Source organism: Pelodiscus sinensis, chromosome 1 (assembly GCF_052426305.1).
Source record: "Pelodiscus sinensis isolate ZL-2025 chromosome 1, ASM5242630v1, whole genome shotgun sequence".
NCBI lineage: Eukaryota > Metazoa > Chordata > Testudines > Trionychidae > Pelodiscus > Pelodiscus sinensis.
In genome coordinates this window covers 20,512,638-21,666,070 of record NC_143052.1, presented here as the reverse complement: position 1 = coordinate 21,666,070, position 1,153,433 = coordinate 20,512,638, and the positions used below count along the sequence as shown (strand labels likewise).

General features: G+C 42.0%; 2 protein-coding genes and 1 long non-coding RNA gene across 5 annotated transcripts; all 3 read right to left on the bottom strand.

The window, feature by feature from the left end:
* Positions 1-107,327: 107,327 nt before the first annotated feature.
* Positions 107,328-180,715, bottom strand: HGF (hepatocyte growth factor). 2 transcript variants are annotated; one of them, XM_075926385.2, is made up of 18 exons: positions 180,487-180,715; positions 170,886-171,051; positions 166,352-166,464; positions 165,107-165,221; positions 158,489-158,631; positions 155,526-155,646; positions 149,857-149,975; positions 135,518-135,692; positions 133,454-133,581; positions 131,475-131,577; positions 126,949-127,088; positions 123,791-123,829; positions 123,333-123,429; positions 119,348-119,422; positions 117,684-117,827; positions 115,683-115,789; positions 111,526-111,671; positions 107,328-108,993 (listed from the first exon to the last, which is right to left on the bottom strand). In XM_075926385.2, the coding sequence occupies exons 1-18, from the start codon at positions 180,560-180,562 to the stop codon at positions 108,832-108,834; spliced, it is 2,169 nt and encodes a 722-aa protein (XP_075782500.2). In that variant the 5' UTR covers positions 180,563-180,715; the 3' UTR covers positions 107,328-108,831. The 2 variants fall into 2 exon arrangements, with proteins under 2 accessions (XP_075782500.2, XP_075782513.2); XM_075926398.2 differs by having other exon boundaries at positions 158,489-158,616.
* A 79,337-nt stretch (positions 180,716-260,052) lies between these two features.
* On the bottom strand, positions 260,053-913,384 carry CACNA2D1 (calcium voltage-gated channel auxiliary subunit alpha2delta 1). 2 transcript variants are annotated; one of them, XM_075926367.2, is made up of 39 exons: positions 912,966-913,384; positions 830,383-830,464; positions 801,320-801,436; positions 621,964-622,023; positions 580,799-580,843; positions 547,246-547,375; positions 460,587-460,718; positions 432,197-432,266; positions 431,045-431,095; positions 429,408-429,507; positions 387,083-387,241; positions 380,997-381,101; positions 353,733-353,811; positions 346,511-346,560; positions 342,921-343,010; positions 338,930-338,998; positions 329,966-330,040; positions 328,236-328,310; positions 322,979-323,035; positions 318,275-318,346; positions 316,733-316,804; positions 309,325-309,386; positions 303,047-303,123; positions 301,015-301,075; positions 297,991-298,088; positions 294,013-294,097; positions 293,729-293,791; positions 292,672-292,775; positions 289,747-289,833; positions 289,287-289,354; positions 286,733-286,771; positions 284,852-284,923; positions 283,211-283,363; positions 283,046-283,098; positions 280,231-280,286; positions 279,970-280,099; positions 277,417-277,529; positions 271,567-271,649; positions 260,053-262,216 (listed from the first exon to the last, which is right to left on the bottom strand). In XM_075926367.2, the coding sequence occupies exons 1-39, from the start codon at positions 913,058-913,060 to the stop codon at positions 262,100-262,102; spliced, it is 3,306 nt and encodes a 1,101-aa protein (XP_075782482.1). In that variant the 5' UTR covers positions 913,061-913,384; the 3' UTR covers positions 260,053-262,099. The 2 variants fall into 2 exon arrangements, with proteins under 2 accessions (XP_075782482.1, XP_006117206.1); XM_006117144.5 differs by lacking the exon at positions 322,979-323,035 and having other exon boundaries at positions 912,966-913,200.
* A 131,608-nt stretch (positions 913,385-1,044,992) lies between these two features.
* Positions 1,044,993-1,050,682, bottom strand: LOC142826504 (uncharacterized). Its single transcript, XR_012900685.2, has 2 exons — positions 1,050,354-1,050,682; positions 1,044,993-1,045,645 (listed from the first exon to the last, which is right to left on the bottom strand). It is a non-coding gene; the product is annotated as an uncharacterized LOC142826504 (long non-coding RNA).
* Positions 1,050,683-1,153,433: the final 102,751 nt, after the last annotated feature.

Below are 1,153,433 nucleotides of genomic sequence, written 5' to 3'. Positions count from 1 at the left end.
ATTTTCAGGAACTTTTGAAAAGTAGTGGAGTACTGCTTAATTATTATAATGATAGCAGTTTTTGTGCTGAAACTCAGCTTGGTTAGAGTCCATGGAATTGCATATATGATTACAGTTTCTGTGTTGATCAGCTAACTAGCTGTGTTTCCATTATATTTATCAGCTCTTCAGTCAGTAGTTGAAAGATGGTTGGATTCTGAGTTTCTTGCAACATATCATACTGGAAACTCTGAATGGTCACCAAATAAAGGCCAGTAATTTGTCTGTAGAGCATGAAGCAATAATTAGTTCTGCCTAGAAATAATGAAGTTATAGAATTAGAAAACAAGACTGAGTTCATATTGTACCTAGCTGTTCTGCTAGTTTCAGTCTGTTGGGATTCTGTGTCAAACATAATACCAGCCGTGACATTTTGGTTTGCTTTCACAACCATTCTAGATTCCCAGAGAACTGGAAAAAACAAAGATATCAAATTTGTGTCATTCTTGGCTCCGGCAGTAGACTAGCTGAGATGATTAGTTGGTGAATCTTTAAACAAACAGTTAGCTGAAGAAAGGGGTTCTTAATTGTGAAATATACACTTGTGTTATGTTATGATGTGGTCTGAGTTCTGAGTTTCAACGTTCACATTTTGTAAAAGAAGAAAAATAAAAAATTATGGTTCACAGAAAAATTATACACTCTCCTTCATCCACTTCTCTGGATCACCCTATTCATTCCCTGCACAAACACATTCATAAGCATAGAAACACACTCTCATGTGTGCAAATGGTGAACAATTAGAATTACAGTTGTCACATTGAAAGTCAACATTTGTCTGCAGTTGCAAAGTAGAGAGGAACTATCCTTAGAATCAGAGCAATACTTGTGAATACAATAGGAAATAGCTACGAGCCAGATTGTACATCCCTCATGTGGAGCAATATCTTCACAAATAGTCCCACTGGTTTCACTTGGTTCACTTGTGAAGAACAGACTTAGTCAGTATGAGCAAGAGTATCAGAATCTGTCCTTCTAGTGTCTCAGATAAACATTTCATAGCGTTCATGAATAAATGTCAATAAATTGTATCTAAGATGGCTGAAAAGTCACCACAAAATACCAATCCATTGGTCATATCCTCTGATACATCATTACAATTGTATTCCTTTGGTATTCTAATTTCCTAATAATAGAGTGTTGTAATTTTCCAATCATCATTTACTGGTTTGAGATAATTATTTCTTCCTAGATAGGAAGATACAATTACAGAAATAATACCAGTGCTGAACAGGATATTAAGTGCCTATCCTGCATATGACAGTAAACGCACATTGATTTTTCTCATACCAGCTCAAATAAAAATCATTTAAAAAATAGACAGAAAATGCTGCCCCTTTGACAAAGAGCTAATGATTCCATAAGCAATAGATAGGGAAAAGTCTGCACAGACAGATTCTTCTACAATAGGAATGTAATGTGGCTAAGCTCTGGCTGAAATATGTTTCTAGTGGGAAAGAGTTCCAGAGGTGAGGGCCTGGTATCAAGGCACCATGTTCTCATCTCCTTCATGCTCCAGCTATGGGTGGGGAATAGCCAAGGTATTCAGGATGAACACAATTGACTTGATGGGCAAGATAGAGGAGTAGTCTCTGAGGGTACATCTATACAGCGAGGTTATTTCGGGATACTGGAGGTATCCCAAAATAGCTACCCAGTTTCTTTTAAACATGTCTTTTAAATATTTTTTTAAATAACGACACACTATTTCATTCCACAAGGGTTAAAGGATATGTCAAAATAGGGCATTATTTCAAAATTTGATGCTGTGTAGATGCACCAATTTTCAAAATAAGCTATTTCAAAATAAAATCGAAAGAAGATACTCAATTTGTGCAATGTGAATTGCGTATCTTATTTTGAATTTAGGGTGCTATGTAGAAGCACCCTGAGAAAACCAATACCCAGACCAGGAATCTTTTTGTTGATAGCAATAAGTACGCTGAATTTCATCAAGATGTAAAATCTGGTCTGTGACTCTCAAGCATCATAAGGGATCTACACAACAAGGGACATGCACTGGACAGAGCTCCAGGATAGCTGATTAGGAAAACTGAGTCTAAAATAAGGGTTAATATTCTCCTGTGTATACTGCTCCCTTTTCATAGCACAAAAAATGTTCCACCTCACCAGTTACAACAAGTTGAACCTGCTGACTGAATTATCTATTCTTTTCTTCTATAATATTTTTCCTGTTGTCTGGATTTACATACAATATCCCAGGGCTCTGAGCCAAGTGAGACTTGGCAAAGAAACATGACTGGCATGGTCCATTGAATTTCTTATTGCCAAGTAGAATAACTCACTAAAGTCCCTCAGTACACCTAAGGAATAGTCCAAATGACTAGAAATACATTTTGCCAATATGTGTCTGGAAGTCCATCTTAGCAAAGACTATCAGGAAAAAGTAAATCTTACTTTGAATTAGCTACTTGTACTAGAAGAAAAAATACAGGACATATAAAATAGTCCTCTGATTGGTTAAGTGATGAACTATTGTTTACCTGTTGTTATGTAAGCTCTCTGTATTTCTTTTACAAAGAAGCCACAGTGGTAGATTGCAAAAGGTGTGTTATTACTAGCAGAGTTATAAAGCTTTGCCATTGGCAAATGCTACGAATATAACAGTGCAGACTGAAGAACAGAGCTGTCAGTCAGTTTGCCTGGAAACCTGTATGGCTTTATAATCTGTTCTCAATTAAAGAGAAATGAGTCAAATCAGGACCACTCAGCCAAGCCTTTCCCCCTAATGATGTAAACAGGAAAGTCATTTTGAATGTTTATCTTATTAAATGTTCCATTAAATGAATTACTAAGGTAAATAAAGCTGCCTACTCCTCCCCTGATTTTGCTTTTCTTTTTAGTAACAAAACATAAGAGTCCATTCATATTTAAATAGTGGATTAATATAGTTTAAAATAAAGATATGAGAAAGTAAGAACAGTGGGTGAGCCATGAAGCCCTACTAGATAAAGCAGAACCTATTAGCTCACAAGATGGCAAAATGTGACTTCAAAGACCATGAAATATCAGCATTTAAAAACGACACTGGAGGGCAATGAAGCTCACATGCTAGTGACAACGTAATGCAATTCTCCAGTTTAAACAAGAATCTTTGGCTGTGTAAATGCTAAAATCCACAGTTTAATGGCCAATATGATCTACTGTGTGCAGCGGGTAACTGATTTCACAGCAAATATATTTCTATAAACTAGTTGTAATTATTAATTTTGTACACATTTCCACTAAAAAGAAAGGGGACAGTTTATATAGTATGTACATGTCATCTGAACTATTTTTTTAAAACAATAGGTCTATGTAGTTTTACAAATCATCTTCAAATAAGTAAATTACTTGTAAATTAATGTAAGGAATTAGTTTATATGAACGATAAAAATTATAATGGATAAATATTATCTTGAATGCAGTGTTACGTGGCTTTCTGACTCAGGACATGTCTACACTACACGAAAGACTGACATTGCTTTGGTCTATGTTCCATGGTTCGAATTGGCGGGTGTAGTATAGACCCCTTAGATCAAACTCAAAGGTTGCACCCATTGACGCAGGTTCTCCTACTCCTCATGAAGAGCAAGGGAAGTCAATAGGAATGTTTGCTCCTGTCGACCTCCCACTGGCTACCTCCAGACTGCATCCTTCTGTTGGCAGAGGGATGCAAATAAAGCACTTTGAAAATGCAAATGAACCTGAGATTTAAATATCCTGGGATTCATTTGCACACTCTTGTTCTGGCGCTGTGCTGATCACATGCCATTTCGAAAGTGAAAGTGCTGTGTAGCTGCGGTTCTGCCGACAGTGGGGAGCTTTTTAGACAGATCCTGTACTCCTCATTTTTTGAATCCCAGGCTCATTTGCACTTTCAAAGTGCTTTAATTGCATCCCTCTGCTGACAGAGGGATCTAGTCTGGAGGTAGCCACTGTGTGGACAGGGGTTTAAGACCTTCCCATGTAGCATAGACCAGGCCTCAATGACTAGAGACATAAGTAGTGGAAATGTAGTTTAATAACATGAAAGACATGGGGCACGGAAAAATTAAGTATGAGAGGAGTAGCCGTGTTAGTCTGAATCTGCAAAAGTGGCGAGGAGTCCTGTGGCACCTTATAGACTAATTGAAGTGTTGGAGCATAAGCTTTCATGGGTAAAGACCCACTTCGTCAGATGCGTGTAGTGGAAATTTCCAGGGGCAGGTATAAATATGCAGGCTAGAATCAGGCTGGAGATGACAAGGTGGATCCAATCAGGGAGGATGAGGCCCACTTCTAGTAGCTGATCTGGAGGTGTGAATTCCAAGAGAGGAAAAGCTGCTTTTGTAGTTAGCAAGCCATTCACAGTCTTTGTTTAATCTAGAGTTGATTGTGTCAAACTTGAAGATGAACTGTAGCTCAGCAGTTTCTCTTTGAAGTCTGGTCCTGAAGGTTTTTTTTGCTGTAGAATGGCTACCTTTAGATCTGTAATTGTGTGTCACTAAAGGACTGTCTGGCTATGTAGACTCTCTACTCAGACCCTACGCCACCAGCACTCCCAGTTACCTCCGTGACAGTACGGATTTCCTGAGAAAACTACAATGCATTGGTGATCTTCCAGAAAACACCATCCTAGCCACCATGGATGTAGAGGCTCTCTACACAAACATCCCACATGCAGATGGAGTACAAGCTGTCAGGAACAGTATCCCTGATGATGCCACAGCACAGCTGGTGGCTGAACTCTGTGAATTTATCCTCACACACAACTATTTCAGATTTGGTGACAATATATACCTCCAGACCAGTGGCACTGCTATGGGCACCCGCATGGCCCCACAATACGCCAACATTTTTATGGCTGCCCTGGAACAACGCTTCCTCAGCTCTCATCCACTTACGCCCATTCTCTACCTACGCTACATCGATGACATCTTCATCATCTGGACCCATGGGAAGGAGACTCTGGAAGAATTTCACCACGATTTCAACAGCTTCCACCCCACCATCAACCTCAGCATGGACCAGTCTACATGAGAGGTCCATTTCCTGGACACCACGGTGCAAATAAGTGACGGTCACATCAATAGCACCCTATACCGAAAACCTACCAACTGCTATGCTTACCTGCATGCCTCCAGCTTCCATCCTGGACATACCACACGATCCATTGTTTACAGCCAAGCACTGAGGTACAACCGCATATGCTCCAACCCCTCAGACAGAGACCTACACCTACAAGATCTTCAACAAGCATTCTGTAAACTACGATACCCACATGAGGAAGTGAGGAGACAGATTGACAGAGCCAGACGTGTACCCAGAAGCCTCCTGCTACAGGACAAGCCCAAGAAAGAAACCAACAGAACACCACTGGCCATCACCTACAGTCCTCAGATAAAACCTATCCTATGCATCATTAGTGATCTACAACCCATCCTGGACAATGATCCCACACTTTCACAGGCCTTGAGAGGCAGGCCAGTCCTTGCCCACAGACCACCCGCCAACCTGAAGCATATTCTTACCAGCAACTACACACTGCACCATAATAACTCTAACTCAGGAACCAATCCATGCAACAAACCTCAGTGCCAACTCTGCCCACATATATATACCAGCAACACCATCACAGGACCTAACCAGATCAGCCATACTGTCACTGGTTCATTCTCCTGCACATCTACTAACGTACCATATGCCATCATGTGCCAACAATGCCCCACTGCTATATACATCGGCCAAACTGGACAGTCCCTACGTAAAAGAATCAATGGACACAAATCAGATATTAGGAATGGCAACATACAAAAACCTGTACGGGAACACTTCAGTCTCCTTGGACACACAGTTGCAGATCTAAAGGTTGCCATCCTGCAGCAAAAAAACTTCAGGACTGAGAGGGGACATGATAGCAGTTTTCAAGTACCTAAAAGAGTATTACAAGGAAGAGGAAGAAAAAAATTTCTCCTGGGCCTCTGATAGGACAAGAAGCAATGGGCTTAAACTGCAGCAAGGGAAGTTTAGGTTGGACATTAGGAAAAACTTCCTAACTGTCAGGGTGGTTAAACATGGAATAAATTACCTATGGAGGTTGTGGAATCTCCATCTCTGGAGATACTTAAGAGCAGGTTAGATAGACATCTATCAGGGATGATCTAGATGATGCTTGGTCCTGCCATGAGGGCAGGAGACTGGACTTGATGACCTCTCGAGGTCCCTTCCAGTTCTAGTGTTCTATGATTCTATGAATTCTTGGTTGTCTGTGCTTAAGAGAGCACTAAGAATACAACAGCATCACTGGCAGACTAGTAAGAATCCAGATCACATATCAGCCTTTCATTTTAAGGGGCACTAAAATGAAAATTCAAATAGCCCAAAGAGCTATTATTGTTTTATCAGTATTCAGTGGGGAAGTGTCAAACGCCCATGACAGGACAAATCCTCTAGAATTCTTTACTAGCTGGTGACCTAGCACCAAGTGTTTATGCAGCACCAAGAGACAAAATACAGAGTCCCTGCCCTGAACTGCTTACAATTTAAACTGGACAGGCACAGGGTAGACAGGATGCTTTGGGAAATTCAGAACAAGAAATAACTAGGATTTTTTTTAAGTATTATTTATTTCTTGTGATAGTAAGTAGTTAATTTTAATATAACAGGAGAAGTTATGAGGGTGAAATCAATTCCCACTTTTCTTGATCAAATACATGTCCCACTGAAAAGAGAATGGTTCCATCACTGATGCCCACATACCCTATTACATGAGTAATAGATCACAGCATACCAGTGGCTGCACCAGTCACGTAAACAGGAGACATGCTTTGGCTTTATCAGAGAATAAAAACTCTATGCTCTTATATTGTGAATATGCTGCTCAAAATTCTAAATAGTACATCACACTCCCAAAGGCCTTTGTGTTACCGAATGGAAAGTTTGCTTTTGGCTTTCTTCACTTTAAATTATACATGGACTTGCCTTCTTAGAAGTCTACTATATTTCAGATGTCTCAAAGGACTTCCCGCAGGCTGCTTTAATATCAGCTTTGGGCCTCGAACGTGCCTTGGCTGCAGCTATGGATCGGTGGACTGAGATGGATTGAGATGAGACTTTAAACTCTCCAAGGTTAAAAGGCAACTTAACAGTGGGTGGGCAGATTATGTGATTGTGCCTTATTATAATTGTATTTTCATATCTGAATTTTACTAATGTATTAAAAAAAAGAATCCTCTATAATTGTAGCTTTTATGGTTTGCAGTATTTTAAGAGAAGATGGCAAATTGATTCAGGTAAAGCGTTAGTAAGAAATCACATTTATAACAATGTCTTTCTTCTTGAAGGATTACAAAGTGCTTTGTAGGCTTAAAACCTGATTGGTAAATTACACTGAAACTTGTTAAGGATTATTAAAGGGACATGAAGTTTTCAGGCAATTATAAAATCTTGGTGCATTCTCTCTCTCTCCAGTCTCAATATCTAGGTCTTCTTGTGCAATGGAAAAAAAATATCTCCAATATTTCCATGCAATAGGAAAAATATTTCCCACCCTACTCCAGTTATCAGCAACATATTGTTGTCTCAGGTTTAATAAAAACTGATTATTCATGTATTATCCTTTATAAACCAACACTTAATATAAAGTATAACCAAATATTTAAAATAGAGTTTGCACCTCTTTAATCTGAGCTTCCCTCATCCAGTGACATCCATGGTCCAGCGTCCATGCATGCTTCAGGGCTGAAGCAATCACAGGGGAAAGCTGGGGCCCTTGCACTCAGCAATTCCTCCCCTGTCCTCCCAGAGCTTCTGGAGCGCAAGCTCAGGAAGGGATGGAGAGGAGCAGGGATGGGTTGGAAGCACTCAGGAGAATTAGCTGGGTGGCTGTGAAGCCCCACACCCAGGTATCAGAAGAGCAGCCTGTTGGCTGGAGAGCTGCTCTCACATGGTGCTGTGCTACTTGCCCCCAGCCGCAGTGCTTGGTAGCCACCCTGCCTCTTTCCTTGAGCACTCCCCCACAGTCTCTGCTTCATCAATACCAGCTCCTCTGCTGCTGGCAGAGCAGAGCCATGAAGTAGCAGAGGGGCTAGTAGTGACCTCCCCTAGTCTGACAAATTTTGTGGTTCAGAAGTGGTCAGGTCCCCAGATAATTAAACCGATAATTAAACACTTGGGCTGTGTCTAGACTGGCAAGTTTTTCCGCAAAATCATCTGATGTAAGATTGTCAGTGCTTTTCCGGAAATACTATGCTGCTCCCATTTGGAAAAAAGTCTTTTAATTGTCTGAAAGACTTTTGCGCAAAAGGGCCAGTGTAAACAGCACAGTAGTGAGAAAATGGCGATTGGGGCTTTTTTGCGGAAAACCGCGTCTAGATTGGCCTCGGACGCTTTTCCGCAAAAAGTGCTTTTGCGGAAAAACATCCTGCCAATCTAGACGTGCTTTTCCAAAAATGCTTTTAACAGAAAACTTTTCCGTTAAAAGCATTTTCGGAAAATCATGCCAGTGTAGACGTAGCCTTGATGCCCAAGCCTACAAAGCCAGTTCTCCATAATTGTCTTAATTTTGCTGTGTTCAGGACAGAAAGAGGTGAATATTCTCATTTCCTAAGATAAACCAAGACACATTTCTGAGGGTGACTCATATAGCACAGCTGGAAATGGGGACCATAAAGTATTTTTTGAGGAGTAATGTTAGTTCAAACCAAGGGGTTTGGTTTGAACTAATGAGTCTCGGTGCGCACTTTCACTTTCAAAACAGCTGTTGATCAGAGTAATGTGCTGGCGAGATCGTGCTAATGAAGCATGGGATATTTAAATCCTCACTTCATTGACTATTTCAAATGCCTACATTTGCATTCCTTGTTCGAACTAGGGTGCAAGTGTAGACATACCCTGTGAGTAGGTCTTCACTGTAGAGTTAGCCCACGTGATTGGCACCTGATTCTGGGCACCTGGATTAGCCTATTCTAGTTGTGGGCATCCACACAGCAAAGCCATTCCCATGTTACTGGATCCTCACTGTTTCTGCACTCATCCATGTTATCTGGATTCAAATTCCTGGAGTCTTTATGCTGGGACACTCGGGAAATGGATTCTATCCCTATCTGTTGTGTCAGTGGCTGAAGAACTGGTCTGTCCTTTAGGCAGAATTGTGGAAATATACTGGAGGACTACAAACACTAAAGTGATTTAGACTGTGTAACCCTTCTGCCAGGTAGTGCCGGCAGCAGCCAGGGCTGGGTTCAATATCTAGGGGTTCCTTTCATCCATCTCACACAGAACCAGCTCGAGCCACCCATACACTCCTGGGCACTTCCCCACTCTCAAACATTGAGTCTGAGCATAGAACAATAATCTTTTAATGAAAGAGGAAGAGAAGAAACATGACAGTAGCATGGGAAAATACCAATAGAGTTCATAACCAAACCATGAGTGAACATCCCAGCTCAAATGGAATGAGCAATGTCCTTTGCCTTTCAAGCTTACAAGTCCAGCAACGTAATTGTTGCATTCACATGCCCATACTTTCTCCATACCCCACTCAAAGTTGCTGCCCTTGGTCAGGGAAGATCAGAGCTCAGAGGTGATTTTCAGAGCTCACCTCCCACCCTTTGGGGGGTGGGAATAAGAGGCATCTCACCCACTCAGTTGGCCTCTCGCTGCTGCTCCTGCCAGCCACTCCCACCAGCTGCCCCACTGGCCGCCTGCTCCTGCCAGCCACCCTGCTGGCCTTCTGCAGCTGTTCCTACTGACCACCCACTGGCCACTCCTGTGAGCCATTCCTGCTGGCTGCCTACTGCTAGTTCTACCAGCTGGCCACCAGCTGCTCTCATCAGCCGTCCAGCTGGCCGCCTGCTCCTGCCAACCGCCCTTTTGGCCACCTACTGGTTGCCCGCCCAGGACTCTGAGCTGCTACCACTGCAGTAGCAGCAGTCAGATCCCCACACAGAACAGCCTGGATGGTGGTGAGATCTGACTTTCCATAGCCCTGCCCCTTCTACCTGAGGCCCTTCCCCTTCTGGGGGACCAGAGTCAAACCCCTACCCCATTGCCCAGGGCTCAGCAAACTCTGTTGCTAACTCTGATAATAATGTAATCTTTTATTCTTTAATTCTGAGAAAACATAGCTCTGATGGATCTAGACATGGTATTTGCATGATAAGGACTTTAGGTAAAAGTTTATATAGCCTTACCTTTAGGGCAAACAATTCTGCCCATGAGTAAGGGTTGCAAAAAATGTCACAAAAATGTGGCACTGAAACTAGGGATGTAAGTTACTAGTTGAGTAGTGACTAACTACTAGTCGAGTAGTGAGTAGTAAGGGGGAGGGGACCAGGAGCACCATCTCCCCCAGCACCCTCTCCACATGAGGCAGGAGAGACAGAGGCACAGTGGGAAAATGGCATGAGCAGGTTCCCACTGCGGACACTTCTGCTTTTGTAATGTACAAGAGCCCTTGTTTAGAAGGACCCGATCAATGACCAACCTAATTAATGGAAAGTTATCCAGACCCTTCAAGTTGTTTAAGCAGTTAGCTCCCATTGAAATCAGAGTGAGGTAAGAACCTAAATACCTTTGAGGATCTTGGTGCCCTGACTTAAGTGACCCCTGGTCAGAATTTTGAGTTCCCAGTAGCAGTTACAGTGACATGAAGCCAAGTGAAGGAAAGTTTGACTCCACTGGACTTTGGATAGTATCTAAGGGTATGTCTACACTACCACCCTAGTTCGAACCAGAGTAGTTAATGTAGGCAACCGAAGTTACAAATGAAGCCCGGGATTTGAATTTCCCAGGCTTCATTTGCATATTGCCAGACGCCGCCATTTTTAAATGTCCGCTAGCCGCGGGCATGGAGTCCGAACTACACACGGCACGAACTAGGTAGTTCGGATTAGATTTCCTATTCCGAACTACCGGTACACCTCTTTCCATGAGGAGTAACGGTAGTTCAGAATAGGAAGCCTAATCTGAACTACCTAATTTGTGTTGCGTGTAGCCGCGGGCACGGAGTCCGAACTAGCGGACATTTAAAAATGGCGGTGCCCGGCAATATGCAAATGAAGCCTGGGAAATTCAAATCCCGGGCTTCATTTGCAACTTCGGTTGCCTACATTAACTACCCTAGTTCGAACTAGGGTTGTAGCGTAGACATACCCTAAGAGAGGAAATAGGTCCATAAATTGAATATACAAAGAGACACACATTTTCAATCTTAAAGATTTTTTTTCCACTGACCTAGCTATTTGGGAGAGTGTTTTTATTCAATGATGAAGGAAAGGAAATTCAGGGAATTTCTGTGGAGGTTTACTACAAAATCAAGGAGTTTTCTTAATTTATATCTCATAGAAATAGTACAAACTAGCGACAAATGCCATATTACAGCCTGAAAATAAACATGTTAAATCTAGTTTTATTTTATGAAATACAATATATAAATTAACAAACATAATAGAAAAGCAGTCAAGGACCTTCAATATGTATAGTAAAAATGTAACTTTTTTTCCTGCATGCCAAATAAAATGTTATTTGTGCCTGGCCTCCGAGGGCGTTTTTTTATGAGTACGCCTTGAACTATTTTATTATAACTATAAAAATCAAAATGCAAATTGTATTACGGGGTGTTTAGTTTTTATGTTGGCACAGAGATGTGTTTTGCAGTTTTCAATCAATGAAAGATACTTAGGTAGTCTAAACTACTACCATTCCATTGACTTCAGTGTAGCTACTTTCTTTTGCACCAGCTGAAAATCTGAACATTTTTGTCAGTACAGTAGTATGCTATACGCTGACTACTTCACTTGTGTCCACACTGCTCCTCCTGTACAAATCCTATTTATAATGGTTTTCAGATTAGTTTAACATAAATGATTTAAGAAGCTAAAGAATAAATGTATAATGTCATGTAATGTCTGTTTTTTGTTTGTTAAACTAAAGTGCAAAGACTGGAATACTCTTTGGTGCATTTTCACATTTGTTCCATCATGATGAAGTTATGTGTACATCTTAAAACATAAATTTAGGATTATAGTTTGCAAACATAACTATCAACATTAATTTGTAACTCTTGCATGTATCACTGTTGGTTTATTCACAGATGTGTGTGTGTGTGTGAGAGAGAGAGAGAAAGAGAGAAAACGTGTGTGCAGATGATACATGAATAGGTATAAAATGACCTCATACTAGCACATTTACCCAGTATTGCTTGAGGCCTTAACTCAATAATGGTGGTTGGTTGGTTTGTTTGGTTGGTTTTTTGGGAGGATTGGAAAATAAATGTTAAATGAACATGCTTTATTTAAATAATTATATATTTTTAAAAAATACAGTGTTAATTTTAAGAAGTTAATATTTATTTTGGATTTCATAAAAAAGGATTGTTAAAATTTTTCCATTTAATTTTTTAGTAAATGTCTTTAATGGGAATTCCAGCCGGTATATTTTTTCTTCATCCCTATAAACTCTTACCATTATGTTTTAACAAAAAAAAAGTCTAGAGTCAATTTGGTTTCCAATGACATTTTCTTCTAGTTTTCAAACTTTAAGCATTGATTTAGCTGTGCCAAAACAGATCACTGCTCCAAATTTCTCCATTTTATCTCTTTTCTGTAAGGTATTATTGAGAAGCAAATCTATTCTAAGTTCATCTTACTTTTCTAGCTCATCTTGGTTCAGTCTTTTTCAACATTCACTCGGGTATGTCAATTTTGAGGACTGTACATTATTTGGTGATTCTGTCTCTTTTCTGTTTTATTTTATGAGAAGTAATCCCATTCCAAACACATCCCATTTACCTGGGACAAACAAACCCTTAGATGCTTTAAGTTATGATAATAAGAAATTGTATACTGAATTTGGTGGTTCTAGCTCTTACCGTTTAGAAGTTCTTGATCAAAGAGACAGACAGACATACTGTGTAAAATATATAGTTGATATCGAGGAAAGAGAAGGAGAGAGAAAGGGCTACTTACAGGCCCTGCACTATATCTTGTTCAGTTTATTATACAATTTCAATCATTACTGCAATTTTCCACATCTGTTGCAAATAATACTCCATGAATCTCTGAATCTACTATTTGCAAAAGCTGTAATTGCTCACATTACATTGTATTTATTATGTTTTACAGAATAAACTTGCCCATGATACACCATTTTAGGTGAATACAAATTTGATTCACTGGTCTTACTAAACTTTTCACGTCTCCACAGCTACTCAGGTAGTTCTGTCCTTCATTTAAAAAAAAAGGAAATAAATAGATTTCAACAAATAATATGAAGTCATATGGGATCTAATTCAGATATCATAATCATCAGTTTTACATTTGTGTAACACATTCAACTTCCAGAAAGTTTTAGCCCAAGCACATGATTAATTTACATTAAGTATCTGCCATCAGAATCAGGCCCCAAGTTTACTTGTTCCTACGGCTCATAATTTTGGGGGGTGGTGCAGGACTGAGACATAAAAATAATTTTAGTTAGTCAAACATTGACTATGACCACAGCAAAAGTAGTATTCTCTCTGATGGAATCTGCTTCAGTGTCAATGTTCAGAGCTTTTACTATGGTTAAATACTGGGACTTTGTTTCACTGTTTAGTGCATTGAAAACTTTCCAGCATAAATTTCCACTTTAAGTTAATTAATTGTGGATAAGGGAGGATGCAGGATAATTATCAAATAATTGTGGCTGCATTGTGGACAACACATGGAAAATCATGGAAAAGTTAAAATGGCCCCTTTGTTATTTGCAGAAATGTGAAAGTAGGAGCCCAGCCATTCCTGCTATCAATTGCCTAGGACAAACAGTGGGAGCTCAGAGCTAAGATTGGCCGAAAGAGGAGGGGATTCTGCTATAGAATACCTGAAGCATGGGTATGCTCTTTTTATGGAAATTGCATTGGAAGCCTAATAATGTGAATGAGGGCCCTAATTGTGAAGTGGGGAACTCATTGTCTAACTGACACTATCTGGGATATCCACCATTGAATATATTTCCTTCACACATTTATAGATTACAAGACCTTCTGGGTTGATTGTCTACTCATCTGCTCTGAAAGGAAATGTGTTACAGATGTAAAAGCAAAACTGAAAATGTTTCAGGTTCCATTCAGATTTATGTTACATGCATTTATAAGCTTGAGTCATCCAGTACCTGAATCCGGATCTATAGAAAACATGACAGGCATTCCCAAATTGTCTTCAGCACTGGTTTCCTCAAATTGTTGAATGGCCAATCTCCATGGTGACGTCTACATTGGCACCCTTTTCCGGAAATGCTTAAAACGGAACAGTTTTCCATTATAAGTATTCCCGGAAAAAGAGCGTCTACATTGGCAGGATGCTTTTCCGGAAAAGCACTTTTTCCGGAAAAGCATCCGTGGCCAATCTAGACGCGCTTTTCCGCAAAAAAGCCCTAATCGTCATTTTCGCGATCGGGGCTTTTTTGCGGAAAACACTACTGTGCTGTCTACACTGGTTCTTTTCCGGAACAGTTTTCCGGAAAAAGGACTTTTCCCCGAACAGGAGCAGCATAGTATTTCCGGAAAAGTGGCTGATTTCTTACAGTAGATCGTCAGTGCTTTTCCGGAAATTCAAGGGGCCAGTGTAGGCAACTGGCAAGTTATTCCGGAAAAGCGGCTGATTTTCTGGAATAAGTGGCCAGGGTAGACACAGCCCACCTGTAAATACGACTCTCCTAATTGGAGTACCAATGTTGCTGTTTCCAAGCACACTAAATATATTTCTGCTAGCACATAGAGTCTCTTCATTAACAAACGTCATTTTTATAAGTGTGACAGTGTCTGTGGAAGAACAAGAAGGGCCAGGATAGCTATTATCAAATTTTAGAAATGATCACAGTGAAGATGTTCCCTTTGCAGCTTCTTCACAGATCTTAAAATGGAACAGTTGTTCACTTGCTTCTGTTTTGCTCCCATGTGTACTTTTGTATATTCCTCCACACACATCACACATCCTGTAGTGACATTTGTTTACAGTGCCCTCTAATGCAACGTGAGCCTGTTTTTCTCTCTTGGGAGAGATTCTGCGTGACAGCTTGAGAGCCTGGTCAACCTCAGTAAAAGGTTAAGCACAGTTCCTTCTGTGACACCGCATTTTAATGGGTCTAATCTTACCACAATTTCAAGAGCTATTATGTTAATAATCTCCCCTTACATATGGCACCCTTCTTCCCAGAGGACCCCAAAGTGCCTTAAAAACTCTAATGATTATACTCTTGCCAGACCTCAGCTGGTGTAAATCAACATAGCTCCACTGAGTAATCTGGAGAACTGCTAAATTAAATCATCTGAAGATCTCACCTTATGCAAAAGTGTTTTCCCATTGCTTACCAACACCCAGCTCTATGGGGAAAAGAGCAACTGTTTAATAGAATATGGCCATGACAAAGCAGAATACACAACTCAATTGAAACCACAAGGCTAGGAAATAAAGTAAGTAAAATGTAGTGTTACTTCATTTGTATAAATGGTTCGGCTGGAATTGCAAGAAGACTTGTCATTATTAGTTTGGAGTGTGAACTGTGTCCAGGAACCAGTGGTGATTGAACAGAGCTTTTTATTATTTTATTTAATTTATTATTATTTGATTTTTTTTTTTTTTTAAGAAGGGAGTCCTGCAAAGATGCTTAGCCATTACTTTTTCCTCTGTTCAATACCCACAAACTTCTTCAGATTCCTGTAGATGGTAGTAATTGGAGTTTGAGCTCACTTTGCACACGTTTACACAGCAGCATTATTCTGGAATAATGGACATTATTCCAAAATAACTTTGAAAGCATCTACACAGGAAGTCCCCCTTTCCCCGCAGCCCTTAAAGCTGCAGCCACAGGGGAAAGGGCTTGTGGCTCATGGCAGGTCCTAACAGCCCTGAACCACGCAGCAGCTGCCAGACCAGCGTGTTCAGCCACCATGAGTGACCCCATTGCTCTAACTGAGCCCTCTTCTGCTCCTATGGATCTGGCAGCCAGTTCCCAGGACCCTGCCTGGAGATGGAAGAGGTATGTGCATTACTGGTCTGGTGCGGATATCCTGGACCTCACTGAGGTTTGGGGAGAGGAGCCAACCCTCCAGGATCTCTGCACCAGGCACAGGAATGCAGATGTCTACAACCAGATGGCCGACAGCCTGGCTACCAAGAGCCACATGTGCACCCAGGAGCAAATGCGCATGACAGTAAAAGAGCTAAGGCAGGCTTATGCCAAGACCAGGAAGTGCAGCTCCTGCTCCAGGATGGCACCACAGGCCTGCCCATACTAGACTGAGCTCCACCACATCCTAGGGGGTGGGTCAGTCTCACACACACCCCCGTCACCCATTGTGGTCTCAGGGCTGGGAATACCCATTGTTGCCCTCCCGGGGGGCATGGTCAGTAAGGAGGAGAAGAAAGAGCCAGACAAGGCCAGCACTGTATCCATGCCCACCAACCAGGAGGTCATGCTCACTCTGGAGTTGGTACCTCTCGTGCAGGATATCCCTGGGCATTGTCCGAGGTCAGGGAACGCCCCTCAAGTAAGCGCCATTACTTTCCCTACACACACATGGGCGGAGGCGACGGGCAGCTGTGTGCTTCTCGCTCAGCCTTCTTGGCCTGGGGATCGTGCAGCAGCCTGTGCACATGGAGCGCCAGTCTGGGGCACACAGCCCCAGGAGGCAGCAACAAAAGACTCTACCTGGGTGTCTGGAGAGGCCTTACTCCTGACTCCCGGGTGGGACAGCCTCTTACCACAAGCCACCACTAGCAGGAGGCTGGGGATATGGACACTTGCACTCAGGAGTGCCGCACATGGCACTTGGGCATGCCCACACCTCGGGGCAGCATCTGCTCCTGGGGACAGCACTGCGAGGTGCAGGAGCATCTGCCGCTCACATACACCTCCCCCCCAACAGGCTGCCATTCTCTCCTCCAGTGCCCAGGGATGAAAGTCCTCTCCCTTCGGGATGCCACCACTGATGGACCCAGCATGTGTATGGCACAGAGGGAAGCCCAGTCAGCCCATGGCCCCCCTCCTGCCCTCAGGCTCCTGGTCTGGCCAGCACCTTCCCATGACTTTTTGTCTCCAGGACGTGGGGGTAATGAGGCTTCCCACAGGGACATCTGTGTCCCTGCTGGAAAGGACCTGCTGTCTAGACCACAGAAGCACATCACCTTCATCTGACCCAAGATCTTTTGGTCTCAGCTCAGAGATGAGGGGTAGGCTTCATACACGGTGTCTCCTGGGATGATTGCCCTTCTCTTTGTTCTCCACTGTTGGACCAGCTGTGAGAGGGAAGCGAGCCATCCTCCCGACCCCACGTAACCTGCTGGAGCAGGAAAGTCCACGAGAACCTCCAGAGGGAGCATATTGCTTCCCTGTGAGCCCTGTAGTGCTTCATAGATCAGCAGGACTGGAGACTTGAATAGAACCTCCAACTGTGCTGCAACATCTGGTGGGAGCTGCTGCAGCAGGACTGAGCCTTCTGTGCAGCCTTTCACACAATCTTTGACTGCCAGGTGGCCACTCCCACCCAAGCTCCCTCCCCTCTGGCTTCTCCCTCTAGCTTCCCCTGTGGCTGCCAAGGACCCCTCACAAGAGGCAGTGGGACTACTCTATGCAGGTTCCACTCCCAGCCCCAGCCCTGACCCTCTCCTGCCTCCCTCCTTCCCCTTCCACCTTATCCTTCTCACTCCCCAAGTTCTTTCCCCAGTCCCTCCCCAGTTACATTCACTCCAATAAAAAAAACAGAGTGTCTTGTTCCAAAACAAAAATTGTTGTTTACTGTTTCTGTAGGGGAAAGAAGGGAGAGGAGGAAGGGAGAAAGGAGGGAGGGCAAGGCAGAGGTGTGGAAGGATAGGTAAAGAGAGGCATGCAGTTCTGGAAGAGGCTGGAGTTTTGAAAGACACATGCATTGTGCACCTTCCCAAACCACCTGATGTAGATGTCCATGAAATAGCCACAGTGGTTGACAAGGGCCTTCAGGACCATTGAAAAATACTCTTTCCAGTTGATGTATTTGGATCCCCAGTGATCGGGGGCCCGGATGGGGACATGGGTACCATCAATAGCCCCCTCACAGTTGGGGAAGCCCATGGTGGCAAAGCTGGCGGTGATGGGGTCTGTGTCACCCAGGTTGATGACAGTGTTGATGGCCCTCACCATCTGTGGAAGGAGCCAAACAGCATCACAGGCTTGCCAGGGCCCTCAGGAGCCCCCCAAATCCAACCCTTTCCTCCCTACCCCTACACGAGGAGCAACCCCTACTTGCTTCATTCCTCATAAAGCCTTTGTGAAGGTGGGACTGTAACCTGGTGAGGGGGCTTCTACCACCCTCACCCCCTTCCTTAGGGAACCCCACTCCAGCAGTTCAGTTCACTAGCACGAGTGGGGACGATAGCATGAGTGTACCATACCTGCATGACCATGGCCCCAACTGTCAATCTCCTCATGCTGAACTGGTTCATGATGAATCGATAGCTATCTGGCATGGTGAGCTTCCAGATGGCAATGGATACCCACTTCTGGGGAGGGATGGGCAGGTCTCATATAGGTGTCCTGTTGCTGGAGGTCAGGGGCAAGTCGGGCACACAGTTCTAGAAAGGTATCCTTCTGCATACAGGAATTCCAGAGCTACTGCTGGTCATCCCACCACTCCAGGATGATATGGTCCCACCAGTAGGAGCTGGTGTCCAGTTGCCAGAAGCAGTGGTGCACAATGTGCACGGCAGGATAGGTGGGGTCGAGCTGCATGAGCAAAGAGAGGTGAAGAATTGCCCCCACAATGAGATGGGGGTCCTGTTCCTACAGGGCCAGAAAGGCAACCCACAGAAACTGCAGCAGGATGTACACCAAGACATATAAGAGCTGTTGAATGCTTGGAGGCAGGTCCAGTGCCATGACAGAAGTGTGAGGTGTCCACAAGGGAAACCACAGCAGGAAAAGAAAAGGCTTGGCTGTCCCTCTGGCTATGTCTAGACTGCATTCCTCTGTCAACAGAGGGATGCAAATCAAGCACATCGAAATTGCTAATGAAGCAGGGATTTAAATATCTCATGCTTCATTAGCATAAACATGGCCACCGCTTTTTTTCAAAACAGACCTTTTTTAAAAAAAACGGCAGTCTAGACGCGGATCTGTCGAAAATAAACCCTTTTTCGACAGATCCTGTAAACCTCATTTTTGAGGAATATAGGATCTATCAAAAAAGGGTTTATTTTTGATAGATCCACGTCTAGACTGCCTGGTTTTTTTTTTTAAAAAGCTCCGTTTCAGAAAAAAGTGGCAGTCATGATTATGCTAATAAAGTGTGGGATATTTAAATCCCTGCTTCATTAGCAATTTCAACATGCCTAATCTACATCTCTCTGTCAACTGAGAGGTGTAGTTTAGACACAGTCTCAGTGAGGTAGGGAAAGGAGACGAGCCTGAGGCACTTCTGTACCAGGGGGTCCCTTTGAGCCTTAGATAGTGTCCAGCAGCACCTCCAGGAGTGCTGCTCTGATGCCCGCCTGATGTGCTTCCAGGTGGTCTTAAATGCGATTCAGCATCCAATAAGGTGGATGCTCTATTTTGAAATAGCACAGCGCTATTTCAATGGGCACTTGCTGCATAGCTGCGCTATTTCGAGATAAGCTATTTTAGAGTATTTCCTCTGAAATAGCTTATTCTGAAATAAGCGTGCAGTGTACATGTGCCTTTACGTGGAATGTCTTTGAGGACTGAGTTCACCACTTGGGAAGAGGAAGATCAGCTGATCTCAGCAGAGGCTATTTTAACTTAATCTCTGATTCAGCTGGAAATATCCAGAATATTTTATGTTTTCCTGGCTCTCGCGTGCAAACTGTGGCCTTCTGTCAGGCCCTCAGTTATTAAGACCTGACTTATTTCCTACTGCTGTTGCCATTTATATCCCAATTTTACAAGGGGAATTATTTCCCTGTTATCTCAGACCTCTTGTGAATTAAATGGAGGGATAGAGTATTATTCCTGGACAGGTGCCTCAGAATGAAAATGAGAGAAAGTGGAGTAGTGACCAGCAAGTGAGCCAACAACCTCCATGGGCCCCTGGGCAACTTAGGGGAGGAAGGAGGTTGAGGGCTGGGCTCTAAGCTGTTGGAAGGGACAGGGCCGTGAGCAAAAGGGATAGGGGCAGCCAGCCCTCTGCACTTCTCAGAGTGTGGTACACACCCCCCCTTACAGCTCCATGGAGCATGTACTGTGGGACTTTGGTGGCCTTTTAAATGGCTGCAGCAGCAGCCGCTGAGATCCCTGGGCTCCTTTGAATTGCAGGACTCTAGGGCAACTATCCCCTTTATCACACTCCTCCCCACATTGTTGGTGGGCCTGGTGACCAGACCCAAAGCCTACTGAAGCCATGAGAAATGTTTCCATTGATTACAATGGATTTTTGATTAGGTCATAAAAGCATAATTAAATTAGCACCCAGGTTTCATCCGACTGCCTCTTTACCACCCAGTCTTGTAAGACTGCCTATGTCCCAGTTCTGTGTCTCCTGCATATTTAAATGTCTATGTAATGGGATTTATTCTCAGTGAGAAGGAATGTTTATATACTACAGGTTGGACCTCCCTGGTCTGGTACCCTCAGGACCTGACCAGCCCTGAACAAGGGGATTTTTAAGACCAGGGGTGGTCCCCTCTCACTGTCCCCCCCATCCCCGCCACTCCTCCCCCATCACTGGATCCACTTTTGCCCCAGCCAGCCGCCCTGCCTCCAGCCCAGTTGGGCCGTTGGCCCTGGTCAGAATGCTGGATGCAGGGCCCCATTTCCTCCAAATGTTCCAGTCCCGCTACCACCAGCCTGCCCCCATCCCCAGCCCTGCTGCCAATGGCCCCAGCCCTGGCCAGACTGCCAGATGCCAGCTTTGGGCCTGGGCCTGGCCCCGGGCCTGGCCCTGGCTCTGGCCCCAGCCCCAGCCTAGCTGCCACGTGTCTGCCCCAGCCCTGCTGCCACTGGTACTCTTACCATTAGGCTCTTGGACCCAGGCCTCTCTGATCCAGGAACATCCATGGGCTTACCAGATCATGGATGTAGCTGGACTAGAGAGTCCTCTTTTTGGAAGGAGCAACCATAACTACACGATACATGCAGAGAAGTTATTTAAAAAAAATAACATTCAAAGTCAATGTGAGGGGGTCACTCACCACCGTAGCGGGGGGCCGTCGTCTGTCCCCCGGAATCAGTCCATTCCACCCGCACCGGCCTCCGCTTACGTGGCGTTTCCCCTCTGGAATCTTCCAGTCGCGTTGCTCTCTTCGCCACATTGCCCTCCGGCAGTGTCCAAGTCACTCGCTCTGAGCCCCCCTTCCGGGGGTTTGGTGTCTCTCCAGCAGGCCTGTCCGCAGGCCGGCCAGTTGGCTGTCCGAGCACCCTGGCCCAGCCTAACTCTCTAGCCCTGCCCTGGCTCCAGAGAGCGTCCTGCTCCTTCGGCAGCCAGGCTCACAGCCTTGCCGCAGGCCTAGCAGGCTGGCCGGTTGGCTGTCCAAGCGTCCTGGCCCAGCCTGACTCTCTAGCCCTGCCCTAGCTCCAGAGAGCGTCCTGCTCCCTCAGCAGCCAGGCTCACACTCCCTTTGCTGAAACAGCCCTTCCCTTTTATAGCTCCCAGCTGGGCCTTAATGGGCCAACGCCGCCCAGCTGGGCTGAACTCCCCGGGCCTGCTCCAGGCTGGGGTTTGGCTCTTAAAGGGGCCAGTACAGGGCAGCTGCCCTGTTACAGTCAAACATGCAAAATTTAGAAAGTACCAGACATAATATTTCTATTCAAAGTCCCTTTGCTCCCGTTGTGCCAATGCATTTTGATATATAGACTTTAGTTAGACAATCACATACTATTTTCCCATTGTCTTATCAGATTTCAATTCTCTCCTCCAAAAAGTTCTAGAGCCCCTCAATCAAAAAATGGGAAGATTTGGTTTTGACACTGGCAAATGTTATGTCCTCAGTCTCAGGAATAATCAAACGCTCTTTTCTGTAACTTTTCAGAAATATTCAGTCTCAGGCAGACTCCTAACTTTGAAAATTTCAGCTCTAACAGTTAAAATCTGGTGAAATTAAAATCAATAGAAAGCATCAGGCAACTTTAACCATCGTCAGTGCTCCTGCCTATAAAAGTAGAAGAAATAGATTCTGCAAAAATCTACGGTCTTCATGGAGGGCATTAATATACTATTCCTTGTGTTCCACAACCATAGGAATACATTTGATATTAGTAATGCTATTTTGTAATAGACTCATTTGGATTCAATGCAGATGTTATGGATTTTTAGAAAAGAAGTAGCATGTAATTCAGTATTTTAAATATTGAAATAAAGTGCCTCACTCTAGTATTCTGCAAGATGTCACTTCACAGTAAATTAAAATTGCTTCAGACCTTAAGAATCAAAGAGGAAATCAAAATTATTCTGCCAATGCCATACAGCCACACTCATGAGTATAATTAAAGGGCTGTCAGCACTTTCATTATATATACCCCATTTTTAAAGCATTTTATAATTTGGCCATGACATTTTGCTTTAAGCTGAAAGCTGGGATATGAGTTTCCTGTCTCGGAGTGAATTTTTCTTCCTTATGAAATTTAACTGGAATCAGATTGTCCTCTTATGTTTCCTTGGAAAAAAAAAGGTTAAAAGAACTGTTGTACAGTTTTTGCTGCTACCTTCACACACATAAGCAAATGATGTTGTACTCACTTACAAACAATGCATTTACTGTAGAGCACAGGGTCAGTCTAGACCACAGTGTTTGCCCAGTCCCAAAAGCAGCATACACTGACCAATTAATGTCCTGTACGTTAGCTTGTTCAGAGTGACCCATGACCATTCTAAGGTAACAGCATGTTTAGAAAATAATTGCATATACCAGTGGAAAGCAATCAGCTTCAAAAAGCATTTTAAAATTCAAAGGGAATGTTGAGCTTGGCCCAGATTGTTCAACTGCAGATATGTGCATAATGTCAAATTGCACACAGATCTCCTATAGAAAAAAGTATGATAACTAAGGCTACGTCTAGACTACATGCCTCTGTCGCCAGAGGCATGTAGATTAGGCTACCAGGCATAGGAAAATGAAGCGGCGATTTAAATAATCGCCGCTTCATTTAAATTTACATGGCTGCCGCGCTGAGCCGATCAGCTGTTTGTCGGCTCAGCGCGGTAGTCTGGACGTGCGGGTGTCGACATCAAAGGCATTTGTCAACCACCCAGGTAAACCTCATCCCAGGAGGCATATCTGGGTGGTTGACAAATGCCTTTGATGTCGACACCCATGCGTCCAGACTACCACGCTGAGCCAACAAACAGCTGATTGGCTCAGCGCGGCAGCCATGTAAATTTAAATGAAGCGGCGATTATTTAAATCGCCGCTTCATTTTCCTATGCCTGGTAGCCTAATCTACATGCCTCTGGCGACAGAGGCATGTAGTCTAGACGTAGCCTAAGTGAATACAGGAATTCCAGATAAACAATGAATTTTACACAAGTTCTAATTTCCACTGAACACAGTACTTTCAAGTATTGTCATTTTTTAGAAGAATTATAACCACTGCCAAAAGCTGCTTATTCTAAATACCAGAATTAGTACGGAATGCATTGCTGATAATTGTGGACTTGGATAAAATCAAAAGTGAAGTTGTTCAGAGGAACACTACAGAATACCAGATGGAGGCATTCCATCTGCAGAGACCACAGGCCAGGGAGAAGTCCTGCATGATTATTGGAGCAGTATCAAGGAATTACAAGTACCATATTCTTTTAAAAGACGAAGCATGTTCATTCCCTATGTTGGCCTCAGAAACGTTGGAGATGCTGAAAGAGAAAGATAACGCTCAATATGTTCCTATTTCAGACCTAGAGGATTGTCTTTGGGTACCTCTAGACTACAAAGCTTCTGTCGACAAAGAGCGTCTAGACTACATTCAGTTCTGTCAACAAAGCAAGCTGCTTTATCAACAAAACACTGTAGTCTAGACACAACCCTACATGCAATAACACCTTCTGTCGACAGAACTCTGTCGACAGAAGGTGTTATGCCTCGTAAAATGAGGTTTACCAGCGTCGACAAAACTGCTGAGTTCTGTCGACGTTATGTCGACAGAACTCAGTGGTAGTGTAGACGCAGGTATAGTTTTGTTGACAAAACTCTGTAGTCTAGACACACCCTTTGTAGAGTATCTCCAGCTTTGCCAACTCTCCCTCCTTCTCAGCTGCTTATACATCATCCCAAATAGAACAACCAGTGTTCTCAGAAGCAAAAGATAAACTGTACAAGCTTTATTTATCTATGATTAAATGTCATCATAAATCCAGTGACACAACAGAAAGACTTCCTTTAGATTTCATTAGTAATTAGAGTAAATTTTTCCCTGGAAAACTCATCGAGCATTAATTCATAGGTTAAAATGTTCTGTCGCTGTCTCCATGTGTTAGAGTCACACCAGAAGGTTGCTAGGGAAGCTGTTTCAGGAAGTTCAGTGCTACGTGTGATGAGGACATGAGGAGAATCAGTTCAATACATATATAATTTTAAGTGAAATCTTGTGCTTGTGAAAGATCCTGGATTGACCAGCATGAAACATATAGTTTTGCATGTGTCTATGCCACAGCGTGGTGCTCAATTTCCTATTAGTATATATCAATCCTGATCAGGAAGAACTCTGGGACTTAGGGGGGAGATCATTCTCTATGGTCACTCAGTCCTTGACATGCAGATCAAGGATGATGCTGATTTGGGAACTGAGTGGACAATAGCCAGTTAGGCCTTACACTGAAACAATCTGTTTATTTCATACAGTGTGAACTACTGACATAACGGTCCATAGAGAATTGTGAACAATATCAGCTTGCCTGAGATCTGAGTGCATATGAAATAGATATAAAAGGCTCCATATATTTTGATAAGTAAGTTGGTCATGTTAATTTTCCACTGTATACAAAAAAGTGCTATGCTAATGTGAGACTAGCATTCCCACTACTCCTTTGGATTTGGATTTACACATAAAGGTCTCTAACCCACTATGGAGGGTTATCATTTACAGCCTGTAAAAAGGCAGGCACTGCTACTGTAAAAGAATGTATTCCATTCCTGTCACAGGCTGTGGTTTCCTGTACCCTCCTGCAAGAAACAGCAGAGGCTTCATAGAAATTGCAATCTCACGGGTATCCAGAAGGCTGGCAACATGAAAAAACATGCCAGTAGTGATTTTTACAGGTCGTGTTCAGGCAACTGCAGTAGCCCTTAAGAAATGGAGAATCTGAAGAACTGTGGGGCAGAGGTGGAGGAATTACTATAGATACTCATTTGAAAGGTAGAATTATTTAAGTGTAAGCATCATATCCTGGGCCAAAGACAATTGAAATCTTTTCACTCTGTGTGTTGAGTTCCTTGTGTAATATGTTAAAACCAAAATCCCTTTGTGATTCACACCGCTACTAATAATCCCATGGGACTCTGTGACTAGCCTTGGTACCCTTAGCTAAAATCTCCACACGGTCTGTTTTGTAGGGTACTGGTTACTTGTCACAAGCATCCTCAATTCCAGAGGGAGGTGTATTTGATCAATGGTGCATATTTACTATTTGGAACCTTTTCAGGTGTTCAGTGTAACTGTATATTTATTCCTGATAGCATCACAAATAAAATGACCAAAACTATTTTTAATTTGAGGCAATGTCCTTGCTATTTCAATAGTGTGATGAATAACTGAGATTAATATTGCTATTGACAACTCTATTATGCTTAGCCATCAGCTTTAATTGTGTGTGTTATTGATACTTTAAGGATAGTCACCTTAATTTAAAAATGCACAATTTGGTAATGAACTCCTCCAGCTAGATTCACACAGGAAGAGGAGGGGCTGCCAATTGTAGCTCTCTGGCTAGAATCCCCATGGTCGCAGTGAAAATTAGAGCTGCCAAGGAGGAGATCTAGTCTATGACATTGGACTAAGGTCCTATTTCAAGGATCATATATTAGTGAAGGATCAGGCATGTTGCAGCTCCACCCTGCCATGCCCCTTCTTGGCCCTGTACACTCTTGACGTGCACCTTCCCTTCTTATGACAGAAAGGAGGGGAAAGGGACATAGTTGGTGCATGAGATAACTGCTGCCTCTGTAAGAATTACACCAATGAGGACTTCCTCCGTGTTCTTCATGGGCATTCACCTGCTGCTTTCAATCCACTTTACAGTATTCATGAAGAATTTTGGAGGGGCTGTGGCTTAGTGCAAATAAAGTAATCTAATATTTAAATCTGTGTTAAAATGATCTCCCCTTTTTTGGGGGGGGGGAGGGATTGTCTTTCAAAAATACTGGGGCCCAGACCCTTAGCTAATGTAAATCAAAATCAATCAAGGTATATTGATTTAGGCCAGCTGAAGAGCTGGTCCAATATAACTAAAATTCTTTGCTTCTCCATTGTCACTTGTGTTAGAAGCATTGGGCAATGTATTACACTCCAATGACTGCTTAGTCTTATAAAGTTGTTCTGAATCACACTTTAGGGAATGTTGATTTTCCAAATCTAGTATTAGAAGACTGTTCAATAAAATATTAATAATATAACTCATTTTATAGTGTGGCTTATGGGTAATAAACTGTCAGACTCTCAGCAAAGTATAACCTACTAGCTGGAGTTACCCAGCATTGCTTGGGAAACCGGAGGAACAAAATGTAGAAAAACTGTGGTCCATTATCTTTTTTTAAATGGTAGAAAAGTTGCACTGATTTCTATAGGGATTAAAATATAGGTCTGCATCATCCCTGGACGGGGAAGGGGTGCGACCCCAGGTGGAGGAGTGGTTACATTCAGGAGGGGAGCCCTAGCTCGAACCCGGGATTGCAGGTGCTACAGGTGAGTAGTACTTGCTCATGCCAGGTGTTCCATTGAGTTCAGCTCTGTTCTTATGCCCATCCCCACAGGGTCTGAGTATATCAGTAGGAATGCATGTATACGCAAGTGCTAGTCAGGGTAAAGATTGTAGAATCCGGATGAGTGTGAGAAGTAATTTTGTTGAGTCTAATTCTCCCATCTTTCCTTAAGCTGAGTACCATTTTAATTCATGAAAAATCATGCACTCTTTATGCCTAGACTGCAATTTCCTTTTACAAAGGAGGTTGACGGCATTATCCTTATTTTACACATGGGAAAACCATGGCACAAAGGCTTGCCCCATAGCGTATAGCAGCAGATGTGAGACTAGATCCCAGGTTATCTAAATGCCAATCTAGTATGCTATTCACTAGATGCTTTGGGACTATTTGTATAGTGAAGTATTCATCCCATGAGTAACTGTGATAGCATATGTCTACAGGAGTGTACAATCCTGCCCTACAAGTTGTATACACTTGTTATCCCTTCTAGCATATTTCTGCAGAATCTATCTCCACATATACCTGTTTTATGAACACTCTGTGGCTGAATCTGGTAAGCAGAAAACTTCTAATTTTATCCCCTCCCCACTGACCATCCTGGTTTGAGACATAGGGGCCTCCTCTTCTCTTGGCCAATATGGGGAAGGCATGGAAATCTTTGAAGGCACTGCAGACAGGAAGTGATCTCCAAATAGCCAGTAGCCAGAGGAGGATGGGCTAGGCAGGTAGTATGACAATTGGGCTGTGTCCAGACTCAGGGGCTTTTTCGAAAAAAAGTAGCCTTTTTTCGAAAAAACCTCACCTGCGTCTAGACTGCAGCTGCGTTCTTTCAAAATTAAATCGAAAGAACGCGGCTTTTCTTTCGATGGCGGTAAACCTCATTTCACGAGGAAGAACGCCTTCTTTCGAAAATTCCTCTTTCGAAAGAAGGCGTTCTTCAATGTAAATAGGACTTCTTCGAAAGAGAGCATCCAGACTCACTGGATGCTTTCTTTCGAAAAAGCAAGCCGCTTTTTCGAAAGTTCAACGTGCAGTCTAGACGCTCTCTTTCAAAAGAGGCTTGCAGTCTAGACATAGCCTTGGAGAGCAGAGCAGAGAAACTGAAGAGTAGCTAGAGGAGTTTCATGGTGCGCTGAGAGCAGAGCAATGAAGCAGGCCATAGAGAAGCTGAGGAGCTCTATGTAAGGCCAGAAGCATGGATGGCTATAGGTCTGTGCACAGAGTGAGTGGCTAGCTCAGGAGCATGTAAAAGTCTATTGCAGAAGGTGTTCTAAAACTCTGGGAATTAGTGTGGTGAGTAACCAGCCATCAGACCCAATAAAAAGGACTACTATATACATCCAGGGACCCATAGGAAGGCTTTTAGTCTAGCTTTTTTCTAGGGCTAGACCAGCCCAGTAGTGGGACCTGTGCAGGAAGGGCTGCAGCAGCCATAGGGAAACAATAAAGAGGAGGCCCCAGTGTGTCAGATCCTGGCCAGGAAGTCCGCAAATCAACCATGTGGTTGGTTTTCAAAGAGGAATAGACTGAAGAGGGCTCCCATGCTAGACCTGAAGAATCCCATGGTTTTATAGGATGCCCCCCTGCAGAGGCAAGTTCAGGAAATACTATGCCACAGCTTGAAATATAACAGTGTAAGCCACCATGCCTCATGTATTGGCAATCACTCCTGTCTCTCAGCCTTGCTCATATCCCTTTGTTTTAGCCATGTTCTCAGGCTTATTGGGATCTCCCAATGCTAGTATCAATCGATCTAAGAGATGAGGCCTCTTCCACACTTTTCCTTCTGGGTTATGACTCATCTGGGATGCTACTGAACCTCTGATGTACTGCAACACTGAGCAGCTGAATTAGTTACAACATCTTCTCCTCTCTCATTGACCCCACTGTGTTTAAAGAGAGATTGGGTTTCAGGTAAGACTACAAGGTACAATTTTCAAAAGTACCAGGGTGATGCAGGCTCTGCAGACTTACCCATTAGGGAAAATGCCTTTAACTTGATTCAGATGAATCAGATGGTTAAGAATGCTGAAGCCTCTTTGATGGAAGGTAGGGTCAGCATCTTCAGGTCCTGGAGGCCAAAAGGGTGGGGGAGTGGATCCATGCTCCCGGAAGGGGTGGGGCCTTGAGCGAAAGGCATGAGGCTGGGGCAGTTGGCCCTCAATGCCAAATGGAGACACATTGCACCATGGCCCTCCTAGGCAGCCCTCAGAGCTACTCAGAGTTTGCCGCACGGTGTTCCAGAAAGAATTTATAGGTCTTGAAGCAGTTGAAGGGTGCATGTGCATAGTATGTTAATAGGTTTACAATGGTTAAAAGAGAGAATAAAGTATACTAAATTTAGGATTTAGTTATTAAAAGCCATTTTGCCTCTCTGCAGAGGTAAATTACATATTTGTAAAGGACACTGAACGATATAATTTGCTGGGGCAAATTCCTTCTCAGGTTTTACCACTCCTGCCTTCTTATTCTTTCTCCCTTTTCCCATCTTTTGATGTGCTCACCGGGTGTGTCTAAGCCAGTGGCACGATTTTGGAATAATTCTGGTATCCTGAAATAGCATTTTCTGCATCTTGACAAAACGTGCATTATTTTGAAATAGCTTTCAAAATAACAGGCACACTATTCTGACATCCCTGTGAACCTCATTCTACGTGGATTAAGGGATATTTTGGCATAGCTCTCTCTTTCGAAATTAACTCAAAATAAGCTATGCAATTTGAGCTATACAAATTGTGTAGCTTATTTTGAATTAATTTTTTTAAGTCAGTAAGAAGTAAAAAGCAAAGTGGTTAAAATATATCAATGACAAAAATAATTATTTTTGTCTTGTGCCTGTTTAAAAAGGAATCTTTGGAATCATTATTCCCTCTGGGACACCTGGCATTGGCCACGGTCAGAAGACAGGATACGGGCTAGATTGACCTTTGGTCTGACCCAGTATGGCCATTCTTATGTTCTCATGAATATATTGCAAGTTGAAATGAATCATATTAAAACAGATCATGTAAACTAAACCCCACTAATCATTCAGTTTTAAACATCAAAAAGATTTTGTGCATTCTGTTAAATCCTCAGATGTAGGTTGCCAAGCCATTTTTATATGATTGCATTTACTTTTGGTAAGTTTTAGGTGTATAAATTGCTGTCTTGAAATAAAACAGTACTGAAGTCTTGGCTTACTAATAGGAGAAAATCTGTTTCCTATTTGTTCACTCTACTGTTTGGAATTAAAAGTCAGTGGAAGAAAATCTGTTCCGTACATGAGAATTCGGGTGGCCCTGGCTATGTGCAACTAGTCACATGCAACAGGAAAAACATGTTGCGTTACTTCACTCCAGTGATAACTGGAAAAAGTTTATTTTCTGCAGAGCAGAGAGATATAATTACATTATGTAAGAGACTACATTTACAGTCTTCTGTCTCTAGTTTTGTCTTTACAGTCACTTGTGGGTTGAAACTACAGGAACAATCAATTGATAGAATTTAGACTTGTCACTACTTGGTGTTCAAAGCTCAGCACATTCTGAGTTCCGTCAGCTCCCACCTGAGGCAGATCGGATGAGAGCGCTCCTCACGTCAGTTACACATAATAAAATCAAATGTCATGATTGCCTAAGCTAGGAAGCTATTTGGCTACTGTTCAGCCTCCATGGAAATGTCATCTACTCTTAATGAAGCTCAAGAGAAATAAAGGAAATATCAATCTCTGCCAACACATCTATAAGTGAGATGCATCTTACATATTTATACTACTCATTATTGGCCATGCACTGGTTTCATTTACATTGGTTCAGCATTGTTGATTTTAGGGGATTCACAGCAGCAGAATTTAGTTCTGGCTGCTCCTACATTGATTTGCCATGTTGTTTGTAAAGGCAGCCATTAATAACACAGCACTCATTAATCTGGTCTTCTTGATCCCTGCGCAGTTTTATAGAAACTTTAAGTTGATGAAAATGAGGTGAAAGGTCATGACCCATCTTTAGACATTCCCATTCCATGTAGTGTGATGGAAACAAGGCTTGGTGGATTAGTGGTTTCCACTAACTTAATAGCTTGTAACAAAAAACAAAGCAGTTATCAAACATCTTTATTTATGACCATCCCAAGTTACCATTATTACAAAATCAGGCAAAATAATACAGATGAATGGTGACTATGATTAAAAAGAAAACCTTTAACTTCAAAGAGAAAGTTGGTGAAGGCTGAAGAACATAGTCAGATGGCAGCTCATACTGTGAAAGACCTTGGTTGCTTTTGTATGGTCATGGATCAGCAGAAACCAGAACACCTCAACGAAGTGAGACAAACATGGTATCATTTTGTGAAGGGCTTCACATGAGGTGTGGGACTATAATTCTGAAATTAAACTAACAAGGAAGAAGCCTGTATAAATTTCAAAACTTGTGGATTACCCTGTGTTTTTACCATCAGGTCACCAGAGTCATGGAATTTGCTGTTTGTGTGTTAATAAACAACCTTTTACATTTTTTCCAATTTGTCTAGGAATCCATCTCAGTAGACATGTAATATCTGGACAAATGTCTGAGATCCTTGAAAGCAGCACAACTCAAGGCTGAGCTAAGCAGATTAAGGTTAAAACAAGAGGTTAGCAACTCAAAACATCAGGCAAGTAAATTTTCAGAGGAAATCTTTAATTTGTCCAGGATTGGTGAGGTTTCTTTCCAAAGGTTAAGGCATATATCAACTTGGAAGTTTAGTTTATATTTATAAAGTGAGGATCTGGTATGGGTTCCTATTGGCCCAATCCTTCTGTGAGTTTCACGTGGCAGATCCTGGTAAGTATTTGGAAAACAGAGAATGGGATGAAGAGGAGTCACCTGGTGGTCATATGTGAAGCTTCATCCATTGAGAAGAACAGTTCTTAGATGCATCTTACCCACTTACTTCAACAGTTCCAAAAGTTCTGGATCTCTTGCCAGAATTGTGTAGACGTCTACAGAGACTGGAAATGGTACAAGAACTGACACAGAAATGTCTGAGCAATATGAATAACAGCAAATTGGACCCATTACAATCACTCGGACAAGTTTGTCTAATAGCAGTAAACTGCTGCTTTAATGCCTAGAAAGATCTGATTTCTTTTTTATAAAAATATGCCTTACATTTCTAGGTCCAATCTTGAAGCTTTACAGTTCTGTGTAGACAAACTGCAGGCAAAACATCCATTGATGTCAGTGTGATTAATAATAAAGTTAATTAAACAAAATCATTTAACTTTAAAAGGAAATTTGAATTAGAGTCAAGATTTTTTTATAAAATAGTCACATACGTTTATACAAAATTGTCAGTGATTTAATTTAGTTATAGTATCAGACTGAAATTCTATCCTCTGAGTTTCGCTTACAAGCTAAGCAAAGGAGTTGTGTTGAAGAGACTAAAAGCACAAACTGGTGTTTATTTAGGGATGTTCTGCTTTTCCCCAAAATATATCTTTTCATACCTGCACTCCTGTGCCTTTTTGTACTTGGAGTGGACCTAAAAACCACACCAAACAGAGAAACACAGTAATAAAGGACTAGCGTGTACTTTACAATGCTCCAAATTTGCTCCGTAAATTTGCAAACTTCGCCCCTAATATTTCTGAAAAACATTGAATGTGGTGTCTAATACACATGTACCTGATCAGCAGTCTACCCATTCGTAATGGACAGGAACTAGTGACTAAGGGGTTAAACTCAGGTAGCTAGGTGTTGGCCAGGGAGCCGGTAGAACCAATCGAGATAGATTGTTGACATTTGAATTGGATACAGATTCCTTGCCTGCTTTCTTTTTGTTGGAGAGATAAACCAGCAGTTGAGAGACACAGAGGCTGTGTCTAGACTGGCCAGTTTTTCTGGAAAATCAGCTGCTTTTCTGGAAAAACTTGCCAACTGTCTACACTGGCCGCTTGAATTTCCGCAAAAGCACTGACTTCCTACTGTAAGAAATCAGTGCTTCTTGCGGAAATACTATTCTGCTCCCGTTCAGACAAAAGTCCCTTTTGCGCAAAGCTTTTGCACAAAAGGGCCAGTGTAGACAGCTCAGATTTGTTTTCCGCTAAAAAGCCCCGACCACAAAAATGACAATCAGGGCTTTTTTGCGGAAAAGCGCGTCTAGATTGGCACGGAGGCTTTTCCACAAAAAGTGCTTTTGCTGAAAAGTGTCCGTGCCAATCTAGACGCTCTGTTCCAAAAATTCTTTTAACGGAAAACTTTTCCGTTAAAAGCATTTCCAGAAAATCATGCCAATCTAGACGCAGCCAGAATTATTTAAACCCAGACAGGACTACTATGTCTTCAAGAAATTTGGGGCATGAGAGTGGACCGAACAAAGAGAAAATTGGAAGTAAGTAAAAGGAAAGGTGAATCTAGTCGTGTTCAGGGTACTTTTTCTTTATTCTGTGATTTGGTTTGAACTGCTCTATGTGAATCTATGCCTCCCCTCCCCATTTACTACCTTACATTGTGCCCAGAAACTTTTCTGTGTGTTCTAATTTGTTTTCCTTAGTTGCTCTGTAACATCTAGCAACCAAGTATGCTTTATCAAGTTTATCTTTTGTAAGAAAAAAACACTTTTTTTAAGGTGATGATTTGATTCTTGTGTCCTTAAAGGTCTGTCTCTGTGCATCTGCATGCCTCAGACTGAGGGATCAGCTACCAGAGACTGCAGTTACTTGTTGGTTGCAGCAATTCTCCAAACTCTGTGTATTGTGATTCTGGGGGAAAGTGTTTGGTAACCAGTGCCTGTAGAGGTAGAGGCAATGTTCTTAAGTTCTCTTGTGGGCCCTCACCTTCTGCATTCAGAGTGGCAGAGCGGGGAATACCCCTGACACCAGTTGTTTCAGATAACTAGACAGGGATTCTTGCTCCCAGTATGCCAAAGGATATTTGCAGTCTATAGATGGCCATAAAAGATCAAATTAGCCCAAGTAGTAGAGGGCTCCTGCAAGGCCCTCTGCACCATTTAGGTCCTGCAGAAGGTGAGTATAGGAGGAGACATATAGACCTGGACACATGCTTGCGCATGTGTACACACACACTTTTCCAACCCCTCTATACCCTAGGAAAGATCTCCACATTAGCCCCATATTGTCTACTATGGAAGGTCACTATGCCACACCAGGAGAGATTCCAGTGAACTAAATTTACAAAGATCCAATGGCCTTGACACTCCATGCAACTAGCACAACGGAACTGCAACCACCATTCCAGCTCATTGCCTACAGCAGCAGCTCTAAAATGAAAGGTAGGGTTGGAGTAGTGTTCTCTCTAAGCTGTGCAGCAGCATAACCTCACAACTGCTTAATCAGCCCTGCCCAGCCAGCGGCTCAGGGCTTCTGCACAGAACTGCCTGGCGGGGGGGGGGAGGAGGGGAGAGACACTTCTCCCTCAGCGACAGCAGCAGCTCTCTGCTAAGGACAGAGCAACAAGTCTTTCTCAGCCTGTATAGACAAGTCCCCTCACAACTGCCTGCGAGAAACTCTCTGCTTTCTCCTCAACAGGAAGCTGCTGCTGTTGCTGAGGAAGAAGTGCCCCTTCCCCAGCCAAGCAGATCCATGCACAAGTCTTAAGTCCCTGACTGGGTGGAGCTCCCCATAATCTGGCTCCATTTTATATATATAGATATACCAAATTGAATGTTCACATTTGAAGAACACGTGGATAGAATGCCACACAGACTGTGAAGTCTGAGTCCACAGTCTGGATATTCCTCACAGTCATAGTACGTAGAGGTGGATAATAACTCATGTACCCTGCAATTTTCTTCATATTGGGTTACATACATATGCCCATCGGCACTTGAATTTTTAGCCAGCCCATCTCTTTCTCCAATGTATAGACCCAAAGATTCAACAGTGACTTGTCTGCACCAGCATAAAAATCTGTGTTGTATAACTGAGGGTCATCCACATTATCTAACAAGGTACACAGAAGGCAGGGTGAGAATTTCCATTTTTTCTGGCCTCCAGCTGTGAGGGGTAATTTTGTCTTTTCGAAGTCCAAATGTTGAAGAGCAACGCTGCCAGTGATTGATTTGTAAAAGTTAACAATATGCCAGTGAGGTACATTATCAGACTCTGTTGCTTTTTTAACAGTGGTAATTTTAACTGTCCTTGATATTTGAGAAGTGCAGCCTGTGATTTCCTCTTATTTTAAAGGCTGGTTTGATGTGCACTATGAAAATTCAATTAGGAAAAAATCATTTTTAGCATGTGGTTAGCACAGAGACTATTTTATATGGTAAAATCAAAGACAGAATCTAGGAGTAATATAGTTTAAAACCTCTGGATTTGATGGCGAGGGAACTGGAGATTTAGTAGCATATGCTTATTTGGAAAAAAGGAGTCTAATTAATGATTATGTACCAAGTCCTGTTCTTGCTCCATATAGACAGCAGTCTGCCAGTATGAAGCAGTTTTCGGGATCTTGGTGCTTCATCTGAATTGTTCAATGCCTACCTAATTCAGCAAAGCACAAACATTTTAGTGAAATCAGTGTCACTGCTTTCCTACATAAAGTTATACACATAATTAAGTGCTTAGATGGATTGTTTCCCTGGATCTTGTTTTGCAAAGTAGTTAAGCATTTCTCTCATTTCAAGCACTCAAGAAATCCCACAGTTTAAAATTAGGCAGCTGCTGAAGTCACATGCCAAATCAGGGTCCTTGGCCTCTGTTCAGGAAAGCACTGAAGGGGATGGAGGGGGCTTAGTGCTGCAGAAGTGAAGAGAGAGAGAGCTTTGAAAGATTGGAGTTGAGTCTGGTTCCTTTGGAAGTAACACACCTTGGCGATGTCTACACTACAATGATCTATGCAATTTGCATACCTTTTTTCTGATAGTTTTTCCGGAAGAGGCTTTTCTGAAATTTGGCCCATCTACACTAAGCCAAATTTCAGAAAAGCCTCCTCTTTCAGAAGAGCCCTTTTTCCTCGTGGGAGGAGGAAGACAGGGCTTCCTAAAGAGCGTGTCTGCTCTTCTGCACACACACACACAAAAAAGTGGAAGGGCAAATACGTTCCCTGGATGTGGTGGTGTTTTTCTGGGATACCTGACATAGCCCCAGAAAGATCTTCATGGCTATAAGGTACAATGAGGAAAATGAGCAAGTAAGAGATCGAGTTGCCCTCAGTAGCACAAAAATGGAGAGTTGATGAACACACACATACACGCATGCGCACACACTCCCACACCAAAGCCACCACAGAAAGAGTTGTGATATGACTCTAGCAATAGTGAACATCCTTTTGGCTTCAAAATAGAACTAACTTCTGATATATTCCTTTATTTGCAAGGGAGCACATTTTAGGAACTCTATGAGACAGGTTCTCAGCAGGCATGAATGGCCATACTCCCTTGACTTCAATGAAGAACTTTATTTTGACTTAAATTTGTGAGCCACATAACATCAACTGACCTAATGAGCTGGAAAATAATCTTTTCACAATTGGATGCTAAAGGTTTCATAAAACATCCTTTTGGATTCTCTCCATCTCAAATGCTATTTTTAAAATACTTAATAGTATCAGTATTAGTCAGTGCTGGAAATTCTCACTGTCATGAGGGAGATTAGTGCCTTGAATATATTCTACTCAACTTCTGAAACAGAAAAGTGGCCAAGCTTTAATAAGGAAAAGCTGCTCCAATATTAATATTGACTTCTTTTGGCCTTTCATTTCCAGCCAGACATGAACCTCAATATCCTATAAGCTTTTCTGCAAATCTTCTAATACATTTTACAAAGACAAATTGAAAAATATATGTACATGGGTCCAAGACAAAAACCTGTTTGTCGAGTTGAAAATGCACAGCTGATGTTTCTATTTGTATTGTGATCTGTTGTCTTTACTTTTATTATAATGGCTTCAACAGGTTCATTTTAAGTCCTCTTAACTGAATCCAAATGGATGGTATCAGAAAAAAATGGGTCTATTTACTGATGGGAGAAAGAGCTGATGTTTTTTCCTCCAAGGCTGTGTCTAGACTGCATGCTTCTTTCGAAAGAGCCTCTTTCAAAAGCATCTTTCGAAAGAGGCTCTTTCGAAAGAGCGCGTCTAGACTACAATGCGCTGGACGCTCTTTCGAAATTCAAAGCCACCCGGAACTGCTTCTGCCAGGGCATGGGGGCAGCATTTCCTTCCGGGTGCTGCCTGCCTGCCCTTTGCAGAGACGCGTGGTGAGAGGGACACTCCTGAACACCCGTTGCTCTGCTCCTGCAGCTGCCTTTGCTGTCCCTTGAGGAATTTTGCAAGGCATTGCAGTGCTGCTTTGGAGTGCTCAGCTTCCTGGGACACCCCAGCAGCTTTTTTCTTGTGAGGTTTTTCTGCTTGCAGACCCTTATTTTTGGCATGGAGCCAGAGCTGCCCCTGGGCAGGCGATGGCCCCACACCACCATACTGCAGCTGTTGCTGCATCTTCATGAGACAATCATGAGGCTCCTTCCTGAGCTGGACCCAGACCAGAGGGACGAGGGGTTCCTCCGTCCGGCAGCCACACTGCCCTTGCCTCCGAACTTTTTCGTGGACAGGCGTGTTTGGAGGTTTGACACCAGCTCTGACTGGTGGGACCGGCTCGTGATGGAGATCTGGGATGACCAAGACTGGCTACGGAACTTCCGCATGAGAAAGACCACTTTCCAGGAGCTGTGTACCTGGCTCGCCCCCTGCTCTGCAACGGCAAGACACCCACCTGCGGCCCGCCATCCCCCTGGAAAAGAGGGTCGCCATTGCCCTCTGGAAGCTGGCAACCCCCGACAGCTACCGCTCCGTGGGACACCAATTTGGCATGGGGAGATCTACTGTTGGGGCCATCTTGATGGAGGTAAGTCATTGTCTGGGGACAGTCACAGTTTGGGGTGGGGGGAAGGGAGACTGTCAGGAAGGGCCAAGTGGAGTGGGAGTGGGAGGGAGCTCCTCCACTCACCCTGAATTGTGGGGGGGGGGTTCTGAGGAGGGGATTCCCGGGCTGTTTGAGAGGGAAGGTGGGCGGTGGGTTCTCCTCCTAAGAGATAAGGCACCCCTTCTAACACTTTGTTGTCTGTCTCGTTCTGCAGGTGGTGAGGGCCATCAATTCGGAGCTGCTCAACAGGCTCATCTGTCTACTGGATCTGGACAGCGTCATGGCCGGCTTTGCTGCCCTCGGCTTCCCCAATTGCGGAGGAGCGCTCGATGGGACACACATTGCCATCCGTGCACCGCCCCATCGAGCAGCCCAATTCATCAACCGAAAGGGCTACTTTTCTATGGTCCTCCAGGCCCTGGTCGACCATCGTGGACAGTTTTCGGACATTTGTGTTGGGTGGTCAGGGCGGGCACACGATGCCCGCATCTTCAGAAACTCGTACCTGTACCGGAGGCTTCAGGCAGGAACATTTTTCCCCCATTGCCAGTTTGCGGTTGGGGATGTGCACATGCCGGTGTGCATAGTGGCTGATGCCGCCTATCCCCTGATGCTGTGGCTGATGAAGCCCTACACCGGCCAGCTGGATGCGAGCAAGGAGCAGTTTAATGCTCGCCTTAACCGGGCTCGCAACCAGGTGGAATGTGCGTTTGGCCGTTTAAAGGGCAGATTCCGGTGCTTGCTCACACGCCTCGACATGGGGGAGACCAACATCCCCGAGGTGGTGGCCGCGTGTTGCGTCCTCCATAACCTCGTGGAGAGGAAAGGGGAGGCCTTCCTACCAGGGTGGGGGAGAGCTGCTGATGCCCAGGAGAGGCTCTATGCCCAGCCCCGGACAGCTGCCATCCGCCAGGCTCACCGGTCTGCAGTTGGCATCCGGGAGGCCCTCCGGGAGCAATTCTCCAGTGGAGGCCACTGAGTGCACTGAGGGGCTTCTGCCTGGGGACTGGGCCCTGGCCCCCAATAGAAGCTTCCCTCCACAACCCATCTCCTGACCCAGTTTGGACACATCACTTACACCAGGGTGTGTTTCAAAATAAAATATTCTCTTTACTTATTTATAATTTTGTAAATATTATCAAACAATGTTGCAAACATAACAAAAAAAATTTTCATTTTTGTTGTTGCCAAACTATATACAATAAACAAACAGTTCGTTTAACCCTTTGTTTGTGCTTAATAACTGGGGTGATGGGGGTGATTGAAACCTGGAGGGGGGAAGGGGACTGGAAACCTGGAGGGGGGAAGGGGATCAGGTTGAACGGGGCTTGGCAGATTTCCCTTTCCTGGCTGGGCCTCGTGTTTGGGGTGCTCCCCGGCTACGGGATCGGGTGATGCACCTGTCGGTTGGCTGGCTGCTGGGGGGCTCTTGGGACGTGGAAGCCTGGGGGAGAGGAGGGCCAGGGGGAGAGAGGGGCTGGGGAGCTGGGGGGGCTGGGGGAGAGGGAGGTCCAAGGGGGGAAAGGGATGCTGTTGTGGAAGGGGGGTTTGGTGGGGTGGGGTCATGGGGTGCAGGAGGAGCAGGACCAGGCACAGCAGCAGGCAAGCCGCTGACCTCCCTCAGGGTGGCGTACAGCACCGTGCGCTGCAGGACCAGCTCATTCATGAGCCGATCACGCCACCGCTCCTCTGCCTCCGCCCTCTGTAGCAGGATGGCGTTCTGCTCCTGCACAGCCTCGACGTGCTGCCGGAGGATGTCGGCGTAGACACGCCTGTGTCTGCGGCTCCCATGTCTCCGAGATGGAGATGGAGATGGAGGTGGGGCTGAGGTGCTGCGGCCCTCTTCCACGGCTGGTCCGGCTGTGGAGGAAAAGAAGAAGACACAATCAGTCCTATAAACTGGACTCTGTAGCACTGAAAATACTAACAGGATGGTTTATTAGGGGATGAGCTTTCCAGGGCCAGACCCACTTCCTCAGATCAGAGTAACACGGCTACATTTCTATCACAATCAGTCATGTGTGCAACAGCTGTCCAAAAGGGCATGCCCTCTCCCTTGAGACAGGGGAAGCAGACATTCTGAAGGTCACACTGTGTGTGTGTGTGTGAGATCTGGGCATCAGCCTGAGCATGACAGGTTTCCCTTGTGCATCACCCACTGTGCACCCACCTACCTCCCCCCCCCCCGGGTGTGACACAAACTCACTGTACTCACCTGCTGCTTCCTCTCCCGCGCCAGATGACGCCTGGGAGGCCTCAGAGGTCTGGGTGACTGGCTCCAGGGTGAGGGTCGCCGTCTCCTCGCTGTCCTCCTCCTCTGGGACCATGTCCCCGTCTCCAGACTGCTGTAGCTCCCGCTCTGGAGCGTCCACCACCAGGTCTGCCAGTCCAGACTGCACGAACCGCCGTGGTGTGCGTGCTTCTGCACTGCCACCCAGGATCTGGTCCAGCTCTAGGTAGTAGGGGCAGTAGTGGGGGGCTGCCCCAGACCGGGAGCTCTCCTCCCTGGCTTTGGCGTAGCCCTGCCGCAGCTCCTTTACCTTGGAGCGCACCTGGTCCTGTGTGCGGGGGTAGTGGCCCTTCTGGGCCAGGGCTTCAGCCATGCGGCCATAAATTTCGGCGTTTCGCCGCCGGCTTTTGAGGGCCTGTAAGGCCTCCTCCTCTCCCCACAGCTCCAGCAGGCTCTTTATCTCTGCGCCGGACCAGGATGGTGCCCGGCGCTTGGAGCCCTTGGCTGGGTCCCCAGAAGGCTCTGTGGAAGGGCCAGGACGCTCTTGGGGCTGTGACATGCTGCAGCAAGGTCGCCGTGTGCTCTGGCTCCTTGTCTGCAACAAGTGGCTGTGAGGGTGCGCCTGTCCCTTTAAGGAATGGCTGCAGCCAGGAACCACAGACGTGCAACCCATGGCCCAGATTGTCCACCAGGGCTTCTTCCTGGAGGCCAATAATTTCGAAAGAAAGGGCTCCCCCCGTCCAGACTCACGTTCTTTCGACGGATCTCCCTCGAAAAAGGCGTTCTTCCTCGTGAAACGAGGTTTACCGCCGTCGAAAGAAAAGCCGCGTTCTTTCGATTTACTTTCGAAAGAACGCGGCTTGAGTCTGGACGCAGGGGAAGTTCTTTCGAAAAAAGGGTACTTTTTTCGAAAGAACCCCTGAGTGTGGACACGGCCCAAGACTATGATATTTGCTGTTGGATTGGTATATCTTCTATTTTACTAGGCAAGCTGAAGATTTATGAAAATTAACTGATAGACCATTCTGTATCTCTTGTTAAGCTAGACCCATCATAAATATTAATGGAAATCCCAGGTGTCCAAGGAAAGTAGGATAATGTCCCTAGCAACTGTACTTTTAATATTTTAACATTTACTCCAAATGGTGCTTTACTTTTATGACTGTCATCGCTATACTGTTATCAAAGAGCATTTAATACTGACTTTTCTAAGGTATAAAACTTGCTGACAGCATTCTGTAAAATCAGCTGATGTTGAAGTTCTGTCATAGGCAACAGATGCTTACAGAAGGAGGGGAGTGCAGGGAGGACCACTCAGAGGAACAGGGAGGGGGCCATAAATGCAGATGATTCAGGTCCTGACCCAAAATCCATAGGAACTGCCATGGATTTTCATGGACTTTGGTGTTAGAAAATGGAATCTCAGTTTACTTATAAACATTAAACACATGGTTATGTTTTTAGTTTCGGGGGGAGGGAGACTATTTAATCCTCCTTTACACTCTTTTTACCTTCCTCACACACATGTTCCTGGTACTTAGGACCAAAATTGGCCTCCCTTATTCACACTGGATAGCACTGAAACTACTGGGACCCTTCTTGGAAATAAGTTACTATCCTAAGTGAGTAAAACCCTTAAAATTTTATCTGTAAGATGGGAATTTCCCCCTTAGACTATATGGAAAAGCTATCTATAAGCATGACTCAGTGTGGTCAAAGGAATTCTACATTTTTTTATATACAACATTACATGCAAAAAAATACACTAAAATGTCTAGATAGCAAAGTCAAGCACTCAGCAGTTAGGAAATGCCAGAATTAAGCCTCTGCTTGCCCTAATAAGGGCATAAAATAGCCCCAGGACAAACTGCATGTGCTTCAAGGGATATAAGTTGCAGCTGCAGAATGACTCTTTCAAACACAGCTCACTAATGCATATGCATCTCAGACTGCCTAAGAGCAGCTAAAACTCTTATTGACTATGTTACCATAAGGGGAGGATTTGAAGGGGAGGAGCCAAATAGCTAGTTTCTTTGTGTCACTAATTTTCAAAAACAAGGTGCATCTTAGCAGGATGGGGGCTGTATGTGGAGGGTAGGGGGGGAAGGCTCCATGACTCAGACAGTGAATCAGTCTAGCTTCTCTTCCAAACCAATATCTGACATCCCTTGAATTACTACAGATCTTTTGATCTGATATCTTAAAAAGTCCTCGGGAGCAAGCTAATGGTTTTCAGTCCAACCTTGTATATAAATTGTTATCTAGAGCAAGGATCAATCTCAGGATTCATGGAAGGTATAGAATCAATCTTCACCATTTATTGTTCGGTCAAAGAGCACTAAATAAATTAGTTTGGAATGGGAGCATGGTGTGAGTTTAATGGGGGATGAGATTAAGTTTTGCAAAAGATGAGAAGCCTGAGCTAACTTTTCAAAAGCACCTAAGTGGCTGAGGAGCCCAAGATCCATTTTCATAAGTGACTTTGGAGGTTTCTAATTGCTTAGAAATGAGACTTGGGATCTTAAATCACACAGTGCCAAACTGATAGAGTTACCCCAGTTATCTTTGGTTAATAAGTGTAACATTTAGGCATCTGACTCTCAAAACCACCACTCAGCTGCCACATAAGCTAGTGGGAGCCTAAATTACTGGTGGTGGGCATGCATATAACTGCTTAAATCCTGACACTGACCCTTCTCAACGAACAATCTTCCCAGAGCCCAAACCAAGACAAATGTTCAGTGGGATTCTAAAACTGGGTATTCTCCTGCCTTCCATGCTAATGGGGCCTGATCCATGAGACATGCTCTGAACACGTCTAACCCACACAAAAGGCAGCAGTGGGCAAGAAAGAAGTAAGTGTTTCCACCAGAGCAACCACCAGAGAGACCCAGATTTGAATTTGTACACTGCCTGGTTTGGAGCTGGGAGTTCAAATCAGCTCTTCCACATGTAACTGAGTACCCTAACCACTACATTATTGGCTATCATTAATCTATGTAATTTTATGAGAGAAAGTGCTCACCAGGATTAGGTGCCTAACTCCAGCTCATGGTTCATAGCTGAGAATAGCAAGCAGAGGGAAGCATTTACCTACACTCTACCCTCTGAGGCTATGTCTACACTACAATGAACTATCAGAAATAGATAGTTCCGATAGCTTTTTCGGAAGAGGCTTTTCCGAAATTTGGCCTATTTACACCGGGCCAAATTTCGGAAAAGCCTCCTCTTTCGGATAAGCCCTTCTTCCTTGTGGGAGGAGGAAGACAGGGCTTCCAAAAGAGCACGTCTGCTCTTCCACACACAAACAAAAAGCGGGAGAGCAGACGCTTTCCCTGTATGTGGCAGAGTTTTTCAGGGATACCGGAGTATAGTGTAGACATAGGCTCCATCAGGTAACTATGGCCCAGGTTCAACAGGAGTTAGGTCCTGCCCTTCACCGATGCATTTCTCTCTTTGCTATCTTAGGTGGCTCCTTACTAAGCTTCCTGGCTTTGGAGAATTCCATTGTTAGGTGCCCAACCCTCCACTGGGAAGCATTATCCTTTTTAATCTTTGTTTCAGTAAAACTTTACTGAGATATTCCTGATGCATCATTCATTTTATCACCTTCCTCACTACTAGATCATCTGAAAAATTTGGAGGTTTTAAAAATTTGACAAAAACTCATTAGAGAAAAAGGACTGAGGATGCTTTCATGAATTATGTCCATCATTTTTATACCAATTATAAAACAGGACAAAAGCTGTAGAATTTAGAAATTTGGAAAAAATAATGACGTTGCATGGGGGCTGGTTCCCTCTATATTTATCATCTCTACTCTTATTAATTTATTTAAGATACGATTTCAAAAGAGCAGAAGAGACTCATGCCTTCCACCCTATGACATTGAAATTCAATGAGAATTGGATAGTTAAGAAAATCTTCAGGGTATTTATTTATGGTAGCACCTACTCTATGCTAGACAATTCCAAGTATTCAAGAAGGATGGCCCCTCTTCAGAAATCCTCGTGTTAATTAATAGGCTTTTTTTTTTATTTAGCCATTTCCAGCATGGTATATGTGTAAGAACTCTTATTACTGTTAACCATCTTGTCTAAATAAATTAAATAGATTGGGATCATTTATCAATTCTGTGTCTGTGTCAGTCCCACAGACAGTGGAAGGCAAAGGGAGCAATTACCCAGGGCTGTGTCTAAACTACATGGCTCCATCAATGAAGGCTGATCAGCAAAGGGAAATGAAGCCACAATTTAAATAATCACGGCTTCATTTAAATTTACATGGCTGCCGCGCTGAGCCGACAAACAGCCAATCAGCTGTTTGTCGGCTCAGCGTGCTAGACTGGACACTCCCGCGCCCACCTGAAAGCCCTTTATCGACCTCCCCATTATGCCTTGTACGATGAGGTTTACCGGAGAGGTCGATAAAAGGCTTTCATGTCAACAGGGGAGCGTCCAGACTAGCGCGCTGAGCCAAAAAACAGCTGATCAGCTGTTTGTTGGATCAGCGCGGCAGCCATGTAAATTTAAATGAAGCCGCGATTATTTAAATCGCGGTTTCATTTCCCTTTGCCAAGCAAACAAATCTACATGGCTCCGTCGACGGAGCCATGTAGTTTAGACGTACCCCAGGGGTCCAAATGATGTAAAAGACCCCAGGGTTCCTGGCCATTGCTTCAGTACCTCTTCCTGCTAGGGGAAAGCATCTCTTGATGCAAAGATGCTTTTGATATGCTCCATGCAGGTTCCGCTCTGGGGTTACTGGGCCCTAGAACATGTATGAGGCACATCAAAGCTTCCTTAAATTGAAATATGTCGCTGTGGCTTTCCCAAGACCAGGAAGTTTGGGTCTGGTGACATGGTAAGGCTGCTTTGGGGCTCATTCGAGCCCAGAGCTTCCCTGGCAGAGAGCTTCGGGCTCTTTCAGGCAGGGAGGCTTGTGACCCCAGCTGAGGGAGGGTTCAGGGGAGCCATTGATTTCTGCCCAAGGGCCCAGAATTACTGTCAGCGGGCTTGGTCTGTGTTCACACATTGCCCCCAGTAAAAAGGGGGAAATAACTCACTGCTTGAGACCAAAACTTCCTGATTGCACAGAATGCTCCCTCTCAAAACTCCCTGTTAGCTACAGGGGAGAGAGTAGAAGTAGAAGACGAGAGACATAGTTACAACAGCAGAGAGGAGCACAATGAGGACTCAGTGAAAACATAAACAAAGGTATAAATCACATAAAATGTCATGGAGTCAGCCAACACTTACTGTGATATCAGAAGAAGGAAGAAAATTATCTTGTGGCAACTTATTTCTTAATTTTCCAATGTGAAGTGTTTTACCAGCTACTCTAGAGAATAGTGTATTTCAGAATTGCATTGACAGAACCTCTTGTTCTATCATAAGCAAAGTTAAGCCTGACAAGAGATAATTAGCCCCTGAAGCTACATAGATCTCTGCATACTACAAAAAGAGGTGATCTCAGAATGCTTGTTTGGTTGTCACTCCTAACAAGTATGCTCATTTTCCAAGCACGTGCATTTATATCATTTGTCTTATTTCTTTTTACAGTCCTTATTGCAATGGGGTCAAGGTACTTTAATCCCTACCAGAAAAGAAGAAATAGACTGAAACTCAGGCTATGTCTACATTGCAGAGTTTTTACACAAAAACGACTGTTTTTGCGCACAAATTCACAGAGCATCCACACCTCAAGCACGTTTTTGCGCAAGAAAATGTACAGTGAATCGATAGAACAGAGGGGGATTTGCGGAGTAGGTATTCCCATTTCTACGAGGAATAACTCCTTTTTGCACAAGAGCTCTTACTAGTTCGGAAAAAAAAGCATGTTTTGTTAGAGATCAAAAATCAAGCTCTCTCTAGAAAAATTATTAAAATACAAATGCAAAATAAAATTAAAAATAAAAGATTTAAAGCAAGATTTTCTGCACACAGATTTTAATCATGATTAAAGCCTGTGATTTAAACTACTGATTTGAATCGATCCACTCTGTTCCACCGTAATTCATACCATTACTCACTAAGATTTATTGTATTAATACATCCCAAACAAGATTAAGAGACCATTGTACTAGGCATTTCATATATCTGTAGTAACAATTTAAAGTTTCACTTGAAAAGACCAACATATTATTGTGCCCATTTTACAGAACAGTATAAAGATTAATGTACTTAGAAGACAAGCTTTCATTTGATTTCCATGATTCCCACAGGACATACATGACAGAGCTTGAAATTGAACTCAGACTTTGTCAGCCCCAGTCTAGTGCCTTGCATACAAGATCATTCTTTTTCTCACTTGATTACTCCTCCTAGCACAGATATCTGCAGGGCCATCCTTACCCATAGACAGCTATGCAGAGTAAAACTTGGAGCACTGCTGGGTCTTAATATTCATCTACTTGCCTCTTCATATCCCTGTTCTGTGGCTCTGCTTTCTCTGGAGAGGATCTGGTTAACTCAAAAGTGAAAAAGCCTGCCAGAGCTATTAGCAGAACACAGAACCCGTAATTCAAGTGGTAATTAAACCATTTAACAGGTATTTACCCTGGGTATATACAGTCAATTTCTGAATTTACTTTTCAAAGGGGTACCCGTGTTAGTCTGTAACTTTAAAAACAATGAGTAGTCCAGTGGCACCTTAGAGACTTACCAGTATATATATATATATATATATATAGTATCACAAGCTTTCATAAGCAGAACCCATCTCATCTCATGCTCATCTGAAGAAGTGGGTTTTGCCAACAAAAGATCATGATACTATATACATTTTGGTTGGTCTCTAAAGTGCCACAAGACTAGGGATGTGAACAACTATTCAACTAGTCGACTATCCGATAAGCTTATGCTTATCAGATAGTCAACTGGCTAGTCGACTAGTCACTCGCACCCTCTTTCTGCCTCTACCAGAAAGAGTCAGCAAGGGGGAGGAAGAAGAGAGGGTCCTTCAAAATGGCAGCACCCTGTAAAGTCTGGGGCCAGACCCCCAGCTCCACATGGCGCTGCCACTTTGAAATGCCGCGTGCAGCCCAGGGCCAGCTGGGAGTTCCCAGCCAGCCCAGGTTGCATGCGGCATTTCAAAGCAGTAGAGCCATGTGGAGCCCGGGGTCAACTGGGGACTCCCCCACTGAACCCAGGCTCCATGTGGCACTGCTGCTTTGAAACATCATATGGAGCCTGACTCTGGGCTCCCCAGGGCATTTCAAAGCGGCAGTGCCGCATGGAGCCTGGGGTCAGCTGGGGACTCCCCTGATGACCCTGGGTTCCATGCAGGGCTCCTGCTTTGAAATGCTGTGAGGAGCACAGAGCTAGTGGAGGATTGATTCAGTCCCCCGCTGGCCCCGTAGTCCCCACCAGCGCTTTCACCTTTGAAGTGTAGCAACAGCTCTGGGGCTGTTGCTACACTTCAAAGGGAGAAGCGCCCTTATCGACTAATCAAATAGTTGATGCAAATTGCATCAACTATTCGATTAGCCAAATAATCAACATTTTACATCCCTACACAGGACTATTCATTTTTTGATTCACTGTCTTAGTCTATAGCAGGAGTGGGTAAATATGGTCTTTGGGAGAGATCCTGTCCACAGTGGCAGCCTGTCAATACAGGCAAACTAGGCGGTTGCCTAGGGCGCCAAGATAAACGACCGTTGAGGGCTTTGAAGGCGGGGGCGCCGATCGTGTGCTTTGCCTAGGGCGCCACTTGCCGGCAGCTCATCTAGGGCCGCTCCTGCCTGTCCACCAGAATTAACTCTTGGTGGGTTCTCACTGCTATATTTACCTTCACAGCTGCAAATACTGGTGATCGCAGCTCCCACTGGCCGTGAGGCTCCATTCCTGGCCAATAGGCACTGTGGGAAGTGGCGCAGACTGAGACACAGCTTCCTGCAGCTCCCATTGGCCGGGAACAGGAATCTGTGGCCAACAGGAGCTGCAATTGCCAGTATCTGAGGCTATGCATATAAATTTAGTGGCGGCAGCCCACCATGGGCTAACCCTGGCAAACTGCCACCATGTTATTGCCCAACCCTGGCCTACAGGACCTTAGTTTAAAATTTGCTTTAAAATATTTTATTACTGTGTTGCTGAAGGCTATAAAAACACATCTTTAAAAAATCATCAATATCCCCATTGCTGCCATTGGGCATAGTTTAATAGTATTGGATAGGGCCCCATAAACCCTAAGGACATCCCTTGACTTCTGTATTCTGAACAGACTCCACAAACTATTTTTTTCTCTTCCCTGAGAGCCCATCCTTTACTGATCCACGCACACTCTGCTACTTCTTTTGCTACTTCTTTTGCAAACATGTGGGGTTGGGTCCTGTGGATGAGGGGTAGTGCATGGAGCCACTGCTATCCAAGCCTGGTGCTTTCAAGAGTGGTGAGGGGCCAGGTCAGGAGTGAGTCTCCCTTAGCTACTTCTTTTGCAAATGTTCTTGCACTGGATTATCCTGCTCATCCATGAGCCATCAATAGCTCACAAACACCTATACTAGCTTCAGTTTCTTTTTGCTTTATTAAATGAAAATGGACCTTATTTTACAGGCATTCACACACGAAGGACTGTGAGCCTCATGTACATTAGAAATACATTTAAAACAAGTCCTGATTAATGCAAGGACCAGAATAGGTAAAAAAAAATCAAATTTTATAAGCTTTAGATATTTTTTTCTTTCCATAAAGGAAGGTTCTGAATTGTTTGTTTCATTTCTTTCATCAGCTTTAGCAGACATATTTTCCATTTCAGCATCCTAACTTTGAATAACATGAATGAAAAAAATGTGACTTTATTTGTTAGGATCCATTTTCATTAGTAGCAGATTGCAGAAGAATGCCATTCATGGAAAAAATTATCACTGTATATGAGGAATCTGGCTGAAGTACAATGAAAGCTTTGTTTGTTCTCTTGCTAAGAACAGCGAATATCCCATTAAACCGCAATTGTATACTTTTGGCTTTACTCTATAATATTTCTTTAGTCTTTTCTCTGAATAACTTTATAATTTCTGCAAACAAGAATCATGTAATCCATATCTGAAACACAGCCACATCTTGGAATATAGCTGCTGTTTAACTGTGAACAACAATGCAACAAAGAATTTAAGGCAACTACTTGAAGAATACAGCTGAAGCAGGAAGGAAGATATCTCATAATAGAAAAATTGTCCAAGGCAATCTAGGATTAAGTACCACTGTCTGTACAAAAAATGCCTAAAATGCTTTTCATCAGGTATACCCTGCGTGCTTTTTCAGGGTGTACTCAGGATCAGTGTGCTGCAGTGATTCATACCATCTCTACTAAGAGTTATTGCATTAAATCCTGGAGCCACTGATTTTAAAGGCAGAATATAAAAACATAAGAATGGCCATACTGGGTTAGACCAAAGGTCCGTCTAGCCCAATATCCTGTCTTCTGTCAGTGGCCAATGCCAGGTGCCCCAAAGGGAATGAACAGAACAAGTAACCATCAAATGATCCATTCTTTATTGTCCAACCAAGCTTCTGATAGATTGAGAGGTATGGAACAACTGCCATATGAGGGTATATTAATGAGACTGGGACTTTTCAGCTTAGAAAAGAAGATATGGGTGATAAGCGAGGATATGCTAGAGGTCTATTAAATCATGGCTGCTGTGGAGAAAGTAAATAAGGAAATGTTAATTTACTTGCTCCCACAAAACAAGAACTAGGGGTCACCAAATGAAATTAATAGGTAGCAGGTTTAAAACAAAGAAAAGGAAGTATTTCTTCACAGAACATACAGTCAATCTGTGGAACTCCTTGCTAGAGGACATTGTGACAGCCAGGACTTTAACAGAGTTAAAAAAAGAATAAGTCCATGAATGGCTATTAGCCAGGAAGGTCAGGAATATTGCCCCTAAACTCTGTCAGAGGCTGGAAATGGTTGATGGGAAAGGGATTGCTTAAAGATTCCATTTTGTTCACTCCTTTTGGAGCATCTGGCATTGGCCATTGTCAGAAGACAGGATACTGGGATAGACAGACCTTTGGTCTGGCCCAGTATAGTCATTCTTGTGTTCTTATGTTCTTCAAAGGAGGTTTTTCTCAAGGAGGCTGGAGCACCACCTGTCTTGGATGGCTGAGAAACAACAAATCCCACATCTTGTCACAAGGCAAGACTAGATGACTATTGTGTTCCCTGCTAACACTATCATTCTATATCTCACTTTACCTAGCATGTCTGAAAATGTTGATCTTTCAGAATGCTTAGTTTTTCTGTTTATAGTCCACTACTGTGTCTTTGATACACATGAAATAAAAATGGTTACATATTTTGGTAAAAAAGCTTATGGAGATGTTAGGGATAAAATATAACACATGGGAAGGAAAATCCATTCTGTTTCAGTTTCCCAATTTTCATTACAGGAGCAATCTTAAACAAGAGTTGATGTCTATGAAAAGTGCAGCTTGCAGACAGTTTCAGATGACAAATAGTATGATGAACACAGAAAGAATTTCTAGTAACAAACCACATGTCAGGCTGCAGCTAAGTTTCAGTCAGTTATCAACTAAAAAACAGGCTTTAGTTGTAGATCGTGGAGTAAACACCTCTCTGCTTTATTCAAAGTGATCAGTAGAGGAACAAACGGAAGTCTGACCCAAAGATGAGTGTGAGAATAAACAGAAGAACCTGCCAACTACAGATCTTAACATGACTCTGCTGTTGTATTGATGAAACGAAGAGATGTGCATCTTCTTGCATTGGACAGTGTTTAGTTAGCTTACATAAAGGTGAGCTGCAGGATTTAAAAGTAGGTTATCTGGCACATTCTGACCCCTTTGTACTGCTCAGACCTTTCCACTGCCACCGGATAAAGAAGCATGAGGAAGTCAGATGGTGCCTTGAACATGAGAGGCTCTGTCCCAGCCCAAGTACAACCAAACCACAACTGAGAAGATTTCACAAGGAGAGGTATCCACATATCCTCACCTCACTGCAAAAAATACATAATGAGATGGGAAAGAAAGGAATGCCAGCACTAGGAAAGAACCGACCATAGAAATCAACTTAAGATGGACTGTCACAACCCTTACTTACCTCTACAGACAGTCAAGTGGAGTCAGGTCTGTATTTCTCCCCTGTTCAGTCCTTCTGTAGGAAGGAGATCTGAGGCTACCTGACTTGCAAGCTCCCCCCACCTGAAAACAAGTGAGTTGGGTGGGGATGAAAAGAGTAACTAAAACAAGGAGCTGTGATTCCTTCCATCCTGCACCCCCCGAGATTTGTCCCAGTAGCTGGTAGCATAGTAGTCCATAAGTTGTTCCCTACAACTAGTTTGACCCCCCTAAACTCAGGGTGGTGCAAACACTCACTGCATCATACCCGTGGCAGATTGGATGGAGGAAATCACAATTTTTGAAGCCCAACCACAAAGCATCAAGCTTGCTCCAGAAACCAAAGAGTGAAATTCTAGGCCCTAGGGTTATTTATTCTGCAATATACAAGACAAGCTGACGATAGTAGTTCTCTCTCATCTTGAATTCTACAAAAGACTTGGTCACCAGGCAGTCTCTTTTTATGAGCTGGATCACCCACATCAGCCTTGTCACAGTGAAAAGACTTTTGGGGATGGAGCAAGAAAGGGACCCACCTACACTCTCCCGATTCCACCCATCAGTTTTTCTTAGCAAGAAAGATAAAATGGACACAGTTGCATCTCAGGGTAACAATAATGATATAGACTGCATCAAAACGAATGTCTTTAAAGACAGTTAAAGAAGTAATATGCTTGGCTATAAATGTATCTGTATATTACATGTGGCTGTTTGCAACAATTGTTAGGATGCTTTAGTTTAACTTTCTTTAAATTATTATTTTCATGAGTTTAGCTACCTCACATTCCTTTCACCCCAAAACACTTGCATTCTTAAATAAGGCTATAAATTAGTTTTAGCTTGGTTATACACTGAAATTTTAACTGTCTGCTTATAATTTGATACATTATGCTAGCTGTATTTTAAAGAGCACACACATTTTTCTTATTAGCTAGTGTTCATTATTCCTTTTTGGATCAAGAGTCACTGAATCTAAATATTTATAATTTGAATGAAACTGTGTAAAAATGGAATGTGCTTTGGGGATTTGTTATATTCCTCCTACATGGTGGGAGCGTCTCAGAGTTCTGTCTGCAGCCTGAACCCAAATGTCTACACAGCAATTAAACGGCCCCTTATCCTAAGTCCCGGGAGCCCAAGTTTGCTGGCATGTGTCTAATTGCAATGTAGACCTACTCTAAAAAAATTGGCATCACATTTGGGACCACAAAACTCAGATTTGCAAGTGAATTGTGGGAGTTAGAAGGCAGTTCACTCCTGTGCAAAGGGACCAGTACAAGTCCTATGTAACATATAAGCATTAATGGTGCTTATGTGATGCTCAAATCTCACATAGGCTCCTACGTTTGGGGTGAACTTCATCATTAAAGTATCATTTAATGCTCTTCTACATAGCATTAAAACCAAAAGGCCTTATTCTCATTTTTACTTTAAGGTCCTTTTTATACTTCCAGAGAAGTATAAAAGTGCCCCGTGTTAAATTATATGATAACTAAAGTTGACTGATTCTGCATTCATGAACCTTCTTGGTGCATATTCTTCACCTGTGTGTGTGTCACTCATTCACTGTTTGCAAATACTTGCATGAACAGGGGTTTTTGGGGGTTTTTTGCTCTAAAAAATGTTAGGAGAATGACTATTATTCATATGATTATCAATATTGCAATATAAATAAGGACATTCATGCATGCATTTCCCATTATTCTCTAGTTCTAAAAGTTTCAGTCATTAAATACGAAAGCAGAAAAAGGCCATATGACTTAACCTGTCACACCCCATTAGTTGTGAATAACTGAATTTGTAAACAGCCTATAGGTTGCAATTAATTTATGTAACTATTCATTGTTGTAACTATTCAATTACAAATATTGACTAGATTTATGAAAATCAGTTTGTTAGTGAAAAATGCCTAAAACAAAAGGGATAAATTTGCTGCGAACTATTTAAGATCCTTTAGTTACATCCTACACATGCAGGCATCATCACTGCAAATACAGATGAGTGATGTGATTTCTCCTTTCTTGGTATTCCTTTAGGAAAAAGCTCTCTTGAAAGACATGATGTAATGAAGACAGAAGTGATGAATGTGTTGACATATGGCTTCCTGTCATAAATGACTTTATGAACCTACAGCTGGTAGATGGTGACTAATGCAGGACAATTCAATTAGACATCAATGAGCCAGGAGGATCTAGTGACCACAACCAGGTCCAATGGCTACGATAAGATTAGAAGTTGCTATGTGTAAATCACAACCGGTTCTCATCAGATACAGAAACAAGATTTCAAGCAGGCCATGTTGGGGAGGATGTCAAAGAAGCTTAGAAAGAATGGAGAGGATAGAGAAAATGAAATACACTCTACATCACAATGTAAAGAACTGATGGAGGTCGGTAGATGTGGGCAAGGATGATTAATATGTATAATACACATAAGAATATGTAAGCCAAATAACAGCTTTTTCTGTCTATAAATTTTACCCAACCGATATTTTAAAATAAAGAACTTGTTTTAAATCACTCATTTGATAATTTCAGTGACTAATTCTAGGTCTGTAAATTGTGAGAGAACAGATTGGTGGTAGTATTTGACATTTGAAATTACAAATTCAACATGTAATGTAGTTTTAAATAGGACCCATCGATGAAACAGTGTGTTTCTGTTTCTATGAGGCCTGTCTACATTGCAATCTGAGGTGGAATTTATCCACATCTACATTGGTAAAGTAGCTGCAAAGATGCAATGGCATAAGTTTCACCATGGGCTTGCAAAGAAGTGCATATTAAGGGTCTCCAATGTTTGTACAGCCTATTCTACCACATCTACATGGCAAACAATCCTCAATTCGTGACTGGTTCAGCAAATTGACAATTGAGTACAGACTAATTTTACTAAATCAACTTATTTGCTCTTCTCAGTTCTTCAGCTAATCCTTTAGGAAGATAAATATCAGGCGGTGATTGATTGCTAGTTGTCCTGAATGTATCTGTGAATGTTATCCCTGCTTTGAGGTTGGCCAGATGAATCACATGGTACAGTTTCTTTTTCACCTCACAGATGTGCCTAGAGATTTAATAACTATGTGCACAAGGATTCCTAAGATTTACATTCACTTTTCAAAGATATTCTTGCAAATCAACAAACAAAACCTCAACCTACAAAATGAAATAGGGTGGGGGTATGAATATCCGCAAAGTGAACTTGGATTTTTATTTGAAAGGCTGTTCGTATTAAGGCCTCAAGTCACTAAAGCCTACATTTAATTTTAAGCCTGTGAATAAGTTCATCTGCGTTCATCAAATCACTAGCATGGTTTTTGGTGCAGAAGAATTTAGCATATTCTGAAAATTAAGCGTTCCTAAGTGTTTTGCATAACTGGGGTTCAGAGTAGGGTTGGCAACTGTCTAATGACCCAATCCTTAAGATAAACCTTAATCTCAATTGTTAACTTTCTTGCACTGAAGAATCAGAATGTACGTTATTTCATAATTATATTTTCCTTATAAGATGAATAAAATATGTATCATTCATCTACTGCTTCAGTTAGACACAAAAATATTCAGGACCTGATTCTGCACCTCTGAAATCAAATTCTCTCTCCCAGGAGCTTCAATATATACTAGGGACTATTTTAAAACTATTCAAAAAACCTAAACTCCCCCCACCCCCCAAAAAATGTATAAAATATCATTGTCGTCTAAAGGTGAAATCCTATCTCCATTGAATTCAACAGAGATTTTGCCACTGACTTCTGTGGGGCCAAGATTTCTGCCCCTCCCTTGCCCTACCCCAAACAGTGTATTTCCAGTCATAATATCTCTCCACATTTGGTGAATACTGAATTATTTTAATGTCTAATAAATAGTTTAACAATAAGTATCCATTAATCATATTTAACTTCATCAATGTTTTTTGAAAGATAGAGAACAGTATTTCTGCTTTTTTCCTTTATATAAAAGTGACTGGTAGATAATTACCAGTATAACTACACAAGCCAAAGCATATGTACAATTAACATGTCGCCCCTTATCAGCTTATGAATGCAAACACAGCCAGAAGAAGAGGAAATAACAAAGGTATTCTGATTATCTGCTGTATTGCAAATTACAGCGGAATGACGGGTAGAAATTTTTAAGCATGAAAAAATGTCTATGTCTGTTCTTTGATTGAACCATATATGTAATTTTAATGGAAAAGGACTATCCTGATACACACAGAAAAATATAATCAAACAAGATGCTTAAGTACCAGGATGAAGTAGCATGGCTCTGGGCCTCAGATTTATGCAGCAAGGTGGTCAGATTAGAGGGCAAACTTGTCCTTTCAGCCCTTAACATGTTTTACTGTAAGGCTACGTCTACACTGCAAAGTTTTTGTGCAAAAACGGCCATGTTTGTGCAAAACCCCATGGAGCATCCACACCTCAAGCATGCTTTTGCTCAAGTAAATCGGGAGTAAAACAGCAGAACAGATGGCTTTTTGCACTGTAGGTAAACCTCCTTCTACAAGGCATAACTCCTCTTTGCACAATAGCTCTTGTGCAAAAAGGCACCGGTGGATGTTCAAGATGGGCTTTTGTGCAAGAATTGGCCTCCAGGGAGAATAAATGATGGCCGCTTGGCCACTCCAGCCATGTCAATCAGAACTCTATAATTTCTGTCTGCTGGCCACCTTTAAAGCCGCAGACACCCTGCACAAGCCTTGTTGCTGGAAGTTTTCCCAGAGCTGGTGCCTTCGCCACATGGCTCTGCTTCAGCCACAAGTGGCCACCCAGCAAGCTCCCTGAGACTCCCCCTGGCCCTTCCAGGGACCAGAGACAGGGGTCACAGGATCTCCTGAGGGGGACCAAAAGGTGTGCCCCCACCTGGACCAGGCCTGAAATCACCACCCTCCTGGAGTTGTGGGACAAGGAGTCGTCCCTGCAGGAACCCCAGGCCAAGCACCGCAATACAGAGATTTACTCCTGCATGGCTGTATCCCTGGCAGATTGAGGACACCCTGCCTGGACCATGGAGCAAGTCCGGGCTAAGGTGAAGGAGCTCTGTCAGGGATACATTAAGGCCAGGTAGCAGAGGGAGTGCTCAGGGACAGGACCCCACACCTGCCCCTTCTACTCTGAGCTCCACCACATCCTTGGGGGAGGGGAACCCTCTTCCCCTCTATCCTGGTGGACTCCAGATGGGAGTAGTTGGTAGTCCAGCACCCGGAGCCTGTTCCCAACCTGGAGGAGATGGGGGGGGGGCAGATCCAGCCCCCAATGGAGGAGGAGGGGATGACCAGGACAGTGGGACCATCACCCTGTCCCTGGAGACAGTCCCTGCCAGCCTGGATGTCTCCCAGGCCTCTGAGGAGGCTTGAGCGGGATCTTCAGATACATTGGCACACACAAACACACACAGGGCAGAGGAGGTGGCCAAACAAGGGGTGGGGGGCACAGCGTCACACAGGCTGCTAGGCCAGCACGTGCTGTTGCAGTCTGGGCATGTGTAGCCATGTTCAGAGGGAGGGTGTAACATGTGGCTACAGCAGCCAGCCCTTCAACATGACTGGGAGCCTGCTGCCAGCCTCATATGTCGCCACACAAATGCTGTCCTCAGGGGGGAGGAAGGGTGCAGCTAGCTGCAAGCAGGCTAGTTGCAAGGGCGCAGGCACAGCTCCCTCACACACCCTGGAGTGCTGCCCACAGCACACGGGCATGCCTGCACACGAGAGGCACCAGCACGAGCCACAGCTGTATGTGCACCCCCCCAGGAGGGGCAGACTGCTTACGGCTCATCTGCTGCCCATGAGGGGATCCACTGTGGCCGGACACTTCCCTTGCCTGCCTGGCCGTGGTGTGTGTGTCCGTGGGGGAAAAGAGGGCAGCACGGTCCTCTGGCCACCTCGGAGCCCTTGAGACACAGGGCATGCTGTGCAGGCCACACATGACCTTGCATCCAGGACATCCCCCTCCTGCAGGCCACAGACTGGCGCTGTCACTGCTCACACAGGAGGGCCAGGCCTCAGGGAATGTGTGTGCAGGGAGGACTGATAGCATCTCCCTTTTCTCTCTTCTCACCAGCCAGACCAGCTGGGCCAGGGGCCCTGCCACGCCATCGCTGCAGCTACCAGCCAGAGTCCAGGGAAGCCACTGATGTGCCAGCACATTGGGGTGATGCGCGACATCCATGCCACCCTGTCGCACTGGCTGAACACCGACCTCAAGTGATGGCAGCAGGTGTGGAGTGATCTAATGGTGCTCTGTAACACCATGTGCAGCATCCTGTGCTACACAGAGGAAAAGGTGCCTGCTGCCACTGCTCCTGCCTTCCACCCTCCTGCTCCCCCTCCTATACCCATGGCCCACCCATCTCCCCATGGCCATGCCTCCAACCATTCCCCAGTCAAGCATACAGACACTCCTATGGCCCCTCCTTCTGCCCCCCAACTGACCCTGGCCCCGCTCCAGCCCAACCCCAACGACGTCCCCGCACCCAAGTGCACTCAGCAAGCTGCCCCAACACTCCTTCCAGTCATGAACCCCCCTCCCAGTGCAGACAGACCCCCTTCCCCACCACCCTCATTAATGTTTAATAAAAAAAGACTCATTTTGTTTGAAAACCAAGCAGGTGTGTTTATTGGGAAGTCAGGGGAGGGACAAGGGGAGGGGTGAGAGGGGGAAGGGAGAGAGAAGGAAGGGCAAAAGCCCTACTGTGGAGGCCTGGGGAGATTTACAGTGGTTCCTGCGAGAACCTCTCCCTCAGGGCCTCCCAGATGCACACCCCAGCCTGATAGGCTTGGCAGGTCACAGCTGTCTGGGGCTGCTCAAAGCCCCAGCCCTCACAGGTGGCCTCTGCCACCCATACCAGAAGGAAGGCCTCCCCCTTGCGCTCCACCAAGTTGCAGAACACACAGCAGGCTGCCACCACCTTGGGGATATTCTGCTCCCTGACATCCAGGCGGGTGAGGAGGCAGCAGAACCATCCCTTCAGACGCCCAAAGGCACACTCCACCTGCAGGGGGGCTCTGTTGAGGCAGCCATTAAAAATGTCCTTGGTTGGTGTAGGGGTGAATTAGCCAGGGCATTAATGGGTATACCGTGTCCCCGCACTATGCACACTGGCATAGTCTGATAGCCTACTGGAAACTCCCAGTGGGGGAAAAAGGTGCCCACCTCCGGCTGGGCACACAGGCTGGAGTTCCTAAAGACTTGGGCATCATAAGCTCTGCCCAGCCAACCCACGTAAATGTCTGCGAAGTGGCCACGGACAACCTGTAGAAGGAGAGACGGGAACACACAAAACAAAGAAATGAGAGAGGGGTTGTGTGCTCCCAATGGGACGTGGCCATTGGAGTGAGATGGCGGGCTGCAGGTGGGTATCGCGTCATGGGAGGGCGGGTGCGAGCCAGGCTCAGCCAGGTGGCCTTCCACATGCAGAAGTTCAGTACCCATTGCTGGTCATCCCACCACTCCACAGCCAGCTAGTTCCACCACTCCAAGCTGGTGTCCAGCCTCCAGAATCTTCTGGGTATGGTGGGCTGAGGAAGCCTGAGTGGAGCACCCGCAGCCAGACAGAGGCTGATGAGGAAGATCTTGGGGTCCACCTCCATCTGAAAGAGGACCCCAGGCACTGCAGGAAGTTCAGTATGGTCCTGGGGGTCTGTCGCAGGCCCGGGGCTGCTCCGGCTCCATAGCACAGGGAAGAGTAGTGGAAAGCTGTGTCGTTCCCAAAAAAGGACAGGGCACACACAGCGGGCACTGATGAAGCTTTGCTTTGCCAAAGAAACTAGCAAGCAGGCTACAGAAACAGAGAAGCAGCTGTCCAAGGGGTCCCTTTAAGAGTGAGTCTCTGGAGGGCTCCAGCAACAGCACTGGGGAGCAACTGATAACCTCTAACCCAGCTAGAACTGGTTCCGGGTTGCTTTATATGTGGTGAGCATCCAATAGTGTGGACGTTCTCTTTCACAAAAGCGATGCGCTTTGAGGTGTGAACGCGCTCTTGTGCAAGAAGTTTTTGCTTAAAAACTCTTGCTCAAAAGGCTTCTTGCACAAGAAGCCTGTAGTGTACATGTAGCCTAAGAGGCTCCATTTCATTCAATGGGGAATTCTCCTCTTGCATTGCCATGATAACTTGTTAGTAGTTTGACACCCATATGAGGAGGGGATTTACTCTTGTGCACACTTAAGTCTTCACCCATATGAAACAGGGCTCAATGATCTAACCTGTAGAATTTTACAAATGTCTTGGTTATTCAACGCTGACCTCTATTTTGTCTATTCCTTGCTATGCAGGTGATTCTACTTCCCTCAACACTGAAGTCCACTTTCTGTTCCCAGCTCTGTCACTGAGTTAGAAAGTAGCTCTGATCAAATCACACATGGCACTGTGGCTCATTTGATCTCTCTGAAATAGATTGGCATTGCAAGGCCTAATTAAATAAAGTTTGTACAGTGTTTTGGGATCCATGGAGGAAAGGCATGGAACTAGTTCAGAATACCAAGAGTTTGTATGTACAAGAGATTAACTGCAGTGATATCAGGAAGCACTCTTCCAGTCCTGGAGCAGATGACTAATTGTTTCTAACACATAACAAATTGAACACTCCGCCATTCAATCTAGATTGGTTGTCCTAATTATTGCAGTTAACCTAAAAAGAGTGGGTAGAAACAATGTCCTGCTTTGGTGAGAGGGTTGGACTCAATGCCCTCCTGAGGTTTCTTCCAGCCCTAGGCGTCTATAATAATGTATTCAAAAGGGAAGCCCAGTATGAAAAAGATAGCAATGTTGTTGGATTACATGATGTGACTAATAGGGTTTCACAGTGTCTGCTTGCTTATATTATTAATCCTGAATTTGGATGTGGCTCTGAAATGCTCTGAATCATTGACACCAGGGATGAAAATAGAGCTAGGGCAGGACAGTCTTGTTCTTTGGTGCTTTCTCCTGCTGTCTCTTAAAAGATGGGACTTCCATCACTTTCTTTTGGACACTTCCACATTTCAGTAGATCTCACCCCATGGAATGTAGCCTGAAATTTTTCTTCATTTCCTGATACCATCTCATCATACCTCATTATACTTCTCTTTCACCACACTACATAATTGTTCTCTTTCCTTAAGGACAAGTGATGACGGGCCCTTGCCCGGGTGTCTTGGATGGGGCAATCACAAGAGAAGCACCAGTCCCTGTGAACCAATTGCCTGCCAGAGGACAGAAGTGATGAGAGCTGACAGGAGGCAGTGACTGTCCCTCCCTGAGACCAACAGAAGAAGCAAAGCCAGCACACCAGAGGGGAGCAATCCAGTGTCCGATGCAGACTGTATACCCAGAATTTTTGCTGGAGAGAGGGTCAGACAGACTCCAGGACACAGTCTGCTCTAATTTATGGCAGCACCTCGTGGCTACATATGGCCTACACCGACCTTTAAAACTGAGCACTATGGACATACCCCATCCTGCTGCCACTATAGCCTTCCTGCCTCATCCTCCCCAAACATGTCCCCTTCAACACAACCTATGGAAGGGCAGTGTATGGGCACTTACATGAACCCCGTGTTGCTCCTTTGCTGAGGAAATTCACCCTTGACCTGGTCTTTATGGGCTTTATATGTACCCAGACCAGTGTTATAGGAGACAGCTCAGGACAGACTTGCTTTAAGGGCTTTTAGGCTTTCATGCTACAACCCTTATTGATCACAATGGGTCTAGTATGAGTAAATATAACTCATGGGAGCATATCAGTCTATACATTAATTTCTGCTAAGACTGTGCTAGCCATAGTTCCTATATTGGCAACAGTTTGTTTAGCAGAACTTTGTATTTCTGGAGAGCTAGAGTGTGACCTTAGTATTCCTGTGAATGAAGAGATTAACCTGACAATATTCCCAAGTATAATAAATGTACGTGTAGAAGGTTAGTGAGCTGCTCAGTGTCTTTCTGTACTTCATAGAAATCTAGACAAAATGCGATCCCTAGTAAATAGTAGTGATAAAAATGGAACTCAAGCTGTGCAGAAATCTGTATTGTAGCAGATTTGTACAATTCTCTTTAATAAACATGTTCTGGTGAAAGCAATCTGTAATTCCAAATGTATCACCATGGATTTAGAAAAGAAATCTTACATGCCTGTCTCAACATAGCGTGCAGATAGGAAATTCAACAGTTGGTTTACCCCAAAATGTTCCCTTGAAGATTGAAAAATTAAGTATGTTAAGTGGTATGAGGGAAAAAGAGCATATGGATACTGGAAACATGTCATCCTCAACATTCACTAAAGAAAGGTAAGGCCAGAGTCACACCCAGAGTGGAATTTGCTTTTGGGCCCAAACTTGAAAATATGTAGGTTTTATCCAGAATTCTATGGATGGAGCCATTCCAGCAGCAAAGACATAAATTATCACTGCAAGAAGTTTAGGTAAAAATGATACTTTCTTGCTCAACAAATCTGATACCTCTACCTATTGATTTTGTGTTAGAAAAGTATTTTTATTTTAGCTTTCAGTCCTGCTAATCCTGCAGAGTCAACAGAGCTAAGGAAATGCTAAGATCCAGTCTGGAGTGTCTATGCAAAATCCTCCCAGATAGCTGGCAGCCCATGTAAGGATGGCAGTTAGAAATGGCATTTTACCTGCTGTGTAAACCAGTGAGAAGCAAGTAAATGTGTGTAAGCAGGGGCTGAATTACTGCTTGCTATCAGCCAGTTAGAAGGAGAGAGCTGCCCTGGGCTATGGGTATGCTCATTCCAATTGTTTAGCTCTGCAAGATAATTCACTGTTAATTGTTGATATGTAAATACAGCTCATGCCAGGAGGGGGAAGGAATCCAAGGTGTGGTTATGTAAATCCAATTCAGCCAGGGCTGATGGAGGATCAGCGTTGGAATGAATGTGATGTATTGTAACTAATTTGAGCTGTTATGGGGGGTCACAAATCATGCTACCCCTAAATATGGGAACTGGAAAATATGGCACCAGTGCTTGTAGGAGAGACACCATCACTGTAAGAAGTCTCAGAGGAACAAGCCTCCCCCCTTCCAGAATTGAGTGAACTGAGTTGGGGGAGTCATCCTGCTTCACACCTGCCAGGTGTGAGCAATAAGACTCACCCTACCTCTTTTCCCCTTGTTTTAAGCATAGACCTAAACCAGACTCCATGAGAAGTCTTTTTGCTAGTCTAGTGGAAGCTGGAATCTTTTGCCAGTCTAGGTGGTAGCTAAAGAATTGAAATCACTAAGATCTGAAGTCACTGGTTTGGCCTGGAGCCAGACCAGACCCACTGCAACTAGCAGAGCGGCTGGCAAGAATGACCAGCAAGCAGCAGGGGCAGCACACAGGTGGCATCACATCATGCTCTATGAAGGAAGTCATTAGGGTGATGTGTCTGGAGCTGCACTGACTGGACAGAGCTGTATGTGGGGCATTTGGGTAGGTGAATGGAACCCTTACCTTGTTGGACTAGTGAGCCTGAGAGGCAAAAGACATTGCTCAATCCATTTGAGCTGGGACGGTTACTCGTGGGGAGTTATGAACTCTGTTCATGGTATTTTCCCAAGTTAATGCCATGTCACGTCTCTCTCTCTTTCACACTAAGGGTACGTCTAGACTATATGCCTCTGGCGACAGAGGTATGTAGATTAGACTACCAGGCATAGGAAAATGAAGTGGCAATTTAAATAATCGCCGCTTCATTTACATTTACATGGCTGCCGCGCTGAGCCGATCAGCTGTTTGTCGGCTCAGAGCGGTAGTCTGGACGCACGGGGGTCGACAGTAAAGGCATTTGTCGACCATCCAGGTACGCCTCCTGGGATGAGGCATACCTGGGTGGTCGACAAATGCCTTTGATGTTGACCCCCGCGCGTCCATTTTCCTATTCCTGGTAGTCTAATCTACATGCCTCTGTCGCCAGAGGCATGTAGTCTAGACGTACCCTAAAAGTTTATTTTCTACCCTCTGATTCTATGCTTGCGAGTGGGGAAGCATTGCCTCTCAGAGGCACCCAGGGGTGTGTGAATTTCCCAGGCTAGTGGGTGGGAGCTCGAGCCAGTTCTGTGTGAGATGGACCCCTAGATATTGAACCTGGCCCTAGTTGCTGACAGCCCTATCCAAGAGAAGGATTACATGTGGAACCCCAAAATTGCATTAGTAATTTAATTGCATTAGTAGAGTCTCTTTTCTAATTAGAACATACTTGAAGGAATCCTTAAAGTAGGATTAATATATACTTTATGAATAAAATAATTAATTTTCCCTATTCCCATATTCCTTCCCCTATTACCACCACCACCACCACCCATCCCTACATATCACATTGCACTATTGCTTAAATATATTATGGGGTTTGATCATCCTTTTGACCACTAGCAACTGGCTGCTGTTAGTGGGACTTGGCTGACTAATAGTTTGAACTGATATGGAAAATCCTAGTTCTATTATGTGTTTTGCCTTCTGGGGATGAGAAATTTCCATTCTTATCTTAAAGATACAGAATGAAATTGTCAGGCTCCTGATGAGGGCAGTTGGGACTGAGGGTACAACTACACTTTGAGGAAAGATCAAATCTAATATGGTTGATTGCTTGCCACCTAATTTTGTGAAGTCAAAGATCTGTGTTCTCACTGTGGGGAAGAATCAAATGTAGTCCAAAGTAGCGCGTCCCCATTAGGGAGCCTATTGGTGATTCAGACAGTGAAGCACTGTGGGTATCTTTGCACACTGGGCCATGCTCAGGGGTGCCTGGTGGCACCAAAACTGTGCAATGGATGGGTATGCCTCAGTGTCTTGATTTTGACTCGGCACTGTTAGGTGTTGTTGGAAAGGCATTGTTGGAATGGCCTTTAACCACCAGGAAGCTTGCATTCTTGCCATAAATGTCCGTGTTCCTCTGCTGGTTTGGAGCTTGGAGAGAATGGATTCACCACTCCATACCTACATGAGGTCCAAGATCTCATGGACACTCCAGATTGACGCTCTGCTGTGTCATTGGGAATTGAAGTGCATGGGAGCAGAAGTATTCAAACTCGTCACACTGTTATCAGAATGGGTTGAAGTCATGTCAACATGTGGCACAGTGTACTGCTCACTCTGGGATGTACTTGCAATGCTGGCCACACGGGAAATGCAATTCAATTTTTCCCAGGGCTTTTTGTGCTCACCTGGAGACCAGTAGAAGCACAAGTTCTGGCCAAAGCAGTCAGAGTAGAGAACTGTGGGAGGCCTCCCAGAGACCAATACAGGCTGTATTTCCTTTAACCAGGACTCCCTGGTCCAACAACATCTGTGGTCCAGCATGGACCACGGATATTCCTGGATCACAGAGCCCAGGGAGAGGGAGGTCTGGTGGTGGGGCAAGAGCTCTGTAAGGGACACCAGTGACTCAACTGAGACCCCAGAGTGAGTGGGGGGAGGATGGATGGGATGGCATGACAGGGAGTTCCGGCCCCAGCGGAGCTCCCTGGTCCCAACATGCTGGGGAGCTCTAGCCTGGCCACAGCCATGGACCTCTGGCCTCAGCCAGGGAGCTCCAGCCCCAGTGGCAGCAAATGAAGCCCAGGAAATTCAAATCCTGGGCTTCATTTGCAACTCCGGTTGACTACATTACCACCCTAATTCGACATACCCAAAGTCAATACAACAGGCTTAATAGTTTGGATGTACGGTTTAAAAAAATCGACCCTATGCGGCTAAATTCAATGTAAAGTCCCAGTGTAGACAGGCCTGAGTTTCAATCTCCAAAGTCAGGAGGTGAGGTCCAAATGAAGCCAGTGTCAGTGCCAGGAATTCAAGAACAGGGAGTAAGAATGGTCTTGGGAACTATGGGAGATCCATAGGGTGCGAAGTCAATCAGGGCCCGGAGGACCTGTCAAATGCCTTGAAGTGAGAACTCCCATGATCCACGGCAGGTTTTGGGTAATGAGAACAAGGTTTTGAGAACAAGCTGTTTTGGGTAGCCACTGGGTAGCAACATGATAGGTCTGTCTTCTGGCACCTTTGTAGGCCTAGGTTTGAGACCCAATAGGCTTTACATTACACCCATCCCCCAGGGTGCCCTTTGCTGGCCTGGGAGTGTTTATGTGCACCATGTGGAAGCTGCCATGAAATCAGGGATGTGGACTTGGGATACTGTCATCCTGAATTGCTCTTCTGGGCCTGAGCCTACAAAGTGCAATGTAATGACATTTTATATTGGTAAGAACATAGGAATGGCCATCTTGGGTCAGACCAAAGATCCATCCAGCCTAGTACCCTGTCTGCCAACAGTGGCCAATGCCAGGTGTCCCAGAGGGAGTGAATCGAACAGGTAATGATCAAACGATCTCTCTCCTGCCATCCATCTCCACCCTCTGACAAACAGAGGCTAGGGACCATTCCTTACCCATACTGGCTAATAGACATTATGGACTTAACCTCCATGAATTTATCTAGTTCTCTTTTAAACCCTGTTATAGTCCTATCCTTCACAACTTCCTCAGGCAAGGAGTTCCACAGATTGACTATGCACTGTGTGAAGAAGAACTTCGTTTTATTTGTTTTAAACCTGCTGCCCATTAGTTTCATTTGGTGGTATTTAACAAAATGTTCCCACCCATTGCACAGCACTCTAAAGCTATGTCTAGATTGCAAGCCTCTTTCGAAAGAGGCTTTTTTGAAAGTATCTTTCGAAAAAGCCTCTTTCAAAAAGGAGAGTCTAGACTACAAGAAGATTTTTCAAAAAAGCGGCTCGCTTTTTCAAAAGAGAGTCTAGACACTTTCTTTCAAAAAAGCCTTGTTTTCATGTAATAGCACCTTTTTCGAAAGATGACTTTCAAAAAAAGGCATTAGAATGAGGTTTACCACCATCGACAAAACCGCCGTGTTCTTTCAATTGACTGTCAGCAGAACCCGGTGGTAGTCTAGACGCAGGTACAGCTTTTTTTGAAAAAGGCTACTTTTTTTTAAAAAAACCCTGTAGTCTAGACATACCCTAAGATGCCTAAATCTACACTATTATAAAAGGAACATAATATAAGAACGGCCATACTAGATGAGACCAATGGTCCATCTAGCCCAGTGTCCTGTCCATCAACAGTGACCAATACCAGATGCCCCAGAGGGTTAGGGATCAGAACAGATAATCCTCACGTTCTCCCTACCCTGTCATCCATTTCCAGATAAACAGAGGATAGGGACACCATTCCTACCCATCCTGGCTATAGCCATTGATGGACTTAGCCTCCATAAATCTATCTAGATCTTTTTTGAACCCTGTTAAAGACATAGCCTTCACCACATCTTCTGGCAAGGAGTTCCACAGGTTGACTATGCTTGAGTGAAGAAAAACTTCCTTATGTTAGTTTTAAACATGCTGTCCATTAATTTCATTTGGTGACCCCTAATTCTTATATTGTGGGAATAAGTACATAACTTTTCCTTATTCACTTTTTCCACACAAGGCATGATTTTATAGACCTCTATCATATCCCCCCTTAGTCTCCTCTTTTCTAAGCAGAAAAGTCCAAGTCTTTTTAATGTCTCTTCATATGGGGCCCTGTTCCAACCCCTAATAATTTTGGTTGCCCTTTTCTGAACCTTTTCCAATGCCAATATATCTTTTTTGAGATGAGGAGACCACAGCTGTATGCAGTATTCAAAATGTGGGCGTACCATGGTTTTATATAGAGGCAATAATATATTTTCCGTCTTATTCTCTATCCTTTCTTTAATGATTCCAGATATTCTATTTGTTTTTTTGACTGCTGCTGCACTCTGAGTGGAGGTTTTCAGAATACTATCCACTATTACTCCAAGATCTCTCTCTTGAGTAATTGTATATAAATTAGTCCCCATCATATTGTAAGGAGGTTGGGATTATTTTTTCCAATGTGCATTACTTTACATTTATCAACATTAAATTTCATTTGTCATTTGGTTGTGCAATCACTTAGTTTGGTGAGATCTTTTGAAGCTCTTCATAGTCTGCTTTGGACTTAACTATCTTGAGCAGTTTGGTATCATCTGCAAATTTTGCCACTTCGCTGTTTACCCCTTTCTTTAGATCATTTATAAATAAATTGAATAGGGTTGGTCCGAGGACAGACCCATGGGGGACGCCAATAGTTACCTCTCTCCACTCTGGGTATGTCTACACTACCCTCCTAATTCGAACTAGGAGGGTAATGTAGGCATATCACACTTGCAAATGAAGCCCAGGATTTGAATTTCCCGGGCTTCATTTGCATAAGCCGGGTGCCGCCATTTTTAAATCCCGGCTAGTTCGAACCCCGTGCCGCGCGGCTACACGCAGCATGGAGTAGCTAGTTCGGATTAGGCTTCCTAATCCGAACTAGCTGTACTCCTCGTTCGAACTAGCTGTACTCCTAGTTCGAACTAGCGTGGTAGTGTAGACATACCCTCTGAAAGCTTACCATTTATTCCTACTCTTTGTTTCCTGTCTTTTAACCAGTTATCAATCCATGAAAGGACCTTCTATCTTATCCCATGACAACTTACTTTACTTAAGGAGAAGGATCCATCATGCCATCTGTCACAGAAAACATTTGAGTAGACTTGGGAAGTTTCCAGGGGGAGGCAAGCCCCTAAGCTCACCTTTAGCCCCACCCCTTCCGCTGAGGCTCCACCCCACCATAGGGAGAGGAGGAGCAAGAGCAGGAGCAGGAGCAGCACACTGAGTGCGCACACACCACTACCACCCACCACAGGGAGGGAAGAGCACACAGGCATGCTCCCCAGTATCCCTGGAGCAGCAGGGAGAGAGGAGACCCCATGGCCTGAGCCAGCCTAAGACTTCCCAGCCCCAGGGGAATTGGGAAGGGAGACAGCTGTGTGGCCTGAACCAGCCCAAACCTCCTCCACCCCAGGAACAGCAGAGGAGGCCACATGTACATTTCCCATCGCAATGAGACGGGCAATGCTAGTAACTTTAAAAAGTTTGTTTCTAGTGTAATTTACAAAGTATCTAAACAAGTTAGAGGCCAACACCTACTCACTTGGGGTATGTCTACACTACAAAGTTAATTTGAACTAACAGACATTAGTTCGAATTAACTTTGATAGGAGCTACACATGCGAACCGCTAGTTCGAACTTAAATCGAACTAGCAGAGCGCTTAATTCCAACCAGGTAAACCACATTCCACGAGGACTAACGCCTAGTTCGAATTAACTAGTTCGAATTAAGGGCTGTGTAGCCACTTAATTCGAACTAGTGGGAGGCTAGCCCTGGTGGCCACTCTGGGCACCACCAGGGAAACTCTTCTGCCCCCCTCCCAGCCCCGGAGCCCTTAAAGGGGCACAGGCTGGCTACTGTGCCCGTGCCAGGAGCAAGCCTGCCAGCACCCAGCCAGCAGACCCTGCACCTGGCACGGCTCGAGCCAGCCACCCACTGCCACCCAGCCCTCCGCCTCTTCCCGGGACCAGGCTGGCAGCTCCCGGGAGCCTGCCCAGGTCCACAATAGGCAGGCACCCGCCTGGTCTAGTGCAGACATCATGGACCTCCGCACTAGGCACAGGAAATTGGCCGTCTAGGGCAGGATAGATGCCAGCCTGGCCACCCAGGAGCAGGTTGGCATGAAAATCAAGGTGGTCCACTGAGCCCCCTGACCCTGAGCCCTGAGCTTAGAATGGCCATACTGGGTCAGACCAAAGGTCCATCTAGCCCAGTAGCCTGTCTCCCGACAGCGGCCAACACTAGGTACCCTGGAGGGGATGGACCGAAGACAATGACCAAGCCATTTGTCTCGTGCCATCCCTCTCCAGCCTTCCACAAACAGAGGCCAGGGACACCATTTCTGCCCCCTGGCTAATACCACTCCATGGACCCAACCTCCATGACTTTATCTCACTTCTCTTTAAACTCTGTTATAGTTCTAGCCTTCATAGCCTCCTGCAGCAAGGAGTTCCACAGGTTGACTATTTGCTTTGTGAAGAACAACTTTCTGTTGTTAGTTTGAAGCCTGCTACCCATTCATTTCATTTGGTGTCCTCTAGTCCTTCTATTCTGGGAACTAATGAAGAACTTTTCTTTATGCACCCTCTCCACACCACTCATGCTTTTATAGACCTCTATCATATCCCCCCTCCATCTCCTCTTTTCTAAGCTGAAAAGTCCCAATCTCTTTAGCCTCTCTTCATATGGGACCTGTTCCAAACCCCTGATCATTTTAGTTGACCTCCCCTCTCCCACCCTCTCTCTTCCCCTCTCCCACCTCCTTTTCCCAGTCTCCTCCAGTTTTGTTCAATAAAGAGAGTTTCCATTTTTGAACACACGTGTCCTTTATTTTGTACATCAGGAAGGGGTGCTAGGGAGGGGTAAGTGGAAGGAGGTGAAGGAGGAATGGGGTACGAGCCCCCGATGAGGAGGACTGGGGTGGCCCTGCGGGCTCCTCGGGGTGGAAGCTCTCCTGCAGCCCCCCGAATCACCCTTCCTCCCCCGGATGGCAGCCTGCGGCAAATGCAGCTGGGCTGATGGCCGAGTGCTGTGATGTGCCGAGTGTGGGCACTCAGGGCACTCCAAGCCAGGACTGCTTTGCAAGCGGGGAACCCCTGAGAACTGTCTGTCCGGGGTGGGGGTCGGGATCCTTTAAGCATAGCCCTCTGCTAGCCTGAGACAGCATCTCCACACTCTAAGTCCTAATCTGATGCCCTGCCGGCACTGCTTCCGGCCATCCTTAACCTCGGTTCAGGGTCCACTCAATGTGGACATGCTAGTTCGAATTAGCAAAATGCTAATTCAAACTAGTTTTTAGGTCTAGATGCACTAGTTCGAATTAGCTTAGTTCGAATTAACTAATTTGAACTAAATTAGTTCGAATTAGTGCTGTAGTGTAGACATACCCTTGCTTCCTTCATTTGTACTTTTCTCCTGTGTTAACATTTTCTGTTTTCTCCCTTTCTCATTTTTCTCATTAATATGTTTAACCTTAAAAACAAGATTGTCAAGAAGGGAAGCATTACTTCTTTGCTACAAATGGTTTAGGGAATCCCACAGATAGCTCATCATTCACAGAAAACAATTGTGTTGGCACTGCTACACAACTGTACAATGTGCAGGCTCTGAAGGGCTACTTAGAGGAGGCTAGCTCCAACCCTCCCCTTCTGCATGAGGCTCTGCCCTTTCCAGGGGTCCAGAACCACACTCCTTCCCTCCAACACACACACCTTGCTCGGGGCCTAGCAAAGTCTGTTGGCAGCTCTAATAATGTGTTAGGTCTACAAAATAAAATGTTCATGTTCAGGGAATGATGTAACCTCCAATTTACAGGGGTTGGAGAAAAGCTTCCCCCTCTTGGAATATTATTTAGTAATTGTCTACTAGTGACTTTTAACTTCTTATGAATTAGCTGCAGCTACCCACTGTTAGGGATTGGGTGTTAGAGGTAGGTAAACCAGTTGGTGTAAGTCAGTAACTACATTCCTATAGTTCTACTTCAAAAAGATCAAACACCAAATTGTCCAGTCTCGCTTGAAGCTCATTTTCCATTTATTTGAAATCTCTAGAGGGCTCTCAGAGGATTTAGCTTTATTGAAGCTATGCAAAACATCCATAGTGAATCCCCACAAAAAGCAACTGACTTCATCTTTTCTCTGGAAACCACAATAGTGAGCCAGTTTGATCAAAAACTTGGTGCGTCTAGTCTGAGAGTCAGTAAGAGTCTGGTCTGGTTTGCCAGTAATATTGGGCAAAATTCCAAGCAAACTTGAGTACATTTAGAGCACATAGGAGCCAAAATATGATTTTAGGTGGAAAACATGTAAAACTGCTCTCAAAGTCAGGTGAAGTATAGATTGTTTTAATTTGAAGGCAAGATCTTCATAGTTCTGAAGTCAATAAAATTGTGCTGCTTTATACCAGATGAAGATTTAGTCCTTTATTTGTTTTGTTTGCTACGGGAGAGGCTACAGAACTTTGCAAAACCAAACAGCATGATGTGTACAATTTCAGAGATCATTATTACACATGGCATAAACAGAAAGCCCCTCTTCTGAACTTTACTTTGCCAAACAGACCTAAGCTCACTTGTAATTTGCTAAATTTTGTTTTATAAATAAAATGAGAGTAAGTATATTGCACATTTAAGATATTTTTAAAATAGGATTAGCCAGCACATTTGCCTATATGCTATATTAACTCAAACATGGACTTAATTTTATAGCAGAAAATGACACCTTATTTAGACATAATTTGACCTAAGCACAATACAAAGTCAAAGAGGATATCAGAATCATTATATCATGTAATACAATGAAATACCTTTGCAGAGATTTTTAAAGTAGTACATAAATCTACGTATGTCTACACCATCTCATTCTGTATGAACATGAAGAACAGTCATACAGGGAAGCATCCAGGCATCATATGGAAATAATATTCCTGTATAGACAACAATAACATTTGTATAATGATAAGCATAATCTAGCTTCTCAATTGTTGGAACTAAACTATAGTCTTTTCAACACGACCATCTCCATGAGCTAGTCCCCAAGTGAACTTCTGTGTGAAAGCCAAACATTTTTGCTTTATACACACACACAATGTGTTTATGGAGCATGGATTTTTCTTAATTATCTCAGTTCAATAAAAGTCCTCATTCAATAATATTCCAGACAGCACAGAACATCTTACAGATACATTTTCTAACAGCTGCTTTCAGTTTAAGTAGTTTACTGTAGCTACATCTCTGACTGTCCAGAGACATTTTGCTATCAAGGTTTATCTCAAGTTGTTACAGCCTAGATAAGATGTGGCCAACTTTCCTGCTTCAAAAGAGACAAGAGTAATTGTAGCTATAAACTCCCTTATTTATCACCAAAATGCACAGTTTTATGGGACCAAGAGGAAAGCATCTGTATCTCAGCAAAGACAAAGTATGCATTGCACAGTTTTAAACTGAGGCTTCCCAGTATGACAAATAACTTCAAAGAAGGTTTTAGTGCATACTCACACATAGACCGATGAGAAAAAAACTAGCAAATGCCTAATCAGAATGGGTATGTCTACACTTGCTCCCTAGCTCAAGACAGGGATGCAAATGTAGTGTACTGAAATTGCTAATGAAGCACGGGATTTACATATCCTGCACTTCATTAGCATAATCGCATCCGGCTGCCACTTTGATATCACATTATTGTGAAATAAAATGCCCTGTGTAGCAGCATTATTTTGAGAGAACACACCTCTCTCAAAATAACTGTTAAACCTCATTGTATGAGGAGTAACAGTTATTTCGAGAGAAGAGTTTTCTCTCAAAATAATGCTGTTACATGGGGCATTTTATTTCACAATAATGTGATTTCAAAATGGTGGCCGGACACAATTATGCTAATGAAGTGCAGGATATGTAAATCCCGTGCTTCATTAGCAATTTCAGTACACTACATTTGCATCCCTGTCTCGAGCTAGGGAGCAAGTGCAGACGTACCCAATATTATTTGAAGGGATGTAAAAAGGACCTCCTCCTGTCAAGTACTCAAGAATCCTTGACTCTTCATTGACTTCAGAGGTAGCCAATGGCTCTCAGTACTTCCTAGCAAGCACTCAGAACATCACATGATCAGACCCTGAAACTTTGTCCAATATTGTTTCCCCCACTTGATCCTTGTTATGAAGAAAACGCAATGCTAGGCCTGTGCACCCATTTATGAACATTAAAACATTGGCCTAGTATTCATTTATTACAATATTTTTAACAGATTTTGAAAGAAAAGCGCTGAGAGAGTTTTGGAAGACTGATTAATTTGGGAGACTGTTATTCTCATCAGCAGCCAATTTATCATGTGCCTGCTGCACATTAACAAAAAAAATGAAGTCTACCTCATTCCTAAATAGGTAGGATTCATGCAAGATTACCATGATGACCTGTTGGAATGGCTCTTTCCAAAGAAAACAAACATTTCAAATAGCCCTGTGAAATCTGTCGAAGAGAGAAACAGCCCTAAAGAGACCTGGGTTTGTTCTTTATCACCAGAAAATAAGACTCCAAAGTTCAAATGAATGTGTTTTCCAGAGGCTGAACCCCAAACTAGCTTTCAACTTCCATTCTCATACGGTTTAAAAAAAATTCCTGACCCAATATAATTAGCCTCTTTTTCTTATTCTTACTGTACTATCGAGTGGAAGGTTACCTGATAAGATGCCATTAGTTTCCCAAGCACAAGATGTGGCAGTAGGTCTTTCAAATGTCACCTTTTGTAACCATAAGAAAGGATTTGTGTTGACATACCATTTACCTCGTAAAGATCTTGGGCCTTATGGAGCTAGAATTGGTTGAATTTCAGAGCACAGTGAGCTTACTTCATTTTGTGGAAGGATGTGGAAATTAGTCATGTAGTTGGCCATGCAAGGCTAAATGAGTTGAAGAAGATTATTGTTGATAGTGAGTCAATTAATATATTGGAACATATTTTTACATGGAAATGGACATAACATGAATTTAGAAAAAGAGATAGAATCATAGAATACCAGGACTGGAAGGGACCTCGAGAGGTCATCAAGTCTAATCCCCTGCCCTCATGGCAGGACCAAATACTGTCTAGACCATCCCTGATAGACATTTATCTAACCTACTCTTAAATATCTCCAGAAATGGAGATTCCACAACCTCCCTGGGCAATTTATTCCAGTGTTTGACTTTTAGGAACTTTTTCCTAATGTCCAGCCTAAACCTCCCCTGCTGCAGTTTAAGCCCATTGCTTCTTGTTCTATCCCCAGAGGCCAAGATGAACAAGTTTTCTCCCTCCTCCTTATGACACCCTTTTAGATACCTGAAAACAGCTATCATGTCCCCCCTCAATCTTCTCTTTTCTAAACTAAACAAACCCAGTTCTTTCAGCCTTCCTTCATAGGTCATGTTCTCTAGACCTTTAATCATTCTTGTTGCTCGTCTCTGGACCCTCTCCAATTTCTCCACATCTTTCTTGAAATGCAGTGTCCAGAACTGGAAACAATACTCCAACTGAGGCCTAACCAGCACAGAGTAGAGCACAGATGATGAAGCTCTGGGCCCATCCTACAATCTTGTAAATAAGGGCTTCAGGAATTTAATCAGGTTGAAGGGTGGAATTCTCACCAATACTCAGTGGGTTAGCTCAGCTTTCATTGTAGTCAATATTTTACCATTGACTTCAATGGGAACTTTTAAGGAGATATGTTTGCGAATCCCAAATAAAACGTATGTAGAAACTGAATAGGGTTCTAAAGACAGTACTGAAAATTATATGACATGGATACCATTATTAAATTTTAGAGGATTTTAAAGCACCCCAGGATGCAATATATCCTTGCAACAGAATTCTGTAAGTGGTAGTTAAAATTATATGGCAAGGTTACATGTGAAATTCCACAGTTTTACTGTAGTCAGTGCCTGGCCAGCAGCCCAAAGGAACCCAGGCTCCCTGTCTGCTGCAGCTCTCAAAGCATCTACCTGCTGGGGCCAGAGTGTGCCTCTCAGCACAGTGCACAACACAAGGAGAGGGGAGATCTGCGAGATTCCTTTGCCCACAAACACAGCTCATGTGTCTGACTTTTGGTCATTTGGAGTGGTGAGGATTATGTTGGGGGCTGGGACAGTGATCAGATATCTCCTTCCCCCCAAGGGGACACGTGCCACACAGAGATGCACATACTGACCCTGTCAGTGTTGGGCATCTGATAATCCTTAACCTTGTCTGGCAAAGAGTAAAGGAAAATAGGCAATACCCAGTAGTGGGCACATGCTAGCCCATGGTCCAGATGCAGTCTGCAAAGTTTAGTCTCTGGTGGACCCCCACCCTGCCATATTTACCTGCACCTCCACAGGTACAAGGGATCACAGTTCCTTCTGGCTGTGGATTGCTGTTCCTGGCCAATGGGAACTGTGATCACCTGTACCTGTGGAGATGCAGGTAAATATAGTGGCAACAGCCCACCTGAGGCTAACTCTTGTCAATCACCACCATTTTATTGCCCTTCCCTGCAATAACCTGCCAACATTCTTGATGTCATTCATTAGTTGTTCTTCCCTGCTAAGTTGGGGCCCTACATTTTCCTTCATCTGTCTCTTGCACCTAATATATTTAAAGAACCTCCTATTGTCTTGATGGTAGGTGTAACAATTTTAATATTTTAAAATTCCCTTTAAACTGTATTGACATATAATTTTGAAGCAAGATGAAATACACATGTGAAAATAGATGAATAAACCAAGATACAATAGTTTATACTTCAAAAAAGGTGTGGACATTTTGAAGAAAAGCCCAGAGGAGAGCAGCAAATATGTTTAGTTCTAGAAAACATGATCTACAAGGAAAGATTGAAAAACTGTGTTTATTTAATCTGGAGAAAAGACTACTGAAAGGGGACATGATAACGGTCTTCAGGTACATAAAAAGTTGTTTCAGTGGAGGAGGGTGATATATTGTTCTCCTTAACCACTGAGGACAGGACAAGATTAAATTGCAGCAAGGAAGATTTAGCTTAGACATTAGGAAAAGCTTTCTAAACATAAGTGTAGGAAGCCCTGGAACAAATTACCCAGGGAGGTGAGTCTATTTCAATGGAAGTTTTAAGACCAGCTCAGACAACACCTGTCAGGGATGGTATAGATAATATTTAGTCCTGCCTTTGTGTAAGGGACTTGATTGGATGACCTATCAAGGTCCCATCCAAACCTAACTTTCATTGACTGCTATGATTCTATTTAGTACTTTGTCACTATTTTTTAATGATTTGTCCTTTTAGATCCATTAAATGTAAATTTATGAAACTGTCACAAAGAAAATAATTCTTGCCTAATTGTTCTTGTCAAGCTGCACTTACAAAATGGTCTCTTGGCCAAAATTCCAGCTTGAATTCACCCCGCCTTTTCTAAATGTCTCTTTTAATCGAATGCTTCACTTTCAGTCTCAAGCTTTTGTGTGTAATCACCAGGCCCGCTGAGAGCAATTCCGGCACCCAGGACAAAAGAATCAATTGAACTCCTACCCTGAGCATCAGTCCCATTGGCCAGAAGATTGCCAGGTTGGTCACAGCCGAGTCCCACACCTGCCCAATGAGCCACACCCCCTCACCCACCTGTAGAACTCCCAGGCTGGTTGCAGCCCTATCCCCCACCTGCCCTGTCCTCCACTTGCTGTGGCTAATGTGGAACTCCTCTGGCTGCAGGGGAGGGAAGAGTATTCAGGGCTTCTCTGGGCAGACGCTGTGGCTCCAAAGAGTAGGGGGTAAAGGGTAGGGAGTCTCAGGCCATGACGGAAAGTTGTAGGTGGAAGGATTGGAACTGGGGGGCTAGTCTTCTACAAGGGCCCTTTTAAATAACCAGGACTGCTGGGCAATTGCACTTTTTTCCTCCCTCCCCTGCTCAGTAGGCCTGGTAGTCACCACACTGTATGAAACAATTGTTTTATTTTATTTCAGTGATAGGTTAAGTGATCCCTGTTTATAATAAATATGTCAATATATAAATCGCTATGACAAACACTCTAATAAAAATAATGAATGGTATAATAAAAGGATTGCAGTTTAATGTGCTGATTGGGTCCATTAGCTTCTAGATTTAGGTATTAAAGGTGTGAAGTTGTATTCACTTGCATGAAAGAAAAGTGATGCTCACTGTGTTTCAGTTCCTTATGGAAAATGTCATCATGCTTGACAATTAGTTATATGGATAAACGGCATGTAATCTATTTGTACTATGTATCTTGATTAACATTTCAACTCAGGCATAGGAATTTGATGGCACACTAGAGAGAAATAGGGAAGGCAACTTGTGACTATTTCCAACATTTATAGAGAGAGGAGGTGTACAGACAATGGGGAGCTAGTAACCCTTAGATCCAAACCCTGTCTCTGACAGTGGCCACCTCTGAATTACTCAGTCAAAACTTTCCAAGCATTGTAATTCACAGAGCAAAGTTGTAACTACAAATAGGGCAATCATCATGGTAGTTCAAGTGATAGTTTTGTGGATGTCTCTTAAAGGCTGCATCTCCATTTTTCCCTCTGTAAGCTAAGAAGAATACCTGCTATCCAGGGTTCTAATACTGTTGTGAGGACTAATTAGTTAAGATCGGTAAAGCACTTTAAAGGTATAAAGTGCTATATAATTTGTATGTATTAGAAATAAAACAGATTGTCATGGGTTTATGAATCAGGCATTCTGTTGATTTTAAAGGAATATTTAATAATTCATTACTGCGTGAAATGAGACTCCTCAAAACAAAGAATTAAAGTCCACGTGACTCTTATGCTTGTCTTCAGCAATTGGTTTTGTTCCAAAGAGATATTCCATATTTATCTCCAATTGACAGCCCTAATTGTAGAATCGCATTTTAGGTAATAAATTAGAAAAAATTATTTGACAAAATTCAGATGGTTTGATCAAATAATCAGGTGACTTTAGATTTTTGTCAATGATACTTTCCTCTGGAGAGTTGAGAGACTTTTAGAAAACAATTGTACCTTTGGTCTCGATTCCATCATTAGATATATAAAAGAAAGTTTTAAGAGCCAACGGTGTTGGATTGACTATAGCTTTTAATAGAATAATAAAGGGTTTCTGGCCTTCCCTCATGTAAAACTATTGAAACCTTAATCTGCTCTCTGATATATCATGTATTGAAGATGTTTATATTCATATGAAGAGATTGTATTGTAAAATCTGGGACTATGTTTATATGTTATATGTCATTTGTAATTTGTATGAACTGAAGATATTTATAATTAGTGTATAGTTATAATCATGCTAGGTAGTATTGATACAAAAAAAATCAGCTCATGAGCATATGTATAGCTAATTTTACAAGATATGCTCCAGAGATTACAAAATGAGTCTTAAGTCTGGCTCAGTTACGGCATCAGTCATTTTTGCAATGTCTTGGAGAGATTGCCTAACCTGGCTGGTGTAAGCAGCAACAAATCCATTAACATCATTGTAGCAACGCCTGCTGCACTTTAACCTAGAGGTAAGTTTAACTTCCTGTCCTCTTTTCACTAGCTCTTGGAGTTGGTGGGCGGGGGAAGAGGGACTTTTTTTTTTTCAAATTTAAAATGTTTGCAATTTCAGCCAGCTGTATTGCTGATATTTAAGGCCTCAATTCAGCTAACAACCTAGGCCCAGGACTTTAAAGGCATTTAGGCTCCTAATTCCTAAATCAGAGGAAGTTAGGAGCTTAACTATTTGTATGCATCTTGGTACGGGCACATAAATAATCACATTTATATTCAGCAAAGCCGTTAAAAATATCACAGTGAGGTCCAGGACCTTGACTGGGGCTCCTAGATGCTTATTATTGCTGTTGTTGCTATTCAGGTGTTTAAATTAAGTATGCACTTAAGACACAGGTTGAAAAAAAATGCACATATTCAGGAAGACACTTAAGTGCATGCTTAAGGTCCATTGTTTTAAATGAAACTTAAGTTTCTGTTTAAAATTAAGCACGTATTTAAGTGCTTTCCTGAACTGAGTCCTAGATGAATTTGCTAGACTTATCACAGGGATATACTAGGGTACAATCCATACTAATGAGTATCAGTGCCACTTCTGTCCTCTAAACGAGGTACTCTTCACAGTTTTTTTACTACTTTAGTCTCCAACATGGACTTCTCTCAAACAGCCACAAGCATGCTAGTCATTCCCAGCTACATCTCTGAGGGCATATCTACACTAGGAAATAATTTTGAAATAAATAAAATCGAAATAACTCCCGAAATAACAAAATCGAAATAGCATGTTCCCACTATGGGGAAGCAACAAAATTGCTCAGAATTATTTCAAAATAGCACGTTCACACTGATTGGAGCCTGCCTCAGATCTAGAGGCCCTGCAAGCCCTTCGGGGAGGGCACCCGGAGGGCAGATACTTCCTGTGGCTGCATGGTCAGGAAAGCTGTGCCATGTGTTTTCAAGGGCTCTTCTCTATGGCCACATCTCACATGCCTCTCCTCCACTTCTTCCCACTTTTCAGTACACCAAACAAACACAGTAGGCTCTGGTATCCCTTGTGGATACCATAGCACTCACAACATGGAACCGGAGGTGCTGCAAAACAGTGCCAGCTCATGGGCCTTGTGCTGTTCCTCATGGCCCAGTTCATCCTAACTGCCCACTTGTTCTTCCAGCAGGACTATGAGCCTCCCAAACTGGAGGACCTCTTCACCCAATGCCTTTCAATCCCCTGGACACCCTCGAATGCCGCTTCTGGCAGAGGGAAACCAGTTCAGACTGGTGGGACTGCATTATCCTGCCATGATGGGACAACCCGTAGTGGCTCCAGAACTTCTGCATGCAGAAGTCCACCTTCCTGGAGCTCTGCAAGTGGCAGGACACACGACTGCAAACCACTATCCCTGTGTAAAACCACATCACCACTACCCTGTGGAAACTCGCTATGCCGGACAGCTACCACTCTGTCAGCAACCAGTTCAGCATGGGGAAATCCACAATTGGGGCCGTGCTCCTGCAAGTATCCAAGGCCATCAACAATGTGCTGCTACTGAAGGTCATCACTCTGGGGAACATGGACACCATGCTGCCATGGGTTTCCCCAACGACCACCACTCCTCAGATTACATAAACAGAAAGGGTTACTTCTCCATTGTACTGCAAGCCCTCATGGACCAGAGGGGACATTTCACTGACATCAACATCAGGTGGTCGGGGAAGGTTCACAATGCCTGCATCTTCTGGAACTCCTGCCTGTTCCAAAAAAGCACCCCAGCACATTTTTCCCTGATGGCACTGTCAGGGTTGGGAACATGGACATGCCCATCTACATCCTGGATGGCACAGCCTACATCTTGCTCTCCTGGCTTAGGAAGTCCTGCATGGCCACCAAGGAGCATTTCAACACCAGGCCGAGCAGGTGACATGTAATCGTGGAGTGTGCATTTGGCTGCTTAAAGAGGGATTTCAGGAGTCTCCTCACCCACCTGGACCTCAGTGAGTGCAACATCCCCTTCATGGTGGCAGCCTGTTGTGTGCTCCACAATCTGTGTGAGAGCAAAGGGGAGATTTTCCTGCCAGAGTCGGGTGGGTAGAGGCAAAAGGGATGGCCAGGGCATATGAGCAGCCAGATACCAGTGCCATTAGATGAGCACATCAAGGGGCTGTGTTCATCAGGGAGGCCTTAAGGGAAAGTTTCAGAAAAAGCCAGCTGTAAGACTCTCCCCTGTGCCTCTCCACAAGGGGCCTCTACATTCCCTCCGTGTGCCTTCCTTTTCCCACTCCTCCCTTCCTATCTTCACCCCCCTTCCCTGCTGAGCAAATAAAACTCCTTTTTTGTTTGAAAAAACAAGACTGTTTATTTTGGGGGTATAGAACAGGGGAGGGACTGGGGAAAGAACCTGGAATAGGGGAGAGGATGGGGAAGAGGGACTCGTGGGGCTGGGACTGGTGCCTACCTCCATCAGCTGAAAAGGCTTTGGCTGCCCAAGAGGTCCCACAGCCCTATATTCTGGGGCCCCAGCTGCCCTTGGGGGGGCTACGAGGGAAAGTGACTGGTAGACAACTTTATTCATGAGGCCATGAGCTCCATCACCGAGGTGAGGGAGGAGCACGTGGCCTCACACTGGTGCACCAGCTGGCCTTCCTCTGCTTCTGGTCAGCGCAGCGCTCCTCCGAATCAGCAGCCTACTCCCACTGCTCCTCATCAAGCCTCCAGATGAGGGACAGGAGGTAGGCTATTTGCTCACACATCAGATCTTCCCAGGTGCTTTTCCTCCAGGAGATTTCTTTGCTTCTCCTTCCTGTTTGATGATTCCATTTACTGCTTAAATGCAAATTAAGCAGCACATTTATTCCTTTGCTTGAAATAGACATGCTTGCCAGCCTCAGTTTAGAACACACATTAATAATACCATCCAGTAAAAACTTATAACTGTATATAATGTTGCTATACATTTTTTTAGACAGTATTGAGCAGCAGGATATGAGTTTTCAAAAGAGACAACACACTTTTAACAAAGATTTCAATAGTGTGTTGACACAGATACCTTCTCTCATAATGATCTACCACTTTATATTGCTAATGTACTATTATATATGTCATAAGAACATAAGACTAGCCATACTGGGTCAGAGCAAAGATTTAGCTAGCTCAGTATCCTGTCTTCTGACAGTGTCCAACGCTGGATGCCACAGAAGGAGTGAACAGAAAATCAAGTGATCTCTCTGTCACCTATTTCCAGCATCTGACAAAGAGTGGCTATGGACACCATTCCTACCCATCCTGACTAATAGCCCTGACTAATAGCCTGACCCTGACTAATAGCCATTGATGGACTTAACCTCCATGAATCTATTTAGTTCTTTTTAAAAACCTGTTAAAGTCCTGGTCTTCACAACATCCTCTGGCAAGGAGTTCCACAGATTGTGCATTGCATGAAGAAGAATTTTCTTTTGTTTTATACCTGCTAACTATTAATTTCATTTGGTGACCCCTAGTTCTTTTGTTACAGGAATAAGTAAATAACTTTTCCTTATTCACTTTCTCCATAGTGGTCATGATTTTATAGACCTCTATCATATCCCCTCTTAGTCTCCTCTTTTCTAAGATGAAAAGTCCCAGTCTTTTTAATCTCTCTTCATATGACATCCATTCCAAACCCCTAATCATTTTTGTTGCCCTTTTCTGAACCTTTTCCAAGAACAGGAACCTTGTCAGAGGACAAGCACTCTGAATAACTTAGCATAGCAAGTATTTTATGTCATAGAATTAATTTAACAAAATCTCAACACTTAGGGTGTGTCTAGACGGCAGGCTTCTTTCGAAAGAGCCTCTTTCGAAAGCATCTTTCGAAAGAGGCTCTTTCGAAAGAGCGCGTCTAGACTACAATGCGCGGATCGAAAGATCGATCCGCTATTTCGAAAAAGAGCGTCCAGACTGCCGGACGCTCTTTCGAAATTGAAAGCCACCGCTTCTGCCAGGGCATGGGGGCAGCATTTCCTTCCGGGTGCTGCCTGCCTGCCCTTTGCAGAGACGCGTGGTGAGAGGGACACTCCTGAACACCCGTTGCTCTGCTCCTGCAGCTGCCTTTGCTGTCCCTTGAGGAATTTTGCAAGGCATCACAGTGCTGCTTTGGAGTGCTCAGCTTCCTGGGACACCCCAGCAGCTTTTTTCTTTTGAGGTTTTTCTGCTTGCAGACCCCTATTTGTGGCATGGAGCCAGAGCTGCCCCTGGGCAGGCGAGGGCCCCACACCACCATACTGCAGCTGTTGCTGCATCTTCGTGAGACAATCATGAGGCTCCTTCCCGAGCTGGACCCAGACCAGAGGGACGAGGGGTTCCCCCGTCCGGCAGCCACACTGCCCTTGCCTCCGAACTTTTTCGTGGACAGGCGTGTTTGGAGGTTTGACACCAGCTCTGACTGGTGGGACCGGCTCGTGATGGAGATCTGGGATGACCAAGACTGGCTACGGAACTTCCACATGAGAAAGACCACTTTCCAGGAGCTGTGTACCTGGCTCGCCCCTGCTCTGCAACGGCAAGACACCCACCTGCGGCCCGCCATCCCCCTGGAAAAGAGGGTCGCCATTGCCCTCTGGAAGCTGGCAACCCCCGACAGCTACCGCTCCGTGGGACACCAATTTGGCGTGGGGAGATCTACTGTCGGGGCCGTCTTGATGGAGGTAAGTCATTGTCTGGGGACAGTCACAGTTTGGGGTGGGGGAAGGGAGACTGTCAGGAAGGGCCGAGTGGAGTGGGAGTGGGAGGGAGCTCCTCCACTCACCCTGAATTGTGGAGGGGGGGGGGGTTCTGAGGAGGGGATTCCCGGGCTGTTTGTTTGAGAGGGAAGGTGGGCAGTGGGTTCTCCTCCTAAGACATAAGGCACCCCTTCTAACACTTTGTTGTCTGTCTCGTTCTGCAGGTGGTGAGGGCCATCAATTCGGAGCTGCTCAACAGGCTCATCTGTCTACCGGATCTGGACAGCGTCATGGCTGGCTTTGCTGCCCTCGGCTTCCCCAATTGCGGAGGAGCGCTCGATGGGACACACATTGCCATCCGTGCACCGCCCCATCGAGCAGCCCAATTCATAAACAGAAAGGGCTACTTTTCTATGGTCCTCCAGGCCCTGGTCGACCATCGTGGACAGTTTTCGGACATTTGTGTTGGGTGGTCAGGGCGGGCACACGATGCCCGCATCTTCAGGAACTCGTACCTGTACCGGAGGCTTCAGGCAGGAACTTTTTTCCCCCATCGCCAGTTTGCGGTTGGGGATGTGCACATGCCGGTGTGCATAGTGGCTGATGCCGCCTATCCCCTGATGCCGTGGCTGATGAAGCCCTACACCGGCCAGCTGGATGCGAGCAAGGAGCAGTTTAATGCTCGCCTTAACCGGGCTCGCAACCAGGTGGAATGTGCGTTTGGCCGTTTAAAGGGCAGATTCCGGTGCTTGCTCACACGCCTCGACATGGGGGAGACCAACATCCCCGAGGTGGTGGCCGCGTGTTGCGTCCTCCATAACCTCGTGGAGAGGAAAGGGGAGGCCTTCCTACCAGGGTGGGGGAGAGCTGCTGATGCCCAGGAGAGGCTCTTTGCCCAGCCCCGGACAGCTGCCATCCGCCAGGCTCACCGGTCTGCAGTTGGCATCCGGGAGGCCCTCCGGGAGCAATTCTCCAGTGGAGGCCACTGAGTGCACTGAGGGGCTTCTGCCTGGGGACTGGGCCCTGGCCCCCAATAGAAGCTTCCCTCCACAACCCATCTCCTGACCCAGTTTGGACACATCACTTACACCAGGGTGTCTTTCAAAATAAAATGTTCTCTTTACTTATTTATAATTTTGTACATATAATCAAACAATGTGGCAAAATAACAAAAATTTTCTTCATTTTTGTTGTTGCCAAACTATATACAATAAACAAACAGTTCCTTTAACCCTTTGTTTGTGCTTTAACTGGGGTGATGGGGGTGATTGAAACCTGGAGGGGGGAAGGGGACTGGAAACCTGGAGGGGGGAAGGGGATCAGGTTGAACGGGGCTTGGCAGATTTCCCTTTCCTGGCTGGGCCTCGTGTTTGGGGTGCTCCCCGGCTACGGGATCGGGTGATGCACCTGTCGGTTGGCTGGCTGCTGGGGGGCTCTTGGGACGTGGAAGCCTGGGGGAGAGGAGGGCCAGGGGGAGAGAGGGGCTGGGGAGCTGGGGGGGCTGGGGGAGAGGGAGGTCCAAGGGGGGAAAGGGATGCTGTTGTGGAAGGGGGGTTTGGTGGGGTGGGGTCATGGGGTGCTGGAGGAGCAGGACCAGGCACAGCAGCAGGCAAGCCGCTGACCTCCCTCAGGGTGGCGTACAGCACCGTGCGCTGCAGGACCAGCTCATTCATGAGCCGATCACACCACCTCTCCTCTGCCTCCGCCCTCTGGAGCAGGATGGCGTTCTGCTCCTGCACAGCCTCGACGTGCTGCCGGAGGATGTCGGCGTAGACACGCCTGTGTCTGCGGCTCCCATGTCTCCGAGGTGGAGATGGAGATGGAGGTGGGGCTGGGGTGCTGCGGCCCTCTTCCACGGCTGGTCCGGCTGTGGAGGAAAAGAAGAAGACACAATCAGTCCTATAAACTGGACTCTGTAGCACTGAAAATACTAACAGGATGGTTTATTAGGGGATGAGCTTTCCAGGGCCAGACCCACTTCCTCAGATCAGAGTAACACGGCTACATTTCTATCACAATCAGTCATGTGTGCAACAGCTGTCCAAAAGGGCATGCCCTCTCCCTTGAGACAGGGGAAGCAGACATTCTGAAGGTCACACTGTGTGTGTGTGTGTGACCTGGGCATCAGCCTGAGCATGACAGGTTTCCCTTGTGCATCACCCACTGTGCACCCACCCACCTACCTCCCCTCCCCCCCGGGTGTGACACAAACTCACTGTACTCACCTGCTGCTTCCTCTCCCGCGCCAGATGACGCCTGGGAGGCCTCAGAGGTCTGGGTGACTGGCTCCAGGGTGAGGGTCGCCGTCTCCTCGGTGTCCTCCTCCTCTGGGCCCATGTCCCCGTCTCCAGACTGCTGTAGCTCCCGCTCTGGAGCGTCCACCACCGGGTCTGCCAGTCCGGACTGCACGAACCTCCGTGGTGTGCGTGCTTCTGCACTGCCACCCAGGATCTGGTCCAGCTCTGAGTAGTAGGGGCAGTAGTGGGGGGCTGCCCCAGAACGGGAGCTCTCCTCCCTGGCTTTGGCGTAGCCCTGCCGCAGCTCCTTCACTTTGGAGCGCACCTGGTCCTGGGTGCGGGGGTAGTGGCCCTTCTGGGCCAGGGCTTCAGCCATGCAGCCATAAATGTCGGCGTTTCGCCGGCGGCTTTTGAGGGCCTGTAAGGCCTCCTCCTCTCCCCACAGCTCCAGCAGGCTCTTTATCTCTGCGCCGGACCAGGATGGTGCCCGGCGCTTGGAACCCTTGGCTGGGTCCCCAGAAGGCTCGGAGGAAGGGCCAGGACGCTCTTGGGGCTGTGACATGCTGCAGCAAGGTCGCCGTGTGCTCTGGCTCCTTGTCTGCAACAAGTGGCTGTGAGGGTGCGCCTGTCCCTTTAAGGAATGGCTGCAGCCAGGAACCACAGACGTACAACCCATGGCCCAGATTGTCCACCAGGGCTTGTTCCTGGAGGCCAATAATTTCGAAAGAAAGGGCTCCCCCCGTCCAGACTCACGTTCTTTCGACGGATCTCCCTCGAAAATGGCGTTCTTCCTCGTGAAACGAGGTTTACCGCCGTCGAAAGAAAAGCCGCGTTCTTTCGATTTAATTTCGAAAGAACGCGGCTTGAGTCTGGACGCAGGGGAAGTTCTTTCGAAAAAAGGCTACTTTTTTCGAAAGAACCCCTGAGTGTGGACACGGCCATAGGGTCCAATTTCTAATACTAGTGGTATTTGAATGGAATAAAAGTGCATAATGGGTGACCGAACCAAGTACAAATTCATTGGTCTCTGAAATATGGTCTTACCCAATTATTCAGTGTTTAATCAGATGGAACCAAATGTTTTAGTTGTCTGACTAGGTTATCTTGCTCATGATGAACTCACTGCCAAAGCTGCTCTCGCTCATGAGATGTTGCCATCCCCAAAGGCTTTTGTTACTCAAGATTTACATAAAGGATTTTCTGAAAGTATTTGAATTAGGAAGAAGTCATCTAATTCTTGCCATACTGCAAACTGCCAATATTTGTACAGCAAACTCATCTGGAAAAATACATTATACATTGTGACATTATAAGCAATGGATATGAGCCCATGTCTACACTAACCTCCGATCTAATAGCATAGCTGAAGTCTACGTACTGCACACACTCACTGCAGTGAGTAAGGTCTGCAGGGGTTGCTCTCCCATCACCAGCTACTCTTCTCATCCTGGTGGAGTACCAGCATCAGTGGCAGAGCAGTCAGATGGATTTATTGCATTTAAGCAACACAATAAATCAGTGGCCAGTTGATAGATCGCTGAAACATCGATCCCCAGCAGTGTAGGCAAGGTCCAAGTTCCTTACAGGGAAACACTCTGAGCCTTCTGCTGTAGCATTCACTGAGTTACGTGCCTTAGGTATCAGCCAAGGTTGTTTTAAGACTAGTCCGACACCTAATTACATATTTCAATATGAGAGCTAGATTCATGAAGGAGACTTATGTGCTGTAACACTAAACATTGCAAGGCATAATTCCTAGCAGCCCTGCTTCCTAGTAGAATTTACAACCCTATGTTGTGTCCAGGTCCCTTACACATGTATAGGCTTGTCTATATGACTTGTTATTGTGTAGCTAGCCAGACTGTGTATCTACAGTGCACTCAAAGGTCCAGAGTGTAACTTCCAGTGCACTGTAGTGGTGTCCACATGGGCTGTGTAGCATGCTGCTTTACTATACATGTGCACACTGGTTTTCCTACAGAGTAACATCCTGTGTAGACCTGCTCTGTGTCATGCTCCTTGTACCAGACATGGATTACAGAGCTTGCTTTTACAGATGCCAGGGGTACCTCTATACGGTGCCACGTAGCTCAAAATAAGACACTCAATGCGAGCTACACAAATTGCATAGATTATTTTGAGATAGTTTATTTCAATATTTAGTGCTGTCTACACAATGCCAGATTTCTAAATAAACCACTATGCTAAGTCATCCCTTAATCCTTGTGAAACAAGGTTTACTGGGACGTCAGAATAGCAATCACATTATTTTGAAATAACAGTCTTGTTGTTAAGAAGTGGAAAACGCTATATCAGGATATTAGATGTATCCAAAAATAGAGCCACTGTCTAGACATACCCCAGATGTGATCATAAGATCTTTTCATGCTTCACCAGGGTATGACTGAAGTTCCTTTAAATTAGAGAGTTTATGCACATTACTACCTTGTGATTGAATGGCATAATATAGTTTAACATCCATTATACATTGTAAGACCAGTTAGACACTAAAAGACTGATTCGTAGAAGAGCCAATACATTGAACAGGTTGCCGCCTGAATTAGCCAATGGGAGGTACTAGGGAAAATGGATGCTTAAGACTCACCACTCTAGGGGAATTAAGTGCTTAAGTCTGAGCCATAGAATGGTGCATCTCTCTGCTTGGGATGCAGAGTCTGCTGCTCATCTAGTTCATGTCAGCCCTCTTTGTCCGCCTCACCATAACAACTGCCAGCTCCAGGATTGAAGTCCTCACCTGGACTCTGGAGAACTCAGGTCATTCTCTCTATTCCACTTTGTATTGCTATTTAAATATTCATTGGGCGAGCTTCCATAGGAGAAACCGAGAGAAACCCATCCAGAGCCCAGTGATTGGAGAACTCTTGGGAGATAAGAAATCCAAGTGCAAATCCCTGCTCCAGTTCTGCCCTTTACCTGATGTGTAGTGAAAAAACCTAACCACTGATGGACAGAGGCCTAAAAAGATATAAAGGGGCACTAACCCTTTCTGTTGTGCAGGTTTCGGCATGCTGAAAACATATCTACCAGGCCTGGCCCACAGGTGAGGCAGGGAGGGCAACACATATTTTCTGAATCCCACTGTGACTATTCGAAAGACTCTAATAAGTATTTGCCAAGAAGCAAACATTAAAGTAAGACTCCACGTGCTTAATTCATCTCTAAGTGTGGCTGTTCTCTGGCCGTGTAAAGCAGCCATAAACCCCAGCTTAACAGCTAAACCAGCTGTAAGGCTGCTTTGTGTCACCAGAGCTGCATAAAACAGCCAGACTGCACCAAGTGAAACTGACATTTGGATTTTAAAGGTTCCCTCCCCCCTCACTCTACAATTCCATTTAGTTTTAGTTTTATTGGAGTGACAATCTTTTTTTTTTTAAACCAACAAGACAGCACTCCCACATTTCTGGAGCACAGATTCTGTGAAATAGCATGACGACTGACCTTCTGCTCCCAGTTACAGCAAGTGTTAACTGAGGTCATGACTTCATCTCTCATAGTATCAGTTAATCTCAATGTACCAGGAGCGAAACAAATGTTTGGGAAACTCTGGCATAAAAGCCTAAATTTTCTATTGCATGCTGAGTAGACTCTTCCAAGAGATAGAGGAGAATACATCTTCTATTTCTCACTCTGGCTATGTCTACACTGCACTGTTCTTCCGAAAAAAGAAGCGGAAAAAGCCATGCAAATTGCAAACCGCAATTTGTGTAGCTTTTTCTGGAAGAGGCTTTTCCAACATTTGGCCCATCTGCACCGAAAAAGTGCATCTAATCTTCTGAAAATTTTTTTGGAAGAGCAGTTGCCTTCCCTGGACATGGCAGTGTTTTTCCAGGATATCGCTCTGTGGTGTAAACATAGCATCTGTGCCAGAATATGCAATTCATTCTTACACATCATTTACATCACCCATTAAAAAGTCCTGATAACATAACTCAGGGCTTCCATTGCTTTGAAGAGACTGCAGACAATGAAGGAATTTGAATCTTGATATGACATGATGCATGTTTAAAATCCTTTTTGAGTGAGCTCTACTGCTACTAGATCTCCACTGAGTTAAATGGTAACTTTCCATCAGAGCCAAATGTTTTACTTGCTTTGAACATGAGTTTAATAGAATAATCAGGACAAGCCTTTGAGAAGCCCAATATGTAATTTGCTAAATACCTAGCCCTGTACTGTTGAAAAGGGGAATGTTTTGGTTTGTTTTTATTTTTTTTTTCCCCAGGAGGCAGTCAAATGATTAGATAGATTGCCCCAGGAGTTTTGCTTTGCAAGTCAGCAGTGCATTGCCAAGGAATCCAGCCAGACATTACATTGGTTTGACTCTGCATATTGTACATTGGCCATTGTAAATGACTATATGCCTTGGGAAGGCAACAAAGGGAAAGGCAAGGTTCCCGGGGTCAGGGCTAAAAGTGGGAGCCAGGCATTATTAAATTCTCCTTTCCATTTTGCATTAGCTCTTGCCACCTAACACTTATCTCATCATGAGGACACAGGAATTATTTCAGGGAAAGTTCCAACTTCATTCAATGAATTCGGTTCCCATTGAATTCAATGGGCAGATTTTTTTTAACCTTTACTAGTCTCTTGTTCACTTTCAAGGAAGATCCTGTAGGAAGGTGGAAACTCCATGGACTAAATCCTCATCCTAGCAAGGACCATGGCAAAAAGGTAGACTTGACTACAGTGCAGCCAAGGTTTCCCCCCATGACCTGAATCTATCCTCCTGGGGCAGGGATTCAGAGGAGGCATAGAAAAGGGATAGGTGCCAAGCTCTCTCAGACAGCCCAGCTCTATCATGCTACATTTCCATTGACTAGCAATCCCTGTGCAACACCACCCCCATCCAGGGGTAATATACAGTACAGCAGTGGTCCCAGCTTGTCTACACTACAGGGAAGAACGAAGCTGCTGCAGATGATCTTCCAAGGTTCGAATTAGTGGGTCTAGTGAGGATACACTAATTTGAACTGAGAAGATGCTCCCATCAGCACTGGTAGTCCTGCTCTTACAAGGAGTAAGGGGAGTTGAAGGGAGTGTGTGCGTCCATCAAGCTCCCGCTCTGTGAATGGTGCCAAAATGTAACTTTAGATAATTGTGCAGCTGGAATTGAAGTAACGTAGCTGGAGTTGCATATCTTAAGTGGACTTTCTACTTTAGTGTAGACCAGGCCATGGAGAGTGACCATTCCATGGCTCTGCTTCCTCTCATGCCAAAGTCATGGACTCTGGACCCTCCAGAGGTGATCTCTGGAGGAATGTGTAGCTGAGCATAGGCACTTGTCATATATTGGGCATTTATGTGAATTGAGCATATGTCATCTGCTGAACTTACTTAGGAGTGGCACTCATTGCCGGCTCTGTGGCAGGATGTAAGTGTCCCGCTGTGTAAATGCTCAGCATTATTTTTATATTCAAGTTGGAAAAATTGAATGGAAAATGGGAAGAGAGTTCCACAGTCAGGCCAGCAAAGCAGAAAGGGGGAAAGACTGAGGTCATTCAGTATTTCCACCCTGAAAAGAATGTGGAAAGTACTTTCCAACAAAAGAAAAATAAAGTGTCTTCACACAGTCAAATAGACTTCCATGAAAGGAGAGAAAGGATAACCTGATCAAGAAGTTGTCATCCATGAACCATCTTACCCTTAGACTAGTTAAATTGCATGAATATTGCTGTTTCCCTGTTGATTTCCCTTGTCAGCATTCAAATGGAATAAGGTGTACCAGAATAAAACCATTAAAGGAAAGAGCAGGAGGAATATTTTTGTTACAGCACTGACTAGAGGCCCAAACAGCATGGGCCCACATGTGAAAGGTGCTGTACAAATATATAGTGAGAAATGGCACCTTCCCCAAAGAGCTTACAATCAAAATAGCCAACAAGAAAGTCACAGGATTGCAGGGAAGACGAGAAGCACACATAAGCAGTGTCATTTGCCCAGGGTGAGACAGAAGGTCATGGCAGACTCCGGATTAGATGGCAGCTTCCTGTGTTTGGCAACTTGTAATCTACTCACTAGACCAAGCTGCCCTCTAATTAAATTACTCCCAGTGAAAGCCACGGAGTGTTACTTCTATCTTCTTAGAAAAGCTAGACTTTGATGCACATCGGTATGTGTATTTTATTTGCATTTGAATTTCTCTTGTGATTCCCATGTCACCCCACCAGGTTTGGGTTTCCCATCCGGAAATGAAGATAAAATATGTATCTTTATATATTGGAAGCATAATCAATGTTTCCAAAACAAACACTTTTCATAGAAGGGTCTTAAAGAGCTCTATAGAAACACAAAGGCTACATCTACACTACATGTTTGTTGCACAAGAAGCCTTTTGCGCAAGAGTTTTTGCATAAAAAGTCTTGCACAAGAGCACATCCACACCTCAAAGCACATCGCAAAAGCGATGTGCTTTTGTGCAAGAGAACATCCACACTGCATGGATGCTCTTGCACAAGAAAGCTCTGATGGCCAAGAGCACCTGTGCTTTTTCCCATAGGGGTTTCTTGCACAAGAAATCCCTTTGGAGCATCCACACTTGTTTTCTTGCATGATAGCTGTAGCACTAAAAGCAGTTATGCCTCAGAAAAGGTGGTTTACCTACAGTGGAAAAATCCCTCTGTTTGGCCGTTTAACTGCCCATTAATTGTGCAAGATCTCATCTGCGGTGTGGATGCTTCACATGTTTTAGCTGTTTTTGCGCAAAAACCTTGTAGTGTAGATGTAGCCAAAGTTGGTAGTATTTCTCATTCACCTCCATATTCTTTACATGGGCTCAGGTGTGACAGGTTGAAGTCAGACGAACCCTTATGGGGAGCTTCCCAGAGAGCTGATGTGGCCACTGCCATCCTCCTTCTTGCTTTCTGGGGCTTCTCATTGCTCGGTCCTCATGGGCCAGGTCCACTGGTCTTCCCCAAGCAAGGCACCAAGCTGAAATTACTGGTCCTCCAAGAACCAGTACAAATACTGAACTGGTCCTCCAAAAAGCAGTGCAGATACTGAACTTCACTTCCAAGGAGAGTGCAGCATAGGGCCCAGCTTCCTGAGATCACTTCCCTATGGGGATCAAACCCCAAAAAATTAGTTAGGTAAGCCCCCTTTAACAATGAAAGGGGGTATGTGTACACTGACTGTTCCCCCAGGTAATAATTGTTTACACTGGGCTTATAGTAAGTAAGTGATTTTATTAAGTACAAGCATTAGGATTTAAGTAGTAATTAGTGGAAAAAAGGCAAAGCAAATCAATTACAAATCAAAAGTGACAAAAAACCACTTAACTAATTCTAAAATCCTCAGCACAAACTCATTAAACTCACCCTAAAACTGTTTGTTCCAAATACCTTCCAAACCAGGGTCATTTTCCACTGTGGTCTCTGGTTTACCCTACTTGGATGTGTCCAGCCTGCCAAAGACAAAAGATTCCTACCTTCTTATTCTTTTTAAATAACTCCCTTATTGCATGGGGAGTCACCTGGCCACTCCCTACCTACCACAACTAAAATTTATGCCAGTAGTCCTCCCTTGATGACATTTAAAACCCACAAACTATTCCCTACTCCATATGTCTAATTTCACACACAAGAATGATACAGTCACCAAAATAAGATAAACAGAACCAGTGGATTATGACATGAAGATTGATAGATTACATGAAGTAATTTGGTCAAAACACCTTTGAGTTACATACATTTATGTCCATAAATCCATTTCATCAAGCTGGTGGAAGGTGTCCATCACAATAGGTTTAATATCTCATACCTTAACTCCATTAGGAAACAGATTAAAAATGCAAACTCAGTTGAGAGTAATGCAAGAGTGATATTTTTGTATTACTTATGCAATCACATAGATGTGCATGATGCCTTAAAGAAATAAATAATAATAATAGATTTACTAAAAGTTCTCTCATCTCTGATTTCTGTGGTCTAAATTTGGCTTTAGATGGATTAGTTAATTACAGAGTACCCAAAATGAAATAATCAGAAGAGTTTAAATTAAGCAACGGTGCTGGAACTATTTTTATGGTGGGGGTGCTGCTGAGTGGTGTTCGCCCCACCAATCTGCATACCTCATTGCCCCAGGCTAGGGTCACACCTAGGCTTGCCAACTCCCCTAGACTGGTTACCATTATAGCAAATAGCTATATCCATCTGCTCCAGGAGAGTTGGTAACTTAGCCACAGCTGGAGGCGGCTTCAGAACTCTGGACTGGCAGTAGGATCCTGAGCAACAATTCTGTCTCTAGGGCCAGTAGCCTGGACCCTAGGGACAGCAGGCTGCAGAGTCCATGGGGAGGGTAGGCAGTAAGATTCCAGGGGTGGGGGTCAGTGCCTAAACAAGCAGTACCTGGAGGCTGGGACATTGGGTTGGAAGGACCATTGGTTGAGCCAGCCCCTGGGTGTGAGAAACTCAGGTGGAAGCCCTGGAGCTGCCTATGGGTATGTCTACACTACCCCCCTAGTTCGAACTAGGGGGGGTAATGTAGTCATACGGAGTTGCAAATGAAGCCCGGGATTTGAATTTCCCGGGCTTCATTTGCATGAAGCCGGCCGGCACCATTTTTAAATGCTGGCTAGTTCGGACTGCGTGCCGCGTGGCTACACGCGGCACGAACTAGCTAGTTCGGATTAGGCTTCCTAATCCGAACTAGCTGTACACCTCGTTCCACGTTCCACGAGGCATACAGCTAATTCGGATAGGAAGCCTAATCCAAACTAGCTAGTTCGTGCCGCGTGTAGCCGCACGGCACGCACTCCGAACTAGCCGGCATTTAAAAATGGCACCGGCAGGCTTCATGCAAATGAAGCCCGGGAAATTCAAATCCCAGGCTTCATTTGCAACTCCGTATGACTACATTACCCCCCCTAGTTCGAACTAGGGGGGTAGTGTAGACATACCCTTCGAAACTAAGGCTCAGTAGTACAAAAACGTACAAGCAATCCTTAAGTTAGAGCCACTGGACTGGCTTAATGACATGCTAAAAAATTAGATATAGAAAAAGCCTTTGCTGGATAGGGTCTAGTTATAAATGTGATGCAATGAACAAGAGTAACAGCTACTAAGGGAGAGATGTTGTGGTAAGGGAGGTTAAAGGTCAACTGGTCACAATGTTTTTTGTGCATTTCTTGAACATTTCATTTGTTCTGGCCATCTGCATGGTAAGATCAACACTCGCTACTTGTGGCTGACAAGAAAGATGTGGATTAAGAGGGATTTAAGCGGGAAGAGGTTGCTGGCTTGGGCCCAGAACCTCAGAGGTACTTGAATGCCTAGCTGCCAATTTATGCATGCAAGTCCCCTAAGTTGGTGTGTCACTGCCAGACTAAAAACTAGTCAGCTGCCGTCAAACCCTATAGATATCTAAGTTCCCCAAAGCTACTAACTGCCTGATGTCACCACATAGTTAACAAGCATCTTGGGGCCCAAGCAAAAGCTTGTGAGACCTCCTCCCTCACCAACCAGAAGTCTCCAGTTATACAGGTGCATATATTCGTGCCAGGGAGATCCTGTTCTGGTGGGCATGCTCTGAGCATGCCTAAACGCCTATTCCTGTCAGACTACGATAGGAGGGCTGGATACATTTGACCAATAAGTGGAGGAGTACAGCATCCACACGGCCAGGGCTCATCAAGCAGTGGCGAGCCCCACTCTCCAGTCGTGTGGTTTGGCGTGCTGTGCATGCGCTTACCACGCTGCATGGCTGTTCTGGTTTGTAATCAGCTCGCCACAGGCGAGTAGATTACACTAATTGTTGAGCCCTGTACACAACTGGAGGAGGGGCACAAAAACGGGATGTGTGAGAGAATCATAGAATACTAGAACTGGAAGGGACCGCAAGAGATCATCAAGAGAGCACACTGGAAGCATTACGCCAGAGAGAGTCAGAGGCTGGCTGGACAGACCATTGTGAGCAGCTCATTGCCAGGGAAAGGGAACAAGCCTGTGAATCTGAGAAACCCAGGACCCACTGCAGGCTGATGGCTGCATTGAAGCAGGTGGCTGAGCTAGCAGGAAACCAGGCAATTTTCTGTCAGACACCTGATGGGGAAAAAAAAAAGTACGTCAAAAAAGTTCCAACCAGCTCTAATGAGAAGCACATTGGAAGAAGGGTTGTAATGACTCCCTCAACCAGGGCACAAAAAACTGCCAGGAAGATATGACTAAAAGCAAAGCCTCCGCAGAAAATTAAAAAACCTAACGGATTAGTGCTGGTCTGTTGTAACAACTGAGGAGTCATTAGCTTTAAGTGGGAACAGACCAGATTAAAGAATTAGATGTTTACAACAAAAGCAAGCCCTCACTCTTACAATAAAAGGGAAGGGCAGAATGGAAAACCCAGCCCATGTTTGAGAAGGAAAGTTCATAATGAAAGCTGGTGAGAGGGGAGCCCAGAAAGAACTTTAGAGGGGTTTCCTGTAGTGGAAAAGCTGTGAATCATATGTAGAAACAGCAGGCTAGATTCCTGGACATGTACGCCTGCACTCTCAAACCAGCCTCAATGCACACTGGGGCTAGCAACTGACAAACAGTAATTGATGTAGCACAAAAGTGAAAAACAAGAATCCAGTGTTACGAGTGGCAGCGCCCTCAAAACTGGTATGTAAGTCAATTGTTATGGTCCTGTGGCGTCACATGCACAGCTTATAGGTGAAATCATTTTGGCATCCCTATTGTCCCACAAGTTAATTGGTCCAAATGCCACTCAGTTCACTCAAAAAAGCAAACATTTGATACTAAGCTGCTTCGATACATAGAGGCCATGCAAATAAGCCACCCGCCAAAATAAGATTTAAAACAAGTTTATAATGCAAAGCCTCTTTTTTATTTACTGAGGTAGACTACATGCAGAGGGTTGCTTCCACTGAGCTGAGCAGCAGCTGTTCCAAATCTTCCTTTAATCCGAAGAAAAGAGTAGAAGTGAAAGCATTTTAGCTACTCCATGAAGTAACGCTCTTGTGAAACTCGTGAATGTGCAGCAGATGGCACATTGACGCACCAGGTCTGATGAGCCCATGAGGACACAGTCTATATTACAAAGCTTATGTGATACATTAAACACCCTCTACACTCCCCATATATCCCCCACCCCCACCCCAGTTGTATTACATGACCTCAGCCCTCCAGGAAACAAAACCAGATGGGGAACTTTTCAACTAATGTAATATAAACCATATTAGCCATTTAAAGTAAACTCTTATCACCAGTGACGAAAACCTCACCCACTTGCCACCGCACCCCCTCCCCAAAATCACTGAAAAATCTCTGGAGCTTCATTCTTTCTTTTAAAAGCCCCCATACAGTTGCTAACACTTCAAAGTTCATGTTTCTTGGCTTAACCACCTGCATCTATGGCTTTATAAAACTTTCCTCCAGAAAGGCACTATCCCAATCCACTCAACTAAGTGCACTACAGAGGTAGCTCCTCCTCTATCACAGAGACTCCCTCAAGTTTAGACACTTTCTCTAGAGCAATGCCTTGCTGCTTATTTGAGCCACTTTGATCATTGGATAGCACGGGAAAGAGATGGGAGACAAAACTCCTTAATCTCTGTTGCCCCTCCAAGGGGTACAGAGCAGGACAGACCCCTTTACTAAAGTTAGTGTTTTCTAGTGCTGAAATGGGGAGTGGTGGTACCCAGGGCCGCACTCTGTACCAGGTTCCTGCTCAGGGACCCTACAGTAGCAGTTGCCTGTAATGTGTCTAGTATCAGCTGTGTGACAGCTACAGAACCTTAAGCCACTTCCCCGTGGCATTTCCCAGCACCTTTCTTACTGGGGGCTCTGCCTCATGGTACCTGCTTGCTCTTTCTTTTCCCACCCTCTCCACAGCACCATTCCTCCTCAGCTCCTAGCTTGCACCTGAGCTAACAGAAGGGAAGCCTTTTTAAACCAGTCTCAACTGGTTCGTAATTGCTTCCCTCCCTCCTCCCAAAGGTGTTCTGATTAGTCTGACACACTTGATTCTGGAAATCTCCTAATTGGCTCCAGGTTTTTTAATTGACTTGATTGCCCTGATTAATTCTAGCAGGTTCCCGCTGCTTCTAGATTAGCTCTAGTTAGTGTACCTTGGGAACAGGGATCTAATTTAATCTAAGCTAATCTATTTCTGTTCTATCTCTTTCCTGTAGCTTCTGGCCTGACCCTGCCACTATGCACACACACCCACAAACACTGCACACTTTGCCCTCATTCCCAGATGAAGGGGAACAGCCAGAAATGTTCCCTTACAAATCGGGGTAGGGGGTGGAGCTTCAGCCTGTCCTACTCCCCTAAAGGGCACTGTAGTGGGGATGGTGTGTGGGAGGCTCAGGTCTGGAGCATTCCTTGACGGCAGGGGGGTGGAGGGGATGCCTAAAGCCAGCTCCTTTCACCTGTTTTATGATTCTGTCTCTTTTCTGTATGGTTTTACAGGAAGTCATCCCATTTCAGGTGCATCTCATTTTCCTTGCAGAACTAAACCCTGAACTTCTTTTCAGTTACGGTAAAAAGCAGCTGTATGCTGAATTTAGCCATCCTCACTCAGGCTACGTCTAGACTGGCATGATTTTCTGCAAATGCTTTTAACGGAAAAGTTTTCAGTTAAAAGCATTTGCAGAAAAGAGCGTCTAGATTGGCACAGACGCTTTTCCGCAAAAGCACTTTTTACAGAAAAGCATCCGTGCCAATCTAGACATGGTTTTGTGCAAGAAAGCCCCAATCGCCATTTTCGCGATCGGGGCTTTTTTTGCGCAAAACAATACTGCGTTGTCTACACTGGCCCTCTTGTGCAAAAGCATTTGTGCAAGAGGGCTTTTGCTCGAATGGGAGCAGTATAGTATTTCCGCAAGAACACTGACAATCTTACATGAGATCATCAGTGTTCTTGCGCAAATTCAAGCAGCCAGTGTAGACAGCTGGGAAGTTTTTCCGCAAAAGCAAGTGCTTTTGCGGAAAAACTTGCCAGTCTAGATGCAGCCTGTATTGGTTAGGAGGAGGCCTTGAACAAACAGACAGACTCTCGCAAATTCATAGTAGATATATATTGAGAGAGACTTTTTGTTGGTGAGCAAACAAATCGATCTGTCCATCCATTGGTTTGCTCAAGAATTCCTCCTAAACAATAAGAGCTCAGACCATCAAATTTGGAATGCAGCTCCCTCTTATCATAACATAAAGCAAGACAAGTGTTTGGTTGTGCCAGGACAATGGGATGTGCCTGGAATGCTATTGTTTTTCATAACATAAACATTGAGGAGCTGCTACCAGGGAGAATTAGACTGTGTAAGGATGACAGAGGAGCAGCAAGGAGCCAGAGATGGGGACTAGCACAGCTATAACCTTACTGGAGCAGCAGGGGTCAGAGGTGGAATTAAACTTCCTGCCCACACTCTGGAAAGCACAGCCACCACCGTGGCCAGCCCTGGGGATATGTCGCTCAGGAAACACAGCCCACACTGCAGACAGCCCTAGGGAGCCACCACCTGACAGGAACTTTTTCCTAGTGTCCAACCTAAACCTCCATTTAAGCCCATTGTTTTTATCTTATCCTCAGAGGCCAGGGAGAACAATTTTTTCCCTCCTCCTTGGAGCACCCTTTTAGATACTTGAAAACTGTTATCATATCCCCTCTCAGTCTTCTCTTTTCTAAACAAAACAAGCCCAGTTCTTCCACTCTTCCCTCATAGCTCACTTTTTCCAGACCCTGAATCATTTTTGATGTTCTTCTCTGGACATTCTCCAATTTCTCCATATCTTTCTTGAAATGTGGTGCCCAGTACTGGACACAATACTCCAACTGGGGACTAATCAGCATAGAGTAGAGCGGAACAATGACTTCTCGTATCTTGCTCACAACACTCCTGTCAATGCATCCAAGAATCATGTTTTCTTTTTTTGCAACAGCATCACACTGTTGACTCATATTTAGCTTGTGGTCCACTATGACTCCTAAATCCCTTACTGCAGTGCTCCTTCCTAGACAGTAACTTCTCATTCTGTATGTGTGAAACTGACTGTTCCTTGTTAAGTGGAGTATTTTACATTTGCCCTTATTAAACTTCATCCTAATTACCTCAGACCATTTATCTAGTTTGTCCATATCATTTGAATTATGACCCTATCCTCCAAAGCGCACTCAGCGCCTCACAGCTTGGTATCGTCTGAATCACCGATTAAGATATTAAACAGAATCAGTCCCAAAACAGATCCTTGTGGAACCCTAATTTTTATGCCTTCCAACATAACTGTGAACCATTAATAACTACTTTCTGAGAATGGTTATCCAGCCAATTGTGCATCCACTTTACAGTAACCCCATGTAGGTTGTATTTCCCTAGTTTACAGATAAGAAGGTCATGAGAGACGACACCAAGTGCTTTACTAAAGTCTAGGTATAACATGTCCACCACTTCTCCCTTATCCACAAGTCTTGTTATCTTATCAAAAAAAGCTATCAGATTGGTTTGACATAATTTGTTTTTTAAAAATCCATGCTGGCTATTATCTATTGCCTTATTATCTTCCAATCTTCCAGATGTTTGCAGTTTAATTCCTTAATTACTTGCTCCATTATCTTCCCTGGCACAGAAGTTAAGCTGAGGCTATGTCTACACTTTTTTTTTTGAAAAAGCTATGCAAAATGTGCAGCGCATTTTGTGTACCTTTTTCAGCTTTTTTTTTTTCCAGAAGAGGCTTTTCTGAAATTTGGCCCATCTACACTGGGCCAAATTTCAGAAAAAAAACCTCTTTTGGAATGAGAAAGATTGGGCTTCCCAAAGAGAAAAAAAAAGCAGAAGAGCAAATGTATTCCCTGGACACCGCAGAGTTTTTTCAGGATACCTCAGGTCTAGACCAGAGGTGACCAACCCGTTACAGGCAAAGAGCCAAAATCGCACTGGATATAGTACAAAGAGCCAAGAGCAGAGGGAAAAAAGTTGTTGAGAAAAAAAAAGAAAGAAGCCCAGCCGCCAAGTTTGGTTGAGCAAAAAAAAAAAAATTGCCCCTTTAAAAAAGCCTCCAGTTTGGCCACATCAGGCTCCTGTCGGGTGGCGCCATTTTGCTTCACCACATCGGATGGCGCCCCTAAACCCGGTGAGCACAGGGAACTGAAAGCCATTTGTAGGGGGTGCAAGGAAGGCTTCTCAAGCCGTGGCGGAGGCTTCACGAGCTGCACTTTAAGGGGAGAAGAGCCGCGGGTTGGCCTCCTCTGGTCTAGACGTACCCTGACTGTAATTTCCTGGGTTGCTCTTATTTCCCTTTTTATAGATAGGCATCATATTTGCCCTTTTCCAGTCTTTTGGGATCTCTCCCGACTTTAATGACTTTTCAAAGTCTCAGATACCTCTTCTATCAGCTCCTTGAGTGTTCTAGGATGCATTTCATCAGGCCCTGATGACTTGAAAATATCTAACTTTTCTAAGTGATTTTTAACTTGTTCTTTTTTTAACTTCCAAACCTACCCCATTTCCACTAGCATTCTCTATGTTAGGCATCCCATCAAACTTGTTGGTGAAAACCAAAACAATGAAGTCATTAAGCACCTCTGCCTTTTCCAAGTTTCATGTAATTTGCTGAATCAGGTCCTAAAATAATTATACTGTACTTTATCAAAATGTTCATGTGAAGAAAGGGAGAGAGGCTGGGGTTTAACCAATACACTCAGCTTGGCTATGCCATTGACTTCTGTGGCCCTTACCCCTAAGTACAGTGTGCATGACAGTCTTTAGGTGCATCTGGAGAAGTCATTGCACTTCAAGTTTTTTAAACAGTATGGATCATTTTAAATCAAACTGAGGCTATTAGCCTATGCTAGGGATGCTTTTCACACCATATATTCCACGTTATTAAAAGCAAGACCACTTAAAAACATTTTATTTGTTCATTTTAGAGCTTATTTGGTATTAACCTTTTTATGGTTTGCCATTTTTCCTTCCAGATGTTTCCTTTATGATTTATTGCAGCTGTCCAGAGATTAGTGCTTTTGAAGGTTGGGGTGACTTAAGGGAACTGCTTAATGGCCTGCAGTGTTTACATGAGGATTTGGGAAAACAAACACTACACATCTCCTTTGTCATTTACAGAGTGCAGTATTCTTGCTGCTCCTGAAGAGGACAAAGCAATAACCACTGAATTTAATATAATGGCAATAACACTTAGCAAGGATTTACCTCTTCAAACTACTATGCAAACATTAGCTAATTCTGACAACATTTCTGTGAAGTTATGTAAGCATTAATATTGCTGTCACTCAGGGTACGTCTACACTGCAACACTATTTTGGAATACCGGAGTATACCGAAATAGCTATCCTGTGTCTACACAGCAAGCCCGTTATTTTGGGCTCGCTATTCCAATATCCCTGGAAATCTCATTCTACGAGGAGTAAGGGACATTTTGGAATAGCGCTTTATTTCAAAATTTGGCATTGTGTAGACATTCCCAAATAACTAAATAAGCTATTTAAAAAATAGCATTGAAATAAGATACGCAATTTCCATAGCTCAAAACATGTATCTTATTTTGAGTTATGGTTCTGTGTAGACGCATCCTTATGGTGCATCTACACAGCAGGGCTCAACTTGAAATAAGCTATGCAAACTGAGCTACCTCAATTGCGCTGCTTATTTCAAAATAGCTTATTTTGAAATTGGGAGCATCTACACAGCACTTATTTCGAAAGAGTACTCTTCCTCTGACTTCCCTTATTCCTCGTACAATGAGGATTACAGGAGTCGGCATAAGAAATCCTCTAGCTTGACAGTATTCGAACATTATTTCAAAATAACTGCCTGCTGTGTATACACAGATTAAGCTATTTCAAAATAACGCTAGTAATTTTGAAATAATATTGCTGTGGGGTTACAGGAGTTGGAGAAAGAAATCCTCCAGCTTGACAGTATTTCAAGATTATTTTGAAATACTGCCTGCTGTGTAGATGCGGACTAAGTTATTTTGAAATAACGCTAGTTATTTTGAAATAATTTTGCTATGAGGACGTACCCTAAGAGTATGGTAACAAATCATTTTCGTATCATTTGTATTCCTAATTTTTTAAAAGAGGCAAATATTGAATGCATTCCTGTACCTGGATTCCTGGAGTTAGTACCAAAATTCCTATTGACTTCGGTAGTCATAGACAAGGAAAGACTAAATTAGGAGCCGCATTTCATACTTCAGAACAAGACTTTTTGAAGTGACACAGATATTAACAGGACAACAATTCCATGTCCTAAACTAGAATGAAGTAAACAAAAATGAATTCTGAACATTCCAAGTCTCTGCTATCAGAGCCAGCATGATTATTTGCGGGGCCTAATTCAAATGGAGCACTGCGGCCCAGGCCGCCGCTAACTGCACACCAGGCCCAGGCCTCCAGCTTTGCCCATGTGGGGACTATTGTGGCTATTCCCCCAGTGGCACAAAGAGCTGCTAGGCCAGCAGTGGAAGACACCAGGCTGCCTAGTGAGCCCTTTCCACTGGCACCCATGCAGCCTCCTCTTCTTCTCCCACAGAGTGGGGATCCTGCTAGGTGTGGGGGAGGCTCTGCCCGCAGTTTTGGAATGCGCGTTAGGTAGGACATGTCTCCTGGACTGACAGGACCAAATACAAAGCGCAGGGACATGTGCAGGGGAAAGAACTTCACACACCTCAGCCAGTCCTGCCTGCTCTTCATGTATTCATTTTGTAAGGAAACACCATCATGCAGAACGCTTAGTGTAATTTCATACTTTTCTATTGGTTCCTTTTTTTAAAAAACACTTCAATCTTTTGGGATCCATTCCCTCATTCCAAATGCAAAATTCCTATTGGGACTTCTGAGGGTGGATTGGTGGGATCTGATCCTGAATTTGGGATCAATTCCCCTTTTTATATACAAACAGCATTACTTGTAGCATTAAATATGCATCAAGGCAAGAATGTCTGTGTGATCCCACTCATGCCTTCTTTGCACATCCAATACTGCCACTAAAGTCAGGACTGGGCTTCTTGTTTTCTCAAAGGCACTGTTACCTCTGCCAACAATACAATTTCCAAACCCCAAATAAGAAATATGATACTGATTAGATTGGGGATTTTCTATAAAATATTTTATTAAGAATAATAAGGATAAACAAGGCTACAAAAATACCAACTTTATTAACTAACAATGCCATTAATTACAGAATTTTTGTAATAGAAATTATAACCACAGTGCTCCCTTTTTGATAGGTATTCAACTAGTCTCATTGAACAGGCAACATTAATATGTTCCTATCTAAACACAAGAAAAAGAATCAAACATCCACAGCATTTCACTGAAAGTTCCCTGAAGTCAGATTCTAAGTTAGGAAATTCCAAATGCATATGTCCATGAGCCTGTTTATAAAAAGACACTGTAAAGGTCGGGTGAAAATCTGTTAGTTCTTGCCAGCAGACCCGATGCTTGTAACACAGTATTACACCAGTATATGTGGGGGAAAAAAGCAGTCCATTAGACCGCATGCTGCCAAAACTCCCACTAACTTCCATTGGGGTCAGCTGGTTCATGCTCAGGCTTTTGGGGGGATATGATTTATCATGCCTTTTGATATTTGGGGATTATGTAAATGGGGGGGTAACCATCTTCAACAGTATAGAGCAAACTTCAAGCACAGTGCTGCAGTCTTTTGGCAACAAATATCCACCAATTTCAAAATGTTTGCCTGTGTAGATTGTGTCCCTTACAAAAATGTTGGTTCTTATTCTGAAAACCCCAAATTGCATGAGTAGCCCCATGAAATTCCATGGTACTACACACAGGAGTAAGGGTTTCCAGGATGCTCCATAAGAGCTCTCATCTTAAACCCTGGAAAAGGATTTCAGAAGCAAGTAGACTGATCAAAGCTCTAATTCCTTGGAAAGTCACAATGTTCTCCCCTTGAGCTTAATCCTAGGGTAGTAAAAGGAAAACAAAGTTTAGAGAGGAGTTTGTGGTCACAAAAAGGTAAGAACTCGCAGCTGCATTCAGTGCCCCCCCACACCCTCAAAATCAGTAATAAAGCTTCCATTGACTTTAGGGACAAAAGCAGCCCCTACATTTTTTTAAAGTCCCATGCCAAATATTAATTATACTTTTGTCTGTTATCACAGCCCAGGGACTAGTTATTCTTGCCTGAATCAAAAATTTGACAAACTAAACTGAGTTTGGCTTAAGACAATGTCAGCAACTTGAGATTCTCTTTCCTAATTACTTGTTTCATACCCTTTTCACCATGACTACCAATTATCTTCTCTTAAATATGGCCATAGCCAAAATGAATCCACAAAGCCTAGGCAAATGCCCTTTTCAGTTAATAGGAGGCTTTCCCATGATTTCGATGAGCACTGGACCCTTCTTGTTATAAAAGAGACAATTGTTAAAACAATGAAAAATCCCTTAACAGTGTCTTTTTCAAGGAGAATGCTGTAGCTATAACATTTGCTGGGTACAGTACCATTGGTACCAACAAGAAATATTCACAGGAATAAATGAAGCACAAAGTCATTACCACATGTCATTATTCTTCTCTTTCCTTGCTTTTCAGAGTCTCAGGTTCCCTCCACACTGAGAGAGAGAATGCACACCTGATAAGCAAGTGCTTACAAACACATTAAGTTCTAGAGCATCGACTCCGCATTTTACTGAGACGCTGCCAAGAACAAACAGGTAAAAATCCTTACATGTTGTCTAACAAAAAACAGTACATTCATCATACATATAAAAACCATATTGTCTTCTGCACAGCAGAAGAATATAACTAAAATACATTAGGATCTGATTTATTTTATTTTGGTTTTAGACATAACAAAATACCTGCAGATATAACACAGTGAGCACGTAACAAGTCTTAGAATAGGAAAAGTGAATATATCATTGTATACTTTATCCATGCTCGTCTCAATGTGGCAGAAAATAAAAACTCACGTGGCGTTCCTTATCTCTCCTTAAAAGTTCATTTTTTTCATTAAGATATAGTCAGTGCCTATTTAATGAGGACACATATTTTACATAAATGGCAATAATTTATTGTAATTGCTACAAGCTAAATCCTGCCCTCTGCTAGACTAGAAAATAAGAAGAGCTAAGGGAAAGAGATTGTGTGAACAGTATTCCCTGCAAAGTGGCAGATATTCCAGCTACCATCCAAGCATGAAAGCCAGGAGCCAGAAACTGAAAGCCTTTACAAGTAGTCCTTCTCATGGAAGCAGTGAGTGGGACGACTCACATGAGGAAGGATTTTCAGAAACATGCCTATTTATCTGCTTGCTGCACGACCTCTTGCTTTGTGCTGGTGGACTGTTTAGGGTGCAATTCAGCAAAGCAGTAAACCTATGCTAAAGTCCATCCCTGTTCAGCAAAGCATTTAACTATATAGTTAATTCCCATTAAAGTCAAAATACTTTGCTAATTAAAGAGAGACTGAGGGTATGTGTACACTTGCCCCCTACTTCGAAGTAGGGAGGCAAATGAAGCATACTGAAATTGCAAATCAAGCCCAGGATTTAAATATCCCGCGCTTGATTTGCATGTTCCCGGCCAGTCGCCATTTTAGAAATTCACTAGCCCAGAGTAACTGCCCTTGTCTACACGCGGCAGTGAAACGGAGTCCGATTTAAAACCCTAACTCGAATTAGCTGGTATTCCTCCTGCAATGAGGTTTACCAGCTAATTCAAATTAGAGGCTTGAAATCAGACTCTTGTTTCACTGACACGTGTAGACCTGGGCAGTTACTCCAGGCTAGTGAATTTCTAAAATGGCGACCGGCCAGGAACATGCAAATCAAGCATGGGATATTTAAATCCTGGGCTTGATTTGCAACTTCGGTATGCTTCATTTGCCTCCCTACTTTGAAGTAGGGGGCAAGTGTAGACATACCCTGAGGGACTTGGGTTTGTTTAGTCTGCAGAAGAGAAGAGTGAGAGGGGATTTGATAGCAGCCTTTAACTTCCTGAAGGGAGGTTCCAAAGAGGATGGAGAGAGGCTGTTCTCAGTGGTGACAGATGGCAGATAGTCCTAATTACAGTGGGCGAGGTCTAGGTTGGACATTAGGAAAAACTATTTCACTGGGAGGGTGGTGAAGTACTGGCATGTGTTACCTAGGGAAGTAGTGGAGTCTCCATCCCTAGAGGTGTTTAAGTCTCAGCTTGACAAAGCTCTGGCTGGGTTGATTTAGTTGGGATTGGTCCTGCCTTGTTCAGGGGCTGGACCTGATGGCCTCCTGAGGTCTCTTCCAGCTCTATGATTCTAAGATTTGGGGAATTATCACCTTGCCCACCTCCCAAGGTTATTTTTGCCAAGGTAGGATTCAGTCCTGTGCCACTTAAAGGTAATTATATTAAAATGTTATTTACTTTTATGAATCTACACCATGTTGTCTGTTTAGGAGCTATATTGTTAGATATGGAACATACTTTACAATCTTCTGTCTGAAGATAGCCTTTGCATAGTGCATGAATACAGCAACAATGAAGTTCCTTATGCATTTTAATGTACAGTAGTAGTAAGTACAGTGAGATTATATAGTGTATCATTTTTCCAGCAGACACATGATAATGAGTGCCATCTAACATACAATATTGCCATTTGCTAATTGTTTAGTATTTCAGCTATATATTTTCGAAAGGAGCACAAGGAAACCTCATAGATGATGACTATTTACTCTCTTGCTCCACCTCTAGTATGGAACATTATGGCCATAGTTGTGCAAGTAGACATGAAAAACAAGCAATTAAACCATTAGTAACATTTTCAATACTTTACATCAAGTCAGATTCATCTCTGCAATAATTCCATTTGTCCCCAAGATGTATTGTTTAACCAAATGTTTAGGTTTTTATTAAAGACAACATAATGTCTATAAATAAAATATATGTAATGTTACTAAAAGCAAAAGATGTTCTCCACTCTATTTTAAATATTGGTTATTTAGTAGTCCTATTTGTTAAATATGATGGTTTGAAATTCTGCCTCCAGAAAAGTATGTAGTTTCCAATGGTTAGTTTTAAATGCATTAATGACAACAGTATTCTTTTCCTCCCTGATTGATTCTATAAAATCAGGGGCAGATTGATTCTACACCTAGGGTACGTCTAAACTACATGCCTCCGTCGACGGAGGCATGTAGATTAGCCAGATCGGCAGAGGGAAATGAAGCTGCGATTAAAATAATCGCGGCTTCATTTAAATTTAAATGGCTGCCCCACTCTGCCGATCAGCTGTTTGTCGGCAGATCGGGGCAGTCTGGACGCGCCGCGCCGACAAAGAAGCCTTTCTTGATCGGCACAGGTATGCCTCGTGAAACCAGGTTTACCTGTGCCGATCAAGAAAGGCTTCTTTGTCGGCACGGCGCGTCCAGACTGCCCCGATCTGCCGACAAACAGCTGATCGGCAGAGCGGGGCAGCCATTTAAATTTAAATGAAGCCGCGATTATTTTAATCGCGGCTTCATTTCCCTCTGCCGATCTGGCTAATCTACATGCCTCCGTCGACGGAGGCATGTAGTCTAGACACACCCCTACACTGCTGTATATCCACAGTTACTTCCATGAGTCACTGAGAAATCTGGGCCTAACTCTCTATTTGAATGGAATTCATTTTAACCGTAAAAAAATGGTCTGTCTTTAGCTCATCAGGATAAATTTCTGGGACTCTATGGGTGCATCTACACAGCAGGGCTTAACTCAAAATAAGCTACGCAACTTGAGTTATGTCAATTGTGTAGCTTATTTTGAAATAGCTTATTTCAAAATTGGGAGTGTCAACACAACACTTATTTCAAAACAGAGCACTCTTCCTCTGACTTCCCTTACTCCTTGTACAATAAGGGTTACAGGAGTCAGCGTAAGAAGTCCTCCAGCTTGACGATATTTCGACATTAATTCTAAATAACTGTCTGCTGTATAGATGCAGACTAAGTTATTTCGGAATAGTGTTGCAGTGTAGACATATCCTTAGATATGTTGTTTTAATCTAGGGGTTAATCTACTCTGCAGCTGGAGGGGCAGTTTCCAGATAGCGGTGTGACCATGACAGCACAGGCAACTAGATGGACTGGCCTTCTGACTGCAATTCTATCAGAGTCACTAGGTAAATACTGAGAGAGCTAGACCATGCCATTTCCGGCACCACCACAGCTACAGGGCTATTTTAACATGCTAGCTCAATCAAATCTAGCATGTGTATATCTGCCTGAATTACATCTCCAGCTGCAGAGCACACACTCTGGGACAATTAAAAACAAAGTCTGATAAGCTGCTAATCAACCTACCCTTATACATAGGGTTGATTTGGACAATAAGTACACAGCCAGATCCTACATATCCTATGTAGAAGGAACTCCCATTGACTTCAATGAGAGCTCCGCTCATAGAGGGCTTGCAGAATTGAGCCCACAATGAAATGAGCAAATAAAGAGATTATTTTAAAAATATAGTATTAATTATATTTAAATTCTTCAGATGGGGACAGAGAATTAAGTCCATATAGGCTGTTCTTGAGCAATGCACAGCTCTCAGTAGAACTTTTGCCACAAACTGAAAGTAGTGTACATAGCAAGAGTAAGAGGTATTAAAGAAAACAAGCTTTCTTTTTTCTCATGGACAAGCCGAGCTGGAGAAGCAGCCTAAAGAGACCACATGAGCTTCCACAAAACACTTCTGCATCCAGCAATCATATCTTTGCAATTTGTTTACCCATTCAAGTATTTTCAGGAGATATGTCACCATACTTGCATATGCTGTAGCTCACTTCAACATTTATAAAACAACACTGATAGACAAAATCTTCAGAAAACACCCATAAATATCAATAGAAGATCAAGAAACTTGACTATCAAGTAGTTTTTAAGAAAATCATGGATCTTTACATTACACATTAATTTCATGCTCTCTGAAATCTTCATGTGAATAAAATTGGTGGGTTTGTGTGGAATATTCAGCTATAGCTCAGATTAGTACGTTAACAAGATTTTGCGTATCCACTTGGAGTAATATGCCACTCTTACAAAAATCCCAGGACGATTTGGAATGGCACATCCACGGCCAGGAACAATAACACCCACTATTATTTTCATCCTGTTTTGTTCACAGACCAGGGGGCCACCATAATCTCTCTAGGAAAAGAGAAATAAAGAACATTAATTTTGAAACAGCTAAAAGACACATTCCCCACTTGTTTTCTCTGAGCTCTTGGGAAGCACATTACTGTAGGAACCTTCAGTATGACAATCCATGGAGTATGGTGATATATTTATTTGTGCAGAGCATCACAAACAGGGCTTGTATCAACAAACAGCATGATGGGCCCTAGGTTTTGTCGGGTCTCTATGCAACTTGAACCATGAGAGGCCCCGAATTTCCCTTCACCTCCAAATTTCTACATACCAACCATATTGCTTCCTTCTCTCAGCCACCTGGCAAGTATAGCCAGCTGGCAAACAGTGCAGATGATTGGAAAATCTCTGGTGCAATGCCAGGCTATTGATAAAAGGATACAAAAAAAAAGCCAGCAGTGCTATCCCTGTGTCACATATTGAACAACAAAGCATCGGGGTATATACAGCCTCATATGTTTACATAGATAACAAAGGCCACCTCTAAGGGTATGTCTAGACTACAGGGTTTTGTTGACAAAAGTGGACTTTTGTCAACAAAACTATACCTGCGTCTACACTACTGCTGAGTTCTGTCGACATAATGTCGACAGAACTCAGCAGTTTTGTCGACGGTGGTAAACCTCATTTTACGAGGAATAACGCCTTTTGTTGACAGAGTTCTGTCGACAGAAGGCGTTATTGCTACACTGTCCTTTACATCTACACTCTCATGTCGACAAAGCGGCTTGCTTTGTTAACAGAACTGGATGTAGTCTAGACAAGCCCTTAGATAGCACTGATATTCTTTAAGTTTTGATTAGCTAATGAACAATAACATCATGCAGTCTTCTTTCACTGACACCAGCAAGAAAGAGCATCAGATCTGGAGATACTGCCCTACAACATAAACGACAACAACTATCCTATCTTCTCCAGATCACTTGAGAATTAACAGTGACTGATATTTTCCAAATACAGCTGGTTTTCTTAGTTCTTGCTGATTTCAGGTTAATTCACAGATGATGCATGTGCCATTATAGCAACACAAAACCTGCTACGGAAATATTTTCAGCTAGGGTTTCAGTTGCCATTCTGATTTAATTTCTCATTATCTTAAAGTTCTATTTTTCTGCTCCATACTGATAGAGGTTGCTCTAAGGAGAACACAGGAAGAGGGAAAACATCCATAGGTTATAATCATAATATCATATATAATAACATTTCTTCTTACAGGGGAAATGAAGGGATGGATTTCAAGAGCACTTCTATGCAGGTGTGTCATTTATATCATCTTAGCACCCACAGAAACTCATTTATAATTAACTAAATGTTTGATTTTGAAGAACATACTTTGTTATAACCAAATGATCCCATGAAAGATTTGCACCCCCCTACTATGCTTCTACTTAATCAGGATCTGCCTGCACCAAGTCTTGGTGCTGTCCTCGGATAGGGAAAAGCCCAATGTTTTATTTATATTGAACCACTTAGCACATTTTTTATCCATGTATACCAAATGTGTACTAATAACAATCACTGTTGCGTTCTCTACCCATCATCTTGTCTGGCAGATTGTTAATTCAAAAATGTTGTAGCTCTACAATACGAGGATTTTAAACAATTCTGCTCATCTTTTCCTCCACATCTTACCAATTCCCATTCTGAGGGACTGACTCGAACCCCAATGAAGTCAGTGAAAATTCTTTCCCTGATTTGCTTGAGTTTTGGCTCAGTCTGCAATTGAAGGATAATATCTTCTCTAATAAAGCTCCACTTTTCTTCTAGAAACAAAGATATCATCTGATATGTCTTTTCCACCCAATAAGATCCCCGTCACAATTTAGGCTGAATGCCAATATGTCCCAAAAGTGTATATAACAATTCAAACTGTCCCAAATCCTGAATTTAATATATTTAATAAAGCTGAAGCTATTCTAAATCCCAGAAAGGGTTGCACAGATTTTAAGGCTTCTACGCTGTGTATGTTGGAACTCAAAGGCCTAGGGCTTCAACTCAGTTCAGAGTGCTCTTTCAACATCACAATGCACTTGCCTATTTTGTTAATTTCTTGGGCAAAACTGTACTTGACTAAGCAGCTTGACAAAGCATCAGCACTGACTGCAACCCTACCAGCAATCTAAATAAAGTGCTGCTGCACAAAGGGGGCCTGATGTTGCCACCTTAGTCACACAGTATAGTATTTACACCACAAACAGATCTCAGTCCACCAATGCATATGATTTAGTCATGCTGAGTAAACTTCACATATGTTCTGGAGTTCTAATGGGTTGAGATCATAGTCCCATTGATTTCAGATAAACTAAACTTGCAGAATAAAGGGTCAGGGGGCAGAAAAGGGTCTTCCAGAAAAAGACCTTTGTTGGCAATGTGTCTTGAAAGGAAATAACATCCATGTTTTCTTTTCACTGACAAATTAAATGGAGAGAATAATTAGGCAAACACCAGGAAAATATTACTAATAACGAAAGCGACAACCCTGAGTAGATGTTTGTCGATTCTTGCACTCTAGTCATAGCCATACTGTTTTACCTCACATGGTCCAGTGCCAGCGCTCTCAGCCCCAGCGCAGATTTCTGACTCATTCACTGTAATCTTTCCTTTGAGATATTGGTTGCACTTTTCATTTCCCACAATAAATAGGTTTGCTACTCGGAGCAGGCCATCAAAGTGAATCACTAACATAGAAAACAAGAGCAGCAATGAATTGTGTACATTACATTTTAATGAAAAGGAACACCAAGTAAAACAACTGTTTATGCTGTTACATGCTGCTTTATCAGCTCCAGATTCTCCTAACTTCCCCGGTAGTATGCATGAATGTTTTAGATTTAGTACAACAAAAAGAGCAATGGTAAGAGTAATGGACAGAGTATGGATTTCTGGGTTCTATTCCCTAATCGATGAATGACTTGCTGTATGACTTCGTGGGAAATCACTAAAGGTAAGATTGAGACTTTGAGTGAAATTCTGGTTCCACAAAAATTCGGAGGGAGCTATTTTGGAATAAAGAATTCTTGTATAGCTGCCTATTTGGACACTTATTTCAGAACAACAGGGCCTCTTTCTGGATTATAATGAACCAGAAAAAGGTACTATTCCTCTAGAATAAGGGAATTATTCTGGAATAGACAAAATACGTCAAATTCACATCCTAATTTTAAACCAGAATAATTCCCCGTGTAGATAAAACCGAAGAGAACATAAGAATGACCATATTGGGTCAGATCAATGGTCTATCTAGCCCAGGGGTGGGAAATAATTTTTGATCGCGTGCCACTCCAAGAATGTATTAAGTGGTCAAGGGTCTCACTCTTCCATGATATTAATGAAGGAGGTGCATGTTCTGGGATGGAGATTGGGTGCAGAAGGTGCTTATGGTAAGGGACTGGGTTACGGGGAAGGGGGGAGAGGGAGGGTGCAGGGTCCATGAGGAGATACGGGTGCAGGAAAGGAATCTGACAGAGAGGAGAGGTATAAAAGGAAGTGCAGGGTCTAGGAGGGGGTTATGCCCTGGGACATGAGTGCACAGGGTTTGGGTGATATGGGTGTAGGAGTGCAGGATGGTTGGAGGGAGAAGAGGCTGGGGTGCTAGAGGGAGGCTCTGGCTGGGAGGCGCTTACATGGGTGGCTCCTGGACAGTAGTCCAGCTGGTTCCTGCCTTCCATGTCCTTGCACCAACTGCAGGGGCCACGTATGGCTGAATCTGAACATGGTGAGTGGCTAATAGGAGTTTCAAGATTGTGCTGGGGATAGAGGCAGCACACAAAGCCTCTTCCCCTTTCCCCCAGGCTTGCAGCATTCAAAGAGCTGCCCTGAGCAAGTGTGTGGTGGCAGAGAAGGCAGGCAGACAGATGCTTCAAAGGGAATGAAAAGCACAGACCATTTATCAAGTGATCCATTACCAGTTGTCTAGCCAGAGGTTCTGATACTCAGACATTTAGGGACTCTCAGAACAATGTGTTGTGTCCCTGACCATCTTGGCAAATAGCCCTTTATGGACCTATCCTCCTGGATCTTACATAGCTCTCTTTGGAATCCATTTGTACTTTTGGCCTTTTCAGCATCCCCTGGCAACAAGTTCTACAAGTTGACTGTGTGTTGTGAAAAGTATTCTCTTATGTTTGTTTTAAACCAGCTGCCTATTAATTTCACTGGGGGACTTGTGAATCATTTGTTACATGATGGGATAAATAGCACTTCCCCATTCACTTTCTCCATACCACTTACAATTTTACAGACCTCTATTGTATTCCCTCTAGTCATCTCTTTACTAAGATGAACAGTCCCAGTCTTTTTAATCTGTCCTCATATAGAAACTAGTACATAACCCTAATATTTTTAGTTGCCTTTCTGTGTACCTTTTCCAATTATAATAGATCTTTTTGGCATGGCGTGATCAGAGCTGCATACGGTATTCAAAGTGTGGCTGTATCATAGGTTTATACAGTGGCATTAGGATATTTTTTGTTTTTTATCTATTCCTTTCCTAATGTTTCTTAATATTCTGTGGGCCTTTTAACTGCCCCTGAATGTTTGCAAAGAACTATCTGAAATGACTCTAAGATCTCTTTCCTGAGAGCTAACAGCCAGTTCAGACCCCATCATTTTGTACATATAAATGGGATTGTTTTTCCACTGTGCATTAATGCACTCTTATCAACACTGAATTTCATCTGTCCTTTTGTTTCCCATTCACCCACGTCAGTGAGATCCCTTTATAGATTTTCAGAGTTAGCCTTGGACTAATTACCCTGAGTAATTTTGAAATGTCTGCCAATTTTGCCACCGCATTGTTCACCCTTTTCCCAGATCATTTTTTAATCTGTTGAACAGCACTCGTTCCAGTACAGATCCGGCGGGGGGTGCTATCTACCTATCAGAGATAGAGCTTCTTCTTAGAAACCCATCAATTACCCTTTGGCTAGCAGATTGCAAGGAAGGGTTCTCATCCTCTATGTTCACCAACACTCCAGTGAGACAGTACATGGCCAGTGGCTTTCACAGCCATTTTCTCAAAGCAGAGGAAACATGGATTCCACTACAAGCTCAAAGGTGGAGGGGGAGAGCATGTTCTAGTAGGCATAGACTCTTCTGCTCATTTCCCCATAAGATGAACCCACTGTCTCCCATCCTCTCCAACATGTTCCTGTCCCAGTCCTGTTTCCCCTGCCCTTTTCCCAACTGGCCTAGCCTCCTTGGCCAGCAAGTCCTAGTGCCACACCTAGTTTCCTTGCTCAGCCCATTCCACTCCCTCCTGGCTCCTTATCTAATCTCTCTCTGTCATACACACCCAGATTCCAGTCATGCAACCCCCCCATTGGCTTCCAGGCCAGGTATCTTTGCCCAGCCAGCCCCAGTGCCCACTGAAAACACAGGAGAGATAGGTTCCTTGATCTCAGTTTAGTGCCCAGCCCTCATCCTTAGTGATCCAGACCAGCAATCGCAGGGAATGTCTTGTTCAGCCCTCGGCTGGAGTATGCACTGCAGAAACGTCACTGATTTTATGAGTTAAACTGTAAGCAAAGTCCACTGAACATGTGTTAACTGTGATTTTTAAAAAAGTTTATAGCGTGGCCAAATTTGAGCAGATTTTCACAGGGATGACAAAAGGAGCGTGTCTAAGGGTGTGTCTATACTAGCCCCCTAGTTCAATCTAGGGAGGCTAATGAGGGTGACCGAAATTGCAAATGAAGCACAGATTTAAATATCCCACGCTTCATTAGCATGTTCCCAGCCGGTTGCCATTTTGGAAATTGACTAGCCCGAAGTAACTGCCCCCGTCTACATGCGGCGGTGAAATGGGATTCCAAACTAAAGCCCTAAATTGAATTAGCTGATAAACCTCATTGCAGGAGGAATAACAGCTAATTCGATTTAGGGCTTTAATTCGGAATTCCGTTTCACCGCCGCATATAGATGCGGGCAGTTACTTCGGGCTAGTCAATTTCTAAAATGGCGACCGGCCGGGAACATGCTAATGAAGTGCGGGATATTTAAATCCCACGCTTCATTTGCAATTTTGGTCGCCCACATTAGCCTTCCTAGATCGAACTAGGGGGCTAGTGTAGACATGCCCTAATACAAAACCCCCTGCCTGCTCCAAAACATGGGCTGCTACAGCTTTCATAAGGGAAATGTCAAACAAAATGTTAACATATACAGAACAATGCAATTTCCTCTAGCCTCATTCTCAGACATAGCTGAATCATTTTTTAATTTTCCAAAAATATTCTGCTTGATGAAGCTATCAAGCGTCACAAATTTCACCTGAAAGAGTTAACATTTAGCAATATTATAAGCAATGGAATACAAAATCTTATAATAGGACATTTTAGAGAACTTATATCAGGCCTGCCAATGGGCCCAGCAATTCTAAAGGGCTCCAGGCACAGCATGCTCTGGGCAGGTCTAAGAGCTAGGATGTGCCATGTTCCAGGCAGTACTGAAGGCTGTGAGGGAGCAGGTGTGGCACACTTGCTTCCCCTGGCTCCACCTCTTTCACCAGAATCCTGCGCCTGCCAGGAGCATGAAGCTGGCCTACCCCACCTTGTGCAGGGGCCTGGCATGCTGTCAGCCCCCCTGAATTAAATTCTAGGCAACACTACTAGCCTTTATGTTAGGAATGGGAACTGAGTAGGCACTCAACACACATTGTCTCTTTTGGTTTAAAAAAATTAATTTCTTACATCCTGTGTATCCCCATCCATAAACACTACAAGTGGTCCTCTCTGGAATGGTGCATCCAGAAGTGGGCAGTCTGATTATATCCACAAAATTATTTAATACTGCCGCTCTGCAAAGAGAAAACAGAGTAGATATGATGGATCATATGTGATATTTTAAACTGCTTTTTAAAAATTATACTATCTATTATAACTCACAGTAGTAATTAACAATTGTGACAATTTTTCTGCTTTATTTTTCTTCGTATGAAAATCTGGGAGTTCCTTTTAATTGTTTTTTGCATTGCAGCTGTTAGTTCTCAAGCAGCTTTCCTGAAAAGCTGTTACCACATTTATTCTGTTTAATTTGGGTTTTCTGTACAAAGATAAACAATGAAGGCATAAAGGGAATATCCTTAATTTGAATAAACATTTATTATAATATGACAGTACATATGAAGGGTCATATGTACAAAAGGCACTCACAATCTATTGTTTATTTTATGCTATAAATTAAAACCATGCACCATTCTCTTCACTGTTTTTAACAAGCCCTCATTATCAAGAAAAAAAGATACATGGAATGGCATTTATTATTCAGAAATGGCATTTATTTTTGTTGGTGCAGACGGGGAACTTGCTTTTTCAACACATGTCCAATAATTCAGGCTTTATGCTGCTGGAGTGCTCATTAACTTGAGAAGTGAACTATATGTACAACTAGCCCTTCTGGCGACTGCTGTTCTAGCTGCTGATCCACACCAGTTATTGGAACTACTGGATCAGTATAAATATCGAGCTGTGTGACCCCTCTTGGCTATCACAACTATTGCTTCTTATTCCAGATTTCATGGAACCAATATAGCAGCTGTGTCTTTAATACAGAGTGAGTTCACAACCATGACTTTTCAGCTTTTCTGTGGCAGACACCAGAATAATCCCCAAACAGAGACCTGGCACCAGATACTAAGAACCACTACTCAACTGAATTCTTGGCAAAGATATAATATAACCACTATCCTTTCAATCAAAAACACAGGACATCCGAAAAATTAGGGACGTACTGTGAAGAATATTAAGCCAATCCCCAAAACAGAAAAAAAAACAAATATTAGCAACTAATCAATATGCCACAGTGAGCAGAATTGGTCAACATTTCTGTAAATTATCAGAGGGGTAGCCATGTTAGTCTGGATCTGCAAAAGCGACAAGGAGTCCTGTAGCACCTTATAGACTATCAGATGTATTGGAGCATAAGCTTTTGTGGGCAAAGACTAACTTCGTCAGATGCATGTAGTGGAAACATTCAGAAGCAGGTATAAATATGCAGGCCAGAATCAGGCTAGAGATAATGCGGTTAATCAATCAGGGAGGATGAGGCCCACTTTTAGCAGCTGATCTGGAGATGTTAATACCGAGAGAGGAGAAGCTGCTTTTGTAGTTAGCTAGCCATTCACGGTCTTTGTTTAATCCTGAGCTGATGGTGCCACAGGACTTCTCATTGTTCATGTGGATTCAGACAAACACAGCTACCCCTCTGATACTTGGTCCTACAAGACTCCTTGTCATTTCTGTCAATGTTTTTCAATGGAAATGGCTTTTCAACCACCAAAAAGGAAATCCACAAAAATTTTGTTTTAATTGACATTGTTTTCCGTTTTTGAAGGGTTTACACCCCCCCCCCCGTTTTATTTGGATGGGGAAAATTCTCCTCTGTTATTCTTTTATTTTAACAAACCCTTTTCCAGTAGGGTGGAGGAAGCTAAATATTGTAAGGATTTTATTATTTCTACTCCCAAAATGATTATTTTTGTTGAAAATAAATGAAGAATGTCAAACAAAGTGAAAACATTTCTTTTGAATGGTTTCATAACCTATAGCTGCTTTGCCTTTCTACAACCAGCTTTAACTGTGAATTTAATCTATATGGACATAACCTGTATTGCTACTATCTAGGTCTGAGCCTGTATTTCTTTCTTAGTCAAAACATTCAATATCCTGGAGTTAGCCATATTAAGAACTGACCTGGTAAGTTTCAATAACACCAAATCAGACCCTTCAGGTCCATACACCAACTGGGAGATATTCAGAACTTGTTTATGTTTCTCTTCTCTTCCTTTGATATTATGAACTCCAAGCCAAACTTCATAGTCTTTCAAATCTTTGTACCTGAATAAGTCAAAATTGGTATGATAGAGTGGCATTTTCCTTGGATTAGTCTCAACACTACTTATTTTGTACAGTATCATTCCCATATGCATTGAGAGATATTATCTGACTCTGATAGAGATGGACCCACACTGCCATTTCAAAGTCAAATCAGAACTTTTCCAAATTTTGTCCTGTTCAGATGTAGGGTTTTGGTTTGGAAGCACTACATAAATAGAGGGAAGCTATAAAGTTTACATCCAGTTCCAAAACTTTCCAAAATCTAAAGGCATTTTAGCTAGTGTCAGTCACCATTATTTCTGTATTCTCTCTTTGTTTGGTTGGGTTTTTTTTTTACATTTTATATCAATTCCACCAATTGTAAGAGTTTATTTCACTTTGCAAGTACTGCAGCTTGATAGAGAATCTGTTTACTGGTTATTGAAATTGCAGCTTCAAAGACAAGAGCTACTGAAGTATTATGTTAAAAATGGAAGTGATGTTGTAGCAGATTACCATTTTTCTCCACTTGTATATTAGGAACATTTATCATAGAAATATGCACCCACTTCTACATATATTCATGGCAAACCTGTTAGTCTATACCCTGGAAGTTGCTAGGTCAATAAATTGGAACACCTAGAACAGCAGTGTATAGAGAGGGGAAAACAAGTATGAAAAAATAAGAACCAAAATACACTTGCAGCCAAAACTCAAACTGAACCTTTTGGAAGACCCAAAGGTCACACTTTTAAAAATATTTATTTTCATTTGCATGGTGAAGTTGTACTTCTTGAATTCAGACAGTATCTAAGCAGGGTAATGGAAAGTTTGTTCTGTTAGTATTTCTAAGGCAGAATAAGAAAGCTCCAGAAATTTCATAACCTATCAAAGTTCTTGTGAATATTCAGATACTATGGAGCATTAATGATTAAGTAGTAAGGCCTATGAACACAAAAGAAGTTAAGTGTTAAAATGCTGAGCGTAACGGCACCTTACTTTTAGATGCCTAGGAAAATCCAGCAATTCACTAAGTCTGAGATAGGCACCTTGGCTCCTATGCAATGAATGGAGACATATAAACTAGTTAGATGGATTCACAGAAGCTAGCATTCTAGGCAAGGAGCTTACTAAACTAGCCAATGGGAGATGCTGACCAAAGGGGAGTGTTAAGTACGACCATTGAAGATAGGTGTTTAATTCCAGGCTGCAGGAAAAGAGCTTTGTCTGTTAGTAATTCCCAGCTCTGACACCTTACACCATTTACAGCAGTAGCATGAGATGAAATTTTATAAAGAGGAAATTGTCTAACCATTACACTTCAAAGACATGGTCATATGTCATGCTTGTGTGTAAAATCTTCAGTGCTCTTTTCTAATGAATAAATAAAGAAATGATCCATAAAACACTGATTATCAAGAAAGAAAGACTGAAGATAAAGCAAAGGGAAAAACTTCATGTTTTAAATGGAAGAGGCATTGTACCATAGGCTTAAAGGAAAGAAATACATTTCAACTATACAAAGCTACAAAGTACTTTACCTCGAAGGGAAACATTGTCTTGCTGTTAGAACCCAGTTTTCCTTTATCAAAGTACCTCCACAGATATGTTTATTCCTGAAAAAACAAGATAAATGTACTCTTTACATTTTACCAAGCCAATAGTTCTAAGATAACTTCTAAGGCTACCATTCAGTTACATGTGTTATACTATTTAACTAGATTTAATGTCACTAAAGGGTAGATTGATAACCCCCAAAAATGAAGATCTCTCTAAAGTAGTTTCCTGCTGAATAATAATAATGCAGGCTTCCCTCAGACTGCCCTACTAACTTATGTCTAGAGATGAGAGGGATGTTCATTTCTCTGTTCATTCATTTTTGGCTTCATTGCTGAGACTAAAATAAGAGAGCCAAATGTAAAACTGTGATGTGGCTATCTGCATAGTAGGAACTAGACTGAAACTATCAGCTCATTTCACACAGGCTCCTAAAGGCTGTGTCTAGACTACAACTCTCTGTCGACAGAGAGATGTAGATTAGGCACATCAAAATTGCTAATGAAGCAGGGATTTAAATATCTTGTACTTCATTAGCATAAACATAGCCGCCGCTTTTTTCGACACAGAGCTTTTTTGAAAAAAAATGGCAGTCTAGATGGGGATCTGTCGAAAAATAAGCCCTTTTTCGACAGATCCTGTAAACCTCATTTTTTGAGGAATTAAGGATCTATCGAAAAAGGGTTTATTTTTTGACAGATCCTCATCTAGACTGCCAGGTTTTGTTTTTTGTTTTTTTTTGTTTTCGAAAAAGCTCCATGTCTGAAAAAAGCAGCAGCCATCTTTATGCTAATGAAGGGCAGGCTATTTAAATCCCTGCTTCGTTAGTAATTTTGACATGCCTAATCTACATCTCTGCCGACAGAGAGGTGTAGTCTAGACACAGCCAAACTGCCGCCAGATGGTAACAACATTTGATCATTACTCAACTAGATCATATTCCGAATATTGACTTAAAGGTGGAAAGTTCCTATTTGATTACCAATCCCTTGAGTTATCTAGTCCCCACATATTTCAGTTGGAAATAATCTGCAATATGTAATGATGACCTATGTGAGATTATAAAGACTGTGGCACACTATATCATGTAAAATTTAAAGGATTTAACATGACAGATACTCCTGGAATAAAGATAATTTGGAATGCAGATTAGTTTGCTTCTTTAGTATTTCCAAAATCGTTATATTTATTTACTGCATCTGTTTGGACAGAAGATATGAAACTTCAGTACTTTGGGAAAAGCTTAAATTCTTGCATTTTATAAATTCAAATCATGCAGCTGTCCAAAGCTTTAGCAAGAAAGAGCCCAAATTCACTTATGCTTATTCTATGTTGCAGTTCAAAGATAGCAGACTTAACACAGATGTTTGCCTTCTACTTCTCTTTGGACTGTATTTCGTCTGGGGAACAAGTTGTATTCTTTTTAAAAGAAAGATTTTGGCCATGTTCCTTGTAACTGCATCACAAGTTAGAGAACATGTAAACTTTTTCTCAATGTCATTTGGCCAGATTGGCATTGTCTCATTTACAAATTATGACTGGTGTATTTACAGTGGCGTTCACAGAGATCAAAATTCTGCTTTCACAGTGGCACAAATCCAGAATAACTTCTCTGCAGATGGAGTTACTCCAGATTTACTTAAGTGTCACTAGTAATAGAATCTGGCGCAGACTTCAGGATGTTCAGGGTAATTAATTTTCTTTACATTTCTGAGATGGGCCCCTAGCTGCACACTGTGGAGCCAGATATAGGTTTCAAACACCCCAAAGGATAGAGATGTTCAGCTCTGATTTTTGGTATTGCCCATTTTAAAGCTTTCTAAATTATGGTTAGGAGACAGTTTTGAAACTTTCTCCCTTCAGACACACACAAACACACACAATCTGGAGCAATCTGAGGTTTTGTTTCAAATCTCTATTTTAATTATTGGGTTTGTTTCTGATAATACAAATGTTGAATAATAAAACCATATTCGTATTCACCAACAAAATTTTTGGTCATCCCCCCAGGCACTGGTAATTCTGTATCTCTTAATATATATTGTGGTATGGCATGGGATACAGTGTCCAAAGTAACATTCCAGTTAGCCAGTGGCTGGGTTTTTTCAGTTATGTCACCTGTGTAGCAACACCTGAGGATACAGATATGAAGCTTCATAACAAAAAGAAAAAAAACCACAAAACAAAGCTGCTATGTCCATTATGGGTAGAGAACAGGGAAGAGTTAGCAGGGGAAGGAAAACAAATACAGGTAGGGTCACAAGCGAGGTAGCAATGGCAGGCAAGCAGAGGGAAGTACTGAGGACAAACAAATCATAGATTTATACAGCCTATTCTTCTGCAGCTGTTTGTGGCCTGCAAGCTACTGAAGAAGTGGGCTGTGTCCACAAAAGCTCATGATACTATCAACATATTTTGTTAGTCTTTAAGGTGCTGCAAAACTATTTGTTGTTTTTTAAGTTTTTCCAGTTACAGACTAACTTAGCGATCCCTCTGAAGCTTTTTAACCAACCAGTTAGAGTAAAAGCTAAACTGGGAGTCACTGTTGATGACCAAATATTCAAAGTGGAGAATATCTACCATAGTAGGCAGGTAGAAGATACTTTTGGAAAGGATCAGAAATTGCTTATATGGAAGGGTTTGGGTCATGGTGGTGCAAAACAAAAATCTATGCCCACTCATTCCTTTTCCTTTCCTCGGTCATATTGCATACCTCCGTTTTCCTTTTTTGCTTGTATGTGCTGAACACGCTAGCCTGGTACAACATGGAACGTATGCACCTGCTCTGTTTTGTCAGTAGTTCAGCTGAAGTCAAGGCTTCACATGTTAAGCATGCACTCAAGAATTTTGCTGGATCATACCAGTCTTGCTGGGCCAAGCCAACAGCCAGCTGCTCAGCAGCTTATTCAAGAGGACGAAAATACTGTTTTTGTAAAACCAACCAGGACCTTGAGACAGACCCTGAAAACATCCTAAATGAACATTATTTTGAGAAGTGCCTAAGAACCCCAGTTGTGGACCAGAACCTTTCAGGTATCTAAAAGGGTGTCACAAGGAGGAGGGAGAAAACTTGTTCTTCTTGGCCTCTGAGGGTAGAACAAGAAGCAATGGGCTTAAACTGCAGCAAGGGAGGTTTAGGTTGGACATTAGAAAAAGCTCCTAACTGGCAGGGCAGTCAAACACTGGAATAAATTGCTTAGACTGGTTGTGGAATCTCCATCTCTGGAGATATTTAAAAGTAGTTTAGATAAATGTCTGTCTGGGATGGTCTAGACAGTATTGGGTCCTGCCATGAGGGCAGGTGATTGGACTTGGTGACCTCTCAAGGTCCCTTCCAGTCCTAGTATTCTACGATTCTAAGTGCTGTACATATACAGAAAACAAAGTTGATGCAACACTCCTGATATTCAGGGAAAACAGAACAGTTTGAACATCCAAAATTAACTTTCCTAATAGAAAGCAAGTTGGAGATGGCTTTTAAGCACACAGACACAGAGAGCACAACGGGTACAAATAGTCCACAGATATTTAAAAAGACCAATACCACAATCAAATAGTTCAGAAATACAACATACAGGTACTTAGGAAAAGGCAAACAAATGGGTTAAGAACTGCATTTATGGAGGCGCAGAATAATGAATTGAAGAAGCATTCATTTTTATGTTGGTAGCTCTTCATAAGGTACCGAGCAGAAAAATGCATCTACAATAGCTAATCTGGAAAGCAGAAGTTTAAGCATGTTTTTTAAAGAGCAGTTCTTATAAACAGGACGGAAATAATGAGCTTAAAATTAGTTGATTGACATAAAGGATACAGATTTGAATTGAATAGTTTATACTTATATTTATACTTTCTTAGGCAGTTTTTAACCGCTATGTACTTGTGTTTTTACTAAGGTCTACATTTTAATGTAAACACAGACCTCTTTTTTTTTAATAGGGTCATCTTTCTATGCAAAATAATAGTTACCTGTATGCCAAACTAACCATCCATCCTTTATTAGTTTGTGTAGGGATTCCGTTTACAACTCTCAAATGTTTTGTTGAGGCACAAGAAATGACAGTATCTGAAAGCAGGTGCAGAGGTCACATTTTACTAAAAACAGTGGTAGGAAATCTGTACAGTTTCACATAAGGACCACAGAAAAGTCAATTTTAAATAAACATTTTTTCTCACTGCTACTACAAGAAATCATAATTACTTCAATTGAAGTGGTATCAGGCCATTAAACATTTAGGCAGGCTGTTGGCATTAATATAATTAAATTGTGTTATTATTCAGATTGTTATAATTATATGCTAATACTGAAAAATAGAATCATACACTAGTTGGAAAGGTGAGTTTTCTGTTACACATACACAGATACACTCAAAAGAAAATGGAACTATCATAATGAAACACACAGTATATATGTAACAATTACTTACGGTCTAAATTGGTTGTGGTAGGAGTTGTATCACCTTCACCTAGCAGACACACAAGACGTCCATAACAGTGAAAAATAAAAGAAAGTCTAAAATTAAGAGGAGTCATAACAGAAAAATAAATGGTAGGCTGTTGCTGATTTTAATAGCTCTCACAGATTAAGTCTTAAATAGATTTTGGAAAAGGCCTCAAAGGCACAGAGGCAAATGAAGGGGTAGAATTTTATTTCAGAAAAAAAAATATCAACATTTTAAAATGTTTATTTCACACTTTTCCTCTTGGATTAATTTTGAATACATTTGAACTACATGGACATTTACCAGTGCACACATATGGTTTCACATATGCATCGGCCAATACTAACAAATAAGGAGGATGCTATTAAATGGAGCTACTTGCCCAAATTCAAATTACTTTTAAAGGAAATCGAGCTGTCTTCCTAACTTAGACCTTTGGAAAATCTGAACCTTATTTATATGTTGATACTAGGAAACATTTATCTGAAGTCAAATTTGTTATTTGGAGATCAATTCTATAATCCAATTGCATTTATTAAAACTGCTTAAACTTTGTCTAAGTTAGAAGAATTTTCACCTCTATCTCTGAGAGAATAATTAATTAATTGATAATTAATTAAAATAAATTACTATTAGCACATAGCCCACCAGTGCTTGCTGTAAACAGTCCAAAATTACTGATAATATCATCACACACAAAATAGATTTGACATTTGCTGAACTATTTATTTTTGGCTACACTGTCAAAACAAAACAAAACAAAGGTTTTGTTTACTTTCAACAGATACAAAACAAGGTTTGTTTACTTTCAACAGATACAAAAATACCTGAATCAGAGGATCTCTATCTGAGAGTTGGTCAACACCTAAAACTTAGGTCAACTTAGCTGTATCTCTTGAGGGTAATGTACATCCCTGAGAGACAAAGCTGAGTCAATCTTAGCTCCAGTAGATACCATAAGGTCAATGGAAGAATTCTTCCATCATAGAATCATAGGGTTGGAAGAGACCTCAAGAGGTCATCGAGTCCAAACTCCAACCTAAAACAGGATCAACCCAAACTAAATCATCCCAGACAGGGCTTTGTCAAACCAGGACTTAAAAACCTATAGGGATAGAGATTCCACCACCTGCCTAGGTAACCCATTCCAGTGCTTCACCACCCTCCTAGTAAAAAACAGATTTTCCTAATATCCAACCTACACCTCTCCCATTGCAACTGGAATATCAAGCCAAACACTGCCTCTCAAGGCACCAAAACAATGGAAAACCCTTTTTCCTTTGCTGTAGCAAGTATCTATACTACAAATGTGTAGCTGTATAGATACAGCTATATTTCAGTAGCACTTGTAGCATGTACATAGCCTGAACATGCTTACAGTTTTAGGGTCTCACAAATTTGCTGCCAATTACTCTTCTGACTTTATTCCTAAATCCTAGAGAGCATAGGAACACAACAGCCTATTTTACTGTTTAAATGTTCTCCCAGGTTCTGAAACATTTTTGGTTTTAAGATACAAATAGAAAATAAATATCTTTCAAACTTAAATGTGAATTCCAAATATCTCATCATTAACTCTCTCCCCCACTAAACCTCCATTCATTTTTTAAAATCCCTTTTGTTTACGTTTATTTACTCCATTTTAACATATGATTTTATTTATATATATTATGTAGTGTTATCACACATATATTGTGGTTTTAGATGTAAAAATTCATTCATAGAAAAACACACAGAAATAAAAGGCAATGAATTTATACTTTCTTCCTTCATATTGAAAATTATCTACTGTAACAATTAAGTATAATGGTGAAGAACCTCTTTGTACACTGAAACAAATATTTCTTTAAGATTTGTTTCCTTAGAGCACTTGAGTTATTTAAACAACACTGTAGAAATATGGGGAAATTATGATATCAAGGTACTTTATGAACCTCCTTTCTCCCAGCATCTGGACTCAATGCATTTATCCACCCAACACCCTTTGAGTTAGTCAAATGCTATTAACCCTTTACAGAAGGGTAACTGAAGCACTGACAGGCTAAGGGTACGACTACACTGCATGGCTATTTTGGGATACCTCTTGTGTCCTGAAATAGTTACCCCCATGTCTTAACAAACTACATACTATTTTGAAATATTTTTCAAAATAATGGGATGCTATTTCAGCATCCCTGTAACCCTCGTTCCATGAGGGTTAAGGGATGTCTTGAAATAGTGTGTTATTTCGAAATTTGGTAGTATGTAGACATGCCAAATTTCAAAATAAACTATTTTGAAATAGAATAAAAATAAAATACACAATTTGAGTATCTTATTTCGAGTTTAGAGTGCTATGTAGACTTAGAGTACTAGTTTAGAGTGCTGTGTAGAGTGCTGTGCACCCTTAGGCTACGTCTAGACTACAAGCCTCATTTGAAAGATAGCATCTAGACTATAAGCAGATTTTTCAAAAAAGTGAGCCACTTTTTTGAAAGATAGTGTAGACACTCTTTTGAAAAAGCAGTTTGCATTCAATAGAATCTTTTTTTGAAAGAGTACTTCCGAAAAAAGGCATCATTCCTCGTAAAATGAGGTTTACCACGATCCCAAAAACTGCCGTGTTGTTTCGATTTACTTTTGAAAGAACGCAGCTGCAGTCTAGACGCAAGTGAAGTTTTTTTTTAAAAGAAGGCAACTTTTTTTGAAAAAATCCTGTAGTCTAGACGCACCCTCAGTGATTTGCCCAACATCACGTGGGAAGTGTGAGGCAGACAAAAAAGGTAACTAAACCTGGGTCCCATGAGTCCCAGACTAATATCCTTCACCCTGAATCATCACTCTTCCTTTCCTTGCCTCACTATCACCAGTAACCATACCGAGCAGGATTCTTTGTCTGCTATAGCCCTGTTATCCTGCTGTGGCAGCATAAATAAGCCTCAGAGCCAGTTAAGAGAGAATGTCCCTGGGACAAGCTTTGCACAAGGCTGTTCTCCTCCCCATTGCCCCCCAAGTTATGAACAAATTATTCATGATAAGAGTTTAAGTTTTGTGGTGCCACATGTAGCAGCTGGAGCATAGACAAATGTATATGACAACAAAATATAGCAAATATTATACAGCTGACAGTAATTCCGAAGTTGCAAGGCATCTTAAGTGCTTACATCGAGAAATTGGGCAGTAGTCCCAGGGAACGAGAGGATTGCTCGTGTAGCACCAAGGACCATGAACATCATCATCGGGATTGCGGCAGTAGTTTTTCTTCAGTTTGCTAATGTCTAGTTCCATGAATACTGGTATGTGCCTACAGGAAAAAAAACAGCATGCTACTAATAAGTGTGTTCATGCTACCAATAAACATGTTCCTATGAACATTCATTCCTCATTTTAAATGAATTCACATTGACTATATTCAAGCATATGGATGTAGGAAAGCCTATGGAGTTACTCTGTAGATTTCAAGGGCTGGCAGGAAAATTAATTTCCTCAGCTTGACATGAAGAAACTTAGCACAAATCCCTGTGTTCAGGCCATGTGCTCAATGGGAGGACTGGGGTCATATTAAAGAGCAAATCCTAGTTCCTTTCAATTGGGGGAGAGTGGCTGATGAATCTGGATTCCACGTTCCACACCAGGGATCAGAAAGTAGCCCAAGAATCCACCCAGATGTCTATAAGACTCATTCAGAGTATGCAGGTGTAACTCACATGTGTACTAGGTGTCCGTCTGCTATGTACATTGGACAAACATCTCAGACACTTCGTCAAAGGATTAATGCCCACAAAACAGATATTAGACAAGATCACAAAGAGAAAACAGTTTCTTGCCACTTTAACCAGAAAGGACACTCTCTAAATGACTTAGCCACCTGCATTCTGCTACAAAGACCTTTTACATCTGCACTTGAAAGGGAATCCTCTGAACTGTCATTCATGTTAAAATTCGACACTTACCACCAGGGACTTAACAAGTCTTTGAACTTTCTCACCCATTATCAAGACAGTTTCCCCAATTATCACCTGTAATACCATTAACTCACAAACATCCCACTCTCCCTACCTTTAATATCAGCAATTCACAGACACTTACCTTCCTTCCTCCCCCTTCCCACCCCCCCGCATCCTCCTTCTGTTCTGCAATGTGATTTGTCCTTTTCATATTTGTTCATTTTTTTAAATTGTATCCTTTGGTATATATGGTTGTGACTACTTTCTTCCACTATTTGATCTGAGGAAGTGGGTCTGGCCCACGAAAGCTCATCATCTAATAAACCATCTTGTTAGTCTTTAAAGTGCTACATTGTCCTGCATTTTGCTTCAACTACCCCAGACTAACACGGCTACATTTCTATCACCAGTGTACTAGGTATGGTATTGCCTCACCTAGTGGCACTTAGACCACTTACAGGGAGGAAAAATGAGTGCACTCTATAGCCATCGCTGAGAGCCAGCTAGCTTTTAGCTCAGGCTATAGAGGCTCATGCCCTAAGCTCCACAGGTCTCAGATTTGATTCCGCCTGTTGGCCTTACACAGGCACACACACACAAACACATGTATAACAACAGGACTGCTCCTCCATCTAACCTGCAGAGATTTTCTATTTATGAGGATGAGAGTGGGAAGCACAAGCATACTAAGTTCATTAGCCAATCCAAGCAGACAGTTTATAAATTCTAATTAGAATAGTGGTAGAGATGTAGCCGTGTTAGTCTGGGGTAGCTGAGGACACTACTGCCAACCTGATAGCAGACCTATGTAACTTTGTTCTCACCCACAATTATTTCCAGTTTGAGAACAACTTATACCTCCAGATCAGCGGCACAGCCATGGGTACACGCATGGCCCCACAGTATGCTAACATCTTTATGGCTGACCTAGAACAACGTTTCCTCAACTCCCGTCCCCTTTCACCCCTCCTCTACCTACGGTACATCGATGACATCTTTATGATCTGGACGCATGGCCAAGAAACACTGGAGATATTCCACAGAGATTTCAACAACCTACACCCCACCATCAACCTCAGCCTGGACCATTCTACACGAGAGATCCACTTCCTGGACACCACCGTACAAATCAACAATGGAAAATTAGACACCACTCTCTACAGAAAACCCACCGACTCATACAGTTACCTACATGCATCCAGCTCCCATCCAGAACACACCACACGATCCATCGTCTATAGCCAAGCCCTTCGATACAACCGCATCTGCTCTAATCCCACTGACAGAGACCAGAAGCTTCAGGATCTCTACCAAGCATTTATAAACCTCAACTACCCACCCAGAGAAATAAAAAAGCAAATTGAAAGAGCCAGACGAATACCTAGAAACCATCTACTTCAAGACAGACCCAAGAAAACCAACAATAGAACACCACTTGTCATCACCTACAACCCCCAACTTAAACCTGTCCAACACATTATCAATAAACTACAACCTATATTGGAACAGGATACCATACTCAAAGAGGCTCTGGGAGACAGACCCATAGTCTCCTATAGACAACCACCTAACCTCAAGACGATTCTTACCAACCACCACAGGACATACCACACTAATACCAACCCTGGTACCTTCCCTTGCAACAAACCCCATTGCCAGCTTTATCCACATATTCATTCTGCTGATACCATTAATGGACCTAACCAAGTGAGTTATAAGATCAAGAACACATATTCCTGCGCATCCAGAAATATAATCTATGCTATCATGTGCCGAAAGTGTCCGTCTGCTATGTACATTGGACAAACATCTCAGACACTTCGCCAAAGGATTAATGCCCACAAAACAGATATCAGACAAGATCACAAAGAGAAAACAGTTTCTTGTCATTTCAACCAGAAAGGACACAGTCTTAATGACCTGCTAACCTGCATCCTACTTCAGAAGACATTCAAATCTGCACTTGAAAGGGAATCCTCTGAACTGGCATTCATGCTAAAATTCGACACCCTCCACACCGGACTTAATAAAGACCCCAACTATCTTACACATTACAAAGATAGCTTCCCCAATTATCACCTCTAATACTATTAACTCACAGACATTTCCCCTTCCCCACCTCTAATATCATTAACTCACTGGCATTCACCTTCCTTCCCCCCCCCCCCCACATCCCCCTTCTGTTCTGTAATGTGATTTATCCTTTTCATGTGTGTTCATTTTTTTTTTAATTTGTATTCTTTGGTATATATGGTTATGACTGTTTTCTTCCATTATTTGATCTGAGGAAGTGGGTCTGGCCCACGAAAGCTCATCATCTAATAAACCATCTTGTTAGTCTTTAAAGTGCTACATTGTCCTGCATTTTAATTAGAATAGACACATTTATACATTCAGAGCATGACAATTCCCTTCACTATAATTGGTTAATAATGGCAGTTGGCAAAAGTATATAGCAATTCATGTCATGGACAGTGAGAAATCACCAGACAGTGACTACACAAACTAAACACACAGTACATATCAGAGAGCAGTGACTTGCATAGCTGAGGTAGAACAGTTTCATTAGGGGCCAGGTCCTAAACTGCAGCAAGGGAGGTTTAGGTTGGACATTAGGAAAAACTTCTTAACTGCCAGGGTAGTTAAACACAGGAATAAGTTGCCTGGGAAGGTTATGTAACCTCCATCTCTGGAGATATTTAAGAACAGGTTAGACAGATATCTATCAGGGATGGTCTAGAGATGGTGCTTGGTTCTGTCATGTGGCAGGGAACTGTACTCGATGACCTCTCGAGGTCCTTCCAGCTCTAGTGTTCTACGATTCTGTCCTTGCACTCTGCATGGCTGAGTTTCATTTGAGTGGGCTTACCAACAGCCATTCTGAGTCCCAAGGCAGAACAGTAAATGCCTCCCCCCCCCCCCAAGCATGCACAAGCTACGCCTACACGGACATAGTCCACCTGACATTTAGGTGGTGCTGCACTTGCACTGGCTGGTGCCCAGTGAGCTGCCAGCTGCACTGCTGGGTACTCTCTTCTGGCACAGGAAGGGCCTCCACATGCCCACCCAGCTGCCTTGACGCCACCTGCACTAGCCCATGCGTGCATAGAAGCCCTGTGGCCCACTTGCCTCCTTTGCCCTCGCCTGTCGGCAGGCTTGCATTTGCAATTAACTTCGTAAGGAGGACGTGGCATCTTTAAGGCATCTGCCCTTTCTGCGGAGGGAGCTATCTGGTGCTCCTTTCAGAGCAAACTGAGTTGGTGCTGAGAATACAGTTGAGATATGGAGAGCCCAGAGAGCTCTTCTTGCTTGGAACCTTTCTTGGGTTGTTTATCAATTTTCAGCTTAAAATCCAACTGAAACTATGTTGAACTGAGTTGCAATTTCTCCCAGCTTCCCATTGAAGTCAATGGGACTTGAGGATGTTGAGCAGAGAGCACTCAACTAGTCACAATGTGTCATCCATAGGGAGCAATTATGCTGCATTCCTCACTCTCCTCCCCCACAACTTTAAAGGGCAGAGATGGGAAAATCCCTAGCATTTAGTGTGCTAAGAAATCCCAAAGTCTATAATTAGTGCCTGAACAAAGACACATTGTATAATGTACTTAAATGTAGAAGGAAATTATACTGGGAACTCAAGGATGTTTTGAAGTGTTTGCAAAAGAAAAAGAGGTGACAATTATAGGTGCTGTTTGTGCAGGACTCACTGTACATCCTCTTTGTGTCTTGTATCTACATACCTCCTTAAATCCTCAATATTCTCATTCCACATGGAGCAAGTTAGTCCAGATCTTGTCTTAGCCAAATTTCCCATGTAATTTTTGCCATTACCACGATAGCAATCTGGAGAAAGAATATTGAGAAAAAGAAATGTTGTTGGAACTTGTGCAATAATGAAAGAAAAATTGTTCTTTTACAGCAAGCATCCAAATAATTAAAGATAATCAAGTGCTATATTTAGCAGACACTATCCCAGATATAGCAAACATAACTGAAACCAGACAACAAATTAATGAGAGAAAGTGAACCTTTCTGAATTTAAATGGATATATCCCCTTCTCAGGGCCTAAAGACTTAACTACAACATGCAATAACTTGCTTTTACTGCGCCTTTCCTAGATAAACTGAGACCTTTTCAGTTTAAATATAATTTGCTTACAGTTAACAGGGTCACTGCAAATTATTCTACTTCTAAAAGCCGCCAGGATATGTTATGCTCTTTTTAAAAACATCCAGATGTCCTCAACTGAATGGAGAACAAAACTTTCTGAACTCATTAACAGAGGTTCTGGATTTTGGCAGCAATAGATAACACTGAAGTTTTTCTGTACTCTGGTATGAACAAGGAGTAGCACACCTTCAACTTAAATACAATTTAGAAACATGGCTTGATAATGCATCATACATTAAGATCATTTCATGATGTGCTGTCAAACATTTAGGAGTAAAAATAAGAAAGACTTTATATATTAAATGATTAATTTAAATGGTCAACAATGGGGCTGCGCCCCCATCTCACTATAATTGCCAACCCCCTTCTCTAGGGATCCCTCACCAGGCCTTGTGCTTCCCTCCCCCACCCCAGTTGCCGGGGAGAAGAGGCCTGCTCCAAGGCCTTGTCGGGCCCTGCACTTCCCCCCCTCACCACCGAGGGGGGCACTTCCAGGCTGCTGGTGGGAGAGTGAAGAGGGAGGCTGTGGTGTGGCAGCCAATCAATGGGGAAAAAGGAGAGTGAAGGAGGTGCTGCAGGATGCAGAGTAATATGATGACATCATTCTGTCATTACACAGGAAAAGTTTTTTTATATATAAAGAGAGATGTTCTAATTCTAGACAGCCCCCCCGCCCCCCCCCCACACACACACTCCATGGAGATACACACACACACATCTTTATTTTTAACAAACACAAAAAGAGAAGGCTAAATTTAATCCTCATAATGCAAAAAATTGTCAAGCCCCTTAACCCAGCTAAAATAAATGGAATAAATCCGAAATCTTTTCTGATGAGTTAATATTACCTGGATGTAGGTACTAAAATAGAGTCAAAGCCTGAGCATTCTCTATAAGATGCTGAATATAGTCAACTCCCTTTGATAACAATGCACACCTTGCAAGATCAAATTCACGTACAACAGAGCTACTGTGAAAATATTTATAAAACTCCATGAAGCGCTAAACATCCAGTTTAGAATACTTTTCTGATTCTGTATAAAATTCAGGCTGTTTGCAATGAGTTGCATATAATTGTCTAAGTCCATTTGTCAGTGGTCAGGATTCCACATTAGAACAGCCAGCCAAACTTACATAACATTTGGTAGTTTTGACAATTTCAGTAGAGAGATCAAAACAGAGAATGATCTAGAGATGATCCCTCCATCTCAAAGGAGGAAACACAATGAGCTAGATCTTCAACTGGTGTAAAATACACAGTTCCTTGCTTGCAATAGAACTGTACTGAGTTAGTTAAGTAGAGGACATGATGCAATAGGGCATCAGGTGAGGGAACACTTGTTATTGCTTTCTTTTACCTGAATAGAGGGACCAAGATAGATTCAGATTCCATTTACACCACTATAAATCCAATGAATTTTAAATGAAGCCCGTGGAGTCACTCTGGATTGCATAGGTGTAACAAATCAGAATCTGTTATTTCAGTCTCCACGAAAGTCAGTCTGGCACCTTGAACTTAAAATATTTTATCTCCTTGATATTAGTTACCTTGTTCACTTAACACATCACATTTAGGTATTTGGGAGCAATAACCAATCCGGATGTTTGGGTCAGTAGTAAAACACCAAGGTGACTCGGATCCATCTGGATTTCGGCAGTAGTTCTCTCTTAAATCCCTGTAAAAATAAATATGCTATTTTACATTAGGCATAACCTAAAACTGCTGTGTTCTACTGCTTTTCTATTACAAGTTAACAATAATAGAGGCTCTTTGAGGTCTATATGTTATTGATCAATATTTAGTGCAGAGAGATCCGTCTGAGACAATAAGAAAATAGGGACTAATAAAGTAAGTTAATTGTAAATGGAGTGTGGTAATAAGGGAATCATCTCCAGTAGATCTTTGTTTTGGCTAGCTATAGGATTTCACTTCAAGTATAATAATATTTTAAATATAGTATATTTCCATATGGGAACCTCCACCATTTTTTTCAAAGCTTTCTCTGATTACAAAATTCTTGCATGGCATCAGATACACCTGAAACCTATTAAAAGCACTTTTAAAAAATGCAAACCATACTATAGCATTAAAAATTCTCAATACTGTGAATGGCTCTGTAGAGCATACAGAAATGGTGTCCTGTAGTTTCTCAGTGATTTAATTAGGAAACTGAATATGAGTATATGAAAAAATTGTGTTGAAATCTTACACAGGTGTTACCTTTTGAATAAAAGTTTAACCACAAGGGACTCTCTCTTTAAAAATCTCTCACACTTGAATTAAATAGCCAAACTCCTCAAATGTAAGTTTTATTCTCCATTCTCCTGAAAGATGTCCTCATGTTCTTTGAAATTTTACATTCCACTGTATTTTTCAATTTGCCACAGTCATTGATAACTTACAGTAGAATAAAATAGGCATGATCCCATAACCATTATTCACATGGGTTTTCCTCAGTCATACAAGCAGTTTAATGGACTTTATTAGGGCTACTAGCATAATTAATATTTACTCATATGAGGAAAGACTGCACATCAGATCCTTTATTGTTTTCAGGGTGAGCTGTTCCAAAGCTACATTTTTACAAGAGATTGAAAGAACTGTACATGGAGCCTGCTTTTAATATATTAGTGACTCAAAGACTCAATCCTTGTTTGGCTAAGAAAACACTGCAGGAACAGCCCCCAAGACTGTCTTTCAGGTAGACTCAGGTAGGTCCTGCTCAACCATCTCTGAGATTTGTACAGGCGATTCAGGGACAATACTAATTCTGAAGTCAACAGGAATGCAAAAGGTTAACATGTGAGTGATTTTAACCCAATATTCTTACCCAGGGAGCAAATACTTTTCAGCTCTGCAGCTATGTCCAAGTGACTCTAAAGTAACATAACATGCATTATTAGACAAACTTGATAATGCTCCAGGTCAATGAAGGGACTGACGCAGGAAAGGTAAGTGTCTTGCCCAAAATCACAGAGCAAGTGCCTCTCAGAGCCAAGGTTAGAACTCGGGCTAATGAGGGGAAAACAGAATTTACAAGAAGGCAAAATAAAAAAAAGCTAACTCCATAAAAATATTATAAGTGTCAACTATCCACAATGAGATTGTTTAGATAAAAAAGGGGGAAAACACATTAGGACTTAGTTATATCTGAATATCAAAACTACAGATAAACAATGTTCTCCCTCCAAAAAACAGTGATGGCATAATAATGGGATTTAGGCCACAGTATTATAAACACACATGTGTCTGACTTTGAAGTCAATCAGTCTATTTCATGTGGCCAAAATTAAGCTCATGGGAGTTTTCAGAATAAGGGTCTTCAGTGTGTAAAAACAAAGACAACCTTGAACCAATTCATCAAGTGACCCATAATAACCCATAATTTTTGTTTTCAAAGAGAAATAATTATTTATAGCGCACACTTGCAATATTTGAATGTTCCTATGGCAGAAATAACAATGAACATGTCAGTATTGGAGTAATGATGGTGATAACTGTATTAAAAAAAGTAACAACCGGTCATTTAATACCCTTTGGTGATAGGAATGTCTAAATTGCAGGAACTGATCTCTGCCCTGTAATCTGTGACACCTGCATGTGCTACTCACTTGCACTTGAAATTTTCTGGAATGATGTTGTGCTGGTGAGGAAACTGGGAGTCCCAGTGCTGGCACTGGACTCCACTCCATATTGTGTTCACGGTGCCTCGGTAGCCCTCGCCTTGCCCCTTGACACACTCTGTTGTTTCCACTGCAGTATCAGTGATGTTCACAATGGTCTGAGCTATAAATGAAAAGAAAAGGAGCTGGTTTGCTTTCCTAAGAGTGAGTCAGGGCTAAGTGCACTGAAATTCATACCTTATAGCTATTCAAATCTGGGCCCTCTGCCTATATTGTCAGTGATGGTCAAGTCTAGCAACTCTAAAACAAATTAACTGTTCATTTAAACTTTTACAAGACCAGTGAGATTCTCTGCAACTGCAGGAACCATGCTAGCACATTTGCCGTCAGGAACAGAGCATAACATCTCTGAAATATATATGCTTTCCTATGTAAATCTTGCTGCATAGAGAGATGCCAAGCTTCTTCCTACACCAGTCAATGTCAGAGCGATATTCTTAGCTATTATAATCCCAATCCAGAAAGTATTTACACACATTCTTAATTTTACACAATTCAGTAGCCCACATGTTTAAGTGAAGCATATGCATAAATGTTGGCAGGATTCAGACTCTAATTATTTTTTTCAAAGCACCCAAAAGATCAGTGTTGGTTAAGTAAGCATTCACTTTAAAGCCTCTTTTTATTTTTTGTAATTGAAAAGTTTATGGGACAGATGTGGACAGCACACATTTACTAAGTAATGAAATCTAAACACACTACAGTACTATCAGTGTCTTCTAAATGCCCCAAAACCACCTTTGAATAATTTTTCAAGAGTCATTTTGGATCTGTTGCTAATTGGTATTTTTTCATAGTCTGGTGAGTAATTTTATAAATTAATTTATCAGCTATAGTTATCAACTGTAAATAAATTAATAAACAGTCTCTAAATTGACTCTGCCATTTTCCACCAATTACAATAATATAGATGTGTTTTATTGATACTGTAATTATCTCTTAGTGCTTCAGTAATTCAAGCTAGCTTGGCTAATTTGTGAAGGGAACAGATCTTAGGAAAACTAAATGTTATAACATAGGGTTTCTGTAGGATTTATTTTCAAATCCCTCATTGCAAAGATCCCATTAACTTCAATCAATAACATCAAGATGAAAAGTGGTATTATATATATCTCTATCTCCATCTCTATCTCTATCAATATACCTATTCTAGAACTCTAAATTTATTTTATTCGTGTTGGATGCTTTTACCTACAGCTAGCCAAAAGAGTTGGCTGTCTTCCCTTCTCAAGGCAGTCCATCTGCAAAAGTTGCTCCTCTGCTGTTAGGTTGTGATTTCCAAACTCATTTCAAAGTCAAAAAGCCATAGTCATAACTCCCACAAATAGGGGTTCTGCAAGCTGGTAAAGGCACTCTTTAGGATGGATTCACTAAAGCAAATTACAGCACTAGTTGTTTTTAACTTTTCAATTAAAAAAATACTTGTATTGATTTACCTCTATTCCCAGACTAAGCTCAACAGGCCACCCAGCTAGTCTGGACTGGGAGGAGAACACAACCAAAGAGAGGGCCACTCAGCTCAGAGGGTACGTCTAAACTACAGGCTTTTGTCGACAGAAGTTTCGTTGACAGATACTGTCGACAAAGCTTCTGTCGACAAGAGCATCTAGACTACATCCAGTTCTGTCGACAAAGCAAGCCGCTTTGTCAACATTACATTGTGGACTCAAAGGACAGTGTAGATGCAATAGCACCTTCTGTCGATAGAACTCTGTCGACAAAAGGCGTTATTCCTTGTAGAATGAGATTTACAGCTGTCGACAAAACTGCTGAGTTCTGTCGATGTTATGTCGACAGAACTCAGCAGCAGTGTAGACGCAGGTATAGTTTTGTTGACAAAAGTCAACTTTTGTCGACATAACCCTATAGTCTAGACATACCCAGAAAGTTTTGAAAAAGTTCACCCCCTGACTGTTACTCTGCACCCCCCTATGAGGGCACTCCCCACAGTTTGAAAACTTCTAATTTGCAGTCACACAGCAGAAACGAATCATACACCAATGCTGCTGCACTTTTAATTGAAAGGAGATGAAACTTGATTTGATTGTTAAATCTTTCTAAATGAAACACATTGTTGGCCATTATAAGATTGTTCTCCTCTACGCCCGATGACAGCTCACGTACCCCAAAGAGTATGCATTTCCCTGTTTGAAACCATTGCACTAAAGCGTCCGTCAGCATTTAATGAAAAAAAAACCTCATAGATACCTGATTTTTTTCAGGTTTCAAAGATTAAAAAAAAGTAGAGATTTTTTGTTGTAAAATTATACAGATTAGAACATTGTTTGATAGTGTCATCACAGCTGTCAGATTAGTAATGTGAAATAGAATCAGGCAATTTATCACAAGAACTTTTGTATTGTGGATGCATCTTTTATATATCCACATTATAGTTTACTTAAGGAAAATTTAGTTTCAAATGTGGAACTCCCACTGATGTCAGAGGAAGATCAAAGGAAGACTGTGTACCCAATGCAGAGAGCCCAGCTTCATCACAACATCAAGAGCAAAGTGGTTGGGCTCATTAATGGAGATCACTTGTTTTTAAAAGGGCTGGTACTGGGATTGCATTTCATCAAGACTCTAACATAATCTTGACTGTTGGGGAGGAGGCGTCATTCCTTGTGTTTGGAAAAGTTCCTCTAGAATAGGTCTTTAGGGATCAGACTGTTAAGAGTTACAGTGATGGTACGTTTACGTGACTACCAAAACCAGATGTGACTCTTCAGAGCACTGACATATCAGCTTGGGAAATGCCAAAGGATAAACATTTATAAATGTTGCATTTATAAAAATGGTCAGATATGATAACTTACACAATTTTTAGTAATAAAATCTCCACTAGTAGAAAAAGTATATGAATGTGTTACAACAGAGACTGACCATGTATATTTTATTGAATACTGAAAGTCAATGTGGGCAGAGGCAGGTTAGGGGTTTGTGGGGCCCTGGATCAGAACAAGGGAGGCCTCCTTCCCACTCCTTTGGCCTGTAGTCCCCCTTTGCTTCCCTCATGGCATTCTTTCCAGGAATTGGGGTCAAGGCACAGGGACTTGCCCTGATCTACCTGCCTGGTGCTTTTGCTGGAGAGCAAGGTTAGGGCAGGTGGGGCTTCCCCCACTTCCCAACAGGAGTGCAGGTGGACCAAGCCCCTGTACCCTGACCTCGCTACCTGGAAGGAGTCAGTGGGAGAAGCAGGTGGACCAGGTCAGGGCACAGGGGCATACATTTTTTTGGAAGCTCCAAATTGCCCATGGCACCTGGACATGGACCTTGATGCCCAGAGGTTAATCCGCCAGTGGTTGTTGACATCACTACTGAGTAAAAAATAAATATTAAAGGAACAAGAGAGTCAATTGCTTTTTGCAATCTTCAATATAGGGTATAGACTCAATTTTTAATATTTCAGACAAAAACTAGGTACAAACTAGATGAAGTCTTTTGGATTGATAGCTTCCCAGTTGATCTGAGAGACCAAAGTTGGATGCTCAGGTAGCAAAAAGTTCAGATACCAACGTGTACAAGAAGGTGCTTAAGTTTGTAAGAGAGAACTTTTGGCAACAGGTCACACATTAACTGGTGCATTGATTTTTGAAGCCACTATTTTTTATCACAAAAGAGAGCAGCATTACTTCTAAGTTAGTTACCACTGCTCTGGATAACACCATTGCAGACATCATACAACATGGCAATTTTTTTTCTCTTTTACACCAATTTTACAATAAGCTAAGTTCTCTGACTTTAATGGAATTACAGGCAGTCCCCGGGTTATGTACAAGATAGGGACTGTAGGTTTGTTCTTAAGTTGAATCTGTATGTAAGTCGGAACTGGCGTCCAGATACAGCCGCTGCTGAAACTAACCAGCAGCTGACTACAGGAAGCCCAAGGCAGAGTTGCTCTGCCCCGGGCTTCCTGGAATCAGCCTCTGATCAGTTTCAACAGACTGAATCTGGACACCAGTTCCGACTTACATACAGATTCAACTTAACAACCCCAGGCGTCCCCAAGTCAGCTGCTGCTGAAACTGATCAGCGGCTGATTCCAGGAATCCCGGAGCAGAGCAACTCTGCCTCGGGCTTCCTGTAGTCAGCACAGGTCAGTTTCAGCAGCGGCCAACTTGGGGACGCCTGGGGCAGAGCAGCTGGGGTGCTGCTGGGTTGCTCCAGTAGCGCCACTCCTCAGCGCTACTGGACCAACCCACCAGCATCCCAGCTGCTCTGCCCCAGGCGTCCTGATTCAGCCGCTGCTGAAACTGACCAGCAGCGGCTGAATCAGGACGCCTGGGGCAGAGCAGCTGGGGTGCTGCCGGGTTGGTCCAGTAGCGCCCAGAGCAGCGCTGCGGGACCAGCCGGCAGCACCCCAGCTGCTCTACCACAGGCGTCCGGAGAAACGCCTGGTCTGCTGGGGGGGGGGGAGGGGAACGTACTAGCTGCGCCCCTCCCCAGCAGACCAGGGAGACGCGGGCTGCGGACCGAGCTGCACTGTGGTCCCGCCGCCCGGGTCCTCCGTGGCTTTGCTCCCCGTCTCCCTGGTCTGCTGGAGACCTGCAGACCAGGGAGACGGGGAGCAAAGCCGGGGAGCACGCGGGCAGCGGACAGCCCAGACGTTCCGCGGCTGTCCCACTGCCGGCGTCCTCAGAGGCTTTGCTCCCCGTCTCAGCAGACCAGGGAGACGGGCAGCAAACCCCGTTCGTAACTGCGGATCCGACATAAGTCGGATCCACGTAACTCTGGGACTGCCTGTATTCTAAACTGGCACTGATATATGTGAAAGCAAAACTAGGTTCAAAGTGAGGTTCTACATCAAGGAGTGAATCAGGAGTGACACCACTGAAGTCAACAGAATTATACCAGTATAAACACAGGAAAAAATGAGAAGTGAGTCATTCCCAAAAGGTTACAGTTGCACAAAACTAGTGCAGACTATAGACTGTTCAGAAGTATGGATGGAAAAACTTGAAAATACTGAGAAGTTTAAACTGGATAATAACCAAAAGTTAAGGAGCCATATTCGGCTTTTAGAATCAACACACCTTCTGGGGGAGGTGTACTGTCCCATCAAGCGGCACTCAGACCACTTAGGCTACATCTAGATTACATAGCCTCTGTCGAAAGAGGGATGTAAATGAGGCACTTCGAAAGTGAAAATGAAGCGGAGATTTAAATATCCTGTGCTTCATTTGCATAATCACATCCTGTGCCATTTTGAAAGTAAAATCGCAGTCTAGACGCAGTTCTTTCGAAAACAGCAAACTTTTTCGAAAGATACCGTAAACCACAAAAAATGAGGGTTACAGGATCTTACAAAATGGGCCAATTCTGTCAAAAGATCCCCGTCTTGACCACGATTTTTTTTTTGTAAAGTGGCTTTTCGAAAAAAAGCCACGGCCGCTATTATGTAAATGAAGTGCAGGAAATTCAAATCCCGCCTTCATTTACAATTTTGATATGTCTAATTTACATCCCTTTATCAAAAAAGGGATGTAGTTTAGACATACCCATAGAGAGAATAATGAGCCTGCTCTAAAGCCTAAGTTAATGAAGAGCTGGCTTTTAGCTCATGCAATAGAGGCTCACGCACTAAGCTCCAGAGGTTTTAAAGGTCCTGTTCCACCTGCTGGTGTTACACATTTTTATGCTTTCAATATGACTTACTAAAAATATTAAATTTGATTGGTGGCCATGAAGACTGAAAAGCCTAAAGAATGGCACCCAAAATGTGTATTGAACCACTCTGGGCAAAACTTAATTATGAGCTGGGAGGATACCTGCAATAATCCAGCTTGATGGTGTTTGGATTCTTTGCGGTAAAAGAGCTTTCTGAGACCTGCACGAAGCGCTGCTTAACCATCCCACTTTCAGTTCACAAACAATGAAATTCCAGCAGGAAGCTTGGCTTTTAAAGTGGTGACCTGAATCAATGGTTTCCAGACAGTTGTACCAAAACCTGGACAAGGGATTGTGTGTTTTAAAGCAGCACCCCAGTCAAGATGAGGATGCCTAAATTATTTGTAATCCAAAATAGTCTAGTAAAAGTTTTGTTAAACCCATTGTTAGTAGAAGGAAAAATTGGTATGGATTGGACGTCGTTAAAGGCATCTAAAATGGGATATATTGCTAGTGGGCATGGTAGGAGTTCACACTGCATGGTCTCATTCCTTTTTGGTTTGCTTGTGGGCAAAGTAGGAGTTTACACTGCATGCTCTCATGTCCCTTTGCTGTTTTCCCCTCTCCCAGCACAGCAGATGTTAACCCTGCACATTGCTATTACTTTCTCCCTTTAACCGCTTTGCTGTTTTGAGTTATTAGATAGCACAGCAGTTCAGCTTGTATGCTACTGTCTTTCTCTCAGCACACAAGGAATTAACCCTGTATGCTGCTATCCCTGTGTGGAGTTTCTATGAGGCAGGGCAGGAATTCATAATGTCTGCTGTTAGATCCCTCACTGCTCTGATTGTTTGTGAAGCACTGCAAGAGTTCGCCCTGTGTGTGGTTATTCCTCTTGCTGGTCTGCTTCATATATATGTTGTCTTTTTAAAATAAGGGTCCATTTTGTGTAAAAAAAAAAAAAACCTACAGAAAAGTGGATGCTACATGTGAAGTTTTCATGTGACCTGTCTCAGGAATTTTGTAATAGTCAAAAATATTTGGAGAAATTGGTTTTAAAGCAGGAATTCAAATACTATCAATGTAGAGATAATAAAAAAATAAGCTAAACTCCCTAACAGAATTGCAAGACAGAGTCATTCAGAAGCAGGTACGTGCCAATGTGGATTTGGTCTAGATGAGTTGGGAAAACCTGAAAGTTACATAGAATATGTGGCAGTGGCTAAACATTTCCACCTGGCTGCTATATAGGATACAGATGGAATTAGGAGTAAAACTGCAATGAACTGAAATGCAAATCTCAGCTTAACAACACTGGAACATAAAATGTATTAAATAATATCTGGAAATATTTTATTAGCACATATATTAAAACAAGAACAAAATAATTGTTTAACACATATAGATATGTTTGGATGCAATATGTCTTTAGCTTGGTTACGCTGGATTTATTAATAGGGGTGCATCTATACCACAGGGCTTAACTCAAAATAAGCTACAAAAATTCAACTACGTCAATTGCATAGCTTATTTCAAAACAGCTTATTTCTAAATAGAGCACTCTTCCTCCAACTTCCCTTACTCCTTGTACAATGAGGGTTACAGGAGTCGGAGTAAGAAGTCCTCCAGCTTGACAGTATTTCAACATTATGTCGAAATAATTGCCTGCTATGTGGACGCAGATTAAGTTATTTCAAAATAATGTTGCTGTGTAGAAGTACCCTAGGTGATATTGTTGTTAAAATTGCTCACCAGCAGTCTGTGAAGACAGAGCTATGGAAGATAAGCCCATTCCCATATTGACCATTAGATCTTTTTGGCTCTTCTCTATCAGAGAGAAGAAACACTTAGGGTGGTTAACCAAGCAAGACAATGAAAGCATTCTTCATTGGTATGATGTGTTTAAGGAGTGGTCACCTACTTGGTCCACAGATCTAAATATAGCTTTCCATCCTAACATTGTTTTATTAGTAATCTTAACTGTTATGTTTGCTCCAACACTCTGTATGTGCTATTGGATGAAAAGGATGTATTCCAAACTGAAACCACAAACTGAAATTATGACTCAATACATAGCTATGAAGCAAATACAGAAAATTTTAAATAGTGACCACTCAACAATTGTTCTTGAGAGGTCAAAAGGGGGACAATGTAGCTAAATCTTTGTATGAGTTATTTTATAATGTCTCAAGGTTTTTTTTAATCTTTGTATTAAGTCCTTTCATAACATAGAAATTTTGTAGTAAGTCTTTTTATAATATTATAGACTTTAGGAATAATCAAAGTAAAGCAAATGTTTTTGTACTAGAAGTAGAATAGATCTTACCCCTTTGACTTGAAAGTGGTTTTGTTCTTGATGAATAAAATGTGAATGGATAAGGCTTGGAAGACAAGCACCTCCGAGGATTAACAGTTGCAACAGTTGAAAAGTGGAAGAATAGGAGTCAAACCCAAAGAACCCAAGAAACTGTCAAATGGGCTCATTGTGAAATGATCAGACATATGGACAGCAAGCAGCCTCTTTGAAGTTAAATGTGGTAGCATTGGGGATAACACCCAGAAGACGGTACCACAGATTTAATTAAGAACTAACTGGCACAGCTAACGTGCATAGATTTGTATGAGAGGGAAGCCCCACCTATAAATGTGTCTAGCATTGGACCCTGGGTCTTGTCTTGTCAACATTGGAGCACTGGTCCAGACCAACAGAGGCCCAGCTTCTTCCCCTCCCCCATCTAACTCACCTGGCCAGTGAAGTTAAGCAGAGCAACAAGTTGGTAATTAAGCAACAACAAAATGGTGTGGGTGTATGTGTCTGTGTGGCTACGTCTAGACTGGCATGATTTTCCGGAAATGCTTTTAATGGAAAAGTTTTTCGTTAAAAGCATTTTCGGAACAGAGCATCTAGATTGGCACGGATGCTTTTCCGCAAAAGCACTTTTTGCGGAAAAGCTTCCGTGCCAATCTAGACGCACTTTTCCGCAAAAAAGCCCCGATCACCGTTTTCGTGATCGGGGCTTTTTTGTGGAAGACAAATCTGAGCTGTCTACGCTGGCCCTTTTGTGCAAAAGTTTTGCGCAAAAGGACTTTTGCCCGAACGGGAGCAGCATAGTATTTCCGCAAGAATACTGACAATCTTACATGAGATTGTCAGTACTTTTGCAGAAATTCAAGTGGCCAGTGTAGACAGCTGGCAAGTTTTTCCAGAAAAGCGGCTGGTTTTCTGGAAAAACTGGCCAGTCTAGACACAGCCTGTGTGTCTGTGTGTGTACGAGTGCATGAGTATAGTATATTGTATGCATATGATACAGTATTGTATAAATATAATTACCAATAAATGTGGCATTTTGCCTTTTCCCCCAAAAAAAGATCCCATGCAGTTCTTTATGTACAACATGGTGTGGGTATTTTAATAGGATCAGTTAGCCTTTGCAACTAGCTGTGCAAGATTCTGAGCTCATTTATATCTATGAAACTTTATCAAAACCACATTCTCACTGAAGAACAGTGCTGCACATAAAGAACTTTCAAGACATAAATACATATATTCTTCCACAGGAAAAAACCAACAAACCTAAATTAAAAGGACATCAAGGTAGCAAAAAAATACCAAAACCTTAATTTAATCCCTTGTGCATGTGCATTATGGCACAGCTTTTAGCTATGTGATTCTATTTTTTACAAAAGACCCCATCTCATTCCGTACTCAGGATGGACCTGCTATGGGATGCATCGGAGTTTTGTAGTGAAAAAAGAGCATCATCTGGGGGTTCCCTGCTTCATTTTCTGCTGCTGTTGAAAGGTATATAGTGAAGGAAGAAAATAAAGGATTGTCTTATGGTTAGGCAGTTGAATGCTGCCCTGGAGATCTGGATTCTATCTCTGCATCTGCCATAGAGTTCTTACATGATGGAAAGCAAATCAGACCACCCTTTACATAGGCGGCCACTAAGGCTATGTCTATACTACCTGGTTATTTTGAAATAAATTATTTTGAAATAAATTATTTTGAAATAACTATTTCAAAATAAGCTTATTTCTCTTCACAAGCAGAAGTTACTGTTTCAAAATAACAAGTCCATTATTTCAAAATAATAGGCTTGGTAGTGTAGACGCGCACCTTGTTATTTTAAAATAAGGGAAGTTATTTCAAAATAACTGCCCAGTGTAGACTTGCCCTCAGTGTGCAGTCTATATTCTCCGGATGCCTAACTTGAGACTCCCAATTTGCAGAAGCGTTTAGTACTCATGACTGCGACACAAGTGTGTGGGAGCTGTGCTTTGAACATGTAAAGTACTATATAATACCAAGGACACTGCAAAAATCAGTTCAATCTGCTGATTGAGCTGGTTAGAATTTTTCATTTATATTGGAGTGGGAAACCTCTGGCACACCAGCCAGCCATGGTTCATCAGGGCTAGACACTGGTGAGCAGCCAGACACTTTGTTTACCTGAGCACCCATAGGCATAGCCTCTCGCAATTCATCATTCCTGGCCAATGGGAGCTGTATGGAAAGTGGCAATGGTAAACTGCAGCTTTGTATCAGTGTCTGAGGCTGCTCAAGTAAACAAAGTGTCTGGTCCATGTCAAGTCAAGTGTGGCCCACGCGCTGGAAGTTACACGCCTTGATCTAAATCTCTCTGTGCCTCAGATTCCTATCAGTGAACTGGGAATAATACCACCCTTTTTTCACAAGCGTGTTGTGAACATAAATTTATTCATGTTCAAAAAGCACTCAAATACAATACTGATGAGTACTTTAGAAAAATCTCACAAGGAAATGAACATTTCTGTCTTCAGAGGACGTTTGAATAGTGTCCAGTAAGTAAGCCATGGGAATCACATAGGGTATGTCTACACTACCCAGCTAGTTCAAACTAGTGGGGTAATGTATGCATACCGAACTTGCTAATGAAGCCCGGGATTTGAATTTCCCGGGCTTCATTAGCATAAAGCTGGCGCCGCCATTTTTAAAAGCCGGCTTGTTCGAACCCCGTGCCGCGTGGCTACACGCGGCACGGGCTAGATAGTTCGAACTAGCTAGCTATTCCGAACTATCTGTACGCCTCGTACGAGGCGTACAGATAGTTCGGAATAGCTAGCTAGTTCGAACTATCTAGCCCGTGCCGCGTGTAGCCACGCGGCACGGGGTTCGAACAAGCCGGCTTTTAAAAATGGCGGCGCCAGCTTTATGCTAATGAAGCCCGGGAAATTCAAATCCCGGGCTTCATTAGCAAGTTCGGTATGCATACATTACCTCGCTAGTTCGAACTAGCGGGGTAGTGTAGACATACCCATATTGAATAAGGATGAGAATATTGACCAGCTGCCCATTCAGTGATCTATCCTGTACACTGAATGAGGAAAGAACCTTTTTTAGAAAATTGTCTGTGATGATGTAATTGAAGTCTCTCTCCTAATAACTACACCTAAAGGGGCTGCGTTCAGATTGCATAGTCAACCTTAGTTTGGGCATTTCCTAATTACTCTGTGCTTGACTGTGAAACCTGAATGTTCTTTTAACTTTGGTTTCATTATGAGCATAGCCTAACAGACTGCCCTTGGTGTGACAGTCAGCAGGTAAAGACAGAATTACGGTGACAATCCTTACCTATCAAATATGATATTGTGGGTAGAAAATGCATGAGCCCTATAGAATCCAAGACAAACTCCCTAAGAGTAAGGAGAGACAGAGACCTACTAGTGCCTCTAGAAAAGGAGGGAGAGTGAGGAAGAAGAAATATCTTTGGGTTGGAAAAGGGAAGGAGGTATGTGACAGACTGACCAGGGCTAGCACTTGAGCCAGCACTCTTTGTGTTATTATTAATAATAATTAGGTTCTACTGCAGAAGGATTAATTAGACAGAGGTGTACCTGACGACTGGGTCAGACTGGGATACAGGAATGCATGATCCAATTAGTAGGGAAGCTGAATAAAAGGGCAAATGAAGCCATCCTCAAGGTGAAAAAGAGGAAAGAAACCAAAAACTAGGGGAGCTGGATCAAAGAAATTCTTTGACTAGAGACATCTTACCACTCTCCTCTATTTTAGAGAAGAGGGTAGAAAGTTAAGATACAGTATGTAAAGATATGAAGATACTACAATGTATTGGTGGAAGGATTAAAATACTGTAAATAACCTACAAAGTGCTATTTACAAGGAAGAAAGTCTCAACGCAGTCTGCATTTGTGGAAGAGGCTGCAGTATGGCATGTGGCCTGGTTACATGAGAATGACAGAATAACTATAAAAAGCACTAAATAATGCATTGCTGATTATGCCTTATACTGATCCTTGATGAGATTGTAAGAGCTTTGCTTACTATTCAGTTACAGAACCAATATAGTGCCATCGTCACTAAACAACAAAGTAAAAGAAGCAGTGAAAGGCAAAAAGGCATCCTTTAAAAAATGGAAGTTAAATGCGTCCAGACTCAAGGGTTTTTTCGAAAAAAGTAGCCTTTTTTCAAAAAAAGTCACCTGAGTCTAGACTACAGCCGTGTTCTTTCGAAATTAAATTGAAAGAACGCGGCTTTTCTTTCGACGGCGGTAAACCTCATTTGACGAGGAAGAACGCCTTTTTTTTGAAAGTGCTCTTTCGAAAAAAGGCATTCTTGAATGCAAACAGGGCTTCTTCGAAAAAGAGCATCCAGACTGTCTGGGTGCTTTCTTTCGAAAAAGCGGCCTGCTTTTTCGAAAGTACAACTTGCAGTCTAGACGCTCTTTTTCGAAAGAGGCTTTTTCGAAAGTATCTTTCGAAAAAGCCTCTTTTGAAAGAGGCTTGCAGTCTAGACATAGCCCCAGTGAGGAAAATAGGAAAGACTTTGGAAAAGGAAGTGTAAAAATATAATTAGGAAGGCCAAAAAAGAATTTTAAGAACAGCTAAACAAAGACTCAAAAAGGAATTAAAATGTGAAACTGCAGAACTAACAACTAAATCAGTTTCTATACCAAATGACTGTGATGCCAATTTTTGAAAGGGTTCCAAACGTGATCCTGTCAATTACAGGCTGATATGTCCAATTCCAGTAGCAAGCAAACTGGCAGAAATTTTAGTAAAGAAGAATATTGTCAGACATACGGATGAATGTAATTTGCTGGTGGAAGAGTCAATGTGTTTTTTATAAAAGGGAAATCATAGAATCATAGAGCTGGAAGAGACCTCAGGAGGTCATCAAGTCCAGCTCCCTGCCCAAGGCAGGACCAATCCCAACTAAATCAACCCAGCCAGGGCTTTGTCAAGCCGAGACTTAAAAACACTAGGGATGGAGATTCCACCACCTCCCTAGGTAACCCATTCCAGTGCTTCACCACCCTCCTAGTGAAATAGTTTTTCCTAATATCCAACCTAGACCTCTCCCACTGTAACTTGAGACCATTGCTCCTTGTTCTGCCATCTGTCACTACTGTGAACAGCCTTTCTCCATTCTCTTTGGAACCTCCCTTCAGGAAGTTGAAGGCTGCTATTGTGCCTCACAAATCTACAAGAATTGTTTAATGGGGGTCAAAAAGCATGCAGACAGGGGCATCTGGTGGATATAGAGTACTTAGCTATTCAGAAAGCCTTTGATAAGGTTTCTTACCAAAGACACTTAAGCAAAGTAAGCTGTCATGGGATAAGAGGACAGGTCCTCTAATGCAATAACAAATGGTTAAAAGATAAGAAATAAAGGATACAAATAGTTCTCAGAATGGAAAGAGATAACTAGTTGTATTTCTCCAGGGGCTGTTCTGGGACCAATCCTAGTCAACATATTAATAAATTATCTGGAAAATGGGGTAATCAGTGAGATGCCAAAATTGCAGACAATACAAAACTACTCAAGATAGTTAAGTCCCAGGCAGACTACAAAGAGTTTCAAAAGGACCTCACAAAACTGGGTGACCGGGAAACAAAATTCAAAATAATGCTCATTGGAAAACATAATCCCAACTATATATATACATATATAATGATGGATTCTACATTTCTAAGATTTCTTGGGGGTAATTATGGATAATTCTCTGAAAACATCAACTCACTGTGCAGTCATAGTCAAAAACATGAACAGAATGTTGGAATCATTCAGAACAGGATATATAATAAAATATAAAATACTATAATGCCTCTATATAAACCCATGGTACACCAACTCCTTAAATACTGCATTCAGGCATGGGTGCCTCATCTAAAAAAAAAAGGTTTGAGGTTTAAAACAACTAAAGAAAGTATTTTTCCCCATACATTGCTCAGTCAACCTGTACAACTCCTTACAGAGGCTGTTGTGAAGGCCAAGGCTCAAACAGGGTCTGAAAAAGAACTAGATAAGTTCATGGAGGACAGATCCATCAATGGCTATTAGCCAGGGTGGACAGGGATAGTATCCATAACCTGTGTTTGCTAGAACCTGGGAATGGGTGACAGGGGATGGATCACTTGATGATTACCTGTTCTGTTCATTCCCTCTGGGGCACTTGACATTGGCCACTGCCAGAAGACTGGATACTGGGTTAGATGGACCTTTGATTTAACCCAGTATATATGTTATGTTCTTATTTTAAAACTAAGCAAAAACACAACTGGACAAAAACAGTTATATTCCCCACCCACTGAAAACAGACTATGTTAGTCCAGATTTGGGAAAGGAAAAGGAAGCAATAAATTTTGCTTTAACTCACCACATGTTTTAATTGCACAGAACTCCCACGGGGTGTTAGGGTCAAGAGTGTAGCACCATGGTCTCGGCTTGCCATCAGGATTGCGGCAGTAATTATCATCAAAGCCTTTGTCAGGATATCTATAAACCACACCAACAAATGCGTTCAGCACGTCTGGCTGGCAACACTGCAGTCGTGCACAAGATGTGTAAGGAACCAATTCCGCAGAGACTATTTTGGGATAGTGTCTGCTGGCTTGGGACCTTATTCTGGGGACTACCCTCTATTGTCATAGAGGGAAATGAGACTGAAACCAGCTAGGCAGCACTGAGCAAAATAAAGCTCTTTGGGGAAGGGGACTTTCAGCAATGGTAGGATACCAGCTGGGGTAACTCATCCAATTACTTCACTCCAATAGAGTGTGACCATCGGTCGACAGACACACCAGCCTGATATTTCTTTTCCAAACAGCCCAATTAAGTATGGATTATATAAGCAATGCCTGGCATGCCAGACTCATTAAGAAAACAGGTTCTCTAGTACAACAACCCTGGGTTCAAACTGGAAGCTATTTTCAATTGCTTTGTTACTAATGATAGCTCCATTTTGGTAACACAGCTTGTTTTAGGTCATGCCCTCATTTCCAGCATTGCAAAACATATTTAAAACTTCCCTTTCCTTTTATCTTGTCATGGTTTGAGACTGTTGCATTATTTTAATTGTTTCCATATTTGTCTTGCCACTATTAATCAGATGAGTGGGGGGACATAATAAGGAGACTTACTTTATCTAAATGGTTATACTAGCAGCCAGAAATCAATACAGAGATACAATTAAACAAATGTGGGGATAAAAAATAAAGAGAGAGAGAGGGAGAGGGAGATGAGGATAATAAGTAAAATGTATTGATTATCAATAAAGGCAAAATGCTTTGTTTTTGCCAATTTTTTTGCTACATGTGGAAAAGAGAACAAAAAGTTAGGCTTGCCCAGGGGACAACTGTGAAAATTTATTAAAGAAGACAAAAATGTTAACTACCTATGAACCCAAGACCTTCTGGAACTGCAAGCAGATGTGCTTTTCATGGGCAGAGGAATGTGTGATTTTTAAAAAGTGTGCTGATTGGGGTTTTCTACCTACCCTACACTCATCCCAAGGTCTGTTTGTACATTTGGAGTTCAATCCTGCCTCCCTGGGACAAGGTACCTTCCCTCTGTTACAGCAAGGTTTGAAAGGTGGGGTAGGTGGACAGTCAAAGGACTGTTCAACCTTTACTATCATTGTGCCTTCATGAATGGGGAGCAGAAAGGGCTGTGGCAGCATGAGAGCCCTTAATCAGTACAGTAAAACTCCAGTGATCCGGCATCCAATGGTCCAGCACTCCCGATGGTCCGGCACCATCTGGAACCCGGAAGTGCTCTGGGCAGCCGGACAATTGGAGCTGTTCTGCCCCCGGCTTTCCCAATTCAGCTGCTGATGAAACGGACCAGTGGCTGACTCGGGGAAGCCGGGGGCAGAGCAGCTGGGGTGCTGCTGGGTTGGTCCCATAGCGTCGCACCTCGGCGCTGCGGGACCAACCCGTTAGCACCCCAGCTGCTCTGCCCCAGACTTCCTCAAGTCAGTCACTGCTGAAACTGACCAGCGGCTGACTCCGGGAAGCCCACGGCAGAGCGTGCTGTGTCCCGGGCTTCCCAGAGTCAGCCGCTGGTCAGTTTCAGCAGCGGCTGACTTGGGGATGCCTGGGGCAGAGCAGCTGGAGTGCAGGGGTGCTTCCGGGTTTGTTCCACAGTGCCGAGGGGTGATGATACGGGACCAACCCGGCAGCACCCCAGCTGCTCTGCCGCGGGCTTCCCGGAGTCAGCCGCTGGTCAGTTTCAACAGCAGCTGACTCGGGGACGCCTGGGGCAGAGCAGCTGGGGTGCTAATGGGTTGGTCCCGCAGTGCCAAGAGGCACATCCCCCTCACTCCACCCCAGACACCTCATAGGCCCCCCTTCCTATAGTCCTGCATATCTGATAATCAGGCACCCCCTGGGTCCTAAAGGTACCGTATTATCGGAAGTTTATTGTACTAACTGCTGTGCTTCACAATGATCATTACTGCTTCAAGACAATTACTTAGTTCTAAACTGGGAGGGGGTGAAGTTTAAAAGGACGCTGGTATCGCCAACGCCCTTTCCCTGATCCCCACAACCAATCAGTTCCTGAGATGGGGACAGGGTAAGATACCAGCTGGGTTATGATCATCAGAACCATTTCCCTTAAATGCCATCAGGTAACTGTACACTAAGGGTTCTATCCTGCAAGGTTCTGAGCACTCTGGTCCCAATCCAGCAAGACACTTAGGCACAGGCTTAACTTCAACTGAATCACTTATGCATTTAATCATTGTCAAAGTGCTCAGCATTTTGCAGGATCAAGCTATATAGACAGAAAAGCAGGAAAACGTCCAGCATAATCCACTGACTGTATTCTCAGCATTACACCCAGAACATTACAGGATCCTTAGGGATGCAAGGACTACAAATGGTTTGGGTTGCAGGAGGGTATTAGTGTACAAAAGCTAGCCCTTTTTTACTTCCTTTGCCTCTAGAAACCATAAGAGCTCCAGTTTATTGCCCTCATTTGCTCATGTGCAGAGAGAGTAGGCAAGAAAGAAGTTGTCCTGTTCAGTTACAGATTTTGCAGACAGTGTTCTCAGATCTGCTTGCTCCTTTCCATGTCCCTTGGGTACGTCTACACTGGCAGCTACTTGCGCAAGAACTCTTTTGAGGAAGAGTTCTTGTGCAAAAAACTCTTCCAGAAGAGAGTGTCTACACTGGCATGTGCTTTTGTGCAAGCGATGTGCTTTTGCGTAAGCGCATCCATGCTAGGCTGTGTCTACATTGGCAAGATTTTGCGCAAAAGCATATGCTTTTGCGCAATATCTTGACGGCTGTCTACACTGGACACGAGCATTTGTGCAAGAACACTGACGTAATGTATAAAATCAGTGCTTCTTGCACAAATACTCTGATGCTCCCGCTCAGGTATAAGTCCTCTTGTGCAAGTGTTCTTGCGCAAGAGGCCAGTGTAAACAGGTAACATCAATTTCTTGCGCAAGAAAGCCCGATGGCTAAAATGACCATCGGAGCTTTCTTGCACAAGAGAGCTTCTACACTGGCATGGATGCTTTTGCGCAAAAGCAAATCTTTTGCACAAAGGCACATGCCAGTATAGACGCTCTCTTGCGCAAATATTTTTAATGGAAAAACTCTTCCGTTAAAAGTATTTGCGCAAAATCGTGCGAGTGTAGATACAGCCCCAGTGTAGACGCTCTCTTGTGCAAGAAAGCTTTGATGGTCATTTTAACCATAGTGCTTTCTTGTGCAAGAAATTCATGTTGCCTGTCTACACTGGCCTCTTGAGGAAGAACAGTTGTGCAAGAGGGCTTATTCCTGAGTGGGAGCATCTTAGTCCTTGCGCAAGAAGCCCTGATTTTATACAGTAGAATGTCAGTTTACTTGCGCAAGAACACATGGACAGTGTAGACAGGTAGCAAGTTTTTGTGCAAGAGTGGCCCCTTTGGCGCAAGATTGTGCCAGTGTAGACACAGCCTTGGAGTTACTCAGTAGCTATTTTATTCCTTACAGCAGACCATTTAATGTCCCTTCCCTCACAGGGAGCCAGAACTAGCAGGGATAAGCTGGATGATGGGGCTGCAATCTGGCTCATGCAACCTCATATTTTTGTCACTGAGAATTATGTAATGTCCCTATAGCAGTTGGTTTGATTTCAAGGTCTCTTTTCCGCAACACACAGGCAGAGCCAAAGCTGCCTGCTTGGATCAGATCAGGATCTGCGGGGTTACTGAAATCTTTTAGATTCCCTGGTACACCTGCTCAGTGATTTTTGTTAAATTTGGTTGCCTTGGGGGTTTTTTCTTCCATCATCCACTAAATTGGCAATAGGAACCTAGGAAAGCAACAAGACACTCCTCCAAGTGTCAGAGATAGGGCTGTCTGAAGAGAGTTAGCAACTGAAGATGTGAATATTACGTATTTTTTCTGACAGACCAACATTATTCTTTAATACTGGTGGATGATCCTTATTTATTTCTTCATACTGAAATTTACATCCAAAATACATCCCTGATGTAAGTAAATTACACCAGTGATTAATTGGCCTTCTGATTTGTCACACTTAAAATTAAATAGTGTTTTGTAGCAGCTAAAGCCATTCAAAAATAGTCCAAATTTTTGCTCTAGAGGAAACAACACCAAGTTGCTGTATAAAGGGCATTTTCATATCAGTGATACAAATTAGGGAGTTGTATTGAAAAGACAGAGACTTTAAAGTGCAGTAGCACATCTCAGTATTTCTCTGCCATACATAGATATAAGCCACATTCCTGCATTGTGCTTCATACAGAGGGACTGCTGCCCCAAACCATCTTAATCTCAATGGGATTCCATGAATGTGCCGCAGTGTGTCTGTGCAGATAAAAAGCCCTAGAATGAAATCCTGGCTCCACTGAAATCAATGAGAAAATTTCCATGGTGATGCCAAGGTGTCCCCCTTAGGGCAAATCTATACTACAGAATTAGGTTGACCTATGTTACGTTGGCATACAGCCACTGCAGTAAATAAACTGCTTTTGCCTTTCCATGCTATACTGCTTGGCCTCACCAAGTTACATCAATGGGAGCAACATTTTAATGCCTTATTTTGACTTAACAATAGTGTAAAACAGATCTCAGACTTCTTTTTCCCTGGTAGTTTTGATTTATTCACATTCCTGAGCCACATAAATTATATCAAAGCATTAGTGTAGACATAGCCTAAAACTACCAGTGCTTTATTCTAAAGCCTAAGTAAATACATTTCACTATTTGCACTTGGTGTTTATATGGACACATTCAGAAGATCACAGATATTTTCAAATATTAATTAAGCTTTACAACTTTATTGTGAGGTAGGTTAGCATTATTTTACTAATGGGTTTAGTTAAAATCAAAATTTTCAGATACTCCTTTTTCAGTATGAGACCATGCAAGATTTTCCCACCCTAATGCAATAAAGGATCAAAGGCCTTTATGTGTGGCCTAAATCCACCCACATAGCTTCTCCAGAAGGAAGTGTAAATGTTGCAGATGGCCGTCTGCACTTTGGTAATTTTACCCACTAGAATAAAATCTTTCTTGACTGCATTTATATTGCTATTTCTGACTCACTTTTTTGGCTTTATATCTACATCTCATCAAACTATTGTCCAAACATAAATCTATGATCATAAAATTCTGAATGTAACCATGTACAATTGCTTTCCCAGGCTGAAAATCAGTGCTGATTTTTTTAACACCTCACACAACATAAACTGGATAGCTAAGCCTGATAATTATATAGACTCTAGCTATTCATTATTGAAGTAAATAGATATATTGTAAATTATTAATTTTGTGTTGATATCTTTGGTAAGTGTAAAGAATTACTGTTATTGGTAATTAATATTATTTATTTAGTTATGCTATGTTTTCTAAAGTGAGACACTAGCTCTCAGTATATAGACATATATCTCTCCTCAGACCACGTAAATTCACACAGCTGCATTGCACTTTATGAAGGCTTGCTGATTTAAACCAGCTGAGGTTAGGTCTAACAAGTATCAGAGTATGTGTAATTTTAGAAAAACAACAGTAAGAAGTATTTTACCTCTCTGGTCTGAATTTGTGCCTGTGTGGTCTCTGAAGGTCCCAGCGCTGGCATTCCTTGCCTGATTCAGTGTGATCCATTGGCCCTCTATAACTTTCTCCATTGCAGGTCATACATTCAACTGAAAACAAAAAAATAAGTCTGTTAGTAGCTCATAAAAGTAGTAGAAAGAAATTTCTGTCATAAACTGCTGTCCTGCACAGAGAATTATAAAAATATTAATTCCTTGATCATCGCTTTCACACAAGTATAAGAAATGCATTTCAAAATAATGTATCGCATAATATTTAGATTCGGTGCCAAATTAGCTCAAATTACTTTTGGATACATCTCGATGAAAGTGCTTGAGGCATTTATATACCGAGCATCTTTTATGAGCCCTTTATAGAAATTAGTTGTGAGTATTGAATGGAGATCTAGATTTAGTTTTGATGAACTGCACACCAACCAAGCAATGTTATTGTTGATTAAATAAGTGAAACTTGCTTGTGTGTCTGTCTGTCTAGCTATCTATACATACTAGCTGTGATGTAACCTGGTCATAGATAAAGTTAAAATCTCACTGAAATTAATAGGTGTGAATGCACTCATGTATTGGCATAAATTAATCACAATCACTCACTTAAGGCAAAAGGGTCATGTGACCTGAACCAGGAGTTTTGGATTGTGTGGATAGAAAGTTTGTGTTGATGTTTTGGGTAAATCTGTGGGTGAGCAAGCAGGAACATAACACAGAGCCAGGGAGCAACTGAGACAGCCTGAAGAAAACAGAGCTAAAACTTGTCGAAACACAGAGACCCTAAGAGAAACTCAGAAAAGTTCTGGATTGGAGTGCTGGTCCAAAAGACTGCTGGGCCTGTATGCTAAGAAACCACTCTTCATAATTCATAGACTTTAAGGCTTTGAAGGGACTATCATGATTATCTATTCTGACCTTCTTCATATTGCAGGCCATAGAACCTCACCCATCCACTGCTGTAGTAGACCCCTAGCCTCTGGCTGAGTTACTGAAATCTTCAAATCATGATTTCAAGATGTGATATTACAGAGAATCCACTTTTACACCAGTTTAAACATGCAAGTGACCTATACTCCATGCTGCAAAGGAAGACAAAATAATCCCAGAGTCTCTACCAGTCTGACCCAGGAAAAAATTTCCTCCCAATCCCCAATACAGTAACCAGTTGGACCTTGAGCATGTGGTCCTATTGCCTTTGGTTACTTCAAAGGAGCAGGATAATACACACTCCTTGTAAATAAACAAGATTGTATCGAAGAATGTACCAGACTCCATCATCAGCAATTCCTGCTCCCAACTGAAATATCCCCAGGCCCTGAAGAGTGTGTGTAGTGTGTGTGGGTGTATACAAACGTTTAAATATAAAAATCACTTAGGACTTGTCTATCCCTGACCTGTTGCACTGCTTCAATGTAGACTCTACCTCCTTCAAACAGGAGGGATACTCCCACTGGTGTAGGTAATCCACTTATCAAAGAGGCAGCAGCCACATTAATAGGTCAGTTTAAGTATACCTCTCACCCTGGAAAATCCACTCCCCCGAGTAATTTAGCTAGATGAACCTAATTTTCTAGTGTGAAACAAGCTATGGAAAATGATAATTTAGGCAGTCAGAAAATGAATTCTTCAGTCAAATCATCAGTCAAGGCCTTCATCCCACATTCAGCTGCAGTTCTAATTCTAGCTGCAGCAGAGACAGGCTGTAAATTTTGGTTCTTAGTCTTCCAGAGACTGGATCTCGTAGCCTTCCAAGCATACTGCAAAGCTTACTTCAAATGCCAGCAGAGTAGAAGGGCTTAGAGTTGAGGTAAATAAATCAGTCCGATTAATATAGTCCTGAACTGTAGAACTGCTGATCCCAACTCTTAGAATCAATATATTGAATATAACTGATCACATTTTGTGAAGTGCCAAAAGATTTAATTATATAAAAATCAAAACCAGTAAGTTGCTATAAGAGGAATGGGACAGATTCATTATGAGGAGAGATTAAAAAGATCGGGACTGTTCATCTCAGAAAAAAGACAATCAATGGGGGCTATGATAGAGGACTCTAAGGAAAATCATGTATGGTGTGAGGAAAGTGAATGGGTAAATGTTATTTACCCTTTCAGAGAACACAAGAATTAGGAGCTACCAAATGAAATTAATAGGCAACAGGTTTACTGGAAGTATTTCTTCACACAATGCACATTCAGCCTGTGGAATTTGTTGCCAGAGGATGTTGTGAAGGCCAAAAGTTAACTAGATTTAAAAAAGAATTAGATAAGCTAATGAAGGATAGGTTCATCAAAGACTGTTAGCCAAGACAATCAGGAATGCAGCACCACACCTGGGGGAGTCCCTAAAACTATAACTACTGGAAGTTGGGACTGGAAAACTAGGAATGGATCACTTGAAATTTCCTTGTTTTGTTAATTCCTTCTGAAGTATCTGTCAAAGGCCACAGTCAGATGACAGGATAAACCATTAATAACTATTCTTATGTTCTTATTTATAAATATCAGCTGATGGAAGGCACCCTGTCCGAATGCTCTACAGCAATCACATGGACCAATGTTCCTTACAGATTGAGCATTATTTGGAAGGTAAAACAAAAATGAACTTTTACCATTCATCTTCTAATCCATTATTTAGATAACATATAAAGTGCAAAACTCTACTCAACATTAACTATAGATCTGCAGTGGGTGCTTCCATAATGTACGTAACACAACTGAGATTGTTTGCTGATCTGTAGTGGACTAGAGAGCTGTTCATAGGATCTAATATGTGTGATAAGCACATCATTAGTCAAACACCACTTGCTAAATAGGTCATTCTTACTAAGAATTGATTGTTCTTTGTTTAAAGCCCATAGGTAAATACTAATAGCTAATGAGAGTTATACACTTGATTCCAGGGCACAAGAGACTTTTCTATGGTATCAATTGTGTCATGTTACCTTCTGAACAGAGAGGAATGTCACAGACTTCATGGCGTATCTCTGGATTGCTTGTGAAACACCAAGGCCCTCCTTCTTCCCCTCGGGGATTCCGACAGTAGTTTTCCTGAAGGTCTTTACCCCGATAGCTCGAAGGCAAAAAGCTAGTTTTAAAATGACAATCATTACAGTATAAGAGCATGCAAACTTTATTGTAAATCTTACTATATTCATGTACAGTTAAAACGTATCAAATTCTTGTGTCCTTCCTCCCCTTCCCCCACAGACAGAGTTAAGGTAATGTAATGAAGATTCATCACATAAATGAGGTCATTTAACAGTAATTTAATCCACTAAATTTCTATTGTGTTCAGTAAAAATATAGACATCTCTAGATCTATTCCAATGGGACAACTTGCATGATAAAGTGCTATGCAACCTGAGTACAGGTAGCAGATATTTCCCTTAGATTTTGTATTCTCAGTTCAGGTAGATCATCCTTGTTTGAAGGTCCCCATCAGTGAGAATTGGGGCACTGGACAAATCCAACTACGACTGTAATACTAAGTGTGATGTACCAGAGATGGTCATGTCCTGAGATGTATATTGGCAATAACAAAGGGTACTCAGAAATTAGGAAGAAGATGTGCTATTTGTCTGAAATGATTAAACCTAGAAAAAAATTGGAGTTTGGGTTCCAGTTCTTTTGTAATCTGGAGTGATATTTGAGCCATTTTTTAAGCTTCCAGAATCTGCTTCCCAGCTCGAATTCTTGTTTTATTCCCATTTGCAGTGAAAAAAAATGAGGTTCTGTGAAAAGTCAAAGAATAATTTTTGGAATCAAATCACTGGAAAGTTCCTAGCAAATGTACCATTACCCTGGGATTACCTGAATACAAAGAGGATATTTTACAATATTCTATGCAAACCAGATCCTTTCACCTGTAGGTCACTGATATATACCTAGGGCTGGTAAAGAGCAATGTCAGGATAGGTCTTTGGTAATATAAATATAAATAGTTGGCTGTGTCGCCATATAGTAACACCAAACACCCTTTGATTAGTACTAATTGTCACAGTTGGTGGAAGTCTTATTAGAGAGCCAAAGACTGAGTGGACATGGAGTCTAAATGTTAAAGCCAAAGACTGAGTGTACATGGAGATAACAGAATTAAAGCACAATGAATCAGCAACATGAATTGGAAGTGTTCCTGCTCTGTGAATAAGTGACCATATCCATGATTCTCAGTCTTGCACTTTTCACACCACTATACTCATTCATTTAAAAAAAAAACCCCTAATATAACTGCTTTCCTGCACATCCTCAGAGTAAAAACTTTTATACAGGGAGAGAAACAAAGGCATAAGATATGATCCACACCTAATGCAGTCAGTAGAAAGATTCCCATTGATATCAATGGATTTTGGATCATTGCCATTAGGATGTAGGATTGCAGTAAAGTAAAAATATATACATTTCCCGTGTTTTATGATGAGCCCTTAGGACCAAGTAAAGTAAAGTAAAAATATATACAAGTTTGTATCTTAGGATTTGTCAACACTAGTGATTTGCCCTAATTAAAACTATTGGTGTAGCTGGGCTGGTGAAACTCACAGGCTATGTCTACACTGGGCCACTTATTCTGGAAAACCAGCTGCTTTTCCAGAATAAGCTGCGAGCTGTCTACACTGGCCTCTTGCTTTTCCGGAAAAGCAATGATGATCTAATGTAAAATCATCATTGTTATTCCGGAAAAACTATGCTGCTCCCATTCGGGCAAAAGTCCTTTTCTGGGAAAACTGTTCCGGAAAAGGGCCAGTGTAGATAGCACAGTAGTCTTTTCCACAAAAAAGCACCGATCGCAAAAATGACGATCGGAACTTTTTTGAGGAAAAGCGCGTCTACATTGGCACGGACGCTTTTCTGGAAAAAGTGCTTTTTCGGAAAAGCATCCTGCCAATGTAGACGCGCTTTTCCAGAAATACTTAGAACGGAAAAACTGTTCTGTTTTAAGCATTTCCGGAAAAGGGTGCCAATGTAGACGTAGCCACAGTGTAGACTGCTCTGCTTACTGTTCCTTGAAACTGGGGTAAGATCTTCAGCGCTAATAGCCACTCTGCTTGTCTGTGCTGGGGGTTACTGTAGTGCTAGGGCTATCAAAAGGACAGATAGCTAATATAGAACTATACACTGTGGCTACATCTACACTGGCATGATTTTCCGAAAATGCTTTTAACGGAAAAGCACTTTTTGTGGAAAAGCATCCATGGCCAATCTAGATGCGGTTTTCCGTAAAAAAAGCCCCGATCGCCATTTTTGCGATCGGGGCTTTTTTGCGGAAAACAGTACTGTGCTGTCTACACTGGCCCTTTTGCACAAAAGTCTTTTGGAAAAAGACTTTTGCCCGAACGGGAGCAGCATAGTATTTCCAGAAAAGCACTGATGATCTTACATAAGATCGTCAGTGCTTTTCCAGCAATTCAAGTGGCCAGTGTAGACAGCTGGCAAGTTTTTCCAGAAAAGCTGCTGATTTTCTGGAAAAATTTGCCAGTCCAGACACAGCCTTGCAGTTTATTCTTTAAACCGAATTACCCAGTTGTCGCACTCCTATAGCAGAATTGATCCAATTCATACAAGATGTACAAGAGCAGCTTACAGTTGCTGCCTTACTAGGCTTACTGCATGGTATGAATATAGAAGAAAAGGAAAAAAGGCAAAATAGCTCCCCACCCCACTGCTCCCCACCAAAAATGTATTTTTTGTCCTTCTCTCCCTTTGATTAATTAAGTCTTGGGACATACTGAGGTGGAAAATATCCATTACACACATTCTGGTTGCAATCAATATAATGTAGCATTATTGAATGAGATGTTTTTCCTTTTTCTGTTCTTGTTCTTTGCTGAGAGTAATTTTCCTCACTTTATCGTTGCCTATTGCATATTTGTTCTTTTTTTCTCTTCTGCATTCTCATCATATGACTCTCACAAAACATCGTTGACATCTACACTTGAGGTGTTGTGCAGGGTTTGTGAAGCTGTGTGTTGCAGTAAAAAGCAAGATAAAGGCAGCCCTAGGCAAACTTTTCTGATGGAGAATTATATCTCATGTATGTGTTACATGATGTGACATTCCAGGTTAAGAATATTTCATTTTATTTTTTTACTATCAGAGAGTCTGTTAGTTCAGAAATGATAACCACTGCAAAGGACTGGCAACAGTCAATCCATATTGCCCTAGATATGCTGTCTGGGTCAAAATCATTTATGAAATTATTCGTACTGAGCAGCATTATGCAGAGACTCATGATGGCAGAACAATATACACAAATAGCTTTAGCAGGCACCATCATGGTAGAAAGAGAGAAAGATAAGAACCAGTCATGACAAGCCCTCTTGAGAGACAGAACGATTCACTAGGACAAGTCATGTGTGCTCAGGAAAGAAAAAATCTTCAGAGTGCAAGCCAGAAACTGAAGCCAGCAGCAACTAAAGAAGCAATTTCAGCCACTGATGAAGTTATTGCGGAACAAACAAGACGCTTGCAAGCCGTCACTCCATTCATATTTATCTTATATTCCTTGGAAACTGTGTCTGCCTTGTCTATTTAATGTGTAATCTCTTCAGAACAAGAAATATCACTTATTCTATATTTATATAGGGGCAGGCAAAATAAGGACCATGGGCCACCTCAACCCACCAAGCCACCAGATACAGCCCATGGGAGCCTTTGCCAGGCTTCCTGCCTGCCCCACTCTCACACACTGCTTAGAGCAACTCTCTGAATATTGCAAGTCCAGGGCGAAGAATGGGAGAGGCTTTGCACGCTGCCTCTGCCTCCTGTAAAACCTGCTTGCAGGATAGGCAGCGTGCGAAGTACCCATTCCCCTCCCAGCTCGCAGCATTCAGACTCAGCTACACATCACCCCTGCCACTACTGAAGGGGAATGGAAGGCAGGTACCCTGGCTGAGGAACCAGCTGGGCTGCTTGCTGGGAGAGCCTGACCAGAGCCTGCCTCTGACATGTCAGCCCCTTCCTTCCTCCAATTCCCTGCCCACCTCCTGTACTTCTAACCCATGTAATTTAAACCCCCTGCATCCCTGCTCCTGACAGACCCTGCACCCCCCGTCCTTGATGCCTCTTCCAGGTCACAAACACCTTCCAGACTTTGCATCCCTATCTCTTACTCCAGGTCACAATTCAAATCCCTGCACACCATCCTGTACTCCTGCCCCAGGTCACAAGTCCCTCCCAGATCCTGCACCCCCTCTTTTATCCCAGTCTCCTTCCTCAGGTGACAACAATCTCCTTCACCCAAACTCCCTCCCAGATCCCACACTCCCTTGTACATCTCAATCCCTTACTCCAAGCTCCCTTCTACACACAGCCTCCATCCCAGATCCTGTGTCTTCTCCATTATGGAAGAGTGTGGCCCTTGATCTCTTACCAAATTCTTGGAGTAGCCATCCATCAAAAATCACTGCTCACCCCTGACCTAGAACAATGGAGTCTAGAACAATGGGGTCCATGGTTTTGTTGGGTCTCTAAGCACAACAGGGCTCTAAAATAATAACAGTAGCATAATCATTTTAACATCAGAGCACAACCTTCCAGATTCTGGAATAAGTACCAGTTATGAGGAAAATTTGTAAAGCTAATTGCTTTCCATGATTATGGAAATAGGATTCTCTCCCAACCCCCAAAGGCCACCTTGTGGTAACTAGATGTTGTGACAAAACTGACTTAAGAACTCCCATCCTGCATGTTAGTAAATTCAAAACACTGCACTTTTTACTTCCAGCCCATCTCACTCAAGCCTCCAATGATAAAATCAAATGTTCTGATGTTGAGAAACAAAAGTAGTATGCAACCATCTTGTTTATTAAAGTGACCTTTGGACACAAAATATATTGTGCAAGACAGGAAAAAGTCAGCTTCACAGCATGCTTTTCAGATGAGTGGCCATCTAACTTCATTTCTACAATGTAAAAGTAATACTGCTAAAGATATTTACCAACTACCCCTACAGCAAACCAAGAGCCTCTATCCTGCTACTACTGACTCCTAAGAAAGTAGTATCTGAGAATGATTTTGCAAAGTAAGGACAATCAGTTATTTGCAGGATCAGTCCCTAAATCCAGGAATTTAAGTCCTACAGATACTGTACCATTCCAGATAGATAGATAGAATCCTAAACTTGAAAGAAGATATAAACCAAAACAATTCTACATGTATTTATTATGACTAGTTCTCAAAATAATAGTTTGTACTCTCCAATCCTCTACAAACTGCACATAATGATACTTTAAGGCCAACTTAAACCTTACTTAAAAGGATAGAGGAGCAATAATCTTCTGGAAATGAATGGGAAGTCATTCATTTATTTATTGTTATTTCAAATATCTAGCCCAGGTTCAAGGTGCGTTGACAAAGCTTACAATCCACAGGATTTGTAACATTAGCCAAACTATATAGACAGTTGTGAAACTGATAAACTAATATCTCCCAAATCTTCCACCCTTGAAACTATCCCTTTATAGATCGTTCTAAAACTATGATACACTGGCTTTAAAAATATATTATTTTGATGGTTTCTAGGTTTGGTATTATGACTGCAGTGTGATTAGCCCGATTTTTAAAAAGAAATAGCTTAATTGATTAGATGGACTGGTTGGATTTGGATGCTAGGGTCATCAAAAGAAAGGAAGGAAGAGGACTGTTCTATAATCCTCCTGATCAGCTCTAATATAGCTCCTTGCCCCTATACTCTGTACGCCTCCCATCATTTGTCACTCTCCTTAGTTACAAGACAAAGCACTGCTTAAAACAGTTGTGGAGCCAACAGCTTGGACCATATCACTCAGCTGGCTGGACGCAGCTTTAATCAACATTTTCCTTCAGAGCAAAGTGTGGTGCACATTAGAAACCCTACATTCATCATCATCACTCTCCATGCTTCCAATCAGTACATTCCAGAAGCAGCATCCTCCACTGAGTAATAGTCACTCACTTGTCTCTAACTCCAGAAACACACTTGAGTTGTCTCTATCCAACTCCAGAAACACATCCAGCACTACCCATCAGCAGCCAGAAGCACTCAGTAGCCACCCCTCAAATGCTGTTTCTGAAATATACACCATCACCCTACCTTGGGTTATTTATGATTCTTAAAAGTAATCTTGATATTAAAATTTGAATATATAAAAGATAATGAACTTGGGGGCATTGGCAGAAGAAATCTTGCTGCATTAGATCATATTTTATTTGAGCTGAGATATTAATTAGGTCATATATAGATTACAGAATTCAGTGGAGTTACTCAGTTACTCCATGGCAAAACTGAACTTAGAATCTGGTCTACCATCTGTCCCCCAAATCCTTTATTTTAAATATAGGTTGCTAACTGAAAAAGTCCCAACTAGAAAATACCTAAAATTTCTGAATCTAGTCATGTCAAAGACTGCAGGGTGAAATGCCTGAAATTCTGGAAGAGGAGGAGGGTCAAAGGCCCTTTACTCATTTGTAAAATTAAAAATGAAACAGAAGCTACTCTTCATCATACACATTTGTATTCCATAATGTCTAGACTATTAGCAGAGTTCCAACAGAGTCTGCCTTTCTTATGTTCAGACTACACTTACCTGTGCTCATGGGGTATCATAGAATTCCATGCCTGACACTGGATGCCACTTTTTGTAACAGACATTGTTCCCTTGTAGTTTGCACCTTTACCAATAATACAGTTTCTAATGTAGTCTGTTGGAAGAAAACAGAGGGAAAATAAGATCCTAGAGGAAAGTCTTGTTGAAAATTACACCTGATCAACATTTTATGAATAAAAAGGATTTGTGTCAAAAGTAGCCTTTTTTCAGAAAAGCTTTTTTTGTTTTGTTTTTCAATAAAGTTGTGCAGCTTTTTCTGCAAAAGCTTTAAAAAATTACAATGTCATATCATAATTTTTAGCTTTTTCACCAAAAAAGTGGGTTTTTTTCAAAATATAGGTTGAGCCACCTAAATCCGGGACTCTGTTGCTAGACCAGAGAGCCCCAGCGCCTTGGAATGCAAGCTGGTCGGGAGTCCAGCAGTAGGGAGCCCCACCATCAGGACTAATGAGCCCTGTCTTGGGGGATCCCAACTGGGCACAGCACAGCAGGGCAGCCACGGAGTCCTGACCATAGGAAGGCCCAGTCGGCTGCGACAGCAGTGGGGCACTCATGGAGTTCTGACCCAGCAAGGCAGCTACTGAGCCCAACCCTGGAAAGCCCCAGGTGGATGGGATAGAAGCAGGGCACCGACGGAGCCCCATCCCTGGAAAGTCCCAACCAGGCAGGACAGAAGCAGGGCAGCAGCGGCAGGGGAGCTCCATTCCCAGAAAGCCCCAGCCAGCTGGTAGAAGCGGACCAGTGCCAAGCCTAAGCCCTGTAGCAGCAGGGCTGGAGCTGAGCCAAGCTGGGTGGAGGGGCAGATCCTGCGGGTGTTGGACCGGAGAAGTCCAACCTGTATCTAATCCTAAACTCTATTCAAAATGCTACTGAAAAATAAATGAAATGTTTCATTTACCAAAAATACAAGTGAGTACTCTCAACTCACACTGACATCAACGAACTCATTAGATTAGACCCTTAAGTAGTAAAGTAAGCAGCAGTAGAAACCAGCACATAATCTGGTACACAAATACCAAAGGTCACACAACTGAGGCTCTTATATGTACAATCCATCACTGTGTTGTGTATCTCAGCAAAGATAAAGGGCATCTTGTAAACATAGTTTTAAGGCACAACAGATCAGCTCCACAAACCATCCTTCCCTTAGGCAAGAAACAGTTATAAATGTCATTTGCTGACTCCCTTCTCTGTAGCACTGTGTTAGGAAAATAAATCAGTTACCTTTCTTTTCATATAGATCAAACGCATGGTCTTGCTTCTTCCTCACTCCATTCGTCATGCTGTTGAAAGAGAACCAATGGCATCGTTTTGTAGCTCTGTCAAAAGCAAAGGCTCTGAAAGAGAAAATTTCAATGAGGAAAGGAATCCTACATGGTTAGAGCAATGATAGATGGCATACCAGCGAGCAGACTATGACAATAGATCTATTTTTTACTGGGAAAGGCATAGAAGCAGACCAAATTGGTATTCAAAACCACAACTGTACTGACATGCATAAAAAAAACAAATAAATTAAGTGGTTGTGGTTGTAGCATTAAATATCAGTTTTGTTGCTTATTGCTTGCACTAATTTCAGATTTGACTTGTCATTAAAACATCTCTTATTTTAAAAAAATAAGTCAGGCAGTACATTAAGCCCCAGTTACGCTCTTTTCTAAATATGGCATTCCCTTTTGTTATAAGGAGGGGGATATACTGTATTGAACCACATGGGCCAAATTCATTCCTCATGTAATCAGATACAACTCAGTTGACTTAAATTCAGTAGATTTACACTGGAGATGAATGTAGTGAATAAGCAAGAAAATAATGACAATACCTTGCATCTGTAAGAAATCTTCTACCCCTGGATCTCCAAGATTAAGCGAAACTTACTACATCCCTATGAAGCATGCAAGCATTTCATCCATGTTGCTTAGAGATAAATGGGAGTTCAAAGTGGAATCATGAAAATTATTTTTAATAATTGCAATTATGATAATTCCCTCTCCTCCCATCCCTGTTGTTTGCTGTTGTTTCACTCCATTCCAGTCTTGATTTCTTTGCCCCATCTTGCAACACCACAAAGTATGTCCCTCTAACCACATCCACTCTCTTCTCCATCATCTACTTTCTCCACTCTGCTCTGGTGCAGCATTACTGAGTATCTCATGACCAACTCTAGACTTCCTACGCTACAGGGCTGCCCACTCCTCCTTCAATTCTGCTTTATTCCTTCCCAGATTAGCCCAATTTCTCCAGTTTTACTGATTCTCACTATTTCTGCAGCCTTGTTAATAGACATTTTAAAAATCTTTGACTCATTCCTAAAATCCCGCATTTCCTAATGTCACACACCTCTGTCTCTTTGCAAGATTTTATTGCCTTTTACAATGAAAAAAAATTACATGATAATTTGCAACCTCCCTCCCTTTCATCTTTTTCCCCATCACTATCAACAAAGTTTCTCATCCTGTCTCTAATCATTTTACCTGTTCTTTGATCTCCCACCTCTCCAAATTGCAAACCTTCATCCTTCTACCCCTTCTTCAGCCTCTCTTCTGCCCAGTTCTCCAAATGATGCCATATCTGGTCTCCTCTTTTCTCACAAATATAAACCATTGTCTCCTGTTGACCTCTAAATCTATTCTCATTTCCTTCTTCCCTACACTGAATGCATCATTTACAACCATTTCTTTGAGTCCATCCTCCAGCTCCATCATGGATATCTTCCACTCTAGCTTTTTTCTCTCCACAAAAAGATTTCTAACAATCTTGTCTTGACCACATATATGGGATCATTACACTTCCCCAAATCATTATTAATTATATTATTTTTATTTTTATTATTGGCAGACACTGGACCAAAAGTAAATTAGTCTCATAGCTTGACTTGTCAGTTTCATCTTATATTTACCATCAGTTTCATTTTCTGATTGTCACACACAAGCAAAATGGCATGGAAGAAATCTTGTCACCCCATGTGGCTTATCCTGCCTTTGTGTTAGTGTTTAGTGCCAATTTTTGTTATAACAATTGTCTTACGGCCAAAACTAAGACATACCATTAGAGGAGTCTGGTTACAAGAAATCAGTTCATTTAATGTTGTTTAAGAAGGCTTTTTTCTGGGAGCCTAGGCAAGAGCTGTGCATCTTCCCATAGTGCATGGAGCTGCACATGATGGAAATCTGACACTGTGGGATGGGAGTTTGGTAGCAGCCTAGGGAAGCAGCAGATATAGTGCCTGTGGATCCATGATGAGGCAGATTTGTCATTCATTCTAACTCATGAAGCAAGTAAAAATCAATAGTGGAACATTATTGCCACTCTGCCAACTAGATTCGAGATCCTTCCACTGTGCCCAAGTCCTTGTATATCTCCGCAGTATACAGCCTTTTTACTCAGGCTATGCACAGAGGAAAGAGTTTGCTCCTGAATAAATGCAATGGCCACAGTCCTGGGGGGCAATCCTTCACAAATGAGAAAGTAAATGAAAAAATATGAGCAATTCTAGATTATTTTTCATAATGGATTAAAATAACTCCTATGTATTAACCTACTTTTCATGAAACAACAGCCAGAGCAGCCACTAGTGAAAGCTTGAAGCAATTTCTCTGAGCAGATGTAGGAATTTAGCTTTGTTCAAAGTCTGGCAGAGTTCAGAAATAATGTTTATATTATGAAACCTAAGTAATTTTACTGTGAGCCCTTTCCTGTACACTTACACCTCAACTTACCAGGCATGATCCCATGCTGTTTTGAACCTTATGTATGATCCGAGTCAGCTAGCAGTAAAGACAATGCAAGTTATAACTATTACTGCAGTGGGAATGAGATTAAGTCCACAGTCATTAACACCATATGAAAAGTGAGTCAGATGGGTGCAGTATGCTACCTACCATTCTTAACATCCACCTTGTACTCCTTTTTCACAAGTGTACACAAGGGGCAAGGCAGTTGGGGAATCAGACCTAATGGAGCCAAATATAAAAGAGTGGTGCCAGCAGGCACCTTGGGATAGTTATGGCTATGTTTAGACTGCAGTGTAATATCAGAAAAAAAATATGCAAATTGCAAACCGCAAATTTTTCCCCTTTTTTTTCGGAAGAGGCTTTTCCGAAATTTGGCCTGTCTACACAGGGCCAAATTTTGGAAAAACCTCCTTTTTCGGAACATCCCTTATTCCTCATACAATGAGGAATACATGGATGCCGACAGAACACGTCCGCTTTTTCGGAAATTGTTCCAAAAAAGCAGACGCATCCTTGAATGCAGCATAGCTTTTCCAGGATACCTCCGATATCCCAGAAAAGCTCTGCAATGTAGACATAGCCTAAAGCTCACAGTCTCCATTATGTAATTATTATTCAGCCCAAAAATGTTTGATCACATTGTATCAGAGATTCTAGGAACATAACAATGATCTTTAGCCATTCAACCATGTTCCATGTGTGGAATTCCCATTGAAATCAACAGGAGTAATATGCAAAGGATGTGGCTTAAAGTGGTGCTGCATCACTGCAGATGTAATGTATAAAAATAGCCATTTTATAAGAAAGAAAGAAAGAAAGAAAGAAAGAAAGAAAGAAAGAAAGAAAGAAAGAAAGAAAGAAAGAAAGAAAGAAAGAAAGAAAGAAAGAAAGAAAGAAATAACTACTTCAATTTCAGTTTAAGGATTGGAGAAGACCAGAAAATCTCTGACCCCAAAGTGTAATATCAAAGCTGTCAAAACACAAACATTAGTCTGTACCAGGAGTGGACAAAATATAGCCCATGGGACAGATACAGCTTGCCAAACTAACAGATCCATCACACCACCATCCTGCGGCCCAGTGGGAGCTTCAGGTAGGCTCTCTGCTGCCATGCCCTTGCACATCGCTCAGAGATGCCAGCTGCGGGGACCATGTTCACTTCTGTGCATTACATGGTCGGGAGGGGGGACACTTCATGTGGTGTCCCAGTCCCCAGTAGAATGTTGCAGCTCCCATTGACTAGAAACCTGAACTATGAGGCGCAGACAGCATATGGAGAGTCCCTACGGGGTGCGTGATATGTACATATTCACATGACTCAAGCAGCTGGCCGGGAACCATCTATTGTAAATGCTTCCCAGCCTGAACCTGCACCTGGCACCACAACCCCTCCCACATCCCCACTCCCTACCCCAGGTCACAAATCTTCTGTAATCCCTCCACTCCTGCATTCATACCCCCAACCAGACCCTGTATACCTACACCCCAATCTTCTGCCCCCAGCTGCAACCCCCTCCTATCCTAGATCACAATCCAAACACTCTGCACCCCTCCAGCATCCCTGCTCAAGCTCACAACATTCTCCCAGGACCTACACCCATCCTCCAGATCAGCATCCTCTCCTGCACCCATACTCCTGCCCAGACCCTGTATCCCCTCCACCACCTCAATCCCCTGTCCCACCATGCCTTCCTTCACCCAGACTTCCTCCCAGAATTCCTCCCAGACCCCATGTCACTCCTGTACCACAATCCCCTATCTTTAGCTCCTTTCTATACCCAACCTCCTTCCCAGACCCTATATCTCCTCCATTAATATCGGAGAAGAGTATGGCCCTTCATCACTTATCAAATTTTTGGAGTGGTTCCCCCATTAAAAATTATTGCCCATCCCTGGTTTATACACTGCCCTCTATCCATAGTGGTAGTCTCACTGATGTAAATGCAAGTGACGTGCTTGGCTAAAGTGTAGTATATGGGTCACTTTTCTAATGAAACAAAAATATCAGAGATGTAATAACTTACTTGCAAGGGAATGAAAAACTTTTATTCCTGCTGCATCTCTTGGCACATTGCTCTGTAGTGTTTAACAGCTTGGTTTTTCTCACTAGTGATAGGTCTGACCTAATTAGCATAGTCTCTCCTGTCTTTTTGAAGTCATGAAGAGCATTTCTCCTTTTCCCTTTGCCCTCTGTGGAAAAACCAAATAAGATAAAAAAACAGGCTGTTAGGGAGAGCAGTGAAGATAATTATTTCAGTAGACAATATGTAAAGTTTATTAAGAACCAAAACCACATCAGCCCCCACAGTAGCAAGGAAAAACATGTCACTTGAAGTCATTAATCTGTATTCACTCAAACACAGAGATTTATTAAAAATACAGAAGGTAATTTCCGATAAACAATTGCATAAAATACTAGTTTACAAAACTAGTCAAGAGTCAGTGCTCAGAGTACAGAGTACACCTAATTTTTCATGCTTTAGTTTCCTATTTCTCCTTTCATAATCTTTTTGCTCTCCTGTCTACAAGTTGCATCAATGCATGTTGAAAAACAAAAAAGATGTTGCGTAGCAATTAAGTTACAAAAGAGGTTCACCACAGCCTGTTACTTTTTGCAAATACAAACCACAAGCCTGATTCTTCATTACCTTGTACCATGTGTCGTTATCTTTGCAGAGTGCAAAATGAGTTTAAAATGCTACCAGGTCAGAATGGTATTGTTTTACATTCCTTTTGCAATGATAACTGCACAAGAAGCAGGGCAGCAGAGAATCAGGCCTCAAGTCTCAGAACAGACTACAGGAGAGTTTCCAGAATCTCCAGATTAAAATTCCACCAACTCGTTATATGGAAGGCTGTGATCTCTTTCACTGGACACAGCACAATCATAGACTCATAGACTTTAAGGTCAGAAGGGACCACTATGATCATCCAGTCCACCCTCCTGCACAACACAGGCCACAGAATCTCACCCATTCACTCCTGGAATAATCCTCTCACCTATATCTCAGATATTGAAGCCTTCAAATAGTTTAAAGACCCCAAGATGCAGAGAATCCTCCAGCTGTGATCTGTGCCCCATGCTACAGAGGAAGGCAAAAAACCATCCAAGAGATAACTTATCCCGTGAGCTTCTCAAAATAGTTTGAAGAGGGTTGGGTTCATTCGGTTTTCTTCTTGCTCTTAGATCAGATTGCAGCAAGCTTCAGATATTAAAAATAGAATTTTCAGAGAGAGGATATCACCCCTGTAACAAATCCCTACAAAATCTTCCCCTCGCCTCTCCCCCTCACTCCAAACCGTAAAAGCTGAAAAATAGGATAGAGCAACATGTATTCATTTATTTTTCAAGGACAAATTGTAATAATTGCCCATAAGGGGCTGGTTAATAGAGACTCCTTTTACAATGGTGCTGATTACGCTCCTAGCTTGTTGTTATGTGAAAAAAAATATTTTGTTTACAATGAAAATACTAATAGATTCCCTAGTTTCTCACTTTTTTTTTCTGCAGCTCCTGTATTCAGTGGACACAGAACTAATCACATGCTAAGAGGAGAAAATTATGGAGAGCCCCTTGTTAAAATATCAACAGCACATCACTGGTACCCATTTTCCTTTAATATGTAAAACCAAGCATCTTTGAAGTTGTCTTTTCCACAATACATATGGCAAAATCAATGTTCCACAACACACATTTCAATCTCATGTTCCAGGACTACCACAGTAAAGAGATTCTTTTAAACAAAGGTTTTAAAATGCTGAAAACTCTTACGGGATTTCTTTATTACTGCTGAATTAGTTTTATAGAGCCTCCCTAAGCCAAGAGTTCTTTGACAAATTAAGGTGAGAATCTATTCAGTTATATCAAAGTATTTCTTTGCAGTTTCTGCTGATAACATTTCCTATGCACTGATAAGTGTCATTATCATAAATCCTTATGATAATGGGTTCTTAAACTGTCACTAGCTAGAATAAGAGAGCTAGATAAAAAACTGAAGTAGCTGAGCTCAGCCTGAAAGTAATGGGACATAGGGTTGTCTTTGTGGGTTTTTTTTTCCTTTTTAATGAACAGTTGCCCAAAGAAGATTAAGAGTTTGATCCTGCATTTAGCAATATTCAACAACCTGATTTACTTTAGATCTGAAGCAACTACATTCTGTGGCCATGATTGCAATACAAGAGGAAAGAGTCAAATTAATCCTTTGTGTAATTCCATTTGAGCCAAGAGAGCTATACCAGAGATAAATTTTAACCATAAATACTTATAATTCTAGTAATAACCCTCCCCCACAGAAATAGTTGAACAACAGCATGAACTGTTACTTTAAAAATAATAAAACAGATTTATTGCATCATCTTAAACAATTTTCAGTAAATGTTTGTTAGATTAAGACCCCTCAGATTCTGAGCAATATTCAGTAAATGATGAAGGGTGACCCCTGATGCATCTCCAGAAAACAGGACAAACCCTAATTTGTCCCCATCCACACCTGCTAGAATGGCATAGCTTCAGTCTTCTACAGCTTTTCCTCACTAGTGAACAAGATGTTGAGTTTTTTGTTTGTTCTTGATTATTCATTTGTTAAACAAGATATCTACTGTATCTTGTTGTGAAATCCAGGCATAAACAAGGCAATCTCAACATAGCAGTAGTTTTACTTCAGTGTAGTTTGTGAAGGTAATCCCAGGAGGCAGAGGAGAACCTACAGATTACCTGGACCATCTACATGAAGATAAGCCTGCAATAAAATAGCTATATCTTTATTAAAAATCCACCCTTTTTTTTACTATAAACACATCCATACAAAACACAGCATAGAGTAACTTCAGACTTGTGAAATAGAACTAAAGCTCTTCAGCTGTTCCATTTAGTCTAATCTCCAATTTTACTGAGTTTTCAGAGATCCCCTGATGTTTCTATAACATTAGGGTTCTAATATATTCTACCTGAACTCAAAGTGCTTCTAATTCTTATGACTTTATCTCTTCCAAGTTGTAAAGAAGAGAAGATACATAGGGTAAGCACCTCCACACTGCTATATCTGCCAAGGCCATAGGTACTGGAGAGCCACAAGGCATTTCCACAAATAACAAATTAGTAGAGAAAGGCACTCAAAAATGTCAAGAACATGTTGCTTCACACAAGAATATCACTTGGGAAAGATATTCTCAACACAAGGCACAGGCTGCCAAGTGATTCCACTGATGATTACTGATGATAGTGATCAGTGACACAAGTAATCAAACTAAGTCACCTGGCTGAACAGGTAACAGACTAATTAGAGAGCAAATTACTTGTAGTATAACCGATAACCTGTTCAAAGTAAGATTAAGAAAAGCACTTCACTTTGCAAAGAACAGCTACTAAGTACAGTGCTAATGTAAAATGTGCTTTCCAAATGAATTGAGCAAGCAAGCAAAGAAAGGACTGAACTGCATCTAATTAAAAATATTTACTGAGGCACAGAGGCAGAATGAACAAATAGCAAAGATTATGTGTGTTAGGAATACATGTGAAAATCAACCAAAGGAGAGATCATTCTGCAAGAGAATGCCATACTCACTCCAAACTGCAAAAAGAAATACAAAAGCAAAACATGTTAACAAATACACAGCTGAAGGAGAAAGCTGAATAGTGATGATGAAGAAACAGACGTTTCCTGACAAAGGAAATAATGACCATAGAGACTGCAAATAGACACTGGAGCTAAGTTCAGTATATACAGTGATAGCACACTATTAAAATCAAAATTATGCATGTTGGATAAAGCACACAAAATGAGCATATGTAGCAAAGCAACACTGGCATATATATAAGAAAAGATAGCAGCCACTAGAGTTTGAAACAAAGCAAGATGAGAACCATACTTGCCCTGAAGAACAGTCTGCAAATACAGATAATCAAATGGGGGTAGAGCTAGTCTTCAAAACAGGATGAAAAAGGATAGTCTTAAGGAATTCAATTAAGTTTTTAATGAACTAGAATCTACTAGTATATTATACGTCCTGGATATATCAAATATTGATACAGATTTCAGCATCACCACCGCAAATGTATATAGAAGGTAAAAGTTAAATCTGACCAGACAGCAAAATTAGGCATTAATGAAATAATTCTGACACCTGCCAACTGGGTTAACAACATGGGCACAATTATAAAATCAAAGATGTTAAAGATTATGTTGAATCAAAAGTTTTTAAAAATGCCATCAAACATTTTTGTGATCAACATAATAATTTCTGTGAGCAACACAATAGCAAACATAGTTTGAGGAGGTCATGCCTGGACTACTAAATTCAGGATTGTTTTCAGTTTTGGATGAAAGCCACAGTTTTTGGCAGATCCATATCAACAGAGAAAGTATAATACATACCTTTTCTTCATCCCTTTTGGTAGAATATATTTAAGTATCTTCCCATTAGGATTGCTTCAGCACTAGAGATGTCCCAAAGCTTTGCGTATAGGGATTAAATGAATAACTGCCCATGACTCCTGATTTGGGGCATAAATGATCAGCACAAACAGAAATTGCATAGAGTTCTGCAATGTGCCAAAGGGGGAAGGCACTAAAAAAATGCTAAATCAGGTTCAGTGAAATTAGTTCTTTAGGACACCCATCTTGATGAAAAAAGAGTTTGCCCAAACTCAAGACATTTTTTTAGGAAGAAGGGTCCTTTCAAAAAAGGGTGGGGTTTTTTCCACAAAACGCATTTAGACTGCTTTTTTTCCCCAAAAAACTCTTCCGAAAACAGGCACGGAAGAAGACATGCAAATTTGCATCAAATTTGCATATCTTCTTTCAAAAGCCGCAGGCAGTCTAGACGTGCCCTAAGTGAAACAAGGCTGGCCATATGGATCTCTAGCTTGTCACAGTTAAGTGCTTCCTTCAAAATGCTACTTGAAGGCAATACCGAATAGCACTTCGTAATCTTAACTTTCAAAAGTTTTCTCGTTGTAAAAAAAGTTGCTGAAAATGCTTGGTTGCTTCTGTAACAACAATCTGGAAAAAATAACCAAACACGTATCCTTTTATTTGTGCCTTACAGTTGCTTTTGAGGACAGTTGTCAAGAAGGTGGGAGAAAGGAGAGAGGTTGTTTTCTTTGTTCACTGTTCATTGCTTCATTGATACTGTTTATTTTAACAGTGACTCCTTCCTACAACAGGCATGCCAGGAGCAGGATCCAGGGTTAACCTTTTATTAGAAACCTGACTCTCAACTTTAGTAAATCCTGTCTTCACAACTCATCTGTACACAGCACCAAAGCCCAGAAGATGGAAGATAATGGTAACAGCCTACAATGTGTTCTAAAGTCTATAGTCAAACATATATAATGACAGGCCTTCTAATTCCAGGAAAAGGTATCTGCTCAGTATGATGCTGGGACAGAGCAGAAGAACTGACTGCTTTGAGGTGTGTGTACTCTGACCTGATGGATCTAACATCTGGCTATAAAATGAACCTTTGCTTTAGAGGTCTGTAGTCCTTCAAAATGCTGGATTAACCACAGAAATAAATCCCCAACATTTCAAGCTACTGTCCACTGCAAAAGTAACACTCTTGAAAGTATTTGATGTCTCTTTCACCTCCAACAGTGTGTTATGTACAACCTGCTGCAAAAGGAGCTTGATGGTTGCTGGGTATGCAAGGCAATGGGGAAACGTGCAAGGACTCCCACCTCCACCATCCTAGTATCCCTGCATACTGGGCAGCCACAGAGAGGTTGGACAGCAGAGCCATAGCTCCACACTAGCACTGGTGGGGGTGAAAAGAGGAAATGTGACCCATCCCTTTCATTTCCATGCTTTCTAGAAGACTTGCATATGGGTCTGCAGACAATTTGTATGGCTCCCATTTAGAAGATGGTAAAGCTGCCATTGTAATGTGTTCTTGAGTAACACAGGAGGAATGCTAGTTATGTTGGTCCTCTTGATGTTGCTACTGCAGGGTGGCCCTCAACATGGATGCTGGGGGACAAGTACAAGTCTCTAAACCTACCCTAACATACTAAATTGTAAAATTCCTCTGCAGGGCCCAGGTTGAGTGCAGTTGAATTGACTGCCATCCAACCATGGCAGGATAGGCCGAGATCTCCTGATTTCCAGTCCTATATCATCCCTAGAGAGCCATCCTTCCTCTCCTTCATAAGGTTTAAAAGGACATAAACTGCATGTAATACTCAGCAAAAAAGCACTCTGAGGAAAGATGTCATCCCCTGTAAAAAAAGAATACCCATTTCCCTCCCAACTCTGGCCTCAGTTAAAGTATTATCTTAATGAGAGATAAGCTTTTCTACTAAGAGGCTTTTCTTTCTTTGACTTCAGAGTACATTTTTCTAGTTTTTATGCAACATCCTAATTTCAAGACTTTCTATTCTATTTTTCTCTGGTTATGTTGCTCACAAAAACAGTATTAATGAAAACAGAAAATCTGCTAAGAAGGGTAAATGCTCTGCTGCATAGGAGAGCAAAACAAGCAGCCATTGGCACTCTGCACTGAATGGAGTCTCTTAATCAGAAGGAATACAGTCGTCAAACTGGCAGAGTACCATTTTGCATTGCTAATGGCATATAATATGATGATTATTTACAACTAGGGAGTGAGGAAAATAAATCACATTAGACATGTAAAATGCACACATTTATGCAAGTCACAACACTCCTATTACTATGAATATTTGTATAAAGCATTTTTTGTTAAAAATAATACCTGCCCTTCATATTCTTTTCATCCCATGTGACCAACAGAAAATGCTGTAAAACTTGGTTTTAAGAAAAATTGTAGAGACGAGACTTCTTCATGTGAAAATTTGATACCTTTTTATAAATCTTTCATTCCCTCTTCGTCATGTGCTAATGTGCATTCCTGGCTCATAAAAATATCAGTCATTTTAGTTACATGGCTTTTATTGAGCTAAGCAGTCTGTTTTTAACAGAATAAAAAATATACTGACTGGGAATATTTGGAAGTCATTAAGAATATCTAAGTAGGCCTGAATATCATGAAAAAAACCTTCCTGAGGAAAGTTATTAGCTTACAGACTAGTTGCTCAGTGTAAGTGATAGGTATCTACAGAATATTACCAATGGGTAATAGCTAGCTAGTAAGAAGAACTTTACATGTTTATCTCGTTCATCTATTCTTATTTTATTATTTATATATCAATAAAGAATAAGACCTCTCACAATGGACATAGTTGGTTCACATCAACACATCAATATATGTTCCCATTAATGCATTCTTCCCTTTCTATCTTTCCCTGTGTCTATTGACATATTGCGACTTCTCAGTGCTGTAAGTCAAAGATTACATCCATGCAGAACCTAATACATTCAGCCACTAAACCTTGGTAGGGGCCTGTAGGTACTACCATAATACAATTAATACAAAGTAAAAAAATAAACCTCATAGATTCATTTATCATCAACAGAATTGGGACATTTTTACATTAGCAGAGAGATGGATCTGAAAATATAAGAAGTCAGTCTTCTGTCTCTAAGTTCTAATACACGGGTCAAATAGCTTCATTTCTTATTGCATTTATATAATATTTTTCAGTGTGTACAGGGCCACTAAAATAAAATAAAATAAAATAAAATAAAATAAAATAAAATAAATAATATCAATGGGGAAATTATTCAAGGAGAAATCTTAGCATATGAAAAAATATATTTGTATAGGTTAATGACACCATTTTCTCTAATGTATATTGTTTTTGTGGGAATTTTTAAAGTTTGGCATTTTTTATCAAACTCACGCTGTGATGAAAATAGGAATAAAAAAGCAGGACAAACAGAGTCAAGGCTCTGAGCTGTCCAATGGTAGTGTGTGGCAAGACTCATCTTCTTTGCCCAATAGGATAGAAGAAAAATTTAAAGTGATGGCAGAGGAAATTAGAATGTTGGGTGAAATCGGAGAAGTGTTGCTGAGAAATGGAAAGGTCATCATTTTTTCTAAAAGTTTGCAGCTCAAGGGCATGAAAACAAGGAGGCACATTCAGGATGAAAATAACACAAAAATGTATACTGAAATGGGCATATACCAGAACACTGAAATCAACAGGAGATGAAGGCATACTTCACTTTTCATAAAATATTCAGCACCTTGCAGAATTAGGCTCGTATCTTAGAAGTATATGACAGGATTAATTAAAGATGTTACTGTCAATATATTTGTGGCTTGCATGTTCTAAATACAAAATAATGTTATTTCAAAGTACTGTGCAACTCATTGTCTCTCCTTGTATTTAAGAATAAATTGGATGCTTCCTGGAGATATATCCCAAGATCTCAAAATCTGGGCAGCCAGATAGTTCTTGTGATTATCTGCATATAGGCAGGGGTCTCCCTTTCTCAACTCTGCTTAACCACCACAATTCTTGAGAAAACTGCAGTTGCTTCTTCCAAGCCAGTACAGTGAAAGTGCAGTCTACAAAGTACTATTTGCACATTATGCCTTCCAAACGTGTCCCACAACTCCATGATCTGTGTGTGTGTGTGCTGGACCCCTGCATTGTTTATCTTCTCTCCTGCTTTCTGCAGGTATATTGCCCATTGCTGGTAGACCTTCTCCAGGAGCTGCATGTTATCTTTTCTTTCTGTCTGTCTAGCAGTGTGTCCTTCACTGCTATAGGAAAGAAAAGGAAGGAAGGGAAAGGTTTGTGGAAATCTCTGTAAAACATTTTTCCTGGAGTGCCTCGACAAAGAACCAATAGGAATGCACAGCCAGTCTGTCTTCACTATCAAATGGAGCACTTCAGGAAATAAATTCAACTAGACAGCTTCCAAGAGTTGATTACTTAATACTGTTCACTCCTTGCACCTTTCACACCACGATTTCATCAGGGACCCAACAGAGACACACATGAAATTAGAATGAATTGAGACTTAGAAATAGCTTATTCCTGTTGATGAATATGCACACAGAGACATGCCTGCTATTTGGACAGAGACTCCACACCACATACTGTCAGATGTTTTAGATGTTCATTGTCATCTCACAATTATTTAATCTATTACAGTGCAATAAAGTACAGATGTTTCCTCTTACCCTAACAGCTGAGATTTCCAAGAAACAAGGATAAAATACCCTGTGCCATTTTTAGTTCATCCAGCTCCCTGTCAGCCTTGAGCCACCCCTCAACGAGGGGCTGAGTGAGAAGGTAACGGTAGATCAGAAGCCCAGAGCTAACCCACAAAATTCACGCTGTTTGTGAAAAGCACGTACACAGAAGCATGCAAACAGAATGAAAAAATCATTGGCACAGATAATATATTTGAGATCCCTGATGTTCAGAAATTACCCCCCAGGAGAAAGGATAAGATTCCTTCTCCCTCCTCCGGTGCAATCTGCCAGAGCAGAAGGGTTGTTCAACTCACAGTGACACTTGGTTTGTTGGCGCTCTGCAGCCATCTGGCAGGGAGTAGGTAGGTGTGTTTGTTTTTACTGAGGTAAGGATGCTGTGGGTGGAGATTTTTCGACTTTGTCTGTATCCTTTCCCAAAGGTTTGTAAATAGTGCACATATCCACCCACCATAATACACGGGGAAAGGGAAAAGAAACGGATGCCGAAAAGAGAGAGCGGGAAGAGAGATCGCTGGGGAAGCGAAAAGGGGGGAAACTAACCTGCCAAGGGGATGGTGATGGGAAGCAGCAGCATCAGATGGAGCAGCAGGGCCGGCAGGAGTTCCTTGGCCCACATGGTGCCGCTGGGCTGCCCCAGCAGCTCGCAGGGACAAGAGGAGGCTCGTGGAAGGATCCCAGCGCCCAGCCGGTCACTAGAGGAGGCTGAGCGCGCCGCGCGGCTTTTTATTGCGATGATCTAAGTTTGTTGTGTGATTAACTGGAAAGCTCTGGGTCCCAACTCCCTCTTACGGTAAGAGCCTGTTTAACAACATCCCCTCTGCCTGCTCCCCCTCCCCTGCGCTGCCTCCTTCCCTCCCTCAGCCCGCCCGGCAGGCAGGGGCCCGCCAGCTGCGGGGGCAGCACGCGCGGGGCAGGAGGGTGCATCCCAGGGCGGGGCGTGGAGCCGGGGGCAGCGCCGCGCACAAGGGCCCCGAGCCTGAGCAAGTCCCTGGGCGCTTTGCCTGGTGTTAGCGCCTGCCAGACCCGCCGGTAGCGCGGGGCAGAGGCCGGAGAGCGAGCTTCGTGTGGCGCTCCAGTGGGGGCGGCATGGACGGCAGCCGGACACCCCCCTGCCAGCCTCTGCCTCCCCAGCGCCGGGATACCCCCTCCCCAGGTCCATGCCTCAATAGCAGCTGCCCCCCCGCCCGTCTCCACCCATCCTCTGCCTCACCAGCGGCCTGGATACCCCCTCCCCAGGTCCATGCCTCAATAGCATCTCCCCCCCCCCCCACCTCCATACCCTGCCTCACCAGCAGCTGGGGTCCCTCTCCACCCACTTCCTCACCAGCAGCTGGACCCCCTCCCATTCCCTGCCTCACCAGCAGCCAGACCCCGCTCTCTTGCATCCAGACCCCTCCTCTATATCTTGCCTCACCTGCAGCTGAACCCTCTTGCTTCACCTGAAGCAACGTTTCCTGTCTCAGCTGGGCTGTACTTTCTCAGCCAGAGGCCCACCTCCAGCCTCACCTACCACCAGCCCCCCTCACCTGTAGTTAGACCTTCCTGGCTCACCTGGTGCCAGACCTCTAACTCACCCCTCTGTTTCCTGCAGCCAAACTTCTCCCTTATTCTACAGCCAAACTACCCCTGCTCCTTCCCATATCTTCAGGCAGACCCCTGACCCAACTCCCCCTTCACTTGCAGACAAATCTTCTCCCCTCCAGGCTCCCACCAGACACCCCCACTTTCCTTCTCTCACCTGCAGCCAAATTTGCTCTCTCCCTCAGCTTCAGTTAGACCCACACAGTCTCCTTCCTAACAAGCAGTCTTGTCACTTATTTCAAATTCTCCCACTGTCCCCAGACCTGTTACAGCAGCAAGGTAGATGGAAACACATCCTTACCCTCCTCATCCACCATAATTAGCCAATTTCTTCTTCCACACTTCACCCCTGCTCTTCCCATGCCATGCAGTCTGACCTCATCATCCCCACTCTCACTCCAGCAGCCAAGTTCCAGTTCCCTAAAATGGTAGGAACTCAAAAGGGCAAATTAAAAAAAAAGGCAAACACAAACTGGTCCGGTGCAATTAGAATAGACAAACAGCAAAATCCAAAGCCACATTTATCTTCATATCTTTCATAGGCAAATGTCAACTATGTTTTTTCTATCACACGTCTACTGTTATTGACACTGAAGCAATGTCATTAATACTCATTTTAGGTTGTAGATAATTTTAGCACATAAAATTCTAGAGTTCAGAATAAAGGGACATTTTCTGTTCAGGCTCTTGCACTGACTTTAACTCTGCTCCACTTATCCCTGGAACCCAATCCTCTCTCTCAGGCTATGTCTACACTACAGAGGGTTTTTTTTTCGGAAAAACGGACATTTTTCTGAAAAAACCTGAATTACATCCACACTGCGTTCTTGTCCTTTTGAAAGAGAATTGAAACAGAGGGTTTTTTTCTGACATTGGTAAACCTCTTTCTATATGAGGAAGAAGCCTTTTTCTGAAAGAGCTCTTTCGGAAAAAGGCGTGTGTACATCGAAAAAGTTATCTAGCCTTTAGATTAGGCTAGATAACTTTTTTGATGCACTTTTGCTAGGTAGATGCTCTCTTTCAGAAGAAGTTTTTTCCGAAGATCTCTTCCAGAAAAGCTTCTTCTGAAAGAAGCCTGCAGTCTAGACATAGCCTCAGGGGGCCATGTTTGGCTAACATGTGTGGGGCACAGACAAAACAAATAGGCAGGACACCATAATCCCCTTAATTTCCCACAAATCATCCAGAGACCTCCACTGTTGCCATGCCAACTTTAACAACAGCCATATGCAATCTCCTTGTATTACTCAGAGACACCTTCCCCTCCCCTTTGCCTGCTCCTACTATCTGCATCAATACTGCTCATCATTTTTATTCCTATCTTTTCCCCACTTACCAAATGCAAGCAAAAAGTGTGAGTTGAGGTTATAGTAGCATGTAACAACAAAAACAAAAACACAAAAGTCATGCATATTTGGGAGTTTTGTGTGAAGATGCTGGGAGTGTTGGAGGACTGATATATATAACTATTTTTTTGGTTACAAGCTATTATCACCTCAGTTCACTGTCCTTACCTGCATTTGATAGGTGGGCCTTAAACCTTATGAATGTATGGCTCTTTTAAAATGACCTTTTTTCTTAAAATAGATACTTTGGAGAAAAATTATTTTCCATTTTTGTATCCCCCAAGCATTCTGTTTTTAGTTCTTCCTTCTATTTTATTTTTCTCCGTGATTGAATGGAAAAAGTAGGAGAGGGCTGGGAGGTAAGGAAAGTGAAATGAAAGAAGAAAGGGGAGAAAGAGGCCTGAGCAACTAAATTTTTTTCTAAAAGGAACATTTTTGTAAACCATTTCAAAAATTTTAAAAAATGTTCTTTTTCAAAACTTGCAAGATGAAAGTGATTTCTATTTTTTTTGTACAAAAACTACAGTTTTTCAACCAAGTTCAATCCCTACTCAAGACTGGAAGCATTTAGAATCACCACCACCTAATCTCCACCTAAGGGCCTGACACACTTCTTACCACCACCAAATCTCCCATCAAATCTATATTTGGATTAAAACCTCTGTAGTCTCATCCACCCTCCCAACATGAGCTAAACACTCCACCTTTCCCACCTATACCATCTCAGTCAAGGCTACAGACCTTGTCTCTGTCCCACCTATCAAATGCAGGTAAGGAGGGTGAATTGAGGTGATATTAGCTTATAACCAAAAAAAAAAAAAAAATCTAATACATAGTGCATGTTGTCTTGGATGGCTATACTATAATAAGTAATCATTGATTTCTGGTCCCTCTCTCCAATAAGTGGTAAGAGCACAGATGGTGCTGGAAAAACAAAACCTCAAACCACACATCTGCTAAGACTCACCACTTTATTGCATTCTGGTCCCCATCCTAGATTGTCCATTTAGGTGGGCCTGATTTTTAATACCCACTTTCTCTCTTTTGTGCCTGCCCTGCCCGGCAGATGCAAATCGTGGAATGTAAACATCTACCTACTTGTTTCGTTTATTCAGACAACTAGCTTTCAAACTCACCTTACATTTCAATGGGATTTGAACACCTAAATTCCATTCACATCTTTTGAAAATTCCTACCTTCATATTTTTTCAGTCTAAAACAGAAGTATTTCCTAAATAATTTTTACATATTGTTTAAAGAAAAAAAATTCAAGAAGCAAAACAAAATATTAATTTTACTTGGGTAAAATTTTGAAAAATGCTCAAGTGATATAGGTCCTGAAAACCCATTTTTAAAAATTACTTAGGCATTTAAGTACTGCTGAGGATCTGTGTCTAGGAGCCTGATTACCACTGACTTTCAATGAGACTTAGGCTTTAAAGCTAATATCCTCAAATATATTTAGGTCCTTCTCTGACTCTTTAAAAAGTACAGGATGAACCTCTCTGGTTTGGCAATGTCCGTGGTCCGCAAATGTTGCCAGACCAGAGAGCACCAGCTTGGGGCAGCCTAGTCCTGGTGCCCAATGGAGTGCCCTGTGGAGTGCCAGCAACCCTGAGGTTGGCCATGGAGCTCCAGCAGCCCCAGATCAAGCCCTGGCAGTGCAGGGACAGTGGAGCCCTGGCAACTCCAGGGCAGCAGAGCCCCAGCACCCTAGAGCAGTGGAGTCCCATTACCCTGGAACATAAGAACATAAGATAAAAATAGCCGTACTGGGTCAGACCAAAGGTCCATCTAGCCCAGTATCCTGTCTACTGACAGTGGCCAGCACCAGGTGCCCCAGAGAGGGTGGACCGAAGACAATGATCAAGCGATTTGTCTCCTGCCATCCCTCTCCAGCCTCTGACAAACAGAGGCCAAAGACACCATTTTATCCCCTGGCTAATAGCGTTTTATGGACCTAACCTGCATGAAATTATCTAGCTTCTCTTTAAACTCTATTATAGTCCTAGCCTTCACTGCCTCCTCTGGCAAGAAGTTCCACAGGTTGACTACACGCTGTGTGAAGAAGAACTTTCTTTTATTAGTTTAAAACCTGCTCCCCATTAATTTCATTTGGTGTCCTCTAGTTCTTCTATTTAGGGAACAAATAAATAACTTTTCTTTATCGGCCCTCTCCACACCACTCATGATTTTATATACCTCTATCATATCCCCCCTCAGTCTCCTTTTTTCTAAACTGAAAAGTCCCACTCACTTTAACCTCTCCTCATATGGGACCCGTTCCAAACCCCTAATCATTTTAGTTGCCCTTTCTGAACCCTTTCCAAGGCCAAAATATCTTTTTTGAGGTGAGGAGACCACATCTGTACACAGTATTCAAGATGTGGGCGTACCATAGTTTTATACAGGGGCAGTAAGATATTCTGGGTCTTATTTTCTATCCCTTTCCTAATAATTCCTAGCATCCTATTTGCCTTTTTGACCGCCGCTGCACACTGCGTGGAAGTTCTCAGAGAACTGTCCACGATAACTCCAAGATCTCTTTCCTGATTTGTCGTAGCCAAATTAGCCCCCATCATACTGTACGTATAGTTGGGGTTATTTTTCCCAATGTGCATTACTTTACACTTATCCACATTAAATTTCATTTGCCATTTTGTTGCCCAATCACTCAGTTTGGTGAGATCTTCTTGGAGTCCCTCACAGTCTGCTTCTGTCTTGACTATCCTAAACCGTTTTGTATCATCTGCAAACTTTACTACCTCACTGCTTACCCCTTTCTCCAGATCATTTATGAATAAGTTGAAAAGGATTGGTCCCAGACTGACCCTTGGGGGACACCACTAGTTACCCCTCTCCAATCTGAAAATTTACCATTTATTCCTACCCTTTGTTTCCTGTCTCTTAACCAGTTCTCAATCCAAGAAAGGACCTTCCCTGTTATCCCTCTTATCCCATGGCCGTGTAATTTACACAAGAGCCTTTGGTGAGGGACCTTGTCAAAGGCTTTCTGAAAATCCAAGTATACTATATCTACTGGATTCCCCTTGTCCGCATGTTTGTTAACCCCTTCAAAGAACTCTAATAGATTAGTAAGACAGGATTTCCCTTTATAGAAACCATGTTGACTTTTGTCCAACAAATCATGTTCTTCTACATGCTTCACAATTTTATTCTTTACTATTGTTTCAACTAATTTGCCCGGTACTGAAGTTAGACTTACCGGTCTGTAATTGCCAGGATCGCCTCTAGAGCCCTTTTTAAATATTGGTGTCACGTTGGCTACCATCCAGTCATTAGGTACGGAAGCCGATTTAAAGGATAGGTTACAAACGACAGATAATAGCTCAGCAATTTCCCATTTGAGTTCTTTTAGAACCCTTGGATGAATGCCATCCGGTCCCGGAGATTTGTTAACATTAAGTTTTTCTATTTGTTCCAAAACCTCCTCTAATGATACTTCAATCCGGGACAGTTCCTCAGATTCATCACCCACAAAGGACGGTGCAGATTCAGGAATCTCCCCAACGTCCTCTGCCGTGAAGACTGAAGCAAAGAAATTATTTAGTTTCTCCACAATGGCTTTATTGTCCTTGATTGCTCCTTTTATAGCTCGATCATCTAGGGGACCCACAGGTTTTTTAGCAGGCTTCCTGCTTCTAATGTACTTAAAAAACATTTTGTTATTTCTTTTTGAGTTTTTGGCTAGCTGTTCCTCAAAATCTTTTTTTGCTTTTCTTATTACATTTTTACACTTGATTTGACAGTGTTTATGTTGCTTTCTATTTATCTCACTAGGATTGGACTTCCACTTCTTAAAAGATATCGTTTTGTCCCTCACTGCTTCTTTTACATGGTGGTTAAGCCATCGTGATTCTTTTTTAGGTCTCTTGCTATGTTTTTTAATTTGGGTTATACATTTAAGTTGGACCTCTATTATGGTGTCTTTAAAAAGTTTAAATTAAATGCCAGGGTCCTGGACTGCTGAGGTGTTCTTCCCACCACAGGAATGTTGAATGTTATTATATTATGGTCACTATTCCCAAGCCGTCCTGTAACGGTTATATCCTGGACCTGATCCTGCGCTCCACTCAGGACTAAATCAAGAATTTCCTCTCTCCTTGTGGGTTCCTGCACCAGCTGCTCCAAGAAGCAGTCATTTAAGCCATTGAGAAATTTTATCTCCGCTTCTCTTCCTGAGGTGACATATATCCAGTCAATATGGGGGTAATTAAAATCCCCCATTATTATAGAGTTCTTTATTTTGGTAGCTTCTCTAATCTCCCTTAGCATTTCATTGTCAGTATCGCTGTCCTGGTCAGGTGGTCGGTAATATATCTCTACTGCTAATTTCTTATTATTGGAGCATGGAATTACTATCCATAGTGATTCTATTGAACATGTTGAGCAGCAGAGTTCCAATGGCTCTGGAGTACCTGATCTCTGGTGGTCCCGGGGATGTGGGGCCTGGTAGCTTTGGGGCAGTGAAGCCCCAGTCACTGTGAGACTGACCAAGGATCTGAGAGCCCAGTAGCCCAGGAGCAGGGGAGCCTGGCAGAGCGACTGACCTCCCTTGTTCTGGCAAACTCCCTCTTTCGGGACTGCTCAGGTCCCGAGGATGCCAGACCAGAAAGGTCCAACTTGTATGTAGGTCCACCCATTTAGGCTCCACTGTCATGTTCAGATCATCACTTGGGTGTCACCTTACCATCCTGGAGGTGACTAAAGGCAGGTCTACACTCCAGAGTTAAGTCAACCTAAGTTATGCAATTCACGTAGCTGGCATCAACGTAGCTTAAGTAGTTGTTGCTTACTGCTGTGTCTTTACTGCACTGGATCAACAGAAGAAACTCTCCCATCAACTTACCTTACCCTTCTTGTTCTGGTGGAGTAATGGAGTCGAGAGGAAAGTGATCTACAGTTGATTTAATGGGTCTTCACTAGACCCACTCAGTCAACCCCCAGTGAATTGATCACTACAGTGTCCATTATCCAGTAGTGGGACAAGTCCCATAGGTGCGTACATTTCCTGTGGTCAGCATTTTAATTTTCTAAAGCACATCATCCCGACATCATCCCTAAGCTTTTTGAACAACTCAGAATCCTGGTTTAAATTAAGTCCCAGAGGCCCCTATGCAAGATTTTTGAATTAGTACCAGCTTGGTCCAATCTTGTGTGCCATGTATTTATTGTATGCACTCCATGAGGAAAAGATTGCAACAGCTCGTCCAGGAAGTGAAAACAGTAGAAGACGACTATGTCAAATCACTCAGGATATAACTCTTCTCGAGAAGTACCACCTCCTAGGAAAGGACTCACATATATGGTTCAGTCTGATAATTGGAGAATTGATAAGGCACTGGTTAAAGGGGAGACTACAACAGGTCTTACTGAATAGTGAGCTGTCAGGCTAGAGAGAGGTTATCAGTGGAGTTCTTCAGGGATCATTTTTGGGACCACTCATTCAATATTTTCTTTAATGAGTTTGGCACAAAAAGTAAATGAAATCAAATCTGCAGATGACACAATGTTGAGAGGTATTGCCAATGCAGAGAAGGACCAGAATTTCATGAGAGAAGATCCAAATGACTTGAAAACAGGAGTAATAGAAATGGGATGAAATTTAATGGTGAAAAGTACAAGGTCATGCACGTGGATTAGCAAGAATTTTTGCCACAAACTGTGAACTTATTGTTTGGAAGAACTGGAGAAGGATAAAGACCAGAGTGTATTGGCAGATGACAGGATGACTCTGAGTCACAATGTGAGTCAGCTGTACAAAAGGCTAATACAGTCCTAGGATACAGCAGGTATTTCCAGTAGAAATAAGGAATCGTTAGTATCATTATACAGGGCACTATGGAAACCTCATCTGGAACACTATGTGCAGATCTGGTCTCCCATGTTTAAGAAACTTGAATTCCAACTGAAACACATGCAGAGAAGGGATTATCAGAGGAATGGAAAACCTACAGTGTGTGCTGAGACTGTAAGAGATTGACTTGTTTAGCCTAATCAAAAGAAGGCTAATTGCTGTCTATATAAACACCAGAGGGATAAATATCACGGAGGGAGAGGAGTTAGTTCAATTAAGTATCAATGTTGACACAAGAATTAATGGATATAAACTGTCCATCAGCAAACTCATTGACAGAAGCAGGGAGTGAATGAGAGGAGATGGATCATTCAATGATTACCTGTTCTGATAATTCCCTCTGAAGAACCTAGCATTGGCCACTATCAGAAGACAGGATACGAGGCTAGATGGACCACTGGTCTGACTCAATGTGGACATTCTTATATTATTTTCTTCTAAGTTAGACTTGAAATTGGATCGCGGTTTCTAATCATCAGAGGAGTAAAATTGTGGAACAGCCTTCTGAGGGGAGTAGTGCGGGCTAAAAACCTAACTAGCTTCAAAACTTGGTAAGTTTATGGAGGAGATGGCATGATGAGACTGCCTATAAAGGCACGTAGCCAGTCTGCAACTGCTATTAGTGAATATCCCCAATGGCTGGTGATAGGACTTTAGGCCCTGGTCTACACTAAGAAGTTATTTCAAAATAACTCCCCTTCTTTCTAAATAACAAGCAGAGCATCCACACTACTAAGCCCATTATTTCAAAATAAGGGGCTGGTTATTTTGAAATAATAACTCCTGCTTTCCATGAGGAATAACACTTATTTTGAAATAGTGGTAGTGTGGACACTCCTCTGCTGCTATTTTGAAATAACTACTCTTCAGAGTAATTCAAACTAATTACTCCCCAGTGCTTCATGGGGCTCTAAGTCGAGGTAGTGCATCCACATTAAGGGAACCTGCATCAAACAAATTTTGAGGCTTCCCTGTAGTATAGACACACTACGTCAAAATAGTTATTTCGGGAGTCATTATTTCCAAATTATTTCCAAATATTTTCAAAATTATTTCCTAATGTAGACATGCCCTAAGCAGGGGGTGGAGAGCGAAGTTTGAGTAAATGGAAATAATTCTTTCACAGGCTTCTGGTTGTTGGATCTTCCTATAATGTTCAGAGTCCATCTGATCACCATATTTGGGATTGAGAAGGAATTTCCCCCCAGGTCAGACTAGCAAAGACCTTGGGATTTTTTGCCTTCATCTGCAGCATGGGGCATAGGTCCATTTTAAATGATGGATTCTCTGTACAGGCAGTCCCCGACTTACGCGGATCCGACTTACGTCGGATCCGCAGTTACGAACGCAGCTTTTCTCACCCCGGAGGACACGGACTGCGGGACCTCGCGGTCCTGCCACCCGTGTACTCCGGGGCGAGAAAAGCTGCTCCGCGTCTCCCTGGTCTGCAGACCAGGAAGATGTGGAGCAAAGCCGCAGAGGGGCTCGGGCAGCCGGGCAGCCCAGGCGCACCTGGGCTGCCCTGCAGCCCCAGCCCCTCCGCGGCTTTGCAAAGCAGACCAGGGAGACGGGGAGCAAAGCCGGGGAGCACGCCCACAGGGGGACAGCTCAAGCGCGCCCGGGCTGTCCCGCTGCGGGCGTGCTCAAAGGTTTTGCTCCCCATCTCCCTGCAGACCAGAGAGACGGGGAGCAAAGCCGTGGAGCAGATTCAGCTGCGGTTGAAACTGATCAGTTTCAGCAGCGGCTGACGCCAGTTCCGACTTACATACAGATTCAACTTAAGAACAAACCTACAGTCCCTATCTTGTACATAACCCAGGGACTGCCTGTACTTCTTTAAAACATGGTTTGAGAACTGTGGGTCTATTATAGGAGTAGGGTGGGTAAGCTTCAGTGGCCTGCAACATATAGGAGTTCAAACTATATGAGCTCCTTATTGCCTTAAAATCTAAGAGTCTATTTTTACTGTCTTTTTTAAAACAGGGCAACATAAGACAGGGAAAAGAAAATTCCAGTGCATAGACTGGAATAACTGCATGCCACAAAATCTCATTTAGATATTTAACTGGATTCTATCAAGATCAAAGGCAATTCTAATTATTTACAACACTTCTTTACTTCTTCATTCCTTTGTTTTTACATGAAATTCCATATATTCATGCCAGTGGATGGCAATATGGAGACTCCAGGCCCCAAATGGCCACTCTTTTCCCAGTGCGGCCGCTCCCCTGTGGTCACCTGCCTCCACACTCACTGCCCCCAGTTGTCAATAAAAAGCATAATAGTCCCTGCTTCAAGACCCCTCCCTTTCTGTGTTATGAAAAACAATCCCATTCTAGGCTCGTCCCATTTTCCTGGCACAACCAAACCCTCACCTTTCTTTAAGTTAGGATAAGAGGAAGTTGAATGCCAAATTTGGTGGTTCTAGCTCTTACCACTTAGGAAGAGTTCTTGAATAAACGGAATCCACAATTATGCTATGTGAGTCACACAAGCAGCATACATTGTGCTGGAAATATGTTAAAATTGTTCTATAAGCAAGGACAAGACAGATTTTAAGGACATCATCAAAGACTAGACAGGTAATAAGCCCTTATAACAGTTACAAGATTGTAAAAACTAACAGGGTACAGATATGCTAAAGCCTTTGGCAATAGGTACAAATTGCATAGGAAAAGAAAATTAGGGTACATCATGTCATAAGGAAATTTAGGGAGTTTCCTTTCTATGGTAACATGATAATGTACAAAATGGTAATAGTGAGATACAGGCAGTCCCCGAGTTATGCGGATCCGACTTATGTTGGATCCGCAGTTATAAATGGGTTTTTTCTCACCCCGGAGGACGGGAGCGGCAGGACGCCCAGATGCGTCGCGGTCCCGCCCCCCGTGTCCTCCGGGGCGAGAAAAGCTGCTCCGTGTCTCCCTGGTCTGCTGGGAGGGAGGGAGTCCCCACCCCCCCAGCAGACCAGGGAGACGCTGAGCAAAGCCGCGGAGCACATGGTCAGCAGGACAGCCCAGACGCGCCGCGGCTGTCTTTGCTCCGAATCTCCCTGGTCTGCTGCCTCCAGCAGACCAGGGAGATGGGGAGCAAAGCCTCAGAGGACGCTAGCAGCAGGACAGCCGAGGCGCATCTGGGCTGTCCCACTGCCTGCGCGCTCCACGGCTTTGCTTCCCGTCTCCCTGGTCTGCTGGTCTCCAGCAGACCAGGGAGATGTGAAGCAAAGCCGTGGACGACCAGGGCGGCGGGACCGCGGTGCATCTCGGTCCGCCGCCCGCGTCTCCCTGGTCTGCTGGGGGGTGGGCACAGCTAGTGTGCGCCCCCCCCCAGCAGACCATGCTTTTCTCCAGACGCCTGTGGTAGAGCAGCTGGGGCGCTGCTGGTTGGTCCTGCAGCGCTGCTCTGGGCGCTATTGGACCAACCCGCAACACCCCAGCTGCTCTGCCCCAAGCGTCCTGATTCAGCTGCTGCTGGTCAGTTTCAGCAGCGGCTGAATCAGGACACCTGGGGCAGAGCAGCTGGGGTGCTGCTGGGTTGCTCCAGTAGCGCCGCTCCTCGGCGCTACTGGACCAACCCAGCAGCACCCCAGCTGCTCTGCCCCAGGCGTCCCCAAGTCAGCCGCTGCTGAAACTGACCAGCGTTGACTATAGGAAACCCGAGGCAGAGTTGCTATGCCCCGGGGCTTCCTGGAATCAGCTGCTGATCAGTTTCAGCAGCAGCTGACTTGGGGATGCCTGGGGTTCTTAAGTTGAATCTGTATTTAAGTCGGAACTAGCATCCAGATTCAGCCCGTTGAAACTGATCAGCGGCTGATTCCAGGAAGCCCGGGCCTCGGGCTTCCTGTAGTCAGCCACTGGTCAGTTTCAGCAGCGGCTGAATCTGGATGCCAGTTCCAACTTACATACAGATTCAACTTAAGAACAAACCTACAGTCCCTACCTTGTACGTAACTCAGGGACTGCCTGTATTATTTTTTGGAGCAGACTTCATTATGACTGCAGCCCCAGTTTAGGTCAGTTTAATCTTTACCTGTCTGTATGTGATGTTATATGGTTCTTTATTAAACCTGATTAAGTTATCTGAAAACTTCTCAATGAAGAAATCTTAACATAGTCAATCTTAACATACTGTTCACGCTGCTTCCCTTTTAATACATGGGCTCTAGCATAAGGTCCAGACCAGAGTTTTGTCACACTTACTGAATGTGTCTTTTTCTTTGAAATATAAACTAAAAGCAATAGGCTACCTGGTCTTTTCTCTCTGTGTTTATTGCCCACTGCCTCTGGAAACTTAGTCTTTTTCCAGAGTGATTTAATTTTGTAGGTAAATTAATTCACATGTAGTAATGTTGGTGCATGAATTCTGAGGATTATTTATTGCCAGAGAATCCCACCTTCCATTTTAAATATATTACTTTAGCCATTGTAGTTGTGTAGCTTGAAAATGGGAACCTAAAGTGCTCCAATGCCAATAGTCAAATACAAAGAATCTAAAATGGGTGCCTTACTCATGACGCTTGAGCTGCTAAGGCCGATAATACTGCTACCCTTATTCTGAGGCTACAGTTGGTGTAAATAGTACATTCATTATCATAAAGAAGAAAAGCATTGAAAGCCAGAAAAAAAATCTTTAAAAACAACACAGAAACTTGGTCCAGCAGCTGGCAAAGAACCAAGGGGCCTCTTCTTCCCATCTGATTCCTTCACAGAAGACCCATCAATCTGAGAAAACCTCACACATAAAAAATAATACTGGAAGAAAAGTTACACATATTACATCATAGAGACATTAATAATGAATATTAATGCAATGGATACTAAAGTAGAGGAGCACATTTGCTGTCCTTTTTACAAAGATTCTGCCAGTTGTGACAGACTTCCTAAACATAAAGGCCATGATTAAAAGGCCCATAGACTTTTCTCATTCATTTCATTGGGTTTTGAATCAGGCTCAAGATGCAAAATTCTGCCTCTACTGTTAATATCTGTCGGACAGAAACTTTTGAAGTGTGCCAACTTCATGAAGAGAAAACGAATTAAATGCACAAGGAAGAGTGAGGTTTAAAAGTTAATGAATTATGGGATGAGTGGAGATACTTGAAAAACCAGACACACGCAAAAACATTAGACCTGGAAATTCCAGAGGATGAAGACTTCCAGGATCAGCTTGTCAAAAGTAAACTAACTAAGCTTTGATATCAAAGAAGATCCTTTGTACCTACAGTCCTGTTACACCACTCAGCATATATATATATATATATATATACAGTATATTACTAAGATGGAGATGTAGTAGCTGTCATGCAATCCTGAGACATGAAGGAATATTAATAGCACAGTGGTGGAAAAAAATAAAAACAACAACAAAAGGAACTCACAACTGAAGGCCATAAAATGCTGATCTTTCATGATTTAAGCCTGGTAATTGAAGGGCTACACACTCACAAAGACATCAGAAAAAGATGTTATCAGTGAAGGAATCTCAGACTGAATTCTTTTCAAGAACAGGTCATGGGTACGTCAATTGAATCAGAGTCCTGGTTTGTCAATGTGATCTTTGCAATGCAGCTACTGGAAATTAGGGAGGAATAGAAACATTTGGCTGTGTAATTAGACAGGAACTCTCAGAAGAACTCTAAAGAAAAATTTAATTTTTTAGCTGTTAATTGCAACTACAATTACTGAACAATACTGAACATGGTGTAACCTTGGGTATAGTTATGCAATTATTGCGTGAAACTTTTGCAAGATGTGTTGCTTTTGTTTTCCATTAAGGTTTTTATTCTGCACCCATCATCAGAGTCTCCACGTGTACTGTGTATCTGTACATCTCTGATTTATTGTCCTAATATCTGTTCATTGTGCTTATATCTGTTGTCAGGTGCAGCATGTTGGGAGTACTACAGACTGGACATGATTTGGGCGTGTATGAGACCCAGCCTGCTGAGGCTTAGTCCAGGCAATAAAGAAATTACAGCAACAGAAGGGAGAGAGCAACTGGAAGATGCATTTTAATTTTTGTACAGCTTCTATTGGTCTCAACTTAATATAATTTCCACAAAACTATTCATCACTTCAACTCTCTCGTTTGCCATCTAAAGTGATTTAATCTCTAAACATAGTTTAACAAAAATTAGAAGTGGCAATTCAATTTCAAATACTACCAGGCATTTGTGGGTTGTTGTAGAGGGCTATACATTTTAACTGTGTAAAATATTCTTGGGACACAGTGAACTGACAAACTATAGGGTTTCCCCTGTTTTGAGACAGAAAATGTGATGTGGATCGATTTAACTACTTTTTATTAACAAATAAAACAGTTTAAAATCCAGATCTTTAATTGATTTTTTTACCAATCAGGTTATAGAACTCCATTTATGAAGAGAATGATCTCCTTCCCACAAACACCTGGATTTCCATGCATTAGGGTGATTAGCAAATCTGTGTACTGGGCAAATCAGTCTATAATGAACAGCGTGTCTTTGTGGTATCATGAGCATTTGTGGGCACAACCCACTTCTTCAGACACCAAATATAACATTCCAAAGGGGAATGAAGGGTCATCTGACAGACAAAAATTCCCATGCATGAGCTGTAGCTGAAAACATACACCAAGAAACTGTCTAACATTAGGTAAAATATGCTGTAAATGTAGTAGTGAGGACAGAGGAGTAGTGAGGGTGTTATGCACCTGGGGGAAAAGGCAAAATTTGCTGTTTCCCCTCTGCCTCTACCATGCATGGCTGAGCCCAACCCTGGGAGGAGGGGGGTGAGCTTGTACCGCATCTTCCCCATACCCCTCCAGTTTGGGGTTGGGTCCCTGCACACACTAACCTGCCAGTGCAGATGGCCGAGGGTTGGGTTGGAGGCAGAGAGGAGGCTCCAGCTGGTGGCGAGCAGAGGAGGAGCAGGTGAGCCAAGGGATGACAGTGGGAATGGATGGGTACTACATTCCAACTCTAAATTCCCCCTCTCTCTACGCCACTGAGTGAGGAAAAGAAACGTTCAAAAAGTAAGTCATATTGTTAAAGCCATTGAGTGACCACATGCTTAAAATATAGCAAAGAAATGACACAGCTTTCAAGGTAGGTAAACTACTTCAGAAGGTAAAATGAAGCAAAGTGTTAATGACAACATATTTTTTTAAAACTGAATACTAGAATAGAAATGAACAGTTATTTTAAAAAATACATAATACTGTAGTTAAGGAAATGGTACAGAAATCTAGAGCAAAGCTGTATCATATTCTCGATTTAAAAGTGTGAAAAACTAAGAAGAGCTACAACTTCTTGCAAAAACCAGTATCACTTAAAATAGGAAGAATAACTGCAGATGTACCTTCTGTGTTAGAAATGGAATCTGCATACTTACCTAGTCAGTTAAAAGAGCATTTGTTGCAAATGTCATAGAATGACAAATGCTAACAGGGAACATGGGAAAATTATCAGATATCTTCTATGATGTTTGGACGGATAATATAATAAGAAATACAAAATGACTAACTATAATGATCCAATCACCCTGAAAAAAATCCACTTCTCCTAACACATGCATGAGAAAACTTGAACTTTGTAACAGAGAAAATCTGTGAAATAATAGAATCCCCTACCCAAAAACTCCCCACTAAGAATACATGTACATTCACACAATTAAAACAAAGTAATAAAATGTGAACACTGGGAACATATCTACATGAGGACATTATTCTGAAATAACATATTTCAGAATGATTACTCCCAAAATAACAATTTTTAAATAGTGTGTCCACATTACAGGGAAGCCTTGAAATTAGTCCAAGTCAGGCTCCCTTAATGTGGACACGCTACCTTGACTTAGAACCTCTTGAGGCACTAGGGAATAATTATTTTGAATGTTCTGGGGCATAGGTTCCCAAGCAATTCCACCCTCTCCCCCATCAATTCCCACCTCCTCTCTCCCCTCCCCGCCAAAAGAGCCCGGTCCATCCAGTAAAAAAAACAGAAAATACTGGTGAAATGTCCAGTATTTTCTGTTTTTGCTGGCTCGGGCATCCATCGGAACACACGTAGTTCAGGCTGGCTGAGGTGGGGGGAGGATGGTACATCCTGGGCAGACTTCAAAATAGCTGTCCTAAAATGGCAATGCCTGTTCTTTTAAGGCAACTTTTTTTTTTTTGGTCAACAACTTTTCCCCTGGAGTAACTGGCACATTTTGTTCACACTGGTCCTGGGAATTAAAAGGGTCATGACTGTTTTGTTTGTTTCTTTGTTTGTTTTGTTTGCTCAAAAACTTTTGCTGCTATTTGGGGGGGGGGGGATCATAAGGGTTTTCTCAAAAATCAAAAAGGGGGAATGTCATGATTTTGAGGGATGGCCAGCAGCCTGGGGACTAAGGAGTTAACTGTACCTAAGCCGGGTAGCAGTTAGCCAATAAAAATACAGATAGGGATTTCAAACTGGAAAAAAGAAATTTTTGGTTTTTCCCTCCTTTGTCCCTGTGCAATTTCTCTCCAAATATTGAGGAAGACAGACATGTCTCTCTCTCCAACAAAAGACTCTTCACTATCTGTAAGTAGGGTAAAGTTTAGTTAAATCCATTAGGTTTTATTGTTTTATGGTTTGGGAATGGGAATCTGATGTCTGTGCATTTAAAAATGGGGTTTCCTCTCCTTTGTTACTAAACTCTTGGCCCATGGGGGTCCCCCATGAGTATATTAATTGGCTGACTTTTCCATCTAGTCATTATGCTTGTAACAGGAGTATTGTGGGGATGCAATCATGGAATCATGGAATACTAGGACTGGAAGGGACCTCGAGAGGTCATCGAGTCCAGTCCCCTGCCCCCATGGCAGGACCAAATACTGTTTAGACCATCCCTGATAGACATTTATCTAACCTACTCTTAAATATCTCCAGAGATGGGGATTCCACAACCTCCCTGGGCAATTTATACCAGTGTTTGACTACCCTGACAGTTAGGAACTTTTTCCTAATGTCCAACCTAAACCTCCCTTGCTTCAGTTTAAGCCCATTGTGTCTTGTTCTATCCTCAGAAGCCAAGATGAACAAGTTTTCTCCCTCCTCCTTATGACACCCTTTTAGATACCTGAAAACAGCTATCATGTCCCCCCTCAATCTTCTCTTTTCTAAACTAAACAAACCCCATTCTTTCAGTCTTCCTTCATAGGTCATATTCTCTAGGGCTGCGTCTAGATTGGCATGATTTTCCAGAAATTCTTTTAACGGAAAAGTTTTCAGTTAAAAGCATTTTCAGAACAGAGCGTCTAGATTGGCATGGACGCTTTTCCACAAAGCACTTTTTGTGGAAAAGCATCCGTGCCAATCTAAACACACTTTTCCGCAAAAATCCCCGATCGCCATTTTCGCAATCGGGGCTTTTTTGCAGAAAACAAATCTGAGCTGTCTACACTGGCCCTTTTGCGCTAAAGCTTTGCGCAAAAGGGACTTTTGCCTGAACAGGAGCAGAACAGTATTTCCGCAAGAAGCACTGATTTCTTACAGTAGGAAGTCAGTGCTTTTGCAGAAATTCAAGCGGCCAGTGTAGACAGCTGGCAAGTTTTTCCGGAAAAGCAGCTGATTTTCCGGAAAAACTGGCCAGTCTAGACACATCCTAGACCTTTAATCATTCTTGTTGCTCTTCTCTGGACCCTCTCCAATTTCTCCACATCTTTCTTGAAATGCGGTGCCCAGAACTAGACACAATACTTCAAGGCTGTGTCTACATTGGCATCCCTTTCCGGAAAAGAGATGCTAATGAGACACTTCGGAATTGCAAATCCGTGGGGGATTTAAATATCCCCCGCGGCATTTGCATTTACATGGCTGCCGCTTTTTTCCGGCTTGGGGTTTTTGCCGGAGAAAAGCGCCAGTGTAGACGCGATTTTCCGGAAAATAAGCCCTTTTCCGGAAGATCCCTTATTCCTTGAAAGTAGTTTAGTCCTTTGGACGATGCAATTGGCATAGTTAAATTACAAGATTTTAAAAGTGTCAGACTGCACAGATGCATATTTATGTCATTTCCCCAATTTCCCCATTGACCATGGATTAGTTATTGATTCTATCAAAGAGTTTATCGTCTCTATAAATCTGTTGGTCTGTTTTACATTGTGGAGTATGTAGTTCAATTGTTGCTTTTATTTTGTCTGAATCATCAAGTCATTTTTGCTTAACTTGTGTCCAATATAAAGAATTTCCTCTAGTCCCTCTCCTCCTTTTAACTGTTCCAAGTTCATTGTTCCATGTCCTTCACTTGCTCTCTGTAAAACTTGCCTGACTCTTGCATTGTGTTTTTAAGGTCCCAAGTCTAAATTTAAACATCATCTGTTATAAACTTCAACACCTTGTAATTGCTCAATGTTCTGTGCAATTACTGTGAAATGCCTTGGGAACAGAACTAATACCAAATGTTATTTGCTTAAATGTACAGGGGCAGCTCCTCTGATGGTGTAAATTATCATCACTCTATTGACTTCAATGGAGCCATGAAAATTCACACTTACTGAAGATCCCATTCATAATATCTATATGGAAAGTAACCAGCTTAGACTTGGACTTATCTTAGTTTATTTCACAGACTATTTATTTTGTATCTAAACCAGAGACTGCTTTTATTTCTGGGAGCTTTTCTGCCACTTCTTTTCATCAGACAGTCCTGGTCTACACTAGAGAGTTATTTCAAAATAACTCCCCTTATTTCAGAATTACAAGCAGAGGGGCCACACTACCAAGCCTGTTATTTCGAAATAACAGGCTAGTTATTTTGAAATAATAACTCCTGCTTTCCTTGAGGAATAATGCTTATTTCACAATAGTTATTCCAAAATAGTGGTAGTGTGGATGATCCCATGCTGTTATTTCAAAATAACTACTCCCTAGAGCAGTGGTTCCCAAACTTTTTGGCATCACTCCCTGTCAAGGCCTTATCCCCACTCTGGCATGATGAATGCAGAAGTGGGGGCCTGAAAAAGTACCCCAAAACCTTCTCTTTCCAGGCTTTGGTATAAAGCTTTCCCCCAAAACCTTAAAAATCTAGATTTTGGGGATAAAAATCCACTGCCACCACCCAAGTAATGATAAGAAACCCAGGGAAGAGATCACTTGGGAAATCTCAGCCCTAAAGTACAACTAGGACTCAAAAAAATAACCAATACCAGGTTAATAAAAAAAAAGAGAAAGAACCTTTATTATCAAAAATAAACAACTGAGGAGAGTTGGCAGTTTTTCAAAGGGACATTGTTAAGGGCCCAAAAGCAAGCTATTCTGATGTGTCAGAAAGATAGAAAATATGGCAAAAGACTGCCTTGGCTTAACCATGAGTTCTTGCATGAGCTAAAAATAAAAAAGGAGTCGTATAAAAAATGGAAAGTAGGACAAATTACAAAGAATGAATATAGACAAACACCACAGGAATGCAGGGGCAAGATTAGAAAGGCAAAGGCACAAAATGAGCTCAAACTAGCTACTGGAATAAAGGGAAACAAGAAGACCTTTTATAAATACATTAGAAGCAAGAGGAAGCCCAAGGACAGGGTAGGCCCATAGGTCAGTGAGGAGGGAGAAACAGTAACAGGACTTTTAGAAATGGAAGAGATGCTTTATGACTTCTTTATTTCGGTCTTCACCGAGAAGTCTGAAGGAATGCCTAACATAGTGAATGCTAGTGGGAAGAGGGGAGGTTTAGAAGATAAAATTAAAAAATAACAAGTTAAAAATCACCTAGAAAAGTTATATGCCTGCAAGTCACCAGGGCATGATGAAATGCATCCTAGAATACTCAAGGAGCTGATAGAGGAGATATCTGAGCCGCTTGCTATCATCTTTGGAAAATCATGGGAGACAGGAGAGATTCCAGAAGTCTGGAAAAGGGAAAATATAGTGCCCATTTATAAAATGGAAATAAGAATAACCCAGGAAACTACAGACCAGTTAGTTTAACTTCTGTGCCAGGGAAGATAATGAAGCAAGTAATTAAGGAAATCATCTGTAAACACTTGGAGGGTGGCAAGGTGATAGGGAACAGCCAGCATTGATTTGTAAAGAACAAATCATGTCAAACTAATGTGATAGCTTTCTTTGATAGGATAACGAGTCTTGTGGATAAGGGAAAAGTGGTGGATGTGGTATACCTAGACTTTAGAAAGGCGCTTGATACGGTCTCGCATGATATTCTTATCAATAAACTAGGCAAATACAACTTAGATGGGACTACTATAAGGTGGGTGCATAACTGGCTAGATAACCGTACTCAGAGAGTAGTTATTAATGGTTCACAATCCTGCTGGAAAGACATAACAAGTGGGGTTCCGCGGGGTCTGTTCTGGGACCGGCTCTGTTCAATATCTTCATCAACGATTTAGATAATGACATAGAAAGTACGTTTATTAAGTTTGCAGATGATACCAAGTTGGGAGGGTTTCAACTAATCTGGAGGATAGGGTCATAATTCAAAATGATCTGGACAAATTGGAGAAATAGTCTGAGGTAAACAGGATGAAGTTTAATAAAGACAAATGCAAAGTGCTCCACTTAGGAAGGAAAGAACAATCAGTTTCACACATACAGAATGGGAAACAACTGTCTAGAAAGGAGTACGGTAGAAAGGGATCTAGGGTTTATAGTGGACCACAAGCACAATACGAGTCAGCAGTGTGATGCTGTTGCAAAAAAAGCAAACATGATTCTGGGATGCATTAATAGGTATGTTGTGAGCAGGACACGAGAAGTCATTCTTCCGCTCTATTCTGCACTGGTTAGGCCTCAGTTGGAGTATTGTGTCCAGTTCTGGGCACTGCATTTCAAGAAGGATGTGGAGAAATTGGAGAGGGTCCAGGGAAGAGGAACAAGAATGATTAAAGTTCTAGAGAACATGACTTATGAAAGAAGACTGAAAGAATGGGGTTTGTTTAGTTTAGAAAAGAGAAGATTGAGAGGGGACATGTGAATTGGAGCCCAAGTGGGCTAGGTCCTCAGGCTGGTGTTGTTTGGCATCACTCAATTGAAGTCTACAGAGCAATGCCCATTTACACCATCTGAGGAATTGACTCCCACTCTGTTTATCTCTGCCTTTGATGGTATGGTCCAGTCTCTCTACAGAATCCAAGAGTTGTTCTGCCTTCATCTCCTTCAGGGTACTGGATTGACATGGTGCTTTCATGTCATAGGTGTGCAATGCACTCTTGGAACATCTGCAATGGGAAAGCCCCAGACTATGTGAAAAAAACAAGCCATCCTCACTCACGTAACCAACAATCTGATGGGCTCTACAATCAGGCCACCAAAGCTATAGGGAAACAAAAAGGATGTAGAGTGAGGCAAGAGGATTGTAGTAAGGCCATGAAGAGAGATTGCTTGTCTAGCCTACTATGGGCTTAATAAAAGTTTAATGAAATGGCTGAAATCATACAGTTTTCCAAACATAATCATGTTTTTAAATTCATTTTTGTGGCTGGTATATTGCTATGAAGACCCAGGTGTTGCATTTATTACTTGGTGTAGTGTCCATGGCTAGCCAAGGACATTTAGGGCTCTGGATAGGCATCTTTTTAATGTTTTCAACAAATCTACATCAATGAATGCGTTAGACACCCAAATATTTTGCTCTGTTTTCATTCTTCAACCCCTTTTCGGCTCTTGATGAAAGACACTGGGAGGCCCATTTCAAATAACAATTAGTGTAGAGTCTTAAAAAATTCTGAACATTTACTGACATTCTACTAGTGTTTATAAATTGTGTCTATTATGAAAGGATTTTCTTCCCCTTTTTTCCACTCCTGTTTTCTTAATTACATTATTTTTTATTTCCCTGTGATAGTTTATGTTCTCAGACCCTTTCTTTTGCATTATAATTATTCAGTGACATTCACAAATGATTAATGACTTGATAGTGTGCTGCTTTTTAGCATGAAAGCCGCTGATATACCTTTCCCTTGGGGTCAATTATCCCATAGAACAATTTCCTTTACCTGAAGCATCAAGGTCCTGAAGCTTGGCTGTAAAAGCTGGAGTTGTAGTACTTGAAGAAATCCAAAATGTCTATATTAGAACTATAGGATTCTTTCTGTTCTAGTTTCTGTTTTCTGGAATAACTTCATTTAAATTGCTGAAAGGTAAAAGGAAAGAGTACCACTTAGTGTTATATATATTTGATTGTTATAGCATAACAATTGGGTCGGATACATGCCTCTGTGCTGTTTTGTTTAATTTGGTTCAGTAGTGCCCTATTAAATGCATATTATAAAAGCTGCATGTGTTTTTTTCCAAATGTGTAATTTTGTGCTCTTACAGAAAATGTAGAAACAAGCAACAAGCATATTTTGAATTTCTTGTTAGATCTGTAACCACAGGATTGTAGAAGAACACAAGGGACAATAGAAGTTGTTAATAGTAATTACACAGCAAATGAAATGTTCAACCCACAAGTCTTGACACTTTGGCTTTATAGTGATGATACTTTGTACTTCTATAGGATCTGAATCTGCTCTACAAACCGTAGGTTAACTTAAAATGCATTGTGAGTTGGGTAATCTGGCTCCCATTTTTACTTGAGGAAACTGAACACAGATGGGTTAAGAGACTGAGAGCTGAGGGCATTCATCTCAGGATCTCACAGAACTCAGTACCTCAGTATCATGAGTTAGACTGACTTCTGTGGAATTGCTCATATTTATAAGGGCCCCTTTCATGAGGACATGGCAAAGGAGATTTGGCCAAGTTCACCCAGTTCATTTGTTGCAGAGATGGAAACAGAATCCACATCAGTCTTCTTAGAGCTTAATCTCATTCTTCCCAACCTTGAACTCTGCTCATCTGTGAAACAAGTTATCAACACAAATGATGAATGTACCCTCGCAAGCCTTCCCATGACAGGCTCCCAATCAGCTCTCTTCTCATTGACTAGGGCATTGGTGTAGCATCTCTTAAACTGCTTCATACTATACCCTGTCTGTATCCTTTGCCCTTATGCCATCTGTATTCACCATTACCTTGCTCGTCCATGTCAACTTCCTATATTGTGAATGGTGGAATGGAGAAGAGCATCCCTTTCCCGAACATTTGTCAGTAGGAAGAGACACCACATAGGCAGAAGCTATATCCCTGCCACACAAGATTGCATACGTCACAAGCTGTATACTGTGTCAGCTATAGGGTTGGTGCAGGATATTTTTCCTCCAGACCAGGTGGAAACCACGAAACAGATTATGAATCTCTGGGTTACAGTTTAGTTCCCAATCTGTTCATTAGGTAGCTCAGCTACACGCTGTCCCAGAAATGGAGTTTGTCTGGGAAAGCTACCATTCAGGCCTGAAGTACCATTAATTTCATGTGACAGTCCTTCATGCCACGCTAAATAATTATCTTCCTTTACAGGGGTTTTACACTGCTTTTGCCCCCTAATCACTCATTGCTTAGCCAAGCTGCAAATATTGAATTCTTTTCCTTTCTTGGTCATTCAGCCCCTTTAGGAATCAATTTTTTTATCATCTCCAAATTCCCTTAATCTTGTCAGAATTCTGCTAGGGAGAGTGCCCAGACAGAATGCCCTATTATTCAGTTTCCAGTAATGCTTCATCTTAACATAGAATACAGATTAAAAGAGCTGTGACATTGTCTTTTCCTAGGATTGATGGTGCTGAAATGTTCAATTACCTTTCTAGATATATTTCTAGGGCTTGGGGAGAGAAGAGGTTACCTCTCTCCCCTCTTTCTAACAAGAATAGAAAAATCCATTTTAGAATAATTTATCAAAATACACAGGGAGTTTTATATAAGGATTCCAACTAATGAATGACAATGAAAAGGATTCCTTTCTTCTCTCTGAGGAAGGAGAGGTCTGGATTAAGCAGCAGTGGAAGGATTTCCTTTATATCATTAATCTGAAAAACCCAAGGGTTTACAAAATCTGAGCTGGAGAAAAAGGGACAGGTCTGGTAGAACTTAATGACCATCAGCCTCAGAGAAAGTATGTGTTATTGCTAGTCCCAAGTGAGCTCAGGAAAATTTTGGTCATCTTTCAGCCAATGTGTAGGGGAATGAGCCTAGACAGGTAATGTTCACCACTGTTTGCAAACTGATTTATACCAGCCAAGTCAAAATGGGAGCTTTTCTGTTGACATTGTGTTTAACGGGGCACAATAATGACTAAGGGCTTTTAAAGGTCACACTGGCCAGATGTTCAGCTATTAGTCACCATCATCCAACCAACTTTCTACAGTAAATAAAGATAAAATAAGGAAACATTGCAACCTTCAACAAGATTTGTCCTCAGGGCTAGAAGGTTCATGTATTTCTGCTTTTTTAGCTTTGCTAAAATTAACTCTTCCAGAGCAGAGACTTCTACTGGAAGTTAGTTTTACTTTAAAAAGAAATAGGAAAAACTTAAAAAACAGTGAATAGTCCTGCAGCACCTCAGAGACTAACAAAAAAATGTAGATGGCATCATGAGTTTTTGTGGCCGCAACCCACTTCTTCAGATAACTAGTTCTTGCTTTTCTCAGACAAGAAGACCTCACTTCCATGAGCAGTCCCATTGCTGGATATGGTGCAAGTGCCTATTTTATTCTTCCTAGGCCTGCTGACAGACGGAGAAAGGGGGGCAATTGGCCCAGGGCTCAGCCATTGAAAGGGGCCTGGAGCTGTTGGCTGCCATTGCAGTTACTGTGGATTGCCCTATTGAACTACCGCAGGAGCCAGAGCAGCACTCTACATGGTTTTGAGGGATGGGAGGGGCTAGCGCTGCAGTCTGCTGACTGCTCTTAGCCCTATCCCTTCCAACCATGGTCCTGTCCCTTGTGGGGACACAGAACGCCACCACCAACATGCCCTGGAGCCCACACTGGCTGCTGGCCCCACTGATTCTTTCCAAATTCTTTATTGGAGTGCTGGTTGAGTCCCAGAACAGTTTTGTAAAAGCTGTGTCATGTTCATATAAATGGTTTTAATTTGATCCCATCTCTCCTATATACCTTTAATATTAGTACCTTGTATTAATTCTACAACAGTATCATCTGTATTGTTGTGCCAATTTGCTTTTAGTAAAGTTTTGAATATTTATATTCAATGTGTCACATTGTATAATAAAAACTCACTAATTTGCACTTCGGTGAACAACCACAATTAATACACATACAAGCATCCATATCTTCCCTTGTCTCAAAGATTTAATAATCAAGTCTTGTACCGAGTGGTGGCATTAATGACATTTCTTAGCCAGTACAAAACACGCTATAGAACCTGTATAGCACACAACAGAATATTCTCACAAATAATTCAAACTAAACTAGCTATCAAAAATAAATGCCAAATGCACATTTTACTGAAGTATTCTGGGATTTTATTGCATATGTAGTATAAGCTGAAGAAGTTCAGGACCGCCTAGAAAGTGCTTAGCTCCTTGCAGGATTTGATACAATATATTATTTATGAAGTAGGTGAAATTACCACAGCAGCATGAAGTGTACTGAAAAAAAAGCCATGAAAAGTTTAGGGATTGTGAGTCATGTATTTTTTTTTTAAGTAGCTCTAGTGATTTCGTAGAATATACAGGTCTTTTACAAATTTCCATCATGTCAAACTTTTTTAAATGGTTGTTTTTTCTGCCCCTTTCAAACAAAACATGGATCTCAAAAACCTCTGAAATGTCATTTATTATGGCATTTAGGATTCTTCTGATTTATAGACTTGTTTGTAATTCATCATCACTAAAAGCACATGGTCTGTTGAGAACTGTTGTGTTAGCCAGAGTGAATACAGTTGATGGCATTGTACCAGACATCACAGAGTCAATTTTCCAGATTTAACTCAATCCTGCAACTTCATGAACATATGGGGTGATTCTGTGGGTGATGCCCAGTAGGGTCAGGGTATACACTCCTTCCCACATCAATGAAGTATTTGAGAGCACAGTGTGCTGGGGTATTTTAATCCATCCCGGTGAAATGGCCAAAGAGCATGCAATGCTGTTTTTAAACAAAGTAAGTAATTGGAGGAAGGCCAGACCTCTGGAAGATAATGGCATGCCACATGAAATTGAACGACTTTATGGTTAGGGTTTTGTGCTCATAACATATGCCTCTAGCCACTCCTAATCTGTCTGTAAGAACACCAACATCCTGATGGATATAGCTGTAGACAGGTTTCATATATTTTGAACTTTGTCTTACTGCAGAGATGTTATTGCATCTATAGGCAAGACATAGACTTCATGCACTAGACAGCAAGACAGAATCATTGCAGTGCATCCATTTTGCAACTGACATTCATAATCTTGTAATTAAACAATTCAACCCTGCTGCCCGTAAAAGTCAATGGCAAAACTCCCATTGACATGCATGAGATCAAAACTGAGCCTTTTAATTGCAATTTTTCTTGTTACACTATGACTCAGTCTTTGAAAAACTACAAAGAAATTCTCCTCACTTAACTGGCTGCTACAGGCATTACATAAAATCATAAGAACAGCCATACTGGGTTGGACCAAAGGTCCATATAGCTCAGTATCCTGTCTTCTGACAACAGCCAATGTGAGGTGCCCCAGAGGGAATGAACAGAACAGGTAATCATCAAGTGATCCATCCCCTGTTGCTCATTCCAGCTTTTGACAAACAGAGGTTAGGGACACCATTCCTGCCCATTCTGGCTAACAGCCATTGATTGATCTCTCCTCCATGAATTTTTCTAGTTCTTTTTGAACCCTGTTGAAGACCTCGCCTTCACAATATCTTCTGGCGGGGAGTTCCACAGGTTGACTCTGTGTTGTGTGAAGAAATACTTTCTTTTGTTTGTTTAAAACTTGCTAACTATTAATTTATTTTGGTTACCCCTAGTTCTTGTGTTATAGGAGCAGTTAAATGACTTTTCTTTATTTACTTTCTCCAACCAGCCATGATTTCATATACACATCTCTCCTTAGTCTTCTCTTTTCTAAGCTAAAAAGTCCCAGTCCTATTAATCTCTCCTTAAATGGCAGCTTTTCCATATCCCTAATCATTTTTGTAACATTGCACCCAAATATCTTAGAAACCAAAGATAATTTATTTTAGACTATTTATAATTTACTTTTAGAGGGGAATTGAATGAAATGAATCCACTATGCCACTATAATTTGTACCTCAAACCCTCTTTTAAACATAAATTGATTACATTTACGTGCTCAGAGTGAATGCTTTCTAGCAGAATGGTAATCAGTAACTTAAGATACAGAAGCACAGTTGTTTGTAATTAAAATCTGTACAATTGCTTCTTTGCAAAGAATTAACTTTACCATAGTATATGGAATACTAGTAACACCACAATCATTTTAATTACGCAGAGTGTAATTCCCCAAATATTGTTTACTACTGCACCCTCACAAAAGTGGTAAGACATTATTTTTAATGGACTATCTACAGTGTAACACTTTCTCCTCACCAAAGGAAACTGATGCTACTGAATCATCTTGTCCATCCATTTTTTTTTTTTGGTGGTTAATTCATGTCCCTTATTTATCAGCACTCAAGTTCCCAAATGAGATAAACAGCATTCTTTAAAAGATGTATTGCCAGACTTTACAGTAAAATTCATTTGCTGGAGTGATAAATCTAAAAGTGAGCTCCATGATGCCTAATACAGTTCCATTTAATCTGGGAACTTTGTCACAATTTATGTAATGTGCTGTTCTAAAGGTTAACAAGAAAACAGCCACCCTCTTTTTTTAAAATGTCAGCCAAATATTTTATAGATTTCTCCCCGTCCCCTTCTGTAGCCTGTTTAGTCAAATTAGTGCAGCTGCCTGAAAGATCAGATTTAAAGCCCTTGAATGTTCCCTAGAGCTGAGAACAGATGCCTCGGGAGGCTTGCCAGCCAAAAGGAAAGGTGAATTAGTGCAACGTGTTTTCCAAGCACATTGTGTAGACAGAACTGGCAGGTGGTAAGATAAAGGTCCAGTCTGTCTATGGAGGTATTCTAAACTGCCTGGAAACAAATTTACAAGTTGCCAACAGGCTACAACAGAAAGGGCAACACTGCTCTTTATTTATAGGTGCCGCAGGTAGTGGGCCAGATCCGGCCACATGTTGGTTTCTAAAGTGACATAAATGGAGTATAGCAGCTGGGCTAAAGTTATCAATGATACTGCACTGCAGGGAGTCCACTTTTCAAAAGAGCAGTAGGAGCCTCTGGCCAATTTATGTTGCAGATGACAACACGAATGCTAACCAGAGGGGGGGAATCGTTCCATGCCTTCTTGATGCTTTCATTTGCTGGCTAATTTAGGGCAGCTTTCTTAGCTTTCTCTTAAGATCTGAACTGGGATCTTGGCCTGTTCCTTACAGAGAGTACTTAGGTCAATTTTCCCTCCTTTAACACTAACATTGCAACTCAGCATGGATAAGGTTTTCCACTAAATTGTATAAAGCAGTCAAGATTCATTGCAGAGAGAAGTCACAAGATGTTTCTCCTGCCCTTTGTTTGTTCTCCACCACTGCTCACCGCGTTAGTTGTCCTTGTGGGCAGGATTCTTCCCTCAGTTAGCAAATTACCTGAAAGAGGGCAGGAGAGCCCATGGCTCAGCCCTCTGAATGAGATCAGCACACCAGGGAGAAGTAATGCACCTTGCCCTGACTAACTATCTGAAGTGCTGATATGACCTCCATTACCATGCGCTCTTCACAGTCTTTACTCTCACAGCACCCCAGTGAACAGGGATATGGTGTTATCCACATTTTACAGATGGGTAGCTCATGTCCATAGACTGAGGACCAGTTTTTTTTTCTTTTTGTAAGGTTTCTAGGTGCCTAAAGTGAAGACAGGCAAGTAGGTGCTTTTGAAAATCCAACTAGGTGCCTATCTGCATCTGTAGGCATACAGGACCAATTATTTTAAGGTGTTACATAGTCACAGTCAAACAGAAAGGAGCGGAGAATTAAACCCTACTCTCTTCAGCCCTCAGGTCATGCCTTAATCAAAGAGCTACCTATCCTCTTTCACCCTAGTGGTACAATCCTGAGAGGAGGTATATTTAGATCTCCTGCATGTGTGGTACAGTTCCACACCACCCCTTTGCCAGGTCTATCTGCAAATTACACATTCCAGCTTATTCCTCGTGGTGCTAACTAACAGCTGCAATTGAAGAAAATGAAACTGTGGTGACGATGTTGAGGAAGAGCTGAATCCCACGAGTACACTAACCTTAACAGCGTGTCTATAGAGCTCTACAGAGAGATTACTCCTGAGATTCTTTTATTTTACAAATACTGGGGTTAAATTCTCTCACTGATGCATATGCATAAAATCCATTAATGTTATGGGAGAAAGTGATGTGTCAAAGACAGAATGGACCCTGGGGTTAGCTTGTCTCCGCTGGCTACTCTGCATAGACTATAAGGTGGATAGAAACTTAACTAGATCATTGAGCTCAGTGGTCCAATCAATGCTCCAGTAGTGACAAATGGATCAATGTCCAGTTGGCAACTGGTATCAAGTGGTGCAGCCAAGGGGTCCCACACTTAGGAAGGAAGGATCTTATGTACTGCTGCAGGCTGGGGACCAGCTAGCTAAGCAGCAGTTCTGCAGAAAAGGACCTGGGGATTACAGTGGATGAGAAGTTGGATATGAGTCAACAGTGTGTCCTTGTTACCAAGAAGGCTAATGGCCTATTGGGCTGCATTAACAGGAACATTACCAGCAGACTGAGGGAAGTGAGGATTCTCTTCTATTTGGCATTGATGAGTCCACATCTGGAATACTGCATCCAGTTATGGGCTCCCCACTACAGAAAAGATGTGGACAAAATGGAGAATGTTCTGCAGAAAGCAATAAAAATTATTAGGGGGCTGGAGCACATGACCTACAAGGAGAGGCTGAGGGATGTGGGCTTATTTAGTCTACAGAAGAGAAGAGTGAGGGGGGGATATGATAGCAACCTTTAACTACCTGCAGGGAGGTTCCAAAAAGGATGGAGAGAAGCTGTTCTCAGTGGTGACAGATAGCAGAATGAGGAACAATGGTCTCAAGTTGCAGTGGGTGAGGTGTACGTTGGATATTAGGAAAAACTATTTCACTTAGAGGGGGGTGAACACTGGAATTGGTTACCTAGAAAGGTGTTCAAATCTCTATCCTCAGAGGTTTTTAAGACCAGGCTTACCAAAGCCCTGGCTTGAATGGTTTAGTTAGGGTTGGTGCTGTTTCGAGGGGATTGGATTAGATGACCTCCTGAGGTCTCTGCCAATCCTAATAATCTATGATTCTATGTATAAAAGCACTTTTGAAAAATTTACCCAGTACAATGGGAAGATTAAGATACAGTAGTCACCATCAAAAAATGAACAATTATGTCTACTTGTTGCACTATATCTGAGACACCACAGTTCCAACTGTAACTGAAACACAAAGTTTTATTATATATCTGAAAAAATGGCAAGACAGATTAGATTTATCTATATGACAAATTGCATTTGTCCTCACCTTTACTCTGTCCACCAATCTCTCTACTAAGTCTAATTTAAATAGTCAAGACTTTCGAAGCCGAGTGGCTTGGGGTACCTATTCATGTGTTTGCATATGTATACCATAGCTCTAAAGCATATGTTAAGCTTACGGTAGGCTAAGTGGATGAAAAGCTTACTTAAAGAACCTATAATAACTTTCTCAAGTCCATTTTCTGCTGACTAGTTTGCTTTAGGGGCTAGTATATAAAACAGATATTTTATTAAATTTAAACACAAAGTAGCAGCTGGTTCCTTGCTTAAATCCTTGCTTGAATTCCTTATTTATATTAAGTAAAAATAATCTACATTAAGTTTATAATGTGGTCATTTATAGGAACAAAGGTAGATTTTTGTACATTCTGCTAAGACATTTATGAATAAAAATGGTTATTTTTAAACTACTACAGGAAGAATGGGATCATAATTTGGCACAGTTATATTTTGCAGATATAATCTACTTTAAAGTACTTAAAGTTATCTTTTTGAAATATGTTTTTCTTCAAATTCTAGATCAGCAAATAAATCACTGCTATGATTTATTATAGATACTGACCTACTATGGGCTCCCTTTTTTAAATTTGTAAATTCAAGGAACCTAAGTTACTAGAATTTTCCTCAGTTTCTCATTTGTGTTGTAAAATTTGCAATTACAGCATTGTTGGGAGAGATCAGTGGTGCTTAAGATTTATTGAGATTTACGAATAGGGTTTTCAAATACTTGGGGTTTCATAAGCATTGTGAACCCTCCCACTCACTCCATAATTACACTAGTACTTATTTTTATGGAGTTTACATTAAAAACATGGTTTTGTCAACCTAAAGAAAAGCCCAAGTCAAGAAGAGAGAAAACTTAAAAGACAAAAATGTGTATGATGTTACTTCTCTTTGTAAAACTTTAGGCAGCTATGGGAAGTTTAAATTAATGGAGATTAGATCCATCAACAGCTAATAGCCAGGGTGGGCAGGAATGGTGTCCCTAGCCTCTGTTTGTCAAAAGGTGGGAATGGATGGCACGGGACGGATCATGCGATGATTATCTGTTCTGTTTGTCGCTTCTGGAGCATCTGGCACTGGCCACTGTTGGAAGACAGGATAGTGAATTAGATAGACCATTGGTCTGACCTAGTATGGCTGTTCTTATGTTCTTATGAGAATTTTGCACATGACTACAGTGGGGTCAGGATTTCCCTATAAGGAATTAGGCCAAATTTTCCATAAGAGGCATTGATTTTGTGTGTCCTCTGTCTTAGGGTGCTCAGTATGAGATACCTTGTGTCAGATTTTTCAGAGTGAGTGAGTTTTCAAGACCCTAGAAATCAAATAGAGTTATAGGTGTTCAGCATACCTGAGCAACACACCTGAGCTGTCTCATGTTGGACACCCAAATTATTATGATACCAAAAATCAGCAGAAACTCCTGGAAATTTTGGTGTCATTTCTTAAAATAGAGATTGAAAACATTTGCTGTGTGTATAGAAAGTGTCATTGTTGTTATTAAAATTAGCTGTGTGGTATAAATTGAGAGCAGAAGTGAAATTTGGCAAGCAATGGGATCATGAAAAATAGCAGTTTTTTGCACCATCTAAACCTGGGTTCTGTAACTCATGACCTCTAGTGTAAGGTTTTTTGGAAAAGGGAAGACAGGCAAGTGGGCTACTTAGTTTCCAGCAAAGAGCTCTGAAGAATATAAAGCTCTAGACAACAGATGTGACACATTTATAGAAATTGTGGAGGAGGGGTAGGAAGAATGAATGCATTTATAGGGCACAATTAAATTTAGATTGGCAGTTTCATTCTATTTGAACAATTTCCTCATCACAAACTGTAATTTTTTTCCTCTGTTCAAGTGCACACCACATTGCCGTCAATCATCAACAAGAAAAGTCTATACAAAGATCTTCTGAAGATGGCAATAAATAGCTAATCCTTACACAATGAGTGCTCGATCTGAGGTAGTGTTAATTGCATGGTTCAGAATCACTGCTACTTCTATTGCCTGCAGTAGGTGCTAAGCAATTTGCAGAATTCATCCTTGACTTACTGTTTAGATTTTTTATGCCAATTTGGCAACCTTCTGTAGTGAAACTTGTAAGAAGGGCCCAAAGGGACAGGATTCAGCACAAGGCTGAATTCATGAACTTCACTATAAACTGTCCCTTCAAGGGAGAAGGATGAAGTGTTAAAATCTCATAGAAGTAGAGGGAAGAGCACCACAACATCCACACAGAGGTATCCATGCTGCTGCACTGTGGCTCTCTCCCGTTGGAGGCATGGAATATAATCCATATTTGTTAGATGATCCAGTGCCTCTCCATAGTATCACCTTTCCAGAATTCTGCATGAAGTTGTCCTTGTGGGTGCTGCAGCTCCCTGCCTTCTTTTGCTTCCCAGCTCACATTGCTCCCACCAAGTCCAGAAGAAGGTTTTGTGCAGCAAGTAAGCAGTGATGACTGCATGGTGCCATGTAGAAATAACTCCTGCCTCTAGAACAGATGTGTGCATTGAATGCTCCCTCCCCATACCTATCTTCAAGGGGTTATCTGGACCAGAGAGATACTGATCTAACATGTAAGGCAAAGTGGCAAGAGTACATGGATAATACAAATCCAGCCTGTTACACACCGAGGGTATGTCTACACTACAAAGTTAGTTCGAACTAGCGGACGTTAGTTCGAACTAACTTTAATAGGTGCTACACTAGCGCTCCGCTAGTTCGAATTTGAATCGAACTAGCGGAGCGCTTAGTTCGAACTAGGTAAACCTCATTTTACGAGGACTAACGCCTAGTTCGAACTAGCTAGTTCGAACTAAGGGCTGTGTAGCCCTTTAGTTCGAACTAGTGGGAGGCTAGCCCTCCCCAGGTTTCCCTGGTGGCCACTCTGGCCAACACCAGGGAAACTCTATGCCCCCCTCCCGGCCCCGGACCCCTTAAAGGGGCACGGGCTGGCTACGGTGCCCGTGCCAGGTGCAAGCCTGCCAGCACCCAGCTAGCAGACCCTGCACCTGGCACGGCACAGAGCCACCCACCCGATGCCCCCCAGCCCACCCCCTCTTGCCGGGACCAGGCTGGCGGCTCCCGGGAGCTTGCCCTGGACCGCAAGAGGCGGGCACCTTCCTGGGCTAGTGCGGACATCGTGGACCTCGTCCACGATCTCCGCACTAGGCACAGGAAAGTGGCCGTCTAGGGCAGGAGAGCTGCCAGCCTGGCCACCCAGGACCAGGTGTGCATGAAAATCAAGGGGGTCCACTGAGACCCCCGACACTGAGCCCTGAGCTTACAATGGCCATACTGGGTCAGACCAAAGGTCCATCTAGCCCAGTAGCCTGTCTGCCGACAGCGGCCAACCCTAGGGACCCTGGAGGGGATGGACCGAAGACAATGACCAAGCCATTTGTCTCGCGCCATCCCTCTCCAGCCTTCCACAAACTTTGGGCAGGGACACCACTCCTACCCTCTGGCTAATAGGACTCCATGGACCCAACCTCCATCACTTTATCTCACTTCCCTTTAAACTCTGTTCTAGTTGTAGCCTTCACAGCCTCCTGCAGCAAGGAGTTCCACAGGTTAACTATTTGCTTTGTCAAGAAGAACAACTTTCTCTTACTAGTTTGAAGCCTGCTACCCATTCCTTTCCTTTGGTGTCCTCTAGTCCTTCTTTATGGGAACTCAGGAAGAACTTTTCTGTATGCACCCTCTCCACCCAACCCCTGCTTTTAGAGACCTCTATCCTGTCCCCCCTCCGTCTCCTCTTTTCTAAGCTGAACAGTCCCAGTCTCTGTAGCCTCTCTTCATCTGGGACCTGTTCCCAACCCCTGATCATGTTAGTTGCCCTCCCCTCTCCCAGCCTTTCTCTTCCCCTCTCCCACCTCCTTTTCCCAGTCTCCCCCAGTTTTTTTTCAATAAAGACAGAGTCAATGTTGGAAGAAACGTTATCTTTATTTTGTACATCAATAAGAAGGGGGGCTAGGGAAGGGTAAGTGGAAGGAGGTGAGGGAGGAATGGGGTACGAGCCCCCGATGGGGAGGACTGGGCTGGCTCTGCGGGCTTCTGGGGGTGGAAGCTCTCCTGCAGCCCCCCAATTACTCCCTCTCCCCAGATGGCAGCCAGCGGCAAGTGCAGCTGGGCTGATGGCCGAGTGGTGTGATGTGCCCAGTGTGGGCACTCAGGGCACTCCAAGCCAGAACTTCTTTGGAAGCGGGGCACCCCTTAGAACTGTGTGTCCGGGGTGGGGGTCGGGACCCTTTAAGCGCAGCCCTCGGCTAGCCTGAGACAGCATCTCCATGCTCTAAGTCCTCCTTTTATGCCCTGCCGGCACTGCTTCCGGCCATCCTTAAGCCCTGTTCAGAGTCCACTCAATGTGGACTTGCTAGTTCGAACTAGCAAAACGCTAGTTCGAACTAGTTTTTAGTTCTAGACGCGTTAGTTCGAACTAGCTTAGTTCGAATTAACTAATTCGAACTAAGTTAGTTCGAACTAACTTTGTAGTGTAGACATACCCGGATAGAATTATCAGTAGTTGCCTAAACTAAACTTGAAACTTCTTTTAATAAAAGCCCCAAAAAATAGCTGAGGTTTCAGTGTGGCATGGAAATAGTCTTCACTGTGGTCTGTTTTCTTCCAGAAAAAAACATTTATGATCATTTGGAAAAAATCACATGAGGAGCCCTCTTAGGAATGGGTTATTTTGGTTTTGCTTAACTTGTTAAAAGCCTGATTCTTTTTGTTAGTCTATAAAGTGCTACCAGACCATTTGTTGTTTTTTAAGTTTATCCTATACAGACTAATTCGGCTTCCCCCTGAAGCTTTTCAGCTTCTACTGTATGTTATACAACCTTATTGTATCTCATACAACACTTGTGGAGGATTTAAGAATGCTAAATTACTTGTCTAACGTGTGTCCAGTCTCTGACAAGCATGTTATACTTTTGCTCTGTTTGTAACTATATCTGTTTCTAAATCCCTTACTCGGTGTCATTTGAATCCCTTTGTTGATAACATTCTCCTTCGTTTTATCGTAAGTGTAGATTCTGAAGTGAACCAGGTAAACAGGTGAGCACACTCTCTCTTTGCAAGCAGTGGACTTGGTAATTACTGTGAGCATCCAGTCACAGGGACTGAATACCATGGAAGAGCCAGAATTTTACCATAAAAATATAGCTAAATGGTAGATTTTTTTTGAGGGGGGAGGGAGAAAGGATTTCAGAACTGCCATGGTGATGTGGGCTAACATTTCAGTTATATCTAGGATAGATGCCAATAACATAAGAGAACAAATCTTGCTAGCCTTTACTCACATGAACTTTCCTAATGAAAAGGCAATTAAAAACGGAGGTAGTCTTAACTCAGAAGCAAAATACCTTGTACATTTTCAAAAAATATTGGAACCATTTCCTAAATTAAACTTGTCTGGAGACAGGGACATATTCTCTGTGGTGTGCATAATTCCTAATCCTATTGTGCTTCAATATAGCAGCCCCTTTTCATCCTTGGATCTGAACAGCATTGATAATAATTCCGTTTAATTGTAGCCAGCAGAGTACAAGCACAGTTACCCTGAGGTCCATAGAACAAAATATTTGGCTTGGAGAACAAACCTATCAAAGTAAAACAGCTCATCTGAAGAAGTGGGTTTTGCCTGTGAAAGCTCATGATACCACAGGTTGCACCTCCCAAAACCAGAATTCTCTGGGATCATGGACATTCCTGGATCAGAGAACTCTAGTAGTCTAGTGGCAAGAGGGCAATCCAGGAGGGTCTGGGATGAAGTAGCAGGACAGGACAGGTGCTGGCGGCAGCCCCCAGCAGCCTGCAGCAGTGGGCTGTAGCCAGCAGCAGCCCCCAGCAGCTTCCAACAGCCTGTGGCACCAGGTCTGGGTTGGAGCAGTCCCTGGCAGAGCAGGACTGGCTGGCAACAGCATGGGGCAGCACGGGGCCAGGGAGAGAACCCTAGGCAGCCTGCAGCAGCTGGGCTAGGGCCAAGACTTGTGGCAGCCCTAGCACCACACAGCAGTGTGGGGCTGGAACCCTGGACAGCCCGTAGAAGCAGGGTCAGAGCCTGCAAACTGCTGTGAGGCTGGGACCAGAGTCCAAGCACTCAGAAGCCCGTGGCAGCCTGAAAAGGGACAGAACAGGCTCCTGGCAGTCTGCAGCAGCACAGGCTGATGGAGCCTGTCAGATAGTCTGGCCAGGCAGTAGCAGCAGGGCCAACACCACAGCAGGAAGTCCAGCCTGGCTGGGGCTAGAGGTAGTTCCTCCCTCTCCCTCTGTCTCGGATGACAAATTGGCAGCTGAGGGCTATAGGAGGGAAACCTTCCCTAGTCTGGCAAATTCCTTGGTGTGGGACGGGTCAGGTCCTGATGTTGCTAGATAAGAGATGTCCAACCTGTACATATAGTTTTGTTCATCAATAAGGCCTGATCTGTACTAGGACTTTAGTCCAATATTATCCCCCAAGATTGATTTTGTAAGTGATGTGTCCACAATACCAAGCCCATTATTCTGGAATAAGAGGCCACAGAATTTGAACTCTGTAGTCCTGCTTTGCATGAGGAATAATGCTATTCCTGAACTTGTAAGTCCAAAATAGCATTAGTGTGAATGCTCTGATGCCACTAATTTGGACTAATTAGCCTCGGGGAGGCCTCCATCAGCTCCCCAGAGTGCTTCCCAGGGCTCTGAGTCTGAGGTAGTGAATCCACATTAACAAAGCCTGCCTCGGACTACATTCGATTCCTCCCCATAGTGAGGACATGGAACTTTGAATTTGCAAAATTGGGTGCCCAGAAGTTGAATTTAGTAAATTCAAAACAATCCCTTAGTGTAGACATGGTCTAACGGGCCCCAGGACTACTCATTGTTTGTAAGTAAACAGTATACATGGTACCCCACCTCTCCCTAACCCCTTTTTTCTATAGCAAGGTTTTATAAAACCCCTTCTCATTTTGGTCAAGGGAACACTGCAGGGTCACGTTAGCAACAAGTTTGTTTAGAATCATAGAATCGTAGAACTGGAAGAGACCTCAGGAGGCCATCAAGTCCAGCCCCCTGCCCAAGGCAGGACCAATCCCAACTAAATCAACCCAGCCAGGGCTTTGTCAAGCCGAGAATTACAAACCTCTAAGGATGAAGATTCCACCACTTCCTCAGGTAACTCATTCCAGTGTTTCACCACCCTCCTAGTGAAATAGTTTTTCCTAATATCCAACCTAGACCTCCCCCACTGTCACTTGAGCCCATTGCTTCTTGTTCTGCCATCTGTCACTACTGTGAACATCCTCTTTGGACCTCCCTTCAGGAAGTTAAAGGCTGCTATCAAATCCCCCAACATGTTTGTTGTTTGTCCAGTCCTCCGCCCTCTCCTCCCCCATGAGTCGGATTGCAAAAACATACAGATCTATATGCAGCTAAGGCAAGTTTGGGATTATTCATATCTGTAAAATTGTCTCTAGCCATACTACTGTGCTGTTTTCTAGTGTTCTAGCAAGGATGTGGGTGTAATGGTCAGGGTGAGAGCTTGATGTTTTTAGTTTATCTGATCTTTTTTCCAGTCAGGTGATCATGGCATTCCTCTACTGTTAAAAAAATCACATGCTGAGTAAAAATAAGTAAAGAACTAGGTTATGTCTATACTACAGAGTTTTTTTGGAAAAAAGGAAACTCATGGAGCTTCCACACCTCAACCGCATTTTTGTGCAAAAAAATTGAAAGAACGGAGGGTTTTTTCCAGCATAGATATTCTTCATTTTACTAGGAAAAATGCCTTTTTGTGAAAGAGCTCTTTCGCAAAAAGGTGTGTGTGGACAGGGAAGAGGGATTTCTTGCGCAAAAAGAGGAAAAAGCACAGGTGCCCTGGTGGCCATTCTGTGCATAGCAATCAGAGCTTACTTTCGAGAGAGCGTCCATACAGATCTCTTGCGATACAAGCTTCTGTGCAAGAAGCCTGCAGTCTAGACATAGTCCTAGTGAATGAGATAGATCTGTTTCAAGCCATCCATTTAAAAATCATCAGAGAAATGAAAATAATAGAATTTAGATTAGCATCTTCCCTTTTGATTTTACTTTTGATGGGGTACCTTATGAGTCATCTCTCAAAGGGTCAGTGCTGCTAGAAGGCCAGACTGCTCAGCCACTTTACTTCTCCTGAGGGCCACAGAAAACAGGGTCATGCTTTGGTTTTGTTTTTAATATTAGAGAGCAGAACGTGTAGCAGATGTAAACAATAGGAGCAAAAGCTCACAGCACACCAGAGAATCAGAAATCTAATTTCCTTTTTTCCACCTTTCTCTCCTTTTAATATATATTGCAAGATCTATGAATCATTCAAGCAAATTTTATTAGAGTGGTTTCCTGCGTAGTGGGTCAGTAACACAAAAATGACTAAGTTCTTGATCCTGCATGTTACGTTCATATGTGTCTAACTTTAAGCATGTGAGTAGTCCCTGCAAAGTCAATAGGACTACTCATGCTCAAAACTTGGGGATGTGCTTGAATATTTTGCTGGATAAGGTCATAAACTTGATATTGAAGCCTCACGGAAAGCGAAAATGAACCTGTTTCACCTTAGAATGTCTTGTATTATTAGTACTATCATCTACAGGCATCAACCCAGATTGGGATGCCATTGTGCTAGGCAGTGTACAAAGACAGTGAATGACAGTTGCTGTCAGAGCTGTCCCATCTATTTGACAGTTTAGAGCAGCCATCCCAGGCTCTGTGCTCTGGGGGAGGAGGGAAGAAGAGAGGCTTGAGGCCCAGGGCATCCTGGGGGATTAACGGAGGGCTTGGATCTAGCAGCGGGGCCCAAGTCTGTCCCCACACTCACTAGTGATGGCAGGAGCGATGAGAAGCAGAGCACCCCAATCCTAACCTGCTCAGCTCTGTCGTCTCCCAGCTGGATCACGCCACTGAACAACATGGCTGAGAGCCAGGCTTGGCGGATCACAATGGGCTGGAGCCAGTTCATTCCAATTCCCACTACTGCAGTGACTATGGAGCAAGCCTGAGCCTTGCTGCCAGTGCAGGCCCCCCTGGTAAAATCCCCCAGATCACATTGCTCCAGGAAGGGGGTTGGAGGAATATGTGCAATGGAGTTACAGGAGTGGGAAGAGGTGGGGTGGGAGAGAAGAAGGGGCAGAGCTTAGGGATGAGGTGGAGTGTGGAGCAGAACAGTGGTTGGTTCAGAAGAGGTAGGGCCAGAGCCTGAGTTGCTGGCGGGATTGTCCTGGGGTCTGCAGTGGTCTGGAACAACTGCGGTGACACTGGTCCCTGTTTTGAAAAGCTACAGGAGAAGAAACAGAGCCATTGAGATTTGCTGAAGATTGCACAGCTGGTGGTGACAGACCCTGCAATAGAACACAGACCTCTGAGCCCCAGTGTAATGGTCTTCTGTACCATGGATATTGCCAGAACAGAGAGTCCTGGACAACAAAGTTTCAACCTGTATTTGAAAATGTAGAAGAAAATCCAAACTATTTAATACATTTCAATTGATATTCTATTTAACCATGCAATTAAAGTTCTGATTAATCAGGCTTATTTTTTAATCAGACTATTTTTCCCAATAGTTAATCGGGTGAGTTTAGTGTAATTAATTGGCAACCCTATCCAGAACACGACTTATGAGGAAAGATTGAAAAAATGGTTTTGTTTAGCCTGGAGAAGAGAAGACTGAGGGGGGCATAACAGTCTTTAGGTACATAAAAGATTGTTATGAAGCAGAGGTGATAAATCATTCTCCTTATCCATTGAGGACAAGATAAGAAGTAATAGGCTTAAATTATAGCAAAGAAGGTTTAGGTAAGACATTAGAAAAAATTCCTGTTCTTAATGGAAGAATAATTAAGCACTGGAACAGATTGCCTCAGGAGGTTGTGGAATCTCTGTCACTAGAGACAATTACCCACCCGGGGGAGAGGGTCTAGATAATACGTAGTTATGCCTCAGTGCAGGGAGCTGGACTAAATGATCTATTACAGTTCCTTCCAGTTCTGATTCTTTAGCCCCTATATGCTAGTTCACAGCACCTCTCAGACAAAGTTTTAGTTACACCAGGTCTTTACGGAATGTTTCTTTTTACTATTAAATCAACTGGGCTCAAGGACTTTAAAGAAACAGTGTCTCCTAATAATGTTTAACACTTACCTCATGTGTGAGATCTTCCGTCCTGTATAAACACTGACATAATAATTAATAATCCTCCCAATTCATAGTAACAATTATTCTAATTTTTTTCACTAACCATTTGATAGATCAAGAAACAGTACTGATGTCTATTGAAGATGAAAGTAGAGCTACTAACTTTGGAATGATCTTCTCTGGATACTTGAGTCTGTATTTACTTTATAATTCTGTTTCTTGGTTTTTATTAGTCAGGAAGGGTAGTAATTTTCTTGGGATTCAGGCTGTACTTTGAGCAATGTTTGTAGAAGATACCTATCATGACATCATTATTTTTAGCCCTTTTATCTGTATCCATAGTCCTCCAATTGTCTGGCTTTCACTACTGTATCAACCTCTGTGCAGATGTACAAGGCAACACTACCTCATTTTGGTGGAATATTCCATTGGTGTGAGTTATTCCACCAAATTTCAGTGATGCTTATTATATCATAATTGTGATTATTCACTACTATTTACAGTTCTCCTGTTTCTTCCCCATAGTATACAGAAATCTAAGATGTTTATTTGATTTCCCTACTATATTCCTTTTAGTCTCTCTGCTGAAAACCAGAGTAAGACAGTACATGGATGCAAGGTTAGAACTTACAACTCTCCTATTTCTTTGTGAGTTCTCTATTATTTGCCTTCCACATGTTTGGAAAATATGTGATATGTTGGCTTGACATTTGGATGCAACCCATTGATTGTCATTCCTCGTTCAGCTCCAAGAAAGATGGAAGATCATAAAGCAAGAAATGAGAAATAGTTATTGTTTATCTTTTCTCTGAGTCCACTGCCTTGCTGCCGGCATCACTCATTTAAAAGATCAAGGTTCAAGAATCTATTTTTAAATTGCAGTTAGTTATTCTTTATTTCATTCAGGAACATTGAGCTTATCATTGCTTTTGAGATTTACAACTGTTCCTTCCACTGTCAGCTTGTTAATAGGCAGTAGTGAAACTCTTGGGAACCAGGGGTAGGAAATATGAGCAGTAAGTAATTGTTACAGCTGGATTCACATTCCACTTCAGAAGCTTCTTAACAGCATTCTCAGATGTGTGAACAATCCATTAGCAACCCAAGGGAACTGATCACTTGCCCCAAATATTATCTTCACAAGATGATGCTACCCAGTCCCCTCTCCCACCCATCCATATAGTGATAAGAAACTATGGATTAGAGAAAGGCTGTAGACCCAAACAGTGATGCACAGGACAAGAAAAGGAAACTAATATTTTAAGCAGCTATTAAATAACTATGATCATGCATCCATTGTAATCTGATGAGCATCTGTCGCTTTGTATGAAGTATTTTTGGTGTATTCTGTCCTGCCTTCCTACCTCTTTCCCCAAGTCACTGAGGGTATGTCTACACTAGAAAGTTAGTTCGAACTAACGGACGTTAGTTCGAACTAACTTTCCTATGCGCTACACTAGCGCTCCGCTAGTTCGAATTTGAATCGAACTAGCGGAGCGCTTAGTTCGAACTAGGTAAACCTCATTTTACGAGGACTAACGCCTAGTTCGAACTAGCTAGTTCGAACTAAGGGCTGTGTAGCCCTTTAGTTCGAACTAGTGGGAGGCTAGCCCTCCCCAGGTTTCCCTGGTGGCCACTCTGGCCAACACCAGGGAAACTCTATGCCCCCCTCCCGGCCCCGGACCCCTTAAAGGGGCACGGGCTGGCTACGGTGCCCGTGCCAGGTGCAAGCCTGCCAGCACCCAGCTAGCAGACCCTGCACCTGGCACGGCACAGAGCCACCCACCCGATGCCCCCCAGCCCACCCCCTCTTGCCGGGACCAGGCTGGCGGCTCCCGGGAGCTTGCCCTGGACCGCAAGAGGCGGGCACTTTCCTGGGCTAGTGCGGACATCGTGGACCTTGTCCACGATCTCCGCACTAGGCACAGGAAAGTGGCCGTCTAGGGCAGGAGAGCTGCCAGCCTGGCCACCCAGGAGCAGGTGTGCATGAAAATCAAGGGGGTCCACTGAGACCCCCGACCCTGAGCCCTGAGCTTACAATGGCCGTCCTGGGTCAGACCAAAGGTCCATCTAGCCCAGTAGCCTGTCTGCCCACAGCGGCCAACCCTAGGGACCCTGGAGGGGATGGACCGAAGACAATGACCAAGCCATTTGTCTCGTGCCATCCCTCTCCAGCCTTCCACAAACTTTGGGCAGGGACACCACTCCTACCCTCTGGCTAATAGCACTCCATGGACCCAACCTCCATCACTTGATCTCACTTCCCTTTAAACTCTGTTCTAGTTCTAGCCTTCACAGCCTCCTGCAGCAAGGAGTTCCACAGGTTAACTATTTGCTTTCTCAAGAACAACTTTCTCTTACTAGTTTCAAGCCTGCTACCCATTCCTTTCCTTTGGTGTCCTCTAGTCCTTCTTTATGGGAACTCAGGAAGAACTTTTCTGAATGCACCCTCTCCACCCAACCCCTGCTTTTAGAGACCTCTATCCTGTCCCCCCTCCGTCTCCTCTTTTCTAAGCTGAACAGTCCCAGTCTCTGTAGCCTCTCTTCATCTGGGACCTGTTCCCAACCCCTGATCATGTTAGTTGCCCTCCCCTCTCCCAGCCTTTCTCTTCCCCTCTCCCACCTCCTTTTCCCAGTCTCCCCCAGTTTTTTTTCAATAAAGACAGAGTCAATGTTGGAAGAAACGTTATCTTTATTTTGTACATCAATAAGAAGGGGGGCTAGGGAAGGGCAAGTGGAAGGAGGTGAGGGAGGAATGGGGTACGAGCCCCCGATGGGGAGGACTGGGCTGGCTCTGCGGGCTTCTGGGGGTGGAAGCTCTCCTGCAGCCCCCCAATTACTCCCTCTCCCCAGATGGCAGCCTGCGGCAAGTGCAGCCGGGCTGATGGCCGAGTGGTGTGATGTACCCAGTGTGGGCACTCAGGGCACTCCAAGCCAGAACTTCTTTGCAAGCGGGGCACCCCTTAGAACTGTGTGTCCGGGGTGGGGGTCGGGACCCTTTAAGCGCAGCCCTCGGCTAGCCTGAGACAGTATCTCCATGCTCTAAGTCCTCCTTTTATGCCCTGCCGGCACTGCTTCCGGCCATCATTAAGCCCTGTTCAGAGTCCACTCAATGTGGACTTGCTAGTTCGAACTAGCAAAACGCTAGTTCGAACTAGTTTTTAGTTCTAGATGCGTTAGTTCGAACTAGCTTAGTTCGAATTAACTAATTCGAACTAAGTTAGTTCGAACTAGCGCTGTAGTGTAGACGTACCCTGACTGAACTTTTTACAACTTCTGGATTGTGAACTTCCTTACCACAGCCTCACTGCTGAATCAGATGCACCCTCTTCCAGATCTGTCCCTGCAAGGTCAGTCTTGTTTCTTTTGCATCCTCCAAACTTAACACAACTAAGATGCAGCCAATCATCATTCCTCCTTCAAATTATTGATATCGCCATTATCAATTATGTCAACAATGTCATTTCCCTCCTAGGAAGCCAGGCCTTTACCTAGGAAATTATCTTCAACTCCTTTCACTGTCCTTCTCAGGCTATAGCTAAATATGCTGAGGGTTTTCTGCCACAATATTTCTAAACTCTTCCCTCTACCTCTACCTTTTTGCCCTAATGTACAAATCTCACTCAGGTATCTTGGCCTTGTCGAAATTAAGATAGCTCCTTTCCAGTTAAGTGCTTCCAAAATACTGCTGCAAAAATTGTCCCTTTTGACTAGTGCTTCCCAGCATCAAATCTGAACATCTTGTTTTTGTCATCCCTATATGACACTGCTCCTGCCAGCATTCCTGAGCTCACCTCCTTTTTTGTTCCCTGTTATGCATACCAGCCTCCATTTTCTTTCCCTCCTCTATTCCACTCCACTGTCTCTGGGCTTTGTTCTACAAGTAGTTTGCCACATCACCACTAGGGTTGCCAATCCTCTGGGATTGGCCTGGAGTCTCCCAAAATTAGCATCAGTCTCCCAGTGACTGTTGAAATCAATCCTGGGAAATTGTAATAGGAAAATTTGGGGAAAAAAATCTCCCAGAATTGTATCAGTCAGAGTTGGCAACCCTCTACCTCATTGAATTTCCTCCTAGACATGTACTGCTATCATTTCACCTACAAGAAGTGAGTGGACAGGAGCACTCCAGAGCCATCCTTGCCCATATGCAGATTACACAGTTGTGTAGGGCACCCAGAAATTTGGGGCACCACTTCATCTTAATGTCCACCCAGCTGCCTGGCCCTATCCCTGTTGTATGGCTCTGCTTCATCCAGAGAGGACCTAGTTAACTTAAAAATAGAAAAGCCTATTCTGTATTAGCAGAACATCAAATTTGTGAAAGAGCCATTCAAGTGGCAATTAAACCATTTAACAGGCATTTGCCAAGCCCAGGTATAGACTGTTAATTTCTGAATTTACTATGTTAGTCTACACCAGGTGTGGAGAATCCTTTTTGAGCTGCGGGTCACTCATGTGGCTCCTGACTGAGAAGGAGAAAGACACTCCCCACATTCCCCTCACACACCAGAATCTAGAGGGGCTCAAGCTAGTAGATTTTGTGTGCTCCAGCCCCACAGAAGGCAGTGGGGACAGTTGGAGTGCCAGTGCAGGCTCCCCAATGCTCGGGGGGGGGGGGGGGAGCCCTGAACCTCAGAGGCCAGATCCAAGTTGGGGGCTGCTTCTGGCCCCTAGGCCTTAGGTCCACTACTCCTCATCTACAGGACCTTCCTTTGAAATTTGTTTTAAAAATATTTCGTTACTGTGTTGCTGAAGATTATAAATTCGCATCTCCAAAAGCAAATTGTTGTCCCCTCCAGCTGCCATTGGGCAGAAGGGCAGCTGTTTAATAGTACTGCATAGGGCCTCATAAATCCTAAGGGCAGCCCTGGAGAGATCACTTAAAAAAAGAAAGCACAAAAGCAGAGAAGATGTTATAGGATCATCCCAATATTTCCATGCTTTGCTGAGTAACCAAGGGTATACCTAGACTACTCATGTAGATGAGTTTACTAGACACAGGAAAATGAAGAGGCAATTTAAATAATCACCCCTTCATTTACATCAAAATGGCCACTGCGCTGTGCCAATCAGCTGTTTGGCGACAGTGCAGTAGTCTGGATGCTCTGCGGTCGACAACGGAAGCCTTTGTCGACCACTCTGGTAAACCTCATTCCACGAAGCATAACGAAGAGGTTGACAAAGGCCTCCGTTGTCAACCGCGGAGCGTCCAGACTACTGTGCTGTGCCGCCAAACAGCTGATCGGCACAGCGTGGCAGCCATTTTGATGTAAATGAAGGGGTGATTATTTAAATCGCCGCTTCATTTTCCTGTGTCTAGTAAACTCATCTACATGGCTCCGTCGATGGAGCCATGTAGTCTAGACATACCCCTAGTGATCTCACTTCCATTTCCTCTTGTGTGTTCCTCCCTCACTTGTAGAGCCATGTTGAATGTAGGCTGTACGTTCTTTGTGTCACTGTTTGTTTTGTGAAACTACCATCACAGTACGGGGATTGCAGGAAAAAATAATAATGGTAATTGCTGCCATATTTAAGTTCATTCCAAGATCAGTTCAGTCCAGGCCCCAGCAGAGTAGTGTCTACATCAATAAAATAACAGGCACAACTAGTTTGTTGGCAATACTGGCAGAGCATAGGAATTGAATGGGTCATGGAGAAAGTAGTACCCTCTTTTTCTTGAAGGAACATTGTGACACACTGTCAGGATGTCATGAGTGAACCTACATCAGCGACTGCTAGTGCAATAGTAAAAAGGAGGCTTCCAATTTACAGAGCCTGTTCTGACACCTTTCACAAATCCTTCATTAGTCACACTGGATAAAATCAACTTATAAAAAAAATCACAGACATGGACAAGTAATTTTGTGCCATTTGATCTTATTTGGTTGTTTATCTGAATGTCTGGAGTTCCTTAGATTGCACTTTCACTTCCTATTTCCCCCAGCGAGGACAAAATAGCTTGTGCTGTTTATGACTCAACACCACCTCCAGAAATGAAAACTATTGTTCTTTGAGGATCTCAGTTCCTGTTCTCTCTCTCTCTCTCTCTCACACACACACACACACACTTTACCTCATCTGATTCCAAGATTTACATGTAATATTAGCAGAATTTGCATTCTGAATAATAGCTATAAAATAAAAGAAGAAAACTGCAATTTAAAATAGAACCAAATACCAATATCACACCAAAATGACTAATTTTTTGGAGGTGGAGGTGCACTTATTTTACCATATACTTATGAAAAGCATTATATAACTCTGAGATATTATTAGCTGTAGCTATGTTTTGGTTGCTATTTCTGTATTAAGCAGCAATTGCTTGCAGACATTCCAGAGAGCGCTTGGGTATTTTTCAATTGATTTTGATGTAAGTAATTATTTTATTATGATGTGCTCTCTGCCAAAAGTGTGTGAGATGCTTCAGAGATAAACAGCAAGACACATCTTTTGCCTTAAGACAATTACAGTTATTACAGATTTAACCTCTCCAGTCCAGCACCCTCGGGATCTGACCAGTGCCGAACAAGATAATTTGCTGAACCACGGGAGGTCAACACTTTCACTGCATACTGGGCCCTTAAAAGACATTTAGGGGTAAATTAGAGCTAAATAATAGTGCAGAACACTGACAGCTAGGACTGGTGGCTGTAAACAAACTGTATGAGACAAGATAACTAAAATCATGCTGGACCACAGATGTTACCAGACCAGAGAGTGCTGGACTGGAGACGTTCAGCCTATAGGATGGATTAGTGCTTTTGTGGGTCCCACTGTGCTAGATGCTGCAGACATATGTACAGAGGATGGTTTATGCAAGACTTTATAATCTAAGTAGACAAAATACAAGCAATACAAGTGGAAACACTGCCCCCAAGAAATGAATGCCTGCATGATGAATTAAATCTGTCCCCAAATTCATAAAGTAATAATCAAAATGCTGGGAATTCTATCAGAAGATGTAACAGTGATGTACTCACTTAATACCAATGCGATGTACTCACCCCCAATATAAAAACCAGATCACCATCCTTCAATTCCCTCTCCATAGTCACAATCAACTGCATTCGTGAGTTGGGGGAAAATACTGGGTTCCTTGACTGTCCTGTCCTTCCTAAAAGCCACACTTCTACTTCACCATCTGGCTTCCCAACACAGGTAGGGTGGGGCACACAGGCCCCAGAAATATCACACCTAAGGTCACTATGGGAAGCATGATGAGTATGGATAGAGGAAATCTTTGGGAAGATTCAAAGACTGGCTGACTCTAAATAAGTATTATTTCGCACTCAGCACTGTGATATCTGTCCATGGGAGGGTGGAACCAAAGATCGAGTGCTATGATTAAATTGTCACATAGGAACCTAGCTAGATCTGGTGAAGATATTAATAGGATCGAAATGTATTACTCTACATGTGACCCCACAGAAATTAGAGTAACTCTAAGACTACGAAACAAATTCCTTACACCAAGTGAAGGCATATGAAGGTTTATGATTTTCTATCCAGAACCTGTGTGATGGGGCGGCAGGGACCGCAGAGGCTAGCCCTGCGCCCTGCACTAGAGCGCTGGATGGCAGAGCCTCCGGGAAGCCTGAGTGGCTCTGCTGAGCCTGTTCACCGGTGGCTGCCTGCGCAGGCGCCGTCGTTTCCCTGGCGGGACGCCCGGAGGAGGGGAGGCTAATGGCCCAGCGCACAGGCACCGGCATCCCCGGCAAAGGGCACCGGCTTCAAAAGCTGGCTCCCGACCAGGAGCGAGGAGGAGGAGGACGCGGGAGAGCTGGACCGCGCCAGTAGAGACCCGCCGGGACAGTGCCAGACCCGATGGGATACTGGAAGCACAAATGGAGGACTGACCCAGCAGGAAGAGGTGAGCCCTCCCGCCCCCCCCCCCCCCCCCCCGCCGGATGGGGTAGGATAGACTATGACCAGACGAGATGGAGGAAACAGCCCAGGACGGGGTCAGGGAAACCCCGGGGACCAGTGAGTTGCGGCCGTAGCCCCCCCCCCCCCCCCGGTCGGGCAGCGCATCTACAACGCCTACCCTTAGGGTTCTGGGCTGGGATCTGGAGAGGGGGAGGGCCCAGGTCCCCCTCCACCTCAGAAGGCCCCCATAAGGGCCGGTTGGGCTATTGCAACAGAAGACTAAGGGTCCTCCCACCCCACTGGGGGAGCCCTGGCACGGGACTAGATGGGTCGGTGTATGACAACCTATAACACACAACCTTGTGGTTGGTCTTACTGGAAAACTGTCAGTGATGTTTAGTTCACCAAGATCTGGCTCTAAGCTACAGCAAGCTTTCTTCATATGATGCTTTAAGACTTGTAGATGAAGAGACAGCTCCTAAAGTAGCTTTATAACCAATTCTCACATTGCTTATTGAATTACCTTTAACAACAGATTTTTAGAAATTACTTCAACCCATAAGTCCCTGAAAGATCTAGTATGTTCTAGTTTATCCTCTCATGTATACACTGTGCCTTTCTGACACCCAGAGGTGTTAGTAATTTTAAGTAGACTTACTATGAGTTAAAGATGCAGTAAATCATGCATCTTTTCCTAGTATAGTATGTCTGTTTCACACACACACACATGCTGGGAATGTTAAATTAATTTGAAAGACACTTCTTTTTGCTATTCTTTGTTTCATTTGGCCTAACCCAGGCACTGGAACTAGTGATGGCTTCATGAACTGGGGCACAGATGGAGGCAGGATGCCCATACTGCATAAGCTAGCCAAAAGGGTGACGTTGGCTTCAGCTGCAAAAGGAAGCCTCTAAACTGCCCATCTTGGCTGGAGGAAGACAGTGAGCATCAGCCATCTGTGGGAAGAAGTGAGGTGAAGGGCAACAGAGAATTTCTGAAAAATACAATCACAAGATAGATCACCCTGTGCAACGTTTGTGCAAAAACGTGTCTGGAGATAATTAATAAACAGCTTCCTGCTGAAGAGATCTTTTGTGTCACTCCTCTTGATTGATTTCCTATTTTATTTCCTGAAAACATGAATTATAGGAAGCTCTATCTTTTATGTGCTCATTTTTTATACGAAAGATTAATTTCCATAAGGACTTGCTTAAACAACTCTTTCCCCTACTACGTGCAATTAAACTAATTACCCTAAGCATGTCAAAAAGAAGAGATAGACCATTTAATTTGACTGATGATGAATCAGTTTAAAAAATTACTCACTTGACACATGGCTAATAGGTACTGGACTTATGTGGACAACTCCATTCACTTCTATTTCTAGGGGGAATGGGAAAAGGAACAGGATTGAGACAAACAGTTCCTCTCTCATCTCATACTGTCTTGTATTTGCCTCACACAATATTGGTGTTTTATATTAATAAAAATGCATCTTTCTGCTTGCAATACAAAGCATTCAGTTATAGTGAGAGACTCAGAGAGAGTTCTCAGGTACTTCTGAGAACCTTCCTTTTAGCAGATGGCTGGCTACTTGTCACCAAGGCAGACATTTAAAAAAAGCTGATACCTAAAGTTACAGCTATAAATAAGTGTTGCATTGCTGCAAATCTAGTTCCTTCAGTGCTTTTTTGTGGCTCAAGATGCCTAACTCTAGGCAACTGTTTTTGGAAATGTTGGGTCAGGCATTTTTCTTTGTCAGCTAGTACCTAAATCAATTCACTTCCCTCTTTGGATGCATTGTACAGTTTCAGAAATGTAACATTTTGGTTTTCAAAACCGTCTAGGTAACTGGACACCTAATTCCCACTAAAATGAATGGGAATTGGGTATTCAACTCTTTTAGGCAGTTTTCAAATGTCACTGCAGATGTTCATTTGTATGTGGTCAGGTCCAGCCCTGAATCACATGGAGGGAGTCTCAAATTTTAAATTTTGACATTTTCCATGGGAAAAAAAGGGAAATGTTTGTTGTAAAAGTTGTCATGAAAATGTTTCCTATGTTTGGATTAGATCTATGACCACCAGCAGCATTACTCTCTTCAACCCCATTAGGGCATGGCCAAATGGCTAAAGGTCAGGAAGGCACTCAACTAGCATGTAAGCTGCTACTGAATGCAGCTTCCTGTTACATCTATATTTGCAAGTGAAAAAACACTGAACCAGAAGACAGGAGTTTGTGTTCCTGGAGAAAACCTGAGACCTATTTGTTTGGAATAATTCATTTGTTGTGAGAGGAGGCTACATTTAATATTGTAAGGGGTTTTCTAATTTCTATTCTGTGCTCAATTACTAAGCACTATGTCAAAACCTCTGCACTGGTAAAAAAGCATAATTCTTGTGTATTGACTAAGAAAGAGTTGTATAGTACTTATGCAATGCAACAGTAATTGTGGTTACTGACTAAGAATTGCAAACCTTATTTAGGAATATTTCAGACATGGGTTAAGTTCAGATGAAAGCCCTTCAGCCCTTCCTGTGTGCAAGATGCTTTCATAACTTCAAAAATTCAGTGCTTGCTATTCAGAATACGCTTGTGCATGTGCAGTTCAGAGTGCACCTGCTTTCAATGGGTCTGTCAGGCTGTGCTGATTAGCTGACACACCAAACTCATTCCTGGAAATTTGTTCTCTCATCTTTTAGGGACAGATTCTGCCACCTTTAGTGACATTGAAATTAATGAACAATTTTCTGAGTTGGGTAATCACATGGCAGACAGACTGTATTTTCAGGTTTGCTATTGAGGAAGTGTAGAGAATTATTTTGCAGCATTCTGTAGCCAAATAGCAGCAAATTTGCTGCTTTACTGTTAGTCCTGTTAATGATTGTGTGCAAAACAATCCCCACAATTTCATATTCCATTTCACCAAGCCAGGGATTTTGGGAGTCACAGACCATGTCTATCAGACACCTATACATAACTTTCGGCATTAATACCAAACTAAATAACATAACTCACCCATCTTAATGAATATTTATTTCACTGTGGGTCTGGACATCTTTCAGGCTCTTGAAGGGAAAGAAAGAGTTTTTAAAAAATACAATTGTCTTGCAGTAGTCTTTCAAGAGAGAATGTGAAGTAATATAACCACTGTGCACCAGTACCTAAAAAGTCATAATGCATACAGTTTCTATAAGGGAAGTTCAAGGAATTTAATACAGGAATAACTGGGTTAAATCCTATGGGTTGTGTTTAAAACAAAAACAGATGAGATGATTTAATGGCCCGTTCCAGCCTCAGAGTCTATGACTGTAGAATGACAATACGTACTACTTTATTGGGCGGTGCTAAACAGTGATAACATAACTAGTCAGAACAAAGCAACTGTCTCAGAGGTTTAAATCAGTAAAATGGCATCTCTAACTCACATTCCTTGCTCTGGAGACCACCAATGTACCAAAAACAGCTGGTAGTCAATGGTGTCAACAAGAGCTGAGAAAAATAACATGCACATTTGATATTCATATGTGATCATGTTCAAGCATATTCAGATAGGAAGCAGAGTTTTCCAGACTGTTGGACCTGTCAGTACTCCCTGATTGACTGCATATTGAGATCAATGATTCCCAAATTGTAATCCATGCAGCACTTGCTGGTGAGCTGTAAAGTTCTGCCTGTTTATACTGTGTGGGCCTTCTTTTGTATTTCCAGCCACTAAATCACATATAAATTAGCTATACTACATACTTCCTTCAATTTTAGTTCTTCTGATTGTGCATTACTGTAGCTTTTCCATGGATGTTATGCAGTTCTGAATGGAAAGGAGGCAGTCAGCATGTTAATCAATAAGAAAATAGCTGTATATATAAGCTGTTGATTTTCAAGCTGTGCCTCAAAATACAAAAGAAATTGAGAACTCCTGATTTAGCTCAGGGACAGACTTGTTTAGAAGGTAAGTCGGTGGTCAGGGAAACCAAAAACCTACAGAAGCTACCAATTTGTCCTTCCAAAAATGTAGGCACAGCTTTCTCTTCCTCTAAATATTAGCTGCCATCCTCTCCTAAATTCAAGTGATACGTTCTATGCATTGAGGGCCTAATTTTCAAAAGAACTCAGGGGTCAGATTTCTAGCACTCAGCATTCACAGCCAGGGTCAGATTTTCAAAAGTGTCCAGTTTCTATGGAGACATTTAGGATTTTCAACAGCGTTCAGCAACAGCACCCAGCACACCATCTGAGTGCACTTGTATCTGGATTTTTCCGAAGCGCTCACCCTCCTACATGCTGAGTATACTTGAAAATCTGGCCCCTGATTTGAGAGTTGAGCACTTTTGAAAATCTGCTTGATCGTGCCATTACCTAGACGGCAGAAAAAGCATAAAAAGCACAATATGCTGGGATCAGTTATCTCATAGATTAAAACTGTGAGGAAATGTACAGGAAACATGGTTTTGTTTGTGGTTACATTATTGACGTCAGTTCAGTCATCCTGTAAGTATCCCAAGAACAGATGTCACTTTTCAAATGTTATGTATTATAAATAAATTGGCTTCTGACCTGTGTCACAAGATAGCTGCATCATAACTGTAAATATAATCACTTGAGCCTAAAGAGCAGCAGAGTCAAGACTTGTTTATACATCTGAAAACTGTTAATTTATAAAAATGCATAGATCGTGCTGCATAAGATAAACATATGGGGATGCTCTTTTATGGGCACAATGATTTTTATCCCATTTAACTTTAATGTGAAATGGGTCTGACATTATGGATAGTGTTTAAGATTGAATAAGGTCTTAGTCATTTCCTATTTTATATATCACTCGCAAGCTCCTCCATGTATTTAACACTAGGCTATCCAACATGGCATCCTTGAAATGCAATGTCTAAGGCAAGCCAGGGCTTAAAATAAGGGGGAGCACCACTCAACTAAAAGCAGAGGGAGAGCCCTCCTCCTCTCCTTGATTTGGTTGACTCTCCCTTTCCTCCAGGGACCCGAGAAGAGGCTTTCACCAGGTAGCTGGAGCTGGAGCTGTTGGTGACTTGCTGAACAGTTTCCAAGGTTCCAAGCTTCTTTCATTAGTTGATAGAACCTTTGAGGGCATTGAAGCTGATGTCCAATGGAAATGAGGAGCCTAAATACCTTCATAGATCTGGGTCTGAAGGCTTGAATTTGATCTGGCAGAGGCAGAGACCAATGTGGGGGAGGGAGGGGTGATGTACTCTCAATTCCCATGCTGCTGAGTACTTAAATACTGCCCTCTCTCCTCAATATATTTACTATAATTATCTATCCAGATACATGATTCTGAATCACTTGTAGCTTTTGGAAAGTTGTTGATCGCAGACCTACAAATAGTCAAGCACCTATCCTGAGGTCACAAATTCCTGTCTCACTGGGGCTCAGTCTGAATCTAATAAGAGAAGGCTCCAATGTTCTTGCTAGCCTGAGGTGGGAAAGGGCATTTGTCACAAAAATAGCTACTCGGTATCCAGAGACAATGAGGAATCCAGGCAGGCCTAGGCTGCAGACTGACTCAAGGATCTGAGGCCTCCAGTGGAAGTTCATGTTAGAGATGATGAGTCCTTAGGAATCAAGACAAAATAATTCAGGCCTGACCTCTATGGTCTGGATTGCCATAATCCAGCACTATCTGTGGTCCAACATCCCCATGGGCGAATCTGGGTTGGAGCACTCAGAAGTAAAGTCCAGGCCTCATGCTCAGCAACTTCTTCCCTGCCATCCCAGTGGTTCCAGAGCCCCACAAATAGTTCCTTTGTGGTACTCAGGCTCAGGGAGGCAGAAAGGGGGAGAAGCCCCACAGCTGGTGATAGGAGCTGGGAATTCAGCCCAGCTTCCACAGAGCTGCACTCCTGCGGCTCCACATCCATCCTGCCTCTTCCCCAAGCTCACCCCTACTTCCCTCTCGGTCAATGCAGGACCCTCTGCTGCCACTGGAAAGGCCCCATAGCAGAGGGGCTGGCATTGACCCACCTTAGAATCATAAAATGCTAGGGCTGGAAGAGACCTCAAGAGGTCATCGAGTCCAGCCCCCTGCCCAAAGCAGGACCAACCCCGGTAGAATCCCTGGCTCAGAACCCATCAGATCCCCAGGGTGCACAACCCACATTACTAAGAGCCAGACAGAGTTTGATCTGTTCACTTGTTTGGATAGGACGTTGTTGTCTTCGCAACTTATTTACTATGCATGAACATTTTACCTATTTTCAACAATGCACTGCAAAATGGAAATTACTTAGCAGTACTTACTGGCACTACTTCAAGACAGTGGTTCCCAACCTTTTCGAGCATACGGAGCCCTTTTCAATCTGTTAAAATTTTACGGACCACCTAAGGGGAGTGGTGGGAAGTGGCAGCCAGCATGTCCCTGGGCCTGTGCTGCTTCCTCAACTCCAGCCCCTAACCTCGTCCTTGCCCACCCACGGAGCATACGGCACTGTGAGATTGGAAGCAGGGATAGGGCTGGAGCGTAAACAGCAGTGCAGCTGGCGGCGGGAGGAGGGATGGTACTTCCTGGGGTATCAAGATCCCATCCCGAGGGTGGAAGGCAGCATGCCTGTGGCTGATAGCAAACAGTGAGCCCTGGGAAAGAATCGCCTGGTAGAAAGTCCCAATCCCACGGTGGGCCCGATCCTTGCTTTTCTTTTCCTTTCCTTTTCTAAACTTTCCGTGGACCCCCTACAGTACCATTGTGGACCACAGGTTGGGAAGACATTGCATGGGGAAAAAGCCTTATAGAAAATGATTATTTAGGTAGAGGTTTCCACTAGTAATGTCTATTTTATATTAAATTTTCCAGTTTTCCTTCCAAAATCAAATAGAATTTTAGGAAAGAGCTACTACAAATTGAAACATTTCAGCATAGACTCCGGTTTTCTTTAAAAATATTTTTTTTACCCACATGGGTAATTTTTGCTCAAACATTTTTGATTTTGCCCCCCAAAATATGTATAGAAAGGTGTTGATGAAGCTGTTCATTTTCATTAATTATTTCCATGTTGGAAAAATTACTTCCAGCTGTTACCTCATGATACTGTGCCATTATATATTTCACAAATCAGATTTACAGTGCTTTTCAGAAATGTGGAAGGATGGCCCAGCAGTTAGTTAAGGCACTTGCTTATGAGATGGGAGACACAGCTTCAACATCCTGCTTTGCCCTAGGCCACTTGTGTGACCTCGAACAAGTCAGTTCACTTCCCGTGCCTCAGTTTCCCATCCGTGATACTGGAGTCATTGTGTTTTCCTATATCACAGGAGACTTGTTAGGCTGACTACATAAAAAAAATGTGAGCTGCTACAGTGATGGGGGACATATAAGTACAAAAAATTAATAGAAAGGCCTTTGCTAATGTCTACTATTTGTTAGATAACTGAGATACCATATATTTCCCTTTCACTTAATTTGTCAGTTGTGGTAACTACATGGCATTTACTGGGAAATGCTTTAATAGTAACAGATATAATTAGATTGCATGAAAATAAAACTCAGAATTTAGTATTTTTTTATCGTGATTGTTGCCAGGAAAGATAGAATCCCGCCTTCATAGCCTCTGCCAAAAACTATTAGAAAAAATGAAATATATAGTAGATCGTTGTGTATTTAGAAGGCAAATGGGTTAAATTTCTATGAAACATATATCAATGTGATATAAAGACACAATGTAACCATACAAATTGTATATTATCCCCTGTTCAGGGCACTACCTGCCTTCTTCAGAACAGCCAGCATTGACTTCAGTGTTTTATTAAAGGAAAGATCCTGAATATGTTCTGATCCTGTTCTAATTTATCCATGCACTGGCAATATATTACTTCACATATACCAGAAATCATTAACAAACCCATCAACCTGGTCCCACGCTCAGTATGTTGTATTTAGGAAAAGAAGAAAAAATAAAAGCCCATCAGCACAACTTTGTGGACAGTGATTTATCACTGGCTGAGAGAAGAATTGCTGTTCTCGAAAACAAAAAGCTTCCCAATTTCATCCTTATGAATTCAAACTCTCTGGCTACGTCTACACTGAAGGCTTTTTGTGCAAGAATAGCTGTTCTTATGCAAAAGCTTGCCAGGTGTCTACACTGCACGCGTGTTCTTGAGCAAGTAATTTTTTTTGAAATAACGGGCACACTGTTTTGCCATCCCAGTAAATCTATTTCAAAATTTGGTGCTGTGTAGATGGACCAAATTTCAAAATAAGCTATTTCAAAGTAGATTTGAGATAAGATACGCAATTTGAATAGCTCAAATTGTGTAGATTATTTCGAGTTTAGAATTCTGCATAGACACACCCTTGGAGTTTAACCCCATTCAGTCCCAGTAGTTCAAATGGGAATGGTTAATTTCTTTAGCCTCTGGTTTATTTGCTCTTTCTTACATTATCAGGTCAGGTTATCCTTGATATGTGGGCATTACATTTGGTACTGGCATCACTATCCACATATCCAGAATATTTTGTAGGCCATCAGTAATAGCTTGCATTTATACTGTCCAGGAACATACCAAATCTGCTCTTTAATGCCAGTTCTTATTTTAAAAAGACCCTATGTATACCTCCCCTTCCCCCAGCTACCAGACATAATTCTTTTGTCTCACAAAGCTGCCGTTGATTTATTTTTGCATCTGCCACCCCTTTTTCTCTCATATTGTGTCTTTCTAGGGGGAGTGTCAAATAGAGTAGACATATTTGGACCCCAGGCTGATGGAGTCAGGGTTTGTAACACAGACATAGAACTCAGTTTCCACAGAGTGTTACCAGCAGTGACATTCTGGAGTCCCCCTTAATAGCTGATTTCACACAGCAAGAGCATTATTATCTACAACAGCTTCACTTTTGTTTTCACAGTATGAGGGAATTGGTTATGATAGTGGCTGGCAGCAAGCGAAAAGGAAGAAAAAACCCTACTCCATCAAGTCTATAATCAGTTCTTATGGCTATATAGAAATTATTCTGACAGAGGTGCTGTCATTTTTTGAAGAAAAGACCCAGCAGGTCAAATTCAGTATCCTGTGTATGGAAACAATGAAGGCCAAATCCTGCCATCTGTACATTAAGTAGCATCCCATTTCATAGACTGCCTTCTTATGGCAAGTTACTAATTAATCTTGAGTAAAGGTGTTTCTGAGAGAGCAGTTTGTCTGCTTGGAGAAGTCCTATTGGTCATCGGTCCAGAGAGTTTGCCTTTTCTGAAGTATATTTAGAGAGCCTAGGAATTGCTCCTTTGTTTAGGAGCAAATACCCTCTTAGTTCTCTTCTGGGATGAGAAGAAACATGTACGCTTACCTGCCAGGCTCTTATTCTTTTGTTACCAGAGTCTTCCACAACCTTTTTCCTTAAAGAAACCTCTGTCCTCCAGCAGTCCTGATTCTATTTTGACAAATACATAATTTATGCAGGACAAATCGATCTATGTGGTGCATTAGATTGCACCAGAGAGAAGTCATTTCTAGCATGCCTGAGAGTGTGGTGAACTAACTGCCCACGTGGACCCTGCTGACATGTACTACCAGTTTCCTAGTGCACATTAATTAAGTCCCATTTGAAGCAACAGTATATTGACACTGAAGGGGACTTCTAGAGTGCACCAGGAAGGGCCACAAGGCCAGCTAGAAGGCAATGTGTTAGATCACACTAGCATTTGCAGCACTCTGGTGCAGATTAATGCTTCTGGTAGACAAACAATAAAGGTACATCTAGACTACAAGCTTTTTTCGACAGGCTTTGTTGACAGATACTGCCGACAAAGCCTCTGTCGACAAAGATCATCTAGACTGCATTACACGGATTGAAAAATCGATCTTCTTTGTCGAAAAAGAGCGTCCAGATTGCCGGATGCTCTGCTGACAAAAGAAGGCACCCGGAAGTACTTCTGGCAGGTCACAGGGGCAGCCTTAAATTCCAGGCGCTGATGCATGCTCTTTGCAGAGACGCGTGCTTAAAGGGATCCTCCTGGACAGCCGTTGCTCTGCTCCTGCTTCTGGCTTGCCTACCTCCTAGAGGGAAAGCAAAGCTGCTGCCGTTCTTGCTTGGTTGCCCTGCTTCCTCGGGCACCACAGCAGTTTATTTTCAGGTTTGTTTTTGTGCTTTGCATTATGTTTTTGGCCATGGAGACTGAACTGCCCGTGGGCAGGCAATGGCCCCACACTGTGATGCTGGAGGTTCTGCTGCATCTTCATGAGAGCGTAATGACGTTTGTGGAAGAGCTGGATTCAGAGCCCAGCTTTGAGCTGCTTACTCAGGCTGCAGCCCTACTGCACTTGCCCCCGAACTTATTCCTGGAGAGGCGAGTTTGGAGGCTGGACACCAGTTCTGACTGGTGGGACTGGCTTGTTATGCAGCAGTGGGGTGACGACCAGTAGCTCCGAAACTTCCGAATGCAGAAGTCCATCTTCCAGGAGCTCTGTGCCTGGCTTGCCGCTGCCCTGCAATGCTAGGACACCCATTTGCAGCCTGCCATCCCCCTGGAGAAGTGCGTTGCTATTGCTCTGTGGAAGCTGGCCACCCCCGACAGCTACCGCTCCATGAGACATCAATTTGGTGTGGGGAGATCTATTGTCCGGGCCGTCTTGATGGAGGTAAGTCACTTTCGGGGGACAGTCCAATGGGGGTGGGAGTGGACGGATAAGGGGGATGGTCAGGACCGGGCACAGGGAGCGGGGGATGGGGTGGGAGTTGTAGAAGCCTGCCTGGCCTCACCCTGCAGTGGTGCGAAGGATATGGGGGGGTTGCCTGATGGGGGGCTCTTGGGGTCTGGGAGGGCAGGGGTGAGGGAGCACCTCTCATCAGCTCACACAACTTCTCTAATGTCCTTTTATGTGTGTTTGTATTTGTCCCTTTCTGCAGGTGGTAACAGCCATCAACTCAGAGCTGCTTCACAGGACTGTCTACCTCGGAGACCTGGATACCATCTTGGCCAGATTTGCGGGGCTGGGTTTTCCGAACTACGGTGGAGACTCACGTCCTGATCCACGCACCACCTCATCAAGCAGCACAGTATATTAACAGAAAGGGCTACTTTTACATGGTGCTGCAGGCCCTGGTCAACCACCGGGGACAATTCACAGACATTTGTTTTGGGTGATCAGGCCAGGCACACGATGCCCACATATTCCGGAACTCGTACCTGTACTGCAGATTGCAGGCTGGGGCATTCTTTCCGGAGAGAAACTGTGCAGTCGGGGATGTGCAGATGCCTACGTGCATCGTGGCTGATGCAGCATACCCCCTTATGCCCTAAATCATGAAGCCATTCACGGGACACCTGGATGCAAGCAGGGAACTCTAACTCCTGCCTAAATCAGGCTCGCTTCCAGGTGGAGTGCGCCTTTGGCCATCTGAAGGGCAGATTAAGATGCCTGCTCACTCGGCAGGACATGGGGGAACACAACATCCCTGATGTGGTTGCTGTATGCTGTGTGCTGCACAACCTAGTGGAGAGGAAAGGGGAGGCCTTCCTCCCTGCATGGGGGACACAGGCTGATGTGGAGGGGAGGCACTTTGAGCAGCCCCAGACAGCTGCCATCTGGCAACCCCATCAGCTGTGGGAAGCCCTGAGGGAACAATTCTCCCAAGGAGGCTGATGATTTTCCCCAGGGCCTTCCTATTGTGGGATTGCCCTATGCCCCCAGTGCCTTTCTCCCCAAAACTCCTCCTGGCCCCACATTCACACATTGGATGCAGTCATCACACACTGACAACAGAGACAAGTGTTGTAGAAAAAATGTTTACAGTTTATTTCACTGTTGGTTTTTAAAAAAACTAAAATACTCTTTTGTTCAGAAAAATAAAGTGTTTGTAAACAAAGTAAAGTGCTTCCCTCAGTGGTTCTCACAGGTGGGAAGGGAGAACCTCAACCTGGAAGGGGGGAGGTAGGCTCGGAGCGCTGCCTTGATGAAGAGCCCCTGGAACATTGGCTGTGGAGGCCTTCTCACACACGGCCATGCATGCGGGCTGGGACAATAGGGGGCTGGGCAGGAGGTGGGGCTGTACCTAGGTCTGGGATGGCAGTGGATGAGAGGGGAGCAGAGGTTGAGAGGGGGCCAGGCTGAGCAAGAGGAGCAGGACCAGACACAGGACTGGGGACAGCCATGGCCTCCCCGATAGCAGCGCAAATCTCTGTGCACTGCTGGACAAAAATGTCCAGCAAGCACCTGTGCCACTCTGCCTCTACCTCCATCCTCCGGTTCATTGTGTCCTGCATCCCTTGCAGGTCCGAGATGTGCTGGCGCACCAGGTCCAAATACGTGAGCCAGTGCAGACGGGTTCCCTGCAGCCATCTGGATGGTGGGGCAGGTGTGGTGCTCCCCTTCTGGTCAGCTGGTCTGGCTGTGGAGGACAAGAGGGAAAAGTCATCAGTCATTCATGCTCACACTTTCCCTGAGAGGGCATGTCCTCCTTCTCAGCAGGCAGTGCCTGTCCTAGGGTCAGAGGATGCTCGTGTGCATCTCAGCAAGGCATGGTGTGGCCTGGCCCACAGCCATGGCCTCCCTGCAGCCAGGAAGGTGTGCAGGCCACCATCCTGCCCCCCCCCTCCACCAACACACACAAACACACCCAATGGCCAAGCAGCACAGACAAGTGTCAGGCCATAGTTGGGGTTCCCACAGGTTGCTGAGAGGCCTGAAGCTGTGTGGCTATCCTAGCATCACCAACCCATGACTGCACCTGGCATTACTGCCTGTAGGAGCAGGTGGTGCCTCAGCCATGCGGGTGCAGGGGTAGAACAGCTCTCCCTGAGGTTGGCCATGTGTCCTCCCCCCCAGGCTGTGATCAGCATGACATGTCACAGAACTGCACCATCCATTTTGCTCCCACCTGCCCTGCCCTGTGTGTGTTGGACCCTCACAGCACTCACCTGATGTCCCCACCTCCCCCGTATCCGAAGTTGTCTGGGACGCCCCGAGTCTGGGTGTCTGGCTCCTGAGTCAGGGTTGCTATGCTCCTGGTTGTGTCTTCCTCCTCCTCCTCCTGGAGCTGCTGGTCCTCTGCTGGGGTCTCACCCTGGAGTTTCAGCCACTGCTACACAGGGGTCTCCAACCCAGACTCCACAAACCTCTCAGGAGGCAGGGGTTCCCCAGATTGCAGGATCTGGTCCAGGTCCTCGAAATAGGCACAATAGTGTGTATTTTCCCCAGAGTGGGAGCTGCGCTCATGGGCCCTAATGTACCCCTGCCACAGCTCCTTGACCTTGGCTCTGACCTGGTCTAAGGAGCGGGGGGGGGGGGGGGGCTTTCCTTGCAAAGCCATCAGCCATTCTGGTGTAAATATCAGCATTCCACCACCTAGACTGTGGGGCCTGAAGAACCTCCTCCTCGGACCAGAGCTCCAATAGTTCCTTTATCTCAGGCCCAGACCAGGAGGGTGCCCAGCATTTGGTGTCCCCAGCTTCCTGCGGGGATGTGTCCCTGGAAGAGCCAGGTGGGTCTTGGGGGGGGGCTTGTCCCTGGGACATGACTCTGAGTGGCCCTACCAGGAAAAGCTGTGCAGTCAGGGTCCTGGCTGGAGCTGGCTTGCTGCCAGAATGCTAATCCTGGGTGCCTGTGCCTTTTAAAGATGGCTACGGGCAGGAACAATAAAGTTGAAAGCTGTGGCAGGAATGTCACTAGGGCTTCTTCCTGGAGGCCTTTATTTTCTACATAAATTCTTCCCCGCGTCCACACTTACCTTTTGTCAACAGAACTCTGTCGACAAAGGTGTTATTCCTTGTAAAACAAGGTTTACTGCCATCAACAAAACTGCCACGTTCTGTTGACTTACTGTCGACAGAACACGGCGGTAGTGTAGACGCAGTTATAGTTTTGCCAACAAAAGTCAACTTATGTCAACAAAAACACATAACTAACTAATACACACCACAAGTGTCCAGTTTCTCAGTGTTCTTGCTTTTCCTCTGCTTTACATCAAAGCAGCAGACCCTGTGGCAAATGGAATAACAACTGCAGAATATTGTCCTTAAAACTGTAATCTGCAAAGATTTATGTGAGTACTTCTGCTGAAACTAATAAACAGAGTTAAGCATGGCAGAAATGGGGATACTTAGATGGAACTTCAATTGGGTAGTGAATCTTTTATGTAAAAATCTACGCATTCCATAAAAGCTTACCTTCTCAGTTATAAGGTTTTTTTGTGGGGCGAGTTTAAAGTGAGGTTTTTATAGGAACCTGTGAATTTGGTGGTACAAAAGACAAACCACACTTAAAAACCTCACTCAATGCAAAACAAGCCACCCCATGTCCACAGTCTGACATTCAAAAATGTTTGGCTAACTTTTCCCTTTGTTTTTCAGCACATCTGCATTTCTAGGTTTGTGCCAGAGACAAAAACTGCAGTAGTACCTGGACAAAGACTATCCTTGTGAACTATCCAGGTTAGCTGAAAGCAAAAACCCTGGCCTTCCGCCACACAGTTATGACTAAACATCAGTTAACATGCTATACTCAGATTCATAGCATGCATTATGTAAGTGTTTTACACATAGCCTGCTGCTAATGTATCTGAAAAGATCATGTAAGCACTGAATTACTGAGTTTAAGTTTTAGGAATCTATAGAGGGAAGCCTTTCAGATATTTCTTTTCATTCAAATTATGCAGTAGGGAAATCAATTTATCCATGTAATTTGTTTCCTTTATTCCAGTCACAAGCTAAAACAGAAAGCTACATACAGGAAAATCAAAAAACTAAAACTAGGAACATTTTTTGCGAAAGGGACTGGTACTAATAGTTTATATGTAAGAGGTTTATTTTTAAACGGAACATCATAAAGACTATTCAGATATTATTTCCATATTAGATGTACACCTTCCAGCTCATTAACTAATATAAACCCACATATTATTTTATATATATAGTCCCCTTACTATAGGAGCCTCTGACTTTTACTGCAATCTAGTCCTAGAGACTACAACTCCCATGAGGCCTTGGGAAAAAGGAGGGAACAGTGGCTCTGCCATGCTATGCTGCCAGAGTGTTGGTGAGATCCATTTTTTTGAGATAGGAGCCAGATTGCTGGTGTGGAGCATTTTTCCAGTCCAGGAGGTGCTGCTGGAACCAACAGCCTGCTGCTGAGAGCCTGCTGGGGTTTGGATCTAGCAGGCTGCTTCAGTGCCTGCTGGTGATTGTCCCTGGAGGGGAGAGACTCTGGCTGTGCCTGTGGCTGAGAAGGGTCTGCTCCAGTGGCAGAGTGATTGTGCAGCTGGCTGCCTGCCCAGACTAACAAAACTGACACAACCTGCACAGTGCTGTCTCCACTCCAGCTGCAGACCTTCAAGCATGCCCATGCAAGCATCTGGGTCTCTGAATCCAGAGAAATGCACACTCTGGGGTGCGATAAAGGGTGGCAAATGCCAAATAGATAAGTTTCCTTTTTTTCTGTGTACTTTGTTAATTGATTTTATTCACTTTTAATCTGTTAAACCCTGTTTCTTTAAGTTAAGTAAAGGTGTGTTAATTCTAATTTAACAATATATATAATTGTCGTCTTGGAGTTAGATCCAAATTATTACTGGGATAATTTTATTCCTGGAGACTCCCAAGACACACCATTAAGTGTGTACAGGACCAGTCAGTTGGAGGCACCAACACTGAATATTCCTTTAGGAGGAAGGGACTGCAGCAAGGGGATCAATAGGGAATCCCCCACTAAACAACATCACTGCTGGGGTACTCAGGATCTCCTTTTATGTTAAAAACATCAGGTGCCCAGGCACACATGAGTGTGACCTGCTTCCAAGTAACCCTACAGGTCCATCCACTTCAGTGGATCTGTGCTGAGGAATTTTTTCCCCCAGAGAAGGACAGTGCCAAACAGGAACATTTTATACATGTTCAAATCCCTTCTTTCTCTGTCCTCACTTTTCTGTCTCCCTGGCATGACTAGGCACTTCCACTTTTCCTTGCCTTCTGGGATTTTTTTAAAAAAAGGGGTTCGATTGTCCGCAACTGAATCAGCAACTCATGGTACAGACACCATACTGATGCTTCAGGAATTGTTATGTTGTCAACATGATAGTGAGCTTGCTGCTGCCCCCTTTGTAAACCTATAGTGCTAAGAAGGGAGGGAAAACATGGTACAGTCAGCACCATTCACATTCAAATCTCAGGGTGTTCTCTATTGAAATTATGAGGTGAGGACCCCACAGATCACTATGTAGTTCCCAAATCTAACTCCATGCCTTGGGATACATACCTCCTTCTCCAGCATTGTTGGCACCAGAAATTCATCCCCAAATCAGTCCAGGGACATTGGTAATAGTAAACACTCAGCTTCATCAATAACATACTATCCTGTAGTCCACCTGGGAAGGAGGCAGTAGCAGCTCTGCAGAGTAGGGATGCTAACTACTAGTTATTGTATTAGTCAAGTAGTCGATGTAATTTCCATCAACTAGTCTATAGGCACTTCCACAATCCTCCTTTGAAACATATGTGGGGCTCTTGTACATTTCAAAGGAAAAATGTGGAACACCGCCTGCAGCCTGGGCCAGTGGGAAGTCCCCCGCGGGGGCTCTTGAGCATTTCAAAGAGGCAGCGAGCATGGAAACCAGAGTCAGTCCCCTGTTGACCTCGGACTCCATGCCGCACTGCAAATTTGAAATGCCACGCAGAACCGGGGTCATCTGGGGACACCCCAGCTGATCCTGGGCTCTACGTGGCTTTTCAGCGGAACCCAGGATCAGCTGGAGAGTCCCCAGCTGACTGCAGTTCCGCACAGCATTTCCCCAGAACCCAGGGTCAGCTGGGGACTCCCCAGCTGATCCCAGGTTCTGTGGAAATGCTGCGCGTGGAGCCTGGGGTCAGCTGAGGAGACCCCAGCTGACTCCAGGCTCCACCCAGGGCAGTGCCACACAGCTGATCCTCGGCTCAACTGTGCAGCACTGTCCTTTTGAAGTACCCTTTCTTCCCCCCCACCACTTGCTGCCTCTATTTGATAGAGGCAGAAAGGGGGGGAATCGATGAGTCGACTGACTATCCAATAAACATTTGCTTATCAGATAGTTGACTAGTCCTTAACATCCTTACTGCAGAGCCTGCTAATCCCCAGAGCACAGTTCCAGGCAAAAGGGTAACTCATACAAGAGAGTGTGTGCATATGGAGTGTGGGAAGCAATCTTTCCCATTTGCTGATATAGACACTTACAGGGTGAGGAGCCCCAAACTGACCTTAAAGCAAATCTTTTTTTTCTTATGTAATACAAATTATATTAAAGTTACTCCTGCATTCAATGAATGAATATAGGTCCAGCCCCTGACAGTCATTATGCCTATCAGTAACCAGAAACTTCCACTGAAGTCAGGACAATTCACGTGAGTTACTCATGTGTCTATGTTAGCTGGCCAGCCTTCCCCTCAGATTTTACAGGTTTCATGCCATAAGAAAATTTCCTGTCACTTGGCTCCTATGTTTCTGTGCAACCATTAGATGTACGAGGAGGAGAATACAGGTACTGTATTGAAAATATATAGCTGTATAATAAAATGGAAACCCATGTGATTTTTAAGGGCCTCAAAGAAAATAGTCTGAGACAATGAGAAGATTGAGGGGGGACATGATAGCAGTTTTCAGATATCTAAAAGGGTGTCATAAGGAGAAGGGAGAAAACTTGCTCATCTTGGCCTCTGGGGATAGAACAAGAAGCAATGGGCTTAAACTGCAGCAAGGGAGGTTTAGGTTGGACATTAGGAAAAAGTTCCTAACTGTCAGAGTGGTCAAACACTGGAATAAATTGCCCAGGGAAGTTGTGGAATCTCCATCTCTGGAGATATTTAAGAGTAGGTTAGATAAATGTCTATCAGGGATGGTCTAGAGAGTATTTGGTCCTGCCATGAGGGCAGGAGACTAGACTCGATGACCTCTTGAGGTCCCTTCCAGCCCTAGTATTCTATGATTCTATGAATGGAAATTAAGTGAGCTATATTTGTAATGTTCTAAGCTGTCTATATCTTTTTAGCATTGCCTATAAATGCAGCTATTTGCTTCTGTTTTTTGGGGGAGTTTTTTGTGGAGGGGGGAGAGCTGAAAAAAAATTTCTGAAAAACTTGCCAAGTGGGGTAAGATACAACATTAGGACTATGTTTGCATGAGGACATGATTCCTGGCTTGAATTGCTGGCTCAAGGTATCATGGGCAGTGGTGAGTAGCAAGATAATCTAGTTGCCCTGAGTACAAATCTCCCCAGACCCAATAGGTTATATTTTGGGGATAGCTAGCCTATGCTGCCTCTCCTACTGCTACACTATTTTTAGCATGCCAAAGCAATGAGAGCTGGAGCAAGGGTATTTGTGGAGCTAAGAATCACTTCCAGTTTCAAATGTAGACACATCTTAGAAGTTAGACGTTTCATGAAGCAGCATTAAGTGTGCAGGCTCTCTCAGACTACACAAAAGAACAGAATTTTAGTCAATGACACCAGCTCCTGTAATTTTATTAATAAATCTCCTGATATTTAGTTTTTTACAAAGCCCCAGCTCCTGAAGAAGAGAATTCCAGCTTGTTTTGTTTTGAATTAAGTTTCTTATGCCTCCTGGCATGGAGAAAATAGAAACAAGTGCACCCTAAGGACCATGAATCAACCAGTCAAATCAAAGAACCCCACTACTTTACTATTTTTCAAAATCTCATGATTCAAGGCAATATCACGACCTGAGGAGGCACAGGGAATGGGAGCCTGACTTATTATTTTTGACAACTTGGCTTGGTGATATTGTTTGTTTAAAATCATGTGTCTATAGCTCAAAGCACTGAAAATGACGTTGCTCCCGAAGTCCAACTGTGCATGGATAAATGAACCTGGACATTTGCATTTGTGTATAAGCAAGTAAAGACCTGACTATGGGTACACTTGCTGCTGGGCATAATGCATCCTTATTCTAGCAATGACTCTGACATCTGTGCTTAGCACTAAACGTGCATCCTCTTGGACATCAGGTTTGATGCTCTGAAAGATATTTCTTTAATAACTTGAATGATCTTGTGTGCAGTCATGATTACTGTTACGGCATGTTTAAACAATATTTATTTTTGAAAGAGGATATGCAAATTCCTGTGGATCTTTTGAAAGTAAAAGTAGGATCTTTTGAAAGTAAAAGTAGTCTGGACATGGGGGTTTTTTTTAGGAAAAAAAACTCTTTTTTGACAAACCTTATAACTTCCTTATTTAAGGAAGAGCAGTTTTTTGAAAAAGTGGTTTTTTCCCTGAAAAAATGCATCCAGACTACTTTCACTTTTGAAAGATTTTCTTCCAAAAGTGAGATCGGAAGAAGATATGCAAATTCCCACAGAATTTGCATATCCTCTTTCAAAAAGTCTACATAGTCTAGACATAGCTATTGAGAGAAAAAGAGCACCTCACTAGAATGGCAGGATCAAGCTCAGTATACGAATACAAAATTCCATGACTGACTAATATGAATTGTGCTGTAACATCCCAGAGATGTGGGGGATGAAGAGGGATCAAGAACCATCTGTGGCAGAGAGGAGAGAGGTCCCTCCCTAATCCAACATGTTCTCTGGCTTTCCTTACTGCTCTTTCTAAAAGGAACAGTGCATGCCTCCTAATGCCTCCTGCTCATTCACAAAAGGAGGTTGGGCGGTGGGGATCTGGTCACTCTGAAAGCCACTTTGGGTCAGACTTCTCAACTATTCTAGATTTCACAGTTCATTATGTATTTTGGAGCATTTGTGCTCCCCATGTATGATCCAGAGACAAAAACACTGCCCACAGAATCTTCTTTGCTTTAAGGCTGGTGGCCAGAAAGCTACAGTTCACCTCTTCTACCAGGACTGCTCCTATACGTCACCTCTACCAACATGGTGGCTGCTTACATTTCTATGAACCTCACAGCAATAGAGGTTTAACAGTTATTTCGAGAAAAGGGTTTACTCTTGAAATAACACTGCTACACAGGTCATTTTATTTCTCAATAACGTGATTTCAAAATGGCGGGCGGACACGATTATGCTAATTAAGCACGGGATATTTAAATCCCACGCTTCATTAGCAATTTCGGTAAACTACATTTGCATCCCTATCTCGAGATAGAGAGCAAGTGTAGACATATCCTAAGAGAGCGTTAGGAGTGGCTCCTGCTTCGTTGCTGTCCAAATGCCCGCAAAGGAACGAAACTGGAACATCTTCTTCCATTTTGTGCAACCACACCAACTGGGATAGTATTTTTACCCTTAGATTTAATCCACAATATTCATCACATCCAAATGTGTTCAGAAATAACTCAAATGCTGTTATTTTTCTATTCCATTGCTACCCTTCCCCCTTATTCTTGAAAAATATTGTCAATTGTGTGGGTGATGGCCTTCTTTACATCTTTTCCTCACAGCTAAATGGTAACATATATGAATGTCCACCACAGTGAGAGACACTGAATTGAAAAATGACTGGACCTGTACAATACCAGTGTTCTAGAATATCTCTTTAATTTCAGGAATCATTCTTCAGCCTTCATTCATGGAACAGAGTCAACATCTGTGCTTCCTACACATTGAAACATATTACTCCTTAGTGGACATTATAGATTGATGATTTGTTTTGGATGGTGTGGGAATTAACTAGAAAGGTTTTCTTTGCGCTAATATGAATAGGGATGTGGAACTGGTATAAAGGACACCATTGTGAAATGCTTGTAGGATTTTACCACAATTTAGTGTCTGCTTTATTTGCATTTCCCTCTGAAGGTCTGATCTAACTAAAATGTGTCATCGAGTTTTGGGATATCTTAACATTTTAAATAGAAGTTTACTCATGGATTTGCCACATGTTGAAATAGAGAGCCATAAATTGTCAGAACTTTTTTTTCCAAGGAAACAAGATGCTTTCATTTCACTGCTTGAAATATTGACTCAAAAGAATGGTGAATTTTATTTTTTTTAAACCCATGAGTACATCTAACTTAAGTGCTAAATAAGTGAAATTAATTATATATTTAGGAAACATACCATAGTTTGAATAAGCAATGAGAGGGCTTTAAGTAAATGAATCCACAATACAGACAACAGGATATTAACTAATAAAGCTCTTGACTCAACTGAGTGTTTAATAAAATGCTTTAGTTCATCCCTGTAAATACAACAAATCCGTTAAGCAAATGCAAAACTAAGTGCGTGCTCAGCTTCTATGGGTCTTTGGACTTTCTGCTAGATAAATATATTTTTACATACTACATATTATAAACCTCAGAATGCTTTCTTACAAATAAAGTTACAATTTTAAGACCCAATCTCTCTGGACTGTATCAGTAGAACAAGCGATGTATTGAAAGATGGGAATCACCTCTTTGCCTTTGTATAATGCTCCTGTTACTAGCCCTAAAACGGTAGTACTAACAGACTATAAACTTGTCACTTGATGAAGACCTATGGCCCATTCTGCACCTCAACGTGATGCAATTTTGGGGATAAGAAACAAAGAAGGGCAGGATTTTTTTCTTAATGGCAGCTGTTCAAAAGTTGCTCTTGGGTTTGGAATGTCATAAGTCATTCTAGAGAGAGAGGTTTGTGGGTAGGATGCAGATGGTGAGGCTAAAGGACCATGATAAATGAAATTCACACACACAAATCTGCTTTGAGATAGGTGTAGGTACGTGTATGTGTGTGTGTGTGTATACACACACAAACACACATACTAAATGATATTGTGAGCAGCAGAGCTCCTCTGAACTCATCCCATGAAAGCTTGCCCCATACCATCAGATATTTTCTGTGTGTGTGGTCTCCATTTATTGATCTAGTGCACAATGTCAGGAACAAAATAGCTCATTCAAATTATTTAAAATAACCCATCGACTTTAGGCAACACATAGTGACTTCAGCCCAGATCCTCAAAACTCTCACAGGATCCTTTCAACAGCAGTTAGGCAGCAAAATATCCTTGAGAATCGGGCCATTAGCAAATGTGAATAGAAATGCAAACAAGAAAGTGTAATGCTAATTTGAAAGAACCAGACGCCAAATTCTGTGCACCCTTGAGACCCATGTTTTCTCCAAAGTACTACTTAGGATGCCAGGTAGAGTGTGAGCATATTTGCACAAAAACCAAATTGTAAATACTGTAATAAATACTATTTGTGGGAAAGTAGCCTTACAACAATGAATCTGGTTTCATATTTACCCTTGCTTGTTAAATGAAATCTAGTGCCAAAAGCCAGAAATAGTTCAACGATTTGAGAATTGTCAAAAATGCATAAATAGATAAACTAGCTAATGAGGTATGCTCTCTTCCAGTCAATTGCAATATTCGAATATCTACTATTTAACTGAATCAATAAACACAACCCAGCCCAGCCAATAAAAAAGTAATATTTTTCAACTTTGCTGGTGAAAAAACAATGAGGAACTAGCTATCTTTTACTCTCTAATATCTATAGTTCTGAATTGTATTTATGTTCAATGTTTTTATTAATTGAAATACATAAATTCACGTTTCAGTCATTTTTCCTCTGTCTTTTTAGGGGCTATCATGTTTTCTTTAGTTTGGGTCACCAATAGGGGAACCAAAGATGAATCACCTTAAAAACATTAATCAGGCATCTTAAAACCATGAGACATAACATCAGTGAAATCACTTTAAAGCTATTCAGAGGACTACAGCCTTTTTCCAGCAGCTGCATTTCCCTCAATTCCATAGCGACATAAGTTATACGGCTATAACCTCTTTGTCTCTAAGGGTTCTTTTCAAAGGTGGTCATGAAACTGAGCATTTTAAAATAACCTATTGAAGCAGCAAAGTTAAAAACAATCAAGCCATCCCATATTTCCAAAAGGCCATCTGCCTTCATTGCCAAGGATCATATTACTTGCAGCATAACTATAACCAGATACTCTAGACATATATTTCAAGTTTCATGATTTGTGGCTTTGATCACGTATTTCATGTGTGGGTCTCTGCTTTGGCCGATAGCAATACAGTCAGATATGGAGGGTCAGGCTGAGTCTGGCCCTTGTTTGCTGTAAAAGGAGAACACAGGGACCTGGAATCTCTTGTGAATTGGGATTAATCCCTGCTAACAGCCAAATGAGGTTGCAAAGAAGGCAGAGGTTTGAGAGGTGAATGTGTGTAGCACACATGATGCTGTAACCTCCTGATAGATGGCACAGCGGGCACGCTCCCCTCTGCATGCCAGCAAATAGGTAAGTGCTTGGCTTGGTTCACTGTGCTCCATGCAGCCATGCCTAAATAGCATAATATGCCCTCAGTTAGCTAAAAGCAATACTATTCTATAACATCAAGCTTGAATTAGACACTATTAGAGTCAACGTTATTCACTCAGTCAATTGTCAACTCAAGTTTTTCTGAAGTTAGGCACCTAAAACCATATTTATAAAGCAAACTGGACTCTTTTTCAGAAGCACTGAACATCCCCTATTCCCATGCGAGTCATAGAAGTGGCGGTGAGCTGCAGCAACTGACATGTTTGATAGTTCAGGCTGGATGTGTGCATACATGAGCTTTGCTCGATTGGGGTCAGAATATTCAGCATCTCATTGATTCAAGGGGCAGGTGCTTAAATATGGATGTAGGTGCTTAACTTTAGGAACGAAATTTTGAAAACTTTGGTTGACTCAATTGATAACCATTTAGTAAGGCTACGTCTAGACTGCAAGCCTCTTTCAAAAGAGATTGTCTAGACTGCAACCTCTTCTTTCGAAAAAGTGAGCCGCTTTTTTGAAAGAGAGCACCCAGGCATGCTCTGTTTCGAAAAAGCCATGTTTGCATTCAACAACGCCTTTTTTCAAAAGAACACTTTCAAAAAAAGGCATTATTCCTCATGAAATGAGCATTACCACCATCGAAAGAAAAGCCGCGTTCTTTCGATTTAATTTCAAAAGAACGTGACTGTAGTCTAGACGCAGCTGAAGTTTTTTCGAAAAAAGGCTACTTTTTTTTTCCAAAGGCTACTTTTTTCAAAAAAAACCCTGCAGTCTAGACACAGCCTAAATCTGTTTACTGGTACCCACTTCAAGCTTAACAACATAGAACAACATTGTGGTTAACCACACTAGGCCATATTATGCCCCTCTAGTCTTATTATAAAAACCACAAATAATCGCATTTAAACATTACAAAATTTAAAAAACCCACTAAGATTCAGGTGGAGACTTCATCCTTATTAACTCCATTGTGGCTAGACACTGAATCATCAACCTACCGGTTGAACCTCTCTAGTCCAGCATCCTGAGGACTGATCCATGTTAAACAAGAGAATTTGCCGATCCACAGGAGGTCAATATTGTCTAGCAGCATTACCAACACTTCCACTGCTTACCGGGCTCTTAGAAGACATTTAGGGGTAAATTAGAGGTAAATAACAGCACAGAACACTGAGAGCCGGGACTGGTGTCTGTAAACAAACTTTATGGGACTATAGGAAATTTGGGCACGCCCATAATAAATGGACATCCAGCTAATTAAAATCATGATGGAACAGAGATGTTGCTGGAACAGAGAGTGAACACAGGTTTCATATGGGTGAAACATCAGAACACCAAAATGTCACTGGCATGGTCCAATTTCATTCAGATTTGAAAGTGAAATTCAGGAGCTATCAATCCCACTTTACCTGGAACTGCCAAATTGTAATTGCCAAATTCCCTGCAAACTAAAATTGCAAACTCTTCCCACATCTAATAATATGGAACATCAGAGAATAAGCCATGTATATATATTCTCCATAGTACTTGTTCCATGTTATTAACTTGTGGAAAAATAGAGTTAGCTAAGAATTTGACCTTTTTATTTTTAATAGGGATTCATGGTATACATAAACTTTTGAAAAATTCTGATAGGGATGTACATTAAAAATAGTATCACCTTGCATGCACATAGTAAACTTCCAAAAAAAAGTTACACTCTGTGTATTAACTACTTTAAAAACATAATTTCTCAATGTTCATTTATGAAATAAAAATTAATCAAATATTACTTTGGAAATGCAGTTTGAAGTCTGATTTTAATTTCCATTTCACGATGTAAATCAGCTATATTTAATGTGCAGGTACATTAAAAGTCTGAAATGTGCTAAAGAGTCAGTGCTCTCAATTACAGATGAGTGAATCTAGATTAACTATAAAACTTGGGTTTCTATGCAATCCTGCTATGTCAACTTCTACTGGAAACAATGAAGATAACTTTCAATGTAGATTTTCATTCAGATCAGCGCTATTTATCATGTAAAACATTTAACTCAAATATAGATTAAAAATCATATTGCGTGGAATCACTTTGTGCAGAATCAGTACAAGGACTTTCTTACATTAAGTTATTTTTCTAATGATGTGTGCTACACAAAAAAGCACAGTAGGAGTCCAAACTTGTGAGACCAAGGCAATAATGATAACTTGATAGGGGCCCACAATCAAAATCTAATTAGGATACAGATATATACACAGTCTCAAAAAAGAAAAAAATCCAAATAGTTACTTGAATCTTCCTTGATAGCTGTGGTGGAGGTTAAACCTCTAATTTTAGAACCAGATCTACATTTTAGTAGACACACATGAGCAAAAGTCTAGTCAAGCATTTTGGTTTGCCCCATTACAGAAATAAAACCTAAATACAAAATGACTTAGGCTCCTGAAAGTCACCAGGCTGTAGTCTTGGAGTTCTAAGTAGATGACAAGACACATATTTTATGACAATCAAGGATGCATCTGGCCTTTCACATGTGCCTTGTATATACCCTGGGATTATGTACAAATTCTATAATTCTTCATGCTAACTGTAGTCAGGCAGGATGTAGTGAGAGAGGGGTCAATTTGCCAATCTAACAAATAGTTATGATAAAAACATACCGTCCTTATCTGTGCAAAGGTTTTGCTGCTTGCATTTTATTTTCATGGCTACTATAAAGAAGCATATGTTGAAATTATAAGATATCACACTGGAAATCCTGACTGTGGTGAGTGTAAATTGTGTGAACTATTGCTCAAACTGCTAAACAATTCAAATAATGTATGTTAACCATGGTTGTGTCCACACTGCGGGAAGCCAATGGGAGCAAATGCTGTGGTCAGCTCCCCTTACTCCTTGCCAAAGGAGGAGTATCGGACGCCAACAGGAGCTGCCCTCAGCATTCAAATTATGGGTCTAAAGTAGACCCACTAAATTGAATGCCAGAAGATTGACCTCAGGAACGTCAATGTCCCAGTAAGGATAGACATGCCCCTGGAGCCTAATAGATTGTGATCTATGGATGCTGATCTGCAGTATCATGTGCCGCCCTGCTGTGTTACATGTGTGAGATCTACTACTCTGTAGTGTTACACAGACTAGAGGACCTCTGTTTGAGTTTTTCCCAACTTATCTCACAGTACAACTGCTATCTGCAATTTCAATTACCTGAGATTTCACCAATGTAATCCTTGGCAGAGTTAGTAGAACAATTACAATTCTCAGCATGATTGTTTCAGGCTCCCTGCAGACTCAGGCACAGAGCCTATTATGTTACTTTTGGACTAACTTGCTAAAGTTTTTTGCAATAAGAGACTTTTATTTTAATGAAAGAATTTCTGAAGGCACCAATGGAGTTAGCTGAACATCTTCAATTGACTTGTCACAGGAGTTAAGCTCTTAATTCTTCATTTGTGGTTTTGGAAATCTTCTCCTAAGATTCTGCAGAACAATTATTCAGCAAATTCAGGACAGATAATTATTCAGAAGTTTCTCTGGGGTCTACTTACATGTTATTGCTCAAATTGACAACAAATCCACACTCATTCTTGATCTTAAATGATAAACTTTTATTCTGAATATACTGTTTTTGCACAAGAATTAACACAACATTTTTTAGGATTATAAACTTTTTATAACATTATTGTACAAATTTTTACAAAATTTTATTTTATTTCTTCCAGGCTTGTCATGTTCCACAAAAGTGTCAAGAGAACACAATAAAAGGGAAAAAAAAGGCCGGTTTGCTCAATCAGAGCAGTCAGGGGCCTTTTTCTGCAGGAACACACAGTAAGCATCTTAATAAAAATATTTCAGTTAGCATGATCCAGACATTCCATACAACACAAGAAGAGAAGACAGCTTTGTCAGATCACAATCGCAAATTCATGGCATCTGAACAAGACAGTATCCCTTTAGCCTCAGTGAAATTATTTCTTCAAGATAACCCTTTAAGAAAAACCAAACCCAGAAATGCTGGTAAGAGGATGAAGCCAAATTTTGAAACTCTGGAATTGTTTTGAGACACTTTTTCATAGGTTTTTTTGTTTGTTTGTTTTTTACAATAGTGTACATTGAGTATTAACAATATTAACACTGTGGTATCAAAAAAGAAACAAAATATAAATATGGCCTTTGCTAAAGGTCTGGATGTCTCATGAAGGCTTAGGATAAACTTTATACTCCAAAGGAGTTTACTCACATTTCGTTTTCAGTAGACATTCTAAAAAACTTCACAGATGTTTTTGCAGTGGTTTGCCCACATTACTGGAGTTCTTATTTACCAGCAGGGTTAGCATTTGTATTTGCACAACTGGTGAAATTAATGTAGTGTTTTCAAATTAAGACATAATAATAATTAATCTTTGTGAGCTTCAATGTAAGAGAATAAAGAATTTCAATGTCCTTTAAAAGCTAATGAAAACTGTTAAACACGGCAAGTAACACTTGGGTTGCAAAGGTCACTTAAAAGGGATACTGCCTATGTGAACCCAGTAAGGCAAGTATTTAAAGTTACTAAAAGGAATATTATAGGAAAACTTACAAATGGCAGCAACACTGTTTTTGTCAAGTTAAGCAATAAAGCCTCAAGCATTAGAAACATGAAAAAGATTATACTACAGTCTTAAAGGTACTGGACCTAAAAATCTCTTCACTCAAACTTGCTAACTATGTCATGTTAAAAACCTGTTAGAAATATGGACCACAGTCAGTGTTTTGGCAGTAATGCTGGTTGTTCAAATGAAAAATAAGAAAGAAACTTTTCATGTTATGTCCTTATTCCTTCATGTTTGTTTGTATAGTACAGTGCTATAATGACTTGAACTGTGTTTAACTGTCAGATATGCAATAGGCTGTGTGACTACAGTGTAAACTAAAAGCCCTTACCTACACTAGGGAATTATTTTGAAATAATTCCCCATATTTCAAAATAACAAGCCGAGCGTCCACACTACCAAACCTGTTATTTTGAATTAATGGGCTAGTTATTTTGAAATAACTTCTGATTCCAATGAGAAATGATGCTTATTTTGGGAGTTACTATTTCAAAATAAGTTATTTTGAAATAATTTGCTAGTGTAGACAAACCCAAAGAGTTCCAGCAACTTGTCTAGATCCCCTAGGGCTATTTAAAGGCTTTAAAACAAATGTCAACACAGCTTATTATTTGGTAACTAAAAAAATGAAAACCATTTAAACAAGATATAATGTTTCTAAATTTTAAATATTAGAATTAAAGTTTTTTTCTTATAAACAAGTCTATATGTGAGAGTTAGAATGCATGATGTATATAATGTTTACAATGTTGTGTTTGCTCTTCTGACAAATAAATCTATACAGTCCTTTTCTGAACTTTAAATCATTGGATGTTATTTGTGTGTAATCAGAAAATACCTAGTTCTCTGCAAACAGCAGCAAAAGTTCAATTTTTTAATCTTAAAAATATTGAGCCTTGTGAAAAACAATAGCTGGGCCAAATCCTGAGTTTTCAATCTGTCACCACACAGACAAAACCTCTGTGGAAGAAAAATTACTTGCACAGAATGGAATTTTCTAAAGCATCTGTGTGACTGAGTGGCACAAGTCCTGTAGACTTTCAGTGAGATTTATGCTGTTTAATCATTAGGCATTTTTGATAATCCCACCCATAGTCAATAGGAGTTGGCTTGGAAAATATCCGAGTGCAGATCTGTATTTGGAAGTGTAAACAAGGAGCCTGGCTGTGTGAGGACTAGGAAGAACTCTAGTCCCTTTGGGTATGTCTAAACTACAGAGCTTTTCTGGGATACCAGAAGCATCCCAGAAAAGCTCTGCTGGGTCCAAGATACACGTTTACTTTTCCAAAAAATTTTCGGAAAAGCAGACTTTTTTTTGGCATCCCTGTAAACCTAGTCCTACGACGAAGAAGGGATGTTCTGAAAGAGGGTTTTCCTCCAACATTTGGCCCAGTGTAGACAGGGTAAACGTCGGAAAAGCCTCTTTTGGAAGAAAAGCAGAAAGAGATACGCAAATTGCATCCGACTTTTCTTTGTAGTGTAGACATAGCCTCTGAGGTGCCAGGACTCCTCCTTGCCTGCTTCCAAGGGCTGCATGGCAGCTCAACGGTGTCAGAGAGGAGTCAGGGGCCAGTGTTTCTTCAAATCTGGGTGGCAGCACAGCTTCACAGGTGATTAATCAGCTCTGCCCAGTCAGAGGTAAACAGGATGAGGTTTAATAAAGAGAAATGCAAAGTGCTCCACTTAGGAAGGAACAATCAGTTCCATACATACAAGATGGGAAGCGACTATCTAGGAAGGAGCATGGCGGAAAGGGATCTAGGGGTCATAGTGGACCACAAGTTGAATATGAGTCAACAGTGTGATGCTGTTGCCAAAAAAGCAAATATGATTCTAGGTTGTATCAACAGGTGTGTTGTAAGCAAAACTCGTGAAGTCATTCTGCCGCTCTATTCTGCACTAGTTAGGCCTCAGCTGGAGTACTGTGTCCAGTTCTGGGCGCCACATTTCAAGAAAGATGTGGAGAAATTGGAAAGGGTACAGAGAAGAGCGACAAGAATGATTAAAGGTTTAGAGAACATGACCTATGAAGCCAGGCTTCATGAACTGGGCTTGTTTAGTTTGGAAAAAAGAAGATTAAGGGGGGACATGATAGCGGTTTTCAAATATCTAAAAGGGTGTCACAAGGAGGAAGGCGAAAATTTGTTCCTCTTGGTTTCTGAGGACAGGACAAGGAGTAATGGGCTTAAAGTGCAGCAGGGGAGGTTTAGATTGGACATTAGGAAAAAATTCCTAACTGTCAGGGTGGTCAAATATTGGAATAAATTGCCAAGGGAGGTGGTGGAATCTCCCTCTCTGGAGATATTTAAGAACAGGTTAGATAGACATCTGTCAGGGATGGTGTAGACGGAGCTTGATCCTGCCTTGAGGGCGGGGGGCTGGACTCGATGACCTCTCGAGGTCCCTTCCAGTCCTATTATTCTATGATTCTATGATTCTATGAGTGGCTCAGGGCTCCAAGCATGAAGCTGACTGACTGGGCAGGGCTGATTAATCACCTGTGAAGCTGTGCTATGGCACAGCTTAGCGGGAACACTGTCAGGAGCTGATGGCAGTTTTTCTGGGGCAATGTGACTCTGCACCAACCTCCTCTATGGGCACAATTAATGCCTCAGTAAGTAACATGGGATTCCACCCATCTCTTTTAACAAATCTAGTACAGACACACGTACTCCACATCATTCTGGAAGTGTAAGCATCATACTTTTCCAAGAAGGCTTTTCTTCTGGGAAATATTTAAATATATAGCACTTAATATTCTGGTAACTTTCCAAATAATTATAAAAGAAAAATACTTAATAAGCTGAGGGTTAGCTTCATCCATGTAATAAATATCACCCCATCCAACAAACCTCTTTCTGCTACGAGCATGTCATTGGCAACATGCAAGCGGATTGTAGAATGGTGCTCCAGTGATTGACAAACTACAGTTGGCATTTTCTGTGTGGTGACCAGGCATAGGCAGAGTGAAGGGAACGCCAGCAATGCCAATGGAAGGGAATGATCCCCAATTATCCTCATCCTGTGCTCCTGAAATCAGCTCATCTTCACTAGGGAAGAAATGGAGTCCACCAGACTCAGTCAGTTGTACTTTTAATCAGATTATTTTCCTACAGACATTAAACAGTTAATTGTGATAATTAAACAATGTGAGTTTTTTTCCATTTTCCCAGCACTGTAACCCTAAACATGGGATTATACACATCTGGAATCAAGGGCAATGTGGAAAAAACCCCAACTAATCTTAGGCACAGCTACATGTAGTCATCTCATTTTGTGAGCCGTGTTATAGAATTGAGTGGGTTCTTCAATTTTCAATGTATATTAATGCACATCTAATAATTATGATCAGCTTTTGACACATTCAGGATTATAGTAGGAATTTCCCAGCATATACATACCACAATTTTGCATTTTCAATGTTTAAAACAACAACTGATTTGTACCATGTAGATATTTGCATATTGCAGCTGTTAGCAGAGAGTTGCACGTCAGCAGAGTTGCACATTCATTGATTTAGCTGTCTTGCAATACTGTTAAATTCTGAAAAAAGCGCAAATCATATATTGCATGTACACTATTCTACAGTGTGATATTATAATTTACTGCACTAATTTGTATCACCAACAAGGTTGTATAAAACAATTTTTTATTATTATTAACAATCAAGTATCAATGTGCATACATATAGATTCAAGGCTCCCCATTTGTTCAGATTCCATTCTAATTTCAGCAGCCAGGAAATCTTGTTCTTTTTAGCTTGCTATTTTCAATATAAAATAGCAACAGGAGGAATTTAAACATTATAGGGTGCAACAATGCTATGAAAACAAAAGGGGAACCTGGCATGAATCTCAGAACAACATATTCTCTTCAAAAATAAATGTGTCAAATCTGATTTTTATATACTTAAAATATCTGTACATAAGTTTTCCTGTGAGAGCACTAATCTGTATAAAATCCATCTCATCCCTTTTGTCCAGCCAACTAAATTTAAGCTACTTTCTTAGCTTTTTTCATTGCACAGTATATTCAGAGCTCTGTTTAACAATATAATTTAAGATTATTTAATTGCATCACATTGCAATGTTCAGTTTCTCACACAACAAAAGAATCACTCGGTTATCTTTTCAATGGACTATACGCTACCATTCAAGAAAACAAACTTAAAAACAATAAAGAAGCAGCATCATCATGCAAAATATCCTTGGAAACCAACGTTCAATAATCACAAAGACATTTTGTATTCACAAGCTTTTTCTTTTGAGCATTTTGAAGGATTTGGCTAGCGTTACATAACTGCACTGTGAAGAGCGCGCTGATCATTACATGGAAATTAACAGCTTTCTGAGAGGGACATGACATTCAGTTCAGGAAGAAAATTACTTGGTTAGATAAAACATCAAACTTTCAAACACCTTTATATTTCAAAATTCAGTAGCTTCTTTCTTGATTTATTTTATTTTTAAAACCAATAGCTTATGAACCTACCAAAACTTAGCTAGCCGCCCGTTTTGATTGATTTTGGCAGAATAAACCACATATTGTAAGGCATTTCAGTCGTGGTGAACTTCTGAGGAACATTAGCTAATATTTTCAAATTCACTAAGCAGTTCCGTACAAACTGAAGTATGACAACTATTTTATACTCTGGACATAACTGATGTTCAAAGCAGCCATAATGGCATTAATAGAACAAAAGAGCAGGGTTAAATAAATGTGAATTCACAAGTGTGTATGTAATAGCATATAGGATCTGCAATAAATTCAATGCTAAAATAAAAATAAATAAAAATCATACCATACATAAGCTATTTTAAAGGGGAGCCCTTTTACATGAAGTCATCAACGATACAACAATGAACACAAAAATCTTAGATTCCTCAATAAAGCACATATAGATTTCTGTTCTGATGGCATAGATGATGCAGCATTCACACGAGTTTAAGGATCTGACAGTCCAACATGCAGCCACTGTGGGTGTCATTTTGGATCTTTCACATAGACTGATGTGGGCATTGCTGTTCTTCTGCTGTCTGAATAGCTGACCCTTTGAAAATGAAACTGAGGGCTAACGTTTTGGCAGGGTCTTGATTAGTTACGCAGATTTTGGTTTCACAGGGTCATAACTGGCAATGTCTGCTGCCAGATACCAGCCAAAGCAGGACAAATTGGATTCCTACCATAGACCACAGTGATGGGCTCAGTCCAGAGACTCCACCACAGTCTGACGAATCTTCCTGTTGGCAAGAAAATGAGATAGTTCAGCATGAACTAGCATTCAAGGTGAAATAATCTGCACTCTAGCCTGTTACATGTTGATCTACTTTGCAGGATGGATTTTGGTCTCAAATACACCATTTTCCCTAGTGTGCCATTCATATTGTTAGTGGTGGCAACAATCTGAATATTTAAATTAAGTGCTATGGAAGTTATACCTAGAACATCCTTGTAAAAGCAAAGACAAATACTTACAGACACATACTGTGGTTACTCACCATAAAAGAAAAAGCAGGATGAGTGCACATTCTGATGAGAAATAATTTGTGAAACTAACTACTGAGCCCTAAATCACTATCTGACCGAAAATAAATGTGTTTAATTCTCTACATTGACAATACTGGACCCTCTTCCCCACCCCCGAAACACCATTTTCCTGCAAGGAAAGAAGGAAGAGCAGTGAAATCTTTGGGGGTAAGAAAAAAGAAACCAACCAACCTATGCCCAATACTCTAAGGGCACGCATTTAGAATGAGTGTATTCTGCCAGACCAAAGGGAAGTCAGTTCTCTTCTCTGATCTCTATCACTATATTCAAGTGCTGAAACCAAATATTGTATCGATTTCTTGAACACCCTGTGAAATCTCCAAAGGCTTGATATTCAGATCTGGCCATGCTAGGCACCACCTTTACCTTCTCCAGTTCAGGGGCTTGCCAGGAGCCACTTTCAACCCAGCAGAGTTCTAACTAGCACCAGCTGTTAATGGTCCCCAAGGAATCCATATGCCACACAGTGCTGGCATCTCTGGGATTGCACCATCCCTCCAGCCCCTTCCTCTCTTCCACAGTTATCTCTGAATCGGCTGTGGTTTTAACGATCATGAATGAAATATTTTAATGTTTGTGGATATCCTCAGGATCACAGCCCCGGCTTCTGGTCTAGCTGAGGTGCACTTGATGCACTGTAGGTAGGGGGTAACTGAGCGAATTATAGCTCCTGTCCCAATGCTGATGAAACTTATGCCTTACTATCCAGGGCCCAGTAGGTGCTGCAGCCAGGCCCTCTCCCCTACCCTCTCCCCAGCATCAAGTCAGGACCACTCGAGAATTTCTTCTTTGGCCTGGGACATTCTCAGGTTGCTGGGTGAGGCAACTTTACAGCCCTATGACCCTCCCAGCAAGCAAAGCTTTTTGTTGTTGCAGTGGTTTTACTCTGTATCGATGGTAGAAGGAGCCAGGGTCTCCTCATTCAGGCTCTCTTCCTATCTTAGGAAATATCTTATCACAGATGGAAGAAGTTACATCTGGCTCCTGCAAAATTGAAATGCTCAAAGTATACCAAGTGGAAAGCTTATGCTTCAGTGGTGGAAATGCACTGAAAGTCTGCTCTGTGCTACAGAAGACAAGTTTAGGGCAAGTTCTAGACCTTAGAACTATGTATGTTAGGCCAAACCCACACCTGATGTAATCCGGTATAGCGTGATTGTAGCTACTTTGATTTAAACCATGAGGGTCTAGTCTATTTTATTATGTCCAAATTTCTGAGTTTCGGAACGCCAATAACACATAACTTAATCTTAAACCTAAGCCTTTGCCCTAAACTTGGCTCCTCCTAATATTCTCTGCAAAGATTTCTTTGTCCTAGTCTCCAATTTCCTCTGTCCAAAGAGCCACTTGCTTATATCATGGTGCAGATAATGGGCCACAACTGCCACCATCAGTCAGCAGCTTCCATTTCCCTGAAGGCTTCTAAGTCTTCTTACCAATGTAAGTAAATATGAAACTAGACATCTGTCTTACAAGCACCATCAAAGGGCGTGGCTATGAAAAATCCTTAATCTGTAATGTGTAGAGTTTTTGCCATAATCTACCTAAAAAATGTACTTGCAACACTTGCCAGACCCATCTTAAAATCTCTCTCTGGAAAATCAAGGAGTTCTTTCAGACGAGAAGAAGAGAGGTCTTCGGTTTTTCACTGCTCTGAGAGGTTAAACTGCCAAGACAAGCTATCAGAAACCAACGATATTTTCAATAAGTATTCAAATGATTCTAAATTGTTTAGGTCATTCTCTTGCAAAAAAAAAAGTAAAAGATAAAAATTTTTAAAAAAATTAAAAAATTTAAAAAAGCTCCATATTTTCTTCTATTCTTTATTAAGGCAGCCATTGCAAAGATGATGACTTCTTTCATTTGTTAGCTTCTGTTCTACTGGTTTAAGGTTTTGTTCATTGAATGTACCCCAAAATTCAAAACGTTACTGATCAACAAGTAAGCCTTGAGTGTACTCTGTTACACAAGTTTGGAGTGACGTACTGTGATTTGAAGATGCACTGAACTTTCAGGGTTGTTATACTAGGCTTCCTTTTTGAGCCTGCATTTTGTCTTCTATTCACCAGACCTAAAAATTAAGCCAATTGCTTCTACCTTAAAGAGAGCACTACTCGAAAGGACATTATCAGTGATGGTTTCTTCTTATATGGGTTCATCAATAAGCGATATTCTGTATCACATTTCTGATACTTAGAGTCACATCATTGGAGCTCTTCCAAGGAGATATCTCCCACAAAATAAGCTGTTAAAGATTAGTGAGATTTTACTCTTGAGTTTTGCAAGTTGTTTCGGACTTAAATACTGTAGTGTTGAATTTCTGAGGCCTAAGAACCACCCATAATGGAGCACATATCTTCACAGATTCACTCATTGTAATTGCTCAAAATCTCTTCAGATAGCTTCTTTTGACCTAATCAAAGGTCAGTTATCCCCAATAAGGAAGAAATCAAGTGATACTGATTTAAATTACTTGTTTTTTTTCCCCAACAATGTGTATTATAATTAGCAAGGTTCCTATGTGCTATAACTGTATAGATATGGAAAATAAAGCTGATGAAAGAAGTGATGGGGGAAGAAATGAGTAGCACTACTAAATCACACTACTAAAATATGTTATGAGAGCATAATCAGATTTGATGAAGCCATAGCCTTACAATGTCATCTTCAAAATATCTGATAAAAATGTCTTTCTCCATTCACCAGCTCTACTAAAGAAACATAGTTGTTCTGGAATTTTCTGTGAACTTTCACCCCAGGATTCCTTGTATAAGTGCATCCATAAGTGTCCAACATAGTGATGAAGAATATCTGAGTCATAGCCATCTCTGTTATTTCCCTCCAAGTATTAATTTTAGATCAGTTGATAGCAAGCAGCTTCCATGGTCCTTTCCTGCTCCAGAAGATGGCTGGGTAACCTTTTGAAGTAATTTAACTGCATGGAAAGCTGCCCAGAATTTCCTTTTCTTTCACAATCATTCTTATTTACACATAATTTTCACTCTCTTCTTCCCATCTGCCAACACTGGCAGACACTGGATATATTGTTTTCTAATTCATAACACTACTCAGTCCTGAATCAGAATGTTTAACTGAAGCAATTTGTCTGTTACCTTTTCTATTAATCATCAGTAGTATGGATATTTTTCTCACTGACAAGAATCTTTTTTGTCACTTTCTTTCCATTCTAGCAGTGTGAACTCTTCTATAGTCAAAAATCACTCTTCAATCCTTCTAAACATCAAGGGTTCAGAGGAAAGAGTGGGAAGAGAGTCAAATCCAAACACTATTTTCTCCAATTAGGAAGTCCTACTATAATATCTTTAGGCAGGCTTATTTTCTGACTATATAGTACCATTTTAATTCAGTATCTTCACGTTAACAGTCATCAAAATCAAAGTATCAAAATCTATTGGGAACAGGACTGTCAAAGGAATGCATAAACACTTGTTTGTACCCATTAAGAAGCAGACTATAGCTAAATTTAATTTCATATTACAAAATATTAATGTTATTAATTAGCTGATTTACACCAAATAAGAGTCTGACTTTGCTACTTGCCCAGTTTCCATCTGCTGCTGCTGAGAACACACCTGTTAAAGTCGTGCTTTAAGGGCTTGCTTCCATAGGTGTTTTGGATTGACTTCCTGAACAAGGAATTGGGACCTTAGCACTTAAATTTGCAGTCAGAATCCTATATATGATCAGAACCTTACTTGATTTCAGCAAAGCTACTTGTAGAGAAAGGAACTACTCAATATGAGTAAAAGCGATGAGGAGTCCTGTGGCACCTTATAGACTAACTGAAGTGTAGGAGCATAAGCTTTCGTGGGCAAAGACGAAGTGGGTCTTTGCCCACGAAAGCTTATGCTCCTACACTTCAGTTAGTCTATAAGGTGCCACAGGACTCCTCATCGCTTTTGCAGATTCAGACTAACACGGCTACCCCTCTGATACTCAATATGAGTAAAGATCTGATCTTCACATATTACATGGGACTAGTGTTGGAGAGAAACTGTAATTAACTCCTCCCAGTCTTCAATTGCACCAATTCAGCTTCTATGTTTGTTAGTCATGAGACTATTTAATACAATTTACGAAGCTCAAAAGTCTCCCATATAGCTATGAAGCTAAGCATGAAGGTTTTTTTTTCATTGTGTACAAGTGATTTAGCTTTTTCCAATACTGAACACAGTAAAGACGACGAACTCTTACAACTGACTTGTTTTATTTTTTTACCTGGTTATAAATATTACCCTAGCAACACAAATCTATGTACTTAACCCTTCAAAAAAGTTTTATCCAAAACATATCTTACAATGTATTTAGAACATTTGGAAAGAGATTGAATATATACACATATACACTATATTTTAACATTGCAATAATTCCCATCACAATATAATATAATGATTTTATTTGTTAGCTTTTCAATAATAGTCATGGTAGCATCTCCCTCTAGTGGTCTCCTGAGAATGTATACCAATACTGTTATATTCTGACACACTTCTACTGCGCAAGGAATATGCTTTCTGATAATGATTCTCAGATCATTTGCTAAACTAGCAGCAATGATGGTAGCTCAGACTTTCCAGTAAACATAACATGGAAAGACTCAGCTTTCTTTATGAATCTGATGTCTCCATACACTAGTATTCTAGAATTATAGCGCTGAATCTCGTGCTCTGAAATGTACATCCACATTACTATTAGAAGCAAAGTTCTCATTGGTCTTTACTAGCCAATGGCACTGTTTTACTGGATATTCATCTTTAAAAAGAAAAAAAATTTTTTTCATTCCTAAAAACAAACAATTAGTCCTAGTATTTTGATCATCAACCTCTGTCTGGATTTGGCAACACTATGAATTTCCCCATATGTTCTCCACAGCAATTATTTTTGCAAATCCTAAAGACAGCATTCAGTTATGCTGTGCCATGCATAGTATTAGTTTTGCAGGAACTAGAATCTCCTCCAACTACTTTATACCTCTGCTTATTACTATGGAGAATTTTGTCCTAGATGTCTTCCTCCTCCTCCTTTTCATCTTTACCAGGAACACAGGAAACAATAAACATTCTGAAGGACCAGTAAGGAAGGGAATGACAGCAATATGAATAGAAGGCCAGATATTGCAGCCTACAAAGCTGACTGGTTCCTGATTCCAGGGTGAAGACTTAAAAAGCTTTGGGCAGAGCTCTTTGAATTTGTAATTGTCCCTTAAATTGTTACAGGAATTTGTTCCAAATTACTGTTTTGGGGACCCATTTTGTTCCATTTTCTTTCATTTGCTAGTTAGTAAAAAAAAAGCCACTTTTTATGCAAAGAACCAAACCAAACTAAACCAAAAAATTAGAGAAAGTAACTGACCATCCACACCATATGAAAACTTGCAGAAAAATGAAGATAGGAGAAGACATCATGGCAGAGGCACGACTCGTTGTGCATATAGGCTGATCCTATTAATAACGGGCAAAGTAGCAAGTAGAGGAAAGGAAAGAAAACACAGAAAAAAAGACATACAAGATGAGATTTCATGCAGTTTGCTGGCAGTTAGCAGAATTAATGTGAAAGCATCCACCCAAGAGCAAGAGACTCATAGTGAGTACTGCAAATAAACTTAAACAAAATATTCCGCTGTTACAGAGAACACACGACTTACACACCAATTGCACATCAAGCTAGTGAGCAAGAGTTTTACTTTCACACACAACACTTGGATCGATATCTGTTAGAAAAGTTCATGCATTTAGGACACTTTTTCAGTCCCTGTAGAAGCCAATTGTTTTACATCCACTGATCAAAACGACAGTTTTTTACAGGAGACTTTGTGAACACGTGGGCTTCAAAGAAAATGCATTCACTCCCAAGGCTTAGGCTTGTGTAACCATAATGAACATCTGAGGCATGACATCTGCTTAAAGAGCAGCGCGGATTAAGCTATATCAAGCAGAGTCAAACAGTGGTACTTGCAATTGCTTTGACAAAACCATTTATCTAGTCCTGTTGGTTGAAAATAAGTCCTCGAAAGATGTGGCTAGTAAATAAGGTCATGGCACACGTTTAGGAATGCAGAAAGGTATTCAATTCCAAGCAATGAATATTTCCTCAAAAAGTAAAAAATTACTACTAAATTGTATCCTGCAAGCTAGGAAAACCTGTCACAGGTATAAACTCACTTGGTGTTGTCATGGTCATGAGGGATGGCCAGCAGCCTGGGGACTAAAGGGTTAACTGTACCTAGCCAGGTAGCAGTCAGCTAATAAAAATTCAGATAGGGATTTTCAAACTGAGACAAAGGAATTTTTGGGTTTTTCCCTCTTTTGTCTCTGGGCCAGTTTGCTCTAGATACTGAGGGAGACGGAAGACATGTCTCTCTCTAAGAAAAAGACTTTTCATAATGTGTAAGTAGAGTAAAGTTTAGATAAATCTGTTAGGTTTTATTGTTTTCTGTTGTGGGACTTTGGATCTGATGTCTGTGCTGTTAGAAATGGGTTTCTCTCCCTTTTGTGTCTAAGTCCTGAGCCCATGGGAGTCCCCATGAGTATATTAATTGGTGACTTTTTCCAACTAGTCATGCTTGCAACAGGAGTATTGTTTTGAGAATAAAAGTTTTTTCTTTTTTATTAACCTGGTATTGGTTAAGTTCTGTGTCCTGGAAAATCTGTCTGTGGGATCTGCATGCCTTTGAGGGGACAGCAGCCACAGACTAAAGTTTATATTTTATCTTTCTTTTTCAAGCTCTTTGGAGAAAAGAGCTTGGGGTACCTTGGGGTTGGTTTCAAGTGTCCACCCATTTGTGGGTTCAAAAGCACTTGATGGTGGCAGCAAATTTTTATCCCCCAAAATCTAGTTTTTTTGGGGGGGAGGAGTTTTATACCAAAGCCTGGAAAGATAAGGTTTTGGGGTACTTTTATGGGCCCCCACTTCTGCATTCATCATGTCAGAGTGGGGAATCAGCCTTGACAGGTATAAAAATAGTTTCTAAAAATATGAAATCTGCAGTTTTGGAGTCAAATGCTGTAAAATACAGGTTCATGTGTGTTACTATACAAGCAACATCATCACAGCAAATAAGTACCTAAACCACACCATCAGGTGTTCGTCCCCCTGCACATTCACTACCGCAATATGTTCCATCAAGTGCCAGCAGTGTCCCTTTGCCATGTTTATTGGACAAACTGGAAAGTCTCAACACCAAAGGACACAAATCAGATGTCAGGAATGGTAATTCATATAAACCTGTAGGGGAACATTTTAAATTCCCGGGTCATTCAGTAATGGATTGAAAGTAGCCATTCCTCTACAAAAGAATTTCAAAAAACGGTTACAAAGGAAAACAGATGAATGGGAATTCATTTGCAAATTCAAGACTATAACTTAGGACTGAATAAGTCCTTCAATTGGTTAACACATTAAAAAGGCAATTTTCCCTTTCTGGATATTCACATCTCCACAACAACTGCTGCGAATGACCCACTTCTACCCTGACTTGATTAGTTCCATTAACACAAGCAACTTCTCCCTTATATATACTTCTGCTTCTTTAACTCCCACTCCAAGATGACATCTAGACTACAAGCCTCTTTCGAAAGAGAGTGTCTAGACTACAAGCAGATTTTTTGAAAAAGTGAGCCGCTTTTTCGAAAGAGAGTCTAGATGCTCTCTTTCGAAAAAGCACAGTTTGCATTCAATAGCGCCTTTTTTCGAAAGAGTAATTTAAAAAAAAGGCATTATTCCTTGTAGAATGAGGTTTACTGCCACTGAAAAAAACTGCTGCGTTCTTTTGATTTACTTTCGAAAGAATGCGGCTGTAGTCTAGAAGCAGTTGAAGTTTTTCGAAAAAAGGCTACTTTTTTTGAAAAAACCCTGTAGTTTAGACACACCCCAAGTCATTTGATGAAATGGATTTTACCCATGAAATCTTATGTCCCAATATATCTGTTAATCTCTATGGGTATGTCTACACTGCCACCCTAGTTTGAACTAGGGTGGCTAATGTAGGCATTCGAAACTGCAAATGCAGCCCAGGATTTAAATATCCCGGGCTTTATTTGCATGTTCCCAGGCACCGCCATTGCAGGAGGAGTAACAGTACTTCGAATTAGGAGCTTTAATTCAAACTACCTAGCCCATGCCGCATGTAACCGCGGGCAGGGAGTTCGAAATACGGGGCATTTAAAAATGGCGGAGCCTGGGAACAATCAAATAAAGCCCGGGATATTTTAATCCTGGGCTGCATTTGCAAATTCGAATGTCTACATTAGCTACCCTAGTTTGAACTAGGGTGGCAGTGCAGACATACCCTAAGATGCCACAGGATTCCTCATTGTTTTTGCAGATACAGACTAGCACGGTTACCCTTCTAAAAATTATCCCTCTATTTTTCCTTTCCTAAAGAAATGATTTGTCTTTGGCTCTAATCTTTAAAAATGAAAAAGTGAAAATTGTGGACACAGAAGGCAAGGTCTTCTGCTGGTGAAAATCAGTTGACTTCAGTGGAAATATGCAGATATACATGAGCTGAGAACCTGGCACACAGTGTCAATACACATTAAGACACATATTCCTAGTATTCCTATGAGGCATGACATATAAAAATAGCATTCTGTAAGGTCCAGATTTTTAAAGGCATTTCTTTGCCTACCTGCCTTTAAAAATCTGGTCCTGAGTATCTTTTCAGTATTCAGAAATAATGAATGCTTGCCAGAGCCATGGAGGAATTGTCTTTGGCACCACCATGTGCGGAAAACTAGGTTTCTTGGCTTATTACTACTCCAGGAATCATGTGTGAAAGTGCAGTGCTTACAATAAAAGCGGCTAAAAAAAGCAACTGTTAATTTAATGTTAATAATAGGACATTTGAAATAAATTGATTATGGTTCAGAACAAATAGTATGTTAAAAGAGAGATAGGTTATGTCATGAGCTGTCAGATCCACTAAAACACAGATTTTATTGTTGTTCTGAAATATCACCTATAACTGCTTTCACATGGAAAGACTCTATTTTAGAGTCTTACGTCCTTAAGAGTTCAATCTTACCCCATCATCTTTGTCAAAGCAGACATCAGGACCCTTTCTGTATCTTGGTTGCTTCACCATTTCACAAGGATTTGGACCTTCATCTAAACTTTAGCTAAGGAATGTAGCATTCTTTTTTCATGTACAACACATTAACAGCAGCAACATTTTAATTTCATTTTTACTATCAAACACAGCGTAAGCAGGGCCAAATACTTATGGCCTTGTCCATGACAGATACTTTGGCAGCTATGGCTTTATGATGATGTTGGTTGCATCACATTAACGGCCCACTGTTACTGTTCCTTATTAAAGAAAATGACATTAATACAGATCAAACGTACTTTGTTTTGACTTGAGCAAGGCTTTTGATACAGCCTTGCATGACCTTTTCATAAACAAGCTAAGGGAATACAATCTAGATGGAGCTACTATAATGTGGGTGCATAACTGGCTAGAAAACTGTCCCCAGAAAAGAGTTATCAGTAATTCACAGTGAAGCTGGAAGAACGTGTTAAGGGGGGTCTGCAGGGATCAGTTCTTGTTCGGTTCAATATCATCTTCAATGATTTAGATAACAGCACAGAGAGCACTGATAAATGTTGTGTATGGTACTAAGATGGCTGGGGTTGCAAGTGCTTTGAAGGATTAGATTAAAATTCAAAATGAGTTGGACAAACTGGAGAAATGGTCAGAGGCAAATAGGATGAAATTCACTAAGGAAAATTGAAAAGTATTCCACTTAGAAAGGGACAACCAGTTGCACACATACAAAATGGGAAATGACTGCCTAAATAGTAGTACTGAGGAATGTGATTTGGGGCACATTGTGGATCATGAGGTAAATATGATTGAACAGTGTCACAATGTTTAAAAAAAAAGCAAACATCACTGTGGAACGTATTAGCAAGAGTTTTGTAAGTAAGCCACCAGTAGTAATTCTTCCATATTGTGTCCAGTTCTGGGCATCACATTTCAGGAAAGATGCGGACCAATTGGAAAAAGTCCAGAGAAGAACAACAAAAATGATTAAAGGTCTAGAAAACATGACCTATGAGGAAAGACTGAGAAAACCGTATTTGTTTAATCTGAAGAAGAGACAACTGTCAGAGGACATAACAGTTTTCGCGTATATAAAAGGTTACAACGAGGAGTACATTTTCTTCTTCTTAATCTCTGATGATCAGACAAGATGCAATGGGTTTAAATTGCAGCAAGAGAGGTTTAGGTTGACCATTACGAAAAACTTCCTAACTATTGGAACAGTTAAGCACTGGAATAAATTGCACAGGAAAGTTATAGAATATCTATCTTTGTAGATTTTTAAGAGCATGTGAAACAAACACATGTCATGGATGATCTATATAATACTTAGTCCTGTCATGAGCACAGAGCACTTGATTAGATGACCTCTTGAGGTCCCTCTTCCAGTCCTATCATTCTGTGACTTGAAAGATAACCTTCTAGTGTTCCTAATCGTGGTAATAAAGATACACACTGCAAGACTATGCACGGGAAAAATAAGCAATCTAAAAACAGAATGTTTCATTACAGTTAATCCATCTCTCCAAAAAGTGGTATCTAGGTCAATGGAATAATTCTTGTCTATGTAACAGCTTAGATTGTCTTAACTATTTTCTCTCGGGGGAGGGATTTTCAGACTCCTGAGAGATGTAGCTGTGTCATTTTTCATTGTAGACTAGCCCATAATAAAGGACAAAGTTTTTTTCTTAGGATTTCAGCTTTAGAGTGCAAGAGAAAACAGACAAAATGGCGAAGTCAGGATCGCACATCATGTCAATGGCAGAAACAGGAATAGGACTTCCATGTTAGTTTAGGTTTTTTTTTAAAAAAAATCTAATGCTTTAAAACATATTAGGGCCTTTGCAGGTTTTATCTGAGCTCTCTTGCACTCAAGGCATTCCTTTTACACCATTAGAGAAAATGTTATTATAACTAGACTTTAAAGTCATTACCACTGTCCCAGTGCAAGACAGGGCACAACCTAATTTACTGTGGTCAGGATCCAAGATAACATGGGATTTGGTCCTAAACTTAAAATGTTAAAAAAATGTAAGTGAAAAGACAATATATGGTCAATTTCTTCCCTAATTCACATCCTAGCAGGATCCATCTACCCATCGACGCCAGGGTGGTGTACAGGTGATAAGATTTAGGTTATGGGAGGAGGGAGAGCTAGAAACAGGGATGATAATATGTAAAAGGCCATCTACATTGGCATATCCTACCAGATTACAGCAAGCAACACTTAATAGACACCTACAGAGGAAGAGCACTTCCCATCTGGGTGTTGTCATGCTACATCTGCAATTCACAATGGACCCATGTTGCAAAAAGAAAGCTTGGCTTAGTGATGCTCAGGTCAAAATTACGTATAGCAATTCCTTTAGTGAAAAGTTAGCCAGGCCAGCTGTTGAAGTTGTCATCCACTGCCCCTGGACTTGCAAAGTGCCCCTTGGGAAAGTTACACCATTTCTTGTTACATTCCCTTTAATAAGGCCTTGTACGCAACCTGTAGACCGTAACCACAATTAATCAAGCTGACATGGAGCTAAGTTGGTCAGGGTAGCAACCTACATTTACAGGGCGCTACTATGCTACAAATGCTGCTTCCACTGGAGTAACCCTCCCTTTCATCTGAAGGGCCAACAGATTTTCAGTCATAATTAATGTGATATTTAATGTATATTAAATATGTATTGATATTTTGCCAAGGGATTTCCATCATCTCCACCATAAGGAGCTTTACCATCTGATATAGGAGAAGCAATTTTTTAAAATTAGGATTTGCTAATCTCTCTTTTCCCTGCATGTCAGGAATATGTTTTTTAGCCACTATATTTTTCTACAGTCTATGTTAAGCAGTCAGATTTTGGCTCCCAGCTCAGTGCCGGAAGGCCTCTTCTGTGTACTTAAAGGCCAAAGAAGCGTACAAGGAGAATTGCTCTGGCACAGTATGTGCTGCCGATGCTGCTTGTGTCACTGTGGCTGGGATTATTTACCAGGGAGGGAGATGAGAAGGAGCAGCCATAGTCTTGAGCAGCCCACAGACAGCAGGAGAAAAGCTGATATAATTCAGAATAGTGGCCTGAAGGCGGGAGGCAACTTGTACAAAAGCTCTATAGTCAAGTCCTGTGTGGTATTTTTGAAAAACAAACAAACAAACAAACAAAAAAAACCCTTCCCATTCCTGCATTGTTTCTTGCATTTTTATCTTGCTCCCAGCTGGAAAAAACTTTGGGTCCTGAAAATCCCGAGAGAGAGAGAGAGAGACTAAAAAAACAAAAACAAAAACCAACCAAACAAAAGGGTCAGGACTCTCTGGTCTGGCAGCATCTGTTGTCCCTCAGGACCCAGATGTTGATGGACCACAGAGCCCCTGGATTAGAAAGTCCTAGCAGCTGGGAGCGGGCACCAGCTGGGAGTCCAGCGCAGAGGGTTTGGTAGCTGGAGCATGGCGAGGGCTGCCAGTGGAGACAGGCCAGCATCCCAGGGACAGGGAGCCCAGGCAGGGTTGGCAGCAGAGTTGGGTGCAGCAGCCTGGGAGCAGGGAGCTTGGACGGGCCCAGCAGTAGGGATGTTAGATATCGTGTAATTGAATAGTCATGTAACCACATTAAATCTTAGTGGTTACACGATTATTCAATAGACCCTGGGGGCAGGACTGGCAGCCAGTGCACTTGCAGCCCTATTCCCGGGGAGCCCCTTGCCATCCTTGCTGCTGCCATCCTGCCTTTGTCCATGGTAAGCCTGGGCCTGCTGCACACGGAGGCTGCTTTGCACCAGCAGCCCCTGTCCATGGGGAGCTTGGACCCCCCATGGACAGGAGCTGCTGCCACTCCTCACTGCTGCCTCCGATACAGAGGCAGCAGCGTGGGGCGACAGGCAGGAGCTGATCTGCCTGTGGAGCCATTTTAAAAACCAGCTCCCCACCCGCCTCCATTGCGCTTTTAATCTGGCTCCCCACAGCACTGGCTCCTGCCTCCCCCCATACAAGCGATGGGGGGCAGATGGTTCTGTAGGACACGATGCATGCGTGGAACTAGCTTGAAAGCTGGCTCCCTGCATGTATTGGCTCCAGCCTGCCGCCTCGCTATCAGAGGCAGGAGTGTGGGATGAGTGGGAGCAGGCGGATCCAGAAGTTGTGGGGAGCTAGCTTTTAAGTCAGCTCCTCGTGGGCAATGGCTCCCAACCCTCTTCTGCCTCTGATGCAGTGGCTGCGCGGGGGTGGAGGGGCAGGCAATGCATGTAGTCAAGAAGATTAACCAATAAGCCTAGGCTTATAGGTTAATCGTATATCCATCTACATGCTGACAAACCTAGCCGGCACTGTATCCTTTTACCACTAAAATCATAAAACTAACCTTGCTTTAACCCTGTAAATATTCTTTAACTCCTGGTATAACAGACATCAAATCTCTTTCTATCTATTGCTTAAATGTACGTATTAAAACCTTAATTTTTTTTAAATGAAAAACTTGCTTTACATTACTGAAACTCTATTTACAACACGCCAACAAGAGAGCTGGTGTTTTCCACAAATTATTGGAGCCTATCCAATCCAACTACAACACAGTATTGCACTGTGATCCAATACTACTGCAGGGCTCCAGTCTATGCTTTCCTTGTATTCCTCTCTGCTTCTTGTCCTCTATAAAGAAGCCCCCTTGGAGGCAGACAGAGATACTATATGGCCAGAATAGCTCCAACCCCCGCATAGAGACCTATTGGCAGCTGCTGCTCCTGCATCCTGCAAAACCTCGCCACACTAGCAGTACAGTAATTGGAGGGTCCTGGCCCCATTATCCCTGTTTTGGGCTCTGCTTTCTGTGTTATGTTTCAGCAGAGGCATTCTCTTTATACTATCAGCTCTATTCAAAATGGCTGCAGACCCCAGCGCACCCAATACACCCCAAAAGGAGCTTTTCACTTCTTTAGACTGTCCCTGTATTGAGGGGAGGGAAACTAGCATGGTGATACGTGCTTAATGGTCCTCAGCACCTCAGGTAACATGTAACCGTGAAGCTCTGCCCTACCTAGGGTTGCCAGGTGTCCGGTATTTTCACCTTCTGTCTGGTAAAAAAATTCAGAAAATACCGGACATCTAAAATCTCCAGTATTTTCTGATTTTTTCCCGGCTAGGAGGCAAAAATACCAGGTGCTTACCTGGGTCTGTAAGGGAGCTGGCTGGCCCAGAGCAGGAAGACAAGATGGCGGATGGCCACCAGCAGTCCTTTTTTTTTTTTTGCTCAACAACTTTGGTCTTTTTTTTTCCCCTCAAGAGAATTTTTTCCCCGGTGTTTTTTTTTTGGGGGGGGGAGGGGGGGGTCAATATTTTTGGTTAAACCATCTGGCAACCCTAGCCTTGCCCCCTTCTGTTGCTTCAGGTCAGTCACCAACTTCTGTGACAAACTGTGGGGCTTGGGATGAACCTTCTGGTTCTCCGCAGAACACCCTGGTTCCAGGAAGCTACAATAACACCAGGAAATTATGACAACAAGCCACTACATAGAGCAGTGATGCCTGCCCTGACCTACTGATGAGTCATTCCAGTGTTCAGGCTTCAGGTGATTTTGCCTGGTAACAAAGGCTGGGAACAGGTATTAAGACCAGCTTATCAAATATATGTAAAAATAAAAATCTTAGCAAACTTGAAATGATTCCTTCAGAGACCGTTCTATGTTTTGTTCTATACAAAATCCAATTGATAATCATCTGATGATTCAAATACTAAAGTGATGTGTGTCAAAGAAATGAATATAAATAGACAATGTTTCTCCATATCCTGTTCTAGGATTTGGTCAACAAACATCAGTTTATGTCACTAGAAGTTCTGACTTTCAAGGATACCCGGCTTTTCTGCTTGCATCAATGGCTTTGGGTCACAGGAGCGGCACATCAGTTGGCTGTCACTAATTATAAACACTAGATTGGTGTTTGAAACCTTTTCTGCATGATAAAGTCTGGAAAAGAAACAAAATTCCAGTTAAAAAAAAGGCTACAGGTTATCTTCAGAGGCTTTTTGGCTTTTTACATTCACTAATGAGATCACAGATAGCACAACTTTATAGATTGTCTATATAGGGGACAGCTTTTTTTTTTTTTTTTTTTTTAAGAACAGCAAGGACCATTCAAAGGAAAATTTTGTAATCTTTATTGATGGATTGATCCACATTAGAGCGAATGCTGTGATTAAAAAACAGAAAAAGGGCAGAATGACCATATACCACTAGACAGCTAGTTGCATGGTGCTAAATCAGTAACTCCTCTAAGAAGGGAAACCAGTTCAGCTACAATTTCTCTACTGCCAATGAGGTTTGAAAAGAAAAGCCGCTCTAAATGAGATAGGAAACTTCATATGTATTGAAGAATATTACTGCATTTTCATGGCTTATTATCAGGTGTTTTTACAGTATATTTAGACAGCTAGATGGATAAACATCCAGGTGAGCTGAGAAATAAAATAAAAAAAAAAACAGTGACAAATAGGGATGTTGAATGGACCAGTTACCAGTAAACATATCAGCAAGCAGGAGGCTTACCACTATGCTTATTGCTTAGCTGGTTAATTGGCCATTGCCGGTTAATGCCGATGATGGCCAGCTGGGCTGGGCCAGAGCAGCCCTGGATACAAAGGGTCTGAAGGACCAGGTGGCAAGACCCTGTGGCTACAGTGGAACCATATGGCAGAATCAGGTCGGGAGTTAGGCCCTAAGTTAATTGGTTAAGTGCTAGTGTTTTCTCAAGCATTTTTACATCCTTAGTGACAAAGAAAATATTTTCTAATTGCCGAAGAAAAGCTTTCATGTTGTTCTGAATTTAGAGAAGCATTTTATTTGTAAACTGGCTTCCTGTCACTTTTTCACATATCTAACAAAAACAGGCAAAATGTATCTATTGGTGTATGTGGAACAAACTTCCCTGACCTTAGTGGAGTTTGTCCCACTGTCTGTATTTGACCCAACAGCTCCTTCAGGTCATCTGTAATCTTACAAATGACTCATTCACACTAGTTGGTCATTTTAGGGGGTCACATCTTTTCTGATTAAATCAGTGAAGGAGAATTTCTGAGGATTGCACTGTTTGTGCCCATAACAACACCATCCCACCCTTTATGAAATTCAGTATTTGACCCTGTACTGTGATTGTGTCCAATTCTTAGTGTGCACTTTGCTGGACTGAAATCCCCTATGAAACATTTGCTATGAATTCCTCAAGGCTTAGCTGTTTATAGAAGTTTTGTTGTCTCCAGCAGTTTCAAATAGTGCTAATAACTATGAGGCCTTGTCCTTGTAGACTCTGGCATGAGCCACTCTATTGTATGTAAGGTTATTACATTTCAAGGGAAGGATGAGCAGAGGCTACATGTGGGAATATATAAAGAGAAGCAATAAGTATACTTTTAGGCAGGAAGTGGAGGAACCAAGACTTGAAACCCTTCCTTATTCTTAAGAGTGTCAGATAAAGAAAAACAACATGCACACACAAACCACAACCAAAAAGACCCGAACAAAGTGGAATGGGAGGAGAGAAGGGTTTAAATGAATTTCTTGTTATGCTAGGGAGGTATTTAGCGCTGCGTTTCCCGCTCTCCTGTTAATGCAAAGGAGTAATCGGGTTGCTGCATAGCAATGTTTCATTTAATACAGGGTCAGGTACCCTGTGCTGGTGATCCCTTCTTACCTTGACACTTACATCAGTTGTGCCACACCCATGCTGTGCCATAACACAGCCTAGATGTCCTCTTTTATCCATTTGTAGCTTAATGTTTGTTTAGGAATTTTAAACTGAATTAACAATGTTTATACAAAGGTATTCAAAGGGCTCCTCTTTTAGGATGCATGTTCATTCTATGGCAATTTAATAACTTGGTATGGAAGAAATTTTCAAGTCTCACAAAACTATACTGAGATTGTAACCTCTTTAACGAAAGCAGCAGCAACTCAAGGCAAAACATGAAAAGACTATTAACATTTTAACATTATGTACAAGGATGCACAGAAACATCTCTGTTCTGAAAATCTGTAATAGAACTCAAGAATTTCAAATAGTAAATTAGAAAAAATACAGTGAAAACAATTAAGAATAAAAACTATTAAACACCAATTATCCTATTAAAATATATATGGAGATAGTCCCATAAAAGAGAAAAACACAAGTTGGGGTAAAATAATTCAGTGCACTATTACTGTTCCAGTCTATGCTAACATGTAATATACATTCTAGTGTATATTATTGCACTGACCACTTGCATGTATACCTTTACCATTCTTACATACATGTGATATAGTTATGACACAGTATAGTTTATCCTTAATACAGTAAGGTAATTACTGACTTCTAAGATTAATATGCACAAAAAAGGCTTCTCTTTACATTCTGTATTTGAAGATGAAAACTTACCTGGAACAGTTTATACAGTCTACAATCCCACTGAAGGATTTATCATCATTTCCAAAGAAATACTGAGTTTGCTCAGTAATGCAGCTCTGTTTGGATAGGGCAACAGTGTAATCATCATCATCCATTTCCACTTATGAGAAAGAAAAAACAGAAACATTCACAACATATATAGTGCAGTGAGCAGCATTTGGCTGGTATCTGAATTCTTTTCTTCTAATTCATTCAAGACTATCTCTTTCATAAATATGAGTGTTGACTTACCTGCCTCAAGAAATCGTGGAAAAGTCAGGCCCAAAAACAGTTGTTGCAAGATAGACCTGAGCATAGAAAATACACTTTTGTTAAAGGAACCATCATTTTCCTCTACTTGGAACATAGCTGTGCTAATAAGGGATCCCTGATTGCTGGGATATAATTGTTAATAAAACCAGCAACAACACATGTTAAATGCACTTATGCCAAATAATAGGAATGTGTTTCTCTAATATGTTACATTTTCTCTGTCATTTTCTTCTTCCCCTTCCAGTTACTGTCCCATATTATATTTTGACAGTTAATATCCACTGCCCCTCTTACCCATAATTCTGCTAGGAGAGATGCTGAAGAGTAGTTTGTCATTCTTTAATATCTCTGCAGAATGTGAAACAGGAATCCTGGGAGTCCTCTCACATTTAAACCAACTAGGCTGCCTTAAATGACAAGAGTCATATATAGCTCCAAGGGGCTTCAGGCATTTTACACTGATTAAATCTCACAACATGTCTGTGAGGCAGATAAATGCTAGACTAGTCTAACTATGTCACGTAAAAATTCTCTCTGTGCTGGTGACTTGTATTGCTATCTTCACTGCTGCATTGCAGCACGTCCTTGTCATTTCTTACTTGATGCTGGAAAAATAAAGCTTAACACGAATAATGGTAAACTATTCATTTTCTGCATTCATGCCCACATCCCTCCTATTTCAATTATTGCATCCCAGTTATTGCAATCTCCTCTTTTCTGGTTTTCCTAATATTCACATTGCCCAACTCTTCCTATCACAACCACATTACAGACCTTTCATCCTCACTTCCCCTCTTTGAATCCTCTCCGCCCATCCTTTTCTTCATTAACTTTAAACTACAAGGCCCTACTCCTGCCACTGAATCTGTCTCAATCTCTTATTGTGGCACCTTATTCCCTCATATGCTCTGCTCTCATTAACACCAGTTTTGATGACCCTTTAGTCTGCTTCTTCCATAGCTTAAGATAGTTTTTAAAGAAAATATATCCGCCAGTTATTTCTATGGCTAAAGCGCTGCAATACTGCATCCAACACTGGGTTTATTTACATAACATCAGGACTGAGTTTGTTGCATAGACTGAGCACTTGTCTACAGGGATGAAGAGAAACCTCATGGCATTCAATAGTGACTACACTGGCTGACCCCAAAGGGAAGCCCTCATCTAGCTCGTTTTAGGTTAGAAGAAAGTGATCAAGTAACTCTCTGCTGATGAGAAAAAGAGGAAACTTGGAAAAATGGGGAAGACCCTCAAAGTTCCAAGAGTATAGAGGAAACTTAGTTAACTGAATCCTCATGCTCCCCAATTAAGCTTTGAAAGTTGTCACTCACTATCCTAGTCACATTTTTGCCCGAAACACAATAGTTAACCTTATCCCAGCGTCTCCTATTTCTCTGCATTTGCTTTCACTTGCTGCCTTGCTGAAATGCTCTCTGATCAGCCCTTTCTACTCCACTTCCCTAATGGCCTTCTCAGTCTGTTTGTGGCCTAGATTCCATTTCAAAAATGTCTAATAAAAGCACTTTCTTATGGTGCTTTCAAGCGAAACCCTGTGGAAAACAAGCCACAAGTCTAAATTGAGTCCAGACCTTTGAGTTTGATTGGAACACTGATAAGGCACATTTCTCTGTTTGAGCAAAGCTTAGGTTTCATCCCTGGATCATTTCCCATCTTTATTTTTGAGGTTCGTTTTTTTTGTTCCAGAAAACAAAGATCTTAACTGTTCCTCTTAACTAAATGTAACCAATAATGAAAACAATTGTCCAAAGTCATCTTAGTACCATTTGTGAGATAACTGCTCTCTCTATATATTTGTTCAGCTGTGATATATTGCAATGCTTACCTCCAAATAGAGTAAATTACCTACCGCTGTGCTACAGAATATGCTCCACAAAATTTTATCATGAAGAACAGATAGTCACAGAGGGTAAAACTTCACACCACTGCAGAAGGCTTACACATCAAAACACTTAAGTCCTAATTAAATCTTTGCTGCATGGCTTTGCTATGACAAGATGCTTAATCTTTACAGGGCTGAATTTCATTATATATACACATTATGAAACTAACAAAATATTTTTTGTGGCTATTGCTGATTACTTCATAGATTTAATTCCAAAATGAGACAATTCTTTGTTATGAAGTTAGATCAGTTTCAAGGCTTATTTTGTCCTGTGTTTACCTGAAGATTGTAAACCACTGAAATGGCTATGAGATGAAATCCTGACTCCACTGAAGTCAAACTCAAAACTCTCACTATCAAACAATGATTTTTAAGTATATCTGGTGTTCTGAAATAAGAATTATGTTTTCCCAGAATTATGTTGTTTTGTGCCTAACAACATGGTTCACCGACCTCTCGAAAACTTCCTCAACCTGCTCATTTCATCATGCACTTGAAAAAGAAGAATGTGTGTGCTGAATTATGAATCCAACGAGTAAACCTGAAATCTGTACACCAGCAACCAAGATTTAAAACGATTCAACCCAAAACCAACTTCTCTGCCTACACATATTCAGTGTAGACTGAGAACAGAGAATTACAAAGTCTGAGGAGTCTCATTTTGATTTAAGATCAATAAAATGAAGTTTCCAAGGAGTGGGAGGACACTAAAAATATTCACTATATAAGGCTGCAGAACCAGCACATAAGACTCCAGAACAGCTCCCAAAGATTTAAGACTATTATTGTACATTGCCCCATAGGAAAAAGAGACAAATTGTTGACAAATATGTTTTCTTTTTATTGTTACTATGACTTTGGTATAACCATTGACAGAATACGTAAACTTACCAAGCGGCTGCAGAGGCCCACCAGCCAATATGCAAAATATCCGCTACTGTGGGCTAGAAAATGAAATATAAAGATTGCATCATCAGTAAAACATCTACATATAGGTAAGGAGAATACTGATAACTTGTCAAGGGAATACTCCTAATGTGACAAGAGGATACTGACCACATATGCAGAACGAAGGCCAGCTCCTTGTTTTGGTTCTTCTTCTGGATCACACACAGACTGATAGTCATAAGACTTGTTAAAGGCATATAAGGACAGGTTAAGGAGGTTTCGCATCAGGCCAGGGTCAATCTCACCAAAGAATCTTCCAATCTGGTACAGAAAATTATTTAAAAAAAGAGGAGTTAAAACACTTCTAAACTGATATCACATGGTAAACAACATACATATAATTTACATATATTGAAAAATGCTGTTGAAATCAAACAAGATATAAGCCCTACAATTCTTATAATAGTATGTGATGATAAATTACAAAAAGTCTTTCTTTTTTGCATTCATTTTGCATTTACTTTATATTCCATAAAATAATAAATTTTTTTCCAGATCTACTCAGGCAAAACTCTAAATGACTTCAAGGGAAGTTTGGCTCTGATTTACAGCTGCATAGCTTTGTTCGCTGCTTTTATTAGAAACTCCATAAGGGACCCATTTTTCAGTGGGACATCGACCTGACTATCTTCATATTTAACATCACTATCACTCTGAGTGTTTAGGTATTTCTTCCTATGAATAAATGACTGAGCAGGCAATCTTTTAAATGCAAATCCCAAGACTTTTTTGAATGTTCAACTCTTGATGTGACTACATAGTCGCTTGCATTTCTCCCTAATGTTTGTACTCATCCCATCAGCAGGTAGCATACAAAGAGATTTGGATATCTCCAATATAGTGCTTACCTCATTTTTCTATTTGAAAAAAGGTAGAACCAATCAAAAATAACTCTATGGCATATTTAGTACTTTTCTATATAATGCCTGAATTCTGTCTTTGAGGAGAAACCATCATCTTCTCCAGAGATCAAAATTTCCCATGCTCAGGCTTTCCAGGAATCTGACCTTCCACCATGAAACTGACTATAGTTGTGCATAATCAAACAGCAGCTATTTGCACTGCAGTGTTGCACTGTGATGTCATAACACCAAGACAAGATGATAGTGATGTTAACATGCTGCAGTCTCATTAAACTGTAAGAATTAGATCCGATAGAAATTTTTTCATAGGGATTTTTTTTTATAAAAATGTATTTTGATGAAATTGAAATTTTCAATAATTGAGAACCAAAATATTTTTACATAAGTGTTCAAAGGTACTGGAAAAACGTGATTTGTTTCATAGAAAAAACACATCTTCATTTTCTCATACATTAACAAAGAATACCCCTATAATACAACACCCATACTACATTATTCTCTATGCTTCACACAGTCTGTCTCAGGGAAATGATGCAAACTCTCCATCCCATTTCTTATTCACTCCCTTAAATCACAATAACCAGAGCCACATTAGCACAGGCCAAGACATGTCAAGTCACTAGTAAGATAATGATAAAAGCTAGCAAATTATATGAAACTTGAAGTGTAGCAATTTTTCTTTATGGTTCAAACATGAGTTTTTGATTCATTGCCTCAAACTCTGCTAATTGTGATTTAAATAAATATAATGACTTCTATAATAGCCATTCTCCGTATTTGTATATTGAACTTTGGTTAACAGGTAATTTAAAATGATAAAACTCTGTCTTGACAGAGACACACATCCATCTCATCTTTAAATACTTGAATTTAAAAAAAATCATACCTGCTGGGTATACTCATCCCGATTTGACATCAAAAGAAAACCACCATCATCAAGAACAACACAGTCCACATGCTATTACAAGAAAAAAAAGGATCTTTTTCAGGAAATATACAGAAAACAATCCCTCATGAAAGCCTGATGGTCAGCCTTCCAGATATATCTTAAAATCAACATGGTCTGGATGGAAGTATCCCTTTTCAATAGGAATCAGTTTAGCGACAAAGAATCTGCATGTTTCACCTAGTTTCCAACTCTCAAGATTTGAGTTTTTAGGTAAAACATTAGTTTTTGGAGAACTGCACACACTCATTCTTCCCTTGCTGTAGTAACTTGACCCTATTTTTTCACCCAGCAATAACTTTACACCTGATATTCAAAGAGTATAAGAAGAGGAGACTATGTTCAGGACTCTAAGATATGAGGCAAATGGCCCTGGAATTCAAAGTGTTGTAAAAAAATAGATCAAAGGACTCACTTGTGGCTTAACTTTATGCTACTTATTTTGGTAAATTATTTATTCAGCTTAATTAACTAGACTTAAGAGTGTGACTAGACTAAGAGTGTGACTTCCTTACAAAATCTCTTCATACATGGATCAGAGCTCAGATAAAGGGATTGCCGCTTTTGATTTGATTTTAGCTCATAGGTGGAAACTCTTCTGATTTCCATCTTTTAGCAGTGGGAGTCTTTAAAAAAACCCAGCAAACCTGGGCTTTCTGCCTATAATTATTTTACATTATTTACTTTATTTTGCTCTGTTTTTTACATGCACCCACCTCCCCCATTCAGATGGCAAACCCCTTCTTCTCCAACTAAGGAACTCATAGAGCTCAGAGCCCATTTTTGCATGCTGCTGTCTCAATGGCATGGGTGAATCCCTGCTGCAGGTATCAGGTAATTTCTGCTGGGGGCAGAAAGTCCATTGATTAACTATAGAGCACACAGTGACTAAGGTTGTGATACTGCTGCCTGGCTCTTACAGTTATTCATAACTTCCAAGTTCAACAGTCATTCTCCCAACTCCAGAAAAGAATTCACAGATGCCCTGATTCAGGATGGTGCTTAAGTACATAACAGAATTAGAATTTGCTGACAATATTATGGTTCTTGAGGCTGTGAAATCATCACTCTGGAGAGCTGCTAGGGCCGAATGGAGGGAAGAAAAACAGTGTAAGTCCTTTATCCCCACATGATAGAGGGTGCTGGGTGCATTATGGTGGATTTGGTTATTCTCTCTCTTTGTCTCTGATTTGATAATACAGAATCCAAACTAGGAAGCAATATTCATGTAACAGACATGTACAACATAGGCTTCTCTCCCACTAAAAGGTACAGCATGTCTGTGAAAGAAATACAATAAAACAAAGGAGAAACTAATTATGATCTGATATTTAGTAGATGAAACACTGCACATCGTTCTTGCTTTCTTTCTTTTCACATTCCTTTACCTCTTCTTTTTTTGTCTCTCTCTTCAGTTTCTCTTGTTTTCTTGGTCTCTTTTTTGATTCCCTCTCTTTCCTCTCCACTTCTTTCTTTGAAAAGCTTCAGTATCTTTCCTCTCCTCAGCTGTCTTTTTCATGACCCCTATTTTCTACTGCTCTGTCCCATATTATGTATGTTCTTCTTCTTCTTTCCCCTTTAGTACTTCCATTATCATTTCAATTATCCCCTTAATTATCACTTCATTTCATTCTCTCATGCTGGCATCTCCCTCTCTCCTTCAGAATCCTCACTTCTCTTTCAAGACACAAAAGATTGACAACTCCTTGCAAAGAGGCCTCTGTCTAATCTTCAGAAACCTGTCTCAAGTTTTGAAGCTCCCAAAGTACAAAGGGGAATTTCCTCTATCTGCCAGGTGTCTATTAGTAAGTTTATTCTTACCATGCTGTTTCTTTCACAGCCACAAAGTTCACTGTTGCACTGGAAAACAGAATGATAAAGATTTTAGGGAATAGTTTGTTAAAAAGTCTGTACTATTAAACAATGTCCATTAACTCATGACTATAAACAGTTGAATTAATAGATTCAAGACAAACCCAGGTGTTTTTTATGTCCATAGTTGTCTGAGTGTTTGGATGTCTACTGAAGGGTTTAAACTGCTCCCCATGACCATGGTATCTGAGCACATTGCACTTGCCTCTGAGAGGCAAACTCTGCTCCGGGTAGATGTTTATTTATTTAATTAATTATAGATTCTAGTCTCCTAGGGTATGTCTACACTACCCTCCTAATTCGAACTAGGAGGGTAATGAAGGCATACCGCACTTGCAAATGAAGCCCGGGATTTGAATTTCCCGGGCTTCATTTGCATAAAGCCGGCCGGCACCATTTTTAAATGCCGGCAGTTCGAACCCCGTGCCGCGCAGCTACACGCGGCACGGAGTAGCTAGTTCGGATTAGGCTTCCTAATCCGAACTAGCTGTACTCCTCATTCCACGAGGAAGCCTAATCCGAACTAGCTACTCCGTGCCGCGTGTAGCCGCGCGGCACGGGTTTCGAACTGCCGGCATTTAAAAATGGCGCCGGCCGGCTTTATGCAAATGAAGCCCGAGAAATTCAAATCCCGGGCTTCATTTGCAAGTGCGGTATGCCTACATTACCCTCCTAGTTCGAATTAGGAGGGTAGTGTAGACATACCCATATATATGTGAAAAACTATAGGAACCAGTGTTTCACTTTAACTCTCTTCTCAAATCAAGGAGGTTCACCATTTTTCATTTCTGAAGCTTTCTGCCCAGGAATATCCCTACCAATGCTGATGCCCTATGCCACCCAGTACTGGCATCCCGTCCTCCGCCCCTCACAAGGGGGGAATGGCCACATCCACACTGTAGGGACTGGGCGACTGCAGTGGCAGACCTTGTGGAGGACAGGAGTAGGATTGCCAACTCTCCCAGGCAGGATGCCAGTGGCACAAATGGTGTCCATTCCATCTGGTCAGAAATGGCAACTATAGCAGGAGCAGGGCAGGGTGGGAGGCACACCTCACGGCCTCTGGGGAGCAGACGGGAAGAGCAAGTGGTGGCAAGCATGGGTCGGAGGAGCAGAGGGCAGCCATGCAGCTGGCTGAAGAGAAACAGTGTTTGAAGGGGAAACTGCAGCTTCTCTCTTGCTGCTGCCTGCACAGCTTCCCTCTGCTCCTCCTCAGTCCTCTGGCCTGTGCTCATACTGCTGACTGGTGAGCGGGGGCTGGGCACAGCTCACCAAGGTTTGAGGGGCATCCAGGGTGTGGGGATAGAGCCACTGGAGTCCATATGCCTCACTCAGGTGCACGTGCACTGTGAAATTTGGTGCTCCAAATGTCATGGTGCCCCATGCAGCTATGTGTGTTTTGAATATTGGTGGAGACAGCGCTCATTTTCTCTCTCTCTCTCTCTCTCTCTCTCTCTCTCTCTCATATATATATATTGTGTTTTGGGCTACTCAGTTCCCAGACCACACTGCAGCCTCTTTCACACTCACTGACACAAGTCTACCTTCTCATGGTCTTTGCCCACGAAAGCTTATGCTACAATACATCTGTTAATCTATAAGGTGCCACAGGACTGCTTGTCACTTTTGCAAATCCAGACTAACATGGCTACCCGTCTGATACTTGTCTCAAGTCTACCTTCTCTCATTTTCAAACAGCTTCCTTCAGCTCATATCCATGTGTTGGAGGACACAGCTGCTTCTCCACACTCAACTCATCAATCAAGCTGCAGCTCTGACAGTACAAGCATGCCATGAACATGAGTCTGTGCTCCCGTCAGCTGTGGTTCATCAAGTCTCTTTCCTCCTCCTCTACTTCTTGTCCCTCCCCTTGCCTAGTGTGCCAGATCCTTCCGTTAGTTTTCATTCTAGCTGCCACTAACTTTCTCTCTCTCTCAGCAAACTCCTTTAAAAATACCCATTCAATTCCTGCCAGGTGAGAGGGACCCAGATCTGAACATCTACACCACAATTAAACAGCCCCAGAACCTTAGCCTCAGTCACTAACATGGGCCAGCCACGGGTGTCTGTCTGCAGTTAGATATATTCTTTACGTTCTCCATGTCTAACAACTCTTGTCTCATATATTTTGCAGTTAAATGGGATTACTCCACATCTTGCTTTTCTGTGAGTTTTGACTCATTATAAAAACACAATATTGACTCCAGTGGCTGACATATGCCATTATTATAAATTTTCTTTCTCAAGTTGTTACTGAGTCTTGAGACATATTCTAGCCTTCAGTGCAAGAATACAAGGGACAAATTGAAAAAAAATACAGCTGCTTTTTAATAGAAGTATTTCATGTTTTAAAAAGCTTGAAATGCCAACTCCAGTTAGCATCCATGCAACACTGTGGAGTTGTAATACAGAGCTGTCTGCACAGAAGGGGGAAGGACTGGTTGTGCTAAGAGCTTAGAGAAAAAGCAAAGGAAGTTCAACAGAAGTCAATTATATTCCTTACCAGGCTCTTGATTGTGGTTTTGGTGAAATTTTCCATCCAGTTGATTGCATCAATTTTTATTCCAACAACTAAAACAAACAAACAAAAACCCAGAAAAAAAGTCTGTTTAACCAAGTGAAAAGGAAACAACAGCAAAAGGCAAGATCCTAAAACAGAAGGAAAATTCAAAACAAAAGTATAACTTCTGAGGATGATAAACTAAAAGAAATTGTATTTCTGATCAGCCATCCGTCCTCTAAGGCATCTTTCTAATCAACTAGACATCTTCACTAACATCTTCACAGAGCGTCAGATCTTTGGCTAGATTTTCATCAGCAAAATTTTAAAAAAGCCTTTTGGAGAAGAATTTTAGACAGACTGAGGCTGTTCTTTGAGTTTAGTTAGATTACTAATGGACATTTGTGATAGGCAACAACAGAGACACTTCTGAATTTAGATTGTCAGCACCATTCCATCTTACCTGCAGGTTTAAGAAGTTTTCCATTAATTGTTATTTCCACAGCCTTGCTTACCATAATACCTGTTTCATAGCTACTGGCATCACTTCCTGAAAGTAAGAAAAGAAAAGGAGTTAAAAAGTTGCGGTCTTTTCTTGTTCTCCTAAAATAAAAGACGTGCTACCCCTCAACTCAAGTTAGGTCAAGAAATTAACCATTATTTAAATGGCATCCACCACTCTCAATCCCAAATCTCTACCGAAAATTTAATTTACTAATTTACTAACTGTATTTAACTATTACCTCCAGCTAGTGCTAGGATCATGAGCAATCAGTGGAAAATATATTTTGCTCTTTGTTATTTACGTTATGCATTTGGCAGTTCTGTGTGTACAATCAGTGCCACTGTCTGCATAGCAAAATACAGGACTATGTAGCACTTTAAAGACTAACAAGATGGTTTATTAGATGATGAGCTTTCGTGGGCCAGACCCACTTCCTCAGATCAAATAGTGGAAGAAAATAGTCACAACCATATATACCAAAGGATACAATTTTAAAAAAAAGAACACATATGAAAAGGACAAATCAAATTTCAGAACAGAAGAGGGATGCGGGGGGTGGGAGGTAAATGCCTGTGAGCTAATGATATTAGAGATGATAATTGGGGAAGCTATCTTTGTAATGGGTAAGATAACTAGAGACTTTGTTGAGACCCCCGCGCAAAGTGTCGAATTTTGGCATGAGTAACAGTTCAGAGGATTCCCCCCCCCCCCCGCATCCCCCTTCTGTTCTGAAATTTGATTTGTCCTTTTCATGTGTGTTCTTTTATTTTTTTAATTGGATCCTTTGGTATATATGGTTGTGACAATTTTCTTCTACTATTTGATCTGAGAAAGTGGGTCTGGCCCACGAAAGCTCATCACCTAATAAACCATCTTGTTAGTCTTTAAAGTGCTACATAGTCCTGTCTTTTGCTTCAGCTACACCAGACTAACATGGCTACATTTCTATCACTGTCTGCGTAGTTAGTGAGAGCCTGATTCGGCAAACACAGCCATGATTAATTTTTATCACGTGAGCGTCCCCATGAAGTACAGGTTCAGGTCAGGCCCATAGATTCTATGGTCATTACAATAGAGCCCAGGCTGTCCTCTAGTTCACTTCAGCAGAATAACGTTCTCTGAAACGTTCTCTGAATAACAATTCAAACTCAAAAGTTTGAAGTGTTAAATAAATCAGTGGCACAGTCTGGTTTCAATTCAGAAGTAAAGCACTCAGGACTACACAGTTCTGTGATTGCAATGGCCTGGAAAAATAAAAATTGGGGGGAAAATGGAAAAAAATAACGAGAGTAGTGCTAAAGCAGTCATGAAAATTTAGGCCTTCCTTCTGCCCTTTTGGGCCTGGTTCCCCCCGGGATGGCTGGGTCCAACAGTGATAAGAGCTAGGAAAATCAAGAATATGACATTGCTCTGGGATCCCCTCTCCAACTCTGATGTGAATACATGAAATTGAGGTTCTTGCAGACAGTGAGATACATCATCACGATATCGTTTCACGAGGCATAAAGGATAGGTTGGCAAAGGCTTTTCTTGTCGACCGATCCCCATCTTGACTGCCGGTTTGTGCCGACAAACAACTGAGCCAGCACAACATGGTGGCCATTTTTATTCTAATGAAGCAGGGGATATTTAAATCCCCGCTTCATTGACTATGTCGGTATGTCTAATTTACATGCCTCTGTCGGCAGAGGCATGTAGTCTAGACATACCCCAACAGACAATCACCTAACCTCAGGAAGATTCTTACCAACAATCACAGGACACACCACATTAATACCAACCCTGGAACTTTCCCTTGCAACAAACCCCATTGCCAACTTTGTCCACATATTTACTCTGATGACACCATCAGTGGACCTAACCATGTCAGTTATATGATCAAGAACCCATATTCCTGTTCATCCAGAAATATAATTTATGCCATCATGTGTCCACAGTGTCCTTCTGCTATGTATATTGGACAGACTTCTCAGACACTTTGCCAAAGAATTAATGCCCACAAATCAGACATCAGACATCTTCACAAACCAGTTGCTTTTCATTTCAGCCTACCTGGACATGGTCTTAATGACCCTACTACATAGAACTTACTTCAAAGTGACTTTAACACCAGATTACAGAGAGAAATTTCAGAACTTTCTTTCATGCTTAAATTTGACACTTTACGAATGGGCCTTAACAAAGATGCTAATTACCTTAACCATTACAAAGATAACTTCCCACTTATCATCCCTGATTAGCCATTCATTGACTCAAATAGCTAATCCCTCCCTCCCTCCCCCCTCCCCCAACCTTCTGTACTAAATCTGATTTGTCACTTTAATAATGTGTTCACTTTTTTCCTTGTATTCCTTTGGTATATATGGTCATGCCAATTCTCTTCCAGAATATGATCTGAGGAAGTGGGTCTGGCCCACAAAACTCATCACCTATTAAACCATCTTGATAGTCTTTAAAGTGCTACATAGTTTTTCCTTTTATTGTACTCTGAACTATGCCACTATAAATAGCAAACTTGCCTTCATTTGCAAATTTAACACATTAAATCAAGGTTTGAACAGACGTGAACAGGATGGGCTGCTACATTCCACAACCTAATGATATCAGAAGATAAGTATCAGGCACTTATAGCCCACTCTGCTGGTTTCATTTAGCGGAGACACCGTGACAAGATTTCTTTTCTTCTTTTTCCCTCATTATCTCCACTCCTTTTCTGTTATTTATCTGGACCCCTTGCTCTATTTATCTGAAGAATTGGGTTGTGCCCACAAAAGCTCATGATACTATTTACATTTTTGTTAGTCTCTAACTTGCTGCAGATCTATTCCTTGTTTTTTATATTGTGCAAATCACCTCTAAAATGTCAAGGTAGTGTTTACTTACTATTGTAGTATGGAGCTGTGAAGATATAGTTGTCATTATCCAAGCTTCGTTTATAGAAACTGAGTTCATAAGTTTCAGGATCTTCCATCCAATCCTCTCCTGCCCTATACATGGCAGAAAAAGAAAGTCATACAAAAAAGAAAATCTGTCAGATATTCATTTTAAGCTGCAGGACAGGGGTGTCTTTCCCCTCCCCCGTTATTGAAATGTCTTGATTGGAAAAAAAACTCATGAGCTCCCATTATTATAAGGTTTCAGATACTTCATTCGTGCCTATCCTTCACAAAAGCCTGAGCTTTCAGCAACTTAAACTGGAAACAAGTGGGGGGGGGGGGGAGAGAGTCAAACAGCACCAAATGGAGAAAGGGTTTCCGAGAGCAACATGAACCAAGCCTCACAATTTTTATATGACATTTTTTTCTGATTGTCTGGTCTGCAGGGAGCCGGGGAGCAAAGCCTTGGAGCACGCCCACAGCGGGACAGCCCAGGCGCACTTGGGCTGTCCCGCTGCGGGCGTGCTCCGCAGCTTTGCTCCCCGTCTCCCTGGTCTGCAGGCGTGCTCCGAGGCTTTGCTTCCCATCTCCCTGGTCTGCTGGTCGGGAGACGGGGAGCAAAGCCACGGAGCACGCCCGCAGGGGGACAGCTCAAGCGTGCCCGGGCTGTCCTGCTGCGGGCGTGCTCCAAGGCTTTGCTCCCCGTCTCCCTGCAGACCAGGGAGACGGGGAGCAGTTTTTCTCGCCCCAGAGGATGGGGGCGGCGGACCGCAGCGCATTTGGGCGTCCCGCCGCTCCCGTCCTCCAGGGCGAGAAAAGCCCCGTTCGTAACTGCGGATCCGACATAAGTCGGATCTGCGTAACTCGGGGACTGCCTGTATACAAAAACAGTGCAATTGAAAGACAATCTACACAGTAACATCTCTTATGATGTATGTATCCTTGAGGTTCCCAAAGAAAGTTCAGTTGTATACATAGCATTAAATGCTTGGATATTCCATTGATATGGCTTACAAGAAATATTTCCACATTCTGATATTATTTGAAAATATAGTGACCCTTACCTTTTAGGGTAAACCCTAGTGATTCCACCATCCGTAACGACAAATCGTGCAACAACTCCATTGCTAGGACAAAAAAGCCAAAGTTTAAATTAAAGCTAATTAGAACTATTACCAACATTCGCAATAGCACCATTTGGCACATAATTATAAGAAAAATACATAAGCTTTCTAATGAACATTAAATACTGAAATATACATCACACATTTTGTTTTTATTTTTGATTTTACTGTCTAATCATAAACTTTAATTTACCAGGCCTACATAGTTAAAAAAGAACACTTACGGAGACTGCTTACTCCAATAATTCTGGACTAGTTCATCTGTAAGTCCTGCGTCCAGCAAAACTCTAATGACCATATCAGCATTACCTAGCAAGAGAGACAACATAAGTCATCTGAAACCACATGACTTTGAGATCTGCAAATCTGTTCTCAAGATGAAACTATGAATTGCTTTATTCCAGCTACTTATTAATAAAACTATATAATATTTTAAAATATTGAGACTTACAAGAAAATATGCTAATTTAATCAAACTCTTTAAACCAAAATTTTTTCAAACTCAAGTGGCTAAAGTTAGACTACCAAATCACAATACAAAAGATAACTTTTTCAAACTTGTCTTTTTAAATCGGACATCTAAATCTATTTTCGGCAGCTTATTGTAAATGGCCCAAATGTCAGTGCTCACTGCTTCCAGAACTCCCACTGAGGGCAACACTCCTATAAATCAGCTTCCTAAATATAATGATGTTGTTTGAATGGTTCATTAAAGCTACTATTCAGAGTGGCCACTAGGGGGAACATTGTAAGTAAGCCCATAGGAAGTAAAATTGTATAAACAAGAAATACATAAAGTTCTGTATCTACCCTGACTAGTGACCATAATGCCCTGGATCTGTGTAATCTCCACATCTACATTTTAGGTGAGCTGGGCTATCTTTAGCTTTGCCTATATTGCATTATGTTCGACCACTCATAGACCAGAGTAATTATCCAGAAAAGATCCTAATTTTGTATTGAAAATGGAAGCTAAAACACTGGGAAGAGCACATTTTCATTCAAATAGCTGACATCTCAAACTTCTCCAATTTTTTTGTTTTATTTCTCCTCTGTAGGAAATTGTGCCGTGCCTTTCCTGACCTGAGGAAAGCTCATCTCTTTCACCAGCAGAACTTGGTTCAATAAAAGATACTACCTCACCCACCTCGTCTTGCATTACAAAAAAAAAAAAAAAAAAAAAAATAACTACAGTATACATTGGACAGTTAAGACCTTTCTTTGTTTTTATTTTAAAAATGCAGAATGCATTTTTCTTCCCTTTTGTTAAAAACTGCAGTGATAATCAGGTTTTAAACAATTAGACTAGATGTCTTCTGTAGAAGCCCTTAAAAAATATCCAGAGATCAGTACTTCTCAGCTTTTCTATTTTGGGACCACTTTAACAGAAAGTTCTTTACAATACCCTAGTGTTTTAGGTAAATAATGTAGTACAACTGTAGGATATAAAACAATGGCTGAACTGAAGCCCAGTGAAATAAACAGAAAGATTCTCAGGCCCCCCAATGAGGCAGTGATATAATGGGGATTAGAATTTGGAGTCCTGACTCTCAATTTGAATTGTGCCAAACTCTGTGGGTTCATTTCAGAGGATCTTACAAACTTTTTTTAGGATATTGTTTCTCATGCCTCAAGTTTTGTTCTGAGCTTTGGATTCATATGAATTCAGAATGATACTTCGTCAAAACCACCTGAGCTTTTCTCAATTTCACATTGAAACTGTTAATTCTGTATCACTCTTATGTGAAATCAAAAATCAGTCAGCTTACTCAAAAGTTTTGTGAACATTTGCAAAAATGCTTTCAATAAAACCACTTTAATTATTGAATTTATAAGGACCCTTAGTACAAACATGTCACCCAATCAACTCCTAGGCCTTGCTATACCCAGCAGACAATACTGCTTCAATCCCATTTTAATGAATTACTTATATTCTAATTAGGACATATTTACATTATTCTGCTAAAGCCAGCCTGTTGTGTTACAATGACTCCAATTACTTGAGACTCATGGAAATAAATGTACAGAGCTGACTGCAGAAGCAAGAATGGTAAAACCCAAGTCATTTGACAGTGCCATATTAAGGTACATAACAAGGGAAAGGTATTTCTTTAAAAGTAACCCCATCAGCTGAAAATAAAAAGAAGAAATTAGGAATAATGCTAAATATTATCAGGGCTAGCTTTTGCAGCCCATAATGGTTCAAATTTCCACGGAAGTCAAATGGGAGTTTTGAATATGGATTCTTAGATCTGTCCCTAAACATTTAGCTGTAAACAATAATGAAAATTAAAGCTATACTCTGCATAAGGATTAGATAACTGTACATATGATAGTAGTTGCTCCTTTTTAAAGACTTTTTTTTAAAGGATAATCTCCCAGAAGGATAATAAGACATTACTTTAGTCAACTCCACTATCTCAATAATTCAGGAAAGTACTTGTTTAAGTTATGGTTATGAAAAAAACAATTAGGAAAATAAATTCAAATATAATTGTGAATTGAAACCTGAGAGCTGGCAGTAATTTGACTATGTGCTGTATGGTTTAATTACTCTCTAAGTCCTAGTGTGTACCATGCTGACACTAATGTGTCCTCAATACTCAATTACATATAATGTAGGCTATTAGCTTAGAGTTTTCATAAATTAAAATTTCTTTCTGGATAAAGTCATTTGAGATGAATAATCTCACTTTGAAGACTGACTCAGGGGACACACTTAAAGTTGGAGTCATACATTGTACACCATAATACATCATCAGATAAGATAAATGCATGGACAAATAAGAAAATAAATTAGTCCTAAAGCTAGTTACACATGGTGACACTGTGAGAGCAGTTCATATCTTGATTCAGATTATTCCAACGAGGTGGTCTAACACAATAAATATTTTTTCCTTCAGTTCCTTTTGGGCAAAAACTAGCCCATGGTAGTGCTTAGAAACTGATATCTCCTCTGCTTTCATAATAATTGATCCCAGATAAGGATAGATCACAAGAGCTATATTTTTCCCTCCATGACTCTCTAAAACCTCTAGCAATGCTAACAGGAACTAGCCATTAAATTCTTCAAGAAACTTTCATAAATCAGCAATGTTTAACTGAAGTCTTTGATAACAGATAGATATAGTGGATGCACTTTTTAAGTTCATTCAAATTTTAGAACTACTACCATTTACAACAATATTTCCATATTTACAATGGGGAATACCACTGGCAATATATCCCAAATAGGAATGAACTAGTTAAGTGCACCTATTGTAAGACTAAGCGTCTTATATTAAAGTATTGGTTATTCCGGAAATGTAAAAATGACATGCTATTATTTTTCAGAGATGTTTCCTTTTTATAGTGAGTAATATTGTGAAAAAGTCGCTTTTCTGCGTTTAGTGACAAAAAAGTGTTTTTCCTGCTTTTTCCTGTTGAGCAAACAAAGCTAAGGCTGGGTTCTGAATTCTATTCCATCTCATGCATCTAGACATGATTGTTTTTGTTTTCAATTCCAATCAGTCAGTAAATCTACTGAAGACAATGTTTCTGCATGGGTGAAACTTGGTGCATGATTTGAAAAGAAAAATATTACCTAGATATAACTGGACCTAATTTGGTCTACAGGATCTTTATTATTGGTGATGATGCACAAGCTGGAAAGAATCGAGGTGGACTCTAAAAAGTCTAGGTAGAATTTGATGAGGTGACGAAAAGAAAAATGCCTTTTTTACTTGGGAACTGATATAGCTGTCTAATATTTACTGTGGAAGTCAGCAAATATTAGACAAAAAATCAAAGATTCTTTTTCTTTTAAATTCTGCCTGTGTCATTGTGTTGGCTGAAAAAAAAATGTGAACCAGAAACAGGGAGGGAATGTAGAAGGAAACTGACTGGCATTTTGTTTGCTTTTGGAAAACAGTCTATGGAGGGAACTTTGGAAATTGTGGAATACATTTTGCTTCATATTATTTAGGGAGATATATTGATGGTCACAGCAATCTGCAAACCAAACTTACAAACGCTCTCTTGGACATAAATAAAAACTCTGATAAATTCAATGCCCTTAACGGTATGTAATTATATTAAACAAATAAATAAAGAAAAAAAAACAAATCTTAAAACACTAGCATAGAGAAAGCTATTATATTGAAGCATTATTCATATTTGTAGAGCTCCGTATGAAATTTTAGTGAATTGAACAGAATACTTACATGAAGAGCTGTTTGGAGTATTTTTATCAATAAAGTCAATGAATTTTAAAAGAAATTCAGTGTTGTTGTCTGATACTTTTACATCATTACAGTATTCTCTGAAAAACAATAAAACATCAATTTGGTTAGATTTGTTTCAGATGCGACAAGGGCCGATAAGTGGCGGCTTGTATTTCCTGCAGGCTGGGTAGTGACCTGCGGGCATTCAGCTCAATGGTAGTGTATTATAAAAGACAATGCAATGCAACTCTGCAAAATCCCATTGATCCTCTTTGCAGAATTCAATAGGAAGAGGCTAGGGATGTTAGATACTGACTAATTTAATAACTGTGTAACCGCATCAAAACTTAGTGGTTACACAGATATTTGATAGTCCCTGGGAGCCTCCTTCCAGCCTCAGTTTCAGCTCAGGCTCCTCATGGACAGGGGCTGCTGCTGCCCCATGCTGCTGCCTCTGTACCAGAAGCAGCAGTGTGTGGTGGTGGGTGGAAGCTGGTCTGCAGGTGCAATATAGAGATAGGAGTGTGGGGCGGCAGCAGCTGCCCCTCCCCGCCTCCATCCCATGAACAGAGGCAATTAAAATATTCCACGGAACAACATCTGTCCGTGGAGAGCCTGGGCCCAACGTGGACAGAGGCTGCCCCATGGCAGCCTCTCCTCTTCCTCCGCCCCCAAGTGAAGCGGCAGCAGCGGCAGTTCCCCGCGCCTTAGAGGCGCGGGACCCCCCCGCGGCTGCGGCTTCAGTCCGGGTGCCTGTGGTCTGCTGGGGACGGTCCCCAGCAGACCACAGGCACCCGGACTGAAGCCGCAGCCGCGGGGGGGTCCCGCGCCTCTGAGGCTTTGCCAGAGCAAAGCCTCAGAGGCGCAGCACCCCGCTGCCGCTGCGGCTCTGCTCTGCGTGTCCCTGGGCTGCTGGGGGGGGGGAGCAGCTAGTGTGCTCCCCCCCCCCAGCAGACCAGGCTTTTGTTTTGGACTCTGGGGCTGAGCAGCTGGGGCGCTGCCGATTGGTCCTGCAGCGCCGCTCTGGGCACTACTGGACCAACCCGGCAGCACCCCAGCTGCTCTGCCCCAGGTCCTGATTCAGCCGCTGCTGGTCAGTTTCAGCAGCGGCTGAATCAGGACGCCTGGGGCAGAGCAGATGGGGTGCTGCTGGGTTGGTCCAGTAGCACCGAGGAGCGGCGCTACTGGAGCAACCCAGCAGCACCCCAGCTGCTCTGCCCCAGGCATCCCCAAGTCAGTTTCTGCTGAAACTGACCAGCGCTGACTACAGGAAGCCCCAGGCAGAGTTGCTCTGCCCCAGGTTTCCTGGAATCAGCTGCTGCTCAGTTTCAGCAGCAGCTGACTTGGGGACGCCTGGGGTTCTTAAGTTGATTCTGTATGTAAGTCAGAACTGGCGGTCAGTTTCAGCAGTGTCTGAATCTGGACGCCAGTTCCGACTTACATACAGATTCAACTTAAGAACAAACCTACAGTCCCTATCTTGTACGTAACCTGGGGACTGCCTGTATATGCAACCACACTTAAGTTGCAGCCCTTGGCATGTACTATAAGTGTTACTGTGGCCCCTTGGGGCTTCCAAGATTGAGCAGCTCTACTTTAGAAAGAAGCCACCTTCTTCCCATTCACTTATGACACACTGGACCAAAGAGAACTCAGAATTTAGACCTCCCCCCCGTCCCACAGTCAGCACTTTAATAGGGTTCTGTGTCTGGTTCTACCCAGACAGATTATAAGAATTCATTAACAATGCTACAGTCCATTATGAATGCCTCTGCCTCTGTCAAGAAAATTAAATGCTCCTGATCAGCTTTAGATTGTTTTGATTTTTGTGGAGGTGCCCAGCTAAACAAAAAAACCTAAACAATTTGCTTTGCATTTGTTTTTTCAGTCAGAATATTTTTACTGTCTTACAAAAGCTTGAGCTTTTGAGCTAGAATGAGCTTGAATCATTCAAGACTGATTGTGAATATGCAATTTATCAATTACTTAGTACCACTATATCTTTAAGATACTCTTTGCTTCTGTCAGCATTTATATTAATATGTCTGAGATGCACAAATGCAATGGACTAAGAAATCAATATCCCTTGGGAAAACCCAGGGAATAATGCATTTATTGGATCAGATTCATCTAGGGCTGCCTACTCTGACTGAAGCTATTCTGGAAGATTTTGTTTGCAACATGATGTAATGTCATTTTCTTAAAATATCCTACTAAGATTGCTTTCAATAGTCACTGGGAGATTAAAACTGATCCTGGGATACTCCAGGCTAATCCTGGAGGATTGGCAACCTTAAATTCATTCCTATTGTAACTCCACAGAAGTCAGTGGCGTTACAACCAATAATTGTTATTGTAGTTCTTTTGGAAATACTTTTCATCCTTAAACCTCAATAATTTTGCAAAAGAAATAAGAATTATTATAAGTATTATATTTTACTTATTATAAAGGAGGTAACCTTGAGGCATGGATGGGCTAAACTAGGTTGTTAAATATTATCTAGACCCAGGAATATAATTAAGAACTCCTGAGTCCCACTGTATTCACTAGAAGACCAGAGTGAGTGAGTGAGTGAGTGAGTGAGTGAGTGAGTGAGTGAGTGAGTGAAAGAAAGAAAGAAAGAAAGAAAGAAAGAAAGAAAGAAAGAAAGAAAGAAAGAAAGAAAGAAAGAAAGAAAGAAAGAAAGAAAGAAAGAAAGAAAGAAAGGACTTAGTGGGAGGTACTGATTTTTTTCTTTAATCTTTCCAAATACTATAACGCTGCAGTGTATGGAATATGATATGATAAATTACAAGACAAACTAGCCTGAGAAGGTTCTATCCATATTCTTGTAATAAAAATGTTATATGAACTTGGAAAATGAGTTTAGCCATTGCTCTTATACTTAACAATTTTCCCCAGCACATCTTGTGTGCCAAATTAAGTTTTACTGGGCAAATCCATGGTTCATAAATGCCACTAACTTGACCAAGACTTCTTATTTACTGCTGGGTATAATGATTAGAACTGAGAAATTGACCAACCTTGGTGCTAGAAAGGTATAGCCAGCTTCATCAAAGTGATCAATCTTTAGAGTTGCTGAATCTATAAAGATGAAGGTTGAATATTAGGTAAGGAAACAGGATTTTGTAAAATTCCTTGGATAATTTCTGCATGCATCTGTGAATTTTAAAAAATGTAATCTCTAAAGAACATTTTTCTAACTAATGTGCACTCTCATTATCAGTGTACCACATAGCAGAAAGAAATGAAGTGATTATTATACAGCAACAGACCAAGCAATAACAAAACAATTGAAGCAAGTTGAGACTGAGTCATTGTTTCATTAGCATGACAATATGATAATTCACAGTATATGTAACATTTCTATTAGCATTACAATGTGTTCATTCAAAATACGTGCTATGTTTAGGACTGAAAACATCAAGAAAAACATTAATGTGTAATATTTGCATCAATAAAGTTATAAAGCATCATTTTTACAATCTTATTTAAAAAGTGGCCTTAAAAAAAAAGGAATGACATATCTGAGCGTCAGCATGAACCAACAGGTGATAGGATCCGACAAATAGGGATTAGTGATTAGTGACAAATTGAAATGTGCATGAAAATACAAAAGCATTTTCTAGATTCCCCCCCTTTCTGTTGCTATGGTACCCAATGATCATGGGAGAAGTCCAGAAATGAAGAATACAAAGGAGAATGTCCAGTAGGAATGGAAATATAAGTGGAAAATATCAACTGCAGTATACAGAAGGAAATTGAGCAACAAGAATATACTTGCAATTTTTGTCTGTGAAATTCCATCAGAAAGAGAAAGCAGGGAAACAGAAAAAACAGGGTAAAACCAAAAGGGGTCACAATCAATATTTTATTCAATCACCCCTTGAATAAAAATATTGTGAATAGATCATAGGTTAAATTTATGCACAGCTATAGTCTGGGAAAAAAGACAAACAACTCTAAATACTGGAGTGTATGTACTTGTCTATTATTTCTGAAGTAACCTCTATATATACTGTGGCTATTTCAAGGATCTATTTTGTAAGGTATATTGATACCAATCCAATATCAATATATCTACTCCACACACCGAACTAATTTTTATTCATTAAAACTTTAATCACTAGATCCTATTTGATCAACTGAAAAAATACACCATAAAAATGACTACTTGGTAAAAGCATATCATGTTGAATCTCTGAACAAGCATGTGAGGATACATAGCATGGTTGTCAAGGAAACAACTTCTAACCAAGTCTTCTCTGGGGTAATAGGGAACTATGATTGATAATGAGACTAGTAATGAGAGTGGAAAATGCTTTGTCTTTGTAACTAAGTTTTATATAGATATATTTCTAAATACAAAAACTGAAATTGAGGTTGTATTAATACTTCAATAAAGTTAAAAGAATATGATGACTCACACTTCATTTACTCACCCAACTATGGTCAAACAAAACAAACAAAAGTGTTATAGCTGGAAATGCATCATACATGGTATTTCCAGTTAGTTTTCTACAATCTGGAAGTGGCTTAAAAAGACTGTCATTCAAACAAGATACTACAGACATTCACTGAAACTATTTACAAAGCAACATAAAAGCTAAACTATAAGATAAAACAAAATAGTCCCTAATATTACTTTATTTATAAGAGCAGCATGATAAATTGCTATGTCCAATACTGTTAATATTGCACACTATGAGAAGCTTTGCTCTATATGTTATTACCAGGTGGGATATTTAAATGTCAGCTAACAGACCCCTTAAAACAACACCAACAGAGGATACACAAAGCAATGATTCTATAGGTACATAGCAAAGGGAAAGGATCTGTCAGTGAAGTTGGGGGTACCTGCACATATTCTAGCTATGTAGAATATTTCTTGTACCTTGGATGTTTACAATGGGTTAGAATCATTGCTGTAGATTTGGGGTACATTATGATAACGTTAGGGAACTCCGCATGCTTTAGGAATTTCAAAATTATTTTTTTAAAACATCAGTGTGTCAGAAGTATGTCAGAACCCAGAGAACCTTCATAAGTACTTACATTTGGCCTGAATCATTATTTCTTCTATTTTGGCTTTTATATAGTAAAAGCTGTAGGATGGTAATACCAAGGCCAAACTGCAATAGAAATAACGAAGGCATAAACAAAGAAATATACATGTAGTTGGGTGGAGAACCCTTATAAGTTTTAAAGTAGTTTCCTATAGTCTGCTTCAAAGTGTTTTTGAAAACAATTGACATGTTAGGGATGAAATTTATTGTGAGAATATATTATTTTATTTGATTATTACAGACAGCCCTATACTGCCATAGTGCTAACTTTAGGCACCTACATGAGATTGAAATTAACCTCACATAAAAAGGGGCCTGAAATGAAGAGGGAGACATTCCAAAATCTGCACCAATCCTAAAATTCACGGGCCAGTCACAATTTTTATGGATATATCCACTGAAAGTGAGGGTTTAAGAAAATCTGAAAAAAAAACCCATAAATAATCCTGAATTGCTATGAAAAGAGAATGATGATGATGGAAACCCCTTTTAGTAAAAAGACAGCTATTGATGTTTAATGCAAAAACTTGTATGATTTGAATTTACATTATCTCTGTGAGAGAGACTATCATCTTCAAGTGATATAGTCACTTCTGGATAAAATAATGTTTTGAACTTGACTATATAAGAGTGTCTTAAGATATACAATATATTTTATAATTCACCTTCTTTGAGTTATATATCTAATTTTGTTTAAAAATTATTCTGACTTTTGGCTTTGCAACTAAAAATCAATACATGTATCTGGGAGTAGAACTTTTAAAAATGGATGTTAAAGGCGATGGGTAAAAATTCCTATCAGAGATGCATCTTCTTTCATCCTTAATGTTTGCATCCAATTTTCATTAGCATAAAATTGCATTTTACCACTGATTTGTAATAGATGGTGGTAGAAATTAACATTAAAACAGGTTTTACAAAAAAGATGATGACCTTTAATAATGCATTTGCCATTTAAACATCACAGAAGTGAGATTGCTGATTATTTAGTGATAGTCTTCTCCCAATTCCCCTCGAGGGAAATCAGGTGAAGTTTACCTGCCATTAACAGTTATTGCTAACAGAAACTACTAATTAAAATCTATAATTTTATGCTTAATGGGACTGCTGCAATGTGACTCAGGAGATTATCTGATGTCTCTCAGCTTATGAAAAACAACTATAAGGGGAGTTAGGTAAGAACTAAGAACTCAGATAAGTCAAATACACATCAGTACGGCTTACCAGATAGCATAAGAGGATGCAAAAAACCCTGCTTTCCCTCAGAAAATAAAAATGAGGGTACAACAGAAAAACTAAATTCAGAATTGCATAAATCAAGATTTTTGTTTTACATCACAACAAGCAGGTTTGGGGGGCTGTTTTTTTTCCCTAAGGGTGTGTCTACATAGCAGGACTTAACCTGAAATAAGCTATGCAAATTGAGCTACATCAATTAGCTTATTTCGAAATAACTTATTTAGAAATTGAGAGCATTTACATAGCACTTATTTAGAAACAGAGCACTTTTCCTTTGACTTCCCTTATTCCTTGTACAATGAAGGTTTCAAGATCCGGAGTAAGAAGTCCTCCAGCTTGACAGTATTTCAACATTATTTTTAAATAACTGCCTGCTGTAGATGACGACAATATATTCTAGTCAGAGACTGTTGTTCACTATATGTTTGCACCGTGCCAACTATCCCAACTTTGTAGATGGCTCTAGTTATCACACTAATGAATATTTTGGGTAAAACTGCCAATATTACAGTTTTTTTATTAAAATTAAATAATCCTGTCAGCGTTGTTTCCAGTTTCACACTATGTACACCAAACAATGTGCTGATAGTGATTCTCATTTGTGATTCTTTGTCCAATCCTGAAAGGTTCTGAGTGCCTTAACTTGGACATTCACAACTTCATAGAACTTGGGCACAGTGTTTGTAATGTTAAAAGCTATTTAGCTTTGAAACTAAACTTTCTGAGATCAACTGTAGCCCAAATACTTTAGGAAGGGGATGTCAAGATATCACATCTCTTCCAATGTCACGGTGCTGAGTAGCTCTATTGTTTGAAATCATGATGATCTCAGAAATTTTTTGAGTGATGTAAACCTTTTCCAAAGAGTGTTATCTTTCTTTGATGTTATCTACTGCTATATGATTTAATACACATAATATAATTGTTATTTAACATTTGTATATGGCATCATAAGTGCACATTAGAGTTATAATACCACAGTTCCTGCCTGACAAGATCTGACACAGTAGGCTTTATATGACATATAGATATTACAAATAATGAACATAAAATTGTGAAGGAGGTATACTCAAAATAAGGTTGTGATTCTGTTCATTTTAGAAAGGCATGAAATATTAGACCTTTCTGTTTATTATTAATTTTAAAAAAATTACTTGCAAAAGTCAGTGTGAAAATGGAAATTATTTTTGGAAAGACTTCAAGAAAAGGAGGGATTAAAGGAGGGTTTGAAGGAGAAGACCACAACTAAAGACACAGTCACAAATCAGACACTACAAAGATTGTAAAAACACTGCTGAATTTATGAGATCCCTGAAAAGATAAGTTTCATTTACAAATGATATTACTGATCATACAAACTTCTTGGTATATATAAAAATGAGTAGTTCTGTAGCACCTTAGGGTATGTTTACACAGCAGCATTATTTCAGAATAACACATTATTCCAAAATAACTATGCGAGCATCTACACAGCTAGCCCATTATTTCGAAATAATTTCAAAATAATGGGTGGCTTACTTCAGTGTTTGTAAACATCATTTCATGAAGAATAACACCTCTAGTAAAATAGGTATTTTGGAAAAGCAGTAGTGTGGATACTCCACGGCTGTTATTTCAAAATAGCTCCTTCTCCAGGCCATTCAAAGTAATTATTCCTCAGTGCTTCCCAGGGCTCTAAATTGAGGCCGCACATCCACATTAGGGGAGCCTGCCTCAGACTACTTTCCACGCTTCCCTGTAATATAGAAGCACTATTTCGAAAAAAGCTATTTCGGAGTATTTCTTCTGGAACAGCTTACTCTAAAATATTCATGTAGTGTAGACATAACCTTAGAGACTAACAAAAATATATAGAATCATGAGCCTTCATGGGTAAAACTCGTTTAACACCATTTCTCCTGATACTTTATGCATAGAGGTAGGGGGGTGGGTGACAGAATATCTCTCCCCCACCCCCTTTCCTTCTCCTATTTATTTCGAGTTTCCTTATCCTCTAATCATAACTCCAGTCATCTGAAGAAGTGGGCTGTGCTCACGAAAGCTCATGATACCATCTACATGTTTTGTTAATCTATAAAGTGCTATCAGACCATTTGCTTGCTTTTCCTGTAACAGACTAACTCGGCTACCCCCTGAAGCTCAGATGAATTGGAGTATAAATAACAGAAATCAAGAAAAATACGTATAGCAGCAGAGGAAAGACCTCTCAGCTGTAGGATCTGTGTTTATGTGCTAATTAAATGGGCTGGAGTGTCCCATTCATATGTAGATGCAGATGTTAAAGGCAGTAGAAATTGGCTTTGTAATACACCAACCAGTTAATCTACCTCTGCAACCTACCCCTACAACAAACCCTGTTGCCAACTCTGTCTGCATATCCAAGCAAGAGACACTATCACAAAACCTAACCACATAAGCCACAATATGTGGAGTTCATACAACCACACACCCCTTAATGTGATATATGCCATATAAGTTGCCCCTTTACCAGGTATATTGGAAAAACCGGACGGTTTCTATGACAAAGGATAAATGGACACAAAATAGACATGAGAAATGGTAACACACATAAACCTATACGGGAACATTTTAACCCGCCTGTTTATTCAGTCATAGATTTAAAAGTAGCCATTCTTCTACAAAGGAATCTCACTAACGTGTGACCGAGTCTGTAGGACTAGAATTTATCTACAAATTTGATATGCTTACTTTGGGCTTGAATAAAGACATTAATTGGTTGGCACATGACAACGTCTGTCATCCGGCAGGACCACAAATGCTTCTGGATCAGAGAGCTTGGGAGCTTAAGGGCAGGAAGGCCAGCCGGGACAACAGGATCAGCAGCCCGGCTGGGGGCAGTGTGAGACTGGAGTCATGGCCCTGCAGTAGCCCCCAGCAGCCCATGTCAGTGCGGTGCCATGCAAGAATCCCTCAGCAGCACAAATCAGCACTGGGCTGGAGCCCCCAGAAAACCCAGAGCTCTATAGCCGCCAGGAGTTAGGGCTGAGGACAGGGCCCTGTGAGAGTGTGGGGCCAGAATCACAGAGCTAGAAGAGACCTCAGGAGGTCATCTAGTCCAGCCCCGTGCTCAAGGCAGGACCAATCCTGACTAAATCAACTCAGCCAGGGCTTTGTCAAGCCGAGACTTAAAAATCTTTAGGGAATGGAGATTCCACCACTTCCCTAGGCAACCCATTCCAGTTCTTCACCATCCTCCTAGTGAAATAGTTTTTCTTAATATCCAACTTAGACCTCTTCCACTGTAACTTGAGACCACTGCTCCTTGTTCTGCCATCCATCACTACTGTGAACAGCCTTTCTCCAGCCTCTTTGGAACCTCCCTTCAGGAAGTTAAAGGCTGCTATCAAATCCCCCCTCACTCTTCTCTTCTGCAGACTAAACAAACCCAAATTCCTCACCTCTCCTCACAGGACATATGCTCCAGCTCCTTAATCATTTTGGTCACCCTCCGCTGGACCCTCTCCAATGCGTCCACATCATTGCTGTAGTTGGGGGCCCAGAATTGGACACAATACTCCAGATGTGGCCTCACCAGAGCCGAATAAAAGGGAATAATCACTTCTCAGGATCTGCTGGCAATACTCCTCCTAATGCACCCTAATATCCCATTAGCCTTCTTGGCTACAGGGGCACACTGTTGACTCATATCCAGCTTCTTGTCCATTGTAATCCCCAGCTCCTTTTCTGCAGAACTGCTGCTTAGCCATTCGTCCCCAGCCTGTAACAATGCTTGGGATTCTTCCGTCCCAAGTGCAGGACTCTACACTTGTCCTTGTTGAACCTCATCAGATTTCTTTTGGCATAATCCTCCAATTGGTCATTCTGGACCCTATCCCGGCCCTCCAGCATGTCTACCTCTCCCCCTAGTTTAGTGTCATCTGAAAACTTGCTGAGGGTGCAATCCATCCCCTCAATCCTCTGGCAGCTTCCTGGAATGCGGAGCTGGAGCCCCGTAGTAGTTCCCTGAGTGCGGAGCTGGGGTACCATGACAGCCCCACGGAGTGTAGGGTTGGAGTTGAATTCCACGGCAGTATGGGGCTGGATCCTCGGGGAAGCCCATTGGAGCACAGGGCCAGGGCTGGAACCCTGAAGAAGCCCCCTAGAGCTTGGGGTTGAGGCCGGAGTCTCATAGCTGCCCCTGGATGCACGGGGCTAGAGCACCGTGTCAGGAGTTGGAGCCTTTGCTTGCCAGGGAGCTGGCAGCAGCTAGGCAAGCAACCCAGCCAGGTACGGTGGAGGGTGGAGGCGAGGCCAGGTGCCTGCTGAGGCAGCCTTGGGAGCCAATTGCAGAAGACCGCCCCTGGTCCGGTAAATTGTCTTGTTTGAGACCAGTGCCGGAACAAGGAGGTTCAACCTGTGTATATATATATATTTCTGTTATTTCCATACACACACATACAAATTGGAGTGGAAATAACACACACACACACATATATATATATATATATATACACACACACACACACACACACACACACACACACACCTGTTTCTGTTATTTATACCCCAATCCATCTGATGAAGTGGGTTTTACCCACGAAAACTTATGATTCTATATATTATTGTTAGTGTCCAAGGTGCCACAGGACTATTCGTTTTTAAAATAATAGACTAACACAGCTACTTCTCTGAGATTTAGTGAAACTTTGCTGAGAATTACTAAAACTTTGCTAGTAGGTGTGTTGCTTAGAAAGCTCCATGAAAGATTGAGAGCCTAACCATGTATGCTTCCTTCAGCAAAACACTCATCATGGGCAATGGGAGATTTTTGTTTTTGTTTTTGTTTTTTGTTTTTGAAAGCTCTGAAGTCCTACCCCATTAGGTGGTGAGCAGAGAAAAATTTTCAAGTTATATGCACTACACTAGTATTTATTTCTCCATTTTTTGGTAGAGAGCTAGTTCTTAGGCTTTTTAATATTATATATCATATGAATAAAAGTATTCACTAAAACAAACAAGCCAATACCTCCCATTACAAAACAGAAACAAGCAACGACATTTAATTACCTGTAATCTGTGCCATTCACTGCAGTCCATGTATACGTTCGGTTTCCTTTATCAATATACCTCTGGAAAGCAATTTTGACAAACAAGTATATCATTGCCACTGGAGGCTCAGTAAATAATAGGTTTTGATTTATTATTGAGGAGAAAAGAATGTAAAACTCAATAACAAACAAGCAGTTGGAATTCTTTTGCTCTTTTCAGTAAAATGTGTTGTGCTTTGCAGTTGCGTTTCTTCAACAATTTCCAGATTTAGAACAGAAGTTACAGAATCATCTGTATTCTTTAAATCTAATAAAGAATTTTAGAAGTGCAGTGTGACGGTTAACTATCCATAGTTACTCTTTGTGTCTATATGTCAGATTACTTCTTTTTCTTATTACTTTTTTACTGTTAATTTTAAATACTGGAAAGGGTTCCTCCCACACAGGAGTGGCCCAGTGGTCATGTACCTAAACACACACACACAGCAGGAAAGCACTTAAAAGCAACCCTATAACAATATATCACTATGCCTGATTATACTCCTATACTAATGTCTGGATGTCTGTATCTCTGGGACATTATCTTAAAATATACACTCTAGCCCTACACACACTTTATGTACGAAAAGATCCATTAAAGTAAACAGGAGAACTAAACTGTGTAAAGTTAAGCTTGATCATAAGTGTTCTCAAGAAGTATGAGATTAAGGTTAGCTTTTCAATTCACTTGCTCCTGGAATGAAAGATGACACAACAGACAAGTTTAAAAGGTCCCCTGACTCCCTGTAGAAGATTTAATCATCATTAATGCACCCCACTGGAGCCGTTTTACTCATTTTTCCACATTAAAATTATAAGTATATGCCAGCTGTAGCATATTACTGCTTTATAGTCAGAGACAAAGATTTATGGGGATGTCTGCAATAAAATCTATGCAGCTGCTGCATCACGACATTACTAATACTATTCAAATGTTACAGTAGATGTCTAAGTTATTTCTGTCCCTGTGCAAAAATAAAAACACAAAAATTAACATGATTATGAAAAGGTGGTTTTGATTCTTTTCTGACTTTTATAAGTTGAATAAAATTTCTCTTCCCTTATTACTTCTCAGCACAGCAGGACAGGTATAAACAATCTAAAAGCCATTTAGAAAGAAAGTGTTTGGAAAAATGTGCAAAGCTATGAAATATTGTTTATTTAAGACTTGTAGATGGGAGGATTTATTCAGCACAAAATTTATGCATGTTTATTGACCTAGTAGTGCTGATAATCACACTGCCCACCCACTTAAAAAAAAGCAAAGAAAAAAAAAGCAAATGCACCTTAACTTCCTATTGCATTTGTGACCTCATGAAAGATTAAGAACACAAGGGATTTCTCTATGCCAGCAGTGGGCAGTAGTTTTTTTTGTGGGGGGGGGGGGCATCTCACACATTTCTGAAGTGGTCGTGGGCTTTCCCGGAAGGGGTGGGGCCTCAAGTGGAGGGGGCAGGGGCAGGTGGCTTCCCATGCTCCCCCGCTCACAGACCCTGATTAGCCTAGAGGCTGAGGGGGGGCATGTGAAATCTTTGCCCCCATCTCTCAGAGACGTACCAGCTCCCCTGGCCCCAGGTCTCAATTGGCCTGGGGTAGGGGCAGTGTCAGGGTGGCTGAGGGCTGGATCAACCAGCTTGGTGGGCTGAATCTGGCCCATGGAAGCTGTCTTGCCCACCTCTGAGGTAAGGGATTTGGGTGCAGGAGGGTGTGTGAGGTCTAGGAGGGGGGTTTGGGTGAAGAAGGCAGTTGTGACCTGGGGCACAGGATTGAAGTATAGGGGTTTGGATGGCAGAGGATTGAGGTTGTGACCTAGGGCAGGGAACTTAGGTGTAGGAGAGGGTGCAGGGCTTTGGGTTGTGCCCTAGGCAAGGAAGGGGCTGTGACCTAGGGCAGGGGACTTGGGTGCAGAAGGAGGTACAGGGGTTTGGGCTGTGACCTAGGGCCAGAGAGCATTGTGATCTGGGGCAGAGGCCTGGGCTGTAGGGTCTGGGATGGGGTATGGGCTCAGGATGGGGGGCAGAGGGTTTGGCTTATGGGGGTAGGAGCGGGAGGAGGAAAAGAGCTAAGGGGGAGGGAGGGGCTGGGGTGCTAGAGGCAGGCTCTGACTGGGAAACTTACCTGTGAAACTCCTAGCCAGCAACCCAGCACATTTTTCCTGCAGGAGCCTGCCCCACCCCCACAAGGCTGCAGGGCCCTGTGCTCTGTGAATAGGAGATGGGGGGTGGGAAGGAGAGGGGACGCGATGCTTCATGTGCTCTCTGTTTTTCAAACAGGCAGCTTCCATGAGCCAGAAACCAGCTAACGGAATTGTGCTGGGGCAGGAGCAGACATGAAGCACTACTCCCTCCCTCCCCTCCCCTCTGGGCTCACAGTCTGTGGAACATAAACAGCCTGGCAGCCACTTTTCTGAGCAGGGTGCAGGGGTGGACAAGTAGGGCAACCTGCCTGAGATTCCCCGCTGCACCCATGGGCTGGATCCAGTGGTTTGACCAGCCGGATGAGGCCCACGAAGGGTTTTTTTCCCAGGCCTGCTCTATGCTAAGATGACGATGAGTATTTAAGAATCTCACTGTGTCCCACATGGGACAGAGAAGACAGCTAATGGAAACCATTCACTACTAGGTGTTGAGCTGTAACATGGCCACAGTCAGTTGTACTTCAATGTCACTCTCATATAAGGGCGGTTCAGTGAACTGTGTGAAATGAATTGGCTACTTCAGTCTGTTTTCTAGTAGACAAGTATCCCGATCACAAAAGTTACTATTATATACATTTGGCATCCTACCGGCATCTTTGTTCAAGGATCAGCAGATAGCAAAGGATTAATTGGATATGAAAACTGAGCAACATTGTCTTTTCCCCTAACATGCCAGTGTTCTGGCATACTGACAAAACAGCATAGGGGAGCACGCATTGTGGCTATACAGACTGCACATGTTCTCAAAATAAATAATGGTTGGACCTCCTTGGTCTGGCACCCTCAGAACCTGAGTGGTCCCAAACCTGAGAGTTTGCTGGACCAGGGGAGGTCAAAACTCCCCTGCTGGCCGTCAGCCCTACTGTGGGTTCCACTCCTGTCCAGCAGGGCTCATGGCCGTTGCCTTCCCCCCGCCCCCAACACCTCTCTGCCACTGGGGTTGTTCCTTCCTGCCAAGCCAAGGCTCCTGGCTGCAGCTTCCCAGCACCCCAGATGTCAGCTTGACTGGGGCTCCCCTGCAGCTGAACTAGCTTGCAGCTTCCTGGCTGCCACTGGCTCATCTGGTAGCTTCCAGGCTACCACTAGTTCCTACGCAGCAAGGTCTGGGCCCTTGCTTCCCCGCAGCTGCTGGCCCCACTGCTGGCCCCACTGCAGCCGACACACCAGCCTTCATGCTGCTGGGCTCCCAGTGGGCACCATTCCCAGCTGCCCGGACTCTCCGGTCAGCAACATCTGTGGTCTTTGCTGGTCTCCAGGCATAGAAATCCAACTTATTAAGAAACGTAGGATGAAAAAGGACCTTGTGAAGTTCTGCAAATTTGAATACACGTATCTTAGCATTTTTAAGATGTTCTTTCCCAAATTTCAGCATGCATTCCTTCCCCCTATTTGTCTTATCTGTTCGCCATTTATCTTTTTAGTAAATACTGAAGCTAAAATGTCATTAAATAGTTCAGCCTTCTTGATGTTTTCCACTATTAACTCTTCTTCTGCACTAAGTAGAAGTCACACACTTTCCTTCACCTTTCACATGCTCAATGGTTTTAAAGGATGTCTGTATTTATTTAAAGAATGTCTTTGTATTGCCTTTTATGTCCCTTGCAAGATGTAATTAATTTTGTGCCTTAGCCTTTGTGGGTGCATCTACACTGGAGCCTGAGTTGCGGGACCCATCACACTCACAGGATCCTACAGCTCAGGTTTCAATCTGAATACAGGCATCTACACTGCAATTTTACAGCTTTATAGCCCAGTCAACTAACTGAGACCACCCACAGGGAGGGTTAGCTCAGTGGTTTGAGCATTGGCCTGCTAAACCCAAGGTTGTGAGCTCAATCCTTGAGGGGGCCACTTAGGGATCTGGGGCAAATACGTGAGGGATGGTACTTGGTCCTGCTGTGAGGGCAGGTAACTGGACTCAATGACCTCTCAAGGTTCCTTCCAGTTCCATGAGATAGGTATATCTCTATATATCATATTACAGGTTGTCCCTACATGCTAGTGCTATTTTTGTGTACTAATACTCAGCAATTTGTCCAGAATTCTACTTTTTGTAGGGTTCCTTTTTATTTTAAATTAATTAAAGTGCTCCTGATGGATCAAATAAAATTATAATAGAGTTTTGCACTCTGCCAGGGCTCTCATCTGTTATGGGTACCAAAAATATTAATGGAAAGTATGTGGACATTTTTACTATTATTAGTTACCTTGGACAGGTGTACAGGTAAAAAAAAACTTGGAAATATAAAACACATGCTTAATATTCAAGAAAAAGCCTGGATTGTGCATAACATTAGCGTTACTGTTGGAGATTAATTTTTCCTGTTATCGCGCCACACTAATAGGTGGAGTAAGTGCGGCCTTACAAGGGAGACTGATTTAAATATAGTCCTTGGAGCTATATTTCAAGACTTTATAGAAGGAAAACAAACATAAGAAGCTCATTTGAATCATTTTTTGGCCTTTTCTCATTTTATCAAATTGTCATCCTCATGAAAAAGCCTTGCATCTGTTCATATTGCATTGGTATTACAGAGACTTTGATTAACAAAGAAAAGAAAAGAAAAGAAAAGAAAAGAAAAGAAAAGAAAAGAAAAGAAAAGAAAAGAAAAGAAAAGAAAAGAAAAGAAAAGAAAAGAAAAGAAAAGAAAAGAAAAGAAAAAGGGGGTGAGACTGCTATGATTATGATCATAATTGTATCATGTTATATGACTACACGCTTTACAGGCAAATGAAATATATGGGGCCTAACTCCTGTACTACATCAATGGAAGAGTGGGCTCAGGTTCAAAGCATCTACCATTTAAGTCAGAGACAATGTAAGATTTACTAAAACAAAAGGAAAAACTATGTAGCACTTTAAAGACCAACAAGATGGTTTAATAGGTGATGAGCTTTCGTGGGCCAGAAGAGGGTTTAAACCATCTTGTTAGTCTTTAAAGTGCTATTAAACCATCTTGTTAGTCTTTAAAGTACTACAGGCAGTCCCCGGGTTACGTACAAGATAGGGACTGTAGGTTTGTTCTTAAGTTGAATCTGTATGTAAGTCGGAACTGGCGTCCAGATTCAGCTGCTGCTGAAACTGATCAGTTTCAACAGCGGCTGAATCTGGACGCCAGTTCTGACTTACATACAGATTCAACTTAAGAACCCCAGGCATCCCCAAGTCAGCTGCTGCTGAAACTGATCAGCAGCTGATTCCAGGAAGCCCGGGGCAGGGGCTTCCTGTAGTCAGCCACTGGTCAGTTTCAGCAGCGGCTGACTTGGGGACACCTGGGACAGAGCAGCTGGGGTGCTGCTGGGTTGGTCCGGTAGCGCCGCCACTCCTCGGCGGTACTGGACCAACCCAGCAGCACCCGAGCTGCTCTGCCCCAGGTGTCCTGATTCAGCCGCTGCTGAAACTGATCATCAGCAGCTGAATCAGGACTCCTGGGGCAGAGCAGCTGGGGTGCTGCCGGGTTGGTCCAGTAGCGCCAAGGAGCGGTGCTGCAGGACCAACCGGCAGCGCCCCACCTGCTCTACCACAGGCCCGGAGCTTTGCTCCACGTCTCCCTGGTCTGCTGAGGGGGGGGCACTAGCTGCGCCCCCCCCCCCCCAGCAGACCAGGGACACGGGGAGCAAAACCGCAGCGGCGGTGGGGTGCCGCGCCTCCCGGCTTTGCTCCAGGTGTCCCTGGTCTGCTGGAGACGGTCCCCAGCAGACCAGAGGCACCGGGAGCAAAGCGGCAGCGGCGGCGGAGTCCCGCGCCTCCCCGGCTTTGCCACAGCAAAGCCTCAGAGGCGCAGGACCCCTCCGCCTCCCCGGCTTTGCACCGGGTGTCCCTGGTCTGCTGGAGACGGTCCCCAGCAGACCAGGGGCACCCGGAGCAGCTTTCTCGCCCCAGAGGTCGAGGTGGCGGGACCGCTGTGCTCTGGGCGGTCCCGCTGCCTCTGAGCTCTGGGGCGAGAAAGCCCAGTTCGTAAGTGCAGATCCGACATAAGTCGGATCCGCGTAACTCGGGGACTGCCTGTACATGGTTTTTCCTTTTGTTTTAGCAAGATCAGACAAACACGGCTACCTCTCTATTACTATCCAATGTAAGACTTAGAGATAGTAAAAATGAAGGCTGTTGGCTAGTGAAGGGCAGTAAGTTTTACAGCACACAAAAGCACACCGTTGTTGCTATCAATGTTGCATATAGATGAACTATTCTGTTTACTATTTTATAGTTTGTTTGTATTTATAAACAGAAATACAGTTTCATGTCCTTTTTGTTTGTTTGTTTATTTTTCCTATGTGACCTTTTGATCTCCCCTGATCTCTGGGGCCACAATTGCTCTAATCAGCTCTCTTCAGGCTGTTCTACTACTTACAATTGCCTGTAGTACCCCAAAGGCCTCATCTAGCAGGAAGGATTCAACTGAGTGCAGACTTCTCAGTTCATTACTCCTCCCCCTGCACTGCTTTTTTAAGGGATGTGGCATAGATATATGACAGACTTACACCATCTATGGATTCCCCCTATTACTGGGGGCTGCCAGCTCATCCAGCTTCAAGGGAATTTTATGTTACTGCAAAAGCTTGTCAGGGTTAGGGACCAAACTGTTTAGGTCCAACCTATTTGGAAAATAAAACTAACCTACCGAGACAGGTTGTTTAGAAGCCTATTTTATACCACAAACACATCAAGATCCAAATTATAATTAAATCCATACTATGGCTGTAACAGTATGGATGATTCATTTGCTTATTTTAACAAATCCTAATCTAGGAACTGTAAATTGTACAATCATTTCCCTCACCACCACAACTTTCTTCATATCCACTTCGGATATAATGCCTTACAAAGGAACATATTCCTATATTGTTTAAGACTTTTTCTAAGGGATTCATGTAAAGAAGTATGACAACTCTCTGCTAAACCCTTGACGACAGAATTCAGGGCCTTAGCAGCAGTTTATGACACACCAAAGAAACAGAGAAACCTTCCCCCCATTGTTTTAAGAAATGATTGCTTTCCCTTAGTACAAGCCAGGAAACTCTGCAGAGCTGAAGGGAGCAGGGGAGGAAATATTTGTGCAGGAAAATCCATGAGCCTATCTGGAAAAGTAGAATGTTAGCTTTTAAATACAAAAGACAATACAAAGTGGAGTTTCTTGATGTAATTTTGCAGTGTTTCCTGAAAGTAGGACAGCCTATATTCCATTCTTACCTCATCTTGAGACTTGACCAACGTTTTAAATGTCTTTTCCCCGCTTTCTCCGTCAATCATTTTTTTCCGAATCTATATGAGGTGAAGAAAAATAAAATATGAATATTGGTGTTTTATACAACGTGATTAAAATTTTCCAATATCCATTGCATCTTATGAGCAATACTATCACAGTAACACATTGACAAAAATAGCCCATAACAGCCTCTTTATCTTACCCCCATTAAAGAACACAATCCTGTCATTCAAATACTTGAGAACAGTCTTGTTGACACTAGGGAAAATCCACAAGACAGTAAGAATTGCTTGTGTGCAAGACTAGGTTCAGTGAGCATGAGTATTAATTCCTCTATTCTTTGCAAAGCCAGAATCCCCAGGGAAATCCACAGGAGTTTTGGATGCAGACTTAATATAGGTTGCCTAATAGTGGCAGAGCTGTATTAGTCTGTAACTGAAAAACAATTAAAAAATAGTGAATAATTTTGCCGCATCTTAGAGGCTAACAAAAAATTGTAGCTGGTATTATGGGCTTTCATGGGCACAACTCACTTCTTCAGATTCATGGAGTTAAGGGGTCCAGTTTCCAAATAAATAGTACAAAAAGAGAGGGGATTGGGGGGGCGGTTATATCAGAGGCTCATCTAACTGCACATCCACCAATGTGATCTAAGCCATCAAGTGACAGCAATGCCCCTCTGCCATGTATATTGGCCAAACTGGACAGTCTCTATGAGAAAGGATTAATGGACATAAATCAGATATTCAAAAGGTAACACAAAGAAATCTGTTGGGAATATTTTAACTTGCTTGGGCACTCATTAATGGATCTCAAAGTTACCGTATTATTGCAAGCCAATTGAAAAAAAACAACAACTTGAAAGGGAGGCTGCAGAAACTAATTTCATTTACAAGTTTGATATCTGCAACAGGGATCTGAACAAAGACCTTGCGTGGATGGACTACTACATTCTACATCCTAATGACATAAAAAACCAAGCACTTAGTACCCACTGTAACAGCTTCATTTAGCATGGACACTCTAATTGACAAACTTTTCCCTTCTCGTCCCCCCCACCATTCCGTCTCTTTGTCTGATATTTATTCAGAAACTGGACCCCTTAACTCCATCCATCTGAAGAAGTGTGTTGTGCCCACGAAAGCTCATGAAAACTATTTTCATCATAGCTATTTGAAAGTCAGTTGTTATGTGCCATGGTTGTGCAAGAATGAATCTTTAACAAATCTTACCTAGCACTTGAGTTTATAATGATTATATAAGCTAGGCAAGTCCTATTTTGTTGGGGAGGATTGATTTGTTTGTTTGTTTTTGTTTTCGGGGCTTTAAGTTTGCTAAAGTTTGTGAAGATTTGCATATTTTAGTGTTTTAAACTTAGTTGTGTCATTATAATAATTTTGCATTAGTGCAATGGAGGGAAAACATTTTTGTTTGAATATTTTCTGTAGTTCAGTAGTATCCTTTAGAAATGTAATAAACAGAGCTATATCTCTCAAAGTAGGTACTACATTACAAGTCCATCTTACCTCAACTTTAATATCATTTTCTAGTTCAGCATCCAGAAAATCCAGGGTAACAGGCTCCTGAGATTTACGATTCTGAAGCACAAGATTTTAAACAATCAAGTAATAAACATCTCTCACTTGATATTATGAATAAGTTATTGGAAATCATTCAAAACCTCCCTTAGATAAAAATATAGACTGTTGAAATAGGATTACTTACCATACTATCCTTTAATCAGATGTAGCATTACGAATTGCTAGTACTACCTTTTCACTTAAAATAGATTTTAAAAGAGAGAGGCAATCAGATGAGTGATTACTGGTTAGGGTCTGTCACAGAGTGTTATGACTGATGGCTGCTTCCTCTGCTACTGGTATGTCACAGATTGTAAGCATAGTATCAGAAATCTAAGATAACCTGTCATACAAGGAATCACTCCTTATGTTTCCTGCCACCACAAAAGAGAGGGGAGACAATTAGCATGTAAGTTTTCTGAGTGACTAGTAATATGTAACACCTGCACTCTACCACGATGAAACTTACAGCACACTGCAGATTTGTGGCAATGGCACGAGATGATTGCCAATAGAGATGAAAGGGGTAGCAAGTGCAAGAGAAAGGAATTACAACAGGATAAGGTCAGATGAAAAGAACCTCTTATGGAAATGTGTTATAGAACATTCACTTGCCTCTTAAACAAAAAGTCTGATATCATGTGTAACAAATGAAGTTCTGATAAAACAAGATAGCACACATCTAAAAACATCTAAAATTAATCACATGACTAGAATCACTGATTTCAATGTTCTTCAGCACTTTACTGAACCAGAATCTAACTCATCAAAAGAACTAAAATAGAAACTGTTGTGACCTGCAGAAACATGTCTTCCATATTTCATATTCTGTTTGCTACCTCAATAGCTGTGCATACATGTTCTTTAGAATGGAAGGTCACTACGTTGCACTGAGACCCTGTGCATCAGCAGCACTTAGCAAGTTTTCCACTGGAGTTATTTTACACACAATAGACAAAAGTAAGGGAATACCTAAAGGACTTGTTTGTGCAGAGTGGATTCTGACAGAATCTCAGACACACTGTAGCCAATGTGCTTCACATATGTGATTTACAGACCATATAAGTAACTTCAATCTAAATGAGACTCAGTATGGGTTTTATTGTTGTTTCGTTTTGTTTTCTTGCTGGAGTATCCGACAGCCTCAATCTCTAATGCAAAACACCCCTATGAGATAAGGAAGTAGTTATTCCCATTCCACAGATAGAAACGGAGGTATTGAGAGGCCAAGTAACTAGCCTAAAGAGGAAGTCTTTGGAAAAACAGAAAATTAAAACCAACTCTGTCAAGTCCCAGTCTACTATTCTAACCACTAGATCATCCTTGATGCACATATCAGAAGCTAAGAATGAGTATATGTTTGCTGGATTAAGGCTCTGTGTAGGATTTTTAATGCACAGAGTCAGTGAATTTGGCAGAACAAATCAAAGGCCACTAATAGCTATAATTTTATAACCATCTGTTTCTAACTATTCCTAGTCCTGAAGTAAAAGCTCCTAACAAATCCTGGTTATTCAGTAGTTATGTAAGGCACATATGTAGTTCAGTCTTTTAAGGGAAATAATTATGGGGCATAGTTTTAAACCCTGTGAACATGATACTATGGGACAGACATAGTACAGAAGAGAAAACAGGCCCTCAATGTATTTTATTTTTATTTTCTGGAAAATAATTTGCTTTGGGTAAATGGGACATAAAATGAAGATTTAAGATATCACTTTTATCCATCACTGTACTAGCATTCCCTGTGATGTAATTAGCTAAGAAAAATGTATTATTTCTTGACATAGTCTAAGCTCCATTTGACTAGCTAGTTAAATCAAGGGGATCTTCCAGATGTCATGGGATCAACTGCTGTAAATAATAAATCTAAATGTCTTTCAAAGCAGTGGTTATATTCTTTTTTTGTTCTAACAAACGAAAGTTCTCAAGATGTATCCCTCACATTTTGAAAGATGTATCCCTCAGATTTTGAGAGTAGAAAATCATGTCCTGTATGTCTTGTTAGGAAATGAACTCATCTAAATGATTTTGGAGTACTGGGGATGGTGATTTGCTGATTGTGCTACAGTGATACAAGTGCTTTAGTGCAATATAATTCACATGGGTGTAAAAGATTGTAAGATCAGTCTCTAACATTCTAGAGAAATGAAGATGCAAATTATTGGATGGATGGATGTTTTTCATTCTCTCCATAAATAAGGGTTATTCTCTTGGAAGACAATCAGATTTTTATATTTGAAAGCATACGTTGGACAGGGTTGAACAAAGCACTCTAAGGTAAATACTGCCAATTAACCACTAAAGGTGTATTTATAACTGCACAGAATCATCTGATCTTTTTAATCTAGAACATATATAATTAATCAGCTTGAATGCAAAATCAATGAAATACATATCACAATTCATTACAATTTTATCTTTTGCTATTCATCAACTTTTTCCAACAAAATCACACTCAATAACACATAGCAAAAGGCTAAAATGTAAAAGCAAATAAAAGTATGTTCTTACATGCAATGGATAATGAACAGCATGATCAAACCCAAACAGCATGCATGAAGGCATTGCCATGGCAGAAGTGGCATTTTGAAGTTTGTATCCCATTCCAATACACAAAGGGAAAGAAAAGAAAAGAAAATGGTAAAAGAAAGCCATCACATCAAATTAACGGAAACTGTATCAAATGATAACCTGGGCTAGTCTTAGTTAAGGAGTCCCAGAGGTTAGGTGACTGATTTAAAACACAAAGAAACAGTGAAATTCATGCAACAAAAATATGCACTAAATGCATCTTGCTGTTTGCTTTAGGGTCTCAAATTACTTGATTCATTTGCACTTTATTCTAGCATATTTATGAAATACAAATTATCCATATCTTACAGATAAGAAAACTGAAGTGAGTGAACATTAGATCCCGAAACTCACCAAAGTCACAAAGGAAATGTGTAGTAGAGATTGGAATAGATATGTTAACTCCTAGTCCAATAGTTTAACCATAAAAACCATCTTTTCTCCCTCTGTGGGGTTTTTTCTCTCCTGAAAAACTTGTTTATTTCTCAGGTATTTGGACTCCATAACAATTCCCTTCCTCTAGGTTGTCATTTGTTTAATCTATTTAATGATTTATTTATGTAATGAAGAAACAACAAACCTTCTGTTAAGTTTGTTCTTCTGTTTACCTATTCAAACATGCACACAACCATACTGTATAAGAACTACAACACTACAGCACAACTCAACTAAATTAAACAGAAGTACAGCAGCAGAAATGAAGCACACAAACAAGGTTAGTGCAAATCTACTTTCAGCCTGAGCAAAGAAAAGGATGTGTTATTGTTGTAAGAAAGAAAGAAAGAAAGAAAGAAAGAAAGAAAGAAAGAAAGAAAGAAAGAAAGAAAGAAAGAAAGAAAGAAAGAAAGAAAGAAAGAAAGAAAGAAAGAAAGAAAGAAAGAAAGAAAGAAAGAAAGAAAGAAAAGAAAAGAAAAGAAAAGAAAAGAAAAGAAAAGAAAAGAAAAGAAAAGAAAAGAAAAGAAAAGAAAAGAAAAGAAAAGAAAAGAAAAGAAAAGAAAAGAAAAAAGAACTGGTGCAGCAACATAAAAATACGTTGTTTCCACATCAGCACTTTGTGCTTTGAAAGGATTTTGGGAGCAGGCCTTGAATATTCTCAAAATATGGCAGTCTCTCTTCCTTACTTTGAATTACAACAGTCTAGGTTTTAACCTGTCCATGAAAGGGTAAAACCTGGAGATGTGGACTGTCAGATTCTGTCAGATACATTAAGCTAATACAGGATCAGGCTAAGTTTGGAATCATGGATAAAATCATAGCCCTAAGTGAATAAATGGGAATTGTCAGTGACTTCAATGGAGCTAGGATTACACATTGTTTCAGTGCTAGTTAATTAACCTTTGTCTTCTTTTCATAAGCTGCTAACTTCACATATATATTCCCACATGTGTAGGATAATGACATTTTATATTGTATTCAATTCTTTGGCTCACTATTTATATAGTTAAACCATTCTTTTTTATATTTCAGTTTTCAATAAGTGTTTTGTATGCAATGGACTTTTATACTTTTTGAAACTGCATCACGTCACTTATTTCCTTTCATCAGCTTAATATGACTGCTTCTAACCATAGATGTGGTTATGTTGATTGATCAGCGACACCTGCTCCGAGTGACAGATTACATATGCACCACATTTTGACTTCCACGTAGAAAGCTACACAAATCACCAAAATTCCACAAGGGTGTTGTTATACACCACACACGGTGCAGTAAGACTTGGCAATAATTTCACAAACAATCTTCCCCTGACTTTCAGGGTTATGAAAACAAACTTAGCACAAGTAGTCTCTTATTTTTTTTCAAACTGCAAATTCATTTCCAAGTCGGAAGAACGTTTACAGCACAGCTCTAATTAGCAGCTATTAGTAATGCATCATAATTTAAATGAACATCTACAGATACCTTCAATAATCATTTAACAAAGAAGAATGCAAGTCTCATGCTTTGGAAGCTGTTTGTCAAAGTAAACAGTTCCCCAGTTAGGGTCTTCCTACTAAGCAGGGCAGAAGCTTTCCAAATCTTATCTCCAGCTCTATGCATTTTAACGCACTAATGATCACCTCCATCCACAGTTACCTGGATACTGGGTCTCCTTTTTCTCACATTAACTTTTGGTATGCCCACACCAATATGCTGAAGTAATAGAAAAGCAGTAATTTATACCTTCACACCATTAACATGCAGTTAATTATGTATTATCTATACTCAGCCCTCAAGATCTACTCTTCTCGAATGGGCATTTTCCTGAAATAATAAGACTAAGCTCATTTTGGTAAAGTAGTTTCAGAGTTCTCTGTTAGGGTACATCTAAACTACACCCCTCTGTCAGCAGAGGGATGTAAATTAGATGTATTGAAAGTGCAAATGAAGCTAGGATTTAAATATCCCATGCTTCATTTGCATAACAGGGGCCACCGCTTTTTTTCGAAGGAGTACAGGATCTTTTGAAACGGGGCATTTCTGTCGAAAATATCCCATCTAAACTGCTGGGTTTTTTTCGAAAAGCCCCATTTCGAAAAAAAAGGGGTGGCTGCCATTATGCAAATGAAGCACAGGATATTTAAATCCCGGCTTCCTTTGCACTTTTGATACATCTGATTTACATCCCTCTGCCAACAGAGGGGTGTAGTTTAGATGTACCCTTAGTGTCACGTGTTACAAGCTGGGCAAACAAACAAACCATGGTAAACCAAGTTAATTAAATTCAAAGAGAGCTCTACATGTACATAATAGGTACATTTTGCCAGAGTTTTAGTAGACCACAGGAAAAAAAATTCCTTTCACACATCATATTTGCTCCTAACCCTAACAAACCACCTAGCCTTCTGTTTTACTTTTAAAAACAAAACAAACATATATATATATATGATGAAGTGCCTAAAGTACGTAGGACCTTTCTCTAAGTCCACTATAGTCAACGGGAGCATTAATCATGAAGGGTCTGGGTCAGATAAAAGGATATTGATATCAGTTGTAGAATGAGGGGATTATTTATTGTCTATTCCTGAATTTGTATCCTATTAAGACTGAATATGTTGAGACACATTTATTCTAGTGTAACTCCATTGACTTCCATGATTAGATCTAATTCTTGGGATAATTGATTCTTGCTTGTGACAATATATATATATATATATATTTGACAAACTGTAAATTACTATTTAGAAACTGATATAACTCATTTAAAAAAATCATGTATGTGAGCTTAAAAGTGAATTTATATTTTGTTAAAAATATGATTTTGTAGATTGTGTAACATAAATGATGGTGTTTTCTCAAGAAAGTCAGAACAACCACCTCACAAGTTCATAGTGAAGAGCGGGGTTTTTGGTTTGTGCATTGTAACCATAAGACAATATTCCAAAATGTTAATTATGCTGAACAAGTTTTGATTTTAGATAACAGATTTTAGGAAGGAAAGAAAAGGCATTGTGAGAAGAAGGAACTAATGACACTTTAGTGCACTCTCACCTCTTCAAAGGCAAATGCGTAGCTATGTTTTGGTATACAGCTATTGAACAATTTCTGGTAAAGAGGGTTAACATGTTGTTGGTTAGTATATTAAGTTCAATCAAAAATTTCAACTAAAAATTAATCTAGTGTGTTAAGAGACAATTAGAAGTTCTATACCAGCTGTCTTTGTAGTGTACCTTAGTTTGAGAAGGCAGTTCTTGTATCAGTTTGAATTGCATGCACCACACCAAACAAACTGGCAGTGATAAAGTCTAATCTGTATTACTGTTAATAAATAATAATAATAATACACAGATGGAAGCATTCTTAGTACTCAGTTTGCACATTCATAACAACATAATATATCATATATAAAACTATAAATATTGTAGAACATTCTGAAACAACCACTGAAGTAGTACTTGAGGGATATCTCTAGTCATCTTTACTGCACTAATTAACCCTCTTTAATTAAACAAAATCCATACTCTGACTATTTGGAACTGAAGAATATTTTGAAAATGAATCCATATTTGAAAATGAATGGGATTTTCCAAGAAAACCAGTCTTACAGTCATGAGATTAGGTGAGCTTTGGTGAATATGATATTACAGGTTGGACCTCCCTGGTCCAGCACCCTCGGGACCTGACTGGTCCTGGATAAGGGATTTTGCTGGACCAGGGGAGGTCATATCTGGTCCCTCTACTACCGCTCCTCCCAGCTCTGGACCGGCTGCCGGCCTCCTGGTTGGCTCCTCTCCCTATTCCATTCCCACCATTAGCTCTGTTGCCCTGACAGTTCCCCCGCCCCTTCCCTGCTAAGCCGGGCAGACCAGATCCAGCCCAGCTTCCTGTGCGCAGGGCTTCTGGCCTCACTGGGTAACCTTGCTGTAGCACGCTGGGCTCCTGGGCTCACCAGGCAGCCCTGCTGGATTGGACCTAGCGGTCCAGCTATGGGGAACTGAGTAGTCCAGCTGTAGAGGAGATCAGCCACCAGCCATCTACCAGGACTCTCTGGTCCTGGAACATCCACTGGTACTGCTGGACCATGAATGTTGCCGAAGCAGGGAGTCCTGTCTACAGAGGTTCAACCTATATTTAAAAAGGTAGGTCAATAAATTAAAGTTCTGGAACAGCAACAAAAATGTTGGTTGTATAATACATCATGATTGTTTACTTTTTTATACTTGCTAAGTCCCTTCTTAAGAACTATTTCATTTACCCTATCATTTCATCAGGAGGCATGTATACAAGAGCCTGACCTCATTTGGAGAATTTTGAAGTTTGCACCTTCATTAAAAAATAGTCTAATTTTGCAGAGTGCTGACTGACATCAGTAAAAGGAGACATCAGTGGGAGAGAGGAGTGCTCAGTAGCTAGCAAGACTGGCATCCAAATAGGACAATGCATTGCATATTTTTTTTCTCTTTAACAAAGAGCTCATACAAGATAGGAAATGGCAGACACCTGCCTCAACCCTTTTGTTGTTAGGATACCTCTAATAACCTCTAATGAAAACAAAATCATCCAGTAATTGTGCAATTAATACATGTCATCAGTGAACTGCTATTTCTTTGAGAACTATTCAACATGCTAATTTATCAAATGAAAGGTGACTAAGGGAGTCCTTTACGCTTCATCAAAGGCCTAATGCATGTATCCATTAAGCTGAAGTGCATGTAAATTATTAAACCAACTTTCCCTTTTCTTTTTACACAGGAATTTTCATACTAAGTCCAATTTGTAAACCAGAAAATATAGACAAAAAGCAATAGTTTTATAAATCTATTTTATTTTATCAGACATTTCTATTTCTTTCCCTTTGCTATCATTAGAGATCATTATGTTTAACTTATGATCTTTCCTTCCATGCTCAATTCCCCTTTCTGTTAGATCTGGTAAGTAATTTAAAATTTGTTGTTAATTACACCACATAAAAAATACTCAGATGACAAGTTTAGAGTGATGATTACCTTGCAAGATAAAATGCACCACTGAAAATCTCAGATAAGATTATCACATATCCTTGGTACCCTCCAGAGCAGATAAATAGTTGGAAAAAGTTTAAAGCGGGTTTTAGAGCCATGGCTCTATCTGTAATGGGACTGCACTGGTGCAGGTACTGAGGAAGACAGCTGTAAGGCAGACTTCCAAGGATGACCTTCCAACCCCTGATATAGCTGATATCACAGGATGGAAGGGGTATATTGAGGCCAAGGCTGCTCTGTTTCCAAGCAATCCTATAGCTTGTAGGTAGCTGGAGGGGCTTCCCCAGGGTTAAATTATGCAGTCAGTTAAGGAGAGGCCTAGATGCACTTTAGCTCCCATTTCTCCCTCCACTAAGAATCTCACCCATATATGTAAACATCAATTGTCCTAACAAAGTTAATAGCAATTTTAATATTAAATCTAAAAATCTAATTTGCTTTTCACTATTTATCCTGGTTGATTTTCCCCCTTGCTTTTTATACATTTCTCTGAGCCTGGACTGTTCATTTTTACATTTCTTTAATTTCTATTTAATTTGACTTGCAATCAGGGATGTCAATTGACCTGTGCTAATGCCTACGATTAACTCAGGACAGAATTAATACGTTAATTTTTTTAATGTGTTAATCGCAGGCATTAATGCTGCGTTGCCCCTTTGAAGTGCCACTCTGGTGCTTCAAAGCGGCAGCACAAGTGGAGTCAGGGATCAGCTGATCCCAGGCTCCATGCAGTGCTGGCCTGTTGAAATGCTGCTGTGGCGTTTCAAAGGGGTGGCGCACGCGATTACATTTTTAAATCACGAAATTAATCGCGATTAAATTTTTTAATCGCTTGACAGCCCTACTTGCAATTTTGGGTGTAGTAGCGCAATGTTGTAGTGTGTTTATTGCAGACGGTGGGAGGAATATTTACTGAAAAAATGTTTCCAGTGAAAAATAATATAAAACTCACTGAAATATTCTTATTGGATTAGGACACCTGGCTTTGCTCTTTAAAACAGAAGAGAATATTGACTAAGATGGAGCAAAATCTTGTTAAAACACAAATTAAAGATGTAATCCAACAAATATACCATATAATTTTGCTCATGTGAAAAGTCTGATTACAATCTGTGAGGCTACTTAATGAGTAAAGCTGTGGAACACACGAATATTTGCAGGATCAGGGTCATAATTAGCAGAGATGAGCACAAATCAAAACCTTTGATCTGAACATCTCCAAACTTTGAGAAAATGTACATCCTGATTAGATCTAAAGCTAAATCTAAATTCCACATAGCTGGATTATCGCTCTATCCCAAACCCCTTTGGACAAATTTTCCATCAGATCTCAACCCTAGTAATTAGTAAAAATGCAAGAAAAAAAAAGAAACAAAGTTATTGCTTTTTGTGTCTGATTTATAAGTTTGAAAGCTCTTTTCAGTATGAAAGTTCCTCTTCAATCTAAATCTACAGTAGCTCCCAAAGAATAAAAATAACAAACTAAACACTGTCAGAAATAAACTCTTAAGGATTCCATTTCTGAGCCTCTAATTCATGAGGGTCACTTTGGGACAATCCTGCTCCCCTGAAAAAAAAGATAACCTTCAGAATCACAGTTAGCTGCTGTTATCACAAGCTATTTATCATTATATTATTAAAGTAACAAATGACATACTTGACAATAATGATGTAAGAGTGGAATCTTTAATTTTCTTTTTACATCAAAGGCCAAATCCCCGCAAAATCACTGAGTGCGGGCTCTATCAACTAAAGTGAGTTTTGGATCAAATCTCAAATAGGTATATTCACCATTGAGGTGTAGCACTTTAATCAGCAAATACAGTGTGCTTCTTTAATGTCAAATAAGAATCCCAGAGCTACAATGACACAAAATAGAAGATTTTTCATACCTTTGGTTGAAGATCTGGATGAAGTAACACATAACCATTGGGGTCAATTGCAAAATAGTAACCATTTGGGCACAGCTGAAAGAAGAAAAAAAGATTTGTACTGTTAATTAGGCTTAGTTGAATGAAAAAGGTTTAGTTATGGTTTTCTAATAATATTCAGAATGTGAAAAATATACAGCTTATGGCAAAGCTGACATACATTAAGATGGTGGTGATAATCTGACATCAAACTCACCTAATATAGGAAAGATTTTTAAATTTTATTTCCATGGCTTTTATTTTCAACAATGTTAATATAAATTAATTACTTAAATATTTGCTCTGCATATGGGATATAAATGATACCTGCTAACATGATGCAAACTAATATGCAAGGTGAAGAAAAGTGTATTAAGTTAATAAAGAAGATACACTGTGTACAGTGCAATAAAAAGACTACCTAGACCAGGGGTGGGCAATAATTTTTGATGGGGAGCCATTCGAAGATTTTGGAAAGTGGTCGAGGGCCACATTCTTCCATGTTATTAATAGAGGAGGTGAGGGGTCTGGGATGGAAGTTGGGTGCAGAAGGGAGCTTAGGGTAAGGGACTGGGGTACAGGAGGGAGAGTGGGGTCTGGGAGGGAGTTTGGGTGAAGGAGGCAGTTGTGATCCAGGGCAGGGGATGGTGGTGCAGGGTTTTGGAATGTGAATTAGGGCAGGAGGGGGTTGTGACCTAGGGAAGTGGACTAGGGTACAGGGGTTTGGTTTGTGACCTAGGGGAGAGGACTGGGGTGCAGGAGTTTGGGTTATAACCTAGGGTAGGAGGGGATTGTGATCTGGGGCAGGGGATTGGGATGCCAGATCTGGGAGGAGGCACGGGTGCAGGAGGGGGCAGAGGGTTTGGGTATGTTGAGTGGGGGTGGAGGTAGAGGGTAGGGGAAGATAAGGTTTGGGGTGCCAGAGCCAGGCTCTTGCCAGGAGACTTACCAGCCAGCAGCCCAACCAGCCTGTCTGCCTGCAGAGCTAAATGTTTGCAGAGTTTAAAAAGTTTCTCAGTCTGCCTGCCTGCCCAGGCTGTATGGCCATGTGCTTGTGTGAATTACTGAGCAGGAGGGCAGGGGGCATGGTGATTTGTGTGCTGCCTGTTATTCAAACAGGCAGCTCCTATTGGCCAGTTTCTGGCCAGAAGCCAGCCAATGGATTTGTGCTGGGGGCGTGAGATATACTTTAAGCTTTCCCCTTCCCCCACCAGGCTTACTGTTTTTAAAGAGAAATGATCCCACAGATGCTATTCTGAGTGATGTGTTGGGCTGTAAGGCAAACAAGTAAGTCTGCCTGAGGCTTCCCGCTTAGTCCGTGGGCCGGATCTGGGGCTTGGTGGGGCAGATCAGGCCTGTGGGCCATATTTTGCCCAGGTGTGACCTAGATCAAACGTGTGGATGACAGCATTCATGTGGCTACCCTAGATTATGAAATGATCTAAGATCTGCTAATTTTAAGGCTCATGGAACACAAGCATATTGTGCAATTGAGTTCCATCCTGATGACCATCTTGTAGAGCAGCTGATACTGTCTATAGAAGAAGTAATCACCCTCTAAAGCATTCAGAGAAAAAGAGAGCATAGGTTATAGGAAATCTGGTGATCTTCTGACTCCCATCTAGTGCGCAGTTATATGGCCTGTGAAAGTGCATGCAAAGAATTCATGCATGAAAGGAAATAGCCAATACCACCAAAAGAGGGCAACTTACTGTAAACCGTGGTGTCAGTTTTTTTATGTCCTCAAGAGAGACATCAACTCCCATAACTCCAAGAATCAGCTGGTTCTGGAGCAAGATTAGGAAAAGTTAGTATCTGTTTTTAACAGGGTGACAATACACATGAAAACATGCAGCAGCTGAATCTTAATTTTGCTTTTATCTTCTTTATTTTTAATGACAGGTACTACTTACAACTTTTTTGAGTGATACACAGAAAGAGAGATTAGCACTCATAAGAGCTTGAGTACTGGACAGGAAGAAGAAAGCAGCTGCATGGATTTTAAGGACTTTACTCCACACTAGCCAAAAAATGGAATAATATTAACACCAGGCTCAGTGTAAAATATTCTAGAAGGCAAATAAAAAGCAGATGCAGAGATCGAAGTAAAGACACCAGGGGCCAATATAAAAAAAAATTGTACTTTCATGAATGAGTAAAAATTTCAAAAAACAATAGAAGAATAAAAACTATGGGATATCTCCATTAAAGTCATTAATGCAAATATGGCCCATCCAATTTTTATGACTTAAATGACATAGTAACCACATATAAACGCTACATAAACTTTCTCCCATATTTTGGAAATTTACACTGTATATTATCTGTTAAATCTTATCTCAAGTTTTTCATTCTTTTTAAGGAGAGTACAAGTTAAATATTTTTTGGTGTATGGATCATATCTTCTCATGTGTGTGTATACACTATGCAGTATTATGAGGTCTTGGTTCTGATGGGGGCTACTGGGTATTTCAGCCAAGATTTTGAAATCCTACTTGTGATTTTGAGTTCTCTGAGGTCTCCAAAAGAAATCCGATTTTCAGAATATTCCAGGCACACACAACTCAGAGTCTCAGGCCAGACATTCAAAAATTGACTTGTGCAAAAGCAGTGCATACTTTTGACTACACGGTAATGATCAAAAAACACCATGGTATTCAGCATAGACATCAAAGCCTAAACATACTGTTTACTACCAAGCAAGGGAATGTAAGAACTTCATGTGCAGGTGTCCCCACTCCATATTGGAAAAAAAAGGAGTTCTGTTATTCCATAGTATCATTTCAACCCATTCCAACATGGATGTCATGGAGGGCACTTGAGTATTTGGAATACATATTAGGGGAGATAGCAGAGCTGTGGCACTTTTACCTTTGGAATGTACATTGTCCCCTTCACCAACCCTAAGGGGATTAATTCAGAAATGACACAGCCCAGAGCTGTTTTACTTTCCTGAAAGAGCCCTTCTGAGTTCAGGAACCCTTACTGAGTGAGGATCACATTACTTTTCAAACAGATCCAGTGGGATCTGAGGGTACATCTACACTAGCCCCCTAGGTTCAAACTAGGGAGGCTAATGAGAGTGACCAAAATTGCTAATGATTAGCATATTCCTGGCCGGTCACCATTAGCATATTCTGGCTTGATTAGCATATTCCTGGCCGGTCACCATTTTGGAAACTGGCTAGCCTGAAGTAACTGCCCACGTCTACACGCGGCAGAAAAGCAGAATTCCGAGATAAACCCCTTAGTTCGAATTAATTGTTATCTTGGAATTCCGCTTCTCTGCTGCGTGTAGATGTGGGCAGTTACTTCGGGCTAGTCAGTTTCCAAAATGGCGACCGGCCAGGAATATGCTAATCAAGCGCAGGATATTTAAATCCCACACTTCATTAGCAATTTTGGTCGCCCTCATTAGCCTCCCTAGTTCGAACTAGGGGGCTAGTGCAGATGTACCCTGAACGAAGTATGGCACTATTTCATGACTAAAACCTGGAAGATTGATGCCACCACAATCAATCTTCTGAAGTTTGATTTAGTTCAGGGCTACTCAACTTTGGAAGCCCCAGGGGCCACAATGATACTTACAGCACATGCCAAGGGCCACAACTTAAATGTGATTGCATATACATGCAAGTACATATGCAAATAGCTTCCTTCACACTGACGGGCATGAATACAAAGATTAAGGCAAGACAACACACAGGCCCCATTTAAGTCAGTTCTGCTGATGTTAATAAAATGCAATATTTACCTGATTTCTACCCATATGATAGCACTTTTAATGAGCAATGACAGTCCAGGAATTTAACTACTAAAACGCATATCAATGGAAGACCATTATATTGATTACTTTTTTGTTTTGGCTCCCACCCGCAGGCCATGTGTTGAGCTCCGTGTAACCCAAACGACATTATGGCTGCAGGCCGCATGTGGCCCAGGGGCCGCATGTTCAGTAGCTCTGATTTAGTGACTCTAGTTAAGACTCACTACATAGAACTGAGAGGGTGCCCCCATTAGCATCTGTTACTCCTGCTTCTACAAGGCGTAAGGTAAATCAACGGGAGTATTTGCTCCCATTGGCCTCCTGCTGTGGGGATGGCAGGGAAACTTGAAACAAGGCACGTCAACTCCAGCTATGTAATTAATGTAGTTGGAGTTGCATATCTTGATTTGAGGTTTCCGTTCAGTGTAGACCTGCCCTGAGAGTATAAGAACCTGACACTGATTAGGAGAGGTTAAAGAGCTTTTAATAAACTAGTTAGAGAAACATATCGGATTGAATCCTATATGGGTCTCTTTTAAATTGAAATCAAAAAGTGTATTTTGCATACAAAATAAGCATTTGCATACTTAAATCCACAAATGGATAAATGTAAAATGAAAATGTCTGTTTTCCAACTTGTATTAAAATGTACATGACAGTTTAAGTAACCCAGATTAACACTGAGAATATTTATATATGAAATATATAGACATTTTTCTTTCAACTTCAAAATATACTTCTAGGTCTACCTCAGAAAAAAGAAAACAGTATAATCACGCAGCAAAAAGTACACAGTTTCAACACTATACAGGATTATAGAATAAAATTATAGTCTATGTAATAACTAGATGTATTATACAAACACACATACACATATGTAAATCTAATCTCTTGTCCTATATATATTAATGCTTATTTTACTTCTACAGCTATGCTACACACTTCCTAAAAGCATACAGGTGAAGATATACTAAAGTTAGAGAGGAATATGTGTTTCTGTATAACCAAGGATTTATATATGTTGCCAAGGCAATCTTAAATTCAGCATTGCCTAAAGTTTACACTCACTTTGAAGTGTGAATAGGGTTGTTTTGTGTTACATATAATTTACTACAAGTGATCTGATGTGTCATCTCTGAGTAAAGAAGGAAGCATTCTACACAGTAATATATCATGTAATGGAGGGTGGGGATATCATGTAATGGAAAGTGGAAAATATATTTCTCTTCCATGCGAGGAAACACACATAATTTTGCTAGCAATGCCCTAGAAAACTGGCTGTTCATTTAAAGTACAAACGTCATTACAATCATTGCCCTATTGTGAAATTTCATAGCGTCTATGGATTTTTCTACATGTATCTAAGCTTCTCTCTTGGAAAGACCTATGGATTATCATCACCTATTTCCTATGTAACCATTATATCCAATTGCACTCTCATTACCACCAGATCATGCAGACAGATAAAGTAATATCATATGGTGAAACTCAGAACAAGCAATAAGATATGCATTTTCTTGTTCCCAAGTGGTTATCAGATAACTCAATATGATTTTTTATTTTTGGTTGTACAAAATAGCTCGACCATAGATAGTTCTTTATAGAAATATCTATTTCCACATGGATAGCTACATCAAGTTTTATTAACGAAAAAGACAGTTACCTTTTCACATAACTGGTGTTCTTTGAGATGTGTTGTTCATGTCCATTCCAATCAGGTGTACATGTGTTGTGTGCACGAGCACTGGAACGTTTTCCCTTAGCATCTCCTGTAGAGTTAGCTGTGGAGATCCCACCAGTGCCGCCACTACATTAGCGTATATATACCACTGCTGACCCTACCCCTCCCTCAGTTGCTTTTTGCCAAATACTCTGACAGGGGGGAAGGAAGGTGGATGTTGGAATGGACGTAAACAAAGCATCTCAAAGAACACTAGTTACATGAAGAGACAACTGTCTTTTCTCCTTCAAGACCTTGTTCACATCAATTCCAATCAGGTGACTCCCAAGCTGCTACCCCGTGGAGGTGGGATCGCAGGTAGGATTCATAGCTTGGAGCATTGCCCTCCTGACAGCTGCATCCTCACTGAAAAACTTATCGATGGCATAATGGGCCATGAACATGTGTATAGAGGACCATGTGGCTGCCCTACAGATCTCATGAAAGGGGACTTGTGCCACAAATGCAATCAATGAGGCATGTGCTCTAATCGAGCGATCTGTGACTGGTGGGGGTGCGACCCCTGCCAGATCATAACAGGTGCGTATGCACCATACTATCCAGGATGAAATACACTGTACAGAGACCGGATCACCTTTCATTCATTCTGCTATGGCCACAAACAGTTGTGTGGATTCCCTGAATGGTTTTGTATGATCAATATAGAAAGCTAAAGCCCTTCTCACGTCTAGTACGTGCAGCACCCTTTGTTTAGCACTGTAGTGTGGTTTCCAATAAAAAAATGGATGGAAGATATCTTGACCCAGATGGAAATGGGAGACCACCTTTTGCAAAAAGTTTGGATGTGGCCTGAGCTGCACCTTGTCCTTATGGAAAACTGTATTCAGCAGTTGCAAGGAAAGAGCTCTCAGCTCAGACAACCTCCTCACTGAAGTGATGGCCACCAGGAAGGGCACCTTCATGGAACTCAGCCATTGGTTAAAAGGGGGGGGGGGGGAAGTCCCATAAGTTTATTGAGCACCAAGTTAATGTCCCAAATGGGTAGAGGTAAGCGAGAATATGGATACAACCTGTCTAACCCTTTCCTAAAGCAGATTATGTTGGGAACACCCTGGGTGAAAAGTGGACACAGCTGCTAGGTGAAATTTGACAGAGGAGGGTGCTAGGCCCTGTGTTCGTAAATGCAACAGATAATCCAATATCACTGGGATGGGTGCTCTCCTGGGGGGGAAGAGATCTCATTCTGCATATCAAATAGAAAACCTCCTCTACTTGGCAAGGTATGCTGCCCTAGTGGAGGCCTTTCTGCTTCCCAGTAGAACCTCCTGCACCTGAGCTGAACACTGAAGTTCTAACAGAATGAACCATCTAGCTTCCATGACATGAGATGGAGAGAGCACAGGTCCGGGTGTCCGACATACCCCTGATGTTGAGTTAGGTTGTCTGGGTACAGGGGAAGGGCTATTGGCGCTTCCACTTACAGGTTGAGTAGAGTGAAGAACCAATGTTGGCTCAGGCACACCGGCACCAACAAAATTAGGAGTGCCTTATCCTTGCATGTTTTTAATAGGACTTGATGTAGCAGAGGGACCAGGGGAATGCATACAGGAGATTCTTCCTCCTCCCCAAAGGGAGCGCAAATGCGTCTGCAGTGGAACTATGACAATGATTCTGGAAGGAACAGAAGTCCTTGCACTTCTTGTTCACTGGCATGGCAAGCAGGTCTAGATGGGGAGACCTGCGGAAGATTGGGTATATTACGTCTTTTCTGACTGATCCCTCGTGGACCACTATGGTCCTGCTGAGGGCATCCGCTAGCATGTTCTGCAAGCCCAGAAGGTACTGGGCCTCTAGATGGATCTTGTGCTTTATACAATAGTGCCAAAGATTTTGGGCTTTGAGGCAAAGGTGGGAAGACAATGAACTCTATTCTTTGCACCAGACTCAGTACAACTTCTCGTGGTAGAGGAGGATCCCCAGGGACTTCAACAGCTCTAACGCGAGTCTCACATGTATGTGAAGCTGCTCCTGGGAGGTTGCTTTCAGTAACCAATTGTCCAGGTAGGGAAACACCTGAACACTCCTCTTGAATAGGAAGGCTGCTGCCACTGCCATACACTTGGATGTAGCTGTAAATACATGGATGGAGCTGTGGGGCAGTGGACAGGCCAAAGGGAAGCACCACAAACTTATAGCGCTCATTTGCCACTGTAAATCTGAGGTAGTGTCTGTGACATGGAAGGATTGATACGTGGAAATAAGTGTCCTTCATGTCAAGGGCAGCGAACCAGTCACCAGGACCCACATAGAGAATAATAACGGTCAGGGAGACCATTCTGAACTTCATTTTCCGCATACAGTGGTTGAGGTTTTTCAGGTCTAGGATTGGTCTTAAATTCCCTTTCGCCTTCAATATTAGAAAATAATGGTAGCAGAAACCCTTGCCCCTTATTCCTGGGAGGACCCCTTGGATCTCACCTAAGTCTAGGAGCGATTGGACCTCATGGTGTAGAAGATGCTTGTGAGAAGATCCCACCCCAACAGTGTAGAGGACCCAACGGTCTGAGGTAATGATGGCTCACACTTGGCAGAAGTGGGATAATCTGTCCGAAAACAAATGGGAGAGATCCAGTAGGTCTGGTGTTCTGTCCTCAGTGCACTGTCCTCAGTGCACTTTCTGTCCTCAGTGCAGATGCCCTGCAGTTTCCTGTTTTGGACCTGGAGGGGTTTAGAGGAGTTGTTCCCGTGGGTAGGTTGTTGGGATGGAGTTCTCCTATTATTGTTCCTGTTTCACCTGTGCTGTTGTTCTAGGCACTGCCTGAGTGCAAACCTCTTCTAAGAAGGTTGGGGTCTGAAGGGGCACCTTTGGTAAGCCAGGGAGTATATTCCTAAGGATTTCATGATCGCTTGGGAGTCCTTGCGGGAATGCAGCTTTGAGTCCATCTGCTCAGAGAACAGCTCTTTCCCACCAAAAGCATCCTCACCACAGAGTCCTCCAAATCCAGGACCGCTTGTACGGTGGTCCTGGCTATGGTGCGATATTTCTCCAACAAGGCCCCAAACTCCTGATGCTTTATATTTTGAGAGTACCTACCATGACTTAAAAACATAATGACTGATGATTGCCTGCTGGTTTGTGATCCTCAACTGTAAGCTCCTAACAGAATAGACCTTTCTGCTGAAGAGATCAATCTTTTTGGCTTTTTGGCCTTGGAGACGGGGCCTATGTCCTTACCTCGGTCTCTTATTGACGGCTGATACCACAAGAGAAGAGGGCTAGGGGTGGGAAAAGAGGAACCTATATCCCTTAGAAGAGACAAAGTATACCCTCTCCGTACCCTTTACTGTGGGAGGTATGGACATGGGGGTCTAACACATATTGTTGTATTTAGACTGAATAGTCTTTATAATTGGCAGAGCCACTCTCGATGGACCCTCTTGGGATAGAATGTTCACCATGGGACCCTCTGGTTCCTCTATTTCCTCCATGGGGAGGTTCATGATCTGGGCTACCCAGCGGAACAGATCTTTGTATGCCCTACGGTCAACCAAAGGGAGCCCTGTCATGGAGGTACCTGCCACAGCCTCATCTGAGGAGGAGGAAGTAGCAGCATCTATTGCTGGGAGATCAGGACTGATGGCTCGTGGAGACCACCAGCCTGGGTGCATCCTGGGACAGGTGCTATGCCCAGAATGTCCAGAAGGGCCATTGTGCAGAGGGCAGCCACTGCAGTTGCCATGGTGCCCAGGGATCACATCTCCTATGGTCGGTATGGCTCCAGCGGGAATGTGTTGACATTGAGTTGGGCTCCGATTCCGACTGTGATGACCACAGCAGTGGTCCGACCGACTGTGCCAATGATGTCAGTGCCAGTGTGGTGCCATGCAGATGGACGTCCTCAGAGTTTTAGACTGATACCAGGACAGTCAAAACTTGGAACGGTACCAGTTTCCTCTCGATCTTGACCTAGTCTGGGACCAAGAACACAACCTTAACACTGAGCATTGTAGCTCACTCAGCGTTGCTCTCTCTGGATCTCCACCCTTCCTTCTTGAGCTCAGTGCTGGAGGCTCGGCGCTGGAGTATCCACTGGAGCCACTGGTGTGGCATGCAATGAAGGCAGGGATGACCTATCAGAGGACAAAGAAGATAATCTGTCCCAGTGCTGTTGCAGAGACTGGGAGCACCACAGAATTGCTGGCTTGCCCCTCGAGTGAACTGATCTTAGCAGTACCAGTGGTTTATCCATCACCCAAGGCACCACGGTCTCTGAAATCTCTATGAGATCCCAAGTGCCCTCATAAGTGTTAGATGTTGACAGGGAGTTCAACACCTGAACTGGACTTGTGTGTCCCAGTGACAGGTCACATGCTGGACTCAACAGCATGGCCCCCAAGGCTAGAGTTGATGTCAAGTGCTGGACCTTCCGCATGGGGGACTCTTGACAGTATGCCTGGTTCTGCCACAGGCATGGATTCTAGGACAGTCTATCTCTGCCCTCTTTCCAGCCACGCGGCTCTGAAGTGGAATAGTGTCGCAGTGCCACGGTCTGGTGCCGGGAGTCCTTGGTGGCACCTGCTTTTGGCACGGAGGCTGGGGCGCTACACACAAAGCTGGCCTTGGGTGTTGATTACTCAGCCCAGGGAGGTTTCAGTGCCACCTCTAAGAGAAGCTGCTGGAATTTATACTTCTGGTCCTTCCTGGTACGGGGCTTGAAACTCCTGCAGATTTTGCACTTCTTAATCCAGTGTTCTTCACCTAAACAGTGAAGGTACGCATCGTGAGGGTGGCTGTTAGGCCACAGGCCGTTCGCACATAGCGCACAACGTAAAGCCTAGGGCATTAGGCATACCCCTGTGACTCAGAGGGGCTGACTGTCCTTGGGCATTTGCCCACCTGTTCTTAAAGTTGTTTGAATTAGAAGACGGAAGATGAGTTGAGATCAATATTTTCTAGGAACTAAGAGCTTGCCAAAGCAACACAACTAGGAGGATCCAACATGATCACGGCTGGTAAGAAGGAACTGAGGGAGGGGTAGGGTCTGCAGAGGTATATACAAGCTAATATAGCGGCACCACTTTAGGGGCCTCCACAGCTGACCATGCAGGAGCTGCTAGCGGAAAACGTTCCAGTGCTCATGCATGAAACATGAGTACACCTGATTGGAATCGACGTGAACAAGCTCTCAAAGAACAACTGAAACTTTCCAGCTTTAAGTAATAGCTTACCTTTTTTCCTTCTGCATCTTCTGTTAGATTAAAGACAGGCAGAGTCCCAGTAATGACAAGGCCCAGTTCCTAGAACACAGTCATAAGAGGAGAACAAATCCATAACTAAAATAAATTTTAAAATAAATGAAGACTAATTCGTTATTACATTTTTAAAAACCACATAAAATCTGGGCTTCGGTTTTGCTAAAAAATAAGAAAGCCATTAACTGAATAATAAATTCCAACTGTAGCTGGGTAAAAAATGTAAATTATATATATATTTACTGGTGAAGACTCGCCCCAGGTAATAACTCAATTTTTAAGATGAGTGGTGTTCTACACTTTAGAATGCAATTGTCATTCAAAAAAACTGTAGGTCGATGAGACTTAATTGATACCTATACATTAATTCTCTCTCACATATAATTAGCAGTAAGTATGAAAAAAAAAACCTCTCCTTAAATCAAGGGGATAGGAAAAAGAATTAAGCCAAATCAATACAGAAACATAAAATGGCATGTTAAGTTACTTATTGCCTCACCCTTGTTTACTAATGTAATTCCCAAAAGCAATCCCTTTAAAAAGGGAGTATGTCTGGAATGATGCACACTAACCACACTGTGAAATAACTGCCACACATAATGTTCTGGAAGGTGATAAGGCCAAGAATTTAGCCAGAACACTCATTATGTGAAGGTATTTCAGTTGCATCATCCAGACAGGAACAGACTGTGGGCATGTCTACATGGCCTACAATTAATAACCGTAATGCAGTTAGATGACTGATGCTAAGGAAATTACTTGGAGAAAAGTCTTATGACTTAACATAAAATGAAAGAGCCAGTAATATTTAAAATGCATATTAACGAAATACTGTTCACAGAAGTTAGTGTAAAACAGAGAAGACAAACTATGATGAGTCTAGAGAGACTATCAATGGACCCCTGCAAATCTGCGGATCTCTGTGGATATCCATATCTGTAGCTGTATCTGCAGATATGGATGCAGATATCTGCAGCTCATTTTTGTAGATACGGATGTGGATACTAATTTTGTATCTGCTCAGGGCTCTAATTATTGGGGGGAGAGGAAAGTGAGAGCTATTCCTGGAAGAAATGAATTTTAAAGAGGCATTTGAAGGAGATGTGAGTGGATTTGTACTGGAGCACAAGATGGAACAAAGCAGAGAATTAAAAAAATTAAGGCAGCAGAAGAGAAAAAAGATTGTGATGTATACTGAGCAAAGGGGAGAGTAGGAGGAAATGAGAGCAGAGATTAAGGTGGGTGCCAGATTATGTAGCATAACAAAATTCAGGTTAAGAAGACTGAGTAGGATGAGTAGTGTGATAATGCTGTTTAGAGATTTACAGTAAGAGATTACATGGTTTGAGAGAAGTAATAGAGAAATTAGATCCTAAACTATTCCGTAACTGTGCTCACTGAAAACTCTTTTCCATTAGTCCTTCAACCAGGTGGTCATCTTGATCATTCTGTACATGACATTACTTTTGGACAGATTGATGGGGGTGCGGAGTGAGGTGAGGAGACCGGAAAGTATGGGCAAAGGGATAAATGACAAATATTTAGTACTCTGGATATGTTGGCAGTGTCAAACAGAGCTAAACCATATAAAAGAGAGAGAAGTGACAGTGACAGTTTTAGCAGGAAGCTAGACTTACAGAAAGCAGGAATTGTCAGAAATCACACCGGGACAGTGAGCCCAGGTGAAGAGAAATGTAGTGGAACTGTCAGGGAATACAGAGAAGAGAGGTGGTGGAGAAGGATCTGTCAGAAAGATAAGGGGTTCCATTTGGGAAGGCTCCATTTACACACATACACAAAACCTAGTAGAAGGAGAAAAGGGACATCAAGTAGACATGAAGCAACCCCTGAAGACATAATTGGAGAATCCCTGTTCTATGGCTCACCTTTCCCCAGTGCAGCAAGCTCTAAGTGAGCCTGGATGGGAGGAAAAATCCCATAGGATGCTTTTCTAGCTGATTTATCCAGGAAGAGATAAGGCAGGAAGATGACTTAGAACTACAGGCTGAACCTTTCTACTATAGCATCCTGGGAACCTGACCATTGCTGAACCAGAGAAATTGCAAAACTATGGGAGGCTAATATTGTCTAGAAGCATTACCTACACTTCCACTACTTACTGGGCTCTTAAAAGACATTTAGGGGTACACTAGAGCTAACTAAGAGCACAGAACACTGACCGCCAGGACTGGCGGCTGTAAGCAAACTTTATGGGGCTGCAGGAAACTTGGCCAAAACCATGGTAAGTGGACATCCAGGTAACAAATCATGCAGGCCCATGGATGCTGCCCGACTAAAGAGTGCCAGAATAGAGAGTTTCAACCTGTATTTCTGCCTCCCTGTGAGCTGAGTTCAACTAAGCACTGAGCCCGTGGACGCTCGTCTTGATTTGAATTATGCAATTTGGAGTCCATCTCTGCTTAACTACAGTATATTGGTACAAGTATCAGGGGATAGCCATGTTAGTCTAAATCTGCAAAAGTTACGAGGAGTCCTGTGGTACCTTATAGACTAACAGATATATTATATTATACCTGCCTCTGGAATTTCCACTACGTTCATCTAACAAAGTGGGTCTTTGCCCACAAAAGCTTATGCTCCAATAAATCTGTTAGTCTATAATGTGCCACAGAACTCCTCATCTATATTGGTACAGAGAAGATTAGCTAGTTTACACATATGGGCAAAGACATTAAGGAAAGGCTCAGAGTGAAAGCTTTTTGCAATCCAATGAAAACAAAGCCATGCAATAGTTATTTGCAGGTACCCCCTCTTCTTTTTCTTTAATTGACCAGATCCCCTCCCACACCATGTTACAAATTTAGCTCTGAATTCAGAACAGGATATGTACGGAACATATGAACTTTCCTCATAACATCCTTCATATTTCCAGTAAATACCTCAACAACAGTCAACAAAATGTGGTCAATGAACTTCTGGCTATGAAAACTAGAATAACACAAAACTTTCTCCTCTATGTTGCACACTGTTCTATGATAGACTGATAAAAATAGATATTTTACGGTAATGCGGACAGGAAAAAGTGGACTTTGACATGACACTAGATGACTATTTGAACTTGGATAAATATGTGATTTTAGATGCGCATTTTACAGTAATTTCAGCATGATTAGAAGTACGTACAGCAAGTTTATCTACTTCAGCAGTCCTTACTGCTGCCAATAATACTTAGCTTTTCATAGTTTCCTGAATTTGTTTGTTTTAAAAGACCCCAATGATAAACTAGCTGTGTGGAAAGGACTGGATTATGCCCTTTAGGTTGTTTCCTCCATCACATACAATAGTTCACTAAATAAGCTGTTGGCTGAGACAATGGGCAATTGCAACCATGCAACTCTGGAGTCCAAATGCTGTTCACATGTCATGTGAAAATGAGTTGGTTGTTTTTGACCAACTGTGCACTTTTTCACAGAACAAGGTCTCCAGACAATTTAGCTGGTCTTTTGCTGAGTAGAATCCCATAATCACAGAAAAATTTTGACATTTGTTTGTTTTATGTCAGCAGGGAACTGCATTTAGAGATCTCTGTGTGAGACATATTCCTGGAACAAATCACATTCCTATTCATGTCATTATACTGGAAGAAAATGATAAAAGATAGCAAGGACAGAAAATGTCCAGCTCAGGGGAATAATAGCAGTTCAGAAAGCTCCTTTATGACAATTCAGTTATGTTATATTTTGAGATGTAGGCGTTTGAGTCTTTTTTTAGGTTGTGGACAGAAATGGGAGAACCCTTTCATTTATAAATGTTTTCCATACATACAAAATATGCTGCTTTATCCAGAATACAGTTCATAAAAGTATTGACATAATTTATGCATTGCATAATTTATGCAATGCTGAGCATTGCAAAGTTCTTTCTTTATGATTAAAAGCAATGGATATATTAAAATATGTACAGTTCAAAATGCTTTATAGTAAAATGATATGCTTTCTTTTCTCACCAGTGCATCCAAATACACATTGGTCCACTGGACTTGTTTTGCTTTATCTCCAGCTAAAACCATTGGTCTTCCCAACACGTCCAAATATTCCTGTCAAAATAAAGCAAGAAGCCCAACAGAGGTAAGTCATTATCTTATCAAAATTTAAAAATAGTACCAGGAAGAAAACAAAATACATGACAAAAAATAAAGTGAAGTCAGTATAAGGCCATGATTTCAGCATCAGTGATATAATAGAAAATATTTATACTCATTGTTCTCTGAAGGTGTACATTAAAGCCAATCACATTTGGGTCTGCACTACATACCACAAATGTTTCAACAAGGGATATTCTGAGTCAGTGCCTCCATTGGAACATAAATCTATAAAAATTAATTTTAGATGTAATAATAATATGACAACACTGCAGAAACCTCAACTCCATGGGGGAATAATGGTGTATGTTATTTGTTATATGTTATGATGTAGACCTTCAGAGAGTAATTACCAATAAGCACCATCTCCAAAGTCACTTCACAGAGAGATCACCACTACTGAAAAGATCCGGCGATGCTTCTAAAATAATAAAAAACTGGTAACAACAAAAGATTTCAAATGTGAGGAAAGTCAAACCATGTGAACAATACCAATCAAGAAGAAGCTAACTCTCCAGCAGTTTGTGAGTGGGACATGAATAAGGATTTGCCTTTCTCCTGAGCCCTGGAAATTGGCTAACACCAGAAATGAAAGAAAGATATACATGACATAGTGAAGGAAAGATATGTGTGAGTTTCCGTCACCAATAGATAGAGAAGATATTGCTTCCTACTGTATTGTGCAGAAAACCAATTGTTTGTTGTTCAGAGATGCTGCAAACAGAACCCTTTGCCCTACTTGAGAGAAAACCAACCTATTGTGTCTACTCAGAAACAGTGCGAGATGGTGTACTGGAACTACTTATGACAGACAAATTAGACAGATATACTATATGTTGATCCAGCGATATTAACCCACAGTGAATCCTATGGGTTCACTATGGAACACTGCCAATAATTTTCCTTCCCTGCCTGATAAGTAACCATTGGGAACATCTTGTACAGTACTGTCTACAACTGAAGTCTGCAGGGCTTCCTGATACAGGAGGCTTAGTCCTAGATTTTCTTTGTTAGTTGATATAAAAGGAGGCAGCCTGATTGTCCTCAGTGTACTCAGGAGTGTCTTACTTTACAGCCATAAAACTAATGTGCAAAGATCTTCTTGGACAGGCCAGGTATTTTGAGTGTAACTCCCTTCCCTCCTTTTGTGAATTTCCTAATCATAAATATATCTACTACAGTGTGAAAGAAGACATTTGCAAATATTGTCCTCCTTAAAAACATCCACTGAACTGACTCAAGTGAAAATTATTGGAATTCACATATTGTCCAAGTGCGACGTAAAAGTCTTTGTGTAGCTTGACACTACTACGATTTCAGGGTCCACTGATGTACGTAGAGCTCTGCATGGATACAAAATTTGTATCCACATCCACATAAATAAACCACAAATATCCGTATCCCCATTTACAGATACAGCTATCCACGGATATAAAGCTGATTTCTGCAAATTCACAGAGTTCTAGATACAAAATTTATATCTTTAGCCATATCTGCCATGGATATAAAGTGGATACCCACAGATTTGCAGGGCTCTAGTTTTGTGATATATAAATTATAAATTCGGTGGTCACCATCAGATCTAATAGCTATAGTAAGGTCTTCATGGTTCCAGCTGTCTTTGGAAAATAATTCCTATCACTTTTGGAATTATTAGTGTTGACAATAGCATGAAAGGTGCATACAGGAGTAGAATGTGAATCACATTTTTAGCACATTCAGTGGTCCTGTAGAGCCAAGGATTCAAGGTACTACTCATATCTAGATTCTGCACAGATGAAATGCAGGAAACATGAATGATGAATGAATGATCAAATTGTTTGATAATTCTCGTTGCCTTCAGGAGTGGTAAATCTAGTCTGTAGCTGCTTCTGGACCTATCAGTAGAAAGCCACGGTGGACTGATTTGCAAAGGGCAGAACAGCTTTCAGGCACTTTGCCCAAGATTTGACAGTAAGCAAGTACGCACAATGTTCTGTTAAGGCCATAGCAGTCATGTGCTTGTGCATGCACAGAAAGTTTAATTGCAGTTGTTTCACTTATTTGGAGCCACTAAACTGTCTTCTTGTTATAGAACCATAACACAAAAAAAGAATGGGGAAAGTGGAACAAGACAAATCTCCCACATTTTTTCCAGCACAAATTGGACAACCAAAAGATCTAAAGCTCTTTAACATTAAAGAAACTATGGATGTGCGAGTTAATTGATCTAGATGATGCTAACAACAGACAGAGGCAGTTCATAAGGATTTTTGGTTGGAACTGTAAACACTGTGGTTGTAAATACTAGGTTTGAAACATCAGGTTAACAACAATGCATGCTCTTCTTCCATTGCAGGGTCTTGCACAGGGCATTACCTATTGGAAACAATAGCTTTAGAACTTAGAGCTGCTCCTGTCTTCCTTGGGCTGAGATGGGGATCTTGGGCTGAGATGGGGATCTAAGAGAGGTAAATGTTCTGTATTGGTTTATGAGTGGTCACCTTCACATTTGTTTCACTTTACAACTATATTCTTCTGGACAAGTCGAGAATATTCTGTCTATGGTTACATCTAGACTGCATCCCTCTGTTGACAGAGGGATGTTAATCAAGCACATCGAAATTGCTAATGAAGCAGGGATTTAAATATCCCGCACCTCATTAGCATAAACATGTCTGCCACTTTTTTCAAAATGGAGGGGTTTCTTTTGAAAAAAAAAAAGGCAGTCTAGACGCAGATGTGTCGAAAATAAAGCCTTTTTCAACAGATCCTGTATTCCTCAAAAAATGAGGTTTACAGGATCTGTCAAAAAAAGGGTTTATTTTCTAGACTGCCTTTTAAAAAAAAACTCCGTTTTGAAAAAAGTGGCAGCCATATTTATGCTAATGAGGTGCAGGATATTTAAATCCTTGCTTCATTAGCAATTTTGATGTGCCTAATCTACATCTCTCTGTTGACAGAGAGGTGTAGTCTAGACACACCTTATGTGGTTACTTTCAGGGATACTTTAACACAGTCATGTAAAATAAAAGGCCTGTAATCATAACCAGAGTTTATAAATTTTGTGCCTACTACATCATGCCTGACTCTGAAAACTGAATTGACAAAATGGCTTCTATTTTATTATTTCTTGAGAAACCAGATTCAGGAATTTTCAAAAATGTCACAAGAAAGACTGCTCAAGTGAGATTTTCATTTGAATATCACAAATTTTCATACAGATACCGAAAACAAGGATTTCAGTCTAGTTCATCTGTATATTAAATTCTTCAACGTGAAAGAATATTTCACCATTGTTAGATAGTACATGTATTTACACAGATATCAAGATTTACTCTATTTATCTAAAAATGGTGGTGTGTTTCATTGTAGTTAAGGAAAACCAAGAGTAATCTTGTAATTTTTTAACCATCATTACAGCATTTCTATGACTTATGAGTGTACTTGAAAGTTTGCAAGCACTACAGGCTTACCTGTGTGTTTATTCTTATCGCTCCAATGGAAGGAATTTCATAATAGTAACCTAAAATACATAAAAGACACAATAATATATTGCTGCCTTAGAATGCTATGCTCCTCATCTGAGAGCACTTGAAATAAAAAATTCTATTTCCATATCTCGTTTGCTTCCAATAATTATGGACAGTCTCTTAAAAGCATTTTCACGAAAGACCCTATATGCCTCAATTTTAAATTAGAATTCATAACAATGCATGGTCATGTAAGTTGTGCCATTACCATATGTACTCCATGCTAGCTATTCCTAAGCAAAGACAAGCTGCTTTGTAACCTTTGTGTTTTTCCAAATGAAAGAAATTGAATTTTGATGCATTTCCCCATGCACTTGCAGCTATTTTGAATAAACATATTAAATAGGTATAGCAATAAGTAGTGACAACAGTACAATTATATGCTAAATACAGGTCTAAAACCAATTAAAATCTACTTTGCCTTTACAATCAAGTGAACTCATCCACAGCATAAAACCATGCTTATTGTGTGATAAGAATGAAAACATTCATTTGACATATTCTCTCACAAAATATTAGCGGTGCCCATTCATTCATCATCTTCACTATTGTTATTTATTTCCATTATAACATTGCCAAAGGTCCCAATCATGACTGAGGGCCCACAATACAGCAGCAATAACAAGTCATGATCCAATCAGACTACAGACTATCAATTACAAGTAGTAGGGAGGGCAGAGGAAGGTGGAGAAAAGTAACTGTTCACAACGTGACTATTCCTAACATTCTAAGAAAGAAAGAACGAAAGAAAGAAAGAAAACCTTTGCCAGTTTCTTTGCATCTGCAAATTGATAAAATCCCAAATACATCTAACCCAAGAGGCAAACATATATCTTAATCACCTATAATAACTTATCTTATAATTATGTTATAATGATCTATTGATTGCTCTTAAACATAAACAGGTAACAGAGTGGGAATCAATTTGGAAAACAAGCAAAAAAATTGATAATCATATGCTATTATCACCAAGTGAAGTCAATCGCTCTAAAAATAACAGTGGGGAAAAAATCTCAATAATCATCTTTTCCTTTTACTAATAATACCTCATCTGCCATTGCCAATAACCACCATTCTTAAGAAGTTTTACCTACACATGAGAAGTCAAATTTTGAGGAGTGAAGAGTAAGGAGTCAAATATACTGGATCCCTTTGCACTTTATCCCTTGGTAATTTCTAAAAACACAAATTCAGCTATGAGCTTTATCCTTCTGCCTTCCAGATCCACTTATCTCTCTCTCTCTCCTCCAGAGCTATCTCTAGCAAATCTACAATTTCCACCTGTATTGCAAACTCTCTGTGGATATCACCTCAAGCTCAACATGACTAAAAGAGCTCCTAATTTTCCCCCACAAACCCTCAATACATATGGAACACAGAACCATCCTGTACATCACTCAAGCCTGTGTCAGGGGCATCATTTCCAATTCTGACCTTTCTATAAAGTCCTAACATGTAAGCTCTCTATAAATCTTGCAGTTTCTTTCTGCATATTCTCTGTAAAATACAACACCTTCTATGCAAACAGCCCATTAAATCTGTCATTACCTCATATCTCAATTAGTGCAACATCCTTTTTTTTCCACGTATTAATAAATGTAATCTTGCCCTGCTCATATTCACTCAAAATGCTGCTGCAAAGATCCCTTTGCTATCCCATCACTTTGCCTCTTTTGGTACATCTACACTGCAAGGCTATTTTGAAATAGCTACCCCGTGTCTTTTGAACGTGTCTCCTATTACGAAATAACGATCCACTGTTTCAGCATCCCTGTAAACCTCGTTCCACGAGGGAAGGGATCTCAAAATAGTGTGTTATTTCAATATTTGGTGCTGTGTAGATGTGCCAAATTTCGAAATAGCCTATTTCAAAATTGAATCAAAATAAAATACGCAATTTGCACAGCGCAAATTGCGTATCTTATTTCGCGCTAAGGATGTCGTGTAGGCGCACCCTTTCAGTCCTCTTTTTGAATGTGTTCACTTTGTCTACCACATCAATAGACCCCTGCATGGATACAAGCTTATACCTGCAGATGAAGAGCCAGCACCCCCTGAGGGAAACTTCTCTGACGAGGTTGTACCACCCCCATCCCTGCCCACTGGGGTGAGTGCCAGGCTCACCAGCAGCTGTCCCTGGTTATTTTCTTGTGTTCAAGTGGTGTGCACAGCCTCAGACAGGAGACACAGGCAGCTGTGTGCAATGGACAGGGGCAAGGCTAGGCCGTGGGCAGTACATCTGTACTAGACAAGTTGCCATCATGTGGTGCTGCTGGCCGCTGGGAGATGTGGACCCACACTCTGCTTCCTTTCACTGCTGCAGTTCCTGGGAGAGCCCAGTGGTTCTATGGAGACTGATTTATATCCACAGATATAAATTTGTATCTGGGCAGGGCTCTACATATCAAATATTAGCTGCCTTGTTTTCACTTTCAAAGCCCTTCACAACCTGCCCTCACTGTCCTCTCTGTCTTATTATCAAAATCTTATCTCCCTCCTCTGATAGGCCCATCATGCCAGCCTCCATCATTCATAAGCAAGCACCTTTATGCTTTTTCCCATTTTGTGCCCTCTAGCTTGGGATAAATTCCACTCAAACATTTGCAAAAATCATCCTTCTTGAAAACCCTCTAAGTTTTCCTTTGCCACGATATCTGCAAAAACTTGAAAATTGTTGGTCCCCTATTGTGCACAGATAACTCATGTCATATTGACCAATATTATTTCATTAGTTCATTTGTTCTGTCCCATCTTGTATTTAGATTGTAGGCTGCTTGGGGTGGAGACTTTTTGTTCTGTGTTTGTGAAGTGCTTGCCACAATGTGGCCTTGGAGCAGAAGTAGGGCACTTTGAGCTATGATATTACAAATAACAACAGTGCCCATTACTTCTCAGCATTGGATCTAAACTGGAATAACACAAGAAAAAAGTAAGGTGAGACTTTTATTTAAGTGGGATAATAGGAGGCAGTCACATGATAAACCAATTCCAGAAACATAAAAACAACTGTTATTTGGGGGCAGCCAAAGGATAAGGGAATCTGAAAATTCAAGAGTGTAAAAACTGATAGCTTTCTCATCAAGCAGAATGTACATTTACTTTTCATTCTAAGATCCGTTTATCCCAGTAGCTCTTGGCAATATAATTTACCACATGTAGTCTACTGTAAATTTGGAGCTAGACATTCATACTATTATATGACCACCTTGTTGCCCCTGTTTGTGATTAAAAATGCGTCAGCTTGGTTTCTACATCTATCTTTCAATTAGTGTTCAGGAATGTATGTGGTGGTAAGATAGTGAAAGAGAAATGTGGACAAAATGATGGGTTTTGAATACAATAATATTTTCAGCAAAAAAAGGAGTTTGTCATACAAATATTATTGAATAATAAAATTTTGAACATATATTTTAAAAATATTTTTTTAAATGGTTGATGGAAATCTTTCTTCCTTCCTTCCTTCTCCCCAAAACAAAAAAACCCACAAAACAATATACTGTACCATTTTCTACAGAAAAAGGTAAAAGAAAATATCTCCCATCCAAAAAAAGCCCTTGTCACTCCTTTTTTCCCTAAACAAAGGCGGAAACCCACACAAAAATCAACACATTTCTCAATTATTTCTATTTTGTTTTATTTCTTAAATCATTTTGACTTTTTTTGTGGAAATAAAAGGAAACACTGTGAAATATATCAGATTGAACACTGTGAAATATATCAAATATTTTTTTGTTTATTGGATAACAAATGTTGGCATACTCTATTTTTAGAAAGATTTTTGCTTAATTTTTCTAATCTGTCCTTAATGTCAGCGTCTCATCTTTCACCAAAACAAAAACTTTCCAAAACATATAATTAGTTACGCTTCACTATTATTAGAGATAAGTAAGAATTGTTGACTAGCACATTCAATATTTTTTTCTGATTTTAACATAAATGTTACAATTTGTTTCAAATCAGCATTTCAGAATTTGAGACAATGAACATGCTGATAAGAAATTTTGAAAAATTCAGTATATCAAAACAAAATGTTTCATTACAAATTATAATTCTGAAACAAAATATGCTGTTTCATAAAAATGTCAAATTGTTCTTCTCGATGTTTTAAAATCAAAACCTTCTATTTAATACTTTGACTTTTCTTCCTTGTTGGAGATGAAAAGTAATCTCATAATTTCAGCATGCCCACTAGCCAATACTTCAACAGATGCTAAAAAAAAAAAAGTTTCAGCTCATCATGCTTCAATTTTGGTTCATTTTTCTAAATATCTTAGAATATTGTTAGTATTTTACACGCCAGTAGATTTGGAAATCTCTTTTACAAAAATATAGCTAGTTGATCTTTACTCATATCACTTCTTCAAATGGAATGGAGTGATCATGGAGCTTTTGATGATGTTTATTGTCACAGTAGCTTCAAAAGTTGTATTCCCAGGTCATCAATTAAGGCTGGATTTGGTTATTATGCCTAATTTTTCTCAGTATTACTGCTTACTTTAAAATAGACACATTGAAATAGAATAATAAGCCTCTCTAGGAAATCAGTTTTAAGATTGAAAGGTAGACAATTGCTTATACACTCCATTTAGAAGTATTTTGCAGTTCACAGAGCTCTCATCCAGACCTACAGACCAAGCTATAGATTTATAAAGGAACTTAAACAGCCATCAGCATCTCCTTTCCTCCTCTCCAAATGCAGAGTCTGGGACTAACTGTGACCTCTGCCACACCATGCAATGCCTGGGTGCTGAGAGGTGGGTCAGTATAGAGGGAATGGGCATACTGTATCTGAGACAGAGCCAGGGAATGTGGAGCAGAAGCCGCTGGGAATGTGGGCGAAATTGGAGCGAAGTAAGAGTTAAAATTTCTGAAAGGTACACTGATATAAATGTAACTTATATTTCAATTAGATCTTTTAGGGCAAATATTAACCTTTACTTCCTCAGGCTTGAATTTATGATAATCAAGAATTGAAACATCTCTACCAGATTTGATCACTCTACTAAAATTCTGCCACATTTGCCAGGTCTTCTTGCTTGTTAAGACTGAGGCTCAGCTTGATAAAATATCCCAGTAAGAAGATTTAGATAACTGATTACCTCAACTCAGTTTCCACAGTTGGAGTCTGTATAAATCAGGATTGGGCAAAATAAGGCCTGTGGGCTGGATCCAGATCACCAAGCTACCAGATCTGGCCCAAGGACACTGTGGGGAGCCCCAGGTAGGCGCTACGCTTTCCTCGCCCCGTGCATATGCTGCTCAGAAACGTGGCTGTGAGGCAGTTTCACTTTAAAAACTGAACCAGGAAGGGAGAGGAAAAAGCTTTAGGAATTGCTCCCACCTCCAGCACAATCACAGTGGCCAGCTTCTGGCCAGAAACTGACCAATGGGAGCTGTCTGTTTCAATAACAAGCAGCCACAAAGCACAAGGGGCACAAGGGTTCAGAGAAGGCCAACTAAAATGATTAGGGGTTTGGAATGGGTTAGGGTTAGGACGGATTAAAGAGACTAGGACTTTTTAGCTTAAAAAAGAGGAGACTAAGGGGGGATATGATAGAGGTATGCAAAATCATGAGTGATGTGGAGAAAGTAAATAAGGAAGTTACTTACTTGTTCCCATAATATAAGAACTATGGGCCACCAAATGAAATTAATGGGCAGCAGGTTTAAAACACAGCACAAAGTCTACCTGTGGAACTCCTTGCCTAAGGAGGGTGTGAAGGCTAGGACTATAACAGGATTTAAAAGAGAACTAGATAAATTCACGGAGGTTAAGGCCATTAATGGCTATTAGCCAGGTTGGGTAAGGAATGGTGTCCCTAACTTTTGGTTTTCAGAGGGTGAAGATGGATGGCTTGATCATTTTACCTGTTTGGCTCACTCCCTCTGGGGCACTTGGCATTGGCCACTGTCAGCAGACAGGATACTGGGCTGGATGAACCTTTGGTCTGTCCCAGTATTGCCATTCTTATGTTCAGGACTCGACAAATCAGTGTATCTATTCGCCCGTGGCGAGTAGATTTCAGCCGGTCGCCCCATTCACTGGCAGCGCGCACATGCACAATGCCGGTCTGGTGCATGTGCAGTGTGGGGCTGGCGAGTGGATTTTGCTGTGGTTTGTCGAGCCCTGCTATGTTCATAATTATTCACAGAGCATATGGCTGCAGCCTGCGAGGGAGTGGGGCAGGCAGGGAGGCAGATTCAGGAATGGTCTCCTGGCCAGAGCCTGCCTCTGGGAACCCAGCCCCTCCCTTCCACAATCCTCTGCCCCTCCACTCCTACCCCCCTACTCCACATACCCAAATCCTCTGCAATCATACCTTCTCCAGATCCGATACCCCAATCCTCTGCCCCAGATCACAGTCCCCTCCTGCCCTAGCTCACAACCCAAACTCCTGCAGCCCCTCCTGTACCACAATTCCCTGATCTAGGTGATAATCCAACTCCCTGCACCCCAGTCCAGTGCCTCAAGACACAACTACGTCCTTCACCAAAACTCCCTCCCTTACCCTAAGCTCCCTTCTGTACCTAACCTCCTTCCCAGACCCCATACCTCCTCCATTAATATCTTGGAAGAGTGTGGCCCTAAACCACTTTCCAAATTCTTGGTGTGCCCCCCATGAAAAAGTATTGCCCACCCCTGGTATAAATGCACGTGTTATTGCTATGAATTGTACCAAAAATTATTCTTATATTTTTTTCTATTATTCAGTTCAGTTCCTTAAATCTGTTCAAGGAAAATTGGACATGCTCACATTCAGTTATCACTTCAGTAACTGTTGGTAATTAACACACCTCAGACTTGAATAAATGTGGAAGAGATTTCCCCACCTCCCAAAAGTTACTACAAAAATCTTAAATCAAATACATCTGTGAAAAGAAGTCTGTTTTTTACAGCACTCTCATTTTGTAAATAGTAAACGCTGAGGCCATTAGTAATAGTTCTATAAAATAATATCAATAATAGTAGTAGAACCAATGTTCTATTAAAAGTTTTAAAAAATCACTATTTGGAGTCCTGATTCAAAGCCTCACAATTAATTTTTACACCAGGCTAAGGATTTTAAATCGGTAGTGTGTGAGACACCTAAAGAATGGTTTAGATACTCTGTGGGGGTAATCAAAGCTTTATATAGGTGTAAGATCAGAGATATATACACTGTACCTTTATTTTGGCAGGCCATCCATTGTATGGGTCCTTTGTCATAATTATGTTGACCAACAGAAAATGTGAATACACGTACCTAAACAAATTGAAAAAAAGATACATGATTTTTCTCCATGACATTAATCAGATGTCACTTTCAGATAGAGTCACTTAAATGTTTAATTCATTTAATCAGTGTGATAATATTCAAAAATTCTACCATTGCATCCAATACTCTACAGTAGATGCATTGAGCTATGTTATATCTACCTTGATATATTTGATATTTAAATAGTACATAGGCATGTGGGAAGAACATTCATCTATAGTCTCAGAAGTCTGAGTCCAATACCTAAGGTTTTGATATCTAAATATACTTGTTTTAGGGTGTGAGTTATCATTTTTGTTAATTTTTATTAGATTACTTCACATAATCCTTCTTGAGCCCTTTGTCATCTCCAGGGAGATGAAGTGTGCACACTTTAGGCAGAAGAATTGAGTACAATGCAAAAATAAGATTTCCCAGGATATTACACAATTTTGTTCTGAAACTTTATAAGTGAATCTTGAAAACTGTACAGAGAATAAAGTCTAATTAGACTCAAATCTGTAAAACTTCCACCCACTTCAATGGGAGTTCCATGTGTAAGGACCTGTTCGATTAAGTTTTAAAAACTCTTGACTAAATCATACTTTTTTTTACTGTTACTTCCATATCTGTATAATTGAGAGCAAAATTAAGTACAGGAATGGTAAAAAAAAAAGTCTTTTTATTTTTAAACAGAAAAACTCTACCCTCTTTGTAAGACTGCAACACTGGATTAGCAGATAAATTGTGACTGGCAATTCAAGCCAAGACAGTAGTGTTACGTGATCTTCGTAGCTGTTCTGTAAGGAATTTTAAGGACCTCCCTCTGACAATGCAAAGAAGAGAAATATATCTGATCTAAGGGTCCACGAATACTTCCTGGAGATGAATAGTAGCAAAGAACAAGTATAGAGGATAGTGGTTTGTCAATTATGGTTTGACTTGGCAAACTGCTGGGACACTAGAAAAATTATTCTCCTTTATCTATGGGTTCATGCAGAACCATGGAAAATTAGGAAGTTAGGAAGTCCAAGTAGAAGAGTAAGTGATACAACAAAACCCGGTGCAAGATCTTGTCACCAACCAAGACTGGCTCTTAAACAAGAAGACTAACAGGATTCAAAATAGAACTATATAAATTCATGGAGGTTAGGTCCATCAATGGCTATTAGCCAGGATGGATAGGAATGGTGTCCCTGGCCTCTCTTTGTCAGATGCTGGAAATGGATGACAGGAGAGGGATCACTTGATGATCACCTGTTCTGTACACTCCCTCTGGGGAATCTGGCATTGGCCACTGTTGGAAGACAGGATATTGGGCTAGATGGATCTTTTGTCTGACCCACAGGTGTGTAGTACAGAGTTGCATATTTCAAGGACTTAAAGTGTTACAAGGAGGGGGGAGAAAAATTAATGTCTCTTTAATGTCTGATGACAGGGCAAGAAGCAATGGGCTTAAAGTGAAGTAAGAGAGGTTTAGGTTGGGTCATTAGGAAAAACTTCCTAACTGTGAGGATAGCTAAGCACTGCCATTAACTGCATAAGGAGGCTGTAGAATCTCCATCATTGGAGATATTTAAGAACATAAGAGTTAAATGTCTAACAAGGATGATCTAGATGGTGCTTGGTCTTACTGTGAGTTCAGGGTACTGGACTTGATGACCTCTCAAGGTCCCTTCTAGTTCTAGTATCCTATAATTCTGTATTTTCTTCTATCATATTTGAATCAGCTATTAGTAACAATCTGCTAATTATCAATTTCCCTAGCTCTGGTGACAATATTTAATTTATTTATTCAGCTGTGCATAGCACTTTATCTACTAGCATATGGAAAGACTGGTCCTTGATTCAAAAAGGTCATTAGATGGAGGTTACATGATAAAAACCACAAATCCTAGTCAGAGTGGGCAGTGCAAGGACAGAAGAAAGACAATGGACAGAAGGAAGGAAAATTGTTGTTAGTGGGAGTCTGATTTTCCAAGAATCAAATTAATTTGTTTTGTTTTGCATTTCCCTTCAATTGGACAGGTGCATGCAGGTCAAGGTAAAATGAAGGGTTCTGGCTGCTACAAATATTAGCAATTTCAGGCACTCGAGTTGCTGTTATAAAGGCAGAGGTTAAGAGCCATAATTAAATGCAATAAAAGTGCTGCTTTGGTTAAAGACTAACATCTGTAGCAATGTTTTTGTTTCTCCAATGTGCTACTTGAGTAATGCAAAGCATGCAATAATTATGTGTCTCCTGTAGTACATCATGTACTGTAAATATAACAGAAAAGAAATAGGTTGATGTGAGTTATTCAGAAAAGTAGTTAGATAACAACGGACCCACACATTCAAACACACTTTTATTATACTAAGTTGATTTCAAAGTGGTTGCATGACTTGAAGAGGTTCAACAGGTTTATTTGCCGTAGTGTAGGTAGGAAACATTTACTCAGACCAGCCGTAGACCAAAAACAATACAAATCAGTAGGAGTCATTACACAGACCTCAACAGACTGTCTCTCAGACCTGTTGTCACCAAGGACAACGCACTCAAGATCTAACCCTAAAAAGTTATACACAAATATGGCAAATTAAAGGGGAAAGAATATCAGTGGGGTAAAGCGTGTCCCAGGAAATTATTTTTCACAATTTAAGGCAAACAGACATCTGGTTCACTTAAATTTCTATTTATGGTTGTATTTCTTCTATTGAAAGAAAGGAACAGCACACAAATTAAACCCATATTTCTAAATACAAATCTTAAGGCTGTTTTTTCTCCATGCCACAATGTACAAACTGACTGCCCCAGTTAAAAACACATCTTTCTTTATTATTGGTTAATTCTGTGGGTATACTTCCACACACATACAACGGAGGATTACTCTAAAAAGGAAGAGGAAGGATTTTGTTATGAACCAGCTAAGATCAGCAGGCTCTTATTTCAGGACACTTCCCAAAGTATGTGCACAACAGACTCAGGTTGGGAAGAATGTGAGCAAAAGGATGAGATTTTAACTTTTAGATTATAAGGATTACCTGGGATGTAGAAATATCAGAACATATGTCATTAAATTTCCATTTACAACAGTTAGGTTGCAGAAGTGTGTGTACTGATAACTTACCCCCCAAGTACTACCTTCATTCATCATTATGGGCATGTGTCAAAGTTTAACTATGCAAGTAGTCCCATTAAAGTATGCATGCTTAAAGTTTAAGGCACATGTTTAAGTGAACTGGGGACTTAGAGCTGCTCTTCTTCCAGTGTCTTCAAAATGAAAGCAAAGCCTGCTAAACAATCGGTGGGGCCACTGGATGATCAAAATGCTAAAGGACAATAGTCTATTGTGAAGAAATTAAATTAATTCTTTGCACTGCTCTCAACAGCTGAGGTTGTGAGGGAGATTCCCAAACCTGAGCCATTCTTTTTAGATGGCCCGACTGAGGCACTATCCCAGATTGAGATGTCATTAGATGAGATTTTGGAAAAAATTGATAAACTAAACAGTAAACAGTTACTGGGACCAGTTATTGTTCACCTAGGACTTCTGAAGGAACTCAAATGTGAAATTGCAAAACTACTCACTGCAGTTTGTAATCTATCATTTAAATCAGCTTCACTTATCAAATAATTGGAGGATAACTAATATAACAGCTTTTTTTAAAAAATGCTCTCTTATAGGTCTTGATCATTAATTTCCTATAGTTCATTTCAGACTGGGTTTTTGTTACGGTAATTTACGCCTGATCAATCTAACAGAGTTCTTTGAGAAGGGCAATAAGCATGTGGAGAAGGGGAATCCAATGGATTTAGTGCACTTATTTTCAGAAAGCCTTTTTTGCCACTTATTGCCACTATATAAATCCATGCTATGCCCACATCTGGAATATATTGTACAGATATGGTCACCTCATCTCAAAGAAGGTTTATTTGAACTGGAAAATGTTCAGAATAGAGCAACAAAAATGATTAAGGATATGGAATGACTGTCATTGTAAAGAGAGAAGTAAGACTGGGACGTTTAAGGGTGCAAAACCAGACAACTAAGGGGAGAGATGAAAGAGGTCTATAAAATCATGACTGGTGTGGAGAAAGTAAATAAAGAAGTGTTATTTGCTCCTTCACATAACAGGAGGACTAGGGATTACCCAATGATATTAATGGGCAGCTGGTTTAAAACAAACAAAAGGAAGTATTTTTGCACACAACACATAGCCAATCTGTGGAATTGCTTGCCAGAAGATGTTGTGAAGGCTAAGACTATAACAGGAACATGAACTAGGTATTTTCTGCAGGATAGGTCCATCAATGGCTATTAGCCGTAATGGGCAGGAATGATGTTCCTCGCCTCTGGGAAGCTGGGAATGGGCAACAGGGGTTGGATCACTTGATGAGTACCTGCTCTGTTCATTTCCTCAAGGGTACTCTGGCATTGGCCTTTGTTGGAAGAGAGGATATTTGGTTAGATGGACTTTTGGTCTGACCCAATATGGCCATGCTTGGGAGCTGTTCCTATTCGTCCTCTTCAGCCTACTGTATATTTTTGCAATGAATCCCTATCTCCTGATGTTCACCCCAAAATAACTTCAAGCCACCACTCTGGCTAACAAATTAATTTACAGTCTCATCTAGAAAATGATATAATAGGTGATATAGTTAAAACTCAGTTCACAGCAAACAAAATATCAGATTCTCAGCTGATCTAAATCACACTAGCTCTAAGGCAAGGGTGGGCAAAACCCTCTCAACAGGCCGGACCCAGCTCACCTAAGGCTTTGATCCAACCCGCACAGAAGTTCCAGACCCCTGCCCTCTAGCACATTGTCTGGGAACCAGAGATGCGCAAGCCCTTTTAACTGTTTCTATTTAAAGGGCTCACACCTTCCCCATGCCTTTCGGGGAATACATTGCCTGGCAACTGCAGGGAATGTGCAAGCCCTTTAAAAAGAAGCAGTTGAAAGGGTTTGTGCATCCTGGCAATGCTCTAGCAGCAAGGCCAGGAACAGCGAGCTCTTTAAATAGCATGAATTGAAAGGGCTTGCAGCTCCCATCCCCCCACTATTGTGATGCCTGGGAGCCACAGGGGAGGCACGAGCTCTTTCAACTCCTTAACTCCTGCTATTTAAAGGCCTGCCCCTTGCGCTTGAGGCTCTGCCCCTTTCATCTGAGGCCTTGCTCCTTCCGAGGCAGCTCGCAACTACTTCAAAAAATGTTTGAAGTGGCTCTTCTTTAAAAATTAGTGCTCACCCCTGGGCTAAGGTATCTACTTTACGTTCTGTAAGACTCCAGAGGAATATTGCTGATTTACATCTGCTGAGCATTTATTTTGTTACCTGTTCAGAAAATTCATTCCAAAGCTCTGGAAACTCTGATATAAGAACAATTTGTTTTCTACCCAAGTTTTCAGTTCCCAGTGAAAATTCAAAACAAAGTTAGGGCCATTAAAGACACAAACATCTGGCCATTGAGGTAGACAGTCTCTGTCATGTTACCTGGGCCTCGTAGAATGCCAACTGAAATCTTTCCAGTGATTTAAATAGGCTTTGGATCAGACCCTTGGTAATTCTTCGTATCAGACCCTTGGGAATACTTAAAACAACCTAGAGTTTTGTTTTAAACCATATATAACTAGGTAAATAGTTTTTTTCTTCTTTCTCCAAGTTAGCCATGGAGAAATAAAATAAAAATTACTCCTGAATTTCCTAGCAAGTGAGGTAATTTTACATCAGTTTTATAGATGGGAAACCTGAAATACAGCGAGAATATTGGCCTTGCTTAGTGCTGCATAGACAGTAACTGAAATCAGCATTATAAGGAGATAGTATCTGAAAACTAAGAAGAGAGATAACTTTTTTTCTCTCTCTCTCACTAATTCACACACACAAAAGTGATTCACTTTGATAAGTGGATTGAATCAAAACTAATTATCTATATTAAAATACAGTTTTAAAATGCTAATCTTGAACAAATCTTATGTACAGAAAGTGGGTGAAGGACTAACATACCAACCTCACAATAATGTGCACAATATGTAGATTTTATGGTCAGGTAAATTGACATCAGGTTCTGATACTCCTAGTTTCAATGAGACTGCTTCAGAACAAGGAATTACTCAACATGTGAAAAGGTATCAAATTCAGGCACTTCGTATCTCACAGTGTATGTTCTATGTGTCACCAGATGGCACTGCCTACTAGGGATGTGAAAGATTAACCGGTTAACTGGTATGCCTAATTCTTATCAGACTGGTTAACCAATTAAATGGGATTTACTTCTCTACTTCCTACTATAAAATCAACAGAGCATGGACAGAATGACACCGTGTTAAATGATTATTATTGTTATTTATATTACAATAGCACTAAAAGGATCTGATGGAGATCAATACCTCATTGTCCTTGACACTCTGCATACACAGGGCAAGACACAGTCCCTGGCCTGAAAAGCTTTCACTCTAAACAAGGCCCACCAACAGGGGAGGGGGATCAGTGGGAGCATGGACTGGCAATATAAAAAAGCCTAGAGCTCCTGGTCGCTGCCATTGCTACTGTGGCAGCAGCAGAGGCTGGAGCCCCAGGCCCTTTAAATCACCACTGGAGCACCATGCAGCATGCTCCGAGCAGCATTTAGAGTTGCCTGGGGGAGGTGCAGCATTCTCTGTGTGGTACTGAGGGTTGCCTAGATTCAGCATAGTCCCTTCCACCTGAGGTCTAGCCCCTTGCGGAGGCATGAAACAGAGCTCCTCCCACCTTATCCAGGGGCCTGGTGAGGCTGTTAGTCCCACTGGTCTAAACAGGCAAGACGGACAAAGGACATGGGAGATAAATTATCATCCTCCATTTCACAGGTGGGGAACTGAGTTGAAGAGAAATTAAGTAATTTCTTCAAGAGCACATGCTGAGTCTGTAAGGGTATGTGTCATGATCATGAGGATTAGCCAGCATCCTGGGGACTAAGGGGTTAACCATGTCCCTTACCTAAACCAGGTGGCAGGCAGCCAATAGAAATGTAAGTAGGAATTTCAAACTAGAACAAAGGGATGATTGGGTTTTCCCTCCTTTGTCCTGGGCAGTTCCCTCCAGCTACTGAAGGAGACAGATATGTCTCTCTCTCCCAGAAACAATTCTTCACTCTTCTGTAAGTAGGGTAAAGTTTAGATAAATCCATTGTTTTATGGTTTGGGAAATGGGATCTGATGTCTGTGTACTTTTAAAAAATGTTTTGGCTTCCCTTTGTAACTAAGTTCTAGGCCCATGGTGGAGCTTCTCCATGAGTATTACTTTATTACTTTTCCATCTAGTCATTATGCTTGCAACAAGAATATTTTGGTGATAATAAAAGTTCTTTCTCTTTCCTTTTTATTAACCTGGTATTGGTTAATGGTTGTGTCCTGGTTTGTACTTTAGGGGTGAGATTTCCCAAATGATCTCTCCCCTGATTTTCTCATCAATACTTGGGTGGTGGCAGAGGAGTTTATATCCCCAAAATCTAGGTTAAGATTTTGGGTGGTGGGGAGTTTTATACCAAAGTCTGGTAGATAAGGTTTTAGGGTACTTTTTCTGGCCCCCACTTCTGCATTTATTGTGCCAGAGTGGGGAAGGAGCCATGACATTATGTCTACACATTTGCATACTTCCTCCAGGTTTTTTTTTTTTAAAGATGCTCTTCCGGTATTTACCCACATGTACATGAGGCTGAATTTCGAAATAAACCCCTATTTTGAAAGACCCTTGTAAACTTCACTGTGGGAGGAATAAGGGGTCTTTCGAAATAGGGGTTTATTTAGAAATTCGGCCACGTTTAGATGCCAGTAAATACCAAAGAGCGTCTTCTGAAAAAAAAAAAAACCTGGAGGAAGTATGCTAAAATTGTGTGTAGACATACCTTAACAAAGCCATGAACTGAACTCAAATTTTCTGAGTCCCAGCCAAGTGCTTCGACAACAAGATCATTTTGAAAGGAGGCTGTCTGGGGCTCAGCTCAGAAAAATTCAAGACAGCTTTCTTTGATAAGTCTTGATCATTAATTTCCTCTAGCTTGTTTCAGACGCAATGCTTCTAACGAGTCAAATTATATTAATTAGGGTTTTTATTAGTAAAGAACAAAAATATTTTACCACATCCCTATTCAGTGAAGAAAAAATTGACACAAGACCATTCAAACGTTTTTAGTTAAGAGGTAAAAAGAAAGACTGATATTGCAATATAAATTGAAACGTAAAGGTTAATATTTGAAGTCTTCACCTCTATGCCAATCCACACACATCCCACAGCTATCTTTTGACTGACAAATTCTTTCAAGTGACTTCCACTTCAGTCTTTTTAGTGAAAAAGTGTTTTTGTCTGTCTTTTTCCTTCTGGATATTTAAAGAAAATTTTCATTCAGCAGGAGATATTTTATAGTACAAAGGCTGGTAGTACCATTAAATTGTGACCTGAGGAGCAATCTCTGTATTAACAATCCCTTACAAATTTCATTAATACAGTTCCATATCTTATTACTGCCACCTTGTGGAATAGCTGGGGAATTAACATGAGCATACAGTTACCCATTTTTGAACCTGTTAATGGGACGTATATGATGTCTCTCTTTTTTGAAGATGGTAGTCCTTTCATGCCATTTATTTAATTAATTTATTGTTATTATTATTATTATTATTATTATTATTTCAGAAGGGCATATAAGGACAGCTTCTCTTATCAAATGAATATTTATTTTTATTAGCATACCACTCTAAACATAAAACATCTTCCCATGCTTTTTTGGCCTTGCACTTCTTGGAATATTTCAAAATATCATTTATAAGCTCAATAACATTCATATCAGATAAAACTGGTAAAACTGAACACAAGTTTATTCAGCTTTCATTATATGATGATGATGATACTAAGGAGTGATATGTTTTATACTCTATAACCCTGACCACTCGTTAGGAAAGGGTTTTTTAAATTAAGGAACTTAGACGTAAATTCAATTCCTGGCTTTGCCATTACTCTCTCAATATAGCTAAACTGACTCACTCAGGGCTGGCTTACACATGGATTTCTCAATGTTTCTGAAGAGTAAAACATTGGCCTTTAGAAGGGACCAGATTTCAGAAGCTGTTACGGGTTGAACCTCCCAAATCCGGAACTTTCTGGTCCGGCAACATTTGTGAGCCGACAAGGCCTGGGATGTTGCTGGACCGAAGAGCCCCAGGAGCGGGAGCCAGCCAGGAAAACATAGGGTCCCAGCAAGGCTAACAGTGGCGAGGCAAGGGATCACTGGCATCAGTGAGGCCAGGTGGCACGGGGGAGCTTCTGCTCCAGCCAGAAACCCCCCTGCATTAGTGGTATCAGCTAGCTGGAGAGACCCTGGCAGTGGGGCGGCAGCAGCATGGTGGCCCTAGCTAGGGAATCCTGGGAACCCTCTGGCAGTAGCAGGGTTGTGATGGCCAGGTGGCCCTGACTGGGAAAAAACTCAGCAGCAGTGGGGCCAGGCAGTGGCCCAGGAGTGCTGGATGGGAAACCCTGGCAGCAGGGCCAGGCTGCAGAAGGGTAATCCTGGCTCCAGCAGGGGAATTCCCAGTGGCTGCCCCAGCCAGGGAACCCTGGGAAACCTCTGGTGGCAGTGGGGCCAGCGGAGGCTGGGTGGCCCAGGGCCAGAAACCGTTGAGGAACTCCCAGGTTCCAGAGGTACCAGGGCTGACGGCAGTTGAATGGGTCTGGTGTCATCAGGGCAGCCCTAGCAGGGGAACTCCTTGGAATCCCCTGCAGCAGCAGAGGCAGCAGTGCAACAAGCCCCAGGAAGAGGAGCTGGCAATGGGGCAGCCAACAGGAGAGCATTGACCTCCCGTGGTCCAGCAAACTCCAAGGTCCGGGATGGCTCAGGTCCCGAGGGTGCCAGACCAGGGAGGTCCAAACTGTAGTATTTCCCCTACAATCCCACACATATGTTCTCATTTCCACTTCAAATTACAAAAGCAGAACACTGTTCTATATTTTCAGTATATTTTCCCGTGAACAATGAAGAGGCATTTTAAAAGTTAACTAATCTAATTATGTTTACTCAAAGCCTCTTTCTTTGGTTATAATTATGATTAAACATGTATTTGTTTAAAGGGGAAATACAGTAATAGACTTCTCATGTCCCTCTCCTGTATATGAGCAGATGCTCTCTGATATTCTTCACAAACTAAAGGGGAATTTTTTTGGAGAGTTCCTTGTCATATTGTGGGTAGCCTACCTGAAAATACACAAAATTACTGTAAAAGTAGATAGATTTATACATCCTCTTCTTTATGTTCGTCTCCCAGCAGCTAACAATCATACTCAAGTAAAGTGTTCTCTATATCTAGCTGGGCATCTAAGAAAAGAGGCCACCATCCACAGCAATTCTGGTATAAAGATGGGAGGACCTTAAGAAATGTTTTGATAGAACAGAATCAGATGACAATGAAATTGGAATTTGGCCAACTTAGTTATGGAGGTTATCACTGTTCGTACTGTAATACAACGTTAAGACATTCATCGTTGTCTGACCTCATCTACCCCATGGAGGAATCATTACCTATAAAGCTGTCATTTCACACAGCTGAAGCTAACAGGATAATTTTAATATCCCAATGAATATTAGTTTCTAGCTTGTTTCCAACATGGTCCTTTTCCAGCTATTGCAGATTGATTCATTGCTGAATGCAAATAGGCTGCTCTCTTGAAAAAAATGTACTGTTCTCTTTTGTAGCATTATTCTTTCAGCTTTCCACTCCCATTACCCTAGTTCTTGTAGCATGAGATGTTTGATTGCAATTAAATGTTTCAAATGCCAAAGGATTGCATTATAATAGGAGGGGGGAAAGGCCATAGGAAATTCTCATTTCCCAGCAGAGCTTATTTACAGGAAATCTTTGCCTGCACAATTATCAGTTACACAAAGTTCAAGTCTAATTTCACATTGGTCAAATCTCCAAAGATTAATGAAAATGCTGACTCTGAAGAAAGGAAAAGTAGTGAAAGATATTTAAAAGTAAATGGTTTGATGATGTGGGCAAATAATTAAGAAGCAAAAAATCAGATCTAAAGCTTTTTTTCTCTTGATGGTAACATATTGCCCAGGGATTGCAAAGGTTTCAGAACAGCATCCCATGGGTGATGGTTCAGAATGGAATTGCAGCCTGAAGTCTGAATGTCTTTCCTTTGTTAATTTAAATGAACACCTCTCCATTTTCTTTACAGCGTGTGGGATTAATGACACAGCTCAATTGTTCCATTCACACACACAATAGTATTTCATGCAATACCCCTACTTTCTTTTAATCCCCTTCCTTATCTAATATCCAACTAAACTGACATTACACAGCAACCCACTAGTACCCAATTTAGTCTCCAACATACTCCATTCTTATCTCTTTTATTTGACCTCCAACATTATTTTACCATCATTCCCTTAAGAAATGCCTCCCAGTTGGTAGGCACTCTCTTTAATGGGTTTTCTTTTACAGAGCCCTGATATGAATTCAAGAACGCAATTAACAGGGAAAATTCAGGTTGCCAGTAAATTTGCAGGATCTGTTATGGTTTTAAAATGTACACTTTGGGTAGAGGACAGGATGGAGAGTTTGTATTACCTGGCTTGCTTTCCTTTTTCTTTCTCTGTCTTATATTAAAACATTTAAATGTCAGCATTTTCTAGCTAGGTTTCTTCATAAGCATAACAAGAGAAAACACTAATAATTATTGTATATCAGGGAAGCCTCAAACATATTTTTTGAGATTCTGCTGAGCCAAATTTGACCGTCTTCACTCATAGTTAAAATATTTCCAGTCTTGATACAACTATATCCACTGTTGCTACCCACTATAAGCAGTTGCTATATTTCCCAGTATATCTGAAGGATCGAATTATAAATTTACATATATAATACAGAATGCTCTTTACAATTTTTAAAAAGGTAATACTATATGGGCTAGCTAAACTTGCTTGTAAAACTGTATTTTATTTTTTCTAAATTAGGACAAAGGACAGCTAAACTACATCCAAAATCTCAAGATTCCTTCTATGCATCCGCTATGAGAACAGTTAAAGTTGTGACATCACCATTACGAAAATACAAATTTAGACCTCATCTGTATGATGTAGAATAATACATTATTTTGCCACAGAACAAATGACGACCAGGTGATTCTCACTGTGAGGTTACTTCACTGTAAATGATGAATATCTTCAATTACTTTAAGAAAACAATCAATACATTTTCAGCTAAAGAAGAAATTAGACCTGATCCTGCAATGAAAACTCTAATTCTCTGAATTTTAAGTGGCTTGAGGCCCCAATACTGCAAACATGTATTACATGCTCAACTTTACAAGTGTGAAAGTTAAGGATCGGGGCCTGATTAATGACAGCAGGATAGTACACTGTATTTAAATCACATCTCAGCTGACAAAACATAAATCTTGTTTCATTATAAAGTGATGTGATGTAGTGAACCCTCCCCCAATCGTTCAGGGTTTTCTAGTTAAAAAGCTGAAAACCTTGCTAAATCTTAACTACCAACAGATTATAATTGATAATGTCTCATTTAACTAAACTTTGAACTTTAATGGAAGAATTGTGTTGGCTGCTTTCTCAAATGGTAATTAATTATGATATTTATTATGGTTCCAGCTAGTGATTAAAATATTACTATAAATGTGCTGCACAGTCAAAGACTGATATAGAATCAACTTTTTTAAGTTTTGCAAATATGCTTTGCATAAAACAGGGAACCTGCTCAGGGAAAATTGTCTTTGTTAATCGAACTCAGTGCTGCCATGAAGCCAGATGCATCACAAGCAAAGATGCAATTGCCACAAACACAGAACTTAGCAAGCACAGTACTCTGCTGTTCAGAGATGGTAAAAGCAACACTTAAAATAAAAATGAAATGATTGAAAAAAGTGTTTTTAGCATATATACCAGATGAATCCTTTGTTCTATATGACTGTGCAGATGACTAGAACAAGGGCTATAAACCACGCACATTTCACTTAAACCCTTGAAAGAGACTTAAAAATATGGATAGGTAATTTTATGTAAATGTAGGTACATGGATAATATGAATACAAGTAAAATCATTAACTTCAAAATGCTGAACAGAAAATTAGACATAATGGAGATGTAGTGGACCAGATCTGGAAGTATAGGCTCTTTTAGAGTGTGTCTACATAGCATCCTAAACTCAAAATAAGATACACAATTTGAACTAGCTTATTTTGGTGTGCCTACACAGGGCCAAATTTCTAAATAACGTGCTATTTCAAGCCATTTCTTATCCCTCATGGAACAAGGTTTACTGGGATAGTGAAATAACGGGCCCATTATTTTGAAAAAAAATTCAAAATAATAGGCGGCTTGTGTAGACGCAAGGGAGCTATTTCAGGATACCTCCGGTATGCCGAAATAGCTGTGCAGGGTAGACGTACCCTTAGTTTCATAGAGCTTTCTGAATATTTGCTGAGGATACAGACCAGAAACTTGTCACCTATGTCCTTCCTTTCCAGTTAACACCAGCATTCTGTAGCCAATGCTAATCTTCATGAACAGATTCTCCGTTCACGGTGGAGTATTATTATATGTTATATGCAGTGTTGTTGAAGTCATATTGGTCTCAGGGTATGAGACAGACAAGATGGGTGAGAATGCTTATTTCCCTCACTCCCAGAATTTGGTCCAATTAAAAAAATATTGCCCCTCTCACCATGTGTGTCTATATTTTTTTTAAACATACAATGAAATCTTGACTTCACTGAATTCAATGAGAATTTTGCCATTGATTTCAATGGGGTCAGGGTTTCGCCCATACGGCACAATGTCTACACCAGAGGTGGACAATAATTTTGGTGGGGGGCCACTCCAAGGTTTTGGTAAGTGATCAAGGGCCACATTTTTTTGTGGAGGAGGCGTGGAATCTATAGTTTGGAGGTTGGGTGCAGAAGGGTACATGGGGTGCAAGAGATGGTGTGGGGTCTGAGAGGGTGTTTGGGTGGAGGAGGGGGTTGTGACCTGGGTCAGGGGATTGGGGTGTACAGTCAAGGAGGGAGTGTGGGTGCAGGAGAGCATTCTGGCTCAAAGGAGGAGTGCAGAAGGAGGTACAGAGTCGGGGAGGGAGCTGTCACCTGGGTCGAGAGGGCAGAGCGATGCAAAGGGTTTGGATGGTGATCTGGGGAAGGGAGTGGGGATGCAGGAGGCGTTGGAGTACCAGAGGCAGGTGCTGGCTGGAAGGAGTTTACCTAAGTGTCTTCTGGCCAGCAGGCTGCAGCACCCCCAAGGCAGTCTGGGCTCCCTGCCAGCTGCCCCCTCCATGTGGCTCTCAACTCCGGGTGGGGAGGCTTGCATTGCCCCAGTCTCCCAGGCCAATCTCTCATCTCTGATTGACTGGCTATTTCCAGCCAATAGAAGCAGAGAGATTGGCTGAGGTCAGTTCTTATTGGCAAACTGTTTCTGGACAATAGGAACTGAAGATTGAGCTGGGTTGGGGAGATTGCATGAAGAGCAGAGCTGCAGGGACGGTGTTTTGAACTGCGGCAGCTGAGTTCATGAGGGTCTCAGCAGGGTGGTCTGCGAGCCGGATCTGGTGGTTTGGTGAGCCATATTTTGCTCAGCTCTGGTCTACATAGTAGTGCGTAGTTTGAAATGAGCTATGCAAATTGTATAGCTTATTTTGGGATAGCCTATTTCAAAATTTGGCATTGTCTAAACAGCGCTAATTTTGAAATGGAGCGCTATTCCAACGAGTCCCTTAATCCTCATGAAACGAGGTTTGCATGACATTGGAATAATAGCCCATTATTTCAAATGTATTTTGAAATAATGAGCTTGCTGTTAAGATGCTCAGAACGCTATTTCGGGATAATCGATGTTATCCTGAATTTGTGCCTCTGTGTAGACGTACCCTTGGAGTTTGTCACACTAAATTTGGTATGCAACTTCATTTTTCATGCCATGTCTCTAATCTTCTACAGACTTCTTTAAAAAGGAGATTTTTCAGCTGGGCATAGCACTCAAGCAATGACTCATCAACTTCAGGCTGCAGTGCAGGCAGAATTTCTGTTTATACTGAGCGTTATAAAATATCCTCATTCATTCTGCTCTTATGGATTGCACTTAATTAACTGCTAGTGAAAGGCTGTCATGGGTCAAACCTTAAATTATTTTCCTGATCAGTGGTTTGTGACATTACTGCCAATATATTCCCTATTACTAATTGTTTTTCTAATTTATTTAACTAGACGATTTACCTGGTGTTGCTTGGGCCTTTAACTCAAATAAGTTTTGTTTTTCTTCATTTATATTATAGAATCATAGAGCTGGAAGAGACCTCAGGAGGTCATCAAGTCCAGCCCCCTGCCCAAGGCAGAACCAGTCCCAACTAAATCAACTCAGCCAGGGCTTCGTCAAACCGAGACTTAAACACCTCTAGGGATGGAGATTCCACCACTTCCCTAGGTAACCCATTCCAGTGCTTCACCACCCTCCTAGTAAAATAGTTTTTCCTAATAACCAACCTAGACCTCTCTCACTGTAACTTGAGACCATTGCTCCTTGTTCTGCCATCCGTCACTACTGTGAACAGCCTTTCTCCATCCTCTTTGGAACCTCCCTTCAGGAAGTTGAAGGCTGCTATCAAATTCCCCCTCACTCTTGTCTTCTGCATAATAAACAAATCCAAATCGCTCTCTCCCCTCATAGGTCATATGCTCCAGCCTCCACCCTTCACTAGACCCTCTCCACTGCATCCACATCCTTTCTATAGTGGGGGGCCCAGAACTGGACATAATACTCCAGACGTGTCTTCACCAGAGCCGAATAAAGGGGAATAATCACTTCTCTAGATCTGCTGACAATGCTCCTCCTAATGCAACCTAATATGCCATTAGCCTTCTTGGCTACAAGGGCACACTGTTGACTCATCCAGCTTCTCATTCACTGTAATCCCCAGGTCCTTTTCTGCAGACCTGCTACTTAGCCAGTTGGTCCCCAGCCTGTAACAATGCTTGGGATTCTTCCGTCCCAAGTGCAGGACTCTACACTTGTCCTTGTTGAACTTCATCAGACTTCTTGTTGCCCCCACACGTCCAATTTCTCTAAGTCATTTTGGACTCTATCCCTGCCCTCCAGCATATCTACCTCTCCCCCTAGCTTAGTGTCATCTGCGAACTTGCTGAGGGTACAATCCATCCTCTCATCCAGGTCATTAATAAAGATGTTGAACAAAACAGGTCCTAGAACAGATCCTTGGGGGACTCTGCCAGAAACCAACCACCGACCTGACATTAAGCCATTGATCTCTACCCGTTGGCCCAACATTCTAGCCAGCTTTCTATCCATCTTACAGTCCATTTATCCAATCCATACTTCCTTAACTTGCTGGCATGAATATTGTGGGAGACAGTATAAAAAGATTTGCTAAAGTCAAGGTATATCACATCCTCTGATTTTCCCATAACCACATAGCCAGTTACCTCATCATAGAGGCTATTCTGATTGGTCAGGTATGACTTGCCCTTCGTGAATCCATGTTGATTATTCCCGATCACTTTCCCCTCTTCTAAGTGCTTCAAAATGGATTCCTTGAGGATCCCCTCCATGATTTTTCCGGGGACTGAGGTAAGGCTTATTGGTCTGTAGATCCCTGGATTGTCCTCCTTCCCTTTTTTAAAGATGGGCACTACATTTGCCTTTTTCCAATCACCCGAGATCTCTCCCAATCTCCACGAGTTTTCAAAGATAATGGCCAAAGGCTCAGCAATTACATTTGCCAACTCCCTCAATACCCTCGGATGCATTAAATCTGGACCCATGGATTTGTGTATGTTTAGCTTTTCTAAATAGTTCCTAACCTGTTCTTTCCCCACCAAGGTCTGTCCACCTCCTTCCCATACTGCATTGCCTAGTGTATTAGTCTGGGAGCTGAACTTGTCTGTGAAGACAGAGGCAAAGAAAGCATTGAGTACTTCAGCTTTTCCCACAACATCTGTCACTAGGTTACCTCCGTCATCCAGTAAGGGTCCTACACCCTCTCTGATCACCCTCTTATTGCTAACGTGCCTGTAGAAACCTTTCTTGTTAACCTTCACATCCCTTGCTAGCTGCAATTCCAATTGCACTTTCACTTTCCTGATAATTCCCCTGCATTCTCGAGCAATATATTTATACTCCTTCCTAGTCATCTGTCCAAGTTTCCACTTCTTGTAAGCTTCCCTTTTGTGTTGAAGCTCACCAAGGATTTCCCCAGTAAGCCAATATGGTTGCCTACCATATTTGCTTTTCTTCCTATGCCTTTAATAAGGCTTCTTTAAAATACTGCCAGCTCTCCTGGACTGCTTTCCCCTTTATGTTAGCATCCCATAGGATCCTGCCCATCAGTTCTCTGAGGGAGTCAAAGTCTGGTTTTCTGAAGTCCAGGGTGTGTATTTTGCTTCTCTCCTTTCTATTTGGTCAGGATCCTGAAATCTACCATCTCATGATCACTGCTTCCCAGGTTGTCACCCACCTCTACTTCCTCTACTAGTTCCTCCCTGTTTGTGAGCAGCATGTCAAGTTGTGCATGTCCCCTGGTTGGTTCCTTCAGCGCTTGTACCAAGAAGGTATCCCCAACATTCTCCAAAAACTTCCTGGGTTGTCTGTGTACTGCTGTTTTGGTGTCCCAACTGATGTCAGGGTGATTAAAGTTCCCCATGAGAACCAGAGCCTGTGATCTGGAAGCTTCTCTCCGTTGTCTGAAGAAAGCCTGGATTGCTGTGGTGGGCTAAAGATGAGGGGTTCAGTATGCACAATGCCCTGGGGAGAGAGAACAACCCATACCCTCTCTCACTGCAGCTTCTTGTGGACAGGTGAAAAGCGCCTGTCCAAGAGCACTGCAGTGCCGCAGGCACAGCCAGAGGGAGGGATGCATGTCTCCCAGCTCAAGGACAGACAGACACGCAGGCAAACATACAAACTCTCTCAACTGTATATCTTGTATCTTTCCCTGTTCTATTTCCTGAAACTATTCAAGTAATTCAAGATGATAACCTGACTCCATTGAAGACAATGGTAAAACACACCTTGATTTCAGTGGAACCAGAATTTCACCCTTAGAATTTTTATCCCTTCTTAAAGTATTAGTTTGTTTTCTTGAGAACCAGTAGCCATCTGTCTGCATCACCCATTCTACATACAAACTGGATAGCCATTCAATCATACTATTATCTGTGTGTGTAATTAATTGTGGATGCAAAAAGAACACTTAGTTGAGACCTTTTTAATCCTGTATATTTATATGGCAATGGCCTTCATTTCCTTTTTTTTAAATGTTGAATTAAACAACTTTTTTGCTTTTTTATACATTATTATCAAAATGTTTAAGAGCCTCTTATACTTTACCATTTTACTATCTTGTATAAGTATTTTGATAATAATGTATAAAAAAGCAAAAAGTTGTTTAATCCTGGATGCAAATCCTGATTTAACAGCCTTACTTTATTTGACCTCATCTACTTACAACATGCCAATTTACTTCAGGAATAAGTTTTCACTTTTTAGCTATTTTGATTTAAACTAGGTTCTCTCCCAGGGTGTGTCTAAACTACAGGGTTTTGTTGACAAAAGTGAACTTTTGTCGACAAAACTATACCTGCGTCTACACTACCACTGAGTTCTGTCGACATAACGTTGACAGAACTCGGAAGTTTTGTTGACAGCGGTAAACCTCATTCTGCGAGGAATAATGCCTTTTGTCGACAGAGTTCTATCAACAGAAGGTGTTATTGCATCTACACTGTCCTTTGTGTCTACACGCTCGTGTCGACAAAGCAAGCCACTTTGTTAACAGAACTGTATGTAGTCTAGACGCTCTTTGTCAACAGAAGCCTGTAGTCTAGATGTGACCCTTTGCTTCTTGTGATCGGACATTTTATAGTAAAACCTTCCAAAATTATTGTTATTAATTATAGCGATTCTTATTCTCAACTATATATATTTTATAGGATATAATGTTATTGAATCAAGTACATGCTCTCCTTTCCCCCCAAAAAAACTCTTCTTAAACCCTTCCAAACAATTTAGGTCAGTGCTTTGGAACATTTTTTCACCTAACAATTTTCAAATGGCAGTGCAGAAACCTTTTGAAAATGTAGACAGACTACAGACCCCCAGAGATCCACTGACCAGAAGCTGAAAACTACTTATTTAGGTTACACAAGTATTTAAAACTTATTTTCTTCCTCCACTAGGCTAATTTGAGGCTCTCATACACCTGCTCTTACTAAATCTCTTATTTTATTTCCTCATGCTTTGTGAACATATAAATAAAAACTTCATCATATTGGGATGGTATTTAACTGTTTCTTGATGTTTTCCATTTTTAACATTATTTTAAGCTCTCATGTAACATGTTTAAGTTACTACATTTTCCCCTCTTGCTCCACTGTCTATTTTAGCTATTCTTTTCTTCTCATGCATCCCATGGAGCCTCTCATACTCCCTTATCCCCTTTGGCTCTACTGTGAAGACCTTCACATATTTGTCTGTTCTCTCACTAGAACAGTGGCAGACTTTCAGTTCAAATATATCTCACTCCACCTAGTTTAGATTTGGAAAAGAGACTTAATGCCCAACACTTGTTTACATGCATTTTTAAGCCTAAACTCATATTATAAGGGACTAACGTAATGTATTTCAAATAAGTGCCTGTGAAAAGTACGGTTACTCACCAGAGGAAAGTGAAGTGGGTGCATGTGATGGCTATGAGATCATCTTCCTGTACATTTTAGGATTGTTCTTTTGTTTCTAAGGGTATGTCTACACTGCCTCCCTAGTTCGAACTAGGGTGGCTAATGCAGGCATTCGAACTTGCAAATGAAGCCCGGGATTTAAATATCCCGGGCTTCATTTGCATGTTCCCGGGCGGGCGCCATTTTTAAATGCCCGTAGTTCGCACTGACTGCCCACGGCTACAAGAGGCATGGACTAGGTAGTTCGAATTAAAGCTCCTAATTTGAACTACCGTTTTTCCTCCTGCAAGAAGGAGGTAGCTAAATCCAACTACCTAGTCCGTGCCGCATGTAGCCGCGGACAGTCAGTTCGAACTACAGGCATTTTAAAATGGTGCCTGCCCGGGAACATGCAAATGATGCCCGGGATATTTAAATCCCGGACTTCATTTGCAAATTCGAATGCCTGCATTAGCCACCCTAGTTCAAACTAGGGTGGTAGTGTAGACATACCCTAAATGTCTCCAAAGAGAGCTTTTCTACCAATTCTTTTAGGAAGTCATTCTACAGATCAGCTGATCTCAGAGTTAAGATGACATTGTAGATATTGGCCTAGCTAAGTAGCTATAAAGATGCAGAAACTAGATTCAGACTCTGCAGATCCTAGGATGGCTGATATTCCCACAGTGTACCAAGAAGTCATGCCAGCCCTATCCAGAAGCTATGTGGAGATGTTGCCACAGGAAATCCACCCTAAGCATCTAGAATAACAGTACCCTGAAGCCCTGTGATTGACCATCCATCCTATTTGACCCTCAAGAGACCTGACCCAGAGAGTTGTCTGGTCAACGTCACAGGCTTAGGGCTTGCTACGAATTCAGATTTCATCTCCTGATCTCTGATCCCAGTTTGACCTTGATCTTGAATCTTTCCTGGTGCCACCACTAGTCTCAGACTCCAGCCTAATTCAAAGTTTGATTCCTGCCTCCCATGTCCAGTCTGGCACTATGTCTGGTCTCTAACCCCATCTTGACTTTGACCTGACTCTAATGATTCTGCTTATTCCTGTTCATTGTCTACTATCTCCAGCATGCAGACCCCAGCCCAGCTATGGCCAACTTACAATTGCATTGTGCCAGTAATACACAGTACAAAAGGGCAGTAAAGACAGACTAGCTGGCCAGTGGAGGATTCCTCCTGCCCAACACCTTCTACACTCCCATCTACATTACAGTTCCTGTAATAAGGGGCATGGCCAGGGACATGACAAAGTGTCATAGTAATCTCTATCTTCTGGGTCACTTAATATACAGGAAGGATAGAGTTGGTTTGAAACCTTTGCCCCTCAGACTCTGCCAAACTTAGTTCAGACATAGCCCAGGATCTAACCTATTCAATCAAAATCTTCCTTATTTTCATTCAGTTATCAATACGTTTTGCCCTTTAATGCCATCTCATTCATACAACACACACGCATTGAAGAATCACTCCCATGTACTTACAAAATGCAGCCATCTCTGAGGTAGAATTTGACAGCTGTTAAATTACATCAACAAATCAAGTCTTAAAATAGAAAAATGACAAATCTAATTGTAACTACATGGGTAATCAGAGAAAACAGAACACACAAAGTGTGGATTTTGGCCAACGCACTGGGGATAGCATTCTATCATGAAAGTGTCATTGTTTTTTTAATGGCAGTGAATAGTCACAGTTGCTTTGCTCGGCCATTATGTGTAAATATACTGCTGTCTTCAGCAAAGCTATCTGTAGCCTGGCTGCACACACAAAATGAATATTTACCACTTCCATCCCTGTCATTTTCTGCTGCCATTGTGGCATTGCCTGGGTGCTCATCATCTAATAAACCATCTTGTTAGTCTTTAAAGTGCTACATTGTCCTGCATTTTGCTTCAGCTACCCCAGACTAACACGGCTACATTTCTATCACTATTCTGGGTGTTTAATGTGAGCACCCTGCGAAGCTGTATTCTGTTACTCTAACTATAGCTTTACAGAAGTGACAAAGCATGATAAGGCAAGATTAAATGAATAATTTAGATGTCAAAGGCTTTACTACTACTTATAGTGCAGTAACACCTTGGAACCTTTGGCATAGCCAGGACACCATTATACATACATAGAACAAACATTCCCTGAATGCATTCAGACCTGTCCCCTCAAAATATTAATAGTTAATTTGGTTTTACAACAATTTCTGCATTCACACACCATGGGATTGAAAGAGACCGAAATTGACTTGAAATATAGCCAGCACAAACAGATCAAAATCAGTAATTTAATGGGATATTTTCCCTGCCTCTCTTTTCAAGGGTTGCTGCTTTTGTTTAATACAATATTTTATTGTTTTCTTTGACTCAGCAACTGGAAGGCTGAACTAAGGGCTAGCTCCAGTAACAGCAAAATAATGCAAAGAAGTGTAAACATGACATGTTGTGTGATTAGCCAGAAGGTACTTAGCTCCCTTACATACCAAACTGGTTGACACCAAGAAGGAAACACGGTACTTTGAGAACTATAGTGAGTTTAGCTTGGAGAGTCTGCAACAATAAAGAGTAACAAGATCCGGTTTGAATAAAGGAGAAGATGGCATTTTTGTATAAGGTACAGGCAATAAGTCTTCCATCAAATGGTATATAATAGAGTCTGACTACATCTATTCAATTCATAGATGCATTCTTATACTGCAGTCCATCAAAGTATGACTTCCAGTAGCGAATAGAGCAACATGATTAAAATTGATCATATGTTGTTTCTCTCCCCATCTCCCTAAGGAGAAGTGTATGCAGTGAAGCGTCATCTTTTTTTGCTTGCATTTTAAAAGGTATATTTATGTTCGAGAAGACAAGATTGAAGAACCGTGTCTTTCACCTGGAGTTGAAAGAGGAGAGTTTTGAGACGGCCCCTAGTTCCTTTGGGACTTCATTCCACAATCTCAGACAGAAGGTCAAAAAGTTACATCTCCGAAGTAACAATGATTCACTGTACTCTTCTCCAATGGTGAACAACATAAAGATTTTTCTTTTACAACTCCATTGCTAAACATAGGGAGAAATGCTCAAACACGAACGATAATTCAAGAACAGATACCACCACTTGGTTCTGTCTAATTTGCAGTATATACAGCTCAGCTGCATTTTACTTCTCTTGTAATGTTATTTCTAAAAAATACATAGAATCAGATTCTGATAGCCTTTCTCATCTTGAAAGAACCTTTGTTTAAAACTTAGTCTCTATTATGTGTGATGGACAATTTGTGGCATAAGTAGACTGGAGTAAAAGTACTAAAATCTGGACCATTATCATTACCAGTGAGAAGTCTTATCATTTCTTGCACAAACACAGCTTACTCTAAGTCTTTAGAAGGCTACCTTATTATCTATGGCTACTTCTTTGCAAGATAAAACATATTAATTTTCTAATCTTGGAATGCATGTGCTAGTGGCTTTACTTTTATCCTGTCAGTCTAAACATTAATTACATATGCTCAAAAAGACAGAGATACATATACACTGTTAACATTCAAAAATAAAGCTTATCCTTGTCACCAGATAGACTATGAGTTCTTGAATTAGTACTAATAACTTTTGCATTAAGATATTACTTGAGGAACACCAGAACTTGCTACAATGACATGGCTATTTGTATTATGATTTCACACAGATGAATTTGCCAGTACAAATCACTGATTACCCTCATTCTATCTTTTGCTATAAAATATTTATGAGTCTCTAATTATATTTTGTAAACACAAATTAATCTTCAAGAAGGTAAAATGTTTACTTGATTGAAAAAGCATATCCTTTTTCCTTGAATAAACCTTATGGTTTTTAAGTGGTGCAAGTTAAAAACTTTACTCCTTGTACTTTTAAAGTCACTTTGGAGAAAAGCAATAGTATAGACATTTTTGCTAGTAGAAAAGTAAAAGTAAAAGGAATGCTGGCATTTATTGAGAATTAAATCAGCAAATTTATAAAATTAATCAGATGCAAGTTGCTTCCATTACGGTTAATTATATCAGAAAATGTGTTTAATTAAGCATATGTTCCAATAAAGTGGCAATTATTATCCACATATTTTACATAGTATGCAGTAACAAATTGTGTGTCAGACAATAACTATACATTTCATTTGCAATGCTTGGCTGAGGAATTTATTGTCTTTCTTATACTTATACAATTGGGCACAATGCAGGATGTAATGTGATTCATTTCTTAGCATTATAAAACTGCACCTGTGTTAGAACTGGTCATTTTATCTTCCTTCCAATCCTAAAATACAACTGCAAATGAAAAGCTCTATGAAGTGAATCATGCACCCCTCCATGCTTCTTTCACTGAATGTCACCTAATTACTTTTCCGTTGGCTGATATCATTCTTTTATAGCACACCAAAAACTATCAGGCACAGAAAAGAGGTGAGATAGCATGAACTCTCCATGTGTAACTTGAGAAGGTTGCAGTCAGAATGCCTTAGAGTAGAGTGACTACAATTCCAGCTGGTAGTGCAATGTAGATTATTGTTAACCAACAGTTTAAAAAGGCCTTTCAAGTCTCAAAGTAATATACACAGATTAGTCCAGGGCTACTCAACATGTGGCCCACAGGCCACATCTGGTCCGTGGCCCATTTGTTTGCAGCCCACGATGTGGTTTGGGTTTATACGGCACTCAATACATGGGTGGGAGCCAAAACAAAAAAGTAGTCAATATAATGGTCTTCTGTTGATATGCATTTTAGTAGTTAAATTCCTGGACTGTCATTGCTCATTAAAAGTGCTGTCATATGAGTGGAAATCAGGTAAATATTGCATTTTATTAATATAATCAGAACCGACTTAAATGGGGCCTGTGTGTTGTGTAGTCTTGCCTTAATCTTTGTATTCATGCCCATCAGTGTGAAAGAAGCTATTGGTATATATGGAACTGCACTTAAGTTGTGGCCATCAGCATGTGCTCTGAGTATCATTGTGGCCCCCAGGGCTTCCAAAGTTGATTAGTCCTGGATTAGACAAACCTTCTAGAACCACTGTGAGGGTGACTTTATATCCATAATGTCGATGGGGAGGAGGGACGAAATCAAATGAAAGAACTTTTCAAGATCACTTTGGGTACGTCTACACTACAATGTTAATTCAAACTAACTTAGTTCGAATTAGTTAATTCGAACTAAGCTCATTCCAACTAACCGATCCAGACTAAAAAACTAGTTCGAATTAGCGTTTTGCTAATTCGAACTAGCATGTCCACATTAAGTGGACCCTGAACCAGGCTCAAGGATGGCCGGAAGCAGTGCCGGCAGGGCATCAGAGGAGGACTTAGAGCGTGGAGATGCTGTCTCAGGCTAGCCGAGGGCTGTGCTTAAAGGGTCCCGACCCCCACCCCGGAAAGACAGTTCTCAGGGGTGTCCTGCTTGCAAAGCAGTCCTGGCTTGGATTGCCCGGAGTACCCACACTGGGCACATCACAGCACTCGGCCATCAGACCAGCTGCACTTGCCGCAGGCTGCCATCTGGGGAGAGGGGGCAATTGGGGGGCTGCAGGAGAGCTTCCACCCCCAGAAGCCCGCAGAGCCAGCCAAGTCCTCCCTATCGGGGGCGCGTACCCCATTCCTCCCTCAACTCCTTCCACTTACCCTTCCCTAGCCCCTCTTCTTGATGTACAAAATAAAGGACAATTGTGTTCAAAAATGGAATCTATCTTTATTAAACAAAACTGGGGGAGACTGGGAAAAGGAGGTGGGAGAGGGGAAGAGAGAGGGTGGGAGAGGGGAGGACAACTACAATGATCAGAGGTTGGGAACAGGTCCCATATGAAGAGAGGCTAAAGAGACTGGGATTTTTCACTTTAGAAAAGAGGAGACGGAGGGGGGACAGGATAGAGGTCTCTAAAAGCAGGAGTTGGGTGGAGAGGGTGCATACAGAAAAGTTCTTCATTAGTTCCCATAAAGAAGGACTAGAGGACACCAAAGGAAAGGAATGGGTAGCAGGCTTCAAACTAACAACAGAAAGTTGTTCTTCACAAAGCAAAGAGTCAACCTGTGGAACTCCTTGCTGCAGGAGGCTGTGAAGGCTAGAACTGGAACAGAGTTTAAAGGGAAGTGAGATCAAGTCATGGAGGTTGGGTCCATGGAGTGCTATTAGCCAGGGGGTAGGAGTGGTGTCCCTGCCCAAGGTTTGTGGAAGGCTGGAGAGGGATGGCACGAGACAAATGGCTTGGTCACTGTCTTCGGGCCATCCCCTCTAGGGTCCCTAGGGCTGGCCGCTGTCGGCAGATAGGCTACTGGGCTAGATGGACCTTTGGTCTGACCCAGAACGGCCATTGTAAGCTCAGGGCTCAGGGTCGGGGGTCTCAGTGGACCCCCTTGATTCTCTTGCACACCTGCTCCTGGGTGGCCAGGCTGGCAGCTCTCCTGCCCAAGCCAGCCACTTTCCTGTGCCTAGTGCAGAGGTCGTGGACGAGGTCCGCGACGTCCGCACTAGCCCAGGCGGGTGCCCGCCTCTTGCGGTCCTGGGCAAGCTCCCGGGAGCCGCCAGCCTGGTCCCGGGAAGAGGGGGAGGGCTGGAGGGCATCGGGTGGGTGGCTCGATCCGTGCCAGGTGCAGGGTCTGTTGGCTGGGTGCTGGCAGGCTTGCACCTGGCACGGGCACCGTAGCCAGCCCGTGTACCTTTAAGGGGTCCGGGGCCGGGAGGGGGGCAGACGAATTTCCCTGGTGTTGGCCAGAGTGGCCACCAGGGAAACCTGGGGAGGGCTAGCCTCCCACTCGTTCGAATTAAGGGGCTACACACCCCTTATTTCGAACTAGTAAATTCGAACTAGGCTTAATCCTCGTGGAATGAGGATTATCTAGTTCGAACTAAGCGCTCCGTTAGTTCGAATTAAATTCGAACTAACGGAGCGCTAGTGTAGCGCCTATGAAAGTTAGTTCGAACTAACGTCCGTTAGTTCGAACTAACTTTGTAGTGTAGACATACCCATAGTGAGTCCTTGGCAAAGACAGGAACAGAACCCCGGATTTCTTGGCCCCAAATAAGCAAGGTACATGCCCAGGTATGATCACATGAATAGTTGCACTGCAGCCTAAGGGACTGTTTCTGTGTTTAAGCAGACTGGTATTTTGAAATAATTTACCAAAATAATGGAAATTGTTATGATTGGATTGTGTTATTTTGACAAATAAAATATGCAGAATTTTCAAACATTGTGCCCAGGATTTTTCATTTTGGCAGACAGGAGTAAAAGAGCTTTGAGGTGATAGACAGTGTAGATATGCAAAATATTATTTAATAATTCCACCATATTTTCATAGCATGTTGTTCACTGGGAAAGCTTCTGATGGTGTATTATTCAATACTTGATTTCAAAGATACCAGTTATTTTGAGCATTTATAAAATGCAAGCATTCTTCCCTCCAGAAACCACCTAAATTTCCTCATTAAGTATCTTCATGCTGAAATTGTTTTGTAAATGCCACTTACTTTTTTGTCTTTGTTGTATCTGAGAAAAATCTCTTGGGCTCTCTCTTCACCACCATCAGTAAACAACATAATGATCTTATTGCAGTTAGCTCTAGAGACACTGTGCTGTAGGAGATAGAGAAAGAAGTAACTTTTTAGTTCTGGCTCTCAAAAGACCCACAAAAGTGTAATATAGTTCCCAGAAATATAATTCAGGATCACTTTTGGTTATAAAATACTATACACAATATATTGCTTTGGGCTGCTGCCCTTTTTTATAATAAAAGTAATAAAGCTAGAACAGTAACGTTATCAATATTAAAAAAATGCCTGCCTTCTTAATGATTTAATAGACATTCCAAAATAAATTCATAAAAACACCACAAAACTAACTGACCCAAGGTCCAAATCTTGGTCACCTTACTCCCATAAGATATCCCATGGATTTAAAAGGCCAGCCTACATGAGTAAAGTAAAACAGGTTTGGTACTTGTTCTACTAGGCCAAAATCTGTACTGATTTACTTAGTACTTTAAGTTAGATATCCAGGAAACGTCTACACAGCAGGGCTAAAGCCAAAATAAGCTATGCAACTTGAGCTACGTCAATTGAGTAGCTTAAGTCGAAATAGTATATTTCAGATTTTGTCACTGTCTACACAGCAGGAAGTCCGAGAAAGCCCTTGGACTTAATAGGAATTTTTACCAGATCAGGTTGTAAATGAATACAGAGAAATCAAGGGGAGAAATGTGGGGAGAATGGTGATCATATTATCATTGGGTGATTGCATCTTGATGTAGACAAATTCCCATTTGGTATTCTCACTAGGGCAACAGCACATCCCGCAGAGCAGCTTCTGTGTGTAGGGAGCTCCAGTGCCCCACAGACAGGGGCTGCTGCCACCCCAGGCATCTGTATCGCAAGTAATTCCCATTTGGTATTCTCACTAACTTCGCACTCTTGCTGAAATGATAGTGGAAAAGGGGGTTTTGCCAGTAAAATAAAAAATAAAATAAATGTGTGTTACAGAGCCTATTGTGTTCCAAGGTAAAAGCATTAGTATGAAACTGATCCCAATGTATCCATTGAAAATATATGCTTCAACCCACAGCCATATTACAGCTATTTATTTTACATCAGTTGTGTGTTTCTATAATTGATAAACAATAATGGGTTCATGTGTGTGGAGACAGAATATTTCCTCACAGTGTTGTAAATGAATTTTACTATGAATCAACACCATTAGTATTTGGGAGTAGAATTTTCTCCAGAACATGTTATCAGCATACTTTATCAGCTATATTACTATGCACATGAGAATTATATTATCAATACTTTCTGTTTAGTTTTAAAATAACTAAAAGTTCTGTTTTTGACTTAGCAATACAATTTGCTATATTGGTGATACATTTTTCATATCTATATGTCTAGATAGCCATTACTGCAAATATAATACAAATATGTGCTAGGTATTAACAGTGGTTTAAGCAGTTAAAAGAGGAGTTTTTCCTCTTTCTTTCCTGTTTGTCTGGGTTTATCTTCACAAACACCTGCAGGAGGAGAAGGTGCAGGAGGGGACACCCAGAAGGCCTGGGAAAGGCACCCCAGTTACCAATTAGAGTTTTGGCATGGACACCGGGAGTGGCACACCTCCCAAGTGTTACGAAAAGTTACCTGCAAACAGTGTTAGGGTATGTCTACACTACAGCGCTAATTCGAACTAACTTAGTTCGAATTAGTTAATTCGAACTAACGCATCCAGACTAAAAAACTAGTTCGAATTAGCGTTTTGCTAATTCGAACTAGCATGTTCACACTGAGTGGACCCTGAACCAGGGTTAAGGATGGCCGGAAGCAGTGCCGGCAGGGCATCAGATGAGGACTTAGAGCGTGGAGCTGCTGTCTCAGGCTAGCTGAAGGCTGTGCTTAAAGGGACCCAACCCCCACCCCGGACAGACAATTCTCAGGGGTGCCCCGCTTGCAAAGCAGTCCTGGCTTGATTGCCCGGAGTACCCACACTGGGCACATCACAGCACTCGGCCATCAGACCAGCTGCACTTGCCGCAGGCTGCCATCTGGGGAGAGGGGGCAATTGGGGGGCTGCAGGAGAGCTTCCACCCCCAGAAGCCCGCAGAGCCAGCCCAGTCCTCCCCATCGGTGGCTCGTACCCCATTCCTCCCTCACCTCCTTCCACTTACCCTTCCCTAGCCCGCCTTCCTGATGTACAAAATAAAGAAAATGTGTGGTCAAAAATAGAATCTCTCTTTATTGAACCAAACTCGGGGAGACTGGGAAAAGGAGGTGGAAGAGAGAGGGTGGGAGAGGGGAGGGCAACTATAATGATGAGGGATTTGGAACAGGTCCCATATGAAGAGAGGTTAAACAGACTGGGACTTTTCAGCTTAGAAAAGAGGAGATGGAGGGGGGATACGATAGAGGTCGCTAAAAGCAGGAGTTGGGTGAAGAGGGTGCATACAGAAAAGTTCTTCATTAGTTCCCATAAAGAAGGACTAGAGGACACCAAAGGAAAGGAATGGGTAGCAGGCTTCAAACTAGTAACAGAAAGTTGTTCTTCACAAAGCAAAGAGTCAACCTATGGAACTCCTTGCTACAGGAGGCTGTGAAGGCTAGCATGCAAAGTCTCCTGCACCCTGCCCCAGCCCTGCCAGGGGCACACAGCACTTAGAACAGCTGGTGGTTCCCTCTAGGTGCCATGCGACCCTGGCTCAGGGAGGACACTGTGCACTCCCTCGCCCTCAGGTCAATCTGGGCCTTGGAGCAGGGGAGTACATTAAGTCTCTCGTCCCCAGCCACCAACTGCCAGAGGCATGTGGCGCTGAGAGGAAATCTCCAGTCATTTTGAACAGCTGGCAGTTCCTTCAAGGTGTCATGCGCCCTGGCGGGGCTGAAGAAACTTCATGCACTCTCCTGCCCCACATCTCTATTGGCATGAGGGTGAGGAAGTGGCAGGGCAGGCCACAGGCTGGATCACGGGCCGTATCTTGTCCACCCCTACCTTAAAAGCAAGCAGATTCACATTTCTTCCTATGCTTCAAGGAGCCAGCCAGGAAGCCAGATTCCCTTTCAGAGACTGGGCCTCCTACTGTGTCAGAGATTTATAGTTAACTCAAAACATTCTTAACTTACACACGTGAGTTTAATTTACACCTTTTCTGAATTTTCACTGATCTATCTGTTCATAGATTCATCTGTTAAAGAATTCATACTCCCAGCTGACAAGAAGTAATATAAGGTCTTGGATGAAGATGACAGTGTGCTGCAATACATCAGAAATCAGTATGATTTTCTTGATTCTATAGAATAATAGGATGTCTCTCTATTTCAAAAATGCTTTCTGACCTCCCTCTTAGTCTGCTAATTATAGCTTTAATTTTTTTAATTTTTATATATTTTTAAAATTCAACAAAGCAAGCCAGTAGCTAGACATCTTTTTTTTTTTTTTTTAAATGAAGGTGCAACCACATTCATTTTATGGATAAGATTAACACATCCTTTAAAATGGAGTTTACTTACCTACACATCTGGAAATAGCTTGGTGCATGAAACTCTAAGAATGAACCTTTTTATGTCCCCGAGGAAGCAAAAAACAAGGCACTCCTCCCCCTCGCCCACCAACCCCTCCCAAAAAAACAATCCAACAAACAAAAACCCTCCTACCTAGAATCACAATATATCACAAAGTGATTTACAGAAAAAAATAGTTCTATAGTAATCATTACAATAGGGTAAAATTAATTGATACACCAAAATTAAAAAACAATGGTAAATATACCTTTGCAAATAACGTGTAGAGGAACAATAGATAACACTAACTCACAAATCAGCAAATCCATATTACAAGTAGATATTACCGGAGTGCCTTAATTTATTTCTAAGATTATAATAAAATATTTATTTCCATCCAGCACTAGCTCTAGAAAGTAATTTTCCTAACGGCACAAAGAAGACAACACTTCTGTACGTGTAAGAGTGTGTTCAAGTGGTTCTCATCCACAGCATTGTGCCTGCACAATTATTACCAGACCGTGACCTTTCAAAACATCTAACATCTTTGGAACTTATTACAAAGCTGGCTTGTTTGAAATCGTAAGCACACAATAAAACTTTTTCATAATTTTATCCTTCTAAATCTTCATAATCCCATCCCATTTAACTTTATATGCTTGTCTCTATAGTCTATAGCTGTCTCCATCGACAGCTCTTTACTCCTCCTGTCAACTGGATCTGCTGGATCCTGGAGTGGACAACTGCAGTTCTTCAGTCTCATGTGATCTCTTAAATTCTCCAGGTATAGATGTGTGCCACATCCATTAATCATTCTGATTCTTGCAGAACATATTGGGCCTCAATAAAGCCATAATCTCTGCAACAACTAAAACACATTAACAATAACAACCAGAGACATGGTCTAGTGTTTTATTTCTGTTTACCTTTGCGAACACTTGACTTTGCCATATTCATTACTTCCAAATTAGGACTTCTATTACTTCTATTCTTGGCAATTATTTGTTAGGTTCTAAGAACATATTTAGTACTGTATCAAACGTAACCCACAAAGTGTCAATGTTCTGAGGAAATTATAGGTCAAAATAAAACTCCTTCTGTCCTTCTAGCTTTCTCCTGTTATTGCTCTAACATGCCCATAGGGCCACTGAGGGTGCATCTACACAGCATGCTAAACTCAAAATAATTTCCACTGAATTTCAAAATAGCTTATTTCAAAATTTGGCGTGTCTACACAGGACCAAATTTTGAAATAATGCACTATTTCAACACATCTCTTAACGCCTGTGGAATGAGGGTTAAAGGGATGCCAAAATAGCTCGCCCGTTATTTTGAAAAATATTTCAAAATAACTGGTGTGTTTAAAAGATGTGGAGTAGACATACCCCGAGGGACAGAAGTAACCTTGTTCTCAAGTTGGACAAAGATTTAAATCACTCTTTTCCCTTCTGCGTAAAGTTTCACATAATCAGCAACTGAGGTCACCAAATCCTTTTCCCCACGCACACTGAGTGGGTCAGAAGATATTTTTGCAAATATTACATTTTTTAATTCAGATATAATTTGGATGGATATTCTCCAACCAGCTCTGTTCCTGTGACATGATACAGAGTGACCAAATAGGTGTCTAGTTCTAGCAAGTAGCTGATGAGGGGAGTAGAGATTGAAGCCTCCAATAAAGTTTCACCAAGAATGAGTGCAACCCCTTCTGTTTTGTGGGCAAGATAATAAGCAAGTATTTATTAACTGGCGTAGCTCCATTTAGATTGGCTGAAGTTCTGACATACAGTTGTTAATACTATGAACTACACCAATATTTTTTATTAAGTAAAAAAGAAACTGTACCAAACAAACTTATTATGGTAGGTTGGCAACATTACTTCACTTTATATTACTAATTAGAAAGAAAATTTGAGGACAGTCTGAAATTAGGTAACATAACCAAAAGACGGAACCAATGCATTTGGTCTCTGATGAGATGTATTCTGTTCCCCCTGCCATGCTTAAAATACTTTGGATTAGTCTCTTTCCTCCATCTAATATCCCTCCGAAAGCTATTTATAAATACAAAGGTATTGAAACCACACACAACTATGCATGAGGTATCATGCATTATAAACTAAATCAATAAATGTGAATAAAGTAAAAAACAACCGGGAGACATTCTAAATTATGATATAACTGAAATATTCTTCTTAGATGTAATACCATGTTTTCTTCTTTGAAAAAGGGGAAGCAATGCAGCCAGTAGCACAGTCATGTGATAACTGGAAGAGACGCCCATTGAAAAATGAAGCCCAAAATGGAAAAAAATAATAACCCCCCCGCACACACAAAAACCCATTATATCACACTGACAAACAAGTTTCCCCTTCACAAATCTTAAAAAATCAAGCTGAGTGGGGCTCTATTTAGGGAAAGCAGGCTGATGGGATACATTTGTTTTGTAAGTAATTGCATCATAAAATATATCACACTGTTTACTGCTTGTGGAGCACTCTAAGTGACCATCTGGACATTAAAGTGCTATTACCACAGATCAATAGTATAACAGCACTGAAGGAAAACTTCGTAATACTTACATTTAGCAGCTGTTCAAAAGCATAGCTAAAACCTTTCTTGTAGTCAGTGATTCCTTTAGCTGAGATTTTGTAGACAGCCTCTTTCAGCTTCTTCTTATTCCTCACATTAGCTTGGACAAGATGATTAAAGCAGCTGACGTTCTGAGCATTATTGTTAAACTGCAAAATAATTGATAAAGAAAATTAAAGACAATAATACTGGTTTAATTTCCTTTTCTGCTCTATAGTGTAAGGGCCAGATGCTGGCTTCAGGGCATACATGCAACTCCTAGCAATGGGTGATCCTGAAAATATTTAGATGATGTGATAATGCACACAAATATTCAGTTACTTATCACAATTTTATCCAAAATAACAGTTTCTTGAAACTTCAACAGAAAATGTCATGACTCTCTCCAACTTGTCCAGAGCTTTCAGAAGCATGGTGTGGACACAGCATTCCAGGTGAGGACTGTCCTGGTGTACTTGGCACTGGTGAAGCCTCAGTTGGAAATACTGTGTCCAATGGTTGGCACCATATCTAAGGAAGTTGTGGATAAACTGGAGTGAATCCAGAAGAGAGCAACACAAATGATAAAAGGTTTAGAAAACCAGATCTATGAGGAAAAGTTTAAAAAAAAAAAAACAACTTAGTCATCTGAAAAGAGAAGGGACATGATAACACTCTCCAAACATATTAAGGACTAGGGGGCAACAATTCTCCAAGTCCACAGACGGTAGGACAAGAAGTAATGGGCTTACTCTGTAGAAAGAGAGATTTAGGTCAGATATTAGAAGACACTTTCTAACCATAAGGGTAGTTGAAATAGGTTTCCTAGAGCTGTTGTGGAATCCCCATCAATGGATGTTTTAAATAAAAGGCTGGACAGAGACCTGCCAAGGACGGCTTAGGGTCTCTTGATAATGCCAAAGTTCAAGGGCCTGGATTTGATTACTTCCTGAGATCCCTTCTAGACTTGCATTTTTGTGATTCTGTGAAAATGGATATTCATTTCTTTACATCTAAAAATCAGATGCTAAACTCACTGAAATGAGTGGAAAAACTCTGAAGGAGTTTCAATGACCTTACCAGCTCAATAGAACTGGGAAGCTCAGATGCATAGAAAAAAAATGAAATAAATAATAATCGGCAATGAATGTCTGAAAGTTTCTTGAAATTTCTTGGTTTCTGAAAGTTTCTTGTCCTGAAAATATAAAACATTATTGGCAAAAATAAGCACATCACAGTATAGATATACATAACAAGACACTTTTAAACCCAGGTTTCCATTTATGTATTACGCATGTGCTTTTATTTATTTTTTTAGCACTCTCATCAATTAAGTGGGAGATTCTAGTTCTTGATATATTCCAGCACACATGTCAACTATAAACATGCAAATGGAAATCATCTTGTGCCTTCTTCAAAATTTGGTCCTGCTTATATAGTAGTGACATATTATTGTTTTTGTGTGTATTGTGATAACACCTATCAATCACAGATATGGTCTTGGGCACCTCGATGGTAGATGCGGTGAAAGCACTGGCTTGTATTGCCTGAAAAATCTCTTTGATAATTACAAAACACTGCTTTTTCATCTAAAAGCAAACACGGGAAATATACGTAAAAAAAACAATTTCCTGCTCAAAGAAATTATCATTGGTGTGACTGGACATAAATGTTAATTATAAGAGAAACTTCTTGCAGCTTTATATGATTAAAAATTCTCACAAAAGTTGTTTTCTACCACTTTAGCTGTATATGGGGCCTTAAAGAGAACAACAATTATGTGAAGTGGCCTTAAGCCCCAGTCTTGGTCCCTAAATCCTGAATATCTCTGTTTAATCTAGTTGTGTTGCACTCAGGATAAATAAATAAGAGAATCTGGCCAGTAATTTTAAATATTTAGTGGAATACTCAGGCTATTTCTATTGTCTGACTGTGTGATAAATTCAAAATTAAAACAAATTTTTTTTTTCTGATAAAACAGGTTTGATTCAAACCAAAAAAGTAACGAAAATCAGACTGACCAATTATAAATATCCCATATTTTATCCAGGTGCTAACAGAGCAAAAATGTAATGGTTAAATATCAAAGATGTGCAAAAATTTTACATACAAATACCTGACTCCTACACAGGACAAAACATCTGAGTTTAGAACATACAATTCCAGAGTTTGAGTGATATTCTGAGCAAATTTTCTAAGTAGTTATTTTTGGGTATAAACATTATAAAACTCATAGATCTTAAAGTTTTTGTTCTCTAAAACAGAAAATTCTGTTTTTAATGGTTCACTTGTACCCAGAAATTGAAGAAAACTTTAGGGTGCAAAGTTCAAGCAGAGCCAGCTGCCAAACCAAAAAGAAATTCCTACAAACCCACAGCAATTTGGTGAAAATACCCCCAAAAACATTTTTCTCGGTTCCTCCTCCATGTATAATATGGCTACGTCTACACTGCAGGCTTCTAGTGAGAGAACTGTTTTGCGCAAGAGTTCTTTTGCAAGAGAGCATCCACACTGGCGAGATCCTCTTGCGCAAAGACCTGCCTCCCAAAATCACTTAGGACAGAGCAAAAGGGCACCAGTACCTTCCAGGGAAGGGGGCTGGAGCCCTGCTGAGACACGTGCTTAAAGGTATCTCCCTGGACAGCTGTTTCTCTGCTGCTGTATGCTTTGGGACCTCTTGTAGGGACTGAAAGCTGTAGCAGTGCCTGTTGTGGTTGCCCTCAGCCTCTTTGGACACCACAGCTTCTGCCCGAGTGCCTTTGGGGACTTTTACCATCTCCTGTCTGTGTGCGGCACCCTTTGGGATGTGTGGGGTATGGTCTGTGCCCTGCGGGCTTGGCTGCTTCCAGCCAGCATCCCCCTCCCTCTCCTGGGCAGGATGTGTGTGAGCATCAGGGTCCCAGGCATGCCCTGGAGCTACCTGCTGCGTCCACGTGCCACACGGTCAGGCTGCACGAGGTTGCACGTGCTGCGTACTACTGCACGATGTGCAGCTGGGACTGCCTGAGAGACACCCCTTCCCCGAGCACCTGTCTCCCCGCCCTTGTGAGTGACAACCGCTACAGGGAGGGTCTGTCGCCAACCTCGGACGAGGCCTGGGAGACGTCCTAGCTGCTGGACACTGGCTCCAGATGGAGGGCGATGGTGGGTGGGTGGTCCTCTCCTTTGTCTTTGGAGGCAGTGGTCAGGTCGCCCTCCTCCAGGTCAGGAGGTCTGACCACTGGGGTGTGCAGTCTGGCATCCACCATGGGAGAGGGCCCTTGCACAGCTGTCTCGCCCATGATGGCGTGCAGGAGCTCGTAGTGGGGGCAGGTGTCAGCTCTTCCCTCCCCGCCCCTGGCCACCCTCACTGGCTTTCACATATGCCAGGCTCCTTAACCTTGGCCCAGACCTGCTCCAGGGTCCGGACTGAGTGTCCCTGGTCTGCCAGCGCCTGGTCCACGTGGCCAAAGATGTCTGTGTTATGGCGCTGGGACCGTGGAGGGCTTCCTTCTGCCCCCACAGGTCCAGGAGGAACTCAACCTCAGCCCCGGCCCAGCATGGGGTGCACCGCTTGGTGCCCCCGTGGCTGCTGGGAGCCCTGGAGTGGCTTCTGGGATGGTGGTGCAGGCTCATGGGGTGGCTTCGGGGCAAGCATCTGGTGCTTCTGAGCTGCAGCAGGCAGAGCCATCTGTGGACAGTTTCCGGCTGTGCTGCTTCTGCCATGCGGCGTCTGCAGGGTGCGTAAGCCTTTAAGTGGGGGGTCTGGCAAACAAGAAGTAGTGAGCTGTGAATGCGGGTATGGAGTGTCCAAGCAGCCAGCTCCATTTTTTCCTGGAGGCCAATCCTTGCACAAAAACTCCCTGCTGCCTGTCTACACTGCCTTCTTGCGCAAGACCACTTGCACAAGAAGGCTTATTCCTCATATGAAGCATCATAGTTCCTGCCCAAGAAGCCCTCTGTTCTGATGCTTTACTGTAAATTTACTTGTGCAAGAACGCGTGTGCAGTGTAGATGTTCCATAAGTTTTTGTGCAAGAATGGCTGTTCTTGCACAAGAAGCCTGCAGTGTAGATGTAGCCTATACCAATCAACAGTATAAATTTGTGTACGAGTCTCCTCATAATCTGCAGTGACTATATCAGTTTCCTCTTTTCACAACTAAAAAAATTATTCCTATCACTCACAAAAGCCTCTAGTTTTAGTGCTGTTAATCTGAAGATTCAGTCTCCAGTAACAGATGTAGTGTTTTCACATTTCTGTGGTCACACAGTTCATTAAAATCAAGGTTATAGTATTAACTTTAATTGCCACTCAATTTTGATTTTTTTTTGTTTTCCAAGTTCTGTTCAGAATAGCAATATCTTTGTGATTGATTGTGCTTTCGCTGAAAGTTAGAGTCTAAATTTTATCCTTGAACAATCAAGACCTTTTCTTATATCAAATAATGGAGACTGAAAATAAAAACATAAAAATAAAGATAAAGAACCTCTGGAAGAAAAACGAACAGCACGCAGGCCTGTACAAGGACGAATAGCCTATTGCTCTGTGTGTGTATCTGTGATTGTAAATATTCAGCTGTATTTGAAACAAGATAAATTGGTACAGAGATAACCTAATAGCAGAAAGAGTTTGAATGCCACTTATATGTTATTTCAGATGTGTGGGACGAATACATAATAGCCAGTCAGCTATTTGTATAATTGTTCAAATACATGCAACACAATATATTCATTTGACATTTCTGCCCTACTATTTTTTGAATGCCTAAGTATACTACTCAAACAGGAGATACACATTATTCATTATAGCTCTAATCATAGACAAAATATTGGCACATAATCATATCATCATGCCAAGCTCTGGCATCTCTCTCAAGAGGGACACTATTTTGTGTTTTATACATTATATACATGGTACAACAAAACAATCCTTTGTGCTCTGATCAGTGTTTGTTGAAAGCTGTGTGGAGTTCTGGCTGTCTCATGTGAAACAAGATATATTAGAATTGGAAAAGATGCACAGAAAGGTGACAAAAATGATGAGAGATGTGGAACAACTTCCATACAGAAATTAAGTGACTGGGACTGTTCAGCTTAAAAAAGAAATAGCTACACTGGAAATACGATGAAGTCTGTACAATCATGAACGGGTGAAGAAAGTGAACAAGAAAGTGTTATTCTTTTGCATAAAGTAAGAAATAGGGGTCACATGATTAAATTAATAGGCAGCAGGTTTAAAAACAAACAAAAGTAAGCACTTCACACAATATACATTCATTCCCTGCAACTTGTTGCCAAGGGACATTCTGAAGTCCACAAGTATAATTGGGCTTACAAAAGAATTACGTAAATTCACGGTCCATCAATAGCTATTAGACAAGATGATCAGGGACATACACTCCCCTTCTCCTCCCATGCTCTGGGTGTCCCTAACTGCCAGAAGCTGGGCATGGATAGATCACTCTATAATTTCCATGCTCTTATTTTCCTGGAACATCTGGCACTGGGCAATATCAGAGACAGGCAACTGAGCTACACAGACCATTGGTATGACCAGTATTGGTATGGTCAACAGGTTTAAAACAAATAAAAGGAAGTTCTTCTCCACAGAGCTCATAGTCAGTCTGTGGAACTCCTTGCCTGAGGAGGTTGTGAAGGCTAGGACTATAACAGGGTTTAAAAGAGAACTAGATAAATTCATGGAGGTTAAGTCCATAAATGGCTATTACTTAGTATGGGTAAGGAATGGTATCCTAGCCTCTGTTTGTCAGAGGGTGGAGATGGATGGCAGGAGAGAGCTTGCTTGATCATTACCTGTTCGATTCACTCCCTCTGGGACATGGCCACTGTTGGCAGACAGGGTACTGGGCTAGACGGACATTTGGTCTCACCCAGTATGGCCATTCTTATGTTCTTATAGCTATTCTTATGTTGTTGCACCATAATAAAATAATTCTGGTGATATTTTTGGGGAGCTCCTGCATCCCCAGACTTTGGAACAAGGACTTGAAATATAGCAGGAACAGCCATTTTGTGTCAGGGGCCTCAATTTTACTGTTCCTATGAAACTCTGTTCAAATTTGACCAAGTTATATGCCTTTGAAAGAACAGTTCACGGTTTCTAAGTGGACACAGAAATTAGTAGGTAAAAATCTCTAAATAGTCAGTCCTCACTAAGCATGCTCCATCAACTCACAGCTTCTGCTGCAGACTGCACTACACATGCACCCTCACCACAGAATGGCTGTGTTCCAGCCTAGAGTTACAGGGGAGAAGCTGGAATTTGCAGAAAATGTTCGCAGCTGCTCTGTGCGAGGGTGGGGCACTGAAACTGAGGCTATGTCTAGACTGCAGGCTTCTTTCAGAAGAAGTTTTTCCGGAAGAGATTGTCCAAAAAAAATTTTTTGAAAGAGTGTCTACACAGCAAAAGCACATTGAAAAAGCGATCTGCTTTTTCGAAAGAGAGTGTACACACTGAATGGACGCTATCTCGCATTTAAACTGTGATTACTATGGGTGGAGTGGCCACCAGGGCACCTGTGCTTTTTCCTCTTTCGAAATAACTCCTTCTTCCCCATCCACATACGCCTTTTTCCGAAATAGCTCTTTTGGAAAAAGGCTTTTTCCTTGTAGAAAGAGGTTTACCAATGTCAGGAAAACCCCTCTGTTCTTTATATTTTCTTCCAAAAGAACGTGACTGCAGTGTGGACATAACTGAAGGTTTTTTTCCAGAAAATGGCTGTTTTTCCAAAAAAAATCTGTAGTGTAGACATACCCTGAGAGCTTGGTTCCACACTCTCTTGAGCTGTCAATGAGCCCCTTCTTGTTGCACAATCAGTTTAGAGGAGGAAGCTACCTTACTTAAAGAGCAGTTCTGAATGAGATAGAAAGGAATAGATTAGGATAAGAAGCCTGATGAGATGGGGACTGGAGGTTTCAGGGAGAGAACTATACTGAGTTGGGTTATAGGAGTCCAAGAGAGGCTGAGAACAGAGAATGGAACTGAGGGCCAGAGGCAGAGGGAAGAATGGGTCTAGCTACTCAGCAAGAGTGGGTGCTAGAGAGAAAAATGGCAGAAGGGACTGAAACCAGACAAGAAAGCAAAATTCCAGGGGAGAACTGGGATTGGCTGGGCAAAGAGACTGCGACAAAGAGCCAGAGAGGGGGACAAGGTACCAGGGAATGACTGGAGTGGGAAGCAGATTGGTTGAGGAAGCCAGAGAAGAGAACTAGGACTGGGAACCAACAGTGATGGAGAAACAGGGATTTGTGTGGTGGGGGCCAACTGGAGGCAAGAAAGATCAGTTGAGGAGGGGACAATGGGATTGGCTGGGCAAGAAGATGATCAGTGGGTGCAGTAGACACTCAGGTAGAGAGAGTGAGGAACGACTTGGCAAAAACAGGAGACCAGGCTAAGCAGCTAGGGGAAGGCAAGAAACAGAACTGGGACAGAGATAGGCTGGAGAGGACAGAGCAGAAAGGGTCAGCCTTAGGGTATGTCTACACTACCCCGCTAGTTCGAACTAGCGGGGTAATGTAGGCATACCGCACTTGCAAATGAAGCCCGGGATTTGAATTTCCCGGGCTTCATTTGCATAAGCGGGGAGCCGCCATTTTTAAAACCCCGCTGGTTCGAACCCCATGCAGCGCGGCTACACGGGGCTCGAACTAGGTAGTTCGGACTAGGCTTCCACGAGGTGTACCGGTAGTTCGGAATAGGAAGCCTAGTCCGAACTACCTAGTTCGAGCCCCGTGTAGCCGCGCTGCACGGGGATCGAACCAGCGAGGTTTTAAAAATGGCGGCTCCCCGCTTATGCAAATGAAGCCCGGGAAATTCAAATCCTGGGCTTCATTTGCAAGTGTGGTATGCCTACATTACCCCACTAGTTCGAACTAGGAGGGTAGTGTAGACATATCCTGAGGGAGAATGGACAGAAGAATCTGTAACTACAAGAGCACACTCCCTTCCTTGAATAGATCTCAAGTTTCTGGTGGCTTACCATTCTTCCTTTGCTTCAGAGGGGTAGCAGAGTTAGAATGTAACTGGAAATTTAAAAACCAAACAATGGGCACTTAAGAACAATTTACACCTTCCCTATCAGCTTCATGTAACATGAACATTCTAATTTACTTTTTTCCCTTCCTTCTCTCCCCCAACCCCATCTCGTATTTATTTTGGAACTGAATCTTTAATACTCCATTCATCGGTAGAAATGGGTTGTGCCCACCAAAGCTCATGATACCCTCTACGTGTTTTGTCAGTCTTTAAGGCGTGGCTAGACTATTCATTTTGTAAAAGTTTTTTCATTCTTCCTTTATCAGCCAACACCTGTGAAACCCACTGGCATTCCCCCTCTTTTGGTCAAAATAAGCCTTGTCCACACTAGCAGCAGCATATAGGGTACATATAGCAACAAGACAGAATGAAAAAGCAGGTTGTTTCCACACTTCAGTATGCAGCTACACAAAACACTGAAAAGCTCTTGTGAGGAGAGGCAGAGAGAAATTATTCCAGCAGCAAGGAGCTGGCAGTCTTTCACTGCTGCTTTTCTGCTGCCAGAGCCTTTCCCCACTGCTGTGGGTAGCTATACACATATCTTGCTTCCTGCTTCTGCAGGAAAAAGACTCCACCAGGGGGAGGCCACAGGAAAAGGCTACAGCAATGAGACGTTGCAAGAGTTTTTCCCCTCTGCCTCTGCCTCTCCTCTGAGAATTTCCCTATTGCCAGAGCTTTTCCTTGTGGCAAGGAAAGGCCCTAGCAGCAGGACACTAAGTTTTAAAGATAGCATTCCAGAAAATGGAGACATGGCTTGGGTACATAGAGAGGCACACTGGGTAAGGAACCTACAGCCCTGGTGGATCTATTTGCCTACACAATGACTTACTTTATAAACAAGTTTGTGTACCTTGTGCATGGGGAGCAAGCTGTGTATGCACTCTTTACACTACCATCAGGATAAATATAGCCATAGAGAAAGACAACTTATCACTGCTATCTGATTCTCTGTTAGCTCTAATAACAGATGTCTGTGTGATGGAGATAAAGGTTCCTACTCTGACAAATGACCCATGTTGGTGTTAATATGATGTCACATGACACAACTCTGATGTTTACTTTGTTTTTTAAAAAACCTAGGAAATTACATTTGCATAATATATACTGAAATTATATTAGGATTGCAGTCAAACACTCAATAGTTAGGAAATAATTTAATTAAGGTTTCCTAAGCCCCCTTGCTGTGATTCCTTTGTACATGTGCATGTACATTGTTTTAAACGCCTGCTTACATACTAATTCTTACACAACCCCCCTGGCTCATTAAGAACACAGGGCGGATCTGCACAGGGGACAAATCAGAACTGGATGTTGTTTGAAGGACCTCCAGCTTATTATTGCGGCGTTTGGAAAGAGCGTGGAAAACAAGGCAAGGGATTGCAGGAAGAGAAAGCATAGTCTTGTCATGAAAGCAGTGAGCTGTTGCCCTGCAGAACTGGATTCTATCTCTTGGAATCTCAGTTAAACCAAACTGTACACAGATGTTCACTCTTGAGAGCATTCCTCCATTTCTGATGCCTAACTAGAGACATTTGGGATCTTATTTACAGACGTTCTGAACCCTTCACTCAGCTGCTCCTGAAGTCAATGGGAGCTGTGCATTGAAAAAGTGAAGGACTATATAATGCTAGAGAATGCTAAATAATCAGGTCCTAGAGCTCTCAAATTAGGTACTCAAAATTAGGACTCTCTCTGTGCTTGAGCACCCCAACAATAACACAGGGCAAATTATATGTTCATCTCATAAGGGTGTTAGGAAGATAAATTAACCAATGCACTGTGAAGTACTGTAACACAACAATGATGAGCACCACACAAAACCCCATGAGGAAATTAATAATTCTCTTTTCTGAATAATGAAGATAAGTAGCTGCTCATAAAGTATGCTCCAGCCACTCTGTGCACAGAATGAGATAGGGGTGCTCTGGAAAACACTACATGTGATCATGTAATTATACATTGTTTAATAATGCATACACACTTGGCTGATGAATTACAATTATACAGGCAACCTTAATTTTGGCATCACCTAACTTTTTTTTTAATCTTGGCATTGCTACCTGAATGTTCTTTTAACACAGGTTTTTGTGTCTAATGCACTTATGCACATGCATGCACACACACACACAATTTTCCAGTAAATTAATTATTACCTCTGAATCTTAGATATAGTTAAAATATATATGTTAATTATAGAGTTTTTTGAATTTACAATATATGTCAAAGCAATATGATAACAGATAATTACAGACTAGGACAAATTTCTTCACTAGAATTTAAGAAAAATGTGTAGAAACCCCCTGTGTTTAAAGCAAGTATCTCAGCCTTGTCATACCATAAGCAATTATGGTATAATACCAAAGGAAGCAATGCACAAGAGAGTTTCCATGAGCCAGAGCATAAGTACATAAAGTGATGTCCAATTAAGTATTCCTGAATGTAAATGTATGTTCTGTATTGTTACTCAATACATGCTCATGGCATACTTAGAAAGTTCTTTAGTTTTCAGTGCCCTGAAATCAGAGATGTGTGAATGTACGCTCTCTACTACTGTGTACTGGAGAATCGGTAACTATTATATCAACACCAAATAATAGTAGTAGACATATGAATTATTAGCCTGTATCATCAATGCTTTTCTCATGCACCATTTTATATCAATGGGAATTATTACAGACTTGGTAGGAATAGGTCCAAGGCCACAAAGAAAGGTATGATTTTGGATAATGAAAATAGACAAGTTGAAAGGAAAAACTCTTTAAGGTATTACCACCACTTGCGATGGGTACTTCAGTTTTATTTTAGGTTTGGTATTAAAAAATACTGCTGATTGTACTGTTTTTCTATTGTTCTCATACACAATCATGGTTTTGGGGACTGGAATGATAGATTAGGCCTTAGAACTGATGTAAAGCATTTCCTCCCCTTTTTAGTACAGAAACATTATCCCATACGGGCACAGCTGATATTTTAATGAAAGAGTAAGCAAAGGCAAGGTTTTAGGTTGGTAGAGACCCTGAATTAAATCACAGGCACTGGGCATGAGTCTGATGAATTTACATCATCTGTAGTTCAGAATAAAATTACTGTGGAGATGAGAGAATACAACCCCAAAAATATAAGCATCATCATGCAATAGTTGTGAAGCATGTAGAAGAACATAATTTGTTGGACAAAAGTCAACATGGTTTCTGTAAAGGGAAACCATGTCTTACTAATCTATTAGAGTTCTTTGAAGGGGTTGCCAAACATGCAGACAAGAGGGATCCAGTAGATATAGTGTACTTAGATTTTCAGAAAGACTTTGACAAGGTCCCTCACCAAAGGTTCTTGTGCATGGCCATGGGATAAGAGAGAAGGTCTTTTCTTGGACTGAGAACTGGTTAAAAGACAGGAAACAAAGGGTAGGAATAAATGGTAAATTTTCAGAAGGAAGAGGGGTAACTAGTGGTGTCCCCCAAGTATCAGTCCTTTTCAACTTATTCATAAATGATCTGGAGAAAGGGATATGCAGTGAGGTAGTAAAGTTGCAGATGATACAAAACTGTTTAGGATAGTCAAGACAGAAGCAGACTGTGAGGGACTCCAAGAAAATCTCACCAAACTGAGTGATTGGGCAACAAAATGGCAAATGAAATTTAATGTGGATAAGTGTAAAGTAATGCACATCGGGAAAAATAACCCCAACTATAGGTACAGTATGATGGGGCTAATTTGGCTACGACAAATCAGGGAAGAGATCTTGGAGTTATCGTGGATAGTTCTCTGAAAACTTCCACACAGTGTGAAGCGGCGGTCAAAAAGGCAAATACGATGCTAGGAATTATTAAGAAAGGGATAGAAAATAAGACACAGAATATCTTACTGCCCCTGTATAAAACTATGGTACACCCACATCTTGAATACTGTGTACAGATGTGGTCTCCTCACCTCAAAAAAGATATTTTGGCATTGGAAAGGGTTCAGAAAAGGGCAACTAAAATGATTAGGGGTTTGGAACGGGTCACATATGAGGAGAGGTTAAAGCGACTGGGATTTTTCAGTTTAGAAACGAGGAGACTGAGGGGGGATATGATAGAGGTATATAAAATCATGAGGGTTGTGGAGAGGGCGGATAAAGAAAAGTTATTTATTAGTTCCCTAAATAGAAGAACTAGAGGACACCTAATGAAATTAATGGGTAGCAGGTTTAAAACTAATAAAAGAAAGTTCTTCTTCACACAGCGGGTAGTCAACCTGTGGAACTCCTTGCCAGAGGAGGCTGTGAAGGCTAGGACTATAACAGAGTTTAAAGAGAAGCTAGATAACTTCATTGAGGTTAGGTCCATAAAAGGCTATTAGCCAGGGGATAAAATTGGTGTCCCTAGCCTCTGTTTGTCAGAGGCTGGAGAGGGATGGCTGGAGACAAATTGCTTGATCATTGTCTTTGGTCCACCCTCTCTGGGGTACCTGGTGCTGGCCACTGTTGGCAGACAGGATACTGGGCTAGATGGACCTATGGTCTGACCCAGTACGGCCGTTCTTATGCTGTACAAGATGAGGCTCCCAAGCACAAACTGAAGGAACGAGTGTATTAGGGATTTTGTATTGGTTCTTTTTTAACTTTTGTTAAAGATACAATAAATAATGCATTTCAATTGGCAAAAATAGCAATTAATGAGAATGGGAGTCTTGCTCTTTCATCTTAGTTTGCAGTTATTTTTGAGCCACACTGTGGGGCTTTCATACATTCATTATACCAGTGTTCTAATAATACTGCTCTCTTGCTGTATGCTATTCATTTCATGTTCACTTTATATTAAAGATCAGTCATTTTATCCACATCTCAGTGACACCAATTATACTTATCAATAAACCAAACAATAAAATGAGTTGTCTAATATATACATATTGACTTTTACTGTTAATCACAAGTGAGTGGCCAGTAATTTCAGATTGATTGATTGATTAAAATCCATTGGCTGATTGTTAGTAGTAATGTGAGAATCAAGAAGAAAGAGGGGGGAAATAAAAGTGAGAGCAGGAAGCAAGGCAAAAACAAGGAGAAACATAAGTGACTGATAACAGGAATCAACAATCCCACATACAACACATATCTGTCTTCTAATCTGCTCATATAGTGATATATGGCCTGCTTCTCTATTACCATACACCCCATATCAAGTAACTGTAAAACACTATCCAGTCAGAATGGTATCATTTTAATATGGGTGTAAACAACACAAAGTAGCAGAAAATCAGGACTAGTGTGTCAATACCAGCACAGCTGGTAGTATTCTAAATCACTGTTTACAGGACTTCTTCCCTCTGAGTTATACCATGGCAAAACGAGTATTTACTGGGAACAGATTTTAATTAGAGGAATAATGAGGGCCTTACTTTATAGTAATTGTGTGTATATCAGCAGATAGCCACTGAGTACAATGTAATTGAGAACTCTCACTAAGAATGCTGAAGCTTTTGGGGCAGTTGTTCTGTGCTTAGGGAAGATTTATTAACATAACATGTTTTAAGTGTGTCCTGAAATCTAGATGCAGAGTTAGGACCTAAGCAGAAAGAGATCGAGGGTGAAATATGGGCTCTGCTGAAATAAATAGGATTTTTGCCATTTCTATGGGCCAGGATTTCATCACCCCTTGTCTCTTTCCATTGCTCACTCTAAAGCTTAAATATCATGATGACTGGGTGAATTCAAAAGATACATAGATAAAACCTTTAAGTGTAAAAGTTTTATTTATTTATTTTGTAGACGAGATGGCCAACAGCGGAAAGTTTAGCCTTCAAAGGACTGTGTATGCTGTCATTTACTGGCACCTGAAGGCCTACAACATCTAAACTAGGTGAGAATAAGAAAAAAAATCAAATCTGTTTCAAGCCTGTCTTGAAAATGTTCATGCAGCTCCAATTTCTTCCTACACTATATTGATGCATCTACACAGCAACCTTATTTCGAAATAAGCTACGCAATTTGAACTATGCAAATTATGTAGAGTAGTTTGAGGTAATTTTGAATAGCTTATTTTGAAATTTGGGGCTGTCTAAACAGTACTAAATTTCTAAATAAGGTATTATTATGAAACGTCCCTTAACCTTCATGCAATGAGGTTTATAGGGATGTTGGAATAGTGAGCCCATTATATTTTGATATAATGGGCTTGCTCTTAAGACACGGAATAGCTATTTTGGGATACCAAAAGTATCCCGCAAGAGCTCTGCAGTGTAGATGTAGCTTCTGTGAATAAGTGAACTCTGCATTATTATAATAGCATTTGCTATATAATATATCTTCGTAGGCCCCCATGTTAAATTGTTTACATTATTTCTTTTTGTTACGCGTGACAAAGCGACACATTAACTCAAGAGTATAAGACAGGCTATTTGTCAGGAATTAATTTGTTATTTTCTAATATGATTGACGTTTTATCAATCATTCTTGAATTAATGTATAAATCAACAAAGAAAACAAACCCCCTCTACTTCTATTTTGAATACCGTATATCTTAACACTAATCTAATACTATCGTCTCCATGTTAGATATGCTTTGCCAGGCAGCTGATTTTATTCATTCCTTGCCCAAATTAATTTTGCCCTTCAATGATTTATTGATACTTTTTCCTTCTCCCAAATGCATTTCCACCCCACGTATTTTCCTAAAATTGTTAGTAACTCTTGGTACAAGAGTGTACATGTGGCATTATCTAACAAAAACAGCCACATGGTTTCTTCCTGATCAAAAAGGGAATGGGAAGCTATTATTGTTTTCTCGTTTCTATGGTTCTGACCCAAAAGACATTAAACTTACTGGGAATGTTTCTAGTGTCAAGGAGTTTGGATCTGGTGTTGTATTTATCATTATTAGCCTCTAAAGAGCCTGGCATGACTCTTCTGATTTGTCATTAGTTGGCACATTAGGCTCCACAAGCAACTTATGAGAAGACTGATAGAATGTAAGCAGTGCAGACATTAGCCATAAATGACTGGGAGAGAATGCTATACTTAATCAGATATTCTATAGTGGACTGTGTCTAGAATTGTCATGCCATTATTTGACATGGGAGAGTAGATTGGAAATTGTAATAATTGGTCAGTTGGAGCTTTCATTTTCTGAAAAGTACAAGGTACATTTTGGTCCATGGAGAGAATAAGGATGGTGAGAGAGAGAAATGTTGCCCACTTCTCATCCATCTCCAGCCAAAACAAAAAAAAACAATTTATGGTTATTACCCTTGCCTGAAAAAAGTGACAACAGTAGTGAATTCAGTTCGGATTTTTACTATTCCTTTGAATCTAGTATAGTACACAGTGGAAAAATAATATCAAGGTACAAGTGCAGATCAAGAGCTGGCACTGGAACCAAGGATTGCTAACTAGAAAACATTCACACCAGTAATAAAGTTCAGCCCTTTCTTATAGGTTTCTCCCACTCTCTCCCCCGTAAAATACTTATTTGCAGTGATTCTGATTTAAAAGCAGTACGATGTGTTTTGCCCACACAACAAAAGCACAAGTGTACACAGTGTTGTTAAAATAGGCTTTGAAGTTAAGAACTGACACACACGTTTTTATAACAGGAAATTATGACTCATCGTGTAATTATTAGTGCACAGATGATATAAGAGCACAAAACATTTCTGAGATAAGGAAGTCCTTCAGCTTGCCTTGACTTGATTTTGAATCTGAGAAGGGCAGCATTCTGAGAGGGATAGAAATTTTTAAATGAAACTTTCCAATGGACCATCACGTACTGAGTGGACATCACAATACAAATGTTTGCACATGAAGACAGAGAGATAAAAAGAAAACTTTAACACTATCTGACACTTAGTTCTGCTGTACAAAATCCAGTTCTTATTCATAAGAGAAGAGTAGAAACAACAATCTGATGAAAGAAGTTGCACAGAAATCTAAGATCCAAATTCTGGTGCAATATATTGAATAGCTATAGCCAAACCATGGTGGGGAGAGGGAGATGAGACCAAAAGAGAGTTACCCCTCCCACTTCAACACTCTGGACCCAGAACCATGCAGACCAGAGCTTCTCTCTATGGATGCTATGCAACATGTGGCTTCAACTCTACGCCAACAGCCATATGACCCGAAAGAAAAAAATCAGCAGGGAAAAGCTGGTTCAGAAACTCAGCCACAAGCAGAAACAAGCAGCTACAGCAGGGGTCTTTGGACATCGTTCATATCATCAATGGCAGACTGCCTTTTCTTCAATTGTTCTTCAGTTGTTTCTTCAATTGTTTTTCCATTCTGCAGACTAGCTGTTTTCACCAATTCCCACTTATAGTTTCTTCACTGAAGCCTCATCCCATCTGGTCTTCATACTCACTTTCTTTCCCACCTCCCTTCAATGCACTTCTCTTCTTTCATTTGACTCCTTAGCCTATGCCTTCCCAACACACTACCTCCTATCCTAGCAAAAAACAAACAAAAAACACCGCCATGAAACTAACATGCTACTAGCAACCCCAATGCCTATTTGGCTTGTATGTTTCATCACTACCTACCAATCCAGAGCTGCCAAGCTTTGTTCCACGTTATCTATGATATCTTATATAAATGTAATGGATTAGTTTGCATAAACTCGAGCTTATGGTTAATATACCCGCACTCTGTCTTGGGTGGCTGCTAACAAGCAGACTGGTTGCTGGGACATCAAAGGGTTAAACAGAGGACTCTGAGGCTACTGGGGGCAGAGGGATCCAGGAGGGGGTTAGATAATTCTAGGGAGTAGTAGATGCTGGGATTATTTGAGTAGCTAGGGGAAGATGGCTGAAGGGAGTCAGGAAGTGGCATGGGCCCTTTCACTGTGCAGTTGTTGCCCCTGTGCTTTCTCTAGCCACTTCTGTCACCCATTCCTTGCTGTTCATAGCAGACCCTGATCTAATAGGCATCATTAGAGCCTCTGATGGATAAAAAGTGATTCTACACATGAAATGCCAGCAACATTCCTACCTCTCAGCTGCACATTTCCAGAAATCCATCTAAGATATGGGAAAGTGTGAGAGGGCCGAGAGTGGCTGAAATCTTGCCTGCGTAGACTGTCAGCTCTCCCGTCTCTTACTTGTACAATACCAAGCTCAACGAGGCCCTGATTTTGGGTTCCATAGGTGCTCTGGTGATATTAATATAAAAATTTGTAATACATAAATGCCAAGAGTCAAACAATATTAATGTTATTTATATTCTGGCCAGCTATGGATAATCCAGTACAAGGGGGCGCGAGGGGAATTGTTGCTGCATAAGGTGTACGAATATAAAAACACATGAAAACAGAGCGGCTTCTACATAGGAGGAACAAGGAATAGAGTACATGACATGTACTTTATGTCTCCAGAGATGAAGGCTGTGTTTTTCAGAAGAGGTCTGATTGTTCAGACAGAAAACTTTCACTAATTCTAAATGGACTCTGTAACATCACTTTTATTAAACCCAGAGTTAAAAGCGTTCACTCATTAATAGTGCTGCACAAGGTATTACAGATCATTTTAAATAGATGTAATATACCTAGTTTCTGAAACAGTTACTTTTAAAAATGATAAATTACTTTAGAAGTTCATGGCGATCATGGTTCTAACTCTAGCTGTATCATGCAGAAAAAAATCTGGATTGAGCAACACTGCTACAAAATGTTAATTGAATAAAGAAAAAGAGTCAAAATGTTTACTTTTACTGATGGATTAAAGTTATAATGAAGAGTGAAGTAGCACATTTGTAAGACAGAGTGTTAAACCAGGAAAACAAGAGTCTTCAACTGCTAAACTTATAATTAGAGGCCAGAAAACTGAAGCAAGGAAATAAAATAGATAAGATTAATTTCCTATTAGATAAAACAATCAGTTTAGGTAAAATCTCCACACTTGTCTTCAACCTGATATTCAGAAGAACCACCACAGAGTGTGAAGGTGAAAGAAAAATGGACAAAAACAGCTATAGGGAGGGACAAAATTCAGGGTTATATTTAATTAATTTGAGCTACAATAAACTAAAGAACTGAACTAATTGACGCATTTCATGTGTAAAAGCCTCCAGACTGCCCTTAGAACTGGTTAGTCCTTCCTTTTGCACAATACTAAAATAGTTCAATGATCTAGCCAGCTGACAATGTGACAAGCACTCAACTCACCCAGCACCATTTAGAACATCTGATATGGTAAGAAACATCCTATGCAGCCAGTTTTCTGTTACATTCATTGCAAATATGCCAGCACTAATTTAACTATTAATCTTTCAAACATGTTGCCATTCTAAGCAAAAATATCTGCATATCATATGAGATAAATGCCATCCATATCACTTATCTGAGAATGGAAATCATGAACAATCTGGCTCTTCTGCATCATCTGGTGACATTATAAACAAGTCAAATAGTAAAAGAGCTGAGAAATACCAAACATGCCTTACATTGCCATTAGAGGTGTGTGAAAATATATACGTCACATGTATAGGGTGGCTTTTTATGTATTCTGATACTGAAAAAATGAGTGTTACATGACCTGTTCAACATGACACTGAAAGTCTATGGCACAACCTATAATAAAGCCCAGCTCACTGATTCTGGCTCTTATTACTAATTTTCAGAGGAATGTTACCTGATGTTGCACCATGGTGTTTGTGACAACACGGCCAAGATAACTTTCACCAAATGTATTTCAAAAATACATTTTTTAAAGTCCACATAGATGAATCCTATCATAACTGTTATATGCTATTAATGATTTAAGGTTTGAACTGATTAAATCCATATTTTATTCAAGAATCATTTTTAGCTTATCCATAATAAATATACGTTGACACTGATATTTCCCCCTCGTTGATCTCATTTAAAGTAAGCATAGTGCAATCGCGACATTATTGTGATGAAAAGAAATTAAGATGGACTTTTGCTACGGTGATGTGGGTTGAAGGAGACATCTCTGAAAGAATAGCTGACATTTGCAAGTAACAATTGCTACAAGAAGATGACATGTGTTTACTATGCAAGTCACTTTACAAACATGAATGAAGTTTTCTGGTTCCTTGGTGGAATAACAATGCGTTCTTCTGTTTAATTGGTAAGGAAACTGCAGCAAATGGTGTCTTGCCCATGTCACCTGGTGAGCTAATATCTAAGAGAAAGTAAGAAGCTTAAGTCTCAGTCACATACTGTCTTTCTCTGCCTCAATTCTCCAGTCCTCACATTTGTCCTTGAACTTGATCTTTGTTATCCTAGTCTATTCTATTTTAACCACAAGAGCAAATATGACATAAATCCTTAAAGCATACATTTTTATGAGGCTCCTCTAACCAAGATTTATTCAAAAGTATATGCTGCTAATGAAATTCATTCTGAATAATACATCACCATGAGAGAAAAATCTTTGGTTTCAGAGATGATGTATAAATTGGTGAACATTTGAATTTCTCTCTTTATATCTACAAAACCGGGGGGGGGGGGAGAAAATTAAATCTGCAGTTCAATGTTAATCTTCCTTTTGGGGAACGTAGGAGGCAATATAAATACAAATGAAATATTTAAATTGACTTTTCTTCTTTTATTACATGAAGATCCAACATGCCCCTTCTTCATTCCATCATGAGAGTGAATTTTACCGGCACTGCCAGCAAAACATGCAGGCAGCATCCCCTAGGGCATCAGAAATAACAGCATTAAGTACAGAGAATACAAAGAGAATTATCTTGGGACAAGGGGATAGTTCTATCATTCATTTATCATTAGTACAAATGACTTATTATATTAATCTGTTGATCTTTATGAGAAAGCACTCTATGTACATTGTATTCAATATGCTCATATATATTTCTATTTAGCCAAAATGGATGCTTCCCATTTATCATGAGAGTCTCCTTTTTCTATATATTTCTTCAGACACAACTGCTGAATCAGTATGCATCTATGTTATTTCTGGTTTAGATGGCGGAAGAATATACCTATGTTGAGCAATACTGAAAATCAGTCAACGGGAGAGTGATTACCACATATGAGCTCAAGTCCTCACAAACAAAGCTTTGTCTCAGTGGTGCAATGCCACTTACTTTCACAAAAGATTTAAAAAAATATTAGGCCTATCATCTCAATGGTGAAAAGACAACATTACGTATTAGTCAGCTCTGACACAAATTAATGAGATACCTTACAACAAACTTTGTGGGCTTTGACCACTAGGTGGCATTATAGTAAAAAGCTTTGCCTGACTTGGTCTTTCACAGACCAGAATTTTACTGGTCTGAAGATTTTACATTGTGTCCTTTCCCGCCCTCTCCCAGTATAGCAATCAGAATCACAACTTTTTGTGAATGCTGTAAATTGCTTGTTAAACAGAACCATTATTACTTTCTCTTGAGCACAGATGGGCAGAAGGACCAGAGCCATTAAACATAAATAATACAGAAGTCTCCATGTCTTGAACACGGGAAGTTCAGTGCTGGGGGGAGGGGGAGAAAAAACCTTGTCTATTCAGCTGCGAAGTGCACACATGTTACAAGCACAAGTCTATTCCTTTCAAATGAATACTTGGAAAGTGTCTGACATACTCACTGATTATAGCCAGAGGCTGACATTTTACACACTTGACGTGCTGCCTAGAAACCCTCCTGACCTTCCAAGTACTGTACAATAGATGATATTTCTAGGGCTTGCCTATCTCAGTAATTTTTAAATCTTAGCTCAGACAATACTCTTAGACCTCCTTCCTTGTCAATCCCCTAGTCACATCCCCCGTTGGTTTTCTAACGCTATGGATAGGTCTAGACTACAAGCCTCTTTCGAAAGAGAATGTCTAGACTACAGCCAGTACTTCTGAAAATGCGAGCCGCTTTTTTGAAAGAGAGCACCCAGGCAGTCTGGATGCTCTCTTTCGAAAAAGCACAGTTTGCATTACATAGCGCCTTTTTCTGAAAGAGCACTTTCAAAAAAAGGCGTTATTCCTCATAAAATGAGGTTTTCCGTGGTTGAAAAAACTGCTGTGTTCTTTTGATTTATTTTCGAAAGAAAGCGGTAGCAGTCTAGACGCAGGGGGAAGTTTCTGGAAAAAAGGTCACTTTTTTCTAAAAAACCCTGTATTCTCGACACACCCTTACTGTAGAATGCAGCCAGTCTAATTGGAATCCATTTAAATGACATGTTGCTGACTAAAAATGAACATTAAAAGAAAATCAGACTTTTTGAAATTTGGTGGGAATTTTTAGATGCTCTGCAGCATGTGAGGTGTACAAAAAATTATAAGTTAGAAGCACTTGCACAAATGAAATAGTGATAGAAATGTAGCCGTGTTTGTCTGGTGTAGCTGAAACAAAAAACAGGACTATGTAGCACTTTAAAGACTAACAAGATGGTTTATTAGGTGATGAGCTTTCGTGGGCCAGACCCACTTCCTCAGATCGAATAGTGGAAGAAAGAGTTTTCTTCTACTATTTGATCTGAGGAAGTGGGTCTGGCCCACGAAAGCTCATCACCTAATAAACCATCTTGATAGTCTTTAAAGTGCTACATAGTCCTGTTTTTTGTTCTTGCACAAATAAGTACAGGCAGTCCCCGGGTTACATGGATCCGACTTACATCAGATCCCTACTTACAAACAGGGTGAGGCAACCCCGCACTAGCTGCTTCCCCCCCAGCAGACCAGAGAGACGCGAAGCTAGCGCCCCCTCCCCCCGCCAGCAGACCAGGGAGACGCAGAACAGCTTTTCTCAGCAGACACCTCAGCTTGAGAATAAAGGACTGAGGGAAGTGAGGTGTGGGAGAATAAAACTGAGCTCTGGAGAAATGTTTGGCTAGAGTTTCCCCTACAATATGTACCAGTTCCGACTTACATACAAATTCAACTTAAGAACAAACCTACAGTCCCTATCTTGTACGTAACCCGGGGACTGCCTGTATTTCTTACCACTGGTACTACAGTGCCAAATCTTATCTATTTAAAATATTGCAATGGGGATATTTGAATAAATCAATATATTACTCTGGGAATACTGAAAATCTGAAAAAAAAATATGGCCAGCATGTTGCAGACCTAGTATGATATTACTGCTGCTGATTTTACAGTCTACTGAGGATTGTTGCTATGCTACTCCTACCTCATGGCTAAAGGAGCTTGGTGACCTAGTTGTATCTATACATATTAAATGAGCAGGAGTGAAACAGATCTGATTCTATAAGGCTTTCCCCTTGTAACTAAATCCAGCTATGCTGCTTTCTGTTTTGTGTTTGTTTCCGTTCTGTTGTCTCTGTAATAGGGCTTGAGGTTAATCCTAAGAACACCTGAACCGGAATAAGGCCAATTTTCTGAACTATTCCTATATTTTAGTAGTTATTACTAATATTTATCACAGGCCATTTAGAGAATACTAAGACACAACAGAGCACTTCCAAGTATTAATCATCAGTAGATTTTAGTGCACTCAAAAATTCGAGGTTTGCCTTGTAGTCTTGACACCACAGAGAATAGCAATTTATATTAAAGTTTAGGGTTCATATCTTGTTATAGAAAAGTGTTTTCCTCTGATGTTAGCATGTAATTTAAAATAAAATCTTCAAGACACTTCACTTGTACAATACATATGCTCTACAATAACCCATAAAAATGTCACTCTTCCAGGAATGTCATATCTCAAATAATTCTGCACATTCAGATACCCATAAAGGGGACTATATAATGAATATACTGTGTGCAAAATTATAATATCATATCTCTTGATATTTCACAATACTATACTTAGTTCTTCCTTTTCATGATAAACATGCTTTGAAATGTTTTGATGCTGAAAAAGCATACACATCACAGAAACACTTCATACTAAGTGTGAGGCATAAACATTTTGTTGAAGATGATTCAATGAGAGCTACCTATTGTACAATGTATCCGTGAGGTTTAATCATGATGAACTATATCTCTGTTACATAGTTATTTAAGCAATGGTGGTATGTAATATTTAGGATTAATTCTGAGCCAGTATGAATTTACACTAGGCTATTAATAATTTCCAAGAGAAGGCAATCAGGATTGCACAGAAATGAATGCACTACCACATGAAAAAGGAACCAACAATTGGAATTGGAATAAGAAGTGCTCCAACTTGACATTAGTCGACATTATTTTGAAATAGCTGCTTGTAGTGTAGACGCGGACTATGTTACTTCGGAATAATGTCAGTTATTTCGAAATAATGCTGCTGTGTAAACATAGCCATAGTGTACCTGAGAGATGGAGATTATTCTGGAAATCATTGTCATTTAAGCAATTTACATAGTTTGGCTTGCTGATTGTGACAGCTATAAACAGGGACAATAGTAATCTGTGCTGAAGCCCAAACAGCTCAAGAGTGTATGTGGTTTAGCTAGTCTACCAGCTTTGGAAATGGTTTTATTCCAGTTATGCTGCTTAGCAACAAATATATAATTTTTAATAACATATCCAAACCCCCAGATCCTGATTTCTAGTCTACAGTTTCTAATTTTATTTGATTTGGCTTTTTGTCTTCTAACCTAGCCAAATCCAAAATTAGACAGATTTTGTTTTGTGGTTCATACTTCCCTTTCCCCTTCTCTTCTGCTTTCTTTTCCCTCTCATCTTCTCTACTACATTTTTGCTGCCCTTTTCCTTCACATTTTTTAATAAAAAATTAAACAGCTTAAAATATCAGCAAACCTTAACCAAGTTATTAAAAATGCAGAGCCCCAAGTTAAGCGTCTAAGAATATCTGTCTTATTTCCAAGGTTCTGAGTTCCTACGGAGGTCCACTCCACAGGCACTGAGGTCAGTGGAAGATGCTGAATACTCAGCACTCTTGAAAAAAAATCAGGCAGGTTCCTAAACATGCCTTAAGATCTTGGCCCCATCACTGCCCACAACTTAGAATTCTGGCTTTCAAGAGACATAGGGAGTTAGGCTAAATCTTCAGAAAGGAGCCTTATTTTTCCAGGTACCATTTTGATTTGTATTCAGAACTCACGCATGGGCACAATGTGAGGAACAAATTTTAAAATCACCAATCATTCCTGTGAGAAAAGATTAGCCCTTAATATTTATCTCAAGAAATTAGAGAGGAAGCGGCTAGAGTATTCCAGGAAAAGGCAAGTGGGGGAGCAGAATTACATGTCACATGCTAGGGCCAAAACCAAATTGGCAGCCCTATACTAATGCTTCATGGGGGCCAGTAAACATTTCCAGCCACTTATTCTGGAGTAGTTATCAGGTAGTCAAATAAGGTAAGAAACTGCATACCTTGAAGAGGGATTGTCTAACTGATGCCATTTTCTAAGATTTGAAAAATATATATACTGGGACAAGCAAAATGTTTAAACATAGCAGGTTTTATTTTTTTTAATATAACATGCAATATGAAAAATCAGTAATAACTTAATTCCCACATGCTTCATAATATAATGTCTAGTTATTCAGGGTTCAATTTAAATAACATGTTAGTAGTGGACTGTTAATACTTAAGTTCATTTAAAGTTTTCTAATGGCTTTATGCAGTAGCAGCTCAATGGTCTGAAATCAATGTCTACAATATTTTTTAAAGTACTTTCCTTTCTTTGCTGCACACAACTCGGATTAATGTTAATTGGTATTGTGTTCATTTATCAATAGGGAAAATCACCCCATGGCTTCATATTTTTTTCCCAGATTGTATGTTCCAGGCTATGCAGTAACAATAAGGCTGTGTCTAGACTGGCAAGTTTTTCTGCAAAAGCAGTTGCTTTTGCGGAAAAACTTGCCAGCTCCCTACACTGGCCGCTTGAATTTCCGCAAGAACACTGACTTCCTACTGTCTGAAATCAGTGCTTCTTGCAGAAATACTATGCTGCTCCCGTTCAGGCAAAAGTCCCTTTTGTGCAAAGCTTTTGCGCAAAAGAGCCAGTGTAGACAGCTCAGATTTGTTTTGCGGAAAAAAGCCCCGATCGCGAAAATGGCGATCGGGGCTTTTTTGCGCAAAAGCGTGTCTAGATTGGCACGGACGCTTTTCTGCAAAAAGTGCTTTTGCGAAAAAGCATCCAAGCCAAATCTAGACACTCTTTTCCGCAAATGCTTTTAACAGAAAACTTTTCTGTTAAAAGTATTTGCGGAAAATCATGCCAGTCTAGACGTAGCCTAAGAGTATTAAATAAGCTTTTCTGTTTTATGTATTGGAAGCATATTTTTAGTTAACTGTTGATATTGTCTGTCCATGAAATGCCCATCATTCTGACAGCACAGTAATACTCAATGTTCATGTAACTTTGGTGTCTGATTCAGTATATTTATATTTAGATAAACTCCTTTGTTGTTTTATACTACAATACATGAATACAGTGTATTATAGCAAAATATGGCTCACAAAGCTAAGGAAAATAAGGAGTTACAAATATAAATATTAGGATCAAACACAATCCTAACCATGGTAGAGATGGAGATGGTAAAATATGATTAAAAAGATGCAGCAAAGATAGTAGTATTCAATAAATAATGTCCTCCGCAAATAACTAAGCAGGATGTTAAATGACATCTACTAGAAATAAGCCTTTTTATATTAACAGCCCCAGATAATTTGGACCCCAAAGTCCTAAAAAGGCTAATTGGGGTATCTGTGGCTCTCTGATGCTAATTTTAAATTTGGAATAAAGGAGATATCTGAGAGGTTTGGATGAGTGCTCATGTCGTGCAAACAGGATGAGCTGGGTAACTATAATCTGGTTAGCCCGACATCAGTTTCACATGAAATAATGGAAAAGCCGATACAGGACTAAATTAATAAAGACTAAAAGCGTAGGAATATAATGAATGCCAGTCACCATAGATTAATGAAAAACAATTCTCAAATCAATCTAATGTCATTCTATATTATAAATTTGCTTCATAAAGGTAATTGTGTAGATGCAAAATGCAGAGCATGTTGTAAAGCATTTGAATCAATATCACACAACATTCTGATTATAAAATTAGCACTATACAGTAGCAAAAATAATGACATGATAAATGGATTCAGATCTGGATAACTGACAAGTATCAGAAAGGAGTGATAAATGAGGAATCATCATTGAAGGGGGAATTTCTGCAGGGATTGACACTATGTCTTGCCACTGCAGATTGAACCTCTCTAATCCAGGACTTTCTGGTCCGGCAACATCCATAGCCTGGCATGATTTTGGCTAGCCAGATGTGTTCACTTACTATGAGTATGGTGAAGTTTCCCATGGTCTCATAATATTTGTTTATAGCCACCAGTGTTCTCTGGTGTTATTTAGCTCTAACTTACCCCTAAATGTCTTCTAAGAGCCCATTAAACAGTGGAAGTGTTGGTAATACTGAGCCACTTATTCCGGAAAATCAGCCGCTTTTCCAGAATAAGCTGCGAGCTGTCTACACTGGCCCTTGAATTTCCAGAAAAGCAACGATGCTCTACTGTACAAAATCAGACGCTATTCCAGAAAAACTATTCTGCTCCCGCTCGGGCATAAGTCCTTATTCCAGAACACTGTTCCGGAACACTGTGTAGACAGCCCAGTAGTCTTTTCCAAAAAAAAGCCCCGATCGCGAAAATGGCGATCGGGGCTCTTTTCCGGAAAAGCGCGTCTACATTGGCCACAGACGCTTTTCCGGAAAAAGGGCTTTTCCGGAAAAGCAGCCTGCCAATGTTGACGCTCCTTTCCCAGAAAAACTGAAAACGGAATAGTATTCCGTTTTAAGCAGTTCCGGAAATTCATGCCAGTGTAGACTTAGCCTAAGACAATATTGACCTCCTATAGTTTGGCAAATTCTCTGGTTCGGTACCAGGTGAGGGTTCTGCACTGGAAAGGTTCAATTTATACTCTCTATTTTCATCAGGGACTGGGAAGCAAAGCTGTAAGCACTGCTGATGAAATTTGTGCATTCTACAAAGTGTGGTAGAATAGTAAACCATGATGAGAAAATGGCAGTCATATAGAGCAATCTGGAACACTTGACAAGCGGTGTCCTTTAAAACAGAATGCATTTTATTGCAGCCTAATACTGCGGTATACATTTAAGAAGAAGGCATGCACACCAGACCTACAGAATGGAAGGTCATCCTGGAAAGCCGTGACTCTGAAAAGGATTTAGAGTCCATAAAATGACAAGTAATTAAACATGATGCCTCAATGTGAAGCTGTGGCAAAATGAACAAACAATAATTGTGATCATTGGACATATAAAAGGGGAAGTAGGAAGAGGAAGGAGATTTTATTTCTGTACACTGCATCTGCAATCCTATCAAAATTATGTTTAAAGGTTTAGATGTTTACAGCAATATTCTGAAAAACCAATTTTTGCAAAGGTAATCCCTCCCAATGCAATTTAAAATGGCTTAATTAAGAACAGTATATATCTTGTTCCAAACATGAGGGAGCTGATCCAGCACCTATGAAAGTAAATGTGAGTTGTTACATAGATTTCAGCAAGCATTGGGAAAAGTCCCCCCTGCCTCCCAGGAGCAATTTTAGGGTTAAATAAACAACCTGGAGTCAGAGGACTACAGCTCCACTGATATCACTGGAGTCCCATCCATGTACTTTATGCTTTGAACTGGACCCACTGACTTTCAAGCTTCTTGCATTGATGGAGGCTTTCACAATTGTCTGTCCATGGCTCAGTTTAAACCTCTACTTCCAGGCTCCTCCCCCCTCACATTCTTCCATTTTAAAGAAAAAAACAAAGCAAAACCTTTCCCCCTCTCTTTCTGCTTCTCTCCGGGACTTAATTCCTCTCTTCCTATTTCATTTTGAGGACTGTCTCTTTGCTTTTCCAAATCAGTGACTTCTTCCTGCTTTCCACTCGCTCACCTGACAAGACATCATCCATTCAGCTGCCCAGTCTTGCCCTTCTCCTGCCAGCTCTCCTCCACTCAGTCCATTTCTTTCTTGCCTCCTGACCAACTTCTGTTATTTTTTGACCTCATTGATCCATCCTGTTATCTTCTGCAACCCTCCATCTCCTCTCCAATAGCCTTGTTATTTAGCATGCTCCAAAATCACTGAAACCTGCATCTGTAGCAGCTCCATGGGACCACTGCTCATAGTCTACTACATCGGCTAAGTAACTATGGCTAAGATTTTCCGAGAAGACTCATAGAATGATGAGACAAACTCTTATTCAAATTCAACAGAGGTAGAGGTCTAATTCTTCTGAAGAATCAGGCTTACAGTTTGATTGACTGCGTGGGAGAGCTGGGAGATGAATTATTTCAAAACAATTTTGCTCCCCATCCCCAGCCTTATTCTCACATTTCCAAACCACAGCATAATAGACAGAGATGAACTTTGAGTTTTCCCACAGCATGATTCTGTTATCTATAGCACACTCATAATATTTCATTTCCAGCTCCTAAACTGTAAATATTTGGTTGTGTTTTTATAAAGGATAAGTGATTCTAACAGCCCTACAGCTTCTGACCTTTAACATGTCTGTTGTTACAAGTTAGTGTTTTCCTTGGTGCATTTTTTACCCTCTGCAGGTTTGAAGTTGAAATACATTTCTCCAGAAACCACAGCCTACCCACGATCATAAACAAATTACACTCTCTGTGTCAACATTTGCAACCAAGTCTCTAAATCATAGCGTGCTGGGATTGAATTGCTACCCCTATCATCTACCACTTACTGCTATCAAAGCATATAACCGGATTAGTGGGAAAACAGCTGTATTACTCATACATTTAAGCTCTTTCTAACAGCAGGTTTCCTTTCTGCAACAAAGCACAGTTCTTCAGAGAGCAGAAATGCAAATCCCAGAGGAAATTATGACATATTAACCCTTGAAAGTCTTTACATGACTTAAATAATCCTGGAAGCCCTTTCTCCCTGGAAATAAATGCAAGGGCTACATTAAATATGTAGAACTAAAGTGTTTAGTGCATGCCATTTTAAGGTTGTTGTTCCCCCCCAGGATTTCTAAATAAATTTAGCATGACTGATTAAGTCACAATGGGCAAGTTCCTTGAGATGATTGACATGACCTTAAATCCCAGTCTCTCAGATGTGGGCATGAATAGCTCCATGAATGTTCTGTGGGGCAACATCTTGATGGAGTTTAGCTGTAGAACAGAGATCTGGATAATTCAATACCCCATTGCTAAATTCATCATTGTATAGAGTATTGTTACTTTCTTGGCCAAAAAATGCAGAAGGGAAAAAAACATAATGGCAGACAAAGAGAAGTCACCTTTCGTAATTGGAGTTCTTCAAGATATGTGATCCCTATTTATATTTTGCCGTGAGTATTCCATGCACCTGAGATCAGACATTTCATGTAAAATTTCTGCTTTGAGTCCCAGTTTCCCTAAATCACTGTCAGTGATTGATACGCAGTATTCAGATATGAGGCGAGTGCAAGGATATGTACATACATGGCTGCTTGCTCCATGTTTCTGCCTTTCAAATGTCAAGCAGAGATACTGCTTGGAATGATGCCACTGAGGTTTTCTGGTCTTGTAGAGAAAGCACATATGCCTATGGAGGATGAAAGTGTGTACTGATAAAGTAAGATGAAGCTACATCCTGGAGATCCTCAGACTCATTCTGCTATGGCCAGGATTATTCTAGGTGACTGTTGTGATTTGCTCTCTCTAGGTAAAAGGCCAAAACTCGTCTCATATCAAGGGAATGAATCATTCTTCCTATGCTGGCAGGATGGAACTTCAGAAATCTGACACCACGACAAATATGGTGAATATAAGGCAGTGATCCTAGTGAGACCTTGTTGGTATGAAGTATATTGAAAGAGGTGGCTGCAGGGTGGGCCTCTAGCTCAAATATCTGTCTGGCCAAAGTGATGGTAATGAGGAAGGTAACCGTCATAGATAGGTAGCCAGGAGTTCAAAGGGTGTTTTACTGTGTGTTCAAATCTTTAAATGAAGGTCCCAGAGAGACAGTGATTTTAGTACTGGTGGAAAAGTCTAATTATAAACCCCATAAGAACCTGGAGGTGACACTGTGATTAAAGACAAAACACCTTTGTGATGGAGGGTGCCATGTGCTGACTACTTCTAGGCCAGTGGTTCCCATACTGTGATCTGTGGACCCCTGGTGGTCCATGACAGTACTGCATGGGTCCATGGGAAGTTTTAACTGTTTGGATCGGGCCCATTGTGGTGGGCCCGAATCTTACTCTCTCTTTTCTTTTCCTTCTCCTTTTGTTTTTTCCTTTTTTCTTTTTTCCCCTACCCCGGGGGAGGGGGGGAGCTCCATGAAATTTTAATAGATTGAGACGGGGCCCATAAACTCAAAAAGGTTGGGAACCATTGTTCTAGACAAACCTGTATTGAGCTAGGAAAAAGGCCCAACTTCTTGAAGATGGAAAGGTAATCTAAGATAATGCAGATACCCACTGACTCAAGAAATAAAGATGCTGGATCCAGATTACGGAGAAGTGCTTCCATCTGGCAAATGTATACCTTGTCATTCCTACCCACTGTTAGTAAGGACAGATTGAGCATTTTGGGAACAGGAACATTTTAGATCTGATGACCATTCAAATGCCAAGATGTGAGGTGAAGAGTTTCCATGTTGGGATGCTTGATCTTGCCTTTCTTTTCAGTCAAGAGAGCTGAAAAGCATAAATGCTGACTGCAAGGGTATTATTTCAGAAGGGCGGGGGGCAGCAGCCATGCGCTCTGGGACGCGGCTTGCTTTTCATCCCATTCCTTGGATGCCAAGGGAGTGAGGGGAAAGTGCTTGCATTCTGTGCCTGCCGCTCACACCTGGCTAGTGAAGGTAGCTCACCATTGAGGTGTGAGAGGAATGCATGGAATGCAAACACTTTCCCCTCCGTGTCTTAGCGTCCACGGAACAGGGTGAAAAGCTAGCTGCGTCCCGGAGCGCATGGCTGCTGCCCTCTTACCATCCCGAAATGGCGCCCAGGGCTGACTGGCTGTAAGGAAGACATTGAAGAGACCTGTGGTCTGTCCTGTCAAACCCTCTGCTATACATGAGAAAACAATGGAATAGCAAGAAAGCATAGTTTAGGTGGTCTGTCCAAGAAACTAGGAGAGCATGGCGGTTGGAACACTGGCCCGGAGTTCACCTGCAACAATACGTGCTGTATTTCCTGTCTGTCTGGGAGGCAAACATTTCCCAGATAGGGATTTCCCCACTGATTGAAGATGCTCTTCTCTACTGAATGGCACAGTATTAGTCAGCTGGCTTATTAACCTTTGCAAACATTGTAGGTTCTTCTACATGCACGTGACCCCATCTGTATTTCATTGTAGTTATATTTGAGACTGCCAGTTTCTAGCAAGTAGAGTCCATCAGTTTGTGTCTACACAATTGCTGTGCTTATCCTCCATACTGAGGGTGGAAGCAGCAGTGTGGACTAAAGCCCCTTCATTTCTTTTTTATTGCCACACAGCCTGAGCTGAAATCCTCCAGTCTCTGGAACTGATCTTTGGCATTTTTCCCTGTAAATATTTAACAGCTTATATTGGAATTTACTGTTGGAAATTTCCACAGGTTTCCTCACATGGGGTCCACTCACTGCAGGTGGCACCTGTACCTAGCCAATCTGGGGAATCAGCTCTTTCCAGGTCTGAGGCCTCGTTTTGCTGCTTACCAGGTGATGCTAACTGGTTAGTCAGTGGCCTGGGCAGGCTGGAGCAGCCCTCCTCCTGAATGGGTGGGGAGGTTGCACCATCCAGATCAGGCCCAGCTCACTGTGCCACAGGCTGGGCATGCACCATCTGGGTCTGCCATGTTGCATTGCGGACAGGGGGACGCTCCAGCCCAACCCACTCCATGGCACAGCAAGTCAGTGGCTTGCACGCCCTGAGCAGGCTCTGCCTATGGTGGGCTCAGATCAGCCTGGCCAGAGCAGGCCCTGGTGCGGCGGGCCCGGCCGTGCTGGAGCAGTCCCCTGCTTCTGCTGTGGATGGTGGGTAGCTCCACCCTGTCTGAACCCACTGCACCATGGTAGGGGACTGCTTCAGCCAAGCTGGGCCCTCAGCCCACACGATTTCAATTCAGCAGTTAACTGGTTAAGCGTTATATGTAACCAGTTACGTAACTGAAAGGGATTTTACATTCTTGCTCTACGCCCAACTGTCGCTGTCTCATTCTCTGTCATTCGCTCTCTGAGGCTCAGGGTGCTCCTTTTTCATAACTTGGCCCTCTGGCTCGGTCACTCCTTCCAGGGCAGCAAAGTCCTTTCCAGCAGTCTTCCTGTTGCCTGTCCCTATGGTGCCACTTCAGTGGCTGGTAGGGGAACCCTGCTAAGATTCTTCCCTGTGCTGAAGTTAGATATATAATTTAATACAATCTAGTTGATTTTTTTTCCTCCATTTTAGTGGTTTCTGTAATTTTGGTGTTTCACGCTGGTAAATGATTATATAGTGGCAAGAAGTTTAAGTAAAACATAAAAAGTAAACAAACTATTACAATCAATAATCACTACTGCAATAAATGCCAATTTTGTATTGGATGAATGACATCTGAGTTTAAATTATACATAAAAATATGTATAGTGAAATATTTTATTCTCATTGTCATCATTTTTATATAGTCTCAGAGGGGCAGCTGTGTTAGTCTGTATTTGTAAAAACAAGGAGGAGTCCTGTGGAATCTCAAAGATGGAGGCTATGTCTACACTGCCCCCGTTTTGCGCAAACAATATGCAAATGAAGCAAAGCATGGACTATTGCTGTGCCTCATTCGACAAATTATACAATCTACTTGCCTGTGGTGAGTAGATTGTAACCTGGAAGAGCCGGGTTCGGGCGATCTGCGCATGCACAGAACAATCTGCGCATGCGCAGATCGCCAGACAGCGCGGCTGGTGAGCGGGGCTCGCCACAGTTCGGTGAGACCTGCTCATTTGCATAATTAATGAGGATCTGTTTTTATGCAAAACCCCCCTCTTGCGCAAGAGTTGTTCTTCCACATTTTTGTCAAAAAGCCTTTTGCACAAAAATGAAGCCTCATTAATTATGCAAATGAGGCACGATGATATTCCATGCTTTGATTCATTTGCATATTTTTTGCACAAAATGGGGGCAGTGTAGACATACATAGCCTTAACAGATTTATTTGGCCATAAGCTTTTGTGTGTAAAAAACAGTTAGATGAAAGCTTATGCTCAGATAAATCTCCTATTCTTTAAGATGTCACAGAATTCTTTGTTGCTTTACATTTATACATATGTATTTGGTTCCATGCTGTTGGTTTTTTACTTCACTTTGAGATTTTGGCTGGGCTGTGGAAAAATGAAAGAACGGAAAAATACGATAAAAATAAAAACAACATTAAGAGCAAAATATGACTGAACTAAATTTGTTCTATTTTTAATTCCATTGCCTGAAGAAATCCTTGGGGCAGTAAAACCATTTCAAACTTGGTTTCCTATTTGTTGCATACACATCCCATTTTCTTGTCATACAAAGGAAAATGTCATCGTTGAAATCTAATCTTACCTTACAATTGCAATCCAGAATGGTGTTTTAAACACTTAAAATATAGTTTACAAAAGCTTAATTTTGATACTGAAAGGATATAGACTATTTAAAATAGTGTAAATTTATACACAAACCACTACTTTCCAAATTGCAGTGCATAAAATATTTAAAATATGCCATATTCTTTTATATTCGGATTTGTGGACATTGACTTTCCATGAGCACGAATGCTTGTGAGAGGATGGTCTAGGACCTGAGGCCCCTTCTGGTGGCCTTGTGGCACTGCCACATCCTGCCCAAAAAACAGGAAATAGAGAGGTGCTCTAAACTGCCTGGACTGGCTGTTTGGGAAACACAATCAGAGCCCAGCAGGCTAGTATCTTATGCGATGCAGGGCCAGAGCAAGATCAGTACTTTGTCAGAGCTGAAGGAATATGGATGGTGTGTGACTGTCTGAGGGAACTGCATGACTATGTATGAGGTACAATAGTGCTGCCAGAAGCCTTGAACATTAGGACATGTCCTGAGGTAAGGGTGAAAATGGTGTGGGAAGTAACTGAGGGTATGTCTATACTATCCTCCTAATTCGAACTAGGAGGGTAATGTAGGCATACCGCACTTGCAAATGAAGCCCGGGATTTGAATTTCCCGGGCTTCATTTGCATAAGACAGGCGCCACCATTTTTAAATCCCGGGTAGTTCGAACCCCGTGCCGCGCGGCTACACGCGGCACGGAGTAGCTAGTTCAGATTAGGCTTCTAATCCGAACTAGCTGTACTCCTCGTGGAATGAGGAGTACAGCTAGTTTGGATTAGGAAGCCTAATCCAAACTAGCTATTCCGTGCCGCGTGTAGCTGCGCGGCACGGGGTTCGAACTAGCCGGGATTTAAAAATGGCGGCGCCTGTCTTATGCAAATGAAGCCCGGGAAATTCAAATCCCGGGCTTCATTTGCAAGTGCGGTACGCCTACATTATCCCGCTAGTTCGAACTAGCGGGGTAGTGTAGACATACCCTGAGGAAATTAGAGCAGCAGTGCAAACTTAGATAAAGAGAAACAGAAACAGCTGTTACTATCAGATCCCTGGGCTGGGACCCAGGTTACTTGGAGTTCTGTGTCCCCCTTCAACCACCTATGGACAGAAGTGGCCTGGACATTAGGACATTGTCAATTTTCATGACCACATGGAGTGGACAATCATTTGCAGCAATGGCATCTGAAAGAGAAAGTTGGCAACCCTACCAGTGGATGTTGAGGCAGCCAGATGGAGGAACTAAATTCCTTTAGCACACCAGTGGAAGACCAGTGGCCAGAAAGAAAAAAAATATATTCTTGATTTCCACGATGACGTCACAAAACACTAGCATACACCACAAAACAACTGTTGACTGGATTAGAAAATATCTTGATATTCTTTAGATTAAAATTAAACTGCTGCGTTTCCTGTGAAAGCATTCAAATTGTATTTTACTCTTTGATGTGATGAGATCTTATTATCATACCATACCAGATTTCAGCAGGCACTCTGGTCATGTCTAGGTCTGGGAATAATACTAATAGTGAACAATGTTCCTCATTCCAAATTATTCAACTAATACTTCATGCAAACAAAATCTCCATGTATGAATCCTCATGAGTTTCCCATGCATATTTGCTATTCATTATTAGTGGTGGATAGTTGGCATGTAGACTACAGAAGTCCTGGATCAAAGCAAGACCCAAATTGGATCCTCCATTGCGATCAGGCAGGAAGACTGGGAAACAGGCCAGAAGTGCTGAGAGAAAAAGTCTGGAAAGGCCTTAAGCCAAGGAACTTGACTGTGTGGGTCATCACCCTAGATGAGCCATAGTAAGCAGCAGGTACTTATACAGTTCCTTCCCCAGCAGTGATATGATAGACTGCAAAGGCATGAGATAATGCAACCACTTCAGTCTGAACATTTATCTCCACCTAAAACCACTCTCAGCCTAACACAAACTTTCAAGTCTGACAGACAGAAACAGCCTTGGATAACCTACAGGTACCAAAAATTACTAACTGAATTGTTAGACTAGTAAGACCATAAAGTTGCCGTCTAAAGCAGCAGGAAAAAATGCTCTTGGGATCACATCATCAGCTTCCAACAACTGGCATAGCTCCACTGAATGCGATAAATCATGCTTATTTACACCTGATGAGGATCTGCCCCCCCCCCTTCCCCGACATCGGAGACAATCCAGAAGGACCAAACAATGAGATTTCAATTCACTTTGGCAGGCATCGACATTTTCATTACCAAAAAGGTTTTTGTGCTTTAATAAACAACTGTGTATGACGTTTTTTTCCACTGCAGTTCAAACCAAAGAAAACCCTCTAATTCTATATTAAGAATTATAAGACAGGAAATGCCACTTCCATTAAAGCTGCCTCCTTTACTACTAGAAGAGCAGTCTAACTAGACTGACAGCTAAAAGATGAAGCAATAAATGGTGTTCAAAGAGATTTTTGACAGTGTTATTTCAGGTCTTTCTCCCTGCAGCCTGGTTATAATGTGTCAATAAAAGTTGAAAATTATTACATAGTTACTCACCACAGATGCTGTCTATTGGCTTTAGGGTCTGTCAGTGTTTCTATTCTATATACCTACATTCAAAGTTGTATACTTCAATCATAAAAAATAAGAAGCCCTAGGCTAATCTATGGCATTTTAGGGTTTCCCCACTTAAAAAAAAGCCTAAAAAACAAACTACCCCAAATAATCTATTTTGCCTTTACACAGTTTTGCAGTTCAGGACTTGGCATATTGAATCATAGGCAAGAGCTTGAAAAGCAATGTTAGTCCAAGAGACTGTTTTAAATTGTAATATTTCTTGAATCTACATATTTAGGAAAGAAAGTTAAAGAAATCACAGTATATTGTTTTTTATTTTACTGCCTCTGCATACATATACATTTGGGAAATATAACCCCACCACAACAAGGCTAAGCTTTATTAACTTTCTAGAAAATTATATTCATACCAGTCCTCTACGTCGAGATACACATGGATGCCAAACAACTTGTAGAAAACAACAATTATTACCAATCACATGGCAAATGATCCTGGTGCTAGAGACAGACTGAAGACTAAGACTTTGTGTAAGGAACAACTGTTGCCTACATATAACTAAAGGTACTTCTGGTGTGTCAGTTTAACTGCAAATTGAAAATAGGCAAATTTAAAGTCTGAAGTCCAGAACAAGTCTTAAGAAGCAAGGGCAAGAATAATGGAACCCAAGGTCAGCATATGGAAAGTGAACTTCCTGATGTAATTGGTCAACTTCCGATGATTCATCAGAAGGGAGTAAAAGTCATCTTTGTTTTTTCAGCATGAAGAAATACCTTCAATAGAAGACTCTCCCCCCATTACATTGATACAATTTCATAAATAAGGCCAGAAAGGCTAATTGTGATCATCTGGTCAGACTTCCTATCCTACAGAGGCCACAAAACTTCTATACCACCATTCTTAGGTTAAACTCTACCTCTGCATTGAGATGTGGATGGTATTATGAGCTTTCGTGGGCATAGCCCACTTCTTTAGATAACCAGAGTTTTGAGTTTAGCATGTGCAGACCCAAAATAAATATGAGAGAAGGTGGGGGGGGGGGAGGAAAAAAAGGACGGGAGTGGGAGTCAGGGAGCAGAGGGTATGGAAAATCAAAGGGAAAAAGAGGAAGGTAGAGCTGGGAGTCAGTAAGTATTTGAAGACTGGGTAGTTAAAATGAAGCAGATAAGATAGAAGATGAAGTCAAAAGATAGTATACTTCCTAACATAAGAATCTACACAAAGAGCTGTTTGTACCTTCATTGAATGTTAGGTTGATAGTGTCCCTTTGCTCCATGTCTCATTTTCTCAAGCGTCCTGTTCAATATACTAAAGAAATCACCCCGTTCCATACACATTCTTGAATAAGAAGTATAACTCAGCTCTTTGCCTCAATTAAGTGAGAGCCTGGAGGTCTAAATCCAAAAGTAATAACAGATGATGCCTGTCTCAGCCATTCCTAACACACATGTCACAGCACAACAGGGTGCAACAGTTCTTGCTTCACTCTGCATCCTCCTAGGCAAATGATCTAAGCAGTGGAAACCTCTGATGCCAAAGCTGACACCACTATTCTGGCCTCATAGCTGTCTGTTCATATCTGCAATTCCAGAAGAACAAACCATCCTTTTTCCTTCTTTATATATCTTGTGGGCAAGAAGGAACAACTTGGCTAGAAGCCCCTCATGGTTCTTCTTCCTATAAAGACTATCGAGTATGAAGTGTTGAAGAAATTCTGAAGTCGTTGCCATGATGTGGGAGATAGGCAAATAACTTTCCTTGGTGCTGCAGGAGCTGATCCTAATGCCAGCCATGTGTCAAGGACATGCCCACTTATTTAATCAGGAGAATATTTTCCTTTAAGTATTCCTGGGAGTCATGCATCATTGTGCAAGTGCAGAATTCATAGGCCCTGTAGGATATTTTTTTTTCCTCTCTAGAAAATACATTCCACTGGAGAGGTGATGCAATTACAACTTTCTCCCACCATGTGGTGTCAGAACAGAGAGTGGACACTTGATCCGCAGTAGCAATCAACAACAAGCTGTGGTTCTCACTGCACCCTGCCTGAAAATCCAGGTTAGGAGGCATGGGATATGGGATAACAGAACAGGATACATGTGATTTCTGGGGCGGGAGTGGATATGTGTCAAAGACAAGGATTCAAAAGAACTAGTGAGGGACTGACTGGAGTAGGGGCTGAATGGAAATGGGGGTGCAGAGCCACTTTTGGACAGGGATAGGAATGGCTTGGGTACAGGTGCTGGGACACACATGGATAGGTAGAAGAGGAGCACAGGGACACATATGGACAGAGATTATGCATTTATGGGGACTGACTGAATGGGAGAAATTAGGCGTCAGCAAGGATCTGCATGGGGGAGACTCCCCAAGTGCAGAACAATTCCTTCTGCCTCCCCAAAAAACCCTTTGTTCCATCTTCTCCCACCCATCTTCCCAACAACTCTCCAGGCTCACTGCTAGGCTCCTGCCCAGCAATTCTTTCCCTCTCCTGCTGCCCGACTCCCCCTAAGCCTTGCACTATTCCCCACAGGTGTGAGAAATATTTTTCTGCATTGTAGTTTAAATTAATTATTATTCAAAGTTCTGTATTAATTTGCCTAGTGATGAATCTATTTGTCAAAATAACATTTCCTGTAACTTTTTAATGTCTATATTATTATTTCTGGCAGATATTTTTAAATAAATTACTAACATAATTGAAACTGACATTATTGTATTATGTTATTTTGACAAATGTGCAGAATTTTGCAAAATTTTAAAATTCTGTGTGCAGCATTTTAATTTTTTTGGCACAGAACTTTTTGTGTGCGCAGAATTCAGCCAGGAGTACTTAAGAATAAAGATATAAAAATACATTTAATTAAGTAACCATGTAACTGCTGGAAAATTCAAGCCATCTCTTCATGTGCACCGGCTCCCACCTGCCTCCCCCCTGCCACCAGCTGCTTCCTTAGTACATGTGGGGGGGAGTCTTCTCCCTCCAATATGTTCAATCTGTCTTCATGTGAGGGTTTCCCCATCCCCTAGTCATGTTCATTTTCTGCAATACTCTTCCTGAGCTGGGGTAACCAGAGCTGAATTCAATGTTTCCAGTGTTCATATACCATTGATTTACATAATGGCATTTGGCATTATGGGATATCTTTTATCTCATACTAACAACGTCTTTGCTTTTCTAAATGATTACACACTTTGAGCAGAGGTCTTTATTACGCTGTTCAAAATGATATGCAAGTACTTTTTCCCTTGATTTGATGAAGTTAAAGTAAACCCTGTTAGGTGTGTGACTAAATCAATATATTTCCTGCAATGTGTGCATTACTTTGAATTTAAGAACACTGAACTACCTCTGAGATTCAGCTGCCGTTCACTTAGATTGGGTACAGCTCTCTGAATGTCCTCCATTTTCTGTGGTCTAAGTGATTTTCTATCTAATACAAACATTGGTAACTCACTGCTTTAACCTTTTCCATACCATGAGGTGTCATAATAATTGTCACTCGTATTTGTGTAAGAGTATGACTAGACATCAGTTTCCATAGTTAGGCTCAGGAGATATGCCACAGCAAGTTGGTGTCTACATTCCCTCCTGCTGTCAGCCAAGGTGGCACAATGATATTCAGTTTTTCATTCTGCTTCCTTCATAGCAAACTGCCAAGCTCATCTATCATGGGCTGTATCCTCCTGAGTCATGAAGTCCAGCTTGGCAGGCTGTATGTTCCACTTTTTGCAATCCTTATAGTGGAGTTTGGGATGGCCAACCTTCCCACTTGCTTTTCAAATTCAATGTACAGAACTCTCACAGGCAGTGAATTCTTTTCATTATAAAGTGGTCAATCCAAGTCATTTGCTTCTGCACTAGCTTGGCTTCCATACTTCACATGGCTGCCAGCTCTAGTACCTCACTGTCATGATCATGAGGGTTAGCCATCAGCCTGGGGACCAAGGGGTTAACTATACCTAACTCAGGTAGAGTTAGCCAATAAGAATATAGGTAGGAATCTCAAACTAGGACAAAGGAATTTTTGGGTTTCCCACCTTTGTCCTGGGAGTTGTTCTCTCCAGCTACTGAGGGAGACAGACATGTCTCTCTCTCTCTCCAAGAAACAATTCTTCACTTTCTGTGAGTAGGGTAAAGTTTAGATAAATCCGTTAGGTTTTGTTATTTTATGGTTTGGGAAATGGGATCTGATGTTTTGGCTTTCCTTTGTAACTAAGTTCTAGGCCCATGGAGTTTCTCCATGAGTATATTATTTTGTTACTTTTCCATCTAGTTATTACACTTGCAACAGGAATATTATGGTGAAAATAAAAGTTTTCTCTTTTCTCTTTGTTAACTTGGTATTGGTTAATTTTTGTGTCCTGGTTTGTACTGTAGGGGTGAGATTTCCCAAGTAGTCTCTCCCTGATTTCTTTAGCATATTTGGGTGGTGACAGCGGAGATTTTATTCCCAAAATCTAGGTTGTTAAGATTTTGGGAGGAAGTTTTATACCAAAGCCTGGCAGATAAGGTTTTGGGGTACTTTTGCTGGCCACCACTTCTGCATATATTGTGTCAGAGTGGGGAAGGAGCCATGACACTCACTGTTGGTGATTTTGTCAGATCACTTTATTCCCATGATCCTGCATTGGCGGCACATGCAAGGCACTGTTACAGACAGTTTAGCTCTTGGATAAGAGAAAGATAAAGACGGCAGGTCTCTAAGGAGTATTATAGACAAGAAAGTACAGCAGCTGTGTAAACTTAGCATTTTACTTTGCAACCTGGACCCCTTAACTCCATTCATCTGAAGAAGTGGGTTGTGCCCAAAAAGTTCATGATGCTGTGTACATTTTTTGTTAGTCTCTAAGATGCTGCAGGAGTATTTGTTGATTTTTTCTTTTTTTCATTTACAGATTAACATGGCTACCCCTCTGAGACCTTTTAGCATTTTGTGTTGTGGCAAAAGAATATAAAAGGCAGCTTCATCTTGTCCATTTGGTCTTTAGTTCTGGTCTTTAGCTCTGGAGCAACTTTTGTACAAACCAAAACTCTGAACAAGGGACTACATGACCCACCCAAACGGTGGGTGTATTCCAGATTTTCAGTCCAACACACTCACCAATACTGCTACGAGGCTGATCTATGGATTTGAACACCATTTGGGATCAGAAGAATATTTTGTGTATATGACAAGAGTTTTTTTTCTTGTAAATCAAGGTAGGGGATCAGAAGCATAGTTTGTGACTGTGGGGTTTAACTTCAGTGTTACCCACAACTGTGTGGAGAGTATCTACGCTCCTTTTTGCAACCTGCCCTGACCTTAGCATTTCCAGTGCAGGTGGCCCCATGCAAACCTGTGTAACAACTAGTTTCTCAGGCTTGTTAGTACTGCCTAGGAAAGTGACACCTTGAGACTTTTGGTGAAGGGTTAAATGAATAACAATGGTGAGATGCTGGGAAGGTGAAAATTGTTGACACCAGTAGCTTGCCCATGCAAAATTGTTCAATGTGCAAGCTGCAGTGCATAGTAGCAGGATGCACACTTCGTAATACCTCAACCTTTACGAGGCTCACTGGATGGACGGTGCTATCCCTGAACTGTAGTACTATCAAAGCCAGATATGTGGCTCCTGCCATTGTTTACAGATGGTCTTTGGCAAGCACCTGAGACTAGATAGTCACTGAGCTATATTATCACTTTTCTGGACAATTAAGCCCTAACTGTTTACCAAGACCATTACTTTCCATTTTGACAAGACATTCTCAGTTGTTTGTCATGATGAACCATGTATTGCACTAAATCACACCAGCTGAGATTTTTGTCAGTTATGCACAGGTATAAATGACTACACAATGTGAAAGTCAGTGGAGAAACAACCCCTTACCTTCATCTTATATGTCTTACTATATCTCCAATAAGCATCTCTCATATTTTGCACTATTGAAGATGGAAAGTATGCATGATTGCAGTAGAATTTGTATGTGCAGAACAAAAAATGTGAGCAACAGAGAATTACAGTGTGGATTAGAGAGGAGAGAATTTTGATCTAATAAATCCAAATTTTCATAAAAGTACGCTTTCTTACATCATGGTAAAAAGCAAACTGCGTTGTACAGTCCTTGATCTCAGCTAATCATTTCTGAATTCAAATCCATGTTTCAAAACTTCAGTGTTTTTCATTATATGTAATAAAATATTTGCATCATATATTTTAGCTTGATAGCACTGCATGTCCAGTTTAAGACAAACCCAAGTATTAAACTCTTAGCATGTAATCCAAAAAACAATGTCCTTGTATCACTGTGGCCAGTACCAGTTACTGAAAGAATTGATACTCACGGAGACTACATTCACAAAATCATCATCTGACAAGGTTTCTAGCATCTCAATGACGGAGGTTCGGATCAATTTCAGTGTCAAGCCACTAACACTCCCACTCCTATATAACAGAAAAATAATTTTAAAAATGATTGAATACTGGAACTAGATTTTATAAACCTGACTCTCAGATTTTCATATTGAAGATTAGCTCCAAATCTCACCTTTACTAGTTGCTCTGCAATGGCAATACTTGATGTCCTCTCTCTAAGTTCCAGGGCTAATCTCTAAGCTAAAACTTTGTGCTCAGAGAAACAATTTGTCACTTGACCCATTCTGACACGTCCTTTTGTTCATTTTCAATTGATGATTGCCATGATAATTCATCACATGCAAATTATATGTTCCGTAAATATTCTTCTACTCTCTTACATTCAGTCAAGGCTTTCCGTTTTCAGGAATTTAAATTGTAGCTTGTTTGTTTCAGGGCAAAGCTCAAATTTTGGATGAAGGGGTGGAACTGCAAATGCTGATAAATCCCACTTCTGCAATATGGAAGTATTTCACTGCATTTAAAAGCATCAAATGCAATCTCTCCCACTGAGGCAAAGAACCAAAGAACAGATTTTTTTTTCAGTGCAAAGCAATCTGTGAAACACTTCAAGACAGACTCTTGACGTTAACTTAACAAAGGAAGACTTGACGGGGTACAGAGAAATGTTTTTTTATGAATTTCTTCCATTACTCTTCATACAGCAAAGAAGAAATCTCTGAATATAAATACCAAATCAGAGGCAGATTTATTTATACATTGGGAAATGGAAACTGTAAAATTGTCATAGGATTTTATAACAATATCTTCTTTAACATTATTATATAAACCCCCATTTGAGTAATGGATGAATAAAGGAAAATCAATATAGCTTCTGTCCCTAAAATATGCACCATTACCTTCAACATTAGGTCACCTGGCAGGGGCGGATATAGGGCGGGGCGAACGGGGCGGCCGCTCCGGGCCTCGCGCTTAAAAAAGCCCCGTGCATGCGCCATGGCGCCACCGCGCATGCGCATGGCATCATGGCGCAAGTGCCGTGGCAAAGGGGGGGCCCCACGGAGTTACGCTGCCCGGGGCCCCGCAAAACAGTCATCTGCCCCTATCACCTGGTATTTAATTTTGGCTTTATATTCAAACTCTTTAAAGTCATACATTTAAATATTTATTTTGACTGTTTCGGGATTAATGTTTTGACCAATCTGAAGGGGTTGGACTTTAGGCTTTTGAACAGGCTGAGATAAACCGTGGAGAGCTACACTACAATACATGAAGCATAAATGAGTTCTCATCCTTTTGGTCTCCAAACCATAATGAACTCTCAGACAAATCCAGCTCCTGCTTCTAGTCATTTCTTTTGTATTTTGCAGCAAGCTCTAGCATGCACCTGATCTATTTTCAATTGGTTACTTCAGTAACTGATATGTTGACAATATAAAAACATTAGATGGACATAAAATCATCCTAAAATCAAGACCATTTTTTCAGAAAGACAGGTCTTTTTTTTCTTCAAACTCATCTCTCCTACGCTTTCAATATTGTGTTCAAAAGGTGCCAAATATGTCTGCATCTCTCCAGTATTATTAACTAGTCTTTAAATACTTACGCATCAACCAAAATAAGCATGTCTTTTGGAGACGCAGCTCCTTGAATGTACCTGAAAGACACAAATGAAAAGATGTGGAAGTAAAAAAATTTAAAACACCACTCTTGAATTTGATCTGAAGAGCCTCTCATCTCTAAAACCATGCCAAACTGAACCAAAGGAACTCTTTAATTGGAGGTTACTAGGATATTCATGCAATGTCACTTTTTCTATTATTGCTTCTCCTTCTAAGTAACCAGAGTTCAAGTAACAATAGCAACATTTGGAAGTAGGATGTAGGAATTCGCTATTCTTGTATGTTGACAACTGAGAGAAGTAAATAGGATTTGAAAGCTAAATATGCTCTAATGATAAATTGATAGGTGAATTATTCCAGTGGCCCAACTCAGACATAGATGTTTTTCTAATGAGAGTACAAGAAGAGGTGGGAAGAGCTATGGGAATTATTATATGAGGTTGCCCCTCTTCAAAAGCATGGCGCTGCCATCTTTACTTCTGCTCTGCTGCTAGCAGTGGCATTGTTTTCAGAGCTGGGAAAGCCATTTCTTCACAGTTAAATTATAGAGGGAAACATTCCACGGCCTCTGCAAATAGTTGCTCATGAGATGAGGTCTCTCTTTGGAGGAAGTTGCAAAGGCAGGTTTGACTTTATATTCAAACAATACGAATACAATAAGCAGTGAGCAAATAATAGGATGGTATGCTGATGGAAAAATGCTAAAAATCACTATAGAAAACAGCAATGTCCACTGCCATTTAAGGTGCTCTGCTGATCATAGTACTAGCCTACCACTCAAGGATTATGCTTGTTAATCATTCGGGAAAAAAGAATGGTTTGTTTTTGTCATCTTAATTTGGCTTGGTTTCTTGCTGTCAATAATCTTATCTTCATGCCACTTGGGTATCTGTCTTTATTTTTAAAATTCCTTCTGCACAGAAACATGGTATGGCACATATATTCTGTACATAGGAAGTGGACTGAATTTACAAAGAAAGTGAAAATATTTTAAAAGCAGAACTTTTAGTCCTCAAAAGTTATCAGAGGAGGGTTTAATGTAGGCTTAGCACATTTTTATTATTAATTTTGTTTTTTATGAGAATATGTAGCACATTGACAATTTCATGTGCTTCATACATCCAAAGAAAGCTTACCATGGTCTTCTGCGAACATCATATAGATCTATCTTGTTTGGGGTTCGGCTTTTATCAACCCACGGGGATGCTAAAAATGAAAGAAGATATATTGTACTCCTTTCAGTGTCTTGCACATCATCTGAATAAAGCAACATAATGCTAAAGACTTTTAGATAATATTTTTAAAACTTTTAGACATGGCATACCAATATTTCATATTATTAGCACTATATAAATAACAACATGTGATAAGAAGTTAGAATGTTCTTTGTCTTCATACACTTTTAATGAAAGCAATCATTTTTGTAAACAGTTGAAAGGAAAAAATCCTAATTCCACTTAAGTTAACAGAAGTATTTCCATAGAAATACATCCGTACTTCAAGGGTACCAGGATTTCACCCTATGGAAATTCAAGCCTGATCCAAAGCTTATTGAAGTTTATAGGACCCTTTGCACTGATTTAAATGGGCTTTGGCTGAAATATCAAATTAGGAAACAGATGTTTAATGAAAATATCCTGGAAATGAAAGGTAACGACAATATCAAAGTCTGCACAAATACAGAAAAGGAAAATTGGAAGAGATCATAAATAATTTTAATATTTGTAGTACATCAGCATGATATTTCCTGATGATAAAGATATTAGTAATTAAACTCTCCCTACACTTTTGGGACCTAAAGAGCCTTCAAGTGATTAAACAAAGCAATAAAGTCACTCTGAACAAATCTGGTATTGGATACAGCAGTGTAAATCCAGAAAACTCGTTACCAACAACCTAGGTCCAAATGTAGCATCAACATTATCAGTAATTATTACTAAGTATCAATAATAAGACCAATGTCTGAGTAAAGACAGAGATGATGATCTTCATGTGATAGTTAAAGGAAATCTGTCCCTCCTGATGATATTAAATATTGTACTTGTGACAGTCTCGTTTTCTGTTGTCTTTCACATCTCTCAGTTACAGTGACTTCCACTGGGCCTTTCTAAAATGATCAATATAATTTCTAACCCGGAACATCCATTATTTTTGCTGGAAATCAAGTGCAAGCTCCTTGGGCTAGGGAACATATGTGGATATTTGTTCAGCATAATTTGTATTGCTGGTGTCCAATAAATAATTATACAGAGACCTTTTAAAAGTCTGAACAGACATACAGGATTGTGTGAACCTGATCCAAGAATTCATCTCCAAAAATTCTCCTGACTTAGGTAAGTTTATATTCAACGTGAGATTTGTAGATTGGGTTAATCTCTACACAAAAGGTAAATATAGAGCAATTATGTTCCACTGCCCATGGAGAATAGCAGTGGTATATACCACTGCCAATGAGTTACTGTGCAATCAATTAATCATAGAATCATAGAGCTGGAAAAGACCTCAGAAGGTCATCAAGTCCAGCCCCCTGCTCTAGGCAGGACCAATCCCAACTAAATCAACCCAGCCAGGGCTTTGTCAAGCCGAGACTTAAAAACCTCTAGGGATGGAGGCTCCACTATAGAATCATAGAATCATAGAATAATAGGACTGGAAGGGACCTCGAGAGGTCATCGAGTCCAGCCCCCCGCCCTCAAGGCAGGATCAAGCTCCGTCTACACCATCCCTGACAGATGTCTATCTAACCTGTTCTTAAATATCTCCAGAGAGGGAGATTCCACCACCTCCCTTGGCAATTTATTCCAATATTTGACCACCCTGACAGTTAGGAATTTTTTCCTAATGTCCAATCTAAACCTCCCCTGCTGCACTTTAAGCCCATTACTCCTTGTCCTGTCCTCAGAAACCAAGAGGAACAAATTTTCGCCTTCCTCCTTGTGACACCCTTTTAGATATTTGAAAACCGCTATCATGTCCCCCCTTAATCTTCTTTTTTCCAAACTAAACAAGCCCAGTTCATGAAGCCTGGCTTCATAGGTCATGTTCTCTAGACCTTTAATCATTCTTGTCGCTCTTCTCTGTACCCTTTCCAATTTCTCCACATCTTTCTTGAAATGTGGCGCCCAGAACTGGACACAGTACTCCAGCTGAGGGCTAACTAGTGCAGAGTAGAGCGGCAGAATGACTTCACGAGTTTTGCTTACAACACACCTGTTGATACAACCTAGAATCATATTTGCTTTTTTTGCAACAGCATCACACTGTTGACTCATATTCAACTTGTGGTCCACTATGACCCCTAGATCCCTTTCCGCCATGCTCCTTCCTAGACAGTCGCTTCCCATCTTGTATGTATGGAACTGATTGTTCCTTCCTAAGTGGAGCACTTTGCATTTCTCTTTATTAAACCTCATCCTGTTTACCTCTGACCATTTCTCTAACTTGCTAAGGTCATTTTGAATTATGTCCCTATCCTCCAAAGAAGTTGCAACCCCACCCAGTTTGGTATCATCTGCAAACTTAATAAGAGTACTCTCTATCCCAATATCTACATCATTGATGAAGATATTGAACAGTACGGGTCCCAAAACAGACCCTTGAGGAACTCCACTTGTTATCCCTTTCCAGCAGGATTTAGAACCGTTAACAACAACTCTCTGACTACGGTTATCCAGCCAATTATGCACCCACCTTATCGTGGCCCTATCTAAGTTATATTTGCCTAGTTTATCAATAAGAATATCATGCGAGACCGTATCAAATGCCTTACTAAAGTCTAGGTATATGACATCCACCGCTTCTCCCTTATCCACAAGGCTCGTTATCTTATCAAAGAAAGCTATCAGATTAGTTTGACATGACTTGTTCTTCACAAACCCATGCTGGCTATTCCCTATCACTTTATTACTTTCCAAGTGTTTGCATACGATTTCCTTAATTACCTGCTCCATTATCTTCCCTGGGACAGACGTTAAACTGACCGGTCTATAATTTCCTGGGTTGTTCTTATTCCCCTTTTTATAGATGGGCACAATATTTGCCCTTTTCCAGTCTTCTGGAATCTCCCCTGTCTGCCATGATTTTTCAAAGATCATAGCTAAAGGCTCAGATACCTCCTCTATCAGCTCCTTGAGTATCCTGGGATGCATTTCATCAGGACCTGGTGACTTGCTGACATCTAACTTTCCTAAGTGATTTTTAACTTGTTCTTTGTGTATCCTATCTTCTAAACTTACCCTCTCTCTGCTTGTATTCACTACATTAGGCACACCTCCAGACTTCTCGGTGAAGACCGAAACAAAGAAGTCATTGAGCATCTCCGCCATTTCCAAGTTCCCTGTTACTGCTTCTCCCTCCTCGCTAAGCAGTGGGCCTACCCTGTCCTTGGTCTTCCTCTTGCTTTTAATGTATTTATAAAAGGTCTTCTTGTTTCCCTTTATGCCTGTAGCTAGTTTGATCTCATTTTGTGCCTTTGCCTTTCTAATCTTGCCCCTGCATTCCCGTGTTGCTTGCCTATATTCATCCTTTGTTAGTTGTCCTAGTTTCCATTTTTTATATGACTCCTTTTTAATTTTGAGATCATGCAAGATCTCCTTGTTAAGCCAAGCTGGTCTTTTGCCATATTTTCTATGTTTCCTACACAGCGGAATTGTTTGCTTTTGGGCCCTTAACAACGTCCCTTTGAAATACTTCCAACTCTCCTCAGTTGTTTTTCCCTTCAGTCTTGCTTCCCATGGGACCTTACCTACAAGTTCTCTGAGCTTATCAAAATCTGCCTTCCTGAAATCCATAACCTCAATTGTGCTGGTCTCCCTTCTACCTTTCCTTAAGATCATGAACTCTATTATTTCGTGATCACTGTCCCCTATACTGTCTTCCACTTTCAAGTTCTCAACTAGTTCCTCCCTATTTGTTAAAACCAAATCCAGAACAGCTTCTCCTCTGGTAGCTTTTTCAACCTTCTGAAACAGAAAGTTGTCTCCAATGCAGTCCAGAAACTTATTGGATAGCCTGTGCCTCGCTGTGTTAGTTTCCCAACATATGTCTGGATAGTTGAAGTCCCCCATCACCACCAAATCTTGGGCTTTGGATAGTTTTGTTAATTGTTTAAAAAAGGCCTCATCCACCTCTTCCACCTGGCTAGGTGGCCTGTAGTAGACTCCTAGCATGATATCACCCTCGTTTTTTACCCCTTTTAGCTTAACCCAGAGACTCTCTACACAGCTATCTCCTACGTTCATCTCCACTTCAGTCCAAGTGTGTACATTTTTAATATACAAGGCAACCCCTCCTCCCTTTTTTCCCTGTCTGTCCTTCCTGAGCAAGCCGTACCCTTCCATACCAATATTCCAATCATGCGTCCCATCCCACCAGGTTTCTGTAATACCAATGATATCATAGTTGTATTTATTGGTTAGCAATTCCAGTTCTTCCTGCTTATTACCCATACTTCTCGCATTTGTATATAGGCATCTAAGATACTGATTTGATCTTGCCTCCCTGTTGTGCCCTGACCCTCCTTTCTCCTTGCCATTATAGGCCGTAGTCCCCCCCATTTCCAACCCATCTCCCAGTCCCGCACATTCAGCACTTACCTGTGGGCTTTGCTCACCTGCCCCCGACAAACCTAGTTTAAAGCCCTCCTCACAAGGTTAGCCAGTCTGTGTCCAAACAAGGCCTTCCCGCTCCTGGAAAGGTGAACTCCATCTCCACCAAGCAGTCCTTCTTGGAAGAGCACCCCGTGATCAAGGAAGCCGAATCCCTCCTGGCGACACCATCGTCGCAGCCAGGTATTCACCTCCTAGGTAACCCATTGCAGTGCTTCACCACCCTGCTAGTGAAATAGTTTTTCCTAATATCCAACCTAGACCTCTCCCACCGCAACTTGAGACCATTGCTCCTTGTTCTGCTACCTGTCACTACTGAGAAAAGCCTTTCTTCACCCTCTTTGGAACCTCCCTTCAGGAAGATGAAGGCTGCTATCAAATCCCTCCTCACTCTTCTCTTCTGCAGACTAAACAGACCCAACTCCCTCAGCCTCTCCTCATAGGTCATATGCTCCAGCTCCCTAATCATTTTGGTTGCCCTCCGCTGGACCCTCTCCAATATGTCCACATCCTTTTTGTAATGGGGGGCCCAGAACTGGACACAATACTCCAGATGTGGCCTCACCAAAGCCGAATAAAGGGGAATAATGACATCTCTGGATCTGCTGGCAATGCTCCTCTTAATGCAACCTAATATGCCATTAGCCTTCTTGGCTACAAGGGCACACTGTTGACTCATATCCAGCTTCTCATCCACTGTAACTCCCAGGTCCTTTGCTGCAGGACTACTACTTAGCTGATTGGTCCTCAGCCTGTAACAATGCTTGGGATTCTTCCGTCCCAAGTGCAGGACTCTGCACTTGTCCTTGTTGAACCTCATCAGGGTTCTTGTGGCCCAATCCTCCAATTTATCTAAGTCACTCTGGACCCTATCTCTGCCCTGAAGCGTATCTACCTCTCCCCCTAGCTTAATGTCACCCCCCGGCATTCTCGAGCTATACATTTAAACCCCTCCCTGGTCATTCGTCAAAGTTTCCACTTTTTGTAAGCTTCCTTTTTGTGCTTAAGTTCACCAAGGATTTCCCCCGTAAGTCATTCCGGTCTCTTACCATGTTTGCCTCTCTTGCTACACATTGGGATGGTTTCTTTCTGTGCCTTCACCGAAGTCCACCGCTCGTCAGTTTCAGTAGCAGCGGCGGCGGACTTGGGTAAGTGGCAGAGCAGAGCAGCTGGGGTGCTGCCGGGTTGGTCCCGCAGAGCCGCACCTCATCCCCCCTGCTCGGCGATAACTACTGCAGTCTGGGGGGTGGGGAGCCCACTCTTGGCGGTGGCGCGGGGCTGAGCACAGCTGGAATGGTGCAAGTTCGGGGTCTTAGCTCTCGCCCCCTCTCCTCCGCTGCCGCTTGCAGGCCGGCAGCTGGGTTTCCCCAGCTGGCCTGTCGCCGGCGGCTGCGCGGGGCTTCCCCCGCCTTCCTGCAAAACAGTGGAGGGTTCACCCTCGCCGTGCCTTTCCCTGGCCACCCTCCACCGCCTGTCTGGACACAGTGCAGGTCCCAGCAGACCCGTAACAGGGGTATAATCCCCTTCCCTTTCCCAGTCATGAGTGCCCATGGGGCTCACAGCAGCACCAATTGTCCAGCTGGCTGGAGCACTTCTGGGTTCTAGTTGGTGCCAGACTATCAGGAGTGCCGGACCACTGGATGCCGGACAATTGTACAGTTTTACTGTACAATGATTTTATACATGTAATGACCATTGTCTGTATTAGCACCTGACTATCAAAATATAAACACACAAGCAAACAGCACAAAAACTATATACCACTTTCATTTATACAAAAATCACACATCTTAGTCTTCTACACCACAAAAGCTGCAAAGTACTTCATATACTCTATATGAAATTTCCAGGCCTGAGAGAGTAAAATATATAAGAATGACTGGACTTCAAATTTCTGAGTAAGTTTGTCAGCGTATACTGAGATATGCAGTGATATGCAGTGACTAAACATGTAGGAAAACAGCAATTCTTTAATTTTGATGCTCTGTACAGGACAAGAATTTGTGTTTGCTTAGTGATGATTACATCTAGGTTCATATTTATTGTTTTGTGATCCACACAGATGAATTCATTTATTAAAATCTGATATGAGGATTCTTGCTTTAAAAACTCCCTCGGGCTTAAGAAATGTGTATTTAATGTATTCATTGAGGTTTATTTAAAGTGTGTAGTCTAGGCAAACATACAAAATGTAATTCAAAGTACAAACAAAAATCAAACTTTACTGATGCTCACAATTATAGACTTTGCCTATAGAATTCAAGAATATCCCTTACCAAGTCTTTCTACCCAATCAAAACTCCTTGGGTGTGTCTAGACTCCATGCCTCCTTCGACGGAGGCATGTAGATTAGCCAGATCGGAAGAGGGAAATGAAGCCGCGATTAAAATAATCGCGGCTTCATTTAAATTTAAATGGCTGCCCCGATCTGCCGATCAGCTGTTTGTCGGCAGATCGGGAGAGTCTGGACGCGATGCCCAGACAAAGAAGCCTTTCTTCATCGACACAGGTAAACCTGGTTTCACGAGGCTTACCTGTGTCGATGAAGAAAGGCTTCTTTGTCGGGGCATCGCGTCCAGACTCTCCCGATCTGCCGACAAACAGCTGATCGGCAGATCGGGGCAGCCATTTAAATTTAAATGAAGCCGCGATTATTTTAATCGCGGCTTCATTTCCCTCTTCCGATCTGGCTAATCTACATGCCTCCGTCGAAGGAGGCATGGAGTCTAGACACACCCCTTGAGAAAGTCTTGGGGAGCAGACAATTCCAATTATTCACATGGATCAATCTAGCTTCTTTTCAGGAAGGTCCATTCATATCAAACCAAAGCATCTTTGAATTTATAAAGCATCTAATGAATTTATAAAGGACAATCATATCTCCCTTCAGACTTCATTTGGTTAGGTTAAACAAGCAAAACTCCTTGCCTCTCCTCTTATAAAATAGGTTTTCTCTTCCTCTTATCATTCCAGTAGCCTTTCTCTGCATGTATTCCAGTTTGAATTCATTTTTCGTTAACACTGAGGACTTGAATTACACACAGTATTCTGGAGGAGGGCTTACCTTAAATAATAGAAATAACATTTCCCTATATCTATGGAAACACCTTGCTTGATACATTCTAGGATTGCATTAGCCTTTCTCATTGCAGCATCATATTGGTGATGTATAGTCATCCTGTGATCAGTCAGTACATCCAGACCTTTCTTCTGCGTCACTTGCAAGTGATATGGCCCCAGTTGTTAGTGTGTAAGTATATGTTCTTGCACTCTGCATTATTAAATTTCATCCCTTTTCTTACTGGCTAATTGAGTGCCAACTCTGCCCACAGAACTACCCAAGCGATTTCACCACTGGACCCAACTACATCAGCCACTAAATCAGAGGCTCATTTAACTGCACATCCACTAATGTGATCTATGCCAGCAATGCTCCACTGCAATGTATATTGGCCAAAATGGACAGTATGGGAAAGAATTAATGGACACAAATAAGATATCTGAAAAGGCAACACACAAAAACCTGTTGGAAAACACTTTAATCTTCCTGGACACTCATGAATGGATCTCCAAGTCGCATTTTTGTTTCAGACCAATTCCACAAGCCAAATACACAGAGAAGGGTTGGAACTTAACTTCATTCACAAGTTTAATTCTTATGCAAATAGTATGAATCGGGATATCAGATGGCTCACACATTATCAACCAACCAAACAATGAAGGTGCTAATGGTTCTTAATGGCTGTGTAGAATCTGGTGTTGGTCATCTTCCTTTCCAAGTGCAAACTAATGGTTCTTATCAGCCTCTTGTAACTTATCAGCCTCTTTTAGATGCTACTAGACTATTTGTGTTTTTTAAATTTTTCCTGTTACAGACCAACTTGGTTATCCCTCTGAAGCTTATCTACTCATTATCTCTTTTTTCTTCCTCCCCTCCATTTTTTTGCCTTCTCTCTCCCTCCCTTCCGCTTCCCTTACGTATTATATTCTTGGATCTGGACTTCCAACACTCCTGTCATCTGAAGAAGTGGGTGGTGCCCACAAAAGCTCAAGATACCATCTACATGTTTTGTTAGTCTTTAAGATGTTATTAGACTATTCGTTGTTGTTTAAATTTTTTTTTTATAACCTCTAATTCTGAATGCTCCAGAGGAATATACAGTGTATGTAGATTGATTGACAAGAGAACTTACACTGAGTGTTGCAATACAGGCAGTCCCTGGGTTACGTGGATTCGACTTACGTCTGATCCCTACTTACGAACAGGGCTTTTCTTGCCGCGGAGGATGCGGGTGGCGGGACCACCCAGACGCGCCATGGTTCTGCCGCCCGCGTCCTCCGTGCTGAGAAAAGCCTGTCCGTGTCTCCCTGGTCTGCTTGGGGGCCTCTCCCAGCAGACCAGGGAGACACAGAGCAAAGCCGTAGAGGACACGGGCGGCGGGACCGCGGTGTGTCTCGGCGGTCCCACTGCCCGCGTCTCCCTGGTCTGCTGTTGGGGGCGCAGCTAGTGTGCCCTCCCCCCCAAAAGACCAGGCTTTTCTCGCCGCTGGTCAGTTTCAGCAGCGGCTGAATCAGGACGCCTGGGGTAGAGCAGCTGGGGGGCTGCCTGGTTGGTCCCACAGTGCCGAAGTGCGGCGCTACTGGACCAACCCAGCAGCACCCCAGCTGCTCTGCCCCAGGTGTCCCCAAGTCAGCCGCTGCTGAAACTGACCAGCGGCTGACTACAGGAAGCCCGAGGCAGAGCTGCTCTGCCCAGGGTTAGCCTCCAGATGCAAAGCGTAAGGAAAGTTAAATGTCTAAGAGTGGGATCCAGAAAAGCCAACATTGAGCAGACAGATGTCTCAACTACCCAGTAGGAAATGCCAAAGAGAGGGTTGTGTCCTGCTTCTCACTAAGCCCAAGTGGAGAGAGGCACTTATTGCGACTTGGGATACACAGCCTTCAGACCTATTCTGGAGTTAGGCACCTACATCTTTTCTTTTAAAAAAACTGTTCAGGTGGTGCTACTTCCATCCTTATAACCTTTATTCCAGGGGCAAGAGCTTTCACTAAGGTTGAGGGAGGCCCAGGTTCAAATTAGGGACTTGAATATGGGTCTCTGGCATCAGGGGTTTTCAATTTTTTTGTGTCTGATGCTCCCCAAAATGCTATAAAAACTCTTTGATCCAGCTGTGGCACAATAACTTTTTTTTCCATATAAAAACCCCCAAGCTGGCATTAAGTGGTAGTAAGAGTGGCGACTGCCGATGGTCTCATGATGCAGGGTGCACCCTGAAATTAAGTTGCTCAGGCTTTGGTCCTATGTGTTGGGGCTCACAGATGCAGGGTGCTGTCTCATGCAGTGTTTTCTGCCCTTGGCCCCAGGAAATCTAATGCCAGCTCTGCTTGATGGACCCTCTGAAACGTGCTTGCATCTTCAGATGCTCCCAGACCACTCACTGAGAACCACTGTCCTACATCCTAAAGCAATTCCCTAAACACCAGATTATAGAGTAATTTTCACTTTCTCTCAGATGATTACTTAAGTATTTATACAAAATAGAGTATCTTTAATAGGAGAGACTGAGATGACAGCTCCCTCCAAACTATCTCACAGTCCAGTGGGTACGACACTAGTCTGAAAAATGGGACAGAGGGTTGAGGGATGCTGGCTCATTGGTATTCCATCATGTCAAATGACAGTTGCAAGAGGATCTCTGTGACCAAATCCATCACAATTATATAGAAACTTCATTAGAAGGGACAATCTTCTCTAAGGGCTGCATGCTGCCCTAGATCTGTGCACAAAACACACAGTGATGTTAATCAGAAGAAATGCATCGTATCTAACCATGTGTACACTGCAATGAAAGACCTGTGGTATGGCCACAGCTAGCCCATGTCAGTTGACATGTGATGTTTAGGCTGCAGGGCTATGAACAGTAATATACAAATTTGGGTTGCAGCCTGAGTTCAGACGTCTAAATGGCCCATTTTTTAGCCCCGGAGCCTGAGTCTGGCATGCTCGAGACAATTCACCAGGACTAAGAGACTTGGTGATGTGGGATTTCGACTGGGGTCTAGATGTGCCCAATATGGCTCCAAGTCTGTTGAATATAAACATTAATTATGTGACAAGATGTTAGACATGTTTTCTAAAAGCATTATTAACATTCAAGTTTTCATTTAGTTCATTTCTAAAATCTATTCATTAAAATACCCATTGTAACCAGATACACTAGAACCAGACTAACAGAGTGCATTAGAGACCCAGCCCTTTCTGTTTCATTGTAGTATACTATTATCTTTGAACTATGTCAGCACTTTAGTAAGGCTCTTGTTTGATGTTCTTCTTCTTTGGCATATGGTTAGACTTTATATTTTTTCCTAAAGTATTCATATTGATTTGATAGCCTCACTTTGACAGATTTTTGTATTTTAGAGATGGAGGTTTAGATACAGTTGAAGCAAACTTTGTTCATGTTGTTTTGTTGATTTCTAAGCATGTGGGCAACTTCTACATCTCTAGCTACTGAAATGGAGATTACAGGCTTCCAAATGAAAGTAACCTTTCTGGGGGAAAGTTTATGTAGTAGAGAATTTACAGCTGAATGCAACCCAGTTGTTAAATTCCTATTTACTGGATCTGAATTTTATAGTATAGCAAAACCTGCTTTATTATCGTAACATCTTCTTCCCAGTGTGCTGGGTCATATGAAGACCTCCTGACAACCATGAAGAAACACAACCTGAAGTGGTATGGTCATATAACAAGATAATCTGGCCTATCCAAGATCATCCTTCAAGGAATGGTACAGTGGAAGAGAAGACGACACAGAAGACGAGATGGATTGACTACATAAAAGAGTGGACAGAATGGACATTGTGGAGACACAAGTATTGCTATGCAATCATCAGGGATGGAGACAACTGGTTGACTGCACATCAGTGATGGTGTCCTGGTGACCAATGTGGTTATGGGAGTGATGATGATGATTATTTGTATGTTGAACGGTTTTCACACTAGTTTTTGTTCTGTTCTGTTTCCTCTCCTTGTTGCATATACAAGTTGTACCTCCCTTAACCAGGACTCCCTGTATGGGAACATTTGTGATGTGGCACATACCACGGATGTTCCTGGACCACAGAGCCCAGGGAGGTCTGGCAGCAGGGCAGGAGTGCTGTAGAGAGCACTGGCAACTCAGCTGGGAACCCAGTGTCCGGTGGTGGGGGAGAGGATAGACAGTACGATGGTGAGTTCTGGACCCAGCAGCAGCCAAGGAGCTCTGGTTTTGGCTCTGGCTGTGGAACTCTGGCCCCAGTCCTGCTCTGTCTCCAGCAGCCGGGGAGCGTCAGCCCCAGCCTCTGCGACAGCCCAGTTGACACACTGGCCCCAGCCATGGACCTGCAGCCTCATCCCTCTGCCCCGTCCCTAACTGCGCAGCTCCAGCCCCAGCCACGAAGCCAGGTGGCTGAGGAACTCTGCCCTAGCTGTGGAGCTTCGACCTCAGCAGTGGATCAGGACATCTGTGGAGCTCTGTCCCAGCTGTGGAGCTTGGGCTGTGGCATTCCGGCCCTGGCAACAGAAGGGCCAGCGGCATCTAGAGAGCCTCAGGGGCATCCTAACCAAGTGGCAGCAAGGGCCAGAGGGAAAGGATCTCCCCTGAAAATACCCTCATTTGGGACCAGTCAGGTCCTGAGGGTACCAGACCAGCAAGGCCCAACCTGTAACTATTTTACATTAGTAGAATGCATTTTTAATGTATTTATTAGAGCCTTAATAGCAACAGGTACATTTTGTCAATAGCTTCTTAAAAATCTTTGGCCAAATTATCTTAAATTCATTCTTTTATATCATCTTTTTCTTAAAATGGAAAATTTGAGGAGGATTACTATTTAATGAAAATGCTGGCATCAGTAGATAATTTCTTAAACATGGATCAGACAGCTATTTCTTTAAAGAAAATGGCATTTTACATTCTTTAAAGAAATTGTTCACCTTGGAGCTGACATCATCCAGGTAAATATGTCTAAGTGACCCCAATGCCAGCTGAGACGAAAGTGGCTTACCAAGACAGGAAGGTTAAGGTACAGCTAGTAGCTGCCTATGCTTTGCCGCTATACCCACTTAAAATAAAATAAAAAAAAATCCTATATTAAGTGAACACATTCAAAGAAGTCCTAGTTTAGAATGTGAGGCTTCCTACATTGGAGGTGAACCGTATTCAACAGCTATCTCCTAAGCGTATTACGTTAAAATGAGTGCCAACTTGGAGTCAGTTGGTGTAATAGTGGCTTTGCGGTATTATCCAGGTAGATTCCAGTAATACATGAAATGTCTGGAGCCTAATCCATAATCAAACCCATGGATGGCTGTCATTTTATTAGCCACAGCTTTGCATTAATCATCATGAACCACAAAGCAGGTTCTCTGCATGAAATGTAGATTCTGCTCAAGACCCCAGTGTGACTGCTTTGACATTAACACTTAGTTATATCTTGAGAAATTAGCTCATCCTATCCTAGTTTTTCCATACCCATCCACAGCAAAGATCTCACAGCCCAAACTCTCACAACTGACTGCCTCTTCTCCCCAGCTCTCCAAATCTCCATGTCATGCAACTGATATTCAACCCTCTTGGCTACTAGAAAGTGATCAAAGGGAGATAACCTGTGGCAGCTGAATGAATTACCTTCTACCTGTGTAGGTTGTTACAACCCACTGCAAAGATGGGAAATGAAGCTTACACAGTGAGGTGAAATAATCACCTAGTAGGGATGTAAAATCCCATTTTAATTAGTTAACCTCTTAAATGTTAAGTTTAACTGATTAACCAGGGAAGGGGAGGGACCCATCTGCCATAGACAGGGGCTTCTCCAGACCAGCTGCTTCTGGCCTCACACTGGGCTGCTGGTTCCTATCCCATGCTGCTTCTGGTCCTGCAAAAGGTTGGCAACTACGTACCCGCAAGCCTATGTGGGCTGGGAGCTAGCAACCTGGCCCTAGTGGCTGCCACTTCTGACCCAGAACAAGGCTGCTGACTACCAACCTGCGCAGACTGGGAGTTGGCAGCATGGGGATGGAGGCTGCAGGTGGGGAGCTGCTCCCAGATAAGGGATATTCATTCACATCCCTAGAACCTAGTAGTGAGTAGTCCGTCCAAGGCCCGACTGAGGTGAGAGTGGGAAAGGAGGTCAGATGGCACTACCTCTCCTGAAGAGATGAATCTGGGATAGAGATATGTTGGGAAGGACACTGAAGGAAATATTAAGACAATTGTATAGCATTCACAACAAAACACCTTCTCACTCACACACAGTTGCAAAGTGTCTGTGTGTATCAGAGAGAACACTTTCCCACAGTTCTTTATTTTTATTGAATGGCATTGTACAAACACATGGGCACAAGAAAGAAAGCCCAGACTGCAGCAATGCAAGAGATGAGCAATCCCACTGCTATAGTAGTTTACGTGGACAAGGGCTTTTTAATTTTTTTGCCACGTGAAATTCACCCTAGCAAAGACTGCCCTATGCAAGGCCTTCCCCTGTGTAAGCCCCGTATTTACTTGGAGCATATGAAAGCGAGAGTAACAAAGTGACAGCACTAGGGATGTTAAATATCGAGTAATTGATTAATTGAATAGTCGATGCATTTGGCATCGATTATTTGATTAATTGATAGGGAGCCTCTGCCTTTTAAGTGTAGCAACACTTCAAAGGTGAAAGCGCCCTGTGAAGCCCGGGGTCAGCTAGGGACTCTCCAGCTGATCCCTGGCTCCATGCGCTGCTGCTGCTTTGAAACTCCATGGAGAGCCCGGTGTCAGAATGCATGCAGCATTTCAAAGCGGTAGCACCATGTGGAGCCTGGAGTCTCCCCTTCCCCGTATAGGCGTCAGGTTCCACATGGCGTTTCAAAGCCGTACGGAGCCCAGGGTCAGTGTGAGGGGGGAGGGGTCCCCCGGCTGATCCTGGCCTTCACACTGCACTACCGTATGAAACGTGATGTGCAGTGTAGCACTGCTGCTTCAAATTACCCCTACCTCTCCCCTGCCTACCGTTCACATTCCTAGACAGCACATATCTCAGCACCTCAGGGCTGCCTGGTTTCTGTTCCTAGTAGGCTCTACTTCAGCTCCAAATAGCATGGCAGTGAGGCGTCCATTAGTGGCAACTGAGTCCATGATTCCACAGGCCTAGTTTTTCTAACATACCTAGAGGGATAAGGAGCCATGTGGTCATGGGCCTTGTTCTGCAGCCCAGTACTTTGCTGTCGGCAGGGGATGTATTTTAAGCCCACCACCTCCTGCCAAATCATGGGCATGGAATTTAGTATTTCTGATTTTATATGAGAAAAACTGAATTTCATGTTTCACGTGGATCTCTAATGGATATTATTTATATCTGTGAACTAAATACAACACTGAATCGGGTAAGAATATCTGTGGGTTTGTAGGCTGTAAAGTACTTCAACAAGGAGGCTAACATTTCTGAATGTCATTAGCGAAGATGACATCTTCCTTGGCATTTGTTTTTCCCTCATAAATATTAACTTCAGAAGTTTCTATTTAAATGATAAAGGCACTGTGGCAGTGTTCCCTTCCACATAAAATATGGGGTCTGGCCATCCTGTTGTTACAAAACTAGAATGCTTTCATGCAATTAACTTGGCTTGCTTGCATAACTGCAGGCATTCAGTTGTGATAGCTTTAGAAATATGAGACCCAAGTAAGTGAATCGTTAAAGTGCCTGAATCATGAACATTGTAACAGCAGCAAACATTGTAGTCCTTGGCCTTTCTTTTCAGACATTAAAAAATTATAAACTGAATAATGATGAGATAGAGACTCGTTCTGTATGTGATAAAACCATTCTGACTAACACAATAACTGCACTGATAATTTACAAGCTGAAACACTTGGAACATTCATTTTCCTCTCCTTTACATTTGCAGTTGTAAAAGGGGAAATGTCAGCTACACAAAGATGTACAAAAAAGCCCACAATGTTCTCCCTTCAACTTTTCTTTTGCAAGGCTTCAGATTCATTTTGTATGGATTTTTTAGACTTTCTAGTCTCCTATTATATGTTACAGTAATGACTTTCTTTGGAGAGTTCAATATCATGGCAAAACTATTACTTGGCATTAATGGTTAACATAAGAGCAGCTGTGCACAGCAAGTCCTTCATTTAGAGAGATTCCATTTTATTTTATTAGAAATTGATTTTAAAGCTGTTCCATTATTAATTTGCCTTAGCAGGGAAATCTTCAGTAGTTCAGAGAGGCAGACTTCCATGGACGTCTGGAGAGATTTTCAAAATAAAAATTTTCTTGGTGTTTTAAAAAACTTAAGATTGGCTTTTATCTAGTTATCTTTAAGCAAAAGGCTTCAGAGTACTTTACACACAGTAAGGGAAAAACTTATCCTTCCATATACTAATCTTCAGCACTGTTTTCCTTACATATATGGTTCTCCCATTAAAATCTATGGAACATCTAGTTATATAAGGAGATACCAGTACCCCAAAGGTGTTATCATAAGGATATAAGAGAGAATTTTAATCTAATTATTAAATTTCTCATTACCACTGGGAGATGGGAAAATATTATCGTAGTTTTCAAATGGGTAAACTGAGGTAATAAGATTATACTCTGTATGGTCAGTGTGAACCAGTAGTACAGATCAGAATGGACTCAGTAGCCCTGATTTCCATCCTCCCCTAATGCTGCACAGATCCTACAGAGTCATTTGCACATACATACTTTACAATATATGAGCAGTCCCATCAACATAGACTCATAGACTTTAAGGTCAGAAGGGACCATTATGATCATCTAGTCTGACCCCCTGCACAGTGCAGGCCACAACATTTCACCCACCCCTCCTAGAATAATCCTCTCACCTATATCTCAGATATTGAAGCCTTCAAATACTTTGAAGACCCCAAGATGCAGAGAATCCTCTAGCTGTGATCTGCGCCCCATGCCACAGAGGAAGGCGAAAAACCTCCAGGGCCTCTGCCAATCTATCCTGGAGGAAAATTCCTTCCCGACTCCAAATATGGCAATCAGCTAAACCCTGAGCACGTGGGCAAGACTCACCAGCCAGACACCCAGAAAGTTCTCTATAGTAACTCCTATCATCCCTCCATTGACCTATTTCCCACTGATAATGAATGGTCAATTAGATACCAAGATCCTGTTATCTCATCAAACCATCCCCTTCATAAACCCATCTAGTTTAATCTTGAAACCAGATAGATCTTTTGCCCCCACTACTTCCCTTGGAAGGCCGTTATAGAACTTCACTCCTCTAATGGTTAGAAACCTTCGTCTAATTTCAAATCTAAACTTCCTACTAGCCAGCTTATATCCATTTGTTTTTGTGTCCACATTGGTATTAAACTTAAATAATTCCTCTCCCTCCCTAGTGTTTATCCCTCTAATATATTTAAAAAGTGCAATCATGTTCCCCCTCAGCCTTCTTTTGGTTAAAGTAAACAAGCCAAGCTCCTTGAGTCTCCTTTCATAAGACAGGTTTTCCATTCCTCGGATCATCCTAGTGGCCCTTCTTTGTACCTGTTCCAGTTTGAATTAATCCTTCTTAAACATGGGAGACCAGAACTGCACACAGTATTCCAAATGGGGTCTCACCAATGCCTTGTATAACGGCACTAACACCTCCTTATCCCTACTGGAAATACCTCGCCTAATACATCCCAAGATCGTATTAGCCTTTTTCACGGCCATGTCACAATGGCGGCTCATAGTCATTCTATAATCAACCAGGACTCCGAGGTCCTTCTCCTCCTCCGTTAATTCCAACTGATGTGTCCCCAGCTTATAACTAAAATTCTTGTTATTAATCCCTAAATGCATAACCTTACACTTCTCACTATTAAATTTCATCCTATTGCTATCACTCCAATTTACAAGATCATCCAGATCTTCCTGTATGATATCCCGATCCTTTTCTGAATTGGCAATAGCTCCCAACTTTGAGTCATCCGCAAATTTTATTAGGACACTTCCACTTTTGGTGCCAAGATCAGCAATAAAAAGATTAAATAAAATTGGCCCCAAAACTGATCCCTGAGGAACTCCGCTAGTAACCTTCCTCCAACCTGACAGTTCACCTTTCAGTATGAGTGTGATTGACTGGATAGAGCACTGAACTGAGATTCAAGAGACTTGGTTTCTGTTCCTAGCTCTGTGACCTCAGCAAGTTACATAACTACTTTGTGACTCTGTTCTCCTACCTATTAAATAGGGATAACAACACTTTTCTCCCTCGTTAAGCTCTTGGACACATACTGCCATGTAAGTATGGGAAGTTTGGGGAAGGGGGGCAGTTAAATTATAAGTAGTAAGCTGGCCAGCAAAGACTGGTCACATTTTTGTCCTGAAAAAACAAACAAACTTCTAACTAGCAAACTATCCAGTTAGTCTGTATAATCTATCTTCCTTATCATTTCAGCAGTGAGACAGTCATAGCTCCCATTATCCTGGAGGGTTTTTTTAAGTTATTTGAAAATTATGAAGATTGAATCATGCCATTGAGACTAAATATTTTTATGGTCAGTTCTGATGTCTGATCAGAACCCTCTGACATTTTGGGATGAGACCAGTGAGTAGAGCGGAGGTGGTAAGATATTCTTGCTAGAGGATCTGTGAACCCATAGAGCCCTGCGTGGATACAAAATCTGTATCCTCATATGTAACCTCAGAAATGAGCCGTGGATATGCATTGACATGATACTTGTGGATAAAGCAGATATCCACAAATTTGCATGGTTCTACAGGTTAAGCTTCACATGTTCCAAATGATGAATTTTGCCAGATCAAGTGAGGTCAACTTCAGCTCCTTTACTGATGGACTCCGGGCTCCTCCAGGGTCCCCACCTGGCTCCATTACTTTCTGGTCTGGCTCCCCTCCTGCCCTCGGGAAACCGGGCCTCCACTGCCCTAGGATTGCCAGGGAACTGGAGCTCTGTGGCCCAGGGCTGCCATACCTTCACTGCTCCTGGGTCCACAGCTCTGCAGCTGTGAAGCCCTGCTGTCTTGGGGCTGCTTGAAATCTGTAGCTCCAAGTCTCCTGGAGCTAAGCTGCTCCAGGGCTGCCTACACCAGGATTGCTGAGGTTCCTCTGCTCCAGGTTTGCCAGGGCTCTAGGGCTCTGTTGCCCCAGGGCTACTTGGGCCACTTCTCTGTGCCCAGCCCAGGGCTCCCTGGCTCCCTGCCTGCCGCTGGGCTCCCTTGCTTGCTGGACCATGGATGTTGCCACATCAGAGAGTCCCAGACCAGAGTGGGTCAACTTGTAGATACAAAATTCATATCTGCATCCATATTCACAAAAAATGAGCTGAGGATATCGGCATCCACATCTGCGGGAGAGGATACCTAAGGATATAAAGCAAATATCTGAAGATTTGCAGGGTTTTATCAATCCTTTTGCCAAGTGCCCAAAACTTCCTTCTAGGGCATGCTGCCTTCTGTGGAAGGTACCTACTGGTGTAAGTAAAATCAATTTTTTATTGATATGGTGGGAGGGCAGAGGAGATACCAGCTAAGGGGGCGGGGGCATGTGACAATCCATGTGACTTTACTCAACCCAACGCAGCTCCCCTACACTCTCCCCATCTCATGATCCATCCCATGTTACTGGGAGGGGGGCATCTGAGGGGCAGTATAGCTACTGGAGTAGCTACTGGTTTTTGCCCCACAGGGAAAGGAGCAAAATGCTGGCAGCTCCTCCAGGGTCTAGAACACTCCCACCCCTCCCTGCTCTGTTCTCCAGCAGGGCTGCTGCTGTACAGATGGAGCTGGAGGAGATGTAGCAACATGGAAGGACAGGGGCGGAGTTGTGTAGTACAAGTCATGGCAGAGGAGGCATGCGGCCGCTGGCTCCTTTTGTGTCTTTCTGGTACCAGCCTACTTGCGCTTCTGTGGATATCTAACAGGAAGCAGAGAATAAAATCCTGGAGATAGACAATCAAGTTAAGGATTCTCTGAAAAAAATTCTGATTGTAGCTTCATTCTTTAAGTTGTTGCTACATCTGTTAAATAAAATAGCGTCTTGGGGTAGTCATTCACACTTGAGACTGCCCACTTTCTCAAGAATACTATACCAGTCTCTTTCTGATTTAACATTGATAAATCACATCTAATGCACTCTCCTGGGCAGCTAGTGCACTTTTTCTCTCCATGTGATTTCACATGGCTAATCACTTATCGGAATGGAGAGTTTGCTTTGAGCTAGTCTTTCTTCTCAGCAATGCTGTACAACCAACCTTTCCTAAACTGTCTCTCATAACAGGAGCACAAACACCTCTATATCATATTTCACTACATATAAATGCTTCCCACAGGTTTATTTGACTGTAGTCCAAAACATAACAAATCCCATTATTAAAGGTCTTATCCTCTGAGCGCCAACATAAATAAAAGGAAAGGTGACGGACGGACTAATAAGGCATTGAGCAAAGGCCATATCCAGACAAAGTAATTCATGAATTTAATTAGTAATTAGTAAAGCAAAGATAATGGGCTTCTGATAGCATCATTATACTGATCCGCTGATTAACAATTATGATCTCAATTACATCAGTAATTAAGAAAGATTTCAAAGACATTACAAGGGAAAATAGTTGGTCTGCATCTAGAGTTTCATGAAATCTACCAAGAATTGTATAGTTAATTATTCTTTTGGGCAGTTGCTTTTTACAGACCAAAAGTGAAATTAGATAGCAGGATAGGTGTCACACCAAATATGAGCATCTTAGTATCTGTCATCTGTTCTGTCCATGTGGACCTTTCTATCTTCATGAAGTTCAATCAAGGACAGTGAAGCTCTATGTGAGTGCAAGGGTCAGCCCATATGGAACGAACTAGGTCAACATAATGACTGAAACCCTCCCAAAATGCAATAGTAGACAAACCCTCTTTTCTACCATCCAATATCTAATCTCTAGCCAGTAACAACAAAGCAAAATCCAGATAAAGGATCTCAATGACATACTTTTCTATTCTAGATTTGTTACTTTAGTAAAAAGAGGAAAAATAAGGGACATGGCACATTTTTAAAGACTTTCAGAGGAAAAGCATACAGCTAATGAGAGATAAACAGCATGTTTTGCTTGCTGACCAGTGTCATGGACACAATGAAGCCTCAAAAGCCAGTAGGCAAAAAATGATGCACTAAATTTGATACCTACCAGCTTTGTGCTCCTGGGGAACCTGTTTGACTCAAAAACAACCTCCCTTCCCCAGCCTTTTCTTGAGCAGAAGAAAAAGCAGCAGGGAAAGACACACCTAAACCCCTTCAAAAATTCCCCTGATCTCATTTGCATCAAAGATGGAACAAAAAGGCATCTCCACTAGTATGCAACAGTGATGGGAAAGTTGTGGCCCATCATGGTTCTATGTGTGTCCTGCAACACATTTTCTTTACTGTTGCCCATGCGCAGAGTTGCTAGATTCCATGGATTTTCCTACTGGTATCACTGAAATGACATGCACTTCACTTACCGTGCGTGCTGATTGCACACAACATTGACTGTGAGAGCCGGGCACTTCCTCTGCATTCAAAGAGCTGCCATGTTTCAGTCATCACACCATATAAGTTCTAGGCATGCAAGCGTAGTAAAGCTGTAAGCAACTGGTCAGCTACCCGATAAGCAAATGCTGAGTTGGAAATCGACTAGTCACTAGTTATCAAGCCAAATCTAGTAATACATTTTCTACTGGTATCCAAAATCCTAAAGCTGTTAATTGCATTGTGAGCTCATTGAAGAAACACCATCAATACCCAGGGTTAAGCAGTTATTATCTAGACTAAATAACATAACTTTGGAATGCTCTCTTAAAAGATCAGCTTGCCTATAAATAAATCTAGTGTTCTGCCTTCAACCATTATTCTTTCCCTACAAAAACCCTTACCCATACTGAATTAAAGTGCTCTGATGCATGGATTTAAATTCTGCATCAGTCCCATTGAGACTTCATCTGCTCCTGATTGATCATGCTGGGGGCTCTTCTCTTCCTGTCTCCAACCTCCTGGACCTGCAGCTACCATCACTACCTGGGAATCCTGATAGATTCACGCTTCATGGAATGCTGAGATTCAGGGGCGGCCTGAGGCAGGCTGCGGCAGCTGGCGCCTGAGGCGGAACGCGCGATCGGCATCCCTGCCTGCATGGCTGTCAATGGCTGTGATGTCATCATTGGGCGCCCCGGGCACCCCATTGAAGACGGCACCCTAGGTGACGGCTGAATCAGCCAATGCTCACTAGCCACCCCTGCTGAGATTTCTCTCTCTCTAGAGATAGCATCCTGACCCTGTCTCATGTGATCAGTTATAATTTTTAGCCCTAACTCAGATGTAAGTTAGATTTAATTGTAACTGTTTTCTTTGTTTGGCTCCCCTTGTATGGTTACTACAGTAGACTTCTGATAATCTGGCACCTTTGGGACCTAGGTGGTGCCGGATTATCAGATATGCCAGAGTATCAGAAGGTACTCCGGCAGGGGGCTGTGACCGATCTGCCGGGACCCGCACTGCGTCTGGGGGGTAGGCGGGGAACAGCATAGTGAGGGGCGAACCCTTCGCCGTTTTGCAGGAAGGCGAGGTGCTGCCAGGTGCCAAGCAGGGGGGTGAGGGGCGGCGCTGCGGGACCAACCCAACAGCACTCCAGCTGCTCTGCTCCGCCGCTTGTCCGCCACTCGTCAGTTTCAGCAGTGGCAGCGGAGGACTTGGGGAAGCAGCTGAAACGGACGAGCGGTGGACAAGTGGTGGAGCGGAGCAGCTGCGGTGCTGCTGAGTTGGTCCCGCAGTGCTGCCCCTCAGCCCCCTGCTCGGTGATAACTACTGCGGTCTGGGGCGTGGAAAGCCTGCTCCCCTCTGTAGCCAGACACAAACCCCATCTTGTCCCCCCCCCCCCCCCGAGAGCAAGAGAAAGGCAGTCAGCCTTTGATGCCCTGGGAACGCAGGTGTGCTGCCTGTCCCTGACTCTACCATAAACAGAAACCAGACAGTAAATGGGCTAGCTGACGACCCGGGGCCTCCCGTCGCCCTGATGGCTAGTACCAGTAATTGACACGCCTGCACTGTCCCAGGAGAGGAATCTTCGCCCATCACATACCAGAGGTGCCCATTGTCTGCATTTTCCCAGGTGTAAATTATGCTTTGCACCCTTCCTGGGAAACTTGGCATTCAAAGCCATTTTTCCTAATTGGCCACTTGAGCCCAGGAAGAAGCCTACATAACCCAAGGAGTATAAAGGAGGTTCAGCAGCCCACCCCATTTGAGCTCCAATCATCTATACCTGCTGGCAGGTATTGATTGTCTCCCGAGGTCTGTGGGACGCCCAACCTCGCCCTACTTCTTCCCGAGGGATTGAGAGAAAGACGCTGGCCACGCCAAGTCTGGAACGCAGGGGTGAGAATATGTACCTGCTATGTGTCTATTTTGCATGCATTTAATAAGAGCTCAGAGAACCAAAAGGGTTTCATGGTACCTGTAAGTGACTTATTAGTGTAATTTCTGTCCTGTCCTTTGTAGTGGCTGTTTTATCTGTAACACAGTAGTAGCATTTAACAACTAAGTTTACCCTGTAACAATAAAATAGTAACTGTTTAAGCTTTAACCTGACTCCTTCAGTTGCTGTAACAGAACCAAGCACAATTTAAAAGAACTTCAGCCGGTCATAAGGGACTCACTGCCCTGACCGTCGGCTGACACCCTCCCGGAAACTCCTGGCGGTGGCGCGGGGCTTCCCCTGCCTTCCTGCAAAACGGTGGAGGGTTCACCTCTCGCCGCGCCATTCCACACCAGCAGCTCTAATTGTCCGGCTGGCCGGAGCACTTCTGGGTTCTAGTTGGTGCTAGACTATCGGGAGTGCTGGATCACTGGATGCCAAATAATTGGAGTTTTACTGTACCTGGAAATAAATAACTTTCTTTATTCAGCTGGTTGCCTCTCTCTCTCTCCACCCACTCTCCCCTGAGCGGTGTGGTTTTTGGCTTCCTCATTCACTCTGAAGCAACGCTCGTTGTACTTAAGCTAAAGATCCCCTTAGCATCCAAAAATTGCAAGGATGTTCTAACTTGAGAATGGGGAGACCTAGGTTCAATTTCCTGCTCTGTCAACAGATGCCCTCTCTGATCTTGGCCAAGTCACTTAGTCTTGGTTCCCACCTACCTGTACAACAGAAATAAAAGCACTTCCCTACCACTTAGGGGTGTTGGGAGGATAAATACCTTAAAGATGGTATATCTGGCACTCAGATGTTATGGATATAAGCACCTAAAATAGATAGCTAATCTAGATTTAATTGCTGGAAATGTATTTTCAAAATACATTCAAGGCTATATGACAACTATGACTGCCATTTAAGAGCGCCAGCTGCTACCAGCAGTTATATAACAGTGGAATGCGAGACATCACAGATATTTCCCTGCACTTGAATACACCAGTGTATAATAACTAGTGATTTATCATGACTTTTTAATGGTGCCCCAAGGCATAGCACTAATAAGTATAGTTACAAAGATCCTTGTAACAAGGGAAATGTGAAAGTAGCCTTTTCATTATTATTTACTCATTAACTTTCACTATAGTTATTTCATCAACCAACAGCATGGTGATCTCCACTGGACTGAAGTACTATATTATATCCTTTTCTCATGATTAGCCCAAAGGAGCTTAACAGTCAATGACAGCACTTATGCTAATCCCAAAACAATAGTATTAATGTAAACTTCCCACCCTCAGAAATGCCAGTAATCTGCCAGGAATAGAAGAGGAGACACCCTGACAGGTTTTCTTAACCAGTTCCTGTTATAGCAGTTATAACTTTATGCTTCTGTTTGTTATAGTGTAATTTTAAAAAAAGAATGCACAATTTAACAATAAAGGCACATGTGTAGAGAACATACCTAATATAAAAAAATAGATTATTCTTATGAAATATATTCACCCAACAAAGTGCACAGGAGTCTTAAACCTATTAATGTATATATCTTCTCAGTGCTTTTTTTTCTGTAAAATAAAAAGGTGCCGGTACTCCAGGGGGAAAGCTCTGACTGGAGGTGCTGGTACTGCGTCTGGAGGTGCCAGTACTGTGTGCAAGGTAGTACCGTCACAAAAAAAGTACTGTATCTTCTTATAATAATTATTATGATACAATGAACTGATTTTTTGACAGGTAGAATATATGTAGGTCAAAAGAACTCCAGTTTTATTAATTTGTTTTATATTTAGTGGCATTGCTCTAATCAGTAGAGGTCTTGAATATGGTGAATGAATAACCCATCATACAACTGTGCTTATTCTAAGTTTAACCGTAAGATTATCTGCCATAATATTGAATCAAGCATTCATGGAGCAAGACAGATACAAACCTCACGAGCAAATGATCCCACGCTATTTTATAATTTCCTCTGTTGTCATATCTATCTATCTATGTTAGAGCGTGTCTGTGAATCTGTCTGCAAATCCGTTTGTTCAAGAACTCCTCCTACACGGTAAGAGCTAGGGACATCAAATTTGGCATACAACTTCCTCTTCTCCTAACTTAAAGCAAGGTCAGGGTTTGTTTGTTCCAGAAAAAACTGGGAATTCCGGGAAAAGGACAATTTTCCATAGCATGCGAAGGAAGGAGCTGCTATTCCGAGTGACATGATATGAGAGTGGCCACTGAGGGCAACCCTACCACCAAGGGAGTGGCCAGCAGGGCTGGGACTCTGCCATCTTGCCTGCCAGCACACCAATAAATACTCCCCCTACTCTGTACCTAGGAGAGAGGAGAGAGAGCAGGTCTCAGATAGGCTGGAGGTGTGGCCAGAGGGAGGGAGGAAAGAACAGGCCTCAAGCGGGTAGGGGATGGCTGGGAGGGGGAAGAACAGGCCCCAGGCTGGCTGGGGAGAGTTGGCTGGGTTGGAGAGAAAAGGCCCTGGGCGTTAACTCAAACACCAGAAGATCTATCTCCATTGTGTAAGTACAGTTGTAGCCAAAAACCAGAGGGTAGTCCTAGTGATTCAAGCAACGGGAGCTGTCGTAAGTATTTGCTTGTGGTCTCAGATAGATGTGTCTTATAGCAAGAGAGCTTCTCCCACCATTCACTCTGCTGTCGCTCTACACTATTTTCAGTCCTCTAGCTGGATGACAGCTAGCAGGAGTACGTCTTGTAGAACTGGGAATAAGACTCCTGTTTGGAGGTGTAGATGTACTGATAGAGAAGTACATCTAGAAAAAGTGCAGTTTCACAATATTTCAAGTAACATTCTACTCCTGAAATCCATCTCTTAGTACAGAGTTGCTGTTGATGAAATATTCTGAAACCAGTTTCCCTCTCATACCAGTTTTGTATCAAAACAATTTCTTCAAGTTAACAGAATCTAATATATAAAGGAGAATGTTTGTAAGTTCGTGTGCTAATAACTTAGGGTATGTCTACACTACAGCGCTAATTCGAACTAACGCATCCAGACTAAAAAACTAGTTCGAATTAGCGTTTTGCTAATTCGAACTACCATGTCCACATTAAGTGGACCCTGAACCAGGCTTAAGGATGGCCGGAAGCAGTGCCGGCAGGGCATCAGAGGAGGACTTAGAGCGTGGAGATGCTGTCTCAGGCTAGCCGAGGGCTGTGCTTAAAGGGTCCCGACCCCCACCCCGGACAGACAGTTCTCAGGGGTGCCCCGCTTGCAAAGCAGTCTTGGCTTGGATTGCCCGGAGTACCCACACTGGGCACGTCACAGCACTCGGCCATCAGACCAGCTGCACTTGCCGCAAGCTGCCATCTGGGGAGAGGGGGCAATTGGGGGGCTGCAGAAGAGCTTCCACCCCCAGAAGCCCGCAGAGCCAGCCCAGTCCTCCCCATCGGGGGCTCGTACCCCATTCCTCCCTCACCTCCTTCCACTTACCCTTCCCTAGCCCCTCTTCTTGATGTACAAAATAAAGGACAATTGTGTTCAAAATGGAATCTGTCTTTATTGAACAAAACTGGGGGAGACTGGGAAAAGGAGGTGGGAGAGGGGAAGAGAGAGGGTGGGAGAGGGGAGGGCAACTAAAATGATCAGGGGTTGGGAACAGGTCCCGTATGAAGAGAGGCTAAAGAGACTGGGATTTTCAGCTTAGAAAAGAGGAGACGAAGGGGGGACAGGATAGAGGTCTCTAAAAGCAGGAGTTGGGTGGAGAGGGTGCATACAGAAAAGTTCTTCATTAGTTCCCATAAAGAAGGACTACAGGACACCAAAGGAAAGGAATGGGTAGCAGGCTTCAAACTAGTAAGAGAAAGTTGTTCTTCACAAAACAAAGAGTCAACTTGTGGAACTCCTTGCTGCAGGAGGCTGTGAAGGCTACAACTAGAACAGAGTTTAAAGGGAAGTGAGATCAAGTCATGGAGGTTGGGTCCATGGAGTGCTATTAGCCAGGGGGTAGGAGTGGTGTCCCTGCCCAAGGTTTGTGGAAGGCTGGAGAGGGATGGCACGAGACAAATGGCTTGGTCACTGTCTTCGGTCCATCCCCTCCAGGGTCCCTAGGGTTGGCCGCTGTTGGCAGACAGGCTACTGGGCTAGATGGACCTTTGGTCTGACCCAATACGGCCATTGTAAGCTCAGGGCTCAGGGTCGGGGGTCTCAGTGGACCCCCTTGATTCTCTTGCACACCTGCTCCTGGGTGGCCATGCTGGCAGCTCTCCTGCCCTAGCCGGCCACTTTCCTGTGCCTAGTGCGGAGGTCGTGGACGAGGTCCACGATGTCCGCACTAGCCCAGGCGGGTGCCCGCCTTTTGCGGTCCCGGGCAAGCTCCTGGGAGCCGCCAGCCTGGTCCCGGGAAGAGGGGGAGGGCTGGGGGCATCGGGTGGGTGGCTCAGCAGGTGCAGGGTCTGCTGGCTGGGTGCTGGCAGGCTTACACCTGGCACGGGCACCGTAGCCAGCCCGTGCCCCTTTAAGGGGTCCGGGGCCGGGAGGGAGGCAGACGAGTTTCCCTGGTGTTGGCCAGGGTGGCCACCAGGGAAACCTGGGGAGGGCTAGCCTCCCACTAGTTCGAATTAAGGGGCTACACACCCCTTAATTCGAACTAGCTAGTTCGAACTAGGCTTAATCCTCATAAAATGAGGTTTTCCTAGTTCGAACTAAGTGCTCCGCTAGTTCGATTTAAATTCGAACTAGCGGAGCGCTAGTGTAGCGCCTATTAAAGTTAGTTCGAACTAATGTCCGTTAGTTCGAATTAACTTTGTAGTGTAGACATACCCTTAGACACTATAAGAGCTACCACAACCAAAGTTTTCATGGGATAACCTTTCATCCAGGAGAAGATTTTAAGGTACTTTTGGACCCGATCGGGACCAAGCTCAAGCTGTAAAAACCAAAAAATAACCTGCCATGCTGCACTGCAGGGGCCACCCCCCCCACCCTAGGTCCCATGCCCGCCGCCTGCATCCTCCAGCGCCATCTGGGACTCACCACCTCCCACCCGTGAGGTTACATAAGCAATCCTCTCCGCTCCTCCCCCCCCACACACACGCCGGCATCCGCCCTGCCCCCTGCAGCACCTTCAGCCCTGGGCGCGAGCTGGGGCGCCCATCCCACATGTAAGCTCCCCTCCACCTGAGGTCGCGCCCCGCTCCCCTCCGGTGATGACGCGGATCTATATTTTAATCTCTATAGAAATCAGTGCAACTTTTCTACCATTCATAAAAAGATAATGGACTACTGTTTTTCTGCATTTTGTTACTCTGGTTTCCCAAGCAATGCCGGGTAACTCCAGCTAGTTACTTCTAATTTACAGCATGGAAACTAACAAGAGAACCAGATCACTTATCATTTTGTTCTGAGAAAATTAAATTACCTTTAATTGTCACAGGATTATTTTGATAAATAAGGGGGAATCGCTTACTGTATTTCTGGGACACAATGCAATTGATTAAAAACTTGCAATTACCTGGATAATACCTGGCTAGTCCAGTTGCACTGCCAAAAACCTGCCATAACAGAGTTGGATCTTCTTCTCTGTTCCTTTTGAATACATCATCCAGTGCTCCAGTCCAGTTGAGTTCATTTAACACTATTGTAGCTGTAAAAGAGGAAACATATTTGGTATCACAAAATTAGGTATTTAAAAATTAGCATCGTTTCTTAAAAATAAGTGAAGGATTTACCATGACAAATAAGAGTGCCGAGGTTGAGTAATCTATTAGAACAACTACTCCAGAAAAATGTAATTTAAGTAATCACAGAGTGCATTTGGGGAAATACAGTCCTCATGGAAAGTTTTAACATTCTTTAATATTCTTGTACTGCTTTTTTCCTCCAGTGCATCATCTATATGCAAAGATTATTCTTATTCTCTTGGGCTATGTCTACACTACAAGGTTGTTTTGAAATAAGTTATTTCAAAATAATAACTCCTGAAATAACTATTTTGAAATAACGTGTCCATACTACAAATCCTCACAGAAATAGTAAAATATCGAAATAGCGTGTCCACACTCATCGGAGCCTGAATCACATTTAAGGCCCCTGGAAGCACTTCAGGCAGGGCATCAGACCAGCAGTCACTTCCTGGAGCTGCTGCCTGAGGCTATCTGAAGCTTGTGCTTAAAGGGGCACCCTTCTACAGCCATGTCTCAGACTCTTCACCTTTGCCTACTTGCTTGAGGGAGAGCAAACACCACACTGCGTGCTCTAGTTGCCCTTGTGGATGCCACAGCACTACTACCATGGACCCAGATGTGCTACAAAGCAGTGTCAGGCTCTTAGACCTCCTGCTGCACCTTCTGGTGCAGTTAAAGCAGGCCACGCTTGTGGCACTGCATGACCAAGACGGCCAGTTCAGTCTGGGGCACCTTCTCACACAGTCCTGGGCACTCCTCCTACCCCACAGTCCCTTCCATTCTCCCCAGCACACGTGCACTGCTGCTTCTGGTGCCGGGACACCAGTTCCAACCGGTGCTAAAAGATTGTCTTAGAGTGGTGGGATGACCAGCAGTGGATCCAGAACTTCTACATACAGAAGGACACCTTCCTGGAGCTCTGTGAATAGCTCGCCCCTGCCCTTTGGCAATGGGACCCCCACATGCGACCCACCATTCCCCTCCAGCAGTGATTCACTATCACCCTCTGGAAGCTCGCTACACCAGACAAGTACCACTCTGTTGGGAACCAATTTGGCATGGGGAGATAGACCATCAGCCTGTGCATATGCAGAGTTGACTCTCTTGCTATTTTCACAAGAGGGGTGAAAAACTACTCTAATAGTTTCCCTACAGAAGAGGGTGGAATCTCGGTCCTTAGAGGTTTTGAAGTTCTGGCTTCACAAAGCCCTGCCAAGGATGGGGTACTTGGGGTTGCTCCTGCTGTGGGAAGTGGTGTGGGGCCCTCCCAGGGTCTCCAGCAACCCTGTGAAGCTGTGTGCATCTGTGAGGCCTTGAGGGAGAGTTTCAGCCAAGGCCACTGTGAGACTCTCCCCAAGGCCTCCCCACAAGAGGCCTCTGCATTGCCCCTGTGTGCTTTTTTTCTCCCACCCTCCTTTCTTCTCTTCCCACATCCCCTGCAGAGAAAATAAACCAGACCTTTTGTTGTGAAACAATAAAATCTGTGTTTTTTATTTGGGGACTATAAAACCAGGGAGGGACTGGTGAAAGAGCCCATGAGGGGGGAATGAGGGGAAAAGAGAAGGGACGAGGGGGGAAGAGGGCTCATGGATGGGGTTGGGTCTGGTGCCTGCCTCAGACTCCTCGGGACATTTCAGCTGCCTGAGAGGTCACTCCACCTCGTGTGCACAGCCCTCAGAGAGGAGAGGGGGGAGGCTAGGAGACGCTGGGGATATGGGGGCAGGGGTGGGTACTACAGAGACTTGGAAGGAGTGGGTGCTGCAGTTACTTGGACAGGAGTGGGTGTTGAAGCGTAGCCACAGGAGTGCTCAATGGCAGCAAGCAAGTGGAACGCAGCACATAGTGTTTCCTGCTGCTGGGGCAGCAGCTCCCAGTTGGTGTGGCACCATTCCTGGTCAGCACGGTGCTCCTCCCGGTCAGCGAACTGTCCTGGTCACCCTGCTTCAAAATTGTGTTGTAGGGCACACAGGCACTTGAGGTGTTCCCCCGCCAGGTCGTCCTGGGGTGCCTCTGCTAATGGTGCTGGAGACAGTGGACGCACCGTGCCTGCATCTGGTTCAGCTGCGAAGAAAAGCAAGAAGGGCAGTCACCCTGGAGACACTGTGCATAAAGCCTAGCCCTAGTACCTGAGCCAACACCGAAGGTCTCAGTTCTCATGATGGCAAAGTGCTTTGAGCAAGGCCATTTGTTGCCTAAAGGAGCCTCCCATGGGAAGGTGCTGACCACAACTGGAGCCTGCAGGAAGGAGGAGGGGACAGGCTAGCTCAGCTTCCTTCCAGGTCCTGTGAATGCCATGTCTGCAGAGAGAGATCTGCTGTCTCTGCCCACTGAAGGAGAGGGGGAGGGTGTTGGGGGAGCAGCAGATGCCATTTTTCAAGTAGGGTGGTACTATACTCCCTTCTCTCCCCCCGGCAGGCGCCCATGCTGGGGATCACAAGATCAGTGCTTGCCCGGGAGCAGATGCTGCTCAAGAGTGTGGGCACGAGCCTGTACCATGTGTGGCACTGCAGTGTGTTCCCATGACTCCAGCCTCCTTAGTAGTAGTGGGAAGGTGTCCCATCAAGGGGTCAAAAGTAAGGCAGGCCTATGTGAGAAGGAGCAAAAGGTTCCAGTGTGAGAGCTTCATGGGGCTCAGTGCTCCAGACTGGTGCTCCGTGTGTACCCACATGTGAACCCTAGGCTGAGAAGGCCAAGTGAGGAGTGCGCAGCCCTCGCAGCCCACCACCTCCCCTGCATGTGTCTAAGGAAATTATGGAACTCACCTGTAGTGCCTTCCCAGGCCTGGTCCAAGCCTGAGAGAAGTCCTGGGAGGGGGAGACTGGTTCCAGGGTGATGACCTCCTCCTGACGGGCAGGCATAGTGTCAAGACTGCCCTCTTCTTCCTCCCACGCATCGCTGTCCTCCTCCTCCTCCTACACAGCCCCACCTTTGTGGAGGCTGATGATGGACATGGACAGGTCACAGTCTATGACGGGTGGGGGTTTTGAACTGCCCCCCTCCCAGGATGGTATGCCACCCTAGAGTGGAAACTTTGCTCCCTGGCCTTTGTATAGGACTGATGGAGTTTTTTAATTTTCATCCAGACCTGGTCCAGAGCGCAGCTGTGCCCTTTCTGGGCCAGCCTGGAGACCATTTGGCTGTAGACTTTGACATTCTTCCTCTTGGTGTGGAGATCATGGATGTTGGTCTCCTCCCCCAGACCTCAATGAGATGCAGGATCTCCATACCAGGCCAGGAGGATACCCTGTTTCACCCCTGGAGTGGGGCTTCCAAGCTGGGTATAGGCTCACTTGCATCCATGGTGGACTCAGAGGGAAAGCTAGAGTCTGCCATGGTTCCTCTGCAGACAGCTGTGTGGCATGGGGCTTGCAGGTCTGGTGTAGTGCCGTGAGCCCTTTCCCTTCATCCTGCAGCTTTAAAGGCTGCAGAGGAAGGGAAACTATCACATTTTGTGGGGTGTGGACAGAGTGGCCACCAAAGCAGCTGTGACAAGCCCTGAAGGCCAATTATTTCAAAATAAGCACAGCTGTGCTGTCCCCACTAACCCTACTTCGAAATACCAATTTTGAAGTAGGCGTTATTTCTCACAGAATGAAGATTTATTGTTTCAAAATAAGAACCCCATTATTTCAAAATAATGTCAAAATAATGATCTTACTGTGTAGATGCTCACCTTGTTATTTTGAAATAATATGAGTTATTTTAAAATAACTCTGTAGTGTAGACATGCTCTTGTATACCAGCTTTGTTCTGTGAAATGTGTTGTTTCTGACAGGGCATTCTATTCTTGATTCCAGGCTATGTACAAGTAAATAAGAGCATTGTAATCACAAAACCTGTTTGGTCACACGACTTAGCCATGGGACAAAGAAAGGTGATACCAACAAACAACATAAAAGTCATTGGAAAATTTAATGAAGGTCTCCCTTTCAAGCTAAATGCTATTATTTAAGAATGATTCTATGGAAAAGAGAAAACAATTAATTAAACAACATTAGATTTATAAAACTGAGCTGGTACCAGCAACCAAGACAGTGCTCATTATAGCAAATTAACAGGATTTCATGTTTATGGATTTGCACATTTGCAGAAAGATCAGTTCTGTGCATATTAATATTTATGAACGGGGCCAGTTCCACAGTGAACTTGAAATACAAGGAAATTCATATGCTTAAGCATGATCAGCAGTAAACACTATGCAGCCAGTGACATGGCTATTCATATTCACAAAACTGCTCTGGACTGATCCCCTGTGTTACTTTTGCAAATATTTATATTAGCATGTTATATGTCTTAGTAAGAAAAATAGTAGGGGGTTTATAAAGAATGCTACATGCCAATACTAATCAAATGAACAAATAATGAAGTTGAATAATGTTTGCACACTTTATCAACTGTAAATACAACTGATTTCCAAAGAAATCAGTAACATTAGGGAACAGCTTGGCATTCAGATTCTTAGAAATGAGTGAGGTTTTATTTAGAAGTTGGTCACGAATGCTTTCCTTTGTCTTGTCTGATGGCATCATAAATAACACTTTAGGACTGAAATACATATGTTCTACAGGCTGTAATACACTCATTACCAAACTGAATTAAAAAAGCGGGAAAGGAAAAAAATATATCAAAAGTGACAAAAATACATTTAGAATGTTGCTGTTAATAAGAATTCTCTGTCATATTTCTACAGAAATGTCCATAGGAAATTCAAGGTGGACTAAATAAAGTTAGGACATCTGTCAGATAAAGAAGAGGCATTCTTCTGTAAAACTTTACAGGTAAGGTGGTGGGAAGAACCAAGAATAAAAATTTAGTGCAATCTCTGCAGTTAAGATCCACTTCTAGATTGTATCGGTTTTTGTAATTAGATAAATAAATGCTAACATTACATTTCATTGGTTTGTGTTTTAAAGCAAATGGAACATTTGGTACTCTGTGTGTTTGGTGAAAGATTTACTCTGTAAAGTTTTAAAAGTGCTTTCTGTGCTCCTAAGATCCAGATCCCCTGTAACCAATACTCTTTATTATATATCCAGTCTCTTTGTCAAATATGTAATTAAATACATATTTACTCGAGAAATAACATTTCACTCAAAACCAGTAAGTACTCAACTATAGTTTTTAAAATGTTTATTGTGCAATTATATTATTTCAAGCCAGTCTGATCTATTGTATAATTACATAATAAAGCACTGAAATCTTTGAACAGTTCTTGTAACACTCTTTTTAATTTGTGCAGTGATTCTGTCCTGGACCCTCCTTACATGACTGAACACCTAAAAGTGGAATCCTGGTCCCAGTGAAATCAGTGCAAATTTTGGTATGAGATTTCTTTAAATTAAGGACACGGGGAAGAGAAAAGAGACTCAGAAGACAGAGGTGCTAGTCTCACTGCTGCACAAACTTCCAGTATAACTTTGGACAAGTCACTTAGATCACTGAAGTCAATGGAATTCATGATATGCTTAAGTGCTTAGCTAAATAGCAATGAATGTGAGCACAAGTGAAAAACTACATACATGGATGAGTGTCTTGCTGATTAAGGAAGGACCTATATTTCTTCATAACTTAGTTTCCCCATTCATAAAATGAGGATAGCAATACTTCCTTATAATTTAATGGAAGTATATGAAGTGCTTAAATACTACAGTAAAGAGTATCCCAGAAAAGCCTACACATAAATAATAATCATGGGTTAACAAGTGGAAAAAAGAACGATCACATATCTAAATATCTATATACTATATTGACAAGGATCTTACTGATATAATAATTTTCTTGATTAATAAATCCTCTGATTTTTCTCCATGGTTTTATATGGCAAAACCACTTCACTATTTTAGATATTTGTGGAGAAAAGATGCTACAGTTAACTTTAAGACTCTTTTATATTTTAATTGTCTCCCAAACACCCGACCTCCTACTTTAAGAATTTTAGACTAAATACTATGCCTTAAAATAATATTTTTGCATATTTGAAAGAGACTTTTTTCCCTTATTTATGCATTTTAAAAATGAAAAAAGAAAGTCCAGAAGGAAAAAAAAAACTATTTCCTGTTAAGTCTGAATGCCTGAAAACAGGGTTATGAGTGGAGTTTAATTAGACCAGCAAAAGCAACTCATTCCATCCCCTGTTAAAGAAGAATAAAAGCTGGGAGAAAGCTGCTAATGATACTAATAGCATCTCTACCATCACATTTTCAAAAAAACCAATTCTTTCCAGTATTCCATAAATTAATATAGTGACTGTTTCAGCTTTTAATTTAAAAAATAGATCACACAATTGTACACTTCATTTTGTATCAGCTTCCTTTTAATTTACTCACTGTGATCACAGCAACTTATCATGTAAACAAATATGTACAATGCAGTGGGGGAAGGCTGTTATCCACAACATATGGTCATTAAAACAACCTTTCTGGGGGGAGGTTTGATATTTGTGTGTTTACTCTACAACAAGCAGCTTCTACTGCAAACAGAATATCCACCCAAAGTCACAGGGAGTGAAGAAGTAATTGTAAGGAAGTTTAGCTTTCACAATCACTTTCAAAATGTGTATTTATTCAAGAAACTTAATGTTGCTTTCCAAATGCTGACGGATGTTCTCTCCTTGTAAATAGAAAAGCATGCCGACATTTGCTGGTAATGAGATTTACCATTTTTGCAATACCACTGCTAATAGGCATTTTCAAACTGATGCCTCTGATGAACATATGATTTTGGTTAAACTTCTAGCATCAATACCTCTGATGCGTTCCACCTTACGAAAAGTCATCTTAATCAAACAAAAACAAACAACCCTCCCCCCGGCAATTCCTCAAACCACTCCCTCCTAAATTATCAACTCATTTTGCACATAAGTAAATCACCCCCTCCAGAGATACTAAATTCAGCTGACCATGATCTAAATTGTAAGATTTGGATTTCTATGGGCTTCCCAAATATGTCTCTTATATTTACTACAGTATATCTGCATTTATTTTTCTGTTGTTTTGAAAAATTGGACCTTCCTAAAATGGGTATTTGATCACTTGTCATGGCCAGCTCAAATAAGAAATGGCATTTGCTAGAATCACTTATTTACCTTTTGAAGCACACCATTGTAAGAGGAAGAAGCTGTTGATGAATTTTATATAACTAGCTTACCTCTAAAATCCTCTTTTAAAAACAGACCTTGGTCTTTGGAGAGTGACTCTTCAATGCACTACTGTTGCTACCTCCCACTTGACATGGGCAGGGAAAAAAAAACTAAATCCATCATCATACAATGGGCAACATGATTCTTTCCTGCTAATTCCATTGAAATACATCCATTCTTCCCCACTCTCTTATTTATGACACGGGATTCAGGAGCCTTGACAAGCCCTAGATTCAATCTGCCTCTGCAAATGCAATCAATAAAACACTGCACTATTGTTCTCTTTTAAACAAAGCTGGAAGAACATAGTTTTGATGATTTATTTAATGTATAGGCCCTGGCCTGAATAGAAGACAATATATGACTTTATTTGAAAAGCCTGGGAGCTATTTACTATCTCTGAAGAGATGTCAGCTACTGTTTGCTCCCTAATGATGCAGCTATGCATACACTGGAGGGAACAAAAAGAACCTCCTCAGCAATTCATGTATTGCATAAAAGTGACTGTCTTTTAGTATGGCTGTGGTGGGCAATGGGTTTCCATCTCTCATTTTAATGAAGTTGACTCATTGATTTAAAGCACAGAGACACACTCCTTATACAACATTATTGTGGTAAATGTTATATATAATTCCAGTCAAATTTTGGGCTATGGGAGGGAGGATATATTTGAATATATGTATTTATTCATGTGTTCACACTAGTGTGCTTCCCTCACCTCTCCCCCAGTCAGCAAGTCAACAACATCTACACATGGAAATTTTACTGAAAGTATATTCTAGTGCTCTTGCTGCCTCATAGGTTTTATTACAAACCTACATTTTCAGAGTTTAGATACTTTCTGGTACATGTTAAGGAAATACAATGCTAAATATGCTCATCAATCACTGAAAGCTTTTACTGTCATACTGTATGTGCTGCTGAGAATGAAAGAGTAATTTCCTTCATGTTTCTAAACAAACCTACATACTGAGAGAATTTTTTTATAAATCTGTAGATATTGTCACAAATACTAAAGACCCTGTAGAGGCTATTTAAAAAATACAGTTTGGTGATTTTTGGAACTGCAAATGAAGGTACTGGAGTAATTCACCTCACAAGTTATACTGTGAGGTGGCATAATTTCTCCCATCATATAAAGCTCAACAGGAAGGGAAAGTCTGTCATATATTTCACTTAGTCCTTCCCTGTTTGTGCTCTTTCTATTAAGGCTGTGGTTGTGTAGATAAAAAGTTCTCTGAAGAACTTGTTGCCTCTCCAGCAACTTTTTCCAATGCTATCTAGCCTCATGTCATTAGGTCAGTCTGCAGCTTTAGGGTCCTCTTGCTTTCAAATGCACAAATAACCATGTTGGAGGAAAGGGAAAGGAAAAGGGAAAGGAAATGGAAACCCACAACCCAACAACAACATCCAACTGTGAATAGACAGAAGAATGAACACTACCATACTGGTCACAATGCTCGCCACAAGTAATGACCTTCACATAACTGATGCAAATTATATCAAATGTGAAACTAGGCACACTAAAAAAGTTCCAGTTAATGTAAACAATCCAGCAACATTTCAACTAAACCAGACAGTGCACACCTCACCTCCTAAATCAGCATAATATTCTCTAGAGAAGCTACGGGGTTCGCACTAGCCGGCTTTTAAAAATGGCGGCGCCGGCTTTATGCTAATGAAGCCCGGGAAATTCAAATCCCGGGCTTCATTAGCAAGTTCGGTATGCATACATTACCCCCCTAGTTCGAACTAGAGGGGTAGTGTAGACATACCCATATATATTTAGTAGATATCAAATAGACTTAAATTCATGTTCTTATTTTTTCACTGGTGAATGAAATAAATAAATATGTGCAACAGAAATTATCATCAACAGCATGCTATATTCAAGTTGTCTACATTTTGTTTGTTTGCTTTAACAAAAACTCAACAGGCATCTCCAATGAAACATAAAGGAACACTGTCCCCTTTATCATTTTGTCCAAGTACCAGGTTGGCATTTAGAGGACAGAAGGAACTAATAAAATATGGTTCTAAAATTGTTCTAATAGTTTCTAAAATAATTCAATAAGCAGGGAAGAAATTGTTTTCAATGGGATTTTTTTACAGTACATGTAATCGTTTCTTATGTCTTAACTACAAATTAAGTGTAAAGCCTTGGTTTGGAATTACCTTTAATGAGTAATTCATCCTATCATAAAATTTAGTTGGACAGGTCAATCAGAATTTTTTAGGTAATACACAGCAGAGAAATACAGAGAACGTTACAAAAAAGAATTACAAGTTTCGAAAAAAACCCAACGAAATTGAATAATTTCAACATCAGAGCTTGCCAAAGCATAATTTTACGATATACAAGTAATATTCTTGATTAGAAGTTCAAATAGTAAAACATCCTGTACTCCTGTGAGTTCACTGTTCCCCATTAAAGAGCTGACATTATGGATTACATATTTCTATTAATGAGTCACCAGAGAAGACACTGAGAAATAGCATGCAGTTGTTTCTTACATCAAATCAAGAAAATTAATTGGCAATGCCATATGATGTAAGCTGACAGGTTTAGCCGCCACATGCTAATAGCAAGAATGGCACACTAAAAGCTCATAAAAAAAAAAAAAAGAAATGCCCAGGAGAAGGAAATGAGAATAAAAATGTCAAGAACAGAGGATGGAATTAGGCTTCTGTTACATCTCAACAAGAGCAATTAATAAAATGTAAATTAAGCATCAAAAGTTCCACCAGTACAAACTCAGTGTTTAAATGAGTTATGTGTCACGCTGTATAAAACAAAAATGAACCCTTTTTAAATGCACACTAACCTATTGTCAGTGGCAGAGTACATTTCTCTCCTAACTAGGGATAGAGGAATCTTCTTCTTATAAAGATTTTAATATCTTTTGAATTCTATTTTTAAAATTCACAGTTTGCAAAACTCTTTCCTTTATAATGTAAACATATATTTTTTTAAAAGCTTCAACTTAATTTTTTGTGTGTGGTAGTTTAATGCAATCAGCTATAAAATAGGATACAAATACTATGAAAGCTAGACCACACAAGTGATACCCCTAGACATACTACAGCCAATATAGATTGAAGGGTTTTTGTTTGACACTATTTTCGCTATTACTTAGTTTGCAATCTGTTTTCTCTGACCACTTACTGTTCTAGTTTGCACTCTTTCACCCCTGCTGCTCCACACTCTTCCATATGAAGCACAAACACAATAATAACAGTCTTTTTTTTCTGAACTTCAAGTTTTACAATTATAAATCACAGGATCCAGACACCCCAGGGAAACAACAGGGCATCCAAATCCTAAAGAATGAGCAATTGAATCAACTGGTTGTACAAAAATGTTGTTGTGCATAAATATTATATTTTATGAAACTTGTAATATTGTGATCATTAGGAGGTACGAATACAGGTTCCAGTTATGAATGTATACTTCTGGATAGATTTTTATACATGTGCATAGCTTTGGAACATTGTAATTGTAACTATGGTGCACCCCCTCACAACAGGGGATGAAGTAATCAGGCAGGGGGAGGCTAGTTGTTTACACAAAACCAACTTCAAATTTCCAGCCAGGAAGAGACAATGGTGTATCATTAAAGTTAACCAAAATACATTGACATTTAAAAGAAAACCTCAGGCGTGGAGAACAAAGGCCTGGTCTACCCTGGGAATTTTCCCCAGCATACCAAGCTCTCTCAGTGGTGTGAAAAATGCAGCCCCTTAAGGCTACGTCTAAACTATAAGCTTCTTTAGAAAGAGGCTTTTTCGAAAGATACTTTCGAAAAAGCTTCTTTCAAAAAAGAGCGTCTAGACTACAACCAGTACTTTAGAAAAAGCAAGCCACTTTTCCAAAAGAGAGCACCCAGGCAGTCTGGATGCTCTCTTTTGAAAAAGCACAGTTTGCATTACATAGCAAAGAGCACTTTTGAAAAAAGGTGTTATTCCTCATGAAACAAGGTTTTCCGCGGTCGAAATAACCGCCATTTTCTTTCAATTTACTTTCGAAAGAACGCAGCAGCAGTCTAGACGCAGGGGAAGTTTTTTCAAAGAAAGGCTCTGAATAACCATGAGTCATCATGTCAAGAGAAAAAGTATTTTTGTCTGACTATGGCATAAGAAAGCCAAAACAGCAGAAGCTTTCTTTCCTCTTTGTAATTTATATTATCTGTAGTCTAAAGATGCCTTGAAAATAGAGATGTTATACAAATGAATTTCATACATTTCTCAGGGTACCAAATTCTCAAGACTTTCTTTATGGAATGTATACTGTATACAATGAGAGTTCATTCCTTTTATTCTTACACCAGTGGCAGTAAACCAGACATATATTTGATGTTCGTTACAATAAATGAAAGGCAACTTTAACAGGCTACGTTTGATAACTACAAGCATTATTGATTTTTACAGTGACTCTAATTAACAAAGAGGTAAAGCACTCAGTAATAAACCTGTTCATCCAATTAAATATATAGAAATCTATTTTAAAGGATGCCACATTTTCATAAATATTAAAAAGGTACAGACCATTTTGGTGGATTTGGCTAATGGAATCTAATCAAATCTCCATGTAAATGGAAGATTAATGAGCAATGGGAAGATGGGCATACTGGTTTAATCTATCTAATTGCATCGTAGACTATAGAAATCCAAGGCATACGGAGTACGAAGGGAGTACGATGAAAAAGCATACGTGAGGAAACTGATTATGAGATAAAACCTGTTCCCTCAGTTTATAGAGAGCAGATATGAAAGACTCTTTCTATTTTATGATGCACTAATATTCTCATGCATGAACTTTCCAGACTGAAAAATAGTAGAATTTTCCTAACTTCTGTAATTTTAGCTTGGCAAAAAGGTAGTACGAAGGTTTGCTTTGGATAAATCTGCTATTAAAAAACAGAGGATGGGAGGATGGATGCTCTGGAGAAGTCCAATTCCTAGAGATCTCTTCCCTCAGAGGAAATCAGTTGGAGGGATACAAAAACAACAGCCCACTGTATAACTAAAGCCAAATACTAAAATAATACAAATGACGCAGGGAATCCTTTCGAAGCATGGATACATCAGCAACTGTATTACAGAATGAATTATAATTAAGGTCTTTGTAAAGTGTGTGTCCTGGATGTTTATTTGAAGAATTAATAAAGCTGTTTCTCTCTTCAAAGGGCTATGGGATTTTGGAGGGGTTAGAGTTGAAGCTAGCAGCCTATGCAGACAGAAATGCTGCTTATTTCTCCAAGGACTCTGCCAAGATTTTTTTTATATCCTCTACCTGAATTTTTATACAAAAGGAACAGCTTGTGTTTTATGTAGTCTACAGTAGTATTCCAAGTGAAATAAGAGGCAGATACACTCCTGTGTCTTGTTCTCCTTGATACCAAATTACATTCTACTCTCAGGGTGAAATTCTGGTATGACTGAAGTGAAAGGCAAAACACTCATTGATTTCCATGGGGGCCAGGATTTTACACCTCCCGTTTCCTCTCCATGGCTTCACCAAGAGCTTTTCCTGAAACTTTCATCTGTTGTGTTTATATTCAGTAGATTGGTAGCCAGGTGTAGAGAACTGACCACAGGACAGAGTCTTATCATTGCTTTAGATTTAAAAACAAACAAATCTTGAAAGCATGTTTCCAAAAGTTGGTGGTGTCCTTGACATCAAAGCAGCAAAGCACTTCAATAATACAATAATAAGGTGGTATTTTTTTAATCACATACAATGGGGGACATTATGGGGAACCTTTCTGCCAATAGAACAAACTGCCCTAACATGCAATACATATTACCCACACTTCAGAGTTATATACAGTAGACTTCTGATAATCTGGAACCTATGGGACCTAGGTGGTGCCGGATTATCAAATTTGCCAGACTATCAGGAGGTACTATAAACTGGTTATATATATACTGTATACATTATATACTGTACATAAAGTGTTCTTAACCCTTTTTATTGTACATACTGTATACAGTATAATGTAATGTTTTAGTTTTTTTAAGCCTTTTTTACCCTTTTTGCTCAGTTCAGCTGCTGCTGCTGTTACCTTGTGACTCATTTTTTGCTGAAGCTCACTCACTAGGTTCTTGCCATTTTGATGCCGGACTATTGGATGCCGGACTATTGGAGTTTTACTGTATACGGCACTTGTTCACTGGGTGTTCTGTAAACTACTATCCCAGCCAGCCAAATTAAGTACTTACATGCCCTCTCGTCAGAGAGTAGTTATTAATGGTTCACAATCCTGCTGGAAAGGTATAACAAGTGGGGTTCTATTTTGGGACTGGCTCTGTTCAATATCTTCACAACGATTTAGATATTGGCATAGAAAGTACGCTTATTAAGTTTTCAGATGATACCAAGCTGGAAGGGGTTGCGACTGCTCTGGAGGATAGGGTCATAATTCAAAATGATCTGGACAAATTGGAGAAATGGTCTGAGGTAAACAGGATGAAGTTTAATAAAGACAAATGTAAAGTGCTCCACTTAGGAAGGAACAATCAGTTTCACACATACAGAATGGGAAGCGACTGTCTAAGAAGGAGTACGGCAGAAAGGGATCTAGGAGTTATAGGGGACCACAAGCTGAATATGAGTCAGCAGTGTGATGCTGTTGCAAAAAAAGCAAACATGATTCTGGGATGCATTAAGAATTTATTCTTCTGCTCTACTCTGCGCTGGTTAGGCCTCAGTTGGAGTACTGTGTCCAGTTCTGGGCACCGCATTTCAAGAAAGATGTGGGGAAATTGGAGAGGGTCCAGAGAAGAGCAACAAGAATGAATGAAGGTCTAGAGAACATGACCGATGAAGGAAGGCTGAAAGAATTTTGGGTTTGTTTAGTTTAGAAAAGAGAAGACAGAGGGGGGACAGTTTTCAGGTATCTAAAAGGGTGTCAGAAGGAGGAGGGAGAAAACTTGTTCATCTTGGCCTCTGAGTATAGAACAAGAAGCAATGGGCTTAAACTGCAGCAAGGGAGATTTAGGTTGGACATTAGGAAAAAGTTCCTAACTGTCAGGATAGTTAAACACTGGAATAAATTGCCCATGGAGGTTGTGGAATCCCCATCTCTGGAGATATTTAAGAGTAGGTTAGATAAATGTCTATCAGGGATGGTCTAGACAGTATTTGGTCCTGCCATGAGGGCAGGGGACTGGACTTGCTGACCTCTTGATGTCCCTTCCAGTCCTAGTATTCTATGATTCTATGATATGATCCTAGTGCCTAGGGCAACACAATTTTAATGGCTTTGTCCTCACAATACACCCACAAGATAGGGAAGTGCTATTATCCCAATTTCACAGATGGACAACTAAGGCACAAAGGTAATCCAGTGAGTCAACAGCAGAGCAGGACTTAAATGAAGATATCCCAAAATCTAGGCTACTGCCTTATCTCCTGGAACATGTCCCCTGGATCATACTTCTCTGGTATTATAGGAAGTGTTGATTACTAAGAGTTTGTTCAAATTTAGACTGACCTCAATTAGCTTGTGAGATGTTAAGAATCAAAGCATTGGAAGTATACCTAAAGGAAAAGCTTTAAGCATCCAGAACATTAGTAAGGAAGAGACCAAATCATTTTTAAAGCAAAGAAATATATATTTGTTGTAAATTTCACAAAAATATTATTGCAAAAGGTTCAGGCATTTTAATCTTAAAAGCCAAAATCTCACTGCTAGTTAGTAACAATTACATAAAAATAACTATGGAATACTAGTGCCTGATGAGAATGGATTCTTTTTAAGCTTAGATGTAGAGATTAAATTCTTTCCACACAACAGGAAGGGGATGATGGTTAATTGTTTTTAAGAAAATAAAAAAATATGGAACAATTGGTGAACAGCGATCTGGAACCAAAATGGCCAGGACTATTCTGTTTTCTAACACCTGTCAAATAACTTGAAGCTAAATCAACTAGCTTTTCCAACACAGGCCTAGAAACAAGGACTCAGAGTATTGCAAATTCATAAAATAAAGATTATATTAAAATTGGAATCTGAATTTCATATATTTAACTTGGGGCCATGCTTCATAGTAAAATATAATAAACTCAGTCCCAAATCCTGCAAATATGTGGGCACATTTAATTTTTCATATGGTTTGACTTCAGCTGAGAATATGAGTTTAGAGCATTGTAGTTGAAATATGCAAGACCTGCCTAGCAGGACCTGTTTAAAAAAGAAAAGAACCATTATGCTTTAAATCAATTAAAAATTAGTTTATAACTAAGCAGCACTGGACTTACTATGGTGAGACACTGCTGCTTCTGTTTGCAATTGTGTTCTCTGTACATAGCGATAAGACAGCTCAGATGAGTTTATAACTAAGCAACACTGGACTTACCATAGCAAGACACCGATGCTTCTGTTTGTGATTGTGTTGTCTGCATATAGTGATTAGACAGCTTAGATGCAATTGTGGTTTGGTGAACTAAGAGTGAAGGGTCAAATAAATTAAAACAGAGTAATAAACCATAGCTGAGAGAAGGGATAACTGGGCTTGCCAGTGACAGAAGATATGCTGTCAACAGGCAATACACTGGACTGTACTTAAATAAATGTGTCAGTCCATCTGGAATAAAGTGTTGCTTAGTGATTTCCAGCAACAGCTTTGATATGCTTCAGCTATGGCCATATTAATCTGTTATAATTGACAGCACATGTCACACATTTTCAGCTAGCGGAACAGCCATACAAAGATAAAAAGTACAGGACATGACAAAAGATATCACACCAAGTTGCTCAAAATAGATTGTTGATATATAGTATTAGAAATAATATTTGCACCTGGCTTCTTTAAGTACTCCATCTCATATCTAGAAACCAATTACAACCTATTCACTCTATACAGAGAGGCAAATTTTTGATGCAAATTGTTACAGCTTCATTGGCTTTAATAGAAGCTAAGCAGTGGAGCTATGGCAATTTTCTTAGCTTCAGCTGTAGCCAATAAAGCTATGGCAACTTGCACCAGGTGAGGATCTGCCCTAGAGTCAAAATACTTATCAAAACCATCTGTCCTTTTCTATTAAATGAAAGACCCACTAAGCAAGGCTGAGCAACTATGCCACTTTAAGGAAGTGACAACACTCTAAACCAGCATATACCCTTATATGTTCTATACATGACACGAGTCCAGTAAGAAAAGCAGCACTAGATCCTAGGCTTTTATCAATGTATGTATCTCTGTGAACAGGTCCCTGCAAAACTCTAGGTTCACTTGAGTCATTTTCATGATTTCAGATGTTTCAATCTGAAATGTCACCATGTTATAACCTTGAGTGTCCCAATCTAAAAGTGGATTGGAGAAGTCGAAAGCTGTGGCCCATGCCCAAAATGGGTGCCCAAACTCTGTCAGTAGCCACAGGGTGGAAGCCCCAAGAAACAACAAGAGCTGTGGGGGCTGAAGCCCTGAGCTGTGGTGGTCCAGAGCCCACATAGGAGCCGGGGGGACAGCAGCCCTGAGCCAAAAGCTCCTGAACCCAAGCAGGAGCTATGGGGAGGGGCGGGGGAATGGATGCACTGAATCCTAGCAGGTGTCACAGAGGGAGCAAAGGAGAGCAGCTGTCTGGAGCTTGGCACAATGCCCCCCCCCCCCCCCACATCAGGGCAGGAGTCATGGGGTGTTGGTAAGAGGGGTAACAAGTCCTATCCCTCCCCAGAACTGAGATCAGATTTCACAGGGAAGGGCTTATTTCATGGTCTATGTCATGTTTTTCATGTCTGTCAACCTAGCAGGACCCTATCCATTGACATCATAGAATCATAGGACTGGAAGGGACCTCAAGAGGTCTTCGAGTCCAGCCCCCCGCCCTCAAGGCAGGACCAAGCTCCGTCTACACCATCCCTGACAGATGTCTATCTAACCTGTTCTTAAATATCTCCAGAGAAGGAGATTCCACCACCTCCCTTGGCAATTTATTCCAATATCTGACTACCCTGACCGTTAGGAATTTTTTCCTAATGTCCAATCTAAACTTCCCCTGCTGCACTTTAAGCCCATTACTCCTTGTCCTGTCCTCAGAAACCAAGAGGAACAAATTTTCTCCTTCCTCCTTGTGACACCCTCTTAGATATTTGAAAACCGCTATCATGTCCCCCCTTAATCTTCTTTTTTCCAAACTAAACAAGCCCAGTTCATGAAGCCTGGCTTCATAGGTCATGTTCTCTAGACCTTTAATCATTCTTTTCGCTCTTCTCTGTACCCTTTCCAATTTCTCCACATCTTTCTAGAAATGTGGCGCACAGAACTGGACACAGTACTCCAGCTGAGGCCTAACTAGTGCAGAGTAGAGCGGCAGAATGACTTCACGAGTTTTGCTTACAACACACCTGTTGATACAACCTAGAATCATATTTGCTTTTTTTGCAACAGCATCACAATGTTGACTCATATTCAACTTGTGGTCCACTATGACCCCTAGATCCCTTTCCGCCATGCTCCTTCCTAGACAGTCGCTTCCCATCTTGTATGTATGGAACTGATTGTTCCTTCCTAAGTGGAGCACTTTGCATTTCTCTTTATTAAACCTCATCCTGTTTACCTCTGACCATTTCTCTAACTTGCTAAGGTCATTTTGAATTATGTCCCTATCCTCCAAAGAAGTTGCAACCCCACCCAGTTTGGTATCATCTGCAAACTTAATAAGCGTACTCTCTATCCCAATATCTAAGTCATTGATGAAGATATTGAACAGTACGGGTCCCAAAACAGACCCTTGAGGAACTCCACTTGTTATCCCTTTCCAGCAGGATTTAGCACCGTTAACAACAACTCTCTGACTACGGTTATCCAGCCAATTATGCACCCACCTTATCGTGGCCCTATCTAAGTTATATTTGCCTAGTTTATCAATAAGAATATCATGCGAGACCGTATCAAATGCCTTACTAAAGTCTAGGTATATGACATCCACCGCTTCTCCCTTATCCACAAGGCTCGTTATCCTATCAAAGAAAGCTATCAGATTAGTTTGGCATGACTTGTTCTTCACAAACCCATGCTGGCTATTCCCTATCACTTTATTACCTTTCAAGTGTTTGCATATGATTTCCTTAATTACCTGCTCCATTATCTTCCCTGGGACAGATACATTTGGCACCTGAGGTGGGGAGCTCAAATAACACCCCCATGCCGCCTTTTCTCCTGCCTGCCTGTTATGTCTCTTGTGCCCTCCTTCCTCCAGCACAGCACTCCACCATTTCTGTGCATCTAGAGCAGAGAGAATATATATGCACCAGCAGCAGACACAATTTTCTACACTCTGGGTCCTAGTGGCGCCCTCCCCCAACAGTCTGGCACCTGAGGCGGCCGCCTCAGTTCACCTCATGGTAAGGCCAGCCCTACGCACACGCTCTCTCTCTCTTTCTGTGTGTGTGTGTGTGTGTGTGTGTGTGTGTGTGTGTATAATTTTTTCCTGATGAGGAACAGAATGACATCATCACGCTCTCATGCTTTCTGGCCATGAAAGATGCCAGAGAGAAGGGGGGTTGGTAAGCGAAGCTAACATGGGGCTCAGCGTGCTAGTACTATAGAATTGTTATTTGTGTTCTTCTTGTTGTTCAGCTGCTGGATCCAAAATCCGTTGAGTGCTTTGCTCCTGCTACTTCAATTAACAACATCTAACAAATACAGCAAAATCTCAAGTAGGGATAAAAGGGGAAAAATTTGAGTACTTTTTCTTCAGAGCACAAAATGGATCCACGAAGCCACTCTATGTTTTCAGGGCTTATGGATCAAAAATATTTTTTTCCCTTCGAAGGACTGTGGTTTACAATATATAAACCAAAATCAACCAAATCTTTTTCATTTTAGCTGCACGTAACTAATCCCTGATAGCAATGTGAAAATATTCTATTGTTTATGGTTATAGCATTAAAATAAATTTCAAAACATTAGTGTTTTTTTTTTAATTTTGTCAATCTATTATGTTGTGGCAGATACTGACAGAGAACTTTATCTTATTTTTATTGTCAGCAATGTGTAACCAAAAAGTCAAACTTATAAATTGTATTGATGTTTACAAGTGTTGCTGAAGACATGTTGCTCCAAAGATATTAGACACAGAGATATGTTGTTGTTGTTGCTGCCAATAAATATATAAATAGTTGTAATAATAATAATAATAATATCCTTCTTTGGAATCCAGAAAGCTGCTTTTGGTTAAAAAAAAAAAACACCATGGGCATCATTTAAGTAGACATTAGAGGCCCTGCCACAGCTACAATTTGTTTTTTACAAAATTGCATTTCAGATGCTAGCAGTCAAAAATTCTGGTCAGTGATCTTACAAGCTTAGATATTTTGAATATAGAAAAAATCATCAATATTCTTATGTTAACAAGACATTGGAAAGAAGAGAAAGAGAATGCATCCAATCCATACTGTGTAACAGCAGATGAGAAAAAGAGGAAGCAGATGAATTGTATATTCAGAAGCTCTAGGGGGTAGCCGAGTTAGTCTGTACAGGATAAACTTAAAAAACAAAAACTGGTCTGGTAGTACTTCATAGACTAACAAAACATATAGATGGTGTCATGATTTTTTGTGGACACAGCCCACTTCTTCAGATGACCAGAGTTTTTCAGAACGTATATTCAGAAGCCACTGACTAACAAGGCAGGGGGATAAATAGAGGAAGTTACTGTTCAATCACTTATTATTGCATTCTTTGTATCAAGGCTCCATTTTGTTAAGTGCTATACAAACACATAAGCCATGCTTACTATAGGCATTTTGATAGGCATAGGAAATAATTGAAAAATGGACAGGGAAGTAGCAAATGAGATTAAGAGATGTGCTATGCAAAGTAGTACAAGAATATGATGGGAAGAATGTGACACCGAAAAGCTCACATTCTTGGCAAATCAGAGGGAAAGAGGTACCTGGATGCAATAAAACACAGGAACAGAAAAGTCAGAACATGCTAGACTTGGTAAGATGGAAAGGGTAATTATTTTTAATAAAGGGGAGAAAGCTGACCATCCTAAACCAAGAAAAGTACGACAAGATTAATTCTTGTAAGCTGTATGGAGAAAACCCTAATAAAAACAGCTCAACCAGACACACTAATTACTCATACAGAAAAAATAAAAGTAGAACGTGAACCTACTTACTCAACCAAGCACAATAAGCTGCAAAACAGTGTCGGGGTAACCGTTAGTTACCCTTGCTGTTTTTTGCAGGTGGCTCGGCTAGAGCCGGAGCTGGGCTGGTTCTAACTGGTGACAAGCTGGCTCAAGACCTCGTTGGCTGCATAAATAAGTTGTGAGATAATTAAGCCCAAGGATATGTGTGGGAATGGGATAGCCGTAGTGCTTCTTGCTAGACTCTGCCTCTGAATGTTTGTGCTTCTCAGAAAGAAAGAGTTATAAAACAGCTGAAAGGCACTGCTTGAATGGTCAGTCCCACCTAAGGATCTAGGCTGTGTGGATGCCCAGGAATTCCCCACGCTGGAGCAGCGCCTACTACCAGCCCTCAAGAGCACGGACGGGAGGGCCCAGGACTGGTGGTCGCCCAAGGGGTGTAAGCCTTGGATCCTTGCTTGCCTGTTTGCTTGCTTACTTGCCTGCTTCTCTGCGCTGAGAAGCACATATTTAGTAATACGTGAAGGCTGTAAGGAGTAATATGCTTTGACAATAAAACCACTTATGTTTATGTATCCGGCGTGGCTTCACTGTGTGTATCCGAGTCTCCTAAGAGAACAACAGACAGCACAATGAAAGATGGTTGACAAAGAGTGTTTTTAATGCAATTTATTCTGCCAATCAATTACATATTTAGGGGGGGAGCAAAAAATAACAAACCAAATCTCACATGAGAAGGTAACAAATATGTGACTGATCTTTGACTTTCTCTAGCTCAAAAAGAAGCAGCATCTGCTAAAGCAAAACACACATTTAGATATAATAGGACAATGTATAGAAACCCTAATTCAGAAAAAAAAAACAACAACCAGCATTTGTTCATTAAGGGTACGTCCACACTGCCTGCTTATTTCGGAATAAGCAACTTAGAAATTTGTATTTTGAAAGAGCTTATTTCAAAATAGTGCATCTACACAGCAAATGCCTGGTGAAATAGCGCTGAGCTATTTTGAAATAGTGTCCATACTCTTGGATGCTGAATCGCTTTTAAGGTCACCCAGAAGCACTTCAGGCAGGGCATCAAGACAGCAGTCACTTCCCAGAGCTGCTGCCTTAGGCTATCTGAGACTCATGCTTAAAAGGACCCCTCCGTACAGTCATGTCTCAGGCTCTTCTCCTTTGCCTACATTCTTGAGAGACAACACCACTTTTTCTCTTCATGATCTTGCTACCTTGTAGACACCAAAGTACTCCTGCCACAGAGCTGCATCTGCCTCCGAGAAATCGATGGCTCTTACATATCATGCTGTACCTCCTGGTACATTTTCTGCAGGCTGCCCTCATGACTCTGCAGGCGGACCCCCAGCTCACTGCAGGCACCTCCTCTCCTCTCTCCATGTGCTGTTCCTGCAGCACAACCACACTCATCCTTCCATGCACACTGTGCACTGCTGTTTCTGGAGACTGGACACCAGTCCAACTGGTGGACAGGATTCTCATGGAATGGTGGGACAACCAGTAGTGACTCTAGAACTTCACCATGCAGAAGGATACTTCATGGAGCTATGTAAGTGGCTTGTCCCTGCCCTCCTGGGACAGGACACCTACAGGAGATCCTCCATCCCCCTCCAGAAGCAGGTTGCCATTGCTATTTGCCACACTGGACAGCTACCACTTTGTGGGGAACCAGTTTGGCATGAGGATATCGACTGTTGGGGCCATGTTTATGCAGATATGATTCACTCGTGCTATTGTCCCAGGAGGGCAGTGAGATGCTAGAATGGGGTTCTCTAGGGAAGGGGGCATGGTGGAAGCCTCCTTCCCGGGAGGCTTTTCAGTCCCGCTTTCAAAAAGCTCCACCGGAGGATGGGGTAAGTAAGGGTTGCCTCTGGTGTGTATGGGGGAGGGCAGATTAGACTTGGGGACCTCCTGAGACATCTGGCAACCCTGTGATTCTCTGTTTGTCGCCTTCTACAGGGGGTGAGGGCCATCAACAACATCCTGTTATGCAGGGCCATCAACCAACGTGGACCCCATCGACACTGGCTTTGGTGCCATCAGCTTCCCCAACTGTAGGGATCTATTGACAGCACCCATATCCAGGCCCCTGACCACTGGGCATTTAAATGCATCAACCACAAGGGGTTCTTGGTCCTGCAGGCCCTCATGGATCACCAAGGCCAGTTCATGGACATCAACATTGGCTGGTCAGGGAAGGCGCATGATGTCCGCATCTTCCGAAACTCCAGCCTGTTCCAGAAGCTGCACGGCAGCACTTTTTCCCCAGACCACACCATCACGTGGGGGACTGTTGACAAGCCGATGTACATTGTAGGGGATGCAGCCTACATTCTGCTCCCCTGGCTAATGAAACCCTATACCAGACATGTTGACCAAAGCAAGAAATGCTGCAATGGCAGGCTCAGCAGGTCCCCCACTGCAGTGGAGGGTGCCTGTTGTCATCTGAAAGGGAGATTCTGTTTCCTCCTCACCTGGCAGGAACTCAGCGACCAGAACATTCTCCAAAGAGTGGCTGCATGCTGTGTCCTCCACAACCTTTGTGAACACAAGGAGAAGATGTTCCTACCAGGGTGTGGGCAGAGGCAGAGAGGCTTATCAGGGCCTTCGAGCAGCTGCATACAGCAGCCATCCAGCAGGCCCATCAGGGGGCTGTGTGCATCCAGGTGGTCCTGAGGGAGAGTATCATCCAGGACGAGCTGCAAGATTATACCCTGAGCCACCCCACATGGGGTCTTTGCAGTGGCCCAGTGTGCCTTTCCTACCCAACCCCTCCCTTCTGTCTCCCCACCTCCTCCCCTGCAGAGACAATAAACCACACTTTTTGTTTTGAAAGAATCATAGAACACTAGAACTGGAAGGGACCTTGAGAGATCATCAAGTCCAGTCCCTGTCCTCATAGCAGGACCAAGCACCATCTAGATCATCCCTGATAGATGCCTGTCTAACCTGCTTTTAGATATCTCCAGTGAAGGAGATTCCACAACCTCCCTAGGCAATTTATTCCAGTGCTCAACCACCTGACAGTTAGGAATTTTTTTCTAATATCCAACCTGAACCTCCCTTACTGCAGTTTTAGCCCATTGCTTCTTGTCCTATCATCAGAGACCAAGAAGAACACATGTACAGTAAAACTCCAATTGTCCGGCATCCAGGAGTCCGGCACTCCTGATAGTCCAGCACCAACTGGAACTCGGAAGTGCTCCAGCCAGCTGGACAATTGGAGCTGCTCTGCCCCCAGCTTCCCCAAGTCAGCCGCTGATCAGTTTAGCAGCGGTGGACTTGGGGAAGCCCTGGGGCAGAGCACGCCATCTGCTCTCCTCCCAGTTTCCTCAAGTCCGCTGCTGCTGAAACTGACCAGCGGCTGACTTGGAGATGCCGGGGGCAGAGCAGCTCCTCACCTGAGCGGCGCTGCGGGACCAACCCGGCAGCACCGCAGCTTCTCTGCCACCAGCTTCCCCAAGTCAGCCGCTGCTGAAACTGACCAGCGGCTGACTTCGGGAAGCCAGGGACAGAGCAGCTGGGGTCCCAAGTCAGCTGCTGGTCAGTTTCAGCAGCGACTGACTTGGGAAAGCCGGGGGCAGAGAAGCTGGGGTGCTGCCAGGTTGGTCCCGCAGCGCCACCCTCTCCCAGTCTGTGCAGTTCCCCGCCAATCCCCCCACACCACTCCCACGCCAGACGCCTCATAGCTCCCCTTCCGGTACTCCGGCGTATCTGATAATCCGGCACCCCCTGGGTCCTAAAGGTGCCAGATTATCGGAAGTTTACTGTAATTCGCTTTTACACAAAACACAAACAATGCTTTACAGTTCAATATAGCAACATAAACATGAAGATGAAATCAGCCAATGATCTTATATAATCAAATGGTCTCTTGGTGCAGTGATGGGGTCATGGGTAATGATCAGAGCATGAGGATGGCTTAAGGGTTGGAAAACAGGTAGCCAAACATACTGGCTGATGGAGAAGCTGAGTTACCTAGTCAGGGAATCCAGCTGGAGCCAGAAGCCAGAAACACAGGATCAAAGTCATGAGCATAGTACACACACCAAGTCCAGAGTAAGCCAGAGCCAGGAATCAAAAACTGGAGCCAGAGTATAAGTTGGGGCAGTGGCAGGATCCAGGAATAAGACCCCAGGTGCAGAATCAGGGACAAGGAGCAGGAACAGAGATCTATAGGTGCAGGAAGTAGGAATATTGGGGAGTACTGCAGCAAATTATGCACCCAGTGTGGCTCTGCACCAGGGTCCTGGCCACCAGCCACTAGGCTCCACTTCTGGTCTCTCTCTGGCTACGTCTAAACTGCAGGCTTCTTTTGGAAAAAGCTTTTCTGGAAGAAATCTTCCAAAAAAACTTCTTCCGAAAGAGAGCATCCACACTACCAAAGCGTATCAAAAGAGTGATCTGCTTTTTCGAAAAATAGCATCCACACTGAATGGACACTATCCCGCATTTAAGTTGTGATTACTATGGACAGAGTGGTCACTAAAGCATCTGTGCTTTTTCCTCTTTCCTCTTCTTTGAGGAAAGAACTCCCTCTTCCCCATCCACACACGCCTTTTTCCGAAAGAGGTCTTTCAGAAAAAGGCTTCTTCCTCATAGAAAGAGGTTTATCAATGTCAGAAAAAACCCTCTGCTCTTTTGATTTTTTTTTGAAAGAACGTGATTGCTGTGTAGACGTACATGAAGGATTTTTTTTTCAGAAAAACGGCTGTTTTTCCAAAAAACTCTGTAGTGTAGACAAAACTTCTCTCTCTTTTCCACTCTCTCTCTCTCTCTACCCTAGCTGAGGGCACCAGTCTCCTTCACCTGCTGCTTCCTTTGTCTTCTTTTCCAGTCTTCCCAGGCTTGAACCCCGGTCTGCTCATTGGCTCAATTCCTCCCCCGGCACAGAGGTGAGTGTGCTGGAGTGGCAAAGTGGGGAAGACAGGAGAAAGAAAAAAGGATTTGTTGGGTGTGGATCTTCTCATCAGTTCCACTTTTGGTTATCAAAGCTGACCCCATGTGCAATGGGCAGAAACACTGAACACACTTAGCATGTAGGATGAGGTGCCACCTTTTGCTGTGGCTATTCCTCCCTAGTTGCCACAGTGAATTGGAAGGCATCACTACAACCAGATTATAGTAGACTTGTGTGCTGGTCAAGAGTAGAGCATTCTTCTGCCTGATTACTGTGGACCTGGCTTCACTCCCACCTCACCAATATCGTCTGCTGACAATGTTAGGCACTTTTGCATGAGGGAGGAGAGGCATGGTATTTTCCCACTTTTGCTTCCTTCTTTGTGGTCTCTGTCTGCCATTATTCTGAGGCAAGAGAAGGAAAAGATTGTCATGTCCCAAAAAGCAACCCTGGGAGAGTGGGAAATCAAAGGGGGAAAAGATATACTCCCACAAAATTAGAAACTGGAAGGTATAGAAGCACTAGCCCTTAAGGGGAAAAAAAGAGGGGAAAAGAACTAAGATTACAGGAATGTTCTGCTCCAAAGGACAACGCAGGAAGAATGCAGTCTGCCATCTACACAGACTTATCAAATGCCAGAGAGATCCTCCTCCAGGATCTATGGAGCAACTTTAAAGGTGGAGTGATATAGAGGGTGAAGAGAATATGATTTTTTAAAATTGCTGTTATGATATCCATGCAACAAAACATAAATATTCAATTGAACTTTTCCCCTCGTGTGCAACAATTTTCAAAAGCTTAATTAAAAATTAATAATCAGGGAAACACTATTGCCAGAGTGGCAATTACTACCAGAGTGACTAATTGAAAAAAGCACATTAGTAAGAGTAGTATGCTATCAGAATGATAATGCTTATCTTGGTATATCATTAGTGTGTGCCCTCATGTCTCTTATGAAGCAATATGCATCTTCCCAGTCTTTTCAGTATTGTCTATATTTTCATATTCGTCTTACTCTTGTAACAACCCTCCACTTCATTGTCAGTTTGCATTCCATCTGTTTTTATATCGATCTCATGCAAGCCGTGATCCTTCAAGTCACTGGTCAGTTTCTATTGCTTCCCACGTTTCATTCATCTTATTCAAGCAAAGAGCTTTCACTTCCCTTGTCAGATTCTATCGAATCTCCTTTTATATTGATCTTAGTCAAAAAAGAGCTTTCTAGTTTCTTGTCATTTTCCTATATACCACATTTGTTTTTATATTACTGTCTTTATATCATCATTGCATTGTTTCATTGCCTTGCCCCCAAGTTCATTATTTCTACAATTACAAGCATTTTCCACATCTGACATCATTACTAATTATTATTATATTATTCTTGTTCAGATTGACAACAGAAACAATTAATGTTGATTTTGTTTTAAAATTCTAGATTTATATCCCTATAAACCATAGTCTGTCTCCCTCATTTACACTGAAATCCCTTGATTTCAATTGAATTGCTTGGGGTGTAAGGAGGTACCATTTTGCTAAAGAAAAAAAAATCAGAGTATGGCCCTAAATTAGTTAAAATAAGAATTCCATTCTTAAACATACAGAAGGATATAATTGACTTGTAAATCTGAAACACTAATCAAAGTCTTCTACCAACAGTCTATCATTTCAGACTACATATATTGTCTGACACTAGGGTTTTTACCCAGGCAAGACTCTCACTGAGGTCAGAGGTAGTTTTGTCCAGTGGAGCCAACAGTCTCCACAGGCCCTGAGGAGCCCAGCTCCGTATTCCCAGAAGGGGTGGGATCAAGGATGAAGGGGAGGGGCTGAGGGTAACTGGCCCTCAGTGCTGCCTGGAGAGAGTAATGGGACTCCAGAAGTAATTTAAAGAGCCCAGGGCTCATTTGAATCGCTGGCCCTTGGGGCAACTGCCGCTTTTATCCCTCTCCCCTTGTATCGACAGTCCTGGTTTTGTCTCATGTAGGAGCGGAGTCATTAGTTCTTTCAGGCCCGACATCCTGCAAACACTTATAAATGTGTGCTACTTTATACATGACCATTGAGCTCAACCTACTTTCTCCCTCTCGTATGTCTGGAGACTTACTATTTCTCATCAGTTTTAGAGGAACAGGCTCTTTGCCCAGTCAGTGTTGGTGGACCCTATTGTAAGACCAAAGTGGAGATTGTTCAGAAACCACCCATCTACTACCTAGACTTGTCTGGGCAGTACTGACTGTAAGAAAAAGGTGCCAAATTAGCCCTTCTGCGGGTATCTTGACAGGAGGATGTGGTTCCTATTGAAATACCACCTGGCTAAATACCAGAATTTTTCACCCTTCTCTCCTCTTTTGTATGCTGAGGGATGGCAGTGATAAAATGGCCCTTTAGCCTATATCTGATTATTTGAACATGAGTCCATGTTAATTTCACCTGTGTAGGTTTTGTTGTCCTTTGTTTCCATGAAGAGCTGGTGATAAAAGGTCTTTCAATTAGAGGATATCGGCCGATTTTTCTGTCTTTTAAAAGCAGTGTGATTGTCATTTGATAATAAGATAAGGAATCAAGATACTTAGGTACGTATCACCAACAGTGATGGCTTCCTTGAAATGAAAGCCTCTTAAGACTCACTGGACAGATTTTAATTTTGTGCTATTAACTGGCTGCTAAGACAATGTGACTGTTAATTTACAACACTTCCTCTTGAGTATGTGCATATACAGCATAGTTACAGAAAGCAAAATGGGTTCTTTCTTGAGAACCTTCACAAAAAGTTAGTCTTCAGTTTGAATTTAGCCCCCAATGCCATTGTGAAGTATATTCTGGATTCCAAATATATAAATTTTAACTAGAGAAAAGACTGGTACGTTCAACTAGCAAATTTTTATTTTGTGTTTAATTTACATAGAGACCTTCTGGTCACACAATGGCTTACTTGGCCATGAGCAAGATATTATTTGGTTTGCTGGGTAGGTTAAAACTGAACTATAAATGAGAATTTCAAATAATTTTTTCTTGTGTTGTCTTGTATTGAAGAGAAGCAGAAACATGCCCTAATATTTATATAATGTTTCTAGGATTCAAGAAAATCGAAAGCATTTAAATTCCAAATGTTCTCAAAGTTTTTCTATCCCATAGTTTCAATCCTTGCAAGTTGTTCCCCAGTTCTGAAGAAGAGCTCTGTGGGGCTCGAAAGCTTGTGTCTCTCACCAACAAAAGCTGGTCCAATAACAAAATACAGGACTATGTAGCACTTTAAAGACTAACAAGATGGTTTATTAAATGATGAGTTTTCATGGGCCAGACCCACTTCCTCAGATCAAATAGTGGAAGAAAATAGTCACAGCCATATATACCAAAGGATACAATTTAAAAAAAAATGAACACATATGAAAAGGACAAATCACATTTCAGAACAGAAGGGGGATGCGGGGGAGGGGGAGAAGGAAGGTGAATGCCAATGAGTTAATGATATTAGAGGTGGGGAAGGGTAGATGTCTGTGAGTTAATAGTATTAGAGGTGATAATTGAGGAAGCTATCTTTGTAATGGGTAAGATAGCTGGAGTCTTTGTTAAGTCCCCTGCAGAGAGTGTCGAATTTTAGCATGAATGCCAGTTCAGAGGATTCCCTTTCAAGTGCAGATTTGAATGTCTTCTGAAGTAGGATGCAGGTTAGCAGGTCATTCAGACAGTGTCCTTTCTGGTTGAAATGACAAGCAACTGTTTTTTCTTTGTGATCCTGTCTAATGTCTGTTTTGTGGGCATTGATTCTTTGGCGAAGTGTCTGAGACGTTTGTCCAGTGTACATAGCAGACGGACACTTCCGGCACATGTTAGCATAGATTATATTTCTGGATGCGCAAACAACAACAAGCGACACACAATCTCAGCCACGCTGAACAACATGCCGTCCAGAGTCTCAAAAACAACCTGGACATTATAATCAAACCAGCTGACAAAGGTGGTGCTGTGGTCATTATGAATAAGGCCGACTATAACCAAGAGGCAACCAGACAACTCTCCAACACCACATTTTACAAACCTCTCTCCTCTGATCCTACTTTTGGAATACCAAAAGAAATTACTCTGTCTCCTTAAAAGCCTCCCTACAGCTACTCGGGAACAAATCCACACAGAAACACCTTCTGACCCCCGACCAGGATTTTTCTATCTGCTTCCCAAGATCCATAAACCTGGACACCCCGGACGCCCCATCATCTCTGGTATTGGCACACTCACTACTGGCCTATCCAGCTATGTAGACTCTCTCCTCAAACCCTATGCAACCAACACCCCCAGCTATCTCCGAGACACTACTGACTTCCTAAGGAAACTACAAAACATCGATAACCTCCCCAATAACACCATCCTTGCCACCATGGATGTAGAAGCACTATACACCAACATCCCACATGAAGACGGATTACAAGCTATTAGAAACACTATCCCAGAGGACACCACTGCCAACCTGGTAGCAGACCTATGTAACTTCGTTCTCACCCACAATTATTTCCAGATCAGCGGCACAGCCATGGGTACACGCATGGCCCCACAATATGCTAATATCTTTATGGCTGACCTAGAACAATGTTTCCTCAACTCCCGTCCCCTTTTACCCCTTCTCTACTTACGCTACATCGATGACATCTTTATGATCTGGACGCATGGCCAAGAAACACTGGAGACATTCCACAGAGATTTCAACAACCTACACCCCACCATTAACCTCAGTCTGGACCATTGCACACGAGAGATCCATTTCCTGGACACCACAGTACAAATCAACAATGGAAAATTAGACACCACCCTCTACAGAAAACCCACTGACTCATACAGTTACCTACATGCTTCCAGCTCCCATCCCGCACACACCATACGATCCATCATCTATAGCCAAGCCCTTCGATACAACCGCATCTGCTCTAATCCCACAGACAGAGACCAGAAACTTCAGGATCTCTACCAAGCATTTATAAACCTCAACTACCCACCCGGAGAAATAAAAATGCAAATTGAAAGAGCCAAACGAATAGCTAGACACCATCTACTACAAGACAGACCCAAGAAAACCAACAATAGAACACCACTTGTCATCACCTACAGCTCCCAACTTAAACCTGTCCAACACATTATCAATAGATTACAACCTATACTGGAACAGGACACTAAACTCCAAGAAGCTCTGGGAGACAGACCCATAGTCTCCTATAGACAACCACCTAACCTCAAGATGATTCTTACCAACAACCACAGGACATACCACACTATTACCAACCCTGGTACTTTACCTTGCAACAAACCCCGCTGCCAGCTTTGTCCACATATTCACTCTGCTGACACCATTATTGGACCTAACCAAGTGAGTTATAAGATCCAGAATACATATTTCTGCGCATCCAGAAATATAATCTATGCTATCATGTGCCAGAAGTGTCCGTCTGCTATGTACATTGGACAAACGTCTCAGACACTTCGCCAAAGAATCAATGCCCACAAAACAGACATTAGACAGGATCACAAAGAAAAAATAGTTGCTTGTCATTTCAACCAGAAAGGACACTGTCTGAATGACCTGCTAACCTGCATCCTACTTCAGAAGACATTCAAATCTGCACTTGAAAGGGAATCCTCTGAACTGGCATTCATGCTAAAATTCGACACTCTCTGCAGGGGACTTAACAAAGACTCCAGCTATCTTACCCATTACAAAGATAGCTTCCCCAATTATCACCTCTAATACTATTAACTCACAGACATTTCCCCTTCCCCACCTCTAATATCATTAACTCACTGGCATTCACCTTCCTTCCCCCCCCCCCCCGCATCCCCCTTCTGTTCTGAAATGTGATTTGTCCTTTTCATATGTGTTCATTTTTTAAAAATTGTATCCTTTGGTATATATGGCTGTGACTATTTTCTTCCACTATTTGATCTGAGGAAGTGGGTCTGGCCCACGAAAGCTCATCATCTAATAAACCATCTTGTTAGTCTTTAAAGTGCTACATAGTTCTGTATTTTGTTTCAGCTACACCAGACTAACACGGCTACATTTCTATCACTATGGTCCAATAACAGATATCAACTTGCCCATCCTTCCTTTGGAAGCTCATTTACTTCCGTAGGCCTTGGTGACCTATCTGCAAAGCAGGAGATAGTACCTGTCTACTGCACAGTGACACTGGGAGGATATATTGACTGATGTTTGTCAGGTCCTCAGACATTGTGCTTATGAGGACTATAGAAAGGCCCATAAGCAAACTGGGCCATGACTGTACGCCTTTGAATTCAATTTGATAACCAAGTTTTACTGTCACCTAACAGAACAACCCCCCCCCTTAAAAAAAAGTTACTGAGGTAAATAAAAATTAACTTGTTTTATTCAATCTGAGCACTCTATTAATCTTGTTTGCAGGTGTACGTCACAGACGTAACATTAGTAAATGCTGTGTCTGGTTCATCTGAGCCATCTGCAACAGTAACTGAAAACATTCATTTCTATACTGAAGCCAGCAATGAAAGGTCATTTGGCTGATTTTTCAGTTTAGTTCCATCAAATAGAATGCACACACATTGTGTTAACTTTTATTATTATTTGAATATTATTTATTACCTGCTATTGCTATTATATATGCAGAAAAGAATAAAGAGCCACTGCTCTGCTCCTTTGACTAACAGTGGTTCTAACTCACCACCCTCTCAAGTTGTTTTAAGTGGTATTTTACTTCCCTTTTCATAAACTATTAATATACCTGCAGTGCAAATAACACTGTGGAACTAACACTTGAAACAGCTGCACACACTACACTGACTTGCTGGCTGTGGATAGTTACGGAGAAAGATCACTCTTTGGAATCCAGTAAAAGAATTAAAAAGACCATAAATCATCTCTCAGATCAAATTATTGCTTGATTTTAAACACTGGAGGCAGCGGGACTGCATGGCTCTCACAGTTTATGTTGTGTGCAATCAACACACACCTCACTTCACATGCCCTCGCATTACATGTGTGTCACGTTAGTAATACCAGTAAAATAAACACACCTATATATTACAAACAAGAACAATTTCATTTCTTACAAACACCTGCAATTTTCTGGCAAAACATATTCACCATATGGAGAAAAAAATAAAGTAATTATATTTTTGTTTCCACATATGATCATTGTGATTTCCTCCTGTTTTGTGCTCTACTGATATTAAGAGCAGACATAAAAGCCTTTTGTATTTTTTTTAAAAAAAGGAAACTTTTTGACTATTTAAGGTTTTACCCATCTTTACACACCATTCTGGCTATACTGCATATACATATCTGTTTCTATTGCTCTTCTTAGAGTGCCAACTGAGATTAAAAAAATTTATGGGTCCCCAGCTTGCTTTTCTGTTCAGAAAATTATTGATTTGATCACAATGGAAAATTTGATTGATTGTGATGTACAAACTATTAATACGAACAAATGTATCAATCCCAGTTAGTAGACATACAAGGTTGTTTAAACATTCATTTCAAATGAGGCTGTTCTGTAACATAGTTAACTGCTTTATGAGCCAAACCAATGGCAATTACTATAAATGGAGAGTGAATTATGCTTCCCTCAGGGAATTTCAAGTATTTTTGCTTTTGTTTTAATTTTAAAACACCTGCATTTTCCAAATGGAGCATGACGAAGATTAATACATTTCAACATAGAAATCTTTATAGCATATACCTTCATTTTAGAATGCTGTTTCCCCTCACCAAAAAGCTATATCTCAAAGCAAAAACTAGATGTTTACACAACACCAGATTTGCATAATAATGTAATTCAGGGGGGACACTTCCACTGCCAGAGGGGAAAGAGAAATATATGCTGTCTCCTGAAGAGAGTCAACCCATGCAATCACATGAAGCTGTCCACCTTGTTCACCTTGAAGCAGTAAATCTTTTGCTTCAAATGCTCCGGTAAGCAGTTCAGAGCTTGATCCTACATCTTATTTTCTTGTAAAAAGCTTTACATCAGACATCTGAACCTGCAGCAATGTCCAATTGTTCGATCACATTTACAGAAATTTAATTTACACATCTGCAAAACAAGAATATCAGTGGTGGCTAAGATGCTGTGATTATGCTGTGAGCTAAGTATAGTAAAGAAACAAAAACAAAGCCATCTGCAGAACTGCGGGAGTTGTGATTTTGCAGCATCAGGTGTTTGATATAAACCTAATCTGGTAAAGCGCATTTGAGCAAATGATTTAAGACAGCAGTTAATTCAGATACAAATCTGATTCTCTCATTAGTTATTGCAGAGCAGACATCTTACTAATAGTTACTCAAGGTGGGCACTGGAGAGGTTTATGCCCATTACCTCAGAAGCTTCAAAATGAACGAACATAGGTTTTAGTCCTTCCATTAGTTTTCTAGGTCTATCACAAACTATTATTTGTATATCTTGGAAGCACCATCATAGTTTTATTGACTTCGGTGGAGCAATGACAATTTATATCAGCTGATGATCTGATCACTGGTGTTAACTGTTCATGATTGTCTTATTTCAGGCTCATTCATACTAAAGGCATACTAATGCCCTGAAGCTGGAAATTGCAATGGCCTTTTTGGTAACCTTTAGTATATAGTAAAGTCATGTACCGCCCTTCAGTCTCTTTTTGCATATTGCATTCTGGGTTAATAATTCACAAATATCTGAAGAGTTGAAACACTAAGGACAGGAAAGGAATTATGAATCATAATTAATGGAATAAAAGAGTGATAGAAATGTAGCCATGTTAGTCTGGGGTAGCTGAAGCAAAATGCAGGACAATGTAGCACTTTAAAGACTAACAAGATGGTTTATTAGATGATGAGCTTTCGTGGGCCAGACACTGAGGAAGTGGGTCTGGCCCACGAAAGCTCATCATCTAATAAACCATCTAGTTAGTCTTTAAAGTGCTACATTGTCCTGCATTTTGCTGGAATAAAAGAGTATTGCTATAGGTCAGATTATACAGTAAAACTCCAATAGTCCGGCATCCAATAGTCCGGCACTCCTGATAGTCCGGCATCAAAATGGCAAGAGCCTGGGGAGTGAGCTTCGGCAAAAAATGAGTCACAAGGTAACAGCGGCAGCAGCTGAACTGAGAAAAAAGGGTAAAAAAGACTTAAACCTAAAACATTACAGTATACTGTATACAGTATGTACAATAAAAAGTGTTAAGAACACTTTATATACAGTATATAATGTACACAGTGTATATATATATATAACCAGTTTATAGTACCTCCTGATAGTCCGGCATATTTGATAATCCGGCACCACCTAGGTCCCATAGGTTCCAGATTATCGGAAGCCTACTGTATTAAGGAAAGCAAAATAAAACTTCTCAATAGCGAAATTGGTTAAGCTATAAAATAAGTGATAATCTAATAGATATTCTCTATCTGTGAACCGTATGATGACAGGAAATGAAGAATACTGTATCGAAAAGGATTTTCTCATGGAGAGAGGTAGTTTATATAGGAATCACATGGTACTGGGACTTGGGCAGAATAAGTTTGAAGCACTACTCATCTGAGTAGTGAAATCTTTTAATAATCACATACAGCTATGACTTCAGCCCTCATACAATACTGAAGAACAGGAACACGTCTAACTCATGGGATAACAATCTCTATGGATTCTAAGGCCAAAAGGTACACGAGAGATCATCTAATCCAAACTCATGAATAACAAAGCCACACAAATTGCTGATTGAACAAGTGCACATATTTTATATAAGCATCCATCTCCATTTAAAAAAAAAGTTATCTTGTGATGGAGAATTTACCATATCCTTCCTAAATTGTACACACCAGAACTGGACACAGAATTGCAGCAGTGATCACGCCCGTGCCAGCTACAGAGACAATGTAACTTCCGTACGCCTGATCAAAATTGCCGACTATGCATTCAAGGGAAGCATTAGTCCTTTTGGCTGCAAAAATGCACCAGCAGTTCATGAACAAATTATTAAACACCATGATCTCCAAGTCCTTTGAATGGTCACTGCCTTCTAAGATCAAGTCCCTCCATGTGTAAATACAGGCAGTCCCCGGGTTACATCAGTCCGACTTAAGTCGGACCCCTAGTTACGAACTGGGGGGGGCCCGCTAGTGCGGGGTGCCTCCCCCACTGTCGCCGCCTCCGGCGGCGTGGGGGGTGCTTCCCCCCAGCAGACCAGGGAGATGAGGAGCAGCTTTTCTTGCCGCAGAAGATGCGGGCAGCGGGACCGCCGAGACGCACCGCAGTCCCGCCGCCCGCGCCCTCCGCGGCGAGAAAAGCCGCTCCACATCTCCCTGGTCTGCTGGGGGGGGGGGCCCAGCTAGTGCGCCCTCCCCCCCCAGCAGACCAGGCTTTTCTCACCAACGCCTGGGGTAGAGCAGCTGGGGGGCTGCCGGGTTGGTCCCACAGCGCCGAGGTGCGGCACTACTGGACCAACCCAGCAGCACCCCAGATGCTCTGTCCCAGGCGTCCCCAAGTCAGCCACTGTTGAAAGTGATTAGTGGCTGATTCCAGGAAGCCCGGGGCAGAGCATCTCTGCCTCGGGCTTCCTGTAGTCAGCCGCTGGTCGGTTTCAGCAGCGGCTGACTTGGGAACACCTGGGGCAGAGCAGCTGGGGTGCTGCCGGGTTGGTCCTCTAGCGCCGAGGAGCAGCGCTGCGGGACCAACCCAGCAGCACCCCAGCAGCTCTGCCCCAGGCATGTCCGATTCAGCCGCTGCTGGTAAGTTTCAACAGCGGCTGAATCTGGACGCCAGTTCTGACATACATACAAATTCAAATTAAGAACAAACCTACAGTCCATATCTTGTATGTAACCCGGGAACTGCCTGTATAGCTTTTATTTTTCATCACTGGATGTATATGTAACCCACACACCTACTGCATGTGGTTCACTGTCCCATGTAATGGCACTTAGACCACTTCCAGCAGTAGTGGGCAATAATTTTTGGTGGGGAAGGGGCACTCCAAGATTTTGGAAAGTGATCATGGGCCTCACTTTTCTTTGGAGGAGATTCGGGGTACAGGGTGGAGGCTGGGTGCAGAAGGGTACACGGGGTAAGAGTGCAAGAGACGGTGTGAGGTCTGAGAGTGAAGCTGGGTGAAGGAGGAGCTTGTAGGGTCAGGGAAGGAGTTTGGGTGCAGGAGAGGATTTGGACCTCGGGGAGAGGCTCTAGGAGGAGGTGCAATGTCTGGGAGGGAATTATGACATGGGAGAAGGGGGTGCAGAGTGACTGCAGAGGGTTTGGGTGGTGATCTGGGGCAAGTGATTGGGGTGCAGGGTCTGAGATGGGGTTTGGATGCAGGAGAGGATTCTGGCCTGGGGGAGAAGCTTAGGAGAGGGTACAAGGTCTGGGAGGGAGTTGTGACCTGGGGAAGAGGGTGCAGAGGGTTTGGATGGTGACCTGGAGGAGGAAGTTGGAGTGCAGGAGGGGAAGGCATGCCAGAGGCAGGCTCTGACTGGGAGGCGCTTACCTAAGCCAGCAGCCCTACAGCAGCCCCAAAGGCAGGCTGGGTTCCCTGCCTGCTGCAGTCCCAGATCATTTTAAACTGCAGGGTTGTTCCCTACACATGGCTCACAGCTCGGGGAAGGGAAAGAGGCTTTTGCTGGTGGTTTCCAGCCAATAGGAGCTGAGAGATTGGCTGGGGTCAATTCCTATTGGCTGCTTAATTCCAACCTATAGGATCTGAGAATTGGGCTGGGGGCAGGGAGATCACATGAACCTTTACCCTTCCTGTGGAGCAGAGAGCTGCACAGACTACACTTTACACCATGGCAGCTGCGTGCCTGAGGGTCCTGGCAGGGTTGTCCATTGGCCAGCACGTTATAAGAGAGCATATTATATAAACTGAAGAATAACTGGGAAAAACCAGGGTTACTTTCCCAGACATGACAAAGTTGGATGCATGGGAAGGAGAGCAAGGCGCAGGCTCTGTGAGGGTGTTTGGATATGGGGGTGGAGGGTGCTCGGGGCAGGAAGGCTAGGCACAGGAGGGGCACTCACTTCAGGTGGATACCTGTAAGCCACTCCCCATGCCTGCCCTGTTCCTGGCCGGAGCATGCAGCCAGTTGGGTCTGCAACTCTTCTACCCTCAGTCAGTGTTCTGGGAGGAATTGGGACAGCACATGGAGCCAGGAGAGCTGACAGAATTCCTGGGCCCCTGGGCAAGATGGAGAGGCCTGGATCTGTGATCCAACATGGGGAAGGGACGGCTTTAGGCCGATTCCCCCGAATCGGGCTGAGCCTAAAAGGGCCCCGCGCCCTAAACCCAGAAATGTGCTGGGCGCGCTGCGGGAGGGGGCATTGGCCCCGGTAGAGGAGCGTGGCAGCTACTGTGCGCTGTGGGAGGGGGAGTCAGCCCATGTGTTTGGCTCGAGGGCGGGACTCTGCCCTGTAGCTGGGGATTTAAGGGGGCTGTGAGTTGTTTGTTTGTGTGCTGGGTTGTTTTGGGGGGTTTTTTTGGTCAACCAAAATTTGGTTCGAATTGGGCCCCGCACTTCCTAAAGCCAGCCCTGGGGCAGGGCATTAGTCAGAAGGGGCGGGGCCAGAGGCAGCCAGCCCCCCCTATGTCTTCTGAGCTACAGCATGCCTCCTCCCAGCTCTCAGTGTTATCTGAACCGTGAGATTCTGGGAGGCCCCAGGCAATTTCAAATCACCGGGTCCTGGGGCATTTTCCCCTCCCCCACATTGGGGGACCTTCATGGAGCCACATATCCATGCTTCCGCCAGGAACAGCAGGCATGGAGAGTCCCTTTGTGGGGCTCTGTCCGATGAGGTCTGGGGAGCTGGATCCAGATGGAGCTGAACTTGGGTCGGTCCTCAGCTGTTCCTGGTGCAGAACTCAAAGCTCTGTCCTGACCACCCTCCCACATCCAAACTCCCTCTGTGAGCACACACTATATAAAATAGTGTGCACAGCCTAAAAATGCATCACAAAAGGAAAACTGTATTATGTCAAAATCCACTGTATACATGTGAATTATAGAAGGACTTACTGCAGTTTTTAATCAAAATGCGGTGCAGTACCAAGTCACATTACTTACAAAATTCTAAATGTATTACATCAAAACTATTGGCTTTATCAACCAAACTTATAATCTTATAAAAAAGATAAAATCTGTTTGACATCATCTATTTTTCATAAACTATGTTAACTGGCATTTATTACCTTGCTTTAACTGTGTCTTGGATTAGCAGCTACCTACATCATGCAAAATCGTGTACTTTATTAGGGCTCCTTTAAATATCACTTCTGTTTAGATTTTGCAATATCTGATGGTACAGCATGGCTATATGTCTTAGTCACCTGGCTGCAACAATCATCATTATGCAGCCTTCTAGAATGGGCATGTCTCGAAGTCTACCTATATTTTCTTCTGCCTAAATCTTTTAAATGCTAGTCAGATCAAACAATTAAAATGCAAAACAATGAATGCATATACAAAATGAATAATCCTAATGATAAAAGATATTGCTTTAGAACATTTTGCTGTATTTTACCAGAATCTGCTACTAGTCAAAACTAAAAACACAGTTCATATCTGAACTGTACTGGTAATTGTTTCTGCCAATCAGTACATTTTCTGCTGACTTGAATTCTGCATAATTACGGAGTATAAATCAGGTTGCTTCATGTACAGGAAATTGAGTCATTTTTCTATCTTACATTAATATCTTGGACCTCTATTTCTCTTGAAATATGTGTAGACACAACTTAAGCATTTCATTCATGTTTACATATTAATCATGATTTAACTGGACAATGTTTTATGCAATTATTGTTCAATCGATGCTGTCAGTTTCTGCAGTTTACCAGCCATATTGACACTGCAGTCCCACAAGCTCAATAAGTGAATCGTTCCTGTTTTTTCCCCACTGCAGTATCAGATAGGTGCCATTTCACAGTACAAAGGCTAATAAATCCTTGCTTATTGAAAGTGTGCCCATGTGTGTGAATATACATGAAGATGAAGCAATAATTCCATGGTGACAGAAAGACACACAAGAGACCCTAGGAAAGATCCCATATGTTAAATCACTTTCTTTATACTTGACAAGAAAGGAGATAAACACTTCCAGTTATCAGAAGTGGGCATAAATATAATTTTCTAGAAACTGCATACCACAATATAATAGCCTTAAAATGAGGTAAAGATATCCCAATACGTACATAACAATTCATTGTGAGACTAAACACTATGTAATTCGAAAAGATGTAATCTGAGTTAAATATGGCTCCATGGGGAAAAAAGAAAGAGAGAGAACACAAAACACCACCTTACTGCTCAGCTCTGCATTTCACAGCTATTAGAACCGCATAGATAACATACATGAAAGAGTGTGAAATGGATTCTATTATTTCTTGTATGAGATCAATACAATTGTTTTTAATGCCTTAATCAGGTAAAAAAAACTTCAATGACAATAATCAAAAAACCTAGATGTTGTAATAGATAAAAAATTGGCAGAGAATACAGGAAACCCCTGAGCTGCAACCCCTCGCACTTACAACTATTTTTTGAAGTGCAGAAGGGGCCGAAAACCCCTGAATTACGTCCTCGGCCCTCATTTATGATGGCATATGGCTCCTATCGTCAATTAAGGTTCGAGTTATGATACCCCCGACTTGCAACGCTTCCCGGGGAACCAATCGTGTCGCAAGTCGGGGTCGCCTGTAATATGGTAAAAATAATAATGTCTTTATAGAAGACAATGGAATGCCTTAATCTGAAATATTGTGCACACTGATGTGTTCTTTATCTGCTAAACGATACTGAAGAATTAGAAGGGGAAGAGCAAAGAGAATAATCAGGGACATGGAAAAAAACCTATATGAAGAGAGACTGAAAAGAGTTAGTTTTGCTTATCTTTAGCTTATGGCTGTGCCTAGACTGGCAAGTTTTTCTGCAAAAGCAGCCACTTTTTCGGAAAAACTTGCCAGCTGTCTACACTGGCTGCTTGAATTTCTGCAAGAACACTGACAATCTCATGTAAGAAATCAGTGCTTCTTGCGGAAATACTATGCTGCTCCCATTCGTGCAAAAGTCCTTTTGCGCAAAAGGGCCAGTGTAGATAGCTCAGATTTGTTTTCCGCAAAAAAGCCCTGATCGCGAAAATGGCAATCTGGGCTTTTTTGCGCAAAAGCGCGTCTAGATTGGCATGGACACTTTTCCGCAAAAAGTGCTTTTGAGGAAAAGCATCTGTGCCAATCTAGATGCTCTTTTCCGCAAATGCTTTTTACGGAAAACTTTTCCGTTAAAAGCATTTGCGGAAAATCATGCCAGTCTAGACGTAGCCTATAAGTAGACACAGCACCAAATTTCAAAATAAAGTGCTATTCTGAAACATCCCTTAACACTCATGGAATGCGGGTTACAGAGATGCCGGAATACCGTGCCCATTATTTCAAAATCTATTTCAAAATAATGGGCTGCTTTAAAGACACAGAATAGCTATTTTGGGATATTTCCGGTATTCCGAAATAGCTTCACAGTGTAGACGTAGCCTCCCTGACAAAAAAATGAAACTGAACTAGCACATATTCTGCAATTATCATGCACAAGGGGAACAAGCAACACACATGTTTAAATTTGCACAGCCATCTATTGGACACACATTCACACACACACAATAAAGCAAATCCACAAAGCTCTGTTAGACTGGGTATGGGGAGAAGAAGTATGCACATAAATTAGTCTGGTGAGACCTAAAACTTCTGTCCATAATGAACTCTTTTGCATGAAGCACTACTGCATATTCATCATAACTGTATGGGGCATAGCTAGGTTAGTTTAATTGGAAGTCAGGTCAAAGCAGATTTACTGGAATTTGTCCTTAGAATTCTGCTTTTTATTGCGGCATATTTTACTTTTTATTTTAATATGTACATTGCTTGGGGGATCTTACAGTTCTTTCCTTTAAGTTTTCTATAGTCTTAAAAGATTATTCAGGTTTTATTTTAATGTTTAATGACTGTTATAAGGTATTTCAAAAGAATTTCTAGAAACAGTCCACTTTATAAGTTGAATCTCTTTTATGAAGCACATGAAAGGGCTACGAATAGTTAAATTAACAGTTAATCAAGACTTCAGAGAGAATTTGACTAATGCCTTTACCATTATCATTGCAAACATGTTCCTGCAAATCAAGAGAATTCCTCTTTTTGTCTTTTAAGACATAATTTTAGTGAATTTTCAGTATTCATCAAAGCAAAAGGTTGGTAATATAAGTCTACAGTCCATCACACAATGGGGATCAACTGTCTATTCTTCCTTTCATTATATTTGGAAGGCACCACAATCCCAGGCCTTTACTGAGATGAAACTCTCCATTTGTGCCAATGTAATTAAGTGGATGTATGTTATTAACAAGTACATTGCAAGAACTACACTGTAAATTACCAACAAATCAATTCCCGCACAGCCTTAAATGATTATTTTACAGCAGTACGGAAGACATAGGCTAATGTAATATGCTTCACTATCTCAAACACCCCAAGATTTTTTTATAAACAAAATGAAATAAGCACTCTCTATCTTCCCTCTTACAGATTTTGCAAATTGTCCAATCCTGGATATCAGCTTTTCCTATGCCTTTCTTATAAATCTCAATGAAACAAACATCTCCTATGCAGCTAAGTATCTGAGTTAGATCAAAGGAGTTTTGCCAGGCCTGGCCTCAAAAAATCATTAAGAATTAAACCCTTTAGAACCTGTCAGATACACAGAAAATGAACAAGCTTCTAATAATTCAAATCACATTACTAATTTACAAAGTGCAGACAAATCCATATTCTATGAAGTTCAGTTGAAGAATGCTTTCTGATGCATTCCAAATTGACTGGGAGATCAATTTTGGAAGACACATTCACTACATTTGTTTTCATTTATAGATATAAACACAAACACACACACACACACACACACACACACACACGCCCTTTCAACCTCTCTGATATCAGGGTAGACTTCAGCACTCCCTGTCTTCTTGAGGTGTACTCTGTTGAAAAATAAAATTGTGCTTTATTCACTTACAATGGGGGTATGTCTACACTAGGAAATTATTTTGAAATAAGTTATTTCAAAATAATAGCTCCTAAAATAACTATTTCAAAATAGTGTGTCTACACTACGGGAAGCCTCGAAATAAGTCCAAGGCAGGCTCCTTTGGGAGAAGGAGCAAGTGCAATCATTTGTGGTAACAAAATTCTGTTACTGAATCCATGCCTCTAGTTTACAGAGTAAATGTTTCCATTTCACCTCCAGTATTTAAGTTAGTGGCAAGAGACCATTATCTTGTAACTTTCTATTACAGTGACATTTACCTCCAGTATCATTACACTGCAAAACCTGCTTACAAGACTAAATGTTGCCTGCCCATCTCACACTGAAAACCAGAATTAAAGGATTTTGTGCAGGAGATTAAGGAACCCTCTCTATTGTCTCAAATCTAGTGGCCCAGTAATGTGTAAATAATGTTAGACACAAAGCATTTTGAGGAAAGGAGGAATACTTTCGCATAGTGCCAGTTTAAAAAAAAAATATGTGAAATAACAAACCTTGCAATGAATAAAACTCAATTCTTATTGTGGCATGCAATTTCCTGCAATATCCTTGCAAAACTTACTGAATTAAATTAATTATCTTTGGACTCCATTGTTTAAATGCAAAGTTTGAACATTATCGTGGGGTTGTATGTGGGGAAAATGTGGCCAGTGGAATCTTGGAAAATCTTATGACCTTCATAAACAATGTGTCAGATCAGAAGGAACCTCAGGAACAAACAAACTACAGGGTGTTTCCAAGGAAATACCTGGTGAGAGGTAAATACAAATTTCTGACACTGGACCCAACCCTTTGAAGTTACACCCTGAGGGAACCCTTATATGCTGATTATCTCTACCTGGAAGACTTTGAAGAGCAAAGTCCCAAAATGTATAAAGGTGAGTAACTTGGTTATTGGGACTTTTTTTTTCTGAGCTAAAGCTATTATAAACTTGTGACCATAAACAAGTTCCTTGATGCTGTCTGAAGTACAGTCGTGTGTGTGTGTGTGTGTGTGTGTGTGTGTGTGTGTGTGTGTGTGTGTGTCAGGGGAAGCAGGATCTCTTGTAAACTTATTTGCAAGTGTGTAGGTTCTTCTATTGTTTCAAATACATTTTCTCTGTAATGGTTTCACCTTAAAAATAAATCTGCTTGCTGAGAAAGGGCTGTTTGGGAAATTACTGGGCCTCTTCAGAGAAAGCAAAGTGCAGACACTGACCATTTAGGTCAGAGAACTATGTAGCCTGGGAAAAAAAAGGGGACGGGTAGCAGAGAGATGGGTCTCTAAACAAGAAAGGTGATGACTGAGAAGCTAGGAACCTAGAGTGGGAGCCTATGAGAGACTATGGATGGGGAGTCCAGGTGCAGTTACCAAGAACTGCAACACTTACAACTCACACATCTTAAAGCAGTTTATAAGGAAGGGACATATCAGTATCCTCATCAGGAAAAGTGTAAGGAAGAGAAGTGACTTGTTTGAAGTTGCAAAGCAGGTTCGTGGCAGAGGTAAAAATGAAACTCAGATCTTCTGCGTCCAGGTCTAGTATCCTAGCTAGTGGACCAAACTAGCCTCTGTGTAGGTAGGAGAAATATGAAGGAAACAAAACTATTTTAGATCTTGAGAACGATAACTAACAATGGGTGCAAAACACTGTAAATAATGATTCGATGGAAATAATGACAATTGCATAAAAAAAAGAAGAGCAGGCCACACATACCCATTACCCATTTCCTCGTCACAAATCAGAAAGCAGTCACCCAGCCACAGCAGAGATATAAGGAAGCACAGCTCAGACTCTAAGGCTATGTCTACACTACAGCCTCTTGCGCAAAAACATATGCAAATGAGGCAAAGTGTGGAATATCGTTGTACCTCATTTGCATAATTAATGAGGCGCTGTTTTTGCACAAGAGGCTTTTGCGCAAAAAGGAGCCATTACACGGCTCTTTTTTGTGCAAAAAACCCTCTTGAGCAAGAGCCGTTCTTCCGCATTTTTTTCCAGGAAGAGCGGCTCTTGCGCAAGAGGGGTTTTTGTTCAAAAGCCTCTTGTGCACAAACAGAGCCTCATTCATTATGCAAATGAGGTGTGGCAATATTTCACGCTTTCCCTCATTTGCATATGTTTTTGCGCAAGAGGTTATAGTGTAGGTATAGCCTACGAGTGGGTCTCCTACCAGCTGTATATTACAGCTCACTGCTACTACAGATTTGAAAGAAAATAAATATTTCAGTTTTTCACCCGTGTCATAATGTGCGGAGTAAGTTTCTGAGAGTTTGCTGTAAACATCCATTTTTCTCTTTTCTCTGTAATGGACTTGAACAGATTCCAGACTTCAAGGTTATAATGCATTGAAACCTTCACAAATTCAGACTGTACCTCATTGCCCTCTCAAAATAAATGTTTGCCGCACTCTTTGTGAATGTAGGCAAACACATATTTAAGGCAATGTTGAGCAGATAATTGCACAAGAAGAATTTTAATCTTGAGAGATTAGGAATGCATAAAACCTTGGAAATATATTCCTACCTCTGCCTCTGATTTATCTCTGGAATCTTGGACAATCCACTTGAACTTCTGTGCCTTGCTTTATCATAAACATAAATTGAAACTTACAAGTGAATTTTATTTACTGATCTCAGAACACTTTAAAAATATCCTCAATTTAATAGAGAAGCTGAGGGGAAAATGCAGGGAAAGGAAATGATTTCACAAAGATAGTAACACAATTGGGGATAAAACCCAAGTTTTCTGACTCCTTTTCCTGTTCTTACACTGGATCAAAGTCTATACAGAGCTGGAATTCTCTAACATGGTTTGCTTTTATTGTTCCACAAGTTCACAACTTTGACCAATGTCCTACCCACAAAATTCAACATCAGGGAAAATCAGCATGTAAAGTATCCATTTAATGAGTGCACAGTAGAGGTTTGCCTACCTAATGGCTCGCATCATTCATTTCACAGCAATAGTCTGACAAAGAGAAAAAGTGATGGTGACCAAAGGCTAAAGCCCTCTGGTTTTGACTACAAGATAATAAAACCTTCGATGATTACTTTTTCTTTGGCATCCCCTGGCAATCTAAAGGACAGATGGACCATGCCAGAAAGAATAGTTATAAACTAGTTTAGATTGTTTTTAAAACTTGTAACATGAAGCCTAAAAAACTCTATTTAGTAAAACGTCATACAATTCTGTGAATCAATCACTGAAGAAAGAACTATGTAATGACAGAGGCATCATTTTTTTTAAAAATTTGAAGTATCAGATGTCTTTAAAAGGAATGCATGGCAAATTATATGAAACTAGTTTAAATAAGGTGGATGATCATTCCAAAGCTAACAAAAACCACACTGACTGTACCACACTTTTAAGACAGGGGAGGAGGCATTTGGCTGGGCTGGCCAAATGAAAGGAGCAGTGATTTATGGATGGGCGGAGGGGATGAAAACTGTTGCAAAAGAATCAGCATGCTTACTGACTTATTCCCTGGGAAGGCAGCATATAAGAGGCAGCCCTGTACCTGATGTCTCTCTTTTACATGGAACAGGCTGAGTCAGGACCCATCCTTCCTCCCCTGTAGGTAAAATATCAGGTTTGGTCAAGACCCACTGTATGCATTACACTACTCACTACTTTTTTGTGGGGGCAGGAGAGGAGCAGAGAAGAGGTTGGGAAGGAATTTTTCTATTGACACATATGACAGGGTGGATTAGGCCTGGAGCTCCCTGCTGGAGGCCTTGCCGCACCCTGCCCCAGGGAGAACAACAGAAAAAAGGTCCTCCAAAGCAGAGTTCAGCTGTTTCTCCTGCACCCAATCAGGACCCAGCAGGCTGATATAAAAGAAGCTGCAGGGCCAAGACCTAGCAGTTCCTCACTGGAGCGCAACCCAGTCAGATCTAGGGACTGCCTGGGAGGACAGCAGCACCTTGGACAGCTCAAAGGCCCAATGGCTGAATACTAGCCATAACAGAATACTTTACAGAACCCTGGACCTCAAAACCTTGAGAGAGAGGGCTGGATGGAGTAGCTATTTGGGGAAGTGGCCCAGGGAGCGAGGTAGCAGTGGGCAGCAGAGCCAGTTAGAAGGTAACTGCCATTCACAAGGTCCCTGGGCCGGGACCCAGAGGAGTGGGTGTGCCCGGGTTCCCCCAAGCCCCCAGGTTCCCCCAAGGGGGTAGAAAGAAGCCTGGTCCCAGGCATTCAACCAGAAAGCCACCTGGGTCACCTCTACTCCCAGGCTGTGTCTACACTGGCATGAATTTCCGGAACTGCTTAAAACGGAATACTATTCCGTTTTCAGTTTTTCTGGAAAAGGAGCGTCTACATTGGCAGGCTGCTTTTCTGGAAAAGCGTCTGTGGCCAATGTAGACGCGCTTTTCCAGAAAAGAGCCCTGATCACCATTTTCGCGATCGGGGCTTTTTTCTGGAAAAGACTACTGGGCTGTCTACACCGGCCCTTTTCCGGAACAGTGTTCCGGAATAAGGACTTATGCCCGAGCAGGAGCAGAATAGTTTTTCCGGAATAGCGGCTGATTTTGTACAGTAGAGCATCGTTGCTTTTCCGGAAATTCAAGGGCCAGTGTAGACAGCTCGCAGCTTATTCTGGAAAAGCGGCTGATTTTCCGGAATAAGTGGCCCAGTGTAGACACAGCCCCAGAGAAGAGCCAAGCAGAGAAGTTGCAGACCTGCCCTTGGTGCGGTCTCATTCATGAAAAGGTGAGCCCTTCACACTACCATACTGGTTTGAGTGCAGTTAGGGTTTTTTTTGCCTTTCCTTCAACAGGTTCAGGGAATCCTTCACCTGTTAATTTACCCATGGCTCCACAAAGTTGTGTGACCACGTCGTCAGCCTCCTCCTGGCCCTGGCCAAGACGGCCATTTATAAGACCAGGGAGCAAAGACTAGCTGAAGAAGGGACCTGTGACTGTGGGCCCTATTTCTGTTCCAGTATCTATTCATGCATCTGGGCAGAGTTCCACTGGGTGGTGTCTGCTGGCTCTTGTTAAGATTTGGCTCAGACTTTTTTGGATTTTAGGGGTCATCAAGACTGATAGAAAGACCAGTTTTCATACTATCATAACCATTGAAAAGTATCTTTTTTTGCCTGGCTAGGCAGTGTACGACCTAAAAACAGCCTTGTCTCATAAGTAATTAGCACCTTTTTGTATGCTCTTTTTCTAATTAAATTTCCTTTGTGGTTAAAGCACTAGAAGAATCCATTTTAATTTTATATCCCACAGCATTTGAGAGTTCAGCTTGTACGTAATGTTCAGGCAAAACATACAGTTACCCGTGAACTCTAAGAGAAGTTATAACTTGCAGATATTGTGTGAATAGATGTAGGGCATTATACAAGTCTTTATAAATAATCCAAATGAATATATATTTACCATATTGGGAAAATAAAGACAAATACAAACCATTAGCCTGCATAATTTAATTTTATAAAATGTCCCTGCTGAGGTGCAACCTGGAAAACCAAAAATCTATGCTTAAAACCAGTATTTTTAAAAGGACGGAATAGGAGAAATGATATACTGATTAGGGGGTGGAGGGAGAATCCTTAGAACCATGATATTTGTGAAAGTCAGATTTGAACATGGTACAAGTTTTGTGATTAAATGGTAAAAATGTAAAAGTGATCAGGAGGAAGGCTGAAACACGATGCACAGAAATATTAGCACATTTCAATAATAGCAGGGTAAACTATACCTTTAAAATATTCTGGTATTATAATCTGGTGTGCCAGTCTGGAGAGGCTACATGGAACTATCAGAATTTACTAACATAGCTCAGTCTATGATTATGTGCTGTCAGTCATCACTGTTACTCCTTACCAAAGGAATATCTAAAAGCAATTGTTTGATCTATTATGTACATATACAAAGACATTTCAAATGCTTTCTCTCTGGTCCTTTCAGATATCTATAGGAGATAGCGAGACAGGGATTGTAAAGCCTGCATGAATCCACTGATGTCCCCATGACTGACGCATTCTTGCATTGACAGGGAGACTGACTGATATAAGTTAGTCCTCCAGAGGGACTGAAGGAGCAAGGAAGCATAGCACAAGAAGTTGTCTTGTTGTAAAACCTGGGAAACAGAGGGGTAGAAAAGATTTACTTCTATAAAGAACAGTTGTTCATAATTACCCCAGCTGCAATCTGTACCATCCGTACAAAAAAGCTTCCAATGTTAATCTTATAGCAATCTTAGGTTTATCTTTTCATAATGGAACTGAAAACATTACTTTAAATTAATTTAACCTAAATTCACTTTGTGTTGCAATGACATTATAGTACATTATGTCCCAGGGAATATTTGCATGTTTTTCACAAAACCTACATTGTTTTCTCTAATTTATATGATTATATTAAAATTGCCCAGCCCAGAGAATTAATTCCACTAGGTTTCTCTGTGAGCTAAAAGCAATAGATATTTAACTCTAACTTTAAAAAGGGTCAAATGCTAGTCTCTGTAGGCAATTATTTCTAGTGCTGAAAAATTTTATAGGCACTTCTCAGCAGAAGGTTACATTTAAACAGTTTGTTGAGTGCTCGAAGTAGCATTCATGAACACAGCCCACGGGCTCTGTATCCCCCACACCTCTACACTCTAGTTTATTATAAACTGCCAACAACTAATCCATATGGGATCAGAACTGTTTCCTCCATCAGACTTCTCCCTGACAAAAAACCAGACGTTACATATCTCATTCCTTAAGCTCTATTCGTGCAAAGGCTTGCACGTGCTTATCTTGACATCCTGCAAGCAGTCTCATTGGAGTCAACAGAAATACTCACAGTGCATACAGTTAAGCAGGTACAGACTAGGGCTTTCAATTGACCTGCGTTAACACCTGAGACTAATGCAGGACAGGATTAATGTGTTAAAAAAATTAACACATTAATCGCAGGCGTTAATACTGCGCTGTCTGTTTAAAGTGCCATTCTGGCACTTTAAAGGGGCAACACAAGTGGAGCCAGGGAGCAGCTGGAGTGCCCAGCTGATCCCCGGCTCCGCGTTGCAAAACTCCATATAGAGCTGCCCCTTTAAGGCGCTTGAGTGGTACTTCAAAGGGGCTTTGCAATGCAGAGCTGGGATCAGCTGGGAACTCCAGCTGCCCTTTTGAAATGCTGTAGCTGATCCCGAGCTCTATGCAGTGCTGCCTCGTTGAAACGTCACCGCAGCATTTCAAAGAGGAGTTGCATGCGATTTATCATGTGATTAATCACAATTAAGTTTTTTAATTGCTTGACAGCCCTAGTGTAGACTCATTGCAGGATTAAGGTCACAGTCTCTATATGCAGGCTAGAGTAAAAATTCTTCCCACAAACATCTATCTCTCTGTGAATCCCTCCTGCTTTATGGTAGAAGGCAAAGACACTACTCAGTATCCCAGAACTCCTTCCAACATTGAGGAAATATCTTCCAAATCTAAATTTACCCTATTTATCCTACACATGGATGTCACATAATAGTTACTGCCTATATCAGAAATTATAACCCTACTCATAATGATTTTTAAGAAAAGAAAGATTTGCTTTCCTTTTTTGTTCTCAAACTGGGACTCAGGAAATTATGAATGAGTAATTTGTGTACTCAACTGGGAAGATTAATTTTATGTGGCAAATAGTAATAATATTGGGGAACACATAGAATTGGGAAACAAACAAGTCACGCTTAGTAGGGCTACATTAGTATACAATTTCTTCATATCTGACTGTTACTATACCTTTAACTGTTACAAATGTGCTTGATATTCTGTCCTTTTGTTATGTGTGTATTGTACCTAGCTCAATGAGACCTTGATCTGTTGTTAAATAGACCTACAGATTATTAATTATTAAAAGCATTGTGTATACCATTACATTATTAGCTGTACTGTCTATAGTGACAAAGTCTTTAGTCTGGATTCTTGGGAACTGATTTTTTGTTGGTTAGCAATTATGGCATTATACTATTTGTTCTTGCAGTAAAACAAAACAAAACTCTATTTTGGAGTAAATAAACAAACCATCTAAGTAAACCAAACACACAATCTGTCCTTGATGAGCCATTGGAACTAGTCTGCATGTCAAAACACAGTATCCATTTTGCAAGACAAGTGGGATTTTCATGGGTAGCAATTGTAAATTTCTCCTGCTGGTGAGAGCTACAGGAAATGAAATTTAAAGATAATAAAGAAATAATTTAACAGCTACATTGTATACGTCTCAGCAGATCAACTCTAAATATACAGCTGGTATCCTATAATGAAGTTTCTCATTTATTCACTGTCCAAACTATTGCACCCAGGCTAGAACTAATGAACTTTCCGGGACACAATTCCATCTCATTTGTAAGTTGTCAACAGGAAGTTATTTGGTTTCCCCTATTACATTGCTTGCATGCAAGAACCAATTGCCATATGGTGTTTTTAATGCTACTGTAGGATTTTTCAATTCTTTCTAGTTATATTTTTGTACTTGAGCACCTCAGATATTTGAAAGCCCTACAGTAAGGTCTATACAATTTGTTGATAAGAAAAGTAGGAAACATGTTTCAGGTTGAAAATGGCAATGCTAATTTTTTAAATTAAATTCTTGGGTGGAAATCCTGATCCCAATGAAATCAATAGGAATATTAATGCTGATTTCAATGCAGCTAATATTTTGACCTGGTGCTTTATTTATGAGGCAATGAATACCACACATACTCCCATTGACTGCAATGGGAACTCTGACATGTGTAACTAAGGACGCAGTTTGTAACTAATTCCATGCCTGCACTTAGACTATTTTGCAAATCCAAGCTTAGATTTATAACTGGTTAAAATACAGAAAATGAAGGATAGGAATAACTTGTCTGTTTTCATATTGAAGAGAAGTAACCATTGGTGTGCCCCAGAAATCTGTACATGGATCAGTCCTATTCAACATATTCATAAATAATCTGCAGAGAGAGCTAAACTAGTGGTCACCAACCAGTAGATCAGGATCTACTTGTAGATCTTGGAGCCTCTGAGAGGGGCTCCTGACTGTTTTGGCCAAGAGGTTATCAAGCCCACCACTTGAGCTGCCCCTTCACCCCAGACTGCTGCACATCTCCTGCCCTTTGTCTTGGAGCTGTCCCCTCAGGAGACTCTGCTTTCTGTGCAGGTCAGGGGAGGGAGAAGAGGGGTGCTGATGTCAAGGTGTCCCCTCTCCTACTCTGTATCCTAGCTCCAGGACTTGGGATGGAGTTTGCTGGCTGCTTTTGGGAGTGCCTTAGCCCCACTGCACCACCACCTGAGGTAAGCAGTGCCTAGCTGGTGGCCACATCCCGAAACCCCACCCCAGTCATGAACCCCCCCTCCTGCACTCCAGGCCCCTGCTCTAGCCCCGAGCAGCCCTGCATCCAAATGCCCTCCCAGAGCCTGCACTTAGAACCCCTTCCAGCACCCCAATGGCCTGCCCCAAGCTCATCTCAGAGCCCCTCTCACACTCCAAATCTGAACGTTGTGATACTGCGACCCCCTAAAATGCTATTTGAATGTGTGTGACCCTCACCAAAGTTGTTAAGCAAAAGTTGCACCACTTTGTCCAGTTTGGAACTGCACCAACCCCTCCCCCTGAGCCAGGCCCCCCAGCGCCCCCGCATCACAGTGCACTCCTCCCTTCCCCTGAGGCAGGCCCCCTAGTATCCCTCCATACCAGTGGATTCTCCCCCTGAGTCAGACCCAGGCCCCCCTAGCGCCCCACACCCTCCCAGGCAGGCAGTCTCAGTGTCTGGAGCCCCGCTCCAATCAAATCTCTCCCCCCCCCACACACACCCCGCAGAGTCAGGCACGGAAGAAGAATCGCAACCCACAGTTTGAGAAATGCTGCCTTAATTCAAGACTAGAGCCTGCACCCCAACCCTCTGACCCAGCCAGGTGAAAGTGAGGGAGGGTGGGGGAAAGAGGGAGGATGGAGTGAGCAGGGGCAGGACCTTGGAGAAGGGGCACAAAGGAGGCAGGGAGAGCGTATTTGAGTTTGAGGTGATCTCATGCTTAAACCACTGGGCTAAACAGTGAGGGGGCAAAACAGTGAATTGCAAAGCAGACTGTGAAGAGCTTCAAAGGGATCTCATTAACCTAGGTGACAGGGCAAAAAAAAATGGTGAATGAATTTTAATGTTGTTAAATGCAAATTAATGCATATTGGAAAACAATCCCAACTATACATACAAATGATGTGGATTAAATTAGCTATTGTAACTCAAGAGAGAGGTCTTGGAGTTATTGTGGATAGTTCTCTGAAAACATCCACTCAATATGCATGATCTGAGGAAGTGGGTCAGGCCCATGAAAGCGCATCACCTAATAAACCATTTTGTTAGTCTTTAAAGTGCTACATAGTCCTGTTTTTTGTTTCAACGTGCAGCAGCTGTCAAAAAAGCAAAGAGAATCCTAAGAATTATTTTAAAAGGGATAGAGAATAAGACAGAGAATATCTTATTGCCTCTATATAAATCCATGGTACGCCCACATCTTGAATAATGTGTGCATGGTCACCTAAAACAATCTTGTCATTGGAAAAATTCAGAAAAAGGCAACTAAATGGATAGGGGTTTGGAACAGCTGCCATATGAGGAGAGATTAAAAAGATAGGGACTTTTCAGTTTAGAAAAGAGAAGACTGAGAGGGGACATGATAGAGGTCTATAAAGTCAAAACTGGTGTGGAGAAAGTAAATAAGGAAATGTTATTTACTTGTTCCCATAACACAAGAACTAGGGGTCACCAAATGGAATTAATAGGTAGCAAGTTTAAAACAAACAAAAGGAAGTATTTCTATATGCAACATCCAGTGAACCTGTGGAACTCCTTATTACAGGGTATTGTGAAGACCAAGACTTTAACAAGGTTCAAAAAAGAACTAGATAAATTCATGGAGGATAGGTTCATCAATAGCTATTAACCAGGATGGGTAGAAATGGTGTTCTTATAGTCTCTGTTTGTCGGAAGCTGGGAATAGGTGAGAAGGGAGGGATCACTTGATCTATTCTGTTCATTCCCTCTGGGATACCTCGTATTGGCCACTGTTGGAGGACAGGATACTGAGCTAGATGGACCTTTAGTCTGACCATTATGGCCATTCTTATGTCCTTATATTCTTATAACTATCAAATTGGAGGACACGAGGCTGTCTACATCCTTAGATAGCTATTCATTCTGCCTCTATTATTTCTGGGCACAATACCGCAAACATTAATTGAACTCCACTTAAAAAAAAAAATAGAGGAAAAAAAGCTCATTTCCATTTATTCCCAAACTACACGTGAAGGACTACTTCTACAAACTAAAGCATCTGACACAATTCTGTGTCTGTTTCAGAAGTCAGTTGTTCTAATGTTAAAACTGAACTAGAGTGCAATATAATTAGCTCAAAGAAATCTCTATTCAAATCATGCCGAAGAAAGTAACTCAAACAAAAGTTCAAGTGGGCTCGTAATGGTGATTGTTGACCCCTCAAAAGACTCTCCATTTAGAACTTGGTGATATTTTTCAATAGCTTATTTGCCAAAAAATGCTGATTTGGGTGGTCCAAAAATATTCATGAATTCATGTCACGTTCGCCAGTAGTTTCAACTGAATCAGAAGTCAAAATGCCATGGAAATGTCTAAACATAATGTTTCATTTTTTTTCTTCATCACTATAAACTCTTATCATTTGCTGAGGGTTCCCTCCCCCCCCTTTTAAGGGCTGTAGTCAATGTGTTTTGCCATGAATTTTTCTTCTAGTTTCCAAACCATAAGCATTCTTTTAGCTGTGCCAAAACAGGGCACTACTCCAAATTTCTCTGTTTTCTCTCTTTTCTGTAACGTCTATTGAGAAGCAATCCAATTGTAGGTTCATCCTATTTTTCTGGCCAATCTTGGTTTAGTCCTGGGTTAAAAGTAACAATTTTTTTTATAAGTACTATAGTATCGCAAACCCCAACCCTCCCCCCCCCCGTCTTCACCCGAGTAGGGAGTCCCTCAGGGAAGGATGTTGTGGGGGGTAGAGGTTGTGATATTAAGTGTGGGGTGGAGTTTGGGAGGCTCAAGTCAGGGGGGTGGGGCATGTCAGGATGTGAGTGGGCTCAGAGTAGGGGATGAGAAAAGAGGGGAGATGCAACAGTCAGGACAGAGGGCTATAGGTCTAGGACAGAAGTGAGGGTGGCTGTGAGGAGGGGCTCAGAGCATGGGGCTGGGGAGCGTGGGGGTCCAGAAGTCAACGGTGTGGGGGAGAAGAGGGCTAATGGGGTGGGAATGCAGAAGTCAGGGTTGGGGGTTGAGGAGGGGCTCAGGGCAGGAGGAGATGTGAGGGGATACAGGAATCAGGATTGATAGGTCAGGAGAGTCTCAGGGCTGGGTGTGTGTGTGTGTGTGTGTGTGTGTGTGTGTGTGTGTGTGTGTGTGTGTGTGTGTGTGTGTGTGTAAGGACATTGTGGGTATAACTACCCCCTCCCCGAGATTTGTACCAAGGTGACTTGCTTTTCTCCCTCCTGTCCCTGTCAGGAAGCGAGAGCACAGTACACAGCTCATTTGCCCCCTGTGCTTCCCAGCCAGAGTGGAATATGCAACAAACTTCTGCCCTTTCCCCTCACACCCTGATGAAACAGTCAGCAATGTGAATTGGGGCAGGGAGCAGCTTCAGCTCTCATGCCCTCCCTAAAAAGGCACCTGAGGGGGGATGCTCGGGGATAGGACAGTCCCAGATGGGAGCAGGGTATGCCGCCAGCCAGCCCTTTTCACCTGCCTGGTGATTCTCTCTTTTCTGTATGGTTTTCTGAGACACAATCACATTCCAGGCACATCCCATTCTCCTGGTACAAACCTTACCTTGTTTTAAGTTATGATAAGAGGAAGCTGTATACCAAATTTGGTGATCCTAGCTCTTATCATTTAAGAGAACATAAGAACGGTCGTACTGGGACAGACCAAAGGTACATTTAGGCCAGAATCCTGTCTTCCAACAGTGGTCAAAGCCAGATACCTCTGAAGGAGTGAACAGAACAGTAATCCTCAAGTGTTCTCTCTCTTGTCATCCATTTCCAGCCTCTGATAAAAAGGAGCACTTATTGAACAGACAGACAGACAGATGGATAGACAAACTCTCTCAACTATATAGAAGATATGGTTAATCAGACTTCTTTCCCTCAAAAAAAAAAGGCAATGTTCTGACAAAATATTTCTGCTCGCGTCTTATTTTATCCAAATACATTCACGCATTTCTAAACCATATGATGAGTATTATCCTTATATAAAGAATCAAAGGAAGATAAATAATTCCAAAACAGCTGTGACAAATGCAGAATTAATTTAAAAAAATCTGTCTCATATTACAAAACAGAAGCTACCAAGAGATAATCCAGTCCCTTTGGACCTTGCACATAGTTAACAGGAATTTTGGAACCTTTTCTTCAGAACTCTATTCCAATTCTCAGAACTCACATTTGTGAAAAACTGCTAGCCTTTAAAAATTCACTTTTCTTCTTCCTGGTCCTTATTCCATTCCTTCTCCACTCCCCCAATTGCCAACCACTATATGGCTTTTTTTTATTTGCTTTGAGCAATTGTCAGGCTGTTTTGGATGCTATTCTAATTTAAGATTTCATTATCTTCTTTCCTTAAGCCTCTGAATGGTCTGTCACTTGCTATAGCCATCATAGTGAGCTACCCAAGTGTGCCTTTGATTTTCCACCACCAACTGAGAGGAATAAGGTCTTGGTTTTATGTCTTTCTCCTCTCATGCTCTCTTCTTGTGGTCAGCCACTATTTAGTCTCTTACCATTATTAAAATGCACTTCCTGGTAAATACCTCACTTTACAGTCTACTAATTACCCTCAAATCCTACCAAATTAAATGCACATTCAGCACTCCACTGGTCTGGGTCTTAAAGTAGCAAATGTGATTATCTTTATCAATGAATGAAAAAAAAAGTTCTATAGCATTTAATAGAGTTGTGCTGAAAGATGTTTTATAGACATTACTTTAAAATGCATAAAATAATACCCCTTAAGATAAGTATTTTCGACTTGTGTGTATGAGTGTTACAATTATAAAAACTGATCTTTAGTGACAACTTTTGAATGTGAAAATTAGATGCACTTTTTTACCATTGTCCTGTTACTGACACCAGAGTCACTTTTGTGTCAAGTAGCAGTAGGATTCTGGGCCATTTGAGTCAGCTTCCTAGAATAAGTGACATGGACTCTAGGTATATTCTAAACACAAATGGCCATATTTATACATATAGTCCACTCCTGGAACAGAGGTTGTCATAAATATCATGCAGGCAATATTCAGAAATCTCAACTTATATGCCAATGTCTGTTCCCAAGAAACTACTCGACCCTGACAACTGGGTCTAATTAGTGAGATTAAGTTGGAGAGTGAAATCTGCTGCAACTCACTCCAGCTTCTTTCAAAGCACAATTCATAACAAAAAAAAATACAGCCTCTCTTCCTTGCTCACTAAGAAAAAATTATGTTAAATAATGTGTACCGTCCAGTGACTCCCATCATAATCATTATTTATTTGTACTGCAGTTATTGTACTTAAAAACCCAAGGTATGACCATGACCTCAGTGTGCTAGGTAGACTACAAATGTAGAAGAAAAATATGGACCCTATCCATGGACCTTAGTGTAGAACTGTAAAACAGGAGACAACAGACAGATGTAGACACACAGATGGGGAAGCATAAGGAGACACTGAAACACTAGTGGTTGGTACAAGAGGCAGTAGTTAAACCCCCTCGCATATAACTCCACATTCCAATTTTTTAAACTGGGTTTTAAACAGTTGGGAAAATATATCACAATTTCAATTAGATAAGAGAAAACTGAGTGGGGATATAATAAACATGTAAAAGTTGGTTTTTACAGAGGACAGTGATCAATTGTCCAATGAGGGTCAAAAGAGAAGTAACTGGCTTAATTTGAAGCAAAAAGGATTCAGATTGAATATTAGGAGGAAAAAAGACTTTCAGAACTATAAGGAAAGCTAAGTAGCAGTCAGGTCATCTTGAAATCCCTATCATAGGAGAGGTTTATGGGCAGGCTAGCGCAATTACTTTCAGGGATAATTTAGGTATTCTTGCTCCTGCAGGAGAGAGGATCATACAGACATTGATTAGATGACCTTTGTTGTCCTTTCCAGACATATATTTATATGATTCCACAACAATCTATAATAATTATTTTTCATACATTTGCATAGATGTCATAACCTTGTATGGAAGGCAAGAGTCATCTGAGGCACGGAACATAAAAAAAGAAAGAACAATTTGGGAGGGGTTGGAAAGTGGTTGTTTTTAGGAAATATTGTAACTATTCTTAGCTATGTAATTGGTGACAAAACAGAGCGGGAAGATTTTTGGCACTCATATTAAGTATTGCTTTAAAAATAATTCTCTAAAATATTATAGCAAATATAAACTTTCAAAAGCCATCCTATTAAATGTGACAGAAAACTATATACCCACTACATTAGATTATGTAAAATGGTTCAAAAACCTGTAAAAGGATATCAATCTGTGTTATAGTACATAGATGTTGTTTTTTGTGTGGTTTTTTGGTAGCCATGTAGCTTAAATGTAGCTTTATGCAATGTAAATGTACCACCATGTACCTTACCAGCCATTCTTTCTGACTTGCAGAAAGGAAGAGCTTAGTGCTGTTGGTAAAGATGCATTAAGCAGGCTATTTGTGTTAGTTATAGATGTTAAAGCAGAAATAGATCAAAAGTCTGTTTCTCACTAGTGTCACCCTTTTTCTGTCATGATTGTTTTTTTCTTTAATTTAAGAATGTAAGAATATTTTTTGTACTAGATCTATTTTTACAGAAGCAACTATGTAATTTTTGGGGGTAGCCGAGTTAGTCTATACAAGATAAACTTAAAAAACAACAGTGGGTCTGGCAGCACTTAATAGACTAACAAAACATGTAGATGGTATCACAAGCTTTCATGGGCACAGTCCACTTCTTCAGATGAAAGCTCATGGTACCATCTACATGTTTTGTTAGTCTATAAAATGCTACCAGAACATTTGTTGTTTTTTAACTTTATTATGTAATTTTTGTTTGTGTGAATGCAGAATGAGGAATGTGTGTTAGAAGATAATTGTGAAGGCCATCACCAGACCAGATGTTCTAGGAAAGACTTAGGACAGACACAAAGGTGCCAGGAGATTGCTGTATACCTCTATTGAGAAGCAGATGAGGAGCAGACTGATGACTCTAAAAGATAAGGCAAGCACCTATCAGTTGGGACAAGATAACTAGGATATGAGAAGAGCAACTTAAGAAAACAAGCACTCATCAAATGGTGATTTATTACAGCATGACTGTGCAAAACTTATTGATCTAAATTAAGTAAAACTGCTATAAAAGGGTCTGTTTTACCACAGTTTGTGTGTCCTGTCAAGATCCTGGAGCATCACTCCCTGCTAAATCCCTGCTCCTCACACTCAGCCTACCTGGCCAACAGGCTGATAAAACAACAGACTGGTAACTATAACAGCACTGTAGGACTGTGTGTGTGTTTGTGTGAGCATACACTAGCTACTTTACTATTGTGTTATTAATAAATGCAACAAATTTCCTTTTCTGCTAAAAAGATCCTGAGATAAGCATAAGATTTGAAGAGTAAACTTAAACAAAAACAGGTCTGGTAGCACCTTAGAGACTAACAAAACATGTAGATGGTATCATGAGCTTTTGTGGACACAGCCACTTCTTCAGATGACCGGAGTTATAAGATTAGGATGTGCAGACCCAAAATAAACAGGGGAGAAGGCAGAAGGAAAAAAAGGAGGAGGAGTGGGAAACAGGGAGTAGAGGTTATGAAAAAATCAAGGGGAAAAACAGGAAAGCAGAATGGCCATCAGTAAGCACCTGAAGACTGGCCAGTTAAAAAGAAAGCAGATAAGGATCAAAGTCAATAGATAGGGGGGATACTGATACAGGAATCTTCAGCACTACTGCAGTTCAACTCTTTGTTTTGGCAATGTGCATTTGCAGTCAGGCTGTCATATTGCATTGGTTTTTCTGTTTTAGGGTTGTTTAACACACACTCACACGCCCCCCCCCCCGGTTTAGTTGGATAGGTTTCTGGAGAAACAAAAGTTCTTATGTGTGTGTATAGACACACCCGCACAATAACTTTTTGTTTCTCCAAAAACCTAATTTGTTGCCTTTTATTTATGTGTGTACAGACACACATAAAGGGCAGCAAATTAGATTGCAATTTGTGACATACACAAAATGGTTAATACTTTTTAGATACAACTAGCTTATTGGTGCTTGTTCCATGGAACTACTCATAGAATAAGTTGGTATTCACTGAGAGTAAGAATGGCTCAAGCAGGTTTTCCATAGAGCAGTTGAATTCAGGACAAAGTGATACTATGGGATGTGAAGAAGAGCATATTATGTTAAAATATAATTTATTTTAATGAATTTTTAATTCTATGGTCATTACAAAATAACCACTGAATAATATGATTTTACAGGGGTTTTTTTGAAGAAAACAACCCCTAACTTTCAAAATGCTTGTTCAGTGGGTTCCTATTGAACAAGCAAAGATATTAGGCAGAATAAATCTGAGTAATGTTTTGTCATGGCAGCATCCTACTATTTAAATAAGAAGTTATTGCCTTCTAAAATTCAGGAAATTTTATGACATATAGAGTGAAATAGATCCAGATGATCAGTAAAACTGGTAAAAAATAAATAAAGAATAATGTTCTTATCTGCCTCTTGTAACTATTTAGTCTTTAAGGTGCTACTAGACAATGTGTTGTTTTTTAAGTTTTTCTTGTTACAGACTAACTCAGCTATCCCTTTGAATATTCTTAAGAGAGTATCAGCTATATCATATGTAAAATTAGCTTTCAAGCTGTCATGACCATGAGGGTTAGCTAGCAGCCTAGGGACTAAGGGGTTAACTGTACCTAGCCAGGTAGAAGTTAGCCAATAGAAATGCAGATAGGGATTTCAAACTGAGACAAAGGAATTTTTGGGTTTCCCTCCTTTGTCTCTGTGCAGTCTCCCTCCAGATGCTGAGGGGAACAGACAACAGGTCTCTCTCCAAGAAAAGACTCTTCACTATCTGTAAGTAGGGTAAAGTTTAGATAAATCCGTTTTATGGTTTGGGAATGGAAATCTGATGTCTGTGCATTTAAAAATGAGTTTTCCTCTCCTTTGTAACTAAGCTCTTGACCCGTGGAGGTCCCCCATAAGTATATTAATTGGTGACTTTTCCATCTAGTCATTATGCTTGTAACAGGACTATTGTGATGATAATAAATGTTCTTCCTTTTTTATTAACCTGGTATTGGTTAATTTATTTGTCCTGGTTTTACTTTAGGGCTGAGATTTCCTAAGAGATCTCCTCCCTGGTTTTCTTACCATTACGTGGGTGGTAGCAGCGGATTTTTATCTCCAAAATCTAGGTTTTTAAGATTTTGCGGGGGAAGGTTTATACTTTGGTTTTGGGGTACTTTTGCGGGCCCCCACTTCTGCATTTATCATGCCAGAGTGGGGAATCAGCCTTGATACATGGGTATAACCCATTTCATCAGACAAGTTGGAGCGCAAATAACAGAAACCAAATGATATATAACATAAAAAAAAGTACCTATCAATTGTAGGATGTGTGTTAATGAGGCTAATTTAGTGTGCTGAGTGTTTCCCATTCATAGCTTTTGATGTGAAAATGTGGAGGTTAAAGACAGGAGAAATTGACTTTGTAATGCACCACCCAGTTAATGTCTTTATTCAAGCCGTGTAACGGTGTCAAACGTCTGCCTCCTCAATTGGTTAGTGAAATTATTTTGTAGAAGAATGGCTTTTAAATCCACTTTAAAATCCATGATTGCTTCTGCCAACTCTGTCCACCTATACACAAGAAACACCATCAAAGGCAACATCAGGGGCTCATATAGCAGTATATCCTCTCGTGATATATGCCACCAAGTGCCAGTAATAACCCGTACCATGTATATTGGCCAAACTGGACAGTTTCTACAACAAAGGACAAATGGACTCAAATAAAACATCAGAAATGGAAACATACATTTTAAAAAAAACGAACAACAAATGGTCCTGCAGCACTGCAGAACCATTCATTGTTTTTCAGTTACAGGATAGTCTACATGATGCAACTCCATGAATTGTGAATCCGCGGGGGGACACAGTATTTGTACAGAAAGCAATGTCATCCTATTAGGCTAACTTAGATGCACACATACACTGTTCCCAAGGTTGGTCGATCTTTTCCTGCTTCCATTTAATTTCTTCCCCCTCTGCATGTTTAATCTTCCACATCATCACTTGCAAAGATGATTTGACATTTTAAATACTGTTTGCTGGATTCTACAATAAAATAGATGCTATCATTATAGTAGATATAATTTATTCTAAACAAATTTATTCAATTTTGATGATCCATACAGCTTCTCAGTAAACATCCAAAACCACATACCAGATGGCTATATCAATAGGGAGATTTTAAACAGTGCCCATAGGTATAATGTTTCCTTTTTAATATTTCATCCTACATGTGGGCAGTCTTTTTCAGCATTAAATGCTCAGAATCCTAATTTTTATCTTCTGCATAGCTATAATTTAACAAATTTCATTCATTTCACTGTGAAAGTCCAAATGAATTAAATGTCCCTAGAGGGAAAGATTTATGATGGACACTCTCCCCACCCCAAACATGCTTTATGAAATGGACTTACAGACACAAATATGCATAATTCAAAAGATGCTGTTGAAAAACTGTCTCATGTAATCTATTAATCTTAATGTCATAATCCACTGGGACTATATATCTTATTTTGGTGACTATCATTCTTGGGTGTAAAGTTAGATATATAGAGTATGGTTTATGGTTTATGGTTTTGAAAGTGCAAAGACAAGCCATCAAGAGTGTTTTCCTCAAGGTCTGGTCAACTGTAAACAGATTATTTTGTCTTCTAGCAGTGATTTGTCCTAGGAAGTCATGTGACAACCCTCCCCCTCCCCCCCCCCCCGCCCCCGCCAACTGGTAGGGTATAACCAACTGTGATTTTTCCATGTAATGGTGTAATATAGAAACAAAATTCCAGCCCAAAGGTGGAATCTATAAAACAATGGGAAACTAGCAATTTCTTGGTCTTTGGCTGAAATGAACCAGAGATCCCCAGGGAGATGAACTTCCCTGGTTTGGAAGCTTAGCAGGATTAAGAATAATTTTAGGGTGAGTTTGTACTGAGGTTTTAGTGTTAGAATTAGCCAAACTTTTTCTGTTATTTTAAATTTGTAATCTACTTTGCTCTGCCTGTTCTCACAACCACTTAATTCTACAGTTTGTAATGAATAACATCACTTTTATTTACTATCAAGCCCAATGTAAATAATTGTTACCTGGGGGAGCAATTAGTGTGTGCTCCTTTCATTATTAAAGGAGGCTTACCTAAATAATTAATTTGTGGTTCTGATCCCATTTGGGGAGTGATATCCCTGGAGGCTGGGTCCAAAACTGCATTTTCCTTGGACCTGAAGATTTTCAGTATCTGTACAGGCGGGGGAGGAGGGGGGGCCATCTCAGTTCTGTGCCTTGGCTGGGGAGACCTTTTGAGCTGGCCCAGCAGGATAGGGTAGTGAGAAGCCATAGAGAGCAAGGCAGCAAATGTCAGTGGCTTTGTCACCACTCTGGGAAGCTTCCCCCAAGGGGTCTTCTGTGACCTCACCCCATCACAGGATTATAAGGACACACTGCCAATCTTTTAAATCCAATAACTCAAAGATGTAATTTCTATTTACGTTTTGTGCGGAGGAGGAAAGTCATAACTTATGGCCATATTGGTACCATGCACTGAAATTTCTTAGCTATGAGATCACAGCTTTGAAAAAAAAAAAAAAGACTTCTAAAGTAGAAAAACAAATACTAATAACAGATTTACCTTGTTTCAAGTACTCCTCTCCCCACCGTGCTCTGTACTTTAATAGCTCAAAAGCAGTTTTCCTTTTTCAAAAGGAAACCTTGCAGGCATTTTGTTCACAATTTATGTGCTTATTCCTTTTGATATTAAAAATAAATAAATAAACCACCTAGACACATTTCAAAACCCATCACTGTGCACAGAGAGAAAATGGTAAGAGTTGTTTTTCCCCCACACTCCTAGGATTTAAAAAGTAATATGATTTTATTGATCACTTAAAGACACTGTGGACTTTTCTTATCAGTTCTGGGTTCCAAATAAGAGGCAGGAGCATATTCCTTCTGCTTTTTACCTCCTATCTCCAGTGGCACCTTGTAATGGCACGTTGGGGTTTTCCTGTCTCCTGCACCCCCATAATGGCACGAATAGACTTCACCAGCCAGTAGAATAGAGGGAGTTTATTGTTTCTTCGGGATACAGCACAGCACAGATGTAATCTGGTTACAGGGCAGGCCTAGGATGCCTCAGCCCCCCCTTGAGATGGGGGAGCCTGGGCCCCTAAATCCCAGCCCGTTGCCTAGGCTGCTTCCTCCATGATACCAGCCAGAAACCAAACTAACTCACGTCCAGCCCTGCCCCCAGCCAGGGATCCACTCCCCTTTTCCCATTGTTCCGTTCCCTGGGAGATAACTGGTCAGACAGGTTCAAAGCCCCCTTGCATAATCATAGAATCATAGAATCATAGGACTGGAAGGGACCTCGAGAGGTCATCGAGTCCAGCCCCCTGCCCTCAGGGCAGGATCAAGCTCCGTCTACACCATCCCTGACAGATGTCTATCTAACCTGTTCTTAAATATCTCCAGAGAGGGAGATTCCACCACCTCCCTTGGCAATTTATTCCAATATTTGACCACCCTGACAGTTAGGAATTTTTTCCTAATGTCCAATCTAAACCTCCCCTGCTGCACTTTAAGCCCATTACTCCTTGTCCTGTCCTCAGAAACCAAGAGGAACAAATTTTCTCCTTCCTCCTTGTGACACCCTTTTAGATATTTGAAAGCCGCTATCATGTCCCCCCTTAATCTTCTTTTTTCCAAACTAAACAAGCCCAGTTCATGAAGCCTGGCTTCATAGGTCATGTTCTCTAAACCTTTAATCATTCTTGTCGCTCTTCTCTGTACCCTTTCCAATTTCTCCACATCTTTCTTGAAATGTGGCGCCCAGAACTGGACACAGTACTCCAGCTGAGGCCTAACTAGTGCAGAGTAGAGCGGCAGAATGACTTCACGAGTTTTGCTTACAACACACCTGTTAATACAACCTAGAATCATATTTGCTTTTTTTGCAACAGCATCACACTGTTGACTCATATTCAACTTGTGGTCCACTATGACCCCTAGATCCCTTTCTGCCATGCTCCTTCCTAGACAGTCGCTTCCCATCTTGTATGTATGGAACTGATTGTTCCTTCCTAAGTGGAGCACTTTGCATTTCTCTCTATTAAACCTCATCCTGTTTACCTCCGACCATTTCTCTAACTTGCTAAGGTCATTCTGAATTATGTCCCTATCCTCCAAAGAAGTCGCAACCCCACCCAGTTTGGTATCATCTGCAAACTTAATAAGCGTACTCTCTATCCCAATATCTACATCATTGATGAAGATATTGAACAGTATGGGTCCCAAAACAGACCCTTGAGGAACTCCACTTGTTATCCCTTTCCAGCAGGATTTAGAACCGTTAACAACCACTCTCTGACTACGGTTAATCCACTGGGCCGTGCTGCAGACAGCAGCCAATGGAGGTCGCTCACAACCCAAGCCCAGCAACCAGCAAGGTACCCACACTACATCACACACCTGAACTATTTTTAGGGTGAGGGTGCTGAGCTGTGACCCCACCCCCTACACCTGTATGTGCCCCTCACTGCCCGAGGCTAGAGTCATACCTAGGGTTGCTAATTCTCCTGGACCAGTCATCATTGCCACACCTGGTACCAGGTATGCCAGTCCAAGAGAGGTGGTAACCTAGCCACAGCAGGACACAGCTGAGGAGCCCGTAGTTGGCAGCAAGACCCTGAATCACAGCAGAACCTACAGGGTCAGTGGCCTGGACCCTGGGGATACAGAAACACAGATGTTATGTATGGGATACAACCAATCCAATTTCTTAGAACATAAGAACGGCCATACTGGACCAGGCCAAAGGTCCATCTAGCCCAGTATCCTGTCTTCCAACAGTGTCCAAAGCCAGATGCCCCAGAAGGGGTAACAGAACAGGTAATCATCAAGTGATCCCTCTCTTGTCATCCATTTCCAGCCCCTGACAAACAGAGGCTAGGGACACCATTTCTACTTATTCTGGCTAATACGTATTGATGGATCTAACTTCCAAGAATTTATCTAGTTCTTTTTTTGAACCTTGTAAAAAATTGTGGTATTCAAAATATCCTTTGGCAAGGAGTTCCACGGGTTGACTATATGCTGCCTAAAGAAAAACTTCCTCTTGTTTGTTTAAAATCTGCTACCTATTAATTTATTTTGGTGATCCCTCGTTCCTATGTTATTGGAAGAAGTAAGTAACTTTTCCTTATTCACTTTCGCCATACCTGTCATGATTTTATCGATCTCTGTCATATCCCTCCTTTTTCTCAGATGAAAAATCCCTGTCTTTTTAATCTCTCTTCATATGGCACCCGTTCCAAACCCCTAATCATTGTTCTGATTTTTTCTAATGACAAGATATCTTTTTGAGATGCGGCAACAACATCTGTACACAGTATTCAAGATATGGGTGTACCATAGATTTATATAGAGGCAATAAGATGTTCTCTTATTCTCTATCCCTTTTTAATGATTCCCAACATTCTATTTGCTTTTTTGACTGCCGCTGCACACTGAGTGGATGTTTTCAGAGAACTATCCACAATGAATTCAAGACAGCCAGGATGGGTAGGAATGGTATCCCCAGTCTCTGTTTCTCTGGAGGTGGGAACAGGGGAGGGATCACATGAGGATTACCTGTTGTGATCCCTTCCTCTGGGGCATCTGGTATTGGCCACTGTCAGCAGACAAGATACTGGGCTAGATGGACCTTTGGTCTGACCCAGTATGGCCATTCTTACGTCTATCAGACAGCAAGGGGGATGGGAAGCAGGAACCAGTGGGGGAGGGGAGGAGCCAGCTTAAAAGTCAATGTGTCTCAGCACTTTCTCCACAGTGTCACCTGCCCCCCATCTGTGCTGCTGCCTCTAATAGAGGCGGCAACATCGTAGGGAGGCGACAGAGGCTGCTCAATGGGGAGCTGGAACCCCCCCATAGCCAGTGCAGACTCTGTTTGCAGTCAGCCTGGGCTGCCATGGACAGGGGCTGCTTTGCTGCAGCAGCCCCTGTCCACAGGCGGTCTCAGCTATCTGCCTGCCTGGCTATTACTACATTTAAACTACAGAGCCACAGCTGGGGGGAGGGGGGCTAGGGAAAGTGAAGCTTCTGGACCTGGTGTGAGCTAGGACTGAGGTTTCCTCCCTTATCAGCAAATTGTGTAGTCAATAGAAATTCTATCAGCTTCACAGCTAATTATTTGCTTCCTAACATCCCTTTTCTTAACAACAGTTTCAACTAATTTGCCCATTACTGATGTTAGGCTTACCAGTCTGTAATTGTCATGATCACCTCTAGAGCCCTTTTTAAATATTGGTATCACATTAGCTATCTTCTAGTTATTACATACAGAAGCTGATTTAAAGGATAGGTCACAAACCACAATTAACAGTTCCACAACTTCACATTTAGGTTCTTTCAGAACTCTTGGGTGAATGCCATCTGGCCCCAGTTACTCGTTAGTGTTAAGTTTATCAATTTGTTCCAAAATCTCCTCTACTGAAACCTCATTCTGGGACAATTCCTCAGATCGGTCACCTAAAAATAATGGCTCATGTTTGGGTATCTCCCATACATCCTCATTCGTGAAGACCGAAGCTAGAATTCATTTAGCTTCTCTTCAATGACCTTATTGTCTTTGAGTGCTCCTTCAGCATCTCCATTGTCCAGTGGCCCCACTGTTTGTTTAGCAGGCTTTTTCCTTTTGATATACTTAAAAAACAATTTACTATTACTTTTTAAGATTTTGGCTAGCTGTTCAAACTCCTTTTTAGTTTTCCTTATTATATTTTTACACTTTGACAGAGTTTATGTTCCATTCTATTTTCCTCATTAGGATATAACTTTCCATTTTTAAACAATTCCTTTTTATCTTTCACTGCTTCTTATACTGCTTCAATTGTTAAGTCATAGTGGCACTTTTTTGGTTCTCTTACTGTGTGTTTTTTTTTAAATTTGGGGTATACATTTAAGTTGGGTCTCTATTATGATGTCTTTTAAAAGTCTCCATGCACCTTGCAGGGATTTTACTTTTGGCATTGTAACTTTTAATTTTTGTTTAACTAACCTCCTCAATTTTGTGTAGTTCCCCTTTTTGAAATTAAATGCCACAGTGTTGGGCTGCTGAGGTGTTTTTCCCTCCACAGGCATGTTCAATTTTATTACATTAATGTTAGTATTTCCAAGCAGTCCGCTTATATTTATCTCTTGGATTAAATCCTGCGCTCTACTTAGGACTAAATCAAGAATTGTCTCTCCCCTTGTGGGTTCCAGGACCAGCTGCTCCAAGAAGCAGTCATTTAAGGTGTCAAGAAACTTTATCTCTGCATTCTGTGCTGAGATGACATATACCCAGTCATTATGGGGATAGTTGAAATCCCCCACAATTATTGAGGGTTTTTTCATTTATATAGTCTTTCTAGTTTCTCTTAGAATGTCATAGTTACTATAACTATCCTGGTCAGATGGTTGATAATATATCCTTAGTGGTATATTTGTATTATTAGAACATGGAACTACTATCCAGAGAGATTCTATGGACATTTAGGTTCATTTAAGATTTTTAGTTCACTTGATGCTACATTTTGTTTCACATATAGTGCCACTCCCCCACCAGCGGTATCTGTTCTGCCCTACTGATACTCTTTATATAGCTTCTGGTGTATCTGTGTCCCATTTATTGCTCTCATTCCACCAAGGTTCTGAGAGACCCATTTTATCAATATCCTCCTTAAATACGAGATACTCTAGTTCACCTATCTTATTATTTAGACTTCTTGCATTTGTGTTTAAGCAAATTAAAAAATTGTCACTATTTAGCTGTCTGCCATTTCCTGATATGTTTGAATGGCTCTCTTTTTCATTTGATTGTTTTTCAACTGATCTTATCCATACTTCATCCTTTCCTCTTTACGAGAGCATAGAGAATCTCTTTTAATAGACCCTCTCCTAGGAGATGTTTCTGTCCGATCCATGTGCTCCTTGGTACCCATTGGCTTTCTCCCAGCCCTTAGTTTAAAAACTGCTCTGTGATCTTTTTAATGTTAAGTGCCATCAATCTGGTTCCATTTTGATTTAGGTGGAGCCCTTCCATCCTTTATAGGCTACCCCACCCCAAAAGTTTCCCCAGTTCCTAATAAATCTAAACCCCTCCTCCCTACACCATTGGCTCAGCCATGCATTGAGACCCTGCAGCTCTGCATGCCTGGCCTTGTGCATGGAACTGGAAGCATTTCAGAAAACACTACCACTGAGGTCTAGATTTCAATCCCTTTCCTAGGAATCTACATTTGGCCTCCAGGACCTCTCCTAACCCTCCCTATATCACTGGTACTTACATGTACCATAACCACCAGCTCCTCCACAGTACTACACATAAGTCTATCTAGATGTCTTGAGAGATCCACAACCTTCACACTAGGCAGGCAAGTCACCATATGGTTCTTCTGGTCTTTGCAAACTTAGCTGTCTGTTTCTAATGATCGAATCTCCCATTACTAACACCTGTCTTTTCCTAATGATTGGAGTGCCCTCCCCTGGAAAGGTATCCTCAATGTGAGAGGTTACCATATCATCTGGAAAGAGAATCCCAACTATGGGACCATTTTCCTCTGCTCCAATTGAATGTTCCCCTTCTCTGTGACTTTCACCCGCCTCAACAGCACATAAGCTGTCTGGCCAGATGTGGGACAGTTCAGTCGTGTCCCAGAAAGCCTCAGCTTCATATCTCTCTGCCTTGTTAACTGCTCCTGTTTGCTAAGCTCCCTGGTCATTTAGTAGCAGGCTTTATATAGTCCTAGCCTTCCTGATAGCCCTCCCCCCTGGCAAAGTCTTGACCAATGAACAAATGGTTATGTTTCAAAGCCTTGTTAAGAAGTCCACAGCTTACAACTGCCAGCCTCAGCATAATGGTCCTCTAAACAAATAAGTGCAGGTCCTACATTTAACAGGTACTACTTCTGCTGTTATATACCTATCTTGTTTTCTCTTATTTCCACTTCAATTCATCTGATGAAGTGAGTTTTTTTGCGTAGGAAAGCTTATGATTAGGGCTGTCAATTAGTGGGGCATTAACAACTGTGATTAACGCAGGGCAGAATTAACTTGTTACAAAAATTAACTTCATGTTAATTGCTGAGGTCGGCAAACCAGCATGAGCTGCTCCAGAGCCTCTCTGGTAAGGTGCAGTCACACAAACTGCCACCAGAGGGCACACAGAAAAACAAATCAGCCAGAAAGGAGGAAAAAAACCTGAAGAAGTGGTTCCAGCTCCAATGGAGAAGTAAACAAAAAAAGTAAAGACCCTGACACCCATCCCTCTTCCCACCCAGGTGATCTTATTTAAGTAAAACAGCCGGGGGGGAGGGGGGAGAGGGAGGATGGACAGCTTTGCCCAAATTGTCCCTTCCCTTCCCCCCCTCCCCGCATGGCTCACTCAAGCCACCCTCTTTTTGGGGCTGGGACTGATTCTCCTCCCCTCATCTGATTCTGGGGCTGAGTCCCCTCTCCCAAACTCTGCACTGCCCATGGTGGGGTCTACCCCCCACCCCAGCCAAGGGGCTGACCCCCTCCCCTGACCTTATGGGCTGACCCCCACCCCCAAGCCCTATGCCACCTGCAGGTTAGGGCTGAGCCGCCCCCCCCCCCAAACTCTGCACTACCCACAGCAGAATCTACCCCACTCTGGCCCTGTACCGCCCGCAGCTGGGGCTGAGCTAAAATGACTCTTGAATAGGACACAAATATATTGATTATATAGAAGAATTTAAGTTCAGCTTTTATGATAGAATTTGCACTACAATATTTCAGTGAGATGAACTAAAAGGTTTTTTTACAGTGTAAATGCTTTGTAATAAACATAAATATAACGGGAGCACTATACACTTTGTATTCTGTGTTGTAATTGAAATCAATATATTAAAAGATGTAGAAAATATCCAAAATATTTAAATAGATCATATTCTTATTATTGTTTTACAGTGCGATTCATCGCGCGATTAATCACAATTAATTTTTTTAATCGCTTGACAGCCCTACTTATGTTTCCATGTATTTTTGTTAGTCTCTTTGGTTCCATAGGATCACCCGTTTTTCAAGTTACAAATTAACATGGCTACTATATGGCTATCCCTCAGATTTTTTTTTCAATAATTTAATAGAATTATGTTGGGTTTTCATTGAGACAACTGGATATTTTGGATCATCACTGTCACATACTATGCCTACAAAACCAAGATTTAAGTGGTAAATAGTCCTTTCTAGCCTCTACACAAGACTTTCACTCAATAAGAACAGACAACATAAAGACCATTGATCATTAGCTGTCTGTAAACTTATTAGAAATGGTTGTTATATTTTGCTGGGTTTAAAATACAAACTGCTGCTGATGTTATCAGAATATTCTGGCCTAATCATCTTGCAAAACCAAATTTCATTCACTGCTACATGAGGATTCAGTACATTTTGAGAGTTTAAAATCTATAAATATAAAATCAATTAATAATATGGAAGTGCAAGGGAACAGGAAAACCTTAAAAACTAAGCAGAAGCTCAAAATACAATAGATAAAAATACAGATGAGACTTTTTATAAGTTTGATGCTAGAATTTTGAGTAAAAGTGTCCCAAAACCCTGTATTTAGAGAAGAAAATATATGTTGACATAAAATGGGCATAGTGTTTTCATAAGGCTTCTACTCAGATAAAGGAGAATGAATAACTTAAGACTGTACACATGATATAAATATGTGGAATTATAATGTTGATTATAAAGATGAAGAATTGCTGAATGGTAAAAACAAGGATTTTGTTAGTTTAATACAATAGTTGAGCGGTTCTCAAACTTTAGCAAACTGAGGACACCCATTTTGATTTAAAATATTTTGGGGACCCCCTACTCTGCCCCATATCTGAGGCCCTGCTTGCTTACCACTCATTCCATCCCCCTTCCTCTTGTCACTCTCTCTCCCATACCTTCACTCACTTTCACAGGGCTCTGGCACAGTACTGGGGTCTGCCTGAGGTGGTGAAGGGTGTGGCCGGGGAGAAAGGGTTTGGAGTATAGGAGGGGACTCGGAGGTGGAGCACAAGTTTGTGGGGAGAGATCTGAGGGATCTGGCTGGGGGGATTCAGGCTGGGGGGCTGGAGATGAGGGATTTGGCTCAGGCAGAGGATTGGAGGTGTTGGAGGACTGGAGGTGTGGGGTGACAGCTGCGTTTACCACAGCTTATGGAAGCAGCCACCAGGTCTTTGTGGTCCCTAGGTGCATGAGTGGCCAGGGAGGCTCCATGTGGTGCCCTTGCACCTTCAACTGCCACCCATGCAGCTTTCATTGGTTGTTGTTTCTAGTCAATGGGAGTAGCAGAGGCAGCACATGGGCAGAGGTCGCTGCAGGAGCCTCCCTGGTCACTGTTGAACCTAGGGACCTCCACAGGAACCTGGAGGTCACCTTTGATAACTACATGGAACAAGTAGGGTTGCCAGATGGTTTAACGACAAATTCCCAACCCCTTCCCCCCCCCCACAAGGGAATTTTTTTTAAAAGGGTGGCCCCCTTAAGAAATGTTTTTGAGGCTTTTTGGCCCTAACAGGCTGCCAGCAGCTGTCTGCCATCTTGTCTACCTCCACCAGGGCAGACAGCTCCCCTGTGGAGCCAGGTAAGCATCCGGGATTTTCACCTCCTGGCCAGGAAAAAAATCAGAAAATACCGGATATTTCAGGTGTCCGGTATTTTCTGAATTTTTTTACCGGATAGGAGGCGAAAATACCAGACCCTAGGTATTAACTGTTGTCTTGCCAATCTCTTTCTCTTACATAGACTTGTTTAGATAATGCTGATAGGTGGTAAGACAAGGGTGGTTTGTATTTGTTTTGGAGGATTAAGATAAGAGGATGATGAATATAATAAATACACAAAATGTCATGCTCTAAGTCCCAGTGTTGCTGACGTGTCAGGTCTCACTCATTTGGTGTAATACTCACTCACTAGCATGCTCTCTTACTTTTGCATGCATTCCTAAGCTTATCTCTTCTGCAGAAAGGGACCTGGGAGTTACCGTGGATAAGAAGCTGGATATGAGTCAACAGTGTACCCTTGTAGCCAAGAAGGCTAATGGCATATTAGGTTGCATTAAGAGGAGCATTGCCAGCAGATCCAGAGAGGTCATTATTCCCCTTTATTCGGCTTTGGTGAGGCCTCATCTGGAGTATTGTGTCCAGTTCTGGGCCCCCCCACTATAAAAGGATGTGGACGCATTGAAGAGGGTCCAGCGGAGGGCAACCAAAATGATTAGGGGGCTGGAGCATATGACTAATGAGAAGAGGCTGAGGGACTTGGGTCTGTTTAGTCTGCTGAAGCGAAGAGTGAAGGGGGATGTGATAGCAGCCTTCAACTTCCTAAAGGGAGGTTCCAAAGAGGATGGAGAGAGGCTGTTCTCAGTAGTGACAGATGGCAGAACAAGGAGCAATGGTGTCAAGTTGTGGTGGGAGAGGTCCAGGTTGGATATTAGGAAAAACTATTTCACTAGGAGGGTGGTGAAGCACTGGAATGGGTTACCTAGGGAAGAAGTGGAGTCTCCATCCCTAGAGGTGTTTAAGTCTCGGCTTGACAAAGCCCTGACCAGGTTGATTTAGTTGGGATTCGTCCTGCCTAGAGCAGGGGGCTGGACTTGATGACCTTCTGAGGTCTCTTCCAGTTCTATGGTTCTATGATTTCATTCAGTTTGAATAAAAAGAGAAAGATGTACAATATTTTTGCTCAGGAGCAGAAAGAGACAATACATCTGGGCTCAGGCACAAGCCATAGAGCTTGGAAAGCTGTTTTCCAAGCTTGTGCCCTATGGTAACCATGGAGTCTACAGCCCTGCACCATATACATATGCAAGAGGAGAGAGGGGGCTTTGTGGGGCAGTGGGCAGGTGAATACTTGACAGTCAAATAAAATATGAATTTGTCCAATAAATGAGCAGGATTTGATTAAAAGTTTGCAAATATTGCAAAATACAGTTCAAAATGTAAGTGATGCTGTGCAAATTCATGGTTCTTCATTGCTCTGAAAGCAGACAAGACTTTTTTTTTAAATGTAGTCTTCTCAAGTTCCCATTGCTCTCCAGGATTTCCTGGATTAATTGAATTGTACTCCACTCAAATGCAGGAGAAGAAAGAATGTTCTGTCTGGTTTAAAAGGATAAAACACTATTCAAATCAATTTTTACACTGCCTTATGATAGGGCTAGATTATGACTAGTTAGCTAAAAAAGTTATCTTGTGCAGATAGACAGACATACTGTGATTATAATACTAAAGTAGCTAACACCTTCTGGGGGGTTTCTCAAAGTAAAAAGTACAGTTTATTTTATCAACTTATGCACACAATTGTACACACTCATTAGGACTCTGCCTGGGCCATCCATTTCCTTCTTATTACATTCCTGGTGCTTCACCCTGGTGCTTAATTTGTGCTGGGGCTTGCCAGGGCTGAGCCCTGAAACCTCTAAGTTTGCAGCATCAGTTATGAAAGTAAATCTGCTTGAGCCCCACCCCTCTTTATTATAAATTAAACACTGACTTCACCTCAATGCTATCAATAGCAAAAGGATATGGGTCAGGGGATCAAGAAAGGAGAGAAGAGGCAGAATCTGAGATACAGGCAGTCCCCGGGTTACGTACAAGATAGGGACTGTAGGTTTGTTCTTAAGTTGAATCTGTATGTAAGTCGGAACTGGCGTCCAGATTCAGCAGCTGCTGAAACTGACCGCCAGTTCTGACTTACATACAAAATCAACTTAAGAACCCCAGGCGTCCCCAAGTCAGCTGCTGCTGAAACTGATCAGCAGCTGATTCCAGGAAGCCCGGGCAGAGCAACTCTGCCTCAGGCTTCCTGTAGTCAGCGCTGGTCAGTTTCAGCAGAAGCTGACTTGGGGACGCCTGGGTCAGAGCAGCTGGGGTGCTGCTGGGTTGCTCCAGTAGCGCCACTCCTCGGTGCTACTGGACCAACCCAGCAGCACCCCATCTGCTCTGCCCCAGGCATCCTGATTCAGCCGCTGCTGAAACTGACCAGCAGCGGCTGAATCAGGACCTGGGGCAGAGCAGCTGGGGTGCTGCCGGGTTGGTCCAGTAGTGCCCAGAGCGGCGCTGCAGGACCAATCGGCAGAGCCCCAGCTGCTCTGCCCCAGGGTCCAAAACAAAAGCCTGGTCTGCTGGGGGGGGGCACCCTAGCTGCGCCCCCCTCCCCAGCAAAAAAGGGACACGGGGAGCAGAGCCGCAGCGGCAGCGGGGTGCCGCGCCTCTGATGCTTTGCTCTGGCAAAGCCTCAGAAGCGCAGGGAACTGCCGCTGCTGCCGCTTCAGTCCCGGTGCCTGTGGTCTGCTGGGGACCGTCCCCAGCAGACCACAGGCAACGGGACTGAAGCGGCAGCCGCGGCGGGTTCCCGCGCTTCTGAGGCTTTGCTCTGGCAAAGCCTCAGAAGCGCGGGAACCCGCCCGGTGCCCCTGGTCTGCTGGAGACGGTCTCCAGCAGACCAGGGGCACCGGAGCAGCTTACGAACAGGGCTTTCTCGCCCCGGAGCTTGCAGGTAGCAATCCACCACCTCGACCTCCGGGGCGAGAAAGCCCCGCTCGTAAGTGCGGATCCGACATAAGTCGGATCCGCGTAAGTCGGGGACTGCCTGTACTCATTCCCAAATTGCTTGCAGCCTGTTTTACAAAAATGAGCCAGTCTGTCTGTCTGTTGTATGAGTGACAAACACTAGCTGGAAATATAACCAAGAGGCAGGCACATTTTTTTTTTGTCCTGTAAACAGGAAGAGCAAACTAGGATAAATTACTGTGCAATAACAGTGACCTCTTCTGCTGATGCAGCGTAATTTCTTGATACAGCAGAAGTGACAGATATAAGAACAATTACAACCTATTTCAGTCTGAAATTCATATTTAGCTATTTAAAGTGACATTTAGAAGGAATGTCTATGGACAATTGCTGTGCTGATGTGTCTACAGCATTTCTGCAACCAGCTAGTCCCATAATTTTTAAGGCTTCCCTCATTTTTAATGCCTGTCTGCTTTTGTGTATAACAGAAACTCAATGACTACTGAACCATCCATTTAGTTTCCTGCATTTTTTTTACTGTACCTCCACTGACTCATCTGTCTCCCCTACTTCATCTGACAAAATGATGATTCATTCTTCTTCTCTCTTTATATATGAAAAAAATCAACAAAGGCTTTGCCTCACACACACAGTAATTATTTTTGAAAAGTCCTTATTCATTGAATTCAAATGATCAGATTACCATAGGGAAAAACACAACAAAGATTATCTATGCTACTTAATAAACAAGGATAGCACTTCAGCAACTATGTCAGTAGTTTCTTATTGGATATATTTGCAGCCTGAGCTACTATATGGCCATAGAGAATAGAAAAGCAAAAATGCATGATCTACTGTCTCCAACTTCAAGCAAATTAGAAAAAGTTATTGGCAATAAAAACTATCCAAGATGTCTCATGTACAAGCCAGTATTAAAAGTGTTACATGTTTCTTCTATCCTTCTCTTCATTACTGACTACAGGTCTTTGATGTTCCTTGAAACATACTGATAAGATGTGGTTAAGCGAATCAAAGAATTTTGCCCCACCAAAAATCCTGCTCTCTCAAAATTAAGTAAAATTAGCAATGAGTGATCTTCAAAATGTTCGTTAGTGTGACCTGGATGCAAAGGTCACTATAGAGGATACGAGTCAAATTGTTTTGCTTTCTGTATTTGACAACAATAATCTTTTTTTGAGCAAAGAACTGAGAACTTTTATATTTACTTCTTAAGGTAGTAGTTTGAAAATAGTAACCATTATAGTAACTCAATCCGAGTTATTTCTTCCTGCTTTTATGACATTTAAAAGTCACCTGACTCTCTGGGAATTTTAATAAGTACCCACACAAAAATAATAGTAAATCTAGTTTTTTCAGAACATTAAAAGCAATCATGACCCTGAATTTCTGTGCTTAAGGTTCATGCTTCAATAACTTCCTTCCAGGTTTAATATTGGTTCCTGCCAGGCAGGCTGAGAGTACATGAAGGCCCCTTGAAACTAACATTTGTTTTACAACGACCTCAAGCCATAGGGTTTGGTATTTAGAATATGCTGACATAGTGAATTCATTTAAAGATCCACTTCAATGACTTTTTTTCTAATTGCTTGGTAATTAAATCATAATAAACATGCCGAAAATTAGCAGAACCGTGACATATGCTACATGGAGCTAAATAACGATTCACTGCTTTTTCAATTAAGACAATGAATCTTTTCAGGGTTTCAAAGACTTGAACATGAAGAAACATTAAGAGGTTTAAATGTTTTGTTGTCAATTTCAGGTTTAGTAAAACAAGTAGCCACTTTGTTTACCCTTCAAAATATAGAGGACAGACCTCAATATTAATAAAAATGATATTAATAAATTTTTGTAATTTTAGTATCTGTACTAAAATGTACAATATAAAATGTATCTGTACTTTTACAGAAGCTTAGAGGATATTTATTTTATTTTCATATGTATGATTCTTTGGCGGGAAAATCTTATCCGCATATATTTTTGTTTGTTTAATTATAGGAGGCTTCTGCTCTAAGTCACCCTGGAGACAAGCAAATGTCAGGAAGACAAACATGGTTTTGTGGGAAGAAGGGAATATCACCTTTAAGACTGTACTAACTCAGAAAAGCTATGATGTGACATTTATCTTGCTTAAACTCTCTATTCCAATTTGGTTTATATTACATTCTGAAAAATGGACATATACTTGGAGGCTGCAACTGGTGCTTTGGATAGAAGATTTGATAGAAGTGTTAATTGTAAATACTGCGCCCCCAGGAAACACAAAAAATTATTTCAAAGACAAGTAACAAAGAAGATCCTTATCCTAGGGTAAATGAACCCTGCCTTTCCCCATCTGGTATAAAATCCAGTGTTGCTGAAATATAAACCTTAGCTCATGAAAGTAAATGTGTAAAACATTGATGTTTTAGGAAAAGACCTATGAAAAAGAAAGTAGGGTTGTATTATCAGAGAAATAAATCTAGGTATAATGTGGATGTTCTCACCCATCCAAGGAAAACTAAGTAAACACAAAGAATTATAGAAATACACTCATTAAAGTAACTAACTTTTATAAACTAAAATTTTTATTGAGAAGAATGTGGGGAGGGCGGGTAGGCGGAGGAGGAAATGTGTATAGTAGAAAATGCTTTAATCCTTTGATTATTTCTTACATATTGAAATGGAAATTGTTTTGGATGCCTTATTTCAAGTATTTTTTTTTAAAAATGATGATTTAATAAAAGTCCTAATATCACTCTTATGTAAATGGTAAAATGCTTTATGCACCTAACTCAAATTGAATAAACTTGCTAAAATGTTTGCTAATACAAGAATCCATTCTAGTATAGAATATGTATATTAATGTGGAATCAATAATTAACTGGCTGTGCTCAAACAACTCCCTCACCCATATCACAAAGAAAACTATAACCTCTTTCCAAAAATGACCATGAAGAATTAATGTCTTTAACTATTTATGCTAAAACCTCTTTTCAAGAATTATTTAATTTTAAAAGTCTGTTTTGAGAACTAAGAATTGGTATAGTGATGTTTGTACTTTAGAAGGCAAAATTTCATTTCCTGTTGAACACTAATAAAACTGAATGTCTTGGAAAATGGACTGAGTACAAAAGAAAAAGGGTTAAAATCCTAATCATAAAGATGTTCTGATAACCTCTTGCACGCAAGGAAGAATGAAATATAATTGCCAATAATTACAATTCTAATGCATATATGCAATAAGAAACTACACATTCATAAGATGAAGAGGCACCCAGTGAAAATGCATGCTGAGACAATTAGAACATTATAGCAACCAACTTGGCTCTGAAATAGGTGTATTTTACTACAGTTTCATGTAAATGGGGGGCAGAATGGTATAAAATGTTGAACTGGGGACCCCTTTGCTCTCCTGCTTAAACACCAAGCTCTCCACTAGGGATGTAAGCAACTAGTTGACTACCCGATAAGCAATATGCTTATTGGGTAGTCAAGTAGTGACTTGATTAGTCACTTAGTCACACTCTCTCCCCCCGCCCCAACTTGCTGCCTCTATCAGAGAGAGGCAGAAAGGCTGGGGAGAGCAGGAGCCTGTGTGGAGGGAGGGGAGGAGCTGGCTTAAAAGCCTGTTTCCCTCAGGACCATCTCCGCAGGGAGCAGCAGAGGCAGAGGCTAGCGGGGGACCGGGTGCAAGCCAAAAATCAGCTGATTCCCAGCTGTGCCTGGTCCCAGACACTCATCTCTGCTTTTTAAATGTAGTAAAATCAAGCAGGCTCTTTAATATATTTAAAAAGCAGAGCCGCTGAGTCAGGGACCAGGCACAAGCTGGGATAGCTGATTACTGGCTCGCACTGGGTCTCCCTGACTGCGCCTCTGCCTTTTAAATGTATTAGAAGCCTCACAGCTCTTAAAAGGCAGAGCCACTCTGGGGTTAGCTTCTGGGGCCAGGAGCTAACTAGCTGCAGCTCTGCAGTTTTCCCCCTTATCAACTAATTGAGTAATCAATGGAAACTTAACATCCTCTCTCTCCAAAACTCATTTTGTCAATCTCTACTATGAAGCTACTACAGATAGCTAAGATGAACAGGGAAGACTCAAGAAATCCAACCCAAGGGAAATTTCCTGAAGACCTGAACATATATTAGTGTAAGCAGAGGCTAAACTACTGCTTGCTATCAGCCAGCTAAAAGGAGAAAGCTGCCCTGGAGGTGGGTGTGCTCACTTAAATTGTTTTAGCTCTGCAAGACACTTAACTGTTAACTGTTGATATGTAAATACAGCTCATGCCAGGATGGGGCAGGAATCTGAGGTGTGGTTATGTAAATCCAATTCAGCCAGGGCTGATGGAGGATCAGTGTTGGAATGGAATGTGATGTATTATAACTAATTTGGGCTGTTGTGGGGGGTCACAAATCATGCAACCCCTAAATGTGGGAACTGTAAAATATGACACCAATGCTTGCAGGAGAGACACCATCATTGTGAGAAGTCTCAGATGAACAAGCCTCCCCCTTCCAGAGTTGGGTATAGGGAGCTTGAGGAGAAGGGCTTGAGCCAGCCTGCATCATGCCTGCCAAGTGTGAGCTGAAGACTGGTTCAATCTGCCTCTTTCCCTCCTGTTTTAAGGATAGACCTAAAGCAGTCTCCATCAGGCATCCTTTTATTATTCCAGTGGAAGCTGGAATCTTTTGCCAGCCTAGGTGATGGCTAAAGAGTTGAAATCACAGAGGGTACGTCTACACTACAACGTTAATTCGAACTAACTTAGTTCGAATTAGTTAATTAGTTAATTCGAACTAAGCTAATTCGAACTAACGGATCTAGACTAAAAAACTAGTTCGAATTAGCATTTTGCTAATTCGAACTAGCGCGTCCACATTAAGAGAACCCTGAACCAGGCTTGAGGATGGCCGGAAGCAGTGCCGGCAGGGCATCAGAGGAGGACTTAGAGCGTGGAGATGCTGTCTCAGGCTAGCCAAAGGCTGTGCTTAAAGGGTCCCGACCCCCACCCCGGACAGACAGTTCTCTGGGTGCCCCGCTGGCAAAGCAGTCCTGGTTTGGAGTGCCCAGAGTACCCACACTGGGCACATCACAGCACTCGGCCATCAGTGCCAGTGGTGACCAGTGGAGCGGCTGGCGGGAACAACCGGTGGGCAGCAGGGGCAGGGCACAGGTGGCATCACATCAGGTTCTATGAAGGAAGTCATCAGGGTGATGTGGATGGGTCTGCACTGACTGGACAGAGCTGTAAGTGGGGCATTTGAAGTGGGGTATGGGGAATGTTGGGTAAGTGAATGGAACCCTTACCTTGTTCGACTAGTGAACACGAGAGGCCAAGGACATTGCTCAAGCCATTTGAGCTGGGATGGTTACTCGTGGGGAGTTATGAACTCTGTTCATGGTATTTTCCCAAGTTAATGCCATGTCACTTCTCTCTTTCTCTTTCATTAAAAGTTTATGTTCTACATTCAGACTCTGTGCTTGCGAGTGGGGAAGCATCACCTCTCAGAGGCACCCAGGGGTATATGAATTTCCCAAGTGACTGGGTGGGGGCTCGAGCCGGTTCTGTGAGAGATGGACTCCTAGATATTGAACCTGGCCCTGGGTGCTGCCGGCCCTATCCAGCAGAAGGGTTACATTAGTAAGAGAAAATTACCTAAGATACATGGAAGGGATTCAATTTAAAACTATTGAAATGCTTTTAATAGGATATTGATGAGAGGAACAAGCTGTCAAACTAAAGAGTACTTCAGATCTGGAAAAGTATCCCAAAACATCTGAATTTCTATGTCAAAAGCTATATATGGGACACATCCAGCCCACTTAATTGGTCTCATTAACACAGATCCTACAATTGAGAGGTACATCTACTAATATATGTATATATATATACTAATATATATATATATATATATATATATATATATATATATATATATATATATATACATATATATATATATATACACACACACACACACACACACACACACACACACACATCTATCTATCTATCTCTTGGTTTCTGTTATTTCCACTCCACTTCATCTGATGAAAGCTCATGATGTTATATATTTTGGCTAGCCTCTCAGGTGCCACAGGACTATTCATTGTTAGTAAATAATAGATTGAACAGGTAGTTTAGCACAAGTAGTTAGAACATATTTTAAGGACCATAAAAGATTAAGTGTCCCATTAACACCCATGTAGTCAAAGAATAAAAGAAGGGGGTTAGTGGGTTACAGACTGTTACAATGAGCATTAAATCCTTTATTAGGACTGTGACTTTTAGTATCTAGCAACGTTATGAACTAAAACTCACACTCATCTTTTGAAAATATTGAATGACAGAGGTGATCATTTTGTGAACTACATTAATCTACAAATGATATTGTGTTTTTGTCTTATTTTTCCAGGTGAGTTCATTCAAAAGAATAGTGATCATTTGGTGAGGTATACCACGTGATGTGATGGGCATTCATAGGACCCATGGTCTTAAAAAGTGTGTGGTAGTGGAAATATGCCTGCAAGTTGTGAATTTGTTCTCTCAGGATCCAGTGCTGTTTTGAGTTGGTGTGTCTTGGTCTGAGGAAATCTTGTATCTGAAGGTGAGCATCGATACATACCACAACTCAACTTTCTCACCAACAGAAATTGGAACTATAAAAGATATTACCTCATTCACCTTGTCTCTATCATGGGATTCACACGATAAAGAGATAAAACTGCATTTTTCATTTTGGTTTTCCATTATTTTGCAGTAAAAGAAACAAGTAGTAAGAGCTGGCATACCATTTCTTGTTTTCCTGGACCGTTAATTTTTAAAATAAAATATCTTGGCATCCAACACTTTTAAATTTCCCTTTTCAACCTCCACAAAAAATTAACACTGGACTAGTAATATCCCTACTCAGTTATCACCCCAATTTGAGTTTGATAGCATATTTTTATCTTTTTCATACACAAAACAAAATAATCCTAGAAGGAAAATTGTCTTACCTAGAAGAAAAAACACTTTATATTACATACAGTTTTACTGCCTCTTTAAAATATTTACAGTAAGGCATAAGAAACTTTTAATACTCCCTTGATCTTCTCTAAAACCTTAAAAGATGCAGCATTCCAACCTTTTATTAATATAATAGATGCTTCCTAAAATAAATCTTACTACCCACATTTGGATATTATGAAAATAAAAACCAATAGTGTTTTTCCAGTTTTTGGTATTGTTAACAGGATAATCTATCCCACATATGCACTAGGTTACATTATAAATATGGGATTTGCATTACTTGCCTTGAAATTTATAATAAACTTATATCTTGGCATATTCCAAGCTTCTAATAACCCATGGACCATGTTCAAATTCTATTTTAAGGATATGGATATCATAATTACGAAGGCCTCAAAATAATAGTTTTCAGATAGTTCTTAAAGACTTATCCCTTCTAGGCAAAAAATGCACTAAATCTTATCATTGTATTATTTGTAATGTCACATCAGTAGCTAATATAGTTAGAATTACTATCAGAAGACCACTATCATAATGCATTGTATTATATTTTTATTTATTATTATTATATTTTAACATGCTTGAGATTGTTGGCATATTCCATTATAGGTAAAAATTGAAATGTAAAAACAAAAACAATCATTGGATAAAATTAATGTGATTTTCCATAAACTTCAATGGTGTCAGGTCTTCACCCTCACTCTTTCCAAGAGAGGAGAGTTGAAATTGCCATACCAATGAAAAGACTGGATCTTAAAATACCAAATTCATTCAGGATAAAAAAAATGCATACAAATATTTCACCAAACTAATTCAATCATCTGACAAAATCATAACTGTTTATCATTCCTCTGATATATTTGGGAGAAAGGCCCTGCCAGGTTATCAGAAGCTGCCTGGACTTATTTAAAGTGATGTCAGTATGCTGAAAAGCACTATGTTGCTTTTTTCTCTATGCAGTGTTGATCTGTCATTTTAATCAACTCTTTGGAACTAATCAGAGGCTAAAGCGATGACAGGCTTAGTTGCTGAAAAATTGTAAACCTTTAATTTAGAGTGACTATTTACAACAACTGAAGCAGGAATTATTATAAAAAGTGTTCTCATTGGTACCTCATCCAGCACTTTTTCTAAAGTCTGCAGCAACACCGGTACCAATGTCTAACTGGAGCTACCACTGACTCACACAATTTGCCACTCACTGCAAACTGTGAGAGCAACTGAGAGCAACCATTTATATGCGTACAGAGTAGAAGAGTAAAGTTCCAGTGTCGTGTGTAGGGAATTAGACATGAAACTTATGTAACTGTTAAAAGAAGATGCTTGTCTGTTTCCCAAAATGTAGCAGAAAGTTGATTCCTGGGGCTCCTTTTTTAAAACAGAATTTTGATTTTGTCTTGAGACCTCTAGGAACCCTCAAAAATTGCTGAAGCTTATAGGTCTGTCTTGTGTCAGTTTCAACTAGGCTGAACCAAGACCTCCCTTTAGCAAGATTGATAGTCCATGCTCTGCCATGCAGACAAGAAATGGAGATTAAGGGGAGTCTGCTGGGCCCCATTCAGACTGTGATTCCCAATATAGGTGCAAGAGCACAAACCACTTGCCTGATATTTCCTTCTGCAATCCACTGGACAGGGAAGAAATGTGGAATGGTAAGTAATGAGCGGAGACTTGGTTGTGACCGTCCTCCACATAGAAAGGAGTAAGAAGCTCCACAAAAAGAGGTGACATAACTTACTCCCTCTCCATGTAAACAGGAATGAATTGTAATTCTCAGCGGTCACAATTTGTTTTCTAGTCTGCTCCTTTGGTGTGGCAGCTATAGAGCTCCCATTATGAAGGGCTGACTGTAAAAAAAGTAGAAGCCACTAAGCTACCAATGATTCTAAAGCCCAGACGTTAGGCGTTCAGAAAGGATGCAGAAATAAGTGGAGCTATGGTGAAAATTACCTCAAGGATCATGCAGATCCATGAGGACATGTACTTGGCCCACACCACCATTGTTTCTTGTTCATAATGTGAAGTGCGTGGTATATCAAGAGATGGGATCTATACAGACAAATCTCAATGGAGCATTCAAGGGAGTTAATCTCCAGATTCTTCTGTGAGATAAACATCCAATTCTATATTTCCTCCCCCATATATAAGAAAACATAAAACATTTAAAAAAACTAAATTATAAACCCATATTCCAAGCAATAATTCATTCACAAAAGCTATTTGATCTCTAACTCTTAAAACCTGTAAATTATGTTTCACACATTGTTTTCAGAGCTATTCACTGCAATAGCCCCTTATGAGAGCTCATAAGCAGTCTAGTATGGTAAAGGAACTGCAGATAAAACTATTCTCAAACTATACAACCATTTGTTATGCAGTGGACACCAAAAGCTGAGTAAGAAAATAGCAGTTGGATTAATTAGAACAGCAAGATGCTGAATTAATATAGGTTTACAAATATGTTATCAATCTCCTTTGGGTTATGAACAGCAAAAAATGTTCTTGTAGTTGAAGAAATTTGCTTTGGATAAGTGCTGAAGATTATAGGCCTGGCTTGTGTCTGTTTTGTTACTTGTGATTAAAACAGGGTTAGTCAATACATGACAGGCATCCAAACTTCTTTGCTACATTTCAGATGTTATAGATCTTTGTTACCAAAACATAAATCTGGTGCTGATTTCCATGCTCATTAATATAAAACCTGGAACTTGTACTTTTTTAAAAAACAAATGGTGGTTCAAGAAACAAAATTAAAGTGTAACCGTATAAGTAAAAGTTATATGTTATTACCATGTGAGGGGGTGAGATGTTGCTGACACAAAATGAAATCTGAAAGGTTTGAGGACTTCCTCTTCTCTCAATCTAAATCAAGTCATATCACCAGGCACTTTACTCTGGTATTTAATGTCACAGAATCAAAAAATCATGAATTTTTCATACCCACATCTACCACAAATCATGAAACAATACCCTCTCAACAAGTACTTACATTAATATTTTGGATCTATTTAATTAAGTCTTTAAAAGTTTAGAAGTCTGTGGAATTTTCACTTTTAGATAAATGGACAATTTGTTAGTAAAATTACCTTAGAAATATTCTATGGGATATACATGCCACTTACAAATCATGCCTGGAACCTTAACACAAGATCCAGACTTTTTAAATATTCCTGTGACCACATCAAAATTCAAGGGTCATTAACTAATTAGCTTCCCAGTCCCAGTGATGGGAACCATATGATTTCTCATAAGATTTTAGCAGCTAAATGTAAGAAGCTCTAAAATAAGGAAAGAAAATGGCTGCCGACTTCTCTTTAATCCTTCAATTAAAATGCACTTTAGCATTTATTAAAGTCAGAATCCCAGAATAATCTGCTAAATCAGTGTTGTTCATACACACCATATGACGAATACTATGATTCCCTCCTCCCCAATCCTGTTGACATTTCCATTTTCACTCCTATGTCATTTACAGATGCAGAAACACAATGGTGGCTTTGAATTTTAAAGAAATACAGGTCAGATTAGAGTCTTCTTCCTGTTGATGAGATCTTTACAGACTGGAAAAGTCTGCAGAATAAAAATGAGTAGTGCTAACTACAAAACTAAAATGGATCCCTCCTTTCTTAAATTTTCAGGCATTTCAATGTGAGTGTGGTATCTCTTTTGTATCTTTTTATTTAATATTGTACCTTTTATGAAGTTTCAGACAAGGAAATATTTCTATTTTGAGAGACAATGTAGTACTGCATTTTGGGTTCCTGTAATTACTTATTTGGAAACTTGAACACAATTGTTTCCTTTATTGGCTCAGTTTGAAGAGAGCTCATTCAGCATTCACTGCTAAAGGTCTATACTAACAAAAAGTACTTCATATAAGCTACATGCAGTATAAGTACTACCATATTGAACAGCATGCTATTTCAATGAGTTGTATATGCTTTTGAAATACTTCAGATGTTTTCAGTGCTCATCTCTGCCTGAGGCTGAAACTATCTAAGGAAAAGCTGTCAAGAAGAGTTTGGATTAACTGAGAAAACTGTACATACAAAGAATGAATGGATGAGAAAATTAGGACACTCACAAGAATTTACTTTCACAGTTCCTGCTCTGTGATCCATTACCCAAATTCAGATCTCTTATAAGCAGATCTTTACCTCTCACATAGTTGATAGTCTAAATACAGCTTCTTCCAGCTCATATTATGAATGGCATGCCTAATGTACCATATGTGAAGCTCTTTAAAAAGAAAGCACTTAAAAAAACCCACAAACACAAATGAAAAAAATAGGCACACTTATCTAATTGTTTTTATGAATGGGATTCACATAATAAATGTATTATAATTATAGAATTATGTGTTCACATGCTACTTACAGCCTTCATAAATATCTGTTGGTATGTGAACTGCTGCATGCTGGTAAGATATCTGTCTCCTAAAAACAGCATCTTCTTCAAACACAGGTCTGATTTTCTGGCTTCCAGTTTCAGTCTCATTCTTTTCAGGCTTTATAAGGAAAGACATTCAAAGGACAACATATTAAAATTTATGTTAAGAACAATTTAATTCATATTTGCCTCTTGGCACAGAATAGACTCATAATCTTTCTCTACTAGCTAGGTCAGAGTGTCTGTCTGTCTGTCTCTCTCTCTCTCACACACACACGTTGGTTTAAACCAAGAGATGTCCCATTAAAGTCAATGGAATTAAAGCTGATAGAAGAAAAAGGTGAATGCAGTACTACACATCCAGATGCATATTTAATATACACACACACACACACACACACACACACACACACACACAATGCAAGAGCATTTAATCTTACAGCATGGTAATGATTCATAATCAATTAGCGCTACAAGCTCATTCTAGAGCTGTAGGTGGGAAAGTATAAATATGATTTATTTCCACATTCCTATTAGAAAATTATCTTGCAGATTGGAAATCCTAAATTGCTACAATGTACATTTCATATATAGATTTTACATAAACTGCTCATTTAGCCTATAACAAGAGGCAAAAGGAAAGGAACATGATATAAATAAGAGTCCTGTTACAGTATTTTATCATAAGTTAACTATTTGGAACAGCAATAATACATATTATAATAAAGTATCACTGTATAGTCATGTTAATATTATACATGAAGACACTGAGGGTACGTCTACACTGCGTGGCTATTTCGGGATACCGGAGGTACCCTACATCTTAACAAGCCATCCATTTCTCAAAATAATGAGCATGCTATTTCATCATCCTGGTAACCCTTGTTATTTTGAAATTTGGTACTGTGTACAGGTTCCACATTTTGAAATAGCCTATTTCAAAATTCAATCTAAATAAGATACGCAGTTTGCATAGGGCAAATTGCGTATCTTATTTCAAATTTATGGTACTGTTCAGACACCCTGATTTTGTAAGATGGATTATGTTTTGAAGAACAATACAGATTTTAACCAAACATAACTGTCTTATAGAGTATTAATGATGTATTTCTACGCTGTTCATCTTTAATCACAGACAACCAAATATCAAGGCAACCACAGGATTGTTTTGATTGAAATATCGTTTCTTTAGCTGTCCTGCCATTTGTCCTATTGCAGTACTAGGTAAAGGTTTGATCCCAGATCCCATAATAAAGAGTAGTGTTAATGTTTCACTGCCCCAGTGGAAGAGCTGGGAGGTACTGTACTTGGGAAGACAGGATGCCTGCCAGAGCTCCAGGGAGCAAGAGAGTCTGGTCAGCCCCATACTATTTTTATGGCATGAAACAGAGTCTCTGAAAAGCCAGGTCTGCTGACCAGAGCAGAAAAACAGCCATGTTCTTGCCTCTTTCACTTACTCCCTTTGTAGCACAGTAGTCCTAAGACCCACCAGGTGAAGCGTGCATGAGTCTGATTGTTTTTCTTCAGGCACTCCAAGCACATCAGGAGGTACCTAACACTCCTGTTCCACCTGGGTATCTTCATAAATCCGCATTAGAATTTAAGTGTAATCTTCAGCTCCCATTTAAGACCAGATGTGTACATGTTCACATTGGTGAGCACCTGACCTCAGGCCAATATCAGCAACTGTAAAGCATTTACTATCTAGCCTTTTGATACTGTACATAGAAGTTCCTCCTTTTCCAGTGATGAAATTTAGTATTAAAAACAGGAAAGTGGACAGAGCAAGATATATCAGAACAATGTTGCATGGGACATTGCAGTTTAACACATTATCCATCCCTACTTCATAAACAGAAGTTTCAGGAGGAAGTTCTGCTCTTATATCTTGATTTTTAAATGATCATTCTGGATCCATAACAGTGATTGTTTAGCGATTACTGTATATGTTTATGATTTAAAATGATGGAACATTAACATTACTCTACACAAAATGTAATATGGCCCAATTAATGTTTTTCCATAATTTTTGCTTTTCAGCTACAGGACAGTTTAAATGTTTGCAAGTGTGAAATGTCACTTAACAGTTACCAAATGTTAGTGTGCTGATCCTAAATTATTTTCTGGCCTCATGCTGCCCAATCTAATGAATTAGACTAATTCTGATCATGAGATCCCAGCAACAGGTTGTTAATGTCACAAAATTCATACCTACAAATCATTTGATTTAAAAAAAAAGAGCAACCCCCAAAACCTAGCACTGTCATTTATTTGGGAGATTGGCACCAACAGTCCCAAACGCTACATTCACATGCTCAAAAAAATAATTTTAAGAGCTGTCAAGTCGTATTACCACTATAAAATACCAGAAACAGCTACTGTTTCCCCTTTATCTCTCCATAAAGATTATTTGTTTTGAATTTGCAGGGTTTATTTATTTCAAAGTTTCTCTATAGTCTATCTTCTATAAAAGCAGCACTCCCAAGAGCATATTTTTATATAGGACTGGAAGGATTATGAAAACTCTGTATTCCTCTGAACATGAATCTCTGCAATCTCTTTTCTACATGGTTTCAATTCAGTTCTAAGAGATTAGAATCTTACGAAGAGTGGGAAGGCACGGCTCTTTAAGTGAGATAATCCCTCTTTGTTCCTATTCTATTATTCTTTTAGGGCCGTGGTCCCCAACACGGTGCCCGCGGGGGCATTTGTATGCGCCTGCCAAGTGCTCTGGGCTGGCCTGGCCCCGGGCACATGGCGCACGGTGAGCGCCGGCCCCGGGAGTGCCGTGGATTGGCCGCCCGTGCTCTGGGCGCGGGGCGCTTGCAGGGGGCGCCGGCCCCAGGCGCGCGGCGGTTGGGGGGGAGAGCGCTGGCCCCGGGCGCACGGCGCTTTGGGGGGGGGGGCGCCGGCCCCAGGCGCGTGGCTATGGGGGGGAGCCCTGGGCCTGCGGCTATGGGGGGGGCCGCCCCCGGGCTCGCGGCTATGGGGGGGCAGCCCCCGGGCTCACAGCTATGGGGGGGGCAGCCCCCGGGCTCGCAAGTGTCCCCGCCCCCTGGCGCCCGGAGGGCGAACGGCCACGCCCCCTGGCACCCGGCAACCTCAAATGGTTGGGGACCACTGTTTTAGGGAAAAGGGGGAGTTAGGTTGTATAGCCCCATCCTCTGAGCTCAGAGAAGAGGTTGCAGTTTCATTCTCTACATTTGATCTACAAGAATCATGAGATATCATACAAGGGCTTGAGCTTTCACACAGTATGCAGTCCCACAGAGCCTCTGAAAGTTCTACCAGCGCTCCTCCCCCAAACAAGAATTGCTTCTGTAGAGATCATTAAGCCAGGGCGTATTACCTTTTCTGTCTATGCTCCATGAGCCAAAAGGGAGAACTACAAAGATCGGTGAGTTCATTCACTCAGTTCCCTCAACTCACCTAGAATCCCTTCCCACATGCATCATTGTCTCTGTGGGGCCCCTGATATCAAGGACTGGGCCCAATAATTCACATAAAATGCACCAGCATTCTGCTTTGAATTGACTACTTTTGACATTTTCTGGGCTGGCACAGAGAGCCACTGTGATATCCTCACTACCCGACACATTTTCCTATCTCCCCTCCATAATGGCTTAAATGGGCTTTCCAGACTGGATGAATTTCATTCCTAGTCACTAATTGACAAAATCCAGGTGTTATAATGGTTCCTGGAATTAACAGGAATTTACCCATTTCCCCTGAATAAATATATATGAATTAAAATAATGTAGACTCACAGTAAAACTGTCTAAGACAGGGGAGGAAACAGTGTATTTGCATTAACATATTAATCACACAACAAGATCCTAAGAATTATGTTTCTATCAATAGAATAAATGTATTGGTTACGTTTTTAATATCCAGCCCAACTTTGTTTTCACAAACATACCACAAAGCACATATCTTGTGAAGGAAAGTAATCCAATGTAGCTTGTGAATACAATTAAAATCTAACTCCAACCAATTTCTCTCCTGAGGCAGGAGCTTGAAATGCAATCAATAATGGCACAGGAAAATCCCACAGGAGACAGAGGCTGAAGATTAATTTTCCATCTATTCGAACTCAGCCTACACTTATTGAATTACGTTCTTACTACCACTGACAGTCAGCAAAATATCTCACTTATTTCTCTGAAATAAATCTCCAGACCAATTTCTCCCTGCCTTGTGTAGCTGATACCATCCATTTCACCTTTCAATTCACATTTGTACCAGTTTAGGGCATTAACTTAAAGAAATACAATCTTTCCCCCCATGCATGCACAGTTCAGCACCAGAATAGATGGAAGTGAATGTTGTCACTAAAACATTCAGTTGGGATTCAGGAAACATGGATTCTTCCATAATGCTTCTTTGTGACCTTGGCCAATTTGCTTACTGCTTGACATGAAGCAAATTGGAGACTCCATCCCTATTTCCCCATCTCCACACCATTAGACCCTTAATTTCATGACCAAAAAGCACAGAGACACTCATACATCAGCTGCAAAACTGAACACTGCAACACCTAACTTTTCGACTGAAAAATCATTGGAATTCACAAACCCTGGGTTCAGTGCTGTTACCCTCTCTCCTGAGGTCACCCTGAGTTCGGGTGAGCCGTCGTCCCAAAGGGGAGTATTTGCCTTGTGACTGACAACCTGGCCACGGTCTGAGGCCTATAACTCCGGCACGCTCCGGACCCACTTGGATCCGAGGGGCCGGGAAGGGGGCTCGGGCCCTCCCACTCTCCGAGCCCCGGCCCAGGGCCCTAAGACGGGGACGCCTGTCCCTTGTCAGTGGAGGGGGTCGAGTTCCCCAAACCCTCCACTCGCGGGGTTCGCGGCCCCGCCCTGGGTCTCTTCTTCCCGGCTCAATCCCAGTAGGTTCCCCAGCAAGGGGATAGACTCACCCTGAGTCCCTTCCTCTAGCGGGGGTCTGTGCCCAGGGGTTCCCCCGTGCTACGCTCTCCTGGCAGGGGGCTGGCATCCTCCCATCTCCAGGAGCTCCCCTCTTGTTTGTGGCACCCGCCCTTTTTAATCCCCCGCCCCTCCACCTCCTGGGCTGGCGTCCTCCCGGCGTTCTGGGCCCGCCCTTCTTGGCGTCCCGCTCGTCGCCTCCCCTGACATCATCCGGCAGCGCCGGGTAGTCCTCCCGATTGCCGGCCGCCTCTGCCCTTGCTACGGCTTCCGGGTTCCCCGCGATCGACACCCCCTCGTCCGCCCGCCTTCCCGGATGCCTGCTTTCGGCCCGGTGTCTGTTTCAGTGCAGGGGAGCGCGGGCAAAGCGCCTGCCCCGTCACAGGTGCCAACTCCCTATTTAATGTAGGGGGAGAAAGAGAATCACACCTCAGAATGTGATGCACAAAAACCAGCATTTTAGGCAGAGAGATACCTGAGGTAAGCAATGAGAAATATCAGTGAGGGGAGCTGCCTAAGCTAAACAATGGGAGATATCTATGAGAATGATATATCCTATACTCCACTCTTCTCAGGAGGCTAGATGTGTAAGGCTGTGGTGCAGGTATGTATCTCTTCCTGTTTGTAGTCCACAGCTAGGAATCCCTTCCAAAGTCAGGAACATCTTGGCACCTCAGCTATTCTTGCAAGAAATGCTGGAGGAAGTATCTCCCTTATTTTCAGCCCAGTGTTTAAAATACTCATCAGCAATGTAGGAGATCTGGGTTCATTGCCCTCCTCTGCCTGATAAGATGAAAGCTCCCCATTCAGATATCATCAGCTCTAAGGACAGTGCTCTAACCACTGGGCTACAGGATATTCTGATATGGTTCTTCCACCATCTCTCCTCCTGATGCCATTCCATTTTGGAAAAATAATTAAATGGTCATAAGGGCAGGGGGACTGGTCCTTTGTCTCTCACCACACAGATGAAATGCCCTGAACACCAGGCTACAGAGCTACTCTCAATCATCTCAGACCCAATGACTATTTAATTATTTTTTCCAGAATGGAACAATTTCAAGAGAAAAGAATGTGGGAACCGCATCAGAATATCTCATAGCCCAGTTGTTAGGGTGCTTACCTGAGAGGTGGGAGGCCTGTATTGAAATCCTCACTCTATCAGGTCAAGAGGGAATAGAAACCAGTGTCCTACACTCTGAGTAAGTGTTCTAACCAATGGGTAAAGGGGTTATTAGGGTGACATCATAAATTCTTCCTCTAGTTGGATTGTGTATGGACCACAATCTGCATGTGAGTACACCTATATTTCCCTAATTTAAAAATTACACTGGGTCTGAAGCATTTGGATGCCTATAGTGGGAGATTGCATGCATGCCCAGAGGCAGACACATAAGCATACAGACTTTCACAAGGAAAATGTGGCTGCTTAGTGAATTTATTCAGGGGTATGCAGAATTCAAGGGAAGGTTTTGTGGATTTCAATGGCACCCAAATCTGGAGTTCAGGCACATCAATACCTCTGGTTTAGGCCTTAGGTGACTCAGTACCCCACATGTAAACTAGAGATGCTATTTTCCCTACTTCACCTAGATTGTCATGGATACACATTCATTCAGAAACACAAGGGGCTCAGATAGCGATGGTGGGTGATGCCGAGAGACCTATATAGAAAAGAAACCTACAGAATTACAGATATAGAGAAATACCTTTATAAATTTTGTGCCCTAGTAGGGTGAGGTTTTGGCTACTTTGAATTTTTATTTGTTTTAGATAAGGGAGTAAAATATAATTTGCTATTTCATCATTATGGTAACAGGAAGGGAAGTCAATTCTCTCCCCCGCTATTAAATTTTCTTATAATTTTAAGATGTGTGTGTGCTTATGCTGTATTCCAGAAAATTCCTTTCATTAATACATCAAACTATTTGATTCCTTCTTCTTGTAGCTGTTAGCAAAGAATGGTCTGAAAAAAATGGAACTGTATTTTGAAAAAAAAATCATATCACTGAAACAAACAAACATTCCTTTCTTTTAGCAGATTACTTACAAATGCACACCCAAAGTTACCCAAGCAGAATCAAAGATGATTTAACTCAGGTGCCAAATGGCACAGGGTAGATCGTATGCTATGCAAGGTTGAATTAGCCTTATTAGCTGCTAAAACAGATGCAAATCCAAACCAAAGACAAATAATGCTTCCAGGCAACTGTAGTACTTGTGTGGTATGGACTGGGAATGACATACCCAACATTTTCATCATTCTGCAGTCCAGATAATATGCTTTGTATGGCTGCAAAACTTCCTTATATATGAGTAACATCACAGACTTGATGATGTGTCACTTAATACTTACCAACATATTAGTTTATTTCAATGGCTTTCAAATAGAGGCCTAAGGACCCCTGTGGAAGCTGTAAAATATGTCTAAGGGGTCCATGAAATGCTGTCATTAACCACAGACCAGTGGAGTTCAACCTGTTTGTCATGGATCTCTGGGGATATGCTGACCAGTGTTTCCTGTAAGTTGTGGGATTGGGTGGCCAGCTACGAGAGATTCAAATGCTGCCCAGCTGATTAGCAGAGTGCCCACAGCTGACTGTGTGTGTTTCTACTGGTATGCACATCAGTCCATGCCTCAGTGCATATAACAAAATGTATTCTGCATGTGGATGGAAAAATGAGGCATGTAATGACACTAATTGCTCAACACGGGTCTGAACTATACAATTTGTAAGAAATTTGGCCCAGTTCTTCAAACCTTTTCCATGTATGTTTGCATACTCCAGACAAAAGTGCCATTGATTCCAATGAGGCCCATGCAGATGCAGACACGTCTGTGTTCCAATCAATTGCAGCATCAAAGCCTGGTACAAGTGTAAATTATTTCTGGTTTTTTTGTTCTTCAGTGTTATCAGAAAACCTAGTATTGTGGGACCAAAATCTGTTTTGGCTTCTTGACACAGTCACCATGTAAATAATATATTATAGTCACAATAAATATCTGGAGCAAGGGTTTGAGAGAACTAGCCCTTAGGCCCTAATTGAGCAAGACTGTTCAGCATGTGCCTGACTAAGTACAGGAGTAAATCACAGTGACTTCTATGTTGCCCGACAAACACTAGCTACTGAGATATTTCATACAATCTCAGTCTTCACCTACAACAGCAATATGCTACATTAAAAGTACACAGATTTTACCTATCTTCTTGTACTGTGTGTCATGGAAAGTACTGCATCAAAAAAGGAAATTCAAAAGGCTGCCATGCAATAATTTAAAATACATTTTAAATGTATATCTAATTATATAGTCTGTTGTGGAAATAAAATGATTTTCAGAAAATATTGCTAGATACATCTCAAAATGTTTGGAAGATTAGTAATCCAAAATTGTGTTAAAACCAAAAACTTTTACTGAACTACTTTTGTCAGAAGACAAAAATTGCAAATTTTGAAAGACAAGAATTGAAAATATCCAGATCTCCTGGCTCTATTTGGTTACCTCAGGAGTTCTTTTTATCCTCACATATCCAAATGCTATTAGAGCCAAGAAATGCAAAGCTCATGAGAATGAAAATGAACAAACAAATAAATACTTTTTTTCCCCAATACAATTTGAGTTCAGAATTCTGTGTGGTTCTTGTTTTAGTCAAAATGGCTTGCCCGTCGTTATTATAAGTCCACAAATATGGAGTTTTAATAGCACTACTTAAACATTCTTAATGGATTGATTAAGAAAATATTTTGATATGTTTATTACTTAGTTTTAAAATCCCAACAAATATGCTTTATTAATCAAAGAGAAACATAAGGTATATTCAAATCTTTTGCTTAGAGTGGCATGTATGGTAATTCTCATGGCATCCTTAAATTTACCATTAGAGGAAAACATTATTAACATATTCCATTATGTAACATGAACATCACTAAAGTGTCTTCCGGAGAAGCTGTAGGAGAGCAGCCAATTAGGGACAGGCTGCAGGAAAGCAGCCAATCAGGGATCAGTAGGCTCATATACAAAGGACTACAGGGCTAGAGAAGTTCAGTTACTGCAGAAGCTAAAAGATTAAGGATGGAATTTCTTACTGTCTGAAGAAGCTGCAGTACCTGGGACAGAACAAGAGTGGCTGCCTTCTGGGACTCTATAAAAGATCTATGAGGTTGATATAAGTGAAAGTGAGAGTGCACATGGAAAATGGCCCACGGAAGAATAGGAGCAGACAAACTAAAGTAGCATGTGGCTGCTATTTCCAGAGAGTAGTTGGTGGGCCTGAGTCCCTCCCCCTCTACCAGCCAGAGGGAATACCCTAAAAAGGAAGCTGAACCACGCCCAGAGAGAGGACTGAAAACCCCGAAGGCTGTCAACAGTTACTGAGTTACCCCAGAGGGAGATCTAATGCATAGATATAGTGTGGTGGCTCAGCTGTTGGCTCCATAATAAAGAGAGGGAAACATGTTTGAGAGGCAAATCAGAAGAACTGAAACTGAAGGACTGACTGAGCCCAGAGCCCAGAGACAGTGTTACAGAGAAGGACAGGACAGAGAGCCTGTTAGCCTAGAAGGAGTCTGATTGATTTGGACACCTATGGAGTGAGAGTCGGTCAGAGGGCTGAGTTTCCGAAGCGTACCTGAAAAACAGCCCACAAGGGTCATTGCAAGCAGAGAAAATTTCAGACATAAATTCAGCCTGGGGCAATCGCTTAAGGTGTATTTGTACTCTTTTTTGCCTAAGTTTTCATGAACACTCCTGCAAGTAAAGTTTTGTTCTTGTGCACATTATTGGAAAGTGAATTTCAAACCTGGAGCCATGATTCAGTCAATAAAAAAAAAACAAATTCATTTCATGATACAATGATGCTAGTTTCAGGTGTGTACAAAAATTAAAGGATGGATTAGCAACTCACAGAGCTCTAAGAATATCATTTGACTTTAGATGAAGATTGAATATTAAATAATTGATTAATATCAAAAATCTGCAAACTATCCATAGGATGAAATTTGCTTGTGTAGATCATTCACTGAACAACTCATTATAATGAATAAACATATACAAATTGGAATTTCTTCACGGACAACATACAATCAGAAATAAAGAACTAAAAAGCCAAATAAGCAGCTTATAGTGAATAATTTGACCATTCCTAATAATAAACATTATCCTGTTAAGACTCTTTAAATTTGATAGCATAGTACAGTTTTATATTAATTTGAAATATTGAAAATACATAGTTAAAAAAACCTCAGCAAATCAATTTCCTATAGTGCAAAAGCTTGAGTCACTGTTTTTTAAATAACCTACTCTTTTACTAGTTAAATTAAACAACTATTTAAGATGAATGAGATGACATTAAAAGCACTGAATCTATTTTAAATGAATTAAGTGCTCATGGAATGTGACAGATTGACCATTCTGCAGATGGAAATATCATCTTCCCGCCTCCTGAGTCATGCAGTTTGCTGCTATATTCTTAAGTTTAACTTTCTGACACATTCTGGGCTTCAGCGCAGACCATACAGGGGTGCTTAGGGTCACATTTGTCTTCATGGTCTAACAAATTGTTTAATAAGTATTAGTGATTACATTCAGGACTGAATGTGTTTTTATTCTATGCCATCACTCTTTTTGGCCATGTCAAGAGCATGCAGTAGAGAGAAGAATGTCATTTTATAAAGAATTTTCCTGTAGCAAAACAAAGGCATATTGTCCCCCACTGAACCCCCCCACACACAAATATAGAAATACAGAGTAAAACCATTTATACTTTTGTCACAGCCTTCTACATATATTTAGCAATTTTCCAGCACTTGAGAAATTCCATTACTTAAAATGTCCTTGAAGAATTTATGCACACACTAACTATACTATACTATACTATACAACACATGTACCCAGTGTTGCTCAAGTCCTTAAGGAGAGAGGTAGGGCAGGGAATGAGGGGTGTGGAGGGGGCAGAAGTCAGGGTTGGGGAGTGAGGGCCTCTAGGCAGGGGACTGGGTATTAGAAGGAACTGAAGCCCCTTCTCCGCCAGACTTGTACTAGGACTGCCTGCTCTTCCCCTTCCTGTCCCTGTCAAGAGTGTGAGAGCAAAGTGCACCGCTTTTCTGCCCCCTGTGCTCTCCAGCCAGAGTGATAAATGCAGCAGACCTCACTTTCCCCTCACTCTCTGACCAAGGGGAACAGCCGGCAGCGTCCCTGTATGCCCCCCACCCTCCCTAATGGGAGCCCCCCAGTCAACCCCTCTCACCTGCCTGGTGATTCTGTATGATTTTATGAGAAGCAATCACATTGCAGACACATCCCATTTTCCTGGCAAACCAAACTCTTATGATGATTTAAGTTATGATCATAGGAAGCTATATACTAGAAGTGGTGGTCCTAGCTCTTACTCTTTAGGAAGAGTTCTGTTTCAGTTAGAAAGCTTTGTAACTTCTGTGGCTGTTTAAAAATATATTGCAGCTGCTGACCTATAATGGGTTTTACTGTGATTAACTCTTACACAGGTATATGGGCAGTAATGATCCATTTCTACTTGCATGAGCTGGCTCAAGGAAAGTCGAAGGTTATCTTTAACAGAAAACACTCTAAGTCCTATTCCAAGTAGAACTTAGGCCACATCTACACTTACTGCACCAAAGATTGAATGCTGAGGGCACCCCAAGTCGGCAGTCATAAGGAGTAAGGGAAGCAGATGGAAATGCTTGCTCCCATCGACCTCCCAATATGGAGACGGCACCAAGCTTGGCTCCAGCTACATTATTTACATAGCTGGAGATGCATACTTTAATCCAACCTTCCAGGTCTAGTATAGACCTGGCATCAGATTTTCAGATCATAAGCCTTGGATGATGAGAGTGTCTAAATCCACAAATTAGACAGCACTGACATTCTCAAAATTGGTGTTCAGCTTCTGCCAAACCTCATAGCTGTCTAAGTTCCTGCCGGTTGTAATTCAAAAAGCCACCTAAGCCCAGATACTGTTCAACAGCTAAGTACCACCTCAGTACCAAAGCCAAAGCCCCAGATGCCTCGGAACTAAGCCATCTTGCCAGTGAGACCCAATCTTGTGGCATGCCAAAGACCTGACACCTCTCAGGGCTTGTCTTTACTTACCCCAAGACTGATTCTCCAGAGATCGATCTCTCAGGGTTCAATTTAGTGGGTCTAGTAAGAATCCACTAAATTGAGCGCTGATAGTGCCTCCTCTTCCCCCGTCAACCCCAGTAATACACTGCGTTGCAAGGAGTAAGGAAAGTCAACAGAGTGTTTCCCCGTAGTGGGGGGCATCGCAGAAATTTGACTTAAAGTACCTCAAATCCAGCTATGTTATTCTCATAGCTGGAGTTGTATATCTGAGGTTGACATTCTCTGGTAGTGTAGACCCTTGTCTTAGGCTTCACAGCAGGATGATTGGTAGGAGTACACCCATTATGTGGAAGGGTGCATGGTATCTGCATAAAAGGCAGCATATGGAAACAGAGTTTTCTTGAGAGGTATTGCACATAAGCAGAAGACAGAATGAGTCAGCTACAGAGGAAAGAGTAGGATATAGACACCTTAAGTGGGTTCATCGCTGGGGATCCCAAGTAGATGGAGGTGCCTACCACTGGCCAAAGTGACTGTGACATGACCTCAACTACCTAGCTTTGAGGATCACTTTATTAGATATCTTAGGTAAAAAGAGCATGATTTTCTTAACTGCCAGTAGCAATGTGGTCTGAGATGCAGGAAACTAAAATTCATATGAGTGATTTCCACAGCTGAAAAACAGGACAACTGATGTTGAGCAATGACTTTGAAGAATAAGATCATTTGCAACCAAATTAAAAGTGTATAGCAGCAAAGGTGAGCTGATATTAAAGTATTAAATCGCAGCAGCAATTACACCAGACTAGACAGCAGCTTATCAGCAATATAGACTACACTGGAAAAAGATGCAAGAGCTAGACATTTACACAATAACTGCTGGAGTTTTAAGACAGGCAAGCACAGACTGAGCACAAACTGCCCCCTTTGAAAAGATGAAAGCAGAAGGAATTTCATGGAGGAATTTTATTTGCAAATCAACAAGGATGTTATGTTCCACTGACGATGTGCAAGATTATCCTGGTGCATGGACAAAATGTCCAAGAGAGACATGCTAATTATTAGTGAAACTTATTGGTGAAACTCTCCTAGGTGGCGGTGTCAAGATGCATGGCCCTTCTCAGAGATGGTGAAGCAGAGGCACAGCTATTGCCCCCCCAGCCTAATGAAACTAGCAAGACTGATGAAGGTGTTTGTGACACTTTTTGCATAATTAAAACCAATTTTATGCACTAGAAATAAAAGCAGTGTCTGGTTCACTGGCACTATCTTTTCTGCTAGCACTGCCTGTCCTGGCATCCAGCTATCTTCCTCCTGGTGCTCATTCACAGATGTCAAGGCTCCAACCATTTCCAGTCTCTGCATGTGCACTCATGGAGTTTGCTCCCCTCACTACAATATAACCCAAAACATGGGTACTTGGTGAGGGAAATATGGGGACATATGAGATGGGAGCACATCATTTTGTCTTGTGTGTTTCTTGCTTGTGTGTAATGATGACACTGGATTCAGAGTCCCAGATTCCAGTGGCAGGAGGGCAGTGAGGGGAAACACCACAAAATAACCCCACCGTCATTTTCTTGCTTACTCCTGAGATATGGCTGATTGATTGTGACTGTTTCAGTACTAGATACATCTTGAGTTCATTACACTTTAACTATTTTTAACGTTTAATTTTGTGTTGTCCCATTACTCAACTTCTTTATCAATTTCAAAGGAGATGTCAGTTGATTTTTTTAGAAAGGTCCTGTGTTTCTTTCCTTCATTTTCACTACCTTTGGTTGATCCTTCTGGATTTCCTTTTCTACCTCTCTCTTCATGCCTAGTATTTTGCTGAAGGGTGCTTGGCTTTGAAGGTGGGGTGATGGATAATCTAGACAGGAGTGGATGACTTGGTCTGAATAAAATAAACTGTCAATTCAGCTAACACAAAATATAAACCTTTGTTGAATTTCACAAAAAAAATCCATTAGCTGATTTTTTTTAATATAAAACAAAACAAAAAACACAATTAACACAATTCTCTTTTATTTCCTATCTTCCTTGGAACTGGTTGTACAGAGGTCTCATGAGGTAGTCAACCAGATGTAACACTATTTGAAAAAGATAGGCCCAGTCTTGCTGAATCTCTACTGAAAGTATCTGATCTGTGAGTTTTCCAGACAATGGATAAATTAGAATATTCAACAGATACATGTCAAACCAGAGCTCCAATCTAGAACCCAATCCTGATTTTACTGAAAATAAAATGACAGAAATCCTTTCCCCCTCCCCCACATACTTTATGGACCAGATTCCTAACAAAAGCAATCTCAAACTGCTAAATTCTCAGAGTACATCACTGGTGTTTAGCTATAAATCCCAGATTTAAAAGCAATTGAATTTGGACAGTTATGAGTTTGAGTTCTTTATCTGATCCGCATGTCTTTGTCCTGCACCATATATAGTCATCCCCTGAATCCTGATGCTATCCCATAATGCAGTACTGTCTTCAGCAGTACCCCATTCGATGCTAGTACTGTTTAGAGCATGCTCTTGGCAGTTGCCCTTTCCCCCGCCTCAATTTGATTAGCATTTAGTATTGTTAATAGTAATATTTTGTATTCTAAATATTTAATACCTTGTAAAAACTTTAACTAATTATGTCATGATGTTAATTGCTGCTAGAAACTCTGTCTGTTTGCACTGTAATATCTAGAAAAACAAAAAGTCAGTAGATAATACTAAACCAAGTACAAATCCCGTGAGTTACACATGGAGCATATACAGATGTTTTTCCCCAGGTTCCATATTAGTAGAGCCTGAACAAACTGACAGTTCACTATATATATGAGAAACTACTAAGTTAAAGTTTGGTATGAGGCATGTGTAAGAAAGTAAAAGTTAGAAGAAAGAAATTCAGTAAGACACTTTAGCAAAACAATAGGCATGAGCAGAGATGCACAAAAAAATACAGAAGGGTCAATCTCTAAATGTTGCCAAAGCTCATGCAAATATTTTAAGGAGACTGTCAGAGGGCAGGACTCACCGCCATGGCGCCTCCTGCCAGTAGCACTGGGAATTAGTTCTTAACAGCCCACAGGGTGCCTCCCTCTGGAGGGTGTCTCTCCATGCTCTCTATTCCGGACCCGCATCGCTCCCAGACCATGGCGTTCTCTTCAGGGTATTGCCCTCTGGCAGTGCCCATTCTTGGTCCCCTTTTGGGGGGGAGGGGTGTTCATCAGTCTCTGCACTCTGGGGACCACCCTTCCCAAGGAATCCCAATTCCCCTGTACCCACCTTGCCTAAGTGACCCACTGCCAATCTTCATCAAGCCCCTGTCACAGGGGCAAACTGCAGTATGAAATGGCCACACATCTTTGGCAAGAGGGTGAGGACCTGCTGCCTTTTCCTATTCTGGTGGCCCCCCTGCAGCCCAAGTACTCTCAAGCCTTGCTTCAGGCCCTGAAGCCTGGGAGTGAGATCAGGCCAGAGCTCCCCAGCCGTGCCTGCCTTTCCCAGCACTGCTCTGTTGCAGGAAGCCTCCAAGTTTCCTTGGCAGCCAGGTCTTCCTGTTCCCCAGCTAGAGCAAGAGTCTCTGTCCTGGAGCCCTTTTTCTTATAGCCCCCAGATGGGCCCTAATTGGCAATATCTGCCTTAGCTGTGGGCTTTTCTCTCTCAGCTCTCTCCAAAGGATGGGTTTTACCCTTAAAGTGCCTGTTCAGGGCAGATGCCTTGTCACATAAACACTGGACATAACTAAGGAACTTTCTGGAAAATTATTGAAGGAGTCAAGCATTGGGTCGCTTCATATACAAAAATTAACAGAATTAAAAAACAGTTAAAACATAATGAATACAATAAAAGAGAGTTGTAGGATTAACTAAAAGCCACCCTTTTCTTGGGTCATAATTAAGGGAGTTGAAAGTCTAGGAATCTGCTGAGAGAACACAGGAACAGTTGAAGTAGAAATATAGTTGACCTTTCACAGTCACACTGGGCAAGAATTATTTCTGCAGCTAAACCAGAGATTGCTTACTATTCTGCACATGTTTGGAAAGACATGTCTTGGATGCAGAAGTACTGTCTGAAAAGCGTTACATAAAAGACTGTTTCAAGTCTCATGCCTTGTCTGTAGCTGACAGTTTTATTTATGGAAAATATAGGAAACAGTAGATTATCGTGTTAATGCTCGCAGAAATGGACTAGGGGACAGCACTAGAATGAATAAGATAGCAGACTAATTATATGCAAATATACAAGGTCTGCATTGGATCTTTTCTTCCTGAGAGCTTGTCTACATTATATAGAAGATTAAAGCTGACGCAGTCGATTTTCCAGGGTTCAAATTAGCATGGCTAGTGAAGACCTGCTAATTCAGACTGAGCAGGTGTCTCCATTCTAACCAGTAGTCCTTCTCTTCATGATGAGTAAGAGAAGTCAACAGGAACATGTGCAACCCTCCCACTGTGTGGACAGTGCCAAAGCACAATTTAAGATGCTTCCACTCCAGCTGCTGGAGTTGCGTATCTTAAGTTAACTTTCTCATTTAGTGTAGACCTGGCCTAAGATTGATTCCACTCACCTTCTATTCTTAACTGGCTTAGTGAGGGTAGGATCCTGTCTCAAACTGCTATTGGAGACTATTTGGACTTTGGGAGCAAATGATTGGAGAGAGGTGAGCAGTGGTCAGTACCATGGCTCCACCTTACTTGGGATTAAAGCAGGTGAGCCAATTTGGGAGCAGTTTGTTCCTGCTATAGGCCAAGAGAAAATTCACATAACACCTCCACAATCACATATACTAAAATAGAGGCCAAGGGGAAGAAAAGGAAGAACTGTGCCTAAGAAAGAAAGACACTGCCAATTCTGGGACAGTGCAATTTACACATCACCTCTGTCTCAAGACTGTACCCTGCAGCCTTTGAAATATATTCAAGGTCACCTTAAGGTAGTGAGACATTATGCCGTCAATAAAAGAAATACTTCAAGACTCTGACAGAAAACAAAAATTACTTATTAGTCCCAATACTTCACCGCTAGTTTTGGTACATTTTACATTTTAAGACAGTGTTTGGATTGTTGTCTCAATTGTCTCAACTATAATTGGAATATTTTTGCTGGTTTTGTAACACTGTCATACATTAGCTATAACTGTTATCAAATCCAGAGAGCATTGTGCAAGATTATTTCTGTTAATTTCTTTCATTAGATATTGTAAATAATATGAAGTTCAACTCAAGGTTCAGGGGTTCTGAATACAATTATCAATGCAAAACAATGTGATTTTTATTTTCTTGTGTCCAACTCACCCATATGGACACATTTTATTTCAATACTAACCTATGTGAGGTCTTCATGTTTTTGAACCTGTTATCATAAGTACAGGTTCCCCCACGAGTGCCACTCAAATTGGGATACTTCTTAGCCATCTGATTCACCAGCCTGAGTTCCCTCTCTGGACTGTGCTGCTGTGACAGGCTATAAACTGCTCCTGTTTCTGCATCCTTTCCAACATTCACAAACACAGGGACACATCCAGCTTCAGTTGCATGCAGGCTTTGGCCAGCCACTGTATGAAGCAGCAGTAGAGGGGCTGCAGCCACAGTAACCCCCAGCTTCCAAGCCTAGCACCCCAAAACTGAATCGGCTTGAGCCGGTCAAACTCTCAACCAGTATGAATGTATTACTCAGTTCACGTCTCTCTTAAAGTGGAGAAGAATATGCAGAATATGCTTGTATTAAAACAAGCTGAAATTTTCTCCAGATGTTTCAGTCAAGGCACATTGATTTAGATTAAAACATAAAACATTTTATTAACTATAAAAAATAGCTTTTAAGTGAATATAAGAGATAGCACACAGATCAAAGCAGATTACCTAGTAAATAAGTACAACTGCAAATTGAGGCTAAGATATTGAAAACATTGCATATGAATTGGGGATGTGAACGTGTATCCGGTTAACTGTATCAGAGGCAGCAGGGTGGTGGGAGGGAGATGTGTGTTGGCTCCCACAGAGCCTCCTTCCCCATCACTGCTACTTCCTACAGAAGCAGCAGCACAAGGAGGGGCAAATGGGGGCCAGTGCTCACAAGGAGCTGGCTTTTAATAAATAAAATAAATGCAGCTTAACATCCCTAATATGAATTAGTAAATTCTCCCCCTGACTGATGTTACGAGCAGACTTGCAGATCCTTAAGGAACAAGTTGCACTTGATTTGTAGCTTGGGCTCGTACCCTCGTTTCCAGTCCTTTTCTTTTGAAACTTCTTTCTGGTGTTCAACTGTGAGGGAGTGAAGTGCAATGAGTGATGTCACTCCTTGTCTTACATAGTTTTTCCATATGGCAGGAACCCTTTGTTTCAAACTTGGTTCCCAGAACATATTGCTGAAAAATAGAGGTACCAAAATGGAGATGAGTGTCATGTAGTCTGGCCATAAGCCCTTCCACATACCTTGCTGTGTCACAGCTGCCATTACTCATATGCTGTCTGGAGTGTTCCCAGAAAGGCTCACCAGATGGAAAATAAGTTTCTCTTAAGGCCTATATTTCATCTGAATGGCCCATTACCTTAAATAGGCTCTTCTCAACCAGCTATCTAGACTGGGAGCATCTTGCCTACAGATGATGTTACATGCACACAAATGAGAATTGTATTCAGCAAATCATAACTTTCCAATGACACCTTACAGACTCACCTGGTACTAACTGCATACTATTTATGCCATAAATCATATCATAATCATAAAATCATGGAAATATGGGGTGCAGTTGTCACACCATATCAGCCTTTGTTAGAAAACCCTGGAATTTTCAAATCCCATTTCACCCTAAGATCAACTACATAACAATACATGTCAGTTTTAATCAATCATTTAGTTTTATGCTATATAATAAAACTCAATGACTGATGCAATTCAAAGTGACATATCATGGCATTCATACAAGTAACATTTGGAGTTGGGGAACACATAATTTTGTCTGAAAACACCGTTTCAATGAGAGTTCCAACACTAACTTCAGTAAGGACTGACTTTATTTACAGAAAACAAACACACGAACAAAAAGAATATTAGTGCATTTTTAACTATCACCCATGTTTCTGATAAAATTAATATTTCAAAGAAAGTAAAGTTCCATTAAAACAATGAATCACTAGCTTTAGGGTTGAATTTTCATCTTTAGTGTCGCATAAACTTTAGCCTCCACTGGGAGACTTCTAGTGGTGTTCTGATGCACGTCTGCCTTGAAGGTAGGATTCTTTGCATTATGAACACTCTCATCATCTTATGATATTGACTATAGCAGCACTCTTGCCATTATTATTTCATAATACCATTTCCCAGGTAGGAGATGGCTCTGGGCATAGTCATATCTCATTATCATGTATTTTTCATGCAGCCCCAAATGCATATTCATACATTAGGTGAGGGAGAGATAGGAGAGAAGAGAAAAGATTTGCATAGTTGGGAGGAATGGGATATGAGCATAAAGTCTGATTCATCCCCCAAATTCAAATAGAGTGCAAGAAGAACACCTGCTCCTTCAGGCATTAAGATAATTTATAATTCCAATGGCAGCCAGAAAAGCAGCCCATTTCCCAACCGCTGTTTACAATCAAACTGTCTTGTAATAACCTTGACGTGGAGAGACTTGATACGTCTTTCAGCGACACATTTGGTAGGTGTGGAAGGAGCTCATTTTCAGTGAGCAACCTGACAAACTCTTGGTACTAACTAGTCAATGTCAGTCATGTACTCACTGTCAGTTCAAATGTTCATCTTCCCAGGAATAGCATTAACTCACACTGGCATTGAAAATATTCTATTATATTTCAAACATGAAGTAAAAATGCAGTATAATCATAGAATATGCATTTCTCTCTGAAAGAGAAAGAAGCAACGTCACAAGGGAACTAAAAGAAACTCGAAAGATGGAAGTTGAGAGTGTAAAAATACGTAAAAGGTAAAAATGAGAAGGGTATAAACTTGGGCAAAAGGAACAAGGGAAATTTGATTCATTTGTTAATATGTCTTAATAAACACTGGTCATATCTTATGCTGTGTTAGGGTAAGGTGCATTTTGATTACCTGTGCTCAGGTGAGAAATATTAATGATTTGTATTTACTAGGAGTCCTGGACATGGATCAGGACTCCATTTTGTTCCAGAATAAGTGATCTTTTCGGTTTAGAGATGAATATCATCCCTATCAAACTATCTGCCAATAATCAAATCATAGTATGTGATTAAGATCCAAAATGAGGGACAAAAGGAAAAATGTTTTTAAACCTTCTGTACCTATTGTACTTTAAGATATATTGTACATGTTCCTCCCAATTTAGGAGTGTGTCAGCTCTGACCACAGATATTGCGGATTTTTCCTCTGGTGGTATCTGTCAGTTTGGCTCTAGTGCATCCTGATGCCATGTGCTCATAGCACTGGTATAAGGGAGGCACACAGCCTGTTCTCCATTTCTCCTACCAACCTCTCACAAGCAGAAGCAGAAGCTTGTGAGAGGGGCCTCTGAAGACGGATGGGGAAGGCAGTTGGGAAGATGGGGTTGAAATAAATTGAAGAGTGTAATAAAACACTGTGTTTAGGATTCAACAGTAAGAGCTGACCCATTGCCATGCTTGAAGGAAGTGGGAAAGACAGAAAAAACAGGAGTAACTAAATCTGGATTGCAAGGAATTGGTATGCTTTCCTCGACAAACCCACCAAAACAGGTGTTTCAAGGTCCCTGAGTTAAGTGGGACCAACTGTGTTGGACCTGCAGAAGAGGAGGAAAGCAGGGGAGGCCTGTGCTTGAGTCTTTATTTCTCCATCTCTTGTGGTAGTAACAGGACAAGAGGGGACAGACCAGAGTGTTGGGGCCTGTATTGCCTCCTATATGCTGCCTCAGGTGGAAGGTCCAAGGAATTAAGTGTTGCCCTGATGTCTTTGTACTCCTGGAGCCTGGCATCTGTTTGCTACATAAAGAGCAAGAGTCCCTCCAACAGCAATTTTTGTACTGAATGCTGAACTTCTTGAGTGAACCGACCCACCTGCAACCACGAGCTCTTATGCATGGTCACAGATGTTGTGGTCACTAAGGAGCCCATGACATGGCCACATATAGATCTAGTCACTGAGTCCATGGCATCTTTGGCTGCCTGCAAGGAAGCACTAGTTACTATTTTCCCCTCATCGATAGGGGGGGGGGGGGAGATTCCTGGTCGCAGTACCTGGGAGGTCAGTCAAATATGTTCATTGCTTCCCACGAATTATAATCACAGTGATCCAGCAATGCCTGCTGGTTCACTATCCTCAACTCCAACCTCTCTCTCCCCTACTGAGTAGATCTCCCCCACATTAAAGTCCATTTTCCTTGGGTTTTTTTGGTTTTGGGGTAGAACCTGTCTGGCCTTGGTAGCAACTGCTAAAATGAGGGAACCTGGTGGAGGGAGAGAGAACAGAAATTCACAGCATTTTGCAGGCACAAAATATTTTCTTTCTGTTCTCTTTGCTATGGGGAGCATAGAGGAGAGATTCTGCCAAATGGCCTTGATAGGACCCTGATTGTATTGTACAAAGAGAGTACAACCCTCGTAGGAACTGTGGTTTACAAAATGCCCAGGAACCCAATGGATGGTTCCTTGATATCCCCTATTAGCAGCCCTAGATTAGAGGAACCCACTTTTGTTAGTCTTGGTGTATTCTTAAGTCATCCTATGGCAATGAAGGATCTTTAGAGCATCAGTTCATCTTCCGGAGAAGATGGGGAGGAGTCACGTGCTGCCACAGCATGCAATTCTGCCTCCCCCTGGGAATCCTGAACCAGTCCCGGTTCTGGTGCCAGCTTCAGTACTAGGGGTTATTTCCACTTAGGTACCAGGTTCGGTACTGGGATCTTCTCCAGTATCCTGGAGATCCAACAACTGTATCCTGTCTCTTGGCCTGCTTGGAACCAGCTATGTCATGGGTTTCTTAGCAGCTGTATAAGATTCTGGGGTGCATGGCATTGCGAAATGGTCTGCCTACTGCCAGCCAGCTGATTGATCATCTCCTGGAGTCAGTGGTGCCAGCACTGATATTGCTGTCAGCAGTCGCACAGTGCTGAGGAGGGAGAGTGGCATGGAATTCTGTTGTCTGCTCAGATTCCCTTTGCTGCCAGAGAGTAGGTCTTATCCTGCTGACCCTGGTGTTTATTCTTCTTTAACACAGAGGAGGACTGGTGCTGAGAGCTGTGTACTGATGCTGAAGTGTTCAACACCAAGTCTGCTGTTGGCTCCAAGGCAGGTCTCAGTGCTGCCTCCATGAGGAGACTCTGAACCCCACTCTCTGTCCTTCTGCATGCAGGCTTCAGTCCTTAACAAATGTGGCAGCCTTCTTTTCTGGGACCCTCTCCAAAATTCTTGAGGTAAGATGCATCAGGATCTCTAATTATCAAATGAAAAGCACTGTTTAAGCCCTAACGCCTGAGCCATGCCACAGTACTGAGGGAGGAATGGGCCACCTCTCTGAATATGAAGAGGAGCTCTGACTCCTAAAATTACAACTATAAAACCATTAACTCTTTACAATAGAACACAATTAAAAGTCACTAAGATGTTTTACTAAAGACAGAGAGCATGTAACAGCTGCATGGAACTGAGGAGCCCAGGTTCAGTGTGGCTGCCTTATTCCGTATTATGAACGTGCAGCACCTGGGGGTGCAAGTGCTGAGCAGACAGACACCACTAAGGGGACAAAAGTCTCTGATAACTTTATTTGGGATATATATACACCTAAATCAGAATGGGCATGTGAATGTACTCAGAGAAGAAATTTGAACTGCTGTTGAAGTCATTCCTTTAGGGTCCACAATGTTTTCTGTAAACTTGGGATTCTTAGTCTTTCTTTATGATTCAGATATGTTTCAATGTAAATGTGAGGAAATAGCAAGTAGGTGTAGAACCTAAGTAACTTTGAGATTAAAATACATGATCCCTTTCAAAATTAGATATACCTGAAGTGTATATTTACCATTGATACATGTGGTTCTGCTAAACAACATGGAGCTAAATGCTCAAACCAATTTGGAAACATGAAGCTGTCCAGTTATTGAGTAACACATCACACAAGGAACACCTTGCATTACTTCTCCATAGCATGTGCTGCCTTTCCAATGAGAAACGATGGAAAAAGGTTAGAAAAGAAATCTAAATGTGGTTGTGATCTATAAAACCATATGGGACTTGGAACCTGGCTAACTGAAACACTACTTTAATCACTGTGTGATACCACCAGAGTTATGACTGTCAAGCTAACACCTCCTAGAGCACTCAACATAAACACAAGATTAAATGTAGAACAGCAGCATTTTTAAGCTTCTCTTCCCTATTCTACTGCAGAGCACCGAAGTGAAATTGGTATGATACTCAAAGCACTGTCTGAACATCTTTTGTTGCTTCTTACAAACATGAAGAGGAGTGAAGTAGAGTGTAGCAAGTGGATATAGAACAGCAGAGAAAATATACTAAAGAGCACACAATTTGGAAGGGAATAAAGAGTTAAAATTGTCACTAACTTAAAACCTGACGGGCAAGGTAAGATGGAAGCAAGCAAGGAATATTGTGACATTCCATAGCACTTTACTTCTAAGCTTTTCTCTCCCTACCACCTTGTAATTGTTTAAGTGTCAGAATCTAGATATTTATTCAAGGTATTTCTAAAGTGTGTGCTATCTTGTTACCCAAAATAGGAGTTCATAAGCAAAATATCTTCTCAAGCAGGATACTAAATGTTGCTAGCAAAACACTCCAAGGGAGTCAAGTTAGTGAAACCTTTCTTAGAAGGATGTGGAGCGGAAGTCCCAGGTTGTTTCAATTCTCAGCATTCAACTTTCATAGCGCAGTTTCAATGTATTTTCAGCAAAGTTTCACGTTGCCATTTGCAACTTTCACTGCTCTGATCTCGCTGGAATCCAAGCAGCAGAGGAAGATAGAAAATGTTCATTTGACATTCTACTTTGTTCACAGTGAGGGTCAGGGCCTCAAGCAGAAGGGCCAGGGCTAGGACACTTCCGTGCTTCCCCACTTTCAGACCCGGATTAGTCTGGGGTGAGGAAGTGTGCTAAATCTTTGTCCCTCCTAGATTGGCCTGCAGGCAGGGGGAACTCACAGTCTCCTCCCACCCTGTCCCCATCCTGCAAGGAGTGTGTGGCTCTTAGAAGCGCCGTGCCCCTCGCAGGGTGGGAGGAGACTTTGTGCGCTCTCCCTTGCCCCCAGGCCAATTAAGCCTTGGGGGCATGGGTAGTGTGTGAAGCCTCCTCCCTCCTTCCCTGCAAAAGGCTTAGCACTTAAAGTCAACCACCAGCTGCTTCTCAGCTGGCACTTCCTTGCAGAGCAGGGGGAGGGAGCAAGAGACTTCACATGCTCCCCCGCCCCGGCCTTGACTGACCTGGGGGCAGCAGGAGGGAGCATGTAAAGTCTCCTCCCACCAACAAGGCATGGAGGGGGGAGGGAAGCAGAGGGGGAGAAGAGATTTTGCACACTCCCTCACTCCAGACCAATCAGGGTCTATAAGTGGGGAAGCACGGAAGTGTCCTGGCCCCAGCTCTTCTGCCTAAAGCCCTACCCCTTCTGGGGCAGCCTGGGCCATGTTATAAATTTCTGAAGTAGCCCCCCCCGATCAAAAATTATTGCCCACTTCTGGTTTAGGGGGTGCCCAACTTGGCACACCAAAGATACCTACTTGTTAGAGAGTGGACCCTCATTACTTCCTTGTATAAAAATCAGTCCTTGTATGACATCTGAAGTTTGGCGCCCAAAAATTATGGCATTCAAAATCCACTAGTCACTTTTTAAAGGTCACATTTCTATCTACACCAATATCCATGCAAGACCCAGCCCAGCTTCTCTTGCCTCCCCTTTCTTGATTTATCTAATAATATTCCTCTGTGAATTTGCAAAGAGGTAGAGAGCTGCATTTATGCCAATGTATTATATCTTTCACTGAATCCCTGTTTCAGCTATTAGCCACTGCTCTGGGAAAAAGTCAGAAATGACACGTATCCCTTGCAGTAGAGCTCACACATGTTTAAACAGATTTAAAAAAAATCTATATAAGTGGCACAAGCATGACCTTATTTGATACAAAACTGGGCTGCTTCCCTGTAGGTAAAATTCACAGTTCCCAATTTGTTTGGTCTCTTGTGGAGTTTCCATTCTTAGTCCTCCTGCTTTCAGTTCAGTAAGAAAATGAATAAAAAGTGTAGCTGTCGCTTTAACTATTAGTAAATGATTAGCATCTGCACAAGTGGTACTCCTCCATCAGTCATGGCTGCTTTCCAATATGAGGCTGATGAAGGAAATCCTCTTCTCTAATAAATCACTTGTGTCAATTAGGGATGCATTCCTTGCCAGAAGATGCAATTGACTGTTCCCAATTAAGGTCTGATGAATTAGAGTGAAAGGGGTGCTCGAAGCTTCCAGTCAGGCATGGCTGTTCTGGTTTCAGGTTAAGCTAAATGTTAAATAAAAAGAACAACCTAGGTAAAAAGAACAAGAGTTGGTCCTTTGAGTTAATTAGCTAAGTCACTGCAATTCTGTACTCTCTTTCCCCTTAGGGTATTATGTCCTTTTTGTTGAAAGGATTATAAAAAGCGTCATTAGAATAAAAGGAGAAAAAAGTAGATTTGCTCAGGACACATGCTATTATATGCACTATAAATTAAACAACTTGGTATTGATAGTGCAGGTTTTCACTGCCATAACTTCTTATTTGACTGACAGCACAGCAACCAATAACTTAACTTATATTACCATTTACCACCATATAAAGCAACGGAGGGAACAGTAATTCTGTGAATAACAAAGACCTTAATTGGCAGTTCTGGAATGATCCTGCTGATAACTACAGTTTTCCTTGTTTCTTTAGAAATGTCCAATTACAAATTAATAAGCAGTTTTATGCTGTGATCAATTTAAATCATTATAGTTTACAAAGGCAATTTGGTAGGTAAACCAGCTTCATGTTCATTGTTAAAAACTAAAAATAAAAAAAATCATGCACTATCCTGCAGAATGCACCTGGAAACACTGAATTTTAAACTCCTAAAATGAATGTGTTTTAGGTTTTGCTCCTCCAGAAGCTTGTATTGCTATTTATAATACAGAGAAGTCTGCTGCATATACACATAATGGTAACAAAATGGGTGTGTCTAGACTACATTCCTTTTTTGAAAAATGAATGCAAATGAAGCCCTGATTTACAAATCTCGCTCTTCATTTGCATAATCTCTTCTAATCACTTTTTCGGAAGAGATTTTTTTGAAAAAAAAAGCAGTCTATATGGGGTTCTTTTGGAAAAAAAAACCTTTCAAAAGAACCCTTTTTTCCTGAAAAAATGAGGCTTACAGGGTTCTTTCAAAAAGGGTGGGTTTTTTTTCGAAAGAACCCCATCTAGACTGCTTTTTTTTCCGTAAAAATCTCTTCCAAAAAAACAATCGGAAGAGATTATGCAAATGAAGCACAAGATTTGCATTTTTGATTTCCCTCATTTTCATTCCTCTTTCAAAAGAGGAATGTAGTCTAGGCTCACCCAAACTGTGCACTGCCTGTGTGGTATTACAAGAGTTCTCCTTACTGCAGTATGCCATAGGGAAGAAGTGACCAATTAAAAAAAATAAGGAAATAGGAATAGAACACAAAGAGTGAAAAAAGGGAGACCAAGCAATTAAGGGTCTATTAGAGCTGTTTATCTCAAACTGTAGTTTAGGACCCCAAAGTGCATCACAAATCTGTTTTAATAGGGTAACCAGCACTGGCATTAGACTTGCATGGAACCAGGGACAAAGCCTGAGCTTTACTCAAACCCTATTGCCTTGGGCTGAAGACAAAGCCCTACTGCCTAGTCTTTGCTCCCTCCCTCCCCCCCACACACACCTGGAGCAGCAGGGCTTGGGTGGGCTCAGTCTTTAGTCCTAGGGTCATGTAACATATTTATTGTCAGAAGGGGGGGGGGGTCACAGTCACAATGCAATGAATGTTGAGTACCTCTGTACTAGAGGAATGGATTCTAAGAGCAAATACAGAGAGAACTTAGGTTTGGAAAAGATCTATGGGGAAAAGATGCTGACTGGAAATACAGCAAAGCCAATGCAAGACAAGAAAAGAGGACTGAACGGTGAGTCAGAAGAGACTTTAAATAGAGAAGAGTAGAAAGAAGCAAGGAGGCAAAAACGAAAAAGCAGAGAAAGTAATTACAATGTGTGAAAGGGGAATGAGTAACAGAACTGTTCAGCTGTCTCATAAAAGCACAGTATCTTTCATACACCTGTAGTCTACACCTTCAAATAAAACTCAATTATATGGACTACAACCTGCCAAACAGGCAGGCTAGGAAATATGTTCTAGTGAATGCAAACCTATTGGTTTAACCACAATTATCCTCTATGACCTTGGTAAGTCATTTAATATACCCCGTGCTTCATTTCCATAATTAAAAAATAGGGAAAAAACCCTTCCTTCCTTGTTGTGAAGATAAAACACATTAATGATTCACATTTCATGGTGAAAACAGGCACACAAGTAATTAGATGAACTTGCAGAACACCAGAGACTCATTACTGACTGGCAGACTATTGGGTTGTTTTATTCATTGGAAGAGAGAAGTCAAAAGCCAAAGAATGAGTGGCCTTCAAATGATTTTATTTAATTTAAAAAAAGTGAAGAAAGCAGTTTAGCCACAAAAAACTATGCCTGAAAGAGGGAGAGAGGTGCCTCTTCAGAGCACTGTGTATTTAAAAAGAAGGAAAGCAAAGTAGACTGCAGAACAGAAAAAAATCTGCAATTACTATTACTACTGCATAGGCCTCAATCGAGATCAGTAACAGGTAAGCCAGAAAACAAGATTAACAGAAAAACTGAACAACCCTTTCAACTTCAGTGGTTTCAGTTCAGTATTAAGATTGGTTGGACATTCTGGGAGGCTTTCACTGCTGTCATCTGAGCTGTGACAGAAAAATTTAGATTATAAATGTTCAGTTTTACTAATCTAGAAATTAGTACAGGTATGTTGTAGTTGGGGAAGGATAGGCAAGAACCAAATCAGGTTAAAAGGGCTTATAAGAAAAGGTCATAGTATTAAGATTAATTTTTCAGAGATTGAAAAGTCAGGACATATAAACATGAATATCTGTATAATAGTGAAAGTTTACCTGAGAGCAAAGAAGAAAAAAAAATAAGTACAAACGCTGAATCTTGCAGCACATTGTGCAGACCAAAACTTTACTGAATTATCATAATTCATGGAGACAAATACAAAACAATTTCACTAGGAAAACCAACAGTCAAAACCAAATAAGTGAAGCATCTGAACAGGCTGACCAGAATGTTCAAGAGAGTTTGGCTGTACAAGATCAATAGAATTCTCTACTAGAGTTGGCAAGTCATTTGAATTGAAGACCTGAGTAAACAAGTTTCCCCTTGCTTCAAGAACAGATGAGTCTTAGAATTAGTCAAGCTAAGAAAACTAGACTCTGCAGGAATTACGAGAGTAAGCAAGTTTCAGACCGGCTCCAAACAGGCACACAGACTATAGATTTAAGAATTTAGTTAATAAAGGCTACTAATGATGCACTTTTTCACTGTTTCTCCTTTTGGCTTACTCTGAGACAAAGTTTATCGAAGCTTCAGAAACTGCCAATGCGTGGTGAGATTCTTTCTTTCTTTCTTTCAACAAATAAACGCATTTCTTTACCCTAGTAAGTGTTTTACACTTTAGTTTAATTCCAACCACTGGAAGGCTAGTGTATTGCTCTCCAATAGCCTCATCTAAATTTCAGGTACCCACAAAATATGAAATGGTACAAAAAAATGGGCCTGGGGGTTTCTATTCTACAGTAAGAGGTCTGGAGGGGAGGAGTCAGCTGAAGTAGGACTTTAACTCAGTAAGGGTGCAAATTAGAATTTAACTAGAAATCAGCAAGATATACTTTGAAAAAGGTATCTGAGCTTCTTTTAAGTGTACATATTTCAGATGAAGAAGACTGCAGATCTGTTCAACTAGATATAATATATGGAGATATACCATCTCATAGAACTGGAAGGAACCTTGAAAGGTCATTGAGTCTAGTCCCCTGCCCTCACAGCAGGACCTAGTACCATCCTTGCCCCAAATCCCTAAATGGACCCCTCAAGGATTGAACTCACCCTGGGTTTAGCAGGCCAACGCTCAAACCACTGAGCTATCCCTCCCCCCGAGGTCAATCTTATAGTGATCATTTGCTCTTTTAAAGGAGTTTGTTGATAAGTTCTATAGATTGTCTCACCTAAAAATGCTTTGCAAAAAAAAAAAAAAAAGATTAATTCATCCATACCACCTTGTGCAATACATTTTATCCCCACTTTATAGTTGTGGAAACCATGGTAAAGTGATTATGCAATTTACTCAAGGCCACAGAGTCAGAGGTTAGAGCCAGTGCTAGGATCAACAATTCAAATGATCCTTAGTCCCTAACCTGAACTCATTCAATAAGATAACACCTCTCCAGATAAAGGAGAAGATCTAAATATACTGCATTTAAAAATAAATGCTTAGGCCAAGATTTTATATATGCCCAACTTGAGACTCCTTATAGACGACAGATATTCTGGGAATGGGCCCTCAGCGGTTTCTGAAAAATCAGAAACCCTTTTTAAACGGTCTCAGGTCGGATAAACAACATCATTAGTCATTCTCGAAAATCCTGGCCCTTCTTTTTTTGTATTACATTTGCAGCCCATGTTTTCTTTTCACGTATATGCTAATGGAAATAAGGTTTCTCCTGTTTGTGTATAACCACTGAGTGCACTGCTGCTTTAAAGGTGATAAAGGTTAGAGCGAACACGAAAGCTTCGCCTTTCATGAATGCCAAAGAAAGGCATTAAAGGAATTTATCCAAGGCGAGTGTGTACAGTCCTTCGTAGATGTAATGAATAGGCATCAGTGGCAGTGAAATGTGAAGATGACCTAAATTGTCAGGGTCTAACCAGAACTCATGGGGGATGTCATTAGTGGCATCTGCAGAGACAGAACACTCGTTTCAAAGGCAGCCAAGCAGCTTCTGATCCTGCCTGTTACAAAGACTGATCTGGCAGAGACAAAGCACATGTGTCGCAAAGCAACCAGAGACTTTAAAATCAAATGGATTCTTGAAGTCTAATTCTTTGTTCATTAACATTGTTTTCTTAAATTTGGGGGGAAAAACCCTAAAAAGGAAAAAAATCACAGATGTAACACCCCTGCTTTCCATCATTGCGACTGTTTGAAATGTGAATTATTATGAAAGGAGGAAATGCAATGAACTTTGTCAGCACATGTGACCATGTAAATATACCCCACTTACTCAGAATCAGATGCCCTTTTACCTACCTAACCTAGCTAGCTAGTATTTATATTTCATTCATCTTCAAAGCATCTGAGCACATTACGATATTATCAATGCAAAGTACACAGCACCTTCTATGATGTTGCCCGGTTTGATTTCCACCTTTCCAACCCATTATATAATTAACTGCACTAACCACTGCATCTAGGGAACCTGATCTTGCACTAAACAAAAGTCCTAAGAATGGGACTGAATTACTGTTCTTCACTTTTGTCAGATGCTTGGACTTCCTCTCAGGATATAGGTGCAAAATGAAAAATCACAAAACGTACAAGGACTGAAACCAGCTGGCAGGCTCAAATATCATCGATTTTTGCATTGAAAAAAAAATCACCTAAAGCTATTACTCTGGGAACTGCTGTAGCATCTGACTGAATCCCAAGGATTTCAAATATTTCATTTGTTCAGAAATAGAAGAGTGTTCAAAATAGTAACTTGTACTGGTCCTGGCTTTTGGATTACATGCTGTACTGCTGCTATCATCTTAAGGTGTTTTTCTTATTTATTGACCAATTCTCCATCAAATTCTCCATCACTGACTGACAACGACGATTAAGTCCACAATCATGATGTTTCTTAGTATTTTCTTTTGGTGTCAATGGGTCTGGGGCTCCAGAAAGGAAAGGAGTCCAAAGAAACAAAAACAAGGCGGAAGGAGCAAGGATAAGAATAAAAAGCCTTTTTTGGGAATGTGTTTTAAAATGGGGGAGGAAACACAAGATTTTTGAATTGAGAAAGATATAAATTGCTAGAAGGTGTTTGCATTGCAGCTGTGCCTAAACTATTTTGACCACTGCTATAAAAATAGATGCCCCCAAACAACCTTACAATATTATTTTTATCTATCAGAATTAAAATAGGAACTTCTATTGTAGGCTTGAATCGCTCAAACATGGGGGCCCACATTTAGCATCCTAAATGCATACTTAGGACTTGTCTTCACTGCCACTTGACTGCTCTGTAATTTTCTTACTCAAGGGTGTGGAAAAATACACCCTGGCTATGTCTACACTACGAGTTTTCTCAGCAAAAAAAATATGCTAATGAGGGACAAATTTGCATGAGTCATTATCTCATTTGCATATTTTCTGTTAATCAGTTTTTCTACTGGGGTATTTGCGCAAAAACAAGCAATGTGGACATTTTCTTTTTGCTCAAAAACCCCCTTTCCTGCAAGAACCTTATGCCCCCAAAAAGGAGGTTTACCGATCTTGCAGGAAAAGGTTTTTTTTGTGCAAAAAGAAAATGTCCACACTGCATGTTTTTGCAAAAACCCCAGCGCAAAAACGGATCAGCAGAAAATATGCAAATAAGATCACAACTCATGCAAATTAGTCCCTCATTAGCATTTTTTTGCTGAGAAAACTCGTAAAGTAGATGTAGCCCTTTAGTGCAGCAAAGTTACAGCACTGTTAAATGCCAATATCAGCAGGCTCCCAATTCTGTTGGCTACTCTCCACATGGAGGTGGTTTGACTATACTGCCATCTTAAAGTGCTTCCGTGTGTGCTTTAAACTTAGACATATAGGCTACGACTAGACTGGCATGATTTTCCACAAATGCTTTTAACTGAAAAGTTTTTCCGTTAAAAGCATTTGCAGAAGAGTCTACATTGGCGCGGACGCTTTTGCGCAAAAGCACTTTTTGCTGAAAAGCGTCCGTGCCAATCTGGACACGGTTTAGCAAGAAAGCCACGATCGCCATTGGGGCTTTTTTGCGCAAAACAGTTTTTAGCTGTCTACACTGGCCCTCTTGTGCAAAAGCATTTGTGCAAGAGGGCTTTTTCCCCGAACAGAGATTCATTGTATTTGCGGAAGAACACTGACAATCTTACATTAGATCGTCAGTGTTCTTGCGCAAATTCAAGTGGCCAGTGTAGACAGCTGGCAAGTTTTTCCACAAAAGCAGCTGCTTTTGTGGAAAAACTTGCCAGTCTAGACACAGCCATAGACAAAGACTTAGGCACTTAATGAGAAATTATATGTATTCAGAAATGCAGAACACTTGATAATTGCATTGTATTCAACAGGACACATACTAAACATCATTGTTCAAACTCACATCACTTTTCCTTAGCTGCCTAAGTATAGATTTATCTTCAGGCACCCAAATTTGAAGAGTTCAGCCTGTGAGTTTTGATTATTTGAGGAACAAACTGTCTCTACCTGCATCCCAGTGGAGTACCCATATCTAACAAAAGCAACTCAAATACTTTTGTTTGACATGATCTATGTATCTTATTTAATTACCTCACAGCAATAGCATCAAGTGCTATAGTGATGGCATCAATCTTTTTAGCAATATGTGATTACAGAGTGCTATTGAAGCATGTTGATCCATCCAATTAAATCATTCCAACACGTTTGCCATTCCTTTGTAAATAAAACTATAATAAAAAAGTCAGCTGTGTTATCTCAAATGAAGGAGAAGGTTACTTCCTCTCAAGGTTTTTAGTATTTAAAGTCATGATGGAAAACCTCAGATAATTTACTTTTTCTGGGCCAGATTCTCCATTGCCCTGCACCTTTTATAGTTTTTCCATCAATGCAAAATGGGTGCAAATTGCTATTATTTGTATTTTACATCAATTTTCATCCATTTTCATCACTTTCCAGGGCTATAAATGACTTCATGGGATGCAATGATGCAATGGACTGTATAGGGAGCAATGGAGAATCTGGCCACTTAAGTCTGCAAAATTGGGCTAGGGAACTTACAAGAAGGCGGGGGAGGAGTATTGTTTCTTCCTGCTGTGGTTTTGTTCCCAGCCAGAAAGAAATTCTGGAAACCAAATAAGAAAATAGTTCTCAAATTCTTTAAGTTAGTGCTCTTGATTATGTAGTATTATAATTCAGACTACGCTGTTTGATTCTATACCTAATCAGTGCTGTGGAGAGTGCTGTTCTTTTCTCAAGCCATTCCCTCATTACCAACTCTGAAGGCCTAACGAGAGAAAACATGACTTTAAACAAACATGAAAAGCAATCTAATAGTCTACCAAACTTGGTTTGTATGTACAGAAATCGAAAATATTTCCCAGAAATAGTTGAAAATGTCAGCTTAACAGAGTTAGAATCTTTAATATCCCCTTCAATTTTCTGAGAATTTCAGCAGCCCACGGTTTGCAAGTAAAACAAAAGATAATGTACTACTTACATCATTCTGATCATCTTTTGCATTGTAATAGATGATATCATTACGCTGTGGGGGGGAAAGAAAAAAATCATTCAATTAATTGAAAAGTGATGATGAATATACAGGTCCACAAACTAAAGTAAAGCTGAATATACACATTTTAGAATTGATTCTGAATTTTGTGCACACCCATGTTCATTTCCCAATAAGATCAGGCCCTTAGTTTTATCTTCTTTGTGAACCAACAAATATGACAGAGAAATGTCATTTATTTAGCACTTCTTCCCTGAAAACTTGTAAAAGGTACATCAACAATTGGAAGAGTATAAGATATGCTGGGGGTGGGGGGGAGGATCTGCTAACAGAAGATTTATGAGAGCTATTTATTTTGAAGATATATGAAGAATTCACCACCTAAAAAGTGATAATATTTGCTACAAAACAACCTATCAAGCAACAGACATGATAACTTACTGGCTGTATCTAGACTGGCAAGTTATTCTGCAAAAGCATCTGCTTTTGTGGAAAAACTTGCCAGCTGTCTACACTAGCCGCTTGAATTTGCGCAAGAACACTGACGATCTAATGTAAGATTATCAGTGTTCTTGCGCAAATACTATGCTGCTCCCGCTTGGGAAAAAGCCCTCTTGCGCAAATGCTTTTGCGCAAGAGGGCCAGTGTAGACAGCTAAAAACTGTTTTGCGCAAAAAAGCCCCGATGGCGAAAATGGCGATCGGGGCTTTCTTGCGCAAAACTGCGTCTAGATTGGCACAGACAATTTTCGCAAAAAATGCTTTTGCGCAAAAGCGTCTATCCCAATCTAGATGCTCTTTTCCGCAAATGCTTTTAACGGAAAAACTTTTCCGTTAAAAGCATTTGCGGAAAATCATTCCTGTCTAGACGTAGCCACTATGTTTAGTGGGTTAAATAAGTGGGTTACTAAGACTTGCTTGCACATAATCCATTTTCATGTGGGGTAAAAATAAGCCTGGGGAATACGTATCAGAAGGACAATTTAATTATTGTAGAATACAACAGAATTTAATGTTGCAGAAGATGAATTTCAATAGTCTCAATTTTAACAGACCCATGAACTACCATAACATTAGCCACTTTTCTAATATCACAATAAATCAAGATTTGAAATGATTTCTTGAGCGGGTGAAAAATTATGAAAAATTTTCCTATGAAAAATCTGCCACTTCTGTTGTCTTTCTATTAATCCTGCAGAATTGCCTAATGTGGAGTCTTCCTTCCAATAACTGTCACTTTTTTCAACAAAGTAAATGCAACCCTTTGCACTTACGCAGATCTTTCTGCTCAAGAATCTCAAGAGTGCTATGTTGAGTCCCTAAGTAATTAAAGTGCTTAAATATGCACTTAAAAGTTAAGCACATGCTTAAGTATTTTGCTTTCATCAGAGCCTAAATCAGAAAGCAATCATTACTGCCTACAAAAAATTGTCATTTACACTTTTAATCCAGTTTATATTATATAGCCAATTTTACAATGATATGTTTGAACTCTTACCCCTTGTCTAAGCTTCCATCATTCAATAATTAATATCTAAGTGAAATATTAGCCTGACACTGGATTCACAAAACTGGGTGACTGGGTAAAAAAATAGGAGATGAAATTCAATGCTGATAAATGTAAAATAATGTACATTGGAAAGTATAATTCCAAATATCCATATAAAATGATGGAGTCTGAATTAGGCTGTTATAATGCAAGAAAGAGATTTTGGCGTTACTGTGGATAGTTTTCTGATACCATCCACTCAATGTGCAGCAGCAGTCAAAAAAAGCTAACAATATTGGGTAATCATTACAAATGGGATAAATAATAAGACAGAAAATATCATATTGCCTAGATATACAAACATGATATGCTCACATTTTCAATACTTCATGCAGATGCAGTCACCCCATTCCAATAAACATATATTGGAACTGGCAAAGGTACAAAAAAGGGCAACAAAATTATTAAGGGCATGGGATGGCTCCCGTAGGAGGAGAGATTAATAAGACTGGGATCTTTCAGTTTATAAAAGAGATGAATACGGGAGGGGGGGGGGGGATATGATAGAGGTTTATAAAGTTATGACTTATGTAGAGAAAGTAAATAAGGAACTGTCTTAATGTATATACTCACTCTCTAACCCATTCATTTATAAGCTGACCCCCAAAGAAGGATAGGTAAAAATGGAAAAAATCAAGTGACTCTTTTCAGATGGTCAGCAAACTTTAGTCCCTGTCTCCCTTGAGCATCAACAGGCATGGAGTTCCTCAGCTCCCAGTGACCACAGTTTGCTGGTCCTGGCCACTAGGAGCTTCAGGAAGTGGCACTGGCTGACAAACATGCGGGCCTCCTCCTCCCACAGGATGGTAACAGTGAACCACAGCCACAGGAAAATGCAGCACTCAATGCCTCAGACATTTCATGTAAGCAAAATGCCCACAATCACCAGCAGCTTACCCCCCGGGTCAGAAACCAAAGTTTGCTGACCCCTAATCTGCAATGAGAATGTATTGGATACTCAGTTCAATAATTCAACAGCTTAAAATCATCAACTATTGGTCTAGACCTGTTTCATAAGCTGACCCCTCCTCTTTGATACTTCACTTTTTTCCTTCCAAAAAAAGATCAGCTTATGAACAAGCATATATAGTACTCCTTCTCATAACACAAGAATTAGGAGTCCCCAAATAAAATTAATAGGAAGCAGGTTTTAAACAATTCAAAGAAAGTTATGTCTTTACACAACATACAGTCAACCTGCAGAACTCCTTGCCAGATGATGTTGTAAAGGCAAACACCAGAACAGGGCTCAAAAAGTAACTAGATACATTCACAGAAAATAGATCTATCAGTGACTATTAGCCAGGATGGACAAGATGCAAAAACAGATTCTAAAGTGTCCCTAGCCTCTGATTGCTAGAAGCTGCGAATGGATGATGTGGAATGGATCACTTCAGTTCATTCTCTCTGAATCACTTGGCATTCACTACTATTGGAGGATCGACTAGCAGGATAGATGGACCATTGATCTAATCCATTATGGCCATTATGTTCTTATGTAAATACAGTATATTCATCCATCAATATATATATATTATTTCTATTTACAGAAATGAATTCTATATATTAAAAATGTATGAAAACAACCAAAATGCAAACCCTTAATCACAAGAATAGGTCTTACTCATATGAGTAACCCAGGCTACTCACATGCACAAAAAGTTGCAGAAACCCGGCCTCTAAAAGGAAGAAAGACATACTATTTCCTCATTTAAAAATCTTAAAAAACAATAATAGTCCTGTAGCATCTTAAAAACTAACCAAAAAATATATATAGATAGTATCATGAGCTTTCATGGGTTGAAGAAGTGGGTTGTGCCCACGAAAGTGCATGATACTATCTATATATTTTTTGGTTAGTCTCTACGCCCTTATTTCAAAATAATAACCAAAGCGTCTATACTACTAAGACTGTTATTTTGAAATAATGAGCTGATTATTTCAAAATCTAAACTCCTACTTTCTTTGGGGAATATGCTTATTTTGAAATAGTTATTTTGGGGGCTATTATTTCCAATGTAGTTATTTCAAAATAATTTCCTAGTGTAGATATGCCCTAACGTGCTACAGGACCATTGTTGGTTTTTCAGGGTTTTTTTCGTTTCAGACTAACATGGCTACCCCAAGACTTGTTTCCTTATATAAACATAATCATGAGAGACTTACTGGAGAAAGTCTAACAAGGAGTATAGCAATCCTGAAGTTCTAAGCTAAGCACAGTTAATTTTTGATAATAATAAAGCCACCGTGCTGCACCATCTCTTCAGTAAGGTTAGTGAAATTATTTCCCTGTATAAAGTGTTTTGAACTTTATATATTATAATAGCTTATGATTTAAATATTATCAATCTGAATCCATTATTTTTCCTTTCTCCATTCCTCCACCCCATTTTAAAAGCTTTGTTTCAGAATATTTTCAGTCACATGGTGTTGGATTTTTGCAGAAGCGAAAGGAAATATGAGACACAAATACAAATAGCTCTTAATTCATCACACTCTGCCATCACTATACATTTCTTTTCTACTCAATGCTGGCTTTCTACCAAAGCTAGGATTGTTAAACCACAGCTCATCACATGCACAGACACATGAGGAAATTCCTTTTACCACAAGAGATCACAGTTAATTGTAGTACATTGATCTTTGTCGGGTGATGGCAGGAGGACAGGAGACACTGGATGTGGTTTAATTAGGACACAACATTATTTCTAAATGTCTGGGTGCAAGTGTCAGATAAAATTCTATAGTGCAGACTTTGCCATAATAATGTACATTATTGATACAAAGATCTCAGTATTCAGGAGACAAATCAACATTATGCAAGAGAGCCACGGAAATGTGAATTCATTGTTTTATGTATATGTATGTTATTCTTCTCTCAGCAAAAAGAAAATTGGTTAAAACATCCTGATTGACTAATATCTTAGACTGGTTAATAATTAAATTACACAGGTTTTTTTTTTTTAAATATATGCTATAAAGAGCGGCAGGAGACACATTAAAGAGCCCCTTGAGCCTTGTAAGCCTCAGTATGAGTAGCATTGGTTTATATATATCCAAGGTGTAGGGTATATGTCATTATTAGCCCTGCTACTTTCTGCAGTCTGGTCCACTGCTGGGACCTTGCGACCTTCCACCACCCCCAAATGAAGGTTACAAAAGAGCTGGGAGCAGCTTTGTGCTGTGCCAATCATAAGAGCCCCAAACCCCTCTGTTTCAGCTCCTTTAAAGAATATCTCCCTTGAAAACCTTTACCAAATCATTTTATCCGATCACCCTGTCCCTTCGCTATAGAGTACATCCATCCCATATTTATGAGTTGGAACATCGTAGCCTAACCCATAGTTAATATTTATCTGCACTAAGCCCTCAACCTACTGTACTGGTAGTAAGGAAAGTAATTCTTCCCAGCCCCCTGCAAAAAAAGGAGTTTTAACTGGTCCATGAATTTAATTTGTGAGCTTATGTCATGTGATGCTCATATTGGATCATGACAAACCTGCTATTTAACTACTACCCTGGGTGGGAGATGAATGCTGCTCTGCCTGGTTGAGATAAAAAGCCCTTTTCATGCAACAGTGGGGCATTAAACAGTTTTCTGTATCTTCTGATCACCTGGTGGAGGATGGGCCAGCATCCCCATTACGATATGGGCTGAAGCTGCCACAAGAAGTCACTCTCTAGCCCTCAATGGGGAACAGGTTAGACATCAGTCCCTGGTACTTAACGTGCCATGTTTCCATAACAGGAAGCATTTTAGCACGTGGCTTGTGAAGAAAGTTGAAAAAAAAAAAAAAGAGCAAAAATATTAGTTTTTTTTCCATCCTGTTATTTCATACACCATTGGGTTCAGGCACACTCAGAGGGCAATGAAACTCTCTGTTTAATTAACATTCTTTGAAGCTCTAATCCTGCAAGATGCTGCCTGCATCATATAATGCTGTGAATTAGTCCTCTGCTACTTCTGTTTGACTCAAATAATTAGAAATATTAATAACCACCCTCAAACAAATGAAGCTCTTAAAAACATAAGGACAAGTTTAACCAAGATAAGCACAGAAGGAAAGAATTAAAACCTTGCTTGATGATATTTTTCATGTTATGCTCCTTTTAGAAAGCACCTAAACAAAAAATAAACCAATATGGATATTATATCTGTTTCACTGCACCTGATGTAGAAAACATGACCTAACACTGTATTAGGATACATTGAAGCCAGCATAAACTCACAAATTAAATTCATGGACCAGTTAAAACTCCAGGCCTATACTTCATATTTAACCACTGCTAGACAAGAACAAATTTTTTTGATTCTTATATTCAACTACTTCTTTATTCACTCCTGGGCACAGGGAATTTGAATCCACCTAATGAAATATATCAGTACAGTATCATGCTACTATGGAAATTACAGCTGGATTCCGGAAAGTATAAAGCGAAAGGTTTTCCCCAACAATAGCACCATCATCTTCTTCAACAAAGAAGTCAATCATCATTCCATCTGTGAATGAATCATGTTTATGGAAGAAATAACTTCAGGTGATTTTATATTTAAATGAGAAATTTATACATGACCACAATGGTGTTATATATTAGCGAGACATTCCCTAGAGTGAAACCAAGATAATTCACAATATGAATTCCTATTGCACGGCAAACAATCTCTAACAGTATCTAATAATATCAAAACAAATTAAGATTTGATGTGGGACCAATTTAGTAATGTCACTTTTCTGACCGTATAGATATTCTTTATCCTGTGAGCCTTCATTGACCCTATTATCTCAAAGTCACATTAATTGTGTTATCATTTCTGTCATTTCATTACTGCTAGTAAATGGAGTTACTCCTTTGGATTACCTGGTAATCCTAATGCGTATGAGCTAGAGAGCCTTCATTCAAATCCTAGCAATGGCCCACAAAGAGTGTAGTCCTCACTAGTTCTGATCAAAACTTTATTGGTAGAAAGATGGTTTGTTGACAGAATGCTTCCCCCCACCACTGAAAACATATTGCTTTTCACAGAAAAAAATATTGACTTTTGGTAAAAAAAAAAAAAAAAAAAAAAAAAAAAAAATATTGACTTGGTAAAAAACCTGAAATTTTCAGATAAATGAAAAATATTGATTCAGAAATACTCTCTAGAGATTTATAGTTCTTTATATGCCTTGTGAGTCCTTCTCTCTTTTACTGTCTGGGTGGGCTCCCAAACTAGACTACGCAATCCAGCAAGAGGGGACACCACAGTGTTTCACATAGGAGACATGAAAAAGCCAAATAATACCAGTACCATGCTGACACTTCCACATCAAAAATTTTCAGATTTAGGTCAAACATATGTTTTTGCTTTTCAGAGCTTAGCTTAAATGAATACCTGCCAAGCCCCACTTCCCCCCCCCCCCGCCAAAAACACACACATAGTAAGCAAACAAAAAAAGAGCCACTGTTATATAAAGATGCAATGAGCAATAAAAAGGTAGAAGTTAAATCCTAGTGAGAAAAACAGAAAGGAGTATAAACTCTGGCAAATGAAATGTAAATATACAATTAGGAAGGCCAAAATGTAACCTGAACACCAACCAGCCAAAACTTAGAATTAGTAGCATGAGAAGCAGTACTTAAAAAAAAACCCAGTAGGGCTACTAGATGTTTGAGATGCTAAAGGGAGCACTCAGACAATAAGATCAGTGTGGAGAAACTAAATGGACTCTTTGCATAGGATTTCATGTCTGAGGACAAGATGGAGATTCTCATACTTGAGCCTTTCTTTTGGGGTGAAAAATCTGAGGAAATATCCCAGACTGAGGTGTCTTGAAAGGAGGTTTTAGAACAAACTGATAAACTAACGTAATATATCAGGCAGGAGCAGATAGCATACACCTAAGAGCTTTGAAGAACTCAAATGTGAAATTGCAGAACTATTAACTATAATTTAAATCAGCTTCTATACCAAACTGACTGAGGCTAGGTAATGTGACACTAATTGTTAAAAAGGGTGCTAGAGGTGATCCTGGCAATTACAAGCCAGTAAGTCTAACATCAGTACTGAGTAAATTGGTTGAAATTATAGTAAAGAACAGAATTGTCAGACACACAGATGAACATAATTTGTTAGGGAAGAGTCAACATCTTTTTGTAAAGAGAAATCAAGGCTCCTGAATCTACTACAATTATTTGAGGGGATCGATAAACATATGGACAAGAGGAATCCAGTAGATATAGTGTATTTAGATTTCCAGAAAGGTTCCTCACCAAAGGCTCTTAAGCAAAGTAAGCTGTCACAGGATAAGAGGGAAGGTCCTCTCATGGACTGGTAATTGGTTAAAAGATAGGAAACAAAGGGTAAGAACTAATGGTCAGTGATTGGAATGGAGAGGTAACTACAGGGATTCACTCTGGGACCAGCATATTTGTAAATGCTCTGGAGAAAAGGGTAAATAGTGACACAAAACTTCTCAATAGAGTTAAGTACAAAAGCAGACAATGAAGAGCTTCCAAAGGATATCACAAAATTAGGTGACTGGACAACAAAAGGCAGATTAAATTTAATGTTGATAAATGCAAAGTAATGCATATTGGAAAATAATCTCAACTCTACATATAAAATGATAGGGAATAAATTAGCTGTTATAATTCAAGAAAGTGATTGTGGAGTCATTGTGGATAGTTCTCTGAAAACATCCACTCGATGTGTGGTGGCAGTCAGAAGAACGAATAGAATGTTGGGAATCATTAATAAAGGGAAAGAGAATGTGACAAACCCAGGGCAGCTGGCTACAATGGTTTGATAGAGGGCAAGTATACAGTGAACTGGATGAATAGTCTTCTGTCCCTTGAATGAACTGGCCACGTTATCAAGACAAGCAGGCACCTAGGGCCAATTAAGAACTTCCCTGAAGCACCAGGCTAATCAGGGCACCTGCAGTCCATTAAGGCCTGGTGGGGCTAGTTTAAAGGGCTTTCTCTCAGGAAAAGCAGGAAACAGGAGACTAGCCCAGGGCTGAGTGTGAGAGGTACTCTGCTGGAGAGCTGAGATCTGCAAGGAGGGAAGCGTGTTGTACAGGAGCAGGAGAGACTCACTTAGGTACCAGGGAGATGGTACTGAGGGGTGTCTTTGGGAAAGACCAGGGACAAGGCTACTGAACTGGGGCTACAGGAAAAAAATGTCAATTGCCGCTCCCTTATGGTCCCTGGGCTGGAACCTGGAGTAGTTGGTGGGCCTGGGTTTCTCCAAACCCTTCCTATGCCACTACAGAGTATGCTTCTGAAGCGGAAAACCGGGACTGCGGAAGAGCCTCACCCCAATCCTTGGACTTGCCTATGACAAGGAGGGCTCAGTAAGCTGTAACCTTTGCCTCTAAAGGGCAAGAGGCTATGTGGAGGATGACTGATCCTCTGAGGCAGATGATACCCACCTAGAAGCGCAGAACCCTTGGGGCCTGGCCAGACCTTTGCTCCCGGTCTCTGCTCCAAGCCAGGCTCTACAATCCAGCAATATCTGTGGTCCTGCTGGACCATGGATTTTGCTGGACCTGTGTGCGCCAGATTTTAGATGGTCAGCCTATACTTCTTCACACAAAGCACAATCAACCTGTGGAACTCCTTGCTAGAGGATATAGAAGACCAAGATTATAACAGGGTTAAAAAAGAGCTAGATAAATTCATGGAGGATGTTTATCAATGGCTATTTGCCAAGAATGAGCAGGGATGGTGTCCTCCTCTGTTTGTCAGAGGCTGGGAATGAGGAAAAGGGGGTGAACATTTCACAATTACCGGTTCTGTTCATTCCCACTGGAGCACCTGGCATTGGCTACCACCAGAAGATAAAATACTAGGTGAGATGGACCTTTGGTCTGACCCAGTATAGCTGTTCTCGTTGTATTTGCTATAGAACTCTATTATGAGATTATCAATGAGAAAGGAGACTTCCCAGGGGAAAAAAATCACTATTAAGAAGTGTCTGTTTGAGAACCCTTGCTTTATAGAATCATGCTACAGTATAGAGCACTGGAATCAATTACTCCATAAATTATATTGTAGTATGATATAGTATGAGTAAATTAATATGCAAAATAAATTGAAGTATATTTAAAGGTCCTAATTCTCTGACTTATCACAATCTTTTTCTACTTCTTCCATTCTATTTTATATGAAATAGTGCCAAAGCAACATAGAGGAGGGAAACTATAATGTCACTTTTGACTGCAGTAGTCGTGACAACAATGAAAAACACCAGAAATATGTTGATGTGTAGGAAATACACATACATATTTCTTGCTTCCTTCTTGTCACAGTTATAGATCACATCAACCTTGTTTTGTTTTGAAAACAAGGATTAGGGATGGGCATAATTTTTCAAACACAATCTTTTTTCAGTGAAAAATGTAGATTCTGTAACACAACACATTTAATTAATTCATGTCCATTTCACTGAATTGTCTTGATTTAAAAGCCACTTTTAAATGTTAAATTTTAACATTTTTGGAATAAATTGTTTCAATTTTTCAGTTCAAAACAATTGCATCCTTCAAAGTTATATTTATTTCTATAAGCATTAGAAAAATAATTTAAATCTGAATGTTTAGTTCAATCCAAACTTTGTTTTGTTTTTGGGGAGCGGGTGAGTAGTTTTTTTGTTTGTTTGTTTACACTTTTTGACTTGTGGAATTTGTTTTAACACATTTTCTGTTAGATCTGAAACACTTTTTTAATGTTTCAGAATTGCCACCAATTCTCAACTCGGTTCCTGCAATGTATAGTGAGTCACTATACATGCACACAGCACAATGGACTTCTCTCAACAGTAAGCAAGTAGGACACAACTTAATATGTTTACTCAAGTTCCACAGCATTCACTTATTTTTATACTTTTTTCCTGACTGCACAGTTTAACCATTTGACTGCTTTAAGGTAATCTCCGCATACATATTTTGAGATAATTTTATGTCACAAATCAGTCCTAAATATTTAGCAAACAGAATTATGTATGCATATTTTGGGAGCCATATACTTAAATAACAAGTACAATTGAAACTGAATTATCCTGTTTTGGTGCTCTGTGTGGACATATCAAAATGGTAGAGCAAGAAAAGCTGAAATTATCTGATAAATGTTTAGGAAATGCCAGTCAATACTTCTGTTAAGTATTTGTTTAAAAAAAAAAAAAAGAAAAAAAAAAAGAAAAAAGAAAAATCAGTTTTATGTTCCACAGAATTTTTTCTGCCTCCCAGTGAAGATTAAGAATTATTCCTTCTGTTTCCTTTAGGATCGTTATCATTCAACACCAGCCTAACATGTCCTAAGAGAAATAAGCTATCTAGCCTCAGTTCAATCCTGCTCTTTGTCGGACATATACTAGTCAGGCACAATTAGACACAGCATAAAAGAAAGCAAGATGTGACCTACAATAAAGACTAAATTAGTCCATGTGTATCATTGTGTCTCAAAATAAAGTATTGCTAGGTAAAAAGCTTGTCTAGTTCATGAAAAAGAGACAACTATTACAATTAATTAGTTTTCTAATAACGCTGTAACAGTCTCGTTTAGGTTAAATTTCAGACAGGCAAAACAAATAAGAAAAAGAATATCAGCTAATAACCTTTTCCCCTTAATCTTTGTATTGAAACATTCATTTGCCTGCTGTCTCTACAACCAACTTGCAAAAGCACAGCAATTCAATAAAATAAAAATGGCTAAATAAACAGGAAATAATGTGAAAATTATTCAGTTTCTAAGACATAAGAGAAAAGCATCTTGATCTTGTTACATAAAAAACAGGAGCCTTGAGGAAACAAAACTGCTATTTTAAAGTGATTTGTGGGCAAATGTCAAAGCAATGCAATAATTTCCCTATCAAGATTTGATCCGGGGGGGGGGGGATGGGGAGTAGTGAGATTTTTAGTCACCATTGGGTTTGCCCAGAGGATGCGATAAGCTCAAGAGGAAGTATCTGTATTTCTAACATTACATTTCATACAATAATTTGGGAAGTATTTAGATGTTCTAATTCAGGTCCACAGCTTGCGTAAGGACCATACTGCCTATTTTATGCACCAGAACTGTCTTTGGAACTTACCAAGAGCTATATGGGGAATGAACAATGCTCCTGTGATAATGCAGAAACTGAAAAAATATAATGAGGGAGGATTGAAGATACTACATATTTTTTCATTAAATTCAGCTTAATTACCATGACCTTTCAGGAGAATTGGTCCTGTTTATTTCCTGTAGCATGCATCCTGAAATTGCTCCTCTGCTCAGCCTAACAATGAGGTTCCCAATTTGTAGCAAGAGTGATAGGGTTTTTTGTGATGTGAACAATTGTCTACTGTGAAATGGACTGAGATAATTGACTAATGGTACCAGAAAGAGGATGACTGGTTCACTACAAGGCTATATACCTGATTGTCACCATTCCCAAGACACGTAGGCCTGATCTTTCATACTCATCAAACTGTTTATCAGGGGTACGTGATCACTGTGTCACTCAGAAACCTGAGTAATGAGCACTTAGGAATACCTAGCCAAGACAGATATGTGCCCCCTTACCCCCAAAAAGATCTTATTTTGAAGACTTTGCACCCGATGCTGATTATAAAGTAGGAATCTGGCCAATTAAATTTTCTATTTCTAAATCAGACAATGGTGCTGAGAAGGTAGCTTCTGTCTCAGTAGGGATGGTGCATCAACATATGATGATCGATAACAGGCTCAATATTGTATCTTACATACTGAGTATAAACTTGCATTACCTTATAAACCAAATATCAGGAAGTTAACGCACTGCATTGATGAGTTTGCTGCTAACGCCTACTCTATCGCATGTGATGAGAATAGCCATTATTATAGGATTCTGACCAGGACTAACATTTTTCCTACTTGAAAAGATCTTTTAGATTAATATCATGCTGCAATCTAAAATGCTGCTGATAGGACATAATACAGAAAGTTTACTTTTTTTTTTCTTATCCTGTGTCTGTCAATGAATAGCTTGCTAAACTTCAGAGATTATGTGCCAAAAGAAAAATCTGAAATTAATTAACCTGAGGATTTTTTTAAAGAAACAGATCAAGTTGGCAGTATGTCTAGTCCCTCATTTACATGATTTTCTCATGTACCCTTGCCCTGAGATAAATAATGTTGCTGTATCCTGTTACTTTTGATGGGCCTGGTCCAAAGTTAGCTGAAAAAATAGAATGGCTTCAAATGGTTTGAAGTGGACTTTGTATGTACTTACAATAAGTATGTGTTAATGACTTAGAGATCATGAGTTACATTATAGTAACGCCCAAATACATACACAAACTATTTTAAAATGCATTTTTAATTTACATTTGTATTGGCCTGCTATACAGCAAACATAGCTGTAATTAAAAAAAAAATCTTAGTCCCTAAAGTCAGAAGAAAACAGAATGCTAACTCTTCACACAATATGCTGTTTTGTTCTTTGTTTGTTTTTTTTTTGTTCTATTTTTATGCTGACCATAGTAATATATCAAGCCATTTATGTAGCCAAAAAATGAAAAAGAGGAGAGAATATGTTTATCAGCAGCACCAATGTCATCTTACTGTCTGTACATTTTGGCTACGTCTAGACAGGCATGATTTTCCACGAATGCTTTTGACTGAAAAGTTTTTCCGTTAAAAGCATTTGCAGAAAAGAGTGTCTAGATAGGCACGGATGCTTTTCCGCAAAAGCACTTTTTGTGGAAAAGCATCCATGCCAATCTAGATGCGGTTTTGTGCAAGAAAGCCCAGATCACCATTTTCGCCATCGGGGCTTTTTTGCGCAAAACAGTTTTCAGCTGTCTACACTGGCCCTTTTGAACAAAAGCATTTCTGGAAAAGGGCTTTTGCCCAAACGGGAGCAGCATAGCATTTCCGCAAGAACACTGACAATCTTACATGAGATCATCAGTGTTCCTGCAGAAATTCAAGTGGCCAGTGTAGACAGCTGGCAAGTTTTCCCGCAAAAGCAGCTGCTTTTGCGGAAACACTTGCCAGTCTTGACACAGCCTTTGTGTTAAACTGAGCAACAATTAGTTCATGTTCACATCAATTTTCATTGTAATTTAAGTCACAAGCTGAATGCATACAAATCTTTTTGAAAGAACAATTGAAAAAAACAATAAAAAATAAATAAATACAGGGTTATTTAAAAATAAATTTTAAATTTAAGTTATAATTGTTCATCTATGTCAAAATCTAAATATACTATATTACATCTATAAATCTAAATATACTATATTACATCTATTTAAATTAAATACAAAAACTAACATTAAGAAGTACACTTTTACTTCCCAGTTAAAGAAATCACTGGACTGGTGGATGTCACTGTAAGCTCTTGGAACCAGAGTTTGCTGAAGTGTTAAGGCAGCATGTGACAGAGTAGCAAATACAGTGAAAATATTCTCTTTCTGCCCATTGATTCAAATGCATTCAAAACTCAAAAACCAACTGGGAGCTGAAAAATATAAAAACCTGTTTTTCTCTTCCAGTCTATGAATAAAAACTAGATAAAAGGGTGCGATATACTAGTCTTAAATTTTGCAGGACATGGTGACTAGAAATAAATCTTGTTACATTCATTTACTACACATAACACTTCCCTTGTTTTAATATACTCTGCACATTTAAGGTAATTTCATGAAATAACAAAACCTGAAAATGCTGTTTGTACATTTTAACTTAATTTGATTTTCTATCCAGAGTTCTATACAAATCACATATAAAAATAATAATTTAGTAAATATGAAATGCATCCATTACAATTTTCTAATATAAAAGAGTAAAATTAAGAATCTGAATTAATGTAGAAGCTAAGCTTTTTACATAATTCTTATATGTATATAGTTATAGTGTATCTTCCAGCTTAGAAACAACAGATATCAATTGTAGTGAAAAAGCTATATGTAACTGCAACATGGTTTCATAGTTACCATCCGATGAGAATCAACCTTTCTTTAGAAAGCTAACTAGTTAAGTACAAATGCAAATACAAAATCAATTATTTTAATCAAAGTTTCTTGCTTGCTGGCTTAAATCATGAATAAAATCAGTGATTTAAATGACTTTGATTTATAACCACTCATCCTGGTCATAAACATAGCTCTATAAAGTACTATAAAATATACTAACATGATTGTTATTCTGTTCAACCTTTCTCTATGAAAATGATGATAGAAAGCGGAAATGTGTTAGAAAAGAGTCAGGGTAACTTTAATGTCACCAAACATCAAATAATTTAGAACGTTTATAGGAAATAGTCTTTTGACAGCCCTGTCTGGATGATTCTTAATTTTCCACTGTCTAGGCTCCTATGAAAAATATATTAAACATCTTATTTAGATATTACGTACAATTTGGATATAGACTAAACACAATAACAGAATAATGTGGTAAAATAAAACACTAAATACTGCCCCCAACCCCACAAGGAACAGCTGCCACAACTGAACAAATACCTTCATAATATAAAAACACAGCTGTGTCATATCAGAGTCTTCAGTGAAGCTTCTGCACATCATTGTTGTCTATTCTGATACATTACAATATTTGTTAAGAGTCTGGGCATCTTCACACCAAGATCCCATATTGTCTAATGTCCTCTGATCAAAAACTAATCTCCGTTGAGCATAAAAACAATTGACATTACAATGAGGAAAACTTATTGATTTTTTTAGATCTTTTCCTTACTGCTACTAAAAAATTGCATCTAGAAGTGATTGCTACCAAAAAAAAAAAAAAAAAAAAAAAAGAAGTTTAATGTAAAATTTCAAAGTCCAAATCAAGGATGAAGACTCTGCTATTTCAAAACTAGTACTGCCATTAACCTCTGCCACAACTGTTTATGGAGTAAGAATGGTCACTGTAGCAGTTATCTGCAATGAAACTTTTTCTTGGAGTGTAAGTTTTTCATCTCTGATAAGCCATAAGCACTGCACTGTGTAGTAATACCTATACTTAAATTGCATAGTATATGGAATATTTAGAATCCAATTTCCCACCCAAGATATATTAGGACAATGCCAAAACAAGAGTGGAGTTTCAGTCTTCTCTAACAAATATAGAGTGGCAGGTGTGGGTGGATGGATGGACAGATGTTGCTATATGTTTATTTTCGCAAAAAATATCTATAGTGAGAAAACCCATAAATTTAAATGTGAGGAAGTAAGGAAATTTTCTGTGTAAAAATACTTGGTTTGAAACAGTGGTGGGCTAGATATGGCCTATGGTCTGAATCCAGCCCACCAACCCCTTTAATCCAGCTTGTGGCCTGCCCCACTGGGACCCTCTGGCATGGAGAAGCTCCATGCCACTCAAAGTGGCTGGCTGTTCCATTTGGCTCTCTGAGCCATGCACAGGGATGGGGGGAGCGGGTTGTTCACTGCCCTTGCTCTCAGATCTTATTGACCACTTTGAGTGGTTTGGGGCTGCTAACACCCTCTGCACTCTCCTCTCCCCCGCCTCAGGTCACAACTCCCTCCCAGACTCTGCATCCCTTCCTACACCTCTCTCCTGGCTAGAATCCTCTCCTCAACCCAGAGCCTCTCCTTGATCCTGCCCCCCAATCTCCTGCCCCAGGGCCAAACCCCCTTTCATCCTCTCAGAGCCCGCATCCTCTCCTGTACCCCAATACCCTACCCTGAGCTCCCTTCTGCAAACACCCTCAGTCCCAGAACCCACTCTCCCTCTATACAAAAGTGTGACCCTTGTCCATTTACCAAAATCTTGACGTGGTCCTGCCCCCCAATCAAAAATTATTGCCCACTCCTGGTTTAAAATAAGGTTTCCAAGTAAAGTGAGTCGCACCCGACTCATTTTCCAGAGTCACTACCATAATCCTTTAAACTATGTACATGGAAAAATGGGTGGAGGGAAGAGACTCTCTTAATCTATCTTATTCAGGCAGTGTTTATTAATGTTTTTCATTATTATAGTTATTCTGGTAGATAGAATTATTCAGATAATTCCACAAACTAGCTCCCTGAACTGCTAATCTTTTAATCACCGAGACCAAGCATAACCAACCTAATGTTTTTGTTTTTTGTTGGGTTTTTTTAACATGACAAAATTACAAAGATGATTTCCAGGCACAAAAATTGAAATTAACATCTTAGCACCTAATTAAACTCTCTATCACACCATACTATCTGCTTGAAGTACTAATATATGTTTCTCTTAATTCACAGTTTGTTAAATCCATCTTCATTTCATTAGAATTTTAAATAGAGGTGTCCAGTACAGATCACTATTGACTTCCTTAATTTGGATGTGAAGTCTAAACCAGATTGGCAAGTCAAAAGTAGCACAACACAGCCACCCAGAACTCTGTCTCAGGAGCATGTCAATACACAATGAACTAGATTGTTTTAATAATGGTTAGCCTTTCATAACTGAATGGAAAAAATGGTATTCTGATTCTAATTGCCAGGCTCCAAGGGTATGTCTAGACTAAATGCTTCTGTCATCAGAGGCATGTAGATTAGGCTACCCAGCATAGGGAAATGAAGCTGCGATTTAAATAATCGCGGCTTCATTTAAATTAAAATGGCTGCCACGCTTTGCCGACCAGCTGATGATCAGCTGTTTGTCGGCAGATCGGAGCAGTCTGGACGCGCCACGGTCGACAAAGAAGCCTTTGTCAATCGGCGCAGGTATGCCTCGTGAAACCAGGTTTACCTGCACCAGTCAACAAAGGCTTACTTGTCAACCGTGGCACGTTCAGACTGCCCCGATCTGCCGACAAACAGCTGATCATCAGCTGGTCGGCAGAGCGTGGCAGCCCTTTTAATTTAAATAAAGCTGCGATTATTTAAATCACGTCTTCATTCCCCTATGCCGGGTAGCCTAATCTACATGCCTCTGACTACAGAGGCACGTAGTCTAGACATACCCTCTAGATACCAACTCACATGGAGAGAGCTTTTAAGAAACAATGGACAATGTTTTAAAACCATTTGTCTTTATGAAAACTGATTCACCTCTCTGCTACTGCTCCACTAACAAGCAACAAGGGCTGGAGCAAGATGGTAAAGCCTTCTGCATTAATCAATGAATGAGCAGATTTGTATTAGAAAATAAACAGATTACTGTATCCTCCCTTCTCTGACCTTTAATGGTGCTCCAGTCTATATCATGGGGGTGTATTCTTATTTAGACTTCATACTGTTGAATATAAAATGCCCTCACAACATTAAAAGGGGGGGGGCGCTTTGCTGACTTGATCAACGTGAGATTTTCCCCATTTCTTCTTCAGTAGCAAAGGCAGCTTGTCCAAGAGACAGGTAGAAAGGGGATCACAGGCCTGGAACCACAGTCAAGGGTTGCTGCAAGGGTGGAGCCAGCACTAAGGAGCAGTGTGCAGAGCCTCCCTGGCCAGTCTTGTGCTCAAGCCATAGGGACATGTTGCTACTTCCCAGGATGCACCTGAGATGAGTGCTGCCTGGAGCCCACACTCTGAACCTCCTCCTCTACCCTCAGAGCCTATGTGGGGTCAACCAGGAATGCTGATCAGAATCACCAGGGTCCCTTTTCAACCAGACATTCCAGTTGAAAGCCAGATGTCTAGCAACCCTATATCAAGTGCCTCCTGTCCTCCTTTGGCATTACCAGACAATTGCATTTACAACTGGTTATTGAGCAGCAAGTTTATTCCTCCACTTCTGTTTCCAAAGATCAACAGTAAAAGTACATCATATGTGCCGAGTTTAGTGGCAACAATAAATGGTTACCTCAGTTGATTAGAAAGGGTCTGATTCAACTCCCACTGTAGATAATGGAAGTGTCTTGGATGAGAGTGCAAGAAAGTCTTCTCCAAGGCATATCCCTGGCTTTGAACTTATTCAGTTTTCTGTCACAAAAAGCACTTTCATCTAAATGTTTCACAAGACAGTATCAATTTCAACAGTATTTTTATGGGAAAAAATTGAAAAATAATAGTTTTTGGTTTGGGCTCTCTCAGTTGGATAAAGTAAAAACATTTTCCTTTGATGAAGTAAATGTTTTGCCTCACCTTCAACATTCTCAATCCTTTTGCTCCAATTTTTATATTCTATTAAAGTATTAATATGTTTTGGCTGTCAATCTCAATAAATTCAAGTAATTGATGCAAAACAAAATAGTTCAATTTAAAAATTAAACATGATTAATCATAGTTTTAATAATACAGTTAAATGAATATCCTACCAATTAAAATTTATTATAAATATTGTGGATGTTTTTCTACATTTTCAAATAAATTTATTTCAATTATAATACAGAATACAAAGTGTACCATGTTCACAAATATTTGCACTGTAAAAAGATGAACAAAAGAAATAGGATAAATTCAGTTCACCCAATATAAGTACTATAGTGCAATCTAAGAAAAATATATAGCATCATAAGCTTCCATGGGTAAGATCCCAATAGATATCTATCTACATATCTGCTATCTATATATTTGAGTTAGTGTCTAAGGTGCCACTGGACTACTCAGTTTTTAAAATTACAAACTGACATGGCTACCTCTCTGAGATTTTTCTACCATGAAAGTGCAACTTACAGATGTGAACCTGTAGGCACTCAAAAGTTTCACACTGTTTTCTTTTTGCCCTGATCTATACTAGATAACCTCTTTAGGTCAAATTTATAAATAGAGCATCCACACTACCAAGCCCCTTATTTCAAAATAACAGGCCACTTATTTTGAAATCTGTACTCCTGCTTTCCTCAGGGTGCCACCCTAATTTTGAAATATAAGCAGTCCCCGAGTTACGTGGCTCCGACTTACGTCGGATCTGCAGTTACGAACGGGGCTTTTCTCGCCCCGGAGGACGGGAGTGGCGGGACTCCCAGATGCGCCGTGGTTCACCGCCCCTGTCCTCCGGGGCGAGAAAAGCTGCCCCCTGTCTCCCTGGTCTGCAGGGAGATGGGGAGCAAAGCCGTGGAGCACGCCCGCAGGGGGACAGCTCAAGCGCGCCCAGGCTGTCCCGCTGCGGGCGTGCTCCGCGGCTTTGCTCCCCGTCTCCCTGGTCTGCAGGGAGACGGGGAGCAAAGCCTGGGGACCAGCAGACCAGGGAGATGGGGAGCAAAGCCTCGGAGCACGCCTGCAGTGGGACAGCCGCGGCGCGCTTGGACTGTCCCGCTGCCCACGTGCTCTGCGGCTTTGCTCCGCGTCTCCCAGGTCAGCAGACCAGGGAGACAGAGCAAAGCCGTGGAGGACTTGGGCGGTCCCGCCACCCCCGTCTCCCTGGTCTGCTGGGGGGGGGGGAGAGTGCAGCTAGTGCCCCCCCCCCAGCTGACCAGGCTTTTCTTGCCTACCCCTGGGGTAGAGCAGCTGGGGGCTGCCGGGTTGGTCCCGCATTGCCTGCTCCGGAACAACCCGACAGCACTCCAGCTGCTCTGCCCGAGGCATCCTGATTCAGCCGCTGCTGGTCAGTTTCAGCAGCGGCTGAATCAGGACGCCTGGGGCAGAGCAGCTGGGGTGCTGCTGGGTTGCTCCAGTAGCGTCGAGGAGCCGCGCTACTGGACCAACCAAGCAGCACCCCAGCTGCTCTGCCCCAGGCGTCCCCAAGTCAGCCGCTGCTGAAACTGACCAGCGGCTGACTACAGGAAGCCCGAGGCAGAGTTGCTCTGCCCCGGGCTTCCTGGAATCAGCCGCTGATCAGTTTCAGCAGCAGCTGATGCCAGTTCCGACTTACATACAGATTCAACTTAAGAACAAACCTACAGTCCCTATTTCGTACGTAACCCGGGGACTGCCTGTAGTTATTTTGAAATACCGTAAGTGTGGCCACTCTGGTGCCACTATTTCAAAACAACTACTCCCCAGAGTAATTTGAACTAATTACTCCATAGAGCTTCCTGGGACTCTTAGTCAAGGTAGCACATGGACATTAACGGAGCCTGCCTAAGGCTAATTGTGAGGCTTCTTCGTAGAGGGGACACACTATTTCAATTCTGTAAAATCAGGAGTTAAGTTGAATTTAGTTATTTGGAAATAATTTCATAGTGTAGATATGTCCTTAGAGTATAAAAGAAATTCTAAATTTGTAAGTTGCACATTCACAATAAACAGGCATAAGGAAGCAGTCGACAAAGATTTCCCTTGTCTACCAATCCGCGTCATGACTCGTGCGCTGTGCTGATGATAAGCTGAGCCAGCACAGCGTGGTGGCCATTTTTATTTTAATGAAGCCAGGGATATTTAAATTCCAGCTTCATTGACTACGTCTGGTAGTCTAATTTACATGCCTCTGGCAACACAGGCATGGGGTACGTCTAGACTACATGCCTCTGTCGCCAGAGACATGTAGATTAGGCTACCAGACATAGGAAAATGAAGCGGCGATTTAAATAATCGCCACTTCATTTAAATTTACATGGCTGCCACGCTGTGCCGACAAACAGCTGATCAGCTGTTTGTCGGCTCAGCGCGGTAGTCTGGACGCGGGGGTGTCGACATCAAAGGTATTTGTCGACCACCCAGGTATACCTCATCCCTGATCCCCACCCCCCTGCATCTCCTCTGGCCAGCCATGCTGCCCAGCCCCCCGCTCTCCCAGCCAGCCGTGATGCCCTCCTCCCCTCCCAGCCAGCCCCCCTCCCTATCAAGTGTGTCCAGTATTTCTTCTAAACCTACCTGGTAACTCTACCCACTGCTTGGTCTTATCCACAAACAAAACGTAACAGGCATAATGACTTAATTATCGTAATGGGGCTCTCTGAGATAATCTTACCTTCTCTGTAAAAAGATTTATTTAAATAATTTTCCTAAACCTCTAAGATGTGTCACAATGACAGCTAGTGCAGGTGGGCAGTTGTCAGGTTTAAGAAATATTCAGAATTCACCCACTTAAAAGAAGAACAAAAACAATCATAATTACTTACCTTTGACATCTCTTATATGTATGCCCTGCCTGAAATCACTGGAATAAAACATGTAATGGGATGTACAGTATTTCAGTGCCAGGAGATAACCACTGAGAGTATATAAGTACAATTTATTTTATTACTTAATACAAAAATGAAGTTATAGATGATTTTATTCTGGTTAGTTTAATGACTTACCCAGGGGAACTGATGTTATGTAACAACAGTTTGTATCACTATCCCTTGTTGTATTTTTCTTCAGATCATTAAATTAATCATACTGGTACAAAATCTGTATCAACCGCCTTATTACATTTGTAGGTATTGTTCTAGATGTCCCAAATAATCATACTTTATATGTAAGAAAGTTTAATATTTGTATTATTAGTGCTTTCCTTTTTTTAACCTAACAGAAATTCCTCCATGTAACTCAGTTTCTTTCTTTTTAAAAAATGAGCTGAAAGATATTAAAAAAGATATTAAAAATATGGATTCTCCAGTACTACGATATAAAAAACCTTATGACTTCAGAGATTTCCTTTTAATTTTCTCAGTTCTGCAACAAAACAAAAGTACTGAAGACTTTATCTGAAGACACAACTGAATAAACTTAAAAACAACAAATAGTTCTGCAGCACCTTAGAGACTAACAAAAAATGTAGACAGTATAATGAGCTTTCGTGGGTACAACCCACTTCTTCAGATTTCAGTTTCATTTGAAGAAGTGGGTTGTGCCCACGAAAGCTCATGATACTATCTACATTTTTTGTTAGTCTCTATGGTGCTGCAGGACCCTTTGCTGTTTTTTAAGCGTATTCTGACAGGCTATGTCTAGACTATAAACCTCTTTCAACAGAGGGATGTAAATTAGACACTTTGGAATTGCAAAGGAAGCGGGGATTTCAATATCCCGTGCTTCATTTGCATGGTGCTCTTTTGAAAAAGCACCATTTCGAAAGTAAAACTACAGTCTAGACATGGTCCTTTCGAAAACAGCACGTTTTTTCAAAAGATCCTATAAACCTCATTTTTTGAGGAGTACAGGATCTTTCGAAAAAGCCTGCCATTTTCAAAAGAACCGTGTCTAGAAAGGGGTTTTACTTTCAAAATGGCACTTTTTCAAAAGAGCGCCATGACATGATTATGCAAATGAAGCACGGGATATTTAAATCCCCATTTCATTTGCAATTTCGAAGTGTCTAATTTACATCCCTCTGTCGAAAGAGGGATGTAGTCTAGACACAGCCTTTCAAACTAACACAGCTAAACCTCTGAGACTTTTAAACATAACTGAACATGTTTCTGGAAGCCACTGAGATACTAAAGTGATAAGACTTAGGTATCTAAGGCAGGGGCGGGCAAAGAGGATTCCGCCAAATGGATGCATCCGGCCCATGGGCATGCTGCTGCTACCCTGCTCCCAGGCCATCAGAGTGTCCTGGCCCCACTCCTTCCACCTGAGGACCTGCCCTTCCAGGGTAGCCCAGGGCCACTTTAAAAATTAGTGAAGTAGCCCCCCCCATCCAAAATTATTGCCCACTTCAGCTCTAAGGTATTTGTGTAACTGTATCCTTTTTGCCTCAACATCTATACTGCTATTTGTACCCATGCTAACTGAGCATGCAGCATCTGTTGCATTTAATCAGCTAATCGAATAGTTGATGGAATGTCCACCAATGAGTTTATAAGGGGAAAACAGCAGAGCCACAGTGTGGTTAGTTCCCACCCCTGGAACTAATCCCACTGCGGTAAAAGCAGAGGCTTAGATGTGGAATGGGTATTAGCCAGGACAGTTGATTCCCATCTCACACTCAGTCCCCCCACTACGCCTCTGCCTCCCTACCCCCGGCAGAGACGGTGCTGGGGGGAACTGTCTTTTAACCGTGCCCCCCTTTGCTGCCTCTCTCGGACAGAAGCAGCAAGTGGGGTGAGGAGCGACTAGTCGATTAGTCGCTTAAAGCCCTAATCTGTAGTTTATATGCCACCCTAAATGTAGACATACCCTAACATTTGTATGGGAAGCAGCTTGGCCCAATGGAAGACTGTGCAACAAAACAGAAGGCAGCAATTCCTGTTTCTCAATCTTGCCTTTGCCAATTCTTTTTTTTTCTTTGGGGTAGGGGGAGGTTTGGGATTGGAAACATCTCAGTGTCTGTTTCTTGATTTCACCTTCTCACCACAGTGGACTCTGCAGGTATGGAGCAGGGAGCTGCTTCTGCCTCCACTGGTTAACCTTTCAAATCCCTAATCCAAAGTCAATAATTGCTCACAGCTTTAAACTGTAATGCCACTAGATTTCCCTTTATTTCAAATAGAAATCATCTGCAACATCTCATACAACACTTTTTGGTAATTTCTGTAATTTGGTAGCTCTCATTTCAAGAGATAACACTCATTTTTGGCCCAAAGCTGTCTGTGTTCCACACAAATATAGTTTCAGTTCACTGCTGTTGTTGAAAATTATTTACAGAGAAAATAAAGAATGGTGATAATATGGCTATAGATGGCTATTTATTCTCAAGAAATTAATCCTACACTGTTTTATGTTGCCTAAAGAACACTTTTTGTGTGCCTTGATTCTCTGTCATACACTGTGTTGCGTACTTCAGCTTTGCCATGTTTAAAGGTATCATGACCACTGCAGGTATTTTGCAAGCAGAATAGTGCATGTTTCTTTAGTATTACTTGCCAAGTACAGTAAAACTCCAATAGTCCGGCATCCAATTATACGGCACTCCCGATAGTCCGGCATCAAAATGGCAAGAGCCTAGTGAGCGAGCTTCGGCAAAAAACGGGTCACAAGATATCAGATGCAGCAGCTGAACTGAGTGAAACCGGATGGGACTGAGTCAGTCTGCCACAGGCATTGTGTGACACTGGACAGTACTTGTGCTACAATAAAAAGGGTTAAAAACACTTTACATACACTGTGTGTGTGCATAAAAAAAAAAATAAATAAATAACTAAATAAATAAATAAATAAATCACCACCTAGGTCCCAAAGGTTCCGGATTATCGGAAGTCTACTGTAGTAATATGTATTGGACATCATAAGAGAGCAATGGTCATGACTCCGTACTCTGGTTTAATTTCATTTTGAGTCCAACCGAACTGCCATTTACATCATTACAGGTTGACTCTGACTCATAATCCCTATTTGGATTGTGCTTGTTTTCAGGGAGCATAAATTAAATCAGAAAAAGGCACTCATTTGTTTGCACACAAGCAGTTCCTTTTATGTGTGCTTCTCCAGTGTCTTGCTGTGTCTAGCTATTGTCAGTATTTATCTGACTCTTCTTTGAATGTGCAACACACACATTTTTATTGTTTTTAAGTAAGTAATGATACAGTATGAACATTGTTCTGTGCCATCCTCCCACTCCATCTGAAGGCCAACCTGATCTAACAGTACATACCTTTACATTGCCCTGTATGAATGGCAACCATTATGGGTACTTCTCATGCAGAAGAGAAAAAAGTCTTTCTAAAAGCAAAGAACATGGATTAAAATAGAACATTTTCCCTCCTAAAGAAACTTTGTATTTCATATGAGAAATGTGTGACACCAAGCAGCCCAATACATCATTGTTAAGTTTTCTCTTTATTATAGAATGGACTCCTATATTTAGTTGGCTCCGATTTCTTTTAAGTCCATTGTGTACATGGCAGCCTTAGTTTGACTCCTGCAGCCTCGTCTGGAAGAAGAATAGAAGAGATTTTTTCAACTGGATGACACTTTGTAATATTTGTGGCTATACCATTTTTCAGATTGAAACCATCACTTACAAGGAAGGTCATCATTGTACAATACCAGTTCCCTTCCTGACAGGGAGCTTTACAAATTAAACTGTAATAATGCCACAGTCATTTTTAAAAACACATCAACTGTTCGTAACTATTTAGAGTTATTTAAATATTATTTTGGTATGTGTCTGATGGCCACATATTCCACAACTGTGGAAAAAAAGAAAAGCAAATCCAGTAAAACCCCAAACAAGGTTCTTCCTTTGAATTTCCTCTGCATATTCTCCTCTAAGAAGAGGAGTCAGTAGACTTGTGCAATGGAAGATACCTGTAAAAGGCAGAAGGCAAACATGTAGATTCAGGTCACTTTGTGGCCGTTCTATAAGTAGCAAGCCTCAATGCACCTCCTAAAAAGCGCAGATGGACAAGCTAAATTTAGATTAATTATTTGGATCTAAATGTGGAGCAGGTCCATTAGCATTCTTTTTAATAATTTCAAATTTACCATTAAAATTAAATATACTTTATGTACAAATCAAATGGAAAATGAATACAATTTGAATGTTCCACATACACACACATCTGGAACCAGTTCCTCAACTAGCTGCAATAGATTTATACCTGTGGATCTGTGGATTTATATACAACTGGACATCACAGTATTTGTTGTGATAGTCTGAGTACCTTCCCCAGACTTGAAGATGAGCTCTGTGTAGATCAAGACTCTTTCTCTTACCACTAGAAGTTGGTCCACTAAAGGATATTCCTTCGCCCATTTGAACCCACAGAAAAGTGTTTCATAATTTCAGTAGAACCACATCACTTTCAAGGAAGTCACAGAAGAGAGCCATGATTTTACCTCACTTACTTAATTTGCATGCAAATCAGAGGCAGAGCGTAGAAAGGATGAATGGACAGAAATCAAACACCAATGTAAAATGTTTGTGTTTACAGTAGGTATCCAGCATGTCTCTTTATAGCTCTAAGTACATTTTAATGTCAAACCCGACTGAGAATATCATTTACTTTTGGATTGTGTATCTGTTTGAGATTACTGGAGAGGCATCAAATACTTGCCATCTTTAGCTGTCCCATGTGCTAGTAGTCTTGGAACATTCACTCTTAAAATTCCTAATGAATGCATACTGGTGTGAAAATGCCATTTTTCATTGTGTGGGTCATTAGGTTTTCAGATTGTTGCCACATTTTGCATTATAGTATCTCCATCAAGGACTTCAAACATTACCATGTTAAACCTTACAACCACCCTACTATATAGATTTCATCAATATTACAATGTCTTTTTTTCCTCTACATGAGGGAAAGTGATGCACAGATTAAATATTTGTATTCGCTACACAAACAGATTGTAGCATATGAAGAAAAATGTGAACCTCTTAAATAAAAAAATATTAGGTTTGGAATGGACCTTGAGAAATCATCAAGTTCAGCTCCCTGTGCTGAGACCAAACATGGGAGCCTCAAAGTTGCAACCACTGTTAGTCCTGCGCTGCCCTGCTATATAGAGAGAGATAGTAAATAGATTTGAATGGGAAAAGAACATAATGGGAAAGCAAACATTTGAATGGGAAAAGAACGTCATCTATTCTATTGCCCTAAAAATCTCAAAACAAATCTATTTCCAGTTTCAAATAAACATGGTTATTTCCTTCTTCTCCTCTCCCACTCTTCCCAATCTATTCTGCACTTCTGGGCCCTCTGCATATCCAGATTTCAGCCTTCGTGAAACAGACCTGCCAAATTGAAAACATTGTTTATAGAGGAAGAGAGTTTTTGGGGAGGTGCTTTCTTGGTTGTGTTTCTTTGTTTGTTTGTTTTAAACATTAAACAAAAGAGCCTGGAAGAGAAAATATTGAAATTCTCACAAGCATCATATTTTTCAACCCAATTTGCAGATCCAAGAAGTAATTCATACTTTGGATACTTTTCAAATAAGTATCAAAGCTTTCAGATGCCTATTTAAACTGAACTGAATCTTGAAACCTTTTAAAGTGTGCTTCCATTCCCAAAAATATCTATGTCAGAATGTCATCTTGTTACTTAACTGACTGCTTCCTTGTTTATATGTTTATTCTATAGAAGACAAAAATGTGCTTTTACTGTCTTTCTCTTATTAGCAGTCCAAAACCACTGCAACTGAGTTAACTTAATTCTCTTCCTTTCCCCACATCACTAGATTTATTAACTAAATTCCAAATGAAGATAACGGGGTTGCCACTCATCAGAAACTCAGTAGCTACTATCTCTGCCACTGGAATGTAATATGGGCAAAAATAGTAATTAGTCATCTAAGTGTTACCAAGTCATTTAAGAGTCTGGGAAAAGTAGGTACTAAGTAGACAGCAGCCTGCAGGAAGCATCTCTTACAGTACAGTAGGTTCTTTAAACTAAGCTAGAGAACCTGCAGGGTGCTAATAAATTGGGTACAATAATACATTTTGCTTGTAATTAGATGTTTGTTCAGAAACCACATTAAACAACTGCATCAAAGGCGGCGATAATGTACATGTCTTTATTTGGCACTGGATTATTGTGTCCAGTTCTGGGCCCCCCACTACAGACAGGATGTGGACACATTAGAGAGGGTCCAGAGCAGGGCAACCAAAATGATTAGGGGGCTGGAACACATGATCTAGAAGGAGAGGCTGAGGGATTTGGGCTTCTTTAGTCTGCAGAAGAGAAAAGTAAGGAAAGAGGGGGAAATTGACAGCAACTTCCTGAAGGGAGGTTCAAAAGGGGATGGAGAGAAGCTGTTCTCAATAGTGACGGATGGCAGAACAAGGAGCAATGGTCTCAAGTTACAGTGGTGGAGGTCTAGGTTGGATATTAGGAAAAACTATTTCACTAGGAGGGTGGTGAAGTACTGGAATGGGTTACCTAGTGAGGTGGTGGTATCGCCATCCCTAGAGATTTTTAAGTCTTGGCTTGACAAAGCCCTGGCTAGGATGATTTAGTTGGGATTGGTCCTGCTTTGGGCAGGGGGCTAGACTTGATGACCTCCTGAAGTCTCTTCCAGCCCTAGGATTTTATGATGTCAGTGGGGTCTGAAAGATGAGAAAATTTAAATTACACTGAGCCCAGCCACCTCCCACCTCTGTCAGAAGTAGCACAAATTTTAATTAGCTGCATGGTCAATGTGTAAAGCTAAGTGATGTCTGTTCACACTTTTAAATTTTTTAGATAAAATGGGGTTCTGAAAGATAAAATAATGACTGACTGCTTATCTCCTCATCCTAAAAACTTTCCTGGCACCATGCATACCAGTAAATTTCTCTTTTAGGTAGATATAATTTTTTAACAATTTATATTAAAATGTTAAACTTCTATTTATAATTAAGCATGTAAAAGAGATGCCAAAATGCAATAACCCAAAGAGACATATTAGAAAATAGGATGTGTCAAATTCAGTACTTCTCAAGCACACATAAGATGTCAAGGAGACTTTGTTTTCATCTGAATGTATGCATGGTAACCCATTAAGAGCTTCAACACTCAGTAGGAGAATTGCACTGATGACAGGTTGTGCACTGTTCGGTTACTGGAGCTGAATGTATGACTTACACAGCTTTACACTGCACAGTGAAGCCATAATTCACAACTGTAATTTAGATGATATAAAGTGGTCAATAGATTTTTGGCTAGCTTTAGGATATTTTGATGTGTATTTGTGGTCTCAGTGTTCTAGTGCCCATATCAATAATCCACCATGCAGTCCTAATTGGGAGATCAAGTATGGAATATTTACGCACATCCTTCATTCTGATCTTAGTATTAATCAGGTGTGTCCACTTTGAAGTGAATGGTAAAAGCAGGTGTTTCCACTTGGAATGGTAAAAGCAGTATGAATTAGTTCAGATAGTGCAAGACCTTCTGAACAAAACACTGAAGGATAAATGTAAATATTATTTGCCATTCTCTGGAAATTAAAGAGAAAAAAAAGGCTGTAAGTGATTTAGTCAGGGACTCTTGTATTTACTTTCCCGAGGATTTATTGAGATTATTTCTCTTCTTACACTAGTCAAGGGAAATTCCACTGGAGTTCAACATTATTTGGATTGACACCTGTCAATCAGATAAAAATCTTGCCAAAGGGTTAACATTTTTTCCTAAATGAAAAAAAAAAGAGTGCATAAGGAGAACCAAGACTCAATACTTATCTCTCATAACACATTTGTCCAGGCTATGTTTCAATCTGGTCAAATTCTCATAAATTAAAATAAAGAAATCTGTCTCCATGCCATTTGCTGGCATTCTACATAAAGGATGGTAAAACTGGTTCAAATACAGTGGAAACTGAACTAAAACTTTTTTTTTTAATTTGGAAGTCATTCCCGTTAACTTAAAGGAACAGAATTATAACTTGGCTTCAGTCCAGGGCTGATGTACTGACAAAAAAATTGTAATTGAGATATTTCCCTACTAGATTTAAATCAGACAGTACCAGGAATTTTTTTCCTACCAAACTTTGGTCCCACTTCCACAGACCCCAAAACTTGGGATGATTTGGATAAGCATCAGAGAAACATCAGAATAATCCACATGATTGCCTCTGCATGCAACATGTTATGCTCCATTTCTTCTCACAATCTCCATTGCATGATGCACAATTCTGTGAGTGGGAAGACCTCAAAGTGCACACACAGCTGACAGCAGAATTCCATGTTCACGTTATTTCAGAGAGATATATGGCATGTCTCATTTAAATTATGCACCAATCCAAGACAAGTATCACATAAGTTAAGGTAACACAGGGCCCTTCAGAGGAAAACATATTCCTCTCCCTAAGACCATGACCATCTGTCAATTTAGATTAATCACACTGAGTTAACTTCTCTATCATATATATCTCAGAAACACAGGGCCTCATCCAAAAACCACTGAAATCAGTAGAAGTCTTCCCATTAACTTCAACAGTCTTTGGATCCAGTCCCAGAGTGAAGACACAGAAAAGACTGACATATACCAGCATGGACCTGATTTTCCATTGCTGTGAGCCATTTTTGTTTTTAATCAGATTTCTCAACTCTTCCCAGTCACAGAGCTTTACACTTCCTCTACACCTGCAGACATTCTGCTTAGTTCTCCGCTGCCCTGCAGCTCGTGTATGCATTTAGATCAATGCAAAGTGGATAGGAAATGGTATCAAATTGGAATGATAGCATTTCCCATCTAGTTTGCACTGGTGCAATCGACTAGGCAAGAACCTGATTACAGCAAAGAGTCTGGATTCCTTTGTACAAATGTGAATAGCTACATGAGGTACACATCAGTGAAGTATTCTGTGTCCCATCTCTGCCTCTGATGTCTGATTTCTTTCAATCATCTCAGGAGTTGAAAAATCAGGTTTGACAATTAAGCGATTAACAATACAACTGGCAGGATTTCAGTTGTTTTTAAGATGCAACTTTCTGATGCTGACTCAGCATTCGGGAAAAATTATAGCCAGTCCTGGAAAGGTAAGCATTCTATCCCTAGGAACTTGTGTTGTTTGACATTTCCTTCTACTGCCTCCCATAAAACATTTTTACTGTGACCTAAAAGGATTACTGCTCATGTTAGGAGAATAAATTAGTCTCAATCATAATTTTATCCTTTGCCATTCTGATGGTGTGCAACTCTGCATTACATTTTTATGCAGTTAACATTCTCTTCTCAAGAAAACTAAGAAGCTATGAAAATACATGATCCACAATAACATTTCTATAATCTTTTCTCTACACCGCAAACTTAAGTTAAGCTGAAACTCAAACTTTGGCCTATTTCCAAATCATACTAAATATTTTATCTTAGATACTAATGTACAGAGAATTAAGATGGTCCTGAAAGAATCCAGAACGATGCCATTGTTTAACAGAAAACACACATTGAAAGGAATTTTTAAGAGCTTCTATTTACACGATAATTAATTCCTAGCAGTCTGCATTGCAGTCTTATAAATAAGTGGATGCTAATAAGCCAAGCAGAAAGACTCTGCTTATTAAAATACAAATGAGATATTCCTTACGCTTATACATGTGTAAGTACAATTAATATTATATGCCCAACTGAAAACAAAAATTGCTTTAGCTAACAAACCATTGCAATGCAATCAAACGTGATACCAAATGCAATTGTAAGAGATCTTTTGGGGAATCACAGCAATTATTTTAATACTGAACATTTCCCCTCTACACACACTATTCCTTCTTCAAAAGCCCCTGAAATCCAAAAGAATAATTGGACCATTACAACTGACAAAAAAAAAAAAAATCTTCCTTTCAAAGGCTCAAGAAATTCAGAGTAATAGCTGATGAGGTTTGGTCTGTTTAGCAGTACTGGTTTGTACTTCTGATGGCTGCATTAATTCAAACTCATTTATAAGTACAGTTTTTGTTTCTCCAGTTCTATGTTCAACTAGGGAATGCTGTGCTGCTGGGAGTAAAGGAAATGGAGTATGGCAGTGAATTAAGTGGGCTTTTGCCCCCCCTTTTTCTTGTTATGCTTCTGAAGTTCAATATTTTGGATTCTTCTTTATAGTGGTCTCGTAAGTCTCTAAGAGACGTAACACTTTTATAAGCAGTATGTTGTATTTTAGGGCCTTAAAGATAACTGCAAATCAGATCTATTTTAATTGGCATTGCATTTAATCAGAAAATGTATACATATGTATAAATTGCAAACCTATATTTAATGAAAGCTGCCCTTCTTTACTCCAGAAAATATCCAGGATCTCTAATATGCCTTTTGAAACGTAAAGGAACCTTTTCAGTAATTATTCCCATTACCCCACTGTTAAATTATTGATGGAAGGTATTAAGAAGTTATTAGACTCTTTATAATATTAAAACACTAAAGCATTCATGTTAAAAATGGATCTTGGAAAGAAATTCTGTAAAAAAAAAAAATCCTTTCGTTTCTATTGAACTTACGATTTCAAAACACTCCTGTGTAATAAAGGTTTATTGGCAATATGCCTCCATCTTAGTAAGTTGTACTTACATAGAGTAAAATTCACTCCACATAAATCCAGAGTGGTTCTGCCTACTGCCCACTGAAGCCAATAGAAATATCCACTGATTTTAGCGGGCTCTGGATAAACTTCAGAGAGCCTGGAGTCCCAGGAGGTAAGATCCACCTTCAGAACCAAGATGCTGCGCTTCTCATGCAGCCCATCCATGTTAGGGTTGCCAAGGTGTCCGGTATTTTCTCCTCCTGTCCGGTAAAAAAATTCAGAGAATACTGGACACCTGAGATGTCCGGTATTTTCTAAATTTTTCCCCAGACAGGAGGCGAAAATGTCGGGCACCTGGCAACTCTACAAACACTCAGTGCCCGGCCTCCGCCCCCCCCCAAACTTTTCCCCCCAGCCCCCAACACCAGCCCCCATGCTTACCTGGTTCCACAAGGCTGCCGGCACAAACTGGCTGCTGGCCAAAAGACCTAGGGGAAGCAATGACTCCCTGGGTCTTAATGCTCAACTTCTCCCCTGTTCCTATCCCTGCACTCACTCTTAAAGGAGACATGCTGTTTTAATGCTGGGTGTTTTTTTTTTCTTTTTTGCTCAACAACTTTGGTCTCCCCCACCCCCTTTTTTCCCCTTCAACAGAATTTTTTCCCTAGTGTTGTTTTGTTTTCTTTGGGGGGGGGGGAGGTTCAGTATTTTTGTTTCAACCATCTGACAACCCTAGTCCATGTGCTATTCCATGCCAAGGGCTGGAACAGTGACTGCCAGAGCTATCTTGTTCTTAAGACAGTCCAAGGCAAATGCCCCGGGCCTCGCACTATGGGAGACCCTACGCTTCAGGGCAAGGTGGTCTGGGGCACAAAAAAGTTGCTTGGCATTGGTAGCTGGGGTCCGGGCCAATGTTCCCTCTATTTTTTAATATTTTTATGTGCACCGAGGCGTGTGTGAATGTGCACCACCAGTAGAAACACGTGCTTCCAGCTCTGGGCATTCGGCTAATCAGTTGGGTGGCATTTGAATCTCACTGGGCAGCTGTCCAAGCACATAGCTTGAGGGAACACTGGTCAGGCCCACCCTTGCACTCACTGGCGGTGGCAGGAAGCAGAACAACTTAGCCCCAACCTGCCTCACTCCACTGGCTACCAGCATTGCATGGGGGAGAAGTTTGGGGGGAAGGGATGAAAGGGAGGCAGGAAGAGGGAGAACAGAGGTTGGAAGAGGTGAGGCAAGTAGAGATTGGGAGGAAGGGGCAGAATGGAGACAGGGTCAGAAGTGTAACAGGGTTGTAAAGAGGAAGGGAGGATAAGGGCTCGGGTTAGTGGTGGGGTTGTCCCAGAACTGCCCCCACCCAGAGACAGCCCTGATTGCCAAAGCTCCTCTGTGCCTGTTACAAAGAGTATTAGAGAGATCCGATCTGTGTAATGCCCTAATTTATATACACATGCTTAATTTTAATCATATAAATCCACTAAATTCAATATGCCAGCCCTGTGCTCCAGGTGTGAAGTTGACACAAAATACATACAGTCACAATTAATTTATATTCGGTGCACTACATTCAATTAATCATTTTCTAAATTTTAACACTTATGAGACTTTGCTCACTTCACCAAATCACTAGAGGATGATGTAGAGTTCAGTTTGTGTCTATGATACTATATAATATACATTTATTGAATAATAAATAGCTCCCCAGAGGGAGTGTATTTAAGGAAAATTCAAGAGGTAAGTATGTCAGGAGAATAGAGTGTGCAATGCTGACACATACTCATTACAGCTTCCGGGAAATTACTGAGCCTAAAATGTTTTGGAGTCTGTACGTGTTGTCTCAACCTTGCATACCAAAACCCCATGCTCAATTTAGTGGAAGGGCTCTTCCTTCCGGGCTCTTACTACAGTTCAAAAGTGGAAGCCCCACAGGGAACACAGGCCAGGAGGGGACCGGACCTGTGCTCCCTGTGGCACCTGAGCCTTTGAAATGTACAAAAGCCCTGCTGAAGCCTCTCAGGGAGCAGAAGCCCCACAGAGAGCACGGGGCTTCTGCTTTTGAAATGTACAAGAGCCCCCGTGGGTCTCTTGTACATTTCGAAAGCAGAATCGCAGCAGAAGCAGCACTAGCGGAGACTGCTTCAGTCCCTGCTTGCACGGTTTCCCACAGTGCCTCTACTTCCCCTGCCCCCGTGGAGACAGTGCTGGGGGAATGAGCTTTTAAGTTGGCTTCCCCCAGCACAGGCTTGTCCTCTGCCCCCTTGCTGCCTTTCTCTGATAGAGGCAGCAAAGGGCGGAAGCGACTAGTCGACTATCCGATAAGCATAAGCTAGTCGCTTACATCCCTAGCTCAAAGTCCAACCGAACATCACATTTGGGTGCAGGAAGGGATTTTCCCAGGGGATCAGATTGGCAGTGGTTGATGAGGGATTCGCCTTCCTCTGCAGCATGGGGCATAGATCACTTGCAGGTTTAAACAAGCATAAATGATGGACTCTCTGTAACTTTAAATCATGCTTTGAGGACTCCAGTAACTCAGCCAGACGTCGGGGGCCATTACAGGAGGGTTTTCAGCACAATGTTAAGGAAATCAGACTAGATCATAGTGGTCCCTTCTCGCCTTAAAGTCTATGAATCTATGAGTTATGTGAACACAGAATGCAGATTTGTGCCTTTACGGCTTGTTTCAAAGAACACTGACATCAGTGGAAATACCATTTCTGAATTCAGTGGACAATCATTGGGTCTCAATGTTGTAGAATCAGATGTTCCCTCTGCAATATCAAACTTAACCCTCTGCTTCAAGTTGTTCCTTACAGACTCCAACTTGCTGAAAACCTAACCTTATCTATTTGTATACATATTTTTTAAACAACTTTAGGCCATGTCACCCTCTACTTACTCCACAGTCTCCATTTTCTTAAGCAGTAGGACCGATTGTAATCCAACGTATACCACCATGCAATCCCAGCAAAGTCAAAGTCTTGTGTCAAAAACTTCCATATCTGAAGTAAGTTAGCTCTTATACCTGGTGCAGCCCTAAATAGTCACTTTAGAGTAGTTTGTTTGGACAAACCCGAATCATAACTTTCAAGGAGTTCAGTGATAAATGTAATTAATGCATGTCCTCTGGAATGGTGGCTGAAGCATAAAGGAGCAAATGAATATTTAGCATGTCTGGCACAGAAGTGCCATGTGGACCTCTGTTCTTACTTTAAACCAATTTCTCCCGCCTCTGCATTTCCTCCTATATCTGCGTTTCCGCAATAAAAGTTATGTATGAGACATATCCAGCCCACTTAATTAGCCTCATTAGCACAGGTGCTACAATAGACAGGTACTTCTTTTGCCATATCTATATCTCTTGGTTTCTGTTATTTCCACTCCAATTCATCTGATGAAGTGGGTTTTACCCAGGAACGCTTATGATTCTACATATTTTGGATCGTCACTAAGGAGCCACAGGACTGCGCATTATTTTCAGGTGACAATGCAAATAAGAAGCAGGTATCATTATCTCCCATAATTGCTTCCCTTAGCCATTGCCAGAACAAGAAGTAGGACCAAATGGACTTGGGGACATTGTTTTGTTTTGTTTCTGACTGAAGTTACTTAAAAAAAAAATCTTCATTTGTAATTTGCACTTTCATGATGAAGAGATTGAACTACACTACTTGTCTAAGGTGAACCGAAAAATACTATTTCTTTTGTTTATCGTTTTTACAGTACAGGTTGAAACTCTCTCAACCAGGATTCTCTGGTCCAGCTACATCCATGGTCTGGCATGGATGTGTCAAAACTAGAGAGTCCTGGTGGAGGGCCAGCAACATGGATCCCTTCAGGACCAGCAGGGCAGTGGACAGCCTACAGTGAGCTGATGGCAGGGCTGCCCAGCATGTGGCAGTGAGGCTGCCAGTCAAGGTTGGGAGAACTGGCACAAGGCTGCCCAGCGGGAGCTGCAGCAGGGAGTCATGGTAGCTTGGTGAGGCAGGAAGCCGCAGTGCGCAGCAACCCAGCAGATCCTGGAGCCCCAGCACACGGCTACCCTATGCAGAATGTACGGGATTCGGAGCCCTAGCGCAGCATGCATGGCTGACCTACAGGACCCAAAGCTACGGCAGTGATGGCTTCCCAATGGGGTCAGCAGGGCAATGGGACCAGCAGGAGGCGGGGAGCTAGCTGGGGCCAGGTGGGACAGTGGCAAGGGTATGGAAATGGCTTCCCTTGGTCCAGCAAAATCCCTCATCTGGAACCAGTCAGGTCCTAATGGTGCTGGACCAGGGAGGTTCAAACTGTACAAATATTTTAATCAAACATGATATAAAGTGAGCATGCTTTGGGTCTTGCTCTGTGTTTAGCTTTGTGTGGGAACTGAAATACAGTGAAAGCTTTATTATTCAGCACTTATGGGGAATACTGGTTGCCAGTTAATTGAATGTGCTGCATGCTTAAGCAAAGCGTTAGGCAGCTCAAGGCAGGCTGAGGGAGAAGGAGGCACCTGTTGATGACATCATCTTGAAGTGCCACAATGCTGGTTAAAGTTTTCCAGTTAAAGTGCTGGATAGCAAAAGCTTTCACGGTAAAATACATTTGAGATAGTTGATATCCCTAACGTGTGTTTGTGTAAATGTGTAGCTGCTGGATTTTTTTAGTGGTTACACATTTACATTCAGGATAGTTGGGGGAGGCAGGAGTTGTCCTCACAGGGAGCCGACGTTTAAGTCTCCCCCACTGCCTTTAATAAAGAGGCAACTGCACAGGGTGCAGGCAGCCCCATGGGAGTCGATACTCCCCACCTCCTGTTGGTCTCGCTGCCCTGCCCTGCTGATCCCATTGGCCAGCCATTGCTGCCATGGCTCTGGGTCCCGTAGGGCAGCTATGCGTGCCACACTAGCGCTCCGGGTCCTGTAGAGCAGCTGTGCATGCTGCACTAAGGCTCCAGGTCCCAGAGGGCAGCCGCGTGCTGGGAGGCAGCAGCGAGGTGGACAGGGGGAGATGGAGAGGGCAGCTTGGCAGGAGCCAATATGTGCGAGGAGCCAGGTTGAAAGCGGGTTTCCTGTGTGTACCATCTCCCACCTTCCTTCCCTCCCCTGCATGCTGCAGTCTCTCTATCAGAGGCAGTAGAGTGGGGGGCAGGTGGCTTCACAGGAGCCGGGGCTCCTGGGGAGCTGACTTTTAAGCCAACTGCCCCCTGAGCACCAGCTCCTGCATGTCCTGCCTCCACACAGCTGCCTCAGTGGGAAGCAGCAAGGGGGGGGACAGGCGACTCCACAGAGCTGGCTTAAAAGTGGGCGTATTGGCTTCCGCCTGTCACCCACACACATACACACTCTGCTGGCTCTGATACAGAGGCAGCAGTACAGGGGGTGAAGGAAGCTCTGCGGGAGCCAAGCCAGTATGCAGAGGGAGCCAGCTTGAAAGCCGGCTTCCTGCATGTACCGGCTCCTGCCTGTACCTCTCATACCCTGTGCTGATGCCTCTCATTCATTAAGCTGGCTCCCCCCAGCACTGGCTCCTGCCTCACCTCCACTCCCCACTGCCGCCACCCCCATGCTGCTGCATCAGTAGGAAGTAACAGGGAGCTGAGGGGGCAGGTATCTCTCCAGAAACTGGTACATGCTGTGAGCTAGCTTAGAACCCAGCTCCACCCTCCCACTCCCCACTTGCTGCAGGGAGGAGGGGGGTGTGCTAAGTCATTAGGATTAACCAATAAGACTTATAGGATAATCATGTAAATAACTACAAGCTAACATCCCTAATTTGAAAATGTAGATAAAAAAACCATACACAAACATTGAATACATTTCAATTGTTATTCTATTGTATAACTGTGATTAAAAATGGCAATTCATCACTATTTTGAATCACGGTTAATTTTTGAGATAATTTTCTGAGTTAACTGTGATTAATCAACAGCTCTATTAAAAAAAAACTTTCTTGCTCCCACCTTAGTATATTTTACACACTTTTATTGTGTAAATGTGCACAAAAATTTCCACACAGAGCAAGTTGCTACAACAGATGCTCTGACTCTTTCCTAATGGCACACATCTTTTACACCTTTACACAGACATCAGAATTTACATATGTCACAGCTTTAGCCTTTCTCCCCCAAACTTCTTCCACTGAAATCAGTCCATAGAGTCACTCTGTAAGAGTGAGCCTCCCATGTTATACTGTATTTTTTAACTTGTTTTTTTTTTCCCCTCTCCAAAAACCTGCAGGCTATCACTGCACTGCAATATGGCTGTCAAGATCATTGCTGATTGTGAGCTAATTAAAATCAGCAATAGACTGTGTCCAAAAAAGCTTGTTTCTCTTATGACTCATATATACTGTGCTGAAGGAGCTTTTTATTTATCACCCAAACTCAAACTCCATCAAACAAGGGAAGCAGGTTCATTCAATATGCAACCACGAGCCAACAAGAAGCATAGCCCACTGAAAACCTTCTATGATACCGCTTCTGTTCTCAAAACAGTCATTAGGAGAATGAATCTTGCAGTGAAAAGTAAAGTTTATCAAATAGATCTGTGTGCAAGTTAATTTGATCAGACATTTTCTAAAAAGTAGGGCAGAAAAGAAGAAAGATTACTTCTGGCTAAAATGGAACAAATTAAATTATATGAAGCTTAAATACATTTATTCTAAATTTAATTGCATAACCTAAGGTCAAGGTTATTATAGTCTGCACAGTGTTCTCATCCTAACTCAAAACAGTAAAGCACAAGCTTTCTTTGCAGCTACTTTATTACAAATCCAACTGCAGACTCTTTCAGACTGTAAGATATGCACAGACTGTGATTACCTTAACTCTATAACTCCAGCCACAGCCTGCGCTGTGCATTAATATGAAATTACATTTCAAAAATTACTCTGAGATCTCTCCCTGGCGATGAATTCTGATGAGAGCAGAAGCTTCCCTGAAGGGAGTACGCCAATCTGTGTCTTTTATACCGAACGTGAAGGATAAAAGAAATAAAGCAAAAGCAGACCCTAGTGCCAGGTGGCACAAGTGCATACCACAATAGTAAAATGGTGCATGATCAAACATAGTACCTAAAATTACCCACACCCTTGTGCACTGAGGCCACCAGCACTGCAGACGGGTTGCCCATTACAGATCCAGGATCTAAATTTGGCCTGGTCCTAATTTCTTTTTTAACCTCTTTGTATCAACACGTACATGGAACACTGGTTTAAAGAATGAAAGAATGATGGCTCCATCAAATGGGGGGTCATGTTTTTAATTGTGTGGGTTTATCTTGCTAGTAGATGTATACACACAGTATTGGCGCCTTACCAATTGGCAAAGGGTTGTGTAGGAATAAAAAATCCAACTGGTTAGGATGATGTGGGAGGAAAGATCATTAGAAGTGTCTTTGCTGGAAATTATCTGCCCCATCAGCTAGTATTTTTTAGGTGAAGAAGAAATCAACTTCTATAGCTAGTAGCTATCAATCAGCCTCAGAGATCCCCTCACCTGGTGTATCCTGGGGGCATCCTGAAGTCACTAGAAGGTTTGTGCATTCAATTGTTTTCAGACTAGACGCAAATAGTCCATGAATGCACCTGGGGAACGCTACTCTTTAGAGTAGCATTATGGGACATAACTGCCACCACATGACATGAATGAGCTGATTGGGAAAAGGCACAGTTGGAAAATGTCCAAAACATCAACATTCTGAATTTATGATGAATAAAGCAAAGAGATATCACATTCTTGTTCAACAGCTTGGCACAGAGGTTAAGTTCCTGACTGAAAGTGACTGAAATCAATGGGGTTCTAGGCCCTACCAAATTCATGACCATGAAAAATGAGTCATGGACTGTGAAATCTGATCTCCCCATTGAAGTCTGGCACAGCCCAGGGCAGGCTCCAGTTGCTAGTCCCAGCTGGGGATGGGGAAGGATGGTATTTCCTCTTCTCCTGCAGGGGTGCTCTTGGGGTGGGTTAGACCCACCTTCAGGATTTCCCTTGCTTGCAGGAAGCTCCCCAGTGACAGATGTCACTCCTCCCACCCCCAATGTGGAGAGGCTTCAGCTCCAACTGCTGCTGTAGCACTGGCATTAGAGCTGGACTCCCGACCAGCAACCTTCCTCCCAGAGGCTACATCTATCCTGCAGGCTTCTTTTGGAAGAAGCTTTTCCAGAGGAGATCTTCTGGAAAAACTTCTTCCAAAAGAGAGCATCCACACTGAATGGACACTATCTCGTATTTCTTCCGAAAGAACTCCCTTTTCCCCATCCACACACGCCTTTTTCTGATGAGCTCTTTCGGAAAAAAGGCTTCTTCCTCGCAGAAAAAGGTTTACCAATGTCGGAAAATCTCCTCTGTTCTTTCAAAAGAACATGATTGCAGTGTGGACGTAAGTGAAGCTTTAAAAAAAAAAAAAAACAGCCATTTTTCCAAAAAATCTCTGTAGTGTAGACAGCGCTTGACTAGCCAGCTCTGAAGGCAGTTCTACCTGCCAGAAGCAGGGCAGAAATGAGGGTGGCAATACCACAACTCCCACCTACAAGAGCTTTGGGACTCTCCCACCCTGACCACCCTTTGCATTGAGACCACAATTGGTTACAATACTGAATTGAGTTTTAAGTAACTTCTCACTTTACGGAACCTGTTCTCTGACTGGGAGCCAGAACCTGGAATGCAGTAAAGGGGGACTATGCAATTTCTTTTTTCTAGCTTTTTGATAACTGGTTCAAGGGATCAGGAGCACAGTTTTGTGATTGGTGAGTGAATCTAAATATAGCATTAGCCATAAGTTTGGAGCAAATGTTCTTTCCTTTTTGCAACCTTCCCTACCCATGCCATTTTCAGGGTGGGCTCAGGACATTTCACTGACTTACAGAAACTGATTTAATACTTCAAAGCAAATTAATACATCTAACACACTGATTCTTTCTACCAGGCCAAATCCATGCTTTTAGAGGATGAGGTCCCTGCTAAAACACTTATGTTGAGATGTTAAAGTTGAAAAAAAGAGAGTGGCAACTGTAAAGTGGGAAATATTTGAAAAGACTGATGAAGGGAAAGGTGAAAACTTACCCCAAACTCATCTCTCCACTGATGTGATGCTTGAAATATCTCTGCTTCTGTTGCAAGGCGCTGAGGAAAAAAACAGACAAGACATCCATCAATACTTTTCTTAATAAAATAATGTTTGTAAATAATGGGCATTATCACAATATCTATTTTTCTAGCCCTAACAACAGCTACCTGCGTACCTGTTCTATTAATATAACAATTGATGTCCAAGGCATTAGCCAGGTTCCAATGTCAGTAGTTTCTTAAATGTCTTTTCTTTTTCTTTTTTTTTCTTTTTGTGTGTGTGTGTGTGGGGGGGGGGGGACGTAAGTTAATGAATAAGTATGTGAGATCAGACTTTTAAAGGGGCCCATCTGCAATTTGGAATTACTTAATCAACTGGATTCTCCGTTGCACATCCAGTTGAAGCCACATGGTAATGATCAAGAGACTCATACAAAGCCCAAGAAATAATAATTTACTTAGATTGTTCACCCTGCAGTAGTGTTTGAAACAGATAATAAGCAGTTTCTTCACCCTTGGAGCAGGACACTGGGCTAAGGAACATAGACATTGTCACACTTGATATTAATGATCTGCTTCATCTTTTCTTGGCTGCTAGCTCAGGATGTTGACTTGGAAACCTCTTTGAAATAGCAATTGCTGTTCAAGTCATTTTCATTGGCTTAATACAAATTAGTTTTGCATGCCTTTGTTTGTAATCCATCACTATGTTGTCACAGATATTACAAGATCTTCTGAAATATTAGATGTCATGACATGATTAAGCTGTGTCCCTCATAGGTCCTACCTGTGTTTCATCTTCTTTCCTGCCTATTCACTGTAAAACTTGTCTCCCTCACCAACAGAAGTTGGTCCAATAAAATATATTACCTTAGCCCTCTTGTCTCTCTAATATCCTGGGACCAACACAATCACAACAATACTGCATATTTGCTGTAATTTAGCACCTGAATTGCCCCTCACTAAGTCAAAGAGTACTTCCAACATTTGTGGCAAAACTCCTATCAATCCCATCTCTCTCTGGTGCTCAATTCACATACATATACCTAAAAGGTCAAGCTGAATTCCTCACCAAATTTATTAGGAAACATGGCTGCCCAACTGCAGGGATCTAGGATACTGGCCCCGCTGGCAGCTTTCTGCCAACAGCCCGCAGCCCTGCCAATCTGCAGCACCCCTAGGCACCAGCCCTTCACCAGACCATGGATGTTTCCAGAACAGAGAGTCCCTACTTACAGAGGTTCAACCTGTACTTATGCAAACATAATGCATGATCAGTAGGGCAGACTACAATAGGCTATCAGCTTATTCTCTGTAGCATGAAGATTGACATCCTTGTCATTGTTTTAAATAATGGGCATTCATTAATACTTGTCTTAATATTATAATATTTACTTCTTTCATCTCCTTATTGATATACGTCTATACACAGATTATCTATATAAACATGTTGCCTTTCAATTTCATGATGCAATAAGGGACATGGCATCTATTGTGACATTTGTTATTTTATAATGTACTGGAAGATTTATCTGGTGTTTCTCAGGTCTTTCAGGGGAGAGGGCTGGGAGTGTGGAGGGTGCAGGAGGCAGGGCAAGGGGTAGGCAATGCAGGAGCCATGGCAGGGGGTTGGGAGATGTGAAGGGCTCAGGGACGGAGTGGGGGGATGCAGGAGTCAGAGTAGGGAATGGGGGGGCTCAGGACAGAGGATGGGGGCAAGAGTGGCTGGCGGCTGCTTCCTGGGGCCAGCCAGAAGCTGGTCCCAAAGGATGACCTGGGATGACGGGCTGCGCTGGCCAGCTGGCAGCTGCTCCCTGGGACTGGAGTGCTTGATACACCCCTATGGTCATTCTGGAGTATAACTGTCCCTGCTATCAGAGTCTTCTCTTTCAATTTGATGAAAAACAAGCAGTTTCCATGCACATTCCATTGTCCTGGCACAACTAAATAAACTGACCTTTAAGTTACGATTAGAGGAACTGCATGCCAAATTCGGTGGTTTTCGCTTTTACCACTTTGAGGAGTTACTGAACAGATGCACAGACCGACAGACACTCACTCTCAAATATACATAAGATTCTATCCTTTCTGATTCTTCTTCTACCAAAATATTAGAATCCATCTTATTTATTTATGCATGTTAAAACTCTTCTCGTGGGTAATTCGCGAGCCTTTTCTGGTTCTCCTCTCTAGATATTCCCCTTTTCAGCTATGTTCTGAGATGTGGACCCAAAAAAATAACATTCAATTGAGTAAGGACATATCATATATTCAAAAAATGCCATAATATTTTTGTGTTGTTCCTTTTGCTCACTCGAGCACCATAATCATTATATAGATTGTGGTGCACAATCTGGACATTACTATTCCAACTTTTCCTTAAAAGAGTTCTAGCTAATTGATAATCGGTGTTTCTGGAAAAAGGTTTTCCTAACATGCGTTCCCTTGCATTTATCACCATTCATATAATCTGCCGTCATGCTACACAATAACTAATATTTATTAGATCCAACGTAAGTAGGGGAAAATAAATAGTTTCCGCCCTTTTAAAAAAATTCCAGTGACCTTTTCTTTGGGAAGCTCCAATGCCCCTACATTCAGAAATTTGGCAGAGGATGGCCTTTTCCCAACCCTATGAAAATCCACCCATACATGGCCAAGTCACAAGCCTCAGGGAATGGGAGACAGTGGAAACAGTTCACATATGTTCAATAAAGGATAGCTAGAGTTTTGCAGCTATCTGCACCAAGTAGATACCTAAGCCAGAGCTAAGCCGGAAATTATCAGCCATTAGCGCTGTAGACTGCTGCAAGTTGGGGCAATGCACCAGAATTAAAACAAGAATTTTGTTTCCTGTGCTCTTAGGGTATGTCTAAACTACATGCCTCCATCGACGGAGGCATGTAGATTGGTGTATTAGAAAAAGGGAAATGAAGCCGCGATTAAAATAATCGCGGCTTCATTTAAATTTACATGACTGCCGCGCTGAGCCGACAAACAGCTGATCAGCTGTTTGTCGGCTCCGGGCGCTAGTCTGGACGCTCCCCTGTCGAAATGAAAGCCTTTTATCAACATCCCTTGTAAATCTCATCCTATGAGGCATAAGGGGGATGTCGATAAAAGGCTTTCAGGTCGGCGCGGCACGTCCAGACTAGCGCGCAGAGCCGACAAACAGCTAATCAGCTGTTTGTCGGCTCAGCGCGGCAGCCATGTAAATTTAAATGAAGCCGCGATTATTTAAATCGCGGCTTCATTTCCCTTTGCCTATCTGTCTAACGTACATGCCTCCATTGACGGAGGCATGTAGTCTAGATACACCCTTAGGCTACGTCCAGACTGCAAGGCTCTTTCGAAAGAGTCTTTTTCGAAAGATACTTTCAAAAAAGCCTCTTTTGAAAAAGAGCGTCTAGACTGCAAGCAGTACTTTTGAAAAAGCAAGACGCTTTTTCAAAAGAGAGCACCCAGGCAGTCTGGATGCTCTCTTTCGAAGAAGTCCTGTTTGCATTCAAGAACGCCTTTTTTCGAAAGAGCACTTTCGAAAAAAGTCATTCTTCCTCGTGAAATGAAGTTTTCCGCCGTCGAAAGAAAAACCGCGTTCTTTCGATTTTATTTTGAAAGAATGCGGCTGTAGTCTAGACGCAGGGGAAGTTTTTTCGAAAAAAAGGCTACTTTTTTCGGAAAAAACCTCGAGTTTGGACACAGCCTTAGTGTCCCCATGCTGGTGTCCATGCAGCAAGAAAGAGGGAGCTTTTTGACCGGTACCCTGTGCCATTTCCTACATTTTGAATACTTCACTTTGCAGTCTTAATAGAGTTATTTTAATGTAGCTGTCAGTTGAGATATTTTTGTGTGTGTGAGAGAGAGAAAGAGACTTATGTCTCAAAATCTGTGGACAATATCCACAAACAAACTGCTTTTGCACTCACTCTTTAAATTTATGTTTAGACTTTGTAACCTGAGTAGGAAAACCGGGAAACACCAAAGGAAGTTCACAAAGGCATGAACAAACATCTGCATATGTTTAGCACACAGGAAACACCTTTCTACCTGGCCTTTGTTAGAAGGAGAAAGTAATAAAAACACCAATCGTTCATTTTTAATATGTAAGTCAGGCAAAACAGTGTAAAGGAGGTTTGTTATTACAGATATGTTGTTAGGGGATTGATAACAGGATTCTAAAACATTCTGATTCTACTTGTCTATTTGAATCTAGTTAAGATCAATAGTGAATAAAATTAATTACCCTCTGATGACATCTTGGTCACCATGGGACAGCTCCAAAGTCTGTTAAAGTCAATGGAAAGGTCCACATTGACTACAATGGGCTTTGGATCAAATCCTACCTGAAATGAATTGGTGAAATCAGTATAATTTCCCAGTGACCAATCACAACAGTAGTTTTATAATGTGTAAATGTTCACTCTTGCTTTCAGTCTCAGCAAAGAGACCAAGACCTCAATGATCACCTCCCTGCTTGTGGTGCCTTTGGATGGAGTCCGATCGCACTGGTTGGAGGGGACAAATAAGACGGTTCCATTGGGACTGTCAGTGCAAGACCAGCAGCGTGAAGAGAGGAAGTCAAACTCTAGGACTGGCAGGCTGGCAAGTTTCACAAGTATAGCATTCATTTTAACTCATTATTATGATTTGCTTGCAATCATCCTAGAAACAATGTCAGAGCCTAGCCTGTTTCGCTGCCAAAGCAGAGCTATGCCCACTCTACTGTGGTAGGCAATTCAAACTATTCATAACTAATAGGAAATTACTGATGTCTTATCAGCATTTCCACCCACAATTACCTTCCAACTGGCCAACTTCCATGTTTGCAAAACAAAAACAATCCTATTATAATATGATGCATTATGCTGGGACAAAGAATGCTGGCTTGTCCCATACATCCCATTAGATTAATTAATTACCTCAAATACCTCATTGTGATAATGCACTTGCATAACACATCGGTACAGGGATTTATTAATCCTGATGTCTTTACTTGATACAGACAGTCCTGCATCAAATTGTAGAGGTTGTGCTCTGATGAGCTGTAGATACTGAAGTTGTGTTTCATAACAACATAGGAAAGCAGGACATAGTGTGACATCACCACACTAAACCATGCACCATTCATCTTTATTTGTATTGGGCTTCTTACACATTGTCTCAATATACCCTTGGGCTGTGTCTATATTGGCATGATTTTGCGCAAAAGCAGGCGCTTTTGTGCAAAAACATGCTGCCTGTCTACACTGGCGGGGAATTTTTGCGCAAGAACACTGACGTTTTAATGTGTGAAATCAGTGCTTCTTACACAAGAACTATGATGCTTCCACTCAGGAAAAAGCCCTCTTGCGCAATTGTTCTTGCGCAAGAGGCCAGTGTAGGCAGGCAACATGAATTTCTTGTGCAAGAAAACCCGATGGCTAAAATGGCCATCCCATCGGAGCTTTCTTGCGCAAGAGAGCGTTTACACTGGCACGGCTGCTTTTGCACAAAAGCACATCTCTTGCGCAAAAGCACATGCCAATGTAGACGCTCTCTTGCGCAAATACTTTAACGCTAAAACTCTTGCATTAAAGTATTTGTGCAAAATCTTGCCAGTGTAGACGCAGCCTCGAAGTTCAGCAATGAACTGCTGCTTCTGGGTTTTAGAGAAAGACAAGAGGAACACAAAGGAACAAAATTGAACAATAAGTTACAATGGAGGAATAACTGTTTGTATTGCCCCTGCTAAGGATTTCAGAGAAAGTTAGCAGCAACCAGAAATGAACCTCAATTTGAGACTCGTATTTTAAACAGTTGTTCATTTTTTTGTCCTCAACTGTTCTTCATAGTAGAGTGCCAAAAGATAATAAGGAAATTAATTCTCAGTTTATAGCTGTAGATCTCAAAACACCTTAAAATATGTACCCACTTATGTTTTGCATTTGTAGAAACTGAGGCACTGAGTGGTAAAGAGCCCCATTTACAAAAGCAGCATTTAATCCCGACTGCCCAATATTACACAGATGGGGCCAAATTTTCTAAGAGGTACCCACATCTGCAATTGCAGATGTTCAATACCTCTGGAAATCAGGCCCTAGTTGTCCAAACTTAAGCATGAAAGCTAATGCTCCCTTTAGAAAACATAAGCCAAAGCTCCTTACCAAAAGTCACAAAGACGACACTGGTTTAAAAAAAAAAAAAAGCAGCAAACAGAGCAAAGGTCTCCGCTTTATAAGTCCATTGTTCTAGTCACTGGAACACACTACTTTTTCTGGCCCTGGTTGGGTTGGGAAAATATGCATGCTCTAATAATCTTCAGAATTGGTGTCAATGAAGGCTTTTTGGTCTTGGCAGGTTCAGTTATGCTGCACTGGTCTGTGGAGGAGAGACTAGACAGAATACACATCCCTGTCCTCCAGGTTGTAGGTTAGGCACAGGGATAATAACCTCAACCTGTAAAAACCATCACAACAACGAAGAAGCGGCAGAAAAATTGGCCATCATTGCATGAACATTACTGCCTTCAGGAGTCAATGACCCATGTGACTTCCAGATAAGAACCAAACATAGTTTTTGGAACATAATGGACAATATATGAAACTGGGAAGAGATGAGACACTGTAACTTATATACCCTGGCTGTCAATGAAAGCAGATGGATATAATCAAGAAGGTTAGCAAGAACCTTAGGAGAAACTTTGCTATATTCCAGAGAAGATGATGGACAACCCGATAAGGGTGTTGCCATCCTTTTGAAGAAGGGAGTAGAGAGATCCCTGCTTGAGTGTAAGTCCATCAGTAGCAGACTTATGAAAGCCAGACTGAAAAAGGGAACCACAACAGTAATATCACCCTGATTCAGTGTTATGGTACAGAAAATGGCTGTGATGAAGAAGCAAAGGACAAATTCTACCTTATATTACAGGCAGAATTAGAGTGAGCACCATGAGATGACCCATTGCCATGGGAGACCTGAATGCCAAGGTCAGTAAGGACAACACGAACGCAGACAGAGCAAATTGAAGACATGGTTGTGGAACCATGAATGAACAGAGAGGGAGGCTTGTTGAGTTCTCCAATTCAAATGACCTAGTCATCAGCAGAATCCTATTTCAACATCGTGACATGGTGCTCTCCAAATGGCAGAGATAAGAACCAGACTGACTATATGGTGATCAATGGCAATGCTCACTGAAACATGTGAAAACGAAAAGAGGAGAAGATTTTGGCAGTCACTCCCACCTTCTGATAGCCTTCACCAAGCTAAAACTGAGAAGTGTGAGTTCACCAACAAGGGACATTTACTTACTGACACTGTCAAACTAAAATCACCTGAAATATAGAAGGCCTTCATTCTGCCTTTGAAGAACAGGTTTCAGGCATTTGTAGACTTTGATGAAGAGAAGGGAAATGCAGATGAGATCAACAAGTAGCTGGACAGGAGTACAATAGTCTATAAGCAGACCAGTGAAGCCTGTCTAGGCTACCAGCAGAAGAGAAGAAAGGATTGGATTACACCCAACACATAGAGTGCTATAGAAACCAGATGAGCCCTACATGTAAAATGTTTTAGACAAAAAAAATTAAGAAGCTAAAAGACAAATACCACGAGCTATAGCAAGGTGCACTGGTAGGTCAAACATTTTTCTGAAAGCAGACAAATTATATTATATTGATAATCTGGCAACAAAAGCCAAGGATGCAGCTGCTCATGGTGAAATAAGACCTGTTTATCATGGTAAATGGCAGACATGAACAAATACTCATCAGGGACAAACAAGGCCACCTACTGACAATAAGAAAGACAAATAAAACAATAAATGTGCTGAGCAGAGCATTTCAAATAATTGCTGAATAGGGAGTCACCTAAAGAAGAAGCAAACATCCAGGAGGCAGAAGAAGATCTTGATATCAACACAGATACTTCAGCGAAAGAAAAGATTATTCAATCCATCAAATCCTTCAAAAATGGGGAAACTCATAGCAAGAATAACTTAAAAGCAAAATTGTTCACGGTAAATCCTGAGTTAGCAGCATCTATCTTGTCCCTTCTATGTACATCAGTTTGGGAAAGGGAAAAAGTGCCAAATGAGTGAAGATACCAAAGAAACTCTTAACGATTGTAATATTTGGTGTGGTATCACAATTCCACCTGTGTCAAGCAAGGTATTGTGTAAAATCATAGTCCAGCATATAGCTGAGTCAGTTGATAGTGTTACCAGAGAAAAGGAAGATGGTTTTCAGAAAGGATATGCATGCACAGACACAAAAAGTATAATAGAACAATGTTTAGAATGACAATGGTAACTCTACATAAACATCAAAGATATTGAGAACGCTTTTGATAGCGTTCACAGGACCAGGCTGTGGAGCATTCTGCAGGTACTGTATATGGAATTTCTCTCTATATAATCAACATAATCAAAAGTTTCTATTCCAACATTATATAAAGTGTTGATCACAGTGAAGTTAAAACAGTATACCACGGGTATGTAATATCAGCAATCCTCTTTAACATTATTGTCTACTGGGTAATGTGGCATACAACAGAAGACATGTTAAGACATCCTTCTCATACCCTGAAGACCTGGACTTTGCTTTCCTATCACATACCCAACTCCATATACAAAAAAAAAAAATTAACACATTCAGCTGGTAAATTGGACAGAAAATCAACTGCAGAAAGATAGATATTGTGACCTTCAATATTGCCACACCATCTCCAGTATGGATAGAGGATGATGTTCTCACTAATGTAGAAATATTCACCTACTTGGGCAACACCATCAACCAGGATGTTACATTTCCTTTCATCTTTCTGTCAACTGCTACTCTTAGAGTAAAATATCCATTGTGGAAGAATAAGAAGTGCAAAAGATCCAAGGTTTATGTTTATTTCAACTTTTCTGTAACTTTTAAAGGGATTACAAAAATGCCACATAAATCCTATTGTCAATCTTAAAACTGCCTATTTTAAAGGTCTAGTCCCTGGATCCCAAGAAAGCCTTTGATTTACCATAGTTTGCAGGAATGAGACCTGAAAATGCTTTATCTGATCAGCTGAAAGATCAACTCCCTAAAAGGCCTATTCATCTTCCAACAATCCTTTTTCTTGTGTGTCATATCTTTATCTTCCCTAGCCAGCACAGACTTCTGTCAGTTAATGGCTCTATTACAATTACATTCAGTACAATGAAATCAATCTTCTTGTCCTTCCCACCTCCTCCTCTCAAGTAATTCATCTTGAAATAATATTTGACTACCCTGTGGTACATTAAGCCATTATAAAATGTGTAATCTGAGAGTTATTAGACCTCAGTAGTCTGACAAAAGCCTGCTAAAATACTGAATTCCAAGGGGGAAAAAATTAGGTCATTTAAAAAAAGAGATATGCTCTGGGAGACTATGCCAGCATCAAACAATTTAGAAATATAGAATGAACTTCAAGTGCTTGTATCAATTAGGGATATGAATGGTTAACTGGTAAGCCTCACCCTTAACAGGTGAGGATTACCGATTATGGTAATGGAAAGAAATGGGTTGGGTTGGGAGTGGGGTATACAGTTCCTGGTAGCAAGAGGCCACAGTGAAAAAAATAAGCGCATGCAATTTTTAAAATGTTTTAATAAAGGCTGATGAAGCACTGCAGGTTAGAAAAACTATTTCTTTGTTCATAATGCTTCTACTTTTTGTCTCTTAAGCTAATCGCAATTTATCCACTTACATAGGACTAGTTTCTGCTACCCTTACTCATGTATGGTACTTTACCTTAAAAGTCCATTGATAGGACAATTTACAAAGCAGAATACTACTCATTATGATAAAAGTGTGTCTCCTGTGGTTCTTTGCAGCACCTGATATTAAAACACTAATTTAATTAGTAACCTGTCTTAATTATTAATCGATTGGATGTTTTTACTTTGTTATTAACTGATTGTAATTGATAAAATAATACTAATAAACAATAATACAACTACATATTTCCCCTCCTCATGCTGTTTAACTATGAATGTACACTACAGTAAATGAAAAAGTCATATTACTGTGGCTCTTTTGAATAATGCTGATCACTAGTTTGAGAGTAATGAATCACTAAGGTCTGAGCATCACTGACATAAGGGAAATGCAGGACTATGTTGCACTTTAAGGGATACATAAGGGATCATTTTTGCCATATTCCAAATTTGATGTGGTTTTCTGTGAGTAACTGCCATGAAGATAGTTCATAGATTCCAATGCCAGGAGAGACCACTGTGATATACAAGGTCAGACTAGATAACCCAGGTCTTAGAACTTCCCCAAATAACTCCTAGAGCAGATCTCTCTGTGTCTCTCTCTTTTATTAAAACACCTCAACTACCTTGATTTAAAAATTGCCAGTGATGGGAGAATCCACAGTGACCCTTAGTAAATTGTTCCCATAGGTCATTATTCTCACATTCAAAAATGTATGCCTTATTTTCAGTCCAATTGTTTTCTAGCTTCAGTTTCCACCATTGTATCATATTATATTTTTCTCTACTAAATTGAAGAGCCACTTATTAAATATTTGTTCCCCATGTGGCTACTTATAGACTGTAATCAAGTCACCCCTTTACTGTCTCTTTCTTAAACTACAAAGATAGAGCTCCTTAGGTCTTTCCCTAGAAGGTGTGTTTTCTAATACTTCAGCCATTCACAGGGCTCTTCCCTGAACCATCTCTAATATAGCAACATCCTTCTTCAACTCTCAACACCAGTACTGGGCACAATATTGCAGCAGTGGTTGCACCACCACTAAATATAGAGGCAAATCAACCACTCTGCCCCTACTTAAGACTCCCTTCCAAAATGCAGATGCTCCTCCTTGATGAGAAAGCCCCAGAGCAGGAGGGCCAGCAGCTGGGAGCTGGCACAGCCCAGTAAGTCTGGTAGCAGCAGGGTCACAGCAGCCTAGGCAGCAGCAGTACTGGGGCAGTCCAGGCAGCAGTGGAGCATGGTTGAGGATGCCTGCTGGGACCATGGTAGTCTAGGAGGGGAAGCCTGGCTGGGGCCGCAGCAGCCCAGGAGGCAGTGTGATTGGGGTTGCCTGCCACCGAGCCCTGGGGCCTGGGCTGCAGCTGCAGCAGTCAGGGAGGGAAAGCCAGGCTGGGGCCGTGGCAACTTGGTAGAAGCAACGTGGCTCAGGCCAGGTGCTGCCTTGCAGTAGGGCTGGAACTGCAACAGCCTGATCAGGCAATGTGCCAACCGGCAGCGTTGCTGGGATGCATGCCCAGCTGGCAGCAGAGCCAGAGCTTGCAGCCCAGCCCAGCTCAGCTGAAGGAGCCAGCAGTAGGGAGGGGCAACAGGCTGAGGGGCTGGTGTCAGGGGACCTCCCATTGTCCAGCAAATTTCCTCATCGGGGATGGGCAAGTCCTGAGTGTGCCGGACCAGGGAGGTCCACCCTGTAGTTCTTTAGTGACAGCATTATACTGAAATCTCAAGCTCACCTTCATATTCACCATGACCCCCACATTTTTACCACTCCTTCAATTGTTGTTTCATTTGCAAACCTTTACCAGTGATAATTTTGTGTGTTCTTCCAGGTCATTGATAAAACTGTTGAATAGCAGAAGGCAAAAAACTGACACCTGAGGGACCCGACTGGAAATACTAAAATATTTATTAGGTGGCCTCTCCGTCTACTCTAAATGGACATTCATCAGCACCCACTTTTGGCCTGTGTAGTTTTTCTGTATCACATCAGAATCCAAAATTGATTTAATGAGTGGAGACTTGAAAAGGGATCTTTGAGGGATGACCCTTTACCCCTGCATAGAAACACACTGTCTTCAGCTGGACTCTATGAGGGCGTAAGAGTCCTCTATGCAAGATTCTGGATCCAGTTACTGCATGTTGTTCAGATCCCAAAAGATTACATAATGCTTACATATAGTGATTGGAAACTAAAAGTCCAACCTTACCAACACTTAGCACATACAGGGATATCACATGAATATTTATACTTAGAATAAGAGAATTATGATGGTATCTCAGATGCCATTGTGTTGTAATCAGTGAATGTTACTTTTATTCATGGTGACCACTATAACTTTAAGTACTTGAAATGTAATGCATGCTCTAATCATTTTACTATGGATCTCAAGTACCAGTTTAAGCATTTCTTTCTAGAATTGTGGGTATAAAGCAGGGATCAAAGGCAGAACTGCAATTATGAAAAAAAAAGCTCAGAAACAGCTTAGAATGATAAATAAAAGGGACACTTTTTCATTTCAAATGAATTCTTAACAGCTGTTCATTTACATTTAACAACTAACCATTTTTGCTTAATAGTGCCAGAGTGAGGCACCATTAGGTTAAGAGCAGAAGCTGCAAACTACTGATGAGCATGCATTTCAGTGTACTCCTCGACCACAGAGGATATGAAGGCTGTGACTGCACCAACAGACCATTTTTTTTTAAGTTCAAGCTCAACCAGTTCCAGCTTTTAGCTCTGCAGATACTCAGTATTGACCAAGATGGCAACTATCACACTGAGGAACATTATGGTATTGGTCAAGAAACAGTAAAAGGCAATGGGAAGGCGACTATGGACATTATTTAAAATTTAGAACTGAGATCAAAGGTGAAAAATGACATAAGAAGCCATACTGGTTAAGACCAAAGGTTCATCTAGCCCAGTATCCTGTCTTCCGACAGTGGCCAATGCCAGATGCCCCAGTGAAAGTGGACAGAACAGGTAATCATCAAGTGATTCCTCTCCTGTCATCTATTTCCAGCCTCTGACAAACAGAGGCTAGGGACACCATTCCTATCTATCCTGGCGAATAGCAATTGATGGACCTAACCTCCATGAATTTATCTCTATATAATCCAAACCTAAATAATTGCTATTGAAATTCAGAATTAAACAGATTAAGATGTTAAGTGCCAAATCCTCAACTGATATATTCTGAAGCTTATAAGGGGTAGCCAAATTTGTCTGCAACAGGAAAAACATGAACAACAAATAGTCTAGCATCATTTTAAATACTAGCAAAACATGTAGATGGTATCATAAGCTCTTCTTCAGATGACTGGAGTATTAGATGTCTAGATCCAAGAATCAATAAGGAGAAGGGAGAGGGGAGGAGGAGGAAAAAAGATAAAAAAGGAGGGGAGGGGGAAAAAAAGAGAGACACAGTGAATAGATGTTTCAAATAGTTACAAGAGGCTGATAAGAACAATTAGCACCCTCATTGTTTGGCTGGTTGGTTAAGTCATTAGAATGTGAAAGATAGTGTGGGAGCCATCCGATGTCCCTGTTCATATCATTTGCATAAGAATTCTGGTTTAACATTATAGATATCACTGGAGGGATGTTAATTTACATAATTTGATGATGATATAGGGCTCACAGAATGAATTACAGTGTTTCACAAAATATCGTGTCGATTCTCTGTCAGCTCTGAATAATAAAGGTAACACTAATCTCTTATACTCTTGAGTGTTTTCCATCTTCCCCAAATTCTATATAAATACTAACCTACTAATATTAAAATAGCTTAAGTAGAATTCTTCAGTCTCTTAATTACATAGTGGATACATTTGATTAAGGACTCAGTAGCTATATGCCGATCACCTTTCTATGTAGGAACATGACTTTAAGGCCAGAGATGTGTGTAGGATGAAAAATGGTAAGGAGAAGAGAACTATTACTTCTACGATTATGCAGTTGATTCACTGACATGTTACAGTACAGAATACACACATACTGTGACCAGCATTTGAGGGCAGAATTCAGCCCTGAAATTCCTGCAAGCAGCGATGGGTATTATGAGGGGGAGTAGACAATGAGGTAATAGATTTTGAAGGACAGGCAACTAGGAAGAAACAATTAAAGGAGAGGATAGCACCCTTAAGCACCACGGAGTTCATACATGAATTTTCTTGAAAGGAGATTCAATTTGTATTGGTAACATGGGAATCTTAAATTGAAAAAGACAACATACTACACAATAAACAATGGTTGTGACCATGTTTTGTAGAATTTTGTTTTATGGCACATGGGGTTAAAATCATAAATTACTTTCCATCTACACAGCATGTAAATCATAAAATACTTTCCCTCTGCACAGCATGTGACCCACCATGTGAGACCTGAAAGCCATTTGGCTAAAAAGACTTGGTAAAGTAATCTTGTTGCTAAAGTAATTTAGCTTGTTTGCAAGAGTAACTGTTGCTTGTTTGTCAAAGTAACCATTTCTGAAAGAGAAACTATAAGAGGACTCATGCTGTGTGTGTTTTGGTGTGTATTATTAATTCAGTTTTACATGAATTGTGGAAGATCAAAAATACATATTTGGACCATGACCAATTTGCTCTTTTTCTTCTTTTTTAACATTTTATCATAAAATATTTTTAGTTTGATATACTTCTATTTATGCAAGCAACATGTACGTAAATTACAGTGCTAAAATATATATATATACACATCTAATGCAATCTAATGAAACAATCTCTTCTTAAAAATAATAAATGTCTATTATTAATTCCTGCTGGCTTAAATACCATATAAGGATACCACAGCACAGCTTAGTCTATGAGGAGCACAGAACCAGTGTAGCTCTAGGTCGCACCCTACCAGGCACTTGAGTTTAGGGGGCACGCTGGGCAAGAGGAAGTCGCTGATATTAAGGGGACCAAGTCTAGAGCATCTTGTGCTTCACAAATCCTCAGTTGTACAACAGCCCCTTTGGGTCTGACAGAAGTTAGTACAGATTTGAGCATGTTCTAACTTGCAGCCCTATAATTGAGAGGAATAAAGATGGCTTACCATCAGTGCTCATTCCCCCTTTGCCTTTCACTGATCACAGCTTGGATGAGACAGATAATCAGGTTCTTATGTTCTCCCCTCCCCACCCTTCTTTCATTAATTGTAAGTGAATATATGGAGACTCAACATGGCTTATTAATCTCACTGATGGGTGCCACACAGAAAACAGCAATTCCAAATTCCCCACAGTGCCCTACCAATATGTCTCGATATGCTTCTAGAGTGGACCAGCCCTGAGGATCAGTGTATAATTCATGTCCATTAGTCCTTACCTTTTTTCATGATGCTGCCAAAAGACAAAACTTGCCTGCAGTAACAGTGGCTTTTGAAATGGGGGCAGCTAGCTATTAGGAATGGAATGCCTATTGTAAGCAACTTTGAACTCATGACTCAGACTATATCCCCATTTACCAACCACCTAAGTTGTCTAGATCCCAACATACTGCATGCTGAAAAGTGTGCTCCTTTCCATAATATTGGAGACTACAAATTTCAAACAATCTTAGTGCACCTGTGAAGTAAATACAATTTTACACATTTTTTAATCTTTCCAAGCTCGTCTTCTTTTACCACGTGAATAATAATTTTATTTTCAGACCATCTCAATTAGTTTTTCTAACAAGATGACCTCATGTCTAACATGAAACAATCATGTCAGCTAATAAAATCTAATGGGGAAATCTCATTATCTTCCATCAATTTAGAAGACTACATTAAAAATATTTCTATACAATGTCAGTTACACAAATGTAATGGGTATCTTCCTCCTTTACGAGTCAAACTGACTTTTATTAGCACGGATTAAAATGGGCAAAGGGAAAGTCAGATTAAAAACTCTTTCAGTTTCCACTGAAAACTCTTCTCCCCACTCCCAAGAGGAATTGCCATGCCGCACAAGTAGACCTGGAATGTTGCACTGTATGAATGTGCCACTGATTTGATAAAGCTACTCATGAGTTCCAGAGTATTCACAGTGACTTAATACTATCTGAATCTTATCTCTGAAACTCAGTGCTTGGAGTTAAAGCTGTGTGAGTACATTTAATGCTCCACTCCATGAGTGATCCTACTGATGTCACTCGTCAGAATTTGGCCCTCCATGACAGGGGTGGATCCGGCTCGTGAATATCCTGCCACTCCCCTGCCCCTAAGCCAATCGGGGCCTGAGGGAGGGAGGGGCACTCTGGAATTTCTTGCCAGAGGATGTGGTGATGGCTAGGGCTTTAACAGGGTTTAAAAAAGAGCTAGATAGATTCATGGAGGTTATGTCTATCATTGGCTATTAGCCAGGACAGGTAGGAATGGTGTCCCTAGCCTCTGTCTGGAAATGGGTGACAAGGGAGAGATCACGTGAGGATTACCTGTTGTGTTCCCTCTCCCTGGGACATCTGGCATTGGTCACTGTCAGCAGACAGGATACTGGACTAGATGGACTGTTGGTCTGACCCAGTATGGCCGTTCTCATGTTCTTATGAAATCTCTCGCTCCCTGCACCTGCCCTGAAAGTGTGTGCCCCTTACAGGGCGGAGGCTGGGAACAAGAGACTTTGTGCACTCTGCCCGCCTCCAGATGAGGGAGGATGTAGTATCATCATTTTGATGTGCAAGTTGGGTTCAGGAACTCACTCACTTTACTGGGTATTTACCCAAACTGAATTGAACTCTCACATATTTTAAGTTTAAGCCATCCCCAAGAAAAGATTCCCTCTTGTTAAGCTCTAAACTGCTCAGGTGAAGAGAGTGTTTAAGATCTGAGCAATTTCTTTACCTGGTCAAAAAAAAGAGAGTATTTCCTCTGAAATCCCTACTCATGCACACAAAGGTCTAGGATGGATATTAGGAAAAACTATTCACTAGAAGGGTGGAAGAAGCACTAGAATGAGTTACCTAGGGAGGTGGTAGAATCTCCATCCCTAGAGGTTTTTAAAGTTACGGCTTAACAAAGCCTTGGCTGGGATGATTTAATTGGGGTGGGTCCTGTTTTGGCAGGGGGCTGGACTCGATGACCCCCTGAGGTCTCTTCCAGCCCTATGAATCTATGATTCTATAATTGAACGAATGCTACCTAGACATTGATTTTAGAGCGTGTGATGTGTTCTCCCCTATAAATCTGCAGAACTATTAACTGAAGCGTTTCCATGGACTTTAGTGCATTTTGGATTGGGCTCTTAGGTCCCAGGAAATAAAAATAATCGTGCTAGGGCACAGTGAATCTGCTTTAAAATAGGGTCCACAGGGATGCAGTAGGCAGTAGAGTAACATCGAGCAATTATTTCTCTCGATACATAGACATGAGCATTTAGCCTCAAATATTTGATTTTTTTCAGAGAAGCTATAACCAAAAATGACAAAGTCTAGTACACATAAAATAATGCTGAATTAAACTTCTGTATACTTCCTAGTAATAGTTAATGCAATTCAGCACAATCCAATTCTTTTTGACAAAATATCAACTTAGCCTCACATTTCACACCCTTCTCAGACGTATGGAATAGGCAGTCTCTGACTACAGGCCTTTCCTAAAGTAAACTTAAAAACAGCAAGCTGGCATCTCTCATACATAACAAGGGGCTGAAATCACACTAAATCACATTCTCCTCTTTACTGGATGCAAGGTAAATAAGAAAAGAAACACAACATGGCTTCAGCCTGATTGTTGTTGGAAAAGTTTGGTTCTGGATGAGCTGTGCAATGTAAGTAAAAGAGAGGGCTGTGAAAATCAATCCCAGAGAATCAAAATAATTTCATCTCTAACTCCCCAAAGAGATATAAATTAGCTCACTGTTAACACAGGCAAACTAAGGACATAGTAGCTTGAGTTCAATAAGGATTTTTTTCATCTGATCAAAATAAAACAAAAATGAACCCTATTTTATGATAATTCTTGCAAGACAAGTATCAAAACCAGAGGGCACTGGGTATACAGTAGTTAGAGTCAGTAGAAGGAGGAAGTTAAATAAAAAAGTCATACATGATAGGAAGAAGGAAAAAAACATGTTTGTCTACATGGAAGATAGGTCAGAAAAATGTCTTTTTTTCTGCTGATATATCTTTGTGCAATAAATATTAAACAAAATATATAATAATTCACAACATGTTTATGTACACATTTTCTATATAAAAATGTATAAAATAGCAGCAACGTGTTTATGACGCACACTGGCAGGGCAGTTAATTTCATAGCTTTTCATCTATTAGGTTCTTCTTTTTGGGAGTGAAATAGTGGAAAGGGGGGTTTTGAAAAGCTGTGCAGGACTCTGACAGCCTGATAGTGCCAGAAAATGTCTCTGTCAAGGAGAGGATAAGATGAAGAGAGCGATAGATAATGGCATGAAGAAAAATGAGCAGAAAGGGAGAATAAGAAATAGTCTGTCAAATCTGTCTTGACATCTAGCAGTGAAATCTTGGTAGAATACTTTATCCAATCAGTAAAAGGCCATTTATTTTAACATACAATGTATGCTTCTCATTTCCAGTGTTTTCAACCCCTTCAAGTATTTCTTATTAGATTTGCACTCTCATAATTTATATGCTTTAAAAGCCGGGCACATTATTGTTATATTTTTTTCAATGTTCATAAGGTGAGGGACAAATGCCAGAACCATTAGTCTGAGCTTGCCAAATAATCTGACAATTCACAAACTGCAGAACTCCAGAAGCTTCTATTCACTGCCTACTTCAGTGACATCCCCCGCCCTCACAATCAAAGCAGCTGAGCCAGTAACTTTGCAGCCATAACCAACAAGGTGCCCAGCTAAGTGACATATGCACTAAGTAAGCACTTTTACTCATTTCTGGGGGCATTGATCAGGTCAAATGGGATTACTCCTGGGCTTCATGTTAAGCACCTGCTTAACTTCAGGATCTTAGGGTACATCTACACTAGCCTCCTAGTTCAAACTAGGGAGGCTAATGAGGGCGACCAAAATTGCTAATGAAGCACGGGATTTAAATATCCCGCACTTGATTAGCATATTCCCGGCCGGTCACCATTTTGGAAACTGACTAGCCCGAAGTAACTGCCAGCTTCTACACGTGGCAGAGAAGCGTGATTCTGAGATAAACCCCTTAGTTTGAATTAACAGTTACACCTCATGGAATGAGGCCTTTGGTAATCCCATGCTTAATTGCTTAATTCTGCCCTTGGAATGAGATTTAACTGTTAATTCGAACTAAGGGATTTATCTCGGAAACACGCTTTCCTGCCGCATGTAGATGAGGGCAGTTACTTTGGGCTAATCAGTTTACAAAATGGCAACTGGCCGGAAATATGCTAATCAAGCACGGGATATTTAAATCATGTGCTTCATTAGCAATTTCGGTCTCCCTCATAAGCCTCCCTAGATCGAACTGGGGGCTAGTGTAAACGTACCCTTACAGAAGAGCAGGAAATGAATACAGCCCATGTATCCTTATATGCAGGGCTTGCCGAACCACAGCGAGCCCTGCTCGCCAGCCGTGCTGTCCGGCAATCTGCGCATGCGCAGATCGCCTGAATCCAGCTCTTCCGGGTTACAATCTACTCACCACAGGCAAGTAGATTGTATTATTTGTCGAGCCCTGCTCATATGGAGGAAAATAGAAGAGGAGGATACATATGTTCAAACTCTGATCTTAGTTACACCATAATAGACTTATTTGTGTCACTGGGGTTAAAAGGTATTTAAAAAAAACCAAACAGTAAAAGCCCAGTTTAGGCACATTAATTATCTTTTAGTCTAATTGCCCTTAGGTGTTATCAAAATACGATGCCATTACACAAATAGTGTGCTAACAACACACTCCTCCCAGTGTCCTACTGATTAGTATAGGGTGTATTCCAGAACATATTTCTCTGCTTTTCCTATTAGAGCTGTTCCAGTGTGTATAAATACTCAGTGGGAACTGAGAACCTTGGTCTCCTATAGCTTAAGTGAGTGGCCTAACCACTTAGCTATACAGTCTATTGCTTATCCTCCCTACCAATGGCTATTTAATTTATAAAATACAGTTTCAATAGGAAAGATTGAAAGTGCCCTATCCTAGAATATACCACATCCCAGTGGTAAAGACCCTTTCCTGAGCACAGGAAACCAAAGGTCATATTTTTTTCTCCGTCAGACAGAAATGGGGCATTAAAAATTAGTGCCCTTCATCCTGGGTGAATGTCCTAACCATTTGGCTAAAAGCAGTAAAGGAGGGCTACTGCCTCCTCCAGATTTACGTGCAAAAATGATCAGACATTTATCTCCTTTTGAAAGGCCTAAGATAGGCCACACCTCTCTCCTCCTCATTTCCTTCTGGATAGGTTATGTGATTTCCCACTCGAGTGCTGGATTTTGGTAATCCCATGCTTAATTGCTTAATTCTGCACATGCATTGCTTAAGGTATCTAGCTGCCCAACTTGGGGCTGTGGATTCCAAAGCTATGTGCAACAATGCTAAGCATTGCAGCACTTAGGTTCTTTTGTGGATCTAGTTTACCTTTATGTGTAAACTATTAGGCCAGGTCTAGACTAGATCCAGAAGGTCAGCTTAAGGTACCAGCTATGTAAATAACATAGCTGGAGTCAACATAACTTAAGCAGAGCTTGGCATCATCTTCTCAATGGGAGGCCAATGGCAACAAATGCTCCCATCAGCTTCCCTTACTCCTCCCAAATCGAGAAGTACCAGTGTCGACCCTGGGTGCCCCCCGCATTCAGTTTAGTGCATCTTTAATAGATGTGCTTCATCAAATGCCAGAAGATTGATCTCCAGCATGCTAAGTATAGTCATGACTTTAGACCAGAGGTGGGCAAAAGGGCCTCCGCGGGCCAAATCTGGCCCACCAAGCATCATGGCAGTCCTGTTGCTCTTTCACCCCCAGGACAATCAGGGCCTATGGACGGGGGAGCATGTGGACACTTGACTGGCGGTTGACTAAGCGCCACACACAGGAAGGCAGGGAGCGAGAGATTTCACACTTCTTCCACACCCAGGCCAATTAGGCCCTGGGGGCGGGGAAAAGTGCACAGAGTATCCTCCTGCCCTGCCCCCATCCCCGGCTCAGCTGGCGGGTGAGTCTAAGCACTCAGCTGGCGGAGCTGCCTTGCAGGACGGGGCAGACTTCATGTGCTCCCACCACCCCCAAACCCTAACTGGAAAAAAAAAAGAAAAAAAAGTTTAAAACATTCTGTTTCAGATCTTCAGGTGGTGCAAACTGCATAGGTCTGTTGACTTCATTCAATTAATGCTGAGTCACAGTAGCAAAGAATCTGGCTTTCTATGTTTAAAAGTTAATTAACGCCTCCACAGGAAAAAAAACAAAAACAAAATTCAACAGGAATCTCAGCCGCCTTCAAACAATGTGTACATTGACTTTAACCAGACAGAATATTGACAGAATAAGTGATAACTGAGCCCATGCCCCCCCTTATAGCATATTAGCAGCTTTGCATGCTAAGGAAGAAAGAGAGCAGGTGGTGAGATATAGCTACTGGATAATCTATTTAACCTCTTCAATAGTGAGAAAGAAAGAGTCAAAGAAACATGTTTCCAATGGCAACGGCACAAACAAAAAGTACTAACATGGCTACCTCTGGAAAAAAGTGCACTAAAACTGAATACTATTGTCAGACTCCACTGCTGTAATGGAAGTAGCTTTTAGTCACCAGAAAGATAAAGATGTTTAACTCATAAACCTGTAGAAATATTTTTGGGAGAGGGGACATAGCAGCAGTGTATAGTCACCTTAAGAAGTAAAAACATAAATTTTCAAGGAATGATGTACCATAATTAGCAAACTGGAAAACCCCCCACAAAGGACCTAAATCTTCAGGGTGATTTTGCATTAATGTAACTTCATTGATTTCAAGATAATTACTCCTGGTTTACATTAGGGTACATGAGAGCAGAAACTGACTAAAGGAAAATCTAACAGTGCATTGGCCACTCTAGTGTTGTCCAGCCACCTTTATCCCTCAAAGCATAACACTAGATTCAGAAAAAAAATCTATATCTAGGAAAGCATTTAAACTCTTATATCATTGAGTACATGCTTCTATGGGACCTACTGATGTGCATAAAGTTCAAGCACATCCTTGAGTGCTTTCCCGAATCAGGACTATGTTTTGTTAATGACTAAACAGACCTCACTCGTGTTCAGGAATAGGCAACTTCAATCAAATCAAAACTCCATCCCCTTCCTTGCTCCCTCTCCTAGTTCTTCTCAATAATACACAAAAGATTGATCTTTACATTTTGGTGGGATGCTAACTGGCAGGATGCATCAGAAAAAGGTTTCTTTAACTGCCCCTGCTTTGCTTAAGCAACTGTAACTAAATCAATCTGTTTGATTTTTGTTATGATCTGACAATATTTGAACAGGATCAAACCTCTTTGGCTTCAAAGATGCATCAACAGCTTAACTGGGGACTATGTTCATCAGACACATACCTCAATCACAACTTGCCTTCTGCCTAAGCAGAGATACTCAAGCACTGTAAGTACCTGTGATAATGGTATATGGATGGTACGAGTAGCATACACTTTAAATGGAATGGCTACTTAACATACTCACGAATACATGATGTGTACTATCTATCCATCTGGGGCTGTCAATCATTTTATATCTGCCAACTATCACACAATCTCCTTTGTTCAAATTCCACTCCTTATGAGATGAGAATCTATTTGCAGTTTAGTGCAAACAGAGTATTCATCTTCACTTTAAGGTCAGAAGACTCCATCTGTCTGTGTTCGTTCTGTCTCTCTCTCTGTCTCTCTCATTTACTGATGTCCTCAGATCAGGATTTAAATACTTCAAGTTACAGCAGAGTATTCACCACTAGTGAATAGTAGTTTAAACTTATCAGTGACTTGTGCTCCAGGCTGCAGAGGAATGCACCACCACCACCACCACCAAAAAAAGCCCCCAAAACCAAGGGCTACTTTTATTTAATGAACTTCCATTAGCCAGTCAGTGACCGGTTCAAGACGGTAAATCTTTGGGATTCCAGGGTGAAGAGCTGGTGGGAACTGGCTTGAGCCTCCCTACTGATGGCTCCTGAGTGGCTGGGACGTCATTCCCGTAAGAAAGTTAGATGTGTCCCTGACTCTGGATGTCTGTGTAAGCACAGTGCCTGTCAGAGGTCTGTAGCTTGACATCACTGACACATGGTACAGTCCCAGAAGTCCCCTTGGGGATGCTTACCGGAGTGCTGACAAAGCCACTGACCCTTGCCTCTGCTCTCTGGGGCTTCTCACTACCCTGTCCTGCTGGGGCAGATCTCCTGGTCTCCCCTAGCCAAGGAATAGAGCTGAGATCACCACCCCCCTGAAGAGCAATATTGACACTGAAACTCTTCAGATCTGAGGAAAATACAGTTTTGGGCACAGCTTCGAGGGAACCCACTCCCCAAAAGGAATCAGCACCTCAAATCATTCATGTAAGCCTCCTTTAACAAAGAAAAGAGGAGGTACGCACTGATTGCTCCTCCAGGAAAGAACTATTTAAACTGGGTTTTGTAGTAAATCAAAGTGATTTATTGCATGCAGGTAAAAACAGGCAGAGCAAAGCAGATTACAAATTTAAAATAACAAAAAACGGATACTAGTTCTAACACTTATCACAAACTTACCCTAAAACTATTCTTATTTCAGCTAAGCTTTCCTACCAGAGAAGTTCTTTTTTCCCTCCTAGGGTCTTTGGTTAATTCTCCTGGGCGTGAGATACCACCCAAAGACAGAGACTGAAAACAATTGCAACTTAAATAGCTTCCCTTTCAGGCAGAAATTCTCTTTTTTATATTCCCCCCTTCCATGGAGAATTACCTAGTTAGCCCCTACCAGTTAGGAAGATCACATGACTTCCTAGGACCAAGCACTGGTAAGATTTAAAGGACAGGAGGGGCTATTTACAGGTGATCACCCAGATATTGAGGGAAACACCCTTGATGGCCTGCATTTGCATATTTAAAGCCATAAACTATTCCATACCCTATATCTCTAACTTTACATACAAGAATGATACATACACCAAAATAAGTTATATAGATCCAGCACATCGAGACATGAAAATTTGTAGATTAGATTAGGTATTTTTTCCAAAACAGCTTTGAGTTATGCATGTGTGTCCATAAGTCAATTTCATGAAGCATGGGGGGATGGTCACAATCAGCATGACAGTATGAGAAGCAACCAAGGTTGGTGAGTTGAAGGACTCAGCAGCCCAATAGTGATCACACCCTCCTCATATAGTGTCCAATCACCAGACACTGGAGGTAATCAGTTGTAAAACACCTACATGCCTTGGTAGGAAATCTCATAAAAAATGTATTGAAGCCAGTTAGGCTTTTTACTCTCACAGACCCCATGGAAAGGTGTACCAGAACTTCATTCCACTGATGGTTACAAACATTCATCTAATTTCAAGCCTGAACACAAGAGTCAGTTTACAGCAATAACAGGTTTAGTTATGAGAGCATGATTTTTTTCCTCTCTAATGATTCTGATGTCTGGATGATACCTCTCCAGTACAAAATGCACATCTACTGTAAAATTCTAAACCAGGAAAGAAATTATGGCAAATTCAGGCAGTTTCATCTTGATTTAGTGCTATTGACTCACAGAGTCATGAACTCATATGGCATGATTGTTAAGGCTATTTAGGTACATACTGGGATTTTAAAAAGCATCTAGGCATGTAGATGCTTTAAAACAATCCCATTAGATGTCTAAATAGCTTTTAGAATCTGACTCATAGGTTCTAAAGCTGGAAGTGCTTACTGACTTCTAGCAGAACACAGGCCATAACATTTTCCTGAACTAATTCCAGTTTGAACAAAAGCAAAATTTGAAAAACATCTAACCTTGGTTTAAAAGTTGCCAGTGATGGAGAATCTGCCACAACTCTTGGTAATTACTGTTAAAAATGTGTACTTTATTTCCAGTCTGAATTTGTGGAGCTTCCTATTGTTATAGATGCTGAACTAATTACAGATGTAGTGTTCCAAAGTGTCATGCAGAGTATTTAAATGCAAAAAAAGTAAGTTGAAAGTTCCACAGATGACCAATTATAGACCGCTTTTCATATCCCAGTTAATTTGCTTGATGAAATGTAAACAATACCTTATGCCTCGTTTCTGAAACAAGATTTTAATGCTATCACTACATACAAATACAATATCAGTTTACCAATTAGTTCTTCTGAATGTGGACTGGCGTTTAATTGCACACACTATGAATACATTGTTTCAGTTCAAAACAGCTAGTCTGTGGCACAATGGAGATTAATTACTAAAAGACAATAGTCATTTTTTGGCAATCAATCACGTATACAGAAAAGTGAGGCATTTTAATGAGGATTAAGTTCCATTAAGAGCTTTCCCTAAATCTCATTTGAAATAGAATAAAACAGCAGTGTGTAGTTTAAAAAAAAATGTAGTACCCCAAAGGCAAAAGGGATGATGTTGGAATATACTGAGTATATTTTATAGCTTTCCCTATGGGGGTTGGGAGAAGAGGGAAGACCCCTGCTAGGTGAAGGGCCTGGGGGGAAAGAAAAGGCCCCTGCCAGGTGGGGTGTATGGAGGGGTGGGGGGAGAAGCCAATGGCCAGGTGGGAGAGAAATTCCCACCAGATGGCAATCCCCACCCTGAGTCCCACCTCACTCCCTTGCCCCTCCCCCACCCCATGCACCCAGTCCCCTGCCCTGATGGATCTGGGCAACACAGGTCTTTTAGTAATGAATAAATGATAGAACTGGGATTAGAACAGTCATCTGGCACTCAGTCTCAAGGTTAGTTCACTGCACACACTACCATTCACAGCAGCATGTGATACTTTAATACTTTAATATTCCTCCCAGGAACTAGGCCATTTTAGAAAACCAAAATGTACTCCACAGTAGCTCTAGCTCTGCTTAACATAAATTATCTTTGTGAAAAGTGGCAAGAACTATAACATACACACTTGATTCAACACCCAAATTACAATTTCCTTCCAATGTGGAAGAAAGACTTCTGAAAATCTATTTCTGAAAGACTTTTGTAGCATTAGCTTTCTGGGCAAAAGAGCTACCACAAGCAGTCTCGATTTATCAATGATGATTCCCAGCAAAAGGTGTTTAATTAGGATGTCTCACACTTCTCTACACATGAAAATCTAATCACCACCTTCTACCTCAAAGAACACAATCAAGTAGCATTATCCCATCTCAAAACTGCCTTTGTTCCATCCTCATATTGCTTCCACATCTTGTATTACTTTGTTTTGCTAGTCTTTCATGCCTCCTACAAAAGAAAAAAAAAGCCTAATAATATGCAAAAGTTTAGTTCCCCCTTTGAACTTCTATTTATTTTCATTCCAACTAAAGCTTCTTATTACAAGGTTATCTTCCGAATCTGGTTGTGAACAGCAAAAATCAATACAAAAAGAATTTTAAAAAGTGAGATTATGACAAAAGAGTGAACAGAAGACGAATGAGTCTGTGATGAATGCCCTAGTACAACTGTATCTCACAGTTAAGACAGCAATTACTTCTTCCAGACCAGTTCACACCACTGGTCCATTCAGTCCAGTATACTTTCCCTGGCAATGGCCAATGCAGGCTGCTCAGGGAAGGGTGCAAGGACTTAGGAAGGACTTAAGTCTCATAAAAGGACTTAGGTTGTAACCTGCTTTGATAGTCTCATGACTGAGGGTCATTTTGTTACCTTCAGTCCTTTAGCTATTCAAGCACTTTCCTCTGGGTTCATGCCAGCCCTTCCTGCACCTTGCAGGTTAACAACAAAAGCACCCCAATCCCCAACCCATTTGATTCATTCCTCTGTGATATCCAGCCCCTGACTCTGCACACAGAAATTCAAGATCCACTGTACCCATTTTTACCTTAAAACACTGTTCCTGTAACTACACTGCACTTGCAAACACTTATCATAAAATAAAATTAGGATTACTTATGGATTATTAAAAATTACTAGAAATGAAAGAGTAATAGAAAAAAGTAGCTACAATACAACACAAAATTATAAAACATGAACGTATGTCTATACTTCTCAATACCTATCTTTCCTATCCAATAAAGTAGTAGATTCCTCTATATCAGAAGCAGCAAGGGCGGAGGAAGCAGGAACCAGTCCTAGGGGGAGCTGGTTTAAAAGCTGGTTTCCCCCATTACCATCTCCACAGTGTGGGGAAGGATAGAGGAGGAAGACAAACAGCGGCACTGTAGTTCTGCCTTTTAAATGTAGTAAGAGCCACTCAGCTCTTACTGCATTTAAAAGGCAGAGGCGCAACAGGGGTAGTGAGTGCTCTGCCTTTTATTGACTAGTCGAGTAGTTGATGGAAATTCCATTGACCACTCTTTTAGCTGATTAATCAAAATTTAACATCCCTACCCCCGACTAACCTCAGCAGGCCACCCAGCCTGTCTGGGTTGGAGGGAGACTATCAAAACTTATCATTCAAATGCTGGTTCGAAAGGTGCTCAGGATATAGGCTGGGGCTGCATAGGGTCTGTGTGCAGTGAAGGTTGTACCTTATGGTGTGAGCAATCATTACTACTTCAAGCCGGGGGGGGTGGCAGTACCACAAGTCCCTGCACCTACAGCAACTATTATGGGTGGCTGTGACTGTATGCAGACAGACGTCATTGATAGTTGCAAAGTTAATATCTGGGCTACTAGAAATTCTAAACAGAGAGAAAAAGCTTGGTGCCTGTATTGTAAGCAAATACTGGATAATTGTAGTGAACAGGCGTGGCTGCTCACTGACCCCGAGGTGGAAGAACCCCTCTCTGAGTCTGGGTGGGCCAAAATGGGTCCTGACCCTTTAACTCCATGGAGGCCAAGGGGCAGGGCAGGAGCATAAAAGCCCAGCCCAGGAGCTCAGTAAGGGCTCAGCCATTGGAGGAAGAAGAGGCCTGCCCTGAGCTCCCAAGCCAGGAAGGCCCTGAGAACCTTGTAGAGGCTGAGGACTGTCCCAGACAGCCGGGCCTTTGCTCCAAAGATGAGACCTTCTATACCCTGCTCAATGGTTCAGACTACCAGGACCCTGAGGTCCAGCAGAGATTGTGGTGCCAGGTAGATGCTAGGGAGGAGTTAGGCAGTGGCCCAGGGGAAGCCGATGACTGTCAGACTGACCTCATAACATCATAGAGCGTGTCAGTGTGTTGCGGGCTGGATCCCCGCTGATCCCAGCAGCAGCCAGGGCTGCCATTGCTAGGGCACTGGGTGGGATACGGTGGAAAAGGGAGGGCCCACGTCCCTCCTGCCCCCACACATACAGGTGGCAGTCTCCCCCTCCCTGCTCATGCCTGGAGAACTCTTGTTTGTTTGCCTGCCCACCCCCACCCATCCCCCGAACCAGGATCTGGGCCTTAATAACTGGAACTGCATTCGTTTGCCTGGCCCACCATGAACCAGGGCTCGGGCCATATTGATTTTGGGACTGTTTGTTGAACTGTCCACCCTGACCCAGGGCCTGAGCTTATTTATCTGTGGGACAGTGGTTATATCACTGCCTTCCCTGATTTCAGGGTCCCCAGTTTTGCCAGAGGCATTAGACCAAGCACAGGTCAGGGACCCAGGACTCCAGTGGCTGGCGTACAATCATAAAAAGGATGCTTTCTCCCATTCCATCTCTTTTGGAGATCTGGAATGAATCTAATAAGGTCATCACAGGATGACTCAACTGTGGACAAAATTTATAATATACAGGCACAGTTCATTATTTGACCCAAAAATGGAAAAATAAAGAGTCATTTCAAGTTTTAAACATTCTTTTTTATAAAAGAAAACTGGCTTTCCAAGATCTTTCCTTTTCCACTAGTTTGACTAGCAAGGTTAGAAACTCTTGGGCTGTGTCTACACTGGGCCACTTATTCCGGAAAATCAGCCACTTTTCCAGAATAAGCTGCGAGCTGTCTACACTGGCCCTTGAATTTCTAGAAAAGCAACGATGCTCTACTGTACAAAATCAGCTGCTATTCCGGAAAAACTATTCTGCTCCCGCTCGGGCATAAGTCCTTATTCCGGAACACTGTTCCGGAAAAGGGCCAGTGTAGACAGCCCAGTAGTCTTTTCCAGAAAAGCGCGTCTACATTGGCCACAGACGCTTTTCCGGAAAAAGGGCTTTTCCGGAAAAGCAACCTGCCAATGTAGATGCTCCTTTTCTGGAAAAACTGAAAACGGAATAGTATTCCGTTTTAAGCATTTCCGGAAATTCATGCCAGAGTAGACACAGACTTGCAGTTTTGTCACAAGTCCCATAAAATACCACTGATGTTTGTTTGGGGTTTTTTTTTCAGGGTTGGTTTGTGGGGTGAATTTTTTTTAGTTGGTTTGTTTTTGAGACTCTGCAGCTCGGTTGGTCAAGTTGTCGTAAATCATATGAGTATTTCAACTTTCCTTTAAAAATGTGGGTTTTAGTCCTGATGGTTGCGGAGAAAAATTTGAGAATGTGACCTGATCTCAGAAAGCAAGAGGCAAAGGAAAACAGCTCAACATTCCTTCTTTAAAGTCTCAACATTTTTAAGATAATGTCCTAATTTTTAGGGTCTGATTCATGATTTTTGAATGTTTGGATTTGGCAATATTGCCATCTGTAGTCAAGTAGCAGAAGACCCCATGCCTGATAAATACACCTCTTAGCCAGGTCTACATTACAGAGTGAGGATGACATAAATTGTCTTATGTTGACCTAACTCTGTAAGCATATACACAACTACAATGCTTCTCCAAACCGTGTATGTCACCCATTGCCTTGATCTAATAACTCCACCTCTGAGAGGGGCGTAGCACTTAGGTAGATGTAGTTAGAGAAACACAGTGTCCATATAGACACCATGTTACTGACATTGCATGATGGCTGTCAGGTTGCGCAGGTCTCACAGCTGGAGGCCCCCAACTCTAAGCCTTATACCTGGAGCCTCTCTGCCCCAGGGCTCACAGCCTCCCACACTGCCCCACTTAAGTCAGTACAAGAACCTCCAGTGAGTATATGCAACACTGGCCAAAGGAGAGTAGTGTAAACATAAAAAAACTGCAATAATTACTAAGGATGTTAAATAACGTTAATTATAGTTAAATATACTGCATTATGTAGCATTACAAGATGCAATCAATGCATAGCTAAGGTTGTAGAAAACAAAATGTGCAATACCATGGTGTATATTTAAATAGCTGAACAATCAGCGAGACTATCATATAACATCTGTCTAGTTTAATTATGAAATTTAAGAATACATCTGGTGCTGTGATGCCCTCCCAACAGTCCCGCTACAGTACTAGTAATGAAATTAGCATTTACAATATAAATAATAAACTTTGGTGTTTCCTACCTTTTCAGTGTAATCATGCAAGCCCTTATGCAGGCAGCTACCTTGTACACAATGGCCAAAAGGGTTTTTTGTTTGGTTTTAAGAAAAGAGATGGGAGGAAAATAAAAAAGGGTAAGATTCATTTTCCAGCACTGATTGTTTGGCACTAGCACAAACCACTGTTCTGGATCTGACACTAAACATGGAATGGCCACTATCCTGACTGACATCTCCAAAGCTAAAAGCATGAGCTAACATTCCCTATGTGGGGTTGTACCTTCTGTGGCTCAGACATAAGAGATGTACTTGTAACACACTCACCAGTAAGTTCCAGCCATGACAATGCCTCTCTCCACTATGCTTCTCATGGCAGAAGGGTAGTTTCCTTCCGCTAATGTCACAAAGTGTCATTTCTCCAGTAACAGGAAAACTACTTTTCACTGGCATTCAACTAAAAAATGGCTCAATTTTTTTTCCGAAAATATTTCTTTTGGGGAAGACATTTGAAAGGAAGTTTCAATTTCAAAGTTTCAAATCTCAGAAATGTATGAGCAAATGAAAATTGTGATTTTCATTATTATTCAACCTTAGCAGTAATTTTCTCACTCTCATATCCCTCAGAAATGGCTGAGTGATTTTCTTCCAATCTTCTAGCAGTACTCACCTTCTTGTAGGGATCTGAGTCTCCATTGCTCTATAAGGTATCATCACTTACACCAGTGTAGAATGAGTGACTCTTTAGTAGCACTTTATACTCATTTTACACTGGTGCAAATGAAACAGACTCCAAGTATGGAAAAATTCTCTCCCCCCACACTCTCAACTAAAGTAAAAGGGCCAAAGAGATAGGCAGTCTTAACTATAAGGGTAATAACAAGTGGCTCTTATAATTATTAAGCAACTATTTTCAGCCTTATATAAAAATATCTGTCTATTGAATGTATATGGAATTGCCTGTGTACGAAATCAGCAGGAAAGAATGACTAATGATTCTGGAGATTAAAAGATACTGCTTTCTTCAGTACAAAGCAGGGTCTCCTGGAAACATAAAGGGCTCTGAAAGCAGCAGAATCAGTTTGAGAAGCCTACTAAGTTCTTCACTTTAGGAAAAAAAAGTTTAGGACTTAGTTAGCTCAATAGCTGCTTTAATCAACCTCCTGAAATAGTATTTCTAGATATCTGTTTTGCTTCTAAAGTATTTAAATGGAACAAAAACTGTTACAATGAATGAATCCCCAGGCTGGTAGAAAAATCACTCAGCAGGTAAGATTATTTCAGTTGCTTCAGCTCTTTAAGCTAACTATCTCTGCTTCTCGTTTATTACATTCTGCAAAGACAGCAGAATTAACAACTTTATAGACTTGTGTATTTTTTAAATATAAAGGACTCATTTCTTCTTTCCTTAAGCATTAAAACTCACTATTTTAAAGGAGGATTGGACCATGAACGTGTGAGTGTTTTATTCTATATTAACATCCCTCAACTTGCTGGCTAAACCTAGTCAAACAACTCAGTAATAAAATGTCTTAAAACAGACTATCAAGTTATATTTGGAACACTTTATAATTTGCCTAATCCCATTAGAAATATACACTAGATAGAAGGAAAACTGCTCTCTCCAGATGCAGTCCATTTGCTGGTGTCATTGTCACTATTCATAATTGTCACTCTGAACACTCAAGTTTCCATACACACAATTTGTATCAAATTCCTGCTGCTGCCTATATACTGTCAAGCTTGCCATAGATCCAGTGTAACTCTGCTGGCTTCACTAATCAATATCTGGTGTACCCAAATAAAACAAAGTAGATTATGGCCCATCTTCCTGATTCCAAACATACCCCCTTCATAGGTTTTGACTTCACTGGAACCTCAGATGGAAAAAATATGAATGCACCAACCACAGAGAGAAGAACCAGTAATTCTCCTAAGCCAGGAGGACTTTTACACATACACTATTCCTCAGATGAAACCCAATAATTAAGAACCATTACACAAACAAATCCCAGCTATTAAAACAGAAACTTGACAACCAGATTTTGAGGGCTAAATTACAGCTCTGAGAGCTGATGAAGCCATGGGAATAGGCATGGTAACAAGGAGAAAGCTGCTGACTACCCAGTTGCTGCTGAAGGGAAGCATTATGCCTCCACAAGACATAACTGCTGTAATAATATGGGCAGAAGCAATGTGCCCAGTAACAGCACCTACCTTATACATTAGCACTGTCATGTGCCTACTTTGGTACAGCTGGCATGCAGAAATAGGGATGTGAAGGATTAGTCAATAGGGTAGTTGACTAGTCGCTTCCCCCCGACCCTTGCTGCCGCTATCAGAGGGAGTCCACAGGGGAGTCCCCTGCTGACCCTGGGCTCCATGCAGCACTTTCACTTTTGAAGTGTAGCAACAGCAAAATGCATTGACTATTCGATTAGTTGATATTTAACATCCTTATGCAGGGGGCAAGGTCTTAGTTCACTAACTGTAAGGGGTTTGCTCTGGATTTAAACCAATTTAACTGTCATTGGAGTATAGCATCAATATTGCTACCTATTTCACTTCAAAACCGTATGTACTTATTGAACTCAGGATACGTCTACACTAGCCTCATTCCATAAGGTTTAACAGTTAATTCGAACTAAGGGGTTTATCTCGGAATCTCACTTCTCTGCCGCGTGTAGATGTGAGCAGTTACTTCGGGCTAGTTAGTTTCCAAAATGGCGACCGGCCGGGAATATGCTAATCAAGCACGGGATATTTAAATCCCGCGCTTCATTAACAATTTTCGGTTGCCCTCATTGGCCCCCCTAGTTCGAACTAGGGGACTAGTGTAGACATACCCTCAGCGAAGTAACAGTATGATGCAACATCTCTCTTAGGTACTTTTATGGCCCCTTTACCATAATACTAGAGCACCTCACAGTCTTCAATGTACGTAGCTTCTTGTGAGTCAAGGAGGTGCTTATTCTGACTGTAAACCCATTGGGTTTGTATAGCTTCTAGCACACTGGAGTTCTGCTCCACCATTAAAGTTCTAGCACTATGTTAATACAAATATCCTCTTTTTGCAGATGGGCAGCTGAGGGACAGTGACTTCCCATGGTTACACAGGTCTGTGGAAGGTCAGGGAACTGAATCTATGTTTTTAGAGTCACAGTGCAGCACGTGAACCACTAGGCAACCCTTTTTCTATCTGGCTGTCATAAAAATCATGTTTATTTCTCTGTCCCCAAAATAAGATAGGAAATCTTAAGCATAGCGGCAATTTTGGCAGAGGCAAAACAAGGAAAAAGTCAGCTACATAAATAAGTCAGCATCTCAACTGATGTACATATCTATAATATCAGTAATTTCCATGGAAATATGCTGATTTTCACCTCTTAAGGGTGTGGTCTGTTGTATCTAGAAGCTTAATATGTAAACACAAGAGAATAAGGAAGTACGAACTCAAACACTGTATTTGTTTCCTATTTGCTTAGTCCTGGTTACTCCCTTTGTCTGCCTTGTTCCAAATCTCACACTTACAGCTTTATCATCAATAATTATTCATGGACTTTCACAAAGGTAGGTAAATGAACCCTATTTTGGGGCATACATAACAACATATCTCTAACCAAGCCATGTCTTCTAAAGCATCAGTTTATCAGACTTGAAGTATAATTTAAGATTAGTAATCTCAATATCTCCTACCCAAATTGAAATATAATTTCCCTTTTCTTTGTCTAGTTTCATGGTTATATTGCAGGAATCTTCCCCTACTAATAAATAATTCATGCCATAAACATTTTCTGCTACTCTGTTATTGTGCTTCTGCGTATTGGCAAAGAATCCATTATTTGCTACTTCAATAGAACTACTTGCCCACCACTGATATCATATATAGGACTTGAGCTTATGTGCATTTCATACACAGAACTTCTAACTGTTTTGGATGCACAAGGACTGCAGAACAAGGCTTTAAGACTACAAAGCAAAATTTGTCTACACAAATGAAGCCTCACACTAGCTAGAACATAACTGCTGAAAATCCCTATAGAATCAAAAAAATCGAATTCAATGCTATAGCATATCCTGAATTGTAGTTTACATAATAGCACAAACTGAGCCAGATTGATTTTCTACAGCTGTTCAAGTCTAATTTTATATATATGTAAAATATATGCCCTATTTTATTTATATATATATATATATATATGCACCCTATTTAATTCTCTCTCCATTTAGATTGATATGAAACATCAAAAGTTCCTGTAAATAATTTAGTGTGGAAAAACCACACAAGCTAATTAAAAGCTACAGGTCCAAACCCAAACACATTATAAATGTGTTTCTAAGAAGATGACTTTTCTATTCAGATTTGAAGTATTGTTTTGTTGTTAGGAAAGATGGTGCCTCTAATAGTATTTTTTTAAAATAAACAAGGGATAGTGAAAGACTTTAAATTTCAATTACAGGCAGTCCCCGGGTTACATGGATCCGACTTACATCGGATCCCTACTTACAAACGGGGTGAGGCAACCCCGCACTAGCTGCTTCCCGCCAGCAGACCAGGGAGATGCGAAGCTAGCGCCCCTCCTCCCCCAGCAGACCAGAGAGATGGGGAGCGGCTTTTCTCAGCAGACACCTCAGCTTGAGAATAAAGGACTGAGGGAAGTGAGGTGTGGGAGAATAAAACTGAGCTCTGGAGAAATGTTTGGCTAGAGTTTCTCCTACAATATGTACCAGTTCCGACTTACATACAAATTCAACTTAAGAACAAACCTACAGTCCCTATCTTGTACGTAACCCGGGGACTGCTTGTACTCTGGTTTTGTTCTACCACAAACGTGCATTTATTTAAACACAGCTTGAAACACTATTATGTGGTTAAGACCTAAGCCTTGTATTCTTAACCGAACAATGCAATATTTCACAATCGGGAATTAAAAAGAATTTTATCAGGGTTATTAATAACCCTAACAATTCTAAAACTTAGCTCTAACATCGCACCTTAAATCTTCAAAGCGCTGCATCAATTGTTGCCCTGATCCTGAAATCAGATTCAGCGCTGAATGATGAAGCTCAATGTAGGCACATGGGCCCATTTGTGTGAATCTAAGTGTGGGAATGCCATTAGATTATTTGATATAGCTTTAAAATATTAATGCTAAGAGTTCCATCTCCCATGATTGACTCAATAGTACAGCAAGCCAAATACAACCATTCATCAGAATTAAATACTTAATTGTTAAAGTAAAATTAAGCTTTCAGTTACACATTTTCATGGAAAGTGTGTACTTTCCTTGATTTTTTTTTTAAATTTCTCATTAGAAAACTAAAAAAAACCCTTTCAAATGAAATTGTGTGTTTTCAGGGGAGGCAAAAGTGGGCACAGTGTACTGGTAAGAAAGCAGCCATGTGTACTGTACACACTGCTCAGGAGACTAGCCGTCCCATGTACAAGTTAGTGGTTTAAGTCATTTTCATCCCTGGTTTTCAGTCAAACATTTTATGGGATTTAGTAGCCCTCAGCAGGGAATGTGTCAATTGCTGGCAGTTTTCAATTTTTCAACCTCATTTTCCAACCAAATCTACTGTCAGCAAAGAGTCTGAAGGATGAACATTGCAGACAGCCCGAAGAAGGAAAAAGCACACAGGAGGATGGTTCAGGAGACCTAGCAGGACAAGAAGAAGAAAAACCAGGAGATAACAGGTCTGCTCCAGCAGCAAACACAGATGTTGCTGACTCTTGGGGATGGCTCAGCAACCACAAGCTCTCCTCCCTCTGTAGTCCATGAAGAAGTCCATTACAGTGCATTCCTATACCGCCCCCTCAACGTCCCATGTGGTACCTGGACCCACATCCCATCCCTTACTCATCCACCCTGAGAGATATTAATGACAACCATTGCTTCACTGCTTCATTGCCCTCAGGAGTAACATTAGTTCTCATTAGAACCAAGGGGTTTGATTTGAACTAACGCATCCCGGAGTGCACTTCCCGGTTCGATCAACTGGTGAGCGGAATAGCGCGCGGGCAAGATTATGCTAATGAAGTACAGGATATTTAAATCCCCACTTCATTAGCAATTTCGGTCAGCTATATTTGCATCCCTAGTTCAAACTAGGGAGCAAGTGTAGACATACCCTGAGAATTTAAACCCTGTCCAAGAGCCACAAGCACTTACATAACCATTGAAAAGTAGTCCTATCTGTTGATGTTCTCCACAGGAAGCTGGTCTAATGCCAAAATAAGGATATGTGAGCTTGTCTTTTGGTTCAGTACAGTTCAGGAACCCATTTTCTGCAAATCCATGCACATTACAAAGAACCTGAGTTATGTGTAGCAAGAGACAATTAATGACCATTCACAACCACGAGAAGAGTCCTGAAAGTGGATTTTGAACTCCAATACTGACTTGTAGCAATCTAGAATTCCTAGTTTCCAGAGCGTGAGCCCCACTCACCTCTTTACTGTCATGGTAGCTTGCTCTACTGCCTTAGCTGAAAGGCAGCTGGCTTTTAGCTCATGTTGTAGAGGATCATGCACTAAGCTCCAGAGGTCACATATTCAATTCCACTTGTCCACGTTACATACATATGCAAGCAATGCCCTAACCACAGCAGCTTTATGCTGACATAACTTATGTTGACCAAAGTTTGTCATGCAGACATGGCCTAAGAAAGATGAAGCTATTTAAAGAGCAGCACTGCCAATGTAGCTCTCCTTACTTAGCTTCCAAACAAGAAAGAGCACAATGGTGTAGACAAAGCTCTTTTTCCTCCCATTCTCAAGGCTCATTTATTAACCTGCGCCCCGCCCCCCCAAGCCTATTTCGCCCTCAGAACACAACAGCTCCTACAGCTGTCTAAGTTATAATGGCAAACAGTGCAGTGCTGGATGACATCTTGACTTTACATTGTCAAATAGAGCCTCAGATCTGAAATGTGAGAAGAGACACCTACCACTTTTTATTTGGAGGAAAAATTGCTTTGTAGCTTAATTAAGGTGCTGGCTGACAGTTCAGAGGAAGAGAACTTGCTTCTTCTGCAAGGTTTGACAGCCTCCGTGGCTTAAATGTAACAATGCAGCTTATGCAAGAAATACTGAAATGTGACATTAAACCCTAGGCCTTATCAGAATTCAGGCTTGTACAGTCTGACAGTTCTTTTTTAAATCAGTCAATTTCTTTAAAAGAAATATTTGCAAGTCAAGTTAAGAAATGTATTTATCTAGTATCTGTTAATTGAAACTGCAATATTTCTTTCAAAAGATGCCTGTATTAAAGCTTTGAAACTAGTACTCCATGCAAAGAGACTGGCTATGACCTCATAACGTGTGGCACCTCAGACTTATTTCAGGGCTGCTGTGAATATCGGGCATCAAACATGACCACTAGTAGATTCAGTCTCAGTAGTGAAGAACTAAAATGAATGTTTTGTTTCTCACCAGCTACCATACTACTACAAAAATATTTGTATATTTTTATTATTAAATTCAATAAATAAAGCACAGAAAATTGTGAGGCAAACTGATTAACTGACATGACTGGTGATTTAGACAGTGCTAGTAGTTTTTGTTTGTTTGTTTTGGGCAGGGGGAAGGTTGGTCAACCATTTTTAATGGAAAATTAGGGATTTTTTTAATGAATGGAATTCTTCCATGAAAAATGTCTTCAAAACTTTCACTATAGCATCAATAATCCAAACTTCAAAAGATTTGATTCTAAATTTGGAGGTTGGATTAAACTGAAACTGCATTCTTCCCTCTATCTGAATTACTTCTCTTATGATGCACCGCAACCAGATAATGTTGTAATTTACTCTCACCTCACCAAGAGGGAAGAAAATGGTTTATCATGAGCCCAGACCTCACAGGAATATAGAAGAAAAGGCACTCAAACCACAATTCCCATAAGGCTAGTGCCAGTTTAATCTAGTTTTGAGAGGGAGAGTTGATTGAAATTTTTCACTAAAAAGAATGAGATTTTCCATGGGTAAAATATTCCATATTTTTCAACCAGTTCTAACTTTTACCAAATTTCACAGACTGAAGAAGAATCAGTGGCCCTGAATTTCTTGCCTTCATCTTGGAGTACTTAAGATGTGGGGATTGAGATGGATCTCAGACTAATCCAGGGGCGGCCAAACCCGTGGCTCATGAGCTGCATGCGGCTCACGAAGAAAAAAAATTGCAGCTCCTGACGGAACCAAGACGAAGCCCAGAACCAGTTAGGTCAGCTGCTCTCACAGCAGGGCTGCTGTGAGCTGCATGCGAGCTCACGGCCTGTGCCGTTCCGCTCACGGCCCCCAGCGCAATAGGTCATATCCTGCACATGCAGGTCGGGTAGCACACAGAGTCCCAGCCTGCAGGTGCTAGTAGCCAGTTGCTGAGCGCAGGTAGCGGCACCGGCTTCGGGTGCAGCGGTGGCTCTGCTCCGGGACCTGGGCATAAGGTTAATGGGGCAGAGGGATTGGGTTGGAGTGGGGAGGGGAGGTGTCTGGCTCTGGGAAGGAGAGGCGGCTACCAGGGGGAAAGGGCACATTTACAGTGTGCTGACTGCTCAGCGCATAGAGGGAGAGGCGCAGCTGCAGCAGCGGGCGGGGGGGGGGGGGAATACGAGAATTAGGTTGGGGAGGAAGGGGGATTGATATAGAGGGGGCCCCGGTGCTTGGCTCTGGGGGGAATTGGGTTAGGGGTGGGGGCGCACCTGGCTCTGGGGAAGGGAAAGAGCAGCCAGCGTGCTTCCTGAGACCCGGGATCCCCAGGTACTGGCCCCAGCTGTCTCTGCTCCCTCCTCCTGGCCAGACCCCTTCCCCCACGAGTACCCTGCCCCAGCACCCTGCCCTCTGCCCCCACCAGCACAGTTGGGACCACATTAGTGAGGCTTGGGGGGTTTTGGAGCAGTTGTTTTTTTGCATCTCACTTGTGTGGCCCCAACTGACTTTTCTGTGGGTCAGTGACTCAAAAAGGTTTCCCTGCCCCTCTCATAAATAAAGACAATGCTGAAACATTTTGTGTTTGACATAATATTTTATTTAAAAGTGAAGCCTGGCCGCCAAGCCCTGATCTGTCCGCAGCATCATAACACTCCTGCACACACACACCCAACCCCAAACCTGAGCCTATCATACACTTGAACCCCCTGTCCTGAGCCTCTCATCCCCAAACTCCTGTACCCCACTTCCCCAGTCTTCTGCCACAACACTCCTGCACCATCCACATACTGCAAATCTGTGTCCTGAGCCCATCATGCTCCCAGCCTCCTTGCCCTGAGCCCCTCATGTACCCCAGCCCAAACTCCTGCACCCTCACAGCCACAAGCCTGCATCTTACTCAGCACCCCAACCCTCCACCTGACCCCAACATTATCCAGCCAGGAGCCCCCTCCCTGAACCCGCATCCTCTTCTCTACTTCCTCCTGCTCCCAAACTCCCTCCCAGAGCTTGCATCTCTCACCCCTTCTCAGTGTTTTTTTTGTGAACCACAATAGCAGTGGAGACAGAATAAAGAGCCAGGGCAAAGCTGTTGAGCCAAAACAAAACAACCCACCAACCATGCCCTGGGATGGATGTTCCAGCACCTATTTTCCTCCAGTACAGTGCTTTTTTTCTCTCTCTCTCTCTCTCAACAACTTTGCCCCGGCTCTTCACGCTGTCTCCACTACTATTGTGGCTCTTCGACTGGAACAGGTTGGCCACCCCGAATTAATCCATTCCCTTCCCCACTAGCTTCACAAAGTATCTTGCTAGCAGATCCTGTGCTGAAATTCTGGCAATTTGGCATGCAATATACAATTCCTCACTCAATCCTTCCCTTGGCCAGTATCGCTACATGGGGGCCCACACTCTAGCCTTACTGAAAGGATTAAATCTCTTTCTCTCTCTCTCTCTCTCTCGCTCTTCCCCCCCCACACACACACAGTGTTATATTTTCAATTATATTTGACTATAGACCACCAGCTGCACTAAATACACACAAATGGCTTTCAATACAATATACATTAAAATGTTACTGACTTTTCTTACTACAAACTTCTCTCATCTGAAGATGAAGGAAGAACCTGGTGAGAGTCTCAATTACAAAAGACAATTATCTGTAACTGTCCTCTGCAACATAGATACTTTACATATAAAGGAAGAAACCGGGAATGAAATTATGACAGACAACATCTCAATGTACAAGCATCCAGTGATAGTGAAAGGGGAGCTGCTCAAGGATGCTTCTTGATTCTTTTCATGGAGAAATGGCTGTCAAAAATCCACAGCCTCTGATCTGCCTGGATTTACCTTAGGGTCTTGCTGATTATTTATTCCAGAGAATTCTGTCCAACTGGGATTAACATGTCCTAAAATTCCCAAGGGGGCAATTCATCATAACACAATATAGGGTCTGAATAATGGACATCCACAGTAGGCGCAGCTGACACAGAGGAATGAATGATAGGTGAATTGAGGTCACAGTCTTGATGTGAAGACATTGGACAATGCATACCAAGGCTGTCACTCAAGCCATTACAAGGCAAAATCACATGAATATGAAATAAGGAACGATCAGACTGGTTTTTGTTTCCGTTTCTAATGGCTAAAAGAAAGTAGCTTCTAGAGCTAATGAACACTTCTTGCTGGGTGTGCCAATGTAATTCTAACTGTAGTTGTGACTGCTTAGAGCTAAAGAAAAATATCCAGTAAGAGCTTCATTTATGCACTAATGAGGCTTGGTGCATTTTTTTCCTATTGCTATAGTGGCTTATTTCTCTCTCTTTTTTTTTATTCTCCACACGCTTACAGAAAGAGAACTTAAGATTTCAGTAAGAATTAAAGAGTTTAACAGTGATTATTATATTGGTTTAGGCCTTATTATCTAAAATATCTTCAACTATATTTAGAAGGCACAAATCACACCTTAGAGCAGGATTAAAAATTAAATTAGAGGTGGTGAAAAAACACATTGACATTTCCTGTCAGGGAATTTGGTTCAATTGAAGTCTATGTCCTTGGTAAAGTCATGTAAAATTCACCACGGAAGAAAAGAAGAAGAGGGGGTCCAAATATCAAACCTTCCATTTTGACGTTTTGGAATTAAATCTTTTGATTTTTGGTTTTGAAATGACTTTTGGTGTTTAATATAATAAACAGGGTGGACAATCAATTTCAAACAATCAATCTAAAACTATTTTTTCAGAGTTTTCTTTCAACAGCGAAATTAAGAAATTTAGAGTTTGTTCCTAATCAGAACGATTCTTCCAAAACATATGCTGAAATCTCATGCTCCATTTCAAAACAGAATTTGACCTCTGCACAGCACTAAAAACCATGTCCATGCTATAAAAACAAAGCCAGTGTATTTAGTACAAATTTGTATTTAGCCAGCGTATTTAGCAATCAGGCGCCCGGCGGTGTCCCTTAGAGCTGCCATCAGGCACCGCGTACCCGATTGCAGCTGTAAGGTGCACAGCGCACCGGGGGGTGGGTCCATGCATGCGCCGTGCGCCCGGGGGCAGAGCCGCACATGCATCGCATGCCCACTGCCCGGGGCGCAGGAATGGCTCGAGCTGGCCTTGCCTGCATGTTACAGGAAATTCGTTCAGGCTGCAAGCATCCAAAAGTGCGGAAATGTAACGAACAAGGCTGCCTGTGAAACTTCAATTTCATTCCCTTGTACGTTCATTCAATGCACAGGATGAGATTGTTTGCTAATGCTGCTGTCATGGCAGAATCAGCTCAGACCTAGAGGCTACGTCTACACTGGCCCCTTTTCCGAAAGGGGCATGGTAATTTCAGAGAAAGTAGGAATAAGATCCTCCGGAAAAGGGCGCTTTTTCCGGAGGATCGGGGCCAGTGTAGACGCTCTTTTCCGGCTTTTCTAAAAGCCGGAAAAAAACGGCGGACATTTTTATTTAAATGCCGCGGGGGATATTTAAATCCCCCGCGGATTTCCCTATTACGATCTCTGAAATTACCATGCCCCTTTCGGAAAAGGGGCCAGTGTAGACGAGCCCAGAATGTTTGTATTAGTTGTTTTCCTGACTTTGCAGGAATAAAGTCTAGATATAATGCATGTGGTTTAACTAGGCCACAACTGTATTAATTTAACAGATGTGGAAACACCCTGAAATAAATCACACATTTAGGTCATTATGAATCATACATGTAGGACATTATCTCCATAATTGTTCCCACCTATATGGGAAGGCTGTTGTCAGCCCTCCCTGTTTCTATCCTGCTTCCATGCCCATTTGTGCACCCCCCATATGAAGACCTGCAAAAGAAAGGGGATTGTACCTGGGCTGCACCAGAGTCCTAACGCTTTTATAAAGCTTCCATAGGGGCTGCCACCTTGAAATCCAGTTTCAACTCCTGTTTATCTACTAACCATATTCCCACTGCAACATGTACCTACTACACCTGCTACCTACTAAGCTGAGACATCTTGATGTAATTTCCCCACCTACCTTAAAAAAAAGCACCACCCCACCTCAGCCAATCCTTTCCTGCCCTAAAAGAAGAAGAAAAATAAAAAGGGTGGCTAGTACAATATCCACAGCAGATCATGAAAAATCCTGGTCCTACTTTGAGTCTATGGCAAGGGAAAGATGATGTACCCTTTCTTGGGGACAGTTCCAAGATTTCTGAAGCCGCATTCAGGTATTAGATGACCTATGGGTGATCTGTAGTATGGATCTTTAAGATTAATCTCACTCACAGTGAACAAAGTGATTCAACTGCTTCAAACACATTCACAACCAGAATAATTCCACCTACCTTGGACAATATGTCATTGAGCTCCATCTCCTCTTAACTTTTGCTGGTGCTATTAATTCCCCTTCAAAAATGCGGGGACTAGTGTTCCCCATTCACTTATTACTTATTCACATGCTACAGCTATCCACTGAGCTTGTAATGCACAGACATAGCAAATTCTGGGAGATGGAGTAGAAAGTAATGCAAATAGAAAGGGGGTTAAACCTATATTCATTATATGAATACCCGTGCACTTTGGGGAATTTCTGATCTGTGTATACAAATTCAGCACAGAAGCATCCCAAGAACCAAAATACTGAAGTATCTCCCTCTCTCTCTCTATTGTCTACTAAGCAAAGTTTGATTTGATTTTGTTTCAATTAAAAACAAATACATTGTAGAATTACAATGAGTAAAGTTGATGGACAAAATCCTTAAACAGTTATTTGCCTCGTTTTATTTGTATTCCCTTAGGATACATCTACACTTGCTCCCTATCTCAAGATAGGGATGCAAATGTAGCCGACCGAAATTGCTAATGAAGTGGGGATTCAAATATCCCGTGCTTCATTAGCATTTTTTGAGTAACATTAGTTCGAACCAAGAGATTTGGTTCAAACTAACATGTCCCAGAGCACACTTCCGGGTTCGAATCAGCTGGCGAGTGGAGTAACGCACGGGCAAGTTTAGCAATTTCAGTTGGCTACATTTGCATCCCTATCTCGAGGGATGCAAATGTAGATGTACCCTTAGAAAATAATTTTATCTTAGGAAATATTTTTTCACATGCACTATATTTATCATATCAAAGCTGTTTGTTCTTAGAGTAAATTCAATATGTAAGGGGACTGTTACCCCTTACTAAAACTCTGTGGGAGTTTTTTGGTTTACCAGCTTCAGAAGGGGAAGGGTTCATGAGACTGACAGACCCCAGAGACAATGGAAAGCAGTCAACACTCCAGCTCAGCCTGACTGACAGGTTGTAAGTGGGGATTGTTCTGGCTCTGTCTCTGAACAAACAAGCTGTGTGCAGAAGAGGTCCTGCAAAGACAGAGAGCTGAAAGAGGAGTACAAGAAGAAGTCCTGCAGCGACAGAACCAGACACAGACAGGCCAAGCAGTGCAGACCCTGTGTTGAGCAGCAGACTGGCAGTGCTCAGAAAGCCAAAAGGAACAGAGAAACAACACAAGGAGCTGGAACTGGCCAAGCAGCACAGCCTGCAGCTGGATGTGGTGAGCTACTGGGACCTGCAAAGTGTGGGGAAAGGCTCTGGACTGGGAGAGGGGTCTGGCCACTTAGAGACTGAGGCTGTGTGGTCACTGCCAGTGCAAGCGTGTCCAGCCTGCAGCCCCTTGCAGCACATCCAGGGCTTCTAAGGAAGAGACTGTGAACTGTCCTTACACTCTGCAGACTGCTGTGTTGATGTCCCCGTGCTACAGAGCAGGGCTGTGTGTTCTCATTTAACCATTCTCATTGTTTCTTATTCTATTCTCTTTAATCAGTTGATGCTTAATAAATTGTATTTGCTTTGAACCTTATGAAGTGATCACTGGGCCAAGAAGGCCTGCAGTGTAAAGAGAGCTCCTCGGAGTGGGGACACCCTAACTCCTTCCCCTAGTGACTACAAGGTCAGGGATTAAGCCCCAGGAAACCTGGGCCCAGCCTTGTTGGGGTTTCAAGGGCTCTGCTACTCAGGAGAGTGGAGGGGGAGCCCTCAGGATCAGGGAGCCGTGGGGTAAAGGAAGTGGGAGCGGGGACTCAGATCCTTTCGCTGCTTCATTTCTCCGGGGTGTATAGAAGCCAGGAAAGTTCCCCACAAGAGCGGGACCATTCCCCCGCTTACAAATAGATGGGCACACTTTTTTAACACTCATCCTTCCCAGGATGAAGGCCCAGCACCAACTGAATCTGCCCCTGGAAATGCCAAAGATCAGATTCCATTAATTATTTCACCAGTAGTTGTAGCTGTGTACCAAAACACATAAAGTGGCCCCTTAGGATGGGATTTTCAAAAAAACACTTAAGTGATTTAGGAGCAAAGGGCAAGGTCTGCAAAGGCACAGATGCACTGTAAGTCAATGAGTATAAGACGCTTAACTGCCATTCAAGCTACTAAAAAGTTCCCTTACGTATCCCATCATCTTGCAATAGGTCTCTGCTCATAAATCATTTAAGTATTTTTGAAAATCCCACTCTTAGTGGTCCCAAAGGTCTGCAAAGTCAAATATTATCAACTTTAATGAGTTTTAGATCAGGCCCTCTGTGCAGTTTATTTTGTTATTGATAGCAGTATGACTATAGTGTGCAGGAGCCTTGAAGACACTATTTTAAAACATATGTACACACGGCAAAACGCAGCATGCTTTGGACAGTTCTATTGATATTAGGCAAAATATTGAGTACCTCTGCTTAGCTATAGATAGCTTTTCAAGGGGTCATTTTATGGAGAAAGTGAACTCAATGTAATTACTCCACAATCTATTCATCTTGGAGTCAAAGTAGATTTTTTTTTTACAAAAGGCACCTACTATAACATAGGAACTTTACAGCAGCAACTGTGCATGAAGGCTTAGTGTCATTTCATGTCAAGAGTATAATGAATGATACCCACATATTGTCTCATTAGCCCTTAAGTTCCACAGTCCCACATCACAGGCAAACAGGCACTGATTTTTAAGAACTTGCCACCCCTTTAAAACAAAATACATTTTGGGTGACATCTGTTTGAAAACAAGGAGGTTTTTTCCCGAAAATATTTCTGAAAAATCATTCACTGTATCTGTAACTGTTTTAACACTACCGTTTCTGGGGGGTGAGGTAAGAGGTCATTTTCACTATGACAGTATACAGTATTCTCACAGAGTCTTATTGAGACTTGGAAGAATTAGATTTTTTTAAATCAGTAAATGTCCATAAATATCCATTCAATGTAAAACACAAAGATGGACAAAAATATTTCCACTGATAGTAATCAAAATATACAGATAAATGCACAGAAAGAAAAGTGTTACTTGGGAACTCATTGGAGCTTGATTTAATAATATTCACTTTGTGTATTTTGATTTGATAATTCTGTTTTTACTGTTAAAAAGCATAATCTTCTTGAATCTAAGCATGTACTGTCAATATTTATTGTCTGATACCACCTCCATAATTTCCCACTGTTAAAATTTAAATAAAAAATGTTAAAAACCCATAGTTTTGATTGAAAATTTAAACCTATAACAACTGAAACAACTCTTAAAAATAACCATATCTGTAACACTTATTAAAAATAATCTAATTCTGTCAAATCTAGCTGTCTGATATATAAACAAAGAATAATTTTATATGCTGATATCTCCCTCCAATGTATACAATTATTTTTCTGTTATATACTTTTTCACTTATTGCATACAGGCGCTTATAATCAGGTTCCCTTTATAAAGATAACATTTTATTTAATCCAATCACGTAAAGAAGGTAATATTATTCACATTTCATAAGCTGGTATTTGAAGGGGTTCAAGTTTACACATTAGTATGTGCCTGCCTTAAAGCATAGGAGAAGCCCCATTGGCATCAATGGAACTTCTTACATGCTTAAGCAAATGCCTACTATAAATATCTTATGGAACAGGGCCTAAGGCAGCAAAAGTCAAAAATAGGACTCATGACTGAACAGAAACTATGTTTTTCATTTTTTCCTCACCAAAAAAAAATCCCCTTCAAAAAATGTTGTTCTGGCCACACAAAATGCATGAAAATGACAATTCAAAACATTTTGTGTTTAAAAATGTTGATTTTGAAACAATGTTATTTTTGGAAATCTTGAAATTTAACTTTTCAACATTCCAAAAATAATTTTACCTTAGCCAATACTATTTACCAAATTCATCCTGAATTTGTGAATAGTTTCAGTGCCTCAAAAATAGAGAAGTTACTCACTCTGTGTAGTCACGATGGTTCTTTGAGATGTGTGTTCCTGAGGGGGGAACCACTGTTGTCAGGATCGCCCTCGCTCCACGGATCAGAGACTTTTACAGCAGTGTCCAATCGGGCTGCACATGCGCGTGAGGTGCGCAGTGTTCCCACCTTTGACGTTAGCACGTGCAGCCAAACTCCTCTCTGTTTATTCTTTGTCGCCCTCCTGGCAAGTTGCTAGTGCTCAAACAAGTGGGGAGGAGAGTGGGTAGAGGAGCATAGTTACCAATAGTGTAACACCCACAAGGGGACACATCTCAAAGAACCATCGTTACTGCACAGAGTGAGTAACTTCTCTTTCTTCAAGTGATGTCCTCAAAGATGTTCCACTGTTGGTGACTATGTAGCAGTGCCCAGTTAGATGGTAGGTGGGCTTCATCTAGTTGTTGCTGGCCATGGAAAGGATCGCTGTAACTACTGTGGTGTCCCTTGTCGAGCATGGTGGAATTGCATAGATGTTAGATGTTCATCGTTTGACGTATTTCATGGAGCGACACTCCCCTGAGGAAGGTCGTTGATGTTGCCATCGCTCTGGTGGAATGAGCTTTAGAAGTTGTTAGTACCACTCTGTTCTGGAGTGAGTAGCAGGTGGCAATACAGTATGTTATCAATTTTGATATGCACAGGGAAGAAAGTGGTTTTCCCTTGGATCTTTTGGCAATATATATGAGCAATTTCTGTGATAATCAAAAAGACTGCATCCTGTCTAACTAGATGGCAGTGGCCCCTCTCGCATCCAGCGTGTGCAATATGGCTTCATCACTTAAGTGATGAGGTTTCAGTTAGAAAGTGGGAAGATCTATCGATTCACTGATATGAAATTCAGATCAAACTTTGGGTAGGAAGGAGGAGTGGGGTCATAGAATAACTTTATGTTTGTGCAAAATCGTGTATGGAGGTGAAGCTGTGAAAGCCACAAGTTCACTACCCCTCCTTGCAGATATGATTGCCAACAGGAACACCATTTTCATGGTGAGAAAGGTAAGTGATGAAGTTGCCATTGGCTTGAGGGTGGTTTTGTGAGCGAGTGGAGAATGTTTTTCTCCAGGTGTTTGTGGTCTTTGTCTTGTATATTTGTTTTGTATTGAGGATTTTTAGACCTTTGATTTGCACCATCAACCACTAAAGTTTTAGGTTGAGGGTGCAAGAATAAAAAGTCCATGGAACAAAGTATTTTCTATCTGCCCTTTTGTTGGTTGGAGGAGGGGTGGGAGAAGTTATGGCTGGTATTTGCCATACTTGGTCTGCTGCTTCAGATATTGCCTCGTCTACAGGCAGTGCAATTTTAGATTTTGTAGAGAACTGGAGGTTCTTTAGAAGATCATGCTGTTTCTCCTGCACTTCTGATATCAAAACCTCATGACTTTGGGAGCGTCTGTTACAGAAAAAAAACAAAAATGGTCTGGGAGCACTTTATAGACTGACGAAACATGTAGATGGTATCATGAACTTTTGTGGGCACAGCCCACTTCTTCAGCTGACTGGAGTTATGAGTTGGGGATATGAAAACTCGAAATAAATAGGAGAGGGGAAAGGGAGGGGGAGAGAAAGAAAAAGGGAGGAAGATGGGAGACAGAGCATCATTACGTATCTGGAGAATGAGTACTTAAACATAAGCAGATAAAAATTGAAGTCAATAGATAGTTTCCTAAAACACGAAGGATACCACTCAGGGAGCTGTTAGCAACTTCAGTGGTTATTAAGTAGGTAGAGTCCCCACTAGCCCATATCACGACTGAGTCCATTAGCATGTAAATTGAATTTGTGGATGAACTGGGATTCCAGGGCTTCTCTGTGTATTTGGCTTGTACAGCTGGTTTGTGACAAGACAGCTACTTGCAGGTCTGTCAGACTATGGTTAGACAAGCTGAAATGCTCACTAACAGGCTTCTGTATATTCCCTTTACACACTCGCATGTTACCACAATATGCCAACATCTTTATGGCTGACCTTGAACAATGTTTCCTCAGCTCTCGCCCCCTAACACACATCTACTTTACTTATGCTACATTGATGACATCTTCATCATATGGACCCACAGTTAAGAGACTCTTGAAGAATTCCACAAGGATTTCAGCAACTTCCACCCTACTATCAACCTCGGCGGTAAACTGTCGGATTAACTCTATACAAGCTGAAATAAGAGCTGTGTTTTTAAAACTATTAACTGTTTAACAAAGGAAAAACTAAGAGGAACAGGTAAGTCTACAATATCTATCTCATTTTCTTTCTTTTGCTTCACAGAAGTAACACAAGGAGGAGAGAGGTTGGAGCTCGTCTTTTCCACTTCCCAACGATCTTTGAATATATTTGGAAAAGCTTCAGAAAACTACCCCAGTCAACCAATTTGCTAAATATTTGAGAGAGAATGAATTATCATGTTCTTAAGGCACATGGCAGAGAAATATAAAACATGAATATGTTTTTCTCTGAGGCTTTATAAGTGATACAAAAATGTTCAGAAAATAGAATCTTCCCTTATGGGCATAATTGCATAACTGTCCATTACAGGACTTCCTTCCCATTCTCACGAATCACCTCATTAATCAATCTAATTTTAGAAATGGATATTACACATTCTAAAGAAATGCACTAACAAAATATAGCTTTTATACACATAGCAATAAAAGCAGTCAGTTTTCATATTCACAGCACACTTTGCTGAAAATATTCATAATATTCATCTTCAGAAAAAATGTAAATCCTTCCTATCACATCGTGTAACATTCTCTAAAGGAGGAAAAAGGTTTTCTGTTAAATGACAGTTTGTTCATCCGTCCTATCTCCTCTAGGCAACCAGAGCCTCTTTTCCATTTGCTGTTTCAGGTTCTTTAAACACTTACATTTTGTTCTCACTCTTAGGTATATAACTGTAGACTGGCAGCAGTGGCTTTTCAAGCAGATTCTCAATAAATTTACTGATGACAGTAAACTGTTCAGAAGTGAGTGTTACCTAATAACTGACCTCATGTATATATTAAGCACTTTCTTCTTTGCCTTGGAACTCCAAACTGCCCAGCACATTCAATTATCTCATCAAAATGGTGCTTAACTATTAATATGTTAAAGTTTCTGGCACTTTAAGAGGAAAGCACTTAAACAAATTACTACCTTTAACGTGGTAATTTTCACACTCACACAGGGCACCCACAAGCACACTTACTGTGAGTTAATTCTCAGAGCTAGAGAATTTCAGCATAGCTTGAAGAGACATAGATTCTGTTCTTAACTCTGCCACTGAGTTGCTACGTGACATTGCGCTTGTCATGTAACAACAGTTGTGCTTTAGTTACCCCACTGGAAAAACAGGAATTACGTGGCAATACATGTTTATATGAAAGACAATACTGCAGGATAAGTTCTATTTTGCACGTGTCCAAAATCCCACTGTTTCAGCAACAGTTGTGGCAGGTATTTTATGGCAGAATTTAGCTTTTACCAGCTCTCTGTATAAGCCAACAATTAACTAATAACTGGGAAGAAACCTGCCTTACAAGCATGTTATTCCAGAATTGCACATTCCTCTGAAGCGGCTGGCACTGGCCACTGTCAGAAACAAGCTATCAGCAACTCCTTTGTGCCAGTCAAAACATATGTTCTGCCTGGCAAATTCATGGTGCCCCACCTCCAGCTGTGAGGTCAGAGAACATGGACCAATCCGAAACAACAGATAAAAGCTAATTTCTAGACGAGGTACTGAGTGATAGGTATGACCAAAAAATCCTTCTTCTCTGAGCCACTGCATTATTACTTTTCTATTTTCTTATCACTATTAACCTGCTCTTTAGTTGTTAGTCGGGGAAGGGGGAGGAGGGAGGGTTAACCTCCTTTTTCACAGGCCAGTGTGGCTGCTGCAGCTGCAAGTTAGGGGCTTAATTAATTGTGCCTGTCTCTCTCTTGAGATTGAGTGACAGCAATAACATGCAAAATGGAAATGTCACTGCATCAGCCAGAGCTCTTGTAACCCAATCACAAGCTTGTCAGACCTAGATGCAAGCTGCTCCTATTCCTACATTGCAAGGCCAGAAGGGACCATTGTAATCATCTAGACTGACCTCCTGTATAACACACAATAATTCCTAGAGAGTATCTTTTAGAAAAATATCCAGTCTTTATTTAGAAGTTGCCAGAGACTGAGAATCCACCACAACCGTTCTAATGCTTAATTACTCTCACAGCTAAAAATATATATATATACTTTATTTCCAGTCTGAATTTGTCTGGCTTCAGTTTCCACCAATGGATCATGTTATACCTTGTTGTTCTAGACTAAAGAGCCCATTACAGTATTAAATATTTGTGCCCCGTGTTGGTAATTATAGAATGTAATCAAGTCACCCCTTAAGCATCTTTGTTAAGCTAATTAGATTGAGCTTTTTGAATTTCCTATAAGGTATGTTTTCCCGTCTCTAAATCATTCTACTCTTTCTCTGAATCCTCACCAGTTTATCAGCATCATTCTTAACTTGCGGACACCAGAACTGATCAATATATTTTGGCAGTGGCTGCATCAATGCCAAGGGCAGTAATATAACCTCTGTTCCTACTCCATAACTCTTTATGCATACAAGGATGTCATTTGCACTTTTCAGCCCAGTGTTGCATTGGAAGCTTGTGCTCAACTGATTTATGTAGCATGACTCCAAATTTTTTTTCAGTCTCTGCTTCTCAGGTTCAACATTTGCAGTGCCAAATCGCCTAAATGAGCCTTAGCAGCACAATTAGATGCTGCCCACACATCAAGGGCAGGGGAGTTGATTCGATCTCTTGAGGTCCCTTTCCAGTTCTATGATTCTATGAAATTACAGTATATAGCCTTTCAATAGAAAAGGTCCTTGGTTCTACAGAGGGCCAAGAGATTGTGAACTCTTCTGCACCTTTGATGCATCTTTTCAAGCCTCGCATCCCATTGCTAGGGCCACCCTGCTGCCATTAGAAACCCATGAAATCCCCTGGCCAAGGAAGGCCGCCTCTGCCAGGCTCTCTTCAGCTGGGGTTTCCCTGAGAGAAGCTGTCCAGTCATCCCATACCTGCTGCCACTGGGGGTTCTGGGGCTGGGACTCCCAGGCCACCTGGCCTTGCTAAAGCCAGTGGTTCCCCGGCCAGGGCAGGAACTCCCTGGCCAGACCTGGCACCACTGATGCTGGGACTCCTGGCCACCACCTGGACCCACTGATGCCAGAGGTTCCCCAGCCAGGACACAGACTCCCCAGATGTCATCTGGCCCAACCAGGGCTCCCCAGTCCCTGTGTTGTCTCAGCTGGCTCCAGGGCTCTTTGGTCCATCAACATCCATGGTTCTGCTGGACCACGGATGTTGCCGGACCAGAGAATCCTGGATTTGGGAGGTTCAACATGTATAACCAAAGCTAAGATTATGTCACAGAATCTGTGACTTACAGAGATCTCAGTGATATTTTCTGCTTTAGCCCAGGATGGCAGGGGGACCACATGCCAAGGACAGTGTGGGACCCTGCAGTTCCAAACCATCATGAGGGGGAAGCCCCAAAACCACAGTAGTGTTGGGTGCTGAGTCCCTCCTCTGCCCATTTTGTCATGACCATTTTTATTATAAGGTGGGCACAGGTCACAGGCTTCTATGATTTTTTATCACGTGTCCTTGACTTTCACCTGCAGTGCTCCAGGGGCTGGAGCACCCACAAAAAATAATTAGTGGGTGCTTAGAACCCTCTAAGCCAGATCCCTCCCTTCCCCCTAACATCTCCTGTCTGCTGGTATCCCAGCCAATCAATTCCTACCAGTCAGCTGTTTCATGGTGAGCAGGATGCTCTGGGAAGTAGCGGAGAGGCATGGACAGGGCTCATTTGGGGGAGGAAATGGCAGGACAGGAGTGAGGACCTGGGGGAAAGAAGGATTGGGGAGAGCCGGGGGGGGGGGGGAGAGAACCCCTCATGAGCTTGGAGAAAACTGGCACCTATAGTAACTTATACTAGAAGAAAACATGACAAAACCTTAGTTTTAACCAGAACTGAAAAGGAGATGAGAATAATATTGACAAAGTAGCAAGGAATATACCAAATCTTGGAACAAATGTTAATCAAGAGTGGGACGATTTCACCTCACAGACAAGCAAAGATGATTCATTTTCAGAACTATATATGCTCCCAAGTTTTTCAACCTAAGTTCCAATATTCACCATTCCTAACATCTTCCTTCATGATTCAAACCACTCCATCAAAGAGTTCAATTTTCAAACTTCATCTGGTTTACCAAGGCTTTGGGTAGATTAAACAATATTCAAAGGGTATTATTATTAAACCACTTTGTTTTTTGTGTCTTGCAAATCCTTTGTTTTAAATCAAATATTCAGTTTTCCATCTGGGCTTATTATTGTCAAATCAGCCTATTGTCAGAAGAGTCTAGTTTGGATGCCAATAAAATGACAGACATTGTTGGAAAAATTAGGACTAAATTGTGATTAGCTAATTTAAAAAAATGAAAGTAGTGACAAGTGGTCTCAGTATTTCCATGTATATGGTGTATAATTATTTTTTAGGGTGAGCAAGTGACCTTTGCAAATTGTCATTATACAATACAATGAATATGGATGCCGCACAGCTATATCAGATGCTCATATGGCCTCCGATATCACAATCTTTAATATACTGTGTCAGGGCAGGTTAAAGGGCTGGATGGAAAGAGAGGCAGCTCTTAAAAAAACAAACAAACAAACAAAAAAACACACCACAGCAACTGCCATGGCTAATCAGGGGCAGCTGAGACAGGGCTGCTATATATCAATTAAGGGCCAGGTGAGTAATTTATTCCACACATGGATGGAACATATTAGAGGGAATCTTGCTGTCTGCTTTTCACCTCCTAACCTTTGTCTGCACTGCCTATTTCTAACATGACCTTTTCAGGACATGCACTATTTTACTACACTGCCTTACAAAATGGAGCCTCAGGGTGTGTCTAGACTACAGAGTTTTGTCGACAAAAGTAGACTTTTGTCGACAAAACTATACCTGCGTCCACACTACCGCTGAGTTCTGTTGACATAACGTTGACAGAACTCAGCAGTTTTGTCGACGCTGGTAAACCTCATTTCACAAGGCATAACGCGTTCTGTCGACAGAAGGCGTTATTGCATGTAAACTATCCTTGCGTCTACAGTGCCATGTCGACAAAGCAGCTTGCTTTGTCGACAGAACTGAATGTAGTGTACACGCTCTTTGTCGATAGAAGCTTTGTCGACAGATACTGTCGACAAAAGCCTGTAGTCTAGACGTACTCTTAGTCTCAGTTGGATTTTCTACTATAATACAAACAATAATCAACTATTAAATAAACTAGTTGAATTGTACTAAGTTTCAATATTTAAAAGTATCTTTTTTTTTCTGAGTAGAATTCTAAATCGAATTCTAGCCTATTTATTCTGTCAGAGCATATTGACACTACAAGTTGTGGCAGTAACCTGGAAAAACAGCCATTAAAATTTACGGCACTTCGGCTAGGCTAGATAATGAATCAGTGTCTTGACAATGGCTTCGCACATATATCACGGCAAAAAGCAGCTGCAGATTACTGACAGAGACTGCCAGCATGTCCACAAGTTATTTTAAAACAAGCTGCTATGTTAACTCATTGAATTGAAGTGGGCTTAATCTCTGCCAAGCCAATCTGAGGCTAGTTGTCTTTGTGTTGAAATGCTTTGCTCAGCGGTGAGGAATGTAATTGGATTTGGTCACTCCTGGCTTGCACGCACTCGCGCTCTCACTCTCAGAAAATAAAACAGAACAAAATCACACACACCAACTGATGAAATGTGTTTAAAAACCAAGCCAACTGTCTTTCTTTAGTTTTAGGTCTGGCCTGCACTATGCAGGATTACCAAAGTTCTTTGGCTGGACACAACAGATGCCATTGCTGCAAATGGTGTCCGCTCCTTCCAGCGGGAGAGTTGGCAGCCCTAGCTACAGACCTATGGTGCTATAACTATATACCTCAGGGATGTGAAAAATCCAAAGAGCACTTAAGCGACCACTCAGGAGAAATTCAAATGCCATCCAGCTGATTAGCAGAGCACCAATATATTCCTACAGCCAGCAGCATGTATTTCTATTGGTGGTACATATCCACACGTGCCTTAGTGCACATAAAATTCATTCTGCACATGGATGGAAAAAATTAGAGGGAATATTGATACCAGCCTAGCAGAGGAGACTGTGTTATGTCATCAGGAACCTTCTCCAGTTGACATAGCTACTGCCTCTTGGGGAAATGGATAAACTATGTCAATGGGAAAACACTATCCCACCATCTTAAAAGGTCTTCATTAAAGCACTGCAGTGGCATAGCTTTACCGATGTAGCATTTTAAGTGCGCACCTGCCCTTATTAACCAACTAAATTCCAGTATAAATCAATATGACCGAGCATACAGCTTTCAATAGGCAAGTGGGATACTGGTTTTATATTTCAGTCTAGGAGATACTTTACTAAGGTCCTGATTCAGAAGAGCTCTTGAGCCTGTGCTTAATATTTCTCCAGCAAAATATTCAGGTGTGTGCTGAGCTATCATACAATCAGTGGGATTTAAACACAAAATAACCACCATGTGCTTATTCCCTTTGGTAAATGGGGCCGTAGTGAGCAGGGGTGACCGCTCCCCGACCTCGAGGAAGAACCACCCCTCTCCAAGCCCGGTCCTGCCATTTTAACTCCAAGGAGGCCAAAGGGCAGGGCAGGAGCATAAAAGCCCAGCCCAGGAGCTCAGTACGGCCTCAGCTGCTGGAGGAAGCAGAAGCCTGCCCTGAGCTCTCAAGCCAGGAGGACCCTGAGAACCTTGCAGAGGCTGACGACTGGCCCAAACCAATGTGCCCTTGCTCCAAAGAGGAGACTTTCTACACCCTGCCAAAGGGTTCAGAGTACTATAATCCCAAGAACCAGCAGTCAGCATGGTGCCAGGTAGATGCTGAGGAGGAGTTAGGAAGTGGCCCAGGAGAAGCCAACGACTGTCAGACTGAGCTCATAACATTGTGGAGTTTAGTCAGCATGTTTCAGCATGTGCAATGTCCGGTATTTTCTGACTTTCTGGCTGGGTGCTGGACAGAAGCCTGGCGGAGGAGCTACTAGAAGGCAGGCCGCGATTGGCACTGGGAACCCTGTGGTCGCATGCAAAAGCCAGGTGTGGCGGGGTAGGGCGGGGCGAGACAGGCAGGGGCAATGGCTGGGACTTGCAGCTACGCTCACTGCTCGGCTTCTGCATGCAACCAGAGGCTCCCAGCACCAACTGCGGCCCCACCTACCAGCTGGGAGCCTCTGGTTGCGTTCAGAAACCAGGTGGTGGGCGTGGCTGCAAGTCCCAGCCACTGCCCCTGCCCGGCTTCTACTAGCAACTAGAGAGAGCGCCTGCCAGGAGCGCGGCCTGTTGGACTCTGGCTATGGCCAGTGGCTGCACCCCCCGCCCGCCAATTCTGCTTACTGCCCCCCTTCCTCTGGCCACCCCTCCTCCCATCCAGCCCCCTCGGTTCCCGCTCCCCCTCAGGTCTGCTTCCTGCCCCCCCTTCCTCCTGGCCAGCCCCGCGGCCCCCGATCCCCCCCTGCCAGCCCCACCTCCCGCCCCCCTTCCTCTTGGCCAGGTCCGCCACCCCCTCCAACCCCGCCTCCCACCCCCCTTTTTCCCAGCCAGTCCCGCCCTCCTCCCGGCCGGTTCCTCCCCCGCCCACAATCAAATGTGTCCGGTATTTCGGGGGAGGTCTACCTGGTAACCCTGGGCTGGGACATGATCAAGTAGGGAGGGCCCACGTACCCCTGCCACTCCACACACTAGGTGGCAGTCTCCCCCTCCACTCTCATGCCTGCAGAACTGCATTTGTTTGGATGCCTGCCCTGGACCAAGGCCTGGGCCTTAATATAAGGAAACCACCATGTCACGATGGCCTGAGTTGCAACCCCCTGCACTTATGACCATTTTTGTAATTGCAGAAGAGGCCAAAAACCCCCGACTTATATCCTCAGACCACATTTACAACGGCGCACGGCGCTTATTGTAAATGCGGGTTCGAGTTACGATGCCTCCGACTTGTGACGCTTCCCCAGGAACCGGTCGTGTTGCAAGTCTGGGGGGTTGCCTATAACTGGAACTGCATTTGTTTGCTGCCCTGTCCTGAACCAGGGTCCAGGTCTTACTAATTGGAACTGCTTTGCTCTGCTGCCCACCCTGAACCAGCGCCTGGGGCTTATTGACTGTGGGACAGCGTTCTTATCGCTGCCTGCCCTGCTCTCAGGGTCCCTAGTTCAGATGGAGCCCCTAGATCTGCCTTCGCTAATAACCTTTTAGCTCAAGCTGTAGAGGCTCATGCACTCAGCTCCAGAAGACCCACATTCAGTTCTGTGTGTTGGTGTTACAAGCCTTTCAGGACAAGGCTATTTTTTGTTCTGTACTTGTACTGAACATTGCACAATGGTGTCCTAATATAGGACTAGGTGCTATGTTCATAATAATAATAATAATAATCCCATATTTGTATATTGACCACCAGGATAGGTCTTTGTCCCATTGTATAGAATATAAATAACCCATAACAGATTCCATTATACCTGACAGTGACCTAATCTACTATATCATTCATTTTTATTTGGTCCTATCATATTCCTCTTGGCATTACTGCCACTTTCTGTCCCTTAGGAATAAGAAAATGGTTTCCTGGTTTAGCTGCAAATTAATGTCAGAGTAATATATCTTGCATTACACTTGCTGAATAACATAATCCTGGTAAAAGACAGCTGCATCTTGTAGATCTCAGGGGGGGGAAGGGGGAAGAAAAGGCTAAAAACTACCACAGAAATAGGAAATTGTGATGTGATTTTCCCTATTACAAAATAGCAGAAAAATTAGCAAACCTTTTTTTGTGAGTAAAGTATGGCCTATCAATCCTTAGTAATCTTTTATTCACAGCAGGTACTGAGTATAAAGCATCCAATTTGAAGCATCTGTCAATACCTCAGGCTGCAAGAAAGCTGTTTCTATTTACTGGGTAGGCCTGGCTCTAAGAGTTCCCTAGGGAGACTCAAATATTGCAGGCTGGTGTTTAAAAAAAGAACAGCTACTGGAACAAATACATTTGTGCTTGGATGAGATATTAAAAAGTGATGCCTGACCAATAATTAAATAAACTGCTGGATAATATAAAATGTGTTGGTTTAGCAAATATATGAAGGTATCACTATGGAGAGTGATGTAGGAAACAAAATAGGAAACAAAGCACCATCTCGACATATTAACCTTTATGGGTGAAACAGACTGTGAGCTGTGAACATTAATCAGATATTTAAAATTCAGTCACAGGAGGAAGTGCTGAACTAGGATCTGGCAATTCATTTTCTCATAGTTTCCTTGCTTCACAAACAAATACCACTTAGTTGATAGGTTGGCTGCCTTCCGTGTGCCCCCTTGTGGCCTAGAGTCATGCTAGAGGCAGCCTGTATCTGTTCCAAATAAAATTTCACTTTTTCTTGGTCAAAAATGATTCCTCCTATGGTACTGTTTTTATCAATATAAACTAAACTGTACACAAAACTCGCCCCCCAAAAATCCATTCTGAAGTCCTCACAATGCTATTTTCTCTTTTTGTCCTGCAGGGGGTCTTTGCAATCTCTTCTCTGCTTAGTCAGGGTCTCTGCCAGGCCTCCCTGCCTGGAAAGCTTTCTTCAGTCCACCACAGTTTTCTGAGCTTCCCCCCTTTCACTGTAACTTTCTGCTTCTTTTGTAATCAGAGTCACCTGATTTCTCACCTGTGGGGCTCATCCTGTAATCAGGGCTGGCTCACCCCTAGGCTCTCCAGCCTACTGTTGGTATAAATTTCAACTCCAGAAGACACGTCCACACTAGATCTGCCTAAACTAGTGCTCTAAAAGTAGAAAAGTGTAGCTACTGTAGCACAAGCCATGGAAAGGGCAAGCCATTCTGAATACGATCCCATTGAAATCAGAAAGCATGTACTCAGGTTTTGTCTATACTAATCCAGAGATAGTAAGGACACACTACATCAAATGCTGATGGAGCTCCCATCAACCCCAGTACTCCCCGAGATTGCAAGGACTAAGAGAAGTCAATGGGAGAGTTTCTCCCATCAACTTCCCATAGTGGGGCCACCACTGCCGAAATCTGATTAAAGTTACATAGACTCCATCAACATTATCTTTGTAGCTGGAGTTGAGTATCTTAAGTTGAATTTTTCACCCAGTGTAGACTTGGCCTCCTTCAGTGTAGGTAGCCCTCCCAGCAGGAGAACTTCAGAATTCTACTGCCCTAACTCCAACAGAGCTAGCACAGGTGTGTCTCCTCAAGCTGGAATTTACACCCTCCAATTATAGGGTAGACATACCTCAGTTTGATACTATTTTACATAATTGGACATTTTTCTAAACCACATTTTCCAACTATTTAAAAGTAGAGCTGTCTTTCAGGAAGATGAAACTAAATAGTCTTCCAACAACAAGATGGCATTAATGGCCTACCCAAAAGGAGCAATCACTCCTAGTACACAGGTTAGAGTTGCCTCCTATAACAATCTTCTTTCTTACAGTACATTGATGGGCAATAGAAGAATTAATGTGTGGGTGGGTGAGGATAAGTGTCATCACTGGCAACTGAGTTTAATACTATTGAAATGAAAAGGGCAGTTCATACCTCAGAGCTCTTGTTGAACGCTCTGGTGATTGGTCCTGCAATGAATGCAGGGGACTCGATTTGATGATTTCTTAAGGTTCCCTCTAGTTCTATGAAATTATGAAATTCAGACTTTTCTGTACTTTTAGACAGGTCATGTTTTCAAGGTTTTCTTTGCAATCATATCAGCTAGACACTTACTTCTGTTGTCTTTTTAATGAAAGCAGAGGCAGAGAAAAATAAAGGGACCTACGCATGTTCCTCTGGCTAATGGTTCATGCCTCAAACTCTGGGAAACACTATAGATAAATGATGAAGGGGCATGAGGAAGAAAACAACAGACACTTACCATGAGTATCAATTATAGTGTGTCTGTACTATCTGTAACAGATTTACAGTGGTCACTCTGGAACCATGTTGGTTTTGCTTTAGACCTAGCAGATATAGTTATTTTATTTCCTACACTTCTATAATACTTACTATTAGAGTAAAACTACTAAACTTGGAGGTAGAAATGGCACCTACCTTTATGTTTGTATAGTGCTTAACACAACAGAGTCCTGATCTTGATTAGACTGCCACCACCATGCATAGGATGATTGCCATATCTACATAGATTAGTGGCCCAGGCAGACAATTCACATATCTCCAACAGTAACTGGAATGAAGGAAATGGCAGTATCTGCACCCGCAATGGATCTCATAATTTTGCATAGGTATTCCTGCCTGGTTTAATTCAGGTCCCCCCTCTGCAGCTCCTGGTTTGAACTCATACAAAAGAACTGCAGCAGGCAGATTTGCTTTCAGTTCAAAGCTGAATGCTTCCTTCCCACTGGTTCTCCTGGCTCCCTGCCAACACTTCCTGGATACCCACTATTCTGGGTTTTAACCCTTTAGTTACTTAATTCTTGGATGTTTGGAAAAGGATAGTACCCCCTCCCATCCATCACACATGCAGAATGATAACCCTTTATAATTTTATAGTGAACGCTTAACCCAACTTATCTGTGCAAACATTCTAATTTTATGAATTTTTATAAGTTATGATTTTATTATTTTTATAATTTTTTCCACTCCAACTCATCTGACGAATTTGGTGTTATCCACAAAAGTTCATGATAGATATAATATTTTTCTTAGTATTTAAGGTGCCACAAACTACTCATTGTTTTTAAAGTTAAAGACTAACACGGCTACCCCTCTGAGTAATTTTTATGATGTAAATCTCACTAAGCGGTTTTCCAAAATATGATTCTGAAGCAGTGAATTCACAAGGTTAATTATACATTGTGAGCATAACAATAGTTAATAAAAATAAGACACACATAAAACTTACTTGGACACTTAACAAGACAGGATTTCTGAACCAATATATCTTTACACTTGGTTTTGTCAACCATTTTTAGTTCATGAATTCTCTACCTGAAAAACCGTAGCGACAACAAAGGAGAAATAATGGTCTGTTCTGCAACTTAAGCTGCCATCCACACAAACTAAGTTGCAAGCTAAACAGGTCATAAAACAACCAAGTTTTTTTTTTCACTTTAAGAAATCCACTTCACATATGTAATACCTAACTTTTAAGCAACAATACTTCAGTCATTCCTCCTCCCTCCCATCACCCAAAACACCAGCAATTCAATGGCAGAAGAAATTATGTACCCTACTGCTCTGTCTTGACTGGGGTGTTATGCTTCACTGTGGATTCTCAGCATGAATCCAGGCCTGGTGAATGGCTGCTGATTTGCCCAAGAAGATGAAATTACTCCTTGTGGGCATGTCTAAACTACATCCTTTTTTCAATAAAGGGATGTAAATTAGACATATCGAAATTGTAAATGAAGCCTGGATTTGAATTTCCCACACTTCATTTGCATAATGGTGGCTGCGGCTTTTTTCCAAAAAGCCGCTTTTCAAAAACAAACAAACAAACAAACAAACAAAAGAAACCACGGTCAAGACGGGAATCTTTCGACAGAAATGCCCCGTTTCAAAAGATCCTGTACACCTCAAAAAATGAGGGCTGCAGGATCTTTTGAAATGGGGCATTTCTGTCGAAAGATCTCCCATCTTGACCATGGGCTTTTTTTTCTGAAAAACAGCTTTTCTAAAAAAGCCGCGGCCACCATTATGCAAATGAAGTGCGGGAAATTCAAATCCCGGCTTCATTTACAATTTCAATATGTCTAATTTACACCCCTTTATCGAAAAAGGGATGTAGTTTAGACATACCCAGTGTGTTCTCATTGATGAAGGGAAATGTGGTGTCAATGAAGAATCCAGGAAGAAATATAGCTTATATGAAGGCATATCAAAATTTTAGTCCTGCTGTATCAGTTCTCTCTTAAATGATATCAAGTTATTAGACTCCATCATTACTCAGCTTTATTCAACAAAATTTTCCTTCAAACTCTTTTAGATTTTCCTCCATGCCACCCAGTTCTTTGTGGAACTAATCACACTGCACCTAACTTAAACAGAACATCACAACTTTGACACAGGTCTGTAAGGTTAAATGTGTCACTTTTCTAAAATGTCTGCCAAATATGTTAAGGTATCAAAGGGATTGTTCTTGTGCATATAGCCCATTCACTCTGAGATCTAAAATTTGCTCCCCAACTTAAAAAAAAAAAAAAAAAAAAAAAGCTTTATTACTAGCTTCATTTCTCTAAATTAAAAACATCTGCTCAATGTGCATTGGCAATCAAAAAAGCTAACAGCATGTTATGCTCCATTATGGAAAGGATAAACAATAAAACAGAAAATATCATAATGCCACTATATTAATCCATGGTACACCCACACCTTGAACACCATGTGCCTTTCTGATTGCCCCATCTTAAAAAGAAAGAAATGGAAAAGGTACAGACAAGATGAACAAATATAACTAACGGTATGGAACAGCTTCCATAAGAGGCGATATTAAGAACACTGGCCTGTTCTGTTTTGGACAGAGACTACTAAGGAAGGAATATGATAGAGGTCAAAATGTGGAGAAAATGAATAAGAAAGTGTTCTTTATCCCTTTGCAGAATGCAAGAACCAGTCACCTGATTAAATTAATATGCAGCAGGTTTAAATTAAACAAAAGTCCTTCTGCTCATGTAAGCCTAAAGAACTCATTGCCAGGGGATGTTGTGAAGGCCGGAACTATAATTGCGTCCAAAAAAAGAACTTAGATAGTTCATGGAGGATAGACTAATAACGGCTATTTCCCAAGATGATCAGGGATGCAACCCCCTGATCTGAGAGTCCCTGAGCCTGACTCTCTGAAGCTGGGAATGAATGACAGTGGATAGATTACTTAATTTACATGTTCTGTTCACTCTCTCTGAAGCATCTGGCATTGGTCACTGTCAGAAGACTGCAAACTGAGCTAGATGGATCATTGGCCTCACCCAGCATGACTGTTCTTATGTTCAAATGAACACAACAATGTACCCACATCTTTTACCTGAAACCCTAATATATCAATGTTTAACTCAGTATGGAAAATAACAATAACCACAGATGCATCAAGTTACACAAAAAAATAACAAAATTGTATCTATCAAGTGAGCAACTCCAGTGCCACAAACAGAAAAGGACTATATTATTCTGTTACTATCTACCTGAGTGTCAAATGTGTCATACAGATCCTCTGAAAATCAGAGGGAGAAGAAGTTCTCCTGGAGCCTTGGGCACAAGCAAGTTGGGCACTTCACCTCTTCTGTCTGCAATTACTCCACAGACACAGCCCATTTTGCCCTTTTCCCCACAGCCCCACACCTGTTCCACAACAGCACTGTCCCAAACCATCCCACTTCAGACCCTTACCTGTGCTAGTCCACCTCTTCCCCCTGCAGCCCCTCTCCCCACTCCTATTGAACTCCCTTCCCCCCTTCTCCCATGGCTCTGAGACCAGAGAAGCTCTTTGCCCTCAGGCCACAGCAGGGGAGATTTTTTCCAGGGGTCCAAAACTGTCTGGCATCCCAGGGCATGGGCCCCGTTGGCCCGGGTGGTGATCCACCACTGCTTAAAATATTCTTATTTCATTTAGTAAAGTCTGAGGCCTTTTGTTTGCAATAAGCAGCAACGGACACATTGAGAGAGCAGCAGCCATGAGCTAAGAAGCAGTTGTACCCTCACATTCTATCTAAATCACATCAAAAGAATGTGATATTGGGCTGTTACGAAGGTGCTCCTGTCCTAATACTACCCCCATCACTAGATAAAGAAACAGATTTTAAGATTTTTAAAGAAAACTTGTTCGATAAGTGGGTCCCTTGACAGACTCTGTTATCAATAACTGTGATTAAGAAATCTTTACTTCTATTGGTTTACCTTTATCTATAGTTTTGCCTATCTATATGGCCTCTGTCTGATTCTTTAATTGTTTCAGTTTGTTGTACACTGATTCTGTAAGATTTAAATAATCTAAGGTGAAGAAGTATGCTTGGTTAAAGAATAGTTTCATATAGGCTACAAGTGGTGACAAATTCTCTTTTGTTGTACAGTAAAACCTGCGCTATCTGGAACGTAATCACCTGGAAAACTGTAGAAACCGGAAAATTTCTGAAGCTGGGAAAAGCAACTCACCCCCTCCTTGCCCAAAAAAAAGAAACTGACCCACAGCTCCTGGCACTCCCAGCTTCCACACCCCTCACCAGGCATGGCTCCCCCCCAAAAGCAGACCACATCCCGGCCCCCGCACCTCTCCCATGCACCCCACCCCCTCAGCTAACCAGAATTTTTAGGTTACTGGCACTCCCTAATCCCCGAGCATGCCAGATAACAGGTTTTACTGTTCTTAAGTTTAACATAATTGATTAAGGTATAGCCAGGTAGGACTGACGTTTGACCATATAACCTGGGGTCAAAAAGGAAGGTTTTTTGGAACTTAAGGCTATGGCTACACTGGGAAAGTTTGGTGAAAAAGTGTCAACTTGCAAATGCCACAGAAAATGAAAACCAGACTAACTGGGTTTTCTGTCTGTCCATTGGACAGTTTGGGTCCGCTGCTCCGGACCCCACGCTTTGGGGGGCAATATGGGGCACAGGGCAACCTGTTATCAGGTGGGCCTAAGGCTAATAAGCAAGGGTTGGGTTCATCCCAGCATTCACCAGCGGAGGCACAAGCCATGGGAAGCAGAGCAACCAAGGTGCCTGCTCTGCTATTTCCCACCCGGGTTGCTCTCCTTCATCGCGACAATGGGAAGTGGGGCATGCCGCCTCAGCCTACTCTGCTACCTCAAGTGACACAGCTGGGAGCTAGGGTTGGGGGAGCACAGAGTGCTGGGGCTGGGTTGCTCCATTTCCTGCCCTGCAACGAGCGTAGGTGGGGTCTGACCTCTATTGCTGGCACCAGGCCACCTAGTTATATCCTGAACTATTTTGCTCAGGGGGAGGGCTTGAGGGCAGAGCAGAGGTGGGAAGAGGCAGGATAGGAGAGTGGGTTCTGGGGCAGAAAGGGGGACTGCCCCAGACCCCACACACCACTAGAGATCGCACTGGCTGCCATATAGGGAATGGAATGTTCCATCCCCCAATGGGTAGAGTAATTGGACAGATAGCTCCTGCTGTCCCCACCATTTTCCAGCCATGAAGATGAAAGCATTAATTGGGCTGTGCACAGCAATGGAAGGGCAGTTGATTCTCCATTACTCCATTATGTGGCCACATCACAGTCACTACATAAGTCCATTTAAATTATAGGATCTGCTGATGGAGTAAGGTTCTAGTCAATAACAGTAAATGTATCAGTCAGGCAGAAAGGTTTTCTGAAATCCCCAATTTCCATTTTGTAGAACTAATGAAATTCCACATACACACACCCCTTGGATAATTAAATTTAGGTCAAGTGTGTAAAGTGGTGCGAGATAGTGGGATGTTATGCAGAAAAAAAACTGGTTTAGACACTTGGGATGACATAACTATTTGTATATCAGCTGTTTGTAAAACACACAGTTTCAGAGTATCCAGAGGGCTATTATTATAGCAATGCTTAGTAGAATTCAACATTAAAATAGACATTAATGTATATTTTCAAGCATTTCATTGTTTCTTATTGATTTAATTTTTTTCACAATTATGGGAAATTGTGGGGGATGAGACTATTTTAATGACAGGAGATTCTGAAATGCAGAAAGTTAAAGTGACGAGGAGTCCTGTGGCACCTTACAGACTAATAGATTTATTGGAAGATAAGCTTTCGTGGGCAAAGACCCACTTTGTCAGATGCAGTGGGTCTGTGTCCAAGAAAGCGTATGCTCCAATAAATCTATTAGTCTGTAAGGTGCCACAGGACTCCTTGGCGCTTTTGCAGTTTCAGACTAACATGGCTACTCCTCTGACACTTGATACCAGAAAGTTAAAGATTTATAATTGTTGCTGCTTGAGAACTTACTATTTTACATATCCATTATTATTATTGTAGCAGAGGGACTGTTCTTTTTCATCCAAAACTTATTCTCTCAGTGTAGCTTTTTCATCCTCTATAATTTTCTGCAGACTATGCCTTCTGTTGGAAAGCATTTTCACGGGGTATCAAGATGTTTTCATCTCAGGAAAAAGAAAAGGTGTCATCAAAACTTTTACCTGAAGCACAATGTTTTGGAAACATGATTAAAGCCCAGACAAAATGACAGTATGCTAAACAGGGATCAACAGAACTGCAGAGTCACACACAAAAAGGCCCGATAAGTGGTTTAGGCCCTTTTTATTTCTTTTGCCTGTCCAATAAGAAATTATCTCACCTTCCCATGAAAGTTTATATCATAACACCTTTCCTTTGAAATGTTTCTTTCAATGACTGCTTTTACAGAAAGTTCAAATGTTATAATGTATTTGACTTCTATTCTTTTCCATCAAGTATCTCCAAGCATGTTACCCATAATGAGAAACCAGTTCTCAACTGCATTAAGGTCCCTTTTCAAACTTCTGGTAAATATAAAAGGGCCTTAAGTGGGTGTGAAGGTTTACATCCACATTAATGTAAGGTATTCAAAATAAGCACAGTAAAATAAGGCATTCAACACATGTGGGAAGGGAGGGATATTCCTTGTCTGAGGTTCCATTTGGACTAAAGTTTTTAAAAGTCAGGGCTGGCTCAAGTGCCAAGTAACTTTCATACTGGAGAAGAGATCCAAGCATTTGCTGTGTGGTCAATTCTCTAAGAAAGACTGGAAGCAAATACATGAGAGAATGTGATTATTCTAGTTCTTATTTAAATCAATAGAACTGTAGGTATAAGGAGAAATTGCTTGTCTGAGGCTCCTGTATTCAAATCCCAATGAGCAGTGCATGTACATAGAATCATAGAATAATAGGACTGGAAGGGACCTCAAGAGGTCATCGAGTCCAGCCCCCCGCCCTCAAGGCAGGACCAAGCTCTGTCTACACCATCCCTGACAGATGTCTATCTAACCTGTTCTTAAATATCTCCAGAGAGGGAGATTCCACCACCTCCCTTGGCAATTTATTCCAATATTTGACCACCCTGACAGTTAGGAATTTTTTCCTAATGTCCAATCTAAACCTCCCCTGCTGCACCCTAAGCCCATTACTCCTTGTCCTGTCCTCAGAAACCAAGAGGAACAAATTTTCTCCTTCCTCCTTGTGACACCCTTTTAGATATTTGAAAACCGCTATCATGTCCCCCCTTAATCTTCTTTTTTCCAAACTAAACAAGCCCAGTTCATGAAGCCTGGCTTCATAGGTCACGTTCTCTAAACCTTTAATCATTCTTGTCGCTCTTCTCTGTACCCTTTCCAATTTCTCCACATCTTTCTTGAAATGTGGCGCCCAGAACTGGACACAGTACTCCAGCTGAGGCCTAACTAGTGCAGAGTAGAGCAGCAGAATGACTTCACGAGTTTTGCTTACAACACACCTGTTGATACAACCTAGAATCATATTTGCTTTTTTTGCAACAGCATCACACTGTTGACTCATATTCAACTTGTGGTCCACTATGACCCCTAGATCCCTTTCCGCCATGCTCCTTCCTAGACAGTCGCTTCCCATCTTGTATGTATGGAACTGATTGTTCCTTCCTAAGTGAAGCACTTTGCATTTCTCTTTATTAAACCTCATCCTGTTTACCTCTGACCATTTCTCTAACTTGCTAAGGTCATTTTGAATTATGTCCCTATCCTTCAAAGAAGTTGCAACCGCACCCAGTTTGGTATCATCTGCAAACTTAATAAGCGTACTCTCTATCCCAATATCTACATCATTGATGAAGATATTGAACAGTACGGGTCCCAAAACAAACCCTTGAGGAACTCCACTTGTTATCCCTTTCCAGTAGGATTTAGAACCGTTAACAACAACTCTCTGACTACGGTTATCCAACCAATTATGCACCCACCTTATCGTGGCCCTATCTAAGTTATATTTGCCTAGTTTATCAATAAGAATATCATGCGAGACCGTATCAAATGCCTTATCAAATGCCGTATCAAAAATGAGCTGCCCATGCTCTTTGAATAGGACACAGAATAGCATCTTTGAACAAGACACACAATGCAGGGGTCTGATAGTAAACTCATGTAGCAGGTTTAAAAGTTCAATATTAAAAGACTGGAACACAATAAGCCCATATAAGTCACATGTGAGTCTGATCTTCAACTGGTGTAAATCAACATGGCTCCATTGACTTCACTTGGGAGACAGAAGTCTTGCATTCATTGAACTCGAGGGAGCATCAGCTGAGGATCTTGTCCAACGTGTGTAATAAAAAGGGCCCGATTGTGTGCTAGCTTAGTTTTGTTAGTGTTATAACTCCAGGGACTTTCACTGGTATAGTTTAGAGCAGTGTTTCCCAATTTTATTTGGCCATGGAACCCTTTTGAACTTGAAAGAATTTTGCGGAACCTGACTGGCTGCAAGGAACCCAACTGACTGCGCGCGCAGCGCTGAGTAGTGACATCATCGTCCCCACTCTCTGGTTAAGCTGGCATTACACAGGGACACTTATCGTGGCAAACACAAATTAAAATTGTTTTCAATAAAATTCATAAATGAATGAAAATTGCATTCCATGACAATAGTTCAGGCTGTAATGGAATTTTCTCACAGAACCCTTATTTTTACTTTGCGGAACCCCGAGATTTCTCAGAACACCATTTGGGAAACACTGGTTTAGAGCAAAATCAGACCCATATTGTTGTACTACTATACTATGTATAAACAAAGAAGTCAGACTTTAACACACAAATTTCCATTTGGAGCTGAAGACAAGTATCAATGTGTTCAACTCTTAATCCTCCTGCAGTCTCCCTAAAGGCTGCCCTCCTTAACTGATAATAAATATATCCCCTCACTTTCCCACACTAAATCTACTTTCCCAGTACCCTTGCTCTTTGAAATCTTTAGAGTGCTCCCAAACAATCAATTTCTTTATTGTTGTTCATTCCCACCCATGACTACGAAGAGGAGTGCCTTTATCAAAAAAATTTAGCCTGAGGCAGGCATGTGTCATTGAAAGCTTCAGCCCAATGATTAAAGTTTAGAAAACTTTAGCAAATGAAAACAGGTTCTTATAAAAGGAAGTGTCAAGCAACATTAACAACAAGCAGCCCTCCCAAGTCTATAATACCATTTTTAAAGCAACTCTCCCCAAACAGTCATATTGACAACACTGAGATTATATTCTTCAAGGCAGTGACTGAAGAGGCCATTGTAGATATTAAACTCAACATGAGCTTCCACTGCAATTATTATTATTAATTATTTGTATTATCATAGCACTTAGGAGTATAAAAAATTACAGTATGTGTGACACTGTAGAAAAAAGGGCTAACAATACACAACTATATTAACAGAGGAATATTGAACAAGCATATAAGACACTGGTGAGATGACTAGTGGAATACTGCAGTAATTAAAAGGGATGCTGAAAAACTGGAGAAAATTCACAGGAAAGCTTCACCATGGTATCCAACCAGTTCTGAAGCAGTACCCATTGTAATGGCTACTGCTATAGCGAACTATCCACATTACTCTGAAAATGTAAATAATTTTGCAAGACTCTCTGAACATACCAATTCTTGTCTTTTAATAGCAACAGAATGCTTCAACATTGGTTTTAATCAACAGAAATCACATTTCACAGAAATTCAATCAGTGGGACACTTGATAATTTTGTTTCACTGCTAAACCTCTGAAATCAGGCAAAAGCTTTTCACTGATAGCACACGTCAACTCAGCCTCCATATTTTCATCCAGTAATGGTGACCAATACTTGGACTTGATGTATGCCATGATGAAAAACTAAACCTGGAAAAACGTTTGGCAACTGCATTTTTCAAAATAGCCAAATGATTCTGTCACAAAAACACATGCCACATTGTGAAACCCGATTCATTTTTTTTGACTGATCGAGTTGGCTTTGAAGTGCAAGCATATCTTCTTCAAACGTACATTTGTCCAGGCTGAGCAAATTGACAAGGTCTTGAGAATTAGCAATGTCAAACTAAAATGGGTTTTTCATGAATCAAAATGCCAACATGAAAAAGTTATAATAAATAACAGTTAAGGCAAACATTATTTTCAATTTTTTTTGACAACTGATTGTAGTTGTTCTAATCATCAGAATCCGGCATATGAACATTCAAAACAAAAACAGGGATCTCAAAAGGTAGCATAATCTGTATAGTACTGTACTTGCACAATGGACGCTTAAAAATAAAGATACTCACTTGAGTAACACACTCAACGAATGAAATGAATGCCAGGAGAAGACTGGCCAGCATGGAAACTAAGTTGCTTCATACAAGAACAAATAATTTCACCCAAAGAACTCAGAAGTATTTTCAAAAAGGCTTCGATGATAAATACCAGTGGAAAACTAGTACTTGGAAATACCAGCCATAGCTTACAATGGTGCATGATGATTTCCAGCCTCTAGCAGCATATTTAAGCTATTCCACAAACAGGTTGTAGCCTACATTGAGCAGGTGGGTCAAATTAACAGAAACTGGCTTTGGAATTAAGAAAGATCTTATGAACTTTTTTTTTAATTCTCTGAAAATTTTTGTTTTTTTATTTAAAAAATTGAATAAAACGATTGAGTTTTTACTGTTCAAGCCAACTAGCCACACTCAACTGGACAAATAGTCATATGTGGCTAGGGTGTTGGATACCATGGCTATAGGATGTGTCTGACACAGAGGAGCCTACAGGAGCACAATCTTCTAGCTTATAGAAGAAAACAGTCACATTTTAATCAGTTACTTACATATGGTATTCAAGCCCTGTAAACAAAAGATTGCCATTGAATCAAACATGTATTGGGATCCCCTGTGTTAAATGTTCCATGCTCCTTTGCATAGAGCCTTTGCAAACAGCAGTTTCAGTCATTCTAACTTTTGAGAACAATGCAGCAATGAAACAACCTGCTACCATACCAGGTTCACACAGGTCTGAACTTGTCCTCTATATTCCAAGAGCAACCTGTATGAACTGGTTATCCATCATGTTGTTGCTGTTTACTTATCCCAAGGCCATCTGCCTTGCTGCTCCATACCTTGTCCTCAGTGTGACAGAACAAGCTAAAATGTACAATGACAGATGAGACCCTATTTTCAAGCTGGTGGGGAGAGTCAAATGAAAAACTTTGATTTCCCAAAGGACATAGCAGGAATGAAGAGCTTTCTGATTATATCAATGTGGCATCCAATCACAAAGGTTAGTGAAATGCAGATGGATAGAGCAAGGGATTAGCTATGAGACACTTTTAGTACAAAGCAACCATCACAGACTGTGCCAGCTCAAGACCCAATTCTGCAAGGTGCAAAGCACTATGGCTCTGATCCAGCAAAGCATGGAAGCACTGTGACGTAGTGGGGGTACTTGCTGGGCTGTGGTGACCTCTGCTGTCTGGAGCAAGACCCAGCAGGGAAAACCTCACTAGGCAAAGGTAAGGCCAAACTGGTTGAACCAGTAGCCAGACACCCCCCATGGAGAGGAACAAAGGAAGGTGAATGCGGCCCTGGCTGGGGGGCAGGGCTGGAAGTGGGTTAGTTGGTTGGTGGCTGTCTGTGAGGATGGATGAGACAGCCTAGGGAGAGGAGCTGGAGTTTAGGGGCCCAGTCTCCCCCATCTCAAGGGGGCCTGAGGCCTCCTAGCCCAGTTCCTGTAACCAGATTACATCTGTGCTGCGCTGTGCTGGAGGAGCAATAAACCACCCTCAATTCCACTGGCTGGTACAGTCTGTTTGTGCCATTTCGGGGTGCAGGAGACGGGGAACCCCCAACGTGCCGTCACAAGCACATATTAAAATGCACGAGTAATTCCATTTAAGTAAATGGGGCTACTCATACCCTTACATTTAAGAATGAACTGAAGAGCTTTTCTTGATTAGGGCCAGAGTTCTCAGCACATTTTAAATTTGAGTATTAAGCAAGCTTCTCAAATAATACATAAAGTCACCCACATAAATATACAGAGTAAAGTGACAGATGTGGTTACTTGTAGGGTCACATACGTAGTTTTAGAAAGCCTCATGAATATCAGAAAATTTCAATAATTTCCAAACATTCTCTATTTGATGAATTCCGCAAAATCATTATTATTACTCTGAAAGTGCATTCTTATTTGGCTATTCCTTATCCTCTATTTACAATCCAATCCAGGTAGGAAGCACAGACAATACTATTCAACCTAGGTGACTAATCACAAATCACAATTAATGAACAGACATACTTGCTTTGTGAATAATAGAAAGTTCAACCAACCACACTCAATAGCTAACACAGCTCTGCTGTTAACATACATAGAGAATCCTAGCTACAAGCCACAGAGACAACAAAAATTACAAGAAATACATTTTATTAATAATTTCTCTTAGGCGATTCTAAGAAGTCTGTCAGATAAAGAGGACAGCTGGAAATTTTAATTTGGAAACCTGATTTCTCTGATACTGTAAATGGTGGAGGCATTATGGTGCACTAAATATTATATGATTTTTTCACTTAACCATTTGCTATTGCACACAGTAGGTCAATTACTGAGCAGCACAAGTCCATACCTTACAGCAAGGCTACTCAACACGCAGCCCACGGACTGAATGAGGCCCACAATCTGTTTGCTTGCTGCCCACGGTGCAGTTTGGGTTTACACAGGGCTCAACATGCAACCCGCAGGCGGGAGCCAAAACAAAAAAGTAGTCAATATAATGGTCTCTGTTGATATGCATTTTAGTAGTTAAATTCCTGGACTGTTTGCTCATTAAAAGTGCTGTCATATTGGTGGAAATCTATGCATAATGTGGGTAAATATTGTATTTTATTAATATCAGCAGAATTGACTTAAATGAGACCTTAAATGTGTAGTCTTGCCTTAATCTTTGTATTCATGCCCATCATGTGAAAGAAGCTATTTGCATATATATTTGGTATGCGCCTCAGTGCTTCCAAAGTCGAGTAGGCGTGCCTTACAGAGTATCACTCAAAAATGCAAGCCAGTTGTATGTGCGTGTGTAGAGGGGGAAGGAGGTTGTCTATGTAGTGAGAAAGAGAAATGTTACTGAGAAAACAGCATTAATACATATGGAAATTGCAAAATTGAGCCCTTTTGTAAACTCCATTTTTAAGGATGCCTGTAGAACCTTAATTCAGCCCCCCTCGTGCAAATGCATCATATTCTTGAATTGCATGATCCCTTTTTTTTCCCTTCAGGACTGCCACTATATTTAGTGCACTGGTTAGAGGATAGACAACTGGACAGATTCAAGTGAATGATCAGATATTCAGTACTTCATGCCTTGTTTACTCCATAGCATGCAAATGTCATTCTACATACAGGAAAAACTTAAAAAACAACAAATAGCCTAGAAGCACCATAAGACTAGACTATTTGTTGTTTAAGTTTTTCCTGTTACAGACTAACTCGGCTATCCATCTGAAGCTTATCTACTCACTGTCTCTTTTTTTTCTTCCTCTCCTCCATTTTTTTTCCTTCCTCCCCTCTCCCCTACTCCTTCTCTTATTTATTCTTGGATGTGTACTTCCAACACTCCTGTCATCTGAAGAAGCGGATTGTGCCCACAAAAGCTCATACCACCATCTACATGTTTTGTTAGTCTTTAAGGTGCTACTAGAATATTTGTTGTTTTTTTTAAGTTTTTCCTGTTACAGACTAACTTGGCTACCCCTCTGAAGATTCTAAATACAGGATTTTTCTATACTACTTATGTAACTCAGTACATAATAATTTCTCTGGTGGACATAGCATGGAAACCCTGACTACCACTCTGAGGACTAAAGAAAATTTTAGCTTTAAGTGCCAGGCTTTTATGGCTGAAATACACAGGACCAATAAATGCAATAATATATTTACCTGCATTCTCTAGAGCTTGTCAAAAAAAAAAAGAAAAAAAAAAGACAAAGCTAGTAAGCATGTATTTATCTACGTAAGCAATTCTTATCCTGTTGTAATTTTTGTATTGTGTTTTGAAACGATTGCTGGAAATTACAACTATCATATAAAAGTGATCCACCACAGAAAACAAATTTACTATAGATAGACTGGTACAGAAAGGAGATCAGTGTAATCTGTTGATTGATTTCTACACTCATCAACCTCAAAGGAACTGTGCAAATTCACAGAACATCCTTAATGTTTTGGTTGTTGGGTTTTTGTTTGATTTTTTGTAAACATCTGGAGGGTTTATTAAGCAGAATTATGTGTAAAAAAATAATTAGCCAAAAAGCTCACTGATGGCAGCACAACAGAAGAGAATTAAGAGTGACATATACTCCAAAGAAGTGTGCAAGACACTAAGGGTATGTCTACACTACCACCCTAGTTCGAACTAGGGTGGTTAATGTAGGCAACCGAAGTTGAAAATGAAGCCCGGGATTTAAATATCCCGGGCTTCATTTGCATCTTGCCAGGCACCGCCATTTTTAAAGCCCCGGTAGTTTGGACTCCGTGCCCGCGGCTACACGCGGCACGGAGTAGGTAGTTCAGATTAGGCTCTCTAATCCAAACTACTGGTACACCTCATTTGATTTTTGAACCACGAGGTGTACCAGTAGTTCGGATTAGAGAGCCTAATCCAAACTACCTACTCCGTGCCGGGCAAAATGGCAGTGCCCGGCAAGATGCAAATGAAGCCCAGGATATTTAAATCCCGGGCTTCATTTGCAACTTCGGTTGCCTACATTAACCACCCTAGTTCGAACTAGGGTGGTAGTGTAGACATACCCTAATTGTGTATATTCTGCTAAAACTTCATATTCTGGAGTTATATTACTTTCCTTCATGGCAATCTACTATCTGCAAAATGGCAGTGATTTTGCTCCTGTACTCAGCTCCCAACATTGTGAATTTCTCCTCTGTTTCATATATATCTTATTGAATAAGACACAAAGGGGTAAGCACTCTCCTGGGATGCTGTTGACAAAGGTAAGAGGGGGCTCATTTGTGTTTGGCTCATTTGATAGATGAAGGTTGATGGAGGTAGCAATATGATAATGTCCAAGCACTACCAAATACATGAATCCTGTGGATTAAGCATGGAGATAAGCAAAGGCCCATATACATTTTAACCTCATTTTAAGCTGTTACTTTTATTCTTTCAGTAGCACTCATATTGATTCCTAGACTAGCTAAAGTTTCCAGGAATGTAAAGGAAAGGGAATTCTCGCATGGGTGCACTACTGAACTCTTCCATTGTAACAAACCAACAGTTCTGAACAATGTTAGCTGCATGTCTGAAATTTCCAATGCTTTCAGCTGCACTTTAGAATCATTGCCTAACATGCAGTGATGAAATTTTGGTGAATATTCTTAAAAAAAAAAAACAATTTCTAATGATGCAAACATACCACTCATACGCAAAAATTTACTGAATGATCAGTATTACAAACAATTTTAAATATGCATATCTATGTGTGGGTTGAAAAGGATTAACTGATAAATTATAGAAGATAATAAAATAACCTCTTTCTTATTATATTAACTTCAAAATTTGTAGCTTCACAATGTTGCCCTTGGACTTAATTTTCTAATGCATTATTGAAGCAATGAGAGCTCTCTGGTAACTATAAAGCTATTAATACATTTGCTGCAAATGATTTGCATTAATCATTGCTTATTACAAAATGCAATTATCCATAATATTCCTCATTACACCACAATCAGGAAAGCAACTCATAACAAAACAGTGGGAAAAAATATTTTGAGATCATAGTTATTGTTTTCTTACTAAATTGCTACTAATTTTAAAACAGTGTATATAGTAATTCTGCAACAAAATGCACCACTGGGACTATTAAGGCCAAATGTTCACTCTTTTTTAAAGGTTTATCCATGGTTTTAGATGACATGAAAGTTATAAGGACAGAGTTGAGAGAAGCAATCATAAGAAGCACTTTGGTTGATAATTGTCATTGCATTTTAATGAGTACACTCCATGTTGGTATCTTAATTTAATACTATTGTAATAAAAGCTGCAAAAATACATAAGTAGGCATGGAAAGACAGATAGCTTAAACTCTCCTTTTCAAATTGTTTCCTTTCTTTAAGTTCTCTGCTAAAATAAAATTTTCAGTTTTTAGTTTACAAGTGATTCTCAGTGCAAAGTATTCTAGCATACTTTGCCATAAGGATGAGGAAAGAAAACTTTGTGTGATACACACAAAAGTGTTATGAATCCCTTTGAATAAGCTTCTAACTTTTTCCTCTTGATCAAAAGTAGCTATGCATAGAACATCAGGTCCTATTAGAGGGACGGCTAAGAGGACCATTTGGCTGGGGCCTCAGGAAACAAAGGGGCCTCAAATTTTAACATTTTTCTAGCAAGTCATTTCCATCTCAGCATAGGAAATTTTCATATTCCTGTTTTTTCTTATGTGTCTTTGTATACAATAACTATATCATGCTCAGCTGTATGCTACCTCTTTATCCAGGTTTCGATTCACCATTAAAGGCTTTTTTGTGGTAATAAACTTCTAATACTAGTTGTTTAATAAACTTTATATCTAATCTGGCAATCGCCCCATGTTCATATTCATAACAAAGCACCAGTAATTAGAAGAATTTAATAACAGGAACATGTTAGTCAAAATTTCAAGATTTTAAAATAAGGTTATATGGGCCATAGTAAACAACAGCCTCAACCCATTATTATATAATATTCATCACAAAGTACAGACAATTAAAATTTTGTATAACCAATAGCCTTTAGCAAATTAATGTATTCTGTGTTACTATATTTTAAAAGAATCCCTTTATAAAAATGAAGATTTAAAAGTGGTGCAAATAAGAGATGGCAAAAGCAACAGAGCAAAGCAGCAGTTAAGAGTTTAAAGCCAATAACATCATTTCTCATAGAAGAGACTCCTCAGACATTAGATGGTGATCATACTGAGAGTGACACCACCAGTTCTGATGATGAAAACTTTGTACTCACAAATGATATTTCAATGCCACTGCCTCAAAATGAGGAGGTCATTAATCAAGAGACAGAAATGCCAATCACAGCAATAGACGCAGAATCGATGCTCAATTTAGAGACTGTGCAGGCAGAAAATGAGGACCTTGGAGTTGCTGTGCAGCAAGAGCAAGAACTGATGACTAGCACAGGACAGTGAAATAACCATGACATCAGAACCTCATATTGTACTTCTTGATAAGAACAATGTTGCTCAAATGCAGTCATTTTTCAAAGGCAGTTGTTTTCAGATCTCAAGTAAGATACCAAAAGATGCTGAAAATCATGCTTTTTCCACTCATCTGCTGACAAAAACTCTTCCAAATGGAGAAATCTATAGAAGAGATTGGCTCTGTTGGAGCATGGAAAAGCAGGCTCTGTACTGTGTATCCTGTTTCATTTTTAATAGTAATATTTCAAGTGCATCAGTGCTGTCTGACCATCCGGCTGGAGTATCAGTTGGAGGAAGTTGAAAGACTGAACACCTACACATGAAACTTCAGTATCACAAAGATAACTATGTTACATAGAAATCAGCTAGTAGAGCAGCACTAGCTGACAGTTCAACTGAAAACTTACCCGTGAATGAAATGAACACAGAAAGTGATAACTGAAAGCTCATGATATCATCTACATGTTTTGTTAGTCTTCAAGGTGCTACTACACTATTTGTTGTTTTTTTAAGTTTTTCCTGTTACAGACTAACTCGGCTACCCATCTGAAGCCAAAGACCATATAATGAGGTATTGTCAGATCTGGGATTAACAGGTCTCTTTCCTCCCAGTGTAGTGTTCTAATCCTCCGTCCAGACTCCCCTCCTCTATATTAAAGCTAGGAATACCTTATTTTGCCATTTGAAACCTACTTTTAGCTCATCCATATCTGTCAGCTGGTGTTCAAAAGTGGGACAAACGGACACCAAATCCAAGTAGTGCTGCAAGCTTCACATTGTGAGGACTGTTTAATGGCATCAGTGCCAACACATTTTCAATTAATTATCTGAATTCATAAATTAAAAAGCAAACCACGGACAAAAATAAACATCCCACCCTCTGTCAAAGGATGAGCACAAAAATAGGAAGACAATCCTACACAACCTCCTCAATGACTAACGTCATCAGAAAACAAGAAATAAAAAGGTTTAACAACACTGGTATTACAGATGGGGTGGTAATAGCCACATGATAAACTGAACCATACATTTTGGCTGCCTCACATGCATTATTACAGAGACAAGGAGAATGGACCTAGACAACTTCATCGTTTGTATTATGTCCACTAGGCTACTTCTAATATTCAAAGTCTTTGAGTAGCTTTAAACACATGCCACTGAAAAAAGAAAAACGCCAGATTTTTTTTTTTTTTTTTAATATATACCTCTTGGGTATGTCTGGACTACATGGCTCCTTCGACGGAGCCATGTAAACTAGTTTACCAGGCATAGGCAATGAAGCGGGGATTTAAATAATCCCCGCTTCATTAAAATAAACATGGTCGCTGTGCTGTGCCAACCATCAGCTGATCCAGCAGAGTGAGGCAGTCTAGACGTGGATCTGTCGGCTGGGGAAGCCTTTGCTGACCAATCCCTTATGCCTCGTGAAACAAGGTTTACAAGATCGGTCAGCAAAGGCTTCCCCAGCCGACAGATCTGCGTCTAGACTGTTGCACTGTGCCGGATCAGCTGATCGTTGGCACAGCGCGGGGGCCATGTTTATTTTAATGACATGGGGATTATTTAAATCCCCGCTTCTTTGCCTATGCCGGGTAAACTAGTTTACATGGCTCCATCGACAGAGCCATTTAGTCTAGACATACCTCTTGTGACCAAGTCACACTAGACAATACCACAGTATGGTGGGAATCAGATATATCAGCTCTAGAATGGTAAGGTTCTCCAGGACATTAATCAGAAAATACAGAACTGGAAGAGACCTTGAGAGATCATCAAGTCCATGCCCCTACAGAAGGGAACACACACACACACACACACACACACACCCCTGCATTGGGCAGGAATCAAACCCAAGTCAACTGCTTGGAAGGAAGCTATGCTTACCACTATACCACCAATGGAAGTGGAAAAATACACTCAACTATACCACCAATGCAAGTGTGAAAGTTTAGGCTCATTGAGTTCCATTAAGCGGTGGGTGGGTGATTGTCTGTCTCATATAATCCTGCGGGACAACAGAGCCTAGCCCCACACCTTTGACCCGAAGCTCAGTCCCTGGAGCTAAGCCCCATCCACTGCCAGTCCAGCCCTCTCCAGCAGCCATATGCAGAGCTGGGGCTGACTCACTGCAGTCTTGACTTTCCACGGCCACCAAGGACAGAGCCAGGGCAGGCATGCTGCAGCCTCAGCCTACCCTGGCCTCTGAGGGTAGAGCTGGGGCTGTGCGCCTTGGCCCAGCCCTTCCCGGCAGCCAGTGCAGAACGGGGGCTGGTTTGCTGCGGCCTTGGCCTCTCTCAGTTGCCGGGGGTAGAGCTGGGCCTGCCGCACTGTGGACTCAACCCTCTCCGGTTGCTGAGGGCAGAGTCAGGGCTGGCACAGCCTCAGCTGGGTAGTGATGGGGGCGGGGGGGAAGGGCATAGGCCGGGGCTAACACAGCCAAGGAGAAAGGACTGGGGCTGGTGGGTCAAGGTCAGAGTTGGCAGGGACATGGCCTGGCCCTCCCTGGTGGCTGAGGGGAGAACCAAGGTTGCCTACTCCCAGAGGGGGGGGGGGGGGGCGGAGTTGGTGAGAGTAGTGATGGGGGGCATAGCTCCCTAGTGATCTCTTTAAAAAAAATCTTCTGGTGAGAGAGGACAGAAAGAGCTATTCCCTTTTTATGTCATGAACTTGTTACTTTTTGTGTGACTGGAGAGCACTGCTTAAGCCTACTCTAAAGGCCTACCTCTTTATTGTTCAAAAATAAAACCTGAATAAAGAATGAAAACTCTCCTGAATGGGACTGATTTACTCCCCACTGCCAGAAGAGGGAATGTGGAGCCTGGCAAGGTGAAGGTAGTAGTATGATGCCTTGCCAAATGTTATGATGCCAATAATGGGCATTATTCCATCCTGCAAGTTTCAGGCTTGATTTTAATTATAAATGTTAGTGCTAGAAATTGAGATTTATAACAGAGACCTAGAAATCCTTCTTCCACCCAAGTTTCTAGTGCTTAGAGCCTTGTATTTCTACTCTTGTCCATCATGAAGAATTAGACTTTAACACTACTTCATTATTATGGATGGAAACGCTACTCCACCTGATTTCTAAGTTTCTAATATTTATTGCTATCAAAGTTTGTCTCTGCAAGGCATGATACTAATTGGAGGAGATGACTTTAGAAACAGAGGGAGACTAATACGGTGAAAGAAAACAAGAAAAAATTAAACATTTCTAAAGCATACTTCTTAACTATACAGAATACTTTATGGTTTGCAAAAGGGTTTAATGGAAACAATGTATCTATAATATGGTCATCCTAATTCATGTCATTCAAAACTTTATACAACCTAACACTTTTGATTTCAGTAACAGCTAATTCTGTTTACCTGTGGGGATAAAAGAAGTTAATACAGCCTTAAAATCTCCCCAGTCCTCCAAAGTAAATTCAGCTCAATGCCATTTATTTCTGGTAAATAAAATCATGACCTTCCCAACACAGGCTTCTAGATCAAGTTCCACCCAAAGAAGCAGTACCCACTCTTACAGTCAGCCATTAGTGAATAATGTCAGACTCTCCAGTAAACTGGTCTCAGACTACAAGTTCTATACCCAGTGCTATACATGAGCTCTTGGCAAGGGCATCATTGGTGCTGTGTTTGCCTACAAATACCCTACATTACTAATATCTAACCTATTTGTGCATGTAAGGTACTGTATGAAACCTTTGCTTTTTCTTTTGTGTTCAGCACTCTGACTGGCATCTACTGTTCTTCTGGGTTTCTCATATACATCAACAGTGGGAAGGAATTAGGGTGTAGAAAACATGTCTCTGACATACACAATATTTTAATTAGTCAGCTAGTCAAATCCAGATCTTGGCAATACAAGGGAAGATAATTATGGAAGTGAAATTAAACCAGGCAGTATGCAAGTACCACTTGAACGTATGGTGTAGTTTATGATGCACAAAAAACAAATTGAGATACTAGGGGAGGAAATTAGCCAAGATAATTAATGACTTTGTTTCAAAGCCAATAGAGCATGAAACAAAAATGGCTTTCAGAATAAATCTTTTTTTATCCAAAGTAAGGCTTTCTGCTTTGTATATGGCTAGGATTGGTAGCAACTTGCTCAATTTCAAAACAGTGAAACTGTTGTTTTAACTTAACAAAAAGCTTAGCAATGATAATAATCTTTTGGATAATTGCTTTCTAATGACTGTGGATGGAAGAGCAAATGGGAATATCATATGCAAGGAGCAACAGAGAGTGTCCTGGGGATTCCTTAGTTTTACAAGCATTTAGTTGGGACAAAATGTGAGGAATATGTGACAGAAGAAATAGTTGTTTTGAGGCTGGCATGTCAAACTTCCTCCTACCAAGCTTCTCTCTTCTTTTTAAGCTATAGTGTTTGTGCTAGACTCCTCTGTGATGAAGGTCTCCTATGTGTCTACAGAACAAATAAGAGTGTTGTCAGTAGCAGTAGTGCAATTTTTCCTGTCTGAAACCCTGCACTGGAGAAGACTATTTAGCCCCTTCCTCTCTCTCTCTTTCTCCTGAGACTGACAGAGATACCAATTAACAGAAACTCTGATAGAATGTTTCCTTCTCTTCATTGGGTTTTGGATTTTATTGTGTGTGCTGTGTGAATGCCTACATAAACAAATGGAATTGGAATCAGAGCACTAACCCATTTCACATGAAACAATAATCCTTATTGATCATGAACATCCTGGGCTAAATTCCAACTGGGATTTATTGCCATCACATTATCATCTCCCAAATCATCTAATCTCCTCCCCTACCCTCCCACCCACCCTAACAATAATCACCTAAATGACTTTCCCAAGACAGGTGAAAGAAATGAGAGAATCACATAGAGAATTGTTGTGACCTTTGGACAATGCAAGAAGGGCAAAATCTTTTCTTTTGTTCTACTGTACTAGGAAGTGGATTCTTCTGTTAGACCCATCTTGGGCCTTGGGATATGGGAGGGGAGGGGAAAAGATTAAAGATGTCAAGGTTCATTTTTTCCCTTTCAGGATGATCCTGAGGTCAACACAATAGACTCATGCTCAAGAGACCTGATTTCAAATTCCAGTTCTGATAAATTATTCCCATATGACCCTCAAGTCAAATCTCCCTCCAGGACCAGAATATGAGAATGGCAGTACTCCCCACTGCCTCACAGAACGTTTGAGGACTACAGGACACACAGTTACTATGGTGACCAGGCCTCATAAATGTCCGTAATTCCTTTTAATACTGGGGCCAGTTTACCTAAGGGACTATCAAAGCGTTCTACTAGTACATCTCCTGATAACAAATATAAAACTCTCACACGTTAGGGATGTAAAAGTGTAGTTGATTAAGAAATTAACTGATAAGCAAAAGCTTATAGGTTAATGCTATAGACTACATGCATTCCCCCTCCCCCCAACTTGCCAGTACATTTTTTTTTAGCAGACTGACCAGTAGCCTGGCTCAGTCCTGGCTTGCGATGGGTCCAGGACCTTTCCCCTCTGCGGCTCTGCATTTTTTCCCTTTGAGGATGATCCTGAGGTCAACACAATAGACTCATTCTCAGGATACCTGATTTCAAATTCCAGTTCTGATAAATTATTCCCATATGACCCTTGGCAAGTCACATCTCCCTCTAGGACCAGAATGGGCTCTGCATTTAAAGCATATTAGGAGGTGGGCAAGCAGCTCAGCTCAGCTCCAGCCTGTGCTGGGTCTGGAAGCTCAGACCACCCCCTAGACAGGGGATACTACCAGCCCATGCCGCTGTTTTTTTTATCAGAGGCAGCGGCACAGGGAAACAGGCAGCTGGTCTACAAGGGGAACTGTTTTTTAAACTGGCTCCCCTCGCAGAACAGCTCCCACTTGGCACCTCTCTGATAAAGTGGAAGCAGCACCAAGAGGCAGGGGACTTCTCAGGAGTGAGGCCAGAGAGCTGCCGGGCCGGACCCCACCCCAGGGACTATAGAATAGTTGACTAACCAATAAGAACTCATGAGGTTACTCGACTATTCAATTAACTGATATTTAATATCCCTAACATGCATTAACTAGGGGGATTAAAACACCACGTTCTGGTCTTGACTTTCTAACATTGGGCAAGTGAATTTAGCTCTCTTGTCACAATTTCCCTAGCAGCAAAATAGTTTAAAGCCAAGACAATTTTATGCAGTGTCTTTGATTCATACAGGTTAATAATTATGGAAATAGCACTTATGTATCTCGAAAGACAATGAGGTAAATGCCAAATCAGATCAGCTACTGAATGTTGTGCAGCACCATCATATATGGCTAAGAAGTACAATTCTCGAGCCACCATCCTTCCTGCAGATGATGCAGGGACACAGGATGAAGCTGACTTGCTGCCATTTACTTCTTGCTTCCCTGTCTTTCCGCCACCTCTCTTCCACCTCTTTTACTCCCTCCTGTAGCACAGCTAGCTGCATCTTCTCAACTCGCACTGTCAACTTTTTCAAGCCCCTCTTAAAAACCATCTTTGAATCCGAGCCTAGATTGACCCAGTGGCCTTGGATCACCTGCATGTTCTCCACACAGGAGATCTTTTAAAATGTGACTATTGTCCATCTGGTGAGGATGGCCAAGCTACTTGAGACAGAGAAAGTGTGATGCTATATGATCAAAGATTTACATCACTGTTGTTATCACTGTCACATAGTTTCTATAAGCCCTGTACAAAGTACATCATGTAAGGCATCAATAGAAAAGATATCATTTTCTAAGTTTGATTATCCAGATTAGAAACAAAGTAGATACACAGATTTAAATATATGAATATTGGCTACACACTTGTATCTAAAACATGTGTTATGTTCCTGGATGACATCGTTTAAACAGAATTTACTTTTGGGATAGACAGCTATGAATTAACGTCTTATTAAGGACACTCCACTATCACAATAGGCCACTGTAGAAACTCATCCCTTCCAGATAGCTCTTCCTGCGGATGCTTCAGACAGCAAGGCACAAATGGCCACTACCTGTGATTCAGCAAACCATGCAAAGACATGTAATATGTTCATATGACCCTAGACTCCATCTTGGCTAAGTAACTTTCCATTCAGTGGGGGCTGTAGGCTCTTTTGAAGGACAGTAAATTTACAAGTACTGTACTTAGCACAGGATATGAAAAGTCTCCTAAAATGTAACCATAATACTGCTTTCCTACTCTAATTTTGTGTATTTATTACTACAAGGAGCATACTGAACTATGGGCTAAAGACTTTCCATTCTTTTGGGAGTTACCAGAGACACTTTAAAAGTCTATCCCATCACTGCTACAAACCTGACAGTGGGCTTTGCAATCATTCATCTGTGTATGATCTATCAAGCATTTATAACTATCTTTTATTTTATTATTAAATTTTAGTTACTAAGGATTGGCTGACTGATATTTAAGTTACATATCAACCTGGGGATATGTCTGATCATTTGGAATTTGGAAGAACCTTACATATAATAAAATGGGTTTTCAATAACTTCTCATTATAACTTCTCCCTGGTTATCTCAATAGGAGTCAAAGGTAGGAATGTCAATGTGTCAGCAACTACACAATTAACTGATAAGCCTGGTCTTATCAGTTAATCCTGTCAACTGCATGTGTTCCCCTCAGAGGCAGCAAGGGGCAGGGAGGAGATGGGTGTTGGAGCCCATGTGGAGCTGGTTTTAAACTAGCTCCCCTTGCAGACTACTCCTACCTGCCACCCTGCACTACTGCCACTGATAGAGAGGCAGCAGCTTGAGGTGGCAGGCGGCTCCCTGGGAGAGCACTGTCTGCCAGCCCCACCTCCAGGGACTATTGAATAGTTGTGTAACCACTAAAATGTGATGCAGCTACACAACTATTTAATTACACTCAATCTAACATCCCAAGTCAAAGACTGGAATGCCAAAAAGGAACTGTGTTTTTAGCTTTTCGTTAAATAGTGTGGTATTACAGAGGCTCCTTTGTTACTGGTCTGGTGAAACTAATAATAGATACACACATCCCTCCAGCTTTGGGGTATATCTGTCCTATTTCTTTCAGTCTGATATAAATGTGGCATTGTCAGCGTGGCCATCGCCAGCACCCAGTTACCGTCATATCAACAGGGACGACTCTTTGATTGGAAAGGCATTCCAAAATCATGTTCACTCAAAAAACAAGCCTTGCTTATTGTCCTTCCAAAGTTATGTTATGAGAGTACCAGAACCTCCAGTACTACCAATATCCTTGGCACGAAGCAAGTTATGGTAATTTTCTCCAGAAACTATTTTATGTGATGGATCCAACCTGCAAAATGTAGTGCTGTACCTAAACTGAGCAAGGGACTGAGTCCAGCCGCAAAGATAGGTAAGATATAGCCGGATTCTCAGTCTTTGTAAAGCTCTATCCTACATCTTGGCACAACAAGACTCACTCCTAACCTGTCCCTGTCCCCCAATTGTCATAAGACCACTTCAAATCCCAAATCCTGGAAACAGTCTAGTCATCAGGACCAGCCCTCTAGAAAACTCCCAATTCCATACTTTCCCTCTACTTCATTTTCAGCTTTTATAATGATGTTTTCTTTCAGCATCTTACAGGAGCATTGGCTTTGAGAGGATCCATTAAAAAGTGGCTATTAGTTGTGGTTGGAAGATGAAAAGCACTAAAAGCATGGTTGCTCCCTAAACATGGGTTGAACAGACCTTCCCAAAACCATCTTCTGCCCCTTGCACTTGCCTGACAACTGTTTTTGCTATGGTCTCTAATGACCTCTTCCAAGCCAAAGCTCAGAACCAGTTCTTCATCCTGATTCTGACCTCCAAGTAGCCAATGACATCAGAAGGCATCTTTGTTAAATTTAAACAAGCACTTTAAAGCTTTCTCCCAGGATGCCCCTCACACTGGGGAGATGCTCCCTGCAAATACCCACAAAACTAACTCATTATCCTTTTTCAAAACCCTCTTGAAATTCTCTTTGCCACAAGGTTTATGAAAAACATGCCAGTTAGGCTTCTGGGGAACTGATACCACTGGTCTTCTTGATCACTATTTTCTCATTGTTTCCTTGTACTTCCTCATCCACCTGTAAGATCCTTGCAACCTTATGGCGATAGGGGCCATTCTTCTGTTGTGCTTGTGCAGTGTCTAGCACAATGGAGTCCTATATGTATCTGCGGCTCCTATTTGCTACAGCAATAAAAATAAATAAATATATGGGGAGAGGTCTCAAAGCAATGGAGTGCTAAGGTTTGTTCACACAATTTGCATGCACACTGAGACATAAAGCACCCAACTGTTTGTGAATGAATTTTCAAAGCTAAGGCACGATTTCATAGAGCTTCACCCTTCTAAGAATACCTGTTAGTGCCAAGCTTATGTTCTAATGCCAGGTAGCAGTTATTTACATTAGGGATGGACAGTCCATTTCAGAAAGAAAAGAGATAATCAGAAGCTGAACATAAAGCTGGAAAATTCTGAGAGGCTTTAAAAAGGAAAGTGCTGTTTTGAATGCATTTAAGAATCGTTTTTGTAAGATGGACAGAAGTCTTACCCTGTACTGTTGACAACACTCCTTTAGCACCACCTACTGTTCATAAACTAGGGAACAAGATTTTAGGGGGTACTTATGTCACTCAGTACCTTGGTGGAGCACAAGCAGGTGTGGCATGCATAGCCACATACCAAATCAACTTTTAAAGCTTGTAGCCTGCTGACTTTGCAAAGTTTAACTAAGACAAAAAGGCCAAATAAGAGTAAAAAATACCAACTAATTTTGAACAGGAATATTCTGAACTGAGTGTTTCCGAACATTCAATCACAACATCACCTAAACAAATGCAATTCCATGCATATAAACCAAAGAATCACAATTTGTTTGTACTCCCTCCACATTCAATCAAAGTACTGCTATGGATCAATCCACATACGCCACAAATTCTAGGTACACCGGTACAGTTAAAATTACCCTAAGCCAGAAGACAGTCTTGGTTATGACAATCTTGTGACCCACTGACATGAAAGAGGGCCACTCATGCCGTCCACTCACTAGCCTGGTTGCCCATTGCTGGCTTTAAAGGGAGCTCAGCACTCAAGACCCATCCTCAAAGACTGTCATTTCAATGCTGTGTAGAAGTGGGGCTGAAATTGTTCATGCTTAACCACTAGAGGGCCAAAAGTATCCATTTTCAGATGTGGGGAGAGAAAAAAGCAGCTGTGCAATTTACAACAAACAGAAAAGTAAAAGAAAATCAGTGATTCAATTTGCTTAAGTTAAAAACTCCTAGAATGAAAGCTCCCGATAGCAACATTGATGAAGTGCACTGAGGCACACTGTAATCATTCAGATTTGGACTACCAGATACTGTATGCTTGATAAAAAGTGAAAGTTACACTTATTGTAATGCTATAATTTTAAAAAGTTTTTAACAAATAGTTCAATTAGACTGTACCAATTAGATTCATTCCATGCAACATAATGATGTGGATGCAATGAGCAGCACCTTCAAGAGAAAAATGTTCCAAAATTTAATTAATAAATTGAGGATATAATTATAATTAACAATGGTAGAAAAGGTGGCTATTTTCCATTTAACTTAAAGTACAAAAGCCTTAAAAAGTGGAAATAGTGGTGTGTGGGTAAAGAGGGAAAGTAACTTCTTATCTTCACGTGTCACACACATACCTCAGTCATTTCCACTATCTGGAAATTTTTATGTTCTGCAGGAGGCTACATTATTACCACAGTCTCATTAAAGACTGTTTTTGAAGCTGTAGCAACCATTTATCTCTGATTTCTCTTTGGTGAGGAAGAAATCTCTGTTCTCTGGAGTATGAATAAGCAGTACTATGAGTGTTCTGTGTTTATCTTCTGTAATCACAGTCATGCTTTGGTGATAGCTTAAACAGACTACAACTTAACTAGTCACCCCTTTCATTACCCTACAGTAATTGCAGCATTTATTTATAGCACTCACTTAAAAATCGACATGCACTACACCCACCAAAAGTCAAGTCCCAATGGGAGGTAACAGCCTACTAAGAACACTGAGTATTGGTAATGCATCATCATTCAAACAGCAAGTCAGTGTCAGTGCTTACATATGCAGTACTTTTAATTACTGCACATAGTACAGATTGGTGTGCTAATTTTAAGCAACAGCACCAGAAACTTCAAAGGGTTAACATTGCATTACTAGGTTAATATATGTATCTCTAGTCCAAAAGAAGCCATTCTGATTCTTTTGTTTGACCGTCTATGGAACACATGGCACAAAACTTCCCCTAATAATAATTCTAGGGCACATTGTTTAGAAAAACAAAATCTAATCTTGGTTTTAAAATTTCCAAGACAGAGAATCCACCACAATTGAAATTGTTTCAATAGTTCATTACTTCTGCTTCAAAATTTACTTCTTGTTTCCAGTCAAAATTTGTTTAGCTTCAACTTTCACCCACTGGATTGTGTTATATCTGGAGAGCCCATTATTAAATATTTGTTCCCCATGAAGATAGGTATAGTCTGTAATTAAGTCACCCCTTAACCATCTCTTTATTCAGCTACTAGGGATGTTAGTGTGTACTCATTTACATGATTAACTGATAAGCCTGGACTCATTGGTTAATCCTAACAGTTACAGCCATACCCCATTGCCTTTGTATCAGTCGGCTCCCCATGAGCGCTTGCTCCTGCCTGCCTCCCTGCGTGTAAATGTATAACCACTAAAAAAAAAAAATCAACAGTTACACATTTACATAAAAACACGTTTTTTAACATCCCTATCAGCTACACAACTGGAGTTCCTCAAGTCTATTATTATTATGATAATGATGCTTTCTAATCTTTTTTTTTTTTACTGTTCTCTGAACCCTCTCTAGTTGATCAACACAGTATCCAGCTGTAGTCACATCACTGCCAACTACAGAGATAAAATAAACTTTCTGCTCCTACTCAAAATTCCCCTATTTATGCATCACAGGATCAGATTACCTCTTTTGGCAACAGATTCACACCAGGAGTTTGTGTTCATCTTATAATCCACCAAATCTTTTTCGTGATCACTGTCTCACAGGACACAGTTCCTTTTCCCATGTGTATGGCCTACACATTTTGTTCCTAGAGGTATACATTTACATATTTACACATTTAGCTTTATTGCAATAGATACTGTTAGCTTGCACAGTCCCTTTCAATCAGTGACTTGTTTTCTTCATTATGTATCACTCCCCCCACCCCCGCATTTGTCAAATGCAAATTTTCTTAGCGAGGCTTCTTTCTGCGTGTTCTCCCAGGCCATTGATTAAAATGTTAAATAGTGGATGGACAAAACCTGACTAGGATCCGAATGAAAAAACACCCACTTAATAATAATTTTCCATTTACAATTATGTGTTGACTCATCAGTTAGCTAATTTTTAGTTTAATTAACACATGCCTTGTTAATTTTATATGGTTCTAGTATTAATGAACAAAATATTGTGCAATAACATGTCAAACATATTACAAAGGTCTAAGTATATTATGTCAACACTATTACTCACATTCCTTCAGTGGGCTGATTTCACAGTCCTAAAATGGCAGACTTTGTATCAAATTTGCCTATATCACTGCATTTTTTTCAAGCCAGGTACTTTTTCTTGGGTGGAGCGTTGTCCTGAAGGGCTCTTCAGTGTTCTCTGGAAAGCCAACTCAATCATACAATGCTTTCAAATACATGTTCCTTAGTAAATCACATTACAAAAGTCTGAATGCTTTGCTTCTAATACAAGGAGAAATGGAAGTAGGAGCCAGCCCAATTGCACCTCAATTGGTGTAAATCAGCACTGCTCGCTTGCCTTCAAAAGTACTAAACAAATTAATGCATAGAGTCCTGCATTGATACAGAATTGATTTCCATGTGTAAATGATCCTTGGATATCCACATCCTCTGCAGATTTGCAGGGTTATATTAATGCGGAGGATTTAGCCATTGTGTTTTACCCTAAGTACGTGAAGGAGCTTCAGGCAGTAGACGAGTTTGTTGTTTTTTTCTGTAACAGACTAATGCAAAACTTTATAGACTAACAAAACATGTAGATGGTGGTATAAGCTTTCGTGGGCACAGCCCACTTCTTCAGATGACTGGTGTTATCAGTAGCGGATATGAAAACTCGAAATAAATAGAAGGGAAACGGCGGAAGGGGAAGAGAATGATGCTCTATCTCCCACTCCCCTTCCTGTTTTTTCTTTAAGTATCTGGAGAATGGGTGCTAAACCTAAGTATGTGGTGAACAGGGAAGGATGGGTGTTTTCACTTCTCTCTTCTTCAGGTCAAAATCATTGCGATAGCATGATATTTGGCTCATGCTTTCCTTTTGTCATCATCACATTAAGGCATATGTCTTTGACTTCATGCTACTTAGAGAATGTTCCGTTTTATGTACTGTGCTCGGATTTTTTTTTTTAAAAGACTGTCTGCTGTCATTTAAATGAAACAGACTGCTAACTCAGATGGCAAAAATTACAAGAGTCCCAGAGCCAGTGATGTCAAAGAGACTATAAACAGGACTTGGGTTAGCCAACGCAGATTCTCAGCAATGTGTAGGACTCATAGAAACTTGATTACACAAGTCCTATAAATCAGAGCTTATTGAAGTAATATTACATCTTAGCATATCTATAAACACATATGTATTTTATGGATACTCACAGAGGGTAAAATATGTGGTATCTTATGAAAAATAATGCAATCACTTTCACTAGTAGAACCTTAAGGCACCAAATTACTGTAGATTTCTCTTCAGGAATACTATAGAGAAAGCAAACAATGTACATGACTAACTACCAAGGGAGTGCTGATGACTGGTTAGAGCAGAGGACTGGCAAACACACCTGTTGCATTCTATTAAAAGCCCTACTACTGACTTCTTTGTGTAATGTCAGGCACATAATGAAACCTCTTTGCAGCTTATTTTACTTTGCTATAAAACATGTGTAAAGCATCTCATGTGAGTTATGGGAAAATTATTTGGCACTTTGTGATTGTTGCACAAAAGGACTATATAAAGTGCAAAAGTCAATTGAAAGAAAAAGTTTAAAGATTTAGTTCATATTACCAGGGATGTGTTAAACAATGGGATTTTATTTTTCTTTGCTCCCCCTTGTATTTTATTCTAAAACTGTAGGTTAATTGTAAGCTCATATTGCTTTATGATAACTTAGTAAGTAAATATAATGTAGGTAAATTGCACTTTTCACTAACCAATAGCACAGCAGTCAAAATTAGATGATTACACAGCTTTCAACAGCAGTGAAATTGCTCTACTGATCTAAATCAAATGCTGAACTGCTGAACCTATTTTCATAGGATAAATCTAACTGTTCTTTCATGCACCACTTTTCTTTGGTATTTGGGTCATGAGTCACATAGTATAATAAAGAAAATATTGCATTTATACAGGGCTTTCCATCCACGTGTTTTAACGTGCTTCTCAAATGCCAGGAAGGTTTCAGATGCTATAATTAATTATGACTATGTTTGTACAAACCTCCTACACCCCAGGATTCTAATTAATGTTCCCTCTAATTTTTTCATTCATGTGTAGAATACATTTCGTTATATGCACCAAGAGATGTGTAGATGGGCACTACCAGTAGAAACTCATGCTGCTGGCTGTGGGCATTCTAATCTTTCCTGGGTGCCTGCCCCAGCTCTCAACTTACTGGGAACATTGGTCCCAATCATGGACCTCTATCGATTAGGCATTATACAAATTAACAGTTAAATCCAACACATCTACCATGGACAGAGCAAGAGGTGTGTTTTTTTTAAATCATAACAGAAGACTTAGTATAGACAGTGATTTATTAAATTTTCTATTTCCCCTGTCTCTATGGTGGTTTCCCAAATTTGCCCTATAACCTCTTGGACCCTCTTTCCAGATTAATAAAGCTGCAGTGCGACTGAGCTTTTTGAAAGATACCGAAGTTGTTATGGATTTCAGCAGGAGGAAAACTCCGTGTCTTTTAAATTAATATTTGTCTTGAGAGATAAGTTTAGTAATCAATCTCAAATAATTAAATGTACATTCTTGCAGTAGTTAAGCAATCTCTGTCATATACAAATGGGCAAATTTGGCTTGCAGTCACATGAGAATAAACCTGAATACTTATGGGGCTGCAATCAAATTACACAGATAAAACACAGAATTTGGCCTAAAAAATTCAGATGGCCTGCATTCTGCACCCCATCACATTTGAAACCACCTTTTCTATTTCGAACTACTGTTTTTACTGTGTGAAAAGCATAGCACATTGCTATTGTTCTTGTTTTATAATGAACTGCAGAAACGAACACAGATATTGTACTTCAGCTGAGGGTCTAAACTGTTGCCCATTTTTCCTCCCCTTCATTTGCTTAGTTTTGGATTAAGCCCCAAGCAAAAACTGTGCCATAGTCTTTCATTTAGGATATTTTATAACACCTTCCATCCAGAAGAGATTCTTGAAGTGTGTTACAAACTGTACAAATACAGGAACCCCTATGACACATATAACAGCTGTTTAACAGCTCACAACAACAACTCCATTCACCACTTTAGCACCTCGATGACTCTGGAGGAAAGACAGTTGTGTCCTTAGTATCTGGTGCACTGACACAAAATAGTCAGGATCAGGAAAATTTTGCCCCTCATGGCTATGTCTAGATTACGGGGGTTTTCCGGGATACCTCCGCCGCATGCAGGGAACAAGTCTGCTCCTCCTCTTTTTTTACAGAAGAACAGTCACATTCTTTTGGAAGCCCTGTCTTCCTCCTCCCATGAGGAAGAAGGGCTCTTCTGAAAGAGGGATTTTTTCTGAAATTTGGGCCAGTATAGACAGGCCAAATTTCAGAAAAGCCTCTTCCAAAGAAACTACTGGAAAAAGGTACACACATTGCACTCCACGGAATGCAATGTGTGTACCTTTGTCTGATAAAGCCCCGTAGTATAGACACAGCCTATGTCTCTGATCTCTGCTCTTTCACTGTGTGAATCGCTCAATAATTTAGGCTATAATCTGCCCTTCCCTTCTCTAACTCCCTCCCTATGAACCCCAATTCTCCTCGGAATGTGTATAAGAAATTAGTCAGCTATAAATGGACGGGTTATAAAACACCCAAATATAACTGCTATGTGTATATTCAAGATAATGTACATAAAAATGTATGCTGGAACTAGCAAAACACGTTTTGTGTCCCTTTCCCCAACCTTCTGCTTGTTTCTGGTCTGCTTAGGCTATAGCTACATTTACAGCAAGATGTGCTGTATGGGAATTACACATGTAGCTACACAAGGCCGCGAAAGACTCCAGAACCAGGGAAGGTGCAGAGCACTACGTGACTACACATAGCTGTGTAGTTATCAGAGTATAAGAATTAAGAACATCCATACTGTGTTAGAACAATGGTTCATCCAGGCAAGTATCCTGTCTTCTCATAGCAACCAATGTCAGGTTGTCCCAGAGGGAATGAAAAGAAAAGGCTAAATGTCTCATCCCTGTCTTCCATTCCCAGCTTCCAGCAGTCAGAGTCTAAGGGCATTCAGAACATTCTCAAGAGATCCTCCATGAACTTCTCTGATTGTTTGTTGAACCCGTTATACTTTTGACTTTCACAGCATCCTCTGGCAAGGTGTTGCACAGGCTGACTGTGCATTGTGTAAAAAAATACTTCCTTCTGTTTGCCTTACATCTGCTGCCTATTAATTTGTTTGGGTGAGCCCTTATTCTTGGGTTATGTGAATAAATAAATATCACTTACTTATTGACATTCTGCACGCCATTCATGATTGTATGGACCTCTATCATATCTTCTCTTAGATGTGTCTTTTCCAAACTGAAAAGTCTCAGTAATTTTCATCTTTCCACTTTAATCATTTCTGTTCCCCTTCTGTTCTCCAATGGCTGTTGGGGGAAGAGGTGAGGCAACCCGTGCTTGGCTATTCTCAGCCCTCTTCCAAGATGTTGCTTTGAAGGTTTGGGTAGTTTTGGCTGCTTCTGGGATCTGGCTACATATAGTGGGAAAGCCTGCTCTGCCTCCCTCTCTCCTTGTAATTGGGAGAAGGGAGGCCAGGTGAGATTAGGGTCACCGAAGCCAGAACCCCAATAAGCCTAACTTCAGTACCGGGCAAATTAGTCAAAACAATAATAAAGAATAAAATCACGAGGCATGTAGAAGAACATAATTTGTTGGACAAGTGTCAACATGGTTTCTGTAAAGGGAAATCATGTCTTACTAATCTATTAGAGTTCTTTGAAGGAGTTAACAAACATGCAGACAAGGGGGATCCAGTAGATATAGTATACTTAGATTTTCAGAAAGCCTTTGACAAGGCTTATGTTGAGCTGGAGGACTGCTTATTCCAAAGGCTCTTGTGTAAATTACATGGCCATGGGATAAGAGGGAAGGTCCTTTCTTGGATTGAGAACTGGTTAAAAGACAGGAAACAAAGGGTAGGAATAAATGGTAAATTTTCAGAATGGAGAGGGGTAACTAGTGGTGTCCCCCAAGGGTCAGTCCTGGGACCAATCCTTTTCAACTTATTCATAAATGATCTGGAGAAAGGGGTAAGCAGTGAGGTGGTAAAGTTTGCAGATGATACCAAACTGTTTAGGATAGTCAAGACAGAAGCAGACTGTGAGGGACTCCAAGAAGATCTCACCAAACTAAGTGATTGGGCAACAAAATGGCAAATGAAATTTAATGTGGATACGTATAAAGTAATGCAGATCGGGAAAAATAACCTCAACTATAGGTACAGTATGATGGGGGCTAATTTGGCTATGAAAAATCAGGAAAGAGATCTTGAAGTTATCATGGATAGTTCTCTGAAAACTTCCACACAGTGTACAGCGGCGGTCAAAAAGGCAAATAGGATGCTAGGAATTATTAAGAAAGGGATAGAAAATAAGACACAGACTATCTTACTGCCCCTATACAAAATTATGGTACGCCCACATCTTGAATATTGTGTACAGATGTGGTCTCCTCACCTCAAAAAAGATATTTTGGCCTTAGAAAGGGTTCAGAAAAGGCCAACTAAAACGATTAGGGGTTTGGAACGAATCCCATATGAGGAGAGGTTAAAGCGACTGGGACTTTTCAGTTTAGAAAAGAGGAGACAGAGGGGGGATATGATAGAGATCTATAAAATCATGAGTGGTGTGGAGAGGGCGGATAGAGAAAAGTTATTTATTAGTTCCCATAATAGAAGAACTAGAGGACACCAAATGAAAATAATGGGTAGCAGGTTTAAAACTAATAAAAGAAAGTTCTTCTTCACACAGTATGTAGTCAACCTGTGGAACTCCTTGCCAGAGGAGGCTGTGAAGGCTAGGACTATAACAGAGTTTAAAGAGAAGCTAGATAATTTCATGGAAGTTAGGTCCATAAAAGGCTATTAGCCAGGGGATAGAATTGATATCCCTGGCCTCTGTCAGAGGTTGGAGAGGGATGGCAGGAGACAAATTGCTTGATCACGGTCTTCGGTCCACCCTCTCTGGGGCACCTGGTGCTGGCCACTCTCGGCAGACAGGATACTGGGCTAGATGGACCTTTGGTCTGACCCAGTACAGCCATTCTTATGCCAACACTCCCAGTTTCACCAGGAGTCTCCTGGAATCAAACTATCTCCTGGAAGCTCCTGATGACAAACTGGGAGATTTTAAACTGCTAAAAATCTGGCAATGCTGCAGAGCTAAGGCCTGCCTGCTCAGGTGCTGTTCTGCTCCTGACCATTGGGAGCTGTGGGGATCATGTCTACAGACGAGGGCAGCCGGCAGAGCCATCAGCCACCTTCCCTGAGCCCACAAGGACAGACAAGCCACTTTTCCAGGAGCAGTGTGCTGCACAGTAAAACCTGAACCAACCAATTTAAATGAAACGCCAACAGACCCCGGTTGTCTGCGGACACAGTTGAACCTGGGACCTCTGGAGCTTAGTGCACGAGCCTCTACTGCATGAGCTAAAAGGTTATTAGCAAAGGCTGTAGAGCACACTCATTTCTTCTCTCTGTGAGCAGTATTATTTTGGTAAAATTGACGTTATTCTGAAATAAAGTCCATGTCTAGACACAAGCAGTTAATTCGAAATTATGTTGAGCTGGAGGACTGCTTATTCCAACTCCTATAACCCTCATTGTATGAGGAGTAAGGGAAGTTGGGGGAACAGTACAATAATTGCTGTGCAAAAATCAAAATAAACTCTCTCGACTTAAGCTATGCAATTATTAGTATAGCTCAAGTTGCACAGTTTATTTTGAGTTTAGTCTTGCCGTGTAGATGTGCCCTAAGTGATCTCAGTGCCACTAGACAGGACAGTACACCACACCTAGAAGGTATATGACTTATATAAGCACCACCTGGCTGGAGCTTGTGCCCCTGTCTGGAGATGTCTGAGGTAAATGGCACCCAGTCAGAGCCCGCATCCTGTCTCAGCTCTTGAACTTCTTCCTACATTCCAATCCCCTGTCCCATCCTGGACTCCCCCTGCACCTAAATTTCTTCCCAAGCCCTCACCCCCCACCCTGCCTTGTATCCCAGTGCCCTGCTCCAGGCTCAACCCAGAGCCTTCTCCCACATTCTGAACCCTTTGGCCCCAGTCCAGAGCCCTCACCACATACTGCACCCCACCCATCTGCCCCAGCTTGGTGAAAGTTAGTAAAGGTGAAGGAGAACAAGTGAAAGCGAGGTGAGGGATGTAGTGAGTGGGGCAGGTCCTCAGGGAAGGGTGGAGGAGAGGAGTCAAGGGTGTTTGGGTTTCTGTGATAAGCCAGTTGGCAACCCTGCCTAGAAACTGGGGAAGAATGTGCCCACACAGAGAAGAGAGGCTCCTAATTCTATCAAGATGCAGCCAAATGATATCACAGGGGCATCTCAGAGGCCTGCTGCCAGTGAAGTAACAAATAATATCAACCCCAGCCCTTTCGTAGCTATAATGGTTCCTATCAAGAGCAGATTGCTAACTACTAACACATTTAGAGGCGGGGGTTACAATACCTGAATATACTGTCATTGTGGGGCTAAAAATAAGATAATGTGAGCGAGATGGGTTAGTATACTGATAAATGCCTTTAATTCAGCAGTATGAGGTTTAAATTATAGATTCCTGCTGTGCTTGTATGGCTATAATGTTCCTTTCTCATAGCTATATAAGTGATTGTTAGTGACAAAGATTAATCTGATGACCGGCTTCTTGAGTGTTAGGGTGGAGAAGCTATGGGAGATATATGGAGTGTTTAATGATGCGTGTGCACACTAGAGAGAACGTGTAATTTTCTGAGAGAGATGATAATGGAAAGAAAGCCCTAACGATGCCTTTCCCCATTCTGTCCCTGATAAAGGAAGAGAGTAAGATGCTCTTGATTCATTGCCCCCTTCCCTTGTTTCTTTCCCTCCTTCCTACAAGCCATTTTCAAAATGCTTTTCTTAAGTAGGAATGTTATTATAGCTATATGTGCATTTCCTGGAACTTGTGCTTCAATTGTGGGAGTTCAACACTTGGAGGTGCCTATCTGCATGCAGGGTCACAGCTATGAACCTTCTCCCAGAATCAGACATCTGAGCCAGGTAATTCTTTTATTCAAGAAAACCGAAGGAGAAAAGCTAACTCACCTGGGATGCAAGAGACTCAGGTTCATTTTCCCTCCCTCCCTCAAGAGAAGGGCCATCTTTTTGCACTAACCACTTAGCTATGGGGTAAATCCAGGACAAGCTTTTCTCCATCTGAGGATGCTGTTCAATTTTGTAGAAACAATTTAATGTTCACTTAAGCAGAGAGCCTAGGATATGTCTCCCACATGAGTGCCCTAGCGGCCAAAGAAAATAGAGGCATTCTCACTTTCTCTTTGGCATGATGATTTAATTATTTACATAAAGGTCCCAAGTGGCTTCAAGAATTTAGTTTCTTTTTCTCCTCCATAACCAAGATACAATAGTTTTGAGAAATGCCAGGTGAATATATGTTTAAGAGACACTAAAGGGAAATATTTAAGAGTAGACAATTTAGAATTAAGGCTGTGCCTGCCATTTCAGAAATAGTAGGAGAAACCAAAGAAATAATGTAAGGGTATGTCTACACTACAGCGCTAATTCGAACTAACTTAGTTCGAATTAGTTAATTCGAACTAAGCTAAGTTGAACTAACGCATCTAGAACTAAAAACTAGTTCGAATTAGCGCTTTGCTAATTCGAACTAGCATGTCCACCTTAAGTGGACCCTGAACCGGGGTTAAGGATGGCCGGAAGCATTGCCGGCAGGGCATCAGATGAGGACTTAGAGCGTGGAGATGCTGTCTCAGGCTAGCCAAGGGCTGTGCTTAAAGGGACCCGACCCCCACCCCGGACAGACAGTTCTCAGGGGTGCCCCGCTTGCAAAGCAGTCCTGGCTTGGAGTGCCCTGAGTGCCCACACTGGACACATCATAGCACTCAGCCATCAGACCGGCTGCACTTGCCGCAGGCTGCCATCTGGGGAAAGAGGGCAATTGGGGGGCTGCAGGAGAGCTTCCACCCCCAGAAGCCCACAGAGCCAGCCCAGTCCTCCCCATCGGGGGCTCGTACCCCATTCCTCCCTCACTTCCTTCCACTTACCCTTCCGTAGCCCCCCTTCCTGATGTACAAAATAAAGAAAATGTGTGGTCAAAAATAGAATCTCTCTTTATTGAACAAAACTCGGGGAGACTGGGAAAAGGAGGTGGGAGAGGGGAAGAGAGAGGTTGGGAGAGGGGAGGGCAACTAAAATGATCAGAGGTTTGGAACAGGTCCCATATGAAGAGAGGCTAAAGAGACTGGGACTCTTCAGTTTAGAAAAGAGGAGACTGAGGGGGGATAGGATAGAGGTCTATAAAAGCATGAGTGGGGTGGAGAGGGTGCATACAGAAAAGTTCTTCATTAGTTCCCATAATAGAAGGACTAGAGGACACCAAAGGAAAGGAATGGGTAGCAGGCTTCAAACTAGTAACAGAAAGTTGTTCTTCACAAAGCAAAGAGTCAAGCTGTGGAACTGCTTGCTGCAGGAGGCTGTGAAGGCTAGAACTAGAACAGAGTTTAAAGAGAAGTGAGATCAAGTCATGGAGGTTGGGTCCATGGAGTGGTATTAGCCAGGGGTAGGAGTGGTGTCCCTGCCCAAAGTTTGTGGAAGGCTGGAGAGGGATGGCACGAGACAAATGACTTGGTCACTGTCGTCAGTCCATCCCCTCCAGGGTCCCTAGGGTTGGCCGCTGTTGGCAGACAGGCTACTGGGCTAGATGGACCTTTGGTCTGACCCAGTACGGCCATTGTAAGCTCAGGGCTCAGGGTCGGGGGTCTCAGTGGACCACCTTGATTTTCATGCACACGTGCTCCTGGGTGGCCAGGCTGGCAGCTCTCCTGCCCTAGACAACCACTTTCCTGTGCCTAGTGCGGAGGTCGTGGACGAGGTCCACGATGTCCGCACTAGACCAGGCAGGTGCCCGCCTCTCGCGGTCCCGGGCAAGCTCCCGGGAGCCACCAGCCTGGTCCCGGGAAGAGGGGGAGGGCTGGCGGGCATCAAGTGCCTGGCTCAAGCTGTGCCAGGTGCAGGGTCTGCTAGCTGGGTGCTGGCAGGCTTGCACCTGGCACGGACATTAAGTTCAAACTAGCGGAGCGCTAGTGTAGCGCCTATCAAAGTTAATTCGAACTAACATCCGTTAGTTCGAATGAACTTTGTAGTGTTGACATACCCTCACATTCTTAACTATGTAATGGACATTCAACGACTCTTTGTTTATAATACTCTGAAAGAGGGTATGTCTATACTACCCCGCTAGTTCGAACTAGCGGGGTAAGGTATGCATACCGAACTTGCTAATGAAGCCCGGGATTTGAATTTCCCGGGCTTCATTAGCATAAAGCCGGCGCCGCCATTTTTAAAAGCCGGCTAGTGCGAACCCCGTGCCACGTGTAGCCACGCGGCACGGGCTAGATAGTTCAGAATGGCTACGTAGTTCGAACTATCTGTACTCCTCGTTCCAAGTTCCAACTATCTAGCCCGTGCCGCGCGGCTACACGCGGCACGGGGTTCGCACTAGCCGGCTTTTAAAAATGGCGGCGCCGGCTTTATGCTAATGAAGCCTGGGAAATTCAAATCCCGGGCTTCATTAGCAAGTTCGGTATGCATACATTACCCCGCTAGTTCGAACTAGCGGGGTAGTGTAGACATACCCAGATTTACTCAGCACTCCCTACCGACTGGCTTCTCATGGAGGCTGGCCTGGGACAGCGGGAGGGATATGCAGGCTGCCTGCTAGCTTTGCCCCAGGAGTGTGGGGACTGTGCAGCACAGTGGGTAGCTGCTCTCTGTGGGCAGCTTGGAATGGCAGGGGCCATGCTACCAGCCAGCAGCTGTTCCTCAAGATTGGGACACTTCCTAGCCCCCCGAGGTCATTTGTGAGTATATCTGTCCCTGCTCTCACCCCTCTCTTTCCGTTTGATGCAAAACAATCACATTCCACGCTCATCCCATTGTCCTGGCACAATCAAATACTGGCCTTGCTTTAAATTATGGTACGAGGAAGCTGCATGCCAAATTTGGTGTCCCTTGCTCTTACCATTTAAGAGGCGTTTTTGAACAGACTCAGATAGACAGGCAGATGTACAGACCCTCTAAACTATATAGTACATTTTATTTCTCTCGACTCATAATGGATGCCCAGACCTCCTTTTCTGATAGTCTTAATAAAGTTTTGGTGAATAATATTTTTCCTTTCATGCCTTTTCTCAACATTGCTATGGAGTCACCTCAGACATATGGAGAGACTGATGGACTATCTAATTTAATGAGTTCACTGTTGTATTATACAGTAGTTGACTACACTTTGAATCTAAAGCCTAGATTGTGCTAAAATGGTATACTTGTTATTCCAACTACAAAATAAGAAAACTACTCGGCTGTGTCTACACTGGGCCACTTATTCCGGAAAATCAGCCACTTTTCCGGAATAAGCTGCGAGCTGTCTACACTGGCCCTTGAATTTCCGGAAAAGCAACAACACTCTACGGTACAAAATCAGCCGCTATTCCGGAAAAATTATTCTGCTCCCGGTCGGGCATAAGTCCTTATTCCGGAACACTGTTCTGGAAAAGGGCCAGTGTAGACAGCCCAGTAGTCTTTTCCGGAAAAAAGCCCCGATCGCAAAAATGGCGATTGGGGCTCTTTTCCGGAAAAGTGCGTCTACATTGGCCACAGACGCTTTTCCAGAAAAAGGGCTTTTCCAGAAAAGCAGCCTGCCAGTGTGGACACTCCTTTTCCGGAAAAACTGAAAACGGAATAGTATTCCGTTTTAAGCAGTTCCGGAAATTCATGCCAGTGTAGACACAGCCCTCATGATCAGTAAAACTTTCTGAACAAAGTAATACTGCTAGTAACAATCCATTCACTTCTATGACATATGCCATGGATTCACCGAGTTTAAGGCCAGAAGAAGCCATTGCATTTTCTAGTGTGGCCATTAAATTTCACCCAGTTTACCCTTTTATTGAGCTCAGTAACTTGCAGTTGACTAAAAATGAACTTGTATTTGATTAAAGCCTATTTTCCAGAGAGGCATCTAGTCTTGATTCGAAGGTATCATCCAAAGAGAGAAAATCCATTTCAACTCACCCTGGTTGGAACAAGCACCACAGTAAAATCATATTGTATAAACCAAGGCGATCACTTTTATGGGTGTGATAACATTACTGAGACTTACAGTCACTGATCTGTTGTGCAGAAAAAGCTCTTGGCAGTTGTCATTCCCATACTTAACACCCACTAATTACACAGATTTTAAGTGCAATTGGGAAAGGCTCAAACAATTTTCCAGTCTTCTCAAGAATATTATAATGAAAAAGAATAAATGTATTAAGTAACTTAAGGGATAATGAATAATAGTTGCCGCTTTGATCACAGCCAAGTTACCCAAGCTATCTGAAGGAGGAATTTTATCTTAGCCTGCCATTGCTCCTTCCCAGATATATTTGCAACTGAACATTTAAAAGCAAAATTAATTACACTGAAATGTGCAGACAAATTAGAAAGACTCAGTGAATTCTTGGATCAGTTGACAAGGATAGTTCTCAAGTAACATCAAACAGAAGATGAAGAGATCTATTTCTTCCAAAGATTTTCATTTTAAGACTCCTGCTATGTAGAAAAGAGAGTTTAATTGGTGTTTTCCTAAACATTTATACCTAATTTCAACATGATTTTTAAGAAACTGGTGCATATTGTCAGAGTTCTATGATGGAGCAGTTTCTCAAAACAAAGAGCAAACCTGGATATAGCAAGGGCGTACCCCAGGCAAAGTGTTCCTTCAAAACTGCCTGTATTTTGTTAATACATGAAAAGAAAGGCAAGAATAAAATCAACCAAACACCTACTGTATTATTGCTCAGAGAACAAAACAAAATTGGTACCTTCTGTGCTAAAGTAACAAGAGTAAGCCACCTTTCCTTCTGCCCCTTCTCTCCCCGTTTTCCCACACAACATACCCACTACCATCCCAAACCCTGCTCTCTCCTTATCTCCAGCTCACAGTGCTTCTTCCTGACTCATCAACCCCTGCCTTGGATTCGTCAGACCCCAAACTATGAGAGATACACAGCAGTGGGATTATTTCCTTTGTTCCCTGACTGCGTTCCATGGCTGTTGACTGCTCAACCAGTTCTGAAGAAGTAGCCATTACAGCAAACTAGCCACACTCAACCAGCCAAATCGCCACATGTGGCTAACGACTAGCGTGTTGGACACCATGGGCTTACCTACTATTCTGCTAGGTTCCTAGCTCCATTCAGGTTCTCTCTCCGGTCTCCCTGCTTCGTGGCTCAAGAGACCCACTGCTGGGAAGATGGACTGAGTTAGAAGCACAGACCAATGGCAAAGAGCAACTTCCTAGCAGCAGTGAAAAGGCACACGAGGTTCGAATCCCAAGAAGATATGAGCAGCCAAAAAACCTCACAGAAAAATCACGATGGAAGAAGGATCTAACCCAAGCAGGATCATTTCTGGTCTAAACTGAAATACGCAAATGGAGAGAAAAAGGTTGGTTATGGTGCTAGCCTGTGCTTTGGGATACTCAACTTCAAGTCTCTGTTCTACCACAGACTTTGTGTGTAACCTTGGGTAAGTCACTTAGCTTCTCTGTTTCCCATGAGTAAAAAGCAAATTTCCCTTATCTTACAGGAATGCTGGGATGATAAATACATTATAGTTGTGAGTTACCATAGTGATGGAGCCAGCTAAGTACCCTAAACAGATTGATGCTGGTTCCAGCACATCCTTTGGGCAGCAATTTCCATGCCTAAGATATTTTCCTGTTACAGACAGTCCCCGGGTTACGTACAAGATAGGGACTGTAGGTTTGTTCTTAAGTTGAATCTGTATGTAAGTCGGAACTGGCGTCCAGATTCAGCCGCTGCTGAAACTGATCAGTTTCAACAGCGGCTGAATCTGGACGCCAGTTCTGACTTACATACAGATTCAACTTAAGAACCCCAGGCATCCCCAAGTCAGCTGCTGCTGAAACTGATCAGCGGCTGATTCCAGGAAGCCCGGGGCAGGGGCTTCCTGTAGTCAGCCACTGGTCACTTTCAGCAGCGGCTGACTTGGGGACGCCTGGGGCAGAGCAGCTGGGGTGCTGCTGGGTTGGTCCAGTAGCGCCGCCGCTCCTCGGCGCTACTGAACCAACCCAGCAGCACCCAAGCTGCTCTGCCCCAGGCGTCCTGATTCAGCCGCTGCTGAATCTGACCAGCAGTGGCTGAATCAGGACGCCTGGGGCAGAACAGCTGGGGTGCTGCCCGGTTGGTCTAGTAGCGCCCAGAGCGGCGCTATGGGACCAACTGGCAGCGCCCCAGCTGCTGTACCACAGGTGTCCGGAGCAAAGCCACGGAGCACGGGGGCAGAGGGACAGCCCAGACGTGCCGTGGCTGTCCTGCTGCCCTCAGGCTCCGCGGCTTTGCTCTGCTTTGCCCCCCCCCCCGTCCCCCTGGTCTGCAGACCAGGGGGGCGGGGGGGGCAAAGAAGAGCCAAGCCGCGGAGTGCGCGATCAGCTGACAGCCCAGACGCGTCTGGCTGTCAGCTGGCCAGGCGGCTTGGCTCTGCTTTGCCCTCCCCCCCCCCGTCCCCCTGGTCTGCAGACCAGGGGGACGGGGGGGGCAAAGCAGAGCCAAGCCTCGGAGCGCGTGGGCAGCGGACAGCCTTGTCCGCTGCCCACGTGTTCCGCCGCTTTGCTTCCTCTCCCTGGTCTGCTGGAGACCAGGGAGAGGAACGGCCCCGTTCGTAACTGCGGATCCGACATAAGTCGGATCCGCGTAACTCGGGGACTGCCTGTATTTTGAATTTTAGAATTTACCATGTCCTAATTTCATTCCTTTCCCAATAATTACAATCCCTGCACACACACAAGCCTGCAGAGTTTTGCAGCCTCCCTGCTGTTTACACTTTCAGACATCTGTACACTGCTATTGCCTTCTCCAGCATTACCCTTCCCTTAATTTATCATTTAATTCAGCTACTGTGTACATAGTTAACTCTTAGTCTTTCCTATTAAATCAGAGTTTTCAATCCCTAATTCACCTTATTTGGGCTTTCAGTTGGTAAATGTTTTGGCAAGCAAGTGTCCAGAAGTGTACACAAGATGTATGTATACATGAGGGTTATTTACAGGACTATCATAACTGGCAGGCAGCTATGGCAAAAAGACTTAGCCCCTCTCCATTCTTTCTGTGCCACAGGGATGTAGTGTTGTTGGATTGTCCAGAGAATCGCTCCAGCACTTGAAACGCAGGACAGAGCTACACTCCAGCTCTTGAGAAACAGCAAAATGTGCTCCCTGTTTACCAGCCTCACTCTGCTCCCGACCTACCCATGCACATGCGCTCCCCCATGGACGCTGCTTGGGACATGTACTCTCATTATGGCTGGCTCCACGCATGGTGCACTGCAGCTCCCACAAGGAGGGAGGTCAGGACTATGCACATGGGAAACAGCACATTATGCAAGCTGAGCTGGCTTGATCAGTGTCAGCAGTAGCTCCCAGGACTTAAAGGGCGCTGGCCTGATATTATCAATGTTAATACTTTGAGAATGGCTCTCCCTTCTTGCAACAGGCTCCCTTTGGACACCAGGGACTGCCTCTGCCTCCCTCCCTAGCTCTTTAATTGGAGAGCATTTATTTATTTAACTCTTCCCCCCCCTCCAAAAAAAAAAACGCCATCTGATCTCTTACTCTTTTTGTGTGTTATATTTTACTTCGCTTTGGCACTAAATTAAATAACCCCAAGTGAGGCCTAGTGCTGCTGACAGAAACCACCAGAGAAGGATGGACTCACTCTCCAAACCAGGCCAGGATAAAGAAAGGCACAACCACAGATGAGAGAGGGGCCTCACATCCCCCCATGCTCCCACAGAGAGCAGGATGCCAATAAAGATGCACCAAGTTACATGTCCTCCCCCACAAAACCCATCTCCCAGGCTACGTCTACACTGCGAGTTTTTGCGGCATTAAATATGCTAATGAGGGATTCATTAGCATGAGTCACTATCTCATTAGCATATTTTCTGCCATTTCTTTTTGCGCAAAAAGAAGCCGTGTAGCCTATTCCATTTTGCACAAAATGGAGTTTTTGTGCAAGATCCTCATACCTCTCCGGGACAGGCACAAGGATCTTGCGCAAAACAGGGGTTTCGCGCAAAACAGAAATGGCTACCCTGCTTCTTTCTGCGCAAACACCCCTTGCGCAAAAAGAAACAGCAAAAAAGATGCTAATGAGATCACTTCTTATGCTAATGACTCCCTCATTAGCGTACTTTATGCCGCAAAAACTCGCAGTGTAGACTTAGCCCCAAAGAATATTTTCCCCTGCCAGCCACGGATGCAGTCACACTAGACCTCCCGTGACGTGTTTCTAATGTGTGCCCAATCTCTGTCCCTTTATAATATATGCATAGTACTGTATTCAATTTAACAAAGAGACCAATCTCTGTGTGTTATATATAAACTTCAAAGAATCTAATTGTAACTATTGGTGTTATAAGACAAAGACTCTTGTGTGCAAAATTGTTGATGGGTCAAGAGATGCCAGGCCCATCGAAGGGGGGAAAGGGCAAAGGGGTAGTTGTTCCAGGGTCCAGAATTCAAAATATGACAACAGGCTACCCCAGCCATGCCTCTTCAGCCTGAGACCCTGCCCCTTCCCAGAGCATAATTCTTGCCTTGGACTGCTCGTCCTTTTATTCTTTTCATGATTCAAAACACCTCGTCTTACTCAACACCCAGAGGAAAGAAAGAATAAAATAAAGTGTTCCCATTATGGCAAGGGTAGCAAATGGTACTCTTCTAGAAACCAGTTTACTTCCTTCGCTTTTTTGATGGCAAGGAACGTTTGCATGTAAGCTGTATGGAACAATACTGCAGATAGACGAGCCAGCAACAATTATTCCCAGATCAGTATTCAAACTACAATCAAAGGGGTTAACATCTAAAGTCTAGTGAGTTTCACTGATCAGCAACTAAATATTCCTGCCACATTAGAAAAATCAAAATGAGGAATGAAAAGTAACTCATTGGATGTGCCTCTCTCATACTGGAAGATACATTTGTAGTTGTTATAGCAAAGGTATGGCCATCTCAGAGGAAAGAAACTGGCTAGCTCAGAAGTAGCCATTACTTTTTTGTTAATGTCCAAATTTCTTGATGAAGGCATAGTCAAGGTCAGACTCTAGAGAAAATAATGCAAAATAGAATAATAATAAATAATAATTAATAATGTAGCAGTAGTAGTAGTAAATAAGATTTTGCAGTCTCTTCAAAAGCATGAAGCAGTTTGGATTTGGCCCACTGTCCACCTATTGCCTTTTCCTGGTCTAGCCCATTACTAAGTATCTTTAAGACTTACGATAGTATAAACAAAGGCATTCTCTTCCAAAAAAAGGAGGTATTTCTCAATTCATGTAATAAAGGTCTATAGGTTTCCTGCATATATCCCTAGAATTGCACCTCTGTTTGAGCACATTCCTTTACTTATCTCTAAAGAAAGATGCTTTGTTTCAGTAATTTATTTTTGTTCAACCATTTCATGAAACAGTCTCATCATTTCACTGTTCCAGACATCTGATTTCCTAAAAAAGTTGTTAGTTTAGTGTGGGCAGTACAAGTTTCCCTCCAACATCCTGATAGTGCCTCAACCCAGACTTAGAGGAACTGTACACATACAACACAAATAGCAGGAGCAGGCCTCATGTGGCTATGCAGAAAGAATTTGTGTAGAACAAATGCACATTTGGTCCCTTTAAATTCTTACCCTGTGTTTTGAGGTGCTCAGTTAAAGTGCCAATTAGCAATAACTGGAACCGGTGCTGTTTTTACCACATGGAAACTTATCCACTATAAGATACAAACTAGAATGTGGGCCACCCACACACCCACACCCACACCCCCTCCCTCTATATAAAGACATCTTAATACTTTGGGGGATAATAAGGGTCAAAGACATATCCACATCTATTCTCATTCACTTTTCACCACTTAGACCCCAAACCTGCAGCTAGTTCTGAACAAAGAAATCCTTGCATTCACGGATTTCCACATGTGCATATGGGTCCAGTGATCTGGTTAAATCTAATTGCCAAAGGGCAGGCTTATTTATGTGCATCTACATTGGGCTTGGGAAAAAAAAAATACACCAACTTGCGTGTAGCCAGTTTCACGGTCTGGTTCTATTGCACCCTGTCAGAGCATTCCTTAAAGTGAGCTACAAACACTTTAAGGAAATACAAAAATCAAAAGAAGAGGGCATAAAAGAGGCTTTAATCAATATTTTCATAAGTTCCATTAAAATTTAGTATTTAACATTAAAAAAAGCTGAACACGAAACCTAAAATTTAGGCCTTTTAGCATTTACTGCACTGGCAAGTAATAAGCAGTGGAGCAAGTAATGAGGCAGGCTTCCATGATCTCATAATAGCTTTAAATAAAGTATAAAACATAGCCAGTTATCTTTCATCTAGGAATTTTCAAAAGCTGCTTTAAAGAGGCACCTCTAGTTCAGTGGAACGGGGGCTGTCAGTATGTTTTCAGATGTTTCTCTCCCAAGTTTAACTGACACTTTCTATATAAATTCTAAATCAGGAGGCCTCTAGTATCCTGCTTTATTTTTTTTAAAGCAAAACATATAAGTTTTAATAAGGAGTTTGAGTTGAACCAGTCTTCCAAACTCTAACATTATTTTGGTTCAACGACAACATTTTTCTGCATTTTACCAGAACTATTAGCACAGGAAATAGATAAACACAAAAGATCTGAAGGAGTTTGGGCTTGTTCTCTCATCTCAACTCTTTTGAAATTTGACATGTGTATTCTGCTCCCTAAAATATCACATGCATCGTCACTTACAGAAAACATTCTTCGTCTTTTTGGGAACTGCTACTACACAACATAATATATTACACAAACGTCAAGATCTTATCATTATGAGATACAATTATAATTTGTTTGCAGGTGAATGTTTTACCATTTCCCCCACACAACTGGCATTCTCTTTGTCTTCTGGGCATTCTGTTTGCATTCTGGGTGCTCTAAAGGCTGGTAGCAGCCAGTAACCCCAGGCTTTTTTTAATGGTCGGACCCTGGGGCAATTTCTCTCTTCTGGAGCTGGTGCAAAGGAGAAAGTACACTGATGTTGGCATAGATCAGTTGCAGAATACTAATTCCCTGGAGAAACAGGAGAGGTAGGGAGAGAGTTGTGGTATTAAAAGTCTCTACCCCAACCCAACATCAGAAAGTTCCCTGACCATCAGAAAGTTGGGCCTGGTGGGCTTTAAGTCCTCTGTGGGCTGGCTAGCTCAACTGGTAAGTACAGTGTGTTAATAATACTGAGCATATGTGTTCAAGCCCTATGCAAGCCTGGCAGCATGTCTTCCTTTGGTGAAATATTCTGTGACCTCAGATCTGCTGTAAGTCTTAAGCTCACCATCTCTACTATGAAACTGGCTTAAGAATTCTATTCATATCTGTATGTATTTAAATTGCAGCATGGGAGGTTTAGGCTGGACATTAAGAAAAAGCTTCCTGTCCGGGTGGTTAATCACTGGAATAAATGTGTAAGGAGGTTGTGGAATCTGCATCACTGGAGATTTTTAAGAGCAGGTTAGATAGACATTTCTCAAGGATGATCTAGATCAGGGCTATCAACACGCGGCCCATGGTCCGCATGCAACCTGCAGCCCTTTTGTTTGCAGCCCGCGGTGCAGTTTGGGTTTACACAGGGTTCAACAAGTGGCCTACGGGTGGGATCCTTTGAACATGGCCTCCACTGGGAACATGGTCCACAACAGCCAGGTGTCTCCCAGGCGGGGTGAGCACTGAAAGATGCAAGCTGATGGGCTTTCTAGATCAGACGGGTTCAGGGTGTTGGCGTTTCTAGCCCCCAGGGAGGAGGTGCCGGGAGCGCCAGGGCAATGTGTGAAAGAAGCTATTTGCATATATATTTGCATATATATGCAACCACACTTAAGTTGTAGAGATGCTGAGAGTATCATTGTGGCCCCTGGGGCTTCCAAAGTTCAGTTGCCCTGATCTAGATGGTGCTTGGTCCTGCCATGAGTGCAGGGGGCTGGACTTGATGACCTCTCCAGTTCTATAATTCTATGAATTCCCTCGCTAGTCTGCTTCTGGACATCAGAGCTCTGTGTTGCCCCCGACTGAATACAGACTGCAAAGCAATAATCTAACCTGATTTGTATATATATGCTAGGCAATTTGCTGAACAGTAAGAAGACAAGGCCCCAGCCCTACAAAATTTATAAATTAAACAGATTCTCTCTCTCATGCATACACACACAATGTCATAAAAGTACTGTGCTTGCATGGCAAACCCATGGTTTATGTTTGGTTTTTATTTTATCTTTCTACTGTCTTCATCCTTCCTAGTTGAATGAAATAGTTAAAATAAGGACTGGAACAGTCTCACTAATGAAAGCTGTTTAAAATATCCTTTTCTGGATGCAAAAAAGGGCTTGATTCACCTCACATTCTGATGTAAACCACACTTTACTATTGAAGGCAATGTATTCAGATGAATGTAAAGAGCAAGGAGAAGTGTGTTTCACCTTCTGATTTATACAGTTCTTGTATTTCTTCTACTTCTATATTTGAAGTTCTAGGTTACACATTCCAGTTAATTTTTTTTCTCCTTGCCCTATGGCTACTGTTGATGACTCAAGTACACAAAATACACTTCTTAACAGCCACGAGGAATCAGGGAGATAGCCTTAAGTGTTATACTCACGACGGTATAGTTCAGTTTAAAGAGAAGCAGAATACATTTTCTTAATTTGTTCCCCATTCATAAGCAATTGCAGTACAATATTTGCACAATGAACTATTTCTAGTAGCAGAAAAATATGTAGGACTTTTTTTTTCGTAAAAGATAGTTTAAAACACTATTTAACAAGCATTGGGATAAATCCTTAGCACATCTAAATATGTCAAAACAACCCCACTGTTTAGGAGAAGTGGACAATTAGAATTATAGTTGCCTTCCCCTTTTTTTCCATTTATGCAAGTTATTTTATGTCTTAAAATCCTATTTCCATATATATTTAGAGAGTGAAGAGGATTAGGAATCTTTGATCAAAGCTTCCTTTCACAGGCAGGAAAAGGCATAATAAAATAGGAAAATAACAATGCAAAGGTGGGTTTTCAGTTTCTCGGGATTATAAAGCACTCATTGGCATTCACACTGAAAGGGTGGTATGATTAGGCATGACTAGAACCAAATGCTATGAAACAACATCACTAATCAGAGCACCCTTTATATCATGTTCCTATCAGAAGGTGACCATCTGCAACTTGCAAACTGACATTGTTCTGCTTATTTATTACCTTTATTTATTGTGTTACTGTCATCTGCAATCGCATACGCAATATTCCCCCGCAAGTAAGGCAACATTTTTTGCATTCCCCTTGGGCTTTCAGCTTGTTCAGTTCAGCACAGAAGCATAATTTCTTTTCACCATGAAACAAAGTCCTTGACAATTCAACAGACTTACAGGAAACTGCTGTACAATTGAAATTCACCAATAATATCTTCTGGCAATAATATCCCTCTATGTTCTATTCCCTGGGGATTCACAGAGAACTCTGTACCTGAATAAGAATGCAGCTCCCAGTAACAAAAAATAAGTTAGAATGAACAAGAAAGTTGCTTTATTAAAGCACATAAAATATGCTTGCTTTGTCCATAAAAACTAAGATTTTTCTCTAAAGCTGCTAATATGTAAGAATTTGAGTTCACAAATTACTCATCTTAATAGTTTTGCTTTGTTGCTCATAGGTAAGCCTTGGATTTGTTCAAATAGCTTATGCCGGAAGCTGGAAGTGGTCCATACAGATGGATCACTTGAAATTGCCCTGTTCAAGTTCATTCTTCCTGAAGCATCTGTATTCTTATATGCTGCAGGGAAATCTTGGAAAACTAGCATTTGTTTATCTCCTAGGCAACCACTCTATAAAGATAAACTTCTTAATGTGAGGCAATAATATCTTAATTTTAAAAAGCACCTCCCATCCTGAAGGACCATAAATGATATATAAAATATTGAATGGGGAGAACAGATATTAATGTGACGAAGATTTTACAGTTAAGCATTCAAGATTTTTCAGAAGTAAAGTAACATACTTCACAGTCATGAAATGTCCAAGTGAAGTATGTTACTTTACTGCTGCTCCCACAGCAACACATCTGATATTATAAAATAAATTATTTTTCACGTAACACATAGTGAGTTTATTATTATTATTTATTATTGAGGCTAAGAGCACCACAGGATTCAAAAAAGGAATCGGACATTTCTGTCTATCTAGGTATTTATAAGCCCACTACAGATCAGCATAAGTACTTCACAGTCATTAACAGATTTCATTTTCAAAACAACCCTTTTATATAGGAAAATATTAGCCTCATTTTAGGCAGGGAAAGTTGAGACACACAGAGATAAAGAGACTTGCCCAAAGTTACAGAGGAAATTTCAGACAAAAATAAAGCCAAATCTCCTGAGTTCCAGCCAAGTACCTTAATCACAAATCTACCCTTCTTCCATAAATTCATATCCAGAGTAAAAAATATCCAGTCATAATAGTAAATACTAACACCAACCAACCAAACAAGAATTTTAGAAGGACTATAAACTCTCACACTACAGGGTTTGAGCCAAACACCAATTAATGGGAGTTAGCTTGACTACCTCCTACTAAGTTTCTCGCAGCAATATTTGAAGGTTGCTATTGGCGAGACTGTCAGTGAGAAGACAGTGGATTACTCAAAAAACTAATATGATCCAGTCTGGCAATTCCTATTAAACAGGTCCAAACATATCAGTGTATTATTTAGGTGCTATGCATGGAATCAGAAATATGTGAATAGCCGCTCAAGCCCCCATGCAGCCACACTGACTTTACAAGGACTCTAGCTTGTTGCCTTAGATCCAGAAACCACACAAGTGGATTCTTGTATCTACCCAGAGATTTCCAGTGAAAGCAATGCCACAAGGACCTCATCAGGATTTTAATTTGCACTCTGGTAAAATGCATAGATTTTCACAACTATTACAATCAAATAGAAATGCCTGCTACATTAACCTTACCATGTCATCATGGTCTTTATGTTATCTCTAAGCTACTGTTTAAAAACAGATCACAAGCACTGTATTACTTTTTACTATTATATACAGTATACACAAGATAAAATATTCTTGATTTATAAGAAGAGAAAATATTCATCATTAAAGTTTTACTGATATTCTCTAAATACAGATTTTAGTTGAAAGAAGGATAAAAAGGGTTACATTTTACATAGTGATTTATTAAATAATTTATATCACACTGGTCTTTACAATAACTAGGTATGGTTACACTTATTTTAAACATTTATTCTCAACAACTATACACAGAGAAAACCATTCCTTGTCAAGACCTTAATAAAACTACCCCCCTAGTTACTGATACAGATACTTTGGCAGAAGTGAGTAAGATAGTTGTACTACCACTTCTTCTCTGGGGCAGGTCCACAGTTTAGGTTCGAGGTAACTTCAAGATATTAAAAAATGGAAAAGAATGGCCCAAAAGGACACAACATTCACAGTGCTCACAAATAAATGTGGATTCACTTGCAAGTTTTAGGGCCTTGTCTGACAAAAGAAATAGGCACTTTATGGGTCACTCCAGGGGACAGTAGATGGGCTTTACTAAAATAAAATGCTTCAGGGGGTAGCTGAGTTAGTCTGTACAGGATAAACTTAAAAAACAACAGATAGTCTGGTAGCACTTTAAAGACTAACAAAACAGTGTTAGTCTTTGAAGTGCTACCAGACTATTTGTTGTTTTTTAAAATAAAATGGCTTGGCTTATATTTGTGACTGGGGTCCAATCAGGCAGCTGTTTAAAATCATGTATTGTAGCATACTAAGATCATTATTTCCTCAGTGACTGGTAAGCTGCATCGCATTTCCTTGTAAAATAAAAAGACTGAGAAGGACAAGAGGTGTTAACTCCAGCTGGTCACTAATACCATGGAAATATCCCCTATGCTGTTGTCACTATCTTAAGGTGAAAATGGATTATGCAAATACATTCCATTTTAAAATACCTAACAACCACAGTACAGTGGCTATGCCACAGATATGATTATACATATAAAAATCCATTCATCCATGGCCCAGTTTCTGTTATACAGAGCATATTCAGCAAGACTAAATATCTCAGTCAGTTTGCTTGATTTACCTTTCTAAATTGTGTTACTTTTCTCATTAGCCATATTCCTGCTCCAATGTGGAGCTTATTCCTTGTCCAAAGTTACTAAGGGTACGTCTAGACTACATGCCTCTGTCGCCAGAGGCATGTAGATTAGGCTACCCGACATAGTAAAATGAAGCGGCGATTTAAATAATCGCCGCTTCATTTAAATTTACATGGCTGCTGCGCTGAGCCGACAAACAGCTGATCAGCTGTTTGTCGGCTCAGCACGATAGTCTGGACACGCGGGTGTCAACATCAAAGGTATTTGTCGACCACCCAGGTAAACCTCATCCCAGGAGACATACCTGGGTGGTCGACAAACACCTTTGATGTCGACACCCGCGCGTCCAGACTATCGCGCTGAGCCGACAAACAGCTGATCAGCTGTTTGTCGGCTCAGTACGGCAGCCATGTCAATTTAAATGAAGCGGAGATTATTTAAATCGCCTCTTCATTTTACTATGTCGGGTAGCCAATCTACAAGCCTCTGGCGACAGAGGCATGTAGTCTAAACGTACCCTAAATACTGACAGCTTTATTTACCCATATGGCCGCTTGCAGGCTATGGATCACCGTTCCCGGCTAATGGAACGCACTGCTTCCTGCAGATCCCACTGAACGGCAATGGTGATTCATAGAGAACAGGAGCTGCAAGCTGTTGTACCTGCGGACACGCAGGTAAGTAAAGTGCTAGTGACCCACCAAGGGCTAACCCTGGTGAACTGCCTCTGGCTTTTTGCCTACCCCTGTTCTAGAGCCCTCGAGTAGATGTCTGTATTATACATGGTTTTAACTAATGGTTTTAAATAATGGCCACCCCATGAAAGGTGCTTAGCATCTGCGTCCTCTATTCATTTTAATTCCTATTAACTTTCATGAGAGATGCAGGAACAAAGTTCCTCTACAGAATTTGCCCGAGTGTTCCAATTAGAAATGAAATCTTTACGTTTTCCTTTTCATATATATACAGAAAGGAGCCACAGGAGGTATCTTCCAATCTGAATCCAAAGATCATTATGAAAATGTGTTACTGTGTGTAAAGAAATGGGTGACCCTAGGTTTCTTTTGGTGCGTGCTGGCTCATAATGCCAAATTATAATGAGAAGAGCTGTTGACAAATATCTAATAAAGACAGCAAACAACATCCTTTCTAACTTTTTTTAAATTTTATATTTTTATGTACTTATTGTTGTAGCCTGTTTTTAATCCTCAGGTTCTGCAAAGCAAAGTAGTGCTGTTGCAGAGACTGGCGAAATAAAGAGCTTCAAAATTCAGCTTTGCTATGTCATAAAACCATTATAAACTAAATACCATAATCCAATAAATATTGGATTTTTATGATTGGATTAATATTGGACTGTATATTAATCCAGTGAGCAGCTGTCCCTCCTCTTCACCCCCATCCCCATGCAAACACGCTTCCCTTAAGCAAGGGATTACAGAATCTGTATTGTTGCTCACATTTTATTTCCTTTCCCTTTCTGGTGAATTACACTGAATCAAGAGGGGGAGGGGTTCTCGGTCTTCTAATTTCTCATCCCAGCAAATCCTAGGCCAAGCAAACCATTCAAAAACTCTACTGCTTTTAGATAAATGACATTTCCCACTCTGACTTTTTTTTTGTGCTTTTAGGATCATAACTTTTTGCCTTTCCTTCCCATGTACATCAGCCTGCCGTTTTATAGTGTGAATATAATATGTGAAAATATAACAGAGTCCGGAAATATATTTAACCATACATGTATTTTGTCATTCTTGTAGTTTGTGTTCCATTAAGTTTATCATAGAAATCCAGAGTAAAAAACTGGAGTTTCTCCTATAACAGAACTAAGAAAATTAGACCTGAAAAGACCTATTAGTCCAGCAAATCCATTTCCTCTTACAATACTGTTAGCAATATAATCTCCAAATTCCTGTTGTGAAACACTAAAGTGAAGGGACTTCTGAAATGCCCCTTGAGAGATTTCATAATGGGATAAATATTTGTGCTGATAATCAACCTAACATCTCCCTCCATCTCGTCCCACTACTGCTTTGGGAAAGTCCATGCTCAAACCAAGCAGTATGTGAATACATTTGTAAATCTGCTGATTGCTAGTAGAAAAAGTCATGTAGTGAGATAATATTGATCATGAGTGAGAGTTCCATAATCCCCTTTACCTAGCAATTCCTTCCTTTTCCCATTGTTACGAAGCCTTTTTAATGCTGTATTTTAAAAGTACTTGTAAAGTACCTTTCTTTTGCGCTAAATAAATCTATAGTGTAACCTAAGTATCAAGAAAAGAGAACCAAGTATATTTTATTAGTAGTACCAAATTCACACAACACACAGTCAATCTGTGGAACACCTTGTCAGAGGATGTTGTGAAATCCAAGACTATAACAGGGTTCAAAAAAGAGCTAGATAAATTCCTGAAGGATAGGTACATCCATGGTTATTAGCCTCGATGGGCACGTATGGTTTGTCAGAAGCTGGGAATGGACTACAGGGGATGGATCACTTGATGATTTCCTGTTCTGTTCACTCCCTCTGCGGGGCACCTGGCATTGGCCACTGTCCGAAGACAGGATATTGGGCTAGATGGACCTTTGGTCTGACCCAGTATAGACAATCTTATGTTCAATTGGCAAAAGGTACTATGGGGAAGAGACAAGTTGAGTGATGTAACAACTTGCATTGGACCAGCTTCTCCTGACGAGAGAAAAAACAGAAGTTGGTCTAATTAAAGGTATCATTCCTCACTCAGCCTGTCTCTCTAATTTCCGGTGATAGGCAGGACTATAACATTACATACAAAAGTCACTATTGGACACACAAGTTGTTATAACACACTGTGCTATTTTACCTGTCAGGAAATCAACAACGAGGTTTTTTCTTTGCATCATCTATTTCACAGTCAGTACGTACTATGCCAAGAAATCAGAAAGAACTAGATCTCTACAAAAAAGGGTGACACAGCCCCAGCACCAGACCAGAGAATGAATTGTTACTCAGTCACAATTCATCCCCTTTCCTTGGGGAAGGAGTGAAGTAGTTCACCACTTTTCCTGGAGCAATTTACTCCCTGTGTGTTGGGTCACACACTCTCTCAAGGAAACAAGCAAGGAAATGGAGCCAAGGTGGCTTCCCTTCTCTGACTTTTCCCCTACATCCTTTGGTCAGCATTGCTAGGCCTCATAGCCATAGCCAAAATCTGATCAGGGCTGCACAGGGGACTAAGGATATATCCACCCAAGGATAGAAAACCAGTGGCTGGCCTGAGGCAGCTGATTCAGGCTCCAGAGCTCAAAACCTGCCAGGTATATGTTCAGATCCGGGCTGGTGCCTAAATATCTACAGCAACTTTTAGACCTTGTGGGCCCAAGTCAGCCATAGCTGTGCCACAGGGCTTTTATCTCTGTGTAAATGTACCATAAGAGAGGTATTGCTCCCATAGCATGGCTAACTCAGGACTATAGCCATCTAGCCCAAAGGGAAGATGAAGATACAATAGCATCTCATTTGGCCTACATCGAGACTGATTTCCATGTCCAGTTGAGATACAGTCAGCATGATTCAAAGAGATTTGGTGTGACCCAATTTGGCATCTTAGCTTTGTAGTTTCAACTGTGGAAATTTGCAGCTGAACTAAAGAACATATTAGGTTCCCAGTAAGGTTTGGCACTGTGCATAAGACAGCATGCTGGCATGGAGCCGGCAGCAGACTATGTTTTACAACTAATGATATATATTATCATAGCCTTGACACTAAAAACACATACCCAGTGCCAGTCATTCTGTTGCAGTCTGAATGCATATACATCTCAAGACAGTTTCCATTTATGCTGGCAGCCAAAATGCAGTGAATAAGGATGCTCCGCTCTGAAGATAAATAAAAGCAAAATTTGACACTTGATGGGATATATTTAAAATATAAGACTACACCGTAAAAATAATGGCATTATTCAAAATGGGGAGAAGATATTTATCATTTATATGCTTCTTGCCAGTCCACTCAAATAGGAGCACCAAAAGCCCGCAAATAGCCTTAATTTACACAAAAATAAAACAATTATCAATCTCATAATTTACATTTATTCAGCACCTTTTCATCTGCACATCTCACAGCACTCTACACAAATGTGGCATTACTGTATAGATGAATCACAGAGAGGTGATGTGACTTGCCTTGAGTGACACAAACCAATAGCACAATGAGGAACAAATCCTGAGCGGACGTAACTCTATTAGACTTCAGTAGAGCAGTGACCATTTACATCACCTGAGGCACTCGCCCAGGTCTCTTGACTCCTAGTCTGGTGACACTACCTTCCCTACAGCCGTCTATTTACATAGATGTTTCTCATCATGGCATCTGAGAACTTAGAGGAACATAAAAGGGGGTAAGAAAATGACAAAGCTCACTGTTTATATACATAGTTTGTTTCTGTTTTGGGAACAAATAGAAAACCAAAGCCAAAAAAGCATTGGTTTACCCAAAGTACACCAAATCTTCAGCTCAGAAACTGCTGTCAACATTAGAAACTGTGCCTGCAGATATATCTACATCTGTAGTTTTCTATCAACAACGGAAAAAAATTACCCTGGAAGATGAAAGCAAAAAACAAAGACGTTCTCCTGATATAGCTTCTGCTTTTATTACAACATCATGAGAAAGTTACTGGTTAGGCTGATTGTCTGTGCACGGTCTCAGGATTTCTTTGGGCCCCCAATTATTTTTCATCTGTTGACTCTCGTCTTACACCTGGATTGGAAGCTCTTTGGGGTTGGTTGGGACCATTTACTGTTTTATGTCTGAAAAATGCCTAACAAATGAGGTCCACATCCATGATTGGGGCTCCTAGATGCTAATGCAATACAAATAATAGTAATAAAAACAACAATAAAAACAAGACTGGATAGCTGTGATCTCAAAAAGTTGCACTGCACAATAACTACAAAGCAAGAGGGGCCTCTTTACATACTCAGGTCTACAAAAAAAAAGTAGCAAAGGAAATGTACCAAGAAAGGAAAATAATACATTTCATTTCAGAGAACAAAGATAATAATAGAAGCCAAAGTTCTTTAAAAAAAAAATCAATCACTGGCTACTGCCCTTTCTGCTTTTACACTGAACCTCCATTACTGTACCATGAAGGAATGTCTCAGGCGCAAACAGCAAGTATAATTCAGCTTTTTTCTTTCATTATATTTTATTTATTTCTATTGGGTTCAGCTATGCTTTTTCTTGAGAAAGTATCTAATAAGCCACTGTTTCAAGAATAGAACTAGAGGCTCAGGGGGAAAAAATATACACAAAGATCAAAGAAAAACACGCTCCTTGCTTCCAAAATGACAAAATTGGCATGCTAAAAGAAAGAGTATAATTACTTTCACACATTGCAATAATGGGATGCTGTTTTGGAGAATTATAGTGTTGATAAGGTAAGATAATTCCTAGGAAATATTCCAGAAATAAAAGGGATCATTTTAAGTTACTGAAATGTTATCTATCCATAGCAAATGTCTGGGTGGTGGACACAGAACTATCAGAATGAAACAAAGAATGTCCTAACCCAAAAGAGAATCTTTACCAACTGGATAAGAAAAGACAATTTGCTGCTCATACTTGAAAACTGTTGTGATGGTTTGTGCTTTAAGAATGACCATGTCTTAACGTATTAAGGGACTGATCTCTGAAGGTAGTTGAAGGAGATTACAAGCTATGCTTGACCTTTCTGCACAACCCTATAAATCAGGGAGTAGGCTGAAGACCTAAGTCCAGTGTATAAAATGTTTAAGAGTGATTTGTAATTATGAGTGTCTCAGTTTTTGGGTGTCCAACTTGGGACCTGATTTTCAGAGAGTAAGTGCTCAGAACTTTCTGAAAATTGAGCCTATTTAACGTGTTTCACATTGGGCAGCTTGCAAAAATGGGTCAGCATGTGCATCTACAGCCTCACACAACTGCAATGCAACCATACATAGTACATCTATAAAGAAATTGCTGGATGAGGCACAGAGTGGCCGGTTCTGACCAGCAAACTTAAAACAAGGGTACTCATACAGCATCTCCAGCCACGATCCCGACTTCAGTGGTGGTTGCTGATCACCTGTTTTCATGAGCCATATAAACTCAAAATTCACTAAAGGGTTAATCTCTTTTTTTCAAAAAAGAGAGGACTTTAAGGAATTCACTATGGCAATTACTCATTAATATTGAACAGAGCTATAATTACCATGGGAACAACCAGCATAACTTGTGCATGTGTAAGTGAAGGCAGCTTCAAGCAGTTTCGATTCTGCATACTAAGCATCAGTTCCAGTCAATTTATATTAATTAATGTGTCTGCATTCTTATTTTGCAAAATAATGCCAACTCTCATCAGACATGGGTTTTAAAGGTGTTAGGTTTTTTTTGTTTTGTTTTTTTCCTGGATAATGAATGCACATTCAGTTTAAGCATTCAGAGCAATGAAAGGTCTGTGCTAGAAACTCATTTCAATCAGGTTACAGAATCATATTCCATCTGTCATGACTAAAGGAAGACTAAAAAAAAATTAAAAAAATAAATTTAAGGGTGGTGACAGGACTCTGCACTTTCCCCCGCCTGCATGAGTGCATACATACATATGATGAAAGGGATGCACTCTCATTGTATTATGCATATTAAAAACAATGTGTACAGTGTATGAACAATGCAAACTGAAGAGACAATATGCGTTTTTCATTTTCAAATTGGCTCTTCATATATGGCCTGTAGGCATATTTTCACTATAATTCTATTGCAAGTCAAAAGAGATGTGTTACAATAGAGATTTTATTTGCCAGGATTACTACACTGGATATTTCAAGAAAGCTCCACCTTACTATTGAAGCAGACTTTATGATGAAACCATCTCACACATACACAAACATACCACAGTATGTCTTATCATTAGATTAAACAGGCCTTCCACAGACCTCAGGCTGCATTCACATAATTTAATAAGCCACATTCAAATACTCAGTAAGATACTTCTTTGGGGGTAGGGTAGGAATAGGGGTAGGGTAGGAATAGCCCACCTTCTTACCCCCACACCAGAATTCTTTCCACTGAACTCCCAATGCCACTAACACATGTCCAGTTAAATCTAGGGACAGCTAGCTTCAGCAATTCAGATGACCTGAAATGCTATGATCGGTCATGGGGAGAAGAATGATCTTTCAAATTGTCAGGGTTTAGCCATGGAGGGACCTAAGTCAGTATCTAGAAGTGCACCTGAAAGTGAATGGGAACCTGGCAGACAAGGCTGATTTTTACAGGATAATTAGTCCCTATTTCTCATCTTGTTTTCCTATAAGGTGGTTTTGTCAGGGCAAAAATAGTACTGTAGCTAAAAGGCTTCACATGCCTTACATCTCATTCATTAGGGTAACATCTATAGCTGTGCCCTTATTACCAGATAACAGCATATAAATAAAGGCCTTATCTTATTTTCAGATAGTCCCCCACCATATTGGTAGAATATGGTCTTAATGCTATTAAACAAGCTCCCACTATTTTCAGAAACTTCATTAAGCTCATAAACTCCTCAAGTGGATGGAAAAATTAGAACATTCAGTTTCCTAATTTCCAAAGCTGTACAATGAGTCATGCTCCATGCCCTTTCTTTTGTCCTCTCAATATGCCCCTTTGCCAGCAGAATTCCATCTGTAGTTTTATCTCTGCTATATATCTCACCACAGAGCATTCTTTTTTTTTCCTTCTTATCCAAAGCTCAAAACACATTAGCTTGGTTTCCAGGCAGTCAGTCGAGACATCATTTACTGTGAATGAGAGAGGCAGAGGAGAATGCGGTGGCTTCGTGTCACACTTCTGCTGTCTTTGACTAATCTGCAAGCCGCCCACTTTAATGGCTCTTCATAAATAATTAAATTTTTAATTATGCTACAAGCCCCCTGACCTGATGTGAAAGAGAGAGACAGGAGGAGGCCATAAAAGAAAATGTGCATTAGTGGATCTAACAGTACTTGCAGCACCTACGTTGCTCTTACTAAGCACCTTTCCCTATGCAAAATGCAGCTGCTTCCTAAACTGGGAAGCATTTTTTCTAATAAATATGATGAGATTACCTTTGGTCTTTGAGATAGGGACATTAATTCTAGAGTCAATTTCCTTTCCATTTCTTCCTTTTTTTTTTTTTTTTTTTTTTTTTGAATGACTACCTGGTAACCCCTAGCAGTGATTCAGGTCCTTGGAGGTTCTTTTTTTTTTTGCTCAACAACCTTGCCTCTCCCCTCCCCCCCCCCCGTTTCCACCCCCCAGTGGTTCTTTTTTTTTGGGGGGGGCGGTATTTTTGTTTCAGCCATCTGGCAATCCTAATGGAGACTCTTTTTGGTATTTTTTATCCACCTGCACCTGTCACAAAAAAAGCTGGTCAAGGTAGATCTGACATCACATACACAGCTGAATGATCTCCTCACACCTACCACTATTTTTTTAATTGTAATGCGATCTCTCAGTACACTGCAGAGCATCTGCTCATTAGCAATACAGCACAATCTCTGCAACTGCCATTCCTCCCTCCACCTCCCATTCCAATCTCTTCACAATTACTCCTAAAATACTGCAAATTGACCTTTGGGGTTAGATTTGTATTGTGAATATTATTTTTTTTAAGGACCCAGCATTTAAAAAAATAGCAAACAAACCACATTGAGTATGGCTCCAATACAAGAAACCACAGAGAACTATTCTGAACTGCAGCTATTGGGTCCATCTTAATTCCATACTGAAATAATAGTACTGCGTATTGATTTTAGATACAGAGCTCGTGTTTTCAATTTGCTTAGCTAAGAATTCAGGTTGTTTTATGTAGCCTATTTTGTTGTATAGGCCAAAAGTTACACCATTGTCTGAGAACATCTAGAGAATATGCCAAAAATGGGACAAAGATATTTTATATACTATAATTTAAAATCTAAAATAATTCCAGCATATAATTAGCCATTAAAAAGGAGTAGGAGGGTTTCTTTCTCTTCTTAAAGAAACACAAATAATTTTCAGCAATTGGATTTTTTGAGTTATTTCATTTCCCTGTGCCTTTTATCCAGATATTCTTCTGCAGTGATTCTGAATAAGAATCAGAAAGTTAATTAACACATATAATTCGATCTGGATCAATCTAGATATTTTAGATGTTTAGACGCTCCCCAACATCGAAATATCTGAACACCTTGTAATCTTGAATGTATTTACCCTCACAACACTCATAAGTGTTAAAAAGTGAGCCTAAGAAAAGTATTATACCCATGTTATTGCTGGGAAACTGAGGCAAAAAGCAGCAAAGCCAAGTCTACACTAGGAGTGCTTTCCTGGTATACCACCATATTATACTACCAAAGTGCTTCTAGCATGGACATAGCTTTTGCTGATATATCTTCAAGCTCAGCTGAGCAAAATAAGATATGCCAGCAAAAGTGCAATTTTGTTGATTAAATGGCATCTACATCAGGAGCTGTGGGAGCACAGCAGTGTCATTCATGGATCACACCTCTGATAAACTTCTGCTGGGACAAAAGCTGCAGAGAGATAGCTGAGTTAGTCTGTAGCTAGAAAAACAAACAACGACTAGCCTTGTTTTTAGAAGCTGGACCTTTAATAACTCCATTCCTCTGAAGAAGTGGGTTGTGCCCACAAAAGCTCATGATACCATCTACATGTTTTCTCAGTCTCTAAGGTGCTACAAAACTATTTGCTGTTTTCTGTTGGACCAGTTGTGCTGGTAAGCGACATGTCCAAAGTCATACAAAGAGTATGAGCAGAAAAGGGACTTCATCCCAGATCTCCCAAATCCTAGATTTGGAGCCTCATTACTGACCATCTTTCCTCTCTGAGTGGCCAATATCCCAATCCTGTCAATCACTTTGCACAGGAAAATAGCAAAGAGAATGAAAATGGCAGATTGTAATACATGCAATCTTGAGTTATTCTGACACAACATTGGTGATGTTCATAAAGACATCCCTTGGTAAATGGTATAAAGGCAGAATTCAAGGTCAAGTTCTTGAATTTTTAAGTAACCTATAGTGTAATTACCCTCCTTTTCCTACACCATGCCAGTGTGAGCCAGAATCTGGAGAAGATATGTCTCTCTGGGTAAAGAGCTTAAAATTGACATGCTCAGTACATGCACCAAATACCACACTGCTTAGACTGGGATGAGGAGCTGAGAAGAGGTATGCCTGACACACTGAAACTCTGCACTCAATCTCAGAACTATTCATAGAATCACAGAACACAGGTTGTACCTCTCTGGTCTGGCTCCCTCGGGACCTGACTGGTCCGGGACAAAGGAGTTTTTTGGGCCAGGGAAGGTTGGGGAGGGAGGGGGTGCCAGCCTTTCCGCTTGGTTCTTCTACTCAGCTACCTGTCACACTGCCACAGCCCTGTGAGCGCCAATGGCCCCAGCTGCCCCTCTGGCCCAGCAGTTCTGGTAGCAGTCCCGTGGGTGTCATGCTCCCACCAGCTGTGAGGTCTGCAGCCCCTCCCCCTTCCTGGCTCTGCCACCTGCAGGCTTAGTACCCCACCCCGAAGGCTCCAGCACCCCCACTGGCTTCCCAACTAGGCCAGCTGACATCTCTGGTGCCCCATGAGCTCCTCTGCCTGCCATCTTTGCTCCCAGCTGCCGGCAACATCTGTGCTGGGGTTCTCTAGTAAGTGGATGTTGCTGGACCAGAGCGTTCCAGACGACAGAGGTTCAACCTGTACTAGAACTGGAAGGGAACTCAAGAGGTCATCAATTCGAGTCCTCTGCCCACCTGGGAGGACCAAGCTCTGTCTAGATTATACCTGATAGATGTTTGTCTAACCTCTTATATGTCTCCAATGATGGAGATTCCACAACCTCCCCAGGCAAGATATTCCAGTGCTTAAACACCCTGACAGTTAGGAAGTTTGTCTTAATGTTCAACCTAAATCTCCCTTACTGCAATTTAAGCCTATTGCTTCTTGTTCAGGCTCCCATGGGTGTTTTTTTTCCATGAGAATTTCTCATTGAGATGAAAGAGCCATTTCACACCTCTGAACCTACAATTTGCACATTTGAAATCCACCCACTGCAGAAATCTGAGAATAAAACATTTGTGAAAAATTTGCCACTATCCAGGGCTGAGTTTTTGTTTTTGTTTTGTTCCATTACTTTGGGGGATAGTAATATGAGTACAGCAGAATGCTGAGGAGGTGCTGAAACTGTTTTGGAAAAGAAGAAAAAAAATTATACATGTGAATGCTCACAAGGAGGGGAATTATGGGTGAAAAAGTGGGTGGTAATAGGGGAAGTGAGGCTTGATTCTGAAGCAAGAGGTAGGAATATTATGAGGAGGAGGATAAATGAAAATGGGTGATAGGAAAAGGAAGAGAATTGGGTGGCAAGGTAGGGAGAGGAAGGTGGAGAACATGATGGGGAACAAAGGAAGTTTAGGGTTCGGGGGAGATTTGGAGGACGGTTGAACTAGATGACCTTAGGGCATGGTTAATGAAGCCTGGCTGAAATACTGGCAGAGTTCCAGCTGGGAATTCGTGGTGAAAGTGTTTCCTGATTTTCAGAAGCGAGTTTTGCTGAATTCAATGTTCAGGAAGAGCACAATATAAGGGCCAGGTTATGGTCCAATATGTGTACCCGTATAGGTGAGTAACAGGGCATGTGGTGCCCCAGATTTCCCTGTACCACCTGGCTGTACCTTTGGTAGTAGCACAGAACAGTCTCCAAAGGTTTGCTATATCTTCATTCCTTGCAGCTGTGGCCAGAGAGCTGGTTGAGCATTGGCTCTGCCCCTCCCCATACACCAGGTAGTCCAATTGTATGAAAGTGCTAAGGGTAATACGCTGCACCAGGTACAAGGCTGGCTAAATAGCTTCCACCTTCTGGCTCGGGGGGAGGCGGGGGAGAAAGAAAAACATATGCAAATTGTAACTGTATATCAGTCTGGTTCCTGGGGCAACACAGCTATGCACTGACCCAAGCAAAGGGTTGAGGCAAAGTCACAATGGACTCCAGTATTTGCCAGAAATTTATTCAGCCATCCTCAAAGGGACATTGAAATGGGAGCCCAGTATTCAGGTTCTGTGCTTTTAGAATAAAATAACTAAAAAAGGCAGAAATCCAACTGTGCTTGTATTACTGGTTATGAATAGAAACATTCTCCTGCAGTGTCTGCAATGCAAATACTGCAACAAGGTGCTTGCTAATAAGCACACCAGCCACCAGTGAAATTGATGAGAAACAAAAGGACAATTGTATTTTAACAAGTATATTTCCCTTATCTAAAATGAAGGAAGTGCCACATATAAATAAACTGAAAAATGAAGACAAGTCCTGAGTTTTGTTTGTTTGCTTTTAAATCAGCTTGAATAATGACGCATAACTTACAAAAGCTTATGCTCTAATACCCTAATAAATGTGTTAGTCTTTAAAGTGCCCCCAAACTACTTGTTGTTTTTGCTGTAGCCGACTAACTTGTCTACCTCTCAGAACTTTAAATACTATAGGCATAATAAGATGGGAGGCTGATTTTTCACTTGCATGATTTTAAACTTGAAAAGTGTCCTCTGAAGTTAAGTGTGCCTAATGTTAAATGAAAAAAAAGTTTTCTAACAAAACACGTTTTTTGCACTTATTAAATCAAAACCTTTACTTAACTATATAAGTAATGTCTGATCAGAATGGAGCCCATTGGCAAGTTTTAAAAATACAAAACAATGGCACTAAAATTGAGGTTGGAAATACAAGATACCGTTAACATGCAATATTTTCATTGTAAATGCATATTTTGTCTGTACTTGCATAAGGATGTATGGCACCGTGACTGAAACAGTAGCATCTGTGAAAGTCAACTGGATCAATAACCGATTGAATTAAAATGAATTTTGTAATAGACCTTAATGGCTTTGAGCTATCAGCCACAAAAAGGTTACTTCATTCCAACAAAACTTCTTAAGCAAAAGTTTCTGTTGATGTCCTGAGTAAAGACAGTAGGATCTGGACCCGAACTTTTTAAAAAGTATATCAGAGACTGACAGAATAAACCATGTTAAATCAGAGGGGTCTAATAAAGCATGTAAGTAAATAACACACAATATTTTAGAGTTAATATGCATACCAAAGAGTGTGAACCAAATGATGTGTACTCACTAAGAAGCTATTATAGTTCACTGAGAAAATATTAATTCATAAAAGCATTCAGTGTGCCATTTGCCTAAGCCAAAAAATTCATTAGAGAGAGTAAACACCACACTTTCTCTAAAATAAACAAATGAAATAATATAGCTGAAATCCAGGACAGCACGCTTGGCCAGGGTAAACTCTACGCCCATACACAACCTGCCTGTTGCAGGAGTCAGACTGCTGGAAATCAAAATGGTGAAGAAAAAATGGATATATAAAGGCTCTCCTTTGCATGCCAATGCCCAGAATTTTTCTTCACCAGACAGTCATTCACAATTATGCCAGGGTTTAAGCACTTCTGGGAACAAAGTGAATGATTAGGTCAGGCTGGTAGGAACAGTAAATACAGTACTGTATAAACTAGGATTGTGGAAGGCTTTCCCCACTTTTTGGCCAACATACTTTTAAGCACCCATCTTGTAAGCAGACTCCAGTACTCACGTGAAGATCCATTTTTACTTCAAATGGAGGCGTCTCGGTGTGTTTTGGGAAAGTGTGTATTTTTCCATTAACTCTCACAAGGTCCCATTTATATATTAAGCTTTTATATAGTACAGTAGAGTCCGGATTATCCGACCTTTGGTAATCTGACATTCCGCTTTATCTGACCCTGCAGCACCCGGGGACGAAGCGGTGCTGGCAGGAGCGGCATCAGCGGCTCCAGGAGAGTGATGGGGCAGCGAGCGGGGCCATTCCCCCAGCCCATGCCCGGGAGCTGCAGGGAGGAAAGGGGCTAGGGCCAGGCAGGAATAGGGACCAAGTGGCACCCGCTACAGTAGAGTCCCTATCATCCGACATTTTTGGTAATCTGACCACCTGTCGGTCCCATTTAGGTCGGATAATCGGGACTCTACTTTATATGTAAATTCTTGAAGGTGAAAGTTATAAACCTGTGCTGCATAAGGATTTGATAATGTAGAAAGGTAGGTTAATGGTGATTATCTTTCAAACCATTAGAGATTAACTTCAAACTTTAACATATAACTTTTCCTTATTTAATTTAAACTTAAACTTTTTGAGTGTAAGTGTAAGCCTGTTTGAAGGGTCTCCTAATCCTGCAACTCAGACAGAAATTGAGAAAAGAAACTCATTGCTGGTTGTCTTTCCAAAATACCTGTTCTAGGCTCAGGGCCGGATTAAGGGGGGGGGAACTAGCCGGGCAACTGCCTTGGGTGCCAACCTATAGGAGATGCCTGATGGCAGCTGTAAGGGGCGCCGTGTGCCCAGGGCTAGGCTCAACCACAAATTATGGTCTTGATTTGAAAATAACTGGGTGAAAGTTCATACACTCTGCTTTAGATTAGATGGTCACAACAGTCCCTTCTGTCCTTAAAAGTATAAGAAAAAAGCCCCAGATCCTAGTAACCTATGATATGTATCCATCAGTGAAACTAAATACAGGATATATGAATTGCTGCTCTTAATTGCAACCTACAAGAGAACCCAAAATCATTTGTGGAGGAGCAGTAAAAAAAAGTCTGGGGTGAGTTCACATGTGAAGGTCTAGTAATTAAATACTGACTTCTTTTCAGTATTATATAATGTGGCTTTCAAAAAAGACTTGATAACTCTTACACTGTAATGACAGAAAGACTCTCGAGTCAGGTGTAAGAGAACTGCTTGCTTGTTAACTGATATCTAGCAATTTTAGCAGCTGAAGTAAGTGATTTGTATCTTTCATTTTAGGCTAAGGGCAGGCATTTTCACACAGACAGCCTGGGAATAGTGTATGGGAGTGTCTTACCTCTGTAGCTCAAAACTGCTTTTGCATTCGCACTTTGAACAAAATGCTTTATCAATAATTCAAATAACAGAGCCTTCTGAGCATTAACTTACAACCAGAACACTAAACAAGCACTAGGGCTTGGCACAGTGGATTGAATCCTTATTAGCAACAAGCTCACGTTTTAGTGAATTACCGTCAATTCAGTCATAAGATATCTTCATAGTCACTGATGAGGGGAACTCAAGGACCTAGAAAGGCAACTATTCTAAAATGTAGAGCTGAACTGCTATGAGAATGGCTGTGACAGCTGAGCAATATAGGGTGGTAACAAGCAGAAGGGTGACATTTCTCCCCTATACCCTTCCTTAGAACAAAATAAAGTACAAAGAATTGTCATAAGTCGCTCTACAGCAGGGGCAGTCTTGCAAAACAGCAATTTTCCTTCATGCTTGGAAAATCTGGAACAAAGAATGATTTTAGTTTATTAATGTAGTGAAAATGCATGACATAACACATTTCACAAACCAGAATCAAAACTTTTGGTGATAGCATAAGGTCAGAGTGGAAAAAAGAGGAGAAGTGTGTCCATCTCCGAAGGGGGAGGCAAAGGGAGCAATTGACCCGTGGCGAGGCAATTGAAAGGGGTCCAGGACTTCAGATGCCACCACTCCCAACAGTAAGAGAGGTGAAAGCCAGAGACATGAGCCCTTTAAATCACTGCCAGAGCCCAGTGCTGCATGTTCCAGTCATCATTAAGGGCTGCAGAGAGCACTGTGCTCTGGGCGGCACTGAGAGCTAGCTGTCCTTGGTTCCGCCCGTTCTGCCTTTGGCCACGCCCCTTCCAGGAGCATGGGGCCAGTAGAGGCTGTCACAGCTCCACTGATCTGTGGAAAGTACAGAAAGAGAAATTCTACAAGTGAATCATCAGAACTGAGATAAAAAGTGAATAATAATTCTGGTGTAGGCAAAAGAAGGTTGACACTATTCGAACCAACTTTGGCCCAAGATTTCTAAACTAAACTCAATGTTCCCATCAGAGATTGCAAACTGAGGAAATCAGTTACAAGAACCTTGAAAGACATGGTTGTAAACATAGCAGTCTTTAAGAGAGGGAAAAAAAGGAACAACTTTTTTCATGAACTCTGAGAACATTTCCATTCAGATACAGACTATGTTAAGCCCTGGGATACTTTATATTATTCTAGCAAAAGATTGCACAAAAGTGAAATATAGCATCACTTTACAGCTAATTGTGTGCCTACAGAATTTCAGGCAGAAGTGAAAGTGAACTGGAGGCCATCTTTGAATTTTTTCTTTGATAAAAACCAATAAACCTTGAGGCATACAGGACACGTACAAAGAGTATAGGCACTGATCTGCAGCGCTTCTCAAGACTAGTTTAATAACTCTGATTCATCCTCAGAGCAAGTCCCTGAGACACCAAATGAAATAGCCGTCCTGTGGAAAAAATAGCATGTGATTGTATAATTAAAGACAGTATCATTCATACAAGGGGCTGAATTAAGATTGCACAGGCAACTTTCTAGCATTTCCTAACTTTTGAGTACTTAAGTTTGCTACATTACTGTTCTTTTAAAGTGTTTTCATTTGTGTTACATTCAACCACACACACTTTTATTATATAAAAGACTGGAATTATTTGATGCTTCCTGCTTTATTTTCTTAGCAACAACCAAAACTTTGTTTGATCAGGCACTTAGTTATACCAGAATACAATACACCCGTATAAAGCCCTAAAAGGAAAAAAAAACAAAAAGTTACTGTGAAAATCTCCCTGCCACCTTCCCATTGGCTACTCTACTACTGCTAGCACACTCCTCCCCACCTGTAAAGGATTCCTAAAGGTACTAAATGTAATAAGCACTCCATCTTTGTGGACATGGAACAACATTCTAATCCAAAACCATAACAACCACCTCATGTTCTCTTTTAATATACACACCTGACCAGAGCTGGTCTTAGTGGGGTGGGCGAGCCAGGCGGTCACCCAGGGCCACCATCTTCAAGGGGCTTCCGATCTGAGAGGCGGGACGTGACCGCATTTCAGCCCGACCTCCTGAAGCCTCCCCCAGTTTTCCGACCCCCCGACCCCTCTTTTTTTTGCTTGACAAATTTGTGTCTGGTATTTGTTTTGAAACCATCTGGCAAACCTATGGGTGAGATGGGCAGTTGCCTGGGGCCACCAGTTGGTTAGGACCGGCCCTGCACCTGACTGTCACACTGTCCATTTTTTGCTAAGTTATTCTGACTTCAGACAACTGTGGCTCCCATTAAGGATGTATTAGTTAAAAAAAAAAAGAAAACCCTAAAAATGCACATGGAGAATTTCTACTCAGATATTAAAAAAGGGTGTTGGTTATATATCAGTTGTATACCTCTCCAAACCCTAATGGAGAATTCAAAGCTATTGTGGATAGCTAAAATTACCTCTTTCTAAATTATATGGCCAGTCTCTCTTGAGTAAATTAATCAGAAACAGTTAATTTCTGCTATTAAAAGTGTTCTTTCACGGAAGACTGAGGTCCCAATAGTTTTCTGTGGACTATTCTGCCAACATGATCATCCCACTATTGACTCAAATCTCTACTAAAATGTCAATAATAAGAACATACACCCAATCAATATATTAGGCTGACACTGTTCAAAGAAGACTGACCTCTAGATCATATAAGCAATTATACAGAAGTGTCTTTAGTAAATGTAGATTTTAAAAGGTATGTTTACACTGGAACTGGAGGCATCATTTCTAACTCAGGCAGGCATATGCATCCTAGATCTGTACATTATAGCATGATAAAAATAGCAGTGCAGAAGGAAGAGGGATAGGTCAGTTGCTCCAATTACACACCTCAGGTTTCAGATGGGATTGTACATGGGGCAGCTAGCACATCCCTTCTCCAGGGCAATCACTGGTGACTGTTATTTTAGAGCCAGTGTGGATACTTCTACCCATGCTGAAATTATGTCTTCAGCGTAGGCATAGCCAACATGTTGGATTTGAGTTTAGGGGGTAAAGTTTTCAAAAGAGCCTAAGTGATTTAGGATTGCAGCAGAAGTCCCATTTCTCATAAGTGATTTAGACACCTCTTTCTCATAGAAAGTCAATGAAACTTAGGCTCGGAAGTCACTTTTGAAAAATAGGACTAAGCACTATTGAAAATTCTACCCCAAGGGAAAAAAGTGAGTCTGCTCTCTTGGTATGGGCAGTGGTCACGTACCAAACTTTCATGAGAGAAGCCACCATTTGACATTGTAGGTATGGATTTCTGCTTTGTTTCTCTTTCCCTAATTTTTATTATACTCTGAACTTTTGTTAATCTCACTGACTGATAGACAATCCATGATGCAAATCTGCCTTCTCCTCTTCTATCATTCACATCCCACATGTATTTTGAGAGAGCATCATACTACAGCACTCTCTATGACCACAAGCTCTTGTAGAAGGAGGGGAAATCCCAGTTTGCCCAAAAGGAAGATGTCTAAATGACGATTTAATAAAGGATGGTCTAAAAATTTACAGATAATTCATGTTTAGTTCTAATTGCTTTAAGTTTTTTTTCAAAGGTTATTATTCAAGCTGTTCCATAGTTGTATGATGCTACCTCACTGCCAATCATCCCTGCCAACACGGATTTCATTCAATCAGTAGCTAACAATTGCAGCTATGCAAAGTTAGATCCACAATCAATCTGGTGATTCAAAACCAACTCAGGGCTAAGACTTGGGTTCAGATCCAAGATCAGTGATATCCTGCTGAACCCTCAAGATTTCAACAGAACATGACAGAAATCACACATGATCAGCTTTTCTCACAAACTATGTGCCATTCTGAGCATACATCTTGCAAGAACAACTTTTCAATAAATTTGGGCTGCATCTAAATGGGAAAACAGGCCCATAAACCACTTGAAGTTATAGAGTTAGAGAGACAGACTCTCAAATCTAGAGTCAGTTTCAATTTCGAAAGAGCGCTTTTTCAAAAGAGCGTCATTACGTGATTATGCAAATGAAGCACGGGATATTTAAATCCCAGCTTCATTTAAACTTTTGAAGTGCTTCATTTACATCCCTCTGCTGACAGAGGGATGTAGTTTAGACATAGCCTATGAGTTCAAATATGAATTCAATCAACAGTCAATGTTTTAGATTCTAGGTTCTGGTTTAGTCTGTATTTAATAGGTATTAAACTGGCATCTCCTCATATTTTGAATATGAAGTTCCATTGAAGAAATAGTGCAATTAGTATTGCTTTGCTCAAAGCACTACCACTTCCAGGTCCTCCCTGTTTAAACATTCCCACACACCCTAGAATAGTGTTAACAACGTGTCTGTAACAAGCTAAGAGTCAACTGTTCAAAATTCGAAGAGAGGTTTGAGTCTCTTGCTAAGTAATAATGCAAAAGCTTTGGGTTGGAGCTTTCTGTTGCTTTTAATTTTTGGTTTGATTTGGGTTTTGGGGGTGCACTTCTGTATGAAAACATTGTAAGATAGTATTTTCTCCAAAATCAAAAAAAAATTCCTTGTATTTAATAAAAAGTAACCATTCATATAAAATGAAACCCCAAGGCTACATGCCTTCTTGTAAGAAACAGTACATAGCAGAAAGGCCCTTGCACTTCATGTTATTTTTAGATCCTATTTCCTTGGGCTCTTCAAAGTCTCGTTCAGAAGACCCAGAGGCACTGGCAGCAGCAACATATTATCTTATTTTGTGTTTACTCGAGTGCAGGTTGGCATATGACAGGGAACTTTTACTATCTCACTTAGGGACTATAAAGAGAACATCAGTCTTCCCCACACAAATCCCATCAAAGCTTTTCTGCCGGAACAGAGAGCCTGTGAAAATTGACAACTTGTCGAACTAATCAGATTGCCTGTGATTCTGCTGCCATCTGATGTATTCTCCTAGAAGGGACTTTTTTATCTGTTTCTATGGAAGTGAGAGTCCTTTTGCCAGCACTAATGCAAGTACTGCACTATGCAACCATCTCTTCAGAGAGATGGCTGTTCAATTCAGTTTCTTAGCATATTATCTCTCTCCCCCTTTTAAACGATAAGTAACTATACTATTCAAAAAAGGATTCCAGATTGACAGCTCCAAAGTTCTCTCTTTGTGCACACATGTATTCTGATTACTAAGGTGAGTTTTCCAATTGTAATTATCACGAAGGAAAACAGCTCTGTTAATTTATGTTCTCTTAAAACAAGCAATACCAGTGGGTGGTTAATGTGCCTGTGCAACTGTTTTGGTCTGGCACAGAGCAGTCTTGATCTCAGCAGAATCAGAAGCAAGAAACTTGGGCACCTCCAAAATGAGGTAGCTTCTCTGGAGCCACAGACTTCTAATTCTTCTTCAGCAACAGCAATAGTCTCCTAACACAATGACATGTCCCCCATGATTTACTTTATTAAATCCCCACAAATAACTAGACTATAAAATCTGGCAGCTTTGTCTTCTCAAAAAGGGAACACACAAACAGGTCTTCGACTCAATAACCTAATTCCTAACCCCATAGAAAAGAGAAGCAATGAATATGAAACCACATTTATGCTGCATGCCATTTTACAGATTGAAGCCAATCACATATCACCTTTTATGTAGACATTTTATAGGCCACACCATGAGCTGGTGTAAATCAGCATAGTTTCATCAATTGCATTGGAGCCGCACTGATTTATGTCAGTTTAAGTGCAGTCTCAGTTATATGCTCGTAGAACCTGATTGCATCTAGACAGCAGTTTCAGCTTTAAGGCATGTATTCAGAAACACAAACTGTATCTACAGCTTCAGCCACCAAACTCCCCTCTCTCATAGGTGCTGCCAATTAAGACTGCAGAGAAAACCTTTGTTACTTTAATTAAATACCAGAATTGACACAGGACTTCTAGCAAGATAGCTACTTTCAAAAAGGCAAGTTTCTGAAAAAAAAGGACTGGAGAACACAAAATCTTTGGAGGCTTCCTAGAAGATCTATGTCAATAATTCCTCTTTTTTTTTTTTTTTTTTTTACCCATGTTATTTTGAATGCAAAGAGCATGAGCTGAAGGAGGATTCAGCACAGATTGCCTCTTGTTTAACATTTCCTTCTTGGATTCTCTTGAATAGATATCACACAAGATAAAGCAGCACTTTGCCCCTCAGGTTGCTGCCCAATTCCCTCATTTCTCCAAGGACCTGAGTCATTATCTCAGGAAGGGGCCTTTCTGCAGAGAACCCATGCGCTATGTAGGCTGTTTGCATTCTCCCCAGTGTGACAAGTGCCATCCAGCAGACAAACTGTCATTTTCATTGCAAACCTGTAATTACCTCCCACAAGCAACACTTCAACCCCTTTAACTGATTAAAGGCCAAATACTCTAGATTGCACAGTGAGAGACAAATCGCAGAGAGAGCTGGGGGAATCTCTTGTCAGGGTCAACTGCACACTGAGCAAGACACTAAGTTAAAGGCGTTCGCATTGTCAGCGCCGTGTAATACATTTCTGTAATTCCAACTGGATGACTCAGAACAGTGATTTCAATCATATAATAAGCTCTATTCTATTCTACAAAACACAAGATTAAGGTTCTGAGCTGATTAAGATTTAAAAGAAACCATCTAAAAGGCCACACATGCTGCCTTGGAACCACTATACAATTCTTACGAATATCAGTGAGGTGTGTGTGAGAAGTGAAGACAGTATTTTAAAAGACTGTCTTAATTATCCTGTATAATATCTGGCTGAAACTGAGGCACTGCCGTATTAATAATAAGAATCAACAACCATGTGTTTCCATGTTTTATCGGCTGGGGTGGAGGGGTCCAGTAGATTTAGATTTGACTTTTTCCATCTGAAACCAAGCATACACACACACAAAAAAATCAGTTAGCTAGCTATTGATATGTAGCTGTTTCTTCAGCTGAACAAAGCAAAATTTCGGGGAAAAAAGTGCCTCACGATGTTGCAGAACTGTTTGGGACAGTAAGGGAAGGAAATACAGTTTAGTCATTCAAAACTGTAGGAAGCATTTATAATAGGCAAGCAGAATCCAATGTCCTAAATTAGTATTTGATCATCTGAGTTGATTAACTAAGATTACTAGAGTTAAAAAAAGCCCTTGAGCTTGCAAAAGGTGTTGTGGGATTTTAATTATAGACGGAAATAACACACCTCCAATATAGTGCTCTCCCTCCCTCTTGACAATGGTACTAAAAAATTGGTTCAGTAGTGACACAGAAGCAGCACATAATCCCAATATGTTCAGACTCCCTTAGATGGCTCCCATTCATACACAAACCCAAAAAACAGGTCCAACCATACTAAGCTAGTGGGATCTGACATGCACACCTCTTACAGCAATGCATTTGCAGGCAACCAACCAGAACAAAAAGTTTCAGTGTTGTGCTTCCACTAAACACTCAAGAACCTTTCCTCCAGCATTGCAGATATCAGAGAGCTAAGAAGATATGATTCCATAATAAACTGGAGTGACTGCAGAATTTACAGTAACCGCCACCAATAGTTGATATCACAAGCAAATTTTTTAACCAAATCAACTTTTCATATACAAAAGAACCTGGAAGGCTGGTAGTTCAACTCACTCCTCAAAGACCAGGTAAAACGTCTTCCCATAAGCACTTTACTCTCTCCGGCTCAACACAAGCCATTCTGGACAGAGAGAAAGGAAGCCAGAGTTAACTCCTTATCCATTGGGGTTATACTATGATGCTTCTATCCCATCACATATCTGTAAACTGGAATATCTTCCTCCGCTACCTCTCCCTTCACCTTGCCATAAGAGTCCGTTCATAAATCTAGTTACAAAATGTTCAATAGTATGGAGATCTCAAATGTGTACCTTCAGGCCTCCACTTCAAGAAGGCTAATGAGCTCAAGCATCATACATGTTTGAGACAGAAAGGTATCCACCAAAGCTATCCATATTACTAATGCGTACACTGTAGTAACAACCTTTACTTTGATGTGCTTCACTGTGATGGATGAGAAATGATTTCTATTATCAGACCTTAAATAGTTGTGGAAATACTGGCTCCAATTTGAAAGTGGAGAGTTAAAAAATAAAATTTAAAAAAAAAAAAAGAGTGTAAGGAGGACTAGGATCCACCCTGTTCCCCCTTGAGCTTGTGTCACCTTCATCTGGTTAGTCAACTCCCTTCAATCCAGACCCTGAGGCACTCAGCTGCTATCTTCTCTTCCCTCAGTGGTTCCACACTTACTAGGCACCAGCAAGAGTGCACTGAATGAAGCAGATAGAGAGACAGTCTTTTTTGTACCAGCACCACTGTGCTAACAGACAAAAGGAATCACTGCTAGTGAAACACTGCTGAACCCCTGCAGTCATGCTGGGGTACGTGAGACAGACGTTAGCAGAAGCTGGAAGAAGCATACAAGGGAACTAAAACAAATGCCCAAAGCATCGTTGTGTGTTTTCAGGTTTAGAAATAAGCAAGTAAGCCAAAAGTTTAATATCCCACAAAGACACTGCCCATCTGTAAAAAACTCACGGTCTGTCACGGTCATGGCGACAGAGTCACTACTAGACCTTTCTCCAGAGAAAGGAGCCTTATTTCACTTTTAGAGAGTTTGAATGTCATGAAAGCTGTCCAGTAAAACAAACATCTTCAATAGGAATACTGATGTGACATCTGAAATTATTCTTTCTTCCACTGAATTTCAGAAAACCTGAAAGCAATTTATTATTTGAGAACTGAAAGTAAATTAGGGATGTTACATTTAGATTAATTTGCTAATTGAATACAGGCAGTCCCCAAGTTATGCGGATCCGACTTATGTCGGATCCGCAGTTACGAACGGGGCTTGCTCCGCGTCTCCCTGGTCAGCAGCACCCCAGCTGCTCTGCCCCAAGCGTCCCCAAGTCAGCCGCTGGAATCCCCAACTTCTTGGAATCAGCCGCTGATCAGTTTCAGCAGCAGCTGACTTGGGGACGCCTGGGTTTCTTAAGTTGAATCTGTATGGAACTGTATGCAACTCTGCCTCGGGCTTCCTGTAGTCAGCTGCTGGTCAGTTTCAGCAGCGGCTGAATCTGGACGCCAGTTCCAACTTACATGCAGATTCAACTTAAGAACAAACCTACAGTCCCTATCTTGTATGTAACCCGGGGACTGCCTATAGTCGATAAGGGCGCCTCCGCCTTTGAAGTGTAGCAACACCCCAGGACTGTTGCTACGCTTCAAAGGCGAAAGCACTGTGGGGAGCACGAGGTCAGTGGGGGACCCAAACAGTCCCCTGCTGGTCCTGTGCTCCCCACAGTGTTTCAAAGCGGCAGTGCCACATGGAACCTGTGGTCTGCTGTGGACTCTGAATCCCCAGCTGAGCCCAGGCTTCATGCAGCACTGCCAACTTGAAACGCTGCAGGGAGCCCAGCGTCAGGCTCCATGCCGCGTTTCAAAGCGGCAGAGCCACATGGAGCCCAGGCTCAGCGGACCCCTGGCTCCATGTGGCACTGCTGCTTTGACCCACCCCCTGCTATTCTTCTCCCATCCTCTCCACTTCCTGCCTCCTTTTGATAGAGGCAGCAAGGGGGAGGGGGGAAGTGACTAGTCGACTATCGGAGAAGCAAATGCTTATCCGATAGTCGACTAGCTGTTCACATCCGTAAAGTAAACCACGCATAAGCGCCAAGTGAAGTTGTGATTCCCATAATAGCAAGATTTGTGTCTCCAGAACATTTCAAATATCTGTAAATGTTCACAAGCATCTTAACCAAGCAAGACAAGCATCTGACCCAAGCAAGACCTTTTGTTTTCTGCATTCAGTAAAATAACACATGACATAAAGCAAGCCCCAGCAATTATGTTTTGTCCACATTAGTTTCCCTCATGGATACCAATATACCCTGCATTATGACATATCAAGCCATAATACTGTTTCACTGTAGGAATTGAAAACTTACCATATCACTCTTTGTCTGCACCCCAGTACTCAAAGTATTATTGCCTTTTCTGATTACTGATTCTGAAAGACTTCTTTCCCAACAGTTGTGCTACACAGTGAAAGGCAAGATGGAAGGAGTGTTGAGAAGGGACTTCAGTATTTCAACCTTAGGTAAAATTTTCAACACATGATTGGGTCTGGGGAGCAATTAGTTGAAGACAAACACTGAAATGTACAGTTCTCATTGAACATGTGGAAAAACAGTAGACCCAATGGGCCCCCACATAAGGCAAGATAGGAACTTGTCTTGTAGTGCTTGACATAACTTAGTGGACTTTCATAGGAACAATTTAGAATACAAAACAAACACATTTAAAAATATTGCAAGGGCCTGCTACTGTACAGGTTGGGAAGGAAGTATAATATTTACCTTTAACATGAGGACAAAATGCCTGTTTCTTTACTTACTGCTGAAGCATTAGATTTTTTTTTCAAAAGTTCCTAAGTGACTTAGGAGCACTGGCCAAAATTTTTAAAATTGATTGTTTCCATTTTTGTATGCCTAACATGACATGCCTTAGAGGGATCTGATTTTCAGAAGATGGGTGCTAAGCAGTTTCTGAAAGCCATGTGTCTTTCAGTGTTGAGAGAGATACCCATAAATGGAGGTGCCCAGAATCACTAAGCACTTTTTGAAAACCTTCCCCTTAAATCCATTACAAAGTCATCCAAGCGCTTTTTGAAAATCCCACATTTAAACGTGTAGTTTAAAAGCTGACTTTTAAATTAAAGTATCAGCATGAAAACATACTCTCCATTCATAACTAGATATTCTGATTGCTAATATATAGAAATTTGCATACTTGATCAACAGTAGTCAGTTATGCAAAATCTATTGCAAACTCTCTCAATATCACAACTGAGGTTATCTAAGAACTGGAAATCCTTTATTTCCCCTATTTCCCCATGATATATGAACACAGATATTGTTTACTTATCTCCCCATAAGTACAAGAGCAAGGCAAATTTAGTGCTTAGCTTTTTTTTAATCTATTTGACAAAGGACATCATCCCATAGGGCAGGCATGTAAACAACTTTTCTTCCCATCCTGCAAGTGAGCAGTATTAGGACAAGGACTTCTCTGCTCAACACAAAGCAAAGAACTTCACTGCACAAATTCAGTCATGTGAAAATGTTAAAAAAAGCAGCAGTTATTAACCTTCCATCACTGTTGTTTCTTCAAGAGGTGGAGCTCATGTCTATTATATGCTGGGTGGTACATGCCATGTACACTGTTGACAGAGATTATTCCCTTAAGGGCATCCATTGGGCCAACACTAGTGCCCTCTGAAGCTATACACATGTAATGTATTAGGAATGCTGCCGGCCCTGCACCCGCTCAGTTCCTTCTTGCTGGTAATTCTGATAGAGTTAGTAAAAGGGTGGGTCATGGACGAGACACGAGCAACACACCTTGAAGAACAATTATGCAAGATTAGCAGTCACCTTTTCTTCTTTAAGAGTTAGTTCACGTCCATTCCGTGCTAGGTGATTCACAAGCAGTACCCCCAAAAGTGGGCTCAGAATCCATGGATGTACTGACTCTGCAACCCTAGTCTCCCAAACAGAGCATCTGCTTGAGCCTGCTAGATGGTGATGTAGTGGGACATGAAGTTACAAACCAACAACCAGGTTGCAACTCCTGGATTGCTATCTGCACGAGGAATACTGCTGACAAAGCCTTGTGGAATGAGAGGTCATGAGAGCTGGAGGAAGGGCATTCACTTGTTTGTAACAAGCTCAAATACAGGATAAGATACTCCAGGTTGACACAAATAACCCTCTCATCCTTTCTACTATTGCCGGAAAGATTTGCAAGGATTTGCAGAAGGGCTCAGTGCTCTCAGTATAAAAAGCAAAGGCCCACCTAAATGTCCAACATGCAAACGACTCTTTCCTCAGAGCTTTTTGTAAGAAAAGTCACCGGGAAAAGTCACGTAGAAAAAACGTCCTGGTTGTTGTAGAACTGTTTGGTTTCTGGACACTGAAGATTGTAGCTGCCAAAGAGAAGTTGGAGGAACCAAAGAGCATAAGAATGGCCATACTGGGTCAGACTAAAGGTACATCTATCCCTGTAGCCTGTATTCTGACAGCGGCCAATGCCAGGTGCCCCAGAGAGAATGAGTAGAACAGGTAATCGTCAGGCGATTCAGCCCTGGTCGCCAATTCCCTGTTTCTGACAAACAGAATCTAGGGTGCCATTCCTGCCCATACTGGCTATTAGCCATTAATGGACCTATACTCTGTGAATTTATCTAGCTCATTTTTTAATCCTGGACTTCACATTATCCTCTGACAAGAAGTTCCACAGGTTGACTGTGCATTGAGTCAAGAAGAACTTCCTTTTGTTTGTTTTAAACCTGCTACCTATAAACTTCATTTGTGACTCCTAGTTTGTGTGTTATGGGAAGGAGTAAATAACTCTTGTTTATTCTCTTTTTCCAACTAGTCATGATTTTATAGACCTCTATCATCTATCCCCTTAGTTGTCTCTTCTCTAAGCTGAAAAGTCCAAGTCTTATCAACCTCTCTTCAAATTGCAGCTGATCCATACCTGTAATCATTTTTGTTGCCCTTTTCTGAACCTTTTCCAATGCCAAGATATCTTTTTGAGATGAGGTGACCACATCTGCATGAAGTATTCAAGATGTGGATTTACCATATATCTATATATTTTAGAAATGTGTGTCCGTCTGTTTGTCCATCTGTCAGTCTGTTCAAGAACTCTTTCTAAACTATACGAGCTAGGAGCACAAAATTTAGTATGCAGCTTTCTCTTACCCTAACTTTAAGTAAGGTCAGGGTCTGGCTGTTCCAAGACAAGGGGATGTGCCTTGAATTCAATTGTTTCTCACAAAATAGAAAAGCAGCGTGTGAGAGTAGGGACAGTTATACTCATGAATGGCCACAGGGGTCCAGCAAAAACCCAACGGAAGTGGCCAGTGCCCCAGCGGGAAGCCACTGACCATGAGCAGCTGACACCCCAGCCAGTCCCAGGGAATAGCTGCGAGCTGCTGCGTGGCCCCCAGTGCGAGCATCTGCAGGAGCTCTGCATGCCTTCCCTGCCTCTGGGGAGCGGTGGCAGCTGGCCTCTCCAACCCCCGCTCCTTACACTTAGTCATTCTCAGGGTGAGCAAGCAGCCACAGTGTGCGGCCTCTCCTGCCCCCATTATGGTTCCTCCTGCCCCTAGCCAGCCTCAGGGGACAGCTATCAGCCAGGGCTCCCCCTCCCTCCCCCTTCCCTCCACCCAGCACCAGGAAGAAGCCAGCAACTGCAGGCCTCCCCCTCCCCTCTTCACACTGACTAAGGGAGAATCCAGTAGACAGAGTGTGCAGCTCTACCCCCACCCTAGGCTGGACCCAGGCAAGGCTGGGTAAGTTTTTTAGAGGATTTGTACAGAGGTAATAAGACATTCTCTGTCTTATTCTCTATCCCTTTCTTAATGCTTCCTAACTTTCCGTTTGATTTTTTGAGACAGACAGAAGATCTCTAGCTGATTAAAATGCCCCTGGAATCAATGCACCATCTGTTCACCAGTGGTTACCTGGTGTCAGCGGAGAGACTTGAACCAAACTCAACAACGTTGTCAGAGGTGACAGTAGCTTCTCAATCCCTTTCCACTTGTCTCTCTTCTGCACTGGTGAGTACCCTTTTTCGATGCACTAATTAGCTTCCCCAATTATCATCCCTAATGTCATTACCTCACAGAAACTTCCCCTATTATCACTGCTATGTCATTACTTCACAGACACTAACCTTCCCCCCTCAGCCCACTCTGTTCTAAAATTTGATTTGTCAGTTTCACATGTGTTCATTTTTTTGACTTCGGTATATATGATTGTGCCGATTTTCTTCCACATATTGATCTGAGGAAGTGGGTCTGGCCCACGAAAGCTCATCACCTAATAAACCATCTTGTTAGTCTTTAAAGTGCTACATAGTCCTGTCTTTTATTTCAGCTAGACCAGACTAACACGGCTGAATCTCTATCACTGTGAACAAAGAGTGACTCCACTGGGAAGAAGCCTTGCCATTTCACTTGCCAAATTAAGAAAGGGTCATTTCAACAGCTGTCCCAGGCAGTAAGAAGGAACTGAGAGAGTGTGAGGCTAGCAGGACCCATGGCACTCCTTATAATATGCACACAGCTCTATAGAGCACTAGAGACAGTCCAACAAATACCACTAAGTGACACCCACCCTTGATATCCCCGGTCTAATCACCAGAATATTGGCCAAGATGGCAGATGTCATGTAAACCATCAGTTCCCATGCCAGAGCAGGAGTGAATTGTTTCTGAGATATCTCAGCCCCCGATCCAACCCAGTGAAAGTGAGAGAGAAGGGTGAGGCGGGGCCTCTCAAGAGGGGCAGGGCATGGGCAGGGAAAAGCAAGGGTGTTAGTTTTTCTGCAAGTAGAAAGTTGGCAACCCTAAGGGTCTACAGAATTAGTCTTTCCAGTTTTTCTTATCTTCCCAACCCTCCTTACACACACACACACACACACACACACACACACACACACACACACACACACACACACACACTTTGAATTTCCATTTTTTGGCACTGTTTTTGCACTCTCTCCATTAGGTCCTGATGCAAACACCTACATGTGCGAGAAAGTCACATTTGTGAACATGGTTAAATCTCCATTGATCTCAATGGTAACTATCCTTTCCACTAAAATTACTCCTGCACACAAGTGTTGATGTGATTTGGGCTCTCTTGTTTTGCCTGAACTTCCTTTCCTTATAAAGCTGTTACCATTGAAAGATTTCTCTGAAAATTACGTACTGACACACACACACACACACACACACACACACACACACACACACACACACACACATCAGCTCTTTGCACCAAAATGCCATGTCTAGTGTTACTCTGCCTTCAGTGGAGTCATTCTAAGGATTAAGCTCCCCTTTGCTTTTACTAGAAAGGCATAATACATAATTTTTTGTTCGGCTCCCTTAATCGTTCATCTTACAGCAGTATAAGCTGTCTGAACATATTGAATCATTTCTAATGACTACACTGCGTACTGGACTCCAATATACTGAAGGCAAATGAAATTACATCAAGGTCCCTGGTATCATTACAGAAGCCTTCCCTTTCACAATGCTGGTGATATTTTTGCACTTTCTTCCTACATCTTGCTTCTATAATGCATCACTCAAGGTTCTACCTTCCATTTGAGACTGTTAACAGTAAACAGGTTTTGTTGTATTGTCTGGGGTTTAGGTTTTAAATCAGTTAGCAGCTTCCAGCCTTAGGAGCTTTCAGAAACCACAAGAGCATCAAATGCCATTTTTTCATAGGCGCTCAAGTGGCCTCTTTCCCATGCATGCTGTGGCATTTGATGGATCATACCAGACACACACAGCACATAATACACATCCACATGTAGGGAAATATGGGATTTCTCCTGTCTGTACCCAACAATCAAGAAAATCATCTGCATGATGATATAAACTGCCATATCCCATGGATCCATTTGGTACCAAGAGAACCCAATTTTGAATATTCAGAAAAATGCAGATGGTGGAGGACAGCAACACAGTGCCCAAGTTGAAAAACATGTTGCATGTGGATCGCAGAGGAAGAAAACATGACAGAAATAAAAGAAATAGGAAAAACAAACTAGAAACATTTGCTTATCATGTGCTTTAATTTTGTCTTTTTTTTCCCTACTCTTTGCTTAATTCACACTCTCCCTACAGCCAAGTACAAAGATGACACATCCCTCATGAACTACTCCAGACAAGCCTGACCTATCTACAAGGACAGAGCACAGCAGCAACCCGTCACAAGAAAGGACAAACAGGTGATGCATCCTCTCATGGCTAAAAGTAGACAGATGAAGAAATCATACTTTCCGTGCATATTTATTAGGGTTGACCATGGAACACTACTTTTTCTTATCACCTTCCATCCAGGGCAGTGACAATTAGCATGTAGATTTTTTTTTTCCAGAATGTTGCTTCAAGAGCATTTCCTAAGAACAAATCCATTAGTGCATTCTGGTTCAGATCCTTCCTTTCTGCCATATCTATATAACCCCTGAAATATTGAGAGAGTTTGATTTCTTATTCGCTAATTTCCTTTCTTGCAGGCAGACTAAAACAGCTTACTCTTTTTTTCTTTTTCTTTTTGCTAGATGCAACTGCTTCTAAGATTCTGTTTAGGACCAGGCCCTGTGTATTGTAATCTTTTTCTATTCCGATGACTCAACCGATCAGGTTCCACTGTTTGTTTCTGTGTGCATTTTGTTGTCTGCTTCCTTTCTCAGTCCATAACAGCTGTCTTATATGCTTCACTGCCCTGACTTTACAGTGAAGGAAACAAATGTCAAAGATGGACTGAAAAAAAATCAAATTCAGATACATCCTCAGGAGCTAACCCAAACTCTCAAACACAGAAGTGCTGTATCTAGTACTGGAAAACAATGAGTAGTCCTGTGGCACCTTCGGGTATGTCTACACTGCACGCTTATTTCAAAATAAGCTATTCCGGAACAGTTATTCTGAAATAGCTTATTTCAAAATAGCACATCTACGCTGCAGGGAAGTTTCAAAATTAGAACAAGGCAGGCTTCCCCAATGTAGATGTGCTATCTCGATTTAGAGCACCAGGAGGCAGTGGGGAGGAATAACTTAGATAGTTCCTCACCAGGGCCAAATTTGAAATAGCAGCTGTGGAGTGTCTACACATGGGTTATTTCAAAATAGCTATTTTGGAATAGTGCTATTCCTAGTAAAATGAGGTTTACAGATTTCAGAATAAGCCATCCATTATTTCCAAATTATTTTGAAATAAGGGTATGTCTACATTTGCAGCCTAATTCAAACTAGGGCTGCAAATGTAGGCATTCAGAATTGCAAATCAAGCCCGGGATTTGAATATCCCGCACTTGATTTGCATCTTCCCAGCCAGGAGCCATTTTTTTTTAAATTTACAAGCCTGAAGTAACTGCCCACATCTACATGCGGCAGTGAAATGGGCATTCAAAATAAAACCCTAGTTCAAGCTACCTGTTATTCCTCCAACAGGTAGTTCGAACTAGGGCTTTATTTCGAACGCCCATATCATTGCCGCGTGTAGACGCAGGCAGTTATTTTGGGCTTGTAAATTTCAAAAATGGCACCGGCCGGGAAGATGCAAATCAAGTGCGGGATATTTAAATCCCGGGCTTGATCTGCAGTTCCGAATGCCTACATTTGCAGCTCTAGTTCGAATTAGGCTGCAAGCGTAGACATACCCTAACAGAAAAGCTGTATAAATGCTCGCATTGTCATTGTTAAGGATCTGAAGCAGATCCTTAGGTGAAATAAAAAGGCATGGCTCCATTGATACTTAACTCCAGTCATCTGAAGAAGTGGGCTGTGTCCACGAAAGCTCATAATACCATCTACATGTTTTGTTAGTCTATAAAGTGCTACCACACCATTTGTTGTTTTTTTACATCCTTTTGAAAGTGTGGTCATCAGATTAGGGTAGTTTGGATTAGATTAGAATAGTTTAGATTAGAGTAGAGTAATTTAGTTTAGATTATATTAGCGTAGTTTAGATTAATCTACTCTAATTTAATGTAAACCACTCTAATCTAAACTACTCTAATCTAGATTAGTTTAGATCAGATTTTCAGATCATCAGGCAGAGAGGAGGAAGGGAATGCAATGTTTTGTATTGCTTTCCAGTGACCATCACAAGAGGATGAATGAAGATATGGAGGTGGATAAATCTAGCTTTCCCCTGCCAGAAAAAGCATTGTTGAGATATTGGGGAAGGTTAGGGTTTTAGGGAATAAAAGTCTAAAACAACATTTAACATACTTTGGTTGTAATCTTGGCTGCACTGAATCAACGGGACCAAGATTTCAGCTAGTGTGCTAAACTGACGTGGAAAAAATATAGCTCCATAAAACATATTGAGCTTCCGGAATGTGATCAGTTAGGGGGGGGTGTGGAAAATATGTAAGCATGTAAATAAGCTAGTGTTTTTACACTTCTGAATTTGATGGAGTTTTGAAATAAAACTGGATTCTTGGGAAAAAATAAAGCACAAAGAAAGGGAGAATTTCAGATTCAGAATAAAACGGATCCACGTGCAAAACCACACTTGGGGGCTGGAAAAGTACAAGATAGTTTCCGGAGAAAAGTAGAAATACAAATGATGGAGGAGGTGCCAGGAAGGGGAGGGAGAAATTTGTTTGCTTTTAAGTAAGGAAGGATGAAGTTGTGAAGGGCTTTAAAGGGGAAGGATCCAAAGCTTCTGTTTGTTGTGGTAGACTAGACAATGGAGTGACCTAACAGAGGTGCAGTGCAGGACATACCAAAGAAGCTGCTCTTAATACTAGTGTTTTGAGGAGACCTCAGTAAAACTAGGTGGATATCAGGAGGTTAAAGAACAGAAAATTGTAGCACACAAAATGGGAGAGAAGAGACACTTGAAAAAAGGGTGGGCAAAAAAATCTGGCCTAGGGGCTGGATCCAGCTGGCCAAGCCTTTCTCTCCTGCCTGCCCAGCTGATTCCCAGAGGTAATTAATAGCCCACGGCATATGTTCAGCTGCCCCCCTCCTCCCTTGCTCTGTCTTGCAACCAAGCTGCTCCCATTATTTTCCTGCTAATGAAGAGCCAGCAGGTGGAGTGGACAGAGGGGAGAGGAGAGTGCTTAAGTCAGGGTATTCACTGCCCCTGTGCCCCATCTCTACGGAGCAGGGGTTGGGGAGAGGGAGACACGCAGTCAGAAGAGCTGCTCCAATCTGAAGCATGGATGGTAAGTGACTCAGAGGAGTGCAGAGCAGGGAGAGGAGAGACAATAGAGCAGGACACATTTCCCTTCACGAGACACAGCCTGGTTTCTCTCAGAAACTTATCCAGCAGCAGCCTGTGCACACACTCTCTGTCACTATCACATACATCCAGTCTGTGGCACACATACGCAGTCACTGTCATGTACAGTCACACACACTCAATCTGTGTCCCAAAGTTTGTGTCTCACACGCAAAGTGTCTCCTTTACCAGGCCCATATGTGGGGGAAAAGAGTGTGAAGGGTGTAAAAGCACCCCGTGGTCCCCCAAGTAAGCATGTTCCAGCTAGCCAGGGAAAGGCAGGAGCAGCGTGCTGCCCAAGCCTCCCTCTTCCATGCTCTGGCTGGCCAGGGGAAAGCTGGGGTTGATTTCCCACTTACTTGGGGGACCATAGTGGGTACATTCACATCCTTGTAGGCCACATCTACAAAAGAAGCATCCCACACACAAAGAAATTCCTGCATATGGGCCTGTTCAGTCACTCACTCTCTTTGTCTCTATCTGTAGCCTCCAGCCCCACTCCTTTCTCCCCGAGTCCCTGCACCTTCCCGAGTGCCTACAGTCGGTCTGCAACCATGTACCAAAATTCATGAAGTGCCCACCCCCGGTAAAAATTACTGCCCACCCTTCTTCTGTTTCAAAGTTCAACACATACAGTGGTTTGCAGTATTGTTTGGATAAAGGGTATCACATGATTACAGGAGTGGAACTTCCTTACTTGAAGATGCAAAAGTCATTGCAGAGTCAATACACAGGTTGCACAGTCTGTGTGCGCTGCAGAACTAATAACCAAGTTTCAGCATAAGCCCTGATTAAGGATGTTGTGAGCCAACCAGCACATTTTCAAGTTTTCAGAAATATAAAAAATGAACAATTATCCTTAATCACTTTCCTCTGCCCATCATATTCCTCTTACTCTCCTGCCTTAATATGCAGCCGATTGCTGTGAAAAATTCCTTCCACAAAATTACTAGAGACACACAGAAATAAATTGCTGCAGACATTCTTTTAAGTATAGCCAAGCCACCACCTATGGAGATCTTGTGCTGTTCACAAAATTCCCCCTTGGATTTTTGGTATAAAGTGTTGCCGATTTATTACAGCCATTTCAGTCGCAGGTACGATGATTGGTTTGCCTATAAAAATATCAGAACCTGGATACTTATTTCATGTTAATGTTTTAAGAGTTGGATATTGCAAAAATGTACCTCATATTCTAGAAAACGTCTAACTGAAATAGTTTATAACCTTTATGTTTCTCTGTCGGTTACAATTTAGAGAGCACCATTACTATTTTCTGCATTATGGGACTTCGGAGGATGGCTGGATTACGGATAATCTCTTGGTTTGCAATTTAAGAGAGTCGCTTGCAATTTCAGAGGCAGTATTACTGCATGCTCCAATCCTCAGATTTCTCTGGCAGACTGTTCTCACTTACAGGATCTAAAGCAAAAATTTACTCCAATACTCTTAGCCTTTCCCACCCCCAATTACCTTCTTCCTTAAACTTCTCTGGGCTTTCTCCCAAACTGTCCTATGTACACAGCAAAATCTCTCTCATTCAATCCTAAGGATGTTAAGGATAGAGTAATTGACTAATCAAATAGTCGATGCATTTTGCACTGATTATTCGATTAGTCAATAGGGCGCCTCTACCTTTGAAGTGCAGCAACAGCCCTACGGCCCTATGGCTGTTGCTGCACTTCAAAGGCAAAAGCAACACGTGAAGCCCAGAATGAGCTGGGGACTTGCTGACCCTGGGCTCCACGCAGTGCTGCCACTTTGAAATGCTGTGAGGAGCCTGATGCTCGACTCCCCACGGCATTTCAAAGTGGCAGTACTACACGGAGTCCAGAGTCAGCTGGGTAGTTCTCATGGAACCCAGGATCAGCGCTTTGAAGTACCCTCTCTTCTCCCCTTTCCCCCCCGCCTCTATCTGACAGAGGCAGCAAGGCGGGGGGGGGGGGAAGGGGACTAGTCAACTATCCTGCCAACTATCTGATAAGCATTTGCTTATGGGATAGTCCACAAGTCCTTCAACATCCCTATTCAATTCATACTGATATTAGCTTATTTTTTTTCCAAATTCTTCCTTAGGATACTACCATGATGGCTAATAAACTGAGCCTTGTGATCATGGTTATTTGAGCAACAAAGTGCGATTAGTCCCTTTTCCTACGTCCTGCTACCACCCTGAAAACCACCACTATTTTTATAAAAGTTATGCTAATTCTTCATCATACTCATTTCTTTATATTATAGCACCCTCCACTACCCTTTTCACTGTGTCTACTCTAGGACTAAGACTGCTGTGCTCTTCTGGGCCAATGCAGATCACGAAGCCCAAGATAAAACACATCAGAGTTGGAGACAAAGCACTCTCAGTTTAGAGGATTGGACTATGGAACATATTTGAATTGTATTAGATCAGGGCAACTCAACTTTGGAATCTCCACGGGCCACAATGATACTCACAGCATATGCCGAGGGCCGCAACTTAAGTGTGGTTGCATATACATGCAAATATATATGTAAATATATGAAAATAGCTTCTTTCACACTGATGGGCATGAATACAAAGATTATGGAGAGGCTACACAACACACATGCCCCATTTAAGTCAGTTCTGCTGATATTACTATAATGCAATATTTACCCCATTTCCACCCATATAACAGCACTTTTAATGAGTCCAGGAATTTAACTACTAATATGCATATCAACAGAAGACCATTATATTGACTATTTTTTTGTTTTGGCTCCCACTCATGGGTTGCGTGTTGAGGCTCGCGTAAACCCAAACTGCACTGCAGGCCACAAACAAACGGGCAATGTGTTGAGTAGCCCTGTATTAGATGAACCTGAAGTCCGATGGTCTTTAGGAAATGCTGCAAAAATTCCTCTTTGGGAAGGTCTTATCATAGACTTCACAAAACCAACACCGCCTTCTGCCAAATGATTTAGTTGGGGTCAGTCCCGCTTTGAGCAGGGGTTTGGACTAGACTCCTTCCTGAGGTCTCTTCCAGCCTTAATCCTCTATGATTCTATGATCTTTGAGCAACACCAAAAATAAAACAAAAAGACTCTGAAACAAATCAACTTAAATACAAAGTAAGTTAACAAAATCTACAATATCCAAACCAAGAATCGTACCCCAAGTAGAATTTTTACTCTGAAAAAGGAAGACCTGCTAGTGACTCAATAAAGACCATTGTGGACTTTGCTATTGCTATCAATATTAACATGATAGCTAGGAATATAAAGCCCTTCAAAAAGACTAAACCCTTTGGGAAAACACTCTTTTCTTTTTACACAATGAGACCCCAAGCCCAGTGTCTCTCACCAATGACATAATAGGAGTAGTATTTTTAAAGTTCTTTGCATGTTTTGAGACCACACTTAGGGTATTATAGCAAAATTCTGAATACCTTTAACACTACAAAGTTAGCAATGAACAAATGAACAAGACAAGTGCAGAGGAAACCAACTGAAATGGTTTCAAATGGCAGGAAGGTTCTAGCATAGGAGGAAAGATATACAGATCTGTATGGTGGCTGAGTCACAATTGTGGTGATGTAAAGAAGAATTATTTTAGGTGACAAGATAGTATGAGTAGGAAACTTAAAACTGGTAAAAAAAGAAAAAAAGGAGCCTGAACACGCTACACAGCTACATCATAAATATCCAGGAACCCAGCCCTGCAATCAGCCCCGATGCCAACTCTGCCCCACATATCTATACAAGCAAATTCATTACAGGCAGACCCCGGGTTACGTACAAGATAGGGACTGTAGGTTTGTTCTTAAGTTGAATCTGTATGTAAGTCGGAACTGGCGTCCAGATTCAGCCACTGCTGAAACTGATCAGTTTCAACAGCAGCTGAATCTGGATGCCAGTTCTGACTTACATACAGATTCAACTTAAGAACCCCAGGCATCCCCAAGTCAGCTGCTGCTGAAACTGATCAGCGGCTGATTCCAGGAAGCCCGGGGCAGGGGCTTCCTGGTCAGTTTCAGCAGCGGCTGACTTGGGGATGCCTGGGGCAGAGCAGCTGGTGTGCTGCTGGGTTGGTCCAGTAGCGCCGCCGCTCCTGGGCGCTACTGGACCAACCCAGGAGCTCCCAAGCTGCTCTGCCCCAGGCGTCCTGATTCAGCCGCTGCTGAATCTGACCAGCAGTGGCTGAATCAGGAGCCTGGGGCAGAACAGCTGGGGTGCTGCCCGGTTGGTCCAGTAGCGCCCAGAGCGGCGCTACTGGCAGCGCCCCAGCTGCTGTACCACAGGTGTCTGGAGCAAAGCCACGGAGCACGGGGGCAGCGGGACAGCCTAGACGCGCCGTGGCTGTCCGCTGCCCGCGTGCTCTGCGGCTTTGCTCTGCTTTGCTCCCCCCCCTCCTCCTGGTCTGCAGACCAGGGGGACGGGGGGGGGGGGCAAAGCAGAGCCAAGCCTCGGAGCGCGTGGGCAGCGGACAGCCCTGTCCGCTGCCCACGTGTTCCGCCACTTTGCTTCCTCTCCCTGGTCTGCTGGAGACCAGGGAGAGGAACGGCCCCGTTCGTAACTGCGGATCCGACATAAGTCGGATCCGCGTAACTTGGGGACTGCCTGTACTGGAGGCAACCACATAAGCCACCAAATCAGAGATTTATTTAACTGCACATCCAGGAATGTAACATGCCAGCAATGCCTCACTGCAATATATATTGGACAAACTGGACAGTCCCTACAGGAAAGAATTAATGGACACAAATCAGATATCCCTAAAGGGAACATACAAAAACTTGTTGGAGAACACTTCAATCTACCAGGGCATTCATTAACAGATCTTCAAGCGGCTGTTTTGTTACAGATCAATTCCACAAGCCAAATACACAGGGAAGGACTAGAACTACAATTCATTCACAAGTTTGATACTCATGCTAATGGATTAAATAAAGATATGGATGGCTGGGACATTATCAACGTACCAGACAATGAAGATGCCAATGATTCTTTGTCTGCATAGTATCTGGTGTTAGTACTCTTCTTCTCTATTGCCCACTAATGGTTCTCATCTGCCTCTTTTGCCTATCCAATCTTTAGACTATTTGTTTTTCCTGTTACATTCCAGCTCGGCTTTCCAGCTCCGCTTTCCCCTTGATATTTTTTATACTCACTACCTCTTCTTGTTTCCCCCTCTCCCATTTCTTTCCTTCTCCCTTTTCCTATGCTATTTATTTTAGTTCTGGACATCCAACACTCTGATCACCTGAAGAAGTGTGCTGTGCCCACGAGAGCTCATGATACCATCTACATGTTTTGTTGGTCTTTAAAGTGCTACCAGACTCTTCATTGTTTTTTTTAAGTTTATTCTTATTATTATTATTATACAGACTAACTTGGCTACCCCCTGAAGGATAAGAGAAAGTGTCTTGTCAGAGGATTTACTGCTTAGTGGAAAGTCTCCAAGGTGTCAGAAGCCTAATCAATTAGACAATTGAAAAAGAAACTAGACAAAAGATTTGAACATTGTCTAGGATAAAAATCCTTTCTTGACTAGGTGAAGAATTAGCTCAACCAGTAATCTTTACCTAGCTATAATTCATATGACTTTATGAAGATAATCTCTGTTGAAAAGTCCTTCTAGAGTGCCACAGTACCTGTTTTCTTGAAACCTAAAATGAAAATGAGGGTGTGTAGTATTGTAAAATATCCTAATTGGCAAAAGAAACAGCTCTGCTTACTGCAGATATAGGTAAGTCACAGCCCGAATGGTATGACATCAGGATTTTAAGATACCAGGCTCCTTTCTCTTTGCTTTCAGTTATTAGATACTAACAATGTATATGGTACAGAAGACATCACAAACCTTGAAAATTGAACACAAACTTTTCAGTAATTTACCCATTGGTGACACCATACCTATAGGAAAGCTGCTAATTAAGCATGCCTTCTTTAGGTACAGTATTAGTTTTAATTCAGTGCCAAACTAAAGTGGTCTAATTTTCCAGCTGACAAGTGGTAGTCAGTGCAAAAGCAGCCTATGGTTATATGCTTACACGAAGGTTCTGATAATTAAAGAGAAAATAAAGCTAGTAAAAACTAGTATTCTGTCTGCACTGAAAAAGTTATGAGAATAAATTCTGTGGAAAGTTAGCAGAAAATGCAAGCAATCATGAATGATATCCAAGCAGCTATACAATAGTAATTGACATACACAGATCTCAATGGAGCTGCAGAAGAAAAGGCTTCCCTGCTGATCTGAACACAGCACACAGCTAAATAATAAATCAGACCCATGTAGCCAAGCATCTTGAAAAAGCAAAATCCCATCTCATTCGCATACCTCTCCACCACATGTTCCTAAACACACACACACACACACACACACACACACACACACACACACACACCCACCCCCCGACCCGGATACTGCTTCATTCTGAGCCTGAGACTAAGAGAAGTCTCAGTAGAGACATCTAATCGCACCTCTATGTTGACTCTAGCAAAATGATATTATTAATTCCTGACAATATCCATACCATAATTTTCAAATTTGTATTGACCCACAAAAATATCACTAAAAGACAAAGACATACACCAATATGGTGTCTTGTGGATATTATTAAGGATAGGAGAAAAAGCAAAACATAGCTGATGGGAAATGATTTGTTACTAAACAACCAAATATGGATTAGAGCTGCACTCCAAAAGACAAGTTAAAAGAGTCAACCTGAAGCTTCTATCATTTCTTAATGGCTGGAGGTACTCCTCATGAATGACATCCATATGTTTATACGGGGATTATCACATAACATCCAAAAGACCTTCTGTCTTTCTGCCTGCTCCCAAGACACAGATCACTGGGTCTGGAAAACTAGAATATTAAGATGGTATTTAGACTGGAGTTTCCCATATGGTGCTATGAGGAGCCAGAGGAGTTGCTCAAATACAGTTTAATACTCATAGCTAAAAAGACAGGCTATGTGCTCACATAAAACATACATGAAAAATGACATCTCAAGTTATACTAATATAATTGTATTGGTATTTCAAATAATGTGTTCCTTTCACATATTTTTGAATGCAAGATAAGTAGAAGTTTCAAATTCAAATTCCATAATTAATTCTATCAATAGAGGCTCAATTAAAGTAATCATAACTTTAGCAGCATTTTTAATTCCAAAAGGGATCCTATAGGTACCGATTCTGGGAAGATGAAACTAACAGGAAAATTCATGTGTATGATACTTAGCATGTGCATAATTGAGTGAAGGTTCAGGGCCACAATTAGTGCCCAAAAACCTTTACACAGAACAGAGTACGACTGCATATGCACATGTCTATTAATATACAAAAGCCTTTCTTGAGAAGCAGTTAGTATTGCTATAGCCAAAACACGCAGAATGTAATAATATAACATAATATAATATATAGAGATATACCTCTCTCATAGAATTGGACCCTGAGAGATCATTGAGTCCAGTCCCCTGGCCTCACAGCAGGACCTAGTACCATCTCTGCCAGATTTGCCCAGATCCCCAAATGGCCTCTTCAAGGATTGAACTCACAACCCTGCGTTGAGCAGGCCAATGCTCAAACCACTGAGCTTATCCCTCTCTCCTGAAAGTCATAAAAAGCATGGAAAAGAATTGCTCAGCCACCTGGCAGTACATTATCTCTATCGGGGCGGCCCTAGACTAGCTGCCTACAACTGGCGCCCTAGGCGAACCATGCAATTGGTGCCCTCACCTCCAAACCCCTCAATAATATTGCGCCACCATTTGGTGCCCCATTTAACTTGGCGCCCTAGGCGACCGCTTAGTTCGCCTATACGGATGGGCCGCCCCTGCTCTATTCTCTCACCCACAAATGCTCAGCAGCAGTATAGCAGACCATGCTCTACAATATTAACTTGAATTACACCTACTGCAGATACCCCCCTTTACCAGATTATTTCCTCCTACCCAAATACTAACTGATGTGGAGGTTTGGTGTTACAGTTGGCTATGCTGGGAGAGTGCAGTTTAGTAAGGGGTCATTTGCAGCAGGGTGGTTAAAGGAGGCATAGTGGGAAGGTAGTAGTGCTGCAGTTGTGGTGGGAGGTCGACACAGAGACTACATAGAAAACTCAAAGGGTACACAAACTAGCCCACTGAGAAAAATTTTACACTGATTAGAGCCCTACTTTTAGAGGAGAAAGCTACCCTATTAAACCCATTTTGGCACACAACCCTAATTATGCAGGTGCCAGGTAGTCTGAGTATATGTAAGGAAACAGGAGCATGTGTGGATATGATCTCCTCTTTGTGTATAAAGAATTTAAGCTCATGCACGTTGTCATTTCCCAGATAATTTTCCATAGAGTTGTGACAAGACCATAGACTACTCCTTTGTCTGCATCTCATGACAACACAAACATTTTTATTTTGCCTGTTGTTCCTCAGTTAGTTACATCCCCTAACATACATCACTGTAAAATGTACATATGTTTAGTGTGGAATAAAAAATAATCAGTGCATGTTGCTAGGGGTTCCCCCAACTTTCACAATTGTGTTTAATAGAAATAATAGCTGGTAGTAACAGTAATGCAATTGAAGGAGAGAGGTCTCTGGAGAAGCTGAATGAGATCTTATAAGGAGCACATGGTTTACACAGCATGTATGTTTCTAATGACTAAACCTCTTCGAAAATTTCCTGCGAATAATTAGCCCCTGGAGTTTCAACCTGAGCTGATTCTATCATCTTCGAGACAGGTAAACATGCCACTCTAACATTTCAGTCCATTATTTTTTTTAAAGAAAACAAGCCACATAACAGAACTAGATCCTGACAAATCTACGACAAATGCAAATCCTTCAAAGAGCTAAAACAAAACAAATGTCAAAGGGTAAAGCTCACTGCACACTCAGCAACCAGAACCCCAGGACCGCACACTCCTGTGACATCATGCCCAGCAAGTGAAATCATTGCTCTCCACTGGTCTGCCTCAGACAGCCTACTAGGGGAATATTTACTGAATTTAGCAGCAGAGGCTGTCTGTTAAGTATTTTACGCTGGACTGAGCATTAATGAGTCACTGCTGCTGTGACACCGAACAACTCTGTGCCAGCATGAAGAGCTGGGGAAAAGGAGCTTGCCTGTAGATAGTATGCAAGCAAAAACTGAGATGGAAGGGTTATGTAATATAAGGTTTTGAAGAAGCGGGAAGGCTCAAGCATCATTCCTGATATTCTTTAGGTCTGAGGTAGTTTGCCCCCCTGCCTCCACGCACTTGCTTCTTGAAAAATTCCTTCAGGAAAGAAGCTGTTACCTGAAGAGAGCTGTAAGGGGACACGCAGGCTCATCATAGAAGGGAAAAAGGCAAGCATAAGGTTACAAAATATTCCCATTATTGCAAGTCTGAAATATTCAAGCCTTCAAACCGGTGTAATTACAATTAAAAACAGAATTTTATATGTTTGACTAGCAGCACTGGTTTTCTCCATTTTAATAGCATTTGGAGCTACAGCAATATCTCTGTAGCATCCTGGAGTTAATTTTAAAATGTGGTTCAATCATCAAGGTGGAGGGAAATTAAAACTTTTTTAAAAAATGGGAAAAATCGGGGAGGAGGGGGCAATTTTCAAATTAATTTCTTGTTCACTCACCTTCATACACAACCTTATCACTTCATGAAAAATAGCAATACATGAACAATTAGGTTTGCCATAATTATGCCTGTCATATTTACATGAAACAAAATTTATTGCCTTGGGGTGGTTTTAATTACAATGAAGTGGGAAGTGACTGAAGTTTTAATAAGATTGCTTGAATTTAAAATACATTAGAACCAAAAAGCCTAACAAAAAAATAACCCTCACTGATGAGCAATGGCTGCTCAGGTTATTCTACAACAGGGCTGTGTCTACACTGGCAGCCCTTTCCGGAAAAGGGATGCTAATGTAGACTTCTGAATTGCAAATTCCGCGGGGGATTTAAATATCCACCGCGGCATTTGCATTTACATGGCTGCCGCTTTTTTCCGGCTTGGGGATAAGCCGGAGAAAAGCGCCAGTCTAGACATGATTCTCTGGAAAAAAGTAGGAATAAGAGATCCTCCGGAAAAGGGCTCATTTTCCGGAGAATCACATCTAGACTGGCGCTTTTCTCTGGCTTATCCCCAAGCCGGAAAAAAGCGGCAGCCATGTAAATGCAAATGCCGTGGTGGATATTTAAATCCCCCGCGGAATTTGCAATTCTGAAGTCTACATTAGCATCCCTTTTCCGGAAAGGGGTCCCAATGCAGACACAGCCCAGGAGATGAGCAACAATTTGTATTAATGGGATAAAATAAGAGAATTCTCACCACTAACTAAAATAAGGTAAAATACTGATGAATGGCTCACATAGGGCGCGTCTATACTTACCAGAAGATCAGCGCTCTGGATGCTGATCTTCTGGTGTTTGATTTAGTAGGTCTAGTATAGTCCTATAAATCGAATGCTGAGGGCCAGCATCCGGTACTCCTTTTATGAGTAGTGTGGAAACTGCAAGGCTCTGCTTAAGGTAAGCCAACTACAGCTACACATTTTGCATAGCTGGATTTGCATATCTTATGGATAGTCTGTACTCCAGAGCCATGTGGACAAGCCCATAGCCTACCCTTCATCATTTAAAAACAATTTCATCCCATCCTTTAAAATGTGTTGTACATCCATGTTTTCTTTTTTTTATCCTTTCTCACTTCTGCCTTCACATTTTATTCCCACTTCAGCTCTCAGGAGGCAACATGGACTAATGGACTGGGCTTTGGACCTCGATTCAAGAGACATAGCTTTTATTGCCAGCTCTGCTAGTGGCTTGCTGAAGGATTTCTTCTGAAGCAACTTATAGGAGTCCCTGACAGTGACAGAAATTGAACCAGATGGACCACTGGTTTAACAGTGTGAAAATTCCTATCTCCGCTCTGTTGCTACATGTGTATGTGGCATAGAGTGGAAGGGACTGAGCAATGTACTCCATTCTCGGCCCTACCTCCTCCCTGGTCCCTTTTCCAAGTCACTAGTGGGGAGCAGAAGTGAACAGTTCCTGTGCTCCCTAGAACATAAACAGCTACAGGTTGGACCTCCCTGGTCTGGCATTCCTGGGACTTGACTGGTCCCAAATGAGCAGTTTGCCGGACCTGGGGAGGTCAATACCATCGCTCTGCTGATGGCACTCTGGGCTTTCCCAGGGTCTGTCAGCAGACCTAGTGGAGCTCCCTTGCCCCCAAGTTGCCAGTTCCCAGCTCTACTGGCCAGCTCCAATGCCCAGGGACTGTCAGGAATCCACTGTCTCTGGGCTGCCACAACTCTCAGGTAATGCCCCTGCCACAGCTCTGGGGTTCCAGGGCTGTTATGGCTCTGGGGCTGCACTCCCCGGGGCTGCTGGACTCTGTTATGCTGGGGCTGCCGCTGCTACCTGGCTCCAGTGCTCGGAACATTGGGGCGGCTCCAGCAACCATAGTTCCGCTCCCCAGAGCTGCCAGGGCTCCACACCTTGGGGCTGCCGGGGCTTCCACACGTTTGCTACCCCAGGGCTGCCAGTGGTGCCATGGATCTGCTGCTCTGGAGCCACTGGGGCTCTACTCCTCAGGGCTGTCACAGCTCTGCTACCCCAGGGCTGCGGCGGCCAACCACATGGTCACCCAGCCCTCTGGTCCAGGGGCTCTCTGGTCCAACAACATTTATCCACAGATGTTGCCAGACCAGAGAGTCCCAGACAAGACAGGTTCAACCTGTATTAGGTACAGCCCATGAATGACTGTGCAAGAAAGGGGAGGAGGTAGCGTCTCATGTGCCACTTCTTGCCTTGATCTCCGATACACCTATAATATTACGGCAATGGTACATCACCCACCAGCCCCTTGTGGGCAGATTTATATGAAGCTATCCCATCCACAAGAGGCACCGCTTCATTTTCTAAAGGGATGAACAGCAAAGTGGATCACTCACTTATGTCTAATGCAAGCTTTCACAGGTGAAGCTTTTCATTTGTTTACGGGCAAATTTACAGTTGGATCTGAGATAGCTGGAATAAAGCACAATCTGCACCTCCAGGAAATCACAGAAGGTGGTTTATTATACTGCCTTCCTACCAACATATTCTGCCTTCTGAACCTTTAGGTCTTGGTTTCCTAGGGAATTTTGCCTTCTGTACTAACAAGTACATCAAAGGTCACTGTTGCATAGAAAGCTGACAGAAGCTGCCCTTGAGGAATATTTTAACATGGAAATTCAACTAGAAAGCCCATAAGGCATAATAAAGGTAGCAGGTGGGCGCCTTAATACTGATGGGGACACCTATCAAAGAAAGATGACAGACTCGAATCTGCTTTGAACTTTCCTGAAGAGAGAGATCTGGGTGTTGCTTCTTAACTAGCTGTGCAGCAAGCTGTTTCCCAAAGATTCAAACACTGATGATCCAATTTTCCTTCGAAGCTTACTCTGAAAAACCCCAGATTTTGCTGTATTCTTCCCTGAGGCTTGCAATTAACAGCATGCCTAAAATACTGGCACAAATTGTGCCACCAAGATGCTAAAAAAATAATCTCCAAAATGTTCCAGGAAAAAAAATGTCAACAACACTGAACCCATAGTATTTATGCAATTCTATAACACCTTTCATCTGCAGATTCTAAGGCTCTTGATAAAGAGTACAGATGGCTAAAGTAACATTCAGGACAACAGTTTGAGGACTGAATGACGAAGTGGGATGGTTGATTCAGTCAACAGAAAGACTATGAAGAAATGTCCAATTTATTACTATAAATTATTATCTAAATTACAGCATTGCAAAATGTGCTAAGATTTCTCCAAAAATATAAGAAAAGTCGGTCCCTGTTCCAAAGAGCTGACAATCTTAAGGTCAAATTCAGATACTTTTATTCCAATTTTATAGCATCATTTTGCAAGAGAAGTTACAACAGAAATTAAAACCGTTACTTGTGTAGTTAGATACTATTTCGCGTTGAAAAAGGATATCCTAATTTGGCATTAAAATAATTCATGTTGAGGGGGTGAAGAAAAGTATGGAACACACAAGTAAATTGATTGTAAACTGCCCCTTTCTTACAAAGAAATTATCTTTCTCTGTGAATAGCCCCTGTTAAAAAGAGGTATATAACAAGGACAAGTCAGCTCTTGAGTACATGCATGTGTTTTCCTGCTTCTGATATCCCCTGTAGGCTGTCAACCTTGCATTCTGGGTCTTCAGAGACAAAGCCCTCCGGCTGGGTCATAAAATCAAAAATTAATCCCTTCCAGTGTAGTAGAAATCCAACAAAAACTGTCTGCCTTCATCAGAGTCTTCAGCCTTGGCTCTGGGCCCTTTAAACTCAGCAGTTTACTCAGCCTTCAAACCACTGTGCCAGTGGGAGAACCCTGAGTTCCAACTCAGAGACCTTATAAAGAGCAAGTATGTTCTGTTCCCTTCAGTTCATTGCTGCTGCATCCGCGGCCCTCTCCCTACCTTCCCCTTTATCCTCACTCCTTACCTCAGAGGTAAGTTCTCAGTTCTTCCCTCGCCAAGCTTAATAAAGAAATGCCACCAGTTGCACTCCTAGGATCAGAACAGAGCACCCGCACTTGTTCCTCTGGTTTGCACTGGCCTACTAAACCCAACCATCTCGGTAGAGCGGAGCCTGCCTGACTCGCATAACGCTGCTTCCCTGCAGCCTCTCTCTGGGCAGGCCTCTTATACCCCTTCACCAGCAAGAGGCTAATCAGTGTAAAGCAGGCAGGCAGATTACAAATAGAAATCTTCAACTGTTCATAAACATCACAAAACTCAAATCCCAGTAATGTAATTTGTATGATCTCAAGATCATACCACAGGCAAAGGGAGAGAAGGGATCCAGGTTGTAATGCTGGATGGGTCACAGACTTCAACCGAAACTTCAGAAAAGTCACTTAAGACCTTATTGTTACAGGTCAGTCCCAAGAATACCCATTTGAAGATCTACAGCTACGCTTACACTGCCTTTGGGTATGGAGTATAGAGCATTCTGAATCCACATTAATACGTACAGCATTTCATTGGCATGAACATGGAAACAAGGTGCAGACACCATGAAATGGCTAAAAGCAGAGGCCACAATTTACTTTATATCAGTGGTTCTCAAACGAGGGATGTTAAATTTAGTTTAATCATATAATCGAGTAGTCAATGGAATCTCCATCAACTACTCGATTAGTCAATAAGGGAAAGAAACTGCAGAGCTGCAGCAGGATTAGCTCCCGGCCCCCGGCAGCCAGCCCCGCTGTGGCTCTTCCTTTTAAATGTAGTAAGAGTCACCTGGCTCTTACTCCATTTAAAAAGCAGAGGCACAGCAGGGCATTGGGTGCAAGCCAGGAATCAGCTGATTCCCAGCTCGTGCACAGTCCCAGATTCTGCGCCTCTGCTTTTTAAATGGAGTAAGAGCCGGGTGGCTCCTATTACATTTAAAAGGCAGAGACACAGCAGGGTACCTCTGCCATGAATAAAGACAATGTTGAAACCTTTTTGTGTTGGACGTAAATTAATATTTTACTTTAAAGTGAAGTTTGATAAACTAACATGAGAAAGTTAAAGCGCTTAACCCATTTAATAATTTTGATTAATATTAAACTGTCCTCCCTAGCGGTAGCACTAGCAAAGTGGCTTGGGCATAATTATGTGACTGATGGTCTGTTGAAAGGTTTGTATTGAGCGGGGTGGACCATGGGCCAAAAAGTTTGAGATTTGCTACTTTGTAAGTATCACCGAATGGGGTAATATGTTCAAACTACCCAGCAGGGATGCTGCAGTGTAGATCTCAACTGGCACCAATGGCTCCTGATTTACTATAAATGTGAGCGTGAGCATGAGGTTAATGTCCTCTCAATACTCTCAAGCCTGCCAAGGGAAAGCCAGAGTCCAAACTTGCTCCTGTCCTCCACACTGGAGGTAGGAGAGAGAACATGAGGGAAGCTGCAAGCTGCATGTGATCCAGAGACATTTTCCTTCATCATATGTTGCCATGCCCAGGCCCAAAGTCCTGGCAGACCACTGGGTTACAGGGACCTCAAATAGAGACCTTGCCACACAGAATTGCACCTGAACTCAACATAGCTGCAACTTAACCCCAGATCAACTACATGCTGGATAGAGGGTGAAGATACCCATACAACAGTTTGCCAATTTTGCCATATGGAAAACATTTCTTCCAGACCCCAAAATCTGGCATTTGGACTAGCCTCCCTCATTCTGAGACATTTCATTAAGCGCAGTGCTGAACAAAAACTAGGTGCTCACAACTGCCACCTTATCTAGGCAGCAAACTGTATCAGCCTCCTTCAAGCTGGATCGCTATCAAACAGCGGTGCCGATCGTTTTGCTCCAGCAATTTTTTCACACAGACGTCAGGCCTCTACTAGCTTTGATTTCTCTGCACCTGTGTAGTAGCTATCTGGACACATGGCACATACATGTAGCACTCAGTGGAATACAATAAAGGCCATAACTCAAAGAAGAGCTTTCCGAGCTTCTTGTATAAAAAAGGCGGCCGTTATTGTAAATAGTTACCATTTAGGGAACATTTTGTGAAAGATCTGCAATGAGTCTGCCAACTACAGTTTTTGCCATGTAGACAGTCTGTTCCATTTAAAAATGTGCTTAATGTATTTACACTTTCCATCCATTATCATAAACATTTGGCATTTTGGCCAATGGCCTTGTCACAAAGCTGACCTTTAAGATAGTTGGTAGCATAGAAAGAAAAAACCTAAGAGCCAGCAGCATCTACCTAAGGAAATCTACAGAAAGACTGTGTGCCAGTGGGACTGCAGTATGGGAAATTCATTATGGCACCTTTTCATATTTTATTCTTATAGCGGTGGCCTACAAAACCCCTAAAAGTACTACATTTGTACCTAAACAAGGGTAAACATTTACAGCTGTAATAATACGTAATCTTTTACAAAAGGTGGCACATTAGCACAATTTTGCTGTACAACTTTTTTGCTACTAACCTGATTAATAAATAAATGATGCTTTCCAGAACAGGTGCAAACGAGAGGACAACTGGCCACCTCATCAGTAAATGGGCTGGGTTCACTTTTCCAAAGTGATTAGTGATTTTTGTGGAATTTAGTTTTTGGATGCTCAATTCTAGGCACTGATAAATTATATTAATAGTCAACCCCTGAAAATCAACCTGGAACAAATTATGCTTTCATTGACAGTTTAAAATTCAGAGTCTCTCCCATAAATCACTGTAAACCAAAATCAGAATCTGCCTTAGAGCATCTGTGTGTTTATTAATTCAGTAAATACTAATATAGAGGGCTACTGACCTTACAAGAAGTAGTACTTATTTGTTACATTGCAACTTCATACAGAGGAAAAGAACACTAATATCTTGCCTAAATAACCACAACTCCAAATTCACTCAGAAAGTTGAATTGAAAGGTTATGCTGCTGCAAAGGCAAAAATTTAATATTTTTCAGATCACTTGGTAAGCTGGACAAACAAAATGTGAAGTGATTCTTTAAACTAATGGAGATAAACCATCACTGGAAGCTAAATCCAGACAAACTGAAACAGAAATCAGACACTGTTTGTTTGTTTTTTAAATAAGGGTTGATTAACCACTAATAAAAGTGAAGGGAAGTGGTGGACTCTCTCCATCTATTAAAATCTTCAAATCAAGGCTGGATGTTTTTCTGAAAAGTGTGCTTTAGCCAAACTCAAGGTACTGGGCTTAAGACAGGGTGAAAGTTAATGGCCGCTGATGTACAGGTGATCAGACTAATTCAGAGGTTCTCAACCTTTTTTTCATTTGCAGACCACTAACAATTTCAAAATGGAGATGCAGGACCCTTTGGACATCCCAGGATGCAAAAGGTTGAAACCCACTGTTCTATGGGAATATTTCATGGACCCTTTAGAGAGAGTATGCTGACCCCAGGGGGTCTGCAGACCACAGACTGAGAACCACTGGACCAGAAAGTGTAATATTCTCTTCTGACTTTAAATACTACAAATATATAAAGCTTCCTGCCTCTACAGTGCATACCATTTGAGGAGGCATAGAGAGTACATGTGCTGCAGTGAAAAGCTGGCTGCATTCACATGACCGTGAACAGCTATGCATGTCAGTGAAAAGCTCTAGCAAGGGGAAACAATGGGGAATGTCTCGGCTGGGGGGAGCTGCTGGAGCATTTCCCTACTGTCTCCCCAGTCAGAGCCTTTCCTAATTGCTGGAGCCTTTCCCTGTCACAGGAAGCTGACAGCTTTCCCTGCAGAGAAGAAAAGCTCTGGCAGCTACACTGCCCTAAGACCCTCCCTTCCAGGGTCAGCTGTCCAAACTGAAAGCCTCCCAATTATCTTCCACACAAACAAAATCCTTCCCCACTCCCAAACCTCAGACTCTCTCTCAGCCTTTTCTCTTCTCATCCTCTAACTCCTTGTGGGCTCAATAATATTTGTGGTGGGCTTCTCTCCCCTTTCTTGGGACCAGTAGGGAAATGCAGGCCCACCCTCTGCTCTGGGTACTGGCCTGGATCTGCACAATCGCCTCCTTTCCTTGTGCTGCAGTATTCCCTGAACCACTTCTTACCCAGCCTCTTAAGTTTCCCTCTGTCTCCTCCCTGCTTAATCAGGGTCTCTCCTAGGGTTGCCAGATGGTTTCAACAAAAATACCGGACACACTTGACATTACAGCACAATCTACGTTACATCTTATTTAGAAAATACCAGACATTTATATTTTCTCAATTTGTTTCCCAAACAGAAAGCTCAATTTCTGGACTGTCCAGTTCAAAACCGGACACCTGGCAACCCTAGTCTCTCCTAGGCCCCTCTGACTGGAGAGCTTCTCTCAGTCTTTTTTTTGTTAGAGGCTCGCCCAAGCTTCCCTGTCTTGAGAGCTTTCCTAGTGCTCCCTAATTTATTTCAGCCACATTCTCTTCTTTATAGGGAACTGCCTAATTCCCCTCAGGTAGGGCTCATTTTGTAATCAATTTGGCTTAGCCCCAGATTCTCCAGCCCACATGGAATGCTGCCCAGTTACAGGAGCACACAGTTATGTGGGGGTAGCCCTGCTCTGCGCCCCCGGAAAAGGTGGGTGCTACTGTGTCAGCAGCAGTGGCCTAAACCCCAGACCCATTTTAAATCGCCAAGCTCCATGACAACTGCCCCCTTTACTCTTCCTGTCGGCAGGCCTGCACTTTCAAACATGCCTTGGGACTTAGCTCAGCTATATATCGCAATGCCAAGCTGGACTAATGTGGCTGATTGGAGTAGTACTTCACCTTCCCTAGCTGGTGGGTCAGCTCACTAACTTACAGTGAATACACCACAACTGATGCTCTAGGTATTTAGACTATCACTTGTAATCTGAGATGCCCTTAGAAGAGAATCCCAATCTTCTGAATGGGGGGAAAGAAGTATATGCACAAATCTAGAATGTTGTATTCTGATCCTGAGTCATGGAACATATTGGAAGGGAATTTCTTCCAAAAGAGGGGGGGGAAAACATTCAAAGGGGCATATCTGGAAAGAAAATGTAAACCTGGGGAAGTCTATGGCTTTTTGGTCCTAGTGTTCCTGCTTTCTTTACATGCTAAATGCTACTAGAATGATGCTATGGAAACAAAAAAACATACTTGTTTCATAGATGTAGCAGCAATAGTCAATTCTGTGAGTAGAATGAAAAGAAATGCTGATCATTTTAAAAGATTTGCCTCAAGCCCATCTTCACCTGTGCCATCTCAGTCACATATGTATGTAAAGCATGTAGTCCTATTACTGCAATAGTCTGAGCCAGGAGGCTAGAGATTCAGCAGAGGTACTAAATACCATCTCAGCATCTCTGTGGACTTATGCGGCATTCCTTCAGGATGATGAATCATGATTGTCCATGTAGAGAAGAGGGAAAAGGCCCTCTTTTCACTTGTGAGTGGGGATATCAAATCATGAGAAAAACAACAGGGAAAGAATCAATCGTGCAGCCTCCAGTTGGATTTTCACTGACAGCCCTCATTGTTTATTATTTTCCTGAGCCTCTAATGCTTTGCAAGGTGTGTAAACCCAACAAAACCTATTTGCCTTGGGTACCAGTAATTTATTCCATGTATCTTACACTTCTTCCTGAACAGAAAATGTTCTCCTCTTAACTGTGTCCCTGGATTGAGAGACATGGAATTGCTTTTCCCTTACAACATAGCAAAGAGAGTCCATTGCAAGCTGCCTTTAGGATGCACACCTATTTAAGTGACAATAAAACACTAGCAAAGTATGGGGAAGGTTCCCTTGTGAGCAGCTTTCTGAAAGAAAAAGTACAGCCTGCCTTGACTGCTGTCAGCCCTTCAAGCTGTCCTCCTTCCAACATTTCTCCAGTGTGAGCTCTTCTAGTGCAGCTGGCTGGTGTGTCAAAAAAAGGAGTGGGAAACAGATGAAATTCTTAGAGCTAAACTTAAACAGACTTCATCCAAACAATCCTGCTGCTTCTATTTTACCTACTAATACAGCAATTTACCTAGCTTTTCAAATCAACAGGAATGAACAGTGCATAGTACTGTATCAGCAAGGGTAGGAGAGAGAGAACAGCTGATTAAAATACACCTGATCTTGATAAATCCCATGGAATCACAGCAACTCTTAACAAGCCCTTTATAAATGGCTTGGAAAAAAAATCAGTGATTGATCCAGGCATGGGATCAATGAAATCGCTGCCATGGTCTCGTAAGTACCTCACCTGTCTTCCATAAGACTGAATTGCTTGCATTCTATTGACAAAATTACTCCAAACCAGTCCAGATATGTGCACCAGCTGACTCCCCTGAGCCTCAGCAAGAATTCAGCACAAGGAAATGGAGAAGACAATACTGTTGTCTGTCCTCCTTTGTGAGATACTACTGAAGCTTTAGGCCTTGTCTATACCAAGAGCAAGTATCTCACAAAATTGCCATGTGGACCCTACTACAGTGCACTAAAAGATGCGTAGTGCACTTTAGATGTACAACAGCTGCATGTCACTTTTAGTGCCCAGTTGAGAGTCCACATGTTTGGAGTTGGTATATGGACTTGCAGATTCTGGCCCTGCTGCCATTTCCTACAGCTCCAGCTCAAGGTGGGATGGGAAGTTTATCATCTTCTGGCCTTCTTCTCTCAGAAATCCCTTGATCTGCTCCTCTTGGCAAGACAGTGAAACCATCAAGTGCTGCCTCTTCTGCATCCATCTTATCACTGGTTTGATTTTGGCAGTGAAAATTCTGGCCTACACGACCAAAGTCCAAAGTCCCTTTCTTTAGACCAACCCTGAGCTCATGGTCTCCTGCATCACTGCTAGTATCATTACACAATTTGGTTGGCATCTATTTAGGTGACATTTTAAAAACAAAGAATGCCTTTTATGGGAACTGAAATAGATTTATCAATGAGATTATACAGTGCAATATATTATGATATTTGTCTGAAATAGGCTAAGCAAAGAACACACACACACACACACACACACACACACTCCCTGAATAGCAAACTTCTATGGCCTGTACCACTGCATATGGATAAGTGCTATTAAACTTCTCCAGGCACATGCCAGGATTAAGCAACCTAAGAGTGCTAAAACCGGAAGCAGTTCATTGGAGAGCTGAAATACAAGGGGTGTTGCAGCTCAGAATGAAAGCATATTGGCATAGCATAGGGATGGGCAATAATTTTAATGGGGGGGCTCTCCAAGATTTTGGAAAGTGGTCAAGCACTGCACTTCTCTATGGAGGGGATGTGGAGTTCGTGACCGAGCTTTGGTGCAGAATGGAGCTCAGGGAGGGGATTAGGGTTCAGGAGCAGGTGTGGGGTCTGAGAGGGAGTTTGGGTGAAATAAGGGGCTGTGACTTGGGCGGGGGATTGCAGTCTGGGGTCCAGGAGGGAGGAGGAGTGCAGGAGTGAATTTTGACCTGGGGGAAGGGTGTAGCAAGAGGTGCATGGTCTGGGAGGGAATCGTGATCTGGGGTGGGATGTGTGTACAGAGGATTTGAGTGGTGACCTAAGGCAGGAGGGGATGATGATCTGGGCGCAGAAGGATATGAGCCAGATCAATTGGCTTGGTGGGCCAGATCCAGCCCATGGGCCATATCTTGCCCACTCTTGGTATAACAGTTTGAGGCACATCCCCACAGCTTGCTTACACCATTCCAGTACAGGCGGTCCCCGAGTTACGTGGATCCGACTTACATCAGATCCGCAGTTACAAACGGGGTTTGCTCCGCGTCTCCCTGGTCTGCTGGAGACCAGCAGACCAGGGAGACGGGGAGCAAAGCCGCGGAGGACACCAGCAGCGCGTCTGGGCTGTCCGCTGCCCGCGTGCTCCGCGGCTTTGCTCCACGTCTCCCGGAGCATGCGGGCAGTGGACAGACCAGACGCACCGCGGCTGTCCCAGGGAGACATGGAGAAAAGCCGCGGAGGACCCGGGCGGCGGGACCGTGGTGCATCTCAGTCCGCCGCCCGCGTCTCCCTGGTTTGCTGGGGGAGGGGGAGCGCAGCTAGTACGCCGCCCCCCCCCCCCCAGCAGACCAGGCTTTTCTCCGGACGTCTGTGGTAGAGCAGCTGGGGCGCTGCCGGTTGGTCCCGCAGCCACTCTGGGCGCTACTGGACCAACCCGGCAGCACCCCAGCTGCTCTGCCCCAGGCATCCTGATTCAGCCACTGCTGGTCAGTTTCAGCAGTGGCTGAATCAGGACGCCTGGGGCAGAGCAGCTGGGGTGCTGCCGGGTTGGTCCAATAGCACCGAGGAGCGGCGCTACTGGAGCAACCAAGCAGCACCCCAGCTGCTCTGCCCCAGGCGTCCCCAAGTCAGCCGCTGCTGAAACTGACCAGCGCTGACTACAGGAAGCCCGAGGCAGAGTTGCTCTGCCCCAGGCTTCCTGGAATCAGCCGCTGATCAGTTTCAGCAGCAGCTGACTTGGGGACGCCTGGGGTTCTTAAGTTGAATCTGTATGCAAGTCAGAACTGGCGTCCAGATTCAGCCTGTTGAAACTGATCAGAGGCTGATTCCAGGAAGCCCAGGGCAGAGGAACTCTGCCTTGGGCTTCCTGTAGTCAGCCGCTAGTCAGTTTCAGCAGCGGCTGAATCTGGACGCCAGTTCCAACTTACATACAGATTCAACTTAAGAACAAACCTACAGTCCCTATCTTGTACATAACCCGGGGACTGCCTGTACTTGCCAAGTACAAGACAGAGAAAGAGAGAGGTCATCAATGTAAACCAGACAAACTATTTCCAACCCCTACCTTACCTTTTTTCTTATTATAATGGATATTTGAGCACTTTATACATTCAAACGCTGAAATCTGCTCAGCAATGGATCAATACAGTCACCTTTTACCCTGTGATTTACATTATCCACATATTGTCAATGTCATTTCCTCCCCACCCCCCGCCTGAGTTTAATTCTCATTGCACATGACTACACTGCTGCTCACAAGTATCACATCATGAAATACAAGGGGCACAAGGACTCTCTCCTAGAAACTCTACTGTACTTTGCTTAAGAACTAGCTGAAAAATTATGTGGCAACAGAATGAACAGATCAGAAAGTCAGTTCCCTGCATGCTCTCAATTCTCATTCAAAACACTTCACGAGGCCAGAATTTGTGCTGTAAACAGTGGTAGGACTTGAGTTAATTAGTCAAGGGGAGGAACCAGTTATGTTAATTGCAGGTATCCTGGTGAAAAGGCTACAAGGAACCCCTGCTGCAGCTGTAAAACACCACCTGGCTTTCCCACCTAACTGGGTTTTGCAGAGCTGACATCAGCTATAGTTACAATAGCTACCAACAGCAGGGGCATCCAGAGATAGTGCAGCATTTCAGCATTTTGCCAGTCACTGTGAGCATCACTGCTGATCTGACAGACGTTCTGGCATCTGTGAGCTATAACCGTACTTCACAGGCGGATAATCTTTTCTTGTTTTTGGAAGGCATCTGTTAGCACCACCCAGTCTATTATTGCTCTACTAGAGTTATTTTCACACAGACTCTATTGTATGCTGGACTGGTAAAATCCTAGGGTGAGTTTACACAGTGTGCTAGCCTGAAGTAAGCTACACAAACTGCGTAGCTTATTTCGAAACAGACTGCTATTCCAACAAGTCTCTCACTCCTTGTGGAATGAGGTTTACCAGGACATCAGAATAGCAAGCCCATTATTTCAACTGCAGTTCAGAATAACAGGTGTGCTGTTAAGACGCAGAAAACGCTATTTTGAGATACCGGACATATCCCAAAATAGTTCCACTGTCTAGACATACCCCTACAGGGCAGCTGGACATTTTTTGCTTTATTTTTCTTAATGTGACATGTTAAGGTGATATTTTGCAGTCTTTTCTCATGCAGAATGCCAATGGACTTCAGTGCCCAAGTAACTGCCAACAATCCTTTTTATCTATACCAAGCTAGATGGTTGAGCCGGTTTCTTCTGCACACCAACCACCTTGCAAACCCTTCTTGCCTTTGCCATGTCAGCTCTATATTACTGTGACACATTACATGGAACTTGATCTTGAAACTGAAGGTAGTGAAGAAAACACATATTAAGCATAATGCTGCACCAGATATGCATTGTAATGGTGCTATGTAGGGATGCTTGTTGGTTTCTGGGTGAAGTTCAAGGTTCTGGTTTTAATCTAAAGCACAAAAACACATTGGGACCTGGTCATCTGATAATTCATCGCCCTCCCTGTTTGATCATACAGCAGCTACAATGAACAGAGGCATTAAAAATAGATGGCTGGCTGGACATGCTCCATGAGGAGGCTCTAGAATTCATTTGTATCTCTTGGTTCACCAAAGCTTAGATGTGTTAACTTTCTAGATATAGTGTAATGCTCATCTTGTATTATTTTCATGAAAAGACATTTGAGCAGGAGGAGGGAATGGATGTCAGGACAAAGATTTATCTGGTTGTGAAATGTAAGTAACAGTGAGCACCCTTAAAAAGTTGGTCATGGGGAGGGACCAGTTATGTTAACTGCAGTTATTCTAATGATAAGGCTGCAAGAAACCTGGGCAAGACCACCACCTGGCTTTCCCATCTAACTGGGTTTTGCTGAGCTGACATCAGCTATAGTTACAAGAGCTAATAACAGCAGGGGCACCCATAGTGCAGTTTTAGAGAAATACCTGTTTACAGAAATATTCCATCCTATGCTTAGAATGGGGAATATAACTAAGCAATATTTTCCAGTATTCTCAGCATATATCATATGAAATGGATAGTCCAATATTCCGCTGTGGTTCATTTTATTTCTGATCCATGTGCAGCAAAAGCATCTAGAGCAATATCTTTACATATAAACTTGCTGTCAAACAATAAGAAATACATGGAATAATATTATGTATTGTCAAGCCATGTTAATTGTAAAGCACTTAGAGATCCTCATCTTAAAGGAATTCTTGAAGGAGACATGTTAGATTTACCATACCCATTATAGACCACTTTCTTCATAATTCAGATATTACCAACCCAGAGAAAGGCAAACAGCTACAGTATACTTTGATCTGTAGCAAAAACATGTTTCAAAACATTCTATAAGTAACAGCAATAAAACAAGACTATCTACAGTTCAGGACTCCAAAAATAAACCTAACAGTGGGCCTAGTCTCAAAGAATTCAAATAGGTCAGGCATTGCTTTCATTTTAATTATGTTAACAATGAAAAACAGAAAATTGCTATAGCAGGGGCATGACATGCTGAGGGGTTCATGCAGCATGTGTGGAGTCACCAGTACTGGGACAATGGGATTACAATTCCAGTGCTACCAATTAGGGATGTAATAGTGTGGTCGAATAACTGATAAGAAAAAGCTTATTATTAAAAAATGGGATAGAGAATAAGATGGATAATATCTTATTGCCTTCATATAAATCCATGGTACACCTACATCTTGAATAATGCGTACAGATGTAGTCGCCTCATCTCAAACAAAGATATATTGGCATCGGAATCGTTTCAGAAAAGGGTAACACCCTATCATTGGTACATGAAGTCTTTGAGTACTAGCATGTGAGTACATACACCTATAGAACTCGTTTTCATTTGTGTTGATTACATTTTCAGATACAATTTCTCTCATGTATGCATATTAGGCCAGACCACCTTCTCTTGAAGTCACTTGCACTGAGTGATGGATTAGGCCAACAAGAAATATGATACAACAATTACATGTGCAAGAACTTAAACACAGAGGATACATGTTGATCAGCTGAACAATACATATTGCATTTCAAAATCACTGGGTGAAAGCCCATCACTTACCTACGTCACACTATCGCCTACATTAAATATACCCTTGTCCTTTGCAGCACACTCCTGAAAAATTCATCACTGCTGTTAGCAACATATTTTTCCTTTTAATGGTCAATATCACTGGCAGTTTTAAAATCATGATTGGATTATTTAATAAAAGATTCGCAAGTGTACACTCTGTGGCCTGTATTACACAGATCAGATGAGATGAGAAGATCCCAGCGGTTTCTTCTGGCCTTGGAATAATTGGCAAAAGATAATATTGCTGCACTAAGAACACGGAGGGAAGCCTTCAATCACACACAAATATTAAGGAGTCTATAATATGCCTTTTTACACATTTTATTCTGTTACAAGAAGAGGCTTTTAACCGGCTTCATGGTTGACCACATATCCATTCAGAAGTAGTATTAATAAAACCATGCTTAATCTCAGAGGCCCTATCTTCATTGGTAAAAAGGTGCATTTTTCACTTGAGATGAGCTAACTCAAGAGAACTGCCTCTTCCCTCCCATGACATTTGAATAGACAACTTAGCACTAGAGCTGAGCAATAAACAGAGTTTGTCTCACAGGAAATTCTGATACAGGCAGTCCCCGGGTTACAGGGATCCGACTTACATCGGATCCCTACTTACAAATGGGGTGAGGCAACCCCGCACTAGCTGCTTCCCCCAGCAGACCAGGGAGACGCGAAGTTAGTGCACCCCTCCCCCAGCAGACCAGGAAGACTCGGAGCAGCTTTTCCCAGCAGACACCTCAGCTTGAGAATAAAGGACTGAGGGAAGTGAGGTGTGGGAGAATAAAACTGAGCTCTGGAGAAATGTTTGGCTAGAGTTTCCCCTACAATATGTACCAGTTCCGACTTACATACAAATTCAACTTAAGAACAAACCTACAGTCCCTATCTTGTACGTAACCCGGGGACTGCCTGTACTTCAACATACCCAAATCACAATAAAAAAAGTTGAAATATCAAAACTATTTTGTAGAATGAAAATTTCACTGGAAAATGTCAAAGCATTTTATTTTGAAAAAATTCATCATGCAACTACATCGGCCTGGGGTGTTCTTCTGCCTCATGGTTGTTAAGGTGACTTGTGCCTTCGTTCTCTGCTGTGGCTCACCTCCCTGGAATGAAAATAGCTCTCATGATGCACACATTGTCAAAAGGGAGACCAGATGGCATCATGAGATGTCTAACCAAAGAGCTCAATCAACAGAGGAGAATGTGGGCAGCGGTCACCCAAAATATTATTCCAAATCAGGTAACTTGAAACTGTACTTTCATGTTGCGTTGTCTCAAAACAAAAGTGGGAAAAAAATCAAGAATGATCTGCAAAACTGAAATTTTCAAAAAAGTCCAATTTTGCAAAAACTGAATTTTCATTCAAAATTGTTTTGACAAAGAATTCCAGAGCTCTGCTGAACATCTTTAATATTATTGAGCTAATTAACCACTTGAAGATAGCTAGCTACAGTACCTATGTATGCATTCAAGGGGCTTTTGAACTGTTAGCTCAATCAAACTACCCTTGCTTTGTTCTTCAAATGAATTTTTTTTGCCACTCAGAGATGGCCAGATGAGCTCTCGCATCCCAAATATTTAGAATTTTAAGGGACATCAATTATTTCCATTCCAAGAATACTTAAATCTAAATATATAATTTTAGAGATTTGTGTGTCTGTCTGTGAGTCTGACTATTCATCTGCAAGTCTCTTTGTTCAAGAACTCCTCCTAAATGGTAACAGCTAAGATCACCACATTTCATATGCAGCATCCTCTTATCCTAATTTCAAGCAAAGTCTGTGTCTGGTTTTGTCAGGAAAACTAGATATGCCTGGAATTCAATTGTTTCTCATAACATGGAAAGGGAGGGAGCTGATTGGAGGGACATGATACTGCAGAGTGACCACCAGAGGCGGCAAACACAGGGGACAACTATACTGAAGAGTAAACACTGGGGTAGCCTCACCAGGAAAGGAATGGCCCAGCTGGGCATGGGGATTGCTATCTTACCAGCCACTGGCCCAGGCCCTCCTACCAGTCCTTGATCCCAGTGCCAAATCAAGAGGAGAGCAAGGGAAAGCCCTGTACCACCACCCCTGGAGTACCACCAAGGCCAAGCAGTGCAGCTCTCCCCCCTCCTCCCAGGAGACACAGGCTTCTCCCCCCCGCCCGAACCACTGAGCCGCCCAATACACTCACAGACAGGCAGGCCCAGGGAGCTTCAGTGGGAGACCTGCACAGCCCACTCCCTGCCCCGGACCTGGGCAACACTGAGTAAGTCTTCCAGTTCTTTATAAAAATAGTACTTCAAACTTTTATTGCAGAATTTATTCTCCCCATATGAAATAAAGAACTGTGGTGTCATGGTTACAGAAACAGTGACTAACCCTACAAAAAGAAACTTCACTGTATTTCCAATACAACTCTAATATTTGTGTGTCTCTCATTTGGAATTCTGTGACACTGGGTATCCCATACTGAGGCATTGGCAGATTAAGGAGTGTGGATGGGCTTACTTTCTGTGAATAGAAAATATATGAACCCAACTAAAAGGAAAGATGATGATTAATCAAATGTAATCTATCTCCTTTCTAGAAAAACACCTGCTATCTTCATTCATTTTTCACACTCCTCTCCATATAAATTTTATACTATATTCTTAATGTATGCAGACTGAAATAGAATGATGAATCCCTTCTGAGTTAGCCCCAGTGCTTGATGAAGTGACACTTTCATATGTCATGTACAAAACCATCAGATAATGTTGTCCAAAAAATCTTATTCATGGATATTTACTGATGCTTAACAGAGGGGTGTGTTACAACACCGCAGATTTTATTACAGTAGCATTAATTTTCATTTACAGTCACCCTGGCAACCTGAAGGAAAGTAGTATATTATTGGGAAAGCCATCAGTGTTTGCATATTATAACCTTGCCCCAACTTTGTTTCTGCTACATGCCTAGGGACTATCATTTACCCAGTGAAGTCCTTCGGCTATGCCAGTGTATGAACAATGAGACCGCTGATGTCATTCACTTGTACCTCCCTGAGAGCATCGCTGGAAGCTGAATTGTCCTCTTGAATCATACTCGGTCTTAATTAACACTTTGGCACACTTTATTCCCAGTGGTAATTAGTAACAGCTATGCCTGACTTCTTTTCAGCTCCGTCAAAATTGAAACTGTAGGTGTAAACGTATCTAGATTGCAGAACTATTTTATGCAGCACAGATGATCTGTTTACAAAAATCAGTTAAACATATGGGGAAGCTCCTGTATGACACAGAAATCTGCCTGGGTGAAGAACTGCTAGTAGAAAGTAACAGATTAAGATTCATGAAACAACAAGAGACTATCACGAGTGTATATAAATGACCTGGAGGAGGACATAAACTCCGAAGTGACTGTGTACACTGATGACAAAAGCAGTAAGGTGTTGAACAAAAAAAAACAAAAAACAAAAAACAAAAACAAAATCAACCATTAATGTTTATGGCAAGATGAATGAAACAGGTCATTTTTAACATACAGTAATGGCATAGACTGAGAATTAATAGAGAACAGAAGCCAGCACCATGACAGAAGTTGGTAATAGTATCGTGATTCTATTGGTTGTCTTGCAATAGTTAGCATATTTCTGAAAGATCCATCTCATGAAGTCCTTTTGAATATTTGAGTCTCAACTTTCATTTAAAAAACATTTCTAGCCCATGTGGCTGTAAAAAAAAATTAAAAATGTGACTTTAAATTATACTAATAGATCATAACCAGAAATTAACTAAAACAAAACCCATTCTTCAAAATCTCACAATTAAGCCATTAGCATGAGTTGGGAATACTTGAGTCATAATTTTTGAATACTTGAGGTGGTATGGTAATACACACTAAACCCATCTGCACAACATTTATCTGTAGTTTTAAAAAATATCTTTTGGAGTCTACTCTACTTTATTCCCATGTAACTGTTCTGAAGTCACTGAAATTTCACAGGTTCTCCAGAAAAGAAATTATGACCTGTGACGGGAATGTGGATCTTTCATATAAACAGCAGATAATACTCTGAAAGGAACTGAGTAAGAATTAAATATCCAGTTTTTCAGCATGGAAAAACATGTATATATACACATGTATGTATTCACACGTATTCTTTTATGCCTATATATGAATAAAGGCATAAGAAGTGTGTGTGTATAGACACATGGCATAAAAAAGCCAAACAAAGACTGGGAGAACGCTTCATAGAAAAAGTAAACACTTAAATACTGGGAGTCTGCAGAAGTCCAATGCAATGCTTTGCCAACTGGAGCAGATGAATATGCAATTGTGGTAGGCTGGATGAGGGTTATATATATCCAAAATATACTTATCCAAGGGGGGGGGGGGGGGGGAAGATGCATCTGTTGTATTTGCTTAATTAATGTTTGTAAACCACAGAGATCCTCAGATGATTAAACACACCTCATAAAGACCAGCTAAAAATGATAATTTCTCAGTTGTTTCAGCACAAAGAGGGAGCGCATTAGGATCTAAGAGACTGCGAGAAAAATTCACATCTGGGCAGAGGTTTAAGTGCCCAATTCTGGCCCTCTACATAGAGTGAATTTCACTATTTATGGATAAAGTGACAAGTACTTATGCCAGGAGTCTGATACTCCCATGTTTCAACAGGAGTTCCTCAAAGATCAGGAGACTACAGCCCCCTGGTATGAGTCCTATAGTAGGTGCCCACTGTTCGTGGTATTACCAGCCTAAGCACTGAACAGTCATGAAATCGGCTAAAAAGGGATAATGAATTATTTAAAGAATAATTTGGGGTTATTTTATCTTGCTTTCTTGTTTGTGAGCCTTTAGCATGCATTCACTTGACTTTACAAGTTTCTCAGCAACCATGAGGGCCTGAAACTTACTTTTTTAAAATTCAATCTGAGATTCTCGCATATCTTCTTGATTTTAGTAGCTGATGTTTAAAAAAAAAAAGTAGGATTAACAATAAAATTGCAAACACGAGCAACACTGCCTTAGGTGTACAATGGTTTGAATTTATTGGACAGGGAAAGTAGTGGGGAAACAGCAGTTATCCATATAACAACTCACATCATAATTCATCACAATGTATCGTCCATGCAATGTTCATGTGCTATATGAACATTAAGCCAGCCTCAGAACACACAACAGCATATTGTAGGTGCACAACATCCATCTGACATTTAGATAAGCTAAGGCACAGCAAAGTTAAAAGATTGTGTATTAAAGATATAACCCTGCACTAAAGAGAGAGAAAACCAAGAAGAGTAATCAGGAATTCCTCCATCTGAAGCACAAAAAGCAAGGGCAGATTCAAATGGATACACCACATAACGATCCCCACCAGCCAGTTCAGACAACTTTACCAACAGATACAAGTGCCTGGCTTTTAAGGAGGCTAGTACTGAAGGCCAAACACAGAGCAGTGGTTTCACTTGTCAGCCAGTTACTGACACCTGACCAAGGTACAGCTTGAGTGGGATGAATTCTATCCTAGATGGCAAACTACAATGTGGCTTTAAGTGACTTTTCCCAAAGTACACTAAGCGTCAATGTGAAGATATAAATAAACCAATTGACCCTCATCTCACAGGTCTACTGTTCCATCTAGTTTTAGACCCTACTTCAAGGAATGCCTGTTTCTAGATCTAACACTATGAAAGACACAAGAGCGAACACACTTGGAGCGCTCCATAGAAATCTGGTCAACACGTTTAAAGGAAGGGCATTGTTCAAATTGAAAAAGGCAGTAGAAAACAATTCTGAAATGAACCAGGGTTTTGTGGGTCTGAGTTACAAGAAGGAATTAGCCACACCTGATCCATTTAATGGAAAGGAAAAGGATCACAGCCAATGAACAGTTTGAAATAGCAACTGGTTGTAATTCAAAACATATGGGATCATGGGATTAGAACGGAGGACAAACTTATTAGAAGTTCAAGGTGGATTTCATTTACCCTGAAGGTGGTAGAAATATGGAGTAAAATAGCCAGCCAGCAGTAGAACAAACATCCTGTGAAGTGAATCCGCTTCAGCAGACACACAAACACATTATTGGAAGAGGAAAATCAGATGCTACCATCACAAAAGACTGGGAGGTTAAAAAGATGAGGAGAGTAAAGGCTTGTGATTTAGAGATACATATCATATTACCCAACTGTTACTGGATATCGCTCTCAGAACTCATCTACCCAATTGGTTATGTACAAATATTTTTTAAAATGAGTTACCTTAGAGGATTGAGTATCCATTCAATGCTTCAAGATTATTAATGACTATAGAATACTATCATCTTCATGTCAAACATTCATGTGCATCAGTCAGAGGAAAATTGTTCACCCTATTTATCTTTTGGTTTGCCATTTGGCCCGGGTCCCTAATCTGTCAATCAACAACATAAGTGTCTGCCCTAACTCATAAGTTGATTTTCTATCATGAAATTGCAAGCCATCATTCTACATATGTCATGTCCTGTACACATCAGGCTGACAATGTCCCTATATTTATAAGTAGCAAAACATGCATCAGTAAAAACATGAAGACTCAAAAAGAAAGAGAATGAGTAGAAGAGAACGATCCAGTTAGTACTCACCACCAGGGCTTTTGATCTGTTACTCAGTAGTTTTTCAATATCTCTGGCTGCAAATTCCACCAAGTCACGTGCATTGTTGGCTTCCACTGTATACAGATGGTTGTTTTTCATATAAATCTACATGAAAAAAGGAAGAAAAAAGGAAGAAAAAAGGAAACAATTCAGAACTACAGCATGGACCTGTTTGTTTTTATTGTAATAAGAGCACAGTGGCCTAGTGAATTGACTACAGGGCTATGAACTGGTAACTCTTCAGTTATTGCCCACTGTTTGAATAAACTATGATGAGTTGTGCAAGCCACAGCCTCTCTGCTTGAGAATTATGTCTCCACTGATTTGGGTGTTAAGTGGGCATAATGAAGGGCTGAATGTATTATCATTATTATTAAAATTAATCCTCAGCACTCATGAGGCTATTATGATCATTATTACTAATTATTTGCATCGCAATAAAGCCTAAAGGATCAAAGATCAGAGCCACACTGTGCTAGTCACTGTGCATACATATAATGAACAGACGGCCCCTACCCCAGGGAGCTTTGAATTTCTGTGTTCGAGTTTCTCTATCTCTATAAAGGAGATTGTGAGATGGGTAGTAGTGAAGTCAATACAATGATGGCTTAAGGATTCTGGAATCTGTTAGTCCTTGGTGAGCTGGAGAACTATGGGATCAATTCTGCAAGGAGATGAGCAGATCTCAGCAGTGGGATTTCATAGTCCTCCGCATCCCCAAGCAATGCTCTGCTTCTTTCAGGTCTGAGCCTTGAAAATGATGACCCCCCTCCCCTCCTCCCCCAATTTTTAAAAATGGTTAATGATTCTAGGTGGAAGGGGGTTGGTTGTTGTTTTGGGGTGTGTGTGTGTGTGTGTGTGTGTGCGCACACACACACACACACACACACACACACACACGCACACACACAGCTTTGTTTTTACAATACTTGACCTGAGACTTAAAAGGGCCTGGTTTTCACTGAGCATCCCCTCTCTGAAAATCAAATGTCTATAAAGGTGCCTGAAGCTGAGCCCGGAAATCACTGACGTAATTATTTTATTCTTCCTAAAAGATTAAGACCCAGATACCGGAGGTGAATCAACATAATGTGTTGAAGTAAATATAATTGTGCAGATTTAAACCTCCTGGCAATCAGTCCCTTATTTACATTTAGGGGTGGTTGTTTTTTGAAGTCCTCCTTGGTACTGGAATAACTGGTTCTGTTTTTCTGAAGTGTTTCTAAGGGGGTTATTATCAACCTAAAAAAGGAGAGGAATGGGGTTTCTCAGTTTGTGTTTTTTAAAGGATGTCCCTTCCCTCCTACACAACTTCACTGAGGGGGGGGGGAGGGGAAATCTAAATCTGGAAAAAGAAAGAGTGTGTGTATCTGATGGCTACATGGTGAATGGGGAAAACTAATTTATGCAACCAACAGATGGCCTGAGGTTACACAAGTGTGTTGCCTCTCTGAAACACTGCCTGATGGGGGTTAGACAGTCTTATGGGAAGTAATTCTAGGCACACACACAGAGGAATGGGTCCAACACTAATTCACTGGCAGAGATCCAGCAGAAAGAGCTCAGAAACTATCCAGCAGACGGATTCCACCAGCTGTGCCAGGCTTCTCAGGGTATAATTATATGGTGGCTTTAAAGGAACACACCAATACAGGGATCTGCTGCTTGCGGCTGGTAGATTTTGAACATTGCCAGAACTGATGCCATTCTTGTCAATGGAACCAGTCACGTCTGAGATATTCATCAGTTCTGTCACGCACATTAATTACCATTAGTTTCAGGCATTTCTCCCCCCCCACCCCCCCCAAATCAAAAACCTCTCTCCCTAGTAACTGATTTTAAAAGAAAAAAAGGTTTTAATTTTTGCTTTTGGAAAGACATCCCCTAAATATCTGCATAAAATCTACCACTGAAGTCTAGGATCACCTAAGATCTCCCAAGTAAATATATAAGACCACTGTGCAGCAATAAATGATGCAGTGATTCAGTCACAGATGCTTCATGCTCCGCTGTTAGCCAGCCAAACCCCCAGTGAGGTGCAAGGGAAGCACACTAAAGATCTCATGACTCATTTTGCAAGTCTCAATATCTTGGTCAAATTCCAGTATGATTAATTATTTCATGCCTTTCTAAATCTTCTACTGCAGATTCAAAACCAAATTAGACATCATGGACAAGACAGTCAGATGGCAAACAATCTACAATCAGAGAGACAGGTTTCATAAGGAGTTCAGTTCCTACTTAAGCGTCTAAGTAAGAGCTGGATTTTCAAAGCTACTAATCGTTCAGCAATGATAGTTATGGACAACGTGTTGATGTCTTCTGAAAATGTGGACCTATTTCTGTAATGACAACATGCACATTTACATTACATAGAATAACAATACCAAAGAAGAGATATAAACCTTCATGCTTCAGGACATAAACCAACTATTAGTTGATAGAGTTAGAACATGTTAAAATACAATATTTAGATAAGTGAGGTGCATTCAAGTTGTCAGGGATTGATGAAATTCACATTAGGTAATTTAAGAACTAGCTAAAGCTATCTCAGAACCATCAGCAATTATCTTTGAAACCTCAAGGAGGGAGGGGAGGCCCCAGAGGACTGGAAAAGGGCAAACACAGTACCTAGCTTTAAAAAGAGGAACAAAGAGGACCTGGAAAGATTACTGGAATTAATTATTAAATAATTAGTTTGCAAGCATGGAGGTGGTAGGAGGGGTATAAGTAACAGCCAACATGGATTTGTCATGAACAAATCATGCCAAAGCAATCTAATTTCCTTCTCTGAAAGGGTTACTTGGGATAGGAGAAAACAATAGATTGAAATTTTGTAAGGCTTTTTGATAGCGTTCTCCATAATATTTTAATGAGCAAACTAGAGAAATGCAGGGTCTAGATGAAATTACAATGACCTGGATGCACAATTGGTTTAAAGAGTAGTTACCAGTGCTTCACCATCAAAACTGAGATGTATTTAATGGGTAGAGTCCTGTGCAGAAAAAAAAGTAGCCACAATTAGCCACATTGACAGAGCTCGACAATTAGTGTAATCTACTCGCCCATGGTGAGAAGATTACAAGCCGGCACAGCCGTGCAGCGCGATCAGCACATGCACACCATGCCAAACCGCACTTCTGGTGAGCAGGGCTCACAAGCGCTTGGCGAGCCCTGCGCATTGACATCCCTGGATGCAGATACCCGTGGATATAAAGCGGGTATCCGTAAATTCACAGGGCTCTACATATAAAATTAGTATCCTCACCCACATCCATATCCGTAAAAATGAGCTGTGGATATCCATGGATTTGCTGGGCTCTACTACTGGGATTCTGCAGTGCTCTGTCCTAGGATTGGTACTATTCAATATTTTCATTAGTAACTTGGATAATGGAGCGAAGAGTATCATATATATAGTAGCCCAATGTCTGAGAGTCTGTAATTCTGACGTACACGGACTCGCCCTCTGGCCTTGTACGTCACCACCCCGCCCCATCCCCTTTCCCCTCCCGCCGTGGAGCTCAGCTAAGTGCTGCACCCCTCAGCCGGGCAGCCGCGGGGAAGCCAGCGGCGCAAGCGACCGTGGTGCAGCACTCAACCGAGCCGCCATGGAGGAAGAGTGGTGATGTACACAGCCAGGGGGCCACGCCCCCCTGGACCGTTTAGGTCCCGCGCTCCCCATGCAGCACCACCGTGCTGCATGGGGAGCGTGGACACCAAACATCTGCTCGCACCACTTGCTCCCACGTGGCAGCCCGGCTGAGCGGCGCAGAGATCAGCCGAGCACCACGGCGAGAGGCAACACGCCACCCAGAGGGAACAGCCTGGGGGCGGGGCCTGGACAAGCATGCATCTCTGACATCAGAAAAGGGCGCCGGATTCAAAAGAAGGAAAGCAGAGCGGTTGGGAGGAGACAGATTGGAGAACAGAGGAGGCAAAGAGGAGGCGGAGGACAGTGAGAGAGAAAGAGAGACAGACAGCAGGAGGAGGAGAAGAGAAACACAGGGTGAGAGGAGGAGAAGAGAGAGAGAAAAGGAGAGAGAGGCAGGCGGCGGACGAGAGCTGAGAGAGAGAGAAGGCAAGGCAGTAGGAGGAGGGAGAAAGAGGCCATTTGTGCCACTTGCTCCCACGCGGTGGCCCGGCTGAGCGGCACAGAAGTCAGCCGAGCACCACAGCGGGAGGCGATGGGGAGCGGGGCGGTGACGTACATGCCCAGGGGGCGGAGCCTGAACATGCGTGCATCCCTGACAGAGACAGGAGGGTGGAGAGAGAGTGAGAGGCAGGAAGGGGGGGGAAGAGAAAGAGAGACACGGAGCAGTATGTATAGCATTATGAGCTTTCATACGCTTACATATTTTTGTTGTCTCTAAGATGCCACAGGACCATTCGTGGTTTTTTTAATTTTGTTTTTAAGTTACAGACTTAACATGGCTACTCCTCTTGGAAGTTTTTAAGTACAAGTGTTTGTCCGACCTGTCAGGGATAGTCTAGATTTACTTGGTCCAGCCTCTGAGAAAGTGGGGTGCACTAGATCACCTCTGGACATCCCTTTTAGCCCTATATTTCTAGGTGTGTTTTATTCCGCAACTGACCACTACAGAGTGTCTTGTGCCTTGCTCTGGGGCATCTAGCGCTAGTTATTGTCAGAAATAGGATACTCAAGGAGCTAATGGTTTGAGCCACTCTGGTAATATTTGGTGAGTGGAGCCCGCATTTGGGGAGGACAGCCCCACTTCTCTTCACCATCCGTCCACTCCCCCATAGCCGGAGCCCCAAGACTTCCTGCCCCACCTCACACCGAGGAGCCCCAAGCAACAGTCCCTCAGCTGCATCAGCCCTGGGCTGGCCAGAGGCTCGAACGCCCCCAAAGACAGAGCTCAAAAAAACCCTGCAGCTGAAGCCCCAAGATACCCTCTCCATGGCTGACCCCTACCCCGGCCCCTCCAAACTCCTTCCCCACACCCAGAGGAGCCTTGGGACAGCCAAAGCCTCAAGGTCCCACCAGCACCTTCCTGGAAAAGCCTCCTGCTAGTCGTAGCCATATCTTCCCATCCAAGACACCCTGGGGAAAAACTCACTCCCCTAAAGCAGCTTCTGATATGGCCCAGGCAGGCTCCGAGGCAGCTGAAGAAGTGCTAAATGACTCACGAAACTGGAAAGCTAAGTAGTACGTCCCACCTCCTCAGCCACCCCAGAAACCTGTGTGGAGCATAAAAAAGCAAAAAAAAAAAAAAAAAACTTATCCCCCAAATTCTGCAACCCTTGGTATAGTATATCTGCCGCTGCCCAAAATTTCTACTTTTTTAGCCATATAAAGAAATTAGATCAATTTGAAATACTCTTTAGGGGTGTCCATTATTTGAACATTTCATGAAAAAAAATTGTTTTTTGAAAAATTCCAGTACTTCATTTTTAACCCAACCTCTGTCTCACCTACACACAGGATTTTTTTTCCCTTCATATTTTTGGTTTCACTGGCGAGGAGAAGAGAAGCAAAGCAGGTCAATTTCCATTCACAAAAAAACACAAAACAAAAAAAGGGCTATATTTGATTATAAGAAATGTTTACATTCCAAATATTTGAATCAGCTCTGCTCTATTAAAATAAACCACCACCCAAGAATAGGGAGAACAATAAATACATGCAAACTCGCAATCCACATGAGAGTTACACTTTTGGAGTAATAATTGTTGGGGGTAACAAGGGAAATTAAAATGTTTCCTCAACTCACCAGTTATGTGTTTTAGCACTGTATGTTCCACTGTAGAGTCTTAAGGGAGGGACCATGTAGTCGTAACATGCTGTCACACGTGCCAGTGAAAAGCAGGCTGTCGCCCACAGAACAAAGCACAGCATTAGAACCTATGGGGCTTCTAGCCTTTCAATACACGGTAACATTTAAATACCCCTTATTGGTGGGGCTTTGGAGGAAGTTGCTGGTTATCACTTTCAGGATCAAGGAAACTGTCTACTCTCCCTTCTCCAGCTCCTACTCCAAGACTTATAGGTGTGATCCAACAATGCTGAATTGGAATATTTTACCCCATTCAGTGAAAAGCTTCACTGCTGACACCATTGGCCCTGCAGATATGAGGGGCTCTCCTGAGGTTCATATTATTTCCTGAGACACTGCATCTGTGTCAGGGATTTTAAAAAGTGCTGTTGCCAGATGATCTAACCTGGAAACTGGTACCATAGGGATACACATTTCTAGAATGCAGTCCTCTATCCTAGACTAGAGTAAACTAGTGCTCCTTTACCGCACTTCCGTCTATCCTCAGGGCTCAAAGTATCAACATTACTCCTCTTTTACCTGTGGCTAACTAATGGAAAATATATGCCCCTATTTACTGAATACATGCCTGTTCCAGTTTTTCAGAGTGATCGTCAATGTTAACACGCTTCCCGACCTTCCTCAAAATGTGAGGCTTGTCTAAACTAGCAAGTCAGGAATAATGGAGGAAAGCGTAACTAATTATTTAAGAGATGCTTACATAATTTGTGTGTTTGTTTACTCCTCTTTTCCTTTCATTCAGCTTTGATGCTGCAGAAAATTAGAGCAGCAAAGAGAGGTTTCACAATCAGCCACCCAGCAACAAACTTTTCATTTTCAAAACCTTCCATCTAGTAGTCAAACACAATTAGCAAAAGCTCTGCTCTAATAGTCAGAAAGGTCCTTATCAGGTAAGGTGTGTTTATTCACCTTTAACAATGCAATTTGGCTATCTATAGGGCTCCTTCTAAAGAGCTGATCAGAATACATTACATTGCTTTGACCAAGTGAATGCAAGTTTTTGTTAGATTTTACACAGAATTGCATTACATCACTGGAGTTTTACTAAAAGCTTTTCAAATTGTCAGTAAAATATGCCATTTTTAATGGAACAAAACCTCACTGCATGGATAAGTGAAATCCGTAAGGCCACAACAAGAAAAATAAAAGGTGTTCATTTCTTTTTAAAGTCAATAGTCATGTACAGGTTGAGCCTCTTTAGTCTGACACCCTCGGGACCTGACCAGTGCCAAACCAGAACATTTGCTGAACCACTGGAGCTCAATATTGTCTAGCATCATTACCAACACTCCTAAGAGTCCTGTAAGCATTAGAAGACATTTAGGGCTACGTTAGAGCCAAACAACAGCACAGAACACAGAGCCAGAACTGGTGGCTGCAATCAAACTTTATGGGACTGCAAGAAACTTAGCCTCACCCATGGTAAGTGCACCCAGCTAACTAAAATCATGCTGGGCCACAGATGTTGCTCAACCAGAGAGTACCAGATTAAAGAGATTCAACCTGAACTTTCCTCTTCAAGAGAGAATGTATTAAAATTATTTTCTAAATACTTCATATAGACTGACCCACTAACAAGGGGGCACAAAGAGGGCAGTTGCCCTGAAGCCCAGAGATTCAAAATGACCCCGGGCCCATTACATTGCCATGGAAGTGCCACACTGTGCACTCCAAGCAGCTTCAAGGTTGGCTGAGGAATGGAGGTGGGGAAGCAGCACAGGATGCTCCAGGCAACTGTGAAGGCTGGCTGCTCCCAGCCATGCCCTTTCCACCTGAGGCCCCACCTCTTCAATGGGTGCAGAGCCAGACACACACCGCCTCCCAACTTCCCCAGGAACCCAACTAACCTGTTGGCCCTCCTGGATATTGATAATTAAGTGTTAAAAAAAAACATTTCAGCATGAAGCAACATAAGAACAAGAACAATGGTCTAATGTGCTGAAGATGAGAAGAACTGATAATTCCCCTACAGAACGCCTCCCTCTTCACTCAGTCTTCAAGGGCACATTTACAGACTTTGTTCTCTCTGCTTGCTGCTAAGGAAAGTCAAGTATGTTTATATGAGTTGAGTGTGAATTGAAAATGCACACACACAGTGTGCTCCTTATTATACACGTAATTGAAATTCCATTGAAATGGCTTTAATATATTATTAAAAAATTAAAAATAGAAAAAAAAAGAAAAGTTGGTTCCTCTCATACATTTCCAAGAGCAGTGAGTGTGTTCGCCTTTACACGGCCGGCATACTCCACATTGTTTGCACAGATTGTCCAATAACCTAATAATAATGGAGCACTGAATCATTTTAAACTATGGCTGAATTCCTCTGACTGTTGTCATAGGAAGGCTGTATTGTTTAGTCAGTTTTGCAAAAACTTCTATTTGGCTCTGGAATAAGGCAAGTTTTCCACATTTAAGAAACAGAGGGCCCTTTTCTTAGAAAGGATAGCAGTATGGTAAAGGCCAGTGGTCCCCAACCTTTAGAGGCTGCCGGGCGCCAGGGGGCGTGGCCGTTCGCCTGCCGGGCGCCAGAGGGCACCATGTTTGGGACCAATAGTGAAGGCACTGGACAGAGATTTGGGAGAAGCGAGTTCTATTTGAAGATGTGCCATCAGACTTCCTGCATGAAATTGGGCGAGGCATATGAAGTCAGATTTTGAATGCTCAGTGTTAAATACTACTGATCTGTGTACACCTCAGACACCCATCTGTAAAACAAAGAATATAGTATTGGTCTAGATCAACACAATCTTCTGTGGATAATCTATTGATGTTTGAGACACACTTGGGCTTTGTCTAAAAGGAAAAGTCTGAAGACTAAAGTGATCTCCACATGCAAATGTCACAAACTGAAAACGTTTAAAATCTGTTTTTTCTGGAACCCATTGTCAACATACCATGGCCACATCATTAGCTCCGAAGAAAGAGCAAAGCAATGAGCATAAGCATCCCCCAAAGCAATAAGGATAAGCCTGGAGTCACCTTCACTCACTAAGCACAGTGGGAGTGTGCAGCATAGCACAAGGCATTTTGGAAATATGAAAAAGTCCCAGCAACCACCTCTTTGCTTCCCAGCCCTCCCTGGGCTTCCAGCTTACTTTCACACCACTGGCATGACAGTCCTTCCTGCAAACTCCACCATCTGCTGTGACAAATCATGAATCCCAGATTTCTCTCTCATGTTGTTGTGCTTAGAACATCACACACAGCAGCAGAGCTACTTATGCAATTAACAGCAGAGGATGAAGTCTCAGACGTGGACAACAGCACAAGTGACAGGGACATCAGCAAAGTAGCATTGCACTGGGCTGTCACAGATCAGCTATGCACAGAAGAGGGTCTCTTTCGGACTAGGAAAACTAGCAGTAAGCTAGTCATGCATGGGTGGAATGAAGATCTGTGGCTATGGAACTTTCAGATATATAAGGCAACCTTCCTGGACCTGTGTGCTGAGCTGGCCCCTGAATTGTCATGCAAGGACATCCGAATGAGAGCTGCTTTCTTGGTACAGAAGCGTGTTGCCATAGCTTTGTGAAAGCTGTTAACTTCCAATTGCTACCGTTCAGTTGCAAATCAGTTTGGAGTGGGGAAACCTACTGTTGGGGCAGCACTTAAGTGTTCAGGGCAATAAATTTCACTTTGATACATGGGACTGTGACTCTGTGGAATGTTGACGACAGTGTCTGGCTTTGCAGAGAGGTACTTTCCAATCTGCGTCAGGCTCCAGAAATGTGACCGTACATGTTCCAGTTCCTCTGGGTCACTCGCAGCTGTGATTGCACCAATCCTCCACCCCACACACTGATATTCTCCTGCTTGAGCTTTTGGAGCCTGTTTTGAGCAATCGACACCCTGGTTCCCTGAGAAGACTCCATAAGGATCACTACACCATAAGCCAGACACCAGAAAATGGATTTTAAAGTTCCTGGGGATGGCAGGTGGGAGGGGAACATCTGAATACCCATTTATGTTGATTCAGAGCAGCAGATTTGAAGAGCCAGTCAGAGTGACTAAATGAGCATTGTGGGAAACATGCTAGAGTCTAATGAAATCAACAAAACACACACCATACTACTCTAGTGCATGACTGTTGGCAATAAAGGGATGGGAAAAGACAAGAGTCCCTTGAGGAGGTGGACCCAAACAGACATTTAGCCGCATCACAAAGTAAACATTTTCCAGGTTTTGTCTCTGAAAAGAGGCTTTTGAGACAAAACTTGCCAGTGTAGACAAGGCCTTGAACGCTGCAGCCACAGAGCCACGTGAGCACCCAGACATGCATCTCACTCCAGTCATGCACTGCTGCAACAGTACTGACAACAATTATTGCACTATTCCTGATTCTCATTTATGAGGCATTATATTGCTGCTGAATAGTGTTCATAATTGCCATCCACTGGCTAGCATGCAGACCAATGTCTCATTTTTCACTTGACTGCCCTGCCTGTTGATATCCAGCTATCAGATCTGATGGGCAGGGACAGAGAGTCTACCAGCCTCATAAGAGTTAGGAGGTCACAACCAGCCACCCAGCAACACAAACGGCTGCTCTCTCACAGAGGACTCCAATTGGTTCCCCTAACCAGAGGGCAATCAGATTGGAGGATCCCTGAATGGCCCTGACAAGTCCATAGCCCCCAAACAGAGGAATGGGAAATTGTCCTTGCAAGTGTGTTCTCTCTGCTCAAAACTGCTTTGCCTGAAATAGCCGAGTCTACAGCCTCCTGTAGATCTCCTAATAACCAGACATTGCCTGTTTTCTGATCCTGCATTTGCCTTTTGGCCTGTCTTGGATTCTGATATTCTGGTAAACTGCCCCTACTTGACTCCTGCTCTGACTACAAGGTCAGATTGCCCACATACCAGTCATGACAGATACTTAGCATGTAAGTTCCTGTGGCAGGGAGTGTTCATACAGCACCCAGCACTATGTGGTTCAGTGTAATGTCTAGGATTCTTTGGCGCTGTAGTAATTCAAATGATAAGAAAGAGAGTACAGGCAGTCCCCGGGTTACGCGGATCCGATTTATGTCGGATCCGCACTTACAAACGGGGCTTTTCTTGCCCTGGAGGACTCAGGCAGCGGGACCGCCCAGACGCGCCGCGGTCCCGCAGCCCGCGTCCTCCGGGGCGAGAAAAGCTGCCCCCCCCCCCAGCAGACCAGGGAGACACGGAGCAAAGCCTGGCTTTTCTTGCGGATGCCTGTGGTAGAGCCGCTGGGGCCAAACTTAGACCAAACTGTGTATGATGAGTTTGATTTGGGTGCTTTCATGAAATGGCATGTTTTTGTGTGTATGTGAGGGGAAGAATATGGGAGATCTGGGTCTTGGTCCCTGCTCTACCATACACTTTCTGTATAACCTTGGGCAAATCACTTAGTTTTCCATCTGTAAAATGAGGGCCGACAATGCTTTCCTACTTTGCCATGAAGATTAATACATTAAAGATTGTGAGTGTAGTAGAACCAGTCGGCAGGCAACTTAATGAGCAGAGCTGTCCTGTAGTAGATTGCCTGATAACATGAGTCACCCATTCATCCACTGCTGTGGTAGCACCTGGCCCCGCTTTGAACCCATCCATGTCCTTACCTTCTTCACTACCAGTAACCTGGCTCTGATCCTTTGCTCCAATTTCTCACTTGGGCTTTATCACTTGGTTTTGGCTTCTCAGTCCTGTTGTAACCAATAGGCACAACTGCTCATTTCCTGGTCACTGTCAACGAGTCATTCAGATACTATGGAACTGGGAGTCATAAAAGTTTCCAGCACTGCAGAATATTCTAATTAATTCATACTATCAATTCTATGCGTATTGGGTTTGTTAAACCTCTCAACATAAAGGGCTCCATCCTGCTGCCAATGAAGGTAATAAGGCAGTTTGACACTGATTTCAGTAAAAAGAGGAAAAGTTTGAAAATAGACCTATTCACTCTAATGTACTCCAGGGAGTCCCCTTATTATTACTTCTGATTTCACATTATACTACATACTTCCTAGTCTGCAGTAGCTCCAAGCACTAAAGTAAATAATTCCTGTCCTCTTACTGCCCATAACAGATTCCTGAAGGAATATGGATACTTTCTCGTGCCTCTGCTTATTCTCTGGGAAGATCCTGTGTGCTGCAATGTAGCCCCAGAGACTACAATTCCCATGAGCCCTGAAGGAAACCAGGAAGAAAGTGACTTTTGTTTTTGGGTGCTGATTCTTTCCATGTGTGTGAGGTGAGCCCCAGCGGTCTGTGGACTCTTCCCTCTGTTTTTGGAGCAGAAAGAGAGCCAGGCTGCTGTGGAGGCATTTGATCCAGTCCAGGAGCTGTTAGGGTTTGGACTAAGAGCCTTTGGGACTGGAATCTAGCAAGTTGCTTCTGATTGCCCTTTGGCTGTACCTGTGGCTAGAAGTTACTCTGCATCCAGCACACAGAAGGAGACTAGAGCCATCCACTCCAGCTGCAAAATCTTCAAGCACACCCACACAAGCAAGTGTATGGTACTGTGAGTTCTGAGGAGTGGGGATAATTGCTGGCAGTGCACATGCCAAATATATAAGTTTCCTATTATTGCTGTGTACTTTGTTAATGTTATTCACTGTTAATCTGTTAACAACTTAAAGAAACAGGGTTTAAGTAAAGGTTGTTCATTCTATTGCAATCTATCAGATGTATATTATTTATGATTTGTATTGTTGTCCTAGAGTTAGATCCAGATTATTGCTGGAATAATTTTATTCCTGGAGGCTCCAAAGGCACACCATTAAGTGTGTAACGAGCCAGCCAGATGGAAGCACTGCCACTGTATGTTCTTTTTGAGCAAGGGACAGCAGCAAGGGGGTGGATAGGGTTTTCCCCAACTAAACTTCACCACCACTGGGGTACTCAGGATCTCCTTTTATGTTGAAACCATCAGGCACCCAGGCACATCTGTGAGTGTGACCTGCTCCTGAGTAACTTGGGAAGGAAAAAGGGGGTTACATAAGGTCATGGCCTGAGGATTTCTCTTATGACTATCTAACTTGTTTGCAACTAACTGATTCATTATAGAGCATAGGCTGCAAGCCATAGGCACAAATCCTCACCATTTTTAAAGACACTTATGCCAGGAAAATCAGAGAGATATGTTGAACAGCTTAATTTGTCAGATATGGAGTCCAAATAAAATTACACTAGTTTCCTAGCAACCCACAGATGTCTTTGCTCTTGAAATTCTTATCAGCACCCAAGGAAGAAAATGCCTCCATATTGTACAATATCTGTGGCTTTTTCCAGAATTACTTGCCTAGTCAGAGTGCTGTGATCCATGTAGACATGATAGATCAGACAGTTTCTGGATCCAGGACGTATCATTAGTATTGACGTGTGCATTAGGATGTCTAAAACAGTGGTGGGGCCACATCCAGCCCATAAAGGTTCTACACATGGCCCATGAGGCACTTTCCTTACGATTGCCCATGCGCAGGGTTGCCAGATTCTGCTGGCTTCCAACCACGTAATTTTTCCCCCCCACTGTTATTACGAAAGTGATGCCCTCATAAAGCAAGGGCATATAAAGTAACATGCATGCTGATTGCACACAATATTGATAGTAAGAACCATGTGCTCCTTCTGCTTCCAATCAAAGCGCTGCTATGGTTCAAATGGCACACCTTGCAAATTTTAGTTACACACAAAAAGTTAGCAAAAAGATGTCCCAGGAGACCATTTTCAGTATCTACAATATTTCAGCTCATTGAGCTGAAGGAGGGCCATTCATGCAGTCCACTCACTAGCCTAGGTTGCTCATCGCAATCTAGAAGTATGACAAGAGACGGCTCACTTTTAACGGACACATTCACCAATCCTCAGGTAGCCAACGAGGGCCTCATCCTGCAAAATGCGGAACAATCTGAGCTGAACCAGCAAAGCACATAAGCATCTGCTTTACTCAAAGCACATGAGTAATCCCAAACTCATGAAACTGCTCATGAGCCTTTCTTTACTTGCAGCACAAGGGCCATAGTGCAGGATTGAGAAATTGCACAGCTTTATCCTTGCATGCCTAGGTATGTAGTCTGGTAGCCTGTAAAGTCTAGGAATTTTTTCCATGATCACTATTTCATATGTATAGAATCTCTCAATATAGACATTCTTCCCCAACGACAACACAAATAAGATAGGGAGTATTCCTATCAATAAAAAAATGACCTTTTAAAATGTCTCATTGGTTGTCACACTGATAATAAACGATATCATAATATTCAACGTGTATACAGACATTTTCATCTTTGAGTCAATTTTGTACGTGTATGAACACTTTGCAAATAAGTATCTTATCAACTTAAGCCTGATAATGGCTTCTCCAGCATAAAACAGTAAGGTTGGTAGCAGAGTCAAGAACAGAACCCAGGAGTCTGAAAACACACACAGCTAAAAGTAAAAGTGTATCAGGATCAGGACAATACCCCATTGTAAAGTACCTCAATAAGCCTTCATTATCTACATATCTGGGCCAAAGAACATTTTGGATGAAAGAAATCTATCCCCTGCTCCCATGAGAGCAAGCAGAAAGCAAATGTCACAGGAAGCTGGAATAAAATGGTTTTCCAGTTATACTTGCATGCATGATCAACACAACCCCTCCATGTGCCAGGAATAGTAACATGCTCAATAACTTCCCTGCTCATCATGTAGTAATAATTTGAACGTATGGCAGTGCTAAGTTACTCCTTCCCCTTGAGTCTGTCTGAACTTCGTTAACACAGCCACCTATGTTTCAACTCTTATAACCAACTCTGCATGCTTGAAGGAGCAATGTTTCAAAATGCCAGTTTATTGCTAAGGGAGCGGAGAGAGAGAGAGAGAGACTAGCATGTGCATATTATAAATGAGGCACCCAGTGTTTTGACAATCCTTTACTTTCCATTCATATCATAAGGACATGCAGATAGGTCTTCACATTTCCCAGACTGCATTTCTAGAAGTAATTACACTTCACTGACATCTCCACATCAGTTAGCAACATGTAAGTTGGATGCTGTTCATGATTCTCACTCCTTTGGTAGTGGGTTTCACATAAAACTGTACAGCACTGGCAGTGGTGTGCCATAAATGGGATGTCTCTTTGGAGCACAATATTGTTACAATACTGTTCCATGTTTTGGAGACCACTAGTTAGCCTATCCCATTTTGTCTTTTGTCTCAAATTCTACGTATTGGGCTCTGTCATCGCATGAGACGCTAATTTTCAATGCACATGTTCATTGCACTGCTGGCAAAATCCCTTAATGCTCACCAATTCTCCGGCTGTATTTACATTTTTAAACACACCATGCAAACCTCAATAAATTAACCTCCCCAACAGGCTTGGGATGGCTCAGTATTATCCCCCCTTTTACATATGAATTAGGAAACGACTAAGTGGCATAAGGCTACAAAGCAGGTTGATGATACATCCAGAATTAGGACTCAGGAGATGTCAAGGGCCAACCCTATGCCATAAGCTCAACTTCACTGACACTCCAGTAATGAGCCCTCCTGTATGATTACTCAAGTGAATACTGTGCCACTTCCTGAGCACAGAATTCATACCTCCCACAGACTTCCTTGTTTGCCCACAGAAAAATGATTTCCAATGGGAAAGCAAAGGGACACTGCAAGAGCAGTCACATGCCTGAGCCCAATAGCATGAGTGCATTGTTTTGGGTAGCCTGTAGAGACATAAATCACTGCAGGTAAGAGAAAGAGGAGCTGGGGATGCCCTGGCTGGAGGCTACTGGGTGACAGGTTCATCTGCTAGCCTCAGCAGAGCTGGGGAGGTGGGAGAGAACAGAACCTCCTCTTTCCCTGCAAGGAGTAGCCAGGACTGGATCAGACCCAGAAACCTCCCCCAGCTTCAGAAAGCTCCGTACCACTGCAATTCATGCCCTCGTGGTGGGAAGGGTCATTGTGTGAACAGAGGAGCAGCTCTCTGTATAACAGCCAGACCGAGACCTCCATGGATCTATACCCAGACCCATCTGCTGAGCCTCACTTTCTGTACCCAGAAATCCCCACCAAAACCTCCCCCTGCATCCAAACCCCCTATTCATGCACTGAGACATTCCCCACACTTGGACCCCCACCCTGATGAACCTCGTCCCCGCACCTGTACCATCCCAACGACTCCCCATAACCAGGCCTCAGCCCCAACCAGCTGCACACAGACCCTCATCCCAGCACCTGTTACCCCAGCTGAGCCACCCACAATCAGACCTCCATCTCCCCCACACCCAGACCCCTGCAGCTGAACCACAACTGCCTTCAGCTAGGCCTCCCCCAGAGCCCCATTCCCCTAGCATCTGGAGCCTCACTGAGAGCCCCTGTGCATCCAGATCCTCTTGCACATACCACCAAGCCAATCACCAGACTGCCCCAACTGAATTCTGCCATCCCACGCCTTGGAAGTCCCTACACTAAGCCCCTCCACTTTTGGATCCTACTGGGCTGAGCCTGCCGGCTCCATACTTGCTATCTTAGTATGCCTGATGTAGGGGGCAGTCTCTGGAGTGTTTCTGGGACAGGCCTAACCCTTGTTCTATGTCAGGGTCGGGCATAACCTCACCACTGAATCATCTGTGTCTGGTGGGAAGGTGCTGCAGGGTGATCTTCCACCTCCATGAATACAGTGGCCTGTGCTCTCCTCTTGCCATACTGGAGCCTTTTCAAATATCGTGCATAACATTTTTAATTTTTGGTGCATAATTCCTTCAGGGCTATATCATGCTTAACAGAACACAGTGTGACAAATGCTTTCTTGTTTTTAGATCTTTCCCTTTGAGTTAATACATACCAATTCATTGGCTCTGCAGTTGGCTCTACAGATAGAGAAGCAGCAGTGGCAGCAGCCAGAGAACCCAGGCCCTTTAAAATTGCCACCAGAATGCCGTTCAGCACAGTTCTGAGGGTATTGGGGGGGGGGGGAAAGAGTAGGTCAGCAATACACTCTGGGTGGCTCTCCAGGCTGGCTACCCCTAGTCCTGCCCCTTGCATGGGGGCCCATAGGAGCTGTTGGCCCTGCTGCATCCATCCGCTATACAGTTAAGAGATAGAAAGTATCCTTCCCATCATTTCTCCAAATCAATCATTTCCATCCCTCATATTTCTCACTATGAACAAATGGTTTTTACTTTGGAAAATATCTAAGCCAAAATAAAAAACAAATACAGAAAACATCAACTGGTAATGTTCACAATAACACATATGTGTAGGGATAAAGAACAGAGCTGGTTGAAAATAAATGGAAATTTCAAATAATTCAGGGGAAGTTCACATTTGGAAATCTGGTCTTTTATCTTTAAGATAAAAGTTTAAAGAAAATTTCCCCCCATTTTTCAACCAGCTCTAATAAAGAACAAGCTTAACTTTCTCTGTGATACCTAGAGGATAAAGAAGATGTATGCTGTTTGCTACCATTTTATCTGCAACACCAGGCACTGACCCAAGGACTTCTACACTATGATTCTCTCTACAAGTTGAGCTAAAGAAGCTGTAGCAGATCCATATTCCCTGTGGACCAGAGGCACAACACCTAAGAACCAGTGAGTTGCATACCTCCTCGGGATTGAGAAGTTTGTTCAGAGCATACGATGCCCTCAGAGGTTCAAACCCAAAATGAGACCCTGAACCAGAAACTTCCAGCATTAAAAGCATAAACAGAAGAACGAGGCTGTCAAGGGGATACAAAACTGCCTAAAAAGTGGACCACATCTCTGAATGCAGAATCTCAGTGGGGTATATTACCATAAACCATTTATGAGATAAAACAAAATAAAAATATCTAATAATTAATTGTGGACAGCTTCTGAGAGTAAACTCACATTCACCCATCAGATTTCCATTCACATCTTCATTTAATTTTTGGAAATGAAAATATATGCCTGTTGTGGTATGAATATCATTTGGAGACCAAGTCCGTTATCTGTACGGGTACACTCTTCGGCTCCTGGGATAGATTAACAGCATGCCTCATGAATATCATGCATGACTCGCTATTGCTGCTATATATCAAAAGGGAAACATTCAGAAACTAGCTCTCTTTGGAACAGTCTCTCTAAACTGCTGTTCTGTTCAATTAGCCTGTTGTTTGAAAAGGTTACAGTGTAAAATGTTATTCATTGCCATTACAGTTTACGGTTCAGCTCCTATGTATTTGTCATGTCAAAACTCCTAACATACAACCATATTGTTACTCTGATATGTAATATATGTTCCTTGTCAATCAGTTTGAAATGGACAAGTGCATTGCTATGGGTCAGCATGCCCACTCTGAGATCTTTTCCCTCAGACTCCTACCCCTAGAGGTAGATTCGCAATTTATGTGAGGAATTAGAAACACTTGCCATAGTTTATTAAATTATAAAAAGTGTCAATTAGCTCTGTCATGGACCTCTGCTTCAAAAGGTTTCTGTTAAATGGAAGCAATACGCACATTCAAAAAATAATAACTATTTGTTTACTTAGCTCTACAATTCAAACCACCCTCCACTCGCTCTTGAGCAACATGGCAGTGGCTGTCCAGGATTAACACACATGGGTATGCATCCTTTCTGAATAAACTTTGTCAGTTAGATTTTGGTCCCCCAGAAGAAAATGACTGAAGACAATGAAATCACCTGAGTGCTTAGCACATTGGAGAGGCAGCCTCCCAAATCCATCATGAAGTATCAAAATAGGGGGCCTATCTATAAAATCTCACTTTAATAAAAATCTATGTCCATATCTTTAAATCTGTCCAAGGAACCTTGAAAAAACACTTCCTTACCAGGGCTTCCATACCATTTACACCAGGGGTTCCCAAACTTTTTGACACAGGGACCAGAAAATCCATTCACAAGCTTTTGGAGGACCGTTAACATTCATTTGCATATTTACATATTCATTAAGCAAATGATGAATATTCAAATAAGTTTTTCTGGTCCTCCCGAAGCTCCCAGTGCCAGCTTTAGCAAAGCTTTTGATACGGTCACCCACAATATTCTTGCCAGCAAGTTAAGGGAATATGGATTGGATTAATAGACTGTAAGATGGATACAAAGCTGGCTAAACCAGGGTTTCCCAAACTTTTTACTTTAGTTAGAACTCTTTTTCAGTACTGTTTTTTGCAGCCCAAAAATATAAACGCATATTTTAAAAAAGAATTAAAAATGAATAAATTTTTCAGTGTTTCACCTGGCCACATCCTCCACCCAGCCTGGACCAGGGCTTGGGGGACCCAGCGCCGCATGGGCACTCCAGGAGACGGGAGCAGGAGCAGATTGGGGGTAAGGTATCTGGCTAAGAGGCAGGGTGCAAGGAGGGGTAGGGTTGCCAGGTGTCCAGTTTTGTACCGGACAGTCCGGTATTTGAGCATTCTGTCTGGGAAACGAATTGAGAAAATACCGGACATTTTATATGTCCAGTATTTTCTAATTAGGTAAGTTTTATTATTATTAGGTGTATCAATCTGCAGCTTCAAACTGTCTGGCTGGTAGATGTGCTAATCCTGCATGAGCGTGCCTACCAGCCAGGCAGTTCGCAACTACTCGAGGGAGGGTATGTGTGGGGCAGGGGAGCAATATGGAATCCCCAGGGCCAGACTCACTCGTGTGCCCGGGTCAGTCCCGCTTCCCGCCGGCTGATTCACTCCCCTCCCGCCCCGGCCGCTTTTCCTCCTGATCTCCCCTGGCCAGCCCCGTCCAGCCCTGCTTCCAGTGGCTGGTTTACCTGTCCTCCTCCTCATGATCTTCCCTGTCAAGCCCCTTCCACCCCATCCCGTGGCCAGCCCCCATCCAACTCTGCTTCCGGAGGCTGGTTCTCCAGTCCTTCTCCTCCCCATCTCCCCTGGCCAGCCCCCCCTCCACCCAGCCCTGCTTCCGCTGCCTGCACGCCCTAATCTCCACTGGATAGCCCCGCTGCCCCCAACCCTGCTTCCGCCAGACAGCCCCGCTGCTCCCAACCCTACTTCCTGGCGGCTGGTTTCCCCCCCACACACATACACACCTCCTCCCAGTCCGCCCCGCTCCCCTCCCATCAGCCACGCTGAGGCCCAGTATATTTTTCCCGCGACTCGGTATCGAGCCGTGGCACATAGTTTGGGCAATGCTGATTTACACTGAAGTTGCTTTATACTGCTTAAAGGGACCAGTGGGGATGTTAAATATAGGTAAACTGAATAGTCGATTAAACTCATGAATTCTTATCGGTTAGCTGACTATTCTATAATATCGGAGGTGGAGATGACAGCCAGTGCGTTCCAGCCCCACTCCCAGCAATCCCCTGCCATCTTGTGCTGCTGCCTCTCTAAGAGAGGCAGCAACTTGGGGTGCCACACAGGAGCTGGTTCATGAGGGTAGCCAGTTTAAAAACCAGCTCCTCTAATGAACGAGCTGCCTGCCACCCTGCGTTGCTGCCTCTAATACAGAGACAGCAGCATGGGGTGGCAGCAGCCCCTGTACGAGGGCTGAGCTCCCAGACCCGGCGCAAGCCAGAACTGAGCAGGGCTGCTGGCTAGCCTGCTAAAAAATTACTGGTGGGAGGTGAAGGAGGGAAGAAATGCATGCAGGTTATAGCATTAATCTATCAGTTATCAGTTAATCGACTATACTCTTGCATCCCTAATGAACAGCAATTACACCGCCTTTATGCTACCAGAGCAGTTTAAAGCAGCCTTAGCGGATATAACAATCCAGCCCCTCCCATTTTTTATTTTTAAGGTCTAGAACTAGGAGTCACCACCTTTGAAATGCAAAAAATCTCAGCACCCTCTCCAATAGCAAGCAAGCCTGCCACAACTGCATCCCCAAGGCAACTCCCTAATACCTTCCTACAAAACCACCTCTCAGCATCTACAGAGATAATACGATAACATCACGTCTCCTCACTTGCGTGTGACTCAAATCCTCTCTCTCACACACGCAGCATGCTTGCATGTCGGTTGGCAAACTGCTGCTGTATTTTCAACAGGTTCCATCTGTTACCACTTAAACAGTGGAACAGCAGTATCTTTAGCTGGATGCAAACTTTTAAAATTAGCTATCCCAAGGTATTGTGATGATAATGCAAATCTCCAAACTCATAAGAAAAAAAGGCAGATTACATTATTTTATTGGCAACTGGCAAATTTGTTTAAAAAATAGATCAGCCAGAGCATCAAATACCACTCACATGCTCCAATTGCACTGGTTTATATATCATGAATTTAAAGTATATAATGTCTTAAAATTAGAGATTTTTTTTTATTGAGAGCTATTTGCATGTGGCATAACTGCAGCAATCATTCAAGCCATGTGCACACAGACTGACTTGCTAGTGCCTCCTCCAAACTCTCCCCTCCTGCAACCTGTGGTCTTCCCTCCGAGTGTGTCAGAGGTTGCTATATGTTCAATATCTTGTAACTAGATTATCCTGTATACTGTGTTTTATTATGAGTTTTCCCATTGTTCTTTTAGAAAGAAACATATAATTAATCAGAAACTGAACTGTCTCAGGATGTGAAATTGGTAATACAACCCACCATGCTCTTTTCAAATGGGAAACAGAACAAAAAAGTTCAGAAGCTTCAGAGAAGTAGCCAAATTAGTCTGTAACTGGAAAAATGTAAAAAACAACAAATAGTCTTGCAGCACTTTAGAGACCAACAAAACATGTAGATGGTATCATGAGCTTTTGTGGGCACAACCTACTTCCTTCAGATGAATGTGATGTATAAAGTGGCTCAGTATTGGTCTCAGCTGGTTTTAAAATTAGAGCTATCATGCCAGTGTGTCAGCGGATATAAACTGATGTTACTGCATGGACTACAGTGTAGCACCCTGAGATTTACACCAGATGAGAATTTGGCCTATCAACTCAAGACATCCCTCTTTGCCAAGGCAATCTTTGGAGGACTGGAACTGAGATAAGGACACCACAGTTGGTGGAAAATCTGTGTTGGCGCATTCCCAGCTCTCGAGCTGAACCCCCCTAATTAATGTCTGGGAAAGCTGCATTTAAAAATGCAAATTAAAAACTATTTTTGGAAAACCACTTTGAAGCCACTTTCTATACAGCATAAATAAGCAGCAAAGGGCACAAAGATGAACTAGAAGAGGAGACATATATTAAGCACAGTCCAACTTATGGGTACTAATAAATGTAGTTAATTGATAGCTATGTTATTCTTTATTCCTACAGTTAATCAATTATTCATAATACACTATTTAGAGGGAGCATGATTTGTGGCAAAAGTACTGGCCTGGGATGCAAGAGATCCTGGATCTATTCTTCACTCTGGCTCAGACCCTCTGGCTATGTCTATACTGCCCGTTTTGCTCAAGAAATATGCAAATGAGGCTAAGCATGGAATATTGCCACGCCTCATTTGCATAATTAATGAGCACCCACTTTTTGCGCAAGAGGCTTTGCGCAAAAAGGAGCTGTTGCACAAGAGCCGTTCTTCTGCATTTTTTCCAGAAATTGGCTCTTGCGCAAGAGGGGTTTTCTGTCCCAAAAGCGGGTGCATATTAATTATGCAAATGAGGCTCGGATATATACCACCTTAGCCTCATTTGCATATTTCTTGCGCAAAACGGGGGCAGTACAGACATAGCCTCTGTGTGACCATGAGTAAGTCAATCTCTTTGTGCCCAAGTTCCACATCCATACAATACAGAGAATAGTGTTTCCTTTCCATCCGCATGCCCACACATTTTGGCTGTTTAGACTACTCTCTTCTGAGCAGGGGTTTTCTATCTGTATGCACAGCACCCAGTGCAACAGGAACCCAACCTTGTTTCATAGCATAAGTGCTATTGCAAAAAAAATGGATAACATTCAATACACTTCTGTAGGTCAAATGTTCACAAGAAGCAACTATTCTAAGTTATTCATCAAACCATTTCTGTGCATTTTTCTTAGTCTTTAATCATACATTTTAGAAAGTTCATAAGCAGTTTATTGAAAAGTATTCAATATTATAAGCTATTTGAAAGGTTTTGATTGGACTTAGTTCCTACAGTATTCTTTATGGTTACCCCATTAACTATCCAAATGCAGGAGGCAGTTTTATTAACTGCCAGAAAACTATTATGATTAGAACAACAAAATTTCCTCAGAAGAGATCTTTCAACAATGGGGACTACTAAACAAAAGAATATGCTCCTTAGGGAGAAATAGGAGAAACTCAGGCTCTTGATACTGTTTACCACTAGAGAACATTAAGCGTTTAAAAAACAACAACAACTTTAACCATGCTGCCACTTTTCAGGTATCTTCACTGTAGACTTAATTTGAGCTCTTACTTGGGTCTTACTCATAACACCCCACCTATCCATCACAAAACTCTCACTTGAATTTAGTGAAACTATAAGCCTAACCCTGCTGACTATGTATGTTATAGCTTGTGTATAACTTCCACTCAGCTGGTAATCTATTCCCTTTGTAGTGAGGTCACAGTCTAAATCTCTCCAGTGCTGATGATCCTTTGGGGCCTCCCTACAATCCCCTCACATGCTAAGAAGAACCGAGAAATTCTCTCTCAATTCACAAGGAAAGAATCATAAAGCTGCACAAAGAATCATGGGATATGTCACCAGAATACCTCATGACACCTATGAGTGAATGCAGCATTGGGAAAGTTGCAGTAATTACCACTGAACTCAGTGGGTGTCCATCCAATGTCTTAAAATGATTAAAAATCAATTACCTGTGCTAGCTGTGATTTTTAAGTCCTCATCATTTGATCAAATCAGAATGGATTTGTCTCTAGAACACACACACACTTCTCTTTCCTAAGTCTATTTCCTGGCTATTTACCCCCCAGCACTCTGGTGCTGCACACAAAAAAAAAAAAAAAAAAAAAAATCAATGTTCACAGAAAGTCAGGACTAGTTAGAACAGAAACAGTGTATTATTTTTAAATATCATCATTCCTTACAACACCCCTCCCAACAAAAAAAAAAAATGAAAGAAAAAAGGGATGAAGAGAGAAAACTATTTTCTCTCAAATTTTCCCCAAAATGCGGAGACTAGACTGCTGATTTAAAGTCAACAGAAGTATGTCCATTGATTTCAGCAGGCTGTGTGTCAGACTCCAGCCCTGGAAACTTAGCTGAAAAGCTGCAAGTTTCAAAAAGCTATAAGCAATGGAAAGCAGGTTCTCTGATGAAGTGTTAGTCGCCCCAAACTACAGAATTCACAAGCGCTTTATCTTTAACATGTTAATAGCTCATACAGCAAGACTGGGGTTAATTTCAGAAGAAATGATAATAAAGCACTAATGTAAGTATAGCAGTGAAATAGTATGTCATTTTAAAAATCTGAAAGTGACAATGATACTTGTATACAAGAGAAAAGAGAGATTGCTTAGGTCACACCTCACTGGGTTTTACATTCACACTTACAAAGAAGGGCAATTAAAGCCTCTGGATATAGACTAAAACCATACTGCTGTATAGATCGGTCATAAACGATATTAATATGAAGTGGTAGTTTACATGGACACACACTGCATTAATGCTTCTTATTCTAGAATCACACACACTCATAGAAACCTATAGACATACCTACTGAAACAGAAATTTAACATGTATTAAGTGTACTATATATCTTGGCTATCTAAAAGGATTATATACTATGTTCAGAGATTAATATTTCCTTCAATTTTCATGAACTATGGTATATTTTAGGCTGGGCTGATAGGTGATCTTAATAATATACACGAACATTCCCATTATAAGAACCTGTTTTCACTTGGTTCAAGTCTGGCCACATTATATGCTTTGGGCTGAAATTTTCCATTCCTGGTGTCTGCTTCAGGCTGATTATTGATCTTTTTAAAATTTTTGCCATAATGCTTCGGCGATTTCCAAGAAAAAAATTATGGATAAATATGTTTCCTTATGTTAAAATATTCTAGACACCTTTTCTTTGAAATGCTTATGCACCAAAGCACAGTGGCAGTAGAACCTGATGTTTTGCAGGGGGCAACTTTTGTTTCACAGATGTGCCTTTGGTTCTCCCATGGAAACCCCATCCTAACTTGTCCAAATTCTGATCCTTGAAAAGCTGAAGAACACATACGCTCAGCAGAGGGTTCTTAGATTTCAGCAGTTTCCTCAAAGATTGTTGGTGCACTGGGCATGTTCAAGTCGGCAGTTGAACAGAGTTTTGTCTGAAAACTGCACTTCTGAGCTGCTGTGGGCTGTTCTTAGTCCAGGCATCTGCCACTAGACTCAGGGTTCATGGAGAAGGAATCCATCTGAGTCTCATACAGAGGAGACAAAAGCCAAACTAGAGAGGAGGGAAAGGCATGCACTGGGAAAATTACGTAGTGGGTGTGGAACTAGGAGTGTGAATTAAGGGAGAGGAGAGACTGGAGCTGGTTGAGAAAGGAAACAGTGAAAGGTGGGAAATGTGGGAGACTGAAATCAGATGAGGAGTCAAGCACCAGACTCAGACTGTGAGTGCAGGATATGGAGACTAGGATGGATGGATGGATGGATGGATCTGGCTGGGAGTATGCATGCATGGAGAGAAGTGGGAGGGGTCATTGAGATTAGACAAAAAGCCCAAAAGGAAGATTGGAAGCAAAGAGGGAAGTGACTGGAAGGGAGGGAGAAAGATTAGAAGAAGCCAGAGGAGGACAACTTGGACTGGCTGCTTAAGGAGACAGGGGTTTTGAGGAGGGATGATCTAGGAGTGACTACACAAGAAAACTGGAAGTTGGGAACCAACTAACAAGGGGATCAAAAGTCAATAAGGGTAAGACTTTGACGGTCTAAGCAAGTAAACCAGGACTGGGATGAGCAGCCTAAAGACTGGGATGAGAAAGTGAGAATTATGGAACTGGGAAAAGGAGTCTGGGGTGGATAAGAGACAGTCTGAAGGGATGGGACAGAATATGTCACATTTGGGGCACATGCACAGAACAATTTGCACCTGCTAGAGCACACTCCCTAGCCTGGAACTGAATATAGAGTTTGAGTCTCTCCCTCTTCTGATGTGAATCTCTCTGAAATTACCCCTTTGGAGCTAGTCCACACAGGAGATGATTCACTGTTGCTATCAGTTACTGCATTAGCTCAAGTGTCGGAGGTGTATTCAGTGGGTCTAAAGGTTCCTTTCTTGCTGATGAACCATGTGAATGTCAATATGATTTCTCAAGATGATATTTCAGGGTGGATTTTTTTTCCAGTGTCATTTAAAAAAAAAAATCTAGGGAATTACCCATAACACATAGAACAAAATTAAAAGAATAATATTAAGGCTGCAAAGTCAAGGACTAAAAAATTAGGAATACAGATGTCTGTACAACCTTAATTCGGCTGCCAGGGGGTATTAGGATGTAATATCTAACTCTCACGTGTTTTTCCATAGGACCCTTGCTTCATTCAGTACTTAGAATGGACAGTGGTCACTTTAGGTACGTCTAGACTACAGGGTTTTGTCGACATAGAGCGTCTAGACACATTCAGTTCTGTCGACAAAGCAAGCTGCTTTGTCGACAGAACTCTGTAGTCTAGACGCAACCCTACAGGCAATAACACCTTCTGTTGACAGAACTCTGTCGACAGAAGGTGTTATGCCTTGTAAAATGAGGTTTACCAGCGTCGACAAAACTGCTGAGCTTTTAGGTTAAGCATAGAGCTTATCACTATAGCATATGAGAGCTTCACAAATATTAATGAATTCATTTCCACAAGAGATGAGTTGCAGGTATTATCCCAACTTTAAACATGGGGCAATGAGGAACAGGAAGATGAAGGTCAAAAGCGTTTACTAATGTTAGGTTCCTAATTTGAGAGGCCTCAGACCTTTTCAGAGTTCTTACTAGGAATGTAATAGTGAAATCGATTAACTGATAAGTAAAAGCTTATAGGTTAACGCTATAGACTACACACATTTCTCCCCCCACACCCAACCAGTAACTTTTTTTTTTTTGCAGGCTGCTCAGCAGCCCTGCTCAGCTCTGGCTCACGCCAGGTCCAAGACCTACCCCCGCTGAGGCTCTGCACTTAGAGTGTATTAGGAGCCGGGCGGGCAGACGGCCTGGCTCAGTTCCAGTTCATGCTGGCTCTGGGAACTCAGACCCTCTGCCCCCAGAAAGGGGCTGCTACCACCCCGCACTGCTCCCTCTTTATCAAAAGCAGCATCCCAGGGCGACAAGCAGCTGATCCGCAAGAGCAGCTGGTTTTTAAATTGGCTCCCCTCACAGACCAGCTCCCACCTGGCACCCCGCGCTACTGCTGGCCCCACCCCTGGGGATTATAGAATAGTCGATTAACCGATAACAATTCATGAGGTTAATTGACTATTCAATTTACCAATATTTAACATCCCTAGCTCTTACCATTATACAGTATTTTATACCATCAAAGAACAGGTCCCATTGACTTCAATTGTAGCTGAGAATGCTCAGCACTCCTGCAAATTAGATTTCAGAGACTCAATTTAGCCACCAAGAAAATACAGAACACACAACAAGTGTGATAAATTTGGAATAAGTGACTTGCACAGTATCACGTAAGAATTCTTTGGCTAAGACAGGGACAGAATCCAATTCTCCAGGATAGCATTCAACTGCCTTAACCATGAGACCCTCCTTTCTCTCCCTCATTCTCCTTCCTCTTACACTATACATTAGGGATGCTAAATTTCAATTAGTTAACTAATCAAAGTCAATGGGATTTCCATTGACTATTTGATTAGTCGAAAAGAACTTCCGCCTTCAAAATGTACAAGAGCTCCAGAGGCGGCTCTTCTGCATTTCAAAGTTGGAACACAGCCTGGAGGCTGGGGCCAGTAGGGAGTCCCGCTGATCCCGGGCTCCACGCGAGTGCTTCTGCTTGGAAATGCACAAGAGCCCAAGCAGAAGTGTCGCATGGAGCCTGGGGTCAGCAAGGGACTCTGAGTCCTGCACTGGCCCCTGGCTCAATGCTGTGCTTCCTCTTTGAACTGCACAAGAGCCCTCACTGGGGACACTTCTACATTTCAAAGTTGGAATACCGCATGGAGCCAGGGACCAACTTGAAGTCCCACTGACCCCACTCCAGGCGGGCGCTTCCCCTTTGAAACATACAAGTGTCCCCAGCAGGGCCTCTTGTACATTTCAAAGTGGGCCGTCGCTGCGCCCCTGCCCCCTCCCATGGAGCTGGGGGGAAAAAAAATCAGCTTTTAAGATGGCTCCCTCCAGGACTCGCTCCTCTTCCCCCCTTGCTGCCTCTTTGTGATAGAGGCAGCAAGGGGGGAGGGGGGAGAGGAAGCAACTAGTCGACTAGTCAATTAGTCGCTCACATCCCTACAATACACCTTCCAAATTCTGCATTAAATGAGGTAAGGACCTTTAAACAACAGTCCCCTTCACTGCAAAACCCTCACTCATATTCAGAGCAGGTCCTATGGAAAAAAAAATTCCTATGGAAAAAAAATTGTGTGACATGAAATTAAAGACTATGTATATACATACAAGGGGACTGAATTAATGCTGCACAGGAAATCTTAATTCTGGTATTTCCTAACTTTTGAGTGCTTAACTTTACAACCTTAATAATGTTCTTTTAACTTACTTTTCTGTGTGAGATAACAGTATGGATATCTATTCTCCATAAACAAGTAATAATTTGTTCCTTCAGTAAAATATTCTCTAGCAAAGTAGCAAGGGTAACTGAAATTAGATAGTTATTCTCCTCCATAGAAATCGAACCAACAAAGACTTCTTCCATTCAGAGAATTTGTGTGTCAGAAAACTGATCTTCTCTCTCAATATGGAGCAGAGCTTTCCATGAACTGTCCTTGAATAGTTGCTTCCTGGATACCGTGTTAGACAAATATACAATGTAAAAAGAGCTGTGCTATTGTGTGTGGATGTTATAACAATCATAAACCTTATGCCTGGCAGTGCAGAGCTGATTAAAGATTAGCTTCAGTATAAAGAGGATGAATTAATGGATGTCTCCATTATTCATTTTCTTCTAAGTAAACAGTAGAAAAAAGTCTCAGAGGGGTAGCTGTATTAGTCTGTAACTTTAGGAAAGAACAAATAGTCTTACGGCATCTTAGAGAATAACAAAAATATACAGTCTCAAGAACTTCAGATAATGGGTTTTACCCACAAAAGCTCATGATACTCTATATTTGTATTAGTCAGTAGAGAAAAGACATACTATAGGCTTGAATTCCAAACATAATCATGAGGATGGCATGAATTAATTGTTTCCCCTAAATGACAAACCCCATCCACTTCTGACGGTTCTACTGTCAAAAATAGAGGCTCCGCCCGTTCAGACTCACCTTGGCAAGCTGGTCCACCCCACTTGCAGTTCTTGCCAACGTTACAAGATCCTCTTGCATTTTATCCACCCATGACTTTATTCTACAGAAATAAAAAGGAGAGAGAAAAAAAGATGTCCCATCAGATCAATCGCAAATAGCTGGTGATGATCACAAACATGAATGCAGGCTGACAGATTATCTTCCAGGTGGCAGATTGATGCTGAAATCCCTCCTCGATATTGCTGTGAATCTGCTTTAGATATGCTCTCTCTCTCTCTGCACACACATAATGGGGTGTGTATGTATATGTGTGAGAGAGAGAACGAATGTGTCCTTGGTTGCTAAAAATGTAACCTGTTTGCCTTTTTGGAATATGCCACCAACACTGAGAAAAGTGAATATGAATCTCTTCTGCTGGCTCAAATCTAGCCTGGCTGTACAGCAACCTTTTTTTTTTTAAACCATCTGTAGACTGCATGGTGGTCTCCGCATATCCTAGATAAGAGTTCCTGTCAGAAAACACAACCACAATTAGCACTAGCTGACAGCTGCAGCGGAGAGGTTAGGGATTAAATGGTATAGAGACTGACTAAACTCCCATCTGTGTTTTGATTATAAGTCTTCAAGTGCCAGGTAGGGATGTTAAGTTTCGATTAATTAGCTAATCAAGTAGCCAAAGGATTTCCATTGACTACTCAAATAGTCGATGGGGGGTGGGGGAAGGGCACTTGCTACTTCCGCTGCGGCTCTGAAGTTTAAATGCTACATTTAAAATGACATTAAACTACATTTAAAATGCAGAGCCGCAGTGGTCCCAAAGCCAGCGTGAGCTGGGGCTGGTTAGTCCAGGCCCCGGGAGCTAATGCCGCTGTGGCGCTTTAGTTTAAACGTATTAAGAGCTCCTCATTGTGGAGACGGTGCTGCGGGGGGGAGGGGGGAGGATGTATGAGATTTTAAGTCAGCTCCCCCCCAGCACCAGCTTCTGCCTCCTTGCTGCCTCTGACACAGAGGCAGAAAGGAGAGGGGGGAAGCAAGTAGTTGCCTCAACTACCTGATAAGCATAGGTTTATTGGGTAGTCAACTACTCCCTTACATCCCTAGTGCTGGGTGAACTTTTCTGCAGTTGTATCTCTTGTAGTGTTGTCTTAGTGATCAGATTAATTGTTAGCTGAAGAAGGAAACATACTGTCAGCCTTTATTACCATGTATGGAAGAGTCCCCATCATCCTGGTATAGGAGCACACTAGGTCCCTATGAAGTAGGGAAGTACTGTTATCCCATTTAACAGCTGGGGGAATTGAGGTACAAAGGGACTAAGGGAGGGATTCACAAGGGACTTACACATTACAAGACTGAGTGTACAGTGCCTCACTTTTAGGTCCCTAGAAAGTCACAGAAATAACCTTGTGATCCACAAAGCTAAGTAGTGGGCCCTGACTTCCTATACAATGAAAAGGGAGAGAGAGTCGCATTAGAATGTAATCCAGGATGTAGTAGCAATTACCACAAATCATAAACCATCTCTTCAACTTGCTCCCAGGCTGCCAGAATGGATTTCCCCACTAATTATGCACGCGAGCCACGCTAAACCCAAACAGAAGCATGAGGCAGCTAGTGGGGATTTGACCCAGAGAGATTCTCTCAGCCTTGGTAATAACAGACACAGAGGAAGAGCACTGGTCACCTAACCTATTGCCTGCTTTGCCAAGATTTATTCCATCTAGTCCATTTTCTTGAGCTTTGTTTAGTCTACTTTTCAATGGATTTGGCCTAACATTCCTTGGAAGGCTACACCATCACCTACTCCTATCGCAAAATCATTTGCTTAATTTCATTCTGTTAAGCTTATGTACATTCTAATTCCTTTCCTGCTTTACCATTATCTTTCATCTTCGGCATTCACTTAGCTACAGATTTCTACCTTTTCCCCTTTGCGATGAGCCTAAGACTCTGTGGCAGAGGCAGTCCCACCCTTCTTCCCAGACTGGGCATGCTCCAACTGCTGGAGCTGTATAAAAGCCAGTGGAGCAGCCCTGTCTGGGCTGACTGCCAGCAGGGAAGGAGCTCAAGCCAGAACTCCCGAGCAGTCCCTGCCACCAGAGCAGCCACCGCAGCTGCAGGAGTCCCCAGAGCCGCAGCCCAGGCAGCCGTTGCCGCAGCTACTGCAGCCGTAAGAGCAGCCACCGTGGCAGCAGCTGTTGCAGCCTCAGCACCAGCCCCAACCAGGGAAACCTTTTCCGTGAGCTGGATTCATTGAGCAATGCTCCACCAGGGACAGTAGGAAGTGGCCCAGGGTGAGGTTTGTCCCTCCTGGAGCTCAGTGCATTTCAGTGGGATGCCCCGCTGGCAACAGGGCCTTGCGTCAAGACCTGGTGGAGCAGGAGGGCACAGGTCCTCCTACCTCCCTGCCCCGCGACACTTGTCTCCCTGACAGCCAAGGGAAACTCACAAGGGGCATAGGTCTTGAGGCCAGAGAGTCTTGCAGAAGGAGACCACAGCACTTTTTGACTAAGCCTGCAGGGCCATATATCCTAACAGAGGGAACAGTGCTTTTGGGACTAGGCCTACCGGGCTGCATTCCCCCTGAGAGAGGAGACAGTATTTTTGCTAGGCATCTTGGGCCATATTTACCCTAAAGAGGAAACAGGACTTTCAGACCAGGCCCATAGGGCCGTATTTACTGTAAAAGAAGGGAATTGTATTTTGGGGACCACACACCCCTTTTAAAACTGGGCATCAATCCTGTTTTTGGGGACCCCTCCTCCGACTGTCAGGGGAGATGGGCCCCCTACACCCTTCTATAAAAAAAATTAGCAAAAGTGGAAAAAAGTAGTCTGAACACACAAAGAACTTCAGTATCTAGAAAGCTCATCAGATTCTTCTCTTTAGAGGATGAGCATAGAACATGGATCTTTAATTCTGCAGAGACTAGAGACTACAGGGAAATCTGGTCTTAACTCTATTGAGGTCAGAGAAACTGCAAGAAATGCCTGTCTCTAAGGGTATGTCTACACTACAGAGTTTTGTCAGAAAAAATGTCACTTTTCTGGCAAAGCTTGAGGAACATCGACATTACAATTGCGTTCTTCCACAAGAAAAATCGAAAGAACAGAGGAATTTTTCTGGCATTGGCAATCCCCATTTTACACAGAAGAAGCCTTTTTCCAAAAGAGTTCTTTCGCAAAAGGCTTGTGTGCACGGGGAAGAGGGTGTTTTCGAAAGAAGAGGAAAAAGCACAGGTGCCCTGGTGGCCATTCTATCCATAGCAATCACAGTTTACATGCAAGAGAGCATCCATTCAGTCTGGACGCTCTTTCGAAAAAGCAGATAACTTTTTCAATGCCTTTTGCAGTGTGGATGCTCTCTTTCTGAAGAAATTCTTTCAGAAGATCTTTCAAAAAAAAGCTTCTTACGAAAGAAGCCTGTAGTCTAGATGTAGCCTAAGGGTACAAGCTACTGAACTTCAGTTATGTCAACTGTATAGGTGAAGTCGAAATAGCTTAATTCAGCTTTTGGCGCTATCCAACCAGCAGGAAGTCAAAGGAAGAACACTCTTCCTTCAACTTCCCTTAATCCTCGTGAAATGAGGGTTACAGAAGTTGGAGTAAGAAGTCCTCCAGCTTGACATTTGTTCGAGTCAGAACTACAACAATGGCTGCCCGTCGCAGGGAGCCATAGCCTGTAATACCTCTAAGGCTGGTATAGGGGGCTCTGTCTGTGAGGTGGAGTGTTTTCCATATAAGAGCATGTAAATTAATAATCTTCCCCTGCTCGCTCCACCCATTGCAGTCAAAGATCAGCCAATGGGCTGACTTGTGCTCAGGCCTGCTACTCCACCCACTGCAGCAAAAACCAACCTATGGGGTGATAAGTTCACAGGCAATAAAACAGGCAGGCAGCCCCTCTCTCACTGGGGATTCGCATCGAGTGAACGCCTGGCCTGATCACCCAGACGCCTTGCACCCCCCGCTTTCGAGTCTTACTGAGTGTACTCCGAGTTGGTCGACTCGAGTGGAGACAGTTTATGAGCATGCGACCGGTACTTGTGTTCCTGCTGTCTCCATAACTGGCATAAACCCCCACCCCCACCCCCCCCCGCCATCATCCCTATCCTAATTGATGTTTTAGTTGTCCTTATTTCTTGGCAAGTGACAGTGGCTAAAAAGTTACTAAGTTAGTTTATAAATAGTTGTGGTTTAGGTTTTTTACTGTTTCCTTGTATAAAAGTTGTGTAAATAATCAGCCCTATGGACAATACCAGTGTTAATTCAACTGTTCCTAACCCCTGGGCAGTTATTGGGAATTATTGTGATTTAGAAAAAGCCTCAGGGAATTGTTTTGTGTTGTCTGGCAATCTGTTTAATTTTTGTTCTGATGATTGTCTGGCGTCATCAAAATAAAATCAGTTTCTGCTTTTTAAAACCCCCAGTTGAGGTCTCATCCTTTCCGGCATCCCTTCGAACCTCGTGTATTACGGGGACTGACAACATTATTTCAAAATAAAGGCTTGTAGCATAGACATGCTCTTTATTTCAGAATAACATCAGTTATTCTGAAACATCACTGAGGTGTAGATGAACCCTAATAGCATTGACCCTTTGCCTGCCACATTTGCATATCCCTGCAGTTATAATTATAACGAGCCTTTGACTTCCTTTTTATGCCTTTGCACTTTCCTGAGAAATATCAGAAAGAGCACAACAAGAAATCCAGGAATTGTATTGTGCTCTCAGCAGTTAAGATCTGATATTCTAAAAATATTATTGTTGTAAATGGTTTAATATTAAATAAAAATTGTCCATTCCTCATACTTGACACAGTCTCTTCCTGCTTTGCAGTTATTTTAAATTCAATGGCAAAGCAGATGTGCTGTATCTAATCCAAGAGAGCAAAGCCTTTGTTAAAGAGGAAAAAAAAACACCAAATTGGGTTACATCTCATTACAGTGCATCCCATCACGTTCCAGTTTGGAATGTGACACAAATTATACAGCACAATGTGATAGGAATGCAACAAAGCTTACATTTAAAATGCAGCACAACCTAGTAACTGCACCATTTGAAGGGGACAGTGTCCACATTTGGGTTGGACAGCAGCATTTACTTTCAAAAACAGAACAAAGGTTTGCTTTAAATTTTTGGCAGTAACTATAATACCCAGAGGTTCTCAGTGGGTGACAAAAGAGGCTTCACTGATCATTCCAGTCTATTAGAATACCAGCTTCTTAGATGCCTCAGAAATAACAGGCTATATTGTGGGCAAAGTCACAGGAGTGTGTGCTAGCAGGGGGTGAGAGGAAGGAGAGAGGGATTAGGGATATTGCATGGAAAGGTAAATGAAATTTCTGGAAATTCACCAATCATTTCCTTCCAAGATGATGGGGTTTGCCTCCCCTTAGAGCAGTGGTGGACAACCTGCGGCCCGCAGACCCTCCCTGCGGCCCTCAGACCCTCAGGCACAGAGGCTCCACACTTCCTATCCCTCTCCCGCCTTCCCAGCACTTTCGGAGAGTCATGAATCCACTGATTCACACTCTGTTCCCGCTCCTCCCATTTTCTCCCAGAGCCTGAATGCACAAATTAGCTGTTCACGGCTATGCAAGCTCTGGGAGAGATGGAGAGGAGCTGGGAGGATTTATGACACTCAGAGTATTGGGATCGAGGGGGGAAAAAGTAGGAAGGGTGGGCTCCAGTACCCCAGGTTGTGATAGGCACCAGGGAAGGGGGCAAAAAACATCTCTTTGGCCATAGGGAGAAACCCACTGGGCTGCAGGTTGCCCACCTCTGGCAATCATGCATCCAACTGAGATGAAGGAGGATAATTCTTGCAGCCCAATTACTAGTCTTGGTTGCCTATTGCTGCCTTAGAACCTGCCACTTAACCCAGGTCCCAATGGACTCATAGGTGGCTAGGAAATCCAGGAAGAGGTTATGTATCATTATGGAAACTTTAGTTTCTATTCCCCCCACCACCACCCCTAGCATTTGATCCATCTGATGGAGTTCTATAGCAGAGCTATAAAGCTCCATTATATTCTAAAAGTTTCTTCAAAAAGAACCAAGAGAGAAGCCGTTATTTTCTACACGAGCACAGAGGATGTTTTCATTCACCCACTTAGACCCAGCAGCCGCGCTTACAGTACAATTTCTTTTAACATTTCTCACCTTCACGCTAACACCAGTGGGAGTGGCAGACAGGGCTTAAGCAAGATGGCAGTTGAACAGACAGTGTGCCAGTCTGTCCCAGCACTCTAAGTTGCTAGCAGAAGTGTAACTTGACTGGCAATAATGCAAGGGTGGGCAAGTTTAAAACAAATGCTAGCAAACAGTAGGTGAAATCTTGGCTTCACTGAAGTCAATGTTGTTCTCTTTCGCCCACATCTCTCCCTTTTTTATACCATTAATTCCTACTCCCCTCACTAGAACACTGCTTCTTCCACTTGCTGTCCCAAATGGAAAAATTTGCCACCAGTCTCCCAGACAACCAATAAGCAACTCCCTTCAGGTTTAGTATTAACGCTAGTCTATGGATCAGATGATGAGATACAGTGTGTGCGTGCTTTGCTTTTCCTCTTTAGCATCCTATCAACAACAATTCACCCTCCTCCCCCCCATCAGGTCTCTTCTCCCATATGGCAAGGAAACATGCTGTTGATGTGTTTCTAGGCTTATTGATTGATTACATTCTCACTGACTACTGTAATTAATTCAAACATTATTCTGAAGCTTTTCCATATTATTTTTCATGTTTCAGTTTTCAAAAGCATCATATATAAATTATTTTAAAGGTCGCTGTTCAAATCTTCTGCATTGTACATAAAGTAAACATTTAGTCTAGTGATTTCTATTCTAGAAATTTCTTATAAATGTGGATTCTTTATGATGCATTTTGTGTGCTCTGCAGCTGTGATCTACTAAACTACCGTCTGCTTCAGTGAAAGGACACCAATTTAAAATCTAGTCACTTACACGTATGCGTGTATTAACAGGTAGTATCAGGAACCACATCTACTATCCCAAGAGCATCTACTAATTTCTGTGGGTTTACCATTACATTTTCTATCTTTTAAACTATTTCTTTTCTCCCTTGTTGTGGTGAGAAACATCCACACAAACAAATGAAATAGTGCCATCCATTATTCAAAATGTGATTCCAATGCATAAAATAAAGGAAACAGGAAAAATAACTGAGAATATTGTCTCTTCTCTATTCTAGTTATAAAAAGATTTTAGGTCTTATTTGTAACAACAAGCGATAAAAATGAGACGGGACTGGTTTTTAAATTGACAGTTTCCCTTTACCACAATTGTGTTCTCTGTAGTTAATTTTGGAATGACAATTGTATTAGTGATGGAACAAAAATTTTAATGTTATTAAAATTACTTAAACTTTTTGGAAATTGAGGCCTTCAGTGTGGAAAAATATGCTAATCTTTTCTATTAATATGAAATTGTATATTAAATGAAAAATCCCAGGCCTGCTTCTGATTTCACTTACCCCAGTCCTACAACTGGCTCCACACAATTAGATGGAATAAAACTAATAAGCCAAAATTAACAAGAGACTTTCTCCCTCCCCATTCTAGTTTTGTCTAAAATAATTTTGTACATTCAATTATTGATTTATAGATTTTATTCATGATCAATGATGTCTAAAATATTAATCCTACAATGGTATGATTTCTGTGGCCTGTGCGCTCTTGGTATTGTTTCTAAAATGTTTAATACAATGTATAATGAAGAATAATAAATTCAGATTCTTCCTCCCAGGCTAATAGTAAAAGTACTACATTGTAAACTAATGTTTTAATATTGTTACAAACATTAATGCAGTCTTTCCCATTCAGACTACTGTAAGTAACATTAGCAGTATTTACTTATATTGTTTCTCATTTGTAACTGTGATTGGTAATCCTCCACCTCAACCACCAGATATAAGTGGGTTGGCAGCCTACAGTTTAGCTATTCCAAGCTTCTGTTGTATGTGGTTTCTGAACTAGACAATTCTCAATCCTAAACGTGCATGGGAAATTCTTCACAACACTTGCAAACTGTAATCCCAGTCCAAAATAGCAATTTCTATTAAATATTTCCAACTGTATTGTAGTTTCTCTCATTGACAATATTTCTTTAAAAAATTGTCAATTGAAAAAGGAAAAAAAAGGGGGGGGGAGGAGGGAGAAATGGGAGCTCCTGGACACTGTTATGCTTGTCCACTGCTTCCTTTCACTGAAGCCTGCAGTGTAATCTCTGACAGTTGCTCACAGGCAAAGTTTATTTTGCAATTGCAAAGTTGTAACAGCAAACATGTTGGTTTATGGCTTAAAGAGGCAGCAAGCTTTCTTTTTCCTGATAAGGGCAGCACCAGAACTGCAATGCTGAAGAGAAGTTTATGTCGGACTGTTTAGTACAGCATTAAAGTTGCAGTGACGAATTTAAAACAGAAAATCAAACCATATTTAATCAAAAGAGGCCGCATATTGTAACACAATTGCTCTAAACCTCTGTTTACATCATTTCAATTGCTGAGAATTACTGAAGGAGTGCATTACTGAGACTGGGTTTTCTTTGAGATGGGCTGTAAAATGATGTACATGCCATGTAGTGAAGAGGCTCTCACTTGCATATAGGTAATCAAAGACAGACAATCACCAGGAAGAAAAACAGTTTTGGTCAGTGGCTAGTGTGGGTTGGAACTCAGGAGTCCTAGGGTCTGTTCTCTGCTCCACTTCTGGTTTGCTGGCTGATCTTGGGCAAGTTATTTCCCTACAAATCAGTTTTCTGTTCAACAAAATGGGACTGAGACTTACCTCCTTTGTTAAAGGGCTTTGAGACCCGCTGATGAAGAACTCCGTATACAAAGATTGTATACAGAATATGTTTCGCACATCTTCCGCTCCTATTGACTTCAACGGGAACCTCATCTGAGCGTTCAAAAGCAGAATGGGGCCTGATGTTTCAAACTCAGGGCTACTGCATGCCATGTGTTTTACTGCAAGTAAGTTCACCAGGATTCTCTGCGCAAGGGCTGACGGTAAAATGTGGTCCATAAAGGCCAATTTGACACTTAATATAACAAACACTCTTTCACCACAGCAATTTACAGTTCCCAAAAATCACAGAATTGAACCATAATAATTTAAAGATATACCTGACTGAGGGAGGTTTTCAGAGACCCTTCATTATACACCCCAAATCTTTTTTTTAATGTTCCACATGTACTTTAAAATAGACTTCACACAGCACTGTGCATCACTAGTTCAATGTGAAAAAACACAGTGCTTGCGTGCATTTCAGAAATCAAAGAAACATGTGCAGTTAATTCACACAGTGTTACAGCTGTGAATCCTTTGAATTCTCTCCACCTGTCACTAAAGTTGATGTGAATTTTGTCACTGACACCCATGGGAGAACAGGCAGTCCCTTCATTGCACAGTATGGTTTTAAAGGTAGTGTACTGATATAAGGCCCAATCTTGATGTGTTTGGCACTAATGTTTTGGACAAGCTGCTGTGCAATGCCCTCATGAAGCCACAATGATTTCAATGTAATTTTAGACACATTTATACAGCTAGTGGCACAGTGAACGTGTGCCCGGATTGACACACACAGACTTACAGGGCTCACGTGCCTTAAAAACAGCTGTGTAGACAGCACTATTAAGTTTCAGGTCGAGCTTCAGAGCCAGAGTCCCAGCCCCAAGGCAAAACATCTCCACAGCTATTTTTAGAGCAGTACGGAGGAGCATAATCCCCAGGCTGTGAGGCCGTGGGGTGTGCAGACGTACCCTAGCTAGCCAGAGCATTCAGTTAGTCAGTCAGTCAGTCAATGCAGAGCACAATGAAGTTCGAGACCTTAGTTGTACGCTTCTCAAGATGCAGGCACATCTTAGTCTGTGATTCTGAATGATACCCAGCATACCTTTGAACACCTAATAAACCACAGTTAAAATGATGAAAAAGATAGAGGACTGCACAAAGAAGGTGATTTGTTCACAAAAATCATTCAATGTTTCTCAGACTATCAGCCTCTACCTCCACACCAAAAATGCAGACCACGTGCTCTTAATTCAACCAAAAGGCCATGTTTGAAAAATAAAGACAAAGGAGATTTGACTCAAAAGTAATGAAAGAGCAAGCACTGCTATTTTTATCTAATCTACCCTTACACTTTGTTTTCCTGCTCAGGGGACCTTTTCTTTCAGACTAGGATAATTCTGGAAGATTTACTATCCATGAAAGGAGGGGGAAAGCACACACAGAAAAAAATACTGTTATAAAATTAACAAATACAGAATTGTCAGCTACGATTTTTCCCTTTCAGACTAAACTGAAGGGCAAGTAGAAATTTCTTGTTATTACAATTTGTAGATGACATGTGAAAGAGCACCACACATTACAATGGAAATATTAACTTTCTATAAGGAAATCACCAGTTTCGCTAGTGTATGACTCCCTAGGGAGTTTTAATGCGATTATATATTCCAATGATCTATCAAGCCGACAGTACTTGTATCTCATGTGTGGCTGGCTGGCTGGCTGGGATTTGAAAAGAGTAAGGAGATGAAGCTTCTGTAAGATACTGACCAAATTGCTTTGCAACAGGCTGACCGCCCTCAAACTGCCATTTTCCCCCATGTGAAAGAGAAAGGAGTGCACTCAGCATTTCAGAAGATTGGACACACAAGTCCAGTCCTATGACCACTGAAGTCATGAGATCAAATCCCTTAGAAAAGTGACATTACCTTGAATCACACCACTAGTATCAAAAGATGGATAAAACTGTCACCTCAGTTTGAAAGCCCAAGTGTAACAGGAAGTGAAAGTCACAGCTCTGACTAGCTTATACGCTAGTGCAGGACACTTAATGATTCATTCAGGTGCCGCACCATGAAGCATCTTTACAATCACAATAAGAGACATGCTGAACTAATTATGTAACCTTTGGGCATTTCTGAACCTGAGCCCTTGGATCTCAGATACTCCCTTATAATCTATTTACTGTAGGAACGTGTAGCAAATTCCATTAGTATTGAATGAAGGTGTATATAAATAATTATGTCCTTTAGCTCAAGTGGTAAAGGCTTGTGCTGCAAATGTTGTGCATGCGTAGAGTCCTGCGCAGATGCAAAATCTGTATGCGTATCCAATCTGCAATCCACAAAAATGATCTGCAGATGCCCATGGATATAAAGTGGGTATCTGCAGATTTGCAGAGCTCTATGCATGTGCAGTATCAGAGACTCCCTGCAAAACTGCATATAAAATGGAACTGAAGATGACCACCACAAGCTTTTGTCTAGCTAAAAGGTTAGACTGTTGCCTCTAGCTACTACACTATGTGGGGAGTAGTTGGGCGCCATGCTGTCCATGATGTGTGCAGGTACAGTGTACTCACTGCGGCATGCATTATACTGCTAGAATGGGGATACTATTTCGTTCTTCCTCACTCCCTTTACCCATCTTGTCTATCTTTGTTAACGGCAACACACTCTGCCTGTTTAGTACAGGAGTGCCTTTCACTCACATAAAATAGAGTACCAGTAGCCAAGACCTTAGAGTACTCCAGGGAGTTTCCAGGTCTTCTCACTTTTCAGACTATAAGTACTTGCTTGAAGTAGGGTTATTTATTTGGTTGCTTGATTTGTTTATCAGCAGGGAGGGAGCTGTGGGCATCACAGTGACTGTCATTCTTGTTCTCGTAAAAAGGCTTCCTTTAGTGTCTATTTAGGCTGCAAACTCACCAGGGTAGGGATTATTTACTCAGTGTTTATCTAGTGTCTAGCTCAGTGATTAGTTGTAGCCTCTTGGCACTGATAGAATACTAATACCACCACCTGACTCCCCCTCCCCTTAAATTAATAAACTTCTACATCAATCTTCCAGGCAGTGCTCATGAAACTTGCTGCCTGCAATAAATTTTAATATTAAAAAAATACTGAATAAGCAGCAGCACACACAGTGCTTTTCATCCTCCAAGAATGGATTAACTGCATTCACATGAATGGGTTTTATTTTGATTTCACCTATACAAACAATGCCACAGTAGTCAATAGAGTTATTCCTAATTTACACTGTTGTAAATAAGATCAGAATTTTGGGCCCAATGGACTAATTCCCAATTTACAGTGATGCAAAGGAAATACTGTTTTAATTATCTAATCTGAATACTTAGGTCCCCATCATCCTATCATCTCGACATCCTGAATGTCAAAGCACCGTATGTGGGTTAGCATCACTATCCCAATGTTATAGAAGAGAAATCTGAGGCAGACTTTACATGATTTCCACCAAAACATTACCCCATGGAAGTGATTTGGAGTCATTTCCTATCTACACCAGACTTAATCCAGTGAACTAGATATATGGATGCCTGTATACCTGAGTGCCATGATGGGAGGAGAGAGAAAGACAGCCCTCCCTTACATCCAACCATCCACCCCTTCTCTTGGAGGAGGTATTTCCAAGTTAAGCAGAAGGCTTTAGAAAGCAAAAATCCAGAATTTAATCTCCATGAATGAAATCGACATCTAGGCTTCTTCAGGTGGGTGAAGGAAGCTAAAAACCACTTCTGAAACCCAGCCCAAATCTGGAGAAGCAGCAGCTTCAGTCCCTCCTCATCCTTGACTAGACCATCCAGAGCACTGGAGCTACAAAAATAGGTCTCTTTCAGTCCCACAGCCATTGCAGCCTATGCTGCAAGCCTATGCAGGCTTGTTTCACAGACCTCCATGACAACTCTACCACCTACTCCAGCAAATAACCTCAAAGTGAGGCTTATGTGATGCAGGTAAACACCACAATGGGCGCTCAATGCAGTAATTTTTATACCAGCATATGTTAGCAGAAAGGTGGTTCAATGTTTAACACACTAGCCTAAGACTTCAGAGATCTGGAAGTGAGCCCTTGATCTGCTATGGACTTACTGTACGATGTTGATCAAATCACATTGTTTCTGTGTTCCCCAGTTCACTCCCTGGAAAATGGGGACAACAGAACTCCCTTCCTCACAGTGGTGTTGAGAACAAATACCTTTAAGATCAAGAGTTGCATATAATGGGGGCCACATCTGCTTAGGATAGATTCCAGAGTTCAATAGAAGCTCTGCTGCCTACATTAACACAACCAAAGCAGGCCTCAACTGTGTTACTGCTTTCTATAAGAAAATCCTGTACAAATCAAGTGACAGGAAGGTGTTTGTATACCAGAACAAGTCAGTGATTACAGCTACTGCTTCACAAATACTTCTATTTTTTGCCAAACAAATCTCCTTTTGCAATCTGCAACTTTCCAGTAAACAAATGTGAAAAATACTCTATAATGGAAATGACTATTACATGGATAATCATTTTTCAACACACTTTCATTTTTCTTAAATGTTTAACCCAAGATATTTACACCTGACACAAACCGATTCAGATCCAAAATTAACATATATCCTAAATGGAAACCCTTAAGAATTATTAAAGTTTAACCAACTCGAGCTAAATGAGAAGTATTTCATAAAGAGATAAGACTTAATAAAGTTACAGCTCATTGACTGCCATTGTTTCCTAGATGTGATTCATTACAGGCTCGTACAAGTGGATACCTATCAAGTATGTTTATTGCTTATAAGATGAAAATTAATCAAATTCTCAGAATCTACTTAACACTGCTATAGCCCCAAAACTAGAATTGCTTCATGCATGATAATGAGCTTGTTTCTAAATCAACAGCTTAATATATATCTTTTTAAAATAATAAAAAAATCTGGTCCAGTTAATAGAGCACACAAATAGAAAACCCAGCTTTGTTTCCTAGCTCTTTATCGGGAATATTTCTGAACATATGTAATTGTTAACACACAACTGCAACTTCTAGGTTAATTGAGATGGTGTTTTTTGTGGTGTCATGCTAAAATCGGTTGTGAATCTCCACACTAGAAGTTATATTCACAACTGTAACACATAATACTTGAAACTAAAATGCCAACTGCCATTCAGTGAGACACCCGCAATTCACAGAGACAGACTGTTTCCACTTCTCTAAAATTAGGTTAATGATACTAACCTATATAAAGTGCTTTGAAATTCAGGATGTTCAGATAATAGGATAATAGGGACCAAAGTAAATAGATAATTAACAGTATTTTTATTTGCATTGATGCCACCTAGGAATCATTTCACTGAGTACAATTCTAATCTCAACTACAATAGTAAGAATCAGGAGTAACTCTACAGACTTCCATGAATTTACGCTTATGTAAATGAGATGAGAACTGAGCCCATTCTTCAGACTGCAGTTACTCCCGATTTACATCAGTGGATCTAGAATTAGAACAGGCCTGAGCAAAATACTGCCTGTGGGCCACATGCAGGCTACCAAGCCACAGGATCTGGCCTATGGAGGCAATGGAGAGCCCCACACCAGTCTGAAACATGGTTGCAGGGAGCTTTCTCTTTATGAGCCCAGAGGGGAGAGGGCAAGATTCAGACACAGCTCCCACCCCAGCACAATCCCATTGGCCAGTTTCTGACGAGAAATTGCCCAATAGGAGCTGCCTGTTACAATAACAAGCAGCCACGAAGCACAACCTCCTGCTGAATTATTTACTCAAGCACATGGCTGAGCAGGCAGAAGCATTTTAAGGTCTGCAAGCCTTGAGCTCTGCAGGCAGGCTGGTTTGGCTGCTAGCTGGAAAGACTCCTGTCCAGAGCCTGCTTCTGGCACCTCAGTTCCTCCCTTCCCCAACTCTGTCCCCCACTCCTGCCCTGCTACACCACATGCACCCATGCCCCCTCCCAGATCTGGCACCCCAATCGCCTGCCTAAAAAGATCACAATCCCCTCCTACCCTAGGTCACATCCAAATACCCTGCATCTCAGTCCCCTGCACTAGGTCACAACCACCTCCTTTCCCCGAACGCCCTCCCAGACTCCATTCTTCCTCTAGCACCCCAATCCCTTAACCCAAGCTCCCTTCTGTACCCAACCTCCATCCCAGACCCCACACTTCCTCCATTAATATCATGGAGGAGTGTGGCCCTCAACCACTTTCTAAAACTTTGGAGTGGTTCCCCCATCAAAAATTATTGCCCACCCCTGCGTTAGACTCTAGTCCCTATGGCTGAAAAGCTCTATGTACGTGCTGCGGAATATTATTATATTATGTAGTACAGGTTGGATCTCCCTGACCAGTCCCGAATGAGAGAATTTGCTGGACCAGGGGAGGTGTCCTGCCACGCGCTCCCAAGCCCATCACTGCATCCTGTCTCACCCTCACCCACTCCCAACCTAGCTGGGCTGCTTGCCCAGCTGCAGCTGGCTTCCTGGGCAGCAGAGGCTCTGGTTTCTATTGCAAGGCTCTACACATCCAGGGCAGCCGTGGGGCCCCACACTCCTGGTAGCTGCTCTGGGGCTCCTGCCCTTAGGCTCCCAGCTCTCTGGTGCAGGAGCATCCTTGGTCCTGCTGAATGATGGATGTTGCCAGACCAGAGTCTGCTGGTTTTTAATGATAGCTATTTAACTGGGCAAAGCACTGCTTACTGGAAGAAAACAATTATCCTAAAAACACAGATTGAAAAAAAAAAATTCACTGTAATGGGATTTTATAAAGTGTTTAAAATGCAGTTTTGAAAAGGCATTTTATTCATGAAACAGTTTTATCAATGGCTTTTAACATCTCAGGTTCACATGCTAGCTGTCATTTATAATGAAATGATTTTTTTCTCCACATCTAAGACCTTAGCCTTAGTCAAAAAGTATAATGAAATTAAAACATGGCAGACTGATTGAAGATCGAGAAGGAAAGAGGCTTATATAAATGAGGATCAAAATAGGATACATATATAAATTCTCAGGGCAGTTATGAGAATTCCATCTGGGCCACACAAGTTGGATCTTTTTGTGCCATAGCAGAGTCTTGCCTTCATGCAGCTTGAATACAAGAGTTAGGCACTTTACTTTTTGGCTTAATTAGCTACACAAGCCTTTGAATTATCTACACAATATATAAACAGTTGTCATCATTAGGGTCAACAACTACCTCACACCAAGAATCTTAGACACTAAGGCTACGTCTACACTGGCCCCTTCTTCGGAAGGGGCATGCTAATTTTGAAAGTGGGAATAGGGAAATCCGCGGGGGATTTAAATATCCCCCGCGGGATTTAAATAAACATGTCCGCCGCTTTTTTTCCGGCTTGGGGAAAAGCCAGAAAAAAGCGTCTAGACTGGCCCGATCCTCCGGAATAAAGCCATACTTCGAAGTAGGAATAAGAGATCCTCCGGAATAGGGCTTTATTCCGGAGGATCGGGCCAGTCTAGACGCTTTTTTCCGGCTTTTCCCCAAGCCGGAATAAAAGCGGCGGACATGTTTATTTAAATCCCGCGGGGGATATTTAAATCCCCCGCGGATTTCCCTATTCCCACTTTCAAAATTAGCATGCCCCTTCCGAAGAAGGGGCCAGTGTAGATGTAGCCTAAAGGTATTTACTACTAGAGAGTACTCAGAAAAATGGTGGCATCTCACATGTGTCTGTGTGGTATAAAAACTGCAAACGTCTTCTGACCAATGTAGCAGTAAAAAAATAACTGTGTATTGCTAAGATCACCCTGTCAGTTCAAAGCCTCCACCTTCATTCAAAGCCCTAAAGTAGATGTTTTGTCTGAGAAAGAACTCTAGAATAGATCCCAAACCAGAAAAGCACCCAAAGAGATCATTTGGAAATTATGTTGTCACATTTCATAGTTGTATTTATTATTCCCTAGCTATTTCAAGGACCATTTATCACTGAAGCTACATGTTTGCCATAAGTACATGTATAAATCTGATCAGAATATCTTTTTCTCTCTCACACACACACAACCACTTATCTCCTGATTTAGACCTCTCAGTTCTGCTCCTGCTGTAGTCAACATGAAAGTTTTCACTGATTTCAGTGGTGCAGCAGCAAGCCCTTAGCACAAATGACATTCGTGGCATTGCATGAGGTGTAAAGAAGGTGAACCACATAGCCCATTGTAAGCATAGGATTGGATGCCCTCATTCTATTCAGAGAGAGAAAATTTAATTAAAATGCACCCATCTTATATTGGCTAGCTTGTATGGTGACCAGGTGTCCCAATTTTAGAACATAAAAACTTAACAGCTCCGCTGCATCAGACCAAAGGCCATCTATCTTGGTATCCTCTCTTCTCCTAGTGGTGCCCTATGCGGAATGAACAGTATATGTTATCATCAAGTGATCACAGAATCACAGAATCCTAGGGCTGGCAGAGACTTCAGGAGGTCATTGAGCCCAGCCCCCTACCCAAAGCAGGACCAACCTCAACTAAACCATCCCAGCCAGGGCTTTGTCAAGCCGAGACTTAAAAACCTTTAGGGATGGAGATTCTACCACCTCCCTAGGTAACCCATTCCAGTGCTTCACCACCCTCCTAGTGAGATAGTTTTTCCTAATAGCCTGTCCGAGGCAGAACATCAGAAATGGCTGCCCGTCGCAGGGAGCCATAGCCTGTAATACCTCTGAGGCTGGTATAGGGGGCTCTGTCTGTGAGGTGGAGTGTTTTCCATATAAGGGCATGTAAATTAATAATCTTCCCCTGCTCGCTCCACCCATTGCAGTAACAGATCAGCCAGTGGGCTGACTGGTGCTCAGGCCTGCTACTCCACCCACTGCAGCAAAAACCAACCTATGGGGTGATAAGTTCACAGGCAATAAAACAGGCAGGCAGCCCCTCTCTCACTGGGGATTCGCATTGAGTGAACGCCTGGCCTGATCACCCAGACGCCTTGCACCCCCCGCTCTTGAGTCTTACTGAGCGTACTCCGAGTTGGTCGACCCGAGTGGAGACAGTTTATGAGTGTGTGACCGGTACTTGTGTTCCTGCTGTCTCCAGAACTGGTATAACACCCCCCCCCACCATCATCCCTATCCTAATTGATTTTTTAGTTGTCCTTATTGCTTGCCAAGTGACAGTGGCTAAAAAGTTACTAAGTTAGTTTATAAATAGTTGTGGTTTAGGTTTTTTACTGTTTCCTTGTATAAAGTTGTGTAAATAGTCAGCCCTATGGATAATACCAGTGTTAATTCAACTGTTCCTAACCCCTGGGCAGTTATTGGGAATTATTATGATTTAGAAAAGCCTCAGGGAATTGTTTTGTGTTGTCTGGCAATCTGTTTAATTTTTGTTCTGATGATTGTCTGGCGCCATCAAAATAAAATCAGTTTGTACTTTTTGAAACCCCCAGTTGTGGTCTCATCCTTTCCGGCATCCCTTCGAACCTCGTGTATTACGGGGACTGACATAGCCAACCTAGACCTTCCCCACTGTAACTTGAGCCCATTGCTCCTTGTTCTTCCATCCGTCACTACTAAGAATAGCCTCTCTCCATCCTCTTTGGAACCTCCCTTCAGGAAGTTGAAGGCTGCTATCACATCCCCCTTCACTCTTCGCTTCTGCAGACTAAATAAGCCCAAATCACTCAGCCTCTCCTCGTAGGTCATGTGCTCCAGCCCCCTAATCATTTTGGTCGCCCTTTGCTGGACCCTCTCCAATGCGTCCACATCCTTTCTGTATTGGGGGGCCCAGAACTGGACACAGTACTCCAAATGTGACCTCACCAATGCTGAATAAGGGGAGTAATAACTTCTCTAGATCTTCTGGAAATGCTCCTTCTAAAGCACCCCAATTTGCCATTAGCCTTCTTGGCTACAAGGGCACATTGTTGACTCATATCCAGCTTCTCATCCACTGTAACCCCCAGCTCCTTTTCTGCCAAACTGCTGCTTAGCCAGTCAGTCCCCAGCCTGTAGCAATGCTTGGGATTCTTTCGTCCTGAGTGCAGGAATCTGCACTTGGCCTTGTTGAATCTCGTCGGATTTCTTTTGGCCCAATCCTCCAATTTGTCTAGGTCACTCCGGACTCTATCCCTGCCCTCCAACATATCTACCTCTCCCCCTAGCTTCATGTTTGCAAACTTGATCCCTCCCCTTGATCCATCCCCATTTTCATATTCTGGCAATTTTAGCTGATCAGTCCTGATATTTGGGGTTTTGTCTTATTTAAGTGCCTACTACCCTCCATCCCCCATCCACATTTTTCATATTTGATATCTAGCCATGCTAGTAGCTTGGGTCAGAGGGGACTTCAATCCAGATATCTCATCTCATCTCAGGTGAGTGGTCTAACAACCAGGCTATCAGGAAATCTGGAGGGAAATAATCTCTCAGATTGCTTAAATTGTTCCATTTGGCAATAAATAATTAGTCACTGGGTCAGAGAGAATGACTGAGCATGGCTCTAGTCTAGTATTCAAGGCACAAGCCAAGCAGGAGCAAACACCCAGGATCTAGTCCTAGAAATTCAATATTAATTGGGTCAAGAAGAAAGCCCAAATACTAATACACCTATTAGGAATGGTCTGGGGAGGGGACTGGACTCAATGACCTCTCAAGGTCCCTTCCAGTTCTAGTATTCTATGATTCTATTAAATCAGACTTATTTTTATGCTAGGCTTTTCATAGCCAGGTAACAGCCGTGATTTAAATACAGCTCATGCAGTAAATGTGTAAACAAACAGGATGGCTACAATGCAACCAAGAACAGTTCACCACTGAGACTTGATCCTTAGAGCTTCTGTGGAAAGACAATGTTCTGTGCTGCTGATTCCTCCTGCTTAATCATCACAAGGAGTTATAAATAAAATATCCATTATAAAAAGGTAGCATGCTGCCATATGCTATTAGGCAGTGGTTCACAACCACTGGGCCAAGGACTGGCGCCGGGCCGCAAACCGCTGGCTACCAGGCTGCAGCGGCTCCGGGGCCAGGGCTGGAATACACCACCCAGTGCCTCCCCTCCTGCCGCGGCTGTTAGGAGAGGCATGTCCTGCTCCACCTCTCAGCAGCGCCAGGCAGGGGCGGTTCTCCTCCCAGCTGCATAATTACAGTTCACTGCATGGAGACTGGCAGAGCAGCCACAATCCAGGAAGCAGTGCTCAGCTGGCAGCTGGGAGGCAGCACAAGTTAGGTGAGGGGGGGAGGGACAGGCACTGGGGGAACCAGGAGCAGGGCTAGTGCTGGGAGGCTCTAAGAGGCAGGGGGCTGGCACTGGGGACCTCTGGGGGTAAAGCTAATACTGAGGGATTCTGGTGGGTGGGGGCTCTAAGCAGTGGGGTACTGACCATGGGAGGCACTGGGACATCCAGGGTGGGGAGCTGGCACTTGAGGGTCCTGGGGATGGGGCTAATATTGGGGGTTGGTACTAGGGGGTATCATGGTGGGAGGCTGGCACTGGGGGGAATCTGAGGATGGACAGCTGGCACTGGGTGGGGCTTGGTTGCAGAGGACTCTGGGGTTAGTGGCTGGTGCTGAGGGCTCTAGAGGTTAGGGCTGGCACTAGGGAGGCTCTGGAGGTTGGGGATATTTATAAATTCAGACTGGCAAACTCATTCACAAACTTTTGGCAGGCCAGTAACATTTTATTTGCTTGTTTGAATATTCAATAATTGCATAATGGATATGCAAATAAAAATGTTACCGGTCCACCAAAAGTTTGTGAATGAGTTTGCTGGTGCATGATATGAAAAAGCTTGGGAGTCAGTGCTTTAAGGACACAATCAAAGAAACAAAAAAGTCTTTGACTCCAACTCACCTTACCTCGTGACCCTACACTACTGCCACTCTCATTTACAAAATTACTTTACCAAAGTGTTGCTAGGAACTCTTTGCTATATAATAGTCTCCAGACTAATAATCTATTTCATTGCAAATATATTCTATCCTTTAAAGGCTGATTTACAGTGTGTAAAAGCCATCATCTCTGTAACATACCACAACTGTAACAGTACAAAGAGATTGTGTGTTGCAGAGATGTAAACAGACTTCATCTTCTAAAGGTAGGGTTTATCTGCATTCAATGCTGGCTTAAAAATAAAAGGAAATTGGAAAATAAAAACTGTTAAATCAAAGGGGCATTGAACAGATTGTTAAGCATCCACAGCAGTAGCAATAGACTGTATACATGCTAGTGTCTTCAAATTGCTCAAGTCCTATAAAGTCAATTGCACTGAAATCCTGTTTTGTTTTGTTTTTTTGTTTTGTTTTTTAAAGGACTGTTCTAGCTAAGCTCCTGGACTGTGAATGTAAATTAACATCTGTCATGATCCTTGTCCTTCTCCAGAAAACTTCAGTCCTATATCTTTTGAGTAAAGGATAAATTTAGTCCAATACACCAAGAGCTTGCTGTACTGAGAAACAACTTCAAATACAGGGTTGAAAACTGTTTATGCAAAAGATCATGCTCATTTCAGTAAACCTTAGTCCATCTGAGTAGCCTCTTGTCTTCAATGGGACAACTCATATGAATGACCACCGCTTGTTTGTGTAATGGCCACCCGATCAGGGTCACAGCTATGCCAGCCAGTGTGGTTAGGCCACATGTACGTTAAAGCCATCTGTGACTAACTTTCTCCAGCACTTTAACAAAAGCCTTTAAAACAGTTACCATCAGGCTTCGCGGGCCATTGCCAGCTCCATAGATTTTATTGTGAATCTCTCAGTATTGGTATTTCTCATTTTTCTTAAAACTTTGGGTTCATAAGAATCTCAGCTTTACCTTAAAGAAAAGGGGCGAGGAGGAGAAGAGTAAGCAGCATGAAAATTTGGCATTGAAGACCCAAAAGTCAATAGCCAAATAAGAACATCTTAGTTAAAAAAAAAAAAAAATCTTACGATTTTAAGCTAACATTCACAATTTTAGGAGGGGTCTGACCCATGATTTTTGAATGCCCGAGGCGGTCTATAAAGCCTCTGTTCTGAAACAAGTTTTATAGTCAAGCCTTAGGAACGATTTCAGAGCAAGTATACAGGGCAATAGGTCAGCAAGGGTCACTTCACAGGAAAGCTGGATAAGGATGCCATTAAGTGTAATTCAGCTTTAGAGCAGCTCCTTCTCAAAGAGGCTTTGCTCTCCTCTCTCAGGCTGGGGTACAAGCCCTATAGTCAAAAGGGCCACAATGCCTGTCACTGCATTCAAACGCATGTTACAAAGGCAGACTATTGAGGAAGAGCATGAGACATTTACACAGGAGCCATCCCTCCCCCTTTCTTCCTCTCCCTCCCCTGCCCCCCATCTAGACACATTCCCTAATTAAGCATCAATACAAAGCAATGTAATTGAACAGATGTAGTAGTCATTAACAGGAATTACCCATTCTCCTATCAAATCAGAGTGTAAAGACACAGCTCTGTTTGTAATGGGTGAACTTAATTGCCCGATGGTCCCCAAGAGGGATGTGTACACAGATCAAGACATCACACACACATAAATGATCTCAGCTCTGACACAAGCTTTTTGTCACTCACTCATCCATCTTTGCTTGCCAGGGTTAATAGTGGTTGGAATAGGAACTGGACAATTGAATAAACGAAAGTACGGATGTGTTTCAAATGAAGCATACCATAACATGGGCTTTGATGACATGTTGATTAAAGGTCCATATGTAGCACAGGCTTTTTTTTAAAATGAGGCAGCTGCTTAAAAGACAATCTATTTGGGTAAAAAGAGAGCAGAGACTCTGGTATCCCTTAGCAATTTGCTGTGAAACATGTGTTTGCTTTACAAGGATCTGATTCACAATCACTGCACTTACATGGTTTGTTGATTAAATCAGTTTCTCTAGCAGTTATTAGACTGAGCAAAGGCGGGGAGAGGGAAGAAGCCAATTGTCAAACTAATTCTTCTGTGTTATGCAAAACAGATACAGTAGTAACCTGTATCCCTTTTTGGCGCAGGATCCCAGTTTAAAAAACAGCTCCCCACATGGACTGGCTGCCTTTTGCTCTTTGCTGCTGCCTTTGATACAGAGGCAGCAGTGCAGGGTGGCAGCAGCCCCTTTCCACAGGAGGTCTGAACTCGCACTTGGTGCGAGCCGGGATTGAGCCAGGCTGCCTGCTCACCTAGCTCCTAATACACTTTTAATAAAGAGCCGCAGCAGAGGTAGGTCCTGGACCCACTGCAAGCCAGGCCTGAGCTTGGCTGCCAGTCAGCCTTCTAAATAGTTTACTGGTGGAGAGAAGAACCAACAAAAAGATCAAAGAAGCCGCTGCAGGACACTGACAGAATGTGGAGTGTCTGGCTATCCAAGAAGTGGGGACTCAGGAAAAAAAAAAAAAGCCCATTGGCAAGTTTGGCGAGGAAAGATTTTTTTTTCCTGGTGAGAGAGGCAGCGAGCCATATTTAGCCTTCACCCATCCTTGAGCCAGTGGCAGTGAGTAGAAAAGAGCACAGGGATACAGATGGCTACAACTGTGTGCAAGTGGGGGAGGCACCTCCATTACAACAGAGAGGGAGACAAAGTGAGTAAATAATGAATGGAGTTTTCTACTTTGTGCCAAAGACAATAGCTGATGATTATTTGGGGGGGGGGGGGTTACGTGTTTTTAGACTGGCAGTCACTGGGAGTTCTTGAGCAGCTCAGTATTTCTCTATAGCTAGAGAAATAAAGCGGTTTTGTAGACTGACTTTCAGTTCATTGTCAACTCTATAATCAAACAGCCAGACACCTTGCCGGGACAGCAGACAGCATTCATAAAATATGTTAATCACTGCGCCATTGCTAATGCCTTCCCCATAGAAGGGAAGTCTGTAAAACACCTTGGCACAGCTGGGTTGTCTTTTTCACCAAAGGGATAGCATTGAAGCAGCAGATCCATTCCCTTATCAGGCATCCACTCACTAAGGGCACTATCTGGCCACTTATCTTTTGTGGAAGGACCATGATTTACTTCAGAGGTAAATATCTCTGTGCCTCCTCATGTTTCAACCTCTCAGAAAAGGCATAGTGAGTGCTAAGCCCATAAATGTGTCTGAGATATTTACACAGTAGAGTTACCTGCCCTACCCCTCACCATTAGAGGACACTTTGCCTCTAGCCTCCTCAGCAACATGAACATCCAATAACTGGCTTTCAGTAGTGCTGCAGGCTGTGGTATGTCGGCTGATGACTAAGGATACGTCTACAAATACACGTGCTACAGGAATTGCTAAACTAATATAGCATAGACAGTAGGTTTGTTTTGTTTTTCTTCCTCTATAGTCACTGTAGTAAATCCACAACATTGAGAGGCAGCAGAAGAATTTTTCTGCCAACCTCGCTGCATCTACAGGCCAACCAACCTAAGTACTTCATGTAAGGTGTGACATTTTTTCACAGCCCTGAGCAATGTGGTTAGGTTGACCTAAATTTTAGGCATGGTCCAGGTCTATCTAGCTGGGATCGCTCTCAGATCTTCCTGCTTGTGAACAACATTCCAGGCTCTGCTGCACCAAATGTCAATGCTGCTTTAGACTCAAATGCAAAACCGAAATGGGAAGAGTAGTGAGCTAGTAATTCACTTCTTTCTCAAAATGGCTCCCCTTCTCTGGCAGGCATAGGGACTAATCACACACACACAGCACTGTACCGAACATGTTGTCTGCTTACTTCAAACTGTCCTCTAATATTGGGGCATCTCAGTTTAAGTACTATTGACTGACTCATCTCAGGCAGCGTGTTAAAGTCACATAAAATTACTTAATTTCGATCAGCACTAATCCATTATCCAAATTTTGTCCAATTGATTCCCGGCAGATCATGCAGGACAAGTGCCAGATTCTACTCCTCATAAAAATTGATTCCCTACGCGAGGGTCACACAGCTTGCTTTAAACCCCACTCCTGTCCCACTGTCAAGCTCTTGCATTCTAATTATTGATTGAAGTTTCAGATGTGCTTTGAAAGGTATCAGATTTGCTGTTGTCTTTGGATAAGAGATGTTATATGACATCAGCACAGTGGATGGAATGCATATTTCGCCAGGCTGTCCTCTGGGATGTGAATGACAGCAGTACTGCTGAAGTCATGAGAGTAATTTCAGTTTGCACCACTGAGAACAAGTCCCCCTTGTTGTATGGAGGGGGAACAAAAGGTTCCCTCCCCTGCTTTTGTCTCTACTAATTACTCGTGGATAGTAGAGGTGCCCAATAATTCCATTAGCATCAATCCATTCAAAAAAAATCATAAGTCCCCCAAAGTCACTAGATTGGCTTAAATATCATGAGATTTTAAATAATTATTTCTAGGGTTTAAGGTGCCATCTGCTTTTTGAGACATTAGGGTTCACACTTTCTTTGGCAAATCTGAGGGCTAAAAATGTGCTTGAAAATGAAATTTGATAATCTCATGCGATCACAGGATGCCAGGAGCGAGGGCTTTAAGACCACTGCCAAAAATGGTGTACTCTGACAGCACTGCAGTACCCTCTTATTAGAACTAAGATTCAGGCTTCATTAAAAGCAGGAGGCAATTCAGACTATTTGCACAAAAGTCAAACAGCGCTGGTTAGGTAAGTGGCACTACATTGTGTGCATAGCTAGTCCATATGAAAACATGTCTGTTGCATGAAAAACTCACCTTCATCACCATCAGCTTGATTCATCTATCTGTTGCATCTCATTAACAACCTATACTGTAAACTCTTTAGGTAGGGACTGCCTCTTTACTATGGCTTTGCACAGTACTCTAGCACAATGCGACCTTGATCCCAGACTGGGGCCTCCAATTGCCTCTCTACTGACAATAACGCTGATATTTGTAAATCTGTCAAAAGGATTTGCATGCCCAATTCCCATTTTATTGACAGCAAAATCCGCTAGGTGATTTTGTTTAAAAAAAAAAAAATCATTGCTTAGAAATTTAGGGCACCTCTCTCAACAAAACTTCTGTTTATGGGGCACTTCTTTTCCTTACACACACAAATAAATATTTGAGTGAAAGCCAGACAGGTTCTTTCAAACCTACCTAACTGCAAGGATACACCCGAGATTCTGTGAAAGCAAATGCAATCATTTAATCTCTCTTTACACTCCTGCAGAATGAGCATGTTGCTTCCCCATTTCTCACAGATGCTATGAGTCTTGGTTAACATTTGGAAAGCATCCTTAGATCCTCTAATAATTAAAAAGGCCCTAACAACACAACCTATTATCAAAACCAGACATATCTATGTGTAGCCTCTTTTTAAGGCTGTCATTGAAATGTAATCCCTTTTTCATCTGCAGAAGAGCACTCTGCTATGTGGGATCTGTGCATGCGCCACAATAGATTACACAGAGAGGAGAATGAAGAGGAGCTGGCTTTATGTCTTGTACTGGTAACAGACCAGATTAATTAATGAAGGTCTAGAGACTACGTTTAATATTTAATCATCTTAATACTCTGACTTACACAGGCTACTATATACCCTCAGAGGGAGAAATTGAGTGCACTTTCAAGGAAACGCATTGAGGGAAAAAAGGATATGTTGACATTTCTACTCAAGTTTAACTCCCAGCTGTACACAAATCTGATACACTTCTATTCTTTGGTACAGCTCACTTTCACTTCAGAAAGACGAAAGCAGTGATCCCCAAACTCTGTCTGCGATGTATGCTCTGGTCGGTTGGATTCTCCTCATATCAGGAGACTAATCTATATTAAAAGCCAACAAAAAATAACAAATGCTTTCCTATTGTTACTTTCCTGGGCAAGCAATTGCTTCAATTGCCAAAGAGATCACCAATGGAAAGCAAATTGTACTAAGACAAAAGCAAGTGTGGTAGGTGACCAGATTGGCTTACCGGGGTAATCCTTTGTGAGCTTAAACACAAAAAAGGAAGCTTATAAGAAGTGGAAGCTTGGACAGATGAGCAGGGAGGAGGATAAATATATTGCTCGAGAATGCAGGGGAGTAATCTGGAAAGTGAAAGAACAATTGGAATTGCAGCTAGCAAGGGATGTGTAGAACAAGAAAAGTTTCTACAGGTACGTTAGCAATAAGAGGGTGATCAGACAGGGTGTGGGGCCCTTACTGGATGAGGGAGGTAACCTAGTGACAGATGATGTGGGAAAAGCTGAAGTACTCAATGCTTTTTTTGCATCTGTCTTCATAGACAAGGTCAGCTCCCAGACTACTGCACTATGTTTCCCAGTATGGGAGGGTATGTCTACACTACCCCGCTAGTTCGAACTAGCGGGGGTAATGTAGTCATCCACAGTTGCAAATGAAGCCCGGGATTTGAATTTCCGGGCCTTCATTTGCATGAAGCCGGCCGGCGCCATTTTTAAATGCCGGCTAGTTCGAACCCCGTGCCGTGCGGCTAGACACGGCACGGACTAGCTAGTTCGGATTAGGCTTCTAATCCGAACTAGCTGTACACCTCGTTCCACTGACTAGGGTGCATTCCATATAACAGCACAATCTAGGCAGCATGTACACTGAAAAGGCAGATGGGGGACATGCCTTTTACCAACAAACACACAGAAATTCTCATTTTCTAATCTTAAATACACTTTGTTAGGTAGGTAAGTAAAGCTCTCATTACAGTAGGAGAAACTGAGGCAACACAGTGATATGCTATGCCAGAGGGTAGAGAAGTAATTAGTGACAGAGCTGGGATGGGTGACAGGAATTCCTAACCAACAATCCTCAGATCTACTTTGTTTTGGTTTTGTTTACAAACACAGCCTATTTTTGACAATTCTTGTCATGAGAGAGCATATGAATTCCTGGACAAAAAACAATGACCTCCAGATTTCAGTAGTTCCAATTAGACTCTTTTGGAGAACTACTGGTTTCAGAGTAATTAAGAAGCTTGTTTCAAGTTTGGTGACCAGACAGTAGTATTCTGAACAAACATCACCAACAAAATATGGCGAATCAGTTGTCTGATGTAAAGCTGGCCATTCACCGAGTATTTATCAAGCATTAACAATGTGCCTCTAGTACTTTTCCCACCATCCTCACCCACTGCCAGATGTGGATGAATGATTCAGAAGAATCTGCACGTAGGAGGTCATGTCACACAGAGATTTGACTTTGTAAGAAATTTGCTCCCGTGAATCATCCAAGCAGTAGAAGTGAACCCAGCGGTAACAGATTAAGTATATATGCTTCTGTCGTCTTTCTGGAGTTAAAACTCCTTCTCTTAAGGAGTGTCTACTACTACATTTTTTTCAGCTTTTGGTTCTAACTTTAAGAATCAGAGAGCAGATGAGAATTCCTTCCTCTCTGTGTGTTACCGGAAACATCCAGATTGGCCCTGCTTCTTTCCAAAATGGTCTTTCTGTCAGCAAATCTCCATCACGTCTACTTCTGACCTTTATTATTTCTTTGTAAGTGCTACATCTATTCTGGATCAAGAACCCCTACTAAACAGAAGCCACGCTGGCCCATTCACAGAATCCATTCATCACGGTCCTGGGGAGGGGCAGTAGGCGAAATGTTAGTGCTCTTAGGACAAAGAGACAAGTGACCTACTTACTACAAATGTGATCTTTGTTTTGTTGTTAGCTGTCTAGAGCAGTGTACAGGACCACCTCCCTTTGCAATGCCCTTTGTGATACTGTCAGTGTTACATCACCCACAATGGCATTGCCTGAAGAGTTAAACAAATTACAAGTAACTTGCCAAAAAGACACAAGGGGAACGAATGTCAGTCAGGAAAAGAACCCATTGCTTCTGCCATTTACCTGCAAGAACCTTAGGACAAGGAAGGGCAAGCAAAATTCAACTGACCTACAGCTGCAATTCACAACAAAATTCCTCAGAGTAACAAAGAATGGATAACTAAACAATTATCATTTAAAGACATTTACAACTCCCCACATCCAACTGAACCTTAAGCAGATCAATCTGGAAGTTTCTGGTCACACAGAGTAATAAGCATAGGAACCTGATTCTTCATGGCTTTACACCAGCTTAATGCTGCTGTAACTGCATTAGTTTTTGTGGAGTCACACCCAGATAAAACACAATGGGAGTGGGAGAAAATAAATCCCTAGAACACTATATATTTTTAAGAGAGACTTTTTTCAAAACACAATGTGTTAAGACAGGCGGAGTTGCTTGGCACATACTGGTAATTAAACAAGAAAGGATACAGAAAATACACTAGAGGAACAACTCCATCTAGTAAAGAGGTGACTAGATGAGATAATATGGCTTTGTCTGATTAATTTCTATGGACCAAATCCTGAAATCCTACTCAAGAAAAGCACTCTTTGTAGATAACTTAATTGTTTAAAAACCACTGTATGCAATAACCTCAATGGAGCTCGCTTAAACAGCAAGAAATGAATCATTGGTGCATCTCTGAAAAACTATTTTCACTTTCCAAATTTTCACTTATAAAAAACAACTTTCAGCAGTAAATTTATGCCCATGTGCTGGGGAAAAACTGACAATTCACACACCAAATATATTCTTGTTTAGAGGAAGTGAAAGGGAGAAGAAATAAGAACAAAATCAGAGGGGGTGGAGAAGTTACAAATATTCTGCTGTTTGCAAATTCAAAGAAGGTGTGAGCCATTCATCAGTTTTGCTCATAGTGTGAAATTTTACCCTACAGAGCTCTGTAAACCACAAGTGCTTGATCTGAACTTAAAAAAAAAGACACTTTCGTAAAGAAGTAAAACAAGTTAAAATCATTCTATCCTGACAAGAGCACTTACAAATGTTAACAAAATTAATCTATTTGTTCCACTGCATTTTGCAAAAAACTATTGAATATATGTTTCAGGAGTGTCCTAACATTTCTAAGAGTAGAAACAAGATATAATTTTTTAAAAGTGAGGATAATTATCCATAGGCACAATCTACCCAGAACTGTGGTGGATTCTCCATCAACGACAATTTTAAAATCAAGAATGGATTTTTCTCTCCTTAAAAGATCTGCTGGACCATGGATGTTGCTGGACCACAGAATCTCGGATTTTAGAGGTACAACATGTAACTGAATAGCTGTGTAACTGCACAAAATATTGTCAATTACATGACTATTAGATAGTCCCGAGGTGGGGGTTGGGGGACTGTATCAGAGACAGCAGTGCGGGTGGAGCCGGTTCACAAGGGGAGCCAGTTTAAAAACCAGTTCTCCGTGCAGACTGGCTGCCTGCCACCTTGTGCTGCTGCCTCTGATACAAAAGCAGCAGCATGCAGTCACAGCAATCCCTGTCCATGGAGGGTCCACGCTCCCCACAGACAAAGGCTGCTCCAGGAGATGTGGAGCAGCTGCTGTCTGTGTGGAGCTCAGAACCACCTCCCCCCTTTCCCTTCCCTCCTCCCCGCCGGACAGGGTCTGCTACTATGATGCAGCTTCTGTCCACAGTGGACCCAGGCCAGAGACATAGGCTGCCTTGCAGCAGCCTCCCCTACCTCCTCACCCCTGCTGCTGCATCTGACAGAGGCAGTAGTGTGGGGTGGGAACAGGTGGCACCACAGAGCCAGAGGCAACACATGGGGGGGAATGTGAGTAGTCAACAAGATTAACCGATTTATTTAAGCTTATTGGTTAATTGTCCAGTTGACTACTCATTGACATCCCTAATACTGACCAAAATGGAATGATAATCAGTCACCCCCCCCCCACACACACACACACACACCACTCAATAATGATTATAATCTATTTCACTATAGCATATAACCATGTGTTTGATTGCAGGTTCCAGTCCAAGCATATAAGCATGTGCTCAGCTTTTAAGCTACATTATTAAGTTTTATTTATGCTCACAAGACTTAATCATGCTTTTACCTTTAATCACATCCTTAAGTGCTTTGGTGAAATGGCGCTGAAAACTGGCTAAACAGTGAGTAGAAATCAACATGGTTAGTCAGCATTACTTTACTCCATTTTTGTGATTTCATAATCTTCATAATCAAGATTATTTCCATGATTTTTTCTATATAGTCAACTAATTCTTACAAGATAGCATCTTAAGTCAGAATAATAAAAACAGATTTACATTATGCCACTTATGACAACAGCTGAAGAAAAACAAAAGGAATACTTAAAGGGCTCAAAGTGTTCTTATGAACACTAAACAAAGTTTCTAGAACCAGAATTCAAACTATGCAACACAAGAGCCAAATCATACATCTATAAGGAGCGTGACAGTTTGGAACTATTTGAATAATAATTATTATAGTTTTTGCTTGGGATTCTTCAGATCTCAAGAACTTGATACGCTTATTTATTTCAGTCTGCTGATAAAAAAATGGATACTCAAAGAACAGGGCAATAAAAGGCAATAGATAGCGGAGAAGATTGACATTAAGGAAACAAATTATGGGAAGTTGCTTTGCTTAATATTACTTTATTCTGCTTAAATGAATTTGATCCAAATAACCACCAAGCATCTCCTAGTAAACACTGACTACCCTCAAATACAAGAGGCACTCTGCACCTTACACAGTTGAATGGCGTTTACAGAACACAGAAATTCTGCCACCACTGAAGTCAACAACGAGACTCCTATTCTCTTTACTGGGGTTGGACAATCAACCAAAAGGCCAGATTCTGCTTCTTCTCAATTACTTCATCAGGAACAGACTCAAACTCCAGACTTACTTGTAAATTTATCACTATGTTCTTTTCCCCTTCCATGAGATAATAGTGTTTTGTGGGGGCTGAAGAAGGAAAGTTTCATACACTAAATCTTATTAAGGAAGAATGGTTCACTTTTTCCATCTTTCATCCATTTTATTAAAGTGAAATACTTTTATCAGCCATGATTACTGAGAGGCATGTAAAATGGTTCACAGCATAGAAAACTGATTCTGAAAGGCATTTTATTCCTTTATCTTTCATTCTCACAACTGTGGCTTTCTCCGTAATTATTCCAGCAAATCATAATGTTAACAAAATAAATCCAAATGTGTTCCATTATTATAAAGAAAGTGAGCATACTAAAAAAGCCCTTTATCAAAAGCATTGGCAATTACTATAGAGATTTCTTCTACAGTTGTGGTCAAGGATGCCCAGTTAGAAAGCTGTATGTTCAAATGCTTCTAGCTTTATGAAAATTAACCTCCATCCTGAAATTTCCCATGCTTCTTCTCTGAAGAAGGGTGTGTGTGTGAGTGTGAGTGAGAGAGAATCTAAGTACAGTTACATTCAGACATTTTTATTATGATAATCATGGGGGATTATTTTAAAATCAGGCTGTGTTTTTTGCACTTTGTAAGTGCTGAACTTTAATTTGTAAGTGTCAGTATTCTTATGGTGGAACAACAGCTGGTACTGTATCATGGAGCATTTCCTGTGCCCCAAAATGAAACCTGAGTCTCCAGGGAAATGCAGCAGCAGTCCATCTCTGTGCAACATATTACAGGATTTGGGCCACACTCCACATTCTAGACATGTCGAAAGCTATTCATTTGAAAATAAAGTTACAAATGTTTATAAAAATCACAGTCTGCACAATTCTTTGCAAAGCCACCTAAAACAGAGATTGTATAGCTCAGGGCAACCAATCACGCAAAAATTGTGAGATCCTCCCAAAAATTATGAGGCTAACTTACAAATCAAGATTTTTTTTAAAAAAATGAATCCATTTCTTTGGTTTTTTAATTTCTCTTTTCACTTTCAAACCTTTAGATATCACATTTTCAAACTTTTGCCTATCTCCATAATAAAGAGTTGGAAATCCACTTTTAAAAAAAATGAAAGCTGCGATATTAATAAAAATCACATAACTTCAGCAGTAGGAAATTCAAGAATACTTCATGATAAAAATCATAAGAGCTTGCAATGGACAATGGTAATCCTATGGATGCACAAACATTAATAAAGGCCTCCAGTTCCTCAGATGCCATCAACAGATATTATTCCATTTTATACCCAAAATGCAGTTTGGAGCACAGTTTAAACTGATTAGACTCTGTACCCATCTCAAACCTGACCAGTCATACCCTCATCTTGGTACCCTGTTATTGCATATGTGAACAATGAATCAGCCATTTCATTCACATTTGCATACTCGGCAATTATACAGCCACCATATAGGAGTCTGAGGGTGGTATGGGTAATTGCAATACCCTCTGATGCCCTTTATGAAGCCAGGGACCAATCATTCTAGATCACAAATTCCTTCCCCAATGTGTACTTACATGTGTGTGCCACCACCTATTTTTGTATTCATACCTTAAAAATACAACCATAGACCATATTTTTTAAAGAATTAAATGCAGTATTTAAAAGAAATTCAAAGAAAACCCCTACATTCATAGAATGTTGAAATCCTCAGTTATTAAAACAAAAAAATGAAGTTATGATTCCTACAGCAAGCATATCTAGGTCAACATTATACATAACTGTTAATATGTATAAAACTCATTATAGATGCATATATTTTTTCAATACTATAAAGACAGTGTTTCTCAACCAGTGGTACGAGTACCCTTAAGGGTACTGGAGAGAAGTCTGGGGGGTACGTCAACACAACTGAAATTTGGAGAAAACTGAATTTTTGTTTTAAGTTTTACAGCGCTTTATTACTTTTGTACTTTTTACACCCAAAATTTGATTGCCCGTCCAGCTACAATTAAGTTGTTCGAACAAATGTGTTGCAATGGTAGAAAAAAAAAAGTGTCTGAAAACTGTAGGTACTGGGGGTACTTTACCAAAAAAAAAATGGTATCTCATAAAAAAAGGTTGAGAAACACTGCTATAAGACATACCCGATATTGACTGGGTCCAGCCTGGGAGTAGGAGTTCAGGGGGGCCTGGGATTAGGGAGGGAACCTGGCCCATGGCCAGGATTTGGGCGGTGCTAGCCCAAGGTGGGGGAGAGGGGTGTTGAAGCCATGCAGGACTCTGCTGCTGGTTCTCCCTCCGTCTTGCCTGGGGGTAAGGGAGGGGGAAAAGGGGAGGCTGTGCAGGCTTCCTAGGGCAGAGGAGAGTGAGGGGGTTGGTGCAGGCCTCTCCAGGCCTAGCCAGGGGCACGAAATGGGGAAGAGGGAGCCACACAGTCTGGCCAGCTAGCCACGGCCACACTAAGCAGCTCAGCGGTGCTGGCGGGGGTGGGGGAGGGCACACCAATGAACACAACCTTTAAAGAGGTTAATCAGAATTTGCAGAATTTACTGCACTTAAAAAAAAAAAAAATTAACAGAGTCGAAATCCCAGTCTGATATGTTGTATGGTGTTAATTCTGGCCTGGAACCTACAAGCTGTTTTGCATGGAACTACACTAAGGTAAATAAATTCAATTTCACAAACCCGTGTAGAGCTCATTGCAACACTGTGGATTTACTCTGCAATTTCACAAACAGAGCAACAACAGCAGCATTACCTCTTCTGCACAGGCCACTACCCACACCTAAAACTCTTCCCTCCCACCTCAATGCAAAAGTCTCCCACCTACAGCTCTGGCTCACCAATGAATATTCTTCTCTACTCTCTACTTCCACTCATGTTAATGGGGATTCTAGCCAATGGAAGGAGAGCATAGCTTAGATTAGTGATATATAATGTAGATTGAATAAGACTGTTTTGCCCTTATGTTACGCTGCATTTTCTTACACTAATCAGAATAATTTGAATTCAGGATATGTCATCTTGGAACACTGGCTAAGCTGTGATATACAAGCTCAGAAAGAAAAAAAAGACTTTATAGTACACATTAATGGACTAGATGTACAAAAGTGTCAAAGCACACAGTGAATTGCCTGAGCTATAAAGAAGTGCTAATGCAAGCTTTCACACTTGCATAACATTTATATCTATGTAGGAAATTAGACTAGTGCCACCAAATGCTTTCAGTTGATTTGTGCTTTAAATTTATAACTAATACTATGCTAAATTAATGATGGCTTCATCCACTAATGGTGAAGATCCTGGGGAACATTATAATAACTTTGCTTTACTTGTTCCTGGAAGGAAATAAATGAGTCTTCAAAGCCTGATGGGCCCTTTAGCTCACTATAGATCCTTACATCCCATCTGCACCTCCTCTCAATGTATAGGGGAGGGAAAGACTGGGCAGATTTTCCTCCATGCTAAGAAATCAGAATAGACTAAATCCTGGTAGCAAAGGCACTTGGCTGGGGTGAAGGAGAACATGTCTTCCTCATCCAAGGTGAGAAGAAAAGACTGACTCCATAGCCCAGTGTTTAGGGCACTCAGGTGGGATGGAGGACCCAGACTCCCATACTTGCTCTGAGATCCACATCATTTATATGAAATGGAACAGCTCCAAACAGGAGTAATGACAGCAACCCACCGAAGAACAGTTTACAGCCTGGTAGTTAAAACCTCCCCCCCCCCCCTTCTCACTTGGGGCTTGGAAGAATGGCAGATCAATGCCATGAACCAGAGTTGTCATATGCCAGCAGAGTACCCTAAGCACTAGGCTACCTCTCTTACTCAATCATTGATGGCAAGGACTTTCAGGGTTCTTGGTTCCTCCCAATGGGATTTATTTTTTTAAAATCTCAAAGCATCATGGGGTGGGAAAACTACTTCCCACTCATTTTTATTGGACAGTAACCTACTTACAGATGGTAAATTGCAGTTCCTATGGGTTAGAAAAAGGTTGCTTTGGGATCCTGCAGTCTGCCATGTATTTTGAAGTTCACGCATTATTATTATTATTATTGACAGTATTGCACTGGAACCTAGAAGCCCAATCATGTACCAGGGGCCATTGTGCTAGATATAGCACAAACCCAGAGCAAAAGGGAAAAAAAGACAGTTTTTACCCCAAAGAGTCAGCAATCTAAAGTAGCACAGCTCTCTCCTGCTTGCATAAACATCTCAGTCACCTTCAGTGATGGGTAGTCTTTTCAGAGGTGACCATATGCATACATAGTTTCTCCATAAAAGAAGAACAATAGGACTCTTGTCTAAGAAAACAGGAAATATGTTAAAAAAAGTCACAAATCTTAATGCCTTTGAAAATAAAGCAGATGTGAATTGGGCACATCTTAACCGGTGAGGTTTACCCGTTCCGGTTAACTGTTGGGGCTAGAGCAGCTCCACACCCCCTGAAGACAAGGGGCTGCTCCATCCCCATGGGCCTGCCATGAGGGGGAAGAGTAGAGGAGATTAAGGGGCACTCCAGCCTGGCAGGAGCAGCCCCTGTCTGGGAGGTTTGGGGCGCTCCAGCCTGAGTAGACTGGAGCAGCTTTCCCTCATCTAATCCCCCGTTAAGGGGTTAAACAACCAATTAAACAGGATTTACCATCCCTAATGTGAATAATTAGCATACAAATGAAATACCAGGGGCTAAACTTACTGAAGTCAATGGGGTTGCATGAGTGTGGTGTGGCGCAGAATTTGGTCTTCAATTTTTGATGCTTTCGAGCACTATTAACATTGAGAAATGCTGGCTGGATTTGCTAAGGAGCACCCAGACTCAGATTATTCATTAGCATTAAGCCATCGCACAGGATAAAAACGAGTCTATGCATCACATTAAGGATATTAAATATCGACTGACTAATCGAATAGTCGATTCATTTTGCATTGACTATTCGAATAGTCGAGAGGCACAATTGAAGTGTAGCAACAGCTCTAGGACTGTTGCTACACTTCAAAGGCGAAAGCACCACATGGAGCCCAGGGTCAGCTAGGGATTCCCCTGCTGACGCTGGGCTCCATGCGTCACTGCCTCTTAAATGCAGTTGGGAGCCCAATGTCAGGCTCCTCGCGGCGTTTCAAAGAGGCAGCGCCACATGGAGACCAGAATCAGCTGATGGCAAATTACTGGCAATTTCAGTAATCTGGGGCTAGATTATTTTGCTCTCTGTGGCACACATTAGAATGATCAACCCCATAACAGAGTTGGGAGTGGTGGGGATAAGAGTTTCACGTTGAGCAACTCTTAAAGAGGCTTTGGAGCAAAAGGGAGTCAACAACAATCATTTACTAAGTGATTCAGATTTCTCTGTGTATGACATTTCAGTCTACTTTCAGAAACAGCGGGCTTAGAGGAACCACAGAGTCTGGAAATTGCCTTTAAATTTTTAAAAGATGGATTTCCTGAATCATTGCACAAGAAACTTCTGACAGTACTACTGAGGTTTGTACATCTTCAGTGCCCTTTATAAACATGTACTGATTAATCTTCAGTACACCATTGGGGGGATATATAAGGATGATCCCATGTTACAGATAGGATTCTAAGGGCTTCTCTACACTGGCATGTTTTATCTCCAAAAATCTGCCTTTTGACAACAAAACAGTGAGAGCATTTATACTGCAATGTGACTTTTGTTGGGACAAACATCCAGTTTTGGCGACAAAAAATGTCCAGCCCCGCAAGAGACTGCTGTCAACAATAAAGACATGGGAAAAGACAGAACCGGTGTGGACTTTGCTGTTTGTTTTGTCCAGAGAACTGACTTCTGTCAGTATCCCACAATGCCTGCCCTGATGTCTCTGCTCAGTGTTTTATGATCTCTGCTGACTTGCAGGCATGCATCCCCTTCCCTTTCAAAGCTCTGGGAAGTATCTGACAGCTGAGTGAGCTGCTCCGTCTGGGGAACAGACAAAGAGCAAAGCACTGGAATGCTCCTTTTTTGCCCTGCTAGGAGCAGAGCAGCAGGCAGACTGCTGCTGAAGGGGGTGGGCTGGAGAGACTACTGTGCTGCTTTGACATTCCACAGCAGGGAGAGCTCACAAAGCTATGAGGGAATCCCAAGAAGCACAGGGATCAGCTCTGCCTTCCCACAACCCTGCATGGTGGGATGCTTGTCTACATAGCTAGAGTACTAGCCATGTGGTCATGAAGTGTCGACAACGAGAGGCAGAAAAAAAAAAAAAATCTTAAACATTTTTTACTTTTGGCGACCTTTGCATTTCGACAGCACGTTTGTCACCATCCCTTCCCCATGTAGACATAGCTTTAGGCTGGGGCTATGTCTATACTGCGCTGTTTTGCACAAAATATGCAAATGAGGCAAAGCATGGAATATTGCTGCACCTCATCTGCATAATTAATGAGCAGCCACTTTTTGCAGAAGAGGCTTTTGCGCAAAAAAGGAGCCATCTACACGGCTCCTTTTTGCGCAAAAACCCCCTGTTGTGCAAGAGCCTCTTGCGCAAAAAGCGGCCGCTCATTAATTATGCAGATGAGGCACGGCGATATTCCAGGCTTTGCCTCACTTGCATATTTCTTGAGCAAAACAGCGAAGTGTAGACATAGCCTGGATGATTAAGTGGTTTGCTCCAGGCCACAGAGAGAAAATGGCAAAGCCCAGTTCAGAAATCAGGAACATCTACTATTCAGGCCTATAAAGTTATTTATTTGTTCCCTAAATAAAAGAACTAGAGGACACCAAATGAAATTAATGGGGAGCAGGTTTAAAACTAATAAAAGAAAGTTCTTCTTCACACAGCGTGTAGTCAACCTGTGGAACTCCTTGCCAGAGGAGGCTGTGAAGGCTAGGACTATAATAGAGTTTAAAGAGAAGCTAGATAATTTCATGGAGGTTAGGTCCATAAAAGGCTATTCGCCAGGGGATAAAATGGTGTCCTTGGCCTCTGTTTGTCAGAGGCTGGAGAGGGATGGCAGAAGACAAATCGCTTGATCACTGTCTTCGGTCAACCCTCTCTGGGGCACCTGGTGCTGGCCACTGTCGGCAGACAGGATACTGGGCTAGATGGACTTTTGGTCTGACCCAGTACGGCCATTCTCATGTTCTTATGAAAAAAAACCTCCTTACCTTACATTCTATTTGTGAGGCTAGAAAAATTCTCAAAAAATCATGGCTAAGATTCACGTAACCCTCCCCTCAAAAAAACATTTTTATGTACTAAATATCTGAGCATCTTGCTATAGACTTTCTGTATGTATTTTACAGAATGGTTGCTTTTTATCTATCAATCATCACTGATGGTCTACATTATAAAATACAAATATAAAATATGTTTATTAGATATGGTCAAAATTGTTCATTTGGAATGTATTCAATGAAAAATGGCTGTTTTGTATATGTTTTTGGTGGAAGATGTTTGCTTTCCTTTAAGTTTTTCTGGGTTTTTGTTTGTTTGTCTGTCTTTTTGTCTTCTTTAAGGGGAGGATATAAAAGAGAAACCCTGAAAAAAATGGAACTTTTCTTTTGTCGCTAAAAATAAATTGAGGACATTTCAAATTTTGCAAAATGAAAACTGGCTTTTCAACTAGCTCTCAGATACACAATCATGCCAATTCTTACACCAGCCACTGTTGAAAGACAAGATGCTGGGCTAAAAGGACCAGAGCTATTGTAGGCTCCCTACCTGATCTGTCTTTGTGTGGCTCCCAAGTGCTAACTCCACAACTCCCATTTACTGGGAACAGCAACCAATAGGAGCCGCAGGAGCAGCTCCTGCAGGCACAAGGGCAGCACCCAGAGTCTCTCTGGCTTCTCATGTGCCACAGGATGCAGGGCACTCAGCAGCTGCTTCCTGGGAGCCACAATAAGAGCCACCAGATCCCTGCCTGCCCCAGCTCTCTTCCCTAGCCCATCCTGAACCCCAAATCCCTCATTTCTAACCCCAGCCAGAACCCTCACCTCAAATGCCTGCACCTGCTTAGAGCTCTCTGAACTCTTCATTTCTGGGCTTACCCAGAGCCTGCACCCCCAGCCCAAAGCCCATGCCACCCCAAATTCTAAATATCTGACTCAGCCCAGATCCCTTCTGGTACTCCAAACCTTCATCCCCAGCCCCACTCCAGAGCCCAGACAGGAACCCCCCCCCCCCCATCCCACCTTGGTAAAAGCACGTGAAGGTGAAATAGAGCAAGCTTTGGAGGAAGGGCGATGAACTGGGCCTCGGGGACTGGCAAGGCATTAGATTTTGTGCATTCAGAAAGTTAGCAACCCTAGGTTGTGGAGAAAAGCTTGATAGTGATCTAAAGGCTGACACCAGAGAACAAAAAACACAATACACAAATAAGCAAGAGCTATTCCTTTTGAAGTCTCAAGATTTTTAAGTCAGACTCACAATTTGCAAATGCTTAGGGTTGACAATACTTTAGAAAGTTGAGCACCAGATCACCCTATGGCTTCACTCCCCAGGATGCACTATGATTAGCCACTGTTCCAGGAGAGTGAAAGAAAGCTTCATATACACTCTCATTCACCAACACAGGACCAGTGACCCACTAGTTCCTTGCATTCTGCAAACTTTGTCTTTCTGAAATACAATAGATTATAACCCACCATCTGCAAAGCCACCAGTTAGAACAGTCACCTGGTCAAAAGCACACTGAAAAAAAAATACCTTTGACCATGTCCCATCATTTCATTTCAGGACACTGGCAGGTTGCATGTGATTTGTCCCATCTTTATGCAAGGGCCATGTGCAGGAGGCTTCAGTGCAGATGGGAACTGAGAAACAGGTGTAGAAAAACAGAAGCTAATGGAATACAGATAGCATTGTAGAAGGAGACTTGAAGTGGCATTTTAACACTTTGGCCCCACACATTGCAAAGAACAAACATGAACCATTACTTGGCTGTTTCCCTTTCAGCGCCTTCAACCTTTCAGCACCCCATCTCACTGATTGCTGCTCTCTTTATTTTGAGTCACCTCCAGGAGGAGAAATACATCTGTACAGGACATTCTATAATAATATCCAATGCTGTCGCTCAAACAGAAGCAATGGGTTTAATGTAGAATGTGGTTCTGATGGCCTATGTTATGGTCAGATTAGGTGTCCCTAATGGTACCTTCTGGCCAACAACTCTGTAAATCCAGAGTCCTTGTTCATCATCCCAGCTGAGCTCTGGAGAAATGTTTGGCTAGAGTTTCCCCTACAATATGTACCAGTTCCGACTTACATACAAATTCAACTTAAGAACAAACCTACAGTCCCTATCTTGTACGTAACCTGGGGACTGCCTGTACTTCCATTTCAGTGTATGGCAGACAGAGCACTATAATTTGTCTAGTTTGTACTGACTTCATTAGTGCTTTATGTAACCTGTTGTAAAACTAGGCAAATATCTAGGGGTATGTCTAGACTACATGCCTCTGTCGCCAGAGGCACGTAAATTAGACTACCCGACAGAGTCAGTGAAGCCAGGATTTAAATATCCCTGGCATCATTAAAATAAAAATGGCCGCTGCGCTATGCCATCTCAGCTGATCATCGGCAGAGCGCGGCAGTCAAGATGCAGATCAGTCGACAGGGAACACCTTTGTCGACCACTCCCTTATGCCTCATGAAATGAGGTTTACAGAAGCGGTCGACAAGGAATTCCCTGTCGACCGATCCGCGTCTTGACTCGTGCACTGTGCCGACGATCAGCTGAGCCAGCACAGTGTGGCTGCCATTTTAATGAGCCAGGGATATTTAAATCCCGGCTTCATTGACTATGTTGGGTAGTCTAATTTATATGCCTCTGGTAACAGAGGCATGTAGTCTAGACATACCCTAGATGAACTGATATACCCATTGGAAGATCTACACATATCCCTAGTTGAGAAACACTGAATTAAAGATTTCACACTGGCCATATATTCCATCAAGCCTTCCACCATTCTGATATTTATTATTGGTACCCAGATGGGGAAACTGAGGTACCAAGTGGTTACAATAGATTTCCCCAAGATCATACAGCGAGTCAAGGGCCAAACAATGGAATTCTAACAGCACTTTCCACAAGAGTGAGGACTTACTTCTGCAAAGAGACGAAATCACTCAAGTCTATAAATGCTTTTGTTTTCCACAGGAGGTGGATAACAGACATGAGTTGAAAGATGTCCAGAGCAAATGCTAATAACTTCTCTCCTGGGACTCTCCTTTAATAGCTCAGCCTCTCAGTCACTTTTGACAACAGAACTCTGCCCTATTCCAGTCACACCCACTCTCTCTACTCGCACCAAGTGGATCTGCCACAGTCACCATGTTGGCCCTGGGCGTATCACTTTTGTAGCTCAAGCAGGATGCAGTAATATTACTCACGCCATCAGCTTGCATGACAATGGCTACATTAGTTCTGCACATGGAATAATCTGAACTGTCGACATCACAGCATGCGTGTGGGCCATCACCTTCATCAAGAAACCAGTGAGCTAATGGCAGCCAGTTTGGAGGAGTCTGAAAACTATGAGGAAAAGTTTCTAACTACAAGAAAACTTTTGCGATAAACAATGCAATGGGGCAACACCAATGGAAAACAGCACCACAGAGGAAGTCTCTGAGGCACTCATATGGATCCTGTGACCAGAGTATTCAAGCACCTCACCATCACCAAAGCATTTATCCTCACTTGCCCAGGGTCATACTGGATCAGAGCAGTGGCCCTTCTTGCCCAATAATCTGTCTCCAACAATGGTCAGTGCCAGCTGCTTCAAAGGGAAGAAAGCCTAAATAAGCAGCTACAGGATAACTTGTCCCCAGGGAAAAATTTCTTGTTGAAGCCTAATAGTCAGAGATCGTTTCATATTATGACGCTTGATAGTTCCAATCTCTTCCAGCGCTCTTGGGTTATATATTTTTAAATAGTTACTATCACAGCCATCGACTTCATAGGAGCACCCATGGCAGACCCTACTGATGAGTTCCTCCCCCTATTCCCAGCACATCCTTCTTCCACACCCTCACACATTTTATCAGTTCTGCAGTGGGCAGTGGGAAATGCTAGGAGAAAGGAGGAATGGGGTCAGGAAGAAGCAGAGTAAGGGCAGGGCCTTGGGCGAAGAAGGGTCAGGTGTGGATAGGACCTGGGGCAGAGCCAGGACAGCGTGCCTGGGGATATCAGAAGGACAGTGCTTGTCCTGGTTATCCATATAACTGTGAAGTCCTTTTCGGAATGACTGCTGTTAAGTTGTTGGCTTGGATGATATCATATGACAATGAATTCCACAGGCTGGCACGCTGTGTGGAGATCATACTTTCCATCAGTGTGGAATTTGCCCCCTTTCATTATGCAAAGCTACCTCCTGTTGATAAATCTACAGTTCATGACGCTTGTCTGGATTCATTTTGATCATCTCAGTTACAGTGAGTCAAAACAAAAATTCCTGAGAGGTTGTTTAAGGTTAAGTATTAAAATGTCACTAAATATTTATAAAATGCACTCTGCTACGTCCTGCCAGTCAAACTGTAGCCCTTGCAATATCTTTCCTGGGATTTCCTAGCGATAGGTGTCACCTCCCACATGCATAATGCTGGTCCAAAGCATGACGTTTCACCATTTCAGTGGAGACTTCATAAATCCATGTACAAACGTATTATTTCATTCTTAAACAGTTCCGTTCTGCATGTCATCAGGAAGGATCCATGCGCCTGGCCTCATCATCCCATTCGTTTCTTATTCCTGTTCTCCATGCTGCTTTTTTGTAATTAAATAACTTCCCCATTTGCCAAATCCACACTCTCCTCATTTTGAACTCTCCTACAAGTCCAATAAAGAGCACTTTAATAACCAGGGCGGTGCCAAACTCTCTGCCATCAAAAATGCAGAGACCATGAAAACTGGTTTCACCATGTGAAAACTGGTCTTGTGTGCTTTTGCCCTATCCTGTGTAGATTTCACAGGGGAGACCAGCATTTCTCAAATTGGGGGTCCCAACCCAAAAAGGTTATTTTGCAGGAGGGAAGGGTTTCAAAATTGTCTTCACTGGGGGCGTGGAGACTGGCAGCACCCAGCTCTGAAGGGAGTGCAGTGCAATACCACAAACCCCTGTAATCCCTTACAACTCTCTCCCTCACCACTCCTTTATGGGCCACTCAAATTTCTGAATTAAACAGCTGAAATCCTTATTTATTATTTATGTCCTATGAGTATGAAATTGACCAAAATTGGACTGTGAATTCGATAGGGTCATTTTAATAAGATATTGGAATGGAGTGCATTATCCTCCTCTAGTTTAACTAAGACTTCTGAATGGTCTTCCCCAAGTCCACCTTAAATGCCAGAAACACTCTGGCCACAAACTGGTTTTGTTTTTTTCCTTACAAGTCCTACAGAGCACTGAGTGCTCTCTGGACCACAGTCCAAGAAAAACTAACAAAATTGAACAATGCTATGTACAAAAGACCTACCCTTTCTGTAAATGACCTCTCCAGGAAGGTGTAACATGCAATATAAACACACAAGACCAGAAGGTTTGTTCGCAATGGGGGGGAAAAAGAACTATTTAGAACGCACAGCATCACCAAGGACAGACAGGCATGACTGTAAGGAGAGGACTAACTGACTTGAGGGTGCGAGGCAATACCACACTGCTTAGGAAAGAGTCAAAGAGAGGACATTGTAATATAGCAGTGGTGGACAACCTGAGACCTATCAGGCTACGTCTACACTGGCCCTTTTTCCGGAAGGGGCATGTAAATTTCACCAGTCGTCATAGGGAAATCCGCGGGGGATTTAAATATCCCCCGCGGCATTTAAATAAAAATGTCCGCAGCTTCAAAGTAGGAATAAGACCCTCCGGAAAAGGGCACTTTTTCTGGAGGATCGGGGCCAGTGTAGACGCTCTTTTCCGGCTTTTTTAAAAGCCGGAAAAAAGCGGCGGACATTTTTATTTAAATGCCGCGGGGGATATTTAAATCCCCCGCGGATTTCCCTACGACGACTGGTGAAATTTACATGCCCCTTCCGGAAAAGGGGCCAGTGTAGACGTAGCCTCAGTGTTCTAAGTGTGGCCCATGAGACATTTTATTTACTGTTGCCCATGTGCACAGTTGCCAGATTACATTGGTTTCCATCCATGTAGCTTTTTTCCTAGTGGTATTACTAAAGTAACATACACTTAAAGCAAGGGCACATGCAGCTGATTAATCACAACATTGACTACAAAAGCCGTGCATTCCTTCTGCATCCAATCAAAGAGCTGCTACAGTTCAGTTGGCACATCCTGCAAATTCTAGGCACACGAGCACAGTTAACAAAACTAACCTATCCCGGGAGACCATCTGGTTTACGACCATCTTCGGACCTACTGAGATGGAGGGCCACTTATAAGGCCCACTCATCAGCCTATATCGCTGTGATATAGCCTCTGGAGCAAACAAATGGCTACTAGCAGCTGTACTGAAGTAGCTGGTGATTGTGTTGGCAGGCTAGTACCAAGGGCTAATTCCCCAACCTGCTCAGGTGATGGCATTTCTGCTACATATGCTTCCAGAAGTGGACAACTGTACAAGGAGGCTTTGTGAGTTTCTAATAAGCCCTGCAGAGTATAAAAGAGGACTGAAATTCACAGCTTGTATGTGATTTCTCTGCTCTTCATTATCTTTCACCCATAGAGATAAATACAATAGAGACAGTAAGGCCAGGAATGATCACTAGGGACTAGAGCTGAAACCCCAACATCCTATTCTACTCTTCTGGTTTGCAAGACTGTTTTTTTACCTAAATTCTTGCATTCTTGTAGTGAAGGTGCTCTGGTCATTAGCAATCTATTCCATTGGCTATTTGCTCTTGGTATTCAAGAGGGATGTTTTTCAAATACCTAACCTTAACTTTTCTCTTTTAGCCTCAAGTCATTGCTCTTTTGTCTACCTACTTCCAGCATGGAATAATTCCATCATTTCATTTATACCACTTCCTTGAAGGTATTTATAGACCACGACTTTGTCCCCAGTCTTTTCTGAGCTATTTAAGGTTAGCTACTTTAAACTTCCTCAAATGACTTCTGTCAATTTTTGTATTTTTTTTAAACTCCTTGGTATTTTTCTAGTTTTCTTCTATTCTTCCTAAGCAGTTGAGAACTGCAACTGTACACACTATTCCAGGGCCATGCAGAATGGCACGATTAATTTCTTAGATCTTCGAGATATTCTATACAGGGTGTCTCAGCTAGAAGTCGTCCTGATATACATCAGTTCCATGCTAAAGTCACTGGTAGGAACTGGTACATTAAGACCTCCGATCCCTCTTCTTAAGTCACACTAAGAAAAACAAAACCAATTTGAACAAATGGAAATCAGCCGCGGGGAAAGGAATTCCCTGATTTAAGTTGTTTCACTCTAAGTCCAAGATTTTTGGAACATATCTTGGACTTATAGTGAGGATGGTCTGTAAATGGTCAATATTTTCAAAAACAATTAATGATTTGGAGTGTCTACCTTGAAACACCATAATTGGAGCTGATTATCAGAATGTGCTGAACACTTGTCATTGGAACATCAGCCCCTTTGAGACATCTCAAGCTAGGCAACCATAACTTGGCACCCAAAATCATGGGTCACTTCAAAGTTTCCCTGTAACCTTCAACACACATACTTCTCCAGTAGAGCACATTTATTTACAAAATGGGGCTTTATTTTCATCATTTCCTATCACTCAGTGCTAGATAGCTGTCCCCTCATTTATTTCTGTACGATTTAGTTTCCTCTTTCATTTTGATGGATTGAAAAAAAAATGACAGTAATCTGAGATCACTACATTCACCCAACTGCATTCACTTCACAATTGGGCTGGATGTTTGCATTTGCCACTCCTCAATGTTGGTGCATTCAATGAATTTGACCATGATTACTGTTACATCACTTGTAGATCACTAATGAAAACAGAACACCTGAAGAAAAGGCCTGTGAAATCAAATTATTAACATTGCTCCTGTTCATCAACTGGTTTGAATCCATGCTAGGAAGTTTTTATCTGATTATTATTTATCTATTTTCTTGATCAATTTAGGATTCAGCATCGTATCATACTCTATCATGCCTGTATTTCCTTTGTCGGCTAGATCAGGAAATATCATGATGAATGTCTTTTGTTAATACTTTGTCAGTTGAACGTTTATATCCAAAATATTTTTACTCCTCCCCCCAACTATGCTTGAATACTTTGCGCAGAACAATAGCTGCCAACTTTTTGCTGGGGGATCGTCGACACTCACCTACTCCAGGCCCTGACTCTACTCCATCCCTTCCCCCAAGCCCTGTCATCTGCCCCAAATCTTCCCATCCCTGCTGCCCTGCCTCACTTTTTCCCTGCCTCGTTCCCCAAGCACACCCCATCAACACTCCTTTTCCTCCTTTCCGGAGCTTGCACACCACAGATCAGCTGTTTGCATTACTCTGGAAGTGTTGGGAGGGAAGCAGGGAGTTGGTAAGTGCAAGGCGACTGACATGTGAGAGGCACAAGGGGAAGGGATGGAGAGGAGCTTGGTGCTTATGTGTGCTCTGCACCACTAATTTTTCCCCTGGGTGCTCAAGGCCTGGCTCCCAAAGAGTCAGTCTCTGGTACAGGTACTAATTGGCTGATAGTTTCCTGGGTTATCTTTTTTCCTAAATGCTTTTCTTGTCATGAAGTATCTTTCTTGACACACATGATTTATAGTAGATCATTTTCAAAAATTCTGTAGAGCTCTCAGAGGCATTTTGTCCCGACCTACCTGCTCATTTACAAACAACACCCCAGATAACTTATTTATGCTTCCCTGGAGGTGAGAGGTTTGATAGGTACATGAGTAGCACAGGGATCTTTAACATATCCTTAACTTGGGTACAGGGATCGTGGCTCACAAAAGCTGGCTATTCAGCTTTCCATTCATTCACCACTTCAGAGTTAGCTCAAAACTTTATAAAATACTGAACTATATATTCAATTTTCTGAGAGCCTTTCACCATCTCTTTGCTCATCACTTGTTTTAGAGTCAGATTATTGCAGTCAATATTGTGCTTGGTCTTGGACTGTTTTTTTTTTAAATCCTTGCTGAAAGAACAAAGATGGTTAAAAATGTTAACACTGTACAATCATGACTTGTCAGTTCGTCGTGCGCCTTTATCAGCAGCCTTGTTTTACCCCAACCTGATTTTTTTTCCTGTGTGAACTTAGAGAATCCTTTTATGTAGTCCTTTTTTACAGTATCGTTTTATGGCCATGTGTTCCTTATTTTAGGTCTACTTTCCTTCCAAACCCAGTAGTTTTCCATTCCTGAACACATCTTTCTTTTGTACAGTCTGCTGTACACTCTCTTTTCTGCCTTTCACATGGATCTTTAATCTATTGATTTCAAAATATGACTGATATATTTATCTTTTGGTCTCCCTGTACTGTGTTCAAGCTGTCACAAAAAAAAAAAAAAAAAAAAAAAAAAGGTGCATAAAAAAAGCAGATCACATCATGGCTTGTTCAGCCAGAGAAAGGTACTTTTCAAATGTATGGGGAGAACACATAGCACTTCAATGCAGGGAGTGCGAATTCTGGATAAAGAAGTTTGGGAAGAAACGTTTTCTTTCTACTGTAGAATTATGCTCCAGGATCGAAGCAGCAGCTTATGGAAGAAGGAATTCTGCCTCCCACACTGGAATCTTCAAGCATCCTATTGAGGTACTGAGAGGATTTTAACCTGACAGGGATCCTATTATATGTCACATATTAGATTGTGTTTCTGAAGAGGAATTTAATGAGCCAAAAATAATTGCTATTGCCAGAAATCGACATGATCTGTTAGATTGTAAATCCCAGAATATCGGCAGATTTTGTTAAAGCCCACTTCCTGGACTCTAATTTGCAGTTGTTGACATGCAGCCCGTGTGTACCTCAAGAACAGCCATGAATTTAGCAACTGTCTGGAAAGAACTGCTTAGATTGCTGCACTATCAGAGGCAGATGCAGAGATCCGAGTGAATGAAATCAGAGGCTAGTACCAGAACATGAGTTTTATAAACTTGAAAAACAACAAATTGTCTGGTAGCACTTTGACTAACAACACATGTAAATGGTTTGATACCATCTACACGTTTTGTTAGTCAATAAAGTGCTACAAGACCATTTGTTGTTGAAGTTTATCCTGTACAGACTAACTTGGCTACCCCATGAGTTTCATAAGCAGCTGTCCTATGACCTCATTGGCCTAGAAAGTGTTTTTCCAATATCTTCTCTATCTTAGATCAGAGGCTTAATCTTTCACATGATCTTTATAGAGTTAGAATCATAGAGCTGGAAGAGACCTCAGAAGGTCATCAAGTCCAGCCCCCTGCCTAAGGCAGGACCAATCCCAACTAAAGCAACCCAGGCAGGGCTTTGTCAAGCTGAGACTTAAAAACCCCTAGGGATGGAGATTCCACCATCTCCCTAGGTAACCCATTCCAGTGCTTCACCACCCTCCTAATGAAACAGTTTTTCCTAATATCCAACCTAGACCTCTCCCACTCAGGGCTGGCCTGAGCCATTCGTGCGCCCTGGTCCCCAGGAGCGTGGCGCCGCCCCCACCCTGTTCAGTAGCCCCAAATACAAAGCAGGAATTGAGGTATGACTGCGAACCACAATTTGGTCCCTGATTTTCCATGAATCCTCGGGGGGTACAGGGAACTATACCACGCCATTTTCCTGGGACAGCCAACTTCCTCTTGTGCATTGGCTCAAGTGTGGTAGATAATGCACTAGAGATGGAGCCAAGACTCTTCCTGCCACACACAAGTGTCCACCACCCTCTCCTCATAAACCATTTGTGGCTGCTCCCTCCTCAACCACCCAATACCGGTAGGAATTCTCCTTTGCCTCCTTCCTCCTCAGCATGGGAACACATGCAGGGTTGCAGTCTAGTCTAATGTGGTTAGATCCCATCAACATAGATTTCCAAGAGAAGCAGCCAGTCACCTCCTCCAGTGAATATTATGGAATAGCTCTGGGTAGCATTCTAACATGGTCGGGGCAAATCAAACAAGAACTGCAGGACCGAGGTTTAGTTGGGTTTCCTTTCAGATATCACTAAAAATATTCTTGAGCCTGTGATGCTGGATGTATCAGCAGAGATACCAGGCATTAAATGTGGATGGACACACAATGTCTCATCCTACTAGGGATGAGAATTTTCAGTTAGTTGATGATGGGGGTGCTCCTTATCCCGCTGCACCTCTGCCTTTGAAATGTACAAGAGCTGCCCATGACTCTTGTACATTTCAAAGGCAGAGGTGCAGCGGGGATGGCTTGAGTAGGAATGGCTTCAATTTCTACTTGTACCATTTCTTGCACTGTGCCTCTGCCACCCCCGTCCTCGCCCCCTCTCTGCCCCAGGAGATGGTGCCAGGAGGAACCGGCTTTTAAACCGACTTCCCCCAGCACCAGTTCCTTCCCCCTCTCCCCCCCTACCCCCGTGCCTCTGATTCATAGGGACCAAGGAGGGAAGTGACTAGTCGAATAGTGACTTGACTACCCAATAAGCCTAGGCTAATCATGTAGTTGACTAGTCGTTTACATCCTTAATCTCTACAGCTCACATGTTGGTGGGATGGATTAGGGAAGTTTGCACACAAATTTTGGTTATGCTGTTGATCTTACCACCATTGATTCTGAGCACTATGGAGGTAAAGCTGGCAAGCAGATAAGCACTAAAATTCATTCTGCTAGAGAAAAGCATTGGGCTATTGTTTATAAAGTGCTAGGTTTTGGCATTTTGCTCCTAGCCACATTAAGACATGCATTGGACCAAGTGGTATCTCTCTGTGGCTCCTTGTTGGTGTTGAGGGAGGGGAAAAAACCAAATCTGTGACATGTTTTGAAGGCACTGAACACAGTACCCTGGCCAGCATTCAGGAAGCTGATAAACTCATGGGTCTCCCCAGTAGCTAGGGTTGCCAGATGGTTTCAACAAAAATACTGGACACACTTGACATTACATCACAATCTACATTACATCTTATTTAGAATATACCGGACATTTATTTATATTTTATGAATTGTTTCCCAAACAGAAAGCTCACATACTGGACTGTCTAGTTCAACACCGAACACCTGGCAATCGTACCTACTACCTGTTCCCTGTTTTAAGCCATGTGGCTCTCAGCAGGAACAGACCACTTGCTAGCAACCCCTGCACTGCTTGTGAATGCAAGGGCTGTAATTATAGCTGGCCCCCATGGAGCCCACTAAAGCAGGGGGAAATGCCTTCCTCTGTCCTGCTGTACCCTGTAACTATGTAAGGGCTGGCAACAATCTAACACACATAAGATGTGACTAAAAAATTACCTGTGCATACTACACAACTGTATTACTGTTAAAGGAAGAGCATGGCAAATATAGCAGGTATAGGCAAGTTATTTAGAGTCCTGGCAGTTTTATGAAATGTAGATTCTGTTGCTTAAGTAAAGAGAAAAGGCCATGATTAGTTTGAGCTAGACTGTTTGAAAAGAGATTACAAAACTCTATTTGCAAGAACTAATTGCAAAATTAGAACCATCAAGCTGTTACACTGCCACCTGGCAGTGTTCCTCTAGACAGGAAATTAAATTCTCCCCCAGTCCACTTCCTTAGGAAATGTAGTCTGCACTAAGAAGTGTAAGACTGGACCTACTTATCTGAATAAAGTGAAGACGGACCCAACTGGCAACCTCTTAATAAATGTTCCTTTATTGGTGCCATAATTCTGCCATGCCTACTTTTCCTTTACAAGGAGTGTGCTAGTTGAGGGTTTACATGACATTTACACAGAGAAGTGGTTTACACAGTATGGCATTTTCACGGAGAAATGATTTGAAATGCACAAAAAGCCAGCATTACCATTCACTATGCTGGGTCTCCTTCTCACTTGCAGAAATGGAGCCCATAAAATGGGTAGTATACATACACCCGTATCACAATTCATGCTATGCTTCCAACCACACTCAGCTGTTGAGGTTAATTTACAACAGTTCTGGTTGATGTCCAGTCAGGTTTGTTGTATCTTAGACAACTGAAACTGTAGCACAGGCTAGATTTAACCAAGCAAGAACAGAGAAATATGAATTCTAACCTTGGGTTGGAGTCTTGAACAAGCTTTTCACCCAGAGGATGGTAAACAGCATAGGCTTATGTGCAACGCAGGGATTTCAGACTCCTGGCCCACTGGCCAGTCCCAGCTGGAATGATCGCACAATCCAGTCCAGGACTCTCCCACCCCCTCATGGGCGGGGGCTCTGTCTCAACAGCCCTGAAATCCTGTCCCTTCATGGCATCACCCCCCTCCCCCGCTCTCCTCATGGCACCCCATCCCCAACCACATGGCTTTGAAGATCACCGGCACTCTGCTTTCCCCACAGCTCTCAGTCCCAAAGGATCAGTCACTACCACAGGTCAATTGTACTCTGATCTCAAATCAAATTAATGAGTGATAAATGAGCTAAAGATTTGTTAACTAGGAGAAAACGAGAGTTATTTACAAAGTTCAAACAGGAAGCAGATACACACAAATGTGTTGCAGGTCTTAGATTTAAATAGGTAAAATGACCAATCCTCTATGTTCTTTAGGGCTAGCCCATGCCAAGCAACACGGGGATCTCTTGCTAAAGTTTAGCATTTTTTGTCTTGCAGAGTCAAGTTTCCCCTTGTCAGATTTTTATCCCCTTCACCCTAGAATCCAAATGTCCTGGAGAGAGTAAGAAATGCAATCAAGAAGGTTTCTTTCTTTGATGCTATACAATGCCTTATTTGCCCTCAATGGGCCATTTTGCATGCAGCACGAGCACTTTGCCTTAATGCTTCCTTTTCTGTTTTATGAGTTACACAGCTAGAGAGCTTTATAATACGGAACACTCAGTATAACTTTATACCATGGATTCAGCTATGAAGAGGTAGGATTAGTACATGCAGCATCCTTCAAGTACAGGCAGTCCCCGACTTACGTGGATCCGACTTACGTCGGATCCCTAGATACGAACGGGGTGAGGCAACTCCCGCACATGCGCAGCAGCATTCCCGGGGCTCGCTCACCTGGGTCCTAGGATCCTCCTCCTCCTCGGGCCGGCTCCGACTGGGGTCCCGGAGAGCTGCCGGGCAGAGGAAAAGTGCCTCCCCCTGCCAGCAACAGGCTGCCCCCTCCCCTGAGCAACAGGCTGCCGAACAGACAAAAGCAGCCTCTCTGCCCTTCCTCCCCCTATACATGCCGGGCTCCCGGAGCGCAGCAGCGTCCCCGGGGCTCGCTCACCTGGGTCCTAGAATCCACCTCCTCCTGCTCTTCGGCCGGCTCCAACTGGCCTCTGCCTGCAGCAGCTGGCCACAGGGACAGGGATCCCGCAGAGCTGCCGGGCAGAGGAAAAGTGCCTCCCCACGCCCGCTGCCCCCCCCCCCGCGGCCTCGCATCCTGCACGCCTCCCCCTCCCCCCCTGCCAGCAACAGGCTGCCCCCTCCCCTGAGCAACAGGCTGCCGAACAGCAGACAAAAGCAGCCTCTCCGCCCCTCCTCCCCCTAAACATGCTGGGCTCCCTGGGCAAACAAAGACTCCACCAAAACAAACAAAGTGCTGGCCTCATTGTGTTAGCAAAAAAAGGACCCTCCTCCTAGAACCCTGGGTGGTGTGTGGAAATAAAGCTATTAGCTCAAAGCATGGTGCAGAGCTGTTTGGTATTTGATGAGTTACTCCTTTAGTCCTGAGTTTGTCACAGGGACAGAAATAGATGTGAAATCTTCTGAACAGGGGAACAGACAGCAAAACAAACATTAGAGGGGAGTTAACCTTTCCCTATGCTATCCAAAACTAAAAAAAATGTTTGGCTAGAGTTTCCCCTACAATATGTACCAGTTCCGACTTACATACAAATTCAACTTAAGAACAAACCTACAGTCCCTATCTTGTACGTAACCCGGGGACTGCCTATATTCCATAAAGTTTAAACACTAAAAATAGATATTAGTGTAATAAGAATGTTTTAACTATAGTAACCCACAGGTAAGCTAGAGTGATTTCCAGTTGTGCATTTGTAAGTGGTCAGTAAGGCCCTGGCATGAGCAGTCGGCATGAGCTGACCCCAGGTCTGACAGCATCTCACAGATGGCACACACAGAGACAGGGGTGTGCGTACTTGACAATTTGTGCTGGATCTCAGTTTCCTCATGGAGATTATAGTTTTTGATCCCATAACTCCTATATGACTTGCTTAACTGAGAAATCAGCCTCTCTCTCTATGCCATAGTCCCACAGTTGTGCTCAAGGAGAATCTACACTTTTAACTACAGGAAGGGAATTAATGTTTCAAATCTAGAGATGCAACTCAGTTTTATTTATTTATTGTTCACTTTCAAACATTTGAAACCCTTTTCAAACTTCTACCTTAAACACGTTTCAATTGGTGTTGAAGGAAAGAAAAACAGAAGCTGTTGGGCTGACCCACAGGTTCTGGGAGCTTGTAAACCTTGTGTCAGGAATGGCAGAAAAGATGTTACAGTATAATCATGATAGCCTAGGCATACACGCAAACATGAAGAGTGACGTTTTTTCTTGGCTTCTTAAAGAAGACATCCACCCATCTGTTTTCTGAACCTTCTATGTGACTAATTGTGAGGAATCCTCTGATATAGGATATGGAACCAACATATCCATTCATTTTAAAACAGTGAGAGAATGCCTCATGTTACCTCTAAAAGCCTTAGACAAGAAACCCAACAGCAAGGACGCAGTTCGCTCTCCTTCTGAGTATTTACTTGGCTAAAGCGTTTTCTTTCACAAGATCTCAAATCCACCAATACGCAAAGCTTAGGAAAGAAAGCACCATAGATGGAGAGTAACTTTTTGCAACTTATACAGCTGCTTCAAAACTCATATAATTTGATCAAGTGACTGCCAGTGCATCTCAAAGGAACTTCTTTGCAACATGTAACCACTAAACGATGCTATCTGTTCTGGTGGTGGCAGGCTATGTCTTTGCTTTATACAGATATTGTGGCATTTAGCCACAGGCCAGCCCTGCCCTGCCCTAAAGCAAAATGAGGAAGGACTGTGCCTTTAAAAAGATGAGAACTTTCCTCAAGAGGCAAGCATGAAGGAAGACTGGGCAAGTTTAAGATCATACAGCCTGCTTCTCTATCCATGCCCAACAAGCTCCCAAAACCAGTATGAAGAAGGTAGATAGGGCCATGACCTCACTCCCTTCCTATCCCAGAGCAGAGGATACCCAAGGGAAGGAGCAGTCCTTGTGCTGCACAAAATAGCTTGTGCCTTCCCCTTCACACAAGCATGGTGGGTTACGGACAAAATGATTTTATAGTTGCTAGGATAAGAGATGGTGGTACGTACAAGGCCTCTAAACCACTGATACAAGTGCCAGCAATTTTCAAGCACAAACTGCTGCAGAATTATATATACAACAAATCCTCAATATTTCTTTTAGGTCAATGTTGCCCAGACATGCCAGTCACGAAATGTCTTAATAAAAATAAACCGCCTGCAGATAATCTTCAGTCTTTATGCTCATGTACACAGTTAGCATGTATCCTCTTATTAACCTTCTTACATCCTTAAGCTTTCATTCTTAAGCTTACATCCTTAAATCCTTTTATCTTTTTATATGGCTAAACTATGTGGGTTATTTCCTGTTCAATGAAAACTAATGCTAAGTTTAGCCATTGCTCCCACTACATATTTCTCAAATTCACCTTTTACTAGGGCATATTCTGCAATTGACTCCCTAACTGAACAATATAATATGTCTGCTTCATGCAGTTTTATGCTGGGTGAAATGCACCAACAGACTTATTTCCAAATAACACAGACTAGGGGTTCATCCAAAGCCCATGCACTTGAGGAAATGACTCCCATTCAGTAGGCTTTGGAGCTGGCCCTAGATTATTTCTTCTATTTAGCAGATATATCTTCTGTTTCAACAAATGAGGAGGGTGGGGGGAGGGTGGATAGATTCTGACCAGGAAGAGTTCTCTTGGATGAGGGAGTAGCAGAATGGCTCTCCCCAGTGCAATCTGCAAAGATGAGAGTAGGCAAATTAAAAATACCATCCAAAACCCAGACCAAGCAGAGAGGAGGGTGTTGGAAGACAAGGAATCTGGCCACTACAGGAGTGACAGTGGCAGAGCTGAGAGTGGGAGGAAGAAATGAAACCAACATTGTCAATCATTACAGTTAAAAAAAAAAAAAAGAAAAAAAAAAAAAGAGCCACACAAGCCAAATGCTCCTATTTTTCCACTACTGAGGTTCTTGGTGACAGAGAGCTAGGCAATAGCTTTAGGTGAAAGGTCAGTGCTCTCAGCTGTCATGACAGATTGAACCCATCTGTGAACAAGCAGCTGCAGCTGTGCAAAAAAAAAAAAAAAGAGGCAACAGTTTCAGATCCAGATCACTACAAGTTCTGTTTTGCTTCTTTAGAAATCAGGTTCAGTTCTCATGGTTCTGGGCCCCCTAGAGTTTCAGTTCATTTGACCTTAGAGACCCAAAAGAACACCTGTCCAAAACTTTCAGTAGGCTTCCTCTCTGAACTGCAAAGAGCCAGCAAGTTTACACCTGACAGTTTCACAGTCCACGCCTGAGAACATAAATCCCAGCCTGGTACCCTTATCAACCCTCTGCAGCAGAGTCCCTAACAATCATTCAGGGGCATGGACAGAAGTCACCCCTCCTCCTCAAAGCATCGTCTCAAGTGCAAGCCCTGCTGTTGTGGCATTCTGCCCTTTTACCTCACTCTAGGGCTTAAACCAACCGAGTGAACCATGTTAGCAGATAATCCCAGGTCTGGAAATCAGCCAGAAGCAGCAGGACAAGGAGGAGTATTTCCTATTTCCCTGAAGAGGTTTTTCCAGGAGACCAGCTGGTTGTCCCGTGAAGATACCGGAAATAAGAATGATGAGCAATCAACCTGTTCCACTCTAAAGGTGATAGCAAAGGGACTAGGGAGACCAGGCTCCTATGGATGGGACAGACTAGCCATTAACATAAGGCACTGACCCATGGCAAACCGGGAGAAGCAAGACTGTGGTCTTGATCCATTTAAAGGAGTTATCCTTAAAGTGGCCTTTAGTGTAATGGATAGGACATATACTTCCCATAGACATGTACATCAGAAGGGGTGCGGGACATAAATCATGACATCCTCCATGTTAACAATTCAGCACCCCTCTCTTTCTCTGTCCTGTGCAAAACTCCCACTGAAAGGAGTGCTGTACGGATATATGTAAGACACAGATGAGATCCCTTTAATTTCTGAGGGCAAGCAAAGAAACTCCCTACTCTCTTAAGTAGAAAATCACACATCTTTACCAATATTAGAAACCTTTTCCATTAACAAATTAAGATTGGCCAATTAATATTAAGCATGAGTAATGCACTGACCTCAGCTAAGTCATTAATAACCGCACTTTATGAAATGACCATACTTTATTTTTATACTGTATTAATGAAAGCAATATAAAAAAAAAACAGAGTTGAGAACTGCATCTCCCACCAAGCACTTGAATTTCATTCTTGTCCCAAGATGCAACTGATTAACACCCCCACACACCCATCACACTAACTGTTATTCTATTTTCCTTGGGAAATCCAGGGAGAATACAAGTGCTAAAAATCCATTCCATGTCCAATACATGCTTGTTTATTTTTCCTGATTCTTATCCTAATCAGTGATCTATCATCTCATTAAATGGCTGAGAAAGAGGAAATGTTTAAAATGCATTTTCTGTCTCTTTCTGATACACAGCTCCATCACCGCAGCTTACGCAAACCATTCCTGACACTCTCCTACTGTTTCATGGACATGCCTGCTTATGGCATAGCTCATACATACTACAGCATATTCCAATCTGCTGATAATCTTAAAGAGTGCCTTGTAGTTTAACACATTTGTAGATTTAAAACAAATCAACCCTACCATTTGGAACATAGTAGGTTAAGAAATGCTAGATCAGTGCCTGCTTATTGCTGAAACCAACTGACGGGTGGATTCTATATTTAGGATCCTCCTTACACCTGTCAAGAGACAGAGACAGTGAGAGAGAGAGCACAGCAGAGCAAGCAATTCAAAGCCCCATCTCTTGTAGCAAAGAGCTAAAAATAAAATCAACAAGAGCAATGAAGAAAACAGCAAATCTTTATTAGTTATATTACCCTGTCGTTGTGTGACATGCTGAGAGAAAGTGCACTCTAAGCACTGCGTGGACTTCAGATATCAGAGATCCCGAAGGAAGGAGAGACACTAAAGACTGGAGTTCAGTCCAACTGTGCCACACCAGATCTCTTTAGGTGGAGCCAGTTCCCTGCTGCTCCTTAGCAAGACACCTTATGCAAGGTTTAAATTCCAAACTGAATCTCTGTTACTATTCAGCCTTGTACTTAACTGCATCTTAGGTGGCTTATTCCAATTTGATTGTCATCTGTCTGAATCCAAGCTGTTCTCAAAATGCTAATCAGATAGCATTTTTTATACTGAAGAATCTTAGATACATACAAAAATGCCACAATGAAAAAAAAAGTCACACCATCATCCTTCTCAGCAACATACAATCAATTGATAAAACCACTGCTGTGGGTTCCTTGGCTCCTTTATCATCGTCAAATAAAATAATTAAGTGTAATATTATCCAGCTAGAGCAGTATCTTTTGTTCAAATGGACATTTCTTTCTTACCCTCCATTCTGTACCATTTCTTTAAGATTTCTGGATTTCCTTCTAAGAGGCAGGAAAAAAAAAAGAATCCTATATCAAATAAAAAGTACATCAACAGAATTGGGAAATGGCAGCCATAATTAGACTTATATGCACATCCCTTTCTTTAGATAATCTCCAACCAATCCTAGATACAGAACCCTGAAACTGGCCACTCCTCTAGCCCCTACTTCCACGACAACCAAAAATAACCCAGCACACATACATACCTAAAAGAGATCTGCCATAAGAACTCTCATTCGCTTTCAGTTAGGGAAACCCAATTGCCTTTCAGTGATGTTTAGAGGTCAAACAATTATTACAAACCAAAAGGTGATAATGAGTCCAGTGCTATGGGGTCCTCCCAAGAACATCCTATCCTCTCTCATAACCGGGGAACCCCAGAGTAGGTGCCAGTGAGGACTACAACAGTGGCAGGACACCATGAGCAGAGCAGGAGCCTCTGATAAATAGGTTTTAGTTTTAAAAATGAACTAGCCCAGAACAAAAGGAGGAGATTTATTTTCCAGTCCAAGGAGCAACACAGACCTATCCATTAGGGATATAAGCTAGTAGTTGAGGAGTCAGAGGCAGCAGGGACATATGTCCACAGAACAAGACATTCAAACACTACCATTGGGCACTAATTGTTACCTTTGTCAGCAGCCATGGGAAAGACATCAAGATTTGCTTGGGCATGAGGTGAACTCCTCACTTCCAGATGTGGTCTCTCCAAACCACAATCTGTCTGTTGTCTCTTATCTTATACCTAGAATGTAAGTTTCTTGTATGTCAGGGACCATCTTTTTGTTCTGTGTTTAACTCTTTAAGACAAGAGGGTTCTGAGCCATTACTGGAGCTCCCAGGTGCAACAGCAATAATAAAGATCAGCAACAGAGGCAGCATGTAGGGTTATGAGAGGGCACATCCACTGCTCCTTTCCCAACTGTGGGAGAGAATGGACCTCATTGCCCAAGTCTGCCTACTTGGCACAATACACAATCACTATAATGTACACTATAACATAACTGACATTCAAGAATGCAACTGGCAGAGAAATGGCAAAAATGATCCCCTTCTATCTTACACATCTATGATTCTGTGAACTTGTTTGTCACCAGAATATTCAGGGGAGAAGGACTGCATATCTCTAGTGTTTAACAATATCTTGCCACAAAGCGTGAATAATTGAACAAGCTACATTTTATTTCATTAAAAGATAATGTGAACTGAGACCAGACAGAATATCAATGATAGTCATGGCATTCCTCTAGTGAATATTGGCAATAAAGACGTTCTATGCAGAGCCACAATGAAGTGAGAAATCTCCTTAAGAATATCCCACAGATGTCTAACTTAGAGAAGAATGGTGGTTGACAACACACAATTCGAAACACATGTGATTGCATTACCAGACCTTGCATTCATTCATACCCCAATTTTGTAACTGGGTCAGACAAGTAAACTATATTTTGCTAGTATAAAAAACAAGTTGCACAGAATATAAATGAGTAATGGCCACTAGTGAAGGATTGGGTTTTACATTATATTTTCACATCTTGTGCAGTAATATTTTAGAAGCCTCAGTCTGGAAACAACCATAAAACATCCATAAAGAATGATTCCACAAATTAAGGAGCCTGTTGGGACATTTTTCCTTGATGCTTAAGCTAACCTTCCTGATTTTAATTCGAAGCCCATGAATGCATAAAATGGCTGAAAACATGAATACTTATATGCAATGTAGTTGTAACTATTTCAGTCCCGCAATATTAGAAAGACAAGACAGGTAAGGTGATATCTTGTCTCTATCAAACAGAACTTGGTCCTATAAAAGTTATAGGACCTCGTCTAACCGAAATACTTTTTTTAAAAAATCTGATTAGGTTTTTGCACAGTCTTACTTTCTCAAATGAAATAGGTATTAGCATTTTACATCACCACTACTAAACCACTAAGGGACAAGTGTTATTATCCCACTGTCCCAGTGGAGACAAACAATGTAGAAACAACAAGCAACTATCAGAATCCAAGACCCACATATGACTCATTAAGACCTCTGCTGCACTGAAGTGAGAGAGCCTAGACACTACACAATCACATCCTGTGACTCACATCAAGTGGACATATTCACCCATACCTAGCTTTAGGCTGCAAGGTTTAAGGTGTTTTCCAACTACATTTTCCAACAAATTATGGGCATTTTAGCCTGTCTGGAAGTGTATAAATGGCTACAAAGTCTACATCAAACCTTCGAGCGCTCCCCAGCACAGAATGCTCTCTACAGCATTTGCCTCTTAAATGTCTCTGAGCCACCCCCTACCATTCAGATTCTGGACACAAGTGAAGGTGACACCACCTTTCAACTGAATGCAACATCAGATGGTAAAATAAATTAAATGTATGTCTGATGTGCTACAAGGCTTCTGAATATCCCTGTGTCCTAGTGCATGGTAAATCCTTCACGCCAGCCTATATCACAGGGATTATATAAAATCTACATACATCCATGCATCCTTCCCCTCCACACACATACCAAAATAATATGCTTCTTGTAAATAAAGCCTGTTTGTCTGATGTTTTTGTTTAGATAGAGCTGAGTATTATGCAGTCTTTGTAATTGCTCCCCTCTGAAAATACACAGCATTTTCAGCCAAGAAAACCTCCATTAGTTTATTATCCAATTTTCCCAGGTGAAACAAATGTCACACACAGGGGGTATGTGTCCATGTTAATTATAGAGTGTTAACAGGCTAACCTGGCAATGAACCAAATTGCTGTTGAACCAGAAGTCTAATATACAAAAGCAAATAAATATATTACACACTTTATAAAGTGTATACTTGCATGTATACACGGATTGTGTATCCACACAGGATTTCTGTATTTTATGAGTATGGACTAACATCTATTTATGTGCCTGCCTGGAAAAATAAACAGGCTTATTTCAGTTACTGTGGAATTGTTTCACTATAACAGTTATAGAATCCCAAGTTATTAGTTTATCAAAGTAGTGTACTGTGACTTTTTTGAGGTATCTGATGGCAACTCAGCTTCATACATTCTTTGTAATCAATATTTCTGTATTAACCAGGTTTGGGATTAATTATTTTTCAGTTGATCTCCAATTTGTAGCTTAGCTGATCTTTAAATATACAGGCAGTCCCCGGGTTATGTACAAGATAGGGACTGTAGGTTTCTTCTTAAGTTGAATCTGTATGCAAGTCGGAACTGGCGTCCAGATTCAGCCGCTGCTGAAACTGATCAGTTTCAACAGCGGCTGAATCTGGACGCCAGTTCTGACTTACATACAGATTCAACTTAAGAACCCCAGGCATCCCCAAGTCAGCTGCTGCTGAAACTGATCAGCAGCTGATTCCAGGAAGCCCAGGGCAGGGGCTTCCTGTAGTCAGCCACTGGTCAGTTTCAGCAGCGGCTGACTTGGGGACGCCTGGGGCAGAGCAGCTGGGGTGCTGCTGGGTTGCTCCAGTAGCACCGCCACTCCTCGGCGCTACTGGACCAATCCAGCAGCACCCAAGCTGCTCTGCCCCAGGCATCCTGATTCAGCTGCTGCTGAAACTGACCAGCAGTGGCTGAATCAGGACGCCTGGGGAAGAGCAGCTGGGGTGCTGCCAGGTTGGTCCAGTAGCGCCCAGAGCGGCGCTACGGGACCAACCGGCAGCGCCCCAGCTGCTGTACCACAGGCGTCCGGAGCAAAGCCATGGAGCACGGGGGCAGCGGGACAGCCCAGACGCGCTGTGGCTGTCCTGCTGCCCTCGGGCTCCGCAGCTTTGCTCTGCTTTGCTCCCCGTCTCCCTGGTCTGCAGACCAGGGGGACGGGGAGCAAAGCCGTGGAACACGCGGGCAGCGGACAGCTTTCAATAGCTTTTTCTGTCCAAAAGAGCTAAATGTTTCAAATCTGTCAGTCACAATCCACATGTGCTCCACTTACAGACTATATTTGGGCAGGAATCCAGTCCAGTATACAGGCAGTCCCCGAGTTACGCGGATCCGACTTATGTCGGATCCGCAGTTACGAACGGGGCCCGTCTCCCTGGTCTCCAGCAGACCAGGGAGAGGAAGCAAAGCGGTGGAGCACGCGGGCAGCGGAGAGCCCAGACTGCCTGTATACTGGACTGGATTCCTGCCCAAATACAGTCTGTAAGTGGAGCGCATGTGGATTGTGACTGACAGATTTGAAACATTTAGCTCTCTCGGACAGAAAAAGCTATTGACAAACTCCTAGATAGTCCAGTTAGGACCGGTGCTACTTAAGTTTAGGTAGCAGGTTTCACCAAAAATGCACCTGTGCCTCCAAACGGCTGATGAACAGTATAATTAGCCACTTCCAGAAAGAGGCATCGATTTTTACGGAAATATCCATGAGATCATTTAGTTAAAGACTGTATCATAATGCATACATATGCACAAGGGGTGAATCAAGATTGCATAGGTAACCTAGAAGCTTAGGATTCCTAGTTCTGGAGTTCTTGACCTTGCAATCCAATAATGTTCTATAAAACTTAGCATTTTTTGCAAGTCATTTCCTTGTTTGTTTTATCTTAAAGAAAATACAAATTATTTTATATACAACAGTGACAGCCTTTCTGCCCATCATTCATCATCATTGTACTCAGACTTCTACCACTTGGGCACTAGGACTAACTACATCAGTTACAGAAAACACTGTAATGGGAATCAGGGATCCAGGGTTATGTGATGCCAATTAACTTCTTTGCAGTTTTGGACAAGCCACCGTACTTCTCTGGGCTTGTTTCCCTTCTCTTTTCTTTCTTTTTTTTTTTAAATAATGGAAGGGACCTTGATAGGTCATTGAGTCCAGTCCCCTGCCTTCTCAGCAGGACCAAGTACCATCCCTGATGAATTTTTTTTTTGCCCCAAATCCCTAAACAGCCTCTGCAAGGATTGAACTCACAACCCTGGGTTTAGCAGGCCAATGCTCAAACCACTGAGCTATCCAAAGCCCTTCTTTAACTACACATAGCACAATAATGACCAGATTTCAATTGAAACCTCTAGCCATTATAACCAATATATAATGATGACTCCATGCATCTGATGCAATGTATGACGACTCTAAAGTATTTGATAAAGTAGTTTTCACCCACAAAAGCTTACACCCTCATACTTTTGCTAGTCTTTAAGATGCCATAGGACTCCTTGCTATTTTTGCAGATACAAACTAACATGGCTACCCTTTGAGGCAATCCATCAGGTTAGTGCTAGAGCCAGGTACCGAATCCAACTTCCTGACTCACATTTTGTGTTGATTTTATGTATAATTTTAAAGGAAATTATATTCCTTTCATAAAGTGTTATGCCCTTCTTCCGCATGGTGTTGTGCAAGTAATGCCAACAAGGGAGTAATTTTTCAATATAAATGATCTGGGATAGGAGACTTCTCTGATCCTTTAAAAGCATCTGGATGGACTTACCATAACAAGTGCATTGCTAAAGTTTTTCATTGTATCACTTCTCCACTGAGGCTATATCTACACTACAGGCTTCTTGCATAAAGAAGCTTTTTGCGAAAGATCTTCCTCAAAAACTTCTTGCACAAGAGAGCACCCACACTGCAAAAGCGCATAAAAAAGTGATGCACTTTCTCAAAAGAGAGCATCCCGACTGCATGGCCGCTCCCTCGAAAGGAAACTGATAGCTATTTACAGAATGGCCACCAGGGCACCTGTGCTTTTTTCGATTGCCTCTTTTTGCACAAAAAAACCCTGTTCCCCAACCACACACGTGTTTTTGCACAAGAGCTCTTGCGCAAAAAGGAGTTATTCCTCTTAGAAGGAGGAATACCTACACTGGAAAAACCCGTTCTTTCATTTTACTTGCACAAAAATGTACTTGGTGTGGATGCTCCACGAGTTTTTGCGCAAAAACGGTTTTGTGCAAAAACTCTGTAGTGCAGACCTAGCCTGAGTGTGAACCAGAAATAGCCTAATCAGTGCCAGTGATCCAGAGGGGCTATGTTCTAATACCCTTACTTGTGCACTACCTTGTTTCTTGAATAGTCCCACTGGAGTCAGTAATGCTGTCTGTGGAGTAGAGTAATATGATCTGTAAGGAAGGGTATCTGATGATGACTGATGTTCATACACAAGTCATTCTCTAATGGAGTTCAGTCCAAATAACAGCATAGAAGATCAGTGAAAATGAGTTCTCTCTTTTAGGTTGGTCATTGGTGGAAATTTGTTCATAGCTAAAAAAAAAAAAACCCCACAGCCACACAGATTTGCATAATGATTACTCAAGCAAAGGAAATTCTCAGACCTGGAATAAAAAAGGGGAATGACGGGTCATCTATGGCATTCACTACAGAGATGTCTAGGGAAGTATGTAGAGCACTAGCCTGTGAATCTAGCCAGTGCAACTAGTGTTTTACATTCTTGACTTCTAAATTTGCATACACAAGTCTACAAAACTAAAATGAAAACACGGATCCACAGAAAGTTCAAAGCTTAGTTAAAACCAAACCGAATAGAACTCCTTTTCTGAGACTCCTACTACCTTAGAAAATACTCTCCAACTAAGTGACTACAGGCAGTCCCCGGGTTACGTACAAGATAGGGACTGTAGGTTTGTTCTTAAGTTGAATTTGTATGTAAGTCGGAACTGGTACATATTGTAGGGGAAACTCTAGCCAAACATTTCTCCAGAGCTCAGTTTTATTCTCCCACACCTCACTTCCCTCAGTCCTTTATTCTCAAGCTGAGGTGTCTGCTGAGAAAAGCCGCTCCACGTCTCCATGGTCTGCTGGGGGGGGGGGGGGTGCTAGCTTCGCGTCTCCCTGGTCTGCTGAGGGGAAGCAGCTAGTGCGGGGTTGCCTCATCCCGTTTGTAAGTAGGGATCCGATGTAAGTCAGATCCATGTAACCCGGGGACTGCCTGTATTCCATAGACCAGTGGTTCCCAAACTTTTTGGCATCACGCCCCCCTTTTTAATACCCCCCCCCCAATAGCAGCAAAACTTGTTGAGGAAAAAAAGAAAAGAGAGAAAAAAGGAACTGAATAGGGCAGCAAAACTTGATTGGGGTGGGGGAGGAAGGCTGGGTTGCCTTGTGCCCCCACCCCCAGAATTTCTTCACACCCCACCAGGGGGGCATGCCCCCCAGTTTGGGAACCCATGTCATAGACTATTCCATAACCTTTGTTAGCTAGTATTTATCATTGTTCTACATCCTCTGTTTCCACTTAGATACTCTGTGCCTCCAGGGGCAGGTGACCGTTTTGCGGGGCCCTGGGCAGCATAATTCCGTGGCCCCCCCCCGCTTTGCCACGGCGCATGCGCGGTGGCGTCACGGCGCATGCGCGGGGCTTTCTGAAGCACGGGGCCCAGGGTGGCCGCCCCGTTCGCCCTGCCGTATATCCGCCCCTGTGTGCCTCTATTCAGTTTTCAATTATGTTCAATTGTGTTACTATTATCCCTTCACTTGATAAAGCGTCACCCTAACTTACCTCTTCCAAATACTATAATGTCAACAGGTCTTTTCTTTTCTGCCAGTAGTCTCTGCCCAATTCCCTTGTTTGTTTTCACTGCTGTATTTCCCTTCCTCCGTTTATCATGCTACCTTTGCAATTTCACTCAAGTGATTAACAATGAGTAACTTTCTGAATTTTAGTGTGGTTTCTAATTTTTGTGTCATGTTTCATCTCGTCTGACTACTCAGTTATTGTAAACGTCAGCTCAGATATTCATCCTTACCCCAGGGTACAGAATCGCTTAATATCTCTGTTTATGATATACAAGCACCAAAATAGTTAAACAATCATTTCAAATTAAAGCTACAAGATTTTACAGTATATCACAACTGCTATATTTAGGGGTTTTTTTACTATGGTAATACCTTAATCTAGCACAGGGATGGGTAAGATGCGGCCCAGGGGCCAAATCCGGCCACCTAACACTTCGATCCAGCCATTTCTATGTATATCTTGCTGCCTGGGCCTCTGAATTTCCAGGTGGTGACTCAGGCAGCAGGATCCTATTTAAATGGTTCACAACTCCCATTCGCAGTGCTACCCTGGCAGAGGCCGGAGCCACAAGCCCTTTAAATAGCCACAGCAGCCCTGAGCAGCTGCAATGCAATGTGGTAGCGGCAGAGCCAGGAACCCTCTGCTGTTTTTTCTTCAAAGCCTCTGGCCCCAGCCCCGCCCCTTCTGCAGGTGGAGCCAGCACGTGAACATGTACCAAAATTAATGAAGTGGACCCCCTATAAAAATTATTGTCTACCTCTTATCTAGCGGCAGTTCTACATCCCATTGATTAAAAAAAAGTTACTTAAAACAATGATGGCTAAGGAGCTCAAACATAAAGTTGACATATGACTGAGCAACTGTCTGATGTATAGAAAGGATCCACACGAATATTAAATTTGGATTGGGTTGAAGTAATTTGATAACTAAGCCAACAGAACTGTGAGCCCATTTCTACACCCAGTCCCTTCATTTACAGGGTGTTCCACTGTCCTTAATGGACTACTTGTGGAGTATGATACTACACTCCATGTAAGGGTGGCAGTATTAGGTCTCGGTTAAGTACAGCCATGGAACCAAAGTTTCAGTTGCTAGTGCTTAATTTGTGCTTGCAGAAATGGCAGAAACAAAAAATCTCTGCATGGGGTGCATAATGGATATTTGTGTGTTTAAACGATGATGTGTGCGCATAGTGACCCTGTTTGCAAATGCAAATACTTACTTTGATGAGCAAACTCACGAATTATGTCTTCCAACATCCCAGTGAGGGAGCGAGGAGTATTGTTAGCCCTCATTTTTGCATATTGGGAAACTAAGGCACTGAGATGCTCAAGGAGTTGATCCTATGAGGTACTGAGAGCAGTCAGTTTTCAATGAAGTTATGACTAATGGAAGCTGAAAGTGCTCAACAACTGACATGATTACTATTTAAATCACTCATTGAAGATCACACAGGGAGCCAGTGGTGTAAGAGATCTAACTCTGAGCACACTGAACTTATGAAGACTATAACCCAATGTTTCTATACAGCAGTCTCACCCCTAGACCAGTCGCCTTGTTAAATCCGGTTGGATAATTCAATTCCTGGTGGAGAAGAGAGAAGGTAACCATTGTCCAATATATCTACTGTTACAAAAGTCAAGATTTTATATTGCAGAACTTGGATGCTTTAGATTTTTGTGAAGATTTGAATAATAAATACCTGAAAAAAAAATCATGATTTTGCACCAGATGGTGTACCTGGTAATCAGCTCTGCATAATGAGGGTTAAAATAAATGACTTTGATCATTCCTACCCTCGCTGTAATGTAAAAATGCTGAGTTCTACAACTAATTACTTCTTAAGAAAAAAAATAAAATGTGTGAAAAGACATACATTTTAGACTTCACAGTATTAAACAGGCAGTGTTTTAAACAATGAAAATACTTCTTCTTTACAATCACATACGTATTGAAAATAGCATTTGTTACTAATTTGCCTTGCCTCATAGAATGTTAAAAAGTCCTTTTACATGAGCACTTTTTCAGTAACACATAAACAATGAAGTGATGTCAGAACTGATCATTTAAAGGGAAAAACAAATGACCATATCTGATCTCATGCATGGTTTCTTTGTGATGTGTTACTATCTCCTGTTGTATTGCATGAACATAGTAGGAAATGCATTTTATTTTATAAAAATCTACATAACCAGGTCTTGACAGTGATGACTCATTCCCCAGGGATTAAAACCTGTATGGGCACAATGAGAAATTATTTTATGCAGATTCATCCTGAACCTTGTGTGTATATGGTACAGGCCTAATTTTCTTCTTGCAATGACCAATATACCTCTATTATTCACTCCAGTAGAATTACTCCGGTCTTATACTGATGAATGGAATACTAAACTCGGGTGCTAAATTATATCTGTGGACATTTATGCATGCAATGGGCTAAATTCATCCTTGGTGTAACTTTACTGAAGTCACATGGGGATTAATTTAGCCAGATTCTGCCTCCAGATATAGAGCAAAATTTGGTCATACATATTAAGTTTAATGTAATCTCCTTAACATTCTCTCATGCAATTATTAGTGACCCTTCGTGCAGATCACCCACTCATTTGAAGATCTAGCATTTCTGCAAAAGCCATTTCTGCGATGCCACAGAATGAAGTGACTTAAGTCACAAATGAACATTGTAAGACTTTATACAAATTTCCTTCTGGTGTCCATGTCAAAAATGATTACCAAAGAAAGGCCTGTTATACAAATTTGGGGGAAAAAACCCCACAACCACCCTTACAACTTCAGTAGTTATCATTAGCAATGGCATTAATTCGTAGTCGGTAATAAACCCACCTCCAACTACCCTACCCCCATGAGCACGTATGCGTGGGCACACACACAAAATTCCTTGGAAGTAATTTTATTAAGTAGCGCTATTTATCTTAAGTACTTACAAAACCCCCATTCCCAGCATACCAGAGCACCTCTTTCTGAAATGTATTTATTCACACAGCGACTCTGCAAGGTCAGATGGGTCCAAGGGTAGCATCCTAACCTGTGGACTAGTCTCTCTCTGTTTTCTTTAGAGAACCCTTAACAAGATCTTTATGGTCCATTTTAAAATGAGCTAAGTACCTCAGTTCCAACTGCCTTCAGTGAGAACTCCAGGTGTTCATTAATTCCAGAAGCAAGCCCCTCAGGTGTTCTTATTTGGGACAATGATGGGGGTGTAGCAAAATGAGTACCTAACAGCTGGCATGAAGCAGATAAGCTGTTTTTCCCCCCCACAGTTCTGTCTGTAAACTTTTGCTGACTCCTGAATAAGTTTCTAAAAATGCTACTAGGCTTATGTTTTACAATCTGTGTACATCTCAGGAGTAAAAGATTTGGAGGGATTAATTCTCCTAACTCCCCAGGCCTTCAGTAACCCCAAAAAAAGGGGGGGGCGGAGGAAGAGGTGTGCCAGCAACTTTTTATTTGGTCTATAAAAAGCATCTGCCATGTGAAACAGAAAAATCAGAATTATTATTCTGTCAGGAAAGTTCACATGTACGCAGGTTTTTGAAGCAAAATGGAAGTATAAAAATAAAGCCACTTTTCATTCATAAAGGGCTTTACAAACCATAAGTAACTAATTTATTTAGATGGGTCACCATCCTGCCCTCTGTCCCCATTTGGCTAGATACTAGGCCCCTTCATCCATAAAATGGGACACTTGTCAAGTATTGACACCATTTAATAGGTGAGGGAAACTGAGGCATAGAATTTAAGTGACTAGAACAAGCTCACAGCGAGACTCTGTATGGAAAGACTAGACCGACATAACTACGATGCAATGTATTTGCCCTTGGGGATGTAAACCAGAAAACACAATGCCCCTTCAGTCTCCTCTTATTTCTGCAGGGAAAAAAAAAAAAAAAAGCAGTTTCAATGGTATCATCCACCCATGGGGATGGATTTAGACATGAAGAGAGCACAGCTGGCATTACCAGCAGATTCACTAGTAAATGCATGTGCACATGTGCATATCCCCTTCTATTATAGGAGGCTAACCTTCTTTATGCAGCTTCAGGGAGTAGCCGAGTTAATCTGTACAGGATAAACTACAAAAACAACAAATGGTCTGGTAGCATTTTATAGTACTTCACATTTTCATCCTATCCACTCTCAGCTGTTCTCCCCTACAGCACAGCACAGGTCTCGGATGTCCATTTTAATCCCTCTTGTAGCAGGGTTATACATACAGAATGAAATTACTTCTCACATATAAAGTGCTACAGAATACAAGAAGGGTAAAAGCAAGAGGATTATCACACCAAAAGCACCAACTTCCCTCCTAGCCAGGGCAGGGCTGGGGGGGGGTGTTCGACGCACCTCCTCACTTGAGTGCACCATGTCCCACTCTTCCCCCTCCCTCCTGGAGCTTCCTGAGCACCATGAATCAGCTGTTCATAGCACTCCAGCAGTGTTGGAAGGGCAGGGGAGGAATTAGTAAGGTGGGGCCACCAGCAGACAAGAGGCTCATGGGGAAGGTGCGGGGGTGGGGGAGGTGAGAGCTTGGCTTGGCTGCTCAGCAGCCAGTAATTTTTCCCTAGCCACCAGGGAGTCAGTGCCTATGCTACAGACATTCAGCAAGGTTCTACAGAAAGTATTTTAAAACACCTTAAGGAGTTTAATGAATTGATAGAGGCATAGATTCCAAAGCCAGAAGGGACCACTATGATCATCTAGTTTGATTTCCTATGTAACACAGGGCATAGAATGTCTCCAAAATAATTAGGAGAGAACTTATTTAAAAAAAAAACCACACCTAATCCTGATTTAACAATTGCCAGTGACGGAGAGCTCTCCACAATCCTGTTACAATAGCCGGTTACTCTCTCAGTTAAAGATGTATGCCTATTTTCCAGTCTGAATTTACCTAGCTTCTACATCCAGTCACTGGGTATTTTTCTGCTAGACTAAAGAGCCCTTTATCAAATATTTGATACCCAGAAAGTCACCCCTTCTCCTTGCTAAGCAAAAACAGAAGGACCTCTCTGAGTCTATGGCTGAGAGACATGTTTTCTAAATCTTTAATCATTCTTGTGACTCTTTCCCGATCCCTCTCCAATTTATGAACATATTTATTGAATTGTTGACATTGGAATTGGACACTGTATTCCAGCAGCAGTCACACCAGTGCCAAAACAGAGGTAAAGTTAACCTGGCTTCTCCTCATTGGCATTTCCCAATTAATTAAACCAAGAGACACATTACACTTTTGGCCACAGCATCACACTGGTACTTCATGTTCAGCTGCTTATTCAACACAACCTCCAAATCTTCCTCTGAATAATTGCTTCCCAAGACAGAGTCCCTGTACTATAAGAATGGGTTGTGTTCTCTCTTCCTTGAGGGATACATTTAACTATACTAAAATGCAGTGTTTGCTTGTACCCAAGTTACAGTGATCCAGAACATGCTGCATCCATCATCTGTCCGCTTCTTTATTTACCACTCCCACAATTGTTGTGCCTTCTTCAAACTCCATCAGTGATGATTTTTTGTTTTCCTCCAGGTCATTTTTTGTGGCTGCCTTTACTTCTCTTATAAATCAGGCTGTTTTTCTAACCTAGACATCATTTTTCCTTGGTTGAGGACTGCACATATTTGGCATGCGTAAAGTGTTCTTATAAAAATTCCCAATAATCATTCACATTTTTCTGATTCAGTTCTTCCTCCCAGCTGATCTAACTGGTCATCGATTTCAGCTTTATGAAATAGGCCCTTTAATAGCATTGAGTATACTTAGTACTGATCTGGATTTTATTCAGTTTGCACATTAGAAATGTGATCAAATCATGATCACTTGTACATAACATAACATTAAAGTGTAGTTCTATGACCAGTTTTTCTTTACCTATTAAGATTTGGTCTAATATAGAATTCTTCCATGTGGGATGCAACACTGAATTTGAACTGAATTCTATAATATTTAGAAATGCCAAGAATGTTTTAGTGCTGGCAGCATGAGACTTTCAGTGTATGTGGCCCTCACTGAAATCCCCATAATCACACAGCTTTTTTCCCCCTGCACATTCCTAATAGGTGAGAAAGGAGCTCATTATTCTGTTTTCTAGAGTGATCTGGTGGTCTGTGGCAGACACCAGCTAATACTCCTATATTGTGCTTTATCTGCTAGGATGCTGATTCATAAGATTATTCAGTTAGAATCATAGGGTTGGAAAAGACCTCAGGAGGTCATCAAGTCCAACCCCCAACTAAAAGCACGGCCAATCCCTACTAAATCATTCCAGACAGGGTTTTGTCAATTTCTCCTTGGGTTCCTTTACTTCCCAAATCAATGGTTTTTTTTAACAATTCCTAAATTCTGATTTATATTCATTATTCTCATATATATTGGTTTATATATATATATAATGTTTTGTAGCCACCTTTACTTCCCTTACAAATCAGGTTGTTTTTCTAATTTACACATCCCACAACTGAAAAAGAAGGATTGCACATTTTTGGCATGTGGTAAAGTGTTCTTACACCATTCCTAATAATCATTTATAATTTCCTGAATCATTTTTTCTTCTTTTTCTGATTAAATTCCAAATTATCAGGGACTCAGAAACAGGTAATGATATTTTTGACAGTGACATAGACCCTAACTCAGAATGTCACTCTTTCTAGAGAATTATTGATAGTGATAATAAATCATATTATACAGGGTTATTTCTACCCATATTACTCCCTGCACTGGTGTCTTCTAGGTGACTGGCAGTTGCAGAGTGGAACATGACACATGCAACAACTGTGCTTCCAGAATAAACTCAGAGCCCAATCCCCAATGTTGTCATTTGGAGGAGCTAACCTAGAGTAAAAATTGTTGCCTCAGAAAACATGGCTGTACTAAGGCATCCCTAACAACATGCAGTTTCAGCAGCATGCCAAGGAAAATGATGACTTCAATCTTCATTTTACTCTAGTCACATTGGAGAATAACTATCTTGTCACTTGCTTTAAAAAAAAAAAAAAAAACCATAAGCTATATCGGACGGGCAAAATGGCTTCCGCAGGCCACATCCAGCCTGCCAAGTGGGTAGATCAGGCCCATGGATGTCCTGCTGCTCCCCCGCCCCCAAGCCAATTAGGGTCAGGAGGCAGGGAAACACACAAAGCCTACTCCCACTCTGCCAGGAGCATGCGGCGCTTTGAAGCACTACAAGCTACTCACAGAGCACAGGCTGTGGGGAGGAGGGGGGACAGGAGCGGAGGAGGCTTCGGGTGCTCCCCCACCCCCAAGTCCTAATTGGCCTAGGGGCAGGGGAGAGAGGGAAGTCTCCTCCCATGTCAGTGGCATGGGCATCTTGGGGGAATGTGGGGTGGGGGCAAAGGCACTCCCTTACCTCCAGACCAATCACTGTCTAGGAGTGGGGAACCTGGAGTGGAGTGGAAATACCGATGCCCCTCCCCTTCCCATGTGGTCCAGGCCACTTCAAAGATTTCTGAAGTGGCCCACGGAAAAAAATTATTGCCCACCCCTAAGCTATATCGTGATTGAATGGTGAATCCCTTTCCCCTCCAGTTTATTTTCCTATGTGAGCTTCTGCTAAACAGGAGTCAAATTTTGCTTGCCATATTCACATGTAACCCAGCGGAAGTTATGAGAGTCAGGTGAGTAAGGGCTGCAGGTCTGGGCTCAGAACACACTGATCCTACTACAGATTCAAGGGCCCAAATAATTATTTGCAAAATCCTATCTTTCTCCGATTGAACTCTTAAAAAGCAGGGAAATGGAGAGAGGACAAGAAGGTAATGAAAGAAAGGGAAAAAAATCCCATAGAAACAAGCCTTATTTAAACAGAAATATTATAACCCTATATTCATATTCTGAGTATTTCAGGCACTGCCTCAAATAAAGACAGTGTGATTCTGAATTACTGTAATTAACTGTAAAAGCTTGCTGATTTGTTGGTGCAATATAATGTCAATCTTTTTCATAAACTTGTTAGAATCTTTGTAAATAAATAGCAAAAATCATATGAGGAACAAAAATCCAGCTTCCTGCCTCTCTTCCACCACTGGTATGTCATGGAGAGCAAGTCAGAGAAAAATAGGACATTTTCATTTGCTTCAGCGAGAGCAGGCTCAGACCCAAAATTCCCACTGAATGATAACTAGACTGGACTCATTTTTGGTGGTTTAAAAACAAAAACTGAGGTCTAGGCCTAATCTGCAAATCCTGACTCATGAGATGAATTCTTGCAAATACAAATATCCCCACTAACATCCACAGGACTTCTCAATTAAGATTAATTGATTGATTTAGGGTCAGATTCTGACCCCAAATCAAGAATAAGACATGGGGTTTCACTTGGCAAAATTTGACTCAAATAAGCACTGCTCATGGAAGATCTCACCGTTGTAAATGGGGGGCGAGGGGGGGGGGGTATCACTGTATGTTAACAAACGTTCACGTCTTTTAAGGCAGTGTTTCTCAGCCAGTGGTGCGAATACTCTTAGGGGTACTTGAGAGAAGTCTGGGAGGGTAGGTCAGCAAAACTGACATTTGGAGAAAACTGAATTTGTGTGTTAAGTTTTACAACTCTATTATTTTTGTACTTTTTATGCCCACAAAATTTATTGCCCACCCGGCTAGGATTAAGTTGTTTAAACAAATGTGTTGAAATGGTAGAAATCTTTGTTGTCTGTCTGAAAACTGTAGGTACTGGGAGTACTTTTATATACATTTCAAAAAGGGCACTATTTTTAAAAAAAAGGTTGTGAAACAACTGTTTTGAGGGATACAGATCAGGCACATTTAGTATGGATTTTTGTCGTGGTGGGCATGTGGAGTGAAACTTCAAAGAACATAAGGTATCTTTCAAACATCCAACCTTGCATTACATAATTCATTAATTTATTATTAACTCCCATTAAAGACAGTAGGCTGCAATCAAGGGAAGCAATCTTGTACAAAGCCACAGTTGACATATTTCCCTTTGTAAATCATGTTTGTTCTCTATGCACAGCACTATGCATGTAATGTCTCAACAAAGCCCAGAAAAATAATAAAATGATCCAAATACTTTTGGAGGTAGAGACATCAAGGCTTTTGCAAGTCTGTTTTTATCAGCATAGTTGCTTTTATTTTTTCAAATATCAGGGCCATGGCCACAGATAGCATAACCTTGCTTCATAAGACTTCTGCACAGGGACACTCTTTGGACAACAATTTCAACCTCACCAAGTCAGCTTCCCCAACAGAGTTCCATCCCATATCAATTTTACTCAAGAGAGATTCAGGAGGGAATGATGTGTATCATCCCACTGCCTCAGTCCATTGTGGGAAACACCCACATCCTGCATCAGGCCTGATGAGCTCCAGAGCCCTCACTGCAAGTTCTCAGGGCATGGGAAATTGGAGATGCTGCCGAGGACTCTGCTGATGCCCTCTTCTGCAAACAATTTTGGGGCCACAATCTGAACTAATTTCCAAAAAGTGTAGTATAGATTGAACCTCTCTTGTCCGGCACCCTTGGGACCTGACCGCTGCCAAACTAGAGAATATACCGGACCAATGGGGGTCAGTATTGTTTAGCAGCATTACTAACACTTTCACTGCTTACTGGGTTCTTAAAAGAAATTTAGGGGGGTAAATTAGAGATAAATAACAGCATAGAACACCGAGAGCCAGGACTGGTGGCTGTAAACAAATTTGATGGGAGTGCAGGAAACTTAGTCACGCCCAGGATAAGAGGACATTAAAACAGCCATATTGGGCCAGAACGAAGGTCCATCTAGCCCAGCAGCCTGTCTTCCAACAGTGACCAATGCCAGATGCCCCAGAGGGAGTGAACAGAACAGGGAATCATTAAGTGATCCCTCTCCTGTCATCCATTTCCAGCCTCTAACAAAGAAAGGTTAGGGACACCATTCCTACCCATCCCGGCTAATAACCATTGATGGACCTCACCTTTGTGAATTTATCTAGTTCTTTTTTGAACCCTGTTGAAGTCCTGGTCTTCACAACATCCTCTGACAAGGAGTTCCATCAGTTGACTGTGTGAAGAAAGACTTCCATTTCTTTGTTTTAAACCTGCTACCTATTAATTTCATGTAATGATTGCTAGTTCTTATATTATGGGAACAAGTAAGTAATTTTTCCTTATTCATTTTTTCCACATCAGTCATGGTTTTACAGACCTCTATCATACCCTCTTCCCTTTAGTCTTCTCTTTTCAAAGCTGAAAAGTCCAAGTCTTTTTAATCTCTCTTCATATGGGATCTGTTCCAAACCCTTAATAATTTCTGTTGCCCTTTTCTGAACCTTTTCCAATGCCAATATATTTTTTTGAGATGAGGCTCCCACATCTGTACACAGTATTCAAGGTGTGGGCATACCATGGTTTTATATATCTAACTAATTAGTATCATGCTGGACCATAAATTCTGCTGGACCAGAGAGTGCTGGATTAGAGAGGGTCAACCTGTATAACACACCTGAGAAAGATCCAAGGCTTCAATCAGCAGCCCCTATGTAGGCAAAGTTGTCATTGGTTTTAGCTTAAGCAAGATTTATGCAATCAGGCCAATAGGTTTATACTCCCCTGATACAGACTGGGATTTTTAAAGATGCTGATGAGATTTAGGAGCACAAATCCCACTGATTTTCAAGAAAGTATATAGAGGCTCTTAAATCACTGAGGCTTTTTTGGAAGTCTAATGCAATACTGCAAAATTAGCAGGCTAGATTTGACTCAATATACTAGAACATTAGACCTCCTGGGCCCGACTTTGTCCTCAGCTAACCTCAAACCAGCACATTAATGTCATCAAGGTGTTACAAGTGCAACTGCGAGCAGGATTCAGCTATTAATATTATATTTGCAATTTGCACGTAAATCCTTTCTACAATCAGTATAGCGTTATGTGGATATAATTATGCTGTTGTTGCTGAAAAGTGTATCAAAAATAAAATACTGGGCAAATTTTGACTTCATTTACATTCGTGTCAATCAGAAGTTATGAGAATCAAGTCCATCATGCCTAACAGAAGCGTTCAATTCACTACTATTTCCAATGCCATTTAGTAATACAAAATCCAAGCTTTGGGTCCAATCCTTCAAATTGTAAAGGGATACTGGGGCCACTAAAATGAAAGAACTATATGTATGAGAAAGGTGTTTTAGGATCAGGTCCTATAGTAAGCCCCAAAGGCAAAATCAGGACTGCATTTTCAGTCACATAATTTAAATAGTCATTGATATTCATCAATTAATGACAGTAAAATGCAGTGCTCATATGGGAGAGCTTTGAGAGTAATCAGGGCACTGAGAATAGGGATTGCCAAAGGGAGAAAATATGAGGAATGGGGGTGGGGAGAGAGGAAAGGGGAGGCAGTTTGGTCCCCAATAACATTTGTATTTTTTTAAGATGCTAGAGTCACAAATCACTTAAATCCTGACATTGAGTTTACATCATTTCTGTAAATAAGCCTGATTCAGTATTTACCAACGACAAAAATAGAGCACAGCATCTGACTTTAGCAAAATTACAGGTGGGGACCGCATAACAATTTGATTCCCAGTGTTATAGATTGGTGAACAGTTTCTTTTTCCGATGCAGAGGAGAGGTTTTTATTCCAAGTCTACAATTTTGGCATTAGTCATGAAGATCTTTTTAAACATGATGAACAAAGTACATATATAAGCATACAGGGATGAGGAAACTCTAGTTCATCTGTACAAATACAAGGGAGTTTGGGGCCTGATCCTGCTTCCATTAAGCCAGTGGGAGTAGGATTGATCTATTTTCTTATCTCTGTTAAATTACCCAGAAGAGCAATCTTTAAATCTTATCATAGTCCAGTTGTTTAAATGAGATGACTTGCTTTAGGAATGGTTACTCACATGAGTAATGGATGTGGGACCAAGGCATTAAAAGATCTGACCTCAGTTATCTGTGGATTTGTGTTTATCTTCTGCAAAAGGTTAAATCACAATTTGACCGTGTCCCTCCCCCAAATTAAACTGCTTAGCAAAATTAATGTTGTTGTTAAAAGAAATCTACATCAAAGGCCTTCTATTTAAGTGAGCATGTATAAAACTAACATGCTGCCAGGCTCCCTCCCTCTCTAACAGCTGAATTCTTGGATAAAATCATTTTGTAGGGTATGAGCAACAGAGTTCTGAAAATAGCATCATTGTAAGATGAAAGATGACAAAAACCTTAAAACACTGATTTCAATGAAAATCTCTCACATTCTCTTTAATCAGTGACTATACTGCATGTTTTCAGTTTATGATTTTCATATCTAATAAAATATACCAGCTGAACGTTTGAAAACCTCAGAAGAAATAACCATCAAGAGGGTAGCAGACATCCAAACATTAAAAAACAAAAACAAAAAACAAAACAAAACAGAGGGAAAGAAATAAAACCAAAATACCAAGAAACTCCCACTGATAATAAATAAAATAAAAATAGAATACTGTTTTGTGAATCCAAATAACTTTCATTTATACTCATCATGCACACCTATATAAACACACAAAAAGAAAACTAACACTGATCACCAAGGTGTTTTATTCTGTTTTATATTTATTTCTCCTAGACATACATTCATAAGATTGTATTTTAAGCAACTGTAGTTTTATACCTCTTGTGTACTGTTTTGTACCTCAGCATCATGTGTCTGAGGTACAAAACAGTACACAAGAGAATACACCAAGAGGTAATACTGTTCCTAAGTGCATTTTATCTTTTGGCTCCCTCTATTCATTTGCATAAAGGCTCACATCAGTGAGTAGGATTTTTTTTTAATATCAGAAATTATTTCTCAATATACCAAACAATGCTACTTTCAAAAGGGCAAGTACTTGGTATATTACAACTAGCTTCAATGCTAAATAGTCCTTGATTGCAAAATATGCTATTTTTTAATAAAAGGATCAAGTAATCATTAATTTGGAAATGTCAAAATGAAGTCTATAAGAATATTTAAAATGCATACTGTGAATGTTTCTCTCCATCATTTGTTTCTAATTATTTAATACAGAAAGTGATACAAAATAACAAGTCTAACCTATATAGTTATTAATGGTAGAATTAAACTTGGTAGGATCATGTGCAAAACACAAAGATAAAAGTCACAGTCCTTTCATGTGTGTTATACTTACTTCAATGAGTAATCCTAACATAAAAGAGTAAGAGTGAGTCACAAACAAATGTTTGAGGATTGCACCTTTATTTACTAAGTGTTTGCTTGTTTAGAAATATGTTCACAATTTCCTTGGTATTCTGATATATTTTGAATAATATTAATAAATATTGTAACTCAAAGGGACAAAGTCTGTTCTGTTATGTCATGAATTTAAGCTTTCTATTTTAAAACCCAAACATTAGGAGAGGGCCATTAAAAAAAAAAGAGAGAACCAAGAAAATTGTTAAGAGGATTTGATAGGACCAAATTATAAAACCAATCCTGTAAACACAAAAACAAGAATTTAATAGGATCCAAATCTAATGTGTCATGTAACTGATAAGTTTTTAATTTTGTAACAAAATAGCTAAGTTAGTCCTCACAAAGTACACATTTACACTGTATCTTAATCACTGGTATGTTAAATACTAAACACTTTGTAATCCTTTCTTTTTAGCCGATGTCAAAGTTACAACTATTTTTAAAAAATCTGAAGTTAAAATCGCTCTTATTTTGTTTCTATTGTTATTTTATTCATATAGCACCAATAGTGTGCTATGGTATCCTTATAAAAAATTAAAGAATACATCTAGATATACATAGACATTAAATGGACATATAGGACTAGACAGAAAGAAACGTATTGTGCACTATTCCCAGGAGTTTAGTTAAAAGAATAAGTCTGCCATATTTAAAAAAAAATCTCATGTAAGTGCACAATGCATATGAAATTCAGTGATCACTGAATTACTGGCAGTCAAAACATAAGCGACCACTATATATTTTAGTTCATTGCATGATTCCTTAATATTTTGACAGTGAAAATTACACATTTCGTTCATATATAGTCCAACTATATCAAAATATCAAGTTTTATCTACCAATATAACCTGCATATACCAATACAAAAAAAATCCTCAATATGTTTCAAATATTCTAACATTGCCTACTTGCAGCACTCTATGACTAACATCTTTTCTTATTTTGAATGAAAAGCTCAGATTTCTGTTTCATTCAGTATAGACATTTCTAATAAGCTGACAACCCCTATTTTCCTGGGTAAATATATCAAAGCCATAGTAATGATATTTATCAAACCCCTGAGATTCTATCAGAGACACTGGTGAAATCTTCTGGGTTTTCTTTACCACAAAAGAGGTAATATTTTATATCACTGTATTGATTACATGAATTTCTTGAGTTCTGCATTTAAGATACATCTCAAAAGAATGAAATTACTGACACAAAAAATTCACAGGGCCATGAGGGTGACAAACAGCTATTGATGAAATCATAAACTATGCTAGAGTTTTTTGTTTTTACAATACCCCCCCCCCCCAGCAATACTTAAATGCCACTTTATATCAGCTTTTCAAAATCAATGATAAAAAGGGGTTCATGTAAAAAAAATATTGGGAAAATACTTGTAGATAAGTATAACAAATCAGGCATTAAACAGCCTTTAATGTGTCAGCTACTAGTACTCCTTTCTTTCCTTTCCACCCTTCAGTCCTTTTCTTTTTTTCCTATTTGTTACCTGTACTATTTACATCTTAAATTATTTACACTCACAGATATTCTCACTTGTGTCATTTTCACTTCTTCCCCTTTACACTATTCACTGTTGAGAAAATCATCATCACACAAGCATTAAAAACAGCATCCTAGCATTGTTTTCATCTTCACCTGTTACATCATTACTCTTTTGCAAAACAAGTCTTCCTACCAGCCTGCTGAACTGTCTCCTAAATGAACTGAGACTTATGTGCTCTTTGATTTCATTTAAGGGATGAAATATATTATGAAGGATAGGCAGACACTGGATTGTTTCTACAATGTTGCAATGGCTTAATTTTTTTTTTAAAAAGCAACCCACATACCATAAGTAGACAGTGGAGAACATTTAAAAGCTGTTAACCAAGAGGAAAAAAATATTTCTTATTCTGCATTCCTTATTAGGAACAAGTTCTTTGATTAACCAATACCTTATTTTGCTGATGTTTGCTTTTATGATGAATATAGTAATAGTGACTGCAAAGGTAAGAAGCAAATATGGACTGAGTGGACTACTAAGACTGAAAACCAAAGTATCTCACAGTAAAAAGTGGTCTGTAATTTCATCTGGAAATTATAGTATTTGCTTCACACCATGTTGGTTTCAATATTTCTGTCTCTTTTATGAATTAGAGTAATTTTATGAGAAGATCAATTGTGAATAACATGATTTATCAATTCACTAAGGAGGTAGATTTCAACATCCTAAAACAGAAGACTAAGAGTAGCAAGTATTTTAAAAGATGAGTATCCTAGCATTTATTTTTACTCCTCTCCTTGCTTTACCCAGCACAACTTTGTAAGGCATTCTTTCAGTCCAAGAAACTGAATCATGAGTCAAGCATCAGAAAAGGCAAGGCTTCATTTATGCAATATAAAATATATTAAGTGGCTATGCAGTTATGTTTTTAATCCCTTTCCTTCTTGTACCAGTGTGCGCATCATTTTAGTTTTGCTTCAATATATAAATGGAACCAATATTAAGAACTGAAACCAATTGTAACACCCCAGCAGCACTTATTGGTGAAAAAGCACTCCTGGTAATCACTGGAATCGCCTGTACAGGATGAGCAAGAACAGTAAATTCTGCCCAGCATCAAACAGACTACTACCCTTACTTTTGTTTTCCTGTAGAAAATGCATTCAAGTGAACCATCCACATAAAGTTACCTGATGACAGGTAACCATAGAACTAAAAGTAAGTGCTTCTACAAAGGAAGTGTGGTCATTAGCACACATTGTTTCTTATCCTATAAATGTCTGGTTGAAACCAAAAATATATTGGTCTATTTCCCCTTTCCTTTTTTGTTTCACATGGTTTTCAATATGTGATCCTTCCTTTGCTCTGGGAAACATTTTCATGTTAATAACTATACAACGCTTTGAACATTTTGGATTACATCCATGCAAAGTAGCAACATAAAACAGCTATTACTAAGTATTCCTTTTAAAAGGTGCAAAGGTGAATCCCCTGAAGTAATTATTATGAAAGCTAATGTTTGAGAGAGTCTGCATGAAAATACACCTACTTTACTTACGTTGCTTTCAACATGAAAAAAGTCTGTTTTTGCACATGATTCTGCACCCACAAAATCATACACACAAAACAAACCCTGGAGCTGTCAAAATATTCATGTTGTGAACTGGAGGAGATCAAGGTAAGAATGACATACATACATTTAAAATCCCCAGCCAAAAATTAAAATAACACTATCATGCAAACATGCATGGGGAAAGCAAGGATATGTATTTTGTGCATTTTAAAATTCTTAAAAAGAAGAAAAAAGAAATTGCTGCTGTATTACTTAAAAATAGAAAGTATTGAGATTCCAGTCAAACTGAAATAGCCTTTGAAGCCCGTGGGAGCGGGGAGGGAGAATGTGTGCAACTAGAAACTTTCTTCTTAGCACAGCTCATCTGCTGGGGGTATATTTAGAGACTGGGACCCGGTCGGGAGTGTTGTTCTCATGCAAATCCCTGAACTCAAAAGTCTAGTACTTGGCTGTGCTGGGGCTTGCTGTTTCCCTCCTCATTGACCATCGATCGGAGATCCTGGGTCTTTAAAGCAAAAGCAGCCAAAGTCCTGCCATGTGCCCCAGTTACCACTTTATGAACAGGGCTCCCCCAATCCCAGGGAAGGAGAGTTCCCCTCGCACGTTACAATCCCACCCTCTCCCAAACACACACACACACACACACACTTTCTCAGGGAAACACCCTCCCCCTTCCCCACCACCGCGTTTCAAAACAAACCACGCCGGAGCCAAACTCGGCTGGGACTCACATAGAGGCAGAAGGGAAGGGTCCTTCCGAGGCCAGGTTCAGCACCAGGGAGTGGCAAAGTGTCAGACTCAGGAGCAGCCGCCAGCCAGCAGCCATCTTCCTGATCGAAGATCGATTCCCCCCAGTCACGGAGCCGGAACAAATAATTAAATGACTGGGGCTTGTTTTGCTTTTTAAAGCCCCCTCCCCCTCTCCCAGGAGCCGCCCAGCGCTGGGCGCAGCAGCTGGGAGGGGAGCTGGGGGTGGGGAGGCGAGCGATGGAGAGAGCCGGGGGGCGGGAGATCCAGCCGAGAGGGAGAGGCTCTGACTCTCCGCTACTCCAGCAGCGGCTCCGGCTCCCTGCGATCCGCCGCCATCAGGGCTACTTTGGGACCAGCTCTCCGCTCGCTCTGTGCCTGCGTGGGGCTGTCCGTGCCTGATTTATTCCCGATTGCGGAGGAGGGAGGAGGCGGCGGAGGCGGGGGCTGGTGGAGGGGGTGCGAAAGCAGGCAGAGGCTGGGCGATTTCTCCTCGGCTTCCCTGCCACGAGCCGCAGGAAGGGAGCTGGGGAAAGTCACCGCGGGGGCGGGTGGCAGAGGAGACTCGCCGAGCCCTATAGGGAGCCGCTTGCCATACAAGGCAGAGGAGGGACTCCCGGAGTCAGCCTCTGATCTCCCGCGCGAGGAGGGGGAGGCAGGGGGTGGTGCCTCGCCCCAGCCGGCGCGGAGCGGGCACATGCCAGAAAGCCGCTGCAGGCCGGCTGCGAACCGGCTCCGCTGCGCTCCGCGGCGCGCTGTGCGAGGGGTGGTGCGCATAGACCCTGGGGTTGGGCCGGGGCAGCCGCGCAGCCAGCGTGGAGCGCAGGGAGACTCCGGCTGCCCCCAAAGCCGCGCCTGGCTTCTCGCTAGCGGCACCCTGGCCATGTGAGGCTGGGATTCTGCATCTCCCGATTTCCCCCGGGCAACCCTCCCCCGCAGCCTGCTTTCAGAGAGCCAGGCAAGGGAAGACCTAGTCCTGGGCAAATCGTCCAGCGCTCAGCAGCTTCCCGTTCGCCTCCCCCTAGATACTGGCCTGAGGGGTTGGTTTGTTTGTTTGTTTGTTGCGAGTGCTCGGAATTCCCCAGCTCTTTTGTAAACCTCTTTCCCATTTTGGGTGCTAAGCAGCAACACCTGGCCCCTTGCGCCTGTTTCCTTCCTGGGACAGGCGGACCAGATTTTGTCAGGGCGGTCACCGCGTCTGCAGTCTTGTTGGAAACCGGTGGGTCCCAGAACAGCAGACACACAAGGTGGGGGAGGTGAAATCGTGTTTTGGGACCAACTTCTGTCGGCGAACGAGAGGAGCCTGCCTGCTAAAGAGAAACCAAGACCCGACGAAAAGCTTATTGGGAGCTCGAAAGCACCTTGCTCTCAGCCCACAGAAGTTGATCCAGTAGAAGATCTTAGCCCTTGCGCCTGGCCTCACCACATTTTTAAGAAAGAGATCATCTCAGGGCCAAGGGTACAAACAACTGAGAGCTAGGGAGGGGCTTCATCCCTACTAAAAATTAAGGGTTTTATTAAAACATGAAAACACAATTTGGAACAGAAACTTGTTTATTTTGCTGTATTACAAGTGGAGCAGTTTAATCATAATAAAATATTACACATTAAAGCAAGTTATTGTTTACTCTATTCTCCTCCTCCCCATCAAAAAGTTGTCTGTGCCCTTGTAGGAGCCAACATCACTTCCATTCACAATCATGCAGATCAGCCCCTCCCACAGCCCCCATGACCCAATTCATCATCAGTAATATCCCCATGGAAACGGCAACTGTTTTACAGGGTAAAGGAAGGGGGGATTTATTTCATGGATATTTAATAGAGTAGGTAGAGAAACAATGGCAACTATTTTGTGTTACTCCAACCTTAAAAAAATCAATCTAATACATCAGCTAGGGGAGGTGGAACCAGCAACATCTATCTTCAGTAATTAGATAAATGGCTCACATTAATATCAAAATGCCTCAGAATCTTTATTAGGCCCACTAGACCGTTGTGAATTTAGGCAGTGTTGTTATCTATATTTTATAGTTGGGAAACTGAGGCAAGGAGACTAAGCAGCTCACCTAGGGTCACTCAGGAAGTCTGTCTCAGAACAGGGAATTAAACACAGGTGCTCCAAATCACAGCCTTGTGCCTTAAGGACCAGACCAATCTTGTACCCCTGAGCTGCTAGCTCTCTGCATGACTGACAGCAAATACTCCACAGTCAGACCACACTTTTGAGAATCTCTGCCTTACAATGCATTTGTAGTGCAATTTGTCTTCTGTGTGTGACGTGCATCAGTAGGATACCTGAAAGTTATGTCCAGTCTCATATTAATTATTCTAATCTAATGCAGCTTCTGCCTTCCACCTACTCCCTGATTCTATTGAACAGTGTCACTATTAACTCAATGGATTTACTACACTCAAACATCCCCACCCCTGAGACTTCTCTTCTCTCTGCATAGAACTCCATTCTGCTTAGCAATGTGGGGAGAACAGGGTGGTCATAACTCCTCAGTCACAAAGACTGTTTCAGCACTGAAGTAAAACTCAGCCAGCGTCTGTTTTGTTGTTTTATGGCATTTGGTGTTTTTCCTCAAGAACTCAACTCCTGGAGTCATATGACTATGTGAACATCTCAACTTCCACTTTTTAAAAAGGACATGTTTAGCCCTAATCATTGCAGAGAAAAGCTTAAAAACCATGACCTACAGCAGGCTCAGAGACTAAAAAAAGAAGGCGGGAAACCATCATAATTATTTTATCAAGCCAATCTCCTGATTTTGGGTGCCTGACTCATGATCTTTGAACATTTGGGGTTATAGCAGTGCTGACATGAGAGAGACAAATAATAAGGCAAAAGGAGGAATGCTCGGGTAAACAGTAAAGCCAGAAGCATAAAGTGGCATAAGATTAATTTTTTTTTACAGTATCATATTCTTAAGCTTTCTAATGCTGCATTTGTCATTGGTGCAGCTCATTAGGGCAATATCTGTAAAAATATTAATTAGAGTAACAGGAATACAAATAGCTTCCAAGATCAGGTCCCCATATAATAATATAGTTGGTTCTGTGTTTGTACAGGATCCAACACTAGTCTATGACTAAAGACTTAAGGTGCCACTGTAATATAAATACATAATAATAGTAGAAAAAAACCTGGAGAAAATAAAAATAAAAATGTTATTGCTCTAATACAGAAATACCCCAAAGGCATTAATCAGTATCCAGACCATTATTCTCGGCCCTGTACAAACACATTGCAAGTAACTCACTATAAAGAGATTACAAGCTGAGGCTCTCTACTGCAATGAATTCCATACTGGCGAACAGGTCAGCATGAAGCTCACTGCAAGCTATCAGAGTGATGACCAGAATATGCCCTATTAGCTCCCTGGATATACACATAGATCACCAAATACCCATTTCTTTCCTTTTACTGTTAAGGGGTTTGTTTGTTTTTTAATGGCTTGCCCAGGTAGAAATGGGGTAGAGATGGGAATGGCAGGGATAGAAAAGGTTAGCAAGAGTGAATCAAAAGGAGAAGTGAAGGAAAGAGGAGCATGATGTCTATTGACATCAGGTAGTGTGGGGAGAGGATCAGAGCAAAAATATTTGGGTGAAGTTCTTGGACTCCCTGCACAGTCAGGAGATGAACAGATGCCATTGGGCTGGAGCGGAGGCATAAAGGGATTTAGTATTTACCTTTCTATTTCAAAAGGGAAGAGATGGGGATGCCATTCCTGGATCAGGAGGTATTACTGCTCCCAGATTGTATGCCCCCCTCCGCAAGAGATGCAGAAGTCCATATGGAAAAGCAATGCATCTGTGACAGCTCTGGGGTGCTACTCTTGTTCCCAGACATTAACTCTTTGTTTTGTCATGCTCCTCCATATTAGAGAAAACCAGGAAGTATCTGCAGCTGGGAGCAACTCTGGAAAAACGGAACTACAGAAGTGAGCTCAGCTGTGTTGATCAGAAGACACAAGGCTATGCCTATTTCCCACTCTCCTGCTCCAGGGAGTGTAAACATGTATGCAGTACCATCTTACTCCTATGTTTCCAGGCCCAAGCCTGGAAAGTCCATGCAGGAGTACAATGCATGGGGCTAGTGCTCTGGATCACAATCTGGCTTCAAGGCTGGGTAAATCTGGCCAACCACCTTTGGCCATGTTTCTATTCAAAACTGATTCTAAACATGTACTCCATGATGAAATATATTGCAAGGTTAGATCTAGCTAGAACTGTGTACGGCATTCACAGAACACGGACAGCTCGGTGGGCTTGGGGTTTCATTACAAACTTGAGCCCCAAAACTGCAACAAGCTCCATGTAGGTAGATCACTCCACCCATTCATACCTTCAGTGAAGTCAGTGTGGTGTGGGATGCAGGGGTCTACTCACAGTAAGGATCAGAGCCTAAGTTTTCACCCGGATTGAGCCTGAAATTCTTGCAACGTGTACAACCATGGTTGGAGATGATTCCAGTGCAGGCAAAACCTGAAGTAGAGTCATGGTTTTGTTTCAAAACCAAGTGAAGCATGCAAATCCTTGCATGTTTCTGAATCTGCCAGTCAGGAGGCAAGAAGAAGGATAGTGAATATTAGGGAACTCTGAACAGTGAATTATCAATATATTCGCTACAATGCATATGGGGGAGGGGAATTAGCTATTTCTGATTTACACCATTGGAATCAAGAGGAGAATCAGGTTCTCTATATATTTCTGACAATATGCCTTATTCTGTCTATTTTATCTATCCAAAGCCAGACTGCAAAAAGATTGTACGCCCCACTCTGGAGGAGTGTGCCATCCCTGGCTCTTCTACAAGGTAGCAATGGGCTCTCTCATGCTGCAGGCTTTGAGAGAGTACCCTGTGTCAAGAGACAGTGTCACAGACTCAGCTGGTGTAAACTGGAGAAGCTCTGTAGCTTATTCTTGAATCAGTCTGGCAGCTGTTTGCTGGGTTGTCTAAACACATGCAGGAAAATATACAGATATCTACAGGCTACACTTGTAGAGCAAAAGTAAGTTATCAGAGATGAAGCACTAGCACATTTCTTCTTTTTCCATTAAGCCTCTGTGCAAGGAGCAGGACTGTGTCTAGCCTTGTGCTCCTATGCCCTAAAACAAAGTCCACTGAAATTAATGGGTGATGCCCATTGTCTTCAGTGGGGCTTTGGATCAGGCTCTTGGTGCATGAGGACCTCAGAAGACTGGCAATGACAGCAGTATTGGATGCCCACTTTTTCAACAAATCCCTTAACCCCATATTAAATACAGAGACTTGCCCTTATGGGTGGGATTTTGAAATGGAACTCAAAGTCACTTAGGTGCTTATGAAATTCTTAGACAAAGTTCAGACAAAGTTCATTTAATCAGAAAACTCACTATTGTTATTATTTGGTAAAAATATAAAGAAAGAAAACCTCTTCACGCAAAGAAACTCCTTGCAGACTCTGTGATCTGCTGAGCCAAAACCTATCAAATTTATTCCAGAAAAGGAGATACCTGAATGCACCTCTTCATACTTTCCTGTAACACACTGTGCAGCCCTGTACAAAAGTTTATGGATGCTGCTCTGCATTTGGTGACTCTCTGACAGCACATCAGCTAAGATCTCACTGTTGTGGATTGGGAGAAATGGTGGAAAAATTTGAAATTGTTTCTGAAGTTTTGCACAATTTCTACAGAACCCCATAAAACACAGAGGAATTGGGATCATGTGGGACTTTTGGCAGGCCAAAGAAAAAGATGAGTTTAACATAGCAAAATACAAAAAGGGCAGTGCAAGTGTAAAGGTGCTGCTACCCTTAGGACCTTGGGCTCAATCCCATGCTTTATGGCAAAATTCCTGTATGAGCTTGAGCAAAACATTATCTTTCTGAGTCTTAAGGTCTTCATCTGTAAAGAGCATATCCCTATCTCACAAGGGTGTTGTGAGGATAACTACACTGATAGTATAGTAATCGGGGATATTTAAATACCAAGATAAAACATAACACATCTGAGGAAAAACAAAGCCCCATCTACATGTCAAGTATGGATCTATTATTTAGAAAGCTCGTATGAAGAGATAAATCATAATCATCATTATGCCCAAAATAAAACATTTATATTGATGTAGCACGTACAAGTATTACCAGGGCTCCATTCCATTAGGCACATCAGAGGAAGATGGAAGATGAGTACACAATGCAATGCCATTTTGAAGATGGACAATTCTATTTTCAGATGAGTATGCTGTGTGTGATATAGAAGGGGCTCTTGTAAAATAATGTTGATAGGTAAAATCTTAACTGAAGCTCTTATGGTACCTTTTGGAATCAACTAGCTGTCCCATAGAGAAGATAAGTAGGTATCTATTTCTAGTAGCTCTTACGCTATTTGTCTCATCAGAAACCTGAGCGTCTCCCATTTAAAAAAAGGATAAAGTTCCCTTTTCTAATCTGATAGGGTCACTTAAGATCTGACTTTAGAATAGTGACACTTTAATGTACATGAAAGTTCTTAATGGCCTAGGGATAAATCTTGCTCATGGTCACATATGGTTTTGCTAGGAAAATCGACATTTGGGAGGCGAAGTTGACATTTTTTGTGATAGGTATATTTTAAAGAATAAATAAATAAGAGACATCTGTTTGTAGGTGCTCTTAAGAAGTGGAAAAAATTCCAGGTGAGGTGGACTACTGGAGAGAAGGCAAATGAAACAGTCAAAGATACATGATAACATCATAATGTTACATAATTATCCTCAGTACATCGCCTCCATTTATAATGTGTGCATATATGTTGTGACAGGGCAACTCATGCCAAGGTCTCCTAGGCCTCATTGTTGACTGACAAACACATAGCTAGAAACCAGTCTGGCTCGCCTGTGTGTTAGCATTATTAATATAGTATTAGATTTCTAAAAATGCGTTAAGTGATTTAATGCTATGAAATGCCAGTAGGTTGTTCCACACATGAATCTCACTTACAATACCAGTATCCTGTGTTTTAATGTAATATTTAAGGGCATGACCTATAACTATAAATGTCAGAGAGAACTTTAACAAGAGGGAAATATTGGTTTACCAGAAGAGGTGTCATCTCCTGCCCAACAAAAGAAGTCCCATTGACAGCAGATGAAACCTTGTAGAACATCAGAGGATAAAAGGCTTTATTGATGGCTGCACTGTGAACAGAAGACATCCAGAAGCACACAGCCCTCCAGCTTGAACTTTGGAGAAAGGGAATAAAAATCTCGAAAAAGAAGAAATTGTTGTCTCTTTGCTGCTCAATCAATGAAGGGGAAGATTTCTAAACCTATGCAAGGGATCCTCAGTGCTTGTCCTGAATTAACCCAAAAGGACATGTACAGCTTGCATATTACAGCTGCTTCCATTATTTTTTGAACCTATGACTGTAACTAATATGTGTGTATGTGTGTGTAAATTTACCAGCTTTAATCTTGCAAATGAATTTTTTCTCTTTTTCTTGTGTGCGTGTGTGTTTGTTATAGAATTGACTATAACCTATGGCTGTGTCTAGACTGGCAAGTTTTTCCGCAAAAGCAGATGCTTTTGCGGAAAAACTTGCCAGCTGTCTACACTGGCCACTTGAATTTGCACAAAAGCACTGACGATCTAATGTAAGATTGTCAGTGTTCTTGCGCAAATACAATGCTGCTCCCATTCGGGAAAAGGCCCTCTTGCGCAAAAGCATTTGCGCAAGAGGGCCATTGTAGACAGCTAAAAAGTGTTTTGCGCAAAAAAGCCCCGATGGCGAAAATGGCGATCAGGGCTTTCTTGCGCAATACCGCATCTAGATTGGCACGGACGCTTCTCTTCAGAAAGTGCTTTTGCGCAAAAGCGTCCGTGCCAATCTAGACGCTCTTTTCCACAAATGCTTTTAACGGAAAAACTTTTCCGTTAAAAGCATTTGCAGAAAATCATGCCAGTCTAGATGTAGCCTATAAGTTTGAGATCTGAGATACAATTAACCTGGGGTAAGTGACTAGTCCTTTGGGAGTGGGAGAGAACCGAATATTATTATGATTTTTGATATAAGGTACCATCTATCATAAAAGCAAGCTCTCTTCACAGGTGATTTAAACTTTAGGCAAAGTTTTGCCTGAGAATGGAATTCATAGATTCGAAGGCCACAGGGGATCATTGTGATCATCGAGTCTGACTGTCTATATATCACAGCCCACAGAACTTCCCCAAAATAGAACATGTTTTTGAGAAAAACATCCAGTCTTGAGTTAAGAATTGCACATGATGAACACCTCACCATGCCCCTTGTAAATTAACCATTGGCACAATTACCATCGCTCACAAATGTATGTCTTATTTCCAGATCAGGCTTTTACTCTAGCCACCACTAGACTCCTGAACAAATTGAAAATTTGATGTGCTTAGTCTCTCAAGCCACATGTAATGGAAATGCATAAGGAAGATAATGCATGCCAGGAGTAATGGGGTGTTTTTGTGATTGGTGCATCATTTGATGAGAAACTTGGCAGTAGTTGTTAATATATAATATTGCACCAGACAGCTTCTTGATGCAATTAATAGGAGTCTTTGGGACATCTCTGCCAAGGTCGGTCCTCTTGCCAGAGTGAGTGCTCAGGGTGCTGAGCACCTCTCAGAATCAGACTGTAAGAATGATGGAGAATGACTCCTGCTGCTGTTGTTATATCACATCACATGAAGTAAGAGCGAGAGTTGGTCCATGGATGAGACTCATGTAAGTTTTAAAACCATTTACATACATTTTTAATGGCCAGATGAACCACTGCTTTCCCTGTAGTCTTATGCAAGTGTCCGTTATAGGAAATCAATGTTGTTACAACAGCATAAAATACCAGTGAAGTAGTGGTGCATCTGGCCTAAAATAGGCTTTAAAATCATGCTAAAGCTGTGACAAGTTAAGAATAGAAGGTGCCTGAGTCTTTCCTCTGTTATTCTGCTTTTGTGCCATTGCAACGCCTTGAGCACAATTGTTTACTCTGTTAAGCATTTGCCAAAGAAATTCAGGATTAAAAAGTCAGGGCCTGATCCTTCTTTCATACTGATTATTGTCATACTGAAAGCAGTGAGGCTTTGGGTACAAAAGAAATGCTAGAACAGTTCAATAAGAGCTTTCTCTGGTCTGATCCAAAGATCACTGAAGTCAGTTATAAGTCTCCCTGTGAGTCCTATGAGCATTGAGAAGGTTAATCCTCATCACTGGGTACCTAAGTAATGAAATACTTCTGCTTCTCAAAAAAAGTCGGGACACCTGCAACCTAGCTTAAACATGGGACTGTCCCTTTAAAAACAGGACATCTGGTCACCCTAACCATGGACCTGGGGCTTACGGCCACAGAGTTCAAGCCTGAAAGCTGACACTGAAAAACTGTAGAATGAACCAGAGAATGAAAAGCAGCGAGGCAAGAAGAAAACCAAGAATTGGAGGGAAGCAAGGATGTAGGAGAGAAAGGAGAGTGAAGAAGCCTAGAAGAAGGAAAAAGAGGAGGCAGAGTCCAAGTGACACACTCTCCATATTCTGTAATAGAAATGTAGCCGTGTTAGTCTGGTCTAGCTGAAACAAAAGACAGGACTATGAAGCACTTTAGAGACTAACAAGATGGTTTATTAGGTGATGAGCTTTCGTGGGCCAGACCCACTTCCTCAGATCAAATTGTGGAAGAAAATTGGCATGACCGTATATACCAAAGGGATACAATAAAAAAAAAGTGAACACCTTTTTGATTGTATCTCTTTGGTATATATGGTCATAACAATGTTCTTCCACAATTTGATCTGAGGTAGTGGGTCTGTCCCACGAAAGCTCATCACCTAATAAACCATCTTGTCAGTATTTAAAGTGTTTCATAGTCCTGTCTTTTGTTTCTCCATATTCTGGTCACACTATAAAGACTGAGAAGCCATCTGTGTAAAAAGATCCAAAGGGAGTATGTGCTAAAATACAGAAGTCTAAATGTTACCTTGGAACTTATATTTAAATATATGTAACAACAACAAAGGGGGAAGTCTGTAGAAGGAACACATTTACCATCTAATAGCCTTTGTGTACATTTGTAGTATTCCAAAGCTCTATTTATAAGACTTTATTTTGTTTACAGTGTTTTTTGTTTTTTTTTATACTAATAAAGGGTAGATTGCTCTCTCTTTGATGTTAACTGGGAGCTATTAACACCTACTGCTGAGGATTGCCCATACAATAATTCTGAGGTGAAACTTTGTAATACTTCCTAAAAGTTCTGAAAAGACAAAAATCAGACCAGTGCTTCAGCAAAACTGGAGGTAAACTGGAAGAAGAGGAGAGTTATACATAACATTGCCTCAATTACCTCAATGCCATTACCAATAGACACACATATTTTGTGTTAAGAATGACATATTTCAGTTTAGTCTAACGTGATGCAAATGGATTAAACTAATTGAATAAAAAGCCCTCACCATCTGAAAGAAGAGTATCCACACAGCTTTAGCACTAATCTGAATACTAATGTAAGTTAAAGGAGTACAACATCTGTGTACAGGCAAGGCCTGGGAAGAAGAGGAGCAAAGGGATGAATAATACAAACAAACAAATTACCTTTAAGGAAAAATAAATGTTCCTTCTCTGAAGAAGCCAGTGGCAAGAAGGCTCTAAGTCTTTTTGAGTTTTATTTAAAATCTTTAATTAGCATTTTTAATATTACCAATAAACATTTAAAATAAAGAATCAAAGTTCAAAGCAGCTGCATATAAATGTGCATGTGCCTCTTCCCAGCCCCAGCATCCACCACTAAAATGAAGGAATGAATTTAAAAGTCCCATGTTAAGCTGACAGTTCAGTAGGAAGACAATCTTTTTTTACTACTCACTGCAAGTGCATAGTGTGTCCTTCACATGCACTCCTAATACATGTCAAATCCAATTCCTGGCTTGATTCACAAGTCACTCAACCCTGTAATAATGTAATTAATTTATATTAATTAATTTGCACAACTATTTCACAAATCATGATATAGAATGCTAAGGCCTCCGTATGGCAATGAACTCTGCCCATCCAGACCTTGGGACTCCATCTACACAGAGCCTACTGGGGCTTCAGGGCTTAATTATATATATTAACTTTATACTGCACTTGCAGACATCACTAATTACAACCACTCCCAACTCTAGTGTTGTTTCCATAGTAACTAAAATACTTAAAAGAAGGTGGGGAAGCAACTGGATACGTGTAAAGGGGAATGAAGACACATACACCAAAAATGACAAAAATATTTTAATATACAAGAGAATCAAAATGCAGCATGTAATGTTGTAAAGAGCTATCAAATTTATCGGAATTTTCAGAAGAGCCCAAATGAGTTGTGCACCCCACTAATTCAGTAGGAGTTGGGCTTTAGATGTCTTGAATTTGTCCTTTTTTAAAATTTGTTTCACGAGGCATAAGGGATTGGTCGGCAAAGGCATCCTCAGCCGGCCGAGCCATGTCTAGACTACCGCGCTGTGCCGGATCAGCTGATCGTCGGCACAGCACGCTGGCCATGTTTATTTTAATGAAGCGGGGATTATTTAAATTCCGCTTCTTTGCCTATGCCGGGTAAACTAGTTTACATGGGTCCGTCGACGGAGCCATGTATTCTAGACATACCCTATCAGACCAATTCTAGTAATGATCCTATTGACATCCAAAATACTGAAACTGCCCAGTTGCATTGTGCGCTTGTTCAAGGAAGTTCACTCATAACCAGGTGTGATCAGTCTCTATTGTCTTGCCTCTGTTTCTCTTTGAACTATTGTCCTATCCCTATAAAAACTCCTATCCTTGCCTAGGAAAAACTGTTCTGATACCTGGATTTAAACTGCATAAGTTCCATTGAGACTTCATCATCTCCTGTCTGATTGTGCTGGGGGCTCTCATCTCCTGCCCTCTGGACCCCTGGATCCCATCACCATCTGGGAACCCTGATCAGTGCAAGCTCCATGAATTGGTGAGATCTCTCTCTCTCTCTCTCTCCTCCTCCCCCCCCCCACTACCTCTCTAAACATAGCCTCCTGACCCTGCCCTATGTACACTGTTATAACATTTGTAATCAGTTTCAATTTAGATTTAATATTGTGACTGTTTTCACTACTCAGAAATAAATCACTTTCATTGTTAAGCTGGTTGCTTCTCTCTCTCTTTCTTTCTCTTTCGCTCACTCTTCCTCAAGGGGTGTTGTTTTGGCTTCCCCATTCGCTCTGTAATAATGCTTCTTGTACCCAAGCTAAAGATCCCTGTAGTGCTCAAAATCCTGTGGGGTTTGCTCATCATGTGGTTTCCCAGTGAATGATTGTGATGTGAAAGTGAGGATAGGGGGTACTGAATCTAGGGGCTTATGAGGATGGCAGCTTAAAGTGCTGTTTAATCCAGCCCACTGAGTCCAAAGGCTCATGAGGGTGTAGCATGGCACTGCGGTTAACCCAGCCTGCTGAATCCAGGGACATATGAGGGGTCAGCTTGTGAGTGCTGATTACTCAGTCCTCTCAGGCATGCTCTGTTAGTGGTTGTGAGTGTCTGTGTGTGTTGCTAAGGTGGGAAGAACCCCATCCTGAGGAACCCAGTTCCTGCAGGAGAGCCCCAGTGGGAGGAGGAATTGGCAGCAGGGAGAATTCAGCTCCATATGAGAGCACAAGTAAGCACAAGCAGCACACTGATAGAATTGTTAACCTCCCCCCAGCCCCATAAGAATAACCCTAAAAAATGAGCATACCCCAGAGTATTGGGCAAATCTGGTAACAAATGCTAAGAATTTTTGCAGAGCAAAAAGCTCCATAAAATACTAATTGGGGAATGTTGACATGACAAATTTCAACATTTCCAATCAAAATATAACCTCCTGACATTTTGAAATGAAATGTCAATTTGAAACAAGACATTTAATTTCAAATTGGCATTTCTACATGTTGGTTCTGAAAAATAAATTTTAAAAAAATAATCAAAGTTGACATTTGCCTGTGGGACATTTTGATTTCAAGAAGACCACATTTGCTGACAAGAAATTTTGTTGTTGAAAAATTTGTGACCAGCACTATTTCAGACCTTATAGGTGCAGTAAATATATATAGACACCTTGATATATATACACACTTGTTTTATAAACACAGGTGTACGCGTGTGCATGCACACACTCACCCCTACTTGAGAAGGCCTCATGCACTATCCAACAAAGAGCATACACATACACCAAAAAGAAGTTACAGCAATAAGAGATGTTCAAAAGTGTCAGAGGGGTAGCCGAGTTAGTCTGTAACAGGAAAAACTTAAAAAACAACGAAAAGTCTAGTAGCACCTTAAAGACTAACAAAACATGTAGATGGTATCATGAGCTTTCGTAGGCACAGCCAACTTCTTCAGATGACTGGAGTATTAAAAGTCCAGATTCAAGAATAAATAAGGGAAAAGGAGGGGGAGGAGGAAAAAAAAGACAGTGATTGGATTATTCAAGTAGTTACAAGAGATTGATAAGAACAATTGGCACCTCACTTGGTTAGTTGGTTGGTTGGTTAAGTCATTGGGATGTGGAAGGTAGTGTGTGAGCCAGCTAATGTCTCCGTCCATTCCGTTAGCATAAGAATTAAACTTGTAAATGAAGTTAAATTCCAGCTCTTCACTGTGTATATATCTGTAAAGACAATACAGAGAAACCTGTTGGAGAACACTTTAACAACTGGGCTCTCATTAATGGATCTCCAAATTACAGTGTTGTTTCAGGTCCATTCCACAAGCCAAATACACAGGGAAGGGTTGGAACTTAACTTCATTTATAAGTTTAATTCTTATTAATTCTCCTGTAAAGAATCATTTGCTTGCATTCTTTTCCAGGGAAGTGACTTGCACTGATGTATCAATCAGCATTTGCCTGATGGGTTGATATGCTTCACAGGACCTGAAGCCCAGCTCTTCAGATATAGTTAGGTGCCCAGCTCTCATTGATTTGAATTGGAGGTGGAGAGCCTCAACATGTTTCAGGATCCAGGAGCCAAAGAGCTTGGTGGCACATGCTTTTTTTGTGCCAGGGCCCAATACTGGGAAGTGGAAGCAGGTGGTTCACAAAGGATATCTCTTCTAGATGCTGCTCCCTCCTGGGGCATCCTGGGTTTGTCTCTTTAGCCAACGTGAACTCCTGTGCAAACTCCCTACATATCATCACCTTGCAGTGAACTCCCTATGGTTAAAGTATCAGAGGGGTAGCCGTGTTAGTCTGAATCTGCAAAAGCGACGAAGAGTCCTGTGGCACCTTATAGACTAACTGAAGTGTAGGAGCATAAGCTTTCGTGGGCAAAGACCCACTTCGTCAGATGCATGTCTGAAGGGCATGCATCTGACGAAGTGGGTCTTTGCCCACGAAAGCTTATGCTCCTACACTTCAGTTAGTCTATAAGGTGCCACAGGACTCTTCGTCCCTATGGTTAAAGTAGACTGAAACAAGACAGGGCTACCACTTCTATAACTGTAAGTCAAATCTGCTTACCCTAGCCAGGGAAAAGAGGGGAGCTATTCCTCTGCTTTTGGCTGTGCGCCCCCTTACTTGAACCTGAACCTCTCCCTGCATCTGTCTCTGCCTACAAAGCTCCCAAGAGCCCCTCTCTAGGGCTAGGAAGGGAAGAGAAGAGAGGGAGATTTTTTGGAAGGAGGGTGGAGGAAACCTGAGGAAAAGGAGGAGAGGAACAGGGTAACTTTGAGAGAGTTTGTAGGGTAGGAGGAAGAGAATATGGTGCAGGAGCAGAAAAATGAAAGGGAAGGCTATGAGGATTAACCAATTCATGTTCACAGAGTTTTGAAGATGAATAAGTACTACAGGTGCTAAGCATTTTTCTTTGTAATAAATCTCCATTGTAAAAAAAAAAAAAAAAAATCAATGGGGGAAGCATGGCTTATTTGAATGGGAATTTGCATGTCAATATTGCAATAGTATGGTGTTATAATAAAGAAAGAGACTGGGAAAATAATGATTAAGGCCAAATATGGCTGGTTTTTAACCCTCATTTCTGTGTAAAATAAGATCTGAAAAATGTCACAGAGTATGTTTGTCCTTGATTTGCTTCCAACAGAATGCTAATTGATGTGTTCACATGTTTTGATGTGTGATCTGATCTACAATCTCTAACTCAAGGGGCATTTGGAAGCAGGCTGGTAATTGGAATGCTGAACCTCACTTCAGTGGGATGTCAACTGGACTGGATATAGTACTCTAAAAATTATTGCTTTCTAAATGTGTGGGTGAAATTATTAAGCAGCAGTCTTCAACAGTACAGCTCATGGAATGGGGGTGAGGAGTGGGGGCGGGGAAATGGCATTCTGAAAATAGCTAGTGCATCTGCTCGGTAACTATTTTTTTCTACCAACTGGAAATATTCTGCAATGTTTCAAATTAAAAACAGGAAAAACCAGAAATGAAACAGTCTTCACAAAGAACTTATTGTTTGTAATTTTTAAAAATCTGGTTTTAGATGGTAGCTAGAAAAAAGAATGAACATCCACAACTAGTTAGAAAAATGCCAATTTCTTCTCATCAGTACTTTCAAAATTGCTTTGCAAAACTATAAATGGCTTGAAAACTTGTATAATTATCATTTCATCCCAATACAAACTACAGTGGCTCACTTACGACCCCTGAAAACTGAGGTCATAATGAAAAAGATTGAAATCTTCTAAATTATTGCAGCACTATTCTATGCTACTCTAGTATCATCTGTGCACTTTATGTTTGATCTAGCTTTCCTTTGTGATTTTATTCTGTGTGAGAGATACTTAATAGGGGATATTTTTAGGGGGAAAAATTTGTTTTATTTTTCATGTTCACAGGCTTCCATGCTGTTAAATGAGTTGCTGTAAAGGGCTGTGTTCGCGAGAGAAAAATAATCATGAGCTTATGCTATTACTTGCTATTTCTGCTTATATAGGATGATTTGATAAGTAGATTTCCAAGACAGCTATGGATTCACTCCGAGAGGATTTCAGAAGAACTTAATAAGAAACTGGAATTATTGTAGGGCTGCAAATTTTTAGAAAAAGGTGGGAAGGGCAGGTAACCACAACTATCTAGTGAAGACATCTGGCTGTGAATCTAAAAATACAGCAGCTGTATTTTTATTTTTCATTAAGCAATTAGCAGCTTTAATGAATCTTGATAACAAGATGATGCAAAAATGCATATGCCAGTTATCTTTTTAATGTGGAATAAATACACATGTTAAACATAATAAAACAAGAGTGGGTAATAATTTTTGATGGGGGGGGGGGGGGGGAGGAGGCATTCCAAGATTTTGGAAAGTGGTCAAGGGCCACACTGTGCTATGGAGGAGGTGTGGGGATTGGGACAGAGGTTAGGTGCAGAAGGGAGCTTGGGGTACAGTATTGGGGTGCAGGAGAGGGTGTGGGATCTGAGAGGGAATTTGAATGAAGTTGGGGGTTGTAACTGGGGCAGAGGATTGGTGTGCAGGAGTGAATTTTGACCTGGGGGAAGGGTGTAGCAGGGGGTGGAGGATCTGGGAGGGCATTGTGACCTGGGGCCAGATGTGTGTGCAGAGGATTTGGGACATGACTTAGAGCAGGAGGGGGTGGTGGCCTGCGGCAGGGAGTTGGGAAATGGAAGGGGCTGGGGTGCAAGAAGTAGGGGCTGGGGTGTTAGATGCAGGCAATGGCTGGGAGCCACTTACCTTAGGTGGCTCCCGGCCAGCAGCCCAACAGGGTCCCCAAGGCAGGCTCCCGCCTGCAGCAGCCCTAGGGTGCTCAAGGAGGTTCCTTCTGTGTGCCACTCATGGATGCACATCCCTGAGGGGCAAGAGACTTTCCATGCTTCCCCACCCCCAGGCCAATCATTGCAGCTGGGAGCAGGGCCTTAGGGTGTGGGAGTGCAAGAACTCTCTCTCCCCTCACCAGGGCTGCACGGTGCCTAGAGGGAGCCACCAGCTGTTTTGAACCTTCTATTCATCTGCGCCCCTGCAGGAGTTCAAGGGGAGAAGGAGACTTCACATGATCCCCTACCCCAGGCCAACTGGTGCCTGGAGCTTGCCTTCCAGGTGCACACCTCACTGTTTAAAATGTCTGCCAGCGCCCGCTAGGTGCCGTGCGATGTGCCAGGGGATCTGCCAGCCATTTTGAACAGCCTCAGGGTCTTGACAGGACAGGTCACAGACTGGATCAAAGGATTTTGTGAGCTGGATCTGGCCCACAGGTCATATCTTGCCCACCCCGATCATAGAACAATAGAACACTAGAACGGGAAGGGCCCTCAAGAGGCCATCAGTCCAGTCCCCTGCACTCACAGCGGGACCATCCACCTTCTAAATAATTCCTGACAGATGTTTGTCTAACCTGCTCTTAAATATCTCCAAGGATGGAGATTCCACAACCTCCTTTGACAATTTGATGCTTAACAACCCTGACAATTAGGAAATTTTTCCCAATGTCCGATCTAAGCCTCCCTTGCTACAATTTAAGCCCATTGCTTCTTATCCTATCGTGAGAGGTTAAGGAGAATATTTTTTCTCCCTCCTCCTTGTAACATCCTTTTAGATACTTGAAAGCTGTTATCACATCCCGTCTCAGTCTTCTCTTTTCCAAACTGAACAAAAGAGTCTTTTCTTTTCCAGTTCTTTCAGTCTTCCCTCGTAGCTCATGTTTTCTAAACCTTTAATCATTCTTGTTGCTCTTCTCTGGACCTTCTCCAATTTCTCCACATTTTTCCTGAAACTTGGTGCCCAGAACTGGACACCATATTCCAGTGGAGGCCTAATAAGTACAGAATAGACTGAAATAATTACATTTTGTGTCCTGTTTACAATGCTCCTGTTAATGCATCCCAGAATTATGTTTGCTTATTTTTGCAACAGTGTCACAATGTTTAAATTTCTTATCAACATGAATGTATAGGTTTGCCTCTAATATATTTTGCAGCATTCAGGCAGATCTCCACGGAGGCCTAATTACTTCAGCAAGACTCTGTACCAGTTCATTACTCCACTCACATATTACAGTGTAGGTTTGGAGCCAAAGGAAACATCAGGCCAGATTTTCAGAGGTATTGAGGTGCCTAAAGATTGAGATGCCTTAGGTGATGTACTTTTTCCTTTTCTCTACGGGTACATCTAAACTGCAGAGTTATTTCGGGATACCAGAAATATCCCAAAATAGCTATTCCTTGACTATTGAAGCAGCCTGTTATTTCAAAATAACAGGCAGCTTATTCTGATGTCCTGGTAACCCTTGTTCCACAAGGGTTAAGGGAAATTTCAGAATAGCAAGTTATTTTGAAATTTGGCACTTTGTAGACAGCGCCAAATTATAATCGATCCTCAGTGGAACAGTTTCAACAGGAGAAATTGGGGGACCCCACATGAAAATATCCCCTAATCTCGTGATTAGGGAACTCATATGAGAGGTGGCAGATCCCTTGTCAAATTCTCTCTCAGAGTAGGAGGACCTGAACCAGGGTCTTAAACATACTGAGTACCCAAATCCTTGGGCTACAGAAGTATGAGGTTCCTGGTTGCATTTACTGGGGCCTGTGTATGCTTGCCAAATTGGGCATTGCAGGAGAGTCAGGCAGAGAAACATCTATTTTCCCCCATTTTGTGAATTGTGTGGGGTTTGTGCATTCAGACTCTGGGCATGGGGCCACAATGTATATGTACACAGGCAGGATCACACGTTCCTAGCAAATTTTTACTACAAAGAATGTTGTAGTGTGAATTTCAGGTACTTTCAGGATTCTTGAGTAGGGATTTTGTGAATCCCCTTGGGGCCTAATTATGGGATTTAGGTGCCTCAAGTAGGCATCTAAGACCTTTTGTGAATCTAGCCCACGGTCCCTTTAAAACAAAACAAACACTTCTTTTTGAAAATGTATAACCTGTTGTTGTTGAAAGTGACACTAAGATTATTACCAAAGCAACAAAGGAAAAATGTTGCTTTTGTCCAATTTACACTGTGCGCTGCGTAGCACTTTTTAAATAGTAAAGTTCTCCAGTTCCTGTTATAGCCAGTCAATTCCCTTTATTGTTTACATTTTTTATACAGTAACAAAGGGGAAAATAATATTTTCCTGTTTATTATAAAACCAAAAATATAGGCCAGTACAAAGGGCAGGTGTGACCCAGATTTAACTCCTAACTTCACAGATTCCTAGCTTCATAGTATCCCTTAAAGAATACAGTGAAAAATCTCTAGGGAGAGAAAATAATGGCTTTATTAACACAATATTACACATATTTACCCTCAGCTATTTTCCCCTTCATTTTCCTTTTAGGCTCCTTTACTTTGCCCTCTTCTATTTCTCCCTTGCTTCTTCTATACCATTTTGTTCATTTTTTACATTTCTTTGGCTCATGACTGTCTCTTTGTCCCTACCTCTTCTCTTTTACAAAACCAATAAAAGCTGATGCACAGCAGCAAGCTGATACATCATACCTGAAAGACCCCTGAACCTTAATGAAGAAACACCATCTTTACTATTCAGCTTTCCTTTGCATTCCCCACCAGCAGTCACTGGCATAAATAAAGGGCCTGTGAGGCTCTGTACATGTACACTGCTTCTTAAAATATTTGATGGAAGAACAGCCTATGGCGACCTGATAGCAAGGGTGAAAAATTGGAACAGAGTGTGTGGGGGTAATAGGCATCTATATAAGACAAAGCCACAAATATCAGGAATGTCCCTATGAAATGGGTCATCTGGTCATCTAGGGAAAGATTCTGGGCAGAAGCTCTCCACTCTGGGTAGAGTATTTTTAAGGATGACTCTATTTTCTGTTATTCTAATCAAGTTCCTTCTTTAGCGTCAGAGCAACCAAAATGATTAGGGGTCTGGAGCATATGACCTACAAGGAGAGGCTGAGGGACTTGGGTCTGTTTAGTCTGCAGAAGCGAAGAGTGAGGGGGGACTTGATAGCAGCCTTCAACTTCCTGAAGGGAGGTTCCAAAGAGGATGGAGAGAGGCTGTTCTCAGTAGTGACAGATGGCAGAACAAGGAGCAATGGTCTCAAGTTGTGGTGGGAGAGGTCCAGATTGGATATTAGGAAAAACTATTTTACTAGGAGGGTAGTGAAGCATTGGAATGGGTTACCTAGGGAAGTAGTGGAGTCTCCATCCCTAGAGGTGTTTAAGTCTCGGCTTGACAAAGCCCTGGCCGGGTTGATTTAGATGGGATTGGTCCTGCCTAGAGCGGAGGGCTGGACTTGACGACCTTCTGAGGTCTCTTCCAGTTCTGATTCTATGATAAGGGGATGGTTGGATGAAATAACATGATCTTGGTAACTAATTGACCATTCATTTCCAGTTGGAAATAGGTCAATGGAGGGATGATAGGAGTTGCTATAGGGAACTTTCTGGGTGTCTGGCTGGTGAGTCTTGCCCACATGCTCAGGGTTTAGCTGATCGCCATATTTGGGGTCAGGAAGGAATTTTCCTCCAGGGTAGATTGGCAGAGGCCCTGGAGGTTTTTCGCCTTCCTCTGTAGCATTGGGCACAGATCACAGCTGAAGGACTCTCTGCATGTTGGGGCCTTCAAAGTATTGGAAGGCTTCAATATCTGAGACATAGGTGAGAGGATTATTCTAAGAGGGGTGGGCGAGATTCTGTGGCCTGCACTGTGCAGGGGGTCAGACTAGATGATCATAATGGTCCTTTCTGACCTTAAAGTCTATGAGTCTATGAGTCTATGAGAAGAATCATAGAATCATAGAATAATAGGACTGGAAGGGACCTCGAAAGGTCATCGAGTCCAGCCCCCCCGCCCTCAAGGCAGGACACCATCCCTGACAGATGTCTATCTAACCTGTTCTTAAATATCTCCAGAGAGGGAGATTCCACCACCTCCCTTGGCAATTTATTCCAATATTTGACCACCCTGACAGTTAGGAATTTTTTCCTAATGTCCAATCTAAACCTCCCCTGCTGCACTTTAAGCCCATTACTCCTTGTCCTGTCCTCAGAAACCAAGAGGAACAAATTTTCGCCTTCCTCCTTGTGACACCCTTTTAGATATTTGAAAACCGCTATCATGTCCCCCCTTAATCTTCTTTTTTCCAAACTAAACAAGCCCAGTTCATGAAGCCTGGCTTCATAGGTCATGTTCTCTAGACCTTTAATCATTCTTGTCGCTCTTCTCTGTACCCTTTCCAATTTCTCCACATCTTTCTTGAAATGTGGCGCCCAGAACTGGACACAGTATCCCAGCTGAGGCCTAACTAGTGCAGAGTAGAGCGGCAGAATGACTTCACGAGTTTTGCTTACAACACACCTGTTGATACAACCTAGAATCATATTTGCTTTTTTTGCAACAGCATCACACTGTTGACTCATATTCAACTTGTGGTCCACTATGACCCCTAGATCCCTTTCTGCCATGCTCCTTCCTAGACAGTCGCTTCCCATCTTGTATGTATGGAACTGATTGTTCCTTCCTAAGTGGAGCACTTTGCATTTCTCTTTATTAAACCTCATCCTGTTTACCTTTGACCATTTCTTTAACTTGCTAAGGTCATTTTGAATTATGTCCCTATCCTCCAAAGAAGTTGCAACGCCACCCAGTTTGGTATCATCTGCAAACTTAATAAGCGTACTCTCTATCCCAATATCTAAGTCATGAAAATATTGAACAGTACGGGTCCCAAAACAGACCCTTGCGGAACTCCACTTGTTATCCCTTTCCAGCAGGATTTAGCACCGTTAACAACAACTCTCTGACTACAGTTATCCAGCCAATTATGCACCCACCTTATCGTGGCCCTATCTAAGTTATATTTGCCTAGTTTATCAATAAGAATATCATGCGAGACCGTATCAAATGCCTTACTAAAGTCTAGGCATATGACATCCACCGCTTCTCCCTTATCCACAAGGCTCATTATCCTATCAAAGAAAGCTATCAGATTAGCTTTCAGCTATCAGCTCTTCTTGTGACTCTCTACGGGTATGTCTACACTACAGCGTTAATTTGAGTTATCTTAATTCGAAATAGTTAATTCGAATTAAGCTAATTTGAATTAACGTGTCTACGCACAAAATGCAGTTTGAAATAGCTTTTTGCTAATTTGAAATACTGCATCCACACTGACTGGACACAGACTCGGATTTAAGGCCAGCCAGAACTAGGTCAGGCAGGGCATCAGGTCAGGAGTGTCTGTGTGTGGCTGCTGCCTGAGGCTCTCTGAGGCCTGTGCTTAAAGGGACACCCCTCCCCCACCCACCTCTGGGTAGCTGGTTCTCAGGTGTCCCTGCTTGCTTGCCTGCCTTGATGAGGGACAGCAAAGCATTTTGTCTCTGTGTGCTCTGGTTACCCTCACTCGGGACAGCACAGCACTCTGCAACACGGAGCTGGAGCTGGCCCTGGGCACTCTGGTGCTTCTCATGGGCATGCTGCAGCGAGCCTGACTGCACTTTCTGCAGGCTGCCATCCTGGAGGTCCATGGGGGGGCTGTCAGTAGGCCCTGCAGGAGAGCTTCCACCCTGAGGAGCACTAAGAGCCTCCCGGGTGTGCTCCAGTGGGGGCTTGTGCCTCATTCTTCCCTCCTTCAACTTACCCCTCCCTGACCCCACTTCCTGGTGTCAAATAAAAAGACATTTCTTGCCAAAAACAAACTCTCTTTATTGACCGAAACTGGGGTGGGAATGAGGATGGGAGAGGAGAGGGGGAAACCTCGGAGGAAGGCGCTGGAATGGGGAGGCAAGGGGAGGAAGGGGGAGGAGAAGCTCAGGGTCGAGGGTCTCCCCGGACCAACTTGATTTTCATGCAAACCTGCTCCTGGGTTTGCCTGTGGCCTTTGGTGGCCAGGCTGGCAGCTATCCTGCCATAGACGGCTGTGTTCCTCTGTCTAGTGCAGAGATCATGGACGTTGGGGGCATCCCCCCCAAACCTGAGTACGGTCCACCCTGATCTCTGCCCTGGACCAGGAAGGCGCCCGCCTTCTCCAGGCGCTGGCAGGCTCCTAGGAGCTGGCAGACTGCTCCTGGGGAGAAGTGGAGGGCTGGCTGCCAGTGGATTGCTGGCTCATGTTTTGGGGCCACTGGGTTGGGGCAGTGACTGCTGGCTCAGGGCCGGCAGGCTTGGAGCTGGCACAGGCTCTGTGGCCAGAGTCTGCCCCTTTAAGGGCTCCGGGGCTGGGGGGAGGGAGAAGAGATTTCCTGGTTTGGCTCAGAGTGGCCACCAGGGGAAACTGGGAAGGCTGGAGGCCAGGTAATTCGGACTAAACATCTACACAGCACTTATTTTGAATTAGATAATTCAAGTTTGGTGTTACTTCTCGCAGAATGAGGTTTCCCAAATTTGAATTAACTGCCCCGCTATTTCGAATTTAATTTGAAATAGCAGTTTGGCTGTGTAGACACTATTAAAGTTAATTCAGAATAATGACTGCTATTTCGAATTAACTTTGATGTGTAGACATACCCTACCTTTGTTATGGGACAGGAGATAGGTAGCATCCTTGAAATTTACCAACACGGGGCATGGAAAATGATAAATAAAACATTATGTCTTGTTTAAGTGTGCCAGTAAATTACTCAGGTTTCATTCCTCCCAATACTCAATTAGCATCCATATTTCCCCCCAAACACATGCACATACAGAAGCTCAAAACAAAACAGTTCAAAACCGTGAGCTTTTCACTTAGACATGCAAATGCTCTCACAGCACCTTGTGAGAGGGTCAGCATGCTTGGAGTCAGCCAATCAGAGGGTATCTCCCTCAGATCTGCCACAGGGTCAACCAACTCCTGGTTTCAACGGTCCTCTCCCAGCTGCTTACTTGCCCACTGTTACCTACCTGCATCTCTATTACCTCCTGTTCATCTTCAGCAGGATAAAGATTGCAGCACCATAACAGCAGTGATCATCTTGTTCCCCCTTTCTCCTGGTCAATGAGAGGGATTGTGCTATCACAGCATACAGCATTTCCCCCCCTATCCTGCCTTCATCCAATAATCCTTTTAACCATGTGGATTTTAAATCCAGAACTAAATCATGCAATAATTTTGAGACAGACATTTGATATTTTTTAAAAAATGAACATTTTCTTGGCTCCTGCACTGTGGGAGGAAGGCAAATAAAAGCAACACTCCCAGCATGAAGTCAGTGTACTGATTTCACTGCCATCAGACAGGCTGCGTATCGACTAGTTTTAGAACCAATCATAGAATCATAGAATAATAGGACTGGAAGGGACCTCGAGAGGTCATCGAGTCCAGCCCCCCGCCCTCAAGGCAGGACCAAGCTCCATCTACACCATCCCTGACAGATGTCTATCTAACCTGTTCTTAAATATCTCCAGAGAGGGAGATTCCACCACCTCCCTTGGCAATTTATTCCAATATTTGACCACCCTGACAGTTAGGAATTTTTTCCTAATGTCCAATCTAAACCTCTCCTGCTGCACTTTAAGCCCATTACTCCTTGTCCTGTCCTCAGAAACCAAGAGGAACAAATTTTCTCCTTCCTCCTTGTGACACCCTTTTAGATATTTGAAAACCGCTATCATGTCCCCCCTTAATTTTCTTTTTTCCAAACTAAACAAGCCCAGTTCATGAAGCCTGGCTTCATAGGTCATGTTCTCTAGACCTTTAATCATTCTTGTTGCTCTTCTCTGTACCCTTTCCAATTTCTCCACATCTTTCTTGAAATGTGGCGCCCAGAACTGGACACAGTATCCCAGCTGAGGCCTAACTAGTGCAGAGTAGAGCGGCAGAATGACTTCACGAGTTTTGCTTACAACACACCTGTTGATACAACCTAGAATCATATTTGCTTTTTTTGCAACAGCATCACACTGTTGACTCATATTCAACTTGTGGTCCACTATGACCCCTAGATCCCTTTCTGCCATGCTCCTTCCTAGACAGTCGCTTCCCATCTTGTATGTATGGAACTGATTGTTCCTTCCTAAGTGGAGCACTTTGCATTTCTCTTTATTAAACCTCATCCTGTTTACCTCTGACCATTTCTCTAACTTGCTAAGGTCATTTTGAATTATGTCCCTATCCTCCAAAGAAGTCGCAACCCCACCCAGTTTGGTATCATCTGCAAACTTAATAAGCGTACTCTCTATCCCAATATCTACATCATTGATGAAGATATTGAACAGTACGGGTCCCAAAACAGACCCTTGAGGAACTCCACTTGTTATCCCTTTCCAGCAGGATTTAGAACCGTTAACAACAACTCTCTGACTACGGTTATCCAGCCAATTATGCACCCACCTTATCGTGGCCCTATCTAAGTTATATTTGCCTAGTTTATCAATAAGAATATCATGTGAGACCGTATCAAATGCCTTACTAAAGTCTAGGTATATGACATCCACCGCTTCTCCCTTATCCACAAGGCTCGTTATCTTATCAAAGAAAGCTATCAGATTAGTTTGGCATGACTTGTTCTTCACAAACCCATGTTGGCTATTCCCTATCACTTTATTACCTTCCAAGTGTTTGCATATGATTTCCTTAATTACCTGCTCCATTAGCTTCCCTGGGACAGACGTTAAACTGACTGGTCTATAGTTTCCTGGGTTGTTCTTATTCCCCTTTTTATAGATGGGCACAATATTTGCCCTTTTCCAGTCTTCTGGAATCTCCCCTGTCTGCCATGATTTTTCAAAGATCATAGCTAAAGGCTCAGATACCTCCTCTATCAGCTCCTTGAGTATCCTGGGATGCATTTCATCAGGACCTGGTGACTTGCTGACATCTAACTTTCCTAAGTGATTTTTAACTTGTTCTTTGTGTATCCTATCTTCTAAACTTACCCTCTCTCTGCTTGTATTCACTGCGTTAGGCACACCTCCAGACTTCTTGGTGAAGACCGAAACAAAGAAGTCATTGAGCATCTCCGCCATTTCCAAGTTTCCTGTTACTGCTTCTCCCTCCTCACTAAGCAGTGGGCCTACCCTGTCCTTGGTCTTCCTCTTGCTTTTAATGTATTTATAAAAGGTCTTCTTGTTTCCCTTTATGCCTGTAGCTAGTTTGATCTCATTTTGTGCCTTTGCCTTTCTAATCTTGCCCCTGCATTCCCGTGTTGCTTGCCTATATTCATCCTTTGTTAGTTGTCCTAGTTTCCATTTTTTATACGACTCCTTTTTTATTTTGAGATCGTGCAAGATCTCCTTGTTAAGCCAAGCTGGTCTTTTGCCATATTTTCTATCTTTCCTACACAGCGGAATTGTTTGCTTTTGGAACCAATGATATCTCTAGTTGTCACAGGCGCCAACTTCCTTGTTTCCCTGGGGGTGCTCAACCCTCACCCCAGGCCCAGCACCCCACTCCACTCCTTCCCAAGGCCCCACCCAGCCCTGTTTCTTCCCGGCCCTGTTCCAGCTTCTTCCTGCCTGTTCTGCCCTTTCCCTGAGCATGCCCTACATGAGCTTCCCCTCCACCCCGGCATCTTCTGCATGGACAGGAGGTGCTGATGGGGGAGGAGGAGTTGATGGGTGGGGCCATAGAGGATACTGAGCACCCCACTATTTTTTGTTCTATGGGTACTCCAGCCCCAGAGCACCCGTGGTAGTTGCACAAGCAAAGAGAACAGCAGTCAGGAGTCTAAGCTTCTAGGGGGTTAGCTGGTCAGGAAGAAATGTCTCCACTTCACATTGCACTCTACATTTGGTGAGGTGCACAATGAGTTGTCAGAGGTGTTACCCCTGGCCATTGCCTTAGGCAGGTTGCTCCTCTCAATAGAAGCCACATGGAGGATGGAAATCCTATTCACCAAAGGCTTTGAGATTTCATCATTTATCTTTGTTCCAACTAGAAACAAAACCCATTTTTTCCCCTGAGAAATGAAATTTCAGTTAGATCAATATGAGTTCACGAGGCATTTCAGCTTCCATGGAACTGCATGAAATTCTCTGACAAAAAGTGGTTCTGTCAAATTTTTTCTAACCATTCCCACTCTCAATTTACTGCTCATCTGATCCAATAAAGCAAAATCCAATGATGTTTAGCATGGCAGCCAGTCCTTCCTCCCTTAATGCTCCTCTGGCCAGAGAAAAGGCATAAAAATATCTGTTGATTTTTTTTAAAAAAAGGAATGGCTGTACCCATAGATAAGAGCTTTGATTTTATATTTACTATTAATGATGACAGAGGAATTTTAGCCAGTCTTTAGGAACTTGATAGCTGAGAGTTCATTCCCAGACTTCGATTGGAGACTTGTGAATTCTGGTGCATTCATGGATGAACAAGTGGGGGAGGGCAGGACCTTTATCTTTTTGACATGAAAGACAGAAGCTTGATTGCAAAAACCCAAATCAATTCACTCTTGCTGGAAGTTGCACAACATTTTAGGGACATATTCCGTAGTGGTGTAGGCAGAAGCAAGGAGCACAGGAGACGGCTTTTCTAATGTGCCAAGGGGTGCTTGACCACCAGCTCGGTGCCAAGCCCCACCCCACATCTTCCCACCCCACCTCTTCCCCTTCTCCTGAACACACCATTCCTTTGCTCCTCCCTCCTCTCCCCAGAGCTACACGCCATAAAACATCTGTTCATTGTGGTGGGATGCATGGGGAGGGAGGGAGAGGCACTGATCATCGGAGCCCAACAATGGGTAAGAGACACTCGGGAATAGGGGAACAGGTGTTGGGCGCCCACCATATTTTCCCAATAGGTGCTCCAGCCCTCCACCGGTGGAATCAGCACCTAGGACAGGGAGCATAGTTGCTTCCAGTGACTTTGTAAGACACAGAAGGTCACCCTGGCTGTGCTGTTTCACAGGAGAGTTAGGGGACACAAGGGGTATGTCTACACTACAAAGTTAATTCGAACTAACAGACGTTAGTTCGAATTAACTTTGATAGGTGCTACACTAGCGCTCCGCTAGTTTGAACTTAATTCGAACTAGCGGAGCACTTAGTTCGAACTTGGTAAACCTCATTCTACGAGGACTAAGCCTAGTTCGAACTTACTAGTTCGAATTAAGGGGTGTGTAGCCCCTTAATTCGAACTAGTGGGAGGCTAGCCCTCCCCAGCTTTCCCTGGTGGCCACTCTGGCCAACACCAGGGAAACTCTATTGCCCCCCTCCCGGCTCCGGACCCCTTAAAGGGGCACGGGCTGGCTACGGTGCCCGTGCCAGGTGCAAGCCTGCCAGCACCCAGCTAGCAGACCCTGCACCTGGCACAGCTCAAGCCAGCCACCCGATGCTCCCCAGCCCTCCCCCTCTTCCCGGGACCAGGCTGGCGGCTCCCGGGAGCTGGCCCGGGACCGCAAGAGGCGGGCACCTGCTTGGGCTAGTGCGGACATCGTGGACCTCGTCCACGACCTCCGCACTAGGCACAGGAAAGTGGCCATCTAGGTCAGGATAGCTGCCAGCCTGGCCACCCAGGAGCAGGTGTGCATGAAAATCAAGGTTGTCCACTGAGACCCCTGACCCTGAGCCCTGAGCTTACAATGGCCGTCCTGGGTCAGACCAAAGGTCCATCTAGCCCAGTAGCCTGTCTGCCGACAGCAGCCAACCCTAGGGACCCTGGAGGGGATGGACCGAAGACAGTGACCAAGCCATTTGTCTCGTGTCATCCCTCTCCAGCCTTCCACAAACTTTGAGCAGGGACACCACTCGTACTCCCTGGCTAATACCACTCCATGGACCCAACCTCCATCACTTTATCTCACTTCTCTTTAAACTCTGTTCTAGTTCTTGCCTTCACAGCCTCCTGCAGCAAGGAGTTCCACAGGTTGACTCTTTGCTTTGTGAAGAACAACTTTCTGTTACTAGTTTGAAGCCTGCTACCCATTCCTTTCCTTTGGTGTCCTCTAGTCCTTCTATTATGGGAATTAATGAAGAACTTTTCTGTATGCACCCTCTCCACCCCACTCATGCTTTTATAGACCTCTATCCTATCCCCCCTCAGTCTCCTCTTTTCTAAGCTGAGAAGTCCCAGTCTCTTTAGCCTCTCTTCATATGGGACCTGTTCCAAACCTCTGATAATTTTAGTTGTCCTCCCCTCTCCCACCCTCTCTCTTCCCCTCTCCCACCTCCTTTTTCCAGTCTCCCCGAGTTTTGTTCAATAAAGAGAGATTCTATTTTTGACCACACGTTTTCTTTATTTTGTACATCAGGAAGGGGGGCTAGGGAAGGGTAAGTGGGAAGAGGTGAGGGAGGAATGGGGTACGAGCCCCCGATGGGGAGGACTGGGTTGGCTCTGCGGGCTTCTGGGGGTGGAAGCTCTCCTGCAGCCCCCCAATTGCCCCCTCTCCCCAGATGGCAGCCTGCAGCAAGTGCAGCTGGTCTGATGGCCAAATGCTGTGATGTGTCCAGTGTGGGCACTCAGGGCACTCCAAGCCAGGACTGCTTTGCAAGTGAGGCACCCCTGAGAACTGTCTGTCCGGGGTGGGGGTCGGGTCCCTTTAAGCACAGCTCTCGGCTAGCCTGAGGCAGCAGCTCCACGCTCTAAGTCCTCATCTGATGCCCTGCCGGCACTGCTTCCGGCCATACTTAAGCCTGGTTCAGGGTCCACTTAATGTGGACATGCTAGTTCGAATTAGCAAAACGCTAATTCGAACTAGTTTTTTAGTCTGGATGCGTTAGTTCGAATTAGCTTAGTTCGAATTAACTAATTCAAACTAAGTTAGTTCGAATTAGCGCTGTAGTGTAGGCATACCCGAGGAGTCCTGTTACTCCCCTGTGTGGACTACCTCCATTGCAGGTGCAGAGGCAGAGCTATCTCTGTGGGGCATCTCTTCCCACTGCTGGGGAAACTGGTGGAGTTTGTACAGCAAGTAGGTAATTCATGACCAGTGCAGGGTGATCACTTTTCAAAAGGCTAAAGCAGGACACATGCTTTGGTCCTATCCTGTTCTCCCTGAGGCTTTGGCCTCCAACATTCCACAAGCTGGGTCATGATAACAGCCATCCAGGGGGCGCAGGCCACAGTGTCAAGTCTCAGATAGCCCCCCTGTCCTGGGCAAAAGGCTGGTGGAGAGACAAAAGCAGCCCCAAGACTATGAACCTGCCCACCTCATCAGGAATTGACTGGTACCACCCTAAGCCTAAGGCAGGTACAGAACAGTGCCTCAGGGAATCCAGGACAAATTCTGTTCTGGAGTCTTTCAATCTAGGCCTGGGACTTGAACGCTGCATTTCAGGACTGACCTGCCCCAATTGGCCTGGGTAGTCATCTAGTCTAGTACAGGGCTGGAGCAGATTATCTTGCCACACCGGGCTGGAGAGAAACAGGGTTTAAAATGTGTCTGAGTCAATAACTGGCCTTTGGCCTGCTTCTAGGAAAACACAACCACAGGCTGTTCCTTACTCCAGGCTGGCAGCAAAACCACAGCTGAGTAATAATGCAAAGTGCCACAAATAGCCCATACCACTTCAGAATGCAGTAAGACCCGCAGATTAACTCTATCAGTACTTTACAATACATCTTCCCATTGCTGATACAGAACAGGTTTCCCGAACCTCACCAGCTATTGGGAGGATTCTTATATCCCAGTCAGCTAAAGCAAATTATGACCCCTTTCTTTGATCTCAATGTTAGGCCTTCTCTGGGTACGTCTACACTGCAATGCTATTTCAGGATACTGGAGTATCCGGAAATAGCTATCCTGTGTTGTCACAGCAAGCCTGTTATTTTGGGCTTGCTATTCCGATGTCGCTGTAAACCTCATTCCACGAGGAGTAAGGGATGTTTCAGAATAGTGATTTATTTCAAAATTTGGCACTGTGTAGACAAAATAAGCTATTTTGAAATAGCATTGAAATAAGATACGTAATTTGCGTAGTTCAAATTGCATATATTATTTCAAGTTACTGCGTAGTGTAGTTGCATCCTCTGTGACCTTTAGTTAAGTTCACTTCGTCCTCCACCTCTTTGACTTTATATCTTATTTTTTCGTCTTTGACTTTTGTTCCCTGACTAGCCTAGTACTAATTGTGTTTCTTGACTGTGAACTTATGTAGCACTTTACATTTGCAAATATTAACAATTTAAGCCTCAGGACACTAGTGTAAGATAGGTTAAGACTGTTCCTCCATCATGGGCAACATGTGTCAGAGTTCTTCAAGGGGTCACTTCTAATTTGCCTAAGCCTGAAGATGAATCCAATTAATAGACAGGTATTGAGAGACATGGAAATTAGTAATCCCTCACTGTGCCAAAAGAAACCAAAACACTTACAAACTTCCCTTCTGGAAAATGTATTTACTTTCTATGGGTTGCATTACAGTGCTGTCTGTAATCTCATTTATGCTGTGACATTGTCAGGGAAGGGTAAATATATGTGTGAAAGCCGGGTTGGAGTTGCTGCAGACCTATTGTGTAGGCAGGCTGGAAAGAATGCAGACGAGAATGCAATGCATGCCCTCAATTGAAGGTCACTCCTAGTATGTTACTTTCTTCTAGAAGTGCAGTGCCTCTTCATGGGAGACATGACTTTAGTTCTTTGTCTTCTTCCGGCTAATTGGGGTTTCTCCGCAGCTTCCAAGCAGTCACAGCCCTACCCTGTCTCCTTTATGAAAGTTCAGTTTCTTAACACAGGCAAATAAAGCAACAAAAAATATTCTTAACTCATTCCTTTCTCTCAGGCTTCAGGGTCATGACTCCCAGGAGTCTCTGGGGTTGTCAAAGAAGCTCCTTGAAGCTCCCTTCTGAAAGCAGTAACTCCAGAGCTGCGTCCCTAAGCATCTGGTCCCTTACTCCAAGGACCCACTACAGAGTTAGCACTAGGGCTTCCCTTCTCCAGGCAAAGCCTTGCCCAGTCACTCCTTTCCAACACTTACTTCCTGAACTATGGCAGCCCTTTATAGTCCCAGATGGAACTCGGCCCCTTTAATTGGCTACTCTGGGCTCGCCTGCTCAGACACAGGGAAACAAGACTCATTTCTAGTCACCAGGGATTGGCTATTCTGTGACATACTCAGTTTAGTTTGAGGAAACAAGCAGAAGCCTAGAAAAGAGGTGTGGTCTTTACAAATGGATTTCCACAAGGGAGCATTATCAGCCTTACTTTGGTTTCATTATGATAAATTATCTCTACATAGTGTGCAGATGAGAATATATATTTCTTCTTTTTTTTTGCAGATGACTGTCTTGTATGGACTAAGTATGAAAGACAGTGGAGCCATGGAAAAGAAATGAGGCACTTTATCGAATTTCTAAACGGGTAAGTGATTTGGGATTTAAATTCATAGTTGTAAAGGGATGCTTTTCATTGGGAAGAAAATTAGTGAAAAATAGTACTTATTTCTTTATAGTGAAAAAAATTCAGATAGTTCAAAAATCTGTGTTCCTAGGAGTAGTGTTTGATAATAAATTAGCTTGGAAAGGTCACATAATGCACAAATGTAGGATGAACTTAATTAAAAGTGTTGCTGGAAACAAATGGGTTTCAGATAAGAAAGTGCAGCTTATTTTATATAGAACATTGATAACGCCAGTTTTACACTATAGCTGCCATGATTTTGGTTCACCGCCAAAAACACCTCTTAGAAACTTGAAATTGCTCCAGGAAGAAGAATGGCCATAGGCATGCAGTGCACAGTAAGAGCACCAATGCATGTATTGCCAATAACCACTGGAGAAGCACCTATGAATAAGGATGAAACTGTTAGATCTAACCTTTCGTGCAAAAGGTAAAAGGAAAACAATGATAATAGAAGTAGTCAGATTTATGAGAATTGCTGGGAGCTTAATAGATGAAAACATATGATTGTCACAGACTTCCTCATACGAAAAGAATCAGAAAATAAGTAAAGATAATGTCAAAGAAATGTTGAAAGAACTAAAAAATTTTAGTCATAGGAAATCAAATGGAAAGACAGTTATTCCACCTTGCATCCGATCCCTTAAAAATACCCATACAACTCCAAATCCATAAGGGAAGGAAGCAATTGAACATTACGGACAAAGAAATTTCTGAATTTATGCATGAAAAATGGATCCAGCTTTGCCTATTCTAAGCAGATGGATCTAAAGAAGACAACATGGGTAGATTGAGAACAGCCTTCTGTGTTCCTAGTCTGGGAATCCAGATCTCTAAAAGGCTATTGAGTTATGTGACCATTCTGACAGCTGAACTAATGGGGATAAGGTTGACACTAACCTGGATAAGAGATGCATGACCAGCTGTAGCTGTAATTTTATCTGATTACTTGTCAGGCATAATGACAATCAAAGTAGGGAGTTTAGAAAGCAGAAGTGACATAATAAGTGAAATAATATCCCTAACTATGGAAATAATGCAAGCAGATATCAGTAACAACAGCATGGATTCCAGCACATATTGGAACATCTGGCAGTGAGATAACTGACAAAACAGCAAAACATGTTATAAAAAAGGAGATGTTTCTCCTAGTGGTACACATTCACACATGCCTTGCTGCACATAAAAAATATTCTGTACATGCATGGAAAAGATTAGAGAGAACATTGGCTGTGACTGCCCCTTTTTCTCAGCAGTTTGTCCTGAATTGAAAACTCTCAGCAGTGTCCCATGAGACCACACCATTTACAATGGATATTGAGTAGACAAAAATTTAGAAGTGTGGTCATGAAGGAGCTTGCAAAGGAGTTGCAAAAAGCCATGAACTAAGGAAATAAAAGCATAAATATGATATGATGTAGGCTCAGAAATAAAAAATAATATTTTACAGTCATGATGGAAAAAGTGAAGTAGGCATTTTTAGACTGTTAACTGGTCAGTGTTCATTAAATGACATAAATAAATAGACAAAGACAAGCTGTGTAATGTGTGTAAAACCAAAGAAACTGCTGATCATTTTGCATGGAATTGTGGGCAATATCCAATGGATAGAGTATTATTTTTTTAAATAAAAACTGAGCCAGCTTGGAATCAAAAGAACTAGTGAGAGTATCAGAGATATTCAGTTGTGCAAAAAAAATGTTGCATTTCCTTAATGCTACTAGACTGAGTGAAAGGATCTTAAAAACATTAGCTACTAATGAAAGAGGGAAGTGACAGTTATAGATAGCCTTCTATGAGAAGGTTGCTGCACCATACCCGCCTCCCCCTCAACAACAACCACTGCCCCAGTCCTCAAAGACAAAGATGTGGTCTCTACATTAAACTTCCTGGCTGAGGAGAAAAGGAGCATTGTGAAAGATGAGCAAATTGAATCCTTAGCTCTGCACAGAGAAGTGGACTAGTTACTAACAGTTTGCCTCTGACTTCTACTTCTTGTGGACTGGAGCAACATAATTTCTCATTCATGTGAGCAATTTTGTGGGAGGAGGGGGTTTGGTAAGTTGGCTGCAGTATGGCTATTTATTTATTTGTAAGTTTGTTTATACATACATAGATACACATGTGGCATTCCTGTTTTTTGATGTTACAAAACAGCCTTGTCTAGAGTGAGGCATTATTTTCACTTTTGGTATCCATTTATTTTTGCTGGGGAAGGGACTTATATTTGAAATTTTGCGAAAAGCTAAGTTACACCAGAATATCCACTAATAATTTAGTTTCACAATGAAACTGTGAAAGAGAGTCACAGAAATGTAGGGCCTCAAGAGGTTATCTATCTATGACCTTTGCTGAACCACAATTATGTATGCAACCACCATACCCGACAGGTGTTTGTCTAACCTGTTCTGATGGGGATTCCTCAAACTTCCTTGATAATCTATTCCAGTATTAAATATCCTTGCTTCAAACTAAGCCAATTACTACTTGCCCTACGTTCAGTGGATGTGGAGAATAATTGATCGCTGTCTTCTTTATAACAACCCTTAACACATCTGAAGACTTCTCAGGTTCTCCCCACATCCCGCTCTCTTCTCTAGACTAAACATCCCCAATGCTTTCGACCTTTATAAACCTCTTAGCAGTTTTTAATGCTCTCTTCTGGAATCTCTCTATCATATCTTCTTTAATGTGAGGTGCAAAATCCGAACACTGTACTCCAGCTAAGGCCTCAGCAGTGCTGTGTAGAGGAGGACATTTGCCTCCCATGTCATACATATACCACTCCCATTAATATATCCTAGAATGGCACTGACTAAGACACTGATTAAATGACATGGTGGAGTCCTATTAATTTGTGATCCACTATAAGCCCCAGATATTTTCAGCAGCCCTTCTGTTTGGTGCATGTCATTTTTCCTTCCTAAGTGTAGTACTTTTATCTTGTCTTTAGTGACTTAAATCTTTGAGAGTATTTATGTTTTGAATAAAAAACAAACAAGTTATTGCACCACTAATTTAGGTATATTGTAAGCTCTTCGGAGCATCGAAAATATTTGTGATCTGTGTTCGTGTAAGAGACCTCTCAAGCTTCATGAATGAGCCTCTACTGAATGAGCTAAAAGGCAGCTCTCAGCTAAGGCTGTAGAACAGACTCATTATTCTTTCTGTAAATGATCTCAATGCCACTACATGGGACAGTGCACCCCACCCAGAAGGTGTGTGGGTTACATTTGTACAACACCTGACTGGGGCTTCTAGACAGTATCACCCTACAAAAGAATAATAGCAGGAACTACCAGATGTTAGTAGGTATTGAAAAGCAGGAAGCAGAAAACAAATGTTATATAAACCCCAGCACATATGGAGAAAACAGTACAAGTCTATTTGCAGAAGGACAGTTTTCTATAAATATTGAAGTTTATTCATAGTTCTAACATTTGCCTCAGTGAAGATTTCAGAAAACTTCCACTGAAGTCAAGGGCAAGGCAATTCACATAGTTGCCTGAGTAAAGGTGGAAACCCTGATTCTGCCCCTTTCCCCCCTTGCTGGCTTTGGGCTGCTCTGGTGGCACACAGTTGGAGGACAGCCAGTTTAATCAGCTATCCCAGAGTATGCCCATGTAGCAAAGGCACCGAAACCATTGTAGAAGTGAGATGGGGCTCAAGGCCAAAGTGTCCCTTCCTTCTTTGGGGCTGGTTTCTCTGGCAGTGAGACAACTGCCCTCTCTTCTTGTGCCACAGCAGCCCCTGATGGGCAAAAGGTGTAATTGTAGCACCTTCCAGGCAGAATCTAATATTCTGTGGGCTAAAAAAAATCTGTGGGGGACATAATTTCAATGCTTATGTATCTTTTGTTAAAAGTGGGGGCACGGTTTCAGTGATGGTGCTGAGAGGGGCAGCTCTGAGGGGATGCAGACCTGGCATGTTGCCTCTACAGCAGGGATAAGAACCTCCAACTTGCAGGCCAAATGTGGTTCATCGGGGTTAGCTGCTGGCAGGCCTCCAGACAGTTTCCTTACCTAAGCATCCTTAGGCATAGCTGCTCTGAGCTCCCAGGGACTGCCAGTCACAGCCAATGGCAGCTATGGAATTGGTGGCCCAGCTTGTACCATTTCCTGTAGCTGCCATTGGCTGTGTACAGTTGACCATGGCCCGTGGGAGTAGACAGTAGCTATACCTGAGAATGCTCAGGAAAATAAACCATATAGCAGCCCAGCACGCCCTCACAAGCCTCATGTGGATGCTGAAGGTTCCCTATGCATTTCTTCTCTTGGCTATCAGTCAAGGCAATGGGCGATTTTTCTCACAGGATGTGAGGGAAGCTTTGACTAATGCTCCTGTATGATAGGAGGCGAGTCACTTAAACCAAAACTTTTCTGAGACGGTCACTAATTGTGTGTTCCTCATTTTTTCGGCACCTGACTTGAAACATTGGGGTCTGATGTACAGAAGGGCTGAGGACTCACAGATGGCATTGTCAATGGGAGACACACTGACCATAAAATGGTATATGTAGCATGATGTATGCCAAAAAGTGAGGTTGTAAGCCGCTCAGACTGGGCACATAACATTAGTGGAAACTTCTGATCTTTATTTTTCTGTGCCTCAGTTCCCAATTTGCAAATACCTCTTCTCCCTCTTCTCTTAGGCAAGTCATGAAGATATATTAATGCCTGTGAAGGGATCATAAAAAGATAATTTAGTCATGAGAACAAGATTTGAACAGAGTGCAACTGATAAGACATAGAGCCACATTATTGAAGAAAGAAGATCAGACAATACTGGAGAGATGCCCAGTAAGCAAGGTCTGTCCATTCTGTGCACTGAATGAAGCTGGTCACTGTACAGAAAGTTATATGGGATCATGTAATGAAAGACTCTGAATTAAGGTTACATTTACACAATATGGTATTGAATTAAAGTTACATTGACAGCTTTAAGTCTGGTGTGTCTTAACTTCCAAGGCTATGTCTAGACTGCAAGCCTCTTTCGAAAGAGACTCTTTCGAAAGATACTTTCGAAAGAGCCTCTTTCGAAAGAGAGCGTCTAGACTGCATGCGGAATTTCGAAAAAGCAAGCCGCTTTTTCGAAAGAAAGCACCCAGTGAGTCTGGATGCTCTCTTTCTAAAAAGCCTGTTTGCTTTCAAGAACGCCTTCTTTCGAAAGAGTACTTTCGAAAGAAGGCGTTCTTCCTCGTGGAATTAGGTTTACCACCGTCGAAAGAAAAGCCACATTCTTTCAATTTAATTTCGAAAGAACGCGGCTGCAGTCTAGACGCAGGTGAAGTTTTTTCGAAAAAAGGCTACTTTTTTCGAAAAAAACCCTGAGTCTGGACACAGCCCAAGTGTTTGGTTCTGCATTCTTCTTTTAATATAGCTTGTGTGTGCAGAATACATTTAGTTTCCCAGAATAACTGTTTGGCATAAAGTCTGTTACCACACCTGGCTGGTGTTGCTGGATCGCCATAAATTGACTTGCACAACTCCCAATCCTCAGAGTTGATGATGAGTTTCAGAAAGAACTTGTCCTCTTATTTCCTGTGAGACTAATTGCTCACTTTGTCATGTTGATTTTCTAAGATGTCTCCTACCCTGTTTGCTACTTCCTAGTAATTTTGAGTGAAGACTATCACCATTAACTGTGTGACACAGGAAAAGTACGGCATTGGCTGTTGCTGCTGGATTGGACTAAGCTAAGTCATTTTGCCCACAGCTGTTTCTCTCATGGGAGATAGAAATAGCCTAATACTGAGACATTTGTGAATGACACCCTTTCACCTGAGGGCATTCCTTTTCTCTTTCCATTCCTAGATCTTGCAGTCACATTTGGCTATGTATCAAACCAAATTCAGATGAGTTAATCTCTGTAGTGTTAGATACTTGCTGATTCATAGGGATCCTTTAACTGTAAAGTCATCCTGTACTTACTTATGTGTTGCCTATCTCCTAAATCCTCCTAAAAGGTCCTTCAGCAGCATCCAAAATCCCAAAGCAGTGCGCTTGTGTCAAAGCTTCCCTATCGAGTATAGTATCAGCCCAGAGCATGCTGTTGTGACTTCATTGGCGTGCATGTCCTGAGAGTGCAGCAGTGATTTAACAAACATGACTCTTTTTACCTACACAATCTTGTGAGTCTTTTTTTTAACAGTAGATTTGCAAAACAAACAAACCCCCTTACCCCCATGTTATTCTTCTTCCCACCTCTGGTAATCCTTACACCTCTCTAAACTCTGTTCATATTGCTATGCAATGCTATCTTAATTCTGAAGTGCCTTGTTACAGCTGTTGGAAAAAATACTCTACTGCTTATTTGACATCCCTGGGTACAAGCCTTTAAACAAAATCATTTAAGCAGCACCCACCTCCCCCTTATGGCTTACAAGGATACAATTCCGCTGGCATCTGCTGGTCAGATGTCATTCCTCGAAGATCTAGTGCTTTAGTCCTCCATCTATGGCACATTTGAGTTTGACCCCTTCTGGGGTGATATAGTCCAAAACCAAAGGAAAATGGTGAACTGAAAACGGTCACCATCCTTTTGCTTCAGCTTGGTCACCACAGGTAGTCCCTTTATGTCCATCTTCCTGTGCCCAGTCACTGCAGCCACCAAATGGCTCGTTCACATAGCAAGCTGCCTCAGGTTCTTAGGGCATGTCTAAACTACGTCCCTCTTTCGAAAGAGGGATGTAAATTAGACAGATCAAAATTGCAAATGAAACCGAGATTTGAATTTCCGCACTTCATTTACATAATGGTGATCATGTGTTCTTTCGAAAACGGGTATTTTGAAAGTGAAACCTCCATCTAGACATGGTTCTTTCGGAAAAAAAACCCTTTTCAAAAGATCCTGTAAACCTCATTTTTTGAGGAGTACAGAATCTTTCGAAAAAGGGTTTTTTAAAAAAAAGAACTGCATCTACACAAAGGTTTCACTTTAGAAATACCCATTTTTGAAAGAACGTGTGGCCACCATTATGCAAATGAAGCATGGGAAATTTTGATCTGTCTAATTTATATCCCTCTTTCGAAAGAGGGATGGCTAGACATAGCCTTGGCTGGAACGACGCTTCCCCCCTCAAAGGAGCTCATAATAGAGCTCTGTTTTCCTTCCTGGTCAGCCCTGAACCGAGTTAGGGCTCCTGTTACCTCTCCTCACCACTCCTGACACGCATAGCAGGGCATAGTTCAGTGGGTCCACCATTAAACTTTTCTTAACATTCTTGCCACTGCGTAGCCTACCTGCCTTATCAATCCCTGTCTCACCAGTGTGTGGCTTATCTATCCCATATCAAAGCCATGTGACTTAATTAGAGACATGCACCCAAATTATGTCTAGATCACTGGCATCACATGTTACATGAAGTTGCTCAGTGTAGAAGGGAAAACATCATTAATCCCTCTCCACACATGTTATCTTGGCATCTATGATTTAATGCAATATTACCTTCCTTTCCTTTTTTATATATATGTCTATCGATTGGACATTATTGTTTATATTAATTCCATGTTGATTTATTTCACCATCATATGTTTCTTTGATAATTTGAGACTGGAATATAGTATGTCTATAATTCTTCCTGAGAGACAGATAGTTGGAGTTCAGAAAAATCAGGATTTACCTGCGTCTCTCTTTGTACTTCTTTCTCACTCAAAGCTAGAGACCTTTTATGTACAAGGAAGGGAAAAGATGGACTCATCTACTAAAAATATTATTAAAACAGTATTTAACTGTAGAAAAAGAAGTGTGTGGGGGGAGGGAGAAGAAGGGGGAATGCATGAGATAGAAATGTCTGTCAAATACTCTTCTTGGTCTCCAAAGAATCTGAGATTCCTTTTGAAGCTCTGACTGCAAGCTGCCAGTTGTTCTATAGTTTCAGAAAGAATTCAGATAAATAAACTGCAGATGTCTATAGCAAGAGGGAAAAAATGCCCAGCAGTCATGAACATGTTTATTTCTGAAAAAAAAAAATGCTTTTCTCTGAAAAGTAACACCACTCTTCCACTGATTGTAGTGGCCATCATAATTTCTGTGTGATGGTGGTTTCTTTGGAACTGTGGAGTGTACCTTAGTATTGGCACTTGAAGTGTGATGAGCCAGGCACCTAATGCAGTGGCAAAAGGATCTTTTGTGCCCTAAAAATGTGTAACTGATGATCACTGGTGTTTTATGTCATCCATGTCTACGTCTGCTTCATTTTGCAGGCTAAAACACCCGAAAGGGCTCTCTTAGCCTTATTCATCTTCTGTCACAGTAAAGTCTTTTCAGTGATGCCTGTTTCAGGAGCATATAAATCATGTCTGTTGGCATATAAATGCACTGGACAAATTGTACTTGACTCCTGCTGTGGTCGATAGAAGGGAGGAAGATGGAAGCAGGGAAAAGGGCGGAGCAGTTCAGGCATTGCAAGGGGAAGGCCAGACTGTTTTAAAGACTGATGCAAACTGCACATCCTCTTGTGCAGGAGGGAGCGTGAGAGACTTTTCACGATATTCCCTGAGGCACAATCCCCCACTGAGTCCATCTTCCTTCCACATCATCCTTCCAAAATCTATTCCATCCTGTATAGCTTTCCCTAATATGAATCTTACAGGGAACAGGCTGTCAGCAAAGGGATTTACATATATCTGCTCTTGGGTTGGAAACAACAATGGTTTTTTATAGCTTCAGAGACAGATTATGTAGCTTTCTAATGCTTCATGCAAAAGAAAAGAACCCATTGTTTTGATTCCTACTCTCTTGTTATAGCCACTAAGCAGCTGAGTAGTGCATGTTAGGAGTACAGAAGAACCTGCCTATAATGAACCTGGATAAAGTGAAACTCCATCTGTGGTCAAAAAGGGTTTGTTGTAATGGACTTTCACACGTCTTACTATGAAACAAAACTTAAGTGCAATCAGGGTCCTCTTGGATAATCTCCATGACATTTTTATCTCTCTGGAAGGTGTGAAGTACTGCATTCCCATGGATTATCTTCTCCCTATCCTCTTTTATTTGACCATATCAGAGTGGGAGGAACAAGTGCTGCAGTACCATTGCCTATAGGCCTGATGGGAATCCACCTAATGAAGTCAATGGCGTCAGCGGCAATGGAGGCGTCAAAGAGAGCAGTCACCCATTTTCAAGCATATTTTTCAACCCTCAAACCCCTCTTACTTTACTATTTTTATGGTACTTCCAGTACAGTGATTGCAGAACTCAAACTTTCTGAACTCCTGGTTCCTAACTGCGATATGTATGTGTAACTCACTTCAACACCACAGTGGTTCTTTGTCTCCCTCTAGAGGGTAGGCCAAAGATAAAGGTGCATGAATGTGCTGCTGACTCTGAACTTCGTAGAGCTAGTCCTTTCACTCTGCCAGGAAATGCTCATATTTTTATATCCAGAGATCCTGCATCACCATTGCATATACATATTTTATCTTTCATGGTTGCTGGTGATTTACAATCCTGAGTTAGCAAAGGAGAAAGTGTGAGGCAGAAGCATCTGGAAAAATGCATTTATGATGTCTCAGTATAAGTAGTTTCTACTGTATGGCTGCGTCTAGATTGGCATGATTTTCCGGAAATGCTTTTAACGGAAACGTGTTCCGTTAAAAGCATTTTTGGAACAGAGCGTCTAGATTGGCATGGACGCTTTTCCACAAAAGCACTTTTTGCGGAACAGCGTCCGTGCCAATCTAGACGCGCTTTTCTTCAAAAAAGCCCCGATCGCCATTTTCCCGATCAGGGCTTTTTTGCGGAAAACAAATCTGAGTTGTCTACACTGGCCCTTTTGCGCAAAAGCACTGACTTCCTACTGTAAGAAATCAGTGCTTCTTACAGAAATACTATTCTGCTCCTGTTCGGGCAAAAGCTTTGCGCAAAAGGACTTTTGCCCGAACAGGAGCAGAATAGTATTTCTGCAAGAAGCACTGATTTCTTACAGTAGGAAGTCAGTGCTTTTGCAGAAATTCAAGCGGCCAGTGTAGACAGCTGGCAAGTTTTTCTGGAAAAGCGGCTGATTTTCCGGAAAAACTGGCCAGTCTAGACACAGCCCAAATGTTTATGAGGCTGAAAACTTCATAGCCTTGATTAGGGAGAAAATATGAGTAGAAACTAAGTGTCAGTACTCCCAAAGAGGTAATTGTGGGAAAATATGTTCAAATTGGTGTGGGATGGGGGAATGTCAGGAACAGCCTGCAGACTGGTCTGTGGTAGTCATGTTGCTCTCAATGCAAGTTAGTCAGCCCAGGGATTATACTTGGAAATTGGCAAAGCTATGCTTTTTCCTGACCTGTCTGTAATGCCATCATGGTGTGGGGTGGTTGGCAAACAAACTCACTTTATGTCAGCGCAGCAATCACCCAACCAGGCAGACACTTACCTATGGTCATATTTGAGAAGAGAATTGGGTGTGAGTCTGCAAATGGGCTGATTCAGAACTCAGGAGCAGAATCTTCACAGGCTTGGGGAAAGTTTTGAAATGTAAATCTAACTTGAAAAAGGATTTTTGTTTGGCTGTTTTTTAACTAATCACAGGTATTAACTAATCTCTTGCCCCACAGGGATATTGCCAAACAACTTCCAGTATGATTAACAGGAGTCATTTAGCTAACCCTTTATGTCCTGAGCTAAAAGTGTGACTCTAAAAGGAGGAGTTTCCATTTCACATATCAACAGTGTGGAGGAAGAGTTTCCACATCACATATAACCTGTGGAGTTTCCATTTCACATATCAACAGAGTGAGGAGGTCAGATCTCTGTACCTAGAGCCCTGGCTAGATAGGGAGCTGGCCGGAAATCCCACCCCTGCTTCCATCTGCTATTTCTTCTCCACTTGTAGGAGAGCCAGAAGAACATTTGATATGTGCTGTGTTTATATTATTTAGGTAGGAGATATGTGGAAGGTAAAATATGTGGATGGATGTGAGATAGTGGTCTGAAGCCTAAGGACTACATGAGGGCCCACAGGGTTGCTAGAAGCACTCCCCCGCCCCTTATTTATTCAAAAGAGTGAGAGAATGTGAAGACTTGCCAACTGCAGATGGTTTGATCCAGGCTTGCTGAAGGTACCCAGAAAGGTCTTGCTGAACTCTGTGGACCAGGGAGGGTAGAGGTCTGGGCTGCCAAGAGAGTGGTATTGAGAACAGACAGGGAGAACTTCAGTCTCTGTGGCTTATGAAAAGGAAGTCTGCACTGGGGTGTGAAATAAACCTTTCTGGGACTTGAAAAGGATATTAAGCCCTTCTATCTGGGCAGTACCAGAATCCATTCAGAGGTTTTAACTGTAAATAATAAATTATAAGTGTATTACTTCAGTCCCTGTGGGTTTCTGCAACAGAGTTTGAAGAACACTTACCATACCTCACAGGTGACTCCCTATCATAGGAACAGGGTCCTTATTAGAAGGAAGCAGATGGAGAGTGGTCTGACTTAAATGTCCCTAGTGAGAATGGGGTGGTTGGAAACATGGGATCATGACAGAGAAGGGAATGCTCTTTGAGAAGGGAGTGTGCAGGCTGTAGTGCTACTGCAGGAACACACTAGCCTAAGAGCTTAGGGCTGAAAGACAAACCCAGAGAGGCCCATTTGAGGGGTCACTATGTAGGTGTCTACACTGCAATTAAAACTCCCCCAGCAGGCCCCTATCAGCTGACTTGGACTCACAGAAATCAGGCTATGGGACTGTTTAATTGCAGTGTAGATGTTTGGGCTTAGGTTTCAGCCTGGCTTTTGGGACCTACTCTCCTCACAGAGTCCCAGGGTTCAGCCTGAGGCTGAATGTCTATGGTGAAAGTAAACAGCCATGCAGCCCAAGCCAAAGTTAGCTGACATGGAACAGTTCTGGTTAGTTTATTGCAGTGTGGACATACCTGTGAGCCTACACCTGTGGCCACAGGCCAAAAGGAAGGAGTCCCCTGATTGGTGACTGAAGGACTGGAGCTATTTGATCTCCAATAAAGGCGTTGGAATGATATTGGGGGGGAAATCCCTCCTTCCTCAAAGGCAACAAGAGAGTTCTTCATTCCAAAGGAAGGGAGGGTACTTTGGAGCCAGCTAGCAGAAAAGAAACTCCTCACCCCAAATACATGGATGCTACTGAAGTGTCCCTAGAACAACTCTAACACTACGAATATATACTTGAAATGCTCCTACTTTTGTTATTGCAGGTTGGCTCTCCCTGGTCCAGCATCCTCAGGACCTGATTGGTCCCGGATGAGGAATTTTGCCAGACCAGGGGCGGACATTTCTGCCCCCTTTGCTGCCAGGCCTACCCCATGCCAGGGCTTTCTGGCTCCCTTTCCTCCTCCGCCCCCCCCCTGCAGCCCAGCAGAGCTGCATGCCTGGCTTTCTGTTTCCCGCCCCTCCCATACAGCCCAGCTGGGCCATGTACCCGCTGCATCGCACTGAGCTCCACTCACCCCCACCCCAGTGCACTGGGACTCTCTGATCCTGGAACATATGTGGTCCTGCTGGGTCAGAGAGTCCTGGTTTATAGAGGTGCAGCAACCTGTACCACTTTTACAGTTTTTGTTTTTCTTTGTTGACTTTGTTTAAACTCATTAAAGTATGTTCGAAAGCTTTTGCAAAAAAAACAAACCAAACAAAACCAAACAAAACCAACCCCCCCCCAAAAGAAGAACGTGATATCATTTGGATAATAATTTAGCCATAATTTTTTTCTTCCTGAAGGTAATAGAAAAAACACTGTTATAGGGCTGTTTGTCCCTTGAATAGATAACAAGCTTGTCCTTCAGTGATTCTGAGCAGGCATCACGAGTTTTGCCTATTTTCAATATATTGCCAGATACAAGGCACCTTCGTGCAGTTGCAGAGAATCTGATTGAAGAAGTGGGTGGTGATGCATTACAGACACATAATCAATAGAGCACAGAGGAGGGAGGTCATTTTTATTTCCTAAATTATCCTGTTCATTTATAAGTGAATCAGACAGTCATTAGCATTTAAATTTCCCTGACATTTAAAACATTGTTGATGCTCCCCTATTTCCATGAGATCTTGACTTAGAGAGTCCATCGAATGTGACATTCCACCTGGATCTGTGGCTGATTTAAACCACTTTCTGCCGTAGTGAAAAAGCGTTATTTCCATCGGTGAGTGCCAAAGATGCACAGTTTGGGTGATATTGATATTGGAAGATTATGTGGTGCTTCAGTCAAAACTTGAGCCTGAACTAGCAGTCCAACTGTATTCTCTGTGAAGTTCTGTTATTCATATTATGGCCATATCTAGGGGCTCTGCAGTGCTGGTGATGTACACACAGATAGTAAGCAAGAGTACCTGCTGTGAAAAACTTATAAATTATAGACAAAACAGGCAAAAGGCAGGAGAAATATCCATTTTAAAGGTGTGAAACTGAGGCACGGGGAGATGTATGACTTGCCCAAGAACATTAGGAAGTCTGATCTCTTAATCCCTGTTTAGTCAAGGGCAAGACCATCCTTTCTGCAGATCTGCATTTTGCTGCCGGACTTAATCTCTAGTATAAGTGGAAGCAAAGTCCTGGCTAGGAAGATCTCCCCAAACTTTGGATTTGGATTTATTCTTTGTTGTTTGGGCCTGTCCCAGCATGGGGCTACTCCCTCCGGTCAATGCTCACGCAGGCACTAGTGTACCTCATCATTGTGAGCGGATGTATGCCATTTTCGGCAGCTGTCCTCCCTCCTTTCCTGTCAACAATGTCCCTATGTGCTCGCCATAAGACCCGCACCCACATAATTAAGTCTCTTGGACAAAGTCGATAGTCCTAAATGTTTACTTGGCCCACTCATAGAGGATAGGGGGGACTGGTCCCACCCCCACTCCAGTCCCTAACCCAGGACCCTAAGAGCAGGGATACCGGTCCACTGCTCAGTTGGTGGGGACTCGTCCCGCAATGCACCAATCCGCGGGCTCCAATGAGGCCTTACCCATGGCCCGACATCCATGTTCCACACATCCTGGGTTACTTCCTACCCCCTTTGTCATGTTGGTCCATGGTTATACCGCCGGCTGCATCTCACCCCATGATCCCATCCGGCGCTGTCAATTCTCCTCTCTCTGGGCCCACCCTGAGGGTCAAAAAGCCTTCGCCGGCCATGAGGGAGATGCCAGTCTGCTGCCCGTCTCTCCACCCCATACAGCCCGCGTCCTGCCAAGGCCAACGATCTGCAGTCCTTGCCTCCGGTCCACCGCCCCTTGCTGCAGGGGCTGACGCCTTTTCAAAGCCGGCGCCATCCCTTTGGGACGCTGGCACAGGCATCGTCCTGCTGGCTGGCAAGCCGGCCCCAAGCGCTTCTGCGCATGTGCCAGCTGCAGCCATGGAATAGCCCTGGTACCACCACATGGGAGCGGCTCCACGAGTCCAGAGCGCCTTCGCTCCCCGCTTGCTTTTGCGGGGTTCGGGGAATTCCGCCACATGGGGACACGACACCCCATCACAGGGCCCTATCTCTAATTTATCTGGAAACAGAACAGGGACTCCATTGTGATGGGTAGGTTAGGATGGAACACACAAGACTCCATGAAGTGAGAAACTTCCCGCCATTCTGCAGGCCAGTGTCTCATGCTCTGAGTGTAGGCATTTGGCAGAGGTGGGCTCTGTTTGCTCTCCCTTTCCTGCACCCTGCAAAAAGTCCAGAAACAAGCTGGCCTTAAGAAATAAGGATAGGGTTTGCAAGGGGGTCAATAGGAGATGGGCACCTAACTTCTGTAGGCCCCTTTGGAATGGTCAGCATAAAAATAAATACTATTTTGAAATAAAAACCATCATTAGAAGATTTTAAAATAAGCCCCACTAAAATGGACGCAGAAACAGGTAATTCCTGACTCTAATAAGCAAATGCCACCCTGTTTTTATTCCAGCAACACTAGCTGGATTTAGTTGTTTCTTAAGGCACAGATGGTCTCTGCCTTGACTATTTTTTACAGGTATTGAGCTCCCCATGCCAAAATAGGCCTTTCCATCATCCTTCTTAGTCTTATATGAACTAGCTATTACATTTTTCTCACTGGCAAGCAGGTTGCCAGACAGCCTGAAGGGCTCACCATCTGAAATCCATATTTTGTTCTCAATAGGTCTGTGACTCATGCTTTCAGGGGAATACAGTGGCTGGTTGGTTCCACTTCCTCTTGTGCTGATGATGAATGCTATTTCATTTCATACTTCAGCTGGACAGCCAGCACGGTTGTTTCTTTTTAAAGGCAAGCCATGCAAACCCATTTCGTTGCACTTTATTGGTAATACATGATCATGAAATGTTGTACAAATCCTCTCTCCTTAGTGTTTTAAATTGAGATCAACAACTTATTATCAAATTAATTCAAGAATAAGAAAAAATTATGAAAGAGGGTTTTGTGTAATTGCACTTTTAGATGCTAATTGCACTTTTAGATGGTTTGACATAACCACTTAAGGTAAAACATAAAGCCAGAGAGCAAGACAGATTATTGTGTGTATTGCAATAGTGTCCATTCAAGCCTGGAACCCTTTTGTTTAGGTGCTATACAGACACACTGAGGAAGACCATCCCTTCCATGAAGAGTTTACCATCTCAATTACCAAGGTAGGCAAGCAATGGGAAATAGACACAGATAGGTGAAATGACTTGCCCACAGTCATCCAGGCAATCAGTCACAGATCCAGGAATAGAATGCAGGTCTCCTCATTCCAAGTCTAATTCCTGAGCCATTCACCCATAATGATGCTCAGGAAAATTCTTCTAAAAAAATAAAGTCCACAGAGAAAGCACCAGAAACTAATAATTTAGCCTCAGTTCTAGGCTTGCTAAGAATTTATTTCACACCATTGGAAGCCCCACCTACTTCTTTTTAAATGACCACCCTCTTTCTGCTCCATATTATTCCTTAAAACTTATCTCTGCATTAAACCGTCCAGTGCCCAGGGTCCTTCTCACTCAGCATGTCTCCATACTCTTATGCACTCCTGCCAAAGATGAACATAAAATGGTGCATCCTGGTATGAGACTGGCTGGCTGGGAGAGGTGCTTTGGATGCTACCATCAACTTGGACGGTGCAGCCACAGCAAACTCAGGCTCCAGCCCTAGTATTCAAGCAGCTAGGCAGTGCTCAGGTAGCCAGATAAGTACAGTGGACAACTGCTGGCCCTGAGCTTCCTACACATAATCCTAATCCCCTGCCTTGAGTCCCTCACCCCACAGATCCCTGCCCTGACTCCTGCACCCCCACATGCTCCACACCCCTGCCCTGAGCCACCCTTCACCATCTTTGTCTTGACTCCTGCAATCTCCACACCCCAAAGCTCTGAGCTCCTCCACAAACACCCCCCAATCTCTGCCCTGGCAACCTTCCCAACCTTCTTCCCTGACTCCCCCCTCCCTTGGGGGGGGGGGGGGAGGAGGTTTGGTTGGAATACAACAGTACCTGTAAGATTTAAGTTATTTCACCCCTGTGTCTCCTGTCTTTCACAGTTCTTGTCCTGTGTTCATCTGGACTCCAATGTACTGTATAACTCTTCAGAGCAGGGAAGAGTTCATTGTTCTGAAATATAGTAGTAACACCTAAAGACAAACCCTGCATTAGTATTTGCTCCCTGTAATCCTGTGGGGGCAGGGCTAACCTGAACCCTTTAATATATCTTGCACAATCCTAGAAAGCTTCCTAGAGTGCTATATAAATTAGAAATGAGAGTCCACTAAACTAGAATCTTTTGTCTTGGTTCCCACTAAGCCAAACCCCGGATGCTTAAGTTGGTTGAATGAATCCAGATCTGAGCCATCCCCAATTTGAAGATTGCAAATTAAAGTCTGAATGATACGGTTTAACAAATTCAACACCAAGGCAGACTCTTAGATAATCTCTGATCTAAGTAAGTGCATAATTAAGTCATCATCATCATCAAATTGCTGTTAATAATGTGACACTTCAGAGCACTGTCAAGTCCATTAGCTTTTTGTTGTTGTTTTAAATCTTCACTAATTAGCAAACATAAGGAAAGCTTAATGAAGGATGTTATTTTAGAACAAGGCCCTATTCTCCTGCCCACCTTGCTTCTCAGATTCTCCCACTGTGTGCGAATTAGAAGTGGGCATACATCAAAGTGGCATATCTAGGAAAATATCTATTTCCCTTCTCTTCACATCCTAGCTGTACATTCCCACTTGGAGTGATTGCACTGAGCTTTAACAAAGAATATGCTTAGAAAACAAGTACTTCACTCTCTCCGCTACCTCCTTCCATGTGCAAACTCTCATTCTCAAGCCCATCTTTTGAGTCATGACTAATACATGTATACAAATGGGCTACGTCTACACTGGCCCCAAATTCCGGAAAAGGGATGCAAAGCAGGTAAGTCAACATAGGGAAATCTGCGGGATATTTAAATATCCCCTGCGGATTTAAATAAACATGTCTGCTGCTTTTTTTCCGGCTTGGGGAAAAGCCGGAAAAAAGCATCTAGACTGGCGCGATCCTCCGGAATAAAGCCCTTTTCCGGAGGATCTCTTATTCCTACCTGAAGGTAGCCTGAAATGCAACCTCAGGTTTCTTTATACAAAAGTGAAACATGCTAGTGACAAGGCATGAAGATGACATGACAAAGGTCTATTTTTTAAAGTTAACTGAGAATTAACTGTCTCTTATCTAGAATTTTTCCTAGCTATGAGGAAGTACTGGCTAGAAGAGTTGATGACCATGGGACAAAGTTACAGGCTAGTATCGTGGTTACTCTTGGCTTTCCACAAGGCAGCTCCCAAAGGCTTGCTCCAAAGGAAGGAAGGAAGGAAGAAAGTCAAATGTTGATGGAACGAGGTGGTAATCTATTCATGAATCTGGACCCACATTTCCAATGGTTTCCTCTAGTTTACCATAATCCCCTCTATGCATTTGAAGTCCAGGAGAAATCATTGTGATCATCTTGTCTGACCTCCCATAGGGCAGAGAATTTCCCCAAAATAATTCCTAGAGCAAATCTTTTAGAAAAACATCCAATCTGGATTGAAAAATAGTCTGTGATAACCAATCCGCTATGATCCTTGGTAAATTGTTCCAATGGTTAATTGTTCTCATGGTTGAAAAGTTACACCTTCTTTCTAGTCTGGATGTATGCATTTTCACCTTCTGACTATTGGATTATATTATCTCTCTCGCTCCTAAACTTAAGTATTTGTTCTTCCTGCAGGTACTTACAGGCTATCCAAATCACTACATTACCATCTCTTTGTTAAACTAATAGACTGAGTGCTTTGAGCCTTATGTGGCCTGATCGATGGCAGTGAACTCTGCAGCCACAGCTCACTGAAGCTGACGCTCCCTTGTTGGCATCAACAGTGCAGACAGCAGCATAAACAGGTGAGGTGCTTGGGGAGACCGTGTAACACCATTTTCTGAATATTCCAGACATTGAATTAGCAAATGTCTTTACTCAGTAGTGTTAACTCTTTAGACCTAGCCTTATTTGCCCTGCTTGTGAAAGGGTTAAAACATAGCCAGTAAGACCCAGAACCCCCAGTAATGCTTAAGAAAGCAAGGAGTTGAGTTGGCAAGAAGCCAGGTGAGCCAATGGAAACAGAGTATGGGCTTTTGAATTGGAAGCAGTATCTATTCCTGTTGTGGTGAGGCCAGAGCAGAGCTCTGGAAGGACCCATAATGAGCCAGGGAGCCAGGCATGGAGAATTCATAGACATCCATGTCTAGAGAAGGACTAAGTCTTGAAACTACAGATATGTGAGTAGAATACAGAATGTTTAATCAGACATGATCAGGTTAATTTTTCTTTATTTTGGGGTTTGTTGGCCTTCTCTGTGCTACCTCCTTACCCTGTAACTTTCCAAACTGAATCCCAGGGAAAGAATTATCTGTGTTTTTAATTCTTTTTTTCAGTTCCATAACACCTACCAGCCAAGTAATATATCACCAAATGTGTATTTTTTTCTAAAGAAAAATCACTCTTTTAAGATCCTGATCTAATTCCTAGAAGATGGGAGATTTTGTGTACACATGCCTAGGACTGCATAGCCAAACTACTAAGGGAAATTAAAATTCAGTTCTCATCTGATCTCAGTAGCTGAGTTTCAAGCTTTCTTCAGAGGAGGGGGTTAAAAGAGCCTGAGGGTAGCTTACAGGAAGTTATTCCCAAGTGCTCTGTCCCTTCTCTGAGGCCCCACCCTAGCTCATGCCTCTCTCACTCTGTTGCTCACTCTTCCCTCTTCATTCCCATTCACTGGTCTGGGGGAGGGGGTTGGAGCATAGGAGGGGGTGAGGGCTCCGGCGGGCAGCTGAGCTCTGAGATAGGTCCAGAAATGAGGCATTTAGGGTGCCAGAGGGTGCTCCAGGTTGGGGTAGTGGTTTGGAGTGTGGGCTCCAGCTGGGGATATAAATTCAGGGGGTAGATCCAGGGATGAAGAGTTTGGATTACAGGAGGGGGCGCAGGGCTGGGGCAGAGGGTTGAGGTGTGAAATCCGGGGGGGAGGGTGTTGGGTATGGAAGGGGGTCTCAGGTCTGGGGTCGGCGGGGCTAGATATGGGAGAGGACGCTCTGGCCAGGAGGCACTTACCTCACACAGTTCCCAGAAGCATATGGCATATCTGGCTCCTAGGTGGAGGAGCTGGGGGCTCTGCATGTTACCCATGTACATAGCTACTGCTCCTGCATCTCCCACTGGCCATGGCTCCCTGCCTATGGGAGCCATGGAGCAATGGCTCAGGGAAAGGGCCATGCATGGAACTCCAGTGGCTGCCCCTGCACCTAGGTACTGGATATGCTGGCTGCTTCTGGGCGCCACGCAGAGCCCGGGCAGGCGAAGAGCCTGCCTTAGCCCCATTGCACAGTGATGCTGACTGGAGCTGCCAGGGTTCCCTTTTCACCTGGCAATCCTATTGTAGACTTCAGTTACCTCTTGCTTCATTGTATTCCATGAAGTGCCTACATAAGAGACCAAATCCTGAGATCCTCTCAGAGTTTTTCCTTGCACAGGAAACCTCTTCACCCTCATAGTAGTTAAGGTGAATTTAGTCATTGTGGTCAAAAGACCCCAGGTTTTAGCGCTTTGTGAAATATTTTGGATTTTTTCTTTGCTGTTAAATTATCTTGAGGTATCTGTCATTCTCCAATTATCATACAGTATAAAAAGGAGGGACCAATGAATTTTGACTATATCTATTATCATTCTCAACACTTCATCTATGATGTAGAAACTAAATGCTTCCAATGTAGTACTTTATCTAGAGGAGTTTGGATATTTTTTATGATTTTTTAAATTTTTTCCCAGCAGTTTATATTATTTCTACTCTTTAGAGCATGTAAAGTAGCTCAGCTGTTGAAGGGAATACACGAGTCTCAAAAAGCCTTGGAATAATTAAAAATGAAAACAAAAGGAGAAAAAAGCAGCAGCTGTAAGCACTGGTCTCTCTGTTGCTGGGAACTCCCCTAAGCATGACATGTACAAGTGCCAAAAGATAAATAAACACACACTCACAAGACCAAAACCCTCTTGGTCAGTTTGCTAACTAATGTGTACACTACATTTCTAGGAGGAATTCTGGGAACTGAGTTGGAGCTGTGATTGTTACCATGGTAGGCATCTAACTAATCCAATTTATGGATATCATCTCACTGAACAACAGGGTTTAGCTTAGATTTTTTGTAGCAAAGGGGAACAATTGGATGCTCATTCTAGATGCCACATTATTATGTTTGCCATCTTTTGTACTGGCTGCTTCCCTCAAACCTCCATGGCAACTGGAAGAAAGGATTCAGGGTGCACGGATGGAGCTTGATGGGCTTTCAGCATAGATAAGGGAACCAGGGGTTCGACACAGAATGGGGTTCTATGGAAAGTTGGGATCCCATCGCTTTGATTGTGAAATGCATTACACAGTCTTAATCTGTTGAGTGGCTAGTCACAGAGGTAGTAAAAGACTGTTATGTATTAACAGTGAAAAGAACTATTTCAGGTGAAGCAATCGTAAATTTGGTTTTGGGCTGGAGTTCCTAGTTTTGTCCAATTGGCAGCCATGATGTCATCTATATATGGCCCATTATTGTAATGGCAAACCTAGTTAGTGTATCTGAAGGGACTGGATTATGCATAAGACCTCTGAAAGTATGTCTATGCTGCAAAAAACAAGGCGTCTACCCTAGTCTCAGCTAAAAATAAGATAGATGAGCTCTGAAACCCACTCTCTTAGCTTTTAGACATTCCTGGTTGGATATTTTTTGGTTATTTTTAGCACCATAGTATGAGTCTGAGTTTGTAGACCCAGGTTTGAGATTCACTGCCAAGGGTGTTTGTTTGCAGTGTAGTCAGAGGCTTAGATTTACACTATTCATTGCTGAAGCTAATGGACCAGTTCTATTATTTCAGAGACAAATAAAGACGACATATAGTCCAGAAACTAGAGGGGGACAGAGAAAGACTGTATTGGCATGGATTAAACTACATAACCACAATTTCATTTATTGAGACAGCAAATATAACATTCATTTCAGGAAAGATTAAGCAGGCAAGTATCACAGCTTTTAATAAACATACAGAGAAAATGCCAACAAATGCAGATACTAATATATCCTGGTGTTCAAATACATGATTTAGGAAACTAGACATTTCTTTGTTCCTTGATAGCATGTTTTACACTCATATTAGTATTGACTGACTGCTGGATTCATAGGTTACCACCATCCCAGCCTTGTCAACAACAAAGCACTTCCAATTTGCTGTATAAGTGCATATTCCAAAGCAACAGGGATAAGGATCTCCATAAATTACTTATCTTTCCACTAAAGACCAGAAATTAACCTTTTTTACTTACGTTCCAATGGAAAATTTGCAACTTTCTCCTAGTTCTTTCTATTTGGCCAATTAGATTTTGGAACAGAGAAACAGGTCTATTCATCTCGTGTTTCCTCGGAATACTCTTTCTCCAACTGAAAACAACAAAAACAAGTGCAAGCCAACAGTGACCAATAGAGAGTAACTGAAAACAGGTGAATGTTTATAATAGTAACTTCTGGAATTCCCAGAAGAGTAAACAGTGTTGTAAATCATACAGAGGGCTTTAGATTTTGGGGAAGGGCCAAGTGGGCAGACCACATCTAAAGGTTGTAGTGCCCAACAATCATTTGAGACCTTCTTAATAGAAAAGTCAATGTTGGTCAGTTGCAGTCCCCAGGTGATCTCTTCCTGTTCCACTCATAATGTCATATATATTCTGGCCCCCTATCCAGTTTCTATTTATTGGTTTCATGGAGGTGTCGATTTCCTTGTTCTTTAGTTTGTACTATATTGGGTTCTCCTGAGGTTTCCCTGATAGTTCATCTATTTGTGGGGGTTACATGTGATTTTGAGGCACCAAGAGTATGTCTATACTGCCACCCTAGTTCGAACTAGGGTGGCTAATGTAGGCATTCGAACTCGCAGATGAAGCCCGGGATTTAAATATCCCATGCTTTATTTGCATGTTCCCAGGTGCCGCCATTTTTAAATGCCCCGTAGTTCGAATTCCCTGCCTACGGCTACACGCAGCACAGACTAGGTAGTTCGAATTAAAGCTCCTAATACGAACTACCATTAAACCTCTGGGCATTTAAAAATGGTGGCGCCCGGGAACATGCAAATAAAGCCCAGGATATTTAAATCCCGGGCTTCATTTGCAAGTTTGAATGCCTACATTAGCCACTCTAGTTTGAACTAGTGTGGCAGTGTAGACATACCCCTACAGTTTCACATTCAGTAAGAATTATTTACTTTTTGAATAAACTCATGAGTCTTAGATCACTGAATTCATTGTTTCATATGAGTGCAACTTATGTCAGAATTTGGTTTCTTTTCCTATTTACAAGAGCATTCATTGTCATGTAATACAACATCTACTGGGTATGTCTGACCATCAGGTGTCAGGGATTTTTCCTTCAACATACCCTGAGAGAAATGTTTTCTAACCTTACAAATGTAACCACTGCTGACCTTGTTTCTAGCCTAGCTGTCATGCACAAGCACACAGAAAATGCAGTATTGATCCCGCCCCCAGATTCATATAGAAAGTACAATTCACATCACACTAACAGGGCACAAAATGTCTCATTTCGTCTCCTCAGTTGTGAAATCCCCCTGACAGAGAATATCACTCACTTGTACAGCCACTATTGTTGGTATTGCAGTTGTTCTAAATCACGAACATGAGTGCAATTTCATCTCTTAAAGAAATGAATTCACACTTTAGACATGCTACTTTTAAATTTCATCCATTTGAGAGAAAGTTACTTCAGTTTGTACCTCATCCTTTTTATACGTACTATAGAGGGTACTGATAATAATGTTAGTCACTTAAGGCAAGTTGTTTTTAAGTGTGCCAATGTTCAGTGCTTAGGTTGTAATGAAGAAGCGCCAATACTCAAATAATAATCTTTTTTACTTTCATAACCGATGCAGTAAGGCCAGAGGTACCAAAGCTATGAATTGCCAAGCCTCAAGGTGCTGGGGCTCAGCCTCAGTAAGCTCTAGCACAAATTAAGCACTGCCTACAGTATGACCTTTTATTACTAATGAGATGCCAGAGAAGATATACTGGAGGAATTGATGGTATTTACATTACCAAAGCTTTGCTATGTAACCACCCTAGGAATTCCATCTGTTTTGGAACTGCTTGTTGCAGTTAAGCAATACAGTCTATTAAAACAAAGCCTATTAACAAATATTAGTTTCCTAAGGGATTGATTGTAAAGTTATAATCCAGTCCAAATAAGAGCAAAAGCCCTGTCTGTGACTCTGAATATGTCTACACTGCAATAAAAAAGCCCACAGGACCAAGTCTCAGAGCCTGGGTCAGCTGCCTAGGGTTCAACCAAGAACACTCCTGTCCCTCCCCCTTCCCGGAGCCCTTAAAGGGATTGACTCTGGTCACAGTGCCTGTGCCATCTCCAAGCCTGCCAGCCCAGAGCTAGCAGTCACTGCCCCGACCCAGTGGCCCCAAAACATGAGACAGCAAGCCACTGGCAGCCAGCCCTCCACCACTCCCCAGGAGCAGTCTGCCAGCTCCCAGGAGCCTGCCAGGGCCTGGAGAAGGCGGGTGCCTTCCTGGTTCAGCATGGAGATCATGGACCTTATTCAGGTTTGGGGGGGATGCCCCCAATGTCCATACTCTCCATGCTAGATGAAGGAATGCAGCCATCTATGGCAGGATAGCTGCCAGCCTGACCACGAAAGGCCACATGCGAACCTAGGAGCAGGTTCACATGAAAATCAAGTTTGTCCGGCGAGACCCCCAGCCCTGAACTTCCCCTCCCCCTTCTTCCCCTTGATTCCCCCTTCGAGCTCCCTCCTCTCAGGTTTCTCCCTCCCCTCTCCCACCTTCTCATCTCCCCTTTCCCAGTTTCACCAAAGTTTCATCCTCCCCTCCCAGTTTTATTAAATAAAGAGAGTTTGTATTCATGAAAATATGTGTATTTTATTTGACATCAGGAAGGGGATTAGGGAAGGGTAAGTGGAAGGACGTGAGGGAGGAATGAGGCACAAGCCCCCACTGGGGCAGACCAGGGAGGCTCTTGGTGCTCCTCAGGGTGGAAGCTCTCCCGCAGGGCCTCCTGGATACTGACAGCCCCCCCATGGACCTCCTGGATGACAGCCTGCAGAAAGTGCAGCCAGGCTCGCAGCAACACATCCAAGAGAAGCACTAGAGTGCCCAGGGGCAGCTCTGGCTCCATGTTGCAGAGTGCTGTGGTGTCCTGAGTGAGAGCAACCAGAGCACTCAGAGACAAAATGCTTTGTTGTCCCTCATCCAGGTAGGCAAGCAAGCAGGGAAAGCTGAGAACTGGCTGTCTGGGGGCGGGGGAGTCCCTTTAAGCACAGGCCTCAGATAGCCTCAGTTACACAACGTAACTCCTGACCTGATGCCCTGCCGGACCTGGTTCCAGCCGGCCTTAAATGCAATTCAGCATCCACTCAGTGTGGACGCGCTATTTCAAAATAGTGAAACGCTATTTCAAAATGCATTTTGTGTGTAGACGCTTTATTTCAAAATAACTTATTTCGAATTAACTATTCCAAAAGAAGATATCTTATTTAAAATAAGATATTTTGAAATAACACTGTAGTGTAGATATACTATATGAGACCAAGTGCAAAAGAAAAATATGCATGATTCCTGGTTGGTCCTTCATTGTCCAGAGGTGATTTCCTCTTTCAGCTCAATACAGCTGTACTCCCATAGCTGATTGTCATCAGTGTAGGTATTATCTCATTAGTATGACCATACTTTGAATTCATTCTGCCTCCTCTACTCCAAAGGAAATCACAGGGTAGAGAGAAATGCTTTGGGCATTTTGAGACTGAAATGCAGCTGCGTTCTCCTACCTGACTACATTTCTGCCAGTGCCAAACTCCTGACTTTAGAGGGAAGAATGAGGGAGACTGCAGATTTTACAAGACCCCTGTGTTTTAAGTCCTAATCAAGAATTTCTTAGAGTGGCTATTCAATAACATCACTTAGGATTTTCTTATGTTGTTGAGAAATCCTCAATGGACATAGAATCAAATACCTGATTTGGACAATGATTTGTTTTGACATCAAAATTTGTGAAGATGACAACTCAAATCCAAGTAGGCTTCCACACACATTTTGCAGGTTATATTTGCTAAACGATATGCTGTTGGTATATGCCATGTTGACACAGACTTCCATAGCTTTTTAAATGATAAAATGTATTTTACATTGTATATCATACTGAAAAGAGATTACTCAAAAAGCTTTATATTAATTCTTAAGAGATCTATAAAAGGGAGGGGAAATATGAGGGAAGGGGTGCTAAAAGCACTTCATTTTCTCTGTGAAGCTGATATTACTTGAGATAATGCCAAAACACTTCTAACCAATTCAGGTAGAAGCTGCCAGTCTGTACCTCTTGATTGTGTCTATAGGGAGATTGTGTCTTCACATTATAAGATAATATGACCCTAATATATTCCTGTACAAACTTCAGAAACAATAGATGCAGAATGTATCTGCAAAGGATTTTCATTTTACCAACGTTAGAAATAGAGTTCCAGGCCAGCATGCTGAGTGGTTGGAGACAGAAGCCAGATAGCAGAGTCAGAGGTCAGGAATCAAAACCTAGTCAGAGCTGTGTTACCTTGGGTGAAGCAAGGCAGGAACAAGGCTGGGAACAAGCTGTCACAGGAGTTATTGTAGCCATGGGAGGATGCTTTGAATAGCCAGCAAACTTCTTCATGAAGTTCCGGGCAAAGTAACATTCCTTGCTGAGTCTATCATCATCAGTGGACAATGTGGATAATTCAAGAATTCAAGCCATTCACTTTTGCTGTATGTGTAAAGAAAAGTAATATTGTATTTTTTTTAAATAGGGTCACATTTTCCTGAAGCTCTGATTAGGTGTTACAATAGAATCTGTGACATTGTTAAGGCCTCCAAGCTTTTCATATTACCACCTCCTTTTCCAGTGTACACACTTTGCACTCCCAAGGGAGGCAATCAGCCACCAGCCAAACTGCTGCTGGGTTTAAGAACTGGTCTGCTGACTCTTCCCACCAATCAGGTGTCTTGTTACAGGTCAGCCACACTCATTACGTTGCCTGGAGACTGCTTCTACTTCAGACCCTGCTTCCTAACAACTACTATTTAAAGATGGCAACAACAAAAATACACAATGGTCCAGGAAAAAAAGGGGGGATGGGAAGTATCTGATTAATTGGTTAAAGTTAGTGATTAACACAATTTACTAAGCATAGCAATTGCAAGTCAATATCTGATTAACTTCTTGAAAGTCCCAGAGGGGTAACCACGTTAATCTATAACTAAAAAAAAAAATGTTAAAAAACAACAATGGCCTTGCGCACCTTAGGGTGTATCTAGACTACAGGGTTTTTTTTTTTTAAAGTGGCCTTTTTTCAAAAAAAACTTCCCCTGCGTCTAGACTGCTGCCGCATTCTTTTGAAAGTAAATTGAAAGAATGCCGCAGTTTTTTCAACCACGGAAAACCTTGTTTTATGAGGAATAATGCCTTTTTTCAAAAGTGTTCTTTTGAAAAAAGGTGCTATGTAATGCAAACTGTGCTTTTTTGAACGAGAGCTTCCAGACTGTCTGGGTGCTCTCTTTCGAAAAAGCGGCTTGCTTTTTCTAAAGTACTGTTTGTAGTCTAGATGCTCTTTTTCGAAAGAGGTTTGCAGTCTAGACGTAGCCTTAGAGACTAACCAAACATGTAGAGATAGTATCATGAGCTTTTATGGACACAACCCACTTCTTCAGATGACAAATATAGAGCAAGAAGTCACTTTTCCTCCTGGCTTAGAATAAGAGGGTATCTTTCAATCCAAGGGCTTTGCTAAATATATGCATGTATATATATACACTGATCACTATTAAGAAAGTCAACATTCATTATACTGTGGCACATGAGATGTTGCAGTTATTCCATATTCTAATGCCAGGAAATAGTCTAAGGATGCCAGGTGTATGGTGTAAAGTACAGTCAAAACAGGCACCTGGCAACCAGTCAGAAACACCGACCATACACCAGCAATCCAGTTGCCAACTGTAGAAGCAGGAATGGAGAATAGAGGTTGGTATGTGGGGGCAAGATTGGCCTGCCAGCAGGGACAAGTGTAGGAGGAGGAGAGAGCTCACATGTAACTGGCAGGATGTGGAGACTGTGGTGATTCCCAGACTAGGCACAGGATGAGGCAGGGAGAGGAGGAGTGGAGGTTGGGACCTTGTGGGTGAGAGTAGAGCAAAGGGTGCAGTAGAAGGTCTGGCCTCAAGGGGTGGGGCACAGCACGGGTGTCCAGTTTCAAAGAAATTGGAAAGTTGGCAATCCTAGGAAACACTGTGATCATGTTGATACCATTGCGAAAGTAGCAACTGGTGCCATTTTAAGTGGTGACAACCTAGAGTATGTCTAGATTGCAAGGCATACCCCTTGTCCAAGGAACATGTCTGCCATTTTGAAATAATTTTCAAAATACCGGATGTGCTATTTTGGCATCCCTTTAAACCTCATTCCACAAGGAATAAGGGATGTTTTGAAATAGTGCTTTATTTCGAAATTTGATGCCGTGTAGACTCACCAAATTTTGAAATAGCCTATTTTGAAATAAAATCAAAATAAGGTAGGCAATTTGCACTATGCAAATTGCCTACCTTATTTTGATTTTATTTCAAAATAGGCTATCTTATTTCGATTTTGGAGTGCAGTCTAGATGTATCCTTCATATTTGCAGGGTAGAGCACATACATAAATATTATTTGATCATCCTTTTCTCACAAGGACACTATAGGAGGGGCAGGTAGGTTAATTTCTCTCATGTGTCATTCTGTCAGGGAAAAATGGTTATAGATTTTGAAGCCAGAAGGGAACGTTAGATCAAGTCTGATCTCCTGTATATCACAGGCCATTTAATTTCACCTGTCTGTAGCTGCATTGAATCCAGCGATGTGTTTGACAAAAGTGTAACTTGCACTGCACTAAAGCACATTTTTCAGATGTGTTGATCTCTCCCCATCCATTGGATAGATTGTAGGGCCAGCTCTGTAATCCTGTGAGTCAGGAGACCAGGGCAGTTGCCTTGGAGACCATGTGCCTCAGACATCATCAGGGCTTTTGTAGCCAAAGGCTGCCCAGTGGAAAGATGACATTTGGAAATACATTTTATTTCTACCCTAATAGCTAGGGGTCTGGTGTATATGTATATGGATAGAACTGGGGCAGGGAGAGAAGTACTTTCCCCTGCAGCCTCACAGCAAACTGGTCCACTTTTCTCCACCTTTTTCTTCCTTGTCATGAATTTCTGGATGCTGGGGGCTCCCTCCATGGATCTGAATGTTATCATTCAAGAAGAGGTGGGAACTGTCAGGAGTGGCCCGAGGCCGGCTGCAGCAGCTGGTGCCCCAGGTGGAAGGCGCGATTGGTGCCCCCACCTGCACGGCTGTCAATGGCCGTGACATAATCATCGGGCACCCGGGCGCCCTGTGATGTCATCATCGGGCACCCCAGGCTGGCGATGCCCTAGGCGACTGCCTAGTCTGCCTAGGCTCACAGCTGCCCCTGGGAGCTGTACTCAGAGGTTCCCCAGTGCATGTGGTCCAGAGAGATAGAATCCACCATACACTTAGCTCAAAGAAGAATGAGATCCATGTGCTAAACCAGGGGTGGGCAAAAGGGCCTCCATGGGCTGAATCCGGCCTGCCAAGTGGATGGATCTGGCCCCCAGAGGCCCTGCTGCTCCCTCCCCCTCAGGCCAATTAGGCCCTGGGGGTGGGGGAGAGCCTGAAGCCTTCTCTGCTCTGTCCCTGCCCTGTGAACAGTGCACAGCACTTTAAAGCGCCGCACACTGCTCTCAGGGTGGGGGCAGAGTGGAGAAGGCTTAACGCACTCCCCCTCCCTCAGACCAATGAGGACTTGTTGGTGGGGAAGCTTCATGAAGCTTCCTTTGCCCTCCCCTGGCCCTGCGAGGAGCCCGCGGCACCTCACAGGGTGGGAGGAGGCTTCTTGTGCTCCTCCACCCCCAGGCTCTGATTGGCCAGGGGGTGGGGGAGAGTGCCAAGCCTCTTTCAGGGCATGGGTGCCTAGTGGGAAGGGAGGGCAAAGGGGCTGCCCAATCCCCACACCAATCATGGTGTGGGGGTGGGGTAGCTCCTTCCGGGGTGGCCTGGGGGTATTTCAAAAAATTTTGAAGTGTCCCCTGGGCAAAAATTATTGACCACCCCTTGTGCTAAACTCATTAGCTTACTAATTGATTGGAATGAAAGGTAACCTCCTCCCAGGCTACAGTGATCTCATAAGTACAAGGAATGTACTATATGTACTATAGCCAGCCTATAGTTATTTTGGGTCAGCAGCAACAGTAGCTTAATGCTTGCCGAGACAAATAATCAGAATTTAATCTGGGTACTGCTTTTATTGTATGTATAAAATATACCCTGTGGTAAGGACCCTTTTTTCCCTTGTTGGCCACTACACTCCTTCTCCGTGACAGGACAGGCCCCAGGTAAAGCACCGTTTCTCTGTTGTGTCCAGGCAGTCAGCCCTACCCTAAGCAGAGGTTTCAGAGGAGTAGCTGAGGGTACGTCTACACTACAGCGCTAGTTCGAACTAACTTAGTTCGAATTAGTTAATTCGAACTAAGCTAATTCGAACTAACGCGTCTAGAACTAAAAACTAGTTCGAATTAGCGTTTTGCTAATTCGAACTAGCAAGTCCACATTGAGTGGACTCTGAACAGGGCTTAAGGATGGCCGGAAGCAGTGCCGGCAGGGCATAAGAGGAGGACTTAGAGCATGGAGATGCTGTCTCAGGCTAGCCGAGGGCTGCGCTTAAAGGGTCCCAACCCCCACCCCGGACACACAGTTCTAAGGGGTGCCCCGCTTGCAAAGAAGTTCTGGCTTGGAGTGCCCGGAGTACCCACACTGGGCACATCACACCACTCGGCCATCAGCCCGGCTGCACTTGCCGCAGGCTGCCATCTGGGGAGAGGGGGCAATTGGGGGGCTGCAGGAGAGCTTCCACCCCCAGAAGCCTGCAGAGCCAGCCCAGTCCTCCCCATCGGGGGCTCGTACCCCATTCCTCCCTCACCTCCTTCCACTTACCCTTCCCTAGCCCCCCTTCTTATTGATGTACAAAATAAAGATAACGTTTCTTCCAACATTGACTCTGTCTTTATTGAACAAAACTGGGGGAGACTGGGAAAAGGAGGTGGGAGAGGGGAAGAGAAAGGCTGGGAGAGGGGAGGGCAACTAACATGATCAGGGGTTGGGAACAGGTCCCAGATGAAGAAAGGCTACAGAGACTGGGACTTTTCAGCTTAGAAAAGAGGAGACGGAGGGGGGAAAGGATAGAGGCCTCATGGAACGAGGTGTACAGCTAGTTCGGATTAGGAAGCCTAATCCGAACTAGCTAGTCCGTGCCGCGTGTAGCCGCGCGGCACGGGGTCCGACCTAGCCGGCATTTAAAAATGGCGCCGGCCGGCTTTATGCAAATGAAGCCCGGGAAATTCAAATCCCGGGCTTCATTTGCAACTCCGTATGACTACATTACCCCCCCTAGTTCGAACTAGGGGGGTAGTGTAGACATACCCTTAAAGACTAACAAAACATGTAGATGGTAACATGAGCTTTTGTGGGCACAATCCATTTCTTCAGATGAATGGAGTTATTAAAGGTCCAGTTTCTAAATAAATAAGGGATGGATGGTAGGGTGGGGGAAAGAGAGAAAGAAAAAAAGGGAAAAGAATAGTCAGAGTGTTCATGCAACATGAAGCTGATAGAGAAGGTGCAAATCATTCTTAAGGACCCGTTGTTTGGTTTTTTATGTCATTGGGGTATGTCTAGGCTACATGGCTCCGTCGACGGAGCCATGTAGATGAGTTTACTAGACGTAGGAAAACGAAGCAGCGATTTAAATAATCAGCTGTTTGGTGGCACAGCGGGTCCCTTGTCGACCGCGGTGCGCCCAGACTGCCCCTCTGTGCTGCTAAACAGCTGATTGGCACAGCACGGCAGCCATTTTGATGTAAATAAAGCGGCAATTATTTAAATCGCTGCTTCATTTTCCTATGTGTAGTAAACTCATCTACTCCATTGATGGAGCCATGTAGTCTAGACATACCCTAGGATATGGAATGTAGTGGGCCCTCCAGCCAATGTCTTTATTCATAGCTTTGTGATAGGAATCAAACCTGTAAATGAAGTTAAATTCTAAGGCTTCCCAGTGTAGCTGGCTTGTTGAATTGGCCTGAAAAAATGTGGTGACTTTGAGATCCATTAATAAGTGCCTGGTTAATAAGTTAAAATGTTCCCCAATGGGTTTCTGTGTGTTGCCTTTTCATTTATCTGATTTGTGTCCATTAATTATTTCCTGTAGAGACTGTCCAGTTTAGCCAATATACATGGCAGAGGGGCATTGCTGGAATTTGATGCCATTGATCACAATAGTGGATGTGCAGTTAAATGAGCCTCTGATGTGGTGGTTTATGTAGTTAAGTCCTGTGATGATATCTCTTATATAGATGTGTGGACATCTATACAAGCGTTATACACATCTATACAAGTGATGGCATCACTGGACCTAACCACATAAACCACCACATCAGAGGATCATTCTTTCATCACATTTATCAATGCAGCGTAGAAAACACCTGAACAATTGCTGCCAGTCTTCTAGTGAAGCATTTTGTAAACTGAGAGACATGAATTTCCTTAGAGGTCATAAAAGGGCATGAGAGGATTGTGAGACCCGGAAAAGGGGGAGAAAAGAAAATGCAAGAAAGCCAGAGCAAGTCTTGGTTGAAGTGGTTCATGTTCCCCTGGACTCGATTCATTGCTCTGGCTGCTGTGACTTAGCCCCTGGCTTTCTGTGCCACTCACTAATATTTGGCCCAGCCAAGCCAGAACAGCACTAAATTGTGACTCCATGTGTGAGGGGCTAGGCTGTAATACCCAAAGTGGGAGCTGAGCCCAGCCAGGACACAGCACAGAGGTGGCAGGAGCCACAGTTTTGGGATGATGGCAGAGTTGATTTGCTGTGTACTTGGCTCCTCCACCCTCTGCAGGAAAGACTCATTTGATTCATTTTAATTTTGAACTAATCAGCAATCAGATCCCTGGGCATCCCATAAAGAGAAGTAATCCCAAAGTGTCTGTGTGCAGGGCCCAGAGCACGAAAAAATTGGGAACTACCATTCTAAAAGGCACTAGTGTAAAAGCAACAAGAACAGCTCTTGTCTGTGTCTGTCCCCCACCATGCTTAATGCCTATTGCCTTGCTAGAGCTGCCAGTGAAGGGGAAAAGCCATAAAAAAGGGTCTGTCTGATTCTACCAGCCTTACTTTCATTGGGGTTAATTCTTCTCTACACAAGTGAATGGAAGTGTTAGTGTTGACTTCAGTGGGGCAGGGTGAGGCAGATTAAGTAAAGCTTTACAGGGCAACATTTCATTGGTTTTCCTGAGGCTACTTACACAGCAAAAGGTTACTCATTGTGAAGAACTCCGTCAGAATATGCTCTAAATAAATTTAAAAGCAGTACTACTAACCATCATGAGCTGCAAGATGAAAACTTCTCAAGTGCTTTTAAGCAGTGGTGTAGCTGTGCTGGTTCCCAGGATATTAGGCAGAAGGTAGGCAAGGTCATCTCTTTTATTGACCCAACTTCTGTTTGTGACAGAGAAAAGTGTTTGAGCTTACACAGATCTCTTCTTCAGGTCTCTATAAGCTCAAAAGCTTTTCTGTCACAAACAGAAGTTGGGTCAATAAAAGCAAAATATTACCTCATCTACCTTGTCTTTGTAGTGCTTTTATAATTTTTGAATGGAGAAAAAGAAAAAGAAACACATTTTGAAGCACTTAGAAGAGGGGAAATTGATCAGGAATAGTCAACATGGATTCACAAGGGCAAGTCATGCCTGACCAATCTGATTAGTTTTTATGATGAGGTAACTGGCTCTGTGGACATGGGGAAGAGTGGATGTGATATACCTTGACTTTACCAAAGCTTTTGATACGGTCTCCCACAATATTCTTGCCAGCAAGTTAAGGAAGTATGGATAGGATAAATGGACTGTGGGGTGGATAGGAAGCTGGCTAGATTGTCGGGCTCAACAGGTAGTGGTCAACAGCTTGATGTCTGGTTGGTTTCAAGTGGAGTGCCCCAAGGATAGATTCTAGGACCGGTTTTGTTCAACATCTTTATTAATGACCTGGATGAGGGGATGGATTGCATCCTATGCAAGTTTGTGAATGACACTAAGCTAGCGGGAGAGGCAAATATATTGGAGGGCAGAGATAAGGTCCAGAGTGACCTAGACAAATTGGAGGATTGGGCCAAAAGAAATCTGATGAGGTTCAACAAGGACAAGTGCAGAGCCCTGCACTTGGGACGGAAGAATCCCAAGCATTGTTACAGGCTGGGGACTGACTGGCTAAGTAGCAGTTCAGTAGAAAAGAACCTGGGGATTACAGAGGATGAGAAGCTGGATATGAGTCAACAGTGTGCCCTTGTAGCTAGTGGCATATTAAGGTGCATTAGGAGGAGCATTGCCAGCAAATCTAGACAAGTGATTATTCCCCTTTATTTGGCACTGGTGAGGCCACATCTGGAGTATTGCATGCAATTCTAGGCCCCCAATACAGAAAGGATGTGACACATTGGAGAGGGTACATCAGAGGGCAACCAAAACGATTAGGGGGCTGGAGCACATGACCTATGAGGAGAGGCTGAGGGATTTGGGCTTATTTAGTCTACAGAAGAGAAGAGTGAGAGAGAATTTGATAGCAGCCTTCATCTTCCTGAAGGGAGGTTCCAAAGAGGATGGAGAGAGGCTGTTCTCAGTACTGACGGATGGCAGAACAAGGAGCAATGGTCTCAAGTTACAGTGGAGGAGGTCTAGGTTGGATATTAGGAAAAGCTATTTCACTAGGAGAGTGGGTGAAGTACTGAAATGGGTTAACTAGGGAGGTGGTAGAATCTCCATTCCTAGAGGTTTTTAAGTCTCCTGAGGTCTCTTCCAGCCCTATGATTCTATGATTCTATAAAACTCAGGGAAATATAGGAAATTGGATTTGTAGCATGTAGCACTCTAATTGAAATTCCAGGAGAACATCATGAAAAGGTTCCAATATACCTGTGTTTTCCATTAGAGACCAGTGGCGCCAAAAAACCCACCAAAAAACAAAAAACAAAACAACTCCCTCTCCCCCCCACCTCGCAATTACTAGCACAAGGACACAGTGGTAAACTAGACATGTTGCTGTAGTCTAAAATATAGGAAAATATCAGCTCTTCAGCTGGCATAAATCTGCATAGATCAAGTGTAGTCAACGAACACCAATTGATAGTTTGAACTCAAACACCTTCACTTTTAACTTAGCTCAGCTCAAGTACTTTTTCAAGTTGTCCAACATCAGTTTCGGACTCAAAAGAAAAAAAATCATCCCTGAGAAATGACCTTCAAAATGTCTTTGTATGGCTAAACCAGATATTACTTCATTGGCATTCAGGACTACTGCAATAGAACAAGAGAGGAAAAACTGCAGAAAAATAGAGAGATTGAAACTAGAACATTAGGGGGAAAATAATTTCTTAAGTGATCTAAAGAGAAGGAAAAGGTGAAGGGAGGCCACTCTATATGAAAACATCTTTTCATCAATCTCTGAGGTAAGAGTGAAGCTGCCAAGAGAATACTTTCATTCCACTCAAATGCAGGAAGTCATTGATAAGCAATTTTAAATAGTGTGCAAAATATGCAGAGTGAACAGACATAGCTGCTGCCACCATTTTAATTTATACACTATAAATTGGCAGCCATGGCTCTAGCATAACATTTCCTAATTGTGCTATGAGTAGTTCTCTTTTTTTAACTGAGGTTTTCTCCCAGATTAATTTAATAACCTTGGAACATTCAACCTGAGTGAATCATTACACACTCCCAATCCATTGTAATTGGATAGAAAGGATAGGCACCAGTTACCTACATGTAAAGTACTAAAGATTTTTCTAGGCAATAAAAAGAGTCTTCATCTTTTTCCTAGAGGCATAGAATGGGGGTGAAATAGAAGGTAAAAAGTGAACGAGCTGAGTAAACACCTGATTGGTTATATTGATCCCAAACTATGTCCATCAGAGTGTATGACACTGAGGCCATGTCTAGACTGCAGGCTTCTTTTGGAAGAAACCTTTCAAGAAGAGATCGTTCACACTGCCGAAGCACATTGAAAAAGCTATCTGCTTTTTTTGAAAGATAGCGTCTACATTGATTGGAGGGCCATCAGAGCACCTGTGCTTTTTCCTCTTTCCTCTTCTTGTGAAAGAACTCCCTCTTCCCTGTCCACACACACCTTTTACCAAAAGTGCTCTTAAGTGATCCTTATGCCTCAAAAAAGGAGGTATAACGATCTTGCACAAAAACGGGTTTTTGCTCAAAAAGGAAACATCCACACTGCTTGTTTTTGTGCAAAACCCCCTAGCGCTAAAACAGATCAGAAGAGAGTATGCAAATGAAGCATAAGAAAACGTTAATCTGCACTTCATTTGCATTGCCTCTTCCAGAAAAACTCGTAGTGTAGACGTAGCCTGAATGGTTAAATTGTGTGGCTCTGGACAGAGGGAGATGCAAGAAATTAGGTTTCTCACTGAAGGAGTGCACTGAAGAAACTAAAGAGTCCAAAGCAGTTTTCTCATAACCATGATATTAATATACCACAGAGCCTTTAAACATTAATTAAGTTATATAACCCCATGAAGGAAGTATTGTTCCTTTCAGTGGGCTTTAAGCACCTAAGTCCTTTTTTAAAAAGTGCCACCTTATATCTGTAGGCATCTCAATTCCTTTGGAAAAGTGGCCCTTAATGGCTTGCCTAAGGCTGTAGAGGAGGAAAGCTGTGTTAGGACTTGGTACTAAACCCAAAGACCCTTGCTCATGCAATAGACATCTCTATGAGACCCTTGAGAGGCAAAGCTGGCCCCCTTGAAGCCAGGGAGTGTTGCCAGAGAAAGTAATAGGGCCAGGATGTCACCTTTTAAAGAGGCCTGATTTTCAGAGGGTGAGTTTGCAGAACTTTCTGAAAAATAAGGTGTCTTAAAGGGGTCTCAGATTAGCACCCCAAATCACCAATCACTATAGAAATTCTTTTTCAAGTATCTTTTACCAATAAAATTATTTACCAATAAAATTATTTCTAAACCAGCAGGTATATCAATATTCTGTGAAAGTGATAGATGTGGTAAACAAAATAAAACTTATTATTTTACTTCTCCTTTCAGCATTTTGGTATGGAAGGGAAGAAATTAACACTCTCAAGTTGTGACCCCATGCGTGTGTAGTGAGATATTCAGCATTTGCTGTCTTTATTAGATGATCTGATCTAACTCCTAATCCAAGCCAAAGGCCATATTATACTATTGATCATTAAGCAGAACTCCTCATTGATTTTTACTACGGAGTTCTTCTGGAAAAAATCAATTGCACAACATGCCCCAAATTTGAGTTAAAAACCTTCCTAGGGTACATCTACATTAAAAGTCCACAACAATTAATGGCAGTAAGTCTCAGAGACTGTATCAGCTCACTTGGTTTCATGCTGGTAAACAATTAAAAATAGGCATGTAGACATTTCTGCTTCTGCTGGAACCTGTGCTCTGAGACCTCCTATTTCCAGCCAGATTTTAAATTCAAGGCTATAGGTGAGCAGGAATATGTACCTGGCTATTTTTAGCTTCATAGCAGGAGCAGGAGTCAGTTGCTGTTGAGGGTGGTTGTTTTAATGTAGACAGACACTTACAGATCAGTTTATTTTAAATGCACTAAGCCCTGTATGGCAAACTTCTTGGTGTTCTATGTTTATTACAGCATTCAGGTACTGCATGGGAAATAGTGTAATGCACATGGCAGTCCAATTCAATTCTCTGCCCTTTATGTTGTCACTTAAACCAGTGTACTGTGGTGGTGAAATGCTACCATTGCAACTGTATCCACTCTCCGCGATGTAACTGTCTATCCAGGTGCAGGGAAATAGTGAATCAGGCCAATATGGCTAGTTAAAGCCTTATACTGCTTGGGTATGTCTACACTACCACCCTAGTTCGAACTACCACCCTAGTTCAAAGTAGGAATAAGAGCCTCCGGAAAAGGGCGCTTTTTCCGGAGGATCGGGGCCAGTGTAGACGCTCTTTTCCGGCTTTTCTAAAAGCCGGAAAAAAGCGGCAGACATTTTTATTTAAATGCCGCGGGGGATATTTAAATCCCCCACAGATTTCCCTACTATGATAGTTGAAATTAACATGCCCCTTCCGGAAAAGGGGCCAGTGTAGACGAGCCCCTTGTGTTTTAAAAGCTGTCAGCATTTCTTGGGTCATTTCAGGCTCTGGTGGTTAGCTATTAGAATAAGAGATTCTGGGTTTTGTCATGTCACCCTCACATCGGGGTAGTTTAAAGAGAAAACTTGGTTGTATAGTTAAGGTGCAAGTGGGGAGATGTTCAACTTCCTCATTGGCCTCAGACTTCCTGGATGTCACTCAGGCTTTGAGTTCTGTAAAATGGCAATAAAGGAGCCGCTCCCTTTCTCTGTGGTATTGTTGTCGCTTGAAGCACTCATCTCTCTCCTGGGCTATGGGAAGCTGTCATGTCTCCTGGGGCTTTTGGAACCACACCTAACCCTGGGCATCCTGAAACTTGAATGCGGTTCTACACTCACAACCTTCTCACTGGGGCAGTGCAGCCTAGCATCTGGAATCAGTAATAAGGGGGTGCAGGCCCCACTGGTTGGGAGATTGAGGAGGTGGTAGGGGAACCCAGGCCCTCCCTATTCCATTGGGTCCCATCCCAGAGCCCTATTAACAGTGACACAGATGACTGCTTTCTAAACGGGGACTCCCTCTGCAACATGGGAAGCTCCTCAGGAAACCATCTCCCACCCTGGGCTATTTCCTACCATACTCAGTTGGACCCCTTCCAAGGTCCTTCCTCTAGGTCCTCTGTAATGTAGGTATCTCGCTGGCTGGTTTCCAGGTCCGGTGCCTCTGACAGTTTTCCTACAGGAGTTCCAGCAGCACCTCCTTCCTCCAGATACCCTTCTTTAGTGCAGGAGTCTCACTGGCTGGTTTCCAGGTCCAGTCCCTCTGACAGTGCCTCCTTCCTCCTCAGCAGCCAGTCCAGACCGAGCCTCTCTCCAGGCTTTTATACCTGGGCTGCAGTTTACGCAGGCCCAGCCGTGCTTCTTCAGCAGGTGAGCCTGGTAAGGCGTAGCTTCCCCAGTGTGGAGCCGGTACGCCCCTTCACCGGTATTATAAGGATGCTACATTACAGACAGTGAGGTGATCAGGTATGGGTCAGATGACTGCCTAGGATAGATAGCTGTACTAACAGCTATTTCTGTTTAATTCTAAATGCGACTGCCACAGTGTATTCTACTCACCACTGGATGGTTCCTCCTCCTGGCTTGTCTGGGAACTTGCTCTGTGAGGCCAATGCCCTTTCCTGCAATGGCACCCTCTCTCTCCATCATTCTGAAGCCCCTTTCTTGCTCCAACAGCTGCCTCTTCATGACAGGTAATCACACTACTTCCCATTCTGGGGATCAAAGCCCCAGACCCAAGCAGTCTTTCCATTTTCTTGCCCAATGGCTAGTATGAGAACCCAGTCCCACTGTCTACACTGGGCTTCTAATTAATAGCCAAGGTCTACTACCTCCTGGGCCTTGCTGCCACTTTCCCTAAGCTTTTCCTGCCTGTGTGGCTGGCTGACTCCTTTCCCAAGATTTACTAGCTTCCTAACTTTCTCCTCCCAGAGAGTAGCTGAAGGCTACCAGCTACTGTAGCTAGGGCTGTCCTGAGGGGGGCACAGGGCATGAGGCAACTCCTTGCACAGACTCCTACCATGTCCTGATCCTGTCCCCTCCCCAAATCTCCAACCCTAATCTGACCTCACTTCTTACTCCTCCCCTTAGAAACACAGCCTACGTCTGTGCTATTCAGAAGCAACTGCAGCCTACATCCCTGCAGCCATTTTTGTGCTAAGCTTCTGGGCTTTATTCGGGACCCTCCTCTTCCTTCTCAGATGAGCTTCCTCCCAATTAGCTCCCACCACACAGTTTATATCTCCCTCATTTGCTGCTTAGTTGGATGATTGGACCTCCTGGCTTAATTCATGCCTCTCAGAACCAGTCTAGGGAATATACCCCATTACAATGATACACTTTGCTGTTGAATACATTACCTTTACCATTCTGATTGTTTTCATAGAACTGTAGGACTGAAAGAGACCTCGAGAGGTCATCAAATCTAGCTCCCTGTGCTGATGGAGGACTGTGGCGGGGCCGCCCCGCCACTTTCGGAGCCGGCCGCGGCACGGGCTCCCCCCGACCGCCGTGAGACGCGGTTCGGGGCAGCCAGCGGACGCCGCCCAGGGGAGCGGCGTCTGTGCAATTCTGCGCGGGGCGTGACGTCACCCCCGCGACGGGAACAGGCGGCGCACAAAACGGACGTCGGGGGGGGCGTCATTCTCCGGCGCCGGGCGGGAGATTTAAATGCCGGGACGCCCGTCCAGAGGGGCGGCCCGGGAGACGGGGAGCACGCCGGGGGACCGGAAGGTAGCGGCTACTGGCGCCCCTGGGTGAGGTGCAACCCCGGGGGCCGGTGAGCCGTAGCAGGGGGAACTCGGGGGAAGAGGGAGAAGTGGCCCAGGGCTGGGCCGTGGAACCCGAGTGCGGGGGAGTTTAGGGTTGCAAACACCCCCCCTGTCGTTGGCTGGGACTAGTGTCCTGGCTTTAGGGCCCTGGGTCGGGGTCCGGAGTGAGGGCGGGCCCGGACCCCCTCCCTCTCACCCTTCTCCCAGAGGGTGGTCATTGGCACCACGGGCGTGCTGTTCGGGACCGGTAACGCGGTGCGTGTATTAGAAATTAAAGGTTGGCAATCGAGAAAACGGATCTGGGTCCGGTGTCTCACTAGATAGGAAAGGGGGGGACCCCCCCCCTCCTTTTCCCCTGCCTTCAGGATAGAGGCGTAACACGTGGTGGAGAATGTGGGCAAGGGGCCCCGAAACAGGGGTCTAGGGGGGACGGTAAGCGATATTAACGAAGGTTTAACTCTTAGCCGAAATGGAGCCCAACCGGATCATAGAATGGTGGACTGAGACGCAAAAGGTCCAGCAGCAACAGCAGATGCAGGCCCTGCAACAATTGCTGAACCAGCTGCAAGAGCGTCAGGAGCAAGCGGCCAGGGAGCCGCGGGGAGCTGCCATGGGGGCTGTGGCCGGTACGCCGGGAGTGGACGAGGACAGTGGAGCCCGACTACCCATACGGTTGACAAAGCTGGGACCGGACGACGACCCGGAAGCCTTCTTGGTCACCTTCGAGCGGGTAGCCACAGCGGCTAGGTGGCCACAGGAACATTGGGCAACCCTGTTGGCGCCCTACCTGTCCGGGCCCGCCCAGCTGGCCTATCGCGGGATGTCGGCACGGGACGCCTTATGTTACTATAAGGTAAAAGAAGCAGTTCTCGACCAGTTGGGCGTGACCCCAGAGACCCACCGACGGAGGTTCCGGGAGGCCAGGTATGACCCACTGGAGCGGCCGCGAGCGGTGGCCCAAAGGGTGAAGGAGGCGGGCATGCGGTGGCTGGAACCCGAGAATAAGACGGGGACGCAGGTGGCCGACATGGTCATCCTAGAACAATACATGCGGATACTCCCCACGGAAGGGCAGCGGTGGGTGCGTCGCCATCTCCCGGAAACCCTAGACGAAGCTGTGACCCTGATGGAGCACTTTCTGGCCGCGGAGGGGATAGAGGGAAAACCCACCGGCGGGTCGCCACGAGAACCCAGAAAGGGTGAACCACCCCCGGCGAAACCAGCCACACCTTTACGGAGTGGGGAGGGCCGGAGAGGCCCCTTAGGACTCCTACCGGAGAGGAGACTCGCCCCACGATGGAGTCGACCCCTAACGGAGCCGAAGGTCGACCGGGCAACCGAGACCGGGCCCGGGGTTCCACCACCGGAGGGGGCACCCAGAGGGGCGTGTTACCGATGCGGCCAAGAGGGCCATTACAAACGGGACTGCCCTATGATGGACTGTACCTTCGGCCAGAGGCGTGGAGCCCCAAGCACCCCACAGGTAATCAGGGAACTGTGGGTCGAGGGACGCCCGGTGGAGGCAATATTAGACTCCGGGTGCGGGCAGACCATAGTCCGGGAGGATGTAATATACCCCAAGCAGGCCAAGGGCCCCACTATAGCGCTCCGGTGTGTCCACGGGGACGTTCACCACTACCCCACCATACGAGTCCGGCTCGGGGATGGGGTGTTGGAGGAGGACTGTATAGTGGCGGTAGGCCCCAAGTTGGCCTACCCGCTACTGGTGGGGCGGGATTGGCCGGGACTAAAAAGACTCTTGAGCCAGTGGGGCGAGGCCGTGCCAGCCGGACAAGGAAGGGAGGACGAACGTGGGACACTGGTGGCCCAAGGGGACGAGGAACAGGCGGATTCGGGGCACGCAAAGAAAGCGGAGGGGACCCCGACGATCGTCCGCCTGGAGGTGGAGGAGGGAGACTTCCTGGTGCAGCAAAGGGAAGACCCCACCTTGCGGGCGGCCTGGGCCCAGATTCAAACGACGGAAGACCCCCAGCCGGGCGGACCCACGCGCCAACCCAGAGGACCGCGCTTTGAGGTGAAGGGGGACCGTTTATACCGGGTAGCAGAAGGGGAGCTCCCCGGGGAGGAGCGGTGGCAGCTCCTGGTACCGCGACCTTATCGGTGGAAGGTCTTAGAGCTAGCCCACGAACACCCGTGGTCCGGACACTTAGGGGCGGAAAAGACCCAGCAGAGGGTATTGCAGCGATTTTATTGGCCCGGGGTCTACCAGGAAATTAAGGACTTCTGTGGCTCGTGTCCCCAGTGCCAAAAGACATCCACCAATCGGGTACCCCCAGCGCCGTTAGTCCCCCTCCCCGTGGTAGGGACCCCCTTTGAGCGGGTTGCACTAGACTTGGTAGGGCCTCTCGAGAAATCCGCACGGGGGCATAGTTTCATTTTGGTCATTGTGGACTATGCGACCCGCTGGCCGGAGGCCATACCCCTAAAACGGGCCACCGCCCCCGTAATAGCGGAGGCGTTAGTAAAACTGTTCTCATGGGTTGGTTTACCCAAAGAACTGTTAACGGACCAAGGGACGAATTTGACGTCCAAAGTAATGATGGAGTTATGTAAGGTGTTGCAGATACGGAAGATCCGGACCTCGGTATACCACCCGCAGACGGATGGCCTGGTGGAACGTTTTAACCGCACCCTGAAAGGGATGTTGAGGAAGTTTGCGCAGGACGACCCCCGCGAATGGGACAAACTTCTCCCAGCTCTGATGTTCGCGGTGCGAGAGGTTCCCCAGTCATCCTTGGGATATTCTCCGTTCGAGTTACTGTACGGGCGGCGACCTCGAGGCATCCTGGACTTGGTAAGGGAAGGCTGGGAGGCCGATAACTCCACCGCGCTGGGGACAGCCCAATATGTAGGCAAGTTAAAGAGGACCCTGCACGACTTGGCAGAGTGGGCCCAAGGGAACCTGAAAAGGTCACAAGACCGACAGAAGGAGAACTATGATAAGAAGACCCAAGTACGGGAGTTCGAACCCGGAGACCAAGTCCTCTTACTACTGCCTAGCGGGGAGTCGAAATTGTTAGCCCACTGGCAGGGACCCTTCCGAGTATTACGGAGGGTGGGGCCTGTCGACTATGAGGTCCGGGTGAATAGAAACCGGGTAGAGGCACAAGTCTACCACGTTAATTTGTTAAAGAAATGGAACCCCCGAGAGGCCCTCCTAGTAGAACCCCGGTCAACCGACATCGAGTTCGGGCCCTGGGGAGAGCCCGAGATCAGGCTAGACGGGATACAGGTCGGCGAAGACCTCTCCCGCTCACAACGAGAACAGCTACGAGGCCTCCTCGAGGGGTTCAAGGAGGTGCTGACCAGCCGCCCCGGGCAAACGATACTAGTGCAACACGAAATTAGGACGGAGCCGGGGAAGGTGGTACGGGACAATATGCGCCCGCTGCCCTGGAAACTGTGGGGTACGGTAAAGGAGGAGCTCCAAGCTATGCTAGATTGGGGAGTGATACGAGAATCCCATAGCGAGTGGCGGAGCCCCATTGTCCTGGTGCCTAAACCCGATGGGTCCGTTAGATTTTGTATAGATTTCAGAAAAGTAAATGCCATATCCCGTTTTGATGCCTACCCCATGCCGCGGATAGATGAGCTGCTGGACCGCCTGGGAGGGGCTATATACCTGTCGACATTAGACCTGACGAAAGGCTACTGGCAGATCCCCCTGGAAGCAGAAGCCCAGGTGAAGACGGCGTTCGCCACCCCCTTCGGATTATATCAGTTTACGAAAATGCCATTCGGACTACACAGGGCCGCAGCGACATTTCAGAGACTGATGAACCGCGTCTTGAAAGATCACCAGAACTACGCAGCCGCCTATATCGACGATATCATCGTGTACAGCAACTCCTGGGAAGAACATCTGAAACACCTGAAGGCGATATTGGCAACCCTACACCAGGCAGGCCTAACTGCCAACCCAAAAAAATGTCAGTTTGGGAAGGCCGAGGTCTCGTACCTAGGATATACAGTAGGGAAGGGGGAGCTCAGACCCCTGATAGACAAAGTTCAGGCGGTACGCGAATACCCCACCCCAACTACGAAAAGACGGGTAAGGCAATTTCTCGGCTTAGCAGGGTATTATAGACGATTTATACCTAATTTCGCATCGATAGCCGCCCCTCTCACAGACCTCACCCGGAAGGGACAACCCGACTGGGTAAGATGGACCCCAGAGTGTGAGACAGCCTTCCAAGAGCTAAAAGGACGGTTGGTATGCGCGCCAGTGCTGGCACAGCCAAACTTTGATAAACCCTTCGTATTACAGACTGACGTGTCAGAAGCCGGTTTAGGGGCTGTCTTGACCCAGGAGGAGGGGGGCGAGGGTCATCCTATTTTATATTTGAGCCGCAAGTTATTTCCCCGGGAGAAGGCGTACGCAACGATAGAGAAGGAGGCCCTGGCTCTGAAATGGGCAATTGACTCACTGCGGTATTTTCTTGTAGGGGGGAAATTTACCGTGGTAACGGACCACGCGCCACTGCAGTGGATGCAGACGATGAAGGAGACCAACCCACGAGTATTAAGGTGGTACCTGAGCCTGCAACCGTACCAATTCCAGGTGACACACCGAGCAGGAGCCGCGAACGGGAATGCGGACTGCCTGTCACGTATAGACGAAACATTAGAGGGCGGGCCGGTAAGGAGAGACTCGGACATAAGGGGGAAGGTGTGTGGCGGGGCCGCCCCGCCACTTTCGGAGCCGGCCGCGGCACGGGCTCCCCCCGACCGCCGTGAGACGCGGTTCGGGGCAGCCAGCGGACGCTGCCCAGGGGAGCGGCGTCCGTGCAATTCTGCGCGGGGCGTGACGTCACCCCCGCGACGGGAACAGGCGGCGCACAAAACGGACGTCAGGGGGGGCGTCATTCTCCGGCGCCGGGCGGGAGATTTAAATGCCGGGACGCCCGTCCAGAGGGGCGGCCCGGGAGACGGGGAGCACGCCGGGGGACCGGAAGGTAGCGGCTACTGGCGCCCCTGGGTGAGGTGCAACCCCGGGGGCCGGTGAGCCGTAGCAGGGGGAACTCGGGGGAAGAGGGAGAAGTGGCCCAGGGCTGGGCCGTGGAACCCGAGTGCGGGGGAGTTTAGGGTTGCAAACACCCCCCCCGTCGTTGGCTGGGACTAGTGTCCTGGCTTTAGGGCCCTGGGTCGGGGTCCGGAGTGAGGGCGGGCCCGGACCCCCTCCCTCTCACCCTTCTCCCAGAGGGTGGTCATTGGCACCACGGGCGTGCTGTTCAGGACCGGTAACGCGGTGCGTGTATTAGAAATTAAAGGTTGGCAATCGAGAAAACGGATCTGGGTCCGGTGTCTCGCTAGATAGGAAAGGGGGGGACCCCCCCCCTCCTTTTCCCCTGCCTTCAGGATAGAGGCGTAACAAGGACCTAGAAAAGCTAGACCATTCTTGACAGGTGTTCTTCATTTTCCCAATAACCTGATTTTTTTAAAACCGGGACTTCTTTTCTCAAGACTAAATATGACCACCTTTTTTAACCTTTCCTCATAGATCAACATTTCTAAACCTTTTATATTTACAGTTACTGCTTAGGTCTTATATATGATTCTTCTTTTCATATAGCCCAGAATTATATTTTGCTTCTGCATTATACTGTTTAATCACATTTAATTTTTAACCCACATAAACCTAAGATCCTTTTCGGTACCTATACTGCCTGGCCAGTTATTCCCCATTTTGTAGCTGTATTTTGTATTCTCCATGTTGCACTTGTAAGTAATGAATTTCATCTTGTTGAATTCAGGCCACTTCTCCAATTTGTCAAGGTTATTTTGGATAGCAATCCGGTCCATTAAAGTGCCAGCAACCCCTTCCAACTCGGTGTTATCTGAAAATTTTATAAGCATATTCTTTACTCCATTATCCAAATCATTAATGAAAATATTGAATAGTATTAGTCCCTACAGGAGTCTACTAGACATGTCCTCCTGGTTTAATAGTAATCCATGATAACTATTCATTGTCTATGGTCTCTCAACAGGTTGTGAACAACCCTCAAGTAATTTAATCTAAACCGCATTTCCCTAGTTTGCTTATGAAAATGTCATATGGTACTGTGTCAAAAGATCTATTAAAATCAAGATATTACTTTTACTGCCCTTCCTCCCAAAGAGTAGGTCAGAAATCCTCTCACAAAAGAAAATTAGATAGGTCTGGCATAATTTGGGGCTATTTCTTATATTCTCGAGGTGCATGCAAACTGATTGTGTTAGGCTGACTGCTCTGTACTTCCCTGGGTCCTTTTTGCTTCTCTTTTAAGGAAGGATACTATATCTGTCTTACTCCAGCCTTCTGGGACCTAACCCATCTTGCATGAGTTCTCAAACATATTTTTTAATACAAAAAAAGCAGTCATGTAGCACTTTAAAGACTAACAAGATAGTTTATTAGGTGATGAGCTTTCGTGGAGCAGACCCACTTCTTCAGATCATATTCTGAAAATGAATTAGCATGACCATTATATAACAGAGGGATACAATGAAAAAAGTGAACAAAATATAAACTAACGAATCAGCTACATAGAACAGAAGGGGGCAAAGGGACAAGGAAGAGACAAGGAAGTAGGAAATTGCTTATTGTAAGAGTCAATTAAGTGGCTAATCAGGAGTTACTACGAATATCAAAAGATAGGGAATAGTGATAGAAATGTAGCCGTGTTAGTCTGGTGTAGCTGAAACAAAATACAGGACTAAGTAGCACTTTAAAGATGGGGAGGCTGTCTTTGTAATGCGTAAGGTAATTATCATCTATATTAACTGTCAAATGTTAGCAGAAATAAAAGTTTTGAAGTCTCCCCCTGTAATCTGGTGTTAAAGTCTCTTTGTAGTAGGACGCATGTTGTCAGGTCTTTAAGGGAACGGCCAGTTTGATTAAAATGCTGGCTGACAGGTTTGTGTGTGTGGAGATTTCTGATGTCTGATCTGTGAGGATTGATTCTCTGGCAAAGTGACTGACCAGTTTGTCAAATATACATTGCAGAGGGACATTAATAGTTCCAGGATAGCTTCATCTAGTTTCTAAGTACCTTAGCATGAATTTAATCTGACTTGCTGACTTAAATACATCTAACTTATCTGTTCTATTCCTATTTTGGCTCTGGTCCTTTATTGTTACTATTAATTATGTTGAGTGTCTTGTCACCATTTACATTTTAGGAAGACTGAAGCAAAATAAGCAAAATTAAAAACCTGAGACTTCCTGCTGCCATCAGTCATTAGAGTTCTTTCTCTGCTAAGAAGACGACCTGCTCTTTCCTTCATCTTTCTCTTGCTCTTGTGCTATGTCTACACTGCAGGTTTCTTGCACAAGAACTGCTTTGCGCAAGAGTTCTTGTGCAAAAGGTCTTGTGCAAGAGCATGTCCACACTGCCATGTGTGTTTGCACAAGAGATGTGCTTTTGCACAAGAGCATCCACGGCAGTGTGGATGCTCTCTTGTGCAATAAAGCTCTGATGGCCATTTTAGCCATAGGGATTTCTTGCTCAAGAAATCCCTGTTGCCCATCCACATTGCCTTCTTGCGCAAGAACTCTTGCGCAAGAGGGCTTATTCCTCGTGGGGAGAGGAATAACTCTTGTGCAGAAGCCCTTTTTTCCAACACTTTACTGTAAATTTACTTGCACAAGAACGTGCATGCATTGTAGACGCTCCACAAGTTTTATGCACAAGAACGGCCGTTCTTGCACAAAAAGCCTGCAGAGTAGATGTAGCCCTAATGTATTTGAAAGAACCTCTTATTTTTCTTCATGCTCCTTGGTAGTTTTATTCATTCTGTGCCTTAGCTTGTCTGATTTTTGTCCCTGCATTTTTGTGCTTATTCTTTTCTACTCATCTTTATCTCATGTACTCATCACTTTTCACTTTTTATAGGATTCCTTTTTGTTTTTCAGGACATTAAAGAGCTCCTGATAGAGCCATGAAGACCTTTTAAGGTAAACTATACCTGCGTCTACACTGCTGCTGAGTTCTGTCAACATAACGTCAACAGAACTCAGCAGCTTTGTCGACGACTGTAAACCTCATTTTATGAGGAATAACGCCTTTTGTCGATGAGTTCTGTCGACAGAAGGCATTATTGAATCTACACTGTCCTTTTCGTCTACACTGTCATGTCGACAAAGCAGCTTCCTTTGTCGACAGAACTGGATGTAGTCTAGATGCTCTTGGTCGACAGAAGCTTTGTTGACAGTATCTGTCAACAGAACTTCTGTCGACAAAAGCCTGTAGTCTAGACATACCCTCTCTGCTCTTCCCATCTTTCCTTTACAGTAAGGGAGGGAAACCTTTTTTCAGCCAGGGGCCAAAGATCCACAGAAAAATCAGTTGGGAGCCACACAAAAGTGAGACGTGGGAAAAAAAATTCTGACCTGGCTTCCAATAAGAAAAAACAAACCCCAAACAAACAAAAAAACCCTCAAAAACAAAACCCAAAACTTAATGATCTGGCTCCACGGCTTAGCAAGGTGAGCCATCGTTCATGCTCCAGCCCCCCGGGGGGAAGTACCGAGGCTCAGAGACTTGCTGCTGGGCTGGAGCATGAGCACCAGCTGACTTCACTGCAGAGGAAGACCCTCTGTGGGCTGGAGCTGGCCAATATGCCATAAGTTCCCATCCCTGCTTTACAGAGTGGTAGTTTGAAGTTGTTCCTTTTAATATTGTCCCCAAGAGAAACTGCCAAGTCTCTTGAACTCCTTTGGTCCATTATGTTATATACATTTAGTTATACATTTTTATTGTAGATCCCTGATGAATAAATGATTGTGTGTGATGTTGCCAGTGGCTCAGCCACTCAGAACTGCCAAGAGTCCCATTTTTGCCAGACTTCCTTCATTTTATAATCCAGCCCTGGGCAGTGTCCCAAGCACTGCTGTCTGACACTAGTGCTTATGCTTTATTTAAAAAATGCCACCATCTTGCCACTTAATTGGAGAGGATACAGAGAGGAGCTACAAGTGTGATTAAAGGATTAGAAAACAGGCCTTGCAGTGATAGATTCAAGGAGCTTGATCTATCTAGCTTAACAAAAAGAAGGTTGAGTTTGTTTACTGTATATAAGAATCTACTGGGGGAACATGTTCAACAATGATTTCTTCAGTCTAGCAGAGAAAAGTATAACATCATGCTGTTGTGGAAGCTGAAGATGGATAAATTAAGCTTGAAAATAAGGTGTACATTTTTCATCAGTGAGAGGAATTAACCATTTGGAACAACTTACCGAGGTCTTCATGGATTTTTCCATCACTGACCATCTTCAACAAGAGATGATCTGGGAACTACTTTAGGGAAGATTTATGCACTGTGTTATACAAGAGGTCAGACTAGAGGATCACAAAGATCCATTCTGGCCTTCAAATCTATGAATTAAGAGACACTATAATGAGGGGAGGCAGACAGTGGAATACCTGTCTTTTCCCTGTATCTTGGTGGTGTCCAAAGGCAGAGCAGAATGTAGCTGGCTCAAAGGCATAACAGGAGCAGTTATGCCTCCTAGCAACCTAAGAGAATGAAGAGGGGAGAAGGCACTCATTGATCTATCTCTTCCCACCCCACTCTTCTCAATAACCTCCAGGTCCAGTATGGAAATGTCCAATAAATTATAGGGGACAGAACTGTTAAGAGACTCAATTGTACCTATATGACCTTCATTACCGTAGTATGTGAGCACCTCACAATCTGTAATGCATTTGTCCTCATATGACCCATGGAACGACTCTATTCTAGGGATGTTAAATATTAGTTAATTGGATAGTTGAGTAATCTCATGAATTCTTATCCGTTAGTCAACTATTCTATAGTCCCTGGGGGCGGGGCCTGCAGCTAGTTAACTCTGACCTCAGTTTTGAGAAGACCCATGACACTCCATGCTGCTGCCACTGTATCAGAGACAGCAGCGCAGGGTGTCAGGTGGGAGGCTCCTCTTGCGGAGAGGCTGCCTGTTGCCCTGTGCTATTGCCTCAGATAAAGAGGCAGCAGCATGGGGTGGCAGTGTCCCCTGTCTAGGGGGTAGTTTGAGCTCCCAGACCCGACACGAGCTGGAGCTGAGCTGGGCTGCCTGCCCGCTCGGCTCCTAATATGCTTTAAATGAAGAGCCACAGCAGGGGTAGATCCCAGACCCATCACAAGCCAGGACTGAGCCGGGCTGCTGGCTAGCCTGTTAAAAAATGTACTGGCAAGTGTCAGAGGGGTGGGGGGCGGGAATGCATGTAGTCTATAGCATTAACCTATAAGCTTTTGATTATCGGTTAATCAACTACGCATTTACATCCCTATTCTATTCTCCAGAGAGGAAACTGAGGCACAGAGTGGCTAAGTGACTTATCTAATGTCACTCAGGAAGCCTGTGGAAAAGCAGGTGCTTGAACCCTGATCTCCTGTGAGAGAAATAACTGAGGATAAAAATGAAGTAGGGATGAAAAAAAGGCCAGGGAGGATGGGGACAAAGAAAAAGAAAGCCCAGAGAAATGTTAGAGAGAAATGGGGCTATTTCAGAAGAAAAAAGAAAAAGAAGCTTGGGTGAAAGATGTATCGGAGTTCAAACTATATCTGGTACATGTTCTCCCTAGGCTGTGGAACAGAGGGAAGAAGCCTCCTATCACCTCCAGAAAAGGAAAGGGGGAGATGCCTGATAAAACTGTGTGGAGTGAAGTGCGCCTACTATTTTCCTCCTGAAACCATTAGTGGCATTAGGCCATTTTGAGAATTGTCCTCTCCAAAAGTTAGCAACTGTGAACCAATCTGGTAGATGCTATCAAATCCTGAAAGAATTAGATTTACTCACTGTGGTAGGTAAATAAGGTGAGATGCAGTACAGCTCTTTGATGCTAATAGTCAGTCAGTTATTTAAAAATTAGCCTCTAGCAAAAATGTTTAAAATGTCTATCTTGATACTGAAGCGTTCTTTAGTTTCAGCCTCAGACAATGAATAAGTAACCTTAGCCTTAGGCTCTAAAAGGACAACATATTTTCCTTATATTGTAGTCATCATGGTAATCTCATCTTGTGATCATGAATGAGTGGGCAGTGTGGGTGGGCATAAACTCTTCCTTCTGTGACAATAGCTTTTTTAACAATGCATTTGTTATCCTTCCACTGTGTAAAACCGAGATGTCTGTAAATGAAGACTGACAGCCTAATTGTTCTCTGCCACCTGTGTAATGCCATTAACTTTAATGGAGCTACTCCTCATCTATGTTGGCAGGACAGGAATATTTAGGCCTGGAGTCAGCAACTGTACTCCAAAATGGCCCTGTGTAGTGCTAGGGAGCATTGTCTTCTTTGGCCTGAAGCCGTACAGCAATAGTTTTCTACCTTTTTCATCTGAGAACCCATAAAAAATGGGTAGGCTCTTTTGGAAATCTTAGACACGGTCTGCAGACCCCCAGGAAGCCACAGACCTCAGGTTGATAACCACTGTACTAGAGCAGAGAGAACTTGCTCTTTCAGTTAGTGAAACAGAGGCTTTTGTTGGTGAAAAATGAGAAACAACTGAATAGGCCAACCCTCATTTTCATATCTGCTACAGAAGAGCCTGTAATATTTTGATCAAAAAAGTCTGATGGTAATAAAATGTTGTTATTCTTGTTGGGTAACACATGCACACGAGAACTTCATGAAATGTGTACTGGGTTAAGAGTCCCCTTCACCAAAATCAGTCTGCACCTGCTCTCTAATGAGGCATCCCATTTATAGCTAGTCTGTGTACTTTCCTCTGTGGATATTTATGACAAAACAAAACAAAAGATTGATTTCATCTGTATGTTTCCCCTGGAAATATGTGTGCATTTGGGCGAAACTAAAAAATGAAAAGAATTTGGTTAAAAAAACCAAATTTTCCCACAAAAAGCTGATCATTTGGGGTGAAATCCATGTAATCAGAAGTTCCAATTCCTCCCTGAGAAACCATTGTAATAGAACATTTTTGATCAACTCCATTCCACACTGTCTCCTGAATTCCATGTCTGGGATTGCAGAGAGAAGAAGCCCTGTGCGGCTGCCTAACCACCCTCCTGCCTGAGAGGAGACAACGGGGCTCCTAGAGGGGAGCTGCATATAGCTGAGGGCCCTGGCTCTCAGTCCTCCCCACTGGCTGTCTTCAGCCACTGCAGTAATTAATCCCAACAAGACAAGATCTTGACAGCAAGATCCCAACACGGAGAGCATCAGGGCCAATCAGTAGCTTTCTGTGGATACAGATGTCAGCTGTGTCCTGTGCCACCACCTTATAGAACATCATAGTGGAAGCCCTCTTTACTACAGAAGCCTCTGACCTTTTCTGGGAGTGTGCCAGTGGGGCTTCAATCTAGCCTGTGAGACTTAAACTCCCATGATGAGAGGTGAGACTTCAGTCTTCGAGGTAGTGCAAAGAGAGCAGGCAGTGGCCTCCCTTTTTGGAAGAGGAGCCAAATTGCTGCTGTGGAGCTCTGTCTATACCAGGAGCTGCAGCGATGGAGCAAGAAGTTGCTTCTGAGAGACTGATGGGGCTCTGATCAAGCAAGCAGTTTTGGTTATGGTTGGTGGATTCCCTGGAGCTGGGGAGAGATCACTGGGCCTAGAGTTGACTGAGAAATGCCTGCAGTAAAGGAACTAGCATAGCAGAGAGACTGAGTCTGAGTCTGAAAAGTGGCAGAGTGATCTTCCCATCGAACCAGAACTCAGAGCTGCTGGCATTTAATGAGGCTACTGTCTCATCTCCAGAGGGGTTGTGCAGCTTGTTGCCGTGACTAGAATGATACACAGACCTGCACAGTGCTGTCTCCAGCTGCAAATCTCCAAACATGGCCATGTAAGTGTCTAGGACTCTGAAATCCAGAGGAGTGTATACTCTGGGATGGGATAAATCGTGGCAATATAAATGCCAGTTGGATTAGTTTTATTTGTTACTGAATCCAATATTTATTTAATTTTATTTAGCTTCGCCCTGTGGATTTAAATTAGCAGTGACATTTAATTTTAATCTGTTAGATCCTGTTTCTTTATATTGTTAAGTAAAAGTTTGTAATCTCTAATTTAAGGGCATTGGATGTGTATGATTGATAATTTGTATTTTTGAGTTAGACCCATAACACAGATTATTATTATTAGAATAGGTTTCTTCCTGGAGATTCCCAATGCACATCTTGGAGTATGTATAGAGGACAGCCAAGTGGAGGCACTGCCAATTTTAAATTCTTTTAGGAATAAGGGACTGCAGTAGAGGGGTGGCTAGAGGATTCCCACCTATCTAACAGTGCAATGGGATATTCAGGATCTTCTTTATTCTCAAGATCAAGCATACAACTGAGTGTTGCCTGCTACTGAGTATCCCAGGGAGGAAAAGGGGATTACAATGGAATCATAGGACTGGAGAGGATCTCAAGAGGTCATCTAGTCCAGTGCCCTGCATTCATGGCAGGACTAAGTATTATCTAGACCATCCCTGACATGTGTTTGTCTAAACTGCTCCTAAAAATATCCAAGGATGGAGATTCCCCAACCACCTTAGACAATTTATTCCAGTGTTTAACCACCCTGACATACAATTTTTCCTAATGTCTAATCTAAACCACCCTCACTGCAGTTTAAGTCCATTGCTTCTTGGTCCTAGCCTCAGAAGTTAAGAACATTTTTTCTTCTTCCTCCTTGTAACAACCATTCACGTGTTTGAAAGCTGTTATCGTGTCCCCTGTGTCTCTTTTCCAGACTAAACAAACCCAGATTTTTCAGTCTTCTTTCAGAGGTCAGGTTTTCTAGATCTTTGATAATTTTTGTTGCTCTTCTCTAGACTTCTCTCAAAATTTGTCCACATCTTTCCCGACATGTGGCTCCCAAAATTGGATACAATGGTCCAGTGGAGGCCTAATCAATGTGCAGTAGAATGGAAAAATTACTTCTGATGTTTTTAAGTTTTTCCAGTTACAGGCTAACTAGGCTATCCCTCTGAAGTTCTTGTGTTTTCTTATTTACAACCTCCTGTTAATACATTCCAGAATGATATTTTTTCAACAGTGTCACATTGTTTACTCATATTCAGCTCGTCGTCCACTAGGACCCCCAGATCCCCAGATCTCCTCCCTAGACAGTCATTTCCTATTTTACATGTGTGCAACTGATTGTTCCTTCTGAAATGGAGTACTTTGCATTTGTCCTTATTGCACTTCATCCTATTTACTGCAGATCATTTCTTCACATCATTTTGAATTATAATCCTTTCTTCCAAAGCATTTGCAATCCCTCTCCACTTGATATTTTCCACAGATGTTATAAGTGTACTCTCTATGTCATTATCTAAATAATTGATGAAGATATTGAACAGAACTTGACCCAGAACTGATCCCTCTGGTACCCCCACCTATTATACCCGTCCAGCATGACTTTGGCCCACTGATAACTGCTCTCTTGGAATGGTTTTCTAACCAGTTACACGTCCACCTTCTAGTAGCTCCTTCTAGGTTACATGACCTTCACATGAACAACTAGAGAAATGAAAGATAGTATCAAAAACTTTATTAAAATAAAGATATATAAAGTCTAATGTTCATCTTTGACTTGTTATGCTATCCAAGAAAGTTATCCAAGGTTTCTTCTTGGCAGATCCATGCTGATTGTTACTTATTATATTCTAGATGTCTTTAAATTGATAGCTTAATTATTTGCTCCATTATATTTCCAGTTACAGAAATTAATCTGATTGGTCTGCAATTACCTGTGTTGTCTTTTCCCCCGTTTTAATAGATGGCCATTATATTTGCCCCTTTCCAGCCTTCTGTCATCTCTCCCATCTTCCATAACTTTTCAAAGACAATCATTAATGGCTCAGATATCTCCTTTTCTCACCTTTGCTTCAATTCAGTACTGTTGAAGGCTGCTGCAACCTACACAGATGTTTCTCTGTGTTATTTCCACAGTTATTTTCAATGTGTTCTTAAATGACTTGTTCCCTAGGGTCTCTACTTCTCTCTGCTAACACAAAGCTGATTGCTTTTCTGCAGTCCTTTTGATTTAGAGAAAAAGAATTCCTTGTCTGATGTAGAACTTTGATTTGGCAGCAATTATATTTGCCATGTGAGAACTCAACGCTCTATCCTGCTGAGGTTCAAGGATAGCCTTTGGATCTCTTTTCCCTCTCCCCCATGGCAGGATTGAAGATAAGCCTTTATTACTTATTTATATAATGTCCCAAAACTTGCAAGGTTCTCTGCATGTCTAATATTGTGAGAGCAGCTTTGGGGACATGAACTATGTATAAAAAGCCCCTAGCAAGCATATGGGTACTATGTGGATAATGGGTTTCTCTACATGGAGTCTAGGTGCTCTTACAACAGTACTTTAAAGTCTATGTTTCTATTTTTAAAAAGACTGTTGTCATGGTACTTTTCAACACTGTAAAGATCAATAATAAGCATCCACTGCTGTGTTAGTTTTGGAAAATGAAATCATAAGACCTAGACTCTCTCCTGTTCAGGTGACAATATATCTGGCAATGAAACCTCCTGGGAAAGGGGAACTCTCTTACAATAAGGCTACGTCTACATTGGCCCCTTCTCCGGAAGAGGCATGTTAATTTCCAACTTCAGAATAGGGAAATCTGTGAGGGATTTAAATATCCCCCGTGGGATTTAAATAAACATGGCCGCCGCTTTTTTCCAGCTTGGGGAAAAGCCGGAAAAAAGCGTCTAGACTGGTGCGATCCTCCGGAATAAAGCCCTTTTCCGGAGGATCTCTTATTCCTACTTCTTATTCCTACTTATTCCTACTTTGAAGTAGGAATAAGAGATCCTCCGGAAAAGGGCTTTATTCCGGAGGATCACACCAGTCTAGACGCTTTTTTCCGGCTTTTCCCCAAGCTGGAAAAAAAGGGGCGGCCATGTTTATTTAAATCCCGCAGGGGATATTTAAATCCCCCGCAGATTTCCCTATTCTGAAGTTGGAAATTAACATGCCTCTTCCGGAGAAGGGGCCAATGTAGACGTAGCCTAAGTGTTCAGGAGCCAGATCAGATGCCTCTGAGATTTCTCCAACCTGGGGATGGCAGGCAGAGCTACACCAATGCCATATGTCAGAGCATCCTAGTCTCTGCTTGAAATCATATCAGGGCTATGGCCAAGAATCAGGAAATTTGGCACAGGAGAGAAGTTAGTCCAGAGGCTGTTCTTATAAGTACAGAATTATCATGGGAGGTCTTAAGCCATGAGCCACGGGTAGTCCTCATACCTCAATCACCATCCAACACCTGGCTACTCCCAGCCTGGAGATGGGCTGGTGGACCCTACCTCACTAGTGGTACCACCCACAGAGCTCTTTTTGCATTGGCTGAGATTTGCTGTATAAGTCAGAAGGAAGCACAAAAAGTTGTTTGAGCAATTAGGTAGATTTTTGATCTTCCTTCTCACCTGGATCCTGATTCCTGCCTTCTTCCACTTCCTTGCTTCCACACTCCATCCCTTGCTACTCACTCTGCTTTGACAGCTTGACTTGATTCCTGATTGTGACTCCATTTCTAATTTGTCTTGTCTTCCCATTCTGAGTCTGGCTTGGACCACTACTCCTGACCACCGCTGCTCTGATCACTAGGCCTAAAATTTATGTCCCAGGCTAAATGTCAGATAAGTGTGTTGTGTATATAAAAAGCATTCATTATTACATGGAGGCCTGGAGGTGTACCTGGGACCCAAGACTGCCCTCATTTAAGAGATTTGTATGCCGGATATGCACATTGCTTCTTAGCATAGAGCAACTAGGTCACAAGACCCCAGGGAAGCAAAGAAAAACACTGAAGGTTAATAATCACTCATTTTTCGCAATGGCTCAGCACAAAGTTACTGAGCCCAGCCACTTCTGTTGTTTTGACACATTGGGGAAAATTCACTGGGTCTAATTGGCTTTCAAACTCCCACTTACACCTATGTGGTTTGTTAATCTGTCATTAGTACACATGAGATGTAATAGCAAATATGTAGCATGGGTATATTGAGTGGCACAAGAGCTGCTAAACTGTTTTTATTTTGCACTAGCTAATTGCCTTTTTCAATCTCACTCTTTTCTTCTGTATTTATGAAATAGAAAATAGGTCTTTCAGGCTCACTTGGGTACTACAGATCTTATTCTGCACTGCAATATAAAGGATTGCCAACATGGTCTGGTTATAGCCTACTAGCTAAAGGCTATGCTATTGCACTGGTTTAATTTCTAAAGTCATGTGAAATGACAGTGACAGCTAGAAGGCAGTAAAGAAAGAATATGACTGCAAAACATGTATCCTGTCCAATTGTAATGTATGCACACGTGACAACATTTTCTCCTATCACAAAAATTACAAATGCCCACCTCCATCCCATTTGTTTGTTACATTACTTAGGACATTTGTCCACGTTTTCGCAAAGATTTGAGCAGCATCTTTCATTAATGTCAGAACCTTGAACCCATTTTTATTTTGTGGAAGACAAATGCTCAACAATGTGTCATCCTTGCCTCACTTTTTGCTTTGAATGTAAAACTTTATTACCAAGGTACATGTCATCAGTCTCGGGATACCACAGTACTGACAGAGCACATAATGCTGAAATATGTGTTAGCAGTAGTATCTCTTTTTAATTGCCCTCTATTCCTCTGTCAGAGTGCATGAGTTTTTCCCTGGCTGCTTTGCTGGAGACTTGCTAATCTTCTCCTCACCCCTAAGACAGTGGCTCTGCCATTCATGTCTTATGACTGTCTGGACCCTTCAGCAAGACTTCTCTGCTTTTTGCTGCCCGAGGACTTCTCTACTAGGGACACAGCAGCACCAATTCCCCAGTGATGTGCCCCCTGCTGCTTCCTACCCCAGGACCATCTCTACTCTAGGGTCATATATGAAGGCAGGGCTCAGTGGCAGAAAAAGTCTGTGTCCTCAGTTTCTCTCACAGCACTTTGTCTGCATGCCCACCCTGAAAAATGCTGGCTCGAAGGAGCCTCTCATGCCATCTGCTTTCACTTGCTCTCACCTCTCCCAGGGTATGTCTACACTACCCCGCTAGTTCGAACTAGCGGGGTAATGTATGCATACCGCACTTGCTAATGAAGCCCGGGATTTGAATTTCCCGGGCTTCATTAGCATAAGCGGGGAGCCGCCATTTTTAAATCCCCGCTGCTTCGAACCCCGTGTAGCGCGGCTACACGGGGCTCGAACTAGGTAGTTCGGACTAGGGTCCTATTCCGAACTACCGTTACTCCTCGTTTCACGTGAAACGAGGAGTAACGGTAGTTCGGAATAGGACCCTAGTCCGAACTACCTAGTTCGAGCCCCGTGTAGCCGCGCTACACGGGGTTCGAAGCAGCGGGGATTTAAAAATGGCGGCTCCCCGCTTATGCTAATGAAGCCCGGGAAATTCAAATCCCGGGCTTCATTAGCAAGTGCGGTATGCATACATTACCCCGCTAGTTCGAACTAGCGGGGTAGTGTAGACATACCCCCCGTGTCTCTGGTGCTCCTCACAGTTCTTTTTCCTTCCCTGCTCCCTGAATCCTATGATAGCAACCATGTTGCCTGTGAGGGAGTTTTCAGTCTCAGTGATGAAAAGCAACAGGTGGCAGTCAGCTTTCATAAGGGTAGCACCATTTCTCCATGCAAATAGGCAGCAGGGAAATGGTGAACATTGCTGGCTTTAGTCCTGTGGACAGTCACAGGAGTTGGTGGCCATTTTGAAGAAGGAAATGGCAGAAAATTCAAAAACTGCAAGTCCCAGTGCTGATTGAACTTAGTGATTTTCTGAACAGCCATAATTATTACTATTTCCAGCACTTCACACCCATTCAGCATGCATTCTAGGTTTCAACATGAGACAAAAAAATGACAATCCTGGAATGTTGTGATGCAGTTTAGATGGCTAACTTGCATATACGCCAACCAACAGTTTAATGATTATTGTGTGTCCATGGTGTGTGCATCCCAGGATGCCCTTATGAATCCATTACATAGCCTATGTCTATACCAGTTCTGGGCACTCTGGGGAGAAGCAGAACATGTTTGCATGGTGGTCCTGTGCAGCAGCTCTTCTGGCATGGCTGTGCCCACCCCCAGCCTTGCCCTCATCTCTGTCCTCCGGTGGGACTGCTGTACGGATGGAGGAGATGCAGCTAAGTACAAGGGCTGGGGACAGTACAGCCGTGCTGTAAGAGCTGCCAATGTCATTCTGTTCCCCTTGTGTCTTCCTAGTATAGAGTACTGGCTATATCTTGCTGATGCAGCAGACCAGCCCAGACTCCTGTACTTGTGCTGCTGTACACACAGTGAGTTACATATGGCTTTCACAGTTATCTTTGCAAGGCCTGAGGCCTGACATTACACAGGGTCAGGAGCCTCTCTGCTCCCATCTCTTGTGACCAGGAGGAAGAATGGCCACAGAGCTACTTCATCTGCATAATTCCAGAGGATAGGGGGAACTATTGGTAAATATGGGAAATATGGCTAGCCAGGAAGAGTCATTTGAATAAGATTTCTATCCAGAATTTCTCCAGTGATGCCTTGAGTTAGCCACTTTAACGGTGCACAAATGAAGGACTGGTTGGTAGGGGAACTAGAATGACAAAGAAGAAAAAGGGCTTCTTCATCATGGCAAAGAGTTTGATTAAGTCTAACTGAAATTTCCAAAACAAGGAACGTTTGCAGAACATTGGTCAGTAGTTTTAATTAAAACTTGTTGGGAATTTTCCAGCAAAACATTTCTTCAGGAAATGCTGATTCACAGAAACTGATTTTTAGAAATTATTTAAAAAAGTTAAAGTTGAAACATTATTAATCTATCAGAATAAAACATTTTGTTTGACCTGATCCAAAAACATTTTCAAATTACTGGTTTGCATATGTTTCTGAGATTTATAATTTTCATCCTGACTTCAGATGTGAAAAAATGTTGAGATTTCAAACTATTGCAAGTCAGGAAAACCAGCCCTAGTTTTAATATTATTCATGTTAAAATCTGCATTCTAGTTTGTGTGCTTTGTCATCATGGGAAATGAACTTTCCTTCATAACCTTGGACTGCCAATAGGAAAAAAAGAGTTCTTAAAGGAATGAACAGAATTTCCTTACATTTGTATGGAAAAGTGCTTGTGCACATTCTGCTTATAAAATTACTGGTGTTGTACATGCAAGTAGAGAAACGAGCACACAGCTATCAGTGTTCATGCTACAACAATCTCAGCAATTGAATTATGTGTACTTATTTATGAAAATTGGGGTCTGCACTGCTAATTTATTTTAATAAGCCAGTTCCCTTGCTCTGATTAAAGATGGCATAAAAACACTTTGGGGGAAAACACTTGCATTTTCACTTAGATTTTTTTTAAAACATTTGACGCTATGAAGACATACTGGTGATGTGTATATGTATAACATATTTTACCCCCTTACGAGGGAAGTTACTGATACATACAAGTTCTAAAACACATCATGTATGTTACTTGAGCCTCACTGCATTGTTGCATTACAAAGTCTTAAAGTACATTAAAAAAAGACTGATTGGTTAAGTCAGATGATCAAAATGAAGACTGTCACACATTGCCAGTGGCCAAATTACTGCAACACGCAAGCTGGCAGAAGTCATATATTACTTATGCTGACTCATGGAAGTTGAAATAAGGAAAGATCGTTTATTAGCTAACATTAAACTGGCTGAGAAAGACGAAATTGACAGCTTGTCATATTGACACAAATTAATGAATTTTTAGTTGAATGTATAAAGATTATAATGAGAGAAGGACTCAAAGTGCATAAAGCTATGGAATACAGGGAGAATAATGAATGCTAAAACAGCATGTGGGTTTAGAACTAACATCCCCCATCTCTCATTTTACAATATTCTCACTTGTGACAACATTCATTTACTTTTTAATGTATTCTAATGGCTCATTAACAATTATGAACTATTCACTATATAAGGGACAAAAATCTTTGTTTGCCATACTCAATGTTGTCAGCTCTCATGAATTTATCACGCATCTCTGTTGGTTTTCCTTAAAAAAAAAAAGAAAATTCCAATAGGAGAAACTAAAATGTTGTTTTTACTGGCTATATCCATTCAATAAAGATGTATAAGGAGTTGTTATTGGCTTTGCTTTAAGTCATTTTGTACTCATAGTTAATTAAATGTGCAAGGAGTTCCACCAAAAAACAAGAGGTTCTAAATAATACAATAATTTGTGTAACCAATTACTGTAAAATAACAAGTGAATTATCCAATATGACCTGACTTTGGTATTCATAATTTAAAATCCCATTTAATTAATTCCTTAGGGTGCTCTATTCCACAACAACAAAATCCCATTACCTTCAATTTGGCATACATTTGTTGAGATCATTGTTGACCATTCATGGAGTTTGGTTCCATACCTGGCCAACCTATTCATCAGAAAATCTGCAGGATCATCATGATATATACAGTTATTGTGGGCCATACCCTTACCGGTGTAAATAGCTATCACTCCACTGATTTAAATAATACTACACCAATTGGTACTAGCTGAGGATCTTGCCCTATTTGATTTATTGATGAAGAGTAGATTCATTTTTGAGTGGAAAAATCTACATTCACTGGTTTGTTGTATTTAGCACCTTTTTCCAAAGCTCACTGAAGTCAGTGGAAATCTTTTAATTGACTTCAGTACGTTTTGGATCAGCATAGTTTATTCCAGAAGGACATTAAGGGAAACAGAATAATAACAAATTCAAATCCAGGGCGTTTCTCTAAAATATGCAGACTAGAGGCATACATGCACACAGCAACACACACATACATATTATGAGAGAAGCCTAACCCAAAATAAGGAAGATTCATTTTCATTCTGGTTTCTCCATCAATTCTAAGAACTTCTAGTCGAAACATTCTTGCTGAGAAGTGAATTATACATTGTTGTGTTGTTTTTTTACTGTATTTGTCTGTTGTGTCTACATGCACTGTCAACATGCACGGCATTTTTAAATGCCAATAAACTTAACAGATGCATGTGTGTATTTGTCAGTATAATATCCAATGACACAACCTCTACTTCAGATACCCAGGACCCAATGCTAGATCATGGAAGTCACAAATTTTGCAAATAACTTCAATGAGAATAGGATTGGCTAACCTGTGGGCAACTTCAGCAATTGTACTGATTGTCCATTGTAGCCCAATGCAAAGTACACTGAAGTTAATAGGAATCTTTCCACTAACTTTAGTGGGCTATTGTTAGGGTCCTGGCTGTGCTGCAATGGAGAGGAGAATAAGGTGTTGTTCAACAGCTGAACAGCTAGGAGAAGCCTTTCTGAAGTGAACTTCATCTGCTTTATACCAGTTCCAAGAGGGAACGAGAGTAATTTGGTTCTTATGCCTGTTTAAGTGAGTCAGCGTGAAGGAGGCTGTCTTGATAGGATATATCCATTTCTTCCCTTCTAGATAGATCTCTTTTGAGATTCTGAATGCAAGAGTATGGAAAAAGTGCAATTGCTGATCTGCAATATTTAAAGGTTAGCAGAATTCGGGTGAAAAGCTAGAGAACAGAATCTGAAAAATGTCAACTCTGTTCATCTGTTACTTTATTTATATTGCGGTAATGCTTAGGGGATTACCCCACCCCCCATCATCCCACCCTGGTTGTGTTAGGTGCTATACAGATACACAGAATGGCTTTTGCTAACTTTACACAAAAGTGAAATCGAGATTAGAATTTGCCCCCCTTCGTGCACTGCTCGTAAAATGTGGTTTTAAAAAGCCAAATTAAAATATTGACCTTTAAACATGACTTGTGGGAATTTCTCTTACACAAGATACATCTTTTACTACACTTTACCAATTAAGTAACTTGACTATAAACATTCCCACAACAATTCTCACTGTTGATTGGACCAAACTCATTTAGGACTGAAATGATGGAACTAATGAAAATTGCAATGCACTATAATCTGTTACTATGCACTGGCATCAGTATGTGATATCACTGTGAGATTTTAAATACACGGCAGACATTCGTAAGGAGGAAACATCAGATGAAAGGAAGTCAAGTTTCAGTAACAGATGTGTTTTTATTGTTTTCATATTCAGCCTGCAATATGTAATCAGCTCATAGGGAGAGTATTTCGTTCCATTATATGAGGCCCTATTTTCATGTTCAGCAGAGTGATGAGGCAATGAACAAAGTTAATTTCTTATTTCAAAAGGGGAGTTGTCCAACAGTCCTAAATCAACAGCCAATGAATTATCCTTCTGGAGTTAAATACAGAATTTGCTTCCTATAAGTTCTCGCCTCTCTATGGGCATCTTTTGATTGATTGCTGTTGAGATTTTATACAAGTACTAACTTATTTTTTTAATAAATTGTGCTTATCTTACCTACAAGTACATTACAAAATGATTTAGTATGACTTCCGAGAATAAAAACATTTGTAAGACTTAAGGGAGGTAAGACCTCCTCTTTTTTTAAAAACTTTTTCTCCATTGCATCCTCCCATACCTACATCAACTACATGTAGTTTACCTCCTCCATTAATCTATCCCCAAGTAAGGTTCAAGAAAACCAGTGACCTTATAGTATATGAGAACATAAGAGTGGCCATACTGGGTCAGACCAAAGGTCCATCTAGCCCAGTAGCCTGTCTGCTGACAGTGGCCAGCAGCAGGTGCCCCGGAGGGGGTGGACTGAAGACAATGTTCAAGCAATTTGTCTCATGCCATCTGTCTCCAGCCTCTGACAAACAGAGGCCAGGGACACCATTCCTACTCCCTGGCTAATAGCCTTTTATGGACCTAACCTCCATGAATTTATCTAGTTTCTCTTTAAACTCTATTATAGTTCTAGCCTTCACAGCCTCCTCTGGCAAAGAGTTCCACAGATTGACTATGCACTGTGTGAAGAAGAACTTTCTTTTATTAGTTTTAAACCTGCTACCCATTAATTTCATTTGGTGTCCTCTAGTCCTTCTATTATGGGAACTAATGGATAACTTTTTTATGGTAACTTCATTATGATATTAATATCAAATTAAAGTAACAGATAAATTGAAAAATCTGGAATGCTCCAACATCCAAGATGTTGTTACAGTGATAACTTGCTTAACCTCTTCTTTTGTGCTTATTAGTGTTTGAATTATAGAGTATACATACAATTAGAAAAGAAAAGATTGTTACTCAGTCTGATTTTGCCATGCAACAGTGTGAGTACTAATTTCCCAATTCTCCTCAACCATAGATTATCTATGATTAAATCTTCTTCATGGACAATCATACGTGCCAAGGACCATACAAGTCAAGGATCATATGTGCCAAGGAATGGTTGAGCTGGAAGCACTGTTGCTTGACATGTTTCTTTTGATGGTCATTCTTCAACATACATTTCTAGGTGGTCCTAGATCATAAGATTGCATCTCACATTGGATAGCTTAGTATTTTTCAAATTGCCCCATAGATGTCAAGTATTATTTATACTTGATATCACAATCTACCCCACAGTGGATGTGCTTGCTTTTGGGAGAAGGCTAGCTTTCTATATACAAATTTTTCCAGGAAGGATGTTTGAGGACATTACCCACAGTTGACTATGCCACCAATATCTGGGAAATTTAGTTGGGGTGGGGGGGACATAAGTGTTGAAATATGCAGGCTAAGCATATATATTCTGGGGAAATTTGCACTGTATATCTTATAATATGCTGCTTTTCAACTGTTAGTAAAATATACTTTGCAGTTCTATGCTTCCATCAGGATTTCTAACCACTTTGCAAACATCAGTGTGATGGGGCATCTGCCTCCCAGTGGCCTGCAAGGAGTTAAGTGAGCTCTAATGAGGCTGCACAAAAAGCAGCAAATAAGAGAGGGTTTGTGAGTACCATCTGGTCAGGGTCTGGCAGGCCCATTTAAGAAGAATTTCAGGGCAGATCAGGTTCAATGGCTGCCTGGAGCCCAAGGAGGAAAGAGCTGGCTCCCTAATAAGAAGGAGAAGCATCAGCACAATGGACAGAGCAGCCCTGCTAACAGAGGCTAGGGAAGCTAGAGAGAGGCAAGGGTGAAGATGGGGCTGAGGCTGTGGGGAAATGGTGCAGGAAAATGTACTGAGAGGTTGGAGGAGATGCAGCACATGGCTGTCTTCTATAGAATCCCTGGGCTGGGACTTGGCATAATGGATGGGCCTGTGTCTCCTTTCCACTTGCCACAGAGGTAGTGGCTGTACAGTTGGGCTACATCCACACTGGCCAATCTTGTGCAAGAATATATGCAAATGAGGTGCGGTGATGAATATCATCGCACCTCATTTGCATACTTAATGAGGCACCATTTTTGCACAAGAGGCTTTTGTTCAAGAAGGAGCAGTCTACACTTCTCCTTCTTCTGCAAAATCCCCCTTGTGCGCAAGAGCCGTTCTGCTTGAAAATAAGCGGCAGAACAACTCTTGTGCAAGAGGATTTTTTTGTGCAAGAAGGAGCAGTATAGATTGCTCCTTCTTGTGCAAAAGCCCCTTGCACAAAATGGTGGCTCATTAAGTATACAAATGAGGCACGGCGATATTCATCATCACACTTTATTTGCATATGTTCTTGCACAAGACTTGTCAGTGTAGATGTAGCATTGGAGTGTGGTACTGGGGAAACGCACTGCACAGTACAGCTAGAGGGCTGTGTCATAAAAAGGACGCATTGGTCCTTGAACTGATGTAGATCCAGGACCATGTGTGATGGCAGATGGGACACAGCTGAGAGTGGGTGTACCAATCTGTGGAGTGGATACATACGAAAACCACCAGAAAGTGCTAGCTCGGTGGGTGAAGCCCTGTCACGATCAGTTAACTCATAGTTGTTCTGCTCTTCTCAGGTAGGTAATCATCATATTGCCCTTGTACAGACAGGGAGACTGAGGCACAGAGTGTATAGTTCAAGGATGGCGGAAGCAAAGCCCAAAGTGGAATACTGCTTAATTGCCTCCCTGTCTTTGTTCTTGGACTACAGGACTTTCTGTCTCTGATCATTTTTGGTGCAACAATCCACTAGGTTCTCATCACAAGGTGTCTTTACATGTTTTACACACACACACATTCCAGGAAAATAGAGAGAAATTCAGAGCTAATCAGAGCTTAATAATACTAATCTGTATCAGACATGCTGTGTTGATAGAAGGTATTATTCAAAATCCTCCACATGGATTAGTTGATATACTTCAATCCAACCCTAAAAAAAGTCTTGCTGTTTCAGTCTTTAGCTGGTCATGAATAGAGAATCCCATTTGTGCTGATTTGCCAAAATAATGTGATAACTCTTATGACCCAACAAATGAACAGTAGGAAACTGTGAGAAAGTGGAGAGTTTTGGCAGTTCAAAGGGGGGTTGCATTCAGAGCGGGGCACTCTGGTTTAAAGTGACAAGAGGAGAGGGAGTTTATTTTTGCAGAGAACAGCACAGAACTGGAGCCCCAGCGACTGGTGCCCTAGTGATTGCTAAACCCCGATCTGAGGACACAACCAGTTCTGGCCAGACGAAAGACAATGGGCTGCAAAGGGGAGAGCCCAGTGACCTACTGTGCTGGTTCCAGCCTGGAGAGAACATTGGATGGAGGAGAAGAGAGGCAGAGAAGACCGTTTTTCCAACACTGCAATTGAGTTCTGCCGCAAGAAAATCAAAAGAACAGAGGTGTGTTTCCGGCATTGGCTTTTTTCTTTTGCAAAAAGCCATGTGTGGACGGGGAAGAGGGAGTTTTTTCAGAAGAAGAGAAAAGAGGAAAAAGCACAGGTGCCCTGGTGCCCATAGTAATCACAGTTTACATGCGAGAGAGTGTCCATTCTTTCTGGACGCTCTCTTTTGAAAAAACAGATCTCTTTTTGATGCACTTTTGCAGTATGGACGCTCTCTTTCAGAAGAAGTTTTTTTGGAAGATCTCTTCCAAAAAAAGCTTCTTCCGAAAGAAGCCTGCAGTCTAGATGTAACCTCAGTGAAAGAGCCCTTGAATTGGGAACTCCTTCCCTTTGCTGGTCCAACAGAATCCAAAGCTTCTAGGAATGTATTAGCTTTCTGCAAAATTGACTATCCCACTGAAAGGATAAGGGACTAGATGCTGCCAGTTGCTGAAGAAGGTTGCTTTTAATGGTAGTGACAGAAGCCTCTTTGTTCAGAGCTGAATGATCAGGGTTTTAGTCCATGCTCAATGTGTGTGTGATTTTTAATCGTAAGTGTGTTTGCAGGATATGTGCTCTCATTACATGTGGACCTTCAGGGATTCTGCAAGATTCCTCTACTCACAGAAAATTTTACTAAGTTCTCTTTTGCTGGTAGCATAAAGACGTAGGGGAGATTTCTGCTTCCTGGTTCCTTTTTTTGCTGCAAGGCAGAGATTTAGTTCTCTAATTTATTTACTGACATTTTAAAATCATACAAGCAAAAAATTCCTGCTCAGCACGTTTATGTGAAAAAGATATTAAAAATTGGAAATGAGTATATTATTTACTGAAGTACAGAAGTCACCAAACATAAATAATTGTTGCATAAGCATCTGTAGTTTACAGTCATACTTTTCAGTAGGAATCACGGTATTTTGAGAGCAAGCCACACAGTAACTCCTCCCACATTTCACAGACCACACAGATGTGGTCATTGTAGCAAATCGGATTGTTGATACTACATAGGCATTATATTCTTCACTAGTGCTTTTGTTATTTCAAACAGAAGTATGTGGTTTTTTCCATTTCTCCCCTTGCTGCTATAGACACTAGGTATATGCTGAATGCTATCCAGAGGTAAATTAACCCACTGTACCATAATTCCCCGGTGCCTTCTTTTTCAGTTTCTTGTGTCAGTAAATTATCTTAAATGTGTAATTGTTGTGAGTAGAGGCTCAGGTAATGACATGACTTTAAAAGCTGGGGTATTAACTGAAGAAATAATGCTATTTATGATGCATTGTTTTAACTGCGTTTTTCACATTTGGATTTTTCTCTGAATTATTTTTAAAATTACATTTTTTTCACGTCTTCCAACTGTGTCAATTCTTTGATCTTGCCTTTGCAAATTTCTTTTCAGAACTTCATGAATGAGTGACCTTCATGTTGCAAAAGTGTGCAGAACTTTATTTGTTATTACAACGGTTAGTGGCATCTTTGCTGAGGTCTACAGAGTATTTGATGCATTTATAAAAAGAGGCAGAAAAATGTTGTGGTGGCAAATTTAAATGGGGTGTGAGAGAATATTTTTTTCTGACAATACAAGTGCATCCTATTAGTGTGTTCACCAATACAGTATTAATGGTAAATGAAGTCGAAGTACATCTTGTAATGTCCCATCCTTTTTAAAAAGCATGCAGCTGATTACAGGTTTCATTGTTAGTATGAAGAGAACAGAATATTTTTCAGATTGTAACATGGGAAAATGAACTAAAACACAAAGATCTGGAAAGGATCACATAATAAATCAATGGCAGAACTAGCAATAGGGCCTATGGCTATGTCTAGACTGCAGGCTTCTTGTGCAAGAAGGTTTTATCGGAAGAGAACTTCCACAAAAACTTCTTGCGCAAGGGCATATCCACACTGAAAAATCACATCGAAAAAGCATGGTAAAAATGGCTTTCACGAAAGATAGTGTCCAGACTGTCTAATAGAGAGCATCTATTTAGAAAACCTGGACATATACAAATCTATGGGGCCAGATCTAATGCATCCAGGGATGCTGAGGGAGTTGGCTGATGTGATTACAAAGCCATTGGTCATTATATTTAAAAACTTGTGGTGATCAGCGGAGGTCCCAGATGATTGGAAAAAAGCAAATGAAGTGCCCATCTTTAAAATAATGGAAGAACGACAATCCAGGGAACCACAGACTGGTCAGCCTCATCTCAGGCCCTGGAAAAAATCATGGAGGGGATCTTCAAGGAATCTATTTTGAAGAGAGTTAAGTGATCAGGAATAGTTAATATGAATTCACCAAGGGCAAGTCATGCCTGACCTCCCGATTGCCTTCTTTGACAAAGTAACTGGCTCTGTGGACATGGGTAAGGCAGTGGATGTGATATACTTTGACTTTAGCAAAGCTTATGTTACAGTCTCCCACAATATTATTGCCAGGAAGTTAAGGAAGTATGGATTGGATAAATGCACTGTAAGGTGGGTAGAAAGCTGGCTAGATTGTTAGGCTCAATGGGTAGTGATCAATGGCTTGATGTCAGGTTGGCAATCTGTGTCAAATGGAGTCCCCCAGGGGTCAGTTCTGGGTGCAGTTTTGTTAAACATGAAACACTAGAACTGGAAGGGATCTCGGGAGGTCATTGAGTCCAGTCCTTTGCTCTCATGGCAGGACCAAGCACCGTCTAGACCAGTGTTTCTTAAACTGTGTTCCACGGCATGCTGGTGTGCCAAGAGGAAGTTGGAGGTGTGCAGTAGAGAACACCAGAATTCAAAATGGCCACCCTTAAAGGGGCAGGTGAACTTTTTTTTTCTCAATAACTTTCCCCCCGACTTTTTTATTTTTACTCAAAAAATCTTTGGTGTTCCTCATAATTTTTTTTTTATTGTTTGGTGTTCCTCGGTCTTAAAAAGTTTAAGAAACACTGATCTAGACCATCACTGATAGATGTCTGTCTAACCTGCTCTTAAATATCTCCAGAGATAAAGATTCCACAACCTCCCTAAGCAACTTACTCCAGTGTTAACCACCCGGCTAGTTAGGAAGTTTTTCTTAATGTCCAACCTAATGTCCACCTTTATGTTTGTTTATTTTGAGAACAGGGAAGTAGGGACAGAAAAGCAGCCAAACGAGTGAAGCTATAACAGAGGCGGAGGTGTGCGCATTGCAGGCAGAAGCGGCGGGAGGGAGAAGGGGAGAAAGAGAACACATAGAATCTTAGAATATTAGGATTGAAAGCAACCTCAAGAGTTCATCAAGTCCAGTCCCCTGCCCTCATGGCAGGACCCATTACTGTCTAGACCATCCCTGATAGACATTTATCTAACCTACTCTTAAATATCTCCAGAGATGGAGATTCCACGACCTCCCAAGGCAATTTATTCCAGTGTTTAACCACCCTGACAGGAACTTTTTCCTAATGTCCAACCTAAACCTCCCTTGCTGCAGTTTAAGCCCATTGCTTCTTGTTCCATCCTCAGAGGCCAAGATGAACAAGTTTTTTCCCTCTTCCTTATGACACTCTTTTAGATTCCTGAAAACCGCTATCATGTCCCCCCTCAGTCTTCTCTTTTCTAAACTAAACAAACCCAATTCTTTCAATCGTCCTTCATAGGTCATGTTCTCTAGACCTTTAATCATTCTTGTTGCTCTTCTCTGGACCTTCTCCAATTTCTCCACATCTTTCTTGAAATGTATTGGACACAATACTCCAACTGAGAATCTCTAATGATAATACTCACAATACTCTAATCAGTGCAGAGTAGTGTCAAAGAATGACTTCTCATGTCTAGCTCACAACACACCTATAAATGCATGCTAGAGTCATGTTTGATTTTTTTGCAAGAGAGTCACACTGTTGACTCATATTTAGCTTGTGGTCCACTATAACCCCTAGATCCCTTTCTGCCTTACTCCTTCCTAGACAGTTGCTTCCCATTCTGGTTGCGTAAAACTGATTGTTCCTTCCTAAGTGGAGCACTTTGCATTTGTATTTATTAAACTTCATCCTGTTTACCTCAGACCATTTCTCCAATTTGTCCAGATCATTTTGAATTATGACCCTGTCCTCCTAACCAGTTGCAACCCCTCCCAGCTTGTTATCATCTGCAAACTTAATAAGCATACTCTCTATGCTGATATTTAAATTGTTGATGAACATATTGAACAGAACCAGTCCCAAAACAGATCTCTGCGGAACCTCACTTGTTATACCTTTCCAGCAGGATTATGATCCATTAATTACTACTCTCTGAGAACGGTTATCCAGTCAGTTATGCACCCACCTTATAGTAGCCCCATCAAAGTTGTATTTGCCTAGTTTATTGATAAGAATATCATGCAAGATCATATCAAATGCCTTACTAAAGTCTAGGTATACGATGTCCACTGCTTCTCCCTTATCCACAAGAATTGTTATCCTATCAAAGATAGGTGACAGATAGGCGCCTCCATCCCCCTCAGAAGAGAGACTTCACCACCACTACCCTACGTTTCCTATTCGCAGTGGTGGCAGCAGATCTCCCAGCCTTGGGAGGTACGAGGCTTCTCCTCCTCTGTTGTAGGGGGTGATTCCTTCTTTCCTGTATCAAGAAGAGCATAATGGTTTCCTAGTACTATGGTGGGAGGGTTCAGAGCAGGGGTGGAGCACTGCCTGCTGCCAGAAGTAACCAGCTGCCAGTGTCTACCCTGAGTTATCTCCTCCTCCACCAGTGGTGTGTCAGCAGTACTGGGACAGCTACCTCAGCTGTCTCCACATGAACACTGTCCAGGAATTGCTCGTGGATTTGGATGCTCCTCAACCTAGCCACCTCCTCCTGTAGCTCTCCTATATTCTGCCTGAGAGATTCCACCAACAGGCACCTTTCACATTGGATGGTCCCCCAGTCTGGATATTGGGAATTGCAAGCCACAGTCCCTGCAAAACCATACCAGGATCTGGATAGAGGCATCAGTGCTCTGGCATTCTGTCTGGCTACAGCCGCAGGTGGAGGAGACAGAAGCAGTGCTGGAACAGGTGTTGCAGGTTTTCCTAACCATATTAGAACTCCCTCTGTCAAACTCCCTCTTAAGCTTCCCTGCCTGCAGCCTCCCCTCTGCTTCGCTCCGCTTGTTGCTCATATTTATTAATGACTTGGATGAGGGGATGGAAGTTCACCCTCAGCAAGTTCACAGAAGACACTAAACTTGGAGGAAATGTAGATATGCTAGAAGATGGAGATATGGTCCAAAGTAACCTAGACAAATTGGAGGATTGGGCTACAAGAAATCTGATAACGTTCAACAAGGAGAAGTGCAGAGTTCTGCACTTGGGACAGAAGAATCCCAAGTATGCTACAGGCTGGGGACTGACTGGCTAAGCACCAGTTTAGCAGAAAAAGACCTTGGAATTACAGGCATTTGATATCAGCCTTTAACTACTTGAAGGGAGGTTCCAAAGAGGATGGAGAGAGACTAGTCTCGGTCGTGAAAGATGGCAGAACAAGGAACAATGGTCTAGTGTGGGCGGTCTAGCTTGTATGTTAGGAAAGACTATTTCACGGGGAGGGTGGTGAAGCACTGGAATGGGTTACTTAGGGAGGTGGTGGAATCTCCATCCCTAAAGGTTTTTAAGTCCTGGCTTGACAAAGCCCTGACTGGGATGATTTAGTTGGGGTTGGTCCTGCTTTGGGCAGAGGGTTTGGACTCGATGACCTGAGGTCTTTTCTAATCCTGTGATTCTGTGATTGTTGCATCTGTGCCCTTTGTTTAGGGTGGAGGTTCTTTCCCACTTGTATGGGCTCAGGTCACTAGGGGTACGTCTAGACTACAGGCTTCTGTCGACAGAAGTTTTGTCGACAGATACTGTCGACAAAACTTCTGTCGACAAAGCGCGTCCAGACTACATTGAGTTCTGTCGACAAAGCAAGCTGCTTTTGTCGACATGGTAGTCTGGACGCAAAGGACAGTTTCCATTCAATAACACCTTCTGTCGACAGAAACTCTGTCGACAGAAGGTGTTATTCCTCGTAAAATGAGGTTTACATACGTCGACAAAACTGCTGAGTTCTGTCGACGTTATGTCGACAGAACTCAGTGGTAGTGTGGACGCAGGTATAGTTTTGTCAACAAAAGTCCACTTTTGTTGACAAAACTCTGTAGTCTAGACACACCCTGAGTGGTGGGTACTTGTGGATCCAGCTCTGATGGTAGTGAATATGATACAATTAATAAGTCCTCCTGGTCCCATCTCCCATTGTGTATTTTGTATATCTATAATTGCATGTTTCATGTTATTATAAAAAGCTCTCCAAAGCACTAGGTAAACAGTAAAATACTTAAATATTTATTGCAACAGAGAGAGAGAGAGAGTGACTTTGTAACTTACTGGAGAAATGGAGCCAGATGGAGAAAGATCCAACATGAAAACACTGAGACACACAAAAAAATAAAAATGAAGTGATATTTTTTAGTTTCCTTTTTAAAAATGAACATTTGGCAAAGTCAACATGATTTTGTGAAACATTTTAATGTTGATGAATTTTTTGCCCCCGAAAAATCTCAGATTAAAAAATTGCCAAACTCTGTTGCTGAGTTGGGAAAGACAATCATGCAGACTAAGAAATGGGAATGATTACAGATAAAAATATAATGACATGACTGCAAAAGTTTGTAACCCATGTTTATGCATTATGGTGCCTTGTCCTCCTTTAGTGGTTGGAATGCAAAGAAGTTTAAGAATCTGTTACAGCCTTTTAGCAAACTAAGGAGAATATTTATTTATTTTTCCTTGGCTTAACCAGTGGTGGTTCCTGGTTACATAGTGAGAAGTCTGTGGTTCAAGCGACACCACTAGTCATAGGCTTCAGATTACAGATTATTTATATAGGATAGTTTAAATAAATTAAGAATCTTCTATTACATTAAACCAGTATGAGCCTATTATGCTGTACTAAAATCTGTACATTCAAATCATGAGCCACTATCCATTTTTTTTCACTTTTTTTTAAGACCAAACTTTACCATGATATCCATTGTAAATTGCCTGATAGGCATGCTTACTCTACAAAAATATAGTGTAGACAAAGCTTATGTTCTTATAAGTCACATTCATCTTCTTCTTCCTTCCTCCACAACTCTTTTCTTGTCCCTTCCTTATTGCTTTTTAGATGGTAAACATTATGGAATCGGAACTGCTTTATGTCTGTACAGCTTCCAGCACAATGAGGCCATGATCCTGATTGGTGCCTTTGCTATTCTAATGTAAAAATATTCATCCAAACACTTCAGACAAGTTACTATAGAAATATTAGTAGAGCCCTAGAAATTCACAGATATGAGCTCTATATTCCTTGGTATCCACATTGGCAGATGTGAATGCAGTTACCTCCTTTCATTTTTGCAGATATGAATGTGGATACAAATTTTATATCTACTTGTATCTGTGGATATCTGCATCCATAGATATGGATTTGGATATCAGCAAATCATTTTTGCAGATGTGGATGCTAATTTTGTATTTGCACAGGTACTAATTTTGAATTTTCTTAAAAGCAACCACCACAAAACACATTCTTAATCTTTGTTTTTAATCCACGGTTGCAAATGATCATTCCTTAATTCCCAAATTCGAAACTAACCTGAATTATTCTCATGACATCAGGGATGGAAATAGTTTATTCAGAACACAGAAAGGATTAAATTAGTTAAATTTTAAAGCATTTTCATGCTCTACTCTTAAAATGAAAGAGTTTTCTTCATGATGAGACTAATTTCAACCTCACCATGGTTTTAAATGGACATAATTTGATTCACATCAGTAGGGTTAATCCTGATGTTCACCAATGTGACTGAAATCAGAGGCCCTTTGGCTTCAAAAGGAGCTCCTAAAATATCTTAACACAATTTTCATTCCCACATCACAGTTTCATCCTAGAATACTCACCTTTTACTCTGGCAGGTTATACTATTCCAATGGAAAATATGCGCATAATAACATGCTTTATTATCAGTGATTTCAATCCTCTTTAAGAGTCTCTTTCACAACCATAATAGCACTTGTAGAAATTTGGAAAACCCATGGTTACATGAAATTCTACTTAAGGAGCCATGCCTTACAGTTATTAAAAATGAATCTGCCATAGATTCATGAGTGGAGCTTGCAAAGAATGTATACTATGTATAGTTACTCCCAAAAGAGAAGAAAATCCAAGAATGAGCTCTGAGCCAACAAGCGCTACTGGTGCATGTTAAAATAATGTCACGTATTTGCTGTCTCCCACTGGGAGTTTCAGTTTTCTAAGCTAGTGTCAATGCTTTTTGCTTGATACAATGGAGTCTTGGAGGAATTTGGAAACATATGAAAGGAATAAATCAGTATAATAGTAATAACAATGAATAGAAAACCATGTAGAATAGAAGGTATAAATGAGAGAGACTACACCCTCATCATTATTTTCTTATCAATAAACCAAAGCAAATTTTCTCTGTATATTTTCAGTTGTTCTCTACCAATGTTAAATGACACATGTCCCTTTTTTGGAGGAAATCATGTTGTGGCTATTTTTCATATGCCTGCAGGATGGGTGTATTCATAACAGGAAGAGACAGTCCTGACAGCTTGCTTTCAACGCCTGCAATATTCAAAAGAATCAGTCCATATTTTGCTTAGAGAGTCTTTCTGGGAAGTCAATCAAAGTGAGTGGGGCATGGGAGATATTTCCAGCTCATTGAAATATTAAATGAAAACTTACTGTGGGCAGATTGGTGAATGCAGTCATAAATGATTGGGGCTGTTTACTTTCCAGCCAGCTCATTGTTCTGTGGCTGGAGTTTTAATTAAACAAACAGAGCTGGGGCCATAGGCAGGTATGCCTGAGCAAATGACCTGCTCCGGGATTTGGTTTTTCAGGAGTTGCCTAGCAACACAACACAGACACCAACTCTGTACAACGGTGGCATAATCAGTCTGCACACACCTCAGAGAAGGGCATCAGGAATAATGCCCTGTGTGCAGTGGAACCACATGGGGATGAATGGAGAAGGGAAGTTACAAATATTATGAGTGGGATTTGACTGTAGTCATCTTGGATGCAATGAAACTCCATTTCTGTGGGTGTAGAATGGAAGTTCTGTGATCCATTAAATCCCTATTCTAAGGCCTGATCCAGAGAGGTGCTCAGAGCCATCAACTCAAGTGACATCTGTTATGTGTTGTATACCTCAATGGAAATGGATGGCTTTAGCAGCTTGCAGAAGAGAGCCCACTGTCAGTGTCTGCTAGGTGTTCTGTGAAAGGACTTCACCATAAAACACCTCAGCTGGCAAAACAGGGCAAAGTTTAAATACAGTCCATGGAATTATGTCAATTTATACTGAAGGGTATGGTTCTGTATTTGTACATGTGTAAGGGCTTGTTAGTGCAACCATGACCTCCAAGTGTAGGTGCCTGACTATACATCAGTTAAAATCAAAGACTAAATTTGATTAGATATACTGTAGGTCTTTACAAAATGACTGCTTCCTTTAGACCCACTGCAATGGTGATCTATTGGTCAATCATAGGTCCAGCTGAAAAGACAGGTGTTGAACTGCACCAGGAAGTTCATCAAATTTGGACTCTGGCCAAGGTTACAGAAGCATGGACTAATCACAGAGCATCTTGAGAGGTCAAACGTTAGAACTGAAAGCCAAGTTACACTTTGAGCTAGAGACATTAGACAGGATGTAGGAAGAAAGGTGGAATTTAGATAGTTAACCCCTACAAACTCTGGTAATGCACTGTATACTTCAGTTAGGAAGTGTTCTCTCCACTAAAAAGGGGAGGATAAAATTCAATGAAATACGTAACCTGGAAGTAGACTGACACCATTTTTCCCAAGTACTGTAAATTGTCCTGAAAAGGATTTCAGATGGTGGGAAATTTTCAAAAGCATTTATCACATCTCCACACCCTACAAATTCTGCCCACAGGGTGTTTCTACATGAGTGATTGCCCGTTTTATGTTTCTTGGTGTATATTTGCTCATGGAAACATGATTTGGAATTCTACTTTTTTTGCTGCCATTTTTAGCACAGGGCCCTGGCACTGTTACATTAAATATAACGATTTCTGTGAAATTTCCATGTGAAGAGAATGTGCATGTTTTCACTCTCGGGACATGTTTACTCTAGAAAAGTATTTTAAATTACTAAATTCAATTTCATAACTCCTGATTTAACAGATTCGAACTAGTATGTCCACACTATGGGGAAGCCTTGAAATTAGTCCGAGGCGGGCTCCATTAATACAGATGTGCTACCTCAGACTTAGAGCCCTAGCAAGCACCGAGGAGTATTTTTTTCGAAATGATGGCACCGGAGCATCCACACTACTGTTACTTCAAAATAACTATTTTTGCAATTAGTGTTACTCCTGATGAAAAGCAGGAGTACAGATTTTAATTCTGCTACCTGTTATTTTGAAATAACAGGATTGGTAGTGTGGATGCTCTACTTACAAATTTGACTTGGGGGTGTATTTTAAAATAAAGTCCTAGTGTAGACCGGGGCCAGGAATACATTTTTACTAAAATAAATAGTGTGTGTGCACGCATGCACACACCCACCCACCCACACACACGCACACACACACACACACACACACACACACACACACACACACACACAAAGAACTCAACCATACGATGAAACCAAAATAAACTTTTCTGATCTGTGTAAAACAAAATTGCTCATTTCCACAATGACATACTATAGCCATTGCCTGTATGACATACTATGCCATTGCCAATTCAAATGAATTAATTGTTGCTGAAGCATTACACATTGTGGTGAAATATGTTGTCATTCCTTGGTTAACTCTCTTTGGTCTTCATCTAAAGCCCATTGAAGTCAAGAGAATTTTCTGATGACTTCAGTGGGCCTGAGATCCCTTTGTCATTTTCATTTGTTCTTTAAAATTCTGAAAAGCAATAAGCATTATCTAACCAGTTCACTCAGACTGAGCAGATGCTTAAATGTTATGCTTATGTTACCACTGTTGTTGTTTCTGTTAATTAGACCACCATGAAACCCACTGTCCTTTTAACAGGAGCAATATGCAGTGATGCATTTGCTCTCAAGGGAAATGTCCATTTTGTATGCATGAAAGCACTAGCCAAAACATCGTCTAGCATGTGTCAGACACATTTGTCATGTCTATTAAAATAATTAAATTACAGGCACTTGCATTATAACAGTGAACAAAAAAACCTGTGTAGATGAACTAACCTCTATTTATAAAGGATCTGTTAAAAAGATGTACGATGTAAGATGTATCAGTGTATAATAAAATTAATTATACATGTGACGAGAAGGAAAAAAGGACTTTGTGTAAAATGGGAAGATGAATGATCAGTCTGAATTTTATTTAGATGAGATGCCTGGTTAATAATAAAGTCTTTGGATTTCTACCAGATACTGTGAACCTGAAATTTGCTCCACAATGCTCTCCTCAGTATAAATTAAAACAGTAATCAAATAGCTATTTCGATCTGCTTTCAACTTCAGTGCCCGTTGAGGCAAAAATATGTGCATGCAAGTAATTTGAAGTGACTCATATGTGTAAGTGTCTGCTGGATGAAGCCCTTAGATTCCTGCATATCATACAGCATTTTTGGTGGGAAGAGCTTGAAAATAAAAATGTAGTCACCAGTTCTCCCTAATCTTGAAAAAAAATCATAGTTCAGTTAGCTAGATTGGAGTATGTAATTTTCTTCACTTGCAAGTTCCATTACCATCTTGTTATCCTGTGGCATTTTCACTATAAAATGCTGTCCCTGCTGATGAATAAACCAAGGCACTCCCAAACTTAACACATCACTGTCACTTTGGAATCTTAAGAGCAGAGCCTGTTTCCCTTAATACTTGAACAGCATGCTGCTGTGCTGGATCGATTTGAATTAATGTCTGATGTTGTTTGGGAGAAAATAGATAAGTGTTCCCAGTAAATTTAGATGGAGTTTTTAATGCCATGGTATTAAATTCCTGTTTTCTTACATGGCTGAGATGGTAATGCAGACGAGTAGGTGATTCTCCCCTAATTTAATTCTGCCGGGGCTAGAAAAAGAGAGACACAATAAGGCTGTGTCCAGACTCAGGGGTTTTTTCGAAAAAACTTCACCTGCGTCTAGACTGCGGCTTTTCTTTCGACGGTGGTAAACCTAATTCCACGAGGAAGAACGCCTTCTTTCGAAAGTGCTCTTGAAAGCAAACAGGCTCACTGGGTGCTTTCTTTCGAAAAAGCGGCTTGCTTTTTCGAAAGTTCCGTGTGCAGTCTAGATGCTCTCTTTCGAAAGAGGCTTGCAGTCTAGACATAGCCTAAGTGCAACTACCATGGAGATTGTACTTTAATGCAAAGTGAAGCTGCTTCTGATCTCAGGGTTTCCCCTCACCAGAAAGGGATGCAGGAATCAGGTGCAAATTTCATGAGTCTACTAAAAGTTCTAATTCCTAGAGCTCAAAAACACTCACAGCAGGTGGGCAGCCCTAAGCTAGCAGCCAGAGCAGAACTTGCCTTGTAGTAACTGAGTTATGTATGGAGCTGAAGCACTCACTCAGCCTGGTAAGGTGGGGAGTTTTCCCAGTAAAATTCTACAGACTGGGAATAGCCTGCAAAAAGGGCTATTGCATCTAGATTTCCAGAGGCCAGTTCTCAGAGGGATCCCTGCATGTACCCTGAAACTCATGAATTTACCCAGAGCAAATCCTTCCCTTTCAGTGGCTGGCTAAAGATGCATCCAAAATGGTTTCTCTCCTCTCACAATGCTCTGGGATGTGTGAATTAATGCACAGAGACCCAGGAACCAAGGTAGTACTCTTTGGGGTTACATCTGTATAATTAGTCTGTCTCTTTGTGGGTGGGGATGGGAGTTGCTTTTGCATTCAGATGTAGATACAAATCTGATGGTATTTGCACACGAATGGAATATGAATCAAGGAATTGGCATTTCAAGACAGAACTTTTAACAAGTTCACTCCTGATCCAAACTTCTATTTTAAACCCCTCATATCACTTACAATTTCTACATGTCTATGATCTCCCCACCCTACAGCAGGAGAAAGTGTATTTTGGGTGTTTCCATGTAAGGGTACATCTACACTGCAACACGCTTTCGAAATAACTAGTGCTATTCTGAAATAACTTAGTCCGTGTCTACACAGACTACACAGTTATTTCAAAATATTGTCAAAATACTGTCAAGCTGGAGGACTTCTTACTCCAATTCCTGTGGCCCTCCTTGTACGAGGAATAAGGGAAGTCAGAGGAAGAGTGATCTATTTTGAAATAAAATACAGGACTATGTAGCACTTTAAAGACTAACAAGATGGTTTATTAGTCTTTAAAGTGCTACATAGTCCTGTATTTTGTTTCAGCTACACCAGACTAACACGGCTACATTTCTATCACTATTTTGAAATAAGTGCTGTGTAGACACTCCCTATTTCAAAATAATCTATTTTGAAATAAACTAAGCAACTGATGTAGGTCAATTTGCATAGCTTATTTTGAGTTAAGCCCTGTAGTGTAGACACACCCTTAGATCCGTGGTCGATCGCAAGGCCTTGACCAGTCGATCGCGAGGTGTTGGGGCACCCACCCCCCATTTTCCCTCCACCTCCGAGAAGCCCCACTACCTACCTCTAGTGTAGTGCTGGCTTCCCGCGGGGTGGACGGAAGTCCTGTCTGAAGCCCGCGTCACTTCCAGGGGTTCTGGAAGTGCGCGGACTGCTCTCCTCCCACAGCTCTGTTGCATGCTGGGGGAGGGGGCATCTGCCCTGGAGGAGGAGTGCGGCGGCTTCCCTGTGCCACCAGCGCTGGAGGGATGAGTTGAGCGCAGGGGTTTCCCTGCGCCGCGGAAGCGGTGGGTGAGCCCCGGGGTTTGGCCGCACTGCGGGAGGAGAGGGGGTTGGCTGGGCCCGGCCGCGCCATGGGAGGGGGGTTTGGCTCCGCCTCGGGAGGGGGGGATTGCCCCCGGGAAAAGCTCCCGCAGGAGTTTGGCCCTGCCGCGGGAGGGGGGGAGGTTGGCCCCGGAGCAGGCACGCTTGGGGTTTCCCTGAGCCACGGGGGGGGAAGGAGCAGTCGGGCCCGGAGAAGGCATGTGCTTGCTTCCCTCCGGGGGTGCGGGAATCCTGGGAGGAGGCATATGCAGGGGACTCTCGGCTGCCACTGGCACCCCACCCCCTGTCTGCACTCCCCGCTCCCCAAACTCCACTCCCCAGTCCCCAGCTACAGAACTCTGTCCCCATTCCCGTCCCCACTCCCTGAACTTTGTCCCCACTGGCACCCTGTCCCCAGCTGCAGAAACCTGTCCCCACTGGCACTCTGTCCCCTGTTGCAGAATCCTGTCCTCTGCCCTCCCAGCACCCTGTTCCCTTGCCCCTACTCCCAGCCACAGAACTCTGTCCCCACAAAATGTATAATTATAAATGCTTCATTTTAGATTTAAATAGCATACTTACTGATGTGCAAGTCAAGGCCACAATGTTATGTATGATGTAGCAGACTGCAACCCCTCAGCCCTAGAAAGTAGACAGAAGAAAAGAGGAGTGCAGTATCCCATAATTCACCAGAACTTGTTTATAGAATGTCATACCCTTCCCGTTACATAACTGAGTAATGGGAGGATCAGCCATTGGTTTTTTTTTTCAGCCTTGAACTTTATATATGACTGACAAAATGGAATAGAAAGACTCGGATTACTAATGCATGTTCAATATTCACTTGTTTGGTAGGTAGGCAAAGGTAAAACACTTCACTGAAGTGGATTTTTTTGTTGTAGTATAGAATCTTGCCCAAGTAATCTTGCTGCAGGAAACAATAATATAATTGAAAACTACATAATCAGGCTAAAGTGCATTTGCTAGGATGGGTCAAATTCCTTTGGGATTACAAGTGAGATTCTTTTGGCTGCAACGTTGAATGTTTTCTCATTTTGCATCACAGAGCCTTACATCAACTTTTTACACAAAAAGAAAAATGATGCTGGCTGGTGTCACCGAGGCCCATCTGTAAAGCATCATAGGGTATGTCTACACCACAAAGTTAATTCGAACAAACAGCCGTTAGTTCGAATTAATTTTCATAGGCGCTACACATACAAACCGCTAGTTTGAACTTAATTCGAACTAGCGGAGCGCTTAATTCGAACTAGGTAAACCTCATTCTACGAGGACTAACACCTAGTTCGAATTAAGTAGTTCAAATTAAGGGCTGTGTAGACCCAGCAGACCCTATACCTGGCACACCATGAGCCAGCCACCCGCTGCCACCCAGCCCTCCGCCTCTTCCCAGGACCAGGCTGATGGCTCCCAGGAGCCTGCCTGGGGCTGCAAGAGGCGGGCGCCTGCCTGATCTAGTGTGGAGATCATGGACTTCATCCAGGTTTGGGGGGGGAGGCCTCCAACATCCACAATCTCCGCACTAGGCACGGGAAAGTGGCCATCTAGGGCAGGATAGCTGCCAGCTTGGCAACCAAAGGCCACATGCGAACCCAGGAGCAGGTTTGCATGAAAATCAAATTGGTTCAGTGAGATTCCCGACCCTGAGCCCTGAATTTAGAACATAAGAACATAACAACAGCTGTATTGGGTCAGACCAAAGATCCATATAGCCAGTAGCCTGTCTGCCAACAGCGGCCAGCACCAGCTACCCCGGAGGGGATGGACCGAAGACAACGACCAAGCCATTTGTCTTGTGCCATCCATCTCCAGCCTTCCACAAACAGAGGCCAGGGACACCATTCCTACCCCCTGGCTAATAGCACTCCATGGACCAAATCTCCATGACTTTATCTAACTTCTTTTTAAATTCTGTTATAGTTCTAGCCTTCACAGCCTCCTGTGGCAAGGAGTTCCACAGGTTGACTCTTTGCTTTGTGAAGAACAACTTTATTTTATTAGTTTGAAGCCTGCTACCCATTCATTTCATTTGGGGTCCTCTTGTCCTTATATTATGGGAACTAATGAAGAACTTTTCTTTATGCACCCTCTCCACACCACTCATGATTTGATATACCTCTATCATATCCCACCTCAGTCTCCTCTTTTCTAAGTTGAGAAGTCCCAGTCTCTTTAGCCTCTCTTCATATGGGACCTGTTCCAAACCCCTAATCATTTTAGTTGCCCTTTTCTGAACTCTTTCCAAGGCCAAAACATCTTTTTTGAGGAGAGGAGACCACATCTGTACACTGTACTAAAGATATGGCGTACCATAGTTTTATTCTTCCCCTCTTCCTTCTTCCCCTGGCTTCCCCCTTCCAGCTCCCTCCTCCCAGGTTTTCCCCTCCCCTCTTCCACCCTCTCTCTTCTCCTCTCCCACCTCCTTTTCCCAGTCTCCCCAGAGGTTAATCCCCCCCCCCCCCAGTTTTGTTAAATAAAGAGAGTTTCTATTTTTGAACACACGTGTCCTTTATTTTTTACATCGGGAAGGGGGGTTAGGGAGGGGTAAATGGAAGGAGGTGAGGGAGGAATGGGGCACAAGCCCCCGACGGGGAGGACTGGGGTGGCTGTGTGGGCTCCTCAGGGTGGAAGCTCTCTTGCAGGGCCTCCTGGATCCTAACAGCCCCCCGATTGACCCCCCGCATGGCAGCCTGCAGCAAGTGCAGCCAGGCTGATGGCTGAATGCTGTGATGTGCCGAGTGCAGGCACTCAGGGCACTCCAAGTCAGGACTGCTTTGCTGTCCCTCATCGAGGTAGACAAGCAAGCGGGGAACCCTGAGAACTGTCTGTCCAGGGTGGTGGTCGGGTCCCTTTAATCACAGCCCTTGGCTAGCCTGAGGCAGCAGCTCCATACTCTAACCTGATGCCCTGCTGGCATTGGTTCCGGCCCACCTAAACTTCGGTTCAGGGTCCACTCAATGTGGACATGCTAGTTCGTATTAGCAAAACGCTAATTCGAATTAGTTTTTAGGTCTAGATGCACTATTTCGAATTAGCTTAGTTTGAATTAAGTAATTTGAATTAATTTAGTTTGAATTAGTGCTGTAGTATAGACATACCCATATAGATTTATATGTTTAATTAAATACAAAACTCAGTGGTAATGTAGCACTGGAGTTCTGATCTTGCAAAACCACATGTGCTTGGTGTGGCTCATGTGAATAGTCTCAAAAGATTTACTACATCAACCTTTGTCTATTACTTTGTGATGCTGACTACATAACTTAGTGTAAAGGTCAAAAGACAATGCATCAGTTCCATAGTTTTTTGGCCAACGCATTACAGATGAAGAACCAAATACAGTGCAAAGAGCCATGGAAAAGAAGTTGTTGAAAAAAACCAAACCAGTTTGCTCTTTTAAGAGCAGTTCAGGCATTGCCCTGTAAAGGCGGCCATTTTGAAGTCTGCATGGGATGCCGCAACTCCAGCTCTGTCTCTTTCAGAAGGGGCAAGGGAGTGTCGGATCTTCGCAGAACCCTTGCTTTCACTTTGCCACAAACCACGGGTGTGGGAGCCACAATTTTTTCTTTGAAGAGCTGCATGCAGTTCGCAAGCCGCAGGTTCGCCGGCCCTGCTTTAGATCATGGGTTTTCAATGTGGGGATCACAGCACATAGGGAGTCACAGATGGGTCTGGAGGGATCATGACCTATGTCTGTTTCTTTCTATCTAGATACTGGAATATCCCTAGAACTATGGTCCTACTACTCTTTTTGCTTGTAACATGGGATGGAAAGCATTGAGAACCACATCATTAGTACTTCATAGCCAGAATCTCAGCTGGTGTTAATGGTTATGGCTTCACTGGCTTTAATAGAGCTTTGCCCATTAACCCCAGCTGTCGATTGTGCCTTCACCAGGGAGAGCTAGAGAGAGCTTTGGGTGCTCATCCCATCCAAAACCACGACCACTTAGTTGTCTAAAGTTAGTCAGTTGTGGGAGCTGGGGATTTAAGGTTATTAAAAAGGACATTTTATAAGATCCCATTTTATTTACAGTATTGTGACCACACTCGGGAAAATATACACTATTCACCATTAGAAAAAATGCACATTCCTCTATGAATTGTTGTGTGCTGTAGAATCCGCTCAAATCATTCACTGCTGTGTCAGAGAGAGGTTTTTGATGAAGACAAGCTTTTCATGCAATGTTAGCTGCATAACCTAATACAGGGCTGGACAGAGATTTCATCAGGCCCTGGTGGCAGCTGGCTCCACCTCCCCTGAAAGAGGCAGTGAATCAGGCAGAAGGGACAGGGATGAGGACTAGCTCCCCCAAGCCAGCTGGTCTGTGGTGGTGGAGCTCCAGCATGCATGTTGACCCCTTTGGCAATTTAAAGGGCCCAAGGTTCCAGCTGCTGCAGTTGTCAAGGTAGCAGTGGTGGCAGCTAGGAGCCCTGCATCACTGGGCCCCAGGGCAGCTGTTCCCTTGTCCCTTCTCCCACATCAATGCCCCTGACCAAATGGTAAGAGGATAAACATTTCTGACATAAATGAATGAAGTTTTCCTCTCTTCCTCTCCTAGATAGTTTTTCCCTTGGTGAACAGCTAATATGCTGCACCATTCATCTGCCTTCAAGGGCAGCTGATGTCACTCCATGGCCAGCTGGCCAAATGGTACCCATGCACATGGATGCCAGCATGTTCCTTGGAGAGGGAATAAATCAGGCAACTAGCACCTGCCACACTGGTGTCTGCTTAACGTTTTCTCAGCCAATGATATTTAAACTGCACAGAAGGGAACAGTGAGGGAATCTACTTTTCTTTGGTGTAACAAGCCAGTTGGAGATCTGCCTTTTGCTGCTATGGAAAAAGAAAAGTCAGTGCTGGTATGAGAAGGCTGAGTGCATATTGACGCCTTCACTCTTGATTAACTTAGAATGAGGAGGAAATAAATGAGGGATAAGACAATTTAATTTTGAAAAAGAGATCAGAGACCTTCTACTACATGGAATCTAGTTTATCCCCAACGCCCTCAATGTCCTCAATAAAGGTACTTTAGAACTCAGCAAAATACGTAGTAGTTGCATCAGTGCATTGATTGCCCACATGTTTTTGTTGTTGTTGTTGTTGTTTTTTTATAATGTAGCCCTGGTGTTAACAGAAAGGTGAGCAAATAAAGACTCACAGCTTATGGTTGAAGAGCTTGGCTACAGCTTTTATTATGCATATAAACATCAGAAATCTTAATGCATATTACCTACCAGTCAAAACTATTCCCTGAAGTTAGCTCATTACAATATAATCATAACAGGTGCAACAACCACCAAAGAACCCAACAGTCCCTCCCAAAGAGTAGAGGTTGAAGGCAAAATCTACCACCCATTCCTTTCCTCATTCAGTATGATGGGTAAAGGGTTTTCATGTCATATCCTCATATTAATGGCTGGAACATTTAGTTTCACCTAGCTTGCTCAGTAAAGGTTGCTCCAAACTCTATTAAAGCTAGCCTGTGGCATACAAATCAAGTTTGTTGCTCCTCCCTGTGTCTCTAATCCGGTAACTCTTTTCCCTCTGGTGGATTTCAGCCACTTCTGAGGTGACAGAGCATGGCCATCTCAGCACTAAGATAAACTTTTACCTATAAGGAGAAAAGATCCCACTAACAAGGGCTCCATCTACATTGTTTTTTGCGGAAGAGGAAATGCAAATGAAGCGCTCATTTGCAAATCTCACATTCTCATTTGCATATTTTCTTCTAATCCTTTTGGCGGAAGAGGTTTTTGAGAAAAAAACAGTGTAGATAGGGCCATTTTTCAGAAAAAAACCTTTTGTGCAAGATTCCTTATTCCTCAAAAATGAGGTTTATAGGATCTTGAACAAAAGGTTTTCTTTTTTCCTGAAAAATGGGCCCTTCTACACTGCAGGTTTTTTCTCAAAAACCTCGTCTGCAAAAAAGATCAGAAAATAATATACTAATGAGAGTGAGAGATTTGCAAATGAGAACTTTATTTGCATTTCCTCGTTTGCAAAAAACAAACAGCGTAGAAGGAGCCTAGGAAATTCATTCCAATTCATTAAATTAGTTCATTCTCTCTCAGGTGCAGTGGTTGGTCCAACATGGACTCTACCGGTAGAAAGTTAGCAACAAGTCTTTTCCAAGTATCACCTGGATGCCATGCCAGTGCAAGCTCAGGAGGCCACAAGACCAGATGTTTACCGCAAAAGAATTTGCAAAAGGGGGCAGTGGATCTTGGCCTGATTTCCCTGTTTCTAAGATTTAATTCAAAAGTTGCACATTTTCAAAGTGAGGAGGAATCTCTTTTTTTCTCTCCTCCCTCCCTATATCAGAATGTACCTAAGAGGGTGATAAAGATAATGGATCGGTGGCATTGGAATAAGTATTTTTTCATAGGGTAGGTTGCAGCATGCTCAGTAGAATGCAAACTTTGTCATGGTCCATGTTTTCCCACACTGCCCTACCAATGTAACTGACCCCTTGCTTGAGCTACACCTCTAACTTTGCAAAGTAAGGATGATCTTGTAGTTGTGTGACTCAGAAATTAAGGTTCCATTCTGGATCTTAGAATAAACTGCCTCTGAGGCCTTAGACAAGTCACTTGTTCTCTTCCCACCAAGAATCTTTGCATATGGTTCTGAATAGCCCCTATCTTCAGAGCACCAACAAGAATTACCTCTAGATTACCATATAGTGATGGCACAAAATGCAGTGATGTTATTTTCTCTGATGTATGTTGGTGTACCCTGACACTGTTCCACTTGGTTCCCCAAGAACTCTGTTAGACTCTACTTTGATCATTCAGGCTTTTTTGGTGTATAGCAAAGCTACATGGAGTTGATAAGACTCAAGTACAGGGGATGGGAATAACACACATTCAAACTTACACAGCAAACCTTTGCTTTTATATGCATTTACACATTACATTGCATTTACGATACATTTCATCACATAGTTTGGGATTGGTTTGGTCACTTAGTAGGAACCAATCCCTATGTGGCATGCTTTGTCCACACATTGTGCATGCACAACTCTTTATCTTATGTTCTGTGCTTATCTTATTCATTGTTATTTTGTCCATTATAAATGGTTCCCTGGTAGTTCCCCCTTATCTTACCTAATACAGACATTTTATTTCTGTCCTGCTGACCCATTTACCAACCTAACCCTCTTTCCCAAGAAATAAGGTTTCACCCACATTCAATTACTCATGTCAAGCCAGGCCTACATTTTTATGCTTTTGTTATTCTTATTTATATTACCATTAGCAGATTTATTCCATGTTGCTGAGGTCCTTAACTCAATCTTTTGTATAAATAAAAGGAAAATGTACATGCTTTATTGAAATTATTGTATTTTTAAAAAAACCCACAGTGTTATTTAAATGAAGCTTTGATTTAGCTGTGCCAAAACAGAGCACGATTACAAATTTCTCCACTTTATCACTTTTCTGTAAGATTTATTGAGACACAATTCTATTTTGGGTTCATCCTATTTTTCTACCTGGGTTTAGTCTTTTCCAAAATGTGCTCTATGATGTCAATTTTGAAGACAGTACTTCATTTGGTGATTCTGTCTCTTTTCTGTTTGGTTTTATGAGAAGCAATCCCATTCCAGGCACTTCCCATTTTCCTGGCACAACCAGACCCTTACATTGCTTTTATGTTATAAGAGGAAGATCTATACCAAATTTGGTGGTCCTAGCTCTTACTGTTCAGGAGGATTTCTTGATCAAATGGACAAAATCTCTCAAATATATAGTAGATTTGTTTCATTTGCATTATATATTTTTTAATTTCTTGCTTTTAAAAAAACTGTACTACCCAGCAACATATTCCCCATATCACAGAAATTGTAATAATTTGAATCCCCATTAACACTAGGCTTAAAGTATACACCACGAAGTGAGAACTAACCTTGGCTGGTATAGTTCTTTAGGGTACAATCCTACATTATAAAATTGCTTTGCCTTAAAAGAATAGAAAAATATTTTAAACTTTGATTTTATTATATAAAAAAACCTGATACAATCTATGTATTTTTTCCATTTATTACCACAGGAATTCTATGTATTAAACAGAACATAGGCCAAATAAAATAACATTTTCTGGGTCTGAATTTTAGTTTTCCTAATACTTGTCATTACCAACACAAGCAATTTTTACTTTACTAACCTCCTAGTGCCTCAATGCTAACGAGCAATTTGGAGACTATTCAACAATTTTGAGAAAGTTCAGATTGGTACAAGGTAAAAATTGTGACACATATAAACTTAACATTTGAACAGAATTTTTGGATGGGGTTTTAATGGTTGGAGATTTTGTGATATTTTTTAATGGCTTCTTCACTATTTACAGTAACATTGTTATTTATAATTAAGACAGTTAAAAGAAAATAATTTGGCATTTTTAATAGGAATTTGGTGATTGAGCATTACTGCTTACATATACAGGCAGTCCCCGGGTTACGTACAAGATAGCGGGCTGTCCCGCTGCGGGCGTGCTCCAAGGCTTTGCTCCTGTCCCCCTGGTCTGCTGGGGGGGTCCAGCAAAGCCGCTGGACCCCCCCAGCAGACCAGGGACACCAGAGCAAAGCCACCCAGGCGGCGGGAGTCCCGCTGCCTGGGAGGCTTTGCTCCGGGGCAAACGAGCAAAGCCGCCCAGGCGGCGGCTTTGCTCGGGTGTCCCTGGTCTGTTGGGGGGGTCTAGCGGCTTTGCTGGACCCCCCCAGCAGACCTGGGGGACAGGAGCAAAGCCGCCCAGGCGGTGGGACTCCCGCCACCTGGGAGGCTTTGCTCGGGTGTCCCTGGTCTGCTGGGGGGGTCCAGCAGCTTTGCTGGACCCCCCCCAGCAGACCAGGGAGACCGGGAGAAGCTTTTCTCGCCCCGGAGGACACGGGTGGTGACCCGCCACCCGTGAGCTCCGGGGCGAGAAAAGCCCCGTTCGTAAGTGCGGATCCGACATAAGTCGGATCCGCATAAGTCGGGGACTGCCTGTACTCTGTTTGTGTGTTTGTGCACATGTGTGTGGTTTTTTGCTTTTAAAGCATACAGTCATTGTAAAAGAAAACAACTTTTTGTGACGCTTCTTGAAGCCCTTATCACATTTTAATTAAGTAGCATGTTTTATTTAATTTTTATTTTCTTTTATTGTGTGCACTGCATGTTTTGTAATTTAGCTTTTATTTTTTATTTCCTGTATTAATTTAATTATATAGTACAATATAATTAATATATCTATATTTATTTTTGCAGCATTAGCTGTTTTAAATTTCTAAACTTTCTCTGTTAGCCTTCTAGTTTTTAAAATGGCTGTTATATACTTCTGCCATTTGTAAATAGCATAATATAAGCAGACATCACTTTTGTTTCTTGGATTTCTACACTGCAATTTTTCTTTTTATATTTAAGCTTTGAATACTTTTTTTTGCAAGGAAGATACCTTTTGGTTGTGTCTACACTGGGCCACTTATTCCAGAAAATGACGATAGGGACTCTTTTCCAGAAAAGCGCGTCTACATTGGCCACATATGCTTTTCCAGAAAAAGGGCTTTTCCGGAAAAGCAGCCTGCCAATGTAGATGCTCTTTTTCCGGAAATACCTATAACGAAAACTATTCTGTTTTAAGCATTTCTGGAAATTCATGCCAGTGTAGACACAGCCTTTTTGTCTTAAGCTTTTGATAGCTTTATTTTAGCAACATATGTTTTACTGCATTTTTTACTTTATTTTTCTTCTGCATTTTAGCTATTTCAGAAGTTGGTAAATGTAGTGTTACACTCATCTTTTTTGACTGGCAGTTTTAGTTGTTGTTTTTATTTATTTTTCATTAAATTAGCCCTACAATTTATTACTTTTTCTTTTTGTGCCCAAGTTACCTCCATACTAGAACATTTGGAAGCAGTTATGCCACATAGAAATTCCTGTTTCCTCTTGTGATTTCAAGTAAATTGTTTATAGTCAGAACATTTAAATTAGATTGCCTTTGCATTTACAGCAGCCAGCACAGTTGATTACTTACAGACAAATTCATGGGAAGGGCCCATTTTTTTCCAGACTGGCTGTAAAGGCTCTTGTCGGGCAAAGCGGACCTTGTTGTTACCACCTTATCTCCCTTGTGCATAATTTGCTTAGTTACTAAGTATTTCACCAGGCATGACAGCACTGCATTATCCTACCGTAACTGGGATTTATTCTTAAACCAATATTTTTAAAAAACTTTAACATCCTAAAGTCATACCTTATGACTTTTATTACCGCTGGCTATTTAGTCTCCTCTGAGTTCTGCAGTATTACTTGTGCAGAAAAGGAGGTTTTGTACATACCTTTTCTTAAATTACTTGCTTTAGATTTTTATTGTTTAATAAGACATTTTTTGAGACCTTACTAACTACTAAATTCTGGGACCATAACTTTTCTATCTTATTTCTTAGAGTAACACATATTTTAGCTGACTTTTCCTTGGTAGTTTAGATAGCATGCAAATCTATGCTGTCTAAATATTTCTTAAAGAATGGTTGCTTTTTACTTTGGGTTTATGCAAATATGTAATAGACATTGTGAAAAAGATTCCTGAAAGTCAAGGAGAAAATACTTTTTCTTCTGCATTTTTTCTTTGTGTAAAACTATGATTTGCTCCACAAGCTTTTTGCATCAACCCTCACGGTGTTATAGTAACAGAATTAATCCTTGTGAAACTGTTGCTTTGGTTTGGGATTTTTTTGGTGCCTTTGGATTAAAAAATCCTCCAAACCCTGGATACAGCTCCCTAGATACTGTTTTTTTTAAATTTCAGAGCCATTCAACAGACTTTTGGTGTGCTCTGCCAAGTAAGTATGTGTATATGTATGTTTGTATGTATGTACGTATGTATTTATGGCACTTAGCAGACCTATGCTATGGTCTGCCAAAAATTCTCTCTCTCTTGTCCATCTTCCAATTTAATACTACTCTCTGTAGTTTCTTTTTTTCCAGTCCCCATCTTTAGAGCCCTACATGGATATAAAATTGGTATCCACATCCGCATCTGTGAAAATGATCCGTGGATATTCACATCCATATCTGTGATTATCCATGGCTATAAAGTGGATACCCACAAAATAGCAGGTTTCTAGATACAAAATTTGTATCAGCAAAATGAGCTGTGGATATCCACATCTGTGGATGTAAAGTGTATATTTGTGGATTTACAAGGCTCTGTTAATCTTACCCTAGTACTTTGGGGAGTTCATAAGTTCTGCCTTAGATTTAACTCACTTCTCCAGCTGGTGCTAACTTCTTCATGTTGACACTTTTAAAGCCTTCCAAAGCCATATCTCCTAGTGTTAGTGACCCACACAATAAGTGGTATATACCTAACTTATTCCAGATGAATGAATTTCGGGTTAATCCAGGATCGTCTCTAAGGGAATGTATACACAGTAATGTTATTTTGGAATCATGGTCGTAATTCTGAAATAACTATGAGCATCTATACAGCCATTCCATTATTTCGAAATAACGGATGGCTTATTCTGAAATCTGTAAACCTCATTCTATGAAGAATAACACCTATTCTGAAATAGCTATTTCGAAATAAGGCCTTTGAAGCAAGATGCAGGTAATCAAGTCGTTGAGACAATGTCCTCTCTGGTTGAAATGGCAAGAAACTATTTCTTGTGACTTGATTACCTGCATCTTGCTTCAAAGGCCTTTTAAGACTACACTTGAAAGAGAATCCTCTGAACTGTCATTCATGCTTAAATTTGACACTTTATGCCTAAGTTTGAATAAAGACTCTAATTATCTTACCCATTACAACAATTATCACCTCTAATATCATTAGCTCACAGACATTTACCTCCCCCCTATCCCCCTTCTGTTCTGAAATTTGATTTGTCCTTTTCATATGTGTTCATTTTTTAAATTGTATCCTTTGGTATATATGGTTGTGACAATTTTCTTCCACTATTTGATCTGAAGAAGTGGGTCTGGCCCACGAAAGTTCATCACCTAATAAACCATCTTGTTAGTCTTTAAAGTGCTACATAGTCCTGTTTTTTGTTTCAGCTACACCAGACTAACACAGCTACATTTCTATCACTATTCTGAAATAGTTATTCTGAAATATTTTATTTGAAAATAGTACGTCTCCATTGGAGGGAAGCCTCAAAATTAGTCTGAGGCAGGCTTCCTTATTGTAGGTGTGCAATTTCAATTTAGAGCCCCAGGAGCTGCTGGGGACGAATAAGTAAGAATGGCCCCAGTGAGAGGCTATTTTGAAATAGCAGAAGTGGAGCATCTACACAGTCCCTATTTCAAAATACCTATTTTGGAATAGGCATTATTCTTCATAGAATGAAGTTTGCAGAAGTTGGAATAAGCCTCCCATTATTTCAAAATTATTTTGAAATAACGCTATTGCAGTGTAGATTCTCGCATTATTATTTCGGAATAACAGCCATTATTCTGGAATAACTTTGCTGTGTAGACACACCCTTATATATTTGACTTTCCATCCTTCTCTGAATTCTGAGATTTCTGTTTTTCCTTCTCTACTCCAGAGTCCCCTGACTGCTGCAAATGGAAAATCTCCATTACTTTAATCCTTTTCTAGCCTTTTGGCTGTTGTAAAGAGGGGATTATGATAGAAAAGATCTCTGAACTTTGATTTTTGCTACGCCTTCCTTTCTGGGTTCATGAATAAATTCTGTATCTGCCTCTGTTTTTCCTCAAAGATTTTCCAAGCATCAGCAGCAGTGATTCTGGGCTGTTTCATTGTTGCCAGCATGGTCCAAACAACAGTAGTGGAATGGAACACACTCTTGTTAATTTCATTCTGAGGCTACTTGGCAAAGCTATGAGCAGCAGGAGAGGCACCGGAGCTGTCCAACTGCAGTCTCAGAATAATGCTGTATTGGTTTATACTGTGTTCAAGTTGAGAACCATATGCGTTAAGCAGTCTAAAGCAAATAAACAGCAAAAATTTAATTCTGCAAAGATGGATCCTGTCATATCCACCATTTGCCAAGGCAAGCTTCCCACTCACCAGTGGGAGTGGGTGATGGTATTTCAAGCCTTGCCTTTACTGTATGCATGCAGTTTAATGTCTATAATGTCTTAAACTGCCATACATTTATTACAAAGAGAAATACAGAAATTATCACAATTTTACCATGGAGGTCAGTGAAAGCAGGGTTGGGTCATGATTACCTAGGTGTATGTCTATAAAATACTAGCATACATTTTAAGGGGCAGCTTTTATCTGCTTGGTACATAGAACCAATGTCTTAAGTTAGACAATGCTTTTTTTTAATTGTAAATATCAAAAGATAATGAGACTGTGGGAGTTTATATTTTTTTGCCAGATCCTCAAGTGACTATTTCTAGCTGCCTACTATGTGTAATACTGTCATCTTTCACAAGGTTTCTGCATGATCTTTCATATCTGATATCCCCTCCTCCCCCGCTCTGATCTTCAAATGATTATTTCTAGATGCCTATGCATAATCTACCAGGTTAATGAGACATCTGTGATAACCATTCAGTGAGGATTTTTGGCATTCTCAATAGAAGCTGGCCAGAACCAAAATCTCAAATCCAAACATTTCTAATCTTTGAAAATTTTGGAATTATATTAGCAGCTGAAATGTTGTGACTTACTGCTCTCTCTAAGGCTGCGTCTAGACTGGCATGATTTTCTGCAAATGCTTTTAACGGAAAAGTTTTTCTGTTAAAAGCATTTGCGAAAAAGAGTGTCTAGATTGGCATGGATGCTTTTGCGTAAAAGCACTTTTTGCGGAAAAGCGTCCGTGCCAATCTAGACACGGTTTTGCGCAAGAAAGCCCCGATTGCCATTTTTGCCATCGGGGCTTTTTTGCGCAAAACAGTTTTTAGCTGTCTACACTGGCCCTCTTGCGCAAATACATTTGCGCAAGAGGGCTTTTTCCCGAATGGGAACAGCATAGTATTTGCGCAAGAACACTGACAATCTTACATTAGATCATCGGTGCTCTTGCGCAAATTCAAGCGGCCAGTGTGGACAGCTGGCAAGTTTTTTCGCAAAAGCACATGCTTTTGCGGAAAAACTTGCCAGTCTAGACACAGCCTAATTGTGAAGTGGAGGACGACTGTACAAGTTCTACTAATTTCAATATGGTGAAAAGTCATTTCTTTCCATAGCTGGAGTAGGCTGGTAATGAATGAATTATCCTTTGTTTCTTTCTGGCATGGATTTGAATAAAGCTAAAAAAGAACCAGTTTATTGTCAGATCACTTTCTTTTGAGCCCACTTGCCTTATGTTTGGAGAGCATCCAATTTAACTAGATCTCCAGTTACTACAGTGGCATTGGAAACTTCTAACCTGGGTCAGTCATTTATTTTTTAAATGGGTGAAGAGTTATTGTATCTAGATTGGTAGATTTGAACACTGAAAAGTACCAGATTTTGTATGAGCATGCAGGTGTTTTGTATGAGTTTGGCAAGGTGAGGTTTGATGGCAGCAATATTTAACAGTTAACAATACTTTAACACAGAATCTCTTGGTCTATGATATTTAAATACTTTTTCAGTATTAATTATACCTCACAAAATTAATATATAGATGTTTAAGTTTGTTCTATCCCTTTTCCAGATGGGAAAATTAAGGCACAATGGATTTAAGTGACTTGTTCAAGGTGATACAGTGTAAAGCCCAGGTTATTAGATCCTTATAGTCTAACCACTAGACAATGCCGTCTCTTAAACCACCCATTTCCTAATCAAAATTCCAAGCTATTGGCACAGCTAGTGACATTTCTCTAGCCTGGTAGTTCCCTATATGTGATATTTCAAGGGATGCTGGTAAACTCTAGGGCTGTGTCTACACTGGCATGAATTTCCGGAAATGCTTAAAACGGAATACTATTCCGTTATAAGTATTTCCGGAAAAGGAGTGTCTACATTGGCAGGCTGCTTTCCCGGAAAAGCCCTTTTTCTGGAAAAGCGTCCGTGGCCAATGTAGACGCGCTTTTCCGGAAAAGAGCCCTGAATGTCATTTTTCTGGAAAAGACTACTGGGCTGTCTACACTGGCCCTTTTCCGGAACAGTGTTCCGGAATAAGGACTTATGCCCGAGCGGGAGCAGAATAGTTTTTCCGGAATAGTGGCTGATTTTGTACAGTAGAGCATCGTTGCTTTTCCGGAAATTCAAGGGCCAGTGTAGACAGCTCGCAGCTTATTCCTGAAAAGCGGCTGATTTTCCGGAATAAGTGGCCCAGTGTAGACACAGCTTAGGAGAAAGCAAGCATCAAAGCTTCTTTCCAATGGCTTTGCTGTTAGTATGGTGCAATGAAAATGACCATCAGCATCTCAATGTGCCAAGATTAAACATGACAAATTATTCAGGGAAGTTAATTATTTCTTCCAGACTTTGTCTGAAGGACTCCAGTGACTTCATGCAATCGCTGCAGCAAGCCATAAATTAAATGAGAAATTCTTAGCTGGTGTATAGACAGGAAGAACAGGCAGTGCATTGCCATTACTGCTGTGCTTTCCTTTTGCTGTGATACACAGCTTGAAAAAAAGCAGCCTGGCTTTTGTTTCATCAGCTCTATTGGATCCCATTTGCACAAAGCATCAACTATCTGCATGGCCTTGAACATTTTTTTCCAGCCTCAGTCTTTGTGGTAAGCTGGATGGATATATTTAGCCCTGAACAGTGGCTGTACAAGGTGAATAATGAGGCTTGTTGGTTTTGAGAGGGCAGGTTGCCACAGCCTGACAGTGAACAGAGCATTAATCTAAGCACTACTGTCTCCTGTGGAGCTGAGATGCAGTCAGAAAACTCCAGGAAGTGCAGACAGAACACTTCTATAAAAACATAGAGGTGTTTGTTTTTTTTAAAATAGGGTTACATTTTCCTTTGCAGCTGAGCTGTGCTTACTACAAAACCAGAGACAAGGGCTACAGGCACTTTTATGTTTCTTCCAATCCTTGGCCCACCTGAGAACTAAGCTGATCCCTAGCACTTTAGAAGAAAGAGGGTGAAAAATTGTTCTCCTTGACCTCTGATGATAGGACAAGAAGCAATGGGCTTAAACTGCAGCAAAGGAGGTTTAGATTGGACATTAGGAAAAAAGTCCTGTCATAGTAATTAAGCACCAGAATAAATTGCCTAGGGAGATTATGGGATCTTCCTCATTGGAGATATTGAAGAGCAGGTTGGATAGACATCTATCATGAAAGATTTAGATGGTGCTTGGTCCTGCTGTGAGGACAGGAGACTGGACTTCATGAACTCTCGAGGTATCTTCCAGTTCTACTCTTCTGTGATTCTATGATATATTAGAGTGGCCACAGATCAGCTTTAATGGACTCCCACAAACCTCTTCAAAACATCCATTGATTGCTGGCGAGGGAATGAAACCATGCCATACCCGTTTTGTCCTTGCCATGCCCAACTGTGCTGGAGGTTGCTGTGGGAAAGGATAGCAGTTTTACATTACCTGGGGAATGGTCTGCCTCTACGGGGCAGCTTTGTGACTTTTACTGCTTATCTCGGCTGTGAAGTATATATTTGTCTGCCCAGTTCCATGTTCAGTTTGCTCTCTGCTGATCAAAGGTTTCACTTCTTTCAGAAGTGATCAGGATGCTGGCCTGAGTTTTGGCCCTAGGAAGCACTTTCAGGAGACTTTTTCATCGCTAGTGTAAAACATAGGAGGTGTCACAGGGCCAGCTGGAACTTGAAGTCCCAGCTCTGACTTGTAGCTGGCTCCCCAGCTTACTCAGAAAAGGACCAGTGAGAAGGTGCTTGTGAAGGAGCCTGGTAAAGGCTGTGAGGAAGAACCCGGGAAAGAACCTAAGGAGAGACCTTCAGCTAGACTTCCATAGGAACATTGAGCATCCAGAGAAGATGGGGACTGGCCAGCAGCAGGCACCCTAAAAAGTGGGAGAGGGCAGCTTTAGAGTTAGGGATGAGCACTGAGTACAAAAGATATGTCCCCTCACAGAGGTAGGTGTAAACCCTTTTAGCTGAGAGAAGAGGCCTATTTAGCCCAGAGTGGGGGATGGAGGAATATTTGTTTGTTTGTTTTGTTGCTTTTTTATTTGGACTGTCTGTTGTTCTAGAGGTGGCAGACATTTGTGGCATTCTGCTTTCAGAATCCCTTTAAATTCTACTTTGAGGCTTATATTGAATTATAATTATTTATCAGCTTCCCTCATACACACCAGGAATAGAAGGTCTGGTTTCTCCAGATGACCCAAAACAAAAGCCTCAATCTCTGAAAGCCCTAAATTGTCATAATGTTCAGATTCCAACTCCTGAACTTTCTGCTTCTGGCCCATATCTGCTTATTTCTTTCTCAAAAAAAATTCATGTCCCTCTTCTAATGTAGTGGTGGCCATTAAGGTTAATTGAACGTTTTCTGTCAACATTTTTGCATGAGAAATCACATTTGATGAAGAAAAACTTTCATAGAAAGTTATTTCCTCAAAAGTTTCAGTTTGTGTCAGACAACTAATCTCTGAATTTTATATGGTTTTCTCATATATGGATTAAAAGTTCAATGTTCCTCCTGAAAATTTTGATCGAAATTTGTTTTGGTTTCATTGCAGTTTTCCAGATGGGGAGCACATTTCTCAACCAGATCCATTGGCTATTATAGAAAGAAACTTTATGTTGGTGTGCAAATTAGGCTCACAGACACTACTTGCTAATAGTGTTCTCCATTGTTGAGCAAACTTGCAGTTCTTTCTTGAGTATAAAGTATTTTTGTATCAACATTCCTGAGCCTTTGAACCCCATTCTTTTAAAAAAAAATACTATGTGAAGTACACTAGTGCATTATCTCTATGACTTCAGCTTCTGCTTTGTCTCCTCCAGACATCTAGTACTAAATCTCTTTCTTAGCAACATCCAAATGTTGACATTTACCATTCCAGCATATACCTTTCAGAAAGTACAACCATTATAGACTTTTTCTTTCCAGATGAAATATTTATTGTATCATTCTTGGTGTACTTCTAGCCAATCCTGTCAATCTTTCCAATTGCAGCAGCTAAATATTATTTTTTAAAAGTCTGTTCACCTAGCCCAACAAGAATCCAGTAAAAACATGGGCATCTAGGTCAGTGTTTCTCAACCTTTTTTTATGAAGTACCCCCTTAAAACAATTAGAATTACCCCCAGTACCTACAGTTTTCAAACACACATTTTTTTTTCTACCATTGCAACACATTTGTTTAAGCAACTTAATCGTAGCCGGGTGGGCGATCAAATATTGGGTGTAAAAAGTACAAAAATAATAAAGCGCTGTAAAACTTAAAACAAAAATTCAGTTTTCTCCAAATTTCAGTTGTGTTGACGTACCCCCCAGACTTCTCTAGAGTATCCACTAGTTGAGAAACACTGGTCTAGGTCACTTTAATGAATGCCTCTTTGTAAGCCATAAACAAAAAGCAACTGCCTCAGGCATCTCTAGTGAACCTAGAAAATTAGACCACCTAACACTTGAGAAAGCTGCCGTGTTGCTAGCTTTAGTTTATGGTCCCCAAATAAGTGTCACCAAATGTGCACTCTACATCAAAGCCAAGTCTACTTGGCAACTGTCTGATTGAAGAAAACAATTGCACTTCTACATAAGAGACACACTATGCCCTCTGAGCTCCTTGAGTCAATACCTATGAACCATTAACAGTAAAGAAGTATCAGTGTAAGCAAGTCTTGTTTATGTACTGAAAATTTTGTTAGCTGGAGTATTTTGAATGATGGAACACATCAAAGTTTTGATGAAATATTAATACTCTATCACAGACACAGCAGATGTTAAATGGAGCCATACATGAATCAAAGTGAGGCAATAATCAGTTAAGGGAGAGACAAGTTTTCTTCTCTACAACACTTATGGACAGATATGGGCATGAAGTCCTTGGTTCTGTGCAGGTACACAATTCTCCCTCACTTCATATCTGGGAATAGCAAATACCATATGTACACATATAGGCACAATGACTGAACTGATAAACAGCAGCAAGGGGACCCACCATAGATGCAGGAATCCATTCTTGCTACTTTGAGGCACGACAGGACCTATGATAGAGATGGGCACTCTGATCACGGAGAGTCAACAGCAGCTACATTCCAAGCTTGTATTGGAGGCAGGTACTTAGGGCAGTACTGAAGTATAAGACTATGTTGACATTACGGCAGCCAACTGTAACTGGCTCTGTACAGGCCACTTTACAAGAGATTGAATCCTGTCCTTAAAGCCATAGACTCCTAGAAATGAGGAAGGAATCTCAAGAGGCCCTCAAGTTTATTCACATTCCTTAAAAGAACAAGGCAGAAGATCGTTTTAATTATCTCCCCGAAACATTGTTTCTAGCAGCTATTGATCGGCTTTGTAATATCAACAAGGAGTCATTCTGGAAATTTGTTGGGGTTTTTTAAACTGTACTGAGATCCTCAATGCTGTCAGTCAAGGTTGCTCCACAGCTGTTAAGCAAGCTACACTAATTCATGGCAGCTGGGGATCTAGCCCACTAAATTTTGTATCTTCATGAACATCTGAATTTGTTTTCTTTTCCTGCTTAGAGACGGGAAGTCAGAAACTATCATGTCAAACTTACGTGTTAAAATTCAGGAGTGGAATTGAGGACGGCATGGCTCAGGGGATCCTGTGATATAGAGCCTCCTCTCTATATGTCCACCAATTAGGCAGTCCAGAGGATGAGGGTAGTTCAAAAAATCATAATCATGTGTGTGATGGCTCTTCTGTAACCTATGCATTCTCACTCATCTTCAAAGGGAAGGTTAAAAACACAATTACCGCTATAACTGGCAGTAATTGGTATCCTTATTGGCAGCCTCAGAATAAAAGCCAAGAGTTGAATGAACTGTCCTTTTCGCCTTAGAGAGGATTCGTCCAAGTGAAAAGGGAGGTCCCTTGGTGCTGTAGGATAAGAAAGACTGTAAGCAATTGGTTGTAGTCCCAATTTGGTAGAACAGATAATTCAATTCTCTAAAGTGGCTTAAAAATTCCAAACAAAATTATAATACCTTTCATCCAGACATGCTGCGTGGCACTATGTACAAATGTGCAGAGAGGGGTATGTATATACACACACATACATACACATAGTATTACTATATCAATATTATTACATTAATAAATGGTCATAGTGAACCTTTTCAACCCTCTGCATTCAAAAAGCCAAGAAAATAAAGGATGTGAAGCCTGCTCTCAATTCCAGCACAATCAATGTAAACACTCTCATTGACTTCAGTAGGCCTTGGCTAATGTCTTCATAAAGGGAGCCCTGGCAAGTTTTTGCCTGTGATCTTGCAATTGAATCCTCATGAGTGATCCTTGTCACCCATACTTAGCCTCACACAATCATAGGATCATAGAAATGTAGGATAGGACAGGGTCTTGAGGGGCCATGTAGTCTATCACTTTTGCAGAGGCAGGAATTAGAATAACTAGAGCATCATGGGAACCTACTTTGAGTCAATCCAATGTATCTTCAACTACCAAAGTTATGTCTCCCCATATGTCTCCCTGGAGGCTCTTATTATTATAGTTCTTTTGGAATGCATTAGTTTTAGCAGCAGCATTCTTTAAAAATATGTTTGTCTATTTTATTATGGATATTCTATCAGCCCCTTGTGGAAAGTACTTCTTAGAGAAGGTGGGGAAAAATGGCAGAATAATAAAGGTTGGTAAAAACATCATTGGAAGTATGATGCTTTTCATTTACTTTGATAAGTAACTTTTCTCTGTAGCTTTCCCTCTGGAGCCCATCTCCCTGCCCACACACAGTAGCTCATCTTTTCCTTTCAGTAACTTTTCTCTGACAGTCGAGCCACTTTCAAATATAACTTTCCAGTACAAGAGTTAGTTTGGAAGTTGCAAGGGACCTAGTAGCCACTGGCATTTTCTGAAACAATAAGTTAGTGAAGATAAGTAGCTTTAAATGTGTTTTTTTTTTCAAGAGAATTAAGCCACATTCATCTAAGATGACCTTTTGGACCACTTTAAATTTTGTTTTTTGTTGGAACAGCTCTCACTCTCCTTTTCAAAGACTGAAACATCACAGCATCTAGAATATCAGTGAACAGTTGCTGATGGTAGCTTAAAACCTGAGAGTTGTCAGGGAGAACTTATTGTAACAAAGCTCAACCAAAACTTCAGGCTTTACCTGGGGGGCTACTGAATGTTTTAAATGTGTATTTCATTCAAATATTGATTTTTTTAAAACTTGCATGCACCCTCTTTCTCTCTCTCTGGGAGTTCAGCCTTCCATCACTCCCTTTACCAATCTACCCCTTCCCAACACCCCAGATTGCTCTATCAAATGTCCACAGACATGAGTGCTGGAAGTGGCAATGTGTATGCAGAAGAGAAAGCTGAGGTGTGTGCCTGAAAGCACTCCTTTTCCCTTTCAGTTTATTTCTTATTAAATGAAGATGTATAATGGGACAAACCTGGAAATCAACAGTGCTGAAAGGGACCAAGGAGTCTTAACTACCTGGCACTGAGTTTGCAAATGCGGGGCTGGGTTGCATCCATAGCACCATCTATCGGTGGTATCCAACCAGTTCTAGTAAACTAGCCACATTCAACCAGCCAAATATCTACATGTGGCTAGTGGCTGGTGTGTTGGACACCACAGACTATATAATACAACAGGAAACTATTCTCTGTTTGGCGCTGTGGTGGGGGAACTTTTCTTGAATATTGTGTCACACTCTGAGCAAGGTTCTCTTTAAGCTGCATGGCCCTGGAGCTGTTTAATGAGTGCAACCCAGAGGCTCAGGGTTGTTGCACATGGAGCTGCCTGGCTGGGGGAGGGGCACTTCTCCTTCAGCTACAGCAGCAGCTCCCTGAGAGATACTCACTGCGGGAGACAAAGCTGTAACTGAGGGAGAATTGCCCCTCTCCCAGCCAGGCAACTCCATTCCTGGCAGCCCTGAGCCCCTGGGCAGAGCTCATTAAGCACCTGCAGGGCCGTGCTGCCATGCAGCTTAGAGGGAATCTGGACTCTGAGCTCTGTGTTATTTATTTATGGTCCTTCAATGGCCCCCTTTATCATAGCATCTGAGGCTATGTCTAAACAGCATGTTATTCAGGAATAATGCTATTCTGAAATAACATAGTCCGTGTCTACTTTACAAGCAGTTATTATGACATAATGTCAAAATAATGTCGAGCTGGAGGACTTTTTACTCTGACTCCGGTAACCCTCAGGCTACGTCTACATTGGCATGATTTTCCGAAAATGCTTTTAACAGAAAAGTTTTCCGTTAAAAGCATTTTCAGAATAGCACGTCTAGATTGGCACTTTGCAGAAAAGTGTCTATGGCCAATCTAGATGCGGTTTTCCACAAAAAAGCCCCGATCGCCATTTTAGTGATTGGAGCTTTTTTGCAGAAAACAGTAATGTGCTGTTTACACTGGCCCTCTTGCGCAAATGATTTGTGCAAAAGGGACTTTTGCCCGAATGGGAGCAGTACAGTATTTCAGCAAGAACACTGATGATCTTACATGAGATTGTCAGTGTTCTTGCGGAAATTCAAGCGGCCAGTGTATAAAGCTGGCAAGTTTTTCTGCAAAGTCATCTGATTTTGTGGAAAAACTTGCCAGTCTAGACACAGCCTCATTGTACGAAGAGTAAGGGAAGTCAGAGGAAGAGTTCTTTTTCTCCAATTTCCTGCTGTGTAGACAGCAGCAAAAGCCAAAATAAGCTATTTTGACTTAAGCTATGCAATTCACATAGCTCAAGTTGTGTAGCTTATTTCGACTTTAGCCCTGCTGTGTAGACATGCCCTGAGTACTTCCCAATCTTTATTGTATTCACCCTGTGCTGCTATTCTCCTTTTATAGGTGGAGAACTGAAGCACAAAATGAGATTAATGTTTTGCCTGACAGCAATGTCCGTCATGTAGCAAGGAATTGACCCTGGCTCCTCTGAGTCCAGACTAACTCTTGAATCATTGGCCATCTTTTCCGTCCATTACCTGTAATATGTAGGTACACCAGAAAATGCATATAAGGCCTGCCAGACATTTGATGTAACACTGTGAGGTTTCTTTGTATGTCTACACAGCAAAGTTATTTAGAAATAACAGCCGTTATTTCGAAATAACTTTACTAGCATCTACACAGCCAAACCGCTATTTTGACATTAATTTGAAATAGCGGAGTACTTATTTTGAATTTGGTAAACCTCATTCTAAGAGGAATAACGCCAAATTCGAAATAGCTATTTCTAAATAAGTGCTGTGTAGAGTCTTATATAGAAACAGGGGGCCTCCAGCCTTCCCAAGATGCCCTGGTGTCCACTCCAGCCTCAACCACTTCTCTCTGTCCCTCCACTCCGGAGCCCTTAAAGGGGTTGACTCTGGCCACAGTGCCCGTGCCAGTTCAGAGCCTACCATCCCAGAGCCAGCAGTCACTGCACCTGACCCAGTGGCCCCAAAACATGAGCCAGCAAGCCACTGGCAGCCAGCCCTCCATCACGCCTCAGGAGCAGTCTGCAGCTTCCAGGAGCCTGCCAGGGCCTGGAGAAGGTGGGTGCCTTCTTGGTCCAGCGTGAAGATCATGGACCTTATTCAGGTTTGGGGGGGATGCCCCCAATGTCCATGATCTCCACACTAGACGGAGGAATGTGGCGTCTATGGCAGGATAGCTGCCAGCGTGGCCACCAAAGGCCACATGCGAACCCAGGAGCAGGTTCACATGAAAATCAAGTTGGTCCGGCGAGACCTCCAACCCTGAGCCCTGGGCCTCCCCTCCCCCTTCTTCCCTTTGCTTCCCCCTTCCACCTCCCTCCTCTCCTCTCCTCTCCTCTCCTCTCCTCTCCTCTCCCACCTCCTTTCCCCAGTCTCACCAGAATTTCATTCCCCGCCCCCAGTTTTGTTAACTAAAGAGAGTTTGTGTTCATGAAATACATGTATTTTATTTTACATAAGGAAGGGGGGTTAGGGAGGGGTAAGTGGAAGGACATGAGGGAGGGATGAGGCACAAGCCCCCAGTGGGGCAGACCAGGGAGACTCTTCATGCTCCTCAGGATGGAAGCTCTCCGACAGGGCCTCCTAGATACTGACAGCCCCCCAATGGACCTCCCGGGTGGCAGCCTGCAAAAAGTGCAGCCAGGCTCACAGTAACACATCCACGAGAAGCACCAGAGTGTCCAAGGGCAACTTTGGCTCCACGTTGCAGAGTGCTGTGGTGTCCCGAGTCAGGGCAACCAGAGCACTCAGAGACAAAATGCTTTGCTGTCCCTCATCGAGGTAGGCAAGCAAGCAGGGAAACCTTAGAACTGGCTGTCCAGGGGCAGTCTCTTTAAGCACAAGTGTCAGATAGCCTCAGGCAGCAGCCACACAAAGGAACTCCTGACCTGATATCCTGCTGGACCTGGTTCTGGCCAGCCCTAAATGCGATTCAGCATCCACTCAGTGTGGAGGCGCTATTTTGAAATAGCAAAAAGCTATTTTAAAATGCATTTTGTGTGTAGACGAGTTATTTCGAAATAGCTTATTTTGAAATAGCTCAGTGTGTAGATACGTTATTTCAAAATAGCTTATTATTCACAGCTCAGTGAAAGATACCACTGAAATTGACCTTATTTCAAAATAACACTATAGTGTAGACATACCGTTTGATAGGAAGGGAAGCAGTGCTGCTGTGTGAGCTGATGGGTTTTTTTCACTCACTAAAGTGCCTGGATTTCTGTGCTGCATATGAAAGATACAACAGCAGTAAAAGTGGAGAGTTCCACTTCATTGTTCATCACTGGGAGATGGTGGAAAGGAGCATGCTAGGGCCAGGTCGCTCCACTTCTCATAGCTCCCAGCACTGCTGGTGGGTGCGGGGGATGGGTCTGGCCCCTACTGGCTCCAGTAATCCTGCAGGATACCCTGGCCCCATGAGGCTGCCCCAGACCACCCAATGCATGGGATGGCTCTGGATTCACCCAGCCTGGCTAACCCCCGATCCCATGGTTACTGCTGCTGCTGGCATCATCACAATGGGCATCATCACAAAGGAGGAAGTGGACCCACAGATAATGAAAGCTCAGAAGTTGAAGTGTGGCTGGAGATATACTACTATGACTGTTGCCAAGGTAGTGGGATTTTCTGCATCCTTAGGCAAGAGGGATTAACAAAGCCATGGCTGGAATGATCTATTTGGGTTAGTCCTGCTTTGAGCAAGGGGTAAACTAGATGAACTTCTGAGTTCTCTTTCAACTCTAACCTTCTATGAGGGCTGCAGCTCAGTGAAAGATAGCACTGAAATTGACCTTCTGGCCATCTGCAAGGCAGAACCCCCATCCCCACAGGGAAGACAGTGACCTCACAGACCTGAGCTCTCTCTGACGCTCTTCTAAAATGTGTTCATTTCCACAGTAATTTTTTTGGAAGAGTGGGGGACTGTGGCTTCACATTTTGCCCTGGGTCACCAAACACTCAGTGACACACCCACTCTGTGTTGCCCTGTCTTTCATTATCACCTAATTCCCAGACTTTTCAATATTAAAATCTAACAAAAAAAGCAATACAACCCTTTAGCCTAGTGCTAAAGGACTTTAAGCATTGACCATTGTGAGCCAGTAAGTGTTGTAGTGGATAGAAATGGCAACAGTAATGATTGTAATAGTCATTATTGATTTGAAGTTCCTCACATTTTAGGGAAGCTGTAGTCTGTGACAACCATCATTCTTCTCTTTCTTATAAAGGTAGAGAATGATCAAGCACATGTATCAGTGTTGTCTTGTAGAGAATGTAGTGAAGGCAGGAATAGATTAGATTGCAACATACAATTAACCTAGGGGTTGGTATGACAAAGGAAAATATAATGTAGTAGGAACCCTGACTCCCCATTAACAAAAATCAAGGCTGATGGAGTCATTGCTTTAAATCATATCTTAACCACCCTGGCCAATTATATCTCTGGCTATGATGTGTAGTAAATGGATAGGACATATTTAATCTTTCCCTTGTAGCAGCAAGATACAAATGTGCTTTACTGTGTGCTATTATCTTACAACTGTGTCTCATGACGCTTCATATCTCACCGTGCAGCAAGATTTTAAGTAGGCGCATGCTAAATGGTTTAATGCAAATTCAGGTGCTGACAAATGGCCCTCTTCTGTTGAAGACACTTGCAATGCTGCTGATCATATACAGAGTGATAGCTTTTATATCCTTAGTCTATCAAAGAGAGAGGCAGTGACAAAATGAGAATACATCTTTAAAGATTCCTTGCCTGTGTGGCTAAGCCTCTTCATCATGGATGACCTCTTCATCATGCATGTGGATTGCTTACTTTCACATTTAACTTAATTTGAAAACAGGCATCTTCATTGATCTGTTTCACTTCCTGCTTCTCTGGCACTAGCCCAATGCTGTTGTGTGTTTGTCTTTCCTTCACCAGATGGGAACAATTATAACCAAACAAGGCTGAAAACATTTTGAATGTTGGCTCTTAAATGTGAGCAGCAGTCTCTACTAACTACTCTTAGAGCTCAAATCAGAATGGTTGCCGTTCCCAAACCATTGCCTAGTGCAGGGATACTCAGGTCAATTTTTTGGTGGCCTCAGAGTGCAGCCACCTCTCCTGGTGTGGCAATACTTATAATTTTTTTCCTAAAATACATAATAAGCTTTAGGAAAAACAAATAAATATGGACCTATACATATCTAAATCATTGCAATTTAATTCTTGCTAGCTAGTAAGTCTATTGTGAAAAGTGTTATTAACATACAAGTACCATGTTTCACAGGAGACTTATTCAGCCCTGCAAAGCCTGGGGACAAATTAAGCCCTGTATGAGAGCTTGGGAGAGGCAGTGGGGGTCTGGAGCCTGAAGCCACTGTATCAGAGCCTACCACCCCAGCATAGCAAGGCTGAAGCACAAAGCCTGTGTCCTATTCCCCCCGTGAAGGTGCGAGACATACCGGCTGCTTGCTCCTCCAAAGTTTTGCCCAAGTCCCTCCAGAAGGGAACAGGGCCCAACCCCTGCTGATGGCCCCAGAAATCAACACCAAGGCAGTGCATTCAGGAGCAACAGGAAGTGTGAGGGGCTTTTCATCCCACTCTTTCCCCCATCATAACCAGCAGGCTGTATCTGCAAGTAAAGCGCTTTGTGGCCACATGCCACCATGGTGGGCACATTTGGGAAACACTGGCCTAGGGACTTTAAATCCTGGCCTATACTAGGACTTTATTTACAAATACCCACCCAGGTCAAATTTATAAGAGGAGCATCCATACTACCAAGCCCGTAATTTTGAAATAACGGTCCATGGAATTTAAAATCTGTACTCCTGCTTTTCAATGGGAGTAATGCTAATTCCAAAATAGTTATTTTGAAATTATGGTAGTGTGGATGCTTCGATGCTACTACTTTGAAATAACTCCTTGCTAGGGTAATGTTAACTAATTACTCCGTAGTGTGTCCTGGTGCTCTAAGTCCAAGGTACTGCATCCACATCAATGGAGTCTGCCTCACACTAGTTTGAATTTATTACATAGGGAATTAAGTCGAATTTACTAATTTTGAAATACTTTCTTAGTGTAGACGTGGCCCAAATGATCAGTGGCACAATGTATCAAAAATGCGTTTCAAATATGTTAGAATATTTTAAAATAATTTTAAGCCTCATCAAATGCTTTTTATTAGGTCACCATCAGCTTATTGAAGACATAAAATATAGATTTTTTTTAAGTACAGGAGAAAATGGAAGAGTTAAACTTAATAGGTCAAATTCCTAGCTTTATAAACTGATGCAACACCACTGGCTTTCTGACCACTGAGCTGAGCTCCCCATGCCCACTCTATTTAGATTAAGTTGTTATTTTAACCAGCAGTAGTGAAAGATAGATTTAATTTAGAGCAGCAGATCTGGTTAAAGTGGTTTGATATCTCTTCAAAGAACATCATAATAAAGTAAAATTAATTCAGCCAATCAGAACACAGACCACAGGGCTACTGTAGGTAACTGACTTGGAACTGCATGTTTACTTTTCAGTTATGCAGTTCTCAGCATTCCAGTTTGTTGTGAATTAATCTGATTTGCACAAGGGATGTACTGGTTATATCCCAATGTCAGGCAAATCTCTGCTTTCTTATTCATAGAGCCTGGCAATTCCATGATAGAGGTTTTTGTATAGTCATATAATAATTATGGTAAGTGAGTACGAGGGTGAATGACTGCTGAAAATCACTCTACAGTGACTTCACCATTCCCCATGGACATTCAGCCATCATAGCTGCCTTTACTTCAGCCCCATCATACCTACTTAGGATGGCAAGAATCTGAGGTTGTTTAGTGTTACTTTGGTAACAAACATATTCTGGTCTATGAAGCTCTTGGCTTTCGTTCCTAAAGCTTATGCTTTGGCCACAGTTTCTTTTGCAGAGGATGTGACTATTCCCCTGTAAAGAGGCCACACTCCTGAGTGATCTAAGTATCATGTTTGTCACTTTGTGATCAACACTGTGATAAATGAGACCAAAGTAATGAAATGTATATTGCATAGAGCTCTATTGATTGTAAGGGGGTTTTATAGGGTAGGATTTTATTTAATCTTGGCACTCGTGTCTTGGTGAGAGGAACTTTTGTCTGGAAACTCCAGAAGTTCTAAAGTATAAAAAGAGCTCAGATGAAAGTTTTAAACGTAGCACCTGGGTGCCCCTTAGTGGATGATCACATTATTACATTGGTAAATCCACAGACAAGGTACCCACAGGATTTCATTATCCGTGATTATTGGTGTCGATCTGATGTTTATACATTTGACAAAAACATGTCATTTTGAAATTATACTTTAGCTGTTTCAGTATCCGTGTTGTCGCATTATGTGCTACAAACCATCCACCTCGTATTCTACTGCAATGTAGCATTTTATTAAACTACAGTTAATAATATCATGAGTCATTTTTTTTTACCTCTTAGGCAAAGCACAATAGAAAAATTATAATGAGAAGGTGCCAGAACACATGGAGACAGGCACCTGGGTGACATAGGAAGGGTTGGAGAAAAATGTAAGGGAAGAATTTGGGAATGTCTTCCAGAGGCATCTCATATACAAAAAGAACCAGTGCACACAGGGAGTGGAAAAGCCCAGAAATTATTTACATAGTGTGAAGGAAATAATATAGTATAAAATCAACACAAATATTATTGCAAATAAATACATATGGCTAATTATGTCCTAATTATTTATTGTTAGTATTTTAATTACTGTAATAATTTTGGTGTATCAATTTAGATGGAATATATAGGTCTAAAGAGTCAAAGATATTAACCAGATTTTGAAACTGATCAACATTACATACTTTTAAGATGGCTTAGTATCATGGCAAATGTATTATTAAAAATATTTTAAAATCTTTCATTTACAATACAGAAAAGAAGGACAAAAAGCTAAGCATTTGAAATGTAAAGCATTAAGTAATGTTTTAATTTTAAAAACACCATTTGTTTCAACACCCTTTAGCTGTTGAAATTCTTTAGAAGAAAATAACCTCTTCTTTGACAAACCCTTAAATGCTAGTTGTGACATTGAGGCCCATATGCTTCATGTTGTATGTTTATTATAGGATTATGGCATAATTATGACACATTTTATACAAGATGAGTTATGTGAGATGTCATTGGAAAAGTTTTGATTTGCTGAATATGATTATTCTAGTTGTATTGTTTTTTATCTAAAGTTATGAATATTGAGTATGTATCTGTATTTCAAAGATAGTTACATCTGGGTGGTACCCAAAAGGCAAGATGTTGCTACTCTAACTAGTTAGTTGAGAGTGGCTTGTTCAAGGTAACTGGCCATTTGGGGAACTATAGACCTTAGAAAAAGCTTATCCCCCACATTGCGAGCCTTCCTGAAAACTCCAGGCAGCCTGTGAGTAATGGCTGTTATGACTCAGCTAAAGCATATGACCAGATCACATGACACTTAGTTGAATTTTAATACCTGAATTTTTCCACAGTCTGGCTGGGAACTGGGGTTTTTTTTAACACAGGGTTCCTGCTCTAAAGTAAATCTGTGTAACGTGGTATCTTCTAGGTCCCTCATTTCCCACACAAGGACACTGCTGGAGACACCTGAGCAACAAATACTGAACTGGGAGGAAATGCTGATCCCAGCTAAAGGGATTTCTAGCCTATGGAAACCTGGTAGATTGCTTGTTTCATAAGCCAGGGTGAGAAATTGCTAATTCATATCTAGTCTTTCTAGTATCTTAGCCTAAATTTGTAATTTTCATTATTTACTAGATAATCTGCTTTGATCTCTTTATAATCACTTCAAATCTATCTTTTGCTGATAAAAATTTGTTTTGTGCTTTAAGTGATGCATCTGGGAAAAATCTCCACTTGTTTAACACAAGATTATTACATATTTCTCTCCAGATTGATGGAGGGGTGAATTATTTATGACCTTATATTGCAAATCTCTGTGCAGCGCAAAATGGTGTAGGGGGTGTACATCTGGAGGGCTGAAGAATGAAATTTCACTTTTAATGAATTATATTTATTAATATGATTCAGTACATCTGCAATGACGTTGCTGATGAAACCACCTTTTATTATTAATGAAATTATCTACCAACGTGACGTTATGTAGCCTCATGAATTGTGGGCCAATTTTTTGAATTGACTCTTATAAATGAAACAGTGCTAACCACTTTTGGATACATTTGTTAGTAGCTTGTCAAGAATTCCCTTTAAAGAATCTGTTATTGTAATACATTTTTAATACATTGTAACTAAAGTGATTATAAATGAAACGCTATTTTAAACTTTGTATTGTCTTATCTCTGTGTAAAGTTAGGTGTGTGTTTAATCTAGTGTGAATGTGGGGTATGTGTAATGGGATTTGTCCCTGACACCAGCCTACTTTGGTTACCAGCTGCCAGTACCACTTTGATAGTCAAAGAACAATGCAGGTGAATCCTGCAGAAGAACCCTTCCAAGAAAAAGAGAGACAAAAGCCACCTCACAGAAAAGACTAGAGTGTAACCTTCCATTAACTGATGACTTGTGGTCATACAATGCCCTGGGGCAGTGAGACAGGAGAGCATCTGTGGACTAAAATATAAAACGATGGGTACAAAATCATAGGATTGGGCCTTTATATTCAAAGTTCATCCTCCAGAAGCATTAGTGAACACCAACATGACCTGGTTTCCCTCCTCATGTCTAGACCATCTGACCAGTGGACTAGCATGAGCAACTGAGGCTGGTAATTATATCCCATCCATAGAACTCTCTGGCTACGTCTACACTGGCCCCTTCTCCAGAATAGGCATGCTAATTTCGAACTTTGGAATAGGGAAATCCACGGGGGATTTAAATATCCCCCACAGGATTTAAATAAACATGGCCGCCGCTTTTTTTCCAGCTTGGGGAAAAGTCGGAAAAGAGCGTCCAGACTGGCGCGATCCTCCGGAATAAAGCCCTATTCCGGAGGATCTCTTATTCCTACTTTCAAGCCTACTTCAAGCCTACTTGAAAGTAGGAATAAGAGATCCTCCGGAATAGGGCTTTATTCCGGAGGATCGCGCCAGTCTGGACGCTCTTTTCCGGCTTTTCCCCAAGCCGGAAAAAAAGCGGCGGCCATGTTTATTTAAATCCCGCGGGGGATATTTAAATACCCCACGGATTTCCCTATTACAAAGTTCGAAATTAGCATGCCTATTCCGGAAAAGGGGCCAGTATAGAAGTAGCCCAAGTGTGTAAGTGTGTATATGCGTGGTGAATGAATTTAGCTAGGGACAGTACATGAATTCTGCATTCACAATGAATACAAAATATTGTTTTATCCCCTGAACATGATTCTGTCAATTCTATTTCTCTAGGTCAGAGGTGGAGAATCTCAGGTCCAGGGGCTGGATGCTGCCTCCGGCTCCAGCCCCCCAGCCACCCACCCACAGGGCTGGAGCACACAAAATCTACTAGCCTGGGATCCGTAGGCTCTGGTGTGCAAGGGGAATGTGCGGAGTGTCTTTATCCTTCTCAAACAGGGGCTTCTTACTTTGCTTCTCACTTGTGTGGGGCCCCAGACCCAAAAAAGGTTTCTGACCCCTTCTCTAAGTGTAACACCTGCCTGGAGAGCTGGGGGGTATCTTGGGTATGGCTTCTGTGTTACTACATTCATTTTCCCTCCTTATTTTGCCCTAAATCTTTTTCTTGCAAAAACTACAAAGGATGTAATGGGGTCAGATCCCTTCATTCTTTTGTTCACCAATTAGGCTTAATTTCTGACACACCAATTTTCTATTTTACCAGCATAATTTAACACAATTTTTGAATTATATTAGTAGGCCTTTCTTATCTACTAGCATGTTTCCCTTCTGCATATGTTCCCATCAATATTGATTGTTCTAAGTTATTGTGACATTTTATGAACTTTCACTTTTCACAACTGAGTTTTCTATTAGGATAAATGTGTAGGACCAGTTATCAGGAATCCATTGTGCTCAAACACACAGTGAGAGATTATCCCCTCCCTGAAGAGTTTACAAGCTAACCGAGGCAGAGGAGGGGGACGACAAGGAGTGGGGTGGGGCAGCTCCATTATCCTGAAAGGTGAAGGCCTTATGTGAAAGGGGCAGGGCTGGGGCAGCCAGTGTTCCCTCTAAACTACTGGGCACCACAGCTTCACAGGTGATTAATCAGCCCCGCCCATCCAGAGGCTCTGAGCTGACTGCCTGGGGGCTGATATCACCTGAGAAGCTGTGCTACTACTCAGCTTAGAGAGAATACTGCAGCCAGCCCTCTGTGCTGACGGGAACAGGAAGCGCAACTACTTGGGTGAAAAGGTCAGGATGCTCCAGTGGTGATTTAAAGGGCCTATGGCTCCAGCCACCATGGCTGCTGCAGTAACAGTGGTGGTGGCTGGGAAACCCGGGTCTCTCTGAATTGCCGGGCCCCAGGGCAGTTGTCTCATTTGCCCTGTCTCCCTCCCCCACCTCATTGGCTAGCCTGCAATCTAAATAAGCTAAGATAGGGCTGAGGCACAATAAAATTAAGCAACCTGTCCAAAGTCACACAGCAAGTGGACTTGCTGCTCTCCGGAGCACAGCCTGCCATGGATCTCCAGAGAGCCAGCAGTGTGGCACAGCAGCCTGGCCTGGCTTTAAAGCTGTGGAGATCTGGTCAGCAGGCATGGCACAAAGAGACTGGGGCTGTGCTGTCTGCACCCTGACCAGCAAGGCTCTCTAACACTGGACAGCCAGAGTGGCTCCAGTGCCAGGTGGACCAGAGGTGTGGTGTGGCCCCCAGTTTGCCTGTCCCAGCTGCTGGCACTACAATTGCAGGCTGGGGGAGAGGATCTGGAGGATTCCAGTGAAGCATGGGCAAGGCCAGGTGAGGCAATTTGCAAAGGCATTGCCTTCCCCTGCCAATGATACCCACCACCCATGTGCCAGTCTAATGTCCTATCCACATGACCACCTAAGCTTTGTGAAGAGCTGGCCAATCTACATATGAACCCTTGCCTTGCTCTAAATGGAATCAGAACTGGAACAGCAAGTTAAAGAAGATTTTTTTAATTGTTAGAGATTATTGCAAATTGGAGACTCCTGTGATTTTGCAGATTGTAGTTACAAATTCTATCCATGTCTCTAGAAAGAAATTCTCCACACCCATAGTGCGTCCAAGGTAAAGTCTATGGCTGGTTGAAGAAAAAACTAAATGGAACATTTCATTAGAAAATGGGGTTTTGTCTAATTTTTTTTTATGGGAAATAAATTGATTTTTTTGGAATTCCTACAGATAACAATTTCTTGCACTGTACTGTGTCCCCCAGACATCTCCACCCAGAGGAGCCCCAAGAAGCCACTGCACCTTGGTTGGAGGCACGCTAGGAGAGCCAAAGACCCAAAACAAGAGGAGTCTGGGGCCAACTGCAGCCATGCCTCCTTTCTTGAGACCCTTTTATATGCCCAGTGCAGATTCCAGAGTGGCTGAAGATGGAGTATTTGCTACTCAGCTTCCTGGGTTTGTCAATAATCTCTCTGGAGTCCAGGGAGATTACCGATGAACCTGGGAAGCTGAATAGCCTCCTCAACTGCCCCAGAAACAACATGGGGCATAATAAATAAAAAACGTCCCCCCAAAACCCTGCAATTGGGGATCTGGTAGCACCAGCAGCCCCAGAAAAGAGGCTGAACCTCCACTGGCCTTTAATACACATGATCCATGGTTCTAGTAATCTCTTAAATATACATGGATTTCCTATTAATAATATATGTTAAATCTAATTATGACAATTTGTGGTGTAAATGAAATGTTCTGGGCTTGCAAAAAATTTTCAACACCTTCTGGCATAAGCCTAAACTACTAGGAATAGCTGCAGCACCACATAAAACAGAGCAAAGCATCTAGGAGTTTTTTTTAAAGGACTATAGCAGTTGTGCACTGAATGCCATTTTAAGATACTGTAAATCATCTTTCTATCTAATACGTTATATAAAATATTACCATAGTGTAGCCAGACAGCCCCCCTTCCCCCGTCACATCAATCTTGCTTGACCCTCTGAGGTGCCTGTATACAGGGCAGAGAAGGAACAATAAAAATCAGCATAGCCATTAAGCTTCAATGCGAGATCAGGATATGCAGGCTCCCCTGACCCAGAGTAAGCTGAAAACATAGATATGAGAAGAGAACGATTAAGGCAATAAGCTGACCTCGAGGCTGCGAGATCTGCCCTGGCTGGCACCTATGTTGATACGATCACACACAGTAGTCCCTGGGAGAGGAATCTCCCACTGAGAAAAGAATGCCCAGTACTTCCAATTTAGTTATCTCTCTTACAAGTGTAAATTAAGTTCACAACTCCCTTGTAAGAACTGGTGTCACAAAAGACAGACCAGCACCATTTGGCATCACAGATAAGAAAGAGAAATAGGTGACCCCATGGGTATAAAGATGGGTCCAGGAGCACACTCACTTTGAGTGTCAATCTACCATCTACCTGCTGGTCGGGTTAGGTGATTGACCTCCCGAGGTTTCACGGGGTATTCCACCTCATCTGAGGTTCCACCTCATATTCGTCTTTCCTAGGAATTGAAGGACTGGCCCTGGCTTGACCCACTGGAGTCGAGAGGCACAGAAGGGCATAAAAATTGTACCTGGATGTGTCCTTTGTCTTAAGTGTACACATAGACTTAGAGCTCTTTAAAGATTAAGCTGTTACTTGGTACCATTATTTCTATTTTCTATCTTTATTTTCATTGTAACCATTTTTAAGATCTATATTTGCTAGCAGTTAAGAAATAGAGCAATAGCCATTGTAACCATATGATTTATAAGCTTCTTTAATAAACCTGTAACTGTTTAAGCTTTAACCTGACTCTTTCAGTTGCTGTAACAGAACCAAGCACAATTTAAAAGAACTTCAGCTGGTCATAAGGGACAGGTATAGGAAGAGCTTGGGCATTTTGACTCGTGTCCCTCCCAGGGGACAGATCCGTTGGGGCATCTCTTTGTCTTCCCTAGACTGCCTGCTGCGCAGGGATCCTGTATCCTAGCAGTTGAAATCTGAGATGTAATAAGCTCTCCCTATAAACTCTGGGGCATCTGTCAGCCTGTTGGCTGCCCTCCGTGACGGGACCCCGGTCCTAGCGGTAAAGACACGGACGTTAAACTCGGGGCGTCTGTTAGCTTGTTGGCTGCCCTCCACGACGGGACCCTGGTCGTAGTGGTAAAGACACAGACGTTAAACCTTTTCTCGGTAACACACACACACACACACTGTCCTGGCCGTCAGCTGACACATGGACTATTTCCCCTCCCTGCTGTCACTCCACAGTGAACTTCCCTTTCCCATGTTACTTCATGATGTATCGTGGTCTGTGTTGTCTTTGGTATCAACGAGTCCCTTTTTCTGCTCTCTCCTTTGCATTTTTACTGTTGTGTTCTCTGTAGCTCACCATCCTCATCACCTCAGATTTTTTGATCTCTCAGTTCAGTACTTATATATTTTAATCTCTCCTTCACATGCATCCCAACACACAAGAGACTTGGAATTTTCACCAGACACCTAATAACCAAAGATTAGTACAAAAGATGGGGTTTAGGCTTATTATTCAAGGGACAGGTAAGGACTCAGGCATAATCTCAGTCTATATCTCAGTCTATATCTAGACTGAGATAGACTATAGACTATAATCTCAGTCTATATCTAGACTGCAGGCTTCTTTCGGAAGAAGCTTTTCTGGAAGAGATCTTCTGAAAAAACTTCTTCCAACAGAGAGTGGCCACACTGCCAAAGTGCATTGAAAAATAGCATCCAGACTGAATAGATGCTATCCCACATGTAAACTGTGATTACTACGGGTGGAATGGCCACCAGGGCATCTGTGCTTTTTCCTCTTTCCTCTTCTTGCGAAAGAACTCTCTCTTCCCCATCCACACATGCCTTTTTCTGAAAGAGCTCTTTCAGAAAAAGGCTTCTTCCTCATAGAAAGAGGTTTACCAGTGTTGGAAAAACCCCTCTGTTCTTTCGATTTTCTTTCAAAAGAATGCAATTGAAGTGTGGTCGTAACTGAAGTTTTTTCGGAAAAACAGCTGTTTTTCCAAAAAAGCTATGTAGTGTAGACATACCTGAATTTTCCCTAAACTTTTTTGGTTGTTGGAAAAGCATTCTTTCTCTTTCTGGTCCCTCTTTCCACCTCAAAGCTTCCTCTCTGCTACCTGTGTGAATCTTGGATCTACTTTACTCTCTTTTCTCTCAGGTTTCCTAGCTGCTTCTCAGAGCTACATGTCTGGCTTTGTTACTCTTCCTTTTCCTGAACCTTCGTTTTTGAGTCCTCTTCCCTACAGACTAGCTCCATTGCCTGCTTCTGCTCAGCTTGCTAGCTTTCTTAAGCAATAGCAGTGTGAAACTGACTTGATTATTGTCCGTTTGACTGCTACTCACTGTAGCAGAAGAGAGAATATGCACTCAGCCAACAGCTGACTACTGGTCTCAAATACTAGTTTTCATCCTGTCGCACCTTGGGCAAGCTTGTGCACCAGCAGAGACACTGACAATGTTGGCAGATTCAGGAAGCTAACACTATCATTTTATACTTGATTCCAACTTGAAATGTTCTTGTCACAACCAGAAGCATGTTTGGGCTTTGTTTCTCCAAATAAAAGCTTAGACTCAGAGGACACTGAAGACATTTGTCTGGGAAAACTTCTCCCTAGGACGTGATTCAGAGGATGAGGGTGTTTTTCCAGCTCCTCATGGGGTTAAGTGATCCATACAGTGCTGATTACTCTAGCAGGCACAAACTCATGCCCATGGATCTTCCCCTGCTGGAGCAGTTGCACAATCCAGCCCAGGATTCCTGGTGAGCCAAGATGAATCCTGACCACTGCTACTGCCCATGCCAGTCCCCTCCCCCCAGTGATCCCCAAAGCATGACAGTGGCAGGAAGGGGCAGGACATGGGGGACAAAAATGGAGAACTCTCCATTCCCAGCCAAGCAGGGCTCCTGTGCCAGCTTCCACAATTGCTCTGGTTGTGAATTTGAGACCTCTGGATTACAGCCTCTGAATATGTATGAATGTAGCTACGAGAACAAGCTTTCCTCCTTGCAGCCAATGAGTTCAAGGTCCATCATAAGCCTGTTAAATGCAAAGCTGGAGAAGTATGTGCATTTCTATGGAGGGAATGTCGACAGTGAAGTTACTTAGATAAAGAAGATTGGCATAAAATATGTTTCCACTCAGCAAGAAAGAGAACTGCTCCTAGGTACGTCATTGCAACGCATGCCAGTGACATCACTTTTCTTAAAGGATACACAGTGCTCTGATCACAGCCATAATAATACCATATTCTACATTTAAGGCTTGTAAGGTGTCATTTGAAAACTAATAACTTGTTCATCAATAATATCGTGGTGAAATGTGTGTGGCAACACAAGCTAAGTTATCAACATAATGACAACTCTGAAATGATGACTGAAGTGTGTTTATACAACACATCTGAGAAGTGCATAGTTCTGTTTCTCAAAAACAAAGAACAAGCAGATGTCCTTAGTTAAGTATCATCACCTATCAAGTGGCCAATCTTTGGTATGGAATGGGGGGAGGCCAGAGAAACACAGATCTACATCTTAGCAAACAGAGTCAGAAAGTAATAGCATTAACACTTCTCTTTCCCCTCCTCCCTCCCAATTCCATGTTCCTTGCTCACAGCTGAAAATAACTTCAGCTAGGAGTCACACCCAGGAAAATGCTTTTCAAAGGGTGCCTGAACTATAAATGTGAGGAGCAAAGTCAGTCCAGGTTTTCTCTCCCTACCAACTTCTGTCTTTTCAAAGAAACAATGGACTTGTGACTTGAGAGCCTGACCAGCAATATACGGAAAAGTTTTCCGTTAAAAGCATTTGCGGAAAAGAGCGTCTAGATTGGCATGTACACTTTTCCACAAAAGCACTTTTTGTGGAAAAGCATCCGTGCCAATCTAGACGCGCTTTTCCGCAAAAAAGCCCCGATCGCCATTTTCATGATGGGGGCTTTTTTGCGCAAAACAAATCTGAGCTGTCTATACTGGCCCTTTTGCGCAAAAGCTTTGCTCAAAAGGGACTTTTGCCTGAACGGGAGCGGAATAGTATTTCCGCAAGAAGCACTGATTTCTTACAGCAGGAAATCAGTGCTTTTGCGGAAATTCAAGCAGCCAGTGTAGACAGCTGGCAAGGTTTTCCGGAAAAGCAGCTGATTTTCTGGAAAAACTGGCCAGTCTAGACATAGCCAAACATGTGGGAAGGGATTGTATTTAAAACCAAGTCTAGTTAGTTAACTTTAGAAAGCATTTAATTTTTATTTTTCATATATCCTTATTTAACTTTAATCCTTCGTTAGTTGTACTCAAAGTCTAATTCTGTGTACTTAAATATACTTTTTTGTCCTTCAATCAGCATTAATCCAGTGTTGTGAGCTGTGTGAGTAACTCCATTTAAGGTGGCAAGTTGTTGTATAGTGTTCCGTACAGGGACAATGGATAGTTCACATATTTTAGGTTAAGGTGAGGGCTAAACAATTCAGGACATACCTTTTTGGGGGAAAATCTGAGTCTGGGAGTTTGCCAGAGTCACCGTGCAAATAATAACCAAGGCTGACAGGAGCCAGAGTGTGGCTGGTGTTTGCTGACAGGCTACTGGGATCAGAGTAACTGAAGCAGGGCTATGGCGATACACAGGCACTCAGGGTGTGACTTGCATGCTGGCAGGCTGTGTGTGGGGGGCACTTGTTGGACATGCAGCAGGAAGGCATTGTGAAGTCCCCAAGGTTGCACAGCCCCTCTCTGGGCTGGCTTGCACCTTGAAATGTCAAGGGGCTATAGAGACACAATGGCAAAGCAGCAAATATGCAAGTTAAATTTATACTTGCAATGTTAACTCTTCCCCCTAAAGCATTTTAGTGTAGTCTTTTAGTACATGTATAGTTGTTTATATACCTGCATGTATAGTCTTTCATTACATGATCACATACTATTTCCTAAACAAAAGACACTGAATATTATAGTTTGTTTTCTATGCCTTTTAGATCCTGGGTGGGCAAAAAATGACCCATGGGCCAGATATGTTTTGCCAGGGTTAGTCTCTGGTAGGCTGCCAACATTATATTAATCTGTACTTCTGCAGGTACAGCCGCTTGCTGCTCCAATTGGACTTCAATCATGCTCTGTGGCTGCACTCTCTCTGCTTTGCTCCACTTCCCCCCCAGTTTCTGCTGCCATGGATTGGTGGGGTGGGCTGATTGCTTCCTGCACCAGGGCATCTCATAATCCCTAATGCCGGGGGATAGGGTGAGATGGTGGGAAAAAGGCAGAACAGTGGCAGGAAGGGGTAGAGCTTGGGGGACAGATTCAGACATGCCCTGCTGGGGCTGCCAGGTCTCCCAGGATGGATTGCAAATATTCTCTGGCACATAGATGGCTCACAGGCTGGCAGTTTGAGACCCAGGTCTACACAAGAAATATAAATAACTCAGCTTCTGATGAAGTATTATTACCTAGAAGCTGACGTGGCACTATCCCATTGGCAGCAGTTGAATTTATTGGGATTATACCAGCATAGCCGAGAGCTGAATTAGGCTCTGAAAATTTAAGTTACCAGCACCAATACTACTCGGGGAATACGTATAAAGTTTTAAAATGTGCCAATACTTACAAATCCCCAAATGCTTAAAACTTAATCATCTTCAGTAGCCTAGTGGAAGACTGAAGGATGCTTGTACCTGGGATGTTTATCTGCCTGGATTGGATTAATTTCTTCAGCCTTTATTTGACATAAAAACAGATGTCCCTCTGTCATTTCTCTATCCTCTATGGCAAGATGAACAGCTAGGCTGCTACATTTTATTGATCAGACAAAGAAGCACTCCATGGGAAATAAGCAGTAGATGTCTTGCTGTGAAACTGAAGACTTAACATCTGTCCCATACAGATGGTAATTAATCTGGAATCTGCAATGCCCTCAAATGGCTGGTTGACAACATTACTTTCTTAAATTGGGAGAAAATATAAAGAAATGTATTGGATTGGTGTCTTAGTAATATTTTATGATTACATTATAATTGCATGTGCAGACTATAGCGAGATATATCATCTACATTGTTAACTGTATATAATATTGAAACTGTTTTGCATTTAGCTAGTAACTAAATGGTTGATTTCTCATCCACAACCACACCTACAGTGAAGGAATCAAAAGTGAACACTTAAAGACATGCCATCAATGTTTTGGTGTCTAAAGTTTGCTCCACATTAAAAGTCTTCTGGATTCTAAATATCTAGTGGGTGAATGTGCATCCCTACATATGTTATACTTAAGGGTTTTTTTGTTTGTTTATTGGACCTAACAAAACAATGTTTTGTACTTTCTTGTCTATATGTGGCAGTTAAAAATATGATCAATTTATGAAGCTCTTGATCTCCTGATACATCCCAAGGCTCTGTGCCTCTGCTCTCTTTCTGCATTTTCACTGGGAATTTCTTCACCACAGAACCCTCTTCACATATGTTCTTCCTCTGAGGCTCTGTGCATTGGAATGTATAGATCTAGCTGCTTTTCTGGTTAGACTCCTCATACAGTACTACAGCCGTAGTCTCAGTCACTCTTGTATACATAGTTAATTTCAGTACAGAGTGCAGCTGCTTATGCAAAATTTAAAAGTTGTCAGGCTTAGACTTATTGGGCTATAACAAATGGGAATGTTGAAGACAAAGGATGTTTGCAGAAAATAAAGGCATGTCTTAAGAAGTTACCAGGATCAGAGTGAAATTCCATCTCTGAATGTTGCTTAGGGAGGTTAGCCTCCAGGTTCAGGAAATAGTTAATCAAAATAAATCAATCTGTAGTTTAAGCTTGCAATAATTTACTGTCCGCTGGGAATCCAAATTCTTTGGCAGCATCTTATCTAGAGCTGGTAGAAAATGTGATTGCTTTTGTTTTATAGCTTCTGAAATGGTCCCATTTTCTGGGTTGTTGTGGTTTTTTGCAACATATTTTACATTAATTTTAGTAACATAAGTTTTAGAATTTATTTTCTAAACACAGGGTTTCAGTAAAAAAAACCCCTCTAAAAACCTATGTTTGATAAATGAAAGATGCTGACTTAAAGAATGGTGAAAAATACCAAGATAAAAGATGTTTTGTGAGAAATATAAAGGTTTGATAAATGGTTCTGTCCAGTCCTCCCAGAGAAACACAAAATGCACATATCCTGCTCAAGTGATGCACGGAGGTGTGGTTAATGTTGTAACCCAATGTTATTGGTTATTAATTATTATTGATTATTTATTATTTCCAATTAATTTTGTTTTACAGAGCTGAGGGATTGCAGAGTTGTAGTCCTGAAATCAGGCACCACAGAATTGATTATATTAAGTTCACTAACTGGTTGGGAACCCTGGAGTGCACAACAGAGACACTCTCACTGAGGCCAAAGAAAAGCTTTCATCATTTTTAATAGCACAATTAGTAAAGATAGGAAAGCTGCAAACCACATAAAGAGATAGCAAAAATACAGAGTTAAGGCAATATCTTCTAGAATTACTCACAAATATTCTCATATAATCACACCCTTCTTGGGGATCTCATGGTAAAAGAGATCCCCAAGACCCACCTCTGCCCTGTCATGCCAAATCAATTAATGATCTAGGTCTCTCTTACATGGTGGTCTGACCTATAACTGGGCCTAGATACTGTCATAAAAATTCACTCAAATGCCTAACCCTTCTTCTCCATATCTAATTTCCTCACCCCAATAATATTGGGGTACAGTTGAACCTCCCTGGTCTGGCACTTTCTTGGGGTTCTAATGGACGACAACCTGAATACGAGTCATCAATCTGAAGCTCCAACAAGTAAAAAAAAAGCTGATGTGTTTCCGGGGTGTATCAACAGCACTATTGGATACAAAAAACAGGGGTTAATTATTCTTTTGTACTCTGCACTGATGAGGCCCCAGCTGGGTACCACAGTTTAGGAAAGATATGGACAAATTGGAAAGAGTCCAGAGGAGAGCAACAAAAGTGATGAAACATTTAGAAAACCTGATCTATGGGGAAAGGTTAAAAAATCACGGCATGTTTAGTCTATAGGAAATAAGATAACCAGAGAACAGTCCTCCAATATGTTAAGGGTTGTTATAAACAGGATGGTAATCAATTCTTCTCCATATCCACTGAAGTAAAAAAAGCAGTAACAGACTCAATCTGCAGCAAGAAAGATTTAGATTAGATATTAGGAAAAACTTTCTAAAGGTAGTTAAATTCTGGCATAAGTACAGGAAATCATGGAATCATCACTATTGGACTCTTTTAAAAACAAGTTGGACAAACACTTGTCAGGGATGGTTAGATTTACTTTGTCCTGCCATACCTCCAGGGCTGAACTTGAAGACTTCTCAAGGTCCTTTCCATTCCCTGAAATATTTGTTCACTGGAATTTTCTTTTAAATGAAGATATAGATCCTAGAGTATTTTAAATCTGGAGGATGATACTAAATCCTCCAAATTCACACACACATCCTCCATGCCCTCACTTTTATATTATCTCTACCTTAAAATCTGAGTTATTGATAGATTTTAGCAGCTGCTGGCTTTTCTGGTGAGAATTTGGAGCCATAAAGACTTATACCTATCTGAAATTTTCTGTATTGATTCATCATTTTGTTAGTCTCGAAGGTGCCACAAGACTACTTGTTTTCAATCTTTTGAGTGAATTTTGCTGTGAAATCCTAGCTAGATTCTGATAGTATAGGGCTTTATAAATCTATATAACTGCTAAACCAGTCATTCATTATGCCCAGCTGCAAATCTTTCTAAACTATGCATTTTTTTTCCTTTTCCTGGAGCAGGTAAAGCAGCAGAATGATTTCTGAGATTGTATAGACCTTGATCTACAAGAAGTCTTGTATTTTGTCTCAAATTGTGACATAGGATTTCTACAATGTTCACCGAGAGAGGTCATATTACTAGATTGGAAATCCAAAACCACTGCAACTGGCAAGCAGCTTTTAGTACACAGATATTATCAGGTTTGCATAAATATAATTGTTCGTCTCTCTGTGGAAGTAATCAATAGGCTCTCCAATTCCATCATCTCTACAACAATACATGTAACCTATGTTACACAGTGCATGAATTTGGAAGATAAGAGTATAGCTATGTCTGTGGATTGTGGGTTTTTTAGTCTGGATCTTAGATTTCTCAAGAACAACTCTATGCCTTTTTTTCAACCTCCTCTCCTTGGCTGTGTCCAGACTCCATGCCTCCGTCGACGGAGGCATGTAGATTAGCCAGATCGGAAGAGGGAAATGAAGCCGCGATTAAAATAATCGCGGCTTCATTTAAATTTAAATGGCTGCCCCGATCTGCCGATCAGCTGTTTGTCGGCAGATCGGGGCAGTCTGGGCGCGATGCCCCGACAAAGAAGCCTTTCTTCATCGACACAGGTAAGCCTCGTGAAACCAGGTTTACCTGTGTCGATGAAGAAAGGCTTCTTTGTCGGGGCATCGCGTCCAGACTCTCCCGATCTGCCGACAAACAGCTGATCGGCAGATCGGGGCAGCCATTTAAATTTAAATGAAGCCGCGATTATTTTAATCGCGGCTTCATTTCCCTCTTCCGATCTGGCTAATCTACATGCCTCCGTCGACGGAGGCATGGAGTCTGGACACAGCCCTTGTGTTCAAAACAACTTTCCTTGCCCTAAATGCCATGCTGCCTTTGGGAACATCTACACAGCAACATTATATTGAAATAACTAGTGTTATTTCGAAATAAATTAGTCCGTGTCTACACAGCAGGTAGTCATTTTAAAATAATGTCAAAATACAGTCAAGGTGGAGGACTTCTTACTCCGACTCCTGTAACTCTGATTGTACGAGGAGTAAGGGAAGTCAGAGGAAGAGTGCTCTATTTTGAAATAAGTGATGTGTAGACACTCCCAATTTTGAAATAAGCTACTTCAAAATAAGCTACGCAATTGACGTAACTCAATTCGTGTAGCTTATTTTGAGTTAAAACTTGCTGTGTAGACACACCATTTCTGTCCTGTTCCAAATTCATAGCTCACTTCTTTTTTTGTAGCCCTTCATTGCTGATCTGTACTTTTGCCTACACGCCTCACTCTGTGCATTACCTTTTTTTTTTTTTTTTTTTTTTTTTTTAAGAAGCAACAGTACTTCAGAAGGAGAAGAATTTTTTTTTCAGGCTATATTGCCTTAGTCACTTGGGTTATATGGTTCTTTTGGCTCTATTTCACTGACTATGAGTGGGTCTGTAGATACTATACATATGAATGAAATCGATTCTTTCTGTGGTTAGTTGAGCACCCAATCTTCGGGATGGAGCCTGATTTAAAAAAACCCCAACATAATAAGGTGATAATAGCATTGTTATAAAATGTACAGAATTAAGGCTACAAGAAAGTGTGGAAGCCTATGTTGAAGTGGATCCAAAATTTTAAGCTCCACATAATATACCTATTACTGAGATCCTAGCTTGCCAGTTACTGCTCAAGAGTCTATTACTTTGCTGCAGCACAATGAAGTCATACAAAAAGCAATAGATGAATAATTGTAGAAGGCTGTGCTTATATATCACCTTTCCACCCCATCATAGAAAGCTCCAAAGTGACCTGGCAGAATAAAGTCTTCTCTTTAGTTGTATAACACAACCAGCACAATGAAAGGATGTGCCTGAATCCCAGACCTTGGGATACAGGGATCATTCAGCCTCCTTGTCCATTAATGCTTGGCTTTGCTTAGAATCTCTGAATGAGGTTGGTTATAAACAGAGTTGAGGGAATAATTGATATTTCCATTTGGTGGCCCAACAGAAAAATATGGGGAAAATTAGCTCATTTCAAACCAAAACTTTGTTTGTTTTCTCCTCAAAATGACTGGAACTTGCCAAAGGTCACCCAGTGGAAGAATCCAGGTCTTATAAGTTACAATCTGATGTCCTTCATGATATATAGATGATGAGCTTTCATGGGCCAGACCCACTTCCTCAGATCAAATAGTGGAAGAAAATAGTCACAACCATATATACCAAAGGATACAATTTAAAAAAATGAACACATATGAAAAGGACAAATCACATTGCAGAACAGAAGGGGGATGCGGGGGGGAGGGGGGGAGGGAGGAAGGAAGGTAAATGTCTTTACTTTTCTTCCACTATTTGATCTGAGGAAGTGGGTCTGGCCCACGAAAGCTCATCATCTAATAAACCATCTTGTTAGTCTTTAAAGTGCTACATAGTCCTGTATTTTGTTTCAGCTACACCAGACTAACACGGCTACATCTCTATCACTATTCTTCATGATATATGTTACTTCTGCCCCAGAAGTGTGAGTTAACTGACAGAACCATAATATATTTTTTAAAAAGTAGGCTGCTTATAATTTACATTTACATTTATTACATTGCATTTATGTTACATTTACTTTTTTTGTGTGCAACTTTCTTTTCTGTATATTCTGTTATATAACCCTGGAGAAATAACATTCCTAGGAATTATAAGGATCCAACTTGTATTACTGTATTACTACTGGAACCTTTCATTGTTTCACATCAGTCAATTAAAATGAATCGTATATTTATTTAAAAAAATCAAGTCTTTGATTGTATTTCACCTGTAAATAGGTGTGTAGAAGCTGAAAAAAATAAACCTTGTAAATCTCTTGACTGTATGAGCAGTTTATGCAATTCTTCTTTGGATTCTTTTTGTTTATGTTCTAACAAAAACCATCATGCTGTAGCTCTTCTGAAGTACTCATATATAAAACGGTCACCAGATTACGGTGAATAATGTAACAATGTCACAAAAGCCTGGCAACCGTAATGCCCTTTTCACAATAATATTGTTCACGTCTACATGACGTTTCAAGCCTATTTCACAGTGAAGCCCCTAAAGAAAGATCTCTGACCTCTGCTGTTGAAAAATTCTTGCTGACCTTGATGTGCAGAACAGTGTTGCTCGTATTCCCAAAGTGAAAAGACACATAACACTTCCCTGTCGACAGAGATGAGGCAGCTAGAGTGAGATGGCTGCTCCACTCAGAAGGAAAGCTGATGTGCTGTAATGAGTATATTGCAGGACATCTTTCCACACACTTACAATACTTGAAATGCAGTATTTCAAATGAAGCACCAAAGGCTGCATGCTCTGAAATAAATCAGCCCGGTGACATTTTGCATATTGAAATTGTTTATTATCGGCAGATAAAATGAGAATCTGCTTTGTATTACCAACCACTTAAATAGTAGTATAATACAGTATGATCTAATAATACAACACTAATAAGTCTTCAGTTTATTTAGAAGAATTGAATAATTGTGCACACAATTGTGGCATTTCCAGGGCGGTCACTAACAAGTTACCAAAATGAGATCTGAAGCTGGCCAGTGCACAGGCTATATTTCAAGAAACAAATGTGCAGGAAGCATAAAGCTCTTTGTGGCAGAGTACCGAACAGGGCCTCACCAGAAGCAATAGGAATGCTTGCTGGAACTGATTCTGCAGGGGAAGCAGTTCCATGACATGACAGCCTGACATTACCAATATATCAGGAGCTCTGCAGAAATAAAAGGCCTTGCCTTGGCAGATATACTAGGTTTTCTAGTTGAGAAGTGCTTCTGTGTACCGGAGAGTGTAAATTAAATAACAAAGCTTGTTCCACTGCATTAATAAGCAACTCACTGCCAGTGTCTAAGAATTACATGTTGCTCTTGCAATGCGAATTTAAGCTGCCTCATAGGATCTTTTTATTCACCTATCAAAAGAGTGTCTATAAACATTCTTCAAACTACAGCCACTTTTACAGCCACTTTTTACATATAGTGAGTTTTCAGAGTGCAGAGATGGTCCACATTTTTAAGAGAGCATCATTCTTTTAGTAAGAATTCCTGCTTCTGAGTTTAAAAGCAATGGGTACTGAATCTTGCCGCTTATTCACAGAAGAGTGCAGGGAAGGGAACTAGAGGGCTCCAGAAGTAGAATGTAAAACTCTTCACAACTGTCTGGTTATAAGTCTTGTTCGTACTCTCTGTATACTGTATCAATGAGGATGATATTGGAATACTGAATCACATTCTGGTGTCCACATTCTACAAAGGATTATGAAAAATTGGAGTGGGTACAGAAAAGAGCCACACAATTATTTGAGTGCTAAAGAAGAAGCCTTACAATGAGACACCTAAAAAGCTTAGTCTGTTTAATTTATCAAAAAGTAAATTGAGAGGTCATGGTGACTTGATTACCGTGTATAAGTACCGTCATGGGGAGTAAATACTGGGTACCTAAGAGTTCTTTAATCTAGCAAAAGATATGCTTTAGCCTAACTCAATTTACTGGGCTCAATATAGGTATAACTGGCTGAGCAGGCAATATACAGGATGTCAGACTAAATGATCTAGTTGTCCCTTCTGGCCTCAAATGCGAGAGGTGATCAATAACAATTGCCACTGCATCCATAATTAGACATTGGGATGGATTGTGACTTGCACTACAAGGCTGCAGATGTTGTAAAAGTAAGGCAGAGAAGTAAGAATTCCCCTTGCTCTTCTGAGTGGACTATCCCATTCTAAAATCTGAGGCTACGTCTACACTGCCTGCTTTTTGTGCAAGAACAACTGTTCTTGCACAAAATCTTGTGGAACGTCTACACTGCACGTGCGTTCTTGCACAAATAAATTTACAGTAAAGTGTCAGAAAAGAGGGCTTCTTGCTCAGGAGTTATTCCTCTCCCCATGAGGAATAAGCCCTCTTGCACAAGAGCTCTTGAGCAAGAAGGCAGTGTAGACTGGCAACAGGGTTTTCTTTTGCAAGAAACCCCTATGGCTAAAATGGCCATCAGAGCTTTCCTGCACAAAAGAACGTTCACACTGCCATGGATCTCTTAAGCAAAAGCACATCTCTTGCGCAAGACCTTTTGTGCAAGAACACTTGAGCAAAACAGTTCTTGCTCAAAAAGCATGCAGTATAGACGTAGCCTGAGTGTGTTGTATTAAGTAGGCACCTTGCATGCTGGCTTACACACAACTCCATAGCAGGATTCAGAGGAGTAAGTGGAGTCTTGGCTCTTTCCTCTTTATACTCATCAGTATGGCTGAGCTCCCAGAGGAGAGGAATGTAATGTATCATTAGAAAATTACTAGACACCCTTCATCCCCAGCCCCAGATCAAGGAGAAAGGAGAGGTGTCTTTGAGCCAGTATATCCCCTAGAGTAGTGCATTTTACCTCAGGCCTTGCTGAGTCTCTGCCAAAGGCATGGTCTAGAATCAAGTCAACTAGAGACCAGACCTGTGAGCTGGTATGTGTTACCACCTCACTTTTACCAATAGGGCATAGAGAGCTTGAGTAACTTGTCCAAGATTACACAGGGAAGTAATTAAACTAGAACTCACAACCCTGACTTTTAGCCTTATGTGCTGATCATGATTAAGACTTCTCCTATGGTATTTGTACTCACTTATTAGCGTAAATAGGACCTAGTTGGTATTACTGAAACCTTGTGGGATGCGTCCCATGACTGGAATATTGAAATCCATGGCTACAACATATTTTGGAAGCATTAAGGGTATGTCTACACTACAGCATTATTTTGAAATATCTAATTTCAAAATAGTTATTTCGAAATAAGATATTTTGAAATAACGCGTCTATACACAAAATGCATTTTGAAATAGCACTTGGCTATTTCAAAATAGCGCATCCACACTGAGTGGATGCTGAATCGCATTTCAGACCGGCCAGAACCAGGTCTGGCAGGGCATCAGGTCAGGAGTTGCTTTGTGTGGCTGTTACCTGAGGCTATCTGAGGTCTGTGCTAAAAGGGACTCTCCCCCACCCACACACCCCCAACAGCTGGTTCTCAGGTTTCCCTGCTTGCTTGCCTACCTTGATGAGGGACAGTAAAGCATTTTATCTCTGTATGCTCTGGTTGCCCTCTCTTGGGACACCACAGCACTCTGCAACATGGAGCCAGAGCTGCCCCTGGGCACTCTGGTGCGTCTCGTAGAAACGTTGCTGCAAGCCTGGCAGCAATTTCTGCAGGCTGCCATCCAGAAGGTCCATTAGGGGGCTGTCAGTATTCAGGAGGCCCTGCAGGAGAGCTTCCACCCTGAGGAGCACTAAGAGCCTCCCTGGTCTGCCCCACTGGGGGCTTGTGCCTCATCTCTCCCTCACGTCCTTCCACTTATCTCTCCCTACTCCCCCTTCCTGATGTAAAATAAAATACATGTATTTTCATGAACACGAACTCTCTTTATTAACAAAACTGGGTGCAGGTGGGAATGAAACTCTGGTGAGACTGGGGAAAGGAGGCAGGAGAGGGAAGGAGAAAGGGTGGGAGAGGGGAGGGGGAACTTGGGAGGAGGGAGCTGGACGGAGGAAGCAAGGGGAAGAAGAGGGAGGGGAAGCTCAGGACTCAGGGTTGGGGGTCTCGCCGGACCAACTTGATTTTCATGTGAACCTGCTCCTGGGTTTGCATGTGGCCTTTTGTGGCCAGGCTGATAGCTATCCTGCCATAGATGGCCATGTTCCCTTATCTAGTGCGGAGATCATGGACATTGGGGGCATCCCCCCAAACCTGAATAATATCCATGATCTCTGCCCTGGACAGGAATGTGCCCGCCTTTTCTGGGCCCTGACAGGCTCCTGGGAGCTGGCAGACTGCTCCTGGGGATTAGTGGAGAGCTGGCTGCCAGTGGCTTGCTGGTTCATGTTTTGGGGCCAGTGGGTCAGGGGTAGTGGCTGCTGGCTCTGGGCTGGCAGGCTTGGAGCTGGCACAGGCACTGTAGCCAGAGTCTACTCCTTTAAGGGCTCTGGGGAGGTGGGGAGGAAGAGGAGTATTCTTGGTTGAGGCCAGAGTGGCCACCAGGGCACCCTGGGAAGGGCTGGAGGCCCCCTATTTCGAAGTAAGTGTCTACACAGAACTTATTTCAAAATAGCTATTTCAAAATTGGCTTTATTCCTCATGGAATGAGGTTAACCAATTTCAAAATAAGCCCTCCGCTATTTCGATTTAATTTCGAAATAGCAGTTGGCTTGTGTAGATGCTAGGAAAGTTATTTCGAAATAACAGCTGTTATTTTGAAATAACTTTGATGTGTAGACATACCCTCAGTGGGGAAAAACTGCTCCTGTATGTCAAAACTAGCCTCCCTGTTTTTGAGGAACTCAGAAGAAGTGGTCTTGAATACTTATGGATCCATATAAACTTTATAAAGTACAAGATGGGGGTACTAGTTGGTGCCTGGTACAGACCACCGATCAACCTAGAGCAAACTATGGTTGGGACCCCAATGTGGGTCCTGACCTCATTTTAATGGGATTAGCAGGGCTGGTTTTACACTCGATGGAGCCTAAGGCCAAAGCTGAAGCTGGATCCCCACTGCATAGGGTGAAGCTTCAGCTTCAGCTTCAGCGATTAGTGATGGGGCCCAGGAGGATACACCTTTGTCTCCCTGGCTAGGGTGGTGGGATTTGGATGGGATCAAACTTTGTTCCCTTCTTCTGGGGCCTTGAAGGGGATTGTGGTGCAATGACATTTGAGAACCCCTACTTTGGAGAATAGGCTGATGAGTTTTTGAAGCATCTATCTATAATGTGTAGGAGAAAAAAGCTATGATCATGGCAGGGACTTCTGTTTCAGTGACATATAATGGGGATTTCATGCTGTCAGTTCTAAAACTTTCTTGGAATTTTTAAGAATTGTAGATAATAATTTCCTAACTCAAAAAGTGTTGCATCCAACATGGGCAGATCCATATTAGATTATTTTTTGACAGATACAGAGGAACCAGCAACAGAAGTGAAAATTAATAGCAGCTTAGGTATATTGATCATGATTTAATCACATTTATAACATGCAAACAGAATAAAGTCTAGTCCAGTGAGATAAAAAGGACTAGTTTCGCAAAGGAGGATGAATAAAATTGGAAAAATGTGAATGATAATTGGGCATTAATTAAGAATACTTTACTAGATGCAAAAATCATATTACTGTACAACTACTGGGAGAGAAGGCCATACCTATTAAAAATTTTCTTGGTATACAGTGGGAGCTAGCTATAAGAAACACTATATAAGAAATGAAAGGAAGGCAAAGTTGATACTAATTAATATAAATAGGAAGCTAGGAAGTGAAGAAAATTGATAAAGGAAGCAAAAGTACAAAAGGAAAAATCTATGGTCAGCACAGTTTAAGATAAGAAGGAGTTTTAAAAAAGAAACCCAACAATGGCATTGTTCCATTATTACATGGAAAGGGTAGAATGATCAATAGTAGTGCCCCCACAAAAAGCAGAAATGATCAATAAATGATGAGATCACATCATATACCACTCACTCCTTTCCACATCTCAAAAGGATATCATTCAGCAGCTACTCAAGTCAGACATTTTAAAGCAGTAGGTCTAGATAACTTGAATCCACAAATTTTGAAAGCACTGGCTAAGGAGTTCATTAATGTTGATTTTGAAAAGTTATGGAACACCAGGTAAGTTTCAGAAGACTAGAAAAAAGCTAGTACAGGCAGTCCCCGGGTTACATACAAGATAGGGACTGTAGGTTTGTTCTTAAGTTGAATTTGTATGTAAGTCGGAACTGGTACATATTGTAGGGGAAACTCTAGCCAAACATTTCTCCAGAGCTCAGTTTTATTCTCCCGCACCTCACTTCCCTCAGTCCTTTATTCTCAAGCTGAGGTGTCTGCTGGGAAAAGCCGCTCCGCATCTCCCTGGTCTGCTGGGGGAGGGAGGTGCTAGCTTCGCGTCTCCCTGGTCTGCTGGGGGGAAGCAGCTAGTGCGGGGTTGCCTCACCCCGTTTGTAAGTAGGGATCCGATGTAAGTCGGATCCATGTAACCCGGGGACTGCCTGTATTATGTCAATAATTTAAAAGAAGAAAAGGCACATTTGGGGCAAGAGAGGATGCTTGGTGGGTGGAGATCACATTATCTGATGTTCAGGTGTGAAGGAGATTAGGGATAGCAGGTGAGTGTATCTCAGATCCAATTACAAATAATCAGAGGCTGCTCATAGATTCTGGGAAAGCTAGTGGATCATGATATTAGGCCTATGACACTGCAGAGCTGAGGACTGAGGCAGTCTTTGAAGCTGAAACAATAGCCATAAAAGGGATAATTAAATTTTACATGCCATACATTTTGTAAGTTTCCACTAACATTAATTTAAAGCCCATCAATAAACAGAGAAGGGGCTTGCAGTATTTTCAGAAGCTGGTTTCTGAAGTATGACAAATGTCCTTTTCCGCCCGACTCTTCCTCTCAGCTTGGACACTTAAAAGCTTAACTCAGCACTATTTACTGCAATGTAAAAGTCTAGCAAATTAAACTATGAGGGCTTGGTCCACAGCTCATTGAAGTCAGTTGGAAAGATTCCCAGTTACTGCAGTAAGTACAGATTCTTGCCTGCTATTTGTTGATGAATTGGGGGAGAGATTTCAGGACCAGACTGTATTCAGGTAGACACATTTATTTTGCCTACGTGATCAGTAGCTTTGACAAAGAGGTCAATTTTAGCTGCCTTGGGTTAAAATTTGCTTTAGTCTTGGCTGCAGTAGTGAAATCCTGTTATCCTACTGTATGACCAAGAGGTAGCTGAACTGTATTTACTATGCCCTAATTCAGTGAGGTCACTCTAACATCAATCTCGCCTGATCATCAGGGGGCAGTGCCACCAAATCCATATGGAAGTCAGAGTGAGTGGGTAAGATTTCTTTAAAGGGTCCTAAACACCATTTGACCCTCTCTCTCCAATGTTCAAAGGTAGAACTGACTTGACTCAGTTGTTAGTTCTGGTTTCTTCTTCGTGCTCACTAGAGCTGAAAATATGAATACACAGTTTGGTGCTTAGCCTTGCACCTGACAGTGTGGAGAGTGTTGTGCCAAAAGACAATGCAGCAAGGGCTGCAGGAGCAAGGTTCCTCACTACTCACTAACAGTAGGAGCTGAAATCTCTAAAAGGTGGATGGGCTGGGGGAGGAGACTTCAAACATGACATCGTGAGGACATGAGGAACAACAGCAGAGGTGTGAGCACTGAGCAGCAGTCGAAGTGGCAATGACAACATTAAAATGAGGTGGAGGTATCAGGGAACAACCCCTGCTCTCCCTGGGTACGTCTACACTACAGCGCTAGTTCGAACTAACTTAGTTCGAATTAGTTAATTCGAACTAAGCTAGTTCGAACTAACGCATCTAGAACTAAAAACTAGTTCGAACTAGCGTTTTGCTAGTTCGAACTAGTAAGTCCACATTGAGTGGACTCTGAACAGGGCTTAAGGATGGCCGGAAGCAGTGCCGGCAGGGCATAAAAGGAGGACTTAGAGCGTGGAGATACTGTCTCAGGCTAGCCGAGGGCTGCGCTTAAAGGGTCCCGACCCCCACCCCGGACACACAGTTCTAAGGGGTGCCCCGGTAGCAAAGAAGTTCTGGCTTGGAGTGCCCTGAGTGCCCACACTGGGCACATCACACCACTCGGCCATCAGCCCGGCTGCACTTGCCGCAGGCTGCCATCTGGGGAGAGGGAGTAATTGGGGGGCTGCAGGAGAGCTTCCACCCCCAGAAGCCCGCAGAGCCAGCCCAGTCCTCCCCATCGGGGGCTCGTACCCCATTCCTCCCTCACCTCCTTCCACTTGCCCTTCCCTAGCCCCCCTTCTTATTGATGTACAAAATAAAGATAACGTTTCTTCCAACATTGACTCTGTCTTTATTGAACAAAACTGGGGGAGACTGGGAAAAGGAGGTGGGAGAGGGGAAGAGAAAGGCTGGGAGAGGGGAGGGCAACTAACATGATCAGGGGTTGGGAACAGGTCCCATATGAAGAGAGGCTACAGAGACTGGGACTGTTCAGCTTAGAAAAGAGGAGACGGAGGGGGGACAGGATAGAGGTCTCTAAAAGCAGGGGTTGGGTGGAGAGGGTGCATTCAGAAAAGTTCTTCCTGAGTTCCCATAAAGAAGGACTAGAGGACACCAAAGGAAAGGAATGGGTAGCAGGCTTGAAACTAGTAAGAGAAAGTTGTTGTTATTGACAAAGCAAATAGTTAACCTGTGGAACTCCTTGCTGCAGGAGGCTGTGAAGGCTAGAACTAGAACAGAGTTGAAAGGGAAGTGAGATAAAGTGATGGAGGTTGGGTCCATGGAGTCCTATTAGCCAGAGGGTAGGAGTGGTATCCCTGCCCAAAGTTTGTGGAAGGCTGGAGAGGGATGGCACGAGACAAATGGCTTGGTCATTGTCTTCGGTCCATCCCCTCCAGGGTCCCTAGGGTTGGCCGCTGTTGGCAGACAGGCTACTGGGCTAGATGGACCTTTGGTCTGACCCAGTACAGCCATTGTAAGCTCAGGGCTCAGTGTCGGGGGTCTCAGTGGACCCCCTTGATTTTCATGCACACCTGGTCCTGGGTGGCCAGGCTGGCAGCTCTCCTGCCCTAGACGGCCACTTTCCTGTGCCTAGTGCGGAGATCGTGGACGAGGTCCACGATGTCCGCACTAGCCCAGGAAGGTGCCCGCCTCTTGCGGTCCAGGGCAAGCTCCTGGGAGCCGCCAGCCTGGTCCCGGCAAGAGGGGGTGGGCTGGGGGGCATCGGGTGGGTGGCTCTGTGCCGTGCCAGGTGCAGGGTCTGCTAGCTGGGTGCTGGCAGGCTTGCACCTGGCACGGGCACCGTAGCCAGCCCGTGCCCCTTTAAGGGGTCCGGGGCCGGGAGGGGGGCATAGAGTTTCCCTGGTGTTGGCCAGAGTGGCCACCAGGGAAACCTGGGGAGGGCTAGCCTCCCACTAGTTCGAACTAAAGGGCTACACAGCCCTTAGTTCGAACTAGCTAGTTCGAACTAGGCGTTAGTCCTCGTAAAATGAGGTTTACCTAGTTCGAACTAAGCGCTCCGCTAGTTCGATTCAAATTCGAACTAGCGGAGCGCTAGTGTAGCGCATAGGAAAGTTAGTTCGAACTAACGTCCGTTAGTTCGAACTAACTTTCTAGTGTAGACATACCCCCTATGAGTGAGAGGTGAACATGCCTGATCGTACTACTTGTCTCTGGGCTTTGCTGACCTTGGATAACAAACTCTGAGCAGGGGAGTAGCATGTCAAAGAGGCATTCATCTGTTGGACTTTCATCCCACAAAGGTGGACAACTTAGGGATGTAAGTGACTAGCTGACTAGTGACTTGACTAGTCACTTCATTTCCCTCCCCCCTTTGCTTCCTTTATCAGGCTAGGTCTACACTATAGCCTTTTTTCTGAAAAAGCTACGCAAATTGCGCTTTTCTGAAAGAGGCTTTTCTGCCATTTGGCTCCATCTAGACAGGGCCAAATGGTGGAAAAGCCTCCTTTTTCAGAGGTTTTTGTAGAACAAGGTATACAGGGCTCCCTGAAAGAGTGCATTTGCTCTTCTGCAAAAAAAAGCCCCTTCCACCTGAGGCCCTGCCCCTTCTGGGAGCACAGAGCCACCCCCCCCCCCGTATTGCCCAGGGGCCCAGCGATCCTTTTGGCTCCCCTGCCAGGGAGTTGAATACCCTGCCTACTACCTTCCTTATACCTTCTGTGAGCACTAGAAGAGGAAACTCCTTAAGTAAGAATGGTCCTGGTGGTTCCAGTTCTACATTACCCTACATGGGGCCACTCTGGGCCCATGCCAGTTGGCACCTACCCTCAGATCATCTTCCTGATTCATATAATCCCAGGCTATGTCTACACTGGCAGCTTCTTGTGCAAGAACTCTTCTGCGGAAGAGTTCTTGCGCAAAAAGTCTTCCACAAGAGTACCTCTACGCTGGCATGTGCTTTTGTGCAAGAGCATCCATGGCGGTGTAGATGCTCTCTTGCTCAAGAAAGCTCTGATGGACATTTTAACCATAGGGGTTTCTTGCGCAAGAAATTCATGTTGCCTGTCTACACTGCCTCTTCTGAAAGAGCTCTTGTGCAAGAGGGCTTCTTCCTGAAAGGGAGCGTCAGGGTTCTCGCACAAGAAGACCTGATTTTCTACAGTACAATGTCAATTTAGTTGCGCAAGAATGCGCGGCCAGTGTAAACAAGCAGCATGTTTTTGTGCAAGAGCGGCCGTTTTTGTACAAGAACGTGCCAATGTAGACACAGCCCCAGAGTTTGGGAATCAGTAGAGGGGAGTTATTGGGAATGGGCATTGTGGTAGCTCTTGTCAGAGGCAAATTAGGGCAGGGGCTCATTCCAGGGGATCAAGTGGGGATTCACAGCAGGTCCAAACAACACTTTTCACCTCAGTGGCTCCCTTTTGGAAATGTGCCTGTTTTCTGACTGATAGCCATGTGGGGATCAACTGGTTTCCCGATGCTTACAAAAATGAAGTTTTGTATATTAATTCCACTTCTAAGTAACATCACCAAAGTACATGGTGCAGAGTACCTGGAAAGTCATTGGATTCAACCAGCTGAGAACTACCCTTTCAAAGGGAAGATTTCTGGAAAGGACAAAGCCTGTATTATGGCTCTATGCCATACCTGGACCCTGCTCTAGCATATGGAAAGCATATCTGGGGGAAAGAAGGCAAGGCTTGGAAGGATCTCTACATAGCAGTGATTACTAGCAGCCAGAACAGTTCCTTGTGAATATAAACAGCAGACTTGAGGCTGCTCTATCTTACACTGGTGGGTAGATTGTCTCCAAGCTGGACCCATAACCCAGAGGCAGCAAATAGAGAAAAGTCACTTTTGGTTCCTGAACAGAACACAGCATGGCCAAGTCCAATAGTTGGGACATGGGTACCTTCCACTTGAACAGTCACGTTCCATTTTTTAAAAGTTTGAATTAAAGTTTTCCCAACTTTGTGTTTCTGCCAAGTACAAACTGTGCAGATTGTTACAAAGCACTCCAAACTGAATGAAGTACTTTTAGAATCAAATAATTTCAGTTTGATTTTACTTTTGAAGGCAATTAAAATAAATCCTTCATGATCTCCTGCCAATTTATTATACCTAATGAAATAAAAGATTAGCATGCCTGCGTATAAACCAAGAATTGCATTCTTACCTTTCATGTGTTACTGGTCAAAGGAAAAGGAGACAGGCCCATTTAAAAGGTATTCCCACTGTGTGGTATTTAGCCTTAAAAATAAGATTGGCAAACAAGTGTTATTTCAAAACTAAATACTTTTTGTTACTTTAAAAGTGGAAAACACTTCATTTGAAAATAACCCCATTCCTAAGCAATCAGATGAGCTAGTGAACAGGAATAGTTAATAGGGAAGTTTTGTGATGGATTTTAGAGAGAGTGTGTGTATGTTGTAGGCTTAGTTACACTAAACATTTTTTTAAACTTAAAGCAAAAGACGTTCTATGGCAAGGCTACTCAACTTTGGAAGCCCCGGAGGCCACAATGATACAGCACATGCCGAGAGCTGCAATTGAAGTGTGGTTGCATATACATGCAAATATATATGCAAATATATGCAAATAGCTTCTTTCACACAATGCCCCAGTGCTCCTGGCACCTTCTCCCCGGGGGCTAGAAATGCTGACACCCTGCACCTGTTGGTTCAAGTCAGCCTGTCCGCTTGTGTCTTTCAATGCTCACCCCACCTGGGAGATGCCTCGCCTTTGTCGAGTGAATTCCCAGTTGAGGCCGTGTTCAAAGGATTCCACCCACAGGCCTAGTGTTGAGTAGTCTTGTCCTATGGCATAAATGAAAAATACCCCCCAAGCACAAGTTTCAGATCTATAAAGATAATGCAGGCAGAAGTCCAGCAACAGAATGGTGGCTATCCAGTTTATTGCATCCAATGCAGCGTGTATAGCAGGGGTGAGCAAATAGCTGTCTGCGGACCAGATCCAGTCTACCAGGGTAGTGGGATCACATCTCCTGCTGGCTGTGGATTGCCATTCCCAGCCAATGGGAGCTGCGATCACCTGTACCTGTGAAGGTGCAGGTAAATATAGCAGCAGTGGCCCACCAGGGGGTAACCGTAGTAATCTGCCACTGTTTTATTGCAAACCCCTGATGGACACACATATATGTGCATTTAATGCAAGAAACTCCTGACCCTCAGAGACTGCTTACAGGCTTTGGAGACCAGAAGGGTTGAATTGGAGGAGCTGAAGGAGATAGAGAGGTACACAGATTAGACTTTTCGGACACTGTAGAATCGTCCCACCTTCGGTCTGACAGCCTCCCACAGTGAGGACACCTCTCTGGAGGAGGAAACTGAAGTTATTAGGAAGAGACAGTTATTAGTAATGGGGGATTCAATCATCAAAACCATAGATAGCTGGGTTTGTAATAACCATGAGAACCATATGTCTTGCCTGCATGGTGTGAAGGTTGTGGCTATCTCTAGACATCTAGACTTATCTACAGTACTGGGGAAGATCCAGTGGCTGTTGTACATGTAGGTGTCTATGACATAGAGAAGCATAGGAGAGAAAGTCCTGGAGCCCAAATTTAGGCTGCTAGGTGAGAGACTAAAGTCCAGGACCTCCCTGATAGCATTCTCTGAGATGCTTGCAATTCCATGCACAGGGATAGTTAGACAATCAGAACTATAGGCTCTCAATGCATGGATGAGATGATAGTGTAAGGGGGAGAACTGAGATTTAGGAGGAACTGGGGAAACTTTTGGGAATGGAGAGGGGAAGAGGGTATACAGGAAGGACAGGCTTTACCTAAACCAAACTGGAACCAGATTTCTGGCACTTAAAATTAAAAAGGTCATAAAGCAGTTTTTAAAGTAAAAGCTGGAGTAAAACTGACAGGTGAAGAAGAGCATGTGGTTCAGACAGAGACATCCGTTAGGGCAGGATCTATTAATGGAGATTCTCTATGTCCTAGTAAGGAGGAGATGATTAAAAATGATAAAATACAGGCAGAATTTAATCAGAAAAAAAGTCCAATTCAATTACAACGTGTAATGGCAGACAGCTGCAAAGTGACAAGTTTTGAAAGCACTTATATTCAAATGCTAGAAGTCTAAATAATAAGATGGGTGAACTAGAGTGCCTCATATTAAATGAGGATATTGATATAATAGGAATTGCAGAAACTTGTTGGAATGGGGATAATCAATGGGACAAAGTAATATCAGGGTAAAAATATATATCAGAATGACAATACAGGTCTTGCTAGTGGGGGATTGGCACTATATATGAAAGAAAGCACAGAATCAAATGAAGTAAAAATCTTAAATGAACCAAACTATCCCATAGAATCAGTATGCTTAGTAATTTAATGCTCTAATAATAAAATACAGCAGTAGGGATATATTACTGTCCACCTGACCAAGATGGTAATAGTACTGTAAAATACTCAGGGGCCGTGTCTAGACTTCATCCCTTTTCCGTAAAAGGGATGCAAATTAGACACATCGCAATTGAAAATGAAGCGGGGATATAAATCCCCCCCGCTTCATTTGCATAAAAATGGCTGCCACTTTTTTCCGACTCGGAGCTTTGCCAGAAAAAAGCATCAGTCTAGACGCGGATCTTTCGGAAAATAAAGCCTTTTCCGAAAGACACCTTATCCCTCTTAAAATAAGGGATGCAGTCAAGACACAGCCAGAGGGTATGTCTAAAGTGCATTCTTCTTTCAAGAGAGGAATACAATGCAGTCGAGTAAAATTGCAAATGAAGCCCGGATTTTAATTTCCCGTGCTTTATTTTCATAACGGCATCTAGTCAGGGTTATTTCTAAAAAAAACCCCTCTTCTTTCAAAATAACCTCATTTTTTAAGGAGTCAGAGTTATTTCGAAAGAATGGATTTTTCAAAATAACCCTTTTCTAGACTGCGTTTTTTCTTTTGAAATAGGGTATTTAAAAAAAGCACCCACATACCATTATGCAAATGACCATGGGAAATTCAAATCTGGGCTTCATTTGCAATTTGAATTGGCTGCATTTGCATTCCTCTCTCAAAAGAGGAATGCAGTGTAGACATAACCAGAGAGATAAGAGAGGCACCAAAGTTTGAATACAGGTACATTGACTTCAGTCACACAATTAATATAGCTGGAGTTGCATATCTTAATTTGAACTTATCCCCTAGTGTAGATTTGGCCTAACAGGTGAAAATAGCTGGACCACTTGATAATAGTGACTACACCAGCCCAACACTGTAGCATTTAATTTCAGAGAGGGGAACTGCACAAAAATGAAGAGGCTAGTGAAACAGAAATTAAAAGTTACAGTGCCAAAAGTGAAATCCCTGCAAGCTGCAAGGAAACATTTTAAATACACCATAATAGAAGCTCAACATAAATGTACACTCCAAATTTAAAAAAATAAATCAAAATGAGAACCAATAAAGTGCCATCATAGCTAAACAATAAAATAAAAGCAGCAGTGAGAGGCAAAAAAGCACCATTTAGAAAGTGGAAGTTAAATCCTAGTAAGGAAAAAGAAAAAGGACCATAAACACTGGCAAATGTAGTTATACAAATTATATTATAACAATATAATTACAAAGGCAAAAAATAATTTGAAGAACAGCTAGCCAAAGAGCCATTCTTTCTGGGTGGCAAATCTGAAGAACTGTCCCAAGCTGAGATGTCATTAGAAGAGGTTTAGGTATAAATTGATAAACTAAACAGTAAACAGTCACCAGAACCAGATATTATTCACCCAAGACTTATGCAGGAACTCAAATGTGAAATTTCAGAACTACTAACTACAGTCTGTAACCTACCATTTAAATCACCATCCCTACCAGATGACTGGAAGATATTTAATGGGATGCCAGTTTTTAAAAAGGGATCCAGAGGTAATCCTGGTAATTACAGGCTGGTGATCTTGACTTCAGTACAGGCAGTCCCCGGGTTATGTACAAGATAGGGAGTGTAGGTTTGTTCTTAAGTTGAATCTGTATGTAAGTCGGAACTGGCGTCCAGATACAGCCGCTGCTGAAACTGACCAGCAGCTGACTACAGGAAGCCCGAGGCAGAGTTGCTCTGCCCTGGGCTTCCTGGAATCAGCCTCTGATCAGTTTCAACAGGCTGAATCTGGACGCCAGTTCCGACTTACATACAGATTCAACTTAAGAATCCCAGGTGTCCCCAAGTCAGCTGCTGCTGAAACTGATCAGCGGCTGATTCCAGGAAGCCCGGGGCAGAGCAACTCTGCCTCGGGCTTCCTGTAGTCAGCGCTGGTAAGTTTCAGCAGCGGCTGACTTCGGGACGCCTGGGGCAGAGCAGCTGGGGTGCTGCTGGGTTGCTCCAGTAGCGCCGCTCTTTGGCGCTACTGGACCAATCCACCAGCACCCCAGCTGCTCTGCCCCAGGCGTCCTGATTCAGCCGCTGCTGAAACTGACCAGCAGCAGCTGAATCAGGACGCCTGGGGCAGAGCAGCTGGGGTGCTGCCGGGTTGGTCCAGTAGCTCCCAAAGCGGCGCTGCGGGACCAACCGGCAGCACCCCAGCTTCTCTACCACAGGTGTCCGGAGAAAAGCCTGGACTGCTGGGGGGGGGGGGCATACTAGCTGCGCCCCCCCCCCCCAGCAGACCAGGGAGACGCGGGCGGGGGACCGAGACGCACCGCGGTCCCACCGCCCAGGTCCTCCGCAGCTTTGCTCTGTGTGTCCCTGGTCTGCTGGTCTGCTGGTCTGCTGGAGACCAGCAGACCAGGGAGACGGGGAGCAAAGCTGCGGAACATGCCGGCAGCGGGACAGCCGCAGCGCGTCTGGGCTGTCTGCTGCCTGCGTGCTCCCCAGCTTTGCTCCCCGTCTCCCTGGTCCGGGGAGACGGGGAGCAAAGCCGCGGCGCACGCGAGCAGTGGACAGCCCAGACGCGCCGTGGCTGTCCCGCTGCTGGCGTCCTCAGAGGCTTTGCTTCCCGTCTCCCTGGTCTGCTGGTCTCCAGTTCGTAACTGCAGATCCGACATAAGTCGGATCCGCGTAACTCGGGGACTGCCTGTATTGGGTTGAAGCTGTAGTAAATAACAATCAACATCCTTTTAGTAAAGGGAAATCATGCCTCACCAAGCTACTAGAATTCTTTGACCGGGGCAGTCAACAAGCATGTGGACAAGGTGGATACAGTGGATTTAGTGTACTTAGATTTCCAGAAAGCCTTTGACAAAGTCCGTTACCAAAGACTTTTAAGCAAAGTAACTATCATGGGATAAGTGAATCCACTCATGGATTAGTAACTAGTTAAAAGATAGGAAACAAAGGATAGGGAAAAGTAGTTAGTTTCAGAATGGAGAGAGGCATATTGTCAATTTCCCAGGGGTTTGTACCAGTCCTATTGAACATATTCTTAAATGATCTGGAAAAAGAGATAAACAGTGAGATGGCAAAACTTGCAGATGACACAAAACTACTCAAGTGGGATTAAGTCCCAGAAAGACTGTAAAGAGCTATAAAAGGATCTCTCATCTGCTATTTTGTTTTCCAGTCATCCAGTTTTGAAAGTCAATGTTGATAAATGCAAAATAATGCACATTGGGAAATATAATTCTAACTAAACATATACAATTATGGGGTATAAATTAGCTGTTAACACTCAAAAAAGAAATCTTGGAGTCACTGTGGATAGTCCTTGGAAAACATCCAGTCAATGTGCAGCAACAGACAAACAAGGAAACAGAATGTTGGGAATCATTATGAAAAGGACAGAAAATAAGACAGAAAATAAGACAGAAAATGTTATACTACCTCTCTATATATCTATAGTATACCCACATCTTAAATATTGTGTGCACATATGGTTGCCCCATCTCAAAAAATATATATTGAAATTGGAAAAGATACAGAAAAGGGCACCAAAATGATTGAGTATAGAATGGCTTCCATATGATGAGAGATTAATAAAATCTGGGACTTTTCAGCTAGGAAAAGAAATGACTAAATAGGGATATGATAGAGATCTATAAAATCATGACTAGTGTAGAGGAAGTAGATAAAGTTCTATTTAATCCTTCTCATAACACAAATACTATGGGTCACCCAATGAAATTAATAGGCAGCAAGTTTAAAACAAATAAAAGGAAGTATTTCTTCACAAAACACACAACCTGTGGCACTCTTTAATAGAGACTGTTGTGAAGGCCAAAAGTGTAACAGGATTTGAAAAAGAGCTAAATATGTTCATGGAGGATAGGGCAATCAATGACTATTACTCAGGGTGGACAAGGATGGTGTCCCTAGCCTCTGCTTGCCAGAAGCTGGGAACAAGTGACAGAAGATGGATCACTTGATGATTATCTGTTCTATTCATTCTCTCTGGGGCATCTGGCCCTGGTCGCTGGTGGAAGACAGGATACTGGGCTAATGAACCTTTGTTCCAATACAGTATGGCCATTCATATGTTCTTATGATTGTAGGAAGCTATGGCCTAGCAGCGTGACTACCAACCCAATTCTGTAGTCATGTTTCTGGGCCATTGTACCTACACTGAGTTCATCGTAGCATGTGGTATAATTTTGTAGTTACTGGGCTTGACTTTAGCTTCCACTTTCTAAGTCAGAGGAAACTTGTTATTATTATGCAAGGAGGGGTAGAAAGGAGGGTAAAGTTTGCTTTGATCATGCTCGAAGGGTCATCTGACTGCCTTTTGCCAGCACGCAATGTTGGGGCAGCTAGTACTTTGTCCTAATTCTGTATGTTGGACCACATTCAAATGGAACAAAAAGCTCAGGAAAGTGAAATAAAACAAAACAGAGATCAAAATGAATTCTCCTGCCTCCCTGTCTGTTTTTGGCCCACATCAGGGAACCCAACCTGACATATCAAGGGGTATGCTGAATGTAGGCTCTGATGCTGCAAATACTTACACACATGCTTAATTTTATGCCTGTGAAAAGTTGTCACTAACATTGATAGGACTATTGATATACATAACCTTAAGCATAGGCATCTGGTCCAAACTGTGACCTATCCTACTTATCGATGTTTCCAGCTGGTCAATGTATATTATTCCTTCCACTCTCTGCCCAAACCTCAGGGGACACAAGCCTGTTATAAGCATCAGCTTAAGAGCCTGGTTATCCATTTCAACCCATGTCATTCAAGATGGCAGCTATCAGCTCCCCCCTCCCCCAGGGGAATCAAGAGCATCATAAATGCCACAGCTCCAAGTGTCACAGCCATGGATAGATATGACGATGATGCTTATCCAAATGGAGAAGGGAGAAGGGATTGGTCCTCCTCAGGAAGGCTCTGAAGTAGACTATTTTGAAGTGCCTGAGTTCTGCAGTTGTTTCAATTCACCACTGTGGAAAGGTTCAGAAGAAGACCGATGCACCACTTTGGTTCTTAATATAAAACACAAGTGGAGCATAGCCCACGTGCGCGCCCTAAGTAAGAGAATGAATGTAACCATTAACATTAAGACTATCTTATTGTAATGATTTTAAACACCTAGTCTTTCTATGGATCTCAGAAACATTCTTACCAGAGTTCATTTCTCAGTGTCTTCACTTGTGCATTCAGCATATGCTGTTTAGGTTCTTTTTACTGTGCCCTGTACTGTGGCATCTGAGAGCCTGCAATATTTGCTTGATTCCGTTTCTCTTTTCCTGTATGCCAATCAGATTTCCTCTACTCCTTCACATGTCTACAAAACGCTCCCTTCTGGGAAGCTGGGACATTACCTATAGCATGGTTTGAGCTCTTCCAACTGTTCTCTTTCCTGAAAAAATGAAATAGTTTCTAGAACTTAAGTGCTACTACTTTCCTCTGCTCCACTTTAAAATTAACTTTCAGAAACTGCTTGCCAAGAGAACATTGGTAGGACTTTTGAGTATTTTAGTTCCATATGTATCAAGTAATATATTGTTTTAATACATTTTGTATTTACTGCTGGAGGTCTCTGTAAAGAATAATCTGTAGACTCGCCTGCATTCTACAGAATACATTAATGTCTATCACTTTGTTTGACTCCATTAAAATTTTATAGAATGGCTGGTGCAAAGAGTGCTGTTAAATCATTGCAAGCTGTAAGTCTGGTTTATTTTATGTCAATATGTTAAATATAATTGTAGTGCAGGAACTGTGTGACTCATGCTTGAATATTCAAAACAAAATAGGAGACATAAAACAACCTTCTTTGCCTGGGCCAGTAGCGACTAAGCTGTGGGAGTATTTCCAGTCCTAATGTTTAAATATGAATAATCATGCAATATATACAGCATGGAGAATAAGGTGGAATGGATAGATGTACTTAACGTAGGAGCTGCCTGGGCCAGGCTGTCTACAGTGTCAGTAAACAGAAGACACCATTCAGTGTCCAAAAAAGACAGGAAGAAAGCACACAGGTGATTTTTGTCTTGAATTTGCTCTTGCACATGTTATGTCATAGTCTGCTTGTTGCCTCTCCAATCAAGGGGACCTATTTCACTGTTTCCTCTAAGATGTGTCTCGTGATGGCTTCATACAAGAATTGAATGGAGGAACTCAGGGTGTGTCTACACAGCAAAGTTAGTTTGCAATAATTACCATTATTCCAAAATAACAATGTGAGTGTCTACACAGTAATTCCATTATTTACAAATAATTTCAAAATAGTGGACGGCTTAAGGCTTGTGTAGACACTTGAGTAGATGCTTCACCTGGGGATCTAAATTGAGATAGCATGTCTACGTTAGGGAAGCCTGTTTTGGACTAGTTGTGAGGCTTCATAATAGACATGCACAATAGATGTGCTATTTCGAAATAAGTTATTTCGGAACAACTATTCTGGAACAGCTTATTCCAAAATGACTGTGCAGTGTAGACGTAGCCTCAGTGTGCTCTAGTGGCAAAGGGTCTGATCCAAAGCCCAACGAAGTTAATAGAAAGCCTTCCAATGGTTTTGCATCAGGCCCTATTTTCAGGGTCTCGCTCATTCCCAGTGTACAAATTGTATTGTCTGTACTGTTTGCCACATGACTTCAACTCTCTCCTCTCCAGTCTGCTGAGTGGCCCTGGGATGATAGTATTGTTGGGCAAAGGCCTGATCAAGGAGGTGGAAAAGCCTCTTAGCTCTTGAATTCTTCTCATCACAAAGCTTCCCTATGTCTTCTCCACCCCTTGGCATACTAGATGTGTTGCTCCATGCTTTATTTATAATCCCTTACAGAAGAGACCTTGTTTTCTGTGGTCTGGTTTGGTTCTTTTGTCCTAGTGTCCATGCAGAGATATTCCCCTCCTCACTTATTACAAACGAATCAGCTGCTTCCATGGTATCCTCTCCCCAATCTTTGTTCAGATGCTGTCACAGGCCTTTGTTAATGGGCTGGAGTGCTCTGGGAACATGATGAAGTCAGAAGAGATAGGCTTGGCCCTCATTAGTCCATCATTCCCCCTTTATCACTCAGGAATAATGCCTTTCCTGCAGAGCCCTGCCTCCCCCACCCCACCAGGTAAACACTCTTATAGGGGGAATCTTGGTGCACACATTAGAGGAGGAGTCATTGGAGGCATGATTCAAGTGGAGTAGAGATGGACAGAACTAAAGAGGAAACAGAATAAGTGGAAGCACATGGTTTCCTGATGTTGGGAAAGGTTTTTAAGGGGCTAGTGAGCCAAACCTCAACTTTTTTCAATATATGAACAAACACATTTTCCTAAGTGGAGAAATCCAGAGGAAATTCTATGATGGGAAAGAAACGTGCAGTTCCCTTTCTCAGTCATGGGTGTTGATGTGAAAGGGCATGACTTTGCTTGGTGTTGTTTAAAAGTCGAAAGGTCAAGCGATGTTCTCCTATCAAGTGTAGCCCTTGGATATTGACTGGAGGAAATCTCCCTGTGATAGTCCTTGACATGCACTTTTCATTTTTCTCAACCCTTTTTAATGTGGAAGGCTGTTAATCCTCTGATTGCAAATTTTCTCCTTTGTTCAAGCCTTGCATGTTGCTTTAATCTGGGAACATAAATTCAAATATCTTATCTACAAGTCAAATATTTTATTTCTTCCAAAGAGGGCTTGCTATTTATGTCCCTTTTTCAGCAGACAGAACACTCCTTGAGACCAGATAATTCTGCAAAAAGACACTGGTGGTGGTATTTTTGCCTCCTTCTAATATTTTCTTTAGCAGCACCTGCTATGCACCGTTTGGCATTGTGAACTTGCCCACAGACTAATCTATTTCCTGGAAAGTCCTTGTTTCCATGCCTTCACTAATTGGCATTTGGGGGCAGCTCATACACTGGGGGTATGTCTACACTGCAGAGGGGTTTTTTTTAATATACATTTTTCCAAAAAAACTTCACTTATGTCCACACTGCAATTGTGTTCTTTCAAAAAAAAATCGAAAGAACAGAGGGGTTTTTCTGACACTGATAAACCTCTTTCTATGAGGAAGAAGTCTTTTTCTGAAAGAGCACTTTTGGAAAAAGGCATGTGTGGACGGAGAAGAGGAAGTTCTTTCGAAAGAAGAGGAAAGAGGAAAAAGCACAGGTGTCCTGGTGGCCACTCATAGTAATCACAGCTAGAATGCGAGATAGCATCCATTCAGTGTGAACGCTATCTTTCAAAAAAGCAGATCGCTTTTTCAATGTGCTTTTGCTGTGTAGACGCTCTCTTTCGGAAGAAGTTTTTTCTGAAGATCTTTTCTGGAAAAGCTTCTTCTGAAACAAGCTCGTAGTCTAGATGTAGCCTGATACAGTTGTTTTCCCTCTCTCATAGACTGTATTGCACCTGAGGCCAGGAACTGGGAATCCCAGTCACTGTGACTGAATCCAGATCCTCTCTTGGCATCTTGTTGTTGCAACATCAGGCTAATGTTTCTTGTGTGTACAGTCTTAAGGAAAAATTAGAGCGTGCGAATGAAATACTGGTCCCATTTAGTTCAGTGGCAACCCTCCACGCCATTGATTTCCGTGAGGCAGAAATGTAATCCATTATTGCAAAAGCAATTTACCGCTCTTGTTCTAATCAGTCCCTTCAAGATTACTTTTCTAAGAAACATAGTTAACCTATTTTCCAACTGCAAGATTCATTTATACCTTCCTCTACAGTAGCGGGTGCTAGCTACTGTCAGAGAATGACTTGATGGGTCTATCCAGGTCTGGTCCAGCAGGGCAATTCCTGAGTTTGAGTGACTGTAACAGGAGCACCTGGCTATATTTCCTCTTGTTCCTGTTCAACTATAGCTGATAATTATCCAGTGGAGATGAGACTGACCAGCACAGTTCAGCTCTAGATCCAAACAGTGCTACAGTTCTTTGGATATTTGATTGCAGATTTTTAAGATAGTATCATAAAGGTAAAAGTTAGTTGGAACATTTAAAGCAGGCTCCAAAAGCTAACAAAGTTCATTGTTAGTCAGGTTCAAATTATTGGTTTGGAGCATCTCTAATGTGAACTAAAATCTGAGCTGTGAAGTAAAAGACCAGAAATATGAGTGAAGAACTTCTTCCTGTTCATTTGCATTATAACAGGAAACTGTCTTTCCATCATGACGTTTAATTCCATCAAGACAAGGCTATGCTAGGAAACATGCACGCAATGCATTTCCTGTGTGAATTTTCTAGGATGGGGAACATAAGGCCATGGGCCAGATGTGGTCCCCGGCTTGCCTGGATCCGGCCCCAGGGCTCAGGGCTACCCCACAGCTTTGGAGAGACCTCATTGGCACTCCAGCCCTTGCTGCTCCCCACCTAACTGATTTTTCAGTGGATCAGCAGCCCCTGTCCCAAAAAAAGGTTCCCCCCACCCTGCTCTAGGAAAATGAAAAATAACTGCCAAAAATATCCCACCCCTCTTAAACTCTGTTATTTCCTTTCCAAAGTAAGCAAAACCTCAACATGGTTCATTTTCTTTGTATTACCCAATGTTATTTTGTTGTGGTGTTGGATGTGTATTCTTCTCTTTTTCATCCCACTGTTTGATTACAGGATTTTTAGAAAATATCATAATTTAATTTAGCCCTTAAATGAAAGAGTAGGGCTGCCATGGGACTATAGCAAGAGTCTCAAAATCGATATAATGACCAGGCCTTTGTTGGAGACTTACCAAAGAGAATGACACACATACTGAAAATAAAACAAAATAGTCTATGGTCAAAAGGAAGCAGGAAAGAGGGATTTCCCCTGCCTCTAGTGGAGTTATTTTCCTTTTTTTGTATATTGCTAACTTTTTATGTTATAGGTGAACCTGAACTATAGTTCCAGATCCAAGCATTTTCAAATTTTGGGGAAGTCTGGATCTGCTTCTGGCCTCGGAGGGTATGTCTAGACTACATGCCTCTGCCAACAGAGGAATGTAAAATAGGCTACCTGACATAGTCAATGAAGCGGGGATTTAAATATCCCTGGCTTCATTAAAATAAAAATGGTTGCCGTGCTATGTCAGCTCAGCTGCTTATTGGCACAGCACGTGAGTCAAGACATGGCTCAGTCGACAGGGGAAGCCTTTGTCGACTATTCCCTTATGCCTCGTGAAACGAGGTTTACAGGAGGGCTGTGTCTACACTGGCACCTTTTTCCGGAAATGCTTAAAACGGAACAGTTTTCGTTATAAGTATTTCCGGAAAAGGAGCGTCTACATTGCAGGCTGCTTTTCTGGAAAAGCCCTTTTTCCGGAATAGCGTCCGTGGCCAATGTAGACGCGCTTTTCCGGAAAAGAGCCCCGAGCGTCATTTTCGCGATCGGGACTTTTTTCCGGAAAGGACTACTGGGCTATCTACACTGGCCCTTTTCCGGAACAGTGTTCCGGAATAAGGACGAATGCCTGAATGGGATCAGAATAGTTTTTCTGGAATAGCGGCTGATTTTGTACAGTAGATCGTCGTTGCTTTTCCGGAAAAGCAAGCGGCCAGTGTAGACAGCTCGCAGCTTATTCCGGAAAAGCGGCTGCTTTTCTGGAATAAGTGGCCCAGTGTAGACACAGCCGAGCAGTCAACAAAGGCTTCCCCTGTTTACCAAGCCGCGTCTTGACTTGCGCGCTGTGCCGACAATCATCTGAACCGGCCCAGCGCAGTGGCCATTTTTATTTTAATGAAGCCCGGGATATTTAAATCCCCGCTTCATTGACTATGTCGGGTAGCCTATTTTACTTGCCTGTGTTGTCAGAGGCATGTAGTCTAGACGTACCCTTAGGTATGGAGACAGTGGAGCTATTTTGGAATACTGGCGATATCCCGAAATAGCTATTTTGCATCTTTTCTGTATGCCCTTTATTTCAAAATAGATTTACAAATAACAGGCACACTATTCTGGCACTCTTGTCACCCTAATTTTATACATGACATAGCGTGTTATTTCAAAATTTGGCACTGTGTAGATGCGCCAAATTTCAAAATATGCTATTTCGAAATTCAACTAAATAAGATACGCAATTTGCATAGCGCAAATTGCGTATCTTATTTCGATTTTAGGGTGCTGTGTAGATGCACCCTTAGATCTTCAGGCACATTAGGATCCAGACCCAAACTTTGAAACTCAGGTCTATCTTTACAGTATATGTTCATGATTCTTCAAGATACTTAAGAATGTGCCTAACTTTAAGGTTGTATCTAGTCCCATGGTTAAGAGCAGGAGTTTCAAACTCCTGGGCCATGGGCCATCCTTGGCTAAAGCAATTATGCAATCTGTCCCGGGACTCTTAGGGTGCATCTACACTGCACCATAGCTTGAAATAAGATACGCAATTTGAGCTATGCAAATTGCGTATATTATTTCGAAATAGCTTATTTCATAATTTGGCACTATCTACACAGTGCCAGATTTTGAAATAACCCGCTATTCCAAAACATCCCTTACTCCTCGTGGAATGAGGCTTACAGGGACTTTGGAATAGTGAGCCCATTATATTCCAAAATAACAAGCTTATTGTGAAGATGCAGGATAGCTATTTCAGGATACTCTGGTATCCCGAAATAGCATTGCAGTGTAGACATAGCCTTGGTGGGCTCAGGTAAGACCTGTCTGTTATCAGTCCCGAAGCTCTGCCCCTTTTCCCCATCACTCAACCTTCTCCCACCACAGAACCATGTCCCCAAGGATGTAACTTCGGTGATCATTGAGGAGCCCTGGTGCAGCGTGGTGGCAGTGGTCATGGCCATTGCACTCCCCTTGAGGCAAGAGATGCAGGTATGTAGAGTGAGTGTACTCTACTTGCCCCATAACTCCTGCCACCGCAGGGAGTGTGTGTGGGGGGGGGTATGACCACTGCAGCTATGTGTCACAAGGCCCCATTGGTGATCCCTGAAGCTGTGTCCTCAGGATAGGGTGTCATGCGGGAAAGGATGGAGTGATAGTGGAGAGAGGTGGGGCATGGGGGCTAGTAATGGACAGTCTATCCAGCTCACTTGCTGGATTGCGCAATCTCTCTTGCTGGGGATGGCCCATGGACCAGGAGTTTGAGACCCCTGGTTAAGAGTATGTCAGTGAAGTCATTGCATAGGAGCCTGTATAATTGCATGGTCAGTTCCTGATCTCACATCATTTTGTGAGTCAGAAGCAACTTTCCATAAGTCAATGTAAATAATGGTTATATTCTCATCTCACATCATTGTGAATCAAAAGCAACTTCCCATAAGTCAATGTAAATAATGGTATAAATTGATCCCACATTTCTAGAGGTTCAAAATGTCTCCTCACTTTGATAGTGCTAAGGGGATAACTCCTTGCTTCCCAAATAACACTGCTGCAGGAACATTCTCCTACTTTTAAGAATCATTTATTAGGAAAATGGAAATAAAAGATAGGAAAAAGCCCGATCTGCATTCATTACCAATTCCCGTCTAGCATTACATGTATCATGAAGGATTAGCACAGACTCTAGGGAAGGAAAATCTATCTTCTCTCACACATATTACTCTAATCATGGTGATTAATTTGTATCTGGGAGGTTTGAGTTAGTAGAATACAGTAAAAAACATGTATTCACTTGCCTCAGTAATGATTAAGCAAACATTGAGAAAGGAATTCAGGGTTTGGCCCCTAGTGAAAGAATTTTTTTTTAAAATGTGGATACCTTCACAGAATGTCTCTCATATTAGGGTGGAGGGCCATAAAAAAGACAGCAATATCTCTAAGGGTGTGTCTAGACTACAGGGTTTTGTCAACAAAAGAGGACTTTTGTCGACAAAATTAAACCTGCGTCTACACTACCGCTGAGTTCTGTCGACATAACGTCGACAGAACTCAGCAGTTTTGTCGACGCTGGTAAACCTCATTTTATGAGGAATAACGCCTTTTGTTGACAGAGTTCTGTCCACAGAAGGCATTATTGCATCTAAACTGTCCTTTGCGTCCACACTGTTATGTCGACAAAGCAGCTTGCTTTGTCGACAGAACTGAATGTAGTGTAGATGCTCTTTGTCGACAGAAGCTTTGTCGACAGTATCTGTCGACAAAACTTCTGTCGACAAAACCCTGTAGTCTAGACGTACCCTATATGCCAATCTGAGGATCCAAATCAGGGTTTTGAATTCTCCTGATGTCAAACACTCTTGTAAACTTGTATCTGAGTCTTATGTCCCCAACTCAGATAATGCTGTGAAGGATTTGTCAAACAGATAAAAGTGATTGTACACAGTATTTGACCTCGCATCACCCTACCACCGTGATGGAGTGGTGGTGATTTCAAAGTGGCCCTTGGGGAATAGGAGTTTATACAATCTAATAAACTCTTTCAAAGAATGCTAGAGTGAAGTGTTAAGAACAATGAAAACCAAAACAATTCCATTTTGAGGAATCAGTTCATGAGTTATACAGCACTTGGATAGAGATGAGCATTTGAAATAGGCAATCATTTAAGTACTACCATTTTATCCAACTGCTGTGAAAAAAGAAACAGCATCATGGCATGAACTGTTTGAATCTGACAAATTTTTCATTCCATTCCCTATCAAAATATGTGATCCTGTTTGACATTGTCTTTACTCTGCTCTTGGGAAGTTGAGGCGGTGTGGGGTCAACAATTGTGTACAGTCACTTTTACCAGTTTGACAAATCCTTCACATGCAGATCGCACCATTTCATAAAAGAGACTGCTCATCCCTGACATACTGAAGCCCACCTGGGAAATACAGGAAAGAATAGCACAGCCTTCACAATGACAGTCTTGATGTGTCTTAAAGCTGCAGCTTAATAACGTCTCCTTTCATTTAAAACAGAAATAAGAAAAAAAGTTGTGCGTGAAGCCATGTATGTAAACTTTTAAGACAGCTGGTGAGACCCATCACTTGATTAAAAGAAGTAGCTGGAAAAGTAGACGTGATCCATGATGATAAAAACAACAGTTAGGAGGTTTTGTGCTAGGCATGCAATCAGCATATGTTTTGCAATGTACTAATAGCTACATGAAGATAAAGACATTCACAACCTTCTTGTAATCCTGGTAGGTGTACCAAATACAGTATGAATTCTTCAAGAAAGCTGGTAAATTAAGGAGCTCTTTGTAATGCTAGGAGATATAATACAGGGCTACGTCTACACTGGCCCCTTTTCCGGAAGGGGCATGTAAATTTCACCAGTCGTCGTAGGGAAATCCGCGGGGGATTTAAATATCCCCCGCGGCATTTAAATAAAAATGTCCGCCGCTTTTTTCCGGCTTTTAAAAAAGCCGGAAAAGAGCATCTACACTGGCCCCGATCCTCCGGAAAAAGTGCCCTTTTCCGGAGGGTCCTTTGAAGTAGGAATAAGACCCTCCGGAAAAGGGAACTTTTTCCGGAGGATCGGGGCCAGTGTAGACGCTCTTTTCCGGCTTTTTTAAAAGCCGGAAAAAAGCGGCGGACATTTTTATTTAAATGCCGCGGGGGATATTTAAATCCCCCGCGGATTTCCCTACGACGACTGGTGAAATTTACATGCCCCTTCCGGAAAAGGGGCCAGTGTAGACGTAGCCCAGTTGTTTCTCTTGTGGTTGTAATTGTTAAATCAACAATATTAGAAGCTCCTGGTGCCTAGGTAGGTGATCACTAGGGACACCTATTATTTATCCCTTATAATTTAAAGAAGAACAGAAACATCATGTAGTTATTTATATAGCTGCCCTGTGTTGGTATATGCTATCATTGCCAAGCATAAAGCATCAAGTGTACTTGCCACCTCTGTTGTGAGAATCTTCCAGCTCGATTCTCATACTTTGGGCCAGGCTGCAGAGACAAGTCATTGATACCAGGCTGAGTAGCAGAAAAGCAAGACTTGTAGAGCTAAGGATTGTTCAGTAAGTGGGCAGTGGGGGGAGGACGGAGGAATTACACAGTCTGCTACTGTGTCATGGCAGGCAAGTTGCAGGTGGAGACTGGAGGATGTAATTGAGAATACTGAGTCTAGGAGGAGGAAATGAAGCATAAAGGCAGAGAGTGGAGTGATTAAGTTTCTGGTGGTTTGCCTGGGTGGGTGCTGGAGTAAGCCCAGTGTGGGAGAGAGAATTGGTTGCAGCATAATTTTCCCCCAGAAAATAATTCCCCTCCCCTCTCCTAGCCTCCTAACTTCGTAAATGCTCCAAAATGTGGCAAATATAACATGCGGAGCTCCTCAAACTATGCTATCTATGCCCCGGCTTTCCTTTCCTGGTTCTTCCTTTTGAGTGCTACACCACTTGCTGCATCGTGTCTGAGACTGAAAACTCTTTGGGACAGAGACTATGGTGCCTGACTCTGTTTTATTTCATTCAGATTCTCGAGCCATCCTCACTGCTGTGGTATCTAGGCACGTTCTAGCATAAATCATCTGTGGTTCTCACTTTTATTTCCCACAGGTGAAATTATGTGCGTTTATCTGTCTATATAATATACATTTAATGTCTGCATTACAGTTTGTCTAAGAGCCACTGTAATAACATAATAAATAATTAATGCCCATAACTGACAATAATCATAATAATTGGTTTACCAGAGTTTGACAAATGCCCCCAAACAGCATGTGACTGAGTTTGGGTTACAGGATGGGATTCAGGGACTCTTTCAAAAATAACATTTCTTCTGTTTGCTTCTGTCTCTTACCTAATGCAATCCCTCTGCATTCCTCTTCCAGGAATCCTTGGCCAGCTTCTAAATTTTTGGTGGCAAAATGTTAATGTCAGTAAATTAATTTGTTAATAAATTCACTTATTTATTGGACTCACAGCAGCTGCTGCTGAGTAATTTCTGTAGTATTCTTCAGCAGCTGTTGAATGGAAGGGTAAGGAAAATCTTCTAGCTCTTGTCAGCCAGTATACTCAGGGAGGAAAAATCCTGTTCTAACTTGGTTAATGCAGAGGAGGGAGGTGAGCATAACCAGACCACTTTAAATGGAGAGCTTTTCCTTCTACTCAGCATTTACTTCTATTCCATCTCTTGCTGTAATTTAGCTTTGGCTGAATGCAGTTTGTGTATTTGTGTAGGTAGGGCCAAATGATGTTTGGCAGTCAGGCCCTAACACACACAAAGGCTGTGTCTAGACTGGCAAGTTTTTCGGGAAAATCAGCCACTTTTCCGGAAAAACTTGCCATCTGTCTACACTGGCCACTTGAATTTCCGGAAAAGCACTGACGATCTCATGTAAGATCGTCAGTGCTTTTCCAGAAATACTATGCTGCTCCCATTCGGGCAAAAGTCTTTTTCCGAACGACTTTTGCGCAAAAGGGCCAGTGTAGACAGCACAGTAGTGTTTTCCGCAAAAAAGCCCCGATCGCGAAAATGGCGTTCAGGGCTTTTTTTGCAGAAAAGTGCGTCTAGATTGGCCATGGATGCTTTTCCGCAAAAAGTGCTTTTCCGGAAAAGCGTCCTGCCAATCTAGACACGCTTTTCCGAAAATCCTTTTAACGGAAAACTTTTCCGTTAAAAGCATTTCTGGAAAATCATGCCAGTGTAGACGTAGCCACAGTGTTTGATTTTGTTAGGACAAAGATGATCAGACTTTTTTTTCCCCTGTTGAACATGGTTGACTATAAGGTCAGTTGAGTGATTGCATAGGCCATGTTTGCCACTGGATGTCAGACACAGTAGAGTTCCTGAGATGGCCTCACTAAGCAAATCATAACATTTGGGTAGCCTGAAGAAGCTTGGTTTTCAAATGAACAATGCATTAGCTGGAAGGCATGAGTGGTGAGTTCCAATTCACACTTTGTGACTGTTACTTTCTTGACTAGTAGAAGATGAATGTTCCTGCAAATTGGGTTAACAGAACATCTGTAACATTGCACAATCTATTTCTATATGGAATAGTGCAGCAGCATTTGTGATTCCCCTAACTTTTTGAATATTGAGGTACTGACGTTAAACATAACAACTGGAAGAAATAATTTCAGTGTTTTCTTTCTTTCTTTCACTGCATTCCCAAATCCTGTGAGCCAGAGAGGGTAGTGGAGTGGGGGATTATATCACATTTTCTTCAAGTTATTTAAGTGCTTAATTCCCACTGAAATTAATGATTTTGAAAAGATCACTTCACCTTTCTCTATTTAAATGGACTGTACCACTGAAGCACCTGGGATTAATCTTTCCTTGGTTTAACCATGTATGTGATAAGTATAAAAATACCTATTTAGTGGGCCTGTCATGGATATAAAAGGCTCTGTAAATGGTGAAAGGCACTATGAATATGTCAGGCATCTGAATAATTTTCTCACTGTCTTCACTTGCATTCATTGTTGCATAAAAGTCTAAAGTTATATTCCAAGTGGGAAATAACTTTTCAGGGGAATAGTATTTACTCTTTCCTTCATTCAACACAATGTAAAAAAATCAAGAATTTTATTCACATATTTATCCAGAGTGATAAGCTCTGTAAGCAGGTTCTGTTATGATGTGATTCTGAAAGATGTATTATTCCAAACACCTTCCACTCTTTCAGCATCATGTCAGCACCATTTGAACATATCGAGCCTGTTTTTTCTCTGTTACATGAGAATACAAATGAAGAATAACAACTAGGGCTGTCAAAATCATTTTAAAAAATCATAGTTAATTGCCAGAGAGAAAAAAAGTCACGATTTATCATAGTTTCAATCACACACTGTTAAACAAAAATAAAACACCAATTTAAACTTCTAAATATTTTGGATGTTTTTCTACATCATATATATAGTAGCCCAATGTCTCTGACTCTGTAACACTGAAATGCTGGCTGTTCCCTCTGGGGGGTGCTGTTGCCTCCCATTGTGGCGCTCGGCTGACTTCTGCGCCGCTCAGCTGGGCTGCGGCGCGGGAACAAGCGGCGCAAGTAGCTGTTTACTGTCCGCTCTCCCCATGCAGCACCCCCATGCTGCATGGGGAGCACGGGGCCCAAACGGCCGCTTGCGCCTCTTGCATTTGCGCAGAGGCCCGGCTGAGTGGCGCAGAAGTGAGCCAGCGCCACAGCGGTAGGTGAAGGGGGGTGGGGCGGTGACATGCGGCATGAAAGTGGTTCCAGGCCCCACCCCCTGACCGTGAACGTCACCACTCTGCCCTCCTTTGTCTCCCGCCGTGGCGCTCAGCTCACTTCTGCACCACTCAGCCAGGCCACCATGAGGGAGCCCAATCAGCCGATTGCTCCGCTTGCTTCCCCGCGGCGACCCAGCTGAGTGGTGCAGAAGTAAGCCAAGTGCCACGGTGGGAAGTGAAGGGGGTCGGGGCGGTGACACGTGGCATGACAGTGGCTCCAGGCCCCACCCCTGGCCATGAACAGACTTTGGCTGGGGGAAGAGGGGGAGGGGAAGGGAAGGTGGAGGACAACTGGGAGGCTGCAGGATCGGTGCTGGGGTGAAAGGAAACGGTGCAGGGGGGCAGCTGGAGCTCATAGGCAGCTGCTCAGCCAGGCTGCCACGTGGGAATATGTGGCGCAAACTGCAGGAGGAGGAGGAGAAGAGAGAATGAGATGCAGGAGGGAGAGGAGAAGAGAAAGAGAGACGGAGAGAGAGGCAGGAGATGTAGGAGAGCTGAGGGTGGGGGGGAGGCAGTAGGAGGAGGGGAGAGAGTGAGATGGAGCGAGAGACCTGGAGGCTCAGGAGAGAAGTCTGAGATAGAAAGGGAATAGGACGTGGAGGAGAGACCTGAAAAATCCTGTTTTATTATGGGCTAATTGGCTAGTTTTAAACTATATTGATTTTAATTACAACACAGAAACCTAAGTTTACAGTGCTCATTTTATATTATATTATTACAAATATTTGCACTGCAATAAAGATCACTTTGAATTAAAATAAAGTGACTTTTTAAAATCTAGTTTGTTTTGCAATAACTGCATGAATAAAATATGATAAATTGAGAGTTCTAATAAATACCCACTTGCATTCAAAGGAGTTAGTCAATTGTAAGTTAGTATGAGAAGGGAATCAGTTCATGATGTAACATCAAGACAATCACATCAAGGATGTTTTAAGCCCATTGGAGTAAATTTTGGTCTAACTCACATCCTAGATAGCTCTTTTGACTTCAAGATTTTGACCTGTTTTCTCACAATGGTTTGCTACTCCATCTTTTTGCCTACGACTTTACATTAGATATTTTAGTTTGCATATAGAAGAAGCCTTCCTGAAACCTATTCTTTCTCCTTCTCGTCTTCTTCCTCCTTTTCTCTGATTTCAAATTTCCTTTGCCTTCCTTTCTTGTTCTTTTTTCTATGTCAATCAACTAACTCATAAGCAGACTTGAGTCATCTCTGGTCTGATGATTTATTATTGAGCAGTTCTGAAATGAGGCTCTCTAGTTTGCATTTTCATCTTTGTGAATGACAAATAACTGTCTATTCCAGATGAGAGTTTCTTCTTTTATTGGACGTCTACAGATCACAATTATTCAAAAATTCTTAGCAAAACTTGCATAAATGTATGAAAGTTATCACGTACTATTCTCAAAAATAATAAACCCAAATCTAATTTCTACCTTGTATTCTCATGTAGATGCAGGAATGCAAAAACAAAAACAACCCCCCTCACACACCTCATTTCTATTGTTTGTTTGGTTTTGCTTTTAATTCTCTGTGAGTGGCTAAAATAGATTCTTTATATTATGGCACATCCTGTGTGGTATGAATTTTGTGTGCTGCCTGTGAACAGATAGAAAAGTGGAGGTTTTTAACCAATTAGTGGAGTCCCATATGTGATACGATTCCTTGTTTGATGAAATTACCAGCTGGTTGGGAATATCTGGAAATTTCAAAATTACCACTGAGACGCAATATTTATTGATTGGCTAGCTGATCTGAATGCCTGTAAACTATAATCAGAGAGTTGTAATGGGGTGTGCCAATCTCTCACTGACCCTGAAGGGGTTCTGAAAGCTTGTTGAAGCAATCAACCCCACTTCACCACACCTGCAGTAAGTGTCAAACTTGAAAGCAGGGAGCAAAAAGGGCTGAACCTGAATCAACTCCAGACAGATAAGGAAGAAGAGTAGATATCTGGCTCTCATTCATTGGGAGAGGCTTGCTTGGAGTTTGGGAACTGAAATGAACTTCTCTCTCTGAATGAAGACAGGTCTACAAGACATCTAAGATACTTGGGAAGGAGGAGCAAGAAGTAATTCTGTCCAGAGCCCTATGTGCTAGTGGAGTGGTCTATACAGAGCAGAGACTGTCCTGGGTGGGAAGAGGAAATAGGGAATGGAGAAAACTCTCCTTCAGCAGAACCAGCTGTGAGATGAGAAGTAAATGTTAGGCTGAAACTACTTGTGATCATCACAAGATCACAGGATGATTCCGCAAAATTAACAGTTGTAATATTAGTCTTCCAGCTTAACTACAACTTAGGTAATTTCATTTTGTCTACAGATGTACTACAGATATAATATATTTCTGTCCGTGCCCCTGACCTTCATTCAACAAAGCACTTAAGCACATACTTAATTTAAAACATGCTTAAATCTCATTGAAGTCAATGGGACTTAAGCAAATGCTCAAAGTTAGTCATGTATATTATGCTTATTGGAGTGGCTCACGAATGTGTGTGTCTATCTCAGGGCAGGCTGACAGAAAACAAAGGCAGGTGCTCCATGCTGCTGATATATCATTATATTTCACCAAGCTGGTAACAAATGTGAACCCCTGGACCACTATAACAAACTTACCATAGAGTCACAGAGAGTCTCCTTGGTCTCTCCCATCTTCCTTGCCACCAAACAAATTGACCTATGTAGTAATGAGCTTTTGTGGGTAAAACCCACTTCATCAGATGAGTTGGAATGGGTTTTACCCACGAAAGTGCATGATTCTATGTATTTTGTTAGTCTCTAAGGTGCCATAGGACTACTCATTGTTTTTAAAGTTGAGGGGTAGCTGTGTTAGTCTGTAACTTTAAAAACTATGGCACCTTAGAGACTAACAAAATACATAGAACCATGCACTTTCGTGGGTAAAACCCATTCCAAACTCATCTGATGAATGAATAATGGTCACTTAATCCAAAATTCTATCCTATTAGGATTCTCTGATTTCCAAGAGACCAGTCACCTCAGACCAATTGATATTCCAGCTCTTGCACCAAAGACTATATTGGCAGCCAATTCTATAGTAAACTAAGTAAAGATTTATTACCTAAGAAAAAAGAATGAGAGTATGAAGTTAAAGCACATAAAATATATGCACAGGTGAATTAGTTTGCATCTCTGAATGGTGGCAGTTATGAAATAAACTTCAATTTCCCAGAAGTCCATTAAGGTACCCAGATTATTTCTGGAGTCTCTGTTTTTGCATCTGCTATACGTCCCTTCCTTCCAGTGTACCATTTTGTATGCCCTGAAACAATCCAATGATAGAGTATCTTTCTTTGAATCCATAGTTATAGTATGTTCACATAGGCTGTGTCCAGACTCAGGGTTTTTTTCGGGAAAAGTAGCTTTTTTCCGAAAAAACTTCCCCTGCGTCCAGACTCAAGCCGCGTTCTTTCGAAATTAAATCAAAAGAACGCGGCTTTTCTTTCGATGGCGGTAAACCTCATTTCACGAGAAAGAACGCCTTCTTTCGAAAGTTCCTCTTTCGAAAGAAGGCGTTCTTCAATGTAAATAGGGCTTCTTCGAAAGAGAGCATCCAGACTCACTGGATGCTTTCTTTCGAAAAAGCAAGCCGCTTTTTCGAAAGTTCAATGTGCAGTCTAGACGCTCTCTTTCGAAAGAGGCTCTTTCGAAAGTATCTTTCGAAAGAGCCTCTTTCGAAAGAGGCTTGCAGTCTAGACATAGCCATAGAAAGTAAGCTGATTGTGTCTGGAACCACACAGGCTTTTTCTTTGTTAAGAGAGGACTTTACTTAGTTGTTTGCCCTGTGACTATCACATAAAGGCCACTTGCTTTGAAATTAGCATTTTGTGTTAAAGTCCTTACATCCTTCATTAGCATGGAAGGCATTCCAGAAGAATTCCAGCTATAAAAAGGAAAATAAGGACAACCCAGGAAATTATAGACCAGTCACCTTAATTTCTGTGCCAGGAAAGATAATGTAACGAATAATTAAGCAACCACTTTGCAAACATCTGCAATATAGTGAAGTGATAAGTAATATAGTTAACATGGATTTGTCAAAACAAATCATGTCAAACCAACCCAATGGCTTTCTTTGACAGGATAACAAGCCTTGTGGAGAAGGCAAAAACAGTAGATGTGGTGTATCTAGACCTTAGTAAGGCTTTTGATACAGTCTTGCATGACCTTTTCCTTAATAAACTAAGAAAATACAACCTTAATGGAGCTACTACAAGGTGAGTGCAAAACTGGTTGGAAAATCATTCCCAGAGAATAGTTATCAATGGTTCACGATCATGTTGGCAGGAAATTAGTGTGTTTCTGCAGGGATCAGTTCAGGGTCTCGGTCTTTTCAATATCTTTATCTGTGATTTAGATAATTGCTTAGATAGTAGACTCATAAAGTTTGCAGATGCTTTATAGAGCAGGATTATAACTCAACATGATCTGGGCAAACTAGAGAAATGGTCTGAATAAACAGGAAGACATTCAATAAGGACAAGTGCAAAGTATTCAACATAGCAAGGAACAATCGGTTGCCAACATACAAAGTGGGAGATGATACCTAGTAGGGCTGTTAATTAGTGGGCATTAACACCTGTGATTAATGCAGGGCAGAGTTAACACATTAAATTAACTTGCATTAATCACAGAGGTTGGCAAACCAGCACGAGCTGCTTCAGAGACCTTCTCTGGTAAGGGGCAGTAATGAACACTGCCACCAAGGGGTACGTGGAAAAATGAAGCAGCCAGAAATGAGGAAAAAACCCTGAAGTCTTGGTTCCAGCTCCAATGGAGAAGTAAACAAGAAAAGTAAAAACCCTGACACCCCTCCCACTCCCCTCCCAGGTGACCATATTTTTTAAAATAAAACAGCTGGGGAGGGAGGGAGCTTATCTGAACTGTCCCTCCTCTCCACACACCCAACAGGGCTCACCCAATCCACCCTTTCTTTGCCTCCTAGGGCTGGGACTGACCCTTCCCTCAACATCTGATTCTGGGACTCAGTCCCTGCTCCTGGACTCTGCACTACCCCCAGCCCAGGGGCTGACCTCTCCCCTGAACTTGGGAGCTGACCCCCATCCCTGAGCCCTATGCCACCCGCAGTTGGGAGCTGAGCCTCCACCCAAAGTCTGCACTGCCCACAGCAGAGTCTACCCCCCTCTGGCCGCCCGCAGCTGGGGCTGAGCTAAAAAGGACTCTTGAATAGGACACAAATATATTGATTATATAGAAGAATTTAAGTTCAGCTTTCTTGGTAGAATTTGTACTACAACACTTCAGCGAGGTGAACTGAAGCTTTTTTTAGAGTGTAAAGGTTTTGTAATTAAAAAATAAATATAAAGTGAGCACTATGCACTTTGTATTCTGTGTTGTAATTGAAATCAATATATTAGAAGATGTAGAAAACATCCAAGAATATTTAAATAGATAGTATTCTTATTGTTTTACAGTGCAATTAATCGCACGATTAATTTTTTTAAATGCAGAATTAATCGTGACTATTTTTTTAATTGCTTGATAGCCCTAATACCTAGGAAGGAGTCTGCAGAAAGGGATCTGGTATTCATAGTGGACCACAAGCTAAATGTGAGTCAACAGTGTAAAACTGCTGCAAAAAAAATTAAACATAATTCTGGGATGTATTAGCAGAAGTGTTGTAAGCAATACACAAGAAGTAATTCTTCTACTCTACTTCACTCTGATTAAGTCTCAGCAGGAGTGTTATGTTCTTGGTTCCATATTTTAGGAAATATGTGGACAAATTGGAAGTAGCCAAGGGAAGAGCAGCAAAAATGATTGAAGGTCTAGAAAATGTGACCTATTAGGGAAGAATGACAGAATGGGGTTGATTCAATATTGCTACCACTTTTTCTTCATCTTTGTCTTCATCTTCATTTATTTCAATGCTTATTTCCTGTCATTCAGTGGCTCCCAAAACTAACTGAAATAGTTGACAGCGATGACCCACAAAATGTCAGCATTAACAGCTGAGTTAGAAATGACCTGAAGTGGCAGTTCACACTTTGGAGCCATTGTTGCAGATATGCTACAAACTCAGGCACGTCTCTAAGTCAGTTTCCCATGCAGACATAACAACTAGATATTTACTATAAAAAAACCCACCTGGATACTCTGAAACAAACATGTGAGAAGTCTCCTGTTCCCCCTGGAAACCAGCTCTGCCCTCCACCCTTGATTCACCAGCTGGAATTGTGCAACATTTTGAGAACACCTCTCTACTTGCTTATTATGAATGGATGCCAATATGGGAAGTGGGAAGAGACAAAATGTTCAGAATAGGAAAGATGCTTTGTTTAGTTTCTCATCTAGCAAGTCGGGTATTTACTCTTCTTTAGTGTCCTTTTTCTAGCTATCATGTAACACTTTGTTCCTCCACAGCAAAGACAATTCTCTTCCATGTTTCCTTTTCTCTTTCAATTATATGATACTTTATTTTTTGCTGTTTTTCTCTAATTAACTCTTAAAATCGCTCACCCTTTGTCTCCTTAGTTTTTAGGATTCTATACATTGGTTTCCTCAGTGGTTTCTTCAACACAGTGCTCATTATGTTTCTGTGGCACCTTTGAACTACAGGCAGTCCCCGGGTTACGTACAAGATAGGGACTGTAGGTTTGTTCTTAAGTTGAATCTGTATGTAAGTCGGAACTGGCGTCCAGATTCAGACACTGCTGAAACTGACCGCCAGTTCTGACTTACATACAGAATCAACTTAAGAACCCCAGGCGTCCCCAAGTCAGCTGCTGCTGAAACTGATCAGCAGCTGATTCCAGGAAGCCCGGGGCAGAGCAACTCTGCCTCCGGCTTCCTGTAGTCAGCGCTGGTCAGTTTCAGCAGAAGCTGACTTGGGGACGCCTGGGGCAGAGCAGCTGGGGTGCTACTGGACCAACCCAGCAGCACCCCATCTGCTCTGCCCCAGACGTCCTGATTCAGCCGCTGCTGAAACTGACCAGCAGCGGCTGAATCAGGACCTGGGGCAGAGCAGCTGGGGTGCTGCCGGGTTGGTCCAGTAGTGCGGGCACTGCAGGACCAATCGGCAGCACCCCAGCTGCTCTGCCCCAGAGTCCAAAACAAAAGCCTGGTCTGCTGGGGGGGGGGAGCACACTAGCTGCGCCCCCCCCCCAGCAGACCAGGGACACGGGGAGCAGAGCCGCAGCGGCAGCGGGGTGCCGCGCCTCTGAGGCTTTGCTCTGGCAAAGCCTCAGAGGCGCGGGACCCCCCTGCGGCTGCGGCTTCAGTCAGGGTGCCTGTGGTCTGCTGGGGACCGTCCCCAGCAGACCACAGGCACCCAGACTGGAGCGGCAGCAGCGGCGGTTCCCCCGCGCCTCTGAGGCTTTGACCTGGCAAAGCCTCAGAGGCGTGGGACCCCCCGCGGCTGCGGCTTCAGTCCGGGTGCCTGTGGTCTGCTGGGGACCGTCCCCAGCAGACCACAGGCACCGGGTCTCAAGGGGCAGCAGCAGCGGTTCCCGCGCTTCTGAGGCTTTGCTCTGGCAAAGCCTCAGAAGCGCGGGAACCCGCCCGGTGCCCCTGGTCTGCTGGAGACGGTCTCCAGCAGACCAGGGGCACCGGAGCAGCTGACGAACGGGGCTTTCTCGCCCCGACTTCCAGGGTGAGAAAGCTCCGTTCCGGGGCGAGAAAGCTCCGTTCGTAAGTGCGGATCCGACGTAAATCGGATCCGCGTAAGTCGGGGACTGCCTGTACACAATTAACAGAGAATCTTTTCCCTTTATATAGTTTTTGGCTAGAAATAAGATCAAATTCAGATTAGTTGACATGCCAAATTCCACATAAATGCACCTATTCATATTTCTAATTCAGTTCATTAGGAGCACTTTCTGGTTTTATGCCCAAGTTTCAACTGCAAATTGCTAAAGGAGGGGATCTATAAAGAAGTATATGTGTATAGAATATGTGTCATTCTCATTGTCTTAAGGATTTACATACATGAATAGAAGAGAGAATAATTTCCCAATCTCTTTTTCTGTTTTTCTTGGATGTTACTGTTCCCCATTCTGGAACTATGATAATGAGTGGCTTTGACTACAATGGGCTTGATTCTGATGATATGCTGGTTTTAAACTAGCGTTACTGTGATTTCAGTGGGGTTATTTCCAATAAATACCAGTGTGAGATCAGGACTACACCACTGCCACAATTGTTATGCAGATCCATAAACATATGTCACATTTTAAAGACAAAAACACATGTTCCCTGCAAAAAAAGTTAACACAAGCAATGGAAAACACCAGGATGGGCACAGAAAAAACACGGCAACAATGTCCGCTTTTTCATTGAATTAGGAGGTGCTAGATCCAGCATGAGTCACTGTAACCCTTTGGTACACTTATTTTGGATAGTCTGCAAGATGTACTAACACATGGGGAGGCCAGAGAGAGAATGTCAGAGCCATCAAGGAGAAAGATGAGTAAGGCAAGGACAATGGTTTCAGCTGTATCCATGGAAAGAAAATGATGATTTTTTTTCAGAGGGCATATAGGGGAAAACCCCCAGGATTTAGTGAGATCCTGGCAGGGATGGCTTGGGGAGTATTATTAAAGTGAAGAATGGATATGGCACTCAGCCTGCAAGCCTCTGAGTTGGTATAGATAATGGAGTTCTCAACAGAGACAAAAAAAGAGAGGAAGGGGAGGAAGACTGGGAGGAACAAGGGAAAGTCAGTTTTCAAAAGACTTGAGTTTGAGCTGTTACTGAGATGCATAGTGAGAGGAGGCTAAGGATAAAAGCAGAGATAGATTTGACTCACAGGATATACCTCAGTCTCTCACAGATAGAATCCACAACTGGAGTGAATTGAAATCCATGCAATGATTTCAGCAGGCTTTGGGTTGGCCCTCCAGGGAACTCATCTTGAAGAATTGAATGCAATCTCCAGAGAATTCACAAAATCTTTTTCTGCTTCATAATTGAACAAGGCAGAACTTATGTGAATTTACTATGGAGGAACCTGTGATGATTGCTGGAAGTTACTGCAATGCTTTTCTATGTTAAGCCTTCTTGCTCTGAATTCAATTGCTGTGTTGATTCCCCTTCCCTTTTTGGGCATGTGTATACTCACTGTGTCGAAGAAGAATGCCAGAACATCAAACTTAGTGGGTCTAGTATACAATCCTAAATCGAATGCTGAGGGCAGCTGCAGCCGACACCTGTACTCCTCACAGTCATCGGCTTCTCACAGTGAGGACGGCGCCAAGCTTGAATTAAGGTTAACTGGCTACAGCTAAATGGAATACATAGATGGAGCCACATACCATAAGCTGGCTTTCCAGGCCTAGTGTAAACTTGGCCTTTGTGTTCTCTTCCCCTCGGTACCATCTCTATTGTTGGAAGAAAAAAAATTGAAAACAGGAAAGATTAAATTACTGTTCCCTTTTGAAAGCCTTCAGTTTGTCAACAGAACTTATAACGAGAGTCTAATTGCTGTTTAATGTGCTGGTGGATTTATACCCTGATTTGATGTAATTGTAAGAAGTTTATAAATACGATAAATAATAAGCAACAGTAAAAACAGCTGCTTGTGGTTACTGCAAGCAGTACTTCTGATTGTATGGGTCAGTGGGACAGAACGAGACAGCTGGTTCAGAATGTGTCTGTCACTGTAGCTGTTTACAGATCATTAATATATTTTTGAAACTACACTAGCAACTTTATCAACAAATTCTTCTCTGCAAACACATACTTTTAAAACTAATTAGGTTTTTATGAAAGGAATAGTCATTTTCTGCAGGAAGTCGGTAACTGTAAATCAGTGGAGCTGCATATTAAGCATCAATTCTTCCCACTTACTCAGTCACCATATGGCACTGCACACTGTGAAGAAAGATAATCGCTTTATTGTTGGCTGGGTTTTTAATCAGATACATCTCATGGTGTTTTGTTAAACATTGCCCTGAAGGGAAAAAAAAGAAAGCTGTGGAAAGTTGAAGGCATTTTCCTTTTGGAAAATAACTAAGTAACTAAATAAAAGGTCTGTAGAACATAGGATTCAAGGGCAACCTTGAATCCCCAGAATAAGTAAGATGGTCAGTGTGAAAGAAAGTAAAGTGTTGTTTAGAGGATTTCAAAGGAATAGCCTAAGTAAATGAGATGGGGCTGTGGTTGGCACTGAGCCAGACATCTCTTTCAGACCCAGACTGCAGCTGAAGTACGTTTGACATCTGTTGTGTTCAGTGGTTTCCAGACCTGTTCTGCAGTAAACTTAGCAGCTAGTGTGGTGCAGTGGTTCCCCTACCCTGGAAGGGAGCATGCCACCTGAGTGTATATAGTCAAGGATCCTGCAGTTCTCTCCTGTCTGGTCCTTAAAAGCTCTTAAGGAAGGAGACTACTATAGAGCTATGTGCCATGACACTCGGGGGCCCTCGGGTATGCGTCTCATCCGAGTCCTAGTCTTTCCTCCCTGGCTCCTCATCCTAGTTCTATGCTCTCCCATTACACTTTGGCTTTTCATCCAAGCCCCATTCCTTCTAGACCTCTCGTCACCCCTCCCTCCTACCTTTCATCACCCCTGAGACAGTCTAAAGGGATGAAAACTGTCAGCTCAAGTGGTTAAAGTTTAGCAAAGGTATAAGCAACTGAAAGCAGCATCTTATAATTGGAAGTGTCAGGCAAGCTTAGCCAGGTTGCTGTCAGTGCCACTTATATTAAGAACAGTCAGAGCTTGTGGGAAAATGTACTAGGAGAGATGTGGATCTGGAGAAGAGCAGGGAACTATTGGAAGAAGACAGTGCAAATGGAGAATGTTCACTTGAATGCCCTAGGTTTCCATTCCTTTCCTTTCTTCCCTAGCTCATATATAGTGTTGGATACAGGGAAAGGTTGGGAAAGCTCCTAATGGCTTTGAATCTGGCCTATCATGACTAGTGGTGTGGACATTGTAGACAGTTACACTAATGACAGAGGGGGAATAGTGAAAAAGTCAGGGTTAAAGGCATAAAAAAGTCAGGCGTCAAGGAATGAAGCTTTCTGCTCCTTCCATCGGAGAAAAGTCCATATCAACCAGGTTCATTTACATTAATTATGATGCTGATTATGTACAATTCTACCTTTTCTGTGTCATTTTGGTTGGAGTTTGCTTGTTTTGTGGTGGAAGTGTGATAATAGATTGTCATCCCCACTGTACTCATGAAAGAACAGAGCAGTTGTACAGGATGTTATGCTTCATGACTTTTGGTTGGGTAATGAAGCTCAGGTTCAGTAAAGAGAAGGGGGAAAGGGTTGTCTCCTGGAGCAGAGCTCTGTCATCAGGACTTTGTCTAAGGGTTCTGTCTGGCTCAAGGTCCTCCACATGGAGATTCTGTGCCCTATGTGGAAGAATTTGCCAGACAGGATCAGGTTGCACTGGAAGCAAATGGAAGCAGAGCTGAATCCACAGGGCCGATTGCATGGACCAGTACCACAGAGGCAACTCCACAGTGAGATCTGCCTGGACCATCAACAGAGCAGAGTTGACTCCAAAGCTGGACTGGACCAGGCTGACAGCAGTAGTGATGGTGCTGTATTGATGCCACAGTGTCTTAGCCAGTAGAAACAGATCTGCAACCAGAGAATTGGACTGGGTAGCTAGGAGTAGGACATGGCAGAGCAGTTTTTCCTGGCCCGGAGCAGATCAGTCAAGAGAGCAACCTCTATCCCCTTAACTATCAGTGGAAATAATTCCACGATTGAGTGGGGTTTTAGGTGGGTGGACATTGTGATGAGATGACATCTAGATCCCATTTGCTGGACATTTATCATTTGGGTCTGGGGTGAGGTTGCTCAGGCACCTGGTTAGAGCCCGTCAGTACCTAGAATTCCAGATTCATAGGACAATTTGAAATTTCAGAATGTATTTGTTTTGAATCAGAAGGAAAAATCAGTATAATTTATTTAGACGTTACCAAAATGTGGTTTTTCCCCCTCAGATACATTACATGCAAATGAAACAAAACATTTTGATAATTCAATGAGGAGTCATGTGGCACCTTAAAGACTATCAGATTGATAACTGAGATGATAGAAAAACATTCAGTTAGAAAAATGTTGACCATCAGTATTCTTGGTTTATCCTCTGTCCGTATTGTGTATATGCTGGGCAACTGTGTTTCTATTAACTGTTGTCTCCTTTCTCTTGAAGTAAAACAGACACATGGGCTGTGTCTACATTGGCATCCCTTTCCGGAAAAGGGATGCTAATGAGACACTTCGGAATTGCAAATCCATGGGGGATTTAAATATCCCCCGCTGCATTTGCATTTACACGGCTGCCGCTTTTTTCTGACTCGGGGTTTTTGCTGGAGAAAAGCGCCAGTGTAGACACGATTTTCCAGAAAATAAGCCCTTTTCTGGAAGATCCCTTATTCCTACTTGAAAGGAAAAGGGCTTATTTTCCGGAGAATCGCGTCTACACTGGCGCTTTTCTCCGGCAAAAACCCCGAGCTGGAAAAAAGCGGCAGCCGTGTAAATGCAAATGCAGCGGGGGATATTTAAATCCCCCACGGATTTGCAATTCCAAAGTGTCTCATTAGCATCCCTTTTTCGGAAAGGGATGCCAATGTAGACACAACCATGGATTTCTGCATTTCCAAGGACTCTGAGTGCCTGTGAGTGAGGAAAACTTCTCCCAATGTTCACCAAAGAGTTTTTAATTTTATTTCCCAGTCTATGTCTAGACTTCAGGCTTCTTTCGGAAGAAGCTTTTCTGGAAGATATCTTCCAAAAAAACTTCTCCCGAAAGAGAATGTCCACACTGCCAAAGCACATCAAAAAAGCGATGTGCTTTTTTGAAAGAGAGCATCCAGACTGATTGGAAGCTCTCTCGCATAAAATGCCCCTGGAAACCACTTCAGCCAGGGGTTTAGGTCACCAGTTGCTTCTGAGTGCTGGTGGAAGGACCTTGCAGAGACACGCACTTACAAGGACTCATTTCTGTGCTTCTGCTGTGAGTTTGCCTACCTCTTCGAGGGACAGCAAAGCTCTTGCAGTGCGTGCTGTGGTTGCCTTGCTTTACTCTTGCTGCCGCACCGCACAGGGGAGAGGTGTTTTTGGAGGCTCAGCAGCAGTTCCGACTGGTGAGACTGGCTGGCCAAGGAACGGTGGGATGACCAGCAGTGGCTCCAAAACTTCCACATGCAGAAGGCCACCTTTTTGGAGCTGTGTGCCTGGCACACCCCTCCATCCGGATATTCGACACCCACCTGGGGCCTGCCATCCCCCTGGAGAAGCAGGTCGCAATAGCCATTTGGAAGCTTGCCACCCCTGACAGCTACTGGTCAGTGGGCAACCAGTTTGGCGTGGGGAAGTCCACCTCGGGGGTCCTCCTCATGGTGGTAAGGCACTCTTGGGCTGCAGTCTCTGCACTGGGGAGGGGGAAAAACCTGGAAAAGGGCGGTCGGGTACTGTGGGAGGTGGAGTGGGGGTGGGGAAAGCCCTGTCCCTGGGGGGTTCTGCTGTCCCACCCTCACACAGCCCAGCTGCTAGTGGGAAGAAGTGGCCTCATAGGAGGTGGCCCCTGGGCTGTTTGGGAGGGGGCAGAAACAGGGACGGGATCCGGGCAGGCACCTCCCAAGGGCTCAGGCACCCCCTCTCTCATTCTCTGTTTTGTGTGTTTCTTTTGTCTCCTTCTGCAGGTTGTGAGGGCCATCAACTCCATCCTGCTGCAGAGGCTCGTCTGATTGGAAGACCTGGACGTGACCATAGCCATATTTGTTGCCCTGGGGTTCTCAGACTGTGCTGGAGAGATTTATGGGACCCCACATACCAATCCACGCATTGAGCATTGAGCAGCCCAGTATATTAATAGGAAGGGCTGCTTCTCCGTGGTGCAACAGGCCCACAGGGGGTTTGGCGGGGGAGGGGGGGAGCTGGAGCGGGGTCAGGGATGGCAGAGGGCAGGAGGAAGGGGGCATAGGCATTGCTTGGGGAGGGGGCATAGGCATCATTTGGGGAAGGAGCAGAAGCATCAATTGAGAGGAAGCAGAGGCATCGCTTGGGGGGCAGGTGGAGGAGAAATGGGCATAGAGGGGGGCAGGAGAGTGGTAGGCAGGAACAGAGACAGCAGGCGGGTTTGCCATCATTTCTCTCATGATGGTGCACGTACTATAGCACTGCCGCATGAGCTGGTGCCAGACACAGTTCTGCCACTCTCCGTCCTCCTGGATCTTCTGCGCCAGGGTCTGCTGCATGTTGTGCAGGATGCTGACATGCTGCCGCCTCAGAGTTCTTGGTGCCTGTTGCACTTTCGGGTCCCCCTGGCTGTAGCAGCTTTCATGGGTGGTGTGGCTTGCCCCTCAGTCCCAACTGGTCTGGTTGTGGAGAACACTAAGAGGGGGAGGCAGTCAGTCATCCACACAGACACTCCCTGAGGCTGTGCCCACCTCTGTGAGCAGCTACCAACAGTCCTTAAGCCAGAAGAGGGAGATGTCCTGGGGTGTCTGAGGTCCTGCCTACACCCTTGTAGCTTGCCTGCTTCCAGAAGTAGCAGGTGCTGGGTGCTCCCCGTCCAACCCTCTCTTCCCCCAGGGCCAGACGTGTGTGTCCTCCCCTGAGCCTGGCAGCAGGATCCCACCTGTGCTCAGAGGCTGCCTGCTGAGTCCTCATGGTTCACACCAACGCTGCACGAGGTTTCATGTGCAGCCCGAGCAGTCCGAGTGACGCTTGCATCCCACCCTCTCCACGCCCACCTACCCTGCCCTGTGTGTGTGACAAACTGAGAGCACTCACCTGAAGATCCCTCCCCGGGGTCAGACAAGGCCTGGGAGATGTCCTGGCTGACAGACACCGGCTCCAGGGACAGGGTGATGGTGTCTGTCTCCTTCTTTCTCCTGCTGGCCCTGATCCTCTTCCTCCTCCACCATAACCTCCAGCTGGGCGACAACGGGGGTCTCAAGGCCGGATGGCTGGGGAAATGGCTTCTCCACACCACAGGATCTTGTGGAGCTCCTGGTGGCAGAGGCAGATGTGGGGTCCTGCACCTGAGCATGAGCTGTGCTCTCTGGTCCTGAGGTACCCCTAACAGAGCTATTTCACCTTACTCCAGACTTGTTCTAAGGTCCGGGGTGGGTGTCCACGCTCCTCCAGGGACTTGGCCTCCAACCACAAATGTCCGTGTTGCGGCACTTGGAGTGGAGATCCGTCAATGTCTCCTCCTTGCCCCACAGCTCGAGGAGGGACAGGATCTCTGCTCTGGACCAGGAAGGTGCCCGCCTCTTGGTTCCCCAGGGTGGGTCCTGGGACCCCTGGGGTTGTTCCCTGTGAGTGCCAGAAGGTTTGTAGGGGGCTTGTGGCTCCTCCATGGGTAGCAAGGCCTGTGGCAGGGGGAGCTGAGCCATCAGGGTGATGTCACAAGGCTTGTCCAGGGTGTCTGTGGGAGTTTAAGAGCTAACAGGCGTGAGGAACTATAGAGTTGTGATTAGTATGGATGGAGGGTCCACCAGGTCACCTGTGTTATTTCCTGGAGGCCTCTTCTTTCGAAAGAAAACCCTCCTCCCCATCCACACACCTTTTTCCGAAAGAGCTCTTTTGGAAAAGGCTTCTTCCTCATAGAAAGAGGAGAACTGCTGTTGGAAAACTCCCACTGTTCTTTTGATTTTCTTTTGAAAGAATGTGATTGCAGTGTGGAAGTAACTCAAGTTTTGTCAGAATCATGGCTGTTTTTCCGATAACTCTGTAGTGCAGACATACCCCCAGAGCCAGAAGTAGGAAAGTAGTCATGTGTCTCAGGCTGAGCACTTGAGCCATAGTTACAGTTTAGAAAAAGAGCCCTAGGCAGACTGAACCCCTTGTTATGGCCATTGCCACACCACAAATGGTTTATGAATGTTTCACTGGTTCACTGAAGAACTGCTCAAGATAATTCTGTCAGTGGTAGGGGCACATGGCGTTGGAAAAAGGTGATCCTGAGTTATATTCATTCCACATGCCCTGCGTATGCGTGTTTGTGTGTGGAGTATAGTTGATGTGTGTGATGATTGTTTTTATGTAGCCAGTGATGCATTAAAAGCTTTAATTAAAATGATCAGAGCAATGCAATTTCTTCATGCAAATTTGTTCCTTCTTACTGAGTCCAGTAAATAAGGAGGCATAAAAAGAGTTTCTCTTTCTTTGAGGTAAACTCTCAAAAGAGGGACAAGTCAATGCATGGTAATACTGCCAATGCTTCCAGTTGATTCTCCCATACACCTCCAAAAATAAGATCCTAATCCTATCTCATGTCTATTGACCCTAAAAAGCTTTAATTCATCAAACTGTGTCCTCATTTGCACTCTTCAACCTTGCTACACCCAGGAGTGAAATAAGGCAGAACTTTCCCCCTTACAGCCACGCATACATATAACTAGGAGGCTGTTTTAGCGTTGGCAGTTCTTAACACTGTCTTGATGTACTGATTTAAATGATAGGTCTCATTTTCATTGACAACGAAAGTCCATGCTGGCAGTTTAAAAGGGCTGTAAATTTGATAGTTACATTAACAGCAATTCTGCAGTCCCTTTACATGTAGTGTACTGGGGCTTCAGATTAATGAGCATCATATCTTTCCTCGTGTTTTTAACTATTGAAGTTGCATCCAGAGTCTTATAGGTGAGATAAAGACCTACAGGAAAGAAAGACAGGAACACACACAGAGAATCTTAAATCCTTTAAAAAATAGACATTTAACAGTCTCAGGGATGTATAGGCTTTCAAAAACAACTAGTGATTTTCAGTGTTAACCAAAAATTAAGTTTTTGGTTGCTTAATTTTAGGTACAATTAAGGGGCCTCATTTTCACAGTAGACTCAGAACTTCCAGAAAATAGAAGGCCTCTTTCAGATGTTCCAAATTGGACATCCCAAAATTAAGATACCTAAAACCACTGGTCACTTTTGAAAATGTTGACCTGCCAAGGGTCTGTTTTTTTTTTCTTAGAGAGCATCAGTGGCATGAACTTCCCACAGGCTTTGAGGGAGACAGAACTGAACAGGAAAAATTCCAGCTCATGTTCCTGCTGCTAGGTGCAGGTGTGCTCTGGAAAGAGAACTGGTATTTGATCGTTTGAAGTGTAGACCACGAATAGCAACATGACACTGTTCCATGTACAGGCCAGAGAGATAGCTTTACCTGTGTAGGGCAGTGCCTCATTGCACATGCCATGCCATTGGCTCCAGTGGAACTCTTCATGGCATAAAGTATTCAGCATGAGTAAAGAAACCTCACTCTATCCTGTCAGCCAATGGTCAAGGCAGTGCGTGGTATGTGTGTGTGCGCGTTATACACCCAAGTCTTCAACTGCTACAACTCAAGGTTCCTTCACAGTGGGTGGCCTACAGAAGGCTGACGGGCGCCCCAAAGTTTTACGTCTGTGTCTTTAGCTGCTAGGACTGGGTCCCTTCGCAGCGGGCGGCCCACAGGCTGACAGATGCCCCAAAGTTTGCAGGGAGAGCTCATTACACCCGTGTCTTTAGCTGCTAGGACCAGGGTCCCTCCACAGTGGGCAGCCTATGGAAGGCTGACGGATGCCCCTACAGATCTGCTCTCTGGAGGCAACACGATCCAAACGCCCAGCTCTGCCTGCGTCTGCCCCTATGACCGGCTGGAATTCTTTTAAATTGTGCTTGGTTCTGTTACAGCAACTGAAGGAATCAGGTTAAAGCTTAAATAGTTACAGGTTTATTAAGGATACTTATAAAGCATGTGGTTACAATGGCTATTGCTCTATTTCTTAACTTCTAGCAAATATAGATCTTAAAAATGGTTACAAAGAAAATAAAGATAGAAAATAGAAATAATGGTACCAAGTAACAGCTTAATCTTTAAAGAGCTATGTCTATGTGTACACTTAAGACAAAGGACACATCCAGGTACAATTTTTACCCCCTTCTGTGCCTCTCGACTCCAGCGTATCAGGCCAGGGCCGGTCCCTCAATTCCTAGGAAAGACGAATACGTGGAACCTCGGGAGGCCAATCACCTAACCCGACCAGCAGATAGATGGTAGATTGATGCTCAGAATAAGTGTGCTGCTGGACCCATATTTATACCCATAGGGGCCCGTACCCTCTTTCTTATCTAAGATGCCAAATTGTGTTGGTCCATCTTTGTGACGCCAGTTCTTACAAGGGAGTTTCAACTTAATTTACACTTGCAAGAGAGAGATAACTAAATTGTGAGTACTGGACATTCTTTACTGGGCGAGAGATTCCTCCCACCGGACGAGTGTGTGATCGTATCAATAATGGTTTCAGTCAAGGGCACTCCTCGGCAGCCTCTTGGTCAGCGATTAGCTCGATCACCCTCATATCTCTGCTTACGGTTGTCCAGGGTCACTGTGAGCTAGCATATCCAGGCCTCCTGTCAAAGCTTCAAAGACTATGCTGATTTTACTGCTCTGTGTGTGCCCTGTATGCTCCAGGCAAGCAAGATGCATGTTACAAGGGGGGTTCCTGTCTGGCTACATATCCCTGTGTGTTTTCTGACATTATGGATAGCTGATCAGAACTCCTACAACTCCCTCACATATTCAGCTTGCACAGCTTTAAATATTGATTTCCTAGAGTCATCCCACTGACCAGACTTACTTACTCGCTCAATTTTACAGTAGAAATCTGAGCCGTCCATTAGGCATGTAATTTAAACGCTGCTGCAGGCAAACAAGGCATCATTCATTTCTCCTTCCCTTTGCACTTACTGCATGATGGAAATCAGTCCCAGTCACCACATTCCCTGCACCAGAAATTAATAAACATTCATCAATAATATTCCATCTTGAATCTGAAGGGGTTTAAGCAACTTCCACTCAGCAGCAGCACAGAAACCTGTATATCTTATATCTATGTATACAGCAAGAAATGAAGTAAGCCACTGCTTACAATATCTGGGGATCATTGCCATCAGAAAATGAGTGAGCTAGGGAGTGTCCCTGCTATTGTAGGGTTCTTTGGTTTGGAAGGGATTCTACTGGGCTACCCATCCACTGAATCATTTGCTGTTGTATAGAAATATCAGGTCTATTTGCAAATAACCTTTGGAAAAGTGAATGTACAATCTCTGGAGGTATTTAAGAGCAGGTTAGATAGACATCTATCAGGGATGGTCTAAATAGTGCTTGGTCCTGCTGTGAGGGCAGAGGACTGGACTTGATGACCTCTCGAGGGCCCTTCCAGGTCTAGTGTTCTGTGATTCTATGAACTTCCTCTTATCAGCTTGTTCCATTAGCTGAATTAACTGTTCTTAGAATATCAACTAAGAAGTTGGTTTCAAAACGGACAAACATGGTGTCCCTGAGGTGCCATGCTGTTTAATAATGCCATGCTGGACTCTTACTTGCATGCAATAAACCCTGTTAGTCTCTGGAAGGTGGCTTCAAAATTCCTGATCTTTTTTTCACGAATTATAGTAGGCCAAATTTTCCACTGCTGCAATTTATGTCACTGTATTGAAATCAATGGAGTTACACAAGGTTACACTGTGGGTCAATAGTGTGATTCAGGATTTAAAGGATTAACCTTTGCCCTCTGTAAGGATGGTGATTTGAAGAGATGCATACTTTCCATTTCATGTTACTATAGAGTCAATCTGTGGTTACCAGTATTCAACCTAGATGAACGTGGTTGTTAATAAACTGCTTTCACTCTGGAATTGTTTTACAGAGCCATGCACATGTTGGGTGTTGAGGTAAAATTGAGTCAGATCTAAATCACCCAAATTTGCAAAACCATAACCCAGTCAATGAAGCTCTATAAAACCATGCCTGGTTTAGTCCATTTTTAGAAATAATGTTGATGAGACAGATCAGCTTGGGTAATTCATTAAGTCCTTTTTAGCAGAAGGTGGTGTAAATTACACTCAGTGGGATTCCCATATATCTAATTACACCTGCTCTGCAGATGCATACATGAGTCAAATTGTACCCAATTTGCACAATGTGGAGCAAAGGCAAACTGTGAGACAGTGAAAGTTAAAGAAGCCGCCCCCAACCCGCCCACACTTTAATTTGCACATTCTCATCCTTTTTTTCCTGGTTCTTCACATATAAGTTAGATTTCCTCATCTACCAGCAGAACATATGTAATTAGATTTAAGGGTGCTGGTGGAAAATATGCTTTTAAAAATTCTGTAAAGTATTTTCAGTGGATAAAAGCTCTAATGTCTCTGGGTGAGTCTAGACTGGCAAGATTTTGTGCAAAAGCATCTGCATTTGCGCAAAAATTTGCCAGCTGTCTACACTGGCCGCTTGAATTTGCGCAAGAGCACTGACATTCTAATGTAAGAATTCAGTGCTCCCACTCAGGGATAAGCCCTCTTGCACAAGAATACTTGCACAAGAGGGCCAGTGCAGACAGGCACCTTAATTTTTTGCGCAAGAAAGCCCGATGGCTAAAATGGCCATCGGGGATTTCTTGTGCAAAAGCATGTCTATACTGGGCACGGATGCTTTTGCACAAAAGCACTTTTTGCGCAAAAACATCAGTGCCAATCTAGACGCTCTTTTGCGGAAATACTTTTAATGGAAAAACTTTTACGTTAAAAGTATTTCCGCAAAATCATGCCAGTCTAGACGCAGCCTCTAAGTCTTAAAGATTCGTATCCATATGAACAGGAGGATCCTCACAAATCATGTGCCTTTGTATTTTATCTGCATTCAGACAAATACTTTTTAAAAATATGATCACTTTTTAATAGACCATATCCATTCTAGATGTGGATGTTCAAACTGGTACATTGTGGGTAAATATCCAATTTACGTATCTATAGTTTGATTCTGGCCTTCAAGTACAAGACAAGGGACTTCGTGTGAAAGTTCCCATGTCTGCAAATTCTGATTCTAGAACGCTTACTTAAACTGCTTCCTTCTAAAGTCCTTAAGCTTTCCCATAAGAGGCAGTATGGTCTAGTGGATAAGACCATTGGGGCATTAGGAGACCTGTGTTCTCTTGCTGATCTGCCACTAATATGCTGTGCCATCTTGGGATAGTCTCCCACTAGTTCCCCTTTCATTATTTTTCAGTATTGTCTGTTTAGATTAGAAGCTTTGTGTCTCCTACCATGTGTATGTAAAACACCTAACACAACAGCACCCCAGTCTGACCTGGTCCTCTAGGCACTGCCATACTACTGGTAATAGATTGCTTTAATGCTTTTTGTCCAGCTCTATTGACTTACTTATGCCCATTGTGTGTGTGATTTATTATGATTGTATTTGCTACAATTCATCTCATATTCACGTTGAATATTGCGGGGAGTTTATTAAATATGCCTTTTTACCTTCCATCCCACAAACAGCTGACAAGCATGCTCAGCAATATCACTTCTGCATGAGCATCATGCCCACATGTATCATCCTACAGAAACACTTCCTTCTAGCATAACCTGAAAGCACAGCGGCTGCAGAAACAATAGGAGGTCTTTGATTGTAGTGATAAGCAGCAAGCATTCCCTTGTGAGCTTCCTGTGCTGTTGGATAAGAAGGGGAAAGGATGTTCCTCATGGACATCTTTGTTGGAGGTAGACACTAATTCCTGTGTCCAGAACCTTTGGGGTTGATTCTATTGGCAATGGACTCGGTGGGACTTCTGTCATGTATAGTAGAACCTAAATGATATGAACAACAGAGTTATGGACTGACCAGTCAACTGGACACCATGTGAAAGAGGAAATAGCCAATCAGGCATCAGCAGACACACACACACACACACACACCCCACACAAATACTGTACTGTGCCTATACTGCATCTTAAAGATAGGCAGTCATGGCTTGCGTGACCCCATCCCACCTTCATGCACACAACAGCCACACATAGCAAGGAGTCAGAAACGCTGGGCTGGCAGACCAAGCTAGCCAGAGCCAGCAGAGCAGGAGCAGCACTGGGGTCTGTGCCACTTTCAGATACACCCTGCTGGGATGGGCATATGCTGTTTTTCCCTTCCTGTGCTGGTTGGGAGGGAGATGCCCTGTATTTTTAGAGTTGCCAGATGTCCGGTATTGAACCAGACAGCCCAGTATTTGTGCCTTCCATCCGTCATCTAAAATGTCTTGACTGGTGCAGTTTGCGCCAGCTGGGAGAGAGCATTTAAGCAGCCCCTTTTTCCTCAACAGATTTTTTTCGGGGGAGGTTCGGTATTTTTTGTGAAACCATCTGGCAACCCTATGTTTTTATGTTTTGTCAGAGGAGGAGAAGCTCCAGTGCTGAGCAGGGAGATCAGCTACTGCTGAAACCTGGCCTAGAGTATTAGGTGGTGGACTGGGTGCCTGAACTGGGTTTTGTTAAGAGTTATGATAATTCCAGACTTACAGACAACCTCCACTCCTGAGCTTTAGTTCAACAGAAATAGGACCAGATGCCATGCTGCTTACCTGGCTAGGTGAGGCTCTCCAAAGGTGCAGGACCTCAGCCATAAGGGGGATGGCAGAGCATCTTCTCTACTTTATCACAGGGTGCAACTATCATAGGTGCTGGAACTAAGGGTACATCTAGACTACCGCGTTTTGTCGACGGAAGTTTTGTCGACAGATACTGTCGACAAAACTTCCATCGACAAAGAGCGCCCAGACACATTGAGTTCTGTCGACAAAGCAAGCTGCTTTGTCGACAGAACTCCGTAGTCTGGACGCAATGTTACAGGCAATAACACTTTCTGTCGACAGAAAGGTGTTATGCCTCGTAAAATGAGGTATACCAGCGTCGACAAAACTGCTGAGTTCTGTCGACGTTATGTCGACAGAACTCAGCGGTAGTGTAGACGCTGGTATAATTTTGTCGACAAAAATCCACTTTTGTCGACAAAACTAGGTAGTCTAGACACACCCTAAGGGTGCTGAGGACACTACTGCCCCTGGCTTGAAGGCATAAATTTTATATATGATGGTTTGGGTCAGTGGCTTTCAGCACACCCACTATACAAATTATTCAATGCTCCAACAATGGCTGTGCTCTTCCTGTAGTACCAGAGTCTACATACCTGAGTGAGGCACAATAAACCAAGGTGCGTCTGCCTTTGCACTGCCCCAATCACATGCCGTACCTCAGAGGCACTGTTCATTTTCAAGCACTATTCTTCACATCTTTGCTCTCGTCCTTTAAATAGCAAGTGCTTGTAAAAAGCCGTGCATTTGTTATAGTGAGCCCTCAGGAGTTACTACTGAGCTTTGATAGTGATGGCAAACTAGAGAGAGAAAATATTTTCAACTAATTTATTTCACCACTCAGCCAGTGCAGTTGCTGATTCAGAGGGAAGCTTGTGTTCCACGGGTCTGGTGTGGATCCTTCCATTGTTTTCTTCTGGAGACTACACCACAGTCTGTCTCAGAACTTCTCCATTCTGCACACACATTATTCTGTTGCTTTTTTTTTTTTTTTTTTTAACTCATGAATGCTGAACACTGGAGGTGACAAGGGGTTTTGTTATGTGCTCAAGTGAGCATTTATTTTGGGAAAAGAACATATCCATAATGATGTGGACTTTGCTTCTGTAATAGATTGGGTTAGATTTAAAGCCTTGTTCCAAGCATAATTAAGTCAATGGAAAGACTCCTAGGGTGTGTCTAGACTACATGCCTCCTTCGACGGAGGCATGTAGATTAGCCAGATCGGAAGAGGGAAATGAAGCCGCGATTAAAATAATCGCAGCTTCATTTAAATTTAAATGGCTGCCCCGATCTGCCGATCAGCTGTTTGTCGGCAGATCGGGGGAGTCTGGACGCGATGCCCCGACAAAGAAGCCTTTCTTCATCGACACAGGTAAACCTGGTTTCACGAGGCTTACCTGTGTCGATGAAGAAAGGCTTCTTTGTCGGGGCATCGCGTCCAGACTCCCCCGATCTGCCGACAAACAGCTGATCGGCAGATCGGGGCAGCCATTTAAATTTAAATGAAGCCGCGATTATTTTAATCGCGGCTTCATTTCCCTCTTCCGATCTGGCTAATCTACATGCCTCCGTCGAAGGAGGCATGTAGTCTAGACACACCCCTATTGATTTCACTAGCCTTGGGTCAGGCCCTGAGGCTTCTTTGGGTATTTCTAGACAGCAAAAAAGGCAGTAATGGGACAACTGACTTGGACTAACAGGTTTCATGCTGAGGAGCTGAAAATAGCAATGTACATACTCTCAGTTTTCCACATCTCAGGGACCATGTTCCAGCTAAAGCTTGAACAACTATGCTGCTATTTTTAACCCTGCAGCAAAAGTCTGAGTCAGTAGCCCCAAGCTTTATGACTTGCTGCTGTGAGTTTTTGTTTGCTTGTTTGTTTCAACATACTCTTAATCCTATTAAGTTCAATGAGCTTTATGCACATGCTGAAAGATAAACAAACACCAAGAGTCTATCAGCTGAGACAGTGTTCCATGGACAATTAACAAACTTACTCCTAGCCCATCTGTCTATGCGATAAAACTAATCATTTAAGTGTTAAGCTCAGACTTTTCCCTATTACACTTGCCACTGGATATTTATAATTGTCAAGGATATTGAGTGCTTTTCATAAGCAAAGAACATTTTAATGAGTTCTGAACTGTTGTGTTAGTGCTGTTATTTCTTTCCCACTTTTTAATATCATGAGAAAAACCTTAGTCACTAACAATCACTAACAACTTAGCATCACAGCACCCCCCCAGGGGAATGTTTTGCTTGCAGATTTGGGTAACATATACAGCATTAAAAGCTTTTAAAATCCATCACTTGTCATCATTTTTAATTAAAAAAAATTCACATCTGCTATTTTAGATTTAATGACGAGAAAATTTCATTTGTGATGTGTGTGAATGGAAATTAAGAATTAACTTTTTTGGTACATGTGTTATCAAGGGGGATTAAGTCAATGATTTATTCATTGTTTTTTCTAAGTGTTTCATTAGAATTCATATTCTTCCTGGAGAAGTCTGAAAGTTTTTACCAGAAGGAGGCAAAGCTTTAAGGTTAAGGAAGAGATGTAATGGAGGAACATGTGGATTCATGGTGTAATGGTATAGTAATTATTACACTACATTTTTCAGTATATTCTTCTTGGCATTTCTATTCCTTTTATTATCTGTATGAGACTCAGGCTATTTCTGTTGTCAAGGGACCACAAGGGTTGATTTATGAGGAAAAAGAGCAAAATGTATGGTCCTGATCCTAAATAAAAATCCATCTATCTGTCTTTTATGATCTATTCCTCTGCTCTGTCTCTCAGACATTACTGTAATAAACTTAGGCCCTGATGTTGAAAGGATTTAGGCATAAAGTTAAGCACAGGATCAGCACCTAAATATGCATGCCGTGGTCAAATAGTTAAAGAGGATGTATTATCCATGTACACATATTTGAAGAATGTAAACAGAAAGGTACAGACTTAATTATTTAAGATTGGTAAAAGGCTACATGTTGTCTGAAATTAAACAAGGGGAAATATAGACTGAAATCCTGAATAAGAAATTGCAGATATTTAATCCTTGACTACCAAAATGTGTGCAAGAAATCACACATATACAGAAGTAATTTATGTATTGTCCAATTTAGAATTATGTTAGGTCTTCTTTCCTATAGAAGCTCATCTACCAATCTGGCTCACATTTTTTTCAACCGCACTAACTAGACCTTAGTCCCTATAAAAGCTTATTTGTTCTCTGTGGCTGTGTCTACATTGGCACCCTTTTCCAGAAAAGGGATGCTAATGAGACACTTCGGAATTGCAAATGCCGTGGGGGATTTAAACATCCCCCGCGGCATTTGCATGAACATGGCTGCCGCTTTTTTCCGGCTCTGGGTTTTGCCGGAGAAAAGCGCCAGTCTAGACGGGATCTTGCAGAAAATAAGCCCTTTTCCGGAAGATCCCTTATTCCTACTTGAAAGTAGGATGTTTAAATCCCCCGCGGCATTTGCAATTCCGAAGTGTCTCATTAGCATCCCTTTTCCGGAAAAGGGTGCCAATGTAGACACAGCGGCTACGTCTACACTGGCCCCTTTTCCGGAAGGGGCATGTAAATTTCACCAGTCGTCGTAGGGAAATCCGCGGGGGATTTAAATATCACCCGCGGCATTTAAATAAAAATGTCCGCCGCTTTTTTCCGGCTTTTAAAAGCGGAAAAGAGCGTCTAGACTGGCCCCGATCCTCCAGAAAAAGTGCCCTTTTCCGGAGGGTCTTATTCCTACTTTGAATACTTATTTCCATAGGAATAAGACCCTCCGGAAAAGGGCACTTTTTCCGGAGGATCGGGGCCAGTCTAGACGCTCTTTTCCGGCTTTTTTAAAAGCCGGAAAAAAGCGGCGGACATTTTTATTTAAATGCCGCGGGGGATATTTAAATCCCCCGTGGATTTCCCTACAACGACTGGTGAAATTTACATGCCCCTTCCGGAAAAGGGGCCAGTGTAGACGTAGCCAGCCTGTGTATATAAGCATTTACAAAAACAGAAATCAAATAACCTGGTGATACCTTACTTATAATTCTGCTTCTCTTGTGGTTTGGATGATGTTTTGCTCTATAAAAAATAACAAAATCTCACTTTTAACAGCACTGGTCATCACTAGATACAAAAGCACTTTCAAAGGACGTTGGTAAGTTGATACCATTATGTTAGAAATACACACAGGCACAAATCAAGAATCAGAGTTGCAGACTGATTGGTCAACTGGATGCCATGTGAAACTAGAAATAACCAATCAGGTAGCAGTGGAAACCAATAAAAAAAAGGGCAAATGCTGTATTATACTGTATTAAATTTTAAAGATAGGCTGCCTGTGCCCACCTCTACTGCTATCATAAGAACATAAGAATGTAAGAATGGCCATACTGGGTCAGACCAAAGGTCCATCTAGCCCAGTAGCCCGTCTGCCGACAGTGGCCAACATCAGGTGCCCCAGAGAGGGTGGACCGAAGACAATGATCAGGCGATTTGTCTCCTGCCATCCCTCTTCAGCCTCTGACAAACAGAGGCCAAGGACACCATTTAACCCCTGGCTAATAGCCTTTTTATGGACCTAATCTCCATTAAATTATCTAGCTTCTCTTTAATCTCTATTATAGTCCTAGCCTTCAAAGCCTCCTCTGGCAAGGAGTTCCACAGGTTGACTATACGCTGTGTGAAGAAGAACTTTCTTTTATTAGTTTTAAACCTGCTACCCATTAATTTCATTTGGTGTCCTCTAGTTCTTCTATTATGGGAACTAATAAATAACTTTTCTTTATCCCCACATGGGGAGTAGCCACTTACAGCTAGGACGTGAAGATGCTGAGATTTCCAGGCAAAGCTGTGAGCAGAGGCCAGACCAAGCCATCTGGAACAGGAGCAGCACAGGGGTCTGTGTTGCTTTCCTGTAAGATGTGGGTATTGTTTTCACCCTTTCACCCCCAGCTCTCTTTCTCTGTCTGTCTGTCTGTCTGTCTCTCTCTTTCTCTCTTTCTCTCACACACACACACACGGACATGCTGTTTTCATCACCACCCACTCCCCCTGGCTGAAAAGGGGAGAGGCTTGCCTATGAAGGAAGCTGCCTCTGGAAGCTAGCCCGCAGTGCAAACTGCTAGAGCCAGAGCTGCATTTTGTTCAGAGTTAGGAACAGTTCAGAGTTACAGACAATCTCCATTCCTGAGATGTCTGTAACTTTGAGGTTCTACTGTGAAGCTGGTCAGATGCAGCAACATGCTTGGAACAGGCACATTACCCTTGTACTCGAATGGCGGTCTTCACTAGCTGGAATAAACTGATGCATATATGAATTGCACACCCACACCCAAAGGAATAAGGCTTATGTTTATAACAAACCAGGGAGTCTTTACCTAGGCATTGATTCATGGATTTGGGTTCTTATTAAACTGATTAAACTGAAAGGGTTACAACATCACGAAGAGAATTCTGTGACAGCTACTTCATACCCAGTTTCACTTTATCCATCTGTGTTTTATTCTTTATAAATTAGTGTTTAACTATTTGCCCTGTGTCTTTATAAACACAGAGATACAGAAGAAAGGCAGGAATTGGAAAAATACAAATTTATTTATGCACATATTTATTTAGGTGGCTTTGGAAATTATTTCTAAAATAATACCATCTTGAAAGCTCAATAATATAATGCCATAAATTATAAGTATGTTTACACACAATACTCAGTTACCTGTTCCTCGTATATTTTGCAGCAGAAATGGTGTATTTATTTATATGTTGTGCCCCAAATCACACACATAAGACTCAAGTCATGAAACTCTCATTCAGCAGTTATATTGAACTTAATGAAGCGTATTACTAATTATTATTATTTTATTATTATTTTAATTTGTGTTCTGTTAGCATTTAGAGGTCATGGCGCAGATCAGGCCCCAGTGTTCTAGAGAACTGAGATTAGGGAGAGATTAAGGGTTTACCATAGGCCACATAGATGCTCTGTGCCAGCATTAGTGAATGGACCTAGGTCTAGTTCCATGCAGGGCATTAACCACAGGATCTCTTTTGTGTCAGTAGAGATAGATGGATTAGACAGTCTGGATAGTGAAAGTCATCTAGTTACTATACTGCTGATAGGAAAGGTTTGTTTTTCAGATGGGGAATAACATCTGGGTGCTAATGACAGGACAAAATTATAGAAGTTTACATAGTTTATAGCAGTTTATGATAATTCATCACATGGCTTCTTCAACTGCATACTCGCAGCTCACAATGTTCAGTTTATTGTTGGATTTTCTAATTTTACTCTCCAAACTTTTTGTTTTTCTCCATGGCAGAACTTAAACCCTCTGTGGAACAGGAGAGCTAGCCAAACATAATAGCAGTGGTTTGACTTGCGCTTGTAAGTATTTGCAGGTTCCTTTGTGATTTCTCTGTTTGGTCTTCTGCATAATGCTTTTGTTTTTCATTTGTCAGTGTGGTTGGGAAGGAAATGTCTGAGGTAAATTGCAGATTGATTAGTGGGTTGTGGCAACTGCTGAAAGCACATTTTTGGCTGTTGCCAGCAGGACTTCTTGGGGAGCTGAATCCAGTGAGGTCCCTCAAGAACCCTAGCCTGAGACAAGAAATGTGAGATGTATACTGATGTAGCAGAACATCTTGCAGCTCAGATGCTCATAATCACTGAAGCCTAAAATATTTCACATTCACTATGGAAAGAGAATTATTACCTAACCTTCTTATGCACTTGGCAGAAGTCTCTGCATCAACAGAAGATTAATATATATGATAATTTTATAATCTTTCATGGTATGGCTCTTTCTTTGTCTTTTTTCCAAGAAAAATAAATAAATAAGTCATGAACACCTTTCAGATTAGAACAAAAAATGTGCCCCTGTAATAAACCCTTGAGGAAAAAATCCAATAAAAGGATACACATGCATCAGAAATTCATTGAATATTCTTGATTTCCCTCGATTCCTTTACCTTTTTCTTCAAGCCTCAAACACATAGGGTCAAATTCATCCCCGGTGTAAACTGACTTTCTGCTGCAATGAAGTTATGCTGCAGGTGTGTTTGTGTTGTTCAGAGATTGCTGTGAACATTTGCAGTAGTCTGCTGCATATAATCATCACACTATCATTTATCATGAGCTGCTAAAGGAACTTTGCCCCTTTGGTCCCTAAAGCACAGCATTGTATTTCAGGTTTAAAAGGAAATACAATAAATTGGAAAATGATGAATACATCTGAATGGATATTCATTGGCATGAGCAAATAGGATAGTTAGTTATATTTTCTGTTTAGAGATGGCTGGGATTTTAATAAGCAACCAATCTTTGTACGGTGGGTCTCCAAAGCACCCAAGGATAATTAATTAGTATTGCTGAGCAAAATGCAGTGGTTTCAGTTCTCAGATGTTTATGCAAAACTTTCTTTGCCTTCACTTCTTGTGGAGTTTGCTTTGCCTAAGTGTGTAATTCAAGTGTGGGCCCACTGACAGGTGGGCGTGAAGGGAGCAGTTGCCATGGGGACCGGGGACCTGGTGATTCAAAAGGAGCTGGAACTCCTGGCCACTGTCACTGCTACTATAGCAGCAGTGGAGGCCAGACTCTCGTACCCTTTAATTTGCTGCCGGAGTGCCACGCAATGTGTTCTGGGCTGTGCTGAAGGGCTGGGAGGCGGAGGCGTGGCACAGTCCAGGAGATTGTGAGGGCGGGCTGCTTCAACCCCACCCCTTCCTCCCAAGGCCCCGTCCCTTCTAGGAGCACAGAACTGGGCCTCCCACCCACCTTGCTCAAGCGTCTCACCGTTCAAGTGCATCTAACAGCTTAAAGCATGAGCTCAAAGAAGGGATGAATTTAGTCCTGAGTTTCTTACCTTCATCACTTTGTAACATTTTACATATCTGAAGACTACTCGGTCCCCTCCTCACTCTTCTGTATACTGTAAGGCTACGTCTAGACTGGCATGATTTTCCAGAAATGCTTTTAACGGAAAAGTTTTCCGTTAAAAGCATTTTTGGAAAAGAGCATCTAGATTGGCACGGACGCTTTTCCGCAAAAGCACTTTTTGCGGAAAAGCATCCGTGGCCAATCTAGACACGCTTTTGCACAAAAAAGCCCCGATCACCATTTTCATGATCGGGGCTTTTTTGCGCAAAACATATCACAGCTGTCTACAAAAGGGACTTTTGCCCGAATGGGAGCAGCATAGTATTTCCGCAAAAAGCACTGATTTCTTACAGTAGGAAGTCAGTGCTTTTGTGGAAATTCAAGCGGACAGTGTAGACAGCTGGCAAGTTTTTCCAGAAAAGCGGCTGATTTTCCGGAAAAACTGGCCAGTCTAGACACAGCCAAAAAGACCAGTTCTTTCAACCTTTCCTCATTGGTATTGTTTTCTAAGCCCCTTAGCACTGTTGTTGGTCTTCACTGGTCTCTCCAATTTCTTCACATCTTTAATAAAGTGTGGAATGAGGAGTAACGGTAGTTTGAACTAGGAAGCCTAGTTCGAACTACCTATTTCGTTCCGCGTGTAGCCGCGTGGCACAGGGTTCTAACGAGCGGGGATTTAAAAATGGCGGAGCCCCGCTTATGCAAATGAAGCCCGGGAAATTCAAATCCCGGGCTTCATTTGCAAGTGCGGTATGCCTACATTACCCTCCTAGTTCGAACTAGGAGGGTAGTGTAGACATACCCTTACTGCCCCTGTATAAAACTATGGTACACCCACATCTTGAATACTGTGTACAGATGTGGTCTCCTCACCTCAAAAAAGATATTTTGGCCTTTGAAAGGGTTCAGAAAAGGGCAACTAAAATGATTAGGAATTTGGAATAAATCCCATATGAAGAGAGGCTAAGGCAACTGGGACTTTTCAGTTTAGAAAAGAGGAGACTAAGGGGGGATATGATAGAGGTCTATAAAATCATGAGTGGTGTGGAGAGGGTGAATAAAGAAAAGTTATTTATTAGTTTCCATAATAGAAGAACTAGAGGACACCAAATGAAATTAATGGGTAGCAGGTTTAAAACTAATAAAAGAAAGTTCTTCTTCACACAGTTTGTAGTCAACCTGTGGAACTTCTTGCCAGAAGAGGCTGTGAAGGCTAGGACTATAACAGAATTTAAAGAGAAGCTAGATAATTTCATGGAGGTTATGTCCATAAAAGGCTATTAGCCAGGGGATAGAAATTGTGTCCCTGGCCTCTTTTTGTCAGAGGCTGGAGATGGATGGCATGAGACAAATCGCTTGATCATTGTCTTTGGTCCACCCCCTCTGGGGCACTTGGCACTGGCCACTGTCAGCAGACAGGCTACTGGGCTAGATGGACCTTTGATCTGACCCAGTATGGCCATTCTTATGTTCTTATGATATAGTGTTGCCTAACCAGGTTTCCCCATTTTGTAGTTGTGCATTTGATTTTGCTTTGCTAAGGGTACTCCATTCCACTTGTTTCTATTGAATTTCATTTTCATGATTTCAGAAGAATATTCCAATTCATATGTGCACTCTCTACTCAATGACATAGGTTATTAATGAAAACATTGAATAGTATCAAATCAAGGGCAGGCCCTTGCAAGACCCCTCTGTATGCAATGTTTCAGTTTCACAATTAAACATTAATAACTATATTCTGAGAAGGTTTTTAACCCAGTTATACACCTGCCTTTTACTGATTTCATCTAGACCTCATTTCTTGTCTTGCCTACAATCACACAAAAAATCTGTGGCAGAGCAAATAGAACCCAGTTCTGCTGAGTTCCAGTCCAGCACACTTATCAGCTAGATCAGGGTTTCTCAGCCTGTGGATTGTGACCCAAAACTGGGTCACCAGGATGCATCAAAGAGTCTCAGAGCAGGTTGGGCTCAGTTCCCCACTCTAGGTATTGTGACTTGGTGCACTGAATCTCAGCACCAGTCAGGTGTGGCCCAGGCTTCTGGGCTGGCCACACCACATTTGAAGAGTTACACTGTGACTTCATGCACCAGGTAAGAATTCCACACCCACCAATCAGGCCCAGCTACCCCCTCTGTGAGGGAGGCCAGAGGAAACCTAAACTGCACTGTGAAACCAGGGGCTGGGAGCTGAACCCAGCTAGCCCCAGGGCCAGAAGCCAGGAAGGGGTGGTTGATATCACATTCCTTAGTAAGTGCTGACCCCGATGTACCCTCCATCCATGAGAGAAGTGATAGTCTTTCTTCCATTTGCACCTATACTATCTCCCAGCCCATGCCCCTGATGTACTTTTTGCTCATAGTAAGGTTACTGCCCAAATCATCTACCCATAGATCTTACCCTCACTGCACCTCAGTCCCTTCTGTGCCCTAAATTCCTTCCTCCACCCCCACTTTGCCCCCAGAATTCCATATCCCCCCACCTTTAGCATATGGTGTGCATGAGCCATGTGTGGGTACGGTATGTATTTTGGGGAACTACTGGCTAACTGCACCTCATCTAGACTTTGGTTCTTGAATAGCTGGGCTTGGAAATACAATAATGGAAATAATAAAAATAATGTGGAAGAAAAGCTTTATGCTGTATGATAGCTGAATTCTGTTTGCTTTCGACACGGCATTTTTGAAAGTTTTTCAACACAAGACACTGTAATACATAGAAAATTAAAAATTAGACAGCCCCATAGAAATTTAGTCTACTGTACTCTTCAGTCTCAAAATAACTTAAACTTATTATATTTCTTATTGCAATTACAATATTGGTGTATGCAATAATAAAATTGGCATGCTAAGTATGTAATGAACCATTTTGCTTTGTTGTTAACTGCCTGCTTGTATTCATTGTACTTCATAATTTTGTCATGTCTTCATAAATATGATTTAATACAATAATAACCATTTAAGACAACTGCAGCATTTCACTGCTTTATTATTTAACATGTTCTTGAAATTGCAGTAGTTTGCCATTTGTGTGGGATTTAGAACAAATGCAGAAATTTGCACATTTAAGTATGTTTTTTAATACCTATAAGACTTTAATCTGAAATACAGTATTTAATGGACTAGCTGTTCAGGTGTTTTGGTGAAAGACAGCTAATATAAATCCCAATATACATACTTTAATTGTAAAATATAATCGTAAACATGTAGCCCAAGTTTATTTAAAAAATAGAAGCATAGATTTAATCAGATGCTTGCCTCATTTTCTAAAGTGGTAAGCACTAGAGCTAGAAATAACAAAAAAATCATGATTAAAATAGATGTTTTTACATTGATTTTGGGAATTTTTCCTTGCAACAAAACAAAATAAAAAATCCAATAGTGAGTGAACAGAGGCAAATAACATAGCCAATAGGTAGACTCTGTCTTGGACACTGTTTCATTTTGCTTGTTCTAATATAGTCAGATACAGTAACTGAGCTATTTTCTAATGATAGACCTGCAGTTTCTCCACCTGAACATTTATAAAGACTTAAATGAATAGATGAATATCCAGTGCAATTTGTTGTATCTCTTGAACAGATATTATGCTTAAGGTTATGATTTTGTGATGGAGGTCTCAGAAATCACAGAATCCCTGATTTCCAGAGACCTAAGTGACTTCAACCCATGGTGGTTAGGATCTGCAGGGTCCCCACACAAGCCCAAAACTTCCTTTCCCTCCCATAACTCCAAGCTGCCACAGGCAGTGAGGGTCCCTGCATCTTCTTGGGGTGGGGGTCCTGGGAGTTCCAAGGTGCTGCAGGCGATGGAGAGTCCCTGTAGCTCTCAGCCACCGGTGGTGGGACAGCTCAGAGCTAAGCACTCCCTGGCAGCAGGACCCCCCTTAAACTCCAAGAACTGTGAATGGTGGTGAAATCTCCCAGCTGACATGGATGGTGGGGGCCCCAGGACTTCCAAGCTGCTGTGGGTGGCAAGGGCTCACAGAGGTCCAAGATGAGAGCCCTGCAGCAGTCCAACAACTGTAGGCAAGGTGGGGATTTTGTAGCTCTCCATTTTGTAACAGATATTGTTTGTAAAATCACAGAGAGGTCACAGGCAATAAAAAATCAGTGAAACTGGTGACCTGTCTGTGGCTTTTACTAAAGATATCTGTGACCAAATCTGAGTCTTCATTATGCTTAATAAGTCTGGTTGAATTCCAGCATGCTATTCAGTTTTGCAAAACATTCTTCTTCCCATATAAGTTAATTTAGAATTAGACTTGCCTTCCTGGCATGAAGATTGCAGATCTCGAGAGACATCTAGATATCTGTAGTGCTGGGAAGGAGCCAGCAGTCATGGTACATGTTGGTACCAAAGACAGAAGGATGGCTAAGAGAGAGGAGGCTAAATTTAGGCTGGTGGGTGTAACCCTTCTGCCAGCCAAAACTGGCAGCAACTAGGGCTGGGTTCAATAACTGTTAGTTCCTTTTCAATAATACAACACAAAAAAGGGAGAGTCAGCTAGCAGGAAGAGCGAATCATCAACCAGCAGTTCACTGCTCCTGCCAGCTGACTGTCCCTTTCCTTCTGTTGCCAGTTGCCTCTTTACTGTGACCTCCACAGATCAGTCTCCGACTCATTATCAGCTCTTAGTGATTTTCAGCTTTTGTCAGACTGGGCAGCAACACTGTCTCTCCGCAAGTGATTTCAGTCTCATTTAAGCACTAAAAGTGACAGTGCAAATATTAAATAACTATAAAATATTTAGCCCCATATTTGAACAGTGGAGAGGACTAAGACTACCCTTAGGTCAAAGCCACACCGCCTGGTGGGGATATCTATCCTCACCCATGTTACTTTTACAGGTGTCTGACAGTCCAGCCCCTGGCTTAATGAGTTTCTTTTAACTGAGGGTGAGCCCCTCATTTGGGACAGACTTAGCACAGTTCCACTTCTGTTTACTCATACAATAAAGACAACAGTGTTCCTTCTAAACTGCAGGGCAGCACAGCTTCACAGGTGATTAATCAGCACTGTCCCTTCAGTCAGCTCCCTGCACAGACCTCTGAGCCTTTGATTGGGCGGAGCTCAGTAATCACCTGTGAAGCTGTGCTTCTCTTCAGTTTACAGGGAACACTGGTAGCCATGTTAGTCTGTATCTTTAAAAACAACGAGTAGTCCCCTGGCAACTTAGGGTAAGTCTACACTACAGAGTTTTGTCAGAAAAACCAGCCATTTTTCTGACAAAACCTGAGTTACGTCCACACTGCAACTGCGTTCTTTAGAAAGAAAATCAAAAGAACAGCGGGCGTTTTCCGACAGCAGTACTCCTCTTTCTATGAGGAAGAAGCCTTTTCTGAAAGAGCTCTTTCGGAAAAAGGCGTGTGTGGACGGGGAGGAGGGTTTTCTTTCGAAAGAAGAGGCTTCCAGGAAATAACACAGGTGACCTGGTGGACACTCCATCCATACTAATCATAAGTCTATAGTTCCTCTCTCCCACCAGCTCTTAAAGCTGCAGGCACCCTGGACAAGCCTTGTGACAGGAAGCTGGCTTGAGAGCAGCACCCTGACTGCGGCTCTCCCTGCCACAGGCCTTGCCACCCATGGCAGAGCCACAAGCCCCCGCGACCTCTCTGGCCCTCGCAGGGAACAACCCCAGGGATCCCAGGACCCACCCAGGGGGACAAAGAGGCGGGCACCCTCCTGGTCTGTAGTGGCGATCTTGTCCCTCCTCAAGTTGTGGGGTAAGGAGGAGTCATTGCAGGATTTCCGCTCCAAGCCGCTCAATGCTGCTATCTTTGAGCGCATGGCCGTGTCCCTGGTGGAGCGCGGACGCTCACCCCGGACCTTGAAACAGTTCTGGAGTAATGTTAAGGAGCTCCACCAGGGATACGTTAAGGCCAGAGAGCACAGCTCACACTCAGGGGAAGGACCCCACACCTGCCTCTATTGCCAGAAGCTGCACCAGATCCTGGGGGCGCAGGGACCAATACCAGGAGTGGGCAATAAAAAGGCAGCAATTCACCAGGGTTAGCCTGCTATATTTACCTGTATCTCTGCAACTATGGGTGATTGCAGCTCTCATTGGCTGGGAGCAGTGATCTGTAGCCAACGATAGCTGTGATCCCAACACCTGTGGAGGTGCAGGTAAATATGGTGGAGTGGGGGCCTGCCAGGGGCTACCCCTAGCAGACCAGATTCGGCCTGCAGGCCAATATTTGCCCACCCTGGCCTATACTATACAGAAGGTCAGACTGAATAATCATATTGGTCCCTTCTTGTCTTTGAATCGCGACTCTATTATGTGCCTGTAGGTGGAGATTGGAGTGATATTTTTATACAGTACGTGGTGCAGGAATTCTTGTGAGATTGTGAGAGATTTATGACAATGGACTGCCATTTCATTTGATGGAACAAAATCAGTGTGTAACATTTCATGTCATTGCACAGTAATGGCATACCTATTGTATGTTCCCCCAGTGATATGTCACTGTTCTATATAGCTGATATGCTGTTCCCATGTTTATATAGTGCATATGTTAATAAAGCAATGCAAAATTAAACTGCCAACAGCCTAGCATACAGTAATAACAGAGGAAGAGAGATTGTCAGCCCATATGAGAGTGTGAACAAAATTGGTTTAAGGCCCCAATAGTAATAAAATAGTAGGAGGCCAGAACTAATATTAATACTGCTGCCCAAAAGCATTCTGCACATGGATAAAAAGCACTGCACTTAGACCTATTAATGAACCATGAAAAGCAGGGGATTTGCTTGTAAAAAGCCAATTTGATTTGCTCTCTTTCTGGAATAATTAATGTGTCATGGGATGGAAACTGTGCCTTCTGCTCCTCTTGCTCAGAGGGCTGTTCATTTTCTAAGGCTAAGACACCAAAGTATGATGTTATGACCAGCACAAGGACTTGCTGCTAGTCATTATAAATGCTACATGTCTATACTATGTTTGTATGAAGTCCTCTTCAGTGTCAGCTTCACCCTGAAGCCCACTTTCACCCTGTTTTTATGTTACCAAGTGATGCAACTTCTTTTAGCACTGTGTGCCACGTGACTCATATTTGAACCCTCCAATATGATGACCATCAGACAGGAACAGATATCCATTCTCCATCCCAGCAGCACCAGTTCCCCCACAAAAAATTGTCATGCAGCATGTGGACTGTAAGGGTGCGTCTAGACAGCGGTGCTATTTTGGGATACGTCTGATATCCCAAAACAGCGTTTTCTGCATCTTGACACCATGCTTGTTATTTCAAAATGGCTTTTGACATAACAGGTGTGCTATTCCAATGACCCTGAAAACCTTGTTCCATGAGGATTTAGGAACATTTCAGGATAGCACTCTGTTTTGAAATTAACTCAAAGTAAGCTACGCAATTTGTGTAGCTCAAATTGCGTAGCTTCTTTCGAGCTAATGGTGCAGTGTAGACACCATAGAGCTCTTGTTATGGAATCAGTTCTGAAGGTGTTAAGAAGTATTACAAAAAAGATGTTATCACTAAGCACAGATCCTCTTCTTAGAATCTAGCCCAAGTAATAGGCCTCACCGTAAGGATCTCTCTCAGGATAGGAGGAGGAAAAATTCTTTTACACACACCCAAGTAGGCATAGTGCATCAATAGCTACGTTCCTCATACACTATACCAGGGCTAGAATGGCATCTTCATGACTTCCCCACCTCCAGAGAGCCTCCACAGAGTTAGGTTTATGACATATACAAGGTGTACATATCCTGCCCAGTCTCACAAAACCCCACAGCCCACTCATATCATCCGGGACCCTCAGGCACTGAGTGCCCCACACCTCTCAAAGCACATAGAGGTGCCATCTGGCACTTTGCTCTGCATGCTGGGGGAGCCTTTGCATGCTGCCCCCCCACCCTTAGCAAAATCTCTCAGCTACTGTTGGCCAGAACAGCCCTTCACCCAGCATCCAGCACAGAGAGTCACATGGAGCCTCCCTCCAGCTGCTTTGAGCCTGGGGCTGTGGCAGGGAACCCTGCCTGAGGGTCCCGCTGGACTGCTGTCCCAGAGCCACCTTGCTAAACACCTCCTGGCCAGAGTCTGCCTCTGGCACCCCACAGCCTCCCATACCCAACTCCCTGCCCCAGATCATCACTCCCTGTTGCCCCATCTCACAACCCCCTCCTGGACCCTGCATCTCAATCTCCTGCCTCAGGTCACAACCCCTCCTTCACTCAAACTCCCTTTAACCCTCCCACTCTCTCCTTCACCCCAGTCCCCTACCCCGAGCTCCAATCTGCACCCAACTTTCATCCCACACTCTTTGCCCCCTCCATAGGAAAGTGCAGCCATTGGCCACTTATCAAAATCTTGGAGTGACCCCCTCATCGAAAATTATTGCCCAACCCTGTCAAAGCTTCATATGATAATAGACATACATATCACTTCTCACTAAATCCTTAGCTCTTTTTATTCAGACAGCTGAAAGCCCTGTAGAAAGAGAAGGGGCCATTATGTCAATTTCACGGATGAGGAAACTGAGACACGGTGGTGAAATGACTTGACTAAGGTCACATAGCAAAACAGAGGGAGAGTCGGTTAGACATGAACACTACTTTGAATAGAGAGCTGCATCTACACTGGCATTTTATCTTGCTTATACTTGGAATGAGCAGAATTCAAAATAAAATGAACTTATGTAAAGAACCTTCAAGAGTGAATTTGGCTAACTGCACTTCCATTCCAGCTTTAGCCTTTGTCTAAGCACATTTTGTAAAAATGGCCATGCCACACTGGAGGACAGTTCTGCTAGAACTCTGTTCCCCAGCATGTTAAACAACAAACATGGTATGAAGCCACAAACCTAGGGCTGTGCCCAGACTCAGGGGTTTTTTCGAAAAAAGTAGCCTTTTTTCGAAAAAACCTCACCTGCGTCTAGACTGCAGCCGCGTTCTTTCAAAATTAAATCGAAAGAACGCGGCTTTTCTTTCGATGGCGGTAAACCTCATTTCACGAGGAAGAACACCTTCTTTCGAAAGTTCCTCTTTCGAAAGAAGGCGTTCTTCAATGTAAATAGGGCTTCTTCGAAAGAGAGCATCCAGACTCACTGGATGCTTTCTTTCGAAAAAGCAAGCCGCTTTTTCGAAAGTTCAACGTGCAGTCTAGACGCTCTCTTTCGAAAGAGGCTTGCAGTCTAGACATAGCCCAAATGCCCACGAACTCCAGGAAACTTCTGTATAATCATTTTGTTCTTAGATGATGTGAAGGTTTAAGTTTAGCTTGATCTTGCTGTCTGTATGTCAAAAGGGGACACTGACTGCATTGGACATTCATGCCCTGTCTGGATATTTAGCTGAAGAAAGGCTTTTGGTGATTAACTGGATGTGAACAAGGTCTTTTCTCCGGTTGATTCAGTTCAGGCACAATTTCAAAGTTATCTGTTTCCATAATGCTTTCAGCATGTTCTGTAATTCAAACTCTCAAGGCAGGGGGGCCAACAGACTTGCCAGGCCCTTGGGCAAGGTGGGGAGGGAGGCGGCTCTGTGCTCCCAGACACGGAAGAGGCAGAGGGCTAGCCACGGAAGAGGTAGCTAGCCCTCTGCTCCACCTGGAGCACATGCTGAGAGTGCACCATGTGGTGCTCCAATGGCAATGGAACGCCAGCCACTGTCACTCTGACAGTGGCAGCCAGGAGTCCCAGGCCCTTTTGAATTCCTGGGCCCCAGAGCAACTGCTCCCTTTGCTCCCCTATCCATTGGCAGGCCTGCCATAAGGCAATGAGAAGCCAGGATATGAAATTATTTCATGGACTACCATCATTCTCTTTTGATAGGGCAAAAAACAATTAGGTTGGACCTCTCTGGTCTGGCACCCTCAGAACCTGACCATCCCAAATGAGGGAGTTTGCTGGATCAGTGGACTTCATTTCTGGGCCCCTTGCCATCAGCCTCCCAGCCTGGGTGCCAGCCTTTGGCTGGCTCTCTTACTCCCCCAACCACTAGCACCCAATACCCTGCCAGCCCTTGGCCCCACCATGGCAGCCCACAGTTTCATTGCCGGGGCTCCCAGCTCAACCATGGCAGCCCGTGGGCTCCTGGCAATGCTCCTAGCAGCCCAAGAGCCCACAACCAGGGCACCTGGTCCTGCCAGCCCTGCTGTGGCAGCCTGCTGCCCCACCGCCATGGCTCCTGGCCCCTCTCTGTGGCAGAGCACTGCCCCATCAGAGCCCTCTGGCATTCAGGCCGCTCTGCTAGCCCAGCAAGACTCCTGTGGCAGGGCTCCCATCTGCCAGCCCTCCACCAAGACTCTATGGTTCAGGATCATCCATGGTCCTGCTGAACTATGGAACTTGCAGGACTATGGGATTTAGAGATGTTGAACCTATAGTAGTCGTGCAGTGCCATCTAATGGTGAATGATGGCAGTACATTAATCAGAATGACAGCTACAGTAGTCTCTCTGAGGAAAGCTCTAATGATTATGATTCCTAGCAAATAAACCACAAGAAAAGTCTACTATGTTTCTGATCTAGAAGTAATGAAATTACATTGACTCATGAAGGCTATGTCTACATTGCACAGTTATTTTGGAATACGCTATTCCGGAATAGTTATTCTGAAATAGCTTATTTTGAAATAGAATATCTACACGGAAGGGAAGCCTCAAAATTAGTCTGAGGCAGGCTTCCCCAATGTAGACGTGCTAGCTTGATTTAGAGCCCCAGGAGGAATAACGTAAAAAGGCCCTGGTGAAGGGCTATTTCGAAATAGCAGTAGTGGAATGTCTACACACGCCTTATTTCAAAATTGCTATTTTGAAAAAGGCATTATTCTTCATAGAATGAGGTTTACAGAAGTCGGAATAAGCCTTCTGTTATTTTGAAATTATTTTAAAATAACGGAATTGCTGTGTAGAAGCTCACATAGTTATTTCAGATAGCAAGCAAGAGGGGGATGTTTATGGACACAGTGGCTATGTCAACACAACCAAAACTGTGTGTGGGCTTGCTTATGATCTAGCATGAATCTAGCTAGCACAGGTAACAATAAGTATGGCACAGGCTTCAGCACAAACTGGCAAGACAGAAAATTACCCAAAGTCTGTGCCAGGCTTATACTAACCCCCCACTGAATCCTACACGGAGTTGTTAGTTCAGGGAACAATAGCAGCAATCTGGATGCAAGATAGTTCAGGGAGGTCAGACACTCAGCTTTTCCTGTGTATCCATATCTCACCATAGTAGGAGATTGCACATTTCATTTCTTCTGTAGGCTGAGCTTTTTGTATATACCAGAGACTCCTTGTATGCCTCCATTCTCCACAACAAACTCCCTGTGGGTTCCCTCTCTTATTCTCCACTATTTCAGGCACATGTATAAACAGATAAGACCATGTGATTTATGATTTTTTAAGTTATTTCTTTCTGCCTGGGAGAGAAATCATTCAGGGTGTCAGCATTTTTAAATTCATGAGGATTTTGGGCAGAACTGAGAGGGTGGTCACTGTTATGCTGGACTGGTTCTTTTATCTACAGACAATTACAAACCTGGTTGCAGCCAATGAGTGTGCTTTGCCGGATTTCTGGGCCTCAATGTGTGCCCCATTTCATCCTTCTATTTTTCTGAAGTCACTAAAATCAAGCATTTTTGATCTATCCTTCAAAACAAACAAACAAACAAACAAAAAAGCAAAGACAGCTAATTTTTAGCAGTTACAATACATAATCTCTGATAATCTCTGACATAGCTGTAATATCGATTGCTTGTAGTTTGTCCATGTGTGCACATAACTGCGAGTGTTTCCCATAGATTTTAAAACATTCATAAATTTTACATTGGAACTTTGTTAATTGGTATATTCCAATATTTGCATACTATAAAGGGTAGTCTCACCCCCCCTTATCACCAAAGCTTTACTAGCAGAAAGCTATAGTGGATCTATATTGCTAAAAATTCATTACTTTCAAAAACAGACTATAGAATATTCTTTAATATGCTATGAGGTATCAGATAAATGCAATGCCTTTTGTGATGCATTATCCTCCTTATAGGACAAATAATGAAGAGGACAGTTCACTGACGCAATGTGATCTGGATCTTTTCATAAGTTGGATGCGAGCAAAGGAGATTCATACAGCCCCATGGAAAGTCATACATCTAGGAACAGAGAATATAGGCCAAACTTACAGGATGAGGGACTCTGTCTTGGGAATCAATGACTGTTTAGAAAGACTAGAGGGTTATGGTGGATAATCTGCTGAACAAGAGCTTCCAATGAAATGCTACAGCCATAAGGCTAATGATACTTTTAATGTCTGAGCAGGGGGACATTGAATAAGAATAGAAAGGTTTTATTACCTCTGTATTTGGCACTGATGTGACCACAGCTAGAATAATGTGTCCAGTTCTGCACAATTCAAATTGGAGAGGGTTTAGAAAAGAGCCAAAAGAATGATTAAATGAGTAGGAAAATGGCCTCACTGTGATAGATTCAAGGAGCTAAGTCTAGTTAGCTGAACAAAGCGAAAGTTACGGGGTGATTTAATCACAGTCTACAAGTGCTCTTAAATGGAGCAGATAAAAGAGAGACAAGAACTAATGATTGGAAATTGAAGCTAGCCAAATTCAGACTAAAAATAAGGTGCAAACTTTTAACAGAGTGGGTAATTAACTGCCGGAAAAAAAATTACCAAAGGCTGAAATGGAGTCCTTGACTGACAGTTTCAAAATCAAGATTAGATGTTTTTTGAAGACTAAACCAACACTGCTCACCACCGAGGAAGGCATTTATCGTATGTGTAGCTGCACTCCATAGGAAAAATCAGGCTATGCCCCCACCCCTCTAGTGTGTATCTATGCCAGGGGTGTCCAAACTTTTTTCAAAGAGGGCCAGATTTGAAGAAATGAACATGCGTGAGGGCCGTCCCCGCACTCTCAGCCCCAAGGCGGAGGGCCCGCAGGGTCGGAGGCAGACAGAGAGCGCAGGGCACGCCGGCCTCACGGCAGCCCGGGGGCAGCGCGAACCCACAGACGAGCGGGGGAGCGGGGCTGCGGACGTGCCCTACAGGGCAGGCTCTAGGACCGCGGAGTCCATGGGCGGCGGCGGCGGTGGCGCGCTGGGCGCGCCAGTTCAAAAGAGCGCCTGGGAGCCAGGAGAGGGGGAGGAAGCGGGGGCCGTATTAAATCGGAACACGGGCCGCAATTGGCCCGCGGGCCGGACTTTGGACATGCCTGATCTATGCATTAGTGAAAGGAGCTGGTAGAAGGGACCTAGCAGGGAAAAGCTCTAATAAGCCTCTACTGGAGTCTTTCCCTGTGCGGGGGAGGGGGAAGGAGTGCTGGCTTAGTCTTTCTGCACTGCTGGAGCTTTTCTGTGCTTCTGGAGTCTTGCACTACAGCAGGAGAAAGCTCCAGCAATGGGACTCAACATGGCTAAAAATAGATGGGGGTGCATAGCTTGGGCAAGTAGAAAGTTGTGTAAGTTATGTACTCTGGTGTGAACCTACACACCCACAGCCAGGCCCACCCACAGGGAGGGTGAAGGGGACAATGGTCTCAGGGTCCAGTGATCAAAGGCCACGAGCCCTTTAAATTGCTGGCAGAGCACCACATGGCACATTCCAGGCAGCCCTAAGAGTTGCCTGGGGAGGTGCAGGTGCCACGCTGCACGCTCCAGGCACCACTGAGAGACACAGTACAGATAGCGCTGAGGGCTGTCAGCCCTTGGCCCTGCCCCTTCTGCTTGAGGCTCCGCCCCTTCCTGGAGCATGGAGCTGATCCCCCCACTTTGCCCTGGGGTCCAGCTTGTCTGTTGACTCCCCAGCTCATACTCTTTGGCTACGTCTACACTGCAGGCTTCTTGCGAAAATGCATGCAGTGCATGTTGTAGTTCAACCAGGAATTAATTCAGCGCAGGAGGTTAGATGAGATGATAACAGTCCATTCTAGCTTAATAATCAATAAATCTTTCTGTGTGCGCCCATGTATGAATTAGTGTAGTTCAGTGGTTTGCAATGGAAGTGCTAGACAGTTACAAATGTAATCTAGCAAGTTTTTATTGTAAATGTCTTTTCAGAAACCTGCCTTGCTGGGCTGGGTACTATGTATTAAAACATTTTCTTTGGATCTGATCTAGCGAAGGACTTAAGCATCTGATTTAAGTCCTGATTCAAACACATGCTTAAATTTGAAGTGAGATTTAAATATGTACTTGAGTGCTTTGCTTAATAGAATCCATAGAATCCATAGAATTTTTGATCTGAGGAAGTGGGTCTGGCCCACGAAAGCTCATCATCTAATAAACCATCTTGTTAGTCTTTAAAGTGCTACATAGTCCTGTATATAGAATCCAATGTAATCTAATTTACTTCCCTAATAGTTGCACCATGAAACAAGAGCAACTCACATTCTGTAGTGTTTTCTGTAAAGGTTTATGTTGAGCATGTTCTTCATAACATAAGGAATTCTTAGTTTGAGCTACAAACTGGGCAGCTGTAACACCTATTTAATTGAGAGGCACTCAGGGAACACCCACAAAGGGCTTTAAGCAGGGGCGGATGAGAGTTTTGCGGGGCCCAGGGCAGCACAATTTTGTGGACCCCCCCTTTGGAGAGAAAACAGAAAAAAGGCGTCAAATGCGCAAATTGAAGGCTATTTTTCATATTAAATGTGAATTGGGTAAATTTGATAGAAACTTAATTTAGTTGGATAATTTTTATTTTAATTATATTGTAATTCATTCTTAAACACAATTCTGCTCTAATAATTAAACATTTTAATTTGTATTTAAGTCTACTATAGCTGTCTCGCTCTTTTGGCAGCACATTCTTCAATTATGTCAGTAAAGTCCATTTCTTTACACAGGTCGTTTTGAATCAATATAATCGAAAGACCTACAAAACGCTCCTGGCTCACAGTAGATTCTCTTTGACTGCCCATGGCTGGTATTTTCCATGCAGTGTTGGGTGTTTGGCAGCCAGGCAGCATTGGGACTTGCGGGGGCCAGGTGGAGTGTGTGTGTTGAGACTTGGGGGGGGCAAGGGGCGTGTGGGTGTTGGGGCTTGGGGGGGCAGGCAGCGTTGGGTGTTGGGGGAGGCAGCATGTGGCTGTTGGGACTTGGGGGGCCAGGCAGCATTAGGTGTTGGCATTTGTGGGGGGACAGGCAGTGTGTGGATGCTGGGATTTGGGGGGCAGGCAGCGTGTGGGTGTTGGGGCTTGGGGGGGCAGGCAGGGTGTGGCTACGTGGAGGATGGCGCACAGATGGGCCATAGGGAGGACCAGCGGGCAGGGGTGTCTGACTCATCAGACAGTCCAAAATGACCATTTCAGCCTTTCCAACAGCTCCTAGCTGGGCAGGGGCAGCTGGCAACTCCCCCTGCTCCCAGGGCTGTGTGTGGGGATGGGGGGGGGGGGGGGCGCTGTCTGTGGAGCTGGGTTGCGCTGCGCCCACGAGTGGGGGGAGGTGGGGACTGGCGGGAGGAGATGGGGTATCCCTGGGGGTCGGGTCGCTCTGCCCCTGGGTGCGGCGGAAAAGGGGTCTGGGCTCCTCTCCTCTATATCCGCAGCTGGCTTTAAGCATTATAACACTCAGTGTTGCAGTGCCTAATTTTTAAGGGTATCTACATGGCAATTTGCCCTCAGATATTATAGTGTGAAAGAGCGTATAATTACTGAGCTAGTCATTCATCTGGCTAGGGCTAAATAATTTAATTAAACATGAGATTCTGTCATAGTAGGAAAACTTATGGAAGACATGAGACAGAGAAAGTAGTTTCCATAGGGCTACCATGTCTAGACTATGGAAAGTAAAACAAAAGCAGCAGAAGCCTTGGAAATACAGAGATTTTAATTTGACTGTAAAGCACTGTTCTGATAAAATATGGAACTAATAGAGTTGGTAGCTATTAAGCTCTTGCTTCTGGGGCAGCTTCTAATTAACAAATATTTACAGGACTATGATGCTCTTTGAATGTAAAAATGTTTCCCCCCCTTGTATCTTTTCAAGATGTGCAAAATATAATCAAGCAGCTTAAATAACACTTCAGAATTTTCATTTGTGAGCATGATAAGTGGCTTTCCCATATTTGAAACACACACAGCTCTCACTCAGATCAAATGAGATGTACAGGTGTGCAGTACCTCTAGAAATCAGGTCACTTATTCTCGTGCTAAATATGCACTTAGCCAAGATGGTCAGGGCATCGGAGTGGGGACAGGAGAAGGAAGGACAAAGCGGGCCCAGCAGTTGAAAGGGGCCCTGGGCCTCTGGTCACCACCGCTACTACAGTACCACTGTCTGCATTTGGGAGCCCCACGCCCTCCCCCTTCTAGGATCATGGAGCTGGGCTCCCCTCAAATCTTGCCCAGAGGACCGCAGAGTCTCTCAGTCCCTCTACACTTAGCTAACTATATTTAAGCATCCACATTTATAATTTCTTGGCTTCTGTATTTTATGAACACAGTGACCTAAAGTAGTAGGGGCCATTGACTGACTGGATGAACTTTCTGGATAGAGAAGATCCTTAAAACTTATCATGAACATATAAAAATGAAAGAACTCCAAGTCCATCACAGTGTGACCACCCTTCCCTCCCCCCCCCCCCCTCCCACCCCATGGACATGAATTTATATAACTCAAAGGTGCTTTGAGCGAATTATTTCATGTAACCCATCAATCTTCATGTCATGATCTGCTGGTTCTGTTTATCTTACTCTGTTGTATGTATCATCTGTGTGTATAAAATTAGACACATGGAGTGGGGAATAATTTGTGAGTTTCAAATGTGTGAATGGGAGACATGGAGGGTGTTACCAGCAACTTCTTGATAAGACACTGTTAAACAATCTTTTGTCCTTAAGTCTGAGCAGTGGTTGCTAGGGAGTGGCCTCAACTCCTTAACAAAAAGTATAGGAAAGGAGAGGCCTTGGTCCTTTGGCTGGACTGCACCTGAAGGAAGGCGCCGAAGACCCAAGGGTGGGGGAGACAGCCCTGGTTTGGAGGGGCAGCTGGAAAAGAGGTTTTAGGGTGAGTTTGAAGAGTTTGTACTGAGGTTTCAGTGTAGGATTAGCCAACCGTTTTTGTTTCTTTTGATTTGTAACTTACTTTGCTCTGCCTATTCTTGCTTATTACTACTTAAATCCTACTGCTTCTCCTTAATAAAATCATGTTTATTTTCTTTCAAACCCAGTGTAAGTAATTGTTACCCGTGGGCGGGGGAGCACCAGTGTGCTCATTTCCCCTTTCATTGCTAAAGGGGGCTTACCTAATTCTTTGGGGTTTGATCCCATCTGGGGAGTGCTCTCAGGAGGCTGGGCCCTAAACTGCACTCTCCTTGGACCTGATGATGTTCAGTGTCTGTACTGCTTTTCGGTGGGGGCAGGGACCTCAGCTCAGCGCCTTGGCTGGGGGAGACCAGCAGAACTGGCTCAGCGGGACCCGGTGGCGAGGAGTCCCAGAGAGCAGGAAGGCGAGTAGCGGTGGCTGTGGCAGCACCCCGGGAGGCACCCCCGAGGGTCGTTTGTGACTGCATCCCCGTCACACACAGTATCCTCAGAACAAGGTGCTGCTTCAAATACCTGGATTAAATCATGAATGTGAAGCACGATCACTTTTGTGAAACTCTTCATAGACTTCTAAAAAGAGAAAACTTCCTTTGTGTTTTCTGTCCTTTTGCTTTTTCTGAGAAACTGTAACCTCTTTCCCTGGAGCTCTGCCACCATCTGCTGGTCGCATGTAGCATTTGCTCTTCAAATTTGCTTTATACTCCAGATTCCCCAAAGACAGTGCAGGATTAACTCTTCCAGGGTTTTGGAATTAGTAGATTTTGTAGGGCCAAGCTATGTTCTGGGGGGGGGGGGGCAAAATGTGGGGTTCAGTGTGCGGCCTGGGGGAGGGGGCATCCAGGAAGCAAGCTGGGGGTGGTGTTCTGGGGTCTGGATTGAGAGTAGGATACAGGAACGGGATGGGGATGGGGGGTGCTGGATCTGGGCAGGATTTGGGAGGTGAGTAGGGTGCAGCAAGGGAGTGGGGGATTGAAGTGCTTACCTGGTGTAGCTCCCCTTTGGTGAGGGGAACAGGTAGTTCCGTCCCCCTTTTGCTTGCAGGCACCATCTGTCACCGTTCTCATTGGCCGTGATTCCCAGCCAATGGGTGCAGCAGGGGAACAGTCTGCAGGTGAGTGCAGAGACAGAGAGCTTCCCTGCACTCATTGCAATGCAGCTCCAGAGTGAGGGGAGGGGGAATGGCAACACGCAAAACCATCTTCCTCCTCCCTCCGCATCCTGCTCCCTGGCCAGGCAGAGACAGCCAGGAATGCAGCACACTGGGGCTTTAGTGGCTGCATCCATCTGACCTAAAACCCCTTTCATAATCTGGTCCTACCCAAAAGGTGCATGATTATAAATAGATGCACATCTAAGAGACATAACTACTAACTATTTTACTTCTACATCAGTTAGGAAGGCACTAGAATTTATACAACAAAAAAGTGTAGTTTTCAGAAATGATCTGTGTCTATAAGTACTTTGGAGCAAGGATGATAAAATGCAATTATTTGGCTAATAGTATAGTCAATACAATTTGTCAATTAATCGATAAGCACCTCTGCAGAGCCACAGCAGGAGTAGTTCCAGAGGAGCCAACTCGAGCCAGAACTGAGCAGTCCTGGTTTATGCTCACTCCAGAGCCACCCACGCTGCGGCTCTGCATTTTAAATGCTGCCTGGGCTCTCACTAAATTAAAATGCAGAGATGCAGCGATCAGTGTGAGCTGGGACTGCTCGGTCTAGGGTCATGTTGAGTCCAGCAGCCGCTGTTCACAGCAGACAGCCCTTTCCTTGAACAGCCTCTGTTTGCAGTGGCCAGCCCTGTAGGCTATGAACAGAAGCAACAGCTCCCTGCTGGGACCCCTGTGGACAGGGGCTGCTTCATAGCAGCATCCCCATGCCCCCAGCACTGGCTCCTGTCCCCCCCTTGCTGCCTCTCAAAGAGGCAGCAAGGGCAGGTGGAGGGCTGGCGCCTCAAAGAGCACGGGGCAAGCAGGGATTCCTTGAGTCCCTACTCGTCACATGCTCCCTGCGGCATTTCTGCATTTGAAATATACAAGAGCTCTTTGTGGGGCCCACAAGTGCCTGCAGTGGGAACCAGCATGAGCGGGGACTGAAGCAGTCCGTGCTTGTGCCATTTCCCACTGTGACTCTGCCTCTCCTGCCACCTGCAGAGATGGTGCTGGGGAGAACCAGCTTTGCCAGTTCTCTCCCAGCACCACCTTCTGCTCCCCTCCTCCCTCTGCCTTCCTGCCTTTCTCTGATAGAGGCAGCAAGTGGGGCAAAAGCAACTTGTCAGGTTAACTATTTGACATCTCTACCTTGACGTTGATAATAACTTGAACTCTTATAGCCCCACATTATTAGCCTGGATCTCAGGTGTAAGAATTAGACAGTCACATTTAGTTAAATTTTTATAAAACCACCATTTGGCAAGAAGTAGATGTGTATTTTAAAAATGTACATATTTGATTGTATCGCTCTCCTTTGACTTTGCATATTTTATTTGTTTTAGTTCGTAAATACTTCACAAAGAGGATCTTGTCTTCATGTGTGGTTTTACAGCACCTCGCCACAAGGGGACGCTACCTTAATTGTGGCCTTTGAATATTTCCTGGGTGTGTATTATAGGTGGGAAGGCAGTAATACCTGTTTTTAGTTACCCAACACTTTCCATTGTAAGATGTTGTATTCGGTTGCTTAT

What these genes read in the sequence shown, in the direction of transcription:
- HGF (XM_075926385.2), bottom strand. Translation starts at nt 180,562, where the DNA reads ATGTGGGCCAAGGAACTCCTGCCGGCCCTGCTGCTCCATCTGATGCTG. An exon ending in TACCACAACCAATTTAGACC is followed by an intron (nt 123,430 to 123,790) that starts GTAAGTAATTGT and finishes ACCTGCTTTCAG; the next exon opens with ATACTGTCATTTCTTGTGCC. An exon ending in TGGATGGGGATACACAGGAT is followed by an intron (nt 111,672 to 115,682) that starts GTAAGAAATTAA and finishes TTTCTATGTTAG; the next exon opens with TGATTCACTTTGATGGCCTG.
- CACNA2D1 (XM_075926367.2), bottom strand. Translation starts at nt 913,060, where the DNA reads ATGGCTGCTGGCTGGCGGCTGCTCCTGAGTCTGACACTTTGCCACTCC. An exon ending in AACTGACACCACGGTTTACA is followed by an intron (nt 328,311 to 329,965) that starts GTAAGTTGCCCT and finishes TTCTTCTTTCAG; the next exon opens with CTGTGCCCAAATGGTTACTA. An exon ending in GTGAATGGCACAGATTACAG is followed by an intron (nt 303,124 to 309,324) that starts GTAATTAAATGT and finishes TTTCTATTGCAG; the next exon opens with TTTGGCCTTGGTATTACCAT.